This window comes from Ranitomeya variabilis, chromosome 3, assembly GCF_051348905.1.
Source record: "Ranitomeya variabilis isolate aRanVar5 chromosome 3, aRanVar5.hap1, whole genome shotgun sequence".
Lineage (NCBI taxonomy): Eukaryota > Metazoa > Chordata > Amphibia > Anura > Dendrobatidae > Ranitomeya > Ranitomeya variabilis.
The window spans coordinates 784,920,484-786,010,171 of record NC_135234.1 but is presented as its reverse complement, the minus strand read 5'-3'; the positions used below and the strand labels follow the sequence as shown (position 1 = coordinate 786,010,171).

The window sequence follows — 1,089,688 nt, the reverse complement described above, 5'->3', positions numbered from 1 at the left end:
ATCCCCCAGTGTCACCATCTCCAGTGTACGGTGTATATATACGTGTGTGTACAGAGCTGTATGATCCCCCAGTGTCACATCTCCAGTGTACGGTGTATATATATACGTGTGTGTACAGAGCTGTATGATCCCCCAGTGTCACCATCTCCAGTGTACGGTGTATATATACGTGTGTGTACAGAGCTGTATGATCCCCCAGTGTCACATCTCCAGTGTACGGTGTATATATACGTGTGTGTACAGAGCTGTATGATCCCCCAGTGTCACATCTCCAGTGTACGGTGTATATATATACGTGTGTGTACAGAGCTGTATGATCCCCCAGTGTCACCATCTCCAGTGTACGGTGTATATATACGTGTGTGTACAGAGCTGTATGATCCCCCAGTGTCACATCTCCAGTGTACGGTGTATATATACGTGTGTGTACAGAGCTGTATGATCCTCCAGTGTCACATCTCCAGTGTACGGTGTATATATACGTGTGTGTACAGAGCTGTATGATCCCCCAGTGTCACATCTCCAGTTTACGGTGTATATATATGTGTGTGTACAGAGCTGTATGATCCCCCAGTGTCACCATCTCCAGTGTACGGTGTATATATACGTGTGTGTACAGAGCTGTATGATCCCCCAGTGTCACCATCTCCAGTGTACGGTGTATATATATGTGTGTGTACAGAGCTGTATGATCCCCCAGTGTCATCATCTCCAGTGTACGGTGTATATATATACGTGTGTGTGCAGAGCTGTATGATCCTCCAGTGTCACCATCTCCAGTGTATCGTGTATATATACGTGTGTGTACAGAGCTGTATGATCCCCCAGTGTCACATCTCCAGTGTACGGTGTATATATATACGTGTGTGTACAGAGCTGTATGATCCCCAGTGTCACATCTCCAGTGTACGGTGTATATATACGTGTGTGTACAGGGCTGTATGATCCCCCAGTGTCACATCTCCAGTGTACGGTGTATATATATACGTGTGTGTACAGAGCTGTATGATCCCCCAGTGTCACCATCTCCAGTGTACGGTGTATATATACACGTGTGTGTACAGAGCTGTATGATCCCCCAGTGACACCATCTCCAGTGTATGGTGTATATATACGTGTGTGTACAGAGCTGTATGATCCCCCAGTGTCACCATCTCCCGTGTACGGTGTATATATACACGTGTGTGTACAGAGCTGTATGATCCCCAGTGTCACATCTCCAGTGTACGGTGTATATATACGTGTGTGTACAGGGCTGTATGATCCCCCAGTGTCACATCTCCAGTGTACGGTGTATATATACGTGTGTGTACAGAGCTGTATGATCCCCAGTGTCACATCTCCAGTGTACGGTGTATATATATACGTGTGTGTACAGAGCTGTATGATCCCCCAGTGTCACATCTCCAGTGTACGGTGTATATATACGTGTGTGTACAGAGCTGTATGATCCTCCAGTGTCACATCTCCAGTGTACGGTGTATATATACGTGTGTGTACAGAGCTGTATGATCCCCAGTGTCACATCTCCAGTGTACGGTGTATATATATACGTGTGTGTACAGAGCTGTATGATCCCCCAGTGTCACATCTCCAGTGTACGGTGTATATATACGTGTGTGTACAGAGCTGTATGATCCCCCAGTGTCACCATCTCCAGTGTACGGTGTATATATACACGTGTGTGTACAGAGCTGTATGATCCCCCAGTGACACCATCTCCAGTGTATGGTGTATATATACGTGTGTGTACAGAGCTGTATGATCCCCCAGTGTCACCATCTCCAGTGTACGGTGTATATATACGTGTGTGTACAGAGCTGTATGATCCCCAGTGTCACATCTCCAGTGTACGGTGTATATATACGTGTGTGTACAGAGCTGTATGATCCCCAGTGTCACATCTCCAGTGTACGGTGTATATATATACGTGTGTGTACAGAGCTGTATGATCCCCCAGTGTCACATCTCCAGTGTACGGTGTATATATACGTGTGTGTACAGGGCTGTATGATCCCCCAGTGTCACATCTCCAGTGTACGGTGTATATATACGTGTGTGTACAGAGCTGTATGATCCCCAGTGTCACATCTCCAGTGTACGGTGTATATATATACGTGTGTGTACAGAGCTGTATGATCCTCCAGTGTCACATCTCCAGTGTACGGTGTATATATACGTGTGTGTACAGAGCTGTATGATCCTCCAGTGTCACATCTCCAGTGTACGGTGTATATATACGTGTGTGTACAGAGCTGTATGATCCCCAGTGTCACATCTCCAGTGTACGGTGTATATATATACGTGTGTGTACAGAGCTGTATGATCCCCCAGTGTCACATCTCCAGTGTACGGTGTATATATACGTGTGTGTACAGAGCTGTATGATCCCCCAGTGTCACCATCTCCAGTGTACGGTGTATATATACACGTGTGTGTACAGAGCTGTATGATCCCCCAGTGACACCATCTCCAGTGTATGGTGTATATATACGTGTGTGTACAGAGCTGTATGATCCCCCAGTGTCACCATCTCCAGTGTACGGTGTATATATACGTGTGTGTACAGAGCTGTATGATCCCCAGTGTCACATCTCCAGTGTACGGTGTATATATACGTGTGTGTACAGAGCTGTATGATCCCCAGTGTCACATCTCCAGTGTACGGTGTATATATATACGTGTGTGTACAGAGCTGTATGATCCCCCAGTGTCACATCTCCAGTGTACGGTGTATATATACGTGTGTGTACAGAGCTGTATGATCCCCCAGTGTCACCATCTCCAGTGTACGGTGTATATATACGTGTGTGTACAGAGCTGTATGATCCCCCAGTGTCACCATCTCCAGTGTACGGTGTATATATACGTGTGTGTACAGAGCTGTATGATCCCCCAGTGTCACCATCTCCAGTGTACGGTGTATATATATACGTGTGTGTGCAGAGCTGTATGATCCCCAGTGTCACCATCTCCAGTGTACGGTGTATATATATATACTTGTGTGTACAGAGCTGTATGATCCTCCAGTGTCACCATCTCCAGTGTACGGTGTATATATACGTGTGTGTACAGAGTTGTATGATCCCCTGTGTCACCATCTCCACTGTACGGTGTATATATATGTGTGTGTACAGAGCTGTATGATCCCCCAGTGTCACCATCTCCAGTGTACGGTGTATATATACGTGTGTGTACAGAGCTGTATGATCCCCCAGTGTCACCATCTCCAGTGTACGGTGTATATATATACGTGTGTGTACAGAGCTGTATGATCCCCCAGTGTCACCATCTCCAGTGTACGGTGTATATATATACGTGTGTGTGCAGAGCTGTATGATCCCCAGTGTCACCATCTCCAGTGTACGGTGTATATATATATACTTGTGTGTACAGAGCTGTATGATCCTCCAGTGTCACATCTCCAGTGTACAGTGTATATATATACGTGTGTGTACAGAGCTGTATGATCCCCCAGTGTCACCATCTCCAGTGTACGGTGTATATATACGTGTGTGTACAGAGCTGTATGATCCTCCAGTGTCACCATCTCCAGTGTACGGTGTATATATACGTGTGTGTACAGAGTTGTATGATCCCCTGTGTCACCATCTCCAGTGTACGGTGTATATATACGTGTGTGTACAGAGCTGTATGATCCTCCAGTGTCACCATCTCCAGTGTACGGTGTATATATATACGTGTGTGTACAGAGCTGTATGATCCCCCAGTGTCACCATCTCCAGTGTACGGTGTATACGTGTGTGTACAGAGCTGTATGATCCTCCAGTGTCACCATCTCCAGTGTACGGTGTATATATACGTGTGTGTACAGAGTTGTATGATCCCCAGTGTCACCATCTCCAGTGTACGGTGTATATATACGTGTGTGTACAGAGCTGTATGATCCTCCAGTGTCACCATCTCCAGTGTACGGTGTATATATATATACGTGTGTGTACAGAGCTGTATGATCCTCCAGTGTCACCATCTCCAGTGTACGGTGTATATATACGTGTGTGTACAGAGCTGTATGATCCCCCAGTGTCACCATCTCCAGTGTACGGTGTATATATACGTGTGTACAGAGCTGTATGATCCCCAGTGTCACCATCTCCAGTGTACGGTGTATATATATGTGTGTACAGAGCTGTATGATCCCCCAGTGTCATCATCTCCAGTGTACGGTGTATATATACGTGTGTGTACAGAGCTGTATGATCCCCCAGTGTCACCATCTCCAGTGTACGGTGCATATATACGTGTGTGTACAGAGCTGTATGATCCCCCAGTGTCACCATCTCCAGTGTACGGTGTATATATACGTGTGTGTACAGAGCTGTATCATCCCCCAGTGTCACCATCTCCAGTGTACGGTGTATATATACGTGTGTGTACAGAGCTGTATGATCCCCCAGTGTCACCATCTCCAGTGTACGGTGTATATATATACGTGTGTGTACAGAGCTGTATGATCCCCCAGTGTCACCATCTCCAGTGTACGGTGTATATATATACGTGTGTGTGCAGAGCTGTATGATCCCCAGTGTCACCATCTCCAGTGTACGGTGTATATATATATACTTGTGTGTACAGAGCTGTATGATCCTCCAGTGTCACATCTCCAGTTTACAGTGTATATATATACGTGTGTGTACAGAGCTGTATGATCCCCCAGTGTCACCATCTCCAGTGTACGGTGTATATATACGTGTGTGTACAGAGCTGTATGATCCTCCAGTGTCACCATCTCCAGTGTACGGTGTATATATACGTGTGTGTACAGAGTTGTATGATCCCCTGTGTCACCATCTCCAGTGTACGGTGTATATATACGTGTGTGTACAGAGCTGTATGATCCTCCAGTGTCACCATCTCCAGTGTACGGTGTATATATATACGTGTGTGTACAGAGCTGTATGATCCCCCAGTGTCACCATCTCCAGTGTACGGTGTATACGTGTGTGTACAGAGCTGTATGATCCTCCAGTGTCACCATCTCCAGTGTACGGTGTATATATACGTGTGTGTACAGAGTTGTATGATCCCCAGTGTCACCATCTCCAGTGTACGGTGTATATATACGTGTGTGTACAGAGCTGTATGATCCTCCAGTGTCACCATCTCCAGTGTACGGTGTATATATATATACGTGTGTGTACAGAGCTGTATGATCCTCCAGTGTCACCATCTCCAGTGTACGGTGTATATATACGTGTGTGTACAGAGCTGTATGATCCCCCAGTGTCACCATCTCCAGTGTACGGTGTATATATACGTGTGTACAGAGCTGTATGATCCCCAGTGTCACCATCTCCAGTGTACGGTGTATATATATGTGTGTACAGAGCTGTATGATCCCCCAGTGTCATCATCTCCAGTGTACGGTGTATATATACGTGTGTGTACAGAGCTGTATGATCCCCCAGTGTCACCATCTCCAGTGTACGGTGCATATATACGTGTGTGTACAGAGCTGTATGATCCCCCAGTGTCACCATCTCCAGTGTACGGTGTATATATACGTGTGTGTACAGAGCTGTATCATCCCCCAGTGTCACCATCTCCAGTGTACGGTGTATATATACGTGTGTGTACAGAGCTGTATGATCCCCCAGTGTCACCATCTCCAGTGTACGGTGTATATATACGTGTGTGTACAGAGCTGTATGATCCCCCAGTGTCACCATCTCCAGTGTACGGTGTATATATACGTGTGTGTACAGAGCTGTATGATCCTCCAGTGTCACATCTCCAGTGAACGGTGTATATATATACGTGTGTGTACAGAGCTGTATGATCCCCCAGTGTCACCATCTCCAGTGTACGGTGTATATATACGTGTGTGTACAGAGCTGTATGATCCTCCAGTGTCACATCTCCAGTGTACGGTGTATATACACGTGTGTGTACAGAGCTGTATGATCCCCCAGTGTCACCATCTCCAGTGTACGGTGTATATATACGTGTGTGTACAGAGCTGTATGATCCCCCAGTGTCACATCTCCCGTGTACGGTGTATATATACCTGTCACGATTCACACCGTGACTGTCAAGATCCCTTAGCCGCTGCCCACAATATGTCACGGATTGGGGTGACTTTAAACCAACAGACGGCTATCACATGTGCAGGGGGCTTATCCTAGTTATCCCTCCACTGCTACAATGTGATGAAAAAACACACACGAGGCTATTGACCTCTTAGTTTACAGCAGGGGCTTATTTTAGGTATCCCACTGCTCTTCAATATACCATGAACTGCAGGGATTTGTGTCTATCCCGCTTACAGTTCCACTTAACACTTGCAGCTCTCTGGTGCACCCCTTACTCTCAGGTCAGATTAGGTACTGCACCCTGGGTAATTAGTCGCCAGAAAGGCTGCCTGCTATGTACTGGCTATTGGGCGCGCTGCAGCGACGCGATAACTACTCCCACTCAGGCAGGAACAATAATTATCAAGCCGCAGTCGCTACAGTGACCCCCCAAAGCCGGCACACGGTAAGCTGCCACCAGCTCCGATTAAACGGGTCCGAAGCTAACCCCAAAACAGTAGCGTAATTCCCTTCTAAGACAGGGTACGTTTTTAGAGCATGGAGAAATAACTGGCATGAAATAATATACCCATAAAGTTTATGCAGTGTTTATCAAAATATTTTACAAATATGTTATAAATGAGACAATTGCAAATATGTTCAAGGTAATTATGAAAATAAAAGGATTAAAGGAAGAAAAGATAACTCACATGTTCTTAGTTCATATCAGTTCAGGCAAACACCATGCTAGGGGGAGGGGCTCCCAAAAATTCCAATGCATGAGGTACAGCTCTTCAGGTCAGACCCACATGTTCTTCCAGCAACAGACTCACTGCTGGAGTCCGGCCAAAACAGTTATAGCTTAGGTCGGTGACATCACCAAAAGGGCTGGCTATCCCAGACCCTCCTCTCTCTACATTCTGACTAAGTATAAGCTAAATCTTTCTAAGACTTGTAATTCCGCTGCTGAACATATCATAATCGCACCATACCCCTCATTCATCTCGTATCATCGCCGGCATTCCAGTGAGACCAAACATGTCCCACCTGTCACGCACACTGACAGAGAAATCCCTACCTCTGTACCAGATGGAGCTAGAAACTTGTGTTTCGAGGGATGGGTAGATCCTCCGAGTGTGATTATGACGATATATTTTTGTGTTCGTATTTTAAATCATTTGCCTAATATCTTACAAAAACAGAACAAAGGACTTTCATGATTCTAGAATCTTCTCTAACAGTTAAAGCTGAGCACTTTCTACTACAGGAAATGCCGGTCGTAAATGCCTTTCGTCAATAAAACTCTCTTCCCCCATGCACAGTGGAAAGGCAGCTCAACTCTGAAGTAAAAGAGAAGGGGGGGTTTCTTAGCCCACATCCTGGGCTGACAAGAGAAACTAAACCTATATGATATTTCATACCATATCGTGACACCTCCCCCTTTTAGCATGCGCTACGGCGGCAGAACCTCTCGGTATGCCTCCATGCGCACCTCCGTGGGTTCACCCTGGCGGGAGAGTCCATCTGCATTACCATGCTCTTTGCCTGCTTTGTGTTTAATGGTGAAGTCAAATTGCTGAAGGGCAAGGCTCCAGCGTAGCAACCTGCCATTGGTTCCACACATGGTGCTTAGCCAGCGCAGAGGGTCGTGGTCGGTCACCACAGTGAAGGTGCGACCGTACAAGTAGGGCTGCAAGCGCTGCAAGGCCCAGACTATGGCCAGGCACTCCTTCTCAATGGTGGAGTAGGCCACTTCCCTCGGCAAAAGTTTCCGGCTCAGGTACAACACGGGGTGCTCTTGGTCCTCCGAGTCAACCTGGCTGAGCACAGCACCAAGGCCAAACTCGCTGGCGTCGGTCTGTACCAAGAACGGTCGACTGCTGTCGACTGCTTTCAACACAGGGGCGTTGCACAGTGCTGTCTTCAACGCCTGGAAGGCCCCCTCACAGCCATCTGTCCAGTTGACGATGTGGGGTAGCTTCTTCCTGGTGAGGTCCGTCAAAGGTTTTGCCAGGCTACTATAGTGCTGCACGAAGCGCCTATAGTACCCTGCAGTGCCCAGGAAGGACATCACCTGTTTCTTGTTCCTGGGAGTGGGCCAGTTCACGATCACGCCCATTTTGTCAGGCTCTGGCTTTAGGGTGTTTCCACCTACCCGGTGCCCCAGGTAGTGAACCTCCCTCATGCCCATCTGGCACTTTCCCGGCTTGATAGTCAGTTCTGCTCGGTGAATTCGCCCGAGCACCTCCTCGAGATGCTGCAGGTGTTCATCCCAGGAGGGACTGAAGATGGCAATGTCATCTAAGTACGCCACAGCGTACTTCTCCAGTCCCTGAAGCAGGAGATTGACCATCCGCTGGAAAGTGGCAGGGGCATTCTTCATGCCGAAGGGCATGACCGTGGACTCGTACAGTCCAAAGGGTGTGATTAAGGCGGACTTCTCCTGCGCCTCGGGGCTCAGGGGAATCTGCCAGTATCCGCGACTCAGATCCATTATTGTCAGGTATTTTGTGCCAGCTAACTTCTCAAGCAGCTCCTCGATGCGCGGCATTGGGTGCACGTCAGAGGCTGTAATGGCGTTGAGCCCCCTGTAGTCCACGCAGAACCGGGTGGTCCGGTCCTTCTTTGGCACGAGAACTACTGGTGAGGCCCACGCGCTCTTTGACCGTCGAATCACCCCCAGCTGTAACATCTCATCGATCTCCTGGCGCATAATCTGCTGCACCTGGTCAGAGATTCGATAGGGTGTTCGTCGTAGTGGGGCGTGGTTCCCGGTGTCCACCTCGTGGACCGCTAACTCAGTCCTTCCAGGCTGGTTGGAGAACACGACCCGGAAGGGTTCCAGTGTGGTTTGCAACTGCAACCGCTGTGGTTCATCTAGCGAGGCGCTTACCTCCACGTCCTCAATGGACCCACGGGCCTTGGCTTGGGCCAGCATGTCCAGGAGGGTGTCTTCCTCCCCTTCTTCGGGTGCGCTGCAGACCGGTAGGACGAAAGGTTCACGTTCGTGATGAGCCTTCATCATGTTGATGTGAAAGGCCTTTCGCCTACCCCGAGTGTGGTCAAGCGTGACCACATAGGTGACCGGGTTGAGCTGTTGGTGGACGACGTACGGGCCCTCCCAGGCTGCCTGAAGCTTATCCGTTGGTACAGAAAACAGCACCCACACCTTTTGACCCACGTGGTAGGTCCGCTCCCGGGCGTTCTAGTCGTACCAGTGCTTCTGATCAGCCTGAGCCTGCGTCATGTTGTCATGCACCAACTGCGTCAAGGTCTGCATCTTGTCACGGAAGCGCATGACATACTCCACTATGGACACTTCAGAAGGGTTCGGCTCCTCTTCCCAGGATTCTCTTACCAACCCAAGGGGTCCCCGGACTCGCCTGCCATACAGGAGCTCGAAGGGGGAGAACCCCGTCGAGGCCTGCGGAACCTCTCGGTAAGCGAATAGCAGGTGTGGGAGGTAACGCTCCCAGTCGCGCCCTTGTGTCTCAACCAGCATGCGTAGCATCTGTTTGAGGGTACCATTGAAGCGTTCACACAAGCCATTGGTCTGTGGGTGATACGCACTCGATACCAGGTGCTTCACCTGCATTTTCTTACAGAGAGCCTCCATTAGGTGAGACATAAATTGGGTCCCTCGATCAGTAAGCATTTCCCTGGGAAATCCTACCCGTGAAAAGATGGCCAACAGGGCATCCGCCACCTTATCTGCCCTAGTTGACGACAGAGCTACTGCCTCTGGGTACCGGGTAGCGTAGTCTACCACAGTAAGAATATATTGCTTTCCAGAGCTGCTGGGGACGGCCAGCGGGCCCACAATGTCCACCGCAATCCTCTGGAAAGGCTCCTCTATCACTGGCAAAGGGATCAGGGGAGCCTTAAGAGCAGGCCCCGCCTTCCCCACTCTTTGACAGGGGACACAGGAGCGGCAGTAGTTTGACACATCTGTGTCATGGTTCTCAATGGCAAGAGAACATAGTAAAGCATACAAAAAGGACTAGCTCTTGGAAGATGGGAACTCGAGCTGACTGTGAGCTAAACCTACCGCACAACTAACAGTGGCCGGGTAGCGTGCCTACGTTTTATCCCTAGACGCCCAGCGCCAGCCGGAGAACTGACTGACCCTAGCAGAGGAAAATACAGACCTGGCTTACCTCTAGAGAAATTTTCCCCAAAAGGCAGACAGTAGCCCCCACATATATTGTCGGTGATTTCAGAGGAAATTGACATACGAAGTATGAAGATAGGTTTAGCAAATTGAGGTCCGCTTACTAGATAGTAGGAAGACAGAAAAGGGAACTTCACAGTCAGCTGAAAACCCTTTCAAAACCATCCTGAAATTACTTTAAGACTCTAATATCAACTCATGACACCAGAGTGGCAATTTCAGCTCACAAGAGCTTCCAGCCTCAGAAATAATCAATCGCAGAGAACTGGAACAAAAATGCAAAACAAACTTAGGACTACAAGTCCAACTTAGCTGATAGTAGTCTAGGAGCAGGAACATGCAACAGAAAGGCTTCTGGTAACATTGTTGGCCGGCATAGAAATGACTGAGGAGCAAGGTTAAATAGAAAACTCCCACATCCTGATGGAAACAGGTGAACAGAGGAGATGAAGCACGCAAGTGCAGTACCACCAGAAACCACCGGGGGAGCCCAGAAACAAAATTCACAACAGTACCCCCCCCCCTCAAGGAGGGGGCACCGAACCCTCACCAGAACCACCAGGGCGATCAGGATGAGCCCTATGAAAGGCACGGACCAAATCGGAGGCATGAACATCAGAGGCTGTCACCCAAGAGTTATCCTCCTGACCGTAGCCCTTCCACTTGACCAGATACTGAAGTCTCCGTCTGGAAACACGGGAGTCCAAGATCTTCTCGACAACGTACTCCAACTCACCCTCAACCAACACCGGAGCAGGAGGCTCAACGGAAGGCACAACCGGTACCTCATACCTGCGCAACAATGACCGATGGAAGACATTATGAATAGAAAAAGATGCAGGGAGGTCCAAACGAAAGGACACAGGGTTAAGAATCTCCAATATCTTGTACGGGCCGATGAACCGAGGCTTAAACTTAGGAGAAGAAACCTTCATAGGGACAAAACGAGAAGATAACCACACCAAGTCCCCAACACAAAGACGAGGACCAACACGACGACGGCGGTTGGCAAAATGCTGAGTCTTCTCCTGGGACAACTTCAAATTGTCCACCACATGCCCCCAAATCTGATGCAACCTCTCCACCACAGCATCCACTCCAGGACAATCCGAAGACTCCACCTGACCGGAAGAGAAACGAGGATGAAACCCCGAATTACAGAAGAAAGGAGAAACCAAGGTGGCAGAACTAGCCCGATTATTGAGGGCAAACTCCGCCAAGGGCAAAAAGGCAACCCAATCATCCTGATCTGCAGACACAAAACACCTCAAATAAGTCTCCAAGGTCTGATTAGTTCTCTCGGTCTGGCCATTAGTCTGAGGGTGGAAAGCAGACGAAAAAGACAAATCAATGCCCATCCTAGCACAGAACGCTCGCCAAAATCTAGACACGAATTGGGTTCCCCTGTCAGAAACGATATTCTCCGGAATACCATGCAAGCGCACCACATTTTGAAAAAACAGAGGAACCAGCTCGGATGAAGAAGGCAATTTAGGCAAGGGAACCAAATGGACCATCTTAGAGAAACGGTCACACACCACCCAGATGACAGACATCTTCTGAGAAACAGGGAGATCAGAAATAAAATCCATGGAGATGTGAGTCCAAGGCCTCTTCGGAATAGGCAAGGATAACAACAATCCACTAGCCCGAGAACAACAAGGCTTGGCCCGAGCACAAACATCACAAGACTGCACAAAACCTCGCACATCTCGCGACAGGGAAGGCCACCAGAAGGACCTAGCCACCAAATCCCTGGTACCAAAGATTCCAGGATGACCCGCCAACGCAGAAGAATGGACCTCCGAGATGACTCTACTGGTCCAATCATCAGGAACAAACAATCTACCAGGCGGGCAACGATCAGGTCTATCCGCCTGAAACTCCTGCAAGACCCGTCGCAAATCTGGGGAAACAGCAGATAATATCACTCCATCCTTAAGGATACCTGTAGGTTCAGAATTACCAGGGGAATCAGGCTCAAAACTCCTAGAAAGGGCATCCGCCTTCACATTTTTAGAACCCGGTAGGTAAGAAACCACAAAATTAAACCGAGAGAAAAATAACGACCAGCGCGCCTGTCTAGGATTCAGGCGCCTGGCGGACTCAAGATAAGTCAAATTCTTGTGGTCGGTCAATACCACCACCTGATGTCTAGCCCCCTCAAGCCAATGACGCCACTCCTCAAAAGCCCACTTCATAGCCAAGAGCTCCCGATTACCAATATCATAATTTCGCTCAGCGGGCGAAAACTTACGAGAAAAGAACGCACAAGGTCTCATCACGGAGCAGTCGGAACTTTTCTGCGACAAAACCGCCCCAGCTCCGATTTCTGAAGCGTCGACCTCAACCTGAAAAGGAAGAGTAACATCAGGCTGACGCAATACAGGGGCGGAAGAAAAGCGGCGCTTAAGCTCCCGAAAGGCCTCCACAGCAGCAGGGGACCACTCAGCAACATCAGCACCCTTCTTAGTCAAATCAGTCAACGGTTTAGCGACATCAGAAAAACCAGTTATAAATCGACGATAAAAATTAGCAAAGCCCAAAAACTTCTGAAGGCTCTTAAGAGAAGAGGGTTGCGTCCAATCACAAATAGCCTGAACCTTGACAGGGTCCATCTCAATGGAAGAGGGGGAAAAAATGTACCCCAAAAACGAAATCTTTTGAACCCCAAAAACGCACTTAGAACCCTTTACACACAAGGAATTAGAGCGCAAAACCTGAAAAACTCTCCTGACCTGTTGGACATGAGAGTCCCAGTCCTCCGAAAAAATCAAAATATCATCCAGATACACAATCAAAAATTTATCCAAATATTCACGGAAAATGTCATGCATAAAGGACTGAAAGACTGAAGGGGCATTTGAAAGACCAAAAGGCATTACTAAATACTCAAAATGGCCCTCAGGCGTATTAAATGCGGTTTTCCACTCATCCCCCTGCTTAATTCGCACTAAATTATACGCCCCACGAAGATCAATCTTAGAGAACCACTTGGCCCCCTTTATTCGAGCAAACAAATCAGTAAGCAGTGGCAAAGGATACTGATATTTAACCGTGATTTTATTCAAAAGCCGATAATCAATACACGGCCTCAAAGAGCCATCTTTTTTAGATACAAAGAAAAAACCGGCTCCTAAGGGAGATGACGAAGGACGAATATGTCCCTTTTCCAAGGACTCCTTAATATATTCCCGCATAGCAGCATGTTCAGGCACAGATAGATTAAATAAACGACCCTTTGGAAACTTACTGCCCGGAATCAGATCTATAGTACAATCGCACTCTCTGTGCGGAGGTAGTGAACCAATTTTAGGCTCCTCAAAAACGTCACGATAATCAGATAAAAATTCCGGAATCTCAGAGGGAATAGATGACGAAATGGAAACCAAAGGTACGTCCCCATGAGTCCCCTGACATCCCCAGCTTAACACAGACATTGCTTTCCAGTCGAGGACTGGGTTATGAGATTGCAGCCATGGCAATCCAAGCACCAACACATCATGTAGATTATACAACACAAGGAAGCGAATAATCTCCTGGTGATCCGGATTAATACGCATAGTTACTTGTGTCCAGTATTGTGGTTTATTACTAGCCAATGGCGTGGAGTCTATACCCTTCAGAGGTATAGGAACTTCCAGAGGCTCTAAATCAAACCCACAGCGTTTGGCAAAGGACCAATCCATAAGACTCAAAGCGGCGCCAGAGTCGACATAGGCGTCCGCGGTAATAGACGATAAAGAGCAAATCAGGGTCACAGATAGAATAAACTTAGACTGTAAAGTGCCAATTGAAACAGACTTATCAACCTTCTTAGTACGTTTAGAGCATGCTGATATAACATGAGTTGAATCACCACAATAGAAGCATAACCCATTTTTTCGCCTAAAATTCTGTCGTTCGCTTCTGGACAGAATTCTATCACATTGCATAATCTCTGGCGCCTTCTCAGTAGACACCGCCAAATGGTGCACAGGTTTGCGCTCCCGCAAACGCCGATCAATCTGAATAGCCATTGTCATGGACTCATTCAGACCTGTAGGCACAGGGAACCCCACCATAACATCCTTAATGGCATCAGAGAGACCCTCTCTGAAATTCGCCGCCAGGGCGCACTCATTCCACTGAGTAAGCACAGACCACTTACGAAATTTTTGGCAGTATATTTCAGCCTCATCTTGCCCTTGAGACAGGGCCATTAAGGCTTTTTCAGCCTGAATCTCTAAATGAGGTTCCTCATAAAGCAACCCCAAAGCCAGGAAAAACGCATCCACATTGAGCAACGCAGGATCCCCTGGTGCCAAAGCAAATGCCCAGTCCTGAGGGTCGCCCCGGAGCAAGGAAATTACAATCCTGACCTGCTGTGCAGGATCTCCAGCGGACCGAGATCTCAGAGACAAAAATAATTTACAATTATGTTTGAAATTCTGGAAGCGAGATCTATCCCCGGAGAAAAATTCAGGTAAAGGAATTCTAGGTTCAGATATAGGAGCATGAATAACAAAATCCTGTAAACTTTGAACCTTCACAGCGAGATTATCCAAACCTGTAGCTAAACTCTGAGGATCCATATTAATCAGGTGAAATCAGAACCATTCAAGGATTAGAAGGAGAGAGAGACGAAGGCTGCAGTAAGCAGAGATGCAAGTGAATCAACTAATGAGCAAACTCAGGAAAAAAAAAAATTCTCTGCAGAGTTCTTTTCTCTCCTTTCTTCTGCCAATTATTTTAACCCTTGGCCGGCCAAACTGTCATGGTTCTCAATGGCAAGAGAACATAGTAAAGCATACAAAAAGGACTAGCTCTTGGAAGATGGGAACTCGAGCTGACTGTGAGCTAAACCTACCGCACAACTAACAGTGGCCGGGTAGCGTGCCTACGTTTTATCCCTAGACGCCCAGCGCCAGCCGGAGAACTGACTGACCCTAGCAGAGGAAAATACAGACCTGGCTTACCTCTAGAGAAATTTTCCCCAAAAGGCAGACAGTAGCCCCCACATATATTGTCGGTGATTTCAGAGGAAATTGACATACGAAGTATGAAGATAGGTTTAGCAAATTGAGGTCCGCTTACTAGATAGTAGGAAGACAGAAAAGGGAACTTCACAGTCAGCTGAAAACCCTTTCAAAACCATCCTGAAATTACTTTAAGACTCTAATATCAACTCATGACACCAGAGTGGCAATTTCAGCTCACAAGAGCTTCCAGCCTCAGAAATAATCAATCGCAGAGAACTGGAACAAAAATGCAAAACAAACTTAGGACTACAAGTCCAACTTAGCTGATAGTAGTCTAGGAGCAGGAACATGCAACAGAAAGGCTTCTGGTAACATTGTTGGCCGGCATAGAAATGACTGAGGAGCAAGGTTAAATAGAAAACTCCCACATCCTGATGGAAACAGGTGAACAGAGGAGATGAAGCACGCAAGTGCAGTACCACCAGAAACCACCGGGGGAGCCCAGAAACCAAATTCACAACACATCTGTCCCCATCTTAGGCCAATAGAAGTGTTGAGACAGCCGGGCCTTAGTTTTGCTGATCCCCAAGTGTCCGGCTAGCGGGATCTCATTGGCAATCCGCAACAACTCACCCCGGAATTGCTGCGGGACGACCAGCTGTCTTTCCCTCAACCACTCCTTTTGGGATTCTCCGGGTACTGTCTCCCGGTACAACCTTCCTCCTTCCCAGAACACCTTCTCCTTATCAGTCTCGGAGAATGACGTCCCGGCGAGTTGTCTCAAACTCTCTAGGCTCGCATCTGTGTGCAGAGCGGCCTGAAACTCCTGGCTAGGGGAAGCCAAAAGCGATGTCAGGGTCCCTTCCCCACGGGAACCCTCTTGGACCTGCTCTGGGTCCACCTCTGGTTCAGTCACACTGATGACTGAGGAGGGTCCGGAAGGCAGACAGGTATCTGCGTTCCGGGTACTCTGACTGCGGGTGACAGCAGCTACGTAGGCTGTCTCCCCGGGGATTTCTACAGACCCAACAGCCGACGCTGCTATGGGCTCTACCTCCCCATCCACCCCCATTACCTCAGGAGCATTGCTACTTATGGGCCAGTTACCTTCCTCGGTGGCACTGGTCAATTGCATGGCATCACCTTCCTCACGGTTCCCATGTATCTCCCCATTCCTTGTAGCACCGACACTTGCCCCTGCTAGGGGTTCCTCAGCCGTCTCACTCCGCAGAGCGACGTGGCTGAGCACTCCTGTACCTATGGACACATCAGCTTTCACAGAAACATCATTATCAGATACAGTTGGCACTGGTACAACATTTCCACTATCAATCCTAGGGAAAAAATGGTTAACAGATGCATCACTACAAGATAAAGCATGGTCAGGTAACACATGCGATTTCCCATCATCATCATCATCATCACCACCAGGGTTAACTTTACCCTCATTAGTAGATTGGGGAGGGGTGTCAATGACGTAGTATGCAAACAACCTCCCCAAATCAGTCCCCAACAAAACATCAGTGGGCAAATTATCAGACAGCCCCACTTCCTTCACCCCGCTCCCGGCACCCCAATTAATAAAAACCCGGGCCATTGGCAAGGGACAGCTGATGCCCCCAATCCCAGTGACAGTTAGGGTTTTCCCCGGAATGATTTCTTCAGGGGCCGCCAGTTCAGGTCGGATGAGGGTTCGTTCAGCCCCGGTGTCCTTGAGGCCTGTAGCAACACGACCTCCCACAATGACAGGCTGTACGTTATCACACCCCCTCCCAGCCACACCACCCACCAAAAGAACTGCTGCATTAGGCCCTGGGGCCTGGGATGAGGGGTTCTTCTGCTTGGCTGGACATCGATGACTGAGGTGTCCAGTCTGCCTGCAGTGGTAACACTGGCGAAGGTCGGTGGTTGGTCTGGTGCTGTTGGCCACGGGGACAGGACCTCTGGTGGGTTGGCTGGCAGGGGTACTGGCGTTGGCTGCAGGCTTACCCCCTCTCCAGCTGGTGGTGACTGGCTTCCGCACTTCCGATCTACGGTTGGCCTCATAGGCATCGGCAATCTGCGCTGCTTTCGTCACGTCTTTGGGTTCTTTGTCCATCACGAACTGTCGCACCTCAGTTGGGCAAAGATGGAAGAACTGGTCTTTGATCATCAGGTCTCGCAGCTGTGCAAAGGTGGTCACTGACAGTCCTTGGGTCCACTGGTCAAAGTGGGTCCCCAGTCCATGCACCACATCACTGTAACTGTCGTGTGGGCCACGTTGGAGGGTCCGAAACTTTTTACGGTACACCTCGGGTGTAAGCTGGTACTTAGCTATGAGAGCCTGCTTGATGGCCTCATAGTCACCATCTTGTTCTTGAGGGAGGGCAGCAAACGCCTCCAGAGCTTTGCCTCTCAGCCCTGGTGTCAGGTATCGTGCCCATTCTGGTGTAGGCAGCTGGTACTGCCTGCAGGCTTTCTCAAAGGCCCGCAGAAAAGTGTCCAAGTCCCCATCCTTTTCCATAACAGGAAAGTGGTCGGGCCGGGGCTTTGGTGTCTGAGCGCTGCTGGGCTCACGACTGGACTGGGACGACCCCTGCATTTGCAGTTGGGCCATCTGCAGCTGGTACTCCCGCTGCGCTTGGGCCTCTCGCTCGGCTCGCTGGGCCTGGGCCTCTCGCTCGGCTCTCTGGGCCTCTCGCTCGGCTCGGGCCTCGGCCTCCTGCCGGTATTGCTGAATCAGCTGCCGACGTCCCTCATGGTCGTCAGTGGGGAATTCTTTCAAGGCCGGCCTGCAGGTGGGGGTCCAATTCGCCCGGATTGCTAACAGGGCCAGCATTCAGTGGTTGGACCTCTGCTGCAGCACCATGTTCGCTGGTGCTGGCATCTGCGGCTTCTGGGCTCTGTGAGTGGTCTAGAGCGGCTTCCCATTGCATCAGGGCTGCGACCAGTTCGCTTTTGTTTTTGCTTGCATAGTCAATGTGCTGTGACTTGCATAAGGCAACAAGGGTGTCTCTGGTCTGCTGTTCATAAAAGGCTTCTCCCAGCCCAACCATGGTTGCCAAATAAAAGATAGGATAGAAAAACGAAGAAAAAGGGAAGGGATAATTACCAGTACACAATTGTCTCACAACTAATAAACACTGAGTTCTTTCTCCAAACTTATTTGCGCAGAGTTCTCGCAAAAACTTTCTGCAAGTTTTTAGTGAGAGGAATGATTGCTCAAACCAAATCACTAATGCTCTAATATCCCACCGCCTTGCCACCACTATGTCACGATTCACACCGTGACTGTCAAGATCCCTTAGCCGCTGCCCACAATATGTCACGGATTGGGGTGACTTTAAACCAACAGACGGCTATCACATGTGCAGGGGGCTTATCCTAGTTATCCCTCCACTGCCACAATGTGATGAAAAAACACACACGAGGCTATTGACCTCTTAGTTTACAGCAGGGGCTTATTTTAGGTATCCCACTGCTCTTCAATATACCATGAACTGCAGGGATTTGTGGCTATCCCGCTTACAGTTCCACTTAACACTTGCAGCTCTCTGGCGCCCCCCTTACTGTCAGGTCAGATTAGGTACTGCACCCTGGGTAATTAGTCACCAGAAAGGCTGCCTGCTATGTACTGGCTATTGGGCGCGCTGCAGCGACGCGATAACTACTCCCACTCAGGCAGGAACAATAATTATCAAGCCACAGTCGCTACAGTGACCCCCCAAAGCCGGCACACGGTAAGCTGCCACCAGCTCCGATTAAACGGGTCCGAAGCTAACCCCAAAACAGTAGTGTAATTCCCTTCAAAGACAGGGTACGTTTTTAGAGCATGGAGAAATAACTGGCATGAAATAATATACCCATAAAGTTTATGCAGTGTTTATCAAAATATTTTACAAAGATGTTATAAATGAGACAATTGCAAATATGTGTAGGGGACGGGGACCTGGCGAGCCGTACAGACGGGTGGAACCATTGTTGCCGGGAGTCGGGGTTCCGGGGGACGGATTTGAAGGGCATAGGAGAAGCCAGGCTGAGGTGACAGGAGACAGAGTGACGCAGGGAGAGGGAAGGATAAAAAGGAAAGCGCGCGAAAGCAGGGGCAGAGAAGCGCGGGAGAACTCTGAGGAGAGGGAACTGCAGTGCAGTTGTCGTGTGTGTGCAGGCCGCAGTGAGACTTGCTGGAAGCAGGGGGAGAACGTGCAGCAGACGCTGCGGGCAATTACCAGAGCCCCCAGAAAGCGGCGCATCCGTCGTCAGCGACCCCCAAAGCAGAGGGGTAGCGCTGATCATCTCAGAGACAGTATTACCACGCTCCCCGGGAGTATCTTGCCAGAAAGTGCTCCGGTCCCTCCTGGGTTTGTCTCAGCTGTCACTGATATGGATTACTCCGCTAATTCTCCTCTAAAAGACTCCTCTTTGGACTTGGGAACTGTTACCCCGGATCAACGTCCGCCTGCAGGGGGTGACGCAGCACCGCAACAGACATTCTGGTCTCGAATTTACACCTGGGCCCGTCGACGGAGGACACCTCCTTCCCCCGCCATCAGGACTACGTCGCTGACGGAGCTTCACCATCAGGACTGCATCGCTGAAACAGCACTCATAAGTGAACTTTGTTGACTTTTTCTTGTTAGGGGGTCACTAGTGAGGCGCTGTCACGTTCCGCGGGTATAGTTCAGGGCGCCTATATAGTAGATAGGATTTACTGTGAAATTGTGATCTTGTACTTAAGTTCCCTGCGTGGAAAACTGTTGTTATCTTTGTTGGGTTGGAAGTTAAAGGAAAGTTAAAAACGTTATTTGCTTTCTGGCTCCTTTTTGTCCCTGCATCCTTCTTTACCTGCGGTCTCTTCATTTGGCATAGTCGGCAGGATGCAGGATCCTAAGAGGGAGCCAGAAGATACGGAGGATGGGGTTGGGCCGAGAGCGTCTCTCTCATTGGGGGCCATGTTAAATAATCTGCCCAAGTTTAATGGGAGCAACATGTTGTTGTGGAGCTGGACTGAAAGGATGCGGGGGCTGCTGAGAATGCATCCTATGACCCCGGCCCTGGAAGCAGAGGTGGCCATTATGGCCTTAGACGGAGAGGCCCGGGATTCAGTGATGTTGAGACCCCCCACAGAGCGGAATACTTTTACCCGGGTGTTAAATGTGTTAGAGGGGACGCACGGGGATCCCACCGACGTGGGAGAGCTGCGGGCCCGGTTGTTTAGACGGCGACAAAAAGAGGGCGAGACTGTCACTCAGTACATGAATGCTCTGCAAGAGCTAAACATTGCAATCGTGCGGAAAGATGGTATGGGGATGGGACATGTTGGCGTGACCCTGCGCGACCAGCTGGTGACGGGACTGCGAGATGAGTTGACCAAACAGGCTCTACGTGAACGAGTGCGGGTCGACCCGCGCCTGACTTTCTCCGACATAGGCAATGAGGCCCGCACCCGGGAGCAAGAGAGGGGGGTGACGGTCCCGACAGGAGAGACTCGGGTTATCCAGACCGCTGCCGCAGGAGGGGGTGAGCCGTCGCGGGTTCAGGAGATGCGGCAGGAGCTCAAACAAATCAGAGACGAACTGGCTGAAGTTAAAAAGAATGCGCGAAGCCCAAGGGAGTTACCCCGGGGGCAAGGGTCTGGGAGTCCAGCTCGTGGCACTCGTCCAGGATATTATCCGGTCCCCGGTGTTTGCTATGGTTGCGGGGAGGCCGGACATTTCGCACGGGAGTGTCCCCGGAGAGGGAGGGCCTCGTCTCGTCGGGCGTTAAACTAGAGGGCTCCGAGCTAAGGGGACGACGCTCGGAGTCAGAGTCCCCGCGGATGGGTGGTGAAAGTCCCGGAAATTTGGTTGCCAGCTGCCCCCTGGTTTGGGCAGAGTTTGAAGGGCGGGCTGTACGTTGTCTGGTGGACACCGGGTCCCAAGTCACGACTATGCCCGAGGCTTATTTTAGAAAACACTTTTCTTTGTCAGTCAGACCCCAATGGGGCCCCGTAATTCGGTTACAGGCCGCCAATCAGCTGCCCATCCCAGTGGAGGGGGTCACCTGGATGCAAATATCTTTATGTGGGAAAGACCTGGGCCGCCGGGGGGTTGTGTTAACACGGGGAGATCCCAGCCCACAACATACCGTGACCTTGGGGATGAACGTATTGAAAGATTTTGGCAGCTTTCTGTTAGGGGAGACTACGCAAGAGACACTCAATCAGTGGGGGACCAGTACACCTCAGGGCTCCGTGTTCAGACAGTTAGTGAGAGAAGTCCGGGTACAAGAGACCTGTCAGGAGGGAGACATACTAGGGAGAGTAATTACTTCCCCGACAGCAAAGGTGACGTTCCCCCCAGGACAGACTGTTATATCCCTGCCCATACGAGCTCGCATCCCTCTAGAAGGAGTACAAGTGCAGATTGAGCCCACCTTTACATCCCCTTTGCCCACAGGACTGCTGGTGGCCCGATCTCTGGCTACTGTTAAAAATGGGACCGTACCAGTGCGATGTGTGAATGTGGACGAACACGATGTCGTGCTACGGGTCCGAAGTGAGATGGCCAAAGTGTTACGACCTTTAGAAGTGATGCCTCCTCCAGATACTTTGCAGTTAAAGGTGGATTCCCCTGATCCCTGGATGGTCAGTGTCCGGTCTACGCAGGATCCTGAGCCAATAGCGTTCCGAAAGGGACAAACTATTCTGGAGCACATGCGGACAGGATTACCGGGCCTGGATCCATCACAGGTCTCGCGAGTACAGCGACTCCTTGGACACTATGCTGAAGTGTTCGCGCAACATGAAGATGATTTTGGCTGTACCACGGCCATCGAACATGGAATTCCTACCGGGGATACAGTGCCCATCAGGGAGCGGTACAGACAGATTCCCCCGCAGATGTACCAAGAAGTAAAGACGTTGTTAGGCCAGATGCTGCAGGGAGGAGTGATCCGCGAGAGTCAGAGCCCGTGGGCTGCCCCGATCGTGCTGGTGCGGAAAAAGGACGGCACGCTACGGTTCTGTGTGGACTACCGTAAGCTAAATGCGTGCACCGTCCGAGACTCTTATCCACTTCCCCGTATTGAGGAATCTCTCTCCGTGCTGGGTCGGGCCAAATATTTTTCCACCTTAGACCTAGCCAGCGGATACTGGCAGGTCCCGATGTCAGAAGCAGATCGTCCCAAGACAGCGTTTATCCTGCCCATGGGATTATTCGAGTTCAATCGAATGCCGTTTGGACTGGCCAACGCTCCCGGCACCTTTCAACGATTAATTGAGCGGTGTCTGGGGGATTTGAACTTCGAGGCCACTCTCATTTATCTGGATGACATCATCATCTATGCCCCAACATTCGAGGAACATCTGTGCCGACTAGAGCAGGTGCTGGACCGGTTACTGAAATACGGGCTTAAGGTGAAGCCCCAGAAATGCCACTTGTTCCGGGAACAGATCGAGTACCTGGGGCATGTGGTGTCCGCCGAAGGAGTCCGGCCATCACAGGAGAAGATTGCCGTAATCCAGGAGTGGCCCACACCGGAGACCGCCAAGGATGTACGGGCGTTCTTGGGCCTCGCTGGGTACTACCGGCGCTTTGTGAAGAACTTTGCTCGCCGCTCTTACAATCTACAAGTCTTGCTGAAAGGAAGCTCCCCCAAGGAACGGGGGAAGAAGATACAATGGCAGGAGCCACAAGAGGCAGCGTTCCAGGACTTGAAGACAGCTCTCATGGAGCCGCCTGTGTTGGCTTATGCGGACTTTTCGCAACCGTTCATCCTGCACACCGACGGCAGCTCTCAGGGATTGGGGGCTGTGTTGTCTCAGGTTCAGGATGGGCGGGAGAGAGTGATCGCCTATGCGAGTCGGTCTCTTCATGACTCTGAGTTGAACCAGGACAATTACAGTTCTTTCAAGGTGGAGTTGCTAGCCGTGGTGTGGGCTATGACGGAGCGGTTCGCTGAGTACCTGGCCGGTTCTGAGGTGCTGGTACGCACGGATAACAACCCATTGGCACATCTGGAAAATGCGAAATTGGGTGCCCTGGAACAGCGCTGGGTAGCCCGGATGGCCAAGTACAGATACCGTATCCTCTACAAGCGAGGAGCGGAGAATGTTCATGCTGACGCATTATCTCGTCTTCGGAGGATCACCCCAAGAACTAACCGAGATGAGGAGCTGGAGGGAGAAGAAATCCCCTACGCCATCGGGGGCACTGCTCGGACGGCTGTGAGCCGGGAGCAGACCGGGAACGGAACGGCTACAGGACTGTTGGTTCAGAGTCGGGACGAATGGATACGGTTGCAACAAGAAGACCAGGAACTAGCTCCATTGCGACAGTGGGTAACGAATGGTCTATTGCCCGTGAGAACTCCTGGACAAACCCTCCCGTCAGACCTGAACCTTCTTCTGCGGCAATGGGAGCGCCTAACTCTTCAGGAAGGGCTCTTATGCCACTTAACCATGGCTCAGGCAGATTCCGGGCCGACGTGGCAGATGGTCTTACCAGGGCCCGTGGTGGCCGCAGTTGCTAAAGAAGCTCATGAGTCCGGGGCACACTTCGGAGTGAAGAGGACGTTTAAGTGGCTGCAAACTCGGTTCTATCATCCTCGGCTGCTCGCGGAAGTATAAACTGCCTGTAGGCAATGTCGACAATGTGAGTTAACCAAGTCACCGGAGGAAAGGGCGTCTGTGCAGAGCATCACGACGTCTGCCCCTTTTGAAGTATTGATGATAGACTACATCACCATTGGAGCAGCGCATCAAGGCTACGAACACTGCCTCGTTATGGTGGATCATTTTTCAAAGTTCGCAGTAGTCACCCCTACCCGCGATCAGACAGCTGAGTCTGCAGCAAGCGCTGTCTGTAAGAACTTTATTCAAGTTTACGGCTGTCCGAGGCGAATACATTCGGATCAAGGAGCCTGTTTCTTGGGCAAAGTCATGGATGAGCTGCATCGCCTCTACGGCATTGATAAGTCACGCACCACACCGTATCACCCCCAGGGAAATGGGGCTTGTGAGCGGTTTAACCGGACTTTGCTTCAAATGTTGCGTGCGCTAGAACAAGATCAGAAGACCCGCTGGCCGGAGTATGTGTCTGACCTAGTGTGGGTCTACAACAATAGAGTTCATCAAGTCACAGGACGCACCCCATATGAAGTGGTCTTTGGGCGCCCAGGGAAAGGCATGACAGATCTGGAACTGTCTTCGGAGGAAGAAGGCCCCCGAACAGGGATGGCTTCGTGGGTGCGTGATCATCGACATCGGCTGCAGACCTTACACCGGATGGTGCACACTCGAATTCGGGAAGTGGAGCATCGGAGCACCCCTACAGCAAAACCCCCAGAGTTCCGGCCAGGTGATCGAGTACTCGTTCGAGAGCAAAGACCACAAAACAAGTTAGACCATCGTTGGGAAAAAACACCCTATCGGGTGCTTCGCCGTATAGACCCGCATGGACCTGTATATGAAGGGCGGTCTGAGGTCCCCGGAAGTACAGGTACTCGCATTCTCCATCGCAACATGCTCCGTTTGTGTCGCTCTGTTGACTCGGACACCCCGGAATCCACAATCAGGGAAGAGCCACCTACGACTGAGTCCCCCAACAACCATTGGTGGGATGGAGAGGATGATGAAGAAGAAGAACGGCGTCAAAATACTCCCCCTATCTCGACTACTACACTACCCCTGATCAGTCGCCCCTCCGTTGACTGCATTCCCCCGACACCCCCTACACAAGGACCCAAGCTACGACGTTCTGAACGTGCTACTGCAGGTAGACCCCCAACTCGCTACAGTCCTGACTTACACGCTAGACAGACCCAAGTGTGGAACAATCCGTCAGGTGGGCGACCTGTCAGTTCGAAGGCCTCGCCCAGGGACTGGCGAGCATACAGGGTGGCGGAATGTAGGGGACGGGGACCTGGCGAGCCGTACAGACGGGTGGAACCATTGTTGCTGGGAGTCGGGGTTCCGGGGGACGGATTTGAAGGGCGTAGGAGAAGCCAGGCTGAGGTGACAGGAGACAGAGTGACGCAGGGAGAGGGAAGGATAAAAAGGAAAGCGCGCGAAAGCAGGGGCAGAGAAGCGCGGGAGAACTCTGAGGAGAGGGAACTGCAGCGCAGTTGTCGTGTGTGTGCAGGCCGCAGTGAGACTTGCTGGAAGCAGGGGGAGAACGTGCAGCAGACGCTGCGGGCAATTACCAGAGCCCCCAGAAAGCGGCGCATCCGTCGTCAGCGACCCCCAAAGCAGAGGGGTAGCGCTGATCATCTCAGAGACAGTATTACCACGCTCCCCGGGAGTATCTTGCCAGAAAGTGCTCTGGTCCCTCCTGGGTTTGTCTCAGCTGTCACTGATACGGATTACTCCGCTAATTCTCCTCGAAAAGACTCCTCTTTGGACTTGGGAACTGTTACCCCGGATCAACGTCCGCCTGCAGGGGGTGACGCAGCACCGCAACAGACATTCTGGTCTCGAATTTACACCTGGGCCCGTCGACGGAGGACACCTCCTTCCCCCGCCATCAGGACTACGTCGCTGACGGAGCTTCACCATCAGGACTGCATCGCTGAAACAGCGCTGATAAGTGAACTTTGTTGACTTTTTCTTGTTAGGGGGTCACTAGTGAGGCGCTGTCGCGTTCCGCGGGTATAGTTCAGGGCGCCTATATAGTAGATAGGATTTACTGTGAAATTGTGATCTTGTACTTAAGTTCCCTGCGTGGAAAACTGTTGTTATCTTTGTTGGGTTGGAAGTTAAAGGAAAGTTAAAAACGTTATTTGCTTTCTGGCTCCTTTTTGTCCCTGCATCCTTCTTTACCTGCGGTCCCTTCATATGTACAAGGTAATTATGAAAATAAAAGGATTAAAGGAAGAAAAGATAACTCACATGTTCTTAGTTCATATCAGTTCAGGCAAACACCATGCTAGGGGGAGGGGCTCCCAAAAATCCCAATGCATGAGGTACAGCTCTTCAGGTCAGACCCACATGTTCTTCCAGCAACAGACTCTGCTGGAGTCCGGCCAAAACAGTTATAGCTTAGGTCGGTGACATCACCAAAAGGGCTGGCTATCCCAGTCCCTCCTCTCTCTGTATTCTGACTAAGTATAAGCTAAATCTTTCTAAGACTTGTAATTCCGCTGCTGAACATATCATAATCGCACCACACCCCTCATTCATCTCGTATCATCGCCGGCATTCCAGTGAGACCAAACATGTCCCACCTGTCACGCACACTGACAGAGAAATCCCTACCTCTGTACCAGATGGAGCTAGACACTTGTGTTTCGAGGGATGGGTAGATCCTCCGAGTGTGATTATGACGATATATTTTTGTGTTCCTATTTTAAATCGTTTGCCTAATATCTTACAAAAACAGAACAAAGGACTTTCATGATTCTAGAATCTTCTCTAACAGTTAAAGCTGAGCACTTTCTACTACAGGAAATGCCGGTCGTAAATGCCTTTCGTCAATAAAACTCTCTTCCCCCATGCACAGTGGAAAGGCAGCTCAACTCTGAAGTAAAAGAGAAGAGGGGGTTTCTTAGCCCACATCCTGGGCTGACAAGAGAAACTAAAACTATATGATATTTCATACCATATCGTGACAATACCTGTGTGTACAGAGCTGTATGATCCCCCAGTATCACCATCTCCAGTGTACGGTGTATATATACGTGTGTGTACAGAGCTGTATGATCCCCCAGTGTCACATCTCCAGTGTACGGTGTATATATATATACGTGTGTGTACAGAGCTGTATGATCCTCCAGTGTCACATCTCCAGTGTACGGTGTATATATACGTGTGTGTACAGAGCTGTATGATCCCCCAGTGTCACCATCTCCAGTGTACGGTGTATATATACGTGTGTGTACAGAGCTGTATGATCCCCCAGTGTCACCATCTCCAGTGTACGGTGTATATATAAGTGTGTGTACAGAGCTGTATGATCCCCCAGTGTCACCATCTCCAGTGTACGGTGTATATATATATACAGAGCTGTATGATCCTCCAGTGTCACCATCTCCAGTGTACGGTGTATATATACGTGTGTGTACAGGGCTGTATGATCCCCCAGTGTCACCATCTCCAGTGTACGGTGTATATATACGTGTGTGTACAGAGCTGTATGATCTCCCAGTGTCACTATCTCCAGTGTACGGTGTATATATACGTGTGTGTACAGGGCTGTATGATCCCCCAGTGTCACATCTCCAGTGTACGGTGTATATATATGTGTGTGTACAGAGCTGTATGATCCTCCAGTGTCACCATCTCCAGTGTACGGTGTATATATACGTGTGTGTACAGAGCTGTATGATCCTCCAGTGTCACCATCTCCAGTGTGCGGTGTATATATACGTGTGTGTACAGAGCTGTATGATCCTCCAGTGTCACCATCTCCCGTGTACGGTGTATATATACGTGTGTGTACAGAGCTGTATGATCCCTGTTGTGATTTTGCTTTTTGCTCCCTCTAGTGGTCATTAGTGATTTGACTCTGGAGCTTCTGTCTTTTCCTATATCCTCACCTGGGCCGTTAGTTCAGGGGCGTTGCTATATAAGCTCCCTGGACCTTCAGTTCAATGCCTGGCATCGTTGAAATCAGAGCTAATCTGTTGTGCTCTTGTCCTATGATCCGGGTTCCTGTATTTCAAGCTAAGTCTGCTTCCTTGCTTTTTGCTTTTGTTTTGTTTGGTATTTTTGTCCAGCTTGTTCCAATCTGTATCCTGACCTTTGCTGGAAGCTCTAGGGGGCTGGTGTTCTCCCCCCGGACCGTTAGACGGTTCGGGGGTTCTTGAATCTCCAGCGTGGATTTTTATAGGGTTTTTGTTGACCAGATAAGTTATCTTGCTATATTCTGCTATTAGTAAGCTGGCCTCTCTTTGCTGAACCTGGTTCATTTCTGTGTTTGTCATTTCCTCTTACCTCACCGTTATTATTTGTGGGGGTCCTGTATCTTGCTTTGGGGTCCCTTTCTCTGGAGGCAAGAGAGGTCTTTGTTTTCTTCTCCTAGGAGTAGTTAGATTCTCTGGCTGGCGCGAGTCATCTAGCGATCACCGTAGGCATGTTCCCCGGCTACTTCTAGTGTTGGCGTTAGGAGTAGCTATTTGGTCAACCCAGTTACCACAGCCCTATGAGCTGGATTTTTGAATCTCGCAGACTTACACGTTCCTCTGAGACCCTGTCCACTGGGGTCATAACAGTATGCCAGGCCAGTATTAAATGTTTAATGCATTGTAGAAGTGGGATTATAAGAAAGAAAATTTTGAGGTTTTTTTTTCCCTCTCTCATTTTTTTTTTTTTTTTCTTTTCCCCTTTACCTCAGAGTGGCTTAAGCTTGCTGCAGACATGAATGTCCAGACCTTGATTACAAGTGTGGACCAGCTTGCCGCTCGTGTGCAGGGTATACAAGATTATGCTACCAGAAATCCTAGGTCTGAACCCAAGATTCCGATTCCTGAACTGTTTTCAGGAGACCGATTTAAGTTTAGGAATTTCAGGAATAATTGTAAATTGTTTTTGTCCCTGAAACCTTGTTCGTCTGGAGACTCTGCTCAACAAGTAAAAATTGTTATTTCATTCTTACGGGGTGACCCTCAAGATTGGGCTTTTTCGTTGGCGCCAGGAGATCCGGCATTGGCTGATATTGATGCGTTTTTTCTGGCGCTCGGTTTACTTTATGAGGAACCCAATCTTGAGATTCAGGCAGAGAAAGCCTTGCTGGCTATGTCTCAGGGCCAGGACGAGGCTGAGGTGTATTGCCAAAAATTTCGGAAATGGTCCGTGCTGACACATTGGAACGAGTGTGCACTGGCCGCTAATTTTAGAAATGGCCTTTCTGAGGCCATTAAGAATGTTATGGTGGGTTTTCCCATTCCCACAGGTCTGAATGATACCATGTCCCTGGCTATTCAAATTGACCGGCGGTTGCGGGAGCGCAAAACCGCAAATTCCCTCATGTTGTTGTCTGAACAGACACCTGATGTGATGCAATGTGATAGAAAAACCGCAAATTCCCTCATGGTGTTGTCTGAACGGACACCTGATTTGATGCAATGTGATAGAATCCTGACTAGAAATGAGAGGAAAATTCATAGACGCCGGAATGGCTTGTGCTACTACTGTGGTGATTCTACACATGTTATCTCAGCATGCTCTAAACGTATAGCTAAGGTTGTTAGTCCTGTCACCGTTGGTAATTTGCAACCTAAATTTATTCTGTCTGTAACTTTGATTTGCTCACTGTCATCGTATCCTGTCATGGCGTTTGTAGATTCAGGTGCTGCCCTGAGTCTTATGGATCTCTCATTTGCTAAGCGCTGTGGTTTTATTCTTGAACCATTAGAAAATCCTATCCCTCTTAGGGGTATTGATGCTACGCCATTAGCAAAAAATAAGCCGCAGTATTGGACACAGGTTACCATGTGCATGACTCCTGAACACCGCGAGGTGATACGTTTTCTCGTTCTACATAAAATGCATGATTTGGTTGTTTTGGGGCTGCCATGGTTACAGACCCATAATCCAGTCCTTGACTGGAAGGCTATGTCAGTGTCTAGTTGGGGCTGTCGTGGTATTCATGAGGATTCCCTGCCTGTGTCTATTGCTTCTTCTACGCCTTCGGAAGTTCCTGAGTATTTGTCTGATTATCAGGATGTCTTTAGCGAGTCCAGGTCCAGTGCATTGCCTCCTCATAGGGAATGTGACTGTGCAATAGATTTGATTCCAGGCAGTAAATTTCCTAAGGGAAGACTGTTTAATCTGTCGATACCTGAACATACCGCTATGCGTTCATATATCAAGGAGTCTCTGGAGAAAGGACACATCCGTCCGTCTTCTTCCCCTCTTGGTGCGGGATTCTTTTTTGTGGCTAAAAAGGACGGATCTTTGAGGCCTTGTATTGACTATCGGCTTTTAAATAAGATCACTGTCAAATTTCAGTATCCTTTGCCGCTGTTGTCTGACTTGTTTGCCCGGATTAAAGGTGCCAAGTGGTTTACCAAGATAGACCTTCGTGGTGCGTACAACCTTGTGCGCATTAAGCAAGGGGATGAATGGAAAACCGCATTCAATACGCCCGAAGGTCATTTTGAGTACTTGGTGATGCCTTTCGGGCTCTCTAATGCCCCTTCAGTTTTTCAGTCCTTTATGCATGACATTTTCCGGAACTATCTGGATAAATTTTTGATCGTTTATCTGGATGATATTCTGTTTTTTTCTGATAATTGGGACTCGCATGTGGAGCAGGTCAGGATGGTCTTTAAAATTTTGCGTGAAAATTCTTTGTTTGTCAAGGGCTCAAAGTGTCTTTTTGGTGTACAGAAGGTTCCCTTTTTGGGGTTCATTTTTTCCCCTTCTGCTGTGGAGATGGACCCAGTCAAGGTCCGAGCTATTCTTGATTGGACTCAGCCCTCGTCAGTTAAGAGTCTTCAGAAGTTCTTGGGTTTCGCTAACTTCTACCGTCGTTTTATCGCTAACTTTTCTAGCATTGTGAAACCTTTGACGGATATGACCAAGAAGGGCTCCGATGTGGTTAATTGGGCTCCTGCTGCCGTGGAGGCTTTCCAGGAGTTGAAACGTCGGTTTACTTCGGCGCCTGTTTTGTGCCAGCCTGATGTCTCGCTTCCCTTTCAGGTTGAGGTGGATGCTTCAGAGATTGGAGCAGGGGCCGTTTTGTCGCAGAGAGGCCCTGGTTGCTCTGTTATGAGACCTTGCGCCTTTTTCTCTAGGAAGTTTTCGCCTGCGGAGCGAAATTATGATGTGGGCAATCGGGAGTTGTTGGCCATGAAATGGGCATTTGAGGAGTGGCATCATTGGCTCGAGGGTGCTAAGCATCGTGTGGTGGTCTTGACTGATCACAAAAATCTGATGTATCTCGAGTCTGCTAAACGCCTGAATCCTAGACAGGCCCGCTGGTCATTGTTTTTCTCCCGTTTTGACTTTGTTGTCTCGTATTTACCAGGTTCAAAAAATGTGAAGGCCGATGCTCTTTCCAGGAGCTTTGTGCCTGATGCTCCTGGAGTCGCTGAACCTGTTGGTATTCTTAAGGATGGTATTATCTTGTCAGCTATTTCTCCAGATCTGCGACGTGTGTTGCAGAGATTTCAGGCTGATAGGCCTGATTCTTGTCCACCTGACAGACTGTTTGTGCCTGATAAGTGGACCAGCAGAGTCATTTCCGAGGTTCATTCCTCGGTGTTGGCAGGTCACCCAGGAATTTTTGGCACCAGAGATCTGGTGGCCAGATCCTTTTGGTGGCCTTCCTTGTCTAGGGATGTGCGGTCATTTGTACAGTCCTGTGGGACTTGTGCTCGAGCTGAGCCTTGCTGTTCTCATGCCAGCGGGTTGCTCTTGCCCTTGCCTGTCCCTAAGAGACCTTGGACACATATCTCCATGGATTTCATTTCTGATCTTCCGGTGTCTCAAAGCATGTCTGTTATCTGGGTGATATGTGATCGCTTCTCCAAGATGGTCCATTTGGTTCCTTTGCCTAAGCTGCCTTCCTCTTCCGATCTGGTTCCTGTGTTTTTACAGAACGTGGTTCGTTTGCACGGCATCCAGGCGCGGGCTGGGCCGGGTGGCAAAGGGGCGTGTGCCCCCCGGGCCGGTCACTTAGCAGCGATTCGGGCTGCTGGTGGCCGGCGCTGTTCTATGTCCGGCCAGCTGCATCATCACACTCCCAGTGGAGCTGACACGCCCCCTCCTGCTCCCTGTGTGCGGCCTCCTGAAGAGGGAACATGGCTGCATCTACCTGCAGGAGAGGATCTAGTGGATGACTCAGACTGACATCAGGGGGAGCTTCAGCTGTGTGTGCGGTGAGGAGATGGACGCTGCTGCTCACCTCCCGGTGATAAGTCCAGGGCCGGTCCCTCTATAGTATTAGCGGGCGCTCTGCTGATGCTCACAGATTTATTGCAGGAGTCTGAACTTTCAGGGTCACCCTGTCAGTGCCAGGTCATTGGCTCCAGGAAAGTTCAGTCTCCTGCAATAAATCTCCCTATACTGATAGTGAGCAGAGACTGTCTGCAGAACCCAGCACTGGAGTGATCACGCCTGAACCTGGTGACTGGACATCACATGCTGTATACATGGCCCTGTATATATACAGTGCATGTATGTCCAGGGCCAGGTGCAGGATGGATCCATCCAGTGTATATAATGTTGTGTATCTGTGCCCATAGTATACAACTATCTGGGGCCTGGAGCACTCTGAGCTACAAAATGGGTCGCCCACCCCTCAAATCCTCTGCACAGGCCTTTGTGCGCACTCTCTCGGTGCCCACGCTGACCAAGGCCATGGCAGCCCTCATTCATGCTTGCGTATGTAGCTGCGGCCTTTGTCAGTGAGGGAAAACAGGAAAGCGCACGCACCTGGACCTGTGCAGAAGATTGAAAAGGCCGCCACTGCGTGCACAGATGCCCGAGCCTCACTGTGTCTGACCCTGGCCAGAACCAGTGTAAGAGAACAGCGCTCTCCTCACCAATCCCCGGCCGGCATCCGCTCCATTATATAGGTGATACTGCAGCTGATGTGTATATACGTTATATAAGTGATACTGCTGTATATATACTGGAACTATACACTGCAATCATAGTATCACCTATATATTGTATATGCAGCATTTGCAGTTTGACCTGTCTAATGTATATTGACTGTTGTATATACAGTATATAAGTGATACTGCCATTATATACCGCAGTAGCAGTATCACCTATATAATGTATGTACAGCAGTCTATATACATTACATAGGTGAAACTGCGACTACGGTATGTACGTTATATAGGTTATACCACTGTAATATACTGCGACCGCTGTGTATAGCCCATATAGGCCAGCCGCAGTGTGTGTGTATGCATATATACACAGACACACACACACACTCTCTGTAGCTGCCCTATATGGGCTATACACAGCGGACGCAGTATATTACAGTGGTATAACCTATATAATGTACATACCATAGTCGCAGTTTCACCTATGTAATGTGTGTGTGAGTGTATGAGTGTGTGTCTATGTATGTGTGTGTGTGTATATTATACCCATACATACACAGACACACACCACTCTGATTAATCGTGAAAAAAGTGCGGACTCTTTATTGGCCCATATGGCAATGTTTCGGATCAATAACAGAGCATTTCTCTGATATGGAACTGAAATGTTGCCACATGGGCCAATAAAGCGTCCACTGCTTTAAGGGATTGTCTCCCACTAGGACAACCTCTTCTTAAACTAAAGCCTATACTCACCTCCTTTGCCAGCGCCGTTCCCACAGTGGCTGTGATGTGTTGTGACACGTGATGCCCGGCGCCAATCAGCGCTGGTGTCACTGTCTCTGCCTTCAGACAAACTGAACATGAAGAGGAAGTCCAGGATGAGCTGCTTGATCCTGGACGCTGGCACGGGAGGCAAGTGTAGGCTTTATAATTTTATCAGGGCCAAACATTTAGGGGTTGTCCTAGTAGCGGACAACCCCTTAAAGATTTGGTGCTGCTCAGTTATGATATATATATATATATTGCCTGCGTGGTGTAAATCTGTAAATCTAAGTATCTGTATATATACACTGCAAAGTACCACTCCTCCTGTCCTGTATATATATACACTACACAGCACCACTCCTCCTGTCCTGTATATATACACTGCACAGTACCACTCCTCCTGTATATATACACTGTACAGTACCACTCCTCCTGTCCTGTATATATACACTGCACAGTACCACTCCTCCTGTCCTGTATATATATACACTACACAGCACCACTCCTCCTGTCCTGTATATATACACTGCACAGTACCACTCCTCCTGTATATATACACTGTACAGTACCACTCCTCCTGTCCTGTATATATACACTGCACAGTACCACTCCTCCTGTCCTGTATATATATACACTACACAGCACCACTCCTCCTGTCCTGTATATATACACTGCACAGTACCACTCCTCCTGTATATACACTGCAAAGTACCACTCCTCCTGTCCTGTGTATATATACACTGCACAGTACCACTCCTCCTGTATATACACTGCAAAGTACCACTCCTCCTGTCCTGTATATATATACACTACACAGCACCACTCCTCCTGTCCTGTATATATACACTGCACAGTACCACTCCTCCTGTATATATACACTGCACAATACTCCTCCTCCTGTCCTGTATATACACACTGCACAGTACCACTCCTCCTGTCCTGTATATATACACTGCACAGTACCACTCCTCCTGTCCTGTATATATACACTGCACAGTACCACTCCTCCTGTCCTGTATATATACACTGCACAGTACCACTCCTCCTGTATATATACACTGCACAATACTCCTCCTCCTGTCCTGTATATACACACTGCACAGTACCACTCCTCCTGTATATACACTGCACGGCTCCACTCCTCCTGTCCTGTATATATTTACTGCACAGTACCACTCCTCCTGTATACATACACTGCACAGTTCCACTCCTCCTGTCCTGTATATATACACTGTACAGTACCGCTCCCCCTGTCCTGTATATACACTGCACAGTACCACTCCTCCTGTATATATACACTGCACAGTACCACTCCTCCTGTCCTGTATATATACACTGCACAGTACCACTCCTCCTGTCCTGTATATATACACTGCACAGTACCACTCCTCCTGTCCTGTATATATACACTGCACAGTACCACTCCTCCTGTATACATACACTGCACAGTTCCACTCCTCCTGTCCTGTATATATACACTGTACAGTACCGCTCCCCCTGTCCTGTATATACACTGCACAGTTCCACTCCTCCTGTATATATACACTGCACAGTACCACTCCTCCTGTCCTGTATATATACACTGCACAGTACCACTCCTCCTGTCCTGTATATATACCCTGCACAGTACCGCTCCTCCTGTCCTGTATATACACTGCACAGTACCACTCCTCCTGTCCTGTATACATACACTGCACAGTTCCACTCCTCCTGTCCTGTATATATACACTGCACAGTACCACTCCTCCTGTCCTGTATATATACACTGCACAGTTCCACTCCTCCTGTCCTGTATATATACACTGCACAGTACCACTCCTCCTGTCCTGTATATATACACTGCACAGTACCACTCCTCCTGTCCTGTATATATACACTGCACAGTACCACTCCTCCTGTCCTGTATATATACACTGCACAGTTCCACTCCTCCTGTCCTGTATATATTTACTGCACAGTACCACTCCTCCTGTATACATACACTGCACAGTTCCACTCCTCCTGTCCTGTATATATACACTGCACAGTACCACTCCTCCTGTCCTGTATATATACACTGCACAGTACCACTCCTCCTGTCCTGTATATATACACTGCACAGTACCACTCCTCCTGTCCTGTATATATACACTGCACAGTACCACTCCTCCTGTCCTGTATATATACACTGCACAGTACCACTCCTCCTGTCCTGTATATATACACTGTACAGTACCACTTCTCCTGTCCTGTATATATACACTGCACAGTACCACTCCTCCTGTCCTGTATATATACACTGCACAGTACCACTCCTCCTGTCCTGTATATATACACTGCACAGTACCACTCCTCCTGTCCTGTATATATACACTGCACAGTACCACTCCTCCTGTCCTGTATATATACACTGTACAGTACCACTCCTCCTGTCCTGTATATATACACTGTACAGTACCACTCCTCCTGTCCTGTATATATACACTGCAAAGTACCACTCCTCCTGTCCTGTATATATACACTGCACAGTACCACTCCTCCTGTCCTGTATATATACACTGTACAGTACCACTCCTCCTGTCCTGTATATATACACTGCACAGTACCACTCCTCCTGTCCTGTATATATACACTGCACAGTACCACTCCTCCTGTCCTGTATATATACACTGCACAATACTCCTCCTCCTGTCCTGTATATATACACTGCACAGTACCACTCCTCCTGTCCTGTATATACACACTGCACAGTACCACTCCTCCTGTCCTGTATATATACACTGCACAGTACCACTCCTCCTGTCCTGTATATATACACTGCACAGTACCACTCCTCCTGTCCTGTATATATACACTGTACAGTACCACTCCGCCTGTCCTGTATATATACACTGTACAGTACCACTCCTCCTGTCCTGTATATATACACTGCACAGTACCACTCCTCCTGTCCTGTATATATACACTGCACAGTACCACTCCTCCTGTCCTGTATATATACACTGCACAGTACCACTCCTCCTGTCCTGTATATATACACTGCACAGTACCACTCCTCCTGTCCTGTATATATACACTGCACAGTACCACTCCTCCTGTCCTGTATATATACACTGCACAGTACCACTCCTCCTGTCCTGTATATATACACTGCACAGTACCACTCCTCCTGTCCTGTGTATATACACTGCACAGTACCACTCCTCCTGTATATACACTGCACAGTACCACTCCTCCTGTCCTGTATATATACACTGCACAGTACCACTCCTCCTGCCCTGTATATATACACTGCACAGTACCACTCCTCCTGTCCTGTATATATACACTGCACAGTACCACTCCTCCTGTCCTGTGTATATACACTGTACAGTACCACTCCTCCTGTATATATACACTGCACAGTACCACTCCTCCTGTCCTGTATATATACACTGCACAGTACCACTCCTCCTGTCCTGTATATATACACTGCACAGTACCACTTCTCCTGTCCTGTATATATACACTGCACAGTACCGCTCCTCCTGTCCTGTATATATACTGCACAGTACCGCTCCTCCTGTCCTGTATATATACACTGTACAGTACCACTCCTCCTGTCCTGTATATATACACTGTACAGTACCACTCCTCCTGTCCTGTATATATACACTGTACAGTACCACTTCTCCTGTCCTGTGTATATACACTGTACAGTACCACTCCTCCTGTATATACACTGCACAGTACCACTCCTCCTGTCCTGTGTATATACACTGTACAGTACCGCTCCCCCTGTCCTGTATATATACACTGTACAGTACCACTCCTCCTGTCCTGTGTATATACACTGTACAGTACCACTCCGCCTGTCCTGTATACATACACTGCACAGTTCCACTCCTCCTGTCCTGTATATATACACTGCACAGTACCACTCCTCCTGTCCTGTATATATACACTGCACAGTACCACTCCTCCTGTCCTGTATATATACACTGTACAGTACCACTTCTCCTGTCCTGCATATATACACTGTACAGTACCACTTCTCCTGTCCTGTATATACACACTGCACAGTACCACTCCTCCTGTCCTGTATATATACACTGCACAGCACCACTCCTCCTGTATATATACACTGCACAGTACCACTCCTCCTGTATATATACACTGCACAGTACCACTCCTCCTGTCCTGTATATATACACTGTACAGTACCACTCCTCCTGTCCTGTATATATACACTGCACAGCACCACTCCTCCTGTCCTGTATATATACACTGTACAGTACCACTTCTCCTGTCCTGCATATATACACTGTACAGTACCACTGCTCCTGTCCTGTGTATATACACTGCACAGTACCACTCCTCCTGTATATATACACTGCACAGTACCACTCCTCCTGTCCTGTATATACACTGTACAGTACCACTGCTCCTGTCCTGTTCTTGGAGAGGCGACATTGGTCTTTGGGAGGGTTAATATTGGTTTATATTGGAAAACCCATTTAAATGGATTATGCCAAGTAATCCCCATTCCCGAGAGCTTTGTAGTCGCTGGAGTCTGACCGCTGGGACCCCCATGATCTCGAGAACAGGCGCTCTATAGAGGTGGTCGATCATGCGCACTGCTGCGGCATTTACACGTGGCTCTTCAACTAACGCCTTTAAGAGGACTGTTGAAGGGCACAACACAATAAAGCAAAATCCACTGATCGGGTGTGGGGGGAGTTTTATAGTTTGTGGGGTTTGTGTTTCAGGGGTGCTTTTTAGTCCCAGTCCGGCCCTGGACAGCTCTGCAGGGAGGCTGCCATACTTTGTGCTGGTTTTACTCCCTGCATATTGTGGGGCAGCTGAAGGGTTCAGGTAGCAGTGTCATCGCCCTGTGTTGTTCTGTAGCCCACATCCCCACACTGACTATATACAGTGGGTGGGCAACTAAGGGGTAGACAGCAGTTCCTTATAAATAGTAGGGTCAGTGGGTAAATGTGTCTACCTGTTTTACAATGTTATGGCCCAAATGTGAGCTGAGGTAAAACATTGCCAGAAGCTAAGAGGGACCAAGCTTTCTTCTCTCTAGCCTCTGACATGTCCATACACGGGCACTACACATCCATGTGTGTGGCAGTAGTTCTTTTAATAGGCTTATCACACCTGTCTGCCATACTTCCTTGAGGCGGGACGGGAATCATAGTTGACGTGTTCTAGTATTGAACTCCCATTTGCCAGCTCTGGAAATGCACAATTTATGGTTGGAGAATTGGCAATATTACTTGTCAGGATGTGACTTTCCCCACCAGGGTTTAGAGGGGCACACTTCCATTTATAAGGGGTCATCCCTGTCAGGCTGGGTTTACAGGAGCGTATTATCATAGACACATGAGGGTGTGAGTTCGGATTGGGATACCCTCCACAAGGCTGGAGGTTGTGGTCTGTATATAGACCGTGTACTTCACTCTTGTGAATCCAGCCTACAACTAATTCCATAATGGTGCAGGTATTACTAACGCAGATGTCGTTTGCGTGTGTCACCATTTCTAATTCACCTATATATTTTGGCATGGGGGGGACCCCATTTGAAGTTTGCATCGGGGCCCATAACTTTGTAGTTATGCCACTGCTCTGTAGTAAAGGTACCTTCACATTAAGCAACGCTGCAGCGATAGCGACAGCGATGCCGATCGCTGCAGCGTCGCTTTTTGGTCTCTGGAGAGCTGTCACACAGACCGCTCTCCAGCGACCAACGATGCCGAGGTCCCCGGGTAACCAGGGTAAACATCGGGTTGCTAAGCGCAGGGCTGCGCTTAGTAACCCGATGTTTACCCTGGTTACCAGTGTAAAATGTAAAAAAAACAAACAGTACATACTCACCTTAGCGTCCCCCGGCGTCTGCTTCCCTGCACTGTGTGAGTGCCGGCCCTAACAGCAGAGCGGTGACGTCACCGCTGTGCTGTACTTTCACTTTACGGCCGGCGCTCACTCAGTCAGTGGCAGTGCAGGCCGGCGCTCACTCAGTCAGTGGCAGTGCAGGAAGCGGACGCCGGGGGACGCGAAGGTGAGTATGTAGTGTTTGTTTTTTTTACATTTTACACTGGTAACCAGGGTAAACATCGGGTTACTAAGCGCGGCCCTGCGCTTAGCAACCCGATGTTTACCCTGGTTACCAGTGTAAAACATCGCTGGCATTGTTGCTTTTGGTGTCAAACACGACGATACACGCCGGTCTGATGACCAAATAAAGTTCTGAACTTTCAGCAATGACCAGCGATATCACAGCAGGATCCTGATCGCTGCTGCCTGTCACACTCAATGATATCGCTAGCCAGGATGCTGCAACGTCACGGATCGCTAGCGATATCGTTTAGTGTGAAGGTACCTTAAGCTCGGTTCTGCACCCATATCTCTGTAGGAAGCTCGGTTCTGCTCCAATATCTCCAGAGTAAACTCTGTTCTGTTCCCGTATCTACATACCAGCCTGTTTTTAAAGCCTGTTATCTCTACTTCTTCAATGCAATGGCCAGATGTAAGCAGGGAAAAGGAGGGACACCGCGACTCGAGGGCCACTACCTTGTGATTGCCCCCCAGGCTGAAAAGTGCCAGCCAGCCCCTGACGGCATCCCTGAGAATATTGTGTCAGACAGAGGATCCCAGTTCGTTTCCAGATTCTGGCGATCCTTTTGTAGTAGGATGGGCATTGACTTGTCGTTTTCGTCTGCTTTCCATCCTCAGACTAATGGACAGACGGAGCTAATCAGACTTTGGAGGCTTATTTGAGGTGTTTTGTCTCTGCTGATCAGGACGATTGGGTGACCTTCTTGCCGTTGGCTGAGTTTGCCCTTAATAATCGGGCTAGTTCCGCCACCTTGGTTTCGCCGTTTTTCTGCAACTCTGGTTTCCACCCTCGTTTTTCTTCGGGTCATGTGGAACCTTCTGACTGCCCTGGGGTGGATTCTGTGGTGGATAGGTTGCAGCGGATCTGGAATCTTGTGGTGGACAACTTGAAGTTGTCACAGGAGAGGGCTCAGCGCTTTGCCAACCGCCGCCGCGGTGTGGGTCCCCGACTACGTGTTGGGGATTTGGTGTGGCTTTCTTCCCGCTTTGTTCCTATGAAGGTTTCCTCTCCCAAATTTAAACCTCGTTTTATTGGTCCTTACAAGATATTGGAAATCCTTAATCCTGTATCCTTTCGCCTGGATCTTCCTGTGTCGTTTGCTATCCACAACGTGTTTCATAGGTCCTTGTTGCGGCGGTACGTTGTGCCTGTGGTTCCTTCTGCTGAGCCTCCTGCTCCGGTGTTGGTTGAGGGCGAGTTGGAGTACGTGGTGGAGAAGATCTTGGATTCTCGTCTCTCCAGGCGGAGGCTTCAATACCTGGTCAAGTGGAAGGGCTATGGTCAGGAAGATAATTCCTGGGTGGTCGCCTCTGATGTTCATGTGGCCGATTTAGTTCGTGCCTTTCACGCCGCTCGTCCTGATCGCCCTGGTGGTCGTGGTGAGGGTTCGGTGACCCCTCACTAAGGGGGGGGTACTGTTGTGATTTTGCTTTTTGCTCCCTCTAGTGGTCATTAGTGATTTGACTCTGGAGCTTCTCTCTTTTCCTATATCCTCACCTGGGCCGTTAGTTCAGGGGCGTTGCTATATAAGCTCCCTGGACCTTCAGTTCAATGCCTGGCATCGTTGAAATCAGAGCTAATCTGTTGTGCTCTTGTCCTATGATCCGGGTTCCTGTATTTCAAGCTAAGTCTGCTTCCTTGCTTTTTGCTTTTGTTTTGTTTGGTATTTTTGTCCAGCTTGTTCCAATCTGTATCCTGACCTTTGCTGGAAGCTCTAGGGGGCTGGTGTTCTCCCCCCGGACCGTTAGACGGTTCGGGGGTTCTTGAATCTCCAGCGTGGATTTTTATAGGGTTTTTGTTGACCAGATAAGTTATCTTGCTATATTCTGCTATTAGTAAGCTGGCCTCTCTTTGCTGAACCTGGTTCATTTCTGTGTTTGTCATTTCCTCTTACCTCACCGTTATTATTTGTGGGGGGCTTGTATCTTGCTTTGGGGTCCCTTTCTCTGGAGGCAAGAGAGGTCTTTGTTTTCTTCTCCTAGGGGTAGTTAGATTCTCCGGCTGGCGCGAGTCATCTAGCGATCACCGTAGGCATGATCCCCGGCTACTTCTAGTGTTGGCGTTAGGAGTAGCTATTTGGTCAACCCAGTTACCACAGCCCTATGAGCTGGATTTTTGAATCTCGCAGACTTACACGTTCCTCTGAGACCCTGTCCACTGGGGTCATAACAGATCCCCCAGTGTCACCATCTCCAGTGTACGGTGTATATATATGTGTGTGTACAGAGCTGTATGATCCCCCAGTGTCACATCTCCAGTGTACGGTGTATATATACATGTGTGTACAGAGCTGTATGATCCCCCAGTGTCATCATCTCCAGTGTACGGTGTATATATACGTGTGTGTACAGAGCTGTATGATCCCCCAGTGTCACCATCTCCAGTGTACGGTGTATATATACGTGTGTGTACAGAGCTGTATGATCCCCCAGTGTCACCATCTCCAGTGTACGGTGTATATATACGTGTGTGTACAGAGCTGTATGATCCCCCAGTGTCACCATCTCCAGTGTACGGTGAATATACGTGTGTGTACAGAGCTGTATGATCCCCAAGTGTCACCATCTCCAGTGTACGGTGTATATATACGTGTGTGTACAGAGCTGTATGATCCCCCAGTGTCACCATCTCCAGTGTACGGTGAATATACGTGTGTGTACAGAGCTGTATGATCCCCAAGTGTCACCATCTCCAGTGTACGGTGTATATATACGTGTGTGTACAGAGCTGTATGATCCCCCAGTGTCACCATCTCCAGTGTACGGTGTATATATACATGTGTGTACAGGGCTGTATGATCCCCCAGTGTCACCATCTCTAGTGTACGGTGTATATATACGTGTGTGTACAGAGCTGTATGATCCCCCAGTGTCACCATCTCCAGTGTACGGTGTATATATACATGTGTGTACAGGGCTGTATGATCCCCCAGTGTCACCATCTCCAGTGTACGGTGTATATATACGTGTGTGTACAGAGCTGTATGATCCTCCAGTGTCATATCTCCAGTGTACGGTGTATATATGTGTGTGTACAGAGCTGTATGATCCCCCAGTGTCACATCTCCAGTGTACGGTGTATATACACGTGTGTGTACAGAGCTGTATGATCCCCCAGTGTCACATCTCCAGTGTACGGTGTATATATACGTGTGTGTACAGAGCTGTATGATCCCCCAGTGTCACCATCTCCAGTGTACGGTGTATATATACGTGTGTGTACAGAGCTGTATGATCCCCCAGTGTCACATCTCCAGTGTACGGTGTATATATATGTGTGTATACAGAGCTGTATGATCCCCCAGTGTCACATCTCCAGTGTACGGTGTATATATACGTGTGTGTACAGAGCTGTATGATCCCCCAGTGTCACCATCTCCAGTGTATGGTGTATATATACATGTGTGTACAGGGCTGTATGATCCCCCAGTGTCACCATCTCCAGTGTACGGTGTGTATATATACGTGTGTGTACAGAGCTGTATGATCCTCCAGTGTCACCATCTCCAGTGTACGGTGTATATATACGTGTGTGTACAGAGCTGTATGATCCCCCAGTGTCACCATCTCCAGTGTACGGTATATATATACATGTGTGTACAGAGCTGTATGATCCCCCAGTGTCACCATCTCCAGTGTACGGTGTATATATACGTGTGTGTACAGAGCTGTATGATCCCCCAGTGTCACCATCTCCAGTGTACGGTGTATATATACATGTGTGTACAGGGCTGTATGATCCCCCAGTGTCACCATCTCTAGTGTACGGTGTATATATACGTGTGTGTACAGAGCTGTATGATCCCCCAGTGTCACCATCTCCAGTGTACGGTGTATATATACATGTGTGTACAGGGCTGTATGATCCCCCAGTGTCACCATCTCCAGTGTACGGTGTATATATACGTGTGTGTACAGAGCTGTATGATCCTCCAGTGTCATATCTCCAGTGTACGGTGTATATATGTGTGTGTACAGAGCTGTATGATCCCCCAGTGTCACATCTCCAGTGTACGGTGTATATACACGTGTGTGTACAGAGCTGTATGATCCCCCAGTGTCACATCTCCAGTGTACGGTGTATATATACGTGTGTGTACAGAGCTGTATGATCCCCCAGTGTCACCATCTCCAGTGTACGGTGTATATATACGTGTGTGTACAGAGCTGTATGATCCCCCAGTGTCACATCTCCAGTGTACGGTGTATATATATGTGTGTATACAGAGCTGTATGATCCCCCAGTGTCACATCTCCAGTGTACGGTGTATATATACGTGTGTGTACAGAGCTGTATGATCCCCCAGTGTCACCATCTCCAGTGTATGGTGTATATATACATGTGTGTACAGGGCTGTATGATCTCCCAGTGTCACCATCTCCAGTGTACGGTGTGTATATATACGTGTGTGTACAGAGCTGTATGATCCCCCAGTGTCACATCTCCAGTGTACGGTGTATATATATGTGTGTGTACAGAGCTGTATGATCCCCCAGTGTCACATCTCCAGTGTACGGTGTATATATACGTGTGTGTACAGAGCTGTATGATCCTCCAGTGTCACATCTCCAGTGTACGGTGTATATACACGTGTGTGTACAGAGCTGTATGATCCCCCAGTGTCACCATCTCCAGTGTACGGTGTATATATACGTGTGTGTACAGAGCTGTATGATCCCCCAGTGTCACATCTCCAGTGTACGGTGTATATACACGTGTGTGTACAGAGCTGTATGATCCCCCAGTGTCACCATCTCCAGTGTACGGTGTATATATACGTGTGTGTACAGAGCTGTATGATCCTCCAGTGTCACCATCTCCAGTGTACGGTGTATATATACGTGTGTGTACAGAGCTGTATGATCCCCAGTGTCACCATCTCCAGTGTACGGTGTATATATACGTGTGTGTACAGAGCTGAATGATCCTCCAGTGTCATATCTCCAGTGTACGGTGTATATATATGTGTGTGTACAGAGCTGTATGATCCCCCAGTGTCACCATCTCCAGTGTACGGTGTATATATACGTGTGTGTACAGAGCTGTATGATCCCCAGTGTCACCATCTCCAGTGTACGGTGTATATACACGTGTGTGTACAGAGCTGTATGATCCCCCAGTGTCACCATCTCCAGTGTACGGTGTATATATACGTGTGTGTACAGAGCTGTATGATCTCCCAGTGTCACTATCTCCAGTGTACGGTGTATATATACGTGTGTGTACAGGGCTGTATGATCCCCCAGTGTCACATCTCCAGTGTACGGTGTATATATACGTGTGTGTACAGAGCTGTATGATCCTCCAGTGTCACATCTCCAGTGTACGGTGTATATATATACGTGTGTGTACAGGGCTGTATGATCCCCCAGTGTCACATCTCCAGTGTACGGTGTATATATATGTGTGTGTACAGGGCTGTATGATCCCCCAGTGTCACCATCTCCAGTGTACGGTGTATATATACGTGTGTGTACAGGGCTGTATGATCCCCCAGTGTCACCATCTCCAGTGTACGGTGTATATATACGTGTGTGTACAGGGCTGTATGATCCCCAGTGTCACCATCTCCAGTGTACGGTGTATATATACGTGTGTGTACAGAGCTGTATGATCCCCAGTGTCACCATCTCCAGTGTACGGTGTATATACACGTGTGTGTACAGAGCTGTATGATCCCCCAGTGTCACCATCTCCAGTGTACGGTGTATATATACGTGTGTGTACAGAGCTGTATGATCTCCCAGTGTCACTATCTCCAGTGTACGGTGTATATATACGTGTGTGTACAGAGCTGTATGATCCTCCAGTGTCACATCTCCAGTGTACGGTGTATATATATACGTGTGTGTACAGGGCTGTATGATCCCCCAGTGTCACATCTCCAGTGTACGGTGTATATATATGTGTGTGTACAGGGCTGTATGATCCCCCAGTGTCACCATCTCCAGTGTACGGTGTATATATACGTGTGTGTACAGGGCTGTATGATCCCCCAGTGTCACCATCTCCAGTGTACGGTGTATATATACGTGTGTGTACAGGGCTGTATGATCCCCAGTGTCACCATCTCCAGTGTACGGTGTATATATACGTGTGTGTACAGGGCTGTATGATCCCCCAGTGTCACCATCTCCAGTGTACGGTGTATATATACGTGTGTGTACAGGGCTGTATGATCCCCCAGTGTCACCATCTCCAGTGTACGGTGTATATATACGTGTGTGTACAGGGCTGTATGATCCCCCAGTGTCACCATCTCCAGTGTACGGTGTATATATACGTGTGTGTACAGAGCTGTATGATCCTCCAGTGTCACCATCTCCAGTGTACGGTGTATATATATGTGTGTGTACAGAGCTGTATGATCCCCCAGTGTCACCATCTCCAGTGTACGGTGTATATATACGTGTGTGTACAGAGCTGTATGATCCTCCAGTGTCACCATCTCCAGTGTACGGTGTATATATATGTGTGTGTACAGAGCTGTATGATCCCCCAGTGTCACCATCTCCAGTGTACGGTGTATATACACGTGTGTGTACAGAGCTGTATGATCCCCCAGTGTCACCATCTCCAGTGTACGGTGTATATATACGTGTGTGTACAGAGCTGTATGATCCCCCAGTGTCACCATCCCCAGTGTACGGTGTATATATATATACAGAGCTGTATGATCCTCCAGTGTCACCATCTCCAGTGTACGGTGTATATATACGTGTGTGTACAGAGCTGTATGATCTCCCAGTGTCACTATCTCCAGTGTACGGTGTATATATACGTGTGTGTACAGGGCTGTATGATCCCCCAGTGTCACATCTCCAGTGTACGGTGTATATACACGTGTGTGTACAGAGCTGTATGATCCCCCAGTGTCACATCTCCAGTGTACGGTGTATATATACGTGTGTGTACAGAGCTGTATGATCCCCCAGTGTCACCATCTCCAGTGTACGGTGTATATATACGTGTGTGTACAGAGCTGTATGATCCCCCAGTGTCACATCTCCAGTGTACGGTGTATATATATGTGTGTATACAGAGCTGTATGATCCCCCAGTGTCACATCTCCAGTGTACGGTGTATATATACGTGTGTGTACAGAGCTGTATGATCCCCCAGTGTCACCATCTCCAGTGTATGGTGTATATATACATGTGTGTACAGGGCTGTATGATCCCCCAGTGTCACCATCTCCAGTGTACGGTGTGTATATATACGTGTGTGTACAGAGCTGTATGATCCTCCAGTGTCACCATCTCCAGTGTACGGTGTATATATACGTGTGTGTACAGAGCTGTATGATCCCCCAGTGTCACCATCTCCAGTGTACGGTATATATATACATGTGTGTACAGAGCTGTATGATCCCCCAGTGTCACCATCTCCAGTGTACGGTGTATATATACGTGTGTGTACAGAGCTGTATGATCCCCCAGTGTCACCATCTCCAGTGTACGGTGTATATATACATGTGTGTACAGGGCTGTATGATCCCCCAGTGTCACCATCTCTAGTGTACGGTGTATATATACGTGTGTGTACAGAGCTGTATGATCCCCCAGTGTCACCATCTCCAGTGTACGGTGTATATATACATGTGTGTACAGGGCTGTATGATCCCCCAGTGTCACCATCTCCAGTGTACGGTGTATATATACGTGTGTGTACAGAGCTGTATGATCCTCCAGTGTCATATCTCCAGTGTACGGTGTATATATGTGTGTGTACAGAGCTGTATGATCCCCCAGTGTCACATCTCCAGTGTACGGTGTATATACACGTGTGTGTACAGAGCTGTATGATCCCCCAGTGTCACATCTCCAGTGTACGGTGTATATATACGTGTGTGTACAGAGCTGTATGATCCCCCAGTGTCACCATCTCCAGTGTACGGTGTATATATACGTGTGTGTACAGAGCTGTATGATCCCCCAGTGTCACATCTCCAGTGTACGGTGTATATATATATGTGTGTATACAGAGCTGTATGATCCCCCAGTGTCACATCTCCAGTGTACGGTGTATATATACGTGTGTGTACAGAGCTGTATGATCCCCCAGTGTCACCATCTCCAGTGTATGGTGTATATATACATGTGTGTACAGAGCTGTATGATCCCCCAGTGTCACCATCTCCAGTGTACGGTGTATATATACGTGTGTGTACAGAGCTGTATGATCCCCCAGTGTCACATCTCCAGTGTACGGTGTATATATATGTGTGTATACAGAGCTGTATGATCCCCCAGTGTCACATCTCCAGTGTACGGTGTATATACACGTGTGTGTACAGAGCTGTATGATCCCCCAGTGTCACATCTCCAGTGTACGGTGTATATATACGTGTGTGTACAGAGCTGTATGATCCCCCAGTGTCACCATCTCCAGTGTACGGTGTATATATACGTGTGTGTACAGAGCTGTATGATCCCCCAGTGTCACATCTCCAGTGTACGGTGTATATATATGTGTGTATACAGAGCTGTATGATCCCCCAGTGTCACATCTCCAGTGTACGGTGTATATATACGTGTGTGTACAGAGCTGTATGATCCCCCAGTGTCACCATCTCCAGTGTATGGTGTATATATACATGTGTGTACAGGGCTGTATGATCCCCCAGTGTCACATCTCCAGTGTACGGTGTATATATATGTGTGTATACAGAGCTGTATGATCCCCCAGTGTCACATCTCCAGTGTACGGTGTATATATATGTGTGTATACAGAGCTGTATGATCCCCCAGTGTCACATCTCCAGTGTACGGTGTATATATACGTGTGTGTACAGAGCTGTATGATCCCCCAGTGTCACCATCTCCAGTGTACAGTGTATATATACGTGTGTGTACAGGGCTGTATGATCCCCCAGTGTCACCATCTCTAGTGTACGGTGTATATATACGTGTGTGTACAGAGCTGTATGATCCCCCAGTGTCACCATCTCCAGTGTACGGTGTATATATACGTGTGTGTACAGGGCTGTATGATCCCCCAGTGTCACATCTCCAGTGTACGGTGTATATATACGTGTGTGTACAGAGCTGTATGATCCCCCAGTGTCACCATCTCCAGTGTACGGTGTATATATACGTGTGTGTACAGAGCTGTATGATCCCCAGTGTCACATCTCCAGTGTACGGTGTATATATACGTGTGTGTACAGAGCTGTATGATCCTCCAGTGTCACATCTCCAGTGTACGGTGTATATATATACGTGTGTGTACAGGGCTGTATGATCCCCCAGTGTCACATCTCCAGTGTACGGTGTATATATATGTGTGTGTACAGGGCTGTATGATCCCCCAGTGTCACCATCTCCAGTGTACGGTGTATATATATACGTGTGTGTACAGAGCTGTATGATCCCCCAGTGTCACCATCTCCAGTGTACGGTGTATATATACGTGTGTGTACAGGGCTGTATGATCCCCCAGTGTCACCATCTCCAGTGTACGGTGTATATATACGTGTGTGTACAGGGCTGTATGATCCCCAGTGTCACCATCTCCAGTGTACGGTGTATATATATGTGTGTGTACAGGGCTGTATGATCCCCCAGTGTCACCATCTCCAGTGTACGGTGTATATATACGTGTGTGTACAGAGCTGTATGATCCTCCAGTGTCACCATCTCCAGTGTACGGTGTATATATACGTGTGTGTACAGAGCTGTATGATCCCCCAGTGTCACATCTCCAGTGTACGGTGTATATATACGTGTGTGTACAGAGCTGTATGATCCCCCAGTGTCACCATCTCCAGTGTACGGTGTATATATACGTGTGTGTACAGAGCTGTATGATCCCCCAGTGTCACATCTCCAGTGTACGGTGTATATATACGTGTGTGTACAGAGCTGTATGATCCCCCAGTGTCACCATCTCCAGTGTACGGTGTATATATACGTGTGTGTACAGAGCTGTATGATCCCCAGTGTCACATCTCCAGTGTACGGTGTATATATACGTGTGTGTACAGAGCTGTATGATCCCCCAGTGTCACCATCTCCAGTGTATGGTGTATATATACATGTGTGTACAGAGCTGTATGATCCCCCAGTGTCACCATCTCCAGTGTACAGTGTATATATACGTGTGTGTACAGAGCTGTATGATCCCCAGTGTCACATCTCCAGTGTACGGTGTATATATACGTGTGTGTAGAGAGCTGTATGATCCCCCAGTGTCACATCTCCAGTGTACGGTGTATATATATACGTGTGTGTACAGAGCTGTATGATCCCCAGTGTCACATCTCCAGTGTACGGTGTATATATACGTGTGTGTACAGAGCTGTATGATCCCCCAGTGTCACCATCTCCAGTGTACGGTGTATATATACGTGTGTGTAGAGAGCTGTATGATCCCCCAGTGTCACATCTCCAGTGTACGGTGTATATATATACGTGTGTGTACAGAGCTGTATGATCCCCCAGTGTCACATCTCCAGTGTACGGTGTAATATATATGTGTGTGTACAGAGCTGTATGATCCCCCAGTGTCACCATCTCCAGTGTACGGTGTATATATACGTGTGTGTACAGAGCTGTATGATCCCCCAGTGTCACATCTCCAGTGTACGGTGTATATATATGTGTGTGTACAGAGCTGTATGATCCTCCAGTGTCACCATCTCCAGTGTACGGTGTATATATACGTGTGTGTACAGAGCTGTATGATCCCCCAGTGTCACATCTCCAGTGTACGGTGTATATATACGTGTGTGTACAGAGCTGTATGATCCCCCAGTGTCACATCTCCAGTGTATGGTGTATATATATGTGTGTGTACAGAGCTGTATGATCCCCCAGTGTCACCATCTCCAGTGTACGGTGTATATATACGTGTGTGTACAGAGCTGTATGATCCCCCAGTGTCACATCTCCAGTGTACGGTGTATATATACGTGTGTGTACAGAGCTGTATGATCCCCCAGTGTCACCATCTCCAGTGTACGGTGTATATATACGTGTGTGTACAGAGCTGTATGATCCCCCAGTGTCACATCTCCAGTGTACGGTGTATATATACGTGTGTGTACAGAGCTGTATGATCCCCAGTGTCACCATCTCCAGTGTACTGTGTATATATACGTGTGTGTACAGTGCTGTATGATCCCCCAGTGTCACCATCTCCAGTGTACTGTGTATATATACGTGTGTGTACAGAGCTGTATGATCCTCCAGTGTACGGTGTATATATATACGTGTGTGTACAGAGCTGTATGATCCCCCAGTGTCACCATCTCCAGTGTACGGTGTATATATACGTGTGTGTACAGAGCTGTATGATCCCCCAGTGTCACATCTCCAGTGTACGGTGTATATATATACGTGTGTGTACAGAGCTGTATGATCCTCCAGTGTCACATCTCCAGTGTACGGTGTATATATATACGTGTGTGTACAGAGCTGTATGATCCTCCAGTGTCACCATCTCCAGTGTACGGTGTATATATACGTGTGTGTACAGAGCTGTATGATCCCCCAGTGTCACCATCTCCAGTGTACGGTGTATATATATATACAGAGCTGTATGATCCCCCAGTGTCACATCTCCAGTGTACGGTGTATATATACGTGTGTGTACAGAGCTGTATGATCCCCCAGTGTCACATCTCCAGTGTACGGTGTATATATACGTGTGTGTACAGAGCTGTATGATCCCCCAGTGTCACATCTCCAGTGTACGGTGTATATATACGTGTGTGTACAGAGCTGTATGATCCCCCAGTGTCACCATCTCCAGTGTACGGTGTATATATATACGTGTGTGTACAGAGCTGTATGATCCTCCAGTGTCACATCTCCAGTGTACGGTGTATATATATACGTGTGTGTACAGAGCTGTATGATCCTCCAGTGTCACCATCTCCAGTGTACGGTGTATATATACGTGTGTGTACAGAGCTGTATGATCCCCCAGTGTCACCATCTCCAGTGTACGGTGTATATATATATACAGAGCTGTATGATCCCCCAGTGTCACATCTCCAGTGTACGGTGTATATATACGTGTGTGTACAGAGCTGTATGATCCCCCAGTGTCACCATCTCCAGTGTACGGTGTATATATATACGTGTGTGTACAGAGCTGTATGATCCTCCAGTGTCACATCTCCAGTGTACGGTGTATATATACGTGTGTGTACAGAGCTGTATGATCCTCCAGTGTCACCATCTCCAGTGTACGGTGTATATATACGTGTGTGTACAGAGCTGTATGATCCTCCAGTGTCATCATCTCCAGTGTACGGTGTATATATACGTGTGTGTACAGAGCTGTATGATCCCCCAGTGTCACCATCCCCAGTGTACGGTGTATATATACGTGTGTGTACAGAGCTGTATGATCCCCCAGTGTCATCATCTCCAGTGTACGGTGTATATATATACGTGTGTGTACAGAGCTGTATGATCCCCCAGTGTCACCATCTCCAGTGTACGGTGTATATATACGTGTGTGTACAGAGCTGTATGATCCCCCAGTGTCACCATCTCCAGTGTACGGTGTATATATACGTGTGTGTACAGAGCTGTATGATCCCCCAGTGTCACCATCTCCAGTGTACGGTGTATATATACGTGTGTGTACAGAGCTGTATGATCCCCCAGTGTCACCATCTCCAGTGTACAGTGTATATATACGTGTGTGTACAGAGCTGTATGATCCTCCAGTGTCACCATCTCCAGTGTACGGTGTATATATACGTGTGTGTACAGAGCTGTATGATCCCCCAGTGTCATCATCTCCAGTGTACGGTGTATATATATACGTGTGTGTACAGAGCTGTATGATCCCCCAGTGTCACATCTCCAGTGTACGGTGTATATATACGTGTGTGTACAGAGCTGTATGATCCTCCAGTGTCACCATCTCCAGTGTACGGTGTATATATACATGTGTGTACAGAGCTGTATGATCCCCCAGTGTCACCATCTCCAGTGTACGGTTGTCACAATCCCATAGCCGCGGCCGGCAGTTTGTCACAAAATCCCCAGGGATTCCTGACCACTGCCACCAATATGTCACGGATTGGGGTGACTTTAGACCAACAGACGGATATCACATGTGCAGGGGGCTTATCTTAGTTATCCCTCCACTGCCACAATGTGATAAAAACAACACACACAAGGTTATTGACCTCTTAGTTTTTAGCAGGGGCTTATTTTAGGTATCCCACTGCTCTTCCATATACCATGAACTGCAGAGTCTTATGTATCCCGCTTACAGTTCCACTTAAACCTTGCAGCTCTCTGGCGCCCCCCTTTCTGTCAGGTCAGATTAGGTACTGCACCTAGGGTAATTAGTTGCCAGAAAGGCTGCCTGCTATGTACTGGCTATTGGGCACGCTGCAGCTGGTACTCCCGCTGCGCTTGGGCCTCTCGCTCGGCTCGCTGGGCCTCTCGCTCGGTTCTCTCTGCCTCTCGCTGGGCCTCTCGCTCGGCTCGGGCCTCAGCCTCCTGCCGGTATTGCTGAATCAGCTGCCGACGTCCCTCATGGTCGTCAGCGGGGAACTCTTTCAAGGCCGCCTGCAGGTGGGGGTCCAATTCGCCCGGATTGCTAACAGGGCCAGCATTCAGTGGTTGGACCTCTGCGGCAGCACCATGTTCGCTGGTGCTGGCTTCTGCGGCCTCTGGGCTCTGTGAGTGGTCTAGAGCGGCTTCCCATTGCATCAGGGCTGCGACCAGTTCGCTTTTGTTTTTGCTTGCATAGTCAATATGCTGTGACTTGCATAAGGCAACAAGGGTGTCTCTGGTCTGCTGTTCATAAAAGGCTTCTCCCAGCCCAACCATGGTTGCCAAATAAAAGATAGGATAGAAAAACGAAGAAAAAGGGAGGGGATAATCACCAGTACACAATTGTCTCACAACTAATAAACACTGAGTTCGTTCTCCAAACTTATTTGCGCAGCGTCCTCGCAAGAACTTTCTGCAAGTTTTTAGTGAGAGGAATGATTGCTCAAACCAAATCATTAATGCTCTAATGGCAGACGCGGTACTGTATAAGGTGCGCGTCTCTGACTGGGGAGCACCTAGATAGAGCAGCACAGAAAGGTTGTCAGTGCCAGATCCCCCCTGGCATCACTCCCCTTTAGTGATGCACTAATTGGAAGACCCCCGGCCGGCCAGTGGGCACTGGAGGGGAGGGGTCCTACGGCCACTCCTACAGGGGTTAAATCCAGGTGTCCGGCCGGGAACTTTCTCTTTTCCTCCCGGCGGACACCCGGAAGCATTGTCCCTGTAGTAGTGATGTCGGACCCCCTGGTTGAAGCCTTGCAGAGGAGAGCGGCACAGAAAGGTGAGAACTGGCTTCAGGCCATTGTCGCCGACATCAGGGCTCAGCTTTCTGTGCCCTCTCCCGACCCCCAGCTCACACCCCCCTCATCGGGTCTGGTCGGGTCTGCCTTGTCCACCCTCATGCCCCCGGGGCCCCTTAGGGTCACCTCACCTTCGGCCTGCTCGCCCGCTGGGGGGCGTCCTGTGCGGCCTCCCCATGGTCCGGAGCATGGATCCGTGTTGCCCCTATCATCCACGCAGCGGTCCAGGGGTCTCCCAGCCGCCGAGGTTGGGCAGGCCTCTCGGAAGCGGCGGGGAAGGGCCGGGCGCCGCACGCGCCGCAAAAACGTAGTGGCCCCCCTTGCCGACGGGGCACCGGGCTGCGCTGAGCGGCGCGCAGCGTCGCCTCCTCTCCCCGCAGCCCCGGTGGCTGGCGGCGAGCAGGCGGGCGGCGTGGAGCGGCGCGAGGCATCTCCCCCTTCCCTGGCTGCTCCGGAGGCATCGCCCCCTTCCCTGGCTGCTCCGGCGGTTCCCCCAGCTGCGCGGGGGGGCAGGCGGTCTGCCCGCTTGCCCCGCGCTCCGGAGCGGCTCCAGGTTGGAGAGGGGGCGGCCTCGCCGCCTCTCCGCTGCCGGCGTCTTCCGGCTCCCTCGTCGGGCTCGGTCCGGCGATCAGAGTTAGCCCCGCCCACCCACTTCCAGTCCCCGCCCACCCACTTCCAGTCCCCGCATTTCAGCGCTGGGGACAGCGCCGGCGGGTCCTCCAGTGCCTTCCCTGCGGGCACATATATGCCGCCCGCAGGGGGTAACCTGGAGGCTGGCGCTAGCGCCACAAGGTCCCCAGAGCCCGCTGATCGGTCAAACCAGACCGATCAGCGTGCAGATTTCTCTCCAGGCCTGACCTCCAGCATACCCCCGGCAGACGCAGCACTGATGCCTGCACGGGGGTATCAGGGGTCAGGTCATAGTTGTGACAGGTCAGCTGAAGAGCGCTTTGTTCGGTCCAATAGGACCGATCAGTGCGCTCAACAGCTGCACAGCGGGAATCACTGCGTAACACCATTAAACGCACCTAATACAAACACAGTTACACCTCCCCCCACGGACCAAATCCCTAATAAAAATTTTCCATTAACCTCCGCCCCAACAATTTATGGTAACGTGGCTGAATACAGTTACCTCCTAACCCCCCCCCCTTTTCAGTAGCACTGCAGGACCGTGCACTGACGGTAATCCCCCTAGTAACAATGGTAGAATCCCCCACATTACACCGCATAGTAATGGCAGACGAAGGCGTAGACGCCAAACGTCCTCCCATTCTTCCTCCGATAACTCCCGTCGCCTTTCGCATTACCCCTCTAAACGACCCTCCCGTCACCACCGCAGACGCAGCTCCCATAGGAGCCGCCGCAGATCCCGGGCCTCAGGATGGCTGTCATCAGCAACATCCGAGGGGTCCGACGCATCGCTGAGCACGGATAGGAGTCATCGCGCACGGGACAAATCCTCTAAATCACGGGGACCCGCTAGGGCTTTCAGCCGGGGAGAACAATCCCCCGCGGCTTCCAGCCACAACAACCACACAGGCGCGGAAGACAGAGCCATTAATCCGCCACAATGTGGTTGTAATCGGGCTCCAACGCACGAGACTTGGAGCATCGGCCAATCCCTCGCTGTAGCGGGAGCCAGAGTTTCCCCGTCCTGCGACATCCCCCCGTCAACATCTGCGGGGGTTCCGCCAGGATCGGAGTACGCTCGTCCAGAGTCACACAGCGGTGAGTGTTCCAAGGGTGGCAAGGAAATGTTACAAGATATGGAGCTAACTTCAGTGGTAAAGGAAATAATCCTACAGCTATCACACTCGAGCGGAAAGGTGGTGAACAATTCAGCACCACAATCCGCTAATCTACACAAAGACGCCTTCTTCTGCGGGATCAGCCCGCTAGGCGCCCATATAGATCAAGAAACTAGAGAAAAAATTTGGAACAACGATTATATTGATATATGGTCGCTGTTATCAGCAGACCAGCAAACGGTGGATAAACCTAACGAGAGGGGTTTCGATAGGGGGAGATCGAGAATTGCATTAACCATGAATAATTGGCTCCAGGCCTTCGCAGTAATGGGCTGTATTATGGGCCAGAAACATCCGGAACGCTGCTCCGAATTGTTTATATATCAGGACATGATATATAGTTCGTACAAGTCGCACGGCGGTTCAGCCTGGCGGCGGTATGACGAGGAGTTCCGCAGGCGTCTGGCCCCTACAGCCCGATCTAGGCTGGGGAGTTAAAGCAACGGACGTGTGGTTGCGTTTGATGCTGTCCCAAAAGCAGCCCCCCTTTTCGGCCACGACCACTAATTACTCCGCAGTCGCAGGTCAAAACTCAGTGGTCGTGCGAAAACCCGGGGCCTGCTGGCTGTTCAACGAGGGAAACTGTGTTTCCACACATTATGCAAATTCAGACATGATTGCTCCGCTTGCGGGGGGGGACACCCAGCGTCAAGGTGCACTCGTCAGCCTTACAAAGCGCCTACGCGGCAGAACCCCAGTGAGCGTAACCGCGATGGCCCCCTGGCTAAAGCTCTACCCCAATAAGGAAGCAGCTCAGCAGCTGCAGGCAGGATTCTCCGACGGGTTCTTTATTCCCTTTAGGCTAACAAAAACGCCAACCCTAACCGATAACCTAAAATCGGCTCGCGAATTTCCCGAAATACTTAGACAAAAAATCGAAAAGGAGGTAGAATTGGGTAGGATAGCAGGCCCCTTCAAGGCGCTCCCCTTCAAAAACATTAAAATATCACCGCTAGGCATTATACCAAAAAAGGAACCCGGTAAATACCGCCTAATCCATCATTTATCTCACCCAAAAGGCGATTCGGTTAACGACGCAATTTCCCCAGAAGAAGCTTCCGTCTCGTATGCGTCTTTCGATAAAGCGGTAGAATTAGTCCGGGCGGCCGGACCCGGCGCCCTGCTAGCCAAATCCGACATTGAATCGGCATTCCGTTTACTACCCGTGCACCCCGAATGTTTCCACCTTCTGGGCTGCAAAGTGGACCAGCTGTATTACTTCGACATGTGTCTCCCGATGGGATGTTCCATCTCTTGTCACTATTTTGAGCTATTCAGCACATTCCTAGATTGGGTAGTTCGGTACGAAACGGGCAGTAAATCCCTAATTCACTACCTCGATGATTTCCTGTTCGTCGGCCCCAGAAACTCTAAACTCTGCTCCGAGCTACTTGAAAAATTCAAATATATCTCACTCGAATTCGGCGTGCCATTGTCACCGGAAAAAACGGAGGGACCATGTAATGTATTGCCATTCTTGGGCATCGAAATAGATACCACTTCAATGGTTTTCCGATTACCAAAGGATAAAATACTAAAAACCCTACAAATGTTGAAAGGCTTCCGCGTGGTTAATAAGGTAACCCTCCAGCAAATGCAGGCATTACTGGGCCTACTAACGTTCGCTTGTCGCGTAATGCCGGTCGGCAGAGCATTCTCGCGCAGATTATCCTTGGCAACAAAAGGCGCTTCTCAGCCCGGCCATAGAATCAGGCTCACTCGATCGCTGAAAGCAGATCTGCTAGTATGGCAAACGTTCCTGCAATCGTACAACGGTCACACGTGTGTTATGGCAAGAGAGATCGCAAGCAAGGATTTAGGGCTGACTGTAGGGTGGAACAAAAAAGAGGGATTTGCAGCAATTTATAAAAACCAATGGTGCAAATCAGGTTGGCCAGAGAGATGGACGACAACAAAATGGGGGCAAGACCCGGCCCTATGGGAATTGTTTGCGGTGGTAGCAGCATTGGAGATATGGGCCGTTCAGTTGAGGAACACGAACATTCGTTTCCAAACAAAAAATACGAAAACGGCAAAGAGTTTAAATCACATGTCTTCTTCATCCCTGCCCATACTCGCTCTCTTGCGCCGGCTAGCGCTGATTTGCCTTGAAAACAATATTTGGTGTAGAGCCACTGTGGTGGTGGAAGTAGATGATGATATCATTAACCCTCTATTATTTTCCAATTGGCAGGCTTTCAGAATCCAGCAGCCCAACGTGCAAACCCGGGGTATTCTGTGTCCACTGTCCCTGTGGGACACAGTGGCCAATCATTGATGCCCTTAATCCGGGCCTCCGTTTCGCCAGCTACCTGGCAGGTGTATGGTAAGGCTTGGGAGGAGTGGTGCTCACTAATTCAGGGTAGGCCAGTCAACGAAAGCGACGGAGCGCGAAGCACAGTGACAACTGATTTCCTATTACGGATGAGGGAAGGCGGGGCGTCGGGCACCACGGCACAACGGAAATTATCGGGGCTAGCATTTTTCTTTCAATTATTGGGATGGGTAGACGTTACTAAATCCTTCTGTATAAGACAAGCCATAAAAGGTTGGAAAAGGCTACAGCCAAGCCAAGAATGTCGCCGCCCCATTTCTCTGAGACTATTGCAGGACCTGATTGCGATATCCCCGTCAGTCTGCTCATCGCAATATGAGGCGGCCCTCATATCAGCAGCTTTTGCGACCGTCTTTTTCGGAGCACTGCGTATTAGCGAATTGTTACCGCGGTCAAAAAACGCGGCGGAAGGAGGCCTAATTAACGAGGACATAGTTATATGCAGCGACGCCCTGCGCATCAGGGTTAGAAAATCCAAATGCGATCCCACCGGTAGGGGCACATGGGTCCTGGTTAACTCTACAGAGGGCCCAGCTTGCCCACTAAAAATGGTTAAAACATACGCCGTGATAAGACATGCTGGTAGATTTTTCTTCACTCATACAGACGGGTCCCCTCTGACCAAGTACCAATTCCAGGCAATGTTCAAGCTATGCTTGGAAAAAACCGGCGCAAATCCAAAGGAGTACGGAACACATTCTTTCCGGATAGGGGCGGCCACAGAGGCAGCTAGGGCGGGAGTGCCGGAGGCCGAAGTTCAGAGAATGGGTCGTTGGAAGTCCGCATGCTTCGCCAGATACATAAGACCCGACTTGCTTAATTAACATGTGTTGTCTCTTACAGGGGTTGAAGTTTGGGTGGTAGGAGATTCCTACGTACACTGGGCTGAAAAGAGGGCCAAATTGCGGCCAGGAGGAACAAATCTCTACATCCCGGGAATAACAGTTAACTGGAGGGGTATCAGAGGCCTCCGGTGGAACCAGGTGTTCAAGGAGATGGTGGGCATAGCAAGGATGGCGGAACGCCCGGTGATATTGGTGTTACACGTGGGCGGCAATGACCTGGGAAAACAAAAGGTGGCCGAATTGTACAAATGGGTGACAACGGATACGGAACGGTTCAGCAGTCTGTTCAGGAACATGATTCTGGTGTGGTCGGATATAACACCACGGGCCGAATGGCGTGGTGCAAGAGATAAGAGAGCCATAGAGCGGACAAGGGTGAAATTCAACGCTCGGATCGGAAATTATGTGAGAGGAAGAGGCGGTATCGCGATTCATCACCAATACCTACAAAAGAAAAACACGCCACAATTAAGACCGGACGGAGTTCACCTAACGGACATTGGCCTCGATATTTTTCTGTCTGGTTTACAGGAGGGGGTTGAACAGGCCCTAAAAGTGTTGGGTGGGGTCGGAGTCCCGCGTAGGTAATACACGGGATCCTCCATGGCGGAAGAAGCGGAGGAGGGCAAAGGTCGTAGTCGCTCGTTGGTCCAATTCCCCTGTCGATCACGGACAGGAGCTCGGCGCGAGCGGCCGTTACGACATGTAATTGCCCTTCTCAGCTTATTTAATTAATAAACTGTGACCGACCTGTTCAACCCACCTAGGACTGTGTGTGTTTCATTACGGGACTGATGGGAGGGGGGAAGGCACTGGTTACGACACCCAGGTCTCCACAGTCTGGCAGACGCGGTACTGTATAAGGTGCGCGTCTCTGACTGGGGAGCACCTAGATAGAGCAGCACAGAAAGGTTGTCAGTGCCAGATCCCCCCTGGCATCACTCCCCTTTAGTGATGCACTAATTGGAAGACCCCCGGCCGGCCAGTGGGCACTGGAGGGGAGGGGTCCTACGGCCACTTCTACAGGGGTTAAATCCAGGTGTCCGGCCGGGAACTTTCTCTTTTCCTCCCGGCGGACACCCGGAAGCATTGTCCCACCCGCCCTCCCTTTTTAAAGGCTAAAGATGAGACTAACCTGCGGGATGATGTAAATCGGTAAATGCTATTGTAATATTTTACTTTTATAAAAAAAAAAAAAAAAAATTATATTTGTATGTGATATAACTAACTCTGGTAACCTTTATTAAGTCACAGCGGAAGAAGCGGAGGAGGGCAAAGGTCGTAGTCGCTCGTTGGTCCAATTCCCCTGTCGATCACGGACAGGAGCTCGGCGCGAGCGGCCGTTACGACATGTAATTGCCCTTCTCAGCTTATTTAATTAATAAACTGTGACCGACCTGTTCAACCCACCTAGGACTGTGTGTGTTTCATTACGGGACTGATGGGAGGGGGGAAGGCACTGGTTACGACACCCAGGTCTCCACAGTCTATCCCACCGCTGCCACCAAATGTCACGATCCCTTAGCCGCGGCCAGCAGTTTGTCACAAAATCCCCAGGGATTCCTGACCACTGCCACCAATATGTCACGGATTGGGGTGACTTTAGACCAACAGACGGCTATCACATGTGCAGGGGGGGCTTATCTTAGTTATCCCTCCACTGCCACAATGTGATAAAAAAACACACACAAGGCTAGGGACCTCTTAGTTTACAGCAGGGGCTTATTTTAGGTATCCCACTGCTCTTCCATATACCATGAACTGCAGGGATTTGAGTATATCCCGCTTACAGTTCCACTTAAACCTTGCAGCTCTCTGGCGCCCCCCTTTCTGTCAGGTCAGATTAGGTACTGCACCTAGGGTAATTAGTCGCCAGAAAGGCGGTACCCTCAAACAGATGCTACGCATGCTGGTTGAGACTCAAGGGCGCGACTGGGAGCGGTATCTCCCACACCTGCTGTTCGCTTACCGAGAGGTTCCGCAGGCCTCGACGGGGTTCTCCCTCATCGAGATCCTGTACGGCAGGCGAGTCCGGGGACCCCTTGGGTTGGTAAGAGAATCCTGGGAAGAGGAGCCGAACCCTTCTGAAGTGTCCATAGTGGAGTATGTCATGCGCTTCCGTGACAAGATGCAGACCTTGACGCAGTTGGTGCATGACAACATGACGCAGGCTCAGGCTGATCAGAAGCACAGGTACGACCAGAATGCCCGGGAGCGGACCTACCACGTGGGTCAAAAGGTGTGGGTGCTGGTCCCCGTACCAACGGATGAGCTTCAGGCAGCCTGGGAGGGCCCGTACGTCGTCCACCAACAGCTCAACCCGGTCACCTACGTGGTCATGCTTGACCACGCTCGGGGTAGGCGAAAGGCCTTTCACGTCAACATGATGAAGGCTCATCACGAACGTGAACCTTTCGTCCTACCAGTCTGCAGCGCACCCGAAGACGGGGAGGAAGACGCCCTCCTGGACATGCTGGCCCAAGCCTAGGCCGGTGGGTCCATCGAGGACGTGGAGGTAAGCGCCTCGCTAGATGAACCACAGCGGTTGCAGTTGCAAACCACACTGGAACCCTTCCGGGTGGTGTTCTCCAACCGGCCTGGAAGGACTGAGTTAGCCGTCCACGAGGTGGACACCGGGAATCATGCCCTACTACGGCGAACACCCTATCGAATCTCTGACCAGGTGCAGCAGATTATGCGCCAGGAGATCGATGAGATGTTACAGCTGGGGGTGATTCGACGGTCAAAGAGCGCGTGGGCCTCACCTGTAGTTCTCGTGCCAAAGAAGGACCGGACCACCCGGTTCTGCGTGGACTACAGGGGGCTCAACGCCATTACAGCCACTGACGCGCACCCAATGCTGCGCATCGATGAGCTGCTTGAGAAGTTAGCTGGCGCAGATTACCTAACAATAATGGATCTGAGTCGAGGATACTGGCAGATTCCCCTGAGCCCCGAGGCACAGGAGAAGTCCGCCTTTATCACACCCTTCGGACTGTACGAGTCCACGGTCATGCCCTTCGGCATGAAGAATGCCCCTGCCACTTTCCAGCGGATGGTCAATCTCCTGCTTCAGGGACTGGAGAAGTACGCAGTGGCGTACTTAGATGACATTGCCATCTTCAGTTCCTCCTGGGATGAATACCTGCAGCATCTCGAGGAGGCGAATTCACCGAGCAGGACTGACTATCAAGCCGGGAAAGTGCCAGATGGGCATGAGGGAGGTCCACTACCTGGGGCACCGGGTAGGCGGAAACACCCTAAAGCCAGAGCCTGAGAAAGTGGGTGCGATTGTGAACTGGCCCACTCCCAGGACCAAGAAACAGGTGATGTCCTTCCTGGGCACTGCAGGGTAATATAGGCACTTCGTACAGCACTATAGTAGCCTGGCAAAACCTTTGATGGACCTCACCAGGAAGAAGCTACCCCACATCGTCAACTGGACAGATGGCTGTGAGGGGGCCTTCCAGGCGTTGAAAACTGCACTGTGCAACGCCCCTGTGTTGAAAGAAGTCGACAGTAGTCGACCGTTCTTGGTACAGACTGACGCCAGCGAGTTTGGCCTCGGTGCTGTGCTCAGCCAGGTTGACTCAGAGGACCAAGAGCACCCCGTGTTGTACCTGAGCCGGAAACTTTTGCTGAGGGAAGTGGCCTACTCCACCATCGAGAAGGAGTGCCTGGCCATAGTCTGGGCCCTGCAGCGCTTGCAGCCCTACTTGTACGGTCGCACCTTCACTGTGGTGACCGACCACAACCCTCTGTGCTGGCTAAACGCCATGTGTTGTGGATTCTGTTTGTGGGCTCCCTCTGGTGGTTACTGCTGGTACTGGGTGACTTTGGTGGGTTGCGGCCTTTGGTTTCCACCTGTCTGTCACGATTCCACCCGTGACTGTCAAGATCCCTTAGCCGCTGCCCACAATATGTCACGGATCGGGGTGACGTTAGACCAACAGACGGCTATCACATGGGCAGGGGGCTTATCCTAGTTATCCCTCCACTGCCACAATGTGATGAAAAAAACACACACAAGGCTATTGACCTCTTAGTTTACAGCAGGGGCTTATTTTAGGTATCTGAGCGCTGCTGGGCTCACGACTTGACTGGGACGACCCCTGCATTTGCAGTTGGGCCATCTGCAGCTGGTACTCCCGCTGCGCTTGGGCCTCTCGCTCGGCTCGGGCCTCGGCTCGCTCCTGGTATTGCTGGATCAGCTGCAGACGTCGGTCCAGGTCATCTGCGGAGCATTGTTGCAGAGCCAGCTGCAGGAGGTGGTCTGCACCCCCCTGGTTGCCAGTAGGGCCCGTATTCAGTGGTTGAACCTCTGCTGCAGCACCACGTTCGCTGGTGCTGGCATCTGCGGCCTCTGGGCTCTGTGAGTGGTCTAGAGCGGCTTCCCATTGCACCAGTTCAGCGACCATTTGAGTCTTGGTCATGCTCTGGGGGTTCAGGCCATGATACGTGCATATCCCAGCAAGAGTGTCTTTCTTCTGCTGGTTGTACCAGGCTTCTCCTTTCGTTGCCATGGTTGCCAAATAAAAGATAGGATAGAAAAACGAAGAAAAAGGGAGGGGATAATCACCAGTACACACAATTGTCTCAAGACTAATAAACACTGAGTTCGTTCTCCAAACTTATTTGCGCAGAGTTCTCGCAAGAACTTTCTGCAAGTTTTTAGTGAGAGGAATGATTGCTCAAACCAAATCACTAATGCTCTAATATCCCACCGCCTTGCCACCAATTTGTCACGATTCACACCGTGACTGTCACCAATTGTCAAGATCCCTTAGCCGCTGCCTACAATATGTCACGGATTGGGGTGACTTTAGACCAACAGACGGCTATCACATGTGCAGAGGGGTTATCCCTCCACTGCCACAATGTGATGAAAAAAGACACACACAAGGCGATTGACCTCTTAATTTACAGCAGGGGCTTATTTTAGGTATCCCACTGCTCTTCAATATACCATGAACTGCAGGGATTTGTGTCTATCCCGCTTACAGTTCCACTTAACACTGCAGCTCTCTGGCGCCCCCCTTACTCTCAGGTCAGATTAGGTACTGCACCTGGGGTAATTAGTCGCCAGAAAGGCTGCCTGCTATGTACTGGCTATTGGGCGCACTGCAGTAACGCGATAACTACTCCCACTCAGGCAGGAACAATAATTATCAAGCCGCAGTCGCTACAGGGACCCCCAAAAGCCGGCACACGGTCGCTGCCACCAGCTCCAATTGAACGGGTCTGGAGCCAACCCCCAAAATAGTAGCGTAATTCCCTTCAGAGACAGGGTACGTATTTAGAGCAGGAAGGACGAACTAGTATTAAATATGATACCCCATAAATGATTTTTAGGCAGTGTTTATAAAATATTTTACAAAGATGTTACAAATGAGACAATTGCAAATATGTACAAGGTAATTATGAAAATAAAAGGATTAAAGGAAGAAACGATAACACTCACATTTCTCAGATCATTGCATGGCAGTCAGCCAGACATCCCAGCTCATTGGATGTGCTGCTCAGGGCTCACAGGAAAAGAGAAGAAGAAGGCTGAGCCGGGAGATCTGGCCACAACTTTATAATCTACAGTCTGTGACCTCACAGAAAGGGCTGGCTTTTCCAGATCCTCCTACCTTTCAGTCTGAGTAACTTGGATACAAATTGGTCTAATGCTTATAACTCCGTCCCAGTACATATCAGAGTCATATCACACCCAGCATAGAGCTTGTATTAACATGAGCTTTCTAAGGAGATCAAATATGTCCTATTATTTACAGAGCAATCCCTACTTCTTCCCCCGATGGAGTTAGGCGACGGTGTTTAGAGTGATGGGTAGATGCTTCGACGGAGATAAAGAATATGTATTTATCATCCCACTATCCTAAATAGTTTGTCTAATATCTCACAATAACCGAACAAAGGACCGCATGGTTCTAGAAGTTTCTCTAACTGTTAAAGCTGAGCACTTACTACTACAGGAACTGGGGGTCGTAAATGCCTTTCGTCAATAAAACTCACTTCCCCCATCTACATTGGCAAGCAAGCTCAACTCTGAAGCAAAAAACAAGGGGGGCCTCCTAGCCCACATCCTGGGCTGACAAGAGCACTAAACTCATGATATTTCATACCATATCGTGACACTGTCCATCTGAGGCTGGGTGTTTCCTATTTTACCTGGCCTTTCTGTCATTCCCTTGCCGGCTATCAATGTATTCAGATGTGCTCTGTTTGGTTCCTGCCTACCTGCTCCCAGATCTTTCAGGATAAGCTAAGTGCTGATTTTCAGTTGTTTGGTTTTTTGTCCAGCTTGCTTATTATGTCTCTATGCTAGCTGGTAGCTCTAGTGGACTGAGGTTCTCCCCATGTGCCATGAGTTGGCACATGGGTTCTTGTAATCTCAGGATGGTTTTTTTGATTAGGGTTTTTTGCTGACCGCTCAGTCCCCTTTTGTATCGTTCTGCTTTCTAGTTTACAGCGGGCCTCAATTTGCTAAAACTATATATATCATCTCTATGTGTGTGCCTTCCTCTCATTTCACCGTCAATACATGTGAGGGGGCAACTATATCTTTTGGGGTTCATTCCTCTGGAGGCAAGTGAGGTCTTTATTTTCTCTGCAGTACTAGTTAGCTCTTAGGCTGGTGCGTGGCGTCTAGAACCAACGTAGGCACGCTCCCTGGCTATCTCTAGTTGCGTTTGTCAGGCGTAGGGCAGCGGTCAGTCCAGGTTCCATCACCCTAGAGCTCGTCCGTTATTTATTTGTACTTTGCTTGTCCTGTGCTATCCCTAGCCATTGGGGATTCATGACAGTATAGCCGGCCCACAAAGTGTTCATTGTTTGGGCTGAAGCAGGAGAAAAAGAAGTGTTTAAGGGAAATTTTTTTTTTTTTTTTTTTTCCCTTCAGAGTCTTGCTGCCTAGCCCTTAATTGCTGTCTAGCTGCTTCTTACCTCCTCTTAACCCTTGAATGGCTCTGATCTTAGCTGTTTAACATGGATGTCCAGAGTTTGGCTTCCAGCCTGAGTAATCTCGCGGCAAAAGTTCAAAACATACAGGATTTTGTTGTTCACACTCCCATGTCTGAACCTAGAATTCCTATTCCAGAGTTCTTTTCTGGGGATAGATCTACCTTCCTGAATTTCAGGAACAATTGTAAATTGTTTCTTTCTTTAAAATCTCGCTCCTCTGGAGACCCTGCTCAACAGGTCAAGATTGTAATATCTTTCCTGCGGGGCGACCCTCAGAATTGGGCATTTGCATTGGCACCAGGGGATCCTGCATTGCTCAGTGTGGATGCGTTTTTTCTGGCATTGGGATTGCTCTATGAGGAACCTAACCTGGAGATTCAGGCTGAAAAGGCTTTATTAGCCCTCTCTCAGGGGCATGATGAAGCGGAAATATATTGTCAAAAATTTCGGAAATGGTCGGTGCTTACTCAGTGGAATGAGTGCGCCCTGGCTGCAAACTTCAGAAATGGTCTTTCTGAGGCCATTAAGGATATTATGGTGGGGTTCCCTACGCCTACAGGTCTGAATGAGTCTATGGCTATGGCCATTCAGATTGATCGGCGTTTACGGGAGCGCAAACCCGTGCACCAGTTGGCGGTGTCTTCTGAACAGGCACCTGAGACTATGCAATGTGATAGAATTCAGTCCAGAAGTGAACGGCAAAATTATAGGCGGAAAAATGGATTGTGTTTTTATTGTGGTGATTCAGCTCATGTTATATCAGCATGCTCTAAACGCACAAAAAGGGTTGATAAATCTTTTGCCATTGGTACTCTGCAGCCTAAGTTCATTTTGTCTGTGACTCTGATTTTTTCACTGTCTTCCATTTCCGTCGATGCCTATGTGGATTCGGGCGCTGCCCTGAGTCTTATGGATTGGTCATTTGCTAAACGCTGCGGTTTTAGTCTGGAGCCTCTGGAAGTTCCTATTCCTCTGAAGGGAATTGACTCTACACCATTGGCTATGAATAAACCGCAGTACTGGACACAAATGACCATGCGCATGACTCCCGTTCATCAGGAGGTGATTCGCTTCCTTGTACTGTATAATTTACATGATGTAGTAGTGCTTGGTCTGCCATGGTTACAAACTCATAATCCTGTCCTGGACTGGAAAACAATGTCTGTGTTAAGCTGGGGATGTCAGGAGGTTCATGATGATGCACCTCCGATTTCAATCGCTTCATCTACTCCTTCTGAGATCCCTGCGTTTTTGTCTGACTATAGGGATGTTTTTGAGGAGCCTAAGCTCAATTCGCTCCCTCCTCATAGAGAGTGTGACTGTGCTATAGAATTGATTCCTGGCAGTAAGTTCCCTAAGGGTCGTTTATTTAATCTGTCACTGCCAGAGCATACTGCTATGCGGAATTATATTAAGGAGTCCTTGGAAAAGGGACATATTCGTCCATCTTCGTCCCCTCTGGGAGCAGGTTTTTTTTTCGTGGCAAAAAAAAGATGGTTCCCTGAGGCCTTGTATAGATTATCGCCTTCTGAATAAGATTACAGTCAAATATCAGTATCCATTGCCATTATTAACTGATTTGTTTGCTCGCATTAAGGGGGCTAGGTGGTTCACTAAGATAGATCTTCGCGGTGCGTATAATCTGGTGCGGATAAAACAGGGTGATGAGTGGAAAACCGCATTTAATATGCCTGAGGGCCATTTTGAGTATTTGGTAATGCCTTTTGGACTCTCCAATGCTCTGTCAGTCTTTCAGTCCTTTATGCACAATATTTTCCGTGAATATCTGGATAAGTTTATGATTGTGTATTTGGATGATATTTTGGTGTTTTCTGATGACTGGGAGTCTCATGTTCTACAGGTCAGGAAGGTGTTTCAGGTTCTGCGGGCCAATTCTCTGTTTGTGAAGGGCTCAAAGTGTCTCTTTGGAGTTCAGAAGATTTCTTTTTTGGGGTACATTTTTTCTCCTTCTACTATTGAGATGGATCCCGTCAAGGTTCAGGCTATTTGTGACTGGACACAACCTACATCTGTTAAGAGCCTTCAGAAGTTCTTGGGGTTTGCTAATTTTTATCGTCGGTTCATTGCTAATTTTTCCAGTATTGTTAAACCTTTCACTGATTTGACTAAAAAGGGTGCTGATGTTGCTGATTGGTCTCCTGCGGCCGTGGAGGCCTTTCAGGAACTTAAGCGCCGGTTTTCTTCTGCTCCTGTGTTGTGTCAACCAGATGTTTCACTTCCTTTTCAGGTTGAGGTTGATGCTTCCGAGATTGGAGCGGGGGCGGTTTTGTCACAGAGAAGTTCTAATGGCTCGGTGATGAAGCCATGTGCATTCTTCTCTAGAAAATTCTCGCCCGCCGAGCGCAATTATGATGTGGGTAATCGGGAGCTTTTGGCCATGAAGTGGGCATTTGAGGAGTGGCGTCATTGGCTTGAGGGTGCTAATCATCGTGTGGTGGTCTTGACTGATCACAAGAATCTCATTTACCTTGAGTCTGCCAGGCGTTTGAATCCTAGACAGGCTCGTTGGTCGTTGTTTTTTTCTCGTTTCAATTTCGTGGTTTCATACCTGCCAGGTTCAAAGAATGTGAAGGCAGATGCTCTTTCCAGGAGTTTTGTGCCTGACTCTCCTGGAGACTCTGGGCCTACTGGTATCCTTAGGGATGGGGTAATATTGTCCGCCATATCCCCAGACTTGCGACGTGCATTGCAGGAGTTTCAGGTGGATAAACCGGATCGTTGTCCACCAGAAAGACTGTTTGTCCCGGATGATTGGACCAGTAGAGTCATCTCCGAGGTCCATTCTTCTGTGTTGGCTGGTCATCCTGGAATATTTGGTACTAGAGACTTGGTGGCCAGGTCTTTTTGGTGGCCTTCCTTGTCTAGGGATGTGCGTACCTTTGTGCAGTCTTGTGAAGTGTGTGCTCGAGCTAAGCCTTGCTGTTCTCGGGCCAGTGGGTTGTTGTTATCCTTGCCCATCCCGAAGAGGCCTTGGACGCACATTTCCATGGATTTTATTTCTGATCTCCCGGTTTCACAGAAAATGTCCGTTATCTGGGTTGTGTGTGACCGCTTTTCTAAGATGGTTCATTTGGTGCCCTTGCCTAAGTTGCCCTCCTCCTCTGAGTTGGTCCCTTTATTTTTTCAGAACGTGGTTCGTTTGCATGGGATTCCGGAGAATATCGTTTCTGACAGGGGATCCCAGTTTGTGTCTAGATTTTGGCGGACGTTTTGTGCCAAGATGGGCATTGATTTGTCTTTCTCGTCTGCATTCCATCCTCAGACGAATGGCCAGACGGAGCGAACTAATCAGACCTTGGAAACTTATTTGAGGTGTTTTGTTTCTGCTGATCAAGATGACTGGGTTGCTTTTTTGCCACTGGCCGAATTTGCTCTTAATAATCGGGCTAGTTCTGCCACGTTGGTCTCTCCTTTTTTTTGTAATTCGGGGTTTCATCCTCGTTTTTCCTCTGGTCAGGTGGAGTCTTCGGATTGTCCTGGAGTGGACGTGGTGGTGGACAGGCTACATCAGATTTGGAATCAGGTGGTGGACAATTTGAAGTTATCTCAGGAGAAGACTCAGCAGTTTGCTAATCGCCGTCGCCGCGTGGGTCCCCGACTTTTTGTTGGGGATTTGGTGTGGTTGTCTTCTCGTTTTGTCCCTATGAAGGTCTCTTCTCCTAAGTTCAAGCCTCGGTTCATCGGTCCTTATAGGATCTCGGAGATTCTTAACCCTGTATCTTTTCGTTTGGATCTCCCAGCATCGTTTGCTATTCATAATGTGTTCCATCGGTCGTTGTTGCGGAGGTATGAGGTGCCCGTTGTTCCTTCGGTTGAGCCTCCTGCTCCGGTGCTGGTGGAGGGAGAATTGGAGTATGTTGTTGAGAAGATCTTGGATTCTCGTGTTTCCAGACGCAAACTCCAGTATTTGGTTAAGTGGAAGGGTTATGGTCAGGAGGATAATTCCTGGGTGGTCGCCTCCGATGTTCATGCGACTGATTTGGTCCGCGCCTTCCATAGAGCTCCCCCTGATCGCCCTGGGGGTTCTCGTGAGGGTTCGGTGACCCCTCCTCAAGGGGGGGGTACTGTTGTGGATTCTGTTTGTGGGCTCCCTCTGGTGGTTACTGCTGGTACTGGGTGACTTTGGTGGGTTGCGGCCTTTGGTTTCCACCTGTCCATCTGAGGCTGGGTGTTTCCTATTTTACCTGGCCTTTCTGTCATTCCCTTGCCGGCTATCAATGTATTCAGATGTGCTCTGTTTGGTTCCTGCCTACCTGCTCCCAGATCTTTCAGGATAAGCTAAGTGCTGATTTTCAGTTGTTTGGTTTTTTGTCCAGCTTGCTTATTATGTCTCTATGCTAGCTGGTAGCTCTAGTGGACTGAGGTTCTCCCCATGTGCCATGAGTTGGCACATGGGTTCTTGTAATCTCAGGATGGTTTTTTTGATTAGGGTTTTTTTCTGACCGCTCAGTCCCCTTTTGTATCGTTCTGCTTTCTAGTTTACAGCGGGCCTCAATTTGCTAAAACTATATATATCATCTCTATGTGTGTGCCTTCCTCTCATTTCACCGTCAATACATGTGAGGGGGCAACTATATCTTTTGGGGTTCATTCCTCTGGAGGCAAGTGAGGTCTTTATTTTCTCTGCAGTACTAGTTAGCTCTTAGGCTGGTGCGTGGCGTCTAGAACCAACGTAGGCACGCTCCCTGGCTATCTCTAGTTGCGTTTGTCAGGCGTAGGGCAGCGTGTTATGACCCCAATGGCGAGGGTCTCAGAGGAACGTGGAAGTCTGCAGAATACAAAAATCCAGCTCATAGGGCAGTGGTAACTGGGTTGACCATATATCTACTCCTAACGCCAACACTAGAAGTAGCCGGGGATCATTCCTACGTTGATTCTAGATGACACGCGCCAGCCGGAGAATCTAGCTACCCCTAGTAGAGGAAAACAAAGACCTTTCTTGCCTCCAGAGAAGGGGACCCCAAAGCTGGATAGAAGCCCCCCACAAATAATGACGGTGAGGTAAGAGGAAATGACAAACACAGAAATGAACCAGGTTTAGCACAGAGAGGCCCGCTTACTGATAGCAGAATAAAGAAAGGTAACTTATATGGTCAACAAAAACCCTATCAAAATCCACACTGGAAATTCAAGAACCCCCGAACCGTCTAACGGTCCGGGGGGAGAACACCAGCCCCCTAGAGCTTCCAGCAAAGGTCAGGATATAGATTTGGAACAAGCTGGACAAAAATACAAAACCAAAACAAATAGCAAAAAGCAAAAGGCAGACTTAGCTGATATAACTGGAACCAGGATCAGTAGACAAGAGCACAGCAGACTAGCTCTGATAACTACGTTGCCAGGCATTGAACTGAAGGTCCAGGGAGCTTATATAGCAACACCCCTAACTAACGACCCAGGTGCGGATAAAAGGAAAGACAGAAAAACCAGAGTCAAAAAACTAGTAACCACTAGAGGGAGCAAAAAGCAAATTCACAACAGTACCCCCCCCTTAGTGAGGGGTCACCGAACCCTCACCACGACCACCAGGGCGATCAGGATGAGCGGCATGAAAGGCACGAAATAAATCGGCCGCATGAACATCAGAGGCGACCACCCAGGAATTATCCTCCTGACCATAGCCCTTCCACTTGACCAGGTACTGAAGCCTCCGCCTGGAGAGGCGAGAATCCAAGATCTTCTCCACCACGTACTCCAACTCGCCCTCAACCAACACCGGAGCAGGAGGCTCAGCAGAAGGAACTACAGGCACAATGTACCGCCGCAACAAGGACCTATGAAATACATTGTGAATAGCAAACGACACAGGAAGATCCAGACGAAAAGATACAGGATTAAGGATTTCCAATATCTTGTAAGGCCCAATAAAACGAGGTTTAAATTTGGGAGAGGAGACCTTCATAGGAACAAAGCGGGAAGAAAGCCACACCAAATCCCCAACGCGTAGTCGGGGACCCACACCGCGGCGGCGGTTGGCAAAGCGCTGAGCCTTCTCCTGTGACAACTTCAAGTTGTCCACCACATGATTCCAGATCTGCTGCAACCTATCCACCACAGAATCCACCCCAGGACAGTCAGAAGGCTCCACATGACCCGAAGAAAAGCGAGGATGGAAACCAGAGTTGCAGAAAAAAGGCGAAACCAAGGTGGCGGTACTAGCCCGATTATTAAGGGCAAACTCAGCCAACGGCAAGAATGTCACCCAATCGTCCTGATCAGCAGAGACAAAACACCTCAAATAAGCCTCCAAAGTCTGATTGGTTCGCTCCGTCTGTCCATTAGTCTGAGGATGGAAAGCAGACGAAAACGACAAATCAATGCCCATCCTACTACAAAAGGATCGCCAGAACCTGGAAACGAACTGGGATCCTCTGTCTGACACAATATTCTCAGGGATGCCGTGCAAACGAACCACGTTCTGGAAAAACACAGGAACCAGATCGGAAGAGGAAGGCAGCTTAGGCAAAGGAACCAAATGGACCATCTTGGAGAAGCGATCACATATCACCCAGATAACGGACATGCCCTGAGATAGCGGAAGATCAGAAATGAAATCCATGGAGATATGTGTCCAAGGTCTCTTCGGGACAGGCAAGGGCAAGAGCAAACCGCTGGCACGAGAACAGCAAGGCTTAGCTCGAGCACAAGTCCCACAGGACTGCACAAATGACCGCACATCTCTTGACAAGGAAGGCCACCAAAAGGACCTGGCCACCAGATCTCTGGTGCCAAAAATTCCCGGGTGACCTGCCAACACCGAGGAATGAACCTCGGAAATGACTCTGCTGGTCCACTTATCCGGAACAAACAGTCTGTCAGGTGGACAAGACTCAGGCCTATCAGCCTGAAATCTCTGCAACACACGTCGCAGATCCGGAGAAATAGCTGACAAGATAACTCCATCTTTAAGAATACCAACAGGATCAGCGACTCCAGGAGCATCAGGCACAAAGCTCCTAGAAAGAGCATCGGCCTTCACATTCTTTGAACCTGGTAAATACGAGACAACAAAATCAAAGCGGGAGAAAAACAATGACCAGCGGGCCTGTCTCGGACTAAGGCGTTTAGCAGACTCGAGATACATCAGATTTTTGTGATCAGTCAAGACCACCACACAATGCTTAGCACCCTCGAGCCAATGACGCCACTCCTCAAATGCCCATTTCATGGCCAACAACTCCCGATTGCCCACATCATAATTTCGCTCGGCAGGCGAAAACTTCCTAGAGAAAAAGGCACAAGGTTTCATAACAGAGCAACCAGGGCCTCTCTGCGACAAAACGGCCCCTGCCCCAATCTCCGAAGCATCCACCTCAACCTGAAAGGGAAGTGAGACGTCAGGCTGGCACAAAACAGGCGCCGAAGTAAACCGGCGTTTCAACTCCTGGAAAGCCTCCACGGCAGCAGGAGCCCAGTTAGCTACATCGGAGCCCTTCTTGGTCATATCCGTCAAAGGTTTCACAATGCTAGAAAAATTAGCGATAAAACGACGGTAGAAGTTAGCGAAGCCCAAGAACTTCTGAAGACTCTTAACTGACGAGGGCTGAGTCCAATCAAGAATAGCTCGGACCTTGACTGGGTCCATCTCCACAGCAGAAGGGGAAAAAATGAACCCCAAAAAGGGAACCTTCTGTACACCAAAGAGACACTTTGAGCCCTTGACAAACAAAGAATTTTCACGCAAAATTTTAAAGACTAACCTGACCTGCTCCACATGCGAATCCCAATTATCAGAAAAAAACAAAATATCATCCAGATAAACAATCAAAAATTTATCCAGATACTTCCGGAAAATGTCATGCATAAAAGACTGAAAAACTGAAGGCGCATTGGAGAGCCCAAAAGGCATCACCAAGTACTCAAAATGACCTTCGGGCGTATTGAATGCGGTTTTCCATTCATCACCTTGCTTAATGCGCACAAGGTTGTACGCACCACGAAGGTCTATCTTGGTGAACCACTTGGCACCCTTAATCCGGGCAAACAAGTCAGACAACAGCGGTAAAGGATACTGAAATTTGACAGTGATCTTATTTAAAAGCCGATAATCAATACAAGGTCTCAAAGATCCGTCCTTTTTTGCCACAAAAAAGAATCCCGCACCAAGAGGGGAAGAAGACGGACGAATATGTCCTTTTTCCAGAGACTCCTTGATATATGAACGCATAGCGGTATGTTCAGGTACCGACAGATTAAACAGTCTTCCCTTAGGAAATTTACTGCCTGGGATCAAATCTATAGCACAGTCACAGTCCCTATGAGGAGGCAGTGCACTGGACTCAGACTCACTGAAGACATCCTGATAATCAGACAAATACTCCGGAACTTCCGAAGGCGTAGAAGAAGCAATAGACACAGGCAGGGAATCCTCATGAATACCACGACAGCCCCAACTTGAGACTGACATAGCCTTCCAGTCCAGGACTGGATTATGGGTCTGTAACCATGGCAGCCCTAAAACGACCAAATCATGCATTTTATGTAAAACCAGGAAACGTATCACTCCGTGGTGTTCAGGAGTCATGCACATGGTAACCTGAGTCCAATACTGCGGTTTATTTGCTGCCAATGGTGTAGCATCAATACCCCTAAGAGGAATAGGATTTACTAATGGTTCAAGAGTAAATCCACAGCGCTTAGCAAATGAGAGATCCATGAGACTCAGGGCAGCACCTGAATCTACAAACGCCATGACAGGATAAGATGACAGTGAGCAAATCAAAGTTACAGACAGAATAAATTTAGGTTGCAAATTACCAACGGTGACAGGACTAACAACCTTAGCTATACGTTTAGAGCATGCTGAGATAACATGTGTAGAATCACCACAGTAGTAGCACAAGCCATTCCGGCGTCTATGAATTTTCCGCTCATTTCTAGTCAGGATTCTATCACATTGCATTAAATCAGGTGTCTGTTCAGACAACACCATGAGGGAATTTGCGGTTTTTCTATCACATTGCACCGAATTAGGTGTCTGTTCAGACAACACCATGAGGGAATTTGCGGTTTTGCGCTCCCGCAACCGCCGGTCAATTTGAATAGCCAGTGCCATAGTATCATTCAGACCTGTGGGAATGGGAAAACCCACCATAACATTCTTAATGGCTTCAGAAAGGCCATTTCTAAAATTAGCGGCCAGTGCACACTCGTTCCAATGTATCAGCACGGACCATTTCCGAAATTTTTGGCAATACACTTCAGCCTCGTCCTGCCCCTGAGACATAGACAGCAAGGCCTTTTCTGCCTGAATCTCAAGATTGGGTTCCTCATAAAGTAAACCGAGCGCCAGAAAAAACGCATCAAGATCAGCCAATGCCGGATCTCCTGGCGCCAGCGAAAAAGCCCAATCCTGAGGGTCGCCCCGTAAGAACGAAATAACAATCTTTACTTGCTGAGCAGAATCTCCTGATGAACAGGGTCTCAGGGACAAAAACAATTTACAATTATTCACGAAATTCCTAAACTTAAACCTGTCTCCGGAAAACAGTTCAGGAATCGGTATTTTAGGTTCTGACCTAGGATTTCTGATAACATAGTCTTGTATGCCCTGCACACGAGTAGCCAGCTGGTCCACACTTGTAATCAAGGTCTGGACATTCATGTCTGCAGCAAGCATAGCCACTCTGAGGTAAAGGGGAAGGAGAAAAAAAAAACTCAGAATCTTCTTTCTTATAATCCCTCTTCTGCAATGCATTAAACATTTAATACTGGCCTGGCAAACTGTTATGACCCCAATGGCGAGGGTCTCAGAGGAACGTGGAAGTCTGCAGAATACAAAAATCCAGCTCATAGGGCAGTGGTAACTGGGTTGACCATATATCTACTCCTAACGCCAACACTAGAAGTAGCCGGGGATCATTCCTACGTTGATTCTAGATGACACGCGCCAGCCGGAGAATCTAGCTACCCCTAGTAGAGGAAAACAAAGACCTTTCTTGCCTCCAGAGAAGGGGACCCCAAAGCTGGATAGAAGCCCCCCACAAATAATGACGGTGAGGTAAGAGGAAATGACAAACACAGAAATGAACCAGGTTTAGCACAGAGAGGCCCGCTTACTGATAGCAGAATAAAGAAAGGTAACTTATATGGTCAACAAAAACCCTATCAAAATCCACACTGGAAATTCAAGAACCCCCGAACCGTCTAACGGTCCGGGGGGAGAACACCAGCCCCCTAGAGCTTCCAGCAAAGGTCAGGATATAGATTTGGAACAAGCTGGACAAAAATACAAAACCAAAACAAATAGCAAAAAGCAAAAGGCAGACTTAGCTGATATAACTGGAACCAGGATCAGTAGACAAGAGCACAGCAGACTAGCTCTGATAACTACGTTGCCAGGCATTGAACTGAAGGTCCAGGGAGCTTATATAGCAACACCCCTAACTAACGACCCAGGTGCGGATAAAAGGAAAGACAGAAAAACCAGAGTCAAAAAACTAGTAACCACTAGAGGGAGCAAAAAGCAAATTCACAACAGCAGCGGTCAGTCCAGGTTCCATCACCCTAGAGCTCGTCCGTTATTTATTTGTACTTTGCTTGTCCTGTGCTATCCCTAGCCATTGGGGATTCATGACAGCCATGTGTGGAACCAACGGCAGGTTGCTACGCTGGAGCCTTGCCCTTCAGCAATTTGACTTCACCATTCAACACAAAGCGGGCAGGGAGCATGGGAATGCAGATGGACTGTCCCACCAGGGTGAACATACTGAGGTGCGCATGGAGGCATACCGTGGGGTTCTACCTCCCTAGCGCACGCCAAAGGGGGAGGTGTCACGATATGGTATGAAATATCATATAAGTTTAGTTCTCTTGCTAGCATGCTGTGGGCTAAGCCCCCCTTCTTTGAGTGATTCTGTAACAGCTTTTATTGCTTCTTGCTGGAAATTCCTGACTTTCAGCTCTCAAACCCCTCACCCCCCCTGGCAAAGGTATTTACGACCGGCATTTCCTGTAGTGGAAAGTGACCAGCTTTAACTGGATGAGAAACTTCCAGAATCATGAAAGTCCTGTGTTCTGTTTTTGTAAGATATTAGGCAAATCATTTAAGATAGGAACACAAAAAATATATATTCTTACTTCCCCTCGGTGGAGCTATCCATCACTCTAAAGACGAGTTTCTAACTCCATCTGGTAAAGAAGTAGGGATTTCTCTGTAAATATACATCCCAAATAGGACATATTTGATCTCCCGAGAATGCTAGCGATAACACGAGATGAATGCTGGGTGGGGTATGATTATGACATGTTCTGTAGCGAAGTTACGGGTATCAGATATATTTAATGCCCAGTTAGTACAACTGAAGAGGTAGGAGGGTTTGGAAAACCCAGCCCTTTCTGTGAGGTCACAGGCTGTAGGTTTTAAGTGCTGGCCGGCGTCCAAGAGAGGCAGATTTGAGTTTTTACCTGAAGAGCCCAGAGTGCACGCCCTGATGCACTGGGATAGATGGAAAGTTCACTAGCCTGGTTGCCTGCAATGCTTTGAACAACTGTAAGTGTTATTCTCCTGTACTCCTTTGTTTAAAAAGAAAAAAAAAAGGAGTACAGGAGAATAACACTTACAGTTGTTCAAAGCATTGCAGGCAACAGGCTAGGGGGACTTTCCATCTATCCCAGTGCATCAGGGCGTGCACGCTGGGCTCTTCAGGTAAAAACTCAAATCTGCGTCTCTTGGACGCTGGCCAGCACTTAAAACCTACAGCCTGTGACCTCACAGAAAGGGCTGGCTTTTCCAAACCTTCCTCTCTCTACATTCTGAGTACTTCAACCTTAAATTTATCTACTTTCTATAACTTCGCTACACAACATGTCAGTCGTAACAAACCCAGCATTCATCTCGGATTAACGTGGGCATTCTAATGAGATCAAATATGTCCTGTCTGGGATACATATTTACCGAGAAATCCCTACTTCTTGACCGGATGGAGTTAGAAACTCGTCTTTAGAGTGCTGGATAGATGCTTCGATGGAGATTAAAAATATATGTTTTTGTGGTCTTAACTTAAACGGTTTGCGTAATATCTTACAAAAACAGAACAAAGAACTTTCATAGATTCTAGAAGTTTCTAGTCCAGTTATAGCTGGATAAGAGCTTACATGGCAGGAAATGCCGGTCGTAAATACCTTGGCTCTCATAACCCCCACACTCTCTGAGAAGGAAAGTCAGGAATTTGCAGCTACGAGCTGTTGCTGAATCACTCCAAGGAGGGGGGCTTAGCCCACAGCATGCTAGCAAGAGAACTAAACTTATGATATTTCATACCATCGTGACAGTGAAAACGGTGTATATATATGTGTGTGTGTACAGAGCTGTATGATCCTCCAGTGTCACATCTCCAGTGTACGGTGTATATATACGTGTGTGTACAGAGCTGTATGATTCTCCAGTGTCACATCTCCAGTATACAGTTTGTATATATATATGTGTGTGTACAGAGCTGTATGATCCCCAGTGTCACCATCTCCAGTGTACGGTATATATATATACGTCTGTGTACAGAGCTGTATGATCCTCCAGTGTCACATCTCCAGTGTACGGTGTACATATACGTGTGTGTACAGAGCTGTATGATCCTCCAGTGTCACATCTCCAGTATACAGTTTGTATATATATATGTGTGTGTACAGAGCTGTATGATCCCCAGTGTCACCATCTCCAGTGTACGGTATATATATATATATACGTGTGTGTACAGACCTGTATGATCCTCCAGTGTCACCATATCCAGTGTATGGTGTATATATACGTGTGTGTACAGAGCTGTATGATTCCCCAGTGTCACCATCTCCAGTGTACGGTGTATATGTACGTGTGTGTACAGAGCTATATGATCCTCCAGTGTCACCATCTCCAGTGTGCGGTGTATATATACGTGTGTGTGTGTACAGAGCTGTATGATCCCCCAGTGTCACCATTTCCAGCGTACGGTGTGTCATGATTCTCAATGGCGAGAGAACATAGCCCAGCATATATGAGAACTAGCTCTTGGAAGATGGAAACTATACTGACCATGAACTAAACCTGCCGCACAACTAGAAGTGGCCGGGTAGCATGCCTACGTTTTTTTATCCCTAGATGCCCAGCGCCAGCCGGAGAACTACCTAATCCTAGCAGAGGAAAAGACAGTCCTGGCTCACCTCTAGAGAAATTTTCCCAAAAGGCAGACAGAGGCCCCCACATATATTGGCGGTGATTTAAGATGAAATGACAAACGTAGTATGAAAATAGGTTTAGCAAAATCGAGGTCCGCTTACTAGATAGCATGAAGACAGAAAGGGCACTTTCATGGTCAGCAGAAAACCCTATCAAAACACCATCCAGAAATTACTTTAAGACTCTAGCATTAACTCATAACACCAGAGTGGCAATTTCCGCTCACAAGAGCTTTCCAGACACAGTAACGAAACAGCAGCTGTGAACAGGAACAAAATGCAAAAACACACAAGGACAAAAGTCCAACTTAGCTGGGAGTTGTCTAGTAGCAGGAACATGCACAGAAAGGCTACTGATTACATTGTTGACCGGCATGAAACTGACAGAGGAGCAAGGTTATATAGCCACTCCCACATCCTGATAGGAGCAGGTGAACAGAGGGGATGATGCACACAAGTTAAATTCCACAAGTGGCCACCGGGGGAGCCCAGAATCCAATTTCACAACAGTACCCCCCCCTCAAGGAGGGGGCACCGGACCCTCACCAGAACCACCAGGGCGATCAGGATGAGCCCTATGAAAGGCACGGACAAGATCGGAGGCATGAACATCAGAGGCAGTGACCCAAGAATTATCCTCCTGACCGTATCCCTTCCATTTGACCAGATACTGGAGTTTCCGTCTGGAAACACGAGAGTCCAAGATCTTTTCCACAACGTACTCCAACTCACCCTCAACCAACACCGGAGCAGGAGGCTCAACGGAAGGCACAGCTGGTACCTCATACCTGCGCAACAATGACCGATGAAAAACATTATGAATCGAAAAGGATGCAGGGAGGTCCAAACGGAAGGACACAGGGTTAAGAATCTCCAATATCTTGTACGGGCCGATGAACCGAGGCTTAAACTTAGGAGAAGAAACCCTCATAGGGACAAAACGAGAAGACAACCACACCAAGTCCCCAACACAAAGCCGAGGACCAACACGACGACGGCGGTTGGCAAAAAGCTGAGTCTTCTCCTGGGACAACTTCAAATTGTCCACCACCTGCCCCCAAATCTGATGCAACCTCTCCACCACAGCATCCACTCCAGGACAATCCGAAGATTCCACTTGACCGGAGGAAAATCGAGGATGAAACCCCGAATTACAGAAAAACGGGGACACCAAGGTGGCAGAGCTGGCCCGATTATTGAGGGCGAACTCCGCCAAAGGCAAAAAAGCAACCCAATCATCCTGATCCGCAGACACAAAACACCTCAAATATGTCTCCAAGGTCTGATTAGTCCGCTCGGTCTGGCCATTAGTCTGAGGATGGAAAGCAGACGAAAAAGACAAATCTATGCCCATCCTAGCACAGAATGCCCGCCAAAATCTAGACACGAATTGGGTCCCTCTGTCAGAAACGATATTCTCCGGAATACCATGCAAACGAACAACATTTTGAAAAAACAGAGGAACCAACTCGGAAGAAGAAGGCAACTTAGGCAAGGGAACCAGATGGACCATCTTAGAGAAACGGTCACACACCACCCAGATGACAGACATCTTCCGAGAAACAGGCAGATCCGAAATAAAATCCATCGAGATGTGCGTCCAAGGCCTCTTCGGGATAGGCAAGGGTAACAACAATCCACTAGCCCGAGAACAACAAGGCTTGGCCCGAGCACAAACGTCACAAGACTGCACAAAGCCTCGCACATCTCGTGACAGGGAAGGCCACCAGAAGGACCTTGCCACCAAATCCCTGGTACCAAAGATTCCAGGATGACCTGCCAACGCAGAAGAATGAACCTCAGAGATGACTCTACTGGTCCAATCATCAGGAACAAACAGTCTACCAGGTGGGCAACGATCAGGTCTATCCGCCTGAAACTCCTGCAAGGCCCGCCGCAGGTCTGGAGAAACGGCAGACAATATCACTCCATCTTTAAGGATACCTGTGGGCTCAGAATTACCAGGGGAGTCAGGCTCAAAACTCCTAGAAAGGGCATCCGCCTTAACATTCTTAGAACCCGGTAGGTAAGACACCACAAAATTAAACCGAGAGAAAAACAACGACCAGCGCGCTTGTCTAGGATTCAGGCGCCTGGCAGACTCAAGGTAAATTAAATTTTTGTGGTCAGTCAATACCACCACCTGATGTCTGGCCCCCTCAAGCCAGTGACGCCACTCCTCAAAAGCCCACTTCATGGCCAAAAGCTCCCGATTCCCAATATCATAATTCCGCTCGGCGGGCGAAAATTTACGGGAAAAAAAAGCACAAGGTCTCATCACGGAGCAGTCGGAACTTCTCTGCGACAACACCGCCCCAGCTCCGATTTCAGAAGCGTCGACCTCAACCTGAAAAGGAAGAGCAACATCAGGCTGACGCAACACTGGGGCGGAAGAAAAGCGGCGCTTGAGCTCCCGAAAGGCCTCCACAGCATCAGGGGACCAATCAGCAACATCAGCACCCTTCTTAGTCAAATCAGTCAATGGTTTTACAACATCAGAAAAACCAGCAATAAATCGACGATAAAAGTTAGCAAAGCCCAAAAATTTCTGAAGACTCTTAAGAGAAGAGGGTTGCGTCCAATCACCAATAGCCTGAACCTTGACAGGATCCATCTCGATGGAAGAGGGGGAAAAAATGTATCCCAAGAAGGAAATCTTCTGAACCCCAAAAACACACTTAGAACCCTTCACACACAAGGAATTAGACCGCAAAACCTGAAAAACCCTCCTGACCTGCTGGACATGAGAGTCCCAGTCATCCGAAAAAATCAGAATATCATCCAGATACACAATCATAAATTTATCCAAATAATCGCGGAAAATGTCATGCATAAAGGACTGGAAGACTGAAGGGGCATTTGAAAGACCAAAAGGCATCACCAAATACTCAAAATGGCCCTCGGGCGTATTAAATGCGGTTTTCCACTCATCCCCCTGCTTGATTCGCACCAAATTATACGCCCCACGGAGATCAATCTTAGAGAACCACTTGGCCCCCTTTATACGAGCAAACAAATCAGTAAGCAGTGGTAACGGATATTGATATTTAACCGTGATTTTATTCAAAAGTCGATAATCAATACACGGCCTCAAAGAGCCTTCTTTCTTAGACACAAAGAAAAAACCGGCTCCTAAGGGAGATGACGAAGGACGAATATGTCCCTTTTCCAAGGACTCCTTTATATATTCTCGCATAGCAGCATGTTCAGGCACAGACAGATTAAATAAACGACCCTTAGGGTATTTACTACCCGGGATCAAGTCTATGGCACAATCGCACTCCCGGTGCGGAGGTAGTGAACCAACCTTGGGTTCTTCAAAAACGTCACGAAAGTCAGACAAGAATTCAGGAATCTCAGAGGGAATAGATGATGAAATGGAAACCAAAGGTACGTCCCCATGAGTTCCTTTACATCCCCAGCTTAACACAGACATAGCTCTCCAGTCGAGGACTGGGTTATGAGATTGCAGCCATGGCAATCCCAGCACCAAAACATCATGTAGATTATACAGCACCAGAAAGCGAATAACCTCCTGGTGATCCGGATTAACACGCATAGTCACTTGTGTCCAGTATTGTGGTTTATTACTAGCCAATGGGGTGGAGTCAATCCCTTTCAGAGGTATCGGAGCCTCCAATGGCTCCAAATCATACCCACAGCGTTTGGCAAAGGACCAATCCATAAGACTCAAAGCAGCGCCAGAGTCGACATAGGCGTCCGCGGTAATAGATGACAAAGAACAAATCAGGGTCACAGATAGAATAAACTTAGACTGTAAAGTGCTAATTGAAACAGACTTGTCAGGCTTCTTAGTACGCTTAAAGCATGCTGATATAACATGAGTTGAATCACCACAATAGAAGCACAACCCATTTTTTCGTCTAAAATTCTGCCGCTCGCTTCTGGACAGAATTCTATCACATTGCATATTTTCTGGCGTTTTCTCAGTAGACACCGCCAAATGGTGCACAGGTTTGCGCTCCCGCAGACGCCTATCGATCTGAATAGCCATCGTCATGGACTCATTCAGACTCGCAGGCACAGGGAACCCCACCTGTCATGTTCTCAATGGCAAGAGAACATAGCATCAGCATATATATAGGAACTAGCTCTTGGAAGATGGGAACTGAGCTGACCATGAACTAAACCTAACGCACAACTAGCAGTGGCCGGGTAGCATGCCTACGTTGATTCTAGATGCCCAGCACCAGCCGGAGGACTAAATAATGCTAGCAGAGGAAAATATTAGTCCTAGCTCACCTCTAGAGAAATACCCCGAAAGGAGACAGAGGCCCCCCACATGTATTGGCGGTGAATAAAGATGAAATAACAAACGTAGTATGAAAATAGGTTTAGCAAATTTGAGGTCCACTTACTACATAGCAGAAGACAGAAAGGACACTTTCATGGTCAGCTGAAAACCCTATCAAAACACCATCCAGAAATTACTTTAAAACTCTGGCATTAACTCATAACACCAGAGTGGCAATTCCTGTTCACAAGAGCTTTCCAGACACAGTAACGAAACTACAGCTGTGAACTGGAACAAAAATGCAAAAACAAACATGGACAAGAGTCCAACTTATCTAGTAGTTGTCTAGGAGCAGGAACAAGCACAGAGAGGCTTCTGATAACATTGTTGACCGGCAAGCAACTAACAGAGCAGCAAGGTTATATAGCGACTCCCACATCTTGATGGGAACAGGTGAACAGAGAAGATGAAAACACCAGTTCAATTCCACCAGTAGCCACCGGGGGAGCCCAGAATCCAAATTCACAACAGTACCCCCCCCTCAAGGAGGGGGCACCGAACCCTCACCAGAACCACCAGGGCGATCAGGATGGGCCCTATGAAAGGCACGAACCAGATCAGAGGCATGAACATCAGATGCATTCACCCAAGAATTATCCTCCTGGCCGTATCCCTTCCACTTGACCAGATACTGGAGTCTCCGTCTGGAAACACGAGAGTCTAAGATTTTCTCCACAACGTACTCCAACTCACCCTCAACTAACACCGGAGCAGGAGGCTCAACGGAAGGCACAACCGGTACCTCATACCTGCGCAATAATGACCGATGAAAAACGTTATGAATAGAAAAGGATGCAGGGAGGTCCAAACGGAAGGAAACAGGGTTAAGAATCTCCAATATCTTATACGGGCCGATGAACCGAGGCTTAAACTTAGGAGAAGAGACCCTCATAGGGACAAAACGAGAAGACAACCACACCAAATCCCCAACACAAAGCCGAGGACCAACACGACGGTGGCGGTTGGCAAAAAGCTGAGTCTTCTCCTGGGACAACCTCAAATTGTCCACCACCTGCCCCCAGATCTGATGCAATCTCTCCACCACAGCATCCACTCCAGGACAATCCGAAGATTCCACCTGACCAGAGGAAAATCGAGGATGAAACCCCGAATTACAGAAAAACGGGGACACCAAAGTGGCAGAGCTGGCCCGATTATTGAGAGCGAACTCTGCCAATGGCAAAAAAGCAACCCAATCATCCTGGTCAGCAGACACAAAACACCTCAGATATGTCTCCAGGGTCTGATTAGTCCGCTCGGTCTGGCCATTCGTCTGAGGATGGAAAGCGGACGAAAAAGATAAATCTATGCCCATCCTAGCACAGAATGCCCGCCAAAATCTAGACACGAATTGGGTCCCTCTGTCAGAAATGATATTCTCAGGAATACCATGCAAACGAACAACATTTTGAAAAAACAGAGGAACCAACTCGGAAGAAGAAGGCAACTTGGGCAGAGGAACCAAATGGACCATCTTAGAGAAACGGTCACACACCACCCAGATGACAGACATCTTCTGAGAAACAGGCAGATCTGAAATAAAATCCATCGAGATGTGCATCCAAGGCCTCTTAAGAATAGGCAAGGGCAACAATAATCCACTAGCCCGAGAGCAACAAGGCTTGGCTCGAGCACAAACGTCACAAGACTGCACAAAGCCTCGCACATCTCGTGACAGGGAAGGCCACCAGAAGGACCTTGCCACCAAATCCCTGGTACCAAAAATGCCAGGATGACCTGCCAACGCAGAAGAATGAACCTCAGAGATGACTCTACTGGTCCAATCATCAGGAACAAACAGTTTATCAGGTGGGCAACGATCCGGTCTATCCGCCTGAAACTCCTGCAAGGCCCGCCGCAGGTCTGGAGAAACGGCTGACAATACCACTCCATCCTTAAGGATACCTGTGGGCTCAGAGTTACCAGGCGAGTCAGGCTCAAAACTCCTAGAAAGGGCATCCGCCTTAACATTCTTAGAACCCGGTAGGTATGACACCACAAAATTAAACCGAGAGAAAAATAATGACCAGCGCGCCTGTCTAGGATTCAGGCGCCTGGCGGTCTCAAGATAAATCAAGTTTTTGTGGTCAGTCAATACCACCACCTGATGTCTGGCCCCCTCAAGCCAATGGCGCCACTCCTCAAAAGCCCACTTCATGGCCAAAAGCTCCCGATTCCCAACATCATAATTCCGCTCAGCGGGCGAAAATTTACGGGAAAAGAAGGCACAAGGCCTCATCACGGAGCAGTCAGAACTTTTCTGCGACAACACTGCCCCAGCTCCGATCTCAGAAGCGTCGACCTCAACCTGAAAAGGTAGAGCAACATCAGGCTGACGCAACACAGGGGCAGAGGAAAAACGGCGCTTAAGCTCCCGAAAGGCCTCCACAGCGTCAGGGGACCAATCAGCAACATCAGCACCCTTCTTAGTCAAATCGGTCAATGGCTTAGCAATATCCGAAAAACCAGCAATAAATCGACGATAAAAGTTAGCAAAGCCCAAAAATTTCTGAAGACTCTTAAGAGAAGAGGGCTGCGTCCAATCACAAATAGCTTGAACCTTGACAGGATCCATTTCAATGGAAGAGGGAGAAAAAATATATCCCAAAAAGGAAATCCTCTGTACCCCAAAAACACACTTAGAACCCTTCACACACAAAGAATTAGACCGCAAAACCTGGAAAACCCTCCTGACTTGCTGGACATGAGAGTCCCAGTCATCCGAAAAAATCAGAATATCATCCAGATACACAATCATAAATTTATCCAAATAATCGCGAAAAATATCATGCATAAAGGACTGGAAAACTGACGGAGCATTTGAAAGACCAAAAGGCATCACTAAATACTCAAAGTGGCCCTCGGGCGTATTAAATGCGGTTTTCCACTCATCCCCCTGCCTGATTCGCACCAAATTATACGCCCCACGAAGGTCAATCTTAGAGAACCACTTGGCCCCCTTTATGCGAGCAAACAAATCAGTCAGCAACGGCAATGGGTATTGATATTTAACAGTGATTTTATTCAAAAGCCGATAATCAATACATGGTCTCAAAGAGCCGTCTTTTTTTGACACAAAGAAAAAACCGGCTCCTAAGGGAGATGACGATGGACGAATATGTCCCTTTTCCAAGGACTCCTTTATATATTCTCGCATAGCAGCATGTTCAGGCACAGACAGATTAAATAAACGACCCTTTGGGTATTTACTACCCGGGATTAAATCTATGGCACAATCGCACTCTCGGTGCGGAGGTAATGAACCAAGCTTGGATTCTTCAAAGACGTCACGATAGTCAGACAGGAACTCAGGAATTTCAGAGGGAATAGATGATGAAATGGAAACCACAGGTACATCCCCATGAGCCCCCTTACATCCCCAGCTCAACACAGACATAGCTCTCCAGTCGAGGACTGGGTTGTGAGATTGCAGCCAAGGCAATCCTAGCACCAAATCATCATGTAGATTATACAGCACCAGAAAGCGAATAATCTCCTGGTGATCCGGATTAATACGCATAGTTACTTGTGTCCAGTATTGTGGTTTATTATTAGCCAATGGGGTGGAGTCAATCCCCTTCAGAGGAATAGGAGTCTCCAAAGGCTCTAAATCATACCCACAGCGTTTGGCCAAGGACCAATCCATAAGACTCAAAGCGGCGCCAGAGTCGACATAGGCGTCCGTGGTAATAGATGACAAAGAGCAAATCAGGGTCACAGATAGAATAAACTTAGACGGTAAGGTGCAAATGGAAACAGATTTATCAAGCTTTTTAGTGCGCTTAGAGCATGCTGATATAACATGAGTAGAATCACCACAATAGAAACACAACCCATTTTTCCGTCTAAAATTCTGCCGCTCGCTTCGGGACAGAATTCTATCACACTGCATACTCTCTGGCGACTTCTCAGTGGACACCGCCAGATGGTGCACTGGTTTGCGCTCCCGCAAACGCCTATCGATCTGAATAGCCATTGTCATGGACTCATTCAGACCCGCAGGCACAGGGAACCCCACCATAACATCCTTAATGGCATCAGAGAGACCCTCTCTGAAAGTCGCCGCCAGGGCGCACTCATTCCACTGAGTAAGCACAGACCATTTACGGAATCTTTGACAGTAAATTTCCGCTTCATCTTGCCCCTGAGATAGGGACATCAAAGTTTTTTCTGCCTGAAGCTCCAAATGAGGTTCGTCATAAAGCAACCCCAAGGCCAGAAAAAACGCATCCACATTGAGCAACGCAGGATCCCCTGGTGTCAATGAAAAAGCCCAGTCTTGAGGGTCGCCCCGGAGCAAGGAAATCACAATCCGGACCTGCTGTGCAGGGTCTCCGGCAGAGCGAAATTTCAGGGACAAAAATAATTTGCAATTATTTCGAAAATTCTGAAACCCAGATCTATTCCCCGAGAAAAATTCCGGCAAAGGAATTCTCGGCTCAGATACAGGTGCATGACAAACAAAGTCTTGCAAATTTTGTACCTTCGTGGCGAGATTATTCAAACCTGCAGTTACACTCTGAAGATCCATTACAAACAGGTGGACACAGAGCCATTCAAAGATTAGAAGGAGAAAAAAAAAAAAAAAATTCTCAGCAGACTTCTTATTTCTCTCCTTTCTCAGCCAAGGATTTTAACCCTTTAGTGGGCCGGTCAAACTGTCATGTTCTCAATGGCAAGAGAACATAGCATCAGCATATATATAGGAACTAGCTCTTGGAAGATGGGAACTGAGCTGACCATGAACTAAACCTAACGCACAACTAGCAGTGGCCGGGTAGCATGCCTACGTTGATTCTAGATGCCCAGCACCAGCCGGAGGACTAAATAATGCTAGCAGAGGAAAATATTAGTCCTAGCTCACCTCTAGAGAAATACCCCGAAAGGAGACAGAGGCCCCCCACATGTATTGGCGGTGAATAAAGATGAAATAACAAACGTAGTATGAAAATAGGTTTAGCAAATTTGAGGTCCACTTACTACATAGCAGAAGACAGAAAGGACACTTTCATGGTCAGCTGAAAACCCTATCAAAACACCATCCAGAAATTACTTTAAAACTCTGGCATTAACTCATAACACCAGAGGGGCAATTCCTGTTCACAAGAGCTTTCCAGACACAGTAACGAAACTACAGCTGTGAACTGGAACAAAAATGCAAAAACAAACATGGACAAGAGTCCAACTTATCTAGTAGTTGTCTAGGAGCAGGAACAAGCACAGAGAGGCTTCTGATAACATTGTTGACCGGCAAGCAACTAACAGAGCAGCAAGGTTATATAGCGACTCCCACATCTTGATGGGAACAGGTGAACAGAGAAGATGAAAACACCAGTTCAATTCCACCAGTAGCCACCGGGGGAGCCCAGAATCCAAATTCACAACACCCACCATAACATCCTTAATGGCATCAGAGAGACCTTCTCTGAAAATCGCCGCCAGGGCGCACTCATTCCACTGAGTAAGCACAGACCATTTGCGGAATTTTTGGCAGTATATTTCAGCTTCATCTTGCCCCTGAGACAAGGACATCAAGGCCTTTTCCGCCTGAAGCTCTAAATGAGGTTCCTCATAAAGCAACCCCAAGGCCAGAAAAAATGCATCCACATTGAGCAACGCAGGATCCCCTGGTGCCAATGCAAAAGCCCAGTCTTGAGGGTCGCCCCGGAGCAAGGAAATTACAATCCTGACCTGCTGTGCAGGGTCTCCGGCAGAGCGAGACTTCAGGGACAAAAACAATTTGCAATTATTTTTAAAATTTTGAAAGTGAGATCTATTCCCCGAGAAGAATTCAGGCAAAGGAATTCTAGGCTCAGACATAGGTGCATGAACAACAAAATCTTGCAAATTTTGTACCTTTGTGGCGAGATTATTCAAACCTGTAGCTACACTCTGAAGATCCATTTGAAACAGGTGAACACAGAGCCATTCAAGGATTAGAAGGAGAGGAAGAGAGGAAGGCTGCAGTATAGGCAGACTAGCAAGTGATTCAATTAAGAGCACACTCAGAACCAGAGGGAAAAAAAAAAAAAAAATTGTAGCAGACTTCTTTTTTCTCTCCTTTCTCAGCCAGTAATTTAACCCTTTTTTGGGCCGGTCAAACTGTCATGATTCTCAATGGCGAGAGAACATAGCCCAGCATATATGAGAACTAGCTCTTGGAAGATGGAAACTATACTGACCATGAACTAAACCTGCCGCACAACTAGAAGTGGCCGGGTAGCATGCCTACGTTTTTTTATCCCTAGATGCCCAGCGCCAGCCGGAGAACTACCTAATCCTAGCAGAGGAAAAGACAGTCCTGGCTCACCTCTAGAGAAATTTCCCCAAAAGGCAGACAGAGGCCCCCACATATATTGGCGGTGATTTAAGATGAAATGACAAACGTAGTATGAAAATAGGTTTAGCAAAATCGAGGTCCACTTACTAGATAGCATGAAGACAGAAAGGGCACTTTCATGGTCAGCAGAAAACCCTATCAAAACACCATCCAGAAATTACTTTAAGACTCTAGCATTAACTCATAACACCAGAGTGGCAATTTCCGCTCACAAGAGCTTTCCAGACACAGTAACGAAACAGTAGCTGTGAACAGGAACAAAATGCAAAAACACACAAGGACAAAAGTCCAACTTAGCTGGGAGTTGTCTAGTAGCAGGAACATGCACAGAAAGGCTACTGATTACATTGTTGACCGGCATGAAACTGACAGAGGAGCAAGGTTATATAGCGACTCCCACATCCTGATAGGAGCAGGTGAACAGAGGGGATGATGCACACAAGTTAAATTCCACAAGTGGCCACCGGGGGAGCCCAGAATCCAATTTCACAACAACGGTGTATATATACGTGTGTGTACAGAGCAGTATGATCCTCCAGTGTCACATCTCCAGTGTACGGTGTATATATACATGTGTGTACAGAGCTGTTTGATCCTCCAGTGTCACATCTCCAGTGTACGGTGTATATATACGTGTGTGTACAGAGCTGTATGATCCCCCAGTGTCACGATTCACACCGTGACTGTCAAGATCCCTTAGCCGCGGCCAGCAGTTTGTCACGGATTGGGGTGACTTTAGACCAACAGACGGCTATCACATGTGCAGAGGTTCTTATCTTGGTTATCCCTCCACTGCCACAATGTGATGAAAAAAATGCACACAAGGCTATTGACCTCTTAGTTTACAGCAGGGGCTTATTTTAGGTATCCCACTGCTCTTCAATATACCATGAACTGCAGGGATTTGTGTATATCCCGCTTACAGTTCCACTTAACATGTGCAGCTCTCTGGCGCCCCCCTTACCCTCAGGTCAGATTAGGTACTGCACCTGGAGTAATTGGTCGCCAGAAGGGCTGCCTGCTATGTACTGGCTATTGGGCACGCTGCAGCGACGCGATAACTACCCCACTCAGGCAGGAACAATAATTATCAATGCCTCAGTCGCTACAACACCCAATGGCCTGCACACGGTAAGCTGCCACCAGCCTCGATTCAACGGGTCCTGTTATGATCCTAGGTGGCTGAGGATTACAAATAGACCAGCAAGTGAATAAACTTAGGACAAGCTCTAGGGAGATGGTAACTGGACTGATCGCAAATCTGAACCTATCAAACACAACTAGAGGTAGCCGGTGAACGTGCCTAAAAAATTCTTAGACGTCTCGAGCCAGCCTGAGGAACTAGCTACCCCTAAAGAGAAAGAAAGACCTCGCTTGCCTCCAGAGAAATAATCCCCAAAGATATAGAAGCCCCCAACAAATATTAACGGTGAAGTAAGAGGAAGGCACATACATAGGGATGAAATCAGATTCAGCAAAAGAGGCCCACTAGTACTAGAAAGCAGAAAATAGAGCAGGGGTCTATGCGATCAATAAAAAACCCTTACAAAATATCCATCCTGAGATTTCAAGAACCCACGCACCAACTAACGGTGTGTGGGGAGAAACTCAGTCCACTAGAGCAACCAGCAAGCGAGGGAATCACATTTTTTACCCTTCGCCACGACAGCACCCCACATGAGAGAGAGGGATCCGCCCCATAGGAACAGGAAACCTACAGAATAAAAGGAGGCGGTCCCCTCTCCTCCTCAGTTTAGGTTTCCTGTTCCTACTGGGACCTGGCTTACCTACAGATGAAGAGGATCCCTGGACCATGCACTCGCCTGCGTCGGTATCTGAGGGAACGGCAGGGGCTGCGGTTCCAGAAGCAGCGGCGGGGGAGCCCCTGCTTGCAGCCTCGTCTGGCCAAGCATCCACGGTCCAGGTCCGGTCACCGTGGGTCCGCCCGGCACCGTGAGGACGCGCGCGCTGCAGCGGCCGGCTTAATATCCCTGGCCGCCGCATGGTTACTGAGAGCGGCGCATCTAACCTGGAAGTCGCTGGAGCACTTCCGGGTTGGTCCGGGGAGGCAGGAGAATGGGCGGCAGATTTAAAAATGCAGCGCTAGCGTCGGGCCGGTGTGTGTAAGATGGCTTCACCGGCCGACGATGCGCACTTGCCCGCAGTGCAACAGCGTTCTCCCAGCAAGGATAGAAGCGCTAGGAGCAGCACAAAGAGTGGTGGTCGACCTCCAGAAAAGGGTTCTACCACCAAACGAAATCCGCCTCCAGAACCGGTACCTGTCAGCTTCACTGGGTGAGTTTTTGAAAGAGTCTCTTCCTATATGCTGATATATGTTCCTCCTGTATCCTTCCTCTAGACTAAGAAAAGGACACACAAGTCCAAGCACAAGGAATGTGATTTATGTACGCAGCCCCTCCCGGATGATTATGTTAAAAAACTGTGTTCGGAGTGTATCATGCAAACTTACGGCAGGAAAATATAATGACTCCATCAGATGTCAGAGCTATAATCCGGGAAGAAATGCAGGGGTTGGCGCAGACAAGTAGCGCCAGTACCCGTCAGCTTAGTAGGTCCAAATCTCCAGTCAGTTCACAGTCAGAGGATGTACGTATATCCTCAGGCGAAGCGGAATCCCAGCCGAGCTCATCCGAGACTGAAGGGGGACTTTGTCTTCCCAACAGCAGTGTGGACAATTTAATAAAATCTGTCAGAAGCACGATGGGGTGCTCAGATGAGAAAGAAAGTAAATCGGCTCAGGACATCATGTTCGCGGGGTTAGGACATAGGAAACGTAGGTCCTTCCCCGTCATAAAAACTATTAAATAAATCGTAAAAAAAGAGTGGGATAAGCAAAATAGAGGTTTTCTACCATCATCCTCTAAAAGACGCTATCCCTTCAGCGACGAGGAGCTAAGTACCTGGTCAAAGGTGCCGAAGGTTGATGCCGCTGTAGCCTCCACAACCAAACAGTCGGTCTTACCGGTGGAGGATTCAGGAGTCCTGACAGACCCGCTGGACCGTAAAGCAGAAGCTTTACTAAAAAGGTCGTGGGAAGCCAACACGGGGGCGTTCAGGCCCGCCATATCTAGTACCTGCACTGCGAGGTCACTACTAGTGTGGATGGAGCAACTGGAGGAACAGATTAGAGGTAGAACTTCGAGAGAGTCAATCCTGCCGAAATTCCCTCTAATTAAAGAAGCAGTAGCATTCCTGGCTGATGCCTCCGTGGATTCGCTACGCCTAGCAGCCAGGTCAGCCGGCCTAGTGAACACAGCCCGGCGAGCACTCTGGCTAAAGAACTGGAAAGGGGACGCACAGGCCAAAGCAAAACTTTGTGCGATCCCCTGCCAGGGTGAGTTCCTTTTCGGAAAAGCGCTGGATGAACTCCTGAGTAAAGCAGGAGAAAGGAAAAAGGCTTCCCTAACCAGTATCTTCCATCTTACAGGAGAGCCTTCAGAAGACGCCCCTTTACCAGGAACAAGCCGTTCGAACAAAGGGAGCGATGGGAGTCGAAGGACCCGAAGCAAAAAGGTGCCTTTTTTAGTGGGTCCCATAACCCGAAACGCAAATACCGCTAACCAGGAAGTAGGCGGCAGATTAAAATTCTTCTTCCCCAGATGGGAACAAATAACATCCAGCCAGTGGATTCTGGACACTGTGCAATACGGCCTAAAATTGGAATTTGACCGAATCCCTTGGGATTCCTTTATAGTAACATCTCCAAAAGGTCAAGACCAACAAAGGGCTCTGGAATCAGAGATCCTATCTCTTCTGTCTAAAAAAGTCCTGATAGAAGTTCCCCAGGATCAAGAAGGGAAGGGGTTCTATTCCCCTTTATTCTTGATCAATAAGCCTGATGGTTCATTTAGAACAGCGGTTCTCAACCTGGGGGTCGCGACCCCGAGGGGGGTCGAACGACCAAAACACAGGGGTCGCCACCTCTCTCACCTCCCCATCCACCTTCCCCCCCCCCCGTATGCCTGGACTGCTGGCCAGTGGCGTAGGAAGAGGGGGGCGGTCCGCCCCGGGCGGCACAATGCTGGGGGCGGCACAATGCGGGGGTGAGTCAGTGCAGCGGCTGCAGCCGGCAGGGGGGCGCAGTCGGGCCGCCTAAAGCGGCGGTCCGCAGTGTCTCCCCCGGCGGCTGCATTCTGCCGCCCCCGCACTGTGAGTCAGCTGTTCTGTGTGCCGACTGTCAAGCTGACAGCCGGCACACAGAAGCTGCGGCGCGCCGGCTCCCAGTGTTCAATTGTACTCGTATCTGTGATACGAGTACAATTGAAGCTCTGACTGCCGGGTCAGAGCGACGCCAGCAGCGTGATCAGGTCATGTGATCACGCTGCTGACGTCACTCACCTGCGCGGCAGAGCAGGAGACACAGAGCGGTGGTAAGTGCTCCAGTGGAGCTGAAGACACCGAAGGTGCAGGGGAGCATACATTGTGGGGGGGATTTACTGTGAGTGGGAATGGGGGGCATACATTGTGGGGGGGGATTTACTGTGAGTGGGAATGGGGGGCATACATTGTGGGGGGGATTTACTGTGAGTGGGAATGGGGGGCATACATTGTGGGGGGGATTTACTGTGAGTGGGAATGGGGGGCATACATTGTGGGGGGGATTTAATGTGAGTGGGAATGGGGGGATATATTGTGGGGGGATTTAATGTGAGTGGTGGTGGGGGATATATTATTGGATGGGGGATATTTAATATGAGTGGAGCTGGGTGGATTTATTGTGGGGGGGAGATTTAATGTGAGTAGGGAGGGGGGATTTATTGTGGGGGGGGGAGATTTAATATGAGTGGAGATGGGGGGATTTATTGTGGGGAAGGGATTTAATGTGAGTGGAGATGGGGGTATTTATTGTGTGTGGAGAATTGGAGTGGAGATGGGGGATTAAATGTGTGTGGGGGGAGATTTGTCATGGGGATGGGGGGATTTAATGTGTGGGGGAGATCTAAGGACACAAAATGAAGAGCAAAGGGGGAGATGGGGGGGCATATATGAGGAAACAGTATGGGGGATGGGTGCAGACAGTTTGGGGTCAAACGGGGGATTGTATGCGGACACAGTATGGGTAGCGATGTGAAAAACGTATGTGGACAGAGTACGGGGAGTGAGGGTGTTGGGATGTGTGCATGCGTAGCATGGGGGACAGTGTAAGGGCACAGCCAGGAGGGGACAGTATACCAAGGAGGGGAAGTATGATGAGAGAGTACAGTATAAATACTGGGCCCTATAGGGGGGACACAGTCTGAGAGGACAGTGTGAAGAGGGGGCCAGTATGGAAAGGGGAGGTCAGTGTAAAGAGCGTGTACCATAAGACAGACAGTGTGGGGGTCATATTTTGTGCAGACAATACAGTGAGGGGCAATTTTTTTATTCAGGAGCATTATAATGACACTTGTATCTTTAAGGGCGTCATGTGGAGATTTTCTGCAAAAGAACGGAGAAGATGGAAGTCTGCAGAGACGGCTGTGGATGAGAAAACGCATCATGGGGTCTGGACAACATGAAGAAAAGAAGAACGGCTCCAGAGGCAACGTCATCTATAAGGTACCTGGATGTAAATGTTATTTGTGATACTGACTAATTCTCATGTTTTTATTTATGTTAGGAGCATTAAAGGGGATGTCCAGGTTTGTGATGAGTCTGCAGTCATTCTTTGTGACTGCAGACTTCTGACTTCTCACAGTGCACCTTGCACACTGTCAGGATTCTCTGGTGCTGGCGATTTACATACATGCGATCACGTGCTGACTAGACATGTGTGGCCTCACTCAATGAAAATGAACTGAGTGAGGCCGGGCACGTCTAGTCGGAATGTGGTCAGAAGTATACAAATCGCATGCTTGTGCTGACATGACCGTCCACCGGCAAGGGAGAATCCTAAAAGTGTGCAGTGCATGCGTTGTGAGATTTCAGAAGCTGCGATGTCAGGATTCAGCTCTGCAGGTTCCAGTCGTCGACACATGGAACACTTCACTCATATGCGATTTTCATACTCATGGTCCTGTGACATCGAGCTTCTCTTCTGCTTCTCTCAGTTTTTCACTGAACATTGGGAGCTTAAGGGAGAGGAGCTCGTCGGTACATGACTAAGTGTGAAAATCACATAAGTTCGGGGGGGGGGGGGCGCCAAACTCGGGAACAGCCCCGGGCGGCAAAAGCTCTAGCTACGCCCCTGCTGCTAGCTTTACTCCCGGCATAGCTTTGGGATCCCCGCAGGAAAATGAATAGATCGCGCATCGGATCTAGGGAGATACCAACTTCCGACGTCCCCCCTTCTTGTTTGGTGTAGCCAGGACAGATCCGGAATCTGTGGCACGTATCTGGCAACGGAATGCAGGGATGCAGGAAGAACGCGGCTGCCGGCATCGGTAATCGGCTTGAAGGGCTGCGGAAGAGCACGCCATAAAGGAGCCGTTCGGTACCCAGCAGTGATCCGCCGCCATCACTGTGTTCAGGGGCGTAACTACCGCGGTCGCAGCGGTCGCCATTGCGACCGGGCCCCGCAGGTCAGGGGCCGCGGGCCGGCAGGTCTGAGCAGGGCCGGGCTGGCCATCGGGCACTTCTGGCAAATGCCAGAAGAGCCGATGCCAGTAGTGGGCCGCTGCACTGTTCCTCCCCCGGAACCCCCCCCCCAGTGCCGCCGCCGCATTTAACTATACCGGCGTCTATGACACCGGTATAGTTCAATGCAATGATGAAAGAGAGAGCGTCACCTGACGCTCCCTCTCCCATCATTCCCCGCTCTGCCTCTGACAGTACACTGCGGGTGCGCGATGACGTCATATCATACCACTGTGAGGGCTGTGCTGGATATACCCCTGTGCTGACTGTGCTGGATATACCACTGTGAGGGCTGTGCTGGATATACCACTGTGCGGGCTGTGCTGGATGTACCCCTGTGCTGGCTGTGCTGGATATACCACTGTGAGGGCTGTGCTGGATATACCACTGTGCGGGCTGTGCTGGATATACCACTGTGAGGGCTGTGCTGGATATACCACTGTGAGGGCTGTGCTGGATATACCACTGCGGGCTGTGCTGGATATACCACTGTGCGGGCTGTGCTGGATATACCACTGTGCGGGCTGTGCTGGATATACCACTGTGAGGGCTGTGCTGGATATACCACTGTGCGGGCTGTGCTGGATATACCACTGTGAGGGCTGTGCTGGATATACCACTGTGCGGGCTGTGCTGGATGTACCACTGTGCGGGCTGTGCTGGATATACCACTGTGCGGGCTGTGCTGGATATACCACTGTGCGGGCTGTGCTGGATATACCACTGTGCGGGCTGTGCTGGATATACCACTGTGCGGGCTGTGCTGGATATACCACTGTGCGGGCTGTGCTGGCACCCAACACCATGTTGCAGTGCAGGAGATTCCTGCAACATTTTGTGATTATTTATTATGTTTGATTTGTAGCAATGAGAATACATAATGCATATCAGATATTTACATTCCGAATCATAACTAATAAAATTACAGTTTTAAAGTAGCCACCAAAATTATTTTTTGGGTTGGGGGTCACTGCAACATGAGGAACTGTATTGCGGGGTCACGGCATTAGAAAGGTTGAGAACCACTGATTTAGAACCATCATAAATCTCAAGAGATTAAACGCCTTCCTGCGTAATCATACCTTCAAAATGGAATCCATTAGTTCAACCATAAAACTCTTGTTTCCTAGGTGTGTCATGGCCGGAATAGACTTAAAGGATGCCTATTATCATCTTCCCATACATGCCGAACATCAGAAGTACCTAAGGGTAGCAGTCACCCTGGAAGGACAGGTTCGTCACTTTCAGTATGTTGCAATGCCATTTGGGCTTTCTATGGCTCCCCGCATCTTCACTAAAGTGATATTAGAAGTGATGGCTCATCTACGTCAACGAGATACCTTGATAATACCCTACCTAGATGACTTTCTAGTGGTGGGAAACTCTATGCATCAGTGTAAAACTTATCTATCTAATACAATCTCGTCCCTACAGGAGTTAGGTTGGATCGTCAACTTCGAAAAATCCCGGCTGAATCCAGAAACCGTTCAGACATTTCTAGGAATCCAGCTAGACTCCGTAAGTCAGAGATGCTTCCTCCCCCAGGCAAAAAAACTGACTATACAATCAAGGGTATCAGACGCAATACGCAACCCCTACATGACACTAAGGAAGGGCATGTCTTTACTGGGGTCATTATCATCATGTATCCCTGCTGTACCATGGGCACAATTTCATACTCGTCAATTACAGTATGAGGTATTGTCGGGAAAAAACGGACATCTAGAAAGCAGAATAACTCTTTCCAAAGATGTCTTAGAATCACTATCCTGGTGGCTAGACATGGACCACCTCTCAGAGGGTGTGCCATGGATAATAGACCCATCTAAAATAATTACCACCGACGCCAGCCCTATTGGGTGGGGAGCACATATGAAAGACAGTCTGGCCCAAGATACTTGGGACCAGGCAGAATTGTCGTGTTCCTCCAATTGGAAGGAGTTAAAAGCGGTAGAATATGCCTTAAATCATTTTCTTCCGCAGATTCAAGGAGCAAATGTAAGGATTTACTCGGACAATTCCACCACAGTGGCATATGTGAACCATCAGGGTGGTACAAGGTCAGGAAGTCTAATGACCATAGCGGCAGACATCTTCCAGCTGGCAGAGACCCATCTAACATCCCTAACAGCCCTGCACATCAGAGGTGTAGAGAACATCAGGGCAGACTACCTCAGTCGAAACGAGTTACGTCAAGGGGAATGGACCTTAAGCAAATACATATTCCAAATGATAACAGAATCATGGGGAATACCACAAATCGACCTATTTGCCACAAGAGACAACCAGCAAGTAGAAAGATTCGCTTCCCTGAACGCCATGGATCACCCAGATATGTTGGACTCTCTCCACCATCTTTGGAGGTTCCAGCTGGCATACGCCTTTCCTCCAATGTCTCTGATTCCTCTAGTGATCAGAAAAATCAGGAGGGAACAAGCAAGAGTGATCCTCATTGCACCATTCTGGCCGAAAAGACCATGGTTCTCTTGTCTCCAGACCATGTGCCTATGCGATCCATGGATTCTCCCATCAGACAAGAAGCTGCTGTCCCAGGGCCCCTTTTTCCACCCGCAAGTGAAAGGTCTTCACTTGACGGCGTGGAATTTGAGAGGCAACTATTAAGTTCAAGAGGGTTCTCAGCAGAACTAGTAAACACCCTCTTGTTGAGTTCCAGTCACACCTATTCTAGAGTTCTTGCAAAAAGGCCGAGAGTTGGGGTTATCTGTAAATACCTTAAGAGTTCAGGTCTCGGCATTAGGAGCCCTATATGGATGCAATATAGCAGCTAATAGGTGGATCTCCAGATTCATAAAATCTTGTGAACGTAGTAAACCGGTCCATATTCCCCGTCTACCTCCGTGGGATTTAAATCTAGTGCTAGAGGCTTTAACCAGCTCCCCAATTGAGCCACTAGATTCAATACCTTTAAAAGTCCTGACATATAAAGTAGCCCTCTTGGTAGCCCTAACCTCAGCTAGACGGGTTAGCGACATCCAGGCCCTATCAGTAGACCCACCCTTCTTACTGATATTCCATGATCGGATAGTCCTAAAACCAGACCCCTCATACCTCCCTAAGGTAGCGTCCACCTACCACAGGTCACAAGAGATATTTCTCCCTTCCTTTTTTGATTCACCTGTAACTCCAGAACAGCATAAGTTCCACACCTTAGATGTCAGAAGAGCCATCCTGACTTATATAGAAAGGTGTCAGACATGGAGGGAGAGTAGGGCTCTGTTTATCTCCTTTCAGGGCCACAAGAAAGGACATGGGGTCACGAGAGCTACCATATCTCGATGGATCAGAGATGCTATCTGCTTGGCCTATACGTCAAAAGGCGAGATTCCTCCAGCGGGTATTAAAGCGCACTCAACACGAGCCATGGCTTCCTCCTGGGCGGAACAAGCAGATGTACCGATCCATTTAATATGTAAGGCCGCAACTTGGTCTACACCTTCTACCTTTTACAACCATTATAGACTTGATCTATCTACATCTTCTGATCTGACCTTTGGTAGAGCTGTTCTTAATACAGTAATCCCACCCAAATAATAACTCTCTGAAAATCTCTCATGTGGGGTGCTGTCGTGGCGAAGGGTAAAAAGCCGGATTACTCACCGGTAATGCTCTTTTAATGAGTCCACGACAGCACCCATTTACTACCCTCCCTAAGTTATGCACAGCTCTTCCTTTTAAATTCACAAATAATGGTTGTATAGAGTTTAAGATATTTATGTTGCTGGATAAGAACTAATACTAAAGCTTTTTGCGGTTCCCTTTTTGTACTCTGTAAACTAAACTGAGGAGGAGAGGGGACCGCCTCCTTTTATTCTGTAGGTTTCCTGTTCCTATGGGGCGGATCCCTCTCTCTCATGTGGGGTGCTGTCGTGGACTCATTAAAAGAGCATTACCGGTGAGTAATCCGGCTTTTAGCAAGCTGGACAAGAACACATGATAAACACTGCTGATCAAAAAATTAGCAAACAAAACTCCATACCACCAGTGACCACAAGAGGGAGCCTGAAAACAGAGTTCACAACAGTACCCCCCCTTGAGGAGGGGTCACCGAACCCTCATGAAAACCCCCAGGGCGATCAGGATGAGCCACATGGAAGGCACGAACCAAATCGGCCGCATGAACATCAGAGGCGACAACCCAAGAATTATCCTCCTGACCATAGCCCTTCCACTTAGCCAAATACTGGAGCCTCCGTCTAGAAATACGAGAATCCAAGATCTTCTCCACCACGTATTCCAATTCTCTCTCAACCAGCACCGGGGCAGGAGGCTCAACCGGAGGAACCACAGGCACCACATACCTCCGCAATAACGAGCGATGGAACACATTATGAATAGCAAATGATGCCGGGAGGTCCAGACGAAATGACACAGGGCCAAGGACTTCCAGAATCCTATAAGGACTTATAAACCGAGGCTTGAACTTAGGAGAGGAGACCTTCATAGGAACGAAGCGAGAAGACAACCACACCAAGTCCCCAACGCGAAGTCGGGGACCCACACAGCGACGGCGGTTGGCAAAGAGCTGAGCCTTCTCTTGTGACAGCTTCAAATTGTCCACCACATGATTCCAAATCTGATGCAACCTATCCACCACAACATCCACTCCAGGACAGTCAGAAGGCTCCACCTGACCCGAGGAAAAACGAGGATGAAACCCCGAATTACAATAAAAAGGTGAAACCAAGGTAGCAGAACTAGCCCGATTATTAAGGACAAACTCGGCCAACAGCAAAAAAGTAACCCAGTCGTCCTGATCAGCGGAAACAAAACATCTTAAATAAGTCTCCAAGGTCTGATTAGTTCGCTCGGTTTGGCCATTCGTCTGAGGATGGAAGGCCGACGAGAAAGACAAATCAATGCCCAACTTAGCACAAAAGGTCCGCCAAAATCTAGACACAAACTGGGATCCTCTGTCAGAAACAATGTTCTCAGGAATCCCGTGCAAACGAACCACATTTTGAAAAAACAGTGGAACCAACTCGGAGGAGGAAGGCAACTTAAGCAAGGGCACCAAATGGACCATCTTAGAAAAACGATCACACACCACCCAGATGACAGACATTCTCTGAGAGACAGGGAGATCTGAAATAAAATCCATGGAAATGTGCGTCCAAGGCCTCTTCGGGACAGGCAAAGGAACCAGCAAACCACTGGCACGAGAACAGCAAGGCTTAGCCCGAGCACAAATTCCACAAGACTGCACAAAGGAACGCACATCCCACGACAAGGAAGGCCACCTAAAAGACCTGGCCACCAAGTCTCTGGTACCAAATATTCCAGGATGGCCCGCCAACACCGAAGAATGAACCTCGGAGATGACTCTGTTGGTCCATCTATCCGGGACAAACAGTCTCTCCGGTGGACAGCGGTCAGGTCTATCCGCCTGAAACTCTTGCAGCACATGTCGCAAATCTGGGGAGATGGCAGACAAAATCACCCCTTCTCTAAGGATACCAGCCGGCTCTGAATCTCCAGGAGAGTCAGGCACAAAACTCTTAGAGCATCAGCCTTCACATTCTTCGAACCAGGCAGGTACGAGACCACGAAATCAAAACGAGAGAAAAACAACGACCAACGAGCCTGTCTGGGATTCAACCGCTTGGCCGACTCGAGATAAATCAAATTCTTGTGATCAGTCAAGACCACCACACGATGCTTAGCTCCCTCGAGCCAATGTCGCCACTCCTCAATTGCCCACTTCTGTTGTGAACTGTGTTTCTGGGCTCCCTCTGGTGGTCACTAACGGTATTGTGTTAGGCATGTCTTGTTGCAGGCCTGAGCTCCAGCTGTGTCGTTAAGCAGCGGGTATTTCCTATTTGAGTCTCCTCTGGACTCAGTCTCTTGCCTGGCATCGTTGTATCCAGACCTATATGGTCTCCTCCGGATTCCTTTCAGTCTGCCTCATGCAAGAAAAGCTAAGTCTGTTTTGTACAATTTGGATCATTTGCATTATTCAGTGTTTTTGTCCAGCTTGCTTTACATTTGATTTTCTGACTCGCTGGAAGCTCTAGGGGGCTGATATTCTCCCTCCACACCGTCAGTCGGTGTGGGGGTTCTTGAATATTCAGCGTGGATGTTTTTGTAGGGTTTTCTGCTAACCGCATAGTCTACTATCTATTTTCTGCCTATTTAGACTAAGTGGGCCTCTCTTTGCTGAATCTAGTTCATCTCTACGTTTGTGCTTTCCTCTTGCCTCACCGTTATTATTTGTTGGGGGCTTTCTATATCTTTGGGGTTCAATTTCTCTAGAGGCAAGTGAGGTCTTATTTTTTCCCTCTAGGGGTAGTCAGTTCTCCGGCTGGCTCGAGATGTCTAGAACCAACGTAGGCACGTTCACCGGCTACTTCTAGTTGTTTGTGTTAGGATCAGGTATGCGGTTAGCCCAGTTTCCACCTCCCTAGAGCAGTATTTATATTTTTACTATCTTGCCGGAATATCAGAGATCCTCTGCCATTGGGATCATAACAGAATGCCAGGCCAAAAGAAAATGTCTAATGCATCGCAGAAGCGGGATTAAAAAGAAGTTCTGAGTTTTGTTTTTTTTTGTTTGTTTTTGCTGCAGTTTGCCTAGCTTCTTCCATCCCCTTTTTCTCTGAGTGGCTTAGACTCTGCTGCAGATATGAATGTCCAGACTTTGACTTCTAGTGTGGATCAGCTTGCTGCTAGTGTGCAAAGCATTCAGGATTTTGTTATCCATAGCCCTATGTCTGAACCAAAAATACCTATTCCTGAGCCGTTTTTTGGAGATAGATCTAAGTTCCTGAATTTTAGGAATAATTGTAAATTGTTTCTGTCTCTGAAACCTCGTTCCTCTGGTGATTCCGCTCAGCAAGTTAAGATTGTTATTTCCTTCTTGCGCGGCGACCCTCAGGATTGGGCCTTCTCTCTGGCGCCAGGAGATCCTGCATTGGTGAATGTTGATGCGTTTTTCCTGGCGCTTGGTTTGCTTTATGAGGCGCCTAATCTTGAAAATCAGGCTGAAAAAATGTTGCTGACTATCTCTCAGGGTCAGGACGAAGCTGAGGTATATTGCCAAAAATTTCGGAAATGGTCCGTGCTTACTCAATGGAATGAGTGTGCACTGGCCGCAAATTTCAGAAATGGTCTTTCTGAAGCCATTAAAGATGTGATGGTGGGGTTTCCTATCCCTACAGGTCTGAATGATTCAATGGCTCTGGCCATTCAAATTGATCGACGTTTGCGGGAGCGCAAATCTGTTAATCCTTTGGCGGTGCTGTCTGAACGGTCACCTGATTCTATGCAATGTGACAGAATTTTGACCAGAGCCGAGCGACAAAATCATAGACGTCAAAATGGGTTGTGTTTCTACTGTGGTGATTCAACACATGTTATCTCAGCATGCTCTAAACGTTTAAAAAAAGAAGTTAATCCTGTCGCCATTGGTACTTTTCAGCCTAAGTTTATTTTGTCTGTGACTTTAATTTGTTCATTATCTTCTTACTCAGTTATGGCTTTTGTGGATTCTGGTGCTGCTTTAAGTCTGATGGATTTGTCATTTGCCAAGCGCTGCGGTTTTGTCCTGGAGCCTTTGGAAAATCCTATTCCTCTTAGAGGAATTGATTCTACGCCATTGGCAGAGAATAAACCTCAGTATTGGACGCAAGTGACCATGTGCATGACTCCTGTACATCAGGAGGTGATTCGTTTTCTGGTACTGCATAAAATGCATGATGTTGTCGTTTTGGGTCTGCCATGGTTACAGGCCCATAATCCAGTTTTAGATTGGAAAGCTATGACTGTGTCTAGTTGGGGGTGTCAGGGGATTCATGGCGATTCTCCATTGGTGTCTATTGCTTCTTCTACTCCTTCTGAGATCCCTGAGTTTTTGTCAGACTTTCAGGATGTATTTAGTGAGGCCAGGTCCAGTGCCCTTCCTCCTCATAGGGACTGTGATTGTGCTATAGATTTGATTCCTGGTAGTAAGTTTCCTAAGGGACGACTCTTTAATTTATCTGTGCCAGAGCATGCCGCGATGCGGAGTTATATAAAGGAGTCTTTAGAGAAGGGACATATTCGCCCATCCTCGTCCCCTCTTGGTGCAGGATTCTTTTTTGTGGGCAAGAAAGACGGGTCTCTGAGACCTTGTATTGATTATCGTCTTCTGAATAAGATCACGGTTAAATTTCAGTATCCTTTGCCATTGTTGTCTGATTTGTTTGCTCGGATTAAGGGATCCAGTTGGTTTACCAAGATAGATCTTCGTGGTGCGTATAACCTTGTGCGCATAAAGCAGGGAGATGAATGGAAAACGGCATTTAATACGCCCGAGGGTCATTTTGAGTACTTGGTGATGCCTTTCGGATTATCTAATGCTCCTTCTGTGTTTCAGTCCTTCATGCATGACATCTTCCGGAAATATCTGGATAAATTTATGATTATTTATCTGGATGATATTTTGGTTTTTTCTGATGATTGGGAGTCCCATGTGAACCAGGTCAGGATGGTGTTTCAGGTTCTGCGGGAGAATGCTCTATATGTGAAGGGCTCAAAATGTATCTTTGGGGTACAGAAGGTTTCTTTTTTGGGTTTTATTTTTTCCCCTTCTACGGTGGACATGGACCCAGTTAAGGTCCGTGCCATTCATGACTGGACTCAGCCCACGTCTGTTAAGAGCCTGCAGAAGTTCTTGGGCTTTGCTAATTTTTACCGTCGTTTTATCGCTAATTTCTCCAGCGTGGTTAAACCTTTGACGGATATGACCAAGAAGGGTTCTGATGTTGCGAACTGGTCTCCTGCGGCCGTGGAGGCCTTTCGGGAGCTGAAGCGTCGGTTTACTTCAGCGCCAGTCTTGTGCCAGCCGGATGTCTCTCTTCCCTTCCAGGTTGAAGTTGATGCTTCTGAGATTGGTGCAGGGGCTGTTTTGTCGCAAAGAAGTTCTGATGGCTCCGTGATGAAGCCATGCGCCTTCTTTTCAAGGAAATTTTCGCCTGCTGAGCGGAACTACGATGTTGGTAATCGGGAGTTGTTGGCTATGAAGTGGGCATTTGAGGAGTGGCGACATTGGCTCGACGGAGCTAGACATCGTGTGGTGGTCTTGACTGATCATAAAAATCTGATTTACCTCGAGTCTGCCAAGCGCCTGAATCCTAGACTGGCTCGTTGGTTGTTGTTTTTCTCCCGTTTTGACTTTGTGGTCTCGTACCTGCCTGGTTCGAAGAACGTGAAGGCTGATGCACTTTCTAGGAGTTTTGTGCCTGACTCTCCGGGAGTCTCTGAGCCGGCTGGTATTCTCAGAGAGGGAGTGATTTTGTCTGCCATTTCCCCAGATTTGCGACGAGGGCTGCAAAAATTTCAGGCTGATAGGCCTGATCGTTGTCCACCGGAGAGATTGTTTGTCCCTGATGGATGGACCACCAGAGTTATTTCTGAGGTTCATTCTTCGGTGTTGGCGGGACATCCTGGGATTTTTGGTACCAGAGATTTGGTGGCTAGGTCCTTTTGGTGGCCTTCCTTGTCGCGGGATGTGCGTTCTTTTGTGCCGTCCTGTGGTATTTGTGCTCGGGCTAAGCCTTGCTGTTCTCGTGCCAGCGGGTTGCTTTTGCCCTTGCCTATCCCAAAGAGGCCTTGGACGCACATTTCCATGGATTTCATTTCGGATCTTCCGGTATCTCGGAAGATGTCTGTCATCTGGGTGGTGTGCGATCGTTTTTCTAAAATGGTCCATTTGGTGCCCTTGCCTAAGTTGCCTTCCTCCTCTGATTTGGTCCCTTTGTTCTTTCAGAATGTGGTTCGTTTGCATGGCATCTCTGAGAATATTGTATCTGACAGAGGATCCCAGTTTGTGTCCAGATTCTGGCGATCCTTTTGTGCTAAGATGGGTATTGATTTGTCTTTTTCGTCGGCTTTTCATCCTCAGACTAATGGCCAGACCGAGCGAACTAATCAGACGTTGGAGACTTATTTGAGATGTTTTGTTTCTGCTGATCAGGACGACTGGGTTACCTTTTTGCCACTGGCCGAGTTTGCCCTTAATAATCGGGCTAGTTCTGCCACCTTGGTTTCACCCTTTTTCTGCAACTCTGGTTTTCATCCTCGTTTCTCCTCGGGCCAGGTTGAACCTTCTGACTGTCCTGGGGTTGATTCTGTGGTGGATAGGTTGCAGCGGATTTGGAACCATGTGGTGGACAATTTGAAATTGTCACAGGACAAGGCCCAGCGTTTTGCCAACCGCCGCCGCGGTGTGGGTCCCCGACTTCGTGTTGGGGATTTGGTTTGGTTGTCTTCTCGGCATGTTCCTTTGAAAGTCTCCTCTCCTAAGTTCAAACCTCGCTTTATCGGTCCTTATAAGATTTTGGAAATCCTTAACCCGGTGTCTTTTCGCTTGGACCTTCCAGCGTCATTTGCTATTCATAATGTGTTCCATAGGTCCTTGTTGCGGCGGTACGTGGTGCCTATGGTTCCTGCTGTTGAGCCTCCTGCCCCGGTTTTGGTTGAGGGCGAGTTGGAGTACGTGGTGGAGAAGATTCTGGATTCTCGTATCTCTAGACGGAAACTCCAGTATTTAGTTAAGTGGAAAGGCTATGGTCAGGAGGATAATTCCTGGGTTGTCGCCTCTGATGTTCATGCGGCTGATTTGGTTCATGCCTTTCACACTGCTCATCCTGATCGCCCTGGGGGTCTTGGTGAGGGTTCGGTGACCCCTCCTCAAGGGGGGGGTACTGTTGTGAACTGTGTTTCTGGGCTCCCTCTGGTGGTCACTAACGGTATTGTGTTAGGCATGTCTTGTTGCAGGCCTGAGCTCCAGCTGTGTCGTTAAGCAGCGGGTGTTTCCTATTTAAGTCTCCTCTGGACTCAGTCTCTTGCCTGGCATCGTTGTATCCAGACCTATATGGTCTCCTCCGGATTCCTTTCAGTCTGCCTCATGCAAGAAAAGCTAAGTCTGTTTTGTACAATTTGGATCATTTGCATTATTCAGTGTTTTTGTCCAGCTTGCTTTACATTTGATTTTCTGACTCGCTGGAAGCTCTAGGGGGCTGATATTCTCCCTCCACACCGTCAGTCGGTGTGGGGGTTCTTGAATATTCAGCGTGGATGTTTTTGTAGGGTTTTCTGCTAACCGCATAGTCTACTATCTATTTTCTGCCTATTTAGACTAAGTGGGCCTCTCTTTGCTGAATCTAGTTCATCTCTACGTTTGTGCTTTCCTCTTGCCTCACCGTTATTATTTGTTGGGGACTTTCTATATCTTTGGGGTTCAATTTCTCTAGAGGCAAGTGAGGTCTTATTTTTTCCCTCTAGGGGTAGTCAGTTCTCCGGCTGGCTCGAGACGTCTAGAACCAACGTAGGCACGTTCACCGGCTACTTCTAGTTGTTTGTGTTAGGATCAGGTATGCGGTTAGCCCAGTTTCCACCTCCCTAGAGCAGTATTTATATTTTTACTATCTTGCCGGAATATCAGAGATCCTCTGCCATTGGGATCATAACACACTTCATAGCCAACAGCTCCCGATTACCGACATCATAATTCCGCTCGGCAGGCGAAAACTTTCTTGAAAAGAAAGCACATGGCTTCATCACAGAGCCATCGGAGCTTCTCTGCGACAAAACAGCCCCCGCTCCAATCTCGGAAGCATCAACCTCCACCTGGAAGGGAAGTGAGACATCTGGCTGACATAAGACCGGAGCCGAAGAAAACCGACGCTTCAGCTCCCGAAAGGCCTCCACAGCCGCAGAAGACCAATTAGTCACATCAGAACCTTTCTTGGTCAAATCCGTCAAAGGCTTAACAACACCAGAAAAATTACCTATGAAGCGACGGTAAAAATTAGCAAAACCCAAGAACTTCTGAAGACTCTTAACAGATGTAGGCTGCGTCCAGTCATGAATAGCCTGAACCTTGACTGGGTCCATCTCAATAGTAGAAGGAGAAAAAATTAAACCCAAAAAAGAAATCTTCTGGACTCCAAAAAGACACTTTGAGCCCTTCACAAACAAAGCATTGTAACGCAGGACCTGAAAGACCATCCTGACCTGCTTAACATGAGACTCCCAATCATCCGAAAAAAACAGAATATCATCCAGATACACAATCATAAACTTATCCAGATATTCACGGAAGACGTCGTGCATAAAGGACTGAAAGACTGAAGGAGCATTAGAAAGTCCAAAAGGCATCACCAAGTACTCAAAATGGCCTTCAGGCGTATTAAATGCAGTCTTCCATTCATCACCCTGTTTTATACGCACAAGGTTATACGCACCACGAAGATCTATCTTGGTGAACCAACTAGACCCCCTAATGCGAGCAAACAAATCAGTGAACAATGGCAAAGGATACTGAAATTTGACCGTGATTTTATTCAAAAGGCGATAATCAATACAAGGTCTCAGGGAACCATCCTTCTTAGCCACAAAAAAGAATCCTGCACCAAGAGGGGATGAGGACGGGCGAATATGTCCCTTCTCCAAAGACTCCTTTATATAACTCCGCATGGCAGCATGCTCCGGCACAGATAAATTGAAAAGTCGTCCCTTAGGAAACTTACTACCAGGAATCAAATTTATAGCACAATCACAGTCCCTATGAGGAGGTAGAGAATTGAGTTTGGGCTCCTCAAATACATCCTGGTAGTCTGACAAAAACGTAGGGACTTCAGAAGGAGTGGACGAAGCAATTGACACCACAGGAGCGTCACCATGAATTCCCTGACAACCCCAACTTGACACCGACATAGCTTTCCAATCCATGACTGGATTATGAGTCTGCAACCATGGCAGACCCAACACGACGACATCATGCAAATTATGTAGTACAAGAAAGCGAATCACCTCCTGATGAACAGGAGTCATGCACATGGTCACTTGTGTCCAGTACTGAGGTCTATTCGTAGACAATGGTGTAGAATCAATTCCCCTTAGTGGAATAGGGAATTTTAAAGGCTCCAAATCAAAACCACAGCGCCTGGCAAATGACCAATCCATCAGACTCAGGGCAGCACCTGAATCTACGAAAGCATTAACCGGGTAAGATGACAGGGAACAAATCAGGGTAACAGACAAAATGAACTTAGGCTGTAAACTATCAATGGTGACAGATTTATCAACCTTTTTTTTTGCGCTTAGAGCATGCTGAGATAACATGAGCTGAGTCACCACAGTAAAAGCACAACCCATTTTGCCGTCTATAATTTTGCCGTTCACTTCTGGTCAGAATTCTGTCACATTGCATAGATTCAGGTGTCTGTTCAGAAGACACCGCCAAATGGTGCACAGGTTTGCGCTCCCGCAAACGCCGATCAATCTGAATGGCCAGAGTCATTGACTCATTCAGACCTGAAGGCGTAGGGAACCCCACCATGACATTCTTAATGGCTTCAGAAAGACCTTCTCTGAAATTTGCAGCCAGGGCACACTCATTCCACTGAGTAAGCACTGACCATTACCGAAATTTCTGGCAGTACACCTCTGCTTCATCTTGCCCCTGCGAGAGGGCCAATAACGCTTTTTCAGCCTGGTTCTCAAGATTAGGTTCCTCATAGAGCAACCCAAGGGCCAGAAAAAACGCATCTACACTAAGCAATGCAGGATCCCCTGGCGCCAATGCGAAGGCCCAATCTTGAGGGTCACCACGCAAAAAGGAAATGATAATCTTAACTTGCTGAACGGCATCACCAGAGGAACGAGGTTTCAAAGAAAGAAACAACTTACAATTGTTCTTAAAATTCAGGAACCTGGATCTATCTCCAGAAAACAACTCTGGAATAGGTATTCTAGGCTCTGACATAGGACTGTGAGCAACAAAATCCTGAATACTTTGAACCCCAGCAGCGAGATGATCCAGACTGGAAGCCAAGCTCTGGACATCCATGTCAGCAGCTGAACTCAGAGCCACACCAAGATTAAGAGGAGGAGAGAAGCCAGCCACAGCAGCTAGACACACGGCAACAAAAAAAAAATAAAAATTCTCAAGGCTTCTTTTCTCCTGCTTCTGCCATGCAATTAACACTTTTAGGGCTGGCTGTACTGTTATGATCCTAGGTGGCTGAGGATCACAAATAGACCAGCAAGTGAATAAACTTAGGACAAGCTCTAGGGAGATGGTAACTGGACTGATCGCAAATCTGAACCTATCAAACACAACTAGAGGTAGCCGGTGAACGTGCCTAAAAAATTCTTAGACGTCTCGAGCCAGCCTGAGGAACTAGCTACCCCTAAAGAGAAAGAAAGACCTCGCTTGCCTCCAGAGAAATAATCCCCAAAGATATAGAAGCCCCCAACAAATATTAACGGTGAAGTAAGAGGAAGGCACATACATAGGGATGAAATCAGATTCAGCAAAAGAGGCCCACTAGTACTAGAAAGCAGAAAATAGAGCAGGGGTCTATGCGATCAATAAAAAACCCTTACAAAATATCCATCCTGAGATTTCAAGAACCCACGCACCAACAAACGGTGTGTGGGGAGAAACTCAGTCCACTAGAGCAACCAGCAAGCGAGGGAATCACATTTTTAGCAAGCTGGACAAGAACACATGATAAACACTGCTGATCAAAAAATGAGCAAACAAAACTTAGCTTGTCCTGGATGGACTGGGAGCAAGGTAGTCAGAAGGAATCTGAGTAGCACTGATTACATTGTCAGCCGGCAACAAGTGGAAGTGAAACAGAGCTATATAGGAACCTCCCAGAGGATAACGAACCAGCTGATAGCCAGAGACCAGCAGGATAACAAACAAAGCCACCAGGGGGAGCCCAAAGCAAAAGTCACACCATACCACCAGTGACCACAAGAGGGAGCCTGAAAACGGAGTTCACAACAGGGTCCGAAGCTAACCCAACACAGTAGCGTAATTTCCCTTCAAGAGACAGGGTACGTTTTTAGAGCAGGGAGAAAGAACTGGCATGAAATAATATACCCCACAAATGTAGGCAGTGCTTTATCAAAATATTTTACAAAGATGTTACAAATGAGACAATTGCAAATATGTACAAAGTAATTATGAAAATAAAAGGATTAAATGAAGAAAAGATAACACTCACATTTCTCAGATCATTGCATTGCAGGCAACCATACGTCCCAGCTCATTGGACGTGCTCAGGGCTCTCAGGAAATCACAAGAAGACTGAGCTGGGGATCCTGCCACAACCTTAAAACCTGCAGCTAGTGACATCACAGAAAGGCTGGCTTATCCAGACCCTCCTCTCTCTACATTCTGACTAAGTATAAGCTAAATCTTTCTAAGACTTGTAATTCCGCTACTGAACCTATCATAGTCGTAACAAACCCAGCATTCATCTCAGATTACCGTGGGCTTTCTAATGAGATCAAATATGTCCTATTATTTACAGAGCAATCCCTACTTCTTCACCCGATGGAATTAGATGCCCGTGTTTAGAGTGATGCGTAGATCCACCGAGGGAGAATAAGAAGATATATCTACCATTTTCCTATCTTACATCGTCTACCTAATATCTTACAAAAATGGAACAAAAGACTTCCATGATTCCGGAATCTTCTCTAACAGTTCCAGCTAGAGCAGTTGGGAGGGGGCGAGTAACTTTCTTCAGAGCCTGGAATTTATGGCACAGCAATAAAACCCCCTTCTGCCTTAGATTCAGAAACTCACAGGGAAGCAAAGAGAACCAGAGAGAGGGGGGGTTTTAGCTCCCGCAGGCTAGCAAGAAAACTAACTTATGATATTTCATACCATATCGTGACACCTCCCCCTTTTAGCGTGCGCTACGGCGGCAGAAACTCTCGGTATGCCTCCATGTGCACCTCCGTGGGTTCACCCTGGCGGGAGAGTCCATCTGCATTCCCATGCTCTTTGCCCGCTTTGTGTTTAATGGTGAAGTCAAATTGCTGAAGGGCAAGACTCCAACGTAGCAACCTGCCATTGGTTCCACACATGGTGCTTAGCCAGCGCAGAGGGTCGTGGTCGGTCACCACAGTGAAGGTGCGACCATACAAGTAGGGCTGCAAGCACTGCAGGGCCCAGACTATGGCCAGGCACTCCTTCTCAATGGTGGAGTAGGCCACTTCCCTCGGCAAAAGTTTCTGGCTCTGGTACAACACAGGGTGCTCTTGGTCCTCCTAGTCAACCTGGCTGAGCACAGCACCAAGGCCAAACTCGCTGGCGTCTGTCTGTACCAAGAACGGTCGACTGCTGTCGATGGCTTTCAACACAGGGGCGTTGCACAGTGCTGTTTTCAATGCCTGGAAGGCCCCCTCACAGCCATCTGTCCAGTTGATGATGTGGGGTAGCTTCTTCCTGGTGAGGTCCGTCAAAGGTTTTGCCAGGCTACTATAGTGCTGCACAAAGCGCCTATAGCACCCTGCAGTGCCCATGAAGGACATCACCTGTTTCTTGGTCCCAGGAGTGGGCCAGTTCACGATCGCGCCCACTTTCTCAGGCTCCGGTTTCAGGGTGCCTCCGCCTACCCGGTGCCCCAGGTAGTGGACCTCCCTCATGCCCATCTGGCACTTTCCCGGCTTGATAGTCAGTCCAGCTCGGTGAATTCGCCTGAGCACCTCCTCTAGATGCTGCAGGGGTTCATCCCAGGAGGGACTAAAGATGGCAATGTCATCCAAGTACGCTACGGCGTACTTCTCCAGTCCCTGAAGCAGGAGATTGACCATCTGCTGGAAAGTGGCAGGGGAATTCTTCATGCCGAAGGGCATGACCGTGGACTCGTACAGTCCAAAGGGTGTGATAAAGGCGGACTTCTCCAGCACCTCGGGGCTCAGGGGAATCTGCCAGTATCTGCGACTCAGATCCATTATTGTCAGGTATTTTGCACCAGCTAACTTCTCAAGCAGCTCATCGATGCGCGGCATTGGGTGCGCGTCAGAGGCTGTAATGGCGTTGAGCCCCCTGTAGTCCACGCAGAACCGGGTGGTCCGGTCCTTCTTTGGCACGAGAACTACAGGTGAGGCCCACGCGCTCTTTGACCGTCGAATCACCCCCAGCTGTAACATCTCATCGATCTCCTGGCGCATAATCTGCTGCACCTGGTCAGAGATTCGATAGGGTGTTCGCCGTAGTGGGGCGTGATTCCCGGTGTCCACCTCGTGGACGGCTAACTCAGTCCTCCCAGGTCGGTTGGAGAACACGACCCGGAAGGGTTCCAGTGTGGTTTGCAACTGCAACCGCTGTGGTTCATCTAGCGAGGCGCTTACCTCCACGTCCTCAATGGACCCATTGGCCTTGGCTTGGGCCAGCATGTCCAGGAGGGTGTCTTCCTCCCCGTCTTCAGGTGCGCTGCAGACCGGTAGGACGAAAGGTTCACGTTCGTGATGAGCCTTCATCATGTTGACGTGAAAGGCCTTTCGCCTACCCCGAGCGTGGTCAAGCGTGACCACGTAGGTGACCGGGTTGAGCTGTTGGTGGACGACGTACGGGCCCTCCCAGGCTGCCTGAAGCTTATCCGTTGGTACGGGGACCAGCACCCACACCTTTTGACCCACGTGGTAGGTCCGCTTCCGGGCGTTCTGGTCGTACCAGTGCTTCTGATCAGCCTGAGCCTGCGTCATGTTGTCATGCACCAACTGCGTCAAGGTCTGCATCTTGTCACGGAAGCGCACAACATACTCCACTATGGACACTTCAGAAGGGTTCGGCTCCTCTTCCCAGGATTCTCTTACCAACCCAAGGGGTCCCCGGACTCGCCTGCCGTACAGGAGCTCGAAGGGGGAGAACCCCGTCGAGGCCTGCGGAACCTCTCGGTAAGCGAATAGCAGGTGTGGGAGGTATCACTCCCAGTCGCGCCCTTGAGTCTCAACCAGCATGCGTAGCATCTGTTTGAGGGTGCCATTGAAGCGCTCACACAAGCCATTGGTCTGTGGGTGATGCGCCCTCGATACCAGGTGCTTCACCTGCATTTTCTTACAGAGAGCCTCCATTAGGCGAGACATAAATTGGGTCCCTTGATCAGTAAGCATTTCCCTGGGAAATCCTACACGTGAAAAGATGGCCAACAGGGCATCCGCCACCTTATCTGCCCTAGTTGACGACAGAGCTACTGCCTCTGGGTACCGGGTAGCGTAGTCTACCACAGTAAGGATGTATCGCTTTCCAGAGCTGCTGGGGACGGCCAGCGGGCCCACAATGTCCACCGCGATCCTCTGGAAAGGCTCCTCTATCACTGGCAAAAGGATCATGGGAGCCTTAAGAGCAGGCCCCGCCTTCCCCACTCTTTGACAGGTGACACAGGAGCAGCAGTAGTTTGACACATCTGTCCCCATCTTAGGCCAATAGAAGTGTTGAGACAGCCGGGCCTTAGTTTTGCTGATCCCCAAGTGTCCAGCTAGCGGGATCTCATGGGCAATCCGCAACAACTCACCCAGGAATTTCTGCGGGACGACCAGCTGTCTTTCCCTCAACCACTCCTTTTGTGCTTCTCCGGGTACTGTCTCCCGGTACAACCTTCCTCCTTCCCAGAACACCTTCTCCTTATCCGTCTCGGAGAAGCGCGTCCCGGCGAGTTGTCTCAAACTCTCTAGGCTCGCATCTGTGTTTAGAGCGGCCTGAAACTCCTGGCTAGGGGAAGCCAGAAGTGACATCAGGGTCCCTTCCCCACGGGAACCCTCTGGGACCTGCTCTGGGTCCACCTCTGGTTCAGTCATACTGATGACTGAGGAGGGTCCGGAAGGCAGACAGTTATCTGCGTTCCGGGCACTCTGACTGCGGGTGACAGCAGCTACGTAGGCTGTCTCCCCGGGGGTTTCTACAGACCCATCAGCTGATGCTGCTACGGGTTCTGCCTTCCCATCCACCCCCATTACCTCAGGAGCATTGCTACTTATGGGCCAGTTACCTTCCTCGGTGGCACTGGTCAATTGCATGGCATCACCTTCCTCACGGTTCCCATGTATCTCCCCATTTCTTGTAGCACCGACACTTGCCCCTGCTAGCGGTTCCTCAGCCGTCTCACTCCGCAGAGCGACGTGGCTGAGCACTCCTGTACCTATGGACACATCAACTTTCACAGAAAAATCATTATCAGGTTCGGCTGGCACAGGTACAACATTTTCACCATCAATCCTATGGAAAAAATGGTTAACAGATGCATCATTACAAGATAGAGCATGGTCAGGTAACACATGCAATTTCCCATCATCATCATTGTCAGGGTTAACGTTACCCTGATTAGTAGATTGGGGAGGGGGGTCATCGACGAAGTATGCAACCAACCTCCCCAAATCAGTCCCCAACAAAACATCAGTGGGCAAATTATCAGACAGCCCCACTTCCTTCATCCCGCTCCCAGCACCCCAATCAATATAAACCCGGGCCATTGGCAAGGGACAGCTGATGCCCCCAATCCCAGTGACAGTTAGGGTTTTCCCCGGAATGATTTCTTCAGGGGCCGCCAGTTCGGGTCGGATGAGGGTTCGTTCAGTCCCGGTGTCCTTGAGGCCTGTAGCAACATGACCTCCCACAATGACGTGCTGTACGTTGTCACACCCCCTCCCAGCCACACCACCCACCAAAAGAACTGCTGCATTAGGCCCTGGGGCCTTGGATGAGGGGTTCTTCTGCTTGGCTGGACATTGGGGACTGATATGACCAGGCTGCCTGCAGTGGCAACACAGGCGAGAGTCGGTGGTAGGTCGGGTGCTGTTGGCCACGGGCACAGGACCTCTGGTGTGTTGGCTGGCAGGGGTACTGGCATTGGATGCAGGCTTACCCCCTCTCCAGCTGGAGGTGACTGGCTTCCGCACTTCCGATCTACGGTTGGCCTCATAGGCATCAGCAATCTGCGCTGCTTTCGTCACGTCTTTGGGTTCTCTGTCCATCACGAACTGTCGCACCTCAGCTGGGCAAAGATGGAAGAACTGGTCTTTGATCATCAGGTCTCGCAGCTGTGCAAAGGTGGTCACTGACAGTCCTTGGGTTCACTGGTCAAAGTGGGTCCCCAGTCCATGCACCACATCACTGTAACTGTCGTGTGGGCCACGTTGGAGGGTCCGAAACTTTTTACGGTACATCTCGGGTGTAAGCTGGTACTTGGCTATCAGAGCCTGCTTGATGGCCTCATAGTCACCATCTTGTTCTTGAGGGAGGGCAGCAAACGCCTCCAGAGCTTTGCCTCTCAACCCTGGTGTCAGGTATCGTGCCCATTCATCTGTAGGCAGCCGGTACTGTCTGCAGGCTTTCTCAAAGGCCCGCAGAAAAGTGTCCAAGTCCCCATCCTTTTCCATAACAGGAAAGTGGTCAGGCCGGGGCTTCGGTATCTGAGCGCTGCTGGGCTCACGGCTGGACTGGGACGACCCCTGCATTTGCAGTTGGGCCATCTGCAGCTGGTACTCCCGCTGCGCTTGGGCCTCTCGCTCGGCTCGCTGGGCCTCTCGCTGGGCTCTCTCTGCCTCTCGCTGGGCCTCTCGCTCGGCTCAGGCCTCCTGCCGGTATTGCTGGATCAGCTGCAGACGTCGGTCCAGGTCATCTGCAGAGCATTGTTGCAGAGCCAGCTGCAGGAGGAGGTCTGCGCCCCCTTGGTTGCCAGTAGGGCCCGTATTCAGTGGTTGGACCTCTGCTGCAGCACCATGTTCGCTTGTGCCGGCTTCTGCGGCCTCTGGGCTCTGTGGCCTGGCTTGGTCTGCTTCGAGTTGCACCAGTTCAGCGACCATTTGAGTCTTGGTCATGCTGTGGGGTTTTAGGCCATGATACGTACATATCCCAGCAAGAGCGTCCCTCTTCTGCTGGGCGTACCAGGCTTCTCCTTTCGCAGCCATGGTTGCCAAATAAAAGATAGGATAGAAAAACGAAGAGAAAGGGAGGGGATAATTACCAGTACACAATTGTCTCACAACTAATAAGCACTGAGTTCGTTCTCCCAAACTTATTTGCGCAGAGTTCTCGCAAGAACTTTCTGCAAGTTTTTAGTGAGAGGAATGATTGCTCAAACCAACTCACTAATGCTCTAATATCCCACCGCTGCCACCAATCGTCACGATTCACACCGTGACTGTCAAGATCCCTTAGCCGCGGCCAGCAGTTTGTCACGGATTGGGGTGACTTTAGACCAACAGACGGCTATCACATGTGCAGAGGGGCTTATCTTGGTTATCCCTCCACTGCCACAATGTGATGAAAAAAATGCACACAAGGCTATTGACCTCTTAGTTTACAGCAGGGGCTTATTTTAGGTATCCCACTGCTCTTCAATATACCATGAACTGCAGGGATTTGTGTATATCCCGCTTACAGTTCCACTTAACACGTGCAGCTCTCTGGTGCCCCCCTTACCCTCAGGTCAGATTAGGTACTGCACCTAGGGTAATTAGTCGCCAGAAGGGCTGCCTGCTATGTACTGGCTATTGGGCATGCTGCAGTGACACGATAACTACTCCCACTCAGGCAGGAACAATAATTATCAATGCCGCAGTCGCTACAACACCCAATGGCCTGCACACGGTAAGCTGCCACCAGCCTCGATTCAACGGGTCCGAAGCTAACCCAACACAGTAGCGTAATTTCCCTTCAAGAGACAGGGTACGTTTTTAGAGCAGGGAGATAGAACTGGCATGAAATAATATACCCCACAAATGTAGGCAGTGCTTTATCAAAATATTTTACAAAGATGTTACAAATGAGACAATTACAAATATGTACAAGGTAATTATGAAAATAAAAGGATTAAATGAAGAAAAGATAACACTCACATTTCTCAGATCATTGCATTGCAGGCAACCATACGTCCCAGCTCATTGGACGTGCTCAGGGCTCTCAGGGAATCACAAGAAGACTGAGCTGGGGATCCTGCCACAACCTTAAAACCTGCAGCTAGTGACATCACAGAAAGGCTGGCTTATCCAGACCCTCCTCTCTCTACATTCTGACTAAGTATAAGCTAAATCTTTCTAAGACTTGTAATTCTGCTACTGAACCTATCATAGTTGTAACAAACCCAGCATTCATCTCAGATTACCGTGGGCTTTCTAATGAGATCAAATATGTTCTATTATTTACAGAGCAATCCCTACTTCTTCACCCGATGGAGCTAGATGCCCGTGTTTAGAGTGATGCGTAGATCCACCGAGGGAGAATAAGAAGATATATCTACCATTTTCCTATCTTACATCGTCTGCCTAATATCTTACAAAAATGGATCAAAAGACATCCATGATTCCGGAATCTTCTCTAACAGTTCTAGCTAGAACAGTTGGGAGGGGGCGAGTAACTTTCTTCAGAGCCTGGAATTTATGGCACGGCCATAAAACCCCCTTCTGCCTTAGATTCAGAAACTCACAGGGAAGCAAAGAGAACCAGAGAGAGGGGGGGTTTAGCCCCCGCAGGCTAGCAAGAAAACTAACTTATGATATTTCATACCATATCGTGACACCCAGTGTCACCATCTCCAGTGTACGGTGAATATACGTGTGTGTACAGAGCTGTATGATCCCCAAGTGTCACCATCTCCAGTGTACGGTGTATATATACGTGTGTGTACAGAGGTGTATGATCCCCCAGTGTCACATCTCCAGTGTATGGTGTATATATACGTGTGTGTACAGAGCTGTATGATCCCCCAGTGTCACATCTCAAGTGTACGGTGTATATATATGTGTGTACAGAGCTGTATGATCCCCCAGTGTCACATCTCCAGTGTACGGTGTTGTGGATTCTGTTTGTGGGCTCCCTCTGGTGGTTACTGCTGGTACTGGGTGACTTTGGTGGGTTGCGGCCTTTGGTTTCCACCTGTCCATCAGAGGCTGGGTGTTTCCTATTTTACCTGGCCTTTCTGTCATTTCCCTTGCCGGCTATCAATGTATTCAGATGTGCTCTGTTTGGTTCCTGCCTACCTGCTCCCAGATCTTTCAGGATAAGCTAAGTGCTGATTTTCAGTTGTTTGGTTTTTTGTCCAGCTTGCTTATTATTTCTCTATGCTAGCTGGTAGCTCTAGTGGACTGAGGTTCTCCCCATGTGCCATGAGTTGGCACATGGGTTCTTGTAATCTCAGGATGGTTTTTTGATTAGGGTTTTTTGCTGACCGCTCAGACCCCTTTTGTATCGTTCTGCTTTCTAGTTTACATAGGGCCTCAATTTGCTGAACCTATATATATCATCTCTATGTGTGTGCCTTCCTCTCATTTCACCGTCAATACATGTGGGGGGCAACTATACCTTTTGGGGTTCATTCCTCTGGAGGCAAGTGAGGTCTTATTTTCTCTGCAGTACTAGTTAGCTCTTAGGCTGGTGCGTGGCGTCTAGAACCAACGTAGGCACGCTCCCTGGCTATCTCTAGTTGCGTTTGTCAGGCGTAGGGCAGCGGTCAGCCCAGGTTCCATCACCCTAGAGCTCGTCCGATATTTTGTATTACTTTGCTTGTCCCTTGCTATCCCTAGCCATTGGGATTCATGACAGTACGGTGTATATATACGTGTGTGTACAGAGCTGTATGATCCCCCAGTGTCACATCTCCAGTGTACGGTGTATATATACATGTGTGTACAGAGCTGTATGATCCCCCAGTGTCACCATCTCCAGTGTACGGTGTATATATACGTGTGTGTACAGAGCTATATGATCCTCCAGTGTCACATCTCCAGTGTACGGTGTATATACGTGTGTGTACAGAGCTGTATGATCCCCCAGTGTCACCATCTCCAGTGTACGGTGTATATATACGTGTGTGTACAGAGCTGTATGATCCCCCAGTGTCACCATCTCCAGTGTACGGTGTATATATATACAGTACGTGTGTGTACAGAGCTGTATGATCCTCCAGTGTCACATCTCCAGTGTACGGTGTATATATATACGTGTGTGTACAGAGCTGTATGATCCCCCAGTGTCACCATCTCCAGTTTACAGTGTATATATACGTGTGTGTACAGAGCTGTATGATCCCCCAGTGTCATCATCTCCAGTGTACGGTGTATATATACACGTGTGTGTACAGAGCTGTATGATCCCCCAGTGACACCATCTCCAGTGTACGGTGTATATATATGTGTGTGTACAGAGCTGTATGATCCCCCAGTGTCACCATCTCCAGTGTACGGTGTATATATATACGTGTGTGTACAGAGCTGTATGATCCCCCAGTGTCACCATCTCCAGTGTACGGTGTATATATACGTGTGTGTACAGAGCTGTATGATCCCCCAGTATCACCATCTCCAGTGTACGGTGTATATACACTCACTGGCCACTTTATTAGGTACACCATGCTAGTAACGGGTTGGACCCCCTTTTGCCTTCAGAACTGCCTCAATTGTTCGTGGCATAGATTCAACAAGGTGCTGGAAGCATTCCTCAGAGATTTTGGTCCATATTGACATGATGGCATCACACAGTTGCCGCAGATTTGTCCCACCACCAGCCTGAACCGTTGATACAAGGCAGGATGGATCCATGCTTTCATGTTGTTTACGCCAAATTCTGACCCTACCATCCGAATGTCGCAGCAGAAATCGAGACTCATCAGACCAAGCAACGTTTTTCCAATCTTCTACTGTCCAATTTCGATGAGCTTGTGCAAATTGTAGCCTCAGTTTCCTGTTCTTAGCTGAAAGGAGTGGTACCTGGTGTGGTCTTCTGCTGCTGTAGCCCATCTGCCTCAAAGTTCGACGCACTGTGCGTTCAGAGATGCTCTTAGGCCTACCTTGGTTGTAACGGGTGGCGATTTGAGTCACTGTTGCCTTTCTATCAGCTCGAACCAGTCTGCCCATTCTCCTCTGACCTCTGGCATCAACAAGGCATTTCCGCCCACAGAACTGCCGCTCACTGGATTTTTTTTCTTTTTCGGACCATTCTCTGTAAACCCTAGAGATGGTTGTGCGTGAAAATCCCAGTAGATCAGCAGTTTCTGAAATACTCAGACCAGCCCTTCTGGCACCAACAACCATGCCACGTTCAAAGGCACTCAAATCACCTTTCTTCCCCATACTGATGCTCGGTTTGAACTGCAGGAGATTGTCTTGACCATGTCTACATGCCTAAATGCACTGAGTTGCCGCCATGTGATTGGCTGATTAGAAATTAAGTGTTAACAAGAAGTTGGACAGGTGTACCTAATAAAGTGGCCAGTGAGTGTATATGTGTGTGTACAGGGCTGTATGATCCTCCAGTGTCACCATCTCCGGTGAACACTGTGACGGGGTTTGCGACAGAGCAGAAAGAGACACCAGGCCGATAGATAATCCAACAAGATTTATTGGAACAGGGAACTGGGATAACACAAATGAAAGTAGTTCTGCAGCGTCTGTAAGTAGTCCACAATGAATCCACAATGAATCCACACAAAGGGAGCAGATCCAGGGGCGCCACCCAGCAATCCGACGCCAGGGAAATAGAAATAGTCCTTTAGTGAATTCAATGGCTCCAGCAGATGAGGGACACAACACAGTCCAACGTGGCAGCTTTTTACCCTCCACACTCTGGCACCAGGATCTCACCTCAGCATAAGATCCCAGCCTTTCCCAAGTCACCTCACAACTGAATCAGCCAACACATGAGTCTATTGTTCGGCGTCCTGATAGCCACCCTTCCATGGGGGAGGGCTCCCCCCACTGGTTGTTGACTCATGCCTGATTATATAGCATTCCAGGGACACAGGTCAGGGGAGGGACACGCTGTTACAACCCCTTCCCCCCTCAATTTGTATGGACTAGTGACCTCTACAGGTCGATTGTCAAGTACACGTAATCATAGCTGTCCTGACTCATGGTTCCTCCTGCCTGGATAACCCATCTGCATTTTGGTGTGGCTGCCTCTTCTATACTGTATGGTAAAGTTATAGGGCTGCAGAGCCAGGCTCCATCGTAGTAAACGTCCATTGTCCCCGGAGACTCTGTTCAGCCAGGTGAGGGGATTGTGATCAGTAACAACAGTGAATTCTCGCCCATACAGATATGGCTTTAGTTTCCTGAGGGCCCATACTACAGCCAGGCATTCCTTTTCAACGGTTACATAGGCCACTTCCCGGTCCAACAGTTTCCTGGTGAGGTAGGCAAAGGGGTGCTCCTCCCCAGCAGCATTCACCTGGCTGAGTACAGCTCCCAGTCCATATGAAGAGGCATTCATCTGCAGAATAAATCTCCTCTTGTTGTCTGGAGCAGCCAGACCAGGGTCGCCGATCAGAGCATCCTTCAGCAGATTAAAAGCCTCATCACAGGCTGGAGTCCAGGTCACCACCCGGGGCATCACTTTCTTAGTGAGATCTGTAAGAGGCTTGGCCATAGTGCTGAAATGAGAAACAAATTTTCGGTAATAACTAGCAGTTCCCAAGAAAGCCATAACCTGTTTCTTGGTTTGGGGTATAGGCCAGTCTCTAATAGCCTGGATTTTGGCAGGTTCAAGACGGAGCTTTCCCTCTCCTACTCTATGCCCTAGGTACTGGACTTCACCCATCCCCACTTGGCATTTATCTGGTCGAATGGTTAGGCCTGCTGCAAGAATCCGGTCAAGAACAACTGCTACTTGATTCAAATGTTTCTCCCACGTCTGGCTGAAGATAGCAATATCATCTAAGTAGGCACAAGCATAGCCATCACATCCCCGAAGGATCTGGTCTACCATTCTCTGAAAGGTTGCAGGGGCATTCTTCATTCCAAAAGGCATGCTTAGAAATTCATACAGCCCAAAGGGAGTTATAAAGGCTGACCTTTCTCTCCCTCCCTCCGTTAGAGGAATTTGCCAATATCCCATTGGGTAAGGATCACTGATGGTATGGTCATTTAGTCGCCGGTAGTCCACACAGAATTGGGTACTCCCATCTTTCTTGGGTAGTAAGACCACAGGAGAGGCCCAAGAGCTATGGGAGGCCTGAATTACACCGAGCTGTAACATCTCCTCCAGTTCGTGCTGCATGGTGTTTCTAACAGATTCTGGTACTCGGAAAGGGGCCTGCTGTATGGGATGAATGCCTGGAGTGTCTACATGATGTTGGGTTACTGTGGTTCGACCTGGTCCAGATGAGAAAGCAGCCTTTCTATGATGGAGCAATCCCGGCATTTGGTTTCTCTGTAAGAAATCCAGGTGATCTTTCAGAGGAGCCTGTTCCACAGTGGATGGGGCCCTCGCTGCTGCCACAAGATCAGGTAGTGAGTCCTCTTCCTCCTGACTGTCCTCTGAAGCAATCCGACAGCTTGCTATCACTGGTAGTGACCGGTCATGGTGTAAGAGAGTGGTGCTGTTATGGACAGTAACACGCTGCCACTTTAAGAGACAGCACCCCCTTGTCTGGTGTGATGGAATGTCCTGCTTCCCTCTGCTACAGTCTGTGAAGATGAACTGCCCTAGAATGAGGGGAGGAGTTGAGCCTGAACTGTGTGTGTGAGCTGAAGCTGCTAGAGAGAACTTTGTGCTGTTTGCTACAAGGAAGGTCCCACAGCCTGGGACGGAGTGTACGTGTGAAATTTGCAAGACTTTTCCGGGTACAGCAAAGGTGGCTGTTCTGTGCTAGCTCGTGAAGCCACGATGATACTGAGAAAGGGACTTAGTTTCCAGGAGCATCCCTAGGATCCAGAAGCAAGGAGAAGACCACGCTTCACAGAGCTGACAGAAAGCCATATTAGACTTCTGGGGGCCCCCTGGGACTGGACCTGAGTCCCCAACATCACTGTGAGTCTGTTCCTGTTTGGTGCACCTGATAGGGCCTAGTGTAGGCTTCAGTAGTCAGTACACAGGAGCCATGTGGCCTGCTTAGTAAGGGCCAGGGAGGTTATACGTAGAGTAGCATCGTTATTTGTGTATTGTTTAAAGTTGCTTGTGAGACATATTCTGAGTCTGTAATAGTTGGAGCTCCGTGCTATTTTACGGACAAGATAAAGTTTATAACTCTTGTAAAGTGTCTCTTGCCATTGCATACCCCTGTTTGCATCTTCCTCCCCACTTCATTCCTTGCCTCCCAATAAATCTACCCTTGTTGTTTGCACCTCATCTTGTGTATGCAGCGCCCCAGAGTCCTGGTCGTTGCAGTACTGATGCTCCGCCACTAAGGGGAGTGATGGTACGTCTGATGGCACTGAAGGAGTTCACCTGACCAGGTATCACAGACACCAACACACTTCATAGTCTGGCCTCCAGGGGGAGCTAAGGGCGCTATGTATTAGGCCACTCCTCACAATCTGGTAAAACTGGGGGTTAGATAGAACGTTAGACAGAAGCTGACTGGGTTGGAACCAGGCAACATCCTGTGACAGGGGGTGTTGCAGGGGAAGATTCAGGGGGGTCCCTGTCAGGGCTGGGATCCTGACAGAGGCCTAGCGAACAGGAAAGAACGTTAAGGAACCGCGCCTGCACTACATCGCGGCGGTATCTCAAGAAAGGACAAGAAGCGAGGTTTATTGTGGAGAGTGAGAAACGAGATCAAAGCAAAAAGGAAATAACACCAGTAGGAGTCACTCACCGGCTGTGACGGCAGTTCTGGTGGCATTCCTTCCATTGATGGTGTATTCACGTCCACATCTGCTACTCTCTTGGCTTGACATCGAGTTACCGCACCGACAAAGTGACATTGAAGATTCCCCACATCGTTTTCTAGAAGAATGTCTGCAGGAAGGCCACTCATCACAACAATCATGCATTGTTTGGCCCCAAAGCCATAATCCAGGGTCACATTTGCTATTGGAATATATCTGAGTACTTCCAGCCAATTCAATGGCAATTCCTGGCCCCTTTTGAATTGCTCCTGGTTGAATAACTCGGGGCTCGGCTATAGTGAGAAAAGCCCCAGTGTCACGAAAACCAACCACTTTTTGCCCATCAGCACGACCTCCTGTAGATGTTTGTGCTGAAAATCAGATGAACAGGTGGCGGTGGCTCGCACCCCATAAACTCCTGGTAGGGGAGCCACTATATCAGAGTCACTTGGCAAATCATCAGGGGGTGAATCCAGCTTTTCTCCAGTTGAGGGTGTCTGTAGATAATGGACAGGCAAAGGTGGTTTGTAGCGGTTCTGCCTCCGAACATCTGGACAGGAGGATTGCAGATGACCAGGTTTCCCACATCCATAACATCTGCGTTCTATGATTCTGTGTCCACGTCGTATTCCCAAAGATGAGGCAGTAGTGCTGGAGGGTACATTCACATGGGCTTCCCCATGAGTTGGTAGTCTGGTGGGATGGTGAACATTGGAGGCCGCCAAGGCTGGAGGGCTGTTAGTATTTTTCTCACTGACTATTAGTTTTTTCCACTGAGGTTTGATGGTGAGAACCTCATCAGCTAGAGCAGCAGCTTGCTCCACTGTCGCTGGTCTCCTCTCACGCACCCATTCCCGGATCTCAGCGGGGCATTTGGTGTAGAACTGTTCTTTTAGGATGACCTGGAGGAAGGCCTCCCAAGTTAAGGCCCCTCTCCCTCCAGCCAGCGGTGACATACTTGTTTGAGCCTGTGGGCATATATCTTGAAAGACATTTCCCCCTCACAGGCTAAGGAGCGGAACTGCGCTCTGTAAGTGTCTGGAGTTAAAGCATAATGTTTCAAGATGGTGTCTTTAATATTCCCATAATCGCAGTTCCACTCAGGGTCCATAGCTCTATAGGCTGCAGCAGCTCCACCCTCTAAGAGCCCCACTAGATGTCTGACTCGCTCCCTTTCCGGGACTTCCATTAATCGACATTGATGTTCAAAGTCCTGGAAGAAGTCCTCAATGTCGCCTGCAGCCTCGTTAAATGGCTTAAAGCCCTTATGGGACACCCTTGGAAATTCCCTCATGGTGGGTGCTGTAGTTACAGTCTGTCTTGAGCTTCTAGCTGCTTCCACCATGCGCTGCCTCTCCTTAGCTGTACGAATGGTCTATCTCATCTTCTATGGTGGCCTCATCCACAAGCAATGCCATCTCCTCCTCGTACCACACAACCCACTGACTTTTTTGGGTATTTACCTGCAGCTCCTGTCTTTCCTCTCTTTGCTCTGGGAATCCTCCTGCAGTGCCATCATGCAGGCAAGCTCCTTCCAAAGTCTTAATTAGTTGGTCCTTCATCAGTCCTTTGTAGCACACTCCTAATTCACGGGCCTCTGTTTGTAGGCTCCTCACAGTCCAGTTCTTGTATCCTGAGGTTCCGGTTCCAGACATTGATGGGCCGCTGTCCTCCATTCCCTCTGCTCTGATCCCACTGGTGCCACCAGTTTGTGACGGGGTTTGCGACAGAGCAGAAAGAGACACCAGGCCGATAGACAATCCAACAAGATTTATTGGAACAGGGAACTGGGATAACACAAATGAAAGTAGTTCTGCAGCGTCTGTAAGTAGTCCACAATGAGTCCTCAATGAATCCACACAAAGGGAGCAGATCCGGGGGCGCCACCCAGCAATCCGACGCCAGGGAAACAGAAATAGTCCTTTAGTGAATTCAATGGCTCCAGCAGATGAGGGACACAACACAGTCCAACGTGGCAGCTTTTTACCCTCCACACTCTGGCACCAGGATCTCACCTCAACATAAGATCCCAGCCATTCCCAAGTCACCACACAACTGAATCAGCCAACACATGAGTCTATTGTTCGGTGTCCTGGGATCCACCCTTCCATGGGGGAGCGCTCCCCCCACTGGTTGTTGACTCATGCCTGATTATATGGCAGTCCAGGGACACAGGTCAGGGGAGGGACACGCGGTTACATACGGTGTATATATATACATGTGTGTACAGAGCTGTATGATCGTCCAGTGTCACATCTCCAGTGTACGGTGTAATATATATGTGTGTGTACAGAGCTGTATGATCCCCCAGTGTCACCATCTCCAGTGTACGGTGTATATACACGTGTGTGTACAGAGCTGTATGATCCTCCAGTGTCACATCTCCAGTGTACGGTGTATATATACGTGTGTGTACAGAGCTGTATGATCCCCCAGTGTCACCATCTCCAGTGTATGGTGTATATACACGTGTGTGTACAGAGCTGTATGATCCCCCAGTGTCACCATCTCCAGTGTACGGTGTATATATACGTGTGTGTACAGAGCTGTATGATCCCCCAGTGTCACCATCTCCAGTGTACGGTGTATATATACGTGTGTGTACAGAGCTGTATGATCCCCCAGTGTCACATCTCCAGTGTACGGTGTATATATACGTGTGTGTACAGAGCTGTATGATCCTCCAGTGTCACCATCTCCAGTGTACGGTGTATATATACACGTGTGTGTACAGAGCTGTATGATCCCCCAGTGTCACCATCTCCAGTGTACGGTGTATATATACGTGTGTGTACAGAGCTGTATGATCCCCCAGTGTCACCATCTCCAGTGTACGGTGTATATATACGTGTGTGTACAGAGCTGTATGATCCCCCAGTGTCACATCTCCAGTGTACGGTGTATATATACGTGTGTGTACAGAGCTGTATGATCCTCCAGTGTCACATATCCAGTGTACGGTGTATATATACTTGTCAGCCATTAAATTATTGGTATTTGTGGAAATCGTCATGGAAAGAATTAATCTAATGCAGCCATGATTTTCTCCAAGACCTACAGTCTCCAATAGGATTGAGCGAAACGGGTCGGCCATTTTCAGAAGTCGCCAACTTTTGGCAAAGTCGGGTTTCATGAAACCCGACCCGACCCCTGTGTGGGGTCGGCCATGAGGTCGGCGATCTTCTGAATCTGGTATCGGAATTCCGATACCGAGTTCCGATATGTTTGCGATATCGGAAATCGGTATCGGAATCCACATTGAAGTGTAAAATAAAGAATTAAAATAAAAAATATTGATATACTCACCTCTCCGACGCAGCCTGGACATCGCCGCTGGTAACCGGCATCTTCCGTTCCTAAGAATGGCGCTTGAAAGACCTTTCGATGACGTCACGGCTTGTGATTGGTCGCGGCGGCCCACGTGACCGCTCAGCGACCAATCACAAGCCGTGACGTAATTTTCAGGTCCTAAATTCCTCATTCTAGGAATTTAGGACATGAGAATTACGTCACGGTTTTGATTGGTCGCTGAGCGGTCACGTGGGCCGCCGCGACCAATCACAAGCTGTGACGTCATCGAAAGGTCCTTCACGCACTCATTCTTAAGAAGGAAGGCTGCCGGAAAGAAGCAGGGCGCGTCTGAGGGTGAGTATATACCTTATAGGAATATACTCACCCTCGGCTTCTTTCCGGCAGCCTTCCTTCTTAAGAATGAGCGCGTGAAGGACCTTTTGATGACGTCACGGCTTGTGATTGGTCGCGGCCGCCCACGTGACCGCTCAGCGACCAATCACAAGCCGTGACGTAATTCTCATGTCCTAAATTCCTAGAATGAGGAATTTAGGACCTGAAAAATTACGTCACGGCTTGTGATTGGTCGCTGAGCGGTCACGTGGGCCGCCGCGACCAATCACAAGCCGTGACGTCATCGAAAGGTCTTTCAAGCGCCATTCTTAGGAACGGAAGATGCCGGTTACCAGCGGCGATGTCCAGGCTGCGTCGGAGAGGTGAGTATATCAATATTTTTTATTTTAATTCTTTATTTTACACTTAAATATGGATCCCAGGGCCTGAAGGAGAGTTTCCTCTCCTTCAGACCCTGGGAACCATAGTATCCCATTGCACTGCATTGGGTTTCGTGTTTCGGCCGACCCCGACTTTTTTATAGGATCGGCCGATTTCACTCGACCCGACTTTTGAGAAAGTCGGGTTTCGTGAAACCCGACCCGATCCTATAAAAATAAAAGTCGCTCAACCCTAGTCTCCAATATCAGAATAAAAGACATATTCCCATGTGTTACTAATATGATAAGCTGGAAAAGATCATCAAGTCTGACGTATGCTTTGTGGCGAAAAAAAGCCCCTACATTAGGAGACATACTGTCACCCAGGAACAGTACATCGGCCGGCAACACATGGCTGACATAAGGGTTTTTACCGATGTGGCCACACTCCATGCAAACGTGCCCTTATGTCAGTAACACCAGCACTTTCTCCTCTTATGTCACAGGACACGAGTTCCCCTCAAGGTTTTGTTAACTACAGTACAGACCAAAAGTTTGGACACACCTTCTCATTTAAAGATTTTTCTGTATTTCCATGACTATGAAAATTGTACATTCACACTGAAGGCATCAAAACTATGAATTATCACATGTGGAATTATAGACTTAACAAAAAAGTGTGAAACAACTGAAATTATGTCTTATATTCTAGGTTCTTCAAAGTAGCCACCTTTTGCTTTGATGACTGCTTTGCACACTCTTGGCATTCTCTTGATGAGCTTCAAGAGGTAGTCACCGGGAATGGTTTTCTCTTCACAGGTGTGCCCTGTCAGGTTTAATGAGTGGGATTTCTTGCCTTATAAATGGGGTTGGGACCATCAGTTGTGTTGAGCAGAAGTCTGGTGGATACACAGCTGATAGTCCTACTGAATAGACTGTTAGAATTTGTATTATGGCAAGAAAAAAGCAGCTAAGTAAAGAAAGTGAAAGCAGATCACAGCGGTGACGTCACCGCTGTGCTGTGCTTTTACTTTCCGGCCGGCAGTCAGTCAGTGCGGGAAGCAGACGGCTAGGGACCTGACGGACACCGGAATGTGAGTATGTACGTTTTTTTTTTTTTACATTTACGATGGTAACCAGGGTAAACATCGGGTTACCAAACGCGGCCCTGCGCTTAGTAACCCGATGTTTACCCTGGTTACAAGTGAACACATCGCTGGATCGGTGTCACACACAACGATCCAGCGATGACAGCGGGAGATCCAGCGACGAAATAAAGTTCCAAACGATCTGCTACGACGTACGATTCTCAGCGAGGTCCCTGATCGCTGCTGCGTGTCAGACACAGCGATATCGTAGGGATATCGCTGGAACGTCACGGATCGTACCGTCGTAGCAACAAAAGTGCCACTGTGAGACGGTACCCTTAAGGTACCGTCACACTCAGAGACGCTGCAGCGATATAGACAACGAGCCGATCGCTGCAGCGTCGCTGTTTAGGCCGCTGGGGAGCTGTCACACAGACAGCTCTCTCCAGCGACCAACGATCAGGGGAACGACTTCGGCATCGTTGAAACTGTCTTCAACAATGCCGAAATCCCCCTGCAGCACCCGGGTAACCAGGGTAAACATCGGGTTACTAAGCGCAGGGCCGCGCTTAGTTACCCGATATTTACCCTGGTTACCATTGTAAAAGTAAAAAAAAAAAAACGTACATACTCACCTTCTGATGTCTGTCATGTCCCCCGGCGTCCACAGGGTTAAACTGCTTTCGGCAGGAGCGCTGCTAATGCTGCGCTGCTGCCGAGAGCTTCCCTGCACTGAATGTGTCAGCGACGGCACCCGGCAGTAACAGCGGTGACGTCACCGCTGTGCTCTGCTTTACGGCCGGCACTGACAGTCAGTGCAGGGAAGCTCTCGGCAGCAGCGCAGCATTAGCAGCGCTCCTGCTGAAAGCAGTTTAACCCTGTGGACGCCGGGGGACGTGACAGACATCAGAATGTGAGTATGTACTGTTTTTTTTTTAACTTTTACAATGGTAACCAGGGTAAATATCGGGTTACTAAGCGCGGCCCTGCGCTTAGTAACCCGATATTTACCCTGGTTACCATTGTAAAACATTGCTGGCATCGTTGCTTTTGCTGTCAAACACGATGATACACACCGATCTGACGACCAAATAAAGTTCTCCACTTCTAGCTCCGACCAGCAATATCACAGCAGGATCCAGATCGCTGCTGCGTGTCAAACACAACGAGATCACTATCCAGGATGCTGCAACATCACGGATCGCTGTTGTTCTCGTTGTAAAGTCGCTCAGTGTGAAGGTACCTTTAGCGGAGCAGTCTAGAATCTTCTGGTGGACCCAACCATTGAATAGAAGGTTTGACCCCTACCCCCCTTCATGGGCGGATCCCAGGAGCTCAGACAATCCATTCTTATTTTGAGATCAGATGTGAGTTGACCCTTGAAGGAGAAGGCGTGGGGATTCTTAGCTGAGGCAAGACCCCACGTCCATCTGTGACTGCGGAAGCGAACGGGGTGAGACTTGAGCTGAGGACATATCTCGTCGTTCGTGAGATTGTTTTGGGATCCCTTGGACTCGTGTGGACTATTGCTTTGTTAGCTGGCACAAGGATTATCGGGAGGTGCCCCCGAATCTGTTCCGTTGGACTAATTGTGGACTCTGTAGATCTACCTGCATGTGTTGTTCCAGCATTCTTGATAATAAATCTGTGGAATCATCCCTTGGCCTGTTGTCCCTTCTTGCTCTGCCGTACACCCCGTCACAAGGGTAACAGGACAAATTGTACAACTTTTGGGGGCCATTTTCTCCTGAGTACGCTGATACCCCATATGTGGGGGTAAACCACTGTTTGGGCGCATGGGAGAGCTCGGAAGGGAAGGAGCGCCGTTTGACTTTTCAATGCAAAATTGACAGGAATTGAGATGGAATGCCATGTGGTGTTTGGAGAGCCACTGATGTGCCTAAACATTGAAACCCCCCACAAGTGACACCATTTTGGAAAGTAGACCCCCTAAGGAACTTATCTAGATGTGTGGTGAGCGCTGAGACCCACCAAGTGCTTCTCAGAAGTTTATAAAGCAGAGCCGTAAGAATAAATCTTATTTTTTCACAAAAATGATCTTTTCACCCCCAATTTTTTATTTTCCCAAGGGTAAGAGAAAAAATTTGACCTCAAAAGTTGTTGTACAATTTGTCCCGAGTACGCTGATACCCCATATGTGGGGGTAAACCACTGTTTGGGTGCATGGGAGAGCTCTGAAGGGAAGGAGCGCCGTTTGACTTTTCAATGCAAAATTGACAGGAATTGAGATGGAATGCCATGTTGCCTTTGGAGAGCCCCTGATGTGCCTAAACATTGAAACCCCCCCACAAGTGACACCATTTTGGAAAGTAGACCCCCTAAGGAACTAATCTAGATGGGTGGTGAGCACTTGGACCCACCAAGTGCTTCACAGAAGTTTATAATGCAGAGCCGTAAAAATAAAAAATCATATTTTTTCACAAAAATGATCTTTTCACCCCCAATTTTTTATTTTCCCAAGGGTAAGAGAAGAAATTGAACCTCAAAAGTTGTTGTGCAATTTGTCCTGAGTACGCTCGGAAGGGAAGGAGCGCCGTTTGACTTTTCAATGCAAAATTGACTGGAATTGAGATGGGACGCCATGTTGTGTTTGGAGAGCCACTGATGTGCCTAAACATTGAAACCCCCCACAAGTGACACCATTTTGGAAATTAGACCCCATAAGGAACTCATCTAGATGTGTTGTGAGAGCTTTGAACTCCCAAGTGTTTCACTACAGTTTATAATGCAGAGCCGTGAAAATAAAAATTCTTTTTTTCCCACAAAAATTATTTTTTAGCCCCGTTTTGTATTTTCCCAAGGGTAAAAAGAGAAATTGGACCCCAAAAGGTGTTGTCCAATTTGTCCTGAGTATGCTGATACCCCATATGTGGGGGGGGAACCACCGTTTGGGCGCATGGGAGAGCTCGGAAGGGAAGGAGCGCCATTTGGAATGCAGACATAGAAGGAATGGTCTGCAGGCATCACATTGCGTTTGCAGAGCCCCTAATGTACCTAAACAATAAAACCCCCCCACAAGTGACCCCATATTGGAAACTAGACCCCCCAAGGAACTTATCTAGAAGTGTTTTAAGAACTTTGAACCCCCAAGTGTTTCACTACAGTTTATAACGCAGAGCCATGAAAATAAAAAATATTTTTTTTTCCACAAAAAATATTTTTTAGCCTTCAGTTTTGCATTTTCCCAAGAGTAATAGGAGAATTGTACCCCAAATGTTGTTGTCCAATGTGTCGAGAGTACGCTGATACCCCATATGTTGGGGTAAACCCCTGTTTGGGTGCACGGGAGAGCTTGGAAGGGAAGGAGCACTGTTTTACTTTTTCAACGCAGAATTGGCTGGAATTGAGATCGGATGCCATGTCGCGTTTGGAGAGCCACTGATGTGCCTAAACAGTGGAAACCCCCCAATTATAACTGAAACCCTAATACAAACACACCCCTAACCCTAATCCCAACGGTAACCCTAACCACCCCCCTAACCCTGATACACCCCTAACCCTAATCCCAACCCTATTCCCAACCGTAAATGTAATCCTAACCCTAACTTTAGCCCCAACCCTAACTTTAGCCCCAACCCTAACTGTAGCCCTAACCCTAAACCTAATGGGAAAATGGAAATAAATACATTTTTTTTATTTTTCCCTAACTAAGGGGGTGATGAAAGGGGGTTTGATTTACTTTTATAGTGGGTTTTTAAGCAGATTTTTATGTTTGGCAGCCGTCACACACTAAAAGACGCTTTTTATTGCAAAAAATATTTTTTGCGTTACCATATTTTGAGAGCTATAATTTTGATATTTGACATTTTTTGATCGCTTTTTATTCCGATTTTTGTGAGGCAGAATGACCAAAAACCAGCTATTCATGAATTTCTTTTTTTGGGGGGGCGTTTATACCGTTCCACGTTTGGTAAAATTGATAAAGCAGTTTTATTCGTCGGGTCAGTACGATTACAGCGATACCTCATTTATATAATTTTTTTATGTTTTGGCGCTTTTATACGATATAAAACTATTTTATAGAAAAAAAATATTTTTGCATCGCTTTATTCTGAGGACTATAACTTTTTTATTTTTTCGCTGATGATGCTGTATGGTGGCTCGTTTTTTGCAGGACAAGATGACGTTTTCAGCGGTACCATGATTATTTATATCCGTCTTTTTTATCGCGTGTTATTCCACTTTTTGTTTGGTGGTATGATAATAAAGCGTTGTTTTTTGCCTCGTTTTTTTTTTTTTACTGTGTTCACTGAAGGTTAACTAGTCAGACAGTTTTATAGGTCGGGTCGTTACGGACACGGCGATACTAAATATGTGTACTTTTATTGTTTTTTTTTTATTTAGATAAAGAAAAGTATTTATGGGAACAATTTTTATTTATTTTTTGGGATTTTTTTTTTTTTTTTTTACACATCTGAATATTTTTTACACTATAACATTGCCCCGGGGGGAGGGGCATCATGTTATAGTGTAAGATCGCTGATCTGACACTTAGCTGTGCAGTGTCAGATCAGCGATCTGATGTGCACAGCAGGGAGGCTGTTATGATCTGGTGACCTTGGAGCCGCATGAAAACTTTCTCTGGAGTCAGTGGAACCTGTAGTGACCGCAAATCCTGAACTAACACCGCAACTAGAAGTAGCCGTGGGGTGTGCCTAACAAACCCTAGACACCTCGACACAGCCGGAGGACTAAATACCCCTATAGATGGAAATAGGAATGCTATATTGCCTCAGAGCAGACCCCCAAAGGATAGGCAGCCCCCACGAATAATGACTGTGAGTAGGAGAAGAATAGACACACGCAGGTAGAAAACAGGATTTAGCAAAAGAGGCCACTCTAGCTAAATAGGAAAGGATAGGACAGATTACTAGGCAGTCAGCATTAAAACCCTTTCAAAAATATCCACAACAGATAATACAAAAAGTACCACAATCTAACTAAAGACATGGAATGTATATCTGCCACTCCAGAGAATCCAACAAGACTGAGAAAATACTGACACAATCTAAGCTGGACAAGAAAACACAAAGAATAGCACTGAATTGTGAAGCACATAGCATGTGTGCCACAGGGAAAAAAAACAGACACTTATCTTTGCTGATTTGGCAGAAAGGCAGGAGGAACCAGGCAGAGGTCCTACACCTCCCAACAACAATTGACAACTGGCAAGGACTAATGAATCCTGCACACCTAAATACCCCAGTCAGAACTGCAATCAGCAGACACACCTGACCAGGACTGCAACCCAGGGACAACTGCATTACCACCTACTACCACCGGAGGGAACCCAAAAGCAGAATTCACAACAGTACCCTCCCCTTGAGGAGGGGTCACCGAACCCTCACCAGCTCCCCCACGCCGATCAGGATGAGCCAGATGAAAGGCACAGACCAGATCAGCAGCATGGACATCAGAAGCAAAAACCCAAGAATTATCCTCCTGGCCATAACCCTTCTATTTGACAAGGTACTGAAGCCTCCGCCTCGAAAAACGAGAATTCAAAATCTTCTCAACCACATACTCCAACTCCCCATCAACCAAAACAGGGGCCGGAGGATCAACAGAGGGAACAACGGGCACCACATATTTCCGCAATAAAGATCTATGGAAGACATTATGGATAGCAAAAGAGGCCGGAAGCGCCAATCGAAAAGACAGCGGATTAATAATCTCAGAAATCCTATAAGGACCAATAAACCGAGGCTTAAACTTAGGGGAAGAGACCTTCATAGGAACATGACGGGAAGACAACCAAACCAAATCCCCAACCCGAAGCCGGGAACCAACACACCGACGACGGTTAGCAAAACGTTGAGCCTCCTCCTGAGACAACACCAAATTGTCCACCACATGAGCCCAAATCTGCTGCAACCTGTCAACCACAGAATCCACACCAGGACAGTCAGAAGGCTCAACCTGCCCAGAAGAAAAACAAGGATGAAAACCAAAATTACAAAAAAAAGGCGAAACCAAAGTAGCCGAACTAGCCCGATTATTAAGGGCAAACTCGGCCAATGGCAAAAAGGCCACCCAATCATCCTGATCGGCAGACACAAAGCATCTCAAATAAGTCTCCAAAGTCTGATTAGTTCGCTCGGTCTGGCCATTTGTCTGAGGATGAAATGCAGAAGAAAAAGACAAATCAATGCCCAGCCTAGCACAAATGGCCCGCCAAAACCTAGAAACAAACTGGGAACCTCTGTCGGACACAATATTCTCTGGAATACCATGCAAACGAACCACATGCTGAAAAAACAACGGAACTAACTCTGAAGAGGAAGGCAATTTAGGCAAAGGCACCAAATGAACCATCTTAGAAAACCGGTCACAAACAACCCAGATAACCAACATCCTCTGGGAAACCGGAAGATCAGAAATAAAATCCATAGAAATATGCGTCCAGGGCCTCTCAGGGACCGGCAATGGCAAATGTAACCCACTAGCACGGGAACAACAAGGCTTGGCCCGCGCACAAGTCCCACAGGACTGCACAAAAGAACGCACATCACGTGACAACGAAGGCCACCAAAAGGACCTACCAACCAAATCTCTGGTACCAAAAATACCAGGATGACCAGCCAACACAGAACAGTGAACCTCAGAAATCACTCTACTAGTCCATCTGTCAGGAACAAACAATTTCCCCACTGGACAGCGGTCAGGTCTATCAGCCTGAAATTCCTGAAGAACCCGCCGTAAATCAGGGGAAATGGCAGAAAGGATCACCCCTTCTTTCAGAATGCCGACCGGTTCAAGGACCTCAGGAGAATCAGGCAAAAAACTCCTAGAAAGGGCATCAGCCTTAATATTCTTAGAACCCGGAAGATACGAAACCACGAAATCAAAACGGGAAAAAAACAAGGACCATCGAGCCTGTCTAAGACTCAGCCGTTTGGCAGACTCGAGGTAAATCAAATTCTTATGATCGGTCAGGACCACAATACGGTGCTTAGCTCCCTCAAGCCAATGTCGCCACTCCTCAAACGCCCACTTCATAGCCAACAACTCCCGATTGCCAACATCATAATTGCGTTCAGCAGGCGAAAACTTGCGGGAGAAGAAGGCCCACGGTTTCATCAAAGAACCAACAGAATCCCTCTGAGACAAAACGGCCCCTGCCCCAATCTCAGAAGCATCAATCTCAACCTGAAACGGAAGAGAACCATCTGATTGGCGCAACACCGGAGCAGAAGTAAATCGGCGTTTAAGCTCCTGAAAGGCAGAGACAGCCGCAGAGGACCAATTCGCCATATCAGCGCCTTTTTTCGTCAAATCAGTCAAGGGTTTAACCACGCTGGAGAAGTTAGCAATGAACCTGCGATAAAAATTTGCAAAACCCAAAAATTTCTGAAGGCTCTTCACGGATGTGGGTTGAATCCAATCATGAATGGCCTGAACCTTAACCGGATCCATCTCCATAGATGAGGGAGAAAAAATAAAGCCCAAAAAATAAACCTTCTGCACCCCAAAGAGACACTTAGTCCCCTTCACAAACAAAGCATTGTCACGAAGGATCTGAAATACCATCCTGACCTGTTCCACATGAGACTTCCAATCATCGGAAAAAATCAAAATATTATCCAAATATACAATCAAAAATGTATCAATATAAGTCCGGAAGATATCATGCATGAAGGATTGAAAAACAGATGGAGCGTTAGTGAGCCCGAATGGCATCACAAGGTATTCAAAATGGCCTTCGGGCGTATTAAACGCAGTTTTCCATTCATCACCCTGCTTAATACGAACAAGATTATATGCCCCACGAAGGTCAATCTTCGTAAACCAACTAGCCCCCTTAATCCTAGCAAACAAATCGGAAAGCAAAGGTAAAGGGTATTGAAACCTGACCGTGATCTTATTCAAAAGGCAATAATCAATACAAGGTCTCAAGGAGCCATCCTTCTTAGCAACAAAAAAAAACCCTGCTCCCAACGGTGAAGAAGATGGCCGAATATGCCCTTTCTCCAAAGACTCCTTAACATAACTCCGCATGGCGGTATGTTCAGGCACAGACAGGTTGAAAAGTCGGCCCTTAGGAAACTTACAACCTGGAATCAAGTCAATAGCACAATCACAGTCCCTATGCGGTGGAAGGGAACTGGACTTGGGCTCATCGAATACATCCTGAAAATCAGACAAAAACTCTGGAATTTCAGAAGAGGAAGAAGAGGAGATTGACATCAAAGGAACATCATTATGAACCCCCTGACAACCCCAACTAGTCACAGACATAGATTTCCAATCCAACACAGGATTATGTACCTGCAACCACGGGAAACCCAGCACGATAACATCATGCAAATTATGCAACACCAGAAATCGACAATCTTCCTGATAGGCTGGCGCCATGTGCATGGTCACCTGTGTCCAAAACTGGGGCTTATTTTTAGCCAAAGGTGTAGCATCAATCCCCCTTTAAGGAATAGGGTTCTGCAAAGGCTGCAAGGGAAAACCACAATGCCTGGCAAACTCAAAATCCATTAAGTTCAAGGCGGCGCCTGAATCCACAAACGCCATGACAGAGAATGATGACAATGAGCAAATCAAGGACACCGATAACAGAAATTTAGGTTGTACAGTACTGATAGTAAATGAACTAGCGATCCTCTTTGTCCGCTTAGGGCAGACTGAAATGACATGAGAAGCGTCGCCACAATAATAACACAACCTATTCTGACGTCTGAATCCTTGTCGTTCCGTTCTTGACAAAATCCTATCACACTGCATTGGCTCAGGACTTTGCTCTAAGGACGACACCACAGCGCGCACAGTTTGACGCTCCCGCAAGCGCCGATCAATCTGAATGGCCAGAGACATAGAATCACTCAGACCGGAAGGCGTGGGAAACCCCACCATAACATCTTTAACGGATTCAGAAAGACCCTTTCTGAAAATTGCCGCCAAAGCATCATCATTCCATTTAGTCAACACAGACCATTTTCTAAATTTCTGACAATACAATTCTGCCGCCTCTTGACCCTGAGACAGGGCCAACAAGGTTTTCTCCGCTTGATCCACAGAATTAGGTTCATCATATAATAATCCTAAAGCCTGAAAAAAAGGAATCTACATTGGTAGATGCTGGGGTAATAGTGTGCGGGCCTCTGATGCTAATAAGCTGAATAAGATTATCAAGAAGGCAAGTTCTGCTGTTGGCTGCAATCTGGACTCTCTTGAGGAGGTAGTGGAGAGAAGAACTCTGAGAAAGTGTATGGCAATTATCAACAATAATGCACATCCATTATATGAGCTATTCATGAGACAGAAGAGCACCTTCAGTAACCGGCTAATACTTCTGAGGTGTAAGAAGGAAGAATTTAGGAAATCGTTTGTGCCAACTGCTATGGGAATGTACAACAATAACATTAGGGTTAAATCATAAAGGGGATTGTCTACTTTATTTCTTCTACTTTTCAGTTCACCCGCTGTGTATGTCCTATTCTAATGTATAATGTCCTTCTGTCAACTACACTGTCATGTCAATTAGTAATTCATTTTATGATTCTTATGATGTAAGTTGTGCTGCTGTGATACCATAATTTCCCACGGGATCAATAAAGTGTATCATATCATATCATATCATATATCATATTAAGCAAGGCCGGATTCTCAGAGTCCAGGGAAAATGCCCAATCCTGTGGATCGCCATGCAGCAGGGAGATGACAATTTTAATCTGCTGAATGGAATCACCGGAGGACCGCGGTCTCAGAGCAAAAAACAGTTTACAATTGTTTTTAAAACCCCAAAATTTGGACCTATCACCAAAAAACAAATCAGGAGTAGGAATCTTCGGCTCTAAAGCAGGAGTCTGAACAATATAATCAGAAATACCCTGTACCCTAGCAGCAAGCTGGTCTACACGAGAAGCTAATTCCTGAACATCCATGCTGGCACAAGACTCCTCAGCCACCCATAAAGAGGGAAGAAAAGACAAAACAGACTGCAGAAAAAAAATGGCTCAACACCTTTCTTCCCTTCTTCTGAGATGCATTTAACTCATTATGGGCCAGTTGTACTGTTATGATCTGGTGACCTTGGAGCCGCATGAAAACTTTCTCTGGAGTCGGTGGAACCTGTACTGACCGCAAATCCTGAACTAACACCGCAACTAGAAGTAGCCGTTGGGTGTGCCTAACAAACCCTAGACACCTCGACACAGCCGGAGGACTAAATACCCCTATAGATGAAAATAGGAATGCTATCTTGCCTCAGAGCAGACCCCCAAAGGATAGGCAGCCCCCCACGAATAATGACTGTGAGTAGGAGAAGAATATACACACGCAGGTAGAAAACAGGATTTAGCAAAAGAGGCCACTCTAGCTAAATAGGAAAGGATAGGACAGATTACTAGGCGGTCAGCATTAAAACCCTTCCAAAAATATCCACAACAGATAATACAAAAAGTTCCACAATCTAACTAAAGACATGGAATGTATCTCTGCCACTCCAGAGAATCCAACAAGACTGAGAAAATACTGACACAATCTAAGCTGGACAAGAAAACACAAAGAATAGCACTGAATTGTGAAGCACACAGCATGTGTGCCACAGGAAAAAAAAACCAGACACTTATCTTTGCTGATTTAGCAGAAAGGCAGGAGGAACCAGGCGGAGGTCCAACACCTCCCAACAACAATTGACAACTGGCAAGGACTAATGAATCCTGCACACCTAAATACCCCAGTCAGAACTGCAATCAGCAGACACACCTGACCAGGACTGCAACCCAGGGACAACTGCATTACCACCTACTACCACCGGAGGGAACCCAAAAGCAGAATTCACAACAGGAGGCTTCCCGGCACCTGTTCTGACCAGGCGCTGGTAAGCCACCTCCCTGCAGGACCCGGATGCAGCCCCACGGCCATTTTGGATCTGGGGCGTGCAGGGAGGAGGAGGTAGGAGACCCTCGGAGCAATGCGATCACATCGCGTTGCTCGAGGGTCTCAGGGGAGCTCGCAGGGAGCCCCCTCCTGCGCGATGCTTCCCTATACCGCCGGAACACTGCGATCATGTTTGATCGCAGTGTGCCGGTTCGATCGCAGTGTGCCGGGGGTTAGTGTGCCGGGGGCGGTTAGTGACCGCTCCTGGCATATAGCGCCTGATGTCAGCTGCGATAGTCAGCTGACACCCGGCCGCGCTCCCCCCGAGAGCGTTGCTGATCCCGCTGGACGTACTATTCTGTCCTTGGGAAGTAGGGCCCACCCCACATGGATGGAATAGTACGTCCAATGGTAGAAAGAGGTTAATAAATATAAAAAGACATAAACCCAGTATTTCAAATGGTTAGATACCATAAAAATAGAAAAAATAGACCAAACAGGTACCTGACACGGCCCTAAAATAGGCCAAATCCTCCCGCCTGCCTGACTGTGGAGGTCGGCACCCTAAGAGAACGATTTTTTGGTGCCGCCACTCACCGTGCACTATCCCTCTCTTTTAATCAGAACAGTAACCAGTTGTATGCAAAATATACGTCCTGCACCATTAAACGTAAATCATCCAAACATAAAAAGTGCAACACAAAGACATAGTATTAAAATTATTTCTTTATTAGTAATATTACAATAAAATTTAATAATAAATAAAAATAAAGCTGATAGCTATAGAACAATTTATAATGGCATGATAGGACACCTCCAATAAATAAATAAATACCCCTATATTTCATATATAATGTAAATATTGCACTAAAATGAATAAATAACTAAACATTTATATTCCCTGATCGTAATAAATTATTTCATGCAAGGAAAAAACTCTAAATGTGTGATAAAAATAGTGAAAAAAATGTATAAAATATTGCACGTAAATAAATATATATGTGAAAACTGAGTGAATGTGACTAAAAATATTCCACAATATTGCACAAACCCAAATATATATGTGCACTTATGCCAAATACTAAAAAAATATATAATATAATAATCAGGGCATAAATAGTGCAAATAACACATGCAGTATTGCAAACCCAACTAAATTGTGGGATAATAAAGTGTTAATCGTGCAATTGCGCTAATATTAAGACCCAGTACAAAATCCACCTAACAACCAAAAAAAAAAAAAAAAAAACTAGTGCAGCATAAGTAATATTGAGACCAGGAAATACCTAAAGTGCAAATAGTATTAACCAATTTGGCCGCTGAAGCCTGGCAGCTTAAGGTAAAGTGCAAATAGTGCTAACCTATACGGCCACTACAGCCTGGCAGCAGAAGGGTAAAGTGCGAATAGTGCTAACCTATACGGCCAGTGCAGCCTGGCAGCAGAAGGGTAAGGATTCTAGATAACTGGCAGAGGTTCCACATACCTATAAGGGCTCTGTCCCTACGCACGGTTCGGCTGATGCCTTCTTCCGGGGGCGTATACAGAGGCTGACAGGGGCTGCTTTATAGATTCTGCTGATTGCCTCTGAGTTGGTAAAGCTGAGCGGCACGTTGGCGCATGCGCAGCCGCCCGGACCACGGACACATTCACCCGGCGTCACCCCAGCAACGCGCACGCCGCCAAACCCCGCCCACGTGGGTCACGTGATCGGGGGAGGCGGAGAGCACATCACCAGGACACAGGACGCCGGACTGAATGTGACCAAAGCCAAGGAAGACCGCGCACGCGCACAACCGCCCAGTCACAACACAGAGCGCAAATTACAGCTAAATAGAAAAAATATAAAAAAATATACTAATAAGACTATGCACATGTTTAAAAACAACAACGTGATTCTTACAGGACATGAGATATTTTATAATGATACAAATATAAATAAATAAACATCCAATAACACATTAATACAGAAATGTCTTCATATGGATCCGGATCTTCACACAAGGAAATCGATATCATTCCCACCAAGGTAGACAATCCAATATACGATCTTAAAACAGAAACTGCAAAATATTAGAAATACAAATTCTTTATTAATAAATACAAAAAACATGTTTATATACCTTTCTTTAAATGTGATACAAAGAACCATATACAAATATAAATATAACAAATATAAAAAGATATACAAAATTTTTTTTTAAAAAAAGATGTTAAAAAATGTATATAATAATTAATACATAAAGAGGATGATCAGAGAAATGGCACCTAACTTAAAGCCTCATTGAGACCCAGAGGTTGAAGCGTGCGGAGAGTCCAGATCCATCTGCTCTCTTTCTGAGCCAGCCTACGGCTAACATTACTGTAAGAGGGTGGTGCTGTTATGCATAATAAGAAACACGCTGTCACTTTAAGAGGCTGCACCCCCCTTTGTCTATGTGATGGTATGTTCTGCAGTTCTCCCCTGCTCTTGTTTTGCTATGGACTGCTCAAGGCTGAGTGAAGAGGTGGAGCTGTAGCAGCGTGCAGGAAGAAGTCTCCAGAGGGAAGATAGAAAGACTGTGTGTTGTGATCCGTCCTGTTTTGCAAGGAAGAGACTTTGGCTGCAAGAAAGAGTACACAGCTTGAGACGAACTGTGTTTGTCAGATAGACTTTCCCGTTTACAGCAAAGAGTGGCTGTTCTGCGCTGGTTGGTGAAGCCACGAAGATACTTGAAAGGGGACTTACAGTTTCCAGGAGCAAGGAGAAGACCACGCTTAACAGAGCTGATAGGAATCCGTGTGCACCACCGTTGTGGACTTTTGGGGGCCCCCTGGGACTGGACCTGTGTCCCCAACATCACCGTGAGTCTGTTCCTGCCTGGTGCACCAGTTAGGGTCTAGTGCAGGCTACAGTAGCTAGAGCACGGTATCCGTGTGGCCTGCGTAGTAGAGGCCAGGGAGGATATATGCCGAGTAGCATTGAGATATATATGTTTTATTGTGTAAAGTTGCTGGTGAGATAGATTCTGAGTTTATGATTGTTGAAGCACTGTGCGGTTATATAGACAAGTTGACTCATGTGCATTATCTTTTGCTATTGTAAATCCGCTTTTGCATCTTCCATGTCCCCTCCATTCCCTGTCTCCCAATAAATCTATCCTTTGTTGATTGCACCTCGTCTTGTGTACAGTAGTCTCCTGCACCATGGTGGTCCCTCGGGCCATCGCTTCAAGTGGCGCTGCGAGCAGGGTACTGTCACTAAGATGGAGGCAGCAGACAGCAATGGCGGGAATGCTAACATTAATGGGGACGCTGTGGGCATTGGTGGAACCCCTGCAAGGACACTCCCTATGGGCACCATATTTAGTGTGCTCCCAAAATTTGACGGCAAGAATATGCCACTGTCCGACTGGGTGTCTCGGCTGCAATGCACCCTGAAGATTTATAACATAAGCCCAGTCCTTGAAGTGGATATTGCTTTAACTGCCCTAGAGGGGGAAGCCCGCAGAAATGTCTGCCTACAACCAGAACTCACCCGCAGTACCCTGAAGGAGCTAGTGAAGTTCCTGGAAGAGATCTACGGTGAGACCGCTAGCGCGGGACATCTTCGCGCCAAATTTTTCTCTAGGCTGCAGCGGGAAGAAGAAGGAATTTCTCAGTATGCAACAGTACTGCAAGAAGTGTTCGAAGAGGTGCAGAGAAAGGAGGCAGATGGACTTGGCGGCATGGGCTCTAAAGACCGGATACTCCGGGAGCAATTCATTCTGGGACTACACAGTACATCCTTGAGGAGAGCACTGTCAGAACGGGTCCGGGCAGACCCGGCCCTTACGTTTCGTCAAGTCCTGGCGGAAACAGTGGCCCGAAGTAAAGAAGAAAGCTATGCGTCTGGAGTGATGCGTGTCCAGAGCACCAATGCCAGAGGGGACCCAAACCATCAAGAAGTGCTGGTCCAGGTAGTGCAAGATTTGCAGCGGTCCCTTGTGAACGTACAAGAGAAACTGACCCAGATGGAGCGGAGAGTGGGGGAACTACAAGAAACTGACCCACCATACTCATACAACAATTCTTCGGCCCGATCGACAAGGAATCAGTGGGAACAAGCCCCCTCCCGTCAGACATCGGCGGCCCGAGGACAGGCTGGAAGTACCCCTCGGCGAGGGGGAGGCGTTCAATGCTGGGAGTGTAGAGGATGGGGGCACCTTGCCAGAGACTGTCGGAACTATACTCAAGGCCAGTGGAAGCCGCCGTTAAACTACCAACCCCCGCAGTAGTGCGGCACTCTGCGGGGGAGGCGAGAAGAGAGGCCGCTCCATATCATAACGAACACTTGATCGCTGGGAGCCCCATCCTACGTGCTGAATTTGAAGGAGTTCTGGTGGATTGCCTGGTAGATACCGGGTCACAAGTGACAACGATGCCAGAAGCATACTTCAAGCAGCATTTCCAGGACCTGGCCAAGCCAGAGAAAGAGACATTGATCCGGTTGTTTGCTGCCAACCAACAACCGATCCCGGTCACAGGGGTCGTGTGGATGAATATTCGAATCTGTGGCCAAGAAGTTGGGAGAAAAGGGATCTTGCTAGTCCCTGAGCCTATCAAGAAAGATGTGCCTGTAGTACTGGGAATGAATATCCTACGTGAACTCGATCAGATTATGTTTACCAAGCGGGGACCTGGATATTGGAAGAAGGCTACCCCACATAAGCCTACTCAAGAAGCCCTTCAACGACTGATCCGCGTCTGTGGGACGCAGAAGAGTGTGCCATCTTATCAGACGGTAGGGGTCATCCGGGCTCCTGGGAAAGAACCTGTAATCCTACCTCCCGAGCAAGAAACTATAGTGTACCTCCCAGTGGGGACTCACCGCAACCTTGATGGGTTGGAAGTGGTTGTTCAGCCTGTGGTAGGCGGAGGAGTGGATCAAGAAGTCATCATGATAGCTCGTACGATAGCTGTGGTCCAGCGAGGACATGTCCCCATAAGAGCTTTGAATGTGAGCCCCAGAGAGGTCGCCTTGCCACGAGGGACAGATCTGGCCCTGGTGTACCTGCATAAGGGTGAAGTGGTGAGTCAGAAGGAGATGTCTTTATCACCGAAAGAAGGCGTGGGGTGGGCCCTGGCAGTTGCTGCGGAAGACGAAGAGACACCATCCCCGGAGTGGAGTGGACGGGTCATCCTTGAGCAAATGGAAGTGGATGTGAAGGCTATGGGCCCTGAGCGTGTGCAAGCGATAGAAACTATGCTGTGGAAGAATCAGGCCGCATTCGCCCGTCATGCCGAAGATTTCGGCTGTACTGAAGCCATCACGCATGAGATCCCGACTGGGGAAGCTCGTCCAATTCGAGAACGATACCGGCAGATCCCGCCCAAAATGTACCAAGAGGTCAAAACATTACTGAGGCAGATGCTGGATTCAGGAGTGGTGCAGAGTAGTCAGAGCCCTTGGGCAGCCCCGGTGGTGCTCGTCAAGAAAAAGGACGGGACCATCCGGTTCTGTGTAGATTACAGAAAACTCAATGCCTGCACTGTTCGAGACTCGTATCCGTTGCCCCGCATCGAGGAATCCTTGACAGCGTTGGGGAAAGCCAAGTACTTCTCCACCCTGGACCTAGCAAGCGGATATTGGCAAGTAGCCGTGGCAGAGAAAGACAGAGAGAAAACTGCCTTCATTCTCCCTATGGGACTGTTCGAGTTTAACCGGATGCCCTTCGGGCTCTCCAATGCTCCAGGCACCTTTCAACGGCTGATGGAAAAGTGCTTGGGAGATTTAAATTTCGAGGCCACCCTGATCTATCTGGATGACATCATTGTGTTTTCGTCCTCTTTCGAAGACCACCTTGCCCGGCTTGGACAGGTACTCGGAAGATTGCGTGCTCATAACCTGAAGTTGAAGCCAAAGAAATGCCACCTCTTCAAGAGGGAGATCGAGTACCTGGGTCACATTGTGTCACAAGATGGAGTTCTACCCTCGCCAGAAAAAGTGGCTGCTATCCAGAAGTGGCCAGTCCCTCAAACAGTGAGAGAACTCCAGGCCTTCCTGGGACTCGCGGGTTACTACCGTCGGTTTGTTAAAGACTTCGCGAAGATGGCCGGTCCTCTCAATGAGTTGCTGAGGGGGACCGCTGGAGTGCCGAAGACCCAGCGCATCCCTTGGGCACAGGGACAACACGAGGCCTTCCAGGCTATAAAGAGTGCCCTTACTTCGGCCCCGATTTTGGCCTACGCAGACTTCGATCAACCGTTCCTGTTGTACACCGATGGTAGCCTACATGGACTCGGTGCCGTACTTTCTCAGATACAGGATGGACATGAGAGAGTCATCGGGTATGCTAGCAGGTCCCTGCGAGACAGCGAAAGAAACCCTCACAATTACAGCTCCTTCCAGTTAGAGCTCCTGGCTCTGGTGTGGGCCATGACAGAAAAGTTTGCAGGCTTCCTGACAGGTACAAAAATTCAAGTTCGAACAGACAATAATCCCCTGGCCCACCTTGAGAATGCTAAACTGGGGGCCTTAGAACAATGGTGGATGGCTCGCCTGGCCAAGTTCGACTTTACTATCCGCTATCGCTCTGCTACCGAAAACGCAAATGCGGATGGGCTGTCCAGAGTGCCTGTGGAGACTCCAGTGGGGGATCTTGATGAACAACTTGAAGAGGAGGAAACCCCAGACTTTAATAAGTTCAAGCCCCCGATGGTTGTGGCCCAGTCAAGAAGGGAGGCCTGTGCCTTACCTCGGTCCCTTGGAAGAACCAATGAAGAATGGGGACACGTTCAGGATGAAGACGAAGGGCTGAGACAGATGAAATGGTGGGTAACGCAAAAGCGGAAGCCTGGCAAACAAGAAAGATGATCTGGACTCTGAAATGAGGAGTGTGTTGCACCAGTGGGATAGACTGGAAGTGAGAGAGTCAGTACTATATCGTAAGAAGCAACAGCCAAAAGATATGGAAGTAAGGTGGCAAGTGGTCATCCCAGGAAGAATGGCTCAAGAAATAGCTAAAGAAGCCCATGAATTCGGAGCGCACTTTGGCTCCACAAAGACCTACCAATGGTTGCAGCGGCATGTCTATTGTCCTCGGTTGGAGCTTGTGGTGGAAGAGGTTTGCCGGCAGTGTCGAGTATGTGACCTCATTAAGAGTACTGAACAGAGGGCACCCGTCCAGACCATACAAACTAAGGAGCCATTGGAAGTCTTGATGATCGACTATCTCCTCGTGGGACACTCGGCCCGGGGGCTGCAATATTGTTTGGTGATGACCGATCATTTTTCTAAGTTCGCAGTAGTAACCCCGACTAGAGACCAGACTGCGGAATCGGCGGCGCGAGCCATCTGCCAAGACTTCATCCGGGTGTATGGGTGCCCAAAGCGCATCCACTCCGACCAAGGCGCGTGTTTCCAAGGCAAGGTGATGGAAGAATTGTATCGCATGTATGGCATCGAGCGGTCCCGGACCACCCCTTATCATCCTCAAGGCAATGGAGCTTGCGAACGCTTTAACAGAACCTTGCTTCAGATGCTGAGAACATTGGAAGAGGATAAGAAGGTGTGTTGGCCAGACTATCTGCCGGAATTGGTCTGGACCTACAACAATCGGGTCCACTCCACCACGGGTTACACCCCCTATCTACTGTTGTTTGGAAGAGCTGGACGAGAGATCATTGAGCTGAATCTGGAACAGCCAGAGGAGCTGATGGAGCGAAATGTCACCTCATGGGTGAAAGAGCATCGACAACGTTTGCAAACGATACGGCGGTTGGCGGGTCAGCAACTGCAAGAAAAAGAACATACGGCCCGCAAACCGACTCAAGAGTTACCGCTCCAACCTGGAGACCGAGTGTTGGTCAGAGAGAAACGCCCCAAGGGAAAACTAAGTGAGAGATGGGAAGTACAGCCGTACAAGGTTATCGAGAGAGTGTATGCTAACGGCCCTGTCTACAAGGTACAGATTGAGAATGGGGCATCCGCCCCTAGAGTACTTCACAGAAATATGCTGCGGCCTTGCCGGTCTGAGGTCTGTTCTACGCTATTGTCGCCTGAAGGAGCCACTCCACCTCCTGAATCTGTCATGCCTGATGGCCAAATCGATGAGGAGTGGTGGACCGTCCCTGACACAGTAGGGGGTCCTCAGCCGCCCAGAAACGGTAATCCCATGGATGTACCAGTACCGCCATGTGAGGATGAAACCAGACAAGAGCTCACAGTGTCCCCTGCAACAAGTGTTCCTCTGGAAGATAGTCAAGCCTTGCCTGACAGCCAAGAGCTTCGGAGATCCCAGAGGTCTAATGCAGGGGTTCCACCAGTCCGATATGTAGAACAGTGTGCTCTGTCTGTTTGTATACCTTTGTTGTCTCCTTCATTATACTTTTACCATGAAGCTGTGATGGCCGAGGACGACCATCATTAAGAAGGGAGGCATGTAAGAGGGTGGTGCTGTTATGCATAATAAGAAACACGCTGTCACTTTAAGAGGTTGCACCCCCCTTTGTCTATGTGATGGTATGTTCTGCTGTTCTCCCCTGCTCTTGTTTTGCTATGGACTGCTCAAGGCTGAGTGAAGAGGTGGAGCTGTAGCAGCGTGCAGGAAGAAGTCTCCAGAGGGAAGATAGAAAGACTATGTGTTGTGTTCCGTCCTGTTTTGCAAGGAAGAGACTTAGGCTGCAAGAAAGAGTACACAGCTTGAGACGAACTGTGTTTGTCAGATAGACTTTCCCGTTTACAGCAAAGAGTGGCTGTTCTGCGCTGGTTGGTGAAGCCACGAAGATACTTGAAAGGGGACTTACAGTTTCCAGGAGCAAGGAGAAGACCACGCTTAACAGAGCTGATAGGAATCCGTGTGCACCACCGTTGTGGACTTTTGGGGGCCCCCTGGGACTGGACCTGTGTCCCCAACATCACCGTGAGTCTGTTCCTGCCTGGTGCACCAGTTAGGGTCTAGTGCAGGCTACAGTAGCTAGAGCACGGTATCCGTGTGGCCTGCGTAGTAGAGGCCAGGGAGGATATATGCAGAGTAGCATTGAGATATATATGTTTTATTGTGTAAAGTTGCTGGTGAGATAGATTCTGAGTTTATGATTGTTGAAGCACTGTGCGGTTATATAGACAAGTTGACTCATGTGCATTATCTTTTGCTATTGTAAATACGCTTTTGTATCTTCCATGTCCCCTCCATTCCCTGTCTCCCAATAAATCTATCCTTTGTTGATTGCACCTCGTCTTGTGTACAGTAGTCTCCTGCACCGTGGTGGTCCCCGGGCCATCGCTTCATTACCTCCACGTAAGTCAGTAATAATTCTATCTATCCCAACACAACGGAGACCAGTGGGATCACATCCATGATGGATCTTAAAATGCCGTGGTCATGTTTTCAGATGTTCCACAGTTTCTTCCTTCTCTGCTGCTATAATGTCTCTCACGTGTTCACGCACACGTAATTTAAAGGATCTAGTAGTGTGCCCAATATAGATTTTTGAACACGGGCATGTTGCGTGATAAATGACTGCTTTAGTATTGCACGTAATTGTCTGCGTGATTTTATATGTCTTACAATCAGACCCAACAAAACTTGTAGCGTGGTCTATGTTGGAACATGCAATACAATTGCCACATGGGGCACAACCCCATTTTTTAATGGGTTTAGGGAGAAGAGAAGGAAAAAGTAATGACTGATTGTTGACGGGATAAAAACTCCTGGTAAGATGGTCTTTTAAACTACGTGCCCGACGTGCCGTAACACATGGTCGTTCAGATATATATTGTTTTAGAATAGGATCACTGGTAAGTATAGACCAATGTCTAGATAAAATATCACGCATTAACTCCCAATGGGAGTGATATTCAGTGATAAATCTTGTTTTCACTTCCTTCTTAGACTTACTAGTGGAAAAAATTAGATTATCCCGTTCTGTTTTTAACGCACGAAAGTAAGCTTTCTTGACACATCTGTGGCTGTATCCCCGGTCAAGAAATCTTTGCTTCATTTCCTCTGCTCTCATTTTAAAATCATCAAATGATGAACACACCCGTCTTAACCTTAAAAATTGTCCAGTAGGTATCATTAACGACATGTTTCGGGTGTGAAGAAGAAGCGTGCAAGACTGAATTGACTGCCGTTTTTTTGCGAAATAAATCTGTCTGCAGCATTCCAAAATTATCACGCTTAATAGTTATGTCCAAAAAATCCACCGAATTCCTATCAAAATGGCACGTCAATTTTATGTTGAGCTGATTTGTATTTAAAAATTTAATAAAATCTAAAAGTTCAACCGAAGTACCACGCCAAATAAAAAATATATCATCAATAAAACGGGTCCAAAAAACCACCCGATCCATGGCATTGGTGGAAAAAAGCTCCCTCTCCCACAGCCCCAGGAACAGATTAGCGTAAGAGGGTGCACATGCTGCACCCATGGCTGTTCCCTGGAGCTGCAGGAAGAAGGAGCCATTAAAAGTAAAAAAATTATGAGTTAAAACGAATTTTAAAAGTACTATAATAAAATCAATCTCCTCAACATTAAAATTTAACATGCTTAAAAAATACCTAGAAGCCCTAAGACCATCCTCATGTTTTATACTTGTGTATAATGCCTCAACATCACAAGTGACTAAAAGCATATCGTCATCGATAACCATAGATTCGATTTTGCGGAGAAGATCCGTGGTATCACATAAATATGACGGTAGGGTTTCAACAAGAGGTTTCAAATGTGAATCAATATATCGGCAAGCATTCTCAGTCAAAGCTCCAACACCAGATATAATCGGCCTACCTGGGGGACATAAGGGATCTTTATGGATCTTTGGTAATAAATAAATAGTAGATATAGCTGGTTCCTTGATATTAAGTAAATCCTGTATCTCCTTAGTAATAAGATTTGAGTCCCTTGCACCCCAAGTTGTGATCTATAAGATAGAAGGGGATTAAATGTGAATTTCTTATAACACTGGCGATCTCTCAGAAGCCGATTCATTTCTTGCTCGTACATTACACAAGGCCAGACAACAATATTTCCCCCTTTATCGGCAGGTTTGAATACTAGATTTTTCTTCTTTTTAAGACTATTGAGAGCTATACGTTCATCTCTGGATAAATTATCTGAATAAATATTATGAGGAATTTTCGCCAGTTCTTCAGAAACTGTGCGAACAAAAACATCAACACTCGGGCATACAGAGAGTGCAGAGAATTTCTGAGACTTCTGTTTTAAAGTCATAGGAACCTTACCTAATGGTGTTGTATTATGTTCCTCTTGTAGTTGTTCGAGTATGACAAGTACTTCTTGATCATCAAGCCTAGGTAAGTCTTGCTGTTTTTCTTTATTATGAAACCATTTCTTGAATATCAAAGATCTAGCAAATATATTGAGATCTTTTACGGCTGTAAAGTGATCAAAACGAGAGGCAGGTGAAAATGACAACCCTTTAGATAATAAAGAAATCTCGCTTTCTGAAAAGACTTCATTGGAGAGATTAATCACCTTAGGTGTATTAGTATTGGATTCCACAAAAGCCTGTCGTTTATTATAGCCAGGTTTTCTATCCCATTTCCTCTTCTGTTTACCAAAGCGGGTGACCATCATAGATGAATCAGACAATTCACCAGACGAGGACACTGATGAGACTGAGGGTACCGTCACACAGTGCCATTTTGATCGCTACGACGGTACGATTCGTGACGTTCTAGCGATATCGTTACGATATCGCAGTGTCTGACACGCAGCAGCGATCAGGGATCCTGCTGAGAATCGTACGTCGTAGCAGATCGTTTGGAACTTTCTTTCGTCGCTTGATCACCCGCTGACATCGCTGGATCGTTGTGTGTGACAGCGATCCAGCGATGCGTTCGCTGGTAACCAGGGTAAACATCGGGTAACTAAGCGCAGGGCCGCGCTTAGTAACCCGATGTTTACCGTCGTTACCAGCGTAAAAGTAAAAAAAAACAAACCGTACATGCTCACCATCTGATGTCCGTCAGGTCCCTTGCCGTCAGCTTCCCGCTCTGACTGTCTGCCGGCCGGAAAGTGAGAGCAGATCACAGCGGTGACGTCGCCGCTGCACTCTGCTCTCACTGTACGGCCGGATCTGTCAGAGCAGGAAGCGGACGGCAAGGGACCGGACGGACATCAGATGGTGAGCATGTACGGTTTTTTTTTTTTTACTTTTACGCTGGTAACCACGGTAAACATCGGGTTACTAAGCGCGGCCCTGCGCTTAGTAACCCGATGTTTACCCTGGTTACCCGGGGACTTCGGCATCGCTCCAGCGCCGTGATTGCAATGTGTGACCGCAGTCTACGACACTGGAGCGATAATCATACGATCGCTGCGACATCACGGATCGTGCCGTCGTAGCGATCAAAATTGCACTGTGTGACGGTACCCTGAGAGTGATCTTTCACCGTGAGAGTTCACATTTGAACGTTTCCATCTATAAACCTTTTTCTGTTTATAGTCATATGTATCTCTAGATAATTTTTTAGAGTGTGTGTCACGTATTTGTGCCTCCCATTCATCGAAGTGCTTATTCATTTTAAATGTGAATGAATTTAATTAAAACAATCCACAGCGAGGAGATTGGAACAAAACAAAATCCTCTAAACTGCATGCTCGCAAACGCCAGAAGCCTGACAAACAAGATGGAAGAACTAGAAGCAGAAATATCTACAGGTAACTATGACATAGTGGGAATAACCGAGACATGGTTAGATGAAAGCTATGACTGGGCAGTTACCTTACAGGGTTACAGTCTGTTTAGGAAGTATTGTATAAAATCGGAGAGGAGGAGGGGTTTGTCTCTATGTAAAGTCTTGTCTAAAGTCCACTTTATGGGAGGATATTAGCGAAGGGAATGAGGATGTCGAGTCCATATGGGTCGAAATTCATGGAGGGAAAAATGGTAACAAAATTCTCATTGGGGTCTGTTACAAACCCCCAAATATAACAGAAATCATGGAAAGTCTACTTCTAAAGCAGATAGATGAAGCTGCAACCCATAATGAGGTCCTGGTTATGGGGGACTTTAACTACCCGGATATTAACTGGGAAACAGAAACCTGTGAAACCCATAAAGGCAACAGGTTTCTGCTAATAACCAAGAAAAATTATCTTTCACAATTGGTGCAGAATCCAACCAGAGGAGCAGCACTTTTAGACCTAATCCTATCTAATAGACCTGACAGAATAACGAATCTGCAGGTGGTCGGGCATCTAGGAAATAGCGACCACAATATTGTACAGTTTCACCTGTCTTTCACTAGGGGGACTTGTCAGGGAGTCACAAAAACACTGAACTTTAGGAAGGCAAAGTTTGACCGGCTTAGAGATGCCCTTAATCTGGTAGACTGGGACAATATCCTCAGAAATAAGAATACAGATAATAAATGGAAAATGTTTAAGAACATCCTAAATAGGCACTGTAAGCGGTTTATACCTTGTGGGAATAAAAGGACTAGAAATAGGAAAAACCCAATGTGGCTAAACAAAGAAGTAAGACAGGCAATTAACAGTAAAAAGAAAGCATTGTCACTACTAAAGCAGGACGGCACCATTGAAGCTCTAAAAAACTATAGGGAGAAAAATACTTTATCTAAAAAACTAATTAAAGCTGCCAAAAAGGAAACAGAGAAGCACATTGCTAAGGAGAGTAAAACTAATCCCAAACTGTTCTTCAACTATATCAATAGTAAAAGAATAAAAACTGAAAATGTAGGCCCCTTAAAAAATAGTGAGGAAAGAATGGTTGTAGATGACGAGGAAAAGGCTAACATATTAAACACCTTCTTCTCCACGGTATTCACGGTGGAAAATGAAATGCTAGGTGAAATCCCAAGAAACAATGAAAACCCTATATTAAGGGTCACCAATCTAACCCAAGAAGAGGTGCGAAACCGGCTAAATAAGATTAAAATAGATAAATCTCCGGATCCGGATGGCATACACCCACGAGTACTAAGAGAACTAAGTAATGTAATAGATAAACCATTATTTCTTATTTTTAGGGACTCTATAGCGACGGGGTCTGTTCCGCAGGACTGGCGCATAGCAAATGTGGTGCCAGTATTCAAAAAGGGCTCTAAAGGTGAACCTGGAAATTATAGGCCAGTAAGTCTAACCTCTACTGTTGGTAAAATATTTGAAGGGTTTCTGAAGGATGTTATTCTGGATTATCTCACTGATAATAACTGTTTAACTCCATATCAGCATGGGTTTATGAGAAATCGCTCCTGTCAAACCAATCTAATCAGTTTTTATGAAGAGGTAAGCTATAGGCTAGACCACGGTGAGTCATTGGACGTGGTATATCTCGATTTTTCCAAAGCGTTTGATACCGTGCCGCACAAGAGGTTGGTACACAAAATGAGAATGCTTGGTCTGGGGGAAAATGTGTGTAAATGGGTTAGTAACTGGCTTAGTGATAAAAAGCAGAGGGTGGTTATAAATGGTATAGTCTCTAACTGGGTCGCTGTGACCAGTGGGGACCGCAGGGGTCGGTATTGGGACCTGTTCTCTTCAACATATTCATTAATGATCTGGTAGAAGGTTTACACAGTAAAATATTGATATTTGCAGATGATACAAAACTATGTAAAGCAGTTAATACAAGAGAAGATAGCATTCTGCTACAGATGGATCTGGATAAGTTGGAAACTTGGGCTGAAAGGTGGCAGATGAGGTTTAACAATGATAAATGTAAGGTTATACACATGGGAAGAAGGAATCAATATCACCATTACACACTGAACGGGAAACCACTGGGTAAATCTGACAGGGAGAAGGACTTGGGGATCCTAGTTAATGATAAACTTACCTGGAGCAGCCAGTGCCAGGCAGCGGCTGCCAAGGCAAACAGGATCATGGGGTGCATTAAAAGAGGTCTGGATACACATGATGAGAGCATTATACTGCCTCTGTACAAATCCCTAGTTAGACCGCACATGGAGTACTGTGTCCAGTTTTGGGCACCGGTGCTCAGGAAGGATATAATGGAACTAGAGCGAGTACAAAGGAGGGCAACAAAGTTAATAAAGGGGATGGGAGAACTACAATACCCAGATAGATTAGCGAAATTAGGATTATTTAGTCTAGAAAAAAGACGACTTAGGGGCGATCTAATAACCATGTATAAGTATATAAGGGGACAATACAAATATCTTGCTGAGGATCTGTTTATACCAAGGAAGGTGACGGGCACAAGGGGGCATTCTTTGCGTCTGGAGGAGAGAAGGTTTCTCCACTAACATAGAAGAGGATTCTTTACTGTTAGGGCAGTGAGAATCTGGAATTCCTTGCCTGAGGAGGTGGTGATGGCGAACTCAGTCGAGGGGTTCAAGAGAGGCCTGGATGTCTTCCTGGAGCAGAACAATATTGTATCATACAATTATTAGGTTCTGTAGAAGGACATAGATCTGGGGGTTTATTATGATGGAATATAGGCTGAACTGGATGGACAAATGTCTTTTTTCGGCCTTACTAACTATGTTACTATGTTACTAGAGCACATTGTTTTTAAATTAGTTTGTGCTATATCAATCTGGGAATCCAATGCTGTCAAGGATTTCATGTTTAGTCCAATTAAGAGCTCCATGAATTTAAAAGAGCTCTGAGAACAGACATCCTCCCACTCTGATACAAATGTCAGGACATTAATCCGTAACCCTCTGGGTATCAATTTTAATCTAATGTAATTCTCTAAGAACGCTTTGTTCCAATACATTTTCATCCTCTTATGTAATAATTGTTTAATATTGTTTTGTAATTCAAAAATATTTCTCTGATCATCAGAATCACCAATAACCTGTTTGCCATTAAATACACCAACCAGCTGGTTTTGCCAGGGAGCTTCCCTGGCTTTGTAATCCATCATACAATTGGTAAACAAAATCTGTGAAAACACAGAAAACAATCAATTAATCAGAACAGTAACCAGTTGTATGCAAAATATACGTCCTGCACCATTAAACGTAAATCATCCAAACATAAAAAGTGCAACACAAAGACATAGTATTAAAATTATTTCTTTATTAGTAATATTACAATAAAATTTAATAATAAATAAAAATAAAGCTGATAGCTATAGAACAATTTATAATGGCATGATAGGACACCTCCAATAAATAAATAAATACCCCTATATTTCATATATAATGTAAATATTGCACTAAAATGAATAAATAACTAAACATTTATATTCCCTGATCGTAATAAATTATTTCATGCAAAGAAAAAACTCTAAATGTGTGATAAAAATAGTGAAAAAAATGTATAAAATATTGCACGTAAATAAATATATATGTGAAAACTGAGTGAATGTGACTAAAAATATACCACAATATTGCACAAACCCAAATATATATGTGCACTGGTCTCAATATTATTTATGCTGCACTAGTTTTTTTTTTTTTTTTGGTTGTTAGGTGGATTTTGTACTGGGTCTTAATATTAGCGCAATTGCACGATTAACACTTTATTATCCCACAATTTAGTTGGGTTTGCAATACTGCATGTGTTATTTGCACTATTTATGCCCTGATTATTATATTATATATTTCTTTAGTATTTGGCATAAGTGCACATATATATTTGGGTTTGTGCAATATTGTGGTATATTTTTAGTCACATTCACTCAGTTTTCACATATATATTTATTTACGTGCAATATTTTATACATTTTTTTCACTATTTTTATCACACATTTAGAGTTTTTTCCTTGCATGAAATAATTTATTACGATCAGGGAATATAAATGTTTAGTTATTTATTCATTTTAGTGCAATATTTACATTATATATGAAATATAGGGGTATTTATTTATTTATTGGAGGTGTCCTATCATGCCATTATAAATTGTTCTATAGCTATCAGCTTTATTTTTATTTATTATTAAATGTTATTGTAATATTACTAATAAAGAAATAATTGTAATACTATGTCTTTGTGTTGCACTTTTTATGTTTGGATGATTTACTATCCCTCTCTTCCCTACAGTCACCCTAGCAATATAGGTGGGAAAACAATATAGCAAAGAGCAGGAATGAAGTACAAATAGAACAATAATAGAGATTTCTTATTTGGGCCCTGTGAGGCACCTATAGATAACATGAAAAAATATAAACCAACATCCTACATGCATTCAAAGCATTACTTATCACATAGCTATTTGGCCCACAATAAGCTGAGTATGTATATCAGAGACCCCATTGAATCCTCGCGCCACAATAGGCCCCTCCCAATGTCTGGCGACATCATAACTGGTCAAACTGGCAATATATTTCCCACATTCCATATATTCGGGACAAGTTCCCTTTTGATTCTTACTGCACATGTCCTGTGTATTTCAGTGTGCCGCCATGTGTAGCCGATCGCTTATACCGATGTCCAACTACCAATTCCACCAAGCGTTTTACCGCTTCCGGTGCCTGATAAGTTTCGTGCGCTCCACCTCATAGAACGCACCACCATACGTCCGGGAGCCTGCACATCATGCTAAGTGCTCCATATCATGCATCCATTATGATGCCATTACGGCTTGCTCCTATTCATGGTCCCCTGGTGAGCCCCTATACTAGCAGGGGGCGAAACGCGTCGGGACGAGGACACTGGGACAAATCATTCTATGCTATTCAGATAAGCTATCATGGTTCTTGTAGCATGCTATTATGTATCTCTATGGCAATACTTATTATGCTACTTGCGTTACGGCAGCATGTTGTGCTATAGTCATGAGATTAGTGAAGCTGCATGCCTATCATGTCTCTAGCTCGCTACAGATCGGTAGCTTGGTCGCTGTGAATTCACTACGTAGCCAATTGAGGCATTAGAATGTCTATAGTTTATAAGCACAGGAGCACTTTACCTTTTTTCAAACATCTTCTTCTCTGGGGGTATATTTGTCCCTCCTTCATGCTTCTGATAGCTCTGCTGACTATATACACACCCTAATCTAACGGTAGGGTAAGCCAAAGAACAGTCTCTGGCTTCAAAAGTGGACAGCTATATTTAGTTCCATTTTTAGTCATTATTCAGTGGCCGAAGTCAATTCAAGACATATTAATCAGCTAGATCAAATGTTTGTGGGCATGGTATTGGGATTTGGGCGTGGGTGGTTGAGAGGGTCTTTATGGTCGGAAGGGACAGCCGATGCGGAGTGGGGGCGCCATGTCGAAATTAGGGTGCCAACCTCCACTGCCAGGAAGGTACAGCCCAATAGGAACCGATTAGGGTCATAGTAGGACGGTGTTCCATTATCAGAGATTCCTGCCCTAACTAAGACCTGTACCCTTGTATCAATACCCAGCTCTTGTCTTCAGTTTTTTGGTGTTGGTAATTATACATTTATTAGCTAGTAATTAATCTTTAATATTGTACACATAAAAATCTTATTTTCTTACGGTTGTTTCTCTTGTGGTTTCTAGACATGTTCAAACATGTAAGGATATGGAGTTTAAACAGCATATTTTCCAACCATCTTTATTCGGGGCCAAAAAAAGGAAACCCAAGGTAATTTCCCACCAGATAGAGAACATCTTATTAATGGCCAATAACATTCAAATAAAGCATAAGAGAGACTTTCATTTAGACCCTTTGGGGAGAGCGATTGCATTGTCTCTGTATAACCCTCTCCAAGTCTCCTCCTCTAGTTTTTGGTCTGACCATCTCAATCATGCTGAAGGTGATTTCTTTTAGGCTTCCACCATGTACGGCGTTCATGTGGCGAGAAACTAGCGTATCCCGTTTGTTTCTTATGTCGCCAAGATGCTCACCTACCCTCACCCTCAGCTCCCTTATGGTCTTGCCAATATAGTCCATTGGACAGGTACAAGATATTCCCATTTACTGCACTCTTTTTTTTTTTTTGTTTCAATAATTTTTATTTGAAAGATAATACAATCATTTCCCATTCTGGGAATGTTAAGTGTACATAAATCACAAAAATATCAACATTAACATGAATTTGTATGGGGGAGCTATAAATGTCAATCAGTTTGAGACAAGACATAGACAGGACAGAAACAAAGGGGGATAAGTTCCAGATCAGATACAATGTAAAACCACTCTACACTTTTACAAAAAGAAAGATTTTTCTTATATCAGCAAATATCATTCGGGCACTAACACCGGCCTGGTCAGGTCCTCTCTGTTCACCATGGAACAAGAAGTGAGTCAACACTCACGGAGAGAGGGTGAGAGCCAACTTTATCTGGTCATTCGGATATAAATCCAGCCATGGCGACCAAATTTGGAAAAAGGAGTTCCAGCTATCAGTTCTCGTCGCTTGGATACGCTCATATATCAAGATAGTGTTCATTCTATCTATGACAATAGATATTGAGAGCGATGGAGACTTCCAATTTGACGCTATGTGTATTTTAGTCGCCATTCCCAGTAGTACCACCAGTCTGTGTAAGTTTCTGGGTAATCCCCGCGGTTTTAATCCCAGAAGGAAAGTTAGATGGCTCCCTGGTATTTCTTTTCCGCACAACCTATCGGCCAAGTTTCCCACCTCCCGCCATAAACTAGCCACCACCGGGCACGTCCACCAAATATGGCCCATGTTTCCAGGAGTATCGCAGCCTCTAAAACATTTGTCGGAGACCTGAGGGTATATGGCATGCAATCTCGTAGGGACCAGGTACGTTCTATGTAAAACTCTGAGGGAGGATTCTACTAAAGATACCTGGTGTGAGCCTCTTGATAAGGCGTTACAACTGCTTTGCCATTCCCCCAGCGAGATGTCGAACCCCAGGTCCTCCTCCCACTGTTGCATAAATGGAAGTTTTTTCTCCTCCTGTATAATGGCAAAGGAAGAGTATAAATAAGAAATAACCCCTCTGCCTAATGGGTCACTTGAACATTTTTGCTCAAATCCAGTGAGTCGGAAAGGTCTCCTACTTTGTACACTCTTTCTAATAAAATCAAAGATTTGATTAATACGGAAGGTTTCTCGAATTGGAGGTTCATACTTTTGTATAAATTCCTGTTTAGATAAGACTATATTAAACGGGGAACAGAGATGCCGTATTGTAGTTATTCCCTTCAGGATCCACCAGGAGTAAGGTTGTCGGTTAAGACCCGGGGGGAAAGCTGGGTTGCAGAACAGTGAATTCAGCGGCGAATTCCTAGTTTGCAGTTCCTTCTTAAACCTCTCTTTTCTCCAGAGGAGCAGAGACTGGGCCGCATAAGGTGAGATGTTAGCAATATGCTTAGGAAGCTTAGCTTCAGTCCACAACAAGCCCATCAGAGAGTAGGGTTTTAATAGAAATGACTCCAGTTGGACCCATCTAGGTCTATCCACATTCGAACATACTCTAGTTAGCTGGGCGATTTGCGCTGCCTTAAAATAATTTATAAAATTAGGTAAGGAGAATCCCCCCTTTTTTCGGTGGATGAACATAATCTGCTGTTTAATTCTAGGCTTTTTCCCTTTCCAAATAAATTTAGAAACCATGGAATGTATATCACGAAATACTCTAGCGGGGACTGGAATGGGGAGGGAGCAGAAGAGGTATAGAAAATTTACTGCACTCTTAAAGGTCTTTCCTTGAGCCATCACAACGCAACTCGTACAGTTCCCACATCTAAAAAACCCATAGGTCTTCTATCCAACCAGGTGCCTGGTTCTTTTGGCCTCTGATATAGACTATGTACCAGCCGATCACCGATCGACCTCCTCTCCTGTATGTTATACTTGGTCTAGGAGATACAAACTTATCCAGATTGTGGTCAGCCAAAAGAAGACCCGATAAACCCTATCCGATTGCCCATCAAAGGTTCCGATCAATCTAACCAAATTGCCCTCCTGGCATAAGATTTTATCTATCTGGTGGGAAATTACCTTGGGTTTCTTTTTTTTGGCCCAGAATAAATATAGTTGGAAAATATGCAGTTAAAACTCCATATCCTTACATGTTTGAACATGTCCCATATTGAGGGTTATTATATCTTGTATATATATTTTGGTTACTTACTGTATATCTATTATTGATTTATTTAATGGCACTGTATGCCCCATATATAAGATAGGAAGACAAAGAAGCTGTTAATAAGGTCCTATATGGAATTTAGGATTACAAAGGAGTTACCAATAATGTTGACTAATATACTGGCTCTTTTGATGGAGACACTGCGTTATATGTGTTGTGCTCAGGAAACATGGGCAGTGTGATATAGCTTCATGGACTACCTTAAGATTGGGATGGACTGCACCGTATGTCATGCGACCGCATTGTATACTCCGGGACTGGAAGGTATGTGTTCCATGCTATGGAGCGCCTAGTATAGTGCGCAGAATCGAGGTGGAGCGCAAGCTTCCCTAAGTATGGTGGTGCTTTCCATGAGGTGGAGCGCACTAAACTTATCAGGCACCAGGAACCGGAAGTATTATATACATTGTATGTTCCGGGACTGGAAGGTATGCGTTCCATGCTATGGAGCGCCTAGTATAGTGCACAGAATCGAGGCGGAGCGCAAGCTTCCCTAAGTATGGTGGTGCTTTCCATGAGGTGGAGTGCTCTAAACTTATCAGGCACCAGGAACCGGAAGTATTGCATACATTGTATACTCCGGGACTGGAAGGTATGTGTTCCATGCTATGGAGCGCCTAGTATAGTGCACAGAATCGAGGCGGAGCGCAAGCTTCCCTAAGTATGGTGGTGCTTTCCATGAGGTGGAGTGCTCTAAACTTATCAGGTACCAGGAACCGGAAGTATTGTATACATTGTATACTCCGGGACTGGAAGGTATGTGTTCCATGCTATGGAGCGCCTAGTATAGTGCACAGAATCGAGGCGGAGCGCAAGCTTCCCTAAGTATGGGGGTGCTTTCCATGAGGTGGAGCGCACTAAACTTATCAGGCACCAGGAACCGGAAGTATTGCATACATTGTATACTCCGGGACTGGAAGGTATGTGTTCCATGCTATGGAGCGCCTAGTATAGTGCACAGAATCGAGGCGGAGCGCAAGCTTCCCTAAGTATGGTGGTGCTTTCCATGAGGTGGAGTGCTCTAAACTTATCAGGTACCAGGAACCGGAAGTATTGTATACATTGTATACTCCGGGACTGGAAGGTATGTGTTCCATGCTATGGAGCGCCTAGTATAGTGCACAGAATCGAGGCGGAGCGCAAGCTTCCCTAAGTATGGGGGTGCTTTCCATGAGGTGGAGCGCACTAAACTTATCAGGCACCAGGAACCGGAAGTATTGCATACATTGTATACTCCGGGACTGGAAGGTATGTGTTCCATGCTATGGAGCGCCTAGTATAGTGCACAGAATCGAGGCGGAGCGCAAGCTTCCCTAAGTATGGTGGTGCTTTCCATGAGGTGGAGTGCTCTAAACTTATCAGGTACCAGGAACCGGAAGTATTGTATACATTGTATACTCCGGGACTGGAAGGTATGTGTTCCATGCTATGGAGCGCCTAGTATAGTGCACAGAATCGAGGCGGAGCGCAAGCTTCCCTAAGTATGGGGGTGCTTTCCATGAGGTGGAGTGCTCTAAACTTATCAGGCACCAGGAACCGGAAGTATTGTATACATTGTATACTCCGGGACTGGAAGGTATGTGTTCCATGCAGGGGCTGGCTGGCAAGTTTTGGCCTGGGGGGCAAGTACACAGCAGTGGCCCATTAGCAGCGGCACATCCTTAGGGTACGTGTCCACGGTCAGGAAACGCTGCGTGGTTGACGCTGCGTGGGGCCGCAGCGTCATACACGCAGCGTCCAGATGTTCCAGCATAGTGGAGGGGATTTTTTGAAATCCCGTGTCCACTATGCGTGGAAACACGCACGCGGCGGCCCTGCGACTCCGGACATGCTGCACGTCTTTTCAGATCGCAGCATGTCCGTGTTCCTTGCGGCGACGCTGCATCGCCGCAAGGAATAACACAGGGCCCTATGCGAGGGGAGCGATGATACCGGATGTGTACAATGAACACATCCGGCATCATCGCGTCCCAGAAGGGGGCGGGGCTTAGCGCGGAGCGGGTTTGCCGCTCCGACGATACCGCCGGCCATCCTGATTGTGGACACATACCCTCATTGTGTTTACCTCTGGCTGATTTTAAAAGGGAGTAGAGGTTACAAGAGTTTGAAAAGATAAAGTCGGAGTAATGATGGGATAGTTGTGGTCAAATGCTGACTAGATTCTCGTCCACTTCTCTCAGAGAGCTACTCAGAGAGTTGTCTCAGACTCTAGTCTGCTCGTGAGCATCGCAAGTATGCAAACTCATACTTGCAATCACTACGCTGGCAATTCCAGGGAATCGTGACCATGTGCACAGTGCTCTATCATGATTCGGTAACGTGCCATCACACAGAATCACTGCAGAAAATCATCTAGAGCCCAGGAAACAGTGTTGGAAAAAAGAAGTGTGTGGCTTGGAAATTGCATTTTGTCCTCATAGAATTGATTCATATATACTCACCTCCATTGTAAAACAAACAAAACAGTCCACCTTAAGAAACAGTCATCAACTTTTTCTTTAAATCTGTGTAAGGCTATGTGCACAAGTTCAGGATTTTTCACTTTTTTCCCCTATAAAAACACGATAAAGACTCTTAAAAACCGCATACATATGCATCCCATCATTTATAATGCATTCCACAATTTGTGCATACGTTGCGTTTTTTTCCACTAAAAAAGCACATCGCAGTAAAAAACGCAGCATGTTCATGAATTTTCCGCTATATAATGCATTGGGAAAGCTCCGGAATAAAAAACGCAAAAAAAACCGCAAGCGGATTTCCTGCAGAAAAAGTCCAGTTTTGTTTAGGAAAATTCTGCAGAAAATCCTGACGTGTGCACATAGCCTAAATGTTAGTTTAGTGCAGTGTCAGTGTGTTAATGCACTCACAGATCGCAGTCTTCTCCAGTATACAGCGCCGCTCCTCTTCTAAGTCACCTGAGGGCTACTCCGACTCTACAGGTCACACTGTGCTCAGTGACCCATAAGTGGCTTTTACAATATAAGTCTATGGAGCATGAGAACCAGGCTCAAAATGAGGATCCATAGACTTACATTGTAAAGAGACTGACAGGTCATATACAGGAGCTTCTCACAAAATGACAATATCATCAAAAAGTGAATTTATTTAATTTCTTCGATACAAAAAGAGAACCTCCTATATTATATAGAGTCATTACACACAGGAGGATTCTTTTAGGGTGCGTGTCCACGGTCCGGATTGAGCGGAAAACCCGCTCCACCCAAAGCCCCGCTCCACCCAAAGCCCCGCTCCACCCAAAGCCCCGCTCCACCCAAAGCCCCGCTCCACCCAAAGCCCCGCTCCACCCAAAGCCCCGCCCCCTTCTGTACGAGCGGTGATTCCGGATGTGTTCATTGCACACATCCGGAATCACCGCACCTCACACATAGGGCCCTGTGTTTTACCTTGCGGAGACGGATCATTACTGCAAGGTGAACAGACATGCTGTGTTCTAAAAAGACGCGCCGCGTGTCCATAATCGCAGGGCCGCCGGGTGCATGTTCGCACGCATAGTGGAGACGGGATTTCATAACATCCCCTCCACTATGCTGTAACATCTGGACGCTGCGGGTTGAACACTGCGGTTGTACGCAGCTTTCAGTCTGCAGCTAATCCGGATGTAATCCAGCCCGTGCTATGTGATATATCAGTTACATATCATCTGTATACACATCAAATATAATTTCTCAGAGGGGCCACGTGACAGACCATGACTGTCGTGGAGGCCAAACCAATAAGCTGAAATTAATTCTGCTCAGGGCAGAGCATAGTTCTGCGCATGTGCGGGCAAAGAGCGCTGACGCATGAGCATTATAGAGTAGTACTGTGCTGTGCCCTCAGCAGGGCAGACAGAAGAGCGCCTGCACAGCAGGAGCACAATGGGGAACACTGTGTGGATGACATAGGATGCAACACCCAAACGAAGGAGGGAAGGAGAACACCATCGCAAGATGAGAGGAGGCACAAGACCAGCGGCGTCCATCGGACCGGACTGCCCAGTAGGTGAGTATAATAAAACCTATTTTTTTACGTCACAGGGCGTCATATACACAGCATTAGAACACTGTCACATGGGGCTGAAAGGTGGTGGTCATAGGTTATATGGTAATAACCTGGTGACAGGTTCCCTTTAAGTATACTGACATCTCCCGTATATACAGTATGAGTCCACACACAGCCCGCCATATGAGGTATGAGCCTCCACATAACTTCTTTATCTGCAGCATGAGCTGTCACTTAACCCCTTACATGGAGTGTGAGCTCAACAGGTTCCCCCTATATACAGTATGAGCCCTCACATAGATCCTTATATTTAGTGTGAGTCCTCACATAGCCCTCTATGTACAGTATGAGCCGCCTCATAGACACTTACAAAAAATGTGAGCCCCCACATGGCCCTCTATGTTTCGTATGAGCCCTCACATGGCCTCTCTATATACAGTATGAGCCCCAAATAGCCCCCTATATTCAGTATGAGCCCCTATATACTATGAGCCCTCACATATCCACTATATATAGGCACACGTCCTACATATTAATGTATTTTAGCCAAGGTTTTGGGCAATAGATACTATTTAGACTCATGCTGCTATATCGTATATCTATGCTGCTAAAATTCTAAATTATATGAGTTAATTTGCCTCAGTTTTCTTTCAGTACCATTTCCTGTTTTAAATCATTTTAATATTGAAATAATAATTTATATTTTTAATACAAGTTTTTGTCACTTCTATTTTATACCAGCAACCAATTGGTGCTTTAGGTATAAAGGTTGTATAGACATGAGATGATGTATATTACAGTGATGGCGAAGCTTTTAGAGACCGAGTGCCCAAACTGCAATCTAAAACCCACTTATTTATCACAAAGTGCCAACACGGCAATTTAACCGCAATACTGAGGTTTTATATTAGAAAGACAACTCCTACATTAGCGCCCTATAGTGTCTATACTATAGAATAACAAAGAATGATGACCCCATCACAGTGTGATTTTCCAAAGGTAAACCCAACACAGCTCTCCATACAGTATAATCTGCACAAAATGTCCTCCATACAGTGTAATGGCCCCACATAGTGCTCCATACTGTATAATGGCCACACATGATGCTCCATACTGTATTCCATACTGTATAATGGCCACACATAGTGCTCAATACTGTATAATGGTCCCACATAATGCTCCATACTGTATAATGGCCCCACATGAAGCTCCATACTGTATAATGGCCACACATTGTGCTCCATACAGTATAATAGCCCCACATGATGCTCCATACTGTAAAATGGAACCAGATGATGCTCCATACTGTATAATGCCCCACGTGATGCTCCATACTGTATAATGGCCACACAGTGCTCCATACTGTATAATGGAACCAGATGATGATCCATACTGTATAATGGCCCCACTTGATGCTTCATACTGTATAATGGACACACATAGTGCTCCATACTGTATAATGGCCACACATGATGCTGCATACAGTATAATGGCCACACATCATGCTGCATACAGTATAATGGCCACACATCATGCTGCATACAGTATAATGGCCACACATCATGCTGCATACAGTATAATGGCCACACATCATGCTGCATACAGTATAATGGCCACACATCATGCTGCATACAGTATAATGGCCACACATCATGCTGCATACATTATAATGGCCACACATCATGCTGCATACAGTATAATGGCCACACATCATGCTGCATACAGTATAATGGCCACACATCATGCTGCATACAGTATAATGGTCCCATGTGACGCTGCATATAGTATAATGGCCTCACATTAAAAAAAAAATCCACTTACCTCTGCCCGTTCCAACGCTGATCTGGTCTCTTCATCTATCAGTCCTACCTGTGGGCACGAGCGCCATCTTGGCAATAGTGCCGCAACCACTCTTCTCAGCCCGCACGCCATCCTCGTCCTCAGCCCGTGCGAGATCCCCGTCCTCAGCCCGTGCGCAGACTGATGGAACGGCGCGTGGCCTGATGGGGGAGTTAGGAGCAGAGGAGAGTGGTGGTAGCGATAGTGCTGAGATGGCGCACGTGCCCACCGGGAGGGCTCTGTGTGCCCCCTCTGGCATGCGTGCCATAGGTTCACCACCACTGGTATATTACACACCAGTCATACACTAATCTGTGTAGTAATGTCCTATACTATGAGCACATGCCTGCAGTGTTATATGCACTGATCACACCAGAAACTGGCTGCAGACCTCACATTATAATGTATGGAATTATATGTGAGCAGTCAGTGCAGGATGACTCTGTATACTGGGGTCTGACCCTGAATGGGAGTTATTGCTGCAGTTTGAACTTTCCTGCAGATCGGGTGACGCTGGAGCCTATGACTCCCACTGACAGATCGACCTGAGCTGCATGAAAGTTCACACTGGTGCAATAAATCCTCACACCGTGCTTCAGAGCCTCCGACCAGGATCCGGCCCTGTCCCTGACCTCTTCTCTGAAGCTGCTGTCTCATACCGGAGGATGGCAGGAAGCATCCTGGCCAGCGCGCTGCTGAGGTGAGATCAGAAGACACGCCCACACAGTGTGCAGAAGAGTGGGCGTGTCTACAACACAGGGATGGCCGCCCGGCATTTGTACACGTTAGTACAGTGCCACTAGCCTTCCTCTAGGCAGCAAAGGGCCAGGCGTCCCACAACTGCTGCCGGGGGGACCGGCCCGCAACTGCTGCCGGGGGGACCACCCTGGGGGGCACTTGCCCCTTTGCCACCTGGCCCAGTCCGCCCCTGCACCTGGCCCAGTCCGCCCCTGAGTCTATCCCCCTTAACATTCTGGGTTTGCCATTGCATGAGAGCCTTCTTTGCAGGCATGTTCGATTGTGCCATCTGGCTTCCTGCTAAGTGCTCCTGGAGCTGCGCATGCACATACTCACATTTTTCTACTCCCTTGCGGACCGCCGGTCCACGCTCCATTTCTGGCTGTTCCGCTTCCGGCGCGTGCGCAGTGGAGCAGTACTGGCAGAGATATCTGCCCTTTCTTCGCGTCTACCTCTGACCATCCCGCTTCCTGCTTGTCACAGCCACACACCGGTGTTTGATGATTGCCGCACATTTAGGTATGTAAAGGCTCTATTGGTTATGGGAAGCTCACTTCCCCTGACGAAGCTGTCTCAGCAACAGCGATACGCGTTGGGTCCTCCCTCCATTTCGCCTTGTTCCCTCCACTGGCCGCTCAGGTTATTTATCCTTTGAAGATTACTAGGTCATGTTCTGGTGCAGTCTCTATTGCCTACGCTGTGGTCCTTTTTGTTTATTCCACAGCTGCTGACCCCTCTTTGCTTTGACTCTCATTTTAGGCATTATTGGACTCTGTATTTACGCCGGTGTATTTTTACACTGGGGGTCTTACCACTATATATGCATTTCATTGCACCTTAGGGGGATCTTTAGTGTATGGTCATCTATTGGGACTGACTACACTTAAGGGACAATTTTCATTATCTTATAATATTGTTTGTGTGCCATGCATTTTACCTAGTAGTTACCATTTGTATATCTTCAGTGCCATGTGGGGTATTTTTGTGATATTCTGGTTATTTTATATTGTTATGGGAACACGCTCAATGAGGGAGGGTTTTTGCACTGTTTTTATGATTGTTACTAATAAAGCTTGTTCCCTTTTCACATATTCAATTGGTGGTGTGCGGATTATGTAGTGGCTCTTTTCTCTGTGCTCATGGTAGAACAGAGTCAGAGAGCGTGTGGGTGTCTAGGTGTGCGAGGTTTCTGCGGGGGTGCGCATGTTGCTGGACATGGGTGACCTGTGAGGAGGGCAGGGATGAGAAAGTGAGCAGATGGTGGTCGGATAGAGGGAGAGGGGAGGTGGTGAAGTTAGATAGAGAGCAGAGACGGGTGAAGACCAGGTCTAGGGTATGTCCGTCCGTGTGGGTGGCTGCGGAGGACCACTGAGTAAGTCCAAAAGATGAAGTAAGGGACAGAAGTTCGGAGGCTGTTGACTGAGGGGTATCAGTGGGGATGTTAAAGTCATCCATGATGATGGTGGGAATGTCAGTAGAGAGAAAGTGAAGAAGCCAGGTGGAGAACTGGTCAATAAAGGCAGTGGCCGGGCCCAGAGGTCGGTATATGACGGCCACTTGGAGGCTGGAGGGAGAGTAGATGCAGACTGGACTTCAAAAGTGGGGAGGATAAGGGAGGGTAGAGGTGGGATTGGGTTAAAGGTGCAGTTAGAAGAAAGGAGAAGACCCACTCCTCCACCATGTTTGTTGCAGAGGCGAGGGATGTGGGTGAAGTGGAGGCTGCAGTAACACAGAGCAGCAGGGGAGGCGGTGTCAGCCATGTTAGCCATGTTTCTGTGAGGCCAAGGAAGGCAAGTGTTGTGAATTAGACTTTTTTGGCTCCCTCTTGTGGTCATTAGTGATATGACTCTGGGATTGTCTTTCCTCAGTTTGGCACCCACCTGGGTCGTTAGTCCAGGGGTGTTGCTATATAAACTTCCTGGTTTCTCAGTCCAGTGCCTGGCATCGTTGTAATCAGTTCCTTTCTGTTTGCTCCTGTCTGCTGGTCTTGGATCTTGCAAAATTAAGCTAAGTCCTGCTTCCTTGTTTTTTGGTTATTTGCTTTGCTCTTATTTTTTGTCCAGCTTGTACTAAATGTGATTCCTGATTTTGCTGGAAGCTCTAGGGGGCTGGTGTTCTCCCCCCGAGCCGTTAGACGGTTCGGGGGTTCTTAAATATCCAGCGTGGAAATTTTGATAGGGTTTTTGCTGACCATATAAGTAATCTTACTATATTCTGCTATTAGTCAGAGGGCCTCTCTTTGCTAAATATCTAGTTCATTCTTACGTTTGTCTTTTCTCCTTACCTCACCGTTATTATTTGTTGGGGGCTTGTATCCAACTTTTGGGGTCTTTTCTCTGGAGGCAAGAAAGGTCTATCTTTTCCCTTCTAGGGTTAGTTAGTTCTCCGGCTGGCGCGAGACGTCTAGAGCCAACGTAGGCACGTTCCCCGGCTGCTGCTATTTGTGGTGCTAGGATTAGATATATGGTCAGCCCAGTTACCACTGCCCTATGAGCTGTTTTTTTGTGTTTGCAGACTTGGTATGTACTTTTGAGACCCTCTGCCATTGGGGTCATAACAGGCAAGCTTGTGACAGAGAGAAAGGTCATGAATCACATGAAGCTTATTGCAGATTGAGCGGGCATTCCAGAGTGCTCCAGAGAGAGGGAGCAGGTGGGTGGGCGTCAGGGTCACGGGTTTTATGTTGAACAGATTGCGGTAGTTCATATTAGATAGGGAGTGATAGGAGGGGGTAGTAGTGGGAGGTATGAGCTGTGGGGGTCCAGGGTTGGGAGATATGTTGGCAGCAGTGAGGAGAAGCAGAGAAAAGGAGAGCAGGTAGGAGAAGGAGAGTGGCCAGCTTGTTTTGTTTTATTAGGAGAGATCTGAGGTGGAGGAGCAGCTCAGCAGAGGAAGACAGGTGGGTAGGTAAGAGGGAAGGGGAGATGATTATTTGGTTAGAGGGTGCTGGGGTTTGTGGATAGCGAAGGAGAGAGAGGATTAGTGGAGCAAACACTGTAAGGGCATAGGTAAACATGGTGAAGGAGTAAGGTTAATAGAAAAGCTAGATCCAAGTAATAGGAATTCTTTATCTCAGAATAATGCGACAGAGCAGGACTAAGACTGTTTAGTCAAAACGCATTGGTCTTGCACCCCTGGGATCTCTAAGGTCGCCAACATGTCCTTTTTTTAAACTAAGTACCAAATAAATGTGAAGTGTTATCTTTTTCTCTTTGGAGAATGTCTTCTTATTTCTGCCTCAAGAAATGCCCAGGACCAGGGAGGCTCCGATCGTGGATTTCATTCCTTAGCAAGTGCCTGAGATACGGGGAGCTGACTATTTCCCCCTTTCATATATCATCTGAATGAATCATAACTATTTAACACTCCACCATTATTATATTGTAACCAAGAAAAAAAAGGAGTTTATCCAGCGAGCGTTGAAGGAACAGTGACAGACGTTTATGCAAAGAACTTCTCAATATTTAATGAATCCACAAATGTTACATGTATAGACAAACTTTTTTAAAATTATATAGTGGCCCACAGCCTAATGTTTCGCCGGCGACTTCACACGTGGACACTTTGTAATACCATGAAGATTTGTCAGATTAAGGAGTTATGGTTTCATCCCGTCAGTAGTGAGCGGTCTGGGGTTATACGTTATCCAGCAGGTTTTGTCCATTAACGCCACCTGTAGATCAGCACCGAAGAGGTCACTGCTCCACGTGGAGATCGGTTCTGGTGGACATGACAAGTTCTGCTCTGCTTCTCGTCATACATTGAGGTCACTGCTCCAAGCGAAGGTTGGGTCTAATAGACATGACAAGTCCTGCTCTGCTTCTCATCATTAGTGTTGAGCGATACCTTCCGATATTCAAAAGTATCGGTATCGGATTGGATCGGCCGATATCCAAAAAATATCGGATATCGCCGATACCGATACCCGATACCAATACAAGTCAATGGGACACAAATATCGGAAGGTATCCTGGATGGTTCCCAGGGTCTGAAGGAGAGGAAACTCTCCTTCAGGCCCTGGGATCCATATTCATGTAAAAAATAAAGAATAAAAATAAAAAATATGGATATACTCACCCCTCCGACGGACCCTGGACCTTAGCAGTGCAACCGGCAGCCTCCGTTCCTAAGAATGCAGTGAGTGAAGGACCTTCGATGATGTCGCGGTCATGTGAGCGGTCACATGAGCGGTCACGCGACCAATCACAAAACCGCGACATCATCGCAGGTCCTGTACACTCACTGCATTCTTAGGAACGGAGGCTGCCGGTTGCACCGCTAAGGTCCAGGGTCCGTCGGAGGGGTGAGTATATCCATATTTTTATTCTTTATTTTTTACATGAATATGGATCCCAGGGCCTGAAGGAGAGTCTCCTCTCCTCCAGACCCTGGGAACCATACACTGGGAACTTCCGATATTTTTGTGATATCGGAAATCGGAATCGGAACTCGGTATCGGAATGCTCAATACTACTCATCATACATTGAGGTCACTGCTCCATGTGGTGATCGGTTCTGGTGGACATGACAAGTTCTGCGCTGCTTCTCATCGTACGCTGATCCACATGAAGCTCGGTTCTGGTGGACATGACAAGTCTTGTTCTGTTTCATGTCATACATTGAGATCACTGCTCCACTTGGAGGTCGGTTCTGCTGGACATGACAAGTCCTGCTCTGCTTCTCATCATACATTGAGGTCACTGCTCCACATGGAGGTCTGTTCTGCTGGACATGACAAGTCTTGTTCTGCTTCATGTCATACATTGAGGTCACTGCTCCACGTGGAAGTCGGTTCTGGTGACATGACAAGTCCTGCTCTGCTTCTTGTCGTACATTGAGCTCCTTCCTATCAGAGCAGCTTTGGTTCGGCTGTGGCCTCTTGTGTCCAGCTCATGGCCGAAGCTGCAGCTCAGTAGTGCGCGCCATGATGCTCCGCCGTCCTCTGGAGGATTTCCTTCTCATTGGCGTAGAGGGGAATCTTATGGTCCAAGAGCTGCCAGCGAAGCGACACCTCGGAATCGGATTCTTTCAAGTGCTACAATGATACAAAACGCGAACAAATTATCAAAAATAGAAGGGCTGAGGCTGATAACAGAATGAAACAAGCGACACAAACATTTCTCTGCCATTCCATGTGCAGCTTTCCACACAATGTTGTTTTACTAGCAAAACCATGGGCACGTAGAGGACCATCCCCCAAAAATAGATGCCAAAGGGGACTGTTAAGCAAGTAAAGAATTAACGATGATATGCAAAAAAAGATGGCGCTGACATTCTGAGTCACATCTGTGTTATATTATAGATTTCATGAGGCTTATGTGGCTTTGTGGACATTCACCTGCTACATCCAGCTTCGCTAACAGAGATTATTACTTCAGCTACGAATAGCCGGACAATAAAAGGTCTCTTACCGAAACCTGGATCCAGCAGTCAGACACCAGCGCTGCTGCTGCTCTCTCATATGGTGGACTACACTTCTCTCATACCCCAAGATCGGACAACAGAACAGGTGGAGGTGTTGGTCTGCTCCTATCAACCAAATGTACCTTCCAAGTTATCCCCAAAGTACCCTCACGTGTCTTCCCCTTCTTTTGAGTTCCATCCTGTCAAGACTCTACATCCCCTTCTCCATGCGAGTGACGGTGGTGTATCGTCCTCCCGGCCCCTCCCATCAGTTCCTGGATCACTTTGCTACCTGGCTTCCACACTTTCTCTCCTGTGACACCCCCACCCTCATCATGGGTGATTTCAACTTCCCCATTGCTTTTCCCCTCTCCCCATCGGCTTCTGACCTTTTATCTCTAACCTCCTCTTTTGGCCTCTCGCAGCATACTAACTCTCCAACGCATGAAGACGGAAACTCCCTTGACTTGGTCTTCTCCCGGATTTGCTCAGTAGATGATTTCACAAACTCACCTCTCCCGCTCTCTGACCACAACCATCTTTCATTCTCTATCAAGAACTGCCATCCCGCTCAGGTCACCCCCACTTTCCACACTTATAGAAACATACAGGCCATTAACACCCAGAAACTTATGAAGATCTTCCAGTCCTCATTGGCCCCAATCTCCTCCATCTCATGTCCTGATTCTGCACGGAGGCATTACAATGAAACCCTGGATGAAGCTGCACCTCCTATACATAGAGCAACTCGACACAGACGGCGACAACCGTGGCACACGCTGCAAACACGTTTCCTATAGCGGTGCTCCAGGTGCACCGAACGTCTGTGGAGAAAATCTAATCTACCAGAAGATTTCATCCATTATATGTTCATGCTTAAAACATACAACTCTGCCCTTCACCTCTCCAAACAAACCTATTTCAACACCCTCATCACCTCACTGTCCAATAACCCTAAACGTCTCTATGACACTTTCCGTCTCTACTCAACCCAAGATAGCAGGCCCCAACCACGGATCTCTGCGCTGATGATCTGGCCAATTACTTCAAAGAAAAAATTGACCATATCCGACAGGAAATTATCTCCCAATCTCCTCATATCATGCACTGCCCTCCCCAACTGCATCTAGCTCACTCTCTGACTTTGAACCAGTCACAGAAGAAGAAGTAGTCAGGCTCCTTGCATCTTCTCGCCCGACCACTTGCACCAGTGACCCCATTCCGTCACATCTCCTCCAGTCCCTTTCCCCTGCTGTCACCTCTCACCTAACAAAAATATTCAACCTCTCTTTCTTCCGGTATCTTTCCCTCCTCATTTAAGCATGCCATCATACATCCATTACTTAAAAAACCATCCCTCGATCAAAACTGTGCCGCTAATTATAGACCTGTCTCTAATCTTCCCTTCATCTCTAAACTCCTCGAACGCCTGGTCCACTCCCATCTTACCCGCTATCTCTCAGATAACTCTCTTCTCGACCCTCTTCAATCCGGTTTCCGCTCTTTACATTCTAATGATCTACTAACAGCTAAATCTAATGGTCACTACTCCATGCTAATTCTCTTGGATCTCTCCGCAGCATTCGACACTGTGGATCATCAGCTCCTCCTCACTATGCTCCACTCCATCGGCCTCAAGGACACCGTTCTCTCCTGGTTCTCCTCCTATCTCTTTGACCGCTCCTTCACTGTATGTTTTGCTGGTTCCTCCTCCTCTCATCTTCTCCTTACTATTGGGGTTGTCAAGGATCAGTCCTAGGCCCCCTCCTCTTCTCTTTGTTTGTCCAATAGGGGCAGTGTACAATCAGTAGATTTGGTTTCCAGTACCATCTCTATGCTGATTGATGACACCCAATTATACACCTCTTCTCCTGATATCACGCATGCCTTTTTAGAAAACACCAGTGATTGTCTTACCGCTGTCTCTAACATCATGTCCTCCCGCTATCTGAAACTGAACCTGTCAAAAACTGAACTCCTTGTGTTTCCTCCCTATACTAATGTAACTATGCCCGACATTGCCATCTCCGTGTGTGGTTCCACCATTACTCCCAAGCAACATGCCCGCTGCCTTGGGGTCATCCTTGATTCCGAGCTTTCATTCACCCCCCCCCACATCCAATCTCTGGCTCGCTCTTCTTATCTGCATCTCAAAAACATTTCTAGAATTCGCCCTTTTCTTACTTTCGACTCTGCAAAAACTCTTACTGTTTCTCTTATTCATTCTCGTCTGGACTATTGTAACTCTCTACTATTCGGCCTCCCTTTTACCAAACTCTCCCCTCTCCAATCTGTCCTGAATGCTGCCGTCAGGTTCATATTCCTCACCAATTGTTATTCCGATGCCTCTTCCTTGTGCCAGTCATTACACTGGTTACCCATCCACTCCAGAATCTAGTACAAACTTATTACCCTCATCCACAAAGCACTCCATGGCTCAGCACCACCCTACAGGTTTCAGTGGCGTTCATTGATCTTTCTGCGGCATATGACACTGTGTGGAGGGAAGGACTTCAACATAAGTTTCTGAAGGTGATTCCATGTAAGAAAATTATGTACCTCTTGAATAATATGATTGCAAATCGAACCTTTCAACTTACAACTGGTTAAATCAACCATGATAAGAAAACCTTAAACAATGGTTTGGGCCAGGGATCAGTGCTGGCACCTCTTCTGTTTGCTTTGTATCTAGCTGACGTTCCTGACACAATATCACGGAAATTTGGATACGCCGATGACTGGGCACTTGCTACAGTGAGCAAAACAATGGAGGAAGCAGAGGAGGTTCTAACAGACGATCTTAGTATAATGGGAAAGTATTTTCGACAATGGAGGCTAAAGCCCAATCCATCAAAAATGGAAGTATGTTGCTTTCATTTACACAACGCAAGTGCTAAGACTGAACTCAAACAACATTTTGAAGGTCAACTTGTCAAACACAACTTCAATCCCAAGTATTTAGGCATAATCCTTGATAGAAGCCTAATCTTCAAATCTCAATTGGGTAAGACAGCACAGAAACTGAAAGCACGCAATAATATTATTCAGAAACTCTGCGGATCCTCCTGAGGTTCCTCCACACCTGTCTTGAGAACGTCTACCCTTGCCGTGGTGTACTCTGCCGCAGAATATTGTGCTCCAGTAACTGAATAGTTGTCATGTGAATGCAATTGACAATCAGCTGAACAACTCTATGTGCATAATATCTGGTGCTATCAGACCTACGCCCGTCCACTGGTTACCTGTCTCGAGCCATATCGCACCTGCAAATCTGAGAAGACAAAAGCTCCTACTTAAAGAATATACCAAAGTAGTGAATAATGAAAATCTCCCAATACATCAAAACATCCAAGATGTTCAAATACAGCGATTGAAATCAAGACCTCCACCCACCGCAATTACCCTGTATGATCATGATATCAATTTAGAAGAGAAATGACGTGAACTTTGGGTCAGTGTAGTAGACGGTGAACCTCAAATATTTTCTCACTTTCAAAATCCACCACCAGGCTTCAACCTACCCAGGAAACCAGGGTCACTGAATCGTATCTGAACAAACTTTGGTGTCTGTGCAGATCTTATGCATAAGTGGGGAAATCTAACTCTCCTGCCTGTGACTGTGGAGCTGACCATCAAACAATTCAGCGCATTGTCGAGGAATATCCCCTCAGACCTTACCCTGGTGACAAGAATGATTTCTACACCGGAAACGACAATGTTACTGTATACATAGAAAACCTCGATATGCGACTCTGATCTCTGCTCCTGTGTTCTTTTCAATTACTGTTTATTGTTCATTATTTATTCTTATATGATGTTAAAATGTATGTTCATACGATTAAAGTAAACCCTACATCTCCTCCCTGGTCTCAGCCTACCACCCTACCCGTGCCCTCCATGGCTCGGCACCGCCCTATATCTCCTCCCTGCTCTCAGTCTACCACCCTACCCATGCTCTCCATGGCTCAGCACCACCCAACATCTCCTCCCTGATCTCATGTCTACCACCCTACGCGTGCCCTCCATGGCTCAGCACCACCCTACATCTCCTGCCTGGTCTCAGCCTACCACCCTACCCGTGCCCTCCATGGCTCAGCACCACCCTATATCTCCTCCCTGCTCTCAGTCTACCACCCTACCCGTGCTCTCCATGGCTCAGCACCACCCTACATCTCCTCCCTGATCTCATGTCTACCACCCTACGCGTGCCCTCCATGGCTCAGCACCAACCTACATCTCCTCCCTGGTCTCAGTCTACCACCCTACCCATGCCCTCCATGGCTCAGCACCACCCTACATCTCCTCCCTGGTCTCAGTCTACCACCCTACCCGTGCCCTCCATGGCTCAGCACCACCCTACATCTTCTCCCTGGTCTCAGCCTACCACCCTACCCATGCCCTCCATGGCTCAGCACCACCCTACATCTCCTCCCTGGTCTCAGCCTACCACCCTACCCGTGCCCTCCATGGCTCGGCACCGCCCTATATCTCCTCCCTGCTCTCAGTCTACCACCCTACCCATGCTCTCCATGGCTCAGCACCACCCTACATCTCCTCCCTCGTCTCATGTCTACCACCCTACGCGTGCCCTCCATGGCTCAGCACCACCCTACATCTCCTGCCTGGTCTCAGCCTACCACCCTACCCGTGCCCTCCATGGCTCAGCACCACCCTATATCTCCTCCCTGCTCTCAGTCTACCACCCTACCCGTGCTCTCCATGCCTCAGCACCACCCTTCATCTCCTCCCTGATCTTATGTCTACCACCCTACGCGTGCCCTCCATGGCTCAGCACCAACCTACATCTCCTCCCTGGTCTCAGTCTACCACCCTACCCATGCCCTCCATGGCTCAGCACCACCCTACATCTCCTCCCTCGTCTCAGTCTACCACCCTACCCGTGCCCTCCATGGCTCAGCACCACCCTACATCTTCTCCCTGGTCTCAGCCTACCACCCTACCCATGCCCTCCATGGCTCAGCACCACCCTACATCTCCTCCCTGGTCTCAGTCTACCATCCTACCCATGCCCTCCATGGCTCAGCATCACCCTACATCTCCTCCCTGGTCTCAGTCTACCACCCTACCCGTGCTTTCCATGGCTCAGCACCACCCTACATCTCCTCCCTGGTCTCAGTCTACCACCCTACCCGTGCCCTCCATGGCTCAGCACCACCCTACATCTCCTCCCTGGTCTCAGTCTACCACCCTACCCATGCCCTCCATGGCTCAGCACCACCCTACATCTTCTCCCTGGTCTCAGCCTACCACCCTACCCATGCCCTCCATGGCTCAGCACCACCCTACATCTCCTCCCTGGTCTCAGTCTACCATCCTACCCATGCCCTCCATGGCTCAGCACCACCCTACATCTCCTCCCTGGTCTCAGTCTACCATCCTACCCATGCCCTCCATGGCTCAGCATCACCCTACATCTCCTCCCTGGTCTCAGTCTACCACCCTACCCGTGCCCTCCATGGCTCAGCACCACCCTACATCTCCTCCCTGGTCTCAGTCTACCACCCTACCCGTGCTTTCCATGGCTCAGCACCACCCTACATCTCCTCTTTGGTCTCAGCCTACCACCCTACCCGTGCCCTCCATGGCTCAGCACCACCCTACATCTCCTCCCTGGTCTGTCTACCAACCTACCCATGCTCTCCATGGCTCAGCACCACCCAACATCTCCTCCCTGGTCTCAGTCTGCTACCCTACTCGTGCCCTCCATGGTTCAACACCACCCTACATCCCCTCTCTGGTCTCAGTCTACCAACCTACCCATGCTCTCCATGGCTCAGCACCACCCAACATCTCCTCTCTGGTCTCAGCCTACCACCCTACCCGTGCCCTCCATGGCATAGCACCACCCTACATCTCCTCTCTGGTCTCAGCCTACCACCCTACCCGTGCCCTCCATGGCATAGCACCACCCTACATCTCCTCCCTGGTCTCAGTCTACCACCCTACCCGTGCTTTTCATGGCTCAGCACCACCCTACATCTCCTCTCTGGTCTCAGCCTACCACCCTACCCTTGCCCTCCATGGCTCAGCACCACCCTACATCTCCTCCCTGGTCTCAGTCTACCACCCTACCCGTGCTTTTCATGGCTCAGCACCACCCTACATCTCCTCTCTGGTCTCAGCCTACCACCCTACCCTTGCCCTCCATGGCTCAGCACCACCCTACATAGTTACATAGTTACATAGTTACATAGTTAGTAAGGCCGAAAAAAGACATTTGTCCATCCAGTTCAGCCTATATTCCATCATAATAAATCCCCAGATCTACGTCCTTCTACAGAACCTAATAATTGTATGATACAATATTGCTCTGCTCCAGGAAGACATCCAGGCCTCTCTTGAACCCCTCAACTGAGTTCGCCATCACCACCTCCTCAGGCAAGCAATTCCAGATTCTCACTGCCCTAACAGTAAAGAATCCTCTTCTATTTTGGTGGAAAAACCTTCTCTCCTCCAGACGCAAAGAATGTCCCCTTGTGCCCGTCACCTTCCTTGGTATAAACAGATCCTCAGCGAGATATTTGTATTGTCCCCTTATATACTTATACATGGTTATTAGATCGCCCCTCAGTCGTCTTTTTTCTAGACTAAATAATCCTAATTTCGCTAATCTATCTGGGTATTGTAGTTCTCCCATCCCCTTTATTAATTTTGTTGCCCTCCTTTGTACTCTCTCTAGTTCCATTATATCCTTCTTGAGCACCTGTGCCCAAAACTGGACACAGTACTCCATGTGCGGTCTAACTAGGGATTTGTACAGAGGCAGTATAATGCTCTCATCATGTGTATCCAGACCTCTTTTAATGCACCCCATGATCCTGTTTGCCTTGGCAGCTGCTGCCTGACACTGGCTGCTCCAGGTAAGTTTATCATTAACTAGGATCCCCAAGTCCTTCTCCCTGTCAGATTTACCCAGTGGTTTCCCATTCAGTGTGTAATGGTGATATTGATTCCTTCTTCCCATGTGTATAACCTTACATTTATCATTGTTAAACCTCATCTGCCACCTTTCAGCCCAAGTTTCCAACTTATCCAGATCCATCTGTAGCAGAATACTATCTTCTCTTGTATTAACTGCTTTACATAGTTTTGTATCATCTGCAAATATCAATATTTTACTGTGTAAACCTTCTACCAGATCATTAATGAATATGTTGCAGAGAACAGGTCCCAATACCGACCCCTGCGGTCCCCACTGGTCACAGCGACCCAGTTAGAGACTATACCATTTATAACCACCCTCTGCTTTCTATCACTAAGCCAGTTACTAACCCATTTACACACATTTTCCCCCAGACCAAGCATTATCATTTTGTGTACCAACCTCTTGTGTGGCACGGTATCAAATGCTTTGGAAAAATCGAGATATACCACGTCCAATGACTCACCGTGGTCCAGCCTATAGCTTACCTCTTCATAAAAACTGATTAGATTGGTTTGACATCTCCTCCCTGGTCTCAGTCTACCATCCTACCCATGCCCTCCATGGCTCAGCATCACCCTACATCTCCTCCCTGGTCATGGCTCAGCACCACCCTACATCTCCTCCCTGGTCTCAGTCTACCACCCTACCCGTGCCCTCCATGGCTCAGCACCACCCTACATCTCCTCCCTGGTCTCAGTCTACCACCCTACCCATGCCCTCCATGGCTCAGCACCACCCTACATCTTCTCCCTGGTCTCAGCCTACCACCCTACCCATGCCCTCCATGGCTCAGCACCACCCTACATCTCCTCCCTGGTCTCAGTCTACCATCCTACCCATGCCCTCCATGGCTCAGCACCACCCTACATCTCCTCCCTGGTCTCAGTCTACCATCCTACCCATGCCCTCCATGGCTCAGCATCACCCTACATCTCCTCCCTGGTCTCAGTCTACCACCCTACCCGTGCCCTCCATGGCTCAGCACCACCCTACATCTCCTCCCTGGTCTCAGTCTACCACCCTACCCGTGCTTTCCATGGCTCAGCACCACCCTACATCTCCTCTTTGGTCTCAGCCTACCACCCTACCCGTGCCCTCCATGGCTCAGCACCACCCTACATCTCCTCCCTGGTCTGTCTACCAACCTACCCATGCTCTCCATGGCTCAGCACCACCCAACATCTCCTCCCTGGTCTCAGTCTGCTACCCTACTCGTGCCCTCCATGGTTCAACACCACCCTACATCCCCTCTCTGGTCTCAGTCTACCAACCTACCCATGCTCTCCATGGCTCAGCACCACCCAACATCTCCTCTCTGGTCTCAGCCTACCACCCTACCCGTGCCCTCCATGGCATAGCACCACCCTACATCTCCTCTCTGGTCTCAGCCTACCACCCTACCCGTGCCCTCCATGGCATAGCACCACCCTACATCTCCTCCCTGGTCTCAGTCTACCACCCTACCCGTGCTTTTCATGGCTCAGCACCACCCTACATCTCCTCTCTGGTCTCAGCCTACCACCCTACCCTTGCCCTCCATGGCTCAGCACCACCCTACATCTCCTCCCTGGTCTGTCTACCAACCTACCCATGCTCTCCATGGCTCAGCACCATCCAACATCTCCTCCCTGGTCTCAGTCTGCCACCCTACTCGTGCCCTCCATGGCTCAACACCACCCTACATCTCCTCTCTGGTCTCAGTCTACCACCCTACCCGTGCCTTCCATGGCTCAGCACCACCCTACATCTCCTCCCTGGTCTCAGTCTACCACCCTACCCGTGCTTTCCATGGCTCAGCACCACCCTACATCTCCTCTTTGGTCTCAGCCTACCACCCTACCCGTGCCCTCCATGGCTCAGCACCACCCTACATCTCCTCCCTGGTCTGTCTACCAACCTACCCATGCTCTCCATGGCTCAGCACCACCCAACATCTCCTCCCTGGTCTCAGTCTGCTACCCTACTCGTGCCCTCCATGGTTCAACACCACCCTACATCCCCTCTCTGGTCTCAGTCTACCAACCTACCCATGCTCTCCATGGCTCAGCACCACCCAACATCTCCTCTCTGGTCTCAGCCTACCACCCTACCCGTGCCCTCCATGGCATAGCACCACCCTACATCTCCTCTCTGGTCTCAGCCTACCACCCTACCCGTGCCCTCCATGGCATAGCACCACCCTACATCTCCTCCCTGGTCTCAGTCTACCACCCTACCCGTGCTTTTCATGGCTCAGCACCACCCTACATCTCCTCTCTGGTCTCAGCCTACCACCCTACCCTTGCCCTCCATGGCTCAGCACCACCCTACATCTCCTCCCTGGTCTGTCTACCAACCTACCCATGCTCTCCATGGCTCAGCACCATCCAACATCTCCTCCCTGGTCTCAGTCTGCCACCCTACTCGTGCCCTCCATGGCTCAACACCACCCTACATCTCCTCTCTGGTCTCAGTCTACCACCCTACCCGTGCCTTCCATGGCTCAGCACCACCCTACATCTCTTCCCTGGTCTCAGTCTACCACCCTACCCGTGCTCTCCATGGCTCAGCACCACCCTACATCTCCTCCCTGGTCTCAGTCTGCCACCCTACTTTTGCCCTCCATGGCTCAACACCACCCTACATCTCCTCTCTGGTCTCAGCCTACCACCCTACCCGTGCCCTCCATGGCATAGCACCACCCTACATCTCCTCCCTGGTCTCAGTCTACCACCCTACCCGTGCTTTCCATGGCTCAGCACCACCCTACATCTCTTTGGTCTCAGCCTACCACCCTACCCGTGCCCTCCATGGCTCAGCACCACCCTACATCTCCTCCCTGGTCTGTCTACCAACCTACCCATGCTCTCCATGGCTCAGCACCACCCAACATCTCCTCCCTGGTCTCAGTCTACCACCCTACCCGTGCCCTCCATGGCTCAGCACCACCCTTCATCTCCTCCCTGGTCTCAGTCTACCACCCTACCCGTGCTTTCCATGGCTCAGCACCACCCTACATCTCCTCTTTGGTCTCAGCCTACCACCCTACCCGTGCCCTCCATGGCTCAGCACCACCCTACATCTCCTCCCTGGTCTGTCTACCAACCTACCCATGCTCTCCATGGCTCAGCACCACCCTACATCTCCTCTCTGGTCTCAGTCTACCACCGTACCCGTGCCCTCCATAGCTCAGCACCACCTTACATCTCCTCCCTGGTCTGTCTACCAACCTACCCATGCTCTCCATGGCTCAGCACCACCCAACATCTCCTCTCTGGTCTCAGCCTACCACCCTACCCGTGCCCTCCATGGCATAGCACCACCCTACATCTCCTCTCTGGTCTCAGCCTACCACCCTACCCGTGCCCTCCATGGCATAGCACCACCCTACATCTCCTCCCTGGTCTCAGTCTACCACCCTACCCGTGCTTTTCATGGCTCAGCACCACCCTACATCTCCTCTCTGGTCTCAGCCTACCACCCTACCCTTGCCCTCCATGGCTCAGCACCACCCTACATCTCCTCCCTGGTCTGTCTACCAACCTACCCATGCTCTCCATGGCTCAGCACCACCCAACATCTCCTCCCTGGTCTCAGTCTGCCACCCTACTCGTGCCCTCCATGGCTCAACACCACCCTACATCTCCTCTCTGGTCTCAGTCTACCACCCTACCCGTGCCCTCCATGGCTCAGCACCACCCTACATCTCTTCCCTGGTCTCAGTCTACCACCCTACCCGTGCTCTCCATGGCTCAGCACCACCCTACATCTCCTCCCTGGTCTCAGTCTGCCACCCTACTTGTGCCCTCCATGGCTCAACACCACCCTACATCTCCTCTCTGGTCTCAGCCTACCACCCTACCCGTGCTTTCCATGGCTCAGCACCACCCTACATCTCTTTGGTCTCAGCCTACCACCCTACCCGTGCCCTCCATGGCTCAGCACCACCCTACATCTCCTCCCTGGTCTGTCTACCAACCTACCCATGCTCTCCATGGCTCAGCACCACCCAACATCTCCTCCCTGGTCTCAGTCTACCACTCTACCCGTGCCCTCCATGGCTCAGCACCACCCTACATCTCCTCCCTGGTCTCAGTCTACCACCCTACCCGTGCTCTCCATGGCTCAGCACCACCCTACATCTCCTCCCTGGTCTCTGTCTACCAACCTACCCATGCTCTCCATGGCTCAGCACCACCCAACATCTCCTCCCTGGTCTCAGTCTGCCACCCTACTCGCGCCCTCCATGGCTCAACACCACCCTACATCTCCTCTCTGGTCTCAGCCTACCACCCTACCCGTGCCCTCCATGGCATAGCACCACCCTACATCTCCTCCCTGGTCTCAGTCTGCCACCCGACCCGTGCTCTCCATGGCTCAGCACCACCCTACATCTCCTCCCTGTTCTCAGCCTACCACCCTACCCGTGCTCTCCATGGCTCAGCACCACCCTACATCTCCTCCCTGGTCTCAGTCTGCCACCCGACCCGTGCCCTCCATGGCTCAGCACCACCCTACATCTCCTCCCTGGCCTTAGTCTACCACCCTACCTGTGCCCTCCATGGCTCAGCACCACCCTACATCTCCTCCCTGGTCTCAGCCTACCACCCTACCCGTGCCCTCCATGGCTCAGCACCACCCTACATCTCCTCCCTGCTCTCAGCCTACCACCCTACCCGTGCCCTCCATGACTCAGCACCACCCTACATCTCCTCCCTGGTCTCAGTCTACCACCCTACCTGTGCCCTCCATGGCTCAGAACCACCCTACATCTCCTCCCTGGTCTCAGCCTACCACCCTACCTGTGCTCTTCATGGCTCAGCACCACCCTACATCTCCTCCCTGGTCTCAGCCTACCACCCTACCCGTGCTCTCCATGGCTCAGCACCACCCTACATCTCCTCCCTGGTCTCAGTCTACTACCCTACCTGTGCCCTCCATGGCTCAGAACCACCCTACATCTCCTCCCTGGTCTCAGCCTACCACCCTACCTGTGCTCTTCATGGCTCAGCACCACCCTACATCTCCTCCCTGGTCTCAGCCTACCACCCTACCCGTGCCCTCCATGGCTCAGCACCACCCTACATCTCCTCCCTGGTCTCAGCCTACCACCCTACCCGTGCCCTCCATGGCTCAGCACCACCCTACATCTCCTCCCTGGTCTCAGTCTACCACCCTACCCGTGCCCTCCATGGCTCAGCACCACCCTACATCTCCTCCCTGGTCTCAGCCTACCACCCTACCCATGCCCTCCATGGCTCAGCACCACTCTACATCTCCTCCCTGGTCTCAGCCTACCACCCTACCCGTGCTCTCCATGGCTCAGCACCACCCTACATCTCCTCCCTGGTCTCAGCCTACCACCCTACCTGTGCTCTCCATGGCTCAGCACCACCCTACATCTCGTCTCTGGTCTCAGTCTACCACCCTACCCGTGCCCTCCATGGCTCAGCACCACCCTACATCTCCTCTCTGGTCTCAGTCTACCACCCTACCCGTGCCCTCCATGGCTCAGCACCACCCTACATCTCCTCTCTGGTCTCAGTCTACCACCCTACCTGTGCCCTCCATGGCTCAGCACCACCCTACATCTCGTCTCTGGTCTCAGCCTACCACCCTACCTGTGCTCTCCATGGCTCAGCACCACCCTACATCTCCTCTCTGGTCTCAGCCTACCACCCTACCTGTGCTCTCCATGGCTCAGCACCACCCTACATCTCCTCTCTGGTCTCAGCCTACCACCCTACCCGTGCTCTCCATGGCTCAGCACCACCCTACATCTCCTCTCTGGTCTCAGGCTACCACCCTACCCGTGCCCTCCATGGCTCAGCTCCACCCTACATCTCCTCTCTGGTCTCAGTCTACCACCCTACCCGTGCCCTCCGCTCCGCTAATGACCTCAGGTTAGCATCCTCAATAATCAGGACCTCCCACTCCCGTCTCCAGGACTTTTCAAGTGCTGAACCAATTCTTTGGAATGCACTACCCAGGTTAATACGATTAATCCCAAATACCCACAGTTATAAACGTGCCCTAAAAACGTATTTGTTCAGATTGGCCTACCGCCTCAATGCAGTAACCTAACTATCCCTGTGTGGCCCATTAAAAAAAACAACAAAAAAAACATAATCAGGTTCCTCCATCGTGTTCTCATACACTTTATGCAGTCAATAGCCTCTGTGTCTGTACTGCTACATACTTAGGCTGATAACTGGTTCATGCAGCTTTACATGAACACCCGAGCCTTAGGGTACCGTCTCACAGTGGCACTTTGGTCGCTACGACGGTACGATCCGTGACGTTCCAGCGATATTCATACGATATCGCTGTGTCTGACACGCAGCAGCGATCAGGGACCCCGCTGAGAATCGTACGTCATAGCAGATCGTTTGGAACTTTCTTTCGTCTCTGGATCTCCCGCTATCATCGTTGGATCGGTGTGTGTGACACCGATCCAACGATGCGTTCGCTTGTAACCAGGGTAAACATCGGGTTACTAAGCGCAGGGCCGCGCTTAGTAACCCGATGTTTACCGTGGTTACCATCGTAAAAGTAAAAAAAACAAAACAGTACATACTCAAATTCCGGTGTCCGTCAGGTCCCTTGCCGTCTGCTTCCCGCACTGACTGACTGCTGGCCGGAATGTAAGAGCACAGCACAGCGGTGACGTCACTGCTGTGATCTGCTTTCACTTTACGGCGGCACTCAGTCAGTGCGGGAAGCAGACGGCAAGGGACCTGACGGACACCGGAATGTGAGTATGTACTGTTTTTTTTTTTTTACTTTTACGATGGTAACCACGGTAAACATCGGGTTACTAAGCGCGGCCCTGCACTTAGTAACCCGATGTTTACCCTGGTTACCCGGGGACTTCGGCATCGTTGGTCGCTGGAGAGAAGTCTGTGTGACAGCGACCATACAACGACTTACCAACGATCACGGCCAGGTCGTATCGCAGGTCGTGATCGTTGGTAAATCGTTTAGTGTAACGGTACCCTTATACTATGGCTGGTCCGAATAACTAAAGCAATTGTTACCATCCACCTCTCATGTCTCCCCTTTTCCTATAGGATGTAGCTTGCGAGCAGCAGGGCCCTCATTCCTCCTGGTATCTGTTCTGAACTGTGATTTCTGTTATGCTGTAATGTCTATTGTCTGTACAAGTCCCCTCTATAAGTTGTAAAGCGCTGCGGTATATGTTGGTGCTATATAAATAAAATTATTATTATTATTATTATTATTATTAACTGACACTGAGCCCTGTATATAGTAATTACACCTATTACCATATATCATGGGGATACACTGCTGTATATATAATATATGTAACTTCCCCATACAGGAGAATTCTACCACTGACACTGAGCCCTGTATATAGTAATTACACCTATTACCATATATCATGGAGATACACTGCTGTATATATAATATATGTAACTTCCCCCATACAGGAGAATTCTACCACTGACACTGAGCCCTGTATATAGTAATTACATCTATTACCATATATCATGGAGATACACTGCTGTATATATAATATATGTAACTTCCCCCATACAGGAGAATTCTACCACTGACACTGAGCCCTGTATATAGTAATTACACCTATTACCATATATCATGGGGATACACTGCTGTATATATATAATATATGTAACTTCCCCCATACAGGAGAATTCTACCACTGACACTGAGCCCTGTATATAGTAATTACACCTATTACCATATATCATGGGGATACACTGCTGTATATATAATATATGTAACTTCCCCATACAGGAGAATTCTACCACTGACACTGAGCCCTGTATATAGTAATTACACCTATTACCATATATCATGGAGATACACTGCTGTATATATAATATATGTAACTTCCCCCATACAGGAGAATTCTACCACTGACACTGAGCCCTGTATATAGTAATTACATCTATTACCATATATCATGGAGATACACTGCTGTATATATAATATATGTAACTTCCCCCATACAGGAGAATTCTACCACTGACACTGAGCCCTGTATATAGTAATTACACCTATTACCATATATCATGGGGATACACTGCTGTATATATATAATATATGTAACTTCCCCCATACAGGAGAATTCTACCACTGACACTGAGCCCTGTATATAGTAATTACACCTATTACCATATATCATGGGGATACACTGCTGTATATATAATATATGTAACTTCCCCCATACAGGAGAATTCTACCACTGACACTGAGCCCTGTATATAGTAATTACACCTATTACCATATATCATGGAGATACACTGCTGTATATATAATATATGTAACTTCCCCCATACAGGAGAATTCTACCACTGACACTGAGCCCTGTATATAGTAATTACATCTATTACCATATATCATGGAGATACACTGCTGTATATATAATATATGTAACTTCCCCCATACAGGAGAATTCTACCACTGACACTGAGCCCTGTATATAGTAATTACACCTATTACCATATATCATGGGGATACACTGCTGTATATATATAATATATGTAACTTCCCCCATACAGGAGAATTCTACCACTGACACTGAGCCCTGTATATAGTAATTACACCTATTACCATATATCATGGGGATACACTGCTGTATATATAATATATGTAACTTCCCCCATACAGGAGAATTCTACCACTGACACTGAGCCCTGTATATAGTAATTACACCTATTACCATATATCATGGGGATACACTGCTGTATATATAATATATGTAACTTCCCCATACAGGAGAATTCTACCACTGACACTGAGCCCTGTATATAGTAATTACACCTATTACCATATATCATGGAGATACACTGCTGTATATATAATATATGTAACTTCCCCATACAGGAGAATTCTACCACTGACACTGAGCCCTGTATATAGTAATTACACCTATTACCATATATCATGGGGATACACTGCTGTATATATAATATATGTAACTTCCCCCATACAGGAGAATTCTACCACTGACACTGAGCCCTGTATATAGTAATTACACCTATTACCATATATCATGGGGATACACTGCTGTATATATAATATATGTAACTTCCCCCATACAGGAGAATTCTACCACTGACACTGAGTCCTGTATATAGTAATTACACCTATTACCATATATCATGGAGATACACTGCTGTATATATAATATATGTAACTTCCCCATACAGGAGAATTCTACCACTGACACTGAGTCCTGTATATAGTAATTACACCTATTACCATATATCATGGAGATACACTGCTGTATATATAATATATGTAACTTCCCCATACAGGAGAATTCTACCACTGACACTGAGTCCTGTATATAGTAATTACACCTATTACCATATATCATGGGGATACACTGCTGTATATATATAATATATGTAACTTCCCCATACAGGAGAATTCTACCACTGACACTGAGTCCTGTATATAGTAATTACACCTATTACCATATATCATGGAGATACACTGCTGTATATATAATATATGTAACTTCCCCCATACAGGAGAATTCTACCACTGACACTGAGTCCTGTATATAGTAATTACACCTATTACCATATATCATGGGGATACACTGCTGTATATATAATATATGTAACTTCCCCATACAGGAGAATTCTACCACTGACACTGAGCCCTGTATATAGTAATTACACCTATTACCATATATCATGGGGATACACTGCTGTATATATAATATATGTAACTTCCCCATACAGGAGAATTCTACCACTGACACTGAGTCCTGTATATAGTAATTACACCTATTACCATATATCATGGAGATACACTGCTGTATATATAATATATGTAACTTCCCCCATACAGGAGAATTCTACCACTGACACTGAGTCCTGTATATAGTAATTACACCTATTACCATATATCATGGGGATACACTGCTGTATATATAATATATGTAACTTCCCCATACAGGAGAATTCTACCACTGACACTGAGCCCTGTATATAGTAATTACACCTATTACCATATATCATGGGGATACACAGCTGTATATATATAATATATGTAACTTCCCCCATACAGGAGAATTCTACCACTGACACTGAGTCCTGTATATAGTAATTACACCTATTACCATATATCATGGGGATACACTGCTGTATATATAATATATGTAACTTCCCCATACAGGAGAATTCTACCACTGACACTGAGCCCTGTATATAGTAATTACACCTATTACCATATATCATGGAGATACACTGCTGTATATATAATATATGTAACTTCCCCCATACAGGAGAATTCTACCACTGACACTGAGCCCTGTATATAGTAATTACATCTATTACCATATATCATGGAGATACACTGCTGTATATATAATATATGTAACTTCCCCCATACAGGAGAATTCTACCACTGACACTGAGTCCTGTATATAGTAATTACATCTATTACCATATATCATGGAGATACACTGCTGTATATATAATATATGTAACTTCCCCCATACAGGAGAATTCTACCACTGACACTGAGCCCTGTATATAGTAATTACATCTATTACCATATATCATGGGGATACACTGCTGTATATATAATATATGTAACTTCCCCCATACAGGAGAATTCTACCACTGACACTGAGTCCTGTATATAGTAATTACATCTATTACCATATATCATGGAGATACACTGCTGTATATATAATATATGTAACTTCCCCCATACAGGAGAATTCTACCACTGACACTGAGCCCTGTATATAGTAATTACACCTATTACCATATATCATGGAGATACACTGCTGTATATATAATATATGTAACTTCCCCATACAGGAGAATTCTACCACTGACACTGAGCCCTGTATATAGTAATTACACCTATTACCATATATCATGGAGATACACTGCTGTATATATAATATATGTAACTTCCCCCATACAGGAGAATTCTACCACTGACACTGAGTCCTGTATATAGTAATTACACCTATTACCATATATCATGGGGATACACTGCTGTATATATAATATATGTAACTTCCTCCATACAGGAGAATTCTACCACTGACACTGAGCCCTGTATATAGTAATTACATCTATTACCATATATCATGGAGATACACTGCTGTATATATAATATATGTAACTTCCCCCATACAGGAGAATTCTACCACTGACACTGAGTCCTGTATATAGTAATTACATCTATTACCATATATCATGGAGATACACTGCTGTATATATAATATATGTAACTTCCCCATACAGGAGAATTCTACCACTGACACTGAGCCCTGTATATAGTAATTACATCTATTACCATATATCATGGAGATACACTGCTGTATATATAATATATGTAACTTCCCCATACAGGAGAATTCTACCACTGACACTGAGCCCTGTATATAGTAATTACACCTATTACCATATATCATGGAGATACACTGTATATATAATATATGTAACTTCTCCATACAGGAGAATTCTACCACTGACACTGAGCCCTGTATATAGTAATTACACCTATTACCATATATCATGGGGATACACTGCTGTATATATAATATATGTAACTTCCCCATACAGGAGAATTCTACCACTGACACTGAGCCCTGTATATAGTAATTACACCTATTACCATATATCATGGGGATACACTGCTGTATATATAATATATGTAACTCCCCCCATACAGGAGAATTCTACCACTGACACTGAGTCCTGTATATAGTAATTACATCTATTACCATATATCATGGGGATACACTGCTGTATATATAATATATGTAACTTCCCCGTACAGGAGAATTCTACCACTGACACTGAGCCCTGTATATAGTAATTACACCTATTACCATATATCATGGGGATACACTGCTGTATATATAATATATGTAACTTCCCCATACAGGAGAATTCTACCACTGACACTGAGTCCTGTATATAGTAATTACACCTATTACCATATATCATGGGGATACACTGCTGTATATATAATATATGTAACTTCCCCGTACAGGAGAATTCTACCACTGACACTGAGCCCTGTATATAGTAATTACACCTATTACCATATATCATGGGGATACACTGCTGTATATATAATATATGTAACTTCCCCATACAGGAGAATTCTACCACTGACACTGAGTCCTGTATATAGTAATTACATCTATTACCATATATCATGGGGATACACTGCTGTATATATAATATATGTAACTTCCCCATACAGGAGAATTCTACCACTGACACTGAGTCCTGTATATAGTAATTACACCTATTACCATATATCATGGAGATACACTGCTGTATATATATAATATATGTAACTTCCCCATACAGGAGAATTCTACCACTGACACTGAGCCCTGTATATAGTAATTACACCTATTACCATATATCATGGAGATACACTGCTGTATATATAATATATGTAACTTCCCCCATACAGGAGAATTCTACCACTGACACTGAGTCCTGTATATAGTAATTACATCTATTACCATATATCATGGGGATACACTGCTGTATATATAATATATGTAACTTCCCCATACAGGAGAATTCTACCACTGACACTGAGTCCTGTATATAGTAATTACACCTATTACCATATATCATGGAGATACACTGCTGTATATATAATATATGTAACTTCCCCATACAGGAGAATTCTACCACTGACACTGAGCCCTGTATATAGTAATTACACCTATTACCATATATCATGGGGATACACTGTATATATAATATATGTAACTTCCTCCATACAGGAGAATTCTACCACTGACACTGAGTCCTGTATATAGTAATTACACCTATTACCATATATCATGGGGATACACTGCTGTATATATAATATATGTAACTTCCCCATACAGGAGAATTCTACCACTGACACTGAGCCCTGTATATAGTAATTACACCTATTACCATATATCATGGGGATACACTGTATATATAATATATGTAACTTCCTCCATACAGGAGAATTCTACCACTGACACTGAGTCCTGTATATAGTAATTACACCTATTACCATATATCATGGGGATACACTGCTGTATATATAATATATGTAACTTCCCCATACAGGAGAATTCTACCACTGACACTGAGCCCTGTATATAGTAATTACACCTATTACCATATATCATGGAGATACACTGCTGTATATATAATATATGTAACTTCCCCCATACAGGAGAATTCTACCACTGACACTGAGCCCTGTATATAGTAATTACACCTATTACCATATATCATGGGGATACACTGCTGTATATATAATATATGTAACTTCCCCATACAGGAGAATTCTACCACTGACACTGAGTCCTGTATATAGTAATTACATCTATTACCATATATCATGGGGATACACTGCTGTATATATAATATATGTAACTTCCCCCATACAGGAGAATTCTACCACTGACACTGAGTCCTGTATATAGTAATTACACCTATTACCATATATCATGGAGATACACTGCTGTATATATAATATATGTAACTTCCCCCATACAGGAGAATTCTACCACTGACACTGAGCCCTGTATATAGTAATTACACCTATTACCATATATCATGGAGATACACTGCTGTATATATAATATATGTAACTTCCCCCATACAGGAGAATTCTACCACTGACACTGAGCCCTGTATATAGTAATTACACCTATTACCATATATCATGGGGATACACTGCTGTATATATAATATATGTAACTTCCCCATACAGGAGAATTCTACCACTGACACTGAGCCCTGTATATAGTAATTACATCTATTACCATATATCATGGGGATACACTGCTGTATATATAATATATGTAACTTCCCCATACAGGAGAATTCTACCACTGACACTGAGCCCTGTATATAGTAATTACATCTATTACCATATATCATGGGGATACACTGCTGTATATATAATATATGTAACTTCCCCATACAGGAGAATTCTACCACTGACACTGAGTCCTGTATATAGTAATTACACCTATCACCATATATCATGGGGATACACTGCTGTATATATAATATATGTAACTTCCCCGTACAGGAGAATTCTACCACTGACACTGAGCCCTGTATATAGTAATTACACCTATTACCATATATCATGGAGATACACTGCTGTATATATAATATATGTAACTTCCTCCATACAGGAGAATTCTACCACTGACACTGAGCCCTGTATATAGTAATTACACCTATTACCATATATCATGGGGATACACTGCTGTATATATAATATATGTAACTTCTCCATACAGGAGAATTCTACCACTGACACTGAGCCCTGTATATAGTAATTACATCTATTACCATATATCATGGGGATACACTGCTGTATATATAATATATGTAACTTCCCCCATACAGGAGAATTCTACCACTGACACTGAGTCCTGTATATAGTAATTACATCTATTACCATATATCATGGAGATACACTGCTGTATATATAATATATGTAACTTCCCCATACAGGAGAATTCTACCACTGACACTGAGTCCTGTATATAGTAATTACACCTATTACCATATATCATGGAGATACACTGCTGTATATATAATATATGTAACTTCCCCATACAGGAGAATTCTACCACTGACACTGAGTCCTGTATATAGTAATTACACCTATTACCATATATCATGGGGATACACTGCTGTATATATAATATATGTAACTTCCCCATACAGGAGAATTCTACCACTGACACTGAGCCCTGTATATAGTAATTACACCTATTACCATATATCATGGGGATACACTGCTGTATATATAATATATGTAACTTCCCCATACAGGAGAATTCTACCACTGACACTGAGCCCTGTATATAGTAATTACACCTATTACCATATATCATGGGGATACACTGCTGTATATATAATATATGTAACTTCCCCCATACAGGAGAATTCTACCACTGACACTGAGCCCTGTATATAGTAATTACACCTATTACCATATATCATGGAGATACACTGTATATATATAATATATGTAACTTCCCCCATACAGGAGAATTCTACCACTGACACTGAGCCCTGTATATAGTAATTACACCTATTACCATATATCATGGAGATACACTGCTGTATATATAATATATGTAACTTCCCCATACAGGAGAATTCTACCACTGACACTGAGTCCTGTATATAGTAATTACACCTATTACCATATATCATGGAGATACACTGCTGTATATATAATATATGTAACTTCCCCCATACAGGAGAATTCTACCACTGACACTGAGCCCTGTATATAGTAATTACACCTATTACCATATATCATGGGGATACACTGCTGTATATATAATATATGTAACTTCCCCATACAGGAGAATTCTACCACTGACACTGAGTCCTGTATATAGTAATTACATCTATTACCATATATCATGGGGATACACTGCTGTATATATAATATATGTAACTTCCCCATACAGGAGAATTCTACCACTGACACTGAGCCCTGTATATAGTAATTACACCTATTACCATATATCATGGAGATACACTGCTGTATATATAATATATGTAACTTCCCCATACAGGAGAATTCTACCACTGACACTGAGCCCTGTATATAGTAATTACACCTATTACCATATATCATGGGGATACACTGCTGTATATATAATATATGTAACTTCCCCCATACAGGAGAATTCTACCACTGACACTGAGCCCTGTATATAGTAATTACATCTATTACCATATATCATGGGGATACACTGCTGTATATATAATATATGTAACTTCCCCATACAGGAGAATTCTACCACTGACACTGAGTCCTGTATATAGTAATTACACCTATTACCATATATCATGGAGATACACTGCTGTATATATAATATATGTAACTTCCCCATACAGGAGAATTCTACCACTGACACTGAGTCCTGTATATAGTAATTACACCTATTACCATATATCATGGGGATACACTGCTGTATATATAATATATGTAACTTCCTCCATACAGGAGAATTCTACCACTGACACTGAGTCCTGTATATAGTAATTACACCTATTACCATATATCATGGAGATACACTGCTGTATATATAATATATGTAACTTCCTCATACAGGAGAATTCTACCACTGACACTGAGTCCTGTATATAGTAATTACACCTATTACCATATATCATGGGGATACACTGCTGTATATATAATATATGTAACTTCCCCCATACAGGAGAATTCTACCACTGACACTGAGTCCTGTATATAGTAATTACACCTATTACCATATATCATGGGGATACACTGCTGTATATATAATATATGTAACTTCCCCCATACAGGAGAATTCTACCACTGACACTGAGTCCTGTATATAGTAATTACATCTATTACCATATATCATGGAGATACACTGCTGTATATATAATATATGTAACTTCCCTCATACAGGAGAATTCTACCACTGACACTGAGTCCTGTATATAGTAATTACACCTATTACCATATATCATGGAGATACACTGCTGTATATATAATATATGTAACTTCCCCATACAGGAGAATTCTACCACTGACACTGAGCCCTGTATATAGTAATTACATCTATTACCATATATCATGGAGATACACTGCTGTATATATATAATATATGTAACTTCTCCATACAGGAGAATTCTACCACTGACACTGAGCCCTGTATATAGTAATTACACCTATTACCATATATCATGGGGATACACTGCTGTATATATAATATATGTAACTTCCCCATACAGGAGAATTCTACCACTGACACTGAGTCCTGTATATAGTAATTACATCTATTACCATATATCATGGAGATACACTGCTGTATATATAATATATGTAACTTCCCCCATACAGGAGAATTCTACCACTGACACTGAGTCCTGTATATAGTAATTACACCTATTACCATATATCATGGGGATACACTGCTGTATATATAATATATGTAACTTCCCCATACAGGAGAATTCTACCACTGACACTGAGCCCTGTATATAGTAATTACATCTATTACCATATATCATGGAGATACACTGCTGTATATATATAATATATGTAACTTCCCCCATACAGGAGAATTCTACCACTGACACTGAGCCCTGTATATAGTAATTACACCTATTACCATATATCATGGAGATACACTGCTGTATATATAATATATGTAACTTCCCCATACAGGAGAATTCTACCACTGACACTGAGCCCTGTATATAGTAATTACACCTATTACCATATATCATGGGGATACACTGCTGTATATATAATATATGTAACTTCCCCCATACAGGAGAATTCTACCACTGACACTGAGTCCTGTATATAGTAATTACACCTATTACCATATATCATGGAGATACACTGCTGTATATATAATATATGTAACTTCCCCATACAGGAGAATTCTACCACTGACACTGAGCCCTGTATATAGTAATTACACCTATTACCATATATCATGGGGATACACTGCTGTATATATAATATATGTAACTTCCCCCATACAGGAGAATTCTACCACTGACACTGAGTCCTGTATATAGTAATTACACCTATTACCATATATCATGGGGATACACTGCTGTATATATAATATATGTAACTTCCCCATACAGGAGAATTCTACCACTGACACTGAGCCCTGTATATAGTAATTACACCTATTACCATATATCATGGAGATACACTGCTGTATATATAATATATGTAACTTCCCCCATACAGGAGAATTCTACCACTGACACTGAGCCCTGTATATAGTAATTACACCTATTACCATATATCATGGGGATACACTACTGTATATATAATATATGTAACTTCCCCATACAGGAGAATTCTACCACTGACACTGAGCCCTGTATATAGTAATTACACCTATTACCATATATCATGGGGATACACTGCTGTATATATAATATATGTAACTTCCCCATACAGGAGAATTCTACCACTGACACTGAGCCCTGTATATAGTAATTACATCTATTACCATATATCATGGGGATACACTGCTGTATATATAATATATGTAACTTCCCATACAGGAGAATTCTACCACTGACACTGAGCCCTGTATATAGTAATTACACCTATTACCATATATCATGGAGATACACTGCTGTATATATAATATATGTAACTTCCCCCATACAGGAGAATTCTACCACTGACACTGAGCCCTGTATATAGTAATTACACCTATTACCATATATCATGGAGATACACTGCTGTATATATAATATATGTAACTTCCTCCATACAGGAGAATTCTACCACTGACACTGAGCCCTGTATATAGTAATTACACCTATTACCATATATCATGGAGATACACTGCTGTATATATAATATATGTAACTTCCCCATACAGGAGAATTCTACCACTGACACTGAGTCCTGTATATAGTAATTACACCTATTACCATATATCATGGGGATACACTGCTGTATATATAATATATGTAACTTCCTCCATACAGGAGAATTCTACCACTGACACTGAGTCCTGTATATAGTAATTACACCTATTACCATATATCATGGGGATACACTGTATATATAATATATGTAACTTCCCCATACAGGAGAATTCTACCACTGACACTGAGTCCTGTATATAGTAATTACACCTATTACCATATATCATGGAGATACACTGCTGTATATATAATATATGTAACTTCCTCCATACAGGAGAATTCTACCACTGACACTGAGCCCTGTATATAGTAATTACACCTATTACCATATATAATGGAGATACACTGCTGTATATATAATATATGTAACTTCCCCATACAGGAGAATTCTACCACTGACACTGAGCCCTGTATATAGTAATTACACCTATTACCACATATCATGGAGATACACTGCTGTATATATAATATATGTAACTTCTCCATACAGGAGAATTCTACCACTGACACTGAGTCCTGTATATAGTAATTACACCTATTACCATATATCATGGAGATACACTGCTGTATATATAATATATGTAACTTCCTCCATACAGGAGAATTCTACCACTGACACTGAGCCCTGTATATAGTAATTACACCTATTACCATATATAATGGAGATACACTGCTGTATATATAATATATGTAACTTCCCCATACAGGAGAATTCTACCACTGACACTGAGCCCTGTATATAGTAATTACACCTATTACCACATATCATGGAGATACACTGCTGTATATATAATATATGTAACTTCTCCATACAGGAGAATTCTACCACTGACACTGAGCCCTGTATATAGTAATTACACCTATTACCATATATCATGGGGATACACTGCTGTATATATAATATATGTAACTTCCCCCATACAGGAGAATTCTACCACTGACACTGAGCCCTGTATATAGTAATTACACCTATTACCATATATCATGGAGATACACTGCTGTATATATAATATATGTAACTTCCCCCATACAGGAGAATTCTACCACTGACACTGAGTCCTGTATATAGTAATTACACCTATTACCATATATCATGGGGATACACTGCTGTATATATAATATATGTAACTTCCCCATACAGGAGAATTCTACCACTGACACTGAGCCCTGTATATAGTAATTACACCTATTACCATATATCATGGAGATACACTGCTGTATATATATAATATATGTAACTTCCCCATACAGGAGAATTCTACCACTGACACTGAGCCCTGTATATAGTAATTACACCTATTACCATATATCATGGAGATACACTGCTGTATATATAATATATGTAACTTCCCCCATACAGGAGAATTCTACCACTGACACTGAGTCCTGTATATAGTAATTACACCTATTACCATATATCATGGGGATACACTGCTGTATATATATAATATATGTAACTTCCCCATACAGGAGAATTCTACCACTGACACTGAGTCCTGTATATAGTAATTACACCTATTACCATATATCATGGAGATACACTGCTGTATATATAATATATGTAACTTCCCCCATACAGGAGAATTCTACCACTGACACTGAGCCCTGTATATAGTAATTACACCTATTACCATATATCATGGGGATACACTGCTGTATATATAATATATGTAACTTCCTCCATACAGGAGAATTCTACCACTGACACTGAGTCCTGTATATAGTAATTACACCTATTACCATATATCATGGGGATACACTGTATATATAATATATGTAACTTCCCCATACAGGAGAATTCTACCACTGACACTGAGTCCTGTATATAGTAATTACACCTATTACCATATATCATGGAGATACACTGCTGTATATATAATATATGTAACTTCCTCCATACAGGAGAATTCTACCACTGACACTGAGTCCTGTATATAGTAATTACACCTATTACCATATATCATGGAGATACACTGCTGTATATATAATATATGTAACTTCCCCATACAGGAGAATTCTACCACTGACACTGAGTCCTGTATATAGTAATTACATCTATTACCATATATCATGGAGATACACTGCTGTATATATAATATATGTAACTTCCCCATACAGGAGAATTCTACCACTGACACTGAGTCCTGTATATAGTAATTACACCTATTACCATATATCATGGAGATACACTGCTGTATATATAATATATGTAACTTCCCCATACAGGAGAATTCTACCACTGACACTGAGTCCTGTATATAGTAATTACACCTATTACCATATATCATGGGGATACACTGCTGTATATATAATATATGTAACTTCCCCCATACAGGAGAATTCTACCACTGACACTGAGCCCTGTATATAGTAATTACACCTATTACCATATATCATGGGGATACACTGCTGTATATATAATATATGTAACTTCCTCCATACAGGAGAATTCTACCACTGACACTGAGTCCTGTATATAGTAATTACACCTATTACCATATATCATGGGGATACACTGTATATATAATATATGTAACTTCCCCATACAGGAGAATTCTACCACTGACACTGAGCCCTGTATATAGTAATTACACCTATTACCATATATAATGGAGATACACTGCTGTATATATAATATATGTAACTTCCCCATACAGGAGAATTCTACCACTGACACTGAGCCCTGTATATAGTAATTACACCTATTACCACATATCATGGAGATACACTGCTGTATATATAATATATGTAACTTCTCCATACAGGAGAATTCTACCACTGACACTGAGTCCTGTATATAGTAATTACACCTATTACCATATATCATGGGGATACACTGCTGTATATATAATATATGTAACTTCCCCCATACAGGAGAATTCTACCACTGACACTGAGCCCTGTATATAGTAATTACACCTATTACCATATATCATGGAGATACACTGCTGTATATATAATATATGTAACTTCCCCCATACAGGAGAATTCTACCACTGACACTGAGTCCTGTATATAGTAATTACACCTATTACCATATATCATGGGGATACACTGCTGTATATATAATATATGTAACTTCCTCATACAGGAGAATTCTACCACTGACACTGAGCCCTGTATATAGTAATTACACCTATTACCATATATCATGGAGATACACTGCTGTATATATATAATATATGTAACTTCCCCATACAGGAGAATTCTACCACTGACACTGAGTCCTGTATATAGTAATTACACCTATTACCATATATCATGGAGATACACTGCTGTATATATAATATATGTAACTTCCCCATACAGGAGAATTCTACCACTGACACTGAGTCCTGTATATAGTAATTACATCTATTACCATATATCATGGAGATACACTGCTGTATATATATAATATATGTAACTTCCCCATACAGGAGAATTCTACCACTGACACTGAGTCCTGTATATAGTAATTACACCTATTACCATATATCATGGAGATACACTGCTGTATATATAATATATGTAACTTCCCCCATACAGGAGAATTCTACCACTGACACTGAGCCCTGTATATAGTAATTACACCTATTACCATATATCATGGGGATACACTGCTGTATATATAATATATGTAACTTCCTCATACAGGAGAATTCTACCACTGACACTGAGCCCTGTATATAGTAATTACATCTATTACCATATATCATGGAGATACTCTGCTGTATATATAATATATGTAACTTCCCCCATACAGGAGAATTCTACCACTGACACTGAGCCCTGTATATAGTAATTACATCTATTACCATATATCATGGGGATACACTGCTGTATATATAATATATGTAACTTCCCCATACAGGAGAATTCTACCACTGACACTGAGCCCTGTATATAGTAATTACATCTATTACCATATATCATGGAGATACACTGTATATATATAATATATGTAACTTCCCCATACAGGAGAATTCTACCACTGACACTGAGTCCTGTATATAGTAATTACACCTATTACCATATATCATGGGGATATACTGCTGTATATATAATATATGTAACTTCCTCATACAGGAGAATTCTACCACTGACACTGAGTCCTGTATATAGTAATTACACCTATTACCATATATCATGGAGATACACTGTATATATATAATATATGTAACTTCCTCATACAGGAGAATTCTACCACTGACACTGAGCCCTGTATATAGTAATTACATCTATTACCATATATCATGGAGATACACTGCTGTATATATAATATATGTAACTTCCCCATACAGGAGAATTCTACCACTGACACTGAGTCCTGTATATAGTAATTACATCTATTACCATATATCATGGAGATACACTGCTGTATATATAATATATGTAACTTCTCCATACAGGAGAATTCTACCACTGACACTGAGTCCTGTATATAGTAATTACACCTATTACCATATATCATGGAGATACACTGCTATATATATAATATATGTAACTTCCTCCATACAGGAGAATTCTACCACTGACACTGAGTCCTGTATATAGTAATTACACCTATTACCATATATCATGGAGATACACTGCTGTATATATAATATATGTAACTTCCCCATACAGGAGAATTCTACCACTGACACTGAGCCCTGTATATAGTAATTACACCTATTACCATATATCATGGGGATACACTGCTGTATATATAATATATGTAACTTCCCCCATACAGGAGAATTCTACCACTGACACTGAGCCCTGTATATAGTAATTACATCTATTACCATATATCATGGGGATACACTGCTGTATATATAATATATGTAACTTCCCCCATACAGGAGAATTCTACCACTGACACTGAGTCCTGTATATAGTAATTACACCTATTACCATATATCATGGGGATACACTGCTGTATATATAATATATGTAACTTCCCCATACAGGAGAATTCTACCACTGACACTGAGCCCTGTATATAGTAATTACACCTATTACCATATATCATGGAGATACACTGCTGTATATATAATATATGTAACTTCCTCCATACAGGAGAATTCTACCACTGACACTGAGCCCTGTATATAGTAATTACACCTATTACCATATATCATGGAGATACACTGCTGTATATATAATATATGTAACTTCTCCATACAGGAGAATTCTACCACTGACACTGAGCCCTGTATATAGTAATTACACCTATTACCATATATCATGGAGATACACTGCTGTATATATAATATATGTAACTTCCCCCATACAGGAGAATTCTACCACTGACACTGAGTCCTGTATATAGTAATTACACCTATTACCATATATCATGGGGATACACTGCTGTATATATAATATATGTAACTTCCCCGTACAGGAGAATTCTACCACTGACACTGAGCCCTGTATATAGTAATTACACCTATTACCATATATCATGGGGATACACTGCTGTATATATAATATATGTAACTTCTCCATACAGGAGAATTCTACCACTGACACTGAGCCCTGTATATAGTAATTACACCTATTACCATATATCATGGAGATACACTGTATATATATAATATATGTAACTTCTCCATACAGGAGAATTCTACCACTGACACTGAGCCCTGTATATAGTAATTACACCTATTACCATATATCATGGAGATACACTGCTGTATATATAATATATGTAACTTCCCCCATACAGGAGAATTCTACCACTGACACTGAGTCCTGTATATAGTAATTACACCTATTACCATATATCATGGGGATACACTGCTGTATATATAATATATGTAACTTCCTCCATACAGGAGAATTCTACCACTGACACTGAGTCCTGTATATAGTAATTACACCTATTACCATATATCATGGGGATACACTGCTGTATATATAATATATGTAACTTCCTCATACAGGAGAATTCTACCACTGACACTGAGTCCTGTATATAGTAATTACACCTATTACCATATATCATGGGGATACACTGCTGTATATATAATATATGTAACTTCCCTCATACAGGAGAATTCTACCACTGACACTGAGCCCTGTATATAGTAATTACATCTATTACCATATATCATGGGGATACACTGCTGTATATATAATATATGTAACTTCCCCATACAGGAGAATTCTACCACTGACACTGAGCCCTGTATATAGTAATTACATCTATTACCATATATCATGGGGATACACTGTATATATAATATATGTAACTTCCCCATACAGGAGAATTCTACCACTGACACTGAGTCCTGTATATAGTAATTACACCTATTACCATATATCATGGAGATACACTGCTGTATATATAATATATGTAACTTCCCCATACAGGAGAATTCTACCACTGACACTGAGTCCTGTATATATTAATTACATCTATTACCATATATCATGGGGATACACTGCTGTATATATAATATATGTAACTTCCCCCATACAGGAGAATTCTACCACTGACACTGAGCCCTGTATATAGTAATTACACCTATTACCATATATCATGGAGATACACTGCTGTATATATAATATATGTAACTTCCCCATACAGGAGAATTCTACCACTGACACTGAGTCCTGTATATAGTAATTACACCTATTACCATATATCATGGGGATACACTGCTGTATATATAATATATGTAACTTCCTCCATACAGGAGAATTCTACTACTGACACTGAGCCCTGTATACAGTAATTACATCTATTACCATATATCATGGAGATACACTGCTGTATATATAATATATGTAACTTCCCCATACAGGAGAATTCTACCACTGACACTGAGTCCTGTATATAGTAATTACACCTATTACCATATATCATGGGGATACACTGCTGTATATATATAATATATGTAACTTCCCCATACAGGAGAATTCTACCACTGACACTGAGTCCTGTATATATTAATTACATCTATTACCATATATCATGGGGATACACTGCTGTATATATAATATATGTAACTTCCCCCATACAGGAGAATTCTACCACTGACACTGAGCCCTGTATATAGTAATTACACCTATTACCATATATCATGGAGATACACTGCTGTATATATAATATATGTAACTTCCCCATACAGGAGAATTCTACCACTGACACTGAGTCCTGTATATAGTAATTACACCTATTACCATATATCATGGGGATACACTGCTGTATATATAATATATGTAACTTCCCCATACAGGAGAATTCTACCACTGACACTGAGTCCTGTATATAGTAATTACACCTATTACCATATATCATGGAGATACACTGCTGTATATATAATATATGTAACTTCCCCCATACAGGAGAATTCTACCACTGACACTGAGCCCTGTATATAGTAATTACACCTATTACCATATATCATGGGGATACACTGCTGTATATATAATATATGTAACTTCCCCATACAGGAGAATTCTACCACTGACACTGAGCCCTGTATATAGTAATTACACCTATTACCATATATCATGGGGATACACTGCTGTATATATAATATATGTAACTTCCCCATACAGGAGAATTCTACCACTGACACTGAGTCCTGTATATAGTAATTACACCTATTACCATATATCATGGAGATACACTGCTGTATATATAATATATGTAACTTCCCCATACAGGAGAATTCTACCACTGACACTGAGTCCTGTATATAGTAATTACACCTATTACCATATATCATGGAGATACACTGCTGTATATATAATATATGTAACTTCCCCATACAGGAGAATTCTACCACTGACACTGAGTCCTGTATATAGTAATTACATCTATTACCATATATCATGGGGATACACTGCTGTATATATAATATATGTAACTTCCCCCATACAGGAGAATTCTACCACTGACACTGAGTCCTGTATATAGTAATTACACCTATTACCATATATCATGGAGATACACTGCTGTATATATAATATATGTAACTTCCCCATACAGGAGAATTCTACCACTGACACTGAGTCCTGTATATAGTAATTACATCTATTACCATATATCATGGGGATACACTGCTGTATATATAATATATGTAACTTCCCCCATACAGGAGAATTCTACCACTGACACTGAGTCCTGTATATAGTAATTACATCTATTACCATATATCATGGAGATACACTGCTGTATATATAATATATGTAACTTCCTCCATACAGGAGAATTCTACCACTGACACTGAGCCCTGTATATAGTAATTACACCTATTACCATATATCATGGGGATACACTGCTGTATATATAATATATGTAACTTCCCCCATACAGGAGAATTCTACCACTGACACTGAGTCCTGTATATAGTAATTACACCTATTACCATATATCATGGAGATACACTGCTGTATATATAATATATGTAACTTCCCCCATACAGGAGAATTCTACCACTGACACTGAGCCCTGTATATAGTAATTACACCTATTACCATATATCATGGAGATACACTGCTGTATATATAATATATGTAACTTCCCCCATACAGGAGAATTCTACCACTGACACTGAGCCCTGTATATAGTAATTACATCTATTACCATATATGATGGAGATACACTGCTGTATATATATAATATATGTAACTTCCCTCATACAGGAGAATTCTACCACTGACACTGAGCCCTGTATATAGTAATTACACCTATTACCATATATCATGGAGATACACTGCTGTATATATAATATATGTAACTTCCTCATACAGGAGAATTCTACCACTGACACTGAGTCCTGTATATAGTAATTACACCTATTACCATATATCATGGGGATACACTGCTGTATATATAATATATGTAACTTCGTCATACAGGAGAATTCTACCACTGACACTGAGCCCTGTATATAGTAATTACACCTATTACCATATATCATGGGGATACACTGCTGTATATATAATATATGTAACTTCACCATACAGGAGAATTCTACCACTGACACTGAGTCCTGTATATAGTAATTACACCTATTACCATATATCATGGGGATACACTGTATATATATAATATATGTAACTTCCTCATACAGGAGAATTCTACCACTGACACTGAGTCCTGTATATAGTAATTACACCTATTACCATATATCATGGGGATACACTGCTGTATATATATAATATATGTAACTTCCCCCATACAGGAGAATTCTACCACTGACACTGAGCCCTGTATATAGTAATTACACCTATTACCATATATCATGGGGATACACTGCTGTATATATAATATATGTAACTTCCCCATACAGGAGAATTCTACCACTGACACTGAGCCCTGTATATAGTAATTACACCTATTACCATATATCATGGAGATACACTGCTGTATATATAATATATGTAACTTCCCCATACAGGAGAATTCTACCACTGACACTGAGTCCTGTATATAGTAATTACATCTATTACCATATATCATGGGGATACACTGCTGTATATATAATATATGTAACTTCCCCCATACAGGAGAATTCTACCACTGACACTGAGTCCTGTATATAGTAATTACATCTATTACCATATATCATGGGGATACACTGCTGTATATATAATATATGTAACTTCCCCATACAGGAGAATTCTACCACTGACACTGAGTCCTGTATATAGTAATTACACCTATTACCATATATCATGGGGATACACTGCTGTATATATAATATATGTAACTTCCCCATACAGGAGAATTCTACCACTGACACTGAGTCCTGTATATAGTAATTACATCTATTACCATATATCATGGGGATACACTGCTGTATATATAATATATGTAACTTCCCCATACAGGAGAATTCTACCACTGACACTGAGTCCTGTATATAGTAATTACACCTATTACCATATATCATGGGGATACACTGCTGTATATATAATATATGTAACTTCCCCATACAGGAGAATTCTACCACTGACACTGAGTCCTGTATATAGTAATTACACCTATTACCATATATCATGGGGATACACTGCTGTATATATAATATATGTAACTTCTCCATACAGGAGAATTCTACCACTGACACTGAGCCCTGTATATAGTAATTACACCTATTACCATATATCATGGAGATACACTGCTGTATATATAATATATGTAACTTCCCCCATACAGGAGAATTCTACCACTGACACTGAGCCCTGTATATAGTAATTACATCTATTACCATATATCATGGAGATACACTGCTGTATATATAATATATGTAACTTCCCCCATACAGGAGAATTCTACCACTGACACTGAGTCCTGTATATAGTAATTACATCTATTACCATATATCATGGGGATACACTGCTGTATATATAATATATGTAACTTCCCCCATACAGGAGAATTCTACCACTGACACTGAGTCCTGTATATAGTAATTACACCTATTACCATATATCATGGAGATACACTGCTGTATATATAATATATGTAACTTCCCCATACAGGAGAATTCTACCACTGACACTGAGCCCTGTATATAGTAATTACACCTATTACCATATATCATGGAGATACACTGCTGTATATATAATATATGTAACTTCCTCATACAGGAGAATTCTACCACTGACACTGAGCCCTGTATATAGTAATTACACCTATTACCATATATCATGGAGATACACTGCTGTATATATAATATATGTAACTTCCCCATACAGGAGAATTCTACCACTGACACTGAGCCCTGTATATAGTAATTACACCTATTACCATATATCATGGGGATACACTGCTGTATATATAATATATGTAACTTCCCCATACAGGAGAATTCTACCACTGACACTGAGCCCTGTATATAGTAATTACACCTATTACCATATATCATGGAGATACACTGCTGTATATATAATATATGTAACTTCCCCCATACAGGAGAATTCTACCACTGACACTGAGTCCTGTATATAGTAATTACACCTATTACCATATATCATGGGGATACACTGCTGTATATATAATATATGTAACTTCCCCATACAGGAGAATTCTACCACTGACACTGAGTCCTGTATATAGTAATTACACCTATTACCATATATCATGGGGATACACTGCTGTATATATAATATATGTAACTTCCCCATACAGGAGAATTCTACCACTGACACTGAGCCCTGTATATAGTAATTACACCTATTACCATATATCATGGAGATACACTGCTGTATATATAATATATGTAACTTCCCCATACAGGAGAATTCTACCACTGACACTGAGTCCTGTATATAGTAATTACACCTATTACCATATATCATGGAGATACACTGCTGTATATATAATATATGTAACTTCCCCCATACAGGAGAATTCTACCACTGACACTGAGCCCTGTATATAGTAATTACACCTATTACCATATATCATGGAGATACACTGCTGTATATATAATATATGTAACTTCCCCAATACAGGAGAATTCTACCACTGACACTGAGCCCTGTATATAGTAATTACATCTATTACCATATATCATGGAGATACACTGCTGTATATATAATATATGTAACTTCCCCATACAGGAGAATTCTACCACTGACACTGAGCCCTGTATATAGTAATTACACCTATTACCATATATCATGGAGATACACTGCTGTATATATAATATATGTAACTTCCTCCATACAGGAGAATTCTACCACTGACACTGAGCCCTGTATATAGTAATTACACCTATTACCATATATCATGGAGATACACTGCTGTATATATAATATATGTAACTTCCTCCATACAGGAGAATTCTACCACTGACACTGAGCCCTGTATATAGTAATTACATCTATTACCATATATCATGGAGATACACTGCTGTATATATAATATATGTAACTTCCCCATACAGGAGAATTCTACCACTGACACTGAGTCCTGTATATAGTAATTACACCTATTACCATATATCATGGAGATACACTGCTGTATATATAATATATGTAACTTCCCCATACAGGAGAATTCTACCACTGACACTGAGCCCTGTATATAGTAATTACACCTATTACCATATATCATGGGGATACACTGCTGTATATATAATATATGTAACTTCCCCATACAGGAGAATTCTACCACTGACACTGAGCCCTGTATATAGTAATTACACCTATTACCATATATCATGGAGATACACTGCTGTATATATAATATATGTAACTTCCTCATACAGGAGAATTCTACCACTGACACTGAGCCCTGTATATAGTAATTACACCTATTACCATATATCATGGGGATACACTGCTGTATATATAATATATGTAACTTCCCCCATACAGGAGAATTCTACCACTGACACTGAGTCCTGTATATAGTAATTACACCTATTACCATATATCATGGAGATACACTGCTGTATATATAATATATGTAACTTCCCCCATACAGGAGAATTCTACCACTGACACTGAGTCCTGTATATAGTAATTACACCTATTACCATATATCATGGGGATACACTGCTGTATATATAATATATGTAACTTCCCCCATACAGGAGAATTCTACCACTGACACTGAGCCCTGTATATAGTAATTACACCTATTACCATATATCATGGGGATACACTGCTGTATATATAATATATGTAACTTCTCCATACAGGAGAATTCTACCACTGACACTGAGCCCTGTATATAGTAATTACACCTATTACCATATATCATGGAGATACACTGCTGTATATATAATATATGTAACTTCCCCATACAGGAGAATTCTACCACTGACACTGAGCCCTGTATATAGTAATTACACCTATTACCATATATCATGGAGATACACTGTATATATATAATATATGTAACTTCTCCATACAGGAGAATTCTACCACTGACACTGAGTCCTGTATATAGTAATTACACCTATTACCATATATCATGGAGATACACTGCTGTATATATAATATATGTAACTTCCCCATACAGGAGAATTCTACCACTGACACTGAGTCCTGTATATAGTAATTACACCTATTACCATATATCATGGGGATACACTGCTGTATATATAATATATGTAACTTCCCCATACAGGAGAATTCTACCACTGACACTGAGCCCTGTATATAGTAATTACACCTATTACCATATATCATGGAGATACACTGCTGTATATATAATATATGTAACTTCTCCATACAGGAGAATTCTACCACTGACACTGAGCCCTGTATATAGTAATTACACCTATTACCATATATCATGGGGATACACTGCTGTATATATAATATATGTAACTTCCCCCATACAGGAGAATTCTACCACTGACACTGAGTCCTGTATATAGTAATTACACCTATTACCTTATATCATGGAGATACACTGCTGTATATATAATATATGTAACTTCTCCCATACAGGAGAATTCTACCACTGACACTGAGTCCTGTATATAGTAATTACACCTATTACCATATATCATGGGGATACACTGTATATATATAATATATGTAACTTCCCCCATACAGGAGAATTCTACCACTGACACTGAGTCCTGTATATAGTAATTACACCTATTACCATATATCATGGAGATACACTGCTGTATATATAATATATGTAACTTCCCCATACAGGAGAATTCTACCACTGACACTGAGTCCTGTATATAGTAATTACATCTATTACCATATATCATGGAGATACACTGCTGTATATATAATATATGTAACTTCCCCCATACAGGAGAATTCTACCACTGACACTGAGTCCTGTATATAGTAATTACATCTATTACCATATATCATGGGGATACACTGCTGTATATATAATATATGTAACTTCCCCATACAGGAGAATTCTACCACTGACACTGAGTCCTGTATATAGTAATTACATCTATTACCATATATCATGGAGATACACTGCTGTATATATAATATATGTAACTTCCCCCATACAGGAGAATTCTACCACTGACACTGAGCCCTGTATATAGTAATTACACCTATTACCATATATCATGGAGATACACTGCTGTATATATAATATATGTAACTTCCCCATACAGGAGAATTCTACCACTGACACTGAGTCCTGTATATAGTAATTACACCTATTACCATATATCATGGGGATACACTGCTGTATATATAATATATGTAACTTCCTCATACAGGAGAATTCTACCACTGACACTGAGCCCTGTATATAGTAATTACACCTATTACCATATATCATGGAGATACACTGTATATATATAATATATGTAACTTCCCCCATACAGGAGAATTCTACCACTGACACTGAGTCCTGTATATAGTAATTACACCTATTACCATATATCATGGAGATACACTGCTGTATATATAATATATGTAACTTCCCCATACAGGAGAATTCTACCACTGACACTGAGTCCTGTATATAGTAATTACACCTATTACCATATATCATGGGGATACACTGCTGTATATATAATATATGTAACTTCCTCCATACAGGAGAATTCTACCACTGACACTGAGCCCTGTATATAGTAATTACACCTATTACCATATATCATGGAGATACACTGCTGTATATATATATAATATATGTAACTTCCCCATACAGGAGAATTCTACCACTGACACTGAGTCCTGTATATAGTAATTACACCTATTACCATATATCATGGGGATACACTGCTGTATATATAATATATGTAACTTCCCCATACAGGAGAATTCTACCACTGACACTGAGCCCTGTATATAGTAATTACACCTATTACCATATATCATGGAGATACACTGCTGTATATATAATATATGTAACTTCCCCATACAGGAGAATTCTACCACTGACACTGAGTCCTGTATATAGTAATTACATCTATTACCATATATCATGGGGATACACTGCTGTATATATAATATATGTAACTTCCCCATACAGGAGAATTCTACCACTGACACTGAGCCCTGTATATAGTAATTACACCTATTACCATATATCATGGAGATACACTGCTGTATATATAATATATGTAACTTCCCCCATACAGGAGAATTCTACCACTGACACTGAGCCCTGTATATAGTAATTACATCTATTACCATATATCATGGAGATACACTGCTGTATATATAATATATGTAACTTCCCCATACAGGAGAATTCTACCACTGACACTGAGTCCTGTATATAGTAATTACACCTATTACCATATATCATGGGGATACACTGCTGTATATATAATATATGTAACTTCCTCCATACAGGAGAATTCTACCACTGACACTGAGTCCTGTATATAGTAATTACACCTATTACCGTATATCATGGAGATACACTGCTGTATATATAATATATGTAACTTCCCCATACAGGAGAATTCTACCACTGACACTGAGTCCAGTATATAGTAATTACACCTATTACCATATATCATGGAGATACACTGCTGTATATATAATATATGTAACTTCCCCCATACAGGAGAATTCTACCACTGACACTGAGCCCTGTATATAGTAATTACACCTATTACCATATATCATGGGGATACACTGCTGTATATATAATATATGTAACTTCCCCCATACAGGAGAATTCTACCACTGACACTGAGTCCTGTATATAGTAATTACACCTATTACCATATATCATGGAGATACACTGCTGTATATATATAATATATGTAACTTCCCCATACAGGAGAATTCTACCACTGACACTGAGTCCTGTATATAGTAATTACACCTATTACCATATATCATGGAGATACACTGCTGTATATATATAATATATGTAACTTCCTCCATACAGGAGAATTCTACCACTGACACTGAGTCCTGTATATAGTAATTACATCTATTACCATATATCATGGAGATACACTGCTGTATATATAATATATGTAACTTCCCCATACAGGAGAATTCTACCACTGACACTGAGTCCTGTATATAGTAATTACATCTATTACCATATATCATGGGGATACACTGCTGTATATATAATATATGTAACTTCCCCATACAGGAGAATTCTACCACTGACACTGAGTCCTGTATATAGTAATTACACCTATTACCATATATCATGGGGATACACTGCTGTATATATAATATATGTAACTTCCCCATACAGGAGAATTCTACCACTGACACTGAGCCCTGTATATAGTAATTACACCTATTACCATATATCATGGAGATACACTGCTGTATATATAATATATGTAACTTCCCCCATACAGGAGAATTCTACCACTGACACTGAGTCCTGTATATAGTAATTACACCTATTACCATATATCATGGGGATACACTGCTGTATATATAATATATGTAACTTCCCCATACAGGAGAATTCTACCACTGACACTGAGCCCTGTATATAGTAATTACATCTATTACCATATATCATGGGGATACACTGCTGTATATATAATATATGTAACTTCCTCCATACAGGAGAATTCTACCACTGACACTGAGCCCTGTATATAGTAATTACACCTATTACCATATATCATGGGGATACACTGCTGTATATATAATATATGTAACTTCCCCATACAGGAGAATTCTACCACTGACACTGAGTCCTGTATATAGTAATTACACCTATTACCATATATCATGGGGATACACTGCTGTATATATAATATATGTAACTTCCCCATACAGGAGAATTCTACCACTGACACTGAGCCCTGTATATAGTAATTACACCTATTACCATATATCATGGAGATACACTGCTGTATATATAATATATGTAACTTCCCCCATACAGGAGAATTCTACCACTGACACTGAGCCCTGTATATAGTAATTACACCTATTACCATATATCATGGAGATACACTGCTGTATATATAATATATGTAACTTCCCCCATACAGGAGAATTCTACCACTGACACTGAGCCGTGTATATAGTAATTACACCTATTACCATATATCATGGAGATACACTGCTGTATATATAATATATGTAACTTCCCCATACAGGAGAATTCTACCACTGACACTGAGTCCTGTATATAGTAATTACACCTATTACCATATATCATGGAGATACACTGCTGTATATATAATATATGTAACTTCCCCCATACAGGAGAATTCTACCACTGACACTGAGCCCTGTATATAGTAATTACATCTATTACCATATATCATGGGGATACACTGCTGTATATATATAATATATGTAACTTCCCCCATACAGGAGAATTCTACCACTGACACTGAGCCCTGTATATAGTAATTACATCTATTACCATATATCATGGAGATACACTGCTGTATATATAATATATGTAACTTCCCCATACAGGAGAATTCTACCACTGACACTGAGTCCTGTATATAGTAATTACATCTATTACCATATATCATGGGGATACACTGCTGTATATATAATATATGTAACTTCCCCATACAGGAGAATTCTACCACTGACACTGAGTCCTGTATATAGTAATTACATCTATTACCATATATCATGGAGATACACTGCTGTATATATAATATATGTAACTTCCTCCATACAGGAGAATTCTACCACTGACACTGAGCCCTGTATATAGTAATTACATCTATTACCATATATCATGGAGATACACTGCTGTATATATAATATATGTAACTTCCCCATACAGGAGAATTCTACCACTGACACTGAGTCCTGTATATAGTAATTACATCTATTACCATATATCATGGGGATACACTGCTGTATATATAATATATGTAACTTCCCCATACAGGAGAATTCTACCACTGACACTGAGCCCTGTATATAGTAATTACATCTATTACCATATATCATGGAGATACACTGCTGTATATATAATATATGTAACTTCCCCATACAGGAGAATTCTACCACTGACACTGAGTCCTGTATATAGTAATTACACCTATTACCATATATCATGGAGATACACTGCTGTATATATAATATATGTAACTTCCCCATACAGGAGAATTCTACCACTGACACTGAGCCCTGTATATAGTAATTACACCTATTACCATATATCATGGAGATACACTGCTGTATATATAATATATGTAACTTCTCCCATACAGGAGAATTCTACCACTGACACTGAGTCCTGTATATAGTAATTACATCTATTACCATATATCATGGGGATACACTGCTGTATATATAATATATGTAACTTCTCCCATACAGGAGAATTCTACCACTGACACTGAGTCCTGTATATAGTAATTACACCTATTACCATATATCATGGGGATACACTGCTGTATATATAATATATGTAACTTCCCCCATACAGGAGAATTCTACCACTGACACTGAGTCCTGTATATAGTAATTACACCTATTACCATATATCATGGAGATACACTGCTGTATATATAATATATGTAACTTCCTCCATACAGGAGAATTCTACCACTGACACTGAGCCCTGTATATAGTAATTACACCTATTATCATATATCATGGAGATACACTGCTGTATATATAATATATGTAACTTCCCCCATACAGGAGAATTCTACCACTGACACTGAGTCCTGTATATAGTAATTACACCTATTACCATATATCATGGGGATACACTGCTGTATATATAATATATGTAACTTCCTCCATACAGGAGAATTCTACCACTGACACTGAGCCCTGTATATAGTAATTACACCTATTACCATATATCATGGGGATACACTGCTGTATATATAATATATGTAACTTCCCCATACAGGAGAATTCTACCACTGACACTGAGTCCTGTATATAGTAATTACACCTATTACCATATATCATGGGGATACACTGCTGTATATATAATATATGTAACTTCCCCATACAGGAGAATTCTACCACTGACACTGAGCCCTGTATATAGTAATTACACCTATTACCATATATCATGGAGATACACTGCTGTATATATAATATATGTAACTTCCCCCATACAGGAGAATTCTACCACTGACACTGAGCCCTGTATATAGTAATTACATCTATTACCATATATCATGGAGATACACTGCTGTATATATAATATATGTAACTTCCCCCATACAGGAGAATTCTACCACTGACACTGAGTCCTGTATATAGTAATTACACCTATTACCATATATCATGGGGATACACTGCTGTATATATAATATATGTAACTTCCTCCATACAGGAGAATTCTACCACTGACACTGAGCCCTGTATATAGTAATTACACCTATTACCATATATCATGGAGATACACTGCTGTATATATAATATATGTAACTTCCCCCATACAGGAGAATTCTACCACTGACACTGAGCCCTGTATATAGTAATTACACCTATTACCATATATCATGGGGATACACTGCTGTATATATAATATATGTAACTTCCTCCATACAGGAGAATTCTACCACTGACACTGAGTCCTGTATATAGTAATTACACCTATTACCATATATCATGGGGATACACTGCTGTATATATATAATATATGTAACTTCCCCCATACAGGAGAATTCTACCACTGACACTGAGCCCTGTATATAGTAATTACATCTATTACCATATATCATGGGGATACACTGCTGTATATATAATATATGTAACTTCCCCATACAGGAGAATTCTACCACTGACACTGAGCCCTGTATATAGTAATTACACCTATTACCATATATCATGGAGATACACTGCTGTATATATAATATATGTAACTTCCCCATACAGGAGAATTCTACCACTGACACTGAGCCCTGTATATAGTAATTACACCTATTACCATATATCATGGAGATACACTGTATATATATAATATATGTAACTTCCCCCATACAGGAGAATTCTACCACTGACACTGAGTCCTGTATATAGTAATTACACCTATTACCATATATCATGGAGATACACTGCTGTATATATAATATATGTAACTTCCCCCATACAGGAGAATTCTACCACTGACACTGAGCCCTGTATATAGTAATTACACCTATTACCATATATCATGGAGATACACTGCTGTATATATAATATATGTAACTTCCCCATACAGGAGAATTCTACCACTGACACTGAGCCCTGTATATAGTAATTACACCTATTACCATATATCATGGGGATACACTGCTGTATATATAATATATGTAACTTCCCCATACAGGAGAATTCTACCACTGACACTGAGTCCTGTATATAGTAATTACACCTATTACCATATATCATGGAGATACACTGCTGTATATATAATATATGTAACTTCCCCATACAGGAGAATTCTACCACTGACACTGAGCCCTGTATATAGTAATTACACCTATTACCATATATCATGGAGATACACTGTATATATATAATATATGTAACTTCCCCATACAGGAGAATTCTACCACTGACACTGAGTCCTGTATATAGTAATTACACCTATTACCATATATCATGGGGATACACTGCTGTATATATAATATATGTAACTTCCCCCATACAGGAGAATTCTACCACTGACACTGAGCCCTGTATATAGTAATTACATCTATTACCATATATCATGGAGATACACTGCTGTATATATAATATATGTAACTTCCCCATACAGGAGAATTCTACCACTGACACTGAGCCCTGTATATAGTAATTACACCTATTACCATATATCATGGGGATACACTGCTGTATATATAATATATGTAACTTCCCCATACAGGAGAATTCTACCACTGACACTGAGTCCTGTATATAGTAATTACACCTATTACCATATATCATGGGGATACACTGCTGTATATATAATATATGTAACTTCCCCCATACAGGAGAATTCTACCACTGACACTGAGTCCTGTATATAGTAATTACATCTATTACCATATATCATGGGGATACACTGCTGTATATATAATATATGTAACTTCCCCCATACAGGAGAATTCTACCACTGACACTGAGTCCTGTATATAGTAATTACATCTATTACCATATATCATGGAGATACACTGTATATATATAATATATGTAACTTCCCCATACAGGAGAATTCTACCACTGACACTGAGCCCTGTATATAGTAATTACACCTATTACCATATATCATGGAGATACACTGCTGTATATATAATATATGTAACTTCCCCATACAGGAGAATTCTACCACTGACACTGAGCCCTGTATATAGTAATTACACCTATTACCATATATCATGGGGATACACTGCTGTATATATAATATATGTAACTTCCCCATACAGGAGAATTCTACCACTGACACTGAGTCCTGTATATAGTAATTACACCTATTACCATATATCATGGGGATACACTGCTGTATATATAATATATGTAACTTCCCCCATACAGGAGAATTCTACCACTGACACTGAGTCCTGTATATAGTAATTACATCTATTACCATATATCATGGAGATACACTGCTGTATATATAATATATGTAACTTCCCCATACAGGAGAATTCTACCACTGACACTGAGCCCTGTATATAGTAATTACATCTATTACCATATATCATGGAGATACACTGTATATATATAATATATGTAACTTCCCCATACAGGAGAATTCTACCACTGACACTGAGCCCTGTATATAGTAATTACACCTATTACCATATATCATGGAGATACACTGCTGTATATATAATATATGTAACTTCCCCCATACAGGAGAATTCTACCACTGACACTGAGCCCTGTATATAGTAATTACACCTATTACCATATATCATGGGGATACACTGTATATATAATATATGTAACTTCCCCCATACAGGAGAATTCTACCACTGACACTGAGTCCTGTATATAGTAATTACATCTATTACCATATATCATGGAGATACACTGCTGTATATATAATATATGTAACTTCCCCATACAGGAGAATTCTACCACTGACACTGAGTCCTGTATATAGTAATTACACCTATTACCATATATCATGGGGATACACTGCTGTATATATATAATATATGTAACTTCCTCCATACAGGAGAATTCTACCACTGACACTGAGCCCTGTATATAGTAATTACACCTATTACCATATATCATGGAGATACACTGCTGTATATATAATATATGTAACTTCCCCATACAGGAGAATTCTACCACTGACACTGAGTCCTGTATATAGTAATTACACCTATTACCATATATCATGGGGATACACTGCTGTATATATAATATATGTAACTTCCCCCATACAGGAGAATTCTACCACTGACACTGAGTCCTGTATATAGTAATTACACCTATTACCATATATCATGGAGATACACTGCTGTATATATAATATATGTAACTTCCCCCATACAGGAGAATTCTACCACTGACACTGAGCCCTGTATATAGTAATTACATCTATTACCATATATCATGGAGATACACTGCTGTATATATAATATATGTAACTTCCCCATACAGGAGAATTCTACCACTGACACTGAGTCCTGTATATAGTAATTACATCTATTACCATATATCATGGGGATACACTGCTGTATATATAATATATGTAACTTCCTCCATACAGGAGAATTCTACCACTGACACTGAGTCCTGTATATAGTAATTACACCTATTACCATATATCATGGAGATATACTGCTGTATATATAATATATGTAACTTCCCTATACAGGAGAATTCTACCACTGACACTGAGCCCTGTATATAGTAATTACACCTATTACCATATATCATGGAGATACACTGCTGTATATATATAATATATGTAACTTCCCCATACAGGAGAATTCTACCACTGACACTGAGTCCTGTATATAGTAATTACATCTATTACCATATATCATGGAGATACACTGCTGTATATATATAATATATGTAACTTCCCCATACAGGAGAATTCTACCACTGACACTGAGTCCTGTATATAGTAATTACACCTATTACCATATATCATGGAGATACACTGCTGTATATATAATATATGTAACTTCCCCATACAGGAGAATTCTACCACTGACACTGAGCCCTGTATATAGTAATTACACCTATTACCATATATCATGGAGATACACTGCTGTATATATAATATATGTAACTTCCCCATACAGGAGAATTCTACCACTGACACTGAGTCCTGTATATAGTAATTACATCTATTACCATATATCATGGGGATACACTGCTGTATATATAATATATGTAACTTCCCCATACAGGAGAATTCTACCACTGACACTGAGTCCTGTATATAGTAATTACACCTATTACCATATATCATGGGGATACACTGCTGTATATATAATATATGTAACTTCCCCATACAGGAGAATTCTACCACTGACACTGAGTCCTGTATATAGTAATTACACCTATTACCATATATCATGGAGATACACTGCTGTATATATAATATATGTAACTTCCCCATACAGGAGAATTCTACCACTGACACTGAGTCCTGTATATAGTAATTACACCTATTACCATATATCATGGAGATACACTGCTGTATATATAATATATGTAACTTCCCCATACAGGAGAATTCTACCACTGACACTGAGTCCTGTATATAGTAATTACACCTATTACCATATATCATGGAGATACACTGCTGTATATATAATATATGTAACTTCCCCATACAGGAGAATTCTACCACTGACACTGAGCCCTGTATATAGTAATTACATCTATTACCATATATCATGGAGATACACTGCTGTATATATAATATATGTAACTTCCTCATACAGGAGAATTCTACCACTGACACTGAGTCCTGTATATAGTAATTACACCTATTACCATATATCATGGAGATACACTGCTGTATATATAATATATGTAACTTCCCCATACAGGAGAATTCTACCACTGACACTGAGTCCTGTATATAGTAATTACACCTATTACCATATATCATGGGGATACACTGCTGTATATATAATATATGTAACTTCCCCCATACAGGAGAATTCTACCACTGACACTGAGCCCTGTATATAGTAATTACATCTATTACCATATATCATGGGGATACTCTGCTGTATATATAATATATGTAACTTCCCCATACAGGAGAATTCTACCACTGACACTGAGTCCTGTATATAGTAATTACACCTATTACCATATATCATGGAGATACACTGCTGTATATATAATATATGTAACTTCCCCCATACAGGAGAATTCTACCACTGACACTGAGCCCTGTATATAGTAATTACATCTATTACCATATATCATGGGGATACACTGCTGTATATATAATATATGTAACTTCCCCCATACAGGAGAATTCTACCACTGACACTGAGCCCTGTATATAGTAATTACACCTATTACCATATATCATGGGGATACACTGTATATATAATATATGTAACTTCTCCATACAGGAGAATTCTACCACTGACACTGAGCCCTGTATATAGTAATTACACCTATTACCATATATCATGGGGATACACTGTATATATAATATATGTAACTTCTCCATACAGGAGAATTCTACCACTGACACTGAGCCCTGTATATAGTAATTACACCTATTACCATATATCATGGGGATACACTGTATATATAATATATGTAACTTCTCCATACAGGAGAATTCTACCACTGACACTGAGTCCTGTATATAGTAATTACACCTATTACCATATATCATGGAGATACACTGCTGTATATATAATATATGTAACTTCCCCATACAGGAGAATTCTACCACTGACACTGAGCCCTGTATATAGTAATTACATCTATTACCATATATCATGGGGATACACTGCTGTATATATAATATATGTAACTTCCCCCATACAGGAGAATTCTACCACTGACACTGAGTCCTGTATATAGTAATTACACCTATTACCATATATCATGGAGATACACTGCTGTATATATAATATATGTAACTTCCCCCATACAGGAGAATTCTACCACTGACACTGAGCCCTGTATATAGTAATTACACCTATTACCATATATCATGGGGATACACTGCTGTATATATAATATATGTAACTTCCTCATACAGGAGAATTCTACCACTGACACTGAGTCCTGTATATAGTAATTACACCTATTACCATATATCATGGAGATACACTGCTGTATATATAATATATGTAACTTCCCCATACAGGAGAATTCTACCACTGACACTGAGCCCTGTATATAGTAATTACACCTATTACCATATATCATGGGGATACACTGCTGTATATATAATATATGTAACTTCCTCATACAGGAGAATTCTACCACTGACACTGAGCCCTGTATATAGTAATTACACCTATTACCATATATCATGGGGATACACTGCTGTATATATAATATATGTAACTTCCCCATACAGGAGAATTCTACCACTGACACTGAGTCCTGTATATAGTAATTACACCTATTACCATATATCATGGGGATACACTGCTGTATATATAATATATGTAACTTCTCCATACAGGAGAATTCTACCACTGACACTGAGCCCTGTATATAGTAATTACATCTATTACCATATATCATGGAGATACACTGCTGTATATATATAATATATGTAACTTCCTCATACAGGAGAATTCTACCACTGACACTGAGCCCTGTATATAGTAATTACACCTATTACCATATATCATGGGGATACACTGCTGTATATATAATATATGTAACTTCCCCATACAGGAGAATTCTACCACTGACACTGAGCCCTGTATATAGTAATTACATCTATTACCATATATCATGGGGATACACTGCTGTATATATAATATATGTAACTTCCCCATACAGGAGAATTCTACCACTGACACTGAGCCCTGTATATAGTAATTACACCTATTACCATATATCATGGAGATACACTGCTGTATATATAATATATGTAACTTCCCCCATACAGGAGAATTCTACCACTGACACTGAGTCCTGTATATAGTAATTACACCTATTACCATATATCATGGAGATACACTGCTGTATATATATAATATATGTAACTTCCCCCATACAGGAGAATTCTACCACTGACACTGAGCCCTGTATATAGTAATTACACCTATTACCATATATCATGGAGATACACTGCTGTATATATAATATATGTAACTTCCCCCATACAGGAGAATTCTACCACTGACACTGAGCCCTGTATATAGTAATTACACCTATTACCATATATCATGGAGATACACTGCTGTATATATAATATATGTAACTTCCCCATACAGGAGAATTCTACCACTGACACTGAGCCCTGTATATAGTAATTACACCTATTACCATATATCATGGAGATACACTGCTGTATATATAATATATGTAACTTCCCCATACAGGAGAATTCTACCACTGACACTGAGTCCTGTATATAGTAATTACATCTATTACCATATATCATGGGGATACACTGCTGTATATATAATATATGTAACTTCCTCCATACAGGAGAATTCTACCACTGACACTGAGCCCTGTATATAGTAATTACACCTATTACCATATATCATGGAGATACACTGCTGTATATATAATATATGTAACTTCCCCATACAGGAGAATTCTACCACTGACACTGAGCCCTGTATATAGTAATTACACCTATTACCATATATCATGGGGATACACTGCTGTATATATAATATATGTAACTTCCTCCATACAGGAGAATTCTACCACTGACACTGAGTCCTGTATATAGTAATTACACCTATTACCATATATCATGGGGATACACTGCTGTATATATAATATATGTAACTTCCCCCATACAGGAGAATTCTACCACTGACACTGAGCCCTGTATATAGTAATTACACCTATTACCATATATCATGGGGATACACTGCTGTATATATAATATATGTAACTTCCCCCATACAGGAGAATTCTACCACTGACACTGAGCCCTGTATATAGTAATTACACCTATTACCATATATCATGGAGATACACTGCTGTATATATAATATATGTAACTTCCCCCATACAGGAGAATTCTACCACTGACACTGAGTCCTGTATATAGTAATTACACCTATTACCATATATCATGGAGATACACTGCTGTATATATAATATATGTAACTTCCTCCATACAGGAGAATTCTACCACTGACACTGAGTCCTGTATATAGTAATTACACCTATTACCATATATCATGGAGATACACTGCTGTATATATAATATATGTAACTTCCCCCATACAGGAGAATTCTACCACTGACACTGAGTCCTGTATATAGTAATTACACCTATTACCATATATCATGGGGATACACTGCTGTATATATAATATATGTAACTTCCCCATACAGGAGAATTCTACCACTGACACTGAGCCCTGTATATAGTAATTACACCTATTACCATATATCATGGAGATACACTGCTGTATATATATAATATATGTAACTTCCCCCATACAGGAGAATTCTACCACTGACACTGAGCCCTGTATATAGTAATTACACCTATTACCATATATCATGGAGATACACTGCTGTATATATAATATATGTAACTTCCCCATACAGGAGAATTCTACCACTGACACTGAGTCCTGTATATAGTAATTACACCTATTACCATATATCATGGAGATACACTGCTGTATATATAATATATGTAACTTCCCCATACAGGAGAATTCTACCACTGACACTGAGCCCTGTATATAGTAATTACACCTATTACCATATATCATGGGGATACACTGCTGTATATATAATATATGTAACTTCCCCATACAGGAGAATTCTACCACTGACACTGAGCCCTGTATATAGTAATTACACCTATTACCATATATCATGGGGATACACTGCTGTATATATAATATATGTAACTTCCCCATACAGGAGAATTCTACCACTGACACTGAGTCCTGTATATAGTAATTACACCTATTACCATATATCATGGAGATACACTGCTGTATATATATAATATATGTAACTTCCTCCATACAGGAGAATTCTACCACTGACACTGAGCCCTGTATATAGTAATTACACCTATTACCATATATCATGGGGATACACTGCTGTATATATAATATATGTAACTTCCTCCATACAGGAGAATTCTACCACTGACACTGAGTCCTGTATATAGTAATTACACCTATTACCATATATCATGGGGATACACTGCTGTATATATAATATATGTAACTTCCCCCATACAGGAGAATTCTACCACTGACACTGAGCCCTGTATATAGTAATTACACCTATTACCATATATCATGGGGATACACTGCTGTATATATAATATATGTAACTTCTCCATACAGGAGAATTCTACCACTGACACTGAGCCCTGTATATAGTAATTACACCTATTACCATATATCATGGGGATACACTGCTGTATATATAATATATGTAACTTCCCCATACAGGAGAATTCTACCACTGACACTGAGCCCTGTATATAGTAATTACACCTATTACCATATATCATGGAGATACACTGCTGTATATATAATATATGTAACTTCCCCCATACAGGAGAATTCTACCACTGACACTGAGTCCTGTATATAGTAATTACACCTATTACCATATATCATGGGGATACACTGCTGTATATATAATATATGTAACTTCCCCATACAGGAGAATTCTACCACTGACACTGAGCCCTGTATATAGTAATTACACCTATTACCATATATCATGGAGATACACTGCTGTATATATAATATATGTAACTTCCCCCATACAGGAGAATTCTACCACTGACACTGAGCCCTGTATATAGTAATTACACCTATTACCATATATCATGGGGATACACTGCTGTATATATAATATATGTAACTTCCCCATACAGGAGAATTCTACCACTGACACTGAGCCCTGTATATAGTAATTACACCTATTACCATATATCATGGAGATACACTGCTGTATATATAATATATGTAACTTCCCCCATACAGGAGAATTCTACCACTGACACTGAGTCCTGTATATAGTAATTACACCTATTACCATATATCATGGGGATACACTGCTGTATATATAATATATGTAACTTCCCCATACAGGAGAATTCTACCACTGACACTGAGCCCTGTATATAGTAATTACACCTATTACCATATATCATGGGGATACACTGCTGTATATATAATATATGTAACTTCCTCCATACAGGAGAATTCTACCACTGACACTGAGCCCTGTATATAGTAATTACACCTATTACCATATATCATGGAGATACACTGCTGTATATATAATATATGTAACTTCCCCATACAGGAGAATTCTACCACTGACACTGAGCCCTGTATATAGTAATTACACCTATTACCATATATCATGGGGATACACTGCTGTATATATATAATATATGTAACTTCCCCCATACAGGAGAATTCTACCACTGACACTGAGCCCTGTATATAGTAATTACACCTATTACCATATATCATGGGGATACACTGCTGTATATATAATATATGTAACTTCCTCATACAGGAGAATTCTACCACTGACACTGAGCCCTGTATATAGTAATTACACCTATTACCATATATCATGGAGATACACTGTATATATAATATATGTAACTTCCCCATACAGGAGAATTCTACCACTGACACTGAGCCCTGTATATAGTAATTACACCTATTACCATATATCATGGAGATACACTGCTGTATATATAATATATGTAACTTCCCCCATAAAGGAGAATTCTACCACTGACACTGAGCCCTGTATATAGTAATTACACCTATTACCATATATCATGGAGATACACTGCTGTATATATAATATATGTAACTTCCCCCATACAGGAGAATTCTACCACTGACACTGAGTCCTGTATATAGTAATTACATCTATTACCATATATCATGGAGATACACTGCTGTATATATAATATATGTAACTTCCCCATACAGGAGAATTCTACCACTGACACTGAGTCCTGTATATAGTAATTACACCTATTACCATATATCATGGAGATACACTGCTGTATATATAATATATGTAACTTCCCCCATACAGGAGAATTCTACCACTGACACTGAGCCCTGTATATAGTAATTACACCTATTACCATATATCATGGAGATACACTGCTGTATATATAATATATGTAACTTCCCCCATAAAGGAGAATTCTACCACTGACACTGAGCCCTGTATATAGTAATTACACCTATTACCATATATCATGGAGATACACTGCTGTATATATAATATATGTAACTTCCCCCATACAGGAGAATTCTACCACTGACACTGAGTCCTGTATATAGTAATTACATCTATTACCATATATCATGGAGATACACTGCTGTATATATAATATATGTAACTTCCCCATACAGGAGAATTCTACCACTGACACTGAGTCCTGTATATAGTAATTACATCTATTACCATATATCATGGAGATACACTGCTGTATATATAATATATGTAACTTCCCCCATACAGGAGAATTCTACCACTGACACTGAGTCCTGTATATAGTAATTACACCTATTACCATATATCATGGAGATACACTGCTGTATATATAATATATGTAACTTCCCCATACAGGAGAATTCTACCACTGACACTGAGCCCTGTATATAGTAATTACACCTATTACCATATATCATGGGGATACACTGCTGTATATATATAATATATGTAACTTCCCCATACAGGAGAATTCTACCACTGACACTGAGTCCTGTATATAGTAATTACACCTATTACCATATATCATGGGGATACACTGCTGTATATATAATATATGTAACTTCCCCATACAGGAGAATTCTACCACTGACACTGAGTCCTGTATATAGTAATTACACCTATTACCATATATCATGGGGATACACTGCTGTATATATAATATATGTAACTTCCCCATACAGGAGAATTCTACCACTGACACTGAGTCCTGTATATAGTAATTACATCTATTACCATATATCATGGGGATACACTGCTGTATATATAATATATGTAACTTCCCCATACAGGAGAATTCTACCACTGACACTGAGTCCTGTATATAGTAATTACACCTATTACCATATATCATGGGGATACACTGCTGTATATATAATATATGTAACTTCCCCATACAGGAGAATTCTACCACTGACACTGAGTCCTGTATATAGTAATTACACCTATTACCATATATCATGGAGATACACTGTATATATAATATATGTAACTTCCCCATACAGGAGAATTCTACCACTGACACTGAGTCCTGTATATAGTAATTACACCTATTACCATATATCATGGGGATACACTGCTGTATATATAATATATGTAACTTCCCCATACAGGAGAATTCTACCACTGACACTGAGTCCTGTATATAGTAATTACATCTATTACCATATATCATGGGGATACACTGCTGTATATATAATATATGTAACTTCCCCATACAGGAGAATTCTACCACTGACACTGAGTCCTGTATATAGTAATTACACCTATTACCATATATCATGGGGATACACTGCTGTATATATAATATATGTAACTTCCCCCATACAGGAGAATTCTACCACTGACACTGAGCCCTGTATATAGTAATTACATCTATTACCATATATCATGGAGATACACTGCTGTATATATAATATATGTAACTTCCCCATACAGGAGAATTCTACCACTGACACTGAGTCCTGTATTTAGTAATTACACCTATTACCATATATCATGGGGATACACTGCTGTATATATAATATATGTAACTTCCCCATACAGGAGAATTCTACCACTGATACTGAGTCCTGTATATAGTAATTACATCTATTACCATATATCATGGGGATACACTGCTGTATATATAATATATGTAACTTCCTCCATACAGGAGAATTCTACCACTGACACTGAGCCCTGTATATAGTAATTACACCTATTACCATATATCATGGAGATACACTGCTGTATATATATAATATATGTAACTTCCTCCATACAGGAGAATTCTACCACTGACACTGAGCCCTGTATATAGTAATTACACCTATTACCATATATCATGGAGATACACTGCTGTATATATAATATATGTAACTTCCCCATACAGGAGAATTCTACCACTGACACTGAGCCCTGTATATAGTAATTACACCTATTACCATATATCATGGAGATACACTGCTGTATATATAATATATGTAACTTCCCCATACAGGAGAATTCTACCACTGACACTGAGCCCTGTATATAGTAATTACACCTATTACCATATATCATGGAGATACACTGCTGTATATATAATATATGTAACTTCCTCCATACAGGAGAATTCTACCACTGACACTGAGTCCTGTATATAGTAATTACACCTATTACCATATATCATGGGGATACACTGCTGTATATATAATATATGTAACTTCCCCCATACAGGAGAATTCTACCACTGACACTGAGTCCTGTATATAGTAATTACACCTATTACCATATATCATGGGGATACACTGCTGTATATATAATATATGTAACTTCCCCCATACAGGAGAATTCTACCACTGACACTGAGTCCTGTATATAGTAATTACACCTATTACCATATATCATGGGGATACACTGCTGTATATATAATATATGTAACTTCCCCATACAGGAGAATTCTACCACTGACACTGAGCCCTGTATATAGTAATTACACCTATTACCATATATCATGGGGATACACTGCTGTATATATAATATATGTAACTTCCCCATACAGGAGAATTCTACCACTGACACTGAGCCCTGTATATAGTAATTACACCTATTACCATATATCATGGAGATACACTGCTGTATATATAATATATGTAACTTCCCCATACAGGAGAATTCTACCACTGACACTGAGCCCTGTATATAGTAATTACACCTATTACCATATATCATGGAGATACACTGCTGTATATATAATATATGTAACTTCCCCCATACAGGAGAATTCTACCACTGACACTGAGTCCTGTATATAGTAATTACATCTATTACCATATATCATGGGGATACACTGCTGTATATATAATATATGTAACTTCCCCCATACAGGAGAATTCTACCACTGACACTGAGTCCTGTATATAGTAATTACATCTATTACCATATATCATGGGGATACACTGCTGTATATATAATATATGTAACTTCCCCCATACAGGAGAATTCTACCACTGACACTGAGTCCTGTATATAGTAATTACACCTATTACCATATATCATGGGGATACACTGCTGTATATATAATATATGTAACTTCCCCATACAGGAGAATTCTACCACTGACACTGAGCCCTGTATATAGTAATTACACCTATTACCATATATCATGGGGATACACTGCTGTATATATAATATATGTAACTTCCCCATACAGGAGAATTCTACCACTGACACTGAGTCCTGTATATAGTAATTACATCTATTACCATATATCATGGGGATACACTGCTGTATATATAATATATGTAACTTCCCCATACAGGAGAATTCTACCACTGACACTGAGCCCTGTATATAGTAATTACACCTATTACCATATATCATGGGGATGCACTGCTGTATATATAATATATGTAACTTCCCCATACAGGAGAATTCTACCACTGACACTGAGTCCTGTATATAGTAATTACACCTATTACCATATATCATGGGGATACACTGCTGTATATATAATATATGTAACTTCCTCCATACAGGAGAATTCTACCACTGACACTGAGTCCTGTATATAGTAATTACACCTATTACCATATATCATGGGGATACACTGCTGTATATATAATATATGTAACTTCCTCATACAGGAGAATTCTACCACTGACACTGAGTCCTGTATATAGTAATTACACCTATTACCATATATCATGGAGATACACTGCTGTATATATAATATATGTAACTTCCCCATACAGGAGAATTCTACCACTGACACTGAGCCCTGTATATAGTAATTACACCTATTACCATATATCATGGGGATACACTGCTGTATATATAATATATGTAACTTCCTCATACAGGAGAATTCTACCACTGACACTGAGTCCTGTATATAGTAATTACACCTATTACCATATATCATGGAGATACACTGCTGTATATATAATATATGTAACTTCCCCATACAGGAGAATTCTACCACTGACACTGAGCCCTGTATATAGTAATTACACCTATTACCATATATCATGGGGATACACTGCTGTATATATAATATATGTAACTTCCCCATACAGGAGAATTCTACCACTGACACTGAGCCCTGTATATAGTAATTACACCTATTACCATATATCATGGAGATACACTGCTGTATATATAATATATGTAACTTCCTCATACAGGAGAATTCTACCACTGACACTGAGTCCTGTATATAGTAATTACACCTATTACCATATATCATGGGGATACACTGCTGTATATATAATATATGTAACTTCCCCATACAGGAGAATTCTACCACTGACACTGAGTCCTGTATATAGTAATTACATCTATTACCATATATCATGGAGATACACTGCTGTATATATAATATATGTAACTTCCCCATACAGGAGAATTCTACCACTGACACTGAGCCCTGTATATAGTAATTACACCTATTACCATATATCATGGAGATACACTGCTGTATATATAATATATGTAACTTCCCCCATACAGGAGAATTCTACCACTGACACTGAGCCCTGTATATAGTAATTACACCTATTACCATATATCATGGAGATACACTGCTGTATATATAATATATGTAACTTCCCCATACAGGAGAATTCTACCACTGACACTGAGCCCTGTATATAGTAATTACACCTATTACCATATATCATGGGGATACACTGCTGTATATATAATATATGTAACTTCCCCATACAGGAGAATTCTACCACTGACACTGAGTCCTGTATATAGTAATTACACCTATTACCATATATCATGGAGATACACTGCTGTATATATAATATATGTAACTTCCCCATACAGGAGAATTCTACCACTGACACTGAGTCCTGTATATAGTAATTACATCTATTACCATATATCATGGGGATACACTGCTGTATATATAATATATGTAACTTCCCCCATACAGGAGAATTCTACCACTGACACTGAGTCCTGTATATAGTAATTACACCTATTACCATATATCATGGAGATACACTGCTGTATATATAATATATGTAACTTCCCCCATACAGGAGAATTCTACCACTGACACTGAGTCCTGTATATAGTAATTACACCTATTACCATATATCATGGAGATACACTGCTGTATATATAATATATGTAACTTCCCCATACAGGAGAATTCTACCACTGACACTGAGCCCTGTATATAGTAATTACACCTATTACCATATATCATGGAGATACACTGCTGTATATATAATATATGTAACTTCCCCCATACAGGAGAATTCTACCACTGACACTGAGTCCTGTATATAGTAATTACATCTATTACCATATATCATGGGGATACACTGCTGTATATATAATATATGTAACTTCCCCCATACAGGAGAATTCTACCACTGACACTGAGCCCTGTATATAGTAATTACACCTATTACCATATATCATGGGGATACACTGCTGTATATATAATATATGTAACTTCCCCCATACAGGAGAATTCTACCACTGACACTGAGCCCTGTATATAGTAATTACACCTATTACCATATATCATGGAGATACACTGCTGTATATATAATATATGTAACTTCCCCCATACAGGAGAATTCTACCACTGACACTGAGCCCTGTATATAGTAATTACACCTATTACCATATATCATGGGGATACACTGCTGTATATATAATATATGTAACTTCCTCATACAGGAGAATTCTACCACTGACACTGAGTCCTGTATATAGTAATTACACCTATTACCATATATCATGGAGATACACTGCTGTATATATAATATATGTAACTTCCCCCATACAGGAGAATTCTACCACTGACACTGAGCCCTGTATATAGTAATTACACCTATTACCATATATCATGGAGATACACTGCTGTATATATAATATATGTAACTTCCTCATACAGGAGAATTCTACCACTGACACTGAGCCCTGTATATAGTAATTACACCTATTACCATATATCATGGAGATACACTGCTGTATATATAATATATGTAACTTCCCCATACAGGAGAATTCTACCACTGACACTGAGTCCTGTATATAGTAATTACACCTATTACCATATATCATGGGGATACACTGCTGTATATATAATATATGTAACTTCCCCCATACAGGAGAATTCTACCACTGACACTGAGCCCTGTATATAGTAATTACACCTATTACCATATATCATGGGGATACACTGCTGTATATATAATATATGTAACTTCCCCATACAGGAGAATTCTACCACTGACACTGAGTCCTGTATATAGTAATTACATCTATTACCATATATCATGGGGATACACTGCTGTATATATAATATATGTAACTTCCCCCATACAGGAGAATTCTACCACTGACACTGAGCCCTGTATATAGTAATTACACCTATTACCATATATCATGGGGATACACTGCTGTATATATAATATATGTAACTTCCCCCATACAGGAGAATTCTACCACTGACACTGAGTCCTGTATATAGTAATTACACCTATTACCATATATCATGGGGATACACTGCTGTATATATAATATATGTAACTTCCCCCATACAGGAGAATTCTACCACTGACACTGAGCCCTGTATATAGTAATTACACCTATTACCATATATCATGGAGATACACTGCTGTATATATAATATATGTAACTTCCCCCATACAGGAGAATTCTACCACTGACACTGAGTCCTGTATATAGTAATTACACCTATTACCATATATCATGGGGATACACTGCTGTATATATAATATATGTAACTTCCCTCATACAGGAGAATTCTACCACTGACACTGAGCCCTGTATATAGTAATTACACCTATTACCATATATCATGGAGATACACTGCTGTATATATAATATATGTAACTTCCCCCATACAGGAGAATTCTACCACTGACACTGAGCCCTGTATATAGTAATTACATCTATTACCATATATGATGGAGATACACTGCTGTATATATATAATATATGTAACTTCCTCCATACAGGAGAATTCTACCACTGACACTGAGCCCTGTATATAGTAATTACACCTATTACCATATATCATGGGGATACACTGCTGTATATATAATATATGTAACTTCCCCCATACAGGAGAATTCTACCACTGACACTGAGTCCTGTATATAGTAATTACACCTATTACCATATATCATGGAGATACACTGCTGTATATATAATATATGTAACTTCCCCATACAGGAGAATTCTACCACTGACACTGAGCCCTGTATATAGTAATTACACCTATTACCATATATCATGGAGATACACTGCTGTATATATAATATATGTAACTTCCCCCATACAGGAGAATTCTACCACTGACACTGAGTCCTGTATATAGTAATTACACCTATTACCATATATCATGGAGATACACTGCTGTATATATAATATATGTAACTTCCCCATACAGGAGAATTCTACCACTGACACTGAGCCCTGTATATAGTAATTACACCTATTACCATATATCATGGAGATACACTGCTGTATATATAATATATGTAACTTCCCCCATACAGGAGAATTCTACCACTGACACTGAGCCCTGTATATAGTAATTACACCTATTACCATATATCATGGAGATACACTGCTGTATATATAATATATGTAACTTCCCCCATACAGGAGAATTCTACCACTGACACTGAGTCCTGTATATAGTAATTACACCTATTACCATATATCATGGGGATACACTGCTGTATATATAATATATGTAACTTCCCCATACAGGAGAATTCTACCACTGACACTGAGCCCTGTATATAGTAATTACATCTATTACCATATATCATGGAGATACACTGCTGTATATATAATATATGTAACTTCCCCCATACAGGAGAATTCTACCACTGACACTGAGTCCTGTATATAGTAATTACACCTATTACCATATATCATGGGGATACACTGCTGTATATATAATATATGTAACTTCCCCCATACAGGAGAATTCTACCACTGACACTGAGCCCTGTATATAGTAATTACACCTATTACCATATATCATGGAGATACACTGCTGTATATATATAATATATGTAACTTCCCCATACAGGAGAATTCTGCCACTGACACTGAGCCCTGTATATAGTAATTACACCTATTACCATATATCATGGAGATACACTGCTGTATATATAATATATGTAACTTCCTCCATACAGGAGAATTCTACCACTGACACTGAGCCCTGTATATAGTAATTACACCTATTACCATATATCATGGAGATACACTGCTGTATATATAATATATGTAACTTCCCCATACAGGAGAATTCTACCACTGACACTGAGCCCTGTATATAGTAATTACACCTATTACCATATATCATGGAGATACACTGCTGTATATATAATATATGTAACTTCCCCATACAGGAGAATTCTACCACTGACACTGAGCCCTGTATATAGTAATTACACCTATTACCATATATCATGGAGATACACTGCTGTATATATATAATATATGTAACTTCCTCCATACAGGAGAATTCTACCACTGACACTGAGCCCTGTATATAGTAATTACACCTATTACCATATATCATGGAGATACACTGCTGTATATATAATATATGTAACTTCCCCATACAGGAGAATTCTACCACTGACACTGAGCCCTGTATATAGTAATTACACCTATTACCATATATCATGGGGATACACTGCTGTATATATAATATATGTAACTTCCCCCATACAGGAGAATTCTACCACTGACACTGAGCCCTGTATTTAGTAATTACACCTATTACCATATATCATGGAGATACACTGCTGTATATATAATATATGTAACTTCCCCATACAGGAGAATTCTACCACTGACACTGAGTCCTGTATATAGTAATTACACCTATTACCATATATCATGGAGATACACTGCTGTATATATAATATATGTAACTTCCCCCATACAGGAGAATTCTACCACTGACACTGAGTCCTGTATATAGTAATTACACCTATTACCATATATCATGGGGATACACTGCTGTATATATAATATATGTAACTTCCCCATACAGGAGAATTCTACCACTGACACTGAGTCCTGTATATAGTAATTACACCTATTACCATATATCATGGAGATACACTGCTGTATATATAATATATGTAACTTCTCCATACAGGAGAATTCTACCACTGACACTGAGTCCTGTATATAGTAATTACACCTATTACCATATATCATGGGGATACACTGTATATATATAATATATGTAACTTCCTCCATACAGGAGAATTCTACCACTGACACTGAGTCCTGTATATAGTAATTACACCTATTACCATATATCATGGGGATACACTGCTGTATATATATAATATATGTAACTTCCCCATACAGGAGAATTCTACCACTGACACTGAGTCCTGTATATAGTAATTACACCTATTACCATATATCATGGAGATACACTGCTGTATATATAATATATGTAACTTCCCCATACAGGAGAATTCTACCACTGACACTGAGTCCTGTATATAGTAATTACACCTATTACCATATATCATGGAGATACACTGCTGTATATATAATATATGTAACTTCTCCATACAGGAGAATTCTACCACTGACACTGAGTCCTGTATATAGTAATTACACCTATTACCATATATCATGGGGATACACTGTATATATATAATATATGTAACTTCCTCCATACAGGAGAATTCTACCACTGACACTGAGTCCTGTATATAGTAATTACACCTATTACCATATATCATGGGGATACACTGCTGTATATATATAATATATGTAACTTCCCCATACAGGAGAATTCTACCACTGACACTGAGTCCTGTATATAGTAATTACACCTATTACCATATATCATGGAGATACACTGCTGTATATATAATATATGTAACTTCCCCATACAGGAGAATTCTACCACTGACACTGAGCCCTGTATATAGTAATTACACCTATTACCATATATCATGGAGATACACTGCTGTATATATAATATATGTAACTTCCCCCATACAGGAGAATTCTACCACTGACACTGAGTCCTGTATATAGTAATTACACCTATTACCATATATGATGGAGATACACTGCTGTATATATATAATATATGTAACTTCCTCCATACAGGAGAATTCTACCACTGACACTGAGCCCTGTATATAGTAATTACACCTATTACCATATATCATGGAGATACACTGCTGTATATATAATATATGTAACTTCCCCATACAGGAGAATTCTACCACTGACACTGAGCCCTGTATATAGTAATTACACCTATTACCATATATCATGGAGATACACTGCTGTATATATAATATATGTAACTTCCCCATACAGGAGAATTCTACCACTGACACTGAGTCCTGTATATAGTAATTACACCTATTACCATATATCATGGGGATACACTGCTGTATATATAATATATGTAACTTCTCCATACAGGAGAATTCTACCACTGACACTGAGTCCTGTATATAGTAATTACACCTATTACCATATATCATGGGGATACACTGCTGTATATATAATATATGTAACTTCCCCATACAGGAGAATTCTACCACTGACACTGAGTCCTGTATATAGTAATTACATCTATTACCATATATCATGGAGATACACTGCTGTATATATAATATATGTAACTTCCTCCATACAGGAGAATTCTACCACTGACACTGAGTCCTGTATATAGTAATTACATATATTACCATATATCATGGAGATACACTGCTGTATATATAATATATGTAACTTCCCCATACAGGAGAATTCTACCACTGACACTGAGTCCTGTATATAGTAATTACACCTATTACCATATATCATGGAGATACACTGCTGTATATATAATATATGTAACTTCCCCATACAGGAGAATTCTACCACTGACACTGAGCCCTGTATATAGTAATTACACCTATTACCATATATCATGGGGATACACTGCTGTATATATAATATATGTAACTTCCCCCATACAGGAGAATTCTACCACTGACACTGAGCCCTGTATATAGTAATTACACCTATTACCATATATCATGGAGATACACTGCTGTATATATAATATATGTAACTTCCCCCATACAGGAGAATTCTACCACTGACACTGAGCCCTGTATATAGTAATTACATCTATTACCATATATCATGGGGATACACTGCTGTATATATAATATATGTAACTTCCTCCATACAGGAGAATTCTACCACTGACACTGAGCCCTGTATATAGTAATTACACCTATTACCATATATCATGGAGATACACTGCTGTATATATATAATATATGTAACTTCCTCCATACAGGAGAATTCTACCACTGACACTGAGCCCTGTATATAGTAATTACACCTATTACCATATATCATGGAGATACACTGCTGTATATATAATATATGTAACTTCCCCATACAGGAGAATTCTACCACTGACACTGAGCCCTGTATATAGTAATTACACCTATTACCATATATCATGGGGATACACTGCTGTATATATAATATATGTAACTTCCCCCATACAGGAGAATTCTACCACTGACACTGAGCCCTGTATTTAGTAATTACACCTATTACCATATATCATGGAGATACACTGCTGTATATATAATATATGTAACTTCCCCATACAGGAGAATTCTACCACTGACACTGAGCCCTGTATATAGTAATTACACCTATTACCATATATCATGGAGATACACTGCTGTATATATAATATATGTAACTTCCTCATACAGGAGAATTCTACCACTGACACTGAGCCCTGTATATAGTAATTACACCTATTACCATATATCATGGAGATACACTGCTGTATATATAATATATGTAACTTCCCCATACAGGAGAATTCTACCACTGACACTGAGCCCTGTATATAGTAATTACACCTATTACCATATATCATGGGGATACACTGCTGTATATATAATATATGTAACTTCCCCCATACAGGAGAATTCTACCACTGACACTGAGCCCTGTATATAGTAATTACATCTATTACCATATATCATGGAGATACACTGCTGTATATATAATATATGTAACTTCCCCATACAGGAGAATTCTACCACTGACACTGAGCCCTGTATATAGTAATTACACCTATTACCATATATCATGGGGATACACTGCTGTATATATAATATATGTAACTTCCCCATACAGGAGAATTCTACCACTGACACTGAGTCCTGTATATAGTAATTACACCTATTACCATATATCATGGGGATACACTGTATATATATAATATATGTAACTTCCCCATACAGGAGAATTCTACCACTGACACTGAGTCCTGTATATAGTAATTACACCTATTACCATATATCATGGGGATACACTGCTGTATATATAATATATGTAACTTCCCCCATACAGGAGAATTCTACCACTGACACTGAGTCCTGTATATAGTAATTACACCTATTACCATATATCATGGGGATACACTGCTGTATATATAATATATGTAACTTCCCCCATACAGGAGAATTCTACCACTGACACTGAGTCCTGTATATAGTAATTACACCTATTACCATATATCATGGAGATACACTGCTGTATATATAATATATGTAACTTCCCCCATACAGGAGAATTCTACCACTGACACTGAGCCCTGTATATAGTAATTACACCTATTACCATATATCATGGGGATACACTGCTGTATATATAATATATGTAACTTCCCCCATACAGGAGAATTCTACCACTGACACTGAGCCCTGTATATAGTAATTACACCTATTACCATATATCATGGGGATACACTGCTGTATATATAATATATGTAACTTCCCCCATACAGGAGAATTCTACCACTGACACTGAGCCCTGTATATAGTAATTACACCTATTACCATATATCATGGGGATACACTGCTGTATATATAATATATGTAACTTCCCCCATACAGGAGAATTCTACCACTGACACTGAGTCCTGTATATAGTAATTACACCTATTACCATATATCATGGAGATACACTGCTGTATATATAATATATGTAACTTCCCCCATACAGGAGAATTCTACCACTGACACTGAGTCCTGTATATAGTAATTACACCTATTACCATATATCATGGAGATACACTGCTGTATATATAATATATGTAACTTCCCCATACAGGAGAATTCTACCACTGACACTGAGTCCTGTATATAGTAATTACACCTATTACCATATATCATGGGGATACACTGCTGTATATATAATATATGTAACTTCCCCATACAGGAGAATTCTACCACTGACACTGAGCCCTGTATATAGTAATTACACCTATTACCATATATCATGGAGATACACTGTATATATAATATATGTAACTTCTCCATACAGGAGAATTCTACCACTGACACTGAGCCCTGTATATAGTAATTACACCTATTACCATATATCATGGAGATACACTGCTGTATATATAATATATGTAACTTCCTCCATACAGGAGAATTCTACCACTGACACTGAGCCCTGTATATAGTAATTACACCTATTACCATATATCATGGAGATACACTGCTGTATATATAATATATGTAACTTCCCCATACAGGAGAATTCTACCACTGACACTGAGCCCTGTATATAGTAATTACACCTATTACCATATATCATGGGGATACACTGCTGTATATATAATATATGTAACTTCCCCATACAGGAGAATTCTACCACTGACACTGAGCCCTGTATATAGTAATTACACCTATTACCATATATCATGGAGATACACTGCTGTATATATAATATATGTAACTTCCCCCATACAGGAGAATTCTACCACTGACACTGAGCCCTGTATATAGTAATTACATCTATTACTATATATCATGGAGATACACTGCTGTATATATAATATATGTAACTTCCCCATACAGGAGAATTCTACCACTGACACTGAGCCCTGTATATAGTAATTACACCTATTACCATATATCATGGGGATACACTGCTGTATATATAATATATGTAACTTCCCCATACAGGAGAATTCTACCACTGACACTGAGTCCTGTATATAGTAATTACACCTATTACCATATATCATGGGGATACACTGCTGTATATATATAATATATGTAACTTCCCCATACAGGAGAATTCTACCACTGACACTGAGCCCTGTATATAGTAATTACACCTATTACCATATATCATGGGGATACACTGCTGTATATATATAATATATGTAACTTCCCCATACAGGAGAATTCTACCACTGACACTGAGTCCTGTATATAGTAATTACACCTATTACCATATATCATGGAGATACACTGCTGTATATATAATATATGTAACTTCCCCATACAGGAGAATTCTACCACTGACACTGAGCCCTGTATATAGTAATTACACCTATTACCATATATCATGGGGATACACTGCTGTATATATAATATATGTAACTTCCCCCATACAGGAGAATTCTACCACTGACACTGAGCCCTGTATATAGTAATTACATCTATTACCATATATCATGGGGATACACTGCTGTATATATAATATATGTAACTTCCCCATACAGGAGAATTCTACCACTGACACTGAGCCCTGTATATAGTAATTACATCTATTACCATATATCATGGAGATACACTGCTGTATATATAATATATGTAACTTCCCCCATACAGGAGAATTCTACCACTGACACTGAGTCCTGTATATAGTAATTACATCTATTACCATATATCATGGGGATACACTGCTGTATATATAATATATGTAACTTCCCCATACAGGAGAATTCTACCACTGACACTGAGCCCTGTATATAGTAATTACACCTATTACCATATATCATGGAGATACACTGCTGTATATATAATATATGTAACTTCCCCCATACAGGAGAATTCTACCACTGACACTGAGCCCTGTATATAGTAATTACACCTATTACCATATATCATGGGGATACACTGCTGTATATATAATATATGTAACTTCCCCATACAGGAGAATTCTACCACTGACACTGAGTCCTGTATATAGTAATTACACCTATTACCATATATCATGGAGATACACTGCTGTATATATAATATATGTAACTTCCTCCATACAGGAGAATTCTACCACTGACACTGAGTCCTGTATATAGTAATTACATCTATTACCATATATCATGGAGATACACTGCTGTATATATAATATATGTAACTTCCCCATACAGGAGAATTCTACCACTGACACTGAGCCCTGTATATAGTAATTACACCTATTACCATATATCATGGAGATACACTGCTGTATATATAATATATGTAACTTCCCCCATACAGGAGAATTCTACCACTGACACTGAGCCCTGTATATAGTAATTACACCTATTACCATATATCATGGGGATACACTGCTGTATATATAATATATGTAACTTCCCCATACAGGAGAATTCTACCACTGACACTGAGTCCTGTATATAGTAATTACACCTATTACCATATATCATGGAGATACACTGCTGTATATATAATATATGTAACTTCCCCATACAGGAGAATTCTACCACTGACACTGAGTCCTGTATATAGTAATTACACCTATTACCATATATCATGGAGATACACTGCTGTATATATAATATATGTAACTTCCCCATACAGGAGAATTCTACCACTGACACTGAGCCCTGTATATAGTAATTACACCTATTACCATATATCATGGGGATACACTGCTGTATATATAATATATGTAACTTCCCCCATACAGGAGAATTCTACCACTGACACTGAGCCCTGTATATAGTAATTACACCTATTACCATATATCATGGGGATACACTGCTGTATATATAATATATGTAACTTCCCCATACAGGAGAATTCTACCACTGACACTGAGCCCTGTATATAGTAATTACACCTATTACCATATATCATGGAGATACACTGTATATATATATAATATATGTAACTTCCCCCATACAGGAGAATTCTACCACTGACACTGAGTCCTGTATATAGTAATTACACCTATTACCATATATCATGGAGATACACTGCTGTATATATAATATATGTAACTTCCTCATACAGGAGAATTCTACCACTGACACTGAGCCCTGTATATAGTAATTACACCTATTACCATATATCATGGAGATACACTGCTGTATATATAATATATGTAACTTCCCCCATACAGGAGAATTCTACCACTGACACTGAGTCCTGTATATAGTAATTACACCTATTACCATATATCATGGGGATACACTGCTGTATATATAATATATGTAACTTCCCCCATACAGGAGAATTCTACCACTGACACTGAGTCCTGTATATAGTAATTACACCTATTACCATATATCATGGGGATACACTGCTGTATATATAATATATGTAACTTCCCCCATACAGGAGAATTCTACCACTGACACTGAGTCCTGTATATAGTAATTACACCTATTACCATATATCATGGAGATACACTGCTGTATATATAATATATGTAACTTCCCCCATACAGGAGAATTCTACCACTGACACTGAGCCCTGTATATAGTAATTACACCTATTACCATATATCATGGAAATACACTGCTGTATATATAATATATGTAACTTCCCCCATACAGGAGAATTCTACCACTGACACTGAGCCCTGTATATAGTAATTACACCTATTACCATATATCATGGGGATACACTGCTGTATATATAATATATGTAACTTCCCCCATACAGGAGAATTCTACCACTGACACTGAGCCCTGTATATAGTAATTACACCTATTACCATATATCAGGGAGATACACTGCTGTATATATAATATATGTAACTTCCCCCATACAGGAGAATTCTACCACTGACACTGAGTCCTGTATATAGTAATTACATCTATTACCATATATCATGGGGATACACTGCTGTATATATAATATATGTAACTTCCTCCATACAGGAGAATTCTACCACTGACACTGAGTCCTGTATATAGTAATTACACCTATTACCATATATCATGGGGATACACTGCTGTATATATAATATATGTAACTTCCCCCATACAGGAGAATTCTACCACTGACACTGAGTCCTGTATATAGTAATTACACCTATTACCATATATCATGGGGATACACAGCTGTATATATAATATATGTAACTTCCCCCATACAGGAGAATTCTACCACTGACACTGAGTCCTGTATATAGTAATTACACCTATTACCATATATCATGGGGATACACTGCTGTATATATAATATATGTAACTTCCTCCATACAGGAGAATTCTACCACTGACACTGAGTCCTGTATATAGTAATTACACCTATTACCATATATCATGGAGATACACTGCTGTATATATAATATATGTAACTTCCCCATACAGGAGAATTCTACCACTGACACTGAGTCCTGTATATAGTAATTACATCTATTACCATATATCATGGAGATACACTGCTGTATATATAATATATGTAACTTCCCCATACAGGAGAATTCTACCACTGACACTGAGCCCTGTATATAGTAATTACACCTATTACCATATATCATGGAGATACACTGCTGTATATATAATATATGTAACTTCCCCATACAGGAGAATTCTACCACTGACACTGAGCCCTGTATATAGTAATTACACCTATTACCATATATCATGGAGATACACTGTATATATATAATATATGTAACTTCCCCATACAGGAGAATTCTACCACTGACACTGAGCCCTGTATATAGTAATTACACCTATTACCATATATCATGGGGATACACTGCTGTATATATAATATATGTAACTTCCCCCATACAGGAGAATTCTACCACTGACACTGAGTCCTGTATATAGTAATTACACCTATTACCATATATCATGGGGATACACTGCTGTATATATAATATATGTAACTTCCCCATACAGGAGAATTCTACCACTGACACTGAGCCCTGTATATAGTAATTACACCTATTACCATATATCATGGAGATACACTGCTGTATATATAATATATGTAACTTCCCCATACAGGAGAATTCTACCACTGACACTGAGCCCTGTATATAGTAATTACACCTATTACCATATATCATGGAGATACACTGCTGTATATATAATATATGTAACTTCCTCCATACAGGAGAATTCTACCACTGACACTGAGCCCTGTATATAGTAATTACACCTATTACCATATATCATGGGGATACACTGCTGTATATATAATATATGTAACTTCCCCCATACAGGAGAATTCTACCACTGACACTGAGCCCTGTATATAGTAATTACACCTATTACCATATATCATGGAGATACACTGCTGTATATATATAATATATGTAACTTCCTCCATACAGGAGAATTCTACCACTGACACTGAGTCCTGTATATAGTAATTACATCTATTACCATATATCATGGGGATACACTGCTGTATATATAATATATGTAACTTCCCCCATACAGGAGAATTCTACCACTGACACTGAGTCCTGTATATAGTAATTACACCTATTACCATATATCATGGGGATACACTGCTGTATATATAATATATGTAACTTCCCCCATACAGGAGAATTCTACCACTGACACTGAGTCCTGTATATAGTAATTACACCTATTACCATATATCATGGAGATACACTGCTGTATATATAATATATGTAACTTCCCCCATACAGGAGAATTCTACCACTGACACTGAGTCCTGTATATAGTAATTACATCTATTACCATATATCATGGGGATACACTGCTGTATATATAATATATGTAACTTCCCCATACAGGAGAATTCTACCACTGACACTGAGCCCTGTATATAGTAATTACACCTATTACCATATATCATGGGGATACACTGCTGTATATATAATATATGTAACTTCCCCATACAGGAGAATTCTACCACTGACACTGAGTCCTGTATATAGTAATTACACCTATTACCATATATCATGGGGATACACTGCTGTATATATAATATATGTAACTTCCTCCATACAGGAGAATTCTACCACTGACACTGAGTCCTGTATATAGTAATTACACCTATTACCATATATCATGGGGATACACTGCTGTATATATAATATATGTAACTTCCTCATACAGGAGAATTCTACCACTGACACTGAGTCCTGTATATAGTAATTACACCTATTACCATATATCATGGGGATACACTGCTGTATATATAATATATGTAACTTCCCCCATACAGGAGAATTCTACCACTGACACTGAGTCCTGTATATAGTAATTACACCTATTACCATATATCATGGGGATACACTGCTGTATATATAATATATGTAACTTCCTCATACAGGAGAATTCTACCACTGACACTGAGCCCTGTATATAGTAATTACACCTATTACCATATATCATGGGGATACACTGCTGTATATATAATATATGTAACTTCCCCATACAGGAGAATTCTACCACTGACACTGAGCCCTGTATATAGTAATTACACCTATTACCATATATCATGGAGATACACTGTATATATATAATATATGTAACTTCCCCCATACAGGAGAATTCTACCACTGACACTGAGTCCTGTATATAGTAATTACACCTATTACCATATATCATGGAGATAAACTGCTGTATATATAATATATGTAACTTCCCCCATACAGGAGAATTCTACCACTGACACTGAGCCCTGTATATAGTAATTACACCTATTACCATATATCATGGAGATACACTGTATATATATAATATATGTAACTTCCCCCATACAGGAGAATTCTACCACTGACACTGAGTCCTGTATATAGTAATTACACCTATTACCATATATCATGGAGATAAACTGCTGTATATATAATATATGTAACTTCCCCCATACAGGAGAATTCTACCACTGACACTGAGCCCTGTATATAGTAATTACACCTATTACCATATATCATGGGGATACACTGCTGTATATATAATATATGTAACTTCTCCATACAGGAGAATTCTACCACTGACACTGAGCCCTGTATATAGTAATTACACCTATTACCATATATCATGGAGATACACTGCTGTATATATAATATATGTAACTTCCCCATACAGGAGAATTCTACCACTGACACTGAGTCCTGTATATAGTAATTACACCTATTACCATATATCATGGAGATACACTGCTGTATATATAATATATGTAACTTCCTCCATACAGGAGAATTCTACCACTGACACTGAGTCCTGTATATAGTAATTACACCTATTACCATATATCATGGAGATACACTGCTGTATATATAATATATGTAACTTCCCCATACAGGAGAATTCTACCACTGACACTGAGTCCTGTATATAGTAATTACATCTATTACCATATATCATGGAGATACACTGCTGTATATATAATATATGTAACTTCTCCATACAGGAGAATTCTACCACTGACACTGAGTCCTGTATATAGTAATTACACCTATTACCATATATCATGGAGATACACTGCTGTATATATAATATATGTAACTTCCCCCATACAGGAGAATTCTACCACTGACACTGAGCCCTGTATATAGTAATTACACCTATTACCATATATCATGGGGATACACTGTATATATATAATATATGTAACTTCCCCATACAGGAGAATTCTACCAGTGACACTGAGTCCTGTATATAGTAATTACACCTATTACCATATATCATGGAGATACACTGCTGTATATATAATATATGTAACTTCCCCATACAGGAGAATTCTACCACTGACACTGAGCCCTGTATATAGTAATTACACCTATTACCATATATCATGGGGATACACTGCTGTATATATAATATATGTAACTTCCTCATACAGGAGAATTCTACCACTGACACTGAGTCCTGTATATAGTAATTACACCTATTACCATATATCATGGAGATACACTGCTGTATATATAATATATGTAACTTCCCCATACAGGAGAATTCTACCACTGACACTGAGCCCTGTATATAGTAATTACACCTATTACCATATATCATGGAGATACACTGCTGTATATATAATATATGTAACTTCCCCCATACAGGAGAATTCTACCACTGACACTGAGTCCTGTATATAGTAATTACACCTATTACCATATATCATGGAGATACACTGCTGTATATATAATATATGTAACTTCCCCATACAGGAGAATTCTACCACTGACACTGAGCCCTGTATATAGTAATTACACCTATTACCATATATCATGGAGATACACTGCTGTATATATAATATATGTAACTTCCCCATACAGGAGAATTCTACCACTGACACTGAGTCCTGTATATAGTAATTACACCTATTACCATATATCATGGAGATACACTGCTGTATATATAATATATGTAACTTCCTCCATACAGGAGAATTCTACCACTGACACTGAGCCCTGTATATAGTAATTACACCTATTACCATATATCATGGAGATACACTGCTGTATATATAATATATGTAACTTCCCCATACAGGAGAATTCTACCACTGACACTGAGTCCTGTATATAGTAATTACACCTATTACCATATATCATGGAGATACACTGCTGTATATATAATATATGTAACTTCCCCATACAGGAGAATTCTACCACTGACACTGAGCCCTGTATATAGTAATTACACCTATTACCATATATCATGGAGATACACTGCTGTATATATATAATATATGTAACTTCCCCATACAGGAGAATTCTACCACTGACACTGAGTCCTGTATATAGTAATTACACCTATTACCATATATCATGGGGATACACTGCTGTATATATAATATATGTAACTTCCCCATACAGGAGAATTCTACCACTGACACTGAGCCCTGTATATAGTAATTACATCTATTACCATATATCATGGAGATACACTGCTGTATATATAATATATGTAACTTCCCCCATACAGGAGAATTCTACCACTGACACTGAGCCCTGTATATAGTAATTACACCTATTACCATATATCATGGAGATACACTGCTGTATATATAATATATGTAACTTCCCCCATACAGGAGAATTCTACCACTGACACTGAGCCCTGTATATAGTAATTACACCTATTACCATATATCATGGAGATACACTGCTGTATATATAATATATGTAACTTCCCCATACAGGAGAATTCTACCACTGACACTGAGCCCTGTATATAGTAATTACACCTATTACCATATATCATGGGGATACACTGCTGTATATATAATATATGTAACTTCCCCCATACAGGAGAATTCTACCACTGACACTGAGTCCTGTATATAGTAATTACACCTATTACCATATATCATGGGGATACACTGCTGTATATATAATATATGTAACTTCCCCCATACAGGAGAATTCTACCACTGACACTGAGTCCTGTATATAGTAATTACACCTATTACCATATATCATGGGGATACACTGCTGTATATATAATATATGTAACTTCCCCCATACAGGAGAATTCTACCACTGACACTGAGTCCTGTATATAGTAATTACACCTATTACCATATATCATGGGGATACACTGCTGTATATATAATATATGTAACTTCCCCATACAGGAGAATTCTACCACTGACACTGAGTCCTGTATATAGTAATTACACCTATTACCATATATCATGGGGATACACTGCTGTATATATAATATATGTAACTTCCCTCATACAGGAGAATTCTACCACTGACACTGAGCCCTGTATATAGTAATTACACCTATTACCATATATCATGGAGATACACTGCTGTATATATAATATATGTAACTTCCCCATACAGGAGAATTCTACCACTGACACTGAGTCCTGTATATAGTAATTACACCTATTACCATATATCATGGGGATACACTGCTGTATATATAATATATGTAACTTCCTCATACAGGAGAATTCTACCACTGACACTGAGTCCTGTATATAGTAATTACACCTATTACCATATATCATGGAGATACACTGCTGTATATATAATATATGTAACTTCCCCCATACAGGAGAATTCTACCACTGACACTGAGCCCTGTATATAGTAATTACACCTATTACCATATATCATGGAGATACACTGCTGTATATATAATATATGTAACTTCCCCATACAGGAGAATTCTACCACTGACACTGAGCCCTGTATATAGTAATTACACCTATTACCATATATCATGGAGATACACTGCTGTATATATAATATATGTAACTTCCTCATACAGGAGAATTCTACCACTGACACTGAGCCCTGTATATAGTAATTACACCTATTACCATATATCATGGGGATACACTGCTGTATATATAATATATGTAACTTCCCCCATACAGGAGAATTCTACCACTGACACTGAGCCCTGTATATAGTAATTACACCTATTACCATATATCATGGGGATACACTGCTGTATATATAATATATGTAACTTCCCCCATACAGGAGAATTCTACCACTGACACTGAGCCCTGTATATAGTAATTACACCTATTACCATATATCATGGGGATACACTGCTGTATATATAATATATGTAACTTCCCCCATACAGGAGAATTCTACCACTGACACTGAGTCCTGTATATAGTAATTACACCTATTACCATATATCATGGAGATACACTGCTGTATATATAATATATGTAACTTCCCCATACAGGAGAATTCTACCACTGACACTGAGCCCTGTATATAGTAATTACATCTATTACCATATATCATGGAGATACACTGCTGTATATATAATATATGTAACTTCCCCCATACAGGAGAATTCTACCACTGACACTGAGCCCTGTATATAGTAATTACACCTATTACCATATATCATGGAGATACACTGCTGTATATATAATATATGTAACTTCCCCATACAGGAGAATTCTACCACTGACACTGAGTCCTGTATATAGTAATTACACCTATTACCATATATCATGGGGATACACTGCTGTATATATAATATATGTAACTTCCCCATACAGGAGAATTCTACCACTGACACTGAGCCCTGTATATAGTAATTACACCTATTACCATATATCATGGGGATACACTGCTGTATATATAATATATGTAACTTCCCCCATACAGGAGAATTCTACCACTGACACTGAGCCCTGTATATAGTAATTACACCTATTACCATATATCATGGGGATACACTGCTGTATATATAATATATGTAACTTCCCCCATACAGGAGAATTCTACCACTGACACTGAGCCCTGTATATAGTAATTACACCTATTACCATATATCATGGAGATACACTGCTGTATATATAATATATGTAACTTCCCCCATACAGGAGAATTCTACCACTGACACTGAGTCCTGTATATAGTAATTACATCTATTACCATATATCATGGGGATACACTGCTGTATATATAATATATGTAACTTCCCCATACAGGAGAATTCTACCACTGACACTGAGCCCTGTATATAGTAATTACACCTATTACCATATATCATGGAGATACACTGCTGTATATATAATATATGTAACTTCCCCATACAGGAGAATTCTACCACTGACACTGAGCCCTGTATATAGTAATTACATCTATTACTATATATCATGGGGATACACTGCTGTATATATATAATATATGTAACTTCCCCCATACAGGAGAATTCTACCACTGACACTGAGCCCTGTATATAGTAATTACACCTATTACCATATATCATGGAGATACACTGCTGTATATATAATATATGTAACTTCCCCATACAGGAGAATTCTACCACTGACACTGAGTCCTGTATATAGTAATTACACCTATTACCATATATCATGGAGATACACTGCTGTATATATAATATATGTAACTTCCCCCATACAGGAGAATTCTACCACTGACACTGAGCCCTGTATATAGTAATTACATCTATTACCATATATCATGGAGATACACTGCTGTATATATAATATATGTAACTTCCCCATACAGGAGAATTCTACCACTGACACTGAGTCCTGTATATAGTAATTACATCTATTACCATATATCATGGGGATACACTGCTGTATATATAATATATGTAACTTCCCCCATACAGGAGAATTCTACCACTGACACTGAGCCCTGTATATAGTAATTACACCTATTACCATATATCATGGAGATACACTGCTGTATATATAATATATGTAACTTCCCCCATACAGGAGAATTCTACCACTGACACTGAGCCCTGTATATAGTAATTACATCTATTACCATATATCATGGAGATACACTGCTGTATATATAATATATGTAACTTCCCCCATACAGGAGAATTCTACCACTGACACTGAGCCCTGTATATAGTAATTACACCTATTACCATATATCATGGGGATACACTGCTGTATATATAATATATGTAACTTCCCCCATACAGGAGAATTCTACCACTGACACTGAGTCCTGTATATAGTAATTACACCTATTACCATATATCATGGGGATACACTGCTGTATATATAATATATGTAACTTCCCCATACAGGAGAATTCTACCACTGACACTGAGCCCTGTATATAGTAATTACACCTATTACCATATATCATGGAGATACACTGCTGTATATATAATATATGTAACTTCCCCATACAGGAGAATTCTACCACTGACACTGAGCCCTGTATATAGTAATTACATCTATTACTATATATCATGGGGATACACTGCTGTATATATATAATATATGTAACTTCCCCCATACAGGAGAATTCTACCACTGACACTGAGCCCTGTATATAGTAATTACACCTATTACCATATATCATGGAGATACACTGCTGTATATATAATATATGTAACTTCCCCATACAGGAGAATTCTACCACTGACACTGAGTCCTGTATATAGTAATTACACCTATTACCATATATCATGGAGATACACTGTATATATAATATATGTAACTTCCCCCATACAGGAGAATTCTACCACTGACACTGAGCCCTGTATATAGTAATTACACCTATTACCATATATCATGGAGATACACTGCTGTATATATAATATATGTAACTTCCCCCATACAGGAGAATTCTACCACTGACACTGAGCCCTGTATATAGTAATTACACCTATTACCATATATCATGGAGATACACTGCTGTATATATATAATATATGTAACTTCCTCCATACAGGAGAATTCTACCACTGACACTGAGCCCTGTATATAGTAATTACACCTATTACCATATATCATGGAGATACACTGCTGTATATATATAATATATGTAACTTCCTCCATACAGGAGAATTCTACCACTGACACTGAGCCCTGTATATAGTAATTACACCTATTACCATATATCATGGAGATACACTGCTGTATATATAATATATGTAACTTCCCCATACAGGAGAATTCTACCACTGACACTGAGTCCTGTATATAGTAATTACACCTATTACCATATATCATGGGGATACACTGCTGTATATATAATATATGTAACTTCCCCATACAGGAGAATTCTACCACTGACACTGAGTCCTGTATATAGTAATTACACCTATTACCATATATCATGGGGATACACTGCTGTATATATAATATATGTAACTTCCCCCATACAGGAGAATTCTACCACTGACACTGAGTCCTGTATATAGTAATTACACCTATTACCATATATCATGGAGATACACTGCTGTATATATAATATATGTAACTTCCTCATACAGGAGAATTCTACCACTGACACTGAGCCCTGTATTTAGTAATTACACCTATTACCATATATCATGGAGATACACTGCTGTATATATAATATATGTAACTTCCTCATACAGGAGAATTCTACCACTGACACTGAGCCCTGTATATAGTAATTACACCTATTACCATATATCATGGAGATACACTGCTGTATATATAATATATGTAACTTCCTCATACAGGAGAATTCTACCACTGACACTGAGCCCTGTATTTAGTAATTACACCTATTACCATATATCATGGAGATACACTGCTGTATATATAATATATGTAACTTCCCCATACAGGAGAATTCTACCACTGACACTGAGCCCTGTATATAGTAATTACATCTATTACCATATATCATGGAGATACACTGCTGTATATATAATATATGTAACTTCCCCCATACAGGAGAATTCTACCACTGACACTGAGCCCTGTATATAGTAATTACACCTATTACCATATATCATGGAGATACACTGCTGTATATATAATATATGTAACTTCCTCATACAGGAGAATTCTACCACTGACACTGAGTCCTGTATATAGTAATTACACCTATTACCATATATCATGGAGATACACTGCTGTATATATAATATATGTAACTTCCCCCATACAGGAGAATTCTACCACTGACACTGAGCCCTGTATATAGTAATTACATCTATTACCATATATCATGGGGATACACTGCTGTATATATAATATATGTAACTTCCTCATACAGGAGAATTCTACCACTGACACTGAGTCCTGTATATAGTAATTACACCTATTACCATATATCATGGAGATACACTGCTGTATATATAATATATGTAACTTCCCCATACAGGAGAATTCTACCACTGACACTGAGCCCTGTATATAGTAATTACACCTATTACCATATATCATGGGGATACACTGCTGTATATATAATATATGTAACTTCCTCATACAGGAGAATTCTACCACTGACACTGAGTCCTGTATATAGTAATTACACCTATTACCATATATCATGGGGATACACTGCTGTATATATAATATATGTAACTTCCCCATACAGGAGAATTCTACCACTGACACTGAGTCCTGTATATAGTAATTACACCTATTACCATATATCATGGAGATACACTGCTGTATATATATAATATATGTAACTTCCCCCATACAGGAGAATTCTACCACTGACACTGAGCCCTGTATATAGTAATTACACCTATTACCATATATCATGGGGATACACTGCTGTATATATATAATATATGTAACTTCCCCATACAGGAGAATTCTACCACTGACACTGAGCCCTGTATATAGTAATTACACCTATTACCATATATCATGGGGATACACTGCTGTATATATAATATATGTAACTTCCCCATACAGGAGAATTCTACCACTGACACTGAGCCCTGTATATAGTAATTACACCTATTACCATATATCATGGAGATACACTGCTGTATATATATAATATATGTAACTTCCCCATACAGGAGAATTCTACCACTGACACTGAGCCCTGTATATAGTAATTACACCTATTACCATATATCATGGAGATACACTGCTGTATATATAATATATGTAACTTCCTCATACAGGAGAATTCTACCACTGACACTGAGTCCTGTATATAGTAATTACACCTATTACCATATATCATGGGGATACACTGCTGTATATATAATATATGTAACTTCCCCATACAGGAGAATTCTACCACTGACACTGAGTCCTGTATATAGTAATTACACCTATTACCATATATCATGGGGATACACTGCTGTATATATAATATATGTAACTTCCCCATACAGGAGAATTCTACCACTGACACTGAGCCCTGTATATAGTAATTACACCTATTACCATATATCATGGAGATACACTGCTGTATATATAATATATGTAACTTCACCATACAGGAGAATTCTACCACTGACACTGAGTCCTGTATATAGTAATTACACCTATTACCATATATCATGGGGATACACTGCTGTATATATAATATATGTAACTTCCCCCATACAGGAGAATTCTACCACTGACACTGAGTCCTGTATATAGTAATTACACCTATTACCATATATCATGGAGATACACTGCTGTATATATAATATATGTAACTTCCCCATACAGCAGAATTCTACCACTGACACTGAGTCCTGTATATAGTAATTACATCTATTACCATATATCATGGGGATACACTGCTGTATATATAATATATGTAACTTCCCCCATACAGGAGAATTCTACCACTGACACTGAGTCCTGTATATAGTAATTACACCTATTACCATATATCATGGAGATACACTGCTGTATATATAATATATGTAACTTCCCCCATACAGGAGAATTCTACCACTGACACTGAGTCCTGTATATAGTAATTACACCTATTACCATATATCATGGGGATACACTGCTGTATATATAATATATGTAACTTCCTCCATACAGGAGAATTCTACCACTGACACTGAGTCCTGTATATAGTAATTACATCTATTACCATATATCATGGAGATACACTGCTGTATATATAATATATGTAACTTCCTCCATACAGGAGAATTCTACCACTGACACTGAGTCCTGTATATAGTAATTACACCTATTACCATATATCATGGAGATACACTGCTGTATATATAATATATGTAACTTCCCCATACAGGAGAATTCTACCACTGACACTGAGCCCTGTATATAGTAATTACATCTATTACCATATATCATGGAGATACACTGCTGTATATATAATATATGTAACTTCCCCATACAGGAGAATTCTACCACTGACACTGAGCCCTGTATATAGTAATTACACCTATTACCATATATCATGGGGATACACTGCTGTATATATAATATATGTAACTTCCCCATACAGGAGAATTCTACCACTGACACTGAGTCCTGTATATAGTAATTACACCTATTACCATATATCATGGGGATACACTGCTGTATATATAATATATGTAACTTCCCCATACAGGAGAATTCTACCACTGACACTGAGCCCTGTATATAGTAATTACACCTATTACCATATATCATGGGGATACACTGCTGTATATATATAATATATGTAACTTCCCCATACAGGAGAATTCTACCACTGACACTGAGTCCTGTATATAGTAATTACACCTATTACCATATATCATGGGGATACACTGCTGTATATATAATATATGTAACTTCCCCCATACAGGAGAATTCTACCACTGACACTGAGCCCTGTATATAGTAATTACATCTATTACCATATATCATGGGGATACACTGCTGTATATATAATATATGTAACTTCCCCCATACAGGAGAATTCTACCACTGACACTGAGTCCTGTATATAGTAATTACACCTATTACCATATATCATGGAGATACACTGCTGTATATATAATATATGTAACTTCCCCATACAGGAGAATTCTACCACTGACACTGAGTCCTGTATATAGTAATTACACCTATTACCATATATCATGGAGATACACTGCTGTATATATAATATATGTAACTTCCCCCATACAGGAGAATTCTACCACTGACACTGAGTCCTGTATATAGTAATTACACCTATTACCATATATCATGGAGATACACTGCTGTATATATAATATATGTAACTTCCCCATACAGGAGAATTCTACCACTGACACTGAGTCCTGTATATAGTAATTACACCTATTACCATATATCATGGGGATACACTGCTGTATATATAATATATGTAACTTCACCATACAGGAGAATTCTACCACTGACACTGAGTCCTGTATATAGTAATTACACCTATTACCATATATCATGGGGATACACTGCTGTATATATAATATATGTAACTTCCCCCATACAGGAGAATTCTACCACTGACACTGAGCCCTGTATATAGTAATTACATCTATTACCATATATCATGGGGATACACTGCTGTATATATAATATATGTAACTTCCCCCATACAGGAGAATTCTACCACTGACACTGAGCCCTGTATATAGTAATTACACCTATTACCATATATCATGGGGATACACTGCTGTATATATAATATATGTAACTTCCCCCATACAGGAGAATTCTACCACTGACACTGAGTCCTGTATATAGTAATTACACCTATTACCATATATCATGGAGATACACTGCTGTATATATAATATATGTAACTTCCCCCATACAGGAGAATTCTACCACTGACACTGAGCCCTGTATATAGTAATTACACCTATTACCATATATCATGGGGATACACTGCTGTATATATAATATATGTAACTTCCCCCATACAGGAGAATTCTACCACTGACACTGAGTCCTGTATATAGTAATTACACCTATTACCATATATCATGGAGATACACTGCTGTATATATAATATATGTAACTTCCCCATACAGGAGAATTCTACCACTGACACTGAGTCCTGTATATAGTAATTACACCTATTACCATATATCATGGGGATACACTGCTGTATATATAATATATGTAACTTCTCCATACAGGAGAATTCTACCACTGACACTGAGTCCTGTATATAGTAATTACACCTATTACCATATATCATGGGGATACACTGCTGTATATATAATATATGTAACTTCCCCATACAGGAGAATTCTACCACTGACACTGAGTCCTGTATATAGTAATTACATCTATTACCATATATCATGGGGATACACTGCTGTATATATAATATATGTAACTTCCCCATACAGGAGAATTCTACCACTGACACTGAGTCCTGTATATAGTAATTACATCTATTACCATATATCATGGGGATACACTGCTGTATATATAATATATGTAACTTCCTCCATACAGGAGAATTCTACCACTGACACTGAGCCCTGTATATAGTAATTACACCTATTACCATATATCATGGGGATACACTGCTGTATATATATAATATATGTAACTTCCCCATACAGGAGAATTCTACCACTGACACTGAGCCCTGTATATAGTAATTACACCTATTGCCATATATCATGGAGATACACTGCTGTATATATAATATATGTAACTTCCCCCATACAGGAGAATTCTACCACTGACACTGAGTCCTGTATATAGTAATTACACCTATTACCATATATCATGGGGATACACTGCTGTATATATAATATATGTAACTTCCTCCATACAGGAGAATTCTACCACTGACACTGAGTCCTGTATATAGTAATTACACCTATTACCATATATCATGGAGATACACTGCTGTATATATAATATATGTAACTTCCCCCATACAGGAGAATTCTACCACTGACACTGAGCCCTGTATATAGTAATTACACCTATTACCATATATCATGGAGATACACTGCTGTATATATAATATATGTAACTTCCCCATACAGGAGAATTCTACCACTGACACTGAGTCCTGTATATAGTAATTACATCTATTACCATATATCATGGAGATACACTGTATATATATAATATATGTAACTTCCCCCATACAGGAGAATTCTACCACTGACACTGAGTCCTGTATATAGTAATTACACCTATTACCATATATCATGGGGATACACTGCTGTATATATAATATATGTAACTTCCTCCATACAGGAGAATTCTACCACTGACACTGAGTCCTGTATATAGTAATTACACCTATTACCATATATCATGGAGATACACTGCTGTATATATAATATATGTAACTTCCCCATACAGGAGAATTCTACCACTGACACTGAGTCCTGTATATAGTAATTACACCTATTACCATATATCATGGGGATACACTGCTGTATATATAATATATGTAACTTCCCCATACAGGAGAATTCTACCACTGACACTGAGCCCTGTATATAGTAATTACATCTATTACCATATATCATGGGGATACACTGCTGTATATATAATATATGTAACTTCCCCCATACAGGAGAATTCTACCACTGACACTGAGTCCTGTATATAGTAATTACATCTATTACCATATATCATGGAGATACACTGCTGTATATATAATATATGTAACTTCCCCCATACAGGAGAATTCTACCACTGACACTGAGTCCTGTATATAGTAATTACACCTATTACCATATATCATGGAGATACACTGCTGTATATATAATATATGTAACTTCCCCATACAGGAGAATTCTACCACTGACACTGAGCCCTGTATATAGTAATTACACCTATTACCATATATCATGGGGATACACTGCTGTATATATAATATATGTAACTTCCCCCATACAGGAGAATTCTACCACTGACACTGAGTCCTGTATATAGTAATTACACCTATTACCATATATCATGGAGATACACTGCTGTATATATAATATATGTAACTTCCCCCATACAGGAGAATTCTACCACTGACACTGAGTCCTGTATATAGTAATTACACCTATTACCATATATCATGGAGATACACTGCTGTATATATAATATATGTAACTTCCCCCATACAGGAGAATTCTACCACTGACACTGAGTCCTGTATATAGTAATTACACCTATTACCATATATCATGGGGATACACTGCTGTATATATAATATATGTAACTTCCTCCATACAGGAGAATTCTACCACTGACACTGAGTCCTGTATATAGTAATTACACCTATTACCATATATCATGGAGATACACTGCTGTATATATAATATATGTAACTTCCTCATACAGGAGAATTCTACCACTGACACTGAGCCCTGTATATAGTAATTACACCTATTACCATATATCATGGAGATACACTGCTGTATATATAATATATGTAACTTCCCCATACAGGAGAATTCTACCACTGACACTGAGCCCTGTATATAGTAATTACACCTATTACCATATATCATGGAGATACACTGCTGTATATATAATATATGTAACTTCCCCATACAGGAGAATTCTACCACTGACACTGAGCCCTGTATATAGTAATTACACCTATTACCATATATCATGGAGATACACTGCTGTATATATAATATATGTAACTTCCCCATACAGGAGAATTCTACCACTGACACTGAGCCCTGTATATAGTAATTACACCTATTACCATATATCATGGGGATACACTGCTGTATATATAATATATGTAACTTCCCCATACAGGAGAATTCTACCACTGACACTGAGCCCTGTATATAGTAATTACACCTATTACCATATATCATGGGGATACACTGCTGTATATATAATATATGTAACTTCCCCCATACAGGAGAATTCTACCACTGACACTGAGTCCTGTATATAGTAATTACATCTATTACCATATATCATGGGGATACACTGCTGTATATATAATATATGTAACTTCCCCATACAGGAGAATTCTACCACTGACACTGAGCCCTGTATATAGTAATTACACCTATTACCATATATCATGGGGATACACTGCTGTATATATAATATATGTAACTTCCCCATACAGGAGAATTCTACCACTGACACTGAGCCCTGTATATAGTAATTACACCTATTACCATATATCATGGGGATACACTGCTGTATATATAATATATGTAACTTCCTCCATACAGGAGAATTCTACCACTGACACTGAGCCCTGTATATAGTAATTACACCTATTACCATATATCATGGGGATACACTGCTGTATATATAATATATGTAACTTCCCCCATACAGGAGAATTCTACCACTGACACTGAGTCCTGTATATAGTAATTACACCTATTACCATATATCATGGGGATACACTGCTGTATATATAATATATGTAACTTCCCCATACAGGAGAATTCTACCACTGACACTGAGCCCTGTATATAGTAATTACACCTATTACCATATATCATGGGGATACACTGCTGTATATATAATATATGTAACTTCCCCATACAGGAGAATTCTACCACTGACACTGAGCCCTGTATTTAGTAATTACATCTATTACCATATATCATGGGGATACACTGCTGTATATATAATATATGTAACTTCCTCATACAGGAGAATTCTACCACTGACACTGAGCCCTGTATATAGTAATTACATCTATTACCATATATCATGGAGATACACTGCTGTATATATAATATATGTAACTTCCCCCATACAGGAGAATTCTACCACTGACACTGAGCCCTGTATATAGTAATTACATCTATTACCATATATCATGGAGATACACTGCTGTATATATAATATATGTAACTTCCCCATACAGGAGAATTCTACCACTGACACTGAGCCCTGTATATAGTAATTACACCTATTACCATATATCATGGGGATACACTGCTGTATATATAATATATGTAACTTCCCCCATACAGGAGAATTCTACCACTGACACTGAGTCCTGTATATAGTAATTACATCTATTACCATATATCATGGAGATACACTGCTGTATATATATAATATATGTAACTTCCTCATACAGGAGAATTCTACCACTGACACTGAGCCCTGTATATAGTAATTACACCTATTACCATATATCATGGGGATACACTGCTGTATATATAATATATGTAACTTCCCCCATACAGGAGAATTCTACCACTGACACTGAGTCCTGTATATAGTAATTACATCTATTACCATATATCATGGAGATACACTGCTGTATATATATAATATATGTAACTTCCTCATACAGGAGAATTCTACCACTGACACTGAGCCCTGTATATAGTAATTACACCTATTACCATATATCATGGGGATACACTGCTGTATATATAATATATGTAACTTCCCCCATACAGGAGAATTCTACCACTGACACTGAGTCCTGTATATAGTAATTACATCTATTACCATATATCATGGAGATACACTGCTGTATATATATAATATATGTAACTTCCTCATACAGGAGAATTCTACCACTGACACTGAGCCCTGTATATAGTAATTACACCTATTACCATATATCATGGGGATACACTGCTGTATATATAATATATGTAACTTCCCCCATACAGGAGAATTCTACCACTGACACTGAGTCCTGTATATAGTAATTACATCTATTACCATATATCATGGAGATACACTGCTGTATATATAATATATGTAACTTCCCCATACAGGAGAATTCTACCACTGACACTGAGTCCTGTATATAGTAATTACACCTATTACCATATATCATGGAGATACACTGCTGTATATATAATATATGTAACTTCCCCCATACAGGAGAATTCTACCACTGACACTGAGCCCTGTATATAGTAATTACACCTATTACCATATATCATGGGGATACACTGCTGTATATATAATATATGTAACTTCTCCCATACAGGAGAATTCTACCACTGACACTGAGTCCTGTATATAGTAATTACACCTATTACCATATATCATGGAGATACACTGCTGTATATATAATATATGTAACTTCCCCCATACAGGAGAATTCTACCACTGACACTGAGTCCTGTATATAGTAATTACACCTATTACCATATATCATGGAGATACACTGCTGTATATATAATATATGTAACTTCCCCATACAGGAGAATTCTACCACTGACACTGAGCCCTGTATATAGTAATTACACCTATTACCATATATCATGGGGATACACTGCTGTATATATAATATATGTAACTTCCCCCATACAGGAGAATTCTACCACTGACACTGAGTCCTGTATATAGTAATTACATCTATTACCATATATCATGGAGATACACTGCTGTATATATAATATATGTAACTTCCTCCATACAGGAGAATTCTACCACTGACACTGAGTCCTGTATATAGTAATTACACCTATTACCATATATCATGGAGATACACTGCTGTATATATAATATATGTAACTTCCCCATACAGGAGAATTCTACCACTGACACTGAGCCCTGTATATAGTAATTACACCTATTACCATATATCATGGGGATACACTGCTGTATATATAATATATGTAACTTCCCCATACAGGAGAATTCTACCACTGACACTGAGCCCTGTATATAGTAATTACACCTATTACCATATATCATGGAGATACACTGCTGTATATATAATATATGTAACTTCCCCCATACAGGAGAATTCTACCACTGACACTGAGCCCTGTATATAGTAATTACACCTATTACCATATATCAGGGAGATACACTGCTGTATATATAATATATGTAACTTCCCCCATACAGGAGAATTCTACCACTGACACTGAGTCCTGTATATAGTAATTACACCTATTACCATATATCATGGGGATACACTGCTGTATATATAATATATGTAACTTCCCCATACAGGAGAATTCTACCACTGACACTGAGCCCTGTATATAGTAATTACACCTATTACCATATATCATGGGGATACACTGCTGTATATATAATATATGTAACTTCCCCCATACAGGAGAATTCTACCACTGACACTGAGTCCTGTATATAGTAATTACACCTATTACCATATATCATGGGGATACACTGCTGTATATATAATATATGTAACTTCCTCCATACAGGAGAATTCTACCACTGACACTGAGTCCTGTATATAGTAATTACACCTATTACCATATATCATGGAGATACACTGCTGTATATATAATATATGTAACTTCCCCATACAGGAGAATTCTACCACTGACACTGAGTCCTGTATATAGTAATTACATCTATTACCATATATCATGGAGATACACTGCTGTATATATAATATATGTAACTTCCCCATACAGGAGAATTCTACCACTGACACTGAGCCCTGTATATAGTAATTACATCTATTACCATATATCATGGAGATACACTGCTGTATATATAATATATGTAACTTCCCCATACAGGAGAATTCTACCACTGACACTGAGTCCTGTATATAGTAATTACACCTATTACCATATATCATGGAGATACACTGCTGTATATATAATATATGTAACTTCCTCCATACAGGAGAATTCTACCACTGACACTGAGTCCTGTATATAGTAATTACACCTATTACCATATATCATGGAGATACACTGCTGTATATATAATATATGTAACTTCCCCATACAGGAGAATTCTACCACTGACACTGAGCCCTGTATATAGTAATTACACCTATTACCATATATCATGGGGATACACTGCTGTATATATAATATATGTAACTTCCCCATACAGGAGAATTCTACCACTGACACTGAGCCCTGTATATAGTAATTACACCTATTACCATATATCATGGAGATACACTGCTGTATATATAATATATGTAACTTCCCCCATACAGGAGAATTCTACCACTGACACTGAGCCCTGTATATAGTAATTACACCTATTACCATATATCAGGGAGATACACTGCTGTATATATAATATATGTAACTTCCCCCATACAGGAGAATTCTACCACTGACACTGAGTCCTGTATATAGTAATTACACCTATTACCATATATCATGGGGATACACTGCTGTATATATAATATATGTAACTTCCCCCATACAGGAGAATTCTACCACTGACACTGAGTCCTGTATATAGTAATTACACCTATTACCATATATCATGGGGATACACTGCTGTATATATAATATATGTAACTTCCCCCATACAGGAGAATTCTACCACTGACACTGAGTCCTGTATATAGTAATTACACCTATTACCATATATCATGGGGATACACTGCTGTATATATAATATATGTAACTTCCTCCATACAGGAGAATTCTACCACTGACACTGAGTCCTGTATATAGTAATTACACCTATTACCATATATCATGGAGATACACTGCTGTATATATAATATATGTAACTTCCCCATACAGGAGAATTCTACCACTGACACTGAGTCCTGTATATAGTAATTACATCTATTACCATATATCATGGAGATACACTGCTGTATATATAATATATGTAACTTCCCCATACAGGAGAATTCTACCACTGACACTGAGCCCTGTATATAGTAATTACATCTATTACCATATATCATGGAGATACACTGCTGTATATATAATATATGTAACTTCCCCATACAGGAGAATTCTACCACTGACACTGAGTCCTGTATATAGTAATTACACCTATTACCATATATCATGGGGATACACTGCTGTATATATAATATATGTAACTTCCCCATACAGGAGAATTCTACCACTGACACTGAGCCCTGTATATAGTAATTACATCTATTACCATATATCATGGGGATACACTGCTGTATATATAATATATGTAACTTCTCCATACAGGAGAATTCTACCACTGACACTGAGTCCTGTATATAGTAATTACACCTATTACCATATATCATGGGGATACACTGCTGTATATATAATATATGTAACTTCCCCATACAGGAGAATTCTACCACTGACACTGAGTCCTGTATATAGTAATTACACCTATTACCATATATCATGGAGATACACTGCTGTATATATAATATATGTAACTTCCCCATACAGGAGAATTCTACCACTGACACTGAGTCCTGTATATAGTAATTACACCTATTACCATATATCATGGAGATACACTGCTGTATATATAATATATGTAACTTCCCCATACAGGAGAATTCTACCACTGACACTGAGTCCTGTATATAGTAATTACACCTATTACCATATATCATGGGGATACACTGCTGTATATATAATATATGTAACTTCCCCATACAGGAGAATTCTACCACTGACACTGAGCCCTGTATATAGTAATTACACCTATTACCATATATCATGGAGATACACTGCTGTATATATAATATATGTAACTTCCCCCATACAGGAGAATTCTACCACTGACACTGAGTCCTGTATATAGTAATTACACCTATTACCATATATCATGGGGATACACTGCTGTATATATAATATATGTAACTTCCCCATACAGGAGAATTCTACCACTGACACTGAGTCCTGTATATAGTAATTACATCTATTACCATATATCATGGGGATACACTGCTGTATATATAATATATGTAACTTCCTCCATACAGGAGAATTCTACCACTGACACTGAGTCCTGTATATAGTAATTACACCTATTACCATATATCATGGAGATACACTGCTGTATATATAATATATGTAACTTCCCCATACAGGAGAATTCTACCACTGACACTGAGTCCTGTATATAGTAATTACATCTATTACCATATATCATGGAGATACACTGCTGTATATATAATATATGTAACTTCCCCCATACAGGAGAATTCTACCACTGACACTGAGCCCTGTATATAGTAATTACACCTATTACCATATATCATGGGGATACACTGCTGTATATATAATATATGTAACTTCCCCATACAGGAGAATTCTACCACTGACACTGAGCCCTGTATATAGTAATTACATCTATTACCATATATCATGGAGATACACTGCTGTATATATAATATATGTAACTTCCCCATACAGGAGAATTCTACCACTGACACTGAGCCCTGTATATAGTAATTACACCTATTACCATATATCATGGGGATACACTGCTGTATATATAATATATGTAACTTCCCCCATACAGGAGAATTCTACCACTGACACTGAGTCCTGTATTTAGTAATTACACCTATTACCATATATCATGGGGATACACTGCTGTATATATAATATATGTAACTTCCCCATACAGGAGAATTCTACCACTGACACTGAGTCCTGTATATAGTAATTACACCTATTACCATATATCATGGAGATACACTGCTGTATATATAATATATGTAACTTCCCCATACAGGAGAATTCTACCACTGACACTGAGCCCTGTATATAGTAATTACATCTATTACCATATATCATGGGGATACACTGCTGTATATATAATATATGTAACTTCCCCATACAGGAGAATTCTACCACTGACACTGAGCCCTGTATATAGTAATTACACCTATTACCATATATCATGGGGATACACTGCTGTATATATAATATATGTAACTTCCTCATACAGGAGAATTCTACCACTGACACTGAGTCCTGTATATAGTAATTACACCTATTACCATATATCATGGGGATACACTGCTGTATATATAATATATGTAACTTCCCCCATACAGGAGAATTCTACCACTGACACTGAGTCCTGTATATAGTAATTACATCTATTACCATATATCATGGGGATACACTGCTGTATATATAATATATGTAACTTCCCCCATACAGGAGAATTCTACCACTGACACTGAGCCCTGTATATAGTAATTACACCTATTACCATATATCATGGAGATACACTGCTGTATATACAATATATGTAACTTCCCCATACAGGAGAATTCTACCACTGACACTGAGTCCTGTATATAGTAATTACACCTATTACCATATATCATGGAGATACACTGCTGTATATATAATATATGTAACTTCCCCATACAGGAGAATTCTACCACTGACACTGAGTCCTGTATATAGTAATTACACCTATTACCATATATCATGGAGATACACTGCTGTATATATAATATATGTAACTTCCCCATACAGGAGAATTCTACCACTGACACTGAGTCCTGTATATAGTAATTACATCTATTACCATATATCATGGGGATACACTGCTGTATATATAATATATGTAACTTCCCCCATACAGGAGAATTCTACCACTGACACTGAGTCCTGTATATAGTAATTACATCTATTACCATATATCATGGGGATACACTGCTGTATATATAATATATGTAACTTCTCCATACAGGAGAATTCTACCACTGACACTGAGCCCTGTATATAGTAATTACATCTATTACCATATATCATGGAGATACACTGCTGTATATATATAATATATGTAACTTCCCCATACAGGAGAATTCTACCACTGACACTGAGCCCTGTATATAGTAATTACATCTATTACCATATATCATGGGGATACACTGCTGTATATATAATATATGTAACTTCCCCCATACAGGAGAATTCTACCACTGACACTGAGCCCTGTATATAGTAATTACACCTATTACCATATATCATGGAGATACACTGCTGTATATATAATATATGTAACTTCCCCATACAGGAGAATTCTACCACTGATACTGAGTCCTGTATATAGTAATTACACCTATTACCATATATCATGGGGATACACTGCTGTATATATAATATATGTAACTTCCCCCATACAGGAGAATTCTACCACTGACACTGAGTCCTGTATATAGTAATTACACCTATTACCATATATCATGGAGATACACTGCTGTATATATAATATATGTAACTTCCCCCATACAGGAGAATTCTACCACTGACACTGAGCCCTGTATATAGTAATTACACCTATTACCATATATCATGGGGATACACTGCTGTATATATAATATATGTAACTTCCCCATACAGGAGAATTCTACCACTGACACTGAGTCCTGTATATAGTAATTACACCTATTACCATATATCATGGGGATACACTGCTGTATATATAATATATGTAACTTCCCCATACAGGAGAATTCTACCACTGACACTGAGCCCTGTATATAGTAATTACACCTATTACCATATATCATGGAGATACACTGCTGTATATATAATATATGTAACTTCACCATACAGGAGAATTCTACCACTGACACTGAGCCCTGTATATAGTAATTACACCTATTACCATATATCATGGAGATACACTGCTGTATATATATAATATATGTAACTTCCCCATACAGGAGAATTCTACCACTGACACTGAGCCCTGTATATAGTAATTACACCTATTACCATATATCATGGAGATACACTGCTGTATATATAATATATGTAACTTCACCATACAGGAGAATTCTACCACTGACACTGAGTCCTGTATATAGTAATTACACCTATTACCATATATCATGGAGATACACTGCTGTATATATAATATATGTAACTTCACCATACAGGAGAATTCTACCACTGACACTGAGTCCTGTATATAGTAATTACACCTATTACCATATATCATGGGGATACACTGCTGTATATATAATATATGTAACTTCCCCCATACAGGAGAATTCTACCACTGACACTGAGTCCTGTATATAGTAATTACACCTATTACCATATATCATGGGGATACACTGCTGTATATATAATATATGTAACTTCCCCCATACAGGAGAATTCTACCACTGACACTGAGTCCTGTATATAGTAATTACACCTATTACCATATATCATGGAGATACACTGCTGTATATATAATATATGTAACTTCCCCCATACAGGAGAATTCTACCACTGACACTGAGCCCTGTATATAGTAATTACACCTATTACCATATATCATGGGGATACACTGCTGTATATATAATATATGTAACTTCCCCCATACAGGAGAATTCTACCACTGACACTGAGCCCTGTATATAGTAATTACACCTATTACCATATATCATGGGGATACACTGCTGTATATATAATATATGTAACTTCCCCCATACAGGAGAATTCTACCACTGACACTGAGCCCTGTATATAGTAATTACACCTATTACCATATATCATGGGGATACACTGCTGTATATATAATATATGTAACTTCCCCCATACAGGAGAATTCTACCACTGACACTGAGTCCTGTATATAGTAATTACACCTATTACCATATATCATGGAGATACACTGCTGTATATATAATATATGTAACTTCCCCCATACAGGAGAATTCTACCACTGACACTGAGTCCTGTATATAGTAATTACACCTATTACCATATATCATGGAGATACACTGCTGTATATATAATATATGTAACTTCCCCATACAGGAGAATTCTACCACTGACACTGAGTCCTGTATATAGTAATTACACCTATTACCATATATCATGGGGATACACTGCTGTATATATAATATATGTAACTTCCCCATACAGGAGAATTCTACCACTGACACTGAGCCCTGTATATAGTAATTACACCTATTACCATATATCATGGAGATACACTGTATATATAATATATGTAACTTCTCCATACAGGAGAATTCTACCACTGACACTGAGCCCTGTATATAGTAATTACACCTATTACCATATATCATGGAGATACACTGCTGTATATATAATATATGTAACTTCCTCCATACAGGAGAATTCTACCACTGACACTGAGCCCTGTATATAGTAATTACACCTATTACCATATATCATGGAGATACACTGCTGTATATATAATATATGTAACTTCCCCATACAGGAGAATTCTACCACTGACACTGAGCCCTGTATATAGTAATTACACCTATTACCATATATCATGGAGATACACTGCTGTATATATAATATATGTAACTTCCCCATACAGGAGAATTCTACCACTGACACTGAGTCCTGTATATAGTAATTACACCTATTACCATATATCATGGGGATACACTGCTGTATATATAATATATGTAACTTCCCCATACAGGAGAATTCTACCACTGACACTGAGTCCTGTATATAGTAATTACATCTATTACCATATATCATGGGGATACACTGCTGTATATATAATATATGTAACTTCCCCATACAGGAGAATTCTACCACTGACACTGAGCCCTGTATATAGTAATTACACCTATTACCATATATCATGGAGATACACTGCTGTATATATAATATATGTAACTTCCCCATACAGGAGAATTCTACCACTGACACTGAGCCCTGTATATAGTAATTACACCTATTACCATATATCATGGGGATACACTGCTGTATATATAATATATGTAACTTCCCCATACAGGAGAATTCTACCACTGACACTGAGCCCTGTATATAGTAATTACACCTATTACCATATATCATGGGGATACACTGCTGTATATATAATATATGTAACTTCCCCCATACAGGAGAATTCTACCACTGACACTGAGTCCTGTATATAGTAATTACATCTATTACCATATATCATGGGGATACACTGCTGTATATATAATATATGTAACTTCCCCATACAGGAGAATTCTACCACTGACACTGAGCCCTGTATATAGTAATTACACCTATTACCATATATCATGGGGATACACTGCTGTATATATAATATATGTAACTTCCCCCATACAGGAGAATTCTACCACTGACACTGAGCCCTGTATATAGTAATTACATCTATTACCATATATCATGGAGATACACTGCTGTATATATAATATATGTAACTTCCCCATACAGGAGAATTCTACCACTGACACTGAGCCCTGTATATAGTAATTACACCTATTACCATATATCATGGAGATACACTGCTGTATATATAATATATGTAACTTCCTCCATACAGGAGAATTCTACCACTGACACTGAGCCCTGTATATAGTAATTACATCTATTACCATATATCATGGAGATACACTGCTGTATATATAATATATGTAACTTCCCCATACAGGAGAATTCTACCACTGACACTGAGCCCTGTATATAGTAATTACACCTATTACCATATATCATGGAGATACACTGCTGTATATATAATATATGTAACTTCCCCCATACAGGAGAATTCTACCACTGACACTGAGCCCTGTATATAGTAATTACACCTATTACCATATATCATGGGGATACACTGCTGTATATATAATATATGTAACTTCCCCCATACAGGAGAATTCTACCACTGACACTGAGCCCTGTATATAGTAATTACACCTATTACCATATATCATGGGGATACACTGCTGTATATATAATATATGTAACTTCCCCCATACAGGAGAATTCTACCACTGACACTGAGTCCTGTATATAGTAATTACACCTATTGCCATATATCATGGGGATACACTGCTGTATATATAATATATGTAACTTCCCCATACAGGAGAATTCTACCACTGACACTGAGCCCTGTATATAGTAATTACACCTATTACCATATATCATGGGGATACACTGCTGTATATATAATATATGTAACTTCCCCATACAGGAGAATTCTACCACTGACACTGAGCCCTGTATTTAGTAATTACATCTATTACCATATATCATGGGGATACACTGCTGTATATATAATATATGTAACTTCCCCCATACAGGAGAATTCTACCACTGACACTGAGCCCTGTATATAGTAATTACACCTATTACCATATATCATGGGGATACACTGTATATATATAATATATGTAACTTCCCCATACAGGAGAATTCTACCACTGACACTGAGTCCTGTATATAGTAATTACACCTATTACCATATATCATGGAGATACACTGCTGTATATATAATATATGTAACTTCCTCCATACAGGAGAATTCTACCACTGACACTGAGCCCTGTATATAGTAATTACACCTATTACCATATATCATGGGGATACACTGCTGTATATATAATATATGTAACTTCCCCCATACAGGAGAATTCTACCACTGACACTGAGCCCTGTATATAGTAATTACATCTATTACCATATATCATGGAGATACACTGCTGTATATATAATATATGTAACTTCCCCATACAGGAGAATTCTACCACTGACACTGAGCCCTGTATATAGTAATTACACCTATTACCATATATCATGGGGATACACTGCTGTATATATAATATATGTAACTTCCCCCATACAGGAGAATTCTACCACTGACACTGAGCCCTGTATATAGTAATTACACCTATTACCATATATCATGGGGATACACTGCTGTATATATAATATATGTAACTTCCTCCATACAGGAGAATTCTACCACTGACACTGAGTCCTGTATATAGTAATTACATCTATTACCATATATCATGGAGATACACTGCTGTATATATAATATATGTAACTTCCCCCATACAGGAGAATTCTACCACTGACACTGAGTCCTGTATATAGTAATTACACCTATTACCATATATCATGGAGATACACTGCTGTATATATAATATATGTAACTTCCCCCATACAGGAGAATTCTACCACTGACACTGAGTCCTGTATATAGTAATTACATCTATTACCATATATCATGGAGATACACTGCTGTATATATATAATATATGTAACTTCCTCATACAGGAGAATTCTACCACTGACACTGAGCCCTGTATATAGTAATTACACCTATTACCATATATCATGGGGATACACTGTATATATATAATATATGTAACTTCCCCCATACAGGAGAATTCTACCACTGACACTGAGTCCTGTATATAGTAATTACACCTATTACCATATATCATGGAGATACACTGTATATATATAATATATGTAACTTCCCCCATACAGGAGAATTCTACCACTGACACTGAGTCCTGTATATAGTAATTACACCTATTACCATATATCATGGGGATACACTGCTGTATATATATAATATATGTAACTTCCCCATACAGGAGAATTCTACCACTGACACTGAGCCCTGTATATAGTAATTACACCTATTACCATATATCATGGGGATACACTGCTGTATATATATAATATATGTAACTTCCCCATACAGGAGAATTCTACCACTGACACTGAGTCCTGTATATAGTAATTACACCTATTACCATATATCATGGAGATACACTGCTGTATATATAATATATGTAACTTCCCCATACAGGAGAATTCTACCACTGACACTGAGCCCTGTATATAGTAATTACACCTATTACCATATATCATGGGGATACACTGCTGTATATATAATATATGTAACTTCCCCCATACAGGAGAATTCTACCACTGACACTGAGCCCTGTATATAGTAATTACACCTATTACCATATATCATGGGGATACACTGCTGTATATATAATATATGTAACTTCCCCATACAGGAGAATTCTACCACTGACACTGAGCCCTGTATATAGTAATTACACCTATTACCATATATCATGGGGATACACTGCTGTATATATAATATATGTAACTTCCCCCATACAGGAGAATTCTACCACTGACACTGAGCCCTGTATATAGTAATTACACCTATTACCATATATCATGGGGATACACTGCTGTATATATAATATATGTAACTTCCCCATACAGGAGAATTCTACCACTGACACTGAGTCCTGTATATAGTAATTACATCTATTACCATATATCATGGAGATACACTGCTGTATATATAATATATGTAACTTCCCCCATACAGGAGAATTCTACCACTGACACTGAGCCCTGTATATAGTAATTACACCTATTACCATATATCATGGAGATACACTGCTGTATATATAATATATGTAACTTCCCCATACAGGAGAATTCTACCACTGACACTGAGTCCTGTATATAGTAATTACACCTATTACCATATATCATGGAGATACACTGCTGTATATATAATATATGTAACTTCCCCATACAGGAGAATTCTACCACTGACACTGAGCCCTGTATATAGTAATTACACCTATTACCATATATCATGGGGATACACTGCTGTATATATAATATATGTAACTTCCCCCATACAGGAGAATTCTACCACTGACACTGAGCCCTGTATATAGTAATTACACCTATTACCATATATCATGGGGATACACTGCTGTATATATAATATATGTAACTTCCCCATACAGGAGAATTCTACCACTGACACTGAGTCCTGTATATAGTAATTACACCTATTACCATATATCATGGGGATACACTGCTGTATATATAATATATGTAACTTCCCCCATACAGGAGAATTCTACCACTGACACTGAGTCCTGTATATAGTAATTACACCTATTACCATATATCATGGGGATACACTGCTGTATATATAATATATGTAACTTCCCCCATACAGGAGAATTCTACCACTGACACTGAGTCCTGTATATAGTAATTACACCTATTACCATATAACATGGAGATACACTGCTGTATATATAATATATGTAACTTCCCCCATACAGGAGAATTCTACCACTGACACTGAGCCCTGTATATAGTAATTACACCTATTACCATATATCATGGAGATACACTGCTGTATATATAATATATGTAACTTCCCCCATACAGGAGAATTCTACCACTGACACTGAGCCCTGTATATAGTAATTACACCTATTACCATATATCATGGGGATACACTGCTGTATATATAATATATGTAACTTCCCCCATACAGGAGAATTCTACCACTGACACTGAGCCCTGTATATAGTAATTACACCTATTACCATATATCAGGGAGATACACTGCTGTATATATAATATATGTAACTTCCCCCATACAGGAGAATTCTACCACTGACACTGAGTCCTGTATATAGTAATTACATCTATTACCATATATCATGGGGATACACTGCTGTATATATAATATATGTAACTTCCTCCATACAGGAGAATTCTACCACTGACACTGAGTCCTGTATATAGTAATTACACCTATTACCATATATCATGGGGATACACTGCTGTATATATAATATATGTAACTTCCCCCATACAGGAGAATTCTACCACTGACACTGAGTCCTGTATATAGTAATTACACCTATTACCATATATCATGGGGATACACAGCTGTATATATAATATATGTAACTTCCCCCATACAGGAGAATTCTACCACTGACACTGAGTCCTGTATATAGTAATTACACCTATTACCATATATCATGGGGATACACTGCTGTATATATAATATATGTAACTTCCTCCATACAGGAGAATTCTACCACTGACACTGAGTCCTGTATATAGTAATTACACCTATTACCATATATCATGGAGATACACTGCTGTATATATAATATATGTAACTTCCCCATACAGGAGAATTCTACCACTGACACTGAGTCCTGTATATAGTAATTACACCTATTACCATATATCATGGAGATACACTGCTGTATATATAATATATGTAACTTCCCCATACAGGAGAATTCTACCACTGACACTGAGTCCTGTATATAGTAATTACACCTATTACCATATATCATGGGGATACACTGCTGTATATATAATATATGTAACTTCCCCATACAGGAGAATTCTACCACTGACACTGAGCCCTGTATATAGTAATTACACCTATTACCATATATCATGGAGATACACTGCTGTATATATAATATATGTAACTTCCCCATACAGGAGAATTCTACCACTGACACTGAGCCCTGTATATAGTAATTACACCTATTACCATATATCATGGAGATACACTGCTGTATATATAATATATGTAACTTCCTCCATACAGGAGAATTCTACCACTGACACTGAGCCCTGTATATAGTAATTACACCTATTACCATATATCATGGGGATACACTGCTGTATATATAATATATGTAACTTCCCCCATACAGGAGAATTCTACCACTGACACTGAGCCCTGTATATAGTAATTACACCTATTACCATATATCATGGAGATACACTGCTGTATATATATAATATATGTAACTTCCTCCATACAGGAGAATTCTACCACTGACACTGAGTCCTGTATATAGTAATTACATCTATTACCATATATCATGGGGATACACTGCTGTATATATAATATATGTAACTTCCCCCATACAGGAGAATTCTACCACTGACACTGAGTCCTGTATATAGTAATTACACCTATTACCATATATCATGGGGATACACTGCTGTATATATAATATATGTAACTTCCCCATACAGGAGAATTCTACCACTGACACTGAGTCCTGTATATAGTAATTACATCTATTACCATATATCATGGGGATACACTGCTGTATATATAATATATGTAACTTCCCCATACAGGAGAATTCTACCACTGACACTGAGCCCTGTATATAGTAATTACACCTATTACCATATATCATGGGGATACACTGCTGTATATATAATATATGTAACTTCCCCATACAGGAGAATTCTACCACTGACACTGAGTCCTGTATATAGTAATTACACCTATTACCATATATCATGGGGATACACTGCTGTATATATAATATATGTAACTTCCTCCATACAGGAGAATTCTACCACTGACACTGAGTCCTGTATATAGTAATTACACCTATTACCATATATCATGGGGATACACTGCTGTATATATAATATATGTAACTTCCTCATACAGGAGAATTCTACCACTGACACTGAGTCCTGTATATAGTAATTACACCTATTACCATATATCATGGGGATACACTGCTGTATATATAATATATGTAACTTCCCCCATACAGGAGAATTCTACCACTGACACTGAGTCCTGTATATAGTAATTACACCTATTACCATATATCATGGGGATACACTGCTGTATATATAATATATGTAACTTCCTCATACAGGAGAATTCTACCACTGACACTGAGCCCTGTATATAGTAATTACACCTATTACCATATATCATGGGGATACACTGCTGTATATATAATATATGTAACTTCCCCATACAGGAGAATTCTACCACTGACACTGAGCCCTGTATATAGTAATTACACCTATTACCATATATCATGGAGATACACTGTATATATATAATATATGTAACTTCCCCCATACAGGAGAATTCTACCACTGACACTGAGCCCTGTATATAGTAATTACACCTATTACCATATATCATGGGGATACACTGCTGTATATATAATATATGTAACTTCTCCATACAGGAGAATTCTACCACTGACACTGAGCCCTGTATATAGTAATTACACCTATTACCATATATCATGGAGATACACTGCTGTATATATAATATATGTAACTTCCCCATACAGGAGAATTCTACCACTGACACTGAGTCCTGTATATAGTAATTACACCTATTACCATATATCATGGAGATACACTGCTGTATATATAATATATGTAACTTCCTCCATACAGGAGAATTCTACCACTGACACTGAGTCCTGTATATAGTAATTACACCTATTACCATATATCATGGAGATACACTGCTGTATATATAATATATGTAACTTCCCCATACAGGAGAATTCTACCACTGACACTGAGTCCTGTATATAGTAATTACATCTATTACCATATATCATGGAGATACACTGCTGTATATATAATATATGTAACTTCTCCATACAGGAGAATTCTACCACTGACACTGAGTCCTGTATATAGTAATTACACCTATTACCATATATCATGGAGATACACTGCTGTATATATAATATATGTAACTTCCCCCATACAGGAGAATTCTACCACTGACACTGAGCCCTGTATATAGTAATTACACCTATTACCATATATCATGGGGATACACTGTATATATATAATATATGTAACTTCCCCATACAGGAGAATTCTACCAGTGACACTGAGTCCTGTATATAGTAATTACACCTATTACCATATATCATGGAGATACACTGCTGTATATATAATATATGTAACTTCCCCATACAGGAGAATTCTACCACTGACACTGAGCCCTGTATATAGTAATTACACCTATTACCATATATCATGGGGATACACTGCTGTATATATAATATATGTAACTTCCTCATACAGGAGAATTCTACCACTGACACTGAGTCCTGTATATAGTAATTACACCTATTACCATATATCATGGAGATACACTGCTGTATATATAATATATGTAACTTCCCCATACAGGAGAATTCTACCACTGACACTGAGCCCTGTATATAGTAATTACACCTATTACCATATATCATGGAGATACACTGCTGTATATATAATATATGTAACTTCCCCCATACAGGAGAATTCTACCACTGACACTGAGTCCTGTATATAGTAATTACACCTATTACCATATATCATGGAGATACACTGCTGTATATATAATATATGTAACTTCCCCATACAGGAGAATTCTACCACTGACACTGAGCCCTGTATATAGTAATTACACCTATTACCATATATCATGGAGATACACTGCTGTATATATAATATATGTAACTTCCCCATACAGGAGAATTCTACCACTGACACTGAGTCCTGTATATAGTAATTACACCTATTACCATATATCATGGAGATACACTGCTGTATATATAATATATGTAACTTCCTCCATACAGGAGAATTCTACCACTGACACTGAGCCCTGTATATAGTAATTACACCTATTACCATATATCATGGAGATACACTGCTGTATATATAATATATGTAACTTCCCCATACAGGAGAATTCTACCACTGACACTGAGTCCTGTATATAGTAATTACACCTATTACCATATATCATGGAGATACACTGCTGTATATATAATATATGTAACTTCCCCATACAGGAGAATTCTACCACTGACACTGAGCCCTGTATATAGTAATTACACCTATTACCATATATCATGGAGATACACTGCTGTATATATAATATATGTAACTTCCTCCATACAGGAGAATTCTACCACTGACACTGAGCCCTGTATATAGTAATTACACCTATTACCATATATCATGGAGATACACTGCTGTATATATATAATATATGTAACTTCCCCATACAGGAGAATTCTACCACTGACACTGAGTCCTGTATATAGTAATTACACCTATTACCATATATCATGGGGATACACTGCTGTATATATAATATATGTAACTTCCCCCATACAGGAGAATTCTACCACTGACACTGAGCCCTGTATATAGTAATTACACCTATTACCATATATCATGGAGATACACTGCTGTATATATAATATATGTAACTTCCCCCATACAGGAGAATTCTACCACTGACACTGAGCCCTGTATATAGTAATTACACCTATTACCATATATCATGGAGATACACTGCTGTATATATAATATATGTAACTTCCCCATACAGGAGAATTCTACCACTGACACTGAGCCCTGTATATAGTAATTACACCTATTACCATATATCATGGGGATACACTGCTGTATATATAATATATGTAACTTCCCCCATACAGGAGAATTCTACCAGTGACACTGAGTCCTGTATATAGTAATTACACCTATTACCATATATCATGGGGATACACTGCTGTATATATAATATATGTAACTTCCCCCATACAGGAGAATTCTACCACTGACACTGAGTCCTGTATATAGTAATTACACCTATTACCATATATCATGGGGATACACTGCTGTATATATAATATATGTAACTTCCCCCATACAGGAGAATTCTACCACTGACACTGAGTCCTGTATATAGTAATTACACCTATTACCATATATCATGGGGATACACTGCTGTATATATAATATATGTAACTTCCCCATACAGGAGAATTCTACCACTGACACTGAGTCCTGTATATAGTAATTACACCTATTACCATATATCATGGGGATACACTGCTGTATATATAATATATGTAACTTCCTCATACAGGAGAATTCTACCACTGACACTGAGTCCTGTATATAGTAATTACACCTATTACCATATATCATGGAGATACACTGCTGTATATATAATATATGTAACTTCCCCCATACAGGAGAATTCTACCACTGACACTGAGCCCTGTATATAGTAATTACACCTATTACCATATATCATGGAGATACACTGCTGTATATATAATATATGTAACTTCCCCATACAGGAGAATTCTACCACTGACACTGAGCCCTGTATATAGTAATTACACCTATTACCATATATCATGGAGATACACTGCTGTATATATAATATATGTAACTTCCTCATACAGGAGAATTCTACCACTGACACTGAGCCCTGTATATAGTAATTACACCTATTACCATATATCATGGGGATACACTGCTGTATATATAATATATGTAACTTCCCCCATACAGGAGAATTCTACCACTGACACTGAGCCCTGTATATAGTAATTACACCTATTACCATATATCATGGGGATACACTGCTGTATATATAATATATGTAACTTCCCCCATACAGGAGAATTCTACCACTGACACTGAGCCCTGTATATAGTAATTACACCTATTACCATATATCATGGGGATACACTGCTGTATATATAATATATGTAACTTCCCCCATACAGGAGAATTCTACCACTGACACTGAGTCCTGTATATAGTAATTACACCTATTACCATATATCATGGAGATACACTGCTGTATATATAATATATGTAACTTCCCCATACAGGAGAATTCTACCACTGACACTGAGCCCTGTATATAGTAATTACATCTATTACCATATATCATGGAGATACACTGCTGTATATATAATATATGTAACTTCCCCCATACAGGAGAATTCTACCACTGACACTGAGCCCTGTATATAGTAATTACACCTATTACCATATATCATGGAGATACACTGCTGTATATATAATATATGTAACTTCCCCATACAGGAGAATTCTACCACTGACACTGAGTCCTGTATATAGTAATTACACCTATTACCATATATCATGGGGATACACTGCTGTATATATAATATATGTAACTTCCCCATACAGGAGAATTCTACCACTGACACTGAGCCCTGTATATAGTAATTACACCTATTACCATATATCATGGGGATACACTGCTGTATATATAATATATGTAACTTCCCCCATACAGGAGAATTCTACCACTGACACTGAGCCCTGTATATAGTAATTACACCTATTACCATATATCATGGGGATACACTGCTGTATATATAATATATGTAACTTCCCCATACAGGAGAATTCTACCACTGACACTGAGCCCTGTATATAGTAATTACACCTATTACCATATATCATGGGGATACACTGCTGTATATATAATATATGTAACTTCCCCCATACAGGAGAATTCTACCACTGACACTGAGCCCTGTATATAGTAATTACACCTATTACCATATATCATGGAGATACACTGCTGTATATATAATATATGTAACTTCCCCCATACAGGAGAATTCTACCACTGACACTGAGTCCTGTATATAGTAATTACATCTATTACCATATATCATGGGGATACACTGCTGTATATATAATATATGTAACTTCCCCATACAGGAGAATTCTACCACTGACACTGAGCCCTGTATATAGTAATTACACCTATTACCATATATCATGGAGATACACTGCTGTATATATAATATATGTAACTTCCCCATACAGGAGAATTCTACCACTGACACTGAGCCCTGTATATAGTAATTACATCTATTACTATATATCATGGGGATACACTGCTGTATATATATAATATATGTAACTTCCCCCATACAGGAGAATTCTACCACTGACACTGAGCCCTGTATATAGTAATTACACCTATTACCATATATCATGGAGATACACTGCTGTATATATAATATATGTAACTTCCCCATACAGGAGAATTCTACCACTGACACTGAGTCCTGTATATAGTAATTACACCTATTACCATATATCATGGAGATACACTGCTGTATATATAATATATGTAACTTCCCCCATACAGGAGAATTCTACCACTGACACTGAGCCCTGTATATAGTAATTACATCTATTACCATATATCATGGAGATACACTGCTGTATATATAATATATGTAACTTCCCCATACAGGAGAATTCTACCACTGACACTGAGTCCTGTATATAGTAATTACATCTATTACCATATATCATGGGGATACACTGCTGTATATATAATATATGTAACTTCCCCCATACAGGAGAATTCTACCACTGACACTGAGCCCTGTATATAGTAATTACACCTATTACCATATATCATGGAGATACACTGCTGTATATATAATATATGTAACTTCCCCCATACAGGAGAATTCTACCACTGACACTGAGCCCTGTATATAGTAATTACATCTATTACCATATATCATGGAGATACACTGCTGTATATATAATATATGTAACTTCCCCCATACAGGAGAATTCTACCACTGACACTGAGTCCTGTATATAGTAATTACACCTATTACCATATATCATGGGGATACACTGCTGTATATATAATATATGTAACTTCCCCCATACAGGAGAATTCTACCACTGACACTGAGTCCTGTATATAGTAATTACACCTATTACCATATATCATGGGGATACACTGCTGTATATATAATATATGTAACTTCCCCATACAGGAGAATTCTACCACTGACACTGAGCCCTGTATATAGTAATTACACCTATTACCATATATCATGGAGATACACTGCTGTATATATAATATATGTAACTTCCCCATACAGGAGAATTCTACCACTGACACTGAGCCCTGTATATAGTAATTACATCTATTACTATATATCATGGGGATACACTGCTGTATATATATAATATATGTAACTTCCCCCATACAGGAGAATTCTACCACTGACACTGAGCCCTGTATATAGTAATTACACCTATTACCATATATCATGGAGATACACTGCTGTATATATAATATATGTAACTTCCCCATACAGGAGAATTCTACCACTGACACTGAGTCCTGTATATAGTAATTACACCTATTACCATATATCATGGAGATACACTGCTGTATATATAATATATGTAACTTCCCCCATACAGGAGAATTCTACCACTGACACTGAGCCCTGTATATAGTAATTACACCTATTACCATATATCATGGAGATACACTGCTGTATATATAATATATGTAACTTCCCCCATACAGGAGAATTCTACCACTGACACTGAGCCCTGTATATAGTAATTACACCTATTACCATATATCATGGAGATACACTGCTGTATATATATAATATATGTAACTTCCTCCATACAGGAGAATTCTACCACTGACACTGAGCCCTGTATATAGTAATTACACCTATTACCATATATCATGGAGATACACTGCTGTATATATAATATATGTAACTTCCCCATACAGGAGAATTCTACCACTGACACTGAGTCCTGTATATAGTAATTACACCTATTACCATATATCATGGAGATACACTGCTGTATATATATAATATATGTAACTTCCTCCATACAGGAGAATTCTACCACTGACACTGAGTCCTGTATATAGTAATTACACCTATTACCATATATCATGGGGATACACTGCTGTATATATAATATATGTAACTTCCCCATACAGGAGAATTCTACCACTGACACTGAGTCCTGTATATAGTAATTACACCTATTACCATATATCATGGGGATACACTGCTGTATATATAATATATGTAACTTCCCCCATACAGGAGAATTCTACCACTGACACTGAGCCCTGTATATAGTAATTACACCTATTACCATATATCATGGGGATACACTGCTGTATATATATAATATATGTAACTTCCCCATACAGGAGAATTCTACCACTGACACTGAGCCCTGTATATAGTAATTACACCTATTACCATATATCATGGGGATACACTGCTGTATATATAATATATGTAACTTCCCCCATACAGGAGAATTCTACCACTGACACTGAGCCCTGTATATAGTAATTACATCTATTACCATATATCATGGAGATACACTGCTGTATATATAATATATGTAACTTCCCCATACAGGAGAATTCTACCACTGACACTGAGCCCTGTATATAGTAATTACACCTATTACCATATATCATGGGGATACACTGCTGTATATATAATATATGTAACTTCCCCATACAGGAGAATTCTACCACTGACACTGAGTCCTGTATATAGTAATTACACCTATTACCATATATCATGGGGATACACTGCTGTATATATAATATATGTAACTTCCCCATACAGGAGAATTCTACCACTGACACTGAGCCCTGTATATAGTAATTACACCTATTACCATATATCATGGAGACACACTGCTGTATATATAATATATGTAACTTCACCATACAGGAGAATTCTACCACTGACACTGAGTCCTGTATATAGTAATTACACCTATTACCATATATCATGGGGATACACTGCTGTATATATAATATATGTAACTTCCCCCATACAGGAGAATTCTACCACTGACACTGAGTCCTGTATATAGTAATTACACCTATTACCATATATCATGGAGATACACTGCTGTATATATAATATATGTAACTTCCCCATACAGCAGAATTCTACCACTGACACTGAGTCCTGTATATAGTAATTACATCTATTACCATATATCATGGGGATACACTGCTGTATATATAATATATGTAACTTCCCCCATACAGGAGAATTCTACCACTGACACTGAGTCCTGTATATAGTAATTACACCTATTACCATATATCATGGAGATACACTGCTGTATATATAATATATGTAACTTCCCCCATACAGGAGAATTCTACCACTGACACTGAGTCCTGTATATAGTAATTACACCTATTACCATATATCATGGGGATACACTGCTGTATATATAATATATGTAACTTCCTCCATACAGGAGAATTCTACCACTGACACTGAGTCCTGTATATAGTAATTACATCTATTACCATATATCATGGAGATACACTGCTGTATATATAATATATGTAACTTCCTCCATACAGGAGAATTCTACCACTGACACTGAGTCCTGTATATAGTAATTACACCTATTACCATATATCATGGAGATACACTGCTGTATATATAATATATGTAACTTCCCCATACAGGAGAATTCTACCACTGACACTGAGCCCTGTATATAGTAATTACATCTATTACCATATATCATGGAGATACACTGCTGTATATATAATATATGTAACTTCCCCATACAGGAGAATTCTACCACTGACACTGAGCCCTGTATATAGTAATTACACCTATTACCATATATCATGGGGATACACTGCTGTATATATAATATATGTAACTTCCCCATACAGGAGAATTCTACCACTGACACTGAGTCCTGTATATAGTAATTACACCTATTACCATATATCATGGGGATACACTGCTGTATATATAATATATGTAACTTCCCCATACAGGAGAATTCTACCACTGACACTGAGCCCTGTATATAGTAATTACACCTATTACCATATATCATGGGGATACACTGCTGTATATATATAATATATGTAACTTCCCCATACAGGAGAATTCTACCACTGACACTGAGTCCTGTATATAGTAATTACACCTATTACCATATATCATGGGGATACACTGCTGTATATATAATATATGTAACTTCCCCCATACAGGAGAATTCTACCACTGACACTGAGCCCTGTATATAGTAATTACATCTATTACCATATATCATGGGGATACACTGCTGTATATATAATATATGTAACTTCCCCCATACAGGAGAATTCTACCACTGACACTGAGTCCTGTATATAGTAATTACACCTATTACCATATATCATGGAGATACACTGCTGTATATATAATATATGTAACTTCCCCATACAGGAGAATTCTACCACTGACACTGAGTCCTGTATATAGTAATTACACCTATTACCATATATCATGGAGATACACTGCTGTATATATAATATATGTAACTTCCCCCATACAGGAGAATTCTACCACTGACACTGAGTCCTGTATATAGTAATTACACCTATTACCATATATCATGGAGATACACTGCTGTATATATAATATATGTAACTTCCCCATACAGGAGAATTCTACCACTGACACTGAGTCCTGTATATAGTAATTACACCTATTACCATATATCATGGGGATACACTGCTGTATATATAATATATGTAACTTCACCATACAGGAGAATTCTACCACTGACACTGAGTCCTGTATATAGTAATTACACCTATTACCATATATCATGGGGATACACTGCTGTATATATAATATATGTAACTTCCCCCATACAGGAGAATTCTACCACTGACACTGAGCCCTGTATATAGTAATTACACCTATTACCATATATCATGGGGATACACTGCTGTATATATAATATATGTAACTTCCCCCATACAGGAGAATTCTACCACTGACACTGAGCCCTGTATATAGTAATTACACCTATTACCATATATCATGGGGATACACTGCTGTATATATAATATATGTAACTTCCCCCATACAGGAGAATTCTACCACTGACACTGAGTCCTGTATATAGTAATTACACCTATTACCATATATCATGGAGATACACTGCTGTATATATAATATATGTAACTTCCCCCATACAGGAGAATTCTACCACTGACACTGAGCCCTGTATATAGTAATTACATCTATTACCATATATCATGGGGATACACTGCTGTATATATAATATATGTAACTTCCTCCATACAGGAGAATTCTACCACTGACACTGAGCCCTGTATATAGTAATTACACCTATTACCATATATCATGGGGATACACTGCTGTATATATATAATATATGTAACTTCCCCATACAGGAGAATTCTACCACTGACACTGAGCCCTGTATATAGTAATTACACCTATTGCCATATATCATGGAGATACACTGCTGTATATATAATATATGTAACTTCCCCCATACAGGAGAATTCTACCACTGACACTGAGTCCTGTATATAGTAATTACACCTATTACCATATATCATGGGGATACACTGCTGTATATATAATATATGTAACTTCCTCCATACAGGAGAATTCTACCACTGACACTGAGTCCTGTATATAGTAATTACACCTATTACCATATATCATGGAGATACACTGCTGTATATATAATATATGTAACTTCCCCCATACAGGAGAATTCTACCACTGACACTGAGCCCTGTATATAGTAATTACACCTATTACCATATATCATGGAGATACACTGCTGTATATATAATATATGTAACTTCCCCATACAGGAGAATTCTACCACTGACACTGAGTCCTGTATATAGTAATTACATCTATTACCATATATCATGGAGATACACTGTATATATATAATATATGTAACTTCCCCCATACAGGAGAATTCTACCACTGACACTGAGCCCTGTATATAGTAATTACACCTATTACCATATATCATGGAGATACACTGCTGTATATATAATATATGTAACTTCCTCCATACAGGAGAATTCTACCACTGACACTGAGTCCTGTATATAGTAATTACACCTATTACCATATATCATGGAGATACACTGCTGTATATATAATATATGTAACTTCCCCATACAGGAGAATTCTACCACTGACACTGAGTCCTGTATATAGTAATTACACCTATTACCATATATCATGGGGATACACTGCTGTATATATAATATATGTAACTTCCCCATACAGGAGAATTCTACCACTGACACTGAGCCCTGTATATAGTAATTACATCTATTACCATATATCATGGGGATACACTGTATATATATAATATATGTAACTTCCCCCATACAGGAGAATTCTACCACTGACACTGAGCCCTGTATATAGTAATTACACCTATTACCATATATCATGGAGATACACTGCTGTATATATAATATATGTAACTTCCTCATACAGGAGAATTCTACCACTGACACTGAGCCCTGTATATAGTAATTACACCTATTACCATATATCATGGAGATACACTGCTGTATATATAATATATGTAACTTCCCCCATACAGGAGAATTCTACCACTGACACTGAGTCCTGTATATAGTAATTACATCTATTACCATATATCATGGAGATACACTGCTGTATATATAATATATGTAACTTCCCCCATACAGGAGAATTCTACCACTGACACTGAGTCCTGTATATAGTAATTACACCTATTACCATATATCATGGAGATACACTGCTGTATATATAATATATGTAACTTCCCCATACAGGAGAATTCTACCACTGACACTGAGCCCTGTATATAGTAATTACACCTATTACCATATATCATGGGGATACACTGCTGTATATATAATATATGTAACTTCCCCCATACAGGAGAATTCTACCACTGACACTGAGTCCTGTATATAGTAATTACACCTATTACCATATATCATGGGGATACACTGCTGTATATATAATATATGTAACTTCCCCCATACAGGAGAATTCTACCACTGACACTGAGTCCTGTATATAGTAATTACACCTATTACCATATATCATGGGGATACACTGCTGTATATATAATATATGTAACTTCCCCCATACAGGAGAATTCTACCACTGACACTGAGCCCTGTATATAGTAATTACACCTATTACCATATATCATGGGGATACACTGCTATATATATAATATATGTAACTTCCCCCATACAGGAGAATTCTACCACTGACACTGAGTCCTGTATATAGTAATTACACCTATTACCATATATCATGGAGATACACTGCTGTATATATAATATATGTAACTTCCTCATACAGGAGAATTCTACCACTGACACTGAGCCCTGTATATAGTAATTACACCTATTACCATATATCATGGAGATACACTGCTGTATATATAATATATGTAACTTCCCCATACAGGAGAATTCTACCACTGACACTGAGCCCTGTATATAGTAATTACACCTATTACCATATATCATGGAGATACACTGCTGTATATATAATATATGTAACTTCCCCATACAGGAGAATTCTACCACTGACACTGAGCCCTGTATATAGTAATTACACCTATTACCATATATCATGGGGATACACTGCTGTATATATAATATATGTAACTTCCCCATACAGGAGAATTCTACCACTGACACTGAGCCCTGTATATAGTAATTACACCTATTACCATATATCATGGGGATACACTGCTGTATATATAATATATGTAACTTCCCCCATACAGGAGAATTCTACCACTGACACTGAGTCCTGTATATAGTAATTACATCTATTACCATATATCATGGGGATACACTGCTGTATATATAATATATGTAACTTCCCCATACAGGAGAATTCTACCACTGACACTGAGCCCTGTATATAGTAATTACACCTATTACCATATATCATGGGGATACACTGCTGTATATATAATATATGTAACTTCCCCCATACAGGAGAATTCTACCACTGACACTGAGTCCTGTATATAGTAATTACATCTATTACCATATATCATGGAGATACACTGCTGTATATATAATATATGTAACTTCCCCATACAGGAGAATTCTACCACTGACACTGAGCCCTGTATATAGTAATTACACCTATTACCATATATCATGGGGATACACTGCTGTATATATAATATATGTAACTTCCTCCATACAGGAGAATTCTACCACTGACACTGAGCCCTGTATATAGTAATTACACCTATTACCATATATCATGGGGATACACTGCTGTATATATAATATATGTAACTTCCCCCATACAGGAGAATTCTACCACTGACACTGAGTCCTGTATATAGTAATTACACCTATTACCATATATCATGGGGATACACTGCTGTATATATAATATATGTAACTTCCCCATACAGGAGAATTCTACCACTGACACTGAGCCCTGTATATAGTAATTACACCTATTACCATATATCATGGGGATACACTGCTGTATATATAATATATGTAACTTCCCCATACAGGAGAATTCTACCACTGACACTGAGTCCTGTATATAGTAATTACATCTATTACCATATATCATGGAGATACACTGCTGTATATATAATATATGTAACTTCCCCCATACAGGAGAATTCTACCACTGACACTGAGCCCTGTATATAGTAATTACACCTATTACCATATATCATGGAGATACACTGCTGTATATATAATATATGTAACTTCCCCCATACAGGAGAATTCTACCACTGACACTGAGCCCTGTATATAGTAATTACACCTATTACCATATATCATGGAGATACACTGCTGTATATATAATATATGTAACTTCCCCATACAGGAGAATTCTACCACTGACACTGAGCCCTGTATATAGTAATTACATCTATTACCATATATCATGGAGATACACTGCTGTATATATAATATATGTAACTTCCCCATACAGGAGAATTCTACCACTGACACTGAGCCCTGTATATAGTAATTACACCTATTACCATATATCATGGGGATACACTGCTGTATATATAATATATGTAACTTCCCCCATACAGGAGAATTCTACCACTGACACTGAGTCCTGTATATAGTAATTACATCTATTACCATATATCATGGAGATACACTGCTGTATATATATAATATATGTAACTTCCTCATACAGGAGAATTCTACCACTGACACTGAGCCCTGTATATAGTAATTACACCTATTACCATATATCATGGGGATACACTGCTGTATATATAATATATGTAACTTCCCCCATACAGGAGAATTCTACCACTGACACTGAGCCCTGTATATAGTAATTACACCTATTACCATATATCATGGGGATACACTGCTGTATATATAATATATGTAACTTCCCCCATACAGGAGAATTCTACCACTGACACTGAGCCCTGTATATAGTAATTACACCTATTACCATATATCATGGGGATACACTGCTGTATATATAATATATGTAACTTCCCCATACAGGAGAATTCTACCACTGACACTGAGTCCTGTATATAGTAATTACACCTATTACCATATATCATGGAGATACACTGCTGTATATATATAATATATGTAACTTCCCCATACAGGAGAATTCTACCACTGACACTGAGTCCTGTATATAGTAATTACACCTATTACCATATATCATGGAGATACACTGCTGTATATATAATATATGTAACTTCTCCCATACAGGAGAATTCTACCACTGACACTGAGTCCTGTATATAGTAATTACACCTATTACCATATATCATGGAGATACACTGCTGTATATATAATATATGTAACTTCCCCCATACAGGAGAATTCTACCACTGACACTGAGTCCTGTATATAGTAATTACACCTATTACCATATATCATGGAGATACACTGCTGTATATATAATATATGTAACTTCCCCATACAGGAGAATTCTACCACTGACACTGAGTCCTGTATATAGTAATTACATCTATTACCATATATCATGGGGATACACTGCTGTATATATAATATATGTAACTTCTCCATACAGGAGAATTCTACCACTGACACTGAGTCCTGTATATAGTAATTACACCTATTACCATATATCATGGGGATACACTGCTGTATATATAATATATGTAACTTCCCCCATACAGGAGAATTCTACCACTGACACTGAGCCCTGTATATAGTAATTACACCTATTACCATATATCATGGGGATACACTGCTGTATATATAATATATGTAACTTCCCCCATACAGGAGAATTCTACCACTGACACTGAGCCCTGTATATAGTAATTACACCTATTACCATATATCATGGGGATACACTGCTGTATATATAATATATGTAACTTCCCCATACAGGAGAATTCTACCACTGACACTGAGTCCTGTATATAGTAATTACACCTATTACCATATATCATGGAGATACACTGCTGTATATATATAATATATGTAACTTCCTCATACAGGAGAATTCTACCACTGACACTGAGCCCTGTATATAGTAATTACACCTATTACCATATATCATGGGGATACACTGCTGTATATATAATATATGTAACTTCCCCCATACAGGAGAATTCTACCACTGACACTGAGCCCTGTATATAGTAATTACACCTATTACCATATATCATGGGGATACACTGCTGTATATATAATATATGTAACTTCCCCCATACAGGAGAATTCTACCACTGACACTGAGCCCTGTATATAGTAATTACACCTATTACCATATATCATGGGGATACACTGCTGTATATATAATATATGTAACTTCCCCATACAGGAGAATTCTACCACTGACACTGAGTCCTGTATATAGTAATTACACCTATTACCATATATCATGGAGATACACTGCTGTATATATATAATATATGTAACTTCCCCATACAGGAGAATTCTACCACTGACACTGAGTCCTGTATATAGTAATTACACCTATTACCATATATCATGGAGATACACTGCTGTATATATAATATATGTAACTTCTCCCATACAGGAGAATTCTACCACTGACACTGAGTCCTGTATATAGTAATTACACCTATTACCATATATCATGGAGATACACTGCTGTATATATAATATATGTAACTTCCCCCATACAGGAGAATTCTACCACTGACACTGAGTCCTGTATATAGTAATTACACCTATTACCATATATCATGGAGATACACTGCTGTATATATAATATATGTAACTTCCCCATACAGGAGAATTCTACCACTGACACTGAGTCCTGTATATAGTAATTACATCTATTACCATATATCATGGGGATACACTGCTGTATATATAATATATGTAACTTCTCCATACAGGAGAATTCTACCACTGACACTGAGCCCTGTATATAGTAATTACACCTATTACCATATATCATGGGGATACACTGCTGTATATATAATATATGTAACTTCCCCCATACAGGAGAATTCTACCACTGACACTGAGTCCTGTATATAGTAATTACATCTATTACCATATATCATGGAGATACACTGCTGTATATATAATATATGTAACTTCCTCCATACAGGAGAATTCTACCACTGACACTGAGTCCTGTATATAGTAATTACACCTATTACCATATATCATGGAGATACACTGCTGTATATATAATATATGTAACTTCCCCATACAGGAGAATTCTACCACTGACACTGAGCCCTGTATATAGTAATTACACCTATTACCATATATCATGGGGATACACTGCTGTATATATAATATATGTAACTTCCCCATACAGGAGAATTCTACCACTGACACTGAGCCCTGTATATAGTAATTACACCTATTACCATATATCATGGAGATACACTGCTGTATATATAATATATGTAACTTCCCCCATACAGGAGAATTCTACCACTGACACTGAGCCCTGTATATAGTAATTACACCTATTACCATATATCATGGGGATACACTGCTGTATATATAATATATGTAACTTCCCCCATACAGGAGAATTCTACCACTGACACTGAGTCCTGTATATAGTAATTACACCTATTACCATATATCATGGGGATACACTGCTGTATATATAATATATGTAACTTCCCCCATACAGGAGAATTCTACCACTGACACTGAGTCCTGTATATAGTAATTACACCTATTACCATATATCATGGGGATACACTGCTGTATATATAATATATGTAACTTCCTCCATACAGGAGAATTCTACCACTGACACTGAGTCCTGTATATAGTAATTACACCTATTACCATATATCATGGAGATACACTGCTGTATATATAATATATGTAACTTCCCCATACAGGAGAATTCTACCACTGACACTGAGTCCTGTATATAGTAATTACATCTATTACCATATATCATGGAGATACACTGCTGTATATATAATATATGTAACTTCCCCATACAGGAGAATTCTACCACTGACACTGAGCCCTGTATATAGTAATTACATCTATTACCATATATCATGGAGATACACTGCTGTATATATAATATATGTAACTTCCCCATACAGGAGAATTCTACCACTGACACTGAGTCCTGTATATAGTAATTACACCTATTACCATATATCATGGGGATACACTGCTGTATATATAATATATGTAACTTCCCCATACAGGAGAATTCTACCACTGACACTGAGCCCTGTATATAGTAATTACATCTATTACCATATATCATGGGGATACACTGCTGTATATATAATATATGTAACTTCTCCATACAGGAGAATTCTACCACTGACACTGAGTCCTGTATATAGTAATTACACCTATTACCATATATCATGGGGATACACTGCTGTATATATAATATATGTAACTTCCCCATACAGGAGAATTCTACCACTGACACTGAGTCCTGTATATAGTAATTACACCTATTACCATATATCATGGAGATACACTGCTGTATATATAATATATGTAACTTCCCCATACAGGAGAATTCTACCACTGACACTGAGTCCTGTATATAGTAATTACACCTATTACCATATATCATGGAGATACACTGCTGTATATATAATATATGTAACTTCCCCATACAGGAGAATTCTACCACTGACACTGAGTCCTGTATATAGTAATTACACCTATTACCATATATCATGGGGATACACTGCTGTATATATAATATATGTAACTTCCCCATACAGGAGAATTCTACCACTGACACTGAGCCCTGTATATAGTAATTACACCTATTACCATATATCATGGAGATACACTGCTGTATATATAATATATGTAACTTCCCCCATACAGGAGAATTCTACCACTGACACTGAGTCCTGTATATAGTAATTACACCTATTACCATATATCATGGGGATACACTGCTGTATATATAATATATGTAACTTCCCCATACAGGAGAATTCTACCACTGACACTGAGTCCTGTATATAGTAATTACATCTATTACCATATATCATGGGGATACACTGCTGTATATATAATATATGTAACTTCCTCCATACAGGAGAATTCTACCACTGACACTGAGTCCTGTATATAGTAATTACACCTATTACCATATATCATGGAGATACACTGCTGTATATATAATATATGTAACTTCCCCATACAGGAGAATTCTACCACTGACACTGAGTCCTGTATATAGTAATTACATCTATTACCATATATCATGGAGATACACTGCTGTATATATAATATATGTAACTTCCCCCATACAGGAGAATTCTACCACTGACACTGAGCCCTGTATATAGTAATTACACCTATTACCATATATCATGGGGATACACTGCTGTATATATAATATATGTAACTTCCCCATACAGGAGAATTCTACCACTGACACTGAGCCCTGTATATAGTAATTACATCTATTACCATATATCATGGAGATACACTGCTGTATATATAATATATGTAACTTCCCCATACAGGAGAATTCTACCACTGACACTGAGCCCTGTATATAGTAATTACACCTATTACCATATATCATGGGGATACACTGCTGTATATATAATATATGTAACTTCCCCATACAGGAGAATTCTACCACTGACACTGAGCCCTGTATATAGTAATTACACCTATTACCATATATCATGGAGATACACTGTATATATATAATATATGTAACTTCCCCATACAGGAGAATTCTACCACTGACACTGAGCCCTGTATATAGTAATTACACCTATTACCATATATCATGGGGATACACTGCTGTATATACAATATATGTAACTTCCCCCATACAGGAGAATTCTACCACTGACACTGAGTCCTGTATATAGTAATTACACCTATTACCATATATCATGGAGATACACTGCTGTATATATAATATATGTAACTTCCCTCATACAGGAGAATTCTACCACTGACACTGACTCCTGTATATAGTAATTACACCTATTACCATATATCATGGGGATACACTGCTGTATATATAATATATGTAACTTCCCCCATACAGGAGAATTCTACCACTGACACTGAGCCCTGTATATAGTAATTACACCTATTACCATATATCATGGAGATACACTGCTGTATATATAATATATGTAACTTCCCCCATACAGGAGAATTCTACCACTGACACTGAGTCCTGTATTTAGTAATTACACCTATTACCATATATCATGGGGATACACTGCTGTATATATATAATATATGTAACTTCCCCATACAGGAGAATTCTACCACTGACACTGAGCCCTGTATATAGTAATTACACCTATTACCATATATCATGGGGATACACTGCTGTATATATATAATATATGTAACTTCTCCATACAGGAGAATTCTACCACTGACACTGAGCCCTGTATATAGTAATTACACCTATTACCATATATCATGGAGATACACTGCTGTATATATAATATATGTAACTTCCCCATACAGGAGAATTCTACCACTGACACTGAGTCCTGTATATAGTAATTACACCTATTACCATATATCATGGAGATACACTGCTGTATATATAATATATGTAACTTCCCCATACAGGAGAATTCTACCACTGACACTGAGCCCTGTATATAGTAATTACATCTATTACCATATATCATGGGGATACACTGCTGTATATATAATATATGTAACTTCCCCATACAGGAGAATTCTACCACTGACACTGAGCCCTGTATATAGTAATTACACCTATTACCATATATCATGGGGATACACTGCTGTATATATAATATATGTAACTTCCTCATACAGGAGAATTCTACCACTGACACTGAGTCCTGTATATAGTAATTACACCTATTACCATATATCATGGGGATACACTGCTGTATATATAATATATGTAACTTCCCCCATACAGGAGAATTCTACCACTGACACTGAGTCCTGTATATAGTAATTACATCTATTACCATATATCATGGGGATACACTGCTGTATATATAATATATGTAACTTCCCCCATACAGGAGAATTCTACCACTGACACTGAGCCCTGTATATAGTAATTACACCTATTACCATATATCATGGAGATACACTGCTGTATATACAATATATGTAACTTCCCCATACAGGAGAATTCTACCACTGACACTGAGTCCTGTATATAGTAATTACACCTATTACCATATATCATGGAGATACACTGCTGTATATATAATATATGTAACTTCCCCATACAGGAGAATTCTACCACTGACACTGAGTCCTGTATATAGTAATTACACCTATTACCATATATCATGGGGATACACTGCTGTATATATATAATATATGTAACTTCCCCCATACAGGAGAATTCTACCACTGACACTGAGTCCTGTATATAGTAATTACATCTATTACCATATATCATGGGGATACACTGCTGTATATATAATATATGTAACTTCCCCCATACAGGAGAATTCTACCACTGACACTGAGTCCTGTATATAGTAATTACATCTATTACCATATATCATGGAGATACACTGCTGTATATATAATATATGTAACTTCCCCATACAGGAGAATTCTACCACTGACACTGAGTCCTGTATATAGTAATTACATCTATTACCATATATCATGGGGATACACTGCTGTATATATAATATATGTAACTTCCCCCATACAGGAGAATTCTACCACTGACACTGAGTCCTGTATATAGTAATTACATCTATTACCATATATCATGGGGATACACTGCTGTATATATAATATATGTAACTTCTCCATACAGGAGAATTCTACCACTGACACTGAGCCCTGTATATAGTAATTACATCTATTACCATATATCATGGAGATACACTGCTGTATATATATAATATATGTAACTTCCCCATACAGGAGAATTCTACCACTGACACTGAGCCCTGTATATAGTAATTACATCTATTACCATATATCATGGGGATACACTGCTGTATATATAATATATGTAACTTCCCCCATACAGGAGAATTCTACCACTGACACTGAGCCCTGTATATAGTAATTACACCTATTACCATATATCATGGAGATACACTGCTGTATATATAATATATGTAACTTCCCCATACAGGAGAATTCTACCACTGATACTGAGTCCTGTATATAGTAATTACACCTATTACCATATATCATGGGGATACACTGCTGTATATATAATATATGTAACTTCCCCCATACAGGAGAATTCTACCACTGACACTGAGTCCTGTATATAGTAATTACACCTATTACCATATATCATGGGGATACACTGCTGTATATATAATATATGTAACTTCCCCCATACAGGAGAATTCTACCACTGACACTGAGCCCTGTATATAGTAATTACATCTATTACCATATATCATGGGGATACACTGCTGTATATATATAATATATGTAACTTCCCCATACAGGAGAATTCTACCACTGACACTGAGTCCTGTATATAGTAATTACACCTATTACCATATATCATGGGGATACACTGCTGTATATATAATATATGTAACTTCCCCCATACAGGAGAATTCTACCACTGACACTGAGCCCTGTATATAGTAATTACATCTATTACCATATATCATGGGGATACACTGCTGTATATATATAATATATGTAACTTCCCCATACAGGAGAATTCTACCACTGACACTGAGTCCTGTATATAGTAATTACACCTATTACCATATATCATGGGGATACACTGCTGTATATATAATATATGTAACTTCCCCCATACAGGAGAATTCTACCACTGACACTGAGCCCTGTATATAGTAATTACACCTATTACCATATATCATGGAGATACACTGCTGTATATATATAATATATGTAACTTCCCCATACAGGAGAATTCTACCACTGACACTGAGTCCTGTATATAGTAATTACACCTATTACCATATATCATGGAGATACACTGCTGTATATATATAATATATGTAACTTCCCCATACAGGAGAATTCTACCACTGACACTGAGTCCTGTATATAGTAATTACACCTATTACCATATATCATGGGGATACACTGCTGTATATATATAATATATGTAACTTCCCCCATACAGGAGAATTCTACCACTGACACTGAGCCCTGTATATAGTAATTACACCTATTACCATATATCATGGAGATACACTGCTGTATATATATAATATATGTAACTTCCCCATACAGGAGAATTCTACCACTGACACTGAGTCCTGTATATAGTAATTACACCTATTACCATATATCATGGAGATACACTGCTGTATATATATAATATATGTAACTTCCCCATACAGGAGAATTCTACCACTGACACTGAGTCCTGTATATAGTAATTACACCTATTACCATATATCATGGGGATACACTGCTGTATATATAATATGTGTAACTTCCCCCATACAGGAGAATTCTACCACTGACACTGAGCCCTGTATATAGTAATTACACCTATTACCATATATCATGGAGATACACTGCTGTATATATATAATATATGTAACTTCCCCATACAGGAGAATTCTACCACTGACACTGAGTCCTGTATATAGTAATTACATCTATTACCATATATCATGGAGATACACTGCTGTATATATAATATATGTAACTTCCCCATACAGGAGAATTCTACCACTGACACTGAGTCCTGTATATAGTAATTACACCTATTACCATATATCATGGAGATACACTGCTGTATATATATAATATATGTAACTTCCCCATACAGGAGAATTCTACCACTGACACTGAGTCCTGTATATAGTAATTACACCTATTACCATATATCATGGGGATACACTGCTGTATATATAATATGTGTAACTTCCCCCATACAGGAGAATTCTACCACTGACACTGAGTCCTGTATATAGTAATTACACCTATTACCATATATCATGGAGATACACTGCTGTATATATAATATATGTAACTTCCTCCATACAGGAGAATTCTACCACTGACACTGAGCCCTGTATATAGTAATTACACCTATTACCATATATCATGGGGATACACTGCTGTATATATAATATGTGTAACTTCCCCCATACAGGAGAATTCTACCACTGACACTGAGTCCTGTATATAGTAATTACACCTATTACCATATATCATGGGGATACACTGCTGTATATATAATATATGTAACTTCCCCCATACAGGAGAATTCTACCACTGACACTGAGTCCTGTATATAGTAATTACATCTATTACCATATATCATGGAGATACACTGCTGTATATATAATATATGTAACTTCCTCATACAGGAGAATTCTACCACTGACACTGAGCCCTGTATATAGTAATTACACCTATTACCATATATCATGGAGATACACTGCTGTATATATAATATATGTAACTTCCCCATACAGGAGAATTCTACCACTGACACTGAGCCCTGTATATAGTAATTACACCTATTACCATATATCATGGAGATACACTGCTGTATATATAATATATGTAACTTCCCCATACAGGAGAATTCTACCACTGACACTGAGCCCTGTATATAGTAATTACACCTATTACCATATATCATGGAGATACACTGCTGTATATATAATATATGTAACTTCCCCATACAGGAGAATTCTACCACTGACACTGAGCCCTGTATATAGTAATTACACCTATTACCATATATCATGGAGATACACTGCTGTATATATTATATATGTAACTTCCCCATACAGGAGAATTCTACCACTGACACTGAGCCCTGTATATAGTAATTACACCTATTACCATATATCATGGGGATACACTGCTGTATATATAATATATGTAACTTCCCCATACAGGAGAATTCTACCACTGACACTGAGTCCTGTATATAGTAATTACATCTATTACCATATATCATGGGGATACACTGCTGTATATATAATATATGTAACTTCCCCCATACAGGAGAATTCTACCACTGACACTGAGTCCTGTATATAGTAATTACACCTATTACCATATATCATGGAGATACACTGCTGTATATATAATATATGTAACTTCCCCCATACAGGAGAATTCTACCACTGACACTGAGTCCTGTATATAGTAATTACACCTATTACCATATATCATGGAGATACACTGCTGTATATATAATATATGTAACTTCCCCCATACAGGAGAATTCTACCACTGACACTGAGCCCTGTATATAGTAATTACACCTATTACCATATATCATGGAGATACACTGCTGTATATATAATATATGTAACTTCCCCCATACAGGAGAATTCTACCACTGACACTGAGTCCTGTATATAGTAATTACACCTATTACCATATATCATGGAGATACACTGCTGTATATATAATATATGTAACTTCCCCATACAGGAGAATTCTACCACTGACACTGAGCCCTGTATATAGTAATTACACCTATTACCATATATCATGGAGATACACTGCTGTATATATAATATATGTAACTTCCCCCATACAGGAGAATTCTACCACTGACACTGAGCCCTGTATATAGTAATTACACCTATTACCATATATCATGGAGATACACTGCTGTATATATAATATATGTAACTTCCCCCATACAGGAGAATTCTACCACTGACACTGAGCCCTGTATATAGTAATTACACCTATTACCATATATCATGGAGATACACTGCTGTATATATAATATATGTAACTTCCCCATACAGGAGAATTCTACCACTGACACTGAGCCCTGTATATAGTAATTACATCTATTACCATATATCATGGAGATACACTGCTGTATATATAATATATGTAACTTCCCCCATACAGGATAATTCTACCACTGACACTGAGCCCTGTATATAGTAATTACATCTATTACCATATATCATGGGGATACACTGCTGTATATATAATATATGTAACTTCCCCATACAGGAGAATTCTACCACTGACACTGAGTCCTGTATATAGTAATTACACCTATTACCATATATCATGGGGATACACTGCTGTATATATAATATATGTAACTTCCCCCATACAGGAGAATTCTACCACTGACACTGAGCCCTGTATATAGTAATTACACCTATTACCATATATCATGGGGATACACTGCTGTATATATAATATATGTAACTTCCTCATACAGGAGAATTCTACCACTGACACTGAGTCCTGTATATAGTAATTACACCTATTACCATATATCATGGGGATACACTGCTGTATATATAATATATGTAACTTCCCCATACAGGAGAATTCTACCACTGACACTGAGTCCTGTATATAGTAATTACACCTATTACCATATATCATGGGGATACACTGCTGTATATATAATATATGTAACTTCCCCCATACAGGAGAATTCTACCACTGACACTGAGCCCTGTATATAGTAATTACACCTATTACCATATATCATGGAGATACACTGCTGTATATATAATATATGTAACTTCCCCCATACAGGAGAATTCTACCACTGACACTGAGTCCTGTATATAGTAATTACACCTATTACCATATATCATGGGGATACACTGCTGTATATATAATATATGTAACTTCCCCCATACAGGAGAATTCTACCACTGACACTGAGCCCTGTATATAGTAATTACATCTATTACCATATATCATGGGGATACACTGCTGTATATATAATATATGTAACTTCCCCCATACAGGAGAATTCTACCACTGACACTGAGTCCTGTATATAGTAATTACACCTATTACCATATATCATGGAGATACACTGCTGTATATATAATATATGTAACTTCCCTATACAGGAGAATTCTACCACTGACACTGAGTCCTGTATATAGTAATTACACCTATTACCATATATCATGGAGATACACTGCTGTATATATAATATATGTAACTTCCCCCATACAGGAGAATTCTACCACTGACACTGAGTCCTGTATATAGTAATTACACCTATTACCATATATCATGGAGATACACTGCTGTATATATAATATATGTAACTTCCCCATACAGGAGAATTCTACCACTGACACTGAGCCCTGTATATAGTAATTACAACTATTACCATATATCATGGGGATACACTGCTGTATATATAATATATGTAACTTCCCCCATACAGGAGAATTCTACCACTGACACTGAGTCCTGTATATAGTAATTACACCTATTACCATATATCATGGGGATACACTGCTGTATATATATAATATATGTAACTTCCCCCATACAGGATAATTCTACCACTGACACTGAGTCCTGTATATAGTAATAACACCTATTACCATATATCATGGGGATACACTGCTGTATATATAATATATGTAACTTCCCCATACAGGAGAATTCTACCACTGACACTGAGCCCTGTATATAGTAATTACACCTATTACCATATATCATGGGGATACACTGCTGTATATATAATATATGTAACTTCCCCATACAGGAGAATTCTACCACTGACACTGAGCCCTGTATATAGTAATTACAACTATTACCATATATCATGGGGATACACTGCTGTATATATAATATATGTAACTTCCCCATACAGGAGAATTCTACCACTGACACTGAGCCCTGTATATAGTAATTACACCTATTACCATATATCATGGGGATACACTGCTGTATATATAATATATGTAACTTCCCCCATACAGGAGAATTCTACCACTGACACTGAGCCCTGTATATAGTAATTACACCTATTACCATATATCATGGAGATACACTGCTGTATATATAATATATGTAACTTCCCCCATACAGGAGAATTCTACCACTGACACTGAGTCCTGTATATAGTAATTACACCTATTACCATATATCATGGAGATACACTGTATATATATAATATATGTAACTTCCCCATACAGGAGAATTCTACCACTGACACTGAGCCCTGTATATAGTAATTACACCTATTACCATATATCATGGAGAAACACTGCTGTATATATATAATATATGTAACTTCCCCCATACAGGAGAATTCTACCACTGACACTGAGCCCTGTATATAGTAATTACATCTATTACCATATATCATGGAGATACACTGCTGTATATATAATATATGTAACTTCCCCCATACAGGAGAATTCTACCACTGACACTGAGTCCTGTATATAGTAATTACACCTATTACCATATATCATGGGGATACACTGCTGTATATATAATATATGTAACTTCCCCATACAGGAGAATTCTACCACTGACACTGAGTCCTGTATATAGTAATTACATCTATTACCATATATCATGGGGATACACTGCTGTATATATAATATATGTAACTTCCCCATACTGGAGAATTCTACCACTGACACTGAGTCCTGTATATAGTAATTACACCTATTACCATATATCATGGGGATACACTGCTGTATATATAATATATGTAACTTCCTCATACAGGAGAATTCTACCACTGACACTGAGCCCTGTATATAGTAATTACACCTATTACCATATATCATGGAGATACACTGCTGTATATATAATATATGTAACTTCCCCATACAGGAGAATTCTACCACTGACACTGAGTCCTGTATATAGTAATTACACCTATTACCATATATCATGGGGATACACTGCTGTATATATAATATATGTAACTTCCCCATACAGGAGAATTCTACCACTGACACTGAGCCCTGTATATAGTAATTACACCTATTACCATATATCATGGAGATACACTGCTGTATATATAATATATGTAACTTCCTCCATACAGGAGAATTCTACCACTGACACTGAGTCCTGTATATAGTAATTACACCTATTACCATATATCATGGAGATACACTGCTGTATATATAATATATGTAACTTCCCCATACAGGAGAATTCTACCACTGACACTGAGTCCTGTATATAGTAATTACACCTATTACCATATATCATGGGGATACACTGCTGTATATATAATATATGTAACTTCCCCATACAGGAGAATTCTACCACTGACACTGAGTCCTGTATATAGTAATTACACCTATTACCATATATCATGGGGATACACTGCTGTATATATAATATATGTAACTTCCCCATACAGGAGAATTCTACCACTGACACTGAGCCCTGTATATAGTAATTACACCTATTACCATATATCATGGGGATACACTGCTGTATATATAATATATGTAACTTCCTCCATACAGGAGAATTCTACCACTGACACTGAGCCCTGTATATAGTAATTACACCTATTACCATATATCATGGGGATACACTGCTGTATATATAATATATGTAACTTCTCCATACAGGAGAATTCTACCACTGACACTGAGCCCTGTATATAGTAATTACATCTATTACCATATATCGTGGGGATACACTGCTGTATATATAATATATGTAACTTCCCCATACAGGAGAATTCTACCACTGACACTGAGCCCTGTATATAGTAATTACAACTATTACCATATATCATGGGGATACACTGCTGTATATATAATATATGTAACTTCCCCATACAGGAGAATTCTACCACTGACACTGAGCCCTGTATATAGTAATTACACCTATTACCATATATCATGGAGATACACTGCTGTATATATAATATATGTAACTTCCCCATACAGGAGAATTCTACCACTGACACTGAGTCCTGTATATAGTAATTACACCTATTACCATATATCATGGAGATACACTGCTGTATATATAATATATGTAACTTCCCCCATACAGGAGAATTCTACCACTGACACTGAGTCCTGTATATAGTAATTACACCTATTACCATATATCATGGAGATACACTGCTGTATATATAATATATGTAACTTCCCTCATACAGGAGAATTCTACCACTGACACTGAGCCCTGTATATAGTAATTACACCTATTACCATATATCATGGAGATACACTGCTGTATATATAATATATGTAACTTCCCCATACAGGAGAATTCTACCACTGACACTGAGTCCTGTATATAGTAATTACACCTATTACCATATATCATGGAGATACACTGCTGTATATATAATATATGTAACTTCCCCATACAGGAGAATTCTACCACTGACACTGAGCCCTGTATATAGTAATTACATCTATTACCATATATCATGGGGATACACTGCTGTATATATATAATATATGTAACTTCCCCATACAGGAGAATTCTACCACTGACACTGAGCCCTGTATATAGTAATTACACCTATTACCATATATCATGGAGATACACTGCTGTATATATTATATATGTAACTTCCCCATACAGGAGAATTCTACCACTGACACTGAGCCCTGTATATAGTAATTACACCTATTACCATATATCATGGAGATACACTGCTGTATATATAATATATGTAACTTCCCCATACAGGAGAATTCTACCACTGACACTGAGTCCTGTATATAGTAATTACATCTATTACCATATATCATGGGGATACACTGCTGTATATATAATATATGTAACTTCCCCATACAGGAGAATTCTACCACTGACACTGAGTCCTGTATATAGTAATTACACCTATTACCATATATCATGGAGATACACTGCTGTATATATAATATATGTAACTTCCCCATACAGGAGAATTCTACCACTGACACTGAGTCCTGTATATAGTAATTACACCTATTACCATATATCATGGAGATACACTGCTGTATATATAATATATGTAACTTCCCCATACAGGAGAATTCTACCACTGACACTGAGTCCTGTATATAGTAATTACACCTATTACCATATATCATGGGGATACACTGCTGTATATATAATATATGTAACTTCCCCCATACAGGAGAATTCTACCACTGACACTGAGCCCTGTATATAGTAATTACAACTATTACCATATATCATGGGGATACACTGCTGTATATATAATATATGTAACTTCCCCCATACAGGAGAATTCTACCACTGACACTGAGCCCTGTATATAGTAATTACACCTATTACCATATATCATGGGGATACACTGCTGTATATATAATATATGTAACTTCCCCATACAGGAGAATTCTACCACTGACACTGAGTCCTGTATATAGTAATTACACCTATTACCATATATCATGGAGATACACTGCTGTATATATAATATATGTAACTTCCCCATACAGGAGAATTCTACCACTGACACTGAGTCCTGTATTTAGTAATTACACCTATTACCATATATCATGGAGATACACTGCTGTATATATAATATATGTAACTTCCCCATACAGGAGAATTCTACCACTGACACTGAGTCCTGTATTTAGTAATTACACCTATTACCATATATCATGGGGATACACTGCTGTATATATAATATATGTAACTTCCCCCATACAGGAGAATTCTACCACTGACACTGAGTCCTGTATATAGTAATTACACCTATTACCATATATCATGGAGATACACTGCTGTATATATAATATATGTAACTTCCCCCATACAGGAGAATTCTACCACTGACACTGAGCCCTGTATATAGTAATTACACCTATTACCATATATCATGGGGATACACTGCTGTATATATAATATATGTAACTTCCTCCATACAGGAGAATTCTACCACTGACACTGAGTCCTGTATATAGTAATTACATCTATTACCATATATCATGGGGATACACTGCTGTATATATAATATATGTTACTTCCCCATACAGGAGAATTCTACCACTGACACTGAGTCCTGTATATAGTAATTACACCTATTACCATATATCATGGAGATACACTGCTGTATATATAATATATGTAACTTCCTCCATACAGAAGAATTCTACCACTGACACTGAGTCCTGTATATAGTAATTACACCTATTACCATATATCATGGGGATACACTGTTGTATATATAATATATGTAACTTCCCCCATACAGGAGAATTCTACCACTGACACTGAGTCCTGTATATAGTAATTACACCTATTACCATATATCATGGAGATACACTGCTGTATATATAATATATGTAACTTCCTCCATACAGGAGAATTCTACCACTGACACTGAGCCCTGTATATAGTAATTACACCTATTACCATATATCATGGAGATACACTGCTGTATATATAATATATGTAACTTCCCCATACAGGAGAATTCTACCACTGACACTGAGCCCTGTATATAGTAATTACACCTATTACCATATATCATGGAGATACACTGCTGTATATATAATATATGTAACTTCCCCCATACAGGAGAATTCTACCACTGACACTGAGCCCTGTATATAGTAATTACACCTATTACCATATATCATGGAGATACACTGCTGTATATATAATATATGTAACTTCCCCATACAGGAGAATTCTACCACTGACACTGAGCCCTGTGTATAGTAATTACACCTATTACCATATATCATGGAGATACACTGCTGTATATATAATATATGTAACTTCCCCATACAGGAGAATTCTACCACTGACACTGAGTCCTGTATATAGTAATTACACCTATTACCATATATCATGGGGATACACTGCTGTATATATATAATATATGTAACTTCCCCATACAGGAGAATTCTACCACTGACACTGAGCCCTGTATATAGTAATTACACCTATTACCATATATCATGGGGATACACTGCTGTATATATAATATATGTAACTTCCCCATACAGGAGAATTCTACCACTGACACTGAGCCCTGTATATAGTAATTACACCTATTACCATATATCATGGGGATACACTGCTGTATATATAATATATGTAACTTCCCCATACAGGAGAATTCTACCACTGACACTGAGCCCTGTATATAGTAATTACACCTATTACCATATATCATGGAGATACACTGCTGTATATATAATATATGTAACTTCCCCATACAGGAGAATTCTACCACTGACACTGAGCCCTGTATATAGTAATTACACCTATTACCATATATCATGGGGATACACTGCTGTATATATAATATATGTAACTTCCCCCATACAGGAGAATTCTACCACTGACACTGAGTCCTGTATATAGTAATTACACCTATTACCATATATCATGGAGATACACTGCTGTATATATAATATATGTAACTTCCCCATACAGGAGAATTCTACCACTGACACTGAGTCCTGTATATAGTAATTACACCTATTACCATATATCATGGAGATACACTGCTGTATATATAATATATGTAACTTCCCCATACAGGAGAATTCTACCACTGACACTGAGCCCTGTATATAGTAATTACATCTATTACCATATATCATGGGGATACACTGCTGTATATATAATATATGTAACTTCCCCCATACAGGAGAATTCTACCACTGACACTGAGCCCTGTATATAGTAATTACACCTATTACCATATATCATGGGGATACACTGCTGTATATATAATATATGTAACTTCCCCATACAGGAGAATTCTACCACTGACACTGAGCCCTGTATATAGTAATTACATCTATTACCATATATCATGGAGATACACTGCTGTATATATAATATATGTAACTTCCCCATACAGGAGAATTCTACCACTGACACTGAGTCCTGTATATAGTAATTACACCTATTACCATATATCATGGAGATACACTGCTGTATATATAATATATGTAACTTCCCCATACAGGAGAATTCTACCACTGACACTGAGCCCTGTATATAGTAATTACACCTATTACCATATATCATGGGGATACACTGCTGTATATATAATATATGTAACTTCCCCCATACAGGAGAATTCTACCACTGACACTGAGTCCTGTATATAGTAATTACATCTATTACCATATATCATGGGGATACACTGCTGTATATATAATATATGTAACTTCTCCATACAGGAGAATTCTACCACTGACACTGAGTCCTGTATATAGTAATTACATCTATTACCATATATCATGGGGATACACTGCTGTATATATAATATATGTAACTTCCCCATACAGGAGAATTCTACCACTGACACTGAGTCCTGTATATAGTAATTACACCTATTACCATATATCATGGAGATACACTGCTGTATATATAATATATGTAACTTCCTCCATACAGGAGAATTCTACCACTGACACTGAGTCCTGTATATAGTAATTACACCTATTACCATATATCATGGAGATACACTGCTGTATATATAATATATGTAACTTCCCCATACAGGAGAATTCTACCACTGACACTGAGCCCTGTATATAGTAATTACACCTATTACCATATATCATGGAGATACACTGCTGTATATATAATATATGTAACTTCCCCCATACAGGAGAATTCTACCACTGACACTGAGCCCTGTATATAGTAATTACACCTATTACCATATATCATGGGGATACACTGCTGTATATATAATATATGTAACTTCCCTCATACAGGAGAATTCTACCACTGACACTGAGTCCTGTATATAGTAATTACACCTATTACCATATATCATGGGGATACACTGCTGTATATATAATATATGTAACTCCCCCCATACAGGAGAATTCTACCACTGACACTGAGTCCTGTATATAGTAATTACACCTATTACCATATATCATGGGGATACACTGCTGTATATATAATATATGTAACTTACCCATACAGGAGAATTCTACCACTGACACTGAGCCCTGTATATAGTAATTACACCTATTACCATATATCATGGGGATACACTGCTGTATATATAATATATGTAACTTCCCCATACAGGAGAATTCTACCACTGACACTGAGTCCTGTATATAGTAATTACACCTATTACCATATATCATGGAGATACACTGCTGTATATATAATATATGTAACTTCCCCATACAGGAGAATTCTACCACTGACACTGAGCCCTGTATATAGTAATTACACCTATTACCATATATCATGGGGATACACTGCTGTATATATAATATATGTAACTTCCCCCATACAGGAGAATTCTACCACTGACACTGAGCCCTGTATATAGTAATTACATCTATTACCATATATCATGGGGATACACTGCTGTATATATAATATATGTAACTTCCCCATACAGGAGAATTCTACCACTGACACTGAGTCCTGTATATAGTAATTACATCTATTACCATATATCATGGGGATACACTGCTGTATATATATAATATATGTAACTTCCTCCATACAGGAGAATTCTACCACTGACACTGAGTCCTGTATATAGTAATTACACCTATTACCATATATCATGGGGATACACTGCTGTATATATATAATATATGTAACTTCCTCCATACAGGAGAATTCTACCACTGACACTGAGCCCTGTATATAGTAATTACACCTATTACCATATATCATGGAGATACACTGCTGTATATATATAATATATGTAACTTCCTCATACAGGAGAATTCTACCACTGACACTGAGCCCTGTATATAGTAATTACACCTATTACCATATATCATGGAGATACACTGCTGTATATATATAATATATGTAACTTCCCCATACAGGAGAATTCTACCACTGACACTGAGTCCTGTATATAGTAATTACACCTATTACCATATATCATGGAGATACACTGCTGTATATATAATATATGTAACTTCCTCCATACAGGAGAATTCTACCACTGACACTGAGTCCTGTATATAGTAATTACACCTATTACCATATATCATGGGGATACACTGCTGTATATATAATATATGTAACTTCCCCCATACAGGAGAATTCTACCACTGACACTGAGTCCTGTATATAGTAATTACACCTATTACCATATATCATGGAGATACACTGCTGTATATATAATATATGTAACTTCCCCCATACAGGAGAATTCTACCACTGACACTGAGCCCTGTATATAGTAATTACACCTATTACCATATATCATGGGGATACACTGCTGTATATATAATATATGTAACTTCCTCATACAGGAGAATTCTACCACTGACACTGAGCCCTGTATATAATAATTACACCTATTACCATATATCATGGAGATACACTGCTGTATATATAATATATGTAACTTCCTCCATACAGGAGAATTCTACCACTGACACTGAGTCCTGTATATAGTAATTACACCTATTACCATATATCATGGGGATACACTGCTGTATATATAATATATGTAACTTCCTCCATACAGGAGAATTCTACCACTGACACTGAGTCCTGTATATAGTAATTACATCTATTACCATATATCATGGGGATACACTGCTGTATATATAATATATGTAACTTCCTCATACAGGAGAATTCTACCACTGACACTGAGCCCTGTATATAATAATTACACCTATTACCATATATCATGGAGATACACTGCTGTATATATAATATATGTAACTTCCCCCATACAGGAGAATTCTACCACTGACACTGAGTCCTGTATATAGTAATTACATCTATTACCATATATCATGGAGATACACTGCTGTATATATAATATATGTAACTTCCTCATACAGGAGAATTCTACCACTGACACTGAGCCCTGTATATAGTAATTACACCTATTACCATATATCATGGGGATACACTGCTGTATATATAATATATGTAACTTCCCCATACAGGAGAATTCTACCACTGACACTGAGCCCTGTATATAGTAATTACACCTATTACCATATATCATGGAGATACACTGCTGTATATATAATATATGTAACTTCCCCCATACAGGAGAATTCTACCACTGACACTGAGCCCTGTATATAGTAATTACACCTATTACCATATATCATGGAGATACACTGCTGTATATATAATATATGTAACTTCCCCATACAGGAGAATTCTACCACTGACACTGAGCCCTGTATATAGTAATTACACCTATTACCATATATCATGGAGATACACTGCTGTATATATAATATATGTAACTTCCCCATACAGGAGAATTCTACCACTGACACTGAGCCCTGTATATAATAATTACACCTATTACCATATATCATGGAGATACACTGCTGTATATATAATATATGTAACTTCCTCCATACAGGAGAATTCTACCACTGACACTGAGTCCTGTATATAGTAATTACACCTATTACCATATATCATGGGGATACACTGCTGTATATATAATATATGTAACTTCCCCATACAGGAGAATTCTACCACTGACACTGAGCCCTGTATATAGTAATTACACCTATTACCATATATCATGGAGATACACTGCTGTATATATAATATATGTAACTTCCCCATACAGGAGAATTCTACCACTGACACTGAGCCCTGTATATAGTAATTACACCTATTACCATATATCATGGGGATACACTGCTGTATATATATAATATATGTAACTTCCCCATACAGGAGAATTCTACCACTGACACTGAGCCCTGTATATAGTAATTACACCTATTACCATATATCATGGAGATACACTGCTGTATATATAATATATGTAACTTCCCCATACAGGAGAATTCTACCACTGACACTGAGCCCTGTATATAGTAATTACACCTATTACCATATATCATGGGGATACACTGCTGTATATATAATATATGTAACTTCCCCATACAGGAGAATTCTACCACTGACACTGAGCCCTGTATATAGTAATTACACCTATTACCATATATCATGGAGATACACTGCTGTATATATAATATATGTAACTTCCCCATACAGGAGAATTCTACCACTGACACTGAGTCCTGTATATAGTAATTACACCTATTACCATATATCATGGGGATACACTGCTGTATATATAATATATGTAACTTCCTCCATACAGGAGAATTCTACCACTGACACTGAGTCCTGTATATAGTAATTACACCTATTACCACATATCATGGAGATACACTGCTGTATATATAATATATGTAACTTCCCCATACAGGAGAATTCTACCACTGACACTGAGTCCTGTATATAGTAATTACACCTATTACCATATATCATGGGGATACACTGCTGTATATATAATATATGTAACTTCCTCCATACAGGAGAATTCTACCACTGACACTGAGTCCTGTATATAGTAATTACACCTATTACCATATATCATGGGGATACACTGCTGTATATATATAATATATGTAACTTCCCCCATACAGGATAATTCTACCACTGACACTGAGTCCTGTATATAGTAATTACACCTATTACCATATATCATGGAGATACACTGCTGTATATATAATATATGTAACTTCCCCATACAGGAGAATTCTACCACTGACACTGAGCCCTGTATATAGTAATTACATCTATTACCATATATCATGGGGATACACTGCTGTATATATAATATATGTAACTTCTCCATACAGGAGAATTCTACCACTGACACTGAGTCCTGTATATAGTAATTACACCTATTACCATATATCATGGGGATACACTGCTGTATATATAATATATGTAACTTCCCCATACAGGAGAATTCTACCACTGACACTGAGCCCTGTATATAGTAATTACACCTATTACCATATATCATGGAGATACACTGCTATATATATAATATATGTAACTTCCCCCATACAGGAGAATTCTACCACTGACACTGAGCCCTGTATATAATAATTACACCTATTACCATATATCATGGGGATACACTGCTGTATATATATAATATATGTAACTTCCCCATACAGGAGAATTCTACCACTGACACTGAGTCCTGTATATAGTAATTACACCTATTACCATATATCATGGGGATACACTGCTGTATATATAATATATGTAACTTCCCCCATACAGGAGAATTCTACCACTGACACTGAGTCCTGTATATAGTAATTACACCTATTACCATATATCATGGAGATACACTGCTGTATATATAATATATGTAACTTCCCCCATACAGGAGAATTCTACCACTGACACTGAGCCCTGTATATAGTAATTACACCTATTACCATATATCATGGGGATACACTGCTGTATATATATAATATATGTAACTTCCTCCATACAGGAGAATTCTACCACTGACACTGAGTCCTGTATATAGTAATTACACCTATTACCATATATCATGGGGATACACTGCTGTATATATAATATATGTAACTTCCCCCATACAGGAGAATTCTACCACTGACACTGAGCCCTGTATATAGTAATTACACCTATTACCATATATCATGGGGATACACTGCTGTATATATATAATATATGTAACTTCCCCATACAGGAGAATTCTACCACTGACACTGAGTCCTGTATATAGTAATTACACCTATTACCATATATCATGGAGATACACTGCTGTATATATAATATATGTAACTTCCCCATACAGGAGAATTCTACCACTGACACTGAGCCCTGTATATAGTAATTACACCTATTACCATATATCATGGGGATACACTGCTGTATATATATAATATATGTAACTTCCCCATACAGGAGAATTCTACCACTGACACTGAGCCCTGTATATAGTAATTACACCTATTACCATATATCATGGGGATACACTGCTGTATATATATAATATATGTAACTTCCCCATACAGGAGAATTCTACCACTGACACTGAGCCCTGTATATAGTAATTACACCTATTACCATATATCATGGAGATACACTGCTGTATATATAATATATGTAACTTCCCCCATACAGGAGAATTCTACCACTGACACTGAGTCCTGTATATAGTAATTACACCTATTACCATATATCATGGGGATACACTGCTGTATATATAATATATGTAACTTCCCCCATACAGGAGAATTCTACCACTGACACTGAGCCCTGTATATAGTAATTACACCTATTACCATATATCATGGGGATACACTGCTGTATATATATAATATATGTAACTTCCCCATACAGGAGAATTCTACCACTGACACTGAGTCCTGTATATAGTAATTACACCTATTACCATATATCATGGAGATACACTGCTGTATATATAATATATGTAACTTCCCCATACAGGAGAATTCTACCACTGACACTGAGTCCTGTATATAGTAATTACACCTATTACCATATATCATGGGGATACACTGCTGTATATATAATATATGTAACTTCCCCCATACAGGAGAATTCTACCACTGACACTGAGCCCTGTATATAGTAATTACACCTATTACCATATATCATGGAGATACACTGCTGTATATATAATATATGTAACTTCCCCATACAGGAGAATTCTACCACTGACACTGAGTCCTGTATATAGTAATTACACCTATTACCATATATCATGGGGATACACTGCTGTATATATAATATATGTAACTTCTCCATACAGGAGAATTCTACCACTGACACTGAGCCCTGTATATAGTAATTACATCTATTACCATATATCGTGGGGATACACTGCTGTATATATAATATATGTAACTTCCCCATACAGGAGAATTCTACCACTGACACTGAGCCCTGTATATAGTAATTACAACTATTACCATATATCATGGGGATACACTGCTGTATATATAATATATGTAACTTCCCCCATACAGGAGAATTCTACCACTGACACTGAGCCCTGTATATAGTAATTACACCTATTACCATATATCATGGAGATACACTGCTGTATATATAATATATGTAACTTCCCCCATACAGGAGAATTCTACCACTGACACTGAGTCCTGTATATAGTAATTACACCTATTACCATATATCATGGAGATACACTGCTGTATATATAATATATGTAACTTCCCCATACAGGAGAATTCTACCACTGACACTGAGTCCTGTATATAGTAATTACACCTATTACCATATATCATGGGGATACACTGCTGTATATATAATATATGTAACTTCCCCATACAGGAGAATTCTACCACTGACACTGAGCCCTGTATATAGTAATTACACCTATTACCATATATCATGGGGATACACTGCTGTATATATAATATATGTAACTTCCCCCATACAGGAGAATTCTACCACTGACACTGAGTCCTGTATATAGTAATTACACCTATTACCATATATCATGGAGATACACTGCTGTATATATAATATATGTAACTTCCCCCATACAGGAGAATTCTACCACTGACACTGAGTCCTGTATATAGTAATTACACCTATTACCATATATCATGGAGATACACTGCTGTATATATAATATATGTAACTTCCCCCATACAGGAGAATTCTACCACTGACACTGAGTCCTGTATATAGTAATTACATCTATTACCATATATCATGGGGATACACTGCTGTATATATAATATATGTAACTTCCCCATACAGGAGAATTCTACCACTGACACTGAGTCCTGTATATAGTAATTACACCTATTACCATATATCATGGAGATACACTGCTGTATATATAATATATGTAACTTCCCCATACAGGAGAATTCTACCACTGACACTGAGTCCTGTATATAGTAATTACACCTATTACCATATATCATGGAGATACACTGCTGTATATATAATATATGTAACTTCCCCATACAGGAGAATTCTACCACTGACACTGAGTCCTGTATATAGTAATTACACCTATTACCATATATCATGGGGATACACTGCTGTATATATAATATATGTAACTTCCCCCATACAGGAGAATTCTACCACTGACACTGAGCCCTGTATATAGTAATTACAACTATTACCATATATCATGGGGATACACTGCTGTATATATAATATATGTAACTTCCCCCATACAGGAGAATTCTACCACTGACACTGAGCCCTGTATATAGTAATTACACCTATTACCATATATCATGGGGATACACTGCTGTATATATAATATATGTAACTTCCCCATACAGGAGAATTCTACCACTGACACTGAGTCCTGTATATAGTAATTACATCTATTACCATATATCATGGAGATACACTGCTGTATATATAATATATGTAACTTCCCCATACAGGAGAATTCTACCACTGACACTGAGTCCTGTATATAGTAATTACACCTATTACCATATATCATGGAGATACACTGCTGTATATATAATATATGTAACTTCCCCATACAGGAGAATTCTACCACTGACACTGAGTCCTGTATTTAGTAATTACACCTATTACCATATATCATGGAGATACACTGCTGTATATATAATATATGTAACTTCCCCATACAGGAGAATTCTACCACTGACACTGAGTCCTGTATTTAGTAATTACACCTATTACCATATATCATGGGGATACACTGCTGTATATATAATATATGTAACTTCCCCCATACAGGAGAATTCTACCACTGACACTGAGCCCTGTATATAGTAATTACACCTATTACCATATATCATGGGGATACACTGCTGTATATATAATATATGTAACTTCCCCATACAGGAGAATTCTACCACTGACACTGAGTCCTGTATATAGTAATTACATCTATTACCATATATCATGGAGATACACTGCTGTATATATAATATATGTAACTTCCTCCATACAGGAGAATTCTACCACTGACACTGAGTCCTGTATATAGTAATTACACCTATTACCATATATCATGGAGATACACTGCTGTATATATAATATATGTAACTTCCCCATACAGGAGAATTCTACCACTGACACTGAGTCCTGTATATAGTAATTACATCTATTACCATATATCATGGGGATACACTGCTGTATATATAATATATGTAACTTCCTCCATACAGGAGAATTCTACCACTGACACTGAGCCCTGTATATAGTAATTACACCTATTACCATATATCATGGGGATACACTGCTGTATATATAATATATGTAACTTCTCCATACAGGAGAATTCTACCACTGACACTGAGTCCTGTATATAGTAATTACACCTATTACCATATATCATGGAGATACACTGCTGTATATATAATATATGTAACTTTCCCCATACAGGAGAATTCTACCACTGACACTGAGTCCTGTATATAGTAATTACATCTATTACCATATATCATGGGGATACACTGCTGTATATATAATATATGTAACTTCCTCCATACAGGAGAATTCTACCACTGACACTGAGTCCTGTATATAGTAATTACATCTATTACCATATATCATGGGGATACACTGCTGTATATATAATATATGTTACTTCCCCATACAGGAGAATTCTACCACTGACACTGAGTCCTGTATATAGTAATTACACCTATTACCATATATCATGGAGATACACTGCTGTATATATAATATATGTAACTTCCTCCATACAGAAGAATTCTACCACTGACACTGAGTCCTGTATATAGTAATTACACCTATTACCATATATCATGGGGATACACTGTTGTATATATAATATATGTAACTTCCCCCATACAGGAGAATTCTACCACTGACACTGAGCCCTGTATATAGTAATTACACCTATTACCATATATCATGGAGATACACTGCTGTATATATAATATATGTAACTTCCCCATACAGGAGAATTCTACCACTGACACTGAGCCCTGTATATAGTAATTACACCTATTACCATATATCATGGAGATACACTGCTGTATATATAATATATGTAACTTCCCCCATACAGGAGAATTCTACCACTGACACTGAGCCCTGTATATAGTAATTACACCTATTACCATATATCATGGAGATACACTGCTGTATATATAATATATGTAACTTCCCCATACAGGAGAATTCTACCACTGACACTGAGTCCTGTATATAGTAATTACATCTATTACCATATATCATGGGGATACACTGCTGTATATATAATATATGTAACTTCCCCCATACAGGAGAATTCTACCACTGACACTGAGCCCTGTATATAGTAATTACACCTATTACCATATATCATGGAGATACACTGCTGTATATATAATATATGTAACTTCCCCATACAGGAGAATTCTACCACTGACACTGAGCCCTGTATATAGTAATTACACCTATTACCATATATCATGGAGATACACTGCTGTATATATAATATATGTAACTTCCCCCATACAGGAGAATTCTACCACTGACACTGAGCCCTGTATATAGTAATTACACCTATTACCATATATCATGGAGATACACTGCTGTATATATAATATATGTAACTTCCCCATACAGGAGAATTCTACCACTGACACTGAGTCCTGTATATAGTAATTACACCTATTACCATATATCATGGGGATACACTGCTGTATATATAATATATGTAACTTCCCCCATACAGGAGAATTCTACCACTGACACTGAGTCCTGTATATAGTAATTACATCTATTACCATATATCATGGAGATACACTGCTGTATATATAATATATGTAACTTCCTCATACAGGAGAATTCTACCACTGACACTGAGCCCTGTATATAGTAATTACACCTATTACCATATATCATGGGGATACACTGCTGTATATATAATATATGTAACTTCCCCCATACAGGAGAATTCTACCACTGACACTGAGTCCTGTATATAGTAATTACACCTATTACCATATATCATGGAGATACACTGCTGTATATATAATATATGTAACTTCCCCATACAGGAGAATTCTACCACTGACACTGAGCCCTGTATATAGTAATTACACCTATTACCATATATCATGGAGATACACTGCTGTATATATATAATATATGTAACTTCCCCCATACAGGAGAATTCTACCACTGACACTGAGTCCTGTATATAGTAATTACACCTATTACCATATATCATGGAGATACACTGCTGTATATATAATATATGTAACTTCCCCATACAGGAGAATTCTACCACTGACACTGAGCCCTGTATATAGTAATTACACCTATTACCATATATCATGGGGATACACTGCTGTATATATAATATATGTAACTTCCCCATACAGGAGAATTCTACCACTGACACTGAGTCCTGTATATAGTAATTACACCTATTACCATATATCATGGAGATACACTGCTGTATATATATAATATATGTAACTTCCTCATACAGGAGAATTCTACCACTGACACTGAGCCCTGTATATAGTAATTACACCTATTACCATATATCATGGAGATACACTGCTGTATATATAATATATGTAACTTCCCCCATACAGGAGAATTCTACCACTGACACTGAGCCCTGTATATAGTAATTACACCTATTACCATATATCATGGGGATACACTGCTGTATATATAATATATGTAACTTCCCCATACAGGAGAATTCTACCACTGACACTGAGCCCTGTATATAGTAATTACACCTATTACCATATATCATGGAGATACACTGCTGTATATATAATATATGTAACTTCCCCATACAGGAGAATTCTACCACTGACACTGAGCCCTGTATATAGTAATTACACCTATTACCATATATCATGGGGATACACTGCTGTATATATAATATATGTAACTTCCCCATACAGGAGAATTCTACCACTGACACTGAGCCCTGTATATAGTAATTACACCTATTACCATATATCATGGAGATACACTGCTGTATATATAATATATGTAACTTCCCCATACAGGAGAATTCTACCACTGACACTGAGCCCTGTATATAGTAATTACACCTATTACCATATATCATGGGGATACACTGCTGTATATATAATATATGTAACTTCCCCATACAGGAGAATTCTACCACTGACACTGAGCCCTGTATATAGTAATTACACCTATTACCATATATCATGGAGATACACTGCTGTATATATAATATATGTAACTTCCCCCATACAGGAGAATTCTACCACTGACACTGAGTCCTGTATATAGTAATTACACCTATTACCATATATCATGGAGATACACTGCTGTATATATAATATATGTAACTTCCCCCATACAGGAGAATTCTACCACTGACACTGAGTCCTGTATATAGTAATTACACCTATTACCATATATCATGGAGATACACTGCTGTATATATAATATATGTAACTTCCCCATACAGGAGAATTCTACCACTGACACTGAGTCCTGTATATAGTAAATTACACCTATTACCATATATCATGGAGATACACTGCTGTATATATAATATATGTAACTTCCCCATACAGGAGAATTCTACCACTGACACTGAGTCCTGTATATAGTAATTACACCTATTACCATATATCATGGAGATACACTGCTGTATATATAATATATGTAACTTCCCCATACAGGAGAATTCTACCACTGACACTGAGCCCTGTATATAGTAATTACATCTATTACCATATATCATGGGGATACACTGCTGTATATATAATATATGTAACTTCCCCATACAGGAGAATTCTACCACTGACACTGAGTCCTGTATATAGTAATTACATCTATTACCATATATCATGGGGATACACTGCTGTATATATATAATATATGTAACTTCCTCCATACAGGAGAATTCTACCACTGACACTGAGTCCTGTATATAGTAATTACACCTATTACCATATATCATGGGGATACACTGCTGTATATATATAATATATGTAACTTCCTCCATACAGGAGAATTCTACCACTGACACTGAGCCCTGTATATAGTAATTACACCTATTACCATATATCATGGAGATACACTGCTGTATATATATAATATATGTAACTTCCTCATACAGGAGAATTCTACCACTGACACTGAGCCCTGTATATAGTAATTACACCTATTACCATATATCATGGAGATACACTGCTGTATATATAATATATGTAACTTCCCCCATACAGGAGAATTCTACCACTGACACTGAGCCCTGTATATAGTAATTACACCTATTACCATATATCATGGGGATACACTGCTGTATATATAATATATGTAACTTCCTCCATACAGGAGAATTCTACCACTGACACTGAGTCCTGTATATAGTAATTACACCTATTACCATATATCATGGGGATACACTGCTGTATATATAATATATGTAACTTCCTCCATACAGGAGAATTCTACCACTGACACTGAGTCCTGTATATAGTAATTACATCTATTACCATATATCATGGGGATACACTGCTGTATATATAATATATGTAACTTCCTCATACAGGAGAATTCTACCACTGACACTGAGCCCTGTATATAATAATTACACCTATTACCATATATCATGGAGATACACTGCTGTATATATAATATATGTAACTTCCCCCATACAGGAGAATTCTACCACTGACACTGAGTCCTGTATATAGTAATTACATCTATTACCATATATCATGGAGATACACTGCTGTATATATAATATATGTAACTTCCTCATACAGGAGAATTCTACCACTGACACTGAGCCCTGTATATAGTAATTACATCTATTACCATATATCATGGAGATACACTGCTGTATATATAATATATGTAACTTCCTCCATACAGGAGAATTCTACCACTGACACTGAGTCCTGTATATAGTAATTACACCTATTACCATATATCATGGGGATACACTGTATATATAATATATGTAACTTCCCCATACAGGAGAATTCTACCACTGACACTGAGCCCTGTATATAGTAATTACACCTATTACCATATATCATGGAGATACACTGCTGTATATATAATATATGTAACTTCCCCATACAGGAGAATTCTACCACTGACACTGAGTCCTGTATATAGTAATTACACCTATTACCATATATCATGGAGATACACTGCTGTATATATTATATATGTAACTTCCCCATACAGGAGAATTCTACCACTGACACTGAGCCCTGTATATAGTAATTACACCTATTACCATATATCATGGGGATACACTGCTGTATATATAATATATGTAACTTCCCCCATACAGGAGAATTCTACCACTGACACTGAGCCCTGTATATAGTAATTACACCTATTACCATATATCATGGGGATACACTGCTGTATATATAATATATGTAACTTCCTCATACAGGAGAATTCTACCACTGACACTGAGCCCTGTATATAATAATTACACCTATTACCATATATCATGGAGATACACTGCTGTATATATAATATATGTAACTTCCTCCATACAGGAGAATTCTACCACTGACACTGAGTCCTGTATATAGTAATTACACCTATTACCATATATCATGGAGATACACTGCTGTATATATATATAATATATGTAACTTCCTCCATACAGGAGAATTCTACCACTGACACTGAGCCCTGTATATAGTAATTACACCTATTACCATATATCATGGAGATACACTGCTGTATATATAATATATGTAACTTCCCCCATACAGGAGAATTCTACCACTGACACTGAGTCCTGTATATAGTAATTACACCTATTACCATATATCATGGGGATACACTGCTGTATATATAATATATGTAACTTCCCCCATACAGGAGAATTCTACCACTGACACTGAGTCCTGTATATAGTAATTACACCTATTACCATATATCATGGGGATACACTGCTGTATATATAATATATGTAACTTCCCCATACAGGAGAATTCTACCACTGACACTGAGCCCTGTATATAGTAATTACACCTATTACCATATATCATGGAGATACACTGCTGTATATATAATATATGTAACTTCCCCATACAGGAGAATTCTACCACTGACACTGAGCCCTGTATATAGTAATTACACCTATTACCATATATCATGGGGATACACTGCTGTATATATAATATATGTAACTTCCTCCATACAGGAGAATTCTACCACTGACACTGAGTCCTGTATATAGTAATTACACCTATTACCATATATCATGGGGATACACTGCTGTATATATAATATATGTAACTTCCTCCATACAGGAGAATTCTACCACTGACACTGAGTCCTGTATATAGTAATTACACCTATTACCATATATCATGGGGATACACTGCTGTATATATATAATATATGTAACTTCCCCCATACAGGATAATTCTACCACTGACACTGAGTCCTGTATATAGTAATTACACCTATTACCATATATCATGGAGATACACTGCTGTATATATAATATATGTAACTTCCCCATACAGGAGAATTCTACCACTGACACTGAGCCCTGTATATAGTAATTACACCTATTACCATATATCATGGGGATACACTGCTGTATATATAATATATGTAACTTCCCCCATACAGGAGAATTCTACCACTGACACTGAGTCCTGTATATAGTAATTACATCTATTACCATATATCATGGAGATACACTGCTGTATATATAATATATGTAACTTCCTCCATACAGGAGAATTCTACCACTGACACTGAGTCCTGTATATAGTAATTACATCTATTACCATATATCATGGAGATACACTGCTGTATATATAATATATGTAACTTCCCCCATACAGGAGAATTCTACCACTGACACTGAGTCCTGTATATAGTAATTACACATATTACCATATATCATGGAGATACACTGCTGTATATATAATATATGTAACTTCCCCCATACAGGAGAATTCTACCACTGACACTGAGCCCTGTATATAGTAATTACATCTATTACCATATATCATGGGGATACACTGCTGTATATATAATATATGTAACTTCTCCATACAGGAGAATTCTACCACTGACACTGAGTCCTGTATATAGTAATTACACCTATTACCATATATCATGGGGATACACTGCTGTATATATAATATATGTAACTTCCCCATACAGGAGAATTCTACCACTGACACTGAGCCCTGTATATAGTAATTACACCTATTACCATATATCATGGAGATACACTGCTATATATATAATATATGTAACTTCCCCCATACAGGAGAATTCTACCACTGACACTGAGCCCTGTATATAATAATTACACCTATTACCATATATCATGGGGATACACTGCTGTATATATATAATATATGTAACTTCCCCATACAGGAGAATTCTACCACTGACACTGAGTCCTGTATATAGTAATTACACCTATTACCATATATCATGGGGATACACTGCTGTATATATAATATATGTAACTTCCCCCATACAGGAGAATTCTACCACTGACACTGAGTCCTGTATATAGTAATTACACCTATTACCATATATCATGGAGATACACTGCTGTATATATAATATATGTAACTTCCCCATACAGGAGAATTCTACCACTGACACTGAGCCCTGTATATAGTAATTACACCTATTACCATATATCATGGAGATACACTGCTGTATATATATAATATATGTAACTTCCCCATACAGGAGAATTCTACCACTGACACTGAGTCCTGTATATAGTAATTACACCTATTACCATATATCATGGGGATACACTGCTGTATATATAATATATGTAACTTCCTCATACAGGAGAATTCTACCACTGACACTGAGCCCTGTATATAGTAATTACACCTATTACCATATATCATGGAGATACACTGCTGTATATATAATATATGTAACTTCCCCCATACAGGAGAATTCTACCACTGACACTGAGCCCTGTATATAGTAATTACACCTATTACCATATATCATGGGGATACACTGCTGTATATATAATATATGTAACTTCTCCATACAGGAGAATTCTACCACTGACACTGAGTCCTGTATATAGTAATTACACCTATTACCATATATCATGGGGATACACTGCTGTATATATAATATATGTAACTTCCCCATACAGGAGAATTCTACCACTGACACTGAGCCCTGTATATAGTAATTACACCTATTACCATATATCATGGAGATACACTGCTATATATATAATATATGTAACTTCCCCCATACAGGAGAATTCTACCACTGACACTGAGCCCTGTATATAATAATTACACCTATTACCATATATCATGGGGATACACTGCTGTATATATATAATATATGTAACTTCCCCATACAGGAGAATTCTACCACTGACACTGAGTCCTGTATATAGTAATTACACCTATTACCATATATCATGGGGATACACTGCTGTATATATAATATATGTAACTTCTCCATACAGGAGAATTCTACCACTGACACTGAGTCCTGTATATAGTAATTACACCTATTACCATATATCATGGGGATACACTGCTGTATATATAATATATGTAACTTCCCCATACAGGAGAATTCTACCACTGACACTGAGCCCTGTATATAGTAATTACACCTATTACCATATATCATGGAGATACACTGCTATATATATAATATATGTAACTTCCCCCATACAGGAGAATTCTACCACTGACACTGAGCCCTGTATATAATAATTACACCTATTACCATATATCATGGGGATACACTGCTGTATATATATAATATATGTAACTTCCCCATACAGGAGAATTCTACCACTGACACTGAGTCCTGTATATAGTAATTACACCTATTACCATATATCATGGGGATACACTGCTGTATATATAATATATGTAACTTCCCCCATACAGGAGAATTCTACCACTGACACTGAGTCCTGTATATAGTAATTACACCTATTACCATATATCATGGAGATACACTGCTGTATATATAATATATGTAACTTCCCCCATACAGGAGAATTCTACCACTGACACTGAGCCCTGTATATAGTAATTACACCTATTACCATATATCATGGAGATACACTGCTGTATATATAATATATGTAACTTCCCCATACAGGAGAATTCTACCACTGACACTGAGCCCTGTATATAGTAATTACACCTATTACCATATATCATGGGGATACACTGCTGTATATATATAATATATGTAACTTCCCCATACAGGAGAATTCTACCACTGACACTGAGCCCTGTATATAGTAATTACACCTATTACCATATATCATGGGGATACACTGCTGTATATATATAATATATGTAACTTCCTCCATACAGGAGAATTCTACCACTGACACTGAGCCCTGTATATAGTAATTACACCTATTACCATATATCATGGGGATACACTGCTGTATATATATAATATATGTAACTTCCTCCATACAGGAGAATTCTACCACTGACACTGAGCCCTGTATATAGTAATTACACCTATTACCATATATCATGGGGATACACTGCTGTATATATAATATATGTAACTTCCCCATACAGGAGAATTCTACCACTGACACTGAGCCCTGTATATAGTAATTACACCTATTACCATATATCATGGGGATACACTGCTGTATATATAATATATGTAACTTCCCCCATACAGGAGAATTCTACCACTGACACTGAGTCCTGTATATAGTAATTACACATATTACCATATATCATGGAGATACACTGCTGTATATATAATATATGTAACTTCCCCATACAGGAGAATTCTACCACTGACACTGAGTCCTGTATATAGTAATTACACCTATTACCATATATCATGGGGATACACTGCTGTATATATAATATATGTAACTTCCCCCATACAGGAGAATTCTACCACTGACACTGAGCCCTGTATATAGTAATTACACCTATTACCATATATCATGGAGATACACTGCTGTATATATTATATATGTAACTTCCCCATACAGGAGAATTCTACCACTGACACTGAGTCCTGTATATAGTAATTACACCTATTACCATATATCATGGGGATACACTGCTGTATATATATAATATATGTAACTTCCCCATACAGGAGAATTCTACCACTGACACTGAGCCCTGTATATAGTAATTACACCTATTACCATATATCATGGGGATACACTGCTGTATATATATAATATATGTAACTTCCTCCATACAGGAGAATTCTACCACTGACACTGAGCCCTGTATATAGTAATTACACCTATTACCATATATCATGGAGATACACTGCTGTATATATAATATATGTAACTTCCCCATACAGGAGAATTCTACCACTGACACTGAGCCCTGTATATAGTAATTACACCTATTACCATATATCATGGGGATACACTGCTGTATATATATAATATATGTAACTTCCCCATACAGGAGAATTCTACCACTGACACTGAGCCCTGTATATAGTAATTACACCTATTACCATATATCATGGGGATACACTGCTGTATATATATAATATATGTAACTTCCTCCATACAGGAGAATTCTACCACTGACACTGAGCCCTGTATATAGTAATTACACCTATTACCATATATCATGGGGATACACTGCTGTATATATAATATATGTAACTTCCCCCATACAGGAGAATTCTACCACTGACACTGAGCCCTGTATATAGTAATTACACCTATTACCATATATCATGGGGATACACTGCTGTATATATATAATATATGTAACTTCCCCATACAGGAGAATTCTACCACTGACACTGAGCCCTGTATATAGTAATTACACCTATTACCATATATCATGGGGATACACTGCTGTATATATATAATATATGTAACTTCCCCATACAGGAGAATTCTACCACTGACACTGAGCCCTGTATATAGTAATTACACCTATTACCATATATCATGGGGATACACTGCTGTATATATATAATATATGTAACTTCCTCCATACAGGAGAATTCTACCACTGACACTGAGCCCTGTATATAGTAATTACACCTATTACCATATATCATGGGGATACACTGCTGTATATATAATATATGTAACTTCCCCCATACAGGAGAATTCTACCACTGACACTGAGCCCTGTATATAGTAATTACACCTATTACCATATATCATGGGGATACACTGTATATATATAATATATGTAACTTCCCCATACAGGAGAATTCTACCACTGACACTGAGCCCTGTATATAGTAATTACACCTATTACCATATATCATGGAGATACACTGCTGTATATATAATATATGTAACTTCCCCATACAGGAGAATTCTACCACTGACACTGAGCCCTGTATATAGTAATTACACCTATTACCATATATCATGGAGATACACTGCTGTATATATAATATATGTAACTTCCCCATACAGGAGAATTCTACCACTGACACTGAGTCCTGTATATAGTAATTACACCTATTACCATATATCATGGGGATACACTGCTGTATATATAATATATGTAACTTCCCCATACAGGAGAATTCTACCACTGACACTGAGTCCTGTATATAGTAATTACACCTATTACCATATATCATGGGGATACACTGCTGTATATATAATATATGTAACTTCTCCATACAGGAGAATTCTACCACTGACACTGAGTCCTGTATATAGTAATTACACCTATTACCATATATCATGGGGATACACTGCTGTATATATAATATATGTAACTTCTCCATACAGGAGAATTCTACCACTGACACTGAGCCCTGTATATAGTAATTACACCTATTACCATATATCATGGGGATACACTGCTGTATATATAATATATGTAACTTCCTCCATACAGGAGAATTCTACCACTGACACTGAGTCCTGTATATAGTAATTACACCTATTACCATATATCATGGGGATACACTGCTGTATATATAATATATGTAACTTCCTCCATACAGGAGAATTCTACCACTGACACTGAGCCCTGTATATAGTAATTACACCTATTACCATATATCATGGGGATACACTGCTGTATATATATAATATATGTAACTTCCCCATACAGGAGAATTCTACCACTGACACTGAGTCCTGTATATAGTAATTACACCTATTACCATATATCATGGGGATACACTGTATATATAATATATGTAACTTCCTCCATACAGGAGAATTCTACCACTGACACTGAGCCCTGTATATAGTAATTACACCTATTACCATATATCATGGGGATACACTGCTGTATATATAATATATGTAACTTCCCCCATACAGGAGAATTCTACCACTGACACTGAGCCCTGTATATAGTAATTACACCTATTACCATATATCATGGGGATACACTGCTGTATATATATAATATATGTAACTTCCCCATACAGGAGAATTCTACCACTGACACTGAGTCCTGTATATAGTAATTACACCTATTACCATATATCATGGAGATACACTGCTGTATATATAATATATGTAACTTCCCCATACAGGAGAATTCTACCACTGACACTGAGTCCTGTATATAGTAATTACACCTATTACCATATATCATGGGGATACACTGCTGTATATATATAATATATGTAACTTCCCCATACAGGAGAATTCTACCACTGACACTGAGTCCTGTATATAGTAATTACACCTATTACCATATATCATGGAGATACACTGCTGTATATATAATATATGTAACTTCCCCATACAGGAGAATTCTACCACTGACACTGAGTCCTGTATATAGTAATTACACCTATTACCATATATCATGGAGATACACTGCTGTATATATAATATATGTAACTTCTCCATACAGGAGAATTCTACCACTGACACTGAGCCCTGTATATAGTAATTACATCTATTACCATATATCATGGGGATACACTGCTGTATATATAATATATGTAACTTCCCCATACAGGAGAATTCTACCACTGACACTGAGTCCTGTATATAGTAATTACATCTATTACCATATATCATGGAGATACACTGTATATATATAATATATGTAACTTCCCCATACAGGAGAATTCTACCACTGACACTGAGCCCTGTATATAGTAATTACACCTATTACCATATATCATGGGGATACACTGCTGTATATATAATATATGTAACTTCCCCATACAGGAGAATTCTACCACTGACACTGAGCCCTGTATATAGTAATTACACCTATTACCATATATCATGGAGATACACTGCTGTATATATAATATATGTAACTTCCCCCATACAGGAGAATTCTACCACTGACACTGAGCCCTGTATATAGTAATTACACCTATTACCATATATCATGGGGATACACTGCTGTATATATAATATATGTAACTTCCCCATACAGGAGAATTCTACCACTGACACTGAGTCCTGTATATAGTAATTACATCTATTACCATATATCATGGAGATACACTGCTGTATATATAATATATGTAACTTCCCCCATACAGGAGAATTCTACCACTGACACTGAGCCCTGTATATAGTAATTACACCTATTACCATATATCATGGGGATGCACTGCTGTATATATAATATATGTAACTTCCCCATACAGGAGAATTCTACCACTGACACTGAGTCCTGTATATAGTAATTACACCTATTACCATATATCATGGGGATACACTGCTGTATATATAATATATGTAACTTCCCCATACAGGAGAATTCTACCACTGACACTGAGTCCTGTATATAGTAATTACATCTATTACCATATATCATGGAGATACACTGCTGTATATATAATATATGTAACTTCCCCATACAGGAGAATTCTACCACTGACACTGAGTCCTGTATATAGTAATTACACCTATTACCATATATCATGGGGATACACTGCTGTATATATAATATATGTAACTTCCCCCATACAGGAGAATTCTACCACTGACACTGAGTCCTGTATATAGTAATTACACCTATTACCATATATCATGGGGATACACTGTATATATATAATATATGTAACTTCCCCCATACAGGAGAATTCTACCACTGACACTGAGCCCTGTATATAGTAATTACACCTATTACCATATATCATGGGGATACACTGCTGTATATATAATATATGTAACTTCCCCCATACAGGAGAATTCTACCACTGACACTGAGTCCTGTATATAGTAATTACACCTATTACCATATATCATGGGGATACACTGCTGTATATATATAATATATGTAACTTCCCCATACAGGAGAATTCTACCACTGACACTGAGCCCTGTATATAGTAATTACACCTATTACCATATATCATGGAGATACACTGCTGTATATATAATATATGTAACTTCTCCATACAGGAGAATTCTACCACTGACACTGAGCCCTGTATATAGTAATTACACCTATTACCATATATCATGGAGATACACTGCTGTATATATAATATATGTAACTTCCCCATACAGGAGAATTCTACCACTGACACTGAGCCCTGTATATAGTAATTACATCTATTACCATATATCATGGGGATACACTGCTGTATATATAATATATGTAACTTCCCCATACAGGAGAATTCTACCACTGACACTGAGCCCTGTATATAGTAATTACATCTATTACCATATATCATGGGGATACACTGCTGTATATATAATATATGTAACTTCCCCCATACAGGAGAATTCTACCACTGACACTGAGCCCTGTATATAGTAATTACACCTATTACCATATATCATGGAGATACACTGCTGTATATATAATATATGTAACTTCCCCCATACAGGAGAATTCTACCACTGACACTGAGCCCTGTATATAGTAATTACACCTATTACCATATATCATGGGGATACACTGCTGTATATATATAATATATGTAACTTCCCCCATACAGGAGAATTCTACCACTGACACTGAGTCCTGTATATAGTAATTACATCTATTACCATATATCATGGGGATACACTGCTGTATATATAATATATGTAACTTCCCCATACAGGAGAATTCTACCACTGACACTGAGCCCTGTATATAGTAATTACATCTATTACCATATATCATGGGGATACACTGCTGTATATATAATATATGTAACTTCCCCATACAGGAGAATTCTACCACTGACACTGAGCCCTGTATATAGTAATTACATCTATTACCATATATCATGGGGATACACTGCTGTATATATAATATATGTAACTTCCCCCATACAGGAGAATTCTACCACTGACACTGAGCCCTGTATATAGTAATTACACCTATTACCATATATCATGGGGATACACTGCTGTATATATATAATATATGTAACTTCCCCCATACAGGAGAATTCTACCACTGACACTGAGTCCTGTATATAGTAATTACACCTATTACCATATATCATGGGGATACACTGCTGTATATATAATATATGTAACTTCCCCATACAGGAGAATTCTACCACTGACACTGAGTCCTGTATATAGTAATTACACCTATTACCATATATCATGGAGATACACTGCTGTATATATAATATATGTAACTTCCCCATACAGGAGAATTCTACCACTGACACTGAGTCCTGTATATAGTAATTACACCTATTACCATATATCATGGGGATACACTGCTGTATATATAATATATGTAACTTCCCCATACAGGAGAATTCTACCACTGACACTGAGCCCTGTATATAGTAATTACATCTATTACCATATATCATGGAGATACACTGCTGTATATATAATATATGTAACTTCCCCATACAGGAGAATTCTACCACTGACACTGAGCCCTGTATATAGTAATTACATCTATTACCATATATCATGGGGATACACTGCTGTATATATAATATATGTAACTTCCCCCATACAGGAGAATTCTACCACTGACACTGAGCCCTGTATATAGTAATTACACCTATTACCATATATCATGGAGATACACTGCTGTATATATAATATATGTAACTTCCCCCATACAGGAGAATTCTACCACTGACACTGAGCCCTGTATATAGTAATTACACCTATTACCATATATCATGGGGATACACTGCTGTATATATATAATATATGTAACTTCCCCCATACAGGAGAATTCTACCACTGACACTGAGTCCTGTATATAGTAATTACATCTATTACCATATATCATGGGGATACACTGCTGTATATATAATATATGTAACTTCCCCATACAGGAGAATTCTACCACTGACACTGAGCCCTGTATATAGTAATTACATCTATTACCATATATCATGGGGATACACTGCTGTATATATAATATATGTAACTTCCCCATACAGGAGAATTCTACCACTGACACTGAGCCCTGTATATAGTAATTACATCTATTACCATATATCATGGGGATACACTGCTGTATATATAATATATGTAACTTCCCCCATACAGGAGAATTCTACCACTGACACTGAGCCCTGTATATAGTAATTACACCTATTACCATATATCATGGGGATACACTGCTGTATATATATAATATATGTAACTTCCCCCATACAGGAGAATTCTACCACTGACACTGAGTCCTGTATATAGTAATTACACCTATTACCATATATCATGGGGATACACTGCTGTATATATAATATATGTAACTTCCCCATACAGGAGAATTCTACCACTGACACTGAGTCCTGTATATAGTAATTACACCTATTACCATATATCATGGAGATACACTGCTGTATATATAATATATGTAACTTCCCCATACAGGAGAATTCTACCACTGACACTGAGTCCTGTATATAGTAATTACACCTATTACCATATATCATGGGGATACACTGCTGTATATATAATATATGTAACTTCCCCATACAGGAGAATTCTACCACTGACACTGAGCCCTGTATATAGTAATTACATCTATTACCATATATCATGGAGATACACTGCTGTATATATAATATATGTAACTTCCCCATACAGGAGAATTCTACCACTGACACTGAGCCCTGTATATAGTAATTACACCTATTACCATATATCATGGGGATACACTGCTGTATATATAATATATGTAACTTCCCCCATACAGGAGAATTCTACCACTGACACTGAGTCCTGTATATAGTAATTACATCTATTACCATATATCATGGGGATACACTGCTGTATATATAATATATGTAACTTCCCCATACAGGAGAATTCTACCACTGACACTGAGCCCTGTATATAGTAATTACACCTATTACCATATATCATGGGGATACACTGCTGTATATATAATATATGTAACTTCCCCATACAGGAGAATTCTACCACTGACACTGAGTCCTGTATATAGTAATTACACCTATTACCATATATCATGGGGATACACTGCTGTATATATAATATATGTAACTTCCCCCATACAGGAGAATTCTACCACTGACACTGAGTCCTGTATATAGTAATTACACCTATTACCATATATCATGGAGATACACTGCTGTATATATAATATATGTAACTTCCCCATACAGGAGAATTCTACCACTGACACTGAGTCCTGTATATAGTAATTACACCTATTACCATATATCATGGGGATACACTGCTGTATATATAATATATGTAACTTCCCCCATACAGGAGAATTCTACCTTTGACACTGAGTCCTGTATATAGTAATTACACCTATTACCATATATCATGGGGATACACTGCTGTATATATAATATATGTAACTTCCCCATACAGGAGAATTCTACCACTGACACTGAGTCCTGTATATAGTAATTACACCTATTACCATATATCATGGGGATACACTGCTGTATATATAATATATGTAACTTCCCCCATACAGGAGAATTCTACCACTGACACTGAGTCCTGTATATAGTAATTACACCTATTACCATATATCATGGGGATACACTGCTGTATATATAATATATGTAACTTCCTCATACAGGAGAATTCTACCACTGACACTGAGCCCTGTATATAGTAATTACACCTATTACCATATATCATGGGGATACACTGCTGTATATATAATATATGTAACTTCCTCCATACAGGAGAATTCTACCACTGACACTGAGCCCTGTATATAGTAATTACACCTATTACCATATATCATGGGGATACACTGCTGTATATATAATATATGTAACTTCCCCATACAGGAGAATTCTACCACTGACACTGACTCCTGTATATAGTAATTACACCTATTACCATATATCATGGAGATACACTGCTGTATATATAATATATGTAACTTCCCCATACAGGAGAATTCTACCACTGACACTGAGCCCTGTATATAGTAATTACACCTATTACCATATATCATGGGGATACACTGCTGTATATATAATATATGTAACTTCCCCATACAGGAGAATTCTACCACTGACACTGAGCCCTGTATATAGTAATTACACCTATTACCATATATCATGGAGATACACTGCTGTATATATAATATATGTAACTTCCCCCATACAGGAGAATTCTACCACTGACACTGAGTCCTGTATATAGTAATTACACCTATTACCATATATCATGGAGATACACTGCTGTATATATAATATATGTAACTTCCCCATACAGGAGAATTCTACCACTGACACTGAGTCCTGTATATAGTAATTACACCTATTACCATATATCATGGGGATACACTGCTGTATATATAATATATGTAACTTCCCCCATACAGGAGAATTCTACCACTGACACTGAGTCCTGTATATAGTAATTACACCTATTACCATATATCATGGAGATACACTGCTGTATATATAATATATGTAACTTCCCCATACAGGAGAATTCTACCACTGACACTGAGTCCTGTATATAGTAATTACACCTATTACCATATATCATGGAGATACACTGCTGTATATATAATATATGTAACTTCCCCATACAGGAGAATTCTACCACTGACACTGAGTCCTGTATATAGTAATTACACCTATTACCATATATCATGGGGATACACTGCTGTATATATAATATATGTAACTTCCCCATACAGGAGAATTCTACCACTGACACTGAGTCCTGTATATAGTAATTACACCTATTACCATATATCATGGAGATACACTGCTGTATATATAATATATGTAACTTCCTCCATACAGGAGAATTCTACCACTGACACTGAGCCCTGTATATAGTAATTACACCTATTACCATATATCATGGGGATACACTGCTGTATATATATATATATAATATATGTAACTTCCCCATACAGGAGAATTCTACCACTGACACTGAGCCCTGTATATAGTAATTACATCTATTACCATATATCATGGAGATACACTGCTGTATATATAATATATGTAACTTCCCCCATACAGGAGAATTCTACCACTGACACTGAGTCCTGTATATAGTAATTACACCTATTACCATATATCATGGAGATACACTGCTGTATATATAATATATGTAACTTCCCCATACAGGAGAATTCTACCACTGACACTGAGCCCTGTATATAGTAATTACACCTATTACCATATATCATGGGGATACACTGCTGTATATATAATATATGTAACTTCCCCATACAGGAGAATTCTACCACTGACACTGAGTCCTGTATATAGTAATTACACCTATTACCATATATCATGGGGATACACTGCTGTATATATAATATATGTAACTTCCCCCATACAGGAGAATTCTACCACTGACACTGAGTCCTGTATATAGTAATTACACCTATTACCATATATCATGGGGATACACTGCTGTATATATAATATATGTAACTTCCTCATACAGGAGAATTCTACCACTGACACTGAGCCCTGTATATAGTAATTACACCTATTACCATATATCATGGGGATACACTGCTGTATATATAATATATGTAACTTCCTCCATACAGGAGAATTCTACCACTGACACTGAGCCCTGTATATAGTAATTACACCTATTACCATATATCATGGGGATACACTGCTGTATATATAATATATGTAACTTCCCCATACAGGAGAATTCTACCACTGACACTGACTCCTGTATATAGTAATTACACCTATTACCATATATCATGGAGATACACTGCTGTATATATAATATATGTAACTTCCCCATACAGGAGAATTCTACCACTGACACTGAGCCCTGTATATAGTAATTACACCTATTACCATATATCATGGGGATACACTGCTGTATATATAATATATGTAACTTCCCCATACAGGAGAATTCTACCACTGACACTGAGTCCTGTATATAGTAATTACACCTATTACCATATATCATGGGGATACACTGCTGTATATATAATATATGTAACTTCCCCCATACAGGAGAATTCTACCACTGACACTGAGTCCTGTATATAGTAATTACACCTATTACCATATATCATGGAGATACACTGCTGTATATATAATATATGTAACTTCCCCATACAGGAGAATTCTACCACTGACACTGAGCCCTGTATATAGTAATTACACCTATTACCATATATCATGGGGATACACTGCTGTATATATAATATATGTAACTTCCCCATACAGGAGAATTCTACCACTGACACTGAGTCCTGTATATAGTAATTACACCTATTACCATATATCATGGGGATACACTGCTGTATATATAATATATGTAACTTCCCCATACAGGAGAATTCTACCACTGACACTGAGTCCTGTATATAGTAATTACACCTATTACCATATATCATGGGGATACACTGCTGTATATATAATATATGTAACTTCCCCCATACAGGAGAATTCTACCACTGACACTGAGTCCTGTATATAGTAATTACACCTATTACCATATATCATGGAGATACACTGCTGTATATATAATATATGTAACTTCCCCATACAGGAGAATTCTACCACTGACACTGAGTCCTGTATATAGTAATTACACCTATTACCATATATCATGGAGATACACTGCTGTATATATATATATATAATATATGTAACTTCCCCATACAGGAGAATTCTACCACTGACACTGAGCCCTGTATATAGTAATTACATCTATTACCATATATCATGGAGATACACTGCTGTATATATAATATATGTAACTTCCCCCATACAGGAGAATTCTACCACTGACACTGAGTCCTGTATATAGTAATTACACCTATTACCATATATCATGGGGATACACTGCTGTATATATAATATATGTAACTTCCCCCATACAGGAGAATTCTACCACTGACACTGAGCCCTGTATATAGTAATTACACCTATTACCATATATCATGGAGATACACTGCTGTATATATAATATATGTAACTTCCCCCATACAGGAGAATTCTACCTTTGACACTGAGTCCTGTATATAGTAATTACACCTATTACCATATATCATGGGGATACACTGCTGTATATATAATATATGTAACTTCCCCATACAGGAGAATTCTACCACTGACACTGAGTCCTGTATATAGTAATTACATCTATTACCATATATCATGGAGATACACTGCTGTATATATAATATATGTAACTTCCTCATACAGGAGAATTCTACCACTGACACTGAGTCCTGTATATAGTAATTACACCTATTACCATATATCATGGGGATACACTGCTGTATATATAATATATGTAACTTCCCCATACAGGAGAATTCTACCACTGACACTGAGTCCTGTATATAGTAATTACACCTATTACCATATATCATGGGGATACACTGCTGTATATATAATATATGTAACTTCCCCCATACAGGAGAATTCTACCACTGACACTGAGTCCTGTATATAGTAATTACACCTATTACCATATATCATGGGGATACACTGCTGTATATATAATATATGTAACTTCCCCCATACAGGAGAATTCTACCACTGACACTGAGCCCTGTATATAGTAATTACACCTATTACCATATATCATGGAGATACACTGCTGTATATATAATATATGTAACTTCCTCCATACAGGAGAATTCTACCACTGACACTGAGTCCTGTATATAGTAATTACACCTATTACCATATATCATGGGGATACACTGCTGTATATATAATATATGTAACTTCCTCATACAGGAGAATTCTACCACTGACACTGAGCCCTGTATATAGTAATTACACCTATTACCATATATCATGGGGATACACTGCTGTATATATAATATATGTAACTTCCCCCATACAGGAGAATTCTACCACTGACACTGAGCCCTGTATATAGTAATTACACCTATTACCATATATCATGGAGATACACTGCTGTATATATAATATATGTAACTTCCCCATACAGGAGAATTCTACCACTGACACTGAGTCCTGTATATAGTAATTACATCTATTACCATATATCATGGAGATACACTGCTGTATATATAATATATGTAACTTCCCCCATACAGGAGAATTCTACCACTGACACTGAGTCCTGTATATAGTAATTACATCTATTACCACATATCATGGAGATACACTGTATATATATAATATATGTAACTTCCCCATACAGGAGAATTCTACCACTGACACTGAGCCCTGTATATAGTAATTACACCTATTACCATATATCATGGGGATACACTGCTGTATATATAATATATGTAACTTCCCCATACAGGAAAATTCTACCACTGACACTGAGTCCTGTATATAGTAATTACACCTATTACCATATATCATGGAGATACACTGCTGTATATATAATATATGTAACTTCCCCATACAGGAGAATTCTACCACTGACACTGAGCCCTGTATATAGTAATTACACCTATTACCATATATCATGGGGATACACTGCTGTATATATAATATATGTAACTTCCCATACAGGAGAATTCTACCACTGACACTGAGTCCTGTATATAGTAATTACATCTATTACCATATATCATGGAGATACACTGCTGTATATATAATATATGTAACTTCCCCCATACAGGAGAATTCTACCACTGACACTGAGCCCTGTATATAGTAATTACACCTATTACCATATATCATGGAGATACACTGCTGTATATATAATATATGTAACTTCCCCCATACAGGAGAATTCTACCACTGACACTGAGTCCTGTATATAGTAATTACATCTATTACCATATATCATGGGGATACACTGCTGTATATATAATATATGTAACTTCCTCCATACAGGAGAATTCTACCACTGACACTGAGCCCTGTATATAGTAATTACACCTATTACCATATATCATGGGGATACACAGCTGTATATATATAATATATGTAACTTCCCCCATACAGGAGAATTCTACCACTGACACTGAGCCCTGTATATAGTAATTACACCTATTACCATATATCATGGGGATACACAGCTGTATATATATAATATATGTAACTTCCTCCATACAGGAGAATTCTACCACTGACACTGAGCCCTGTATATAGTAATTACACCTATTACCATATATCATGGGGATACACAGCTGTATATATATAATATATGTAACTTCCCCCATACAGGAGAATTCTACCACTGACACTGAGTCCTGTATATAGTAATTACACCTATTACCATATATCATGGGGATACACTGCTGTATATATAATATATGTAACTTCCCCATACAGGAGAATTCTACCACTGACACTGAGCCCTGTATATAGTAATTACACCTATTACCATATATCATGGGGATACACTGCTGTATATATAATATATGTAACTTCTCCATACAGGAGAATTCTACCACTGACACTGAGCCCTGTATATAGTAATTACACCTATTACCATATATCATGGAGATACACTGCTGTATATATAATATATGTAACTTCCCCCATACAGGAGAATTCTACCACTGACACTGAGCCCTGTATATAGTAATTACACATATTACCATATATCATGGGGATACACTGCTGTATATATAATATATGTAACTTCCCCATACAGGAGAATTCTACCACTGACACTGAGTCCTGTATATAGTAATTACACCTATTACCATATATCATGGGGATACACTGCTGTATATATAATATATGTAACTTCCTCATACAGGAGAATTCTACCACTGACACTGAGCCCTGTATATAGTAATTACACCTATTACCATATATCATGGAGATACACTGCTGTATATATAATATATGTAACTTCCCCATACAGGAGAATTCTACCACTGACACTGAGCCCTGTATATAGTAATTACACCTATTACCATATATCATGGAGATACACTGCTGTATATATAATATATGTAACTTCCCCCATACAGGAGAATTCTACCACTGACACTGAGCCCTGTATATAGTAATTACACATATTACCATATATCATGGAGATACACTGCTGTATATATAATATATGTAACTTCCCCCATACAGGAGAATTCTACCACTGACACTGAGCCCTGTATATAGTAATTACACATATTACCATATATCATGGGGATACACTGCTGTATATATAATATATGTAACTTCCTCATACAGGAGAATTCTACCACTGACACTGAGCCCTGTATATAGTAATTACACCTATTACCATATATCATGGAGATACACTGCTGTATATATAATATATGTAACTTCCCCATACAGGAGAATTCTACCACTGACACTGAGCCCTGTATATAGTAATTACACCTATTACCATATATCATGGAGATACACTGCTGTATATATAATATATGTAACTTCCCCCATACAGGAGAATTCTACCACTGACACTGAGCCCTGTATATAGTAATTACACCTATTACCATATATCATGGAGATACACTGCTGTATATATAATATATGTAACTTCCCCCATACAGGAGAATTCTACCACTGACACTGAGCCCTGTATATAGTAATTACACATATTACCATATATCATGGGGATACACTGCTGTATATATAATATATGTAACTTCCCCATACAGGAGAATTCTACCACTGACACTGAGTCCTGTATATAGTAATTACACCTATTACCATATATCATGGAGATACACTGCTGTATATATAATATATGTAACTTCCCCATACAGGAGAATTCTACCACTGACACTGAGCCCTGTATATAGTAATTACACCTATTACCATATATCATGGGGATACACTGCTGTATATATAATATATGTAACTTCCCCCATACAGGAGAATTCTACCACTGACACTGAGTCCTGTATATAGTAATTACACCTATTACCATATATCATGGGGATACACTGCTGTATATATAATATATGTAACTTCCCCCATACAGGAGAATTCTACCACTGACACTGAGTCCTGTATATAGTAATTACACCTATTACCATATATCATGGGGATACACTGCTGTATATATAATATATGTAACTTCCCCCATACAGGAGAATTCTACCACTGACACTGAGTCCTGTATATAGTAATTACATCTATTACCATATATCATGGAGATACACTGCTGTATATATAATATATGTAACTTCCCCATACAGGAGAATTCTACCACTGACACTGAGCCCTGTATATAGTAATTACACCTATTACCATATATCATGGGGATACACTGCTGTATATATAATATATGTAACTTCTCCATACAGGAGAATTCTACCACTGACACTGAGCCCTGTATATAGTAATTACACCTATTACCATATATCATGGGGATACACTGCTGTATATATAATATATGTAACTTCCCCCATACAGGAGAATTCTACCACTGACACTGAGCCCTGTATATAGTAATTACACCTATTACCATATATCATGGGGATACACTGCTGTATATATAATATATGTAACTTCCCCCATACAGGAGAATTCTACCACTGACACTGAGTCCTGTATATAGTAATTACACCTATTACCATATATCATGGGGATACACTGCTGTATATATAATATATGTAACTTCCCCATACAGGAGAATTCTACCACTGACACTGAGCCCTGTATATAGTAATTACACCTATTACCATATATCATGGAGATACACTGCTGTATATATAATATATGTAACTTCCTCCATACAGGAGAATTCTACCACTGACACTGAGCCCTGTATATAGTAATTACACCTATTACCATATATCATGGGGATACACTGCTGTATATATAATATATGTAACTTCCCCCATACAGGAGAATTCTACCACTGACACTGAGTCCTGTATATAGTAATTACACCTATTACCATATATCATGGAGATACACTGCTGTATATATAATATATGTAACTTCCCCCATACAGGAGAATTCTACCACTGACACTGAGTCCTGTATATAGTAATTACACCTATTACCATATATCATGGGGATACACTGCTGTATATATAATATATGTAACTTCCCCCATACAGGAGAATTCTACCACTGACACTGAGCCCTGTATATAGTAATTACACCTATTACCATATATCATGGGGATACACTGCTGTATATATAATATATGTAACTTCCCCCATACAGGAGAATTCTACCACTGACACTGAGCCCTGTATATAGTAATTACACCTATTACCATATATCATGGAGATACACTGCTGTATATATAATATATGTAACTTCCCCCATACAGGAGAATTCTACCACTGACACTGAGTCCTGTATATAGTAATTACATCTATTACCATATATCATGGAGATACACTGCTGTATATATAATATATGTAACTTCCCCATACAGGAGAATTCTACCACTGACACTGAGCCCTGTATATAGTAATTACACCTATTACCATATATCATGGAGATACACTGCTGTATATATAATATATGTAACTTCCCCATACAGGAGAATTCTACCACTGACACTGAGCCCTGTATATAGTAATTACATCTATTACCATATATCATGGGGATACACTGCTGTATATATAATATATGTAACTTCCCCCATACAGGAGAATTCTACCACTGACACTGAGTCCTGTATATAGTAATTACACCTATTACCATATATCATGGGGATACACTGCTGTATATATAATATATGTAACTTCCCCATACAGGAGAATTCTACCACTGACACTGAGCCCTGTATATAGTAATTACACCTATTACCATATATCATGGAGATACACTGCTGTATATATATAATATATGTAACTTCCCCATACAGGAGAATTCTACCACTGACACTGAGTCCTGTATATAGTAATTACACCTATTACCATATATCATGGGGATACACTGCTGTATATATAATATATGTAACTTCCCCCATACAGGAGAATTCTACCACTGACACTGAGCCCTGTATATAGTAATTACACCTATTACCATATATCATGGGGATACACTGCTGTATATATAATATATGTAACTTCCCCCATACAGGAGAATTCTACCACTGACACTGAGTCCTGTATATAGTAATTACACCTATTACCATATATCATGGGGATACACTGCTGTATATATAATATATGTAACTTCCCCATACAGGAGAATTCTACCACTGACACTGAGCCCTGTATATAGTAATTACATCTATTACCATATATCATGGGGATACACTGTATATATATAATATATGTAACTTCCTCCATACAGGAGAATTCTACCACTGACACTGAGCCCTGTATATAGTAATTACACCTATTACCATATATCATGGGGATACACTGCTGTATATATAATATATGTAACTTCCCCATACAGGAGAATTCTACCACTGACACTGAGCCCTGTATATAGTAATTACACCTATTACCATATATCATGGAGATACACTGCTGTATATATAATATATGTAACTTCCCCATACAGGAGAATTCTACCACTGACACTGAGTCCTGTATATAGTAATTACATCTATTACCATATATCATGGAGATACACTGCTGTATATATAATATATGTAACTTCCCCCATACAGGAGAATTCTACCACTGACACTGAGCCCTGTATATAGTAATTACACCTATTACCATATATCATGGGGATACACTGCTGTATATATAATATATGTAACTTCTCCATACAGGAGAATTCTACCACTGACACTGAGCCCTGTATATAGTAATTACACCTATTACCATATATCATGGGGATACACTGCTGTATATATAATATATGTAACTTCGCCCATACAGGAGAATTCTACCACTGACACTGAGCCCTGTATATAGTAATTACACCTATTACCATATATCATGGGGATACACTGCTGTATATATAATATATGTAACTTCTCCATACAGGAGAATTCTACCACTGACACTGAGCCCTGTATATAGTAATTACACCTATTACCATATATCATGGAGATACACTGCTGTATATATAATATATGTAACTTCCTCCATACAGAAGAATTCTACCACTGACACTGAGCCCTGTATATAGTAATTACACCTATTACCATATATCATGGGGATACACTGCTGTATATATAATATATGTAACTTCCCCATACAGGAGAATTCTACCACTGACACTGAGCCCTGTATATAGTAATTACACCTATTACCATATATCATGGGGATACACAGCTGTATATATATAATATATGTAACTTCCCCCATACAGGAGAATTCTACCACTGACACTGAGCCCTGTATATAGTAATTACACCTATTACCATATATCATGGGGATACACTGCTGTATATATAATATATGTAACTTCCCCATACAGGAGAATTCTACCACTGACACTGAGCCCTGTATATAGTAATTACACCTATTACCATATATCATGGGGATACACTGCTGTATATATATAATATATGTAACTTCCCCATACAGGAGAATTCTACCACTGACACTGAGCCCTGTATATAGTAATTACACCTATTACCATATATCATGGGGATACACTGCTGTATATATAATATATGTAACTTCCCATACAGGAGAATTCTACCACTGACACTGAGTCCTGTATATAGTAATTACATCTATTACCATATATCATGGAGATACACTGCTGTATATATAATATATGTAACTTCCCCCATACAGGAGAATTCTACCACTGACACTGAGCCCTGTATATAGTAATTACATCTATTACCATATATCATGGAGATACACTGCTGTATATATAATATATGTAACTTCCCCATACAGGAGAATTCTACCACTGACACTGAGCCCTGTATATAGTAATTACACCTATTACCATATATCATGGGGATACACTGCTGTATATATAATATATGTAACTTCCCCCATACAGGAGAATTCTACCACTGACACTGAGTCCTGTATATAGTAATTACACCTATTACCATATATCATGGAGATACACTGCTGTATATATAATATATGTAACTTCCCCATACAGGAGAATTCTACCACTGACACTGAGTCCTGTATATAGTAATTACACCTATTACCATATATCATGGGGATACACTGCTGTATATATAATATATGTAACTTCCCCCATACAGGAGAATTCTACCACTGACACTGAGCCCTGTATATAGTAATTACACCTATTACCATATATCATGGGGATACACTGCTGTATATATAATATATGTAACTTCCCCATACAGGAGAATTCTACCACTGACACTGAGTCCTGTATATAGTAATTACATCTATTACCATATATCATGGGGATACACTGCTGTATATATAATATATGTAACTTCCCCCATACAGGAGAATTCTACCACTGACACTGAGTCCTGTATATAGTAATTACACCTATTACCATATATCATGGAGATACACTGCTGTATATATAATATATGTAACTTCCCCATACAGGAGAATTCTACCACTGACACTGAGCCCTGTATATAGTAATTACACCTATTACTATATATCATGGGGATACACTGCTGTATATATAATATATGTAACTTCCCCATACAGGAGAATTCTACCACTGACACTGAGTCCTGTATATAGTAATTACACCTATTACCATATATCATGGAGATACACTGCTGTATATATAATATATGTAACTTCCCCATACAGGAGAATTCTACCACTGACACTGAGCCCTGTATATAGTAATTACACCTATTACCATATATCATGGAGATACACTGCTGTATATATAATATATGTAACTTCCCCATACAGGAGAATTCTACCACTGACACTGAGCCCTGTATATAGTAATTACACCTATTACTATATATCATGGGGATACACTGCTGTATATATAATATATGTAACTTCCCCATACAGGAGAATTCTACCACTGACACTGAGTCCTGTATATAGTAATTACACCTATTACCATATATCATGGAGATACACTGCTGTATATATAATATATGTAACTTCCCCATACAGGAGAATTCTACCACTGACACTGAGCCCTGTATATAGTAATTACACCTATTACCATATATCATGGAGATACACTGCTGTATATATAATATATGTAACTTCTCCATACAGGAGAATTCTACCACTGACACTGAGCCCTGTATATAGTAATTACACCTATTACCATATATCATGGAGATACACTGCTGTATATATAATATATGTAACTTCCCCATACAGGAGAATTCTACCACTGACACTGAGTCCTGTATATAGTAATTACACCTATTACCATATATCATGGAGATACACTGCTGTATATATAATATATGTAACTTCCCCCATACAGGAGAATTCTACCACTGACACTGAGTCCTGTATATAGTAATTACACCTATTACCATATATCATGGAGATACACTGCTGTATATATAATATATGTAACTTCCCTCATACAGGAGAATTCTACCACTGACACTGAGCCCTGTATATAGTAATTACACCTATTACCATATATCATGGAGATACACTGCTGTATATATAATATATGTAACTTCTCCATACAGGAGAATTCTACCACTGACACTGAGTCCTGTATATAGTAATTACACCTATTACCATATATCATGGAGATACACTGCTGTATATATAATATATGTAACTTCCCCATACAGGAGAATTCTACCACTGACACTGAGTCCTGTATATAGTAATTACACCTATTACCATATATCATGGAGATACACTGCTGTATATATAATATATGTAACTTCCCCCATACAGGAGAATTCTACCACTGACACTGAGTCCTGTATATAGTAATTACACCTATTACCATATATCATGGAGATACACTGCTGTATATATAATATATGTAACTTCCCTCATACAGGAGAATTCTACCACTGACACTGAGCCCTGTATATAGTAATTACACCTATTACCATATATCATGGAGATACACTGCTGTATATATAATATATGTAACTTCCCCATACAGGAGAATTCTACCACTGACACTGAGTCCTGTATATAGTAATTACACCTATTACCATATATCATGGAGATACACTGCTGTATATATAATATATGTAACTTCCCCATACAGGAGAATTCTACCACTGACACTGAGCCCTGTATATAGTAATTACACCTATTACCATATATCATGGAGATACACTGCTGTATATATAATATATGTAACTTCCCCATACAGGAGAATTCTACCACTGACACTGAGCCCTGTATATAGTAATTACACCTATTACCATATATCATGGAGATACACTGCTGTATATATAATATATGTAACTTCCCCATACAGGAGAATTCTACCACTGACACTGAGTCCTGTATATAGTAATTACACCTATTACCATATATCATGGAGATACACTGCTGTATATATAATATATGTAACTTCCCCATACAGGAGAATTCTACCACTGACACTGAGCCCTGTATATAGTAATTACACCTATTACCATATATCATGGGGATACACTGCTGTATATATAATATATGTAACTTCCCCATACAGGAGAATTCTACCACTGACACTGAGTCCTGTATATAGTAATTACACCTATTACCATATATCATGGGGATACACTGCTGTATATATATAATATATGTAACTTCCCCATACAGGAGAATTCTACCACTGACACTGAGTCCTGTATATAGTAATTACACCTATTACCATATATCATGGAGATACACTGCTGTATATATAATATATGTAACTTCCCCATACAGGAGAATTCTACCACTGACACTGAGTCCTGTATATAGTAATTACACCTATTACCATATATCATGGAGATACACTGCTGTATATATAATATATGTAACTTCCCCATACAGGAGAATTCTACCACTGACACTGAGCCCTGTATATAGTAATTACACCTATTACCATATATCATGGGGATACACTGTATATATATAATATATGTAACTTCCCCATACAGGAGAATTCTACCACTGACACTGAGTCCTGTATATAGTAATTACACCTATTACCATATATCATGGAGATACACTGCTGTATATATAATATATGTAACTTCCCCATACAGGAGAATTCTACCACTGACACTGAGCCCTGTATATAGTAATTACACCTATTACCATATATCATGGAGATACACTGCTGTATATATAATATATGTAACTTCCCCATACAGGAGAATTCTACCACTGACACTGAGCCCTGTATATAGTAATTACATCTATTACCATATATCATGGAGATACACTGCTGTATATATAATATATGTAACTTCCCCATACAGGAGAATTCTACCACTGACACTGAGTCCTGTATATAGTAATTACATCTATTACCATATATCATGGAGATACACTGCTGTATATATAATATATGTAACTTCCCCATACAGGAGAATTCTACCACTGACACTGAGCCCTGTATATAGTAATTACACCTATTACCATATATCATGGGGATACACTGTATATATATAACATATGTAACTTCCCCATACAGGAGAATTCTACCACTGACACTGAGCCCTGTATATAGTAATTACACCTATTACCATATATCATGGAGATACACTGCTGTATATATAATATATGTAACTTCCCCCATACAGGAGAATTCTACCACTGACACTGAGCCCTGTATATAGTAATTACATCTATTACCATATATCATGGGGATACACTGCTGTATATATAATATATGTAACTTCCTCCATACAGGAGAATTCTACCACTGACACTGAGTCCTGTATATAGTAATTACACCTATTACCATATATCATGGAGATACACTGCTGTATATATAATATATGTAACTTCCCCCATACAGGAGAATTCTACCACTGACACTGAGTCCTGTATATAGTAATTACACCTATTACCATATATCATGGAGATACACTGCTGTATATATAATATATGTAACTTCCCCATACAGGAGAATTCTACCACTGACACTGAGTCCTGTATATAGTAATTACACCTATTACCATATATCATGGAGATACACTGCTGTATATATAATATATGTAACTTCCTCATACAGGAGAATTCTACCACTGACACTGAGTCCTGTATATAGTAATTACACCTATTACCATATATCATGGGGATACACTGCTGTATATATAATATATGTAACTTCCCTATACAGGAGAATTCTGCCACTGACACTGAGCCCTGTATATAGTAATTACACCTATTACCATATATCATGGGGATACACTGCTGTATATATAATATATGTAACTTCTCCATACAGGAGAATTCTACCACTGACACTGAGTCCTGTATATAGTAATTACATCTATTACCATATATCATGGAGATACACTGCTGTATATATATATATATATAATATATGTAACTTCCCCATACAGGAGAATTCTACCACTGACACTGAGCCCTGTATATAGTAATTACACCTATTACCATATATCATGGGGATACACTGCTGTATATATAATATATGTAACTTCCCCATACAGGAGAATTCTACCACTGACACTGAGCCCTGTATATAGTAATTACACCTATTACCATATATCATGGGGATACACTGCTGTATATATAATATATGTAACTTCCTCCATACAGGAGAATTCTACCACTGACACTGAGCCCTGTATATAGTAATTACACCTATTACCATATATCATGGAGATACACTGCTGTATATATAATATATGTAACTTCCTCATACAGGAGAATTCTACCACTGACACTGAGTCCTGTATATAGTAATTACACCTATTACCATATATCATGGAGATACACTGCTGTATATATATAATATATGTAACTTCCCCATACAGGAGAATTCTACCACTGACACTGAGCCCTGTATATAGTAATTACACCTATTACCATATATCATGGAGATACACTGCTGTATATATAATATATGTAACTTCCCCATACAGGAGAATTCTACCACTGACACTGAGCCCTGTATATAGTAATTACACCTATTACCATATATCATGGAGATACACTGCTGTATATATAATATATGTAACTTCCCCATACAGGAGAATTCTACCACTGACACTGAGCCCTGTATATAGTAATTACACCTATTACCATATATCATGGGGATACACTGCTGTATATATAATATATGTAACTTCCCCATACAGGAGAATTCTACCACTGACACTGAGTCCTGTATATAGTAATTACACCTATTACCATATATCATGGAGATACACTGCTGTATATATAATATATGTAACTTCCCCCATACAGGAGAATTCTACCACTGACACTGAGCCCTGTATATAGTAATTACACCTATTACCATATATCATGGAGATACACTGCTGTATATATAATATATGTAACTTCCCCCATACAGGAGAATTCTACCACTGACACTGAGTCCTGTATATAGTAATTACACCTATTACCATATATCATGGAGATACACTGCTGTATATATAATATATGTAACTTCCCCATACAGGAGAATTCTACCACTGACACTGAGTCCTGTATATAGTAATTACATCTATTACCATATATCATGGGGATACACTGCTGTATATATAATATATGTAACTTCCTCCATACAGGAGAATTCTACCACTGACACTGAGCCCTGTATATAGTAATTACATCTATTACCATATATCATGGAGATACACTGCTGTATATATAATATATGTAACTTCCCCATACAGGAGAATTCTACCACTGACACTGAGCCCTGTATATAGTAATTACATCTATTACTATATATCATGGAGATACACTGCTGTATATATAATATATGTAACTTCCCTCATACAGGAGAATTCTACCACTGACACTGAGCCCTGTATATAGTAATTACACCTATTACCATATATCATGGAGATACACTGCTGTATATATAATATATGTAACTTCCCCATACAGGAGAATTCTACCACTGACACTGAGTCCTGTATATAGTAATTACATCTATTACCATATATCATGGGGATACACTGCTGTATATATAATATATGTAACTTCCCCATACAGGAGAATTCTACCACTGACACTGAGTCCTGTATATAGTAATTACACCTATTACCATATATCATGGGGATACACTGCTGTATATATAATATATGTAACTTCCCCATACAGGAGAATTCTACCACTGACACTGAGTCCTGTATATAGTAATTACATCTATTACCATATATCATGGGGATACACTGCTGTATATATATAATATATGTAACTTCCCCATACAGGAGAATTCTACCACTGACACTGAGTCCTGTATATAGTAATTACACCTATTACCATATATCATGGGGATACACTGCTGTATATATAATATATATAACTTCCCCATACAGGAGAATTCTACCACTGACACTGAGTCCTGTATATAGTAATTACACCTATTACCATATATCATGGAGATACACTGCTGTATATATAATATATATAACTTCCCCATACAGGAGAATTCTACCACTGACACTGAGTCCTGTATATAGTAATTACATCTATTACCATATATCATGGGGATACACTGCTGTATATATAATATATGTAACTTCCCTATACAGGAGAATTCTACCACTGACACTGAGCCCTGTATATAGTAATTACATCTATTACCATATATCATGGAGATACACTGCTGTATATATAATATATGTAACTTCCTCCATACAGGAGAATTCTACCACTGACACTGAGCCCTGTATATAGTAATTACACCTATTACCATATATCATGGGGATACACTGCTGTATATATAATATATGTAACTTCCTCATACAGGAGAATTCTACCACTGACACTGAGTCCTGTATATAGTAATTACACCTATTACCATATATCATGGGGATACACTGCTGTATATATAATATATGTAACTTCCTCCATACAGGAGAATTCTACCACTGACACTGAGCCCTGTATATAGTAATTACACCTATTACCATATATCATGGAGATACACTGCTGTATATATAATATATGTAACTTCCCCATACAGGAGAATTCTACCACTGACACTGAGCCCTGTATATAGTAATTACACCTATTACCATATATCATGGAGATACACTGCTGTATATATAATATATGTAACTTCACCATACAGGAGAATTCTACCACTGACACTGAGTCCTGTATATAGTAATTACACCTATTACCATATATCATGGGGATACACTGTATATATATAATATATGTAACTTCCCCATACAGGAGAATTCTACCACTGACACTGAGTCCTGTATATAGTAATTACACCTATTACCATATATCATGGGGATACACTGCTGTATATATAATATATGTAACTTCCTCATACAGGAGAATTCTACCACTGACACTGAGTCCTGTATATAGTAATTACACCTATTACCATATATCATGGGGATACACTGCTGTATATATAATATATGTAACTTCCTCATACAGGAGAATTCTACCACTGACACTGAGTCCTGTATATAGTAATTACACCTATTACCATATATCATGGGGATACACTGCTGTATATATAATATATGTAACTTCCTCATACAGGAGAATTCTACCACTGACACTGAGTCCTGTATATAGTAATTACACCTATTACCATATATCATGGGGATACACTGCTGTATATATAATATATGTAACTTCCTCATACAGGAGAATTCTACCACTGACACTGAGCCCTGTATATAGTAATTACACCTATTACCATATATCATGGAGATACACTGCTGTATATATAATATATGTAACTTCCCCCATACAGGAGAATTCTACCACTGACACTGAGTCCTGTATATAGTAATTACACCTATTACCATATATCATGGAGATACACTGCTGTATATATAATATATGTAACTTCCCCATACAGGAGAATTCTACCACTGACACTGAGCCCTGTATATAGTAATTACACCTATTACCATATATCATGGAGATACACTGCTGTATATATAATATATGTAACTTCCCCATACAGGAGAATTCTACCACTGACACTGAGCCCTGTATATAGTAATTACACCTATTACCATATATCATGGAGATACACTGCTGTATATATAATATATGTAACTTCACCATACAGGAGAATTCTACCACTGACACTGAGTCCTGTATATAGTAATTACACCTATTACCATATATCATGGGGATACACTGTATATATATAATATATGTAACTTCCCCATACAGGAGAATTCTACCACTGACACTGAGTCCTGTATATAGTAATTACACCTATTACCATATATCATGGGGATACACTGCTGTATATATAATATATGTAACTTCCCCATACAGGAGAATTCTACCACTGACACTGAGTCCTGTATATAGTAATTACACCTATTACCATATATCATGGGGATACACTGCTGTATATATAATATATGTAACTTCCCCCATACAGGAGAATTCTACCACTGACACTGAGTCCTGTATATAGTAATTACATCTATTACCATATATCATGGAGATACACTGCTGTATATATAATATATGTAACTTCCCCCATACAGGAGAATTCTACCACTGACACTGAGTCCTGTATATAGTAATTACATCTATTACCATATATCATGGAGATACACTGCTGTATATATAATATATGTAACTTCCCCCATACAGGAGAATTCTACCACTGACACTGAGTCCTGTATATAGTAATTACATCTATTACCATATATCATGGAGATACACTGCTGTATATATAATATATGTAACTTCCCCCATACAGGAGAATTCTACCACTGACACTGAGTCCTGTATATAGTAATTACATCTATTACCATATATCATGGAGATACACTGCTGTATATATAATATATGTAACTTCCCCATACAGGAGAATTCTACCACTGACACTGAGTCCTGTATATAGTAATTACACCTATTACCATATATCATGGAGATACACTGCTGTATATATAATATATGTAACTTCCCCATACAGGAGAATTCTACCACTGACACTGAGTCCTGTATATAGTAATTACACCTATTACCATATATCATGGGGATACACTGCTGTATATATAATATATGTAACTTCCTCCATACAGGAGAATTCTACCACTGACACTGAGCCCTGTATATAGTAATTACACCTATTACCATATATCATGGAGATACACTGCTGTATATATAATATATGTAACTTCCCCATACAGGAGAATTCTACCACTGACACTGAGTCCTGTATATAGTAATTACACCTATTACCATATATCATGGGGATACACTGCTGTATATATAATATATGTAACTTCCCCCATACAGGAGAATTCTACCACTGACACTGAGCCCTGTATATAGTAATTACACCTATTACCATATATCATGGAGATACACTGCTGTATATATAATATATGTAACTTCCTCCATACAGGAGAATTCTACCACTGACACTGAGCCCTGTATATAGTAATTACACCTATTACCATATATCATGGAGATACACTGCTGTATATATAATATATGTAACTTCCCCATACAGGAGAATTCTACCACTGACACTGAGCCCTGTATATAGTAATTACACCTATTACCATATATCATGGGGATACACTGCTGTATATATAATATATGTAACTTCCCCATACAGGAGAATTCTACCACTGACACTGAGCCCTGTATATAGTAATTACATCTATTACCATATATCATGGGGATACACTGCTGTATATATAATATATGTAACTTCCCCATACAGGAGAATTCTACCACTGACACTGAGCCCTGTATATAGTAATTACACCTATTACCATATATCATGGAGATACACTGCTGTATATATAATATATGTAACTTCCCCCATACAGGAGAATTCTACCACTGACACTGAGCCCTGTATATAGTAATTACATCTATTACCATATATCATGGAGATACACTGCTGTATATATAATACATGTAACTTCCCCATACAGGAGAATTCTACCACTGACACTGAGTCCTGTATATAGTAATTACACCTATTACCATATATCATGGAGATACACTGCTGTATATATAATATATGTAACTTCCCCATACAGGAGAATTCTACCACTGACACTGAGCCCTGTATATAGTAATTACACCTATTACCATATATCATGGAGATACACTGCTGTATATATAATATATGTAACTTCCCCCATACAGGAGAATTCTACCACTGACACTGAGTCCAGTATATAGTAATTACACCTATTACCATATATCATGGGGATACACTGCTGTATATATAATATATGTAACTTCCCCCATACAGGAGAATTCTACCACTGACACTGAGTCCTGTATATAGTAATTACACCTATTACCATATATCATGGCGATACACTGCTGTATATATAATATATGTAACTTCACCATACAGGAGAATTCTACCACTGACACTGAGTCCTGTATATAGTAATTACACCTATTACCATATATCATGGGGATACACTGTATATATATAATATATGTAACTTCCCCATACAGGAGAATTCTACCACTGACACTGAGTCCTGTATATAGTAATTACACCTATTACCATATATCATGGGGATACACTGCTGTATATATAATATATGTAACTTCCCCATACAGGAGAATTCTACCACTGACACTGAGTCCTGTATATAGTAATTACACCTATTACCATATATCATGGGGATACACTGCTGTATATATAATATATGTAACTTCCCCCATACAGGAGAATTCTACCACTGACACTGAGTCCTGTATATAGTAATTACATCTATTACCATATATCATGGAGATACACTGCTGTATATATAATATATGTAACTTCCCCCATACAGGAGAATTCTACCACTGACACTGAGTCCTGTATATAGTAATTACATCTATTACCATATATCATGGAGATACACTGCTGTATATATAATATATGTAACTTCCCCCATACAGGAGAATTCTACCACTGACACTGAGTCCTGTATATAGTAATTACATCTATTACCATATATCATGGAGATACACTGCTGTATATATAATATATGTAACTTCCCCCATACAGGAGAATTCTACCACTGACACTGAGTCCTGTATATAGTAATTACACCTATTACCATATATCATGGAGATACACTGCTGTATATATAATATATGTAACTTCCCCATACAGGAGAATTCTACCACTGACACTGAGTCCTGTATATAGTAATTACACCTATTACCATATATCATGGAGATACACTGCTGTATATATAATATATGTAACTTCCCCATACAGGAGAATTCTACCACTGACACTGAGCCCTGTATATAGTAATTACACCTATTACCATATATCATGGGGATACACTGCTGTATATATAATATATGTAACTTCCCCCATACAGGAGAATTCTACCACTGACACTGAGTCCTGTATATAGTAATTACATCTATTACCATATATCATGGAGATACACTGCTGTATATATAATATATGTAACTTCCTCCATACAGGAGAATTCTACCACTGACACTGAGCCCTGTATATAGTAATTACACCTATTACCATATATCATGGGGATACACTGCTGTATATATAATATATGTAACTTCCCCCATACAGGAGAATTCTACCACTGACACCGAGTCCTGTATATAGTAATTACACCTATTACCATATATCATGGGGATACACTGCTGTATATATAATATATGTAACTTCCCCCATACAGGAGAATTCTACCACTGACACTGAGTCCTGTATATAGTAATTACACCTATTACCATATATCATGGAGATACACTGCTGTATATATAATATATGTAACTTCCCCATACAGGAGAATTCTACCACTGACACTGAGCCCTGTATATAGTAATTACATCTATTACCATATATCATGGAGATACACTGCTGTATATATAATATATGTAACTTCCCCCATACAGGAGAATTCTACCACTGACACTGAGCCCTGTATATAGTAATTACACCTATTACCATATATCATGGAGATACACTGCTGTATATATAATATATGTAACTTCCCCATACAGGAGAATTCTACCACTGACACTGAGTCCTGTATATAGTAATTACATCTATTACCATATATCATGGGGATACACTGCTGTATATATAATATATGTAACTTCCCCATACAGGAGAATTCTACCACTGACACTGAGCCCTGTATATAGTAATTACACCTATTACCATATATCATGGAGATACACTGCTGTATATATAATATATGTAACTTCCCCCATACAGGAGAATTCTACCACTGACACTGAGTCCTGTATATAGTAATTACACCTATTACCATATATCATGGAGATACACTGCTGTATATATAATATATGTAACTTCCCCATACAGGAGAATTCTACCACTGACACTGAGTCCTGTATATAGTAATTACACCTATTACCATATATCATGGAGATACACTGCTGTATATATAATATATGTAACTTCCCTATACAGGAGAATTCTACCACTGACACTGAGCCCTGTATATAGTAATTACACCTATTACCATATATCATGGGGATACACTGCTGTATATATAATATATGTAACTTCCCCCATACAGGAGAATTCTACCACTGACACTGAGTCCTGTATATAGTAATTACATCTATTACCATATATCATGGAGATACACTGCTGTATATATAATACATGTAACTTCCCCATACAGGAGAATTCTACCACTGACACTGAGCCCTGTATATAGTAATTACACCTATTACCATATATCATGGGGATACACTGTATATATATAATATATGTAACTTCCCCCATACAGGAGAATTCTACCACTGACACTGAGCCCTGTATATAGTAATTACATCTATTACCATATATCATGGAGATACACTGCTGTATATATAATATATGTAACTTCCCCCATACAGGAGAATTCTACCACTGACACTGAGCCCTGTATATAGTAATTACACCTATTACCATATATCATGGAGATACACTGCTGTATATATAATATATGTAACTTCCCCATACAGGAGAATTCTACCACTGACACTGAGTCCTGTATATAGTAATTACACCTATTACCATATATCATGGAGATACACTGCTGTATATATAATATATGTAACTTCCCCCATACAGGAGAATTCTACCACTGACACGGAGCCCTGTATATAGTAATTACACCTATTACCATATATCATGGAGATACACTGCTGTATATATAATATATGTAACTTCCCCATACAGGAGAATTCTACCACTGACACTGAGTCCTGTATATAGTAATTACACCTATTACCATATATCATGGAGATACACTGCTGTATATATAATATATGTAACTTCCCCCATACAGGAGAATTCTACCACTGACACTGAGCCCTGTATATAGTAATTACATCTATTACCATATATCATGGGGATACACTGCTGTATATATATAATATATGTAACTTCCCCCATACAGGAGAATTCTACCACTGACACTGAGCCCTGTATATAGTAATTACACCTATTACCATATATCATGGGGATACACTGCTGTATATATAATATATGTAACTTCCCCCATACAGGAGAATTCTACCACTGACACTGAGCCCTGTATATAGTAATTACACCTATTACCATATATCATGGGGATACACTGCTGTATATATATATAATATATGTAACTTCCTCCATACAGGAGAATTCTACCACTGACACTGAGTCCTGTATATAGTAATTACACCTATTACCATATATCATGGAGATACACTGCTGTATATATAATATATGTAACTTCCCCATACAGGAGAATTCTACCACTGACACTGAGTCCTGTATATAGTAATTACACCTATTACCATATATCATGGGGATACACTGCTGTATATATATAATATATGTAACTTCCCCATACAGGAGAATTCTACCACTGACACTGAGTCCTGTATATTGTAATTACACCTATTACCATATATCATGGGGATACACTGCTGTATATATAATATATGTAACTTCCTCCATACAGGAGAATTCTACCACTGACACTGAGCCCTGTATATAGTAATTACACCTATTACCATATATCATGGAGATACACTGCTGTATATATAATATATGTAACTTCCCCCATACAGGAGAATTCTACCACTGACACTGAGTCCTGTATATAGTAATTACACCTATTACCATATATCATGGGGATACACTGCTGTATATATAATATATGTAACTTCCTCCATACAGGAGAATTCTACCACTGACACTGAGCCCTGTATATAGTAATTACACCTATTACCATATATCATGGGGATACACTGCTGTATATATAATATATGTAACTTCCCCCATAAAGGAGAATTCTACCACTGACACTGAGTCCTGTATATAGTAATTACACCTATTACCATATATCATGGGGATACACTGCTGTATATATAATATGTGTAACTTCCCCATACAGGAGAATTCTACCACTGACACTGAGCCCTGTATATAGTAATTACATCTATTACCATATATCATGGAGATACACTGCTGTATATATAATATATGTAACTTCCCCCATACAGGAGAATTCTACCACTGACACTGAGTCCTGTATATAGTAATTACACCTATTACCATATATCATGGGGATACACTGCTGTATATATAATATATGTAACTTCCTCCATACAGGAGAATTCTACCACTGACACTGAGCCCTGTATATAGTAATTACACCTATTACCATATATCATGGGGATACACTGCTGTATATATAATATATGTAACTTCCCCCATAAAGGAGAATTCTACCACTGACACTGAGCCCTGTATATAGTAATTACATCTATTACCATATATCATGGAGATACACTGCTGTATATATAATATATGTAACTTCCCCCATACAGGAGAATTCTACCACTGACACTGAGTCCTGTATATAGTAATTACACCTATTACCATATATCATGGGGATACACTGCTGTATATATAATATATGTAACTTCCTCCATACAGGAGAATTCTACCACTGACACTGAGCCCTGTATATAGTAATTACACCTATTACCATATATCATGGGGATACACTGCTGTATATATAATATATGTAACTTCCCCCATAAAGGAGAATTCTACCACTGACACTGAGTCCTGTATATAGTAATTACACCTATTACCATATATCATGGGGATACACTGCTGTATATATAATATGTGTAACTTCCCCATACAGGAGAATTCTACCACTGACACTGAGCCCTGTATATAGTAATTACATCTATTACCATATATCATGGAGATACACTGCTGTATATATAATATATGTAACTTCCCCCATACAGGAGAATTCTACCACTGACACTGAGCCCTGTATATAGTAATTACACCTATTACCATATATCATGGGGATACACTGCTGTATATATAATATATGTAACTTCCCCCATACAGGAGAATTCTACCACTGACACTGAGCCCTGTATATAGTAATTACACCTATTACCATATATCATGGAGATACACTGTATATATATAATATGTGTAACTTCCCCCATACAGGAGAATTCTACCACTGACACTGAGCCCTGTATATAGTAATTACACCTATTACCATATATCATGGGGATACACTGCTGTATATATAATATATGTAACTTCCCCATACAGGAGAATTCTACCACTGACACTGAGCCCTGTATATAGTAATTACATCTATTACCATATATCATGGAGATACACTGCTGTATATATAATATATGTAACTTCCCCCATAAAGGAGAATTCTACCACTGACACTGAGTCCTGTATATAGTAATTACACCTATTACCATATATCATGGGGATACACTGTATATATATAATATATGTAACTTCCTCCATACAGGAGAATTCTACCACTGACACTGAGCCCTGTATATAGTAATTACACCTATTACCATATATCATGGAGATACACTGCTGTATATATAATATATGTAACTTCCCCCATACAGGAGAATTCTACCACTGACACTGAGCCCTGTATATAGTAATTACATCTATTACCATATATCATGGGGATACACTGCTGTATATATAATATATGTAACTTCCCCATACAGGAGAATTCTACCACTGACACTGAGTCCTGTATATAGTAATTACACCTATTACCATATATCATGGAGATACACTGCTGTATATATAATATATGTAACTTCCCCATACAGGAGAATTCTACCACTGACACTGAGCCCTGTATATAGTAATTACACCTATTACCATATATCATGGGGATACACTGCTGTATATATAATATGTGTAACTTCCCCATACAGGAGAATTCTACCACTGACACTGAGCCCTGTATATAGTAATTACACCTATTACCATATATCATGGGGATACACTGCTGTATATATAATATATGTAACTTCCCCCATACAGGAGAATTCTACCACTGACACTGAGCCCTGTATATAGTAATTACACCTATTACCATATATCATGGGGATACACTGCTGTATATATAATATATGTAACTTCCCCCATACAGGAGAATTCTACCACTGACACTGAGTCCTGTATATAGTAATTACACCTATTACCATATATCATGGGGATACACTGCTGTATATATAATATATGTAACTTCCCCCATACAGGAGAATTCTACCACTGACACTGAGCCCTGTATATAGTAATTACACCTATTACCATATATCATGGGGATACACTGCTGTATATATAATATATGTAACTTCCCCCATACAGGAGAATTCTACCACTGACACTGAGTCCTGTATATAGTAATTACACCTATTACCATATATCATGGGGATACACTGCTGTATATATAATATATGTAACTTCCCCATACAGGAGAATTCTACCACTGACACTGAGTCCTGTATATAGTAATTACATCTATTACCATATATCATGGGGATACACTGCTGTATATATAATATATGTAACTTCCCCCATACAGGAGAATTCTACCACTGACACTGAGCCCTGTATATAGTAATTACATCTATTACCATATATCATGGGGATACACTGCTGTATATATAATATATGTAACTTCCCCATACAGGAGAATTCTACCACTGACACTGAGTCCTGTATATAGTAATTACACCTATTACCATATATCATGGGGATACACTGCTGTATATATAATATATGTAACTTCCCCCATACAGGAGAATTCTACCACTGACACTGAGCCCTGTATATAGTAATTACACCTATTACCATATATCATGGAGATACACTGCTGTATATATAATATATGTAACTTCCTCCATACAGGAGAATTCTACCACTGACACTGAGTCCTGTATATAGTAATTACACCTATTACCATATATCATGGGGATACACTGCTGTATATATAATATATGTAACTTCCCCATACAGGAGAATTCTACCACTGACACTGAGCCCTGTATATAGTAATTACACCTATTACCATATATCATGGAGATACACTGCTGTATATATAATATATGTAACTTCCTCCATACAGGAGAATTCTACCACTGACACTGAGTCCTGTATATAGTAATTACACCTATTACCATATATCATGGGGATACACTGCTGTATATATAATATATGTAACTTCCCCATACAGGAGAATTCTACCACTGACACTGAGTCCTGTATATAGTAATTACATCTATTACCATATATCATGGGGATACACTGCTGTATATATAATATATGTAACTTCCCCCATACAGGAGAATTCTACCACTGACACTGAGCCCTGTATATAGTAATTACACCTATTACCATATATCATGGAGATACACTGCTGTATATATAATATATGTAACTTCCCCCATACAGGAGAATTCTACCACTGACACTGAGCCCTGTATATAGTAATTACACCTATTACCATATATCATGGAGATACACTGCTGTATATATAATATATGTAACTTCCCCCATACAGGAGAATTCTACCACTGACACTGAGCCCTGTATATAGTAATTACACCTATTACCATATATCATGGGGATACACTGCTGTATATATAATATATGTAACTTCCCCATACAGGAGAATTCTACCACTGACACTGAGTCCTGTATATAGTAATTACATCTATTACCATATATCATGGGGATACACTGCTGTATATATAATATATGTAACTTCCCCATACAGGAGAATTCTACCACTGACACTGAGCCCTGTATATAGTAATTACACCTATTACCATATATCATGGAGATACACTGCTGTATATATAATATATGTAACTTCCCCCATACAGGAGAATTCTACCACTGACACTGAGTCCTGTATATAGTAATTACATCTATTACCATATATCATGGAGATACACTGCTGTATATATAATATATGTAACTTCCCCATACAGGAGAATTCTACCACTGACACTGAGTCCTGTATATAGTAATTACACCTATTACCATATATCATGGGGATACACTGCTGTATATATAATATATGTAACTTCCCCATACAGGAGAATTCTACCACTGACACTGAGCCCTGTATATAGTAATTACACTTATTACCATATATCATGGAGATACACTGCTGTATATATAATATATGTAACTTCCCCATACAGGAGAATTCTACCACTGACACTGAGTCCTGTATATAGTAATTACACCTATTACCATATATCATGGGGATACACTGCTGTACATATAATATATGTAACTTCCCCCATACAGGAGAATTCTACCACTGACACTGAGCCCTGTATATAGTAATTACACCTATTACCATATATCATGGAGATACACTGCTGTATATATAATATATGTAACTTCCCCCATACAGGAGAATTCTACCACTGACACTGAGCCCTGTATATAGTAATTACACCTATTACCATATATCATGGGGATACACTGTATATATATAATATATGTAACTTCCTCCATACAGGAGAATTCTACCACTGACACTGAGTCCTGTATATAGTAATTACACCTATTACCATATATCATGGGGATACACTGCTGTATATATAATATATGTAACTTCCCTCATACAGGAGAATTCTACCACTGACACTGAGCCCTGTATATAGTAATTACACCTATTACCATATATCATGGGGATACACTGCTGTATATATAATATATGTAACTTCCCCATACAGGAGAATTCTACCACTGACACTGAGCCCTGTATATAGTAATTACACCTATTACCATATATCATGGGGATACACTGCTGTATATATAATATATGTAACTTCCCCATACAGGAGAATTCTACCACTGACACTGAGTCCTGTATATAGTAATTACACCTATTACCATATATCATGGGGATACACTGCTGTATATATAATATATGTAACTTCCCCATACAGGAGAATTCTACCACTGACACTGAGCCCTGTATATAGTAATTACACCTATTACCATATATCATGGGGATACACTGCTGTATATATAATATATATAACTTCCTCCATACAGGAGAATTCTACCACTGACACTGAGTCCTGTATATAGTAATTACATCTATTACCATATATCATGGGGATACACTGCTGTATATATAATATATGTAACTTCCCCCATACAGGAGAATTCTACCACTGACACTGAGTCCTGTATATAGTAATTACACCTATTACCATATATCATGGAGATACACTGCTGTATATATAATATATGTAACTTCCCCCATACAGGAGAATTCTACCACTGACACTGAGCCCTGTATATAGTAATTACACCTATTACCATATATCATGGGGATAGACTGCTGTATATATAATATATGTAACTTCCCCATACAGGAGAATTCTACCACTGACACTGAGTCCTGTATATAGTAATTACACCTATTACCATATATCATGGAGATACACTGCTGTATATATAATATATGTAACTTCCCCATACAGGAGAATTCTACCACTGACACTGAGTCCTGTATATAGTAATTACATCTATTACCATATATCATGGGGATACACTGCTGTATATATAATATATGTAACTTCCCCCATACAGGAGAATTCTACCACTGACACTGAGTCCTGTATATAGTAATTACATCTATTACCATATATCATGGAGATACACTGCTGTATATATAATATATGTAACTTCCCCCATACAGGAGAATTCTACCACTGACACTGAGTCCTGTATATAGTAATTACACCTATTACCATATATCATGGGGATACACTGTTGTATATATAATATATGTAACTTCCCATACAGGAGAATTCTACCACTGACACTGAGTCCTGTATATAGTAATTACACCTATTACCATATATCATGGAGATACACTGCTGTATATATAATATATGTAACTTCCTCCATACAGGAGAATTCTACCACTGACACTGAGTCCTGTATATAGTAATTACACCTATTACCATATATCATGGGGATACACTGCTGTATATATAATATATGTAACTTCCCCATACAGGAGAATTCTACCACTGACACTGAGCCCTGTATATAGTAATTACACCTATTACCATATATCATGGAGATACACTGCTGTATATATAATATATGTAACTTCCCCATACAGGAGAATTCTACCACTGACACTGAGCCCTGTATATAGTAATTACACCTATTACCATATATCATGGAGATACACTGCTGTATATATAATATATGTAACTTCCCCATACAGGAGAATTCTACCACTGACACTGAGCCCTGTATATAGTAATTACACCTATTACCATATATCATGGGGATACACTGCTATATATATAATATATGTAACTTCCCCCATACAGGAGAATTCTACCACTGACACTGAGTCCTGTATATAGTAATTACATCTATTACCATATATCATGGAGATACACTGTATATATATAATATATGTAACTTCCCCATACAGGAGAATTCTACCACTGACACTGAGTCCTGTATATAGTAATTACACCTATTACCATATATCATGGAGATACACTGCTGTATATATAATATATGTAACTTCCCCATACAGGAGAATTCTACCACTGACACTGAGCCCTGTATATAGTAATTACATCTATTACCATATATCATGGAGATACACTGCTGTATATATAATATATGTAACTTCCCCCATACAGGAGAATTCTACCACTGACACTGAGTCCTGTATATAGTAATTACACCTATTACCATATATCATGGAGATACACTGCTGTATATATAATATATGTAACTTCCCCATACAGGAGAATTCTACCACTGACACTGAGCCCTGTATATAGTAATTACACCTATTACCATATATCATGGGGATACACTGCTGTATATATAATATATGTAACTTCCCCATACAGGAGAATTCTACCACTGACACTGAGCCCTGTATATAGTAATTACACCTATTACCATATATCATGGAGATACACTGCTGTATATATAATATATGTAACTTCCCCATACAGGAGAATTCTACCACTGACACTGAGCCCTGTATATAGTAATTACATCTATTACCATATATCATGGAGATACACTGCTGTATATATAATATATGTAACTTCCCCCATACAGGAGAATTCTACCACTGACACTGAGCCCTGTATATAGTAATTACACCTATTACCATATATCATGGGGATACACTGCTGTATATATATAATATATGTAACTTCCCCATACAGGAGAATTCTACCACTGACACTGAGTCCTGTATATAGTAATTACACCTATTACCATATATCATGGAGATACACTGCTGTATATATAATATATGTAACTTCCCCCATACAGGAGAATTCTACCACTGACACTGAGCCCTGTATATAGTAATTACACCTATTACCATATATCATGGGGATACACTGCTGTATATATATAATATATGTAACTTCCCCATACAGGAGAATTCTACCACTGACACTGAGTCCTGTATATAGTAATTACACCTATTACCATATATCATGGGGATACACTGCTGTATATATAATATATGTAACTTCTCCATACAGGAGAATTCTACCACTGACACTGAGCCCTGTATATAGTAATTACACCTATTACCATATATCATGGAGATACACTGCTGTATATATAATATATGTAACTTCCCCCATACAGGAGAATTCTACCACTGACACTGAGTCCTGTATATAGTAATTACACCTATTACCATATATCATGGGGATACACTGCTGTATATATAATATATGTAACTTCCCCATACAGGAGAATTCTACCACTGATACTGAGCCCTGTATATAGTAATTACACCTATTACCATATATCATGGGGATACACTGCTGTATATATAATATATGTAACTTCCTCCATACAGGAGAATTCTACCACTGACACTGAGCCCTGTATATAGTAATTACACCTATTACCATATATCATGGGGATACACTGCTGTATATATAATATATGTAACTTCCCCCATACAGGAGAATTCTACCACTGACACTGAGCCCTGTATATAGTAATTACACCTATTACCATATATCATGGAGATACACTGCTGTATATATAATATATGTAACTTCCCCATACAGGAGAATTCTACCACTGACACTGAGCCCTGTATATAGTAATTACACCTATTACCATATATCATGGGGATACACTGCTGTATATATAATATATGTAACTTCCCCCATACAGGAGAATTCTACCACTGACACTGAGTCCTGTATATAGTAATTACATCTATTACCATATATCATGGAGATACACTGCTGTATATATAATATATGTAACTTCCCCATACAGGAGAATTCTACCACTGACACTGAGCCCTGTATATAGTAATTACATCTATTACCATATATCATGGGGATACACTGCTGTATATATAATATATGTAACTTCCCCATACAGGAGAATTCTACCACTGACACTGAGCCCTGTATATAGTAATTACACCTATTACCATATATCATGGAGATACACTGCTGTATATATAATATATGTAACTTCCCCATACAGGAGAATTCTACCACTGACACTGAGCCCTGTATATAGTAATTACACCTATTACCATATATCATGGGGATACACTGCTGTATATATAATATATGTAACTTCCCCATACAGGAGAATTCTACCACTGACACTGAGCCCTGTATATAGTAATTACATCTATTACCATATATCATGGAGATACACTGCTGTATATATAATATATGTAACTTCCCCATACAGGAGAATTCTACCACTGACACTGAGTCCTGTATATAGTAATTACATCTATTACCATATATCATGGGGATACACTGCTGTATATATAATATATGTAACTTCCCCCATACAGGAGAATTCTACCACTGACACTGAGTCCTGTATATAGTAATTACACCTATTACCATATATCATGGGGATACACTGCTGTATATATAATATATGTAACTTCCTCCATACAGGAGAATTCTACCACTGACACTGAGCCCTGTATATAGTAATTACACCTATTACCATATATCATGGAGATACACTGCTGTATATATAATATATGTAACTTCCCCATACAGGAGAATTCTACCACTGACACTGAGTCCTGTATATAGTAATTACACCTATTACCATATATCATGGAGATACACTGCTGTATATATAATATATGTAACTTCCCCATACAGGAGAATTCTACCACTGACACTGAGCCCTGTATATAGTAATTACACCTATTACCATATATCATGGGGATACACTGCTGTATATATAATATATGTAACTTCCCCATACAGGAGAATTCTACCACTGACACTGAGTCCTGTATATAGTAATTACATCTATTACCATATATCATGGAGATACACTGCTGTATATATAATATATGTAACTTCCCCATACAGGAGAATTCTACCACTGACACTGAGTCCTGTATATAGTAATTACACCTATTACCATATATCATGGAGATACACTGCTGTATATATAATATATGTAACTTCCCCATACAGGAGAATTCTACCAGTGACACTGAGTCCTGTATATAGTAATTACACCTATTACCATATATCATGGAGATACACTGCTGTATATATAATATATGTAACTTCCCCCATACAGGAGAATTCTACCACTGACACTGAGTCCTGTATATAGTAATTACACCTATTACCTTATATCATGGGGATACACTGTATATATATAATATATGTAACTTCCCCATACAGGAGAATTCTACCACTGACACTGAGCCCTGTATATAGTAATTACACCTATTACCATATATCATGGGGATACACTGCTGTATATATAATATATGTAACTTCCCCCATACAGGAGAATTCTACCACTGACACTGAGTCCTGTATATAGTAATTACACCTATTACCATATATCATGGAGATACACTGCTGTATATATAATATATGTAACTTCCCCATACAGGAGAATTCTACCACTGACACTGAGCCCTGTATATAGTAATTACACCTATTACCATATATCATGGAGATAAACTGCTGTATATATAATATATGTAACTTCCCCATACAGGAGAATTCTACCACTGACACTGAGTCCTGTATATAGTAATTACACCTATTACCATATATCATGGAGATACACTGCTGTATATATAATATATGTAACTTCCCCATACAGGAGAATTCTACCACTGACACTGAGTCCTGTATATAGTAATTACACCTATTACCATATATCATGGGGATACACTGCTGTATATATAATATATGTAACTTCCCCATACAGGAGAATTCTACCACTGACACTGAGTCCTGTATATAGTAATTACATCTATTACCGTATATCATGGGGATACACTGCTGTATATATAATATATGTAACTTCCCCCATACAGGAGAATTCTACCACTGACACTGAGCCCTGTATATAGTAATTACACCTATTACCATATATCATGGGGATACACTGCTGTATATATAATATATGTAACTTCCCCATACAGGAGAATTCTACCACTGACACTGAGCCCTGTATATAGTAATTACACCTATTACCATATATCATGGGGATACACTGCTGTATATATAATATATGTAACTTCCCCATACAGGAGAATTCTACCACTGACACTGAGCCCTGTATATAGTAATTACACCTATTACCATATATCATGGGGATACACTGCTGTATATATAATATATGTAACTTCCCCATACAGGAGAATTCTACCACTGACACTGAGTCCTGTATATAGTAATTACACCTATTACCGTATATCATGGAGATACACTGCTGTATATATAATATATGTAACTTCCCCCATACAGGAGAATTCTACCACTGACACTGAGTCCTGTATATAGTAATTACACCTATTACCATATATCATGGAGATACACTGCTGTATATATAATATATGTAACTTCCCCATACAGGAGAATTATACCACTGACACTGAGTCCTGTATATAGTAATTACATCTATTACCATATATCATGGGGATACACTGCTGTATATATAATATATGTAACTTCCCCCATACAGGAGAATTCTACCACTGACACTGAGCCCTGTATATAGTAATTACATCTATTACCATATATCATGGAGATACACTGCTGTATATATATAATATATGTAACTTCCCCATACAGGAGAATTCTACCACTGACACTGAGCCCTGTATATAGTAATTACACCTATTACCATATATCATGGGGATACACTGCTGTATATATAATATATGTAACTTCCCCATACAGGAGAATTCTTCCACTGACACTGAGTCCTGTATATAGTAATTACACCTATTACCATATATCATGGGGATACACTGCTGTATATATAATATATGTAACTTCCCCATACAGGAGAATTCTACCACTGACACTGAGCCCTGTATATAGTAATTACACCTATTACCATATATCATGGGGATACACTGCTGTATATATAATATATGTAACTTCCCCCATACAGGAGAATTCTACCACTGACACTGAGCCCTGTATATAGTAATTACACCTATTACCATATATCATGGAGATACACTGCTGTATATATATAATATATGTAACTTCCCCCATACAGGAGAATTCTACCACTGACACTGAGCCCTGTATATAGTAATTACACCTATTACCATATATCATGGGGATACACTGCTGTATATATAATATATGTAACTTCCCCCATACAGGAGAATTCTACCACTGACACTGAGTCCTGTATATAGTAATTACACCTATTACCATATATCATGGAGATACACTGTATATATATAATATATGTAACTTCCCCCATACAGGAGAATTCTACCACTGACACTGAGCCCTGTATATAGTAATTACATCTATTACCATATATCATGGAGATACACTGCTGTATATATAATATATGTAACTTCCCCATACAGGAGAATTCTACCACTGACACTGAGTCCTGTATATAGTAATTACACCTATTACCATATATCATGGGGATACACTGCTGTATATATAATATATGTAACTTCCTCATACAGGAGAATTCTACCACTGACACTGAGCCCTGTATATAGTAATTACACCTATTACCATATATCATGGGGATACACTGCTGTATATATAATATATGTAACTTCCCCCATAAAGGAGAATTCTACCACTGACACTGAGCCCTGTATATAGTAATTACACCTATTACCATATATCATGGAGATACACTGCTGTATATATAATATATGTAACTTCCTCCATACAGGAGAATTCTACCACTGACACTGAGTCCTGTATATAGTAATTACACCTATTACCATATATCATGGGGATACACTGCTGTATATATAATATATGTAACTTCCCCCATAAAGGAGAATTCTACCACTGACACTGAGCCCTGTATATAGTAATTACACCTATTACCATATATCATGGGGATACACTGCTGTATATATAATATATGTAACTTCCCCATACAGGAGAATTCTACCACTGACACTGAGCCCTGTATATAGTAATTACACCTATTACCATATATCATGGAGATACACTGCTGTATATATAATATATGTAACTTCCCCATACAGGAGAATTCTACCACTGACACTGAGCCCTGTATATAGTAATTACACCTATTACCATATATCATGGAGATACACTGCTGTATATATAATATATGTAACTTCCCCATACAGGAGAATTCTACCACTGACACTGAGCCCTGTATATAGTAATTACACCTATTACCATATATCATGGGGATACACTGCTATATATATAATATATGTAACTTCCCCCATACAGGAGAATTCTACCACTGACACTGAGTCCTGTATATAGTAATTACATCTATTACCATATATCATGGAGATACACTGTATATATATAATATATGTAACTTCCCCATACAGGAGAATTCTACCACTGACACTGAGCCCTGTATATAGTAATTACACCTATTACCATATATCATGGGGATACACTGCTGTATATATAATATATGTAACTTCCCCCATACAGGAGAATTCTACCACTGACACTGAGCCCTGTATATAGTAATTACACCTATTACCATATATCATGGAGATACACTGCTGTATATATAATATATGTAACTTCCCCCATACAGGAGAATTCTACCACTGACACTGAGTCCTGTATATAGTAATTACATCTATTACCATATATCATGGAGATACACTGTATATATATAATATATGTAACTTCCCCATACAGGAGAATTCTACCACTGACACTGAGCCCTGTATATAGTAATTACACCTATTACCATATATCATGGAGATACACTGCTGTATATATAATATATGTAACTTCCCCCATACAGGAGAATTCTACCACTGACACTGAGCCCTGTATATAGTAATTACACCTATTACCATATATCATGGAGATACACTGCTGTATATATAATATATGTAACTTCCCCATACAGGAGAATTCTACCACTGACACTGAGTCCTGTATATAGTAATTACACCTATTACCATATATCATGGAGATACACTGCTGTATATATAATATATGTAACTTCCCCATACAGGAGAATTCTACCACTGACACTGAGTCCTGTATATAGTAATTACATCTATTACCATATATCATGGGGATACACTGCTGTATATATAATATATGTAACTTCCCCCATACAGGAGAATTCTACCACTGACACTGAGCCCTGTATATAGTAATTACACCTATTACCATATATCATGGAGATACACTGCTGTATATATAATATATGTAACTTCCCCCATACAGGAGAATTCTACCACTGACACTGAGTCCTGTATATAGTAATTACACCTATTACCATATATCATGGGGATACACTGTATATATAATATATGTAACTTCCCCATACAGGAGAATTCTACCACTGACACTGAGCCCTGTATATAGTAATTACACCTATTACCATATATCATGGAGATACACTGCTGTATATATAATATATGTAACTTCCCCATACAGGAGAATTCTACCACTGACACTGAGTCCTGTATATAGTAATTACACCTATTACCATATATCATGGGGATACACTGCTGTATATATAATATGTGTAACTTCCTCCATACAGGAGAATTCTACCACTGACACTGAGCCCTGTATATAGTAATTACACCTATTACCATATATCATGGGGATACACTGCTGTATATATATAATATATGTAACTTCCTCCATACAGGAGAATTCTACCACTGACACTGAGCCCTGTATATAGTAATTACACCTATTACCATATATCATGGAGATACACTGCTGTATATATAATATATGTAACTTCCTCATACAGGAGAATTCTACCACTGACACTGAGCCCTGTATATAGTAATTACACCTATTACCATATATCATGGGGATACACTGCTGTATATATAATATATGTAACTTCCCCATACAGGAGAATTCTACCACTGACACTGAGTCCTGTATATAGTAATTACACCTATTACCATATATCATGGGGATACACTGCTGTATATATAATATATGTAACTTCCCCATACAGGAGAATTCTACCACTGACACTGAGCCCTGTATATAGTAATTACATCTATTACCATATATCATGGAGATACACTGCTGTATATATAATATATGTAACTTCCCCATACAGGAGAATTCTACCACTGACACTGAGTCCTGTATATAGTAATTACACCTATTACCATATATCATGGGGATACACTGCTGTATATATAATATATGTAACTTCCCCATACAGGAGAATTCTACCACTGACACTGAGCCCTGTATATAGTAATTACATCTATTACCATATATCATGGAGATACACTGCTGTATATATAATATATGTAACTTCCCCCATACAGGAGAATTCTACCACTGACACTGAGTCCTGTATATAGTAATTACACCTATTACCATATATCATGGGGATACACTGCTGTATATATAATATATGTAACTTCCCCATACAGGAGAATTCTACCACTGACACTGAGCCCTGTATATAGTAATTACACCTATTACCATATATCATGGAGATACACTGCTGTATATATAATATATGTAACTTCCCCCATACAGGAGAATTCTACCACTGACACTGAGTCCTGTATATAGTAATTACATCTATTACCATATATCATGGAGATACACTGCTGTATATATAATATATGTAACTTCCCCATACAGGAGAATTCTACCACTGACACTGAGCCCTGTATATAGTAATTACACCTATTACCATATATAATGGGGATACACTGCTGTATATATAATATATGTAACTTCCCCATACAGGAGAATTCTACCACTGACACTGAGCCCTGTATATAGTAATTACACCTATTACCATATATCATGGGGATACACTGCTGTATATATAATATATGTAACTTCCCCATACAGGAGAATTCTACCACTGACACTGAGTCCTGTATATAGTAATTACACCTATTACCATATATCATGGAGATACACTGCTGTATATATAATATATGTAACTTCCCCATACAGGAGAATTCTACCACTGACACTGAGTCCTGTATATAGTAATTACATCTATTACCATATATCATGGGGATACACTGCTGTATATATAATATATGTAACTTCCTCCATACAGGAGAATTCTACCACTGACACTGAGTCCTGTATATAGTAATTACACCTATTACCATATATCATGGGGATACACTGCTGTATATATAATATATGTAACTTCCTCCATACAGGAGAATTCTACCACTGACACTGAGCCCTGTATATAGTAACTACACCTATTACCATATATCATGGGGATACACTGCTGTATATATAATATATGTAACTTCCCCATACAGGAGAATTCTACCACTGACACTGAGCCCTGTATATAGTAATTACATCTATTACCATATATCATGGGGATACACTGCTGTATATATAATATATGTAACTTCCTCATACAGGAGAATTCTACCACTGACACTGAGTCCTGTATATAGTAATTACACCTATTACCATATATCATGGGGATACACTGCTGTATATATATAATATATGTAACTTCCCCCATACAGGAGAATTCTACCACTGACACTGAGTCCTGTATATAGTAATTACACCTATTACCATATATCATGGGGATACACTGCTGTATATATAATATATGTAACTTCCTCCATACAGGAGAATTCTACCACTGACACTGAGCCCTGTATATAGTAATTACACCTATTACCATATATCATGGAGATACACTGCTGTATATATAATATATGTAACTTCCCCATACAGGAGAATTCTACCACTGACACTGAGCCCTGTATATAGTAATTACATCTATTACCATATATCATGGGGATACACTGCTGTATATATAATATATGTAACTTCCCCCATACAGGAGAATTCTACCACTGACACTGAGTCCTGTATATAGTAATTACACCTATTACCATATATCATGGAGATACACTGCTGTATATATAATATATGTAACTTCCCCATACAGGAGAATTCTACCACTGACACTGAGCCCTGTATATAGTAATTACACCTATTACCATATATCATGGGGATACACTGCTGTATATATAATATATGTAACTTCCCCATACAGGAGAATTCTACCACTGACACTGAGTCCTGTATATAGTAATTACATCTATTACCATATATCATGGAGATACACTGCTGTATATATAATATATGTAACTTCCCCATACAGGAGAATTCTACCACTGACACTGAGTCCTGTATATAGTAATTACACCTATTACCATATATCATGGAGATACACTGCTGTATATATAATATATGTAACTTCCCCATACAGGAGAATTCTACCACTGACACTGAGCCCTGTATATAGTAATTACACCTATTACCATATATCATGGAGATACACTGCTGTATATATAATATATGTAACTTCCCCCATACAGGAGAATTCTACCACTGACACTGAGTCCTGTATATAGTAATTACACCTATTACCATATATCATGGGGATACACTGCTGTATATATAATATATGTAACTTCCCCCATACAGGAGAATTCTACCACTGACACTGAGCCCTGTATATAGTAATTACACCTATTACCATATATCATGGAGATACACTGCTGTATATATAATATATGTAACTTCCCCATACAGGAGAATTCTACCACTGACACTGAGTCCTGTATATAGTAATTACACCTATTACCATATATCATGGGGATACACTGCTGTATATATAATATATGTAACTTCCCCCATACAGGAGAATTCTACCACTGACACTGAGCCCTGTATATAGTAATTACACCTATTACCATATATCATGGAGATACACTGCTGTATATATAATATATGTAACTTCCCCCATACAGGAGAATTCTACCACTGACACTGAGTCCTGTATATAGTAATTACACCTATTACCATATATCATGGGGATACACTGCTGTATATATAATATATGTAACTTCCCCATACAGGAGAATTCTACCACTGACACTGAGTCCTGTATATAGTAATTACACCTATTACCATATATCATGGGGATACACTGCTGTATATATAATATATGTAACTTCCCCCATACAGGAGAATTCTACCACTGACACTGAGCCCTGTATATAGTAATTACACCTATTACCATATATCATGGAGATACACTGCTGTATATATAATATATGTAACTTCCCCATACAGGAGAATTCTACCACTGACACTGAGCCCTGTATATAGTAATTACACCTATTACCATATATCATGGAGATACACTGTATATATATAATATATGTAACTTCCCCCATACAGGAGAATTCTACCACTGACACTGAGCCCTGTATATAGTAATTACACCTATTACCATATATCATGGGGATACACTGCTGTATATATAATATATGTAACTTCCCCATACAGGAGAATTCTACCACTGACACTGAGCCCTGTATATAGTAATTACACCTATTACCATATATCATGGAGATACACTGCTGTATATATAATATATGTAACTTCCTCCATACAGGAGAATTCTACCACTGATACTGAGTCCTGTATATAGTAATTACATCTATTACTATATATCATGGAGATACACTGCTGTATATATAATATATGTAACTTCCTCCATACAGGAGAATTCTACCACTGACACTGAGTCCTGTATATAGTAATTACACCTATTACCATATATCATGGAGATACACTGCTGTATATATAATATATGTAACTTCCCCATACAGGAGAATTCTACCACTGACACTGAGTCCTGTATATAGTAATTACACCTATTACCATATATCATGGAGATACACTGCTGTATATATAATATATGTAACTTCCCCATACAGGAGAATTCTACCACTGACACTGAGTCCTGTATATAGTAATTACATCTATTACCATATATCATGGAGATACACTGCTGTATATATAATATATGTAACTTCCTCCATACAGGAGAATTCTACCACTGACACTGAGTCCTGTATATAGTAATTACATCTATTACCATATATCATGGGGATACACTGCTGTATATATAATATATGTAACTTCCCCATACAGGAGAATTCTACCACTGACACTGAGCCCTGTATATAGTAATTACACCTATTACCATATATCATGGGGATACACTGCTGTATATATAATATATGTAACTTCCCCATACAGGAGAATTCTACCACTGACACTGAGCCCTGTATATAGTAATTACATCTATTACCATATATCATGGGGATACACTGCTGTATATATAATATATGTAACTTCCCCATACAGGAGAATTCTACCACTGACACTGAGTCCTGTATATAGTAATTATACCTATTACCATATATCATGGAGATACACTGCTGTATATATAATATATGTAACTTCCCCATACAGGAGAATTCTACCACTGACACTGAGCCCTGTATATAGTAATTACACCTATTACCATATATCATGGAGATACACTGCTGTATATATAATATATGTAACTTCCCCATACAGGAGAATTCTACCACTGACACTGAGCCCTGTATATAGTAATTACACCTATTACCATATATCATGGAGATACACTGCTGTATATATAATATATGTAACTTCCCCATACAGGAGAATTCTACCACTGACACTGAGCCCTGTATATAGTAATTACACCTATTACCATATATCATGGAGATACACTGCTGTATATATAATATATGTAACTTCCCCATACAGGAGAATTCTACCACTGACACTGAGTCCTGTATATAGTAATTACATCTATTACCATATGTCACGATATGGTATGAAATATCATATAAGTTTAGTTCTGTTGCTAGCATGCTGTGGGTTAAAACCCCCCCTTCCCTTTCACTCAGCCAAGAGCTGCCTTGTCAATGTACATGGGGAAGAGAGTTTTATTGACGAAAGGTATTTACGATCAGTATTTCCTGTGGGGGAAAGTGCCCAGCTTTAACTAGATTAGAACCTTCCAGAAAATGAAAGTCTTTTGTTCTGTTTTTGGAAGATATTAGGCAAATCGTTTAAGTTAAGACCACGAAAACATATATTTGTAATCTCCATCGAAGGAGCTACCCATCACTCTAAACATGAGCTTTTAACTCCATCAGGGGAAGAAGTAGGGATTTCTCTGTAAATATACATCCCAAATAGGACATATTTGGTCTCACTAGAATGCCAGCGATAATACGAGATGAATGCTGGTTGTATTACGGCTATGAGATGTTCAGCAGCGGAATTACAAGTCTTAGAAAGATTTAGCTTATACTTAGTCAGAATGCAGAGAGAGGAGGGACTGGAATAGCCAGCCTTTTTGGTGATGTCACCAGGTTAAACTATAACTGTTTTGGCCGGACTCCAGAGTGAGTCTGTTGCTGGAAGAACATGTGGGTCTGACCTGAAGAGCTGTACCTCATGCATTGGGATTTTTGGGAGCCCCTCCCCCCTAGCATGGTGTTTGCCTGAACTGATATGAACTAAGAACATGTGAGTTATCTTTTCTTCCTTTAATCCCTTTATTTTCATAATTACCTTGTACATATTTGCAATTGTCTCATTTGTAACATCTTTGTAAAATATTTTGATAAACACTGCATAAACGTTATGGGTATATTATTTCATGCCAGTTATTTCTCCATGCTCTAAAAACGTACCCTGTCTCTTGAAAGGAAAGTACGCTACTGTTTTGGGGTTTGCTTCGGACCCGTTTAATCGAGGCTGGTGGCAGTGATACCGTGTACTGTGCAGGCTTTTGGGTTTCACTGTAGCGACTGCGGCTTGATAATTATTGTTCCTGCCTGAGTGGGAGTAGTTATCGCGTCGCTGCAGCGCGCCCAATAGCCAGTACATAGCAGGCAGCCTTTCTGGCGACTAATTACCCTAGGTGCAGTACCTAATCTGACCTGACGGTAAGGGGGGCGCCAGAGAGCTGCAAGGTTCAAGTGGAACTGTAAGCGGGATACACAAATCCCTGCAGTTCATGGTATATTGAAGAGCAGTGGGATACCTAAAATAAGCCCCTGCTGTAACCTAAGAGGTCAATAGCATTGTGTGTGTTTTTTTTCATCACATTGTGGCAGTGGAGGGATAACTAGGATAAGCCCCCCTGCACATGTGATAGCCGTCTGCTGGTCTAAAGTCACCCCAATCCGTGACATATTGTGGGCAGCGGCTAAGGGATCTTGACAATTGGTGACAGTCACGGAGTGAATCGTGACATATTGGTGGCAAGGCGGTGGGATATTAGAGCATTAGTGATTTGGTTTGAGCAATCATTCCTCTCACTAAAAACTTGCAGAAAGTTCTTGCGAGAACTCTGCGCAAATAAGTTTGGAGAACGAACTCAGTGTTTATTAGTTGTGAGACAATTGTGTACTGGTAATTATCCCTTCCCTTTCTCTTCGTTTTTCTATTCTATCTTTTATTTGGCAACCATGGCTGCGAAAGGAGAAGCCTGGTACACCCAGCAGAAGAAAGACACTCTTGCTGGGATATGCATGTACCATGGCCTGAAACCCCAGGACAAGTCCAAGGCTCAAATGGTCGCTGAACTGGTGCAATTTGAAGCAGACCAAGCCAGGCCACAGAGCCCAGAGGCCGCAGAAGCAGGCACAAGCGAGCATGGTGCTGCCGCAGAGGTCCAACCACTGAATACGGGCCCTACTAGCAACCAAGGGGGCGCAGACCACCTCCTGCAGCTGGCTCTGCAACAATGCCCCGCAGATGACCTAGAGAGACGTCTGCAGCTGATCCAGCAATACCAAGAGCGAGCCGAGCGAGAGGCCCAAGCGCAGCGGGAGTACCAGCTGCAGATGGCCCAACTGCAAATGCAGGGGTCGTCCCAGTCCAGTCGTGAGCCCAGCAGCGCTCAGACACCAAAGCCCCGGCCCGACCACTTTCCTGTTATGGAAAAGGATGGGGACTTGGACACTTTTCTGCGGGCCTTTGAGAAAGCCTGCAGACAGTACCAGCTGCCTACACAAGAATGGGCACGATACCTGACACCAGGGCTGAGAGGAAAAGCTCTGGAGGCGTTTGCTGCCCTCCCTCAAGAACAAGATGGTGACTATGAGGCCATCAAGCAGGCTCTGATAGCCAAGTACCAGCTTACACCCGAGGTGTACCGTAAAAAGTTTCGGACCCTCCTACGTGGCCCACACGACAGTTACAGTGATGTGGTGCATGGACTGGGGACCCACTTTGACCAGTGGACCCAAGGACTGTCAGTGACCACCTTTGCACAGCTGCGAGACCTGATGATCAAAGACCAGTTCTTCCATCTTTGCCCAACTGAGGTGCGACAGTTCGTGATGGACAGAGAACCCAAAAACGTGACGAAAGCAGCGCAGATTGCCGATGCCTATGAGGCCAACCGTAGATCGGAAGTGCGGAAGCCAGTCACCTCCAGCTGGAGAGGGGGTAAGCCTGCAACCAACGCCAGTACCCCTGCCAGCCAACACACCAGAGGTCCTGTCCCCGTGGCCAACAGCACCAGACCTACCCCCGAACTTCGCCAGTGTTACCACTGCAGGCAGACTGGACACCTCAGTCACCGATGTCCAGCCAAGCAGAAGAACCCCTCATCCCAGGCCCCAGGGCCTAACGCAGCAGTTCTTTTGGTGGGTGGTGTGGCTGGGAGGGGGTGTGATAACGTACAGTCTGTCATTGTGGGAGGTCATGTTGCTACAGGCCTCAAGGACACCGGGGCTGAACGAACCCTCATCCGACCCGAACTGGCGGCCCCTGAAGAAATCATTCCGGGGAAAACTGTTGTGAATTTGGATTCTGGGCTCCCCCGGTGGCTACTGGTGGAATTGAACTTGTGACATCATCTTCCCTGTTCACCTGTTCTGATTAGATCTGGGTGTCGCTATATAACCTGGCTTCTCTGTTAGATGCTTGCCGGTCAACAATGTTATCAGAAGCCTCTCTGTGCTTGTTCCTGCTCCCAGACATCTACTAGATAAGTTGGACATTCGTCCATGTTTTGTTTTTGTATTTTGGTTCCAGTTCACAGCTGCAGTTTCGTTACTGTGTCTGGAAAGCTCTTGTTGATCAGGAATTGCCACTCTGGTATTATGAGTTAATGCCAGAGTCCTAAAGTAATTTCTGGATGTGTTTTGTTAGGGTTTTCTACTGACCATGAAAGTATGCTTTCTGTCTTCTGCTATCTAGAAAGCGGACCTCAAATTTGCTAAAACTATTTTCCTGCTGCGTTTGTTGTTTCATCTCATATCACCGCCAATATATGTGGGGGGCTTCTGTCTCCTTTTGGGCATTTCTCTAGAGGTGAGTCAGGTCTTATATTTCCCTCTGCTAGCATTATTTAGTTCTCCGGCCGGCGCTGGGCATATAGGGATAAAAAGTAGGACATGCTACCTGGCTACTTCTAGATGATGCGGTAGGTTTAGTTCATGGTCAGTACAGTTACATCTTCCAAGAGCTTGTTCCTATAGAGGCTTATGCTAGTTCTCTGGCCATGGAGATCATGACAGTTTGACCGGCCCACTAAAGGGTTAAAATCCTTGGCTGAGAAAGGAGAGAAATAAGAAGTCTGCTGAGAGTTTTTTTTTTTTTTTTTTTTTTCTCTGTGCTCTTAATTGGATCACTTGCCAGTCTGTCTATGCTGCAGTCTTTCTTTTTTTTCTCTCTCCTTCTAATCTTTGAATGGCTCTATGTTCACCTGTCTATAATGGATCTACAGAGTGTAACTGCAGGTTTGAATAATCTCGCCACGAAAGTACAAAGTTTGCAAGATTTTGTTGTTCATGCTCCGGTATCAGAGCCGAGAATTCCTTTGCCGGAATTCTTCTCAGGGAATAGATCTAGCTTTCAGAATTTTAGAAATAATTGTAAGTTATTTTTGTCCCTGAAATCTCGCTCTGCCGGAGACCCTGCACAGCAGGTTGGGATTGTGATTTCCTTGCTCCGCGGCGACCCTCAAGATTGGGCTTTTGCATTGGCACCAGGGGATCCTGCGTTGCGCAATGTGGATGCGTTTTTTCTGGCCTTGGGCTTGCTTTATGAGGAACCTCATTTGGAACTTCAGGCAGAAAAAACTTTGATGTCCCTATCGCAGGGGCAAGATGAAGCTGAAATTTACTGCCAAAGATTCCGTAAATGGTCTGTGCTTACTCAGTGGAATGAGTGTGCCTTGGCGGCTACTTTCAGAGAGGGTCTTTCTGATGCCATTAAGGATGTTATGGTGGGGTTCCCTGTGCCTGCAAGTCTGAATGAGTCCATGACGATGGCCATTCAGATCGATAGGCGTCTGCGGGAGCGCAAACCAGTGCACCATCTGGCGGTGTCCACTGAGAAGACGCCAGAAAACATGCAGTGTGATAGAATTCTGTCCAGAAGCGAGCGGCAGAATTTTAGACGGAAAAATGGGTTGTGTTTCTATTGTGGGGATTCTACTCATGTTATATCAGCATGCTCTAAGCGTACTAAAAAGCTTGATGGATCCGTTCCCATTGGCACTTTACAGTCTAAATTTATTTTGTCTGTGACCCTGATTTGCTCTTTGTCATCTATTACTACGGACGCCTATATCGACTCTGGCGCCGCTTTGAGTCTTATGGATTGGTCCTTTGCCAATCGTTGTGGGTATGATTTAGAGCCTTTGGAGACTCTTATTCCTCTGAAGGGGATTGACTCCACCCCATTGGCTAATAATAAACCACAATACTGGACACAAGTGACTATGTGTATTAATCCGGATCACCAGGAGACTATTCGTTTTCTGGTGCTGTATAATCTACATGATGATTTGGTGCTAGGATTGCCATGGCTGCAGTCTCACAACCCAGTCCTTGACTGGAGAGCTATGTCTGTGTTGAGCTGGGGATGTAAGGGGACTCATGGGGACGTACCTTTGGTGTCCATTTCATCATCTATTCCCTCTGAAATCCCTGAGTTCCTGTCTGATTATCGTGACGTCTTTGAAGAACCCAAGCTGGGTTCACTACTTCCGCACCGTGAGTGCGATTGTGCTATAGATTTAATTCCGGGTAGTAAATACCCAAAGGGTCGTTTATTTAATCTGTCTGTGCCTGAACATACTGCTATGCGAGAATATATAAAGGAGTCCTTGGAAAAGGGACATATTCGTCCATCGTCATCTCCCTTAGGAGCCGGTTTTTTCTTTGTGTCAAAAAAAGACGGCTCTTTGAGACCATGTATTGATTATCGGCTTTTGAATAAAATCACGGTTAAATATCAATACCCATTGCCGTTGCTGACTGATTTGTTTGCTCGCATAAAGGGGGCCAAGTGGTTCTCTAAGATTGATCTCCGTGGGGCGTATAATTTGGTGCGAATCAGGCAGGGGGATGAGTGGAAAACCGCATTTAATACGCCCGAGGGCCACTTTGAGTATTTGGTGATGCCTTTTGGTCTTTCTAATGCCCCTTCAGTCTTCCAGTCCTTTATGCATGATATTTTCCGCGATTTTTTGGATAAATTTATGATAGTGTATCTGGATGATATTCTGATTTTTTCGGATGATTGGGACTCTCATGTCCGGCAAGTTAAGAGGGTTTTTCAGGTTTTGCGGTCTAATTCTCTGTGTGTCAAGGGTTCTAAGTGCGTTTTTGGGGTTCAGAGAATTTCCTTTTTGGGATATATTTTTTCTCCCTCTTCCATTGAGATGGATCCTGTCAAGGTTCAAGCTATTTGTGATTGGACGCAGCCCTCTTCTCTTAAAAGTCTTCAGAAATTTTTGGGCTTTGCCAACTTTTATCGTCGATTTATTTCTGGTTTTTCGGATGTCGTTAAGCCATTGACCGATTTGACTAGACAGGGTGCTGATGTTGCTAATTGGTCCCCTGATGCTGTGGAGGCCTTTCAGGAGCTTAAGCGCCGTTTTTCTTCTGCCCCTGTGTTGCGTCAGCCTGATGTGACTCTTCCTTTTCAGGTTGAGGTCGACGCTTCTGAGATCGGGGCTGGGGCAGTGTTGTCGCAGAAAAGTTCTGACTGCGCCGTGATGAGGCCTTGTGCCTTCTTTTCCCGTAAATTTTCGCCCGCTGAGCGGAATTATGATGTTGGGAATCGGGAGCTTTTGGCCATGAAGTGGGCGTTTGAGGAGTGGCGCCATTGGCTCGAGGGGGCCAGACATCAGGTGGTGGTATTGACTGACCACAAAAATTTGATCTATCTTGAGACCGCCAGGCGCCTGAATCCTAGACAGGCGCGCTGGTCATTATTTTTCTCTCGGTTTAATTTTGTGGTATCGTACCTACCGGGTTCTAAGAATGTTAAGGCGGATGCCCTTTCTAGGAGTTTTGAGCCTGATTCACCCGGCAACTCTGACCCCACAGGTATTCTTAAGGAGGGAGTTATCTTGTCAGCCGTTTCTCCAGACCTGCGGCGGGCCTTGCAGGAGTTTCAGGCGGATAGACCGGATCGTTGTCCGCCTGATAGGTTGTTTGTTCCTGATGATTGGACCAGTAGAGTCATCTCTGAGGTACATTCTTCTGCATTGGCAGGTCATCCTGGAATTTTTGGTACCAGGGATTTGGTGGCAAGATCCTTCTGGTGGCCTTCCCTGTCACGAGATGTGCGAGGCTTTGTGCAGTCTTGTGACGTTTGTGCTCGGGCCAAGCCTTGTTGTTCTCGGGCTAGTGGATTATTGTTGCCCTTGCCTATTCCTAAGAGGCCTTGGACACACATCTCGATGGATTTTATTTCAGATCTGCCTGTTTCTCAGAAGATGTCTGTCATCTGGGTGGTGTGTGACCGTTTTTCTAAGATGGTCCATTTGGTTCCCCTGCCCAAATTGCCTTCTTCTTCCGAGTTGGTGCCCCTGTTTTTTCAAAATGTTGTTCGTTTGCATGGTATTCCTGAGAATATCGTTTCTGACAGAGGAACCCAATTTGTGTCTAGATTTTGGCGGGCATTCTGTGCTAGGATGGGCATAGATTTGTCTTTTTCGTCTGCTTTTCACCCTCAGACTAATGGCCAGACCGAGCGGACTAATCAGACCCTGGAGACATATCTGAGGTGTTTTGTGTCTGCTGACCAGGATGATTGGGTTGCTTTTTTGCCATTGGCGGAGTTCGCCCTCAATAATCGGGCCAGCTCTGCCACTTTGGTGTCCCCGTTTTTCTGTAATTCGGGGTTCCACCCTCGATTTTCCTCCGGTCAGATGGAATCCTCGGATTGTCCTGGAGTGGATGCGGTGGTGGAGAGATTGCATCATATCTGGGGGCAGGTGATGGACAATTTAAAGTTGTCCCAGGAGAAGACTCAGCTTTTTGCCAACCGTCACCGTCGTGTTGGTCCTCGGCTTTGTGTTGGAGATTTGGTGTGGTTGTCTTCTCGTTTTGTCCCTATGAGGGTCTCATCTCCTAAGTTTAAGCCTCGGTTCATCGGTCCGTATAAAATATTGGAGATTCTTAACCCTGTTTCCTTCCGTTTGGACCTCCCTGCATCCTTTTCTATTCATAACGTTTTTCATCGGTCGTTATTGCGCAGGTATGAGGCACCGGTTGTGCCTTCCGTTGAGCCTCCTGCTCCGGTGTTGGTTGAGGGTGAGTTGGAGTACGTTGTGGAAAAAATCCTAGACTCCCGTGTTTCCAGACGGAGACTCCAGTATCTGGTCAAGTGGAAGGGATACGGCCAGGAGGATAATTCTTGGGTCACTGCATCTGATGTTCATGCCTCTGATCTGGTTCGTGCCTTTCATAGGGCCCATCCTGATCGCCCTGGTGGTTCTGGTGAGGGTTCGGTGCCCCCTCCTTGAGGGGGGGGTACTGTTGTGAATTTGGATTCTGGGCTCCCCCGGTGGCTACTGGTGGAATTGAACTTGTGACATCATCTTCCCTGTTCACCTGTTCTGATTAGATCTGGGTGTCGCTATATAACCTGGCTTCTCTGTTAGATGCTTGCCGGTCAACAATGTTATCAGAAGCCTCTCTGTGCTTGTTCCTGCTCCCAGACATCTACTAGATAAGTTGGACATTCGTCCATGTTTTGTTTTTGTATTTTGGTTCCAGTTCACAGCTGCAGTTTCGTTACTGTGTCTGGAAAGCTCTTGTTGATCAGGAATTGCCACTCTGGTATTATGAGTTAATGCCAGAGTCCTAAAGTAATTTCTGGATGTGTTTTGTTAGGGTTTTCTACTGACCATGAAAGTATGCTTTCTGTCTTCTGCTATCTAGAAAGCGGACCTCAAATTTGCTAAAACTATTTTCCTGCTGCGTTTGTTGTTTCATCTCATATCACCGCCAATATATGTGGGGGGCTTCTGTCTCCTTTTGGGCATTTCTCTAGAGGTGAGTCAGGTCTTATATTTCCCTCTGCTAGCATTATTTAGTTCTCCGGCCGGCGCTGGGCATATAGGGATAAAAAGTAGGACATGCTACCTGGCTACTTCTAGATGATGCGGTAGGTTTAGTTCATGGTCAGTACAGTTACATCTTCCAAGAGCTTGTTCCTATAGAGGCTTATGCTAGTTCTCTGGCCATGGAGATCATGACAGAAAACCCTAACTGTCACTGGGATTGGGGGCGTAATCTGTCCCTTACCGATGGCCCGGGTTTTTATTGATTGGGGTGCCGGGAGCGGGGTGAAGGAAGTGGGGCTGTCTGATAATTTGCCCACTGATGTTTTGTTGGGGACTGATTTGGGGAGGTTGGTTGCATACTTCGTGGATGACCCTCCTCCCCAATCTACTAATAAGGGTAACGTTAACCCTGATGATGATGATGATGATGGGAAATCGCATGTGTTACCTGACCATGCTTTATCTTGTAGTGATGCATCTGTTAACCATTTTTTCCCTAGGATTGATGGTGAAAATGTTGTACCTGTGCCAACTGTATCTGATAATGATGTTTCTGTGAAAGTTGATGTGTCCATAGGTACAGGAGTGCTCAGCCACGTCGCTCTGCGGAGTGAGACGGCTGAGGAACCCCTAGCAGGGGCAAGTGTCGGTGCTACCGGAAATGGGGAGATACATGGGAACCGTGAGGAAGGTGATGCCATGCAATTGACCAGTGCCACCGAGGAAGGTAACTGGCCCATAAGTAGCAATGCTCCTGAGGTAACGGGGGTGGATGGGGAGGTAGAGCCCATAGCAGCATCAGCTGATGGGTCTGTGGAAACCCCCGGGGAGACAGCCTACGTAGCTGCTGTCACCCGCAGTCAGAGTGCCCGGAACGCAGATAACTGTCTGCCTCCCGGACCCTCCTCAGTCATCAGTGTGACTGAACCAGAGGTGGACCCAGAGCAGGTCCCAGAGGGTTCCCGTGGGGAAGGGACCCTGACATCGCTTTTGGCTTCCCCTAGCCAGGAGTTTCAGGCCGCTCTGCACACAGATGCGAGCCTAGAGAGTTTGAGACAACTCGCCGGGACGTCATTCTCCGAGACTGATAAGGAGAAGGTGTTCTGGGAAGGAGGAAGGTTGTACCGGGAGACAGTACCCGGAGAATCACAAAAGGAGTGGTTGAGGGAAAGACAGCTGGTCGTCCCGCAGCAATTCCGGGGTGAGTTGTTGCGGATTGCCCATAAGATCCCGCTTGCTGGACACTTGGGGATCAGCAAAACTAAGGCCCGGCTGTCTCAACACTTCTATTGGCCTAAGATGGGGACAGATGTGTCAAACTACTGCCGCTCCTGTGTCACCTGTCAAAGAGTGGGGAAGGCGGGGCCTGCTCTTAAGGCTCCCCTGATCCCTTTGCCAGTGATAGAGGAGCCTTTCCAGAGGATTGCGGTGGACATTGTGGGCCCGCTGGCCGTCTCCAGCAGCTCTGGAAAGCGATTTATTCTTACTGTGGTAGACTACGCTACCCGGTACCCAGAGGCAGTAGCTCTGTCTTCAACTAGGGCAGATAAGGTGGCGGATGCCCTGTTGGCTATCTTTTCACGGGTAGGATTTCCCAGGGAAATGCTTACTGATCGAGGGACCCAATTTATGTCTCACCTAATGGAGGCTCTCTGTAAGAAAATGCAGGTGAAGCACCTGGTATCGAGTGCGTATCACCCACAGACCAATGGCTTGTGTGAACGCATCAATGGTACCCTCAAACAGATGCTATGCATGCTGGTTGAGACACAAGGGCGCGACTGGGAGCGGTACCTCCCACACCTGCTATTCGCTTACCGAGAGGTTCCGCAGGCCTCAACGGGGTTCTCCCCCTTCGAGCTCCTGTACGGCAGGCGAGTCAGGGGACCCCTTGGGTTGGTAAGAGAATCCTGGGAAGAGGAGCCGAACCCTTCTGAAGTGTCCATAGTGGAGTATGTCATGCGCTTCCGTGACAAGATGCAGACCTTGACTCAGTTGGTGCATGACAACATGACGCAGGCTCAGGCTGATCAGAAGCACTGGTACGACCAGAACGCCCGGGAGCGGACCTACCACGTGGGTCAAAAGGTGTGGGTGCTGGTTCCTGTACCAACGGATAAGCTTCAGGCAGCCTGGGAGGGCCCGTACGTCGTCCACCAACAGCTCAACCCGGTCACCTACGTGGTCACGCTTGACCACGCTCGGGGTAGGCGAAAGGCCTTTCACGTCAACATGATGAAGGCTCATCACGAACGTGAACCTTTCGTCCTACCGGTCTGCAGCTTACCCGAAGACGGGGAGGAAGACACCCTCCTGGACATGCTGGCCCAAGCCAAGGCCCGTGGGTCCATTGAGGACGTGGAGGTAAGCGCCTCGCTAGATGAACCACAGCGGTTGCAGTTGCAAACCACACTGGAACCCTTCCGGGTCGTGTTCTCCAATCGGCCTGGAAGGACTGAGTTAGCGGTCCACGAGGTGGACACCGGGAATCGCGCCCCACTACGGCGAACACCCTATCGAATCTCTGACCAGGTGCAGCAGATTATGCGCCAGGAGATCGATGAGATTTTACAGCTGGGGGTGATTCGACGGTCAAAGAGCGCGTGGGCCTCACCTGTAGTTCTCGTGCCAAAGAAGGACCGGACCACCCGGTTCTGCGTGGACTACAGGGGGCTCAACGCCATTACAGCCTCTGACGCGCACCCAATGCCGCGCATCGAGGAGCTGCTTGAGAAGTTAGCTGGCGCAGAATACCTGACAATAATGGATCTGAGTCGCGGATACTGGCAGATTCCCCTGAGCCCCGAGGCGCAGGAGAAGTCCGCCTTTATCACACCCTTTGGACTGTACGAGTCCACGGTCATGCCCTTCGGCATGAAGAATGCCCCTACCACTTTCCAGCGGATGGTCAATCTCCTGCTTCAGGGACTGGAGAAGTACGCTGTGGCGTACTTAGATGACATTGCCATCTTCAGTCCCTCCTGGGATGAACACCTGCAGCATCTCGAGGAGGTGCTCGGGCGAATTCACCAAGCAGGCCTGACTATCAAGCCGGGAAAGTGCCAGATGGGCATGAGGGAGGTCCACTACCTGGGACACCGGGTAGGCGGAGGCACCCTGAAACCGGAGCCTGACAAAGTGGGCGTGATCGTGAACTGGCCCACTCCCAGGAACAAGAAACAGGTGATGTCCTTCCTGGGCACTGCAGGGTACTATAGGCGCTTCGTGCAGCACTATAGTAGCCTGGCAAAACCTTTGACGGACCTCACCAGGAAGAAGCTACCCCACATCGTCAACTGGACAGATGGCTGTGAGGGGGCCTTCCAGGCGTTGAAAACAGCACTGTGCAACGCCCCTGTGTTGAAAGCAGTCGACAGCAGTCGACCATTCTTGGTACAGACCGACGCCAGCGAGTTTGGCCTTGGTGCTGTGCTCAGCCAGGTGGACTCGTTGGACCAAGAGCACCCCGTGTTGTACCTGAGCCGGAAACTTTTGCCGAGGGAAGTGGCCTACTCCACCATTGAGAAGGAGTGCCTGGCCATAGTCTGGGCCCTGCAGCGCTTGCAGCCCTACTTGTACGGTCGCACCTTCACGGTGGTGACCGACCACAACCCTCTGCGCTGGCTAAGCACCATGTGTGGAACCAATGGCAGGTTGCTACGCTGGAGCCTTGCCCTTCAGCAATTTGACTTCACCATTAAACACAAAGCGGGCAAAGAGCATGGGAATGCAGATGGACTCTCCCGCCAGGGTGAACCCACGGAGGTGCGCATGGAGGCATACCGAGAGGTTCTGCCGCCGTAGCGCACGCTGAAAGGGGGAGGTGTCACGATATGGTATGAAATATCATATAAGTTTAGTTCTGTTGCTAGCATGCTGTGGGTTAAAAACCCCCCTTCCCTTTCACTCAGCCAAGAGCTGCCTTGTCAATGTACATGGGGAAGAGAGTTTTATTGACGAAAGGTATTTACGATCAGTATTTCCTGTGGGGGAAAGTGCCCAGCTTTAACTAGATTAGAACCTTCCAGAAAATGAAAGTCTTTTGTTCTGTTTTTGGAAGATATTAGGCAAATCGTTTAAGTTAAGACCACGAAAACATATATTTGTAATCTCCATCGAAGGAGCTACCCATCACTCTAAACATGAGCTTTTAACTCCATCAGGGGAAGAAGTAGGGATTTCTCTGTAAATATACATCCCAAATAGGACATATTTGGTCTCACTAGAATGCCAGCGATAATACGAGATGAATGCTGGTTGTATTACGGCTATGAGATGTTCAGCAGCGGAATTACAAGTCTTAGAAAGATTTAGCTTATACTTAGTCAGAATGCAGAGAGAGGAGGGACTTGGATAGCCAGCCTTTTTGGTGATGTCACCAGGTTAAACTATAACTGTTTTGGCCGGACTCCAGAGTGAGTCTGTTGCTGGAAGAACATGTGGGTCTGACCTGAAGAGCTGTACCTCATGCATTGGGATTTTTGGGAGCCCCTCCCCCCTAGCATGGTGTTTGCCTGAACTGATATGAACTAAGAACATGTGAGTTATCTTTTCTTCCTTTAATCCCTTTATTTTCATAATTACCTTGTACATATTTGCAATTGTCTCATTTGTAACATCTTTGTAAAATATTTTGATAAACACTGCATAAACGTTATGGGTATATTATTTCATGCCAGTTATTTCTCCATGCTCTAAAAACGTACCCTGTCTCTTGAAAGGAAAGTACGCTACTGTTTTGGGGTTTGCTTCGGACCCGTTTAATCGAGGCTGGTGGCAGTGATACCGTGTACTGTGCAGGCTTTTGGGTTTCACTGTAGCGACTGCGGCTTGATAATTATTGTTCCTGCCTGAGTGGGAGTAGTTATCGCGTCGCTGCAGCGCGCCCAATAGCCAGTACATAGCAGGCAGCCTTTCTGGCGACTAATTACCCTAGGTGCAGTACCTAATCTGACCTGACGGTAAGGGGGGCGCCAGAGAGCTGCAAGGTTCAAGTGGAACTGTAAGCGGGATACACAAATCCCTGCAGTTCATGGTATATTGAAGAGCAGTGGGATACCTAAAATAAGCCCCTGCTGTAACCTAAGAGGTCAATAGCATTGTGTGTGTTCTTTTCATCACATTGAGGCAGTGGAGGGATAACTAGGATAAGCCCCCTGCACATGTGATAGCCGTCTGCTGGTCTAAAGTCACCCCAATCCGTGACATATTGTGGGCAGCGGCTAAGGGATCTTGACAGTCACGGTGTGAATCGTGACACCATATATCATGGGGATACACTGCTGTATATATAATATATGTAACTTCCCCATACAGGAGAATTCTACCACTGACACTGAGTCCTGTATATAGTAATTACACCTATTACCATATATCATGGAGATACACTGCTGTATATATAATATATGTAACTTCCCCATACAGGAGAATTCTACCACTGACACTGAGCCCTGTATATAGTAATTACACCTATTACCATATATCATGGAGATACACTGCTGTATATATAATATATGTAACTTCCCCATACAGGAGAATTCTACCACTGACACTGAGCCCTGTATATAGTAATTACACCTATTACCATATATCATGGGGATACACTGCTGTATATATAATATATGTAACTTCTCCATACAGGAGAATTCTACCACTGACACTGAGCCCTGTATATAGTAATTACACCTATTACCATATATCATGGAGATACACTGCTGTATATATAATATATGTAACTTCCCCATACAGGAGAATTCTACCACTGACACTGAGCCCTGTATATAGTAATTACACCTATTACCATATATCATGGAGATACACTGCTGTATATATAATATATGTAACTTCCCCCATACAGGAGAATTCTACCACTGACACTGAGTCCTGTATATAGTAATTACACCTATTACCATATATCATGGAGATACACTGCTGTATATATAATATATGTAACTTCCCCATACAGGAGAATTCTACCACTGACACTGAGCCCTGTATATAGTAATTACACCTATTACCATATATCATGGAGATACACTGCTGTATATATAATATATGTAACTTCCCCCATACAGGAGAATTCTACCACTGACACTGAGCCCTGTATATAGTAATTACATCTATTACCATATATCATGGGGATACACTGCTGTATATATAATATATGTAACTTCCCCATACAGGAGAATTCTACCACTGACACTGAGTCCTGTATATAGTAATTACACCTATTACCATATATCATGGAGATACACTGCTGTATATATAATATATGTAACTTCCCCATACAGGAGAATTCTACCACTGACACTGAGTCCTGTATATAGTAATTACACCTATTACCATATATCATGGGGATATACTGCTGTATATATAATATATGTAACTTCCCCATACAGGAGAATTCTACCACTGACACTGAGCCCTGTATATAGTAATTACACCTATTACCATATATCATGGAGATACACTGCTGTATATATAATATATGTAACTTCCTCCATACAGAAGAATTCTACCACTGACACTGAGCCCTGTATATAGTAATTACATCTATTACCATATATCATGGGGATACACTGCTGTATATATAATATATGTAACTTCCTCCATACAGAAGAATTCTACCACTGACACTGAGTCCTGTATATAGTAATTACACCTATTACCATATATCATGGGGATACACTGCTGTATATATAATATGTGTAACTTCCCCATACAGGAGAATTCTACCACTGACACTGAGCCCTGTATATAGTAATTACACCTATTACCATATATCATGGGGATACACTGCTGTATATATATAATATATGTAACTTCCCCATACAGGAGAATTCTACCACTGACACTGAGCCCTGTATATAGTAATTACACCTATTACCATATATCATGGAGATACACTGTATATATAATATATGTAACTTCTCCCTACAGGAGAATTCTACCACTGACACTGAGTCCTGTATATAGTAATTACACCTATTACCATATATCATGGAGATACACTGCTGTATATATAATATATGTAACTTCTCCATACAGGAGAATTCTACCACTGACACTGAGCCCTGTATATAGTAATTACACCTATTACCATATATCATGGAGATACACTGCTGTATATATAATATATGTAACTTCCTCCATACAGGAGAATTCTACCACTGACACTGAGTCCTGTATATAGTAATTACACCTATTACCATATATCATGGGGATACACTGCTGTATATATAATATATGTAACTTCCCCATACAGGAGAATTCTACCACTGACACTGAGCCCTGTATATAGTAATTACACCTATTACCATATATCATGGGGATACACTGCTGTATATATAATATATGTAACTTCCCCATACAGGAGAATTCTACCACTGACACTGAGCCCTGTATATAGTAATTACACCTATTACCATATATCATGGAGATACACTGCTGTATATATAATATATGTAACTTCCCCATACAGGAGAATTCTACCACTGACACTGAGTCCTGTATATAGTAATTACATCTAATACCATATATCATGGGGATACACTGTATATATATATAATATATGTAACTTCCTCCATACAGGAGAATTCTACCACTGACACTGAGCCCTGTATATAGTAATTACACCTATTACCATATATCATGGAGATACACTGCTGTATATATAATATATGTAACTTCCTCCATACAGGAGAATTCTACCACTGACACTGAGTCCTGTATATAGTAATTACATCTATTACCATATATCATGGGGATACACTGCTGTATATATAATATATGTAACTTCCTCCATACAGGAGAATTCTACCACTGACACTGAGCCCTGTATATAGTAATTACACCTATTACCATATATCATGGGGATACACTGCTGTATATATAATATGTGTAACTTCCCCCATACAGGAGAATTCTACCACTGACACTGAGTCCTGTATATAGTAATTACACCTATTACCATATATCATGGGGATACACTGCTGTATATATAATATATGTAACTTCCCCATACAGGAGAATTCTACCACTGACACTGAGTCCTGTATATAGTAATTACATCTATTACCATATATCATGGGGATACACTGCTGTATATATAATATATGTAACTTCCCCATACAGGAGAATTCTACCACTGACACTGAGTCCTGTATATAGTAATTACACCTATTACCATATATCATGGGGATACACTGCTGTATATATAATATATGTAACTTCCCCATACAGGAGAATTCTACCACTGACACTGAGTCCTGTATATAGTAATTACACCTATTACCATATATCATGGGGATACACTGCTGTATATATAATATGTGTAACTTCCCCCATACAGGAGAATTCTACCACTGACACTGAGTCCTGTATATAGTAATTACACCTATTACCATATATCATGGGGATACACTGCTGTATATATAATATATGTAACTTCCCCATACAGGAGAATTCTACCACTGACACTGAGTCCTGTATATAGTAATTACACCTATTACCATATATCATGGGGATACACTGCTGTATATATAATATATGTAACTTCCCCATACAGGAGAATTCTACCACTGACACTGAGTCCTGTATATAGTAATTACACCTATTACCATATATCATGGAGATACACTGCTGTATATATAATATATGTAACTTCCCCCATACAGGAGAATTCTACCACTGACACTGAGCCCTGTATATAGTAATTACACCTATTACCATATATCATGGGGATACACTGCTGTATATATAATATATGTAACTTCCCCATACAGGAGAATTCTACCACTGACACTGAGCCCTGTATATAGTAATTACACCTATTACCATATATCATGGAGATACACTGCTGTATATATATAATATATGTAACTTCCCCCATACAGGAGAATTCTACCACTGACACTGAGCCCTGTATATAGTAATTACACCTATTACCATATATCATGGAGATACACTGCTGTATATATAATATATGTAACTTCCTCCATACAGGAGAATTCTACCACTGACACTGAGCCCTGTATATAGTAATTACATCTATTACCATATATCATGGGGATACACTGCTGTATATATAATATATGTAACTTCCCCCATACAGGAGAATTCTACCACTGACACTGAGCCCTGTATATAGTAATTACACCTATTACCATATATCATGGGGATACACTGCTGTATATATAATATATGTAACTTCCCCATACAGGAGAATTCTACCACTGACACTGAGCCCTGTATATAGTAATTACACCTATTACCATATATCATGGAGAAACACTGCTGTATATATATAATATATGTAACTTCCCCCATACAGGAGAATTCTACCACTGACACTGAGCCCTGTATATAGTAATTACACCTATTACCATATATCATGGAGATACACTGCTGTATATATAATATATGTAACTTCCTCCATACAGGAGAATTCTACCACTGACACTGAGCCCTGTATATAGTAATTACATCTATTACCATATATCATGGGGATACACTGCTGTATATATAATATATGTAACTTCCCCCATACAGGAGAATTCTACCACTGACACTGAGCCCTGTATATAGTAATTACATCTATTACCATATATCATGGAGATACACTGCTGTATATATAATATATGTAACTTCCCCCATACAGGAGAATTCTACCACTGACACTGAGCCCTGTATATAGTAATTACATCTATTACCATATATCATGGAGATACACTGCTGTATATATAATATATGTAACTTCCCCATACAGGAGAATTCTACCACTGACACTGAGCCCTGTATATAGTAATTACATCTATTACCATATATCATGGAGATACACTGCTGTATATATAATATATGTAACTTCCCCATACAGGAGAATTCTACCACTGACACTGAGTCCTGTATATAGTAATTACATCTATTACCATATATCATGGGGATACACTGCTGTATATATAATATATGTAACTTCCCCATACAGGAGAATTCTACCACTGACACTGAGCCCTGTATATAGTAATTACACCTATTACCATATATCATGGAGATACACTGCTGTATATATAATATATTTAACTTCCTCCATACAGGAGAATTCTACCACTGACACTGAGTCCTGTATATAGTAATTACACCTATTACCATATATCATGGAGATACACTGCTGTATATATAATATATGTAACTTCCCCATACAGGAGAATTCTACCACTGACACTGAGTCCTGTATATAGTAATTACACCTATTACCATATATCATGGGGATACACTGCTGTATATATAATATATGTAACTTCCCCATACAGGAGAATTCTACCACTGACACTGAGCCCTGTATATAGTAATTACACCTATTACCATATATCATGGGGATACACTGCTGTATATATAATATATGTAACTTCCCCATACAGGAGAATTCTACCACTGACACTGAGTCCTGTATATAGTAATTACACCTATTACCATATATCATGGAGATACACTGCTGTATATATAATATATGTAACTTCCCCATACAGGAGAATTCTACCACTGACACTGAGCCCTGTATATAGTAATTACACCTATTACCATATATCATGGAGATACACTGCTGTATATATAATATATGTAACTTCCCCCATACAGGAGAATTCTACCACTGACACTGAGCCCTGTATATAGTAATTACACCTATTACCATATATCATGGGGATACACTGCTGTATATATAATATATGTAACTTCCCATACAGGAGAATTCTACCACTGACACTGAGCCCTGTATATAGTAATTACACCTATTACCATATATCATGGAGATACACTGCTGTATATATATAATATATGTAACTTCCCCATACAGGAGAATTCTACCACTGACACTGAGTCCTGTATATAGTAATTACATCTATTACCATATATCATGGGGATACACTGCTGTATATATAATATATGTAACTTCCCCATACAGGAGAATTCTACCACTGACACTGAGTCCTGTATATAGTAATTACACCTATTACCATATATCATGGGGATACACTGCTGTATATATAATATATGTAACTTCCCCATACAGGAGAATTCTACCACTGACACTGAGCCCTGTATATAGTAATTACACCTATTACCATATATCATGGAGATACACTGCTGTATATATAATATATGTAACTTCTCCATACAGGAGAATTCTACCACTGACACTGAGCCCTGTATATAGTAATTACACCTATTACCATATATCATGGGGATACACTGCTGTATATATAATATATGTAACTTCCTCATACAGGAGAATTCTACCACTGACACTGAGCCCTGTATATAGTAATTACACCTATTACCATATATCATGGAGATACACTGCTGTATATATAATATATGTAACTTCCCCATACAGGAGAATTCTACCACTGACACTGAGCCCTGTATATAGTAATTACACCTATTACCATATATCATGGAGATACACTGCTGTATATATAATATATGTAACTTCCCCCATACAGGAGAATTCTACCACTGACACTGAGCCCTGTATATAGTAATTACACCTATTACCATATATCATGGGGATACACTGCTGTATATATAATATATGTAACTTCCCCATACAGGAGAATTCTACCACTGACACTGAGCCCTGTATATAGTAATTACACCTATTACCATATATCATGGAGAAACACTGCTGTATATATATAATATATGTAACTTCCCCCATACAGGAGAATTCTACCACTGACACTGAGCCCTGTATATAGTAATTACACCTATTACCATATATCATGGAGATACACTGCTGTATATATAATATATGTAACTTCCTCCATACAGGAGAATTCTACCACTGACACTGAGCCCTGTATATAGTAATTACATCTATTACCATATATCATGGGGATACACTGCTGTATATATAATATATGTAACTTCCCCCATACAGGAGAATTCTACCACTGACACTGAGCCCTGTATATAGTAATTACATCTATTACCATATATCATGGAGATACACTGCTGTATATATAATATATGTAACTTCCCCCATACAGGAGAATTCTACCACTGACACTGAGCCCTGTATATAGTAATTACATCTATTACCATATATCATGGAGATACACTGCTGTATATATAATATATGTAACTTCCCCATACAGGAGAATTCTACCACTGACACTGAGCCCTGTATATAGTAATTACATCTATTACCATATATCATGGAGATACACTGCTGTATATATAATATATGTAACTTCCCCATACAGGAGAATTCTACCACTGACACTGAGTCCTGTATATAGTAATTACATCTATTACCATATATCATGGGGATACACTGCTGTATATATAATATATGTAACTTCCCCATACAGGAGAATTCTACCACTGACACTGAGCCCTGTATATAGTAATTACACCTATTACCATATATCATGGAGATACACTGCTGTATATATAATATATTTAACTTCCTCCATACAGGAGAATTCTACCACTGACACTGAGTCCTGTATATAGTAATTACACCTATTACCATATATCATGGAGATACACTGCTGTATATATAATATATGTAACTTCCCCATACAGGAGAATTCTACCACTGACACTGAGTCCTGTATATAGTAATTACACCTATTACCATATATCATGGGGATACACTGCTGTATATATAATATATGTAACTTCCCCATACAGGAGAATTCTACCACTGACACTGAGTCCTGTATATAGTAATTACACCTATTACCATATATCATGGAGATACACTGCTGTATATATAATATATGTAACTTCCCCATACAGGAGAATTCTACCACTGACACTGAGCCCTGTATATAGTAATTACACCTATTACCATATATCATGGAGATACACTGCTGTATATATAATATATGTAACTTCCCCCATACAGGAGAATTCTACCACTGACACTGAGCCCTGTATATAGTAATTACACCTATTACCATATATCATGGGGATACACTGCTGTATATATAATATATGTAACTTCCCATACAGGAGAATTCTACCACTGACACTGAGCCCTGTATATAGTAATTACACCTATTACCATATATCATGGAGATACACTGCTGTATATATATAATATATGTAACTTCCCCATACAGGAGAATTCTACCACTGACACTGAGTCCTGTATATAGTAATTACATCTATTACCATATATCATGGGGATACACTGCTGTATATATAATATATGTAACTTCCCCATACAGGAGAATTCTACCACTGACACTGAGTCCTGTATATAGTAATTACACCTATTACCATATATCATGGGGATACACTGCTGTATATATAATATATGTAACTTCCCCATACAGGAGAATTCTACCACTGACACTGAGCCCTGTATATAGTAATTACACCTATTACCATATATCATGGAGATACACTGCTGTATATATAATATATGTAACTTCTCCATACAGGAGAATTCTACCACTGACACTGAGCCCTGTATATAGTAATTACACCTATTACCATATATCATGGGGATACACTGCTGTATATATAATATATGTAACTTCCTCATACAGGAGAATTCTACCACTGACACTGAGCCCTGTATATAGTAATTACACCTATTACCATATATCATGGAGATACACTGCTGTATATATAATATATGTAACTTCCCCATACAGGAGAATTCTACCACTGACACTGAGCCCTGTATATAGTAATTACACCTATTACCATATATCATGGAGATACACTGCTGTATATATAATATATGTAACTTCCCCCATACAGGAGAATTCTACCACTGACACTGAGTCCTGTATATAGTAATTACATCTATTACCATATATCATGGGGATACACTGCTGTATATATATAATATATGTAACTTCCCCATACAGGAGAATTCTACCACTGACACTGAGCCCTGTATATAGTAATTACACCTATTACCATATATCATGGAGATACACTGTATATATATAATATATGTAACTTCCCCATACAGGAGAATTCTACCACTGACACTGACTCCTGTATATAGTAATTACACCTATTACCATATATCATGGGGATACACTGCTGTATATATAATATATGTAACTTCCCCCATACAGGAGAATTCTACCACTGACACTGAGCCCTGTATATAGTAATTACACCTATTACCATATATCATGGGGATACACTGCTGTATATATAATATATGTAACTTCCCCATACAGGAGAATTCTACCACTGACACTGAGCCCTGTATATAGTAATTACACCTATTACCATATATCATGGAGATACACTGCTGTATATATAATATATGTAACTTCCTCCATACAGGAGAATTATACCACTGACACTGAGCCCTGTATATAGTAATTACACCTATTACCATATATCATGGGGATACACTGCTGTATATATAATATATGTAACTTCCCCATACAGGAGAATTCTACCACTGACACTGAGCCCTGTATATAGTAATTACACCTATTACCATATATCATGGAGATACACTGCTGTATATATAATATATGTAACTTCCCCATACAGGAGAATTCTACCACTGACACTGAGTCCTGTATATAGTAATTACACCTATTACCATATATCATGGAGATACACTGCTGTATATATAATATATTTAACTTCCTCCATACAGGAGAATTCTACCACTGACACTGAGTCCTGTATATAGTAATTACACCTATTACCATATATCATGGAGATACACTGCTGTATATATAATATATGTAACTTCCCCCATACAGGAGAATTCTACCACTGACACTGAGTCCTGTATATAGTAATTACACCTATTACCATATATCATGGAGATACACTGCTGTATATATAATATATGTAACTTCCCCATACAGGAGAATTCTACCACTGACACTGAGCCCTGTATATAGTAATTACATCTATTACCATATATCATGGGGATACACTGCTGTATATATAATATATGTAACTTCCCCATACAGGAGAATTCTACCACTGACACTGAGCCCTGTATATAGTAATTACATCTATTACCATATATCATGGGGATACACTGCTGTATATATAATATATGTAACTTCCCCATACAGGAGAATTCTACCACTGACACTGAGTCCTGTATATAGTAATTACATCTATTACCATATATCATGGGGATACACTGCTGTATATATAATATATGTAACTTCCCCCATACAGGAGAATTCTACCACTGACACTGAGCCCTGTATATAGTAATTACATCTATTACCATATATCATGGAGATACACTGCTGTATATATAATATATGTAACTTCCTCCATACAGGAGAATTCTACCACTGACACTGAGCCCTGTATATAGTAATTACACCTATTACCATATATCATGGAGATACACTGCTGTATATATAATATATGTAACTTCCTCCATACAGGAGAATTCTACCACTGACACTGAGTCCTGTATATAGTAATTACATCTATTACCATATATCATGGGGATACACTGTATATATAATATATGTAACTTCCTCCATACAGGAGAATTCTACCACTGACACTGAGCCCTGTATATAGTAATTACATCTATTACCATATATCATGGGGATACACTGCTGTATATATAATATATGTAACTTCCCCCATACAGGAGAATTCTACCACTGACACTGAGCCCTGTATATAGTAATTACATCTATTACCATATATCATGGAGATACACTGCTGTATATATAATATATGTAACTTCCTCCATACAGGAGAATTCTACCACTGACACTGAGCCCTGTATATAGTAATTACATCTATTACCATATATCATGGAGATACACTGCTGTATATATAATATATGTAACTTCCCCATACAGGAGAATTCTACCACTGACACTGAGCCCTGTATATAGTAATTACATCTATTACCATATATCATGGAGATACACTGCTGTATATATAATATATGTAACTTCCTCCATACAGGAGAATTCTACCACTGACACTGAGCCCTGTATATAGTAATTACACCTATTACCATATATCATGGGGATACACTGCTGTATATATAATATATGTAACTTCCTCCATACAGGAGAATTCTACCACTGACACTGAGCCCTGTATATAGTAATTACACCTATTACCATATATCATGGGGATACACTGCTGTATATATAATATATGTAACTTCCCCATACAGGAGAATTCTACCACTGACACTGAGCCCTGTATATAGTAATTACACCTATTACCATATATCATGGAGATACACTGCTGTATATATAATATATGTAACTTCCCCCATACAGGAGAATTCTACCACTGACACTGAGCCCTGTATATAGTAATTACACCTATTACCATATATCATGGGGATACACTGCTGTATATATAATATATGTAACTTCCCTCATACAGGAGAATTCTACCACTGACACTGAGTCCTGTATATAGTAATTACACCTATTACCATATATCATGGGGATACACTGCTGTATATATAATATATGTAACTTCCCCCATACAGGAGAATTCTACCACTGACACTGAGTCCTGTATATAGTAATTACACCTATTACCATATATCATGGAGATACACTGCTGTATATATAATATATGTAACTTCCTCCATACAGGAGAATTCTACCACTGACACTGAGTCCTGTATATAGTAATTACACCTATTACCATATATCATGGAGATACACTGCTGTATATATAATATATTTAACTTCCTCCATACAGGAGAATTCTACCACTGACACTGAGTCCTGTATATAGTAATTACACCTATTACCATATATCATGGAGATACACTGCTGTATATATAATATATGTAACTTCCCCCATACAGGAGAATTCTACCACTGACACTGAGTCCTGTATATAGTAATTACATCTATTACCATATATCATGGGGATACACTGCTGTATATATAATATATGTAACTTCTCCATACAGGAGAAGTCTACCACTGACACTGAGCCCTGTATATAGTAATTACACCTATTACCATATATCATGGGGATACACTGCTGTATATATAATATATGTAACTTCCCCATACAGGAGAATTCTACCACTGACACTGAGCCCTGTATATAGTAATTACACCTATTACCATATATCATGGAGATACACTGCTGTATATATATAATATATGTAACTTCCCCATACAGGAGAATTCTACCACTGACACTGAGCCCTGTATATAGTAATTACATCTATTACCATATATCATGGGGATACACTGCTGTATATATAATATATGTAACTTCCCCCATACAGGAGAATTCTACCACTGACACTGAGTCCTGTATATAGTAATTACATCTATTACCATATATCATGGGGATACACTGCTGTATATATAATATATGTAACTTCCCCATACAGGAGAATTCTACCACTGACACTGAGTCCTGTATATAGTAATTACACCTATTACCATATATCATGGGGATACACTGTATATATAATATATGTAACTTCCCCATACAGGAGAATTCTACCACTGACACTGAGTCCTGTATATAGTAATTACACCTATTACCATATATCATGGGGATACACTGCTGTATATATATAATATATGTAACTTCCCCATACAGGAGAATTCTACCACTGACACTGAGTCCTGTATATAGTAATTACACCTATTACCATATATCATGGGGATACACTGCTGTATATATATAATATATGTAACTTCCCCATACAGGAGAATTCTACCACTGACACTGAGTCCTGTATATAGTAATTACACCTATTACCATATATCATGGGGATACACTGCTGTATATATAATATATGTAACTTCCCCATACAGGAGAATTCTACCACTGACACTGAGCCCTGTATATAGTAATTACACCTATTACCATATATCATGGGGATACACTGCTGTATATATAATATATGTAACTTCCCCATACAGGAGAATTCTACCACTGACACTGAGCCCTGTATATAGTAATTACACCTATTACCATATATCATGGGGATACACTGCTGTATATATAATATATGTAACTTCCCCCATACAGGAGAATTCTACCACTGACACTGAGCCCTGTATATAGTAATTACACCTATTACCATATATCATGGAGATACACTGCTGTATATATAATATATGTAACTTCCCCATACAGGAGAATTCTACCACTGACACTGAGTCCTGTATATAGTAATTATACCTATTACCATATATCATGGGGATACACTGCTGTATATATATAATATATGTAACTTCCCCATACAGGAGAATTCTACCACTGACACTGAGCCCTGTATATAGTAATTACACCTATTACCATATATCATGGGGATACACTGCTGTATATATAATATATGTAACTTCCCCATACAGGAGAATTCTACCACTGACACTGAGCCCTGTATATAGTAATTACACCTATTACCATATATCATGGGGATACACTGCTGTATATATAATATATGTAACTTCCCCCATACAGGAGAATTCTACCACTGACACTGAGCCCTGTATATAGTAATTACACCTATTACCATATATCATGGAGATACACTGCTGTATATATATAATATATGTAACTTCCCCATACAGGAGAATTCTACCACTGACACTGAGTCCTGTATATAGTAATTACATCTATTACCATATATCATGGAGATACACTGCTGTATATATAATATATGTAACTTCCTCCATACAGGAGAATTCTACCACTGACACTGAGTCCTGTATATAGTAATTACACCTATTACCATATATCATGGGGATACACTGCTGTATATATAATATATGTAACTTCCCCCATACAGGAGAATTCTACCACTGACACTGAGCCCTGTATATAGTAATTACACCTATTACCATATATCATGGAGATACACTGCTGTATATATAATATATGTAACTTCCCCATACAGGAGAATTCTACCACTGACACTGAGTCCTGTATATAGTAATTACACCTATTACCATATATCATGGAGATACACTGCTGTATATATAATATATGTAACTTCCCCATACAGGAGAATTCTACCACTGACACTGAGCCCTGTATATAGTAATTACACCTATTACCATATATCATGGGGATACACTGCTGTATATATAATATATGTAACTTCCCCATACAGGAGAATTCTACCACTGACACTGAGCCCTGTATATAGTAATTACATCTATTACCATATATCATGGAGATACACTGCTGTATATATATAATATATGTAACTTCCCCATACAGGAGAATTCTACCACTGACACTGAGTCCTGTATATAGTAATTACACCTATTACCATATATCATGGGGATACACTGCTGTATATATAATATATGTAACTTCCCCATACAGGAGAATTCTACCACTGACACTGAGCCCTGTATATAGTAATTACACCTATTACCATATATCATGGAGATACACTGCTGTATATATAATATATGTAACTTCCCCATACAGGAGAATTCTACCACTGACACTGAGTCCTGTATATAGTAATTACATCTATTACCATATATCATGGGGATACACTGCTGTATATATAATATATGTAACTTCCCCATACAGGAGAATTCTACCACTGACACTGAGTCCTGTATATAGTAATTACACCTATTACCATATATCATGGAGATACACTGCTGTATATATATAATATATGTAACTTCCCCATACAGGAGAATTCTACCACTGACACTGAGCCCTGTATATAGTAATTACACCTATTACCATATATCATGGAGATACACTGCTGTATATATAATATATGTAACTTCCTCCATACAGGAGAATTCTACCACTGACACTGAGCCCTGTATATAGTAATTACACCTATTACCATATATCATGGGGATACACTGCTGTATATATAATATATGTAACTTCCCCATACAGGAGAATTCTACCACTGACACTGAGCCCTGTATTTAGTAATTACATCTATTACCATATATCATGGGGATACACTGCTGTATATATAATATATGTAACTTCCCCCATACAGGAGAATTCTACCACTGACACTGAGCCCTGTATATAGTAATTACATCTATTACCATATATCATGGGGATACACTGCTGTATATATATAATATATGTAACTTCCCCCATACAGGAGAATTCTACCACTGACACTGAGCCCTGTATATAGTAATTACATCTATTACCATATATCATGGGGATACACTGCTGTATATATATAATATATGTAACTTCCCCCATACAGGAGAATTCTACCACTGACACTGAGTCCTGTATATAGTAATTACACCTATTACCATATATCATGGAGATACACTGCTGTATATATATAATATATGTAACTTCCCCCATACAGGAGAATTCTACCACTGACACTGAGCCCTGTATATAGTAATTACATCTATTACCATATATCATGGGGATACACTGCTGTATATATAATATATGTAACTTCCCCATACAGGAGAATTCTACCACTGACACTGAGCCCTGTATATAGTAATTACACCTATTACCATATATCATGGGGATACACTGCTGTATATATAATATATGTAACTTCCCCATACAGGAGAATTCTACCACTGACACTGAGTCCTGTATATAGTAATTACACCTATTACCATATATCATGGGGATACACTGCTGTATATATAATATATGTAACTTCCTCCATACAGGAGAATTCTACCACTGACACTGAGTCCTGTATATAGTAATTACACCTATTACCATATATCATGGGGATACACTGCTGTATATATAATATATGTAACTTCCCCATACAGGAGAATTCTACCACTGACACTGAGCCCCGTATATAGTAATTACACCTATTACCATATATCATGGAGATACACTGCTGTATATATAATATATTTAACTTCCCCATACAGGAGAATTCTACCACTGACACTGAGTCCTGTATATAGTAATTACACCTATTACCATATATCATGGGGATACACTGCTGTATATATAATATATGTAACTTCCCCATACAGGAGAATTCTACCACTGACACTGAGTCCTGTATATAGTAATTACACCTATTACCATATATCATGGAGATACACTGCTGTATATATAATATATGTAACTTCCCCATACAGGAGAATTCTACCACTGACACTGAGTCCTGTATATAGTAATTACACCTATTACCATATATCATGGGGATACACTGCTGTATATATAATATATGTAACTTCCCCATACAGGAGAATTCTACCACTGACACTGAGCCCTGTATATAGTAATTACATCTATTACCATATATCATGGAGATACACTGCTGTATATATAATATATGTAACTTCCCCATACAGGAGAATTCTACCACTGACACTGAGTCCTGTATATAGTAATTACACCTATTACCATATATCATGGAGATACACTGCTGTATATATAATATATGTAACTTCCCCATACAGGAGAATTCTACCACTGACACTGAGTCCTGTATATAGTAATTACACCTATTACCATATATCATGGAGATACACTGCTGTATATATAATATATGTAACTTCCCCCATACAGGAGAATTCTACCACTGACACTGAGTCCTGTATATAGTAATTACACCTATTACCATATATCATGGAGATACACTGCTGTATATATAATATATGTAACTTCCCCATACAGGAGAATTCTACCACTGACACTGAGCCCTGTATATAGTAATTACACCTATTACCATATATCATGGAGATACACTGCTGTATATATAATATATGTAACTTCCCCATACAGGAGAATTCTACCACTGACACTGAGCCCTGTATATAGTAATTACACCTATTACCATATATCATGGAGATACACTGCTGTATATATAATATATGTAACTTCCTCATACAGGAGAATTCTACCACTGACACTGAGCCCTGTATATAGTAATTACACATATTACCATATATCATGGGGATACACTGCTGTATATATAATATATGTAACTTCCCCATACAGGAGAATTCTACCACTGACACTGAGTCCTGTATATAGTAATTACACCTATTACCATATATCATGGAGATACACTGCTGTATATATAATATATGTAACTTCCCCCATACAGGAGAATTCTACCACTGACACTGAGCCCTGTATATAGTAATTACACCTATTACCATATATCATGGGGATACACTGTATATATATAATATATGTAACTTCCTCATACAGGAGAATTCTACCACTGACACTGAGTCCTGTATATAGTAATTACACCTATTACCATATATCATGGAGATACACTGCTGTATATATAATATATGTAACTTCCCCATACAGGAGAATTCTACCACTGACACTGAGCCCTGTATATAGTAATTACACCTATTACCATATATCATGGGGATACACTGTATATATATAATATATGTAACTTCCCCATACAGGAGAATTCTACCACTGACACTGAGCCCTGTATATAGTAATTACATCTATTACCATATATCATGGGGATACACTGCTGTATATATAATATATGTAACTTCCCCATACAGGAGAATTCTACCACTGACACTGAGCCCTGTATATAGTAATTACATCTATTACCATATATCATGGGGATACACTGCTGTATATATAATATATGTAACTTCCCCATACAGGAGAATTCTACCACTGACACTGAGCCCTGTATATAGTAATTACACCTATTACCATATATCATGGGGATACACTGCTGTATATATAATATATGTAACTTCCCCATACAGGAGAATTCTACCACTGACACTGAGCCCTGTATATAGTAATTACACCTATTACCATATATCATGGAGATACACTGCTGTATATATAATATATGTAACTTCCCCATACAGGAGAATTCTACCACTGACACTGAGCCCTGTATATAGTAATTACACCTATTACCATATATCATGGGGATACACTGCTGTATATATAATATATGTAACTTCCCCCATACAGGAGAATTCTACCACTGACACTGAGTCCTGTATATAGTAATTACACCTATTACCATATATCATGGAGATACACTGCTGTATATATAATATATGTAACTTCCCCATACAGGAGAATTCTACCACTGACACTGAGCCCTGTATATAGTAATTACACCTATTACCATATATCATGGGGATACACTGCTGTATATATAATATATGTAACTTCCTCCATACAGGAGAATTCTACCACTGACACTGAGTCCTGTATATAGTAATTACACCTATTACCATATATCATGGAGATACACTGCTGTATATATAATATATGTAACTTCCCCCATACAGGAGAATTCTACCACTGACACTGAGTCCTGTATATAGTAATTACACCTATTACCATATATCATGGGGATACACTGCTGTATATATAATATATGTAACTTCCCCATACAGGAGAATTCTACCACTGACACTGAGTCCTGTATATAGTAATTACACCTATTACCATATATCATGGGGATACACTGTATATATATAATATATGTAACTTCCCCATACAGGAGAATTCTACCACTGACACTGAGCCCTGTATATAGTAATTACACCTATTACCATATATCATGGAGATACACTGCTGTATATATAATATATGTAACTCCCCCATACAGGAGAATTCTACCACTGACACTGAGCCCTGTATATAGTAATTACACCTATTACCATATATCATGGGGATACACTGCTGTATATATAATATATGTAACTTCCCCCATACAGGAGAATTCTACCACTGACACTGAGTCCTGTATATAGTAATTACACCTATTACCATATATCATGGAGATACACTGCTGTATATATAATATATGTAACTTCCCCATACAGGAGAATTCTACCACTGACACTGAGCCCTGTATATAGTAATTACACCTATTACCATATATCATGGAGATACACTGCTGTATATATAATATATGTAACTTCCCCATACAGGAGAATTCTACCACTGACACTGAGTCCTGTATATAGTAATTACATCTATTACCATATATCATGGAGATACACTGCTGTATATATAATATATGTAACTTCCCCCATACAGGAGAATTCTACCACTGACACTGAGTCCTGTATATAGTAATTACACCTATTACCATATATCATGGAGATACACTGCTGTATATATAATATATGTAACTTCCCCCATACAGGAGAATTCTACCACTGACACTGAGTCCTGTATATAGTAATTACATCTATTACCATATATCATGGGGATACACTGCTGTATATATAATATATGTAACTTCCTCATACAGGAGAATTCTACCACTGACACTGAGCCCTGTATATAGTAATTACACCTATTACCATATATCATGGAGATACACTGCTGTATATATAATATATGTAACTTCCCCATACAGGAGAATTCTACCACTGACACTGAGCCCTGTATATAGTAATTACACCTATTACCATATATCATGGGGATACACTGCTGTATATATAATATATGTAACTTCCCCATACAGGAGAATTCTACCACTGACACTGAGCCCTGTATATAGTAATTACACCTATTACCATATATCATGGAGATACACTGCTGTATATATAATATATGTAACTTCCTCCATACAGGAGAATTCTACCACTGACACTGAGTCCTGTATATAGTAATTACACCTATTACCATATATCATGGGGATACACTGCTGTATATATAATATATGTAACTTCCCCCATACAGGAGAATTCTACCACTGACACTGAGTCCTGTATATAGTAATTACATCTATTACCATATATCATGGGGATACACTGCTGTATATATAATATATGTAACTTCCTCATACAGGAGAATTCTACCACTGACACTGAGCCCTGTATATAGTAATTACATCTATTACCATATATCATGGAGATACACTGCTGTATATATAATATATGTAACTTCCCCATACAGGAGAATTCTACCACTGACACTGAGCCCTGTATATAGTAATTACACCTATTACCATATATCATGGAGATACACTGCTGTATATATAATATATGTAACTTCCCCATACAGGAGAATTCTACCACTGACACTGAGCCCTGTATATAGTAATTACACCTATTACCATATATCATGGGGATACACTGCTGTATATATAATATATGTAACTTCCCCATACAGGAGAATTCTACCACTGACACTGAGCCCTGTATATAGTAATTACACCTATTACCATATATCATGGGGATACACTGCTGTATATATATAATATATGTAACTTCCCCCATACAGGAGAATTCTACCACTGACACTGAGCCCTGTATATAGTAATTACATCTATTACCATATATCATGGGGATACACTGCTGTATATATAATATATGTAACTTCCTCCATACAGGAGAATTCTACCACTGACACTGAGCCCTGTATATAGTAATTACATCTATTACCATATATCATGGAGATACACTGCTGTATATATAATATATGTAACTTCCCCATACAGGAGAATTCTACCACTGACACTGAGCCCTGTATATAGTAATTACACCTATTACCATATATCATGGAGATACACTGCTGTATATATAATATATGTAACTTCCTCCATACAGGAGAATTCTACCACTGACACTGAGCCCTGTATATAGTAATTACATCTATTACCATATATCATGGAGATACACTGCTGTATATATAATATATGTAACTTCCCCATACAGGAGAATTCTACCACTGACACTGAGTCCTGTATATAGTAATTACATCTATTACCATATATCATGGAGATACACTGCTGTATATATAATATATGTAACTTCCCCATACAGGAGAATTCTACCACTGACACTGAGCCCTGTATATAGTAATTACACCTATTACCATATATCATGGAGATACACTGCTGTATATATAATATATGTAACTTCCCCATACAGGAGAATTCTACCACTGACACTGAGTCCTGTATATAGTAATTACACCTATTACCATATATCATGGAGATACACTGCTGTATATATAATATATGTAACTTCCTCCATACAGGAGAATTCTACCACTGACACTGAGCCCTGTATATAGTAATTACATCTATTACCATATATCATGGAGATACACTGCTGTATATATAATATATGTAACTTCCCCATACAGGAGAATTCTACCACTGACACTGAGTCCTGTATATAGTAATTACATCTATTACCATATATCATGGAGATACACTGCTGTATATATAATATATGTAACTTCCCCATACAGGAGAATTCTACCACTGACACTGAGCCCTGTATATAGTAATTACACCTATTACCATATATCATGGAGATACACTGCTGTATATATAATATATGTAACTTCCCCATACAGGAGAATTCTACCACTGACACTGAGTCCTGTATATAGTAATTACACCTATTACCATATATCATGGAGATACACTGCTGTATATATAATATATGTAACTTCCTCCATACAGGAGAATTCTACCACTGACACTGAGCCCTGTATATAGTAATTACATCTATTACCATATATCATGGAGATACACTGCTGTATATATAATATATGTAACTTCCCCATACAGGAGAATTCTACCACTGACACTGAGTCCTGTATATAGTAATTACACCTATTACCATATATCATGGAGATACACTGCTGTATATATAATATATGTAACTTCCCCATACAGGAGAATTCTACCACTGACACTGAGTCCTGTATATAGTAATTACATCTATTACCATATATCATGGGGATACACTGCTGTATATATAATATATGTAACTTCCCCCATACAGGAGAATTCTACCACTGACACTGAGCCCTGTATATAGTAATTACACCTATTACCATATATCATGGGGATACACTGCTGTATATATAATATATGTAACTTCCCCATACAGGAGAATTCTACCACTGACACTGAGCCCTGTATATAGTAATTACACCTATTACCATATATCATGGGGATACACTGCTGTATATATAATATATGTAACTTCCTCATACAGGAGAATTCTACCACTGACACTGAGCCCTGTATATAGTAATTACACCTATTACCATATATCATGGGGATACACTGCTGTATATATAATATATGTAACTTCCCCATACAGGAGAATTCTACCACTGACACTGAGTCCTGTATATAGTAATTACACCTATTACCATATATCATGGAGATACACTGCTGTATATATAATATATGTAACTTCCCCCATACAGGAGAATTCTACCACTGACACTGAGCCCTGTATATAGTAATTACACCTATTACCATATATCATGGGGATACACTGCTGTATATATAATATATGTAACTTCCCCATACAGGAGAATTCTACCACTGACACTGAGTCCTGTATATAGTAATTACATCTATTACCATATATCATGGGGATACACTGCTGTATATATAATATATGTAACTTCCCCATACAGGAGAATTCTACCACTGACACTGAGTCCTGTATATAGTAATTACACCTATTACCATATATCATGGAGATACACTGCTGTATATATAATATATGTAACTTCCCCCATACAGGAGAATTCTACCACTGACACTGAGTCCTGTATATAGTAATTACACCTATTACAATATATCATGGAGATACACTGTATATATATAATATATGTAACTTCCCCATACAGGAGAATTCTACCACTGACACTGAGCCCTGTATATAGTAATTACACCTATTACCATATATCATGGGGATACACTGCTGTATATACAATATATGTAACTTCCCCCATACAGGAGAATTCTACCACTGACACTGAGTCCTGTATATAGTAATTACACCTATTACCATATATCATGGAGATACACTGCTGTATATATAATATATGTAACTTCCCCATACAGGAGAATTCTACCACTGACACTGAGTCCTGTATATAGTAATTACACCTATTACCATATACCATGGAGATACACTGCTGTATATATAATATATGTAACTTCCCCATACAGGAGAATTCTACCACTGACACTGAGCCCTGTATATAGTAATTACACCTATTACCATATATCATGGAGATACACTGCTGTATATATAATATATGTAACTTCCTCCATACAGGAGAATTCTACCACTGACACTGAGCCCTGTATATAGTAATTACACCTATTACCATATATCATGGAGATACACTGCTGTATATATAATATATGTAACTTCCCCCATACAGGAGAATTCTACCACTGACACTGAGTCCTGTATATAGTAATTACATCTATTACCATATATCATGGAGATACACTGCTGTATATATAATATATGTAACTTCCCTCATACAGGAGAATTCTACCACTGACACTGAGCCCTGTATATAGTAATTACACCTATTACCATATATCATGGAGATACACTGCTGTATATATAATATATGTAACTTCCCCATACAGGAGAATTCTACCACTGACACTGAGTCCTGTATATAGTAATTACACCTATTACCATATATCATGGGGATACACTGCTGTATATATAATATATGTAACTTCTCCATACAGGAGAATTCTACCACTGACACTGAGTCCTGTATATAGTAATTACACCTATTACCATATATCATGGAGATACACTGCTGTATATATAATATATGTAACTTCCCTATACAGGAGAATTCTACCACTGACACTGAGTCCTGTATATAGTAATTACACCTATTACCATATATCATGGAGATACACTGTATATATATAATATATGTAACTTCCCCATACAGGAGAATTCTACCACTGACACTGAGCCCTGTATATAGTAATTACACCTATTACCATATATCATGGGGATACACTGCTGTATATACAATATATGTAACTTCCCCATACAGGAGAATTCTACCACTGACACTGAGCCCTGTATATAGTAATTACACCTATTACCATATATCATGGAGATACACTGCTGTATATATAATATATGTAACTTCCCTATACAGGAGAATTCTACCACTGACACTGAGTCCTGTATATAGTAATTACACCTATTACCATATATCATGGAGATACACTGCTGTATATATAATATATGTAACTTCCCTATACAGGAGAATTCTACCACTGACACTGAGTCCTGTATATAGTAATTACACCTATTACCATATATCATGGAGATACACTGTATATATATAATATATGTAACTTCCCCATACAGGAGAATTCTACCACTGACACTGAGCCCTGTATATAGTAATTACACCTATTACCATATATCATGGAGATACACTGCTGTATATATATAATATATGTAACTTCCCCATACAGGAGAATTCTACCACTGACACTGAGTCCTGTATATAGTAATTACACCTATTACCATATATCATGGAGATACACTGCTGTATATATAATATATGTAACTTCCCTATACAGGAGAATTCTACCACTGACACTGAGTCCTGTATATAGTAATTACACCTATTACCATATATCATGGAGATACACTGTATATATATAATATATGTAACTTCCCCATACAGGAGAATTCTACCACTGACACTGAGCCCTGTATATAGTAATTACACCTATTACCATATATCATGGGGATACACTGCTGTATATACAATATATGTAACTTCCCCCATACAGGAGAATTCTACCACTGACACTGAGTCCTGTATATAGTAATTACACCTATTACCATATATCATGGAGATACACTGCTGTATATATAATATATGTAACTTCCCCATACAGGAGAATTCTACCACTGACACTGAGCCCTGTATATAGTAATTACACCTATTACCATATATCATGGGGATACACTGCTGTATATATAATATATGTAACTTCCCCATACAGGAGAATTCTACCACTGACACTGAGCCCTGTATATAGTAATTACATCTATTACCATATATCATGGGGATACACTGCTGTATATATAATATATGTAACTTCCCCATACAGGAGAATTCTACCACTGACACTGAGTCCTGTATATAGTAATTACACCTATTACCATATATCATGGAGATACACTGCTGTATATATAATATATGTAACTTCCCCATACAGGAGAATTCTACCACTGACACTGAGTCCTGTATATAGTAATTACACCTATTACCATATATCATGGAGATACACTGCTGTATATATAATATATGTAACTTCCCCATACAGGAGAATTCTACCACTGACACTGAGCCCTGTATATAGTAATTACACCTATTACCATATATCATGGGGATACACTGCTGTATATATAATATATGTAACTTCCCCATACAGGAGAATTCTACCACTGACACTGAGTCCTGTATATAGTAATTACACCTATTACCATATATCATGGGGATACACTGCTGTATATATAATATATGTAACTTCCCCATACAGGAGAATTCTACCACTGACACTGAGCCCTGTATATAGTAATTACACCTATTACCATATACCATGGAGATACACTGCTGTATATATAATATATGTAACTTCCCCCATACAGGAGAATTCTACCACTGACACTGAGCCCTGTATATAGTAATTACATCTATTACCATATATCATGGAGATACACTGCTGTATATATAATATATGTAACTTCCTCCATACAGGAGAATTCTACCACTGACACTGAGCCCTGTATATAGTAATTACATCTATTACCATATATCATGGAGATACACTGCTGTATATATAATATATGTAACTTCCCCATACAGGAGAATTCTACCACTGACACTGAGTCCTGTATATAGTAATTACACCTATTACCATATATCATGGGGATACACTGCTGTATATATAATATATGTAACTTCCTCATACAGGAGAATTCTACCACTGACACTGAGCCCTGTATATAGTAATTACACCTATTACCATATATCATGGGGATACACTGCTGTATATATAATATATGTAACTTCCTCATACAGGAGAATTCTGCCACTGACACTGAGTCCTGTATATAGTAATTACACCTATTACCATATATCATGGAGATACACTGCTGTATATATAATATATGTAACTTCCCCCATACAGGAGAATTCTACCACTGACACTGAGCCCTGTATATAGTAATTACACCTATTACCATATATCATGGGGATACACTGCTGTATATATAATATATGTAACTTCCTCATACAGGAGAATTCTGCCACTGACACTGAGTCCTGTATATAGTAATTACACCTATTACCATATATCATGGGGATACACTGCTGTATATATAATATATGTAACTCCCCCATACAGGAGAATTCTACCACTGACACTGAGTCCTGTATATAGTAATTACACCTATTACCATATATCATGGGGATACACTGCTGTATATATATATATATAATATATGTAACTTCCCCATACAGGAGAATTCTACCACTGACACTGAGTCCTGTATATAGTAATTACACCTATTACCATATATCATGGGGATACACTGCTGTATATATAATATATGTAACTTCCTCATACAGGAGAATTCTGCCACTGACACTGAGTCCTGTATATAGTAATTACACCTATTACCATATATCATGGAGATACACTGCTGTATATATAATATATGTAACTTCCCCATACAGGAGAATTCTACCACTGACACTGAGCCCTGTATATAGTAATTACACCTATTACCATATATCATGGAGATACACTGCTGTATATATAATATATGTAACTTCCCCCATACAGGAGAATTCTACCACTGACACTGAGTCCTGTATATAGTAATTACACCTATTACCATATATCATGGGGATACACTGTATATATATAATATATGTAACTTCCCCATACAGGAGAATTCTACCACTGACACTGAGTCCTGTATATAGTAATTACACCTATTACCATATATCATGGAGATACACTGCTGTATATATAATATATGTAACTTCCCCCATACAGGAGAATTCTACCACTGACACTGAGTCCTGTATATAGTAATTACACCTATTACCATATATCATGGGGATACACTGCTGTATATATAATATATGTAACTTCCCCATACAGGAGAATTCTACCACTGACACTGAGTCCTGTATATAGTAATTACATCTATTACCATATATCATGGAGATACACTGCTGTATATATAATATATGTAACTTCCCCATACAGGAGAATTCTACCACTGACACTGAGTCCTGTATATAGTAATTACATCTATTACCATATATCATGGAGATACACTGCTGTATATATAATATATGTAACTTCCCCCATACAGGAGAATTCTACCACTGACACTGAGTCCTGTATATAGTAATTACACCTATTACCATATATCATGGAGATACACTGCTGTATATATAATATATGTAACTTCCCCATACAGGAGAATTCTACCACTGACACTGAGTCCTGTATATAGTAATTACATCTATTACCATATATCATGGAGATACACTGCTGTATATATAATATATGTAACTTCCCCATACAGGAGAATTCTACCACTGACACTGAGTCCTGTATATAGTAATTACATCTATTACCATATATCATGGGGATACACTGCTGTATATATAATATATGTAACTTCCCCCATACAGGAGAATTCTACCACTGACACTGAGTCCTGTATATAGTAATTACACCTATTACCATATATCATGGAGATACACTGCTGTATATATAATATATGTAACTTCTCCATACAGGAGAATTCTACCACTGACACTGAGTCCTGTATATAGTAATTACACCTATTACCATATATCATGGGGATACACTGCTGTATATATAATATATGTAACTTCCCCATACAGGAGAATTCTACCACTGACACTGAGCCCTGTATATAGTAATTACATCTATTACCATATATCATGGGGATACACTGCTGTATATATAATATATGTAACTTCCCCATACAGGAGAATTCTACCACTGACACTGAGCCCTGTATATAGTAATTACACCTATTACCATATATCATGGAGATACACTGCTGTATATATAATATATGTAACTTCCCCCATACAGGAGAATTCTACCACTGACACTGAGCCCTGTATATAGTAATTACACCTATTACCATATATCATGGAGATACACTGCTGTATATATAATATATGTAACTTCCCCCATACAGGAGAATTCTACCACTGACACTGACTCCTGTATATAGTAATTACACCTATTACCATATATCATGGGGATACACTGTATATATATAATATATGTAACTTCCTCCATACAGGAGAATTCTACCACTGACACTGAGCCCTGTATATAGTAATTACACCTATTACCATATATCATGGGGATACACTGCTGTATATATAATTTATGTAACTTCCCCATACAGGAGAATTCTACCACTGACACTGAGCCCTGTATATAGTAATTACACCTATTACCATATATCATGGGGATACACTGCTGTATATATAATTTATGTAACTTCCCCATACAGGAGAATTCTACCACTGACACTGAGCCCTGTATATAGTAATTACATCTATTACCATATATCATGGGGATACACTGCTGTATATATAATATATGTAACTTCCCCCATACAGGAGAATTCTACCACTGACACTGAGTCCTGTATATAGTAATTACACCTATTACCATATATCATGGGGATACACTGCTGTATATATAATATATGTAACTTCCCCATACAGGAGAATTCTACCACTGACACTGAGTCCTGTATATAGTAATTACACCTATTACCATATATCATGGAGATACACTGCTGTATATATAATATATGTAACTTCCTCCATACAGGAGAATTCTACCACTGACACTGAGTCCTGTATATAGTAATTACATATATTACCATATATCATGGAGATACACTGCTGTATATATAATATATGTAACTTCCCCCATACAGGAGAATTCTACCACTGACACTGAGCCCTGTATATAGTAATTACACCTATTACCATATATCATGGGGATACACTGCTGTATATATAATATATGTAACTTCCTCCATACAGGAGAATTCTACCACTGACACTGAGTCCTGTATATAGTAATTACACCTATTACCATATATCATGGGGATACACTGCTGTATATATAATATATGTAACTTCCCCCATACAGGAGAATTCTACCACTGACACTGAGTCCTGTATATAGTAATTACATCTATTACCATATATCATGGGGATACACTGCTGTATATATAATATATGTAACTTCCCCATACAGGAGAATTCTACCACTGACACTGAGCCCTGTATATAGTAATTACATCTATTACCATATATCATGGAGATACACTGCTGTATATATAATATATGTAACTTCCCCCATACAGGAGAATTCTACCACTGACACTGAGTCCTGTATATAGTAATTACACCTATTACCATATATCATGGGGATACACTGCTGTATATATAATATATGTAACTTCCCCATACAGGAGAATTCTACCACTGACACTGAGTCCTGTATATAGTAATTACACCTATTACCATATATCATGGAGATACACTGCTGTATATATAATATATGTAACTTCCCCATACAGGAGAATTCTACCACTGACACTGAGTCCTGTATATAGTAATTACATCTATTACCATATATCATGGAGATACACTGCTGTATATATAATATATGTAACTTCCCCATACAGGAGAATTCTACCACTGACACTGAGTCCTGTATATAGTAATTACACCTATTACCATATATCATGGAGATACACTGCTGTATATATAATATATGTAACTTCCCCATACAGGAGAATTCTACCACTGACACTGAGTCCTGTATATAGTAATTACATCTATTACCATATATCATGGGGATACACTGCTGTATATATAATATATGTAACTTCCCCATACAGGAGAATTCTACCACTGACACTGAGTCCTGTATATAGTAATTACACCTATTACCATATATCATGGGGATACACTGCTGTATATATAATATATGTAACTTCCCCCATACAGGAGAATTCTACCACTGACACTGAGCCCTGTATATAGTAATTACATCTATTACCATATATCATGGGGATACACTGCTGTATATATAATATATGTAACTTCCTCCATACAGGAGAATTCTACCACTGACACTGAGTCCTGTATATAGTAATTACACATATTACCATATATCATGGAGATACACTGCTGTATATATAATATATGTAACTTCCCCCATACAGGAGAATTCTACCACTGACACTGAGTCCTGTATATAGTAATTACACCTATTACCATATATCATGGAGATACACTGTATATATAATATATGTAACTTCCCCCATACAGGAGAATTCTACCACTGACACTGAGTCCTGTATATAGTAATTACACCTATTACCATATATCATGGGGATACACTGCTGTATATATAATATATGTAACTTCCCCATACAGGAGAATTCTACCACTGACACTGAGTCCTGTATATAGTAATTACACCTATTACCATATATCATGGGGATACACTGCTGTATATATAATATATGTAACTTCCCCATACAGGAGAATTCTACCACTGACACTGAGCCCTGTATATAGTAATTACATCTATTACCATATATCATGGAGATACACTGCTGTATATATAATATATGTAACTTCCTCATACAGGAGAATTCTACCACTGACACTGAGTCCTGTATATAGTAATTACACCTATTACCATATATCATGGAGATACACTGCTGTATATATAATATATGTAACTTCCCCATACAGGAGAATTCTACCACTGACACTGAGCCCTGTATATAGTAATTACATCTATTACCATATATCATGGGGATACACTGCTGTATATATAATATATGTAACTTCCCCCATACAGGAGAATTCTACCACTGACACTGAGCCCTGTATATAGTAATTACACCTATTACCATATATCATGGGGATACACTGTATATATAATATATGTAACTTCTCCATACAGGAGAATTCTACCACTGACACTGAGCCCTGTATATAGTAATTACACCTATTACCATATATCATGGGGATACACTGTATATATAATATATGTAACTTCTCCATACAGGAGAATTCTACCACTGACACTGAGCCCTGTATATAGTAATTACACCTATTACCATATATCATGGGGATACACTGTATATATAATATATGTAACTTCTCCATACAGGAGAATTCTACCACTGACACTGAGTCCTGTATATAGTAATTACACCTATTACCATATATCATGGAGATACACTGCTGTATATATAATATATGTAACTTCCCCATACAGGAGAATTCTACCACTGACACTGAGCCCTGTATATAGTAATTACATCTATTACCATATATCATGGGGATACACTGCTGTATATATAATATATGTAACTTCCCCCATACAGGAGAATTCTACCACTGACACTGAGTCCTGTATATAGTAATTACACCTATTACCATATATCATGGAGATACACTGCTGTATATATAATATATGTAACTTCCCCATACAGGAGAATTCTACCACTGACACTGAGCCCTGTATATAGTAATTACACCTATTACCATATATCATGGGGATACACTGCTGTATATATAATATATGTAACTTCCTCATACAGGAGAATTCTACCACTGACACTGAGTCCTGTATATAGTAATTACACCTATTACCATATATCATGGAGATACACTGCTGTATATATAATATATGTAACTTCCCCATACAGGAGAATTCTACCACTGACACTGAGCCCTGTATATAGTAATTACACCTATTACCATATATCATGGGGATACACTGCTGTATATATAATATATGTAACTTCCTCATACAGGAGAATTCTACCACTGACACTGAGCCCTGTATATAGTAATTACACCTATTACCATATATCATGGGGATACACTGCTGTATATATAATATATGTAACTTCCCCATACAGGAGAATTCTACCACTGACACTGAGTCCTGTATATAGTAATTACACCTATTACCATATATCATGGGGATACACTGCTGTATATATAATATATGTAACTTCTCCATACAGGAGAATTCTACCACTGACACTGAGCCCTGTATATAGTAATTACATCTATTACCATATATCATGGAGATACACTGCTGTATATATATAATATATGTAACTTCCTCATACAGGAGAATTCTACCACTGACACTGAGCCCTGTATATAGTAATTACACCTATTACCATATATCATGGGGATACACTGCTGTATATATAATATATGTAACTTCCCCATACAGGAGAATTCTACCACTGACACTGAGCCCTGTATATAGTAATTACATCTATTACCATATATCATGGGGATACACTGCTGTATATATAATATATGTAACTTCCCCATACAGGAGAATTCTACCACTGACACTGAGCCCTGTATATAGTAATTACACCTATTACCATATATCATGGAGATACACTGCTGTATATATAATATATGTAACTTCCCCCATACAGGAGAATTCTACCACTGACACTGAGTCCTGTATATAGTAATTACACCTATTACCATATATCATGGAGATACACTGCTGTATATATATAATATATGTAACTTCCCCCATACAGGAGAATTCTACCACTGACACTGAGCCCTGTATATAGTAATTACACCTATTACCATATATCATGGAGATACACTGCTGTATATATAATATATGTAACTTCCCCCATACAGGAGAATTCTACCACTGACACTGAGCCCTGTATATAGTAATTACACCTATTACCATATATCATGGAGATACACTGCTGTATATATAATATATGTAACTTCCCCATACAGGAGAATTCTACCACTGACACTGAGCCCTGTATATAGTAATTACACCTATTACCATATATCATGGAGATACACTGCTGTATATATAATATATGTAACTTCCCCATACAGGAGAATTCTACCACTGACACTGAGTCCTGTATATAGTAATTACATCTATTACCATATATCATGGGGATACACTGCTGTATATATAATATATGTAACTTCCTCCATACAGGAGAATTCTACCACTGACACTGAGCCCTGTATATAGTAATTACACCTATTACCATATATCATGGAGATACACTGCTGTATATATAATATATGTAACTTCCCCATACAGGAGAATTCTACCACTGACACTGAGCCCTGTATATAGTAATTACACCTATTACCATATATCATGGGGATACACTGCTGTATATATAATATATGTAACTTCCTCCATACAGGAGAATTCTACCACTGACACTGAGTCCTGTATATAGTAATTACACCTATTACCATATATCATGGGGATACACTGCTGTATATATAATATATGTAACTTCCCCCATACAGGAGAATTCTACCACTGACACTGAGCCCTGTATATAGTAATTACACCTATTACCATATATCATGGGGATACACTGCTGTATATATAATATATGTAACTTCCCCCATACAGGAGAATTCTACCACTGACACTGAGCCCTGTATATAGTAATTACACCTATTACCATATATCATGGAGATACACTGCTGTATATATAATATATGTAACTTCCCCCATACAGGAGAATTCTACCACTGACACTGAGTCCTGTATATAGTAATTACACCTATTACCATATATCATGGGGATACACTGCTGTATATATAATATATGTAACTTCCCCATACAGGAGAATTCTACCACTGACACTGAGCCCTGTATATAGTAATTACACCTATTACCATATATCATGGAGATACACTGCTGTATATATATAATATATGTAACTTCCCCCATACAGGAGAATTCTACCACTGACACTGAGCCCTGTATATAGTAATTACACCTATTACCATATATCATGGAGATACACTGCTGTATATATAATATATGTAACTTCCCCATACAGGAGAATTCTACCACTGACACTGAGCCCTGTATATAGTAATTACACCTATTACCATATATCATGGGGATACACTGCTGTATATATAATATATGTAACTTCCCCATACAGGAGAATTCTACCACTGACACTGAGTCCTGTATATAGTAATTACACCTATTACCATATATCATGGAGATACACTGCTGTATATATATAATATATGTAACTTCCTCCATACAGGAGAATTCTACCACTGACACTGAGCCCTGTATATAGTAATTACACCTATTACCATATATCATGGGGATACACTGCTGTATATATAATATATGTAACTTCCTCCATACAGGAGAATTCTACCACTGACACTGAGTCCTGTATATAGTAATTACACCTATTACCATATATCATGGGGATACACTGCTGTATATATAATATATGTAACTTCCCCCATACAGGAGAATTCTACCACTGACACTGAGCCCTGTATATAGTAATTACACCTATTACCATATATCATGGGGATACACTGCTGTATATATAATATATGTAACTTCCCCCATACAGGAGAATTCTACCACTGACACTGAGCCCTGTATATAGTAATTACATCTATTACCATATATCATGGAGATACACTGCTGTATATATAATATATGTAACTTCCTCATACAGGAGAATTCTACCACTGACACTGAGTCCTGTATATAGTAATTACATCTATTACCATATATCATGGGGATACACTGCTGTATATATAATATATGTAACTTCCCCCATACAGGAGAATTCTACCACTGACACTGAGCCCTGTATATAGTAATTACATCTATTACCATATATCATGGAGATACACTGCTGTATATATAATATATGTAACTTCCCCATACAGGAGAATTCTACCACTGACACTGAGTCCTGTATATAGTAATTACACCTATTACCATATATCATGGAGATACACTGCTGTATATATAATATATGTAACTTCCCCATACAGGAGAATTCTACCACTGACACTGAGTCCTGTATATAGTAATTACATCTATTACCATATATCATGGGGATACACTGCTGTATATATAATATATGTAACTTCCCCATACAGGAGAATTCTACCACTGACACTGAGCCCTGTATATAGTAATTACACCTATTACCATATATCATGGGGATACACTGCTGTATATATAATATATGTAACTTCTCCATACAGGAGAATTCTACCACTGACACTGAGCCCTGTATATAGTAATTACACCTATTACCATATATCATGGGGATACACTGCTGTATATATAATATATGTAACTTCCCCATACAGGAGAATTCTACCACTGACACTGAGCCCTGTATATAGTAATTACACCTATTACCATATATCATGGAGATACACTGCTGTATATATAATATATGTAACTTCCCCCATACAGGAGAATTCTACCACTGACACTGAGTCCTGTATATAGTAATTACACCTATTACCATATATCATGGGGATACACTGCTGTATATATAATATATGTAACTTCCCCATACAGGAGAATTCTACCACTGACACTGAGCCCTGTATATAGTAATTACACCTATTACCATATATCATGGAGATACACTGCTGTATATATAATATATGTAACTTCCCCCATACAGGAGAATTCTACCACTGACACTGAGCCCTGTATATAGTAATTACACCTATTACCATATATCATGGGGATACACTGCTGTATATATAATATATGTAACTTCCCCATACAGGAGAATTCTACCACTGACACTGAGCCCTGTATATAGTAATTACACCTATTACCATATATCATGGAGATACACTGCTGTATATATAATATATGTAACTTCCCCCATACAGGAGAATTCTACCACTGACACTGAGTCCTGTATATAGTAATTACACCTATTACCATATATCATGGGGATACACTGCTGTATATATAATATATGTAACTTCCCCATACAGGAGAATTCTACCACTGACACTGAGCCCTGTATATAGTAATTACACCTATTACCATATATCATGGGGATACACTGCTGTATATATAATATATGTAACTTCCTCCATACAGGAGAATTCTACCACTGACACTGAGCCCTGTATATAGTAATTACACCTATTACCATATATCATGGAGATACACTGCTGTATATATAATATATGTAACTTCCCCATACAGGAGAATTCTACCACTGACACTGAGCCCTGTATATAGTAATTACACCTATTACCATATATCATGGGGATACACTGCTGTATATATATAATATATGTAACTTCCCCCATACAGGAGAATTCTACCACTGACACTGAGCCCTGTATATAGTAATTACACCTATTACCATATATCATGGGGATACACTGCTGTATATATAATATATGTAACTTCCTCATACAGGAGAATTCTACCACTGACACTGAGCCCTGTATATAGTAATTACACCTATTACCATATATCATGGAGATACACTGTATATATAATATATGTAACTTCCCCATACAGGAGAATTCTACCACTGACACTGAGCCCTGTATATAGTAATTACACCTATTACCATATATCATGGAGATACACTGCTGTATATATAATATATGTAACTTCCCCCATAAAGGAGAATTCTACCACTGACACTGAGCCCTGTATATAGTAATTACACCTATTACCATATATCATGGAGATACACTGCTGTATATATAATATATGTAACTTCCCCCATACAGGAGAATTCTACCACTGACACTGAGTCCTGTATATAGTAATTACATCTATTACCATATATCATGGAGATACACTGCTGTATATATAATATATGTAACTTCCCCATACAGGAGAATTCTACCACTGACACTGAGTCCTGTATATAGTAATTACACCTATTACCATATATCATGGAGATACACTGCTGTATATATAATATATGTAACTTCCCCCATACAGGAGAATTCTACCACTGACACTGAGCCCTGTATATAGTAATTACATCTATTACCATATATCATGGAGATACACTGCTGTATATATAATATATGTAACTTCCCCCATACAGGAGAATTCTACCACTGACACTGAGTCCTGTATATAGTAATTACATCTATTACCATATATCATGGAGATACACTGCTGTATATATAATATATGTAACTTCCCCATACAGGAGAATTCTACCACTGACACTGAGTCCTGTATATAGTAATTACATCTATTACCATATATCATGGAGATACACTGCTGTATATATAATATATGTAACTTCCCCCATACAGGAGAATTCTACCACTGACACTGAGTCCTGTATATAGTAATTACACCTATTACCATATATCATGGAGATACACTGCTGTATATATAATATATGTAACTTCCCCCATACAGGAGAATTCTACCACTGACACTGAGTCCTGTATATAGTAATTACACCTATTACCATATATCATGGGGATACACTGCTGTATATATAATATATGTAACTTCCCCCATACAGGAGAATTCTACCACTGACACTGAGTCCTGTATATAGTAATTACACCTATTACCATATATCATGGAGATACACTGCTGTATATATAATATATGTAACTTCCCCATACAGGAGAATTCTACCACTGACACTGAGCCCTGTATATAGTAATTACACCTATTACCATATATCATGGGGATACACTGCTGTATATATAATATATGTAACTTCCCCATACAGGAGAATTCTACCACTGACACTGAGTCCTGTATATAGTAATTACACCTATTACCATATATCATGGGGATACACTGCTGTATATATAATATATGTAACTTCCCCATACAGGAGAATTCTACCACTGACACTGAGTCCTGTATATAGTAATTACATCTATTACCATATATCATGGGGATACACTGCTGTATATATAATATATGTAACTTCCCCCATACAGGAGAATTCTACCACTGACACTGAGCCCTGTATATAGTAATTACATCTATTACCATATATCATGGAGATACACTGCTGTATATATAATATATGTAACTTCCCCATACAGGAGAATTCTACCACTGACACTGAGTCCTGTATTTAGTAATTACACCTATTACCATATATCATGGGGATACACTGCTGTATATATAATATATGTAACTTCCCCATACAGGAGAATTCTACCACTGATACTGAGTCCTGTATATAGTAATTACATCTATTACCATATATCATGGGGATACACTGCTGTATATATAATATATGTAACTTCCTCCATACAGGAGAATTCTACCACTGACACTGAGCCCTGTATATAGTAATTACACCTATTACCATATATCATGGAGATACACTGCTGTATATATATAATATATGTAACTTCCTCCATACAGGAGAATTCTACCACTGACACTGAGCCCTGTATATAGTAATTACACCTATTACCATATATCATGGAGATACACTGCTGTATATATAATATATGTAACTTCCCCATACAGGAGAATTCTACCACTGACACTGAGCCCTGTATATAGTAATTACACCTATTACCATATATCATGGAGATACACTGCTGTATATATAATATATGTAACTTCCCCATACAGGAGAATTCTACCACTGACACTGAGCCCTGTATATAGTAATTACACCTATTACCATATATCATGGAGATACACTGCTGTATATATAATATATGTAACTTCCTCCATACAGGAGAATTCTACCACTGACACTGAGCCCTGTATATAGTAATTACACCTATTACCATATATCATGGAGATACACTGCTGTATATATATAATATATGTAACTTCCTCCATACAGGAGAATTCTACCACTGACACTGAGTCCTGTATATAGTAATTACACCTATTACCATATATCATGGAGATACACTGCTGTATATATAATATATGTAACTTCCCCCATACAGGAGAATTCTACCACTGACACTGAGTCCTGTATATAGTAATTACACCTATTACCATATATCATGGGGATACACTGCTGTATATATAATATATGTAACTTCCCCCATACAGGAGAATTCTACCACTGACACTGAGTCCTGTATATAGTAATTACACCTATTACCATATATCATGGGGATACACTGCTGTATATATAATATATGTAACTTCCCCATACAGGAGAATTCTACCACTGACACTGAGCCCTGTATATAGTAATTACACCTATTACCATATATCATGGGGATACACTGCTGTATATATAATATATGTAACTTCCCCATACAGGAGAATTCTACCACTGACACTGAGCCCTGTATATAGTAATTACACCTATTACCATATATCATGGAGATACACTGCTGTATATATAATATATGTAACTTCCCCATACAGGAGAATTCTACCACTGACACTGAGCCCTGTATATAGTAATTACACCTATTACCATATATCATGGAGATACACTGCTGTATATATAATATATGTAACTTCCCCCATACAGGAGAATTCTACCACTGACACTGAGTCCTGTATATAGTAATTACATCTATTACCATATATCATGGGGATACACTGCTGTATATATAATATATGTAACTTCCCCCATACAGGAGAATTCTACCACTGACACTGAGTCCTGTATATAGTAATTACATCTATTACCATATATCATGGGGATACACTGCTGTATATATAATATATGTAACTTCCCCCATACAGGAGAATTCTACCACTGACACTGAGTCCTGTATATAGTAATTACACCTATTACCATATATCATGGGGATACACTGCTGTATATATAATATATGTAACTTCCCCATACAGGAGAATTCTACCACTGACACTGAGCCCTGTATATAGTAATTACACCTATTACCATATATCATGGGGATACACTGCTGTATATATAATATATGTAACTTCCCCATACAGGAGAATTCTACCACTGACACTGAGTCCTGTATATAGTAATTACATCTATTACCATATATCATGGGGATACACTGCTGTATATATAATATATGTAACTTCCCCATACAGGAGAATTCTACCACTGACACTGAGCCCTGTATATAGTAATTACACCTATTACCATATATCATGGGGATGCACTGCTGTATATATAATATATGTAACTTCCCCATACAGGAGAATTCTACCACTGACACTGAGTCCTGTATATAGTAATTACACCTATTACCATATATCATGGGGATACACTGCTGTATATATAATATATGTAACTTCCTCCATACAGGAGAATTCTACCACTGACACTGAGTCCTGTATATAGTAATTACACCTATTACCATATATCATGGGGATACACTGCTGTATATATAATATATGTAACTTCCCCATACAGGAGAATTCTACCACTGACACTGAGTCCTGTATATAGTAATTACATCTATTACCATATATCATGGAGATACACTGCTGTATATATAATATATGTAACTTCCCCATACAGGAGAATTCTACCACTGACACTGAGCCCTGTATATAGTAATTACACCTATTACCATATATCATGGAGATACACTGCTGTATATATAATATATGTAACTTCCCCATACAGGAGAATTCTACCACTGACACTGAGCCCTGTATATAGTAATTACACCTATTACCATATATCATGGAGATACACTGCTGTATATATAATATATGTAACTTCCTCATACAGGAGAATTCTACCACTGACACTGAGTCCTGTATATAGTAATTACACCTATTACCATATATCATGGGGATACACTGCTGTATATATAATATATGTAACTTCCCCATACAGGAGAATTCTACCACTGACACTGAGTCCTGTATATAGTAATTACATCTATTACCATATATCATGGGGATACACTGCTGTATATATAATATATGTAACTTCCCCCATACAGGAGAATTCTACCACTGACACTGAGTCCTGTATATAGTAATTACACCTATTACCATATATCATGGGGATACACTGCTGTATATATAATATATGTAACTTCCCCATACAGGAGAATTCTACCACTGACACTGAGCCCTGTATATAGTAATTACACCTATTACCATATATCATGGGGATACACTGCTGTATATATAATATATGTAACTTCCCCATACAGGAGAATTCTACCACTGACACTGAGTCCTGTATATAGTAATTACACCTATTACCATATATCATGGAGATACACTGCTGTATATATAATATATGTAACTTCCCCATACAGGAGAATTCTACCACTGACACTGAGTCCTGTATATAGTAATTACATCTATTACCATATATCATGGGGATACACTGCTGTATATATAATATATGTAACTTCCCCCATACAGGAGAATTCTACCACTGACACTGAGTCCTGTATATAGTAATTACACCTATTACCATATATCATGGGGATACACTGCTGTATATATAATATATGTAACTTCCCCCATACAGGAGAATTCTACCACTGACACTGAGTCCTGTATATAGTAATTACACCTATTACCATATATCATGGAGATACACTGCTGTATATATAATATATGTAACTTCCCCCATACAGGAGAATTCTACCACTGACACTGAGCCCTGTATATAGTAATTACACCTATTACCATATATCATGGGGATACACTGCTGTATATATAATATATGTAACTTCCTCATACAGGAGAATTCTACCACTGACACTGAGTCCTGTATATAGTAATTACACCTATTACCATATATCATGGAGATACACTGCTGTATATATAATATATGTAACTTCCCCCATACAGGAGAATTCTACCACTGACACTGAGCCCTGTATATAGTAATTACACCTATTACCATATATCATGGAGATACACTGCTGTATATATAATATATGTAACTTCCCCATACAGGAGAATTCTACCACTGACACTGAGCCCTGTATATAGTAATTACACCTATTACCATATATCATGGAGATACACTGCTGTATATATAATATATGTAACTTCCTCATACAGGAGAATTCTACCACTGACACTGAGCCCTGTATATAGTAATTACACCTATTACCATATATCATGGAGATACACTGCTGTATATATAATATATGTAACTTCCTCCATACAGGAGAATTCTACCACTGACACTGAGCCCTGTATATAGTAATTACACCTATTACCATATATCATGGAGATACACTGCTGTATATATAATATATGTAACTTCCCCCATACAGGAGAATTCTACCACTGACACTGAGTCCTGTATATAGTAATTACACCTATTACCATATATCATGGGGATACACTGCTGTATATATAATATATGTAACTTCCCCCATACAGGAGAATTCTACCACTGACACTGAGCCCTGTATATAGTAATTACACCTATTACCATATATCATGGGGATACACTGCTGTATATATAATATATGTAACTTCCCCCATACAGGAGAATTCTACCACTGACACTGAGCCCTGTATATAGTAATTACACCTATTACCATATATCATGGGGATACACTGCTGTATATATAATATATGTAACTTCCCCCATACAGGAGAATTCTACCACTGACACTGAGTCCTGTATATAGTAATTACACCTATTACCATATATCATGGGGATACACTGCTGTATATATAATATATGTAACTTCCCCCATACAGGAGAATTCTACCACTGACACTGAGCCCTGTATATAGTAATTACACCTATTACCATATATCATGGAGATACACTGCTGTATATATAATATATGTAACTTCCTCCATACAGGAGAATTCTACCACTGACACTGAGTCCTGTATATAGTAATTACACCTATTACCATATATCATGGGGATACACTGTTGTATATATAATATATGTAACTTCCTCCATACAGGAGAATTCTACCACTGACACTGAGCCCTGTATATAGTAATTACACCTATTACCATATATCATGGGGATACACTGCTGTATATATATAATATATGTAACTTCCCCCATACAGGAGAATTCTACCACTGACACTGAGTCCTGTATATAGTAATTACACCTATTACCATATATCATGGGGATACACTGCTGTATATATAATATATGTAACTTCCCTCATACAGGAGAATTCTACCACTGACACTGAGCCCTGTATATAGTAATTACACCTATTACCATATATCATGGAGATACACTGCTGTATATATAATATATGTAACTTCCCCCATACAGGAGAATTCTACCACTGACACTGAGCCCTGTATATAGTAATTACACCTATTACCATATATCATGGGGATACACTGCTGTATATATAATATATGTAACTTCCCCCATACAGGAGAATTCTACCACTGACACTGAGCCCTGTATATAGTAATTACATCTATTACCATATATGATGGAGATACACTGCTGTATATATATAATATATGTAACTTCCTCCATACAGGAGAATTCTACCACTGACACTGAGCCCTGTATATAGTAATTACACCTATTACCATATATCATGGGGATACACTGCTGTATATATAATATATGTAACTTCCCCCATACAGGAGAATTCTACCACTGACACTGAGTCCTGTATATAGTAATTACACCTATTACCATATATCATGGAGATACACTGCTGTATATATAATATATGTAACTTCCCCATACAGGAGAATTCTACCACTGACACTGAGCCCTGTATATAGTAATTACACCTATTACCATATATCATGGAGATACACTGCTGTATATATAATATATGTAACTTCCCCCATACAGGAGAATTCTACCACTGACACTGAGTCCTGTATATAGTAATTACACCTATTACCATATATCATGGAGATACACTGCTGTATATATAATATATGTAACTTCCCCATACAGGAGAATTCTACCACTGACACTGAGCCCTGTATATAGTAATTACACCTATTACCATATATCATGGAGATACACTGCTGTATATATAATATATGTAACTTCCCCCATACAGGAGAATTCTACCACTGACACTGAGCCCTGTATATAGTAATTACACCTATTACCATATATCATGGAGATACACTGCTGTATATATAATATATGTAACTTCCCCCATACAGGAGAATTCTACCACTGACACTGAGTCCTGTATATAGTAATTACACCTATTACCATATATCATGGGGATACACTGCTGTATATATAATATATGTAACTTCCCCATACAGGAGAATTCTACCACTGACACTGAGCCCTGTATATAGTAATTACATCTATTACCATATATCATGGAGATACACTGCTGTATATATAATATATGTAACTTCCCCCATACAGGAGAATTCTACCACTGACACTGAGTCCTGTATATAGTAATTACACCTATTACCATATATCATGGGGATACACTGCTGTATATATAATATATGTAACTTCCCCCATACAGGAGAATTCTACCACTGACACTGAGCCCTGTATATAGTAATTACACCTATTACCATATATCATGGAGATACACTGCTGTATATATATAATATATGTAACTTCCCCATACAGGAGAATTCTGCCACTGACACTGAGCCCTGTATATAGTAATTACACCTATTACCATATATCATGGGGATACACTGCTGTATATATAATATATGTAACTTCCTCCATACAGGAGAATTCTACCACTGACACTGAGCCCTGTATATAGTAATTACACCTATTACCATATATCATGGAGATACACTGCTGTATATATAATATATGTAACTTCCCCATACAGGAGAATTCTACCACTGACACTGAGTCCTGTATATAGTAATTACACCTATTACCATATATCATGGGGATACACTGCTGTATATATATAATATATGTAACTTCCCCATACAGGAGAATTCTACCACTGACACTGAGTCCTGTATATAGTAATTACACCTATTACCATATATCATGGAGATACACTGCTGTATATATAATATATGTAACTTCCCCATACAGGAGAATTCTACCACTGACACTGAGCCCTGTATATAGTAATTACACCTATTACCATATATCATGGAGATACACTGCTGTATATATAATATATGTAACTTCCCCATACAGGAGAATTCTACCACTGACACTGAGCCCTGTATATAGTAATTACACCTATTACCATATATCATGGAGATACACTGCTGTATATATAATATATGTAACTTCCCCATACAGGAGAATTCTACCACTGACACTGAGTCCTGTATATAGTAATTACACCTATTACCATATATCATGGGGATACACTGCTGTATATATAATATATGTAACTTCTCCATACAGGAGAATTCTACCACTGACACTGAGTCCTGTATATAGTAATTACACCTATTACCATATATCATGGGGATACACTGCTGTATATATAATATATGTAACTTCCCCATACAGGAGAATTCTACCACTGACACTGAGTCCTGTATATAGTAATTACATCTATTACCATATATCATGGAGATACACTGCTGTATATATAATATATGTAACTTCCTCCATACAGGAGAATTCTACCACTGACACTGAGTCCTGTATATAGTAATTACATATATTACCATATATCATGGAGATACACTGCTGTATATATAATATATGTAACTTCCCCATACAGGAGAATTCTACCACTGACACTGAGTCCTGTATATAGTAATTACACCTATTACCATATATCATGGAGATACACTGCTGTATATATAATATATGTAACTTCCCCATACAGGAGAATTCTACCACTGACACTGAGCCCTGTATATAGTAATTACACCTATTACCATATATCATGGGGATACACTGCTGTATATATAATATATGTAACTTCCCCCATACAGGAGAATTCTACCACTGACACTGAGCCCTGTATATAGTAATTACACCTATTACCATATATCATGGAGATACACTGCTGTATATATAATATATGTAACTTCCCCCATACAGGAGAATTCTACCACTGACACTGAGCCCTGTATATAGTAATTACATCTATTACCATATATCATGGGGATACACTGCTGTATATATAATATATGTAACTTCCTCCATACAGGAGAATTCTACCACTGACACTGAGCCCTGTATATAGTAATTACACCTATTACCATATATCATGGAGATACACTGCTGTATATATATAATATATGTAACTTCCTCCATACAGGAGAATTCTACCACTGACACTGAGCCCTGTATATAGTAATTACACCTATTACCATATATCATGGAGATACACTGCTGTATATATAATATATGTAACTTCCCCATACAGGAGAATTCTACCACTGACACTGAGCCCTGTATATAGTAATTACACCTATTACCATATATCATGGGGATACACTGCTGTATATATAATATATGTAACTTCCCCCATACAGGAGAATTCTACCACTGACACTGAGCCCTGTATTTAGTAATTACACCTATTACCATATATCATGGAGATACACTGCTGTATATATAATATATGTAACTTCCCCATACAGGAGAATTCTACCACTGACACTGAGCCCTGTATATAGTAATTACACCTATTACCATATATCATGGAGATACACTGCTGTATATATAATATATGTAACTTCCCCCATACAGGAGAATTCTACCACTGACACTGAGCCCTGTATATAGTAATTACACCTATTACCATATATCATGGAGATACACTGCTGTATATATAATATATGTAACTTCCTCATACAGGAGAATTCTACCACTGACACTGAGCCCTGTATATAGTAATTACACCTATTACCATATATCATGGAGATACACTGCTGTATATATAATATATGTAACTTCCCCATACAGGAGAATTCTACCACTGACACTGAGCCCTGTATATAGTAATTACACCTATTACCATATATCATGGGGATACACTGCTGTATATATAATATATGTAACTTCCCCCATACAGGAGAATTCTACCACTGACACTGAGCCCTGTATATAGTAATTACATCTATTACCATATATCATGGAGATACACTGCTGTATATATAATATATGTAACTTCCCCATACAGGAGAATTCTACCACTGACACTGAGCCCTGTATATAGTAATTACACCTATTACCATATATCATGGGGATACACTGCTGTATATATAATATATGTAACTTCCCCATACAGGAGAATTCTACCACTGACACTGAGTCCTGTATATAGTAATTACACCTATTACCATATATCATGGGGATACACTGCTGTATATATAATATATGTAACTTCCCCATACAGGAGAATTCTACCACTGACACTGAGCCCTGTATATAGTAATTACACCTATTACCATATATCATGGAGATACACTGCTGTATATATAATATATGTAACTTCACCATACAGGAGAATTCTACCACTGACACTGAGCCCTGTATATAGTAATTACACCTATTACCATATATCATGGAGATACACTGCTGTATATATAATATATGTAACTTCACCATACAGGAGAATTCTACCACTGACACTGAGTCCTGTATATAGTAATTACACCTATTACCATATATCATGGGGATACACTGCTGTATATATAATATATGTAACTTCCCCCATACAGGAGAATTCTACCACTGACACTGAGTCCTGTATATAGTAATTACACCTATTACCATATATCATGGGGATACACTGCTGTATATATAATATATGTAACTTCCCCCATACAGGAGAATTCTACCACTGACACTGAGTCCTGTATATAGTAATTACACCTATTACCATATATCATGGAGATACACTGCTGTATATATATAATATATGTAACTTCCCCATACAGGAGAATTCTACCACTGACACTGAGTCCTGTATATAGTAATTACACCTATTACCATATATCATGGGGATACACTGCTGTATATATAATATATGTAACTTCCCCATACAGGAGAATTCTACCACTGACACTGAGCCCTGTATATAGTAATTACACCTATTACCATATATCATGGAGATACACTGCTGTATATATAATATATGTAACTTCCCCCATACAGGAGAATTCTACCACTGACACTGAGTCCTGTATATAGTAATTACACCTATTACCATATATCATGGAGATACACTGCTGTATATATAATATATGTAACTTCCCCATACAGGAGAATTCTACCACTGACACTGAGCCCTGTATATAGTAATTACACCTATTACCATATATCATGGAGATACACTGCTGTATATATAATATATGTAACTTCCCCCATACAGGAGAATTCTACCACTGACACTGAGCCCTGTATATAGTAATTACACCTATTACCATATATCATGGGGATACACTGCTGTATATATAATATATGTAACTTCCCCCATACAGGAGAATTCTACCACTGACACTGAGCCCTGTATATAGTAATTACACCTATTACCATATATCATGGGGATACACTGCTGTATATATAATATATGTAACTTCCCCCATACAGGAGAATTCTACCACTGACACTGAGCCCTGTATATAGTAATTACACCTATTACCATATATCATGGGGATACACTGCTGTATATATAATATATGTAACTTCCCCCATACAGGAGAATTCTACCACTGACACTGAGTCCTGTATATAGTAATTACACCTATTACCATATATCATGGAGATACACTGCTGTATATATAATATATGTAACTTCCCCCATACAGGAGAATTCTACCACTGACACTGAGTCCTGTATATAGTAATTACACCTATTACCATATATCATGGAGATACACTGCTGTATATATAATATATGTAACTTCCCCATACAGGAGAATTCTACCACTGACACTGAGTCCTGTATATAGTAATTACACCTATTACCATATATCATGGGGATACACTGCTGTATATATAATATATGTAACTTCCCCATACAGGAGAATTCTACCACTGACACTGAGCCCTGTATATAGTAATTACACCTATTACCATATATCATGGAGATACACTGTATATATAATATATGTAACTTCTCCATACAGGAGAATTCTACCACTGACACTGAGCCCTGTATATAGTAATTACACCTATTACCATATATCATGGAGATACACTGCTGTATATATAATATATGTAACTTCCTCCATACAGGAGAATTCTACCACTGACACTGAGCCCTGTATATAGTAATTACACCTATTACCATATATCATGGAGATACACTGCTGTATATATAATATATGTAACTTCCCCATACAGGAGAATTCTACCACTGACACTGAGCCCTGTATATAGTAATTACACCTATTACCATATATCATGGGGATACACTGCTGTATATATAATATATGTAACTTCCCCATACAGGAGAATTCTACCACTGACACTGAGCCCTGTATATAGTAATTACACCTATTACCATATATCATGGAGATACACTGCTGTATATATAATATATGTAACTTCCCCATACAGGAGAATTCTACCACTGACACTGAGCCCTGTATATAGTAATTACACCTATTACCATATATCATGGGGATACACTGCTGTATATATAATATATGTAACTTCCCCATACAGGAGAATTCTACCACTGACACTGAGCCCTGTATATAGTAATTACACCTATTACCATATATCATGGGGATACACTGCTGTATATATAATATATGTAACTTCCCCCATACAGGAGAATTCTACCACTGACACTGAGTCCTGTATATAGTAATTACATCTATTACCATATATCATGGGGATACACTGCTGTATATATAATATATGTAACTTCCCCATACAGGAGAATTCTACCACTGACACTGAGCCCTGTATATAGTAATTACACCTATTACCATATATCATGGGGATACACTGCTGTATATATAATATATGTAACTTCCCCCATACAGGAGAATTCTACCACTGACACTGAGCCCTGTATATAGTAATTACATCTATTACCATATATCATGGAGATACACTGCTGTATATATAATATATGTAACTTCCCCATACAGGAGAATTCTACCACTGACACTGAGCCCTGTATATAGTAATTACACCTATTACCATATATCATGGAGATACACTGCTGTATATATAATATATGTAACTTCCCCCATACAGGAGAATTCTACCACTGACACTGAGCCCTGTATATAGTAATTACACCTATTAACATATATCATGGGGATACACTGCTGTATATATAATATATGTAACTTCCCCCATACAGGAGAATTCTACCACTGACACTGAGCCCTGTATATAGTAATTACACCTATTACCATATATCATGGGGATACACTGCTGTATATATAATATATGTAACTTCCCCCATACAGGAGAATTCTACCACTGACACTGAGTCCTGTATATAGTAATTACACCTATTACCATATATCATGGGGATACACTGCTGTATATATAATATATGTAACTTCCCCATACAGGAGAATTCTACCACTGACACTGAGCCCTGTATATAGTAATTACACCTATTACCATATATCATGGGGATACACTGCTGTATATATAATATATGTAACTTCCCCCATACAGGAGAATTCTACCACTGACACTGAGTCCTGTATATAGTAATTACACCTATTACCATATATCATGGGGATACACTGCTGTATATATAATATATGTAACTTCCCCATACAGGAGAATTCTACCACTGACACTGAGCCCTGTATATAGTAATTACACCTATTACCATATATCATGGGGATACACTGCTGTATATATAATATATGTAACTTCCCCATACAGGAGAATTCTACCACTGACACTGAGCCCTGTATTTAGTAATTACATCTATTACCATATATCATGGGGATACACTGCTGTATATATAATATATGTAACTTCCCCCATACAGGAGAATTCTACCACTGACACTGAGCCCTGTATATAGTAATTACACCTATTACCATATATCATGGGGATACACTGTATATATATAATATATGTAACTTCCCCATACAGGAGAATTCTACCACTGACACTGAGTCCTGTATATAGTAATTACACCTATTACCATATATCATGGAGATACACTGCTGTATATATAATATATGTAACTTCCTCCATACAGGAGAATTCTACCACTGACACTGAGCCCTGTATATAGTAATTACATCTATTACCATATATCATGGGGATACACTGCTGTATATATAATATATGTAACTTCCCCATACAGGAGAATTCTACCACTGACACTGAGCCCTGTATATAGTAATTACACCTATTACCATATATCATGGAGATACACTGCTGTATATATAATATATGTAACTTCTCCATACAGGAGAATTCTACCACTGACACTGAGCCCTGTATATAGTAATTACACCTATTACCATATATCATGGGGATACACTGCTGTATATATAATATATGTAACTTCCCCCATACAGGAGAATTCTACCACTGACACTGAGCCCTGTATATAGTAATTACATCTATTACCATATATCATGGAGATACACTGCTGTATATATAATATATGTAACTTCCCCATACAGGAGAATTCTACCACTGACACTGAGCCCTGTATATAGTAATTACACCTATTACCATATATCATGGGGATACACTGCTGTATATATAATATATGTAACTTCCCCCATACAGGAGAATTCTACCACTGACACTGAGCCCTGTATATAGTAATTACACCTATTACCATATATCATGGGGATACACTGCTGTATATATAATATATGTAACTTCCTCCATACAGGAGAATTCTACCACTGACACTGAGTCCTGTATATAGTAATTACATCTATTACCATATATCATGGAGATACACTGCTGTATATATAATATATGTAACTTCCCCCATACAGGAGAATTCTACCACTGACACTGAGTCCTGTATATAGTAATTACACCTATTACCATATATCATGGAGATACACTGCTGTATATATAATATATGTAACTTCCCCCATACAGGAGAATTCTACCACTGACACTGAGTCCTGTATATAGTAATTACATCTATTACCATATATCATGGAGATACACTGCTGTATATATATAATATATGTAACTTCCTCATACAGGAGAATTCTACCACTGACACTGAGCCCTGTATATAGTAATTACACCTATTACCATATATCATGGGGATACACTGTATATATATAATATATGTAACTTCCCCCATACAGGAGAATTCTACCACTGACACTGAGTCCTGTATATAGTAATTACACCTATTACCATATATCATGGAGATACACTGTATATATATAATATATGTAACTTCCCCCATACAGGAGAATTCTACCACTGACACTGAGTCCTGTATATAGTAATTACACCTATTACCATATATCATGGGGATACACTGCTGTATATATATAATATATGTAACTTCCCCATACAGGAGAATTCTACCACTGACACTGAGCCCTGTATATAGTAATTACACCTATTACCATATATCATGGGGATACACTGCTGTATATATATAATATATGTAACTTCCCCATACAGGAGAATTCTACCACTGACACTGAGTCCTGTATATAGTAATTACACCTATTACCATATATCATGGAGATACACTGCTGTATATATAATATATGTAACTTCCCCATACAGGAGAATTCTACCACTGACACTGAGCCCTGTATATAGTAATTACACCTATTACCATATATCATGGGGATACACTGCTGTATATATAATATATGTAACTTCCCCCATACAGGAGAATTCTACCACTGACACTGAGCCCTGTATATAGTAATTACACCTATTACCATATATCATGGGGATACACTGCTGTATATATAATATATGTAACTTCCCCATACAGGAGAATTCTACCACTGACACTGAGTCCTGTATATAGTAATTACATCTATTACCATATATCATGGAGATACACTGCTGTATATATAATATATGTAACTTCCCCCATACAGGAGAATTCTACCACTGACACTGAGCCCTGTATATAGTAATTACACCTATTACCATATATCATGGAGATACACTGCTGTATATATAATATATGTAACTTCCCCATACAGGAGAATTCTACCACTGACACTGAGCCCTGTATATAGTAATTACACCTATTACCATATATCATGGGGATACACTGCTGTATATATAATATATGTAACTTCCCCCATACAGGAGAATTCTACCACTGACACTGAGCCCTGTATATAGTAATTACACCTATTACCATATATCATGGGGATACACTGCTGTATATATAATATATGTAACTTCCCCATACAGGAGAATTCTACCACTGACACTGAGTCCTGTATATAGTAATTACACCTATTACCATATATCATGGGGATACACTGCTGTATATATAATATATGTAACTTCCCCCATACAGGAGAATTCTACCACTGACACTGAGTCCTGTATATAGTAATTACACCTATTACCATATATCATGGGGATACACTGCTGTATATATAATATATGTAACTTCCCCCATACAGGAGAATTCTACCACTGACACTGAGTCCTGTATATAGTAATTACACCTATTACCATATATCATGGAGATACACTGCTGTATATATAATATATGTAACTTCCCCCATACAGGAGAATTCTACCACTGACACTGAGCCCTGTATATAGTAATTACACCTATTACCATATATCATGGAGATACACTGCTGTATATATAATATATGTAACTTCCCCCATACAGGAGAATTCTACCACTGACACTGAGCCCTGTATATAGTAATTACACCTATTACCATATATCATGGGGATACACTGCTGTATATATAATATATGTAACTTCCCCCATACAGGAGAATTCTACCACTGACACTGAGCCCTGTATATAGTAATTACACCTATTACCATATATCAGGGAGATACACTGCTGTATATATAATATATGTAACTTCCCCCATACAGGAGAATTCTACCACTGACACTGAGTCCTGTATATAGTAATTACATCTATTACCATATATCATGGGGATACACTGCTGTATATATAATATATGTAACTTCCCCATACAGGAGAATTCTACCACTGACACTGAGTCCTGTATATAGTAATTACACCTATTACCATATATCATGGAGATACACTGCTGTATATATAATATATGTAACTTCCCCATACAGGAGAATTCTACCACTGACACTGAGCCCTGTATATAGTAATTACACCTATTACCATATATCATGGGGATACACTGCTGTATATATAATATATGTAACTTCCCCCATACAGGAGAATTCTACCACTGACACTGAGTCCTGTATATAGTAATTACACCTATTACCATATATCATGGAGATACACTGCTGTATATATAATATATGTAACTTCCCCATACAGGAGAATTCTACCACTGACACTGAGTCCTGTATATAGTAATTACACCTATTACCATATATCATGGGGATACACTGCTGTATATATAATATATGTAACTTCCCCCATACAGGAGAATTCTACCACTGACACTGAGTCCTGTATATAGTAATTACACCTATTACCATATATCATGGGGATACACAGCTGTATATATAATATATGTAACTTCCCCCATACAGGAGAATTCTACCACTGACACTGAGTCCTGTATATAGTAATTACACCTATTACCATATATCATGGGGATACACTGCTGTATATATAATATATGTAACTTCCTCCATACAGGAGAATTCTACCACTGACACTGAGTCCTGTATATAGTAATTACACCTATTACCATATATCATGGAGATACACTGCTGTATATATAATATATGTAACTTCCCCATACAGGAGAATTCTACCACTGACACTGAGTCCTGTATATAGTAATTACATCTATTACCATATATCATGGAGATACACTGCTGTATATATAATATATGTAACTTCCCCATACAGGAGAATTCTACCACTGACACTGAGCCCTGTATATAGTAATTACACCTATTACCATATATCATGGAGATACACTGCTGTATATATAATATATGTAACTTCCCCATACAGGAGAATTCTACCACTGACACTGAGTCCTGTATATAGTAATTACACCTATTACCATATATCATGGGGATACACTGCTGTATATATAATATATGTAACTTCCCCATACAGGAGAATTCTACCACTGACACTGAGCCCTGTATATAGTAATTACACCTATTACCATATATCATGGAGATACACTGCTGTATATATAATATATGTAACTTCCCCATACAGGAGAATTCTACCACTGACACTGAGTCCTGTATATAGTAATTACACCTATTACCATATATCATGGAGATACACTGCTGTATATATAATATATGTAACTTCCTCCATACAGGAGAATTCTACCACTGACACTGAGCCCTGTATATAGTAATTACACCTATTACCATATATCATGGGGATACACTGCTGTATATATAATATATGTAACTTCCCCCATACAGGAGAATTCTACCACTGACACTGAGCCCTGTATATAGTAATTACACCTATTACCATATATCATGGAGATACACTGCTGTATATATATAATATATGTAACTTCCTCCATACAGGAGAATTCTACCACTGACACTGAGTCCTGTATATAGTAATTACATCTATTACCATATATCATGGGGATACACTGCTGTATATATAATATATGTAACTTCCCCCATACAGGAGAATTCTACCACTGACACTGAGTCCTGTATATAGTAATTACACCTATTACCATATATCATGGGGATACACTGCTGTATATATAATATATGTAACTTCCCCATACAGGAGAATTCTACCACTGACACTGAGTCCTGTATATAGTAATTACATCTATTACCATATATCATGGGGATACACTGCTGTATATATAATATATGTAACTTCCCCATACAGGAGAATTCTACCACTGACACTGAGCCCTGTATATAGTAATTACACCTATTACCATATATCATGGAGATACACTGCTGTATATATAATATATGTAACTTCCCCCATACAGGAGAATTCTACCACTGACACTGAGTCCTGTATATAGTAATTACATCTATTACCATATATCATGGGGATACACTGCTGTATATATAATATATGTAACTTCCCCCATACAGGAGAATTCTACCACTGACACTGAGTCCTGTATATAGTAATTACATCTATTACCATATATCATGGGGATACACTGCTGTATATATAATATATGTAACTTCCCCATACAGGAGAATTCTACCACTGACACTGAGTCCTGTATATAGTAATTACACCTATTACCATATATCATGGGGATACACTGCTGTATATATAATATATGTAACTTCCTCCATACAGGAGAATTCTACCACTGACACTGAGTCCTGTATATAGTAATTACACCTATTACCATATATCATGGGGATACACTGCTGTATATATAATATATGTAACTTCCTCATACAGGAGAATTCTACCACTGACACTGAGTCCTGTATATAGTAATTACACCTATTACCATATATCATGGGGATACACTGCTGTATATATAATATATGTAACTTCCCCCATACAGGAGAATTCTACCACTGACACTGAGTCCTGTATATAGTAATTACACCTATTACCATATATCATGGGGATACACTGCTGTATATATAATATATGTAACTTCCTCATACAGGAGAATTCTACCACTGACACTGAGCCCTGTATATAGTAATTACACCTATTACCATATATCATGGGGATACACTGCTGTATATATAATATATGTAACTTCCCCATACAGGAGAATTCTACCACTGACACTGAGCCCTGTATATAGTAATTACACCTATTACCATATATCATGGAGATACACTGTATATATATAATATATGTAACTTCCCCCATACAGGAGAATTCTACCACTGACACTGAGCCCTGTATATAGTAATTACACCTATTACCATATATCATGGGGATACACTGCTGTATATATAATATATGTAACTTCTCCATACAGGAGAATTCTACCACTGACACTGAGCCCTGTATATAGTAATTACACCTATTACCATATATCATGGAGATACACTGCTGTATATATAATATATGTAACTTCCCCATACAGGAGAATTCTACCACTGACACTGAGTCCTGTATATAGTAATTACACCTATTACCATATATCATGGAGATACACTGCTGTATATATAATATATGTAACTTCCTCCATACAGGAGAATTCTACCACTGACACTGAGTCCTGTATATAGTAATTACACCTATTACCATATATCATGGAGATACACTGCTGTATATATAATATATGTAACTTCTCCATACAGGAGAATTCTACCACTGACACTGAGCCCTGTATATAGTAATTACACCTATTACCATATATCATGGGGATACACTGCTGTATATATAATATATGTAACTTCTCCATACAGGAGAATTCTACCACTGACACTGAGCCCTGTATATAGTAATTACACCTATTACCATATATCATGGAGATACACTGCTGTATATATAATATATGTAACTTCCCCATACAGGAGAATTCTACCACTGACACTGAGTCCTGTATATAGTAATTACACCTATTACCATATATCATGGAGATACACTGCTGTATATATAATATATGTAACTTCCTCCATACAGGAGAATTCTACCACTGACACTGAGTCCTGTATATAGTAATTACACCTATTACCATATATCATGGAGATACACTGCTGTATATATAATATATGTAACTTCTCCATACAGGAGAATTCTACCACTGACACTGAGTCCTGTATATAGTAATTACACCTATTACCATATATCATGGAGATACACTGCTGTATATATAATATATGTAACTTCCCCCATACAGGAGAATTCTACCACTGACACTGAGCCCTGTATATAGTAATTACACCTATTACCATATATCATGGGGATACACTGTATATATATAATATATGTAACTTCCCCATACAGGAGAATTCTACCAGTGACACTGAGTCCTGTATATAGTAATTACACCTATTACCATATATCATGGAGATACACTGCTGTATATATAATATATGTAACTTCCCCATACAGGAGAATTCTACCACTGACACTGAGCCCTGTATATAGTAATTACACCTATTACCATATATCATGGGGATACACTGCTGTATATATAATATATGTAACTTCCTCATACAGGAGAATTCTACCACTGACACTGAGTCCTGTATATAGTAATTACACCTATTACCATATATCATGGAGATACACTGCTGTATATATAATATATGTAACTTCCCCATACAGGAGAATTCTACCACTGACACTGAGCCCTGTATATAGTAATTACACCTATTACCATATATCATGGAGATACACTGCTGTATATATAATATATGTAACTTCCCCCATACAGGAGAATTCTACCACTGACACTGAGTCCTGTATATAGTAATTACACCTATTACCATATATCATGGAGATACACTGCTGTATATATAATATATGTAACTTCCCCATACAGGAGAATTCTACCACTGACACTGAGCCCTGTATATAGTAATTACACCTATTACCATATATCATGGAGATACACTGCTGTATATATAATATATGTAACTTCCCCATACAGGAGAATTCTACCACTGACACTGAGCCCTGTATATAGTAATTACACCTATTACCATATATCATGGAGATACACTGCTGTATATATAATATATGTAACTTCCCCATACAGGAGAATTCTACCACTGACACTGAGTCCTGTATATAGTAATTACACCTATTACCATATATCATGGAGATACACTGCTGTATATATAATATATGTAACTTCCTCCATACAGGAGAATTCTACCACTGACACTGAGCCCTGTATATAGTAATTACACCTATTACCATATATCATGGAGATACACTGCTGTATATATAATATATGTAACTTCCCCATACAGGAGAATTCTACCACTGACACTGAGTCCTGTATATAGTAATTACACCTATTACCATATATCATGGAGATACACTGCTGTATATATAATATATGTAACTTCCCCATACAGGAGAATTCTACCACTGACACTGAGCCCTGTATATAGTAATTACACCTATTACCATATATCATGGAGATACACTGCTGTATATATAATATATGTAACTTCCTCCATACAGGAGAATTCTACCACTGACACTGAGCCCTGTATATAGTAATTACACCTATTACCATATATCATGGAGATACACTGCTGTATATATATAATATATGTAACTTCCCCATACAGGAGAATTCTACCACTGACACTGAGTCCTGTATATAGTAATTACACCTATTACCATATATCATGGGGATACACTGCTGTATATATAATATATGTAACTTCCCCATACAGGAGAATTCTACCACTGACACTGAGCCCTGTATATAGTAATTACATCTATTACCATATATCATGGAGATACACTGCTGTATATATAATATATGTAACTTCCCCCATACAGGAGAATTCTACCACTGACACTGAGCCCTGTATATAGTAATTACACCTATTACCATATATCATGGAGATACACTGCTGTATATATAATATATGTAACTTCCCCCATACAGGAGAATTCTACCACTGACACTGAGCCCTGTATATAGTAATTACACCTATTACCATATATCATGGAGATACACTGCTGTATATATAATATATGTAACTTCCCCATACAGGAGAATTCTACCACTGACACTGAGCCCTGTATATAGTAATTACACCTATTACCATATATCATGGGGATACACTGCTGTATATATAATATATGTAACTTCCCCCATACAGGAGAATTCTACCACTGACACTGAGTCCTGTATATAGTAATTACACCTATTACCATATATCATGGGGATACACTGCTGTATATATAATATATGTAACTTCCCCCATACAGGAGAATTCTACCACTGACACTGAGTCCTGTATATAGTAATTACACCTATTACCATATATCATGGGGATACACTGCTGTATATATAATATATGTAACTTCCCCCATACAGGAGAATTCTACCACTGACACTGAGTCCTGTATATAGTAATTACACCTATTACCATATATCATGGGGATACACTGCTGTATATATAATATATGTAACTTCCCCATACAGGAGAATTCTACCACTGACACTGAGTCCTGTATATAGTAATTACACCTATTACCATATATCATGGGGATACACTGCTGTATATATAATATATGTAACTTCCTCATACAGGAGAATTCTACCACTGACACTGAGTCCTGTATATAGTAATTACACCTATTACCATATATCATGGAGATACACTGCTGTATATATAATATATGTAACTTCCCCCATACAGGAGAATTCTACCACTGACACTGAGCCCTGTATATAGTAATTACACCTATTACCATATATCATGGAGATACACTGCTGTATATATAATATATGTAACTTCCCCATACAGGAGAATTCTACCACTGACACTGAGCCCTGTATATAGTAATTACACCTATTACCATATATCATGGAGATACACTGCTGTATATATAATATATGTAACTTCCTCATACAGGAGAATTCTACCACTGACACTGAGCCCTGTATATAGTAATTACACCTATTACCATATATCATGGGGATACACTGCTGTATATATAATATATGTAACTTCCCCCATACAGGAGAATTCTACCACTGACACTGAGCCCTGTATATAGTAATTACACCTATTACCATATATCATGGAGATACACTGCTGTATATATTATATATGTAACTTCCCCATACAGGAGAATTCTACCACTGACACTGAGTCCTGTATATAGTAATTACACCTATTACCATATATCATGGAGATACACTGCTGTATATATAATATATGTAACTTCCCCCATACAGGAGAATTCTACCACTGACACTGAGTCCTGTATATAGTAATTACACCTATTACCATATATCATGGGGATACACTGCTGTATATATAATATATGTAACTTCCCCCATACAGGAGAATTCTACCACTGACACTGAGCCCTGTATATAGTAATTACACCTATTACCATATATCATGGGGATACACTGCTGTATATATAATATATGTAACTTCCCCCATACAGGAGAATTCTACCACTGACACTGAGCCCTGTATATAGTAATTACACCTATTACCATATATCATGGGGATACACTGCTGTATATATAATATATGTAACTTCCCCATACAGGAGAATTCTACCACTGACACTGAGCCCTGTATATAGTAATTACATCTATTACCATATATCATGGAGATACACTGCTGTATATATAATATATGTAACTTCCCCATACAGGAGAATTCTACCACTGACACTGAGCCCTGTATATAGTAATTACATCTATTACCATATATCATGGAGATACACTGCTGTATATATAATATATGTAACTTCCCCCATACAGGAGAATTCTACCACTGACACTGAGCCCTGTATATAGTAATTACACCTATTACCATATATCATGGAGATACACTGCTGTATATATAATATATGTAACTTCCCCATACAGGAGAATTCTACCACTGACACTGAGTCCTGTATATAGTAATTACACCTATTACCATATATCATGGGGATACACTGCTGTATATATAATATATGTAACTTCCCCATACAGGAGAATTCTACCACTGACACTGAGCCCTGTATATAGTAATTACACCTATTACCATATATCATGGGGATACACTGCTGTATATATAATATATGTAACTTCCCCCATACAGGAGAATTCTACCACTGACACTGAGCCCTGTATATAGTAATTACACCTATTACCATATATCATGGGGATACACTGCTGTATATATAATATATGTAACTTCCCCATACAGGAGAATTCTACCACTGACACTGAGCCCTGTATATAGTAATTACACCTATTACCATATATCATGGGGATACACTGCTGTATATATAATATATGTAACTTCCCCCATACAGGAGAATTCTACCACTGACACTGAGCCCTGTATATAGTAATTACACCTATTACCATATATCATGGAGATACACTGCTGTATATATAATATATGTAACTTCTCCATACAGGAGAATTCTACCACTGACACTGAGTCCTGTATATAGTAATTACACCTATTACCATATATCATGGAGATACACTGCTGTATATATAATATATGTAACTTACCCATACAGGAGAATTCTACCACTGACACTGAGTCCTGTATATAGTAATTACACCTATTACCATATATCATGGAGATACACTGCTGTATATATAATATATGTAACTTCCCCATACAGGAGAATTCTACCACTGACACTGAGTCCTGTATATAGTAATTACATCTATTACCATATATCATGGGGATACACTGCTGTATATATAATATATGTAACTTCCCCATACAGGAGAATTCTACCACTGACACTGAGCCCTGTATATAGTAATTACACCTATTACCATATATCATGGAGATACACTGCTGTATATATAATATATGTAACTTCCCCATACAGGAGAATTCTACCACTGACACTGAGCCCTGTATATAGTAATTACATCTATTACTATATATCATGGGGATACACTGCTGTATATATATAATATATGTAACTTCCCCCATACAGGAGAATTCTACCACTGACACTGAGCCCTGTATATAGTAATTACACCTATTACCATATATCATGGAGATACACTGCTGTATATATAATATATGTAACTTCCCCATACAGGAGAATTCTACCACTGACACTGAGTCCTGTATATAGTAATTACACCTATTACCATATATCATGGAGATACACTGCTGTATATATAATATATGTAACTTCCCCCATACAGGAGAATTCTACCACTGACACTGAGCCCTGTATATAGTAATTACATCTATTACCATATATCATGGAGATACACTGCTGTATATATAATATATGTAACTTCCCCATACAGGAGAATTCTACCACTGACACTGAGTCCTGTATATAGTAATTACATCTATTACCATATATCATGGGGATACACTGCTGTATATATAATATATGTAACTTCCCCCATACAGGAGAATTCTACCACTGACACTGAGCCCTGTATATAGTAATTACACCTATTACCATATATCATGGAGATACACTGCTGTATATATAATATATGTAACTTCCCCCATACAGGAGAATTCTACCACTGACACTGAGCCCTGTATATAGTAATTACATCTATTACCATATATCATGGAGATACACTGCTGTATATATAATATATGTAACTTCCCCCATACAGGAGAATTCTACCACTGACACTGAGCCCTGTATATAGTAATTACACCTATTACCATATATCATGGGGATACACTGCTGTATATATAATATATGTAACTTCCCCCATACAGGAGAATTCTACCACTGACACTGAGTCCTGTATATAGTAATTACACCTATTACCATATATCATGGGGATACACTGCTGTATATATAATATATGTAACTTCCCCATACAGGAGAATTCTACCACTGACACTGAGCCCTGTATATAGTAATTACACCTATTACCATATATCATGGAGATACACTGCTGTATATATAATATATGTAACTTCCCCATACAGGAGAATTCTACCACTGACACTGAGCCCTGTATATAGTAATTACATCTATTACTATATATCATGGGGATACACTGCTGTATATATATAATATATGTAACTTCCCCCATACAGGAGAATTCTACCACTGACACTGAGCCCTGTATATAGTAATTACACCTATTACCATATATCATGGAGATACACTGCTGTATATATAATATATGTAACTTCCCCATACAGGAGAATTCTACCACTGACACTGAGTCCTGTATATAGTAATTACACCTATTACCATATATCATGGAGATACACTGCTGTATATATAATATATGTAACTTCCCCCATACAGGAGAATTCTACCACTGACACTGAGCCCTGTATATAGTAATTACACCTATTACCATATATCATGGAGATACACTGCTGTATATATAATATATGTAACTTCCCCCATACAGGAGAATTCTACCACTGACACTGAGCCCTGTATATAGTAATTACACCTATTACCATATATCATGGAGATACACTGCTGTATATATATAATATATGTAACTTCCTCCATACAGGAGAATTCTACCACTGACACTGAGCCCTGTATATAGTAATTACACCTATTACCATATATCATGGAGATACACTGCTGTATATATAATATATGTAACTTCCCCATACAGGAGAATTCTACCACTGACACTGAGTCCTGTATATAGTAATTACACCTATTACCATATATCATGGAGATACACTGCTGTATATATATAATATATGTAACTTCCTCCATACAGGAGAATTCTACCACTGACACTGAGTCCTGTATATAGTAATTACACCTATTACCATATATCATGGGGATACACTGCTGTATATATAATATATGTAACTTCCCCATACAGGAGAATTCTACCACTGACACTGAGTCCTGTATATAGTAATTACACCTATTACCATATATCATGGGGATACACTGCTGTATATATAATATATGTAACTTCCCCCATACAGGAGAATTCTACCACTGACACTGAGTCCTGTATATAGTAATTACACCTATTACCATATATCATGGAGATACACTGCTGTATATATAATATATGTAACTTCCTCATACAGGAGAATTCTACCACTGACACTGAGCCCTGTATTTAGTAATTACACCTATTACCATATATCATGGAGATACACTGCTGTATATATAATATATGTAACTTCCTCATACAGGAGAATTCTACCACTGACACTGAGCCCTGTATTTAGTAATTACACCTATTACCATATATCATGGAGATACACTGCTGTATATATAATATATGTAACTTCCCCATACAGGAGAATTCTACCACTGACACTGAGTCCTGTATATAGTAATTACACCTATTACCATATATCATGGAGATACACTGCTGTATATATAATATATGTAACTTCCTCATACAGGAGAATTCTACCACTGACACTGAGCCCTGTATTTAGTAATTACACCTATTACCATATATCATGGAGATACACTGCTGTATATATAATATATGTAACTTCCCCCATACAGGAGAATTCTACCACTGACACTGAGCCCTGTATATAGTAATTACACCTATTACCATATATCATGGAGATACACTGCTGTATATATAATATATGTAACTTCCTCATACAGGAGAATTCTACCACTGACACTGAGTCCTGTATATAGTAATTACACCTATTACCATATATCATGGGGATACACTGCTGTATATATAATATATGTAACTTCCCCATACAGGAGAATTCTACCACTGACACTGAGCCCTGTATATAGTAATTACACCTATTACCATATATCATGGAGATACACTGCTGTATATATATAATATATGTAACTTCCCCATACAGGAGAATTCTACCACTGACACTGAGTCCTGTATATAGTAATTACACCTATTACCATATATCATGGGGATACACTGCTGTATATATAATATATGTAACTTCCTCATACAGGAGAATTCTACCACTGACACTGAGTCCTGTATATAGTAATTACACCTATTACCATATATCATGGGGATACACTGCTGTATATATAATATATGTAACTTCCCCATACAGGAGAATTCTACCACTGACACTGAGTCCTGTATATAGTAATTACACCTATTACCATATATCATGGAGATACACTGCTGTATATATATAATATATGTAACTTCCCCCATACAGGAGAATTCTACCACTGACACTGAGCCCTGTATATAGTAATTACACCTATTACCATATATCATGGGGATACACTGCTGTATATATATAATATATGTAACTTCCCCCATACAGGAGAATTCTACCACTGACACTGAGCCCTGTATATAGTAATTACATCTATTACCATATATCATGGAGATACACTGCTGTATATATAATATATGTAACTTCCCCATACAGGAGAATTCTACCACTGACACTGAGCCCTGTATATAGTAATTACACCTATTACCATATATCATGGGGATACACTGCTGTATATATAATATATGTAACTTCCCCATACAGGAGAATTCTACCACTGACACTGAGTCCTGTATATAGTAATTACACCTATTACCATATATCATGGGGATACACTGCTGTATATATAATATATGTAACTTCCCCATACAGGAGAATTCTACCACTGACACTGAGCCCTGTATATAGTAATTACACCTATTACCATATATCATGGAGATACACTGCTGTATATATAATATATGTAACTTCACCATACAGGAGAATTCTACCACTGACACTGAGTCCTGTATATAGTAATTACACCTATTACCATATATCATGGAGATACACTGCTGTATATATAATATATGTAACTTCCCCATACAGCAGAATTCTACCACTGACACTGAGTCCTGTATATAGTAATTACATCTATTACCATATATCATGGGGATACACTGCTGTATATATAATATATGTAACTTCCCCCATACAGGAGAATTCTACCACTGACACTGAGTCCTGTATATAGTAATTACACCTATTACCATATATCATGGAGATACACTGCTGTATATATAATATATGTAACTTCCCCCATACAGGAGAATTCTACCACTGACACTGAGTCCTGTATATAGTAATTACACCTATTACCATATATCATGGGGATACACTGCTGTATATATAATATATGTAACTTCCTCCATACAGGAGAATTCTACCACTGACACTGAGTCCTGTATATAGTAATTACACCTATTACCATATATCATGGAGATACACTGCTGTATATATAATATATGTAACTTCCCCATACAGGAGAATTCTACCACTGACACTGAGCCCTGTATATAGTAATTACATCTATTACCATATATCATGGAGATACACTGCTGTATATATAATATATGTAACTTCCCCATACAGGAGAATTCTACCACTGACACTGAGCCCTGTATATAGTAATTACACCTATTACCATATATCATGGGGATACACTGCTGTATATATAATATATGTAACTTCCCCATACAGGAGAATTCTACCACTGACACTGAGTCCTGTATATAGTAATTACACCTATTACCATATATCATGGGGATACACTGCTGTATATATAATATATGTAACTTCCCCATACAGGAGAATTCTACCACTGACACTGAGCCCTGTATATAGTAATTACACCTATTACCATATATCATGGGGATACACTGCTGTATATATATAATATATGTAACTTCCCCATACAGGAGAATTCTACCACTGACACTGAGTCCTGTATATAGTAATTACACCTATTACCATATATCATGGGGATACACTGCTGTATATATAATATATGTAACTTCCCCCATACAGGAGAATTCTACCACTGACACTGAGCCCTGTATATAGTAATTACATCTATTACCATATATCATGGGGATACACTGCTGTATATATAATATATGTAACTTCCCCCATACAGGAGAATTCTACCACTGACACTGAGTCCTGTATATAGTAATTACACCTATTACCATATATCATGGAGATACACTGCTGTATATATAATATATGTAACTTCCCCATACAGGAGAATTCTACCACTGACACTGAGTCCTGTATATAGTAATTACACCTATTACCATATATCATGGAGATACACTGCTGTATATATAATATATGTAACTTCCCCCATACAGGAGAATTCTACCACTGACACTGAGTCCTGTATATAGTAATTACACCTATTACCATATATCATGGAGATACACTGCTGTATATATAATATATGTAACTTCCCCATACAGGAGAATTCTACCACTGACACTGAGTCCTGTATATAGTAATTACACCTATTACCATATATCATGGGGATACACTGCTGTATATATAATATATGTAACTTCACCATACAGGAGAATTCTACCACTGACACTGAGTCCTGTATATAGTAATTACACCTATTACCATATATCATGGGGATACACTGCTGTATATATAATATATGTAACTTCCCCCATACAGGAGAATTCTACCACTGACACTGAGCCCTGTATATAGTAATTACACCTATTACCATATATCATGGGGATACACTGCTGTATATATAATATATGTAACTTCCCCCATACAGGAGAATTCTACCACTGACACTGAGCCCTGTATATAGTAATTACACCTATTACCATATATCATGGGGATACACTGCTGTATATATAATATATGTAACTTCCCCCATACAGGAGAATTCTACCACTGACACTGAGTCCTGTATATAGTAATTACACCTATTACCATATATCATGGAGATACACTGCTGTATATATAATATATGTAACTTCCCCCATACAGGAGAATTCTACCACTGACACTGAGCCCTGTATATAGTAATTACATCTATTACCATATATCATGGGGATACACTGCTGTATATATAATATATGTAACTTCCCCATACAGGAGAATTCTACCACTGACACTGAGCCCTGTATATAGTAATTACACCTATTACCATATATCATGGGGATACACTGCTGTATATATATAATATATGTAACTTCCCCATACAGGAGAATTCTACCACTGACACTGAGCCCTGTATATAGTAATTACACCTATTGCCATATATCATGGAGATACACTGCTGTATATATAATATATGTAACTTCCCCCATACAGGAGAATTCTACCACTGACACTGAGTCCTGTATATAGTAATTACACCTATTACCATATATCATGGGGATACACTGCTGTATATATAATATATGTAACTTCCTCCATACAGGAGAATTCTACCACTGACACTGAGTCCTGTATATAGTAATTACATCTATTACCATATATCATGGAGATACACTGCTGTATATATAATATATGTAACTTCCCCATACAGGAGAATTCTACCACTGACACTGAGTCCTGTATATAGTAATTACACCTATTACCATATATCATGGGGATACACTGCTGTATATATAATATATGTAACTTCCCCCATACAGGAGAATTCTACCACTGACACTGAGTCCTGTATATAGTAATTACATCTATTACCATATATCATGGGGATACACTGCTGTATATATAATATATGTAACTTCTCCATACAGGAGAATTCTACCACTGACACTGAGTCCTGTATATAGTAATTACATCTATTACCATATATCATGGGGATACACTGCTGTATATATAATATATGTAACTTCCCCATACAGGAGAATTCTACCACTGACACTGAGTCCTGTATATAGTAATTACACCTATTACCATATATCATGGAGATACACTGCTGTATATATAATATATGTAACTTCCTCCATACAGGAGAATTCTACCACTGACACTGAGTCCTGTATATAGTAATTACACCTATTACCATATATCATGGAGATACACTGCTGTATATATAATATATGTAACTTCCCCATACAGGAGAATTCTACCACTGACACTGAGCCCTGTATATAGTAATTACACCTATTACCATATATCATGGAGATACACTGCTGTATATATAATATATGTAACTTCCCCCATACAGGAGAATTCTACCACTGACACTGAGCCCTGTATATAGTAATTACACCTATTACCATATATCATGGGGATACACTGCTGTATATATAATATATGTAACTTCCCTCATACAGGAGAATTCTACCACTGACACTGAGCCCTGTATATAGTAATTACACCTATTACCATATATCATGGGGATACACTGCTGTATATATAATATATGTAACTTCCCTCATACAGGAGAATTCTACCACTGACACTGAGCCCTGTATATAGTAATTACACCTATTACCATATATCATGGAGATACACTGCTGTATATATAATATATGTAACTTCCCCCATACAGGAGAATTCTACCACTGACACTGAGCCCTGTATATAGTAATTACACCTATTACCATATATCATGGGGATACACTGCTGTATATATAATATATGTAACTCCCCCCATACAGGAGAATTCTACCACTGACACTGAGTCCTGTATATAGTAATTACACCTATTACCATATATCATGGGGATACACTGCTGTATATATAATATATGTAACTTCCCCCATACAGGAGAATTCTACCACTGACACTGAGTCCTGTATATAGTAATTACATCTATTACCATATATCATGGAGATACACTGCTGTATATATAATATATGTAACTTCCCCATACAGGAGAATTCTACCACTGACACTGAGCCCTGTATATAGTAATTACACCTATTACCATATATCATGGGGATACACTGCTGTATATATAATATATGTAACTTCCCCCATACAGGAGAATTCTACCACTGACACTGAGCCCTGTATATAGTAATTACATCTATTACCATATATCATGGGGATACACTGCTGTATATATAATATATGTAACTTCCCCATACAGGAGAATTCTACCACTGACACTGAGTCCTGTATATAGTAATTACATCTATTACCATATATCATGGGGATACACTGCTGTATATATATAATATATGTAACTTCCTCCATACAGGAGAATTCTACCACTGACACTGAGTCCTGTATATAGTAATTACACCTATTACCATATATCATGGGGATACACTGCTGTATATATATAATATATGTAACTTCCTCCATACAGGAGAATTCTACCACTGACACTGAGCCCTGTATATAGTAATTACACCTATTACCATATATCATGGAGATACACTGCTGTATATATATAATATATGTAACTTCCTCATACAGGAGAATTCTACCACTGACACTGAGCCCTGTATATAGTAATTACACCTATTACCATATATCATGGAGATACACTGCTGTATATATAATATATGTAACTTCCCCCATACAGGAGAATTCTACCACTGACACTGAGCCCTGTATATAGTAATTACACCTATTACCATATATCATGGGGATACACTGCTGTATATATAATATATGTAACTTCCTCATACAGGAGAATTCTACCACTGACACTGAGCCCTGTATATAATAATTACACCTATTACCATATATCATGGAGATACACTGCTGTATATATAATATATGTAACTTCCTCCATACAGGAGAATTCTACCACTGACACTGAGTCCTGTATATAGTAATTACACCTATTACCATATATCATGGGGATACAGTGCTGTATATATAATATATGTAACTTCCTCCATACAGGAGAATTCTACCACTGACACTGAGTCCTGTATATAGTAATTACACCTATTACCATATATCATGGGGATACACTGCTGTATATATAATATATGTAACTTCCTCATACAGGAGAATTCTACCACTGACACTGAGCCCTGTATATAATAATTACACCTATTACCATATATCATGGAGATACACTGCTGTATATATAATATATGTAACTTCCCCCATACAGGAGAATTCTACCACTGACACTGAGTCCTGTATATAGTAATTACATCTATTACCATATATCATGGAGATACACTGCTGTATATATAATATATGTAACTTCCTCATACAGGAGAATTCTACCACTGACACTGAGCCCTGTATATAGTAATTACACCTATTACCATATATCATGGGGATACACTGCTGTATATATAATATATGTAACTTCCCCCATACAGGAGAATTCTACCACTGACACTGAGCCCTGTATATAGTAATTACACCTATTACCATATATCATGGAGATACACTGCTGTATATATAATATATGTAACTTCCCCATACAGGAGAATTCTACCACTGACACTGAGCCCTGTATATAATAATTACACCTATTACCATATATCATGGAGATACACTGCTGTATATATAATATATGTAACTTCCCCATACAGGAGAATTCTACCACTGACACTGAGCCCTGTATATAGTAATTACACCTATTACCATATATCATGGGGATACACTGCTGTATATATATAATATATGTAACTTCCCCATACAGGAGAATTCTACCACTGACACTGAGCCCTGTATATAGTAATTACACCTATTACCATATATCATGGAGATACACTGCTGTATATATAATATATGTAACTTCCCCATACAGGAGAATTCTACCACTGACACTGAGCCCTGTATATAGTAATTACACCTATTACCATATATCATGGGGATACACTGCTGTATATATAATATATGTAACTTCCCCATACAGGAGAATTCTACCACTGACACTGAGCCCTGTATATAGTAATTACACCTATTACCATATATCATGGAGATACACTGCTGTATATATAATATATGTAACTTCCCCATACAGGAGAATTCTACCACTGACACTGAGTCCTGTATATAGTAATTACACCTATTACCATATATCATGGGGATACACTGCTGTATATATAATATATGTAACTTCCTCCATACAGGAGAATTCTACCACTGACACTGAGTCCTGTATATAGTAATTACACCTATTACCATATATCATGGGGATACACTGCTGTATATATATAATATATGTAACTTCCCCCATACAGGATAATTCTACCACTGACACTGAGTCCTGTATATAGTAATTACACCTATTACCATATATCATGGAGATACACTGCTGTATATATAATATATGTAACTTCCCCATACAGGAGAATTCTACCACTGACACTGAGCCCTGTATATAGTAATTACATCTATTACCATATATCATGGGGATACACTGCTGTATATATAATATATGTAACTTCTCCATACAGGAGAATTCTACCACTGACACTGAGTCCTGTATATAGTAATTACACCTATTACCATATATCATGGGGATACACTGCTGTATATATAATATATGTAACTTCCCCATACAGGAGAATTCTACCACTGACACTGAGCCCTGTATATAGTAATTACACCTATTACCATATATCATGGAGATACACTGCTATATATATAATATATGTAACTTCCCCCATACAGGAGAATTCTACCACTGACACTGAGCCCTGTATATAATAATTACACCTATTACCATATATCATGGGGATACACTGCTGTATATATATAATATATGTAACTTCCCCATACAGGAGAATTCTACCACTGACACTGAGTCCTGTATATAGTAATTACACCTATTACCATATATCATGGGGATACACTGCTGTATATATAATATATGTAACTTCCCCCATACAGGAGAATTCTACCACTGACACTGAGTCCTGTATATAGTAATTACACCTATTACCATATATCATGGAGATACACTGCTGTATATATAATATATGTAACTTCCCCCATACAGGAGAATTCTACCACTGACACTGAGCCCTGTATATAGTAATTACACCTATTACCATATATCATGGGGATACACTGCTGTATATATATAATATATGTAACTTCCTCCATACAGGAGAATTCTACCACTGACACTGAGTCCTGTATATAGTAATTACACCTATTACCATATATCATGGGGATACACTGCTGTATATATAATATATGTAACTTCCCCCATACAGGAGAATTCTACCACTGACACTGAGCCCTGTATATAGTAATTACACCTATTACCATATATCATGGGGATACACTGCTGTATATATATAATATATGTAACTTCCCCATACAGGAGAATTCTACCACTGACACTGAGTCCTGTATATAGTAATTACACCTATTACCATATATCATGGAGATACACTGCTGTATATATAATATATGTAACTTCCCCATACAGGAGAATTCTACCACTGACACTGAGCCCTGTATATAGTAATTACACCTATTACCATATATCATGGGGATACACTGCTGTATATATATAATATATGTAACTTCCCCATACAGGAGAATTCTACCACTGACACTGAGCCCTGTATATAGTAATTACACCTATTACCATATATCATGGGGATACACTGCTGTATATATATAATATATGTAACTTCCCCATACAGGAGAATTCTACCACTGACACTGAGCCCTGTATATAGTAATTACACCTATTACCATATATCATGGAGATACACTGCTGTATATATAATATATGTAACTTCCCCCATACAGGAGAATTCTACCACTGACACTGAGTCCTGTATATAGTAATTACACCTATTACCATATATCATGGGGATACACTGCTGTATATATAATATATGTAACTTCCCCCATACAGGAGAATTCTACCACTGACACTGAGCCCTGTATATAGTAATTACACCTATTACCATATATCATGGGGATACACTGCTGTATATATATAATATATGTAACTTCCCCATACAGGAGAATTCTACCACTGACACTGAGTCCTGTATATAGTAATTACACCTATTACCATATATCATGGAGATACACTGCTGTATATATAATATATGTAACTTCCCCATACAGGAGAATTCTACCACTGACACTGAGTCCTGTATATAGTAATTACACCTATTACCATATATCATGGGGATACACTGCTGTATATATAATATATGTAACTTCCCCCATACAGGAGAATTCTACCACTGACACTGAGCCCTGTATATAGTAATTACACCTATTACCATATATCATGGAGATACACTGCTGTATATATAATATATGTAACTTCCCCATACAGGAGAATTCTACCACTGACACTGAGTCCTGTATATAGTAATTACACCTATTACCATATATCATGGGGATACACTGCTGTATATATAATATATGTAACTTCTCCATACAGGAGAATTCTACCACTGACACTGAGCCCTGTATATAGTAATTACATCTATTACCATATATCGTGGGGATACACTGCTGTATATATAATATATGTAACTTCCCCATACAGGAGAATTCTACCACTGACACTGAGCCCTGTATATAGTAATTACAACTATTACCATATATCATGGGGATACACTGCTGTATATATAATATATGTAACTTCCCCATACAGGAGAATTCTACCACTGACACTGAGTCCTGTATATAGTAATTACACCTATTACCATATATCATGGGGATACACTGCTGTATATATAATATATGTAACTTCCCCATACAGGAGAATTCTACCACTGACACTGAGCCCTGTATATAGTAATTACAACTATTACCATATATCATGGGGATACACTGCTGTATATATAATATATGTAACTTCCCCATACAGGAGAATTCTACCACTGACACTGAGTCCTGTATATAGTAATTACACCTATTACCATATATCATGGAGATACACTGCTGTATATATAATATATGTAACTTCCCCCATACAGGAGAATTCTACCACTGACACTGAGTCCTGTATATAGTAATTACATCTATTACCATATATCATGGGGATACACTGCTGTATATATAATATATGTAACTTCCCCATACAGGAGAATTCTACCACTGACACTGAGTCCTGTATATAGTAATTACACCTATTACCATATATCATGGAGATACACTGCTGTATATATAATATATGTAACTTCCCCATACAGGAGAATTCTACCACTGACACTGAGTCCTGTATATAGTAATTACACCTATTACCATATATCATGGAGATACACTGCTGTATATATAATATATGTAACTTCCCCATACAGGAGAATTCTACCACTGACACTGAGTCCTGTATATAGTAATTACACCTATTACCATATATCATGGGGATACACTGCTGTATATATAATATATGTAACTTCCCCCATACAGGAGAATTCTACCACTGACACTGAGCCCTGTATATAGTAATTACAACTATTACCATATATCATGGGGATACACTGCTGTATATATAATATATGTAACTTCCCCCATACAGGAGAATTCTACCACTGACACTGAGCCCTGTATATAGTAATTACACCTATTACCATATATCATGGGGATACACTGCTGTATATATAATATATGTAACTTCCCCATACAGGAGAATTCTACCACTGACACTGAGTCCTGTATATAGTAATTACACCTATTACCATATATCATGGAGATACACTGCTGTATATATAATATATGTAACTTCCCCATACAGGAGAATTCTACCACTGACACTGAGTCCTGTATTTAGTAATTACACCTATTACCATATATCATGGAGATACACTGCTGTATATATAATATATGTAACTTCCCCATACAGGAGAATTCTACCACTGACACTGAGTCCTGTATTTAGTAATTACACCTATTACCATATATCATGGGGATACACTGCTGTATATATAATATATGTAACTTCCCCCATACAGGAGAATTCTACCACTGACACTGAGCCCTGTATATAGTAATTACACCTATTACCATATATCATGGGGATACACTGCTGTATATATAATATATGTAACTTCCTCCATACAGGAGAATTCTACCACTGACACTGAGTCCTGTATTTAGTAATTACACCTATTACCATATATCATGGAGATACACTGCTGTATATATAATATATGTAACTTCCCCATACAGGAGAATTCTACCACTGACACTGAGTCCTGTATTTAGTAATTACACCTATTACCATATATCATGGGGATACACTGCTGTATATATAATATATGTAACTTCCCCCATACAGGAGAATTCTACCACTGACACTGAGCCCTGTATATAGTAATTACACCTATTACCATATATCATGGGGATACACTGCTGTATATATAATATATGTAACTTCCCCATACAGGAGAATTCTACCACTGACACTGAGTCCTGTATATAGTAATTACATCTATTACCATATATCATGGAGATACACTGCTGTATATATAATATATGTAACTTCCTCCATACAGGAGAATTCTACCACTGACACTGAGTCCTGTATATAGTAATTACACCTATTACCATATATCATGGAGATACACTGCTGTATATATAATATATGTAACTTCCCCATACAGGAGAATTCTACCACTGACACTGAGTCCTGTATATAGTAATTACATCTATTACCATATATCATGGGGATACACTGCTGTATATATAATATATGTAACTTCCTCCATACAGGAGAATTCTACCACTGACACTGAGCCCTGTATATAGTAATTACACCTATTACCATATATCATGGGGATACACTGCTGTATATATAATATATGTAACTTCTCCATACAGGAGAATTCTACCACTGACACTGAGTCCTGTATATAGTAATTACACCTATTACCATATATCATGGAGATACACTGCTGTATATATAATATATGTAACTTTCCCCATACAGGAGAATTCTACCACTGACACTGAGTCCTGTATATAGTAATTACATCTATTACCATATATCATGGGGATACACTGCTGTATATATAATATATGTAACTTCCTCCATACAGGAGAATTCTACCACTGACACTGAGTCCTGTATATAGTAATTACATCTATTACCATATATCATGGGGATACACTGCTGTATATATAATATATGTTACTTCCCCATACAGGAGAATTCTACCACTGACACTGAGTCCTGTATATAGTAATTACACCTATTACCATATATCATGGAGATACACTGCTGTATATATAATATATGTAACTTCCTCCATACAGAAGAATTCTACCACTGACACTGAGTCCTGTATATAGTAATTACACCTATTACCATATATCATGGAGATACACTGCTGTATATATAATATATGTAACTTCCTCCATACAGGAGAATTCTACCACTGACACTGAGTCCTGTATATAGTAATTACACCTATTACCATATATCATGGGGATACACTGTTGTATATATAATATATGTAACTTCCCCCATACAGGAGAATTCTACCACTGACACTGAGCCCTGTATATAGTAATTACACCTATTACCATATATCATGGAGATACACTGCTGTATATATAATATATGTAACTTCCCCCATACAGGAGAATTCTACCACTGACACTGAGCCCTGTATATAGTAATTACACCTATTACCATATATCATGGGGATACACTGCTGTATATATAATATATGTAACTTCCCCATACAGGAGAATTCTACCACTGACACTGAGTCCTGTATATAGTAATTACATCTATTACCATATATCATGGGGATACACTGCTGTATATATAATATATGTAACTTCCCCCATACAGGAGAATTCTACCACTGACACTGAGCCCTGTATATAGTAATTACACCTATTACCATATATCATGGAGATACACTGCTGTATATATAATATATGTAACTTCCCCATACAGGAGAATTCTACCACTGACACTGAGCCCTGTATATAGTAATTACACCTATTACCATATATCATGGAGATACACTGCTGTATATATAATATATGTAACTTCCCCCATACAGGAGAATTCTACCACTGACACTGAGCCCTGTATATAGTAATTACATCTATTACCATATATCATGGGGATACACTGCTGTATATATAATATATGTAACTTCTCCATACAGGAGAATTCTACCACTGACACTGAGTCCTGTATATAGTAATTACATCTATTACCATATATCATGGGGATACACTGCTGTATATATAATATATGTAACTTCCCCATACAGGAGAATTCTACCACTGACACTGAGCCCTGTATATAGTAATTACACCTATTACCATATATCATGGAGATACACTGCTGTATATATAATATATGTAACTTCCCCATACAGGAGAATTCTACCACTGACACTGAGCCCTGTATATAGTAATTACACCTATTACCATATATCATGGGGATACACTGCTGTATATATAATATATGTAACTTCCCCATACAGGAGAATTCTACCACTGACACTGAGCCCTGTATATAGTAATTACACCTATTACCATATATAATGGGGATACACTGCTGTATATATAATATATGTAACTTCCCCCATACAGGAGAATTCTACCACTGACACTGAGCCCTGTATATAGTAATTACACCTATTACCATATATCATGGAGATACACTGCTGTATATATAATATATGTAACTTCCCCCATACAGGAGAATTCTACCACTGACACTGAGCCCTGTATATAGTAATTACACCTATTACCATATATCATGGAGATACACTGCTGTATATATAATATATGTAACTTCCCCATACAGGAGAATTCTACCACTGACACTGAGTCCTGTATATAGTAATTACACCTATTACCATATATCATGGGGATACACTGCTGTATATATATAATATATGTAACTTCCCCATACAGGAGAATTCTACCACTGACACTGAGCCCTGTATATAGTAATTACACCTATTACCATATATCATGGGGATACACTGCTGTATATATAATATATGTAACTTCCCCATACAGGAGAATTCTACCACTGACACTGAGCCCTGTATATAGTAATTACATCTATTACCATATATCATGGAGATACACTGTATATATAATATATGTAACTTCCCCATACAGGAGAATTCTACCACTGACACTGAGTCCTGTATATAGTAATTACACCTATTACCATATATCATGGGGATACACTGCTGTATATATAATATATGTAACTTCCCCCATACAGGAGAATTCTACCACTGACACTGAGTCCTGTATATAGTAATTACATCTATTACCATATATCATGGAGATACACTGCTGTATATATAATATATGTAACTTCCTCATACAGGAGAATTCTACCACTGACACTGAGCCCTGTATATAGTAATTACACCTATTACCATATATCATGGAGATACACTGCTGTATATATAATATATGTAACTTCCCCCATACAGGAGAATTCTACCACTGACACTGAGCCCTGTATATAGTAATTACACCTATTACCATATATCATGGGGATACACTGCTGTATATATAATATATGTAACTTCCCCATACAGGAGAATTCTACCACTGACACTGAGCCCTGTATATAGTAATTACACCTATTACCATATATCATGGGGATACACTGCTGTATATATAATATATGTAACTTCCCCCATACAGGAGAATTCTACCACTGACACTGAGTCCTGTATATAGTAATTACACCTATTACCATATATCATGGGGATACACTGCTGTATATATAATATATGTAACTTCCCCCATACAGGAGAATTCTACCACTGACACTGAGTCCTGTATATAGTAATTACACCTATTACCATATATCATGGAGATACACTGCTGTATATATAATATATGTAACTTCCCCATACAGGAGAATTCTACCACTGACACTGAGCCCTGTATATAGTAATTACACCTATTACCATATATCATGGAGATACACTGCTGTATATATATAATATATGTAACTTCCCCCATACAGGAGAATTCTACCACTGACACTGAGTCCTGTATATAGTAATTACACCTATTACCATATATCATGGAGATACACTGCTGTATATATAATATATGTAACTTCCCCATACAGGAGAATTCTACCACTGACACTGAGCCCTGTATATAGTAATTACACCTATTACCATATATCATGGGGATACACTGCTGTATATATAATATATGTAACTTCCCCATACAGGAGAATTCTACCACTGACACTGAGTCCTGTATATAGTAATTACACCTATTACCATATATCATGGAGATACACTGCTGTATATATATAATATATGTAACTTCCTCATACAGGAGAATTCTACCACTGACACTGAGCCCTGTATATAGTAATTACACCTATTACCATATATCATGGAGATACACTGCTGTATATATAATATATGTAACTTCCCCCATACAGGAGAATTCTACCACTGACACTGAGCCCTGTATATAGTAATTACACCTATTACCATATATCATGGGGATACACTGCTGTATATATAATATATGTAACTTCCCCATACAGGAGAATTCTACCACTGACACTGAGCCCTGTATATAGTAATTACACCTATTACCATATATCATGGAGATACACTGCTGTATATATAATATATGTAACTTCCCCATACAGGAGAATTCTACCACTGACACTGAGCCCTGTATATAGTAATTACACCTATTACCATATATCATGGAGATACACTGCTGTATATATAATATATGTAACTTCCCCCATACAGGAGAATTCTACCACTGACACTGAGTCCTGTATATAGTAATTACACCTATTACCATATATCATGGAGATACACTGCTGTATATATAATATATGTAACTTCCCCCATACAGGAGAATTCTACCACTGACACTGAGTCCTGTATATAGTAATTACACCTATTACCATATATCATGGAGATACACTGCTGTATATATAATATATGTAACTTCCCCATACAGGAGAATTCTACCACTGACACTGAGTCCTGTATATAGTAAATTACACCTATTACCATATATCATGGAGATACACTGCTGTATATATAATATATGTAACTTCCCCATACAGGAGAATTCTACCACTGACACTGAGTCCTGTATATAGTAATTACACCTATTACCATATATCATGGAGATACACTGCTGTATATATAATATATGTAACTTCCCCATACAGGAGAATTCTACCACTGACACTGAGCCCTGTATATAGTAATTACATCTATTACCATATATCATGGGGATACACTGCTGTATATATAATATATGTAACTTCCCCATACAGGAGAATTCTACCACTGACACTGAGTCCTGTATATAGTAATTACATCTATTACCATATATCATGGGGATACACTGCTGTATATATATAATATATGTAACTTCCTCCATACAGGAGAATTCTACCACTGACACTGAGTCCTGTATATAGTAATTACACCTATTACCATATATCATGGGGATACACTGCTGTATATATATAATATATGTAACTTCCTCCATACAGGAGAATTCTACCACTGACACTGAGCCCTGTATATAGTAATTACACCTATTACCATATATCATGGAGATACACTGCTGTATATATATAATATATGTAACTTCCTCATACAGGAGAATTCTACCACTGACACTGAGCCCTGTATATAGTAATTACACCTATTACCATATATCATGGAGATACACTGCTGTATATATAATATATGTAACTTCCCCCATACAGGAGAATTCTACCACTGACACTGAGCCCTGTATATAGTAATTACACCTATTACCATATATCATGGGGATACACTGCTGTATATATAATATATGTAACTTCCCCCATACAGGAGAATTCTACCACTGACACTGAGCCCTGTATATAGTAATTACACCTATTACCATATATCATGGGGATACACTGCTGTATATATAATATATGTAACTTCCTCCATACAGGAGAATTCTACCACTGACACTGAGTCCTGTATATAGTAATTACACCTATTACCATATATCATGGGGATACACTGCTGTATATATAATATATGTAACTTCCTCCATACAGGAGAATTCTACCACTGACACTGAGTCCTGTATATAGTAATTACATCTATTACCATATATCATGGGGATACACTGCTGTATATATAATATATGTAACTTCCTCATACAGGAGAATTCTACCACTGACACTGAGCCCTGTATATAATAATTACACCTATTACCATATATCATGGAGATACACTGCTGTATATATAATATATGTAACTTCCCCCATACAGGAGAATTCTACCACTGACACTGAGTCCTGTATATAGTAATTACATCTATTACCATATATCATGGAGATACACTGCTGTATATATAATATATGTAACTTCCTCATACAGGAGAATTCTACCACTGACACTGAGCCCTGTATATAGTAATTACACCTATTACCATATATCATGGAGATACACTGCTGTATATATTATATATGTAACTTCCCCATACAGGAGAATTCTACCACTGACACTGAGCCCTGTATATAGTAATTACACCTATTACCATATATCATGGGGATACACTGCTGTATATATAATATATGTAACTTCCCCCATACAGGAGAATTCTACCACTGACACTGAGCCCTGTATATAGTAATTACACCTATTACCATATATCATGGGGATACACTGCTGTATATATAATATATGTAACTTCCTCATACAGGAGAATTCTACCACTGACACTGAGCCCTGTATATAATAATTACACCTATTACCATATATCATGGAGATACACTGCTGTATATATAATATATGTAACTTCCTCCATACAGGAGAATTCTACCACTGACACTGAGTCCTGTATATAGTAATTACACCTATTACCATATATCATGGAGATACACTGCTGTATATATATATAATATATGTAACTTCCTCCATACAGGAGAATTCTACCACTGACACTGAGCCCTGTATATAGTAATTACACCTATTACCATATATCATGGAGATACACTGCTGTATATATAATATATGTAACTTCCCCCATACAGGAGAATTCTACCACTGACACTGAGTCCTGTATATAGTAATTACACCTATTACCATATATCATGGGGATACACTGCTGTATATATAATATATGTAACTTCCCCCATACAGGAGAATTCTACCACTGACACTGAGTCCTGTATATAGTAATTACACCTATTACCATATATCATGGGGATACACTGCTGTATATATAATATATGTAACTTCCCCATACAGGAGAATTCTACCACTGACACTGAGCCCTGTATATAGTAATTACACCTATTACCATATATCATGGAGATACACTGCTGTATATATAATATATGTAACTTCCCCATACAGGAGAATTCTACCACTGACACTGAGCCCTGTATATAGTAATTACACCTATTACCATATATCATGGGGATACACTGCTGTATATATAATATATGTAACTTCCTCCATACAGGAGAATTCTACCACTGACACTGAGTCCTGTATATAGTAATTACACCTATTACCATATATCATGGGGATACACTGCTGTATATATAATATATGTAACTTCCTCCATACAGGAGAATTCTACCACTGACACTGAGTCCTGTATATAGTAATTACACCTATTACCATATATCATGGGGATACACTGCTGTATATATATAATATATGTAACTTCCCCCATACAGGATAATTCTACCACTGACACTGAGTCCTGTATATAGTAATTACACCTATTACCATATATCATGGAGATACACTGCTGTATATATAATATATGTAACTTCCCCATACAGGAGAATTCTACCACTGACACTGAGCCCTGTATATAGTAATTACACCTATTACCATATATCATGGGGATACACTGCTGTATATATAATATATGTAACTTCCCCCATACAGGAGAATTCTACCACTGACACTGAGTCCTGTATATAGTAATTACATCTATTACCATATATCATGGGGATACACTGCTGTATATATAATATATGTAACTTCTCCATACAGGAGAATTCTACCACTGACACTGAGTCCTGTATATAGTAATTACACCTATTACCATATATCATGGGGATACACTGCTGTATATATAATATATGTAACTTCCCCATACAGGAGAATTCTACCACTGACACTGAGCCCTGTATATAGTAATTACACCTATTACCATATATCATGGAGATACACTGCTATATATATAATATATGTAACTTCCCCCATACAGGAGAATTCTACCACTGACACTGAGCCCTGTATATAATAATTACACCTATTACCATATATCATGGGGATACACTGCTGTATATATATAATATATGTAACTTCCCCATACAGGAGAATTCTACCACTGACACTGAGTCCTGTATATAGTAATTACACCTATTACCATATATCATGGGGATACACTGCTGTATATATAATATATGTAACTTCCCCCATACAGGAGAATTCTACCACTGACACTGAGTCCTGTATATAGTAATTACACCTATTACCATATATCATGGAGATACACTGCTGTATATATAATATATGTAACTTCCCCATACAGGAGAATTCTACCACTGACACTGAGCCCTGTATATAGTAATTACACCTATTACCATATATCATGGAGATACACTGCTGTATATATATAATATATGTAACTTCCCCATACAGGAGAATTCTACCACTGACACTGAGTCCTGTATATAGTAATTACACCTATTACCATATATCATGGGGATACACTGCTGTATATATAATATATGTAACTTCCTCATACAGGAGAATTCTACCACTGACACTGAGCCCTGTATATAGTAATTACACCTATTACCATATATCATGGAGATACACTGCTGTATATATAATATATGTAACTTCCCCCATACAGGAGAATTCTACCACTGACACTGAGCCCTGTATATAGTAATTACATCTATTACCATATATCATGGGGATACACTGCTGTATATATAATATATGTAACTTCTCCATACAGGAGAATTCTACCACTGACACTGAGTCCTGTATATAGTAATTACACCTATTACCATATATCATGGGGATACACTGCTGTATATATAATATATGTAACTTCCCCATACAGGAGAATTCTACCACTGACACTGAGCCCTGTATATAGTAATTACACCTATTACCATATATCATGGAGATACACTGCTATATATATAATATATGTAACTTCCCCCATACAGGAGAATTCTACCACTGACACTGAGCCCTGTATATAATAATTACACCTATTACCATATATCATGGGGATACACTGCTGTATATATATAATATATGTAACTTCCCCATACAGGAGAATTCTACCACTGACACTGAGTCCTGTATATAGTAATTACACCTATTACCATATATCATGGGGATACACTGCTGTATATATAATATATGTAACTTCCCCCATACAGGAGAATTCTACCACTGACACTGAGTCCTGTATATAGTAATTACACCTATTACCATATATCATGGAGATACACTGCTGTATATATAATATATGTAACTTCCCCCATACAGGAGAATTCTACCACTGACACTGAGCCCTGTATATAGTAATTACACCTATTACCATATATCATGGGGATACACTGCTGTATATATATAATATATGTAACTTCCTCCATACAGGAGAATTCTACCACTGACACTGAGTCCTGTATATAGTAATTACACCTATTACCATATATCATGGGGATACACTGCTGTATATATAATATATGTAACTTCCCCCATACAGGAGAATTCTACCACTGACACTGAGCCCTGTATATAGTAATTACACCTATTACCATATATCATGGGGATACACTGCTGTATATATATAATATATGTAACTTCCCCATACAGGAGAATTCTACCACTGACACTGAGCCCTGTATATAGTAATTACACCTATTACCATATATCATGGGGATACACTGCTGTATATATATAATATATGTAACTTCCCCATACAGGAGAATTCTACCACTGACACTGAGCCCTGTATATAGTAATTACACCTATTACCATATATCATGGGGATACACTGCTGTATATATATAATATATGTAACTTCCCCATACAGGAGAATTCTACCACTGACACTGAGCCCTGTATATAGTAATTACACCTATTACCATATATCATGGAGATACACTGCTGTATATATAATATATGTAACTTCCCCATACAGGAGAATTCTACCACTGACACTGAGTCCTGTATATAGTAATTACACCTATTACCATATATCATGGGGATACACTGCTGTATATATAATATATGTAACTTCCCCATACAGGAGAATTCTACCACTGACACTGAGTCCTGTATATAGTAATTACACCTATTACCATATATCATGGGGATACACTGCTGTATATATAATATATGTAACTTCTCCATACAGGAGAATTCTACCACTGACACTGAGTCCTGTATATAGTAATTACACCTATTACCATATATCATGGGGATACACTGCTGTATATATAATATATGTAACTTCCCCCATACAGGAGAATTCTACCACTGACACTGAGCCCTGTATATAGTAATTACACCTATTACCATATATCATGGGGATACACTGCTGTATATATATAATATATGTAACTTCCCCATACAGGAGAATTCTACCACTGACACTGAGTCCTGTATATAGTAATTACACCTATTACCATATATCATGGAGATACACTGCTGTATATATAATATATGTAACTTCCCCATACAGGAGAATTCTACCACTGACACTGAGTCCTGTATATAGTAATTACACCTATTACCATATATCATGGGGATACACTGCTGTATATATATAATATATGTAACTTCCCCATACAGGAGAATTCTACCACTGACACTGAGTCCTGTATATAGTAATTACACCTATTACCATATATCATGGAGATACACTGCTGTATATATAATATATGTAACTTCCCCATACAGGAGAATTCTACCACTGACACTGAGTCCTGTATATAGTAATTACACCTATTACCATATATCATGGAGATACACTGCTGTATATATAATATATGTAACTTCTCCATACAGGAGAATTCTACCACTGACACTGAGCCCTGTATATAGTAATTACATCTATTACCATATATCATGGGGATACACTGCTGTATATATAATATATGTAACTTCCCCATACAGGAGAATTCTACCACTGACACTGAGTCCTGTATATAGTAATTACATCTATTACCATATATCATGGAGATACACTGCTGTATATATAATATATGTAACTTCCCCATACAGGAGAATTCTACCACTGACACTGAGTCCTGTATATAGTAATTACACCTATTACCATATATCATGGAGATACACTGCTGTATATATATAATATATGTAACTTCCCCATACAGGAGAATTCTACCACTGACACTGAGCCCTGTATATAGTAATTACACCTATTACCATATATCATGGGGATACACTGCTGTATATATAATATATGTAACTTCCCCATACAGGAGAATTCTACCACTGACACTGAGCCCTGTATATAGTAATTACACCTATTACCATATATCATGGAGATACACTGCTGTATATATAATATATGTAACTTCCCCCATACAGGAGAATTCTACCACTGACACTGAGCCCTGTATATAGTAATTACACCTATTACCATATATCATGGGGATACACTGCTGTATATATAATATATGTAACTTCCCCATACAGGAGAATTCTACCACTGACACTGAGTCCTGTATATAGTAATTACATCTATTACCATATATCATGGAGATACACTGCTGTATATATAATATATGTAACTTCCCCCATACAGGAGAATTCTACCACTGACACTGAGCCCTGTATATAGTAATTACACCTATTACCATATATCATGGGGATGCACTGCTGTATATATAATATATGTAACTTCCCCATACAGGAGAATTCTACCACTGACACTGAGTCCTGTATATAGTAATTACACCTATTACCATATATCATGGGGATACACTGCTGTATATATAATATATGTAACTTCCCCATACAGGAGAATTCTACCACTGACACTGAGTCCTGTATATAGTAATTACATCTATTACCATATATCATGGAGATACACTGCTGTATATATAATATATGTAACTTCCCCATACAGGAGAATTCTACCACTGACACTGAGTCCTGTATATAGTAATTACACCTATTACCATATATCATGGGGATACACTGCTGTATATATAATATATGTAACTTCCTCCATACAGGAGAATTCTACCACTGACACTGAGTCCTGTATATAGTAATTACACCTATTACCATATATCATGGAGATACACTGCTGTATATATAATATATGTAACTTCCCCATACAGGAGAATTCTACCACTGACACTGAGTCCTGTATATAGTAATTACACCTATTACCATATATCATGGGGATACACTGCTGTATATATAATATATGTAACTTCCCCCATACAGGAGAATTCTACCACTGACACTGAGTCCTGTATATAGTAATTACACCTATTACCATATATCATGGAGATACACTGCTGTATATATAATATATGTAACTTCCCCATACAGGAGAATTCTACCACTGACACTGAGTCCTGTATATAGTAATTACACCTATTACCATATATCATGGGGATACACTGCTGTATATATAATATATGTAACTTCCCCCATACAGGAGAATTCTACCTTTGACACTGAGTCCTGTATATAGTAATTACACCTATTACCATATATCATGGGGATACACTGCTGTATATATAATATATGTAACTTCCCCATACAGGAGAATTCTACCACTGACACTGAGTCCTGTATATAGTAATTACACCTATTACCATATATCATGGGGATACACTGCTGTATATATAATATATGTAACTTCCCCCATACAGGAGAATTCTACCACTGACACTGAGTCCTGTATATAGTAATTACACCTATTACCATATATCATGGGGATACACTGCTGTATATATAATATATGTAACTTCCTCATACAGGAGAATTCTACCACTGACACTGAGCCCTGTATATAGTAATTACACCTATTACCATATATCATGGGGATACACTGCTGTATATATAATATATGTAACTTCCTCCATACAGGAGAATTCTACCACTGACACTGAGCCCTGTATATAGTAATTACACCTATTACCATATATCATGGGGATACACTGCTGTATATATAATATATGTAACTTCCCCATACAGGAGAATTCTACCACTGACACTGACTCCTGTATATAGTAATTACACCTATTACCATATATCATGGAGATACACTGCTGTATATATAATATATGTAACTTCCCCATACAGGAGAATTCTACCACTGACACTGAGCCCTGTATATAGTAATTACACCTATTACCATATATCATGGGGATACACTGCTGTATATATAATATATGTAACTTCCCCATACAGGAGAATTCTACCACTGACACTGAGCCCTGTATATAGTAATTACACCTATTACCATATATCATGGGGATACACTGCTGTATATATAATATATGTAACTTCCCCATACAGGAGAATTCTACCACTGACACTGAGTCCTGTATATAGTAATTACACCTATTACCATATATCATGGAGATACACTGCTGTATATATAATATATGTAACTTCCCCATACAGGAGAATTCTACCACTGACACTGAGTCCTGTATATAGTAATTACACCTATTACCATATATCATGGGGATACACTGCTGTATATATAATATATGTAACTTCCCCCATACAGGAGAATTCTACCACTGACACTGAGTCCTGTATATAGTAATTACACCTATTACCATATATCATGGAGATACACTGCTGTATATATAATATATGTAACTTCCCCATACAGGAGAATTCTACCACTGACACTGAGTCCTGTATATAGTAATTACACCTATTACCATATATCATGGAGATACACTGCTGTATATATAATATATGTAACTTCCCCATACAGGAGAATTCTACCACTGACACTGAGTCCTGTATATAGTAATTACACCTATTACCATATATCATGGGGATACACTGCTGTATATATAATATATGTAACTTCCTCCATACAGGAGAATTCTACCACTGACACTGAGCCCTGTATATAGTAATTACACCTATTACCATATATCATGGGGATACACTGCTGTATATATATATATATAATATATGTAACTTCCCCATACAGGAGAATTCTACCACTGACACTGAGCCCTGTATATAGTAATTACATCTATTACCATATATCATGGAGATACACTGCTGTATATATAATATATGTAACTTCCCCCATACAGGAGAATTCTACCACTGACACTGAGTCCTGTATATAGTAATTACACCTATTACCATATATCATGGAGATACACTGCTGTATATATAATATATGTAACTTCCCCATACAGGAGAATTCTACCACTGACACTGAGCCCTGTATATAGTAATTACACCTATTACCATATATCATGGGGATACACTGCTGTATATATAATATATGTAACTTCCCCATACAGGAGAATTCTACCACTGACACTGAGTCCTGTATATAGTAATTACACCTATTACCATATATCATGGGGATACACTGCTGTATATATAATATATGTAACTTCCCCCATACAGGAGAATTCTACCACTGACACTGAGTCCTGTATATAGTAATTACACCTATTACCATATATCATGGGGATACACTGCTGTATATATAATATATGTAACTTCCTCATACAGGAGAATTCTACCACTGACACTGAGCCCTGTATATAGTAATTACACCTATTACCATATATCATGGGGATACACTGCTGTATATATAATATATGTAACTTCCCCATACAGGAGAATTCTACCACTGACACTGACTCCTGTATATAGTAATTACACCTATTACCATATATCATGGAGATACACTGCTGTATATATAATATATGTAACTTCCCCATACAGGAGAATTCTACCACTGACACTGAGCCCTGTATATAGTAATTACACCTATTACCATATATCATGGGGATACACTGCTGTATATATAATATATGTAACTTCCCCATACAGGAGAATTCTACCACTGACACTGAGCCCTGTATATAGTAATTACACCTATTACCATATATCATGGAGATACACTGCTGTATATATAATATATGTAACTTCCCCCATACAGGAGAATTCTACCACTGACACTGAGCCCTGTATATAGTAATTACACCTATTACCATATATCATGGGGATACACTGCTGTATATATAATATATGTAACTTCCCCCATACAGGAGAATTCTACCACTGACACTGAGTCCTGTATATAGTAATTACACCTATTACCATATATCATGGAGATACACTGCTGTATATATAATATATGTAACTTCCCCATACAGGAGAATTCTACCACTGACACTGAGTCCTGTATATAGTAATTACACCTATTACCATATATCATGGAGATACACTGCTGTATATATATATATATAATATATGTAACTTCCCCATACAGGAGAATTCTACCACTGACACTGAGCCCTGTATATAGTAATTACATCTATTACCATATATCATGGAGATACACTGCTGTATATATAATATATGTAACTTCCCCCATACAGGAGAATTCTACCACTGACACTGAGTCCTGTATATAGTAATTACACCTATTACCATATATCATGGGGATACACTGCTGTATATATAATATATGTAACTTCCCCCATACAGGAGAATTCTACCACTGACACTGAGCCCTGTATATAGTAATTACACCTATTACCATATATCATGGAGATACACTGCTGTATATATAATATATGTAACTTCCCCCATACAGGAGAATTCTACCTTTGACACTGAGTCCTGTATATAGTAATTACACCTATTACCATATATCATGGGGATACACTGCTGTATATATAATATATGTAACTTCCCCATACAGGAGAATTCTACCACTGACACTGAGTCCTGTATATAGTAATTACATCTATTACCATATATCATGGAGATACACTGCTGTATATATAATATATGTAACTTCCTCATACAGGAGAATTCTACCACTGACACTGAGTCCTGTATATAGTAATTACACCTATTACCATATATCATGGGGATACACTGCTGTATATATAATATATGTAACTTCCCCATACAGGAGAATTCTACCACTGACACTGAGTCCTGTATATAGTAATTACACCTATTACCATATATCATGGGGATACACTGCTGTATATATAATATATGTAACTTCCCCCATACAGGAGAATTCTACCACTGACACTGAGTCCTGTATATAGTAATTACACCTATTACCATATATCATGGGGATACACTGCTGTATATATAATATATGTAACTTCCCCCATACAGGAGAATTCTACCACTGACACTGAGCCCTGTATATAGTAATTACACCTATTACCATATATCATGGAGATACACTGCTGTATATATAATATATGTAACTTCCTCCATACAGGAGAATTCTACCACTGACACTGAGTCCTGTATATAGTAATTACACCTATTACCATATATCATGGGGATACACTGCTGTATATATAATATATGTAACTTCCTCATACAGGAGAATTCTACCACTGACACTGAGCCCTGTATATAGTAATTACACCTATTACCATATATCATGGGGATACACTGCTGTATATATAATATATGTAACTTCCCCCATACAGGAGAATTCTACCACTGACACTGAGCCCTGTATATAGTAATTACACCTATTACCATATATCATGGAGATACACTGCTGTATATATAATATATGTAACTTCCCCATACAGGAGAATTCTACCACTGACACTGAGTCCTGTATATAGTAATTACATCTATTACCATATATCATGGAGATACACTGCTGTATATATAATATATGTAACTTCCCCCATACAGGAGAATTCTACCACTGACACTGAGTCCTGTATATAGTAATTACATCTATTACCACATATCATGGAGATACACTGTATATATATAATATATGTAACTTCCCCATACAGGAGAATTCTACCACTGACACTGAGCCCTGTATATAGTAATTACACCTATTACCATATATCATGGGGATACACTGCTGTATATATAATATATGTAACTTCCCCATACAGGAAAATTCTACCACTGACACTGAGTCCTGTATATAGTAATTACACCTATTACCATATATCATGGAGATACACAGCTGTATATATATAATATATGTAACTTCCCCCATACAGGAGAATTCTACCACTGACACTGAGTCCTGTATATAGTAATTACACCTATTACCATATATCATGGGGATACACTGCTGTATATATAATATATGTAACTTCCCCATACAGGAGAATTCTACCACTGACACTGAGTCCTGTATATAGTAATTACATCTATTACCATATATCATGGAGATACACTGCTGTATATATAATATATGTAACTTCCCCCATACAGGAGAATTCTACCACTGACACTGAGTCCTGTATTTAGTAATTACACCTATTACCATATATCATGGGGATACACTGCTGTATATATAATATATGTAACTTCCCCATACAGGAGAATTCTACCACTGACACTGAGTCCTGTATATAGTAATTACACCTATTACCATATATCATGGAGATACACTGCTGTATATATAATATATGTAACTTCCCCATACAGGAGAATTCTACCACTGACACTGAGTCCTGTATATAGTAATTACACCTATTACCATATATCATGGGGATACACTGCTGTATATATAATATATGTAACTTTCCCATACAGGAGAATTCTACCACTGACACTGAGTCCTGTATATAGTAATTACACCTATTACCATATATCATGGGGATACACTGCTGTATATATAATATATGTAACTTCCTCATACAGGAGAATTCTACCACTGACACTGAGTCCTGTATATAGTAATTACACCTATTACCATATATCATGGGGATACACTGCTGTATATATAATATATGTAACTTCCCCCATACAGGAGAATTCTACCACTGACACTGAGCCCTGTATATAGTAATTACACCTATTACCATATATCATGGGGATACACTGCTGTATATATAATATATGTAACTTCCCCATACAGGAGAATTCTACCACTGACACTGAGCCCTGTATATAGTAATTACATCTATTACCATATATCATGGAGATACACTGCTGTATATATAATATATGTAACTTCCCCCATACAGGAGAATTCTACCACTGACACTGAGCCCTGTATATAGTAATTACACCTATTACCATATATCATGGGGATACACTGCTGTATATATAATATATGTAACTTCTCCATACAGGAGAATTCTACCACTGACACTGAGCCCTGTATATAGTAATTACACCTATTACCATATATCATGGAGATACACTGCTGTATATATAATATATGTAACTTCCCCATACAGGAGAATTCTACCACTGACACTGAGCCCTGTATATAGTAATTACACATATTACCATATATCATGGGGATACACTGCTGTATATATAATATATGTAACTTCCCCCATACAGGAGAATTCTACCACTGACACTGAGCCCTGTATATAGTAATTACACATATTACCATATATCATGGAGATACACTGCTGTATATATAATATATGTAACTTCCCCATACAGGAGAATTCTACCACTGACACTGAGTCCTGTATATAGTAATTACACCTATTACCATATATCATGGGGATACACTGCTGTATATATAATATATGTAACTTCCCCATACAGGAGAATTCTACCACTGACACTGAGCCCTGTATATAGTAATTACACCTATTACCATATATCATGGAGATACACTGCTGTATATATAATATATGTAACTTCCTCCATACAGGAGAATTCTACCACTGACACTGAGCCCTGTATATAGTAATTACACCTATTACCATATATCATGGAGATACACTGCTGTATATATAATATATGTAACTTCCCCATACAGGAGAATTCTACCACTGACACTGAGCCCTGTATATAGTAATTACACCTATTACCATATATCATGGAGATACACTGCTGTATATATAATATATGTAACTTCCCCCATACAGGAGAATTCTACCACTGACACTGAGCCCTGTATATAGTAATTACACATATTACCATATATCATGGGGATACACTGCTGTATATATAATATATGTAACTTCCCCATACAGGAGAATTCTACCACTGACACTGAGTCCTGTATATAGTAATTACACCTATTAACATATATCATGGGGATACACTGCTGTATATATAATATATGTAACTTCCTCATACAGGAGAATTCTACCACTGACACTGAGCCCTGTATATAGTAATTACACCTATTACCATATATCATGGAGATACACTGCTGTATATATAATATATGTAACTTCCCCATACAGGAGAATTCTACCACTGACACTGAGCCCTGTATATAGTAATTACACCTATTACCATATATCATGGAGATACACTGCTGTATATATAATATATGTAACTTCCCCCATACAGGAGAATTCTACCACTGACACTGAGCCCTGTATATAGTAATTACACCTATTACCATATATCATGGAGATACACTGCTGTATATATAATATATGTAACTTCCCCCATACAGGAGAATTCTACCACTGACACTGAGCCCTGTATATAGTAATTACACATATTACCATATATCATGGGGATACACTGCTGTATATATAATATATGTAACTTCCCCATACAGGAGAATTCTACCACTGACACTGAGTCCTGTATATAGTAATTACACCTATTACCATATATCATGGAGATACACTGCTGTATATATAATATATGTAACTTCCCCATACAGGAGAATTCTACCACTGACACTGAGCCCTGTATATAGTAATTACACCTATTACCATATATCATGGGGATACACTGCTGTATATATAATATATGTAACTTCCCCCATACAGGAGAATTCTACCACTGACACTGAGTCCTGTATATAGTAATTACACCTATTACCATATATCATGGGGATACACTGCTGTATATATAATATATGTAACTTCCCCCATACAGGAGAATTCTACCACTGACACTGAGTCCTGTATATAGTAATTACACCTATTACCATATATCATGGGGATACACTGCTGTATATATAATATATGTAACTTCCCCCATACAGGAGAATTCTACCACTGACACTGAGCCCTGTATATAGTAATTACACCTATTACCATATATCATGGGGATACACTGCTGTATATATAATATATGTAACTTCCCCCATACAGGAGAATTCTACCACTGACACTGAGCCCTGTATATAGTAATTACACCTATTACCATATATCATGGGGATACACTGCTGTATATATAATATATGTAACTTCCCCCATACAGGAGAATTCTACCACTGACACTGAGCCCTGTATATAGTAATTACACCTATTACCATATATCATGGAGATACACTGCTGTATATATAATATATGTAACTTCCCCCATACAGGAGAATTCTACCACTGACACTGAGTCCTGTATATAGTAATTACATCTATTACCATATATCATGGAGATACACTGCTGTATATATAATATATGTAACTTCCCCATACAGGAGAATTCTACCACTGACACTGAGCCCTGTATATAGTAATTACACCTATTACCATATATCATGGAGATACACTGCTGTATATATAATATATGTAACTTCCCCATACAGGAGAATTCTACCACTGACACTGAGCCCTGTATATAGTAATTACACCTATTACCATATATCATGGGGATACACTGCTGTATATATAATATATGTAACTTCCCCCATACAGGAGAATTCTACCACTGACACTGAGTCCTGTATATAGTAATTACACCTATTACCATATATCATGGGGATACACTGCTGTATATATAATATATGTAACTTCCCCATACAGGAGAATTCTACCACTGACACTGAGCCCTGTATATAGTAATTACACCTATTACCATATATCATGGAGATACACTGCTGTATATATATAATATATGTAACTTCCCCATACAGGAGAATTCTACCACTGACACTGAGTCCTGTATATAGTAATTACACCTATTACCATATATCATGGGGATACACTGCTGTATATATAATATATGTAACTTCCCCCATACAGGAGAATTCTACCACTGACACTGAGCCCTGTATATAGTAATTACACCTATTACCATATATCATGGGGATACACTGCTGTATATATAATATATGTAACTTCCCCCATACAGGAGAATTCTACCACTGACACTGAGCCCTGTATATAGTAATTACACCTATTACCATATATCATGGAGATACACTGCTGTATATATAATATATGTAACTTCCCCATACAGGAGAATTCTACCACTGACACTGAGTCCTGTATATAGTAATTACACCTATTACCATATATCATGGGGATACACTGCTGTATATATAATATATGTAACTTCCTCCATACAGGAGAATTCTACCACTGACACTGAGTCCTGTATATAGTAATTACACCTATTACCATATATCATGGGGATACACTGCTGTATATATAATATATGTAACTTCCCCATACAGGAGAATTCTACCACTGACACTGAGCCCTGTATATAGTAATTACACCTATTACCATATATCATGGAGATACACTGCTGTATATATAATATATGTAACTTCCCCATACAGGAGAATTCTACCACTGACACTGAGTCCTGTATATAGTAATTACATCTATTACCATATATCATGGAGATACACTGCTGTATATATAATATATGTAACTTCCCCATACAGGAGAATTCTACCACTGACACTGAGTCCTGTATATAGTAATTACACCTATTACCATATATCATGGAGATACACTGCTGTATATATAATATATGTAACTTCCCCATACAGGAGAATTCTACCACTGACACTGAGCCCTGTATATAGTAATTACACCTATTACCATATATCATGGGGATACACTGCTGTATATATAATATATGTAACTTCTCCATACAGGAGAATTCTACCACTGACACTGAGCCCTGTATATAGTAATTACACCTATTACCATATATCATGGGGATACACTGCTGTATATATAATATATGTAACTTCTCCATACAGGAGAATTCTACCACTGACACTGAGTCCTGTATATAGTAATTACATCTATTACCATATATCATGGGGATACACTGCTGTATATATAATATATGTAACTTCCCCCATACAGGAGAATTCTACCACTGACACTGAGCCCTGTATATAGTAATTACATCTATTACCATATATCATGGAGATACACTGCTGTATATATATAATATATGTAACTTCCTCCATACAGGAGAATTCTACCACTGACACTGAGCCCTGTATATAGTAATTACACCTATTACCATATATCATGGAGATACACTGCTGTATATATAATATATGTAACTTCCCCCATACAGGAGAATTCTACCACTGACACTGAGCCCTGTATATAGTAATTACACCTATTACCATATATCATGGGGATACACTGCTGTATATATAATATATGTAACTTCTCCATACAGGAGAATTCTACCACTGACACTGAGCCCTGTATATAGTAATTACACCTATTACCATATATCATGGGGATACACTGCTGTATATATAATATATGTAACTTCGCCCATACAGGAGAATTCTACCACTGACACTGAGCCCTGTATATAGTAATTACACCTATTACCATATATCATGGGGATACACTGCTGTATATATAATATATGTAACTTCTCCATACAGGAGAATTCTACCACTGACACTGAGCCCTGTATATAGTAATTACACCTATTACCATATATCATGGAGATACACTGCTGTATATATAATATATGTAACTTCCTCCATACAGAAGAATTCTACCACTGACACTGAGCCCTGTATATAGTAATTACACCTATTACCATATATCATGGGGATACACTGCTGTATATATAATATATGTAACTTCCCCATACAGGAGAATTCTACCACTGACACTGAGCCCTGTATATAGTAATTACACCTATTACCATATATCATGGGGATACACAGCTGTATATATATAATATATGTAACTTCCCCCATACAGGAGAATTCTACCACTGACACTGAGCCCTGTATATAGTAATTACACCTATTACCATATATCATGGGGATACACTGCTGTATATATAATATATGTAACTTCCCCATACAGGAGAATTCTACCACTGACACTGAGCCCTGTATATAGTAATTACACCTATTACCATATATCATGGGGATACACTGCTGTATATATATAATATATGTAACTTCCCCATACAGGAGAATTCTACCACTGACACTGAGCCCTGTATATAGTAATTACACCTATTACCATATATCATGGGGATACACTGCTGTATATATAATATATGTAACTTCCCATACAGGAGAATTCTACCACTGACACTGAGTCCTGTATATAGTAATTACATCTATTACCATATATCATGGAGATACACTGCTGTATATATAATATATGTAACTTCCCCCATACAGGAGAATTCTACCACTGACACTGAGCCCTGTATATAGTAATTACATCTATTACCATATATCATGGAGATACACTGCTGTATATATAATATATGTAACTTCCCCATACAGGAGAATTCTACCACTGACACTGAGCCCTGTATATAGTAATTACACCTATTACCATATATCATGGGGATACACTGCTGTATATATAATATATGTAACTTCCCCCATACAGGAGAATTCTACCACTGACACTGAGTCCTGTATATAGTAATTACACCTATTACCATATATCATGGAGATACACTGCTGTATATATAATATATGTAACTCCCCCATACAGGAGAATTCTACCACTGACACTGAGTCCTGTATATAGTAATTACACCTATTACCATATATCATGGGGATACACTGCTGTATATATAATATATGTAACTTCCCCCATACAGGAGAATTCTACCACTGACACTGAGCCCTGTATATAGTAATTACACCTATTACCATATATCATGGGGATACACTGCTGTATATATAATATATGTAACTTCCCCATACAGGAGAATTCTACCACTGACACTGAGTCCTGTATATAGTAATTACACCTATTACCATATATCATGGAGATACACTGCTGTATATATAATATATGTAACTTCCCCATACAGGAGAATTCTACCACTGACACTGAGCCCTGTATATAGTAATTACACCTATTACTATATATCATGGGGATACACTGCTGTATATATAATATATGTAACTTCCCCATACAGGAGAATTCTACCACTGACACTGAGTCCTGTATATAGTAATTACACCTATTACCATATATCATGGAGATACACTGCTGTATATATAATATATGTAACTTCCCCATACAGGAGAATTCTACCACTGACACTGAGCCCTGTATATAGTAATTACACCTATTACCATATATCATGGAGATACACTGCTGTATATATAATATATGTAACTTCCCCATACAGGAGAATTCTACCACTGACACTGAGCCCTGTATATAGTAATTACACCTATTACTATATATCATGGGGATACACTGCTGTATATATAATATATGTAACTTCCCCATACAGGAGAATTCTACCACTGACACTGAGTCCTGTATATAGTAATTACACCTATTACCATATATCATGGAGATACACTGCTGTATATATAATATATGTAACTTCCCCATACAGGAGAATTCTACCACTGACACTGAGCCCTGTATATAGTAATTACACCTATTACCATATATCATGGAGATACACTGCTGTATATATAATATATGTAACTTCTCCATACAGGAGAATTCTACCACTGACACTGAGCCCTGTATATAGTAATTACACCTATTACCATATATCATGGAGATACACTGCTGTATATATAATATATGTAACTTCCCCATACAGGAGAATTCTACCACTGACACTGAGTCCTGTATATAGTAATTACACCTATTACCATATATCATGGAGATACACTGCTGTATATATAATATATGTAACTTCCCCATACAGGAGAATTCTACCACTGACACTGAGCCCTGTATATAGTAATTACACCTATTACCATATATCATGGAGATACACTGCTGTATATATAATATATGTAACTTCCCTCATACAGGAGAATTCTACCACTGACACTGAGCCCTGTATATAGTAATTACACCTATTACCATATATCATGGGGATACACTGCTGTATATATAATATATGTAACTTCCCTCATACAGGAGAATTCTACCACTGACACTGAGCCCTGTATATAGTAATTACACCTATTACCATATATCATGGAGATACACTGCTGTATATATAATATATGTAACTTCTCCATACAGGAGAATTCTACCACTGACACTGAGTCCTGTATATAGTAATTACACCTATTACCATATATCATGGAGATACACTGCTGTATATATAATATATGTAACTTCCCTCATACAGGAGAATTCTACCACTGACACTGAGCCCTGTATATAGTAATTACACCTATTACCATATATCATGGAGATACACTGCTGTATATATAATATATGTAACTTCTCCATACAGGAGAATTCTACCACTGACACTGAGTCCTGTATATAGTAATTACACCTATTACCATATATCATGGAGATACACTGCTGTATATATAATATATGTAACTTCCCCATACAGGAGAATTCTACCACTGACACTGAGTCCTGTATATAGTAATTACACCTATTACCATATATCATGGGGATACACTGCTGTATATATAATATATGTAACTTCCCCATACAGGAGAATTCTACCACTGACACTGAGTCCTGTATATAGTAATTACACCTATTACCACATATCATGGAGATACACTGCTGTATATATAATATATGTAACTTCCTCCATACAGGAGAATTCTACCACTGACACTGAGTCCTGTATATAGTAATTACACCTATTACCATATATCATGGAGATACACTGCTGTATATATAATATATGTAACTTCCCCATACAGGAGAATTCTACCACTGACACTGAGCCCTGTATATAGTAATTACACCTATTACCATATATCATGGGGATACACTGCTGTATATATAATATATGTAACTTCCTCCATACAGGAGAATTCTACCACTGACACTGAGTCCTGTATATAGTAATTACATCTATTACCATATATCATGGAGATACACTGCTGTATATATAATATATGTAACTTCCCCCATACAGGAGAATTCTACCACTGACACTGAGTCCTGTATATAGTAATTACACCTATTACCATATATCATGGAGATACACTGCTGTATATATAATATATGTAACTTCCCTCATACAGGAGAATTCTACCACTGACACTGAGCCCTGTATATAGTAATTACACCTATTACCATATATCATGGGGATACACTGCTGTATATATAATATATGTAACTTCCCCATACAGGAGAATTCTACCACTGACACTGAGTCCTGTATATAGTAATTACACCTATTACCATATATCATGGAGATACACTGCTGTATATATAATATATGTAACTTCCCCATACAGGAGAATTCTACCACTGACACTGAGCCCTGTATATAGTAATTACACCTATTACCATATATCATGGGGATACACTGCTGTATATATAATATATGTAACTTCCCCATACAGGAGAATTCTACCACTGACACTGAGTCCTGTATATAGTAATTACACCTATTACCATATATCATGGGGATACACTGCTGTATATATATAATATATGTAACTTCCCCATACAGGAGAATTCTACCACTGACACTGAGTCCTGTATATAGTAATTACACCTATTACCATATATCATGGAGATACACTGCTGTATATATAATATATGTAACTTCCCCATACAGGAGAATTCTACCACTGACACTGAGTCCTGTATATAGTAATTACACCTATTACCATATATCATGGAGATACACTGCTGTATATATAATATATGTAACTTCCCCATACAGGAGAATTCTACCACTGACACTGAGCCCTGTATATAGTAATTACACCTATTACCATATATCATGGGGATACACTGTATATATATAATATATGTAACTTCCCCATACAGGAGAATTCTACCACTGACACTGAGTCCTGTATATAGTAATTACACCTATTACCATATATCATGGAGATACACTGCTGTATATATAATATATGTAACTTCCCCATACAGGAGAATTCTACCACTGACACTGAGCCCTGTATATAGTAATTACACCTATTACCATATATCATGGAGATACACTGCTGTATATATAATATATGTAACTTCCCCATACAGGAGAATTCTACCACTGACACTGAGCCCTGTATATAGTAATTACATCTATTACCATATATCATGGAGATACACTGCTGTATATATAATATATGTAACTTCCCCATACAGGAGAATTCTACCACTGACACTGAGTCCTGTATATAGTAATTACATCTATTACCATATATCATGGAGATACACTGCTGTATATATAATATATGTAACTTCCCCATACAGGAGAATTCTACCACTGACACTGAGCCCTGTATATAGTAATTACACCTATTACCATATATCATGGGGATACACTGTATATATATAACATATGTAACTTCCCCATACAGGAGAATTCTACCACTGACACTGAGCCCTGTATATAGTAATTACACCTATTACCATATATCATGGAGATACACTGCTGTATATATAATATATGTAACTTCCCCCATACAGGAGAATTCTACCACTGACACTGAGCCCTGTATATAGTAATTACATCTATTACCATATATCATGGGGATACACTGCTGTATATATAATATATGTAACTTCCTCCATACAGGAGAATTCTACCACTGACACTGAGTCCTGTATATAGTAATTACACCTATTACCATATATCATGGAGATACACTGCTGTATATATAATATATGTAACTTCCCCCATACAGGAGAATTCTACCACTGACACTGAGTCCTGTATATAGTAATTACACCTATTACCATATATCATGGAGATACACTGCTGTATATATAATATATGTAACTTCCCCATACAGGAGAATTCTACCACTGACACTGAGTCCTGTATATAGTAATTACACCTATTACCATATATCATGGAGATACACTGCTGTATATATAATATATGTAACTTCCTCATACAGGAGAATTCTACCACTGACACTGAGTCCTGTATATAGTAATTACACCTATTACCATATATCATGGGGATACACTGCTGTATATATAATATATGTAACTTCCCTATACAGGAGAATTCTACCACTGACACTGAGCCCTGTATATAGTAATTACACCTATTACCATATATCATGGGGATACACTGCTGTATATATAATATATGTAACTTCTCCATACAGGAGAATTCTACCACTGACACTGAGTCCTGTATATAGTAATTACATCTATTACCATATATCATGGAGATACACTGCTGTATATATATAATATATGTAACTTCCCCATACAGGAGAATTCTACCACTGACACTGAGCCCTGTATATAGTAATTACACCTATTACCATATATCATGGGGATACACTGCTGTATATATAATATATGTAACTTCCCCATACAGGAGAATTCTACCACTGACACTGAGCCCTGTATATAGTAATTACACCTATTACCATATATCATGGGGATACACTGCTGTATATATAATATATGTAACTTCCTCCATACAGGAGAATTCTACCACTGACACTGAGCCCTGTATATAGTAATTACACCTATTACCATATATCATGGAGATACACTGCTGTATATATAATATATGTAACTTCCTCATACAGGAGAATTCTACCACTGACACTGAGTCCTGTATATAGTAATTACACCTATTACCATATATCATGGAGATACACTGCTGTATATATATAATATATGTAACTTCCCCATACAGGAGAATTCTACCACTGACACTGAGCCCTGTATATAGTAATTACACCTATTACCATATATCATGGAGATACACTGCTGTATATATAATATATGTAACTTCCCCATACAGGAGAATTCTACCACTGACACTGAGCCCTGTATATAGTAATTACACCTATTACCATATATCATGGAGATACACTGCTGTATATATAATATATGTAACTTCCCCATACAGGAGAATTCTACCACTGACACTGAGCCCTGTATATAGTAATTACACCTATTACCATATATCATGGGGATACACTGCTGTATATATAATATATGTAACTTCCCCATACAGGAGAATTCTACCACTGACACTGAGTCCTGTATATAGTAATTACACCTATTACCATATATCATGGAGATACACTGCTGTATATATAATATATGTAACTTCCCCCATACAGGAGAATTCTACCACTGACACTGAGCCCTGTATATAGTAATTACACCTATTACCATATATCATGGGGATACACTGCTGTATATATATAATATATGTAACTTCCCCCATACAGGAGAATTCTACCACTGACACTGAGTCCTGTATATAGTAATTACATCTATTACCATATATCATGGAGATACACTGCTGTATATATAATATATGTAACTTCCCCCATACAGGAGAATTCTACCACTGACACTGAGTCCTGTATATAGTAATTACATCTATTACCATATATCATGGGGATACACTGCTGTATATATAATATATGTAACTTCCCCATACAGGAGAATTCTACCACTGACACTGAGTCCTGTATATAGTAATTACACCTATTACCATATATCATGGGGATACACTGCTGTATATATAATATATGTAACTTCCCCATACAGGAGAATTCTACCACTGACACTGAGTCCTGTATATAGTAATTACATCTATTACCATATATCATGGGGATACACTGCTGTATATATATAATATATGTAACTTCCCCATACAGGAGAATTCTACCACTGACACTGAGTCCTGTATATAGTAATTACACCTATTACCATATATCATGGAGATACACTGCTGTATATATAATATATGTAACTTCCTCCATACAGGAGAATTCTACCACTGACACTGAGCCCTGTATATAGTAATTACATCTATTACCATATATCATGGAGATACACTGCTGTATATATAATATATGTAACTTCCCCCATACAGGAGAATTCTACCACTGACACTGAGCCCTGTATATAGTAATTACACCTATTACCATATATCATGGGGATACACTGCTGTATATATAATATATGTAACTTCCCCATACAGGAGAATTCTACCACTGACACTGAGCCCTGTATATAGTAATTACACCTATTACCATATATCATGGGGATACACTGCTGTATATATAATATATATAACTTCCCCATACAGGAGAATTCTACCACTGACACTGAGTCCTGTATATAGTAATTACATCTATTACCATATATCATGGGGATACACTGCTGTATATATAATATATGTAACTTCCCTATACAGGAGAATTCTACCACTGACACTGAGCCCTGTATATAGTAATTACATCTATTACCATATATCATGGAGATACACTGCTGTATATATAATATATGTAACTTCCTCCATACAGGAGAATTCTACCACTGACACTGAGCCCTGTATATAGTAATTACACCTATTACCATATATCATGGGGATACACTGCTGTATATATAATATATGTAACTTCCTCATACAGGAGAATTCTACCACTGACACTGAGTCCTGTATATAGTAATTACACCTATTACCATATATCATGGGGATACACTGCTGTATATATAATATATGTAACTTCCTCCATACAGGAGAATTCTACCACTGACACTGAGCCCTGTATATAGTAATTACACCTATTACCATATATCATGGAGATACACTGCTGTATATATAATATATGTAACTTCCCCATACAGGAGAATTCTACCACTGACACTGAGCCCTGTATATAGTAATTACACCTATTACCATATATCATGGAGATACACTGCTGTATATATAATATATGTAACTTCACCATACAGGAGAATTCTACCACTGACACTGAGTCCTGTATATAGTAATTACACCTATTACCATATATCATGGGGATACACTGCTGTATATATAATATATGTAACTTCCTCCATACAGGAGAATTCTACCACTGACACTGAGCCCTGTATATAGTAATTACACCTATTACCATATATCATGGGGATACACTGTATATATATAATATATGTAACTTCCCCATACAGGAGAATTCTACCACTGACACTGAGCCCTGTATATAGTAATTACACCTATTACCATATATCATGGGGATACACTGCTGTATATATAATATATGTAACTTCCCCATACAGGAGAATTCTACCACTGACACTGAGCCCTGTATTTAGTAATTACACCTATTACCATATATCATGGAGATACACTGCTGTATATATAATATATGTAACTTCCCCCATACAGGAGAATTCTACCACTGACACTGAGTCCTGTATATAGTAATTACACCTATTACCATATATCATGGGGATACACTGCTGTATATATAATATATGTAACTTCCTCATACAGGAGAATTCTACCACTGACACTGAGTCCTGTATATAGTAATTACACCTATTACCATATATCATGGGGATACACTGCTGTATATATAATATATGTAACTTCCTCATACAGGAGAATTCTACCACTGACACTGAGTCCTGTATATAGTAATTACACCTATTACCATATATCATGGGGATACACTGCTGTATATATAATATATGTAACTTCCTCATACAGGAGAATTCTACCACTGACACTGAGCCCTGTATATAGTAATTACACCTATTACCATATATCATGGAGATACACTGCTGTATATATAATATATGTAACTTCCCCCATACAGGAGAATTCTACCACTGACACTGAGTCCTGTATATAGTAATTACACCTATTACCATATATCATGGAGATACACTGCTGTATATATAATATATGTAACTTCCCCATACAGGAGAATTCTACCACTGACACTGAGCCCTGTATATAGTAATTACACCTATTACCATATATCATGGAGATACACTGCTGTATATATAATATATGTAACTTCCCCATACAGGAGAATTCTACCACTGACACTGAGCCCTGTATATAGTAATTACACCTATTACCATATATCATGGAGATACACTGCTGTATATATAATATATGTAACTTCACCATACAGGAGAATTCTACCACTGACACTGAGTCCTGTATATAGTAATTACACCTATTACCATATATCATGGGGATACACTGTATATATATAATATATGTAACTTCCCCATACAGGAGAATTCTACCACTGACACTGAGTCCTGTATATAGTAATTACACCTATTACCATATATCATGGGGATACACTGCTGTATATATAATATATGTAACTTCCCCATACAGGAGAATTCTACCACTGACACTGAGTCCTGTATATAGTAATTACACCTATTACCATATATCATGGGGATACACTGCTGTATATATAATATATGTAACTTCCCCCATACAGGAGAATTCTACCACTGACACTGAGTCCTGTATATAGTAATTACATCTATTACCATATATCATGGAGATACACTGCTGTATATATAATATATGTAACTTCCCCATACAGGAGAATTCTACCACTGACACTGAGTCCTGTATATAGTAATTACACCTATTACCATATATCATGGAGATACACTGCTGTATATATAATATATGTAACTTCCCCCATACAGGAGAATTCTACCACTGACACTGAGCCCTGTATATAGTAATTACATCTATTACCATATATCATGGAGATACACTGCTGTATATATAATATATGTAACTTCCCCCATACAGGAGAATTCTACCACTGACACTGAGTCCTGTATATAGTAATTACATCTATTACCATATATCATGGAGATACACTGCTGTATATATAATATATGTAACTTCCCCATACAGGAGAATTCTACCACTGACACTGAGTCCTGTATATAGTAATTACACCTATTACCATATATCATGGAGATACACTGCTGTATATATAATATATGTAACTTCCCCATACAGGAGAATTCTACCACTGACACTGAGTCCTGTATATAGTAATTACACCTATTACCATATATCATGGGGATACACTGCTGTATATATAATATATGTAACTTCCTCCATACAGGAGAATTCTACCACTGACACTGAGCCCTGTATATAGTAATTACACCTATTACCATATATCATGGGGATACACTGCTGTATATATAATATATGTAACTTCCCCCATACAGGAGAATTCTACCACTGACACTGAGTCCTGTATATAGTAATTACATCTATTACCATATATCATGGGGATACACTGCTGTATATATAATATATGTAACTTCCCCATACAGGAGAATTCTACCACTGACACTGAGTCCTGTATATAGTAATTACATCTATTACCATATATCATGGAGATACACTGCTGTATATATAATATATGTAACTTCCCCATACAGGAGAATTCTACCACTGACACTGAGTCCTGTATATAGTAATTACATCTATTACCATATATCATGGAGATACACTGCTGTATATATAATATATGTAACTTCCCCCATACAGGAGAATTCTACCACTGACACTGAGTCCTGTATATAGTAATTACACCTATTACCATATATCATGGGGATACACTGCTGTATATATAATATATGTAACTTCCCCATACAGGAGAATTCTACCACTGACACTGAGCCCTGTATATAGTAATTACACCTATTACCATATATCATGGGGATACACTGCTGTATATATAATATATGTAACTTCCCCCATACAGGAGAATTCTACCACTGACACTGAGCCCTGTATATAGTAATTACACCTATTACCATATATCATGGAGATACACTGCTGTATATATAATATATGTAACTTCCCCCATACAGGAGAATTCTACCACTGACACTGAGCCCTGTATATAGTAATTACACCTATTACCATATATCATGGGGATACACTGCTGTATATATAATATATGTAACTTCCCCATACAGGAGAATTCTACCACTGACACTGAGTCCTGTATATAGTAATTACACCTATTACCATATATCATGGGGATACACTGCTGTATATATAATATATGTAACTTCCCCCATACAGGAGAATTCTACCACTGACACTGAGCCCTGTATATAGTAATTACACCTATTACCATATATCATGGAGATACACTGCTGTATATATAATATATGTAACTTCCTCCATACAGGAGAATTCTACCACTGACACTGAGTCCTGTATATAGTAATTACACCTATTACCATATATCATGGAGATACACTGCTGTATATATAATATATGTAACTTCCTCCATACAGGAGAATTCTACCACTGACACTGAGTCCTGTATATAGTAATTACACCTATTACCATATATCATGGAGATACACTGCTGTATATATAATATATGTAACTTCCCCATACAGGAGAATTCTACCACTGACACTGAGCCCTGTATATAGTAATTACACCTATTACCATATATCATGGGGATACACTGCTGTATATATAATATATGTAACTTCCCCATACAGGAGAATTCTACCACTGACACTGAGTCCTGTATATAGTAATTACACCTATTACCATATATCATGGGGATACACTGCTGTATATATAATATATGTAACTTCCTCCATACAGGAGAATTCTACCACTGACACTGAGCCCTGTATATAGTAATTACACCTATTACCATATATCATGGAGATACACTGCTGTATATATAATATATGTAACTTCCCCATACAGGAGAATTCTACCACTGACACTGAGCCCTGTATATAGTAATTACACCTATTACCATATATCATGGAGATACACTGCTGTATATATAATATATGTAACTTCCCCCATACAGGAGAATTCTACCACTGACACTGAGCCCTGTATATAGTAATTACACCTATTACCATATATCATGGAGATACACTGTATATATATAATATATGTAACTTCTCCATACAGGAGAATTCTACCACTGACACTGAGCCCTGTATATAGTAATTACACCTATTACCATATATCATGGAGATACACTGCTGTATATATAATATATGTAACTTCCCCCATACAGGAGAATTCTACCACTGACACTGAGCCCTGTATATAGTAATTACACCTATTACCATATATCATGGAGATACACTGTATATATATAATATATGTAACTTCTCCATACAGGAGAATTCTACCACTGACACTGAGCCCTGTATATAGTAATTACATCTATTACCATATATCATGGAGATACACTGCTGTATATATAATATATGTAACTTCCCCATACAGGAGAATTCTACCACTGACACTGAGCCCTGTATATAGTAATTACATCTATTACCATATATCATGGGGATACACTGCTGTATATATAATATATGTAACTTCCCCATACAGGAGAATTCTACCACTGACACTGAGCCCTGTATATAGTAATTACACCTATTACCATATATCATGGAGATACACTGCTGTATATATAATATATGTAACTTCTCCATACAGGAGAATTCTACCACTGACACTGAGCCCTGTATATAGTAATTACACCTATTACCATATATCATGGAGATACACTGCTGTATATATAATATATGTAACTTCCCCATACAGGAGAATTCTACCACTGACACTGAGCCCTGTATATAGTAATTACACCTATTACCATATATCATGGGGATACACTGCTGTATATATAATATATGTAACTTCCCCATACAGGAGAATTCTACCACTGACACTGAGTCCTGTATATAGTAATTACATCTATTACCATATATCATGGAGATACACTGCTGTATATATAATATATGTAACTTCCCCATACAGGAGAATTCTACCACTGACACTGAGCCCTGTATATAGTAATTACACCTATTACCATATATCATGGAGATACACTGCTGTATATATAATATATGTAACTTCCCCCATACAGGAGAATTCTACCACTGACACTGAGTCCAGTATATAGTAATTACACCTATTACCATATATCATGGGGATACACTGCTGTATATATAATATATGTAACTTCCCCCATACAGGAGAATTCTACCACTGACACTGAGTCCTGTATATAGTAATTACACCTATTACCATATATCATGGGGATACACTGTATATATATAATATATGTAACTTCCCCATACAGGAGAATTCTACCACTGACACTGAGTCCTGTATATAGTAATTACACCTATTACCATATATCATGGGGATACACTGTATATATATAATATATGTAACTTCCCCATACAGGAGAATTCTACCACTGACACTGAGTCCTGTATATAGTAATTACACCTATTACCATATATCATGGGGATACACTGCTGTATATATAATATATGTAACTTCCCCATACAGGAGAATTCTACCACTGACACTGAGTCCTGTATATAGTAATTACACCTATTACCATATATCATGGGGATACACTGCTGTATATATAATATATGTAACTTCCCCCATACAGGAGAATTCTACCACTGACACTGAGTCCTGTATATAGTAATTACATCTATTACCATATATCATGGAGATACACTGCTGTATATATAATATATGTAACTTCCCCCATACAGGAGAATTCTACCACTGACACTGAGTCCTGTATATAGTAATTACATCTATTACCATATATCATGGAGATACACTGCTGTATATATAATATATGTAACTTCCCCCATACAGGAGAATTCTACCACTGACACTGAGTCCTGTATATAGTAATTACATCTATTACCATATATCATGGAGATACACTGCTGTATATATAATATATGTAACTTCCCCCATACAGGAGAATTCTACCACTGACACTGAGTCCTGTATATAGTAATTACACCTATTACCATATATCATGGAGATACACTGCTGTATATATAATATATGTAACTTCCCCATACAGGAGAATTCTACCACTGACACTGAGTCCTGTATATAGTAATTACACCTATTACCATATATCATGGAGATACACTGCTGTATATATAATATATGTAACTTCCCCATACAGGAGAATTCTACCACTGACACTGAGCCCTGTATATAGTAATTACACCTATTACCATATATCATGGAGATACACTGCTGTATATATATAATATATGTAACTTCCCCATACAGGAGAATTCTACCACTGACACTGAGTCCTGTATATAGTAATTACACCTATTACCATATATCATGGGGATACACAGCTGTATATATATAATATATGTAACTTCCCCCATACAGGAGAATTCTACCACTGACACTGAGCCCTGTATATAGTAATTACATCTATTACCATATATCATGGAGATACACTGCTGTATATATAATATATGTAACTTCCTCCATACAGGAGAATTCTACCACTGACACTGAGTCCTGTATATAGTAATTACACCTATTACCATATATCATGGGGATACACTGCTGTATATATAATATATGTAACTTCCCCCATACAGGAGAATTCTACCACTGACACCGAGTCCTGTATATAGTAATTACACCTATTACCATATATCATGGGGATACACTGCTGTATATATAATATATGTAACTTCCCCCATACAGGAGAATTCTACCACTGACACTGAGTCCTGTATATAGTAATTACACCTATTACCATATATCATGGAGATACACTGCTGTATATATAATATATGTAACTTCCCCATACAGGAGAATTCTACCACTGACACTGAGCCCTGTATATAGTAATTACATCTATTACCATATATCATGGAGATACACTGCTGTATATATAATATATGTAACTTCCCCCATACAGGAGAATTCTACCACTGACACTGAGCCCTGTATATAGTAATTACACCTATTACCATATATCATGGAGATACACTGCTGTATATATAATATATGTAACTTCCCCATACAGGAGAATTCTACCACTGACACTGAGTCCTGTATATAGTAATTACATCTATTACCATATATCATGGGGATACACTGCTGTATATATAATATATGTAACTTCCCCATACAGGAGAATTCTACCACTGACACTGAGCCCTGTATATAGTAATTACACCTATTACCATATATCATGGAGATACACTGCTGTATATATAATATATGTAACTTCCCCCATACAGGAGAATTCTACCACTGACACTGAGTCCTGTATATAGTAATTACACCTATTACCATATATCATGGAGATACACTGCTGTATATATAATATATGTAACTTCCTCATACAGGAGAATTCTACCACTGACACTGAGTCCTGTATATAGTAATTACACCTATTACCATATATCATGGAGATACACTGCTGTATATATAATATATGTAACTTCCCCATACAGGAGAATTCTACCACTGACACTGAGTCCTGTATATAGTAATTACATCTATTACCATATATCATGGGGATACACTGCTGTATATATAATATATGTAACTTCCTCATACAGGAGAATTCTACCACTGACACTGAGTCCTGTATATAGTAATTACACCTATTACCATATATCATGGGGATACACTGCTGTATATATAATATATGTAACTTCCCCGTACAGGAGAATTCTACCACTGACACTGAGCCCTGTATATAGTAATTACACCTATTACCATATATCATGGAGATACACTGCTGTATATATAATATATGTAACTTCCCCATACAGGAGAATTCTACCACTGACACTGAGTCCTGTATATAGTAATTACACCTATTACCATATATCATGGAGATACACTGCTGTATATATAATATATGTAACTTCCCTATACAGGAGAATTCTACCACTGACACTGAGCCCTGTATATAGTAATTACACCTATTACCATATATCATGGGGATACACTGCTGTATATATAATATATGTAACTTCCCCCATACAGGAGAATTCTACCACTGACACTGAGTCCTGTATATAGTAATTACATCTATTACCATATATCATGGAGATACACTGCTGTATATATAATACATGTAACTTCCCCATACAGGAGAATTCTACCACTGACACTGAGCCCTGTATATAGTAATTACATCTATTACCATATATCATGGAGATACACTGCTGTATATATAATATATGTAACTTCCCCCATACAGGAGAATTCTACCACTGACACTGAGCCCTGTATATAGTAATTACACCTATTACCATATATCATGGAGATACACTGCTGTATATATAATATATGTAACTTCCCCATACAGGAGAATTCTACCACTGACACTGAGTCCTGTATATAGTAATTACACCTATTACCATATATCATGGGGATACACTGTATATATATAATATATGTAACTTCCCCCATACAGGAGAATTCTACCACTGACACTGAGCCCTGTATATAGTAATTACATCTATTACCATATATCATGGAGATACACTGCTGTATATATAATATATGTAACTTCCCCCATACAGGAGAATTCTACCACTGACACGGAGCCCTGTATATAGTAATTACACCTATTACCATATATCATGGAGATACACTGCTGTATATATAATATATGTAACTTCCCCATACAGGAGAATTCTACCACTGACACTGAGTCCTGTATATAGTAATTACACCTATTACCATATATCATGGAGATACACTGCTGTATATATAATATATGTAACTTCCCCCATACAGGAGAATTCTACCACTGACACGGAGCCCTGTATATAGTAATTACACCTATTACCATATATCATGGAGATACACTGCTGTATATATAATATATGTAACTTCCCCATACAGGAGAATTCTACCACTGACACTGAGTCCTGTATATAGTAATTACACCTATTACCATATATCATGGAGATACACTGCTGTATATATAATATATGTAACTTCCCCCATACAGGAGAATTCTACCACTGACACTGAGCCCTGTATATAGTAATTACATCTATTACCATATATCATGGGGATACACTGCTGTATATATATAATATATGTAACTTCCCCCATACAGGAGAATTCTACCACTGACACTGAGCCCTGTATATAGTAATTACACCTATTACCATATATCATGGGGATACACTGCTGTATATATAATATATGTAACTTCCCCCATACAGGAGAATTCTACCACTGACACTGAGCCCTGTATATAGTAATTACACCTATTACCATATATCATGGGGATACACTGCTGTATATATATATAATATATGTAACTTCCTCCATACAGGAGAATTCTACCACTGACACTGAGTCCTGTATATAGTAATTACACCTATTACCATATATCATGGAGATACACTGCTGTATATATAATATATGTAACTTCCCCATACAGGAGAATTCTACCACTGACACTGAGTCCTGTATATAGTAATTACACCTATTACCATATATCATGGGGATACACTGCTGTATATATATAATATATGTAACTTCCCCATACAGGAGAATTCTACCACTGACACTGAGTCCTGTATATTGTAATTACACCTATTACCATATATCATGGGGATACACTGCTGTATATATAATATATGTAACTTCCTCCATACAGGAGAATTCTACCACTGACACTGAGCCCTGTATATAGTAATTACACCTATTACCATATATCATGGAGATACACTGCTGTATATATAATATATGTAACTTCCCCCATACAGGAGAATTCTACCACTGACACTGAGTCCTGTATATAGTAATTACACCTATTACCATATATCATGGGGATACACTGCTGTATATATAATATATGTAACTTCCCCCATACAGGAGAATTCTACCACTGACACTGAGCCCTGTATATAGTAATTACACCTATTACCATATATCATGGGGATACACTGCTGTATATATAATATATGTAACTTCCCCCATACAGGAGAATTCTACCACTGACACTGAGCCCTGTATATAGTAATTACACCTATTACCATATATCATGGGGATACACTGCTGTATATATAATATATGTAACTTCCCCCATACAGGAGAATTCTACCACTGACACTGAGCCCTGTATATAGTAACTACACCTATTACCATATATCATGGGGATACACTGCTGTATATATAATATATGTAACTTCCCCCATACAGGAGAATTCTACCACTGACACTGAGCCCTGTATATAGTAATTACACCTATTACCATATATCATGGGGATACACTGCTGTATATATAATATATGTAACTTCCCCCATACAGGAGAATTCTACCACTGACACTGAGTCCTGTATATAGTAATTACACCTATTACCATATATCATGGGGATACACTGCTGTATATATAATATATGTAACTTCCCCCATACAGGAGAATTCTACCACTGACACTGAGTCCTGTATATAGTAATTACACCTATTACCATATATCATGGGGATACACTGCTGTATATATAATATATGTAACTTCCTCCATACAGGAGAATTCTACCACTGACACTGAGCCCTGTATATAGTAATTACACCTATTACCATATATCATGGGGATACACTGCTGTATATATAATATATGTAACTTCCCCCATAAAGGAGAATTCTACCACTGACACTGAGTCCTGTATATAGTAATTACACCTATTACCATATATCATGGGGATACACTGCTGTATATATAATATGTGTAACTTCCCCATACAGGAGAATTCTACCACTGACACTGAGCCCTGTATATAGTAATTACATCTATTACCATATATCATGGAGATACACTGCTGTATATATAATATATGTAACTTCCCCCATACAGGAGAATTCTACCACTGACACTGAGCCCTGTATATAGTAATTACACCTATTACCATATATCATGGGGATACACTGCTGTATATATAATATATGTAACTTCCCCCATACAGGAGAATTCTACCACTGACACTGAGCCCTGTATATAGTAATTACACCTATTACCATATATCATGGAGATACACTGTATATATATAATATGTGTAACTTCCCCCATACAGGAGAATTCTACCACTGACACTGAGCCCTGTATATAGTAATTACACCTATTACCATATATCATGGGGATACACTGCTGTATATATAATATATGTAACTTCCCCATACAGGAGAATTCTACCACTGACACTGAGCCCTGTATATAGTAATTACATCTATTACCATATATCATGGAGATACACTGCTGTATATATAATATATGTAACTTCCCCCATAAAGGAGAATTCTACCACTGACACTGAGTCCTGTATATAGTAATTACACCTATTACCATATATCATGGGGATACACTGTATATATATAATATATGTAACTTCCTCCATACAGGAGAATTCTACCACTGACACTGAGTCCTGTATATAGTAATTACACCTATTACCATATATCATGGAGATACACTGCTGTATATATAATATATGTAACTTCCCCATACAGGAGAATTCTACCACTGACACTGAGTCCTGTATATAGTAATTACACCTATTACCATATATCATGGAGATACACTGCTGTATATATAATATATGTAACTTCCCCATACAGGAGAATTCTACCACTGACACTGAGCCCTGTATATAGTAATTACACCTATTACCATATATCATGGGGATACACTGCTGTATATATAATATGTGTAACTTCCCCATACAGGAGAATTCTACCACTGACACTGAGCCCTGTATATAGTAATTACACCTATTACCATATATCATGGGGATACACTGCTGTATATATAATATATGTAACTTCCCCCATACAGGAGAATTCTACCACTGACACTGAGCCCTGTATATAGTAATTACACCTATTACCATATATCATGGGGATACACTGCTGTATATATAATATATGTAACTTCCCCCATACAGGAGAATTCTACCACTGACACTGAGTCCTGTATATAGTAATTACACCTATTACCATATATCATGGGGATACACTGCTGTATATATAATATATGTAACTTCCCCCATACAGGAGAATTCTACCACTGACACTGAGCCCTGTATATAGTAATTACACCTATTACCATATATCATGGGGATACACTGCTGTATATATAATATATGTAACTTCCCCCATACAGGAGAATTCTACCACTGACACTGAGTCCTGTATATAGTAATTACACCTATTACCATATATCATGGGGATACACTGCTGTATATATAATATATGTAACTTCCCCATACAGGAGAATTCTACCACTGACACTGAGTCCTGTATATAGTAATTACATCTATTACCATATATCATGGGGATACACTGCTGTATATATAATATATGTAACTTCCCCCATACAGGAGAATTCTACCACTGACACTGAGCCCTGTATATAGTAATTACATCTATTACCATATATCATGGGGATACACTGCTGTATATATAATATATGTAACTTCCCCCATACAGGAGAATTCTACCACTGACACTGAGCCCTGTATATAGTAATTACACCTATTACCATATATCATGGGGATACACTGCTGTATATATAATATATGTAACTTCCCCATACAGGAGAATTCTACCACTGACACTGAGTCCTGTATATAGTAATTACACCTATTACCATATATCATGGGGATACACTGCTGTATATATAATATATGTAACTTCCTCATACAGGAGAATTCTACCACTGACACTGAGTCCTGTATATAGTAATTACACCTATTACCATATATCATGGAGATACACTGCTGTATATATAATATATGTAACTTCCCCCATACAGGAGAATTCTACCACTGACACTGAGCCCTGTATATAGTAATTACACCTATTACCATATATCATGGAGATACACTGCTGTATATATAATATATGTAACTTCCTCCATACAGGAGAATTCTACCACTGACACTGAGTCCTGTATATAGTAATTACACCTATTACCATATATCATGGGGATACACTGCTGTATATATAATATATGTAACTTCCCCATACAGGAGAATTCTACCACTGACACTGAGCCCTGTATATAGTAATTACACCTATTACCATATATCATGGAGATACACTGCTGTATATATAATATATGTAACTTCCTCCATACAGGAGAATTCTACCACTGACACTGAGTCCTGTATATAGTAATTACACCTATTACCATATATCATGGGGATACACTGCTGTATATATAATATATGTAACTTCCCCATACAGGAGAATTCTACCACTGACACTGAGTCCTGTATATAGTAATTACATCTATTACCATATATCATGGGGATACACTGCTGTATATATAATATATGTAACTTCCCCCATACAGGAGAATTCTACCACTGACACTGAGCCCTGTATATAGTAATTACACCTATTACCATATATCATGGAGATACACTGCTGTATATATAATATATGTAACTTCCCCCATACAGGAGAATTCTACCACTGACACTGAGCCCTGTATATAGTAATTACACCTATTACCATATATCATGGAGATACACTGCTGTATATATAATATATGTAACTTCCCCCATACAGGAGAATTCTACCACTGACACTGAGCCCTGTATATAGTAATTACACCTATTACCATATATCATGGGGATACACTGTATATATATAATATATGTAACTTCCTCCATACAGGAGAATTCTACCACTGACACTGAGTCCTGTATATAGTAATTACACCTATTACCATATATCATGGGGATACACTGCTGTATATATAATATATGTAACTTCCCTCATACAGGAGAATTCTACCACTGACACTGAGCCCTGTATATAGTAATTACACCTATTACCATATATCATGGGGATACACTGCTGTATATATAATATATGTAACTTCCCCATACAGGAGAATTCTACCACTGACACTGAGCCCTGTATATAGTAATTACACCTATTACCATATATCATGGGGATACACTGCTGTATATATAATATATGTAACTTCCCCCATACAGGAGAATTCTACCACTGACACTGAGTCCTGTATATAGTAATTACACCTATTACCATATATCATGGGGATACACTGCTGTATATATAATATATGTAACTTCCTCCATACAGGAGAATTCTACCACTGACACTGAGTCCTGTATATAGTAATTACACCTATTACCATATATCATGGGGATACACTGCTGTATATATAATATATGTAACTTCCCCCATAAAGGAGAATTCTACCACTGACACTGAGCCCTGTATATAGTAATTACACCTATTACCATATATCATGGAGATACACTGCTGTATATATAATATATGTAACTTCCTCCATACAGGAGAATTCTACCACTGACACTGAGTCCTGTATATAGTAATTACACCTATTACCATATATCATGGGGATACACTGCTGTATATATAATATATGTAACTTCCCCATACAGGAGAATTCTACCACTGACACTGAGCCCTGTATATAGTAATTACATCTATTACCATATATCATGGGGATACACTGCTGTATATATAATATATGTAACTTCCCCATACAGGAGAATTCTACCACTGACACTGAGTCCTGTATATAGTAATTACATCTATTACCATATATCATGGGGATAGACTGCTGTATATATAATATATGTAACTTCCCCCATACAGGAGAATTCTACCACTGACACTGAGTCCTGTATATAGTAATTACACCTATTACCATATATCATGGGGATACACTGCTGTATATATAATATATGTAACTTCCTCATACAGGAGAATTCTACCACTGACACTGAGTCCTGTATATAGTAATTACACCTATTACCATATATCATGGGGATACACTGCTGTATATATAATATATGTAACTTCCCCCATACAGGAGAATTCTACCACTGACACTGAGTCCTGTATATAGTAATTACACCTATTACCATATATCATGGAGATACACTGCTGTATATATAATATATGTAACTTCCCCCATACAGGAGAATTCTACCACTGACACTGAGCCCTGTATATAGTAATTACACCTATTACCATATATCATGGGGATAGACTGCTGTATATATAATATATGTAACTTCCCCATACAGGAGAATTCTACCACTGACACTGAGTCCTGTATATAGTAATTACACCTATTACCATATATCATGGAGATACACTGCTGTATATATAATATATGTAACTTCCTCCATACAGGAGAATTCTACCACTGACACTGAGTCCTGTATATAGTAATTACATCTATTACCATATATCATGGGGATACACTGCTGTATATATAATATATGTAACTTCCCCCATACAGGAGAATTCTACCACTGACACTGAGCCCTGTATATAGTAATTACACCTATTACCATATATCAGGGAGATACACTGCTGTATATATAATATATGTAACTTCCCCATACAGGAGAATTCTACCACTGACACTGAGTCCTGTATATAGTAATTACACCTATTACCATATATCATGGGGATACACTGCTGTATATATATAATATATGTAACTTCCCCCATACAGGAGAATTCTACCACTGACACTGAGTCCTGTATATAGTAATTACATCTATTACCATATATCATGGAGATACACTGCTGTATATATAATATATGTAACTTCCCCCATACAGGAGAATTCTACCACTGACACTGAGTCCTGTATATAGTAATTACACCTATTACCATATATCATGGGGATACACTGTTGTATATATAATATATGTAACTTCCCATACAGGAGAATTCTACCACTGACACTGAGCCCTGTATATAGTAATTACACCTATTACCATATATCATGGGGATACACTGCTGTATATATAATATATGTAACTTCCTCCATACAGGAGAATTCTACCACTGACACTGAGCCCTGTATATAGTAATTACACCTATTACCATATATCATGGAGATACACTGCTGTATATATAATATATGTAACTTCCTCCATACAGGAGAATTCTACCACTGACACTGAGTCCTGTATATAGTAATTACACCTATTACCATATATCATGGGGATACACTGCTGTATATATAATATATGTAACTTCCCCATACAGGAGAATTCTACCACTGACACTGAGCCCTGTATATAGTAATTACACCTATTACCATATATCATGGAGATACACTGCTGTATATATAATATATGTAACTTCCCCATACAGGAGAATTCTACCACTGACACTGAGCCCTGTATATAGTAATTACACCTATTACCATATATCATGGAGATACACTGCTGTATATATAATATATGTAACTTCCCCATACAGGAGAATTCTACCACTGACACTGAGCCCTGTATATAGTAATTACACCTATTACCATATATCATGGGGATACACTGCTATATATATAATATATGTAACTTCCCCCATACAGGAGAATTCTACCACTGACACTGAGTCCTGTATATAGTAATTACATCTATTACCATATATCATGGAGATACACTGTATATATATAATATATGTAACTTCCCCATACAGGAGAATTCTACCACTGACACTGAGTCCTGTATATAGTAATTACACCTATTACCATATATCATGGAGATACACTGCTGTATATATAATATATGTAACTTCCCCATACAGGAGAATTCTACCACTGACACTGAGCCCTGTATATAGTAATTACATCTATTACCATATATCATGGAGATACACTGCTGTATATATAATATATGTAACTTCCCCCATACAGGAGAATTCTACCACTGACACTGAGTCCTGTATATAGTAATTACACCTATTACCATATATCATGGAGATACACTGCTGTATATATAATATATGTAACTTCCCCATACAGGAGAATTCTACCACTGACACTGAGCCCTGTATATAGTAATTACATCTATTACCATATATCATGGAGATACACTGCTGTATATATAATATATGTAACTTCCCCCATACAGGAGAATTCTACCACTGACACTGAGCCCTGTATATAGTAATTACACCTATTACCATATATCATGGGGATACACTGCTGTATATATATAATATATGTAACTTCCCCATACAGGAGAATTCTACCACTGACACTGAGTCCTGTATATAGTAATTACACCTATTACCATATATCATGGAGATACACTGCTGTATATATAATATATGTAACTTCCCCCATACAGGAGAATTCTACCACTGACACTGAGCCCTGTATATAGTAATTACACCTATTACCATATATCATGGGGATACACTGCTGTATATATATAATATATGTAACTTCCCCATACAGGAGAATTCTACCACTGACACTGAGTCCTGTATATAGTAATTACACCTATTACCATATATCATGGGGATACACTGCTGTATATATAATATATGTAACTTCTCCATACAGGAGAATTCTACCACTGACACTGAGCCCTGTATATAGTAATTACACCTATTACCATATATCATGGAGATACACTGCTGTATATATAATATATGTAACTTCCCCCATACAGGAGAATTCTACCACTGACACTGAGTCCTGTATATAGTAATTACACCTATTACCATATATCATGGGGATACACTGCTGTATATATAATATATGTAACTTCCCCATACAGGAGAATTCTACCACTGATACTGAGCCCTGTATATAGTAATTACACCTATTACCATATATCATGGGGATACACTGCTGTATATATAATATATGTAACTTCCTCCATACAGGAGAATTCTACCACTGACACTGAGCCCTGTATATAGTAATTACACCTATTACCATATATCATGGGGATACACTGCTGTATATATAATATATGTAACTTCCCCCATACAGGAGAATTCTACCACTGACACTGAGCCCTGTATATAGTAATTACACCTATTACCATATATCATGGAGATACACTGCTGTATATATAATATATGTAACTTCCCCATACAGGAGAATTCTACCACTGACACTGAGCCCTGTATATAGTAATTACACCTATTACCATATATCATGGAGATACACTGCTGTATATATAATATATGTAACTTCCCCATACAGGAGAATTCTACCACTGACACTGAGCCCTGTATATAGTAATTACATCTATTACCATATATCATGGGGATACACTGCTGTATATATAATATATGTAACTTCCCCATACAGGAGAATTCTACCACTGACACTGAGTCCTGTATATAGTAATTACATCTATTACCATATATCATGGAGATACACTGCTGTATATATAATATATGTAACTTCTCCATACAGGAGAATTCTACCACTGACACTGAGTCCTGTATATAGTAATTACATCTATTACCATATATCATGGAGATACACTGCTGTATATATAATATATGTAACTTCCTCATACAGGAGAATTCTACCACTGACACTGAGCCCTGTATATAGTAATTACACCTATTACCATATATCATGGGGATACACTGCTGTATATATATAATATATGTAACTTCCCCCATACAGGAGAATTCTACCACTGACACTGAGTCCTGTATATAGTAATTACATCTATTACCATATATCATGGAGATACACTGCTGTATATATAATATATGTAACTTCCCCATACAGGAGAATTCTACCACTGACACTGAGCCCTGTATATAGTAATTACACCTATTACCATATATCATGGGGATACACTGCTGTATATATAATATATGTAACTTCCCCCATACAGGAGAATTCTACCACTGACACTGAGCCCTGTATATAGTAATTACACCTATTACCATATATCATGGAGATACACTGCTGTATATATAATATATGTAACTTCCCCATACAGGAGAATTCTACCACTGACACTGAGCCCTGTATATAGTAATTACACCTATTACCATATATCATGGAGATACACTGCTGTATATATAATATATGTAACTTCCCCCATACAGGAGAATTCTACCACTGACACTGAGTCCTGTATATAGTAATTACACCTATTACCATATATCATGGAGATACACTGCTGTATATATAATATATGTAACTTCCCCCATACAGGAGAATTCTACCACTGACACTGAGCCCTGTATATAGTAATTACACCTATTACCATATATCATGGGGATACACTGCTGTATATATAATATATGTAACTTCCCCCATACAGGAGAATTCTACCACTGACACTGAGCCCTGTATATAGTAATTACACCTATTACCATATATCATGGAGATACACTGCTGTATATATAATATATGTAACTTCCCCATACAGGAGAATTCTACCACTGACACTGAGCCCTGTATATAGTAATTACATCTATTACCATATATCATGGGGATACACTGCTGTATATATAATATATGTAACTTCCCCATACAGGAGAATTCTACCACTGACACTGAGTCCTGTATATAGTAATTACATCTATTACCATATATCATGGAGATACACTGCTGTATATATAATATATGTAACTTCTCCATACAGGAGAATTCTACCACTGACACTGAGTCCTGTATATAGTAATTACATCTATTACCATATATCATGGAGATACACTGCTGTATATATAATATATGTAACTTCCCCATACAGGAGAATTCTACCACTGACACTGAGCCCTGTATATAGTAATTACACCTATTACCATATATCATGGGGATACACTGCTGTATATATATAATATATGTAACTTCCCCCATACAGGAGAATTCTACCACTGACACTGAGTCCTGTATATAGTAATTACATCTATTACCATATATCATGGAGATACACTGCTGTATATATAATATATGTAACTTCCCCATACAGGAGAATTCTACCACTGACACTGAGCCCTGTATATAGTAATTACATCTATTACCATATATCATGGGGATACACTGCTGTATATATAATATATGTAACTTCCCCATACAGGAGAATTCTACCACTGACACTGAGCCCTGTATATAGTAATTACACCTATTACCATATATCATGGAGATACACTGCTGTATATATAATATATGTAACTTCCCCATACAGGAGAATTCTACCACTGACACTGAGCCCTGTATATAGTAATTACACCTATTACCATATATCATGGGGATACACTGCTGTATATATAATATATGTAACTTCCCCATACAGGAGAATTCTACCACTGACACTGAGCCCTGTATATAGTAATTACATCTATTACCATATATCATGGAGATACACTGCTGTATATATAATATATGTAACTTCCCCATACAGGAGAATTCTACCACTGACACTGAGTCCTGTATATAGTAATTACATCTATTACCATATATCATGGGGATACACTGCTGTATATATAATATATGTAACTTCCCCCATACAGGAGAATTCTACCACTGACACTGAGTCCTGTATATAGTAATTACACCTATTACCATATATCATGGGGATACACTGCTGTATATATAATATATGTAACTTCCTCCATACAGGAGAATTCTACCACTGACACTGAGCCCTGTATATAGTAATTACACCTATTACCATATATCATGGAGATACACTGCTGTATATATAATATATGTAACTTCCCCATACAGGAGAATTCTACCACTGACACTGAGTCCTGTATATAGTAATTACACCTATTACCATATATCATGGAGATACACTGCTGTATATATAATATATGTAACTTCCCCATACAGGAGAATTCTACCACTGACACTGAGCCCTGTATATAGTAATTACACCTATTACCATATATCATGGGGATACACTGCTGTATATATAATATATGTAACTTCCCCATACAGGAGAATTCTACCACTGACACTGAGTCCTGTATATAGTAATTACATCTATTACCATATATCATGGAGATACACTGCTGTATATATAATATATGTAACTTCCCCATACAGGAGAATTCTACCACTGACACTGAGTCCTGTATATAGTAATTACACCTATTACCATATATCATGGAGATACACTGCTGTATATATAATATATGTAACTTCCCCATACAGGAGAATTCTACCACTGACACTGAGCCCTGTATATAGTAATTACACCTATTACCATATATCATGGGGATACACTGCTGTATATATAATATATGTAACTTCCCCCATACAGGAGAATTCTACCACTGACACTGAGCCCTGTATATAGTAATTACACCTATTACCATATATCATGGAGATACACTGCTGTATATATAATATATGTAACTTCCCCATACAGGAGAATTCTACCAGTGACACTGAGTCCTGTATATAGTAATTACACCTATTACCATATATCATGGAGATACACTGCTGTATATATAATATATGTAACTTCCCCCATACAGGAGAATTCTACCACTGACACTGAGTCCTGTATATAGTAATTACACCTATTACCTTATATCATGGGGATACACTGTATATATATAATATATGTAACTTCCCCATACAGGAGAATTCTACCACTGACACTGAGCCCTGTATATAGTAATTACACCTATTACCATATATCATGGGGATACACTGCTGTATATATAATATATGTAACTTCCCCCATACAGGAGAATTCTACCACTGACACTGAGTCCTGTATATAGTAATTACACCTATTACCATATATCATGGAGATACACTGCTGTATATATAATATATGTAACTTCCCCATACAGGAGAATTCTACCACTGACACTGAGCCCTGTATATAGTAATTACACCTATTACCATATATCATGGAGATAAACTGCTGTATATATAATATATGTAACTTCCCCATACAGGAGAATTCTACCACTGACACTGAGTCCTGTATATAGTAATTACACCTATTACCATATATCATGGAGATACACTGCTGTATATATAATATATGTAACTTCCCCATACAGGAGAATTCTACCACTGACACTGAGTCCTGTATATAGTAATTACACCTATTACCATATATCATGGGGATACACTGCTGTATATATAATATATGTAACTTCCCCATACAGGAGAATTCTACCACTGACACTGAGTCCTGTATATAGTAATTACATCTATTACCGTATATCATGGGGATACACTGCTGTATATATAATATATGTAACTTCCCCCATACAGGAGAATTCTACCACTGACACTGAGCCCTGTATATAGTAATTACACCTATTACCATATATCATGGGGATACACTGCTGTATATATAATATATGTAACTTCCCCATACAGGAGAATTCTACCACTGACACTGAGCCCTGTATATAGTAATTACACCTATTACCATATATCATGGGGATACACTGCTGTATATATAATATATGTAACTTCCCCATACAGGAGAATTCTACCACTGACACTGAGTCCTGTATATAGTAATTACACCTATTACCGTATATCATGGAGATACACTGCTGTATATATAATATATGTAACTTCCCCATACAGGAGAATTCTACCACTGACACTGAGTCCTGTATATAGTAATTACACCTATTACCATATATCATGGAGATACACTGCTGTATATATAATATATGTAACTTCCCCATACAGGAGAATTATACCACTGACACTGAGTCCTGTATATAGTAATTACATCTATTACCATATATCATGGGGATACACTGCTGTATATATAATATATGTAACTTCCCCCATACAGGAGAATTCTACCACTGACACTGAGTCCTGTATATAGTAATTACACCTATTACCATATATCATGGGGATACACTGCTGTATATATAATATATGTAACTTCCCTCATACAGGAGAATTCTACCACTGACACTGAGTCCTGTATATAGTAATTACACCTATTACCATATATCATGGGGATACACTGCTGTATATATAATATATGTAACTTCCCCCATACAGGAGAATTCTACCACTGACACTGAGTCCTGTATATAGTAATTACACCTATTACCATATATCATGGGGATACACTGCTGTATATATAATATATGTAACTTCCCCCATACAGGAGAATTCTACCACTGACACTGAGCCCTGTATATAGTAATTACATCTATTACCATATATCATGGAGATACACTGCTGTATATATATAATATATGTAACTTCCCCATACAGGAGAATTCTACCACTGACACTGAGCCCTGTATATAGTAATTACACCTATTACCATATATCATGGGGATACACTGCTGTATATATAATATATGTAACTTCCCCATACAGGAGAATTCTTCCACTGACACTGAGTCCTGTATATAGTAATTACACCTATTACCATATATCATGGGGATACACTGCTGTATATATAATATATGTAACTTCCCCATACAGGAGAATTCTACCACTGACACTGAGCCCTGTATATAGTAATTACACCTATTACCATATATCATGGGGATACACTGCTGTATATATAATATATGTAACTTCCCCCATACAGGAGAATTCTACCACTGACACTGAGCCCTGTATATAGTAATTACACCTATTACCATATATCATGGAGATACACTGCTGTATATATATAATATATGTAACTTCCCCCATACAGGAGAATTCTACCACTGACACTGAGCCCTGTATATAGTAATTACACCTATTACCATATATCATGGGGATACACTGCTGTATATATAATATATGTAACTTCCCCCATACAGGAGAATTCTACCACTGACACTGAGTCCTGTATATAGTAATTACACCTATTACCATATATCATGGAGATACACTGTATATATATAATATATGTAACTTCCCCCATACAGGAGAATTCTACCACTGACACTGAGCCCTGTATATAGTAATTACATCTATTACCATATATCATGGAGATACACTGCTGTATATATAATATATGTAACTTCCCCATACAGGAGAATTCTACCACTGACACTGAGTCCTGTATATAGTAATTACACCTATTACCATATATCATGGGGATACACTGCTGTATATATAATATGTGTAACTTCCCCATACAGGAGAATTCTACCACTGACACTGAGTCCTGTATATAGTAATTACATCTATTACCATATATCATGGAGATACACTGCTGTATATATAATATATGTAACTTCCTCATACAGGAGAATTCTACCACTGACACTGAGCCCTGTATATAGTAATTACACCTATTACCATATATCATGGGGATACACTGCTGTATATATAATATATGTAACTTCCCTCATACAGGAGAATTCTACCACTGACACTGAGTCCTGTATATAGTAATTACACCTATTACCATATATCATGGGGATACACTGCTGTATATATAATATATGTAACTTCCCCCATAAAGGAGAATTCTACCACTGACACTGAGCCCTGTATATAGTAATTACACCTATTACCATATATCATGGAGATACACTGCTGTATATATAATATATGTAACTTCCTCCATACAGGAGAATTCTACCACTGACACTGAGTCCTGTATATAGTAATTACACCTATTACCATATATCATGGGGATACACTGCTGTATATATAATATATGTAACTTCCCCCATAAAGGAGAATTCTACCACTGACACTGAGCCCTGTATATAGTAATTACACCTATTACCATATATCATGGGGATACACTGCTGTATATATAATATATGTAACTTCCCCATACAGGAGAATTCTACCACTGACACTGAGCCCTGTATATAGTAATTACACCTATTACCATATATCATGGAGATACACTGCTGTATATATAATATATGTAACTTCTCCATACAGGAGAATTCTACCACTGACACTGAGCCCTGTATATAGTAATTACACCTATCACCATATATCATGGAGATACACTGCTGTATATATAATATATGTAACTTCCCCATACAGGAGAATTCTACCACTGACACTGAGCCCTGTATATAGTAATTACACCTATTACCATATATCATGGAGATACACTGCTGTATATATAATATATGTAACTTCCCCATACAGGAGAATTCTACCACTGACACTGAGCCCTGTATATAGTAATTACACCTATTACCATATATCATGGGGATACACTGCTATATATATAATATATGTAACTTCCCCCATACAGGAGAATTCTACCACTGACACTGAGTCCTGTATATAGTAATTACATCTATTACCATATATCATGGAGATACACTGTATATATATAATATATGTAACTTCCCCATACAGGAGAATTCTACCACTGACACTGAGCCCTGTATATAGTAATTACACCTATTACCATATATCATGGGGATACACTGCTGTATATATAATATATGTAACTTCCCCCATACAGGAGAATTCTACCACTGACACTGAGCCCTGTATATAGTAATTACATCTATTACCATATATCATGGGGATACACTGCTGTATATATAATATATGTAACTTCCTCATACAGGAGAATTCTACCACTGACACTGAGCCCTGTATATAGTAATTACACCTATTACCATATATCATGGAGATACACTGCTGTATATATAATATATGTAACTTCCCCATACAGGAGAATTCTACCACTGACACTGAGTCCTGTATATAGTAATTACACCTATTACCATATATCATGGAGATACACTGCTGTATATATAATATATGTAACTTCCCCATACAGGAGAATTCTACCACTGACACTGAGTCCTGTATATAGTAATTACATCTATTACCATATATCATGGGGATACACTGCTGTATATATAATATATGTAACTTCCCCCATACAGGAGAATTCTACCACTGACACTGAGCCCTGTATATAGTAATTACACCTATTACCATATATCATGGAGATACACTGCTGTATATATAATATATGTAACTTCCCCCATACAGGAGAATTCTACCACTGACACTGAGTCCTGTATATAGTAATTACACCTATTACCATATATCATGGGGATACACTGTATATATAATATATGTAACTTCCCCATACAGGAGAATTCTACCACTGACACTGAGCCCTGTATATAGTAATTACACCTATTACCATATATCATGGAGATACACTGCTGTATATATAATATATGTAACTTCCCCATACAGGAGAATTCTACCACTGACACTGAGTCCTGTATATAGTAATTACACCTATTACCATATATCATGGGGATACACTGCTGTATATATAATATGTGTAACTTCCTCCATACAGGAGAATTCTACCACTGACACTGAGTCCTGTATATAGTAATTACACCTATTACCATATATCATGGGGATACACTGCTGTATATATATAATATATGTAACTTCCTCCATACAGGAGAATTCTACCACTGACACTGAGCCCTGTATATAGTAATTACACCTATTACCATATATCATGGAGATACACTGCTGTATATATAATATATGTAACTTCCTCATACAGGAGAATTCTACCACTGACACTGAGCCCTGTATATAGTAATTACACCTATTACCATATATCATGGGGATACACTGCTGTATATATAATATATGTAACTTCCCCATACAGGAGAATTCTACCACTGACACTGAGTCCTGTATATAGTAATTACACCTATTACCATATATCATGGGGATACACTGCTGTATATATAATATATGTAACTTCCCCATACAGGAGAATTCTACCACTGACACTGAGCCCTGTATATAGTAATTACATCTATTACCATATATCATGGGGATACACTGCTGTATATATAATATATGTAACTTCCCCATACAGGAGAATTCTACCACTGACACTGAGCCCTGTATATAGTAATTACACCTATTACCATATATCATGGAGATACACTGCTGTATATATAATATATGTAACTTCCCCCATACAGGAGAATTCTACCACTGACACTGAGTCCTGTATATAGTAATTACATCTATTACCATATATCATGGAGATACACTGCTGTATATATAATATATGTAACTTCCCCATACAGGAGAATTCTACCACTGACACTGAGCCCTGTATATAGTAATTACACCTATTACCATATATAATGGGGATACACTGCTGTATATATAATATATGTAACTTCCCCATACAGGAGAATTCTACCACTGACACTGAGCCCTGTATATAGTAATTACACCTATTACCATATATCATGGGGATACACTGCTGTATATATAATATATGTAACTTCCTCCATACAGGAGAATTCTACCACTGACACTGAGCCCTGTATATAGTAATTACACCTATTACCATATATCATGGGGATACACTGCTGTATATATAATATATGTAACTTCCCCATACAGGAGAATTCTACCACTGACACTGAGCCCTGTATATAGTAATTACACCTATTACCATATATCATGGGGATACACTGCTGTATATATAATATATGTAACTTCCCCATACAGGAGAATTCTACCACTGACACTGAGTCCTGTATATAGTAATTACATCTATTACCATATATCATGGAGATACACTGCTGTATATATAATATATGTAACTTCCCCCATACAGGAGAATTCTACCACTGACACTGAGTCCTGTATATAGTAATTACACCTATTACCATATATCATGGGGATACACTGCTGTATATATAATATATGTAACTTCCCCATACAGGAGAATTCTACCACTGACACTGAGTCCTGTATATAGTAATTACACCTATTACCATATATCATGGAGATACACTGCTGTATATATAATATATGTAACTTCCCCATACAGGAGAATTCTACCACTGACACTGAGTCCTGTATATAGTAATTACATCTATTACCATATATCATGGGGATACACTGCTGTATATATAATATATGTAACTTCCTCCATACAGGAGAATTCTACCACTGACACTGAGTCCTGTATATAGTAATTACACCTATTACCATATATCATGGGGATACACTGCTGTATATATAATATATGTAACTTCCTCCATACAGGAGAATTCTACCACTGACACTGAGCCCTGTATATAGTAACTACACCTATTACCATATATCATGGGGATACACTGCTGTATATATAATATATGTAACTTCCCCATACAGGAGAATTCTACCACTGACACTGAGCCCTGTATATAGTAATTACATCTATTACCATATATCATGGGGATACACTGCTGTATATATAATATATGTAACTTCCTCATACAGGAGAATTCTACCACTGACACTGAGTCCTGTATATAGTAATTACACCTATTACCATATATCATGGGGATACACTGCTGTATATATAATATATGTAACTTCCCCATACAGGAGAATTCTACCACTGACACTGAGTCCTGTATATAGTAATTACACCTATTACCATATATCATGGGGATACACTGCTGTATATATATAATATATGTAACTTCCCCCATACAGGAGAATTCTACCACTGACACTGAGTCCTGTATATAGTAATTACACCTATTACCATATATCATGGGGATACACTGCTGTATATATAATATATGTAACTTCCTCCATACAGGAGAATTCTACCACTGACACTGAGCCCTGTATATAGTAATTACACCTATTACCATATATCATGGAGATACACTGCTGTATATATAATATATGTAACTTCCCCATACAGGAGAATTCTACCACTGACACTGAGCCCTGTATATAGTAATTACACCTATTACCATATATCATGGAGATACACTGCTGTATATATAATATATGTAACTTCCCCATACAGGAGAATTCTACCACTGACACTGAGCCCTGTATATAGTAATTACATCTATTACCATATATCATGGGGATACACTGCTGTATATATAATATATGTAACTTCCCCCATACAGGAGAATTCTACCACTGACACTGAGTCCTGTATATAGTAATTACACCTATTACCATATATCATGGAGATACACTGCTGTATATATAATATATGTAACTTCCCCATACAGGAGAATTCTACCACTGACACTGAGCCCTGTATATAGTAATTACACCTATTACCATATATCATGGGGATACACTGCTGTATATATAATATATGTAACTTCCCCATACAGGAGAATTCTACCACTGACACTGAGTCCTGTATATAGTAATTACACCTATTACCATATATCATGGGGATACACTGCTGTATATATAATATATGTAACTTCCCCCATACAGGAGAATTCTACCACTGACACTGAGCCCTGTATATAGTAATTACACCTATTACCATATATCATGGAGATACACTGCTGTATATATAATATATGTAACTTCCCCATACAGGAGAATTCTACCACTGACACTGAGTCCTGTATATAGTAATTACACCTATTACCATATATCATGGGGATACACTGCTGTATATATAATATATGTAACTTCCCCCATACAGGAGAATTCTACCACTGACACTGAGCCCTGTATATAGTAATTACACCTATTACCATATATCATGGAGATACACTGCTGTATATATAATATATGTAACTTCCCCATACAGGAGAATTCTACCACTGACACTGAGTCCTGTATATAGTAATTACACCTATTACCATATATCATGGAGATACACTGCTGTATATATAATATATGTAACTTCCCCCATACAGGAGAATTCTACCACTGACACTGAGCCCTGTATATAGTAATTACACCTATTACCATATATCATGGAGATACACTGCTGTATATATAATATATGTAACTTCCCCATACAGGAGAATTCTACCACTGACACTGAGCCCTGTATATAGTAATTACACCTATTACCATATATCATGGAGATACACTGTATATATATAATATATGTAACTTCCCCCATACAGGAGAATTCTACCACTGACACTGAGCCCTGTATATAGTAATTACACCTATTACCATATATCATGGGGATACACTGCTGTATATATAATATATGTAACTTCCCCATACAGGAGAATTCTACCACTGACACTGAGCCCTGTATATAGTAATTACACCTATTACCATATATCATGGAGATACACTGCTGTATATATAATATATGTAACTTCCTCCATACAGGAGAATTCTACCACTGATACTGAGTCCTGTATATAGTAATTACATCTATTACTATATATCATGGAGATACACTGCTGTATATATAATATATGTAACTTCCTCCATACAGGAGAATTCTACCACTGACACTGAGTCCTGTATATAGTAATTACACCTATTACCATATATCATGGAGATACACTGCTGTATATATAATATATGTAACTTCCCCATACAGGAGAATTCTACCACTGACACTGAGTCCTGTATATAGTAATTACACCTATTACCATATATCATGGAGATACACTGCTGTATATATAATATATGTAACTTCCCCATACAGGAGAATTCTACCACTGACACTGAGTCCTGTATATAGTAATTACATCTATTACCATATATCATGGAGATACACTGCTGTATATATAATATATGTAACTTCCTCCATACAGGAGAATTCTACCACTGACACTGAGTCCTGTATATAGTAATTACATCTATTACCATATATCATGGGGATACACTGCTGTATATATAATATATGTAACTTCCCCATACAGGAGAATTCTACCACTGACACTGAGCCCTGTATATAGTAATTACACCTATTACCATATATCATGGGGATACACTGCTGTATATATAATATATGTAACTTCCCCATACAGGAGAATTCTACCACTGACACTGAGCCCTGTATATAGTAATTACATCTATTACCATATATCATGGGGATACACTGCTGTATATATAATATATGTAACTTCCCCATACAGGAGAATTCTACCACTGACACTGAGTCCTGTATATAGTAATTATACCTATTACCATATATCATGGAGATACACTGCTGTATATATAATATATGTAACTTCCCCATACAGGAGAATTCTACCACTGACACTGAGCCCTGTATATAGTAATTACACCTATTACCATATATCATGGAGATACACTGCTGTATATATAATATATGTAACTTCCCCATACAGGAGAATTCTACCACTGACACTGAGCCCTGTATATAGTAATTACACCTATTACCATATATCATGGAGATACACTGCTGTATATATAATATATGTAACTTCCCCATACAGGAGAATTCTACCACTGACACTGAGCCCTGTATATAGTAATTACACCTATTACCATATATCATGGAGATACACTGCTGTATATATAATATATGTAACTTCCCCATACAGGAGAATTCTACCACTGACACTGAGTCCTGTATATAGTAATTACATCTATTACCATATGTCACGATATGGTATGAAATATCATATAAGTTTAGTTCTGTTGCTAGCATGCTGTGGGTTAAAACCCCCCCTTCCCTTTCACTCAGCCAAGAGCTGCCTTGTCAATGTACATGGGGAAGAGAGTTTTATTGACGAAAGGTATTTACGATCAGTATTTCCTGTGGGGGAAAGTGCCCAGCTTTAACTAGATTAGAACCTTCCAGAAAATGAAAGTCTTTTGTTCTGTTTTTGGAAGATATTAGGCAAATCGTTTAAGTTAAGACCACGAAAACATATATTTGTAATCTCCATCGAAGGAGCTACCCATCACTCTAAACATGAGCTTTTAACTCCATCAGGGGAAGAAGTAGGGATTTCTCTGTAAATATACATCCCAAATAGGACATATTTGGTCTCACTAGAATGCCAGCGATAATACGAGATGAATGCTGGTTGTATTACGGCTATGAGATGTTCAGCAGCGGAATTACAAGTCTTAGAAAGATTTAGCTTATACTTAGTCAGAATGCAGAGAGAGGAGGGACTGGAATAGCCAGCCTTTTTGGTGATGTCACCAGGTTAAACTATAACTGTTTTGGCCGGACTCCAGAGTGAGTCTGTTGCTGGAAGAACATGTGGGTCTGACCTGAAGAGCTGTACCTCATGCATTGGGATTTTTGGGAGCCCCTCCCCCCTAGCATGGTGTTTGCCTGAACTGATATGAACTAAGAACATGTGAGTTATCTTTTCTTCCTTTAATCCCTTTATTTTCATAATTACCTTGTACATATTTGCAATTGTCTCATTTGTAACATCTTTGTAAAATATTTTGATAAACACTGCATAAACGTTATGGGTATATTATTTCATGCCAGTTATTTCTCCATGCTCTAAAAACGTACCCTGTCTCTTGAAAGGAAAGTACGCTACTGTTTTGGGGTTTGCTTCGGACCCGTTTAATCGAGGCTGGTGGCAGTGATACCGTGTACTGTGCAGGCTTTTGGGTTTCACTGTAGCGACTGCGGCTTGATAATTATTGTTCCTGCCTGAGTGGGAGTAGTTATCGCGTCGCTGCAGCGCGCCCAATAGCCAGTACATAGCAGGCAGCCTTTCTGGCGACTAATTACCCTAGGTGCAGTACCTAATCTGACCTGACGGTAAGGGGGGCGCCAGAGAGCTGCAAGGTTCAAGTGGAACTGTAAGCGGGATACACAAATCCCTGCAGTTCATGGTATATTGAAGAGCAGTGGGATACCTAAAATAAGCCCCTGCTGTAACCTAAGAGGTCAATAGCATTGTGTGTGTTTTTTTTCATCACATTGTGGCAGTGGAGGGATAACTAGGATAAGCCCCCCTGCACATGTGATAGCCGTCTGCTGGTCTAAAGTCACCCCAATCCGTGACATATTGTGGGCAGCGGCTAAGGGATCTTGACAATTGGTGACAGTCACGGAGTGAATCGTGACATATTGGTGGCAAGGCGGTGGGATATTAGAGCATTAGTGATTTGGTTTGAGCAATCATTCCTCTCACTAAAAACTTGCAGAAAGTTCTTGCGAGAACTCTGCGCAAATAAGTTTGGAGAACGAACTCAGTGTTTATTAGTTGTGAGACAATTGTGTACTGGTAATTATCCCTTCCCTTTCTCTTCGTTTTTCTATTCTATCTTTTATTTGGCAACCATGGCTGCGAAAGGAGAAGCCTGGTACACCCAGCAGAAGAAAGACACTCTTGCTGGGATATGCATGTACCATGGCCTGAAACCCCAGGACAAGTCCAAGGCTCAAATGGTCGCTGAACTGGTGCAATTTGAAGCAGACCAAGCCAGGCCACAGAGCCCAGAGGCCGCAGAAGCAGGCACAAGCGAGCATGGTGCTGCCGCAGAGGTCCAACCACTGAATACGGGCCCTACTAGCAACCAAGGGGGCGCAGACCACCTCCTGCAGCTGGCTCTGCAACAATGCCCCGCAGATGACCTAGAGAGACGTCTGCAGCTGATCCAGCAATACCAAGAGCGAGCCGAGCGAGAGGCCCAAGCGCAGCGGGAGTACCAGCTGCAGATGGCCCAACTGCAAATGCAGGGGTCGTCCCAGTCCAGTCGTGAGCCCAGCAGCGCTCAGACACCAAAGCCCCGGCCCGACCACTTTCCTGTTATGGAAAAGGATGGGGACTTGGACACTTTTCTGCGGGCCTTTGAGAAAGCCTGCAGACAGTACCAGCTGCCTACACAAGAATGGGCACGATACCTGACACCAGGGCTGAGAGGAAAAGCTCTGGAGGCGTTTGCTGCCCTCCCTCAAGAACAAGATGGTGACTATGAGGCCATCAAGCAGGCTCTGATAGCCAAGTACCAGCTTACACCCGAGGTGTACCGTAAAAAGTTTCGGACCCTCCTACGTGGCCCACACGACAGTTACAGTGATGTGGTGCATGGACTGGGGACCCACTTTGACCAGTGGACCCAAGGACTGTCAGTGACCACCTTTGCACAGCTGCGAGACCTGATGATCAAAGACCAGTTCTTCCATCTTTGCCCAACTGAGGTGCGACAGTTCGTGATGGACAGAGAACCCAAAAACGTGACGAAAGCAGCGCAGATTGCCGATGCCTATGAGGCCAACCGTAGATCGGAAGTGCGGAAGCCAGTCACCTCCAGCTGGAGAGGGGGTAAGCCTGCAACCAACGCCAGTACCCCTGCCAGCCAACACACCAGAGGTCCTGTCCCCGTGGCCAACAGCACCAGACCTACCCCCGAACTTCGCCAGTGTTACCACTGCAGGCAGACTGGACACCTCAGTCACCGATGTCCAGCCAAGCAGAAGAACCCCTCATCCCAGGCCCCAGGGCCTAACGCAGCAGTTCTTTTGGTGGGTGGTGTGGCTGGGAGGGGGTGTGATAACGTACAGTCTGTCATTGTGGGAGGTCATGTTGCTACAGGCCTCAAGGACACCGGGGCTGAACGAACCCTCATCCGACCCGAACTGGCGGCCCCTGAAGAAATCATTCCGGGGAAAACTGTTGTGAATTTGGATTCTGGGCTCCCCCGGTGGCTACTGGTGGAATTGAACTTGTGACATCATCTTCCCTGTTCACCTGTTCTGATTAGATCTGGGTGTCGCTATATAACCTGGCTTCTCTGTTAGATGCTTGCCGGTCAACAATGTTATCAGAAGCCTCTCTGTGCTTGTTCCTGCTCCCAGACATCTACTAGATAAGTTGGACATTCGTCCATGTTTTGTTTTTGTATTTTGGTTCCAGTTCACAGCTGCAGTTTCGTTACTGTGTCTGGAAAGCTCTTGTTGATCAGGAATTGCCACTCTGGTATTATGAGTTAATGCCAGAGTCCTAAAGTAATTTCTGGATGTGTTTTGTTAGGGTTTTCTACTGACCATGAAAGTATGCTTTCTGTCTTCTGCTATCTAGAAAGCGGACCTCAAATTTGCTAAAACTATTTTCCTGCTGCGTTTGTTGTTTCATCTCATATCACCGCCAATATATGTGGGGGGCTTCTGTCTCCTTTTGGGCATTTCTCTAGAGGTGAGTCAGGTCTTATATTTCCCTCTGCTAGCATTATTTAGTTCTCCGGCCGGCGCTGGGCATATAGGGATAAAAAGTAGGACATGCTACCTGGCTACTTCTAGATGATGCGGTAGGTTTAGTTCATGGTCAGTACAGTTACATCTTCCAAGAGCTTGTTCCTATAGAGGCTTATGCTAGTTCTCTGGCCATGGAGATCATGACAGTTTGACCGGCCCACTAAAGGGTTAAAATCCTTGGCTGAGAAAGGAGAGAAATAAGAAGTCTGCTGAGAGTTTTTTTTTTTTTTTTTTTTTTCTCTGTGCTCTTAATTGGATCACTTGCCAGTCTGTCTATGCTGCAGTCTTTCTTTTTTTTCTCTCTCCTTCTAATCTTTGAATGGCTCTATGTTCACCTGTCTATAATGGATCTACAGAGTGTAACTGCAGGTTTGAATAATCTCGCCACGAAAGTACAAAGTTTGCAAGATTTTGTTGTTCATGCTCCGGTATCAGAGCCGAGAATTCCTTTGCCGGAATTCTTCTCAGGGAATAGATCTAGCTTTCAGAATTTTAGAAATAATTGTAAGTTATTTTTGTCCCTGAAATCTCGCTCTGCCGGAGACCCTGCACAGCAGGTTGGGATTGTGATTTCCTTGCTCCGCGGCGACCCTCAAGATTGGGCTTTTGCATTGGCACCAGGGGATCCTGCGTTGCGCAATGTGGATGCGTTTTTTCTGGCCTTGGGCTTGCTTTATGAGGAACCTCATTTGGAACTTCAGGCAGAAAAAACTTTGATGTCCCTATCGCAGGGGCAAGATGAAGCTGAAATTTACTGCCAAAGATTCCGTAAATGGTCTGTGCTTACTCAGTGGAATGAGTGTGCCTTGGCGGCTACTTTCAGAGAGGGTCTTTCTGATGCCATTAAGGATGTTATGGTGGGGTTCCCTGTGCCTGCAAGTCTGAATGAGTCCATGACGATGGCCATTCAGATCGATAGGCGTCTGCGGGAGCGCAAACCAGTGCACCATCTGGCGGTGTCCACTGAGAAGACGCCAGAAAACATGCAGTGTGATAGAATTCTGTCCAGAAGCGAGCGGCAGAATTTTAGACGGAAAAATGGGTTGTGTTTCTATTGTGGGGATTCTACTCATGTTATATCAGCATGCTCTAAGCGTACTAAAAAGCTTGATGGATCCGTTCCCATTGGCACTTTACAGTCTAAATTTATTTTGTCTGTGACCCTGATTTGCTCTTTGTCATCTATTACTACGGACGCCTATATCGACTCTGGCGCCGCTTTGAGTCTTATGGATTGGTCCTTTGCCAATCGTTGTGGGTATGATTTAGAGCCTTTGGAGACTCTTATTCCTCTGAAGGGGATTGACTCCACCCCATTGGCTAATAATAAACCACAATACTGGACACAAGTGACTATGTGTATTAATCCGGATCACCAGGAGACTATTCGTTTTCTGGTGCTGTATAATCTACATGATGATTTGGTGCTAGGATTGCCATGGCTGCAGTCTCACAACCCAGTCCTTGACTGGAGAGCTATGTCTGTGTTGAGCTGGGGATGTAAGGGGACTCATGGGGACGTACCTTTGGTGTCCATTTCATCATCTATTCCCTCTGAAATCCCTGAGTTCCTGTCTGATTATCGTGACGTCTTTGAAGAACCCAAGCTGGGTTCACTACTTCCGCACCGTGAGTGCGATTGTGCTATAGATTTAATTCCGGGTAGTAAATACCCAAAGGGTCGTTTATTTAATCTGTCTGTGCCTGAACATACTGCTATGCGAGAATATATAAAGGAGTCCTTGGAAAAGGGACATATTCGTCCATCGTCATCTCCCTTAGGAGCCGGTTTTTTCTTTGTGTCAAAAAAAGACGGCTCTTTGAGACCATGTATTGATTATCGGCTTTTGAATAAAATCACGGTTAAATATCAATACCCATTGCCGTTGCTGACTGATTTGTTTGCTCGCATAAAGGGGGCCAAGTGGTTCTCTAAGATTGATCTCCGTGGGGCGTATAATTTGGTGCGAATCAGGCAGGGGGATGAGTGGAAAACCGCATTTAATACGCCCGAGGGCCACTTTGAGTATTTGGTGATGCCTTTTGGTCTTTCTAATGCCCCTTCAGTCTTCCAGTCCTTTATGCATGATATTTTCCGCGATTTTTTGGATAAATTTATGATAGTGTATCTGGATGATATTCTGATTTTTTCGGATGATTGGGACTCTCATGTCCGGCAAGTTAAGAGGGTTTTTCAGGTTTTGCGGTCTAATTCTCTGTGTGTCAAGGGTTCTAAGTGCGTTTTTGGGGTTCAGAGAATTTCCTTTTTGGGATATATTTTTTCTCCCTCTTCCATTGAGATGGATCCTGTCAAGGTTCAAGCTATTTGTGATTGGACGCAGCCCTCTTCTCTTAAAAGTCTTCAGAAATTTTTGGGCTTTGCCAACTTTTATCGTCGATTTATTTCTGGTTTTTCGGATGTCGTTAAGCCATTGACCGATTTGACTAGACAGGGTGCTGATGTTGCTAATTGGTCCCCTGATGCTGTGGAGGCCTTTCAGGAGCTTAAGCGCCGTTTTTCTTCTGCCCCTGTGTTGCGTCAGCCTGATGTGACTCTTCCTTTTCAGGTTGAGGTCGACGCTTCTGAGATCGGGGCTGGGGCAGTGTTGTCGCAGAAAAGTTCTGACTGCGCCGTGATGAGGCCTTGTGCCTTCTTTTCCCGTAAATTTTCGCCCGCTGAGCGGAATTATGATGTTGGGAATCGGGAGCTTTTGGCCATGAAGTGGGCGTTTGAGGAGTGGCGCCATTGGCTCGAGGGGGCCAGACATCAGGTGGTGGTATTGACTGACCACAAAAATTTGATCTATCTTGAGACCGCCAGGCGCCTGAATCCTAGACAGGCGCGCTGGTCATTATTTTTCTCTCGGTTTAATTTTGTGGTATCGTACCTACCGGGTTCTAAGAATGTTAAGGCGGATGCCCTTTCTAGGAGTTTTGAGCCTGATTCACCCGGCAACTCTGACCCCACAGGTATTCTTAAGGAGGGAGTTATCTTGTCAGCCGTTTCTCCAGACCTGCGGCGGGCCTTGCAGGAGTTTCAGGCGGATAGACCGGATCGTTGTCCGCCTGATAGGTTGTTTGTTCCTGATGATTGGACCAGTAGAGTCATCTCTGAGGTACATTCTTCTGCATTGGCAGGTCATCCTGGAATTTTTGGTACCAGGGATTTGGTGGCAAGATCCTTCTGGTGGCCTTCCCTGTCACGAGATGTGCGAGGCTTTGTGCAGTCTTGTGACGTTTGTGCTCGGGCCAAGCCTTGTTGTTCTCGGGCTAGTGGATTATTGTTGCCCTTGCCTATTCCTAAGAGGCCTTGGACACACATCTCGATGGATTTTATTTCAGATCTGCCTGTTTCTCAGAAGATGTCTGTCATCTGGGTGGTGTGTGACCGTTTTTCTAAGATGGTCCATTTGGTTCCCCTGCCCAAATTGCCTTCTTCTTCCGAGTTGGTGCCCCTGTTTTTTCAAAATGTTGTTCGTTTGCATGGTATTCCTGAGAATATCGTTTCTGACAGAGGAACCCAATTTGTGTCTAGATTTTGGCGGGCATTCTGTGCTAGGATGGGCATAGATTTGTCTTTTTCGTCTGCTTTTCACCCTCAGACTAATGGCCAGACCGAGCGGACTAATCAGACCCTGGAGACATATCTGAGGTGTTTTGTGTCTGCTGACCAGGATGATTGGGTTGCTTTTTTGCCATTGGCGGAGTTCGCCCTCAATAATCGGGCCAGCTCTGCCACTTTGGTGTCCCCGTTTTTCTGTAATTCGGGGTTCCACCCTCGATTTTCCTCCGGTCAGATGGAATCCTCGGATTGTCCTGGAGTGGATGCGGTGGTGGAGAGATTGCATCATATCTGGGGGCAGGTGATGGACAATTTAAAGTTGTCCCAGGAGAAGACTCAGCTTTTTGCCAACCGTCACCGTCGTGTTGGTCCTCGGCTTTGTGTTGGAGATTTGGTGTGGTTGTCTTCTCGTTTTGTCCCTATGAGGGTCTCATCTCCTAAGTTTAAGCCTCGGTTCATCGGTCCGTATAAAATATTGGAGATTCTTAACCCTGTTTCCTTCCGTTTGGACCTCCCTGCATCCTTTTCTATTCATAACGTTTTTCATCGGTCGTTATTGCGCAGGTATGAGGCACCGGTTGTGCCTTCCGTTGAGCCTCCTGCTCCGGTGTTGGTTGAGGGTGAGTTGGAGTACGTTGTGGAAAAAATCCTAGACTCCCGTGTTTCCAGACGGAGACTCCAGTATCTGGTCAAGTGGAAGGGATACGGCCAGGAGGATAATTCTTGGGTCACTGCATCTGATGTTCATGCCTCTGATCTGGTTCGTGCCTTTCATAGGGCCCATCCTGATCGCCCTGGTGGTTCTGGTGAGGGTTCGGTGCCCCCTCCTTGAGGGGGGGGTACTGTTGTGAATTTGGATTCTGGGCTCCCCCGGTGGCTACTGGTGGAATTGAACTTGTGACATCATCTTCCCTGTTCACCTGTTCTGATTAGATCTGGGTGTCGCTATATAACCTGGCTTCTCTGTTAGATGCTTGCCGGTCAACAATGTTATCAGAAGCCTCTCTGTGCTTGTTCCTGCTCCCAGACATCTACTAGATAAGTTGGACATTCGTCCATGTTTTGTTTTTGTATTTTGGTTCCAGTTCACAGCTGCAGTTTCGTTACTGTGTCTGGAAAGCTCTTGTTGATCAGGAATTGCCACTCTGGTATTATGAGTTAATGCCAGAGTCCTAAAGTAATTTCTGGATGTGTTTTGTTAGGGTTTTCTACTGACCATGAAAGTATGCTTTCTGTCTTCTGCTATCTAGAAAGCGGACCTCAAATTTGCTAAAACTATTTTCCTGCTGCGTTTGTTGTTTCATCTCATATCACCGCCAATATATGTGGGGGGCTTCTGTCTCCTTTTGGGCATTTCTCTAGAGGTGAGTCAGGTCTTATATTTCCCTCTGCTAGCATTATTTAGTTCTCCGGCCGGCGCTGGGCATATAGGGATAAAAAGTAGGACATGCTACCTGGCTACTTCTAGATGATGCGGTAGGTTTAGTTCATGGTCAGTACAGTTACATCTTCCAAGAGCTTGTTCCTATAGAGGCTTATGCTAGTTCTCTGGCCATGGAGATCATGACAGAAAACCCTAACTGTCACTGGGATTGGGGGCGTAATCTGTCCCTTACCGATGGCCCGGGTTTTTATTGATTGGGGTGCCGGGAGCGGGGTGAAGGAAGTGGGGCTGTCTGATAATTTGCCCACTGATGTTTTGTTGGGGACTGATTTGGGGAGGTTGGTTGCATACTTCGTGGATGACCCTCCTCCCCAATCTACTAATAAGGGTAACGTTAACCCTGATGATGATGATGATGATGGGAAATCGCATGTGTTACCTGACCATGCTTTATCTTGTAGTGATGCATCTGTTAACCATTTTTTCCCTAGGATTGATGGTGAAAATGTTGTACCTGTGCCAACTGTATCTGATAATGATGTTTCTGTGAAAGTTGATGTGTCCATAGGTACAGGAGTGCTCAGCCACGTCGCTCTGCGGAGTGAGACGGCTGAGGAACCCCTAGCAGGGGCAAGTGTCGGTGCTACCGGAAATGGGGAGATACATGGGAACCGTGAGGAAGGTGATGCCATGCAATTGACCAGTGCCACCGAGGAAGGTAACTGGCCCATAAGTAGCAATGCTCCTGAGGTAACGGGGGTGGATGGGGAGGTAGAGCCCATAGCAGCATCAGCTGATGGGTCTGTGGAAACCCCCGGGGAGACAGCCTACGTAGCTGCTGTCACCCGCAGTCAGAGTGCCCGGAACGCAGATAACTGTCTGCCTCCCGGACCCTCCTCAGTCATCAGTGTGACTGAACCAGAGGTGGACCCAGAGCAGGTCCCAGAGGGTTCCCGTGGGGAAGGGACCCTGACATCGCTTTTGGCTTCCCCTAGCCAGGAGTTTCAGGCCGCTCTGCACACAGATGCGAGCCTAGAGAGTTTGAGACAACTCGCCGGGACGTCATTCTCCGAGACTGATAAGGAGAAGGTGTTCTGGGAAGGAGGAAGGTTGTACCGGGAGACAGTACCCGGAGAATCACAAAAGGAGTGGTTGAGGGAAAGACAGCTGGTCGTCCCGCAGCAATTCCGGGGTGAGTTGTTGCGGATTGCCCATAAGATCCCGCTTGCTGGACACTTGGGGATCAGCAAAACTAAGGCCCGGCTGTCTCAACACTTCTATTGGCCTAAGATGGGGACAGATGTGTCAAACTACTGCCGCTCCTGTGTCACCTGTCAAAGAGTGGGGAAGGCGGGGCCTGCTCTTAAGGCTCCCCTGATCCCTTTGCCAGTGATAGAGGAGCCTTTCCAGAGGATTGCGGTGGACATTGTGGGCCCGCTGGCCGTCTCCAGCAGCTCTGGAAAGCGATTTATTCTTACTGTGGTAGACTACGCTACCCGGTACCCAGAGGCAGTAGCTCTGTCTTCAACTAGGGCAGATAAGGTGGCGGATGCCCTGTTGGCTATCTTTTCACGGGTAGGATTTCCCAGGGAAATGCTTACTGATCGAGGGACCCAATTTATGTCTCACCTAATGGAGGCTCTCTGTAAGAAAATGCAGGTGAAGCACCTGGTATCGAGTGCGTATCACCCACAGACCAATGGCTTGTGTGAACGCATCAATGGTACCCTCAAACAGATGCTATGCATGCTGGTTGAGACACAAGGGCGCGACTGGGAGCGGTACCTCCCACACCTGCTATTCGCTTACCGAGAGGTTCCGCAGGCCTCAACGGGGTTCTCCCCCTTCGAGCTCCTGTACGGCAGGCGAGTCAGGGGACCCCTTGGGTTGGTAAGAGAATCCTGGGAAGAGGAGCCGAACCCTTCTGAAGTGTCCATAGTGGAGTATGTCATGCGCTTCCGTGACAAGATGCAGACCTTGACTCAGTTGGTGCATGACAACATGACGCAGGCTCAGGCTGATCAGAAGCACTGGTACGACCAGAACGCCCGGGAGCGGACCTACCACGTGGGTCAAAAGGTGTGGGTGCTGGTTCCTGTACCAACGGATAAGCTTCAGGCAGCCTGGGAGGGCCCGTACGTCGTCCACCAACAGCTCAACCCGGTCACCTACGTGGTCACGCTTGACCACGCTCGGGGTAGGCGAAAGGCCTTTCACGTCAACATGATGAAGGCTCATCACGAACGTGAACCTTTCGTCCTACCGGTCTGCAGCTTACCCGAAGACGGGGAGGAAGACACCCTCCTGGACATGCTGGCCCAAGCCAAGGCCCGTGGGTCCATTGAGGACGTGGAGGTAAGCGCCTCGCTAGATGAACCACAGCGGTTGCAGTTGCAAACCACACTGGAACCCTTCCGGGTCGTGTTCTCCAATCGGCCTGGAAGGACTGAGTTAGCGGTCCACGAGGTGGACACCGGGAATCGCGCCCCACTACGGCGAACACCCTATCGAATCTCTGACCAGGTGCAGCAGATTATGCGCCAGGAGATCGATGAGATTTTACAGCTGGGGGTGATTCGACGGTCAAAGAGCGCGTGGGCCTCACCTGTAGTTCTCGTGCCAAAGAAGGACCGGACCACCCGGTTCTGCGTGGACTACAGGGGGCTCAACGCCATTACAGCCTCTGACGCGCACCCAATGCCGCGCATCGAGGAGCTGCTTGAGAAGTTAGCTGGCGCAGAATACCTGACAATAATGGATCTGAGTCGCGGATACTGGCAGATTCCCCTGAGCCCCGAGGCGCAGGAGAAGTCCGCCTTTATCACACCCTTTGGACTGTACGAGTCCACGGTCATGCCCTTCGGCATGAAGAATGCCCCTACCACTTTCCAGCGGATGGTCAATCTCCTGCTTCAGGGACTGGAGAAGTACGCTGTGGCGTACTTAGATGACATTGCCATCTTCAGTCCCTCCTGGGATGAACACCTGCAGCATCTCGAGGAGGTGCTCGGGCGAATTCACCAAGCAGGCCTGACTATCAAGCCGGGAAAGTGCCAGATGGGCATGAGGGAGGTCCACTACCTGGGACACCGGGTAGGCGGAGGCACCCTGAAACCGGAGCCTGACAAAGTGGGCGTGATCGTGAACTGGCCCACTCCCAGGAACAAGAAACAGGTGATGTCCTTCCTGGGCACTGCAGGGTACTATAGGCGCTTCGTGCAGCACTATAGTAGCCTGGCAAAACCTTTGACGGACCTCACCAGGAAGAAGCTACCCCACATCGTCAACTGGACAGATGGCTGTGAGGGGGCCTTCCAGGCGTTGAAAACAGCACTGTGCAACGCCCCTGTGTTGAAAGCAGTCGACAGCAGTCGACCATTCTTGGTACAGACCGACGCCAGCGAGTTTGGCCTTGGTGCTGTGCTCAGCCAGGTGGACTCGTTGGACCAAGAGCACCCCGTGTTGTACCTGAGCCGGAAACTTTTGCCGAGGGAAGTGGCCTACTCCACCATTGAGAAGGAGTGCCTGGCCATAGTCTGGGCCCTGCAGCGCTTGCAGCCCTACTTGTACGGTCGCACCTTCACGGTGGTGACCGACCACAACCCTCTGCGCTGGCTAAGCACCATGTGTGGAACCAATGGCAGGTTGCTACGCTGGAGCCTTGCCCTTCAGCAATTTGACTTCACCATTAAACACAAAGCGGGCAAAGAGCATGGGAATGCAGATGGACTCTCCCGCCAGGGTGAACCCACGGAGGTGCGCATGGAGGCATACCGAGAGGTTCTGCCGCCGTAGCGCACGCTGAAAGGGGGAGGTGTCACGATATGGTATGAAATATCATATAAGTTTAGTTCTGTTGCTAGCATGCTGTGGGTTAAAAACCCCCCTTCCCTTTCACTCAGCCAAGAGCTGCCTTGTCAATGTACATGGGGAAGAGAGTTTTATTGACGAAAGGTATTTACGATCAGTATTTCCTGTGGGGGAAAGTGCCCAGCTTTAACTAGATTAGAACCTTCCAGAAAATGAAAGTCTTTTGTTCTGTTTTTGGAAGATATTAGGCAAATCGTTTAAGTTAAGACCACGAAAACATATATTTGTAATCTCCATCGAAGGAGCTACCCATCACTCTAAACATGAGCTTTTAACTCCATCAGGGGAAGAAGTAGGGATTTCTCTGTAAATATACATCCCAAATAGGACATATTTGGTCTCACTAGAATGCCAGCGATAATACGAGATGAATGCTGGTTGTATTACGGCTATGAGATGTTCAGCAGCGGAATTACAAGTCTTAGAAAGATTTAGCTTATACTTAGTCAGAATGCAGAGAGAGGAGGGACTTGGATAGCCAGCCTTTTTGGTGATGTCACCAGGTTAAACTATAACTGTTTTGGCCGGACTCCAGAGTGAGTCTGTTGCTGGAAGAACATGTGGGTCTGACCTGAAGAGCTGTACCTCATGCATTGGGATTTTTGGGAGCCCCTCCCCCCTAGCATGGTGTTTGCCTGAACTGATATGAACTAAGAACATGTGAGTTATCTTTTCTTCCTTTAATCCCTTTATTTTCATAATTACCTTGTACATATTTGCAATTGTCTCATTTGTAACATCTTTGTAAAATATTTTGATAAACACTGCATAAACGTTATGGGTATATTATTTCATGCCAGTTATTTCTCCATGCTCTAAAAACGTACCCTGTCTCTTGAAAGGAAAGTACGCTACTGTTTTGGGGTTTGCTTCGGACCCGTTTAATCGAGGCTGGTGGCAGTGATACCGTGTACTGTGCAGGCTTTTGGGTTTCACTGTAGCGACTGCGGCTTGATAATTATTGTTCCTGCCTGAGTGGGAGTAGTTATCGCGTCGCTGCAGCGCGCCCAATAGCCAGTACATAGCAGGCAGCCTTTCTGGCGACTAATTACCCTAGGTGCAGTACCTAATCTGACCTGACGGTAAGGGGGGCGCCAGAGAGCTGCAAGGTTCAAGTGGAACTGTAAGCGGGATACACAAATCCCTGCAGTTCATGGTATATTGAAGAGCAGTGGGATACCTAAAATAAGCCCCTGCTGTAACCTAAGAGGTCAATAGCATTGTGTGTGTTCTTTTCATCACATTGAGGCAGTGGAGGGATAACTAGGATAAGCCCCCTGCACATGTGATAGCCGTCTGCTGGTCTAAAGTCACCCCAATCCGTGACATATTGTGGGCAGCGGCTAAGGGATCTTGACAGTCACGGTGTGAATCGTGACACCATATATCATGGGGATACACTGCTGTATATATAATATATGTAACTTCCCCATACAGGAGAATTCTACCACTGACACTGAGTCCTGTATATAGTAATTACACCTATTACCATATATCATGGAGATACACTGCTGTATATATAATATATGTAACTTCCCCATACAGGAGAATTCTACCACTGACACTGAGCCCTGTATATAGTAATTACACCTATTACCATATATCATGGAGATACACTGCTGTATATATAATATATGTAACTTCCCCATACAGGAGAATTCTACCACTGACACTGAGCCCTGTATATAGTAATTACACCTATTACCATATATCATGGGGATACACTGCTGTATATATAATATATGTAACTTCTCCATACAGGAGAATTCTACCACTGACACTGAGCCCTGTATATAGTAATTACACCTATTACCATATATCATGGAGATACACTGCTGTATATATAATATATGTAACTTCCCCATACAGGAGAATTCTACCACTGACACTGAGCCCTGTATATAGTAATTACACCTATTACCATATATCATGGAGATACACTGCTGTATATATAATATATGTAACTTCCCCATACAGGAGAATTCTACCACTGACACTGAGCCCTGTATATAGTAATTACACCTATTACCATATATCATGGAGATACACTGCTGTATATATAATATATGTAACTTCCCCCATACAGGAGAATTCTACCACTGACACTGAGCCCTGTATATAGTAATTACACCTATTACCATATATCATGGGGATACACTGCTGTATATATAATATATGTAACTTCCTCCATACAGAAGAATTCTACCACTGACACTGAGCCCTGTATATAGTAATTACATCTATTACCATATATCATGGGGATACACTGCTGTATATATAATATATGTAACTTCCTCCATACAGAAGAATTCTACCACTGACACTGAGTCCTGTATATAGTAATTACACCTATTACCATATATCATGGGGATACACTGCTGTATATATAATATGTGTAACTTCCCCATACAGGAGAATTCTACCACTGACACTGAGCCCTGTATATAGTAATTACACCTATTACCATATATCATGGGGATACACTGCTGTATATATATAATATATGTAACTTCCCCATACAGGAGAATTCTACCACTGACACTGAGCCCTGTATATAGTAATTACACCTATTACCATATATCATGGAGATACACTGTATATATAATATATGTAACTTCTCCCTACAGGAGAATTCTACCACTGACACTGAGTCCTGTATATAGTAATTACACCTATTACCATATATCATGGGGATACACTGCTGTATATATAATATATGTAACTTCCCCATACAGGAGAATTCTACCACTGACACTGAGTCCTGTATATAGTAATTACATCTATTACCATATATCATGGGGATACACTGCTGTATATATAATATATGTAACTTCCCCCATACAGGAGAATTCTACCACTGACACTGAGTCCTGTATATAGTAATTACATCTATTACCATATATCATGGGGATACACTGCTGTATATATAATATATGTAACTTCCCCATACAGGAGAATTCTACCACTGACACTGAGCCCTGTATATAGTAATTACACCTATTACCATATATCATGGAGATACACTGCTGTATATATAATATATGTAACTTCCCCATACAGGAGAATTCTACCACTGACACTGAGCCCTGTATATAGTAATTACATCTATTACCATATATCATGGGGATACACTGCTGTATATATAATATATGTAACTTCCCCCATACAGGAGAATTCTACCACTGACACTGAGCCCTGTATATAGTAATTACACCTATTACCATATATCATGGGGATACACTGCTGTATATATAATATATGTAACTTCCCCCATACAGGAGAATTCTACCACTGACACTGAGCCCTGTATATAGTAATTACACCTATTACCATATATCATGGAGATACACTGCTGTATATATAATATATGTAACTTCTCCATACAGGAGAATTCTACCACTGACACTGAGCCCTGTATATAGTAATTACACCTATTACCATATATCATGGAGATACACTGCTGTATATATAATATATGTAACTTCCTCCATACAGGAGAATTCTACCACTGACACTGAGTCCTGTATATAGTAATTACACCTATTACCATATATCATGGGGATACACTGCTGTATATATAATATATGTAACTTCCCCATACAGGAGAATTCTACCACTGACACTGAGCCCTGTATATAGTAATTACACCTATTACCATATATCATGGGGATACACTGCTGTATATATAATATATGTAACTTCCCCATACAGGAGAATTCTACCACTGACACTGAGCCCTGTATATAGTAATTACACCTATTACCATATATCATGGAGATACACTGCTGTATATATAATATATGTAACTTCCCCATACAGGAGAATTCTACCACTGACACTGAGTCCTGTATATAGTAATTACATCTATTACCATATATCATGGGGATACACTGTATATATATATAATATATGTAACTTCCTCCATACAGGAGAATTCTACCACTGACACTGAGCCCTGTATATAGTAATTACACCTATTACCATATATCATGGAGATACACTGCTGTATATATAATATATGTAACTTCCTCCATACAGGAGAATTCTACCACTGACACTGAGTCCTGTATATAGTAATTACACCTATTACCATATATCATGGGGATACACTGCTGTATATATAATATATGTAACTTCCCCATACAGGAGAATTCTACCACTGACACTGAGTCCTGTATATAGTAATTACATCTATTACCATATATCATGGAGATACACTGCTGTATATATAATATATGTAACTTCCTCCATACAGGAGAATTCTACCACTGACACTGAGCCCTGTATATAGTAATTACACCTATTACCATATATCATGGGGATACACTGCTGTATATATAATATGTGTAACTTCCCCCATACAGGAGAATTCTACCACTGACACTGAGTCCTGTATATAGTAATTACACCTATTACCATATATCATGGGGATACACTGCTGTATATATAATATATGTAACTTCCCCATACAGGAGAATTCTACCACTGACACTGAGTCCTGTATATAGTAATTACATCTATTACCATATATCATGGGGATACACTGCTGTATATATAATATATGTAACTTCCCCATACAGGAGAATTCTACCACTGACACTGAGTCCTGTATATAGTAATTACACCTATTACCATATATCATGGGGATACACTGCTGTATATATAATATATGTAACTTCCCCATACAGGAGAATTCTACCACTGACACTGAGCCCTGTATATAGTAATTACACCTATTACCATATATCATGGGGATACACTGCTGTATATATAATATATGTAACTTCCCCATACAGGAGAATTCTACCACTGACACTGAGCCCTGTATATAGTAATTACACCTATTACCATATATCATGGAGATACACTGCTGTATATATATAATATATGTAACTTCCCCCATACAGGAGAATTCTACCACTGACACTGAGCCCTGTATATAGTAATTACACCTATTACCATATATCATGGAGATACACTGCTGTATATATAATATATGTAACTTCCCCATACAGGAGAATTCTACCACTGACACTGAGTCCTGTATATAGTAATTACATCTATTACCATATATCATGGGGATACACTGCTGTATATATAATATATGTAACTTCCTCCATACAGGAGAATTCTACCACTGACACTGAGCCCTGTATATAGTAATTACATCTATTACCATATATCATGGGGATACACTGCTGTATATATAATATATGTAACTTCCCCCATACAGGAGAATTCTACCACTGACACTGAGCCCTGTATATAGTAATTACACCTATTACCATATATCATGGGGATACACTGCTGTATATATAATATATGTAACTTCCCATACAGGAGAATTCTACCACTGACACTGAGCCCTGTATATAGTAATTACACCTATTACCATATATCATGGAGATACACTGCTGTATATATATAATATATGTAACTTCCCCATACAGGAGAATTCTACCACTGACACTGAGTCCTGTATATAGTAATTACATCTATTACCATATATCATGGGGATACACTGCTGTATATATAATATATGTAACTTCCCCATACAGGAGAATTCTACCACTGACACTGAGTCCTGTATATAGTAATTACACCTATTACCATATATCATGGGGATACACTGCTGTATATATAATATATGTAACTTCCCCATACAGGAGAATTCTACCACTGACACTGAGTCCTGTATATAGTAATTACACCTATTACCATATATCATGGGGATACACTGCTGTATATATAATATATGTAACTTCCCCATACAGGAGAATTCTACCACTGATACTGAGTCCTGTATATAGTAATTACACCTATTACCATATATCATGGGGATACACTGTATATATATAATATATGTAACTTCCCCCATACAGGAGAATTCTACCACTGACACTGAGTCCTGTATATAGTAATTACACCTATTACCATATATCATGGGGATACACTGCTGTATATATAATATATGTAACTTCCCCATACAGGAGAATTCTACCACTGATACTGAGTCCTGTATATAGTAATTACACCTATTACCATATATCATGGGGATACACTGTATATATATAATATATGTAACTTCCCCCATACAGGAGAATTCTACCACTGATACTGAGTCCTGTATATAGTAATTACACCTATTACCATATATCATGGGGATACACTGTATATATATATAATATATGTAACTTCCCCATACAGGAGAATTCTACCACTGACACTGAGCCCTGTATATAGTAATTACACCTATTACCATATATCATGGAGATACACTGCTGTATATATAATATATGTAACTTCTCCATACAGGAGAATTCTACCACTGACACTGAGCCCTGTATATAGTAATTACACCTATTACCATATATCATGGGGATACACTGCTGTATATATAATATATGTAACTTCCTCCATACAGGAGAATTCTACCACTGACACTGAGCCCTGTATATAGTAATTACATCTATTACCATATATCATGGAGATACACTGCTGTATATATAATATATGTAACTTCCCCCATACAGGAGAATTCTACCACTGACACTGAGTCCTGTATATAGTAATTACATCTATTACCATATATCATGGAGATACACTGCTGTATATATAATATATGTAACTTCCCCATACAGGAGAATTCTACCACTGACACTGAGCCCTGTATATAGTAATTACACCTATTACCATATATCATGGAGATACACTGCTGTATATATAATATATGTAACTTCCCCCATACAGGAGAATTCTACCACTGACACTGAGTCCTGTATATAGTAATTACATCTATTACCATATATCATGGGGATACACTGCTGTATATATATAATATATGTAACTTCCCCATACAGGAGAATTCTACCACTGACACTGAGCCCTGTATATAGTAATTACACCTATTACCATATATCATGGAGATACACTGTATATATATAATATATGTAACTTCCCCATACAGGAGAATTCTACCACTGACACTGACTCCTGTATATAGTAATTACACCTATTACCATATATCATGGGGATACACTGCTGTATATATAATATATGTAACTTCCCCCATACAGGAGAATTCTACCACTGACACTGAGCCCTGTATATAGTAATTACACCTATTACCATATATCATGGGGATACACTGCTGTATATATAATATATGTAACTTCCTCCATACAGGAGAATTATACCACTGACACTGAGCCCTGTATATAGTAATTACACCTATTACCATATATCATGGGGATACACTGCTGTATATATAATATATGTAACTTCCCCATACAGGAGAATTCTACCACTGACACTGAGCCCTGTATATAGTAATTACACCTATTACCATATATCATGGAGATACACTGCTGTATATATAATATATGTAACTTCCTCCATACAGGAGAATTATACCACTGACACTGAGCCCTGTATATAGTAATTACACCTATTACCATATATCATGGGGATACACTGCTGTATATATAATATATGTAACTTCCCCATACAGGAGAATTCTACCACTGACACTGAGCCCTGTATATAGTAATTACACCTATTACCATATATCATGGAGATACACTGCTGTATATATAATATATGTAACTTCCCCATACAGGAGAATTCTACCACTGACACTGAGTCCTGTATATAGTAATTACACCTATTACCATATATCATGGAGATACACTGCTGTATATATAATATATTTAACTTCCTCCATACAGGAGAATTCTACCACTGACACTGAGTCCTGTATATAGTAATTACACCTATTACCATATATCATGGAGATACACTGCTGTATATATAATATATGTAACTTCCCCCATACAGGAGAATTCTACCACTGACACTGAGTCCTGTATATAGTAATTACACCTATTACCATATATCATGGAGATACACTGCTGTATATATAATATATGTAACTTCCCCATACAGGAGAATTCTACCACTGACACTGAGCCCTGTATATAGTAATTACATCTATTACCATATATCATGGGGATACACTGCTGTATATATAATATATGTAACTTCCCCATACAGGAGAATTCTACCACTGACACTGAGCCCTGTATATAGTAATTACACCTATTACCATATATCATGGGGATACACTGCTGTATATATAATATATGTAACTTCCCCATACAGGAGAATTCTACCACTGACACTGAGTCCTGTATATAGTAATTACATCTATTACCATATATCATGGGGATACACTGCTGTATATATAATATATGTAACTTCCCCCATACAGGAGAATTCTACCACTGACACTGAGCCCTGTATATAGTAATTACATCTATTACCATATATCATGGAGATACACTGCTGTATATATAATATATGTAACTTCCTCCATACAGGAGAATTCTACCACTGACACTGAGCCCTGTATATAGTAATTACACCTATTACCATATATCATGGAGATACACTGCTGTATATATAATATATGTAACTTCCTCCATACAGGAGAATTCTACCACTGACACTGAGTCCTGTATATAGTAATTACATCTATTACCATATATCATGGGGATACACTGTATATATAATATATGTAACTTCCTCCATACAGGAGAATTCTACCACTGACACTGAGCCCTGTATATAGTAATTACACCTATTACCATATATCATGGGGATACACTGCTGTATATATAATATATGTTACTTCCCCATACAGGAGAATTCTACCACTGACACTGAGCCCTGTATATAGTAATTACATCTATTACCATATATCATGGAGATACACTGCTGTATATATAATATATGTAACTTCCCCCATACAGGAGAATTCTACCACTGACACTGAGCCCTGTATATAGTAATTACACCTATTACCATATATCATGGAGATACACTGCTGTATATATAATATATGTAACTTCCTCCATACAGGAGAATTCTACCACTGACACTGAGTCCTGTATATAGTAATTACATCTATTACCATATATCATGGGGATACACTGCTGTATATATAATATATGTAACTTCCCCCATACAGGAGAATTCTACCACTGACACTGAGCCCTGTATATAGTAATTACATCTATTACCATATATCATGGGGATACACTGCTGTATATATAATATATGTAACTTCCTCCATACAGGAGAATTCTACCACTGACACTGAGCCCTGTATATAGTAATTACACCTATTACCATATATCATGGGGATACACTGCTGTATATATAATATATGTAACTTCCTCCATACAGGAGAATTCTACCACTGACACTGAGCCCTGTATATAGTAATTACATCTATTACCATATATCATGGGGATACACTGCTGTATATATAATATATGTAACTTCCTCCATACAGGAGAATTCTACCACTGACACTGAGCCCTGTATATAGTAATTACACCTATTACCATATATCATGGGGATACACTGCTGTATATATAATATATGTAACTTCCCCCATACAGGAGAATTCTACCACTGACACTGAGCCCTGTATATAGTAATTACATCTATTACCATATATCATGGGGATACACTGTATATATACAGTGCCTACAAGTAGTATTCAACCCCCTGCAGATTTAGCAGGTTTACACATTTGGAATTAACTTGGCATTGTGACATTTGGACTGTAGATCAGCCTGGAAGTGTGAAATGCACTGCAGCAAAAAAGAATGTTATTTCTTTGTTTATGTTTTTTTTAAATTGTGAAAAGTCTTTTCAGAGGGTCATTTATTATTCAACCCCTCAACCCCCCAAAATTCTGTTTGGTTCCCCTAAAGTATTAAGAAGTAGTTCAGGCACAAAGAACAATGAGCTTCACATGTTTGGATTAATTATCTCTTTTTCCAGCCTTTTCTGACTATTTAAGACCCTCCCCAAACTTGTGAACAGCACTCAAACATGGTCAACATGGGAAAGACAAAGGAGCATTCCAAGGCCATCAGAGACAAGATCGTGGAGGGTCACAAGGCTGGCAAGGGGTAAAAAACCCTTTCCAAGGAGTTGGGCCTGCCTGTCTCCACTGTTGGGAGCATCATCCGGAAGTGGAAGGCTTATGGAACTACTGTTAGCCTTCCACGGCCTGGACAGCCCTTGAAAGTTTCCTCCCGTGCCGAGGCCAGGCTTGTCCGAAGAGTCAAGGCTAACCCAAGGACAACAAGGAAGGAGCTCCGGGAAGAACTCATGGCAGTGGGGACATTGGTTTCAGTCAATACCATAAGTAACGTACTCCACCGCAATGGTCTCCGTTCCAGACGAGCCTGTAAGGTACCTTTACTTTCAAAGCGTCATGTCAAGGCTCGTCTACAGTTTGCTCATGATCACTTGGAGGACTCTGAGACTGACTGGTTCAAGGTTCTCTGGTCTGATGAGACCAAGATCGAGATCTTTGGTGCCAACCACACACGTGACGTTTGGAGACTGGATGGCACTGCATACGACCCCAAGAATACCATCCCTACAGTCAAGCATGGTGGTGGCAGCATCATGCTGTGGGGCTGTTTCTCAGCCAAGGGGCCTGGCCATCTGGTCCGCATCCATGGGAAGATGGATAGCACGGCCTACCTGGAGATTTTGGCCAAGAACCTCCGCTCCTCCATCAAGGATCTTAAGATGGGTCGTCATTTCATCTTCCAACAAGACAACGACCCAAAGCACACAGCCAAGAAAACCAAGGCCTAGTTCAAGAGGCAAAAAATCAAGGTGTTGCAGTGGCCTAGTCAGTCTCCTGACCTTAACCCAATTGAAAACTTGTGGAAGGAGCTCAAGATTAAAGTCCACATGAGACACCCAAAGAACCTAGATAACTTGTGGAGAAGATCTGCATGGAGGAGTGGGCCAAGATAACTCCAGAGACCTGTGCCGGCCTGATCAGGTCTTATAAAAGACGATTATTAGCTGTAATTGCAAACAAAAGTTATTCCACAAAATATTAAACCTAGGGGTTGAATAATAATTGACCCACACTTTTATGTTTAAAATTTATAAAAATTTAACTGAGCAACAAAACTTTTTGGTTTGTAAGATTTATGCATCTGTTAATAAATCCTGCTCTTGTTTGAAGTTTGAAGGCTCTAACTTATTTGCATCTTATTAAACCTGCTAAATCTGCAGGGGGTTGAATACTACTTGTAGGCACTGTATAATATATGTAACTTCCCCATACAGGAGAATTCTACCACTGACACTGAGTCCTGTATATAGTAATTACACCTATTACCATATATCATGGAGATACACTGCTGTATATATAATATATGTAACTTCCCTCATACAGGAGAATTCTACCACTGACACTGAGTCCTGTATATAGTAATTACACCTATTACCATATATCATGGGGATACACTGCTGTATATATAATATATGTAACTTCCCCCATACAGGAGAATTCTACCACTGACACTGAGTCCTGTATATAGTAATTACACCTATTACCATATATCATGGAGATACACTGCTGTATATATAATATATGTAACTTCCTCCATACAGGAGAATTCTACCACTGACACTGAGTCCTGTATATAGTAATTACACCTATTACCATATATCATGGAGATACACTGCTGTATATATAATATATTTAACTTCCTCCATACAGGAGAATTCTACCACTGACACTGAGTCCTGTATATAGTAATTACACCTATTACCATATATCATGGAGATACACTGCTGTATATATAATATATGTAACTTCCCCCATACAGGAGAATTCTACCACTGACACTGAGTCCTGTATATAGTAATTACATCTATTACCATATATCATGGGGATACACTGCTGTATATATAATATATGTAACTTCTCCATACAGGAGAATTCTACCACTGACACTGAGCCCTGTATATAGTAATTACACCTATTACCATATATCATGGGGATACACTGCTGTATATATAATATATGTAACTTCCCCATACAGGAGAATTCTACCACTGACACTGAGCCCTGTATATAGTAATTACACCTATTACCATATATCATGGAGATACACTGCTGTATATATATAATATATGTAACTTCCCCATACAGGAGAATTCTACCACTGACACTGAGCCCTGTATATAGTAATTACATCTATTACCATATATCATGGGGATACACTGCTGTATATATAATATATGTAACTTCCCCCATACAGGAGAATTCTACCACTGACACTGAGTCCTGTATATAGTAATTACATCTATTACCATATATCATGGGGATACACTGCTGTATATATAATATATGTAACTTCCCCATACAGGAGAATTCTACCACTGACACTGAGTCCTGTATATAGTAATTACACCTATTACCATATATCATGGGGATACACTGTATATATAATATATGTAACTTCCCCATACAGGAGAATTCTACCACTGACACTGAGTCCTGTATATAGTAATTACACCTATTACCATATATCATGGGGATACACTGCTGTATATATATAATATATGTAACTTCCCCATACAGGAGAATTCTACCACTGACACTGAGTCCTGTATATAGTAATTACACCTATTACCATATATCATGGGGATACACTGCTGTATATATATAATATATGTAACTTCCCCATACAGGAGAATTCTACCACTGACACTGAGTCCTGTATATAGTAATTACACCTATTACCATATATCATGGGGATACACTGCTGTATATATAATATATGTAACTTCCCCATACAGGAGAATTCTACCACTGACACTGAGCCCTGTATATAGTAATTACACCTATTACCATATATCATGGGGATACACTGCTGTATATATAATATATGTAACTTCCCCATACAGGAGAATTCTACCACTGACACTGAGCCCTGTATATAGTAATTACACCTATTACCATATATCATGGGGATACACTGCTGTATATATAATATATGTAACTTCCCCCATACAGGAGAATTCTACCACTGACACTGAGCCCTGTATATAGTAATTACACCTATTACCATATATCATGGAGATACACTGCTGTATATATAATATATGTAACTTCCCCATACAGGAGAATTCTACCACTGACACTGAGTCCTGTATATAGTAATTATACCTATTACCATATATCATGGGGATACACTGCTGTATATATAATATATGTAACTTCCCCCATACAGGAGAATTCTACCACTGACACTGAGTCCTGTATATAGTAATTACACCTATTACCATATATCATGGGGATACACTGCTGTATATATAATATATGTAACTTCCCCCATACAGGAGAATTCTACCACTGACACTGAGTCCTGTATATAGTAATTACACCTATTACCATATATCATGGGGATACACTGCTGTATATATAATATATGTAACTTCCCCATACAGGAGAATTCTACCACTGACACTGAGCCCTGTATATAGTAATTACACCTATTACCATATATCATGGGGATACACTGCTGTATATATAATATATGTAACTTCCCCCATACAGGAGAATTCTACCACTGACACTGAGCCCTGTATATAGTAATTACACCTATTACCATATATCATGGAGATACACTGCTGTATATATATAATATATGTAACTTCCCCATACAGGAGAATTCTACCACTGACACTGAGTCCTGTATATAGTAATTACATCTATTACCATATATCATGGAGATACACTGCTGTATATATAATATATGTAACTTCCTCCATACAGGAGAATTCTACCACTGACACTGAGTCCTGTATATAGTAATTACACCTATTACCATATATCATGGGGATACACTGCTGTATATATAATATATGTAACTTCCCCCATACAGGAGAATTCTACCACTGACACTGAGCCCTGTATATAGTAATTACACCTATTACCATATATCATGGAGATACACTGCTGTATATATAATATATGTAACTTCCCCATACAGGAGAATTCTACCACTGACACTGAGTCCTGTATATAGTAATTACACCTATTACCATATATCATGGAGATACACTGCTGTATATATAATATATGTAACTTCCCCATACAGGAGAATTCTACCACTGACACTGAGCCCTGTATATAGTAATTACACCTATTACCATATATCATGGGGATACACTGCTGTATATATAATATATGTAACTTCCCCATACAGGAGAATTCTACCACTGACACTGAGCCCTGTATATAGTAATTACATCTATTACCATATATCATGGAGATACACTGCTGTATATATATAATATATGTAACTTCCCCATACAGGAGAATTCTACCACTGACACTGAGTCCTGTATATAGTAATTACACCTATTACCATATATCATGGGGATACACTGCTGTATATATAATATATGTAACTTCCCCATACAGGAGAATTCTACCACTGACACTGAGCCCTGTATATAGTAATTACACCTATTACCATATATCATGGAGATACACTGCTGTATATATAATATATGTAACTTCCCCATACAGGAGAATTCTACCACTGACACTGAGTCCTGTATATAGTAATTACATCTATTACCATATATCATGGGGATACACTGCTGTATATATAATATATGTAACTTCCCCATACAGGAGAATTCTACCACTGACACTGAGTCCTGTATATAGTAATTACACCTATTACCATATATCATGGAGATACACTGCTGTATATATATAATATATGTAACTTCCCCATACAGGAGAATTCTACCACTGACACTGAGCCCTGTATATAGTAATTACACCTATTACCATATATCATGGAGATACACTGCTGTATATATAATATATGTAACTTCCTCCATACAGGAGAATTCTACCACTGACACTGAGCCCTGTATATAGTAATTACACCTATTACCATATATCATGGGGATACACTGCTGTATATATAATATATGTAACTTCCCCATACAGGAGAATTCTACCACTGACACTGAGCCCTGTATATAGTAATTACACCTATTACCATATATCATGGAGATACACTGCTGTATATATATATAATATATGTAACTTCCCCATACAGGAGAATTCTACCACTGACACTGAGCCCTGTATATAGTAATTACACCTATTACCATATATCATGGAGATACACTGCTGTATATATAATATATGTAACTTCCTCCATACAGGAGAATTCTACCACTGACACTGAGTCCTGTATATAGTAATTACACCTATTACCATATATCATGGAGATACACTGCTGTATATATAATATATGTAACTTCCCCATACAGGAGAATTCTACCACTGACACTGAGCCCTGTATATAGTAATTACACCTATTACCATATATCATGGAGATACACTGTATATATATAATATATGTAACTTCCCCATACAGGAGAATTCTACCACTGACACTGAGTCCTGTATATAGTAATTACACCTATTACCATATATCATGGGGATACACTGCTGTATATATAATATATGTAACTTCCCCCATACAGGAGAATTCTACCACTGACACTGAGTCCTGTATATAGTAATTACACCTATTACCATATATCATGGGGATACACTGCTGTATATATAATATATGTAACTTCCCCATACAGGAGAATTCTACCACTGACACTGAGCCCTGTATATAGTAATTACACCTATTACCATATATCATGGGGATACACTGCTGTATATATAATATATGTAACTTCCCCATACAGGAGAATTCTACCACTGACACTGAGCCCTGTATTTAGTAATTACATCTATTACCATATATCATGGGGATACACTGCTGTATATATAATATATGTAACTTCCCCCATACAGGAGAATTCTACCACTGACACTGAGCCCTGTATATAGTAATTACATCTATTACCATATATCATGGGGATACACTGCTGTATATATATAATATATGTAACTTCCCCCATACAGGAGAATTCTACCACTGACACTGAGCCCTGTATATAGTAATTACATCTATTACCATATATCATGGGGATACACTGCTGTATATATATAATATATGTAACTTCCCCCATACAGGAGAATTCTACCACTGACACTGAGCCCTGTATATAGTAATTACATCTATTACCATATATCATGGGGATACACTGCTGTATATATAATATATGTAACTTCCCCATACAGGAGAATTCTACCACTGACACTGAGTCCTGTATATAGTAATTACACCTATTACCATATATCATGGGGATACACTGCTGTATATATAATATATGTAACTTCCCCATACAGGAGAATTCTACCACTGACACTGAGTCCTGTATATAGTAATTACACCTATTACCATATATCATGGGGATACACTGCTGTATATATAATATATGTAACTTCCTCCATACAGGAGAATTCTACCACTGACACTGAGTCCTGTATATAGTAATTACACCTATTACCATATATCATGGGGATACACTGCTGTATATATAATATATGTAACTTCCCCATACAGGAGAATTCTACCACTGACACTGAGCCCCGTATATAGTAATTACACCTATTACCATATATCATGGAGATACACTGCTGTATATATAATATATTTAACTTCCCCATACAGGAGAATTCTACCACTGACACTGAGTCCTGTATATAGTAATTACACCTATTACCATATATCATGGGGATACACTGCTGTATATATAATATATGTAACTTCCCCATACAGGAGAATTCTACCACTGACACTGAGTCCTGTATATAGTAATTACACCTATTACCATATATCATGGAGATACACTGCTGTATATATAATATATGTAACTTCCCCATACAGGAGAATTCTACCACTGACACTGAGTCCTGTATATAGTAATTACACCTATTACCATATATCATGGGGATACACTGCTGTATATATAATATATGTAACTTCCCCATACAGGAGAATTCTACCACTGACACTGAGCCCTGTATATAGTAATTACATCTATTACCATATATCATGGAGATACACTGCTGTATATATAATATATGTAACTTCCCCATACAGGAGAATTCTACCACTGACACTGAGTCCTGTATATAGTAATTACACCTATTACCATATATCATGGAGATACACTGCTGTATATATAATATATGTAACTTCCCCATACAGGAGAATTCTACCACTGACACTGAGCCCTGTATATAGTAATTACACCTATTACCATATATCATGGAGATACACTGCTGTATATATAATATATGTAACTTCCTCATACAGGAGAATTCTACCACTGACACTGAGCCCTGTATATAGTAATTACACATATTACCATATATCATGGGGATACACTGCTGTATATATAATATATGTAACTTCCCCATACAGGAGAATTCTACCACTGACACTGAGTCCTGTATATAGTAATTACACCTATTACCATATATCATGGAGATACACTGCTGTATATATAATATATGTAACTTCCCCATACAGGAGAATTCTACCACTGACACTGAGCCCTGTATATAGTAATTACACCTATTACCATATATCATGGGGATACACTGTATATATATAATATATGTAACTTCCCCATACAGGAGAATTCTACCACTGACACTGAGCCCTGTATATAGTAATTACATCTATTACCATATATCATGGGGATACACTGCTGTATATATAATATATGTAACTTCCCCATACAGGAGAATTCTACCACTGACACTGAGCCCTTTATATAGTAATTACACCTATTACCATATATCATGGGGATACACTGCTGTATATATAATATATGTAACTTCCCCCATACAGGAGAATTCTACCACTGACACTGAGCCCTGTATATAGTAATTACACCTATTACCATATATCATGGGGATACACTGCTGTATATATAATATATGTAACTTCCTCATACAGGAGAATTCTACCACTGACACTGAGTCCTGTATATAGTAATTACACCTATTACCATATATCATGGAGATACACTGCTGTATATATAATATATGTAACTTCCCCCATACAGGAGAATTCTACCACTGACACTGAGTCCTGTATATAGTAATTACACCTATTACCATATATCATGGAGATACACTGCTGTATATATAATATATGTAACTTCCCCATACAGGAGAATTCTACCACTGACACTGAGCCCTGTATATAGTAATTACACCTATTACCATATATCATGGGGATACACTGCTGTATATATAATATATGTAACTTCCTCCATACAGGAGAATTCTACCACTGACACTGAGTCCTGTATATAGTAATTACACCTATTACCATATATCATGGAGATACACTGCTGTATATATAATATATGTAACTTCCCCCATACAGGAGAATTCTACCACTGACACTGAGTCCTGTATATAGTAATTACACCTATTACCATATATCATGGGGATACACTGCTGTATATATAATATATGTAACTTCCCCATACAGGAGAATTCTACCACTGACACTGAGTCCTGTATATAGTAATTACACCTATTACCATATATCATGGGGATACACTGTATATATATAATATATGTAACTTCCCCATACAGGAGAATTCTACCACTGACACTGAGCCCTGTATATAGTAATTACACCTATTACCATATATCATGGAGATACACTGCTGTATATATAATATATGTAACTCCCCCATACAGGAGAATTCTACCACTGACACTGAGCCCTGTATATAGTAATTACACCTATTACCATATATCATGGGGATACACTGCTGTATATATAATATATGTAACTTCCCCCATACAGGAGAATTCTACCACTGACACTGAGTCCTGTATATAGTAATTACATCTATTACAATATATCATGGGGATACACTGCTGTATATATAATATATGTAACTTCCTCCATACAGGAGAATTCTACCACTGACACTGAGCCCTGTATATAGTAATTACACCTATTACCATATATCATGGAGATACACTGCTGTATATATAATATATGTAACTTCCCCATACAGGAGAATTCTACCACTGACACTGAGCCCTGTATATAGTAATTACACCTATTACCATATATCATGGAGATACACTGCTGTATATATAATATATGTAACTTCCCCATACAGGAGAATTCTACCACTGACACTGAGTCCTGTATATAGTAATTACATCTATTACCATATATCATGGAGATACACTGCTGTATATATAATATATGTAACTTCCCCCATACAGGAGAATTCTACCACTGACACTGAGTCCTGTATATAGTAATTACACCTATTACCATATATCATGGAGATACACTGCTGTATATATAATATATGTAACTTCCCCCATACAGGAGAATTCTACCACTGACACTGAGTCCTGTATATAGTAATTACATCTATTACCATATATCATGGGGATACACTGCTGTATATATAATATATGTAACTTCCTCATACAGGAGAATTCTACCACTGACACTGAGCCCTGTATATAGTAATTACATCTATTACCATATATCATGGAGATACACTGCTGTATATATAATATATGTAACTTCCCCATACAGGAGAATTCTACCACTGACACTGAGCCCTGTATATAGTAATTACATCTATTACCATATATCATGGGGATACACTGCTGTATATATAATATATGTAACTTCCCCATACAGGAGAATTCTACCAGTGACACTGAGTCCTGTATATAGTAATTACACCTATTACCATATATCATGGAGATACACTGCTGTATATATAATATATGTAACTTCCCCATACAGGAGAATTCTACCACTGACACTGAGCCCTGTATATAGTAATTACACCTATTACCATATATCATGGAGATACACTGCTGTATATATAATATATGTAACTTCCTCCATACAGGAGAATTCTACCACTGACACTGAGTCCTGTATATAGTAATTACACCTATTACCATATATCATGGGGATACACTGCTGTATATATAATATATGTAACTTCCCCCATACAGGAGAATTCTACCACTGACACTGAGTCCTGTATATAGTAATTACATCTATTACCATATATCATGGGGATACACTGCTGTATATATAATATATGTAACTTCCTCATACAGGAGAATTCTACCACTGACACTGAGCCCTGTATATAGTAATTACATCTATTACCATATATCATGGAGATACACTGCTGTATATATAATATATGTAACTTCCCCATACAGGAGAATTCTACCACTGACACTGAGCCCTGTATATAGTAATTACACCTATTACCATATATCATGGAGATACACTGCTGTATATATAATATATGTAACTTCCCCATACAGGAGAATTCTACCACTGACACTGAGCCCTGTATATAGTAATTACACCTATTACCATATATCATGGGGATACACTGCTGTATATATAATATATGTAACTTCCCCATACAGGAGAATTCTACCACTGACACTGAGCCCTGTATATAGTAATTACACCTATTACCATATATCATGGGGATACACTGCTGTATATATATAATATATGTAACTTCCCCCATACAGGAGAATTCTACCACTGACACTGAGCCCTGTATATAGTAATTACATCTATTACCATATATCATGGGGATACACTGCTGTATATATAATATATGTAACTTCCTCCATACAGGAGAATTCTACCACTGACACTGAGCCCTGTATATAGTAATTACATCTATTACCATATATCATGGAGATACACTGCTGTATATATAATATATGTAACTTCCCCATACAGGAGAATTCTACCACTGACACTGAGCCCTGTATATAGTAATTACACCTATTACCATATATCATGGAGATACACTGCTGTATATATAATATATGTAACTTCCTCCATACAGGAGAATTCTACCACTGACACTGAGCCCTGTATATAGTAATTACATCTATTACCATATATCATGGAGATACACTGCTGTATATATAATATATGTAACTTCCCCATACAGGAGAATTCTACCACTGACACTGAGTCCTGTATATAGTAATTACATCTATTACCATATATCATGGAGATACACTGCTGTATATATAATATATGTAACTTCCCCATACAGGAGAATTCTACCACTGACACTGAGCCCTGTATATAGTAATTACACCTATTACCATATATCATGGAGATACACTGCTGTATATATAATATATGTAACTTCCCCATACAGGAGAATTCTACCACTGACACTGAGTCCTGTATATAGTAATTACACCTATTACCATATATCATGGAGATACACTGCTGTATATATAATATATGTAACTTCCTCCATACAGGAGAATTCTACCACTGACACTGAGCCCTGTATATAGTAATTACATCTATTACCATATATCATGGAGATACACTGCTGTATATATAATATATGTAACTTCCCCATACAGGAGAATTCTACCACTGACACTGAGTCCTGTATATAGTAATTACATCTATTACCATATATCATGGAGATACACTGCTGTATATATAATATATGTAACTTCCCCATACAGGAGAATTCTACCACTGACACTGAGCCCTGTATATAGTAATTACACCTATTACCATATATCATGGAGATACACTGCTGTATATATAATATATGTAACTTCCCCATACAGGAGAATTCTACCACTGACACTGAGTCCTGTATATAGTAATTACACCTATTACCATATATCATGGAGATACACTGCTGTATATATAATATATGTAACTTCCTCCATACAGGAGAATTCTACCACTGACACTGAGCCCTGTATATAGTAATTACATCTATTACCATATATCATGGAGATACACTGCTGTATATATAATATATGTAACTTCCCCATACAGGAGAATTCTACCACTGACACTGAGTCCTGTATATAGTAATTACACCTATTACCATATATCATGGAGATACACTGCTGTATATATAATATATGTAACTTCCCCATACAGGAGAATTCTACCACTGACACTGAGTCCTGTATATAGTAATTACATCTATTACCATATATCATGGGGATACACTGCTGTATATATAATATATGTAACTTCCCCCATACAGGAGAATTCTACCACTGACACTGAGCCCTGTATATAGTAATTACACCTATTACCATATATCATGGGGATACACTGCTGTATATATAATATATGTAACTTCCCCATACAGGAGAATTATACCACTGACACTGAGCCCTGTATATAGTAATTACACCTATTACCATATATCATGGGGATACACTGCTGTATATATAATATATGTAACTTCCTCATACAGGAGAATTCTACCACTGACACTGAGCCCTGTATATAGTAATTACACCTATTACCATATATCATGGGGATACACTGCTGTATATATAATATATGTAACTTCCCCATACAGGAGAATTCTACCACTGACACTGAGTCCTGTATATAGTAATTACACCTATTACCATATATCATGGAGATACACTGCTGTATATATAATATATGTAACTTCCCCCATACAGGAGAATTCTACCACTGACACTGAGCCCTGTATATAGTAATTACACCTATTACCATATATCATGGGGATACACTGCTGTATATATAATATATGTAACTTCCCCATACAGGAGAATTCTACCACTGACACTGAGTCCTGTATATAGTAATTACATCTATTACCATATATCATGGGGATACACTGCTGTATATATAATATATGTAACTTCCCCATACAGGAGAATTCTACCACTGACACTGAGTCCTGTATATAGTAATTACACCTATTACCATATATCATGGAGATACACTGCTGTATATATAATATATGTAACTTCCCCATACAGGAGAATTCTACCACTGACACTGAGCCCTGTATATAGTAATTACACCTATTACCATATATCATGGGGATACACTGCTGTATATATAATATATGTAACTTCCCCCATACAGGAGAATTCTACCACTGACACTGAGCCCTGTATATAGTAATTACACCTATTACCATATATCATGGAGATACACTGTATATATATAATATATGTAACTTCCCCATACAGGAGAATTCTACCACTGACACTGAGCCCTGTATATAGTAATTACACCTATTACCATATATCATGGGGATACACTGCTGTATATACAATATATGTAACTTCCCCCATACAGGAGAATTCTACCACTGACACTGAGTCCTGTATATAGTAATTACACCTATTACCATATATCATGGAGATACACTGCTGTATATATAATATATGTAACTTCCCCATACAGGAGAATTCTACCACTGACACTGAGTCCTGTATATAGTAATTACACCTATTACCATATACCATGGAGATACACTGCTGTATATATAATATATGTAACTTCCCCATACAGGAGAATTCTACCACTGACACTGAGCCCTGTATATAGTAATTACACCTATTACCATATATCATGGAGATACACTGCTGTATATATAATATATGTAACTTCCTCCATACAGGAGAATTCTACCACTGACACTGAGCCCTGTATATAGTAATTACACCTATTACCATATATCATGGAGATACACTGCTGTATATATAATATATGTAACTTCCCCCATACAGGAGAATTCTACCACTGACACTGAGTCCTGTATATAGTAATTACACCTATTACCATATATCATGGAGATACACTGCTGTATATATAATATATGTAACTTCCCCATACAGGAGAATTCTACCACTGACACTGAGTCCTGTATATAGTAATTACACCTATTACCATATATCATGGGGATACACTGCTGTATATATATAATATATGTAACTTCCCCATACAGGAGAATTCTACCACTGACACTGAGTCCTGTATATAGTAATTACACCTATTACCATATATCATGGAGATACACTGCTGTATATATAATATATGTAACTTCCCTATACAGGAGAATTCTACCACTGACACTGAGTCCTGTATATAGTAATTACACCTATTACCATATATCATGGAGATACACTGCTGTATATATAATATATGTAACTTCCCTATACAGGAGAATTCTACCACTGACACTGAGTCCTGTATATAGTAATTACACCTATTACCATATATCATGGAGATACACTGTATATATATAATATATGTAACTTCCCCATACAGGAGAATTCTACCACTGACACTGAGCCCTGTATATAGTAATTACACCTATTACCATATATCATGGGGATACACTGCTGTATATACAATATATGTAACTTCCCCCATACAGGAGAATTCTACCACTGACACTGAGTCCTGTATATAGTAATTACACCTATTACCATATATCATGGAGATACACTGCTGTATATATAATATATGTAACTTCCCCATACAGGAGAATTCTACCACTGACACTGAGCCCTGTATATAGTAATTACACCTATTACCATATATCATGGGGATACACTGCTGTATATATAATATATGTAACTTCCCCATACAGGAGAATTCTACCACTGACACTGAGCCCTGTATATAGTAATTACATCTATTACCATATATCATGGGGATACACTGCTGTATATATAATATATGTAACTTCCCCATACAGGAGAATTCTACCACTGACACTGAGTCCTGTATATAGTAATTACACCTATTACCATATATCATGGAGATACACTGCTGTATATATAATATATGTAACTTCCCCATACAGGAGAATTCTACCACTGACACTGAGTCCTGTATATAGTAATTACACCTATTACCATATATCATGGAGATACACTGCTGTATATATAATATATGTAACTTCCCCATACAGGAGAATTCTACCACTGACACTGAGCCCTGTATATAGTAATTACACCTATTACCATATATCATGGGGATACACTGCTGTATATATAATATATGTAACTTCCCCATACAGGAGAATTCTACCACTGACACTGAGTCCTGTATATAGTAATTACACCTATTACCATATATCATGGGGATACACTGCTGTATATATAATATATGTAACTTCCCCATACAGGAGAATTCTACCACTGACACTGAGTCCTGTATATAGTAATTACACCTATTACCATATATCATGGGGATACACTGCTGTATATATAATATATGTAACTTCCCCATACAGGAGAATTCTACCACTGACACTGAGCCCTGTATATAGTAATTACACCTATTACCATATATCATGGAGATACACTGCTGTATATATAATATATGTAACTTCCCCATACAGGAGAATTCTACCACTGACACTGAGCCCTGTATATAGTAATTACATCTATTACCATATATCATGGAGATACACTGCTGTATATATAATATATGTAACTCCCCCATACAGGAGAATTCTACCACTGACACTGAGTCCTGTATATAGTAATTACACCTATTACCATATATCATGGGGATACACTGCTGTATATATAATATATGTAACTTCCTCCATACAGGAGAATTCTACCACTGACACTGAGCCCTGTATATAGTAATTACACCTATTACCATATATCATGGGGATACACTGCTGTATATATAATATATGTAACTTCCCTATACAGGAGAATTCTACCACTGACACTGAGTCCTGTATATAGTAATTACACCTATTACCATATACCATGGAGATACACTGCTGTATATATAATATATGTAACTTCCCCCATACAGGAGAATTCTACCACTGACACTGAGCCCTGTATATAGTAATTACATCTATTACCATATATCATGGAGATACACTGCTGTATATATAATATATGTAACTTCCTCCATACAGGAGAATTCTACCACTGACACTGAGCCCTGTATATAGTAATTACATCTATTACCATATATCATGGAGATACACTGCTGTATATATAATATATGTAACTTCCCCATACAGGAGAATTCTACCACTGACACTGAGTCCTGTATATAGTAATTACACCTATTACCATATATCATGGGGATACACTGCTGTATATATAATATATGTAACTTCCTCATACAGGAGAATTCTACCACTGACACTGAGCCCTGTATATAGTAATTACACCTATTACCATATATCATGGGGATACACTGCTGTATATATAATATATGTAACTTCCTCATACAGGAGAATTCTGCCACTGACACTGAGTCCTGTATATAGTAATTACACCTATTACCATATATCATGGAGATACACTGCTGTATATATAATATATGTAACTTCCCCCATACAGGAGAATTCTACCACTGACACTGAGCCCTGTATATAGTAATTACACCTATTACCATATATCATGGGGATACACTGCTGTATATATAATATATGTAACTTCCTCATACAGGAGAATTCTGCCACTGACACTGAGTCCTGTATATAGTAATTACACCTATTACCATATATCATGGGGATACACTGCTGTATATATAATATATGTAACTCCCCCATACAGGAGAATTCTACCACTGACACTGAGTCCTGTATATAGTAATTACACCTATTACCATATATCATGGGGATACACTGCTGTATATATATATATATAATATATGTAACTTCCCCATACAGGAGAATTCTACCACTGACACTGAGTCCTGTATATAGTAATTACACCTATTACCATATATCATGGGGATACACTGCTGTATATATAATATATGTAACTTCCTCATACAGGAGAATTCTGCCACTGACACTGAGTCCTGTATATAGTAATTACACCTATTACCATATATCATGGAGATACACTGCTGTATATATAATATATGTAACTTCCCCATACAGGAGAATTCTACCACTGACACTGAGCCCTGTATATAGTAATTACACCTATTACCATATATCATGGGGATACACTGCTGTATATATAATATATGTAACTTCCTCATACAGGAGAATTCTACCACTGACACTGAGTCCTGTATATAGTAATTACACCTATTACCATATATCATGGAGATACACTGCTGTATATATAATATATGTAACTTCCCCATACAGGAGAATTCTACCACTGACACTGAGCCCTGTATATAGTAATTACACCTATTACCATATATCATGGAGATACACTGCTGTATATATAATATATGTAACTTCCCCCATACAGGAGAATTCTACCACTGACACTGAGTCCTGTATATAGTAATTACACCTATTACCATATATCATGGGGATACACTGTATATATATAATATATGTAACTTCCCCATACAGGAGAATTCTACCACTGACACTGAGTCCTGTATATAGTAATTACACCTATTACCATATATCATGGAGATACACTGCTGTATATATAATATATGTAACTTCCCCCATACAGGAGAATTCTACCACTGACACTGAGTCCTGTATATAGTAATTACACCTATTACCATATATCATGGGGATACACTGCTGTATATATAATATATGTAACTTCCCCATACAGGAGAATTCTACCACTGACACTGAGTCCTGTATATAGTAATTACACCTATTACCATATATCATGGGGATACACTGCTGTATATATAATATATGTAACTTCCCCCATACAGGAGAATTCTACCACTGACACTGAGTCCTGTATATAGTAATTACACCTATTACCATATATCATGGAGATACACTGCTGTATATATAATATATGTAACTTCTCCATACAGGAGAATTCTACCACTGACACTGAGTCCTGTATATAGTAATTACACCTATTACCATATATCATGGGGATACACTGCTGTATATATAATATATGTAACTTCCCCATACAGGAGAATTCTACCACTGACACTGAGCCCTGTATATAGTAATTACATCTATTACCATATATCATGGGGATACACTGCTGTATATATAATATATGTAACTTCCCCATACAGGAGAATTCTACCACTGACACTGAGTCCTGTATATAGTAATTACACCTATTACCATATATCATGGAGATACACTGCTGTATATATAATATATGTAACTTCCCCATACAGGAGAATTCTACCACTGACACTGAGCCCTGTATATAGTAATTACACCTATTACCATATATCATGGGGATACACTGCTGTATATATAATTTATGTAACTTCCCCATACAGGAGAATTCTACCACTGACACTGAGCCCTGTATATAGTAATTACATCTATTACCATATATCATGGGGATACACTGCTGTATATATAATATATGTAACTTCCCCCATACAGGAGAATTCTACCACTGACACTGAGTCCTGTATATAGTAATTACACCTATTACCATATATCATGGGGATACACTGCTGTATATATAATATATGTAACTTCCCCATACAGGAGAATTCTACCACTGACACTGAGTCCTGTATATAGTAATTACACCTATTACCATATATCATGGAGATACACTGCTGTATATATAATATATGTAACTTCCTCCATACAGGAGAATTCTACCACTGACACTGAGTCCTGTATATAGTAATTACATATATTACCATATATCATGGAGATACACTGCTGTATATATAATATATGTAACTTCCCCCATACAGGAGAATTCTACCACTGACACTGAGCCCTGTATATAGTAATTACACCTATTACCATATATCATGGGGATACACTGCTGTATATATAATATATGTAACTTCCTCCATACAGGAGAATTCTACCACTGACACTGAGTCCTGTATATAGTAATTACACCTATTACCATATATCATGGGGATACACTGCTGTATATATAATATATGTAACTTCCCCATACAGGAGAATTCTACCACTGACACTGAGTCCTGTATATAGTAATTACATCTATTACCATATATCATGGGGATACACTGCTGTATATATAATATATGTAACTTCCTCCATACAGGAGAATTCTACCACTGACACTGAGCCCTGTATATAGTAATTACACCTATTACCATATATCATGGGGATACACTGCTGTATATATAATATATGTAACTTCCCCATACAGGAGAATTCTACCACTGACACTGACTCCTGTATATAGTAATTACATCTATTACCATATATCATGGAGATACACTGCTGTATATATAATATATGTAACTTCCCCATACAGGAGAATTCTACCACTGACACTGAGTCCTGTATATAGTAATTACACCTATTACCATATATCATGGAGATACACTGCTGTATATATATAATATATGTAACTTCCCCATACAGGAGAATTCTACCACTGACACTGAGTCCTGTATATAGTAATTACACCTATTACCATATATCATGGGGATACACTGCTGTATATATAATATATGTAACTTCCCCCATACAGGAGAATTCTACCACTGACACTGAGTCCTGTATATAGTAATTACATCTATTACCATATATCATGGGGATACACTGCTGTATATATAATATATGTAACTTCCCCATACAGGAGAATTCTACCACTGACACTGAGCCCTGTATATAGTAATTACATCTATTACCATATATCATGGAGATACACTGCTGTATATATAATATATGTAACTTCCCCCATACAGGAGAATTCTACCACTGACACTGAGTCCTGTATATAGTAATTACACCTATTACCATATATCATGGAGATACACTGCTGTATATATAATATATGTAACTTCCCCATACAGGAGAATTCTACCACTGACACTGAGCCCTGTATATAGTAATTACACCTATTACCATATATCATGGAGATACACTGTATATATATAATATATGTAACTTCCCCCATACAGGAGAATTCTACCACTGACACTGAGTCCTGTATATAGTAATTACACCTATTACCATATATCATGGGGATACACTGCTGTATATATAATATATGTAACTTCCCCATACAGGAGAATTCTACCACTGACACTGAGTCCTGTATATAGTAATTACACCTATTACCATATATCATGGAGATACACTGCTGTATATATAATATATGTAACTTCCCCATACAGGAGAATTCTACCACTGACACTGAGTCCTGTATATAGTAATTACATCTATTACCATATATCATGGAGATACACTGCTGTATATATAATATATGTAACTTCCCCATACAGGAGAATTCTACCACTGACACTGAGTCCTGTATATAGTAATTACACCTATTACCATATATCATGGAGATACACTGCTGTATATATAATATATGTAACTTCCCCATACAGGAGAATTCTACCACTGACACTGAGTCCTGTATATAGTAATTACATCTATTACCATATATCATGGGGATACACTGCTGTATATATAATATATGTAACTTCCCCATACAGGAGAATTCTACCACTGACACTGAGTCCTGTATATAGTAATTACACCTATTACCATATATCATGGGGATACACTGCTGTATATATAATATATGTAACTTCCCCCATACAGGAGAATTCTACCACTGACACTGAGCCCTGTATATAGTAATTACATCTATTACCATATATCATGGGGATACACTGCTGTATATATAATATATGTAACTTCCTCCATACAGGAGAATTCTACCACTGACACTGAGTCCTGTATATAGTAATTACACATATTACCATATATCATGGAGATACACTGCTGTATATATAATATATGTAACTTCCCCCATACAGGAGAATTCTACCACTGACACTGAGTCCTGTATATAGTAATTACACCTATTACCATATATCATGGAGATACACTGTATATATAATATATGTAACTTCCCCCATACAGGAGAATTCTACCACTGACACTGAGTCCTGTATATAGTAATTACACCTATTACCATATATCATGGGGATACACTGCTGTATATATAATATATGTAACTTCCTCCATACAGGAGAATTCTACCACTGACACTGAGTCCTGTATATAGTAATTACATCTATTACCATATATCATGGGGATACACTGCTGTATATATAATATATGTAACTTCCCCATACAGGAGAATTCTACCACTGACACTGAGCCCTGTATATAGTAATTACACCTATTACCATATATCATGGGGATACACTGCTGTATATATAATATATGTAACTTCCCCATACAGGAGAATTCTACCACTGACACTGAGTCCTGTATATAGTAATTACACCTATTACCATATATCATGGAGATACACTGCTGTATATATAATATATGTAACTTCCCCATACAGGAGAATTCTACCACTGACACTGAGCCCTGTATATAGTAATTACACCTATTACCATATATCATGGGGATACACTGCTGTATATATAATATATGTAACTTCCTCCATACAGGAGAATTCTACCACTGACACTGAGTCCTGTATATAGTAATTACACCTATTACCATATATCATGGGGATACACTGCTGTATATATAATATATGTAACTTCCCCCATACAGGAGAATTCTACCACTGACACTGAGCCCTGTATATAGTAATTACACCTATTACCACATATCATGGAGATACACTGCTGTATATATAATATATGTAACTTCCTCCATACAGGAGAATTCTACCACTGACACTGAGTCCTGTATATAGTAATTACATCTATTACCATATATCATGGAGATACACTGCTGTATATATAATATATGTAACTTCCCCATACAGGAGAATTCTACCACTGACACTGAGCCCTGTATATAGTAATTACACCTATTACCATATATCATGGGGATACACTGCTGTATATATATAATATATGTAACTTCCCCATACAGGAGAATTCTACCACTGACACTGAGTCCTGTATATAGTAATTACACCTATTACCATATATCATGGAGATACACTGCTGTATATATAATATATGTAACTTCCCCCATACAGGAGAATTCTACCACTGACACTGAGCCCTGTATATAGTAATTACATCTATTACCATATATCATGGAGATACACTGCTGTATATATAATATATGTAACTTCCCCCATACAGGAGAATTCTACCACTGACACTGAGCCCTGTATATAGTAATTACATCTATTACCATATATCATGGAGATACACTGCTGTATATATAATATATGTAACTTCCCCCATACAGGAGAATTCTACCACTGACACTGAGCCCTGTATATAGTAATTACACCTATTACCATATATCATGGGGATACACTGCTGTATATATAATATATGTAACTTCCCCCATACAGGAGAATTCTACCACTGACACTGAGCCCTGTATATAGTAATTACACCTATTACCATATATCATGGGGATACACTGCTGTATATATATAATATATGTAACTTCCCCCATACAGGAGAATTCTACCACTGACACTGAGTCCTGTATATAGTAATTACACCTATTACCATATATCATGGGGATACACTGCTGTATATATAATATATGTAACTTCCCCATACAGGAGAATTCTACCACTGACACTGAGTCCTGTATATAGTAATTACACCTATTACCATATATCATGGAGATACACTGCTGTATATATAATATATGTAACTTCCCCATACAGGAGAATTCTACCACTGACACTGAGCCCTGTATATAGTAATTACACCTATTACCATATATCATGGGGATACACTGCTGTATATATAATATATGTAACTTCCCCATACAGGAGAATTCTACCACTGACACTGAGTCCTGTATATAGTAATTACACCTATTACCATATATCATGGAGATACACTGCTGTATATATAATATATGTAACTTCCCCCATACAGGAGAATTCTACCACTGACACTGAGTCCTGTATATAGTAATTACACCTATTACCATATATCATGGGGATACACTGCTGTATATATAATATATGTAACTTCCCCATACAGGAGAATTCTACCACTGACACTGAGTCCTGTATATAGTAATTACACCTATTACCATATATCATGGAGATACACTGCTGTATATATAATATATGAAACTTCCTCCATACAGGAGAATTCTACCACTGACACTGAGTCCTGTATATAGTAATTACACCTATTACCATATATCATGGGGATACACTGCTGTATATATAATATATGTAACTTCCCCATACAGGAGAATTCTACCACTGACACTGAGTCCTGTATATAGTAATTACACCTATTACCATATATCATGGGGATACACTGCTGTATATATAATATATGTAACTTCCCCATACAGGAGAATTCTACCACTGACACTGAGCCCTGTATATAGTAATTACATCTATTACCATATATCATGGAGATACACTGCTGTATATATAATATATGTAACTTCCCCCATACAGGAGAATTCTACCACTGACACTGAGCCCTGTATATAGTAATTACACCTATTACGATATATCATGGAGATACACTGCTGTATATATATAATATATGTAACTTCCTCATACAGGAGAATTCTACCACTGACACTGAGCCCTGTATATAGTAATTACACCTATTACCATATATCATGGGGATACACTGCTGTATATATAATATATGTAACTTCCTCATACAGGAGAATTCTACCACTGACACTGAGTCCTGTATATAGTAATTACACCTATTACCATATATCATGGAGATACACTGCTGTATATATAATATATGTAACTTCCCCATACAGGAGAATTCTACCACTGACACTGAGCCCTGTATATAGTAATTACATCTATTACCATATATCATGGGGATACACTGCTGTATATATAATATATGTAACTTCCCCCATACAGGAGAATTCTACCACTGACACTGAGCCCTGTATATAGTAATTACACCTATTACCATATATCATGGGGATACACTGCTGTATATATAATATATGTAACTTCCCCATACAGGAGAATTCTACCACTGACACTGAGTCCTGTATATAGTAATTACACCTATTACCATATATCATGGAGATACACTGCTGTATATATAATATATGTAACTTCCCCATACAGGAGAATTCTACCACTGACACTGAGTCCTGTATATAGTAATTACACCTATTACCATATATCATGGGGATACACTGCTGTATATATAATATATGTAACTTCCCCCATACAGGAGAATTCTACCACTGACACTGAGCCCTGTATATAGTAATTACATCTATTACCATATATCATGGAGATACACTGCTGTATATATAATATATGTAACTTCCCCATACAGGAGAATTCTACCACTGACACTGAGTCCTGTATATAGTAATTACATCTATTACCATATATCATGGGGATACACTGCTGTATATATAATATATGTAACTTCCCCATACAGGAGAATTCTACCACTGACACTGAGTCCTGTATATAGTAATTACATCTATTACCATATATCATGGAGATACACTGCTGTATACATAATATATGTAACTTCCCCCATACAGGAGAATTCTACCACTGACACTGAGCCCTGTATATAGTAATTACATCTATTACCATATATCATGGAGATACACTGTATATATATAATATATGTAACTTCCCCATACAGGAGAATTCTACCACTGACACTGAGCCCTGTATATAGTAATTACACCTATTACCATATATCATGGAGATACACTGCTGTATATATAATATATGTAACTTCCCCATACAGGAGAATTCTACCACTGACACTGAGTCCTGTATATAGTAATTACACCTATTACCATATATCATGGAGATACACTGCTGTATATATAATATATGTAACTTCCCCCATACAGGAGAATTCTACCACTGACACTGAGCCCTGTATATAGTAATTACATCTATTACCATATATCATGGAGATACACTGCTGTATACATAATATATGTAACTTCCCCCATACAGGAGAATTCTACCACTGACACTGAGCCCTGTATATAGTAATTACATCTATTACCATATATCATGGGGATACACTGCTGTATATATAATATATGTAACTTACCCATACAGGAGAATTCTACCACTGACACTGAGTCCTGTATATAGTAATTACACCTATTACCATATATCATGGGGATACACTGCTGTATATATAATATATGTAACTTCCCCCATACAGGAGAATTCTACCACTGACACTGAGTCCTGTATATAGTAATTACACCTATTACCATATATCATGGGGATACACTGCTGTATATATAATATATGTAACTTCCCCATACAGGAGAATTCTACCACTGACACTGAGCCCTGTATATAGTAATTACACCTATTACCATATATCATGGGGATACACTGCTGTATATATAATATATGTAACTTCCCCCATACAGGAGAATTCTACCACTGACACTGAGCCCTGTATATAGTAATTACACCTATTACCATATATCATGGGGATACACTGCTGTATATATAATATATGTAACTTCCCCCATACAGGAGAATTCTACCACTGACACTGAGTCCTGTATATAGTAATTACACCTATTACCATATATCATGGGGATACACTGCTGTATATATAATATATGTAACTTCCCCATACAGGAGAATTCTACCACTGACACTGAGTCCTGTATATAGTAATTACACCTATTACCATATATCATGGAGATACACTGCTGTATATATAATATATGTAACTTCCCCATACAGGAGAATTCTACCACTGACACTGAGTCCTGTATATAGTAATTACACCTATTACCATATATCATGGAGATACACTGCTGTATATATAATATATGTAACTTCCTCCATACAGGAGAATTCTACCACTGACACTGAGCCCTGTATATAGTAATTACATCTATTACCATATATCATGGAGATACACTGCTGTATATATAATATATGTAACTTCCCCATACAGGAGAATTCTACCACTGACACTGAGTCCTGTATATAGTAATTACACCTATTACCATATATCATGGAGATACACTGCTGTATATATAATATATGTAACTTCCCCATACAGGAGAATTCTACCACTGACACTGAGTCCTGTATATAGTAATTACATCTATTACCATATATCATGGGGATACACTGCTGTATATATAATATATGTAACTTCCCCCATACAGGAGAATTCTACCACTGACACTGAGCCCTGTATATAGTAATTACACCTATTACCATATATCATGGGGATACACTGCTGTATATATAATATATGTAACTTCCTCATACAGGAGAATTCTACCACTGACACTGAGCCCTGTATATAGTAATTACACCTATTACCATATATCATGGGGATACACTGCTGTATATATAATATATGTAACTTCCCCCATACAGGAGAATTCTACCACTGACACTGAGTCCTGTATATAGTAATTACACCTATTACCATATATCATGGGGATACACTGCTGTATATATAATATATGTAACTTCCCCATACAGGAGAATTCTACCACTGACACTGAGCCCTGTATATAGTAATTACATCTATTACCATATATCATGGGGATACACTGCTGTATATATAATATATGTAACTTCCCCATACAGGAGAATTCTACCACTGACACTGAGCCCTGTATATAGTAATTACACCTATTACCATATATCATGGGGATACACTGCTGTATATATAATATATGTAACTTCCCCATACAGGAGAATTCTACCACTGACACTGAGCCCTGTATATAGTAATTACATCTATTACCATATATCATGGGGATACACTGCTGTATATATAATATATGTAACTTCCCCATACAGGAGAATTCTACCACTGACACTGAGCCCTGTATATAGTAATTACACCTATTACCATATATCATGGAGATACACTGCTGTATATATAATATATGTAACTTCCTCATACAGGAGAATTCTACCACTGACACTGAGTCCTGTATATAGTAATTACACCTATTACCATATATCATGGAGATACACTGCTGTATATATAATATATGTAACTTCCCCCATACAGGAGAATTCTACCACTGACACTGAGTCCTGTATATAGTAATTACACCTATTACCATATATCATGGGGATACACTGCTGTATATATAATATATGTAACTTCCCCATACAGGAGAATTCTACCACTGACACTGAGCCCTGTATATAGTAATTACACCTATTACCATATATCATGGAGATACACTGCTGTATATATAATATATGTAACTTCCTCATACAGGAGAATTCTACCACTGACACTGAGTCCTGTATATAGTAATTACATCTATTACCATATATCATGGAGATACACTGCTGTATATATAATATATGTAACTTCCCCATACAGGAGAATTCTACCACTGACACTGAGTCCTGTATATAGTAATTACATCTATTACCATATATCATGGGGATACACTGCTGTATATATAATATATGTAACTTCCCCATACAGGAGAATTCTACCACTGACACTGAGTCCTGTATATAGTAATTACACATATTACCATATATCATGGGGATACACTGTATATATATAATATATGTAACTTCCCCATACAGGAGAATTCTACCACTGACACTGAGTCCTGTATATAGTAATTACACCTATTACCATATATCATGGAGATACACTGCTGTATATATATAATATATGTAACTTCCCCATACAGGAGAATTCTACCACTGACACTGAGCCCTGTATATAGTAATTACATCTATTACCATATATCATGGAGATACACTGCTGTATATATAATATATGTAACTTCCCCATACAGGAGAATTCTACCACTGACACTGAGCCCTGTATATAGTAATTACATCTATTACCATATATCATGGGGATACACTGCTGTATATATAATATATGTAACTTCCCCCATACAGGAGAATTCTACCACTGACACTGAGTCCTGTATATAGTAATTACACCTATTACCATATATCATGGGGATACACTGCTGTATATATAATATATGTAACTCCCCCGTACAGGAGAATTCTACCACTGACACTGAGTCCTGTATATAGTAATTACACCTATTACCATATATCATGGAGATACACTGCTGTATATATATAATATATGTAACTTCCCCATACAGGAGAATTCTACCACTGACACTGAGCCCTGTATATAGTAATTACATCTATTACCATATATCATGGAGATACACTGCTGTATATATAATATATGTATCTTCCCCATACAGGAGAATTCTAACACTGACACTGAGCCCTGTATATAGTAATTACATCTATTACCATATATCATGGGGATACACTGCTGTATATATAATATATGTAACTTCCCCCATACAGGAGAATTCTACCACTGACACTGAGTCCTGTATATAGTAATTACATCTATTACCATATATCATGGAGATACACTGCTGTATATATAATATATGTAACTTCCCCATACAGGAGAATTCTACCACTGACACTGAGTCCTGTATATAGTAATTACACCTATTACCATATATCATGGGGATACACTGCTGTATATATAATATATGTAACTTCCCCATACAGGAGAATTCTACCACTGACACTGAGTCCTGTATATAGTAATTACACCTATTACCATATATCATGGGGATACACTGCTGTATATATAATATATGTAACTTCCCCCATACAGGAGAATTCTACCACTGACACTGAGCCCTGTATATAGTAATTACACCTATTACCATATATCATGGGGATACACTGCTGTATATATAATATATGTAACTTCCCCCATACAGGAGAATTCTACCACTGACACTGAGTCCTGTATATAGTAATTACACCTATTACCATATATCATGGGGATACACTGCTGTATATATAATATATGTAACTTCCTCCATACAGGAGAATTCTACCACTGACACTGAGTCCTGTATATAGTAATTACACCTATTACCATATATCATGGAGATACACTGCTGTATATATAATATATGTAACTTCCCCCATACAGGAGAATTCTACCACTGACACTGAGTCCTGTATATAGTAATTACACCTATTACCATATATCATGGAGATACACTGCTGTATATATAATATATGTAACTTCCCCATACAGGAGAATTCTACCACTGACACTGAGCCCTGTATATAGTAATTACACCTATTACCATATATCATGGAGATACACTGCTGTATATATAATATATGTAACTTCCCCCATACAGGAGAATTCTACCACTGACACTGAGCCCTGTATATAGTAATTACATCTATTACCATATATCATGGGGATACACTGCTGTATATATAATATATGTAACTTCCCCATACAGGAGAATTCTACCACTGACACTGAGTCCTGTATATAGTAATTACATCTATTACCATATATCATGGGGATACACTGCTGTATATATAATATATGTAACTTCCCCCATACAGGAGAATTCTACCACTGACACTGAGCCCTGTATATAGTAATTACACCTATTACCATATATCATGGGGATACACTGCTGTATATATAATATATGTAACTTCCCCCATACAGGAGAATTCTACCACTGACACTGAGCCCTGTATATAGTAATTACACCTATTACCATATATCATGGGGATACACTGCTGTATATATAATATATGTAACTTCCCCATACAGGAGAATTCTACCACTGACACTGAGTCCTGTATATAGTAATTACACCTATTACCATATATCATGGGGATACACTGCTGTATATATAATATATGTAACTTCCCCATACAGGAGAATTCTACCACTGACACTGAGTCCTGTATATAGTAATTACACCTATTACCATATATCATGGGGATACACTGCTGTATATATAATATATGTAACTTCCCCATACAGGAGAATTCTACCACTGACACTGAGCCCTGTATATAGTAATTACACCTATCACCATATATCATGGGGATACACTGCTGTATATATAATATATGTAACTTCCCCCATACAGGAGAATTCTACCACTGACACTGAGCCCTGTATATAGTAATTACACCTATTACCATATATCATGGGGATACACTGCTGTATATATAATATATGTAACTTCCCCATACAGGAGAATTCTACCACTGACACTGAGTCCTGTATATAGTAATTACACCTATTACCATATATCATGGGGATACACTGCTGTATATATAATATATGTAACTTCCCCATACAGGAGAATTCTACCACTGACACTGAGCCCTGTATATAGTAATTACACCTATTACCATATATCATGGGGATACACTGCTGTATATATAATATATGTAACTTCCCCCATACAGGAGAATTCTACCACTGACACTGAGCCCTGTATATAGTAATTACACCTATTACCATATATCATGGAGATACACTGCTGTATATATAATATATGTAACTTCCCCATACAGGAGAATTCTACCACTGACACTGAGTCCTGTATATAGTAATTACACCTATTACCATATATCATGGGGATACACTGCTGTATATATAATATATGTAACTTCCCCCATACAGGAGAATTCTACCACTGACACTGAGTCCTGTATATAGTAATTACATCTATTACCATATATCATGGAGATACACTGCTGTATATATAATATATGTAACTTCCCCATACAGGAGAATTCTACCACTGACACTGAGTCCTGTATATAGTAATTACATCTATTACCATATATCATGGGGATACACTGCTGTATATATAATATATGTAACTTCCCCATACAGGAGAATTCTACCACTGACACTGAGTCCTGTATATAGTAATTACACATATTACCATATATCATGGGGATACACTGTATATATATAATATATGTAACTTCCCCATACAGGAGAATTCTACCACTGACACTGAGTCCTGTATATAGTAATTACACCTATTACCATATATCATGGAGATACACTGCTGTATATATATAATATATGTAACTTCCCCATACAGGAGAATTCTACCACTGACACTGAGCCCTGTATATAGTAATTACATCTATTACCATATATCATGGAGATACACTGCTGTATATATAATATATGTAACTTCCCCATACAGGAGAATTCTACCACTGACACTGAGCCCTGTATATAGTAATTACATCTATTACCATATATCATGGGGATACACTGCTGTATATATAATATATGTAACTTCCCCCATACAGGAGAATTCTACCACTGACACTGAGTCCTGTATATAGTAATTACACCTATTACCATATATCATGGGGATACACTGCTGTATATATAATATATGTAACTCCCCCGTACAGGAGAATTCTACCACTGACACTGAGTCCTGTATATAGTAATTACACCTATTACCATATATCATGGAGATACACTGCTGTATATATATAATATATGTAACTTCCCCATACAGGAGAATTCTACCACTGACACTGAGCCCTGTATATAGTAATTACATCTATTACCATATATCATGGAGATACACTGCTGTATATATAATATATGTATCTTCCCCATACAGGAGAATTCTAACACTGACACTGAGCCCTGTATATAGTAATTACATCTATTACCATATATCATGGGGATACACTGCTGTATATATAATATATGTAACTTCCCCCATACAGGAGAATTCTACCACTGACACTGAGTCCTGTATATAGTAATTACATCTATTACCATATATCATGGAGATACACTGCTGTATATATAATATATGTAACTTCCCCATACAGGAGAATTCTACCACTGACACTGAGTCCTGTATATAGTAATTACACCTATTACCATATATCATGGGGATACACTGCTGTATATATAATATATGTAACTTCCCCATACAGGAGAATTCTACCACTGACACTGAGTCCTGTATATAGTAATTACACCTATTACCATATATCATGGGGATACACTGCTGTATATATAATATATGTAACTTCCCCCATACAGGAGAATTCTACCACTGACACTGAGCCCTGTATATAGTAATTACACCTATTACCATATATCATGGGGATACACTGCTGTATATATAATATATGTAACTTCCCCCATACAGGAGAATTCTACCACTGACACTGAGTCCTGTATATAGTAATTACACCTATTACCATATATCATGGGGATACACTGCTGTATATATAATATATGTAACTTCCCCCATACAGGAGAATTCTACCACTGACACTGAGTCCTGTATATAGTAATTACATCTATTACCATATATCATGGAGATACACTGCTGTATATATAATATATGTAACTTCCCCCATACAGGAGAATTCTACCACTGACACTGAGCCCTGTATATAGTAATTACACCTATTACCATATATCATGGGGATACACTGCTGTATATATAATATATGTAACTTCCCCCATACAGGAGAATTCTACCACTGACACTGAGCCCTGTATATAGTAATTACACCTATTACCATATATCATGGAGATACACTGTATATATATAATATATGTAACTTCCCCCATACAGGAGAATTCTACCACTGACACTGAGTCCTGTATATAGTAATTACATCTATTACCATATATCATGGGGATACACTGCTGTATATATAATATATGTAACTTCCCCATACAGGAGAATTCTACCACTGACACTGAGTCCTGTATATAGTAATTACACCTATTACCATATATCATGGGGATACACTGCTGTATATATAATATATGTAACTTCCCCATACAGGAGAATTCTACCACTGACACTGAGCCCTGTATATAGTAATTACACCTATTACCATATATCATGGAGATACACTGTATATATATAATATATGTAACTTCCCCCATACAGGAGAATTCTACCACTGACACTGAGTCCTGTATATAGTAATTACACCTATTACCATATATCATGGGGATACACTGCTGTATATATAATATATGTAACTTCCCCCATACAGGAGAATTCTACCACTGACACTGAGCCCTGTATATAGTAATTACACCTATTACCATATATCATGGAGATACACTGTATATATATAATATATGTAACTTCCCCCATACAGGAGAATTCTACCACTGACACTGAGCCCTGTATATAGTAATTACATCTATTACCATATATCATGGGGATACACTGCTGTATATATAATATATGTAACTTCTCCATACAGGAGAATTCTACCACTGACACTGAGCCCTGTATATAGTAATTACACCTATTACCATATATCATGGGGATACACTGCTGTATATATAATATATGTAACTTCCTCCATACAGGAGAATTCTACCACTGACACTGAGTCCTGTATATAGTAATTACACCTATTACCATATATCATGGAGATACACTGCTGTATATATAATATATGTAACTTCCCCCATACAGGAGAATTCTACCACTGACACTGAGTCCTGTATATAGTAATTACACCTATTACCATATATCATGGAGATACACTGCTGTATATATAATATATGTAACTTCCCCATACAGGAGAATTCTACCACTGACACTGAGCCCTGTATATAGTAATTACACCTATTACCATATATCATGGAGATACACTGCTGTATATATAATATATGTAACTTCCCCCATACAGGAGAATTCTACCACTGACACTGAGCCCTGTATATAGTAATTACATCTATTACCATATATCATGGGGATACACTGCTGTATATATAATATATGTAACTTCCCCATACAGGAGAATTCTACCACTGACACTGAGTCCTGTATATAGTAATTACATCTATTACCATATATCATGGGGATACACTGCTGTATATATAATATATGTAACTTCCCCCATACAGGAGAATTCTACCACTGACACTGAGCCCTGTATATAGTAATTACACCTATTACCATATATCATGGGGATACACTGCTGTATATATAATATATGTAACTTCCCCCATACAGGAGAATTCTACCACTGACACTGAGCCCTGTATATAGTAATTACACCTATTACCATATATCATGGGGATACACTGCTGTATATATAATATATGTAACTTCCCCATACAGGAGAATTCTACCACTGACACTGAGTCCTGTATATAGTAATTACACCTATTACCATATATCATGGGGATACACTGCTGTATATATAATATATGTAACTTCCCCATACAGGAGAATTCTACCACTGACACTGAGCCCTGTATATAGTAATTACACCTATCACCATATATCATGGGGATACACTGCTGTATATATAATATATGTAACTTCCCCCATACAGGAGAATTCTACCACTGACACTGAGCCCTGTATATAGTAATTACACCTATTACCATATATCATGGGGATACACTGCTGTATATATAATATATGTAACTTCCCCATACAGGAGAATTCTACCACTGACACTGAGTCCTGTATATAGTAATTACACCTATTACCATATATCATGGGGATACACTGCTGTATATATAATATATGTAACTTCCCCATACAGGAGAATTCTACCACTGACACTGAGCCCTGTATATAGTAATTACACCTATTACCATATATCATGGGGATACACTGCTGTATATATAATATATGTAACTTCCCCCATACAGGAGAATTCTACCACTGACACTGAGCCCTGTATATAGTAATTACACCTATTACCATATATCATGGAGATACACTGCTGTATATATAATATATGTAACTTCCCCATACAGGAGAATTCTACCACTGACACTGAGTCCTGTATATAGTAATTACACCTATTACCATATATCATGGGGATACACTGCTGTATATATAATATATGTAACTTCCCCCATACAGGAGAATTCTACCACTGACACTGAGTCCTGTATATAGTAATTACACCTATTACCATATATCATGGGGATACACTGCTGTATATATAATATATGTAACTTCCTCCATACAGGAGAATTCTACCACTGACACTGAGTCCTGTATATAGTAATTACATATATTACCATATATCATGGAGATACACTGCTGTATATATAATATATGTAACTTCCCCATACAGGAGAATTCTACCACTGACACTGAGCCCTGTATATAGTAATTACACCTATTACCATATATCATGGAGATACACTGCTGTATATATAATATATGTAACTTCCCCATACAGGAGAATTCTACCACTGACACTGAGTCCTGTATATAGTAATTACATCTATTACCATATATCATGGAGATACACTGCTGTATATATAATATATGTAACTTCCCCCATACAGGAGAATTCTACCACTGACACTGAGTCCTGTATATAGTAATTACACCTATTACCATATATCATGGAGATACACTGTATATATATAATATATGTAACTTCCTCCATACAGGAGAATTCTACCACTGACACTGAGTCCTGTATATAGTAATTACACCTATTACCATATATCATGGAGATACACTGCTGTATATATAATATATGTAACTTCCCCATACAGGAGAATTCTACCACTGACACTGAGTCCTGTATATAGTAATTACACCTATTACCATATATCATGGGGATACACTGCTGTATATATAATATATATAACTTCCTCCATACAGGAGAATTCTACCACTGACACTGAGCCCTGTATATAGTAATTACATCTATTACCATATATCATGGAGATACACTGTATATATAATATATGTAACTTCCCCATACAGGAGAATTCTACCACTGACACTGAGTCCTGTATATAGTAATTACACCTATTACCATATATCATGGAGATACACTGCTGTATATATAATATATGTAACTTCCCCCATACAGGAGAATTCTACCACTGACACTGAGCCCTGTATATAGTAATTACATCTATTACCATATATCATGGAGATACACTGCTGTATATATAATATATGTAACTTCCCCATACAGGAGAATTCTACCACTGACACTGAGCCCTGTATATAGTAATTACACCTATTACCATATATCATGGAGATACACTGTATATATATAATATATGTAACTTCCCCATACAGGAGAATTCTACCACTGACACTGAGTCCTGTATATAGTAATTACACCTATTACCATATATCATGGGGATACACTGCTGTATATATAATATATGTAACTTCCCCATACAGGAGAATTCTACCACTGACACTGAGCCCTGTATATAGTAATTACACCTATTACCATATATCATGGAGATACACTGCTGTATATATAATATATGTAACTTCCCCCATACAGGAGAATTCTACCACTGACACTGAGCCCTGTATATAGTAATTACACCTATTACCATATATCATGGGGATACACTGCTGTATATATAATATATGTAACTTCCCCATACAGGAGAATTCTACCACTGACACTGAGTCCTGTATATAGTAATTACACCTATTACCATATATCATGGAGATACACTGCTGTATATATAATATATGTAACTTCCCCATACAGGAGAATTCTACCACTGACACTGAGTCCTGTATATAGTAATTACACCTATTACCATATATCATGGAGATACACTGCTGTATATATAATATATGTAACTTCCCCATACAGGAGAATTCTACCACTGACACTGAGCCCTGTATATAGTAATTACACCTATTACCATATATCATGGGGATACACTGCTGTATATATAATATATGTAACTTCCCCCATACAGGAGAATTCTACCACTGACACTGAGTCCTGTATATAGTAATTACACCTATTACCATATATCATGGGGATACACTGCTGTATATATAATATATGTAACTTCCCCATACAGGAGAATTCTACCACTGACACTGAGCCCTGTATATAGTAATTACACCTATTACCATATATCATGGAGATACACTGCTGTATATATAATATATGTAACTTCCCCCATACAGGAGAATTCTACCACTGACACTGAGTCCTGTATATAGTAATTACATCTATTACCATATATCATGGGGATACACTGCTGTATATATATAATATATGTAACTTCCTCCATACAGGAGAATTCTACCACTGACACTGAGCCCTGTATATAGTAATTACACCTATTACCATATATCATGGGGATACACTGCTGTATATATAATATATGTAACTTCCCCATACAGGAGAATTCTACCACTGACACTGAGCCCTGTATATAGTAATTACACCTATTACCATATATCATGGAGATACACTGCTGTATATATAATATATGTAACTTCCCCATACAGGAGAATTCTACCACTGACACTGAGTCCTGTATATAGTAATTACACCTATTACCATATATCATGGAGATACACTGTATATATATAATATATGTAACTTCCCCCATACAGGAGAATTCTACCACTGACACTGAGCCCTGTATATAGTAATTACACCTATTACCATATATCATGGAGATACACTGCTGTATATATAATATATGTAACTTCCCCCATACAGGAGAATTCTACCACTGACACTGAGCCCTGTATATAGTAATTACACCTATTACCATATATCATGGAGATACACTGCTGTATATATATAATATATGTAACTTCCCCCATACAGGAGAATTCTACCACTGACACTGAGTCCTGTATATAGTAATTACACCTATTACCATATATCATGGGGATACACTGCTGTATATATAATATATGTAACTTCCCCATACAGGAGAATTCTACCACTGACACTGAGCCCTGTATATAGTAATTACACCTATTACCATATATCATGGAGATACACTGCTGTATATATAATATATGTAACTTCCCCATACAGGAGAATTCTACCACTGACACTGAGCCCTGTATATAGTAATTACACCTATTACCATATATCATGGGGATACACTGCTGTATATATAATATATGTAACTTCCTCATACAGGAGAATTCTACCACTGACACTGAGTCCTGTATATAGTAATTACACCTATTACCATATATCATGGGGATACACTGCTGTATATATAATATATGTAACTTCCCCATACAGGAGAATTCTACCACTGACACTGAGTCCTGTATATAGTAATTACATCTATTACCATATATCATGGGGATACACTGCTGTATATATAATATATGTAACTTCCCCCATACAGGAGAATTCTACCACTGACACTGAGCCCTGTATATAGTAATTACACCTATTACCATATATCATGGGGATACACTGCTGTATATATATAATATATGTAACTTCCCCCATACAGGAGAATTCTACCACTGACACTGAGCCCTGTATATAGTAATTACACCTATTACCATATATCATAGAGATACACTGCTGTATATATAATATATGTAACTTCCCCATACAGGAGAATTCTACCACTGACACTGAGTCCTGTATATAGTAATTACACCTATTACCATATATCATGGAGATACACTGCTGTATATATAATATATGTAACTTCCCCATACAGGAGAATTCTACCACTGACACTGAGCCCTGTATATAGTAATTACACCTATTACCATATATCATGGGGATACACTGCTGTATATATAATATATGTAACTTCCCCATACAGGAGAATTCTACCACTGACACTGAGCCCTGTATATAGTAATTACACCTATTACAATATATCATGGAGATACACTGCTGTATATATAATATATGTAACTTCCTCATACAGGAGAATTCTACCACTGACACTGAGCCCTGTATATAGTAATTACACCTATTACCATATATCATGGAGATACACTGCTGTATATATAATATATGTAACTTCCTCATACAGGAGAATTCTACCACTGACACTGAGTCCTGTATATAGTAATTACATCTATTACCATATATCATGGGGATACACTGCTGTATATATAATATATGTAACTTCCCCCATACAGGAGAATTCTACCACTGACACTGAGCCCTGTATATAGTAATTACATCTATTACCATATATCATGGAGATACACTGCTGTATATATAATATATGTAACTTCCCCATACAGGAGAATTCTACCACTGACACTGAGTCCTGTATATAGTAATTACACCTATTACCATATATCATGGAGATACACTGCTGTATATATAATATATGTAACTTCCCCATACAGGAGAATTCTACCACTGACACTGAGCCCTGTATATAGTAATTACACCTATTACCATATATCATGGGGATACACTGCTGTATATATAATATATGTAACTTCCCCATACAGGAGAATTCTACCACTGACACTGAGCCCTGTATATAGTAATTACACCTATTACCATATATCATGGAGATACACTGCTGTATATATAATATATGTAACTTCCTCATACAGGAGAATTCTACCACTGACACTGAGCCCTGTATATAGTAATTACACCTATTACCATATATCATGGAGATACACTGCTGTATATATAATATATGTAACTTCCTCATACAGGAGAATTCTACCACTGACACTGAGTCCTGTATATAGTAATTACATCTATTACCATATATCATGGGGATACACTGCTGTATATATAATATATGTAACTTCCCCCATACAGGAGAATTCTACCACTGACACTGAGCCCTGTATATAGTAATTACATCTATTACCATATATCATGGAGATACACTGCTGTATATATAATATATGTAACTTCCTCCATACAGGAGAATTCTACCACTGACACTGAGTCCTGTATATAGTAATTACACCTATTACCATATATCATGGGGATACACTGCTGTATATATAATATATGTAACTTCCCCATACAGGAGAATTCTACCACTGACACTGAGCCCTGTATATAGTAATTACACCTATTACCATATATCATGGAGATACACTGCTGTATATATAATATATGTAACTTCCCCCATACAGGAGAATTCTACCACTGACACTGAGTCCTGTATATAGTAATTACATCTATTACCATATATCATGGGGATACACTGCTGTATATATAATATATGTAACTTCCCCCATACAGGAGAATTCTACCACTGACACTGAGCCCTGTATATAGTAATTACACCTATTACCATATATCATGGGGATACACTGCTGTATATATATAATATATGTAACTTCCCCATACAGGAGAATTCTACCACTGACACTGAGTCCTGTATATAGTAATTACACCTATTACCATATATCATGGGGATACACTGCTGTATATATATAATATATGTAACTTCCCCCATACAGGAGAATTCTACCACTGACACTGAGCCCTGTATATAGTAATTACACCTATTACCATATATCATGGAGATACACTGCTGTATATATAATATATGTAACTTCCTCCATACAGGAGAATTCTACCACTGACACTGAGTCCTGTATATAGTAATTACACCTATTACCATATATCATGGGGATACACTGCTGTATATATAATATATGTAACTTCCCCCATACAGGAGAATTCTACCACTGACACTGAGTCCTGTATATAGTAATTACACCTATTACCATATATCATGGGGATACACTGCTGTATATATAATATATGTAACTTCTCCATACAGGAGAATTCTACCACTGACACTGAGCCCTGTATATAGTAATTACACCTATTACCATATATCATGGGGATACACTGCTGTATATATAATATATGTAACTCCCCCATACAGGAGAATTCTACCACTGACACTGAGTCCTGTATATAGTAATTACACCTATTACCATATATCATGGAGATACACTGCTGTATATATAATATATGTAACTTCCTCATACAGGAGAATTCTACCACTGACACTGAGTCCTGTATATAGTAATTACACCTATTACCATATATCATGGGGATACACTGCTGTATATATAATATATGTAACTTCTCCATACAGGAGAATTCTACCACTGACACTGAGTCCTGTATATAGTAATTACACCTATTACCATATATCATGGGGATACACTGCTGTATATATAATATATGTAACTTCCCCATACAGGAGAATTCTACCACTGACACTGAGCCCTGTATATAGTAATTACATCTATTACCATATATCATGGGGATACACTGCTGTATATATAATATATGTAACTTCCTCATACAGGAGAATTCTACCACTGACACTGAGCCCTGTATATAGTAATTACATCTATTACCATATATCATGGAGATACACTGCTGTATATATAATATATGTAACTTCCCCATACAGGAGAATTCTACCACTGACACTGAGTCCTGTATATAGTAATTACACCTATTACCATATATCATGGAGATACACTGCTGTATATATAATATATGTAACTTCCCCCATACAGGAGAATTCTACCACTGACACTGAGCCCTGTATATAGTAATTACACCTATTACCATATATCATGGGGATACACTGCTGTATATATAATATATGTAACTTCCCCATACAGGAGAATTCTACCACTGACACTGAGCCCTGTATATAGTAATTACACCTATTACCATATATCATGGGGATACACTGCTGTATATATAATATATGTAACTTCCCCATACAGGAGAATTCTACCACTGACACTGAGCCCTGTATATAGTAATTACACCTATTACCATATATCATGGGGATACACTGCTATATATATAATATATGTAACTTCCCCATACAGGAGAATTCTACCACTGACACTGAGTCCTGTATATAGTAATTACACCTATTACCATATATCATGGAGATACACTGCTGTATATATATAATATATGTAACTTCCCTATACAGGAGAATTCTACCACTGACACTGAGCCCTGTATATAGTAATTACACCTATTACCATATATCATGGAGATACACTGCTGTATATATAATATATGTAACTTCTCCATACAGGAGAATTCTACCACTGACACTGAGTCCTGTATATAGTAATTACATCTATTACCATATATCATGGGGATACACTGCTGTATATATAATATATGTAACTTCCCCATACAGGAGAATTCTACCACTGACACTGAGCCCTGTATATAGTAATTACACCTATTACCATATATCATGGAGATACACTGCTGTATATATAATATATGTAACTTCTCCATACAGGAGAATTCTACCACTGACACTGAGTCCTGTATATAGTAATTACACCTATTACCATATATCATGGAGATACACTGCTGTATATATAATATATGTAACTTCCCCCATACAGGAGAATTCTACCACTGACACTGAGCCCTGTATATAGTAATTACACCTATTACCATATATCATGGGGATACACTGCTGTATATATAATATATGTAACTTCCCCATACAGGAGAATTCTACCACTGACACTGAGCCCTGTATATAGTAATTACACCTATTACCATATATCATGGGGATACACTGCTGTATATATAATATATGTAACTTCCCCATACAGGAGAATTCTACCACTGACACTGAGCCCTGTATATAGTAATTACACCTATTACCATATATCATGGGGATACACTGCTATATATATAATATATGTAACTTCCCCATACAGGAGAATTCTACCACTGACACTGAGTCCTGTATATAGTAATTACACCTATTACCATATATCATGGAGATACACTGCTGTATATATATAATATATGTAACTTCCCTATACAGGAGAATTCTACCACTGACACTGAGCCCTGTATATAGTAATTACACCTATTACCATATATCATGGAGATACACTGCTGTATATATAATATATGTAACTTCTCCATACAGGAGAATTCTACCACTGACACTGAGTCCTGTATATAGTAATTACATCTATTACCATATATCATGGGGATACACTGCTGTATATATAATATATGTAACTTCCCCATACAGGAGAATTCTACCACTGACACTGAGCCCTGTATATAGTAATTACACCTATTACCATATATCATGGAGATACACTGCTGTATATATAATATATGTAACTTCCTCCATACAGGAGAATTCTACCACTGACACTGAGCCCTGTATATAGTAATTACACCTATTACCATATATCATGGGGATACACTGCTGTATATATAATATATGTAACTTCCTCATACAGGAGAATTCTACCACTGACACTGAGTCCTGTATATAGTAATTACACCTATTACCATATATCATGGGGATACACTGCTGTATATATAATATATGTAACTCCCCCATACAGGAGAATTCTACCACTGACACTGAGTCCTGTATATAGTAATTACACCTATTACCATATATCATGGAGATACACTGTATATATATAATATATGTAACTTCCCCCATACAGGAGAATTCTACCACTGACACTGAGCCCTGTATATAGTAATTACACCTATTACCATATATCATGGGGATACACTGCTGTATATATATAATATATGTAACTTCCTCCATACAGGAGAATTCTACCACTGACACTGAGCCCTGTATATAGTAATTACATCTATTACCATATATCATGGAGATACACTGCTGTATATATAATATATGTAACTTCCCCATACAGGAGAATTCTACCACTGACACTGAGCCCTGTATATAGTAATTACACCTATTACCATATATCATGGAGATACACTGCTGTATATATAATATATGTAACTTCCCCCATACAGGAGAATTCTACCACTGACACTGAGCCCTGTATATAGTAATTACACATATTACCATATATCATGGGGATACACTGCTGTATATATAATATATGTAACTTCCCCATACAGGAGAATTCTACCACTGACACTGAGTCCTGTATATAGTAATTACACCTATTACCATATATCATGGGGATACACTGCTGTATATATAATATATGTAACTTCCCCCATACAGGAGAATTCTACCACTGACACTGAGTCCTGTATATAGTAATTACACCTATTACCATATATCATGGAGATACACTGCTGTATATATAATATATGTAACTTCCCCCATACAGGAGAATTCTACCACTGACACTGAGCCCTGTATATAGTAATTACACCTATTACCATATATCATGGAGATACACTGCTGTATATATAATATATGTAACTTCCCCATACAGGAGAATTCTACCACTGACACTGAGTCCTGTATATAGTAATTACACCTATTACCATATATCATGGAGATACACTGCTGTATATATAATATATGTAACTTCCCCCATACAGGAGAATTCTACCACTGACACTGAGCCCTGTATATAGTAATTACACCTATTACCATATATCATGGAGATACACTGCTGTATATATAATATATGTAACTTCCCCATACAGGAGAATTCTACCACTGACACTGAGCCCTGTATATAGTAATTACATCTATTACCATATATCATGGAGATACACTGCTGTATATATAATATATGTAACTTCCCCCATACAGGAGAATTCTACCACTGACACTGAGTCCTGTATATAGTAATTACACCTATTACCATATATCATGGAGATACACTGCTGTATATATATATATATAATATATGTAACTTCCCCATACAGGAGAATTCTACCACTGACACTGAGTCCTGTATATAGTAATTACACCTATTACCATATATCATGGGGATACACTGCTGTATATATAATATATGTAACTTCCCCATACAGGAGAATTCTACCACTGACACTGAGTCCTGTATATAGTAATTACATCTATTACCATATATCATGGGGATACACTGCTGTATATATAATATATGTAACTTCCCCCATACAGGAGAATTCTACCACTGACACTGAGCCCTGTATATAGTAATTACACCTATTACCATATATCATGGGGATACACTGCTGTATATATAATATATGTAACTTCCCCATACAGGAGAATTCTACCACTGACACTGAGCCCTGTATATAGTAATTACACCTATTACCATATATCATGGAGATACACTGTATATATATATAATATATGTAACTTCCCCCATACAGGAGAATTCTACCACTGACACTGAGCCCTGTATATAGTAATTACACCTATTACCATATATCATGGAGATACACTGCTGTATATATAATATATGTAACTTCCTCATACAGGAGAATTCTACCACTGACACTGAGCCCTGTATATAGTAATTACACCTATTACCATATATCATGGAGATACACTGTATATATATAATATATGTAACTTCCCCATACAGGAGAATTCTACCACTGACACTGAGCCCTGTATATAGTAATTACACCTATTACCATATATCATGGGGATACACTGCTGTATATATAATATATGTAACTTCCCCATACAGGAGAATTCTACCACTGACACTGAGCCCTGTATATAGTAATTACACCTATTACCATATATCATGGAGATACACTGCTGTATATATAATATATGTAACTTCCCCCATACAGGAGAATTCTACCACTGACACTGAGTCCTGTATATAGTAATTACATCTATTACCATATATCATGGGGATACACTGCTGTATATATAATATATGTAACTTCCCCATACAGGAGAATTCTACCACTGACACTGAGCCCTGTATATAGTAATTACACCTATTACCATATATCATGGAGATACACTGTATATATATATAATATATGTAACTTCCCCATACAGGAGAATTCTACCACTGACACTGAGCCCTGTATATAGTAATTACACCTATTACCATATATCATGGGGATACACTGCTGTATATATAATATATGTAACTTCCCCATACAGGAGAATTCTACCACTGACACTGAGCCCTGTATATAGTAATTACACCTATTACCATATATCATGGAGATACACTGCTGTATATATAATATATGTAACTTCCCCATACAGGAGAATTCTACCACTGACACTGAGTCCTGTATATAGTAATTACACCTATTACCATATATCATGGAGATACACTGCTGTATATATAATATATGTAACTTCCCCATACAGGAGAATTCTACCACTGACACTGAGTCCTGTATATAGTAATTACACCTATCACCATATATCATGGGGATACACTGCTGTATATATAATATATGTAACTTCCCCATACAGGAGAATTCTACCACTGACACTGAGCCCTGTATATAGTAATTACACCTATTACCATATATCATGGGGATACACTGCTGTATATATAATATATGTAACTTCCCCCATACAGGAGAATTCTACCACTGACACTGAGTCCTGTATATAGTAATTACACCTATTACCATATATCATGGAGATACACTGCTGTATATATAATATATGTAACTTCCCCATACAGGAGAATTCTACCACTGACACTGAGCCCTGTATATAGTAATTACACCTATTACCATATATCATGGGGATACACTGCTGTATATATAATATATGTAACTTCCCCATACAGGAGAATTCTACCACTGACACTGAGCCCTGTATATAGTAATTACACCTATTACCATATATCATGGAGATACACTGCTGTATATATAATATATGTAACTTCCCCATACAGGAGAATTCTACCACTGACACTGAGTCCTGTATATAGTAATTACATCTATTACCATATATCATGGAGATACACTGCTGTATATATAATATATGTAACTTCCCCATACAGGAGAATTCTACCACTGACACTGAGTCCTGTATATAGTAATTACACCTATTACCATATATCATGGGGATACACTGCTGTATATATAATATATGTAACTTCCTCATACAGGAGAATTCTACCACTGACACTGAGTCCTGTATATAGTAATTACACCTATTACCATATATCATGGGGATACACTGCTGTATATATAATATATGTAACTTCCCCATACAGGAGAATTCTACCACTGACACTGAGTCCTGTATATAGTAATTACACCTATTACCATATATCATGGAGATACACTGCTGTATATATAATATATGTAACTTCCCCCATACAGGAGAATTCTACCACTGACACTGAGCCCTGTATATAGTAATTACACCTATTACCATATATCATGGAGATACACTGCTGTATATATAATATATGTAACTTCCCCCATACAGGAGAATTCTACCACTGACACTGAGCCCTGTATATAGTAATTACACCTATTACCATATATCATGGAGATACACTGCTGTATATATAATATATGTAACTTCCCCATACAGGAGAATTCTACCACTGACACTGAGCCCTGTATATAGTAATTACACCTATTACCATATATCATGGAGATACACTGCTGTATATATAATATATGTAACTTCCCCCATACAGGAGAATTCTACCACTGACACTGAGCCCTGTATATAGTAATTACACCTATTACCATATATCATGGAGATACACTGCTGTATATATAATATATGTAACTTCCCCATACAGGAGAATTCTACCACTGACACTGAGCCCTGTATATAGTAATTACATCTATTACCATATATCATGGGGATACACTGCTGTATATATAATATATGTAACTTCCCCATACAGGAGAATTCTACCACTGACACTGAGCCCTGTATATAGTAATTACACCTATTACCATATATCATGGAGATACACTGCTGTATATATAATATATGTAACTTCCTCATACAGGAGAATTCTACCACTGACACTGAGTCCTGTATATAGTAATTACACCTATTACCATATATCATGGGGATACACTGCTGTATATATAATATATGTAACTTCCCCATACAGGAGAATTCTACCACTGACACTGAGTCCTGTATATAGTAATTACATCTATTACCATATATCATGGAGATACACTGCTGTATATATAATATATGTAACTTCCCCATACAGGAGAATTCTACCACTGACACTGAGCCCTGTATATAGTAATTACACCTATTACCATATATCATGGAGATACACTGCTGTATATATAATATATGTAACTTCCCCCATACAGGAGAATTCTACCACTGACACTGAGTCCTGTATATAGTAATTACACCTATTACCATATATCATGGGGATACACTGCTGTATATATAATATATGTAACTTCCCCATACAGGAGAATTCTACCACTGACACTGAGCCCTGTATATAGTAATTACACCTATTACCATATATCATGGAGATACACTGCTGTATATATAATATATGTAACTTCCCCATACAGGAGAATTCTACCACTGACACTGAGCCCTGTATATAGTAATTACACCTATTACCATATATCATGGAGATACACTGCTGTATATATAATATATGTAACTTCCCCCATACAGGAGAATTCTACCACTGACACTGAGCCCTGTATATAGTAATTACACCTATTACCATATATCATGGAGATACACTGCTGTATATATAATATATGTAACTTCCTCATACAGGAGAATTCTACCACTGACACTGAGCCCTGTATATAGTAATTACACCTATTACCATATATCATGGGGATACACTGCTGTATATATAATATATGTAACTTCCCCATACAGGAGAATTCTACCACTGACACTGAGTCCTGTATATAGTAATTACACCTATTACCATATATCATGGAGATACACTGCTGTATATATAATATATGTAACTTCCTCATACAGGAGAATTCTACCACTGACACTGAGCCCTGTATATAGTAATTACACCTATTACCATATATCATGGGGATACACTGCTGTATATATATAATATATGTAACTTCCCCATACAGGAGAATTCTACCACTGACACTGAGTCCTGTATATAGTAATTACATCTATTACCATATATCATGGGGATACACTGTATATATATAATATATGTAACTTCCTCATACAGGAGAATTCTACCACTGACACTGAGCCCTGTATATAGTAATTACACCTATTACCATATATCATGGGGATACACTGCTGTATATATAATATATGTAACTTCCCCATACAGGAGAATTCTACCACTGACACTGAGCCCTGTATATAGTAATTACATCTATTACCATATATCATGGGGATACACTGCTGTATATATAATATATGTAACTTCCCCATACAGGAGAATTCTACCACTGACACTGAGCCCTGTATATAGTAATTACACCTATTACCATATATCATGGGGATACACTGCTGTATATGTAATATATGTAACTTCCCTCATACAGGAGAATTCTACCACTGACACTGAGTCCTGTATATAGTAATTACACCTATTACCATATATCATGGGGATACACTGCTGTATATATAATATATGTAACTTCCCCATACAGGAGAATTCTACCACTGACACTGAGTCCTGTATATAGTAATTACATCTATTACCATATATCATGGAGATACACTGCTGTATATATAATATATGTAACTTCCTCCATACAGGAGAATTCTACCACTGACACTGAGTCCTGTATATAGTAATTACACCTATTACCATATATCATGGGGATACACTGCTGTATATATAATATATGTAACTTCTCCATACAGGAGAATTCTACCACTGACACTGAGCCCTGTATATAGTAATTACATCTATTACCATATATCATGGGGATACACTGCTGTATATATAATATATGTAACTTCCCCCATACAGGAGAATTCTACCACTGACACTGAGTCCTGTATATAGTAATTACACCTATTACCATATATCATGGAGATACACTGCTGTATATATAATATATGTAACTTCCTCATACAGGAGAATTCTACCACTGACACTGAGCCCTGTATATAGTAATTACACATATTACCATATATCATGGGGATACACTGCTGTATATATAATATATGTAACTTCCCCATACAGGAGAATTCTACCACTGACACTGAGCCCTGTATATAGTAATTACACCTATTACCATATATCATGGGGATACACTGCTGTATATATAATATATGTAACTTCCTCCATACAGGAGAATTCTACCACTGACACTGAGTCCTGTATATAGTAATTACACCTATTACCATATATCATGGGGATACACTGCTGTATATATAATATATGTAACTTCCCCATACAGGAGAATTCTACCACTGACACTGAGTCCTGTATATAGTAATTACACCTATTACCATATATCATGGAGATACACTGCTGTATATATAATATATGTAACTTCCCCATACAGGAGAATTCTACCACTGACACTGAGTCCTGTATATAGTAATTACACCTATTACCATATATCATGGGGATACACTGCTGTATATATAATATATGTAACTTCCTCCATACAGGAGAATTCTACCACTGACACTGAGTCCTGTATATAGTAATTACACCTATTACCATATATCATGGGGATACACTGCTGTATATATAATATATGTAACTTCCCCATACAGGAGAATTCTACCACTGACACTGAGTCCTGTATATAGTAATTACACCTATTACCATATATCATGGAGATACACTGCTGTATATATAATATATGTAACTTCCTCCATACAGGAGAATTCTACCACTGACACTGAGTCCTGTATATAGTAATTACACCTATTACCATATATCATGGGGATACACTGCTGTATATATAATATATGTAACTTCCCATACAGGAGAATTCTACCACTGACACTGAGCCCTGTATATAGTAATTACACCTATTACCATATATCATGGAGATACACTGCTGTATATATAATATATGTAACTTCCCCCATACAGGAGAATTCTACCACTGACACTGAGCCCTGTATATAGTAATTACACCTATTACCATATATCATGGAGATACACTGCTGTATATATAATATATGTAACTTCCTCCATACAGGAGAATTCTACCACTGACACTGAGCCCTGTATATAGTAATTACACCTATTACCATATATCATGGAGATACACTGCTGTATATATAATATATGTAACTTCCCCATACAGGAGAATTCTACCACTGACACTGAGCCCTGTATATAGTAATTACACCTATTACCATATATCATGGGGATACACAGCTGTATATATAATATATGTAACTTCCCCATACAGGAGAATTCTACCACTGACACTGAGTCCTGTATATAGTAATTACACCTATTACCATATATCATGGAGATACACTGCTGTATATATAATATATGTAACTTCCCCCATACAGGAGAATTCTACCACTGACACTGAGCCCTGTATATAGTAATTACATCTATTACCATATATCATGGAGATACACTGCTGTATATATAATATATGTAACTTCCCCCATACAGGAGAATTCTACCACTGACACTGAGCCCTGTATATAGTAATTACATCTATTACCATATATCATGGAGATACACTGCTGTATATATAATATATGTAACTTCCCCATACAGGAGAATTCTACCACTGACACTGAGCCCTGTATATAGTAATTACACCTATTACCATATATCATGGGGATACACTGCTGTATATATAATATATGTAACTTCCCCCATACAGGAGAATTCTACCACTGACACTGAGTCCTGTATATAGTAATTACACCTATTACCATATATCATGGGGATACACTGCTGTATATATAATATATGTAACTTCCCCCATACAGGAGAATTCTACCACTGACACTGAGCCCTGTATATAGTAATTACACCTATTACCATATATCATGGGGATACACTGCTGTATATATAATATATGTAACTTCCCCCATACAGGAGAATTCTACCACTGACACTGAGCCCTGTATATAGTAATTACATCTATTACCATATATCATGGGGATACACTGCTGTATATATAATATATGTAACTTCCCCATACAGGAGAATTCTACCACTGACACTGAGCCCTGTATATAGTAATTACATCTATTACCATATATCATGGGGATACACTGCTGTATATATAATATATGTAACTTCCCCATACAGGAGAATTCTACCACTGACACTGAGTCCTGTATATAGTAATTACACCTATTACCATATATCATGGAGATACACTGCTGTATATATAATATATGTAACTCCCCCATACAGGAGAATTCTACCACTGACACTGAGTCCTGTATATAGTAATTACACCTATTACCATATATCATGGGGATACACTGCTGTATATATAATATATGTAACTTCCCCCATACAGGAGAATTCTACCACTGACACTGAGTCCTGTATATAGTAATTACATCTATTACCATATATCATGGAGATACACTGCTGTATATATAATATATGTAACTTCCCCATACAGGAGAATTCTACCACTGACACTGAGTCCTGTATATAGTAATTACACCTATTACCATATATCATGGAGATACACTGCTGTATATATAATATATGTAACTTCCCCATACAGGAGAATTCTACCACTGACACTGAGTCCTGTATATAGTAATTACACCTATTACCATATATCATGGAGATACACTGCTGTATATATAATATATGTAACTTCCCCATACAGGAGAATTCTACCACTGACACTGAGTCCTGTATATAGTAATTACATCTATTACCATATATCATGGAGATACACTGCTGTATATATAATATATGTAACTTCCTCCATACAGGAGAATTCTACCACTGACACTGAGCCCTGTATATAGTAATTACACCTATTACCATATATCATGGAGATACACTGCTGTATATATAATATATGTAACTTCCCCCATACAGGAGAATTCTACCACTGACACTGAGTCCTGTATATAGTAATTACACCTATTACCATATATCATGGAGATACACTGCTGTATATATAATATATGTAACTTCCCCCATACAGGAGAATTCTACCACTGACACTGAGCCCTGTATATAGTAATTACATCTATTACCATATATCATGGAGATACACTGCTGTATATATAATATATGTAACTTCCCCATACAGGAGAATTCTACCACTGACACTGAGTCCTGTATATAGTAATTACATCTATTACCATATATCATGGGGATACACTGTATATATATAATATATGTAACTTCCCCATACAGGAGAATTCTACCACTGACACTGAGCCCTGTATATAGTAATTACACCTATTACCATATATCATGGAGATACACAGCTGTATATATAATATATGTAACTTCCCCATACAGGAGAATTCTACCACTGACACTGAGTCCTGTATATAGTAATTACACCTATTACCATATATCATGGAGATACACTGCTGTATATATAATATATGTAACTTCCCCCATACAGGAGAATTCTACCACTGACACTGAGCCCTGTATATAGTAATTACACCTATTACCATATATCATGGGGATACACTGCTGTATATATAATATATGTAACTTCCCCCATACAGGAGAATTCTACCACTGACACTGAGCCCTGTATATAGTAATTACACCTATTACCATATATCATGGAGATACACTGCTGTATATATAATATATGTAACTTCCCCCATACAGGAGAATTCTACCACTGACACTGAGCCCTGTATATAGTAATTACACCTATTACCATATATCATGGAGATACACTGCTGTATATATAATATATGTAACTTCCCCCATACAGGAGAATTCTACCACTGACACTGAGTCCTGTATATAGTAATTACACCTATTACCATATATCATGGGGATACACTGCTGTATATATAATATATGTAACTTCCCCCATACAGGAGAATTCTACCACTGACACTGAGCCCTGTATATAGTAATTACACCTATTACCATATATCATGGAGATACACTGCTGTATATATAATATATGTAACTTCCCCATACAGGAGAATTCTACCACTGACACTGAGCCCTGTATATAGTAATTACACCTATTACCATATATCATGGAGATACACTGCTGTATATATAATATATGTAACTTCCCCCATACAGGAGAATTCTACCACTGACACTGAGTCCTGTATATAGTAATTACACCTATTACCATATATCATGGGGATACACTGCTGTATATATAATATATGTAACTTCCCCATACAGGAGAATTCTACCACTGACACTGAGCCCTGTATATAGTAATTACACCTATTACCATATATCATGGAGATACACTGCTGTATATATAATATATGTAACTTCCCCATACAGGAGAATTCTACCACTGACACTGAGTCCTGTATATAGTAATTACATCTATTACCATATATCATGGAGATACACTGCTGTATATATAATATATGTAACTTCCCCCATACAGGAGAATTCTACCACTGACACTGAGCCCTGTATATAGTAATTACATCTATTACCATATATCATGGAGATACACTGCTGTATATATAATATATGTAACTTCCCCATACAGGAGAATTCTACCACTGACACTGAGCCCTGTATATAGTAATTACACCTATTACCATATATCATGGGGATACACTGCTGTATATATAATATATGTAACTTCCCCATACAGGAGAATTCTACCACTGACACTGAGTCCTGTATATAGTAATTACACCTATTACCATATATCATGGAGATACACTGCTGTATATATAATATATGTAACTTCCCCATACAGGAGAATTCTACCACTGACACTGAGCCCTGTATATAGTAATTACACCTATTACCATATATCATGGAGATACACTGCTGTATATATAATATATGTAACTTCCTCATACAGGAGAATTCTACCACTGACACTGAGCCCTGTATATAGTAATTACACCTATTACCATATATCATGGGGATACACTGCTGTATATATAATATATGTAACTCCCCCATACAGGAGAATTCTACCACTGACACTGAGTCCTGTATATAGTAATTACACCTATTACCATATATCATGGAGATACACTGCTGTATATATAATATATGTAACTTCCCCATACAGGAGAATTCTACCACTGACACTGAGTCCTGTATATAGTAATTACATCTATTACCATATATCATGGAGATACACTGCTGTATATATAATATATGTAACTTCCTCCATACAGGAGAATTCTACCACTGACACTGAGCCCTGTATATAGTAATTACACCTATTACCATATATCATGGAGATACACTGCTGTATATATAATATATGTAACTTCCCCCATACAGGAGAATTCTACCACTGACACTGAGTCCTGTATATAGTAATTACACCTATTACCATATATCATGGAGATACACTGCTGTATATATAATATATGTAACTTCCCCATACAGGAGAATTCTACCACTGACACTGAGTCCTGTATATAGTAATTACATCTATTACCATATATCATGGGGATACACTGCTGTATATATAATATATGTAACTTCCCCCATACAGGAGAATTCTACCACTGACACTGAGCCCTGTATATAGTAATTACACCTATTACCATATATCATGGGGATACACTGCTGTATATATATAATATATGTAACTTCCTCCATACAGGAGAATTCTACCACTGACACTGAGTCCTGTATATAGTAATTACACCTATTACCATATATCATGGGGATACACTGCTGTATATATAATATATGTAACTTCCTCCATACAGGAGAATTCTACCACTGACACTGAGTCCTGTATATAGTAATTACACCTATTACCATATATCATGGAGATACACTGCTGTATATATAATATATGTAACTTCCTCCATACAGGAGAATTCTACCACTGACACTGAGTCCTGTATATAGTAATTACACCTATTACCATATATCATGGAGATACACTGCTGTATATATAATATATGTAACTTCCCCATACAGGAGAATTCTACCACTGACACTGAGCCCTGTATATAGTAATTACACCTATTACCATATATCATGGAGATACACTGCTGTATATATAATATATGTAACTTCCCCCATACAGGAGAATTCTACCACTGACACTGAGCCCTGTATATAGTAATTACATCTATTACCATATATCATGGAGATACACTGCTGTATATATAATATATGTAACTTCCCCATACAGGAGAATTCTACCACTGACACTGAGTCCTGTATATAGTAATTACATCTATTACCATATATCATGGGGATACACTGTATATATATAATATATGTAACTTCCCCATACAGGAGAATTCTACCACTGACACTGAGCCCTGTATATAGTAATTACACCTATTACCATATATCATGGAGATACACAGCTGTATATATAATATATGTAACTTCCCCATACAGGAGAATTCTACCACTGACACTGAGTCCTGTATATAGTAATTACACCTATTACCATATATCATGGAGATACACAGCTGTATATATAATATATGTAACTTCCCCATACAGGAGAATTCTACCACTGACACTGAGTCCTGTATATAGTAATTACATCTATTACCATATATCATGGAGATACACTGCTGTATATATAATATATGTAACTTCCCCCATACAGGAGAATTCTACCACTGACACTGAGCCCTGTATATAGTAATTACACCTATTACCATATATCATGGGGATACACTGCTGTATATATAATATATGTAACTTCCCCCATACAGGAGAATTCTACCACTGACACTGAGCCCTGTATATAGTAATTACACCTATTACCATATATCATGGAGATACACTGCTGTATATATAATATATGTAACTTCCCCCATACAGGAGAATTCTACCACTGACACTGAGCCCTGTATATAGTAATTACACCTATTACCATATATCATGGAGATACACTGCTGTATATATAATATATGTAACTTCCCCCATACAGGAGAATTCTACCACTGACACTGAGTCCTGTATATAGTAATTACACCTATTACCATATATCATGGAGATACACTGCTGTATATATAATATATGTAACTTCCTCCATACAGGAGAATTCTACCACTGACACTGAGCCCTGTATATAGTAATTACACCTATTACCATATATCATGGAGATACACTGCTGTATATATAATATATGTAACTTCCCCCATACAGGAGAATTCTACCACTGACACTGAGTCCTGTATATAGTAATTACACCTATTACCATATATCATGGGGATACACTGCTGTATATATAATATATGTAACTTCCCCCATACAGGAGAATTCTACCACTGACACTGAGTCCTGTATATAGTAATTACACCTATTACCATATATCATGGGGATACACTGCTGTATATATAATATATGTAACTTCCCCCATACAGGAGAATTCTACCACTGACACTGAGCCCTGTATATAGTAATTACATCTATTACCATATATCATGGAGATACACTGCTGTATATATAATATATGTAACTTCCCCCATACAGGAGAATTCTACCACTGACACTGAGCCCTGTATATAGTAATTACATCTATTACCATATATCATGGAGATACACTGCTGTATATATAATATATGTAACTTCCCCATACAGGAGAATTCTACCACTGACACTGAGTCCTGTATATAGTAATTACACCTATTACCATATATCATGGAGATACACTGCTGTATATATAATATATGTAACTTCCCCATACAGGAGAATTCTACCACTGACACTGAGTCCTGTATATAGTAATTACACCTATTACCATATATCATGGAGATACACTGCTGTATATATAATATATGTAACTTCCCCCATACAGGAGAATTCTACCACTGACACTGAGTCCTGTATATAGTAATTACACCTATTACCATATATCATGGGGATACACTGCTGTATATATAATATATGTAACTTCCCCATACAGGAGAATTCTACCACTGACACTGAGCCCTGTATATAGTAATTACACCTATTACCATATATCATGGGGATACACTGCTGTATATATAATATATGTAACTTCCCCATACAGGAGAATTCTACCACTGACACTGAGCCCTGTATATAGTAATTACACCTATTACCATATATCATGGGGATACACTGCTGTATATATAATATATGTAACTTCCCCATACAGGAGAATTCTACCACTGACACTGAGCCCTGTATATAGTAATTACACCTATTACCATATATCATGGGGATACACTGCTGTATATATATAATATATGTAACTTCCCCATACAGGAGAATTCTACCACTGACACTGAGCCCTGTATATAGTAATTACACCTATTACCATATATCATGGGGATACACTGCTGTATATATAATATATGTAACTTCCCCCATACAGGAGAATTCTACCACTGACACTGAGTCCTGTATATAGTAATTACATCTATTACCATATATCATGGGGATACACTGCTGTATATATAATATATGTAACTTCCCCCATACAGGAGAATTCTACCACTGACACTGAGTCCTGTATATAGTAATTACATCTATTACCATATATCATGGAGATACACTGCTGTATATATAATATATGTAACTTCCCCCATACAGGAGAATTCTACCACTGACACTGAGCCCTGTATATAGTAATTACATCTATTACCATATATCATGGAGATACACTGCTGTATATATAATATATGTAACTTCCTCCATACAGGAGAATTCTACCACTGACACTGAGTCCTGTATATAGTAATTACACCTATTACCATATATCATGGAGATACACTGCTGTATATATAATATATGTAACTTCCCCATACAGGAGAATTCTACCACTGACACTGAGTCCTGTATATAGTAATTACATCTATTACCATATATCATGGGGATACACTGCTGTATATATAATATATGTAACTTCCCCATACAGGAGAATTCTACCACTGACACTGAGCCCTGTATATAGTAATTACACCTATTACCATATATCATGGGGATACACTGCTGTATATATAATATATGTAACTTCCCCCATACAGGAGAATTCTACCACTGACACTGAGTCCTGTATATAGTAATTACATCTATTACCATATATCATGGGGATACACTGCTGTATATATAATATATGTAACTTCCCATACAGGAGAATTCTACCACTGACACTGAGCCCTGTATATAGTAATTACACCTATTACCATATATCATGGAGATACACTGCTGTATATATAATATATGTAACTTCCTCCATACAGGAGAATTCTACCACTGACACTGAGCCCTGTATATAGTAATTACACCTATTACCATATATCATGGGGATACACTGTATATATATATAATATATGTAACTTCCCCCATACAGGAGAATTCTACCACTGACACTGAGCCCTGTATATAGTAATTACACCTATTACCATGTATCATGGAGATACACTGCTGTATATATAATATATGTAACTTCCCCCATACAGGAGAATTCTACCACTGACACTGAGTCCTGTATATAGTAATTACATCTATTACCATATATCATGGAGATACACTGCTGTATATATAATATATGTAACTTCCCCCATACAGGAGAATTCTACCACTGACACTGAGCCCTGTATATAGTAATTACACCTATTACCATATATCATGGAGATACACTGCTGTATATATAATATATGTAACTTCCTCCATACAGGAGAATTCTACCACTGACACTGAGCCCTGTATATAGTAATTACACCTATTACCATATATCATGGAGATACACTGCTGTATATATATATAATATATGTAACTTCCCCATACAGGAGAATTCTACCACTGACACTGAGTCCTGTATATAGTAATTACACCTATTACCATATATCATGGAGATACACTGCTGTATATATAATATATGTAACTTCCCCCATACAGGAGAATTCTACCACTGACACTGAGCCCTGTATATAGTAATTACATCTATTACCATATATCATGGGGATACACTGCTGTATATATAATATATGTAACTTCCCCCATACAGGAGAATTCTACCACTGACACTGAGTCCTGTATATAGTAATTACACCTATTACCATATATCATGGGGATACACTGCTGTATATATAATATATGTAACTTCCCCCATACAGGAGAATTCTACCACTGACACTGAGCCCTGTATATAGTAATTACACCTATTACCATATATCATGGGGATACACTGCTGTATATATAATATATGTAACTTCCCCATACAGGAGAATTCTACCACTGACACTGAGTCCTGTATATAGTAATTACACCTATTACCATATATCATGGGGATACACTGCTGTATATATAATATATGTAACTTCCCCCATACAGGAGAATTCTACCACTGACACTGAGCCCTGTATATACTAATTACATCTATTACCATATATCATGGGGATACACTGCTGTATATATATAATATATGTAACTTCCCCCATACAGGAGAATTCTACCACTGACACTGAGCCCTGTATATAGTAATTACACCTATTACCATATATCATGGGGATACACTGCTGTATATATATAATATATGTAACTTCCCCCATACAGGAGAATTCTACCACTGACACTGAGTCCTGTATATAGTAATTACATCTATTACCATATATCATGGATATACACTGCTGTATATATAATATATGTAACTTCCCCATACAGGAGAATTCTACCACTGACACTGAGCCCTGTATATAGTAATTACACCTATTACCATATATCATGGAGATACACTGCTGTATATATAATATATGTAACTTCTCCATACAGGAGAATTCTACCACTGACACTGAGTCCTGTATATAGTAATTACACCTATTACCATATATCATGGGGATACACTGCTGTATATATAATATATGTAACTTCCCCATACAGGAGAATTCTACCACTGACACTGAGCCCTGTATATAGTAATTACACCTATTACCATATATCATGGGGATACACTGCTGTATATATAATATATGTAACTTCCCCATACAGGAGAATTCTACCACTGACACTGAGTCCTGTATATAGTAATTACACCTATTACCATATATCATGGGGATACACTGCTGTATATATAATATATGTAACTTCCCCATACAGGAGAATTCTACCACTGACACTGAGTCCTGTATATAGTAATTACACCTATTACCATATATCATGGAGATACACTGCTGTATATATAATATATGTAACTTCCCCCATACAGGAGAATTCTACCACTGACACTGAGTCCTGTATATAGTAATTACATCTATTACCATATATCATGGAGATACACTGCTGTATATATAATATATGTAACTTCCCCATACAGGAGAATTCTACCACTGACACTGAGCCCTGTATATAGTAATTACACCTATTACCATATATCATGGAGATACACTGCTGTATATATAATATATGTAACTTCCCCATACAGGAGAATTCTACCACTGACACTGAGCCCTGTATATAGTAATTACACCTATTACCATATATCATGGGGATACACTGCTGTATATATAATATATGTAACTTCCCCCATACAGGAGAATTCTACCACTGACACTGAGTCCTGTATATAGTAATTACACCTATTACCATATATCATGGGGATACACTGCTGTATATATAATATATGTAACTTCCCCATACAGGAGAATTCTACCACTGACACTGAGCCCTGTATATAGTAATTACACCTATTACCATATATCATGGGGATACACTGCTGTATATATATAATATATGTAACTTCCCCATACAGGAGAATTCTACCACTGACACTGAGTCCTGTATATAGTAATTACACCTATTACCATATATCATGGGGATACACTGCTGTATATATATAATATATGTAACTTCCCCATACAGGAGAATTCTACCACTGACACTGAGCCCTGTATATAGTAATTACACCTATTACCATATATCATGGAGATACACTGCTGTATATATAATATATGTAACTTCTCCATACAGGAGAATTCTACCACTGACACTGAGCCCTGTATATAGTAATTACACCTATTACCATATATCATGGAGATACACTGCTGTATATATAATATATGTAACTTCCCCATACAGGAGAATTCTACCACTGACACTGAGCCCTGTATATAGTAATTACACCTATTACCATATATCATGGAGATACACTGCTGTATATATAATATATGTAACTTCCCCATACAGGAGAATTCTACCACTGACACTGAGCCCTGTATATAGTAATTACATCTATTACCATATATCATGGAGATACACTGCTGTATATATAATATATGTAACTTCCTCCATACAGGAGAATTCTACCACTGACACTGAGTCCTGTATATAGTAATTACACCTATTACCATATATCATGGGGATACACTGCTGTATATATATAATATATGTAACTTCCCCATACAGGAGAATTCTACCACTGACACTGAGTCCTGTATATAGTAATTACATCTATTACCATATATCATGGAGATACACTGCTGTATATATAATATATGTAACTTCCCCCATACAGGAGAATTCTACCACTGACACTGAGCCCTGTATATAGTAATTACATCTATTACCATATATCATGGGGATACACTGTATATATATAATATATGTAACTTCCCCATACAGGAGAATTCTACCACTGACACTGAGCCCTGTATATAGTAATTACATCTATTACCATATATCATGGGGATACACTGTATATATATAATATATGTAACTTCCCCATACAGGAGAATTCTACCACTGACACTGAGCCCTGTATATAGTAATTACACCTATTACCATATATCATGGGGATACACTGTATATATATAATATATGTAACTTCCCCCATACAGGAGAATTCTACCACTGACACTGAGCCCTGTATATAGTAATTACACCTACTACCATATATCATGGAGATACACTGCTGTATATATAATATATGTAACTTCCCCCATACAGGAGAATTCTACCACTGACACTGAGCCCTGTATATAGTAATTACACCTATTACCATATATCATGGGGATACACTGCTGTATATATAATATATGTAACTTCCCCATACAGGAGAATTCTACCACTGACACTGAGCCCTGTATATAGTAATTACATCTATTACCATATATCATGGGGATACACTGCTGTATATATAATATATGTAACTTCCCCCATACAGGAGAATTCTACCACTGACACTGAGCCCTGTATATAGTAATTACACCTATTACCATATATCATGGGGATACACTGCTGTATATATAATATATGTAACTTCCCCATACAGGAGAATTCTACCACTGACACTGAGCCCTGTATATAGTAATTACATCTATTACCATATATCATGGGGATACACTGCTGTATATATAATATATGTAACTTCCCCCATACAGGAGAATTCTACCACTGACACTGAGCCCTGTATATAGTAATTACACCTATTACCATATATCATGGGGATACACTGCTGTATATATAATATATGTAACTTCCCCATACAGGAGAATTCTACCACTGACACTGAGTCCTGTATATAGTAATTACACCTATTACCATATATCATGGAGATACACTGTATATATATAATATATGTAACTTCCCCATACAGGAGAATTCTACCACTGACACTGAGCCCTGTATATAGTAATTACACCTATTACCATATATCATGGGGATACACTGCTGTATATATAATATATGTAACTTCCCCCATACAGGAGAATTCTACCACTGACACTGAGCCCTGTATATAGTAATTACACCTATTACCATATATCATGGGGATACACTGCTGTATATATAATATATGTAACTTCCCCATACAGGAGAATTCTACCACTGACACTGAGTCCTGTATATAGTAATTACACCTATTACCATATATCATGGGGATACACTGCTGTATATATAATATATGTAACTTCCCCATACAGGAGAATTCTACCACTGACACTGAGCCCTGTATATAGTAATTACATCTATTACCATATATCATGGGGATACACTGCTGTATATATAATATATGTAACTTCCCCATACAGGAGAATTCTACCACTGACACTGAGTCCTGTATATAGTAATTACACCTATTACCATATATCATGGAGATACACTGCTGTATATATAATATATGTAACTTCCCCATACAGGAGAATTCTACCACTGACACTGAGCCCTGTATATAGTAATTACACCTATTACCATATATCATGGGGATACACTGTATATATATAATATATGTAACTTCCCCATACAGGAGAATTCTACCACTGACACTGAGCCCTGTATATAGTAATTACATCTATTACCATATATCATGGGGATACACTGCTGTATATATAATATATGTAACTTCCCCATACAGGAGAATTCTACCACTGACACTGAGCCCTGTATATAGTAATTACATCTATTACCATATATCATGGGGATACACTGCTGTATATATAATATATGTAACTTCCCCCATACAGGAGAATTCTACCACTGACACTGAGCCCTGTATATAGTAATTACACCTATTACCATATATCATGGGGATACACTGCTGTATATATAATATATGTAACTTCCCCATACAGGAGAATTCTACCACTGACACTGAGTCCTGTATATAGTAATTACACCTATTACCATATATCATGGGGATACACTGCTGTATATATAATATATGTAACTTCCCCATACAGGAGAATTCTACCACTGACACTGAGCCCTGTATATAGTAATTACATCTATTACCATATATCATGGGGATACACTGCTGTATATATAATATATGTAACTTCCTCATACAGGAGAATTCTACCACTGACACTGAGTCCTGTATATAGTAATTACACCTATTACCATATATCATGGAGATACACTGCTGTATATATAATATATGTAACTTCCCCCATACAGGAGAATTCTACCACTGACACTGAGTCCTGTATATAGTAATTACACCTATTACCATATATCATGGAGATACACTGCTGTATATATAATATATGTAACTTCCTCCATACAGGAGAATTCTACCACTGACACTGAGCCCTGTATATAGTAATTACACCTATTATCATATATCATGGGGATACACTGCTGTATATATAATATATGTAACTTCCCCCATACAGGAGAATTCTACCACTGACACTGAGTCCTGTATATAGTAATTACACCTATTACCATATATCATGGGGATACACTGCTGTATATATAATATATGTAACTTCCCCATACAGGAGAATTCTACCACTGACACTGAGTCCTGTATATAGTAATTACATCTATTACCATATATCATGGGGATACACTGCTGTATATATAATATATGTAACTTCCCCATACAGGAGAATTCTACCACTGACACTGAGCCCTGTATATAGTAATTACACCTATTACCATATATCATGGGGATACACTGTATATATATAATATATGTAACTTCCCCCATACAGGAGAATTCTACCACTGACACTGAGTCCTGTATATAGTAATTACATCTATTACCATATATCATGGAGATACACTGCTGTATATATAATATATGTAACTTCCCCCATACAGGAGAATTCTACCACTGACACTGAGTCCTGTATATAGTAATTACACCTATTACCATATATCATGGGGATACACTGCTGTATATATAATATATGTAACTTCCCCATACAGGAGAATTCTACCACTGACACTGAGCCCTGTATATAGTAATTACACCTATTACCATATATCATGGAGATACACTGCTGTATATATAATATATGTAACTTCCCCCATACAGGAGAATTCTACCACTGACACTGAGTCCTGTATATAGTAATTACACCTATTACCATATATCATGGAGATACACTGCTGTATATATAATATATGTAACTTCCCCATACAGGAGAATTCTACCACTGACACTGAGCCCTGTATATAGTAATTACACCTATTACCATATATCATGGGGATACACTGCTGTATATATAATATATGTAACTTCCCCCATACAGGAGAATTCTACCACTGACACTGAGTCCTGTATATAGTAATTACACCTATTACCATATATCATGGAGATACACTGCTGTATATATAATATATGTAACTTCCCCCATACAGGAGAATTCTACCACTGACACTGAGTCCTGTATATAGTAATTACATCTATTACCATATATCATGGGGATACACTGCTGTATATATAATATATGTAACTTCCCCCATACAGGAGAATTCTACCACTGACACTGAGCCCTGTATATAGTAATTACACCTATTACCATATATCATGGAGATACACTGCTGTATATATAATATATGTAACTTCCCCATACAGGAGAATTCTACCACTGACACTGAGTCCTGTATATAGTAATTACACCTATTACCATATATCATGGAGATACACTGCTGTATATATAATATATGTAACTTCCCCATACAGGAGAATTCTACCACTGACACTGAGCCCTGTATATAGTAATTACACCTATTACCATATATCATGGAGATACACTGCTGTATATATAATATATGTAACTTCCCCCATACAGGAGAATTCTACCACTGACACTGAGTCCTGTATATAGTAATTACACCTATTACCATATATCATGGAGATACACTGCTGTATATATAATATATGTAACTTCCCCCATACAGGAGAATTCTACCACTGACACTGAGTCCAGTATATAGTAATTACACCTATTACCATATATCATGGGGATACACTGCTGTATATATAATATATGTAACTTCCCCCATACAGGAGAATTCTACCACTGACACTGAGCCCTGTATATAGTAATTACACCTATTACCATATATCATGGGGATACACTGCTGTATATATAATATATGTAACTTCCCCATACAGGAGAATTCTACCACTGACACTGAGTCCTGTATATAGTAATTACATCTATTACCATATATCATGGGGATACACTGTATATATATAATATATGTAACTTCCCCATACAGGAGAATTCTACCACTGACACTGAGCCCTGTATATAGTAATTACACCTATTACCATATATCATGGGGATACACTGTATATATATAATATATGTAACTTCCCCCATACAGGAGAATTCTACCACTGACACTGAGCCCTGTATATAGTAATTACACCTACTACCATATATCATGGAGATACACTGCTGTATATATAATATATGTAACTTCCCCCATACAGGAGAATTCTACCACTGACACTGAGTCCTGTATATAGTAATTACACCTATTACCATATATCATGGGGATACACTGCTGTATATATATAATATATGTAACTTCCCCATACAGGAGAATTCTACCACTGACACTGAGTCCTGTATATAGTAATTACACCTATTACCATATATCATGGGGATACACTGCTGTATATATAATATATGTAACTTCCCCATACAGGAGAATTCTACCACTGACACTGAGCCCTGTATATAGTAATTACATCTATTACCATATATCATGGAGATACACTGCTGTATATATAATATATGTAACTTCCTCCATACAGGAGAATTCTACCACTGACACTGAGTCCTGTATATAGTAATTACACCTATTACCATATATCATGGGGATACACTGCTGTATATATAATATATGTAACTTCCTCCATACAGGAGAATTCTACCACTGACACTGAGTCCTGTATATAGTAATTACACCTATTACCATATATCATGGGGATACACTGCTGTATATATAATATATGTAACTTCCCCATACAGGAGAATTCTACCACTGACACTGAGCCCTGTATATAGTAATTACACCTATTACCATATATCATGGGGATACACTGCTGTATATATAATATATGTAACTTCCCCCATACAGGAGAATTCTACCACTGACACTGAGCCCTGTATATAGTAATTACATCTATTACCATATATCATGGAGATACACTGCTGTATATATAATATATGTAACTTCCCCCATACAGGAGAATTCTACCACTGACACTGAGCCCTGTATATAGTAATTACACCTATTACCATATATCATGGAGATACACTGCTGTATATATAATATATGTAACTTCCCCATACAGGAGAATTCTACCACTGACACTGAGCCCTGTATATAGTAATTACACCTATTACCATATATCATGGAGATACACTGCTGTATATATAATATATGTAACTTCCCCCATACAGGAGAATTCTACCACTGACACTGAGCCCTGTATATAATAATTACACCTATTACCATATATCATGGAGATACACTGCTGTATATATATAATATATGTAACTTCCCCATACAGGAGAATTCTACCACTGACACTGAGCCCTGTATATAGTAATTACACCTATTACCATATATCATGGAGATACACTGCTGTATATATAATATATGTAACTTCCCCCATACAGGAGAATTCTACCACTGACACTGAGCCCTGTATATAGTAATTACATCTATTACCATATATCATGGAGATACACTGCTGTATATATAATATATGTAACTTCCCCCATACAGGAGAATTCTACCACTGACACTGAGCCCTGTATATAGTAATTACACCTATTACCATATATCATGGAGATACACTGCTGTATATATAATATATGTAACTTCCCCATACAGGAGAATTCTACCACTGACACTGAGTCCTGTATATAGTAATTACATCTATTACCATATATCATGGGGATACACTGCTGTATATATAATATATGTAACTTCCTCCATACAGGAGAATTCTACCACTGACACTGAGTCCTGTATATAGTAATTACACCTATTACCATATATCATGGGGATACACTGCTGTATATATAATATATGTAACTTCCTCATACAGGAGAATTCTACCACTGACACTGAGTCCTGTATATAGTAATTACACCTATTACCATATATCATGGAGATACACTGCTGTATATATAATATATGTAACTTCCCCCATACAGGAGAATTCTACCACTGACACTGAGCCCTGTATATAGTAATTACACCTATTACCATATATCATGGAGATACACTGCTGTATATATAATATATGTAACTTCCCCATACAGGAGAATTCTACCACTGACACTGAGCCCTGTATATAATAATTACACCTATTACCATATATCATGGAGATACACTGCTGTATATATATAATATATGTAACTTCCCCATACAGGAGAATTCTACCACTGACACTGAGCCCTGTATATAGTAATTACACCTATTACCATATATCATGGAGATACACTGCTGTATATATAATATATGTAACTTCCCCCATACAGGAGAATTCTACCACTGACACTGAGTCCTGTATATAGTAATTACACCTATTACCATATATCATGGAGATACACTGCTGTATATATAATATATGTAACTTCCCCCATACAGGAGAATTCTACCACTGACACTGAGCCCTGTATATAGTAATTACATCTATTACCATATATCATGGGGATACACTGTATATATATAATATATGTAACTTCCTCCATACAGGAGAATTCTACCACTGACACTGAGTCCTGTATATAGTAATTACACCTATTACCATATATCATGGAGATACACTGCTGTATATATAATATATGTAACTTCCCCATACAGGAGAATTCTACCACTGACACTGAGCCCTGTATATAGTAATTACACCTATTACCATATATCATGGGGATACACTGCTGTATATATATAATATATGTAACTTCCCCATACAGGAGAATTCTACCACTGACACTGAGTCCTGTATATAGTAATTACACCTATTACCATATATCATGGGGATACACTGCTGTATATATAATATATGTAACTTCCCCCATACAGGAGAATTCTACCACTGACACTGAGCCCTGTATATAGTAATTACACCTATTACCATATATCATGGAGATACACTGCTGTATATATAATATATGTAACTTCCCCCATACAGGAGAATTCTACCACTGACACTGAGTCCTGTATATAGTAATTACACCTATTACCATATATCATGGAGATACACTGTATATATAATATATGTAACTTCCCCATACAGGAGAATTCTACCACTGACACTGAGTCCTGTATATAGTAATTACACCTATTACCATATATCATGGAGATACACTGCTGTATATATAATATATGTAACTTCCCCATACAGGAGAATTCTACCACTGACACTGAGCCCTGTATATAGTAATTACACCTATTACCATATATCATGGAGATACACTGCTGTATATATAATATATGTAACTTCCCCCATACAGGAGAATTCTACCACTGACACTGAGTCCTGTATATAGTAATTACACCTATTACCATATATCATGGAGATACACTGTATATATAATATATGTAACTTCCCCATACAGGAGAATTCTACCACTGACACTGAGCCCTGTATATAGTAATTACACCTATTACCATATATCATGGAGATACACTGTATATATAATATATGTAACTTCCCCATACAGGAGAATTCTACCACTGACACTGAGCCCTGTATATAGTAATTACACCTATTACCATATATCATGGAGATACACTGCTGTATATATAATATATGTAACTTCCCCATACAGGAGAATTCTACCACTGACACTGAGCCCTGTATATAGTAATTACACCTATTACCATATATCATGGAGATACACTGCTGTATATATAATATATGTAACTTCCCCCATACAGGAGAATTCTACCACTGACACTGAGTCCTGTATATAGTAATTACACCTATTACCATATATCATGGAGATACACTGTATATATAATATATGTAACTTCCCCATACAGGAGAATTCTACCACTGACACTGAGCCCTGTATATAGTAATTACATCTATTACCATATATCATGGGGATACACTGCTGTATATATAATATATGTAACTTCCCCATACAGGAGAATTCTACCACTGACACTGAGCCCTGTATATAGTAATTACATCTATTACCATATATCATGGAGATACACTGCTGTATATATAATATATGTAACTTCCCCATACAGGAGAATTCTACCACTGACACTGAGTCCTGTATATAGTAATTACACCTATTACCATATATCATGGAGATACACTGCTGTATATATAATATATGTAACTTCCCCATACAGGAGAATTCTACCACTGACACTGAGTCCTGTATATAGTAATTACACCTATTACCATATATCATGGGGATACACTGCTGTATATATAATATATGTAACTTCCCCATACAGGAGAATTCTACCACTGACACTGAGCCCTGTATATAGTAATTACACCTATTACCATATATCATGGAGATACACTGCTGTATATATAATATATGTAACTTCCTCCATACAGGAGAATTCTACCACTGACACTGAGTCCTGTATATAGTAATTACACCTATTACCATATATCATGGAGATACACTGCTGTATATATAATATATGTAACTTCCTCATACAGGAGAATTCTGCCACTGACACTGAGTCCTGTATATAGTAATTACATCTATTACCATATATCATGGGGATACACTGCTGTATATATAATATATGTAACTTCCCCCATACAGGAGAATTCTACCACTGACACTGAGTCCTGTATATAGTAATTACATCTATTACCATATATCATGGGGATACACTGCTGTATATATAATATATGTAACTTCCCCATACAGGAGAATTCTACCACTGACACTGAGTCCTGTATATAGTAATTACACCTATTACCATATATCATGGGGATACACTGCTGTATATATAATATATGTAACTTCCCCCATACAGGAGAATTCTACCACTGACACTGAGTCCTGTATATAGTAATTACACCTATTACCATATATCATGGGGATACACTGCTGTATATATAATATATGTAACTTCCCCCATACAGGAGAATTCTACCACTGACACTGAGCCCTGTATATAGTAATTACACCTATTACCATATATCATGGAGATACACTGCTGTATATATAATATATGTAACTTCCCCATACAGGAGAATTCTACCACTGACACTGAGCCCTGTATATAGTAATTACACCTATTACCATATATCATGGGGATACACTGCTGTATATATAATATATGTAACTTCCCCATACAGGAGAATTCTACCACTGACACTGAGTCCTGTATATAGTAATTACATCTATTACCATATATCATGGGGATACACTGCTGTATATATAATATATGTAACTTCCCCATACAGGAGAATTCTACCACTGACACTGAGTCCTGTATATAGTAATTACACCTATTACCATATATCATGGGGATACACTGCTGTATATATAATATATGTAACTTCCCCCATACAGGAGAATTCTACCACTGACACTGAGTCCTGTATATAGTAATTACATCTATTACCATATATCATGGAGATACACTGTATATATATAATATATGTAACTTCCCCATACAGGAGAATTCTACCACTGACACTGAGCCCTGTATATAGTAATTACACCTATTACCATATATCATGGGGATACACTGCTGTATATATAATATATGTAACTTCCCCCATACAGGAGAATTCTACCACTGACACTGAGCCCTGTATATAGTAATTACACCTATTACCATATATCATGGGGATACACTGCTGTATATATAATATATGTAACTTCCTCATACAGGAGAATTCTACCACTGACACGGAGCCCTGTATATAGTAATTACACCTATTACCATATATCATGGAGATACACTGCTGTATATATAATATATGTAACTTCCCCCATACAGGAGAATTCTACCACTGACACTGAGCCCTGTATATAGTAATTACACCTATTACCATATATCATGGGGATACACTGCTGTATATATAATATATGTAACTTCCCTCATACAGGAGAATTCTACCACTGACACTGAGTCCTGTATATAGTAATTACACCTATTACCATATATCATGGGGATACACTGCTGTATATATAATATATGTAACTTCCCCATACAGGAGAATTCTACCACTGACACTGAGTCCTGTATATAGTAATTACACCTATTACCATATATCATGGGGATACACTGCTGTATATATATAATATATGTAACTTCCCCATACAGGAGAATTCTACCACTGACACTGAGCCCTGTATATAGTAATTACACCTATTACCATATATCATGGGGATACACTGCTGTATATATAATATATGTAACTTCCCCATACAGGAGAATTCTACCACTGACACTGAGTCCTGTATATAGTAATTACACCTATTACCATATATCATGGGGATACACTGCTGTATATATAATATATGTAACTTCCCCCATACAGGAGAATTCTACCACTGACACTGAGTCCTGTATATAGTAATTACACCTATTACCATATATCATGGGGATACACTGCTGTATACAGGGCAGTTTCTAGCCCAAAAATGACACAGGGCGAGAGTAGGAAATTTCTCCCCCCCCCCCCCCCCCCCCGGCACCGAAAATAATAAACATTATTTTTGTGGGCTTGAGTAATAAATAGAGAGCAGGCTTGTATCTTCCCTTTTTTTAATAAATTATAATTTGCCTTTAACTTATATAGAACTTGGGGAAAAGGGACAAGTATGCTAATTATTAACGGTGAGAACAAAGTTGTAGGTAAATAATATCTATTAATTATTTTGGAAACAGATCCTAAAAATTGTAGGTTGCAGATTTATGAGAAACTGACTCTTCTAGATTTAGCCGCTGCAAAAGCATTAATAGCTTCCGAATAATTCAGCTTTTCTGCCAGTTCATTTTCTAATTCCAGGTCACATTTACTAATCTCTTCTAAAAGGAGATTGGCGAGACTTTCCCCAGATGTATCAGTAGCAGGACGATAGCCAATAAAATGTTCCTTTATTGCTACGTGATCATCATCTATATCAACAAATCTTAAGGTGTATGACAACTGTTCAGTGTGACCTGCATCTTGTGTGCAGTCCAACATTATTGAAAAATACTTAGATCTTTTGGCTTTTTCTAGAATACATTTCTTCACCTGAGAGGCCATCAAGCAGATAATTTCATTTTGAATTAAATTTCCACAGTAATGTGTATGGATTTCCTGGGAAGTAATTCGTTTTAAATGATCTCTCATTACTGGTTCAAATTTTCCAAGAAGCTCTATAAGCCCAAGGAAATGTCCATTATTTGGTGTAAACAATGTATTTGACGATCCTCGAAAAGCTAAATTATTGGTTGCCAGGTATACAGTTACTGCCATAACTCTTTCCAACACTTCTCGCCTGGGTGAGGATGCCACCAGACTGCCAAAGATGAGGTAAGTCAGCTGGGCCCCCTCCCGGGTTTCATGCTGTGGGGCATGCCAAATCAGCATGCCCCAAGGGTGGTTGGGGGGGGGGGCAGGTGTGGGGGTCCCCATCCAAAAAAAAAGGCTAGCCCAACCCATCCCATCCCTCAGACCCCCTCACCTGTTCAGTGTGTCAGTGCCCTCTGCCCTCTGAGTCTGAGCGCGCTCAGACTGCTAAATGGGGCTGCTGGGAAGGGAAGGACTAATCCATAGGCAGGGGGTGGGCATTTTTGCTATACTGCTACCACTGTCAGACTAGACTGCAGCCTGTCCTGTCCAGCATTGAAATTGGCAACAGCCAGGCAGCCTAGTCTGACAGTGATAGTGTGTGTGCTTAGCTCTTTGATCACTGTCTCAGGGAGCGCCCGTGCTCAGCCGAGAGCGCGGCGCCCCTGCTATCAGTGTGGGAGTGGCCGAGCTGCCTCATCCTGGCTGTTCATTCTCGCTGTTCATCCAGCGCGGAGCGGAGGTGAGTCATACCTCCCAACTTTTGAAGATGGGAAAGAGGGACAAAGTTTGCGGCGCGCTTTGCGCGCCGCGGCAAATTTTAGGCCACGCCTCTGACCACACCCATTCATAATTAGTCACACCCATATCCACATCCCAACCACACCCATTTAGCACTGCCGATCACACTGTTTCATATACAATAATTATAAACAAAAAAATATGGCCACACAGTGCCCCATACTGTATAATGGCCACACATGATGCTCCATACTGTATAATGAACACACATGACGCTCCATACTGTATAATGGCCACACATGATGCTCCATACTGTATAATGAACACACATGATGCTCCATACTGTATGACCGCACATGATGCTCCATACTGTATAATGACCGCACATGATGCTCCATACTGTATAATGGCCGCACATGATGCTCCATACTGTATAATGACCGCACATGATGCTCCATACTGTATAATGACCGCACATGATGCTCCATACTGTATAATGACCGCACATGATGCTCCATACTGTATAATGGCCACACATGATGCTCCATACTGTATAATGGTCGCACATGATGCCCCATATTGTATAATGGCCACACATGATGCTCCATACTGTATAATGAACACACATGACGCTCCATACTGTATAATGACCGCACATGATGCTCCATACTGTATAATGAACACACATGATGCTCCATACTGTATGACCGCACATGATGCTCCATACTGTATAATGACCGCACATGATGCTCCATACTGTATAATGGCCGCACATGATGCTCCATACTGTATAATGAACACACATGATGCTCCATACTGTATGACCGCAAATGATGCTCCATACTGTATAATGACCGCACATGATGCTCCAGACTGTATAATGACCCCACATGATGCTCCATACTGTATAATGGCCGCACATGATGCTCCATACTGTATAATGAACACACATGATGCTCCATACTGTATGACCGCAAATGATGCTCCATACTGTATAATGACCGCACATGATGCTCCAGACTGTATAATGACCGCACATGATGCTCCATACTGTATAATGACCCCACATGATGCTCCATACTGTATAATGACCGCACATGATGCTCCATACTGTATAATGACCCCACATGATGCTCCATACTGTATAATGGCCGCACATGATGCTCCATACTGTATAATGAACACACATGATGCTCCATACTGTATGACCGCAAATGATGCTCCATACTGTATAATGACCGCACATGATGCTCCAGACTGTATAATGACCGCACATGATGCTCCATACTGTATAATGACCCCACATGATGCTCCATACTGTATAATGACCGCACATGATGCTCCATACTGTATAATGACCCCACATGATGCTCCATACTGTATAATGACCGCACATGATGCTCCATACTGTATAATGACCGCACATGATGCTCCATACTGTATGACCGCAAATGATGCTCCATACTGTATAATGACCGCACATGATGCTCCAGACTGTATAATGACCGCACATGATGCTCCATACTGTATAATGACCGCACATGATGCTCCATATTGTATAATGACCACACATGATGCTCCATACTGTATAATGACATACAGGCACGCAGCTCACACACAGGCACGCAGCTCACACGCACGCAGCTCACAAACACATGCAGCTTTGACACAAATGCATCACACACGCAGCCATCACACACACACGCAGCCATCACACACACACACACGCAGCCATCACACACACACACACGCAGCCATCACACACACACACGCAGCCATCACACACACACACACACGCAGCCATCACACACACATGCAGCCATCACACACACACGCAGACATCACACACACACACACACGCAGCCATCACACACACACGCAGCCATCACACACACGCAGCCATCACACACACACAGCCATCACACACACACAGCCATCACACACACACAGCCATCACACACACACAGCCATCACACACACGCAGCCATCACACACACGCAGCCATCACACACACACAGCCATCACACACACACGCAGCCATCACACACACGCAGCCATCACACACACGCAGCCATCACACACACGCAGCCATCACACACACGCAGCCATCACACACACACACGCAGCCATCACACACACACGCAGCCATCACACACACAGCCATCACACACACACACGCAGCCATCACACACACACACACACGCGCAGCCATCACACATGCAGCCATCACACACACACGCAGCCATCACACACACACACGCAGCCATCACACACACACACGCAGCCATCACACACACACGCAGCCATCACACACACACACGCAGCCATCACACACACACACACGCAGCCATCACACACACACACACGCAGCCATCACACACACACAGCCATCACACACACACACGCAGCCATCACACACACGCAGCCATCACACACACACACACGCAGCCATCACACACACACAGCCATCACACACACACACCCAGCCATCACACACACACACACGCAGCCATCACACACATCACACACACACAATCTCCTCTGTGATGCAGGGGCGGCTGATGTCCATGTGCAGCTCTCTGCTGAAGTCTTCAGTCTCCTGCTCACAGCTCTGCACTATCCCGGCACCTCCCCCGTCTCTCCTTCTCTGCCGGGATAGCAGCTAAGAGCAGAAGCCGGAGCTCCGTGCACACACAGCCAGAGGTAGTGAATCGCTGACCTTTCTTCTTGATTGCTGCAGGCTCTCTCCTTCAGCGTGGCAGCGCCGCACAGGGGGCGGGAGGGGGGGGGGGTGTTGCGCGGGCGGTCAGGAGGCAGCTTTTATATAAAAAAAAAAAAAAACAGGCTGGCTCTCTCTACGTCCCGGAAGTGGGCGGGGCTTCACCGGCGGCCGCAAATTCGGGATTTTAAATGCCCGAAGCGGGACAGCGGGACCCCGGTGCCAAAGCGGGACTGTCCCGCTGAAATCGGGACGGTTGGGAGGTATGGGTGAGTGGCGGCGCCGAGGTGGCCGCAACCATTATGTGCGGTGCGGGGGGGGGGGGCGCGGCGACGCGAGGCGATGATCTGACCGCTCAGCTGTCAGATTTGCAGCTGAGTTCGGGCAGGGCGCGCCCGCGCTCAGCACTGAGCGCGGCATCCGCGCCCCTGACAGCCCTTAAACAGCAGCAGCAGCGGGCAGGGGACCACCGGGGCCCGAGGCCTCTCCTGCGCCCCCCGGCCCCACGGCGCCCCGTGTGGCCGCCCTGCCCGCCCTGTTGAAGAAACGGCCCTGGCTGTATATATAATATATGTAACTTCCCCCATACAGGAGAATTCTACCACTGACACTGAGCCCTGTATATAGTAATTACACCTATTACCATATATCATGGGGATACACTGCTGTATATATAATATATGTAACTTCCTCATACAGGAGAATTCTACCACTGACACTGAGCCCTGTATATAGTAATTACACCTATTACCATATATCATGGGGATACACTGTATATATATATAATATATGTAACTTCCCCATACAGGAGAATTCTACCACTGACACTGAGTCCTGTATATAGTAATTACACCTATTACCATATATCATGGAGATACACTGCTGTATATATAATATATGTAACTTCCCCCATACAGGAGAATTCTACCACTGACACTGAGCCCTGTATATAGTAATTACACCTATTACCATATATCATGGAGATACACTGCTGTATATATAATATATGTAACTTCCCCCATACAGGAGAATTCTACCACTGACACTGAGTCCTGTATATAGTAATTACACCTATTACCATATATCATGGGGATACACTGCTGTATATATAATATATGTAACTTCCCCATACAGGAGAATTCTACCACTGACACTGAGTCCTGTATATAGTAATTACACCTATTACCATATATCATGGAGATACACTGCTGTATATATAATATATGTAACTTCCTCATACAGGAGAATTCTACCACTGACACTGAGCCCTGTATATAGTAATTACACCTATTACCATATATCATGGAGATACACTGCTGTATATATAATATATGTAACTTCCCCATACAGGAGAATTCTACCACTGACACTGAGCCCTGTATATAGTAATTACACCTATTACCATATATCATGGGGATACACTGCTGTATATATAATATATGTAACTTCCCCCATACAGGAGAATTCTACCACTGACACTGAGCCCTGTATATAGTAATTACACCTATTACCATATATCATGGGGATACACTGCTGTATATATAATATATGTAACTTCCTCATACAGGAGAATTCTACCACTGACACTGAGCCCTGTATATAGTAATTACACCTATTACCATATATCATGGAGATACACTGCTGTATATATAATATATGTAACTTCCCCCATACAGGAGAATTCTACCACTGACACTGAGCCCTGTATATAGTAATTACACCTATTACCATATATCATGGAGATACACTGCTGTATATATAATATATGTAACTTCTCCATACAGGAGAATTCTACCACTGACACTGAGTCCTGTATATAGTAATTACACCTATTACCATATATCATGGAGATACACTGCTGTATATATAATATATGTAACTTCTCCCATACAGGAGAATTCTACCACTGACACTGAGCCCTGTATATAGTAATTACATCTATTACCATATATCATGGGGATACACTGCTGTATATATAATATATGTAACTTCCCCCATACAGGAGAATTCTACCACTGACACTGAGCCCTGTATATAGTAATTACACCTATTACCATATATCATGGGGATACACTGCTGTATATATAATATATGTAACTTCCTCATACAGGAGAATTCTACCACTGACACTGAGTCCTGTATATAGTAATTACACCTATTACCATATATCATGGAGATACACTGCTGTATATATAATATATGTAACTTCCTCATACAGGAGAATTCTACCACTGACACTGAGCCCTGTATATAGTAATTACACCTATTACCATATATCATGGAGATACACTGCTGTATATATAATATATGTAACTTCCTCCATACAGGAGAATTCTACCACTGACACTGAGTCCTGTATATAGTAATTACACCTATTACCATATATCATGGGGATACACTGCTGTATATATAATATATGTAACTTCCCCATACAGGAGAATTCTACCACTGACACTGAGCCCTGTATATAGTAATTACACCTATTACCATATATCATGGAGATACACTGCTGTATATATAATATATGTAACTTCCCCCATACAGGAGAATTCTACCACTGACACTGAGTCCTGTATATAGTAATTACATCTATTACCATATATCATGGAGATACACTGCTGTATATATAATATATGTAACTTCCCCCATACAGGAGAATTCTACCACTGACACTGAGCCCTGTATATAGTAATTACACCTATTACCATATATCATGGAGATACACTGCTGTATATATAATATATGTAACTTCCCCCATACAGGAGAATTCTACCACTGACACTGAGTCCTGTATATAGTAATTACATCTATTACCATATATCATGGGGATACACTGCTGTATATATAATATATGTAACTTCCCCATACAGGAGAATTCTACCACTGACACTGAGTCCTGTATATAGTAATTACATCTATTACCATATATCATGGAGATACACTGCTGTATATATAATATATGTAACTTCCCCATACAGGAGAATTCTACCACTGACACTGAGCCCTGTATATAGTAATTACACCTATTACCATATATCATGGAGATACACTGCTGTATATATAATATATGTAACTTCCCCATACAGGAGAATTCTACCACTGACACTGAGTCCTGTATATAGTAATTACACCTATTACCATATATCATGGAGATACACTGCTGTATATATAATATATGTAACTTCCCCATACAGGAGAATTCTACCACTGACACTGAGTCCTGTATATAGTAATTACACCTATTACCATATATCATGGGGATACACTGCTGTATATATAATATATGTAACTTCCCCCATACAGGAGAATTCTACCACTGACACTGAGTCCTGTATATAGTAATTACACCTATTACCATATATCATGGAGATACACTGCTGTATATATAATATATGTAACTTCCCCATACAGGAGAATTCTACCACTGACACTGAGCCCTGTATATAGTAATTACATCTATTACCATATATCATGGGGATACACTGCTGTATATATATAATATATGTAACTTCCCCATACAGGAGAATTCTACCACTGACACTGAGCCCTGTATATAGTAATTATACCTATTACCATATATCATGGAGATACACTGCTGTATATATAATATATGTAACTTCCCCATACAGGAGAATTCTACCACTGACACTGAGCCCTGTATATAGTAATTACACCTATCACCATATATCATGGGGATACACTGCTGTATATATAATATATGTAACTTCCCCCATACAGGAGAATTCTACCACTGACACTGAGTCCTGTATATAGTAATTACACCTATTACCATATATCATGGGGATACACTGCTGTATATATAATATATGTAACTTCCCCCATACAGGAGAATTCTACCACTGACACTGAGCCCTGTATATAGTAATTACACCTATTACCATATATCATGGAGATACACTGCTGTATATATAATATATGTAACTTCCCCCATACAGGAGAATTCTACCACTGACACTGACTCCTGTATATAGTAATTACACCTATTACCATATATCATGGGGATACACTGTATATATATAATATATGTAACTTCCCCATACAGGAGAATTCTACCACTGACACTGAGCCCTGTATATAGTAATTACACCTATTACCATATATCATGGGGATACACTGCTGTATATATAATATATGTAACTTCCTCATACAGGAGAATTCTACCACTGACACTGAGCCCTGTATATAGTAATTACACCTATTACCATATATCATGGAGATACACAGCTGTATATATAATATATGTAACTTCCCCATACAGGAGAATTCTACCACTGACACTGAGTCCTGTATATAGTAATTACACCTATTACCATATATCATGGGGATACACTGCTGTATATATAATATATGTAACTTCCCCATACAGGAGAATTCTACCACTGACACTGAGCCCTGTATATAGTAATTACACCTATTACCATATATCATGGGGATACACTGTATATATATAATATATGTAACTTCCCCATACAGGAGAATTCTACCACTGACACTGAGCCCTGTATATAGTAATTACACCTATTACCATATATCATGGGGATACACTGCTGTATATATAATATATGTAACTTCCTCATACAGGAGAATTCTACCACTGACACTGAGCCCTGTATATAGTAATTACACCTATTACCATATATCATGGAGATACACTGCTGTATATATAATATATGTAACTTCCTCATACAGGAGAATTCTACCACTGACACTGAGCCCTGTATATAGTAATTACACCTATTACCATATATCATGGGGATACACTGCTGTATATATAATATATGTAACTTCCTCATACAGGAGAATTCTACCACTGACACTGAGCCCTGTATATAGTAATTACACCTATTACCATATATCATGGAGATACACTGCTGTATATATAATATATGTAACTTCCTCATACAGGAGAATTCTACCACTGACACTGAGTCCTGTATATAGTAATTACACCTATTACCATATATCATGGAGATACACTGCTGTATATATAATATATGTAACTTCCCCCATACAGGAGAATTCTACCACTGACACTGAGCCCTGTATATAGTAATTACACCTATTACCATATATCATGGAGATACACTGCTGTATATATAATATATGTAACTTCCTCCATACAGGAGAATTCTACCACTGACACTGAGTCCTGTATATAGTAATTACACCTATTACCATATATCATGGAGATACACTGCTGTATATATAATATATGTAACTTCCTCATACAGGAGAATTCTGCCACTGACACTGAGTCCTGTATATAGTAATTACATCTATTACCATATATCATGGGGATACACTGCTGTATATATAATATATGTAACTTCCCCATACAGGAGAATTCTACCACTGACACTGAGCCCTGTATATAGTAATTACACCTATTACCATATATCATGGGGATACACTGCTGTATATATAATATATGTAACTTCCCCCATACAGGAGAATTCTACCACTGACACTGAGTCCTGTATATAGTAATTACATCTATTACCATATATCATGGGGATACACTGCTGTATATATAATATATGTAACTTCCCCCATACAGGAGAATTCTACCACTGACACTGAGTCCTGTATATAGTAATTACACCTATTACCATATATCATGGAGATACACTGCTGTATATATAATATATGTAACTTCCCCATACAGGAGAATTCTACCACTGACACTGAGTCCTGTATATAGTAATTACACCTATTACCATATATCATGGGGATACACTGCTGTATATATAATATATGTAACTTCCCCCATACAGGAGAATTCTACCACTGACACTGAGCCCTGTATATAGTAATTACACCTATTACCATATATCATGGAGATACACTGCTGTATATATAATATATGTAACTTCCCCATACAGGAGAATTCTACCACTGACACTGAGCCCTGTATATAGTAATTACACCTATTACCATATATCATGGGGATACACTGCTGTATATATAATATATGTAACTTCCCCATACAGGAGAATTCTACCACTGACACTGAGTCCTGTATATAGTAATTACATCTATTACCATATATCATGGGGATACACTGCTGTATATATAATATATGTAACTTCCCCATACAGGAGAATTCTACCACTGACACTGAGTCCTGTATATAGTAATTACACCTATTACCATATATCATGGGGATACACTGCTGTATATATAATATATGTAACTTCCCCCATACAGGAGAATTCTACCACTGACACTGAGTCCTGTATATAGTAATTACATCTATTACCATATATCATGGGGATACACTGCTGTATATATAATATATGTAACTTCCCCATACAGGAGAATTCTACCACTGACACTGAGCCCTGTATATAGTAATTACATCTATTACCATATATCATGGGGATACACTGCTGTATATATAATATATGTAACTTCCCCATACAGGAGAATTCTACCACTGACACTGAGTCCTGTATATAGTAATTACATCTATTACCATATATCATGGGGATACACTGCTGTATATATAATATATGTAACTTCTCCATACAGGAGAATTCTACCACTGACACTGAGCCCTGTATATAGTAATTACACCTATTACCATATATCATGGGGATACACTGCTGTATATATAATATATGTAACTTCCCCATACAGGAGAATTCTACCACTGACACTGAGTCCTGTATATAGTAATTACATCTATTACCATATATCATGGGGATACACTGCTGTATATATAATATATGTAACTTCCCCATACAGGAGAATTCTACCACTGACACTGAGTCCTGTATATAGTAATTACACCTATTACCATATATCATGGGGATACACTGCTGTATATATAATATATGTAACTTCCCCATACAGGAGAATTCTACCACTGACACTGAGTCCTGTATATAGTAATTACACCTATTACCATATATCATGGAGATACACTGCTGTATATATAATATATGTAACTTCCCCCATACAGGAGAATTCTACCACTGACACTGAGTCCTGTATATAGTAATTACACCTATTACCATATATCATGGGGATACACAGCTGTATATATAATATATGTAACTTCCCCCATACAGGAGAATTCTACCACTGACACTGAGTCCTGTATATAGTAATTACACCTATTACCATATATCATGGGGATACACTGCTGTATATATAATATATGTAACTTCCCCATACAGGAGAATTCTACCACTGACACTGAGTCCTGTATATAGTAATTACATCTATTACCATATATCATGGGGATACACTGCTGTATATATAATATATGTAACTTCCCCATACAGGAGAATTCTACCACTGACACTGAGTCCTGTATATAGTAATTACACCTATTACCATATATCATGGGGATACACTGCTGTATATATAATATATGTAACTTCCCCATACAGGAGAATTCTACCACTGACACTGAGTCCTGTATATAGTAATTACACCTATTACCATATATCATGGAGATACACTGCTGTATATATAATATATGTAACTTCCCCCATACAGGAGAATTCTACCACTGACACTGAGTCCTGTATATAGTAATTACACCTATTACCATATATCATGGGGATACACTGCTGTATATATAATATATGTAACTTCCCCCATACAGGAGAATTCTACCACTGACACTGAGCCCTGTATATAGTAATTACACCTATTACCATATATCATGGGGATACACAGCTGTATATATAATATATGTAACTTCCCCATACAGGAGAATTCTACCACTGACACTGAGTCCTGTATATAGTAATTACACCTATTACCATATATCATGGAGATACACTGCTGTATATATAATATATGTAACTTCCCCCATACAGGAGAATTCTACCACTGACACTGAGCCCTGTATATAGTAATTACACCTATTACCATATATCATGGGGATACACAGCTGTATATATAATATATGTAACTTCCCCCATACAGGAGAATTCTACCACTGACACTGAGTCCTGTATATAGTAATTACATCTATTACCATATATCATGGGGATACACTGCTGTATATATAATATATGTAACTTCCCCATACAGGAGAATTCTACCACTGACACTGAGCCCTGTATATAGTAATTACATCTATTACCATATATCATGGGGATACACTGCTGTATATATAATATATGTAACTTCCCCATACAGGAGAATTCTACCACTGACACTGAGTCCTGTATATAGTAATTACACCTATTACCATATATCATGGGGATACACTGCTGTATATATAATATATGTAACTTCCCCCATACAGGAGAATTCTACCACTGACACTGAGTCCTGTATATAGTAATTACATCTATTACCATATATCATGGAGATACACTGTATATATATAATATATGTAACTTCCCCATACAGGAGAATTCTACCACTGACACTGAGCCCTGTATATAGTAATTACACCTATTACCATATATCATGGGGATACACTGCTGTATATATAATATATGTAACTTCCCCCATACAGGAGAATTCTACCACTGACACTGAGTCCTGTATATAGTAATTACACCTATTACCATATATCATGGGGATACACTGCTGTATATATAATATATGTAACTTCCCCCATACAGGAGAATTCTACCACTGACACTGAGTCCTGTATATAGTAATTACACCTATTACCATATATCATGGGGATACACTGCTGTATATATAATATATGTAACTTCCTCATACAGGAGAATTCTACCACTGACACGGAGCCCTGTATATAGTAATTACACCTATTACCATATATCATGGAGATACACTGCTGTATATATAATATATGTAACTTCCCCCATACAGGAGAATTCTACCACTGACACTGAGTCCTGTATATAGTAATTACACCTATTACCATATATCATGGGGATACACTGCTGTATATATAATATATGTAACTTCCCCCATACAGGAGAATTCTACCACTGACACTGAGTCCTGTATATAGTAATTACACCTATTACCATATATCATGGGGATACACTGCTGTATATATAATATATGTAACTTCCCCCATACAGGAGAATTCTACCACTGACACTGAGCCCTGTATATAGTAATTACATCTATTACCATATATCATGGGGATACACTGCTGTATATATAATATATGTAACTTCCTCATACAGGAGAATTCTACCACTGACACTGAGCCCTGTATATAGTAATTACACCTATTACCATATATCATGGGGATACACTGCTGTATATATAATATATGTAACTTCCTCATACAGGAGAATTCTACCACTGACACTGAGCCCTGTATATAGTAATTACACCTATTACCATATATCATGGAGATACACTGCTGTATATATAATATATGTAACTTCCTCCATACAGGAGAATTCTACCACTGACACTGAGTCCTGTATATAGTAATTACACCTATTACCATATATCATGGGGATACACTGCTGTATATATAATATATGTAACTTCCCCATACAGGAGAATTCTACCACTGACACTGAGCCCTGTATATAGTAATTACACCTATTACCATATATCATGGAGATACACTGCTGTATATATAATATATGTAACTTCCCCCATACAGGAGAATTCTACCACTGACACTGAGTCCTGTATATAGTAATTACATCTATTACCATATATCATGGGGATACACTGCTGTATATATAATATATGTAACTTCCCCATACAGGAGAATTCTACCACTGACACTGAGTCCTGTATATAGTAATTACATCTATTACCATATATCATGGAGATACACTGCTGTATATATAATATATGTAACTTCCCCATACAGGAGAATTCTACCACTGACACTGAGTCCTGTATATAGTAATTACACCTATTACCATATATCATGGAGATACACTGCTGTATATATAATATATGTAACTTCCCCATACAGGAGAATTCTACCACTGACACTGAGTCCTGTATATAGTAATTACACCTATTACCATATATCATGGGGATACACTGCTGTATATATAATATATGTAACTTCCCCCATACAGGAGAATTCTACCACTGACACTGAGTCCTGTATATAGTAATTACACCTATTACCATATATCATGGAGATACACTGCTGTATATATAATATATGTAACTTCCCCATACAGGAGAATTCTACCACTGACACTGAGCCCTGTATATAGTAATTACACCTATTACCATATATCATGGAGATACACTGCTGTATATATAATATATGTAACTTCCCCCATACAGGAGAATTCTACCACTGACACTGAGTCCTGTATATAGTAATTACACCTATTACCATATATCATGGAGATACACTGCTGTATATATAATATATGTAACTTCCCCCATACAGGAGAATTCTACCACTGACACTGAGCCCTGTATATAGTAATTACACCTATTACCATATATCATGGAGATACACTGCTGTATATATAATATATGTAACTTCCCCCATACAGGAGAATTCTACCACTGACACTGAGTCCTGTATATAGTAATTACACCTATTACCATATATCATGGGGATACACTGCTGTATATATAATATATGTAACTTCCCCCATACAGGAGAATTCTACCACTGACACTGAGTCCTGTATATAGTAATTACACCTATTACCATATATCATGGAGATACACTGCTGTATATATAATATATGTAACTTCCCCCATACAGGAGAATTCTACCACTGACACTGAGCCCTGTATATAGTAATTACACCTATTACCATATATCATGGAGATACACTGCTGTATATATAATATATGTAACTTCCCCCATACAGGAGAATTCTACCACTGACACTGAGTCCTGTATATAGTAATTACACCTATTACCATATATCATGGAGATACACTGCTGTATATATAATATATGTAACTTCCCCATACAGGAGAATTCTACCACTGACACTGAGTCCTGTATATAGTAATTACACCTATTACCATATATCATGGGGATACACTGCTGTATATATAATATATGTAACTTCCCCCATACAGGAGAATTCTACCACTGACACTGAGTCCTGTATATAGTAATTACATCTATTACCATATATCATGGGGATACACTGCTGTATATATAATATATGTAACTTCCCCATACAGGAGAATTCTACCACTGACACTGAGTCCTGTATATAGTAATTACACCTATTACCATATATCATGGAGATACACTGCTGTATATATAATATATGTAACTTCCCCCATACAGGAGAATTCTACCACTGACACTGAGCCCTGTATATAGTAATTACACCTATTACCATATATCATGGGGATACACTGCTGTATATATAATATATGTAACTTCCCCCATACAGGAGAATTCTACCACTGACACTGAGTCCTGTATATAGTAATTACACCTATTACCATATATCATGGGGATACACTGCTGTATATATAATATATGTAACTTCCCCCATACAGGAGAATTCTACCACTGACACTGAGCCCTGTATATAGTAATTACACCTATTACCATATATCATGGAGATACACTGCTGTATATATAATATATGTAACTTCCCCCATACAGGAGAATTCTACCACTGACACTGAGTCCTGTATATAGTAATTACACCTATTACCATATATCATGGGGATACACTGCTGTATATATAATATATGTAACTTCCTCATACAGGAGAATTCTACCACTGACACTGAGCCCTGTATATAGTAATTACACCTATTACCATATATCATGGGGATACACTGCTGTATATATAATATATGTAACTTCCTCATACAGGAGAATTCTACCACTGACACTGAGCCCTGTATATAGTAATTACACCTATTACCATATATCATGGAGATACACTGCTGTATATATAATATATGTAACTTCCTCATACAGGAGAATTCTACCACTGACACTGAGTCCTGTATATAGTAATTACATCTATTACCATATATCATGGGGATACACTGCTGTATATATAATATATGTAACTTCCCCATACAGGAGAATTCTACCACTGACACTGAGCCCTGTATATAGTAATTACACCTATTACCATATATCATGGAGATACACTGCTGTATATATAATATATGTAACTTCCTCATACAGGAGAATTCTACCACTGACACTGAGCCCTGTATATAGTAATTACACCTATTACCATATATCATGGAGATACACTGCTGTATATATAATATATGTAACTTCCTCATACAGGAGAATTCTACCACTGACACTGAGTCCTGTATATAGTAATTACATCTATTACCATATATCATGGGGATACACTGCTGTATATATATAATATATGTAACTTCCCCCATACAGGAGAATTCTACCACTGACACTGAGCCCTGTATATAGTAATTACACCTATTACCATATATCATGGGGATACACTGCTGTATATATAATATATGTAACTTCCTCATACAGGAGAATTCTACCACTGACACTGAGTCCTGTATATAGTAATTACATCTATTACCATATATCATGGGGATACACTGCTGTATATATAATATATGTAACTTCCTCATACAGGAGAATTCTACCACTGACACTGAGTCCTGTATATAGTAATTACATCTATTACCATATATCATGGGGATACACTGCTGTATATATATAATATATGTAACTTCCCCCATACAGGAGAATTCTACCACTGACACTGAGCCCTGTATATAGTAATTACACCTATTACCATATATCATGGGGATACACTGCTGTATATATAATATATGTAACTTCCCCATACAGGAGAATTCTACCACTGACACTGAGCCCTGTATATAGTAATTACACCTATTACCATATATCATGGAGATACACTGCTGTATATATAATATATGTAACTTCCCCCATACAGGAGAATTCTACCACTGACACTGAGTCCTGTATATAGTAATTACATCTATTACCATATATCATGGGGATACACTGCTGTATATATAATATATGTAACTTCCTCATACAGGAGAATTCTACCACTGACACTGAGCCCTGTATATAGTAATTACACCTATTACCATATATCATGGGGATACACTGCTGTATATATAATATATGTAACTTCCCCCATACAGGAGAATTCTACCACTGACACTGAGTCCTGTATATAGTAATTACACCTATTACCATATATCATGGGGATACACTGCTGTATATATAATATATGTAACTTCCCCATACAGGAGAATTCTACCACTGACACTGAGCCCTGTATATAGTAATTACACCTATTACCATATATCATGGAGATACACTGCTGTATATATAATATATGTAACTTACCCATACAGGAGAATTCTACCACTGACACTGAGTCCTGTATATAGTAATTACACCTATTACCATATATCATGGAGATACACTGCTGTATATATAATATATGTAACTTCCCCCATACAGGAGAATTCTACCACTGACACTGAGCCCTGTATATAGTAATTACATCTATTACCATATATCATGGGGATACACTGCTGTATATATAATATATGTAACTTCCCCATACAGGAGAATTCTACCACTGACACTGAGTCCTGTATATAGTAATTACACCTATTACCATATATCATGGAGATACACTGCTGTATATATAATATATGTAACTTCCCCCATACAGGAGAATTCTACCACTGACACTGAGCCCTGTATATAGTAATTACATCTATTACCATATATCATGGGGATACACTGCTGTATATATAATATGTATCATGGTTCGTCATTCGATATGACGATTTATTTCCCTTGCAGTGTGACCCAACAATAGACTGATCCTTCATGGAAATGTTGTGATTACCCTGAAAAACAAAACAGTGACCCAGCAGCCGCCATTGTAAAGTTGTAAGGACCCAGAATGTCCATTTATGTTATAAAGGTCCCAATGATCGGACGATGTAATCAGCAGAATCAATAATTGAATCTCGTAGGTCTGTGATGAGGACACAGAGGAACAGGACGTCACCATTGGGAATGAGGGACAGCAGCAGTGGGAATAATGGCAGCTAGAGATGTAGTCACACCTGTACTAGGGAGAATGCGAGACAAGTCCCATTCCATTACCATGGTGCGTAGTATTGCAGTGTGGCCACAAGATGGCAGTAGAGGCACATGATGACCCTATCACAGTGGGGTAGAAGCTCCAGCTCTGGAGTAAAAAAAGCAACTAAATGCGTTCACGAAAGATACAGATAAATGCGGAGATTCCTGAAGTCTCAGAGCTTTTCCTGCACCATATAAAGCAGCTGTTAATTTGCATAAATGCAGCAAAAAAAAAGTTGCAAAAGCAGAAGGTGTGAACATTGTGTTCCAGGAGAGCGCGGTTTGGAGGGGTGACCGCCTGCAGTGGTGGCATTAGGAGACTGCAGCTCAACACTGGGCCCATCATACAGTAAGAGTAGAGGACAATCCTTTCAACCTAGAAATGAGCCTGAGCCGGACTTCTCTACATATCAGGGATTGCAGGACTCAAATCATCTCTATCATGAGCCGTTCTCTGCAACAGGAGCAGAAACCTTACCGGCAGAGCCACAGGGGCTGTGAGTGGCTAATGGGCCCCTATACTGTTCTTATACAGGGGTCCCGACCACCCTAATGGCAGCTTGCCCCAATCCCCCCATGTGAAGCAATCACTGAGATATAAGGGGCTGTGAGTGACTAATGGGCCCGTATACTGTTCTTATACAGGGGCCCCGACCACCCTAATGGCAGCTTGCCCCAATCCCCCCATGTGAAGCAATCACTGAGATATAAGGGGCTGTGAGTGGCTAATGGACCCGTATACTGTTCTTATACAGGGGTCCCGGCCACCGTAATGGCAGCTTGCCCCAATCCCCCCATGTGAAGCAATCACTGAGATACAAAGGGGCTGTGAGTGACTAATGGGCCCATATACTGTCCTTATACAGGGGTCCCGGCCACCCTAATGGCAGCTTGCCCCAATCCGCCTCCGTGTGAAGCAATCTCTGAGATATAAAGGGGCTGTGAGTGGCTAATGGACCCGTATACTGTCCTTATACAGGGGTCCCGGCCACCCTAATGGCAGCTTGCCCCAATCCCCCCATGTGAAGCAATCTCTGAGATATAAAGGGGCTGTGAGTGGCTAATGGACCCGTATACTGTCCTTATACAGGGGCCCCGACCACCCTAATGGCAGCTTGCCCCAATCCGCCTCCGTGTGAAGCAATCTCTGAGATATAAAGGGGCTGTGAGTGACTAATGGGCCCGTATACTGTCCTTATACAGGGGTCCCGGCCACCCTAATGGCAGCTTGCCCCAATCCGCCTCCGTGTGAAGCAATCTCTGAGATATAAAGGGGCTGTGAGTGGCTAATGGACCCGTATACTGTCCTTATACAGGGGTCCCGGCCACCCTAATGGCAGCTTGCCCCAATCCCCCCATGTGAAGCAATCACTGAGATATAAGGGGCTGTGAGTGACTAATGGGCCCGTATACTGTCCTTATACAGGGGTCCCGGCCACCGTAATGGCAGCTTGCCCCAATCCCCCCATGTGAAGCAATCACTGAGATATAAGGGGCTGTGAGTGACTAATGGGCCCGTATACTGTTCTTATACAGGGGCCCCGACCACCCTAATGGCAGCTTGCCCCAATCCCCCCATGTGAAGCAATCACTGAGATACAAAGGGGCTGTGAGTGACTAATGGGCCCATATACTGTCCTTATACAGGGGTCCCGGCCACCCTAATGGCAGCTTGCCCCAATCCGCCTCCGTGTGAAGCAATCTCTGAGATATAAAGGGGCTGTGAGTGGCTAATGGACCCGTATACTGTCCTTATACAGGGGTCCCGGCCACCCTAATGGCAGCTTGCCCCAATCCCCCCATGTGAAGCAATCACTGAGATATAAAGGGGCTGTGAGTGACTAATGGGCCCGTATACTGTCCTTATACAGGGGTCCCGGCCACCGTAATGGCAGCTTGCCCCAATCCGCCTCCGTGTGAAGCAATCTCTGAGATATAAAGGGGCTGTGAGTGGCTAATGGACCCGTATACTGTCCTTATACAGGGGTCCCGGCCACCCTAATGGCAGCTTGCCCCAATCCCCCCATGTGAAGCAATCACTGAGATACAAAGGGGCTGTGAGTGACTAATGGGCCCATATACTGTTCTTATACAGGGGCCCCGGCCACCGTAATGGCAGCTTGCCCCAATCCCCCCATGTGAAGCAATCTCTGAGATATAAAGGGGCTGTGAGTGGCTAATGGGCCCCTATACTGTTCTTATACAGGGGCCCCGACCACCCTAATGGCAGCTTGCCCCAATCCCCCCAATTGAAGTAATCACTGAGATATAAAGGGGCTGTGAGTGACTAATGGGCCCATATACTGTCCTTATACAGGGGTCCCGGCCACCGTAATGGCAGCTTGCCCCAATCCCCCCATGTGAAGCAATCACTGAGATACAAAGGGGCTGTGAGTGACTAATGGGCCCGTATACTGTTCTTATACAGGGGCTCCGGCCACCCTAATGGCAGCTTGCCCCAATCCCCCCAATTGAAGTAATCACTGAGATACAAAGGGGCTGTGAGTGGCTAATGGGCCCGTATACTGTTCTTATACAGGGGTCCCGGCCACCGTAATGGCAGCTTGCCCCAATCCGCCTCCGTGTGAAGCAATCTCTGAGATATAAAGGGGCTGTGAGTGGCTAATGGACCCGTATACTGTTCTTATACAGGGGCCCCGACCACCCTAATGGCAGCTTGCCCCAATCCCCCCATGTGAAGCAATCTCTGAGATATAAAGGGGCTGTGAGTGACTAATGGGCCCATATACTGTCCTTATACAGGGGTCCCGGCCACCGTAATGGCAGCTTGCCCCAATCCGCCTCCGTGTGAAGCAATCTCTGAGATATAAAGGGGCTGTGAGTGGCTAATGGACCCGTATACTGTTCTTATACAGGGGCCCCGACCACCCTAATGGCAGCTTGCCCCAATCCCCCCATGTGAAGCAATCTCTGAGATATAAAGGGGCTGTGAGTGACTAATGGGCCCATATACTGTCCTTATACAGGGGTCCCGGCCACCGTAATGGCAGCTTGCCCCAATCCGCCTCCGTGTGAAGCAATCTCTGAGATATAAAGGGGCTGTGAGTGGCTAATGGACCCGTATACTGTTCTTATACAGGGGCCCCGACCACCCTAATGGCAGCTTGCCCCAATCCCCCCATGTGAAGCAATCTCTGAGATATAAAGGGGCTGTGAGTGACTAATGGGCCCATATACTGTCCTTATACAGGGGTCCCGGCCACCGTAATGGCAGCTTGCCCCAATCCGCCTCCGTGTGAAGCAATCTCTGAGATATAAAGGGGCTGTGAGTGGCTAATGGACCCGTATACTGTTCTTATACAGGGGCTCCGGCCACCCTAATGGCAGCTTGCCCCAATCCCCCCATGTGAAGCAATCACTGAGATATAAAGGGGCTGTGAGTGGCTAATGGGCCCGTATACTGTTCTTATACAGGGGTCCCGGATCTGTGCACTCTGCCACAAACTACGGGTATGAAATGTTCTGCAGTAACAATATTCCAGACGAGAGCAGAAAATGGAGAAGTCATAAGAGTCGTTGAACACAATATGGAGCAGAGGAGCAGCCACGTTACCTGCAGTGATTTGGTTTTACCTGAAGGAGTCGATCACTAGCTTCTGACGTGTCGAAATGAATATTGGTGGCCAAGCTCTCGATCCAGGCATTATCCGTATTTCGTGGGTCATCCAGGTACCAGTGGAAAACCTGCAATAGATCCACATCTCATGATTTGCTTCACATCTCCTACACGGACATAAATGACCCCCTGAACCCCAGTATACCAACCTCTGCCCCAGCTCTGAGCAAGGCCAGGAACTCGCCCAGATATCCAGGCACCAGGAGGGCCTGGAGCTTCAGTGGCACCTGCTCCCCTGGATCCAGGGTCCCCTGTGTTCAAGATGCAGAGTTACTCCAGATACTGAGCTATGGACAGAGAGTGAACCCTAGGGACAAATATCACACCCTTTGTCTGCAGCTTACCCCGGGCAATCCCCACAGCTCATTACCCATCAGCTTCACTACCAAAACCTCCAGCATCCTGCGGGACATCTTCTTATTAGGACCTCCCTCTGTGTTTCTACTCCACCTGCAGAAGAGACACATTACAGGACCATCACCTGAAGATCGAGGAGGCGCCTAGCATAATGAGTATGATGAGATGATGGCCTCTGCCCTGGACCATGGCGCTGCCCTAGTCACTAGATTTGCCTGAACTAGGTGTATACAGCCCCAATGTCCTCATCACATACGGTCAGGAATCACCCATGTGCTGCTCCTCACCGCGTCAGAACTGGATGAAGGGAATGATTCGGTCCAAACCAGCGAAGACTCCCAACACCCCTCAGTCCTGTTCTTCCCATTGGGTTCCTGAAGGATTGAGAAGAGAAGACACAGAGTAATGTCATTACGAGTCAGCGCATCCATCATGGTTTACCATGGGGGGAGAAATGAATACAAGTCATGGCTGCATACAAGAGCCAACCTCTGTCTCAGCGTGAATGAATGTGCACGTGTTCTCTATGGATAGACCGAGCATGGACCTCTCTGCATTGCTCCAGGACTCCGTCACCTCCAAACCATCTGTTCTCTTCAGATACCTTCTTTACTGATCAAACCCCTCAATTTCTCCAGACTGCTGTGTCTCCTTTAAGACCCTTCTCGCTTTGGGCTCTTTACCCCTATGTCTCCTCCTTTCCCCAGTGTCCCCCTATACCTTCTTTATTCCTTCAGATCCATATGTTCTTCCAAACTTGTCTGTCCCCTCCAGACCCTTCAGTCCTTTTCCTCAAACTCCACAGTCTAGTCCCTTTTGTTTTGCCCAGGTTCTCCATCCTCCTCCAGCCCACTCTGCCACCTCCAGACTTCATTGTACTCCTTCAGACCCATCTTTTTTTCCAGATGCCTATTAGTCACCTGTCCTTGCTCCAGCCACGATCCATGGATCCTCATTACCCAGTAGTATTTTTTTTCTGCTCTAGTGTGTGTTGAGTTGGCATTGCAACCCAGCACTCATCTGTAATGTCAAGTTCCAAGTTCTTTTAAGGCTGGCTCAGGCAGCTATGTAAAGCCTGAGAATTCAGGTAGTGAGTGCAGACTGCTGCCAGGTGCCTGCACTACACCTAGCCACAGAAAAAAAAAAACAGGTTGGCTATCTTTATGCTCTGCTATACCAATGTGTCTGCCAGCTTGACTCTGCTCTATTCCAAAATGCTGCCCAAACACACTTTGCTCTGAAAAACCAAAATGCCTGCCTAACATGCCAGACCGACACCAGTTTGGCCTCAGTGCTGTGCTCAGCCAGGTCGACTCGGGGAACCAAGAGCACCCAGTGTTGTACCTGAGCCGGAAGCTTCTGCCGAGGGATGTGGCCTACTCCACCTTGGAGAAGGAGTGCCTGGCCATGGTCTGGGCCCTGCAACTTTTGCAGCCCTACGTGTACGGTCACACCTTTACTGTGGTGACTGACCACAACCCTCTGCGCTGGCTACAAGCCATGTGTGGAACCAACGGAAGGTTGCTATGCTGGAGCCTTGCTCTCCAACAGTACGACTTTACCATGAAACACAAAAAGGGCAGCGAGCATGACAATGCAGATGGGTTGTCCCGCCGGGTGAACCTGCCAAGGTGCGCATGGAGGAGTACCGACAGGTGTTGCCTCCGTAGCACTGTCCAAAAGGGGGAGGTGTCACTATATGAATATGCCATGTTTTGAGTATACAATTAAAAAGTCCATGGCTTTTCAGACACACGCTGTGGGCTTTTCCGACCCCCCCTCTTCACTCTGCGTCGAAACCTCTGCTTCTCTATTACCCTGCAGGCAACTCCCTCCCCCTGCTATATAGTTGTAATGGGAGACCAGCTGCCAGCTTCACTGAGGAATTTTTATGGCTCTGTGCTGTGAAAGCCAATCTTCGTCTAAACCCCTCATTCCCCCCTCCCGCCTAATACCAGCCAAAACTTTTACAGCAATTCCCAAACTGCATGGGACTCTTTTGTTCTTTTAAAGTTATGTATCCTGGCCCCGATCAGGGCTAGAGAGATAAGGATTATATATTCCGGATGTCCATTTTATTTGTAATTTTCTGTACATACGATATTGGTCTTCTTTGTAATATCTTTTTATACTTCTGTAAACACTGCCAACCTTTTTTTGGAGTAAAATATATAAAATTACTAGCTTTGTCTCTCCTTGCTCTATAACATACTGTCACGTCCTCTGAAGCGAATTACGCTACTAATTTGGGTGGGCTCTGGCCCCATTATTATTCAAGAAATCGGAGCTGGTGGCAGCGGATTTTTCCTGTGCGTTTGGGAAGCTTTGTAGCGATGGACAGCGTTGATAATTATTGTTCCCGCCTGAGTGGGAGTATTTATATTGCCCTCGCTGCAGTGTGCCCATTAGCTAGCACAAAGTAAGGCAGCCTTTCTGGCAACTAATTATCCTAGGTGCAGTACCCTGTCTGACCTGAGGGTAAGTGGGGCGCCAGAGAGCTGCAAGAGTGGTGGGGAAGATAAAGGTATCCTCCCAGTGAACCGTGACAACCATCATCTTACAGACAATCATCTTTTCTATCTCATACATATATTTGACTTGCAGCTGTTTAGCATATGATTAGTTATGCAGATTCTCCTCATGTCACTGCATTGTTACGGTTTTGCTCCTGGTGGTGGAATAATCTTTCTCTTCTTGACTACTACTAATTACAACCTGTCCTCACATTCTGTAATAGCTCCATGTGTTATTAAGTCGATTCCCAAGTGATAGGTCACTGGTTGGAATCGAGGAGCAGCCATGAAGATTTCCCATGAAAAAGGAAACAGCATCATCCAGCTCATCGATAGCGGTCTCTCGGCAAAGATACTTCATCATGTGAGCACCATGACATTTATAAGAATATGAAATGAAGTCCGTCCATCGAATCAGAAGCCAAGATTTGGCTGTCCAGGCAAAATATCAGAGTCACCAAGGTCTATCAGTTTTGGAGCGATAAACACGGCAGTGGAGGAGGCTCGTATGCTTCATAATAAGGAGGTCACAGACGTCCATGTCAGCATCCTGCGATGCGCGTTACACAAATCTGGATTGGTGACCAGAAAAGGTGAAGAAGCCTCAACTTCAATAATGTCAGATAAGAAGCGTTGGCTCAAGTCTGTAAAAAAGTATGAAACGTGAACAGAAGAAGATTGGAAACGCGTGATCTGGAGCGAAGAGACGAAAGTCAATAGACGGGACTGATGGGTGCAAATGGGTCTAGGAGAAACAAGGAAAAAGGGCCAACAGATCGAGAAATTGAAGGAACTGTCAAGTCCGACGAATGAAGCCTAATAATATGGGATTGTCTTTCAGCCAGAGGCGTTGGACACTTGACCAGGATTGATGGTGGTCTCAAAGCTGAGCTATATGTGAGTGTCCTACTAGATGAGTTACTCCATACACTCGTACTATGGGTATGAAAAGAACAATATAGTGTTCCAGCAGAACAATGACCCGAAGCATACGGTGAGATTAGGGAAGAAATGGGCCAATGACAAGGAAGTAGAGGTACTGGATTGTCCCCACAGTCCGCAGACCTCAACCCAACCCAACAAGTGAGGCGACCAGTGTGCACCAACCTGGGGAATGTGAAGAAGAGACCTGGGATCAGATTTCGATTGAGACATGTTTGAATCTGATCGAGAGCAGCCCAGAAGGATTCAGGCAGTGATTAAAATCTAAATTTGTATTTTTAGGAGCAAAACGGTAACAATGCAGTGAGATTACAAGAATCTGATACTAATCTAGAAACTAATCATATGCTAAATAACTGCACGTCACATTTATGTAGGAGATAGTCAAGATGATTGTCTGTAAAATGAAGGTTGGTCAACCGTTTACGGGAACCTGTCACCCCCAAAATTGAAGAAATCAGCTTGGAGGAATGGAAACCTCAGCAATATGGAAATTCTCACCTGAAATGGTTGTGCTGATGTCACACTGACTGTAGATAAATAGGTAAAGGGGCCCTGCACTGGGACCTTAACTATCCCTGGTCCCAAAGGTACCTCTAAATGTGAGGTGGTTTGGGCCACCAGCCTTACTGTTCTCCTGTAAGCTGTCCGCTCGCCCGGCCTGGGATAGAAATGTTAGTGTATAAACATGTAAGACACATAGATAACAGAAAGCAACTAACATATAAATCATTCACCCATAGGTAGAGAGGTATATAGGGAAGGGTAGGATTCAACAAACCAAATGGGAATAGAACAGTGAGGAAAGCATACACCCAGGGGCGGATCATAATGAGGTCAATCTGGGCAGTAGCCCAGGACCCGGTGGTGTGGGGGGGCCAGGGCTACCGCTCAGATTGACCGCCGCCATCAGGGCATTACTGCCCTGACTGGCGTATTGGCCCGATGGGCAGAGGGGGCCCGCATCGGGCTCAGTCTCATCTGCTCACCGGGCCCCTACCAACGCTGCGGCAGTTTAACGCCATTGACGTGCGGGCCGCACCCGCACATTAATAGTTAACAGCCGCCAGCCAATCGGAGGCTGGCAGCTAACGTCAGCCGCAGCGCGCACGTCGCCGGCGTCTGATGTCATTGTCAGTCGCCAGCGAGTGCGTGCTTCAGCTGCAAGGACGGAGCTTCGCCAAAGGAGCGCGGACAGGAGAGAAGAACTCGTTTTTTTTTAATTTTTTTTTATTGAGAGCGGCAATCCGGGGGACCCGGGCCAGAATGCTGGAAACTGGGGGCAGAGATGCTGGACACACTGGGGGCAGAGATGCTGGACACACTGGGGGCAGAGATGCTGGACACATTGGGGGCAGAGATGCTGGACACACTGGGGGCAGAGATGCTGGACACACTGGGGGCAGAGGTGCTGGACACACTGGGGGCAGAGGTGCTGGACACACTGGGGGCAGAGATGCTGGAACATTGGGGGCAGAGATGCTGGACACATTGGGGGCAGGACTGGAGACACGGGGCAGAATGAAAGACATGGGGCAGGATTGGATCATGGGGCAGGATGGATACGATGGAGACAGATGGGGCAGGATGGGGAGATCATATGGGGTAGAATGGATACTCATGAGGGCACGATAGAAGAACATATGGCTGGAGCCAGGAATGAGACACACGGGGCCAGGATGGGGAATATTATTGCCATAGGGGCTAATTAAGGGATATTATTACTGCAATGATGTATTTATTTTATTTTTTGAGGACACTGTTTTAAATGGGGGCCGGTCCTGTTACTGTGTAGAGTGACACTATATCGCCTTTTTTCTTCATGTGGTGTAATGTAGAAGTTGGGAAAAATTAAGTAATGTGTTCTGCAAGCGGAGCTCGAGATAACTGTGTTATTTCCTGCAGAAATGAGTCCTGGCTGGATGAAGTGATGGCGGTCTGTGCTGGATGAAAGATGAAGGACTTCACCTAGAGACGTCACTGGTGAGTCAGTGTTACCTATACACTGACACTATACACTGTATACTATATACAGAGGTCCTGTGTACAATGTCACCGATGATCACTGTATTACCTATACACTATATACAGAGCTCCTGTGTATAATGTCACTGGTGATCTCTGTATTACCTCTACACAGACACTGCATACTAAGTACAGATCTCCTGTGAATACTGGCACTTATGGTGATAGTATTGTGTTGGTTTTATTACTGATCAGTATTGTAGTATTCAGTCACTATGTGGTGGTAATATGGTGTCTGTGCATGGTGCGGTGGTATTTGTTCCTTGTATGTGATATTATTCGGTCACTGGTGGTAATATGTGGTCTGGTCATGATGCGGTGGTATTTGTTACTTGTATGTGATATTATTTGTTCAATATGTGGTGGTAATGTGGTCTGGTCATGGTGCGGTGGTATTTGTTCCTTGTATTTGATATTATTCGGTCACTGTGGTGGTAATATGGTGTCTGGTCATGGTGCGGTGGTATTTGTTCCTTGTATGTGATATTATTTGGTCACTATGTGGTGGTAATGTGGTCTGGTCATGGTGCGGTGGTATTTGTTCCTTGTATTTGATATTATTCAGTCACTGTGGTGGTAATATGGTGTCTGGTCCTGGTGCGGTGGTATTTGTTCCTTGTATGTGATATTATTGGTCATTTTAAAAATTGAAAAATAAATAAAAATATACCTTAATTGTATTGCATATTTTAACAAATATTTAGTAGATTACAGCAGAGTAGGGCCTGGCCAAAAGTGTCTACCGTGTTATGGTGGCGGCTTGAAAAATCTTTTGGCCAAAACAAAAGCTGCTGGTTATACAGTTAGGTCCATATATATTTGGACAGAGACAACATTTTTCTAGTTTTGGTTATAGACATTACCGCAATGAATTTTAAACAAAACAATTCAGATTCAGTTGAAGTTCAGACTTTCAGCTTTCATTTGAGGGTATCCACATTAAAATTGGATGAAGGGTTTAGGAGTTTCAGCTCCTTAACATGTGCCACCCTGTTTTTAAAGGGACCAAAAGTAATTGGACAATTGACTCCAAGGCTATTTCATGGACAGGTGTGGGCAATCCCTTCGTTAACCTCTTCAGCACCAAAGGAAATAAAACCTATTTAATAGGAAACACAGACACACAGGCTAAATGGAAGATCTGCTATCCACAATGCGTAGTAACCTTCTAACCCCAGATCTGCCAGGAGGACGTGACCCACTTGTGACAGCTGGACAGGCACAACACTGGAGGAGGTTTGGAGTAGTAAAACCAACAACTGCTGCCCCGATCGACCATGCCAAGGCATAGAACCAGAGAGACTTCCAAATAATAAGAAAATATGTGGTTTCTCCAGGCACTGGCACAAGGGAGGATGAGCCAAAGGTAAATGAAGAAGGATAAAACATTGAAAATAAAATATCCTTCTTCATTTACCTTTTGCTCACTAACCCTTATAGCAGCACCCAGAGAAGCCCCATCTTTTGTTAGTCCATGGATTTTGTCTTCATCAGACCCCTTTATCTTCGCCAGACTCCTGCTCCAAACTCCTCTATCCTTCCTCCGTCTCTTCTGTCCTTTCACAGACACATTTCTCCTCTCCAGAATAGTCTGTAAATGCCACACTCCTCTGTTCCCTCATCCACACCCCTCTGTCCTTCTCCTCCATATTCCTAGGACCCCTTCAGACAGAGGAGTTCAGTGATACAGCCACTAGTGCCACAAGTCTCTTCTTAAGGTTTTTCCATCTGTTTTGGTTATCAGAAGATACTTACATGGGTAGTCCATCCTCTACCCGATATGTTCCCAGGCAGCTGCGGAAGTCCAGTAAACCATCTACTCCATTGTATTTCCTCTTTTTCTGCTGCATTCTAGAGAAGCATGAGAAACATTACTGATCTATGGATGACCATCACTCTGTGCTCATCTGCTACTGACAATATGCATGAAACAGAAAATCAGAGACCTCCAAACCATCTCAGTTGGTTTCAAATTTGGGAGTTGTCCCACTGTCCAAGGATACTAATGTTATCTCCTGAGGACATAGATACAGTTAGATCCCTGATCCACAATTTAGGTCTCGATAGAGACTAAAAGACCTGCAAAATCCTTCAGGTATCGTGTCATTACCAAGTCATATCCCAAGGCAGTAGAGTCCTGATCAGTAACATAGGAGCAAAGATGTAACTAGAAGCATAGGCAAGTGAGGGTCACTGTAGAAGCTTCATACGGAGTGTGGAGGAATGTCCGGGGAGGATACTCTGTGTGCTGAGAATGTTCTGTGGGGACAACATACTGTGTGGGGAGAGTATACGGAGGGTGGAGGAGTGTCCGGGGAGGATACTCTGTGTGCTGAGAATGTTCTGTGGGGACAACATACTGTGTGGGGAGAGTAAACGGAGGGTGGAGGAATGTCCGGGGAGGATACTCTGTGTGTGCTGAGAATGTTCTGTGGGGACAACATACTGTGTGGGGAGAGTATACGGAGGGTGGAGGAATGTCCGGGGAGGATACTCTGTGTGTGCTGAGAATGTTCTGTGGGGACAACATACTGTGTGGGGGAATGCATTGTGGGGAGAGTATACGGGGGGTGGGAGATTGCACTCTGAGGATATCCAACAACAACAAAGTTATTCTACACTTTTACCGCCCTCCTCCACCCGCCACTGCCAATCCGACCCTCCGACCTCTCACATCTCTGCAGAAGACTTAGTTGTACATTTCAAATATAAGATTGACCAGACAAGAAAAGCATTTACAGGTCAACCATCACAAGCCCTATGTAGAACAGACAATTGCCCTTCCTACATAACCTTCCTCACCACCATGACTGACGGAGAGCTTACTCATCTTCTCTCCAACACATCTCACCACTAGTGAGGGGGAAAATCCCTGGATGTTCGGGTCTGGCGGGTTCGCAGAACATTTTAAAAAAAAATTGTTTCGGGTACCAGAATAGTATCAGAATCCCATTTAGATGAAGCCCAAACATCCGTTGTTTGATGTGCTGACATGCAGATGACAGCGTGACAAACACGGGCTCTGATCGGAGGTAAGATCATTACCATCGGTCAGATAGCGTCAGCCAGCAGCTGTGACCGGCGTTGGCTGATGTGAGTACTACTGATAACAGCAAGAGCAGGTGCCACTGATAGGAGTATTCATCATCTGGCGCCTGTGCTAAAAATAAATAAAATAACGTAGGGTCTCTTCTATAACCAGTATGGCAAAATTGACAGCTGCAGGCTGCAACCCTCAGCTGTTAGCTTTATCGTGGCTGGTTATCAAAAATAGAAGGGTGCCCAAGTAGTTTTTTAAAATCATTTAAATAAATAATTTAAAAATAGGCATGGGATGTCCCTCATTTTTGACAATCAGCCAAGCTATTGCAGACAGCTGGGGTCTAAGGTATTCTCAGGCTGGTAAGGGGCCATGGATATTGCCCACCCAAGGTTAAAAATAGCAGCTTGCAGCCTCCCTAGAAGAGGCGCGTCTATTATATGCGCCAATTCTGTCTCTTCATCCCGCTCTTCCAACTTGCCCATGTCTTCTGTAACAAAAGAAAAATAATAAACCATATCCCTCACCTGTCCAAAGTGAAAATGTCACATAGTTACATAGTTATTAAGGTTGAAGGAAGACTTTAAGTCCATCTAGTTCACCCCATAGCCTAACCTAACATGCTCTAACATGTTGATCCAGGGGAAGGCAAAAAAACCCATGTGGTAAGAGTAAGCTCCACCATGGGGGAAAAAATTCCTTCCCGACTCCACATACGGCAATCAGACTAGTTCCCTGGATCAACGCCCTATCAAGGAATCTAGTGTATACCCTGTAACATTATACTTTTCCAGAAAGGTATCCAGTCCCCTCTTAAATTTAATTAATGAATCACTCATTACAACATCATACGGCAGAGAGTTCCATAGTCTCACTGCTCTTACAGTAAAGAATCCGCGTCTGTTATTATGCTTAAACCTTCTTTCCTCCAGACGTAGAGGATGCCCCCTTGTCCCTGTCTCAGGTCTATGATTAAAAAGATCATCAGAAAGGTCTTTGTACTGTCCCCTCATATATTTATACATTAAAATAAGATCACCCCTTAGCCTTCGTTTTTCCAAACTAAACAGCCCCAAGTGTAATAACCTATCTTGGTATTGCAGACCCCCCAGTCCTCTAATAACCTTGGTCGCTCTTCTCTGCACCCGCTCCAGTTCAGCTATGTCTTTCTTATACACCGGAGACCAGAACTGTGCACAGTATTCTAAGTGTGGTCGCACTAGTGACTTGTATAGAGGTAAAATTATGTTCTCCTCATGAGCATCTATGCCTCTTTTACTGCATCCCATTATTTTATTTGCCTTTGTAGCAGCTGCCTGACACTGGCCACTGAATATGAGTTTGTCATCCACCCATACACCCAGGTCTTTTTCATTGACGGTTTTGCCCAGAGTTTTAGAATTAAGCACATAGTTATACATCTTATTACTTCTACCCAAGTGCATGACCTTACATTTATCCCCATTAAAGCTCATTTGCCATTTCTCAGCCCAAGCTTCTAGTTTATCCTGTAATATAAAATTGTCCTCCTCTGTATTGATTACCCTGAAGAGTTTAGTGTCATCTGCAAATATTGAAATTCTACTCTGAATGCCCCCTACAAGGTCATTAATAAATATGTTAAAAAGAAGAGGGCCCAATACTGACCCCTGTGGTACCCCACTGCTAACTGCGACCCAGTCCGAGTGTGCTCCATTAATAACCACCCTTTGTTTCCTATCCCTGAGCCAGCTCTCAACCCACTTACACATATTTTCCCCTATCCCCATTATTCTCATTTTATGTAACAACCTTTTGTGTGGCACCTGTTATGACCTGGTGGTTAAGGAGCCACACTGATATGACCTGGTGGCTAAAACGCAACATGGGACGAGCTCTGAGGAGGTGGTATCTTTACTGACAGCAGTTCCTAATCCTAACAGCAACACTAGTAATAGCTGTGGGATGTTCCTGACTCTCCCTAGACACCTCGTCACAGCCTAAGAACTAACTACCCCTAAAGAAGGAAATAGAAAGCTATCTTGCCTCAGAGAAAACCCCAAAAGGAAAGATAGCCCCCCACAAATATTGACTGTGAGTGGAGAGGGAAATGACGTACACAGAAATGAAATCAGATTTTAGCAAAGGAGGCCAATACTAATCTAGATAGACAGAATAGAAAAGGATACTGTGCGGTCAGTATAAAAACTAAATATCCACGCAGAGTTTACAAAAATGAACTCCACACTGACTCACGGTGTGGAGGGGCAAATCTTCTTCCCCAGAGCTTCCAGCTAGCCTGAATATGACATAGTGACAAGCTGGACAAAAAGAAACATAACATAAGCTGAGCAATAGAGTCCAAAGCAAATGGACAACCAAAGAACTAGCAAAAACTTATCCTTTGCTGAAATGGACAGGCCATATGAGAAATCCAAGGAGAGATCCAAATCCAACCCAGAACATTGACAGCTGGCATGAACTAAAGCCCAGAGCCAGTTTAAATAACAAATCCAGGCAAGACGATTAGTGAAGGCAGCTGCTACAGCTAGCCTCAAGGAGCAGCAGTTCCACTCGAAACCACCAGAGGGAGCCCAAGGGCAGAACTCACAAAAGTACCATTAACAACCACAGGAGGGAGCTCCAGAACGGAATTCACAACAGGCACCGTATCAAAAGCTTTTGAAAAGTCCATATACACTACATCCACTGGGTTCCCTTGGTCCAGTTCAGGACTTACCTCTTCATAGAAGCTGATCAGATTAGTCTGACATGATCGGTCCCTAGTAAACCCGTGCTGATACTGGGTCATGAGGTTATTCCTCTTCAGATACTCCAGTATAGCATCCCTTAGAATGCCCTCCAGGATTTTACCCACAGTAGAGGTGAAGCTTACTGGCCTATAATTTCCGAGTTCAGTTTTTGTCCCCTTTTTGTATATTTGCACCACATTTGCTATACGCCAGTCCTGTGGTACAGACCCTGTTATTATGGACTCTTTAAAAATTGCCATAATCCATGTCTGTGATATGTGGTTTACAACCTGAACGGTGCCAAGATGCAACTGCGGCGCCCCCACTGCCGCAGGGCCGAGAGGTACCCGGCACCGGGCCTCTGAGTCTCTGTTCTGGGGTTGTCACAGTGGCTAGACCCGGTCCGTGACCCTGCTGGTCAGTGAGGGGCGTCCGGTGAGAGAGTAGTGGTGAATGATGGTGTAGTTGTGAAGTGCCGGTCGCAGTAAATAATGAGGACACCAGGTTGCAGTCTCTTTACCTCTTTACTGGAGATCTCTGGGTCCTCAGTCCGGAATCTAGATAACCAGGCTGCGCAAGTCCGGCCGGTCCAATGGCACCTCCAGAGTTCTCTTTGCAGGTGGAAATCTGTGCCTTCCTGCTAGCGCTGTGTGTTGTGGTCCTTCCCTGCTGTGCTTACGGAAAGTCCCCACAACTGTTGTGTCTGTTTCTTAAGTTCCCTCACAACTCGATTAGATGATGTTCTGCTAATCCTCCGTCCCTCCCGGTGTTATGGTTAGGACGGCACCCGTATGACGGGTAGGCTCGGAGCTCTTCCGGGACCCTAGAGTCTCCCCTCTCCACAGGTTGCCCCCTATGTCTTCTTAGGTGATTGGTGTGAGACAGCCCGCCTATGACTGACTGTCCTGCCGTTGGTTTGAAGTATTGCTTGAAGCTAGATGTGTAAATACTTCCTCGGCGTTCCGGCCACCGGTTGTGCGCCTCAGTAGGATGTTGCCTCAGTCTTACAGCACGACTCCTACTGGTATTCTCCTATTTGCTTCGATCTCGTTTCTCACTCAGCACAATCTATCTCGCTTCTTATCCTTTCTTTGGGCACCGCCGCTATTCCGTGCAGGCACGGTCCCGTAACCTTCTTCCTTGTAGCTAGGTCTCCATCAGGGTCCCAAACCTGACAGAGACCCTACCGAATCCTCCCCTGCAACACCCTCTGCCACAAGGTGTTGCCTGGTTCCTATCCAGTCAGCTTTCTTTCTCCACTAACTTCCTGCCTGACCCCCAGTTTTACCAGTATGTGAGGAGTGGCCTAGTGAATAGAACCCTTAGCTCCCCCTGGAGGCCCGGCGGTGAAATGTATTGGTGTCTGTGATACCTGGTCAGATGAACTCCTTCAGTGCCATCAGACGTACCATAGCTCCCCTTAGTGGCGGAGCCACAGTACTGCAACGACCAGGACTCTGGGGCGCTGCACAACCGTCCAGGCTGAAAACCTCGCGAGAATGAGGTGCTGCGAGCACAGCCTCAGTGACCAGCGGTGATGTCATCGAGGTTACCGCAGGTCACTGAGCCTGCATTCACACACTTCACTGTGAGATGGGACAATGAACTTCAGTGACCTCAATGAGTGCTCACGGTGATCTCATTGAGGTCATCGCAGTTCATCTTCCTGACACTTCACAGCAGAGGAAGACGTGCAGGCTAGATCTTATGCATACAAAAGGCCAACCCAAGAGTTAATACTGAAGGAACTCTATAATTCCATTGTTATTATAGTCAGTAGTCGCATTGTGTGGCTGGGGATTGTAGACGCAGGGAAGCTGTCACTACAGGGTGTCTCACATACAGTCCCGGGTGATGGGCTGCTGGAATATTCTTCATTCTTTGAGCTAAAACCTAATGTTTAAGGGGGAGGGTGTGTACATTTCTGCCATTCAGGGGGCTGATCCCAGGGAGGGGAGAAAGAAGCCACAGGATTAGTTATGGAGTGGAGAGAGTGACTGAGGGGAGAGGATCCAGGCCGCAGTGGATGGATGGATGGCCTATGGAGTATTGTAGATCGGTTGTCGGCTGTGCTGGCTCCCCCGTTACGGTTGAGAGATCTGTCATTTGGATATAACACATTTTCTTAAGGACACTTGGTCCTGAATACATGGACATCGGTTGTGATATTTGTCATCTGGAGGAGCCTGGACTGTGACTACAGACTATACCGGCTGGAAATACCAAAAGCTGTGGGCCAAGCAAAAGTTGGGAGACAGTATCCACTGGTATGGGGGCAGTGAGACTACCAGCCCTGGGGAAGGGATCTTGTGGACTGAGGACATTGTATTTTGGCCATCTACCTGGATTTGTTGTAAAACCATGTACGTATGTAATAAAACATAGTTGCATTGTTAACCTGCCTAGGTGATTATTACAACCCACAAACTCAGATCTTCACCCTCACTAACTGCACATTTAGCGTATACCACTCCTACACTACCTAGTCATCCTGCCCTTTCTCTGTAGGTTTCCCTCAAGGCTCTGACCTGGGATCTCTACTCCTGTCTATCTATTTCTTTATCCGTTGTCCCAGGCCAAAGTCCCATGGCTTCCAGTACCACCTATACCCTGACAACAATAAGATCTACCTCTCTTGCCTAGATGTCACCTCTCTGCTGTCCAGAATCCTAGAGTGTCTATCTGCCACATCCTCTTTATTCTCCTTTCATTTCTTATAGCTCAATGTGGCCAAAACTGAACTCATCATCTTTCTTCCATCTTACTTAATTCCCCTACCAGATTTATCTCACAATAAATGACCTAACACTTTTCCCTATACCGGAAGTCCACTGCCTAGGAGTAACCATCAACTCTGCCCTGTCCTTCAAATCCTTTATCCAAGCTCTTGCCACTTCTTGCTTCTTCCAACTCAAAATATCTCCAGAATTAATTTTAGTGCTTGCTCTCATCATCTTCCACGTCGACTACTGCAATAACCTCCACTGTGGCCTCTTTGCTGACAGTCTCGCATCTCTCCAGCCTGATATTAACACTATCCACCTCTCTCCTTGCTACTCCTCTGCAATTATCTTCCAGTGCTTCGAGTTCCCCTATGTACCCAGTTAAAACTGCTACCATTGACCTATAGGCCATAAATAATCTGTCTCACTCGTATATCTCCGAAGTCCCGATGTCTTCCCTCACATAATCTCCAGTCCTCCCAAAACTCCCTTCTCTCCTCCACACTTGTATCTTCCTCACTCAACCGCCTTCAAGACTTCTCCCGAGTATCCCTTGTCTTCTGGAATTATGTGACTCAACACGTCCAATTATCCATGACATTCGGAGCTTTCAGATGGGACTCAAAAACCCATGTCTGCAAGAAAGCTTACAGAATGAAATGACCCTGCTGCCACCTCACCACCACCACCAGAGCTGCCGCAACCCCCCAACCTACTATCTCCTTCTCCATTATCTTATAGACCAGGTGTGGGGATTTTTTTTTCTGTCAATGACCATTTGGATATTGATATAATCCTTAGGGGGCGTACAAATTGCGTGCTAACTTTGCTCACAAAGTATTTCCTGAGGCTGGCACGGGGTTCAGGACATAATTTTTAATTGCACGCACCGCAGCATTCAATAGTGAACACTGTGTGCGTGTGCTCACAGAGCAAGAATAAAAATAAAAAAGGCTCTCAGATGGCAAAATGCAGTTGTCGGCCCCAAAGACAGGAGTGCTCAGGAATCTGCCCAGGGGCTGGAGAAACGTTCCTCGTGGGTTGTAGACATCCTGCAGGCTTGAGGTTCCCCACCCCTGCTGCAGACTGTAAGCCACAAGATCAAAACCTTCTCAGCTCTGTACCAGTCTGTCATTAGTTTGTTCATTATATTATATATATGTTTGGTATGTAACCTTCTCACATGTACAGCAGGGACTTCATAGTATGTGTGATGGGAATGTACTGTGGGGACATCATACTATGTGTGGGGGGAATGTACTGTGGGCAGAGCATACTGTGTGTGGGGAGGAATGTACTGTGGGGAGATCAGACTGTGTGGGGGGAATGTACTGTGGGAACATAATACTGTATGTGGGGGAATGTACTGTGGGAACATCATACTGCGTGTGTTGGGGAATGTACTGTGGGGACACCATACTGTGTGTGGGGGAATGTACTGTGGGGACATCATACTGTGTGTGGGTAGGAATGTACTGTGGGGACATAATACTGTATGTGGGGAATGTACTGTGGGGACATCATACTGTGTGTGGGGAGGAATGTACTGCGGGGACAACATACTGTGTGTGGGGAGAATGTACTGTGGGGACACCATACTGTGTGTGGGGGAATGTACTGTGGGAACATAATTGTTATGACCCCAATGGCGAGGGTCTCAGAGGAACGTGGAAGTCTGCAGAATACAAAAATCCAGCTCATAGGGCAGTGGTAACTGGGTTGACCATATATCTACTCCTAACGCCAACACTAGAAGTAGCCGGGGATCATTCCTACGTTGATTCTAGATGACACGCGCCAGCCGGAGAATCTAGCTACCCCTAGTAGAGGAAAACAAAGACCTTTCTTGCCTCCAGAGAAGGGGACCCCAAAGCTGGATAGAAGCCCCCCACAAATAATGACGGTGAGGTAAGAGGAAATGACAAACACAGAAATGAACCAGGTTTAGCACAGAGAGGCCCGCTTACTGATAGCAGAATAAAGAAAGGTAACTTATATGGTCAACAAAAACCCTATCAAAATCCACACTGGAAATTCAAGAACCCCCGAACCGTCTAACGGTCCGGGGGGAGAACACCAGCCCCCCTAGAGCTTCCAGCAAAGGTCAGGATATAGATTTGGAACAAGCTGGACAAAAATACAAAACCAAAACAAATAGCAAAAAGCAAAAGGCAGACTTAGCTGATATAACTGGAACCAGGATCAGTAGACAAGAGCACAGCAGACTAGCTCTGATAACTACGTTGCCAGGCATTGAACTGAAGGTCCAGGGAGCTTATATAGCAACACCCCTAACTAACGACCCAGGTGCGGATAAAAGGAATGACAGAAAAACCCGAGTCAAAAAACTAGTAACCACTAGAGGGAGCAAAAAGCAAATTCACAACAGTACCCCCCCCTTAGTGAGGGGTCACCGAACCCTCACCACGACCACCAGGGCGATCAGGATGAGCGGCATGAAAGGCACGAACTAAATCGGCCGCATGAACATCAGAGGCGACCACCCAGGAATTATCCTCCTGACCATAGCCCTTCCACTTGACCAGGTACTGAAGCCTCCGCCTGGAGAGGCGAGAATCCAAGATCTTCTCCACCACGTATTCCAACTCGCCCTCAACCAACACAGGAGCAGGAGGCTCAGCAGAAGGAACTACAGGCACAATGTACCGCTGCAACAAGGACCTATGAAATACATTGTGAATAGCAAACGACACAGGAAGATCCAGACGAAAAGATACAGGATTAAGGATTTCCAATATCTTGTAAGGCCCAATAAAACGAGGTTTAAATTTGGGAGAGGAGACCTTCATAGGAACAAAGCGGGAAGAAAGCCATACCAAATCCCCAACGCGTAGTCGGGGACCCACACCGCGGCGGCGGTTGGCAAAGCGCTGAGCCTTCTCCTGTGACAACTTCAAGTTGTCCACCACATGATTCCAGATCTGCTGCAACCTATCCACCACAGAATCCACCCCAGGACAGTCAGAAGGCTCCACATGACCCGAAGAAAAGCGAGGATGGAAACCAGAGTTGCAGAAAAAAGGCGAAACCAAGGTGGCGGAACTAGCCCGATTATTAAGGGCAAACTCAGCCAACGGCAAGAATGTCACCCAATCGTCCTGATCAGCAGAGACAAAACACCTCAAATAAGCCTCCAAAGTCTGATTGGTTCGCTCCGTCTGTCCATTAGTCTGAGGATGGAAAGCAGACGAAAACGACAAATCAATGCCCATCCTACTACAAAAGGACCGCCAGAACCTGGAAACGAACTGGGATCCTCTGTCTGACACAATATTCTCAGGGATGCCGTGCAAACGAACCACGTTCTGGAAAAACACAGGAACCAGATCGGAAGAGGAAGGCAGCTTAGGCAAAGGAACCAAATGGACCATCTTGGAGAAGCGATCACATATCACCCAGATAACGGACATGCCCTGAGATAGCGGAAGATCAGAAATGAAATCCATGGAGATATGTGTCCAAGGTCTCTTCGGGACAGGCAAGGGCAAGAGCAAACCGCTGGCACGAGAACAGCAAGGCTTAGCTCGAGCACAAGTCCCACAGGACTGCACAAATGACCGCACATCCCTTGACAAGGAAGGCCACCAAAAGGACCTGGCCACCAGATCTCTGGTGCCAAAAATTCCCGGGTGACCTGCCAACACCGAGGAATGAACCTCGGAAATGACTCTGCTGGTCCACTTATCCGGGACAAATAGTCTGTCAGATGGACAAGACTCAGGCCTATCAGCCTGAAATCTCTGCAACACACGTCGCAGATCCGGAGAAATAGCTGACAAGATAACTCCATCTTTAAGAATACCAACAGGATCAGCGACTCCAGGAGCATCAGGCACAAAGCTCCTAGAAAGAGCATCGGCCTTCACATTCTTTGAACCTGGTAAATACGAGACAACAAAATCAAAGCGGGAGAAAAACAATGACCAGCGGGCCTGTCTCGGATTAAGGCGTTTAGCAGACTCGAGATACATCAGATTTTTGTGATCAGTCAAGACCACCACACGATGCTTAGCACCCTCGAGCCAATGACGCCACTCCTCAAATGCCCATTTCATGGCCAACAACTCCCGATTGCCCACATCATAATTTCGCTCGGCAGGCGAAAACTTCCTAGAGAAAAAGGCACAAGGTTTCATAACAGAGCAACCAGGGCCTCTCTGCGACAAAACGGCCCCTGCCCCAATCTCCAAAGCATCCACCTCAACCTGAAAGGGAAGTGAGACGTCAGGCTGGCACAAAACAGGCGCCGAAGTAAACCGGCGTTTCAACTCCTGGAAAGCCTCCACGGCAGCAGGAGCCCAGTTAGCTACATCGGAGCCCTTCTTGGTCATATCCGTCAAAGGTTTCACAATGCTAGAAAAATTAGCGATAAAACGACGGTAGAAGTTAGCGAAGCCCAAGAACTTCTGAAGACTCTTAACTGACGAGGGCTGAGTCCAATCAAGAATAGCTCGGACCTTGACTGGGTCCATCTCCACAGCAGAAGGGGAAAAAATGAACCCCAAAAAGGGAACCTTCTGTACACCAAAGAGACACTTTGAGCCCTTGACAAACAAAGAATTTTCACGCAAAATTTTAAAGACCAACCTGACCTGCTCCACATGCGAATCCCAATTATCAGAAAAAACCAAAATATCATCCAGATAAACAATCAAAAATTTATCCAGATACTTCCGGAAAATGTCATGCATAAAGGACTGAAAAACTGAAGGCGCATTGGAGAGCCCAAAAGGCATCACCAAGTACTCAAAATGACCTTCGGGCGTATTGAATGCGGTTTTCCATTCATCACCTTGCTTAATGCGCACAAGGTTGTACGCACCACGAAGGTCTATCTTGGTGAACCACTTGGCACCCTTAATCCGGGCAAACAAGTCAGACAACAGCGGTAAAGGATACTGAAATTTGACAGTGATCTTATTTAAAAGCCGATAATCAATACAAGGTCTCAAAGATCCGTCTTTTTTTGCCACAAAAAAGAATCCCGCACCAAGAGGGGAAGAAGACGGACGAATATGTCCTTTCTCCAGAGACTCCTTGATATATGAACGCATAGCGGTATGTTCAGGTACCGACAGATTAAACAGTCTTCCCTTAGGAAATTTACTGCCTGGGATCAAATCTATAGCACAGTCACAGTCCCTATGAGGAGGCAGTGCACTGGACTCAGACTCACTGAAGACATCCTGATAATCAGACAAATACTCCGGAACTTCCGAAGGCGTAGAAGAAGCAATAGACACAGGCAGGGAATCCCCATGAATACCACGACAGCCCCAACTTGAGACTGACATAGCCTTCCAGTCCAGGACTGGATTATGGGTCTGTAACCATGGCAGCCCTAAAACAACCAAATCATGCATTTTATGTAAAACCAGGAAACGTATCACCTCGCGGTGTTCAGGAGTCATGCACATGGTAACCTGTGTCCAATACTGCGGTTTATTTGCTGCCAATGGCGTAGCATCAATACCCCTAAGAGGAATAGGATTTTCTAATGGTTCAAGAGTAAAACCACAGCGCTTAGCAAATGAGAGATCCATGAGACTCAGGGCAGCACCTGAATCTACAAACGCCATGACAGGATAAGATGACAGTGAGCAAATCAAAGTTACAGACAGAATAAATTTAGGTTGCAAATTACCAACGGTGACAGGACTAACAACCTTAGCTATACGTTTAGAGCATGCTGAGATAACATGTGTAGAATCACCACAGTAGTAGCACAAGCCATTCCGGCGTCTATGAATTTTCCGCTCATTTCTAGTCAGGATTCTATCACATTGCATTAAATCAGGTGTCTGTTCAGACAACACCATGAGGGAATTTGCGGTTTTTCTATCACATTGCACCGAATTAGGTGTCTGTTCAGACAACACCATGAGGGAATTTGCGGTTTTGCGCTCCCGCAACCGCCGGTCAATTTGAATAGCCAGTGCCATAGTATCATTCAGACCTGTGGGAATGGGAAAACCCACCATAACATTCTTAATGGCTTCAGAAAGGCCATTTCTAAAATTAGCGGCCAGTGCACACTCGTTCCAATGTGTCAGCACGGACCATTTCCGAAATTTTTGGCAATACACTTCAGCCTCGTCCTGCCCCTGAGACATAGCCAGCAAGGCCTTTTTTGCCTGAATCTCAAGATTGGGTTCCTCATAAAGTAAACCGAGCGCCAGAAAAAACGCATCAAGATCAGCCAATGCCGGATCTCCTGGCGCCAGCGAAAAAGCCCAATCCTGAGGGTCGCCCCGTAAGAACGAAATAACAATTTTTACTTGCTGAGCAGAATCTCCAGATGAACAGGGTCTCAAGGACAAAAACAATTTACAATTATTCACGAAATTCCTAAACTTAAACCTGTCTCCGGAAAACAGTTCAGGAATCGGTATTTTAGGTTCTGACCTAGGATTTCTGATAACATAGTCTTGTATGCCCTGCACACGAGTAGCCAGCTGGTCCACACTTGTAATCAAGGTCTGGACATTCATGTCTGCAGCAAGCATAGCCACTCTGAGGTAAAGGGGAAGAAGAAAAAAAAAAAACTCAGAATCTTCTTTCTTATAATCCCTCTTCTGCAATGCATTAAACATTTAATACTGGCCTGGCAAACTGTTATGACCCCAATGGCGAGGGTCTCAGAGGAACGTGGAAGTCTGCAGAATACAAAAATCCAGCTCATAGGGCAGTGGTAACTGGGTTGACCATATATCTACTCCTAACGCCAACACTAGAAGTAGCCGGGGATAATTCCTACGTTGATTCTAGATGACACGCGCCAGCCGGAGAATCTAGCTACCCCTAGTAGAGGAAAACAAAGACCTTTCTTGCCTCCAGAGAAGGGGACCCCAAAGCTGGATAGAAGCCCCCCACAAATAATGACGGTGAGGTAAGAGGAAATGACAAACACAGAAATGAACCAGGTTTAGCACAGAGAGGCCCGCTTACTGATAGCAGAATAAAGAAAGGTAACTTATATGGTCAACAAAAACCCTATCAAAATCCACACTGGAAATTCAAGAACCCCCGAACCGTCTAACGGTCCGGGGGGAGAACACCAGCCCCCCTAGAGCTTCCAGCAAAGGTCAGGATATAGATTTGGAACAAGCTGGACAAAAATACAAAACCAAAACAAATAGCAAAAAGCAAAAGGCAGACTTAGCTGATATAACTGGAACCAGGATCAGTAGACAAGAGCACAGCAGACTAGCTCTGATAACTACGTTGCCAGGCATTGAACTGAAGGTCCAGGGAGCTTATATAGCAACACCCCTAACTAACGACCCAGGTGCGGATAAAAGGAATGACAGAAAAACCCGAGTCAAAAAACTAGTAACCACTAGAGGGAGCAAAAAGCAAATTCACAACACATAATACTGTGTGTGGGGGAATGTAATGTGGGGACATCATACTGTGTGTGGGGAATGTACTGTGAGGACATCATACTGTGTGTGGGGGAATGTACTGTGAGGACATCATACTGTGTGTGGGGGAATGTACTGTGGGAACATAATACTGTGTGTGGGGGAATGTAATGTGGGGACATCATACTGTGTGTGGAGGAATGTACTGTGTGAACATCTTACTGTGTGTGGGGAATGTACTGTGAGGACATCATACTGTGTGTGGGGGAATGGACTGTGGGGCATCATACTGTGTTGGGGGAATGTACTGAGGGGACATCATACTGTGTGTGAGGAATGTACTGTGAGGACATCATACTGTGTGTGGGGGGAATGTATTGTGGGGACACCATACTGTGTGTGGGGGAATGTACTGTGTGAACATCTTACTGTGTGTGGGGAATGTACTGTGAGGATATCATACTGTGTGGGGAGAATGTACTGTGTGGACATCATACTGTGTGGGGAGAATGTACTGTGGGCACACCATACTGTGTGTGGGGGAATGTACTGTGTGAACATCTTACTGTGTGTGGGGAATGTACTGTGAGGACATCATACTGTGTGTGGGGGAATGTACTGTGGGGGCATCATACTGTGTGTGGGGGGAATGTAATGTGGGGACATCATACTGTGTGTGGGGGAATGTAATGCACTGTGAGGACATCATACTGTGTGGGGGGAATGTACTGTGTTGACATCATACTGTGTGTGGGGGGAATGTAATGTGGGGACATCATACTGTGTGTGGGGGAATGTAATGTCGGGACATCATACTGTGTGTGGAAGAATGCACTGTGTGGACATCATACTGTGTGTGGGGAGAATGTACTGTGGGGACATCATACTGTGTGTGGGGGAATGTATTGTGAGGACATCAAGCTGTGTGGGGGAATCTTCTGTGGGGACATCATACTGTGTGTTGGGAGAATGTACCGTGGGAACATCATACTGTGTGTGTGTGGGAATGTACTGTGAGGACATCATGCTGTGTGTGGGGGAATGTACTGTGGGGACATCATACTGTGTGTGGGGGAATACACTGTGGGGACATCATACTTAGAGTGGGGAGAATGTACTGTGGGGACATCATACTGTGTGTGGGGAGAATGTACTGTGGGAACATCATACTGTGTGTGGGGGAATACACTGTGGGGACATCATACTTAGAGTGGGGAGAATGTACTTTGGGGACATCATACTGTGAGTGGGGAGAATGTACTGTGGGGACATCATACTGTGAGTGGGGAGAATTTACTGTGGGGAGTCGGGACATCATACTGTGTGTGGGGGAATGTACTGTGGGGACATCATATTGTGTGTGGGGGAATGTACTGTGTGGACATCATACTGTGTGTGGGGGAATGTACTGTGGGGACATTATACTGTGTGTGGGGGAATGTACTTTGGGGACATCATGCTGTGTGTGGGGGAATATACGGTGGAGACATCATACTGTGTGTGGGGGAATGTACTGTGGGGACATCATACTGTGTGTGGGGGAATGTAATGTGGGGACATCATACTGTGTGTGGAGGAATGTACTGTGTGAACATCTTACTGCGTGTGGGGAATGTACTGTGGGGCATCATACTGTGTTGGGGGAATGTACTGTGAGGACATCATACTGTGTGTGGGGGGAATGTAATGTGGGGACATCATACTGTGTGTGGGGGAATGTAATGTACTGTGAGGACATCATACTGTGTGGGGGGAATGTACTGTGTTGACATCATACTGTGTGTGGGGGGAATGTACTGTGGGGACATCATACTGTGTGTGGGGGAATGTAATGTCGGGACATCATACTGTGTGTGGAAGAATGCACTGTGTGGACATCATACTGTGCGTGGGGAGAATGTACTGTGGGGACATCATACTGTGTGTGGGGGAATGTATTGTGAGGACATCAAGCTGTGTGGGGGAATCTTCTGTGGGAACATCATACTGTGTGTGTAGGAATGTACTGTGAGGACATCATGCTGTGTGTGGGGGAATGTACTGTGGGGACATCATACTGAGAGTGGGGAGAATGTACTGTGGGGACATCATACTGTGAGTGGGGAGAATGTACTGTGGGGACATCATACTGTGAGTGGGGAGAATGTACTGTGGGGACATCATACTGTGAGTGGGGAGAATGTACTGTGGGGAGTCGGGACATCATACTGTGTGTGGGGGAATGTACTGTGGGGACATCATATTGTGTGTGGGGGAATGTACTGTGTGGACATCATACTGTGTGTGGGGGAATGTACTGTGGGGACATTATACTGTGTGTGGGGAATGTACTGTGGGGACATCATACTGTGTGTGGGGGAATGTACTGTGGGGACATCATGCTGTGTGTGGGGGAATATACGGTGGAGACATCATACTGTGTGTGGGGGAATGTACTGTGGGGACATCATACTGTGTGTGGGGGAATGTACTGTGGGGACATCATACTGTGTGTGGGGGAATGTCCTGTGGGGACATCATACTGTGTGTGGGGGAATGTACTGTGGGGACATAATACTGTGTGTGGGGGAATGTCCTGTGGGGACATCATACAGTGTGTGTGGGAATGTACTGTGGGGACATCATACTGTGTGTGGGGGAATGTACTGTTGGGGCATCATACTGCGTGTGGGGGAATGTACTGTGGGGGCATCATACTGTGTGTGGGGGAATGTACTGTGGGGACATCATACTGTGTGTGGGGGAATGTCCTGTGGGGACATCATACTGTGTGTGGGGGAATGTACTGTGGAGACATCATACTGTGTGTGGGGGAATGTCCTGTGGGGACATCATACAGTGTGTGTGGGAATGTACTGTGGGGACATCATACTGTGTGTGGGGGAATGTACTGTTGGGGCATCATACTGCGTGTGGGGGAATGTACTGTGGGGGCATCATACTGTGTGGGGGGAATGTACTAAAATAGAAGTTGTTGTGGTGCAGAATTTGTCTCTTTTGTATGTGACAACCCTCTATATACGGAGACTGACAACCAATGTTGCAGCTCCTCGCATCACAAAACTGGATTAATATCTTGTTCCAGGAGCCAGTTTATAATAATCTCTATAATTAAGGAGTCAGGAAGCTGGTTAGCTCCGTGTGATCGTCGTGGAGAGGAACCCCGGCCTCTGCTGAGAAGAATCGCTTATCTGCTCCAGTGACATCCAGACAACAGACGTTTCCGCCGTCCCTGGCTGATCAGTAATGGGGCCGCCATGGAGCGGGATTAGTGATGCCGTAACACCAAGGAAACTACGTCACCACAACAAAGGCCGCGGTTCCTCTCCATTTCCTCACGGTCACCGTCTGCTCTATCTACAATCTCTCCTCACTTATCTTCTGAGATTCCGCTATATTGGATGAAGAAAGAAAATGTCTCACTCTTGTGCTGGGTCGTACCTCCCCCGGTCGTGTCTCTCAGCATTGTAAAGTGGAGGGTTGTAGCCCGGGAAGTCCACCTGTAGAAAGATGACAGCATGAGAAAAGCCACCAGTGTCCTTACATGAGGAGTAAACGGAGAGCGAAGAATACTGGGGGGTCAGAGTCCACAGGACAACATATACGCCCCCAAATTACCCAGACATGCAGATATATCTCCAGACACCCAGACATGCAAAAATATCTACAGACACCCAGACATGCTGATGTATCTCCGGACACCCAGACATGCAGCTATATCTACAGACACCCAGACATGCAGATATATCTACAGACACCCAGACATGCAAATATATCTACAGACACCCAGACATATAGATATATCTCCAGACACCCAGACATGCAGATTTATATCCAGACACCCAGACATGCAGATATATCTACAGACACCCAGACATGCAGATATATCTACAGACACCCAGACATGCAAATATATCTACAGACACCCAGACATATAGATATATCTCCAGACACCCAGACATGCAGATTTATATCCAGACACCCAGACATGCAGATATATCTACAGACACCCAGACATGCAGATGTATCTACAGACACCCAGACATGACAGATATATCTCCAGACACCCAGACATGCAGATATATCTCCAGACACCCAGACATGCAGATTTATATCCAGACACCCAGACATATAGATATATCTACAGACACCCAGACATGACAGATATATCTACAGACACCCAGACATGCAGCTATATCTACAGACACCCAGACATGCAGATATATCTACAGACACCCAGACATGCAGATATATCCAGACACCCAGACATGACAGATATATCTACAAACACCCAGACATATAGATATATCTACAGACACCCAGACATGCAGATGTCTCTACAGACACCCAGACATGCAGATATATCTACAGACACCCAGACATGCAGATATATCTACAGACACCCAGACATGCAGCTATATCTACAGACACCCAGACATGCAGATATATCTACAGACACCCAGACATGCAGATATATCCAGACACCCAGACATGACAGATATATCTACAAACACCCAGACATATAGATATATCTACAGACACCCAGACATATAGATATATCTCCAGACACCCAGACATGCAGATTTATATCCAGACACCCAGACATGCAGATATATCTACAGACACCCAGACATGCAGATGTTTCTACAGACACCCAGACATGCAGATATATCTATAGACACCCAGACATGACAGATATATCTACAGACACCCAGACATTGTAGATGTCTCTACAGACACCCAGACATGACAGATATATCTCCAGACACCCAGACATGCAGATTTATATCCAGACACCCAGACATGCAAATATATCTACAGACACCCAGACATATAGATATATCTACAGACACCCAGACATATAGATATATCTACAGACACCCAGACATGCAGATATATCTACAGACACCCAGACATGCAGATATATCCAGACACCCAGACATGACAGATATATCTACAAACACCCAGACATATAGATATATCTACAGATACCCAGACATATAGATATATCTCCAGACACCCAGACATGCAGATATATCTACAGACACCCAGACATGCAGATATATCTACAGACACCCAGACATGCAGATGTATCTACAGACACCCAGACATGACAGATATATCTACAGACACCCAGACATTGTAGATGTCTCTACAGACACCCAGACATGACAGATATATCTCCAGACACCCAGACATGCAGATTTATATCCAGACACCCAGACATATAGATATATCTACAGACACCCAGACATGACAGATATATCTACAGACACCCAGACATGCAGATGTCTCTACAGACACCCAGACATGCAGATATATCTACAGACACCCAGACATGCAGCTATATCTACAGACACCCAGACATATAGATATATCTACAGACACCCAGACATGCAGATATATCCAGACACCCAGACATGACAGATATATCTACAAACACCCAGACATATAGATATATCTACAGACACCCAGACATATAGATATATCTCCAGACACCCAGACATGCAGATTTATATCCAGACACCCAGACATGCAGATATATCTACAGACACCCAGACATGCAGATATATCTACAGACACCCAGACATGCAGATGTATCTACAGACACCCAGACATGACAGATATATCTACAGACACCCAGACATTGTAGATGTCTCTACAGACACCCAGACATGACAGATATATCTCCAGACACCCAGACATGCAGATTTATATCCAGACACCCAGACATATAGATATATCTACAGACACCCAGACATGACAGATATATCTACAGACACCCAGACATGCAGATGTCTCTACAGACACCCAGACATGCAGATATATCTACAGACACCCAGACATGCAGCTATATCTACAGACACCCAGACATATAGATATATCTACAGACACCCAGACATGCAGATATATCCAGACACCCAGACATGACAGATATATCTACAAACACCCAGACATGCAGATGTCTCTACAGACACCCAGACATGACAGATATATCTACAGACACCCAGACATGACAGATATATCTACAGACACACAGACATGCAGATGTCTCTACAGACACCCAGACATGCAGATATATCTACAGACACCCAGACATACAGATATATCTACAGACACCCAGACATACAGATATATCTACAGACACCCAGACATGCAGATATATCTACAGACACACAGACATGCAGATATATCTACAGACACCCAGACATGCAGATATATCTACAGACACCCAGACATGCAGATATATCTACAGACACCCAGACATGCAGATATATCTACAGACACCCAGACATACAGATATATCTATAGACACCAGACATATAGATATATCTACAGACACCCAGACATGCAGATGTATCTCCAGACACCCAGACATGACAGATATATCTACAGACACCCAGACATGACAGATATATCTACAGACACCCAGACATATAGATATATCTACAGACACCCAGACATGCAGATATATCTACAGACACCCAGACATGCAGATATATCCAGACACCCAGACATGCAGATGTATCTCCAGACACCCAGACATGCAGTTATATCTACAGACACCCAGACATATAGATGTATCTCCAGACACCCAGACATGACAGATATATCTAAAGACACCCAGACATGCAGATATATCTCCAGACACCCAGACATGCAGATATATCTACAGACACCAGACATATAGATATATCTACAGACACCCAGACATGCAGATGTATCTCCAGACACCCAGACATGCAGATATATCTCCAGACACCCAGACATGCAGATATATCTACAGACACCCAGACATGCAGATATATCTACAGACACCCAGACATATAGATATATATCCAGACACCCAGACATGCAGATATATCTCCAGACACCCAGACATGACAGATATATCTACAGACACCCAGACATGCAGATATATCTACAGACACCCAGACATATAGATATATATCCAGACACCCAGACATGCAGATATATCTCCAGACACCCAGACATGACAGATATATCTCCAGACACCCAGACATGACAGATATATCTACAGACACCCAGACATATAGATATATCTCCAGACACCCAGACATGCAGATATATCTCCAGACACCCAGACATGCAGATATATCTCCAGACACCCAGACATATAGATATATCTCCAGACACCCAGACATGACAGATATATCTACAAACACCCAGACATGCAGATGTCTCTACAGACACCCAGACATGACAGATATATCTACAGACACCCAGACATTGTAGATGTCTCTACAGACACCCAGACATGACAGATATATCTCCAGACACCCAGACATGCAGATTTATATCCAGACACCCAGACATATAGATATATCTACAGACACCCAGACATGACAGATATATCTACAGACACCCAGACATACAGATATATCTACAGACACCCAGACATGACAGATATATCTACAGACACCCAGACATGCAGATATATCTACAGACACACAGACATGCAGATATATCTACAGACACCCAGACATGCAGATATATCTACAGACACCCAGACATGCAGATATATCTACAGACACCCAGACATGCAGATATATCTACAGACACCCAGACATATAGATATATCTCCAGACACCCAGACATACAGATATATCTACAGACACCCAGACATATAGATATATCTCCAGACACCCAGACATGCAGATATATCTACAGACACCCAGACATGCAGATATATCTACAGACACCCAGACATGCAGATATATCTACAGACACCCAGACATGCAGATATATCTACAGACACCCAGACATGCAGATATATCTACAGACACCCAGACATGCAGATATATCTACAGACACCCAGACATGCAGATATATCTACAGACACCCAGACATGCAGATATATCTACAGCCACCCAGACATGCAGATATATCTACAGACACCCAGACATGCAGATATATCTACAGACACCCAGACATTGTAGATGTCTCTACAGACACCCAGACATGACAGATGTATCTCCAGACACCCAGACATGCAGATATATCTACAGACACCCAGACATGACAGATATATCTACAGACACCCAGACATGACAGATATATCTCCAGACACCCAGACATGCAGATATATCTACAGACACCCAGACATACAGATATATCTACAGACACCCAGACATGCAGATATATCTACAGACACACAGACATGACAGATGTATCTCCAGACACCCAGACATGACAGATATATCTACAGACACCCAGACATGACAGATGTATCTCCAGACACCCAGACATGCAGATATATCTACAGACACCCAGACATGACAGATATATCTACAGACACCCAGACATGCAGATATATCTCTAGACACCCAGACATGCAGATATATCTCTAGACACCCAGACATGAGAGATATATCTCCAGACACCCAGACATGCAGATATATCTACAGACACCCAGACATGCAGATATATCTACAGACACCCAGACATATAGATATATCTACAGACACCCAGACATGAGATATATCTACAGACACCCAGACATGCAGATATATCTCCAGACACCCAGACATGCAGATATATCTACAGACACCCAGACATGCAGATATATCTACAGACACCCAGACATGCAGATATATCTACAGACACCCAGACATGCAGATATATCTACAGACACCCAGACATGCAGATATATCTCCAGACACCCAGACATGACAGATATATCTCCAGACACCCAGACATGCAGATATATCTCCAGACACCCAGACATGCAGATATATCTCCAGACACCCAGACATGCAGATATATCTACAGACACCCAGACATGCAGATATATCTACAGACACCCAGACATGCAGATATATCTACAGACACCCAGACATTGTAGATATATCTACAGACACCCAGACATGACAGATGTATCTACAGACACCCAGACATGCAGATATATCTCCAGACACCCAGACATGCAGATATATCTCCAGACACCCAGACATGCATATATATCTCCAGACACCCAGACATGCAGATATATCTACAGACACCCAGACATGCAGATATATCTCCAGACACCCAGACATGCAGATATATCTACAGACACCCAGACATGACAGATATATCTACAGACACCCAGACATGCAGATATATCTCCAGCCACCCAGACATGACAGATGTATCTCCAGACACCCAGACATGCAGATATATCTCCAGACACCCAGACATGACAGATATATCTCCAGACATGCAGATATATCTCCAGACACCCAGACATGCAGATATATCTCCAGACACCCAGACATGCAGATATATCTACAGACACCCAGACATGCAGATATATCTACAGACACCCAGACATGCAGATATATCTACAGACACCCAGACATTGTAGATATATCTACAGACACCCAGACATGACAGATGTATCTACAGACACCCAGACATGCAGATATATCTCCAGACACCCAGACATGCAGATATATCTCCAGACACCCAGACATGCATATATATCTCCAGACACCCAGACATGCAGATATATCTACAGACACCCAGACATGCAGATATATCTCCAGACACCCAGACATGCAGATATATCTACAGACACCCAGACATGACAGATATATCTACAGACACCCAGACATGCAGATATATCTCCAGCCACCCAGACATGACAGATGTATCTCCAGACACCCAGACATACAGTTATATCTCCAGACACCCAGACATGCAGATATATCTACAGACACCCAGACATGACAGATATATCTCCAGACACCCAGACATGCAGATATATCTACAGACACCCAGACATGACAGATATATCTACAGACACCCAGACATGCAGATATATCTCCAGCCACCCAGACATGACAGATGTATCTCCAGACACCCAGACATGCAGATATATCTACAGACACCCAGACATGCAGATATATCTACAGACACCCAGACATGCAGATATATCTACAGACACCCAGACATGACAGATATATCTCCAGACACCCAGACATGCAGATATATCTCCAGACACCCAGACATGCAGATATATCTATAGACACCAGACATGCAGATATATCTACAGACACCAGACATATAGATATATCTCCAGACACCCAGACATGACAGATATATCTCCAGACACCCAGACATGCAGATATATCTACAGACACCCAGACATGACAGATATATCTACAGACACCCAGACATGCAGATATATCTCCAGACACCCAGACATGCAGATATATCTCCAGACACCCAGACATATAGATATATCTCCAGACACCCAGACATGCAGATATATCTCCAGACACCCAGACATGCAGATATATCTCCAGACACCCAGACATATAGATATATCTCCAGACACCCAGACATGCAGATATATCTACAGACACCCAGACATGACAGATGTATCTCCAGACACCCAGACATGCAGATATATCTACAGACACCCAGACATATAGATATATCTCCAGACACCCAGACATGCAGATATATCTCCAGACACCCAGACATGCAGATATATCTCCAGACACCCAGACATATAGATATATCTACAGACACCCAGACATGCAGATATATCTCCAGACACCCAGACATGCAGATATATCTCCAGACACCCAGACATGCAGATATATCTACAGACACCCAGACATGCAGATATATCTCCAGACACCCAGACATGCAGATATATCTCCAGACACCCAGACATGCAGATATATCTACAGACACCCAGACATGACAGATATATCTACAGACACCCAGACATGCAGATATATCTACAGACACCCAGACATATAGATATATCTCCAGACACCCAGACATGCAGATATATCTCCAGACACCCAGACATGCAGATATATCTCCAGACACCCAGACATGCAGATATATCTCCAGACACCCAGACATGCAGATATATCTACAAACACCCAGACATGCAGATGTATCTCCAGACACCCAGACATGCAGATATATCTCCAGACACCCAGACATGCAGATATATCTCCAGACACCCAGACATGCAGATATATCTACAGACACCCAGACATGCAGATATATCTCCAGACACCCAGACATGCAGATATATCTCCAGACACCCAGACATGCAGATATATCTACAGACACCCAGACATGACAGATATATCTACAGACACCCAGACATGCAGATATATCTACAGACACCCAGACATATAGATATATCTCCAGACACCCAGACATGCAGATATATCTCCAGACACCCAGACATGCAGATATATCTCCAGACACCCAGACATGCAGATATATCTCCAGACACCCAGACATGCAGATATATCTACAAACACCCAGACATGCAGATGTATCTCCAGACACCCAGACATGCAGATATATCTCCAGACACCCAGACATATAGATATATCTCCAGACACCCAGACATGCAGATATATCTCCAGACACCCAGACATGCAGATATATCTCCAGACACCCAGACATGCAGATATATCTCCAGACACCCAGACATGCAGATATATCTCCAGACACCCAGACATATAGATATATCTCCAGACACCCAGACATGCAGATATATCTACAGACACCCAGACATGCAGATATATCTACAGACACCCAGACATGCAGATATATCTACAGACACCAGACATGCAGATATATCTCCAGACACCCAGACATATAGATATATCTACAGACACCCAGACATATAGATATATCTACAGACACCCAGACATGCAGATATATCTCCAGACACCCAGACATGCAGATATATCTCCAGACACCCAGACATATAGATATATCTACAGACACCCAGACATGCAGATATATCTACAGACACCCAGACATGCAGATATATCTACAGACACCCAGACATGCAGATATATCTACAGACACCCAGACATGCAGATATATCTACAGACACCCAGACATGACAGATGTATCTCCAGACACCCAGACATGACAGATATATCTACAGACACCCAGACATGCAGATATATCTACAGCCACCCAGACATATAGATATATCTACAGACACCCAGACATGCAGATATATCTACAGACACCCAGACATGCAGATATATCTCCAGACACCCAGACATATAGATATATCTCCAGACACCCAGACATATAGATATATCTACAGACACCCAGACATGCAGATATATCTACAGCCACCCAGACATGTGTTGGCAGATATACAACAGATACAGACTTATTTGTGTGCAGGAGTTTACACTTTTCTGACAGAAGATTTTATAGATTTAACCCCTTCATGACCCAGCCTATTTTGGCCTTAATGACCTTGCCGTTTTTTGCAATTCTGACCAGTGTCCCTTTCTGAGGTAATAACTCCGGAACGCTTCAACGGATCTTAGCGGTTCTGAGATTGTTTTTTTGTGACATATTGGGCTTCATGTTAGTGGTAAATTTAGGTCGATAATTTCTGCGTTTATTTGTGAAAAAAACGGAAATTTGGCGAAAACTTTGAAAATTTTGCAATGTTCACATTTTGAATTTTTATTCTGTTAAACCAGAGAGTTATGTGACACAAAATAGTTAATAAATAACATTTCCCACATGTCTACTTTACATCAGCACAATTTTGGAAACAAAATTTTTTTTGCTAGGAAGTTATAAGGGTTAAAATTTGACCAGTGATTTCTCATTTTTACAACAAAATTTACAAAACCATTTTTTTTAGGGACCACCTCACATTTGAAGTCATTTTGAGGGTTCTATATGGCTGAAAATACCCCAAAGTGACACCATTCTAAAAACTGCACCCCTCAAGGTGCTCAAAACCACATTCAATAAGTTTATTAACCCTTCAGGTGTTTCACAGCAGCAGAAGCAACGTGGAAGTAAAAAATGAACATTTAGCTTTTTAGTCACAAAAATGATCTTTTAGCAACAATTTTTTTATTTTCCCAAGGGTAAAAGGAGAAACTGGACCACGAACGATGTTGTCCAATTTGTCTTGAGTACGCTGATACCTCATATGTGGGGGTAAACCACTGTTTGGGCACACGGCAGGGCTCGGAAGGGAAGGAGCACCATTTGACTTTTTGAATGAAAAATTGGCTCCAATCTTTAGCGGACACCATGTCGCGTTTGGAGAGCCCCCGTGTGCCTAAACATTGGAGCTCCCCCACAAGTGACCCCATTTTGAAAACTAGACCCCCCAAGGAACTTATCTAGAAGCATAGTGAGCACTTTAAACCCCCAGGTGCTTCACAAATTGATCCGTAAAAATGAAAAAGTACTTTTTTTTCACAAAAAAATTATTTTAGCCTCAATTTTTTCATTTTCACATGGGCAACAGGATAAAATGGATCCTAAAATTTGTTGGACAATTTCTCCTGAGTACACCGATACCTCACATGTGGGGGTAAACCACTGTTTGGGCACATGGTAAGGCTCGGAAGGGAAGGAGCGCCATTTGACTTTTTGAATGAAAAATTATCTCTATCGCTAGCGGACACCATGTCACGTTTGGAGAGCCCCTGTGTGCCTAAACATTGGAGCTCTTCCACAAGTGACCCCATTTTGGAAACTAGACCCCCCAAGGAACTTATCTAGAAGCATAGTGAGCACTTTAAACCCTCAGGTGCTTCACAAATTGATCCGTAAAAATGAAAAAGTACTTTTTTTTCACACAAATTTTTTTTAGCCTCAATTTTTTCATTTTCACATGGGCAACAGGATAAAATGGATCCTAAAATTTGTTGGGCAATTTCTCCTGAGTACGCCGATACCTCATATGTGGGGGTAAACCACTGTTTGGGTGCACGGCAAGGCTCGGAAGGGGAGGCCATTTGACTTTTTGAATGGAAAATTAGCTCCAATCGTTAACGGACACTATGTCGCGTTTGGAGAGCCCCTGTGTGCCTAAACATTGGAGCTCCCCTACAAGTTACCCCATTTTGGAAACTAGACCCCCCAAGGAACTTATCTAGATGAATAGTGAGCACTTAAAACCCCCAGGTGCTTCACAGAAGTTTATAACGCAGAGCCATGAAAATAAAAAATAATTTTTCTTTCCTCAAAAATGATTTTTAGCCCGGAATTTTTTATTTTTCCAAGGGTAATAGGAGAAATTGGACCCCAAATGTTGTTGTCCAGTTTGTCCTGAGTACGATGATAACCCATATGTGGGGGTAAACCACTGTTTGAGCGCACGGCAGGACTTGGAAGGGAAGGCACGTCATTTGGCTTTTTGAATGGAAGATTAGCTCCAATCATTAGCGGACACCATGTCGCGTTTGGAGAGCCCCCCCCTGTGTGCCTAAACATTGGAGCTTCCCCACAAGTGACCCCATTTTGGAAACTAGACCTCCCAAGGAACTAATCTAGATGGGTGGTGAGCACTTTGAACCCCCAAGTGCTTCACAGAAGTTTATAACGCAGAGCCATGAAAATAAAAAATAATTTTTCTTTTCTCAAAAATGATTTTTTAGCCCACAATTTTTTATTTTCCCAAGGGTAACAGGAGAAATTGGACCCCAAAAGGTGTTGTCCAGTTTCTCCTGAGTATGCTGATACCCCATATGTGGGGGTAAACCACTGTTTGGGCACACGTCGGGGTTCGGGAGGGAAGTAGTGACGTTTTGAAATGCAGACTTTGATGGAATGCTCTGCGGGCGTCAGGTTGCGTTTGCAGAGCCCCTGATGTGCCTATTCAGTAGAAACCCCCCACAAGTGACCCCATTTTGGAGACTAGACCCCCCAAGGAACTAATCTAGATGTGTGGTGAGCACGTTCAACCCCCAAGTGCTTCACAGAAGTTTACAACACAGAGCCGTGAAAATAAAAAATCATTTTTCTTTCCTCAAAAAAGATGTTTTAGCAAGCAATTTTTTATTTTCACAAGGGTAACAGGAGAAATTGGACCCCAATATTTGCTGCCCAGTTTGTTGTGAGTACGCTGATATCCCATATGTGGGGGTAAACCACTGTTTGGGCGCACGTCAGGTCTCGGAAGGGAAGTAGTGACATTTGAAATGCAGACTTTGATGGAATGGTCTGCGGGCATCACGTTGCATTTGCAGAGCCCCTGATGTGCCTAAACAGTAGAAACACCCCACAAGTGACCCCATTTTGGAAACTAGACCCCCCAAGGAACTTATCTAGATGTGTGGTGAGCACTTTGAACCCCCAAGTGCTTCACAGAAGTTTATAACGCAGAGCCGTGAAAATAAAAAATAATTGTTCCTTCCTCAAAAATTATGTTTTAGCAAGTAATTTTTTATTTTTGCAAGGGTAAAAGGAGAAATTGGACCCCAACAGTTGTTGCCCAGTTTGTCCTGAATACGCTGGTACCCCATATGTGGGGGTAAACCACTGTTTGGGCGCACGTCGGGGCTTGGAAGGGAGGGAGCATCATTTGACTTTTTGAACGCCAGATTGGCTGGAATCAATGGTGGTGCCATGTTGCGTTTGGAGACCCCTGATGTGCCTAAACAGTGGAATCCCCTCAATTCTAACTTCAACACTAACCCCAACACACCCCTAACCCTAATCCCAACTGTAGCCATAACCCTAATCACAACCCTAACCCTAACATACCCCTAACCACAACCCTAACCCCAACACACCTGTAACCCTAATCCCAACCCTAGCCCTAATCCCAACCCTAACCCTAATCCCAACCCTAACCACAACTATAACCCCAACACACCCCTAACCCTATCCGTAACCCTAACCACAAGCCTAATCTTAACCCTTTTTCCAACCCTAGCCCTAATTCCAACCCTAACCATAAGGCTATGTGCCCACGTTGCGGATTTGTGTGAGATTTTTCAGCACCATTTTTGAAAAATACGCAGGTAAAAGGCACTGCATTTTACCTGCGGATTTCCAGCGGATTTCCAGTGTTTTTTGTGCGGGTTTCATCTGTGGATTCCTATTGAGGAACAGGTGTAAAACACTGCGGAATCCGCACAAAGAATTGACATGCTGCGGAAAATACAACACAGCGTTTTCGCGCTGTATTTTCCGCACCATGGGTACAGCGAATTTGGTTTTCCATAGGTTTACATGGTACTGTAAACCTGATGGAACACTGCTACGAATTTGCAGCGGCCAATCTACTGTGGATCCGCAGCCAAATCCACTGCAGATCCGCAGCCAAATCTGCTGCGGATCCGCAGCCAAATCCGCTGCGGATCCGCAGCTAAATCCGCTGCAGATCCGCAGCCAAATCCGCACCGTGTGCACATAGCCTAATTCTAACCCTAACCCTAGTTCTAACCCTAATTCTAGCCGAAACCCTAACCCTAAGGCCAGGTTCACACTGCGCTAGCAGCAGCCCGTTCAGCACATACGTTTACGGGCTGCTGCTAGCGCAAGTGGCGACGTTTGCATCGCGCTAGCGCAGATAGAGCATCTGCTAGCTCTATCTGCCCTAGCAGTGACGGACCCGGAAACGCTGCAGTCCGCCTCTCCGGGTCCGTCACTCAATAACGGCACATCCCTAGCGCACAGCCAGTTTGGGCGTGCGCTTGTGATGCGTCCGACATTGTTGTCAATGGCGGCTGTAACGGACTACACTATACCGCGTTTATGCCGCGGTGTAACGTAGTCCGTCAAACGGACTGCTTAGACGCAGTGTGAACTAACCCTAACCCAACCCTAACCCTAACCCTAACCCTAACCCTAGTGGGGCAAAGAAAAAAAAAAAAATTCTTTATTTTATTATTGTCCCTACCTATGGGTTATTTATGTTTTTTTATTTTGATCGCTGTGATAGAACCTATTACAGCGATCAAAATGTATCTGTAACGAATCTGCCGGCCGGCAGATTCGGCGGGCACACTGCGCATGCACCCGCCATTTTGGAAGATGGCGGCGCCCATCGAACAGACGGACCGACACCGGGAGGGACACAGGTCGGTAAGTATGAAGGGGGGGTGATCGGAAAGCGGGGGGGGGGAGTGGACAGCGTGAGGAGCGCACAGGAGAACGGAGGGGAGCGGGGGGCGCTATATGACAGGACGGAGGACCGGAGGGGAGGAGATCGGTGGCGGTGGGGGGGCTGATCACGATCTCCAGCCATGGCTGATGCTATTGCAGCATCGGCCATGGCTGGATTGTAATATTTCACCAATTTTCATTGGTGAAATATTACTATCGCTCTGATTGAAAGTGAAACGTCACTTTCAACAGCCAATCAGAGCGATCGTAGCCACGGGGGGGGCGAAGCCACCCCCCCTGGGCTAAAGTACCACTCCCCCTGTCCCTGCAGGCCGGGTGAAATTACAGTTAACCCTTTCACCCGGCCTGCAGGAGCGCGATCCGGCCATGACGCATATGCTGCGTCACAGGTCGGATTGGCACAGGTTTTCATGACGCATACGCTGCGTCAAAGGTCGGGAAGGGGTTAATTTGTCAGGACTTTCTTAATCCCACAAATCCCTGATATCACAGGCCGGGAAGGTCACGAGTACCACCTGCTGTGATCTGTGGAACGAACAGCTCTGCTGCCCCCTATCATCCGGACAATTACAAGTGTAACACCTGCACTGGGAACTGTTAGGGCAGCTACTGGTATACTGGGATTTACAGACACTAAGAAGAGCTTTGCAGCTGCTGTTATACCTGGACCTACAGACATTAGCAGATTTTCCTCTGAGCTGCAGTGGACTACAATTCCCAAGGACCCCTGGACTACAATTCCCAGGGATCCTTGTTTCAGTCAGATGACACAGCCTGGATTGGAGGAGGAGGGACTTGGAGGCAGGAGCTGGGGAGAAAGTGAAACTAAGAATTCAGAGGAAGAAAAGAGCGTGGTATCTTGCTGGGAGAGATGGAGCACGGGGGACTTGCCTGGCCCCATGCTGCAGGGTTGCTGTCCTCCCGGATATACTCGTGTTGCTGGAGAGAGTGCGACTTTGTTTTACCCTCTGGAGCAAGTTGCCTCAAGAACTTGGAGAGTTCTGCCTGCACTCCCACCGTATAAAGGACTGAATCCGGCCGCCCCCAGCTGGTGTCCAGAGAACCATCCGACCGTTAGAGACGCGCCGTGAGGGACTTTCTGAGACTTATGGTCCTACCAGCGTTATTTACAGTGAGTACATTACAGCCCAGACTATTGCCAGTTATATTCGTCTAAGTGCACCAACTGTTTTAATTTGCGCGCCAACATCCGCGGCAACTGGGCCCCAACGTTTGGACTGAGTTAAACTAGAAGAAACAAACAAAAAACCCTGCTACGTTATACTTGCAGGGTGGAAGTAGAATTAGAGTGAGATGTGTATATGACCTGGACAGAGCACAGTTATTTGTATTTCATGTTATTCTTTTAAATCCATCTAATTTATGCTGCATAGCAATAAACCTGTTAAATTGTTTTACTCCTGATCCCTGTGAGTGTGTACTGAGAGTGGCAGGGGCTTCCCGAGTCAGCCCCTGGCAGAAGATAATAGTCCTTCTGCAGTCCCAGAGAGAGAACTCCAATCAAGATTCGGGTGGAGGCACTGCGCCCTGGAGAGGTGAGACCCCCCATAACACCCAGTGTACCGTGGTAGCCCTAAAGGGGTGTTACACAAGATTGGCCAACGATTAGCAGAGTGTTCGCACCACTAAGCCGGTTATCGGAAAACTAAAACCTGGAATATGTGTACACACCCCGTAGGGTCATCGCTAACTCTCCGATTGCCCCAGGCTACTCAATGCCACCACCACCAATCCGTTTCGGGCGATTGGACGCCGTACAGTACCTTATGACTTTGAGGTGTACTTTACAGAACACAACCATTACATTTTACATTTAACCCCTTAAGGACCAGGGGTATTTCTGTTTTGGCGTTTCCATTTTTTACTCATCGCCGGAGCCCAGACCAAACAGGGGATGGCGTACAATGACTGATTCTGCCAGTCATTGGACGTTAAGTGGTTAATCCAAAGGGAGGCAGTGTTTATCAAAAATATACAAAAGAGTTTACAAGGGGGACAAAAGAATACAGCATAAACAGTTACATAATATATAAGGGATTAATAGGAGAACTTACTACACCGATCATAGAGACGATTCAGTTTAGCTGTAGGAGGGCGCTTCGATTTGGCCGTCAACAAACGGGGTCCCTGCATACACGATATGTAACGCTCTGCACGAACCCAGATCATAAGTGAGCTTGATCTTTTATCAGACCCAGAGTCCCACCTGCATAGTACTCTACGATGACCTCACAAGGGCCCGGTTGTGGGCTGGACTCAGTCAGTCCTTCATGATTTAGGAAATCCCAATTTATGTATTAACTTCTCATAGTGCGATCGCAGAAGTTTGAGACTGAAGTCATCTTTTATATCGAGATTTTATCTGCGCTTACAGACCAAACATGACCTAGCTACTGGTGGTTATATGGCCCCTATGGCTTTGGGGCCTTTTGGTGGGGGTTATAATTATGAGACAATACATATCTGTTTCCTTGGCGAACCCTGATGCCGACAGTGTACATCTCACTAATATCGGATGGATAGAAATTCCAATATTCTATATTTTCTCCCGGAGACCGTACTGTCTGCTGATTTATTGTAATTGCAGTGACCATGGGTATTTAATAATGGTGCGAGATCTTCCTTTGATCCACTCAAAAACTAATAGCCTTTTCCTGTCTTTCTGTCTGTGGACAATACACATCCTCTTCAGTCGCTTGGGGACTCCTTGCATTTTAATTAAGCCGCTTCACATCTCTTGGTGCACTGACATTTTACATAAAGGCAGCTTGGAGTGCTAGCTCCTGTCTCCTTATGGCAAATGGTAGAGGAAAGAAAAAAGGGAGGGGGGACATGAGGGACCTCAAGAATTTTCAATATTTTCTATGACACCTCCCCCTTTTTGAGGTGGCTGTTGGGCTGATGTACACATGACCCCTTAAGCCTACCTTATGGCCCATCCTTCCTAGATCCCACAATACACTGTCCATTACGGATTCGGAGATAGGCTTCTCCGCAGAGTTACTCAGCCTCACTCAACAGGTCTGAGACTCCTGGCTATAGGTAGCCAAACTTACAGGAACCCTGCGGGACTTGTTCTTGGTCAATCACTGGTCCTGTTAATCTGCTTGATGATGAGAGTCCATAAGACAGGACGTTTCCTGCGTTCTGTGCTCTCGGGCTGCGGATGACAGTGCCTGGACAGGCTGTCTTCCCAGGTAATACCATAACAACATTTTCCTATTGGTCTGACAGGCTGTGGGACACACCTGGCCACCACTTTGACCGACTGTGGACCCTGCTTTTCGATCACCCTGACCGACTCTGGGTACAATTTTCCCACCCCTCTGACAGGCATGGGGCACTTTTTCCCTATCCTCCTGCCAGACAGTGAGACACACATTTCCCTCACTCTGCCCAGCTGTAGGCCATACCTTCCCACACCCCGGACGGGCTGGGATAAGACCTTCTCTGGTCTCCTTTTTACATTAGAAACTGTACTAACTGTGCGGCAGCTACCACTGGCTACGTCATAGTCCATCTTATGATCCCCGTGCTTCTCTCCATCCTTTCCCATTACCTCAGGAGCTGTGCCAATCATGGGGCAGCTACCATTGGCCATGTCACAATCCGCTGTGACAACATGGGGGTGCCTTTACTTTAACTACTATGGGGGTGCATTATACTACTATGGGGGGGTGTTATACTACTATGGGGCTGCATTATACTATTATGGGGGTTCATTATACGCTATTGGGCTGCATTATACTATTACACGGGTGCATTATACTACAATAGGGGTGCATTATACTACTATGCGAGCGCCTTGTAGTACTATAGGGGTGCATTATACTGCTATGGGGTGCATTATACTACTATGGGGGTAGTCAGTGGGTGGCGTAGTACGAAGAAGAGATGGAAGTCCTGGGCCCAGGCGTTTCTTAGGAGTACAAGGAGGAGGCTGCCTGCCGGGCACAGCAGAGACAAGAAGCAATGGAGCTTGAAAGAGGGAGTAACGCAATGTGGAGTGTAAACCCAACGATCCTGGAGCATGTACGTATCACCCGGACACAGTTTAGGCCATTTGATGAGGCGTCCGGAGATGTGGAGGGGTTCTTCAAAGACTTTGAGCAACAGTGTGATGTGATGGAGGTGCCCTACTCTGGCTGGATGCGTTTGGACTCCTGAACGGAAGCATGGCGGAGGCTTACCAAACCATTGACTCACAGTGGAATCGGGATTATAACATTGTAAAACAGACTATCCTGGATTACCATGCTATCACCCCAGACTCATATAGGGCCAAGTTCTGACACCTCCCATGCACTACGGGGTATGTATGCACATAAGATGTCCCAGGCATGTCAGAGATGGCTGGAAGCAGAAAACGCCTTTACTGTGGAAGATGTTATACAGGCGTTCCTTACAGAACAATTTCTTGCTAAGTACCCCGCAGAAGTACGGGAATGGGTCCGGGAGCGCACGCCGTGTACCGTGGATAGAGTTGCAGCCCTGGCCGATGAAGCCCTTACTATCCGACCGCAATGGAGGAGGCTTCTGCACAATGAACCACAGCCTTCCCCAGTGCCCTGTCCCCCTCCAATTATATCTGCCCTTCCACCTAGTCGCAAGCCGATGACAATCACGCCTCACAATCCTGGGCCCCAACAGTTCCGACCACGACCTGGGGGTATCACAGAGAGGAGATGTTATAGGTGTGGGCAACCTGGACATTTGCAGTCTGGCTGTCCCTCAAGGATTCGGAGGGAGCGTCACGCAGCCTCACCTCATCCAGTACATCTTGTGCACTCCATCCCACCTGAGGAAGAGCTGCCACCACCCCCACCAGAGTGGACCACCGACCACGGCACCATAGATACCCCTCCTGGAGTGTACGGACTCCGGCCTTTGTCCATCAGAAATACAGAGCAACGGCATTGCCACCTGCAGGCTGTCTTAATTGATGGATACAAAGTGTCGGGATTTAGAGACACGGGGGCATTCCTGACTATCGCTGATCCCTGTGTGGTTTGACCCGAGGCAATTCACCAGGGCCCGGGAATTCCCATTGTCCTGGCGGGGGGTGTCCGCAAATATATACAGCGAGCTTTGGTACTTTTGGATTATGGTTTTTGAGAAAAACTGTGTTGGATTGGAGTTATGGGAGGACTTCCTGCAGATATCCTCCTTGGAAATGACATTGGGGAGTTACAAAGTCATTTTGTGGGAGCAGAAGGTCCATGGGCCTCTCACTCTTCCGAAAAAGAGCAATCGGAGGGAGATATCGCAGATACCGTAACGCCCATTATTCCCTACGTTCTAGAGTTCAGAGACTGTCTCGCCCAGCTAGCTACCTTGGCTAACGAACATCAGCGAACGGCCCAGTCCAGTCAAAAAGCCTGGTATGACCATAAAGCCAGGGCCCAGGAATTTATGGACAAGTGCTAATGATTATTGCAACCCCTGCCACTGTACAAGGAACTATTAACTATTGAGCAATGTGGACTAAAGTGAGCAGGCCAGAGGTCTGTGTAGACCTCATAACGTGCTCACTTATTATGAGGGGGGAGAGGTTGTGATGGTGTAATATGCTATGTGGGTATCATTTTTGTGTATATTTCTATTTTACTTATTTTAATGGTGTTCTCTTGTAGAAGGAGTTATTTGCTAATTGATGAATGGCTGTTGCTGCCATCTGATATTAGCCCCCACAGTACTGTATTGTTTGCTAATATGCTAATGACATGTTGACCTAGGTTGTTGAAACAATGAGCCCCTGAGACCTTCACCCTCCTGACCTGTGAATGAGGAGGGGGACTTGTAAATATCAGGGAGGTGAGAGACAGATGAGTCCTGTGTGGAATGATGATGTGTTCACAGCATCTCAGAGAGAAAGAAGAGTATATGGACTATGCTATCCTCTGTCTGCTGGATTGTTGGACTTTTATCCTGTTACTGAACTGCATTCGTGTTCTGGACTATTTTATCCTTTGTGTGTTGGATCGTATATGGACCTTTCGTATTTTTGCCTAAATAAAGGTCTTGGGATTGTTCACTCTTTGCTGGCTCTGTTGATTGTGTGGTACCGGAGAAGGACCCCGTGACAGTCTCTTTGACACTTTTCATTCCCTACTCAACCCAAGAGTGCAGGCCCCAACCACAGATCTCCATGCTGACGATCTGGCCAATTACTTCAAAGAAAAAATTGACCATATCCAACAGGAAATTATCTCCCAATTCCTTCATACCATGCACTGTCCTCCCTCCCCCACTGCATCTAGATCACTCTTTGACTTTGAACCAGTCACAGAAGAAGAAGTAGTCAGGCTCCTTGCATCTTTTCGCCCAACCACTTGCAACAGTGACCCCATTCCGTCACATCTCCTCCAGTCTCTTTCCCTTGCTGTCACCTCTCTCCTAACAAAAATATTCATCATTTCTCTCTCTGCTGGTATCTTTCCCTCCTCATTTAAGCATGCCATCATACATCCATTACTTAAAAAACCATCCCTCGACCAAAACTGTGCCGCTAACTATAGACCTGTCTCTAATCTCCCCTTCATCTCTAACCTCCTCGAACGCCTGGTCCACTCACGTCTTATTTGCTATCTCTCAGATAACTCTCTTCTCGACCCTCTTCAATCTGGTTTCCTTTCTTTACACTCTACTGAAACTGCCCTCACTAAAGTTTCTAATGATCTACTAACAGCTAAATCTAATGGTCACTACTCCATGCTAATTCTCTTGGATCTCTCTGCAGCAGTGATGGGCAACCTTTTGAGCTCGGTGTGTCAAAATTCGCCAAAAAACTGAGCATAACTTGGGTGGTGTGTCACCTTGATAAAAAAACATAATTTTGCGACATGTATAGTTTAAATAACAAATATGTATAATTAGAATTAACTTACCTGCTTAGTGACTTCTTTGTTCATCTGTCAGTTGGTTTCTTTTGTTGGTCTTGCTATTATTTAACTTGTGTGGGGTGCCGTGAACTAAGATAAGTGAGGGGGAGGGGGAATTCTTCCAGTGATGGCGAACCTGTGGCACTCCAGCTGTTGCAAAACTACAATTCCCATCATGTCTTCACTGCCAAAGCCTTTGCTTTGAATGGCCAGCCATGATGGGAATTGTAGTTTTGCAACAGCTGGACTGCCACAGGTTCGCCATCACTGACAGCCTCCCTCTCACTTATCTCAGTAATGGCCAATGATACCCCACAGTTCACTGGATGATGGTTGCTGTAGTAGTCACAGGGCCTCCAGGCAGCAGTCACAGGGCCTCCAGGCAGCAATCACAGGGCCTCCAGGCAGCAATCACAGGGCCTCCAGGCAGCAATCACAGGGCCTCCAGGCAGCAATCACAGGGCCTCCAGGCAGCAATCACAGGGCCTCGAGGCAGCAATCACAGGGCCTCGAGGCAGCAATCACAGGGCCTCCAGGCAGCAATCACAGGGCCTCGAGGCAGCAATCACAGGGCCTCCAGGCAGCAATCACAGGGCCTCCAGGCAGCAATCACAGGGCCTCCAGGCAGCAATCACAGGGCCTTCAGGCAGCAATCACAGGGCCTCCAGACAGCGATCTCCTCAGGCCTCAGAAGTGCAGCCTGGGACTTCTGGCTGGCGCAGCAGGGAGCAGGGAGCAGCGCAATGCCGCCCAAACAACACAGATCCGACGCAGAGGCCTGGGACTTCCGGGAGCTGCGCCTGGCCTACCGGAAGTCCCAGGCCTAGACGCTCTGCACCGGAGCTCTGTTGTTTGGACCCACAGACCTCCTTCATGGCATCCGATCCGATAAAAAATCGGATCGGATGCCATTGTTTAGCATTCTGATACCGCAAGTATCGGGTATCGGCCGATATTTGCTGTATCGGAATTCCGATACCGAGATCCGATACTTTTGTGGTATCGGGTATCTGTATCGAAACAACATTAATGTGTGTAAAATAAAGAATTAAAATAAAAAATATTGCTATACTCACCTCTCCGACGCAGCCTGGACGTCCGCGAGGGAACCGGCAGCGTTGTTTGCTTAAAAATCGCGGTTTTCCTTCCTTGAAGTCCCGGCTTGTGATTGGTCGCGTGCCGCCCATGTGACCGAGACGCGACCAATCACAGCAAGCCGTGACGTAATTAGGTCCTTCAGGATTTTAAAATTACGTTCCGGCGTTGTGATTGGTTGCGTGCGGTCACATGGGCGACGCGACCAATCACAAGCCGGGACGTCACGGGAGGCAGGACAAGCGCGCATTTTAAAATGCGCGCTTGTCCTGCCTCCCGTGACGTCCCGGCTTGTGATTGGTCGCGTCGCCCATGTGACCGCACGCAACCAATCACAACGCCGGAACGTAATTTTAAAATCCTGAAGGACCTAAAATTACATCACGGCTTGCTGTGATTGGTCGCGTCTCGGTCACATGGGCGGCACGCGACCAATCACAAGCCGGGACTTCAAGTAAGGAAGGAAAACCGCGATTTTTAAGCAAACAACGCTGCCGGTTCCCTCGCGGACGTCCAGGCTGCGTCGGAGAGGTGAGTATAGCAATATTTTTTACTTTAATTCTTTATTTTACATATTAATATGGTTCCCAGGGCCTGAAGGAGAGTTTCCTCTCCTTCAGACCCTGGGAAAGAAGCAATTTCTATGGGGCCGCGGCCGGCGTGTCACTGAAAATGACTACGCGTGTCAGCACTGACATGCGTGTCATAGGTTCGCCATCACTGCTCTGCAGCATTCGATACTGTGGATCATCAGCTCCTCCTCAATATGCTCCGCTCCATCAGCCTTAAGGACACCGTTCTCTCCTGGTTCTCCTATCTCTCCGACCGCTCTTTCACCGTATCTTTTGCTGGTTCCTCCTCCTCTCATCTTCCCTTACTATTGGGGTTCCTCAACGATCAGTCCTAGGCCCGCTCCTCTTCTCCTTGTATACCTCCCCTATTGGACAAACAATCAGTAGATTTGGGTTCCAGTACCATCTCTATGCTGACAACACCCAATTTTACACTTCTTCACCTGACATCCCGCTTGCCTTTTTAGAAAACACCAGTGATTGTCTTACCGTTGTCTCTAGCATCATGTCCTCCCTCTATCTGAAACTGAACCTGCCAAATACTGAACTCATGTTTCCTCCCTCTACTAACCTACCTTTGCCTGACATTGCCATCTCCGTGTGCGGTTCTACCATTACTTCCAAGCAACATGCCCGCTGCCTTTGGGTCATACTTGATTCCGAGATTTCATTCACCCCTGTTGTGAATTCCGTTCTTGGGCTCCCTCCTGTGGTCGTGAATGGTACTTTGGTGAGCTCTGTTCTTGGGCACCCTCTGGTGGCTTTGAGTGGAACTGCTGATCTTTGAGGTTGGCTTTCTCAGCTGCCCTCACTTATTGTGTCTGCTGGCATTCCTATTTAACTCTGCTCTGGTCGCTAGTTCATGCCAGCTGCCAATGTCTCAGTACTGGTTCAGATCTCTCTTGGATTTCTCAGATGCCCTGTCTACTCCAGCAGAAGCTAAGTTCCTGCTAGTTCATTTGTTGTCCATTTGTTTTTGAGTATATTTCTCAGCACATGCTATGTTTCTTGTCCAGCTTGCTATTATGATATTTCCTTGCTAGCTGGAAGCTCTGGGGGTGCAGAGTTGCCCCTCCACACCGTGAGTCGGTGTGGAGGTCTTTTTGCACACTCTGCATGGTTTTTGTAGTTTTTAATACTGACCGCACAGTTCCCTTTCCTATCTTCTGTCTATCTAGAGAAGATTCGGCCTCCTTTGCTAAAATCTGTTTTCATTCCTGTGTTTGTCACTTCCCTCTTAACTCACAGTCAATATTTGTGGGGGGCTGCCTTTTCTTTTGGGGAATTTCTCTGAGGCAAGGTAGGCTCCTATTTCTATCTTTAGGGGTAGTTAGCTCTTAGGCTGTGAAGAGGCGTCTATGGAGAGTTAGGAACGCTCCACGGCTATTTCTAGTGTTTGTGATAGGATTAGGGATTGCGGTCAGTAGAGTTACCACCTCCTCAGAGCTTGTCTCAGGTTTCCGTTTTAACCATCAGGTCATTCCAGGGTGCTCCTAACCACCAGGTCATAACACACACCCCCACATCCGATCACTGGCTCGTTCTTGTTATCTGCATCTCAAAAACATTTCTAGAATTCGACCTTTTCTTACTTTCGACTCTGCAAAAACTCTTACTGTTTCACTTATTCATTCTCGTCTGGACTATTGTAACTCTCTACTAATCGGCCTCCCTTTTACCAAACTCTCCCCGCTCAAATCTGTCCTGAGTGTTGCAGCCAGGATCATATTCCTCACCAACCGTTATTCTGATGCCTCTACCTTGTGCCAGTCATTACACTGGTTACCCATCGACTCCAGAATCCAGTACAAACATTACCCTTATCCACAAAGCGCTCCATGGCTCAGCACCACCCTACAACTCCTCCCTGGTCTCAGCCTACCCCCCTACCCGTTGTCTCCATGGCTCAGCACAACCCTACAACTCCTCCCTGGTCTCAGCCTAGCACCCTTCCCGTGCTCTCCACAGTTCAGCACCACCCTACATCTTCTCCCTGGCCTCAGCCTACCACCCTACCCGTGCTCTCCGTTCTGCTCATGACCTAAGGATAACATCCTCATTAATCAGAACCTCTCACTCCCATCTCCAAGACATTTCACGTGCTGCGCCAATTCTTTGGAATGTACTACCCAGGTTAATAGATTAATCCCAAACCCCACAGTTTTAAGTGTGCCCTAAAAATGATTTGTTCAGACTAGCCTACCGTCTCAATGCATTAACCTGACTATCCCTGTGTGGCCCATTCAAAAAACTTAAACCATGATCAGGTTCCTCGCATCTTGTTTTGTCACCATCCACCTCTCGTGTCTCCCCTTTTTCCTACAGATTGTAAGCTTGTGAGCAGGGCCCTCACTCCTCTTGGTATCTGTTTTGATCTTTGTTTATTCTTATGCTGTAGTGTCTATTGTATGTACAAGTCCCCTCTATAATATAAAGTGCTGCGGAATATGTTTGGCACTATATAAATAAAAATTATTATTATTATTTTTATTATGTGATCTGGTGTTAGATGGGAATTGATAATGTGTGATTGGCGAGGATGTGGTGCAGATGTGGAGTTTTTCTGAGTGGGCGGTGGGACTGTGGAAGGTTCAAGGGTTGGAGGCAGAGCTGGGGTGGAGCCTGGGCAAAGTCTAAAGGGGGCCAAAAAAATTTGCCAGTATGGGGCCCCAAAATTCCTGATGGCAACCCTGGTTGTTGGGAAACAACCTAGGAGCAGGGTTGGTGTGCCACTAGGGCAATGTTGTAACCCAAATCCAAGGATCAGTTCCCACTGCATTTGCCGAAAGGTAACCAAGCAATTACAACATGCCGACTACCCCAGCACCCCCACCAGTAGTGAGCAATGCACACAATACAAGGCCTGTTATAGTGAAGGAGTGTGAACTGGGAAGGTAAATGTCATCAGGGTGGAGGTACATGGAGATCGATCCCTAGGGGGGTTGAAGAGTGCAGCAGCGAAAGAAGGGTCTGAGCGACTTTACCCCTGAGATACTCCAGCAGCAGAAAAGGTGATATATCATGTCCACATTATATGGTGGGTTGGCCACCCTACATCAGCCAACCTCCATCGCCAGATACAGACATTCAAGGTCAGTGACATCCACTTTGGGACACTGAGCCTTCCATCACTCTGCCCAGCCCACATATTGTTTCCCAAGAACATCATTTAACAAGTGACCATCACCTTGGCTGGGGGTCAGCGCTCTGGGGATGGGCTCATGAATGTGGGAGATATACTGGCTGATGTAGGAAAGAGATAGAGGAATTGCTCCATCTGTACAGGCGGATCAGTTCCATTGCCCTGAAGAATCGTGGGCGGCCACACTGCTCATTTTCATCAGCTTCCAGGATCCACGGGATGCGGAGGACGCAGTGTTTGAACGCAATGGATACAAGTTTGGTTCTGATCAGTTACATGTGTATTTTCCCAGGTCAGAACAGAGGTCAGGGGGTGAATATGGAGTAAAGGGTCCCCAGAGATGGAGGTGTCTGCTATGCTGATGTACAGAAGGATGGATTGGGGAGTTTATCTGCAAGGAGGACATCATGGAATCTGCTTTGAGGAAACTAGATGATATAAAGTTTTGTTCTAATGAAGGTGAAACCTCATATATCCATGTCTGTGCTGAAATAAATGCTGATAGATTGTCCCGATAAGTGGAGAAGGATGATCGGAAGCCTGTCATGTCCGGCAGCCCCATCAACAGCGACCTACGTCAGGATCCAGGCAGTCTTCAGGGCTAATTAAGGAGGGGAGGAATGTGACAACACAGCTTCACCCTATGGCTGCTGGTTTCGGGGGTGAATTATTGTTAATTATGCTAGGCACATCGTTCCTTTGTTCAGCAGGTCAAGGGACATGAGCCATTATTTAATATGGGCCTGTATGTTGACTCATGTTGTATGTTAATTTGTGGAATGCCTGCTGATTTCATATTGTGTCAGCCCCCTGAGATTTACCAGTCTGCACAACTTAGAACAAATATGCAGGTTATTTGAACAATGAGGGATTACCTCCCTCCAATCCTGTGGGAGAAAACTCTGAAGGAGGGCTATGGGTATAAAAGGGGCCTGTCTCCCTCTCCATGGCTCCAACTGGTGGAATACAGATATGCTCCATCACTGAACTCACGAAGATGTTTGGAGAACCCCGGTTGGACTGTGCTATACACTGTTGCTGGCTGGAGCTGGATATATGGGCTACGGTTGTGGTATCCATTGTCTGGAGGAGCATAGGCTGCAGATTGTATGAGCGGGAGATACAAAAGTTGTGGGACAACCAAATGCTAGGAGACAGTGTGTATCACCTGGTACGGGGGCAGTAGAACTACTGGTACAGGGGCAGTAGAACTACTGGTACAGGGTTGCAATCTTGTGGACTAGGGGCATCTCATTGTGGCCATCTATTCGGAGTTGCCGTAAAATGGTGGAAGTTAGGAATAAAAATAGTTTCAATGTTAATCTGCCTATGTGATTATTACAACCCACAACTTCAGATCTTCACAATGACCATGCACTGTCCTACCCTGGCTATGTCCATTTCGGTGGAGCTGAACCAAAGTGGAGTGGAAACCCTAAAAGTCATCGTTTTTTGCACAACACAACACAAAAATGGTGATGACAGCATATACTGTACAGTGAGCAGTGGCTGTAATTGTTCCGTTCGCAGCCTCGATGGCTAGAAGTGAGCAACCACAGGCACATATATAACTTCATCGTCTCCCTGTGGCTTCATTTCCAGTAAGCTGGATAAAGAGGACGTCAGAGAAAAATTAACATCCGTAAGACCTCTCCAGAAGGGAGAAAGAGCTGACATTTCAAACTCCTTTAGAAGTGGAAACTTACATTGAACATATGGGGAAGGGAGAAAAGAAACTAATCATAACAAGGGAAGTGGAGAAATTATAAACATAGGAAGAGCTTCAATCTCCCTTTGAAGCAGAGACTGCCTGCAGTGGTCAGCTAATTACAGCAGGACAGTTTGCTGGGAAATGGACAACCAGTCTGAGATTCTGTTATGCAGAGGAGGAGAACTGCTTTCTCAGGCATAAGATTCCTTTGATGAAAGGAACTCTTGTGTCCAGTAGTCACATATAAATATTTGGGTTTCAATTTATCTGATATTTATCAGATATAGATTTTCAACGTTGTACTGAAGGGACGGACATGACGCATTCACCCACATTGCCGTGGGACCACTAGAAACCCTCCAACTTAAATATAGCGGATGTTATCCAGGTGATGTTTGACCCCTATGTAATGGTAAACGCACAATAAATAACTTGGCAACAACCTGGGACCTCCAGGGGTGAAGATGTCCTGTAAGTTGGGAATCTCATAAAATTCCACCAGGCTCAGCACGTCCCACAATCAGCGCCCACATGAGCTCATCAAGGGGAGGTGTGTGGGCACAGCACTGATGGAATGAAAGGCAGTATTTGGGTCTGGATCATTTGTCAGTCCCGGCAGGTGCAGCTCATTGTAGGTTCTGTCCATTTTCCCAGAATGCTTCCCTTCGCTAAGCTCAGAGACATTTACATTAAATCAGGTTTAGTAATTCTCTTTTGCTATCCTTTTTGCTTTATATAATTGTATATATATCATTGTTTTGCTCCCATTTGGTATCATGTTGTATATTGCTATAAATACTGGCTGGTTGATTGTCGTTTGGGTGTCGAGATTCTGTGCCTTATCCCCACTGCATAGGTAGCTGTATACTGTTACAACATATAGCCTATGTATCTGTACTATTGGAAACTGTGGCCAGTGCGCATGCGCTCTGACGTCCTGGAGGAGTGGCCGGCGGCAGTGCTCGTCACCGGCCGTGGGCAGGCTGATAGGCCGGGTCTCCTTCCGTATGCGGCCGCGCGGTTGGTGACCAGTGCTCATTGCATCGCCAGCTGCTGTGGGCGCGCCTGCTTGTCCAGCCTACTCTGGGATCGTTGATGTCGCGTGCGCCGCGACTGGGGCCATCTAGCGGTGGACTGTTTATCTCTAGTCCTCCGTGATCCAAAACTACAAATACCGGCATTCCATCTGGTTGGGTCACATGTTTAGGTCACATGCACCGGCAGTTCATCTATACATACTACGTGTTGTGATATATAGGACGGGGTCTTGTCACCATTGGTTAAACTCAGCTTAAAATGAGCATTCTGGGAGTATGATGTCACTCCCCCTGATGAAGGCACGCTACCGAAACGCGCGTAGGGGTAGTGGCACCATCTCCTGAGCATCGGTAAGGCCATGTGCACACATTTAGGATTTTTCACGTTTTTTTCATGTTTTTTCGCTATAAAAACGCGAAAAAAAATGCAAAAAAAACCCGCTAACATATGCCTCCTATTATTTACAGGGTATTCCGCATTTTTTTCCACGAAAAAATCGCATCGCGGAAAAAAAAGCAACATGTTCATTAAAATGCGGAATTGCAGGGGATTCCGCACACCTAGGAGTGCATTGATCTGCTTACTTCCCGCACGGGGCTGTGCACACCATGCGGGAAGTAAGCAGATCATGTGCGGTTGGTACCCAGGGTGGAGGAGAGGAGACTCTGGAGACTCTCCTCCACGGACTGGGCACCCTATATTTGGTAAAAAAAAAAAGAATTAAAATAAAACATAGTCATATACTCACCCTCTGATGGCCCCCGGAGTCTTCCCGCCTCTCCGGTGCACGCTGCCACTTCCGTTGCTATAGATGCTGTGTGTGAAGGACCTGCGATGACGTCACTGTCTTGTGATTGGTCGCATGACCGCTCATGTGACCGCTCGCGACCAATCACAAGCCGTGATGTCATCTAAGGTCCTTAACCACACCGGCATCTATAGAAACGGACGCCGCCGAGGAGATCGGCTGTCTGCAGGTGAGTATAACCATTTTTTTATTTTTTTTATTATTTTTAAACATTCTATCTTTTACTATAGATGCTGCATAAGCAGCATCTATAGTAAAAAGTTGGTCACACTTGTCAAACAGTATGTTTGACAAGTGTGACCAACCTGTCAGTCAGTTTTCCAAGCGATGCTACAGATCGCTTGGAAAACTTTAGCATTCTGCAAGCTAATTACGCTTGCAAAATGCTAAAAAAAACGCGAAAAAACGGAAAAAAAAATGCGGATTTCTTGCAGAAAATTTCCAGTTTTCTTCAGGAAATTTCTGCAAGAAATCCTGACATGTGCACATACCCTAAGGATACACTTACTAATGTTATTGTTATCTAGTGTTTAATACCTTGCTATCATATGTACTGTTAAGTAGTGGTAGCCTGGGCATGCCATTATGGCTTGACGACTCCTGCTGGCGATTAGATGCATTGATAGTTCTCTTTGTGTTCCACTCAAAGTTACGTTGGCAATAGCAATACGCTTATGTGGATACCATCATTGTTTGCTATTCTGTTTGCTCAGTAGTGGTGCCACTTATTTCTGTTTGGCTCATGTACCAAGCATTCTCTTGGCTACCAGTTTGTAAACTTTGTATGTTTAAAAGTTAAATCTTTTTTATTTTTATTTTAATAAAGATTGTTAGAACATTTGTTCTATATACGCATCCTTCTCATATGTTTTCATTGTTATAAATACTGCCTATCTTTCTGGATTAACGATATAAACATGAATAGCTCCGTAAACCTCATCCCCGAAGCCATAAGCTACCTGTAATGGGTTTCCGATCACTCACAGATGATGGTGGAAAATCCAGGAGGAAGAATTGTCATGAAAGGACTATTACAGGACCGTACTGCCATTAGTGAGCCCTGCACCACGGACCGTTCTGTCACATGGTAACATAGAAAAGACAAGCAGCATGGCATGGGTGGAGGCTACACACCGGGGAGTGTGGGGCCAGATAATTCTCACCGGGGCAATAGGGTGCATGTTATACACTGTGGGTGGGCGAGCGGCCAGATATTATACACCAGGGGCGAGGGTTCAAAAGTTATACACTGGGAGCTGGATGTTGTATACCAGGAACGACGGGGTCAGATGTCATACACCAAGGGCAATGAAGATGAATGTTATACCCCAGAGGTGAAAGGAAAGAGGGAGAGAATGGAATACAGTGAGTAGGATGGGTCTCCCAATATGAGTTTCCATATACTGTAAACACTTGCTACATACATACACATATATATAAAATTAGTACATACATCATACTCTGCTTACCTCCCATGGCACAAGCTCATCCGGCACTGGCTGTCGGACTACTTTAGAGTCTGGATATTGCAGTATCCTAGAGTTCACGTGATACAGACACTTCTTGTCTCCTGTGGTATCTGAGGTTAATACAGCATCAGAATCTGAGGAGGCGCTGTGAACTATGGAGAAGACACAAGATCACACTGAGGAGAGGACACAAGAACGTCCTGAGGAGAGAACACAGGAGAGCACTGAGGAAAGGACACAGGAGAGCACTGAGGAGAGGACACAGGAGAGAACACCGAGGAGAGGACACAAGAGCGCACCGAGGAGAGGACACAGGAGAGCACCGAGGAGAGGACACAGGAGAGCACCGAGGAGAGGACACAGGAGAGCACCGAGGAGAGGACACGAGAGCACCGAGGAGAGGACACAAGAGCGCACCGAGGAGAGGACACAGGAGAGCACCGAGGAGAGGACACAAGAACGTCCTGAGCAGAGAACACAGGAGAGCACTGAGGAAAGGACACAAGAGCGCACCGAGGAAAGGACACAGGAAAGCACCGAGGAGAGGACACGAGCGCACCGAGGAGAGGACACGAGCGCACCGAGGAGAGGACACGAGCGCACCGAGGAGAGGACACGAGCGCACCGAGGAGAGGACCCAAGAGCGCACCGAGGAGAGGACACGGGAGAGCACCAAGGAGAGGACACAAGAGCGCACCGAGGAAAGGACACAAGAGCGCACCGAGGAGAGGACACAAGAGCGCACCGAGGAGAGGACACAAGAGCGCACCAAGGAGAGGACACAAGAGCACACCAAGGAGAGGACACGGAAGAGCACTGAGGAGAGGACACAAGAGCGCACCGAGGAGAGGACACAAGAGCGCACCGAGGAGAGGACACGGGAGAGCACCGAGGAGAGGACACAAGAGCGCACCGAGGAAAGGACACAGGAGAATACTGAGGAAAGGACACGGGAGAGCACTGAGGAGAGGACACAGGGGAGCACCGAGGAGAGGACACAGGAGAGCACCGAGGAAAGGACACAGGAGAGCACACCGAGGAGAGGACACAGGAGCGCACACCGAGGAGAGGACACAGGAGAGCACACCGAGGAGAGGACACAGGAGAGCACACCGAGGAGAGGACACAGGAGAGCACACCGAGGAGAGGACACAGGAGAGCACACCGAGGAGAGGACACAGGAGAGCACACCGAGGAGAGGACACAGGAGAGCACACCGAGGAGAGGACACAGGAGAGCACACCGAGGAGAGGACACAGGAGAGCACACCGAGGAGAGGACACAGGAGAGCACACCGAGGAGAGGACACAGGAGAGCGCACTGAGGAGAGGACACAAGAGCGCACCGAGGAGAGGACACAGGAGCACACCGAGGAGAGGACACAGGAGAGCACTGAAGAGAGGACACAGAAGAGCACACCGAGGAGAGGACACAGGAGAGCACACCGAGGAGAGGACACAGGAGAGCACTGAAGAGAGGACACAGGAGAGCACTGAGAGGACACAGGAGAGCACTGAAGAGAGGACACAGAAGAGCACACCGAGGAGAGGACACAGGAGAGCACACCGAGGAGAGGACACAGGAGAGCACACCGAAGAGAGGACACAGGAGAGCACTGAGGAGAGGACACAGGGGAGCACCGAGGAGAGGACACAGGAGAGCACCGAGGAAAGGACACAGGAGAGCACTGAGGAGAGGACACAGGAGAGCACTGAGGAGAGGACACAGGAGAGCACCGAGGAGAGGACACAGGAGAGCACTGAGGAGAGGACACAAGAGCGCACCGAGGAGAGGACACAAGAGCGCACCGAGGAAAGGACACAAGAGAGCACTGAGGAGAGGACACAGGAGAGCACTGAGGAAAGGACACAGGAGAGCACTGAGGAGAGGACACAAGAACGCCCTGAGGAGAGGACACAGGAGAGCACTGAGGAAAGGACACAGGAGAGCACTGAGGAGAGGACACAAGAACGCCCTGAGGAGAGGACACAGGAGAGCACTGAGGAAAGGACACAGGAGAGCACTGAGGAGAGGACACAGGAGAGCACTGAGGAGAGGACACAAGAACGCCCTGAGGAGAGGACACAGGAGGGCACTGAGGAGAGGACACAGGAGAGCACCGAGGAGAGGACACAGGAGAGCACACCGAGGAGAGGACACAGGAGAGCACTGAGGAGAGGACACAGGAGAGCACACCGAGGAGAGGACACAGGAGAGCACCGAGGAAAGGACACAAGAGAGCACTGAGGAGAGGACACAAGAACGCCCTGAGGAGAGGACACAGGAGAGCACTGAGGAAAGGACACAGGAGAGCACTGAGGAGAGGACACAGGAGAGCACACCGAGGAGAGGACACAGGAGAGCACTGAGGAGAGGACACAGGAGAGCACACCGAGGAGAGGACACAGGAGAGCACCGAGGAAAGGACACAAGAGAGCACTGAGGAGAGGACACAAGAACGCCCTGAGGAGAGGACACAGGAGAGCACTGAGGAAAGGACACAGGAGAGCACTGAGGAGAGGACACAGGAGAGCACCGAGGAGAGGACACAGGAGAGCACCGAGGAGAGGACACAGGAGAGCACACCGAGGAGAGGACACAGGAGAGCACTGAGGAGAGGACACAGGAGAGCACACCGAGGAGAGGACACAGGAGAGCACCGAGGAAAGGACACAAGAGAGCACTGAGGAGAGGACACAGGAGAGCACCGAGGAGAGGACACAGGAGAGCACTGAGGAGAGGACACAGGAGAGCACCGAGGAGAGGACACAAGAGCGCACCGAGGAGAGGACACAAGAGCGCACCGAGGAAAGGACACAAGAGAGCACTGAGGAGAGGACACAGGAGAGCACTGAGGAAAGGACACAGGAGAGCACTGAGGAGAGGACACAAGAACGCCCTGAGGAGAGGACACAGGAGAGCACTGAGGAAAGGACACAGGAGAGCACTGAGGAGAGGACACAAGAACGCCCTGAGGAGAGGACACAGGAGAGCACTGAGGAAAGGACACAGGAGAGCACTGAGGAGAGGACACAGGAGAGCATTGAGGAGAGGAAACAAGAACGCCCTGAGGAGAGGACACAAGAACGCCCTGAGGAGAGGACACAGGAGGGCACTGAGGAGAGGACACAGGAGAGCACCGAGGAGAGGACACAGGAGAGCACACCGAGGAGAGGACACAGGAGAACACTGAGGAGAGGACACAGGAGAGCACACCGAGGAGAGGACACAGGAGAGCACCGAGGAAAGGACACAAGAGAGCACTGAGGAGAGGACACAAGAACGCCCTGAGGAGAGGACACAGGAGAGCACTGAGGAAAGGACACAGGAGAGCACCGAGGAGAGGACACAGGAGAGCACCGAGGAGAGGACACAGAAGAGCACCGAGGAGAGTACACAGGAGAGCACACCGAGGAGAGGACACAGGAGAGCACTGAGGAGAGGACACAGGAGAGCACACCGAGGAGAGGACACAGGAGAGCACCGAGGAAAGGACACAAGAGAGCACTGAGGAGAGGACACAAGAACGCCCTGAGGAGAGGACACAGGAGAGCACTGAGGAAAGGACACAGGAGAGCACCGAGGAGAGGACACAGGAGAGCACCGAGGAGAGGACACAGGAGAGCACTGAGGAAAGGACACAGGAGAGCACTGAGGAGAGGACACAGGAGAGCACACCGAGGAGAGGACACAGGAGAGCACCGAGGAGAGGACACAGGAGAGCACACCGAGGAGAGGACACAGGAGAGCACTGAGGAGAGGACACAGGAGAGCACACCGAGGAGAGGACACAGGAGAGCACTGAGGAGAGGACACAAAACGCCCTGAGGAGAGGACACAGGAGAGCACTGAGGAAAGGACACAGGAGAGCACTGAGGAGAGGACACAGGAGAGCACCGAGGAGAGGACACAGGAGAGCACCGAGGAGAGGACACAGGAGAGCACCGAGGAAAGGACACAAGAGAGCACTGAGGAGAGGACACAAGAACGCCCTGAGGAGAGGACACAGGAGAGCACTGAGGAAAGGACACAGGAGAGCACTGAGGAGAGGACACAAGAACGCCCTGAGGAGAGGACACAGGAGAGCACTGAGGAAAGGACACAGGAGAGCACTGAGGAGAGGACACAAGAACGCCCTGAGGTGAGGACACAAGAACGCCCTGAGGAGAGGACACAGAAGAGCACACCGAGGAGAGGACACAGGAGAGCACTGAGGAAAGGACACAGGAGAGCACCGAGGAGAGGACACAGGAGCGCACACCGAGGAGAGGACACAAGAGCGCACCGAGGAGAGGACACAGGAGAGCACTGAGGAAAGGACACAGGAGAGCACACCGAGGAGAGGACACAGGAGAGCACCGAGGAGAGGACACAGGAGAGCACCGAGGAGAGGACACAAGAACGTCCTGAGCAGAGAACACAGGAGAGCACCGAGGAAAGGACACAAGAGAGCACTGAGGAGAGGACACAAGAACGCCCTGAGGAGAGGACACAGGAGAGCACTGAGGAAAGGACACAGGAGAGCACTGAGGAGAGGACACAAGAACGCCCTGAGGAGAGGACACAGAAGAGCACACCGAGGAGAGGACACAGGAGAGCACTGAGGAAAGGACACAGGAGAGCACCGAGGAGAGGACACAGGAGAGCACCGAGGAGAGGACACAGGAGAGCACTGAGGAGAGGACACAGGAGAGCACTGAGGAAAGGACACAGGAGAGCACTGAGGAGAGGACACAGGAGAGCACCGAGGAGAGGACACAGGAGAGCACCGAGGAAAGGACACAAGAGAGCACTGAGGAGAGGACACAAGAACGCCCTGAGGAGAGGACACAGGAGAGCACTGAGGAAAGGACACAGGAGAGCACTGAGGAGAGGACACAAGAACGCCCTGAGGAGAGGACACAGGAGAGCACTGAGGAAAGGACACAGGAGAGCACTGAGGAGAGGACACAAGAACGCCCTGAGGTGAGGACACAAGAACGCCCTGAGGAGAGGACACAGAAGAGCACACCGAGGAGAGGACACAGGAGAGCACTGAGGAAAGGACACAGGAGAGCACCGAGGAGAGGACACAGGAGCGCACACCGAGGAGAGGACACAAGAGCGCACCGAGGAGAGGACACAGGAGAGCACTGAGGAAAGGACACAGGAGAGCACACCGAGGAGAGGACACAGGAGAGCACCGAGGAGAGGACACAGGAGAGCACCGAGGAGAGGACACAAGAACGTCCTGAGCAGAGAACACAGGAGAGCACCGAGGAAAGGACACAAGAGAGCACTGAGGAGAGGACACAAGAACGCCCTGAGGAGAGGACACAGGAGAGCACTGAGGAAAGGACACAGGAGAGCACTGAGGAGAGGACACAAGAACGCCCTGAGGAGAGGACACAGAAGAGCACACCGAGGAGAGGACACAGGAGAGCACTGAGGAAAGGACACAGGAGAGCACCGAGGAGAGGACACAGGAGCGCACACCGAGGAGAGGACACAAGAGCGCACCGAGGAGAGGACACAGGAGAGCACTGAGGAAAGGACACAGGAGAGCACTGAGGAGAGGACACAGGAGAGCACCGAGGAGAGGACACAGGAGAGCACACCGAGAGGACACAGGAGAGCACTGAGGAGAGGACACAAGAGAGCACCGAGGAGAGGACACAGGAGGGCACCGAGGAGAGGACACAGGAGAGCACTGAGGAAAGGACACAGGAGAGCACTGAGGAGAGGACACAGGAGAGCACCGAGGAGAGGACACAGGAGAGCACACCGAGAGGACACAGGAGAGCACTGAGGAGAGGACACAAGAGAGCACTGAGGAGAGGACACAGGAGGGCACCGAGGAGAGGACACAGGAGAGCACCGAGGAGAGGACACAGGAGAGCACTGAGGAAAGGACACAGGAGAGCACACCGAGGAGAGGACACAGGAGCGCACTGAGGAGAGGACACAGGAGAGCACCGAGGAGAGGACACAGGAGAGCACTGAGGAGAGGACACAAGAACGCCCTGAGGAGAGGACACAGGAGAGCACTGAGGAGAGGACACAGGAGAGCACTGAGGAAAGGACACAGGAGAGCACCGAGGAGAGGACACAGGAGAGCACACCGAGGAGAGGACACAGGAGAGCACTGACAAGAGGACACAGAAGCACACTGAGAAGAGGACTGTAGAATGCCCCAGAGAGAGGAGGTGTGAATGCAATGAGCAGAGGAAAATACTCACGGCTGACCCAAATGATCCGAGAGGAAGAGTCACAGTGTAACGCTGGTGGGTGTGGACCCATTGCGCCCCGGGCGCCACTCCTGGGCAGTCCCCGAGTCTGCAGCAGCTGACCAGAGTCAGATGCATATTTTCAAGGTACAGAGGGTGAGGCATCATCATAGTCAAACGGTCTGAGGTCGGGGCATGCAGCACAGTATCAGTAAACGTAGCTGAGGTCAGGAGCTGAGATGTCAGACAGAACTGGTAAACAGCCAGGTCAGTAACAGTAAGTGGAATAAGAAGGAACACATGAATGGATGGTAACAGCATAGGATGGGTGCCTAATAAAGGCTCTGTTAGCACGGGAAAGGCCAGGGAACCTAACCTTTGCAGAACCTTGCAGGTTAATTCCTGCATAAACCGAGCATGCCACCTTAATTCTACATAAATGTCACAGTGAGTAGAGGGGCGCTGAGGAGGCGTACGAGTTACCACTGTGACAGTACCCCCTTATACACCCTCCTTTATTGGCCAGTCCATCGGAGGAACCTCTCAAGGATGACAGGGGTGTGGATGTTCCCAGCAGGCTCCAAAGACATTTCTTTGGGACCAAACCACTTCAGACAACCAAATAGTCTTTTCACCGACCTTCTTAAAGTCCAAAATATCCTTTACCTTTAAAGGGAAGGTGCCACCAGTTTTTTTGTAGTTTTTTTTTTTGTGTGAAATTAAGCTTAAAATAGTAAATAAAATGTATTAATGCAATGTTTGCAAATATTTCTATATGAAAAATATATTTTCTTACAAATATATATATTGACCACTAGGGGGAGCATTTTCCGTTTTAGACCTCAAGCAGCTATAGTGAGACTTACCAGCTTTACTGTTAGCTGGAAAATTGGGGCAGTAACTGCTGACATCAGCATTCCCCCCCCCCCCCTTTTGGGTGGTCTAATATCCCTGGGGCAGAATGAAGAGCAGCATCACAGGGCAGAGCCATTTTGTGTGTGACTGCCCTGTGATCTGCTATCACCAGCAGTTACTGCATCAGAAGCACAGTTAGTTTATGTGGTGTGTATGGAGCAGCATTGTCTGTGCAGAGCTGTCTGTGACTCATCCCTCAGTAATAAGAAGGAGCTCCAGGTCTGCAGTGAATGGCCAGGCATTGTGGAGGGAGGGGAGAGATACATATATAGATATATCTCCTGCGATAGAGAGTAAGTGGAGCTGGGCAGATAGCACTGGGCTATAATGAAATGGCTGCTAGTCACACCTACAGCAGTGAATTGTGCAGCCCACAGAGGCGTGCCCAGCTCACTGCTAATGCTGCTGCAATGTTAAGAGATAGGAGACAATAGACCGGCGCTGACCCTATGTCCATGGGGTGCCGTAAAATGACACTGATAGTGTCGTGCTACTGCTGTGAAACCAAGATGTCAGCCCCCAGTGCCTTCTTTAAACTCATATAACACACGAAATCTGTTTCACATGCATTTAAAACTTGGTTATAGCAGCATATTATGCTACATTAAAGTGATTTATTAATTATCTACAAACGCGGTACCTTCCCTTTAACACATCCAATGAGCCTTCAGCAACGGATGTAGGTGCAGGAAAACAAACCTTGGAGAATCGATTCACGACTATTGGTTTCAAGCGATTTACCTGGAAGGCATTCTGGATCCTTAGACTTTGTGGCAGCTGACGTTTATAGAGTATCGGGATGACCTGTTTGAGAATTTTGAAAGGACCAAAGTACCGAGGAGCAAACATATATGAAGACACCTTCAGACAAATGTTCTGAGAAGTTGCCGTAAAAGGCAGCAGCTGCAGGAACCCCAAAGTAGTAGACATAAGAGAGGGTTCTTGTACCCATTCATCCTGAACGGTGATGAAGATAGCTCTCGAGGATCTGGTTTACCCATTCCACTTGCCCATTGATGTGTGGATGGTATGCGGAGGAGAAGTCCAGCTGGACATTAAGAAGTTTGCACAGGGCTCTCCAAAACTTAGAAGTTAACTGGACTCCATGACCAGAGACTATGTGGAGATCGTGCAGACAAAATACATGCTGGAAGACTTGCATGGCGAGCTGAGGAGTGGAAGGGAAGCTGGTCAAAGGTACGAAATAATCTATCCTAGCGAACCAATCAACCACAACCCAGATGGTGTTGCAACCCACGTAAAGAGGGGCAGATCCGTGATGAAATCCATAGTGATATGTTGCCAGAAAACAGAAGGAACCAGCAGAGGCTAGAGGAAGCCAAGAGACTTGTTTCTAACACATTGTGAACAAGTGTTTAGGAAGTCCTGGACATACTGGAGCATCAAGAGCAGGGGCGGACTGGGCCAGGTGGCAAAGGGGCAAGTGCCCCCCAGGCTGGTCCCCCCGGCAGCAGTTGCGGGCCGGTCCCCCCAGCAGCAGTTGTGGGACGCCTGGCCCTTTGCTGCCTAGAGGAAGGCTAGTGGCACTGTACTAACGTGTACAAATGCCGGGCGGCCATCCCTGTGTTGTAGACACGCCCACTCTTCTGCACACTGTGTGGGCGTGTCTTCTGATCTCACCTCAGCAGCGCGCTGGCCAGGATGCTTCCTGCCATCCTCCGGTATGAGACAGCAGCTTCAGAGAAGAGGTCAGGGACAGGGCCGGATCCTGGTCGGAGGCTCTGAAGCACGGTGTGAGGATTTATTGCACCAGTGTGAACTTTCATGCAGCTCAGGTCGATCTGTCAGTGGGAGTCATAGGCTCCAGCGTCACCCGATCTGCAGGAAAGTTCAAACTGCAGCAATAACTCCCAGTCAGGGTCAGACCCCAGTATACAGAGTCATCCTGCACTGACTGCTCCTGAGCCTGGCTCCAGAACATTATATGTCACATATAATTCCATACATTATAATGTGAGGTCTGCAGCCAGTTTCTGGTGTGATCAGTGCATATAACACTGCAGGCATGTGCTCATAGTATAGGACATTACTACACAGATTAGTGTATGACTGGTGTGTAATATACCAGTGGTGGTGAACCTATGGCACGCATGCCAGAGGGGGCACACAGAGCCCTCCCGGTGGGCACATGCGCCATCTCAGCACTATCGCTGCCACCACTCTCCTCTGCTCCTAACTCCCCCATCAGGCCACGCGCCGTTCCATCAGTCTGCGCACGGGCTGAGGACGGGGATCTCGCACGGGCTGAGGACGAGGATGGCGTGCGGGCTGAGAAGAGTGGTTGCGGCACTATTGCCAAGATGGCGCTCATGCCCACAGGTAGGACTGATAGATGAAGAGACCAGATCAGCGTTGGAACGGGCAGAGGTAAGTGGATTTTTTTTTTAATGTGAGGCCATTATACTATATGCAGCGTCACATGGGACCATTATACTGTATGCAGCATGATGTGTGGCCATTATACTGTATGCAGCATGATGTGTGGCCATTATACTGTATGCAGCATGATGTGTGGCCATTATACTGTATGCAGCATGATGTGTGGCCATTATACTGTATGCAGCATGATGTGTGGCCATTATACTGTATGCAGCATGATGTGTGGCCATTATACTGTATGCAGCATGATGTGTGGCCATTATACTGTATGCAGCATCATGTGTGGCCATTATACTGTATGCAGCATCATATGTGGCCATTATACAGTATGGAGCACTATGTGTGTCCATTATACAGTATGAAGCATCAAGTGGGGCCATTATACAGTATGGATCATCATCTGGTTCCATTATACAGTATGGAGCACTGTGTGGCCATTATACAGTATGGAGCATCACGTGGGGCATTATACAGTATGGAGCATCATCTGGTTCCATTTTACAGTATGGAGCATCATGTGGGGCTATTATACTGTATGGAGCACAATGTGTGGCCATTATACAGTATGGAGCTTCATGTGGGGCCATTATACAGTATGGAGCATTATGTGGGACCATTATACAGTATTGAGCACTATGTGTGGCCATTATACAGTATGGAATACAGTATGGAGCATCATGTGTGGCCATTATACAGTATGGAGCACTATGTGGGGCCATTATACAGAATGGAGCATCATTTGGGACCACAATGCTGTATCAAGCACTATGTGGGACCATAATTCTGTATGGAAGGCAATGCAGAGCCCCGTTATGCTGTATAGAGCACTATGTGAGGCCCATTACACTGTATGGAGGACATTTTGTGCAGATTATACTGTATGGAGAGCTGTGTTGGGTTTACCTTTGGAAAATCACACTGTGATGGGGTCATCATTCTTTGTTATTCTATAGTATAGACACTATAGGGCGCTAATGTAGGAGTTGTCTTTCTAATATAAAACCTCAGTATTGCGGTTAAATTGCCGTGTTGGCACTTTGTGATAAATAAGTGGGTTTTAGATTGCAGTTTGGGCACTCGGTCTGTAAAAGCTTCGCCATCACTGTAATATACATCATCTCATGTCTATACAACCTTTATACCTAAAGCACCAATTGGTTGCTGGTATAAAATAGAAGTGACAAAAACTTGTATTAAAAATATAAATTATTATTTCAATATTAAAATGATTTAAAACAGGAAATGGTACTGAAAGAAAACTGAGGCAAATTAACTCATATAATTTAGAATTTTAGCAGCATAGATATACGATATAGCAGCATGAGTCTAAATAGTATCTATTGCCCAAAACCTTGGCTAAAATACATTAATATGTAGGACGTGTGCCTATATATAGGGGCTATGTGAGGGCTCATACTATATAGGGGCTCATACTGAATATAGGGGGCTATTTGGGGCTCATACTGTATATAGAGAGGCCATGTGAGGGCTCATACGAAACATAGAGGGCCATGTGGGGGCTCACATTTTTTGTAAGTGTCTATGAGGCGGCTCATACTGTACATAGAGGGCTATGTGAGGACTCACACTAAATATAAGGATCTATGTGAGGGCTCATACTGTATATAGGGGGAACCTGTTGAGCTCACACTCCATGTAAGGGGTTAAGTGACAGCTCATGCTGCAGATAAAGAAGTTATGTGGAGGCTCATACCTCATATGGCGGGCTGTGTGTGGACTCATACTGTATATACGGGAGATGTCAGTATACTTAAAGGGAACCTGTCACCAGGTTATTACCATATAACCTATGACCACCACCTTTCAGCCCCATGTGACAGTGTTCTAATGCTGTGTATATGACGCCCTGTGACGTAAAAAAATAGGTTTTATTATACTCACCTACTGGGCAGTCCGGTCCGATGGACGCCGCTGGTCTTGTGCCTCCTCTCATCTTGCGATGGTGTTCTCCTTCCCTCCTTCGTTTGGGTGTTGCATCCTATGTCATCCACACAGTGTTCCCCATTGTGCTCCTGCTGTGCAGGCGCTCTTCTGTCTGCCCTGCTGAGGGCACAGCACAGTACTACTGTATAATGCTCATGCGTCAGCGCTCTTTGCCCGCACATGCGCAGAACTATGCTCTGCCCTGAGCAGAATTAATTTCAGCTTATTGGTTTGGCCTCCACGACAGTCATGGTCTGTCACGTGGCCCCTCTGAGAAATTATATTTGATGTGTATACAGATGATATGTAACTGATATATCACATAGCACGGGCTGGATTACATCCGGATTAGCTGCAGATTGAAAGCTGCGTACAACCGCAGTGTTCAACCCGCAGCGTCCAGATGTTACAGCATAGTGGAGGGGATGTTATGAAATCCCGTCTCCACTATGCGTGTGAACATGCACCCGGCGGCCCTGCGATTATGGACACGCGGCGCGTCTTTTTAGAACACAGCATGTCTGTTCACCTTGCGGTAATGATCCGTCTCCGCAAGGTAAAACACAGGGCCCTATGTGTGAGGTGCGGTGATTCCGGATGTGTGCAATGAACACATCCGGAATCACCGCTCGTACAGAAGGGGGCGGGGCTTTGGGTGGAGCGGGGCTTTGGGTGGAGCGGGGCTTTGGGTGGAGCGGGGCTTTGGGTGGAGCGGGGCTTTGGGTGGAGCGGGGCTTTGGGTGGAGCGGGTTTTCCGCTCAATCCGGACCGTGGACACGCACCCTAAAAGAATCCTCCTGTGTGTAATGACTCTATATAATATAGGAGGTTCACTTTTTGTATCGAAGAAATGAAATAAATTCACTTTTTGATGATATTGTCATTTTGTGAGAAGCTCCTGTATATGACCTGTCAGTCTCTTTACAATGTAAGTCTATGGATCCTCATTTTGAGCCTGGTTCTCATGCTCCATAGACTTATATTGTAAAAGCCACTTATGGGTCACTGAGCACAGTGTGACCTGTAGAGTCGGAGTAGCCCTCAGGTGACTTAGAAGAGGAGCAACGCTGTATACTGGAGAAGACTGCGATCTGTGAGTGCATTAACACACTGACACTGCACTAAACTAACATTTAGGCTATGTGCACACGTCAGGATTTTCTGCAGAATTTTCCTAAACAAAACTGGACTTTTTCTGCAGGAAATCCGCTTGCGGTTTTTTTTGCGTTTTTTATTCCGGAGCTTTCCCAATGCATTATATAGCGGAAAATTCATGAACATGCTGCGTTTTTTACTGCGATGTGCTTTTTTAGTGGAAAAAAACGCAACGTATGCACAAATTGTGGAATGCATTATAAATGATGGGATGCATATGTATGCGGTTTTTAAGAGTCTTTATCGTGTTTTTATAGGGGAAAAAAGTGAAAAATCCTGAACTTGTGCACATAGCCTTACACAGATTTAAAGAAAAAGTTGATGACTGTTTCTTAAGGTGGACTGTTTTGTTTGTTTTACAATGGAGGTGAGTATATATGAATCAATTCTATGAGGACAAAATGCAATTTCCAAGCCACACACTTCTTTTTTCCAACACTGTTTCCTGGGCTCTAGATGATTTTCTGCAGTGATTCTGTGTGATGGCACGTTACCGAATCATGATAGAGCACTGTGCACATGGTCACGATTCCCTGGAATTGCCAGCGTAGTGATTGCAAGTATGAGTTTGCATACTTGCGATGCTCACGAGCAGACTAGAGTCTGAGACAACTCTCTGAGTAGCTCTCTGAGAGAAGTGGATGAGAATCTAGTCAGCATTTGACCACAACTATCCCATCATTACTCCGACTTTATCTTTTCAAACTCTTGTAACCTCTACTCCCTTTTAAAATCAGCCAGAGGTAAACACAATGAGGGTATGTGTCCACGATCAGGATGGCCGGCGGTATCGTCGGAGCGGCAAACCCGCTCCGCGCTAAGCCCCGCCCCCTTCTGGGACGCGATGATGCCGGATGTGTTCATTGTACACATCCGGTATCATCGCTCCCCTCGCATAGGGCCCTGTGTTATTCCTTGCGGCGATGCAGCGTCGCCGCAAGGAACACGGACATGCTGCGATCTGAAAAGACGTGCAGCATGTCCGGAGTCGCAGGGCCGCCGCGTGCGTGTTTCCACGCATAGTGGACACGGGATTTCAAAAAATCCCCTCCACTATGCTGGAACATCTGGACGCTGCGTGTATGACGCTGCGGCCCCACGCAGCGTCAACCACGCAGCGTTTCCTGACCGTGGACACGTACCCTAAGGATGTGCCGCTGCTAATGGGCCACTGCTGTGTACTTGCCCCCCAGGCCAAAACTTGCCAGCCAGCCCCTGATCAAGAGTCACCAGAAGAGGTGAGTGATCAGCTCGGTGGACTTATGTATGCCCATATGAATGGCAAACTTGGACTTGTCTCCAGGACAGAACTTTCTTTCTGCTTAACAGAGAGGACAAAGGTCTTGACCAGAGGAATGTACTTTAAAAGGACAGGGGCTGCCTCAATAATCCTGATCTGGACGGTGATGTGCTGAGAGTTTCAACCGCTGGGCAGACTGCAAGGTGGTCAGATTTTTATAATCCATGGAAATCATCGGGGAGCTGATACCCTCCAGTAGATGTTTCCACTCCTCGAGAACCATCCCGAAGTTCACGATTTACAATAGTATAATTTAGCTCAGCTAGTGAAAACAGTTTGGAGTAAAAACTGCATGAGAGAGAATTCACCGGCAATGGCATTTACCTCCAAAAGAAACTGCTTCTCGGTATCAGGGTGATGCAGCACTGAAGGACTCCAGCCTTTGTGTAGGGAGCTGAAGTCAATGGAAGAGATATAGATGAATGAAGTCGCAGCGGAGCCGGAATTCAAATGAGCAGAAATGGAGAGGGACCTCTCCTGTCAATTCAAGATAACTTCAGACATTATTCTTGAAGAGCAATTACTCTCACCTAGGGTCGTCTTTCGGGCCAACCCTAGATGCTCACGTTTCCTGGTCTCACTTGGCACTGTCAAACAAAATTTCCCTTGCCACCACAATACATACAAATGTTCTCTCTGTACCTCTGCTGTTATTCCTGTACAGAAAATGTAGTGCGCTGAACCTGTATTAGTTGGGAAGCTAGTGGTGTCACTTGCAAAAGCAAAGAAGCCTGGACTTTTAGAGCAAGCCCGGGAGATCTTCTGGCACAAGGAGACACTGAAGCTTGTTCCAGAGCTTGCTCATGGAAGTGGAGATCAATCCTGATTTCCAGTTGTATAATGGCATCTAGCAAAGAGGTTAAGTCTCTGGCATAAAGATCACCCTTAATTCAACCAGGTAGCCACCAGAGCTTCTTCATTCCATGCCAACTGAGCCACAAGGTACGGAAGCGCAAGGCATACTAGGCGATGGAATCTGTGCTCTGACTTAGGTTCAACAAAGATGAGGCATCAGAAGAGGTATAGAGGTATGACCTGGAACCTCAAAGAATGCATGGAACATCTCTGGGATCCTCTGAACATCGCGGGTCTCAAGACTACCATGCTCCCAAATAGTGTTTGCTTAGGCCAGGGCTTGTCCAGACAGCAAAGAGACCACAAATGCTATCTTAGTCTTATCTAAAGAAAAGGGGGGAGTGTGGATCTTACACTGGTTAATCAAACGACGGATTTCATTAGGGTCTCCATCAAAGCAGGATGCAAGTGGAAGCTGGAGCTTAGCAATTCCACTAGAAACTTGACCATAGGGCGGAACCCTCGTAGTGCTTGACTGTCCAGAAGGGGGCTGGCTGAACATGGTACATGTGGACTTAGCGGTGAACAGGCCCTGCAGCTGGGTTGCCACCATATTGATGGCCTGCATCAACTGGTCCTGACATTCACAGTGAGAGCAGACCTCCTTTTGCAACACTTGTACAGTCATCTGGAGATCTCTTAGTCCATGGCACAAATGTAATGTAACCCTGGTTGGTATGGACACACTGCGCCATGGGGCGGGCTTATCTAGGAGGTCCTTAAGTAAGTGACTACTAGGTATTCGCTAGAGCCTCTGATGGTGAGGATAGGATTTGCCATCAGTAGCCACCTCTCTTGGGCAGTCCCCAGACGTTCAGCAGCTGACTGGAAGGTAAGAGGCACGGTTTCAAGATTCAGAGGGGGTAAGGCAGAGACGCAGTCAAACAGACCGAAGTTGGGGCAGGCAGCACAGGATCAGTAAACATAGCTGAGGTCAGGAGTGGAGATGTCAGACAGGACGGATAAACAAGCCGGGTCAGTGACGGTAAGTGGAATAACAAGGAACGCATGAATGGGTGCTAAAAGTATAGGAACCAATGTTCGGGCAGGGAGGGGTAGACAGAGCTGCCTAATAAAGGCCCTTCTAGGACAGGATAGGACAGGGAACTTAATCTCTGCAGGATCTGGCAGGGTTAACTCCTGCAGAGACCGGTTTTGGCTATGCCCACACGCAGGGTAGACTAACGCAATGGCCTGATGCAAGGAGAAACCGCAGAGTGAATAGAGGGGCGCTGAAGAGTTATTGCTGTGAATCAGAATGTCGATAATGGGAAGTTTTGATAAACTTCATGCATTTTGTTGAAATGTAATTAAAATAAAAATAAGTTGATGCACATGAATGATTACAAAATTATGAGTAGTCAGTATTTTTTGTGTTGAAACACTCTCAGGTGGACAGCAGTGAGATATTAGATGGACAGAAGTAAGGTGTTAAGCGAACAGTGAGGTGTCAGGTGGCTGGCAGTCTGACGGGTCAGGTGGCTGGCAGTCTGACGGGTCAGGTGGCTGGCAGTCTGACGGGTCAGGTGGCTGGCAGTCTGAGGTGTCAGGTGGCTGGCAGTCTGACGGGTCAAGTGGCTGGCAGTCTGAGGTGTCAGGTGGCTGGCAGTCTGAGGTGTCAGGTGGCTGGCAGTCTGAGGTATCAGGTGGCTGGCAGTCTGACGGGTCAGGTGGCTGGCAGTCTGATGTGTCAAGTGGCTGGCAGTCTGACGGGTCAGGTGGCTGGCAGTCTGAGGTGTCAAGTGGCTGGCAGTCAGATGTTAGGTGGCTGGCAGTCTGAGATGTCAAGTGGCTGGCAGTCAGATGTTAGGTGGCTGGCAGTCTGAGATGTCAAGTGGCTGGCAGTCTGAGGTGTCAAGTGGCTGGCAGTCAGATGTTAGGTGGCTGGCAGTCTGACGGGTCAGGTGGCTGGCAGTCTGAGATGTCAAGTGGCTGGCAGTCAGATGTTAGGTGGCTGGCAGTCTGATGGGTCAGGTGGCTGGCAGTCTGAGGTGTCAAGTGGCTGGCAGTCAGATGTTAGGTGGCTGGCAGTCAGATGTTAGGTGGCTGGCAGTCTGAGGTGTCAGGTGGCGACAGTGGGAGGTGTCATGTGGCCCACAGTGGGAGGTGTCAGGAGACCCCACAGTACATGATCATTTACCTAATATTTGAGTTTTGCTGCTGAATCCTTTCTCTGTCATGGCAGAGATGATCCACTTCATGTATCGTGAGGACTGCACCATCTGTCAGGAGAGAATAGTGGGCATTAGCTGTACATCAGACACACTGTGGGCATACCCCATCTTCGAGGCCGCCTGATGCATTGGAAACAAAGGAGGAATTTAGTAATAATTTTGTGCATTTAATAATTTATTGCACAAATTATTGTGTACACTAAAACGCTAAAACTGAAATAAAACCTGTGCCCAGCAGGTGCAGGGTTATTTCAGAGGGTCGTGGTCTTCATGATATGGTGAAATGGGTAAAAGACAGAAAATGGCAAAAGTAATGGGGTGAATCTGCTTCCTCTACCGCCAGATGCAGATCTTACTTTCTTCATTTTCGGAGGCCCACTGGGATGAATTCTAGAAGAAATTAACTAATGTGGTGAATTCACCTGCTCCTCCAGCGCGGACAGCCTGGACTCCAGCTGATGGCCGACACTGCCCTTCTCCACTTTAAATAGCTGCATCATGGCGGAGACGCTGCACAGTGGACACAAGATGAAGACATTATATGAGACAGGAAAGTACTAAACCGATGCAAGCTACACCGGATACCTGACCAAACCGGACACTGGATAGTCTTCACCAACTGTATACAATGTGCATAAAGCAGCAGAAAAAATGTAATAAAAAAAAAAACTGAACGCACCTGCCCAAAACCAGGGAAACGTCTGTGTCATAAAATAGAAAGACAGTGCGCACCTGCCCAAAACCAGGGAAACGTCTGTGTCATAAAATAGAAAGACTGCATACACCTGCCCAAAACCTGGGAAAAGTCTGTCTCATAAAATAGAAAGACAGCACACACCTGCCCAAAACCCAGGAAAAGTCTGTGTCATAAAATAGAAAGACTGCACACACCTGCCCAAAACCCGGGACAAGTCTGTGTCATAAAATAGAAAGACTGCACACACCTGCCCAAAACCAGGGACAAGTCTGTGCCATAAAATAGAAAGACTGCACACACCTGCCCAAAACCAGGGACAAGTCTGTGCCATAAAATAGAAAGACTGCACACACCTGCCCAAAACCTGGAAAAAGTCTGTGTCATAAAATAGAAAGACTGTACACACCTGCCCAAAACCAGGGAAAAGTCTGTGTCATAAAATAGAAAGACTGCACACACCTGTCCAAAATCAGGGAAAAGTCTGTGTCATAAAATAGAAAGACTGCGCACACCTGTCCAAAACCCGGGAAAAGTCTGTGTCATAAAATAGAAAGACTGCACACACCTGCCCAAAACCAGGGAAAAGTCTGTGTCATAAAATAGAAAGACTGCACACACCTGCCCAAAACCAGGGAAAAGTCTGTGTCATAAAATAGAAAGACTGCACACACCTGTCCAAAACAAGGGAAAAGTCTGTGTCATAAAATAGGAAGACTGCACACACCTGCCCAAAACCCAGGAAAAGTCTGTGTCATAAAATAGAAATACTGCACACACCTGCCCAAAACCAGGGAAAAGTCTGTGTCATAAAATAGAAAGACTGCACACACCTGCCCAAAACCCGGGACAAGTCTGTGTCATAAAATAGAAAGACTGCACACACCTGCCCAAAACCAGGGACAAGTCTGTGCCATAAAATAGAAAGACTGCACACACCTGCCCAAAACCAGGGAAAAGTCTGTGTCATAAAATAGAAAGACTGGGCGCACCTGTCCAAAACCAGGGAAACGTCTGTGTCATAAAATAGAAAGACTGCACACACCTGTCCAAAATCAGGGAAAAGTCTGTGTCATAAAATAGAAAGACTGCGCACACCTGTCCAAAACCCGGGAAAAGTCCGTGTCATAAAATAGAAAGACTGCACACACCTGTCCAAAACAAGGGAAAAGTCTGTGTCATAAAATGGGAAGACTGCACACACCTGCCCAAAACCCAGGAAAAGTCTGTGTCATAAAATAGAAAGACTGCACACACCTGCCCAAAACCCAGGAAAAGTCTGTGTCATAAAATAGAAAGACTGCACACACCTGTCCAAAACCCGGGAAAAGTCTGTGTCATAAAATAGAAAGACTGCACACACCTGTCCAAAACCCGGGAAAAGTCTGTGTCATAAAATAGAAAGACTGCACACACCTGCCCAAAACCAGGGAAAAGTCTGTGTCATAAAATAGAAAGACTGCACACTCCTGCCCAAAACCATGGAAAAGTCTGTGTCATAAAATAGAAAGACTGCACACACCTGCCCAAAACCAGGGAAAAGTCTGTGCCATAAAATAGAAAGACTGCACACACCTGCCCAAAACCCAGGAAAAGTCTGTGTCATAAAATAGAAAGACTGCACACACCTGCCCAAAACCAGGGAAAAGTCTGTGTCATAAAATAGAAAGACTGCGCACACCTGTCCAAAACCCGGGAAAAGTCTGTGTCATAAAATAGAAAGACTGCACACACCTGTCCAAAACCAGGGAAAAGTCTGTGTCATAAAATAGATAGACTGCACACACCTGCCCAAAACCAGGGAAAAGTCTGTGTCATAAAATAGGAAGACTGCACACACCTGCCCAAAACCAGGGAAAAGTCTGTGTCATAAAATAGAAAGACTGCACACACCTGCCCAAAACCAGGGAGAAGTCTGTGTCATAAAATAGAAAGACTGCACACACCTGCCCAAAACCCAGGAAAAGTCTGTGTCATAAAATAGAAAGACTGCACACACCTGCCCAAAACCAGGGAAAAGTCTGTGTCATAAAATAGAAAGACTGCGCACACCTGCCCAAAACCCGGGAAAAGTCTGTGTCATAAAATAGAAAGACTGCGCACACCTGTCCAAAACCAGGGACAAGTCTGTGTCATAAAACAGAAAGACTGCACAGACCTGCCCAAAACCAGGGAAAAGTCTGTGTCATAAAATAGAAAGACTGCACACACCTGCCCAAAACCAGGGAAAAGTCTGTGTCATAAAATAGAAAGACTGCGCACACCTGTCCAAAATCAGGGAAAAGTCTGTGTCATAAAATAGAAAGACTGCGCACACCTGCCCAAAACCCGGGAAAAGTCTGTGTCATAAAATAGAAAGACTGCACACACCTGTCCAAAACCAGGGACAAGTCTGTGTCATAAAATAGAAAGACTGCACACACCTGCCCAAAACCCGGGAAAAGTCTGTGTCATAAAATAGAAAGACTGCGCACACCTGTCCAAAACCAGGGACAAGTCTGTGTCATAAAACAGAAAGACTGCACAGACCTGCCCAAAACCAGGGAAAAGTCTGTGTCATAAAATAGAAAGACTGCACACACCTGCCCAAAACCAGGGAAAAGTCTGTGTCATAAAATAGAAAGACTGCGCACACCTGTCCAAAATCAGGGAAAAGTCTGTGTCATAAAATAGAAAGACTGCGCACACCTGCCCAAAACCCGGGAAAAGTCTGTGTCATAAAATAGAAAGACTGCACACACCTGTCCAAAACCAGGGACAAGTCTGTGTCATAAAATAGAAAGACTGCACACACCTGCCCAAAACCAGGGAAAAGTCTGTGTCATAAAATAGAAAGACTGCACACACCTGCCCAAAACCAGGGAAAAGTCTGTGTCATAAAATAGAAAGACTGAACACACCTGCCCAAAACCCAGGAAAAGTCTGTGTCATAAAATAGAAAGACTGCACACACCTGCCCAAAACCTGGGAAAAGTCTGTGTCATAAAATAGAAAGACTGCACACACCTGCCCAAAACCTGGGAAAAGTCTGTCATAAAATAGAAAGACTGCACACACCTGTCCAAAACTAGGGAAAAGTCTGTGTCATAAAATAGAAAGACTGAACACACCTGCCCAAAACCATGGAAAAGTCTGTGTCATAAAATAGGAAGACTGCACACACCTGCCCAAAACCAGGGACAAGTCTCTGTCATAAAATACAAAGACTGCACACACCTGCCCAAAACCCAGGAAAAGTCTGTGTCATAAAATAGAAAGACTGCACACACCTGACCAAAACCCAGGAAAAGTCTGTGTCATAAAATAGAAAGACTGCACACACCTGCCCAAAACCCAGGAAAAGTCTGTGTCATAAAATAGAAAGACTGCGCACACCTGCCCAAAACCAGGGAAATGTCTGTGTCATAAAATAGAAAGACTGCACACACCTGCCCAAAACCAGGGACAAGTCTGTGTCATAAAATAGGAAGACTGCACACACCTGCCCAAAACCAGGGACAAGTCTGTGTCATAAAATACAAAGACTGCACACACCTGCCCAAAACCAGGGAAAAGTCTGTGTCATAAAATAGAAAGACTGCACACACCTGTCCAAAACCAGGGAAAAGTCTGTGTCATAAAATAGAAAGACTGCATACACCTGCCCAAAACCCAGGAAAAGTCTGTGCCATAAAATAGAAAGACTGCACACACCTGTCCAAAACCAGGGAAAAGTCTGTGTCATAAAATAGAAAGACTGCACACACCTGCCCAAAACCCAGGAAAAGTCTGTGTCATAAAATAGAAAGACTGAACACACCTGCCCAAAACCAGGGAAAAGTCTGTGTCATAAAATAGAAAGACTGCACACACCTGCCCAAAACCAGGGACAAGTCTGTGTCATAAAATAGGAAGACTGCACACACCTGCCCAAAACCAGGGACAAGTCTGTGTCATAAAATACAAAGACTGCACACACCTGCCCAAAACCTGGGAAGTCTGTGTCATAAAATAGAAAGACTGCACACACCTGCCCAAAACCAGGGAGAAGTCTGTGTCATAAAATAGAAAGACTGCACACACCTGCCCAAAACCAGGGAAAAGTCTGTGTCATAAAATAGAAAGACTGCACACACCTGTCCAAAACCAGGGAAAAGTCTGTGTCATAAAATAGAAAGACTGCACACACCTGCCCAAAACCCAGGAAAAGTCTGTGTCATAAAATAGAAAGACTGCACACACCTGCCCAAAACCAGGGAAAAGTCTGTGTCATAAAATAGAAAGACTGCACACACCTGTCCAAAACCAGGGAAAAGTCTGTGTCATAAAATAGAAAGACTGCACACACCTGCCCAAAACCCAGGAAAAGTCTGTGTCATAAAATAGAAAGACTGCGCACACCTGCCCAAAACCAGGGACAAGTCTGTGTCATAAAATAAAAAAAAAGACTGCACACACCTGCCCAAAACCCGGGAAAAGTCTGTGTCATAAAATAGAAAGACTGCACACACCTGCCCAAAACCAGGGAAAAGTCTGTGTCATAAAATAGAAAGACTGCACACACCTGCCCAAAACCAGGGAACAGTCTGTGTCATAAAATAGAAAGACTGCACACACCTGCCCAAAAACAAGGAAAAGTCTGTGTCATAAAATAGAAAGACTGCGCACACCTGCCCAAAACCAGGGAAAAGTCTGTGTCATAAAATAGAAAGACTGCTCGCACCTGCCCAAAACCAGGGAAAAGTCTGTGTCATAAAATAGAAAGACTGCGCACACCTGCCCAAAACCAGGGAAAAGTCTGTGTCATAAAATAGAAAGACTGCACACACCTGCCCAAAACCAGGGAAAAGTCTGTGTCATAAAATAGAAAGACTGCACACACCTGCCCAAAACCAGGGAAAAGTCTGTGTCATAAAATAGAAAGACTGCACACACCTGCCCAAAACCCAGGAAAAGTCAGTGTCATAAAATAGAAAGACTGCACACACCTGCCCAAAACCCGGGAAAAGTCTGTGTCATAAAATAGAAAGACTGCACACACCTGCCCAAAACCAGGGAAAAGTCTGTGTCATAAAATAGAAAGACTGCGCACACCTGCCCAAAACCAGGGAAAAGTCTGTGTCATAAAATAGAAAGACTGCGCACACCTGCCCAAAACCCAGGAAAAGTCTGTGTCATAAAATAGAAAGACTGCGCACACCTGCCCAAAACCAGGGAAATGTCTGTGTCATAAAATAGAAAGACTGCACACACCTGCCCAAAACCAGGGACAAGTCTGTGTCATAAAATACAAAGACTGCACACACCTGCCCAAAACCTGGGAAAAGTCTGTGTCATAAAATAGAAAGACTGCACACACCTGTCCAAAACCAGGGAAAAGTCTGTGTCATAAAATAGAAAGACTGCACACACCTGCCCAAAACCTGGGAAATGTCTGTGTCATAAAATAGAAAGACTGCACACACCTGCCCAAAACCAGGGAAAAGTCTGTGTCATAAAATAGAAAGACTGCACACACCTGCCCAAAACCCAGGGAAAAGTCTGTGTCATAAAATAGAAAGACTGCACGCACCTGCCCAAAACCCAGGAAAAGTCTGTGTCATAAAATAGAAAGACTGCACACACCTGCCCAAAACCAGGGAAATGTCTGTGTCATAAAATAGAAAGACTGCACACACCTGCCCAAAACTCAGGAAAAGTCTGTGTCATAAAATAGAAAGACTGCACACACCTGCCCAAAACCATGGAACAGTCTGTGTCATAAAATAGAAAGACTGCACACACCTGCCCAAAACCCAGGAAAAGTCTGTGTCATAAAATAGAAAGACTGCGCACACCTGCCCAAAACAAGGGAAAAGTCTGTGTCATAAAATAGAAAGACTGCACACACCTGCCCAAAACCAGGGAAAAGTCTGTGTCATAAAATAGAAAGACTGCACACACCTGCCCAAAACCAGGGAACAGTCTGTGTCATAAAATAGAAAGACTGCACACACCTGCCCAAGACCAGGGAAAAGTCTGTGTCATAAAATAGAAAGACTGTACACACCTGCCCAAAACCAGGGAAAAGTCTGTGTCATAAAATAGAAAGACTGCACACACCTGCCCAAAACCAGGGAAAAGTCTGTGTCATAAAATAGAAAGACTGCACACACCTGCCCAAAACCCAGGAAAAGTCTGTGTCATAAAATAGAAAGACTGCACACACCTGCCCAAAACCCGGGAAAAGTCTGTGTCATAAAATAGAAAGACTGCACACACCTGTCCGAAACCAGGGAAAAGTCTGTGTCATAAAATAGAAAGACTGCACACACCTGCCCAAAACCAGGGAAAAGTCTGTGTCATAAAATAGAAAGACTGAACACACCTGCCCAAAACCCAGGAAAAGTCTGTGTCATAAAATAGAAAGACTGCACACACCTGCCCAAAACCAGGGAAAAGTCTGTGTCATAAAATAGAAAGACTGCACACACCTGCCCGAAACCAGGGAAAAGTCTGTGTCATAAAATAGAAAGACTGCACACACCTGCCCAAAACCAGGGAAAAGTCTGTGTCATAAAATAGAAAGACTGCACACACCTGTCCAAAACCTGGGAAAAGTCTGTGTCATAAAATAGAAAGACTGCACACACCTGCCCAAAACCAGGGAAAAGTCTGTGTCATAAAATAGAAAGACTGCACACACCTGCCCAAAACCAGGGAAAAGTCTGTGTCATAAAATAGAAAGACTGCACACACCTGCCCAAAACCAGGGAAAAGTCTGTGTCATAAAATAGAAAGACTGCACACACCTGCCCAAAACCTGGGAAAAGTCTGTGTCATAAAATAGAAAGACTGCACACACCTGCCCAAAACCAGGGAAAAGTCTGTGTCATAAAATAGAAAGACTGCACACACCTGCCCAAAACCCAGGAAAAGTCTGTGTCATAAAATAGAAAGACTGCACACACCTGCCCAAAACCTGGGAAAAGTCTGTGTCATAAAATAGAAAGACTGCACACACCTGCCCAAAACCAGGGAAAAGTCTGTGTCATAAAATAGAAAGACTGCACACACCTGCCCAAAACCAGGGACAAGTCTGTGTCATAAAATAGAAAGACTGCACACACCTGCCCAAAACCAGGGAAAAGTCTGTGTCATAAAATAGAAAGACTGCACACACCTGCCCAAAACCTGGGAAAAGTCTGTGTCATAAAATAGAAAGACTGCACACACCTGCCCAAAACCCAGGAAAAGTCTGTGTCATAAAATAGAAAGACTGCACACACCTGCCCAAAACCAGGGAAATGTCTGTGTCATAAAATAGAAAGACTGCACACACCTGTCCAAAACCCGGGAAAAGTCTGTGTCATAAAATAGAAAGACTGCACACACCTGCCCAAAACCAGGGAAATGTCTGTGTCATAAAATAGAAAGACTGCACACACCTGCCCAAAACCAGGGAAAAGTCTGTGTCATAAAATAGAAAGACTGCACACACCTGCCCAAAACCCAGGAAAAGTCTGTGTCATAAAATAGAAAGACTGCACACACCTGCCCAAAACCAGGGAAATGTCTGTGTCATAAAATAGAAAGACTGCACACACCTGCCCAAAACCAGGGAAAAGTCTGTGTCATAAAATAGAAAGACTGCGCACACCTGCCCAAAACCAGGGAAAAGTCTGTGTCATAAAATAGAAAGACTGAGCGCACCTGCCCAAAACCAGGGAAAAGTCTGTGTCATAAAATAGAAAGACTGCACACACCTGCCCAAAACCAGGGAAAAGTCTGTGTCATAAAATAGAAAGACTGCACACACCTGCCCAAAACCCAGGAAAAGTCTGTGTCATAAAATAGAAAGACTGGGCACACCTGCCCAAAACCAGGGAAAAGTCTGTGTCATAAAATAGAAAGACTGCACACACCTGCCCAAAACCCAGGAAAAGTCTGTGTCATAAAATAGAAAGACTGCGCACACCTGCCCAAAACCAGGGAAAAGTCTGTGTCATAAAACACAAAGACTGCACACACCTGCCCAAAACCAGGGAAAAGTCTGTGTCATAAAATAGAAAGACTGAGCGCACCTGCCCAAAACCAGGGAAAAGTCTGTGTCATAAAATAGAAAGACTGCACACACCTGCCCAAAACCAGGGAAAAGTCTGTGTCATAAAATAGAAAGACTGCACACACCTGCCCAAAACCAGGGAAAAGTCTGTGTCATAAAATAGAAAGACTGCACACACCTGCCCAAAACCCAGGAAAAGTCTGTGTCATAAAATAGAAAGACTGCGCACACCTGCCCAAAACCAGGGAAATGTCTGTGTCATAAAATAGAAAGACTGCACACACCTGCCCAAAACCAGGGACAAGTCTGTGTCATAAAATAGGAAGACTGCACACACCTGCCCAAAACCAGGGACAAGTCTGTGTCATAAAATAGGAAGACTGCACACACCTGCCCAAAACCAGGGACAAGTCTGTGTCATAAAATACAAAGACTGCACACACCTGCCCAAAACCTGGGAAAAGTCTGTGTCATAAAATAGAAAGACTGCACACACCTGTCCAAAACCAGGGAAAAGTCTGTGTCATAAAATAGAAAGACTGCACACACCTGCCCAAAACCTAGGAAATGTCTGTGTCATAAAATAGAAAGACTGCACACACCTGCCCAAAACCCAGGAAAAGTCTGTGTCATAAAATAGAAAGACTGCACACACCTGCCCAAAGCCCAGGGAAAAGTCTGTGTCATAAAATAGAAAGACTGCACACACCTGCCCAAAACTCAGGAAAAGTCTGTGTCATAAAATAGAAAGACTGCACACACCTGCCCAAAACCATGGAACAGTCTGTGTCATAAAATAGAAAGACTGCACACACCTGCCCAAAACCCAGGAAAAGTCTGTGTCATAAAATAGAAAGACTGCGCACACCTGCCCAAAACCAGGGAAAAGTCTGTGTCATAAAATAGAAAGACTGCACACACCTGCCCAAAACCAGGGAAAAGTCTGTGTCATAAAATAGAAAGACTGCACACACCTGCCCAAAACCAGGGAACAGTCTGTGTCATAAAATAGAAAGACTGCACACACCTGCCCAAGACCAGGGAAAAGTCTGTGTCATAAAATAGAAAGACTGCACACACCTGCCCAAAACCAGGGAAAAGTCTGTGTCATAAAATAGAAAGACTGCACACACCTGCCCAAAACCAGGGAAAAGTCTGTGTCATAAAATAGAAAGACTGCACACACCTGCCCAAAACCCAGGAAAAGTCTGTGTCATAAAATAGAAAGACTGCACACACCTGCCCAAAACCCGGGAAAAGTCTGTGTCATAAAATAGAAAGACTGCACACACCTGTCCAAAACCAGGGAAAAGTCTGTGTCATAAAATAGAAAGACTGCACACACCTGCCCAAAACCAGGGAAAAGTCTGTGTCATAAAATAGAAAGACTGAACACACCTGCCCAAAACCCAGGAAAAGTCTGTGTCATAAAATAGAAAGACTGCACACACCTGCCCAAAACCAGGGAAAAGTCTGTGTCATAAAATAGAAAGACTGCACACACCTGCCCAAAACCAGGGAAAAGTCTGTGTCATAAAATAGAAAGACTGCACACACCTGCCCAAAACCCAGGAAAAGTCTGTGTCATAAAATAGAAAGACTGCACACACCTGTCCAAAACTAGGGAAAAGTCTGTGTCATAAAATAGAAAGACTGCATACACCTGCCCAAAACCCAGGAAAAGTCTGTGTCATAAAATAGAAAGACTGCGCACACCTGCCCAAAACCTGGGAAAAGTCTGTGTCATAAAATAGAAAGACTGCACACACCTGCCCAAAACCCGGGAAAAGTCTGTGTCATAAAATAGAAAGACTGCACACACCTGCCCAAAACCTGGGAAAAGTCTGTGTCATAAAATAGAAAGACTGCACACACCTGCCCAAAACCCAGGAAAAGTCTGTGTCATAAAATAGAAAGACTGCACACACCTGCCCAAAACCAGGGAAAAGTCTGTGTCATAAAATAGAAAGACTGCACACACCTGCCCAAAACCAGGGAACAGTCTGTGTCATAAAATAGAAAGACTGCACACACCTGCCCAAAACCAGGGAAAAGTCTGTGTCATAAAATAGAAAGACTGCACACACCTGCCCAAAACCCAGGAAAAGTCTGTGTCATAAAATAGAAAGACTGCGCACACCTGCCCAAAACCAGGGAAATGTCTGTGTCATAAAATAGAAAGACTGCACACACCTGCCCAAAACCAGGGACAAGTCTGTGTCATAAAATAGGAAGACTGCACACACCTGCCCAAAACCAGGGACAAGTCTCTGTCATAAAATACAAAGACTGCACACACCTGCCCAAAACCCAGGAAAAGTCTGTGTCATAAAATAGAAAGACTGCACACACCTGCCCAAAACCAGGGAAAAGTCTGTGTCATAAAATAGAAAGACTGCACACACCTGTCCAAAACCAGGGAAAAGTCTGTGTCATAAAATAGAAAGACTGCACACACCTGCCCAAAACCTGGGAAAAGTCTGTGCCATGAAATAGAAAGACTGCACACACCTGCCCAAAACCAGGGAAAAGTCTGTGTCATAAAATAGAAATACTGCACACACCTGCCCAAAACCAGGGAAAAGTCTGTGTCATAAAATAGAAAGACTGCACACACCTGCCCAAAACCAGGGAAAAGTCTGTGTCATAAAATAGAAAGACTGCACACACCTGCCCAAAACCCAGGAAAAGTCTGTGTCATAAAATAGAAAGACTGCACACACCTGCCCAAAACCCGGGAAAAGTCTGTGTCATAAAATAGAAAGACTGCACTCACCTGCCCAAAACCTGGGAAAAGTCTGTGTCATAAAATAGAAAGACTGCACACACCTGTCCAAAACTAGGGAAAAGTCTGTGTCATAAAATAGAAAGACTGAACACACCTGCCCAAAACTCAGGAAAAGTCTGTGTCATAAAATAGAAAGACTGCACACACCTGCCCAAAACCCAGGAAAAGTCTGTGTCATAAAATAGAAAGACTGCACACACCTGCCCAAAACCTGGGAAAAGTCTGTGTCATAAAATAGAAAGACTGCACACACCTGCCCAAAACCAGGGAAAAGTCTGTGTCATAAAATAGAAAGACTGCACACACCTGCCCAAAACCAGGGAAAAGTCTGTGTCATAAAATAGAAAGACTGCACACACCTGCCCAAAACCAGGGAAAAGTCTGTGTCATAAAATAGAAAGACTGAACACACCTGTCCAAAACCAGGGAAAAGTCTGTGTCATAAAATAGAAAGACTGCACACACCTGCCCAAAACCCAGGAAAAGTCTGTGTCATAAAATAGAAAGACTGCACACACCTGCCCAAAACCCGGGAAAAGTCTGTGTCATAAAATAGAAAGACTGCACTCACCTGCCCAAAACCTGGGAAAAGTCTGTGTCATAAAATAGAAAGACTGCACACACCTGTCCAAAACTAGGGAAAAGTCTGTGTCATAAAATAGAAAGACTGAACACACCTGCCCAAAACTCAGGAAAAGTCTGTGTCATAAAATAGAAAGACTGCACACACCTGCCCAAAACCCAGGAAAAGTCTGTGTCATAAAATAGAAAGACTGCACACACCTGCCCAAAACCTGGGAAAAGTCTGTGTCATAAAATAGAAAGACTGCACACACCTGCCCAAAACCAGGGAAAAGTCTGTGTCATAAAATAGAAAGACTGCACACACCTGCCCAAAACCAGGGAAAAGTCTGTGTCATAAAATAGAAAGACTGCACACACCTGCCCAAAACCAGGGAAAAGTCTGTGTCATAAAATAGAAAGACTGCGCACACCTGCCCAAAACCAGGGACAAGTCTGTGTCATAAAATAGAAAGACTGCACACACCTGCCCAAAACCCGGGAAAAGTCTGTGTCATAAAATAGAAAGACTGCACACACCTGCCCCAAACCAGGGAAATGTCTGTGTCATAAAATAGAAAGACTGCATACACCTGCCCAAAACCCAGGAAAAGTCTGTGTCATAAAATAGACTGCACACACCTGCCCAAAACCCAGGAAAAGTCTGTGTCATAAAATAGAAAGACTGCACACACCTGTCCAAAACCAGGGAAAAGTCTGTGTCATAAAATAGAAAGACTGCACACTCCTGCCCAAAACCAGAGAAAAGTCTGTGTCATAAAATAGAAAGACTGCACACACCTGCCCAAAACCAGGGAAAAGTCTGTGTCATAAAATAGAAAGACTGCACACACCTGTCCAAAACCAGGGAAAAGTCTGTGTCATAAAATAGAAAGACTGCACACTCCTGCCCAAAACCAGAGAAAAGTCTGTGTCATAAAATAGAAAGACTGCACACACCTGCCCAAAACCCGGGAAAAGTCTGTGTCATAAAATAGAAAGACTGCACACACCTGCCCAAAACCAGAGAAAAGTCTGTGTCATAAAATAGAAAGACTGAACACACCTGCCCAAAACCCAGGGAAAAGTCTGTGTCATAAAATAGAAAGACTGCACACACCTGCCCAAAACCTGGGAAAAGTCTGTGTCATAAAATAGAAAGACTGCACACACCTGCCCAAAACCAGAGAAAAGTCTGTGTCATAAAATAGAAAGACTGCACACACCTGTCCAAAACCCAGGAAAAGTCTGTGTCATAAAATAGAAAGACTGCGCACTCCTGCCCAAAACCAGGGAAAAGTCTGTGTCATAAAATAGAAAGACTGCACACACCTGCCGAAAACCAGGGAAAAGTCTGTGTCATAAAATAGAAAGACTGCATACACCTGCCCAAAACCCAGGAAAAGTCTGTGTCATAAAATAGAAAGACTGCACACACCTGTCCAAAACCAGGGAAATGTCTGTGTCATAAAATAGAAAGACTGCACACACCTGCCCAAAACCCAGGAAAAGTCTGTGTCATAAAATAGAAAGACTGCACACACCTGCCCAAAACCCGTGAAAAGTCTGTGTCATAAAATAGAAAGACTGCACACACCTGCCCAAAACCAGGGAAAAGTCTGTGTCATAAAATAGAAGGACTTAGCGCACCTGCCCTACACCCAAGAAAAGTCTGTGTCGTAAATTAGAAAGATTGCGGGCACCTGAGTGAAATGGCGCATCCATAAGATATGCCAAATCTGGCACTTAGCCACGTTCTTCCCTGCTGAACATGTGTAGTGCAGCGGTGTCCACACTGTGCAGAGATGAGGCAGTGACCAAGGAAAAGTTTAAAGTGAAGTCTCTTTTAATGAACAGCGTATTCACAAACAGAAAGGAAATCGGATCCTCTGGATCGCAGCTGGGAAAACAAAGACAGTCCGTGACAAGTTGCCGTGGGCTACTGCACTGCTGTGTACACTGAGGGTGCTAGACCTTTTGGCTCCGCTTGGCCCTGTGTTGCGTCACACAGGATGAGCTCTGCAGAGCCTTCTGATCTGCCTGCAAGACCAAAACTGACACACCCAACCTTCTGCTGCAGGGGTTTTTACTAGTGATGAGTGAGTATACTCGTTGTTCGGGTTTTCCCGATCATGCTCGGCTGTCCTCCGAGTATTTTGGCTTGCTCAGAGATTTAGTTTTGTCACCGCAGCTGCATGATTTGCAACTGCTAGACAGCCTGAATACATGTGGGGGTTGCCTGTTTGTTAGGGAATTCTCTCATGTATTCAGCCTGTCTAGCAGTCACAAATCATGCAGCTGAGGTGACGAAAACTAAATCTTCGAGCATGCCAAAATACTCGGAGACCACTGCTTGGGAAAACCCGAGCAACGAGTATACTCGCTCATCACTAGTTTTTACAGATCATAGGAGTTCACGGTAAGACACTGAGCAGCGATAGCACACAATGCTCAGTGTCTCTGTTTAATGGCAGGCTGTATAGTCACATCATGCAACAATGCAGCCTGCCATCTAGACATAGCCGAGCTAGACCCATTGCAGGACAAACCGATTATTATCTTCTAAGGAAACAAGTGAGAAAATAGAATTAGACTTACCGGTAATTCGGTTTCTAATAACCTACCACAACAGCACACAGAAAGATGTCATCTCATCCTAATAGGGACAGGAAACACGAAATACGAGGTCAAATAACCTCTCCCACCTCCATTCCCCAATGTTGTTATAAAGGACCAGAATAGTATGAATGCTAAACCATATTATTTATTACTACTAGATCCAATGAATAGAGGGGTGGGAATTACCCATGCTGTAATGGTAGGTTATTATAAACCAAATTACCGGTAAGTCTAATTATATTTTCTCTAAAAACCTCCCACTACAGCATACAGGAGGAATGCACACGAGATGAATGCTTAGGGAGGGACAACCGCTTGGAGAATATTTATCCCAAAATGATAGATCCTTGACAGATGTTAAATCAAGTCTATAATGCCTGACAAAGGTGTGGACAGATAACCATGTAGCAGCTCTGCATATCTGCTCGATGAAAGCGCTAGAATTTTCCACCCAACTAGGGTTGAGTGAAACGAATCGGTCAAATTCAAAAATCGCCGACTTTTGGCAAAGTAGGGTTTCATGAAACCCGACCCGATCTTTGTGTGGGATCAGCCATGAGGTCGGCGATCTGCGCGCAAAAGTCGCGTTTCGTGTGACGCGTTCAGCGCCATTTCTCAGCCAATGAAGGAGGACGCAGAGTGTGGGCAGCATGATGACATAGGTCTTGGTCCCCACCATCTTAGAGAAGGGCATGACAGTGATTGGCTTGCTTTCTGCGGCGTCACGGGGGCTATAAAGGGGCGTGCATGCCGACCGCCATCTTACTGCTGGCGTTCTGAGCATAGGGAGAGGTTGCTGCACCTTCGTCAGAAGAAGGGATATTGTTAGGGAGGGACGATTAACCCCCAAACCGCTTGTGCTGTAGCGATTCCCACTGTCCAACACCACCTTTTCTTTGCAGGGACAGTGGAGGCTAGATTTCTGTGCATCAGCTCTGTAGCTTATTAGGCTTCCTGATAGCTGCATTGCTGTGTGTACGCCGCTGTGCAAACCAACTGCTTTTTTCAAAGCACAAATCCTGTTGCTCCTTTCTGCACAGTTATCTTGTTGATTTGTCCACACTTTTGTGTGCAGCAGTCCCTTTTATTGCTGCCATACTTGTCCTGAGATCATTGTAGGGAGATTGAAATTGTACTACAGTCCTTGTATTTTTTCATATATCTTTCAGCCACTTTCTGCCACTTACATTGTGTTGTTTTATACACTGGGCCTGAGTTTTGGTGCTGTCTGCCCCCAAAAAAGTGAGATTCAAATTCTCACAAAGTGGATATACTTCAGTCTTGTTAGTTTGTTGTATATCAGCCAGCCACGTTCTGCCACTTACATTGTGTTTTATGCACAGGGCCTGAGTTTTGGTTCAGTCTCCCAAAAAAAAGAGGGAGATTCAAATTCAAAACAAACCAACTTTATATACACCTTCTACCTTGTTTTACAGTACCATATAACGGTTGTTATTTTGGTTAGATTTTCCAAAAAATGAGGAAGTCTGGTGGAAGAGCCCATGGGCGGTGGTTGCCAGCTGGTAATCATGGATTTCAAATTATTTTGACCCACCTTCCCCTGCTGACACGTAGCTTGCCTGAAAAATGTCTTGCTTTTGGCCTCCTCTTACTGACTTCTCTAATTCCTCCATTTGCAGCTGCCAGGGCCATGATCACCACCTGGCGCAAGCACCCGTGCAAGTGCCGTTTGCCTGGACAAGTGGGTGGGCCCAGTTTTGGGCGACGGCACTGGCACAGGGTCCCTCATAGTACAATGAAGTGTCTCTGATAGTGGTGGTGTAACGCCCCCACAGTAAGGGCAATGGGGTACTCGGTTCCGGGTCCTTCTGTTCGGGGAATGTCACGGTGGCCTGACCCGGTCCATGGCCCTTTGAGGGGCGTCCAATTAAAGGTGAAGTTTGTCTAGTGTTCGTGATGCCACCTGTGGTATTCGGTCAGGGTGACCGACGCTGCTTTAAAGGGGTTGTCCACTACTTTCAATTAACCCCCCTGTGTATCCCCCCAGGGCCCCTGATGATTTGTGTAATTACCTTCTTTAGCCGTTTTCGCCTGTGAGCGGCGCTATGCTGGTGCCTGAGTCCGGGTCACGTGACCCCCAGGCTTCAGCCGCCGCTCATTTCCGCCGACGTCACGTCAATTTCCAGACTCTGGAAATTGACGTGACGTCAGTAGCAGGCGTGTCCCAGCCGCACAGTCAGCAGTCACTCATAAAGAGTGACTGGGCTGTGGGCGGGGCTGAGGCTGCCTGCGGGGCTGTGCTGAGGGCGGGCTGGGCTAGGCAGGGATGTGTGGGCGGGCGCCGGTGCTGTGCGGTCCCCGGTGCTGTGCGGTCCCGGGCGCTGGCGCTGTGCGGTTGCAGGCGCCGTGCGGTCCCGGGCGCTGTGCGGTCCCGGGCGCCGGCGCTGTGCGGACCGGTATGTGCTGGGGTGTGTGTGTGTGTGTCTGTGTGTGTGTCTCTGTGTGCAGGCATCGTCCGATGGGACAACAAGTCCCATCGGGCTCTGCCTGCTACAGTGGCAGTGAGTGACACATTAGCCAATGATGGGACAGTAGTAGTCCCATCATCCGGCTAATGTGTTGAATGTAATAAAAAAAAATACACATATACATATACAGTACATACATACATACATACATACAACACACACCATGCGACGACATGCAGCATGCGATGACATGCGCCATGCAACGACATGCACCATGCAACTACATGCACCATGCGATGACATGCACCATGCGATGACATGCGACATGCACCATGCGACGACATGTGCCATGCAACAACATGCGCCATGCGGTGACATGCACCATGTGACGCCATGCGACGACATGCAGCATGCGACAACATGCGCCATGCGACGACGTGCAGCATGCGACGACATGCAGCATGCGACAACATGCACCATGCGACGACATGCAGCATGCGACAACATGCGCCATGCGACGCCATGCGACGACATGCAGCATGCGACAACATGCAACATGTGACATCATGCAACATGTGACATCATGCAACATGCCACATACAGTACATACATACACACAACATACATACAGTACATATAACAGAGTACATACTCACCATCACTTGTCACTTTGATCCCCGAAGCCATTGTCATCTGTAAAAAATATTAAAATAATAAACAAACACTATACTCCCTGATCCTCAGAAATCCAATTAAAACGAGTGTCCCACGACGATCTCCCGTAGAGAGCAGGAGCATCAGGTGATGCAACCACTCTCCAGGGGCTCCAGGAACACAATGAGGGGAGGAAGGTATCCTTCCACAATGTATTCCCCACAATGTATTCCTACGCCCCTGTGAGAAAATAGTCCCTAGTCTCACTTTATGGCATTGCTGTATGAGAAAGTTCCCATGCAGCTTTTTGCCATAAAGTGAGACCAGTGAACTATAGTAACCTCAGTGATGCACTGCAGGAGCCATTGTCTCCTGTCAGTGTGTCACTGAGGGTCCTATAGAGCAGAGACATCACCCGATGTCACTGTTCTATAGGGGAGATCGTCGTGGGACACTCGTTATTAATTGGACTACGGCGGACAGGGAGTATACGGTTTATTATTTTACGTTTTTTACAGACGCTGAAGTATGGTAAGTGTGGTTAAATGAAGAATAATAAAATACTTTTTCCTAATGTTTGCGTGTTTTATTAACCCTTTATTAGCATTGGATTAATAACGGATAGGCGTCTTATTGACGCCTCTCCGTTAGTAACCCGGCTTAATGTCACCTTACAATAGCAAGGTGACATTAACCCCTTATTACCCCATATCCCACCGCTACACGGGAGTGGGAAGAGAGGGGCTAAGTGCCGGAATTGGCGCATCTTACAGATGCGCCATTTCTGGGGCGGCTGCGGACTGGTATTTGTAGCCGGGGGGGGGGGACCAATATCCATGGCCCCTCTCTAGGCTATGAATATCAGCCCACAGCTGTCTGCATAGCCTTTGTGGCTATAAAATATAGGGGGACCCCACGTTATTTTTTTGGGGGGTCCCCCTATTTTAATAGCCAGTAAAGGCTACGCAGACAGCTGCGGGCTGATATTCATAGCAGGCTACAAATATTGGCCCCCGGCCGTCGGCTTTCCCCCTCTGGCGCAGAAAATTGCGCGGGAGCCCATGCCGTTTTTTTCTGTTTTTTTATTAAATTAAACGCTCATTAAGGCCTGTTTCACACTTGCGTCGGTACGGGTCCATCGCTATGCGTCGGGCCTACATACTGACGCACGTTGTGAAATTTGTGCACGTCGTGGGCAGCGGATGCAGTTTTTCAACGCATCAGCTGCCCATTCTGAAGTCCGGGGAGGAGGGGGCGGAGTTTTGGCCGCGCATGCGCGGTAGAAAATGGCAGACGTGAGGGACGTGCCAACGGTCCGCCAAAACACGACGCATCCGTTGCACGACTGACGCGACGTGTGGCAATCCATCGCGATCCCTCACTAATACAAGTCTATGGGTAAAAAACGCATCCTGCGAGCATATTTGCAGGATCCGATTTTTTCCCAAAAAGACGGATTGCTAAAAACGCAAGTGTGAAAGTAGCCTTAGGCTGCTTTCACACTAGCATCGGTAAGGGTCCGTCGTGCTGCGTCGCTAATAAGTCTATGGAGAAAAAACGCATCCTGCAGACAACTTTGCAGGACGCGTTTTTTCTCCACAACGACGCATTGCGATGTGCAGTGCACGACGCTAGTGTGAAAGAGGCCTTAGAAACATCGGCCTTTCTATTATATATCTATGGATATATCTATCCATAGATATATTTATAGATAGATATATCTATAGATACATAGATGTATCTATCCATATATTTGGCTGCTTTCACACATCAGGTTTTTGCCGTGAGACACAATCCGGCAAGTTTTGAAAAAAACGGATCCATTTTTTCCCGCCGGATCCGTTTTTTTCTCATAGAGTTGTATTTGCGCCGGATTGCGCCTGATGGCCACACGTTTCATCCGATTTTTACCGGATCCGTCAAAAAAGCTGTTTCCGCCGGATGGAAAACACATACAGAGGAACGTTTTTTCTGTCCGGCGAAAAAACGCACAGCGACGGATCCGGCAAAAAAAACCTATGAAACTGAGCTGTGAAATGATGAATCCGGCCTTGGAATCCTTTTTTTCATGCATGTTTCCATTCAAATCATGCACATTTTCCATTTATTTACTTATTTCCAAAAACGGCATTAAAACCGCGCATAAACCGCACCAAAAAAAGCATTAAAACTGCACCAAAAACTGCATCAAAACTGCACCAAAAACTGCATCAAAACCTGGTGCAGTTTTGGTGCAGTTTGCAGTTTTGGTGCGGTTTTGATGCAGTTTTTGGTGCGGTTTTGATGCAGTTCTTGGTGTGGTTTTGGTGTGGTTTTGATGGAGTTTTTGGTGCGATTTTGATGCAGTTTTTGGTGCGGTTTTTGCGCAGTTTTGATGCAGTTTTTGGTGCAGTGTTGATGCAATTATAGTGCGGTTTTGATGCGTTTTTTTTCAGTTTTGATGCGTTTTTTTATGCAGTTTTTTGCACGTTTTGATGCATTTTTTAATTCGTTTTTTTGCGGTTTTTGCGCGGTTTTTATGCGTTTTGTTACGTTTTTGAAAGGTAAATAAAGATGTATTATTGAACAAAAAAAAAGATTTGTGATGTCATTATTGTCCAACCCACACTCCATTAAACACACAGATAGGCAGATAGATGATAGATGAAATGGATAGACAGATCTACATGTAGATAGATCTATAGATGCATACATCTATCTATTCATATATCTGTCTGTAGATGTGTCTGGATAGATATATCTATTGATAGATGTATGGATAGTGTAGGGTGCGTGTCCACTGTCCGGATTACATCCGAATGAGCTGCAGATTGGATGCTGCGTACTTGTAGTCCCATCGGATGATGCCTGCACACACACCCCAAAAGACCTCCCCGCACAGCCCCGCACACACCCGAACAGCCCACAGACCCCGCACACACCCCAAAAGACCCCCCGCACATCCCCGCACACACACGAACAGCCCACAGACCCCGCACACACCCCAAAAGACCCCCCGCACAGCCCCGCACACACACGAACAGCCCACAGACCCCGCACACACCTGAACAGTCCCGCACAGTGCCGCACACATCCGAACAGCCCGCAGACCCCGTCCGCACACACATACACGCACACCGTCACCGCCCACACACTTCCATCCTCCCGAGCTGCAGCGTTTCTCGGACCCACATCCGCAGCAAAACTGCAGATCTTTTTTACATCTGCGGTTTTGCGGCGGATGTGCCCGACTCAATGAAAGTCTAAGGCCATGTTCACACTTTGCGGTTTTTACCGCGGATCCGCGGCGATTTTGATGCTGCGGGTCCGCAGCAGTTTCCATTGCGTTTACATTAACATATAAACCCTATGGAAACCGCAAACCGCTGTGCACATGCTGTGGCAAAAACCACGCAGAAACGCAGCATGTCACTTCTTTGTGCAGAATCGCAGCGATTCTGCACCCATAGGAATGCATTGAACCGCTAACTTCCCGCATGAGGCTGTGCCCACGATGCAGGAAGTAAGCAGATCATCTGCGGTTGCTACCCGGGGTGGAGGAGAGGAGACTCTCCTCCAGACCCTGGGAAGCCTAAATAGTGTAAAAAATAAGAATTAAAATAAAAAATAATGCTATACTCACCTCTCAGCGCTGCCCGCGGCCGTTCGGTATCAGGGTTGATGTGCGAGCAGGACCTGTGGTGACGTCGTGGTCACATGACCGTGATGACGCCGCGGTCACATGACCGTGACGTCACGAAGGTCCTTCTCGGCACAGCATCTTTGGAACTGGACTGCCGGGTGCAGTGCCGAGGAGATCGGGACGTCAGAGGGTGAGTATAGCCAATTTTTATTATTTTTAACATTACTATTGATGCTGCATATTGCTGCATATGCAGCATCAATAGTACAGGAGTAATACCGCAGCGGAAACCGTGGAACAAACCGCGATAAATCTGCAGGGATAACCGCAGCGGGTTTGCCCTGCAGATTTATCAATTCCGCTGCGGGAGAACCCGCAGAGCACACCGCAGAGTGTGCACATGGCCTAAAGGTGCAGAAACGCTGCAGTTCCGCACAAAAGAAGTGACATGCTGCGAGAAAAAAAAGCTGCGTTTTGGTGCGGCCTTTTCCGCAGCATGTGCACAACAAGTCTGCGGCTCCCATAGACTTACATTGGTTGTACACTACACTGCGGATTTGATGCAATTCAGTGCGGCAAAAAACGCTGCGGATCTGCAATCAAATCCACAATGTATGCACACAGCCTTAGCATTTAGGGAACCGAGCAAAAAAGCCAAAAACAAGTGTGGGATTGCACTTTTTTTGCCATTTCATTGCACTTTGAATTTTTTTCACATTTTCTGTTACACAACATGGTAAAACCAATGGTGTCGTTCAAAAGTAGAACTTGTCCCGCAAAAGATAAGCCCCCACATGGCCGTATTGGTGGAAAAATTATGGCTCTGGAAAGAAGGGGAGCGAAAAACGAAAAAAGCTCCAGGGGTGAAGGGGTTTAGAAACATGGATATGGACATAGATATATCTTTATGTATCTATCTATCTATCTATCTATCTATCTGTCTGTCTATCTATCCCATATCTATCTATCTATCTATCTATCTATCTATCTCTGTAATGGAGTGTGGGTTGGACAAATGTAAAAGAGGAGGTTGGACAGAAATTACATCACAAATCTGTTTGAAGATAGAGGAGGGAGGGGTTGGGGTGTGTTTTGGAGTGGGGGGGTGCTAAGTTCGGGCTTAGAGGACAGTGCAATGCATCATGGAACTTGTAGTATTAGAGCACAATAACTCAGGAGAAAGGAAGTTGTCGATTAACCCCATGAGAGCTGAATCCAGCACTAAAGTGGCCTGCTACAGCATGATAAATGGTAATATTGCTAAAATAAACACAGTGGATGTTTTCAGTGGCACATAATAGCAAGATTTATGAAAAAAAAAAGGTTATAGTAGTGGACAACTTCTTTAACCCCTTCACCCCCGAGGGTGGTTTGCACGTTAATGACCAGGGATTTGGGTATATCCCACTTACAGTTCCACTTAACACTTGCAGCTCTCTGGCGCCCCCCTTACTCTCAGGTCAGATTAGGTACTGCACCTAGGGTAATTAGTCGCCAGAAAGGCTGCCTGCTATGTACTGGCTATTGGGTACACTGCAGCGACGCGATAACTACTCCCACTCAGGCAGGAACAATAGTTAAGCCGCAGTCACTGAAACAACACCCAAAAGCCTGCACAGTACAGTATCAATGCCACCAGCTCCGATTAAACGGGTCCGAAGCTAACCCAAAACAGTAGCGTAATTTCCCTTCAAGAGACTTAGGGTACGTTTTTAGAGCAAGGAGGAAGAACTGGCATGAAATAATATACCCCACAAAATGTAGGCAGTGCTTTATAAAAATATTTTACCAAGATGTTACAAGTGAGACAATTGCAAATATGTACAAGGTAATTATGAAAATAAAAGGATTAAATGAAGAAAAGATAACACTCACATTTTCTCAGATCATTGCATTGCAGGCAACCATACGTCCCAGCTCATTGGACGTGCTGCTCAGGGCTCACAGGAAAAGACAAGAAGCATCAGCTGGGGATCCTGCCACAAACTTAAAACCTGCAGCTAGTGACATCACAGAAAGGCTGGCTTATCCAGACCCTCCTCTCTCTACATTCTGACTAAGTATAAGCTAAATCTTTGTAATTCCGCTACGGAACATATCATAGTCCTAACATAACCAGCATTCATCTCGGAGTAACGTGGGCTTTCTAATGAGATCAAATATGTCCTATCTGGGATACATATTTACGGAGAAATCCCTACTTCTTCACCAGATGGAGTTAGACGCCCGTGTTTAGAGTGATGGGTAGATCCATCGAGGGAAAATAAAAATATATAGTTTCGTGTTCTTAACTTAAACGATTTGCCTAATATCTTCCAAAAACAGAACAAAAGACTTTCATATCTGGAAGTTTCTAATCCAGTTAAAGCTGGGCACTTTCCACTACAGGAAATGCCGGTCGTAAATGCCTTGGAGCAGGGGATGAAGGCTTGTGAGCTGAAAGTCAGGTATTTGCAGCCACAAGCTGCTGCAGAATCACTCCAAGAAGGGGGGCTTAGCCCACAGCATGCTAACAAGAGAACTAAACTTATATGATATTTCATACCATATCGTGACAATATGTCATGCAAAATACTTAATAAGTAACATTTCCCACATGTCTACTTTACATCAGCACAATTTTGGAACCAAAAATTTTTTTTGTTAGGGAGTTATAAGGGTTAAAAGTTGACCAGCAATTTCTCATTTTTACAACACCATTTTTTTTAGAGACCACATCTCATTTGAAGTCATTTTGAGGGGTCTATATGATAACCAAGTGTGACACCATTCTAAAAACTGCACCCCTCAAGGTGCTCAAAACCACATTCAAGAAGTTTATTAACCCTTCAGGTGCTTCACAGGAATTTTTGGAATGTTTAAATAAAAATGAACATTTAACTTTTTTTCACACAAAATTTATTTCAGCTCCAATTTGTTTTATTTTACCAAGGGTAACAGGAGAAAATGGACCCCCAAAGTTGTTGTACAATTTGTCCTGAGTACGCTGATACTTCATATGTGGGGGTAAACCACTGTTTGAGCGCATGGAAGAGCTCGGAAGGAAAGGAGCGCCATTTGACTTTTCAATGCAAAATTGACTGGAATTGAGATGGGACGCCATGTTGCGTTTGGAGAGCCCCTGATGTGCCTAAACATTGAAACCCCCCACAAGTGACACCATTTTGGAAAGTAGACCCCTAAGGAACTTATCTAGATGTGTGGTGAGCACTTTGACCCACCAAGTGCTTCACAGAAGTTTATAATGCAGAGCTGTAAAAATAAAAAATCATATTTTTTCACAAAAATGATCTTTTCGCCCCCAATTTTTTATTTTCCCAAGGGTAAGAGAAGAAATTAGACCACAAAAGTTGTTATGCAATTTGTTCTGAGTACGCCGATACCCCATATGTGGGGGTAAACCACTGTTTGGGCGCATGGCAGAGCTCGGAAGGGAAGGAGCGCCATTTGACTTTTCAATGCAAAATTGACTGGAATTGAGATGGGACGCCATGTTGTGTTTGGAGAGCCCCTGATGTGCCTAAACATTGAAACCCCCCACAAATGACACCATTTTGGAAAGTAGACCCCCTAAGGAACTTATCTAGATGTGTGGTGAGCACTTTGACCCAACAAGTGCTTCACAGAAGTTTATAGTGCAGAGCTGTAAAAATAAAAAATCGTATTTTTTCACAAAAATGAACTTTTCGCCCCCAATTTTTTATTTTCCCAGGGGTAAAAGAAGAAATTAGACACAAAAGTTGTTGTGCAATTTTTCCTGAGTACGACGATACCCCATATATGGGGGTAAACCATTGTTTGGGCGCATAGCAGAGCTCGGAAGTGAAGGAGCGCCATTTTACTTTTCAATGCAAAATTTACTGGAATTAAGATGGGACGTCATGTTGCGTTTGGAGAGCCCCTGATGTGCCTAAACATTAAAACCCCCCACAATTGACACCATTTTGGAAATTAGACCCCCTAAGGAACTTATCTAGATGTGTTTTGAGAGCTTTGAACCCCCAAGTGTTTCACTACAGTTTGTAACGCAGAGCCGTGAAAATAAAAATTCTTTTTTTTTTTTTTCTTCACAAAAATGATATTTAGCCCCCAGTTTTGTAATTTCACAAGGGTAACAGGATAAATTGGACCCCAAAAGTTGTTGTCCAATTTGTCCTGAGTACGCTGATGCCCCATATGTGGGGGGGGAACCACTGTTTGGGCACATGGCAGAGCTCGGAAGGGAAGGAGCGCCATTTGGAATGCAGACTTAGATGGATTGGTCTGCAGGCGTCACATTGCATTTGTAGAGTCCCTGATGTACCAAACAGTAGAAACCCCTACAAGTGACCCCATATTGGAAACTAGACCTCCCAAGGAACTTATCTGGATGTGTTTTGAGAACTTTGAACCCCCAAGTGTTTCACTACAGTTTACAACGCAGAGCCATGAAAATAAAAAAATCTTATTTTTCCCACAAAAATGATTTTTAGCCCCCCAAATTTTTATTTTCCCAAGGATAAAAAGAGAACTTGGACCCCAATAGTTGTTGTCCAATTTGTCCCGAGTACGCTGATACCCCACATGTTGGGATAAACCCCTGTTTGGGCGCACGGGAGAGCTCGGAAGGGAAGGAGCACTGTTTTACTTTTTTAACACAGAATTGGCTGGAATTGAGATCGGACGCCATTTCACGTTTGGAGAGCCCCTGATGTGCCTGAACAGTGGAAACTCCCCAATTCTACCTGAAACCCTAATCCAACAACACCCCAAAACCTAATCCCAACGGTAACCCTAACCACACCCCTATCCCTGACACACCCCTAATTCTAATCCCAACCCTAATCCCAACCGTAAATGTAATCCAAACCCTAACCCTAACTTTAGCTCCAACCCTAACCCTAACTTTAGCCCCAACCCTAACCCTAACTTTAGCCCCAACCCTAACCCTAACTTTAGCCCCAACCCTAGCCCTATCCCTAGCCCTAACCCTAGCCCTAACCCTAACCCTAGCCCTAACCCCAACCCTAATGGGAAAATGGAAATACATTTTTTTAATTTTATTATTTTTCCCTAACTAAGGGGGTGATGAAGGGGGGTTTGATTTACTTTTATAGCGTGTTTTTTATATCGGATTTTTATGATTGGCAGCTGTCACACACTAAAAGACGCTTTTTTATAGCAAAAAAGTTTTTGCATCTCCACATTTTGAGACCTATAATTTTTCCATATTTTGGTCCACAGAGTCATGTGAGGTCTTGTTTTTTGCGGGACGAGTTGACGTTTTTATTGGTAACATTTTTGGACACGTGACAGTTTTTGATCACTTTTTATTCCGATTTTTGTGAGGCAGAATGACCAAAAACCAGCTATTCATGAAGTTCTTTTGAGGGAGGTGTTTATACCGTTCCGCGTTTGGTAAAATTGATAAAGCAGTTTTATTCGCCGGGTCAGTACGATTACAGCGATATCTCATTTATATCATTTTTTTATGTTTTGGCGCTTTTATACGATAAAAGCTATTTTATAGAAAAAAATAATTATTTTGGCATCGCTTTATTCTGAGGACTATAACTTTTTCATTTTTTTGCTGATGATGCTGTGTTGCGGCTCGTTTTTTGCGGGACGTTTTCAGTGGTACCATGGTTATTTATATCCGTCTTTTTGATCGTGTGTTATTCCACTTTTTGTTTGGCGGTATGATAATAAAGCGTTGTTTTTTGGCTCGGTTTTTTTTTTTCTCTTACGGTGTTCACTGAAGGGGTTAACTAGTGGGACAGTTTTATAGGTTGGGTCATTACGGACGCGGCGATACTAAATATGTGTACTTTTATTGTTTTTTTTTGTTTTTTTTAGATAAAGAAATGTATTTATGGGAATAATATATATTTTTTTTCTTTATTTAGGAATTTTTTTTTTATTTTTTTTTACACGTGGAATTTTTTTTTTTTACTTTTTTACTTTGTCCCAGGGGGGGACATCACAGATCACCGATCTTACAGTTTGCATAGCACTCTGTGAGACCGGCGATCTCACTCATCGCTGCAGGCTTACAGAGCTGCAGCTGCAGTCTGCTCCTGACTCGGAAGTACTCCCTGCAGGATGTATCCCCACGGCCATTTTGGATCCGGGGCCTGCAGGGAGGAGACACTCGGTACAAGGTGAGTACATTCCCTTGTACCGATCGTCTCAGGGAAGCACTCAGGGAGCCCCCTCCCTGCGCGATGCTTCCCTGTACCGCCGGTACACTGCGATCATGTTTGATCGCGGTGTGCTGGGGGTTAATGTGCCGGGGGCGGTCCGTGACCGCTCCTGGCACATAGTGCCGGATGTCAGCTGCGATAGGCAGCTGACACATGGCCGCGCTCCCCCCGTGAGCACGGCCGATCGCTATGACGTACTATCCCATCGGTGGTCATACGGGCCCACCCCACCTTGACGGGATAGTACGTCCAATGTCAGAAAGGGGTTAAGGGGTCTGCTGGGGTGATGTTATGGCAGCTAGATGGTATAGCTTCCCACAGGTGAAGTGTTCCCCCAGGGCTTCCCAGAAGTGGAGATGGTGATGGTGTAAGGCGCAGTGAATAACGAGGACACGAGGTTGCAGTCTCTTTACCTTTTACTGAAGACTTCACAATCCACAGTCCAGGGTACAGATCACAGGGTAGGCAGAATCCGGCCGCTCTGAAGGCACATCCAGAGTCCCCTTATCCAGGTGGAAATCAGTAGCCTTCCTCTAGCGCCTGTGTGTTGTAGTACCTCCCTGCTGAGCAACTCGGTAAGGTCCTCACAACTTTCGTAGATATTATGTCTTTCTCTCTGTCCCCCAGATGGTATGGATAGGACAAACCCGTATGACTGATGGCCTGAGGCTTATTTATAGGGACCCTAGAGACGCCCCGACCCCCACAAGTTGCCACCGTGTCTTCTTAGGTATTAAGCCAACTTGGAATTCACAGTCCTGCCGGTCTCTGAAGTAATGCGTAGAGTCAATTACTCCCTCGGTGTTCCGGCCACGCGCCTCAGAAGGAGGCAGCCTTTACAGGGCACAACTCCTCCCGGTGTTTTCTCCTTGTGCTGTGACTTTGTTTCTCACTCTCTACAATACACTTCTCTTCGTGTCCTTTCTTAGGATGCTGCCGCACGTGGGGCAGGCGCAGCTTTCTATCTCGCTAGGCCTCTGTCAGGATCCCACCCCTGACAGGGACCCTCTGTCTGCAGCTCAGATGTTCCTCCTTTTCCCCCTGTCTGCCTGACAGGAACTCTCTGGGTCAAACCCAGGCAGCGTCTGACTAACTTCCTATCCAAACCACCAGTTTTACCCTTCTGTGAGGAGTGCCCTACTAGATAGGAGCATGGCTCCCCCTGGTGGGTTGGAGTGTGAAGTGTGGTGTATGGTTTGTGATACCTGGAAGGATAAACTCCTTTATTACCTTCAGACGTAATATCACTCCCCCTTGTGGAAGAATGACATTACTGCAACGACCAGGACTCTGGGGCGCTGCAGTGGTGCACACCCAACGTCAGACACACCGTCGTAATATGAGGGGCCCTGGGCCAGTACCGCCGCCCACGAGAGAGTGTTCCCCCCAGCTTGAAGAGTGCTCTACCACTTGCAATACTTACCTCTCCCTGCTCCACCACTGTGTAGTATGTGCTGTTAAATCCTTCAATGGCACTGCCAATACAAATTTGTTGAAATGATAGATGATAGTTAAAATATACAGGGGCCCTGGCCTCCATTTAGACCAGTTAATACTTTGCGCCTACTACCACTGTCTGCTACTCAGCAGAGGAGCCCACCCCTGTACCTAGCTATGCCATCTGTTTATTTATGAACAATTTTTTGGCAGACATTTAGCCCACTTTATTATTTGGGCCTACTAACTGTGTCTGCTTCTCATTACAGTTTTCCTCCACTGAACAAAGCAATGCCGCCTGGTTACTCCTGTTACCAATTTTGAACTGCATTTAGCCTACTTTATTATTTGGGCCTATATCTGTGTTTCCTCCTCATCCTGCCCATTGCCCAGCCACTGCTGGATGAGTCTGCTGGTACATTGACCCAGACCACTGCATTCCCCTTGCACTCTACACAGCCAGAATCTGACCCTGCTGAAAGTCAGGTTCCCCTTCCCGCATACTATACCACCTTACATGGGGACAAAGAGGAAGGTGCAGATGAAAGTGCAGGTTCCTTCATCAGGTGGGGAGCATACTCGTTGGCGACTAGGGTTGAGCGAAACGGATCGGTCATTTTCATAAGTCGCCGACTTTTGGCAAAGTCGGCGTCTCATGAAACCCGACCCGATCCCTGTGTGGGGTCGGCCATGCGGTACGCGACTTTCGCGCCAAAGTCGCGTTTCAATGACGCTAAAAGCGCCATTTCTCAGCCAATGAAGGTGGACGCAGAGTGTGGGCAGCGTGATGACATAGATCTCAGTCCCACCATCTTAGAGAAGGGCATTGCAGTGATTGGCTTGCTTTCTGCCGCGTCACAGGGGCTATAAAGGGGCGTTCCCGCCAACCGCCATCTTACTGCTGCTGAACTGAGCATAGGGAGAGGTGCCGCTTCGTCAGAAGCAGGGATAGTGTCAGGCAGGGTACATAAAGCCACAAACCGCTTGTGCTGTAGCGATTTCCACTGTCCAACACCACCTTTTGTTTGCAGGGACAGTGGAAGCTACTTTTTTTTTCCTCAGCGCTGTAGCTCATTGGGCTGCCCTAGAAGGCTCCCTGACCCTGATAGCTGCGTTGCTGTGTGTGTACGCCGCTGTGCAAACCAACTGCTTTTTTCAAAGCACAAATCCTGTTTTTCCTTCCTTTCTGCACAGCTATCTTGTGTGTTTGTCCACACTTTTGTGTGCAGCAGTCCTTTTTATAGCTGCCTGCCATACTTTTCTGAGATTACTGCAGGGAGATAAAGATTGGCAAGTCTGCCTCTGTGCCATTGCTGTGTGTGGCATCTGTCTCTCATTGTGTGCCACAGAAAACCAGTGTGTAATACTGGGCCTTTTTTTTTTTTTGTAAATTCTCCCTGAAAAAAAATAAATTAATAGTTGGAGATAAAGATTGGCAAGTCTGCCTCTGTGCCATTGCTGTGTGTGGCATCTGTCTCAAATTATTGTGGCACATAAAACCTTGTGTGTCATACTGGGAATTTTTTAATTCTCCCTGAATAAAAAAACATAGTGGAAGATTAAGATTGGCATTTCTGCTTGAGTGCTGGTCCTGTGTGTGCCATCTGTCTCTAATTATTGGGGCACATAAAACCTAGTTTGTAACATTGGGCCTGATTTTCCTTTCAGTGTCAGGCACCTATAAAGGTATATATAAATCCTACCGAAGTTTGAGTTCACCTTATAAGTAGTTTAACAGTAACAAATAGCGTTACTTTGGTTACGTTTTGCAAACAATGAGGAAGTCTGGTGGAAGAGGTCGTGGCCGTGGGCGGTCATTGTCAGCTGGTAATGATGGTAGTGGTGGTGGAGCATCAGGTGGTCATGGCAAAAGCAGTACAGCACCTAAGTCTCGAGTTGTTGAGCCAGGTTCGTCATCTGGCTACACAAGGCCTCAAACGCTCCCTTTTCTGGGAGTAGGAAAACCGCTTTTAAAGCCGGAGCAGCAAGAACAAGTTTTGGCTTTCCTTGCTGACTCAGCCTCTAGCTCTTTTGCCTCCTCTTCTGAAAGTGCTAAATGTAAAAGCAGCGCGTCGTTAGTGGATGTTCACGGTCAGGGACAAGTCGCTTCATTGTCTTCTTCACCCAGAACAAGAGAGAAGGATGCATCAGGCGACACAACGGGTTACTCCATGGAGCTCTTTACACATACCGTTCCTGGGTTAGACAGTGAAACAGTTAACAGGCCATGCCCATTAGAAGTTGAATCGGACATGGAGTGCACAGATGCACAGCCACAGCCAGATTACTATGCTGTTTCTTTGACTCAGACCAGAACATTGCCCTCGCAGTGTACTGAGCCAGAATCAAACCCAGCAGAGACTATGGTGCCCCGTCACGAACGCTATACCACCGGCTTACACGGTGACACAGACGAAGTTGCACACGACATAGAAGAGGAGGTCATAGATGACCCAGTTGTTGACGCCGATTGGCAGCCATTGGGGGAACAGGGTGCAGGCGGCAGTAGTTCTGAAGCGGAGGAGGAGGAGCCGCAGCAGGCATCAACATCACAACAGGTTCCATCTGCCGGGCCCGTATCTGGCCAAAAAAGCTTGGCAAAACCAAAAGCAGTTGGAGGACAGCGTGGCCATCCGGTTAAAGAAGCTCAGTCTGCAATGCCTGAAAAGGTATCCGATAGTAGAAAGAGTGCAGTCTGGCATTTTTTTAAACAACATCCAAATGATCAGCGCAAAGTAATCTGTCAAAAATGTTCAACTACCTTAAGCAGAGGTCAGAATATTAAAAGTCTAAATACAAGTTGCATGCATAGACATTTAAAGGGCCACTGTCACCCCCCCCCAGCCGTTATAAACTAAAAGAGCCACCTTGTGCAGCAGTAATGCTGCAGTCTAACAAGGTGGCTCTTTTAGTTTTTGATTAAGTTATTACCTCAATAAAGCGTTTTAAAAATTGGCCACAAAGACCAGATATTGTACCAGGAGGCGGTCCGAATCGTCCTCTATGTAGCTCCCAACTGCCGTCACTCTTCTCTTCAGGGGCGATGGTCGCCGCCCCCTGAGCGCTGTTGCTTCTTAAATCCGGCGCCTGCGCTGTGCGTGCCTGCCTGGGGCCTGCGCAGTCTTCATTGTCAGTCACAGCTCAGACGCAGGGTGCCTGACTGCGCCTGTGCGGGCAGTGCGGCCGCCCTGTTACTGAATCCCCACCCCGCACTGTCTTATTCATTATGCACAGTGCGGGGCTGGCATTCCTGGGCATGCGCACTGCGCTGTTCAGGCGCTCCCCCATCTCGGACGCTCTCCCATCTCTGATGCTCCCCCAGCTCCCCCACCTTCCCAGGAACCCCAGCCCCGCACTGTGCATAATGAATAACACAGTGCGGGGCACCCTGCGTCTGAGCTGTGACTGACAAAGAACACTGCGCAGGCCCCAGGCAGGCACGCTGTTGTGAACTATACTTCTTGGCTCCCTCTTGTGGTCACTAGTGGTTTGGCACTTGGATTGTCTTTTCCCAGGTTGGTACTCACCTGGTTCGTTAGGCCTGGGGTGTTGCTATTTAAACTTCCTGGATTCTCAGTCCAGTGCCTGGCATCGTTGTAATCAGTTCATTTCTGTTTGCTCCTGTCTTCAGGTCCTGGTTCTTTGCAAGATAAGCTAAGTCCTGCTTTCTTATTTTTGTTTATTTGCATTCATATTTTTGTCCAGCTTGTACAAAATGTGATTCCTGATATCGCTGGAAGCTCTAGGGGGCTGATATTCTCCCCCCTCACCGTTAGTCGGTTCGGGGGTTCTTGGATATTCAGCGTGGATATTTTGCAGGGTTTTTTGCTGACCATATAAGTCATCTTACTATCTTCTGCTATTAGTCAGTGGGCCTCTCTTTGCTAAAATCTAGTTCATTCTTACATTTGTCTTTTCTTCTTACCACACCGTTATTATTTGTTGGGGGCTTGTATTATAACTTTGGGGTCTTTTCTCTGGAGGCAAGAGAGGTCTTATTTTCCCTGATAGGGTTAGTTAGTTCTCCGGCTGGCGCGAGACGTCTAGAATCAACGTAGGCACGTTCCCCGGCTACTGTTAGTTGTTTGTGCTAGGATCAGGTATATGGTCAGCCTAGTTACCACTTCCCTATGAACTGGTATTTATGTTTGCAGACTTTGCTGTAATCTCTGAGATCCTCTGCCATTGGGATCATAACAGTATGCCAGGCCAAGTGAATAGTTAATGCATTGCAGAAGCGGGATTAAAAGAAAAGAAGTTCTGAGTTTTTTTTTTTTTTTCTTCTCTTTCTTCCTTCCCCTTTTTCTCTGAGTGGCTTGAAGCTTTGCTGCAGACATGAATGTTCAGACCTTGATTACTAGTGTGGATCAGCTTGCTGCACGAGTGCAGGGCATTCAGGATTTTGTTGTTAGCAGTCCTATGTCAGAGCCTAAGATACCTATTCCTGAGCTGTTCTCTGGAGATCGATTTAAATTTAGGAATTTTAGGAATAATTGTAAATTGTTTCTATCTTTGAAACCTCGTTCGTCTGGAGATTCAGCTCAGCAAGTTAAAATTGTTATCTCCTTCTTGCGTGGCGACCCTCAGGATTGGGCTTTCTCATTGGCGCCAGGAGATCCGGCATTGGCGGATGTTGATGCATTTTTTCTGGCGCTCGGATTGCTTTATGAGGAGCCTAATCTTGAAATTCAGGCAGAAAAAGCCCTACTGGCTATCTCTCAGGGCCAGGATGAAGCTGAAGTGTATTGCCAAAAATTTCGGAAATGGTCCGTGCTTACTCAATGGAATGAATGTGCTCTGGCCGCAAATTTCAGAAATGGCCTTTCTGAAGCCATTAAGAATGTGATGGTGGGTTTCACAATTCCTACAAGTCTGAATGATTCTATGGCGCTGGCTATTCAGATTGATCGGCGGTTGCGGGAGCGCAAATCCGCTAATCCACTGGCGGTGTTGTCTGAACGGACACCTGTCTCAATGCAATGTGATAGAATCCTGACTAGAACCGAACGACAAAATCATAGACGTCAGAATGGGCTGTGTTTTTACTGTGGTGATTCTACCCATGTTATATCAGCATGCTCTAAACGCCTAACCAAGGTTGTCAGTCCTGTCACCATTGGTAATTTGCAGCCTAAATTTATTTTGTCTGTGACTTTAATTTGCTCATTGTCTTCCTACCCTGTTGTGGCGTTTGTGGATTCGGGTGCTGCCCTGAGTCTTATGGACTTGTCGTTTGCCAGGCGCTGTGGTTTTGTCCTGGAGCCTTTAAAAGTTCCTATTCCTCTCAGAGGAATTGATGCTACGCCACTGGCGGAAAATAAACCGCAGTATTGGACACAAATGACCATGTGCATGACTCCTGAACATCGGGAGGTGATTCGTTTTCTTGTTCTGCATAAAATGAATGATTTGGTCGTTTTAGGTCTGCCATGGTTACAGACCCATAATCCAGTTTTGGATTGGAAGGCTATGTCTGTGTCGAGTTGGGGTTGTCAGGGAATTCATTGCGATTCTCCGCCGGTGTCTATTGCTTCTTCTACTCCTTCAGAAGTTCCTGAGTATTTGTGTGACTATCAGGATGTATTCAGTGAGTCCTGTTGTGGATTCTGTTTGTGGGCTCCCTCTGGTGGTTACTGCTGGTACTGGGTGACTTTGGTGGGTTGCGGCCTTTGGTTTCCACCTGTCCATCAGAGGCTGGGTGTTTCCTATTTTACCTGGCCTTTCTGTCATTCCCTTGCCGGCTATCAATGTATTCAGATGTGCTCTGTTTGGTTCCTGCCTACCTGCTCCCAGATCTTTCAGGATAAGCTAAGTGCTGATTTTCAGTTGTTTGGTTTTTTGTCCAGCTTGCTTATTATGTCTCTATGCTAGCTGGTAGCTCTAGTGGACTGAGGTTCTCCCCATGTGCCATGAGTTGGCACATGGGTTCTTGTAATCTCAGGATGGTTTTTTGATTAGGGTTTTTTGCTGACCGCTCAGTCCCCTTTTGTATCGTTCTGCTTTCTAGTTTACAGCGGGCCTCAATTTGCTAAATCTATATATATATCATCTCTATGTGTGTGCCTTCCTCTCATTTCACCGTCAATACATGTGAGGGGGCAACTATATCTTTTGGGGTTCATTCCTCTGGAGGCAAGTGAGGTCTTTATTTTCTCTGCAGTACTAGTTAGCTCTTAGGCTGGTGCGTGGCGTCTAGAACCAACGTAGGCACGCTCCCTGGCTATCTCTAGTTGCGTTTGTCAGGCGTAGGGCAGCGGTCAGCCCAGGTTCCATCACCCTAGAGCTCGTCCGTTATTTATTTGTACTTTGCTTGTCCTGTGCTATCCCTAGCCATTGGGGATTCATGACAGTATAGCCGGCCCACAAAGTGTTAATTGTTTGGGCTGAAGCAGGAGAAAAAGAAGTGTTTAAGGGAAATTTTTTTTTTTTTCCCCTTCAGAGTTTTGCTGCCTAGCCCTTAATTGCTGTCTAGCTGCTTCTTATCTCCTCTTAACCCTTGAATGGCTCTGATCTTAGCTGTTTAACATGGATGTCCAGAGTTTGGCTTCCAGCCTGAGTAATCTCGCGGCAAAAGTTCAAAACATACAGGATTTTGTTGTTCACACTCCCATGTCTGAACCTAGAATTCCTATTCCAGAGTTCTTTTCTGGAGATAGATCTACCTTCCTGAATTTCAGGAACAATTGTAAATTGTTTCTTTCTTTAAAATCTCGCTCCTCTGGAGACCCTGCTCAACAGCTCAGGATTGTAATATCTTTCCTGCGGGGCGACCCTCAGAATTGGGCATTTGCATTGGCACCAGGGGATCCTGCATTGCTCAGTGTGGATGCGTTTTTTCTGGCATTGGGATTGCTCTATGAGGAACCCAACCTGGAGATTCAGGCTGAAAAGGCTTTATTAGCCCTCTCTCAGGGGCATGATGAAGCGGAAATATATTGTCAAAAATTTCGGAAATGGTCGGTGCTTACTCAGTGGAATGAGTGCGCCCTGGCTGCAAACTTCAGAAATGGTCTTTCTGAGGCCATTAAGGATATTATGGTGGGGTTCCCTACGCCTACAGGTCTGAATGAGTCTATGGCTATGGCCATTCAGATTGATCGGCGTTTGCGGGAGCGCAAACCCATGCACCAGTTGGCGGTGTCTTCTGAACAGGCACCTGAGACTATGCAATGTGATAGAATTCAGTCCAGAAGTGAACGGCAAAGTTATAGGCGGAAAAATGGATTGTGTTTTTATTGTGGTGATTCAGCTCATGTTATATCAGCATGCTCTAAACGCACAAAAAAGCTTGATAAATCTTTTGCCATTGGTACTCTGCAGCCTAAGTTCATTTTGTCTGTGACTCTGATTTTTTCACTGTCTTCCATTTCCGTTGATGCCTATGTGGATTCGGGCGCTGCCCTGAGTCTTATGGATTGGTCATTTGCTAAACGCTGTGGTTTTAGTCTGGAGCCTCTGGAAGTCCCTATTCCTCTGAAGGGAATTGACTCTACACCATTGGCTATGAATAAACCGCAGTATTGGACACAAGTGACCATGCGCATGACTCCCGTTCATCAGGAGGTGATTCGCTTCCTTGTACTGTATAATTTACATGATGTACTAGTGCTGGGTCTGCCATGGTTACAAACTCATAATCCTGTCCTGGACTGGAAAACAATGTCTGTGTTAAGCTGGGGATGTCAGGGGGTTCATGATTATGCACCTCCGATTTCAATCGCTTCATCTACTCCTTCTGAGATCCCTGAGTTTTTGTCTGACTATAGGGATGTTTTTGAGGAGCCTAAGCTCAATTCGCTCCCTCCTCATAGAGATTGTGACTGTGCTATAGAATTGATTCCTGGCAGTAAGTTCCCTAAGGGTCGTTTATTTAATCTGTCACTGCCAGAGCATACTGCTATGCGGAATTATATTAAGGAGTCCTTGGAAAAGGGACATATTCGTCCATCTTCGTCCCCTCTGGGAGCAGGTTTTTTTTTCGTGGCAAAAAAAGATGGTTCCCTGAGGCCTTGTATAGATTATTGCCTTCTGAATAAGATTACAGTCAAATATCAGTATCCATTGCCATTATTGACTGACTTGTTTGCTCGCATTAAGGGGGCTAGGTGGTTCACTAAGATAGATCTTCGTGGTGCGTATAATCTGGTGCGGATAAAACAAGGTGATGAGTGGAAAACCGCATTTAATACGCCTGAGGGCCATTTTGAGTATTTGGTAATGCCTTTTGGACTCTCCAATGCTCCGTCAGTCTTTCAGTCCTTTATGCACAATATTTTCCGTGAATATCTGGATAAGTTTATGATTGTGTATTTGGATGATATTTTGGTGTTTTCTGATGACTGGGAGTCTCATGTTCTACAGGTCAGGAAGGTGTTTCAGGTTCTGCGGGCCAATTCTCTGTTTGTGAAGGGCTCAAAGTGTCTCTTCGGAGTCCAGAAGATTTCTTTTTTGGGGTACATTTTTTCTCCTTCTACTATTGAGATGGATCCCGTTAAGGTTCAGGCAATTTGTGACTGGACACAACCTACATCTGTTAAGAGCCTACAGAAGTTCTTGGGGTTTGCTAATTTTTATCGTCGGTTCATTGCAAATTTTTCCAGTATTGTTAAACCTTTGACTGATTTAACTAAAAAGGGTGCTGATGTTGCTAATTGGTCTCCTGCGGCTGTGGGGGCCTTTCAGGAACTTAAGTGCCGGTTTTCTTCTGCTCCTGTGTTGTGTCAACCAGATGTTTCACTTCCTTTTCAGGTTGAGGTTGATGCTTCCGAGATAGGAGCAGGGGCGGTTTTGTCACAGAGAAGTTCTGATGGCTCGGTGATGAAGCCATGTGCATTCTTCTCTAGAAAATTCTCGCCCGCCGAGCGCAATTATGATGTGGGTAATCGGGAGCTTTTGGCCATGAAGTGGGCATTTGAGGAGTGGCGTCATTGGCTTGAGGGTGCTAAACATCGTGTGGTGGTCTTGACTGATCACAAGAATCTCATTTACCTTGAGTCTGCCAGGCGTTTGAATCCTAGACAGGCTCGTTGGTCGTTGTTTTTTTCTCGTTTCAATTTCGTGGTTTCATACCTGCCAGGTTCAAAGAATGTGAAGGCAGATGCTCTTTCCAAGAGTTTTGTGCCTGACTCTCCTGGAGACTCTGGGCCTACTGGTATCCTTAGGGATGGGGTAATATTGTCCGCCGTATCCCCAGACTTGCGACGTGCATTGCAGGAGTTTCAGGTGGATAAACCGGATCGGTGTCCACCAGAAAGACTGTTTGTTCCGGATGATTGGACCAGTAGAGTCATCTCCGAGGTCCATTCTTCTGTGTTGGCTGGTCATCCTGGAATATTTGGTACTAGAGACTTGGTGGCCAGGTCTTTTTGGTGGCCTTCCTTGTCTAGGGATGTGCGTACCTTTGTGCAGTCTTGTGAAGTGTGTGCTCGAGCTAAGCCTTGCTGTTCTCGGGCCAGTGGGTTGTTGTTATCCTTGCCCATCCCGAAGAGGCCTTGGACGCACATTTCCATGGATTTTATTTCTGATCTCCCGGTTTCACAGAAAATGTCCGTTATCTGGGTTGTGTGTGACCGCTTTTCTAAGATGGTTCATTTGGTGCCCTTGCCTAAGTTGCCTTCCTCCTCTGAGTTGGTCCCTTTATTTTTTCAGAACGTGGTTCGTTTGCATGGGATTCCGGAGAATATCGTTTCTGACAGGGGATCCCAGTTTGTGTCTAGATTTTGGCGGACGTTTTGTGCCAAGATGGGCATTGATTTGTCTTTCTCGTCTGCATTCCATCCTCAGACGAATGGCCAGACGGAGCGAACTAATCAGACCTTGGAAACTTATTTGAGGTGTTTTGTTTCTGCTGACCAAGATGACTGGGTTGCTTTTTTGCCACTGGCCGAATTTGCTCTTAATAATCGGGCTAGTTCTGCCACGTTGGTCTCTCCTTTTTTTTGTAATTCGGGGTTTCATCCTCGTTTTTCCTCTGGTCAGGAGGAGTCTTCGGATTGTCCTGGAGTGGACATGGTGGTGGACAGGCTACATCAGATTTGGAATCAGGTGGTGGACAATTTGAAGTCATCTCAGGAGAAGACTCAGCAGTTTGCTAATCGCCGTCGCCGCGTGGGTCCCCGACTTCTTGTTGGGGATTTGGTGTGGTTGTCTTCTCGTTTTGTCCCTATGAAGGTCTCTTCTCCTAAGTTCAAGCCTCGGTTCATCGGTCCTTATAGGATCTCGGAGATTCTTAACCCTGTATCTTTTCGTTTGGATCTCCCAGCATCGTTTGCTATTCATAATGTGTTCCATCGGTCGTTGTTGCGGAGGTATGAGGTGCCCGTTGTTCCTTCGGTTGAGCCTCCTGCTCTGGTGCTGGTGGAGGGAGAATTGGAGTATGTTGTTGAGAAGATCTTGGATTCTCGTGTTTCCAGACGCAAACTCCAGTATTTGGTTAAGTGGAAGGGTTATGGTCAGGAGGATAATTCCTGGGTGATCGCCTCCGATGTTCATGCGACTGATTTGGTTCGCGCCTTCCATAGAGCTCACCCTGATCGCCCTGGGGGTTCTCGTGAGGGTTCGGTGACCCCTCCTCAAGGGGGGGGTACTGTTGTGGATTCTGTTTGTGGGCTCCCTCTGGTGGTTACTGCTGGTACTGGGTGACTTTGGTGGGTTGCGGCCTTTGGTTTCCACCTGTCCATCAGAGGCTGGGTGTTTCCTATTTTACCTGGCCTTTTTGTCATTTCCTTGCCGGCTAGCAATGTATTCAGATGTGCTCTGTTTGGTTCCTGCCTACCTGCTCCCAGATCTTTCAGGATAAGCTAAGTGCTGATTTTCAGTTGTTTGGTTTTTTGTCCAGCTTGCTTATTATGTCTCTATGCTAGCTGGTAGCTCTAGTGGACTGAGGTTCTCCCCATGTGCCATGAGTTGGCACATGGGTTCTTGTAATCTCAGGATGGTTTTTTTGATTAGGGTTTTTTGCTGACCGCTCAGTCCCCTTTTGTATCGTTCTGCTTTCTAGTTTACAGCGGGCCTCAATTTGCTAAATCTATATATATCATCTCTATGTGTGTGCCTTCCTCTCATTTCACCGTCAATACATGTGAGGGGGCAACTATATCTTTTGGGGTTCATTCCTCTGGAGGCAAGTGAGGTCTTTATTTTCTCTGCAGTACTAGTTAGCTCTTAGGCTGGTGCGTGGCGTCTAGAACCAACGTAGGCACGCTCCCTGGCTATCTCTAGTTGCGTTTGTCAGGCGTAGGGCAGCGGTCAGCCCAGGTTCCATCACCCTAGAGCTCGTCCGTTATTTATTTGTACTTTGCTTGTCCTGTGCTATCCCTAGCCATTGGGGATTCATGACAGAGTCCAGGTCCAGTGCTCTTCCTCCTCATAGGGACTGTGACTGCGCTATAGATTTGATTCCTGGCAGTAAATTTCCTAAGGGACGATTATTTAATTTGTCTGTACCCGAGCATGCCGCGATGCGTTCTAATGTCAAGGAGTCTTTGGAGAAGGGGCATATTTGTCCATCCTCTTCCCCTCTTGGTGCGGGATTCTTTTTTGTGGCCAAGAAAGACGGGTCTTTGAGACCTTGTATAGACCATCGGCTTCTGAATAAAATCACTGTTAAGTTTCAGTATCCTTTGCCACTATTGTCAGACTTGTTTGCTCGGATTAAGGGTGCCAAGTGGTTCACCAAGATAGATCTTCGTGGTGCGTACAACCTTGTGCGCATTAGGCAGGGAGATGAATGGAAAACTGCATTTAATACGCCCGAAGGTCATTTTGAGTACTTGGTGATGCCCTTTGGGCTCTCTAATGCTCCTTCAGTGTTTCAGTCCTTTATGCATGATATCTTCCGGAAGTATTTAGATAAATGTATGATTGTTTATCTGGATGATATTCTGTTTTTTTCTGATGATTGGGATTCTCATGTGAAGCAGGTCAGGATGGTGTTTCAGGTTTTGCGTGATAATGCTTTGTTTGTGAAGGGCTCAAAGTGTCTCTTTGGAGTGCAGAAGGTTTCCTTTTTGGGTTTTATTTTCTCCCCTTCTGCTGTGGAGATGGACCCAGTCAAGGTCCGAGCTATTCATGATTGGACTCAACCTACGTCTGTTAAGAGTCTTCAGAAGTTCTTGGGGTTTGCTAATTTCTACCGTCGTTTTATCGCTAACTTTTCTAGCGTTGTTAAACCTTTGACGGATATGACCAAGAAAGGTTCTGATGTGGCTAATTGCCCTCCTTTAGCCGTGGAGGCCTTCCAGGAGCTGAAGCGCCGGTTTACTTTGGCGCCTGTTTTGTGCCAGCCTGATGTCGCACTTCCCTTTCAGGTTGAAGTGGATGCTTCTGAGATCGGTGCTGGGGCTGTTTTGTCGCAGAGAGGCTCTGGTTGCTCTGTGATGAGACCATGTGCTTTTTTCTCTAGGAAGTTTTCGCCTGCTGAGCGGAACTATGATGTTGGTAATCGGGAGTTGTTGGCCATGAAGTGGGCATTTGAGGAGTGGCGTCATTGGCTCGAGGGTGCTAAGCATCGTGTGGTGGTCTTGACTGATCACAAAAATCTGATGTATCTCGAGTCTGCTAAGCGCCTGAATCCTAGACAGGCTCGTTGGTCATTGTTTTTCTCTCGTTTTGACTTTGTGGTCTCGTACCTGCCTGGTTCGAAGAATGTTAAGGCTGATGCTCTTTCTAGGAGCTTTGTGCCTGACTCTCCTGGAGTCTCGGAGCCAGCTGGTATTCTCAAAGAGGGAGTAATCGTGTCGGCCATATCTCCTGATTTGCGACGTGTGTTGCAGAGATTTCAGGCTGGTAGACCTGACTCTTGTCCACCCGACAGACTGTTTGTTCCTGATAAGTGGACCAGCAGAGTTATTTCCGAGGTTCATTCCTCGGTGCTGGCAGGGCATCCGGGAATTTTTGGTACCCGAGATTTGGTGGCTAGGTCCTTTTGGTGGACTTCCTTGTCACGGGATGTGCGGTCATTTGTGCAGTCCTGTGGGACTTGTGCTCGGGCTAAGCCTTGTTGTTCTCGTGCTAGCGGGTTGCTTTTGCCCTTACCCGTCCCGAAGAGGCCTTGGACACACATTTCCATGGATTTCATTTCTGATCTTCCGGTGTCTTAAGGAATGTCTGTCATCTGGGTTGTGTGTGATCGTTTTTCCAAGATGGTCCATTTGGTGCCCTTGCCTAAGTTGCCTTCCTCTTCCGATCTGGTTCCTTTGTTTTTTCAGAATGTGGTTCGTTTACACGGCATTCCTGAGAATATCGTGTCCGACAGAGGATCCCAGTTTGTGTCCAGATTCTGGCGATCTTTTTGTGCTAAAATGGGCATTGATTTTTCGTTTTCATCTTTCTTTCATCCTCAGACTAATGGCCAAACGGAGCGAACTAATCAGACACTGGAGGCTTATTTGAGATGTTTTGTTTCTGCGGACCAGGATGATTGGGTGACCTTCTTGCCATTGGCTGAGTTTGCCCTTAATAATCGGGTTAGTTCCGCTACTTTGGTTTCGCCATTCTTCTGCAACTCTGGTTTTCATCCTCGTTTCTCCTCGGGTCATGTTGAGTCTTCTGACTGTCCTGGGGTGGATTCCGTGGTGGATAGGTTGCAGCGGATTTGGAATCATGTGGTGGACAACTTGAAGTTGTCACAGGAGAAGGCTCAGCGTTTTGCCAACCGCCGCCGCGGTGTGGGTCCCCGACTTCATGTTGGGGAATTGGTTTGGTTGTCTTCTCGGTATGTCCCTCTGAAGGTTTCCTCTCCTAAGTTTAAGCCTCGCTTTATTGGTCCTTATAAAATTTTGGAAGTTCTTAACCCGGTTTCTTTTCGTTTGGATCTTCCTGTGTCGTCTGCCATTCACAACGTGTTCCATAGGTCTTTGTTGCGGTGGTACGTTGTGCCTGTGGTTCCTGCTGTTGAGCCTCCTGCTCCGGTGTTGGTTGAGGGCGAGTTGGAGTACGTGGTGGAGAAGATCTTGGATTCTCGTCTCTCTAGATGGAGGCTTCAGTATTTGGTCAAATGGAAGGGCTATGGTCAGGAGGATAATTCCTGGGTGGTCGCCTCTGATGTTCATGCGGCCGATTTGGTTCGTGCCTTCCACGCTGCTCATCCTGATCACCCTGGTGGTCTTGGTGAGGGTTCGGTGACCCCTCCTTAAAGGGGGGGTACTGTTGTGAACTATACTTCTTGGCTCCCTCTTGTGGTCACTAGTGGTTTGGCACTTGGATTGTCTTTTCCCAGGTTGGTACTCACCTGGTTCGTTAGGCCTGGGGTGTTGCTATTTAAACTTCCTGGATTCTCAGTCCAGTGCCTGGCATCGTTGTAATCAGTTCATTTCTGTTTGCTCCTGTCTTCAGGTCCTTGTTCTTTGCAAGATAAGCTAAGTCCTGCTTTCTTATTTTTGTTTATTTGCATTGTTCATATTTTTGTCCAGCTTGTACAAAATGTGATTCCTGATATCGCTGGAAGCTCTAGGGGGCTGATATTCTCCCCCCTCACCGTTAGTCGGTTCGGGGGTTCTTGGATATTCAGCGTGGATATTTTGCAGGGTTTTTTGCTGACCATATAAGTCATCTTACTATCTTCTGCTATTAGTCAGTGGGCCTCTCTTTGCTAAAATCTAGTTCATTCTTACGTTTGTCTTTTCTTCTTACCTCACCGTTATTATTTGTTGGGGGCTTGTATTATAACTTTGGGGTCTTTTCTCTGGAGGCAAGAGAGGTGTTATTTTCCCTGATAGGGTTAGTTAGTTCTCCGGCTGGCGCGAGACGTCTAGAATCAACGTAGGCACGTTCCCCGGCTACTGTTAGTTGTTTGTGCTAGGATCAGGTATATGGTCAGCCTAGTTACCACTTCCCTATGAACTGGTATTTATGTTTGCAGACTTTGCTGTAATCTCTTAGATCCTCTGCCATTGGGATCATAACAGCACGCACAGCGCAGGCGCCGGATTTAAGAAGAAGCAGCGCTCAGGGGGCGGCGACCATCGCCCCTAAAGAGAAGAGTGACGGCAGTTGGGAGCTACATAGAGGACGATTCGGACCGCCTCCTGGTACAATATCTGGTCTTTGTGGCCAATTTTTAAAACGCTTTATTGAGGTAATAACTTAATCAAAAACTAAAAGAGCCACCTTGTTAGACTGCAGCATTACTGCTGCACAAGGTGGCTCTTTTAGTTTATAGCGGCTGGGGGGTGACAGTGGCCCTTTAACCACCATGCATTTGCAAGCCTGGACTAACTACCAAACGCCCCTAAAGGTTGCAGCACCCTCGGCCAATGAAGCTAGTCAGCAATGCTACATCCCTTCCCTCCCTGTAAGCCCACCATTTCCTGCACCACCTGCAGTATCTGTGCAGCTTTTGTCGCCAGGCCAAAGCAGTGAGGGAATCACCAGGTTAGTAGTAGGAAACACTGCATGTAGGGCACCGGCAAGAATACCATCTCCAACCCTCTCTCAGTCACCCATGTCCACCGGCACCCCCACTAGTTCCACGATCTGCAGGTCTCCAGTCCAGCTCACCCTACATGAGACTCTTGTTAGGAAAAGGAAGTACTCATCCTCGCATCCGCGTACACAGGGTTTGAACGCCCACATTGCTAGACTAATCTCATTAGAGATGATGCCCTACCGGTTAGTTGAAAGCGAAGCTTTCAAAGCACTGATGGACTACGCTGTCCCATGCTACGAGCTACCCAGTCGACACTTCTTTTCTAGAAAAGCCATCCCAGCCCTCTACCACCATGTTAAAGAGCGCATCGTCCATGCACTCAGGCAATCTGTGACTACAAAGGTGCACCTGACAACAGATGCATGGACCAGTAGGCATGGCCAGGGACGTTACGTGTCCATCACGGCACACTGGGTGAATGTGGTGGATGCAGGGTCCTGTCATGATCTCCATGGCCAGAGAACTAGCATAAGCCTCTATAGGAACAAGCTCTTGGAAGATGTAACTGTACTGACCATGAACTAAACCTACCGCATCATCTAGAAGTAGCCAGGTAGCATGTCCTACTTTTTATCCCTATATGCCCAGCGCCGGCCGGAGAACTAAATAATGCTAGCAGAGGGAAATATAAGACCTGACTCACCTCTAGAGAAATGCCCAAAAGGAGACAGAAGCCCCCCACATATATTGGCGGTGATATGAGATGAAACAACAAACGCAGCAGGAAAATAGTTTTAGCAAATTTGAGGTCCGCTTTCTAGATAGCAGAAGACAGAAAGCATACTTTCATGGTCAGTAGAAAACCCTAACAAAACACATCCAGAAATTACTTTAGGACTCTGGCATTAACTCATAATACCAGAGTGGCAATTCCTGATCAACAAGAGCTTTCCAGACACAGTAACGAAACTGCAGCTGTGAACTGGAACCAAAATACAAAAACAAAACATGGACGAATGTCCAACTTATCTAGTAGATGTCTGGGAGCAGGAACAAGCACAGAGAGGCTTCTGATAACATTGTTGACCGGCAAGCATCTAACAGAGAAGCCAGGTTATATAGCGACACCCAGATCTAATCAGAACAGGTGAACAGGGAAGATGATGTCACAAGTTCAATTCCACCAGTAGCCACCGGGGGAGCCCAGAATCCAAATTCACAACAGTACCCCCCCTCAAGGAGGGGGCACCGAACCCTCACCAGAACCACCAGGGCGATCAGGATGGGCCCTATGAAAGGCACGAACCAGATCAGAGGCATGAACATCAGATGCAGTGACCCAAGAATTATCCTCCTGGCCGTATCCCTTCCACTTGACCAGATACTGGAGTCTCCGTCTGGAAACACGGGAGTCTAGGATTTTTTCCACAACGTACTCCAACTCACCCTCAACCAACACCGGAGCAGGAGGCTCAACGGAAGGCACAACCGGTGCCTCATACCTGCGCAATAACGACCGATGAAAAACGTTATGAATAGAAAAGGATGCAGGGAGGTCCAAACGGAAGGAAACAGGGTTAAGAATCTCCAATATTTTATACGGACCGATGAACCGAGGCTTAAACTTAGGAGATGAGACCCTCATAGGGACAAAACGAGAAGACAACCACACCAAATCTCCAACACAAAGCCGAGGACCAACACGACGGTGACGGTTGGCAAAAAGCTGAGTCTTCTCCTGGGACAACTTTAAATTGTCCATCACCTGCCCCCAGATATGATGCAATCTCTCCACCACCGCATCCACTCCAGGACAATCCGAGGATTCCATCTGACCGGAGGAAAATCGAGGATGGAACCCCGAATTACAGAAAAACGGGGAAACCAAGGTGGCAGAGCTGGCCCGATTATTGAGGGCGAACTCCGCCAATGGCAAAAAAGCAACCCAATCATCCTGGTCAGCAGACACAAAACACCTCAGATATGTCTCCAGGGTCTGATTAGTCCGCTCGGTCTGGCCATTAGTCTGAGGGTGAAAAGCAGACGAAAAAGACAAATCTATGCCCATCCTAGCACAAAATGCCCGCCAAAATCTAGACACAAATTGGGTTCCTCTGTCAGAAACGATATTCTCAGGAATACCATGCAAACGAACAACATTTTGAAAAAACAGGGGCACCAACTCGGAAGAAGAAGGCAATTTGGGCAGGGGAACCAAATGAACCATCTTAGAAAAACGGTCACACACCACCCAGATGACAGACATCTTCTGAGAAACAGGCAGATCTGAAATAAAATCCATCGAGATGTGTGTCCAAGGCCTCTTAGGAATAGGCAAGGGCAACAATAATCCACTAGCCCGAGAAGAACAAGGCTTGGCCCGAGCACAAACGTCACAAGACTGCACAAAGCCTCGCACATCTCGTGACAGGGAAGGCCACCAGAAGGATCTTGCCACCAAATCCCTGGTACCAAAAATTCCAGGATGACCTGCCAACGCAGAAGAATGCACCTCAGAGATGACTTTACTGGTCCAATCATCAGGAACAAACAGCCTATCAGGCGGACAACGATCCGGTCTATCCGCCTGAAACTCCTGCAAGGCCCGCCGCAGGTCTGGAGAAACAGCTGACAAGATAACTCCCTCCTTAAGAATACCTGTGGGGTCAGAGTTGCCAGGTGAATCAGGCTCAAAACTCCTAGAAAGGGCATCCGCCTTAACATTCTTAGAACCTGGTAGGTACGATACCACAAAATTAAACCGAGAAAAAAATAATGACCAGCGCGCCTGTCTAGGATTCAGGCGCCTGGCGGTCTCAAGATAGATCAAATTTTTGTGGTCAGTCAATACCACCACCTGATGTCTGGCCCCCTCGAGCCAATGGCGCCACTCCTCAAACGCCCACTTCATGGCCAAAAGCTCCCGATTCCCAACATCATAATTCCGCTCAGCGGGCGAAAATTTACGGGAAAAGAAGGCACAAGGCCTCATCACGGCGCAGTCAGAACTTTTCTGCGACAACACTGCCCCAGCTCCGATCTCAGAAGCGTCGACCTCAACCTGAAAAGGAAGAGTCACATCAGGCTGACGCAACACAGGGGCAGAAGAAAAACGGCGCTTAAGCTCCTGAAAGGCCTCCACAGCATCAGGGGACCAATTAGCAACATCAGCACCCTGTCTAGTCAAATCGGTCAATGGCTTAACGACATCCGAAAAACCAGAAATAAATCGACGATAAAAGTTGGCAAAGCCCAAAAATTTCTGAAGACTTTTAAGAGAAGAGGGCTGCGTCCAATCACAAATAGCTTGAACCTTGACAGGATCCATCTCAATGGAAGAGGGAGAAAAAATATATCCCAAAAAGGAAATTCTCTGAACCCCAAAAACGCACTTAGAACCCTTGACACACAGAGAATTAGACCGCAAAACCTGAAAAACCCTCTTAACTTGCCGGACATGAGAGTCCCAGTCATCCGAAAAAATCAGAATATCATCCAGATACACTATCATAAATTTATCCAAAAAATCGCGGAAAATATCATGCATAAAGGACTGGAAGACTGAAGGGGCATTAGAAAGACCAAAAGGCATCACCAAATACTCAAAGTGGCCCTCGGGCGTATTAAATGCGGTTTTCCACTCATCCCCCTGCCTGATCCGCACCAAATTATACGCCCCACGAAGGTCAATCTTAGAGAACCACTTGGCCCCCTTTATGCGAGCAAACAAATCAGTCAGCAACGGCAATGGGTATTGATATTTAACCGTGATTTTATTCAAAAGCCGATAATCAATACATGGTCTCAAAGAGCCGTCTTTTTTTGACACAAAGAAAAAACCGGCTCCTAAGGGAGATGACGATGGACGAATATGTCCCTTTTCCAAGGACTCCTTTATATATTCTCGCATAGCAGTATGTTCAGGCACAGACAGATTAAATAAACGACCCTTTGGGTATTTACTACCCGGAATTAAATCTATAGCACAATCGCACTCACGGTGCGGAGGTAGTGAACCCAGCTTGGGTTCTTCAAAGACGTCACGATAATCAGACAGGAACTCAGGGATTTCAGAGGGAATAGATGATGAAATGGACACCAAAGGTACGTCCCCATGAGTCCCCTTACATCCCCAGCTCAACACAGACATAGCTCTCCAGTCAAGGACTGGGTTGTGAGACTGCAGCCATGGCAATCCCAGCACCAAATCCTCATGTAGATTATACAGCACTAGAAAACGAATAGTCTCCTGGTGATCCGGATTAATACACATAGTCACTTGTGTCCAGTATTGTGGTTTATTATTAGCCAATGGGGTGGAGTCAATCCCCTTCAGAGGAATAAGAGTTTCCAAAGGCTCTAAATCATACCCACAACGATTGGCAAAGGACCAATCCATAAGACTCAAAGCGGCGCCAGAGTCGATATAGGCGTCAGTAGTAATAGATGACAAAGAGCAAATCAGGGTCACAGACAAAATAAATTTAGACTGTAAAGTGCCAATGGAAACGGATTTATCAAGCTTTTTAGTACGCTTAGAGCATGCTGATATAACATGAGTAGAATCACCACAATAGAAACACAACCCATTTTTCCGTCTAAAATTCTGCCGCTCGCTTCTGGACAGAATTCTATCACACTGCATGCTTTCTGGCGTCTTCTCAGTGGACACCGCCAGATGGTGCACAGGTTTGCGCTCCCGCAGACGCCTATCGATCTGAATGGCCATTGTCATGGACTCATTCAGACCCGCAGGCACAGGGAACCCCACCATAACATCCTTAATGGCATCAGAGAGACCCTCTCTGAAAGTAGCCGCCAAGGCACACTCATTCCACTGAGTAAGCACAGACCATTTACGGAATCTTTGGCAGTAAATTTCAGCTTCATCTTGCCCCTGCGATAGGGACATCAAAGTTTTTTCTGCCTGAAGTTCCAAATGAGGTTCCTCATACAGCAAGCCCAAGGCCAAAAAAAACGCATCCACATTGCGCAACGCAGGATCCCCTGGTGCCAATGCAAAAGCCCAGTCTTGAGGGTCGCCGCGGAGCAAGGAAATCACAATCCCAACCTGCTGTGCAGAGTCTCCAGCAGAACGAGATTTCAGGGACAAAAATAGCTTACAATTATTTCTAAAATTCTGAAAGCTAGATCTATTCCCTGAGAAGAATTCCGGCAAAGGAATTCTCGGCTCAGATACCGGAGCATGAATAATAAAATCTTGCAAATTTTGTACTTTCGTGGTGAGATTATTCAAACCTGCAGTTACACTCTGAAGATCCATTATTAACAGGTGAACACAAAGCCATTCAAAGATTATAAGGAGAGAGAAAAAAAAGAAAGACTGCAGCATAGACAGACTGGCAAGTGATCCAATTAAGAGCACAGAGGAAAAAAAAAAAAAAAACTCTCAGCAGACTTCTTATTTCTCTCCTTTCTCAGCCAAGGATTTTAACCCTTTAGTCGTCCGGTCAAACTGTCATGATCTCCATGGCCAGAGAACTAGCATAAGCCTCTATAGGAACAAGCTCTTGGAAGATGTAACTGTACTGACCATGAACTAAACCTACCGCATCATCTAGAAGTAGCCAGGTAGCATGTCCTACTTTTTATCCCTATATGCCCAGCGCCGGCCGGAGAACTAAATAATGCTAGCAGAGGGAAATATAAGACCTGACTCACCTCTAGAGAAATGCCCAAAAGGAGACAGAAGCCCCCCACATATATTGGCGGTGATATGAGATGAAACAACAAACGCAGCAGGAAAATAGTTTTAGCAAATTTGAGGTCCGCTTTCTAGATAGCAGAAGACAGAAAGCATACTTTCATGGTCAGTAGAAAACCCTAACAAAACACATCCAGAAATTACTTTAGGACTCTGGCATTAACTCATAATACCAGAGTGGCAATTCCTGATCAACAAGAGCTTTCCAGACACAGTAACGAAACTGCAGCTGTGAACTGGAACCAAAATACAAAAACAAAACATGGACGAATGTCCAACTTATCTAGTAGATGTCTGGGAGCAGGAACAAGCACAGAGAGGCTTCTGATAACATTGTTGACCGGCAAGCATCTAACAGAGAAGCCAGGTTATATAGCGACACCCAGATCTAATCAGAACAGGTGAACAGGGAAGATGATGTCACAAGTTCAATTCCACCAGTAGCCACCGGGGGAGCCCAGAATCCAAATTCACAACAGGGTCCACAGGGGACAGCAATATTGGGACAGTTCTGCCTAGCCCACGGTCTAGGAAACAGTTGGCTGTAGGTGTTAGCCCCCCCTCCACCTCCTCCTCGTCCTCCTGCAGAAGTGAGAGCTCGTCCACAGACCGCAGTCGCACAACCACTCCATCCGCAACTGCCACTGTTGCACAGCAGGTGTGCCGTTATGGGACAGCTAGTGGCAAGCGTCAGCAGGCTGTATTGGCAATGAAGTGTTTGGGCGACAACAGACACACCGTGGAAGTTTTGTCTGAGTTCTTGCAGAAAGAACCCAGTCATGGCTGGGCACTGTACATCTTGAGGCAGGCAAGGTAGTGAGTGATAACAGAAGGAATTTCATGGCAGCCAAAGCCCTTTCCCAACTGAAACACATTCCTTGCCTGGCTCACACCTTAAACCTGGTGGTGCAGTGCTTCCTGAAAAGTTATCCGGGGTTACCTGACCTGCTCCTCAAAGTGCGCAGACTTTGCTCTCATATCCGCCGTTCGCCGTACACTCCAGCCGTATGCAGAACTATCAGCGGTCTTTGAACCTTCCCCAGCATCGCTTAATCATCGATGTTGCAACAAGGTGGAACTCAACACTGCACATGCTTCAGAGACTGTGCGAACAGAGGCGTGCTGTTATGTATTTGTGGGGGGATACACATACACGGGCAGGCAGTTGGATGGCAGACATGGAGTTGTCAGGTGTGCAGTGGTCGAAGCTCGAAGACCTGTGTCAAGTCCTTCAGTGTTTTGAGGAATGCACACGGCTGGTTAGTGCAGACAACGCCATAATAAGCATGAGCATCCCCCTAATGCGTCTGCTGATGCAAAGTTTGACGCACATAAAGGAGCAGGCGTCTGCAGCCGAGGAAGAGGAAAGCCTTGATGACAGTCAGCCATTGTCTGGTCAGGGCCGTGTAGAGGACGCGGTAGCGGGCGAAGAGGAGGAGGAGGACGAGGAGGATGATGGGGATGAGTATTTTTTTAATGAGGAAGCTTCTCCTGGGCCAACAGAAATTAGTGGCGTTGCAAGGCCGGGTTCTGTTTTTTTAAGGGAGACAAGTGACGTAGATTTGCCTGTAACTGCCCCTCAAACCAGCACAACCGCAGATTTGACAACTGGAACTTTGGCCCACATGGCGGATTATGCCTTACGTATCCTCAAAAGGGACCCACGCATTATTAAAATGATGAGCGATGATGATTACTGGTTGGCCTGCATCCTTGACCCTCGCTATAAAGGCAAATTGCAAAATATTATGCCACATGAGAACCTCGAACAAATCTTAGCAACCAAACAAGCTACTCTTGTAGACCGTTTGATTCAGGCATTCCCAGCACACAGCGCCGGTGATGGTTCTCACACAAGCTGCAGGGGGCTACAGGGCAGAGGTGTTAGAGGTGCACAGATCAGAAGTGGCGTTGGACAGAGGGGTTTTCTGACCAGGTTGTGGAGTGATTTCGCAATGACCGCAGACAGGACAGGTACTGCAACATCTATTCAAAGTGACAGGAGACAACATTTGTCCAGTATGGATACTAACTATTTTTCAGCCCTTATCGATGTTCTCCCTCAAGCGTCATTCCCATTTGATTACTGGGCATCAAAATTAGACACCTGGCCTGAATTGGCAGAATATGCATTGCAGGAGCTTGCTTGCCCAGCAGCTAGTGTGCTATCAGAAAGAGTATTCAGTGCTGCAGGTTCAATATTAACCGAAAAAAGGACTCGTCTGGCTACCCAAAATGTGGATGATCTCACCTTCATTAAAATGAACCACTCCTGGATTTCAAATTATTTTGCCCCACCTTTCCCGGCTGACACCTAGCTTTACTATAAAAAGGTCTTGCTTGTGGACTGGTAATAATATAATAATAATAATTTTATTTATATAGCGCCAACATATTCCGCAGCGCTTTACAACTTATAGAGGGGACTTATACAGACAATAGACATTACAGCATAACAGAAATCACAGTTCAAAACAGATACCAGTAGGAATGAGGGCCCTGCTCGCAAGCTTACAATCTATGAGGAAAAGGGGAGACACGAGAGGTGGATGGTAACAATTGCTTTAGTTATTTGGACCAGCCATAGTGTAAGGCTCGGGTGTTCATGTAAAGCTGCATGAACCAGTTAACTACCTAAGTATGTAACAGTACAGACACAGAGGCTATTAACTGCATAAAGTGTATGAGAACATGATGGAGGAACGTGATTATGTTGTTGTTTTTTTATTAATAGGCCACACAGGGATAATTAGGTTAATGCGTTGAGGCGGTAGGCCAATCTGAACAAATGAGTTTTTAGGGCACGCTTAAAACTGTGGGGATTGGGGATTAATTGTATTAACCTAGGTAGTGCATTCCAAAGAATCGGCGCCGCACGTGTAAAGTCTTGGAGACGGGAGTGGGAGGTTCTGATTATTGAGGATGCTAACCTGAGGTCATTAGCAGAGCGGAGGGCACGGGTAGGTTGGTAGACTGAGACCAGAGAGGAGATGTAGGGTGGTGCTGAGCCATGGAGTGCTTTGTGGATGAGGGTAGTAGTTTTGTACTGGATTCTGGATTGGATGGGTAGCCAGTGTAATGACTGGCACAAGGTAGAGGCATCGGTGTAACGGTTGGTCTTACTGAGTGTTCCAATCTCTTAATTTGCAGCAGCTTTTTGTCCAGCATATGACATTGCAGCGCCCCAGAGTCCTGGTCGTTGCAGTACTGAAGCTCTGCCGCTAAGGGGAGCTATGGTACGTCTGATGGCACTGAAGGAGTTCATCTGACCAGGTATCACATACACCAATACATTTCACAAGCGGGCCTCCAGGGGGAGCTAAGGGTTCTATTCATTAGGCCACTCCTCACCTTGTGGGTAAACTGGGGGTCAGGCAGGAAGTTAGAACAAAAAGCTGACTGGGTTGGAACCAGGCAACACCTTGTGGCAGAGGGTGTTGTGGGGGAAGATTCGGTAGGGTTCCTGTCAGGTTTGGGACCCTGACAGAGGCCTGGCAACGAGAAAGAACGTCACGGGACCGTGCCTGCTCAGCATAGCAGCGGTGCCCTAAGAAAGGATCAGAAGCGAGATACACTCACCGGCCACTTTATTAGGTACACCATGCTAGTAACGGGTTGGACCCCCTTTTGCCTTCAGAACTGCCTCAATTCTTCGTGGCATAGATTCAACAAGGTGCTGGAAGCATTCCTCAGAGATTTTGGTCCATATTGACATGATGGCATCACACAGTTGCCGCAGATTTGTCGGCTGCACATCCCAAATATGCTCCATACAAGGCAGGATGGATCCATGCTTTCATGTTGTTTACGCCAAATTCTGACCCTACCATCCGAATGTCACAGCAGAAATCGAGACTCATCAGACCAAGCAACGTTTTTCCAATTTTCTACTGTCCAATTTCGATGAGCTTGTGCAAATTGTAGCCTCAGTTTCCTGTTCTTAGCTGAAAGGAGTGGTACCCGGTGTGGTCTTCTGCTGCTGTAGCCCATCTGCCTCAAAGTTCGACGCACTGTGCGTTCAGAGATGCTCTTAGGCCTACCTTGGTTGTAACGGGTGGCGATTTGAGTCACTGTTGCCTTTCTATCAGCTCGAACCAGTCTGCCCATTCTCCTCTGACCTCTGGCATCAACAAGGCATTTCCGCCCACAGAACTGCCGCTCACTGGATTTTTTTTCTTTTTCGGGCCATTCTCTGTAAACCCTAGAGATGGTTGTGCGTGAAAATCCCAGTAGATCAGCAGTTTCTGAAATACTCAGACCAGCACTTCTGGCACCAACAACCATGCCACGTTCAAAGGCACTCAAATCACCTTTCTTCCCCATACTGATGCTCGGTTTGAACTGCAGGAGATTGTCTTGACCATGTCTACATGCCTAAATGCACTGAGTTGCCGCCATGTGATTGGCTGATTAGAAATTAAGTGTTAACAAGAAGTTGGACAGGTGTACCTAATAAAGTGGCCAGTGAGTGTATATTGTGCTGAGTGAGAAACGAGATCAAAGCAAGAAGGAGAATACCAGTAGGAGTCGTGCTGTAAGACCGAGGCAACATCCTACTGAGGCGCACAGCCGGCGGCCGGAACGCCGAGGAAGTATTTATATATCTAGCTCCAAGCAATACTTCAAACCAACGGCAGGACAGTCAGTCACAGGCGGGCTGTCTCACCTAAATCACCTAAGAAGACATAGGGGGCAACCTGTGGAGAGGGGCGACTCTAGGGTCCCGGAAGAGCTCCGAGCCTACCCGTCATACGGGTGCGTCCCAACCGTAACATCAGGGAGGGACGGAGGATTAGCAGAACATCATCTAATCGAGTTGTGAGGGAACACGAGAAACAGACACAACAGTTGTGGGGACTATCCCGTAAGCACAGCAGGGGAGGACCACAACACATAGCGCTAGCAGGAAGGCACAGATTTCCACCTGCAAAGGGAACTCTGGAGGTGCCATTGGACCGGCCGGACTTGCGTAGCCTGGTTAACCGTATTCCGGACTGAGGACCCAGAGATCTTCAGTAAAGAGGTAAAGAGACTGCAACCTGGTGTCCTCGTTATTTACTGCACCGCACCACAACAACACCATCACCATTCACCACCCTTTCACCGGACGTCCCCCCCTGGCAGGCAGGGCCACGGACCGGGCCCAGCCACCGTGACATCCCCAGAACAGAGACTCAGAGGCCCGGTACCGGGTGCCCCTCGGCCCTGCGGCAGTGGGGGCGCTCCAACATGTGTACACCTCCCTAAATGGGAAAAATCCCCCCACGGGGCCGTGGTCTCGCCACTTGTCGCAAGCACCCGTTAGAGTGCCGTTTGTCTGAAGAGGTGGGTGTGCCCGCTTTTGGTCGACGGCACTGCCACTGGGTCCCTCATAGTACAATAAAGTGTCTCTGGCGGTGGTGGCGCGCACCCAACATCAGACACACCGTTGTAACATGAGGGGCCCTGGGACGGTACCGCCGGCCACAAGAGAGTTCCCCCCCCCAGCTCAAACTGTGCTCTACCACGTGCAAAATTATCTCTCACTGCTCCACCACTGTTTAGTCTATGCGCTGACATCCTTCAATGCCTGGCACTGACAATACCAATTTGTTGACATGTATGATGCTAGTTAAAGTAGTCTGTCAGTGTCCTATATTGACACCAGTAAATACTTAGTGCCAAATTACTATGTCTGAAACTCAGCAGAGGACCCCACCCCTGTACCTAAGTATGCCACACTTTTGTTTTTTTGTTTTGTTTTTTGCGAGACCTTAACATCTATTTATTTTTTGAGAGTACTAACTGTGTCAGACACTCCTTCCAATCGTCCTCCGCTGACCACACCAATGCTGCCTGTGTACCCCTGCAAGATAATTCAAACTGCATGGAGCCTAATGTTTTTTATTTTAGGCCTACTAAGCCTGTCTGCGGTCCCTCCTTCCAATCGTCCTCCGCTGACCACACCAATGCTGCCTGTGTACCCCTGTTGCCAAATTTAATCTGCATGGAGCCTATTTTATTATTTTAGGCCTAGGAAGTCTGTCTGCGGTCCCTCCTTCCAATCGTCCTCCGCTGACCATACCAATGCTGCCTGTGTACCCCTGTTGCCAAATTTAATCTGCATGGAGCCTATTTTATTATTTTAGGCCTAGGAAGTCTGTCTGCGGTCCCTCCTTCCAATCGTCCTCCGCTGACCACACCAATGCTGCCTGTGTACCCCTGTTGCCAAATTTAATCTGCATGGAGCCTATTTTATTATTTTAGGCCTAGGAAGTCTGTCTGCGGTCCCTCCTTGCAATCCTCCTCCGCTGACCACACCAATGCTGCCCGTGTACCCCTGGAACCTATTTTAAAGTGCATAGAGCCACTTTTTTAAATTTTAGGCGTACTAAGCCTGTCTGCGGTCCCTCCTTGCAATCCTCCTCCGCTGACCACACCAACGCTGCCCGTGTACCCCTGGAACCTATTTTAGAGTGCATAGAGCCACTTTTTTAAATTGTAGGCGTACTAAGCCTGTCTGCGGTCCCTCCTTGCAATCCTCCTCTGCTGACCACACCAATGCTGCCCGTGTACCCCTGGAACCTATTTTAAAGTGCATAGAGCCACTTTTTTAAATTGTAGGCGTACTAAGCCTGTCTGCGGTCCCTCCTTGCAATCCTCCTCCGCTGACCACACCAATGCTGCCCATGTACCCCTGGAACCTATTTTAAAGTGCATAGAGCCTATTTCTTTATTTTATGTAATATTAATAAAGCCATAATGGACTACGCTGTCCCACGCTGCAAGCTACCCAGTCGACACTTCTTTTGCGAGAAAAGCCATCCCAGCCCTCCACCAGCATGTAAAAAACCGCATTGTCCATGCACTCTGGCCATCTGTGAGTACAAAGGTGCACCTGACAACAGACGCATGGACCTGTAGGCATGGCCACGGAAGGTTACGTGTCCATTACGGCGCAATGGGTTAATGTGGTGGATGCATGGTCCACAGGGGACAGCCTACTAAGTCTGTCTGCAGTCCCTAATTCAAATTGTTCTCCACTGTATAAATCTGAGCTTCAAGCTTCTGGCTCTCATTAAGTGCTTTTTTTAAAAAAATTGGTGGTTAGGGCCTACTAACGGTGTCTGCCGCTCCCTGGTGTTGTCCTCCACTGTATAAATCTGAGCTTCAACCTTCTGGCTCTCATTAAGTGCTGTTTTTTAAAAATTTGGTGGTTAGGGCCTACTAACGGTGTCCGCCGCTCCCTGGTGTTGTCCTCCACTGTATAAATCTGAGCTTCAACCCTTGGCTCTCATTAAGTGCTTTTTTTAAAAAAAATTGGTGGTTAGGGCCTACTAACGGTGTCCGCCGCTCCCTGGTGTTGTCCTCCACTGTAAAAAAAGCTGAGCTTCAACCTTCTGGCTCTCATTAAGTATTTGTTGGTAAAAATTGGTGGTTGGGGCCTACTAACGGTGTCTGCCGCTCCCTGGTGTTGTCCTCCACTGTATAAAGCTGAGCTTCAACCTTTAGGCTTTCGGCCTATAGTAGCAGATATTAAACTGCATTTGGCCTTCAACTTTGGTTGGGCCCTACTAACGGTGTGTGCCGCTCCCTGGTGTTGTCCTCCACTGTATAAAGCTGAGCTTCAACCTTCTGGCTCTCATTAAGTAGTTGTTGGTAAAAATTGGTGGTTGGGGCCTACTAACGGTGTCTGCCGCTCCTGGGTGTTGTCCTCCACTGTATAAAGCTGAGCTTCAACCTTTAGGCTTTCGGCCTATAGTAGCAGATATTAAACTGCATTTGGCCTTCAACTTTGGTTGGGCCCTACTAACGGTGTGTGCCGCTCCCTGGTGTTGTCCTCCACTGTATAAAGCTGAGCTTCAACCTTCTGGCTCTCATTAAGTAGTTGTTGGTAAAAATTGGTGGTTGGGGCCTACTAACGGTGTCTGACGCTCCTGGGTGTTGTCCTCCACTGTATAAAGCTGAGCTTCAATCTTAAAGCTCTCGTTAAGTAGTTGTTTTTAAAATGTGTGGTTGGGCCCTTAAAACGGTGTCTGACGCTACTGGGTTTTCTCCTGTTTTGTTGTCCCGACCTTCAATGTTCAGGCTTTCGGCTTACATTTTAAATAATTAAACTGCAGTTGGCCTACTACTTTGGTTGGGCCTAGTAACGGTGTGTGCCGCACCTTGGTGTTGTCCTGTGTTATTTTCCTGACCTTTAATCTTCAGGCTTTCGGCCTTCATTTGTAATATTAAACTGCATAGGGCCTACTAGTGTGGTTCGGCCCTACTAATGGTGTCTGCCGCTCCTGGGTTTTCTACTCCACTGAACTAAGCAATGCCACCTGGTTAGTCCTGTTACCAATTTTGAACTGCATTTTACCCACTTTATTATTTGGGCCTATATCTGTGTTTCCGCCTCATCCTGCCCATTGCCCAGCCGGTGCTAGATGAGTCTTGTGGTACTTTGACCCAGACCACTACATTCCCCTTGCACGCTACACAGCCACAATCTGACCCTGCTGAAAGTCAGGTTCCCCTTTCCGCATACTATACCACCTTACACAGGGACAAAGAGGAAGGTGCAGATGAAAGTGCAGGTTTCTTCAACAGGTAGGGGGGCATACTCGTTGGCGACGTCACAGGCACAGGGCCCCTCAGAGTACGCAAAAGTGTCACTGCCGGTGGGAGGCGCCCCCACCGTGCAAACACACTGCCGTACTTTGAGGGGCCCTGTGCCAGTGCCAATGCGAACGAGTGGGCCTCCCTTCTTGCTCAGGATCACAGCACTTGCAAAGTTTAAATACTTACCTCTCACTGCTCCACCGCCGTGACGTAGTCCACGTTTCCTGGGCCCACTAAAACCTTGAACCAGCCCTACCCCCCACAACTTTTGCCAAATGACCCCCAGTTTTCAATGCCTAACTATTATTATAAAGTAAATTAAGATTGACAAGCTTCAGTAATAAGAATTGATGTTTTTGGCATTAAAATGGGCACTGTAGGTGTTTTCCTGTCCTCCAATCACTGCCGACTTTGATTCCCCATTGACTTGCATTGGGTTTCATGTTTCGGTCGATCCCCGACTTTTCGCGATAATCGGCTGACTTCACTCGACTCGACTTTGGACAAAGTCGGGTTTCGCAAAACCCTACTCGATCTTAAAAAAATGAAAGTCGCTCAACCCTATTGGCGACGTCACTGGCACAGGGCCCCTCATAGTACGCAAAAGTGTCTCTGCCGGTGGGAGGCGCCCCCGCCGTCAAACACACCGCCGTACTTTGAGGGGTCCTGTGCCAGTGCCAATGCGAACGAGTGGGCCCCCCCTGCTTGCTCAGGATCACAGCACTTGCAAAGTTGAAATACTTACCTCTCCCTGCTCCACCTCCGTGATGTATTCCACGTTTCCTGGGCCCACGAAAATCTTGAGCCAGCCCTACCCCCCCACAACTTTAGCCAAATGACCCCCAGTTTTCAATGCCTAACTATTATTATAAAGTAAATTAAGATTGACAAGCTTCAGTAATAAGAATTGATGTTTTTGGCATTAAAATGGGCACTGTAGGTGTTTTCCTGTCCTCCAATCACTGCCGACTTTGATTCCCCATTGACTTGCATTGGGTTTCATGTTTGTCGGCCCCCGACTTTTCGCAATAATCGGCCGATTTCACCCAACCCGACTTTTGACAAAGTCGGGTTTCGCGAAACCCGACCCGAAAAAAGTTAAAGTCGCTCAACTCTACACCCAACTGCTACTGCTCTGATGGAATGAGCTGTGAACTTCTCTGGAGGTGTGAGATCTTGAATCTGATAAGCCTCAATGATTGTTTTCTTTATCCAATTTGCCACCATAGTCTTGGATGCCTTCTTTCCTTTATTCTGGCCATAGGGTTGAATAAATAAGTTCTTATCTTTCCTCCTCTCTCTGGTTATCTGGAGATAATGTAGGACCACTCTCCTTAAGGTACCGTCACATTAAACGACTTACCAACGATCACGACCAGCGATCGTGATCGTTGGTAAGTCGTTGTGTGGTCGCTGGGGAGCTGTCACACAGACAGCTCTCTCCAGCGACCAACGATCAGGGGAAAGACTTCGGCATCGTTGAAACTGTCTTCAACGATGCCTAAGTCCCCCTGCAGCACCCAGGTAACCAGGGTAAACGTCGGGTTACTAAGTGCAGGGCCGCGCTTAGTAACCCGATATTTACCCTGGTTACCATTGTAAAAGTAAAAAAACCCCACTACATACTCACCTTCTGATGTCTGTCACGTCCCCCGGCATCCACGCGCTGCTGCAGAGAGCTTCCTGCACTGAATGTGTCAGCGGCGCCGGCAGCAACAGCGGTGACGTCACCGCTGTGCTCTGCTTTACGGCCGGCCGGCGCTGTCACAGTCAGTGCAGGGAAAGCTCTCTGCCGCAGCGCGTGGACGCTGGGGGATGTGACAGACATCAGAAGGTGAGTATGTAGCGTTTTTTTTTTTACTTTTACAATGGTAACCAGGGTTACTAAGCGCGGCCCTGTGCTTAGTAACCCTATATTTACCCTGGTTACAAGTGAACACATCGCTGGATCGGTGTCACACACGCCGATCCAGCGATGACAGCGGGTGATCAGCGACGAAATAAAGGTCTGGACGTCTAGCTCCAACCAGCGATATCACAGCGGGATCCAGATCGCTGCTGCGTGTCAAATACAACGAGATCGCTATCCAGGACGCTGCAACGTCACGGATCGTTGTCGTTCTCGTTGTAAAGTTGCTCAGTGTGAAGGTACCTTTACATCAAGAGAATTGAAATCTTCTTCTTTCTTGTTTTTTAGCTTTTGGCAAAGAGAAGGTATTATTATTCTGGTTTTTATGAAACTCTAACCACCATTGGTAGAAATGAAGGCTCCAGACAGAACAACAGCCGGTCTTCCAATATCCTAATGTAGGGCTCTGATATTGAAAGAGCCTGCAACTCCCCCACTCGCCTGTCCGTTGCGACTGCCACCAGGAACACCATCTTCCAGGATAGGCTGTCCAACATTATTCATGGTAGGGGTTCGAACGGTGGAAGAGTTAGTCCTTTAAGGACTATGTTGAGGTCCCAAACGGGGGACCAGACTGATTGATCTAGGATGAAGTCTTGTAGCCGCCGTCATGAATTGCCTTACCCACTGGTGTTCAGCAAGGGCCTGGTCACAGTAAGAGCTTAATGTCGCCACCTGTACTTTAAAGGTACTGGGTCTAAGACCCTTCTCCAAGCCTACCTGCAGAAAATCTAGGAACTGGGCGATATTGGCCTGCTGGGGATCAGGCCAGTCTGGTGCACACCATGACACAAATGTCCTTCAGGTTTTCTGGTATATGGCATTTGTCACTGCCTTTCTTCTCTTCTGTAGTGTGTTGATGACTCTTTCAGAGAGTCCCTTGGCCTTCAGAATTGAGAACTCAGAAGCCAAGCAGTCAGATGCAAGTTCTCTATGTCCGGTTGATAGACAGATCCCTGGTGTAGGAGATTCCCAATTGGTGGAAGGATTGGAGGACAGGCTACACATAGACTGGTTATAATGCCATACCAGCTTCTCTTCGGCCAGAGGAGTGCCACTAGAATGACACGGTCTGTTCATCTCTTATTTTCTGTAAAAATTCCTTGGCAAGAGCGGGATCGGAGGAAAGGTGTAAGTCAGACAGAATTGCTACTGGTGGGCCAAGGCGTCTATGCCTAAACATGTGTCGTCTGGGTCTAGAAACTAGTAGTGGGTCACTTTTGCTTTCTGTTGCCCTGCAAATAGATCGACCTCTGGATAACCCCATCTCTTGGTCAATATCAGGAACACTTCTAGGTCTAGATTCCACTCCCCCGGGTGGATATCTCTTCTGCTCAGAAAGTTGGCTCGTTTGAGGTCTGCTCCCTTTATGTGAAGTGCTGACACAGAAAGATGTTTTTCGGCCCAGCAGAACATCCTTGCCGAGATCACGTTTAAGTCTTTGTACTTCGAACTTCCCTGGTGATGGAGGTGTGCAATCGTGGTTATATTGTCTGAATAGACTCTGAAGTGAGTACCTTGGACTGCTGAGGTTGCTGCCCTGAGGGTCTCCTCCACCACCTTCCACTCTGAAGTTCGAAGACTGTCTACTTACTTCGGCTGACCAGAGACCTTGGAAGGATTTCTGGGAGACTAAGATCCCCTATCCCCTCTTGCTGGCATCTACCTCTATGTTGACTAGTGGGTTCTGGATGCAAGGCACTCCATTGTTCAGCTTTCTTGGGTTGTCCCACCAAGCCAATGAGGCTCGTATCTGGGCTGGTATTGACACTTTCCTGTCCAGCAATCTGGGGGAACCGTCCCACGCTGTTAGTTCTATAACTATGCAGTCTCTGGTGTGGGCCTGGGACCATGCAACTGACTGGATACAAGATGCCATGGAACCGAGGACTGACATGGCAAATCTCATGGACACGAACTGTCTGCTCCGCAGGATGTTTATCTTTGCCCTCAGTTGGATCTGTTTTTCTTTGGGCAAGGATGTTTGTGCCTGAGAATCCATGAAAACACCCAAGAAGGATTTCCTTCTAGCGGGAATGATACCTGACTTCTGCTGATTTATTAGCCATCCCAGTGACATCAAAATCTGAGATGTCATCTGCTTCTGCTCTTGTAATGCCCGTACTGATGGTGGTACCAGCAGAAAGTCGTCAAGATACGGTATGATACAAATCTGCTGACCTCTGATATGAGTCACGACTTCTGCCATAATCTTCGTAAATATTCGGGGAGCTGACGATAGCCTGAATGGGAGCACCTTGAACTGGTAATGAGTTATTTGCTCTCTTTGGGCAACTGCGAATCTCAGGAACCTCTGATAGTCTGGATGGATTGGGAAATGAAAACGTGTGTCCTGCAGATCAATCATCGCAACGGTGAAGTCTTTCCCTATCAGGGGGACTGCAGATTTGACTGACTCCATTTTGAATCTCCTGTAACATATGTACTGGTTTAGAGGGTTCAAATTTATTATAACTCTGTGGGATTAATTTGGTTTCTTTATTAAGAAGAGTCTGGAGTAGTGACCCCTGTTCTTCTCCATCTCTGGGTCCAGTGAGATTGCTCCTGAAGCTAAGAGGTTTTTGAGGTCCAATTCCAGGGCTCTTTGGAGTATCTGAGCAGAGAGCTGTGTAACTTTTACTCTCCGCGGAGGGTAGGAGGTAAATTCTATTCTCACCCCCTCCTGAATGGACATTAGGACCCATGAGTTAGTGGATATGTCCCGCCACTTTGGAAAGAAGTGAGAAATGCGACCACCTACTCTCCCCTGGGCGTCATGGTGTACTCTGATGCTGGCCCTGGGAGAGAAATAGACTCCTGCCCTGGCCATCTTTGGGTAGCTCCACCTACCTCTGTATCGGGGAGGCTGCTCCTGAGGGGGCCGAAAGGACCTCTTCTTGGTCTCTTTTTGGCACTCTTAGGCTCCGGCAGCAACTTTTTCTTGTCCGAAACCTTCTCCAATAGATCATCTAATGCAGGCCCAAACATATATTTCCCCTTAATGGGAATGGAACATAGCTTGATCTTAGATGCCATGTCCCCACCCCATGATCTCAGCCACAGGGTTAATCTCACTGAATTGAATAGGGCTGCTGATCTCTGAAGGACTCTGTAGCTTTTTAGAGAAGGGGAAGTGAGGCGAGGATCTCTTCTCTGGGGGTCTACTTTGGGCACCTTGGATCAGCATTCTGCAGCCTCATCATCCACGGGGAATCAATTTTTTAACTTGGAGGAAGTGCTTAGTCTCTTCTCTGGACTTTCCCATTCTTCCAGCACCAGCTCCTGGATATTCTTGTGTATCGGGAAGAACAGCATCTTTTTTGATCGAAGGCCTCTGAACATTTCCTCCTGTACTGTACGTGCTGGTCTTTTTTCCACTTCCATGGTCTTCGTCACCGCCGTGAGGAGTTCCTCCATGTTCACTGCAGAAAAGAAGTATCTTTTCTCCTGCATATCTGGGTCGGAACTCAGCTCACCTTCTTCCTGGAATTCCTCCGGCATGGACTCCTGAAAGTCCGAATCCTCTTCCTGATGAACCTTCCTCTTTTTTGCTCCTGGAGGAGCACTAAGGGCTAGTATTAGCTAGGAGAAGGATGACAGAGAAGCCTGTATCTCCTGACGTGCAATCCCTTTAATGTCTTCTCTTAAGGAGGGCTGCTCCTCCTTTAGAACTTTCTCTATACATTCCTGATATAAGGGTTTCCCATGTGAGGAGGAGAGTTGTTGGCGCATAAAGCACACTTGCGGCTAGTAGCTCTGGATTTGCTCCTTGGTGCAGGATCCTTGTCCCACTATGTCTACCTGCACCATGGAGAAGATCCAAAGCCTGTATACTTACAGGGATTGGAATAGCACTGGGCTCCACAGATGCAGAGAGGGAAGGATCAGACTCCATACTACCCACAGTTGTCATACCTCACATGACCTTCTGCCCAGGGCTCCTTAAGTAGGGCAACCGGACCAGCACCTCCCTCCAATCAGAAGGGTTCCTCCCCTACCTTCCTGGGTTGGTGGAATCCCCCGGTGAAGTTCATCAGGGTTCTGCATTTGAATTTGCAGATGCGTTCCACCCTAGAGCGCAAAACTGGAAGGGATGATGTCAGTGTGCCGGCCGGCATCTGACGTCACCTTCGGCCGCCGGGACTGCCCAGCTTAGACCAAGGGAAGCCAGAACCGCGCATCCCTAACATACACAGCGGTCCGTGCCAGCAGGAGCAGGGGGAAGATGGGCCCGGAGAGCACAGAGAGGCCTCCTGTCCAAAAGTCCCCCAGACTTTACGCAGACTGGGGGAAAACTACGTCCTGAGTCCAGAGGAGCCAGGAACAGCATACAGTGAGGGAATGTAAGACCGACCGATCTCCTGCTGCCCGGCTATTTTAGATGTCTGCTGCCAGCACAGTGCAAAGAAATTTTCTAATAATAAATTTACGCAGAATGAGACCTGGAAGAAAATAATGGGTATCCACAGTATTGTCAGTAGGATGGGCAATATTCTGGTAATAAATATTGTGATGATAGTGTGGCGCCCCTAGGGGTATTTGCCACAAAAATAGTTATTGACACCAAGTAAATACAAATACTAAAATAGCAAGACTGCACTACCATCTCCGGCCAGAAGGGGGAGCTCCAGAGACTCCCCTTGATCTATTCTGGTCTGAGAAAAGGACAGGCAGTTGGGTTGAGGAGCTGAAAGTGAGAGGTCGTATAACTGAACTCCTAACAGCCCTATGACGGATTATAGGCCCGTAATACCCATAGTAGGAAAAGAGGAATAGGGAAAAAGGACATTGTGAGAACCGGGTAGCAATAACCTCTACCCAGAATAGGCGCAGAGACGGATACCGGATCCGAGGCTATATTTATTATATATAATACAGCAACCGGAAGGAAGTGAGGTGATATCAGCTTCACCAGGGTAAGACGCAACAACAGACACAGAGTTCAGCGGTACTCCCAGAGGGGGTAAGCCGACAAAAAGGACTCGGGTTGTCCGTCGAACCAGAGCACAGAAGAGACAGATTGGGTCGGCAGCCAGTTCACAAACAGCAGCAGGGCCATACAGAAACTGCGCATAATAAGAGGTGGAAATCCTGACAGGGTCAAAGTAATTCAGGGTTCTTATACAGACTCCGGTGACAGTATTGGTTGCAAATCCCTTTTTGTTGAAGTAAATTGGTTAAACGTTTCAGCGCCTCAGTCTTTCATTTGGACAATAGCCATCGATCCAGGGTCGGGGTCATCACAGCTGAGAGGACCTGCTGCTGATCAAGTAAGTGTCTGTTCCTTCATGATATCCCTTACACTGTGCATCGCCTGAGGCCACAGCACTGGGTCAAGCCACTAGTGACATCCCCCTCAAGAGACGGACCTCTTTGATCTGGTGCTGGGTACCTCGGTCTCCCGGGCGTAACAACTGGTGTCATGAACAGGATCTGGGCCAGCCCGTACACCGGGTATTGTGTGCCGTAATTGGAGTCTGAAACTGTGAAAATTTGGATGAAAAATCTTGGAAATTGACTTTGTTAAAGAAAATCCCGTTCCCCATTGAAAACTATTGAAAGTGACTTTTCTCCATTGGTTATAATGGGGTAAAAATGGCCGCCATCCCCTGATGTGATCATCTCATAACCGTTAGGCACAAAACTGTTAATCGAGCTACGTCATTACCCAAGCCCCAGTCTAACTGAAAAACTTCAAAATCCACCATCACAGAGCGTGCGGCAGTTAGAGGCAGCAGGGGGCGCGTCATTGTCATCCTGCTGCACAGAGGAACGAATCTACATTATCTAGATGGAAGCTGGGACTGGAGGGGTCTGGATTAACTAAGGGGGTACAGTATGTCGCAGCACGGAGACGCCGCAGCACCCGGCGACGCTAATGCAGCTGAAAGACAGAGTGTCGATAGAGAGCCTGGCAGCGCAGCAGTGCAAGGAGTGGCGCCCATCATGCCGGTGTTGATGCCATATACCCCGGGTGGCCCGTGGCTTCCAATGTATGAAGGTGAACCTAATACCCTTGACCGTTTCAGGGAAATGATGCTGGCTCATTTTGATATGTTCCCCGTGGGTGAAGCTCAGTGTGTTAGTCTCCTGATGATGCAGTTAAGTGGCCATGCTAAGCGAGAAGTCACGGCATGGGCAACTGATCTAAAAGGTACTGTTGAACGCATATTTGCTGGATTAAAAGCTACATTTGAAACCACTGCCAGCAGCAAAGCTAAAGTACGATTCTTTAATTGCAAACAAAAAGCTAATGAGGGCGTGAGAGATTTTGCCTTAAACCTGCAGGAAGCCCTTAAATCACTTACACTGGCTGAACCCATTTTTAACACAGGAGCCGATAAACTGCTAAGGGATCAATTTATTGAGGGACTCTACACCCCTTCTCACCGGGGGCATGTGAGCATGCTTGTTTTTAAGAAAGGAGAGCGCTATACGTCTGCAGCTGGCAGAGGCACCTCGGGATCAGGATCTCACACAACCCATGGCAGATGCACTTCAGCAATGGGGAATGCCAGTGACATCAGCTACGTCCGGTGCCAGTGCTAAGTCCCTGGGGCCCATTACTAATGAGGCTCTTCAGCAAAAGCTTGACTCTTTAACTGATGTTGTTGCTTCAATGGCTAAAACCATGCAGGAGATGAGAGAACCCAAGATGGAGTTGGTAAACCGTAGAGAGGATGTTCCATGGATGAGGTCCCGGAGATACCCGATATGGAGAGGACGACCCCGTGACCGCTACCAACCGGATGGACAGCCCATTTGCCGCCGTTGCCAGCAGCCAGGCCACTTTGCACGAAATTGTGATTTAAACGGGAATCCCCTGGGAATGCGGGCCGCTTCGCAGGAATGAATTTTCAAGGCCCAACACCCTGGCACGACAGGTACATCGGAGGACGACCCATCATCCCTATCGTGCTGGACGGAATTCCCCTCAACGCTTTGCTGGATACAGGTTCCCAGATTTCATCTATACCATGTATCCTTTATAAGAGGTACTGGACTGAGGTAGATATTGATAAAGGACCCTCTGTTGTTGAACTAGATATATGGGCCAGTAATGGTAAGTTGGTACCGAAACTAGGATTCAGGGAGATGACCATAAAGATTGGTAAAGCAGAATTGAGGAAACAGGGTATAATTGTCGTTGATGTTGACCGGCAGAACTGTGAACCAACTGTATTGATAGGAATGAATGTGTTAGAGAACTGCTTTTCCGAAGTTATTTCTGTCTTACAACAAATTGCTGAAACTGCCCGATCCTGCAGAGAGTTCTCCGGAGGGAAATAAAAGTATTAATGTTAAGGCAACAGATAGAAGTTGCAGGTGGAGAAATCGGCAGTGCGAGGGTGAGTGATCCAACGTCTATTGTAATCCCACCAAAAACAGAAATGCTGGTATGGTGTAGAGCTGCCATTGGTACTAAAGGACGAGACTATCAAGCCTTAATAGAACCAGCGTACACCGACAGCAGGCCCACTATACTCACAGCACGAGGGGTGGTCGAGGTACACCGGGGACGGGTGCCGGTACGACTTTTGAACTGTGGAGAGGAAGAGGTCACTTTGCCAAGGTATGCTACAGTGGCAAAGTTATATACTGTTGACAACAATGCCATCACAACCGTTGAGCCCTTAGAATCGACCTGTCAGGTGGAAAATAACGGCTCAGATGGAGAATCGGAGGATTGGTGCCAACAGCTAGACGTGGGTGTAGATTCAACACCTACCCATCAAAGACAAGGGGTGTATAGATTAGTGACGGAATATGAACAGGTCTTCAGTAAACACCCATTGGACTTCGGACGGATAGAAGGGGTGGAACATACAATCCCCACCGGTGACCATCCCCCGATAAAAGAAAGATATAGACCCATACCGCCCGCTCACTATCAATGCGCGAAGGACATGCTGAGAGAGATGAAACAGGCTGGGGTAATAAGAGATAGTTGTAGCCCTTGGGCGGCCCCTCTGGTGATTGTCAAAAAAAAGGACGGAACCATGAGAATGTGCGTAGACTACCGGCGGATTAATAATATCACCCATAAAGACGCCTATCCCTTGCCTAGGATAGAAGAGTCCTTGACTGCTTTGAAATCTGCTAATTATTTTTCCACCTTAGACTTAACAAGCGGGTATTGGCAAGTCCCTGTGGCTGAGAGAGATAAAGAAAAAACGGCATTCACCACACCAATGGGTCTAAGCGAATTTAATCGCATGCCGTTCGGACTCTGCAACGCATCCGGTACTTTCCAGCGACTGATGGAATGTTGCCTCGGACACAAGAACTTCGAGACCGTCCTCCTGTACCTAGATGATGTGATCGTCTACTCAAAGACTTACGAACAGCACTTAACAGACCTGGCAGACGTGTTCGAAGCCTTATCCAAGTATGGTATGAAAATCAAACCATCCAAATGTCACCTTCTCAAGCCAAAGGTACAATACGTAGGGCACATCGTGAGTTCGGAGGGAGTAGCACCGGATCCCGAGAAAATAACTGCCATAAGGGATTGGCCAAGACCTACCAACGCAAAAGAAGTGAGGCAATTCTTGGGATTAGTGGGTTACTATCGTAGATTTATAAAAGGATTTACCAAATTGGCAGCGCCCTTGCAAGATGCTTTGATAGGGCAGACGAAGAAACCTTCAAACCGAAACCCTCCTTTTCAGTGGAACGACGAAAGAGAAGACTCCTTTGAACAACTAAAGAAGGCACTAACCGGAGAAGAAGTTCTGGCGTACCCGGATTACCATCAACCTTTCATCCTCTACACCGATGCCAGTAATGTGGGATTGGGAGCGGTGCTGTCACAAAAGCAAGAAGGTCGGGAGAAAGTCATCGCCTTTGCAAGTAGAAAACTCTGGCCTACTGAAAGAAATTCAGAAAATTATAGTTCCTTCAAATTGGAGTTACTGGCAGTATTTTGGGCTGTGACTCAACGTTTCAAACACTATTTGACCGGTGCAGAATTTATTGTCTATACTGACAACAATCCATTGACCCACCTAGACACGGCTAAATTAGGTGCGTTAGAACAGCGATGGATAGCCCGGTTATCTAATTACAACTTCGTGATCAAGTATCGAGCAGGTCGCAAGAATGGAAATGCCGATGCCCTATCCCGGATGCCACACTTGAGAGATGCAGAAGAAGAAACGGGGGAGCTTGAAGAAATTGAACTACCAGCCTTTCATCAGCCCAAGGTAAAACATCATCAGTCAAGTACCTATCAGAAACAACAAGAAGTGAATTTTAATCCGTTAGCACACCATAGATGGGCTGACACCCAAGATAGCAATCCGGCTGTGAAGTTAGTGAAGGAACTATTGACTGAGCAAAGTGCATATCCCAATGAGGATGCCCCAGAAGAGATGCATCAACTCTGGAAAGAGAGAGGCAAAATGTTCCTGTATCAAGGGAAACTCTGTAGAAGATACACCAATCCGAAAACACATGAATTGGTTTGGCAGATTATCGTGCCTAAACAAGATGTGAAGATGGTGCTCGAGGCTTACCACAATGGTGCTGGTCACTTTGGTTGGAAAAAGCTAGAAGTACTTCTGAGAGAAAGATTTTATTGGGTCGGGATGAGAAAATCAATTGAACAGTGGTGTAGAAACTGTGGCCCGTGCAACCTCAGAAGGAACGATCAAAAGAGCCAAAGAGCACCACTGCAGCCCATAATCACCAAACAACCACTTGAACTGGTAGCCATGGACCACGTGAAGTTGACACCGAGCCGGACCGGTTGCGTCTATGCCTTGACCATCGTGGACCATTATTCGCGCTTCTTGGTAGTAGTACCTGTAAAAGATCTAACTGCAAAAACAGCAGTCAAAGCGTTCCAAACGTACTTTTGTAGACCCCATGGATATCCTGAACAGGTTCTCACTGACCAGGGTACAGCCTTTGAATCAGAGATCTTCAGAGAATTCTGTAATATGTATGGTTGCAAAAAGATCCGGACGACAGCCTATCATCCGCAAACAAACGGCTTATGTGAGAAGATGAACCATATTGTGATAGACCTACTAAAGACTTTACCTGAAACGGAAAGGAATCAATGGCCAGAGAAATTGCCTGACTTGGTGGATCTGTATAATCATGTCCAGGTGAGCTCTACCAACTGCACCCCAGCTTATCTTATGCGTGCAAGACCCGGCCAATTGCCAATCGATCTAGAAATGGGAATTCTGAAACCAGACGCAGAAGTTCAAGACTCCAATTGGGATGTCGTACGGCAAAAGCAGTATCGCCAAGTGCAAGAGAGTGTGGAAAGAAGCCTCCAGCAAACCAGAGAAAGACAAGAGCGAACTTTCAACCAGAATGCTCTAGCAACTCCATTAAGACCGGGTGACCAAGTACTCAAGAGGAATCATCGAACCAATAAACTGGATAATCAATGGGAAGCCGTACCCTACACAGTTTTACCAACAAGAATGGATAATCCTAAAATGTGTCTCATTAGCAAAAACGGAGGTTTAACATCTGTACTAGTGTCAAGAGACAATCTTAAATCATGTCCGGAAACGTTGAAAGAGCCAGAAGTTGTCCAGCCAGAATCAGAAGTTATTCAACCTATACAGGTTCAACCAGTAAAGAAAAAAGAGGAGGAAATGTATCACACCTGTATAGGAGACTTTCCCAAAACCCTACTAACATACCATGGTGCAGTAGTGGTTCCCATGGTGGCCTTTTATCCAACACCGAATCCAATATCAGAAGTCCCAAGACAGGAAGAGGCTGACCCCGTACTACAAGAGGTTCCAGGTCAGGGAGAACAGATTCCTGATCAGAGTGATCCCATTCACGGTGGACTTGCCAACCCCATAGTGGTGGAATTATCTTTAGCAGAGAGGGCAGATACTATGTCCACAGTAGACAGTAGTACACCACATAAATAGACACCGCTATTACGTAGATCCCAGCGTAGTACCCAGGGTCAATTACCGGCCAGGTATGCGGATTACCAACTATAAGACTATAGTCATTGTTATCGTTCTGTAACGTTTAAGCCCAGTACCTACAGAGACTTACCTGTATGAACTTTTTGCATATTCTTGAACTTTTTATCAGCCCAGAAACACTAAATCAAAGCTCCGGAAAGACTGCTTTGTGAACTTTGCTTCCTAGTACCTTCAAGGATAGAACTGTATTAATGGACGCTATTTGAAGTGACTTTTTACAGAATTCCATTTTTTTTTGTTTCTTTAAGTGGTTTTTGTAACTTTTCATTTTTAAGACTCTGTACATATCAATTGTTATTTCAAAATGTTATCGTCCCACAGTCCCGGAGTACTGTTCTTAACTAAGGGGAAATGTGGCGCCCCTAGGGGTATTTGCCACAAAAATAGTTATTGACACCAAGTAAATACAAATACTAAAATAGCAAGACTGCACTACCATCTCCGGCCAGAAGGGGGAGCTCCAGAGACTCCCCTTGATCTATTCTGGTCTGAGAAAAGGACTGGCAGTTGGGTTGAGGAGCTGAAAGTGAGAGGTCGTATAACTGAACTCCTAACAGCCCTATGACGGATTATAGGCCCGTAATACCCATAGTAGGATAAGAGGAATAGAGAAAAAGGACATTGTGAGAACCGGGTAGCAATAATGGAGCGCCCCCACCGCCGCAGGGCCGAGGGGCAACCGATACCGGGCCTCTGAGTCTCTGTTCTGGGGGGTTTTCACGGTGGCTGGACACGGTCCGTGGCCCTGCCTGCTAGGGGGACGCCCGGTGCAAGGGTGGTGAATGGTGACGGTGTTGTTGTGGTGCGGTGCAGTAAATAACGAGGACACCAGGTTGCAGTCTCTTTACCTCTTTACTGAAGATCTCTGGGTCCTCAGTCCGGAATACGGTTAACCAGGCTGCGCAAGTCCGGCCGGTCCAATGGCACCTCCAGAGTTCTCTTTGCAGGTGGAAATCTGTGCCTTCCTGCTAGCGCTATGTGTCGTGGTCCTCCCCTGCTGTGCTTATGGAAAGTCCCCACAACTGTTGTGTCTGTTTCTCGTGTTCCCTCACAACTCGATTAGATGATGTTCTGCTAATCCGTCCTTCCCGGTGTTATGGTTGGGACGCACCCGTATGATGGGTAGGCTCGGAGCTCTTCCGGGACCCTAGAGTCGCCCCTCTCCACAGGTTGCCCCCTATGTCTTCTTAGGTGATTTAGGTGAGACAGCCCGCCTGTGACTGACTGTCCTGCCGTTGGTTTGAAGTATTGCTTGGAGCTAGATATATAAATACTTCCTCGGCGTTTCGGCTGCCGGCTGTGCGCCTCAGTAGGATGTTGCCTCGGTCTTACAGCACGACTCCTACTGGTATTCTCCTTCTTGCTTTGATCTCGTTTCTCACTCAGCACAATATATCTCGCTTCTGATCCTCTCTTAGGGCACCGCCGCTATGCTGAGCAGGTACGGTCCCGTGACGTTCTCTCTCATTGCCAGGCCTCTGTCAGGGTCCCAAACCTGACAGGGACCCTACCGAATCTTCCCCCACAACACCCTCTGCCACAAGGTGTTGCCTGGTTCCAACCCAGTCAGCTTTCTGAACTAACTTCCTGCCTGACTCCCAGTTTACCCACACGGTGAGGAGTGGCCTAATAAATAGCACCCTTAGCTCCCCCTGGAGGCCCGACTGTGAAATGTATTGGTGTATGTGATACCTGGTCAGATGATCTCCTTCAGTGTCATCAGACGTACCATAGCTCCCCTTAGCGGCAGAGCTTCAGTACTGCAACGACCAGGACTCTGGGGCGCTGCAATAACCTCTACCCAGAATAGGCGCAGAGACGGATACCAGATCCGTGGCTATATTCATTATATATAATACAGCAACCGGAAGGAAGTGAGGTGATATCAGCTTCACCAGGGTAAGACGCAACAACAGACACAGAGTTCAGCGGTACTCCCAGAGGGGGTAAGCCGACAAAAAGGACTCGGGTTGTCCGTCGAACCAGAGCACAGAAGAGACAGATTGGGTCGGCAGCCAGTTCACATACAGCAGCAGGGCCATACAGAAACTGCGCATAATAAGAGGTGGAAATCCTGACGGGGTCAATGTAATTCAGAGTTCTTAAACAGACTTCAGTGACAGTATTGGTTGCAAATCCCTTTTTGTGGAAGTAAACTGGTTAAACGTTTCAGCGCCTCAGTCTTTCATTTGGACAATAGCCATCGATCCAGGGTCGGGGTCATCACAGCTGAGAGGACCTGCTGCTGATCAAGTAAGTGTCTGTTCCTTCATGATATCCCTTACATTGTGCATCGCCTGAGGCCACAGCACCGGGTCAAGCCACTAGTGACATCCCCCTCAAGAGACGGACCTCATTGATCTGGTGCTGGGTACCTCGGTCTCCCGGGCGTAAAAATAGCGATACCTGACTGGGTTAGGGAAACTCGCTTGGCAACAGAAATTTAATTCAAACAAAGTCCAGCTCACCATGGTCGACATACATGGAGGCTCGGAGCACGGAACCGCTGTGTCAGGGCGTGGAAGAATCAAGGAAATGAGGAGGAATCCAGCTCAACGAGACAGTGAAAAAAAGCTTTTTTTTATTCACTTGGAAAATATGTTCAGTGGAGGATAAAAACATCAGCAATTACAGAGAATAAAATGCGATATCAACGCGTTTCTGGTGACCAAGCACCCTTAGTCATGATATCCAATGTATAGCTTGTCTTGCATTTTTATACTGAGATCCGGTGACGGTCCCTGGAGGAAGACACATGTGGTGTCGAAACATGTCATCCATAAGGGATTGAATGTATGCAATATTGGATTTTTAATGGATAAATAAAAGGTACCGTATATTTCACTCTACCATTGGACTGATCGCTGGAGAAACAAGCAGCCAACAACGGGTTAATGGCCACCTAGAAAAATTGTTATAAGACCTGCAATAAAAGAATACTTCTGTATGTCAAAGACAATAGAACAATGAGGTAGACTCAGCAGTGCTATGAAAGTCTTATTCAAAATAGTTCACAGGTTATTAATAGTCTTAGTATGAAAGTTCCCACTGCTTTATAATGCTGGACCCTCGAGGTCCTTGATGAAAATCCTCATGCGGTTAATTCTGAAACATGCATGTGGTTGCTGTAGTTGAACACATAGAAGCTGCCCCGGCCGACGGCAAAACTTCTACTAAGAAGGTGATGCGGCGCGATTGAGACATACTAGCCGGGTCGGAAATCTGCTCTGTGCGCACCGCTGTTACCTTACGTGGAGGTCCTGTGACAACAATGGTGCTGCTTCCTTCTCAATGATGCAGGTGGTGGATGTGTCTTGTGGTCTGTAGTGGATCCCGGTCACCGATACTGGTCACTGCCTCCTCGCGGTGAGCGGTGGTCAGGATAGGACCTGGTGTGACGTAGAGGATCATGTGGGACCGCTCGGTGTTTGCTAAATTGTCAACAGTACAGATAGCAAAAAGGACCAATAAAATCCTACGCGTTTTGGAAATAACTCTTTCTTTCATCAGGGATGGTCCTAGATGCATTAAGGGTCCTTTTATAGGGATGATCATGATCAGCTGATTTTAGAGAAAACTGAATAGTTCAGTCTCGCTGTTTAGTCCTTTAGGGATGAGAGTATCCAAAGTGAAAATCCAGTGGACACCGAGCGGTCCCACGTGATCCTCTACGTCACGCCAGGTCCTGTCCTGACCGCCGCTCACCGCGAGGAGGCAGTGACCAGTATCAGCGACCGGGATCCACTACAGACCATCGGACACATCTGAAATGATGAGATGACGTGAGTATGGTTTAATTTCAATTACTTAAAGGAGTCTGTGTCATTCTTTCAATTAAAAGTTTTTATTCCGGGTGTGTGTTTATTTACCATATAACTATAGGATTAGTAATGGATAGGTGTCTTATACATGCTTCTCCATTACTAACCCGTGTGTTTCATGTCACTGGACAATACAGAGGTGACACACAAATATGAACCCAACTTGCCACCGCCACAGGACAAGTGGTAAGAGCCGGGGAAAGCGCCAGAATTGACGTATCTAATACATACGCTTTTTCTGGTTCGGCTGCAGGTTGCTATTTTTAGGCAATATCCATGACCCCTTACCAGCCTCACAATACCGGCCCAGCAGTCTGCTTTAGCTTGTCAAAAAATGGGGGACCCCAAGCTATTTTTTTAAAAATTATTTATTTTTGCACTCCACAATTTTTTTTAAAAAAAGGTGAGGTTTTGTGAAGCTGCTATATATTTAACTATGGACTGTGAAGCACTGAGCCCTGCCTAGAGGCTGTATTCTGTCACTCTCACTGCTCCTGCTCCTGTCCCTAGGCTAAATGCAGATTGTATGTGATACAATTAGCGCTTAGTAGGGCTATTAGTATAATAGCTCAGCTTCAGCACCAATATCTACACTACACTGCTAATCCCTCTCTACAGACTGCACAGCCCTAATCCCTGTCTATAGACTGGATTCTGCCACTCTCCCTGCTCCTGCTACTCCCTCTCCCTCCCTAAGCTAATTACAGATTGTACGTGACAGACGATTACCCCTTAGAGGTGCTGTTAGTATAATAGCTCAGCTTCAGCACCAGTATCTACACTACAGCGCTAATCCCTCTCTACAGACTGCACAGCCCTAATCCCTGTCTATAGACTGGATTCTGCCACTCTCCCTGCTCCTGCTACTCCCTCTCCCTCCGTAAGCTAATTACAGATTGTACATGGCAGACGATTACCCCTTAGAGGTGCTGTTAGTATGATAGCACAGCTTCAGCACCAGTATCTACACTACAGGCCTCCGATTCGTCATACTGTGCACACACAGGCCTGGACAAACACTCTCTCCCTCCAATACCATGTGTCACAGAGGTGTGCAATGGCATTAGTGTGCTGAGCCAGGTGGCGCCTGTCCTTTTATAACCCCTGATGATGTCACACGGCCAGCCAATCACAGTAATGCAGAAAAACAGAAAGCTAGCACTCAACACTTAAAACAGTTTCTTTACAGTGCAAGTGAAAGGAACCAGTGGTCCCCTAAGCACTTGAATTAGGAAGATCACTGCACTCATCCAATTCAAAAGGAGTTGCTTAGATGAAAACTTTTATTAAAAAAAGGGTAGTGAAAACGAAGCGACAGTCTCAGTGAGGTATTCTAATTAGGCAGACTTTTAACGTTTCGGCCACCCAGTGGCCTTGATCACAAAAGTGCCTGTGTAGTGGTTCGTATATGTTTGTTATGTCGCTCAAGGGTAATCAAAGGGGAGGCTGGCCCAAAGCATAGCCCTATGTAAGAGTATATGGCCAGTAATCCGAATGGAGGATATCCCAGATGGTGAATATGTACCATCTACCCAAAAAGAGGGGTTACCATGTGGTGTTGAGCCCGCAGGGCTGGAGTATAATTCCAAATACACAATGGTGGTGCCGTATGTGCACACCCGCCCAGAAGACTAGCAGGTAATTAGGTTTCCATTGGTAGTGCAGCGGGGTCCGCAATCCTAGGTCCTAGGCTCTAGCATTGGTGGCAGAGTGGGGAAAAGCAACACAAACTGTGTCTTGGCAGAGGAGGCTGAGCCTCTTTTTGGGTAGATGGTACATATTCACCACATGGCAGCTTCCAACGACCTGGGAGAAGCATACTGCACCAGAGTATCTTGTAGCCTAGGTGACAGGCCCTGACAAAAATGGCTCCTAAGTACAGGGTCATTCCACTGCACGTCAGTGGCCCACCTCCTAAACTCTGAGCAGTACTCCTCAGCCGGCCAGCTCCACTGCTTGATTTTACAGAGTCGAGACTCAGCCAGGGAGACGCCATCAGGATCCCCATACACCAGCGCCAATGCCGCGAAAAACTCGTCCACCGAACGTAAAGATGGTGAACTGGTTGGCAGGGAGAAGGCCCAGGATTGGGGTCCACCCTTGAGAAGGGAGACTATAATCCCCACATGCTGCTCCTCACTCCCTGAAAAAGGAGGGCGAAGCCTGAAATACACCTTGCAGGCTTCTTTAAACACTACAAACTTATCTCTCCCTCCAGAGAAACAGTCAGGGACAGGTTTTGGGTTCCGATTGAGCCTGCAACTGAGCCGAGGCCCAGATCCCTATCAACTTCTGAAGCTGATGCGTCACCTGACCCCGCAGCTCCTTAAGCTCATCAGTGAGGGTCTGGATCAGTTGGGCAAAGGCTTGCATTTGAGACATGGCTTACCGGAATTAATGTGACGGTTGGTGATATGTCACGCGGTCACTATCACAGTGTGACTCGACCCAACGAGTGGTCGGTCAACGGAAGGCACAACTCACAAACAACTGGATCAAAAAGGTGAGAGGATGGCCCTACCCATAGGGAATGGGGGATGGTCACCACCCGAGCTCAAACCTGAGCCTGTCCCTGCATTCCCCTAATGCCCTATGCGGGTCCTTCCCCCCGCCGCCATCAGAATAACTCGTCCCTAGTAGTCACCTATTACTGCCCTGGCTACTGCACTGGCAGGCAAGGAGCACTAGTCTCACCTCTACAGATAATATACACAGGGGGAAGTGACAACCACCAAAGGGACAAGGTAAAAAAAACACCACACTTAGCTTATGATTATGAACACTGCTGCTAAGCTCCACACCACAGATTACAACAGCAACTGGACTCCAATCACCAGACGTGGCTGACACCAGAGAGCAGCTTCTACTAGGCTGGTCTCTAGAAAGAAACTGTGTCACCAAGCTGATGCATCAGGTGACCTTTTAAAGGATGGTGGGAGTGGTCACCACCTGCATCAGCTGACCCAGCATCACTGTAGCAACATCAGATTGCGGAGGGGGGGGAATGAATTTTAAACTGAGTGGAACCAGAGCTGCCCCAAATCCAAAAATGGATCGTGACAGGTGTGATCTGTGCCACGTGTCCCTTCCCATCATGGTATTGTCGGCGCGGACATCTCACCCCTCTGCCGTTTCCTTCACCAGATACTCTTGGCTTTGTCCGTCCAGTTGTTGCTGCATCTGCTGATAATTGTCCTTCATGTAGGATTCCCAGGAAAGCAAAGATGACTCCTGACCTTCCTCCAACAGACGCCCTGGAAGAATCCATGGATTACAGTCATTGATACAGCGAGGTCTGGACATTACTTGCAAAATGTACATAAGTACAAATGCTGTCTTATACCCCAGAGCATAAACATAAGGATGAATGACCTCGGGGAGATGAAAACATCCAACACCGCGGAGACACCATCACGTGTTTCTCTACGCAGTGATCCAGAACACTGCCCCCATCCCTAAAGGGAAATATGCAAATGCATGTAGAAAAGCCGCGGAGACACCATCACGTGTTTCTCAATGCAAGCAATGAATAGCCAGACCTTTCACCGGGAAGGAACAACCACGGGAAGGGCAGCATCCAATAAAGGAAAACCACCTATGCCAAAACATGGTATCCATCCACAGACAGCTGTTTCGGGGTATTTGCCCCTCATCAGTGTGGAGTAGGAAACTGGCTATTAGGAGCAGTGCCTAGTGAAAAGGCTATAAACATAAGGGTGAATGACCTCAGGGAGATCAAAACATTCAACACCATCACGTGTTTCTCAACGCAGTGATCCAGAACACTGCCCCCATCCCTTTCTTGGATGCTGCCCTTCCCGTGGTTGTTCCTTCCCGGTGAAAGACCTGGCTATTCATTGCTTGCGTTGAGAAACTCGTAATGGTGTCTCCGTGGCTTTTCTACATGCAGTATACCCCAGAGCTGCACTCACTATTCTGCTGGTGCAGTCACTGTGTACATACATTACATTATTGATCCTGAGTTACCTCCTGTATTATACTCCAAAGCTGCACTCACTATTCTGCTGGTGCAGTCGCTGTGTACATACATTACATTACTGATCCTGAGTTACATCCTGTATTATACTCCAGAGCTGCACTCACTTTTCTGCTGGTGCAGTCGCTGTGTACATACATTACATTACTGATCCTGAGTTACATCCTGTATTATACCCCAGAGCTGCACTCATTATTCTGCTGGTGCAGTCACTGTGTACATACATTACATTACTGATCCTAAGTTACATCCTGTATTATACCCCAGAGCTGCACTCACTATTCTGCTGGTGCAGTCTGTTATGACATGGTGGTTACGGAGCAGTACTGAGATGACCTGGTGGGTAAAACCAAGCATGGACAAGCTCAGAGGAGGTGGCAGCTCCACCGATAGTAATCACTATGATGACCTGGTGATTACGGAGCAGCACTGAAATGACCTGGTGGGTAAAACGAATAATGTACAAGCTCTGAGGAGGTGGTAGCTTTACTGACCGCAATCCCTACACCTAACACCAACACTAGAAATAGCCGTGGAGCGTTCCTATCTCTGCCTAGACGCCTCTTCACAGCCTAAGAACTAACTACCCCTGAAGATGGAAACGGAAAACTATCTCACCTCAGAGAAACCCCCAAAGGAAAGATAGCCCCCCACAAGTATTGACGGTGAGTGGAGAGGGAAATGACAAACTCAGAAATGAAACTAGATTTTAGCAAAGGAGGCCATTACTACCTAGATAGACAGTGATAGAAAAGGCTACTGTGCGGTCAGTATAAAAACTAAATGTCCACGCAGAGCTTACAAAAAATAACCTCCACACCGACTCACGGTGTGGAGGGGCAAATCTGCTACCCCAGAGCTTCCTACTAGCCGGAATAATTCATAATGGCAAGCTGGACAAAAGAGACATAACATAAACTTGAACAGAAGGTCATAAGCAGGGAAACACCCAAAAACTAGCAGAACTTATCTTAAGCTGAAATGAACTGGCCAACAGAGAACTTCCAGGAAAGGACTGAGTCCACAGGAAAAACATTGACAGCTGGCATAGACTAACGACTAGAGCCCAGTTAAATAACAAGACCAGGGAACCGATTAGTGAATGCAGCTGCTAAGTTCCACTCGAAACCACCAGAGGGAGCCCAAGAGCAGAACTCCCAAAAATACCATTCATAACCACAGGATGGAGCCCAAGAACGGAATTCACAACAGCAGTCACTGTGTACATAAATTACATTACTGATCTTGAATTACATCCTGTATTATGATCCAGAGCTGCACTCACTATTCTGCTGGTGCAGTCACTGTGTACATACATTACATTACTGATTCTGAGTTACATCCTTTATTATACCCCAGAGCTGTGCTCACTATTCTGCTGGTGCAGTCACTGTGTACATACATTACATTACTGATCCTGAGTTACCTCCTGTATTATACCCCATAGCTGCACTCACTGTTCTGCTGGTGCAGTCACTGTGTACAGAAATTACATTACTGATCTTGAATTACATCCTGTATTATGATCCAGAGCTGCACTCACTATTCTGCTGGTGCAGTCACTGTGTACATACATTACATTACTGATCCTGAGTTACATCCTGTATTATACCCCAGAGCTGCACTCACTATTCTGCTGGTGCAGTCACTGTGTACATACATTACATTACTGATCCTGAGTTACCTCCTGTATTATACCCCAGAGCTGCACTCACTATTCTGCTGGTGCAGTCACTGTGTACATACATTACATTACTGATCCTGAGTTACATCCTGTATTATACCCCAGAGCTGCACTCACTATTCTGCTGGTGCTGTCACTATGTATATACATTACATTACTGATCCTGAGTTACCTCCTGTATTATACCCCAGAGCTGCACTCACTATTCTGCTGGTGCAGTCACTGTGTACATACATTACTGATCCTGAGTTACATCCTGTGTTATACCCCAGAGCTGCACTCACTATTCTGCTGGTGCAGTCACTGTGTACATACATTACTGATCCTGAGTTACATCCTGTGTTATACCCCAGAGCTGCACTCACTATTCTGCTGGTGCAGAGATGACACACATGGTAGATATGGCGGCACACATTTATGCGGCACTCACTGAGCACTTTGTGGCTGCGGGTTGGCCGTCGGCAGATGACGTACTTCAGGAACATGTAGACGTGAGTGAGGAGGATGAGCGGCGGAGGAGCTGCTGGTCGCTCATTGTATTCTTTTATTAAGCCAAAGCGCTGGAACTTCCAGACCTGATCCGTGTGACTCTCAATGTCTGCAAAAGTGTAACTGCAGCAGAAAAAAGCCAGTGAGACGGCACCCTGAGACCAATCCTGATGCCGCGGGGAAGAAAGGACTACTACACCCAGCAACATCCACTGCTGATGGACAGATGTATGCCATGTATTACTTTATCAGACAGGCTGGACAGAGGCTGAGACAAGGAGAACATGAGGCATGTATGAAGGTTCTCCAGAAGCATGGAGTAGGCCCAGGCTCTAATCAGACGTCATCTCATAGCACTCTGTTACCTGGAGATGTCTCCGATGCTTCCTGCTAGGCGACCTCAGCCCATAGCCGGGTGTGATCTAGGTTGTCACCAATTTCTGGGTGCCAGGTGACCTCAGCCCATAGCTGGGTGTTATCTAGGTGGTCACCAATTTCTGGGTGCCAGTTGACCTCAGCCCATAGCCGGGGTGTTATCTAGGTGGTCACCAACTGCTGGGTGCCAGGTGACCTCAGCACATAGCTGGGTGTTATCTAGGTGGTCACCAATTTCTGGGTGCCAGTAGACCTCAGCCAATAGCCGGGTTTTAACTAGGTGGTCACCAATTGCTGGGTGTCAGGTGACCTCAGCACATAGCTGGGTGTTATCTAGGTGGTCACCAATTGCTGGGTGCCAGATGACGTCAGCACATAGCCGGGTGTTATCTAGGTGGTCACCAATTGCTGGGTGCCAGGTGACCTCAGCCTATAGCCGGGTGTTATCTAGGTGGTCACCAATTGCTGGGTGCCAGGTGACCTCAGTCCATGTGTCACCAATTGCTGCGTGCCAGGTGAGATACTAATGAGAGCACTTAGATAGTAAGAGAGGGCAGTAAACTAACTAAAGTCGAGCTGCATCTCTGCCTGAACTGTCTTCCTTTTCTTCTGGAGATGCCCACACCAGGCTTTGGTGCACCTACCTGAACATGGCAATGAGAAGGTTGAGTAGAAGAATGTTTGCCAGCAGCAGATACAGGCACATGAGTGTGATGGTCAGCCACTCCGGGAACAGAGCATTGCCATTTCCATCATTGTAGACACATTTGGGCAGGCTGGGGACACTGCCATTTTGCGAACATTTTGTTGGATCAAAATTCAAACCTGAAAATAAAGTTACAGAGGTCATTGCATCTGCACTGCAGATGTCTCATCGTGTCCATCAGACCCATCACTTACTGTCCACTTCAGATGGAATCTGTCCAAATAGGGTGAGATAAGGATCGTAGATGACATTACGAAAGATCCAGTACAACCTTTCCTCATTGGTGGTCAGGATCGCCTGCTTGGCTACTCCATAGGCTACGATCCAAATGGCCAAAAGGAAGAGGAAGAAGAAAATGTCTTTTACCTGTCAGATAAATACGAGTGATTAAATGCGGCACATAGTCCACCAATGTAATAAACAGTGACCTCGGCAGATAACTCACCATTCGGCGGAGGATAGTGATTTTTGGCCCTAGAACTTTGCTGACTGTGAATATATGCATGAAGCGAATGCAGAATATGGTGAAGTCCAGAGACAGGAACACACGACCCAAGTAGACAGTGCTTGTGCTGACCAATCTAGAAGAATAATGGAGTCTCATGTGGTTATGTGTGTTCTCCACTATCATGAGGTCACAGGGTTTAGTGTTTCATTACCCTGAAACCACTCTGTGTGAATTTGCACTGTGCACCTCACCTGCAGATCAACCCCACAATGAATAGTCCCAGGGAGATTGTGTCCACCTGGTTCCAGAACTCAGTGATATATTGGACAGATTTTAACATAAATCCACGCTGGTCTGGATCATAAAATAGCTGTAAAACAGGGAAAATCCAACTAAGCTGGTGAAACTCAAGAGGGGCAGAAACATGAAGCTTGTGAGATGAGAAAAAACAAGATCCATTCAAAAATAGGACAGAAGAACCACAGTACATAAAGAGATGGAACAGAAGAACCACAGTCCATAAAGAGATGGAACAGAAGGACAACAGTCCATAAAGAGATGGGACAGAAGAGCCACAGTCCATAAAAGACAAGACAAAAAAAACAAAGTCCATAAAGAGATGTGACAGAAAAACCACAGTCCATAAACAGATGGGACAAAAGAACCACAGTACAAAAAGAAATGGGACAGAGGAACCACAGTCCATAAAGACAAGACAAAATAAACAAAGTCCATAAAGAGATGGGACAAAAGAACCATAGTCCATAAAGAGATGGGACAAAAGAACCATAGTCCATAAAGAGATGGGACAGAAAGACCACAGTCCATAAAGAGATGGAACAGAAAAACAACGGTCCATAAAGAGATGAACAGAAGAACCACAGACCATAAAGAGATGGAACAAAAGGACAACAGTCCATAAAGAGATGGGAGAGAAGAGCCACAGTCCATAAAGAGATGGGACAGAAGAACCACAGTCCATAAACAGATGGGACAAAAGAACCATAGTCCATAAAGAGATTGGACAGAGGAACCACAGTCCATAAAGAGACAGTACAAAAGAACAACAGTCCATAAAGAGATGGGACAGAAGAACCCCAGTCCATAAACAGATGGGACAAAAGAACCACAGTACAAAAAGAGATGGGACAGAAGAGCCACAGTCCATAAAAGACAGGACAAAAGAACCATAGTCCATAAAGAGATGGGACAGAAGAACCACAGTCCATAAAGAGATGGGACAGAAAAACCACAGTCCATAAAGACATGGGACAAAAGAAGTCCATAAGGAGATGGGACAGAAGAAAAACAATAGTCGATTAAAGGATAGGACGTAAGAACCACAGTCTATAAATAGTTGAGACAGAAGAAACTATAGCCCATAAAGAGACAGGACAGACGAAGAAAGAAGATTCATAAAGAGAATCACAGTGCTTAAAGAGACAGGACAGAAGAACCATAGTCCATAAAGACATGGGACAGAAAAACCACAGTCCATAAAGACATGGGACAGAAAAACCACACAGTCCATAAAGAGATGGGACAGAAGAACCACAGTCCATAAAAAGATAAGACCGAAGAACCATAGACTATAGAAGACAGGACAGAAGAACCATAGTCGATAAAGACATGGGACAGAGGAACCACAGTCCATAAAGAGACAGGACAAAATAACCAGTCCATAAAGACTTGGGACAGAAGAACCACACAGTCCATAAAGAGATGGGACAGAAGAACCACAGGCCATAAAGAGATGGGACAGAAGTACCACAGGCCATAAAGAGACAGGACAAAAAACCATAGTCCATAAAGAGACAGGACAAAAGAACCATAAAAGAGTCCATAAAGTGATAGTACAGAAAGAGAATTACAGCACATAAAGAGACAGGACAGAAGAAAGTACATAAAGAGACAAGAGAGTGTTGAGCGATACCGTCCGATACTTGAAAGTATCGGTATCGGAAAGTATCGGCCGATACCGGCAAAGTATCAGATCTAATCCGATACCGATACCCGATACCAATACAAGTCAATGGGACTCAAATATCGGACGGTATCCCTGATGGTTCCCAGGGTCTGAAGGAGAGGAAACTCTCCTTCATGCCCTGGGATCCATATTAATGTGTAAAATAAAGAATTAAAATAAAAAATATTGATATACTCACCTCTCCGACGCAGCCTGCAGCTTACCGAGGGAACCGGCAGCGTTGTTTGCTTAAAATGCGCGCGTTTCCTGCCTTCCGTGATGTCACGGCTTGTGATTGGTCGCGTGCCGCCCATGTGACCGCGACGCGACCAATCACAACAAGCCGTGACGTAATTTCAGGTCCTGAATGCCTAATTCTAGGCATTCAGGATTTGAAAATTACGTCACGGCTTGTGATTGGTTGCGTGCCGCCCATGTGACCGTGACGCGACCAATCACAACAAGCCGTGACGTAATTTCAGGTCCTGAATGCCTAGAATTAGGCATTCAGGACCTGAAATTACGTCACGGCTTGTTGTGATTGGTCGCGTCGCGGTCACATGGGCGGCACGCGACCAATCACAAGCCGTGACGTCACGGAAGGCAGGAAACGCGCGCATTTTAAGCAAAGAAGGCTGCCGGTTCCCTCAGTAAGCTGCAGGCTGCGTCGGAGAGGTGAGTATATCAATATTTTTTATTTTAATTATTTATTTTACACATTGGTATTAATCCCGATACCGATTCCCGATATCACAAAAGTATCGGATCTCGGTATCGGAATTCCGATACCCGCAAGTATCGGCCGATACCCGATACTTGCGGTATCGAAATGCTCAACACTAGACAGAACAGAAGAAAGTACTTAAAGAGACAGGATAGAAAAAGAAGTAAGAACCCCATAAAGATATGGGATAGAAGATAAACCACAGTCCATAAAGAGATTGGCCAGAAGGAGAACCATAGTTTACAAAGAGATTTGACAGATGAATAACCATAGTCCATAAAGAAAGGACAGAAGAATAATCATAATCCATAAAAAGACGGGACGAAATAATAATCATAATCCATAAAAACACAGGACAGAAGAAAAACCACAGTCCATAACAAGACATAACAGGACAGAAAAATCATTGTCCATAAAATATGGGACAGAAGAACCACAGTCCATAAGAGATAGAACAGAAAGAGAACCACTATCCATAAACAGACAGGACATAAGAAGTCCATTAACAGATGGGACAGAAGAAAAAGCATAGTCTAATAAAGGATAGGACATAAGAACCACAGTCTATAAATAGTTGGGACAGAAGACGAACCGTAGTCTATAAAGAGACAGAACAGAAGAAGAGCAAAGTCTAAGAAGAGATGAGACAGGAGAACCACAGTTTCAAAAAAGATGGGACAGAAGAACCAGAGTTTGCAAAGAGATGGAAAAAAGGACCACAGTCCATAAAAATACCATGTAGAACGAGAACCATAGACCATTAAGAGATGTGGCAGAAGAACCACCGTCCGTTAAGAGATGGAACAGAAGAACAACAGTCCAGAAATAGACGGGACAGAAGAAGAACTATAGTCCATAATGAAATTGGACAGAAAAAACTATAATCCATAAAGAGACAGGACTGACAAAGAAAGACTACTCATGAAGAGATGGAACAGAAGAAAAAACAAGACCATAAAGATATGGGACAGAAGATAAACTACCGTTCATGAAGAGATGGTGTCAGGAAATATGACGTAATGTCTTAATGTTCGATCGCACACTGAGCTCTGCTACATCCATTAGGGTTGCTGTTCTAAACACAAAGAGCTCTGCAGACACACAGCTGCATGGCCTCTCACTCAGCCTGTGGGTGATGACAGCCCCCCTTCGCCTGAGAAATAAGCAGCTTTTCTCCTTCTCACTCTGCCTGTGTAATTCTAAACCACTCATCCCCCCCCCCTCTGGGCAGCAGAAAACCAGTTCTTTTTTTCCAGCCGTGGGTGTTCTGTTGTGTTTGAGGGTTAGTGACATAGGTGTGAAAGTTACATATCTGGGATGTGCAACAAAAGGGCTACACACCAGTGCGTTTTCTAAGCTCAGCGCCCACCAGAAAAGCAGAAATGGATTACTACTTAACCGGGTCACACAGCTACCCCATGTGTAGACTTAAATGGAAGCTAACCTCGTGAGAAGACATGTAATACTTTCGTCGCCACTCTACGAGGTTCCCAGCGTATGCTATGACAGATATGAGTCTTAATAAAGTTCTGAGTCTCTTTGGAAAGGGAAGGGAGGCCATGGCGCAGCCCACTCAGTGATGTCACGACCAGGGGGGACAAGATAGTTGGAGCTCATTTTGCACTAGGTTTTGCCCAGGGAGCCAGCCAGGAGAGACTCTGTGATGCCTTTTGATGTCCCCCTCCCCCATGCCGCATGGTCAGCCATGATATAAGACAAATGTAAGTTTATTTTCATCTTTAATCCCTTTTATTTTGTGATCGATCTTGTACATATATAATTGTCTCATTTTGGTAATATCTTTTTATATACTTTTGTAAACACTGCCTAATCTCTTTGGAGTAAAAGCTATAATATTTACTAGTCTCGTCCTCCTTGCTGTAAAGCGTACCTCCAGCGTCCTCTGAAGTAAATTATGCTACTGATTGGGTTGGCTCCTGACCCGCTATTAGTCATAGGAATAGGAGCTGGTGGCAGCAGATCGTACGGAGCTTGTTTGGTAACGCTGGCAGTAACAGAATGGGGTTTGTAAGTGTATTGCTCAGCTTCGGCTGAGAATAATTATATCACCATCATGGCAGGGTGCCCAATAGCCAGTACATGAGCAGGCAGCTTTTCTGGTGACTATTTGTCCCTAAGGTCCAGTTCTCTGACTGATCTTAGGGTAAGAGGGGCGCCAGAGAGCTGCAAGTTCCAAACCGGAACTGGGAAGTGGGATATAAATAAATCCCTGCAGAATGAAATGGGGCAACCAAACACCCCCGGTTCATGACAGATGGGTCAGAAGGAGAATCATAGTTTATAAAGAGATTTGACAGAGGAAGAACCATAGTCAATAAAAAGGACAGAAAAAGACCATAGTTCATCAAAAGATGGGACAGAAGTAGAACCACAGTTCATAAAGAGACAGGACAGAAGAATAACAACAGTCCATAACAAGAAAGGACAGAAAAATCAGTCCATACTCATGAGACAGAAGAACCACAGTCCATAAGTGACAGGACAAAAGCAATTCATAAGGAGATGGGACAGAAGAAAAAACACAGTCCATTAAAGGATAGGCCATAAGAACCACAGTCCATAAAGAGATGGGACAAAAGAACTACAGTCAATAAAGAGACAGGGCAGAAAGAACCATAGCCAATTAAGAGATGAGACAGAAAAACCACAGTCCATTAAGTGATGGAACAGCAGAACCACAGGCCATAAATAGATGGGCAGAAGAAGAACCATAGTCTATAAAAAATGGGATAGAAGAAAATCTCAGTTCATGAACAGACAGAACAAAAGAAGAACCATTCTCCATTACAAGAGGAGACAGAAAAATAACCGCAGCCCATAAAGAGATGGGACAGAAGCAAAAAACATAGTCTATAAAGAGAGGAGGCATAAGAACTACAGTACATAAAGAGAAGGAACAGAAGGAAAACCATAGCCTATAACTAGAGGGACCAGATCATCCACACGGGACAGGAGGAGAATCATAGTCCATAAAGAGATGGGACAGAAAATGAACCACAGTCCGTAAAGAGATGGAACAGAGAAGAAAAGCAGTATGTAAAGAGATTGGACAGAGGAACCACAGTCTTTAAAGAGGTGGGACAGACGAAAAGTCCATAAAGAGATAGAAAAGATGAAGAACCAAACATGGATCAAACATACTACTCAGGCCGAATTTCAGGGTGGCCATATGTAGAAGGACAAGACCTGAGCAAATGAATGCAGAGCGAAGGCATCAGCAGCATATTTGGGAAGAGCATGGTCTCCTCCTTATGTATCAATAGGAAGGATGAAAACCTGCGTGTGGCATTCAGCTTCTCCACATTTAACACTCAGGTGCCATGACCATATCTGTGGCAATATTCTCTAATATTTCATAATAGCACACTTGTGCACTGTACCTGCCGCAACTCCTCACACAAGATAGTAAACACCCAGGCATACAGTAAGTACTCCGTCCAAGATGGTGTTGTCTGGAAATCGATCATCAAGACATAAGCAAATAGCCAAAGGAAGCCGATGTACGACACCACATTGTAGTAGAACTTAACGACTGGAGCGTTATAGAAAGACATGAGTTTCCAGAGACAGCTGTATGGTTTAGGCCTGCAGGAGATATCAGAATAAAAATATTTCGATAAGTACAACTTCCGTCTGGACTGAAACCAGGGATATTATATGGCCGGGCTGAGATCTCGAGCTTTGTATAGACAAGCTGAGACCTCGAGTATTGTACGGAAAGGCTGAGACCTCGTGCATTGTAGAGACAGGCTGAGACTTCGATCATTGTAGGGACAGAATGAGACCTTGAGCATTGTAGGGACAGGCTGAGACCTCGAGCATTGTAGGGACGGGCTGAGACCTCGAGCATTATACTGACAGGCTGAGACCTCGAGCATTGTACGGACAGGCTGAAACATTGAGAATTTTATGGACAGGCTGAAACATCGAGAATGTTATGGACAGGCTGAGATCTCGAGCATTGTATGGATAGGCATAGACCTAAAGCATTGTACGGTCAGGCTGAGACCTCATGCATTGTAGAGACAGGCTGAGACTTCGATCATTGTAGGGACAGAATGAGACCTTGAGCATTGTAGGGACAGGCTGAGACCTCGAGCATTGTAGGTACGGGCTGAGACCTCGAGCATTATACTGACAGGCTGAGACCTCGAGCATTGTACGGACAGGCTGAAACATCGAGAATTTTATGGACAGGCTGAAACATCGAGAATGTTATGGACAGGCTGAGACCTCGAGCATTGTATGGATAGGCATAGACCTAAAGCATTGTACAGTCAGGCTGAGACCTCAAGCATTGTATGGACAAGCTGAAACCTCGAGCATTGTAGTGACAGACTGAAACCTTGAGTATTGTTTGGACAGGCTGAGATCTTGAACATTGGTTGGACAGACTGAGACCTCGAGCATTTTATGGACAGGTGAAGACACTGAGCATTTTATGGACAGGCGAAGACCCCGAGCATTTAATGAACAGGCGGAGACCTCAAGCCTTGTGATGTAGACTGAGACCTTGAACATTGAATGGACTGACAGAGATCTCAGGCATTGTACAGACAGGTTGAGACCTCAAGCATTGAAGGGACAGGGGGAGACCTAGAGCATTGTAGGGACAGGCTGAGACCTCGAGTATTGTACGGAAAGGTTGAGACCTCAAGCATTGTAGGGATAGGCTGAGACCTCAAGCACAGTAGGGACAGGCTGAGACCTCGAGTACTGTACGGAAAGGCTGAGACCTCGAGCACTGTAGAAACAGGCTAAGACCTCGAGCATTGTACGGACAGGCTGAGACCTCAACCATTGTAGGGACTGATTGAGACCTCGAGCATTGTCATGACAGGCTGAGACCTCGAGCATTGTAGGGACAGGCTGAGACCTAGAGCATTGCAGGGACAGGCTGAGATCTCAAGCATTATAGGTAAACGCTGAGACCTCAATCATTGTAGGGACAGGCTGAGAGCTTGAACTTTGTAGGGACAGGTTGAGAACTTGAGCATTGTAGGGACTGTCTGAGACATCGAGCATTGTAGGGACAGGCTGAGAAATTGAGCATTGTAGGGACAGGCTGAGATCTCGAACATTGTAGGGATAGGCTGAGTCCTCGAGCATTGTAGGGACAGGCTGAGAGCTTGAACATTGTAGGGACAGGCTGAGAACTTGAGCATTGTAGGGACTGTCTGAGACATTGAGCATTCTAGGGACAGGCTGAGACCTCGAACATTGTAGGGATAGGCTGAGTCCTCGAGCATTGTAGGGACAGGCTGAGAAATTGAGCATTATAGGTACATGCTGAGATCTCAAGCATTGTAGGGACAGGCTGAGACCTCGAACATTGTAGGGACAGGCTGAGACCTCGAGTATTGTATGGACTGGCTGAGATCTTGAACATTGGTTGGACAGACTGAGACCTCGAGCATTTTATGGACAGGTGAAGACCCCGAGTGTGTTATGTACAGGGGGAGACCTCAAGCCTTGTAGGTAGACTGAGACCTTGAACATTGTATGGACTGACAGAGATCTCAGGCATTATACAGACAGGTTGAGACCTTGAGCATTGAAGGGACAGGCTGAGAAATTTAGCATTGTAGGGACAGGCTGAGACCTCGAACATTGTAGGGATAGGCTGAGTCCTCGAGCATTGTAGGGACAGGCTGAGAGCTCGAACATTGTAGGGACAGGCTGAGAACTTGAGCATTGTAGGGACTGTCTGAGACATTGAGCATTCTAGGGACAGGCTGAGACCTCGAACATTGTAGGGATAGGCTGAGTCCTCGAGCATTGTAGGGACAGGCTGAGAAATTGAGCATTATAGGTACATGCTGAGATCTCAAGCATTGTAGGGACAGGCTGAGACCTCGAACATTGTAGGGACAGGCTGAGACCTCGAGTATTGTATGGACTGGCTGAGATCTTGAACATTGGTTGGACAGACTGAGACCTCGAGCATTTTATGGACAGGTGAAGACCTCGAGCGTGTTATGTACAGCCGGAGACCTCAAGCCTTGTAGGTAGACTGAGACCTTGAACATTGTATGGACAGGCTGAGACCTCGAGCATTGTAGGGATAGGCTGAGACCTAGAGCATTGCAGGGACAGGCTGAGAACTCGAGCATTATAGGTACACGCTGAGACCTCAAGCATTGTAGGGACAGGCTGAGAGCTCGAACATTGTAGGGACAGGCTGAGAACTTCAGCATTGTAGGGACTGGCTGAGACCTCGAGCATTGTAGGGACAGGCTGAGACGTCGAGCACTGTAGGGACAGGCTGAGACCTCGAGCGTTGTAAGGATAGGCTGAGATCTCAAGCACAGTAGGGACAGGCTGAGACCTCGAGCATTGTAGGGACAGGCTGAGTCCTCGGGCATTGTAGGAACAGGCTGAGTCCTCGAGCATTGTAGGAACAGGCTGAGACGTCGAGCACTGTAGGGACAGGCTGAGAGCTCGAACATTGTAGGGACAGGCTGAGAACTTGAGCATTGTAGGGACTGGCTGAGACCTCAAGCATTGTAGAAACAGGCTGAGACCTCGAGCATTGTAGGGACAGACTAAGACCTCGAGCATTGAATGGACAGGCTGAGACCTCGACCATTGTAGGGACAGGCTGAGACCTCAAGCATTGTAGGGACAGGCTGAGACCTCGAGCATTGTAGAAACAGGCCGAGACCTCGAGCATTGTAGGGACAGGCTGAGAAATCAAGCATTGTAGGGACAGGCTGAGACCTAGAGCATTGCATGGACAGGCTGAGATCTCGAGCATTATTGGTACACGCTGAGACCTCGAACATTGTAGGGACAGGCTGAGACCTCGAGAATTGTATGGACAGGCTGAGAAATCAAGCATTGTAGGGACAGGCTGAGACCTAGAGCATTGCATGGACAGGCTGAGATCTCGAGCATTATTGGTACATGCTGAGACCTCGAACATTGTAGGGACAGGCTGAGACCTCGAGCATTGTAGGGACAGGCTGAGACCTCGAGCATTGTAGAAACAGGCCGAGACCTCGAACATTGTAGGGACAGGCTGAGAAATCAAGCATTGTAGGGACAGGCTGAGACCTAGAGCATTGCATGGACAGGCTGAGACCTCGAGCATTGTAGGGACAGGCTGAGACCTCGAGCATTGTAGAAACAGGCCGAGACCTCGAGCATTGTAGGGCAGGCTGAGAAATCAAGCATTGTAGGGACAGGCTGAGACCTAGAGCATTGCATGGACAGGCTGAGATCTCGAGCATTATTGGTACACGCTGAGACCTCGAACATTGTAGGGACAGGCTGAGACCTCGAGAATTGTATGGACTGGCTGAGATCTTGAACATTGGTTGGACAGACTGAGACTTTGAGCATTTTATGGACAGGTGAAAATCCCGAGCGTGTTATGGACAGGCAGAGACCTCAAGCCTTGTAGATAGACTGAGGCCTTGAACATTGTATGGACTGACAGAGATCTCAGGCATTATACAGACAGGTTGAGACCTTGAGCATTGTAGGGACAGGCTGAGACCTCGAGTATTGTATGGAAAGGCTGAGACCTCGAGCATTGTAGGGATAGGCAGAAACCTTGAGCACAGTAGGGACAGGCTGAGACCTCGAGCATTGTAGAAACAGGCTGAGACCTCGAGCATTGTAGGGACAGGCCGAGACCACGAGCATTGAAGGGACAGGCTGAGACCTCGAGTATTCTATGGACAGGCTGAGACCTCGAGTATTGTAGAGACAGGCTGAGACCTCAAGTATTGAATGGACAGGATAAGACCTTGAGCATTGTAGAGATAGGCTGAGTCCTCGAGCATTGTATGTACAGGCTGAAACCTAGAGCATTGTAGAGACAGGATGGGACCTCAAGCATTCTATGGACAGGCTGAGAACTCGAGCATTGTAGAGACAGGCTGAAACCTCGAGCGTTGAAGGGACAGGCTGAGACCATGAGCATTGTGTGGACTGACAGAACTCTCTAGCACTGTACAGACAGGCTGAGACCTCGAGCATTGTAGGGATAGGCTGAGACCATGAGCCTTGTGTGGACTAACAGAAATCTCAAGCATTGTACGGACAGACTGAGACCTTCAGTATTGTATGGATAGCCTGAAACCTCAAGCATTATATGGACAGGTTGAGACCTCGAGTATTGTGTGGATAGCCTGAGACCTGAAGCATTGTATGGACAGGCTGAGACCTCGAGAATTCTATGGACAGGCTGAAACATCGAGAATTTTATGGACAGGTTGAGACCGTGAGCATTATATTGAATGGTTAAGACCTCGAGCATTGTAGGGATAGCCTGAGACCTCGACAATTGTACGGACAGGCTGAGAACCCAAGCGTTGTATGTACAGGCTGAAACCTAGAGCATTGTAGAGACAGGATGGGACCTCGAGCATTGTATGGACAGGCTAAGAACTCGAGCATTGTAGAGACAGGCTGAAACCTCGAGCATTGAAGGGACAGGCGGAGACCATGAGCATTGTGTGGACTGACAGAAATCTCTAGCATTGTACAGACAGGCTGAGACCTCGAGCATTCTAGGGACAGGCTGAGACCTCGAGCGTTGAAGAGGCAGGCTGAGACTATGAGCCTTGTGTGGACTGACAGAAATCTCAAGCATTCTATGGACAAGCTGATACCTCGAGTATTGTGTGGATAGCCTGAGACCTGAAGCATTGTACGGACAGGCTGAGACCTCGAGCATTCTATGGACAGGCTGAAACATTGAGAATTTTATGGACAGGTTGAGACCGTGAGCACTATAGTGAACGCCTTAGACCTCGAGCATTTTATGGACTGGTGAAGACCACGAGCATTTTATGAACAGCGAAGACCTTGGGCATTTTATGGACAGGCGGAGACCTCGGGCATTCTAGGGACAGGCTGTGACCTCGAGCTGTGTATGGATAGGCTGAGACTTCAAGCCTTGTGGGGTAGATTGAGACCTCGAGCATTGTAGGGAGAGGCTGAGACCTCAAGCTTTGTATGCACAGGCTGAGACCTCAAGCCTTGTGGGGTAGACTGAGACCTCGAGCATTGTAGGGACAGGCTGAAACTTCAAGCATTGAAGGGGCAGGCTGAAACAATGAGCATTGTGTGGACTGACAGAAATCTCAAGCATTGTACAGACAGGCTGAGACCTCGAGCATTGTAGGGACAGGCAGAGACCTCGAGAGCGTTGAAGGGACAGGCTGAGACCATGAACATTGTGTGGACTGACAGAAATCTCAAGCATTGTACGGACAGGCTGAGACCTCGAGCATTGTAGGGACAGGCGGAGACCTCGAGCGTTGAAGGGACAGGCTGAGACCATGAACATTGTGTGGACTGACAGAAATCTAAAGCATTGTACGGACAGGATGAGACCTTCAGTATTGTATGGATAGCCTGAGACCGCAAGCATTCTATGGACAGGCTGAGACCTCGAGTATTGTGTGGATAGCCTGAGACCTCAAGCATTATACAGACAGGCTGAGACCTCGAGCATTCTATGGACAGGGTGAGACCTCAAGCATTCTATGGACAGGTTTAGACCTCAAATATTCTATGGACAGGCTGAGACCTCGAGCATTCTATGGACAGGATGAAACATGGAGAATTCTATGGACAGGCTGAAACCTCGAGCATTGTTTGGATAGGCCTAGACCAAAAGAAATGTATAGTCAGGCTAAGCCCTCAGGCAATATTTGGACAGACTGATGCAACGGAAAGTATATAGCCAGCAGAAAATAAAATTCTATCTGATTTTGAAGAAGGATAATATGTTCTCTGCTGGATTTGTAGCTCACAATACTTATGTTCTGATTGATTAGCCAATGGCCCCCTTATAGCAGTTGAAAACACTGTCTGACATCAAAATGAACATCGTGGAGGCTAAAGCATAAGGGGCACAGGATGGGAACTTGTATTTTTCCACTTTTTAGTAGCATCCCTTGTGCTTTCCTCAGCACTCACCCTTGGTGGCGCTGTATACTGTTCTTCCTCTGTTCATGGCGACTTCTTGTGCTCTGACGCTCATTTGTGATGACTTCCACCCCAGAACGGTTGGACACATAGCCTTTCCTGTAATGAGGATGAGGTGAGAATGCTGCATTATAACGGCCATCTGTATATCAGATAAGGGAATAATAAGGTTACATGCACCAGGCCCACCTGAATGTGATGAGACCACTGTAGATGAGTGGGAAGAGTAACATACATAGAATGATCTGGATAAAACCATTCTCCAAGGACAATCTCCCCCACCACGTCTTAGTGAGGAACATCTGGCGAGAAGGAAAATAAAAACTCAGATCCACATTGTAGATTGAAAAGCATCAAAAGCCCAACAAGACCCAAAAACACAAATATAACATATCCTCTGTATACACTTCAGTTGAGACCATCATAGACACCAAGTCACCCATATTTTCTGTATACACAGCAGGTGAGATCACCATAGACACCAGGTGAAATGTATCCTCTGTACACCGCTGGTGAGACCACCAAAATATACTTCACAATTTGCCCCTTGGTGGTTAAGACACCTTAGCTCTTGAGTGTTTTGCACCATTTTTGGTCCAGGTGAGGATTTACTATAAGGTTCAGGTCAATTCAAAATTCTGGAATAAAATGAATCCACCTGTCCACTCTGTTTTTAGGTAGTGTGGATGGAGAATGCATTGTCCTTGGAGTCCTCCTCCATCCCATGTTCTCCCATTAATTGGTACAGAGGCCCTGTCATCCATTATCCCATGTTCTCCCCTTAATGAGTACAGAGGCCGTGTCATCCTTTATCCCATGTTTTCCCATTAATGAGTACAGAGGCCCTGTTACCTTCCTTCCAGTGTTTTCCCATTAATGGGTACAGAGGCCCTGTTATTCTCTATTATTATTATTATTATTTATTGTTATAGCGCCATTTATTCCATGGCGCTTTACATGTGAGGAGGGGTATACATACTAAAAACAAGTACAATAATGTTAAACAATAAAAGTTATAACTGGTACAGGAGGAGTGAGGACCCTGCCCGCGAAGGCTCACAAGGGATGGGTGAGAATACAGTAGGCGAGGAAACAGCTGGTCATGCAGCGGTTTGGTTGATCGGTGGTTACTGCAGGTTGTAGGCTTGTCGGAAGAGGTGGGTCTTCAGGTTCTTTTTGAAGGTTTCGATGGTAGTCGAGAGTCTGATGTGTTGTGGTACAGAGTTCCAGAGTAGGGGTGATACCCGAGAGAAATCTTGTATACGATTGTGGGAAGAGGAGATAAGAGGGGAGTAGAGAATGTTTTCCATTAATGGGTACAGTTATGCTCTGTCAGGAACGTGAGGTATTTAATTGTGTATTTTCGCGCACACTGAGCTGTGCTACATCCAAGAGCGGAGAAGAGACACCCGCTGCAGATACGACCCCCTCTTCTTTTCTCTGCCTGCAACACAGTGGAATTCAAGCCACTCATTTCCCTGCACCCCAAGGAATGCCACTGTAAAGCTGAACGTAAAGAGTACAGAAAGCATGAGATTCTTTGTTCTATTAAAGTGATATATATGGGCACCGATCCAGGCTAGAGATATAAGAATTATATATTCCGGATTTCCATTGATAGATCGATACCTCACTGAAACCTCTAGCAGCTAAACGCAACGAGTGCAAAGAGTGGACTTCTCCTTAAGCGGGTCAAGTAATTACTCCGTGTTTACACTTAAAGGAATACCCATGATGTGGGGCACATCCTGATCATTGTGGCTTTCTTATACGAAGGTTCATACAGTGAGATATGCGTAAAAATGGCATTTCATACCGCTAAGAAAAGGGGAGGTTTCAGCCTCTAAGTGAGGTCACCACAAGGGGAATGCCTGGGTTTTGGGCTGGGAGATAACTTCGTAAGACAGCAGTCTTACAGTGTCTTTTGTCCGGGGTCTAGCTGCTGTACAGATGTATGACATGTATCTAGATGTAGCCCCTCCTCTTCTTAACACGGCCAGCCAAGATGATGCAATGACATAACGACCTGTAAGTGTTCTTTTCAATTTTAATCGCATTTTATTTGTAATTGTATTGTACATATGATTTGTCTCCTTTATAATATAATATCTTTTTATACCTCTGTAAACACTGCCTACCTTTTTTGGAGTAAAATATAAAAGTACTAGCTTGTTCTATAACGAACTGTCGCGTCCTCTGAAGTGAATTATGATACTGATTTGGGTTGGCTCCGGACCCGTTAATACTTGGAAAAATCGAAGCTGGTGGCAGCAGAATTTGTCCTGTGCCTTTGGGAGGCTTTGTAACAACGGCGGCATTGATAATTATTGTTCCCGCCTGAGTGGGAGTAGTTATATCGCCCTCGCTGCAGTGTGCCCAATAGCCAGTACATAGCAGGCAGCCTCTCTGGTGACTAATCACCCTAGGTGCAGTACCCTGACTTACCTGAGGGTAAGGGGGGCGCCAGAGAGCTGCAAATTCCAAACCGGAACTGGGAAGTGGGATATACATAAATCCCCTTTAGAGAGAAGCAGGGGAAACCAAACAACCCCAGTTCATGACAAATTGGTGTGAGTGGTGGGGATGATAAAGGTATCTTCCCTGTGAACCGTGACATATTGGTGGGATCCCTGACCTATCCATCAGGATTCATGACATCCTCCATCCAATGTTTTCCCATTAATGGGTACAGAGGCCCTGTCATCCTCCATCCCATGTTCTCCCATTAATGATTACAGAGGCCCAGTCATCTTCCATCCCATGTTCTCCCATTAATGGGTACAGAGGCCCCGTCATCCTCCATCCCACGATCTCCAATTAATGGGTACAGAGGCCATGTTCTACCATTAATGGGTACAGAGGCCCCATCATCCTCCATCCTATCTTCTCCCATTAATGGGTACAGAGGCCATGTCATCCTCTATCCCATGCTCTCTGTCATGTTCTCAATGGCAAGAGAACATAGCATCAGCAAATATAGGAACTAGCTCTTGGAAGATGGGAACTGAGCTGACCATGAACTAAACCTAACGCACAACTAGCAGTGGCCGGGTAGCATGCCTACGTTGATTCTAGATGCCCAGCACCAGCCGGAGGACTAAATAATGCTAGCAGAGGAAAATATTAGTCCTAGCTCACCTCTAGAGAAATACCCCGAAAGGAGACAGAGGCCCCCCACATGTATTGGCGGTGAATTAAGATGAAATAACAAACGTAGTATGAAAATAGGTTTAGCAAATTTGAGGTCCACTTACTACATAGCAGAAGACAGAAAGGACACTTTCATGGTCAGCTGAAAACCCTATCAAAACACCATCCAGAAATTACTTTAAAACTCTGGCATTAACTCATAACACCAGAGTGGCAATTCTTGTTCACAAGAGCTTTCCAGACACAGTAACGAAACTTCAGCTGTGAACTGGAACAAAAATGCAAAAACAAACATGGACAAGAGTCCAACTTATCTAGTAGTTGTCTAGGAGCAGGAACAAGCACAGAGAGGCTTCTGATAACATTGTTGACCGGCAAGCAACTAACAGAGCAGCAAGGTTATATAGCGACTCCCACATCTTGATGGGAACAGGTGAACAGAGAAGATGACAACACCAGTTCAATTCCACCAGTAGCCACCGGGGGAGCCCAGAATCCAAATTCACAACAGTACCCCCCCCTCAAGGAGGGGGCACCGAACCCTCACCAGAACCACCAGGGCGATCAGGATGGGCCCTATGAAAGGCACGAACCAGATCAGAGGCATGAACATCAGATGCATTCACCCAAGAATTATCCTCCTGGCCGTATCCCTTCCACTTGACCAGATACTGGAGTCTCCGTCTGGAAACACGAGAGTCTAAGATTTTCTCCACAACGTACTCCAACTCACCCTCAACCAACACCGGAGCAGGAGGCTCAACGGAAGGCACAACCGGTACCTCATACCTGCGCAATAATGACCGATGAAAAACGTTATGAATAGAAAAGGATGCAGGGAGGTCCAAACGGAAGGAAACAGGGTTAAGAATCTCCAATATCTTATACGGGCCGATGAACCGAGGCTTAAACTTAGGAGAAGAGACCCTCATAGGGACAAAACGAGAAGACAACCACACCAAATCCCCAACACAAAGCCGAGGACCAACACGACGGTGGCGGTTGGCAAAAAGCTGAGTCTTCTCCTGGGACAACCTCAAATTGTCCACCACCTGCCCCCAGATCTGATGCAATCTCTCCACCACAGCATCCACTCCAGGACAATCCGAAGTTTCCACCTGACCAGAGGAAAATCGAGGATGAAACCCCGAATTACAGAAAAACGGGGACACCAAAGTGGCAGAGCTGGCCCGATTATTGAGAGCGAACTCCGCCAATGGCAAAAAAGCAACCCAATCATCCTGGTCAGCAGACACAAAACACCTCAGATATGTCTCCAGGGTCTGATTAGTCCGCTCGGTCTGGCCATTCGTCTGAGGATGGAAAGCGGACGAAAAAGATAAATCTATGCCCATCCTAGCACAGAATGCCCGCCAAAATCTAGACACGAATTGGGTCCCTCTGTCAGAAATGATATTCTCAGGAATACCATGCAAACGAACAACATTTTGAAAAAACAGAGGAACCAACTCGGAAGAAGAAGGCAACTTGGGCAGAGGAACCAAATGGACCATCTTAGAGAAACGGTCACACACCACCCAGATGACAGACATCTTCTGAGAAACAGGCAGATCTGAAATAAAATCCATCGAGATGTGCGTCCAAGGCCTCTTAGGAATAGGCAAGGGCAACAATAATCCACTAGCCCGAGAGCAACAAGGCTTGGCCCGAGCACAAACGTCACAAGACTGCACAAAGCCTCGCACATCTCGTGACAGGGAAGGCCACCAGAAGGACCTTGCCACCAAATCCCTGGTACCAAAAATGCCAGGATGACCTGTCAACGCAGAAGAATGAACCTCAGAGATGACTCTACTGGTCCAATCATCAGGAACAAACAGTTTATCAGGTGGGCAACGATCCGGTCTATCCGCCTGAAACTCCTGCAAGGCCCGCCGCAGGTCTGGAGAAACGGCTGACAATACCACTCCATCCTTAAGGATACATGTGGGCTCAGAGTTACCAGGCGAGTCAGGCTCAAAACTCCTAGAAAGGGCATCCGCCTTAACATTCTTAGAACCCGGTAGGTATGACACCACAAAATTAAACCGAGAGAAAAATAATGACCAGCGCGCCTGTCTAGGATTCAGGCGCCTGGCGGTCTCAAGATAAATCAAGTTTTTGTGGTCAGTCAATACCACCACCTGATGTCTGGCCCCCTCAAGCCAATGGCGCCACTCCTCAAAAGCCCACTTCATGGCCAAAAGCTCCCGATTCCCAACATCATAATTCCGCTCAGCGGGCGAAAATTTACGGGAAAAGAAGGCACAAGGCCTCATCACGGAGCAGTCAGAACTTTTCTGCGACAACACTGCCCCAGCTCCGATCTCAGAAGCGTCGACCTCAACCTGAAAAGGTAGAGCAACATCAGGCTGACGCAACACAGGGGCAGAGGAAAAACGGCGCTTAAGCTCCCGAAAGGCCTCCACAGCGTCAGGGGACCAATCAGCAACATCAGCACCCTTCTTAGTCAAATCGGTCAATGGCTTAGCAATATCCGAAAAACCAGCAATAAATCGACGATAAAAGTTAGCAAAGCCCAAAAATTTCTGAAGACTCTTAAGAGAAGAGGGCTGCGTCCAATCACAAATAGCTTGAACCTTGACAGGATCCATTTCAATGGAAGAGGGAGAAAAAATATATCCCAAAAAGGAAATCCTCTGTACCCCAAAAACACACTTAGAACCCTTCACACACAAAGAATTAGACCGCAAAACCTGAAAAACCCTCCTGACTTGCTGGACATGAGAGTCCCAGTCATCCGAAAAAATCAGAATATCATCCAGATACACAATCATAAATTTATCCAAATAATTGCGAAAAATATCATGCATAAAGGACTGGAAAACTGACGGAGCATTTGAAAGACCAAAAGGCATCACTAAATACTCAAAGTGGCCCTCGGGCGTATTAAATGCGGTTTTCCACTCATCCCCCTGCCTGATTCGCACCAAATTATACGCCCCACGAAGGTCAATCTTAGAGAACCACTTGGCCCCCTTTATGCGAGCAAACAAATCAGTCAGCAACGGCAATGGGTATTGATATTTTACAGTGATTTTATTCAAAAGCCGATAATCGATACATGGTCTCAAAGAGCCGTCTTTTTTTGAAACAAAGAAAAAACCGGCTCCTAAGGGAGATGACGATGGACGAATATGTCCCTTTTCCAAGGACTCCTTTATATATTCTCGCATAGCAGCATGTTCAGGCACAGACAGATTAAATAAACGACCCTTTGGGTATTTACTACCCGGGATCAAATCTATGGCACAATCGCACTCTCGGTGCGGAGGTAATGAACCAAGCTTGGATTCTTCAAAGACGTCACGATAGTCAGACAGGAACTCAGGAATTTCAGAGGGAATGGATGATGAAATGGAAACCACAGGTACATCCCCATGAGCCCCCTTACATCCCCAGCTCAACACAGACATAGCTCTCCAGTCGAGGACTGGGTTGTGAGATTGCAGCCAAGGCAATCCTAGCACCAAATCATCATGTAGATTATACAGCACCAGAAAGCGAATAATCTCCTGGTGATCCGGATTAATACGCATAGTTACTTGTGTCCAGTATTGTGGTTTATTATTAGCCAATGGGGTGGAGTCAATCCCCTTCAGAGGAATAAGAGTCTCCAAAGGCTCTAAATCATACCCACAGCGTTTGGCAAAGGACCAATCCATAAGACTCAAAGCGGCGCCAGAGTCGACATAGGCGTCCGTGGTAATAGATGACAAAGAGCAAATCAGGGTCACAGATAGAATAAACTTAGACGGTAAGGTGCAAATGGAAACAGATTTATCAAGCTTTTTAGTGCGCTTAGAGCATGCTGATATAACATGAGTAGAATCACCACAATAGAAACACAACCCATTTTTCCGTCTAAAGTTCTGCCGCTCGCTTCGGGACAGAATTCTATCACACTGCATACTCTCTGGCGACTTCTCAGTGGACACCGCCAGATGGTGCACTGGTTTGCGCTCCCGCAAACGCCTATCGATCTGAATAGCCATTGTCATGGACTCATTCAGACCCGCAGGCACAGGGAACCCCACCATAACATCCTTAATGGCATCAGAGAGACCCTCTCTGAAAGTCGCCGCAAGGCGCACTCATTCCACTGAGTAAGCACAGACCATTTACGGAATCTTTGACAGTAAATTTCCGCTTCATCTTGCCCCTGAGATAGGGACATCAAAGTTTTTTCTGCCTGAAGCTCCAAATGAGGTTCGTCATAAAGCAACCCCAAGGCCAGAAAAAACGCATCCACATTGAGCAACGCAGGATCCCCTGGTGTCAATGAAAAAGCCCAGTCTTGAGGGTCGCCCCGGAGCAAGGAAATCACAATCCTGACCTGCTGTGCAGGGTCTCCGGCAGAGCGAAATTTCAGGGACAAAAATAATTTGCAATTATTTCGAAAATTCTGAAACCCAGATCTATTCCCCGAGAAAAATTCCGGCAAAGGAATTCTCGGCTCAGATACAGGTGCATGACAAACAAAGTCTTGCAAATTTTGTACCTTCGTGGCGAGATTATTCAAACCTGCAGTTACACTCTGAAGATCCATTACAAACAGGTGGACACAGAGCCATTCAAAGATTAGAAGGAGAAAAAAAAAAAAAAAAAAAAAAATTCTCAGCAGACTTCTTATTTCTCTCCTTTCTCAGCCAAGGATTTTAACCCTTTAGTGGCCGGTCAAACTGTCATGTTCTCAATGGCAAGAGAACATAGCATCAGCAAATATAGGAACTAGCTCTTGGAAGATGGGAACTGAGCTGACCATGAACTAAACCTAACGCACAACTAGCAGTGGCCGGGTAGCATGCCTACGTTGATTCTAGATGCCCAGCACCAGCCGGAGGACTAAATAATGCTAGCAGAGGAAAATATTAGTCCTAGCTCACCTCTAGAGAAATACCCCGAAAGGAGACAGAGGCCCCCCACATGTATTGGCGGTGAATTAAGATGAAATAACAAACGTAGTATGAAAATAGGTTTAGCAAATTTGAGGTCCACTTACTACATAGCAGAAGACAGAAAGGACACTTTCATGGTCAGCTGAAAACCCTATCAAAACACCATCCAGAAATTACTTTAAAACTCTGGCATTAACTCATAACACCAGAGTGGCAATTCCTGTTCACAAGAGCTTTCCAGACACAGTAACGAAACTTCAGCTGTGAACTGGAACAAAAATGCAAAAACAAACATGGACAAGAGTCCAACTTATCTAGTAGTTGTCTAGGAGCAGGAACAAGCACAGAGAGGCTTCTGATAACATTGTTGACCGGCAAGCAACTAACAGAGCAGCAAGGTTATATAGCGACTCCCACATCTTGATGGGAACAGGTGAACAGAGAAGATGACAACACCAGTTCAATTCCACCAGTAGCCACCGGGGGAGCCCAGAATCCAAATTCACAACAGCTCTCCCATTAATAGGTACAGAGGCCCCTTCATCCTCCATCCCATGTTCTCCCATTAATCGGTACAGAGGCCCTGTCATCTTCCATCCCACGATCTCCAATTAATGGGTACAGAGGTCACGTTCTACCATTAATGGGTACAGAGGCCCCATCATCCTCCATCCTATCTTCTCCCATTAATGGGTACAGAGGCCATGTCATCCTCTATCCCATGTTCTACCATTAATGGGTACAGAGGCACCATTATTCTCCATCCCATGTTCTACCATTAATGGGTACAGAGGCCCCATCATCCTCCATCCCATGTTCTCCCATTAATGGGTACAGAGGCCCCATAATCCTCCATCTCATGTTCTCCCATTATTGGGTAAAGATGTCCTGTCATCATCTATCCCATATTCTCACATTAATAGGTAGAGAGGTCATGTCATCTTCCATCCCATGTTCTTCCATTAATGGATACAGAGGCCATGTCATCATCTATCCCATCTTCTCCCATTAATGGGTACAGAGGCCCCATAATCCTCCATCTCATGTTCTCCCATTATTGGGTAAAGATGTCCTGTCATCGTCTATCCCATAGTCTCACATTAATGGGCAGAGAGGTCATGTCATCTTCCATCCCATGTTCTTCCATTAATGGATACAGAGGCCTTGTCATCCTTTATCCCATGTTCTCACATTAATGGGTATAGAGGCCCCATCATCCTCATCTCATGTTCTCCCATTAATGGGTACAGAGGTCCCATCATCCTCCATTCCATTCCCTCCCATTAATGGGTACAGAGGCCCCATCATCCTCCATTCCATGGTCTCCCATTAATGGGTGCAGAGTTCCCATCATCCTCCATCCCATGTTCTCCTATTAATGGGTACAGAGGCCCCGTTATCCTCCAACCCATGTTTTCCCATTAATGGGTACAGAGGCTCTGTCATCCTCCATCCCATGTTCTCCCATTAATGGGTACAGAGGCCCTGTCATCCTCCATCCCATGTTCTACCATTAGTGGGTACAGAGGCCTTGTTATGCTCCTTCCAATGTTTTCCCATTAAGGGGTACAGTTATCCTCTGTCAAGAACGTGAGCTATTTGATTGTGTATTATCATGCACACTGAGCTCTGCTACATCCAAGAGCAGAGAACAGACACCAGCTGCACAGTGGAATTCAAGCCACTCATTTCCCCCTCCCCAAGGAATGTCTTTGTTTGCCACTGTGAGGCTCAACTTAAAGAGTACAGAAAGCAGGGGATTCTTTGTTCTATTAAAGTGATATATATGGGCACGGATGCGGGCTAGATATATAAGAATTATATATTCCGGATGTCCATCGATAGATCAATACCTCACTGAAACCGCTAGCAGCTAAACGCTTCGAGTGCAAAGAGTGGACTTCTCCTTAAGCAGGTCATGTAATTACTCCGTGTTTACACTTAAAAGAATACCCATGATGTGGGGCACATCCTGATCATTGTGGCTTTCTTATACGAAGGTTCATACAGCGAGATATGCGTAAAAATGGCATTTCATACCTCTAAGAAAAGGGGAGGTTTCAGCCTCTAAGTGAGGTCACCACAAGGGGAGTGCCTAGGTTTTGGGCTGGGAGATAACTTAGTAGGACAGCAGTCTTGCAGTGTCTTTTGTCCGGGGTCTAGCTGCTGTACAGATGTATGATATGCACCTAGATGTAGCCCCTCCTCCTCAGCACACGGCCAGCCATGATGATGCAATGACATAACGACCTGTAAGTGTTCTTTTCAATTTTAATCCCATTTTATTTGTAATTGTAATGTACAAATGATTTGTCTCCTTTATAATATCTTTTTATACCTCTATAAACACTGCATACCTTTTTTGGAGTAAAATATAAAAGCAGCAGCAAATCCAAACATACGTTGATACTCCAGCTCCGATAAAATCTAAAATATATATATAAAAGCACTAGCTTGTCTCTCCTTGTTCTATAACGAACTGTTGCGTCCTCTGAAGTGAATTATGATACTGATTTGGGTTGGCTCCAGACCCGTGAATACTTTGAAAATCAGAGCTGGTGACAGCAGAATTTGTCCTGTGCATTTGGGAGGCTTTGTAGCGACGGCAGCATTAATAGTTATTGTTCCCGCCTGAGTGGGAGTAGTTATTTTGGCCTCGCTGCAGCGTGCCCAATAGCCAGTTCATAGCAGGCAGCCTTTCTGGCGACTAATTACCCTAGGTGCAGTACCCTGACTGACCTGAGGGTAAGGGGGTGCCAGAGAGCTGAAAGTTCCAAACTGGAACTGGGAAGTGGGATATACATAAGTCCCCTTTAGAGAGAACCAGGGGCAACCAAACACCCCAAGTTCATGACAAATTGGTGTGAGTGGTGGGGTGATAAAGGTATCTTCCCTGTGAACCGTAACATATTGGTGGGATCCCTGACCTATCCGGCAGGATTCGTGACATCCTCCATCCCACGATCTCCCATTAATGGGTACGGAGGCCATGTCATCCTCTATCCCAAGTTCTCCCATTAATGGGTACAGAGGCTCCATCATCCTCCATCCCATGTTCTTCCATTAGTGGGTACAGAGGCCCCGTAATCCTCCATCTCATGTTGTCCCATTAATGGGTAAAGATGTCCTGTCATCAACTATCCCATATTCTCACATTAATGGGTAGAGAGGCCATGCCATCTTCCATCCCATTTTCTTCCATTAATGGGTACAGAGGACCTGTCATCCTCCATCCCATGTTGTTCCATTACGTTCGGTTTGGTTAGGTGAACGTCCCAATGTTCGCCAAAAAAAGCGGCAAAAAGCTGCCAAAACAGCTCAAATTAGGGGCAGACGCCAGTTAAAAGTGACATCAATTGACCCATCAATTGCATTATAATGAATAATTTTTAAAAAACTGACGTGTGTTCCCATGTATTTTTGTTAATTAGCCAGGCAAAACGGAAAGCTGTGGGCTGAAACCCTTGGCTGTCAGCATGGGAAAGGCTAGTTATTGAGAATAGAGGCATCCCCATGTTGTGTTTTTAATTATTTAACCCCTTCATGACCCAGCCTATTTTGGCCTTAATGACCTGGCCGTTTTTTGCAATTCTGACCAGTGTCCCTTTATGAGGTAATAACTCAGGAACGCTTCAACGGATCCTAGCGATTCTGAGATTGTTTTTTCGTGACATATTGGGCTTCATGATAGTGGTAAATTTAGGTCGATAATTTCTGAGTTTATTTGTGAAAAATACGGAAATTTGGCAAAAATTTTGAAAATTTTGCAATTTTCACATTTTGAATTTTTATTCTGTTAAACCAGAGAGTTATGTGACACAAAATAGTTAATAAATAACATTTCCCACATATCTACTTTACATCAGCACAATTTTGGAAACAATTTTTTTTTTTGCTAGGAAGTTATAAGGCTTAAAATTTGACCAGTGATTTCTCGTTTTTACAACAAAATTTACAAAACCATTTTTTTTAGGGACCACCTCACATTTGAAGTCAGTTTGAGGGTTCTATATGGCTGAAAATACCCAAAAGTGACAAAATTCTAAAAACTGCACCCATCAAGGTGCTCAAAACCACATTCAAGAAGTTTATTAACCCTTCGGATGTTTCACAGCAGCAGAAGCAACATGGAAGTAGAAAATGAACATTTAACTTTTTAGTCACAAAAATGATCTTTTAGCGAAATTTTTTTTATTTTCCCAAGGGTAAAAGGAGAAACTGGACCACGAACGTTGTTGTCCAATTTGTCCTGAGTACGCTGATACCTCATATGTGGGGGTAAACCACTGTTTGGGCGCACGGCAGGGCTCGGAAGGGAAGGAGCGCCATTTGACTTTTTCAATGAAAAATTGGCTCCAATCTTTAGCGGACACCATGTCGCGTTTGGAGAGCCCCCGTGTGCCTAAACATTGGAGCTCCCCCACAAGTGACCCCATTTTGGAAACTAGACCCCCTAAGGAACTTATCTAGAAGCATAGTGAGCACTTTAAACCCCCAGGTGCTTCACAAATTGATCCGTAAAAATGAAAAAGTACTTTTTTTTCACAAAAAAATTATTTTAGCCTCAATTTTTTCATTTTCACATGGGCAACAGGATAAAATGGATCCTAAAATTTGTTGGACAATTTCTCCTGAGTACACCGATACCTCACATGTGGGGGTAAACCACTGTTTGGGCACATGGTAAGGCTCGGAAGGGAAGGAGCGCCGTTTGACTTTTTGAATGAAAAATTATCTCCATCGCTAGCAGACACCATGTCACGTTTGGAGAGCCCCTGTGTGCCTAAACATTGGAGCTCCCCCGCAAGTGACCCCATTTCGGAAACTAGACCCCCCAAGGAACTTATCTAGAGGCATAGTGAGCACTTTAAACCCCCAGGTGCTTCACAAATCGATCCGTAAAAATGAAACAGTACTTTTTTTTCACAAAAAAATTATTTTAGCCTCAATTTTTTGATTTTCACATGGGCAACAGGATAAAATGGATCCTAAAATTTGTTGGACAATTTCTCCTGAGTACACCGATACCTCACATGTGGGGGTAAACCACTGTTTGGGCACATGGTAAGGCTCGGAAGGGAAGGAGCGCCATTTGACTTTTTGAATGAAAAATTATCTCCATCACTAGCAGACACCATGTCACGTTTGGAGAGCCCCTGTGTGCCTAAACATTGGAGCTCCCCCGCAAGTGACCCCATTTCGGAAACTAGACCCCCCAAGGAACTTATCTAGAGGCATAGTGAGCACTTTAAACCCTCAGGTGCTTCACAAATTGATCCACAAAAATGAAAAAGTACTTTTTTTTCACACAAAATTTCTTTTAGCCTCAATTTTTTCATTCTCACATGGGCAACAGGATAAAATGGATCCTAAAATTTGTTGGGCAATTTCTCCTGAGTACGCTGATACCTCATATGTGGGGGTAAACCACTGTTTGGGTGCACGGCAAGGCTCGGAAGGGGAGGCGTGCCATTTGACTTTTTGAATGGAAAATTAGCTCCAATCGTTAGCGGACACCATGTCGCGTTTGGAGAGCCCCTGTGTGCCTAAACATTGAAGCTCCCCTACAAGTGACCCCATTTTGGAAACTAGACCCCCCAAGGAACTTATCTAGATGCATAGTGAGCATTTATAACCCCCAGGTGCTTCACCGAAGTTTATAACGCAGAGCCGTGAAAATAAAAAATAATTGTTCTTTCCTCAAAAATGATTTTTAGCCCAGAATTTTTTATTTTCCCAAGGGTAATAGGAGAAATTGGACCCAAATGTTGTTGTACAGTTTGTCCTGAGTACGATGATACCCCATATGTGGGGGTAAACCACTGTTTGGGTGCACGGCAGGGCTCGGAAGGGAAGGCACGCCATTTGGCTTTTTGAATGGAAAATTAGCTCCAATCATTAGCGGACACCATGTCGCGTTTGGAGAGCCCCTGTGTGCCTAAACATTGGAGCTCCCGCACAAGTGACCCCATTTTGGAAACTAGACCTCCCAAGGAACTAATCTAGATGTGTGGTGAGCACTTTGAACCCCCAAGTGCTTCGCAGAAGTTTATAACGCAGAGCCGTGAAAATAAAAAATAATTTTTCTTTTCTCAAAAATGATTTTTTAGCCCACAATTTTTTATTTTCCCAAGGGTAACAGGAGAAATTGGACCCCAAAAGTTGTTGTCCAGTTTCTCCTGAGTACGCTGATACCCCATATGTGGGGGTAAACCACTCTTTGGGCACATGCCGGGGCTCGGAAGGGAAGTAGTGACATTTTGGAATGCAGACTTTGATGGAATGGTCTGCGGGCATCATGTTACGTTTGCAGAGCCCCTGATGTGCCTAAACAGTAGAAACCCCCCACAAGTGACCCCATTTTGGAAACTAGACCCCCAAGGAACTTATCTAGATGTGTGGTGAGCACGTTCAACCCCCAAGTGCTTCACAGAAGTTTACAACGCAGAGCCGTGAAAATAAAAAATCATTTTTCTTTCCTCAAAAAAGATGTTTTAGCAAGCAATTTTTTATTTTCTCAAGGGTAACAGGAGAAATTGGACCCCAATATTTGTTGCCCAGTTTGTTGTGAGTACGCTGATACCCCATATGTGGGGGTAAACCACTGTTTGGGCACACGTCAGGGCTCGGAAGGGAAGTAGTGACATTTGAAATGCAGACTTTGATGGAATGGTCTGCGGGCGTCACATTGCATTTGCAGAGCCCCTGATGTGCCTAAACAGTAGAAACCCCCCACAAGTGACCCCATTTTGGAAACTAGACCCCCCAAGGAACTTATCTAGATGTGTGATGAGCACGTTCAACCCCCAAGTGCTTCACAGAAGTTTACAATGCAGAGCCGTGAAAATAAAAAATAATTTTTCTTTCCTCAAAAAAGATGTTTTAGCAAGCAATTTTTTATTTTCACAAGGGTAACAGGAGAAATTGGGCCCCAATGTTTGTTGCCCAGTTTGTTGTGAGTACAGTGATACCCCATATGTGTGGGGTAAACCACTGTTTGGGCGCACATCAGGGCTCGGAAGGGAAGTAGTGACATTTGAAATGCAGACTTTGATGGAATGGTCTGCGGGCGTCATGCATTTGCAGAGCCCCTGATGTGCGGGCATCATGTTACGTTTGCAGAGCCCCTGATGTTCCTAAACAGTAGAAACACCCCACAAGTGACCCCATTTTGGAAACTAGACCCCCGAAGGAACTTATCTAGATTTGTGGTGAGCACTTTCAACCCCCAAGTGCTTCACAGAAGTTTATAACGCAGAGCCGTGAAAATAAAAAATAATTGTTCTTTCCTCAAAAATTATGTCTTAGCAAGTAATTTTTTATTTTTGCAAGGGTAACAGGAGAAATTGGACCCCAACAGTTGTTGCCCAGTTTGTCCTGAGTATGCTGGTACCCCAAATGTGGGGGTAAACCACTGTTTGGGCGCACGTCGGGGCTTGGAAGGGAGGGAGCACCATTTGACTTTTTGAATGCAAGATTGGCTGGAATCAATGGTGGCGCCATGTTGCGTTTGGAGACCCCTGATGTGCCTAAACAGTGGAAACCCCTCAATTCTAACTTCAACACTAACCCCAACACACCCCTAATCCTAATCCCAACTGTAGCCATAACCCTACTCCCAACCGTCCCTAACCCCAACACACCCCTAACCACAACCCTAACCCCAACACACCCGCAACCCCAATTCCAACCCTAACCCTAATCCTAACCCTAATCCCAACCCTAACCCTAATCCCAACCCTAACCACAACTGTAACCCCAACACACCCCTAACCCTATCCGTAACCCTAACCACAAGCCTAATCTTAACCCTATTTCCAACCCTAGCCCTAATTCCAACCCTAACTCTAATACCAACCCTAACCCTAAGGGTATGTGCCCACGTTGCGGATTCGTGTGAGATTTTTCCGCACGATTTTTGAAAAATCTGCAGGTAAAAGGCACTGCGTTTTACCTGCGGATTTACAGCAGATTTCCAGTGTTTTTTTGTGCGGATTTCACCTGCGGATTCCTATTGAGGAACAGGTGTAAAACGCTGCGGAATCCGCACAAAGAATTGACATGCTGCGGAAAATACAACGCAGCGTTTCTGCACGGAATTTTCCGCATGGAATTTTCCGCACCATGGGCACAGCGGATTTGGTTTTCCATAGGTGTACATGGTACTGTAAACCTGATGGAAAACTGCTACGAATTCGCAGCGGCCAATCCGCTGCGGATCCGCGGCCAATCCGCTGCGGATCTGCGGCCAATCCGCTGCGGATCCGCAGCCAAATCCGCACATGCCATAACCCTAACCCTACCCCTAACCCTAACCCTAACCCTAGTTCTAACCCTAGTTCTAACCCTAACCCTAGTGGAAAAAGAAAAAAAATATTTTCTTTATTTTATTATTGTCCCTACCTATGGGGGTGATAAAGGGGGGGGTTTATTTATTATTTTTTTTATTTTGATCGCTGTGATAGAACCTACCACAGCAATCAAAATGTACTTGTAATGAATCTGCCGGCTGGCAGATTCGGCGGGCGCACTGAGCATGCACCCGCCATTTTGGAAGATGGCGGCGCCCATGGAGAAGACGGACCGACACCGGGAGCCTCGGTAAGTATAAGGGGGGGGAGATCGGGGCACGGGGGGGGCGTCGGAGCACGGGGGGGTGACATAGGAGCAGGGGGGGAGCGGGCAGGAGGACGGGGGAGCGGAGCACAGGACGGAGGGGACTGGACCCCATAACGGAGCACTGGCGGGGCGATCGGTGGGGTGGGGGGGGTCACTTCAGGTTTTCCAGCCATGGCCGATGATATTGCAACATCGGCCATGGCTAGATTGTAATATTTCACCAGTTTTTTAGATGAAATATTACAAATCGCTCTGATTGGCAGTTTCACTTTCAACAGCCAATCAGAGCGATCGTAGCCACGGGGGGGGGGTGAAGCCACCCCCCCTGGGCTGAAGTACCACTCCCCCTGTCTCTGCAGATCGGGTAAAATAGGAGTTAACCCTTTCACCCGATCTGCAGGGACGCGATCATTCCATGACGCCACATAGGCGTCATGGGTCAGATTGGCACGGGTTTTCATGACGCCTACGTGGCGTCATGGGTCGGGAAGGGGTTAAATAAATAATTAAAAATGGTGTGGAGTCCCCTCTTCCCCATTTTCGACAACCAGCCAAGCTAAAGCAGATAGCTGGGGGCTTGTTTTCTCAGGCTGCTAAGAGGCCATGGATATTGGCCCCCCAGCCTAAAATAGCAGCCAGAAGTCGCCCAGAAATGTGGCATCTATTAGATGCGCCATTTCTGGCTCTTTGAATGGCTCTTCCCACTTGCCCTGTAGTGGTGACAAGTGGGGTTCATATTTGTGGGGTTGATGTCACCTTTGTCCAGAATCTGCATCAGAGTGCAGCAGGCAGGATTTGCACCAGAATGAAGCATTCAGGATTTGCACCGGAGTGCAGCAGGGACAGGTGTGCAACCTTACACAACTTAGACTGCAAAACAGGAAGGTTGCTCAGGCACCTCCAGAGTGGGGAGGAAGCAATATATACATAATGTCCCACAGCTATTGGCTGGGGAGGAAATAGCAAGTGCATTCGCTGACCCTTTAAGAGGGTGGGAGTGAATGCGTGCGTGCCCTAAGGACATGGCTATAGTACCGGCTGGAAGCATGCAGAGCATGGGGAAGGGAAGAACTGACCGCAGCACGGGTGACTGAATTGACACGCCGGAGACCCTGCCCGTCAGAGCAGGACTCCAATCGTTATATGGTAAGTAAACAACAACCAGAATAAAGTATTTTATTTGAAAGAATGACAGACTCCTTTAATGAATCTAAATTAAACAATACTTACATTATTGCCCTGTCCACACAAGCCATTGTCTCCTGTAACAAAATAAAAATAATAAGCCACAATATTCCTCACCTGTCTGCGGAGAAGATAATAATCCATTTGTCCCATCAGAAAGTCAGAAAGGTCCTTGGAGTTCACAACCAATGAACTCAGCTCAACTCACTGATGTCAGCGTGAGCACAGTGGGAAAAGTTGTAATACGGCTCGCGCTGATGTCAGTGAGTTGAGCTGAGTTCATTGGCTGTGAACTTCAAGGACTTTTCTGATGGCACCGTGAGCATGACAACTTTCTCACGTTTATGGTGTTGTCAGTCAGGTCATTGGAGTTCACCATGATACACCTGGCAGTGCTAGCACACACTGCTCAGTATATCTGCTGGATGGCAGGCTGTATAGTCGCATCATGCAACAATGCAGCCTGCCATCTAGATGTAGCAGAGCTAGACCCATCATGGGACAAATGGATTATTATCTTCTCTTTAGACAGGTGAGGAATATTGTGGTTTATTATTTTAATTCTGTTACAGGAGACAATGGCTTCTGTGGACTGGGCAATGACGTAAGTATGGGTTAATTTAGATTAACCCCTTAGTGACCAAGCTAATTTTTTGAAATCTGACCAGTGTCACTTTATGTAGCAATAACTCTGAAATGCATCAACATATCTCATTGATTTTGAGACTGTTTTTTCAAGACACATTATACTCTATGATAATGGGAATTTAAGTTAATATGTTTTGCTTTACTTTATAAAAATATCAGAAATTTTACTAAAATAAAAAAAATGCAATTTTCAAACTTTTAATGATTATCCCTTTAATTTAGATAGTCTTATCACACAAAAACATTAATAAATAACATTTCAATCATGGCTGCCTTACACCAGCACCATCTGTAAAATGTTGTTTTATTTTGTTAGTATTTTAGAAGATTTAAAAATGTAGCAGTAATTTTTCATTTTTTCAAGGAAATTTACAACACTTACTTTTATAGGGACCAGTTCTGTTTTTAAGTGACTTTGTGGGTCCGACATATTGGAAACTCCAAATGTGATACCATTTTAAAAACATAACCCCTCATCGTATTCAAAATTGCTTTAAGGTGTTTTATTAACCCATCAGGTGCTTTTCAGGAATTAATGCAAAAGAGGCAGGACAGGAATGAAAAAGTGTATTTTTATCACCTAAATGTTTCTAACGTCTGAATAGGCCGCTATAACCGGCAGGCGCTAAGGCTGTTATTTGGGCATGAACTGCCATGGCAAACATCAGGACCACATGATCAAGATCTCAGGATGCCAACGGGGTTAAAGAGGAAGCCCCCCGCACTCTCTTAACCATTTAGATGGTGTAGTCACTATTGACAGTGCATTTAAGGGGTTAAACAGCTATGGACGGTGTCAACAATGATAGTGGCTGATGCATAAAGTTGTCAGATATAGTGCACAGCCGGCAGCTACAGGATTGTCACCTGTATGGGGATGCTATTCTCTTATATCTCAGGTCAGTAAAAGGATGTATTAGTGGTCACTAAGGGGTTAATTAAAGGAGTCTTTGTCATTCTTTCAATTAAAGAACTTCATTCCGTGTGTGTGTTTATTTACCATATAACTAGCCTCCAGCTGTCAGTTTTGCCTGGCTGGTTATCAAAAATACAGGGAAACCCACATAATTTGTTTTTTTATTTATAGTGCAGGTGGTGGCTGATGAATTCTCCCATCAGTCGCTGCCTGCTCTCACTGTTAATAGTTGAATACAACTCTCATCATTGCCCCCTGCTAGTGCTGATCGCTGTGGACAGGGGACACTGATGAAAGCGGTCTTCTTCAGCACCTGGCACCAGGGATCAGCACAAACAGTACCGCTGATTCCCAGGCGCCGGTACATGTCACACTGATGACACATGGATGTCATCCATGTGTTATCAGTGTGCATGTGTGCGGGACATTTTGTGGCCCGAGCTGCTACCAGAAACATTGACATCTGAAAGAGCCCTTAGTGGACGCGATAATTTAACAAATTTTGGCTGACTTTTGCCGATTTTAACACAAATCAGAATGTGTAGTGTTGGTGCCGAATTTGAGATTGGCAAAAAATTTTCGAACACGTTCTCTCTTCTCTAATCAGAAGCTGCCTCTGACCTCTTCTGTTCGTTTTACCTTCCTGCCATCTTTTAGGTGGAGGCGCCTGCACAGAGATGAATCAAACACACCTGCACTCCACCCTGGGACATGAAGTTCTGGGCTTGGGATTCCTGGGCAAGTTCTAGAGCACTGGTTTTCCCCCATATGGGAGACACTCGCATGAGGAGAAATTCTGCTCGCTTTTCATCATATCGATAACATTCGGAAAAGACTCCTGAATGAAGATAAAAAGATTCAAAGTGAGAGATACCAAACAGAGAAAGTCAGGTCAGTGAGGGTCCTCTGCTCACCTACAGCCCTCTCCTCATAGATGTTGGCCAGGGTCATCATCTCATTTTTGTTCTCTGTGTCCTCCTCTTCTTTGGAGAGGGACTTTAGGATCTTAGTACAAGCCAAAGCCCCTGCAACACAATCCCGAGACTGCAGGAAAAAAAAGAGGACTGAGTGAGTATGAGGTTCTGAACCCAACAGATACGAGGTTCATTAGTGTTGCCAAACCTAAACTGTGGTCCACGTACAAGGTAATGGCAGAGGTGTGAATCTTTCTACCAATACTAGCAGCACAGTGGCAAGCAGAGATTAGAGCAAGGTGAAGCAAAGGAGTAATTACCAGATTCCAGATTATGTCTGCAAGTTCCTTCCGGTTCTGGACGATGCACCATATGAGAAGATCACGCACCGGGTGCTCAAGCTGCTGATAATTCTCAGATTTTCTCATCACAGACACTTTACCATTCATCTGAAATGAAAGGACACATTCATGAAACGTCGGCCAATGTGATGAATCATAGATCACCCTGAAATAAAACAGATCCCAAACTGATCAAATCGGAATCCAGAGCCAATCATCCTTCTCCTGGACATAGAAGATGTCATGTAGGAGATGTCATTGTGTACTGTATGTAGATGTCCTCTGACACCTACATGCAGTACACAATGGCAGAAATATTACCTTGAGGTTGACATGTCCCAGACTGTGCATTTTGCGATGTTTTCCTTCTGGATATAGAGGTTCAGAGAGATCTCCCAAAATCTCCTGCAGGACGCGGGATACATGGTGCAGCTCGATGGTGGCTTCAACCTTCTCTCTTGATCCCTCCCCCTTCTCCATTCTCTCCAGCTTGCTGTGAATCAGACTGGATGGGTCTGTGTTGTTGTACAGGTGTGTGAGAGTGTCCCAAGTGACGAATTCTGACAAACTGACTCCATGCTCCAGGAAGAGGCGGACGAATAAAGGCTTATCTTCAATCAGTGACATCGTCAGACATGGGTACAAATCCGAGGGCTGAAAAACAGAAAATATGTCCTCAGATACCCCTCGCTCTCGCACAGTCCCTGACGCCACAGATGGTTCCTGGTGGCCCAATGCTTCGCAAACATTCAGGACATGTGAGGTTTCGTGAGGCTTCTAAATGCTTTGTAGTCTCTTGAACTTACATGTTCAGACAAACAACTAAGAGCCCAACCACATGTCAGTCTCTCATACGAGTTCTGTGTTATTGTCACGGTATGACTGTGAGATAATAAGTGTACACCTATACCGACCCTCAGGCTAGGTAGTGGTTCCTGGCTATCCGTGTCCCAGGATTACACCAGAAGGTGGAGATGCCTGAGCCTCGTACCTTCCTATGCTCCTAAGTAGCGCTAGTCTGAAACATGAATGGGGAAACACATAACAAGACAGACATGGCAGAAACGGAAGAACAATCACACAACACTCAGGGAATACACAGTGGGATATAAAGTGCACAGCCGAGAGGCAACAAAGAAATATCAAGATACCTAGGAGACAAGGAAAGGGTTAAGCAAACACTGCTCGCAACAACTTAAGAAATAACATCCAACAACCATGACGTGTCCTCCTCTCCAGACCAGGACTATTGCTGGCATTACCTGCACAGCGGTGCAAGCGTAAAGGGGTTTTCTCACGAACAAAGTTTCATTTTAATCAATAGATTCTGGAATGATTATAATTTCCACAATTAGATGTGATTAAATAAAATGTTCCCGTGCTGAGATAATCCTATAAACGTCTCCTGCTGTGTACTGTATAATGGTCGTGTCCGACCATGCAGGGATATGGTCTGATCATACCACATCTCCTCGGCAGGGAGGACGCAAAATAGAAGATACAGACATTACAGCCGGGGATCACAGCTGATGCTTGGTGTGAGGTAAAGCATTTCCCTGTCTGTTTTTAAACAGTGTTTTACTTCAAAGGAAGAATAATTTGCGCTTCTGAGCTGTAATGTCTGTATACTCTCTTTTGCATCCACCCCTGCCCAGGAGATGTGGTATAATCAGACCATCTTCCTGTATGGTCGGACACGACCATTAAACAGCACACAGCAGGAACATTTTATTTAATCACATCCAATTGTGGAAATTATTATTATTATTCCAAGATCTATTAATTAAAATTGGCTTTATTCATGGGAAAACCCCTTTATAAAGGGAAAGAGCAGACATTACTGGCTCTTCTGCAGCATGTGACCAAAGGCAATCAACAAGATGAGTCCAGCAAAGATTTTACTCCTAACCTACCTAGTAGATGCAGCTCTAGATGTCGACACACACCGTTAGAGTCACTCTGTGCTGACCATAGCTATCCATGGAGTCACAAGAAGGAATGTCTGAATCTGTGGAATCCACAGACCCTGACACCCTCATGATACTTGAAGATGTTTGAGAAAACCACCTTGTGACAGTTATTCATGGATCGCACTCTCACCTATGATGGTCTATTGAAACGCGCGTCGGGCATGTGGGTCATTCATCCTAGGCCATTATGCACTTTTCTGCAGACGTTTACACGTGTTTTTTCTTATGTGGCTCCTTTGTCCACACCTCTTTGTCCACATATATGCACTTTACTTCTAGCCATTGCTAGTTTATTATTTATAACTGCATACTTTTTTTTGGTCATTTAACCCTACCTACAAGAACCTTAATAACATTTATGTAAAAATCTTTGCAATGTGCCTGAGCCTTTATGTGTCATATAATTTTTAGTATACAAACACATGATGTTTTACCTTAACTATGTTTTGACAATTCATGACCTTATGAGTTACTACTCCTGTATTTGCACTTTATGAGGTTCACTTTACCCCCTGTGTTCTGCTTTTTCATATTTACCTCATGATTGTTCATTTTAAATCATGTATTCAGTAAATATACATTTTAAAATATATTTTCTGCATATGTACCTGTGTATCACATTTTTAGGTTCTACATTCATTGCGGATGCACAGCAATTAGTCATACTAATTTTTTCTGTGTTCATGTAATAGAAAATATTAAAAATCCTCGAGGTCCCTCATATCCCCCGTCCCTTTTTTCTTTCCTGTACTATTTGTCATGAGGAGACAAAAGCTAGCACTCCCAGCTGCATTCATGTAAAATGCAGTGTACAGAGATGGGAAGCAGCTTAATTAATATGCAAGAATTCCTCTTTATGCCCAGGTCATTGAAGAGGATTTGTATTGTCCATAGACCAAGAGACAAAAAAAGTCTTACTAGGCTTTGAGTGGATCAAAGGAATATCTGACACCCTTTAGAAATAGCCATGGTCACTGTAGTTACAATAAATCAGGAGACAGTATGGGAGCACCAGGTGGAGTTAGCCCGACTCCAGCGGCCGAGGTCGTCGCAGTCCAGTGGCGAGCCCAAGAGTGCTCAGATCTCTAAACCCCGGCCCGAGCACTTTCCTGTGATGGAAAAGGATGGGGACTTGGACATTTTTCTGTGGGCCTTTCAGAAGATCTTCAGACAGTACCGGTTGCCTGAGAACCAATGGGCCCAATATTTGACCCCAGGGCTCAAAGGTAAAGCTCTGGAGGCATTTGCTTCTCTTCAGACCGAACAAGATGGAGACTATGAGGCCATCAAGCAGGCCCTGATAAAGAAGTACCAGCTAACTCCTGAGGTTCACCGTAAAAAGTTCCGGAACCTCCAACGTGTCCCACACGACAGTTATAGCGATATGGTGCATGGACTCAGGACTCACTTTAACCAGTGGATCCAAGGACTGTCAGTGACCACCTTTGAGCAAAAGGGAGATCTGATTATCAAAGACCAGTTTCTACATCTTTGCCCAGCTGAGATGTGACAGTTCGTGTTGGACCAAGAGCCCAAAGACGCAGATTGCTGACACCTATGAGGCCAACAATAAATTGGAAGTCCGGAAGCCAGTCACCGCCAGCTGGAGAGGGGGTAAGCCTGCACACAACCTCAGTAACCCCGCCAGCTGACTCACCGGAGGCCCTGTGGCCTTTGCCAACAGCACCAGACCTACCACTGACCTTCGCAAGTGTTTTACCTACAATAGGACTGGTCATATCAGCACCATCTGTCCAGAGAAGCAGAAGAACTCCCCAGCCAAGGTCCCAGGGCCTAATGCAGCAGTTCTTTTGGTAGCTGGGGTGGTTGGGAGGGTCTATGACAATGTGCAGCAAGTCACTATAGGGAGCCATGTCGATACAGGCCTCAAGTACACCGAGGCTGAACGAACCCTCATCCGACCTAAACTGGCGGCCCCTGAGGAGATTATTTCGGGGAAAACCATGACTGTCACTGGGATTGGGGGCATCCGTTGTCCCTTGCCGATGGCCCGGGTGTTTATAGATTGGGGTGTCGGGAGCGGGGTGAAGGAAGTGGGGTTAACCGAAAACGTTCCCACCGACGTTATATTGGGGACTGATTTGGGGAGGATGGTTGCATATTATGTCCCTGACCCCCTCCCCAATCTAATGCTGAAGATAATGATGGGAAATTGCATGTGTTACCTGACAATGCTTTACCGTTTAATGATTTACCTGATGACCATTTGTCTGAAAATGCCAAGGGTAATACTGCTGATGATGAAAATGTGCATGTTTTACCTGCTAACTATTTATTTCCTAAGAATTATGTGTTTACAGGTGCAGGAGTGCTCAGCCATGTCACTCTGCGGGGTGATGTGGCTAAGGAACCCTAACAGGAGCAAGCGATGGTGCTAAGGGAAATAGGGAGATGCATAGGAACCGTGAGGAAGGTGATGCCGTGCAACTGACCAGTGCCACAGAGGAAGGTAACTGCCCCAAAAGTAGCACTGTTCCTGAGATGTTGGGGGTGGATGGGGAGGTAATACCCATAGCAGCGCCAGCTGATGGGTCTGTGGAAATCCCCGGGGAGACAACCTACGTAGCAGCTGCCACCCGCAGTTAGAGTGCTCGGAAAGCAGATAATGATCTGCCTTCTGGACCCTCCTCAGTCACAGAGGTGACTGAACCAGGGATTGACCCAGAGCAGGTCCCAGAGGGTTCCCGTGGGGAAGGGATCCTGATGTCGCTTCTGGCTGTCTCCAGCCAGGAGTTCCAGGCTGCTCTGCACTCAGATGCGAGCCTGGAGAATTTGATACACCTCGCTGAGACGCCCAGCTCCGTGACTGATAAGGAGAGGGTGTTCTGGGAACGAGGGAGGTTGTACTGGGAGACAGTACCCGGAAAATCCCAAAAGGAGTGTTTGATGGTAAGACAGCTGGTCGTCCCGTACCAATTCAGGGGTGAGTTGTTGGGGATTGCCCATGAGATCCCGCTCACTGGACACTTGGAGATCAGCAAAACTAAGGCTCGGCTGTCTCAAAACGTCTATTGGCCCAAGATGGGGACAGATGTGACAAACTACTGTCGCTCCTGTATCACCTATCAAAGAGCGGGGAAAGCAGGGCCTGCTCTTAAGGCTCCCCTGATCCCTTTGCCAGTGATAGAGGAGCCTTTCCAAAGGATCGTGGTGACATTGTGGGCCCGCTTGACGTCCACAGCAGCTCTGGAAAGCAATACGTCCTCACTGTGGTAGACTACACTACCCGATACCAAGAGGCAGTGGCTCTGTCCTCAACTAGGGCGGATAAGATGGTGGATGCACTGTTGGCCATATTTTCACAGGTAGGATTTCCCAGGTAGGCTCTCTGTAAGACAATGCAGGTGAAGAGTCTGATATCGAGTGCGTATCACTGGCAGACCAATGGTTTGTGTGAGCGCTTCAACGGTACTCTCCATCAGATGCTATGCATGCTGGTTGAGACCCAAGGACACAACTGGGAGCGGTACCTCCCACACCTGCTATTCGCTTACCGAGAGGTCCCGCAGGCCTTGTCGGGGTTCTCCCCCTTCGAGTTCCTGTTCGGGGACCCTGTTGTGAATTCCATTCTCGGGCTTCCTCCTGTGGTCATGAATGGTACTTTGGTGAGTTCTGTCCTTGAACACCCTCTGGTGGCTTTGAGTGGAACTGCTGGTCCTTGAGATTGGTGGAGCGCCCCCACTGCCGCAGGGCCGAGGGGCACCCGGTATCGGGCCTCTGAGTCTCTGTTCTGGGATTGTCACGGTGGCTAGACCCGGTCCGTGACCCTGCTGAGGGGCGTCCAGTGAAAAGTGTAGACGGTGGTGCTGTTGTGGTGCAGGGTAGGTCGCAGTAAATAACAAGGACACCAGGTTGCAGTCTCTTTACCTTTTTACTGAAGGTTTGGAGGTACCCAATCCAGAGCACTGTTAACAGGGCTGGCTGAGACCAGCCGGTCCAACGGCACATCCGGAGTTCCCTTCGCAGGTGGGAATCAGTGTCTACCTTCTAGCGCCTGTGTGTTGTAGTCCTTCCTTGCTGAGCACCCCAGGATAGTCCTCACAACTGATTCTGTCTGTCTCTGATGTTCATCCTCTCCGTCCCCCAGATAATATGGCTAGGACGCACCCGTATGACGGGGTAGGCCTGGAGTTCTTCCGAGACTCTAGAGTCGCCCCTCTCCCACAGCTGCCTCCATTGTCTGCTTAGGTGTTTAAGTGAGACAGCCAACCTATAATTAGCTGTCCTGCCGTGGTTTGCAGTAATGCTTAAAGTCTCTTACTTTCTCGGTGTTCCGGCCACCGACTGTTTGCGCCTCAGAAGGATGTTGCCTCGATCTTACAGCACGACTCCTTCTGGTCCTATAGCCTCCTTGCTGTATTCCCGTTTTCTCACTTTTTGTCCTTTGTTAGGACTCTGTCAGGATCCCATCCCTGACAGGTCCTCTCACTAGCTCTTCCCAGTTGTTTTCTCCCTGTCTTCCTGTCCAACCCCCAGTTTTACCAGAGTGTGAGGAGTGGCCTACTAGATAGAACCACTCCCCCTGGTGGCCGGAGTGTGAAGTGTACTGTGTGACTGTGATACCTGCTCAGATGAACTCCTTTAGTGCAATCAGACGTACCACCACTCCCCTTAGTGGCGGAGCAGTACTGCAACGACCAGGACTCCCGGACTGGGAAAACAAGAACAACAATACATGTTAACAGGAAACACACAACAATTTGAAATATCATAAACAATTAAACATAACAGTGCTTCCCTTTATGGGAGGTGAGGACTTCTTGAACCTTGCGAAAGTTAGGTCATGCACAGTTTCTGACTCTCAGTTCAGTGGTTGAAACAGCGGGGACCCCGAGTAAACAAAGGGGTCCCCTTTTAGAAGTTTTTGGAGCAATTCACTGTCCATTACCCCGTTGTCCATTTTTAAAACCTGCAACAGAAGATATGCACACAAACATTTTCAACTAAATAGCAGCCCTCATTAATACCTCCAAGTTTTGTAGCGGAGGGGAGTTTGATTCTGAGTGCTGCGTGTGGACCTTCGCAGCGCAGGGGTCGCTATTGACCTAACAGGGCCCGCTATACTTGCTACCGCTGGTGTAGTGCACTGTCTTCTAGCTACACTTCTAGTGAGTCTGGGTAGCACTGGCAGGCTGGGGCCTTCAGGGCTGCTGCCACTAACAGTGGGTACGGCAGATTCACCAATAGCAGAGAGAGGATTTGCCGGTTCAACGGTTGGCATGGCATCTTCAGGCGGGATCGGCTGAGATTGCAGGCCGGGATGATCTGGCCCCACAGTTAGTTCTGGTGGGTTTGGTTGACAGAACGTTAGGACAGGTACCACGATGGCCTGATTTATCTGAGTCCTGGACTGGGGAAAATCACCAAGAACAGTGTGTATCATCTTCCCCTCCTCCACAGGCAGGGAGATTCCTGGAGCCGTTTCCCTCTCTCTCAACTTATCAGGGCAGACCTTAAGGTGATCCCTGGATATCGCTGTCGAGGTCTCCCCTCCATCCTTGTTGATGAGACAGACCTTCGTGTTGTCGAAATCGGATGGCAGGATGGTATACGGTTCCGCTTCCCATTGGTCATCGAGCTTGTGTAGTCTCCTCTTTCGTTTGAGTACTTGCTCACCAGGTGACAGGGGAATCGCAGGAGCGTGCTGGTTGTAGTCCCTTTCTTGTTTTTGCCTAGCCTGGGCGAGACTCCTTTCCACGCACTCCTGTACTTTGCGGTACCTTCGCTGCCTTTCTGCATCCCAATCTGCATCCGGCGAGGTATCTTCGGGGACTAGGACCCCCATGTCCAGATCAACGGGTAACTGGCTAGACCTTCCGCGCATCAGGTACGCTGGAGTGCAGTTGGTGGAATTTACTGGAATGTGATTGTATATATCCACCAAGTCAGGCAACTTTGACGGCCACAGGTTCCGTTCCTCTACGGGCAAGGTCTTCAATAAGTCGATCACCACTTGGTTCATCTTTTCGCACATCCCATTGGTTTGAGGATGGTACGGTGTGGTTCTGATCTTCTTACACCCGTACAGTTGGCAGAACTCTTGGAACACTTCTGCTTCGAATGCTGGTCCCTGATCGGTCAGTACCTTCTCCGGGTAGCCATGGGGCCTACAAAAGTACTGCTGGAAGGCCTTGGTGGCAGTCCTGGCCGTTAGATCCTTGACAGGTACAACCACCAAAAATCTGGAGTAGTGATCTACGATGGTAAGAGCGTAGATATAGCCTGACCGGCTAGGTGTCAGCTTCACATGATCCAGCGCGACCAGTTCGAGCGGCTGTTTGGTGATGATAGGCCGCAGGGGAGCCCGTTGGCTACCACGGTCCTTCCTGCATAGGCTACATGGACCGCACTCCCGACACCACTTCTCAATGGCTCTCTTCATGCCAATCCAATAGAACCTCCCTCGGAGTAACCTCTCTAGCTTCCTCCATCCGAAGTGTCCGGCTCCATCGTGGTAGGCTCCCAGAACCATGGGCGCATCTCGCCTTGGCACCACTATCTGCCACACCAATTCATGAGTACGTGGGTCGATGCTCCTCCGGCACAGCTTGCCATCATGAATAAACAGTTTGCTTCTCCTCTTCCACAGCTGTCGTGTCTCCTGCAGGTCATCGGAGCCGGGCTGCAAGCCGGCCTGCGTCAGGAGCTCTTTCAACCGACGGACCGCGGGGTCACCATCCTGGGTCTCCGCCCATCCGTGATGGGGCAGGGGATTCAACGTTGCATCCTGTTGGTTCTTGTGCCTATTCTTCACATGATGGGAGTGCTGAGCGGCTTTGGGACGATGGAATGCAGGCAACTCTACTGTCGTGAATCCCCAATGGCTAGGGATAGCACAGGATGAGCAAAGTATAATAAATATCGGACGAGCTCTAGGGTGATGGAACCTGGGCTGACCGCTGCCCTACGCCTGACAAACGCAACTAGAGATAGCCAGGGAGCGTGCCTACGTTGGTTCTAGACGCCACGCACCAGCCTAAGAGCTAACTAGTACTGCAGAGAAAACAAAGACCTCACTTGCCTCCAGAGGAATTAACCCCAAAGACATAGTTGCCCCCCACATGTATTGACGGTGAAATGAGAGGAAGGCACACACATAGAGATGATGTATATAGCTTTAGCAAATAGAGGCCCGCTGAAAACTAGAAAGCAGAATGACACAAAAGGGGACTGAGCGGTCAGCAAAAAACCCTAATCAAAAAAACCATCCTGAGATTACAAGAACCCATGTGCCAACTCATGGCACATGGGGAGAACCTCAGTCCACTAGAGCAACCAGCTAACAAAGAGACATTCTAAGCAAGCTGGACAAAAAACCAAACAACTGAAAATCAGCACTTAGCTTATCCTGAAAGATCTGGCAGCAGGTAGGCAGGAACCAAACAGAGCACATCTGAACACATTGATAGCCGGCAAGGGAAATGACAGAGAGGCCAGGTAAAATAGGAAACACCCAGCCTCTGATGGACAGATGGAAACCAAAGGCCGCAACCCACCAAAGTCACCCAGTACCAGCAGTAACCACCAGAGGGAGCCCGCAAACAGAATCCACAACAGTACTTGAGGAGGGGTCACCGAACCCTCACGAGAACCCCCAGGGCGATCAGGGTGAGCTCTATGGAAGGCGCGGACCAAATCAGTCGCATGAACATCGGAGGCGACCACCCAGGAATTGTCCTCCTGACCATAACCCTTCCACTTAACCAAATACTGGAGTTTGCGTCTGGAAACACGAGAATCCAAGATCTTTTCAACAACATACTCCAATTCTCCCTCCACCAGCACCGGAGCAGGAGGCTCGACCGAAGGAACAACAGGCACCTCATACCTCCGCAACAACGACCGATGGAACACATTATGAATAGCGAACGATGCTGGGAGATCCAAACGGAAAGATACAGGGTTAAGAATCTCCAAGATCCTATAAGGACCGATGAACCGAGGCTTGAACTTAGGAGAAGAGACCTTCATAGGGACAAAACGAGAAGACAACCACACCAAGTCCCCAACAAGAAGTCGGGGACCCACGCGGCGACGGCGATTAGCAAACTGCTGAGTCTTCTCCTGAGATAACTTCAAATTGTCCACCACCTGATTCCAAATGTGATGTAGCCTGTCCACCACCACGTCCACTCCAGGACAATCCGAAGACTCCACCTGACCAGAGGAAAAACGAGGATGAAACCCCGAATTACAAAAAAAAGGAGAGACCAACGTGGCCGAACTAGCCCGATTATTAAGAGCAAATTCGGCCAGTGGCAAAAAAGCAACCCAGTCATCCTGATCAGCAGAAACAAAACACCTCAAATAAGTTTCCAAGGTCTGATTAGTTCGCTCCGTCTGGCCATTCGTCTGAGGATGGAATGCAGACGAGAAAGACAAATCAATGCCCATCTTGGCACAAAACGTCCGCCAAAATCTAGACACAAACTGGGATCCCCTGTCAGAAACGATATTCTCCGGAATCCCATGCAAACGAACCACGTTCTGAAAAAACAAAGGAACCAACTCAGAGGAGGAGGGCAACTTAGGCAAGGGCACCAAATGAACCATCTTAGAAAAGCGGTCACACACAACCCAGATAACGGACATTTTCTGTGAAACCGGGAGATCAGAAATAAAATCCATGGAAATGTGCGTCCAAGGCCTCTTCGGGATGGGCAAGGATAACAACAACCCACTAGCCCGTGAACAGCAAGGCTTAGCTCGAGCACACACTTCACAAGACTGCACAAAGGTACGCACATCCCTAGACAAGGAAGGCCACCAAAAAGACCTGGCCACCAAGTCTCTTGTACCAAATATTCCAGGATGACCAGCCAACACAGAAGAATGGACCTCGGAGATGACTCTACTGGTCCAATCATCCGGAACAAACAGTCTTTCTGGTGGACATCGATCCGGTTTATCCACCAGCAGGCCCAGTGTCTCCAGGAGAGTCAGGCACAAAACTCCTGGAAAGAGCATCTGCCTTCACATTCTTTGAACCTGGCAGGTATGAGACCACGAAATTGAAACGAGAAAAAAATAACGACCAACGAGCCTGTCTAGGATTCAAACGCCTGGCAGACTCAAGGTAAGTGAGATTCTTGTGATCAGTCAAGACCACCACGCGATGTTTAGCACCCTCAAGCCAATGACGCCACTCCTCAAATGCCCACTTCATGGCCAAAAGCTCCCGATTACCCACATCATAATTGCGCTCGGCGGGCGAGAATTTTCTAGAGAAGAAAGCACATGGCTTCATCACCGAGCCATTAGAACTTCTCTGTGACAAAACCGCCCCCGCTCCAATCTCGGAAGCATCAACCTCCACCTGGAAAGGAAGTGAAACATCTGGTTGACACAACACAGGAGCAGAAGAAAACCGGCGCTTAAGTTCCCGAAAGGCCTCCACGGCCGCAGGAGACCAATCAGCAACATCAGCACCCTTTTTAGTCAAATCAGTCAAAGGTTTAACAATACTGGAAAAATTAGCAATGAACCGACGATAAAAATTAGCAAACCCCAAGAACTTCTGAAGGCTCTTAACAGATGTAGGTTGTGTCCAGTCACAAATAGCCTGAACCTTAACGGGATCCATCTCAATAGTAGAAGGAGAAAAAATGTACCCCAAAAAAGAAATCTTCTGGACTCCGAAGAGACACTTTGAGCCCTTCACAAACAGAGAATTGGCCCGCAAAACTTGAAACACCTTCCTGACCTGTAGAACATGAGACTCCCAGTCATCAGAAAACACCAAAATATCATCCAAATACACAATCATAAACTTATCCAGATATTCATGGAAAATATTGTGCATAAAGGACTGAAAGACTGACGGAGCATTGGAGAGTCCAAAAGGCATTACCAAATACTCAAAATGGCCCTCAGGCGTATTAAATGCGGTTTTCCACTCATCACCCTGTTTTATCCGCACCAGATTATACGCACCACGAAGATCTATCTTAGTGAACCACCTAGCCCCCTTAATGCGAGCAAACAAATCAGTAAATAATGGCAATGGATACTGGTATTTGACTGTAATCTTATTCAGAAGGCGATAATCTATACAAGGCCTCAGGGAACCATCTTTTTTTGCCACGAAAAAAAAACCTGCTCCCAGAGGGGACGAAGATGGACGAATATGTCCCTTTTCCAAGGACTCCTTAATATAATTCCACATAGCAGTATGCTCTGGCAGTGACAGATTAAATAAACGACCCTTAGGGAACTTACTGCCAGGAATCAATTCTATAGCACAGTCACACTCTCTATGGGGAGGGAGCGAATTGAGCTTAGGCTCCTCAAAAACATCCCTATAATCAGACAAAAACGCAGGGATCTCAGAAGGAGTAGATGAAGCGATTGAAATCGGAGGTGCATCATCATGAACCCCCTGACATCCCCAGCTTAACACAGACATTGTTTTCCAGTCCAGGACAGGATTATGAGTTTGTAACCATGGCAGACCAAGCACTAGTACATCATGTAAATTATACAGTACAAGGAAGCGAATCACCTCCTGATGAACGGGAGTCATGCGCATGGTCACTTGTGTCCAATACTGCGGTTTATTCATAGCCAATGGTGTAGAATCAATTCCTTTCAGAGGAATAGGAACTTCCAGAGGCTCTAGACTAAAACCGCAGCGTTTAGCAAATGACCAATCCATAAGACTCAGGGCAGCGCCTGAATCCACATAGGCATCGACGGAAATGGAAGACAGTGAAAAAATCAGAGTCACAGACAAAATGAACTTAGACTGCAGAGTATCAATGGCAAAAGATTTATCAACCCTTTTTGTGCGTTTAGAGCATGCTGATATAACATGAGCTGAATCACCACAATAAAAACACAAACCATTTTTCCGCCTATAATTTTGCCGTTCACTTCTGGACTGAATTCTATCACATTGCATAGTCTCAGGTGCCTGTTCAGAAGACACCGCCAACTGGTGCACGGGTTTGCGCTCCCGTAAACGCCGATCAATCTGAATGGCCATAGCCATAGACTCATTCAGACCTGTAGGCGCAGGGAACCCCACCATAATATCCTTAATGGCCTCAGAAAGACCATTTCTGAAGTTTGCAGCCAGGGCGCACTCATTCCACTGAGTAAGCACCGACCATTTCCGAAATTTCTGACAATATATTTCCGCTTCATCATGCCCCTGAGAGAGGGCTAATAAAGCCTTTTCAGCCTGAATCTCTAGGTTAGGTTCCTCATAGAGCAATCCCAATGCCAGAAAAAACGCATCCACACTGAGCAATGCAGGATCCCCTGGTGCCAATGCAAATGCCCAATTCTGAGGGTCGCCCCGTAGGAATGATATAACAATCTTGACCTGTTGAGCAGGGTCTCCAGAGGAGCGAGATTTCAAAGAGAGAAACAATTTACAATTGTTCCTGAAATTCAGGAAGGTAGATCTATCTCCAGAAAAAAACTCTGGAATAGGAATTCTAGGTTCAGACATGGGAGTGTGAACAACGAAATCCTGTATGTTTTGAACCTTTGCCGCGAGATTACTCAGGCTGGAAGCCAAACTCTGGACATCCATGATAAACAGCTAAGATCAGAGCCATTCAAGGGTTAAGAGGAGGTAAGAAGCAGCTAGACAGCAATTAAGGGCTAGGCAGCAAAACTCTGAAGGAAAAAAAAAAAAAAAAATTTTCCTTGAACACTTCTAATTCTCCTGCTTCAGCCCAAACAATTAACACTTTGTGGGCCGGCTATACTGTCGTGAATCCCCAATGGCTAGGGATAGCACAGGATGAGCAAAGTATAATAAATATCGGACGAGCTCTAGGGTGATGGAACCTGGGCTGACCGCTGCCCTACGCCTGACAAACGCAACTAGAGATAGCCAGGGAGCGTGCCTACGTTGGTTCTAGACGCCACGCACCAGCCTAAGAGCTAACTAGTACTGCAGAGAAAACAAAGACCTCACTTGCCTCCAGAGGAATTAACCCCAAAGATATAGTTGCCCCCCACATGTATTGATGGTGAAATGAGAGGAAGGCACACACATAGAGATGATGTATATAGCTTTAGCAAATAGAGGCCCGCTGAAAACTAGAAAGCAGAATGACACAAAAGGGGACTGAGCGGTCAGCAAAAAACCCTAATCAAAAAAACCATCCTGAGATTACAAGAACCCATGTGCCAACTCATGGCACATGGGGAGAACCTCAGTCCACTAGAGCAACCAGCTAACAAAGAGACATTCTAAGCAAGCTGGACAAAAAACCAAACAACTGAAAATCAGCACTTAGCTTATCCTGAAAGATCTGGGAGCAGGTAGGCAGGAACCAAACAGAGCACATCTGAACACATTGATAGCCGGCAAGGGAAATGACAGAGAGGCCAGGTAAAATAGGAAACACCCAGCCTCTGATGGACAGATGGAAACCAAAGGCCGCAACCCACCAAAGTCACCCAGTACCAGCAGTAACCACCAGAGAGAGCCCGCAAACAGAATCCACAACACTCTACCTCTTCAAGTGCCTCCGGGTCCTCCCCCGTTTCTGGCAAATTGGGCATTCGAGACAAGGCATCGGCGTTCGCATTTTTGCGTCCTGCCCGGTACTTGATGGTGAAGTCGTAGTTGGACAGCCGGGCCATCCACCGCTGTTCCAAGGCCCCGAGTTTGGCGGTATCCAAGTGCGTCAGCCGATTGTTATCCGTGAAAACGGTGAATTTCGCCGAGGCCAGGTAGTGTTTGAACCTCTCTGTCACTGCCCAGACGATGGCAAGGAATTCCAGCTTAAAGGAACTGTAGTTGTCAGGGTTCCTTTCCGTGGGACGGAGCTTCCTGCTGGCGTAAGCGATTACCCTCTCCTTGCCTTTCTGGACCTGGGACAGCACGGCCCCCAATCCTACAGTGCTGGCATCCATATACAGCACAAACGGTTTTTTCGTATTCAGGGTAGGCCAGTACCTCTTCTCCCGTCAGTGCCGACTTCAAGCAAGTGAAGGATCCTTCCAGCCCCTCGTTCCAATCAAATGGGGCGTTCTTCCCCTTGGTCTTCTTTGATTGGCCCACCAACAGGTCTTGCAAAGGCGCTGCCTTCTTGGTGAAGTCCTTAATGAACCTCCAGTAGTAGCCTACCAGCCCGAGGAACTGCCGGACTTCGTGAAGGTTGCTGGGCTTCGGCCAGTCCTGGATCACCGTGACCTTGTCGGGGTCTGGGACCACTCCTTCAGCGCTCACCACATGGCCCAGGTACTGCACTTTGGGTTTCAGCAGATGGCATTTGGACGGTTTCACCTTCAAGCCAAAGTTGGACAGGGCTTCAAACACCTCAGCCAGGTGTTTCAGATGGTCTTCGTAGGTCTTAGAGAAGACAATGACATCATCCAAATACAGCAGTACGGTTTCAAAGTTCTTGTGCCCCAGACAGCACTCCATCATCCTCTGGAACGTCCCCGGGGCATTGCACAATCCGAAGGGCATGTAGTTGAATTCGCAGAGACCCATCGGTGTCGTGAAGGCCGTCTTCTCTTTGTCCGCCTCCGCCACGGGAACCTGCCAGTACCCACTAGTGAGATCTAAGGTAGAGAAGTAGTTAGCAGATTTTAAGGCAGCCAGAGACTCCTCTATCCTGGGGAGGGGGTATGCATCCTTATGTGTAATGCAATTCAACTGCCTGTAATCAACGCACATCCTCATTGTGCCATCTTTCTTTTTAACAAGGACTAATGGAGCTGCCCAGGGGCTACAACTGTCTCTCACCACCCCAGCCTCCTTCATTTCTCGCAACATGTCCTTGGCACACTGGTAGTGAGCTGGGGGTACAGGGCGGTATCTCTCTTTTATGGGTCGGTGATCTCCCGTGGGGATATGATGTTGAATCCCCTTCACCTGCCCAAATTCTAAGGGGTGTTTGCTAAATACCCACTCGTACTCGTGAACCACCCTGTAGGCCCCCTGTTTCTGATGGGATGGGGAGGAGTCAGTGCCCACATGCAATTCCCGACACCAATCTTTCGAGTGCCCCGCAGAACCGTTGTCCTCCACCAGGTTAGACGGGGCCAAGGGTCCAGGTGTCTGTATCACACTATTATTGACGGCGAACAGTTTGGCAAGCGTGACATACTTGGGGAGGTGGCCCTCTTCCCCACAATTAAGGACACGTACGGGCACCCTCCCCTGGCGGATGTCGACCACCCCCCTGGCTGTCAGGAGAGTAGGCCTATTATCTGAATACACGGGTTCTACCAGGGCATGGTAGTCCTTTCCCTGGAGGCCTATGGCTGCCCGACACCATATTAACATCTCACTCCTGGGGGGTACCGCAATAGGGTTTGAATCACTCACAGTGACACGACCAATTTCACCACCAGTCAGCTCTACCTGCTGTCGCTGCATCAGAGCTCTGATTTCTTTTTGCAGGGCGCGTTGTTCGCTGTAGCCAGCGGTTTCTGCTACCTGTTGTAACAAGACAATAACTTCTGCAAGACAATTTTCTATAACATTGGTACCGATGGTCATCATGGGATTACATTCACGGCGGTCAATATCAACAATTACAATCCCTTGGGCCTTCAATTCCACCCGCCCCACCTTGATGGTGACCTCTTTATATCCCACTTGTGGCAACGGCTGACCATTACTGGCTATGATGGTGAAATCGTCATCGGGGCCACGAGTAATATCGGTGTCCTCCCAATACCGGTTATAAAGCACATAAGGCATAGTCGTCACCTGAGAACCGGTGTCCAGCAGAGCGTTCATGGGGATACCGTCGATCACAACAGGAAGAACTGGTCGCCCTCCAACGTATTTGGCTCTCCAATGCTGTGGGCCTGATCGTCCTACTCCTGGGGGTTGGCCCTTTGCCCCAGGGGTTGCTCGTTTAAAGGACAGTACCTTGCAAGGTGGCCCACCTGGTGACAGCGGCGGCAGATGGGTCGTCCGTCCTGATGGAAGCGATCGTTGTCCCGGCCTCTGGTCGGTGGAGTCCTCCTCTGTCGCATCCAGGGGACATCTTCTGCTCTGGAGGCCAGCTGGATCTTTTCCTTGGGGGCCTCCTGTAGGGACTGCACCATCCGGGCTAGGGCAGCAACGCTCTTGGTCAGCTCCTGCATCTGGAGGCGGAGTCCTGCAGGGGAGTCGTCCTCTAGACTCTGGGCGTCGGCCTCGGCAGCGACTGGGGCATCCGGCGCCACCTCCTGGTGGTATGTGAGAGCGGGACGCCTGGGTGGCATTGCACGGCTGGGCTGCCGCTCCTGTAGCGCCTGGATGGCTTTATCCTTGAATTGCGCAAAAGTCAAGTCTGGATTCTGCATGGCCAGGAAGTGTAATTGGCCCCTTTGGTGACTGCACAGGAGCCCCTCAATGAACCGCTCTTTCAGGAGTTTATCCTCATCTTGCATGCTGCCGGGGTCACTCTGCTTAATGGCCCGCAGCGCCTCCTGGAGATTAAGGGCATAGTCCCGTAAGCTATCCTGCGGTCTCTGTTTGCATCCATAGAAAGTCAATTTAATTTCTGTAGCAGTACGGGTATCGAAGGTGGCTTTAAGCTTTGCAAAAACCTGCTGTGCCGTTCTCTTATCCGCGGTGGGCCAGGACTTCACTTCTCTCAGAGCCGCCCCAAAGGGGCCTCCCTCCGTGCGCGGCAATGGCGAATTGTGGCGGAACTCTTGGCAGCAATTGGCAATACACAGTCTTTGCAATAAGTCACAGTCCAAGCACAACAAATCACAGTTCCAAGGCACACATGACCCGATTCTTCAGGCTTAAGTAGATCCTGTTCGTGACGCCAAGTTGGAGCGCCCCCACTGCCGCAGGGCCGAGGGGCACCCGGTATCGGGCCTCTGAGTCTCTGTTCTGGGATTGTCACGGTGGCTAGACCCGGTCTGTGACCCTGCTGAGGGGCGTCCAGTGAAAAGTGTAGACGGTGGTGCTGTTGTGGTGCAGGGTAGGTCGCAGTAAATAACAAGGACACCAGGTTGCAGTCTCTTTACCTTTTTACTGAAGGTTTGGGGGTACCCAATCCAGAGCACTGTTAACAGGGCTGGCTGAGACCGGCCGGTCCAACGGCACACTTGGAGTTCCCTTCGCAGGTGGGAATCAGTGTCTACCTTCTAGCGCCTGTGTGTTGTAGTCCTTCCTTGCTGAGCACCCCAGGATAGTCCTCACAACTGGTTCTGTCTGTCTCTGATGTTCATCCTCTCCGTCCCCCAGGTGATATGGTTAGGACGCACACGTATGACGGGGTAGGCCTGGAGTTCTTCCAGGACTCTAGAGTTGCCCCTCTCCCACAGCTGCCTCCGTTGTCTGCTTAGGTGTTTAAGTGAGACAGCCAACCTATAATTGGCTGTCCTGCCGTGGTTTGCAGTAATGCTTAAAGTCTCTTACTTTCTCGGCGTTGCGGCCACCGACTGTTTGCGCCTCAGAAGGATGTTGCCTCGATCTTACAGCACGACTCCTTCTGGTCCTAAGCCTCCTTGCTGTATTCCCGTTTTCTCACTTTTTGTCCTTTCTTAGGACTCTGTCAGGATCCCATCCCTGACAGGTCTGTCATGGTTCTCAATGGCAAGAGAACATAGTAAAGCATACAAAAAGGACTAGCTCTTGGAAGATGGGAACTCGAGCTGACTGTGAGCTAAACCTACCGCACAACTAACAGTGGCCGGGTAGCGTGCCTACGTTTTATCCCTAGACGCCCAGCGCCAGCCGGAGAACTGACTGACCCTAGCAGAGGAAAATACAGACCTGGCTTACCTCTAGAGAAATTTTCCCCAAAAGGCAGACAGTAGCCCCCACATATATTGTCGGTGATTTCAGAGGAAATTGACATACGAAGTATGAAGATAGGTTTAGCAAATTGAGGTCCGCTTACTAGATAGTAGGAAGACAGAAAAGGGAACTTCACAGTCAGCTGAAAACCCTTTCAAAACACCATCCTGAAATTACTTTAAGACTCTAATATCAACTCATGACACCAGAGTGGCAATTTCAGCTCACAAGACCTTCCAGCCTCAGAAATAATCAATCACAGAGAACTGGAACAAAAATGCAAAACAAACTTAGGACTACAAGTCCAACTTAGCTGATAGTAGTCTAGGAGCAGGAACATGCAACAGAAAGGCTTCTGGTAACATTGTTGGCCGGCATAGAAATGACTGAGGAGCCAGGTAAATAGAAAACTCCCACATCCTGATGGAAACAGGTGAACAGAGGAGATGAAGCACACAAGTGCAGTACCACCAGAAACCACCGGGGGAGCCCAGAAACCAAATTCACAACAGTACCCCCCCCTCAAGGAGGGGGCACCGAACCCTCACCAGAACCACCAGGGCGATCAGGATGAGCCCTATGAAAGGCACGGACCAAATCGGAGGCATGAACATCAGAGGCTGTCACCCAAGAGTTATCCTCCTGACCATAGCCCTTCCACTTGACCAGATACTGAAGTCTCCGTCTGGAAACACGGGAGTCCAAGATCTTCTCGACAACGTACTCCAACTCACCCTCAACCAACACCGGAGCAGGAGGCTCAACGGAAGGCACAACCGGTACCTCATACCTGCGCAACAATGACCGATGGAAGACATTATGAATAGAAAAAGATGCAGGGAGGTCCAAACGAAAGGACACAGGGTTAAGAATCTCCAATATCTTGTACGGGCCGATGAACCGAGGCTTAAACTTAGGAGAAGAAACCTTCATAGGGACAAAACGAGAAGATAACCACACCAAGTCCCCAACACAAAGACGAGGACCAACACGACGACGGCGGTTGGCAAAATGCTGAGTCTTCTCCTGGGACAACTTCAAATTGTCCACCACATGCCCCCAAATCTGATGCAACCTCTCCACCACAGCATCCACTCCAGGACAATCCGAAGACTCCACCTGACCGGAAGAGAAACGAGGATGAAACCCCGAATTACAGAAGAAAGGAGAAACCAAGGTGGCAGAACTAGCCCGATTATTGAGGGCAAACTCCGCCAAGGGCAAAAAGGCAACCCAATCATCCTGATCCGCAGACACAAAACACCTCAAATAAGTCTCCAAGGTCTGATTAGTTCGCTCGGTCTGGCCATTAGTCTGAGGGTGGAAAGCAGACGAAAAAGACAAATCAATGCCCATCCTAGCACAGAACGCTCGCCAAAATCTAGACACGAATTGGGTTCCCCTGTCAGAAACGATATTCTCCAGAATACCATGCAAGCGCACCACATTTTGAAAAAACAGAGGAACCAGCTCGGATGAAGAAGGCAATTTAGGCAAGGGAACCAAATGGACCATCTTAGAGAAATGGTCACACACCACCCAGATGACAGACATCTTCTGAGAAACAGGGAGATCAGAAATAAAATCCATGGAGATGTGAGTCCAAGGCCTCTTCGGAATAGGCAAGGATAACAACAATCCACTAGCCCGAGAACAACAAGGCTTGGCCCGAGCACAAACATCACAAGACTGCACAAAACCTCGCACATCTCGCGACAGGGAAGGCCACCAGAAGGACCTAGCCACCAAATCCCTGGTACCAAAGATTCCAGGATGACCTGCTAACGCAGAAGAATGGACCTCCGAGATGACTCTACTGGTCCAATCATCAGGAACAAACAATCTACCAGGCGGGCAACGATCAGGTCTATCCGCCTGAAACTCCTGCAAGACCCGTCGCAAATCTGGGGAAACAGCAGATAATATCACTCCATCCTTAAGGATACCTGTAGGTTCAGAATTACCAGGGGAATCAGGCTCAAAACTCCTAGAAAGGGCATCCGCCTTCACATTTTTAGAACCCGGTAGGTAAGAAACCACAAAATTAAACCGAGAGAAAAATAACGACCAGCGCGCCTGTCTAGGATTCAGGCGCCTGGTGGACTCAAGAAAAATCAAATTCTTGTGGTCGGTCAATACCACCACCTGATGTCTAGCCCCCTCAAGCCAATGACGCCACTCCTCAAAAGCCCACTTCATAGCCAAGAGCTCCCGATTACCAATATCATAATTTCGCTCAGCGGGCGAAAACTTACGAGAAAAGAACGCACAAGGTCTCATCACGGAGCAGTCGGAACTTTTCTGCGACAAAACCGCCCCAGCTCCGATTTCTGAAGCGTCGACCTCAACCTGAAAAGGAAGAGTAACATCAGGCTGACGCAATACAGGGGCGGAAGAAAAGCGGCGCTTAAGCTCCCGAAAGGCCTCCACAGCAGCAGGGGACCACTCAGCAACATCAGCACCCTTCTTAGTCAAATCAGTCAACGGTTTAGCGACATCAGAAAAACCAGTTATAAATCGACGATAAAAATTAGCAAAGCCCAAAAAACTTCTGAAGGCTCTTAAGAGAAGAGGGTTGCGTCCAATCACAAATAGCCTGAACCTTGACAGGGTCCATCTCAATGGAAGAGGGGGAAAAAATGTACCCCAAAAACGAAATCTTTTGAACCCCAAAAACGCACTTAGAACCCTTTACACACAAGGAATTAGAGCGCAAAACCTGAAAAACCCTCCTGACCTGTTGGACATGAGAGTCCCAGTCATCCGAAAAAATCAAAATATCATCCAGATACACAATCAAAAATGTATCCAAATATTCACGAAAAATGTCATGCATAAAGGACTGAAAGACTGAAGGGGCATTTGAAAGACCAAAAGGCATTACTAAATACTCAAAATGGCCCTCAGGCGTATTAAATGCGGTTTTCCACTCATCCCCCTGCTTAATTCGCACTAAATTATACGCCCCACGAAGATCAATCTTAGAGAACCACTTGGCCCCCTTTATTCGAGCAAACAAATCAGTAAGCAGTGGCAAAGGATACTGATATTTAACCGTGATTTTATTCAAAAGCCGATAATCAATACACGGCCTCAAAGAGCCATCTTTTTTAGATACAAAGAAAAAACCGGCTCCTAAGGGAGATGACGAAGGACGAATATGTCCCTTTTCCAAGGACTCCTTAATATATTCCCGCATAGCAGCATGTTCAGGCACAGATAGATTAAATAAACGACCCTTTGGAAACTTACTGCCCGGAATCAGATCTATAGTACAATCGCACTCTCTGTGCGGAGGTAGTGAACCAATTTTAGGCTCCTCAAAAACGTCACGATAATCAGATAAAAATTCCGGAATCTCAGAGGGAATAGATGACGAAATGGAAACCAAAGGTACGTCCCCATGCGTCCCCTTACATCCCCAGCTTAACACAGACATAGCTTTCCAGTCAAGGACTGGGTTATGAGATTGCAGCCATGGCAATCCAAGCACCAACACATCATGTAGATTATACAACACAAGGAAGCGAATAATCTCCTGGTGATCCGGATTAATACGCATATTTACTTGTGTCCAGTATTGTGGTTTATTACTAGCCAATGGCGTGGAGTCAATACCCTTCAGAGGTATAGGAACTTCCAGAGGCTCTAAATCAAACCCACAGCGTTTGGCAAAGGACCAATCCATAAGACTCAAAGCGGCGCCAGAGTCGACATAGGCGTCCGCGGTAATAGACGATAAAGAGCAAATCAGGGTCACAGATAGAATAAACTTAGACTGTAAAGTGCCAATTGAAACAGACTTATCAACCTTCTTAGTACGTTTAGAGCATGCTGATATAACATGAGTAGAATCACCACAATAGAAGCATAACCCATTTTTTCGCCTAAAATTCTGTCGTTCGCTTCTGGACAGAATTCTATCACATTGCATAATCTCTGGCGCCTTCTCAGTAGACACTGCCAAATGGTGCACAGGTTTGCGCTCCCGCAAACGCCGATCAATCTGAATAGCCATTGTCATGGACTCATTCAGACCTGTAGGCACAGGGAACCCCACCATAACATCCTTAATGGCATCAGAGAGACCCTCTCTGAAATTCGCCGCCAGGGCGCACTCATTCCACTGAGTAAGCACAGACCACTTACGAAATTTTTGGCAGTATATTTCAGCCTCATCCTGCCCTTGAGACAGGGCCATTAAGGCTTTTTCAGCCTGAATCTCCAAATGAGGTTCCTCATAAAGCAACCCCAAAGCCAGGAAAAACGCATCCACATTGAGCAACGCAGGATCCCCTGGTGCCAAAGCAAATGCCCAGTCCTGAGGGTCGCCCCGGAGCAAGGAAATTACAATCCTGACCTGCTGTGCAGGATCTCCAGCGGAGCGAGATCTCAGAGACAAAAATAATTTACAATTATGTTTGAAATTCTGGAAGCGACATCTATCCCCGGAGAAAAATTCAGGTAAAGGAATTCTAGGTTCAGATATAGGAGCATGAATAACAAAATCCTGTAAACTTTGAACCTTCACAGCGAGATTATCCAAACCTGTAGCTAAACTCTGAGGATCCATATTAATCAGGTGAAATCAGAACCATTCAAGGATTAGAAGGAGAGAGAGACGAAGGCTGCAGTAAGCAGAGATGCAAGTGAATCAACTAATGAGCAAACTCAGGAAAAAAAAAAAAAAAAAATTCTCTGCAGGGTTCTTTTCTCTCCTTTCTTCTGCCAATAATTTTAACCCTTGGCCGGCCAAACTGTCATGGTTCTCAATGGCAAGAGAACATAGTAAAGCATACAAAAAGGACTAGCTCTTGGAAGATGGGAACTCGAGCTGACTGTGAGCTAAACCTACCGCACAACTAACAGTGGCCGGGTAGCGTGCCTACGTTTTATCCCTAGACGCCCAGCGCCAGCCGGAGAACTGACTGACCCTAGCAGAGGAAAATACAGACCTGGCTTACCTCTAGAGAAATTTTCCCCAAAAGGCAGACAGTAGCCCCCACATATATTGTCGGTGATTTCAGAGGAAATTGACATACGAAGTATGAAGATAGGTTTAGCAAATTGAGGTCCGCTTACTAGATAGTAGGAAGACAGAAAAGGGAACTTCACAGTCAGCTGAAAACCCTTTCAAAACACCATCCTGAAATTACTTTAAGACTCTAATATCAACTCATGACACCAGAGTGGCAATTTCAGCTCACAAGAGCTTCCAGCCTCAGAAATAATCAATCACAGAGAACTGGAACAAAAATGCAAAACAAACTTAGGACTACAAGTCCAACTTAGCTGATAGTAGTCTAGGAGCAGGAACATGCAACAGAAAGGCTTCTGGTAACATTGTTGGCCGGCATAGAAATGACTGAGGAGCCAGGTTAAATGGAAAACTCCCACATCCTGATGGAAACAGGTGAACAGAGGAGATGAAGCACACAAGTGCAGTACCACCAGAAACCACCGGGGGAGCCCAGAAACCAAATTCACAACACAGGTCCTCTCACTAGCTCTTCCCAGTTGTTTTCTCCCTGTCTTCCTGTCCAACCCCCAGTTTTACCAGAGTGTGAGGAGTGGCCTACTAGATAGAACCACTCCCCCTGGTGGCCGGAGTGTGAAGTGTACTGTGTGTTTGTGATACCTGCTCAGATGAACTCCTTTAGTGCAATCAGACGTACCACCACTCCCCTTAGTGGCGGAGCAGCAGTACTGCAACGACCAGGACTCTGGGGCGCTGCATTGGCTTCTCAGCTGGCCTCGTTTATTGCTCTGCTGACTTCCCTATTTAACTCCACTCAGATCGTTACTTCATGCCAGCTGTCAATGTCTCAGTACTGGTTCAGATCTCTCTTGGATTTCTCTGACAACCTGTCTACTCCAGCAGAAGCTAAGTTCCTGCTAGTTCATTTGTTGTTCATTGCTTTCTGAATATATTTCTTAGTACATGCTAAGTTCTAGTCCAGCTTGCTATCATGATATTTCCTTGCTAGCTGGAAGCTCTGGGGGTGCAGAGTTGCACCTCCACACCGTGAGTCGGTGTGGAGGTCTTTTTGCACACTCTGCGTGGTTTTTGTAGTTTTTTGTACTGACCGCAAAGTTCCCTTTCCTATCCTCTGACTATTTAGTAAGATTTGGCCTCCTTTGCTTAAACCTGTTTCATTCCTATGTTTGTGACTTTCCTCTTAACTCACCGTCAATATTTGTGGGGGGCTGCCTTTTCCTTTGGGGAATTTCTCTGAGGCAAGGTAAGGCTTCTATTTCTATCTTTGAGGGTAGTTAGCTCTTAGGCTGTGAAGAGGCATCTAGGGAGAGTTAGGAACGCTCCACGGCTATTTCTAGTGTGTGTGATAGGATTAGGATTTGCGGTCAGTAGAGTTCCCACCTCCCCAGAGCTTGTCCCAGATTTCTAGTTTTGACCACCAGGTCATCCAGTGTGCACCTAACCACCAGGTCAGTTTGCTGCGCACCTAACCACCAGGTCATTACAGTGTGCACCTTATTACCAGGTCTTCTCAGTGTGGACCTTACCACCAGGCCATAACAGGACCCCTTGGGTTGGTAATGGAATCCTGGGAAGAGGATTCGAACCCTTCTGAAGTGTCCATCGTGGAGTATGTCATGCGCTTCCGTGACAAAATGCAGACCTTGACGCAGTTGGTGCATGACAACATGACACAGGCTCAGGCTGACCAGAAGCACTGGTATGACCAGAATGCCCGGGAGCCTTCCTACCAGGTGGGTCAAACGGTGTGGCTGCTGGTCCCTGTACCAAATGATAAGCTTCAGGCAGCCTGGGAAGACCCATACGTCATCCACCAACAGCTCAACCCAGTCACCTACGTGGTCACGCTTGACCACGCTCGGGTAGTCGGAAGGCCTTTCACGTCAATATGATGAAGGCTCATCACGAACGTGAAGCCTACGCCCTACCGGTCTGCAACCTGCCCGAAGACAGGGAGGAGGAGCCCGTCCTGGACATGCTGGCCCAAGCCAAGGCCGGTGGGTGTATCAAGGCCGTGTTCTCCAACTGACCTGGAAGGACTATAAACGAGGTGGACACCAGGAATCATGCCCCACTACGGCAAACACCCTATCGGATCTCCGATGAGGTGCAGCAGGTTATCCGCCAAGAGATTGATGAAATGTTACGGTTGGGAATGATCCAATGGTCCAAAAGGATGTGGGCCTCACTTATAGTCCTCATGCCAAACAAGGTTTGGACCACCTGGTTCTGCGTGGACTTCAGGGGGCTCAATGCCATCACAGCCTCTAATGCCATGCATCAAGGACCTGCTCGAGCAGTTAGCTGGCACAAAATATCTGTCCATTATGGATCGGGGATACTGGCAAATTCCCCTGAGCCCCGAGGAGAAGTCCGCCTTTATCACCCCCTTCGGACTGTACGAGTCCTCGGTCATGCTATTCGGCATGAAAAATGCTCCTGCAACTTTCCAGCGGATGGTCAACCACCTGCTTTAGGGACTGGATAAGTACGCGGTAGCATAATTGGATGACATTGCCGTCTTCACTTCCTCCTGGGATGACCCCCTGCAGCATCTACAGGAGGAGTATCTATCTTTAGTTTTGGGCAAAGGTATAAAATTCAGAGGCCCAGACAAGGGGGGGCCTTTTGCTGGGGAATTTAGCTGCGACAGGCTGTACAATCTGACCTGATGATTTTGGGAAGGTACCCTCCACCACCACCACATTGCGTACCACTGAATGATATGAAAGAACTGTAATTTGATTTTCACCTTTAATTCCTGTTATTTTTGTAATTGTCTGTATATACGATACTTGTCTTCTTTTATAATATCTTTTTACCCTTTTGTAAACAAGCCTACCTTTTGGAGTAAAACATATAAAATTACTAGCTTCGTTTCTCCTTGCTCTATAACGTACTGTCACATCCTCTGAGGTAAAATCACACTACTAATGGGGTTGGCTCCTGACCCATTACTGATTAAGAGATGTCATCACATCACAGGACCCTCTGGCTTTGCATTGACTATACAAGTCTCAATCAGATCAAGTATCTATTGCTATTGATTCCGGAGTTGTTTAGACGTGCCAAGAACTTTACCAAGATGGTTAGAGCATACAATCTAATCCGGATACGTCGAGGAGATGATGGCTTTCAACACCTGTGATGGCCATTATGTGTACAGAGTTATGCCGTTTGGGCTCATCAGTGTCTCAGCTGGCCAAGAATTTGTGAACAACATCTTTTGAGACCACCTCTACACTTGTTTCATGGTTTACCTGGACGATATTTTGGTCTATTCTCCCAATCCGCCATTTCATAGGCAGAACGTTTGCCAAGTCCTGCAGTGAGTCAGAGAAAATTGCTTGAGAAAATTTGAGAAATGTGTGTTTAAACAATCTTCTCTGCCTTTCCTAGGTTATATCATCTCGGACACAGGCCTGGAGATGGATCTGGAGAAGGAGCCTTGGCCGCGTCCTGCCGTTGTTAAAGCTATCCAGAGATGTGCCAACTACTGATGACAATTCAATATACTTTTTTCGTCCCAGACTGCTTTCATCTCCACTATGATCTGTAAGGGTCCCAATCTGAAGGTATGGACTCCACTACCTAAGGCTAGGCTCACATTAGCGTTTCTATGTGCATCGTATAATCTGCATGCGCAAATGCATGCTCACGCCTCTGCATAATCTTATGCATGACGCAAAAAAAAGGCTGCATGTGCATGCGTTTAAATGTATTTTGGCATGTGTTTGCGTTGTCTATGGGCTTGGTGGAGGTGGTGAAATCATTTCCTGGACATGCGCAGTTTGAAGTACGCATGCATATCGAACGCATGCGTACGCATATCCTTGCGTACAAATTAGTTCCCATAGACAGTAATGCGGTTTTTTATGCACGCATCCGCAATCATCTGCATACGCATGATTGCGCAATATTTGACTCTTCAAAAAATGCAACATGTTGCGTTCATCGGATACCGCCGCACACCGCGAAACGACACATGCGTACACATCTGCGTGCAAACGCATGCAAACGCATGTCCCTGCGTGCACCATGTTAAAGATATAAACGCATGCGGATGTATGCGGATCATACGCTGCGCACAGATATACTAATGTGAACCCGGCCTAAGAATGCTTTTCTTTTCCCGAAACAGGCCTTTTTCTTTACTCCATTATTACATCGACCAGAAGGGAACAAACAATTCTTTCTGGAGGTAGATGCTTCATCTTCTATGGCTGGAACTGTGCTCGCCCAAAAGTCTCTTTCTGGCCTTATGGTGAACTGTGGCCTTCTCTGCCCTGGAACACAACTACTCGATAGGCGATTCTCCTGTAAAAAAAATTAAAATAACAAACAAACAATATACTCCCTGATCCGCAGTAATCCATGTAATAACGATTGCCCCACGACGATCTCCCGTGGAGAGCTGCCACATCAGCTGATGCGACCGCTCTCCAGGGACTCCAGCATACAATGACGGAAGGCATCCTTCCGCACTGCATCCCTCCGCTGCTGTGAGTATAGTTCATACTGTCACTTGCGGCACTGATGCGTGGGGAAATTCCCACACAACATTGCCATAAAGTGAGAGCACTGAATTATAGTAACCTCTTCAGTGATGCACTGCAGGAGCCATAGTCTCCTGTCAGTGTGTCACTGAAGGTCTATAGAGCTGTCACATCTCTTGATGTGACAGCTCTATAGGAGATATCATCGTGGGATACTCGCTATTAATTGGACAGCGTCGGACAGGGAGTATACGGTTGGTTTATTATTTTTTATTTTTGTAGGCGATCGAGCGCATCGCAGGAATTAGGTGTGGTTGTCAGTAAAGTGAAATTAAGAATATTAAAATACTTTTTTCTGGCTGTGTCTTTTCTTTAACTCTTTCACTGCTATAGGATTAATAATGGATAGATGTCTTATTGACGCTTCTCAACCGGGCTTAATGTCACCTTACAATACAAAGGTGACATTAACCCCTTATTAACGCATATGCCACTGCTACAGAGCAGTGGGAAGAGAGAGGCTAAGTGCCGGAATTGGCGCATCATACAGATGCGCCATTTCTGGGGCTGCTGGGAGCTGGTATTTGTAGCCAGGGGGGGGGGCAATATCCATGGTCCCTCTCTAGGCTATGATATCAGCCTGCAGCTGTTTGCGTAGCCTTTCTGGTTATAAAATATAGGGGGACCCCACGTCATTTTTTTGGCGGTCCCCCTATTTTAATAGCCAGTAAAGACTACGCAGACAGCTGCGGGCTGATATTCATAGCCTGGGAAAATCCATGGGTGTTAACCCCTTCCCAGGCTATAAACACCAGCGCCCAGTCACTGGCTTTCCCACTCTGGACTTGAAAATTGCCCACGCAAATTTTTTTTCCATTTTTTTAAAATTAAACAGATATTTCATTTAAGGCCGGGGTCACACTTGCGAGAAACTTGCACAAGTTTCACACCTCAATCCCCGGCACTGCCGCTGACACTGGGATCGGAGTGTTCGGCTGCCTGAATTTCTATGCAGCTGAACGCTCCTGTTCGAGTGCCGGCGGCAGTGCCGGGGACTGAGGTGCGAGACTCGTGCGAGTTTCTCGTAAGTTTCTCGTAATTGTGACCCCGGCCTATCGCAGATTTTTTTCTATCTATCTATCTATCTATCTATCTATCTATCTATCTATCTATCTATCTATCTATCTTTCTCTCATTCCTTCTATCAGTCTATCTATCTATCTATATCTACCTATCTCAATCCTTATATCTATCTATCTATCTATCTATCTCTATTCACCTATCTATTCCTTCTATCTATCTATCTATCTATCTATCTATCTATCTAAATCCTTCTATCTATCTATCTATCTATCTATCTATCTATCTATCTATCTATCTATCTCTCATTCCTTCTATCAGTCTATCTATCTATCTATCTATCTATCTATCTATCTATCTATCTATCTATCTATCTATATCTACCTATCTCAATCCTTATATCTATCTATCTATCTATCTATCTATCTCTATTCACCTATCTATTCCTTCTATCTATCTATCTATCTATCTATCTATCTATCTATCTATCTATCTATCTATCTATCTAAATCCTTATATCTATCTATCTATCTATCTATCTATCTATCTATCTATCTATCTATCTATCTATCTCTATTCACCTATCTATTCCTTCTATCTATCTATCTATCTATATTCAAAAAAAGCAGGCAGCACTCCGTTTTCAGAAAAATATGCAGGACTTTAATGAACCCACATGTCTCAGCGACGTTTCGGCTCAACTGAGCCTTTCTCAAGCAGTGAGTGTTACATCTTGGTGCATATATATAGAGACATTTTCATCATCCAATTAAGGTGCCATATTACAATTATAATAATATATATTATTACATAAAGTGCTACTGTGCTAAAAGTGTCCAGTGTTCATATTAATATTTGGTGATTTATTGTTCTTAACCATGGTTATTTCTGCTTACCCACGAGGAGACATGCCGGTAATGGGGGATATCAGCGTTCTACCTTGCTTACTGCGCATATCCCAGTATTTCCTCATACATCATGGCCATGTGAGCGGCTGGAGGCCAATCAGATGCAACGGGCGGTATTTTGTATCCGGCGCATGCGCAGTAGCGCCTAAAAGCACCATATTGTATGTGGCAACTACACATCACTTTATTATCGCCATCTTAGTTGTGGAACATCCTAGCTTTTAGATATTGCCACATTATGAGGCTACAGGCAGCGAAACTTAAATTATAGATAGGGTGCCATTAAATTTTTTTGGTTTGTTCAATAATAGATCTTTATTTAACTTACAAAAATGCATACAAATCTGCATTCAAAAAACGCAGCAAAAACACAGAAAAAACACAGAAAAAACACAGCAAATCCGCACCTGCATTTTCTGGCAAGAGAGGGAGGAATCTGCAGAGAACATTCCACAGGCAAATCTGTAACGTGTGCACATACCCTTAACCCCCCTAGCTGGCCACGTGGTGTGTGTGACACATACGCAGACCCATCTTGTTTCATTTATGAAGGAGGCACTCTTAAAGTCACAGAGCCTATTTTTCGAGGGGCATCAGGCGGCATTAATATTCTTAAAGGGCCATTATTAAACAGTGGGTCTCCTATGTTGTTATTGCCTATGCAGTGAGTGGCTGAGCTGCCAACAATTACAACGCATCCCAATACCCCATCATAAGATGTCCAGGGGGGCCTCCTGAAAAAGTGTTGCATTGAATGCAAGGCCTGACCTGCTATCAAGTCATATGCACCCCAATAAGCCTTTGAACCCGTGGATGGCCACAGGAAAACCCACTTCACATTCTTCAGTTGGTCCTGCCATTCTGTTTCCTTATGTATTGAATGCAAGGTCCGCCTTGACCCAAATTTGCACGCACCCATATCCCCCCCTTAAAAGAAACATGGAGGAAGGCCTCATAAAAAAAAATTCCCATTACAAAGAAGCGGGTCTCCTAGACTCGTAATGCCCATACACTATGTGCATGGGCTGAAAAACATTTCTCCCTGGACTGGTACATTTTTAAAAAAATTTTTTATGGGGATCATAGACACCTTTGTCAAAAAAATAGACTGGCTGTAGCAGCATAGAATACGTTAACCCTGGTGATCTAGTGGCGGTGGATGATGAGATGTGGAGGAAGGCATCATTAAAAATAGGCCCAATTTAAAGGAGCGGGTCTCCTAGACTTGGAATGCCCATACACTAATTGTATGGGCTGACAAACATTTCCCCCTGGGGGAGTAAAAAATCTTTCTGTTTCAAATTAGTAATGGGCATCATAAAAACACCCTTGCACAAAAATTGAGTGACTTTTGCATCACGGAATACGTTCACCCTGGTGGTCTAGTGGCTCTGGATGTTGAGGATGAGGATAAGGAGGAGGATAAAACCAAATAGACAAAATCAGGAAGCGTATACCCATGTGTGGTTGTGAAGAGGTGCATGAGAAGACACCTCCCCCAAAAAAGACAATGTATTTGAGGTTATGTTATGCTGTTTTCATTTGGTGGTGTACGAAGTCTTGCCCAATCCAGCCCTTATTCATTTTTATAAGAGTCAGCCTGTCAGCATTTTCAGTTGACAGGTGGTGTGCCATCTGATATCAACCCCCACAGTGCTGTATTGTTGTCTTCTCACAGGGACAGTGAATAATCCTGTTTGCTAATATGCTAATTACATAGTGAACTAGCTTGTTGAAACAATGAGCCCATGTGACCTTCCCCCCTGACCTGTGAATGAGGAGTGGGACTTTTAAAATATCAGTGAGGTGAGACAGAGATCAGTCCTGTGTGGAATAATGATGTGTTCACAGCACCTCCGAGAGCAAGAAGAGTATATAGACTATGTGATCCTCTATCTGCTGGATTGCTGGACTTTTATCCTCTTACTGAACTGCATTCGGATTCTGGACTATTTTATCCTTTGTGTGGTGGATCGTATATGGACCTTTCGTATTTTTGTCTAAATAAAGGTTTTACTTTAAATTGTTTACTATACTCTAGCTCTGTTGATTGTGTGATACCGGAGAAGGACCCACAACTGGTGGCAGCAGTGGGATCAACAGAGCGTAACCTAATCGAGAACCACCCACAGAGTGAGTACAGAAATTGGACTGTATCCAGTTTACAGGAGAGAGCCAGAGACCTGGGCCTGAACTACCAGGGACTGACTAAAGAAGCATTAATTGATCTGCTGGTGGGTGCTAGCCAGACCACCTACTCCCATATGTCTGAAGGACAAGTCCAGGAGATGAGGACCCTAACCCCAAAAAGCCAGTGGGTGGTGTGGTATGAAGAAGAGATGGCGATTCTGGGCCCAGGCGTCTCTCAGGAGTACAAGGAGGAGACTGCCCGCCGGGCACAGTGGAGACAAGAAGCAATGGAGCTTGAACGAGGGAGTAACGCAATGTGGAATGTAAATATGTAAATGCAACGATCCGGGAGCCTGTATGGATCACCCGGACAGAGTTTAAGCCATTTGATGAGGCTTCCGGAGATGTGGAGGAGTTCTTCAAGGACTTTGAGCAGCAGTGTGCTATGATGGAGGTGCCCCTCTCTGGCTGGATGCCTTTGTTAGTGGGACTCCTGAACGGAAGCATGGCGGAGGCTTACCGAACTATTGACTCACAGCTGAATCGGGATTATAGCACTGTAAAGCGGCTATCCTGGTTTACCATGCTATCACTCCAGACTCATATAGGGCCAAGTTCTGACACCTCCCATGCACCACGGGGGGATCGTTTAGGATGTATGCACATAAGATGTCCCAGGCATGTCGGAAATGGCTGGAAGCAGAAATTGCCTTTTCTGTGGAAGATGTTATACAGGCGTTCCCTATATAACAATTTCTTGCCAAGTGCCCCACAGAAGTACAGGAATGGGTCCGGGAGCACACACTGTGTACCGTGGATAGAGCTGCAGGCCTGGCCGATGAAGCCCTTACTATCTGACAGCAGTGGAGGAGGCTTCTTGACAAGGAACCACGGCCTGCTCCTGCGCCCCGTCCCCCTCCGATTATATCTGCCCTTCCACCCAGCCACAGGCAGATGACAATCATGCCTCACAATTCTGGGCCCCAACAGTTCCGACCACGACCTGGGGGTATCACCAAGAGGAGATGTTATGGGTGTAGGCAACCTGGGCATTTGCAATCCAGCAGTCCCTCAAGGATTCGGAGGGAGCCCCACACATCCCCAACTCATCCAGTGCATTTTGTGCACTCATCCCAACTGAGGAAGAGTTACCATCACCCCCACCTGAGAGGACCACAGACCCGGACACCATAGATACCTCTCCTGGAGTGTACGGACTCCAGCCTTGGTCCCTCAGAAATACAGAGCAACGGCAAAGCCACCTGCAGGATGTTTTAATTGATGGATACAAAGTGTCGGAATTAAGAGACACGCGGGCATTCCTGAATATCCCTGACCCCCGTGTGATTCGACCCAAGGCAATTCATCAGGGTCCAGGATTTCCCATTGTCCTGGTGGGGGGTGTCCGCAAATATATACAGCAAGCTTTGGTATGTTTGAATTATGGTTTTGGAGAAAAACTGTGTTGGATAGGAGTTAAGGGAGGACTTCCTGCAGATATCCTCCTTGGGAACGACATTGAGGAGTTACAGTGTCATTTTGTGGGAGCAGTCACCCGACTACAAGCCCTTCAAGCACCACACCATCTGGACCTCACAGAGGACAAATCTGTTTGGCAAGAAGGTCTGTGGGCCTCTCACTCTTCTGAAAGAACGATTGGAGGGAGATATTGCAGGCACCGGAATGCACATCATTCCCTACGTTCTAAAGTTCAGAGACTGTCTCGCCTAGCTAGCTACCTTGGCTAATGAACATCAGCTAACGGCCCAGTTCAGTAAAAAAAAAACCTGGTATGGCCATAAGGCCAGGACCCGGGAATTTATGGACAAGGGCTCATGATTATTGCAACCCCTGCCACTGTACAAGGAACTATAAACAGAGGAGCAATGTGGACTAAAGTGAGCAGGCCAGAGGTCTGTGTAGACCTCATGGCGTGCTCACTTATTATGAGGGGGAGAGGTTGTGATAGTGTGATATGCTATGTGGGTATCATTTTTGTGTATGTTTCTATTTTACTTATTTTCATGGTGTTCTCTTGTAGGATGAGTTATTTGCTAATCGATGAATGGCTGTGGTTGCCATCTGATATCAACCCCCACAGTACTGTATTGTTGTCTTCTCACAGGGTCAGTGAATAATCCTGTTTAATAATATGCTAATGACATAGTGAACTAGCTTGTTGAAACAATGAGCCCATGTGACCTTTCCCCTTGACCTGTGAATGAGGAGTGGGACTTTTAAAATATCAGTGAGGTGAGACACAGATCAGTCCTCTGTGGAATGATGATGTGTTCACAGCACCGCAGAGAGAAAGAAGATTATATGGACTATGTGATCCTCTGTCTGCTGAATTGGTGGACTTTTATCCTCTTACTGAACTGCATTCGGATTCTGGACTATTTTATCCTTTGTGTGGTGGATCACATATGGACCGTTCGTATTTTTGCCTAAATAAAGGTCTTGGAATTGTTTACTATACTCTAGCTCTGTTGATTGTGCGATACTGGAGAAGGACCCCGTGACAGGCGGATGCGCTTATCAGTTATAATTCGGCCAGCGGCACTAAAAACCCGTTCTGACAGAACGCTACAGAACACCTGTCTGCCTCTGGAAGAAGAGATTGAAAGTTCTCCTTGTAGCATGGGTCTAGAAGTGTCACCAACCAGTAATGAGTGTCACCGAAAATGTTAATAATGCGTGGGTCACGGGAAACATATGCAACATAAAGTCATCCATGCGTGCCAGACTGCTAACAGGCAAGACTTCAGTGTCCTCACCAACAGGACGACTGACCATGCTGTCCTGCTCATCAGCCTCCTCCCTGTCCTCAGACCATCCACGCTGAACAGACGGTATGACAGCTGTGCTTGTAGTACCATCTATAGCGGATGAAAGTATCTCCTTTTCTTCCTCCTCCTCTTCCTCGTTGTCTACCAATCCACGTTGGGAAGACATGAGGCTGGGCTGTGTGTAATCACCCTGTATTGTTCCTTGCTCCATGTCCTCGTGCTCTGCCTGCAATGCATCCGCTTTAATTGTGAGCAGAGAGGTTTCCAGAAAGCTGAGAAGCGGGATGGTGGCGCTAATTATGGCGTCATCGCCGCTCACCATCTTGGTGCAGTCCTCAAAGTTTTGGAGGATGGTACATATGTCTGACATCCATGTCCACTCCTTAGGTCTTATGTGTGGAGTCTGAACTGAATACCAATGCCTTGTTGATGTTGGTAGTCAACAACTGCCCTCTTCTGCTCACAAATCCTTTCCAATATATGCAGTGTAGAGTTCCAGCGCGTGGGGACATCACACACCAGTCGGTGAGCCAGAAGCTGCAAATGCTGCTGAAGCACGGCAAGGGCAGCTGAAGCTGTAGCTAACTTTCTAAAATGGCCACACAGGTGGCGTATACATCTGGCTCTCTTAATTATCTGACCAAGAGGAGCACAAACCATTCCCCTCTGCTTCACACCTGAATGCCCTTTGAAGCACATATATTGTATAGCATAAGTCTGCCAAGACGTCAGTCTTCCCAATGTATCACATAAGTGTTTCACAGAATTGTAATGCTCAGAATTAATTCCAGAATTGAACCAGAGGGGAACTGAAGGTAACTGGATACAGTCACTGTAAACAATGTTTCAGTTTGTTTTCACTCTCACCCCTATAATCCTTCACTTTCTATGAACCCCCCTAATCCCTACTCCTAGAAAGGAACTGGTCATCTCTTCTTCAATCCTCCCCATCAATCTCTCCTCCTCCTCTGAACTGTTCCTCAACATACAATCCTCTGTCTCCAAACACAAACAGCCACCTCATGTCCTCTCCTGCTGCCACCTGCTAACACTTTCTCTGCTCCTTCTCACTGCCAGTGATATTGCTCCAAACCCTGGTCCTCCTCACCACATTCCCACAGTCATTTCTACCTCCCATCCACGCTCTATCACAACTTTCCGTAACCTCTCTAACCTTACACCCATTCGTCCAGCCCCTGCTTCCCCAGTCCCAGTAGCAGGAGCACTATGGAACGCTCTGTCTGCAACAAACTTTCCTACATCCATAATCTTTTCATTACTCACAAACTTTCCTTCCTCGCAATCACTGAAACCTGGCTCACCCCCTCTGACACTGCCTTTCCTGCTGCATTCTTGTATGGTGAATTCCACCTTTCTCACACCCCCTGCCCCAGCAGCAAGCATGGTGGACGAGTTGGGTTTTCTCCTGTAAGATAACTGCTCCTTCACCCCAATCCAACTGCCACCCTCTGTTACCCTCCCTTCCTTTGAGGTGCACTCTGTGCTCATCTATTCCCCCTCCAACTGGCTGTCATTTACCGCCCCCCAGGGCCAGCCACCACCTTCTTTGACCACCTTACCACCTGGCTACTTTATTTCCTCTCTGCTGACATCCCCACTATCATCTTGGATGACTTCAACATCCCCATTGACACTTCCCTCTCAGCTGCCACTAAACTTCTATCTCTCACTTCCTTCTTTGCCCTCTCTCAATGGTCTTCTGCAGCCACCCACACAGATGGTCACACACTGGACATCATCTTCACCCGCCTCTGCTCCCTATCAAACCTCTCTAACTCACCTCTCCCTCTTTTGGACCACAACCTACTCACATTCTATTCCCTCTCCGATCCTTGTCCACAATCCCCACCCCACAACCTTGCACACCCTCGCAGAAATCTTAAACACTTCGATCTACACTCTCTCTCTGAATCCCTTCTCTCTCTAACAGGCATAAGTTCCCTACACAATGCGGATGCCGCTGCCGCTTTGTATAACACCACAATAACTGTAGCTCTGGAATCGGTTGCCCCTCTCACACATACCAAAGCTTGCAAAATTAGCAGACAGCCCTGGCACACCAGCCTGACCAAAGAACTGAGGCGAGCTTCCAGGGCTGCTGAGCGGAGATGGAAAAGAACCCACTACAACGAGCACTTCATCGCATTCAAACAGTCCCTCACTACTTTCAAGGCCTCACTCGCTGCAGTAAAACAAACCTACTTCTCATCTCTCATATCCTCCCTGTCTCACAACCCTAAACAGTTATTCAACACTTTCAATTCTCTCCTCCATCCACCAGCACCCCCTCTCTCTCCACTCATCTCAGCCAAAGACTTTGCCACATTTTTCAAGCAGAAGATTGATGACATCAGAGACAGTTTTGGTCAACAACCCCCAGAGCCCTTTCACCTAACTGCTCCACCCTTCTCCTCCAAAACCAACTTCTCCACTATTACAGAAGATCGACTCTCCACTTTACTCTCAAGATCACATCTCACCACTTGTGCTCTTGACCCGATCCCATCCCACTTCATCAGAAACCTCACCACAGTCTTCATCCCAACCCTAACCCATCTCTTCAATCTATCACTAACAACTGGTGTTTTCCCCTCAAGCTTTAAACATGCCTCAATCACACCTATCCTCAAAAAACCCTCTCTTTACCCATCCTCTGTATCTAGCTATCGCCCTATATCACTTCTCCCTTATGCCTCCAAACTACTGGAACAACACGTCCATCTTGAACTGTCCTCCCACCTCTCTTCCTCTCTTCTTGCTCCCTCTTTGACCGCTTACAATCTGGCTTCAAGTCACACCACTCCACTGAAATTGCCCTAACTAAGGTCAGCAATTACCTATTAACCGCCAAGGCCAAGCGACACTACTCTGTCCTCCTCCTCCTGGACCTGTCCTCTGCCTTTGACACAGTGTACCATTCCTTATTATTGCAGATCCTTTCATCCGTTGGCATCACAGACTTGGCCCTATCCTGGATCTTGTCATACCTAACAGACCGGACATTCAGCGTCTCCCACTCACACACCACCTCCTCACCTAGTCCCCTATCTGTCGGAGTCCCACATGGTTCAGTCCTAGGGCCCCTTCTCCATTTACACCTTCAGCCTGAGACAGCTCATAGCATCTCATGGCTTTCAGCATCATCTCTATGCTGAAGACACACAAATCTACATCTCTGGACCATATACTGTATCACCACCCTACTAACCAGAATCCCACAACGTCTGTCTGCTATTTCATCCTTCTTCTCCACTAGATTTCTAAAACTTAATATGGACAAAACAGAATTCATCATCTTTCCCCCATCTCACTTGACTCCCCCAACAGACCTATGCATTAAAGTAAATGGCTGCCTACTTTCCCCAGTCCCACAAGCTCGCTGCCTTGGTGTAATCCTTGATACTGATCTCTCCTTCAAATCACATATCCAAGCCCTTTCCACTTCCTGCCGACTTCAACTCAAAAATATTTCCTGGATCCGTACATTCCTCAACCTTGCCTCTGAGCCGCCACCAGGTTCCGGCCATTGTCACACACAACCATGCCTAGCTGTAGGATCAGCGGTGTCAGCCTAAAATCTGACTGCTCTTTCAGCACTGTCCACAACTCTTCAGCATTGTGCAGTTTGTCACCTAAGCAGATTAGCTTCAGCACATCCTGTTGCCGCTTGGCTGAGGCAGTGCTGCAGTGCTTCGAGCTTCTGACAGATGTGCTCATTTCAGAGATGGAGGCTAAAGAGGAGGACGAGGAAGTGCAGGAGCTGTAGACTGTGGGGGCAACCCTGATTGACGTAGGGCCCGCAATCCTCACGTCGGGAGGATGTGTTCCATCCCAAGGTCTGACTGGGTCCAGGCTTCAATTATGTTAACCCAGTGTGCCGTCAGTGAGATGTACCGTACCTGCCCACAAGCACTTGTCCATGAGTCTGTGGTTAGGTGGACTTTCCCAGTAACAGAATTGTTGAGGGCACGGGTAATGTTGTGGGACACATGCTGGTGTAATGCCGGCACACTGGGAGAAATAGTGGCGACTGGAGATCGAGTACCTTGGGACGGCCGCTGCCATCAGGTTGCAGAAAGTTTCAGTCTCAACGAGCCTAAATGGCAACATTTCGAGTGCAAGCAGAAGAGAAATGTTAGAATATCGGCCTGTGGACTGTGGGGCGTTGGCTGGGTATTTCCGCTTTCGTTCCAATGACTGGGGTATAGAAAACTGAAGGCTGCCCTGGGACAAGGACGTGGACGTGTTTGATGATGGTGCTAGTTGACTGTGGGCAACAACAGTTGCAGGGCAGCAGGCATCTTCGCATGCACCGTGGACTGGGGATTGGCTTGGATGCAAAACAGTGGAAGAAGCAGTGGTGTCACCTGCAGACAGTGGTCCTGGAGCCTGGGGTTCGGCCCACAAAGTCGGGTGCTTTGCTGCCATGTGCCTGATCATGCTGGTGGTGGTCAGGCTGGTGGTTTTGCTACCCCTGCTGATGCAGGCATGGCAAGTGCTGCAAATGTCCTGTTTGGGATTATCATCAGAGTCTTTAAAAAATAACCAGACTCTAAAAAGCGCCAAAATTAAAAGGAGGAGACCCGAGCTCCTGCCGAATAATCCTGGAAATGCTCGGTGCTCGCCGAGTACACCGAGCACAGTGATACTCTAGCGAAAACCGAGTAGTGGTGAGCATGCTCGCTCATCACTAGTAAATTCAAAAAAGTTCTTATTTTTTTCTCGTTAATGTACACTCTGCACCCCATCTTCACTGAAAAAAACCTAGAAATGTAGTAAATTTTGAACATTTATTAAAAAGGAAAAACTGACATCTCCCATGGTCATAAGTATTCAGACCCTTTGCTCAGTATTGGGTAGAAGCCCCTTTTCAGCTAGTACAGCCATGAGTCTTCTTGGGAATGATGCAACAAGTTTTGCACACCTGGATTTGGGGATCTTCGGCCATTCTTCCTTGCAGATCCTCTCTAGTACCGGCAGGTTGGATGGTGATTGTTGGTGGACAGCCATTTTGAGGTCTCTCCAGAGATACTCAATTGGGTTTAGGTCAGGGCTCTGGCTTTGCCAGTCAAGAATGGACACAGAGTTCTTCTGAAGCCACTCCTTTGTTGTGATAGCTGTGTTCTTTGTTATGACCTGGTGGTAACGGAGCAGCACTGATATGACCTGGTGGGTAAAATAAATCATGGGACAAGCTCTGAGGAAGTGGTAGCTTTACTGACCGCAATCCCTAATCCTAACACCAACACTAGAAATAGCCGTGGGACGTTCCTGTCACTCCCTAGATGCCTCGTCACAGCCTAAGAACTAACTACCCCTAAAGATGGAAATAGAAAACTATCTAGCCTCAGAGAAATTCCCCAAAAGGAAAGATAGCCCCCCACAAATATTGACTGTGAGTGGAGAGGGAAATGACACACACAGAAATGAAAACAGATTTTAGCAAAGGAGGCCAATTCTACACTAGATAGGCAAAAATAGAAAAGGATACTGTGTGGTCAGTATTAAAAACTAAAAATCCACGCAGAGTTTACAAAAAATAGTCTCCACACCGACTCATGGTGTGGAGGGGCAAATCTGCTTCCCCAGAGCTTCCAGCTAGCCCGAATATTTCATAATGACAAGCTGGACAAAAAGAGACATAACTTTAAACTGAACAGTAAGTACAAGAACTAGCAAGAACTTATCTTATGCTGAAATGGACAGGCCATCAGAGAATTCCAAGGAGAGGACTGAATCTAACCCAGAAAACATTGACAGCTGGCATGAATTACAAACCAGAGCCCAGTTAAATAGCAAGGCCAGGGGAGCCGATTAGTAAAAGCAGCTGCTATGGCCAACCTCAAGGATCAGCAGTTCCACTCGAAACCACCAGAGGGAGCCCAAGAGCAGAACTCCCAAAAGTACCATTCACAACCACAGGAGGGAGCCCAAGAACGGAATTCACAACAGTACCCCCCCCCTTGAGGCGGGGTCACCGAACCCTCACCAGAGCCCCCAGGCCGATCAGGACGAGCCAGATGAAAAGCACAAACCAAATCGGCAGCATGGACATCGGAGGCAAAAACCCAAGAGTTATCCTCCTGGCCATAACCCTTCCACTTGACCAGATACTGAAGTTTCCGCCTCGAAAGACGAGAATCCAAAATCTTCTCCACCACATATTCCAACTCCCCGTCAACCAAGACCGAAGCAGGAGGGTCAACGGAGGGGATCATGGGCACCACATATCTCCGCAACAAAGATATATGGAACACATTATGAATGGAAAAAGAAGCTGGAAGGGCCAAACGAAAAGACACCGGATTAATAATTTCAGAAATCTTATAAGGACCAATAAAGCGAGGCTTGAACTTAGGGGAAGAAACCTTCATAGGAACATGATGAGAAGACAACCAGACCAAATCCCCAACACGAAGCTGGGGACCAACGCACCGACGGCAGTTAGCAAAACGTTGAGCCTTTTCCTGAGACAACGTTAAATTGTCCACCACTTGAGTCCAAATCCGCTGCAACCTGTCCACCACAGAATCCACACCAGGACAGTCCGAAGGCTCAACCTGCCCCGAAGAAAAACGAGGATGAAAACCGAAATTACAAAAAAAAGGCGAAATCAAGGTAGCCTAACTAGCCCGATTATTAAGGGCAAACTCGGCCAACGGCAAGAATGCCACCCAATCATCCTGATCAGCAGACACAAAGCATCTCAAATAGGTTTCCAAGGTCTGATTGGTTCGCTCCGTTTGGCCATTTGTCTGAGGATGAAATGCTGAAGAAAAAGACAAATCAATGCCCATTCTAGCACAAAAGGACCGCCAAAACCTAGAAACAAACTGGGAACCTCTGTCAGACACAATATTCTCCGGAATGCCATGCAAACGAACCACACGCTGAAAAATAATGGAACCAAATAAGAGGAGGAAGGCAACTTAGGCAAAGGTACCAAATGGACCATCTTAGAAAACCGGTCACAAACCACCCAGATGACAGACATCTTCTGAGAGACAGGAAGATCAGAAATAAAATCCATGGAAATATGCGTCCAGGGCCTCCCAGGGACCGGCAAAGGCAAAAGCAACCCACTAGCACGGGAACAGCAGGGCTTGGCCCGGGCACAGGTCCCACAGGACTGCACAAAAGATCGCACATTCCGTGACAAGGAAGGCCACCAAAAGGACCTGGCAACCAAATCTCTGGTACCAAAAATCCCAGGATGACCAGCCAATACAGAACAATGAATCTCAGAAATTACCTTACTAGTCCATCTATCAGAAACAAACAGTTTCCCCACAGGACAGCGGTCAGGTCTATCAGCCTGAAACTCCTGAAGCACCCGCCGCAAATCAGGGGAGATGGCAGAAAGAATCACCCCCTCCTTGAGAATACCAGCCGACTCAAGGACTCCCGGAGAATCAGGCAAAAAACTCCTAGAAAGGGCATCCGCCTTCACATTCTTAGATCCCGGAAGATACGAGACCACAAAATCAAAACGGGAGAAAAACAAAGACCATCGAGCTTGTCTAGGATTCAACCGCTTGGCAGACTCGAGGTAAATCAGATTCTTATGATCGGTCAGGACCACAACGCGATGCTTAGCTCCCTCAAGCCAATGTTGCCACTCCTCAAATGCCCACTTCATAGCCAACAACTCCCGATTGCCGACATCATAATTACGCTCAGCAGGCAAAAACTTTCTGGAGAAGAAAGCACACGGTTTCATCAAAGAGCCATCAGAACTTCTCTGAGACAAAACGGCTCCTGCCCCAATCTCAGAAGCGTCCACGTCAACCTGAAAAGGGAGAGAAACATCTGGCTGACGCAACACAGGGACAGAAGTAAAACGACGCTTAAGCTCCTGAAAGGCCTCCACAGCCGCAGAGGACCAATTCACCACATCAGCACCTTTCTTTGTCAAATCGGTCAGAGGTTTAACCACAGTAGAAAAATTAGCAATGAAGCGGCGATAAAAATTAGCAAAGCCCAAAAATTTCTGAAGGCTCTTCACAGATGTGGGTTGAATCCAATCATGAATGGCCTGGACCTTAACAGGGTCCATTTCAATAGCCGAGGGCGAAAAAATGAAACCCAAAAAAGAAACCTTCTGAACTCCAAAAAGGCACTTAGACCCCTTCACAAACAGTGCATTAGCACGAAGGATCTGACATACCATCCTGACCTGCTTCACATGAGACTCCCAATCATCGGAAAAAACCAAAATATCATCCAAATATACAATCATAAATTTATCCAGATACTCCCGGAAAATATCATGCATAAAGGACTGAAACACATATGGAACATTAGAGAGCCCGAAAGGCATCCCAAGATATTCAAAATGGCCTTCGGGCATATTAAATGCTGTTTTCCATTCATCACCCTGTTTAATACGAACAAGATTATACGCCCCTCGAAGGTCGATCTTGGTAAACCAGCTAGCCCCTTTAATCTGAGCAAACAAATCAGAAAGCAAAGGCAAAGGGTACTGGAATTTGACCGTGATCTTATTGAGAAGGCGATAATTTATACAATTTATACAGGGCCTCAAGGAGCCATCCTTTTTGGCAACAAAAAAGAATCCCGCTCCCAACGGTGATGAAGACGGGCGAATATGCCCCTTCTCTAAGGACTCCTTTACATAACTCCGCATAGCGGCATGCTCTGGCACAGACAGATTGAAAAGTCGGCCCTTAGGGAACTTACAGCCAGGAATCAAGTTAATAGCGCAATCACAGTCCCTATGAGGAGGCAGGGAACTAGACTTGGGCTCATCAAATATATCCTGGAAATCCGACAAAAACTCAGGAACTTCAGAAGAGGGGGAAGAGGAAATTGACATCAAAGGAATATCACAATGCATCCCTTGGCAACCCCAACTAGTCACAGACATAGATTTCCAATCCAGCACCGGATTATGTACCTGTAACCATGGAAAACCCAGCACAACAACATAATGCAAATTATGCAACACCAAAAAGCGAATATTTTCCTGATGTGCTGGAGCCATGTACATGGTCAAATGTGTCCAGTACTGAGGTTTATTCTTGGCCAATGGCGTAGCATCAATCCCCCTCAAGGGAATAGGGCTCTGCAAAGGCTCCAAGGAAAAACCACAGCGTTTGGCAAAATCTAAGTCCATTAAGTTCAGGGCAGCGCCAGAATCCACAAATGCCATTACAGAAAAGGACGACAATGAGCAAATCAGAGTAACAGACAAGAGAAATTTAGGCTGTACAGTACTAATGGTAACAGACCTAGCGACCTTCTTAGTACGCTTCGGGCAATCAGAAATAGCATGAGTAGCGTCACCACAGTAAAAACACAGCCATTCTGACGTCTGAATTCCTGCCGTTCTGCTCTAGTCAAAATCCTATCACATTGCATAGGCTCAGGATTCTGCCCAGAGGACACCGCCATATGGTGCACCACCTTACGCTCACGCAGGCGCCGATCAATCTGAATGGCCAGAGACATTGATTCGTTCAAACCAGCAGGAGTGGGGAACCCCACCATAACATCTTTAAGGGCTTCAGAAAGACCCTTTCTGAAAATAGCCGCCAGGGCATCCTCATTCCATTTTGTAAGCACAGACCACTTTCTAAATTTCTGGCAGTATACTTCTGCCGCTTCCTGACCCTGACACAGAGCCAGCAAGATTTTTTCTGCCTGATCCACATAATTAGGCTTGTCATACAGCAGGCCGAGTGCTTGAAAAAATGCGTCTACATTGAGCAATGCAGGATTCCCTGGCTCAAGGGAGAATGCCCAGTCCTGCGGGTCTCCACGTAGCAGAGAAATAACAATCTTCACCTGCTGAATGGAGTCACCAGAGGAACGGGGTCTCAGAGCAAAAAAAAATCTGCAATTATTTTTAAAGTTCAAAAATTTAGATCTAGCCCCAGAAAACAAATCAGGAATAGGAATTCTAGGCTCAGAAACCGGAGTCTGAACAACATAATCCTGGATACTCTGTACCCTTGCATCGAGATGATCGACACGCGAAGACAGACCCTGAACTTCCATATCAGTACCAAAATCCTGAACCATCCAAAGATTAAGGGGGAAAAAAAGACAAAACAAGCTACAAAGGAAAAAAAAAATGACTCAGAACTTTCTTTTCCCTCTTTAGAGATGCCTTTAACACATTGTGGGCCAGCTGTACTGTTATGACCTGGTGGTAACGGAGCAGCACTGGTATGACCTGGTGGGTAAAATAAATCATGGGACAAGCTCTGAGGAGGTGGTAGCTTTACTGACCACAATCCCTAATCCTAACACCAACACTAGAAATAGCCGTGGGACGTTCCTGTCACTCCCTAGACGCCTCGTCACAGCCTAAGAACTAACTACCCCTAAAGATGGAAATAGAAAACTATCTAGCCTCAGAGAAATTCCCCAAAAGGAAAGATAGCCCCTCACAAATATTGACTGTGAGTGGAGAGGGAAATGACATACACAGAAATGAAAACAGATTTTAGCAAAGGAGGCCAATTCTACACTAGATAGACAAAAATAGAAAAGGATACTGTGCGGTCAGTATTAAAAACTAAAAATCCACGCAGAGTTTACAAAAAATTATCTCCACACCGACTCATGGTGTGGAGGGGCAAATCTGCTTCCCCAGAGCTTCCAGCTAGCCCGAATATTTCATAATGACAAGCTGGACAAAAAGAGACATAACTTTAAACTGAACAGTAAGTACAAGAACTAGCAAGAACTTATCTTAGGCTGAAATGGACAGGCCATCAGAGAATTCCAAGGAGAGGACTGAATCTAACCCAGAAAACATTGACAGCTGGCATGAATTACAGACCAGAGCCCAGTTAACCCCTTCCTGACATCAGACGTACTATCCCTTCGAGGTGGGGTGGGCCCGTATGACCACCGACGGGATAGTACGTCATACGCGATCGGCCGCGCTCACGGGGGGAGCGCGGCCGATCGCAGCCGGGTGTCAGCTGCATATCGCAGCTGACATCTGGCACTATGTGCCAGGAGCGGTCATGGACCGCCCCTGGCACATTAACCCCCGGCACACCGCGATCAAACATGATCGCAGTGTACCGGCGGTATAGGGAAGCATCGCGCAGGGAGGGGGCTCCCTGCGGGCTTCCCTGAGACCCCCGGAGCAACGCGATGTGATCGCGTTGCTGCGAGGGTCTCCTACCTCCTTCCTGGCTGCAGGTCCCGGATCCAAGATGGCCGCGGCATCCGGGTCCTGCAGGGAAGGAGGTAGCTTACCGAGTGTCTGCTCAGTGCAGACGCTGGTAAGCCTGCAGCCCTGTCAGTGAGATCGGTGATCTGATAGAGTGCTGTGCACACTATCAGATCATCGATCTGTGATGTCCCCCCCTGGGACAAAGTAAAAAAGTAAAAAAAAAAAATTTCCACATGTGTAAAAAAAAAAAAAGAAAAAAATTCCTAAATAAATAATAAAAAAATATATATATTATTCCCATAAATACATTTCTTTATCTAAATAAAAAAAACAAAACAATAAAAGTACACATATTTAGTATCGCCGCGTCCGTAACGACCCAGCCTATAAAACTGCCCCACTAGTTAACCCCTTCAGTAAACACCATAAGAAAAAAAAAAAAAACGAGGCAAAAAACAACGCTATATTACCATACCGCCGAACAAAAAGTGGAATAACACGCAATCAAAAAGACTGATATAAATATCCATGGTACCGCTGAAAACGTCATCTTGTCCCGCAAAAAACAAGCCACCATACAGCATCATCAGCAAAAAAATAAAAAAGTTATAGTCCTGAGAATAAAGCGATGCCAAAATAATTATTTTTTCTATAAAATAGTTTTTATCGTATAAAAGCGTCAAAACATAAAAAAATGATATAAATGAGATATCGCTGTAATCGTACTGACCCGAAGAATAAAACTGCTTTATCAATTTTACCAAACGCAGAACGGTATAAACGCCTCTCCCAAAAGAAATTCATGAATAGCAGGTTTTTGGTCATTCTGCCTCACAAAAATCGGAATAAAAAGCGATCAAAAACGGTCACGTGTCCGAAAATGTTACCAATAAAAATGTCAACTCGTCCCGCAAAAAACAAGACCTCACATGACTCTGTGGAGCAAAATGTGGAAAAATTATAGGTCTCAAAATGTGGAGACGCAAAATCTTTTTTGCTATAAAAAGCGTCGCTGGTTTCACACTTGCGTTTTTGTCTGCAGCGTTTTTTGCACAAAAAAAGCATGCGTTTTTTCCCTATATTTAACATTGAAAACGCATGCGGTTTTTTTGTACGCGTTTGGTCGCGTTTTCAAACGCATGCGTTTTTTCTGCATGCGTTCATTTTCAGAAATACAACCTGCAGTATTTTCTTGCGTTTTTAAGCACATGCGTTTGTTTGCGTTAAAAACGCATGCATTTTTATCGAAAAAAAACAGAAAACACACTGAAAAGCCACCCACCACCATCAAGGTGATAAAGGGATCCAAACCCTAACCCTAACTCTACCCCTAACCTCACCCCTAACCGTTTAATGAACATTTTCTGACAGTCATAGTGCCACGTATTTCAGTGCCACGTATTTCAGTGCCACGTATTTCAGTGCCACGTATTTCAGTGCCACGTATTTCAGTGCCACGTATCACGTATTTCAGTGTCACGTGTTTCAGTGCCACGTACTTAAGTGCCACGTATCACGTATTTCAGTGCCACGTATCACGTATTTCAGTGCCACGTGTTTCAGTGCCACGTATTTAAGTGCCACGTATCACATATTTCAGTGCCACGTATTTAAGTGCCACGTATTTAAGTGCCACGTATTTAAGTGCCACGTATTTCAGTGCCACATATTTCAGTGCCACGTATCACGTATTTCAGTGCCACGTGTTTCAGTGCCACGTATTTAAGTGCCACGTATCACGTATTTCAGTGCCACGTATTTCAGTGCCACGTATTTCAGTGCCACGTATTTAAGTGCCACGTATCACATATTTAAGTGCCACGTATTTAAGTGCCACGTATTTAGGTGCCACGTATTTCAGTGCCACGTATTTCAGTGCCACGTATTTCAGTGCCACGTATTTCAGTGCCACGTATCACGTATTTCAGTGCCACGTATTTAAGTGCCACGTATCATGTATTTCAGTGCCACGTATTTCAGTGCCACGTATTTCAGTGCCACGTATTTCAGTGCCACGTATTTAAGTGCCACGTATCACATATTTCAGTGCCACGTATTTAAGTGCCACGTATTTAAGTGCCACGTATTTAAGTGCCACGTATCACGTATTTCAGTGCCACGTGTTTCAGTGCCACGTATTTAAGTGCCACGTATCACGTATTTCAGTGCCACGTATTTCAGTGCCACGTATTTCAGTGCCACGTATTTCAGTGTCACGTATTTCAGTCACGTTTAGGGTTAGGGTTAGGGGTAGGGTTAGGGTTAGGGCTAGGGTTGGAGGTAAAGTTAGGGTTGGGGCTAAAGTTAGGGTTGGGGCTAAAGTTAGGGTTAGGGTTTGGATTACATTTACGCTTGGATTAGGGTTGGGATTAGAATTATGGGTGTGTCAGGGCTAGGGGTGTGGTTAGGGTTACCGTTGGGATTAGGGTTAGGGGTGTGTTTGGGTTAGGGTTTCAGGTAGAATTGGGGAGTTTCCACTGTCCAGGCACATCAGGGGCTCTCCAAGCGCGACATGGCGTCCAATCTCAATTCCAGCCAATTCTGCGTTGAAAAAGTAAAACAGTGCTCCTTCCCTTCCGAGCTCTCCCGTGCGCCCAAAAAGGGGTTTACCCCAACATATGTGTTATCAGCGTACTCGGGACAAATTGAACAACAACTTCTGGGGTCCAAGTTCTCTTGTTATCCTTAGGAAAATAAAAATTTGGGGGGCTAAAAATCATTTTTGTGGGAAAAAAAAGATGTTTTATTTTCACGGCTCTGCGTTATAAACTGTAGTGAAACACTTGGGGGTTCAAAGTTCTCACAACACATCTAGATAAGTTCCTTGGGAGGTCTAGTTTCCAATATGGGGTCACTTGTGGGGGGTTTGTACTGTTTGGGTACATCAGGGGCTCTGCAAATGCAACGTGACGCCTGCAGACCAATCCATTTAAGGCTGCATTCCAAATGGCGCTCCTTCCCTTCCGAGCTCTGTCATGCACCCAAACAGTGGTTCCCCCCCACATATGGGGTATCAGCGTACTCAGGACAAATTGGACAACAACTTTTGGGGTCTAATTTATCCTGTTACCCTTGTGAAAATACAAAACTGGGGGCTAAAAAATCATTTTTGTGAAAAAAAAAAGAATTTTTATTTTCACGGCTTTGCGCTATAAACTTTAGTGAAACACTTGGGGGTTCAAAGTTCTCAAAACACATCTAGATAAGTTCCTTGGGAGGTCTAGTTTCCAATATGGGGTCACTTGTGGGGGGTTTGTACTGTTTGGGTACATCAGGGGCTCTGCAAATGCAACGTGACGCCTGCAGACCAATCCATCTAAGTCTGCATTCCAAATGGCGCTCCTTCCCTTCCGAGCTCTGTCATGCGCCCAAACAGTGGTTCCCCCCCACATATGGGGTATCAGCGTACTCAGGACAAATTGGAAAACAAATTTTGGGGTCCAATTTATTCTGTTACCCTTGTAAAAATACAAAGCTGGGGGCTAAAAAATCATTTTTGAGAAAAAAAATAAAAATTATTTTCACGGCTCTGCGTTATAATCTGTAGTGAAACACTTGGGGGTTCAAAGCTCTCAAAACACATCTAGATAAGTTCCTTAGGGGGTCTACTTTCCAAAATGGTGTCACTTGTAGGGAGTTTCAATGTTTAGGCAGATCAGGGGCTCTCCAAACGCAACATGGCGTCCCATCTCAATTCCAGTCAATTTTGCATTGAAAAGTCAAATGGCGCTCCTTCCCTTCCAAGCTCTGCCATGCGCCCAAACAATGGTTTACACCCACATATGGGGTATCAGCGTACTCAGGACAAATTGCACAACATTTTTTGGGGTCCAATTTCTTCTCTTACCCTTGGGAAAATAAAAAATTGGGGGCAAAAAGATCATTTTTGTGAAAAAATATGATTTTTTATTTTTACGGCTCTGCATTATAAACTTCTGTGAAGCACTTGGTGGGTAAAAGTGCTCACCACACATCAAGATAAGTTCCTTAGGGGGTCTACTTTCCAAAATGGTGTCACTTGTAGGGGGTTTCAGTGTTTAGGCACATCAGGGGCTCTCCAAACGCAACATGGCGTCCCATCTCAATTCCAGTCAATTTTGCATTGAAAAGTCAAATGGCGCTCCTTCCCTTCCAAGCTCTGCCATGCGCCCAAACAATGGTTTACACCCACATATGGGGTATCAGCGTACTCAGGACAAATTTTACAACAACTTTGGGGGTCCATTTTCTCCTGTTACCCTTGGTAAAATAAAACAAATTGGAGCTGAAATAAATTTTGTGTGAAAAAAAGTTAAATGTTCATTTTTATTTAAACATTCCAAAAATTCCTGTGAAACACCTGAAGGGTTAATAAACTTCTTGAATGTGGTTTTGAGCACCTTGAGGGGTGCAGTTTTTAGAATGGTGTCACACTTGAGTATTTTCTATCATATAGACCCCTCAAAATTACTTCAAATGAGATGTGGTCCCTAAAAAAAAATGGTGTTGTAAAAATGAGAAATTGCTGGTCAACTTTTAACCCTTATAACTCCGTCACAAAAAAAAATTTTGGTTCCAAAATTGTACTGATGTAAAGTAGACATGTGGGAAATGTTACTTATTAAGTATTTTGCGTGACATATGTCTGTGATTTAAGGGCATAAAAATTCAAAGTTGGAAAATTGCAAAATTTTCAAAATTTTCGCCAAATTTCCATTTTTTTCACAAATAAACGCAAGTTATATCAAATAAATTTTACCACTAACATGAAGTACAATATGTTACGAGAAAACAATGTCAGAATCGCCAAGATCCGTCAAAGCGTTCCAGAGTTATAGCCTCATAAAGGGACAGTGGTCAGAATTGTAAAAATTGGCCCGGTCATTAACGTGCAAACCACCCTTGGGGGTGAAGGGGTTAAATAGCAAGGCCAGGGGAGCCGATTAGTAAAAGCAGCTGCTATGGCCAACCTCAAGGATCAGCAGTTCCACTCAAAACCACCAGAAGGAGCCCAAGAGCAGAACTCCCAAAAGTACCATTCATAACCACAGGAGGGAGCCCAAGAACGGAATTCACAACAGTTCTTAGAGTCATTGTTAGTGTTGAGCGATACCGTCCGATACTTGAAAGTATCGGTATCGGAAAGTATCGGCCGGTATCGGAAAGTATCGGCCGATACCGGCAAAGTATCGGATCTAATCCGATACTGATACCCGATACTAGGGTTGAGCGACTTTCATTTTTTTAAGATCGAGTAGGGTTTTGGGAAACCCGATTTTGTCCAGAGTCGAGTCGAGTGCAGTCGGCCGATTATCGCTAAAAGTCGGGGATCGACCAAAACACGAAACCCAATGCAAGTCAATGGGGAAGCATAGTCGGCAGTGAGTGGAGGCCAGGAAAACACCTACAGTGCCCATTTTAATGCCAAAAACATCCATTCTTGTTTCTGAAGCTTGCCAATCTTAATTAACTGTATAATAATAGTTGGGCATAGGGAATTGGGGGAAAGTTGTGGGGGGAGTAGGGCTGGCTCAAGTTTTTCGTGGGCCCAGGAAATGCGGACTACGTCACGGCGGTGTTGCAGGGAAAGGTAAGTATTTAAAAGTTGCAAGTGCTGTGATCCTGAGCAAGCAGGGGGGGGCCCACTCGTTCGCATTGCCACTGGCACAGGGCCCCTCAAAGTACGGCGGTGTGTTTGCATGGCGGGGGCGCCTCCCACCAGCAGCGACACTTTTGCGTACTCTGAGGGGCCCTGTGCCAGTGACGTCGCCAACGAGTATGCCCCCCCACCTGATGAAGGAACCTGCACTTTCATCTGCACCTTCCTCTTTGTCCCTGTGTAAGGTGGTATAACATGCGGGAAGGGGAACCTTACTTTCAGCAGGGTCAGATTCTGGCTGTGTAGAGTACAAGGGGAATGTAGTGGTCTAGGTCAATGTACCAGCAGACTCATTTAGCAGTGGCTGGGCAATGGGCAGGATGAGGAGGAAACAGATATAGGGCCAAAGAATAAAGTAGGCTACATGCAGTTCAAAATTGGTAACAGGACTAAACAGGCGGCATTGCTTTGTTCAGTGGAGTAGCAAACCCAAGAGCAGCAGACACTGTTTCAAGGGCCTAACCACACTAGTAGGCCAAATGCAGTTTAATATCTGATAGTATAGGGCGAAAGCCAGAATGTGGAAGCTCAGCTTTGTTCAGTTGAGGACAACACCAGGGAGGGGCAGACACCTTTAGTAGGCCGGAAAAGCCTATTGCATTTTTTAAAATGGTAATTTGGAGCAGAAGGTTGAAGCTCAGCTTTATTTAGTTGAGGACAACACCAGGCAGGGGCACACAGACAGACACCTTTAGTAGGCCGGAAAAGCCTATTGCATTTTTTAAAATGGTAATTTGGAGCAGAAGGTTGAAGCTCAGCTTTATTTAGTTGAGGACAACACCAGGCAGGGGCACACAGACAGACACCTTTAGTAGGCCGGAAAAGCCTATTGCATTTTTTAAAATGGTAATTTGGAGCAGAAGGTTGAAGCTCAGCTTTATTTAGTTGAGGGCAACACCAGGGAGGGGCAGAAGCCGTTAGTAGGCCCTAACCACCATTTTTTTTTTTTAAAACCACTTAATGAGAGCCGGAAGGTTGAAGCTCAGCTTTATTTAGTTGAGGACAACACCAGGCAGGGGCACACAGACAGACACCTTTAGTAGGCCGGAAAAGCCTATTGCATTTTTTAAAATGGTAATTTGGAGCAGAAGGTTGAAGCTCAGCTTTATTTAGTTGAGGGCAACACCAGGGAGGGGCAGAAGCCGTTAGTAGGCCCTAACCACCATTTTTTTTTTTTAAAACCACTTAATGAGAGCCGGAAGGTTGAAGCTCAGCTTTATTTAGTTGAGGACAACACCAGGCAGGGGCACACAGACAGACACCTTTAGTAGGCCGGAAAAGCCTATTGCATTTTTTAAAATGGTAATTTGGAGCAGAAGGTTGAAGCTCAGCTTTATTTAGTTGAGGGCAACACCAGGGAGGGGCAGAAGCCGTTAGTAGGCCCTAACCACCATTTTTTTTTTTTTAAACCACTTAATGAGAGCCGGAAGGTTGAAGCTCAGCTTTATTTAGTTGAGGACAACACCAGGCAGGGGCACACAGACAGACACCTTTAGTAGGCCGGAAAAGCCTATTGCATTTTTTAAAATGGTAATTTGGAGCAGAAGGTTGAAGCTCAGCTTTATTTAGTTGAGGGCAACACCAGGGAGGGGCAGAAGCCGTTAGTAGGCCCTAACCACCATTTTTTTTTTTTAAAACCACTTAATGAGAGCCGGAAGGTTGAAGCTCAGCTTTATTTAGTTGAGGGCAACACCAGGGAGGGGCAGAAGCCGTTAGTAGGCCCTAACCACCATTTTTTTTTTTTAAAACCACTTAATGAGAGCCGGAAGGTTGAAGCTCAGCTTTATTTAGTTGAGGACAACACCAGGCAGGGGCACACAGACAGACACCTTTAGTAGGCCGGAAAAGCCTATTGCATTTTTTAAAATGGTAATTTGGAGCAGAAGGTTGAAGCTCAGCTTTATTTAGTTGAGGGCAACACCAGGGAGGGGCAGAAGCCGTTAGTAGGCCCTAACCACCATTTTTTTTTTTTAAAACCACTTAATGAGAGCCGGAAGGTTGAAGCTCAGCTTTATTTAGTTGAGGACAACACCAGGCAGGGGCACACAGACAGACACCTTTAGTAGGCCGGAAAAGCCTATTGCATTTTTTAAAATGGTAATTTGGAGCAGAAGGTTGAAGCTCAGCTTTATTTAGTTGAGGGCAACACCAGGGAGGGGCAGAAGCCGTTAGTAGGCCCTAACCACCATTTTTTTTTTTTAAAACCACTTAATGAGAGCCGGAAGGTTGAAGCTCAGCTTTATTTAGTTGAGGACAACACCAGGCAGGGGCACACAGACAGACACCTTTAGTAGGCCGGAAAAGCCTATTGCATTTTTTAAAATGGTAATTTGGAGCAGAAGGTTGAAGCTCAGCTTTATTTAGTTGAGGGCAACACCAGGGAGGGGCAGAAGCCGTTAGTAGGCCCTAACCACCATTTTTTTTTTTTAAAACCACTTAATGAGAGCCGGAAGGTTGAAGCTCAGCTTTATTTAGTTGAGGACAACACCAGGCAGGGGCACACAGACAGACACCTTTAGTAGGCCGGAAAAGCCTATTGCATTTTTTAAAATGGTAATTTGGAGCAGAAGGTTGAAGCTCAGCTTTATTTAGTTGAGGGCAACACCAGGGAGGGGCAGAAGCCGTTAGTAGGCCCTAACCACCATTTTTTTTTTTTAAAACCACTTAATGAGAGCCGGAAGGTTGAAGCTCAGCTTTATTTAGTTGAGGACAACACCAGGCAGGGGCACACAGACAGACACCTTTAGTAGGCCGGAAAAGCCTATTGCATTTTTTAAAATGGTAATTTGGAGCAGAAGGTTGAAGCTCAGCTTTATTTAGTTGAGGGCAACACCAGGCAGGGGCACACAGACAGACACCTTTAGTAGGCCGGAAAAGCCTATTGCATTTTTTAAAATGGTAATTTGGAGCAGAAGGTTGAAGCTCAGCTTTATTTAGTTGAGGACAACACCAGGCAGGGGCACACAGACAGACACCTTTAGTAGGCCGGAAAAGCCTATTGCATTTTTTAAAATGGTAATTTGGAGCAGAAGGTTGAAGCTCAGCTTTATTTAGTTGAGGGCAACACCAGGGAGGGGCAGAAGCCGTTAGTAGGCCCTAACCACCATTTTTTTTTTTTAAAACCACTTAATGAGAGCCGGAAGGTTGAAGCTCAGCTTTATTTAGTTGAGGACAACACCAGGCAGGGGCACACAGACAGACACCTTTAGTAGGCCGGAAAAGCCTATTGCATTTTTTAAAATGGTAATTTGGAGCAGAAGGTTGAAGCTCAGCTTTATTTAGTTGAGGGCAACACCAGGGAGGGGCAGAAGCCGTTAGTAGGCCCTAACCACCATTTTGTTTTTTTAAAACCACTTAATGAGAGCCGGAAGGTTGAAGCTCAGCTTTATTTAGTTGAGGACAACACCAGGCAGGGGCACACAGACAGACACCTTTAGTAGGCCGGAAAAGCCTATTGCATTTTTTAAAATGGTAATTTGGAGCAGAAGGTTGAAGCTCAGCTTTATTTAGTTGAGGGCAACACCAGGGAGGGGCAGAAGCCGTTAGTAGGCCCTAACCACCATTTTTTTTTTTTAAAACCACTTAATGAGAGCCGGAAGGTTGAAGCTCAGCTTTATTTAGTTGAGGACAACACCAGGCAGGGGCACACAGACAGACACCTTTAGTAGGCCGGAAAAGCCTATTGCATTTTTTAAAATGGTAATTTGGAGCAGAAGGTTGAAGCTCAGCTTTATTTAGTTGAGGGCAACACCAGGGAGGGGCAGAAGCCGTTAGTAGGCCCTAACCACCATTTTTTTTTTTTTAAAACCACTTAATGAGAGCCGGAAGGTTGAAGCTCAGCTTTATTTAGTTGAGGACAACACCAGGCAGGGGCACACAGACAGACACCTTTAGTAGGCCGGAAAAGCCTATTGCATTTTTTAAAATGGTAATTTGGAGCAGAAGGTTGAAGCTCAGCTTTATTTAGTTGAGGACAACACCAGGCAGGGGCACACAGACAGACACCTTTAGTAGGCCGGAAAAGCCTATTGCATTTTTTAAAATGGTAATTTGGAGCAGAAGGTTGAAGCTCAGCTTTATTTAGTTGAGGGCAACACCAGGGAGGGGCAGAAGCCGTTAGTAGGCCCTAACCAAAGTTGAAGGCCAAATGCAGTTTAATTTCTGATACTATAGGCCGAAAGCCAGAAGGTGGAAGCTCCGATTTAGACAGTGGAGGACAATTTGAATTAGGGACTGCAGACAGACTTAGTAGGCTGTCCCCTGTGGACCATGCATCCACCACATTAACCCATTGCGCCGTAATGGACACGTAATCTTCCGTGGCCATGCCTACAGGTCCATGCGTCTGTTGTCAGGTGCACCTTTGTACTCACAGATTGCCAGAGTGCATGGACAATGCGGTCTTCTACATGCTGGTGGAGGGTTGGGATGGCTTTTCTCGCAAAAGAAGTGTTGACTGGTTAGCTTGTAGCGTGGTACAGCGTAGTCCATCATGGCCTTATTAATAGTAAATAAAATATATAACTAGGCTCTATGAACTTTTAAATAGGTTCCAGGGGTACACGGGCAGCATTGGTGTGGTCAGTGGAGGAGTATTGCAAGTAGGGGCTGCAGACAGGCTATCAAAGGCCTAAAATAACAAACAGTAGGCAGTCATGGCAGTTTTACATCGGTTACATGGATACACAGGCAGGCACTCCAGGCAGCATTGTGGTCAGTGGAGGAGTATTGCAAGTAGGGGCCGCAGACAGGCTATCAAAGGCCTAAAATAACAAACAATAGGCTCATTGCAGTTTTACAGCGGTTACATGGATAGACGGGCAGGCAGCTTGGTGGTGAGTGGAGGAGTATTTAAAGTAGGGACCGCAGACAGGCTATCAAAGGCCTAACATAACAAACAATAGGCTCATGGCAGTTTTACAGCGGTTACATGGATACACGGGCAGGCAGCTTGGTGGTCAGTGGAGGAGTATTTAAAGTAGGGACCGCAGACAGGCTTCAAAGGCCTAACATAAGAAAATGGGCTGGCTGTAGGCACTTTATAATTGGTTCCAGGGGTACACGGGCAGCAGTGGTCTGGTCAGTGGAGGACTAGTGGAAGGAGGGACCGCAGACAGGCTTCAAAGGCCTAAAATAACAAACAATAGGCTCATGGCAGTTTTACAGCGGTTACATGGATACACGGGCAGGCAGCTTGGTGGTCAGTGGAGGAGTATTTAAAGTAGGGACCGCAGACAGGCTTCAAAGGCCTAACATAAGAAAATGGGCTGGCTGTAGGCACTTTATAATTGGTTCCAGGGGTACACGGGCAGCAGTGGTCTGGCCAGTGGAGGACTAGTGGAAGGAGGGACCGCAGACAGGCTTCAAAGGCCTAACATAAAAAAATGGGCTGGCTGTAGGCACTTTATAATTGGTTCCAGGAGTACACGGGCAGCAGTGGTCTGGTCAGTGGAGGACTAGTGGAAGGAGGGACCGCAGACAGGCTTCAAAGGCCTAAAATAACAAACAATAGGCTCATGGCAGTTTTACAGCGGTTACATGGATACACGGGCAGGCAGCTTGGTGGTCAGTGGAGGAGTATTTAAAGTAGGGACCGCAGACAGGCTTCAAAGGCCTAACATAAGAAAATGGGCTGGCTGTAGGCACTTTATAATTGGTTCCAGGGGTACACGGGCAGCAGTGGTCTGGTTAGTGGAGGACTAGTGGAAGGAGGGACCGCAGACAGGCTTCAAAGGCCTAACATAAAAAAATGGGCTGGCTGTAGGCACTTTATAATTGGTTCCAGGGGTACACGGGCAGCAGTGGTCTGGCCAGTGGAGGACTAGTGGAAGGAGGGACCGCAGACAGGCTTCAAAGGCCTAACATAAAAAAATGGGCTGGCTGTAGGCACTTTATAATTGGTTCCAGGGGTACACGGGCAGCAGTGGTCTGGTCAGTGGAGGACTAGTGGAAGGAGGGACCGCAGACAGGCTTCAAAGGCCTAAAATAACAAACAATAGGCTCATGGCAGTTTTACAGCGGTTACATGGATACACGGGCAGCTTGGTGGTGAGTGGAGGAGTAGTGCAAGGAGTGTCTGTCCCAGTACTCCCAAAATATAAATAGATGTTAATGTCTCGCAAAACAACCAAAACAAAAAAAAAGGTGGCATACTTAGGTCCAGGGGTGGGCTCATCTGCTGAGTTTCTGACATAGTAATTTGGCAGTAACTATTTAATGGTGCCAATATAGGACACAGACACAGACTACTTTAAGTTGCATCATAGATGTCTACAAATTTGTATTGTCAGTGCCAGACATTGAATGATGTCAGCGAATAGACTAAAGATTGGTGGAGCTGTGCGACATAATTTTGCATGTGGTAGAGCACATTTTGAGCTGGGGTAGGGGGGAACTCTCTAGAAGCCGGCGGGACCGCCCCAGGGCCCCTCATGTTACAACGGTGTGTCTGACGTTGGGTGCGCACCACCACCGCCAGAGACACTACATTGTACTATGAGGGACCCAGTAGCAATGCCGTCAACCAAAAGCGAGCACACCCACCTCTTCAGACAAACAGCAGTCTCACGGGTGCTTGCGCCAAGTCGCGATACCACGGCCCCGTGTGGGGAGTTTGGCCATTTAGGGAGGTGTAAACATGTCGTATGCTGTACAATCAGCTGCAGCAAATTAGACATTAGAAAAGTAATTCACAGGCAAGAGCCTTTCATAGGAAAGCTAGGTGTCGGCCGGGCAAGGTGGGGCAAAAGATTTCGAAATCCAGTTGTGGTTCATTTTAATGAATGTTAGATCGTCAACATTTTGGGTAGCCAGACGAGTCCTTTTTTCGGTTAATATTGAACCTGCAGCACTGAATACTCTTTCTGATAGGACACTTGCTGCCGGGCAAGCAAGCTCCTGCAATGCATATTCTGCCAATTCTGGCCAGGTGTCTAATTTGGAGGCCCAGTAATCAAATGGGAATGACGGTTGAGGGAGAACATCGATAAGGGATGAAAAATAGTTAGTAACCATACTGGACAAATGTTGTCTCCTGTCACTTTCAATTGATGCAGCAGTACCTGTCCTGTCTGCGGTCATAGCAAAATCACTCCACAACCTGGTCAGAAAACCCCTCTGTCCAACGCCACTTCTGATGTGTGCACCCCTAACACTCCTAGTCTGCTGCCCCCTGGAGCTCGTGTGAGAACGATCACGTGCGCTGTGTGCTGGGAATGCCTGAAGCAAACGGTCAACAAGAGTTGATTGTTTGGTTGCTAATATTAGTTCCAAGTTCTCATGTGGCATAATATTTTGCAATTTGCCTTTATAGCGTGGATCAAGGAGGCAGGCCAACCAGTAATCGTCATCGTTCATCATTTTCGTAATGCGTGTGTCCCTTTTTAGGATACGTAAGGCATAATCCGCCATGTGGGCCAAAGTTCCAGTTGTCAAATCTCCGGTTGTGATTGGTTGAGGGGCAGTTGCAGGCAAATCTACGTCACTTGTGTCCCTCAAAAAACCAGAACCCGGCCGTGACACGCAACCAATTTCCTGTGCCCCCGGGAAAGGTTCGGCATTAAAAATATACTCATCCCCATCATCCTCCTCGTCCTCCACCTCCTCTTCGCCCGCTACCTCGTCCTGTACACTGCCCTGACCAGACAATGGCTGACTGTCATCAAGGCTTTCCTCTTCCTCTGGTGCAGACGCCTGCTCCTTTATGTGCGTCAAACTTTGCATCAGCAGACGCATTAGGGGGATGCTCATGCTTATTACGGCGTTGTCTGCACTAACCAGCCGTGTGCATTCCTCAAAACACTGAAGGACTTGACACATGTCTTGTATCTTAGACCACTGCACACCTGACAACTCCATGTCTGCCATCCTACTGCCTGCCCGTGTATCCTCCCACAAATAAATAACAGCACGCCTCTGTTCGCACAGTCTCTGAAGCATGTGCAGTGTTGAGTTCCACCTTGTTGCAACGTCTATGATTAGGCGATGCTGGGGAAGGTTCAAAGACCGCTGATAGGTCTGCATACGGCTGGCGTGTACAGGCGAACGTCGGATATGTGAGCAAAGTGCACGCACTTTGAGGAGCAGGTCGGAGAACCCAGGATAAGTTTTCAATAAGCACTGCACCACCAGGTTTAAGGTGTGAGCCAGGCAAGGAATGTGTTTCAGTTGGGAAAGGGAGATGGCAGCCATGAAATTCCTTCCGTTATCACTCACTACCTTGCCTGCCTCAAGATCTACTGTGCCCAGCCACGACTGCGTTTCTTGTTGCAAGAACTCGGACAGAACTTCCGCGGTGTGTCTGTTGTCGCCCAAGCACTTCATAGCCAATACAGCCTGCTGACGCTTGGCAGTAGCTGGCCCATAATGGGACAACTGGTGTGCAACAGTGTCATCTGCCGATGGAGTGGTTGGCAGACTGCGTTCTGTGGAAGAGCTGTAGCTTCTGCAGGAGGACGAGGAGGAGGAGGAGGAGGGGGTGCGAACGCCTACAGCCAACTGTTTCCTAGACCGTGGGCTAGGCACAACTGTCCCTAAATTGATGTCGCCTGTGGACCCTGCATCCACCACATTCACCCAGTGTGCCGTGATGGACACATAACGTCCCTGGCCATGCCTACTGGTCCATGCATCTGTAGTCAGGTGCACCTTTGTACTCACAGATTGCCTGAGTGCATGGACGATGCGCTGTTTAACATGCTGGTGCAGGGCTGGGATGGCTTTTCTGGAAAAAAAGTGTCGACTGGGTAGCTCGTATCGTGGTTCAGCGTACTCCATCAGGGCTTTGAAAGCTTCGCTTTCAACTAACCGGTAGGGCATCATCTCTAACGAGATTAGTCTAGCTATGTGGGCGTTAAAACACTGTGTACGCGGATGCGAGGATAAGTACTTCCTTTTTCTAACCAGAGTCTCATGTAGGGTGAGCTGGACTGGAGAGCTGGAGATCGTGGAACTTTCGGGTGTGCCGGTGTACATGGCAGACTGAGAGACGGTTGGAGACGGTATTGTTTCCGCCGGTGCCCTAGATGCAATATTTCCTCCTACAAAACTGGTGATTCCCTGACCCTGACTGCTTTTGGCTGGCAAAGAAACCTGCACAGATACTGCCGGTGGTGCGGAAAATGGTGGCCTTACAGTGACGGAAGGGATGTTGCGTTGCTGACTAGCTTCATTGGCCGAGGGTGCTACAACCTTGAGGGACGTTTGGTAGTTAGTCCAGGCTTGAAAATGCATGGTGGTTAAGTGTCTATGCATGCAACTAGTATTTAGACTTTTCAGATTCTGACCTCTGCTTAAGCTAGTTGAACATTTTTGACAGATGACTTTGCGCTGATCAGTTGGATGTTGTTTAAAAAAATGCCAGACTGCACTCTTCCTAGACTCGGATCCCTTTTCAGGGATTGCAGACTGAGCTTTAACCGGATGGCAACGCTGTGCTCCAACAGGTTTTGGCTTTGACACGCGTTTTGGGCCAGATACGGGCCCGGCAGATGGAACCTGTTGCGATGTTGATGCCTGCTGCGGCCCCTCCTCCACCTCCGCTTCTGAACTACTGCCGCCTGCACCCTGTTCCCCCAATGGCTGCCAATCGGGGTCAATAACTGGGTCATCTATTACCTCCTCTTCGAGCTCGTGTGCAACTTCGTCTGTGTCACTGTGTCGGTCGGTGGTATAGCGTTCGTGGCGGGGCAACATAGTCTCATCAGGGTCTGATTGTGGATCTGTACCCTGAGAGGGCAATGTGGTGGTCTGAGTCAAAGGAGCAGCATAGTACTCTGGCTGTGGCTGTGCATCAGTGCACTCCATGTCAGAATATACTTGTAATGGGCATGGCCTGTTAAATGTTTCACTTTCTAAGCCAGGGACGATATGTGTAAAGAGCTCCATGGAGTGACCCGTTGTGTCGCCTGCTGCATCCTTCTCTCTTGTTGTAGTTTTTGCTGAGGAGGACAAGGAAGCGACTTGTCCCTGACCGTGAACATCCACAAGCGACGCGCTGCTTTTACATTTACCAGTTTCGGAAGAGGAGGCAAAAGAGCTAGAGGCTGAGTCTGCAATGTAAGCCAAAACTTGCTGTTGCTGCTCCGCCTTTAAAAGCGGTTTTCCTACTCCCAGAAAAGAGAGCGTTCGAGGCCTTGTGTAGCCTGACGACGAAACTGGCTCCACAGCTCCAGACTTAGGTGGAATATTTTTATCCCCACGACCACCTGATGCTCCACTACCACTACCATCATTACCAGCTGACAATGAACGCCCACGACGACCTCTTGCACCAGACTTCCTCATTGTTTTAAAATCTTAACCAAAGTAACTTTATTTGTTGCTGTCAAACAACTTACACGGTGAGCTATAACTTCAGTATGATTTCAATATCCCTTAACAGGTTGGTGAGACCACAAGGAAAATCAGGCACAATGTTACACACTCTGTTTTCTGTGGCACAAAATCACAGAGATGACACACACGCAGGACTGTCACTCAAGCACTAATGTCAATATTAATCTCCCACCTAATTTATTTATTTTTTTTCTCAGGGAGACTTTAGAAACCAAATAATATTGAAAAAAAAAAAAAAAAAAGGCTTTCTATGGCCCACAATTAGAGAGAGAGAGGTGGCACACCCAGGAGTCAAGACTGGCGCACAAGCTGAAAGGGCAATATTACTCTCCCACTGTTTTTTTAAGTTTTTTTTTTATTTCAGGGAGACTTTAGAAACCAAATAATATTAAAAAAAAAAAAAAAAATAGGCTTTCTATAGCCCACTGAATGAGAGAGAGAGGTGGCACACCCAGGAGTCAAGACTGGCACACAAGCTGAAAGGGCAATATTACTCTCCCACTGTTTTTTTATGTTTTTTTTTTTTTTTTCAGGGAGACTTTAGAAACCAAATAATAAGAAAAAAAATAAATAAATAAATAGGCTTTCTATAGCCCACTGAATGAGAGATAGCACACACAGCAGTGGCACACAAGCCCTGACTGAGGCCAATATTTTTCTCCCACTGATTGATGTAGTGTTTTTGTGTTGAGGTAGATTTTAGAACACAAATCAAGGAAAAAAAAAAAAATGCTTTCTATGGCCCACTGAATGAGAGAGAGGTGGCACACCCAGGAGTCAAGACTGGCACACAAGCTGAAAGGGCAATATTACTCTCCCAGTTTTTTTATGTATTTTTTGTTTTTTAAGGGAGACTTTAGAAACCCAATAATATTTAAAAAAATAAATAAATAGGCTTTCTATGGCCCACTGAATGAGAGGGAGAGAGGTGGCACACCCAGGAGTCAAGACTGGCACACAAGCTGAAAGGGCAATATTACTCTCCCACTGTTTTTTTATGTATTTTTTTTTTTTTCAGGGAGACTTTAGAAACCCAATAATATTTAAAAAAAAAAATAAATAGGCTTTCTATGGCCCACTGAATGAGAGGGAGAGAGGTGGCACACCCAGGAGTCAAGACTGGCACACAAGCTGAAAGGGCAATATTACTCTCCCACTGTTTTTTTATGTATTTTTTTTTTTTCAGGGAGACTTTAGAAACCCAATAATATTTAAAAAAATAAATAAATAGGCTTTCTATGGCCCACTGAATGAGAGGGAGAGAGGTGGCACACCCAGGAGTCAAGCCTGGCACACAAGCTGAAAGGGCAATATTACTCTCCCACTGTTTTTTTATGTATTTTTTGTTTTTTAAGGGAGACTTTAGAAACCCAATAATATTTAAAAAAAAAAATAAATAGGCTTTCTATGGCCCACTGAATGAGAGGGAGAGAGGTGGCACACCCAGGAGTCAAGACTGGCACACAAGCTGAAAGGGCAATATTACTCTCCCACTGTTTTTTTATGTTTTTTTTTTTTTTTCAGGGAGACTTTAGAAACCAAATAATAAGAAAAAAAATAAATAAATAAATAGGCTTTCTATAGCCCACTGAATGAGAGATAGCACACACAGCAGTGGCACACAAGCCCTGACTGAGGCCAATATTTTTCTCCCACTGATTGATGTAGTGTTTTTGTGTTGAGGTAGATTTTAGAACACAAATCAAGGAAAAAAAAAATGCTTTCTATGGCCCACTGAATGAGAGAGAGGTGGCACACCCAGGAGTCAAGACTGGCACACAAGCTGAAAGGGCAATATTACTCTCCCACTGTTTTTTTATGTATTTTTTGTTTTTTAAGGGAGACTTTAGAAACCCAATAATATTTAAAAAAATAAAATAAATAGGCTTTCTATGGCCCACTGAATGAGAGGGAGAGAGGTGGCACACCCAGGAGTCAAGCCTGGCACACAAGCTGAAAGGGCAATATTACTCTCCCACTGTTTTTTTATGTATTTTTTGTTTTTTAAGGGAGACTTTAGAAACCCAATAATATTTTTTAAAAAAAATAAATAGGCTTTCTATGGCCCACTGAATGAGAGGGAGAGAGGTGGCACACCCAGGAGTCAAGACTGGCACACAAGCTGAAAGGGCAATATTACTCTCCCACTGTTTTTTTTTTTTAGGTTTTTTTTTTTTTTCAGGGAGACTTTAGAAACCAAATAATAAAAAAAAAAAAAAAAAAAAAAAATAGGCTTTCTATAGCCCACTGAATGAGAGATAGCACACACAGCAGTGGCACACAAGCCCTGACTGAGGCCAATATTTTTCTCCCACTGATTGATGTAGTGTTTTTGTGTTGAGGTAGATTTTAGAACACAAATCAAGGAAAAAAAAAAATGCTTTCTATGGCCCACTGAATGAAAGGGAGAGAGGTGGCACACCCAGGAGTCAAGACTGGCACACAAGCTGAAAGGGCAATATTACTCTCCCACTGTTTTTTTATGTTTTTTTTTTTTTTCAGGGAGACTTTAGAAACCAAATAATATTAAAAAAACCAAAAAAAAAAATAGCCTTTCTATGGCCCACTGAATGAGAGAGAGAGGTGGCACACCCAGGAGTCAAGACTGGCACACAAGCTGAAAGGGCAATATTACTCTCCCACTGTTTTTTTTATGTATTTTTGTTTTTTTAAGGGAGACTTTAGAAACCCAATAATATTTAAAAAAATAAATAAATAGGCTTTCTATGGCCCACTGAATGAGAGGGAGAGAGGTGGCACACCCAGGAGTCAAGACTGGCACACAAGCTGAAAGGGCAATATTACTCTCCCACTGTTTTTTTATGTTTTTTTTTTTTTTTCAGGGAGACTTTAGAAACCAAATAATAAGAAAAAAAATAAATAAATAAATAGGCTTGCTATAGCCCACTGAATGAGAGATAGCACACACAGCAGTGGCACACAAGCCCTGACTGAGGCCAATATTTTTCTCCCACTGATTGATGTAGTGTTTTTGTGTTGAGGTAGATTTTAGAACACAAATCAAGGAAAAAAAAAAAAATGCTTTCTATGGCCCACTGAATGAGAGAGAGGTGGCACACCCAAGACTGGCACACAAGCTGAAAGGGCAATATTACTCTCCCACTGTTTTTTTATGTATTTTTTGTTTTTTAAGGGAGACTTTAGAAACCCAATAATATTTAAAAAAAAAAATAAATAGGCTTTCTATGGCCCACTGAATGAGAGAGAGGTGGCACACCCAGGAGTCAAGACTGGCACACAAGCTGAAAGGGCAATATTACTCTCCCACTGTTTTTTTATGTATTTTTTGTTTTTTAAGGGAGACTTTAGAAACCCAATAATATTTAAAAAAAAAAATAAATAGGCTTTCTATGGCCCACTGAATGAGAGGGAGAGAGGTGGCACACCCAGGAGTCAAGACTGGCACACAAGCTGAAAGGGCAATATTACTCTCCCACTGTTTTTTTATGTTTTTTTTTTTTTTTTCAGGGAGACTTTAGAAACCAAATAATATTAAAAAAAAAAAAAAAAAAAAAAAATAGGCTTGCTATAGCCCACTGAATGAGAGATAGCACACACAGCAGTGGCACACAAGCCCTGACTGAGGCCAATATTTTTCTCCCACTGATTGATGTAGTGTTTTTGTGTTGAGGTAGAATTTAGAACACAAATCACGGAAAAAATTAATAGGCTTTCTATGGCCCACTCAGTGAGAGATGGCACACACAGGGATGGCACTGTAGCAGAAATGCCAATCTTAATCTCCCACAAAAAAAAAAAAAAAAAAACAGGGACTGTCCTACAATTACTATCTCCCTGCAGTAATGTAAGCCAGGTATGGCAGGCAGCAATAGGAGTGGACTGATGCACAAATTAAATAAAAAGTGTGGACAAACAATAAAGATAGCTGTGCAGAAAGGAAGGAACAAGAGGATATGTGCTTTGAAAAAAGCAGTTGGTTTCCACAGTGGCGTACACACAGCAATACAGCTATCACGGAGCCTTCTAGGGCAGCCCAATGAGCTACCAGGCAGCCCAAATAGCTTCCACAGTCCCTGCACACCGAAGGTGGTGTTGGACAGTGGAAATCGCTACAGCACAAGCGGTTTGGTGGTTAGTGGACCCTGCCTAACGCTCTCCCTGCTTCTGACGAAGCGGCAGCAACCTGTCCCTAAGCTCAGATCAGCAGCAGTAAGATGGCGGTCGGCGGGAACGCCCCTTTATAGCCCCTGTGACGCCGCAGACAGCAAGCCAGTCACTGCAATGCCCTTCTCTAAGATGGTGGGGACCAGGATCTATGTCATCACGCTGCCCACACTCTGCGTTCACCTTCATTGGCTGAGAAATGGCGCTTTTCGCGTCATTGAAACGCGACTTTGGCGCGAAAGTCGCGTACCGCATGGCCGACAAGCACAGGGGTCGGATCGGGTTTCATGAGACGCCGACTTAGCCAAAAGTCGGCGACTTTTGAAAATGATCGACCCGTTTCGCTCAACCCTACCCGATACCAATACAAGTCAATGGGACTCAAGTATCGGACGGTATCCCTCATGGTTCCCAGGGTCTGAAGGAGAGGAAACTCTCCTTCAGGCCCTGGGAACCATATTAATGTGTAAAAGAAAGAATTAAAATAAAAAATATTGCTATACTCACCTCTCCGACGCAGCCTGGACCTCACCGAGGGAACCGCAGCGTTGTTTGCTTAAAATGCGCGCTTTTCCTTCCTCCCGTGACGTCACGGCTTGTGATTGGTCACGTGCCGCCCATGTGGCCGCGACGCGACCAATCACAGCAAGCCGTGACGTAATTTTCAGGTCCTGAATGCCGAATTCTAGGCATTCAGGATTTTAAAATTACGTTCCGGCTTGTGATTGGTCGCGTCGCGGTCACATGGGCGACGCGACCAATCACAAGCTGTGACGTCACGGGAGGCAGGAAACGCGCGCATTTTAAAATTACGTCCCGGCTTGTGATTAGTCGCGTCGCCCATGTGACCGCGACGCGACCAATCACAAGCCAGAACGTAATTTTAAAATCCTGAATGCCTAGAATTCGGCATTCAGGTCCTGAAAATTACGTCACGGCTTGCTGTGAGTGGTCGCGTCGTGGCCACATGGGCGGCACGCGACCAATCACAAGCCGTGACGTCACGGGAGGAAGGAAAAGCTCGCATTTTAAGCAAACAATGCTGCCGGTTCCCTCGGTGAGGTCCAGGCTGCGTCGGAGAGGTGAGTATAGCAATATTTTTTATTTTAATTCTTTCTTTTACACATTAATGTTGTTTCGATACCGATACCCGATACCACAAAAGTATCGGATCTCGGTATCGGAATTCCGATACCCGCAAGTATCGGCCGATACCCGATACTTGCGGTATCGGAATGCTCAACACTAGTCATTGTCTTGTTGGAGGGTGAACCTTCGGCCAAGTCTGAGGTTCAGAGCACTCTGGAAGAGGTTTTCATCCAGGATATCTCTTTACTTGGCCGCATTCGTGTCTCCTTCAGTGACAACCAGTCATCCTGTCCCTGCAGCTGAAAGCCACCCCCATAGTATGATGCTGCCACCACCATGTTTCACTGTTGGGATTGTATTAGGCAGGTGATGAGCAGTGCCTCGTTTTCTCCACATATAACGCTTAGAATTATCAGAAAAAAGGTCTATCTTTGTCTCATCAGACCAGAGAATCTTATTTCTCATAGTCTGGGAGTCCTTCGTGTGTTTTTTTTAGCAAACTCTATGCGGCTTTCATATGTCTTGCACTGAGGAGAGGCTTCCGTCAGGTCTAGGAAGACTTCTGGTGATCCCAAACTTCTCCCATTTAAGGATTATGGAGGCCACTGTGCACTTAGAAACCTTGAGTGCTGCAGAAATTCTTTTGTAACCTGAGCCACATCTATGCCTTGCCACAATTCTGTCTCTGAGCTCCTTGGCCAGTTCCTTTGACCTCATGATTCTCATTTGGTCTGACATGCACTGTGAGCTGTGAGGTCTTATATAGACATAGTTACATAGTTACATAGTTATTAAGGTTGAAGGAAGACTGTAAGTCCATCTAGTTCAACCCATAGCCTAACCTAACATGCCCTAACATGTTGATCCAGAGGAAGGCAAAAAAAACCCATGTGGCAAAGAGTAACTCCACATTGGGGAAAAAAATTCCTTCCCGACTCCACATACGGCAATCAGACTAGTTCCCTGGATCAACGCCTTATCAAGGAATCTAGTGTATATACGCTGTAACATTATACTTTTCCAGAAAGGTATCCAGTCCCCTCTTAAATTTAATTAATGAATCACTCATTACAACATCATACGGCAGAGAGTTCCATAGTCTCACTGCTCTTACAGTAAAGAATCCGCGTCTGTTATTATGCTTAAACCTTCTTTCCTCCAGACGTAGAGGATGCCCCCTTGTCCCTGTCTCAGGTCTATGATTAAAAAGATCATCAGAAAGGTCTTTGTACTGTCCCCTCATGTATTTATACATTAAAATAAGATCACCCCTTAGTCTTCGTTTTTCCAAACTAAATAGCCCCAAGTGTAATAACCTATCTTGGTATTGCAGACCCCCCAGTCCTCTAATAACCTTGGTCGCTCTTCTCTGTACCCGCTCCAGTTCAGCTATGTCTTTCTTATACCGTATATCGTATTCTAAGTGTGGTCGCACTAGTGACTTGTATAGAGGTAAAATTATGCTCTCCTCATGAGCATCTATGCCTCTTTTAATACATCCCATTATTTTATTTGCCTTTGTAGCAGCTGCCTGACACTGGCCACTGAATATGAGTTTGTCATCCACCCATACACCCAGGTCTTTTTCATTGACGGTTTTGCCCAGAGTTTTAGAATTAAGCACATAGTTATACATCTTTTTACTTCTACCCAAGTGCATGACCTTACATTTATCCCCATTAAAGCTCATTTGCCATTTATCAGCCCAAGCTTCTAGTTTACATAAATCATCCTGTAATATAAAATTGTCCTCCCCTGTATTGATTACCCTGAAGAGTTTGGTGTCATCTGCAAATATTGAAATTCTACTCTGAATTCCCCCTACAAGGTCATTAATAAATATGTTAAAAAGAAGAGGGCCCAATACTGACCCCTGTGGTACCCCACTGCTAACCGCGACCCAGTCCGAGTGTGCTCCATTAATAACCACCCTTTGTTTCCTATCCCTGAGCCAGCTCTCAACCCACTTACACATATTTTCCCCTATCCCCATTACTCTCATTTTATGTAACAACCTTTTGTGTGGCACCGTATCAAAAGCTTTGGAAAAGTCCATATACACTATGTCCACTGGGTTCCCTTGGTCCAGTCCGGAACTTACCTCTTCATAGAAGCTGATCAGATTAGTCTGACATGAACGATCCCTAGTAAACCCGTGCTGATACTGGGTCATAAGGTTATTCCTCTTCAGATACTCCAGTATAGTATGCCTTAGAATGCCCTCCAGGATTTTACCCACAATAGAGGTGAAGCTTACTGGCCTATAATTACCGAGTTCAGTTTTTGCCCCTTTTTTTAATATTTGCACCACATTTGCTATACGCCAGTCCTGTGGTACAGACCCTGTTATTATGGACTCTTTAAAGATTAAAAATAATGGTCTATCAATGACTGTACTTAGTTCCTGCAGTACTCGGGGGTGGATCCCATCCGGGCCCGGAGATTTGTCAATTTTAGTGATTTTTAGCCCGCCGTACTTCCTGCTGGGTTAAGCAGGTGACACTTAATGGGGAATTTTTGTTATCACTGATCATATTGTCTGCCATGGGATTTTCTTGTGTACATACTGATGAAAAAAAGTCATTTAGCAGATTGGCTTTTTCCTCATCCTCATCCACCATTTCACCCAGACTATTTTTAAGGGGGTCAACACTATCATTTTTTAGTTTCTTACTATTTATGTAGTTAAAGAATATTTTGGGATTATTTTTGCTCTCTCTGGCAATGAGTCTCTCTGTCTCAATCTTTGCTGCCTTGATTTGCTTTTTACAGAATTTATGTAATTTTCTGTATTTATTTAATGCCTCCTCACTACCTACTTCCTTTAATTCTCTAAATGCTTTCTTTTTGTCCCTTATTGCGCCCCTTACAGCTCTATTTAGCCATATTGGTTTCCTCCTATTTCTAGTATGTTTATTCCCATACGGTATATACTGTGCACAGGTCCTATCCAGGATGCTAATAAACGTCTCCCATTTTCTTTGTGTATTTTTGTGTCTCAGGATATCGTCCCAGTTAATTGCACCAAGATCCTCTCTCATCCGTTGGAAATTTGCCCTCCTGAAGTTTAGTGTCCTTGTCATCCCCCTACTACCCATCTTATTAAAGGTTACATGAAAACTTATTATTTTGTGATCACTATTCCCCCAGTGACCCCCAACCCTTATATTTGATATGCGGTCTGGCCTGTTGGTTAATATTAGGTCTAGCAGTGCTCCCCTCCTTGTTGGGTCCTGAACCAGTTGTGAAAGGTAATTGTCTCTCATAGTTGTCAAAAACCAATTACCTTTGCTGGAACTGCAGGTTTCTGTTCCCCAATCTATTTCAGGGTAGTTGAAGTCCCCCATAATAATGACTTCTCCTTGAGTCGCAGCTTCATCTATTTGCTTTACGAGGATATTCTCCATTGCTTCCATTATTTTTGGAGATTTATAACAAACCCCTATCAGTAATTTATTATTTTTCCCCCTCCCCTTATCTCCACCCACAGTGACTCCACATTTTCATTAAATTCACCTATATTATCACGCAGGATGGGTTTTAAGGACGATTTTACATATAACACACCCCTCCCCCTCGCTTATCTGTATGGTCATTTCTGAACAGGCTATAGCCCTGCAAGTTAACAGCCCAGTCATGGCTCTCATCCAGCCACGTCTCAGATATCCCCACCATGTCATAATTATGCTCCAACAACATTAGTTCTAATTCATCCATTTTGTTGGCGAGGCTTCTGGCATTAGTATACATGCACTTGATGTTCCTCTCTGTACCTCTATTCTTTCTTAAATTACTAACTGTTCTAACCCCACCCCCCATGCCACCGCCACCCCCAACTTCCTTATTTGTGCCCAGGTCTCTATCTGCACTATCTTCCCCTCCTATAAATTGAATACCCTCCCCCAATCCCTAGTTTAAACACTCCTCCAACCTTCTAACCATTTTCTCCCCCAGCACAGCTGCACCTTCCCCATTGAGGTGCAGCCCGTCCCTAGCGTAGAGCCTATAGCCCACTGAGAAGTCGGCCCAGTTCTGCAGGAACCCAAACCTCTCAACAGGCAGGTGTGCGCCTTTCCAAATCAAGTCCTATCAGTTTAATTACTCACAGCTGGACTCCAATGAAGGAGTAGAACTGTTATGATCCTAGTGGTAGAGGATCGCAGAAGTTCCAGCTAAGTCCGCAAACACAAAAACCAGCTCATAGGGAGGTGGTAACTTGGCTGACCGTATACCTGATCCTAGCACAACAACTAGAAGCAGCCGGGGAACTACCTACGTTGGTTCTAGACGTCTCGCGCCAGCCGGAGAACTAACTAACCCTTTCAGAGAAAATAAGACCTCACTTGCCTCAAGAGAAAGGACCCCAAAGTTATAATACCAGCCCCCAACAAATAATAACGGTGAGGTAAGAAGAAAAGACAAACGTAAGTATGAACTAGATTTAGCAAAGAGAGGCCCACTAATTAATAGCAGAAAATAGGAAGCGGACTTATACGGTCAGCAAAAACCCTACAAAAATATCCACGCTGAATATCCAAGAACCCCCGCACCGACTAACGGTGTGGGGGAAGGATATCAGCCCCCTAGAGCTTCCAGCAAAAATCAGGAATCACATTATGAACAAGCTGGAACAAAATAGAAGCAATGCGAATAAACAAAAATAAGAAAGCAGGACTTAGCTTATCTTGCAAAACACAGGAGACCAGGAGTCAGGAGCAAATAGACATAGACTGACTACATCGATGCCAGGCACTAGACTGAGTTTCCAGGAAGTCTAAATAGGAACACCCAAGGCCTAACGAACCAGGTGGGTACCAACCTGGAGAAAGATGATCCAAGTGAAATACCGCTAGTGACCACAAGAGGGAGCCAAGAAATATAGTTCACAACAGTACCCCCCCTTTAAGGAGGGGTCACCGAACCCTCACCAAGACCACCAGGACGATCAGGATGAGCAGCGTGAAAGGCACGAACCAAATCGGCCGCATGAACATCAGAGGCGACCACCCAGGAATTATCCTCCTGACCATAGCCCTTCCATTTGACCAGATACTGAAGCCTCCGTCTAGAGAGACGAGAATCCAAGATCTTCTCCACCACGTACTCCAACTCGCCCTCAACCAAGACCGGAGCAGGAGGGTCAACAGCAGGAACCACAGGCACAACGTACCGCCGCAACAAAGACCTATGGAACACATTGTGAATGGCAAACGACACCGGAAGATCCAAACGAAAAGAGACCGGATTAAGGACTTCCAAAATTTTATAAGGACCAATAAAACGAGGCTTAAACTTAGGAGAGGAAACCTTCAGAGGGACATACCGAGAAGACAACCAAACCAAATCCCCAACACGAAGTCGGGGACCCACACCGCGGCGGCGGTTGGCAAAACGCTGAGCCTTCTCCTGTGACAACTTCAAGTTGTCCACCACATGATTCCAAATCCGCTGCAACCTATCCACTACGGAATCCACCCCAGGACAGTCAGAAGATTCAACATGACCCGAGGAAAAACGAGGATGAAAACCAGAGTTGCAGAAGAATGGCGAAACCAAAGTAGCGGAACTAGCCCGATTATTGAGGGCAAACTCAGCCAATGGCAAGAAAGTCACCCAATCATCCTGATCCGCAGAAACAAAACATCTCAAATAAGCCTCCAGCGTCTGATTAGTTCGCTCCGTTTGGCCATTAGTCTGAGGATGAAAGGCAGATGAAAACGACAAATCAATGCCCATCTTAGCACAAAAAGATCGCCAGAACCTGGACACAAACTGGGATCCTCTGTCAGACACGATATTCTCAGGAATGCCATGCAAACGAACCACATTCTGAAAAAACAAAGGAACCAGATCGGAAGAGGAAGGCAACTTAGGCAAGGGCACCAAATGGACCATCTTGGAAAAGCGATCACACACCACCCAGATGACAGACATTCCTTGAGACACCGGAAGATCTGAAATGAAATCCATGGAAATGTGCATCCAGGGCCTCTTCGGGATGGGCAAGGGCAAAAGCAACCCGCTGGCACGAGAACAGCAAGGCTTAGCCCGAGCACAAATCCCACAGGACTGCACAAAAGAACGCACATCCCGCGACAAGGAAGGCCACCAAAAGGACCTAGCCACCAAATCTCTGGTACCAAAAATCCCAGGATGCCCTGCCAACACTGAGGAATGAACCTCGGAGATAACTCTGCTGGTCCATTTATCAGGAACAAACAGTCTATCAGGTGGGCAAGGGTCAGGTCTACCAGCCTGAAATCTCTGCAACACACGTCGCAAATCAGGAGAAATGGCCAACAAGATTACTCCCTCTTTAAGAATACCAGCTGGCTCTGAGACTCCCGGAGAGTCAGGCACAAAACTCCTAGAAAGAGCATCAGCCTTCACATTCTTCGAACCAGGCAGGTATGAGACCACAAAGTCAAAACGGGAGAAAAACAACGACCAACGAGCCTGTCTAGGATTCAGGCGCTTAGCAGACTCGAGATACATCAAATTTTTGTGATCAGTCAAGACCACCACACGATGCTTAGCTCCCTCGAGCCAATGACGCCACTCCTCAAATGCCCACTTCATGGCCAAAAACTCCCGATTACCAACATCATAGTTCCGCTCCGCAGGCGAAAATTTCCTAGAAAAAAAAGCACAAGGTCTCATCACAGAGCAACCAGAGCCTTTCTGCGACAAAACAGCCCCTGCACCGATCTCAGAAGCGTCCACCTCAACCTGAAAGGGAAGTGAGACATCAGGCTGGCACAAAACAGGCGCCGAAGTAAACCGGCACTTCAGCTCCCGGAAAGCCTCCACGGCTGCCGGAGCCCAATTAGCCACATCAGAACCTTTCTTGGTCATATCCGTCAAAGGTTTAACAACGCTAGAGAAATTAGCAATAAAACGACGGTAGAAATTAGCAAAACCCAAGAACTTCTGAAGACTCTTAACAGACGTGGGTTGAGTCCAATCATGAATAGCTCGGACCTTGACTGGGTCCATCTCCACTGTAGAAGGGGAGAAAATGAAACCCAGAAAGGAAACCTTCTGCACTCCAAAGAGACACTTTGAGCCCTTCACAAACAAAGCATTATCACGCAAAACCTGAAACACCATCCTGACCTGCTTTACATGAGAATCCCAATCATCAGAAAAAAACAGAATATCATCCAGATAAACAATCATAAATTTATCTAGATATTTCCGGAAGATGTCATGCATAAAGGACTGAAACACTGAAGGAGCATTAGAGAGCCCAAAAGGCATCACCAAGTACTCAAAATGACCTTCGGGCGTATTAAACGCAGTTTTCCATTCATCTCCCTGCTTAATGCGCACAAGGTTGTACGCACCACGAAGATCTATCTTGGTGAACCACTTGGCACCCTTAATCTGAGCAAACAAGTCCGACAATAGTGGCAAAGGATACTGAAATTTGACCGTGATTTTATTCAGAAGCCGATAGTCTATACAAGGTCTCAAAGACCCGTCTTTCTTGGCTACAAAAAAGAATCCCGCACCAAGAGGGGAAGAGGATGGACGAATATGTCCCTTCTCCAAAGACTCCTTTATATAAGAACGCATTGCGGCATGCTCAGGTACAGATAGATTAAATAATCGTCCCTTAGGAAATTTACTACCAGGAATCAAATCTATAGCGCAGTCACAGTCCCTATGAGGAGGAAGGGCACTGGACCTGGACTCACTGAATACATCCTGATAGTCCAACAAATACTCCGGAACTTCAGAAGGAGTAGAAGAAGCAATAGACACCGACGGGGAATCGCAATGAATTCCCTGACAACTCCAACTTGACACAGACATTGCCTTCCAATCCAAGACTGGATTATGGGTCTGTAACCATGGCAGACCCAAAACGACCAAATCATGCATTTTATGCAGAACAAGAAAACGAATCACCTCCTGATGTTCAGGAGTCATGCACATGGTCACTTGTGTCCAATACTGCGGTTTATTCTCCGCCAATGGCGTAGCATCAATTCCTCTAAGAGGAATAGGATTTTTTAAAGGCTCCAGGACAAAACCACAGCGCCTGGCAAACGACAAGTCTATAAGACTCAGGGCAGCACCTGAATCCACAAATGCCATAACAGGGTAAGAAGACAATGAGCAAATTAGAGTTACAGACAAAATAAAATTAGGATGCAAATTACCAATGGCGACAGGACTAACCATCTTTGTTAGGCGTTTAGAGCATGCTGAGATAACGTGTAGAATCACCACAGTAAAAACACAACCCATTCTGACGTCTATAATTTTGTCGTTCAGTTCTAGTCTGAATTCTATCACATAGCATTGAGTCAGGTGTCCGTTCAGACAACACTGCCAGAGGATTAGCAGATTTGCGCTCCCGCAAACGCCGATCTATCTGAATGGCCAGAGCCATAGAATCACTCAGACTTGTAGGAATGGGAAAACCCACCATCACATTCTTAATGGCTTCAGAAAGGCCATTTCTGAAATTTGCGGCCAGAGCACACTCATTCCATTGAGTAAGCACGGACCATTTCCGAAATTCTTGGCAATACACTTCAGCCTCATCCTGGCCCTGAGAGATAGCCAGCAACGCTTTTTCTGCCTGAATTTCAAGATTGGGCTCCTCATAAAGCAATCCGAGCGCCAGAAAAAACGCATCAATATTTGCCAATGCAGGATCTCCTGGTGCCAATGTGAAGGCCCAATCCTGAGGGTCGCCACGCAAGAAGGAGATAACAATTTTAACTTGCTGAGCTGAGTCTCCAGACGAACGCGGTCTCAAAGATAGAAACAATTTACAATTATTCCTAAAATTCCTAAATTTAAATCGATCTCCAGAGAACAGCTCAGGAATAGGTATCTTAGGCTCTGACATAGGACTACTAGTAACAAAATCCTGAATGCCCTGCACTCGTGCAGCAAGCTGATCCACACTAGTAATCAGAGTCTGAACATTCATGTCTGCAGCAGAGCTTCAAGCCACTCAGAGGAAAAAGGGGAAGAAGAAAAAAAAAACTCAGAACTTCTTTTCTTTTAATCCCGCTTCTGCAATGCATTAAATATTCACTTTTTGGCCTGGCATACTGTTATGATCCTAGTGGTAGAGGATCGCAGAAGTTCCAGCTAAGTCCGCAAACACAAAAACCAGCTCATAGGGAGGTGGTAACTTGGCTGACCGTATACCTGATCCTAGCACAACAACTAGAAGCAGCCGGGGAACTACCTACGTTGGTTCTAGACGTCTCGCGCCAGCCGGAGAACTAACTAACCCTTTCAGAGAAAATAAGACCTCACTTGCCTCAAGAGAAAGGACCCCAAAGTTATAATACCAGCCCCCAACAAATAATAACGGTGAGGTAAGAAGAAAAGACAAACGTAAGTATGAACTAGATTTAGCAAAGAGAGGCCCACTAATTAATAGCAGAAAATAGGAAGCGGACTTATACGGTCAGCAAAAACCCTACAAAAATATCCACGCTGAATATCCAAGAACCCCCGCACCGACTAACAGTGTGGGGGGAGGATATCAGCCCCCTAGAGCTTCCAGCAAAAATCAGGAATCACATTATGAACAAGCTGGAACAAAATAGCAGCAATGCGAATAAACAAAAATAAGAAAGCAGGACTTAGCTTATCTTGCAAAACACAGGAGACCAGGAGTCAGGAGCAAACAGACATAGACTGACTACATCGATGCCAGGCACTAGACTGAGTTTCCAGGAAGTCTAAATAGGCACACCCAAGGCCTAACGAACCAGGTGGGTACCAACCTGGAGAAAGATGATCCAAGTGAAATACCGCTAGTGACCACAAGAGGGAGCCAAGAAATATAGTTCACAACATAGAACCATCTCAAGGAGGATCACAAGGAAATGGACAGCATGGGACTGAAATATGTCTGAGCAAAGGGTCTGAATGCTTATGAAGTTATGACCATGTGATATTTCAGTGGGTTTTTTTTTTATTAAATTTGCAAAAATTTCTACATTTCTGTTTCTTTTTCAGTCAAGATGGGGTGCAGAGTGAACATTAATGAGAAAAAAATGAACTTGTTTGAATTTACCAAATGGCTGCAATGAAACAAAGAGTGAAAAATGTAAAGGGGTCTGAATACTTTCCGTACTCACTGTATACACTTATTTCTCATCTTACACACTTGACTGAATTCTTGGTGTATGGCACAGAACTCATATTTATTTGTAGTGCCAATCAATTTCTCTGTTAATGGTGAAAACTGTCACCAATCACTGATGGTAAAACTGACACTGACCAATCAATGATGGTAATTACATGCCATGGGAGAGAGGCAGGACGAAGGCACAGCTGTATGACCCCGGGTTAATGAAGCTGCACACACCCGGGGTTATGGGTGCCACTTCCAAAGAAAGAGAATCTGTATGTCCACAAAGAAGAAAGCTGATTGGCACATACCGTCCTTTGCAACAAAATCCTTTATTGTGGCATCATCATCATACCAACAGCAGGCAGATAAAACCATGGAGCAAATGCAGACGACGATCGTTTCACGGTTACATTGTGCTTCAACAGGTCACGGATGGTAAAACTGACACTGACCAATCATTGATGGGGAAAACTGACACTGACCAATCACTGATGGTGATAAATGACACCGACCAATCATTGATGGTGAAACCTGACACTAGGCAAATACTAATGAAACTCAGACTGTTTTTGTGTATGAGAAAAATCACTGACCTGTGAATAAGTCTTTAATGACAGTAGTGACAACAAGCAGGTAAAGAGATGCAAGGTAAAAGGCGATGGAAGACCTCGGTGACCTTACCTTCCAAGTCCAATCTTCAGTAAAAATCTGCGTCTCAGCAATATCTGGGCGGTTCCAGGACACGGCCAGTTTCAGTTGATGGTCAAAGTTTTCTTGTCCGTAGCGATCAGTACTGTGAGAAGCTGAAAGACACAAGCTCTTGTGAGATTCCAGGTCACCATCATAGGGCCAGTCTTTTATGGACTGTGGAGAATATGACCTGAGCCACTGCTCTATATCCCATGCTCAAGCCTCAGACATTGGATTTGGTTTGCTGAGAAATTACCCTGGACAAAAGACTTTATTACGAGCACTGGAGCCAGGGAGAAACACTGCCTTGAGATGAGCCTAAATTGTCTTGAAGAAGACCCTTTTACTATATTCAGTAGGCCCAGAGGCATTGACTATCATCTTTATGTTGACTTTTGAATTTATGTGGTTTTTCTTTGGTTGGTCAAGAAGCACAATAGTTAATATTAGCCTGGATGTTGACTTTTGAGTTGATGTTTGTTGTAACTTATTGTCCGTTATCTCTGGAGGACATGGACTCAGGGTCATGGAACAATAAAGGTTTGTTAACCCCCTCATCCGAAGCCTGTTTTCACCTTCCTGGCCAGGCCAATTTTTACAATTCTGACCAGTGTCACTTAATGGTAATAACTCTGGAACGTTTCAATCCCACAGATTCTCGACTGTTTTCTTGTAACATATTGTACTTCATGATAGCGATAACATTTGTTCAATATGACTTGTATTTGTTTGTGAAAATATCAGAAATTTGGTTAAAATTTGGAAAATTGTGCATTTTTTAATTTTTAATTCTTGTTCCCTTAAACCAGAGAGTTATGTCACACAAAATACTTAATAAATAACATTTCCCACATGTCTACTTTACATCAGTACAATTTTTAAAACCTAATTTTTGTTGTTGTTTGAGAAATTGCTGGTCAACTTTTAACCCTTATAATTTCCTATTTTTCCAACATAATTTACAAAACCATTTTTTAGAGACCACATCACATTGAAAGTGACTTTGAGGGGCCTATATGACTGAAAATACCCAGAAGTGACACCATTCTAAAAACTGCACCCCTCAAGATCCTTAAAACCACATTCAAGAAGTTTAAGAACCCTTCAGGTGCTTCACAGGAATTAATTCAATGTGGAAGGAAAAAATGAACACTTCACTTTTTTTTTACAAAAATGTTACTTTAGACCCAACATTTTTTTTTTTTCGCAAGGTTAACAGTATAAAATGGACCCCAAAATTTGTTATGCAATTTCTTCCAAGTATGCCGATACCCCATATGTGGAAGAAAACTAGACCCCTCTGGGAGCTTATCTAGATGTGTCGTGAGCACAATTAACCCCAGGTACTTCACAGTTTATAACATTGAGCCGTGAAAATAAGAAAATCACATTTTTCAAACAAAAAATGTTTTCAACCCCAAATTTTGCATTTTCACAAGGGTAACCGGAGAAATTGCACCATACAATTTGTTGTGTAAATTCTTCTGAGTACACCAATACCCCATATGTGCTCGAAAACTACTTTTGAGGCACAGTGCAAAGGTCAGAAGGGATAAAACGCCGTATTGGAGTTCAGATTTTGCTGGAATGGTTTGAGGGTGCCATGTCACATTGTTATGGCCCCTGAGGTGCCAGATCAGCAGAACCCCCCCATAAGTGACCCCATTTTACAAACTACAATGAATTCATCTAGGGGTGCAGTGATCATATTGACACCACAGGTGTGTCACAGAATTTTATACCATTGGGCATGAAGAAATAATAATTACATTTTTACCACCAACATTTTTTTAGCCCCAGATTTTAAATTTTCACACTGGGAAACGACTAAAAATGGCACCAAAATGTGTCCCACAACTTCTGATGAATGTAGAAATGCCCCTTATGTGGCTGTACAGTATTGCTTAGCCATACGGTGAGACTCGGGAGGGACTGAGAGCTATTTGCCTCTTGGAGTGCAGATTTCCCTAGAATAGTTTGTGGACTCTATATACAGAACCCTAATTGCTAGAAGAGCAGAATTCCCCCCTCAAGTGACCCAATTTTAAAAATTATCCCCATTTGAGAATTTATCTACAGGTGCAGTGGTGATGTTGACTGCATAGGTGTTTTCCAGAAACAAAAAGTAGTGGATGTTGCTGAGGGAAAATTGCAAACTGCCATTGTAGTGACCAGTACATTGCAGTGACCAGTACATTGGAGACACGAAACTGTAAATTAGGTGGGCTCTCATCGCTACAGAAATGCCAAACATGTGGGTGCTAATTAAATGTGGTTTATACATGCTAGGGCTCAGGAGGAAGTGGGCATTTGGATTTCTGAGGGCAGAATTTGCTGAATTTCTTTTGGAGTGTGAGGAGCTATTGTACTTTTACAAGCCTTTGTCATACCTTTAAGGTACATGCCCCCTATATTTCCATCAACAGATGATGGACCTGAGTGGGGACTTGTTTTTTTGTGGATTGAGTTGAAGTTTTTATTTTACATAACATTTGGGATCACATTTATCGGGCGCTCTACGCTGAGCACTTATATAAGGCTTTACACCTAAATCTCTGAGTGACATAATTTAGATGAAAACCCCAAGGGATCCAGTCACTATAACGAGGCAGCAACATTACTCTGGACTCTATCTGGTCTCTGTTCAGCGGTGACCTTTTTATTCAGAGGTGCACAAAATTGTGGCTGACAGCAGTTTTTTTTCAAACACACCTAAAAAGACGTACACCACCGGATCATAAGTCAGACAACGTCCACAGTGCCTCCATATGCCTCATTATAGGCAATCTTCTGCTGGGGGTTCCGTCTGAATCACGCATTTTGGAGATTTCCATGGAAATCTCTGTGTAAGCGCTCAGCATAGCGTGCAGGATAAGTATGCGCTGAGCCTTATTATGATCTTTGGGAGGCAGAATGAACAAGTCAACAGCAGGTGAAGAATTCTGAATTTTTATTTACCTTCGTCTTTTTTATCGTGTATTATTCCACTTTTAGTTCAGCGGTATGATGATAAAGCATTGTTTTTTTGCATCTTTTTTATTCATTTTTTAACGGCGTTCACTGAAGGGGTTAACTAGTGTGCTATTTTTATAGGTTGGGTGGTTTCGGACGCAGCAATACCAAATGGTGTATTTTTTTTTCTTTTTTTACGTAAATAAATGTTTCTTATTGGATTAATAATTTTTCTTTTTGTTCTTTAGTATGCAATTTTTAAAAAATATTTTTACAATTTTTATTGACTTGTTTTACTTTTTGACATTGTCCCAGGATGGGACATCAACTTCACACTGACAGATAGCTGATCTAATACTCTGCAATGCTTCTGCATTAGATCTACATCTAACATGCAAGGAGGACACGTGTCAGGTGCTGCTCTGAGCATGAGCTGACAGGCCAACATCTCTGGGTGACCCCGGGGCCATCTTTTAGCCTGGGGCACCATGAAGACCATCGGCATTTCCCTCTGAGATGCCCCATAATGTTGCTATCACTATTGACCATGGAATAACAGGAGCTAAACGCCTGTGCAATTATGACTTCGTGTATATCAGGCAGTTCGCGGGAGTGCGCTGTATATATACAGTATATATGCACGTTGGGAAGGGGATAATATGTTGATTACATATTGTGCCAGGCTAGCTAGTTTGTTGACCTGCAAAACAGAGGAGGATGAACTATACAGATGTTGTGAATTTACCTTTTTGGCTCCCTCTAGTGGTTACTAGTGATTTGACTCTGGGAATGTCTGCCATCCCTTGTATGCTCACCTGGGTCGTTAGGTCAGGGGTGTTGCTATATAAGCTCCCTGGACCTTCAGTTCAATGCCTGGCTTCGTTGTAATCAGAGCTAATCTGTTGTGCTCTTGTCTACTGATCCTGGTTCCTGCTAGATTAAGCTAAGTCTGCTTTCTTGCTTTTTGCTATTTGTTTTTGTTTGCATTTTTGTCCAGCTTGTACATAATCTGTATCCTAACCTTGCTGGAAGCTCTAGGGAGGCTGGAGTTCTCCCCCCGGGCCGTTAGACGGTTCAGGGGTTCTTGAATTTCCAGTGTGGATTTTTGATAGGGTTTTTGTTGACCATATAAGTTATCTTACTACATTCTGCTATTAGTAAGTGGGCCTCTCTTTGCTAAACCTAGTTCATCTCTGTGTTTGTCATTTCCTCTTACCTCACCGTTATTATTTGTGGGGGGCTTGTATCCAACTTTTGGGGTCTATTCTCTGGAGGCAAGAGAGGTCTTTGTTTTCCTCTTCTAGGGGTAGTTAGTCCTCCGGCTGGCGCGAGACATCTAGCGACCAACGTAGGCATGTTCCCCGGCTACTTCTAGTGTTGGCGTTAGGAGTAGATATATGGTCAACCCAGTTACCACTGCCCTATGAGCTGGATTTTTGTACTTCGCAGACTTACTTGTTCATCTGAGACCCTCGCCATTGGGGTCATAACAGTTTGCCAGGCCAGTATTAAATGTTAAATGCATTGCAGAAGCGGGATTATAAGAAAGAAAATTCTGAGGTTTTTTTTCTCTTTCTCATTTTTTTTTTCTTTTCCCCTTTACCTCTGAGTGGCTTGTGTTTGCTGCAGACATGAATGTCCAGACCTTGATTACAGGTGTGGACCAGCTTACTGCTCGTGTGCAGGGCATACAAGATTATGTTATCAGAAATCCTATGTCAGAACCTAAGATACCGATTCCTGAACTGTTTTCCGGAGACCGATTTAAATTTAGAAATTTCAGGAATAATTGTAAATTGTTTTTGTCCCTGAGACCCTGTTCATCTGGAGACTCCGTTCAGCAAGTGAAAATTGTTATTTCTTTTTTACGGGGCGACCCTCAGGATTGGGCCTTCTCGCTGGCGCCAGGAGATCCGGCATTGGCTGATATTGATGCGTTTTTTCTGGCGCTCGGTTTGCTTTATGAGGAACCCAATCTTGAGATTCAGGCAGAAAAAGCCTTGCTGGCTATGTCTCAGGGCCAGGACGAGGCTGAAGTGTATTGCCAAAAATTTCGGAAATGGTCCGTGCTGACCCAGTGGAACGAGTGTGCATTGGCTGCAAATTTCAGAAATGGCCTTTCTGAAGCCATTAAGAATGTGATGGTGGGTTTTCCCATTCCCACAGGTCTGAATGATTCCATGGCCCTGGCAATTCAAATCGACCGGCGGTTGCGGGAGCGCAAAACCGCAAATTCCCTCATGGTGTTGTCTGAACAGGCACCTGATTTAATGCAATGTGATAGAATCCTGACTAGAAATTAGCGGAAAATTCATAGACGCCAGAATGGCTTGTGTTACTACTGTGGTGATTCTACACATGTTATCTCAGCATGCTCTAAACGTCTTACTAGGGTTGTTAGTCCTGTCGCCATTGGTAATTTGCAACCTAAATTTATTCTATCTGTAACTTTGATTTGCTCACTGTCATCGTATCCTGTCATGGCGTTTGTAGACTCAGGTGCTGCCCTGAGTCTGATGGATCTGTCATTTGCCAAGCGCTGCGGTTTTGTTCTGGAGCCATTAGAAAATCCTATCCCTCTTAGGGGTATTGATGCTACGCCTTTGGCAAAAAATAAACCGCAGTTTTGGACACAGGTTACCATGTGCATGACTCCCGAACATCGGGAGGTGATACGTTTTCTTGTTCTGCATAAGATGCATGATTTGGTTGTTTTGGGTTTGCCATGGTTACAGACCCATAATCCAGTCTTGCACTGGAAGGCAATGTCGGTGTCAAGTTGGGGCTGCCATGGAATTCATGGAGATTCCCTGCCCTTGTCTATTGCTTCTTCTACGCCTTCGGAAGTTCCGGCGTATTTGTCTGATTATCAGGATGTCTTCAGCGAGTCTAAGTCCAGTGCACTGCCTCCTCATAGGGAATGTGACTGTGCAATAGATTTGATTCCTGGCAGTAAGTTTCCTAAGGGAAGACTGTTTAATTTGTCGGTACCTGAACATACCGCGATGCGTTCATATATCAAGGAGTCTCTTGAGAAGGGGCATATCCGTCCTTCTTCTTCCCCTCTTGGTGCGGGATTCTTTTTTGTGGCCAAAAAGGACGGATCTTTGAGGCCTTGTATTGACTATCGGCTTTTAAACAAGATCACTGTCAAATTTCAGTATCCTTTGCCGCTGTTGTCAGACTTGTTTGCCCGGATTAAAGGTGCCAAGTGGTTCACCAAGATAGACCTTCGTGGTGCGTACAACCTTGTGTGCATTAAGCAAGGCGATGAATGGAAAACCGCATTCAATACACCCGAAGGTCATTTTGAGTACTTGGTGATGCCATTTGGGCTCTCTAATGCACCTTCAGTTTTTCAGTCCTTCATGCATGACATTTTCCGGAAGTATCTGGATAAATTTTTGATTGTTTATCTGGATGATATTCTGGTTTTTTCTGATGATTGGGACTCGCATGTGGAGCAGGTCAGGATGGTTTTTAAGATTTTGCGTGAAAATTCTTTGTTTGTTAAAGGCTCAAAGTGTCTCTTTGGTGTACAGAGGGTTCCCTTTTTGGGGTTCATTTTTTCCCCTTCTGCTGTGGAGATGGACCCAGTCAAGGTCCGAGCTATTCATGATTGGACTCAACCCTCGTCAGTTAAGAGTCTTCAGAAGTTCTTGGGTTTTGCTAACTTCTACCGTCGTTTTATCGCAAATTTTTCTAGCGTTGTTAAACCATTGACGGATATGACCAAGAAAGGCTCTGATGTAGCTAACTGGGCTCCTGCTGCCGTGGAGGCTTTCCAGGAGTTGAAACGCCGGTTTACTTCGGCGCCTGTTTTGTGCCAACCTGACACCTCACTTCCCTTTCAGGTGGAGGTGGATGCTTCGGAGATTGGGGCAGGGGCCGTTTTGTCGCAGAGAGGCCCTGGTTGCTCTACTATGAGACCTTGTGCCTTTTTCTCCAGGAAGTTTTCGCCGGCAGAGCGAAATTATGATGTGGGCAATCGGGAGTTGTTGGCCATGAAGTGGGCATTTGAGGAGTGGCGTCATTGGCTCGAGGGTGCTAAGCATCGTGTGGTGGTCTTGACTGATCACAAAAATCTGATGTATCTCGAGTCTGCTAAATGCCTGAATCCTAGACAGGCCCGCTGGTCATTGTTTTTCTCCCGTTTTGACTTTGTGGTCTCGTATTTACCAGGTTCTAAGAATGTGAAGGCCGATGCTCTGTCTAGGAGCTTTGTGCCTGATGCTCCTGGAGTCGCTGAACCTGTGGGTATTCTTAAGGAAGGAGTTATCTTGTCAGCTATTTCTCCTGATCTGCGGCGTGTGTTGCAGAGATTTCAGGCTGGTAGGCCTGACTCTTGTCCATCTGACAGATTGTTTGTGCCTGCTAAATGGACCAGCAGAGTCATTTCCGAGGTTCATTCCTCAGTGTTGGCAGGGCACCCGGGAATTTTTGGCACCAGAGATCTGGTGGCCAGGTCCTTTTGGTGGCCTTCCTTGTCAAGGGATGTGCGGTCATTTGTGCAGTCCTGTGGAACTTGTGCTCGAGCTAAGCCTTGCTGTTCTCGTGCTAGCGGGTTGCTCTTGCCCTTGCCTGTCCCGAAGAGACCTTGGACACACATCTCCATGGATTTCATTTCTGATCTTCCGGTGTCTCAGGGCATGTCTGTCATCTGGGTGATATGTGATCGTTTCTCCAAGATGGTCCATTTGGTTCCTTTGCCTAAGCTGCCCTCCTCTTCTGATCTGGTTCCTGTGTTCTTCCAGAACGTGGTTCGTTTGCACGGCATTCCTGAGAATATTGTGTCGGACAGAGGATCCCAGTTTGTTTCCAGGTTCTGGCGATCCTTTTGTGGTAGGATGGGCATTGATTTGTCGTTTTCGTCCGCTTTTCATCCCCAGACTAACGGACAAACGGAGCGAACTAATCAGACTCTGGAGGCTTATTTGAGGTGTTTTGTCTCTTCTGATCAGGATGATTGGGTGACCTTCTTGCCGTTGGCTGAATTTGCCCTTAATAATCGGGCTAGTTCCGCCACCTTGGTTTCGCCATTTTTCTGCAACTCTGGTTTCCATCCTCGTTTTTCCTCGGGACATGTGGAGCCTTCTGACTGTCCTGGGGTGGATTCTGTGGTGGATAGGTTGCAGCGGATCTGGAGTCATGAGGTGGACAACTTGAAGTTGTCACAGGAGAAGGCTCAGCGTTTTGCCAACCGCCGCCGCGGTGTGGGTCCCCGACTTCGCGTTGGGGATTTGGTATGGCTGTCTTCTCGATTTGTTCCTATGAAGGTCTCCTCTCCCAAATTTAAGCCTCGCTTCATTGGTCCTTACAAGATATTGGAAATCCTTAATCCTGTATCCTTTCGCCTGGATCTTCCGGTGTCGTTTGCCATTCACAACGTATTTCATAGGTCCTTGTTGCGGCGGTATGTTGTGCCTGTGGTCCCTTCTGCGGAGCCTCCTGCTCCGGTGTTGGTGGAGGGCGAGTTGGAGTACGTGGTGGAGAAGATCTTAGATTCTCGTCTCTCCAGGCGGAGGCTTCAGTACCTGGTCAAGTGGAAGGGCTATGGTCAGGAGGATAATTCCTGGGTGGTCGCCTCTGATGTGCATGCGGCCGATTTGGTTCGTGCCTTTCACACCGCTCATCCTGATCGCCCTGGTGGTCTTGGTGAGGGTTCGGTGACCCCTCACTAAGGGGGCTGTACTGTTGTGAATTTACCTTTTTGGCTCCCTCTAGTGGTTACTAGTGATTTGACTCTGGGAATGTCTGCCATCCCTTGTATGCTCACCTGGGTCGTTAGGTCAGGGGTGTTGCTATATAAGCTCCCTGGACCTTCAGTTCAATGCCTGGCTTCGTTGTAATCAGAGCTAATCTGTTGTGCTCTTGTCTACTGATCCTGGTTCCTGCTAGATTAAGCTAAGTCTGCTTTCTTGCTTTTTGCTATTTGTTTTTGTTTGCATTTTTGTCCAGCTTGTACATAATCTGTATCCTAACCTTGCTGGAAGCTCTAGGGAGGCTGGAGTTCTCCCCCCGGGCCGTTAGACGGTTCGGGGGTTCTTGAATTTCCAGTGTGGATTTTTGATAGGGTTTTTGTTGACCATATAAGTTATCTTACTACATTCTGCTATTAGTAAGTGGGCCTCTCTTTGCTAAACCTAGTTCATCTCTGTGTTTGTCATTTCCTCTTACCTCACCGTTATTATTTGTGGGGGGCTTGTATCCAACTTTTGGGGTCTATTCTCTGGAGGCAAGAGAGGTCTTTGTTTTCCTCTTCTAGGGGTAGTTAGTCCTCCGGCTGGCGCGAGACATCTAGCGACCAACGTAGGCATGTTCCCCGGCTACTTCTAGTGTTGGCGTTAGGAGTAGATATATGGTCAACCCAGTTACCACTGCCCTATGAGCTGGATTTTTGTACTTCGCAGACTTACTTGTTCCTCTGAGACCCTCGCCATTGGGGTCATAACAACAGATTGATGAAATACTCAAATGATGCCAGTTAAACTCATCCCTTCTCCCCCTTGACCTGTAGTAGATAACCAGAGCCACAGATGTGGATATAAAGAAGGATTTCTAGTGTTCTACAAGAAGAATCAAGTGACTTGACAGAACAAGAGCCAGGACACTATAACTCCATAAACGAACACTCTACCAGGACAACATGGCTCCATTAATAGGGACACAGAGTTGACCTTCAACAGGATATCAGCTTAAGGGACCACTGCCCCAGCTGGAAGAATACAGATCTGCTCCAATGACCATCATGGATACATTTGGAGAAGCCAGGATATGGACCCTCCGGTCACCTGAGCCCCATGGATATGTTTAGTGAAGCCAGGATTGGCACCCACCGGTCACCTGACTCCATGGAAATGTTCAGAGAAGCCTAGTTTTGACCTTCTGGTCGTCTGGCCACATATCTCAATGGACTGTCAGCTTCCTAAGCTTGTCATTACCTCCTCTCTGTGGGTGCCCACCAAAAGTGGGGTGCCACAGGTGGAGGTAGTTGGCCCTGGAAGCTCCAAAGTCGAAGCTGCTCTAATCCCGGTGACTCAGCGGAAGGGTGTGACTCTATAATTTGCACCATCTTGTGTATTTGCTGGAACTGCTCTATATGTTATTGTATATTATATATTATATGGTATTGCCACTTTGTTTTACCCTCACCTTGAGTAGTATTCAGGCCATGATAAAAGGAGAGAGGGCGTTCAATGGTATGATCCCTTGTCCATGCGGTCTCGGGCCTGTGACAAGAGAAAATGGATCGCCCCCACGTGTAGGGCAATGGGGTACTCGGTACCGGGTCCTTCTCAGCTCGGGGGATGTCACGGTGGCCCGACCCAGTCCGTGGCCCTTCTGAGGGGCGTCCAATTAAAAGGAATAGTTTGTTATTTGTACGGTGTTCGTGACGCCACCTGTGGTATTCGGGCAGGGTGACCGACGCTGCTTAGGGGTCTGCTGGGGTGATGGAATGGCAGCTAGATGGTATACCTTCCCACAGGTGAAGTATGTCCCCAGGGCTTCCCAGTAGAGTAGATGGTGATGGTGTAGAACGCAGTAAAATAACGAGGACACGAGGTTGCAGTCTCTTTACCTTTTACTGAAGACTAGTGTTGAGCATTCCGATACCGCAAGTATCGGGTATCGGCCGATATTTGCTGTATCGGAATTCCGATACCGAGATCCGATACTTTTGTGGTATCGGGTATCGGTATCGAAACAACATTAATGTGTAAAATAAAGAATTAAAATAAAAAATATTGCTATACTCACCTCTCCGACGCAGCCTGCACCTTACCGAGGGAACCGGCAGCGTTGTTTGCTTAAAATTCGCGCTTTAACTTCCTTACTTGAAGTCCCGGCTTGTGATTGGTCGCGCGCCGCCCATGTGACCGCGACGCGACCAATCACAGCAAGCCGTGACGTAATTTTAGGTCCTTCAGGATTTTAAAATTACGTTCCGGCGTTGTGATTTGTTGCGTCGCGGTCACATGGGCGACGCGACCAATCACAAGCCGTGACGTCACGGGAGGCAGGACACGCGCGCATTTTAAAATGCTGTGATTGGTCGCGTCGCGGTCACATGGGCGGCGCGCGACCAATCACAAGCCGGGACTTCAAGTAAGGAAGTTAAAGCGCGAATTTTAAGCAAACAACGCTGCCGGTTCCCTCGCTGAAGTCCAGGCTGCGTCGGAGAGGTGAGTATAGCAATATTTTTTATTTTAATTCTTTATTTTACACATTAATATGGTTCCCAGGGCCTGAAGGAGAGTTTCCTCTCCTTCAGACCCTGGGAACCATCAGGAATACCGTCCGATACATGAGTCCCATTGACTTGTATTGGTATCGGGTATCGGTATCGGATTAGATACTTTGCCGGTATCGGCCGATACTTTCCGATACCGATACTTTCAAGTATCGTACGGTATCGCTCAACACTACTGAAGACTTCAGCGTCCACAGTCCAGAGCACTGTTCACAGGGCTGGCTGAATCCGGCCGGTCCGAAGGCACATCCAGAGTTCCCTTTGCAGGTGGAAATCAGTAGCCTTCCTACTAGCGACCTGTGTGTTGTAGTACCTCCCTGCTGAGCACCACGGGATAGTCCTCACAACTCTTTTGGATGTTTCTGATGTTCTCTCCCTGTCCCCCAGATGGTATGGATAGGACAGACCCGTAAGATGGGGTAGGCCTGGAGCTATTTTATAGGGACCCTAGTGACACCCCTCTCCCACAATTTGCCTCCGTTGTCTTCATAGGTGTAAAGGTTGGGCAGCCAACTTGGAATTAACTGGCCTGCCATGTTCCGGAGTAATGCGTAGAGCCTATTACTCCCTCGGTGTTCCGGCCACCGGCTAAGCACCTCAGAAGGAGGCCGCCGATCTTGGGGCAGACCCTCCTCCCGGTATTATCTCCTTGTGCTGTGATCTCGTTTCTCACTCTCCACAATATACTTCGCTTCCTGTCCTTTCTTAGGATGCTGCCGCAATGAAGTGCAGGCACAGCTCTGTAACGTTCTAACTCGTGCTCTGTCTCTGTCAGGATCCCACCCCTGACAGGGACCTCTGTCTGCAGCTCAGATGTTCCTCCTTCTCTCCCTGTCTGCCTGACAGGTCTTCTCTGAGTCTAACCCAGGTAGCTTTCTGACTGACTTCCTATCCATCCCACCAGTTTTACCCGTGTGTGAGGAGTGGCCTAGTACATAGAACCTTTGCTCCCCCTGGTGGACTGGAGTGTGAAGTGTAGTGTGTGACTGTGATACCTGGTCAGGTGAACTCCTTTAGTACCATCAGACGTAACATCACTCCCCCTGGTGGAAAAGTGACATTACTGCAACGACCAGGACTCTGGGGTGCTGCAACCTCCCCGTTAAGTCCAGTACTCCCGGACTGGGAAAAGAAGAACAACAATACATGTTAGCAAAAGACATACAACATTTTTGGAATGCTATGAACAAATTAATTTAACAATGCTTCCCTTTATGGGAGGTTAGGACACTTGAACGTTACAAACAAGAACATATTTACATTGTGCAAAGGCAGATTAAGAACAGCAATTATCTATCTATAGAACCAATTACCCTTACAGGTATTTTACTTACTAATTACAAGTGCTAAACAGTATCTTCCCGTTAAGGGCACATACCCACTAAAGGCATTCTATCTACTAAGTGCTATAACAATAATTTAACATTTTTCTTTCTCTAAGTGCTAAATCTATCAACCATTTATCTGTGGCTCTCTAGAGGACTCACTAACCCCTACGGGTTCACTTTATTGAAATTCTGCTTTCAACTTCTTTCGTCCTCAATTCTATTTAAAGTACATCATTCAACATTTCTTATACTAACTGGCTAAATACATACGGTTACGATGTAAAACATTATTACTATCTAACTTCTTTAAAGCAACATTATCATGTTTTAAGCTAAGTGCAACAAGTAAACATTCCCTTTAAGAGGAAATCTCAAGTCCCTTCTGAGGTAGTGCACACAATCAACAAGGCAATTATCGACTTCTAAAGCAAGTACTTTCACGCTGTAATCAGGAACAGTCTCTTCAAAAAGCTCTTCTTTGTAAAACCAGTAGGGAGCACCTTTAAAAAGGTGCAAACTATTTACAGGCAGTTTGTGAATCATTCACCGTCCATGATTCGGTAATCTTTCAACAATGATGAACTTGTGCAAATAAAACTGGAAACAATAGGGATCCCGGGTAAACGAAGGGATCCCTTTAAGAATTAACCCTGGATGGGTTTAGCAGCAAGAAACAGGAAAAATTAACAGTTAACTATTTACACGGTCGTGGTTTCGAGGTTTATCCTTATAAATCTGGAGGCCTCCACCAGGGCTTCACCTGACAGGTAGCCCTCTATGGTTTAGGAAGACTCGAGTCCAAGTCCACTCCTGGCACCAGGTGCACTCCGTGAGTTTGTTCTTTCTGCACGACCAGGTCGTGCACGGCAATGAAGGTCTGGGTGGCCCGGTGGATGATGCCGTTAGCAGCGGAGACTGCTGCAGTGGCGTCAGCAGCAAGTTCTTCCTCCAGGGTCCTGAATACTGCCAAGAGAGCTGTGCATCGCTGTATATCTCGGGCCCACCAGCCGTTCCCTTGTTGGTACCGGTGGTAGGTTACAGCATCTCCAGGTTTCAGGACGGGATCCGCACCATCTCCGCACAGGCAGGACTCCACCTCCTCCCGGGTGAGGTGGACCCTCACCTACGACCCGATCTCCTGCACAAAGCCTTTTCCTCTCTGGGGTTGGTAGACTATCACGACACCCCACTTCAATAAGGAGCCCTCCTGCAACTCGCCTCGAACTTCCCGCTCCACTTCCCGCTGATACTCGGCGATTAGGTGGTTCCGGTACTCTCCCAGGGGAAAGGTCCGAGGTCAGGTCCCCCCTGTGGTCTGGGGTCGGGCGGTGAAGACGCCGGGGCTCCAGCATCCGTGGTGGTGCACGGGGCAGGTGAGGAAGGGGGCGGAATCCCGAGACGCCACAGCACTGGGTACCTGCGCTTGGGGCGCCCCTTTCGACGCCACTCTGCTTCTCCGAGGAAAGCGCCAGGGCCGGCGGCAGCGCAGGCAGCGGACTCCCCATAGGTAGCTCCGAGTGGTCCAGGCTCTCCAGCGATGGCATGCCGGAGTAGTCCTCCGGCGACGGGGGTCTGCGTGGGGCCATTCCTTTCCGGGGGTCCCCTCTGGTCTCCAGCTCCATTCCTTCTGAGTCATAGTTTTGTTTCTTCGGTCTCCGCCCGCCATAGAGGATCAGGAGGCGGGTCTCGGCTGCTGACGGACACGTCCTCAGGACACAGAAATATTTAGACTGGGCGGCCATTGTTTTTCGTGCTTCTCAGTTCGTTCACTCCCACAACTTCACGCCCTTCTTCTTCTCCTGCGCTCCTCGTGGCGCTGTAATTGCGGTGGTTTTGGTGGGAATTTTTGGCGGCAAGTGGCAATACACAGTCGTTGCAATAAATCACAGTTCCAATACAGTTCTTAGGCACACATGACATGATTTTCAGGCTTAAGTAGATCCTGTTCGTCACGCCAAAAATGGATCGCCCCCACGTGTAGGGCAATGGGGTACTCGGTACCAGGTCCTTCTCAGTTCGGGGGATGTCACGGTGGCCTGACCCGGTCCGTGGCCCTTCTGAGGGGCGTCCAATTAAAAGGAATAGTTTGTTATTTGTACAGTGTTCGTGACGCCACCTTTGGTATTCGGTCAGGGTGACCGACGCTGCTTAGGGGTCTGCTGGGGTGATGGAATGGCAGCTAGATGGTATACCTTCCCACAGGTGAAGTATGTCCCCAGGGCTTCCCAGTAGAGTAGATGGTTATGGTGTAGGACGCAGTGAATAATGAGGACACGAGGTTGCAGTCTCTTTACCTTTTACTGAAGACTTCAGCGTCCACAGTCCAGAGCACTGCTAACAGGGCTGGCTGAATCCGGCCGGTCCGAAGGCACATCCAGAGTTCCCTTTGCAGATGGAAATCAGTAGCCTTCCTACTAGCGCCTGTGTGTTGTAGTACCTCCCTGCTGAGCACCACGGGATAGTCCTATTTTATATGGACCCTAGTGACGCCCCTCTCCCACAATTTGCCTCCGTTGTCTTCATAGGTGTAAAGGTTGGGCAGCCAACTTGGAATTAACTGGCCTGCCGTGTTCTGGAGTAATGCATAGAGCCTATTACTCCTCGGTGTTCCGGCCACCGGCTACGCGCCTCAGAAGGAGGCCGCCGATCTTGGGGCAGACCCTCCTCCCGGTATTATCTCCTTGTGCTGTGATCTCGTTTCTCACTCTCCACAATATACTTCGCTTCCTGTCCTTTCTTAGGATGCTGCCGCAATGAAGTGCAGGCACAGCTCTGTAACGTTCTAACTCGTGCTCTGTCTCTGTCAGGATCCCACCCCTGACAGGGACCTCTGTCTGCAGCTCAGATGTTCCTCCTTCTCTCCCTGTCTGCCTGACAGGTCTTCTCTGAGTCTAACCCAGGTAGCTTTCTGACTGACTTCCTATCCATCCCACCAGTTTTACCCGTGTGTGAGGAGTGGCCTAGTACATAGAACCTTTGCTCCCCCTGGTGGACTGGAGTGTGAAGTGTAGTGTGTGACTGTGATACCTGGTCAGGTGAACTCCTTTAGTACCATCAGACGTAACATCACTCCCCCTGGTGGAAAAGTGACATTACTGCAACGACCAGGACTCTGGGGTGCTGCAACCTCCCCGTTAAGTCCAGTACTCCCGGACTGGGAAAAGAAGAACAACAATACATGTTAGCAAAAGACATACAACATTTTTGGAATGCTATGAACAAATTAATTTAACAATGCTTCCCTTTATGGGAGGTTAGGACACTTGAACGTTACAAACAAGAACATATTTACATTGTGCAAAGGCAGATTAAGAACAGCAATTATCTATCTATAGAACCAATTACCCTTACAGGTATTTTACTTACTAATTACAAGTGCTAAACAGTATCTTCCCGTTAAGGGCGCATACCCACTAAAGGCATTCTATCTACTAAGTGCTATAACAATAATTTAACATTTTTCTTTCTCTAAGTGCTAAATCTATCAACCATTTATCTGTGTCTCTCTAGAGGACTCACTAACCCCTACGGGTTCACTTTATTGAAATTCTGCTTTCAACTTCTTTCATCCTCAATTCTATTTAAAGTACATCATTCAACATTTCTTATACTAACTGGCTAAATACATACGGTTACGATGTAAAACATTATTACTATCTAACTTCTTTAAAGCAACATTATCATGTTTTAAGCTAAGTGCAACAAGTAAACATTCCCTTTAAGAGGAAATCTCAAGTCCCTTCTGAGGTAGTGCACACAATCAACAAGGCAATTATCGACTTCTAAAGCAAGTACTTTCACGCTGTAATCAGGAACAGTCTCTTCAAAAAGCTCTTCTTTGTAAAACCAGTAGGGAGCACCTTTAAAAAGGTGCAAACTATTTACAGGCAGTTTGTGAATCATTCACCGTCCATGATTCGGTAATCTTTCAACAATGATGAACTTGTGCAAATAAAACTGGAAACAATAGGGATCCCGGGTAAACGAAGGGATCCCTTTAAGAATTAACCCTGGATGGGTTTAGCAGCAAGAAACAGGAAAAATTAACAGTTAACTATTTACACGGTCGTGGTTTCGAGGTTTATCCTTATAAATCTGGAGGCCTCCACCAGGGCTTCACCTGACAGGTAGCCCTCTGTGGTTTAGGAAGACTCGAGTCCAAGTCCACTCCTGGCACCAGGTGCACTCCGTGAGTTTGTTCTTTCTGCACGACCAGGTCGTGCGCGGCAATGAAGGTCTGGGTGGCCCGGTGGATGATGCCGTTAGCAGCGGAGACTGCTGCAGTGGCGTCAGCAGCAAGTTCTTCCTCCAGGGTCCTGAATACTGCCAAGAGAGCTGTGCATCGCTGTATATCTCGGGCCCACCAGCCGTTCCCTTGTTGGTACCGGTGGTAGGTTACAGCATCTCCAGGTTTCAGGATGGGATCCGCACCATCTCCGCACAGGCAGGACTCCACCTCCTCCCGGGTGAGGTGGACCCTCACCGACGACCCGATCTCCTGCACAAAGCCTTTTCCTCTCTGGGGTTGGTAGACTATCACGACACCCCACTTCAATAAGGAGCCCTCCTGCAACTCGCCTCGAACTTCCCGCTCCACTTCCCGCTGATACTCGGCGATTAGGTGGTTCCGGTACTCTCCCATGGGAAAGGTCCGAGGTCAGGTCCCCCCTGTGGTCTGGGGTCGGGCGGTGAAGACGCCGGGGCTCCAGCATCCGTGGTGGTGCACGGGGCAGGTGAGGAAGGGGGCGGAATCCCGAGACGCCACAGCACTGGGTACCTGCGCTTGGGGCGCCCCTTTCGACGCCACTCTGCTTCTCTGAGGAAAGCGCCAGGGCCGGCGGCAGCGCAGGCAGCGGACTCCCCATAGGTAGCTCCGAGTGGTCCAGGCTCTCCAGCGATTGCATGCCGGAGTAGTCCTCCGGCGACGGGGGTCTGCGTGGGGCCATTCCTTTCTGGGGGTCCCCTCTGGTCTCCAGCTCCATTCCTTCTGAGTCATAGTTTTGTTTCTTCGGTCTCCGCCCGCCATAGAGGATCAGGAGGCGGGTCTCGGCTGCTGACGGACACGTCCTCAGGACACAGAAATATTTAGACTGGGCGGCCATTGTTTTTCGTGCTTCTCAGTTCGTTCACTCCCACAACTTCACGCCCTTCTTCTTCTCCTGCGCTCCTCGTGGCGCTGTAATTGCGGTGGTTTTGGTGGGAATTTTTGGCGGCAAGTGGCAATACACAGTCGTTGCAATAAATCACAGTTCCAATACAGTTCTTAGGCACACATGACATGATTTTCAGGCTTAAGTAGATCCTGTTCGTCACACCAAAAATGGATCGCCCCCACGTGTAGGGCAATGGGGTACTCGGTACCAGGTCCTTCTCAGTTCGGGGGATGTCACGGTGGCCTGACCCGGTCCGTGGCCCTTCTGAGGGGCGTCCAATTAAAAGGAATAGTTTGTTATTTGTACAGTGTTCGTGACGCCACCTTTGGTATTCGGTCAGGGTGACCGACGCTGCTTAGGGGTCCGCTGGGGTGATGGAATGGCAGCTAGATGGTATACCTTCCCACAGGTGAAGTATGTCCCCAGGGCTTCCCAGTAGAGTAGATGGTTATGGTGTAGGACGCAGTGAATAATGAGGACACGAGGTTGCAGTCTCTTTACCTTTTACTGAAGACTTCAGCGTCCACAGTCCAGAGCACTGCTAACAGGGCTGGCTGAATCCGGCCGGTCCGAAGGCACATCCAGAGTTCCCTTTGCAGATGGAAATCAGTAGCCTTCCTACTAGCGCCTGTGTGTTGTAGTACCTCCCTGCTGAGCACCACGGGATAGTCCTATTTTATATGGACCCTAGTGACGCCCCTCTCCCACAATTTGCCTCCGTTGTCTTCATAGGTGTAAAGGTTGGGCAGCCAACTTGGAATTAACTGGCCTGCCGTGTTCTGGAGTAACGCATAGAGCCTATTACTCCTCGGTGTTCCGGCCACCGGCTACGCGCCTCAGAAGGAGGCCGCCGATCTTGGGGCAGACCCTCCTCCCGGTATTATCTCCTTGTGCTGTGATCTCATTTCTCACTTCTCCACAATATACTTCGCTTCGTGTCCTTTCTTAGGATGCTGCCGCAATGAGGTGCAGGTGCAGCTCCGTAACGTTCTAACTCGTGCTCTGTCTCTGTCAGGATCCCACCCCTGACAGGGACCTCTGTCTGCAGCTCAGATGTTCCTCCTTCTCTCCCTGTCTGCCTGACAGGTCCTCTCTGGGACGAACCCAGGCAGCTTTCTGACTGACTTCCTGTCCATCCCACCAGTTTTACCTGTGTGTGAGAAGTGGCCTAGTACATAGAACCTTTGCTCCCCCTGGTGGACTGGAGTGTGAAGTGTAGTGTGTGACTGTGAAACCTGGTCAGGTGAACTCCTTTAGTACCATCAGACGTAACATCACTCCCCCTGGTGGAAGAGCGACATTACTGCAACGACCAGGACTCTGGGACGCTGCACACCCACTGACCCTCCGTGTCTCCACACTATACATAAAGCACACTGACCCTTTAGTAATGCATGCAGGATGGCGACGTCCATTTCTTGGTCTCCTACTTTCTCTTCCCTCAGGATGGTAAGCAGAGATCCCATCCGCACAATGTCTTGAATCTGCAGGAAATAAATCAGGAAAAGTTAACAGAGAATTTCCTCTAAAGCAAAATCTAATTTTTAGTGGAGATTTGTGGTAAAGTCTTTATCACACTGAAGTGGGAAAGAAGTGGACCAGGTTTTCTATGGTCAAATCCTTCACTTTGTGACTTACCTTCTTGGTCCACATGATGATCTGAGCTTCTGTGAAATTATCATATGTGTCCTGGAAGAGGTTCCTCAGTTTGTCCTTGATAAGAGAGATGGTAATCCTTGATGAACTAAGGTTTGCTACTTGCGCAATGATGTCAGCAACACGTCCAGACCCTTCTACAATTACGCACGGCGTGTTATTACACATAGAGCTGTGGATCGTCTGCAGAGAGATTACAGTAATGACTTGATGGTGTGGTGGGACATCAGAAAGAAGGGGCTATAACTGGTTGGCCAGACCTGGAGCAGGATTCATAGCTCACCCACATTGTCTAAATATCATGATGGAAAGAGATAAAGAGAAAGTGTCCAAGTAACATATCCCAACTCTTCTATCATTCCAACAGGATGGGTTGTAACAGCTGACAAGTGTGTGCTATCTGTCCTGGTGTAGATGTGGCTCCACATCAGACCCTGGACCATTGCTTTGACTATTATTATTATTATTATTTATTGTTATAGCGCCATTTATTCCATGGCGCTTTACATGTGAGGAGGGGTATACGATAATCTTGAACAATACAAGTCATAACTGGTACAGGAGGAGTGAGAACCCTGCCCGCGAAGGCTCACAATCTACAAGGGATGGGTGAGAATACAGTAGGTGAGGATAGAGCTGGTCATGCAGCGGTTTGGTCATATCATCAGTAAATGGAACATTTGGTTAGTCTAGGGGTCTAGTGTCAGATCTGGAACTTTTCATTCGGGAGATCACAGGTCATCTATATGTATATGCAGAAATAATTTTTACTGGAACCGACCACAGAACTGATAGACCGGTTCAAGTTTCTCACGGACAACGGAAAAGCTTGAGATGAAGAAAGTGATGAAAAAAATCCAAGTGAGAAACATGAAAGTACATCCAGTACACTTACGTCCAGGGTTCCTGGGCCTCCTTCAAGCACCACACACACTATTGGGACTTTTAATACTGTCCCTGAAAGACATAAAAGTTATATGATGGCAGAATAATAAGAGGAACCCAAACACCCAGGCACATCATAATGTGAAACACGCTGGACAGTAGTAGGATCCTGTGTATTATGTGCAGAACAGGACAAGTTTGTGCTGGATCAGTAATCTCCAACCAGTGGATCATGGCCATCATGCTGTGTTACTCATGACCCTAATGCTGTGTGACTTGTGACCCCATGTTGTGTGGTTGGTGTCCCAAAGGCTGTTTGTTTCATGACCCTCATGCTATGTGACTGGTGACCCTAATGCTGGTTTTCTGATTGGATCGCAACCCCATGCTGTGAGGTAATCCTCATGCTGTGAGGCTTCCCAAAGAAGTCCTGAATTTTGATGACACACTGACAATTTACATTATTACTAAAGGATCCCAATCACAAAACATAAAAATGGATGTCAAGTCCTAGTGCTGCATACATCTTCTCCATTTGTATTTACATTTGGCTAGTGAAGAATATGATTCGTAAGGTAGAAGAGGCAGGAGACCTCTCTCATGGACATTCTCTTCCATGTTCTTGCTCATTTCTTAAAAGGTAAGCAAGTTTTTTTTGGATATGATGAACAAACAATCACTGCTACGTTTCCAGGCATGGCTGGTGTCTTTATTCATTTCACAGTGCACAAAGCACCACAAGGGCCAAAACTTGTGGAGTTAACTGAATGAATGTCAATGAATCGACTTCAGCATATCTAAGATGGGTTTGTACCCACTAGTGGTGCACTTCTTATGAAGATGCTGATGCTTCCTCTATGGAAAACCAGTGGGACACATATGGGAAAAGTTATGGCCCGCATATTCAGAATATTGCAGGGGTCAGAGCCCGGGGTCACTGCTCCCATTCAATATTTTCAGTCCACCAAAATTGGAAATATAGAATCCAGAAACTCAACACTCTCTTGTCTGCCCAACTCCACTCTGGGCCCTTGTGAAATGTGACAACATTGTCCTTTGAGGTCTATGAGTTGCCAGGTCCAGACCAATCAGAACCACTCTAGAAGTACTGATGGCCTCTACTGAGCATGAGTGAACTTTAACATATTCACACAGTAGGCCCCAAGACTTGAGAACCATGAAGGAGTTTAGGTAACGTTTATATCCTTTATACATGATATTTTGGTGTTTCCGTGTGCATATGTTTTCTATGTCCAGATGTAAGATGGCCCTAGAGATTGCAGAGGCCTGAAATGAGGGGCCTTGCTCATGCCCGGGCACTATCGGTTATGTCTGTGGTGAGAACTCACGAACCGGCATGGGTGATGATGGATATTTAGTGTAGAAAGAATGACTTTCCAGTGTATTTCTATGTTCACAGCTCCACGTGGAGGTCTACTCATTACTGTCACGACTCCAGTCCGCTCTCACCTCCTTTCTGCATTGTTTGCTGGGAGATGTATTTCTCTAGTCGACCTCTCAGGGGGATTTCCACTCCATACTTTCCATGCGTCCCATCATCCACCAGGATAAAGTGTGTGTGGTTGTTATCCAGACAGCACAATGCCCCCTGAGATCCCTCATCCATCGGGTATAGAGCTGGAGCGCCACCCTGTGGGGAAAGCACAAGTATATACCTTCATCCAAAAAACCCCCCCTGAAATTCCTCACTTGGTTAGGTCACTATTAGGGTATGTGAACACGTTGCGGATTTCCTGCGAATCCGCAGCGTTTTTTGTCTTGCACAAATGCTGCAGATCCGCAAGTGATTTACAGTACTATGTAAGTGAATAGGGAAAAAAATGCTGTGCTAATGGTGCGGAAAATTACGTGCGGAAACGCTGCGGAATAAGTAGCATGTCACTTCTTTGTGCGGATCTGCAGCGTTTTTGTACCCATTCCATTATAGAAATCTTATATAGAAATTTATAGTAAAAAAAGCAGTAAATCCGCAAAAAATCCACAGTAAATCCACAGCAAATCCGCACAAAATCTGCACAAAAAAAGCGTCAAATCAACACCTACGTTTTCTGCCAAGAGATGCAGAATCCGCACCAAAAATTCCTAAGCCTAATCCGCAATGTGTGCACAAAGCCGTAGTGATGCGAACGTGCTCGCCGCTGGTCGTTTCTCGCCCCAGTATCACTATGCTCGGTGTACTCAGCGAGCACCAAGCATTTCCGGGATTATTCGGCAGTAACTGGTGTCTCCACCCAGTGTTTTTGGCAGACTTTAGAGACCCAGTCACGCTGCAGAGATTGTCTGCCAGGCCACGAAATGCCGCAGCCATCTTTGTTGTGGTCGTGCAATGATTGGCTTGGCCGTACAGCATCATCCTGAGTATATTTAGTGCAGAATTGGTGCAGAACTGCACTGTGATTTACAGTACAATGTAAATCAATGTGAAAAAAAAAAAAGCTGTGCACATGGTGCAGAAAAATCTGCGCAGAAATGCTGCAGATTTCAAAGAAGTGCATGTCGCTTCTTTTGTGCAGTTCTGCAGCGTTTCTGCACCCCTCCATGATAAAAATCTGCACTGGTAAAATCTGCACAAAAACTGCACAGAAACTGCATCAAATCTGCACCTGTGTTTTCTGCCAGGAGATGCAGATTTAGTGCAGAAAATTCTGCCCCTCTTTTCTTATGTGTGCACATAGTCTAAGAGACCTGGTGCCGCCCTGCTCGCAGCATTCAGCTCCGGACTCAGCGAGAGTACTGAGAGCTGCTGCAGAGATCGGGTCAGAATCGTGGTTTATAGAGTCAGTGTAGGTCTGCAACTCTTACATCCACAACTCCTGAGAGACCAACAGTCCTTTTTAGGGCTAATTTGTGGGTCCCGATATTGCAGCGCTAGGTAGACAGGGCACAGCATATCCACATCAGTGCAAGGCCTGCAGGCACTGTGTGTGTACATTGCTCCACTGCATCCCTCCCAAAGCTCCATAACTGTCTGCTGCTGCGGGAGCTTCTTTACTATATACCTAGCTGCATTTTTTTTCCCCAAGAATTCGCCCCCCCAATAAAAATATACAGTCTGTTCTGTCAGACTGAGGCCTGTTTAACGATATAAGAAAGGCGTTCCAGCTCCATAAAATTTCAATGCTTTATTTCTTCATTAAAACTTGATACATGGTAAGTCCTTGCCTAGGTGCGAATGTCCCAGTACAGAGTACATGCGAAGCGTTTCGATCGTACCCGATCTTAATCAATGCATGATTTCTCGGAGTTTGCGGTAATTATTATCAAGTGTTCATGGACCATTCGTGTGGTCAGATTAGATCACATGATTGTTACCACAGGTCCTGAACACATAAAGCTCCACCGCAGCTGCGAGAATTAGACCTAACTGCAGTAAGATAATAATGATTAACAGATAATAATAATTGACAGGATATTCCTCACCAAAGATATACATTAAAATACAGTAATTAATACAATAAACAATTAACAATAATGATACATGATTTCGTTTTTTCGATTAAGACCAGATGGATATCTGGTTCGCAGGTTATAGATCCAAAAAGCTTCTCTGGTTAAAAGCTGTCTTTTAATATCTCCACCCCGCTGTGACAAATTGACGTGCTCTATGCCCTGAATTGTCATGGTAGATGTGTCTCCTGAATGGTGCGTGGTAAAATGTTTGGCAACAGCTGATAAATTTCTATGTGGAGTGTAAGTACTCCCCAAGTCCCTCAAATGCTCCGAAATTCTAGTTTTCAACTTTCTCGTAGTACATCCTATATATGCTAAATTGCACTTGATGCAGTCAATTTTATAAATTACGTTACTTGTATGACAATTAATGAAATTTTTAATTTGAAAGGTTTTAATTTTGTCCTTATCTTGAAACGTATTTTTTAACACTGCATTTCGACAAGTGCTACAGGCAGTGACACCACACTTGTAAAAACCCCTACACTGGAGCCATGTCCTGGACGCCGGCTGTGAAGAAAAAAGACTAGGTGATAGTGAGCTGCCAATAGTTGGCGCTCTTCTGGCCATAATATTAAGTCCATCTTTAAGAATATCCGAAAGCAAATCATCTTCTTGCAATATAGGTAACCTTTTTAGGACTATGTTTTTAATTTCGTTAAACTGGCTACTGTATTGGAAACAAACATATGGTTTTTTCCTCCTTCCTTCTTTCCCTCTTTTATTTTCTCTGTCCAATGTTAGAAGGCTATCTCTTGGTTTTTTATCAACTATTTTCTGTGCCCTATTTAGGGTCCAAGTGGGATACTCTCTTTCTTTTCGCCGCACCCTTAGGCGACCAAACTCATCATTTTTCAGCGCTTCCCTGCTACAATTTCTTTTAAGCCGCGTATATTCTCCCACCGGAATTGATTTGATAGTGTGTATACGCAAGATCTCATTAACTATGTGTTACAAGTCACTTTCTTTCTCCTAAAGCATAATATCTTCTCATTTGAAAATGTGGTATATGAGCAGAGAACAGGTGTTCCGATGGGGGCTAAATACTCTCCCTCACTGGCCAATTTGACCATGGCGTATTGGGAGCGCAAATACATTTACTGTGTAAATAATCCCTTTGCTGAGTATTTGGTCTGGTACAGCAGATACATCGATGACACCCTAATTATTTGGGGTGGCGATGTGTCTGCCGTACCGGACTTCATTGGATACATTAATGGAAATGAATATACGCGGCTTAAAAGAAATTGCAGCAGGGAAGCGCTGAAAAATGATGAGTTTGGTCGCCTAAGGGTGCGGCTAAAAGAAAGAGAGTATCCCACTTGGACCCTAAATAGGGCACAGAAAATAGTTGATAAAAAACCAAGAGATAGCCTTCTAACATTGGACAGAGAAAATAAAAGAGGGAAAGAAGGAAGGAGGAAAAAACCATATGTTTGTTTCCAATACAGTAGCCAGTTTAACGAAATTAAAAACATAGTCCTAAAAAGGTTACCTATATTGCAAGAAGATGATTTGCTTTCGGATATTCTTAAAGATGGATTTAATGTTGTGGCCAGAAGAGCGCCAACTATTGGCAGCTCACTATCACCTAGTCTTTTTTCTTCACAGCCGGCGTCCAGGACATGGCTCCAGTGTAGGGGTTTTTACAAGTGTGGTGTCACTGCCTGTAGCACTTGTCGAAATGCAGTGTTAAAAAATACGTTTCAAGATAAGGACAAAATTAAAACCTTTCAAATTAAAAATTTCATTAATTGTCATACAAGTAACGTAATTTATAAAACTGACTGCATCAAGTGCAATTTAGCATATATAGGATGTACTACGAGAAAGTTGAAAACTAGAATTTCGGAGCATTTGAGGGACTTGGGGAGTACTTACACTCCAAATAGAAATTTATCAGCTGTTGCCAAACATTTTACCACGCACCATTCAGGAGACACATCTACCATGACAATTCAGGGCATAGAGCACGTCAATTTGTCACAGCAGGGTGGAGATATTAAAAGACAGCTTTTAACCAGAGAAGCTTTTTGGATCTATAACCTGCGAACCAGATATCCATCTGGTCTTAATAGAAAAAACGAAATCATGTATCATTATTGTTAATTGTTTATTGTATTAATTACTGTATTTTAATGTATATCTTTGGTGAGGAATATCCTGTCAATTATTATTATCTGTTAATCATTATTATCTTACTGCAGTTAGGTCTAATTCTCGCAGCTGCGGTGGAGCTTATGTGTTCAGGACCTGTGGTAACAATCATGTGATCTAATCTGACCACACGATTGGTCCATGAACACTTGATAATAATCACCGCAAACTCCGAGAAATCATGCATTGATTAAGATCGGGTACGATCGAAACGCGTCGCATGTACTCTGTACTGGGACATTCGCACCTAGGCAAGGACTTACCATGTATCAAGTTTTAATGAAGAAATAAAGCATTGAAATTTTATGGAGCTGGAACGCCTTTCTTATATCGTTATATCCACTCATCCCGGTCCGAGTTGAAGTTCCGTACACCTGCGTAGATCGGTGAGCTGGCTGTGGCTTCTTAGCCTTTTCTTTTTTTGCACATTGAGGCCTGTTTAAACTTCATAGTTTGTCAGGCATACGTAGCATTGTTGTGTGTGCTAGCCTTGTGCCACTGGTTTTTTTTGTGTGTGTGTTTTAAATTCACCAAAAAAGGCCTAATCTATCTGCGTGCTCCAAGTTTGGGCATTGTAGGCCGTTTTGCCTCTGTTTTTGCTGTCTGTTACTCTAATTATATACAGCATTATTTGGCATTTCTAAAAATTAACAGGCCACATATTTGCCAGTGTGGTATTTCCATGACAGCCCTCATATATCTGCGTGCTCCAAGTTTGGGCATTGTAGGCCAGTGGACCACTTTTTTTGCTGTCTGTTACTCTACTTATATACAGCACTATTTTGCATAAATTAACTTCACAAAAAAAGCCTCCAAAAATTGAATACATGTGTGAACATATAACCCAACCCCATTTCCCTACTCTAGGGATGGGGGACACTCAGAATCTATATATACACATACTGACCAATGATCAGTTTATTAAACTGCATTGAATCAAAGAGTGTTGTAGTTTTTCTAAAAAAATTACAATTTTATTAACATATATGCCAACAAACAAAACATACATATTAAAATAGTGCCTCAAAACCACTAAAAATACTGTGTTAGTAGGTAAGCGTAAGAGGATATAATTCCAGGGAACACTATAATCATTTCTACAAGTTTCCACTTCTTGTAAACAGAGCAGGACTTTAGAAACGCACAATTGCTGAACAGGCTTTTAGTAAGTAAGCGCCCCAATGGCAAACATTTAATGTGAAGGAACAATACTACAATAGCAGTTTTAATAGCTGCATCTAGATAATAAATTGCTCAAAGGCACCCGTGTATCTGTCAAAGGAAATTAGCTAGATAAATATAATAGACGGAAAACACTTGTGGCACGGTCAATACCGTTAATACCACTGGTAAATCAATCCGAGTTATAACATAAGTCACACTGTGACAGCCATCCTACCAGCAATAGCGCTAGATTTAGCAGAATTATCACGTAAGCTTATAGTAAGATAGAATAAGATAGCGCTATGAGAGCAACGTCAGTAGCTATGCATTAATCACAATATCGCTAAATTTAACAGGATTACTACGTAGGTTTATAGTAAGATAAGATAGCGCTATGAGAGCAAAGTCAATAGCTATACATTAATCACACAGTGAATCACCTGAGAACAACCACGCTCCCAGCGATAAAGTGCCAAGATAAACAATGTTTACAAAGTAAACTTGTAGTACAAAGGATAACGCTATAGTAGCACTATTAATCACTGTAACCACATAGTATACTAAATCACAAGGTGTCAACCACGTACCTTCACTTAAAGCAGTTCAACCAAACACACTTATAACATAATAGACCATGCCGTCACAGCCGCACACTCAGCTGTGTTCAAAACATACAATCTTAAGCCTTATACCTGGCGTATTTCTGTAGATGCTTATTAACCAAACGTAAGTTCTATAAAGGAAACTTATGAATACATATTACCTGATGAATGATATCCGTAGTGTCAGGCCAAGTGGCACGCTACACCTAGGCAAACCCCGACGCGCATTTCGCGACAGCTTCCTCTTGGGGGCGTGAAATTGAATACAGTCTGTTATGTCAGGCTGAGGCCTGCCTGGTGTTTGGGTTTGAAAAATCATAGATTTGCAGGCATACTGATCAGATATTATTTTGCTACTAATAAATACATTTGTGTTGAGCATTTGAAATAGTGCAGTAGTCTATTGAAAATGGGCAAGGGACGGGGAAGTAGACGTGATACTGATGGTGCATGCAGAGGACGAGGCCGTGGACAAGGTGAAAGTGAGCAACAACAAAGACCCTGTTATGACCTAGTGGTTAAGGAGCAACATGGGACGAGCTCTGAGGAGGTGGTATCTGTACTGACCGCAGTTCCTAATCCTAACACCAACACTACAAGTAGCCGTGGGATGTTCCTGTCACTCCCTAGACACCTCGTCACAGCCTGAGAACTAACTACCCCTAAAGATGGAAACAGAAAGCTATCTTGCCTCAGAGAAACTCCCCAAAAGGAAAGATAGCCCCCCCCACAAATATTGACTGTGAGTGGAGAGGGAAATGACATACACAGAAATGAAAACAGATTTTAGCAAAGGAGGCCAATACTAATCTAAATAGACAGAATAGGAAAGGACACTGTGCGCTCAGTATTAAAAACTAAAAGTCCACGCAGAGTTTACAAAAATAATCTCCACACCGACTCACGGAGTGGAAGGCAAATCTGCTTCCCCAGAGCTTCCAACTAGCCTGAATATATCATACTGACAAGCTGGACAAAAAAGACATAACATGAGCTGAGCAATTAAGTCCACAGCAAATGGACAACCAAAAGAACTTGTAAGAACTTATCTTTTGCTGAAATGGACAGGCCATAAGAGAAATCCAAGGAGAGATCTGAATCCAACCCAGAAACATTAACAGCTGGCATGGACTGAACACCAGAGCCAGGTTAAATAGCAGAGCCAGGAGAGACGATCAGTGAAGGCAGCTGCTAATGCTAAACCCAAGGAGCAGCAGTTCCACTCGAAACCACCAGAGGGAGCCCAAGAGCAGAATTCACAAAAGTGCCATTCACAGCCACCAGAGGGAGCCCAAGAACGGAATTCACAACAGTACCCCCCCTTGAGGAGGGGTCACCGAACCCTCACCAGAGCCCCCAGGCCAATCAGGACGAGCCAAGTGAAAAGCACGAACCAAATCGGCAGCATGGACATCGGAGGCAACAACCCAAGAATTATCCTCCTGGCCATAACCCTTCCACTTGACCAGATACTGAAGCTTCTGCCTCGAAAAACGAGAATCCAAAATTTTCTCCACCACATATTCCAACTCACCCTCAACCAACACCAGAGCAGGAGGATCAACAGAGGGAACCACGGGCACCACATATCTCCGCAACAAAGATCTATGGAAAACATTATGGATGGAAAAAGAAGCTGGAAGGGCCAAATGAAAAGATACCGGATTGATAATTTCAGAAATCTTATAAGGACCAATAAAGCGAGGCTTGAACTTAGGGGAAGAAACCTTCATAGGAACATGACAAGAAGATAACCAGACTAAATCCCCAACACGAAGCCGGGGACCAACACACCGACGACGGTTAGCAAAACGTTGAGCCTTTTCCTGAGACAACGTCAAATTGTCCACCACATGAGTCCAAATCTGCTGTAACCTGTCCACCACAGAATCCACACCAGGACAGTCAGAAGGCTTAACCTGCCCTGAAGAAAAACGAGGATGAAAACCAAAATTACAAAAAAAAAGGCGAAACCAAGGTAGCCGAACTAGCCCGATTATTAAGGGCAAACTCGGCCAACGGCAAGAAGGTCACCCAATCATCCTGATCAGCAGACACAAAGCATCTCAAATAGGTTTCCAAGGTCTGATTGGTTCGCTCAGTTTGGCCATTTGTCTGAGGATGGAATGCTGAAGAAAAAGACAAATCAATGCCCATTCTAGCACAAAAGGACCGCCAAAACCTAGAAACAAACTGGGAACCTCTGTCAGACACAATATTCTCCGGAATGCCATGCAAACGAACCACATGCTGAAAAAATAATGGAACCAAATCAGAGGAGGAAGGCAACTTAGGCAAAGGTACCAAATGGACCATCTTAGAAAACCGGTCACAAACCACCCAGATGACAGACATCTTCTGGGAAACAGGAAGATCTGAAATAAAATCCATGGAAATATGCGTCCAGGGCCTCTCAGGGACCGGCAAAGGCAAAAGCAACCCAATAGTACGGGAACAGCAAGGCTTGGCCCGGGCACAAGTCCCACAGGACTGCACAAAAGAACGCACATCCCGCAACAAGGAAGGCCACCAAAAGGACCTAGCAACCAAATCTCTGGTACCAAAAATCCCAGGATGACAAGCCAACACTGAACAATGAACCTCAGAAATCACCTTACTAGTCCATCTATCAGGAACAAACAGTTTCCCCACTGGACAGCGGTCAGGTTTATCAGCCTGAAACTCCCGAAGCACCTGCCGTAAATCAGGGGAGATGGCAGAAAGAATCACCCCCTCCTTGAGAATACCAACTGGCTCAAGGACTCCCGGAGAATCAGGCAAAAAACTCCTAGAAAGGGCATCAGCCTTCACATTCTTAGATCCCGGAAGATACGAGACCACAAAATCAAAACGGGAGAAAAACAGGGACCATCGAGCTTGTCTAGGATTCAACCGCTTGGCAGACTCAAGGTAAATCAGATTCTTATGATCGGTCAAGACCACAACGCGATGCTTGGCTCCCTCAAGCCAATGTCGCCACTCTTCGAATGCCCACTTCATAGCCAACAACTCCCGATTGCCGACATCATAATTACGCTCAGCAGGCGAAAACTTTCTGGAGAAGAAGGCACACGGTTTCATCAAAGAGGCATCAGAACTTCTCTGAGACAAAACGGCCCCTACCCCAATCTCAGAAGCGTCAACCTCAACCTGAAAAGGGAGAGAAACATTCGGCTGACGCAACACAGGGGCAGAAGTAAAACGACGTTTAATCTCCTGAAAGGCCTCAACAGCCGCAGAGGACCAATTCATCACATAAGCCCCTTTCTTCGTCAAATCGGTCAGGGGTTTAACCACACTGGAAAAGTTAGCAATGAAACGGCGATAAAAATTAGCAAAGCCCAAAAATTTCTGAAGGCTCTTCACAGACGTGGGTTGAATCCAATCATGAATGGCCTGGACCTTAACAGGATCCATTTCAATAGCCGAGGGAGAAAAAATGAAACCCAAAAAAGAAACCTTCTGAACTCCAAAAAGGCACTTAGACCCCTTCACAAACAATGCATTAGCACGAAGGATCTGAAATACCATCCTGACCTGTTTCACATGAGACTCCCAATCATTGGAAAAAAACAAAATGTCATCCAAATATACAATCATAAATTTATCAAGATTATTCCGGAAGATATCATGCATAAAGGACTGAAACACAGATGGAGCATTAGAGAGCCCGAATGGCATCACAAGGTATTCAAAATGGCCTTCGGGCATATTAAATGCTGTTTTCCATTCGTCACCCTGTTTAATACGAACAAGATTATATGCCCCTCGAAGGTCAATCTTAGTAAACCAACTAGCCCCCTTAATCCGAGCAAACAAATCAGAAAGCAAAGGTAAAGGGTATTGGAATTTGACTGTGATCTTATTGAGAAGGCGATAATCTATACAGGGTCTCAAGGAGCCATCCTTCTTGGCAACAAAAAAGAATCCCGCTCCTAACGGCGATGAAGACGGGCGAATATGCCCCTTCTCCAAAGATTCCTTAACATAACTCCGCATGGCGGCATGCTCTGGCACAGACAGATTGAAAAGTCGGCCCTTAGGGAACTTACAGCCAGGAATCAAGTTAATAGCACAATCACAGTCCCTATGATGAGGAAGGGAGCTGGACTTGGGCTCATCAAATATATCCTGGAAATCCGACAAAAACTCAGGAACTTCAGAAGAAGGGGAAGAGGAAATTGACATCAAAGGAACATCAGTATGTATCCCTTGACAACCCCAACTAGTCACAGACATAGATTTCCAATCCAGCACTGGATTATGTACCTGTAACCATGGAAAACCCAGTACAACCACATCATGCAAATTATGCAACACCAGAAAACGACAAACTTCCTGATGTGCTGGAGCCATGCACATGGTCAACTGTGTCCAGTACTGAGGCTTATTCTTGGCCAATGGTGTAGCATCAATCCCCCTTAAGGGAATAGGGCTCTGCAAAGGCTGCAAGGAAAAACCACAGCGTCTGGCGATCTCTAAGTCCATTAAGTTCAGAGCAGCGCCTGAATCCACAAATGCCATGACAGAAAAGGACGATAATGAGCAAATCAGGGTAACAGACAAGAGAAATTTAGGCTGTACAGTACTAATTTTAACAGATCTAGCGACCCTTTTAGTACGCTTAGGGCAATCAGAAATAGCATGAGCAGAATCACCACAGTAAAAACACAGCCTATTCTGACATCTGAATTCCTGCCGTTCTGCTCTAGTCAAAATCCTATCACATTGCACAGGCTCAGGACTCTGCTCAGAGGACACTGCCATATGGTGCACCACCTTGCGCTCGCGCAGGCGCTGATCAATCTGAATGGCCAAAGACATTGATTCGTTCAAACCAGCAGGCGTGGGGAACCCCACCATAACATCTTTAAGGGCTTCAGAAAGACCCTTTCTGAAAATTGCTGCCAGGGCATACTCATTCCATTTTGTGAGCACAGACCACTTTCTAAATTTCTGGCAGTATAGTTCTGCCGCTTCCTGACCCTGACACAGAGCCAGCAAGTTTTTTTCTGCCTGATCCACAGAATTAGGTTCGTCATACAGCAATCCGAGCGCTTGAGAAAATGCATCTACATTGAGCAATGCAGGATCCCCTGACTCAAGATAGAATGCCCAGTCCTGCGGGTCTCCACGTAGCAGAGAAATAACAATCTTCACCTGCTGAATGGGATCACCAGAGGAACAGGGTCTCAAAGCAAAAAACAATCTGCAGTTATTTTTAAAGTTCAAAAATTTGGATCTATCTCCAAAAAACAAGTCAGGAGTAGGAATTCTAGGCTCTAAAGCCGGGGTCTGAACAACATAATCTTGAATACTCTGTACCCTTGCAGCGAGTTGATCCACACGAGAGAACAAAACCTGAACATCCATGTCAGCACCTGAGTCCTGAACCACCCAGAGATTAAGGGGGAAAAAAAAGACAAAACAGGCTGCAGGAAAAAAAAAAATGGCTCAGAACTTTTTTTTTCCCTCTTTTGAGATGCATTCAACACATTGCGGGCCAGCTGTACTGTTATGACCTGGTGGTTAAGGAGCAACATGGGACGAACTCTGAGGAGGTGGTATCTGTACTGACCACAGTTCCTAATCCTAACACCAACACTAGAAGTAGCCGTGGGATGTTCCTGTCACTCCCTAGACACCTCGTCACAGCCTGAGAACTAACTACCCCTAAAGATGGAAACAGAAAGCTATCTTGCCTCAGAGAAACTCCCCAAAAGGAAAGATAGCCCCCCACAAATATTGACTGTGAGTGGAGAGGGAAATGACATACACAGAAATGAAAACAGATTTTAGCAAAGAAGGCCACTACTAATCTAAATAGACAGAATAGGAAAGGACACTGTGCGGTCAGTATTAAAAACTAAAAGTCCACGCAGAGTTTACAAAAATAATCTCCACACCGACTCACGGAGTGGAGGGCAAATCTGCTTCCCCAGAGCTTCCAGCTAGACTGAATATATCATACTGACAAGCTGGACAAAAAAGACATAACATGAGCTGAGCGATTAAGTCCACAGCAAATGGACAACTGTTGTGAATTTGCTTTTTGCTCCCTCTAGTGGTTACTAGTTTTTTGACTCTGGTTTTTCTGTCATTCCTTTTATCCGCACCTGGGTCGTTAGTTAGGGGTGTTGCTATATAAGCTCCCTGGACCTTCAGTTCTATGCCTGGCAACGTGGTTATCAGAGCTAGTCTGCTGTGCTCTTGTCTACTGATCCTGGTTCCAGTTATATCAGCTAAGTCTGCCTTTTGCTTTTTGCTATTTGTTTTGGTTTTGTATTTTTGTCCAGCTTGTTCCAAATCTATATCCTGACCTTTGCTGGAAGCTCTAGGGGGCTGGTGTTCTCCCCCCGGACCGTTAGACGGTTCGGGGGTTCTTGAATTTCCAGTGTGGATTTTGATAGGGTTTTTGTTGACCATATAAGTTACCTTTCTTTATTCTGCTATCAGTAAGCGGGCCTCTCTGTGCTAAACCTGGTTCATTTCTGTGTTTGTCATTTCCTCTTACCTCACCGTCATTATTTGTGGGGGGCTTCTATCCAGCTTTGGGGTCCCCTTCTCTGGAGGCAAGAAAGGTCTTTGTTTTCCTCTACTAGGGGTAGCTAGATTCTCCGGCTGGCGCGTGTCATCTAGAATCAACGTAGGAATGATCCCCGGCTACTTCTAGTGTTGGCGTTAGGAGTAGATGTATGGTCAACCCAGTTACCACTGCCCTATGAGCTGGATTTTTGTATTCTGCAGACTTCCACGTTCCTCTGAGACCCTCGCCATTGGGGTCATAACAGTTTGCCAGGCCAGTATTAAATGTTTAATGCATTGCAGAAGAGGGATTATAAGAAAGAAGATTCTGAGTTTTTTTTTTCTTTTTCCCCTTTACCTCAGAGTGGCTATGCTTGCTGCAGACATGAATGTCCAGACCTTGATTACAAGTGTGGACCAGCTGGCTACTCGTGTGCAGGGCATACAAGACTATGTTATCAGAAATCCTAGGTCAGAACCTAAAATACCGATTCCTGAACTGTTTTCCGGAGACAGGTTTAAGTTTAGGAATTTCGTGAATAATTGTAAATTGTTTTTGTCCCTGAGACCCTGTTCATCTGGAGATTCTGCTCAGCAAGTAAAAATTGTTATTTCGTTCTTACGGGGCGACCCTCAGGATTGGGCTTTTTCGCTGGCGCCAGGAGATCCGGCATTGGCTGATCTTGATGCGTTTTTTCTGGCGCTCGGTTTGCTTTATGAGGAACCCAATCTTGAGATTCAGGCAGAAAAGGCCTTGCTGGCTATGTCTCAGGGGCAGGACGAGGCTGAAGTGTATTGCCAAAAATTTCGGAAATGGTCCGTGCTGACACATTGGAACGAGTGTGCACTGGCCGCTAATTTTAGAAATGGCCTTTCTGAAGCCATTAAGAATGTTATGGTGGGTTTTCCCATTCCCACAGGTCTCAATGATACTATGGCACTGGCTATTCAAATTGACCGGCGGTTGCGGGAGCGCAAAACCGCAAATTCCCTCATGGTGTTGTCTGAACAGACACCTAATTCGGTGCAATGTGATAGAAAAACCGCAAATTCCCTCATGGTGTTGTCTGAACAGACACCTGATTTAATGCAATGTGATAGAATCCTGACTAGAAATGAGCGGAAAATTCATAGACGCCGGAATGGCTTGTGCTACTACTGTGGTGATTCTACACATGTTATCTCAGCATGCTCTAAACGTATAGCTAAGGTTGTTAGTCCTGTCACCGTTGGTAATTTGCAACCTAAATTTATTCTGTCTGTAACTTTGATTTGCTCACTGTCATCTTATCCTGTCATGGCGTTTGTAGATTCAGGTGCTGCCCTGAGTCTCATGGATCTCTCATTTGCTAAGCGCTGTGGTTTTACTCTTGAACCATTAGAAAATCCTATTCCTCTTAGGGGTATTGATGCTACACCATTGGCAGCAAATAAACCGCAGTATTGGACACAGGTTACCATGTGCATGACTCCTGAACACCGCGAGGTGATACGTTTCCTGGTTTTACATAAAATGCATGATTTGGTTGTTTTAGGGCTGCCATGGTTACAGACCCATAATCCAGTCCTGGACTGGAAGGCTATGTCAGTCTCAAGTTGGGGCTGTCGTGGTATTCATGGGGATTCCCTGCCTGTGTCTATTGCTTCTTCTACGCCTTCGGAAGTTCCGGAGTATTTGTCTGATTATCAGGATGTCTTCAGTGAGTCTGAGTCCAGTGCACTGCCTCCTCATAGGGACTGTGACTGTGCTATAGATTTGATCCCAGGCAGTAAATTTCCTAAGGGAAGACTGTTTAATCTGTCGGTACCTGAACATACCGCTATGCGTTCATATATCAAGGAGTCTCTGGAGAAAGGACATATTCGTCCGTCTTCTTCCCCTCTTGGTGCGGGATTCTTTTTTGTGGCAAAAAAGGACGGATCTTTGAGACCTTGTATTGATTATCGGCTTTTAAATAAGATCACTGTCAAATTTCAGTATCCTTTACCGCTGTTGTCTGACTTGTTTGCCCGGATTAAGGGTGCCAAGTGGTTCACCAAGATAGACCTTCGTGGTGCGTACAACCTTGTGCGCATTAAGCAAGGTGATGAATGGAAAACCGCATTCAATACGCCCGAAGGTCATTTTGAGTACTTGGTGATGCCTTTTGGGCTCTCCAATGCGCCTTCAGTTTTTCAGTCCTTTATGCATGACATTTTCCGGAAGTATCTGGATAAATTTTTGATTGTTTATCTGGATGATATTTTGTTTTTTTCTGATAATTGGGATTCGCATGTGGAGCAGGTCAGGTTGGTCTTTAAAATTTTGCGTGAAAATTCTTTGTTTGTCAAGGGCTCAAAGTGTCTCTTTGGTGTACAGAAGGTTCCCTTTTTGGGGTTCATTTTTTCCCCTTCTGCTGTGGAGATGGACCCAGTCAAGGTCCGAGCTATTCTTGATTGGACTCAGCCCTCGTCAGTTAAGAGTCTTCAGAAGTTCTTGGGCTTCGCTAACTTCTACCGTCGTTTTATCGCTAATTTTTCTAGCATTGTGAAACCTTTGACGGATATGACCAAGAAGGGCTCCGATGTAGCTAACTGGGCTCCTGCTGCCGTGGAGGCTTTCCAGGAGTTGAAACGCCGGTTTACTTCGGCGCCTGTTTTGTGCCAGCCTGACGTCTCACTTCCCTTTCAGGTTGAGGTGGATGCTTCGGAGATTGGGGCGGGGGCCGTTTTGTCGCAGAGAGGCCCTGGTTGCTCTGTTATGAAACCTTGTGCCTTTTTCTCTAGGAAGTTTTCGCCTGCCGAGCGAAATTATGATGTGGGCAATCGGGAGTTGTTGGCCATGAAATGGGCATTTGAGGAGTGGCGTCATTGGCTCGAGGGTGCTAAGCATCGTGTGGTGGTCTTGACTGATCACAAAAATCTGATGTATCTCGAGTCTGCTAAACGCCTTAATCCGAGACAGGCCCGCTGGTCATTGTTTTTCTCCCGCTTTGATTTTGTTGTCTCGTATTTACCAGGTTCAAAGAATGTGAAGGCCGATGCTCTTTCTAGGAGCTTTGTGCCTGATGCTCCTGGAGTCGCGGATCCTGTTGGTATTCTTAAAGATGGAGTTATCTTGTCAGCTATTTCTCCGGATCTGCGACGTGTGTTGCAGAGATTTCAGGCTGATAGGCCTGAGTCTTGTCCACCTGACAGACTGTTTGTCCCGGATAAGTGGACCAGCAGAGTCATTTCCGAGGTTCATTCCTCGGTGTTGGCAGGTCACCCGGGAATCTTTGGCACCAGAGATCTGGTGGCCAGGTCCTTTTGGTGGCCTTCCTTGTCAAGGGATGTGCGGTCATTTGTGCAGTCCTGTGGGACTTGTGCTCGAGCTAAGCCTTGCTGTTCTCGTGCCAGCGGTTTGCTCTTGCCCTTGCCTGTCCCGAAGAGACCTTGGACACATATCTCCATGGATTTCATTTCTGATCTTCCGCTATCTCAGGGCATGTCCGTTATCTGGGTGATATGTGATCGCTTCTCCAAGATGGTCCATTTGGTTCCTTTGCCTAAGCTGCCTTCCTCTTCCGATCTGGTTCCTGTGTTTTTCCAGAACGTGGTTCGTTTGCACGGCATCCCTGAGAATATTGTGTCAGACAGAGGATCCCAGTTCGTTTCCAGGTTCTGGCGATCCTTTTGTAGTAGGATGGGCATTGATTTGTCGTTTTCGTCTGCTTTCCATCCTCAGACTAATGGACAGACGGAGCGAACCAATCAGACTTTGGAGGCTTATTTGAGGTGTTTTGTCTCTGCTGATCAGGACGATTGGGTGACATTCTTGCCGTTGGCTGAGTTTGCCCTTAATAATCGGGCTAGTTCCGCCACCTTGGTTTCGCCTTTTTTCTGCAACTCTGGTTTCCATCCTCGCTTTTCTTCGGGTCATGTGGAGCCTTCTGACTGTCCTGGGGTGGATTCTGTGGTGGATAGGTTGCAGCAGATCTGGAATCATGTGGTGGACAACTTGAAGTTGTCACAGGAGAAGGCTCAGCGCTTTGCCAACCGCCGCCGCGGTGTGGGTCCCCGACTACGCGTTGGGGATTTGGTATGGCTTTCTTCCCGCTTTGTTCCTATGAAGGTCTCCTCTCCCAAATTTAAACCTCGTTTTATTGGGCCTTACAAGATATTGGAAATCCTTAATCCTGTATCTTTTCGTCTGGATCTTCCTGTGTCGTTTGCTATTCACAATGTATTTCATAGGTCCTTGTTGCGGTGGTACATTGTGCCTGTAGTTCCTTCTGCTGAGCCTCCTGCTCCGGTGTTGGTTGAGGGCGAGTTGGAGTACGTGGTGGAGAAGATCTTGGATTCTCGCCTCTCCAGGCGGAGGCTTCAGTACCTGGTCAAGTGGAAGGGCTATGGTCAGGAGGATAATTCCTGGGTGGTCGCCTCTGATGTTCATGCGGCCGATTTAGTTCGTGCCTTTCATGCCGCTCGTCCTGATCGCCCTGGTGGTCGTGGTGAGGGTTCGGTGACCCCTCACTAAGGGGGGGGTACTGTTGTGAATTTGCTTTTTGCTCCCTCTAGTGGTTACTAGTTTTTTGACTCTGGTTTTTCTGTCATTCCTTTTATCCGCACCTGGGTCGTTAGTTAGGGGTGTTGCTATATAAGCTCCCTGGACCTTCAGTTCTATGCCTGGCAACGTGGTTATCAGAGCTAGTCTGCTGTGCTCTTGTCTACTGATCCTGGTTCCAGTTATATCAGCTAAGTCTGCCTTTTGCTTTTTGCTATTTGTTTTGGTTTTGTATTTTTGTCCAGCTTGTTCCAAATCTATATCCTGACCTTTGCTGGAAGCTCTAGGGGGCTGGTGTTCTCCCCCCGGACCGTTAGACGGTTCGGGGGTTCTTGAATTTCCAGTGTGGATTTTGATAGGGTTTTTGTTGACCATATAAGTTACCTTTCTTTATTCTGCTATCAGTAAGCGGGCCTCTCTGTGCTAAACCTGGTTCATTTCTGTGTTTGTCATTTCCTCTTACCTCACCGTCATTATTTGTGGGGGGCTTCTATCCAGCTTTGGGGTCCCCTTCTCTGGAGGCAAGAAAGGTCTTTGTTTTCCTCTACTAGGGGTAGCTAGATTCTCCGGCTGGCGCGTGTCATCTAGAATCAACGTAGGAATGATCCCCGGCTACTTCTAGTGTTGGCGTTAGGAGTAGATGTATGGTCAACCCAGTTACCACTGCCCTATGAGCTGGATTTTTGTATTCTGCAGACTTCCACGTTCCTCTGAGACCCTCGCCATTGGGGTCATAACAGACAACCAAGAGAACTAGTAAGAACTTATCTTTTGCTGAAATGGACAGGCCATAAGAGAAATCCAAGGAGAGATCTGAATCCAACCCAGAAACATTGACAGCTGGCATGGACTGAAGACCAGAGCCAGGTTAAATAGCAGAGCCAGGAGAGACGATCAGTGAAGGCAGCTGCTAATGCTAAACCCAAGGAGCAGCAGTTCCACTCGAAACCACCAGAGGGAGCCCAAGGGCAGAATTCACAAAAGTGCCATTCACAGCCACCAGAGGGAGCCCAAGAACGGAATTTACAACAGACCCACATCTTCTTGCTTGACCTTCCTGTCCCAGTTTCTAGGGGACCGCAGCACACCACTATTGAAGCCAGAGCAGTGTGAAACGATTGTTGGTTGGATAGTGGATAATGCTTCCAGTCACTTAGCCACCACCACCATGTGTTCCACACAGTCAAGTCAGAGTAGCCGTGAGTGTGGCTCGGATATTCCTCACCCTGATCCTCCTTCCTCCCACCATGCCGAGTGCCCTGAGACAACTGATTCCACACTTGGACACTGTGAAGAGCTGTTCAGTTTTCCATTTCAAGATTCTGAACTCTCGGCCGGTCAACTTGAAGTGGGGACAGATGAGATCGCATGTAGAGATGACCAAATGTTTGACCAGCCCTGGTCACACGAAGGCGATGGTGGAAAAGTGTCAGAAGAGGTGGACGATGATGAGACACAATTGCCAGAAAGTCAGGACGAGGAGCAGGGTGTTGATGTGGAAGACGAGGTGGTGGATGACTATGTGACTGACCCAACCTGGCAGGAGGACATGCAGAGTGAGGGCAGCAGTACACATGGGGAAGGCGTCCATCCATTCTCCGTAACACCAAGATGAGGGAAGCTTCCATTCCAACTGTTAGATCTTCCCGAGTCTGGTTATTTTTTAAAGACTGACCAGCACCTGCCATGCCCGCATCAGCAGAGGTAGCAAAACAACCAGCCTGACCACCACCAGCATGATCAGGCACATGGCAGCAAAGAACCCCAGGCTCCAGGACCACTGTCTGCAGGTGACACCACTGCTCCTTCCACTGTTTTGCGTAGAAGCCAATCCCCAGTCCACCGTGCATGTGAAGATGCCTCTAGCCCTGCACCTGTTGCCAAGTCAAGCAGCATCATCAACAAGCCCATCCAGGTCCTTGTCCCAGCACAGCCTTCAGTTGTCTATACCCCAGTCTTTGGAACGCAAGCGGAAATACCCAGCCAATGCCCCACAGGCCAAAGTCCTCAATTCTAATATTTCTCTTCTGCTTATGCTAGAAATGCTGCCTTTTAGGCTTGTTGAGATGGAAGCTTTCCGCAACCTGATGGTGGTGGCTTTACCGGCATTACACCAGCATGTGTCCCACAACATTACCCATGCCCTCAACAATGGTGTTACAGGAAAAGTCCACCTAACCATGGACACATGGACAAGTGCTTGTGGGCAGGGACGGTACATCTCACTCACGGCACACTGGGTTAACATAGTGGAAGCCGGGACCCAGTCGGACCTTGGGATGGAACACATCCTCATCACGCCGATGATTGCTGGCCCTACGTCAATCAGGGTTGCCCCCACAGTCCACAGCTCCTGCACCTCCTCCTTCTCCTCTTCATCCTCCATCTCTGAAATCAACACATCAGTCAGAAGCTGGAAGCACTGCAGCACTGCCTCAGCCAAGCGACAACAGGCTGTGCTGAAGCTAATCTGCATAGATGACAAACCGCACAATGCAGAAGAGTTGTGGACAGCGCTGAAAGAGCAGTCAGATGTTTGGATGACACCACTGAACCTACAGCCAGGCATGGTCATGTGTGACAATGGCCGTAACCTGGTGGTGGCTCTGTGGCAAGGTGAGCTCACACACGTACCTTGCTTGGCCCATGTGCTTAACTTCGTGGTTCAACGTTTTCTGAAAAGCTACCCGAAGCTGCTGGATCTGCTAGAGAAAGTGCAGCGCCCAGAGTCCTGGTCGTTGCAGTAATGTCGCTCTCCCACCACGGGGAGTGATGTTATGTCTGATGGTACTAAAGGAGTTCACCTGACCAGGTGTCATGATCTCCATGGCCAGAGAACTAGCATAAGCCTCTATAGGAACAAGCTCTTGGAAGATGTAACTATACTGACCATGAACTAAACCTACCGCATCATCTAGAAGTAGCCAGGTAGCATGTCCTACTTTTTATCCCTATATGCCCAGCGCCGGCCGGAGAACTAAATAATGCTAGCAGAGGGAAATATAAGACCTGACTCACCTCTAGAGAAATGCCCAAAAAAAGGAGACAGAGGCCCCCCACATATATTGGCGGTGATATGAGATGAAACAACAAACGCAGCAGGAAAATAGTTTTAGCAAATTTGAGGTCCGCTTTCTAGATAGCAGAAGACAGAAAGCATACTTTCATGGTCAGTAGAAAACCCTAACAAAACACATCCAGAAATTACTTTAGGACTCTGGCATTAACTCATAATACCAGAGTGGCAATTCCTGATCAACAAGAGCTTTCCAGACACAGTAACGAAACTGCAGCTGTGAACTGGAACCAAAATACAAAAACAAAACATGGACGAATGTCCAACTTATCTAGTAGATGTCTGGGAGCAGGAACAAGCACAGAGAGGCTTCTGATAACATTGTTGACCGGCAAGCATCTAACAGAGAAGCCAGGTTATATAGCGACACCCAGATCTAATCAGAACAGGTGAACAGGGAAGATGATGTCACAAGTTCAATTCCACCAGTAGCCACCGGGGGAGCCCAGAATCCAAATTCACAACAGTACCCCCCCCTCAAGGAGGGGGCACCGAACCCTCACCAGAACCACCAGGGCGATCAGGATGGGCCCTATGAAAGGCACGAACCAGATCAGAGGCATGAACATCAGATGCAGTGACCCAAGAATTATCCTCCTGGCCATATCCCTTCCACTTGACCAGATACTGGAGTCTCCGTCTGGAAACACGGGAGTCTAGGATTTTTTCCACAACGTACTCCAACTCACCCTCAACCAACACCGGAGCAGGAGGCTCAACGGAAGGCACAACCGGTGCCTCATACCTGCGCAATAACGACCGATGAAAAACGTTATGAATAGAAAAGGATGCAGGGAGGTCCAAACGGAAGGAAACAGGGTTAAGAATCTCCAATATTTTATACGGACCGATGAACCGAGGCTTAAACTTAGGAGATGAGACCCTCATAGGGACAAAACGAGAAGACAACCACACCAAATCTCCAACACAAAGCCGAGGACCAACACGACGGTGACGGTTGGCAAAAAGCTGAGTCTTCTCCTGGGACAACTTTAAATTGTCCATCACCTGCCCCCAGATATGATGCAATCTCTCCACCACCGCATCCACTCCAGGACAATCCGAGGATTCCATCTGACCGGAGGAAAATCGAGGATGGAACCCCGAATTACAGAAAAACGGGGAAACCAAGGTGGCAGAGCTGGCCCGATTATTGAGGGCGAACTCCGCCAATGGCAAAAAAGCAACCCAATCATCCTGGTCAGCAGACACAAAACACCTCAGATATGTCTCCAGGGTCTGATTAGTCCGCTCGGTCTGGCCATTAGTCTGAGGGTGAAAAGCAGACGAAAAAGACAAATCTATGCCCATCCTAGCACAAAATGCCCGCCAAAATCTAGACACAAATTGGGTTCCTCTGTCAGAAACGATATTCTCAGGAATACCATGCAAACGAACAACATTTTGAAAAAACAGGGGCACCAACTCGGAAGAAGAAGGCAATTTGGGCAGGGGAACCAAATGAACCATCTTAGAAAAACGGTCACACACCACCCAGATGACAGACATCTTCTGAGAAACAGGCAGATCTGAAATAAAATCCATCGAGATGTGTGTCCAAGGCCTCTTAGGAATAGGCAAGGGCAACAATAATCCACTAGCCCGAGAACAACAAGGCTTGGCCCGAGCACAAACGTCACAAGACTGCACAAAGCCTCGCACATCTCGTGACAGGGAAGGCCACCAGAAGGATCTTGCCACCAAATCCCTGGTACCAAAAATTCCAGGATGACCTGCCAACGCAGAAGAATGCACCTCAGAGATGACTTTACTGGTCCAATCATCAGGAACAAACAGCCTATCAGGCGGACAACGATCCGGTCTATCCGCCTGAAACTCCTGCAAGGCCCGCCGCAGGTCTGGAGAAACGGCTGACAAGATAACTCCCTCCTTAAGAATACCTGTGGGGTCAGAGTTGCCAGGTGAATCAGGCTCAAAACTCCTAGAAAGGGCATCCGCCTTAACATTCTTAGAACCTGGTAGGTACGATACCACAAAATTAAACCGAGAAAAAAATAATGACCAGCGCGCCTGTCTAGGATTCAGGCGCCTGGCGGTCTCAAGATAAATCAAATTTTTGTGGTCAGTCAATACCACCACCTGATGTCTGGCCCCCTCGAGCCAATGGCGCCACTCCTCAAACGCCCACTTCATGGCCAAAAGCTCCCGATTCCCAACATCATAATTCCGCTCAGCGGGCGAAAATTTACGGGAAAAGAAGGCACAAGGCCTCATCACGGCGCAGTCAGAACTTTTCTGCGACAACACTGCCCCAGCTCCGATCTCAGAAGCGTCGACCTCAACCTGAAAAGGAAGAGTCACATCAGGCTGACGCAACACAGGGGCAGAAGAAAAACAGCGCTTAAGCTCCTGAAAGGCCTCCACAGCATCAGGGGACCAATTAGCAACATCAGCACCCTGTCTAGTCAAATCGGTCAATGGCTTAACGACATCCGAAAAACCAGAAATAAATCGACGATAAAAGTTGGCAAAGCCCAAAAATTTCTGAAGACTTTTAAGAGAAGAGGGCTGCGTCCAATCACAAATAGCTTGAACCTTGACAGGATCCATCTCAATGGAAGAGGGAGAAAAAATATATCCCAAAAAGGAAATTCTCTGAACCCCAAAAACGCACTTAGAACCCTTGACACACAGAGAATTAGACCGCAAAACCTGAAAAACCCTCTTAACTTGCCGGACATGAGAGTCCCAGTCATCCGAAAAAATCAGAATATCATCCAGATACACTATCATAAATTTATCCAAAAAATCGCGGAAAATATCATGCATAAAGGACTGGAAGACTGAAGGGGCATTAGAAAGACCAAAAGGCATCACCAAATACTCAAAGTGGCCCTCGGGCGTATTAAATGCGGTTTTCCACTCATCCCCCTGCCTGATCCGCACCAAATTATACGCCCCACGGAGATCAATCTTAGAGAACCACTTGGCCCCCTTTATGCGAGCAAACAAATCAGTCAGCAACGGCAATGGGTATTGATATTTAACCGTGATTTTATTCAAAAGCCGATAATCAATACATGGTCTCAAAGAGCCGTCCTTTTTTGACACAAAGAAAAAACCGGCTCCTAAGGGAGATGACGATGGACGAATATGTCCCTTTTCCAAGGACTCCTTTATATATTCTCGCATAGCAGTATGTTCAGGCACAGACAGATTAAATAAATGACCCTTTGGGTATTTACTACCCGGAATTAAATCTATAGCACAATCGCACTCACGGTGCGGAGGTAGTGAACCCAGCTTGGGTTCTTCAAAGACGTCACGATAATCAGACAGGAACTCAGGGATTTCAGAGGGAATAGATGATGAAATGGACACCAAAGGTACGTCCCCATGAGTCCCCTTACATCCCCAGCTCAACACAGACATAGCTCTCCAGTCAAGGACTGGGTTGTGAGACTGCAGCCATGGCAATCCCAGCACCAAATCATCATGTAGATTATACAGCACCAGAAAACGAATAGTCTCCTGGTGATCCGGATTAATACACATAGTCACTTGTGTCCAGTATTGTGGTTTATTATTAGCCAATGGGGTGGAGTCAATCCCCTTCAGAGGAATAAGAGTTTCCAAAGGCTCTAAATCATACCCACAACGATTGGCAAAGGACCAATCCATAAGACTCAAAGCGGCGCCAGAGTCGATATAGGCGTCAGTAGTAATAGATGACAAAGAGCAAATCAGGGTCACAGACAAAATAAATTTAGACTGTAAAGTGCCAATGGAAACGGATTTATCAAGCTTTTTAGTACGCTTAGAGCATGCTGATATAACATGAGTAGAATCCCCACAATAGAAACACAACCCATTTTTCCGTCTAAAATTCTGCCGCTCGCTTCTGGACAGAATTCTATCACACTGCATGCTTTCTGGCGTCTTCTCAGTGGACACCGCCAGATGGTGCACTGGTTTGCGCTCCCGCAGACGCCTATCGATCTGAATGGCCATTGTCATGGACTCATTCAGACCCGCAGGCACAGGGAACCCCACCATAACATCCTTAATGGCATCAGAGAGACCCTCTCTGAAAGTAGCCGCCAAGGCACACTCATTCCACTGAGTAAGCACAGACCATTTACGGAATCTTTGGCAGTAAATTTCAGCTTCATCTTGCCCCTGCGATAGGGACATCAAAGTTTTTTCTGCCTGAAGTTCCAAATGAGGTTCCTCATACAGCAAGCCCAAGGCCAAAAAAAACGCATCCACATTGCGCAACGCAGGATCCCCTGGTGCCAATGCAAAAGCCCAGTCTTGAGGGTCGCCGCGGAGCAAGGAAATCACAATCCCAACCTGCTGTGCAGGGTCTCCAGCAGAACGAGATTTCAGGGACAAAAATAGCTTACAATTATTTCTAAAATTCTGAAAGCTAGATCTATTCCCTGAGAAGAATTCCGGCAAAGGAATTCTCGGCTCAGATACCGGAGCATGAATAATAAAATCTTGCAAATTTTGTACTTTCGTGGTGAGATTATTCAAACCTGCAGTTACACTCTGAAGATCCATTATTAACAGGTGAACACAAAGCCATTCAAAGATTATAAGGAGAGAGAAAAAAAAGAAAGACTGCAGCATAGACAGACTGGCAAGTGATCCAATTAAGAGCACAGAGAAAAAAAAAAAAAAAAAAAAAAAAAACTCTCAGCAGACTTCTTATTTCTCTCCTTTCTCAGCCAAGGATTTTAACCCTTTAGTGGGCCGGTCAAACTGTCATGATCTCCATGGCCAGAGAACTAGCATAAGCCTCTATAGGAACAAGCTCTTGGAAGATGTAACTATACTGACCATGAACTAAACCTACCGCATCATCTAGAAGTAGCCAGGTAGCATGTCCTACTTTTTATCCCTATATGCCCAGCGCCGGCCGGAGAACTAAATAATGCTAGCAGAGGGAAATATAAGACCTGACTCACCTCTAGAGAAATGCCCAAAAAAAGGAGACAGAGGCCCCCCACATATATTGGCGGTGATATGAGATGAAACAACAAACGCAGCAGGAAAATAGTTTTAGCAAATTTGAGGTCCGCTTTCTAGATAGCAGAAGACAGAAAGCATACTTTCATGGTCAGTAGAAAACCCTAACAAAACACATCCAGAAATTACTTTAGGACTCTGGCATTAACTCATAATACCAGAGTGGCAATTCCTGATCAACAAGAGCTTTCCAGACACAGTAACGAAACTGCAGCTGTGAACTGGAACCAAAATACAAAAACAAAACATGGACGAATGTCCAACTTATCTAGTAGATGTCTGGGAGCAGGAACAAGCACAGAGAGGCTTCTGATAACATTGTTGACCGGCAAGCATCTAACAGAGAAGCCAGGTTATATAGCGACACCCAGATCTAATCAGAACAGGTGAACAGGGAAGATGATGTCACAAGTTCAATTCCACCAGTAGCCACCGGGGGAGCCCAGAATCCAAATTCACAACAACCAGGTATCACAGTCACACACTACACTTCACACTCCAGTCCACCAGGGGGAGCAAAGGTTCTATTTACTAGGCCACTCCTCACACACGGGTAAAACTGGTGGGTTGGATAGGAAGAGAGAGAGAGAAGCTGACTGGGTTTGACCCAGAGAGGACCTGTCAGGCAGACAGGGGGAGAAGGAGGAACATCTGAGCTGCAGACAGAGGGTCCCTGTCAGGGGTGGGATCCTGACAGAGGCCAAGCACGAGTAAGAACATTACAGAGCTGCGCCTGCACTTCATTGCGGCAGCATCCTAAGAAAGGACACGAAGCGAAGTATATTGTGGAGAGTGAGAAACGAGATTACAGCACAAGGAGATAATACCGGGAGGAGGGTCTGCCCCAAGATCGGCGGCCTCCTTCTGAGGCGTGTAGCCGATGGCCGGAACACCGAGGGAGTAATAGGCTCTACGCATTACTTCAAACTACGGCAGGACAGTTAATTCCAAGTTGGCTGCCCAACCTTAACACCTATGAATACAACGGAGGCAAATTGTGGGAGAGGGGCGTCACTAGGATCCCTATAAAATAGCTCCAGGCCTACCCCGTCAAACGGGTCTGTCCTATCCATACCATCTGGGGGACAGGGAGAGAGCATCAGACATCCAAGAGAGTTGAGAGGACTATCCCATGGTGCTCAGCAGGAAGGTACTACAACACACAGGCGCTAGAAGGTAGGCACTGATTTCCACCTGCTAAGGGAACTCTGGATGTGCCTTCAGACGATTCAGCCAGCCCTGTGAACAGTGCTCTGGACTGTGGATGCTGAAGTCTTCAGTAAAAGGTAAAGAGACTGCAACCTTGTGTCCTCGTTATTTACCGCACCCTACACCATCACCATCTACTCTACTGGGAAGCCCTGGGGACATACTTCACCTGTGGGAAGGTATACCATCTAGCTGCCATTCCATCACCCCAGCGGACCCCTAAGCAGCGTCGGTCACCCTGACCGAATACCACACGTGGCGTCACGAACACCGTACAAACTACTCCTTTAGATGGATGCCCCTCAGAAGGGCCACTGTTGTGAACACTGTTCTCGGACTCCCTCCTGTGGTTGTGAGTGGTACTGTGTGAGTTATATCTTTGGGCTCCCTCTGGTGGCTCTTTTGTCATTCTGCGGGTCTGTGGCTGGGATCGGCTGCCTCGTTACCTGCTAGTCAGGTTTTCTATTTAACTCACCTGGACCTTCAGTTGTTGCCTGCTGTCGTATTCAGTGCTGTTCTGACTTCATTCGTTTTCAGTCTCTCCAAGACAAGCTAAGTTTTTGCTCGTTCATTTTGCTCATCTATGTTTTATATGTTTCTCAGTATACGATGAGTTTTGCCCAGCTTGCTAGTATGTGATCTTTTGGTTGCTGGTAGCTCTGGGGTGCAGAGTTTCTCCCCTCACATCGTTAGTTGGTGTGGGGGTTCTTGCATTCTCTGCGTGGATATTTTTTGGATAGGGTTTTTTACTGACTGCATAGATTCTTTGCTATCCTCATTCTATTTAGTGATTAGCGGGCCTCCTTTGCTGAACCTGTTTTCATTTCTACGTTTGTGCTTTCTCCTTTGCTCACCATTATTATTTGTGGGGGGCTGTTCTAAACTTTGGGGTTATTTCTCTGAGGCAAGTGAGGCTTTTATTTCTCTCTAGGGGTAGCCAGTTTCTCAGGCTGTGAAGAGACGTCTAGGATTTTAGGAACGTTCCACGGCTGCCTATAGTGTGTGCGGTTAGGATCAGGTTTGCGGTCAGTCTAGTTACCACATCCCCAAAGCTCGTCCTATGTTCTCTTACTTAGCTGGTCAGATTTGTGATCCTAAGCCACTAAGGATCATAACAGGCCACGGACCGGGTCGGGCCACCGTGACATCCCCATAACAGAGAAGGACCCGGTACCGAGTACCCCATTGCCCTACACGTGGGGGTGCTCCAAAAACTTGGCATCAAGAACAGGATCTACTTAAGCCTGAAAAATCAGGTCATGTGTGCCTTGGAACTGTGTCTGAATTGCGCTTGAACTGTGATTTGCTTAAGACTGTATATAGCCACTTGCCGCCAAAAATTCCCGCCAAAACCGCCACCATTACAGTGCCACGAGGAGCGCAGGAGAAGAACAAGGGCATGGAGTTGTGGGCGTGAACGAAGTGAGAAGCGCGAACGACAATGACCGCCCAGTCTAAATATTTCTGTATCCTGAGGATGTGTCCGCCAGCAGCTGAGACCCGCCTCCTGATCCTCTATGGCGGGTGGAGACCAAAGAGACGGGACCGTTCCCGAAAGAGAGCGTGGGAGGAAAATGAGGAGGAGGAAGACACCAACATGGCGACCCCAGGAGTCCATGTGGGAACACTCCAGCTCAACACAGGCCCCCAGCGGAGGAGGAGGACTCTGGTTCGTCCACGCCAGGGAGGGTGCCCTTTCCGGAGTCTTCGGCGGAAGGACCCGATGGCCAGCCTCTGGGCAGCTGGTGGAGTATGGCTGAGTCCCGCCGGTTGGTTTCCTTTTGGAGGAACGCTCAGAAGGGGACGCGGTCCGCGTCGCTGCTGGCTGGCGTTCCCATCCGCAGAGTAGAGCGGCAGTGATGAATCTCACCCACACACAGGTACCAGACCTGGCTGCATCGCAGGGATTCATCTGTCTCCGATGTCCGCCTCTTCGCCTGCTACGGCTGTGGGAAACCTGATTGCACCATCACCGGATCATGGGTTGCGGGAGCTGGACCTAAGGGTCCTCCCATGGACGGAGTATCAGAGGTACTGGATGGCGGAGCGGAAAAGGGAAGCTGGATGCGAAATTCCCATCGGCCTGCAGGATGACCCCCCATCGAAATGGGGTGTTGTCGTGACCTTCCACCCCCAGGAAGAGCGGGGGTTCATCCAAGAGATAGGGCTGCCGGTGAGGGTGCACGTTACTCAGGACGAGGTGGAGCCCTGCCATGGAGAGGAAGATGCTGACCGTGATTTACAGCCCGGGGATGCGGTTACTTACACCCAGTGGCAAAGAGGAAATGGTTGGTGGGCCCGCGACGTCCAGTCGTGTGCAGCTCTCCTGACAGCGCCTGAGAACCTGGGGACTGAACCCATTGCGGAAACGGTGATGACAACTCCCGTTGTCCATAATCTAGTGGCTCGGGCCCATGGAGTGACCCTGGATTCCACCCTTTCCCGGCCGAGAGGGGTGGTGTGCAAGGTAAAGCCACTGCAGCTATCAAAATATACCTCGGAAACCTGAATATGTAAATAGTTCTTTTAAAACTTTTCCAGTTGCTGCTTAAAACCCGACCAGGGTTAGTTCTTAAAGGGATCCCTTCGTTTACCCGGGATCCCTATTATTTCAAGTTTGCACACGTTATCATTGTTTAAAAAAAAAAACTGCGGAATCATGAACTGTGCATGATCAAAAACTGTTGCTGTAAATAGTTGGCACCTTCTTAAAAGTGCTCCCTACTGGTTTTACAAAAGAGGCTCTTACAGAGACTGCCTCTTAGCAGAAACTGCTGTTGATTATGCTGTGAAAATAACTCTTTTCCCTTACAGACCTGAAGAAAAACCCGTTGGTGCGGCAGAATTCCGGGTCAGGATTACACGTCTTGTAGCCCACCCAAGACCATTGTTTGGGGGTTTGTAACGGGTCCCTCAGATTACATCACGTCATGTTGCCTTTCAGTGAACTTGGAAATTAATGATGTGATAATTTGCACTACCTCAAAAGACTTGAGGTTCCCTCTTAAGGGGAATGTTTACTGATGCACTTAGATAATGTTGCTTTAAGAAGATAGAATAGTAAAAATGTTTGATAATGTTAAATGGTGTACTTTGAATAAAATTGAGGACAAGAGGAGTTGGAGGCAGAATTTCAATAAAGTGAACCCATAGGGGTTAGTGAGTCCTCTAGAGAGCTGTAGATAAATGATTGATAGATTTAGCACTTAGGGTACTGTCACACAGTGCAATTTTGATCGCTACGACGGTACGATTCGTGTGTCTGACACGCAGCAGCGATCAGGGACCCTGCTGAGAATCGTACGTCGTAGCAGATCGTTTGGAACTTTCTTTCGTCGCTTGATCACCCGCTGACATCGCTGGATCGTTGTGTGTGACAGCGATCCAGCGATGTGTTCGCTTGTAACCAGGGTAAACATCGGGTAACTAAGCGCAGGGCCGCGCTTAGTAACCCGATGTTTACCCTGGTTACCAGCGTAAACGTAAAAAAAACAAACAGTACATACTCACATTCCGGTGTCTGTCCTCCGGCGTCTCAGCTTCTCTGCACTGTGAGCGCCTGCCGGCCGGAAAGCGAGCACAGCGGTGACGCGGTGACGTCACCGCTCTGCTTTCCGGCTATGGTGCTTACACAGTGCAGAGAAGCAGAACGCCGGGGGACAGACACCGGAATGTAAGTATGTACTGTTTGTTTTTTTTACGTTTACGCTGGTAACCAGGGTAAACATCGGGTTACTAAGCGCGGCCCTGCGCTTAGTAACCCGATGTTTACCCTGGTTACCCGGGGACTTCAGGATCGCTCCAGCGCCGTGATTGCAACGTGTGACCGCAGTCTACGATGCTGGAGCGATAATCATACGACGCTGCGACGTCACGGATCGTGCCGTCGTAGCGATCAAAATTGCACTGTGTGACAGTACCCTTAGAGAAAGAGAAATGTTAACTTATTGTTATAGCACTTAGTAGATAGCATGCCTTTAGTGGGTACACGCCCTTAAGGGAAAGATACTGTTTAGCACTTGTAATTGCAGCGCCCCAGATTCCTGGTCATTGCAGTACCGTTGCTCCGCCACTGAGGGGGGCTATGGTACGTCTGATGGCACTGAAGGAGTTCATCTGACCAGGTATCACAGACACCAATACACTTCATAGTCTGGCCAGACATAGGGGGCAACAGTGGGAGAGGGGCGACTCTAGGGTCCCGGAAGAACTCCAGGCCTACCCGTCATACGGGTGCATCCTAGCCATATCATCTGGGGGACGGAGAAGAATATTAGAATAGTTGTGTGAGAAGGGAACATCAGAGAAAGAGAAGAGAAAGAGAACATCAGAGAACACCAGAGAAAGAGAGAGAGAAGAGAGAGAGAGAGAAAGGGAGAACAACGGAGAGAGAAAGAACATCAGAACAGACACAACAGTTGTGAGGACTATCCTGTGGGCTCAGCAGGGAAGTACTACAACACACAGGCGCTAGAAGGAAGGCACAGATTTCCACCTGCAAAGGGAACTCTGGATGTGCCATCGGACCGGCCGGTCTCAGCCAGCCCTGTTAGCAGTACTCTGGATTGAGGATCCTGAAGCCTTCAGTAAAGAGGTAAAGAGACTGCAACCCTGTGTCCCCGTTATTCACCGCGACTTGCACCACGCACCACCATCACACCTTTTATTGGACGCCCCTTAGCCGGGTCACGGATCGGGTCTAGCCACCGTGACAACCCCAGAACTGAGACAGAGAGGCCCAGTACTGGGTACCCCACGGCCCTGTGACTGGGGGCGCTCCAACTTGGCATCACGAACAGGATCTACTTAAGCCTGAAGAATCAGGTCATGTGTGCCTTGGAACTGTGATTTATTGTGCTTGAATTGTGATTTACTGCAAGGACTGTGTATTGCCACTTGCCGCCAAAAGTTCCCGCCAAAACCGCCGCCATTACAGCACGGAAGAAGAAGAAGGGCGTGCCATGGGAGGAGACTATCCAAGCGGTGCCAAAAGCGGCGACCGCCCCCTCCGACTACTGCTGCGAGATGACCTGCCCAGAAGCAGAGGAGAACCGCCCCCTGATTTGCTGCGGCGGGAACCAAGACAAGGGGGAGCTCCACCCCGAGAAAATGGAGGAGCAAAGCGCATGTGTCACCGAAGATCCCGGAGCAGGTATGGCGACCAGAGAGTCCCAGGTCGATGGCAAGTGATCCCGGCCTGTCCTCGCCCACCGGAGACGGACCTGAACCCACCGCAGCTGGAGGATCCGGACCTCCCAGAGCCACAGGCCGCGGAGCCGAGCCAGCCTATCCCGAACATGGAGCCAGCCGATGCGAAGCAATGGAGGTCGGAGCTGTGTCGCGGGACTACCCTGGAAGAACTGCGGTCTGGGCTGCCGCCGATTCTAGTGTCCTCGTCAACGGAACAGATCGACATCGGTGGAATCACATCAGGCGCAGGTATGGAAAGCGTCCCTGCTCCCCCGACCGATCCTGCTCCCGCGACAGCTCCCCGGCCCGACAATAATCACGTTTTCACCTCTGAGCTGGTAGTGATAACCCCAGGCACCATGGAGAAGCTGGTGCCTCCGTTACCAACGACGATGGGGACACCGCTAGATGTGAGCTCAGATGGGGTGATTTTCCAATGGGCACCCCACAGATTGGGCCGGATGGGGCCAGGCAGGAGGGCTTGAGCATTGCTGCGCTCACCTGGGAACAGTATAAGCAATGCTTAATTCTACAATGGCAAGACCGAAAAGAGACAGAAACAAGTGACCCACCAACAGTACAGAGACCAAAGACTGAACACAATAAGAGGAACCCGGTAAAGCGGGGGACTGTACTAGCCTTCCACCCGAAGCGGGGTTGGGGCTCTATACAAGAACCGGGACTGCCGACTGACATCTTCTTTACTAGCTACAATGTGAAAACTCCCTCCCGTAATCGATATGACAATCAGCTACTATGCAAGGGGGTCCAGGTGACCTACACCCGTCACCGGAGTGCGCAGGGGTGGTTCGCTCGAGACGTCCAACGATGCGAGCCAGCAGTAGCGCCACCTGTTGTCCCGACTACGACTAATCCGGATTTGACCAACGCCACTACTGTTGCCACGGTGTGTATTATCGCCGCCACTGAACTTGCAACTACAGCCAACATTCGAATCCAGACACCGGGTGATGTGACCGTGCCTGAGAGACCAGCCCATGACATTGATTCTGCATCCACTGAGGACAGAGGACCGCAGCCTTACCAGCCGGCGAGTACTCGCCATCCACTGATGCAGTGTAACCTACAGTGAAGACAAACCTCGGAACCACGAGTCTGTAAATAGTTAACTGTTCGTTTTTGCTGCTAATACCCGACCACTGTTGTTCTTAAAGGGATCTGTCACGATCCCTTAGCCGCTGCCACCAATTGGTCACGAAATCCATAGGGATTCTTGACCACTGTCACCAATATGTCACGGATTGGGGTGACTTTATACAAACAGACGGCTATCACATGTGCAGGGGGCTTATCTTAGTTATCCCTCCACTGCCACAACGTGATGGAAAAAACACACACAAGGCTAGTGACCTCTTAGTTTACAGCAGGGGCTTATTTTAGGTATCCCACTGCTCTTCAATATACCACGAACTGCAGGGATTTTTGTGTATCCCGCTTACAGTTCCACTTAAACCTTGCAGCTCTCTGGCGCCCCCCTTTCTGTCAGGTCAGGTTAGGTACTGCACCTAGGGTAATTAGTCGCCAGAAAGGCTGCCTGCTATGTACTGGCTATTGGGCACGCTGCAGCGACACGATAAACTACTCCCACTCAGGCAGGAACAATAATTATCAATGCCGCAGTCGCTACAATGTCACCCAAAGGCCTGCACACGGCAGTGCCGCCACCAGCTTCGATTAAACGGGTCCGAAGCTAACCCAAAACAGTAGCGTAAATTCCCTTCAGAAGGCTTAGAGTACGTTTTAGAACAGGAAGAATGAACTAGTATTAAATATTATACTCATAAAGGTTATGCAGTGTTTATAAAAAGTTCTATAAGATGTTACAATATGAGACAATTGCAAATATGTACAAAGTAATTATATAAAAAACAAGGATTACATGAGAATAACACTTACATTTGTTCAAAGCATTGCAGGCAACCAGGCTAGTGGAGTTTCCATCTATCCCAGTGCATCAGGACTTGCACTCTGGTCTCTTCAGGAAAAAACTCAAAAACTCTGACTCTTGGACGCCTGCCAGCACTTAAAACCTACAGCCTGTGACCTCACAGAAAGGGCTGGCATTTCCAAACCCTCCTACCTCTTCAGTTCTACTAACTGTGCATTAAATATATCTGATGCCCGTAACTTCGCTACAGAACATGTCATAATCATACCCCACCCAGCATTCATCTCGTATTATCGCTAGCATTCTAGTGAGATCAAATATGTCCTATTTGGGAGGTATATTTACAGAGAAATCCCTACTTCTTTACCAGATGGAGTTAGAAGCTCATGTTTAGAGTGATGGATAGATCCACCGAGGGGAAGTAAGAATGTATACACTCACCGGCCACTTTATTAGGTACACCTGTCCAACTTCTTGTTAACACTTAATTTCTAATCAGCCAATCACATGGCAGCAACTCAGTGCATTTAGGCATGTAGACATGGTCAAGACAATCTCCTGCAGTTCAAACCGAGCATCAGTATGGGGAAGAAAGGTGATTTGAGTGCCTTTGAACGTGGCATGGTTGTTGGTGCCAGAAGGGCTGGTCTGAGTATTTCAGAAACTGCTGATCTACTGGGATTTTCACGCACAACCATCTCTAGGGTTTACAGAGAATGGTCCGAAAAAGAAAAAAAATCCAGTGAGCGGCAGTTCTGTGGGCGGAAATGCCTTGTTGATGCCAGAGGTCAGAGGAGAATGGGCAGACTGGTTCGAGCTGATAGAAAGGCAACAGTGACTCAAATCGCCACCCGTTACAACCAAGGTAGGCCTAAGAGCATCTCTGAATGCACAGTGCGTCGAACTTTGAGGCAGATGGGCTACAGCAGCAGAAGACCACACCGGGTACCACTCCTTTCAGCTAAGAACAGGAAACTGAGGCTACAATTTGTACAAGCTCATCGAAATTGGACAGTAGAAGATTGGAAAAACGTTGCTTGGTCTGATGAGTCTCGATTTCTGCTGCGACATTCGGATGGTAGGGTCAGAATTTGGCGTAAACAACATGAAAGCATGGATCCATCCTGCCTTGTATGGAGCATCTTTGGGATGTGCAGCCGACAAATCTGCGGCAACTGTGTGATGCCATCATGTCAATATGGACCAAAATCTCTGAGGAATGCTTCCAGCACCTTGTTGAATCTATGCCATGAAGAATTGAGGCAGTTCTGAAGGCAAAAGGGGGTCCAACCCGTTACTAGCATGGTGTACCTAATAAAGTGGCCGGTGAGTGTATTTTCGTGTTCTTATCTTAAATGGTTTGCCTAATATCATACAAAAACCGAACAAAGGACTTTCATGATTCTGGAAGTTTCTAATCCAGTTAAAGCTGGTCACTTTCCACTACAGGAAATGCCAGTTGTATATACCTTGGCGAGGGGGATGAGGGCTTGTGAGCTGAAAGTCAGGAATTTGCAGCTACAAGCTGTTGCAGAATCACTCCAAGAAGGGGGCTTAGCCCACAGCATGCTAGCAAGTGAAACTAAACTTATATGATATTTCATACCATATCATGACAGGATCCCTTTGTTTACCCGGGATCCCTATGGCCCTTTTATTTTTCTGCTTTTTATTTTCCTTTTTTTCTTTTGCTCCTTCTTCTCCCATGTTGAAAAGAACTGCCGGATCATGAACACTGCATGATTACAAACTTATTGTAAATAGTTCGCACCTTCTTAAAGGTGCCCTCTACTGGTTTTACAAAAGAAGAAGCTTTGTGAAGAGACTGATCCTGAATACAGAATGGAAGCTCCTGTCTTGAAAAGACTTGCAGATAGAGAGAGTCTGCACTACCTCAAAGAGACTTGTTTCCCTCTTAAAGGGAACGTTCACCAGTTGCATTTAAAGTATAATGTTGCCTTAAAGAAAGTAAATAGTAATAATGTTTTATATAGGAGTAATGTGTAGTTATCTAGATAGTTATAAAGAATGTTTGATAATGTTGCTAGAGATTGAGGACAGGAAAGTGAACCCGTAAGGGGTTAGATGGTGAGTCCTCCTAGGAGCCATAGAGAGATGGCTCAGTGATCCTGTACCAAGAAAGAGAGGCAGTAGGCCTGGGCAGATAGACAGGCGGTCCTGCATATGACAAATCAGAGAGTAAAAAGAAAATGTTGCACTTGAAAGAGAAAAATGAAGAAAAGTTAATTTATATTTTAGAAGTTTTATAGTAAGCCTTTAGTGGATTCAGCTTATACGTCCTTAGAGGCAAAGTTAAATTATTGTTTAGAATTTGCACTTAGTAGAATACCCGGCTGGGTAATAGGAGTTATTTATAGACTGTTATTTAAAAATATTTAACCATGTTTGTAACATTCAAGAGTCCTCACCTCCCATAAAGGGAAGCACTGTTATTACTTGTTATTGCATTTCAAAATTTGTATGTCTTTTTGCTGACATGTATTATTGTTTTCTTCCCAGTCCGGGTGTACTGGATTTAACTGGGGGGGAGTGCAGCGCCCCAGAGTTCTGGTCGTTGCAGTACTGTTGCTCCGCCACTAAGGGGGGCGATGGTACGTCTGATGGCACTTAAGGAGTTCACCTGACCAGGTATCACAGACACCAATACACTTCATAGTCTGGCCTCCAGGGGGAGCAAAGGGCACTATGCATTAGGCCACTCCTCACAATCTGGTAAAACTGGGGGTTGGATAGAAAGTTAGTCAGAAGCTGACTGGGTTGGAACCAGGCAACATCCTGTGGCAGAGGGTGTTGCAGGGGAAGATTCAGGGGGGTCCCTGTCAGGGGTGGGATCCTGACAGAGGCCTAGCGAACAGGAAAGTACGTTACGGGACCGCACCTGCACTTCATTGCGGCAGTACCCAAAGAAAGGACAAGAAGCGAGGTTTATTGTGAAGAGTGAGAAACGAGATCATAGCAAAAAGGAGATAACACCAGTAGGAGTCGTGCTGTAAGATCGAGGCAACATCCTACTGAGGCGCGACACCGGTGGCCGGAAGCGCCGTGGAAGTATTGGCTCCAAGCATTACTTCAAACCAGCGGCAGGACAGTTAATTATAGGTTGGCTGGCTCACCTAAATCACCTAAGCAGACATAAGGGGCAACAGTGGGAGAGGGGCGACTCTAGGGTCCCGGAAGAACTCCAGGCCTACCCGTCATACGGGTGCGTCCTAGCCATATCATCTGGTGGACGGAGAAGAATATTAGAATAGTTGTGGGAGAAGAGAACATCAGAGAAAGAGAAGAGAAAGAGAACATCAGAGAAAGAGAACACCAGAGAAAGAGAGAGAGAAGAGAGAGAGAGAGAGAGAGAGAGGGAGAACAACGGAGAGAGAAAGAACATCAGAACAGACACAACAGTTGTGAGGACTATCCCGTGGGCTCAGCAGGGAAGTACTACAACACACAGGCACTAGAAGGAAGGCACAGATTTCCACCTGCAAAGGGAACTCTGGAGGTGCCATCGGACCGGCCGGTCTCAGACAGCCCTGTTAACCGTACTCTGGATTGAGGATCCTGAAGCCTTCAGTAAAGAGGTAAAGAGACTGCAACCCTGTGTCCTCATTATTCACCGCGACTTGCACCACCATCGCACCTTTTATTGGACGCCCCTTAGCCGGGGTCACGGACCGGGTCTAGCCACCGTGACAACCCCAGAACTGAGACAGAGAGGCCCGGTACCGGGTACCCCACGGCCCTGCGACTGAGGTCGCTCCATAATTAGTAAGTAGAATACCTGTAAGGGTAATTGGTTCCATAGATAGATAATAACTGTTCTTAACCTGCTTTTTTGCACAATGTAAATATGTCCTTGTTTGTAACGTTCAAGTGTTCTCACCTCCCATAAAGGGAAGTATTGTTAAATTAATTTGTTCGTAGCATTCCAAAAATTTTGTATGTCTTTTGCTAATATGTATTGTTGTTCTTCTTTTCCCAGTCCGGGAGTACTGGATTTAACGGGGGGGAGTGCAGCGCCCCAGAGTCCTGGTCATTGAAATAATGTTGCTCTCCCACCAGGGGGAGTGATGTTATGTCTGATGGTACTAAAGGAGTTCACCTGACCACGTATCACAGTCACACACTACACTTCACACTCCAGTCCACCAGGGGGAGCAAAGGTGCTATTTACTAGGCCACTCCTCACACACGGGTAAAACTGGTGGGTTGGATAGGAAGAGAGAGAGAAGATGCCTGGGTTTGACCCTGAGAGGACCTGTCAGGTAGACAGGTGGAGACGGAGGAACATCTGAGCAGCAGACAGAGGCTCCCTGTCAGTGGTGGGATCCTGACAGAGGCCAAGCACGAGTAAGAACGCTATGGAGCTGCGCCTGCACTTCATTGCGGCAGCATCCTAAGAAAGGACACGAAGCGAAGCATATTGTGGAGAGTGAAAAACGAGATCACAGCACAAGGAGATAATACCGGGAAGAGGGTCTGCCCCAAGATCGGCGGCCTCCTTCTGAGGCACGTAGCCGGTGGCCGGAACACCGATATGGAGTAATAAGCTCTACGCATTACTTTGAAACATGGCAGGACAGTTAATTCCAAGTTGGCTGTCCAACCTTTACACCTATGAAGACAACGGAGGCAAATTGTGGGAGAGGGGCATCACTAGGGTCCCTATAAAATAGCTCCAGGCCTACCCCGTCAAACAGGTCTGTCCTATCCATACCATCTGGGTGGCAGGGAGAGAACATCAGACATCCAAGAGAGTTGAGAGGACTATCCCGTGGTGCTCAGCAGGGAGGTATTTCAACACACAGGCGCTAGTAGGAAGGCTACTGATTTCCACCTGCTAAGGGAACTCTGGATGTGCCTTTGGACCGGCCGGATTCAGTCAACCCTGTTAGCAGTGCTCTGGACTGTGGACGCTGAAGTCTTCAGTAAAAGGTAAAGAGACTGCAACCTTGTGTCCTCGTTATTTACCGTGCCCTACACCATCACCATCTACTCTACTGGGAAGCTGTTGTGAATTCTGTTCTCGGGCTCCCTCCTGTGGTCGTGAGTGGTACTGTGTGAGTTCTGTTCTTGGGCTCCCTCTGGTGGCTTTTAGCTTTATGGCTGGTTGGTAGCTGGGCTCAGCTGCCTTGTATCTGCTAGTCTGGCCTCCTATTTAATGCCACCTGGACCTTTACTGGTTGCCTGCTGTCGTTGTATTCAGTACTGGTTCTGATCTCTCTAGGACTACTTGTGACCTGTCTCCTCCTGGAGAAGCTAAGTCTTGCTAGTTCATTATTGCTCATTATTGTCTTGAAAATATTTCTCAGTATATGATGAGTTTAGTCCAGCTTGCTTATATGTGATTTCCTCGCTTGCTGGAAGCTCTGGGGCGCAGAGTTGCTCCCCCATATCCTAGTCGGTGTGGGGGTTCTTGCATTCTCTGCGTGGATGGTTTTTGATAGCATTTTATACTGACCGCACAGATCCCTTTCTATCTTCTGTCTATTTAGTGTTAGCAGGCCTCATTTGCTAAAACCTGTTTTCATTTCTACGTTTGTGTTTTCCCCTTATCTCACCGTTATTATTTGTGGGGGGCTGTCTAAACTTTGGGGTTATTTCTCTGAGGCAAGTGAGGCTTTGCTTTCTCTCCAGGGGTAGCTAGTTTCTCAGGCTGTGAAGAGACGTCTAGGTTTTTTAGGAACGTTCCACGGCTGCCTATAGTGTGTGTCGATTGGTCCAGGGTTGCGGTCAGTAAAGTTTCCCACATCCCCAGAGCTCGTCCTAATATTCCGGTTTACCCATTAGGTCAGTTTTTGTGATCCTAACCACCAGGATCATAACAGTACAGCAGGCCCACAAAGTGTTAATGCATCGCAAAAGAGGGATAAGAGAAATCCTGAGTTCATTTTTTTTTTCCTCTGCAGTTTGTCTAGCCTCTCTCCTCCCCTTAATCTCTGGGTGGTTCTGAATTCAGCTGCAGACATGGACATTCAGAGTCTGTCCTCTAGTGTGGATCATCTCACTGCAAGGGTGCAAGGCATTCAGGATTATGTAATTCACAGTCCTATGTCAGAGCCTAAAATACCAATTCCTGAGTTATTCTCTGGAGATAGATCAAGGTTTTTGAATTTTAAAAATAATTGCAAATTATTCCTTTCTCTGAGACCTCGTTCCTCTGGTGATCCTGTTCAGCAAGTTAAAATTATTATTTCTTTGTTGCGTGGTGACCCTCAAGATTGGGCATTCTCCCTGGCACCAGGAGATCCTGCATTGCTAAATGTGGATGCGTTTTTTCTGGCGCTTGGATTGCTTTATGAGGAACCTAATCTGGTAGACCAAGCAGAAAAGGTTTTGCTGGCTCTCTCTCAGGGTCAGGATGGAGCTGAGGTTTACTGCCAGAAGTTCAGAAAATGGTCTGTGCTCACTCAATGGAATGAGTGTGCCCTGGCAGCGATTTTCAGAAAGGGTCTTTCTGACGCCCTTAAGGATGTTATGGTGGGGTTCCCCACGCCTGCGGGTCTGAATGAGTCCATGTCTTTGGCCATTCAGATTGATCGGCGTTTGCGGGAGCGCAAACCTGTGCACCATCTGGCGGTATTTTCTGAACAGAAACCTGAGTCTATGCAATGTGACAGGATTCTGACCAGAATTGAACGGCAAAATCACAGACGTCAGAATGGGTTGTGCTTTTACTGTGGTGACTCTGCTCATGTTATATCAGATTGTTCTAAGCGCACAAAAAGGTTCGCTAAGTCTGTCACCATTGGTACTGTACAGCCTAAATTCATTTTGTCTGTTACTTTGATTTGCTCTCTGTCATCCTACTCAGTTATGGCTTTTGTGGATTCAGGTGCTGCCCTGAATTTGATGGATTTGTCATTTGCCAGGCGCTGTGGGTTTATCTTGGAGCCTTTGCAATTTCCTATTCCACTAAGGGGAATTGATGCTATGCCATTGGCGAAGAATAAGCCTCAGTACTGGACTCAAGTGACCATGTGCATGACTCCTGCACATCAGGAGGTGATTCGCTTTCTTGTGTTACATAATTTGCATGATGTTGTCGTGTTGAGTTTGCCATGGCTGCAGGCCCATAATCCAGTCCTGGATTGGAAAGCGATGTCTGTGTCAAGTTGGGGTTGCCAGGGAATTCATGGCGATGCTCCTTTGGTGTCAATTGCTTCTTCTACTCCTTCTGAAGTCCCTGAGTTTTTGTCGGACTACCAGGATGTATTTGATGAGCCCAAATCCAGTGCCCTACCTCCTCATAGGGATTGTGATTGTGCTATAGATTTGATTCCTGGTAGTAAGTTCCCTAAGGGACGACTTTTTAATTTATCTGTACCAGAACATGCCACTATGCGGAGTTATATAAAGGAGTCTTTGGAGAAAGGGCATATTCGCCCGTCCTCGTCCCCTTTGGGTTGCAGGGTTCTTTTTTGTGGCCAAGAAGGATGGTTCTCTGAGACCCTGTATAGATTATCGCCTTCTAAATAAAATCACGGTCAAATTTCAGTATCCTTTGCCACTGTTGTCCGATCTGTTTGCTCGTATTAGGGGGGCTAGTTGGTTTACCAAAATAGATCTTCGAGGAGCTTATAATCTTGTGCGTATAGAGCAGGGCGATGAATGGAAAACAGCATTTAATATGCCCGAAGGCCATTTTGAGTACTTGGTGATGCCTTTGGGGCTTTCTAATGCCCCTTCAGTGTTTCAGTCCTTCATGCACGACATCTTCCGAGAGTATCTGGATAAATTTATGATTGTGTACCTGGATGATATTTTGGTCTTTTCTGATGATTGGGAATCTCATGTGAAGCAGGTCAGGATGGTATTTCAGGTCCTGCTTGCCAATGCCTTGTTTGTGAAGGACTCTAAATGTCTCTTCGGTGTCCAGAAGGTTTCCTTTTTGGGCTTTATATTTTCTCCGTCTACTATTGAGATGGACCCAGTCAAGGTCCAGGCTATTCATGACTGGACTCAACCTACATCGGTGAAGAGTCTTCAGAAGTTCTTGGGCTTTGCTAATTTTTACCATCGTTTCATCACTAATTTTTCTAGTGTGGTTAAGCCTTTGACGGATTTGACCAAGAAGGGTGCTAATGTGACGAATTGGTCTCCTGCGGCCGTGGCAGCCTTTCAGGAGCTGAAACGTCGGTTTTCTTTGGCTCCTGTCTTATGTCAACCGGATATCTCTCTTCCTTTCCAGGTTGAGGTTGATGCTTCTGAAATTGGGGCAGGGGCTGTCTTGTCGCAGAGAAGCTCTGATGGCTCTGTGATGAGGCCATGTGCTTTCTTTTCAAGAAAGTTTTCGCCTGCCGAGCGGAATTATGATGTTGGTAATCGAGAGTTGTTGGCTATGAAGTGGGCATTTGAGGAGTGGCGTCATTGGCTTGAGGGGGCCAAACATCGTGTGGTGGTCTTGACGGATCACAAGAATTTGACTTATCTCGAGTCTGCCAAACGGTTAAATCCTAGACAGGCTCGATGGTCGCTGTTTTTCTCCCGTTTTGATTTCGTGGTTTCATACCTTCCGGGTTCGAAAAACGTGAAGGCTGATGCCCTTTCTAGGAGTTTTGTGCCTGACTCTCTGGGAGTTTCTGAACCGGCTGGTATCCTCAGAGAGGGGTTGATTTTGTCTGCCGTCTCCCCTGATTTGCGACGGGTGCTGCAGGAATTTCAGGCCAATAGACCTGACCGTTGTCCACCAGAGAGACTGTTTGTCCCGGACAGATGGACCAGTAGAGTTATTTCTTAGGTTCATTCTTCTGTGTTGGCAGGTCATCCTGGGATTTTTGGTACCAGGGATTTGGTGGCTAGGTCCTTTTGGTGGCCTTCCTTGTCGCGGGATGTGCGTTCCTTTGTGCAGTCCTGTGGGATTTGTGCTCGGGCCAAGCCTTGCTGTTCTCGTGCCAGTGGATTGCTTTTGCCTTTGCCTATCCCGAAGAGGCCCTGGACGCATATTTCCATGGATTTTATTTCGGATCTTCCAGTCTCTCAGAGGATGTCTGTCATCTGGGTGGTTTGTGATCGTTTTTCCAAAATGGTCCATTTGGTGCCCCTGCCTAAGTTGCCTTCCTCCTCCGATTTGGTTCCGCTGATTTTTCAGAATGTGGTTCATTTGCATGGTATTCCCGAGAACATTGTGTCTGACAGAGGATCCCAGTTTGTGTCCAGATTTTGGCGGTCCTTTTGTGCTAAGATGGGCATTGATTTGTCTTTTTCGTCGGCCTTCCATCCTCAGACGAATGGGCAAACCGAACGAACTAATCAAACCTTGGAAACCTATCTGAGATGTTTTGTTTCTGCTGATCAGGATGATTGGGTGACTTTTTTGCCATTGGCTGAGTTCGCCCTCAATAATCGGGCTAGTTCCGCTACTTTGGTTTCGCCTTTTTTTTGTAATTCTGGTTTTCATCCTCGTTTTTCCTCGGGTCAGGTTGAAACTTCTGACTGTCCTGGGGTGGATTCTGTGGTGGATAGGTTGCAGGAGATTTGGAACCACGTAGTGGACAATTTGACTTTGGCACAAGAGAAGGCTCAGCGCTTTGCTAACCGCCGTCGCTGTGTGGGTCCCCGACTTCGTGTGGGGGATTTGGTATGGTTGTCTTCTCGTTATGTTCCTATGAAGGTCTCCTCTCCTAAATTCAAGCCTCGTTTCATCGGTCCTTATAAGATTTTAGAAATCCTCAACCCTGTGTCATTTCGTTTGGACCTCCCAGCATCGTTTGCCATTCATAATGTGTTCCATAGGTCATTGTTGCGGAGGTATGTGGTGCCTGTGGTTCCTTCTGTGGATCCTACTGCTCCGGTGTTGGTCGAGGGAGAATTGGAGTATGTGGTGGAGAAGATCTTGGATTCTCGTATTTCGAGATGGAGACTTCAGTACTTGGTTAAATGGAAGGGCTATGGTCAGGAGGATAATTCCTGGGTTGTCGCTTCTGATGTCCATGCGGCCGATTTGGTGAGTGCCTTTCATTCGGCTCATCCTGATCGGCCTGGGAGCCCTGGTGAGGGTTCGGGGACCCCTCCTCAAGGGGGGAGTACTGTTGTGAATTCCGTTCTCGGGCTCCCTCCTGTGGTCGTGAGTGGTACTGTGTGAGTTCTGTTCTTGGGCTCCCTCTGGTGGCTTTTAGCTTTATGGCTGGTTGGTAGCTGGGCTCAGCTGCCTTGTATCTGCTTGTCTGGCCTCCTATTTAATGCCACCTGGACCTTTACTGGTTGCCTGCTGTCGTTGTATTCAGTACTGGTTCTGATCTCTCTAGGACTACTTGTGACCTGTCTCCTCCTGGAGAAGCTAAGTCTTGCTAGTTCATTATTGCTCATTATTGTCTTGAAAATATTTCTCAGTATATGATGAGTTTAGTCCAGCTTGCCTATATGTGATTTCCTCGCTTGCTGGAAGCTCTGGGGCACAGAGTTGCTCCCCTCATATCGTAGTCGGTGTGGGGGTTCTTGCATTCTCTGCGTGGATGGTTTTTGATAGCATTTTATACTGACCGCACAGATCCCTTTCTATCTTCTGTCTATTTAGTGTTAGCGGGCCTCATTTGCTAAAACCTGTTTTCATTTCTACGTTTGTGTTTTCCCCTTATCTCACCGTTATTATTTGTGGGGGGCTGTCTAAACTTTGGGGTTATTTCTCTGAGGCAAGTGAGGCTTTGCTTTCTCTCTAGGGGTAGCTAGTTTCTCAGGCTGTGAAGAGACGTCTAGGTTTTTTAGGAACGTTCCACGGCTGCCTATAGTGTGTCGATAGGTCCAGGGTTGCGGTCAGTAAAGTTTCCCACATCCCCAGAGCTCGTCCTAATATTCCGGTTTACCCATCAGGTCAGTTTTTGTGATCCTAACCACCAGGATCATAACAGGAAGCCCTGGGGACATACTTTACCTGTGGGAAGGTATACCATCTAGCTGCCATTCCATCACCCCAGTGGACCACTAAGCAGCGTCAGTCACCCTGACCGAATACCACAGGTGGCGTCACGAACACCGTACAAACTACTCCTTTAATTGGATGCCCCTGAGAAAGGCCACAGACCAGGTCGGGCCACCGTGACATCCCCAGAACAGCGAGGGACCCAGTACCGAGTACCCCATTGCATTACATGTGGGGGCACTCTAAAAGTACGCCATCTGTCTGCCCATTTTAGAAAGTCAGCTACGGCTTCAGCCGCCCGTGCCGTGCTTCAGCAGCGTATGCAGCTTCCAGCTCACAGTTTGGTGTGTGATGTCCCCATGCGCTGGAACTCTATGCTGCATATGTTGTAAAGGATTTGTGAGCAGAAGAGGGCAGTTGTTGACTACCAACATCAACAAGGCCATCGATATTCAGTTCAGACTCCACACATAAAACCTAAGGAGTGGACATAAATCTCCGACATATGTACCATCCTCCAAAACTTTGAGGACTGCACCAAGATGGTGAGCGGTGATGATGCCATAATTAGCATCACCATCCCTCTTTTCAGCATTCTGAAAACCTCTCTCCTCACAATTAAAGAAGATGCATTGCACGCAGAGCACAAGGACATGGAGCAAGGAACCATACAGGGGGATTACACTCAGCCCAGCCTCATGTCTTCTCAACGTGGATTGGTAGTCAATGAAGAGGAGGAGGAAGAACAGGAGCTACTTTCATGCACTGTAGATGGTACTACAAACACAGCTATCATACCGTCTGTTCAGCGGGGATGGCCTGAGGACAGGAAGGAGGAGGAGGAGGATAAGGAGGAGGAGGACAGCATAGTCAGTCGTCCTGTTGGTGAGTACACGGAAGTCTTGCCTGTTAGCAGTGTGGCACGCATGGCTGACTTTATGTTGCGCTGCGTTTTATGTGACCCTCGCATTATAAAAATTTTGGGTGACATTCATTACTGGTTGGTGACACTTCTAGCCCACGCTACAAGGAAAACTTTCAATCTCTTCTGCCAGAGGCAGAGAGGTGTACTAAAATGTTGCAATACCAGAGGGCTCTTCCAGCAGAATTACTTAGAAAAATCTCATGTGAGAACGCTGGCAGCAGACGTCAGAGTTTGTTGTACAACTAAGGAGTCCAAGCGAGAGAGAGAGAGAAGTGCAATCCAGCTCAGGCAGGGGAACAATGGCAAAGTTCTGGCACAGTTTTCTCAGACCCTCCCATCGTGCTGGCACAGAGGCAAGGGGTGCTGTCACAAGAAGTGCAATGTTTGGGAAGATGCTGAGGGAGTACCTTGCAGATCGTACAAATGTCCTCCGGGATTCCTCTGTGCATTTTATTTATTGGGTATCCAAGCTGGACACATGGCATGAACTGGCTCTGTACTCCTCGGAAGTCCTGGCCTACCCTGCTGCTAGCATTCTGTCAGAGCGGGTTTTTAGTGCCGCTGGTGGAATTATAACAGATAAGCGCATTCGCCTGTCAACTGAAAATGCTGACAGGCTGACTCTTATAAAAATGAACAAGGCCTGGATTGGGAAAGACTTCTGTACACCACCAAGTGAAAACAGCAAAACATAACCTCTAACACATTCTCTCTTTTGGGGAGGTGTATTCTCATGCACCTCTTCACAACCACACATGGGTATAGGCTTCCAGATTTGGTCTGTTTGTTGTTATCCTCCTCCTTATCCTCATCCTCATCATCCATAACCAGTAGAGCACCAGAGTGAACGGATTCCGTGATGCCAAAGGCACCATTTTTTTTGCAAGGGTGTAAATATTATGCCCGTAACTAATTGGAAACGAAAACAAATGTTACTCCCACAGGGGGAAATATCATAAAAAAAGACGTAAGTCTATTTATCCCCTGTATTCTTATATTTTCCATTTTCCCAATCTCTGGACAGTCCTGTTATTAGGTAGTGTATATACCTCAACAATAGAAAATTATTCAAAGACTTTTAAATTATATTTTCATTTATAGCCCTGTCTCTGGGCTGTTGCTAGGGACAAACATATCTTGTTGGACACAATCAGGCTTCAAATCTATGGACCTGTGTTTGCTCCTCCCTTTTGTTATTTACTTTCATCGGTGGATTCACATTTTTTATTTCTTTGTTTAATTTCATTATGATTTAGCTTTATGTCTCCTCATTGTCCACCACTAGATCACAAGGCTTATCAGCCTCTGGGCCACTACAGGCAGTCAATTTTTGGGGAAGGGTGTCTTGGATGCCCATAGTATGTTTTTAATAAATGTTTCTCTCTTGGGTGAATGTTTGTCAGCCCATAGGCACTTAGTGTGTGGGCATTACAAGTGTAGGAGACACAATCCTTTACATTGGGTCTAGGTTTTAACCCCTTCATGACCTTGGGATTTTCCGTTTTCCCGTGTTCGTTTTTCACTCCCCTCCTTCCCAGAGCCATAACTTTTTATTTTTCTGGCAATTTGGCCATGTGAGGGCTTATTTTTTGCGGGACGAGTTGTAATTTTGAACGACATCATTGATTTTACCATGTCGTGTACTAGAAAACGGGAAAATAATTCCAAGTGCGGTGAAATTGCAAAAAAAGTGCAGTCCCACACTGGTTTTTTGTTTGGCTTTTTTGCTAGGTTCACTAAATGCTAAAACTGACCTGCCATTATGATTCTCCAGGTCAGTATGAGTTCATAGACACCTAGCATGACTAGGTTATTTTTTACCTAAGTGGTGAAAAAAAATTCCAAACTTTGCAAAAAATAAAAAATAAAATGCGCCATTTTCTGATACCCGTAGCGTCTCCATTTTTCATGACCTGGGGTCGGTTGAGGGCTTATTTTTTGCGAGCCGAGCTGGCGTTTTTAATGATTCAATTTTGGTGCAGATATGTTCTTTTGATCACCCTTTATTGCACTTTAATGCAATGTCGCGGCGACCAAAAAAACGTAATTCTGGCGTTTCGAATTTTTTTCTCGTTACGCCGTTTAGCGATCAGGTTAATGCATTTTTTTATTAATAGATCAGGTGATTCTGAACGCGGCGATACCAAATAAATGTAGGTTTGATTTTTTTATTGATTTATTTTGATTGGGGCGAAAGGGGGGTGATTTAAACTTTTATATTTATTTTAGTTTTTTCACATTTTTTTAAACTTTTTTTTACTTTTGCCATGCTTCAATAGCCTCCATGGGAGGCTAGAAGCAGGCACAGCACGATCGCCTCTGCTACATAGCAGCGATCTGCTGTTTGCTGCTATGTAGCAGAAAATCAGGTGTGCTGTGAGCGCCGACCACAGGGTGGCGCTCACAGCTGCCGGGGATCAGTAACCATAGAGGTCTCAAGGACCTCTATGGTTACTGTCCTGACACATCGCCGACCCCCGATCATGTGATGGGGGTCGGCGATGCGCTCATATCCGGCCGCCCGGCCGGATGCGGTAGTTAAATGCCGCTGTCTGCGTTTGACAGCGGCATTTAACAAGTTAATAGCGGCGGGTGAATCGCGATTTCACCCGCCGCTATTGCGGGCACATGTCAGCTGTTCAAAACAGCTGACATGTCCCGGCTTTGATGCAGGCTCACCGCGGAGCCCTGCATCAAAGCAGGGGATCTGACCTCGGACGTACTATCCCGTCCGAGGTCAGTAAGGGGTTAATGAGGCCTTCAGCAATGTCTCCTCATTCTCCACCACTAGATCACCAGGGTTCACGTGTTCTGTGCTTCTACAGACAGTCAATTTTTTGGCAAGGGTGTCTATGATCCACATGAAATATTTTTAAAAAATGTACCCCCATGAGCAAATGCTTGTCAGGCCAGGCACTCCATTTAAGTCTCAGAGACCCACACCCCTACATTGGACACAATACACTTCGTATAAATTTGATAAAGCAATGCTGTTAGTTTGGCTCAGTAGGTTATTACAAATATTTCTTTGTCCACTATATTAGTGCAGCGCCCCAGAGTCCTGGTCGTTGCAGTACTGAAGCTCTGCCGCTAAGGGGAGCTATGGTACGTCTGATGGCACTGAAGGAGTTCATCTGACCAGGTATCACATACACCAATACATTTCACAGTCGGGCCTCCAGGGGGAGCTAAGGGTGCTATTTATTAGGCCACTCCTCACCATTGTGGGTAAACTGGGGGTCAGGCAGGAAGTTAGTTCAGAAAGCTGACTGGGTTGGAACCAGGCAACACCTTGTGGCAGCGGGTGTTGTGGGGGAAGATTCGGTAGGGTCTCTGTCAGGTTTGGGACCCTGACAGAGGCCTGGCAACAAGGAAGAACGTCACGGGACCGTGCCTGCTCAGCATAGCGGCGGTGCCCTAAGAAAGGATCAGAAGCGAGATATATTGTGCTGAGTGAGAAACGAGATCAAAGCAACAAGGAGAATACCAGTAGGAGTCGTGCTGTAAGACCGAGGCAACATCCTACTGAGGCGCACAACCGGCGGCCGGAACGCCGAGGAAGTATTTATATATCTAGCTCCAAGCAATACTTCAAACCAACGGCAGGACAGTCAGTCATAGGCGGGCTGTCTCACACCAATCACCTAAGAAGACATAGGGGGCAACTTGTGGAGAGGGGCGACTCTAGGGTCCCGGAAGAGCTCCAAGCCTACCCATCATACGGGTGCGTCTCAACCATAACATCGGGAGGGACGGAGGATTAGCAGAACATCATCTAATCGAGTTGTGAGGGAACATAAGAAACAGACACAACAGTTGTGGGGACTTTCCGTAAGCACAGCAGGGAAGGACCACAACACATAGCGCTAGTAGGAAGGCACAGATTTCCACCTGCAAAGAGAACTCTGGAGGTGCCATTGGACTGGCCGGACTTGCGCAGCCTGGTTATCCGGATTCCGGACTGAGGACCCAGAGATCTTCAGTAAAGAGGTAAAGAGACTGCAACCTGGTGTCCTCGTTATTTACTGCGACCGGCACTTCACAACTACACCATCATCCACCACTCTTTCACCGGACGTCCCCCTGACAGGCAGGGCCACGGACCGGGCCTAGCCACCGTGACAACCCCCCAGAACAGAGACTCTGAGGCCCGGTACCGGGTACCCCTCGGCCCTGCGGCAGTGGGGGCGCTCCATTTTTGGCGTCACGAACAGGATCTACTTAAGCCTGAAGAATCAGGTCATGTGTGCCTTGGAACTGTGATTTATAGTGCTTGGACTGTGCTTTATTGCAAAGACTGTGTATTGCCACTTGCCGCCAGCAGTTCCCGCCAAAACCGCCGCCATTACAGCGCTAAGAGGAGCGCAAGAGAAGAAGAAGGGCGTGAAAGTGGGCGTAAACAAGCTGAAGAGCACGAAAGACAATGGCCGCCCAGTCTAAGTATTTCTGCCCCTTGAGGACGTGTCTGTCAGCAGCCGAGATCCGCCTCCTCATCCTCAATGGAGGGCGGAGACAACGAAAACGAAACCGCCCACGAAGGAGAGAGCGGGAAAAGGACCAGGAAGAAGAAGTCAGCGACATGGAGGACTGTTATGACCCCAATGGCGAGGGTCTCAGAGAAATAGGTAAGTCTGCGAAGTACAAAAATCCAGCTCATAGGGCAGTGGTAACTGGGTTGACCATATATCTACTCCTAACGCCAACACTAGAAGTAGCCGGGGAACATGCCTACGTTGGTCGCTAGATGTCTCGCGCCAGCCGGAGAACTAACTACCCCTAGAAGAGGAAAACAAAGACCTCTCTTGCCTCCAGAGAAAGGACCCCAAAAGTAGGATACAAGCCCCCCACAAATAATAACGGTGAGGTAAGAGGAAATGACAAACATAGAAATGAACTAGGTTTAGCAAAGAGAGGCCCGCTTACTAATAGCAGAATGTAGTAAGATAACTTATATGGTCAACAAAAACCCTATCAAACATCCACGCTGGAAATTCAAGAACCCCCGAACCGTCTAACGGCCCGGGGGGAGAACACCAGCTCCCTAGAGCTTCCAGCAAGGACAGGATACAGATTAAGTACAAGCTGGACAAAAATACAAACAAAAACAAAATAACAAAAAGCAAGAAAGCAGACTTAGCTTAATCTAGCAGGAACCAGGATCAGTAGACAAGAGCACAACAGATTAGCTCTGATTACAACGTTGCCAGGCATTGAACTGAAGGTCCAGGGAGCTTATATAGCAACACCCCTGAACTAACGGCCCAGGTGAGCATACAAGGGATGACTGACATATCCAGAGTAAAATCACTAGTAACCACTAGAGGGAGCCAAAAAGCAAATTCACAACAGTACCCCCTCCTTAGTGAGGGGTCACCGAGCCCTCACCAAGACCACCAGGGCGATCAGGATGAGCTGCGTGAAAGGCCCGAACTAAATCGGCTGCATGCACATCAGAGGCGACCACCCAGGAATTATCCTCCTGACCATAGCCCTTCCACTTGACCAGGTACTGAAGCCTCCGCCTGGAGAGACGAGAATCTAAGATCTTCTCCACCACGTACTCCAACTCGCCCTCAACCAACACCGGAGCAGGAGGCTCAGCAGAAGGAACCACAGGCACAACGTACCGCCGCAACAAGGACCTATGAAATACGTTGTGAATGGCAAACGACACCGGAAGATCCAGGCGAAAGGACACAGGATTAAGAATTTCCAATATCTTGTACGGACCAATGAAGCGAGGCTTAAATTTGGGAGAGGAGACCTTCATAGGAACAAATCGAGAAGACAGCCATACCAAATCCCCAACACGAAGTCGGGGACCCACACCGCGGCGGCGGTTGGCAAAACGCTGAGCCTTCTCCTGTGACAACTTCAAGTTGTCCACCACATGATTCCAGATCTGCTGCAACCTATCTACCACAGAATCCACCCCAGGACAGTCAGAAGGCTCCACATGTCCCGAGGAAAAACGAGGATGGAAACCAGAGTTGCAGAAAAATGGCGAAACCAAGGTGGCGGAACTAGCCCGATTATTAAGGGCAAATTCAGCCAACGGCAAGAAGGTCACCCAATCATCCTGATCAGAAGAGACAAAACACCTCAAATAAGCCTCCAGAGTCTGATTAGTTCGCTCCGTTTGTCCATTAGTCTGTGGATGAAAAGCAGACGAAAACGACAAATCAATGCCCATCCTACCACAAAAGGATCGCCAGAACCTGGAAACAAACTGGGATCCTCTGTCCGACACAATATTCTCAGGAATGCCGTGTAAACGGACCACGTTCTGGAAGAACACAGGAACCAGATCGGAAGAGGAAGGCAGCTTAGGCAAAGGAACCAAATGGACCATCTTGGAGAAACGATCACATATCACCCAGATGACAGACATGCCCCGAGACACCGGAAGATCAGAAATGAAATCCATAGAGATGTGTGTCCAAGGTCTCTTCGGGACAGGCAAGGGCAAGAGCAACCCGCTGGCACGAGAACAGCAAGGCTTAGCTCGAGCACAAGTCCCACAGGACTGCACAAAAGACCGCACATCCCTAGACAAGGACGGCCACCAAAAGGACCTGGCCACCAGATCCCTGGTGCCAAAAATTCCCGGGTGCCCTGCCAACACCGAGGAATGAACCTCGGAAATGACTCTACTGGTCCACCTAGCAGGCACAAACAATCTGTCAGGTGGACAAGAGTCAGGCCTACCAGCCTGAAATCTCTGCAACACACGTCGCAGATCCGGAGAAATAGCTGACAAGATAACTCCTTCCTTAAGAATACCCACAGGTTCAGCGACTCCAGGAGCATCAGGCACAAAGCTCCTAGACAAAGCATCGGCCTTCACATTCTTCGAACCTGGTAAATACGAGACCACAAAGTCAAAACGGGAGAAAAATAATGACCAGCGGGCCTGTCTAGGATTCAGGCGTTTAGCAGACTCGAGATACATCAGATTTTTGTGATCAGTCAAAACCACCACACGATGCTTAGCACCCTCGAGCCAATGACGCCACTCCTCAAATGCCCACTTCATGGCCAACAACTCCCGATTGCCCACATCATAATTTCGCTCTGCAGGCGAAAACTTCCTAGAGAAAAAGGCACAAGGTCTCATAGTAGAGCAACCAGGACCTCTCTGAGACAAAACGGCCCCTGCCCCAATCTCCGAAGCATCCACCTCAACCTGAAAGGGCAGTGAGACATCAGGCTGGCACAAAACAGGCGCCGAAGTAAACCGGCGTTTCAACTCCTGGAAAGCCTCCACGGCAGCAGGAGCCCAGTTAGCCACATCAGAGCCTTTCTTGGTCATATCCGTCAAAGGTTTAACAACGCTAGAAAAATTAGCGATAAAACGACGGTAAAAGTTAGCAAAACCCAAGAACTTCTGAAGACTCTTAACTGACGAGGGCTGAGTCCAATCATGAATAGCTCGGACCTTGACTGGGTCCATCTCCACAGCAGAAGGGGAAAAAATGAACCCTAAAAAGGGAACCTTCTGTACACCAAAGAGACACTTTGAGCCTTTAACAAACAAAGAATTTTCACGCAAAATTTTGAAAACCATCCTGACCTGTTCTACATGCGAGTCCCAATCATCAGAAAAAACCAGAATATCGTCCAGATAAACGATCAAAAATTTATCCAGATACTTCCAGAAAATGTCATGCATAAAGGACTGAAAAACTGAAGGCGCATTAGAGAGCCCAAAAGGCATCACCAAGTACTCAAAATGACCTTCGGGCGTATTGAATGCGGTTTTCCATTCATCTCCTTGCTTAATGCGCACAAGGTTGTACGCACCACGAAGATCTATCTTGGTGAACCACTTGGCACCTTTAATCCGGGCAAACAAGTCTGACAACAGCGGCAAAGGATACTGAAATTTGACAGTGATCTTATTTAAGAGCCGATAGTCAATACAAGGCCTCAAAGATCCGTCCTTTTTGGCCACAAAAAAGAATCCCGCACCAAGAGGGGAAGAAGAAGGACGGATATGCCCCTTCTCCAGAGACTCTCTAATATATGAACGCATAGCGGTATGTTCAGGTACCGACAGGTTAAATAATCTTCCCTTAGGAAACTTACTGCCTGGAATCAACTCTATTGCGCAGTCACACTCCCTATGAGGAGGCAGTGCACTGGACCTGGACTCGCTGAAAACATCCTGATAATCAGACAAATACTCCGGAACTTCCGAAGGCGTAGAAGAAGCAATAGACACGGGCAGGGAATCCCCATGATTTCCACGGCATCCCCAACTTGACACTGACATGGCCTTCCAATCCAAGACTGGATTATGGGTCTGCAACCATGGCAACCCCAAAACAACCAAATCATGCATTTTATGCAAAACAAGAAAACGTATAACCTCCCGATGTTCAGGAGTCATACACATGGTAACCTGTGTCCAAAACTGCGGTTTATTTTCTGCCAACGGCGTAGCATCAATACCCCTAAGAGGGATTGGATTTTCTAATGGCTCAAGAACAAAACCACAGTGCTTGGCAAATGACAGATCCATAAGACTCAGGGCAGCACCTGAATCTACAAACGCCATGGCAGGATAAGATGACAGTGAACAAATCAAAGTTACAGATAGAATAAATTTAGGTTGCAAATTACCAACGTTGACAGGACTAACAACCTTAGTTAGAGGTTTAGAGCATGCTGAGATAACATGTGTAGAATCACCGCAGTAGTAACACAAGCCATTCTGGCGTCTATGAATTTTCCGCTCATTTCTAGTCAGGATTCTATCACATTGCATTAAATCAGGTGTTTGTTCAGACAGCACCATAGGTGAATTTGCGGTTTTTCTATCACATTGCCTTAAATCAGGTGCCTGTTCAGACAACACCATAAGGGAATTTGCGGTTTTGCGCTCCCGCAACCGCCGGTCAATTTAAATAGCCAGGGCCATGGAATCATTTAGACCTGTGGGAATAGGGAAACCCACCATCACATTCTTAATGGCTTCAGAAAGGCCATTTCTAAAATTTGCGGCCAGTGCACACTCGTTCCACTGAGTCAGCACGGACCATTTCCGAAATTTTTGGCAATACACTTCAGCCTCGTCCTGGCCCTGAGACATAGCCAGCAAGGCTTTTTCTGCCTGAATCTCAAGATTGGGTTCCTCATAAAGTAAACCGAGCGCCAGAAAAAACGCATCAATATCAGCCAATGCCGGATCTCCTGGCGCCAACGAAAAAGCCCAATCCTGAGGGTCGCCCCGTAAAAAAGACATAACAATTTTCACTTGCTGAGCGGAGTCTCCAGATGAACAGGGTCTCAGGGACAAAAATAATTTACAATTATTCCTGAAATTTCTAAACTTAAATCGGTCTCCGAAAAACAATTCAGGAATCGGTATCTTAGGTTCTAACATAGGATTTCTGGTAACATAATCTTGTATGCCCTGCACACGAGCAGCAAGCTGGTCCACACTTGTAATCAAGGTCTGGACATTCATGTCTGCAGCAAGCTTGAGCCACTCAGAGGTAAAGGGGAAAAGAAAAAAAAATGAGAGAGAGAAAAAAAAAAAACTCAGAATTTTCTTTCTTATAATCCCGCTTCTGCAATGCATTTAACATTTAATACTGGCCTGGCAAACTGTTATGACCCCAATGGCGAGGGTCTCAGAGAAATAGGTAAGTCTGCGAAGTACAAAAATCCAGCTCATAGGGCAGTGGTAACTGGGTTGACCATATATCTACTCCTAACGCCAACACTAGAAGTAGCCGGGGAACATGCCTACGTTGGTCGCTAGATGTCTCGCGCCAGCCGGAGAACTAACTACCCCTAGAAGAGGAAAACAAAGACCTCTCTTGCCTCCAGAGAAAGGACCCCAAAAGTAGGATACAAGCCCCCCACAAATAATAACGGTGAGGTAAGAGGAAATGACAAACATAGAAATGAACTAGGTTTAGCAAAGAGAGGCCCGCTTACTAATAGCAGAATGTAGTAAGATAACTTATATGGTCAACAAAAACCCTATCAAACATCCACGCTGGAAATTCAAGAACCCCCGAACCGGGGGGAGAACACCAGCTCCCTAGAGCTTCCAGCAAGGACAGGATACAGATTAAGTACAAGCTGGACAAAAATACAAACAAAAACAAAATAACAAAAAGCAAGAAAGCAGACTTAGCTTAATCTAGCAGGAACCAGGATCAGTAGACAAGAGCACAACAGATTAGCTCTGATTACAACGTTGCCAGGCATTGAACTGAAGGTCCAGGGAGCTTATATAGCAACACCCCTGAACTAACGGCCCAGGTGAGCATACAAGGGATGACTGACATATCCAGAGTAAAATCACTAGTAACCACTAGAGGGAGCCAAAAAGCAAATTCACAACAGAGGACGCCATGGCGAGCCACCCGGAGCCGGAGCGTGGGGTCGGAGCAGAGGACTCCCCCAGCTGCCCGGAGAGGCACCGCAACCAGGCCTCCACCGCTGATGCTGAATTCCTGCAGGCCGGAGTGGACAAGCTCAGCGACCGACCCCGGCGGACGCAGCTGAGCACTGAGGCCGGGTGGAAGAAGATCTTCATCGGGAGCCTCGCCGGACGCCTGTCGGCAGCCTCGTCTGGTCTGGAGCAGGAAAGAAGTTCCAGCGCTCCGAAGCTGGAAAGCAAGGCCCTGCCAGAAAGCGAGGTGCTGCAAACGGAGATGACAACGCCGCAGCACAAGGCCCTGCAACCAGCGTTCCAGATTCCAGCGGAGACGGAGCAGACCGGCACCGGAGGGACCGCATCTGAAGCAGGTATGAAGGACGACCCTGCCCTGACGACCGACACCACTCCAGTGACTGCTAGTGCCACAGCTGCTGACCCCGTTCCAGTGACTGATCTTGCAGCAGCCGCTACCTCTGCTGCAGCAAATGCCCATACTCAAGCTGCGCAGATCTCCATCGCTGCGCATGATTTAACTGTACATGAAAGACGGATTAACGGCGTTTGTCCAGCACTGGGTGTAACCCTGGACCTCACTTTTCCCAGGCCAAGAAGGGTTAAGTGCCAGGTGCAGCCCTGGAAGCCGTCCAACTAAACCTCGGAAACCTGAACCTGTAAATAGTTAACTGTCATGATTCTCAATGGCGAGAGAACATAGCCCAGCATATATGAGAACTAGCTCTTGGAAGATGGAAACTATACTGACCATGAACTAAACCTGCCGCACAACTAGAAGTGGCCGGGTAGCATGCCTACGTTTTTTTATCCCTAGATGCCCAGCGCCAGCCGGAGAACTACCTAATCCTAGCAGAGGAAAAGACAGTCCTGGCTCACCTCTAGAGAAATTTTCCCAAAAGGCAGACAGAGGCCCCCACATATATTGGCGGTGATTTTAGATGAAATGACAAACGTAGTATGAAAATAGGTTTAGCAAAAATCGAGGTCCGCTTACTAGATAGAAAGAAGACAGAAAGGGCACTTTCATGGTCAGCAGAAAACCCTATCAAAACACCATCCAGAAATTACTTTAAGACTCTAGCATTAACTCATAACACCAGAGTGGCAATTTCCGCTCACAAGAGCTTTCCAGACACAGTAACGAAACAGCAGCTGTGAACAGGAACAAAATGCAAAAACACACAAGGACAAAAGTCCAACTAAGCTGGGAGTTGTCTAGTAGCAGGAACATGCACAGAAAGGCTTCTGATTACATTGTTGACCGGCATGAAACTGACAGAGGAGCAAGGTTATATAGCGACTCCCACATCCTGATAGGAGCAGGTGAACAGAGGGGATGATGCACACAAGTACAATTCCACAAGTGGCCACCGGGGGAGCCCAGAATCCAATTTCACAACAGTACCCCCCCCTCAAGGAGGGGGCACCGAACCCTCACCAGAACCACCAGGGCGATCAGGATGAGCCCTATGAAAGGCACAGCCGGTACCTCATACCTGCGCAACAATGACCGATGAAAAACATTATGAATCGAAAAGGATGCAGGGAGGTCCAAACGGAAGGACACAGGGTTAAGAATCTCCAATATCTTGTACGGGCCGATGAACCGAGGCTTAAACTTAGGAGAAGAAACCCTCATAGGGACAAAACAAGAAGACAACCACACCAAGTCCCCAACACAAAGCCGAGGACCAACACGACGACGGCGGTTGGCAAAAAGCTGAGTCTTCTCCTGGGACAACTTCAAATTGTCCACCACCTGCCCCCAAATCTGATGCAACCTCTCCACCACAGCATCCACTCCAGGACAATCCGTAGATTCCACTTGACCGGAGGAAAATCGAGGATGAAACCCCGAATTACAGAAAAACGGGGACACCAAGGTGGCAGAGCTGGCCCGATTATTGAGGGCGAACTCCGCCAAAGGCAAAAAAGCAACCCAATCATCCTGATCCGCAGACACAAAACACCTCAAATATGTCTCCAAGGTCTGATTAGTCCGCTCGGTCTGGCCATTAGTCTGAGGATGGAAAGCAGACGAAAAAGACAAATCTATGCCCATCCTAGCACAGAATGCCCGCCAAAATCTAGACACGAATTGGGTCCCTCTGTCAGAAACGATATTCTCCGGAATACCATGCAAACGAACAACATTTTGAAAAAACAGAGGAACCAACTCGGAAGAAGAAGGCAACTTAGGCAAGGGAACCAGATGGACCATCTTAGAGAAACGGTCACACACCACCCAGATGACAGACATCTTATGAGAAACAGGCAGATCCGAAATAAAATCCATCGAGATGTGCGTCCAAGGCCTCTTCGGGATAGGCAAGGGTAACAACAATCCACTAGCCCGAGAACAACAAGGCTTGGCCCGAGCACAAACGTCACAAGACTGCACAAAGCCTCGCACATCTCGTGACAGGGAAGGCCACCAGAAGGACCTTGCCACCAAATCCCTGGTACCAAAGATTCCAGGATGACCTGCCAACGCAGAAGAATGAACCTCAGAGATGACTCTACTGGTCCAATCATCAGGAACAAACAGTCTACCAGGTGGGCAACGATCAGGTCTATCCGCCTGAAACTCCTGCAAGGCCCGCCGCAGGTCTGGAGAAACGGCAGACAATATCACTCCATCTTTAAGGATACCTGTGGGCTCAGAATTACCAGGGGAGTCAGGCTCAAAACTCCTAGAAAGGGCATCCGCCTTAACATTCTTAGAACCCGGTAGGTAAGACACCACAAAATTAAACCGAGAGAAAAACAACGACCAGCGCGCCTGTCTAGGATTCAGGCGCCTGGCAGACTCAAGGTAAATTAAATTTTTGTGGTCAGTCAATACCACCACCTGATGTCTGGCCCCCTCAAGCCAGTGACGCCACTCCTCAAAAGCCCACTTCATGGCCAAAAGCTCCCGATTCCCAATATCATAATTCCGCTCGGCGGGCGAAAATTTACGGGAAAAAAAAGCACAAGGTCTCATCACGGAGCAGTCGGAACTTCTCTGCGACAACACCGCCCCAGCTCCGATTTCAGAAGCGTCGACCTCAACCTGAAAAGGAAGAGCAACATCAGGCTGACGCAACACTGGGGCGGAAGAAAAGCGGCGCTTGAGTGTCATGATCTCTGCAGGCAGAGATCATAGCAAGCCTATAGAGGGACAAGCTCTCGGAAGATGGAACTATACTGACCATGAACTAAGCCTGCCGCGCAACTAGAAATAGCCAGGTAGCATTTCCTATTTATCGCTAGATGCCCAGCTCTGGCCTAAGACCTAAATAGCTAGCAGAGGGAAATATAAGACCTGGCTCACCTCTAGAGAAATATTCCAAAGAAGACAGTAGCCCCCCACATATAATGACGGTGAGTTCAGATGAAACAACAAACGCAGCAGGAAAATAGTCTTAGCAAATTTGAGGTCCGCTTACTAGATAGCAGAAGACAGATAGTATACTTTCATGGTCAGCAGAAAAACACTAACAAAACACCATCCAGAGATTACCTTAAACTCTGGCATTAACTCATAACGCCAGAGTAGCAATCCCTGATCAACGAGAGCTTTCCAGACACAGTAACAAAACTTCAGCTGTGAACTGGAACAAATAGGCAAAACAAAACATGGACAAAAGTCCAACTTATCTAGTAGTTGTCTAGAAGCAGGAACAAGCACTGAGAGGCATCAGATAACATTGTTGACCGGCAAGAAACCACCAGAGAAATGAGCTTAAATAGCGACACCCACTACTGATGGAACCAGGTGAAACAGGAAGGAGGATGACAAGTCCAATTCCACAAGCGGCCACCGGGGGAGCCCAGAATCCAAATTCACAACAGTACCCCCCCCTCAAGGAGGGGGCACCGAACCCTCACCAGATCCACCAGGGCGACCAGGATGAGCCCTATGGAAGGCACGAACAAGATCAGAAGCATGAACATCAGATGCATTGACCCAAGAATTATCCTCCTGGCCGTAACCCTTCCAGTTGACCAGATACTGGAGTCTCCGTCTGGAAACACGAGAGTCCAAAATTTTCTCCACAACGTACTCCAACTCACCCTCAACCAACACCGGAGCAGGAGGCTCAACTGAAGGTACAACAGGTACCTCATACCTGCGCAATAACGACCGATGAAAAACGTTATGAATGGAAAAGGACGCAGGGAGGTCCAAACGGAAAGAAACAGGATTAAGAATCTCCAATATTCTATAAGGGCCGATGAACCGAGGTTTAAACTTAGGAGAAGAGACCCTCATAGGGACAAAACGAGAAGACAACCACACCAAATCTCCAACACAAAGCCGAGAACCAACACGACGATGACGGTTGGCAAAACGCTGAGTCTTCTCCTGGGACAACTTCAAATTGTCCATAACCTGCCCCCAGATGTGATGCAATCTCTCCACCACCGCATCCACTCCAGGACAATCCGAGGATTCCACCTGACCGGAGGAAAATCGAGGGTGAAACCCCGAATTACAGAAAAACGGGGACACCAAGGTGGAAGAGCTGGCCCGATTATTGAGGGCGAACTCTGCCAATGGCAAAAAAGCAACCCAATCATCCTGGTCAGCAGAGACAAAACACCTCAGATATGTCTCAAGGGTCTGATTAGTCCGCTCGGTCTGGCCATTAGTCTGAGGGTGAAAAGCAGATGAAAAAGACAAATCTATGCCCATCCTAGCACAGAATGCCCGCCAAAATCTAGACACAAATTGGGTACCTCTGTCAGAAACAATATTCTCAGGAATACCGTGCAATCGGACAACATTCTGAAAAAACAGAGGAACCAACTCAGAAGAAGAAGGCAACTTGGGCAGAGGAACCAAATGGACCATTTTAGAGAAACGGTCACAGACCACCCAGATGACAGACATCTTCTGGGAAACAGGCAGATCAGAAATAAAATCCATCGAGATGTGTGTCCAAGGCCTCTTAGGAATAGGCAAGGGCAACAGCAGTCCGCTAGCCCGAGAACTACAAGACTTGGCCCGAGCACAAACGTCACATGACTGCACAAAGACTCGCACATCTCGTGACAGGGAAGGCCACCAGAAGGATCTTGCCACCAAATCCCTGGTACCAAAAATTCCGGGATGACCTGCCAATGCAGAAGAATGTACCTCAGAGATGACTCTGCTGGTCCAATCATCCGGAACAAACAGTCTATCAGGCGGACAACGATCCGGTCTATCCGCCTGAAACTCTTGCAAGGACCGCCGCAGATCAGGAGAAACGGCCGACAAAATTACTCCCTCCCTAAGGATACCTGTGGGTTCAGAATTACCAGGAGAGTCCGGGTCAAAACTCCTAGAAAGGGCATCTGCCTTAACATTCTTAGAACCCGGTAGGTATGACACCACAAAATTAAAGCGAGAAAAAAATAAAGACCAGCGCGCCTGTCTAGGATTCAGGCGTCTGGCAGTCTCAAGATAAATCAAATTTTTGTGGTCAGTCAATACCACCACCTGATGCCTAGCCCCCTCGAGCCAATGGCGCCACTCCTCAAACGCCCACTTCATGGCCAAAAGCTCCCGATTCCCAACATCATAATTCCGCTCTGCGGGCGAAAATTTGCGAGAAAAGAAGGCACAAGGCCTAATGACGGAGCAGTCGGAACCTTTCTGCGACAACACTGCCCCAGCTCCGATCTCCGAAGCGTCAACCTCAACCTGAAAAGGCAGATTCACATCAGGCTGACGCAACACAGGGGCAGAGGCAAAACGGCGCTTAAGCTCCTGAAAGGCCTCTACAGCATGAGGGGACCAATTAGCAACATCAGCGCCTTGTCTGGTCAAATCAGTCAGTGGTTTAACGACATCCGAAAAACCAGCAATAAATCGGCGGTAAAAGTTGGCAAAGCCCAAAAATCTCTGAAGACCCTTAAGAGAGGAGGGCTGAGTCCAGTCACAAATAGCTTGCACCTTGACGGGATCCATCTCAATGGAAGAGGGAGAAAAAATATACCCCAAAAAGGAAATTTTCTGGACCCCAAAAACGCACTTAGACCCCTTCACACATAAAGAATTAGACCGCAGAACCTGAAAAACTCTCCTGACCTGCTGGACATGAGAGTCCCAGTCATCAGAAAAAATCAGAATATCATCCAGATATATTATCATAAATTTATCCAGAAAATCACGGAAAATATCATGCATAAAAGACTGGAAAACTGAAGGGGCATTAGAAAGACCAAAAGGCATGACCAAATACTCAAAGTGGCCCTCGGGCGTATTAAATGCGGTCTTCCACTCATCCCCCTGCCTGATCCGCACCAAATTATACGCCCCACGAAGATCAATTTTAGAGAACCACTTAGCACCCTCTATACGAGCAAACAAATCAGTAAGCAATGGCAATGGGTATTGATACTTAACAGTGATCTTATTCAGAAGCCGATAATCAATACATGGTCTCAAAGAGCCGTCTTTTTTTGAGACAAAGAAAAACCCAGCTCCCAAGGGAGAAGAAGATGGACGAATATGTCCCTTTTCCAAAGACTCCTTTATATATTCCCGCATAGCAGCATGTTCCGGCACAGACAGATTAAACAAACGACCCTTTGGATATTTACAACCCGGTATCAAATCTATGGCACAATCGCACTCACGGTGCGGAGGTAACGACCCAAGCTTGGGTTCGTCAAAGACGTCTTGATAATCAGAGAGGAACTCAGGGACTTCAGAGGGAATGGACGACGAAATAGAAACCAAAGGTAAGTCCCCATGAATACCCTTACATCCCCAGCTCAACACAGACATTGCTCTCCAGTCCAAGACTGGGTTGTGAGACTGCAACCATGGCAATCCCAGTACCAAATCGTCATGTAAATTATACAGCACCAGGAAACGAATAATCTCCTGGTGATCCGGATAGATACGCATGGTAACTTGTGTCCAGTATTGTGGTTTATTATTAGCCAATGGGGTGGAGTCAATCCCCTTCAGAGGAATAAGAGTCTCCAAAGGCTCTAAATCAAAACCACAACGATTGGCAAAGGACCAATCCATAAGACTCAGGGCGGCGCCAGAGTCAACATAGGCGTCCGTGGCAATGGATGACAAAGAGCAAATCAGGGTTACAGACAAAATAAACTTAGACTGAATGGTGCCAATGGAAACAGACTTATCAAGCTTCTTTGTACGCCTAGAGCATGCTGATATAACATGAGTAGAATCCCCACAATAGAAACACAATCCATTCTTCCGTCTAAAATTCTGTCGCTCGCTCCTGGACAGAATTCTATCACACTGCATACTTTCTGGCGTCTTTTCCATAGACACCGCCAGATGGTGCACCGGTTTGCGCTCCCGCAGACGCCTATCAATCTGAATAGCCATTGTCATGGACTCATTCAGACCTGCAGGCACAGGGAACCCCACCATAACATCCTTAACGGCATCAGAGAGACCTTCTCTGAAAGTTGCCGCCAAGGCGCACTCATTCCACTGAGTAAGCACAGACCATTTACGGAATTTTTGGCAGAAAACTTCAGCTTCGTCTTGCCCCTGAGATAGTGCCATCAAAGTTTTCTCTGCCTGAAGTTCCAAATGAGGTTCCTCATAAAGCAAGCCCAAGGCCAGAAAAAACGCATCCACATCGCGTAACGCAGGATCCCCTGCTGGCAATGAGAAGGCCCAATCTTGAGGGTCACCCCTGAGCAAGGAAATCACAATCCTAACCTGCTGAGCAGGGTCTCCAGCTGAACGAGACTTCAGGGACAAATAAAGCTTACAATTATTTCGGAAATTCTGGAAGCTAGCTCTATTCCCTGTGAAGAACTCCGGCAAAGGAATTCTCGGCTCAGATACCGGAGCATGTACCACAAAATCTTGTAAATTTTGTACTTTCGTGATGAGATTATTCAAACCCGCAGTTACACTCTGGAGATCCATTATTGTCAGGTGCACACAGAGCCATACAGAGATTAGGAGGAGAGAGAGAAAAAAGACTGCAGCAAGGCAGACTGGAGGAAAAAAAAAAAAAAAAAAAAAAATTCCAGCAGACTTCTTATAACTCTCCTTTCTCAACCTGGGTCTTTAACACTTTATTGGCCGGTCAAACTGTCATGATCTCTGCAGGCAGAGATCATAGCAAGCCTATAGAGGGACAAGCTCTCGGAAGATGGAACTATACTGACCATGAACTAAGCCTGCCGCGCAACTAGAAATAGCCAGGTAGCATTTCCTATTTATCGCTAGATGCCCAGCTCTGGCCTAAGACCTAAATAGCTAGCAGAGGGAAATATAAGACCTGGCTCACCTCTAGAGAAATATTCCAAAGAAGACAGTAGCCCCCCACATATAATGACGGTGAGTTCAGATGAAACAACAAACGCAGCAGGAAAATAGTCTTAGCAAATTTGAGGTCCGCTTACTAGATAGCAGAAGACAGATAGTATACTTTCATGGTCAGCAGAAAAACACTAACAAAACACCATCCAGAGATTACCTTAAACTCTGGCATTAACTCATAACGCCAGAGTAGCAATCCCTGATCAACGAGAGCTTTCCAGACACAGTAACAAAACTTCAGCTGTGAACTGGAACAAATAGGCAAAACAAAACATGGACAAAAGTCCAACTTATCTAGTAGTTGTCTAGAAGCAGGAACAAGCACTGAGAGGCATCAGATAACATTGTTGACCGGCAAGAAACCACCAGAGAAATGAGCTTAAATAGCGACACCCACTACTGATGGAACCAGGTGAAACAGGAAGGAGGATGACAAGTCCAATTCCACAAGCGGCCACCGGGGGAGCCCAGAATCCAAATTCACAACACTTGAGCTCCCGAAAGGCCTCCACAGCATCAGGGGACCAATCAGCAACATCAGCACCCTTCTTAGTCAAATCAGTCAATGGTTTTACAACATCAGAAAAACCAGCAATAAATCGACGATAAAAGTTAGCAAAGCCCAAAAATTTCTGAAGACTCTTAAGAGAAGAGGGTTGCGTCCAATCACCAATAGCCTGAACCTTGACAGGATCCATCTCGATGGAAGAGGGGGAAAAAATGTATCCCAAGAAGGAAATCTTTTGAACCCCAAAAACACACTTAGAACCCTTCACACACAAGGAATTAGACCGCAAAACCTGAAAAACCCTCCTGACCTGCTGGACATGAGAGTCCCAGTCATCCGAAAAAATCAGAATATCATCCAGATACACAATCATAAATTTGTCCAAATAATCGCGGAAAATGTCATGCATAAAGGACTGGAAGACTGAAGGGGCATTTGAAAGACCAAAAGGCATCACCAAATACTCAAAATGGCCCTCGGGCGTATTAAATGCGGTTTTCCACTCATCCCCCTGCTTGATTCGCACCAAATTATACGCCCCACGGAGATCAATCTTAGAGAACCACTTGGCCCCCTTTATATGAGCAAACAAATCAGTAAGCAGTGGTAACGGATATTGATATTTAACCGTGATTTTATTCAAAAGTCGATAATCAATACACGGCCTCAAAGAGCCGTCTTTCTTAGACACAAAGAAAAAACCGGCTCCTAAGGGAGATGACGAAGGACGAATATGTCCCTTTTCCAAGGACTCCTTTATATATTCTCGCATAGCCGCGTGTTCAGGCACAGACAGATTAAATAAACGACCCTTAGGGTATTTACTACCCGGGATCAAGTCTATGGCACAATCGCACTCCCGGTGCGGAGGTAGTGAACCAACCTTGGGTTCTTCAAAAACATCACGAAAGTCAGACAAGAATTCAGGAATCTCAGAGGGAATAGATGATGAAATGGAAACCAAAGGTACGCCCCCATGAGTTCCTTTACATCCCCAGCTTAACACAGACATAGCTCTCCAGTCGAGGACTGGGTTATGAGATTGCAGCCATGGCAATCCCAGCACCAAAACATCATGTAGATTATACAGCACCAGAAAGCGAATAACCTCCTGGTGATCCGGATTAACACGCATAGTCACTTGTGTCCAGTATTGTGGTTTATTACTAGCCAATGGGGTGGAGTCAATCCCTTTCAGAGGTATCGGAGCCTCCAATGGCTCCAAATCATACCCACAGCGTTTGGCAAAGGACCAATCCATAAGACTCAAAGCAGCGCCAGAGTCGACATAGGCGTCCGCGGTAATAGATGATAAAGAACAAATCAGGGTCACAGATAGAATAAACTTAGACTGTAAAGTGCTAATTGAAACAGACTTGTCAGGCTTCTTAGTACGCTTAAAGCATGCTGATATAACATGAGTTGAATCACCACAATAGAAGCACAACCCATTTTTTCGTCTAAAATTCTGCCGCTCGCTTCTGGACAGAATTCTATCACATTGCATATTTTCTGGCGTTTTCTCAGTAGACACCGCCAAATGGTGCACAGGTTTGCGCTCCCGCAGACGCCTATCGATCTGAATAGCCATCGTCATGGACTCATTCAGACTCGCAGGCACAGGGAACCCCACCATAACATCCTTAATGGCATCAGAGAGACCTTCTCTGAAAATCGCCGCCAGGGCGCACTCATTCCACTGAGTAAGCACAGACCATTTGCGGAATTTTTGGCAGTATATTTCAGCTTCATCTTGCCCCTGAGACAAGGACATCAAGGCCTTTTCCGCCTGAAGCTCTAAATGAGGTTCCTCATAAAGCAACCCCAAGGCCAGAAAAAACGCATCCACATTGAGCAACGCAGGATCCCCTGGTGCCAATGCAAAAGCCCAGTCTTGAGGGTCGCCCCGGAGCAAGGAAATTACAATCCTGACCTGCTGTGCAGGGTCTCCGGCAGAGCGAGACTTCAGGGACAAAAACAATTTGCAATTATTTTTAAAATTTTGAAAGTGAGATCTATTCCCCGAGAAGAATTCAGGCAAAGGAATTCTAGGCTCAGACATAGGTGCATGAACAACGAAATCTTGCAAATTTTGTACCTTTGTGGCGAGATTATTCAAACCTGTAGCTACACTCTGAAGATCCATTTGAAACAGGTGAACACAGAGCCATTCAAGGATAAGAAGGAGAGAAAGAGAGGAAGGCTGCAGTATAGGCAGACTAGCAAGTGATTCAATTAAGAGCACACTCAGAACTAGAGGGAAAAAAAAAAAAAAAAAAAAAATTGTAGCAGACTTCTTTTTTCTCTCCTTTCTCAGCCAGTAATTTAACCCTTTTTTTTGGGCCGGTCAAACTGTCATGATTCTCAATGGCGAGAGAACATAGCCCAGCATATATGAGAACTAGCTCTTGGAAGATGGAAACTATACTGACCATGAACTAAACCTGCCGCACAACTAGAAGTGGCCGGGTAGCATGCCTACGTTTTTTTATCCCTAGATGCCCAGCGCCAGCCGGAGAACTACCTAATCCTAGCAGAGGAAAAGACAGTCCTGGCTCACCTCTAGAGAAATTTTCCCAAAAGGCAGACAGAGGCCCCCACATATATTGGCGGTGATTTTAGATGAAATGACAAACGTAGTATGAAAATAGGTTTAGCAAAAATCGAGGTCCGCTTACTAGATAGAAAGAAGACAGAAAGGGCACTTTCATGGTCAGCAGAAAACCCTATCAAAACACCATCCAGAAATTACTTTAAGACTCTAGCATTAACTCATAACACCAGAGTGGCAATTTCCGCTCACAAGAGCTTTCCAGACACAGTAACGAAACAGCAGCTGTGAACAGGAACAAAATGCAAAAACACACAAGGACAAAAGTCCAACTAAGCTGGGAGTTGTCTAGTAGCAGGAACATGCACAGAAAGGCTTCTGATTACATTGTTGACCGGCATGAAACTGACAGAGGAGCAAGGTTATATAGCGACTCCCACATCCTGATAGGAGCAGGTGAACAGAGGGGATGATGCACACAAGTACAATTCCACAAGTGGCCACCGGGGGAGCCCAGAATCCAATTTCACAACAGTTAACTGTATGTTTTTCTGTGTTTTACTGCTTTAAACCCGACTAGGGTTAACTCTTAAAGGGATCCCTTAGTTTACCCGGGATCCCTATTTTTGCCTTTTTGCTTTTGTTTCCTGTTGAAAAGAACTGCTGGATCATGAACGATGCATGATACAAACTCCTTGTAAATAGTTTGCACCTTCTTAAAGGTGCTCCTTACTGGTTTTACATACAAGAAGGACTCTTTGCGAAGATACGGTTCTTGGAACCCGCACCGGAGTCCTTACTGTGTATGGACTGGTAGCTGGAGAAGCTGTGCTACCTCATAAAGACTTGGTCCCCTCTTAAAGGGGATGTTTACCTGTGCACTTATGAGAAGTACTGCCTTAAAACAGTAAAGTGGTGATAATGTTTTGAAAGAAGAAGTGATAATGTTTTGATATAGTGAGTTATATGTGGTCAGTTAGACAATTATAAGAAATGTTGATAATGTGCTCTGGAATAAAGTAATTATTGGAAAGGTGCAGTAGACCCGTAGGGGTAGACATAAAGTCCTGCATAAGTGAAAGCTAGAAGAAAGATGCAGCAGACCCGTAGGGGTAGACATAGTGTCCTGCATACATGTTAGTAAGAAAAGTAGTGAAGGAAGTTTAATGTTTTACTTAATAGGAAATGTTTAATAACGTCCAAGAAAATGAGGACAGGAAGTGAACCCGTAGGGGTTAGTGGTGAGTCCTCCTAGGAGCCATACGGAGATGGCTCAGTGATCCTAAACTGAAGGAAAAATGATATGTTCTATACTGTGTATAGTGGTGGAAGGGCAGTAGGCCCGGGCTGAACGGGGCGGTCCTGCATAGAAAGGAGAGGCAGTAGGTCTGGAGCCGTTAGGACAGGCGGTCCTGCAGACTTAAAGAAGGAGAATGAAGTTAATTGCCTTATAATGTGATTATAAGAAGGTTTTTGTGGATGCAGAGTGTACGTCCTTAAAGGCAATGTTAAATTATTGTTTGAGAATTTGCACTAAGTAGAATACCCGGTTGGGTAAGAAAAGTTATTTATAGTAAGTTATCCAAAGTATTTAACCATGTTTGTAACGTTCAAGTGTCCTCACCTCCCATAAAGGGAAGCTCTGTTCAAGTATGCTTATTGTTATTGCACTCAACAAAATTGTATGTCTTTTTGCTAACCTGTATTGTTGTTTTCTTCCCAGTCCCGGAGTACTGGATTTAACCGGGGGGGAGTGCAGCGCCCCAGAGTCCTGGTCGTTGCAGTACTGAAGCTCTGCCGCTAAGGGGAGCTATGGTACGTCTGATGGCACTGAAGGAGTTCATCTGACCAGGTATCACATACACCAATACATTTCACAGTCGGGCCTCCAGGGGGAGCTAAGGGTGCTATTTATTAGACCACTCCTCACCATTGTGGGTAAACTGGGGGTCAGGCAGGAAGTTAGTTCAGAAAGCTGACTGGGTTGGAACCAGGCAACACCTTGTGGCAGCGGGTGTTGTGGGGGAAGATTCGGTAGGGTCTCTGTCAGGTTTGGGACCCTGACAGAGGCCTGGCAACAAGGAAGAACGTCACGGGACCGTGCCTGCTCAGCATAGCGGCGGTGCCCTAAGAAAGGATCAGAAGCGAGATATATTGTGCTGAGTGAGAAACGAGATCAAAGCAACAAGGAGAATACCAGTAGGAGTCGTGCTGTAAGACCGAGGCAACATCCTACTGAGGCGCACAGCCGGCGGCCGGAACGCCGAGGAAGTATTTATATATCTAGCTCCAAGCAATACTTCAAACCAACGGCAGGACAGTCAGTCATAGGCGGGCTGTCTCACACCAATCACCTAAGAAGACATAGGGGGCAACTTGTGGAGAGGGGCGACTCTAGGGTCCCGGAAGAGCTCCGAGCCTACTCGTCATACGGGTGCGTCCCAACCATAACATCGGGAGGGACGGAGGATTAGCAGAACATCATCTAATCGAGTTGTGAGGGAACATAAGAAACAGACACAACAGTTGTGGGGACTTCCCGTAAGCACAGCAGGGAAGGACCACAACACATTGCGCTAGTAGGAAGGCACAGATTTCCACCTGCAAAGAGAACTCTGGAGGTGCCATTGGACCGGCCGGACTTGCGCAGCCTGGTTATCCGGATTCCGGACTGAGGACCCAGAGATCTTCAGTAAAGAGGTAAAGAGACTGCAACCTGGTGTCCTCGTTATTTACTGCGACCGGCACTTCACAACTACACCATCGTCCACCACTCTTTCACCGGACGTCCCCCTGACAGGCAGGGCCACGGACCAGGCCTAGCCACCGTGACAACCCCCCAGAACAGAGACTCTGAGGCCCGGTACCGGGTACCCCTCGGCCCTGCGGCAGTGGGGGCGCTCCATTAGTTTCTCTCCTTGAGAGCTATAACTTTGGCTGCCTCAAATGTACAAATGGAGAATATACAAATGGCAATTTGTAAACAAGATTGAATTACTGTATACCCAATGCATTCAGACAATCACATAGCTGCATTTCTTGTAAAACATTAACAGATGTGACAGACAATGCTCATAGTGACACAATCTTGATAAATGTTTGTTTACTCACTTCACAAACAGTTCTAAGCCTCTATATGTTTGGTGTTTGTCATTGTAAAACATTAACTGAAACTCTGGTGGTTTGATCTAAATCCCTGTGGCTTTTATTTTCTAGGGGTTTATGGCCCCTCGACTGATGAGTCCATGATATCTCAGTTTCATACAACCTTGAAAAGTGGCCACTTGAAGGTCTGGGTGAAACTAGAGTTACTACATAGTGTAAATCACTACATAAGACCATAGAAACATGACTAAGATAGATGCCAAAACTGGGGTACCTGTACATGTACAGTGTGCTGATATCTGCATAATTGGGGATGCCCATGCAGTGTAGGTAATCTCCCAGGGGTTCTCTGTCTTGGTGTTGCTTCTCTGATATTCCAGACTGGTGATGTTTAAAAGCCTCTTGGTGATGATCTAACTATACTGTATGTAGCTAATCTTCATATATACGTAATCACTATATTTATTTAATCCTTATATGTAATTATTAACTTTTGTATGTTAACATATACAATAGTGTACGCACTGACACTATTCAATCATACTATTCCTTGAATTTTGTAGTTTGCAATAAAATTGCCTTGTATTGCAAGTATTAGCCTTATTTAAAGCCGTATCCGAACCTTAGTGTTAAAAACATGGCAAATAAAATTGCCAAATTCTCCTGTAAATAACTGTGCAAAGAGGGAACCATCATACCATTAAAAAATACAAGTGTAATTTCATGGGCCCATCCAGTATGTGGGTTCAAAGGCATAATGGGGTGCATATGAGTGACTATGCCGCAGGGCTCGCCTTCCTGCCAATGTGTAAAACAAAGGAGTACAGAGTACAAAATGCATATTGTGAAGTGGGTTTTCTTGTGCCCATCCAGTATGTGGGTTATAAGGCTTATTGGGGTGCATATGACTATGCAGCAGGGCAGGCCTTAAATTCAATGCAACACTTTTTCAGGAGACCCCCCTGGACATCTAATGACAGGGGTATTGGGGTGCGTCGTAATTCTTGGCAGCCCATCCACTCACAGCATAGGCTACAACAGTTTAGGAGACCCACTGTTTAATAATGGCCCTTTAAGAAGATTAAAGGGAACCTGTCACCCCGTTTTTTGAAGATGAGCTAAAAATAGCGTTAAATAGGGGCAGAGCTGGGCGTTACATTAGTGTCTTTTGTGTGACTTTATTACCTACCTATGCTGCCGAAATACCTTTGTAAAGTCGCCGTTTTGGGCTGTCACTCACGCTGGTCTGGTCCTATGGGCGTGGTGACAGCGCTGTTTCTCCCCCAGATCAGGCTCATCATTCCGTTGGTGGCGTAGTGGTGTGCGCATGTCCAACAGAGAATATCCACTGCCCAGGTGATGAAAAAGAGCGCGATAGGCGCTATTCAGCCGTTTACCGGTGGGCGCGGCCATATTTCTGTGGCCGCGCATGCGCAGATGGAGCGCTCTGCTGCCTGGGGCTTCAGGAAAATGGCCGCCGCGATCTCCATCTGCGCACGAGCAGCATCCCGCAGCCATTTTCCTGAAGCCCCGGGCAGCAGAGTGCTCCATCTGCGCACGCGCGGCCACAGGAAAGATGGCCGCGTCCACCGGTAAACGGCTGAATAGCGCCTATCGCGCTCTTTTCCTTCAGCTGCGCAGTGGATTCGCCTGTTGGGCATGCGTACACCACTACGCCACCAACGGAAAGATGAGTATGATCTGGGGGAGAAACAGCGCTGTCACCACGCCCATAGGACGTAAAAAAAACAAACAATACATACTCACCTTCTGATGTCTGTCACGTCCCCTGGCGTCCACAGGGTTACGCGCTGCTGCCGAGCTTCCTGCACTGACTGAATGTGTCAGCGCCGGCAGCAGCGATGACGTCACCGCTGTGCTCTGCTTTACGGCCGGCGCTGACACATTCAGTGCAGGAAGCTCTTGGCAGCAGTGCATAACCCTGTGAACGCCGGGGAACGTGACAGACATCAGAAGGTGAGTATGTAGTATTTTTTTTTTACTTTTACAATGGTAACCAGGGTAAATATCGGGTTACTAAGCGTGGCCCTGCACTTAGTAACCCAATGTTTAAAAAAACACCAGAATACAGGCAGAGATGCTTACCTGTTCAAGGCCTCCAACAATTGCACTAACCAAGGTGCACCAGGCCCAAGTAGAGATAGCAAATACACAGATGCAAATAATACCACTAATGCAGCCAACCTACAATCAGGAATTGGCCGCTTGGAGCACCCGTGCAAAAAAATAGTCTGTATGTGGCATGTTCACACAGGAATGCAAAGTATATGGTGCAAAGCCTATTAAGCCTATTAAGCCTGTAAGGACTGCCAATATACAAGGACCCTTGACGTGGGTTAGCAGCTTAAATATTGTGGCCATAATATCAACCAATACCTTGCATACATTGTTATGTTTTTGGTGCACTGTATATTTTTCTAGGATGCGACTGGGCCCTAGATGGCTCTGTATACTGTGGCCTCTGTTCACACAGGATGCATCATGGTTAGCCCGCTATATATATGGCGTCATTAATAGGCTTAGAGCCATATACTTTGCATTCCTGTGTGAACATGCCACATACAGACTATTTTTTTGCACGGGTGCTCCAAGCAGCCAATTCCTGATTGTAGGTTGGCTGCATTAGTATTATTTGCACCTGTGTATTTGCTATCTCTACTTGGGCCTGGTGCACCTTGGTTAGTGCAATTGTTGGAGGCCTTGAACAGGTAAGCATCTGGTATTCTGGTGTTTTTTTTTGTTTAGTATAGTGGAGGTTTTCACTCTTATGGTGTTTTTTTAACCCGATGTTTACCCTGGTTACAAGTGAACACATCGCTGGATCGGCGTCACACACGCCGATACAGCAATGACAGCGGGTGATCAGCGACGAAATAAAGTTCTGGACTTCTAGCTCTGACCAACGATATCACAGCAGGATCCTGATCGCTGCTGCGTGTCAAACACAACGAGATCGTTATCCAGGACGCTGCAACGTCATGGATCATCATTGTTCTCGCTGCAAAGTCGCTTAGTGTGAAGGTACCTTTACTCTCACTTTTCTTCCTTTTGCAGCCCCCCTAGCCCTGGCTATGACCATTTTACAGCACTGAAGTTCAGGTCCCCATTGACTTATATAGGGTCAAGTTGGAGTTCTGAACAGGACCTTTTACAAAGTCAGTTCGAACCCAGAAAAACCCAAACATCCATGGGTTCTCTCATCACTAGCCCTGTCTTTTTCATCATTACACAACTTCTCCTTCTTGCAGTAATTTTAGTGTTGAGGAATGAGGAGTACATAACTGGAGATCACAATCACTAGTGAGGAGGATCACTAATGGCCGGTGATCAATGTCACAGCTGTGGAGAGGATCTCAATCATTAGGAGTCTCACCGCTTCGCTCAGCAGGTATTCTCTGTTGTGGACAATTCCCCAGGTGGCAATGCCGATGAGGACAATCTCTGAGTTTTGCTGGTCTCCACTGAAGTCCCTTATGGCCTCTCCCACGTGCTTCATGACTCCAGCATGAGAACCTCCTGTGATGATCCACGCACCTAAGTGGGAAAACACATATAGATGTCTGCCAAGGAAAATGATGACAATCTGGACTGAGCTCAAGTTACCAAAGCATGAAGTATGAGTGAGCCAATGTCAACCCTGCAAATATACCTGGCGCCCAAGTTACCAAACCATGAAGAACCACCTGAGCCATTGTCGTCCCTGTGGATATACCTGGAGCCCAAGTTACCGAACCATGAAGTATGAGTGAGCCAATGTCAACCCCGTGGATATACCTGGAGCCCAAGTTACCGAACAATGAAGAACCACCTGAGCCATTGTCGTCCCTGCAGATATACCTGGAGCCCAAGTTACCGAACCATGAAGAACCACCTGAGCCAATGTTGCCCCTGCAGATATACCTGAAACCCAAGTTACTGAAGCATGAAGAACCACCTGAACCAATGTCATCCCTGCGGATATAGCTGGAGCCCTAGTTACCGAACCATGAAGAACCACCTGATCCATTGTCGTCCCTGTGTATATATTCCTGGAACCCAAGTTACTGAACCATGAAGAACCACCTGAGCCATTGTCATCCCTGTGGATATACTTGGAGCCCAAGTTACTGAACAATGAAGAACCACCTCAGCCATTGTCATCCCTGCGGATATACCTGGAGCCAAAGTTACTGAACCATGAAGAACCACCTGAGTCAATGTGGACCCTGCAGATATACCTGAAGTCCAAGTTACCGAACCATGGAGAACCACCTGAGCCAATGTCATCCCTTTGGATATAGCTGGAGCCCAAGTTACCGAACCATGAAGAACCACCTGAGCCATTGTCGTCCCTGTGGATATACCTGGAGCCCAAGTTACCGAACCATGGAGAACCACCTGAGCCATTGTCGTCCCTGTGGATATACCTGGAACTCAAGTTACTGAACCATGAAGAACCACCTGAGCAATTGTTGTCCCTGTGGATATACCTGGAGCCCAAGTTACTGAACAATGAAGAACCACCTGAGTCAATGTCGAACCTGCAGATATACCTGAAGTCCAAGTTACTGAACCATGGAGAACCACCTGAGCCAATGTCATCCCTGCGGATATACCTTATTATGAAATGTTAAATGGCAGACATCGAGGTAGGAGATGAGAATCCATAGTTTACAATGGGACAATCTGGGGAAATGTGAAAGGAGCCTCATGTGGCATCACTGTGGACTATCACTGGTATCAGATGCAGCCAAGATAAGCAGAAGTTAGATAATGTTGCAGTATCAGTATATAAAGTGACTGGAAATGTGGCTACTAAGGGGCCATTACAGTAGGGGCAGCACTAGTTGTCTCCTTACCCCAGTGCATGACTCCAATGAATATACTGAATTGCATCTTTAACAAGAGAACGATAGGGATGGGTCCAACATTCATGGAAATCCCACAGAGTGTCTTCAGATGGCAGAACACACCCCTATAATTGTAAGCCATTTTGGTCTATATAATGATCTCCACTCTGTTTCCTCTAAAAATCAGCAGGACAATCTGAATCTAGACCAGCACACTTCAACCTTAAGGCCAGGATCTCCAGATTGGAGGTTTTGGCCGAAGTTATAGATAAGTGCCACCATCTCACCTGTACTCTGTGCAGCTTTCACCAGACCACGACTGAACTGGTTCTTCAGTCTTGGGCTGATGTTGAAGTTCTTTGCTCCCCCTGTCACAGATATGAGGAGACTAGGCATGCTGAGGCCCCACTGCTGGGTCATCAAGTCAAACAGAACCCTTGGCTTTGTGTCACACGAGGCACGCACATACTGTAAAGGGTAAGGGTTGCAGGTTACAATAAATGGTAGAGAAAGAGATATCTTACTGCTCACTAATGTCTGGCACATGGACACATGGAAACTAAAGCTTAACGAAAAATAAATGGCCTCCCGAAGAGCCAGAGGGATTGGATCCACTATGCACTCACTTTTGCCCAAGTTCTATTGGTTCCTGTGAAAGTCATGTCCCCATGGGCATCACTAGGAAATTCTCTGACATGCTTCTGAGGATCCCAGGAAATATCAGCAGTCACATCAGTTGTCAAACCCTGGATGTGCCGATCTTGGGTGTTACCACAACCGCAAATGTCTCTGCAAGAGAAAACTAAATGATGAAAAGACTTTATCATGTCTCCATCATCTCAATGACTCTCTGTTGTGAGACGCCCCATCACTGCCCCATCACTATGAGGAAGCAACTCGGCTAGTGATGGTCAGTCCTGTAAAAAGTAGAAAGTTCAATATGACAAAAATTAGGGAGAACATAGAAAATTCTCTAATGACTTATTCACTGGTCCATGTAGTGCTTGGCCTGGTAGCAGGACTCCTGGCCACGTATGCCTGGCTATAAGGCTGTTAGTGCAGGCCAGGAAATCCATCCATGAAATATACTGTACAGATAATAAACATTCAAAGACCAAAGTAGAATAAAGTTTTTGACCAGTAGAAATGTCTCTCATTACTCACTCCTCCCCCGAGGATCTGGGAATGAAGGCCACACATTCTTTCTTCTTAATATGCTTTGACACCCAAGAGTTGAGAACATCAACCTGCAAATAAAGTAAATAAAAATTCACTAAAGCAGAAAAAGACAAAAAGAGAATGTTTGACATAAAACAAATCTGTGTTCTGAAGGAAGAAATGAATATAAGGTGAGAACATGTCTCAACAGTCACTATTGTTTGCATCTCAGCTTCACCCTCTGGCACTCATGGAATGGAGGAAGATATGACTGAAGAGCCACAGCAGTAAATACAGATCATGGCTGTTACATGAAATCCTTCACCTTAGCTCCATCCAGGAATTGCGGGGACGTCTTCTTCTTCTTCTTGGCGTCAGCGGTGCCAGGACGGTATGGAGAATGTAAGTTATTTCTCTGGTGCAGATCCGCCCCGTCCACCCGATCAGTGTGCTTTACTTTACTCTTCGTGTTTCCCATGATGTCCAAGATCCATTGGATGACTTACGTGACAAGGAAAGAGCAGTGGTAGCAGGACACAGTCAGACTACAACAGAGCAGATGATATTTGTCAAAATGAGACGTAAAATGGGAAGAGCAGGAATGTAGACAGGACGAGCATTAATAACAATAGTGATAATAACAGACATGGTGCCAACATATTCCACAGAGGAACATGTATGGACAACATCAGACTAAAAGAGAAAAGAATGTCCAGCTTCACCGAGTCCGTAAAAAAGAGTTTTCTTTATTCACAAACCTTAAACATGGAGGATACAGACTTCAGCACGAACCATATGGGTAAGAATCTCAACGCGTTTCTGGAGACTAAGCTCCCTTAATCATTACCATGTTTAAAGTTTGTGAATAAAGAAAACTCTTTTTTACGGACTCGGTGAAGCTGGATATTCTTTTCTTTTTTGGACTTTATACGCCTGGACACAGCGGGTCCATGCTCCCGAGGTTTGGTTCTTGCATCACGGGTGAGCTGGTTTATATTCCACAATATCAGACTGTCAAGATCCATGTTTGGATTCGTGACAGCTCTGGCTCCGCTATAATTTAAATGTAACTTTTTTCCTTTCAGGCCAGCAAGGGTTAATGTCAGTTTCCTTGCTGCAAGCTGCTAAGTTCCTAGGTCAGCTGATGTGGGTGGTGACCACTCCCACCATCCTTTAAATAGTCACATGACGCATCAGCTGACAGTTGGTGATAGAGTTATTCTATGTAGACCAGCCCTGGAGTGTGCATACATATTAGTGCATAAATTAGAAGAAAGAACACATTCAAAATCTCATGAACACATAAGGGCCCCTCACACGAAAAATCAGAGAGACCACATGAATGCAAAGTTCAAAGACATAATAATTTTTATTGAAAAAACATACAAGTAATAAATCAACTGTGATACAAATCCAATCACTGGTGATAAAAAGTACCTCCGATCAACAAAACGGCAGGTCACATATGGCTAATGTATAAATACCTAAAAAACGCCCAATATTGGCCAACCAAAAGTGGTTAATAGCCTAAAGAAATAGCGTGATGGTTGTGGTAAACAGGGAATACCTGATAGAAACAGTTATGCGTAAAAAAACGCTATATATGTGCAAGGGGATTACCTGCAACTAGAGATGCATAGTACATGCTAATAAAATGTGTTTATACAATGAGAAGGACTCTAACAATGGTAGATAGCAACCACTTACAACCACATTATTTAGCAGGAATCACCAATATAATCAAGGAAACTGAGAGTATAATTACCACGTTATAAGGAGACAGTTGTCAGGTCCTGTGATCCTTCTAACATGGTAATTATACTCTCAGTAACTCTCAGCTTATAGGTCTAGAAAACGAGTACACAAGCTCCAAGGTGTCGAAGGGAAGAGTAAGCCTGCATCATACACCAACAACAGTGGCTTCCTCAGGTGGGTGGCTGAGCGGCTTCCTCAGGTGGGTGGCTGAGCGGCTTCCTCAGGTGGGTGGCTGAGCGGCTTCCTCAGGTGGGTGGCTGAGCGGCTTCCTCAGGTCGGTGGTGTGAGATATGAGAAAATTATATCTGCTTGATATCATTTTCCTATCTGATGGAATCCCCTGTTAGATTCAGTTTGACCCAAAATACTTACTCCAAATTCTGTCCCCCACCCTTGCATTCCCCCAGGCCATAAAGGGAAATGAAATACAGCTCAGTCAATGGGACCTTACTATCCAGCAAAGGCACTTCCTTGGAGATAGCTGATCAATATTTTTCTTTAATTAACCCAAACAACAAGGCGTTTGAAGCTCTCTCCGGGGAGGGGGGGGGGGGCAAAAGCATAGACCCTGTGTCCCCAGCAATTGTCACAGGGGTGTGAATTTGTCTGCAGGACCAGCCAAACTTGATTCCTTTGTCTGACTCAAGCCACATGCACACACACTTTGCGGCACCACAGATCCCAGCAAGGTTCTGAGATACTGAAACTTGAAAATGACCTATAATACCAGAATGCAATATCGCTGCGCCTAGCCGAGCACATAATTGGAATCTGCATTCTTTTCCCCACGAGCCCATACCAGGAAGCTGCCCCTAGCACTCTGCGTTATGGAGTTTCCGAGTATAGCTACCAGGAATTAAATACAGTAGCTGTGTTTGGTCTCCCTGCACAGATAAAATCCAGCAGAACCCACTGGAGCTGCCGCTGTTTCATTTGGACCTTCGGGCGTAAAGTTATGGGCCATCCACGGTTCTGCCTGGAGAATCATGTTCTCAGATATGATATGAGGAGGCAGCCCAGCCCATTGGTGGGTGCAGCGTGTGAAAGGGAGAAGCCTAGGAGATATTAGGCAGCTCCTAATTTTGGACTGAATTTTTCTACTGGCAGGAGGCCCGTTAGCTGACGCGGCCAGGGAATCACATAACTAATATTTGGACCTGTGATCCACCAACGCCTCCCTGTGGTCACATGCTACATAACACGGTAATTGTAATTATCTGTATCCTATCCTTGTACTACACTCCTGACTGTATACTTGTATATTTGGTCTTGTATACACAGTACAGACCAAAAGTTTGGACACACCTTCTCATTTAAAGATTTTTCTGTATTTTCATAAATATGAAAATTGTACATTCACACTGAAGGCATCAAAACTATGAATTAACACATGTGGAATTATATACTTAACAAAAAGTGTGAAACAACTGAAATTATGTCTTATATTCTAGGTTCTTCAAAGTAGCCACCTTTTGCTTTGATGACTGCTTTGCACACTCTTGGCATTCTCTTGATGAGCTTCAAGAGGTAGTCACCGGAAATGGTCTTCCAACAATCTTGAAAGAGTTCCCAGAAATGCTTAGCACTTGTTGGCTCTTTTGCCTTCACTCTGCGGTCCAGCTCACCCCAAACCATCTCGATTGGGTTCAGGTCTGGTGACTGTGGAGGCCAGGTCATCTCACGTAGCAACCCATCACTCTCCTTCTTGGTCAAATAGCCCTTACACAGCCTGGAGGTGTGTTTGGGGTCATTGTCCTGTTGAAAAATAAATGATGGTCCAACTAAACGCAAACCGGATGGAATAGCATACCGCTGCAAGATGCTGTGGTAGCCATGCTGGTTCAGTATGCCTTCAATTTTGAATAAATCCCCAACAGTGTCATTAGCAAAGCACCCACACACCATAACACCTCCTCCTCCATGCTTCACGGTGGGAACCAGGCATGTAGAGTCCATCCATTCCCCTTTTTCTGCGTTGAAACCAAAGATCTCACATTTGGACTCATCAGACCAAAGCACAGATTTCCACTGGTCTAATGTCCATTCCTTGTGTTCTTTAGCCCAAACAAGTCTCTTCTGCTTGTTGCCTGTCCTTACCAGTGGTTTCCCAGCAGCTATTTTACCATGAAGGCCTGCTGTTATGACCCCAATGGCGAGGGTCTCAGAGGAACGTGGAAGTCTGCAGAATACAAAAATCCAGCTCATAGGGCAGTGGTAACTGGGTTGACCATATATCTACTCCTAACGCCAACACTAGAAGTAGCCGGGGATCATTCCTACGTTGATTCTAGATGACACGCGCCAGCCGGAGAATCTAGCTACCCCTAGTAGAGGAAAACAAAGACCTTTCTTGCCTCCAGAGAAGGGGACCCCAAAGCTGGATAGAAGCCCCCCACAAATAATGACGGTGAGGTAAGAGGAAATGACAAACACAGAAATGAACCAGGTTTAGCACAGAGAGGCCCGCTTACTGATAGCAGAATAAAGAAAGGTAACTTATATGGTCAACAAAAACCCTATCAAAATCCACACTGGAAATTCAAGAACCCCCGAACCGTCTAACGGTCCGGGGGGAGAACACCAGCCCCCTAGAGCTTCCAGCAAAGGTCAGGATATAGATTTGGAACAAGCTGGACAAAAATACAAAACCAAAAACAAATAGCAAAAAGCAAAAGGCAGACTTAGCTGATATAACTGGAACCAGGATCAGTAGACAAGAGCACAGCAGACTAGCTCTGATAACTACGTTGCCAGGCATTGAACTGAAGGTCCAGGGAGCTTATATAGCAACACCCCTAACTAACGACCCAGGTGCGGATAAAAGGAATGACAGAAAAACCAGAGTCAAAAAACTAGTAACCACTAGAGGGAGCAAAAAGCAAATTCACAACAGTACCCCCCCCTTAGTGAGGGGTCACCGAACCCTCACCACGACCACCAGGGCGATCAGGATGAGCGGCATGAAAGGCACGAACTAAATCGGCCGCATGAACATCAGAGGCGACCACCCAGGAATTATCCTCCTGACCATAGCCCTTCCACTTGACCAGGTACTGAAGCCTCCGCCTGGAGAGGCGAGAATCCAAGATCTTCTCCACCACGTACTCCAACTCGCCCTCAACCAACACCGGAGCAGGAGGCTCAGCAGAAGGAACTACAGGCACAATGTACCGCCGCAACAAGGACCTATGAAATACATTGTGAATAGCAAACGACACAGGAAGATCCAGACGAAAAGATACAGGATTAAGGATTTCCAATATCTTGTAAGGCCCAATAAAACGAGGTTTAAATTTGGGAGAGGAGACCTTCATAGGAACAAAGCGGGAAGAAAGCCATACCAAATCCCCAACGCGTAGTCGGGGACCCACACCGCGACGGCGGTTGGCAAAGCGCTGAGCCTTCTCCTGTGACAACTTCAAGTTGTCCACCACATGATTCCAGATCTGCTGCAACCTATCCACCACAGAATCCACCCCAGGACAGTCAGAAGGCTCCACATGACCCGAAGAAAAGCGAGGATGGAAACCAGAGTTGCAGAAAAAAGGCGAAACCAAGGTGGCGGAACTAGCCCGATTATTAAGGGCAAACTCAGCCAACGGCAAGAATGTCACCCAATCGTCCTGATCAGCAGAGACAAAACACCTCAAATAAGCCTCCAAAGTCTGATTGGTTCGCTCCGTCTGTCCATTAGTCTGAGGATGGAAAGCAGACGAAAACGACAAATCAATGCCCATCCTACTACAAAAGGATCGCCAGAACCTGGAAACAAACTGGGATCCTCTGTCTGACACAATATTCTCAGGGATGCCGTGCAAACGAACCACGTTCTGGAAAAACACAGGAACCAGATCGGAAGAGGAAGGCAGCTTAGGCAAAGGAACCAAATGGACCATCTTGGAGAAGCGATCACATATCACCCAGATAACGGACATGCCCTGAGATAGCGGAAGATCAGAAATGAAATCCATGGAGATATGTGTCCAAGGTCTCTTCGGGACAGGCAAGGGCAAGAGCAAACCGCTGGCACGAGAACAGCAAGGCTTAGCTCGAGCACAAGTCCCACAGGACTGCACAAATGACCGCACATCCCTTGACAAGGAAGGCCACCAAAAGGACCTGGCCACCAGATCTCTGGTGCCAAAAATTCCCGGGTGACCTGCCAACACCGAGGAATGAACCTCGGAAATGACTCTGCTGGTCCACACTTGTAATCAAGGTCTGGACATTCATGTCTGCAGCAAGCATAGCCACTCTGAGGTAAAGGGGAAGAAAAAAAAAAAAAAAAAAACTCAGAATCTTCTTTCTTATAATCCCTCTTCTGCAATGCATTAAACATTTAATACTGGCCTGGCAAACTGTTATGACCCCAATGGCGAGGGTCTCAGAGGAACGTGGAAGTCTGCAGAATACAAAAATCCAGCTCATAGGGCAGTGGTAACTGGGTTGACCATATATCTACTCCTAACGCCAACACTAGAAGTAGCCGGGGATCATTCCTACGTTGATTCTAGATGACACGTGCCAGCCGGAGAATCTAGCTACCCCTAGTAGAGGAAAACAAAGACCTTTCTTGCCTCCAGAGAAGGGGACCCCAAAGCTGGATAGAAGCCCCCCACAAATAATGACGGTGAGGTAAGAGGAAATGACAAACACAGAAATGAACCAGGTTTAGCACAGAGAGGCCCGCTTACTGATAGCAGAATAAAGAAAGGTAACTTATATGGTCAACAAAAACCCTATCAAAATCCACACTGGAAATTCAAGAACCCCCGAACCGTCTAACGGTCCGGGGGGAGAACACCAGCCCCCTAGAGCTTCCAGCAAAGGTCAGGATATAGATTTGGAACAAGCTGGACAAAAATACAAAACCAAAAACAAATAGCAAAAAGCAAAAGGCAGACTTAGCTGATATAACTGGAACCAGGATCAGTAGACAAGAGCACAGCAGACTAGCTCTGATAACTACGTTGCCAGGCATTGAACTGAAGGTCCAGGGAGCTTATATAGCAACACCCCTAACTAACGACCCAGGTGCGGATAAAAGGAATGACAGAAAAACCAGAGTCAAAAAACTAGTAACCACTAGAGGGAGCAAAAAGCAAATTCACAACAGCCTGCTACAGAAAGTCTCCTCTTAACAGTTGTTGTAGAGATGTGCCTGCTGCTAGAACTCTGTGTGGCATTGACCTGGTATCTAATCTGAGCTGCTGTTAACCTGCAATTTCTGAGGCTGGTGACTCGGATAAACTTATCCTCAGAAGCAGAGGTGACTCTTGGTCTTTCTTTCCTGGGGTGGTCCTCATGTGAGCCAGTTTCTTTGTAGCGCTTGATGGTTTTTGCTACTGCAATTGGGGACACTTTCAAAGTTTTCCCAATTTTTCGGACTGACTGACCTTCATTTCTTAAAGTAATGATGGCCACTCGTTTTTCTTTACTTAGCTGCTTTTTTCTTACCATAATACAAATTCTAACAGTCTATTCAGTAGGACTATCAGCTGTGTATCCACCAGACTTCTGCACAACACAACTGATGGTCCCAACCCCATTTATAAGGCAAGAAATCCCACTTATTAAACCTTACAGGGCACACCTGTGCAGTGAAAACCATTTCCGGTGACTACCTCTTGAAGCTCATCAAGAGAATGCCAAGAGTGTGCAAAGCAGTCATTAAAGCAAAAGGTGGCTACTCTGAAGAACCTAGAATATAAGACATATTTTCAGTTGTTTCACACTTTTTTGTTAAGTATATAATTCCACATGTGTTAATTCATAGTTTTGATGCCTTCACTGTGAATGTACAATTTTCATAGTCATGAAAATACAGAAAAATCTTTCAATGAGAAGGTGTGTCCAAACTTTTGGTCTGTACTGTATATACCTGTATATTTCTAGTGCGACTTTCAGCGATTAAATATAAAATTAATCTTGGGCTGCTCTTTTATCTTGATTCACGAATCCCCACATCCGCATGCTCAGTAGATTATTATCTTCTACCCTAGGGTTGGTTTCTGACCAGCTATAAGCCTGCTGTCAGACAGGGCTTATATCGAACGAGGAACTGGTGGCAGCATACCAGGCGGTGTTAATGAGGAACTCTGACCGTGATGGCCAGGAGGTTTATCTAATATATAAAGCTGTATGTGTGTATGTGTGTAGTATGTCCGGGATTGGCATCTGCACCGTCGCAGCTACAGCCACAAAATTTTGCAGTCACACATCTGGACCCCGAGAGCGTCATAGGCTATGTTGTAAGGCAAAATTTTAACCCTGCGCATTCCAATTCACCAAACAATTTTGCCCCTATCTACATAATGGGGAAAAAGTGAAAGGAAAAGTGTTGGAGGCAAATTGACAGCTGCCAGATGTGAACAAGGGGGACTTAAAGAGTGAGAGCGATGGCGCCAAAGAGTATATACCGTACAGTTGCTAAGGTGGGGCCCCGACATGGGATAATCACCACACACGGGGATATGAACACACACAAAATGCGCCACACACTACCACGTGCTTGAACACATACAGTTAGGTCCATATATATTTGGACAGAGACAACATTTTTCTTATTTTGGTTATAGACATTACCACAATGAATTTTAAACAAAACAATTCAGATGCAGTTGAAGTTCAGACTTTCAGCTTTCATTTGAGGGTATCCACATTAAAATTGGATGAAGGGTTTAGGAGTTTCAGCTCCTTAACATGTGCCACCCTGTTTTTAAAGGGACCAAAAGTAATTGGACAATTGACTCCAAGGCTATTTCTTAGACAGGTGTGTGCAATCCCTTCATTATGTCATTCTCAACTAAGCAGATAAAAGGTCTGGAGTTGATTTGAGGTGTGGTGCTGCATTTGGAAGGTTTTGCTGTGAAGTAAACATGCGGTCAAAGGAGCTCTCCATGCAGGTGAAACAAGCCATCCTTAACCCCTTCACCCCAAAGCCTGTTTTCACCTAAGTGACACGGCCAATTTTTACAATTCTGACCACTGTCACTTTATGAGGTCATAACTCTGAAACGCTTCAACGGATCCTGGTGATTCTGAGATTGTTTTCTCGTGACATATTGTACTTTATGATAGTGGTAAAACTTCTTCGATATGACTTGCATTTATTTGTGAAAAAAACAGAAATTTGTCGAAAATTATGAAAATTTAGCAATTTTCAAATTTTTCGTTTTTATGCCCTTAAATTAGAGAGTTATATCACATAATATAGTTAATAAACAACATTTCCCACATGTCTGCTTTACATCAGCACAATTTTGGAAACATAATTTTTTTTTGTTAGGGAGTTATAAGGGTTAAAAGTTGACCAGCGATTTCTCATTTTTGCAACAAAATTTGCAAAACCATTTTTTTTACGGACCACCTCACACTTGAAGTGACTTTGAGGGGTCTATATGACAGAAAATGTCCAAAAGTGACACCATTCTAAAAACTGCACCCCTCAAGGTACTCTAAACCACATTCAAAAAGTTTATTAACCCTTCAGGTGCTTCACAGGAATTTTTGGAATGTTTAAAAAAAATTGAACATTTAAATTTTTTTTCACAAAATTTTTACTTCAGATCCAATTTGTTTTATTTTACCAAGGGTAACAGGAGAAATTGGACCAAAAAAGTTGTTGTACAATTTGTCCTGAGTACGCCGATACCCCACATGTTGGGGTAAACCATTGATTGGGCACATGGCAGAGCTCGGAAGGGAAGGAGCGCCATTTGACTTTTCAATGCAAAATTGGCTGGAATTGAGATCGGAACCCATGTCGTGTTTGGAGAGCCCCTGACGTGCCTAAACAGTGGAAACCCCCACAAGTGACACCATTTTGGAAAGTAGACCCTCTAAGGAACTAATCTAGATGTGTGGTGAGCACTTTGAACCTCCAAGTGCTTCACAGAAGTTTATAATGTGGAGCCGTAAAAAAAATTAATATTAATTTTCACAAAAAATGATCTTTTTGCCCCAAATTTTTTATTTTCCCAAGGGTAGCAGGATAAATTGGACCCCAAAAGTTGTTGTGCAATTTGTCCTGAGTACGCTGATACTTCATATATGGGGATAAACCACTGTTTGGGCGCATGGCAGAGCTCGGAAGGGAAGGAGCGCCATTTGACTTTTCAATGCAAAATTGGCTGGAATTGAGATCGGAACCCATGTCGTGTTTGGAGAGCCCCTCACGTGCCTAAACAGTGGAAACCCCCAGAAGTGACACCATTTTGGAAAGTAGACCCTCTAAGGAACTAATCTAGATGTGTGGTGAGCACTTTGAACCTCCAAGTGCTTCACAGAAGTTTATAATGTAGAGCCGTAAAAAAAAATTAATATTAATTTTCACAAAAAATGATATTTTTGCCCCAAATTTTTTATTTTCCCAAGGGTAGCAGGATAAATTGGACCCCAAAAGTTGTTGTGCAATTTGTCCTGAGTACGCTGATACTTCATATATGGGGATAAACCACTGTTTGGGCGCATGGCAGAGCTCGGAAGGGAAGGAGCGCCATTTGACTTTTCAATGCAAAATTGGCTGGAATTGAGATCGGAACCCATGTCGTGTTTGGAGAGCCCCTGACGTGCCTAAACAGTGGAAACCCCCAGAAGTGACACCATTTTGGAAAGTAGACCCTCTAAGGAACTAATCTAGATGTGTGGTGAGCACTTTGAACCTCCAAGTGCTTCACAGAAGTTTATAATGTAGAGCCGTAAAAAAAAATTAATATTAATTTTCACAAAAAATGATATTTTTGCCCCAAATTTTTTATTTTCCCAAGGGTAGCAGGATAAATTGGACCACAAAAGTTATTGTCCAATTTGTCCTGAGTACGCTGATACCCCATACATTGGGGGGAACCACTGTTTGGGCGCACGGCAGAGCTCGGAAGGGAAGGAGCGCCGTTTGAAATGCAGACTTAGATGGATTGGTCTGCAGGTGTCATGTTGCATTTGCAGAGCCCCTGATGTACATAAACAGTAGAAACCCCCCACAAGTGACCCCATATTGGAAACTAGACCCCCCACGGAACTTATCTAGATGTGTTGTGAGAACTTTGAACCAACAAGTGTTTCACTACAGTTTAACACGCAGAGCCGTGAAAATAAAAAATATTTTTTTTTCCACGAAAATTATATTTTAGCCCCCACATTTTTATTTTCCCAAGGGTAACAGGAGAAATTGGACAACAAAAGTTGTTGTCCAATTTGTCCTGAGTACGCTGATACTTCATATATGGGGATAAACCACTGTTTGGGCGCACGGCAGAGCTCGGAAGGGAAGGAGCGCCGTTTGAAATGCAGACTTAGATGGATTGGTCTGCAGGTGTCATGTTGCATTTGCAGAGCCCCTGATGTACCTAAACAGTAGAAACCCCCCACAAGTGACCCCATATTGGAAACTAGACCCCCCACGGAACTTATCTAGATGTGTTGTGAGAACTTTGAACCCCCAAGTGCTTCACTACAGTTTATAACGCAGAGCCGCGAAAATAAAAAATATATTTTTTTCCACGAAAATTATATTTTAGCCCCCATGTTTTTATTTTCCCAAGGATAAGGCTGGTTTCACACTTGAGTTTTTTTTAAAAAAGCATGTGTGAAAAAACGCATGTAATCGCGGTAAAACGCATGCGTTTTTTTAGACGCATGCGTTTTTATAGAAAAACACAAGAAAACAAGAAAAAACCAAAAAACCCTAACCCTACCCCTAACCCTACCCCTACCCCTAACCTGAAATACGTGGCACTGAAATACGTGGCACTGAAATACGTTTATATACGTATATACGTATATAAGTGCCACGATATTTCAGTGGCCACGTATATAAGTGCCACGTATATAAGTGCCACGTATATAAGTGCCACGTATTTCATGTACATGCCACGATATTTAAGTGCCACATATTTAAGTGCCACGTATTTAAGTGCCACGTATTTAAGTGCCACGTATTTAAGTGCCACGTATTTAAGTGCCACGTATTTAAGTGCCACGTATTTAAGTGCCACGTATTTCACGTAAATGCCACGATATTTCAGTGCCACGTATTTCACTGAAATACCGTGGCACTTAAATACGTGGCACTGAAATATCGTGGCACTGAAATATCGTGGCACTGAAATATCGTGGCACTGAAATACGTGGCACTGAAATACGTGGCACTGAAATACGTGGCACTGAAATACGTGGCACTATGACTGTCAGAAAATGTTCATTAAACGGTTAGGGATGAGTTTAGGGGTAGGGTTAGGGTTAGGGTTTGGATCCCTTTATCACCTTGATGGTGGTGGGTGACTTTTCAGTGTGTTCTGTTTTTTTTCTATAAAAACGCATGCGTTTTTAACGCAAACAAACGCGTTGAGATCGGACGCCATGTCGCGTTTGGAGAGCCCCTGATGTGCCTAAACAGTGAAAACTCCCCAATTCTAACTGACACCCTAACCCCAACCCTAACCCTAGTCCTAACCCTAGCGCTACTTTCACACTAGCGTTTTTTTGCATACGTCGCAATGCGTCGTTTTGGCGAAAAAACGCATCCTGCAAAGTCATCTGCAGGATGCGTTTTTTCCCCATAGACTAACATTATCGACGTATTGACACACGTCGCAAGCGTCGTGCGACGGTTGCGTCGTGTTGTGGCGGACAGCCGGCAGCAACAAACGTTACATGTAACTTTTTTTGTGCCGACGGTCCACCATTTCCGACCGCGCATGCGCGGCTGGAACTCCGCCCCCACCTCCCCGCACCTCACAATGGGGCAGCGGATGCGTGGAAAAACAGCATCCGCTGCCCCCGTTGTGCGGCGCTTGCACAGTATGCGTCGGTATGTCGGGCCGACGCAGCGCGACGGCCCCGTACCGACGCTAGTGTGAAAGTAGCCTAACGGGAAAATGGAAATAAATATATTTTTTAAAATTTTATTATTTTTCCTAACTAAGGGGGTGATGAAGGGGGATTTGATTTACTTATATAGCGTTTTTTGGGCGGATTTTTATGGTTGGCAGCCGTCACACACTAAAAGACGCTTTTTATTGCAAACAATAGTTTTTGCATCACCACATTTTGAGAGCTATAATTTTTCCATATTTTGGTCCACAGAGTCATGTGAGATCTTGTTTTTTGCGGGACGAGTTGACGTTTTTGCTGGTACCATTTTCGGGTACATGACATTTTTTGATCGCTTTTTATTCCGATTTTTGGGAGGCGGAATGAACAAAAACCAGCAATTCCTGAAATTCTTTTAGGGGGTGCGTTTATACCGTTCCGCGTTTGGTAAAAAGGATAAAGCAGTTTTATTCTTCGGGTCAGTACGATTACAGCGATAACTCATTTATATAATTTTTTTATGTTTTGGCGCTTTTACACAATAAAAACTATTTTATATAAAAAATAATTGTTTTTGCATCGCTTTATTCTGAGAGCTATAACTTTTTTATTTTTCTGCTGATGATGCTGTATGGCGGTTTTTTTTTTGCGGGACAAGATGACGTTTTCAGCGGTACCATGGTTATTTATATCCGTCTTTTTGATCGCGTGTTATTCCACTTTTTGTTTGGCGGTATGAGAATAAAGCGTTGTTTTTTGCCTCGTTTTTTTTTTTTTTTTTTTACGGTGTTCACTGAAGGGGTTAACTAGTGATATAGTTTTATAGGTGGGGTTGTTACGGACGCGGCGATACTAAATATGTGTACTTTTATTGTGTGGTGTTTTTTTTATTTAGATAAAGAAATGTATTTATGGGAATATATTTATTTTTTTTTTCTTTATTTAGGAATTTTTTTTTTTTTTTTTTTTACACATTTGGAAAAATTTTTTTTTTACTTTTTTACTTTGTCCCAGGAGGGGACATCACAGATCGGTGATCAGACCGTGTGCATAGCACTCGGTCTGATCACCGATGTGACAGGGACGCTCCACAGGCTTGCCGGCGCCTGCTATGAGGATTCTCAGCAGACGCCGGCAAGCAGGGTCATCTTATGACCCGGAAGGAGTCCCGCGGCCATCTTGGATCCGGGGACTCCTTCCAGGTCACCGGAGCAGCGCGATCTCATCGCGCTGCTCCGGTGGGAGAGCGCAGGGAGCCCCCGTCCCTGCGCGATCCCCCTCTATGCCGCTGTCACTATTGACAGCGGCATCAGAGGGGTTAAATGCCCGCGATCGGCGACAGCGCCGATCGTGGGCATTGCTGCGGGGTGTCAGCTGTCATATACAGCTGACACCCGCACCCGATCACCGCGGCGCTCAGCGCGAGACCGCGGTGATCGATGCGCCGTACTAGTACTGCGGCTGGCACTAATGCAGTGCCGGCAGCGCCGTACTAGTACGGCGCATGTCACGAAGGGGTTAAGCTGCGAAAACAGAAAAAACCCATCCGAGAAATTGCTACAATATTAGGAGTGGCAAAATATACAGTTTGGTACATCCTGAGAAAGAAAGAAAGAAACCACCGGAGACTAGATGGAGGTGGACATGACTTGGGGAGGGGTGGACCGAGAACTCCTGCAGCTTTTGTTTGTATTGCGGTGTAGATTTTAAACAAGAGTGTTGTTGCTTTAAGAGGAAGTTTAGATGTTTGTGCCTGGTGTATTACTGTGAGGAGGGTGGGGCTTATATAGGGGAGGCAACTCTGGCTCTCCCTCTCTCTCTCACAGGATGGACAGGAGGAAACATTACCCGCCCTCCCGCCCTGTTTATAATCTTTGTCCTTAAACTTTTTAATTATTGCTTGTATAATGATAAATGTTTTATTGTATTTTTGAATTTGTCATTGTATATCTTGTACCATGTTCAATTGTATATTGGCTATAAAGAGTTATTATTTGTGGTAACCTTCTAAGCCCAAGGGAAGGGCAATCCTTCAGCCATGGTTCCCTGGAGGTTTCCTCCACAGGGGGTTTTTCCTCTCCTGAGCGCTGTAGGATGACTCTTTGTGAGTCGGGGGTTTGCCAAGTTTAGTCCCATTAATGCTTTTGCAGGGACTTCTAGTTTTTAAGTTTACAAAAATGATTTAATTATTTATTAAAAAAAAAAAAAAAAAAAAAAAAAAGGTGTCAAATGAGACTTGGAATATTTAACCCGTCACGGCTTTGTGGTTTAGGAGTCAGGTGGAAGTTGCAGACAAGTTAAGGTGGACTCATTTTAACTAATAGAGGATGTAAAACCTCATGGTGGTGAGCAGGCTCGGCTTTGGTGGCCAGCCTCAAGGACGTTGTAATGGTAACATCAATCAGGGGCGGGCACAGTGGTTAAGCACAGGAGTGAGGATAATAGGGTCATTGGTGCCCTGAAAGTTTACTGGCTCTGCTTGAATGGCAAGCCAGTGCGTGCCGCCCCTTTATGGCTGTCTGTCCTGGTGCTGTATGTCAGACAGATGGGGATATCGCAGTACTTGTGAATCCCAATGTACTAGCACTCCACCTGACTCCTACTGTGATTATTTAATCCTGTGATTTGAATAAAAGCTGTGGCCATTTTGACAACCAAAATAATGTGTTTTGTGTATTTATTTTAGTACCTAGGTTTACAGTAGTTATGGTGGTTTTAAGAAGGAGTGGGGTCCATCCCATATCCAAAAGTCAAGCACTGGTGAACTCATCAATGCAAAAAGACCTGGGCGCCCACGGAAGACAACAGTGGTGGATGATGGCAGAATAATCTCCATGGTGAAGAGAAACCTCTTCACAACAGCCAACCAAGTGAACAACACTCTCCCGGAGGTCGGCGTATCAATATCCAAATCTACCATAAAGAGAAGACTGTATGAAGTAAGTACAGAGGGTTCACTGCACGGTGCAAGCCACTCATAAGCATCAAGAATAAAAAGGCTAGACTGGAATTTGCTAAAAAACATCTAAAAAAGCCAGCACAGTTCTGGAAGAACATTTTTTGGACAGATGAAACCAAGATCAACCTCTACCAGAATGATGGAAAGAGAAAAGTATGGCGAAGGCGTGGTACAGCTCATGATTAGTGTTGAGCATTCCGATACCGCAAGTATCGGGTATCGGCCGATATTTGCTGTATCGGAATTCCGATACCGAGATCCGATACTTTTGTGGTATCGGGTATCGGTATCGAAACAACATTAATGTGTAAAATAAAGAATTAAAATAAAAAATATTGCTATACTCACCTCTCCGACGCAGCCTGCACCTTACCGAGGGAACCAGCAGCGTTCTTTGCTTAAAATTCGCGCTTTAACTTCCTTACGCGAAGTCCCGGCTTGCTGTGATTGGTCGCGTCGCGGCCACATGGGCGGCACGCGACCAATCACAAGCCGGGACTTCGCGTAAGGAAGTTAAAGCGCGAATTTTAAGCAAAGAAGGCTGCCGGTTCCCTCGGTAAGGTGCAGGCTGCGTCGGAGAGGTGAGTATAGCAATATTTTTTATTTTAATTCTTTATTTTACACATTAATATGGTTCCCAGGGCCTGAAGGAGAGTTTCCTCTCCTTCAGACCCTGGGAACCATCAGGAATACCGTCCGATACATGAGTCCCATTGACTTGTATTGGTATCGGGTATCGGTATCGGATTAGATCCGATACTTTGCCGGTATCGGCCGATACTTTCCGATACCGATACTTTCAAGTATCGGACGGTATCGCTCAACACTACTCATGATCCAAAGCATATCACATCATCTGTAAAACACGGCGGAGGCAGTGTGATGGCTTGGGCATGCATGGCTGCCAGTGGCACTGGGTCACTAGTGTTTATTGATGATGTGACACAGGACAGAAGCAGCCGAATGAATTCTGAGGTATTCAGAGACCTACTGTGTGCTCAGATCCAGCCAAATGCAGCCAAACTGATTGGTCGTCGTTTCATACTACAGATGGACAATGACCCAAAACATAAAGCCAAAGAAACCCAGGAGTTTATTAAAGCAAAGAAGTGGAATATTCCTGAATGGCCAAGTCAGTCACCTGATCTCAACCCAATTGAGCAGCATTTCACTTGTTATAGACTAAACGTCAGACAGAAAGGCCACAAACAAACATCAACTGAAAACCACCGCAGTGAAGGCCTGGCAGAGCATCAAAAAGGAGGAAACACAGAGTCTGGTGATGTCCATGAGTTCAAGACTTCAGGCAGTCATTGCCAACAAATGGTTTTCAACCAAGCACTAAAAATAAACATTTTATTTAAAATTATTGAATCTGTCCAATTACTTTTGGTCCCTTTAAAAACAGGGTGGCACATGTTAAGAAGCTGAAACTTCTAAACCCTTCATCCAATTTTTATGTGGATACCCTTAAATGAAAGCTGAAAGTCTGAACTTCAACTGCATCTGAATTGTTTTGTTTAAAATTCATTGTGGTAATGTCTATAACCAAAATAAGAAAAATGTTGTCTCTGTCCAAATATATATGGACCTAACTGTATACCACCCTCAGCGCACATTTCACCACACATACACCAACCTCGCCACATAAAAGTCGAAACACAAAAGTCGCCGCTCAAAACTCGCCACGCGCAAAACTAGGCTCACACAAAACTCGCCACACGTGCAAAACTCACCTCATAGAAAGCTCGCCACACGCAAAACTTGCACACGCGGAAAAATTGCCACATGCACAAAAGTTGCAACACATGCAAAAGTTGCCTCACACAAATCTTGCACATACTCAAAACGCACCACACATAAAACTCCCCATGCGCAAAACTTGCTGCACACAACTTGCTGCACACAACCTGCTACACTAACCTGTCACATGCAACTCGACACAAAAAGTTGCTACACGCATGTCGCCACACAAAACTCATCTCACAAAAGTCGCTACATGCATGTCGCCACACGCAACTCAACACACACAACTTGACACATGAAACTCGCCCTAAAACACACACAAGTCTGGTATTATCCTTCAAAAATAAAAATCTGATTAATAAGCAGACAAACTACCATACAGGAAATACGGCAGCTGTCAGTCACATGACCTGACTATTATGTGTATGTGTGAGCTAATATATTCTGCTAGGGGGGGGGGGCTTCCTGTTGGCTGGGGATTTATCAGGATGATAATTTAGCTTACAAATACTGCGGTAAAAATACTGACCAAATAACGTGTGAACGAGGTCTAATACAGGAGGAGATGATATACAGCTATATACTATATACAGGGGAGATGACACACAGGTATATACTATATACAGGAGGAGATTACATACAGGTATATACTATATACAGGGGAGATGACACACAGGTATACACTATATAGAGGAGGAGATGACATACAGGCATATACTACATACAGCAGGAGATGACATAAAGATATATACTATATACAGGAGGAGATGACACACAGGTATATACTATTTACAGGGGAGATGACCACAGGTATATACTATATACAGGAGGAGATAACACACAGGTATATACTATATACAGGAGCAGATGACACACAGGTATATACTATATACAGGAGGAGATGACACAAAGGTATATAATATATACAGGAGGAGATGACACACAGGTATATACTATATACAGGGGAGATGACACACACATATATGCTATATACAGGGGACATGACACACAGGTATATACTATATACAGGAGAAGATGACATACAGGTATATACTATATACAGGAGGAGATGACACACACATATATACTATATACAGGGGAGATGACACACAGGTATATACTATAAACAGGGGGAGATGACACACAGGTATATACTATATACAGGAGGAGATGACACACACATATATACTATATACAGGGGAGAAGACACACAGGTATATACTATATACAGGAGGAGATGACATACAGGTATATACTATATACAGGAGGAGATGACACACACATATATACTATATACAGGGGAGATGACACACAGGTATATACTATAAACAGGAGAAGATGACACACAGGTATATACTATATACAGGAGGAGATGACATGCACATATATACTATATACAGGGGAGATGACACACAGGTATATACTATATACAGGGGAGATGACATACAGGTACATACTATATACAGGGGAGATGACACACAGCTATATACTATATACAGGGGAGATGACACACAGCTATATGCTATATACAAGAGGAGATGACACACACATATATACTATATACAAGGGAGATGACACACAGGTATATACTATATACAGGGGAGATGACATACAGGTACATACTATATACAGGGGAGATGACACACAGCTATATACTATATACAGGGGAGATGACACACAGGTATATACTATATACAGGAGGAGATGACATACAGATATATACTATATACAGGAGGAGATGACACACAGGTATATACTATTTACAAGGGGAGATGACACACAGGTATATACTATATACAGGAGGAGATAACACAGGTATCTATATGTATAATTGTCTAAGGGTTTTTCCGTCTGTCTGTCTGTCTGTCTGTCTTTCTGTCTGTCTGTCTGTCTTTCTGTCTGTCTGTCCTTGAAATCCTGGCCTGGCGGCCTCGACCAATCAGAGACGGGCACAGCATGGCGACGATGATGTCATAATGGAAATCCCACGTCTCTGATTGGTCGAGGCCACCAGGCCTCGACCAATCAGCAACGGGCACAGTATCGACGTAGATGTCATAATGGTTGCCATGGCGACGATGATGTCATAAAGGTTGCCTCGACCAATCAGCGACGGGCACAGTCTGTCGCGAATTCTGGAATCATCATTGTCCATATACTACGGGGACATGCATATTCTAGAATACCCGATGCGTTAGAATCGGGCCACAGTCTAGTATACTATATACAGGAGCAGATGACACACAGGTATATACTATATACAGGAGGAGATGACACACAGGTATATAATATATACAGGAGGAGATGACACACAGGTATATACTATATACAGGGGAGATGACACACACATATATGCTATATACAGGGGACATGACACACAGGTATATACTATATACAGGAGAAGATGACATACAGGTATATACTATATACAGGAGGAGATGACACACACATATATACTATATACAGGGGAGATGACACACAGGTATATACTATAAACAGGGGGAGATGACACACAGGTATATACTATATACAGGAAGAGATGACACACACATATATACTATATACAGGGGAGATGACACACAGGTATATACTATATACAGGAGGAGATGACATACAGGTATATACTATATACAGGAGGAGATGACACACACACATATATACTATATACAGGGGAGATGACACACAGGTATATACTATAAACAGGAGATGACACACAGGTATATACTATATACAGGAGGAGATGACACGCACATATATACTATATACAGGGGAGATGACACACAGGTATATACTATATACAGGGGAGATGACACACAGCTATATACTATATACAGGGGAGATGACACACAGGTATATGCTATATACAAGAGGAGATGACACACACATATATACTATATACAAGGGAGATGACACACAGGTATATACTATATACAGGGGAGATGACATACAGGTACATACTATATACAGGGGAGATGACACACAGCTATATACTATATACAGGGGAGATGACATACAGGTATATACTATATACAGGAGGAGATGACTTACTGGTTTATACTATATACAGGAGGAGATGACACACATATATACTATATACAGGAGGAGATGACATACAGGTATATACTATATACAGGGGAGATGACACACAGGTATATACTATATACAGGGGAGATGACATACAGGTACATACTATATACAGGGGAGATGACACACAGCTATATACTATATACAGGGGAGATGACACACAGGTATATACTATATACAGGAGGAGATGACTTACAGGTTTATACTATATACAGGAGGAGATGACACACATATATACTATATACAGGAGGAGATGACATACAGGTATATACTATATACAGGGGAGATGACACACAGGTATATACTATATACAGGGGAGATGACATACAGGTATACACTATATAAAAGAGGAGATGGCACATAGGTATATAGAGGAGGAGATGACATACAGCAGGTACATACTATATACAAGGGAGATTACATACAGGTATATACTATATACAGGAGATGACATACAGGTATATAGTATATACAGAAGGAGATGACACATAGGTATATACTATATACAGGAGGAGATGACATACAGCAGGTGTATACTATTTACAGGGGAGATGACATACAGGTATATATTATATACAGGAGATGACATACAGGTGTATACTATATATAAGGGAGATGACAAACATGGATATACTGAGGGGAAAAGGAGAGGTGTGAGGTGAAAATGAAAAGGTGTGAGTGCAAAATGAGAGGAGTGAGGGAAAATAGTGGAGCGATCGGAAAATGACAGATGCGAGGTCGAAATGACAAGTGTTAGGGGGGAATGAGAGGAGTGAGCGGGAAAATAAGAGGAGTGAGGGGGAAAATGAGAGGTGTAAGGGAGAAAATGAGAGATGTGAGGGGGAAAATGAGAGGCGTGATGGGAAAATAAGAGAAGTGAGGTGCTATAACTAACCACAGATATTTACTATGCCCAGGCAATGCCGGGCTCTTCAGCTAGTATACATATATATCCCCAGCCTGATATATCCCCAGCCAGGTGATATATATCCCCCCTCACTGGGAGCTATTCAATATAAGGAAAGCCTTTCCGGCGACTATTTGCCCTATTTGCAGTTCCCTCAGTGACCTGGGGCAAGTGGTGGTGCCAGAGAGCCAATCCCTGCTGGGTCCTTCTCTCCCCTCCTCAGAGGTGAGTGAAGTCGACACACCCCTTCCCCTGTGCGATCCGTCATAGGTGGCATAGTATCTTCCTCAGGTGGGTGGCTGAGTGGCTTCCTCAGGTGGGTGGCTGAGTGGCTTCCACAGGAAGACACTACTGGACGTTTGGGCCCAATCTGCAGAAGAACCCAGTTCCTGCGGGAGCTGAAAAAGATGCTCAGAGGGCGAGTGACCCCGTGGCAGAAGCTGTTAGAGGACAATGCCACCTGTTGGGTGGTCTCTTCACAGGCTGGATTTAGTACATGTGGGTCTATAAAAGCGTTTAACTGTTCTATTAGTGGGGAACCTCAAAAATGAAGAGGGGAAACATGTGGAGGATGCAAGTGCCGTGGATTGGATGCTTGTGGCCATGACCTAGGACCATGCAGCCACGTGATGGAGGATCACCACTGATAGTCATTCACATGGAACATGAAGAGGAGGCCTGGGCTGTGGCTGCCGCTCACCTCCTCCCGATGGTCGATTTGTGTAAAGGCCAATGACGCCAGTGCTGATTGGGCGCAGGGCTCACGTGTCAACTGTAAGGAGGAAGACCGGGCTGCGGGTACCTGCACCGAGCCGGTCCGGAACTGTTGAGGCTGCCTCCCATGTTGCCTGGGGGAAGGAATGAGTGACTGGACTAACCTCATGACCCGGGTAGGAGGGGCGCTATAAAAGAACAAGCGCACGCAGCGGCAGCCATTTTGGTGTGAAGACACAGCGTGCAGCAGGGAGAGCAGTGTGCTGCGATAGGCGTCGGCTCCCGTTGCGAACAGCAGGGCCGAGAAGGAGAGAGGAGAGGCGGCCGAGGATCGGACATTCGTTTGCGGCCTATCCTGACATTTGCTGGACGACAACCCACGTTACACCCCGAGAGTGCTGCGGCCTGGTTTGCTCTGGCTGCACAAGTCGATGGACTAGGAGCTCAGGGAAAGTACCGGAGACTGACCGCTGCCGCCAGAAGGCAAAGGACCCCCTCTGTGGACCTCTTCCCGGCCGTTGCCGGTGCTACAACCCCTGCGGGATCATCTGCAGTGGAGGAGCATTAAGGACGCGATGAATTTAATAACTGGACGGCTAATATTTCCTACTTTTTGTTTCTTCTACCTATTCTTTAACCATTTATCTCCCTGCCAGGAGTTAATTCCCTGTTTAAGTAACTTGTTGTTTGTTAACCCTTGCTCTGCCTCCTGTCTGTCACTACATCACGCAACCTGCTTACACAACAACCAGAGGGGAGTCCCGGGACCGCGAGTGCCGACAAGGCTGGAACGACGGCGGCTCGGGAGGTGAGTACAGGAGTTTGCATATAACCAGCGCCGAACATTCACACCGAGAAGGGATTGTCCTAATAGAGTGCTGGAGACGCCGATGGGAGCAGATCTGTGTGATACTGACGGCTGAGCCACGTATCTAATCCTCTCCTGTGTGATACTGACTGCTGAGCTGTGTATGTAATCCTCTGCTGTGTGATACTGACTGCTGAGCTGTGTATCTAATCCTCTCCTGTGTGATACTGACTGCTGAGCCGTGTATCTAATCCTCTCCTGTGTGATACTGACTGCTGAGCCGTGTATCTAATCCTCTCCTGTGTGATACTGACTGCTGAGCCAGGTATCTAATCCTCTCCTGTGTGATACTGACTGCTGAGCCGTGTATCTAATCCTATCCTGTGTGATACTGACTGCTGAGCCGTGTATCTAATCCTCTCCTGTGTGATACTGTCTGCTGAGCCGTGTATCTAATCCTCTCCAACCAGACTGCTGAGCCGTGTATCTAATCCTATCCTGTGTGATACTGTCTGCTGAGCCGTGTATCTAATCCTCTCCTGTGTGATACTGACTGCTGAGCCGTGTATCTAATCCTCTCCTGTGTGATACTGACTGCTGAGCCAGGTATCTAATCCTCTCCTGTGTGATACTGACTGCTGAGCCACGTATCTAATCCTCTCCTGTGTGATACTGATGGCTGAGCCACGTATCTAATCCTCTCCTGTGTGATACTGACTGCTGAGCCGTGTATCTAATCCTCTCCTGTGTGATACTGACTACTGAGCCACGTATCTAATCCTCTCCTGTGTGATACTGATGGCTGAGCCACGTATCTAATCCTCTCCTGTGTGATACTGACTGCTGAGCCGTGTATCTAATCCTCTCCTGTGTGATACTGACTGCTGAGCCGTGTATCTAATCCTCTCCTGTGTGATACTGACTACTGAGCCACGTATCTAATCCTCTCCTGTGTGATACTGACTGCTGAGCTGTGTATCTAATCCTCTCCAGTGTGATACAGTCTGCTGAGCCGTGTATCTAATCCTGTCCTGTGTGATACTGACTCCTGAGCCTTGTATCTAATCCTCTCCTGTGTGATACTGATTGCTGAGCCGTGTATCTAATCCTCTCCTGTGTGATACGTCTGCTGAGCCGCGTATCTAATCCTCTCCTGTGTGACACTGACTGCTGAGCCGTGTATCTAATCCTATCCTGTGTGATACTGACTGCTGAGCTGTGTATCTAATCCTCTCCAGTGTGATACGGTCTGCTGAGCCGCGTATCTAATCCTATCCTGTGTGATACTGTCTGCTGAGCCGTGTATCTAATCCTGTCCTGTGTGATACTGACTCCTGAGCCGTGTATCTAATCCTATCCTGTGTGATACTGTCTGCTGAGCCGTGTATCTAATCCTATCCTGTGTGATACTGACTGCTGAGCCGTGTATCGAATCCTATCCTGTGTGATACACTCTGCTGAGCCGTGTATCTAATCCTATCCTGTGTGATACTGTCTGCTGAGCCGTGTATCTAATCCTGTCCTGTGTGATACTGACTGCTGAGCCGTGTATCTAATCCTATCCTGTGTGATACTGACTGCTGAGCCGTGTATCTAATCCCATCCTATGTGATACATCTAGGGACAGTGTATTTCCATCTCTCACCTGTGGTCCGGGTGCTGGTTGTGTTCGTGCTCTTGTGTGGCGCTGAGTGTCACTGAGTTGTCAGGTGTCAGCGCTGTTGTACCTGGTGTCACTTTGATAACTGAAGCTTTTCTTCCATTTACCAGTAACTAAGGGGTCGGGTTACTGCTGAGAACAAAAGCTGCTGCCGGCGACACCGAAATATGTCATTCAACTGACAAACTGCACCTGAGTCACCTGTACAAAAGACCCCTCACCTGTACACATGACCCCTCACCTGTACACCTGTACACAGCGCCCCTCACCTATACACATGACCCCTCACTTGTACACACCTATACACAGCACTACTCACCTGTACACACCGATACACGGCGCCCCTCACCTGTACACATGACCCCTCACCTGTACACAGTGATACTCAGCGCCCCTCACCTATACACATGACCCCTCACCTGTATACACCTGTGCACAGCGCCCCTCACCTGTACACAGCGATACACGGCGCCCCTCACCGATACACAGGGCCCCTCACCTGTACACAAATATGAACAGTGCCCCTCACCTGTACACAGCGCTACTGACCTGTACACTCCGATACACGGCGCCCCTCACCTGTACACAGCGATACACAGCGCCACTCACCTGTACACAGTGATACACGGTGCCCCTCACCTGCACACAAATATACACAGTGCCCCTCACCTGTACAAAGCGCTACTCACCTGTACACACCGATACACGGCGCCCCTCACCTGTACACAGGGCCCCTCACCTGTACATAGGGCCCCTCACCTGTACACAGGGCCCCTCACCTGTACACAGGGCCCCTCACCTGTACACAGCGCCCCTCACCTGTACACACAGATACACAGGGAGCCTCACCTGTACACAGCGCTACTGACCTGTACACACCGATACACGGCGCCCCTCACCTGTAGACAGCGATACACAGCGCCACTCACCTGTACACAGCGATACCCAGTGCCCCTTACCTGTACACAGCGACCCTCACCTGTACACACCGATACACAGTGCCCCTCACCTGTACACAGGGCCCCTCAACTGTACACACCGATACACAGTGCCCCTCACCTGTACACAAATATACATGGTGCACCTCACCTGTACACAGCGTCTCTCACCTGTACACAGCGTCTCTCACCTGTACACATTGCCCCTCACCTGTACACAGCGCCCCTCACCTGCATACAGTGCTTCTCACCTGTACATAGCGCCCCTCACCTGTAAACAGTGCCCCTCAACTGTACACACCGATATACAGTGCCCCTCACCTGTACAAAGGGCCTGTCATGAACTGGGGGTGTTTGGTTGCCCCAGTTCTTTCTTCAGAGATTTATTTATATCCCACTTCCCAGTTCCAGTTTGGAACTTACAGCTGTCTGGCGCCCCCCTTACCAGGTCAGGGAACTGCACCTAGGGTAATAAGTCCCCAGAAAGGCTGCCCGGCTATGTACTGGCTATTGGGCATGCTGCAGTGAGGGCGATATACCTATTCCCCGCCGCAGCTGGGCATACTCTTATAAACCCCTTTCCGTCACTGCCATCATTACGCAACAAGCTCAGTACGCTCTGCTACCACCAGCTTCTATTCCTATGATTAATAGCGGGTCAGGAGCCAACTGTCACGATATGGTATGAAATATCATATAAATTTAGTTCTCTTGCTAGCCTGCTGTGGGCTAAGCCCCCCCTTCTTGGAGTGATTCTGTAACCGCTTGTGGCTGCAAATGCCTGACTTTCTGCTCACAAGCTCTCATTCCCCGCAATAAGTTATTTACGACCGGCATTTCCTGTAGTAGAAAGTGCCCAGCTTTAACTGGATTAGAAGTCTCTAGAACCATGCGGTCCTTTGTTCCATTTTTGTAAGATATTAGGCAGACGATGTAAGATAGGAGAATGATAAATACATATCCTTGATCTCCATCGAAGCATCTACCCATCACTCTAAACACAGTCGTCTAATTCCATCGGGTGAAGAAGTAGGGATTGCTCTGTAAATAATAGGACATATTTAATCTCCTCGGAATGCCCACGATAATACGAGATGAATGATGGGTATGGTGCGATTATTTTATGTTCTGTAGCGAAGTTACGGGCATCAGATATATTTAATGCCCAGTGAGTAATACTGAAGAAGTAGGAGGGGTTGGAAAAGCCAGCCCTTTCTGTGAGGTCACAGGCTGTAGGTTATAAAGTTGCTGGCAGGCTTCCAGGGGGAGATGTGAGTTTTTTCCTGAAGCGACCTGACTGCGAGTGCTAATGCACTGGGATAGATGGAAACCCCCCTAGAAGCCTGGTTGCCTGCAATGCTCTGAACAACTGTGTGTATTTCTCATGTTATTCCCTGTTTTTTTATAATTACCTTGTACATATTTGCAATTGTCTCATTTGTAACATCTTTGTAAAATATTTTTATAAAAAGCACTGCCTACATTCTGTGGGGTATATTATTTCATGCCAGTCCTTTCTCCCTGCTCTAAAAACGTACCCTAAGTCTCTTGAAGGGAAATTACGCTACTGTTTTGGGTTAGCTCCGGACCCGTTTGATCGGAGCTGGTGGCAGCTTACCGTGTGCAGACTTTTGGGGTGTTGTTCAGCGACTGCGGCTTGATAGTTATTGTTCCTGCCTGAGTGGGAGTAGCTATCGTGTCGCTGCAGCGTGCCCAATAGCCAGTACATAGCAGGCAGCCTTTCTAGCGACTAATTACCCTAGGTGCAGTACCTAATCTGACCTGAGAGTAAGGGGGGCGCCAGAGAGCTGCAAGTGTTAAGTGAAACTGTAAGCGGGATACACAAATCCCTGCAGTTCATGGTATATTGAAGAGCAGTGGGATACCTAAAATAAGCCCCTGCTGTAAACTAAGAGGTCAATAGCCTCGTGTGTGTTTTTCATCACATTGTGGCAGTGGAGGGATAACTAGGATAAGCCCCTGCACATGTGATAGCCGTCTGTTGGTCGAAAGTCACCCCAATCCGTGACATATTGGTGGCAGTGGACAGGAATCCCTGTGGATTTTCGTGACCAACTGCTGGCCACGGCTAAGGGATCGTGACAATTGGTGACAGTCATGGTGTGAATCGTGACACCAACCAAATCAGTAGCATAATTTACTTCAGAGGATGTTGGAGGTACGTTTTAGAGCAAGGAAAACGATGCTAGTAAGTATTATGACTTTTGCTCCAAAAAGAAATAGGTAGTGTTTACAAAAGGTATAAAAAACGATATTGCAAGATGAGACAATTATAGTATGTACAGAAGGATTTCAAAATAAAAGGGTTGAAAGTAGAAAATAAACTTACATTTGTCTTATGTTATTCCATGGTAAGCCTTGCGGCAGGGAGGAGGAGGAGCATATGTCCCAATGCATCAGGCACAGTATCTGCTAGGTGACTTTCCAGGCCAAGAGAGAAAGAGGGAGAGAGAGAGAGACGGGCCTATAGTCTCGCCTCTGTGTCTTATACCTGTGCTCAAACTTAAGGCACTTCCACTGTGCTGACCTCACTGGGTGGTTGGGGAACTCCCCTTTCTGAACAGTTATGAAATACTCTATTACCCATATCTCTAAGGGTGACAATCGTAGAAGAAAAACAAAATTATTATGCTCAGCATGACATGGGGGTTCATTTAAGTAAAAACACGAAGTGGATACATGACCTGCTTACAGAGAAATCCTTTCCTTGGATTTTGGTTGGGTTTGGATCCTAGAGATTTCACTGAGTTATAGATCTATCGTGGACATTCGGAATATGTAACTTTTATATCTCTATCACTAATTGGGGTCAAGTTATGCCCTACTATTACGTTTTTAAATGAACGAAAGAGCATGTTTCCACAACTGCCTTCAGCCAGCTTTGGGCCATAAACTACTCAGTGGGGGGCTGCTAGCACACTGGTATCACGTTGCACAGAGTGTGTAGTGAGAATGAGCTTGGAGGGGAAGTCAAAAAGCCCACAGCGTGTGTCTGTAAAGCCATGGAACCTTCTAGAAGTATACTCAGAAAATGTCATATTTATATTGTCATAACACCTCCCCCTTTTGGAGTCCGCTACGGAGTCAGGATCTTGAGGTACTCCTCCATGCACACCTCGGCAGGTTCGCCACGGCAGGACAACCCATCGGCATTGCCATGCTCGCTGCCCTTTTTGTGTTTCACAGCAAAGTCATACTGTTGGAGAGCAAGGCTCCAGCGTAGCAGCCTTCCATTGGTACCAGACATGCATTGTAGCCAGCTCAGGGGGTTGTGGTCGGTCACGACAGTGAAGGTGCGACCGTACAGGTAGGGATGCAAATGTTGCAGGGCCCAGACCATGGCCAGGCACTCTTTCTCTATGGTGAAATAGGCCACTTCCCTCGGCAGAAGCTTCCGGCTCAGGTACAACATGGGGTGCTCTTGGTTCCCCAAGTCCACCTGTCTAAGCACAGCACCGACGACAAATTCGCTGGCATCGGTCTGTACTAGGGTTGAGCGACCTTCACTTTTATAGGATCGGGTCGGGTTTCACGAAACCCGACTTTTTCAAAAGTCGGGTCGAGTGAAATCGGCCGATCCTATAAAAAAGTCGGGGTCGGTGTCGGCCGAAACTCGAAACCCAATGCAGTGCATTGGGTTTCCAATGGTTCCCAGGGTCTGAAGGAGCGGAAACTCTCCTTCAGGCCCTGGGATCCATATTTAAGTGTAAAATAAAGAATTAAAATAAAAAATATCGCTATACTTACACTCTGACGGGCCCTGGTACTAACCGGAAACCTTCCTTCCTTAGAATCAGCCTTCCAGGACCTCGCGGTGATGTCGCGGTGACGTCGCGGCTTGTGATTGGTGCGCGGCCGCCCATGTGACCGTGACGTCACCGGAGGTCCTGGAAGGGCTGATTCTTAGGAAGGAAGGCTGCCGGAACGACGCAGGGCGTATCCGAGAGTGAGTATATACCTAATAGGTATATACTCACCCTCGGCTTCGTTCCGGCAGCCTTCCTTTCTAAGAATCAGCCCTTCCAGGACCTCCGGTGACGTCACGGTCACATGGGCGGCCGCGCACCAATCACAAGCCGCGACGTCACCGTGACGTCACCGCGACGTCACCGCGACGTCACCGCGAGGTCCTGGAAAGCTGATTCTAAGGAAGGAAGGTTCCCGGTTAGTACCAGGGCCCGTCAGAGTGTAAGTATAGCGATATTTTTTATTTTAATTCTTTATTTTACACTTAAATCTGAATTCCGATACCAATTCCCGATATCTTAAACATATCGGGAATCGGTATCGGAATTCCGATTCCAGATTCAGAAGATCGCCGACTTCATGGCCGACCCCACACAGGGGTCGGGTCGGGTTTCATGAAACCCGACTTTGCCAAAAGTCGGCGACTTCTGAAAATTGCCGACCCGTTTCGCTCAACCCTAGTCTGTACTAGCAACGGCCGACTGCTGTCGACATCTGTTTTCAAAGCCCGGAAAGCCACCTTACAGCCATCTGTTCAGTTGACTGTTTGGGGTAAGGGAAGCAAGAAAAGGAACCATGCATATAGGGCGCACACCCAAAAGAATACCAGTTAAATAGCAAAAATACAAAAATTTATTAAAGAGAGAGACAAGTACACAAAGAATAAAAACATATTAAAATACAACAAACACACCACTGGTCCCATGGTAAATACTTAGTGCTTTCAGGTTATCAGGACGTTCCCAATGCAGCACCGCTTGCACTCTTGAACAGAAAATACAAATTTCTCAAGTTTAGCATACAGCTTATTCTCTCTGAGAAGCTGTAACACCTGCCTGACATGATCTAAATGAGCATCACGGTCGCAAGAATATATGAGGATGTCATCTAGGTACACGATAACGAATTTCCCCAAAACATGCGAGAACACATCATTGATGAAATGTTGGAACACTGCAGGTGCGTTAGTCAACCCAAACGGCATCACCAAATTTTCAAAATGACCCTCAGGGGTATTAAAAGCCGTCTTCCACTCATCACCTTGACGGACTCTTATGAGGTTGTACGCCCCCCTGAGGTCAAGCTTGGTAAACCACTTAGCACTAGTGTTGAGCGATACCTTCCGATATCGGAAAGTATTGGTATCGGAAAGTATCGGCCGATACCGTCAAAATATCGGATCTAATCCGATACCGAGACCTGATCCCAATGCAAGTCAATGGGACGAAAATATCGGAATTAAAATAAACCCTTTATAAACTTGTAGGTTCATTCTACATGAAGGAAAACAACTAAGAATAATGTAGGATGTATTGGGGGAGGTGGCGGAGACATTAAAGGCACAGAGGTTTAGCCCAATGTAATAGAATAGCAGGATTTTGGGGTTTTTTTTATGACGTTCGGCGTTAGAAAGATTTTGACTATGTTAATTTTTTTTTTATTTTGTCAGATATTGATGTTTCACTACTTCCACGCCCTTCACCTTCTTTTTTACTTCTCCCACACTTTCTTCTTCATTATCCTCATCATCAGCTTCTTTGACATCAACTTCTTCACCTTATTCATCTTCTTCATCTTCTACCTATTATTTTTTTGGTTACATTGTTCATATTCTTTTTATTTTACTATTATCTTCATCATATTCTACTTCTTCATCATATTCTTATTTGTGACAGGCATTCCCATAGTTGTTATCTATAAAAGTTTGAAGATTACACCTTCCGTTCTGCCTGTCACAAAACAGTTACATTTGTCCGCGTTCAGTTTGGCCTGCAGCATCAGGCTTTATCCAGGGGCACCACGAGGAGGAACGGACTCACCCCCATACACTGCTTAGTCTTCTTCTGCTTATAATTTAGATAATATTTTTTGCTCTGATATTTAGTGTTATGCTTAATGTTCTTCTGCTCTTTGTTCTGCAGCCTCTTGTTCTTCTGCTTCTCGGTCTTCCAGGTCGTCGTCGTCTCCAGGGTCGTCGTCTCCGTGGTCGTCGTCATCGGGGTGGTCTTCAGGGTCGTCGTCTCCAGGGTCGTCATCATCGGGGTGGTCTTCAGGGTCATCGTCTCCAGGGTCGTCGTCATCACGGTGGTTGTCGTCTCTGGTGTCGTCGTCATCTTAGGGGTGGTCTTCCGGGTCATCGTGTTTAGTCTCTTCAACTTGGAAATGTAGCAGAAGGTACAAGAAGGCTGAGAAAATGCCGAGAACCAGCTGATGGAACTGAAACTCGGATGGCTACCCGAAGGTCCAAGAGCCAATGGAACTACCGAGGACCAGCTGACGTTACTGGAACCCGGTTACTAAGCAGGAGGTACCCGTGCCTGAAAGCACTACCAAGGACCACCTGACGTTGGTGGAACTCGGATACCCAGAGGGAGGCACCTAAGCCAAAGGCTCTGCCCGGAACCAGCTGACGGTACTGGAACCAGGATGGGGAGCAGAAGGTACAACAGCAAAAGATAGTGCTGAGAACCAGCTGACGGTGCTGGAACCCGGATGGGTAGCCGAAGGTCCAAGAGCCAATGGAACTACCGAGGACCAGCTGACGTTACTGGAACCCGGTTACTAAGCAGGAGGTACCCGTGCCTGAAAGCACTACCAAGGACCACCTGACGTTGGTGGAACTCGGATACCCAGAGGGAGGCACCTAAGCCAAAGGCTCTGCCCGGAACCAGCTGACGGTACTGGAACCAGGATGGGGAGCAGAAGGTACAAGAGCAAGTGTCTGCGTGGCTTTTGCAGGACACGATGCCGGCTGCACAGCAGGGGAACAGCTGGCGGTGCTGAACCCCACTGACACATTGGCTGGTGTTTTTCTCTGTGCAGCTAGCAGTACCGGGCCCCAACTGGCGGTGTTGGAGCCCGGGCTCTGCAGGGGGAGCAGAGTGTAGGCCGAAGCCTAATTGAACCAATTTCAAAGGTAACCTTTAACCCCCCCTCAGGGGTTACAAAGTAGAAGAGCCACAGCTTATGCAGCAGTAGTGCTGCACAAGTCAAAGGTTGCTCTTTTAATTTTGCTCCTTGCACACGCTGAATGAAACACGTATAACATTTAGCCCTTTATACAGTCAAACTGTGTTGGAGGCGCGAGTTCCCTTTGTAATGAGACGCAGCACAGATGTCAAGAATCCCACCTTGGTGCTGGGTGCAGCCTCCTGAGCGTTGTTATTTGCTGTACAGGAGTCTGCGCTGTCGTGTTATCCCCTGGCCTAGCGCTGTTAGCGCTGCCCATCTTCTGACATCATTTAATGTCGGCCGGTGCGGTTCGCGATGACCATGAATCCCAGCCCCGCAGTGTCTTAACATTGTTAAAACACTGCGGGGCTGGGATTCATGGCCTGGCGCAGCACATATGTTCGCCTCTCACACTCGGGTCCTTACACCCGCTTCAGACTGTGCGGCGTCAGCTGATCCCTTATCGCATGCCACGGCCATGAAGCCGCACAGTCTGAAGAAGGCGGAAGGAGATGAGGGACAGGCGAACTGATGCACTGATCATGCCCATCAATCACACCCTCGCAGTCCCAATAAATAAGACACCGAGGGGCGTTGTGTGGGTCAGGGCGGCCGCAGAGGCGCAGGCAGCCAGACAATGATGCCAGAAGACGGGCAGCGCTACCAAGGGGGTTGCAGCGTGTCATTACAAAGGAAAGTCACACCACCGGGACGGTTAAATGGTCACACAGAGGACACATTTTAGACGTGTTTTCAGTTCCACATGTGCGAGGAGAATACGTTTATGAGCCACCTTGCACACATGCAGCATTACCGCTGTACAAGGTGGCCTTAAAAACGTACAAACGCCTGGGGGAGGGGGGACAGGTTCCCTTCAATTTCAGTTCTGGTGTCTGCGTGGCTTTTGCAGGACACGATGCCGGCTGCACAGCAGGGGAACAGCTGGCGGTGCTGAACCCCACTGACACATTGGCTGGTGTTTTTCTCTGTGCAGCTAGCAGTACCGGGCCCCAACTGGCGGTGTTAGAGCCCGGGGTCAGCAGGAGGAGGAGAGGGAGCAGAGTGTAGGCCGAAGCCTGCACTGGCGGCAGCTTTGGGTCTGTTGTGCCTGCGTGGCAGTTGCAGGACACGTTGCCGGCTGCACAGCAGGGGAACAGCTGGCGGTGCTGAACCCCACTGACACATTGGCTGGTGTTTTTCTCTGTGCAGCTAGCAGTACCGGGCCCCAACTGGCGGTGTTGGAGCCCGGGCTCTGCAGGGGGAGCAGAGTGTAGGCCGAAGCCTAATTGAACCAATTTCAAAGGTAACCTTTAACCCCCCCTCAGGGGTTACAAAGTAGAAGAGCCACAGCTTATGCAGCAGTAGTGCTGCACAAGTCAAAGGTTGCTCTTTTAATTTTGCTCCTTGCACACGCTGAATGAAACACGTATAACATTTAGCCCTTTATACAGTCAAACTGTGTTGGAGGCGCGAGTTCCCTTTGTAATGAGACGCAGAACAGATGTCAAGAATCCCACCTTGGTGCTGGGTGCAGCCTCCTGAGCGTTGTTATTTGCTGTACAGGAGTCTGCGCTGTCGTGTTATCCCCTGGCCTAGCGCTGTTAGCGCTGCCCATCTTCTGACATCATTTAATGTCGGCCGGTGCGGTTCGCGATGACCATGAATCCCAGCCCCGCAGTGTCTTAACAGTGTTAAAACACTGCGGGGCTGGGATTCATGGCCTGGCGCAGCACATATGTTCGCCTCTCACACTCGGGTCCTTACACCCGCTTCAGACTGTGCGGCGTCAGCTGATCCCTTATCGCATGCCACGGCCATGAAGCCGCACAGTCTGAAGAAGGCGGAAGGAGATGAGGGACAGGCGAACTGATGCACTGATCATGCCCATCAATCACACCCTCGCAGTCCCAATAAATAAGACACCGAGGGGCGTTGTGTGGGTCAGGGCAGCCGCAGAGGCGCAGGCAGCCAGACAATGATGCCAGAAGACGGGCAGTGCTACCAAGGGGGTTGCAGCGTGTCATTACAAAGGAAAGTCACACCACCTGGACGGTTAAATGGTCACACAGAGGACACATTTTAGACGTGTTTTCAGTTCCACATGTGCGAGGAGAATACGTTTATGAGCCACCTTGCACACATGCAGCATTACCGCTGTACAAGGTGGCTGTAAAACGTACAAACGCCTGGGGGAGGGGGGACAGGTTCCCTTCAATTTCAGTTCTGGTGTCTGCGTGGCTTTTGCAGGACACGTTGCCGGCTGCACAGCAGGGGAACAGCTGGCGGTGCTGAACCCCACTGACACATTGGCTGGTGTTTTTCTCTGTGCAGCTAGCAGTACCGGGCCCCAACTGGCGGTGTTAGAGCCCGGGGTCAGCAGGAGGAGGAGAGGGAGCAGAGTGTAGGCCGAAGCCTGCACTGGCGGCAGCTTTGGGTCTGTTGTGTCTGCGTGGCAGTTGCAGGACACGTTGCCGGCTACACAGCAGGGGAACAGCTGGCGGTGCTGAACCCCACTGACACATTGGCGAGGTGTTTGGCTCTGTGCAGCCAGCACTTCCGGACAGCAACTGGCGGTGTTGGAGCCCGGGCTCTGCAGGCGGAGCAGAGTGTAGGCCGAAGCCTAATTGAACTGATTTTAAAAGTAACCTTTAACCCCCCCTCAGGGGTGAAAAACTACAAGAGCCACAGCTTGGGCAGCAGTAATGCTGCACAAGTGAAAGGTTGCTCTTTTAATTTTGCTCCTTGCACACGCTGAAAGGAACACGTACAACATTTAGGCCCTTACACAGTCAAACTGTTTTGGAGGCGTGAGTTCCCCTCGTAAGGAGACGCAGCACAGCTTGCAAAAATGCCACCTTGGTGCTTTGCGCGGCCTCCTGAGCATCGTTATTTGTTGCACAGGAGTCTGCGCTGTCGTGTTATCCCTTGGCCTTGCGCTGTGTCTTGACATAGTTAAAACACTGCGGGGCTGGGATTAATGGCCTGGCGCAGCACATATGTTCGCCTCTCACACTCGGGTCCTTACACCTGCTTCAGACTATGCGGCGTCAGCTGATCCCTTATCGCATGCCACGGCCATGAAGCCGCACAGTCCGAAGAAGGCGGAAGGAGATGAGGGACAGGCGAAGAAATGCACCGTTCATGCCCGTCAATCACACCCTCGCAGTCAAAATAAATAAGACACCGAGGGGCGTTGTGTGGGGCAAGGCGGCCGCAGAGGCGCACCCAGCCAAACAATGATGCCAGAAGACGGGCAGCGTTACCAAGGAGCTTGTTGCGTGTCAATACAAAGGAAAATCACACCTGAGGGACGTTTTAATGGTCACAGAGGACACATTTTAGACGTGTTCAGTTCCACGAGTGCAAGGAGAATAAGTTTCTGAGCCACCTTGCACACATGCAGCATTACTGCTGTACAAGGTGGCTGTAAAACATAGAAACACCTGGGGGAGGGGGGACAGGTTCCCTTCAATTTCAGTTCTTGTGTCTGCGTGGCGGTCGCAGGACACGTTGCCGGCTGCACAGCAGGGGAACAGCTGGCGGTGCTGAACCCCACTGACACATTGGCTGGTGTTTTTCTCTGTGCAGCTAGCACATCTGGGCCAAAACTGGCGGTGTTAGAGCCCAGGGTCAGCAGGAGGAGCAGGGGGAGCGGAGTGTAGGCCGAAGCCTGCACTGGAGCAAGTTGAAAGGAAACCTTTAACCCCCCCCCAGGCGTTTGTAGCTGAAAGAGCCATTGTGTACAGCACTAATGCTGGAAAAGGTAAACTTAGCTCTTTTAATTATGGTCCTTGCACATGCTGAACCTAACACTTATGAAATGTGTCCCCACACACCGTTAAACCGTCCGGTAGGTGGAACTTTCCTTTGTCGTGTGACGCAGCACAGCCATCATTTTTACCCCCTTGGCGCCGTGCGCCGCCTCCTCAGCGTTGTTTGAATCTGTCCCGGAGCCTGCGCTGTTAGGTTAGCCCTTGGCCATGCACACATTTTGCGCTGCCCGTCTTCTGACATCATTTGGTGTCAGGCTGGCTGCGCCTGTGCGGGTGCGCTGGCCGAGATCCCGCCTCGCAGTGTCGTCTAATGTAATCCCACCGCGGGCCTGGGATCCGTGGCCATGCGCAGTGCATATCCTCGCCTCTCACTCCCCTCCCTACGGCTTCTTCAGACTGTGCGGTGTCACGGCCGTGGCATGCTATTAGGGATCAGCTGACACCGCACAGTCTGAAGAAGACGTAGGGAGGGGAGTGAGAGGCGAGGATATGCACTGCGCATGGCCACGGATCCCAGGCCCGCGGTGGGATTACATTAGACGACACTGCGAGGCGGGATCTCGGCCAGCGCACCCGCACAGGCGCAGCCAGCCTGACACCAAATGATGTCAGAAGACGGGCAGCGCAACATGTGTGCATGGCCAAGGGCTAACCTAACAGCGCAGGCTCCGGGACAGATTCAAACAACGCTGAGGAGGCGGCGCACGGCGCCAAGGGGGTAAAAATGATGGCTGTGCTGCGTCACACGACAAAGGAAAGTTCCACCTACCGGACGGTTTAACGGTGTGTGGGGACACATTTCATAAGTGTTAGGTTCAGCATGTGCAAGGAGCACCACGAAAAGAGGCACTTTTTCCCTTTGCATCATTACTGCTGCACAAGGTGGCTCCTTCAGTAACAAACGCCTGGGGGGGGGGGACAGGTTCCCTTAAATTTAACTTGTTGTGCCTGCGTGGCGGTCGCAGTACACGTTGCCGTATACACAGCAGGGGAACAGCTGGCGGTGCTGAACCCCACTAACACATTGGCGAGGTGTTTGGCTCTGTGCGTACAGCACTTCTGAACGGCAACTAGCGGTGTTGGAGCCCAGGGACAGGAGGAGGAGGAGGTGGAGGAGGAGATAGGAGGGATTGCCACACATACAGCTGGGGAACAGCTGACGTTACTGAACCCCAATAACAGAGGAGGGACTGTTGACTGTGCGTACAGCACTACTGGACGGCAACTAGCGGTGTTGGAGCCCAGGGACAGGTGGAGGAGGAGGAGGTGGAGGAGGTAGGAGGGATTGCCACACACACAGCAGGGGAACAGCTGACGTTACTGAACCCCAATAACAGAGGAGGGACTGTTGACTGTGCGTACAGCACTACTGGACGGCAACTAGCGGTGTTGGAGCCCAGGGACAGGTGGAGGAGGAGGAGGTGGAGGAGGTAGGAGGGATTGCCACACACACAGCTGGGGAACAGCTGACGTTACTGAACCCCAATAACAGAGGAGGGGCTGTTGACTGTGCGTACAGCACTACTGGACGGCAACTAGCGGTGTTGGAGCCCAGGGACAGGTGGAGGAGGTGGAGGTGGAGGAGGTAGGAGGGATTGCCACACACACAGCAGGGGAACAGCTGACGTTACTGAACCCCAATAACAGAGGAGGGACTGTTGACTGTGCGTACAGCACTACTGGACGGCAACTAGCGGTGTTGGAGCCCAGGGACAGGTGGAGGAGGAGGAGGTGGAGGAGGTAGGAGGGATTGCCACACACACAGCAGGGGAACAGCTGACGTTACTGAACCCCAATAACAGAGGAGGGACTGTTGACTGTGCGTACAGCACTTCTGGACGGCAACTAGCAGTGTTGGAGCCCAGGGACAGGTGGAGGAGGAGGAGGTGGAGGAGGTAGGAGGGATTGCCACACACACAGCTGGGGAACAGCTGACGTTACTGAACCCCAATAACAGAGGAGGGACTGTTGACTGTGCGTACAGCACTACTGGACGGCAACTAGCGGTGTTGGAGCCCAGGGACAGGTGGAGGAGGAGGAGGTGGAGGAGGTAGGAGGGATTGCCACACACACAGCAGGGGAACAGCTGACGTTACTGAACCCCAATAACAGAGGAGGGACTGTTGACTGTGCGTACAGCACTTCTGGACGGCAACTAGCGGTGTTGGAGCCCAGGGACAGGTGGAGGAGGAGGAGGTGGAGGAGGTAGGAGGGATTGCCACACACACAGATGGGGAACAGCTGATGTTACTGAACCCCAATAACAGAGGAGGGACTGTTGACTGTGCGTACAGCACTTCTGGACGGCAACTAGCGGTGTTGGAGCCCAGGGACAGGTGGAGGAGGAGGAGGTGGAGGAGGTAGGAGGGATTGCCACACACACAGCTGGGGAACAGCTGACGTTACTGAACCCCAATAACAGAGGAGGGACTGTTGAATGTGCGTACAGCACTACTGGACGGCAACTAGCGGTGTTGGAGCCCAGGGACAGGTGGAGGAGGAGGAGGTGGAGGAGGTAGGAGGGATTGCCACACACACAGCTGGGGAACAGCTGACGTTACTGAACCCCAATAACAGAGGAGGGACTGTTGACTGTGCGTACAGCACTACTGGACGGCAACTAGCGGTGTTGGAGCCCAGGGACAGGTGGAGGAGGAGGAGGTGGAGGAGGTAGGAGGGATTGCCACACACACAGCAGGGGAACAGCTGACGTTACTGAACCCCAATAACAGAGGAGGGACTGTTGACTGTGCGTACAGCACTTCTGGACGGCAACTAGCGGTGTTGGAGCCCAGGGACAGGTGGAGGAGGAGGAGGTGGAGGAGGTAGGAGGGATTGCCACACACACAGCAGGGGAACAGCTGACGTTACTGAACCCCAATAACAGAGGAGGGACTGTTGACTGTGCGTACAGCACTTCTGGACGGCAACTAGCGGTGTTGGAGCCCATGGACAGGTGGAGGAGGAGGAGGTGGAGGAGGTAGGAGGGATTGCCACACACACAGCAGGGGAACAGCTGACGTTACTGAACCCCAATAACAGAGGAGGGACTGTTGACTGTGCGTACAGCACTACTGGACGGCAACTAGCGGTGTTGGAGCCCAGGGACAGGTGGAGGAGGAGGAGGTGGAGGAGGTAGGAGGGATTGCCACACACACAGCTGGGGAACAGCTGACGTTACTGAACCCCAATAACAGAGGAGGGACTGTTGACTGTGCGTACAGCACTTCTGGATGGCAACTAGCAGTGTTGGAGCCCAGGGACAGGTGGAGGAGGAGGAGGTGGAGGAGGTAGGAGGGATTGCCACACACACAGCAGGGGAACAGCTGACGTTACTGAACCCCAATAACAGAGGAGGGACTGTTGACTGTGCGTACAGCACTACTGGACGGCAACTAGCGGTGTTGGAGCCCAGGGACAGGTGGAGGAGGAGGAGGTGGAGGAGGTAGGAGGGATTGCAACACACACAAGCAGGGGAACAGCTGACGTTACTGAACCCCAATAACAGAGGAGGGACTGTTGACTGTGCGTACAGCACTTCTGGATGGCAACTAGCGGTGTTGGAGCCCAGGGACAGGTGGAGGTGGAGGAGGAGGAGGTGGAGGAGGTAGGAGGGATTGCCACACACACAGCTGGGGAACAGCTGACGTTACTGAACCCCAATAACAGAGGAGGGACTGGTGACTGTGCGTACAGCACTTCTGGACGGCAACTAGCGGTGTTGGAGCCCAGGGACAGGTGGAGGAGGAGGAGGTGGAGGAGGTAGGAGGGATTGCCACACACACAGCTGGGGAACAGCTGACGTTACTGAACCCCAATAACAGAGGAGGGACTGTTGACTATGCATACAGCACTTCTGGATGGCAACTAGCAGTGTTGGAGCCCAGGGACAGGTGGAGGAGGAGGAGGTGGAGGAGGTAGGAGGGATTGCCACACACAGAGCTGGGGAACAGCTGACGTTACTGAACCCCAATAACAGAGGAGGGACTGTTGACTGTGCGTACAGCACTACTGGACGGCAACTAGCGGTGTTGGAGCCCAGGGACAGGTGGAGAAGGAGGAGGTGGAGGAGGTAGGAGGGATTGCCACACACACAGCAGGGGAACAGCTGACGTTACTGAACCCCAATAACAGAGGAGGGACTGTTGACTGTGCGTACAGCACTTCTGGATGGCAACTAGCGGTGTTGGAGCCCAGGGACAGGTGGAGGAGGAGGAGGTGGAGGAGGTAGGAGGGATTGCCACACACACAGCTGGGGAACAGCTGACGTTACTGAACCCCAATAACAGAGGAGCGACTGTGGGGACTGTGCGTACAGCACTTCTGGACGGCAACTAGCGGTGTTGGAGCCCAGGGACAGGTGGAAAAGCAGAGGAACACAATGTAGGCCGAAGCCTGAGAAAGTCGAAAGGGAACCTTTAACCCCCCCCAAGGCGTTTGTAGCTGAAAGAGCCAGCTTGTGCAGCACAAAAGATGCAAAAGGAAAAGGTGGCTCTTTTCATCATGCTCCTTGCAAACACAGAACTAAACACTTATAAAATGTGTCCCCTGAAACCGTGAAACCGTCCCGGAGGTGGGACTTTCCATCGTAATATGACGCAGCACAGCCGTCATTCCTACCCCCCCGGCGCCGTGCCCCGGCTCCTCAGCGTTGTTTGATTCCGTCCCGGAGCCTGCGCTGTTATTTTATCCCGTGGCCAGGCACACTTAGCGCTGCCCATCTTCTGACATCATTTGGTGTCAGGCTGGCTGCGCCTGTGCGGCCGTGCTGGCCGAGAGCCCGCCTCGCAGTGTCTTCTGATTTAATCCCACTGGGGGCCTGGGATCCATGGCCATGCGCAGTGCATATCCTCGCCTCTCACTCCCCTCCCTACGGCTTCTTAAGACTGTGCGGTGTCACGGCCGTGGCATGCTATTAGGGACCAGCTGACACCGAACAGTCTGAAGAAGCCATAGGGAGATGAGTGAGAGGTGGAGGTTCAGATATGCACTGCGCATGTCCATGGATCCCAGGCCCCCAGTGGGATTAAATCAGAAGACACTGCGAGGCGGGCTCTCGGCCAGCGCGGCAGCACAGGCGCAGCCAGCCTGACACCAAATGATGCCAGAAGACGGGCAGCGCTAAGTGTGCCTGGCCACGGAATAACATAACAGCGCAGGCTCCGGGACGGAATCAAACAACGCTGAGGAGCCGGGGCACGGCGCCGGGGGGTAGGAATGACGGCTGTGCTGCGTCATATTACAAAGGAAAGTACCACCTCCGGGACGGTTTTACGGTATCAGTGGACACATTTTATAAGTGTTAAGTTCTGCGTCTGCAAGGAGCTAAACAAAAATAGCTACCTTTTCCTTGTGCAGCATTACTGCTGCACAAGGTGGCTCTTTCAGTAACAAACGCCTTGGGGGGGGGGACAGATTCCCTTACATTTCAGTTGTTGTGTCAGCGTGGCGGTCGCAGGACACATTGCCGGCTACACAGCTGGGGATCAGCTGACGTTACTGAAACCCAATAACACTGGGTCGTATGTTTTGACTGTGCAGACGGCACTTCTGAGCCTCAACTGGCGGTGTTGGAGCCCAGGAATTTAAGTTCAGGTGGTAGAAAGATGAACACAACAGGAGACCTGGATAACGTATACAGTGACCTAATTATTTAATCAGGAAGAGGAGTGGCAAATTCCTGCGAGATCCAGGCCTTGTTCATTTTCAGGAAAGTAAGCCGGTCAACGTTATCGGAGGATAGTCGCATGCGACGGTCAGTTAGTACACCACCTGCAGCACTAAAGACGCGTTCCGATAATACACTGGCCGCAGGGCAAGACAGCACCTCCAATGCATACTGGCTTAGCTCTGGCCATGTATCCAGCTTTGAGACCCAAAACTTGAAAGGGGAAGAGCCGTCTGGGAGTACAGCAAGAGGGCAAGACATGTAGTCTGTCACCATCTGACGGAACCGTTGCCTCCTGCTGACTGGAGCCGTCTGTGATGGTGTAGACTTTTGTGGGGGGCACAGAAAACTGTGCCACAGTTGGGCCATACTGGTCTTGCCTTGGGCAGAGGCACTGCTTCTGCTCCCTCTTTGTGCAGAGCCTCCACCACTGCCTGGACGCACTGAGCTGCTTTGGAATGCACTAGCAGCACTTCTCTCAGTTGGAATGGAGAAGATGATGGAATTGACCAGTGTGTCTTGGTACTCCTGCATTTTTCCCTCCCGGTTCAACGGTGTGATGAGGCTTTCTACGTTGTCCCGGTAGCGAGGATCGAGGAGGGTGAACACCCAATAATCAGACATGTTGAGAATGTGGGCGATGCGGCGGTCGTTTCTCAGGCACTGCAGCATGTAATCCACCATGTGCTGCAGACTGCCAACTGCCCAAGAAACGCTGTCCCCTGCTGGAGGCGTGATCTTTGCCCGCTCGTCATCACCCCACCCTCGCTGTACACACTGAGTACTGGACAATTGTGTAACTCCCTCCTCTGGACGGATGTCTTCCTCCTCCATTGACTCCTCCTCATCCTCCTCACAAACTGTCCCCTGCCTACGCGTTTGTGAGGAACCACGTGGCGCTGACTGTCCAGAAGATGATGGAAATGGTGAATCCTCATCCTCCACCTCTTCCACAACATCATCCCTTAGCGCTTGCAGTGATTTTTCAAGCAGGCAGATAAGGGGGACAGTCATGCTGACTAGTGCATCATCTGCACTCGCCATCCGCGTGGAATAATCAAAGGGACGCAAAACCTGGCAGACGTCATTCATAGTGGCCCACTCTGTGGTTGTGAAGTCTGTACGGCGCTGAGTGCGACTTCTTTGCGCCTGAAGCAGCTGGTACTCCATTACAGCTTGCTGCTGCTCACACAACCGCTCCAACATATGTAACGTGGAATTCCACCTGGTAGGTAGGTCACATATGATGCGATGTTCCGGCAGGCGGTGTCGGTGCTGCAGAGCCGCAATGCGCGCTTTTGCCGTGCTGGAACGCCGCAAGTGAGCACACTCTAGGCGGACCTTGTGCAGCAGTGCATCAAGATCCGGATAGTCCCTCAAAAAGCTCTGCATGACCAAATTGAGCACATGTGCCAGACATGGGATGTGAGTGAGGTTGCCGAGGCCCAGAGCTGCCACCAGATTTCGGCCATTATCACACACTACCATGCCTGGCTGGAGATTCGCTGGCACAAACCACACATCGCTCTCCTGCTTGATGGCATTCCAGAGCTCCTGCGCTGTGTGGCTACGATTCCCCAAAAAAATTAATTTCAAGACGGCCTGTTGACGTTTGGCCACGGCTGTGCTCATGTCGGTCGTAACAGGTACACGTTCATCACGGGTCCATGTGGAGGTGGACTGTGACGGCTCCTGCAGCGATGATTCTGAGGAACTGGTGTAAGAGGAGGAGTCAATGCGTACAGAATAGATTCCTGCAATCCTTGGAGTGGGCAGGACACGTCCTGCGCCACTCGCACGGTCTGTACCCGGCTCAACGACATTAACCCAATGGGCAGTGAGGGAAAGGTATCGCCCCTGTCCATGTTGACTGGTCCACGCATCGGTGGTGAGGTGGACCTTGCTACTGACGGCGTTCAGTAGCGCGTGTTTTATGTGTCCTTCCACATGCTTGTGCAGGGCAGGGACGGCTTGCCTGCTGAAGTAAAAGCGGCTGGGCACATTGTACTGTGGGACTGCCAATGACATCAAGTCACGGAAGCTGTCAGTCTCCACCAGCCTGAATGACAGCATTTCCAGTGACAGAAGTTTGGCAATGCCTGCAGTCAGAGCCTGTGCTCGTGGGTGGTTTGACGAGAAAGGCCGCCTTTTCTCCCATGCCTGTACTACCGATGGCTGTAGACTGGGCTGGGAGTGTGTGGATGACTGGGAAAGTGGTGCTGCGGGTGGAATTACAGCGGGTCTCTGGACAACAGGGCCAGAGGTTCTTCCACGGCGATCCTGGGAGGAAGCCGAACCAGCTGTGTGTGAGCTGGAGGAAGAGGCAACACGAGCTGAAGAGGTGGTAGCTGCCGCTGTTGGTTGGCCTAGCTCTTCAGTGTGTTTTTCTAACTCCGCCGGGTGCCTGGTGCGCACATGTTTCCACATGTTGGAGGTATTGAGGTTGCTGACATTTTTCCCTCTTTTGACTTTTTGATGACACACCTTGCATCTGACATAGCAAATGTCATCTGCAACTGTGTCAAAAAAGGACCAGGCACTGCAAGTCTTGGGAGCGCCCTTTTTGGCTTTTGGAAGAGACATGCTCCTAACGGGTGCCAAAGCGGAGGCTGCAGGATCCGCAGTCTTCCCCCTCCCTCTCCCTCTTTGGGCCGTACGGGGAATCTCTTCCTCAGAGCTGCTCCCACCACCTTCCTGTCCCTCACGCCAAGATGGGTCAAGGACCTCATCATCTACACTACCCTCTGCCCCCAACTGCTCCTCCTGGGTAGTCTCAGCAGCAGAGCACGCACCAGTAAGTGGCACCTGAGTGTCATCATCAGCTGATGCGGCCTGCGATGTGGTGACCGGAGCCACTGGCCCACCCGCCTCTTCAGAGGAAGAGAGAAAAAGCTGTTGGGCATCACTGCACCCTGCCTCTTCTTCCATTTCTCCAATGCTGCTTGGCTGGCCCCCTGTTTCCAAGCCAAGAGATTCAGAGAACAGAAGTAGAGACAGCTCCTGTCCTGGGCTCTCTGTCTGCCTGGGCAATTTGGCAGGTGGTGAAGAGACAGATGGCTGCTCTCCAGTGCTCTGTGTCTGAGAGGATGTGGCACTAATTGAAGTTGATGCATTAGCTGCCATCCATCCGACAATGGCTTCAATTTGTTCTTCACGCAGCAGCGGTGTACGGCGCTCTGACACAAAGCTGCGCATGAATGACTGTTGCCTGGTGAAAGTGGGTGCTGATGATTCACCGGTAGCAGGCACAGAATCCCCACGTCCCCTCCCTGCTCCGCGCCCACGCCCACGCCTTACTCACTGCCTTCTTCATCTTGGTTGACTGATAAAGATAAGCAGAAAAGTACTAACGGCTTTGTGTGCTTATTCCTGAACAACTCCTCCTAACAGGTATAAGAAACACTAATTTTCTAAAGTGTGGACTAGACTTTAATATGAGCTAATGTGGCCTACACAAATGTAAAGTGGTGTAACTGGTGTGTTTGGTGAACTTTATTATTTATTTATTTTTTGGAGGCTGAACTGACAACAGATAGAGCTGCAGTCACACGGAGACCGTGCAGACAGCCGTAAACGGCGCTGCAAGGCCCAAAAACCCTCCTCTATGTTATCCTATGTAGTGTTTTTCCACAAATTAGCTGGAGACGGGTGGAAAGACACTAATAGGAATTTTTTGAAAAAATGTGCAGCAGCCTGCACTACTTAAAACAAAATGAAAATTGATTTGGCGGTATGACGCAGTGAAGAACCCTGAGCTGGAGACAACCAGGCTATGGCTGCTCACAGACTACAGGGCGAGCTGCAGTCACACGGAGACCGTGCAGACAGCCGTAAACGGCGCTGCAAGGCCCAAAAACCCTCCTCTACGTTATCCTATGTAGTGTTTTTCCACAAATTAGCTGGAGATGGGTGGAAAGACACTAATAGGATTTTTTTGAATAAATTAGCAGCAGACTACACTACTTAGAAAAAAAAAAAAAAAAGAACAGTATGAGGCAATGAACCACCCTCCCTGAACTGAATACAACCAGCTATGGATGGCCTATGTGGCTGCACTCAGACTAGAGAGTGGGCTGCACTCACACACACACACACACACACAGACCTTGCAGATCGCTGTGAAAACAGCGCTACAAGGCAAAAGCAAGGTGAATAGTAGGTGAACACAGCGGTTGCTAAATTAGCCTTTGGAAAGCACAAAGAAGCAAATCGCTATCTCTAAACTGTCCCTCAGTCAGCAAACAGCGTCCTGTCACTAACTGAATTCACAGCAGAGTGATCGCAAAATGGCGCCAGCGACTTTTAAACTGCATCATGACATCATTTCAGCAGCCAATCACAGCCTTGCCAGTAGTTTCATGCCCTCCATGCTAAACAGGATGTGCCCACACTTGGAATCATTCTCATTGGCTGAATTTGTGCATTTTGAATCTGGGAACTTCCGATTCCGGTATCCGATACGCAGCAAGTATCGGAATCCCGGTATCGGAGTTCCGATACCGCAAGTATCGGCCGATACCCGATACTTGCGGTATCGGAATGCTCAACACTACTTAGCACCTGCCACCTGGTTGAACAAATCTGGTATCAGAGGCATAGGGTATGGATCATGAACCGTAATCTGGTTCAACTCCCTGAAATCCAAACACGGGCGTAATCCGCCATCTTTCTTCTTCACGAAAAAGAACCCTGCTGCCACCGGCGAGGATGAAGGCCTGATGTGCCCTTTGCTCAAGCTTTCAGCAATGTAATCTTTTAACGCTTGTCTCTCCAGACCGGAGATGTTAAACATCCTTGCTTTAGGCAATTTGGCCCCTGGTTTAAACCTGATAGAACAGTCATAAGTAGGGTTGAGCGACATTTATTTTTATAGGATGGGGTCGGGTTTCACGAAACCCGACTTTCTCAAAAGTCGGGTCGAGTGAAATCGGCCGATCCTATAAAAAAGTCGGGGTCGGGGTTGGCCGAAACGCGAAACCCAATGCAGTGCAATGGGATACTATGGTTCCCAGGGTCTGAAGGAGAGGAAACTCTCCTTCAGGCCCTGGGATCCATATTTAAGTGTAAAATAAAGAATTAAAATAAAAAATATTGATATACTCACCCTCTGATGCGCCCTGGTAGTAACCGGCATCTTCCGGTCCTAAGAATGGCGCTTGAAAGACCTTTCGAATGCTTCCCGGCTTGTGATTGGTCGCGGCGGCCCACGTGACCGCTGAGCGACCAATCACAACAAGCCGTGACGTAATTCTCAGGTCCTAAATTCCTCATTCTAGGAATTTAGGCCATGAGAATTACGTCACGGCTTGTGATTGGTCGCTGAGCGGTCACGTGGGCCGCCGCGACCAATCATAAAGCCGTGACATCATTTAAGGCCCTTCACGCGCTAATTCTTAAGAAGGAAGGCTGCCGGAAAGAAGCAGGGTGCTTCCGAGGGTGAGTATATACCTAATAGGAATATACTCACCCTCGGCTTCTTTCCGGCAGCCTTCCTTCTTAAGAATTAGTTATATCAAGGAGTCTTTGGAGAAGGGACACATTCGCCCGTCCTCCTCCCCTCTTGGTGCAGGATTCTTTTTTGTGGCCAAGAAGGATGGTTCTCTGAGACCTTGTATAGATTATCGCCTTCTAAATAAAATCACGGTCAAATTTCAGTATCCTTTGCCATTATTGTCTGATCTGTTTGCTCGGATTAGGGGGTCTAGTTGGTTCACCAAGATAGATCTTCGTGGTGCGTATAACCTTGTGCGTATTAAGTAGGGTGATGAATGGAAAACTGCCTTTAATACGCCCGAAGGCCATTTTGAGTACTTGGTGATGCCTTTTGGGCTTTCTAATGCCCCTTCAGTGTTTCAGTCCTTCATGCACGACATCTTCCGAGAATATCTGGATAAATTTATGATTGTGTATCTGGATGACATTTTGGTCTTTTCTGATGATTGGGAGTCCCATGTGAAGCAGGTCAGGATGGTATTTCAGGTCCTGCGTGCCAATGCCTTATTTGTGAAGGGCTCAAAATGTCTCTTCGGAGTCCAGAAGGTTTCCTTTTTGGGTTTTATTTTTTCTCCTTCTACTATTGAGATGGACCCAGTCAAGGTCCAGGCTATTCATGACTGGACTCAGCCTACATCTGTTAAGAGTCTTCAGAAGTTCTTGGGTTTTGCTAATTTTTACCGTCGCTTCATCGCTAATTTTTCTGGCATGGTTAAGCCCTTGACGGATTTGACCAAAAAGGGTTCTGATGTGACTAATTGGTCTCCTGCGGCCGTGGAGGCCTTTCGGGAGCTGAAGCGCCGGTTTTCTTTGGCTCCAGTCTTATGTCAGCCAGATATCTCTCTTCCTTTTCAGGTCGAGGTTGATGCTTCTGAGATTGGAGCAGGGGCTGTTTTGTCGCAGAGAAGCTCTGATGGCTCTGTGATGAAGCCTTTTGCTTTCTTTTCAAGAAAGTTTTCGCCTGCCGAGCGGAATTATGATGTTGGTAATCGGGAGTTGTTGGCAATGAAGTGGGCATTTGAGGAGTGGAGACATTGGCTCGAGGGAGCTAAGCATCGTGTGGTGGTCTTGACTGATTACAAAAATCTGATTTATCTCGAGTCTGCCAAGCGGCTGAATCCTAGACAGGCTCGTTGGTCGTTGTTTTTCTCCCGTTTCGATTTCGTGGTCTCGTACCTGCCTGGTTCGAAGAACGTGAAGGCTGATGCTCTTTCTAGGAGTTTTGTGCCTGACTCTCCTGGAGTTTCAGAGCCAGCTGGTATCCTCAGAGAGGGAGTGATTTTGTCTGCCATTTCCCCAGATTTGCGACGAGTGCTGCAGGAATTTCAGGCGGATAGACCTGACCGTTGTCCACCGGAGAGACTGTTTGTCCCAGATGGATGGACCAGCAGAGTTATTTCCGAGGTTCATTCTTTGGTGTTAGCGGGTCATCCTGGGATTTTTGGTACCAGAGATTTGGTGGCTAGGTCCTTCTGGTGGCCTTCCTTGTCGCGGGATGTGCGTTCCTTTGTGCAGTCCTGTGGGATTTGTGCTCGGGCGAAGCCTTGCTGTTCTCGTGCCAGTGGATTGCTTTTGCCTTTGCCTGTCCCGAAGAGGCCTTGGACGCACATTTCCATGGATTTTATTTTGGATCTTCCAGTCTCTCAGAGAATGTCTGTCATCTGGGTGGTGTGTGATCGTTTTTCTAAAATGGTCCATTTAGTGCCCTTGCCTAAGTTGCCTTCTGTTATGACCCCAATGGCGAGGGTCTCAGAGGTACAAGTAAGTCTGCGAAGTACAAAAATCCAGCTCATAGGGCAGTGGTAACTGGGTTGACCATATATCTACTCCTAACGCCAACACTAGAAGTAGCCGGGGAACATGCCTACGTTGGTCGCTAGATGTCTCGCGCCAGCCGGAGGACTAACTACCCCTAGAAGAGGAAAACAAAGACCTCTCTTGCCTCCAGAGAATAGACCCCAAAAGTTGGATACAAGCCCCCCACAAATAATAACGGTGAGGTAAGAGGAAATGACAAACACAGAGATGAACTAGGTTTAGCAAAGAGAGGCCCACTTACTAATAGCAGAATGTAGTAAGATAACTTATATGGTCAACAAAAACCCTATCAAAAATCCACACTGGAAATTCAAGAACCCCCGAACCGTCTAACGGCCCGGGGGGAGAACTCCAGCCTCCCTAGAGCTTCCAGCAAGGTTAGGATACAGATTATATTCAAGCTGGACAAAAATGCAAACAAAAACAAATAGCAAAAAGAAAGAAAGCAGACTTAGCTTAATCTAGCAGGAACCAGGATCAGTAGACAAGAGCACAACAGATTAGCTCTGATTACAACGTTGCCAGGCATTGAACTGAAGGTCCAGGGAGCTTATATAGCAACACCCCTGACCTAACGACCCAGGTGAGCATACAAGGGATGGCAGACATTCCCAGAGTCAAATCACTAGTAACCACTAGAGGGAGCCAAAAAGGTAAATTCACAACAGTACCCCCCCCCTTAGTGAGGGGTCACCTAACCCTCACCAAGACCACCAGGGCGATCAGGATGAGCGGTGTGAAAGGCACGAACCAAATCGGCCGCATGCACATCAGAGGCGACCACCCAGGAATTATCCTCCTGACCATAGCCCTTCCACTTGACCAGGTACTGAAGCCTCCGCCTGGAGAGACGAGAATCTAAGATCTTCTCCACCACGTACTCCAACTCGCCCTCAACCAACACCGGAGCAGGAGGCTCCGCAGAAGGGACCACAGGCACAACGTACCGCCGCAACAAGGACCTATGAAATACGTTGTGAATGGCAAACGACACCGGAAGATCCAGGCGAAAGGATACAGGATTAAGGATTTCCAATATCTTGTAAGGACCAATGAAGCGAGGCTTAAATTTGGGAGAGGAGACCTTCATAGGAACAAATCGAGAAGACAGCCATACCAAATCCCCAACGCGAAGTCGGGGACCCACACCGCGGCGGCGGTTGGCAAAACGCTGAGACTTCTCCTGTGACAACTTCAAGTTGTCCACCACATGACTCCAGATCCGCTGCAACCTATCCACCACAGAATCCACCCCAGGACAGTCAGAAGGCTCCACATGTCCCGAGGAAAAACGAGGATGGAAACCAGAGTTGCAGAAAAATGGCGAAACCAAGGTGGCGGAACTAGCCCGATTATTAAGGGCAAATTCAGCCAACGGCAAGAAGGTCACCCAATCATCCTGATCAGAAGAGACAAAACACCTCAAATAAGCCTCCAGAGTCTGATTAGTTCGCTCCGTTTGTCCGTTAGTCTGGGGATGAAAAGCGGACGAAAACGACAAATCAATGCCCATCCTACCACAAAAGGATCGCCAGAACCTGGAAACAAACTGGGATCCTCTGTCCGACACAATATTCTCAGGAATGCCGTGCAAACGAACCACGTTCTGGAAGAACACAGGAACCAGATCAGAAGAGGAGGGCAGCTTAGGCAAAGGAACCAAATGGACCATCTTGGAGAAACGATCACATATCACCCAGATGACAGACATGCCCTGAGACACCGGAAGATCAGAAATGAAATCCATAGAGATGTGTGTCCAAGGTCTCTTCGGGACAGGCAAGGGCAAGAGCAACCCGCTGGCATGAGAACAGCAAGGCTTAGCTCGAGCACAAGTCCCACAGGACTGCACAAATGACCGCACATCCCTTGACAAGGACGGCCACCAAAAGGACCTGGCCACCAGATCTCTGGTGCCAAAAATTCCCGGGTGCCCTGCCAACACTGAGGAATGAACCTCGGAAATGACTCTGCTGGTCCATTTAGCAGGCACAAACAATCTGTCAGATGGACAAGAGTCAGGCCTACCAGCCTGAAATCTCTGCAACACACGCCGCAGATCAGGAGAAATAGCTGACAAGATAACTCCTTCCTTAAGAATACCCACAGGTTCAGCGACTCCAGGAGCATCAGGCACAAAGCTCCTAGACAGAGCATCGGCCTTCACATTCTTAGAACCTGGTAAATACGAGACCACAAAGTCAAAACGGGAGAAAAACAATGACCAGCGGGCCTGTCTAGGATTCAGGCGTTTAGCAGACTCGAGATACATCAGATTTTTGTGATCAGTCAAGACCACCACACGATGCTTAGCACCCTCGAGCCAATGACGCCACTCCTCAAATGCCCACTTCATGGCCAACAACTCCCGATTGCCCACATCATAATTTCGCTCTGCCGGCGAAAACTTCCTGGAGAAAAAGGCACAAGGTCTCATAGTAGAGCAACCAGGGCCTCTCTGCGACAAAACGGCCCCTGCCCCAATCTCCGAAGCATCCACCTCCACCTGAAAGGGAAGTGAGGTGTCAGGTTGGCACAAAACAGGCGCCGAAGTAAACCGGCGTTTCAACTCCTGGAAAGCCTCCACGGCAGCAGGAGCCCAGTTAGCTACATCAGAGCCTTTCTTGGTCATATCCGTCAATGGTTTAACAACGCTAGAAAAATTTGCGATAAAACGACGGTAGAAGTTAGCAAAACCCAAGAACTTCTGAAGACTCTTAACTGACGAGGGTTGAGTCCAATCATGAATAGCTCGGACCTTGACTGGGTCCATCTCCACAGCAGAAGGGGAAAAAATGAACCCCAAAAAGGGAACCCTCTGTACACCAAAGAGACACTTTGAGCCTTGAACAAACAAAGAATTTTCACGCAAAATCTTAAAAACCATCCTGACCTGCTCCACATGCGAGTCCCAATCATCAGAAAAAACCAGAATATCATCCAGATAAACAATCAAAAATTTATCCAGATACTTCCGGAAAATGTCATGCATGAAGGACTGAAAAACTGAAGGTGCATTAGAGAGCCCAAATGGCATCACCAAGTACTCAAAATGACCTTCGGGCGTATTGAATGCGGTTTTCCATTCATCGCCTTGCTTAATGCGCACAAGGTTGTACGCACCACGAAGGTCTATCTTGGTGAACCACTTGGCACCTTTAATCCGGGCAAACAAGTCTGACAACAGCGGCAAAGGATACTGAAATTTGACAGTGATCTTGTTTAAAAGCCGATAGTCAATACAAGGCCTCAAAGATCCGTCCTTTTTGGCCACAAAAAAGAATCCCGCACCAAGAGGGGAAGAAGAAGGACGGATATGCCCCTTCTCAAGAGACTCCTTGATATATGAACGCATCGCGGTATGTTCAGGTACCGACAAATTAAACAGTCTCCCCTTAGGAAACTTACTGCCAGGAATCAAATCTATTGCACAGTCACATTCCCTATGAGGAGGCAGTGCACTGGACTTAGACTCGCTGAAGACATCCTGATATTCAGACAAATACGCCGGAACTTCCGAAGGCGTAGAAGAAGCAATAGACAAGGGCAGGGAATCTCCATGAATTCCATGGCAGCCCCAACTTGACACCGACATTGCCTTCCAGTCCAAGACTGGATTATGGGTCTGTAACCATGGCAAACCCAAAACAACCAAATCATGCATCTTATGCAGAACAAGAAAACGTATCACCTCCCGATGTTCGGGAGTCATGCACATGGTAACCTGTGTCCAAAACTGCGGTTTATTTTTTGCCAAAGGCGTAGCATCAATACCCCTAAGAGGGATAGGATTTTCTAATGGCTCCAGAACAAAACCGCAGCGCTTGGCAAATGACAGATCCATCAGACTCAGGGCAGCACCTGAGTCTACAAACGCCATGACAGGATACGATGACAGTGAGCAAATCAAAGTTACAGATAGAATAAATTTAGGTTGCAAATTACCAATGGCGACAGGACTAACAACCCTAGTAAGACGTTTAGAGCATGCTGAGATAACATGTGTAGAATCACCACAGTAGTAACACAAGCCATTCTGGCGTCTATGAATTTTCCGCTCATTTCTAGTCAGGATTCTATCACATTGCATTAAATCAGGTGCCTGTTCAGACAACACCATGAGGGAATTTGCGGTTTTGCGCTCCCGCAACCGCCGGTCGATTTGAATTGCCAGGGCCATGGAATCATTCAGACCTGTGGGAATGGGAAAACCCACCATCACATTCTTAATGGCTTCAGAAAGGCCATTTCTGAAATTTGCAGCCAATGCACACTCGTTCCACTGGGTCAGCACGGACCATTTCCGAAATTTTTGGCAATACACTTCAGCCTCGTCCTGGCCCTGAGACATAGCCAGCAAGGCTTTTTCTGCCTGAATCTCAAGATTCGGTTCCTCATAAAGCAAACCGAGCGCCAGAAAAAACGCATCAATATCAGCCAATGCCGGATCTCCTGGCGCCAGCGAGAAGGCCCAATCCTGAGGGTCGCCCCGTAAAAAAAGAAATAACAATTTTCACTTGCTGAGCGGAGTCTCCAGATGAACAGGGTCTCAGGGACAAAAACAATTTACAATTATTCCTGAAATTTCTAAATTTAAATCGGTCTCCGGAAAACAGTTCAGGAATCGGTATCTTAGGTTCTGACATAGGATTTCTGATAACATAATCTTGTATGCCCTGCACACGAGCAGTAAGCTGGTCCACACCTGTAATCAAGGTCTGGACATTCATGTCTGCAGCAAACACAAGCCACTCAGAGGTAAAGGGGAAAAGAAAAAAAAAAATGAGAAAGAGAAAAAAAAAAACTCAGAATTTTCTTTCTTATAATCCCGCTTCTGCAATGCATTTAACATTTAATACTGGCCTGGCAAACTGTTATGACCCCAATGGCGAGGGTCTCAGAGGTACAAGTAAGTCTGCGAAGTACAAAAATCCAGCTCATAGGGCAGTGGTAACTGGGTTGACCATATATCTACTCCTAACGCGAACACTAGAAGTAGCCGGGGAACATGCCTACGTTGGTCGCTAGATGTCTCGCGCCAGCCGGAGGACTAACTACCCCTAGAAGAGGAAAACAAAGACCTCTCTTGCCTCCAGAGAATAGACCCCAAAAGTTGGATACAAGCCCCCCACAAATAATAACGGTGAGGTAAGAGGAAATGACAAACACAGAGATGAACTAGGTTTAGCAAAGAGAGGCCCACTTACTAATAGCAGAATGTAGTAAGATAACTTATATGGTCAACAAAAACCCTATCAAAAATCCACACTGGAAATTCAAGAACCCCCGAACCGTCTAACGGCCCGGGGGGAGAACTCCAGCCTCCCTAGAGCTTCCAGCAAGGTTAGGATACAGATTATATTCAAGCTGGACAAAAATGCAAACAAAAACAAATAGCAAAAAGAAAGAAAGCAGACTTAGCTTAATCTAGCAGGAACCAGGATCAGTAGACAAGAGCACAACAGATTAGCTCTGATTACAACGTTGCCAGGCATTGAACTGAAGGTCCAGGGAGCTTATATAGCAACACCCCTGACCTAACGACCCAGGTGAGCATACAAGGGATGGCAGACATTCCCAGAGTCAAATCACTAGTAACCACTAGAGGGAGCCAAAAAGGTAAATTCACAACAGCCTTCCTCCTCCGATTTGGTTCCTCTGTTTTTTCAGAATGTGGTTCTTTGCACGGCATCCCTGAAAACATTGTGTCTGACAGAGGATCCCAGTTTGTGTCCAGATTTTGGCGGACCTTTTGTGCTAAGATGGGCATTGATTTGTCTTTTTCGTCGGCCTTCCATCCTCAGACGAATGGCCAAACCGAGCGAACTAATCAGACCTTGGAAACTTATTTAAGATGTTTTGTTTCTGCTGATCAGGATGATTGGGTTACTTTTTTACCATTGGCCGAGTTTGCCCTTAATAATCGGGCTAGTTCTGCTACTTTGGTTTCGCCTTTTTTTTGTAATTCTGGCTTCCATCCTCGTTTTTCCTCGGGTCAGGTGGAGCCTTCTGACTGTCCTGGGGTGGATTCTGTGGTGGATAGGTTGCAGCAGATTTGGAACCATGTGGTGGACAATTTGAAGTTGTCACAGGAGAAGGCTCAGCACTTTGCCAACCGCCGTCGCTGTGTGGGTCCCCGACTTCGTGTTGGGGATTTGGTATGGCTGTCTTCTCGTTATGTTCCTATGAAGGTCTCCTCTCCTAAGTTCAAGCCTCGTTTCATCGGTCCTTATAAGATTTTGGAAATCCTTAACCCTGTGTCATTTCGTTTGGACCTCCCAGCATCATTTGCCATTCATAATGTGTTCCATAGGTCTTTGTTGCGAAGGTATGTGGTGCCTGTGGTTCCTTCTGTTGAGCCTCCTGCTCCGATGCTGGTTGAGGGAGAATTGGAGTACGTGGTGGAGAAGATCTTGGATTCTCGTATTTCTAGACGGAGGCTTCAGTATTTAGTCAAATGGAAGGGCTATGGTCAGGAGGATAATTCCTGGGTTGTCGCCTCTGATGTTCATGCGGCCGATTTGGTTCATGCCTTCCATGTGGCTAATCCTGATCGCCCTGGGGGTTTTGATGAGGGTTCGGTGACCCCTCCTCAAGGGGGGTACTGTTGTGAACTCTGTTCTTGGGCTCCCTCTTGTGGTCACGAGTGGTACTGTGTGAGTGCTATCTTTGGGCTCCATCTGGGGGCTCTTTTTGTCATTCTGCTGGTCTGTGGCTGGGATCAGCTGTCTCGTCATCTGCTAGTTGGTTCACTATTTAGCTCACCTGGACCTTCATTTGTTGCCTGTTGTCGATGTATTCAGTGCTATTCTGATCCCTCCTGACTACATTCGTTATCAGTCTCTCCAAGAGAAGCTAAGTTTCTGTTTGTTCATTTTTTGCTCATCAGTGTTCAATATGTTTCTTTGTTTATGATGAGTTCTGTCCAGCTTGCAAATATGTGATTTCCTCGCTTGCTGGTAGCTCTAGGGGGCTGAGTTTCTCCCCTCACACCGTTAGTTGGTGTGGGGGTTCTTGAACTCTCAGTGTGGATATTTTGTATAGGGTTTTTTACTGACCGCACAGTTTCCAATCTATCTTCTGCTATCTAGTGATTAGCGGGCCTCATTTGCTAAATCTGTTTCACTTCTACGTTTGTATTTTCCCCTTAACTCACCGTTATTATTTGTGGGGGGCTTTCTATATCTTTGGGGTATTTTCTCTGAGGCAAGTGAGTTCTTTGCTTTCTCTCTTTAGGGGTAGCTAGTTTCTCTGGCCATGAAGAGACGTCTAGGATTTCAGGAACGTTCCACGGCTACTTTTAGTGTGTGTTGGATAGGATCAGGATTGCGGTCAGTCCAGTTACCACCTCCCCAGAGCTCGTCCTATGTTCAGTTACTTAGCTGGTCAGATCTGCGATCCTCAGCCACTAAGGATCATAACAGATGTCGCGGCAACTCTGAACAACCCTTCTCAGAGAACACATCCACAAAATCCTGAAGTGATTCCGGAACGCTTGAAGTCACCGCCGCCACACATGTGGCCAGGCAATTCTCCTGGCAGAACTCGCTCCACCGAATTATGTCCTGAGTTTTCCAGTCAATTACCGGGTTGTGCATAGACAACCAAGGAAAACCCAAAACCACCTGAGCAGGAAGATTCCTGAGCACCTTACATGTAACCCGCTCGGAATGTAGAACTCCAATGTGGAGTTTCACCTCAGCCACAAATTCAGTAATCTCCCCCTGAGAGAGAGGAGCAGCATTGATGGTGACCACGCGGATAGGATGAGACAGTTTTTCAATCCTAAAACCTGCTGTGCGTGCAAACTCCTCATCAATGAGATTTGTGGCTGAACCACTATCCACAAAAACAGTAATTGGCAGCTCACTGCCAGCGATAAAAACCTTAGCAGGGAGCATGCACTGAGAAACCACCATGGAGGATATACATAAGCTCAGACTGGTCTCCTCCACACCCTCTGAGCTTAGAAGTTTTCCGCCGTTGCGTTTTTCTTAGGCAGCAGAGGACAGATGTTAATAAAATGACCTGTTTTACTACAGTAAAAACAGGCTCCCTGCTTCCTGAGCTCAGGGACTGGACGCTTCACATGTGACACCCCTGCGATTTGCATAGGCTTCGTGGACTCACCTGCAGCAACCTCACGTGAACCTAAACCCTCTCCCATAGGCGGTGTCACATGCTCCCCCTGACGCAAACGGCGATCAATGCGGACAACCAGACTCATAGCGGAATCTAGAGAAGTAGGAGTCTCGTACATCAGAAGGGCTTTGTTAATTCTTCCAGAAATCCCATGTATAAACTGACTCCGCAATGCTGCATCATTCCATTGTGTATCGATCGCCCAGCGACGAAATTCAGAACAGTAATCTTCTGCAACTCGCTCCCCCTGGCGAATAGAGCGTATCTTAGATTCTGCTAGAGCCATTTTGTCAGGTTCATCGTAGATTTTCCCAAGACAGGAAAAAAAACTCTCCACGGAGTCAAATGCAGCAGAATCAGATGGCAAAGAAAATGCCTATGCTTGGGGATCCCCGCTTAATAATGACAACACCAGGCCCACACACTGATCCTCATTACCTGAAGATATCGGGCACATACGGAAATATAGTTTGCAAGCTTCACGAAAAGAAGCAAATTTACTGCGTTCCCCAGCAATTTTTTCAGGCAAAGGAAATTTAGGCTCAGCAACTCTTCCTGTCGCTCCAGCTTGCACATTAGACACTGCTAGTCCCTGTTGCTGTACTGTCCCCCTTAACTCCGTGACCTGTAGAGACAGCGCCTCCAACTGGCGGGTTACGGAAGTCATGGGATCCATGACAAAACACACACAAAAAAAGAAACCCCCTTTTTTTGTGTTGTTGGGCCGATTATAATGTCAGGGAGAGACTAGGTGAGCGAGAGCTAATAACCCGGGCCTCTGCAGTTTCCCTCAGACTAGGGAAATCCTGACTGACCCTCTACCTGAAGTTTACACTGAAGGTGTGCATGTCCAGGCCTCGAACCTCACCCTGTCTCCTGAGCTCAGCCCTAGGCTGAAACCTCCGCCCACCACCCAGTGAAGATGTTATTCCCCAATACCCACAGTTAGTACAGACAAGGATAAAGGAAAATATACACCACGCCGCAGTCACTCAGAAATACACTATAAATGTGCAGGGCTAAATAAATACAAATATAGGAAGGAGTAAATAAGACAGAGGAAAATACACCACCAGCAACGAATCTCCAACCACCAGCTCTCCTCACCAGACCGAGATAACAACGCAAGACAGAAGCTATAATCGGCGACGCCCAAAGATCAGGAGAACTATTTAAAGGCAGTGGGCATGGCCCAGCTTCCAATCCAAGGATTAGGTAAATTAACCCCGGAACAGCTGAATAAAATCTAGCAGACGCCAATGAGCAAATAGTGGTCAAAAGCGGAATTACCGCTGTCTGTCGGACGACCTGGTCTGAACAGCGTCCGACATGACAGATAGGACACAGGCTTCACGTTCGTGATGAGCCTTCATCATATTGATGTTAAAGACCTTTTGCCTACCCCGAGCGTGGTCAAGAGTGACCACGTAGGTGACTGAGTTGAGCTGTTAGTGGACGACGTACAGTCCTTCCCAGGCTGCCTGAAGCTCATCCTTTGGTACGGGGACTAGCATCCACACCTTCTGACCCACCTGGTAGGTCCGCTCTCGGGCATTCTGGTCGTACCAGTGCTTCTGATCAGCCTGGGCCTGCGCCATGTTGTCATGCACAAACTGTGTCAAGGTCTGCATTTTGTCATGTAAGCGCATGACTTACTGCACTATGGACACTTCAGAAGGGTTTGGCTCTTCTTCCCTGGATTCCCTTACTAACCCAAGGGTTCCCCGGACTCACCTGCCATACAGTAGCTCAAAGGGGGAGAACCCTGTCGAGGCCTGCGGAACCTCTTGGTAAGCGAATAGCAGGTGTGGGAGGTACCGCTCCCAGTCACGTCCTTGGGTCTCAACCAGAATGTGTAGCATCTGTTTGAGGGTACCGTTGAAGCACTCACACAAACCATTGGTCTGGGGGTGATACACACTAGATATCAGACACTTCACCTGCATTTTCTTACAGAGAGCCTTCATTAGGCGAGAAATGAATTGGGGTCCTTGGTCGGTAAGCATCTCCTTGGGAAATCCTGCCTGTGAAAAGATGGCCAACAGTGCATCCACCACCTTATCTGCCAAAGCTGAGGACAGAGCCACTGTTTCTAGGTACCGGGTGTCGTAGTCTACCACAGTGAGGGCGTATTGCTTTCCAGAGCTGCTGGGGATGTCCAGTGGGCCCACAATGTCCAACACGATCCTCTGGAAAGGCTCCTCTATCACTGGCAAAGGGATCAGGGGAGCCTTAAGAGCAGGTCCCACCTTCCCCACTGTTTGGCAGGTGATACAGGAGAGGCAGTAGTTTGTCATATCTGTCCCCATCTTGGGCCACTAGAAGTGTTGAGACAGCTGTGCCTTAGTTTTGCTGACCCCCAAGTGTGCAGCGAGCGGGATTTCATGGGCAATCCGCAACAACTAACCCCTGAATTGGTGTGGGACGACCAGCTGTCTTTCCCTCAACCACTCCTTTTGGGATTGACTGGGAACGGTCTCCCGGTATAACCTCCCTTGTTCCCAGATCACCCTCTCCTTATCAGTCACGGATGTGGGCATCTCGGCCAGGTGTCTCAAGTTCTCCAGGCTCGCATCTGAGTGAGGAGCAGCCTGGAACTCCTGGAACCTGCTCTGGATCCATCTCTGGTTCAGTCACCCCTGTGACTGAGGAGGGTCTGGAAGGCAGAACGTTATCTGTGTTCCGGGCACTCTGACTGCGGGTGACAGCAGCTACGTAGGCTGTCTCCCCGGGAATTTCCACAGACCCATCAGCCAGCGCTGCTTTGGGCTCTATCTCCCCATCTAACCCCATCACCTCAGAGGCAGTGCTACATATGGGGCAGTTACCTTTCTCTGTGGCACTGGTCAGTAGCACAGCATCACTTTTCCTCACGGTTCCCATGCATCTCCCCATTTCCCCTAGCACCATCACTTGCTCCTGTTAGAGGTTACTCAGCCATTTCACCTCGCAGAGTGACGTGGCTGAGCATTCCTGCACCTGTAGACATATCATCATTAGGAAATAAATGGTTAGCAGGTAAAACATGCACATTTTCATCATCATCATCATCATCATCATCATCATCAGTATGAGATAAATCACTCTCAGGTAACACAGGCAATTCCCATCATTATCATCAGCATTAGCTCAGATTTGGGAGGGAGATAAGGGACGTAATATGCAAACATTCTCCCCAAATCTGTCCCCAATAAAACATCGGTGGGTAAGTTATCGGACAGCCACACTTCCTTCACCCCACTCCTGGCACCCCATTCTATATACACCCGGGTCATTGGCAGGGGACAGCAGATGCCCCCAATCCCGGTGACAGTCAAGGTTCTCCCTGGAATAATCTCTTCAGGGGCTGCCAGTTCGGTTGAGGGTTCATTCCGCCCCGGTGTCCTTTAGGCCTTTAGCGACATGGCCCCCAACGGTGATGTTCTGCATGTTGTCATAGACCCTCCTAATCGCCCCACCCACCAAAAGAAATGCCGTATTAGGCCCTGAGGCCTTGGGTGGGGGAGTCTTCTGCTTCTCCAGACAGTTGGCACTGATATGACCAGTCTTTTTGCAGGCAAAACACTTGAGAAGGTCGGTGGTAGGTCTGGTGCTGGCAACGGGACAGGGCCTCCGGTGAGTCGGCTGGCAGGGGCACTGGGGTTGGTTGCAGGCTTACCCCCTCTCCAGCTGGCGGTAACTGTCTTCCGCACTTCCGGTTTATGGTTGGCCTCATAGGTCTCAGCAATCAGCGCTGCTTTATCCGCATCTTTGGGCTCTCGGTCCATCACGAATTGTCGCACCTCAGCTGGGTAAAGGTGTAGACACTGGTCTTTGATCATCAAGTCTCGCAGCTGCTCAAAGGTGATCGCTGACAGTCCTTGGGTCCACTGGTCAAAGTGGGTCCTGAGTCAATGCACATCACTATAACTGTCGTGTGGGCCACGTTGGAGGTTCCGGAACTTTTTGCGGCAAACCTCAGGAGTCAGTTGGTACTTCTTTATCAGGGCCTGATTGATGACCTCATAGTCTCCATCTTGGTCGGACCGGAGGGAAGCAAATGCCTCCAGAGCTTTGCCTTTGAGCCCTGGGGTTAGGTATCGGGCCCATTCTTCCACAGGCAGGTACTGTCTGCAGGCTTTCTCAAAGGCCCTCAGAAAAGTGTCCGAGTCCCCATCCTTTTCCATCACAGGAAAGTGCTCTGGTCGGGTTTTAGGGTACGAAGCATTGCTGGACTCAATGCTGGGCTGGGAAAACCTCTGCCCCTGGATTCGGGCTAGCTCTGTCTCTCGGAGTCATCTGCGGTGCATTGTTGCAGAGCCAGCTGCAGGTGGGGGGGTCCACACTACCCTGGTTGCAAGTAGGTCCAGCCTGCCCTGGTTGGACCTCTGGTTCAGTAACGTCATGTTTTGGCTGGCCCCAGCCTCTGCTGGGCTCTGAGAATGAGCTTGATCCGCTTCATGTTGCACCAGTTCTGCAACCATTTGGACCTTGGTTTTTCCATGGGGGTCCAGGCCGTGGTACGTGCATATTCCAACAAGATAGTCCTTATTCTGCTGGGTGTACCAGTGCTCTCCTTTTGTGGCCATCACTGCCAAATAAAAGATGGAATAGAAAAACAAAGAGAAAGGGAAGGGGTAATCGAAAGTACACAAGGTGTCACCTCAGACTAGTAAACACTGTGCTCGTTCTCCAAAACTTTTTGCGCAGGGTCCTCGCAAGTTGAAAAAAACACTTACAATTCTCTCATATCATGGCTGGCCATGTGGCTCGGGGAAGGGCAACACATCCCAATGCATCAGAACAGATTGCAGAGTTTCTGTTAGCTGACTTCCTGGGCAAAAGCACTCCTAAAATGAGGCTGAATCTCTTATACCCTCTGCTCGTGATATCACTGAGGGGGCTGGATACTCCCCTTTTTTGAAAGTTATAAAATCCAGCTATTAGCTATAACTCCTGGGGAGAAGCCCGTAGAAGGCTGACAACATTATCATGTTTCTAAGCATGAAATGGACATTCATTTAAGTCCAAACACGATTTGTCTACGTGCCTCGGTTAAGCAGTAATCCACTACTTGGATTCTGCTGGTACGGGAAATTAGGAAACGCACTGGTGTCCCAAATATGGAACAACTATCCCAAATATGAAACTTTCACACCTATACCACTACTTGGGGTCAAGTTATTCCATCTTGAATAACTCTCATGAACAAATGGAAGCACATGGCTGCAAACAAAGAACTGGTTTCTGGTAACCAACACATTCTTGAGGGAGGGGGAATGAGTGGTTTATAATTACAGACAGTGTGAGAAGGAGAGCAATCTAGGCAGGGAGAAGAAGGAGGGGCAGTGGGGGGGACCACAGCTGCAGCGTGAGTCTTACACAGACATAATGGATGTAGCAGAGCTCAGTGTGCATGGTAATATAGAATCAAATACATCATATTTCCTGACACAGGTGGACTCCATGGCTCTACAGGATGCAGACTTTTACAGCATGGAGCACAGGTTGCATCATGGAGCACATGGATGATGGATCGTCGATGGAGTTTTGGAGATCGATTGCCGACTGGACTGAACACATGTGCTTCTGTTGAGGGATCTGGTTTCAGCAATTTTCTTAACTGGAACTGTTTCTCCTGGATACATGGGCTTTGTTTGTGTTACCTGTCATCTGGAGGACTGTGGACTGTGACTACAAACTATACTGGAGGGAGATACGAAACCTGTGGGACAGCCAATTGTTGGGAGACAGTGAGTATCGCCTGGTACGGGGGCAGTGGGACTATCGGCACCGGGGAGGGATCTTGTGGACTGAGGACATTGTATTTTTGGCTATTGATCTGGATTAGTTATAAAACCATGGATGTATGGAATAAAAAATAATTGCATCATTAACCTGCCTAGGTGATTATTACAACCCACAACCTCAGATCTTCACACTATTTCACCTCACATTTCTCAAATTTATATTTTCTAAAATAATTAGAAAACTTGTATAATTTACACGTCACAAATACTTGTTGCTTTGTGTTGGTATCGCATAAAATTCCAATAAAATAGATTCATGGTTTTACAATATCTCTGAGTATATGGCCGAAATACAGTGTCCCCAGTCTACAAGATTCCCTCCCCAGGGCCAATAGTCCCACTTCCCCCATATCAGGCGATACTCACTGTCTTCCAATTTCTGGTTGGCCCATAGATTTTGTATCTCCTGCCAGTATAGTTTTTAGTCACAATCCAGGCTCCTCCAGATGATCAATATCACAACGGACATCCATGCATCCAGGATCCACAATCCTTAAGAATATTTGTGAAATCCAGATGACAGATCCCTCAACCGTAGCAGGAGGATCCAGCCCAGCTAACAATCGATCTGCAAAACTCCATAGTCCATCCATCTATGGGCTTCAGGACCTCAGCAATAGATCCACGCTCTTCAATGTCACTCCAACAACCCCCTGACTAGACATGTGACATCTTGTTCCCCTTCCCTGGATTCAGCCCCCTAGAGGGGCAGAGGTGTTCACACCCTCCCCTTACACCTGGGGCTGTATGTGAGAACCCCTGTGACTAGTGCCTGGGAGAACAATGGATTGACTGTTTCCCTTGATTACTCAGATCTTGGTCCATCTCATGTATGTGGAGTGCCCCCAGTAGGGCAGTGGGGTACTCGGTACCGGGTCTTTCGGTTCTCGGCGGGGATGTCACGGTGGCTGACCCAGTCCGTGGCCCTAGGGGACGTCTGTTGAGAATGGGGGGAACGGTCTTTAAAAGGATAATGTTCATGACACCGCCTGTGTTATTCGGTCAGGGTGACTGACGCTGCTGTGAGAGGTCCGCTGGGGTGATGTTATGGCAGCTAGATGGTATACTTTCCCACAGGTGAAGTGTATCCCCAGGGCTTCCCAGTGTGTAGATGGTAGATGGTGTGAGGCACAGTGAAGAACGAGGACACAAGGTTGCACTCTCTTTACCTTTACTGAAGGCTTCAGCATCCACAGTCCAGAGTACGGACCACAGGGTAGGCAGAGTCCGGCCGGTCTGAAGGCAAATCCAGAGTCCCCTTATCCAGGTGGAAATCAGTAGCCTTCCTCTAGCGCCTGAGTGTTGTAGTACCTCCCTGCTGAGCTTCTCGGTAAGGTCCTCATAACTATTGCAGATGTCATGTCTCTTTCTCTCTGTCTCCCTGATGGATAGGATAGGACAAACCCATATGACTGATGGCCTGAGGCTTTTTACAGGGACTCTATCACGCCCCGGTCCCCACAAGTTGCCACCGTGCCTCCTGGGTATAAGGTCGGGCAGCCAATGTGGAATTAGCTGTTATGATCCTTAGTGGCTTAGCATCAAAAATCTGACCAGCTAAGTAGGAGAACATAGGACGAGCTCTGGGATGTGGTAACTAGACTGACTGCAAACCTGATCCTAACCGCACACACTATAGGCAGCCGTGGATCGTTCCTAAAATCCTAGATGACTCTTCACAGCCTGAGAAACTGGCTACCCCTAGAGAGAAATAAAAGCCTCACTTGCCTCAGAGAAATAACCCCAAAGTTTAGAACAGCCCCCCACAAATAATAACGGTGAGCAAAGGAGAAGGCACAAACGTAGAAATGAAAACAGGTTCAGCAAAGGAGGCCCGCTAATCACTAAATAGAATGAGGATAGCAAAGAATCTATGCGGTCAGTAAAAAATCCTATCCAAAAAATATCCACGCAGAGAATGCAAGAACCCCCACACCAACTAACGATGTGAGGGGAGAAACTCTGCACCCCAGAGCTACCAGCAAGCAAAAGATCACATACTAGCAAGCTGGGCAGAACTCATCGTATACTGAGAAAGATATAGAACACAGATGAGCAAAATGAACGAGCAAAAAACTTAGCTTCTCTTGGAGAGACTGAAAACGACTGAAGTCAGGAGAGATCAGAACAGCACTGAATACAACGACAGCAGGCAACAAATGAAGGTCCAGGTGAGTTAAATAGAAAACCTGACTAGCAGGTAATGAGGCAGCTGATCCCAGCCACAGACCCGCAGAATGACAAAAGAGCCACCAGAGGGAGCCCAAAGAAATAACTCACACAGTACCACTCACAACCACAGGAGGGAGTCCGAGAACAGTATTCACAACAGTACCCCCCCCTGAGGAGGGGTCACGGAACCCTCATCAGAGCCTCCAAGGCGATCAGGATGAGCCACATGGAAGGCACGAACCAAATCGGCCGCATGAACATCAGAGGCGACAACCCAGGAATTATCCTCCTGACCATAGCCCTTCCACTTAACCAAGTACTGGTCTTGAAATACGAGAATCCAAGATCTTCTCCACCACGTACTCAAATTCTCCCTCCACCAGCACCGGAGCAGGAGGATCAACCGAAGGAACCACAGGCACCACATACCTCCGCAACAAAGACCTATGGAACACATTATGAATGGCAAACGATGCTGGGAGGTCCAAACAAAATGACACAGGGTTGAGGATTTCCAAAATTTTATAAGGACCGATGAAACGAGGCTTAAACTTAGGCGAAGAAACCCTCATAGGAACATAGCGAGAAGACAACCACACCAAATTCCCCACACGGAGTCGGGGACCCACACAGCGACGGCGGTTAGCAAAGCGCTGAGCCTTCTCTTGTGACAATGTCAAATTGTCCACCATATGGTTCCAAATCTGCTGCAACCTATCCACCACAGAATCCACCCCAGGACAGTCAGAAGGCTCAACCTGACCCGAGGAAAAACGAGGATGAAAACCAGAATTACAAAAAAAAGGCGAAACCAAAGTAGCAGAACTGGCCCGATTATTAAGGGCAAACTCGGCCAATGGCAAAAAAGTTACCCAGTCATCCTGATCAGCAGAAACAAAACATCTTAAATAAGTTTCCAAGGTCTGATTAGTTCGCTCAGTTTGGCCATTCGTCTGAGGATGGAAAGCCGACGAAAAAGACAAATCAATGCCCATCTTAGCACAAAAGGACGGCCAAAATCTGGACACAAACTGGGATCCTCTGTCAGACACAATGTTTTCAGGGATGCCGTGCAAACGAACCACATTCTGAAAAAACAGTGGAACCAAATCGGAGGAGGAAGGCAACTTAGGCAAGGGCACCAAATGGACCATTTTAGAAAAACGATCACAAACCACCCAGATGACAGACATTCTCTGAGAGACCGGAAGATCTGAAATACAATCCATGGAAATATGCGTCCAAGGCCTCTTCGGAACCGGCAAAGGCAAAAGCAAACCACTGGCATGAGAACAGCAAGGCTTAGCCCTAGCATAAATCCCACAGGACTGCACAAAGGAACGCACATCCCACGACAAAGAAGGCCACCAGAAAGACCTAGCCACCAAATCTCTGGTACCAAAAATCCCAGGATGACCCGCCAACACCAAAGAATGAACCTCGGAAAAAACTCTGCTGGTCCATCTATCTGGGACAAACAGTCTCTCTGGTGGACAACGATCAGGTCTATCCGCCTGAAATTCCTGTAACACCCGTCGTAAATCTGGGGAAATGGCAGACAAAATCACCCCCTCTCTGAGGACACCAGCCGGCTCTGAAACTCCAGGAGAGTCAGGCACAAAACTCCTAGAAAGAGCATCAGCCTTCACGTTCTTTGAACCAGGAAGGTACGAGACCACGAAATCGAAACGGGAGAAAAACAACAACCAACGAGCCTGTCTAGGATTCAACCGCTTGGCCGACTCGAGATAAATCAAATTCTTGTGATCAGTCAAGACCACCACACGATGTTTAGCTCCCTCTAGCCAATGTCACCACTCCTCAAATGCCCACTTCATTGCCAACAATTCCCGATTACCAACATCATAATTTCGCTCGGCAGGCGAAAATTTTCTTGAAAAGAAAGCACATGGCTTCATCACAGAACAATCAGAGCTTCTCTGCGACAAAACAGCCCCTGCTCCAATCTCAGAAGCATCAACCTCGACCTGGAAGGGAAGAGAGACATCTGGCTGACATAAGACTGGAGCCAAAGAAAATCGGCGCTTCGGCTCCTGAAAGGCCTCAATGGCCGCAGGAGACCGGTTAGTCACATCGGAACCCTTCTTGGTCAAATCCGTCAAAGGCTTAACCACGCCAGAAAAATTAGCGATGAAGCGACGGTAAAAATTAGCAAAACCCAAGAACTTCTGAAGACTCTTAACTGATGTAGGTTGAGTCCAATCATGAATAGCTTGGACCTTGACTGGGTCCATCTCAATAGTAGAAGGAGAAAAAATAAAGCCCAAAAAGGAAACCTTCTGGACTCCAAAGAGACATTTTGAGCCCTTCACAAATAAGGCATTGGCACGCAGGACCTGAAAAACCATCCTGACCTGCTTCACATGGGACTCCCAATCATCAGAAAAGACCAAAATATCATCTAGATACACAATCATAAATTTATCCAGATATTCTCGGAAGATGTCGTGCATGAAGGACTGAAACACAGAAGGGGCATTAGAAAGTCCAAAAGGCATCACCAAGTACTCAAAATGGCCTTCGGGCGTATTAAATACTGTTTTCCATTCATCGCCCTGCTTTATACGCACAAGATTGTACGCACCACGAAGATCTATCTTGGTGAACCAACTAGCCCCCCTAATCCGAGCAAATAGATCAGACAACAATGGCAAAGGATACTGAAATTTGACCGTGATTTTATTTAGAAGGCAATAATCTATACAGGGTCTCAAAGAACCATCCCTCTTGGCCACAAAAAAGAATCCTGCACCATGTGGGGACGAGGACGGGCGAATATGTCCCTTCTCCAAAGACTCCTTTACATAACTCCGCATAGCGGCATGCTCTGGCACAGACAAATTAAACAGTCATCCCTTAGGGAACTTACTACCAGGAATCAAATTTATAGCACAATCACAATCCCTATGAGGAAGTAGGGCACTGGACTTAGGCTCATCAAATACATCCTGGTAGTCCGACAAGAACTCAGGGACCTCAGAAGGAGTAGAGGAAGCAATTGATACCAAAGGAGCATCGACATGAATTCCCTGGCAACCCCAACTTAACACAGACATTGCATTCCAATCCAGGACTGGATTATGAGCCTGCAGCCACGGCAGACCTAACACGACAACGTCATGCAAATTATATAACGCAAGAAAGCGAATCACCTCCTGATGTGCAGGAGTCAAACACATGGTCACTTGAGTCCAGTATTGAGGTTTATTCTTGGCCAATGGCGTAGCATCAATTCCCTTCAATGGAATAGGGAACTGCAAAGGCTCAGGACAAAATCACAGCGCCTGGCAAATGACAAATCCATCAGATTCAGGGCAGCACCTGAATCTACAAAAGCCATAACAGAGTTGGATGACAGAGAGCAAATCAACGTAACAGACAAAATGAATTTAGGCTGTACAGTACCAATGGTGAGAGATTTAGCGAACTTTTTTGTGCGCTTAGAACAATCTGAGATGACATGAGCAGAATCACCACAGTAGAAGCACAACCCATTCTGACGTCTATGATTTTGCCGTTCAATTCTGGTCAGAATCCTGTCACATTGCATAGACTCTGGTTTCTGTTCAGAAAACACCGCCAGATGGTGCGCAGGTTTGCGCTCCCGCAAACGCCGATCAATCTGAATGGCCAAAGCCATTGACTCATTCAGACTCGCAGGCGTGGGGAACCCCACTATAACATTCTTAAGGGCTTCGGAAAGACCTTTTCTGAAAATTGCTGCCAGTGCACACTCATTCCATTGAGTAAGCACTGACCATTTCCTAAATTTCTGACAATAAACCTCTGCTTCATCCTGACCCTGAGAGAGGGCCAGCAAAGCCTTTTCTGCCTGGTCCTCAAGATTAGGTTCCTCATAAAGTAATTCAAGCGCCAGAAAAAAACGCATCCACATTCAGCAATGCAGGGTCTCCAGGCGCCAGGGAGAATGCCCAATCCTGAGGGTCACCATGTAACAAAGAAATAATAATTTTAACTTGCTGAGCTGGATTACCAGAGGAACGAGGTCTCAAAGAAAGGAATAACTTACAATTATTCTTAAAATTCAAAAACCTAGATCTATCTCCAGAAAACAACTCAGGAATAGGTATCTTAGGCTCTGACATAGGACTATGAACGACATAATCCTGAATGCTTTGTACCCTTGCAGTAAGATGATCCATATTAGAAGTCAAACTCTGAATATCCATGTCTGCAGCTGAATTCAGAGCCACCCAGAGATTAAGGGGAGGAGAGAAGCAAGACAAACTGCAGCAAAGAAAAAAAAATGCACTCAGGACTTCTCTTATCCCGCTTCTGCGATGCATTTAACACTTTAAGGCCTGCTGTACTGTTATGATCCTTAGTGGCTTAGGAACAAAAATCTGACCAGCCAAGCAGGAGAACATAGGACGAGCTCTGGGATGTGGTAACTAGACTGACCGCAAACCTGATCCTAACTGCACACACTATAGGCAGCTGTGGATCGTTCCTAAAATCCTAGACGACTCTTCACAGCCTGAGAAACTGGCTACCCCTAGAGAGAAATTAAAGCCTCACTTGCCTCAGAGAAATAACCCCAAAGTTTAGAACAGCCCCCCACAAATAATAACGGTGAGCAAAGGAGAAGGCACAAACATAGAAATGAAAACAGGTTCAGCAAAGGAGGCCCGCTAATCACTAAATATAATGAGGATAGCAAAGAATCTATGCGGTCAGTAAAAAACCCTATCCAAAAAATATCCACGCAGAGAATGCAAGAACCCCCACACCAACTAACGATGTGAGGGGAGAAACTCTGCACCCTAGAGCTACCAGCAAGCAAAAGATCACATACTAGCAAGCTGGGCAGAACTCATCGTATACTGAGAAAGATATAGAACACAGATGAGCAAAATGAACGAGCAAAAAACTTAGCTTCTCTTGGAGAGACTGAAAACGACTGAAGTCAGGAGAGATCAGAACAGCACTGAATACAACGACAGCAGGCAACAAATGAAGGTCCAGGTGAGTTAAATAGGAAACCTGACTAGCAGGTAACGAGGCAGCTGATCCCAGCCACAGACCCGCAGAATGACAAAAGAGCCACCAGAGGGAGCCCAAAGATATAACTCACACAGTACCACTCACAACCACAGGAGGGAGTCCGAGAACAGTATTCACAACAATTAGCTATCCTGCCAGTCTCTGAAGTAAAGCATAGAGATCCTTACTCCCTCAGTGTTCTGGCTACTGGATTCCTGCGCCTGGAACGGAGTCAGTAGCGGTGGCACGAGCAGTCGCTGGAGTGGTGTCGGTCATCAGGGCAGGGTCGTTCTTCATACCTGCTTCAGATGCAGTCCCTCCGGTGCCGGTCTGCTCTGTCTCCGCTGGGGTCTGGAACACTGGTTGCAAAGCCTTGTGCTGCAGCATTGTCATCTCTATTCGCAGCGTCTCGCTTCCCGGCAGGGCCTTGCTTTCTGGCTTCAGAGCACTGGTCCTTCTTTCTTGCTCCGGACCAGACGAGGCTGCCGACAGACGTCTGGTGAGGCTCCCGATGAAGGTCTTCTTCCACCTGGCCACAGCTTCCAGCTCCTGGCGCACGAGCTGACAGGTGCGTTCTTCCTCTTCTTTCCGCAGGAGGTCCGGATTCATCGTCGGTGAAGGGTGCAGTTCTTGCAGTCCCTGGCTGGGAGAGTCCTCGTGCTCCATCCCATGCTCCGGGGTCCACTCACCTCCCTCCGCCATGTTGGTTTTTTGCACCTCTGTTGTGAACTCTGTTTTCGGACTCCCTCCTGTGGTCGTGAGTGGTACTGTGTGAGTTCTGTCTTTGGGCTCCCCTGGTGGCTCTTTTGTTATTCTGTGGGTCTGTGGCTGGGATCAGCTGCCTCGTCACCTGCTATTCAGGTTTGCTATTTAACTCACCTGGACCTTCACTTTTTGCCTGCTGTCGTTGTATTCAGTGCTGGTTTTGATCTCTCCTGACTTCATTCGTGATCTAGCTCTCCAAGAGAAGCTAAGTTTTTGCTAGTTCATTTTTGCTCATCTTTGTTCAATATGTTTTCTCAGTATACGATGAATTCAGTCCAGCTTGCTAATATGTGATCTTTTCGCTTGCTGGTAGCTCTGGGGTGCTGAGGTTCTCCCCTCACATCGTTAGTTGGTGTGGGGGTTCTTGCATCCTCTGCGTGGATATTTTTTGGATAGGGTTTTGTACTGACCGCATAGATTCTTTACTGTCCTCTTTTCTATCTAGTGATTAGCGGGCCTCCTTTGCTGAACCTGTTTTCATTACTGCGTTTGTGCTTTCTCCTTTACTCACCGTTATTATTTGTGGGGGGCTGTTCTAAACTTTGGGGTTATTTCTCTGAGGCAAGTGAGGCCTTTATTTCTCTCTAGGGGTAGTTAGTTTCTCAGGCTGTGAAGAGACGTCTAGGATTTCTAGGTACGTTCCACGGCTGCCTATAGTGTGTGCGGTTAGGATCAGGTTTGCGGTCAGTCCAGTTACCACATCCCCAGAGCTCGTCCTATGTTCACTTACTTAGCTGGTCAGATTTGTGATCCTAAGCCACTAAGGATCATAACAGTACAGCAGGCCCGAAAGTGTTAAATGCATCGCAGAAGTGGGATAAGAGAAGTCCTGAGTGCATTTTTTTTTCTTTGCTGCAGTTTGTCTTGCTTCTCTCCTCCCCTTAATCTCTGGGTGGCTCTGAATTCAGCTGCAGACATGGATATTCAGAGTTTGACTTCTAATATGGATCAGCTTACTGCAAGGGTACAAAGCATTCAGGACTATGTCGTTCACAGTCCTATGTCAGAGCCTAAAATACCTATCCCTGAGTTGTTTTCTGGAGATAGATCTAGGTTTTTGAATTTTAAGAATAATTGCAAGTTATTTCTATCTTTGAGACCTCGTTTCTCTGGTAATCCTACTCAGCAAGTTAAAATTATTATTTCCTTGTTACGTGGTGACCCTCAGGATTGGGCATTCTCCCTGGCGCCAGGAGACCCCGCATTGCTGAATGTGGATGCGTTTTTTCTGGCGCTTGGTTTGCTTTATGAGGAGCCTAATCTTGAGGACCAGGCAGAAAAGGCTTTGCTGACCCTTTCTCAGGGTCAGGTTGAAGCAGAGGTTTATTGTCAGAAATTCAGGAAATGGTCAGTGCTTACTCAATGGAATCAGTGTGCCCTGGCAGCAATTTTCAGAAAGGGTCTTTCCAAAGCCCTTAAGAATGTTATGGTGGGGTTCCCCACGTCTGCGAGTCTGAATGAGTCAATGGCTTTGGCCATTCAGATTGATCGGCGTTTGCGGGAGCGCAAACCTGTGCACCGTCTGGCGGTGTTTTCTGAACAGAAACCTGAGTCTATGCAATGTGACAGGATTCTGACCAGAATTGAACGGCAAAATCATAGACGTCAGAATGGGTTGTGCTTCTACTGTGGTGATTCTGCTCATGTCATCTCAGATTGTTCTAAGCACTCAAAAAAGTTCGATAAATCTGTCACAATTGGTACTGTACAGCCTAAATTCATTTTGTCTGTTACTTTGATTTGCTCTCTGTCATCCTACCCTGTGATGGCTTTTGTGGATTCAGGTGCTGCCCTGAATCTGATGGATTTGTCATTTGCCAGGCGCTGTGGTTTTGTCTTGGAGCCTTTGCAGTTCCCTATTCCATTGAAAGGAATTGATGCTATGCCATTGGCCAAGAATAAACCTCAATACTGGACTCAGGTAACCATGTGTATGACTCCTGCACATCAGGAGGTGATTCGCTTTCTTGTGTTATATAATTTGCATGACGTTGTCGTGTTGGGTCTGCCATGGCTGCAGGCTCATAATCCAGTCTTGGATTGG

General features: G+C 42.5%; 1 protein-coding gene across 1 annotated transcript; it reads right to left on the bottom strand.

Moving 5' to 3' along the window:
* Window positions 1–172,359: 172,359 nt before the first annotated feature.
* On the bottom strand, window positions 172,360–1,041,154 carry LOC143817524 (transient receptor potential cation channel subfamily M member 2-like). Its single transcript, XM_077299005.1, has 34 exons — window positions 1,041,108–1,041,154; window positions 1,017,003–1,017,222; window positions 1,016,684–1,016,766; window positions 1,016,146–1,016,308; window positions 1,015,807–1,015,987; window positions 1,014,064–1,014,224; window positions 940,645–940,825; window positions 939,185–939,246; window positions 938,272–938,472; window positions 938,015–938,117; window positions 918,941–919,062; window positions 840,967–841,299; window positions 840,625–840,753; window positions 840,305–840,434; window positions 840,083–840,228; window positions 820,143–820,255; window positions 819,945–820,052; window positions 813,389–813,593; window positions 807,549–807,667; window positions 807,295–807,430; window positions 807,044–807,215; window positions 806,788–806,968; window positions 805,710–805,891; window positions 802,720–802,852; window positions 724,634–724,721; window positions 724,178–724,259; window positions 707,263–707,414; window positions 677,053–677,129; window positions 659,505–659,600; window positions 652,557–652,643; window positions 652,257–652,362; window positions 652,062–652,163; window positions 651,870–651,980; window positions 172,360–173,026 (listed from the first exon to the last, which is right to left on the bottom strand). The coding sequence occupies exons 2-34, from the start codon at window positions 1,017,153–1,017,155 to the stop codon at window positions 172,901–172,903; spliced, it is 4,524 nt and encodes a 1,507-aa protein (XP_077155120.1). The 5' UTR covers window positions 1,017,156–1,017,222; window positions 1,041,108–1,041,154; the 3' UTR covers window positions 172,360–172,900.
* Between the last annotated feature and the right edge of the window lie 48,534 nt (window positions 1,041,155–1,089,688).

What these genes read in the sequence shown, in the direction of transcription:
- LOC143817524 (XM_077299005.1), bottom strand. Translation starts at nt 1,017,155, where the DNA reads ATGGGAAACACGAAGAGTAAAGTAAAGCACACTGATCGGGTGGACGGG. An exon ending in CTTCTCATTGCCATGTTCAG is followed by an intron (nt 805,892 to 806,787) that starts GTAGGTGCACCA and finishes TTTCTGCTGCAG; the next exon opens with TTACACTTTTGCAGACATTG. An exon ending in TGCTCAGAGCTGGGGCAGAG is followed by an intron (nt 651,981 to 652,061) that starts GTTGGTATACTG and finishes GATCTATTGCAG; the next exon opens with GTTTTCCACTGGTACCTGGA.